This window comes from Hirundo rustica, chromosome 17 (assembly GCF_015227805.2).
Source record: "Hirundo rustica isolate bHirRus1 chromosome 17, bHirRus1.pri.v3, whole genome shotgun sequence".
Classification (NCBI taxonomy): Eukaryota; Metazoa; Chordata; class Aves; order Passeriformes; family Hirundinidae; genus Hirundo; species Hirundo rustica.
The window spans coordinates 6,139,144-7,141,604 of record NC_053466.1 but is presented as its reverse complement, the minus strand read 5'-3'; the positions used below and the strand labels follow the sequence as shown (position 1 = coordinate 7,141,604).

General features: G+C 44.0%; 10 protein-coding genes, 2 long non-coding RNA genes and 1 other non-coding gene across 48 annotated transcripts; 8 read left to right on the top strand and 5 right to left on the bottom strand.

Annotated features, from left to right (window-relative positions):
* Positions 1-5,140: 5,140 nt before the first annotated feature.
* DGCR8 (DGCR8 microprocessor complex subunit) lies at positions 5,141-24,515 on the top strand. Its single transcript, XM_040080734.1, has 14 exons — positions 5,141-5,271; positions 10,858-11,857; positions 12,285-12,447; positions 13,551-13,693; positions 14,364-14,646; positions 16,136-16,333; positions 16,673-16,774; positions 17,317-17,415; positions 17,813-17,895; positions 18,982-19,082; positions 19,505-19,611; positions 19,812-19,939; positions 20,231-20,344; positions 20,671-24,515. Exons 2-14 carry the CDS (start codon positions 11,135-11,137, stop codon positions 20,752-20,754), a joined length of 2,328 nt encoding a protein of 775 aa, XP_039936668.1. The 5' UTR covers positions 5,141-5,271; positions 10,858-11,134; the 3' UTR covers positions 20,755-24,515.
* A 1,142-nt stretch (positions 24,516-25,657) lies between these two features.
* Positions 25,658-32,580, bottom strand: TRMT2A (tRNA methyltransferase 2 homolog A). The gene is made up of 11 exons (XM_040080787.2): positions 31,641-32,580; positions 30,860-30,968; positions 30,192-30,373; positions 29,216-29,330; positions 28,841-28,956; positions 28,196-28,307; positions 27,603-27,725; positions 27,258-27,333; positions 26,669-26,785; positions 26,357-26,453; positions 25,658-26,023 (listed from the first exon to the last, which is right to left on the bottom strand). The coding sequence occupies exons 1-11, from the start codon at positions 32,219-32,221 to the stop codon at positions 25,738-25,740; spliced, it is 1,914 nt and encodes a 637-aa protein (XP_039936721.1). The 5' UTR covers positions 32,222-32,580; the 3' UTR covers positions 25,658-25,737.
* Positions 32,581-32,696: 116 nt separating this feature from the next.
* On the top strand, positions 32,697-42,481 carry RANBP1 (RAN binding protein 1). The gene is made up of 6 exons (XM_040080788.2): positions 32,697-32,822; positions 34,555-34,691; positions 35,707-35,864; positions 37,562-37,690; positions 39,594-39,659; positions 40,595-42,481. The coding sequence occupies exons 1-6, from the start codon at positions 32,808-32,810 to the stop codon at positions 40,714-40,716; spliced, it is 627 nt and encodes a 208-aa protein (XP_039936722.1). The 5' UTR covers positions 32,697-32,807; the 3' UTR covers positions 40,717-42,481.
* Positions 39,738-39,866, top strand: LOC120760766 (small nucleolar RNA SNORA77). The gene has a single exon (XR_005703468.1). It is a non-coding gene; the product is annotated as a small nucleolar RNA SNORA77 (small nucleolar RNA).
* A 6,731-nt stretch (positions 42,482-49,212) lies between the features above and the next one.
* Positions 49,213-158,306, top strand: ZDHHC8 (zinc finger DHHC-type palmitoyltransferase 8). Of its 3 annotated transcripts, none has more exons than XR_005703418.1 (12): positions 49,219-49,417; positions 132,576-132,697; positions 135,983-136,140; positions 139,320-139,492; positions 140,643-140,745; positions 144,071-144,162; positions 145,267-145,399; positions 146,259-146,376; positions 147,087-147,196; positions 150,055-151,091; positions 152,381-156,673; positions 158,244-158,306. XR_005703418.1 is itself a non-coding variant. In XM_040081056.2 (11 exons), the coding sequence occupies exons 1-11, from the start codon at positions 49,314-49,316 to the stop codon at positions 152,550-152,552; spliced, it is 2,322 nt and encodes a 773-aa protein (XP_039936990.1). In that variant the 5' UTR covers positions 49,213-49,313; the 3' UTR covers positions 152,553-157,309. The 3 variants fall into 3 exon arrangements, 1 of the variants encoding a protein (XP_039936990.1); XR_005703416.1 differs by lacking the exon at positions 158,244-158,306 and having other exon boundaries at positions 152,381-155,827; positions 156,498-157,309; XM_040081056.2 differs by lacking the exon at positions 158,244-158,306 and having other exon boundaries at positions 49,213-49,417; positions 152,381-157,309.
* A 12,184-nt stretch (positions 158,307-170,490) lies between these two features.
* On the top strand, positions 170,491-179,688 carry PGAM5 (PGAM family member 5, mitochondrial serine/threonine protein phosphatase). Of its 2 annotated transcripts, none has more exons than XM_040080707.2 (6): positions 170,491-170,747; positions 173,688-173,866; positions 175,124-175,249; positions 175,698-175,786; positions 176,101-176,231; positions 178,014-179,688. In XM_040080707.2, the coding sequence occupies exons 1-6, from the start codon at positions 170,491-170,493 to the stop codon at positions 178,162-178,164; spliced, it is 933 nt and encodes a 310-aa protein (XP_039936641.1). In that variant the 3' UTR covers positions 178,165-179,688. The 2 variants fall into 2 exon arrangements, with proteins under 2 accessions (XP_039936641.1, XP_039936640.1); XM_040080706.1 differs by having other exon boundaries at positions 176,098-176,231.
* A 2,140-nt stretch (positions 179,689-181,828) lies between these two features.
* ANKLE2 (ankyrin repeat and LEM domain containing 2) lies at positions 181,829-197,026 on the bottom strand. Of its 2 annotated transcripts, none has more exons than XM_040080705.2 (13): positions 196,979-197,026; positions 192,803-193,234; positions 191,681-191,872; positions 190,662-190,855; positions 189,671-189,859; positions 189,252-189,374; positions 188,836-188,902; positions 188,028-188,209; positions 186,528-186,634; positions 185,488-185,681; positions 184,229-184,910; positions 183,958-184,089; positions 181,829-183,210 (listed from the first exon to the last, which is right to left on the bottom strand). In XM_040080705.2, the coding sequence occupies exons 2-13, from the start codon at positions 193,221-193,223 to the stop codon at positions 183,012-183,014; spliced, it is 2,682 nt and encodes an 893-aa protein (XP_039936639.1). In that variant the 5' UTR covers positions 193,224-193,234; positions 196,979-197,026; the 3' UTR covers positions 181,829-183,011. The 2 variants fall into 2 exon arrangements, with proteins under 2 accessions (XP_039936639.1, XP_039936637.1); XM_040080703.2 differs by lacking the exon at positions 196,979-197,026 and adding an exon at positions 196,647-196,932.
* Positions 197,027-197,957: 931 nt separating this feature from the next.
* Positions 197,958-223,156, bottom strand: GOLGA3 (golgin A3). 3 transcript variants are annotated; one of them, XM_040080653.2, is made up of 24 exons: positions 223,081-223,156; positions 221,076-221,428; positions 218,033-218,314; positions 217,062-217,174; positions 215,892-216,583; positions 214,581-214,692; positions 213,220-213,526; positions 212,420-212,622; positions 212,050-212,187; positions 210,976-211,137; positions 209,846-210,214; positions 209,469-209,546; positions 208,231-208,494; positions 207,636-207,730; positions 207,257-207,473; positions 206,483-206,626; positions 205,647-205,844; positions 205,059-205,175; positions 204,692-204,831; positions 203,767-203,899; positions 203,447-203,569; positions 202,931-203,095; positions 202,561-202,721; positions 197,958-202,099 (listed from the first exon to the last, which is right to left on the bottom strand). In XM_040080653.2, the coding sequence occupies exons 2-24, from the start codon at positions 221,203-221,205 to the stop codon at positions 201,892-201,894; spliced, it is 4,551 nt and encodes a 1,516-aa protein (XP_039936587.1). In that variant the 5' UTR covers positions 221,206-221,428; positions 223,081-223,156; the 3' UTR covers positions 197,958-201,891. The 3 variants fall into 3 exon arrangements, with proteins under 3 accessions (XP_039936587.1, XP_039936588.1, XP_039936589.1); XM_040080654.2 differs by having other exon boundaries at positions 218,156-218,314; XM_040080655.2 differs by lacking the exon at positions 218,033-218,314.
* A 5,518-nt stretch (positions 223,157-228,674) lies between these two features.
* On the top strand, positions 228,675-260,941 carry LOC120760722 (uncharacterized). Of its 3 annotated transcripts, XM_040081260.2 has the most exons (8): positions 234,165-234,229; positions 247,227-248,218; positions 252,254-252,305; positions 252,406-252,508; positions 253,747-253,910; positions 257,728-257,973; positions 258,577-258,621; positions 258,718-260,941. In XM_040081260.2, the coding sequence occupies exons 1-8, from the start codon at positions 234,212-234,214 to the stop codon at positions 259,312-259,314; spliced, it is 2,217 nt and encodes a 738-aa protein (XP_039937194.1). In that variant the 5' UTR covers positions 234,165-234,211; the 3' UTR covers positions 259,315-260,941. The 3 variants fall into 3 exon arrangements, with proteins under 3 accessions (XP_039937193.1, XP_039937194.1, XP_039937192.1); XM_040081259.2 differs by lacking the exon at positions 234,165-234,229 and adding an exon at positions 228,675-228,891 and having other exon boundaries at positions 258,577-260,941; XM_040081258.2 differs by having other exon boundaries at positions 258,577-260,941.
* Positions 260,942-264,757: 3,816 nt separating this feature from the next.
* CHFR (checkpoint with forkhead and ring finger domains) lies at positions 264,758-286,316 on the bottom strand. 6 transcript variants are annotated; one of them, XM_040080730.2, is made up of 18 exons: positions 286,240-286,316; positions 285,711-285,858; positions 283,793-283,892; positions 278,961-279,070; positions 277,326-277,385; positions 276,961-277,173; positions 276,060-276,275; positions 275,607-275,763; positions 275,233-275,387; positions 274,575-274,737; positions 273,609-273,751; positions 272,991-273,110; positions 272,596-272,679; positions 271,801-271,871; positions 271,067-271,154; positions 270,792-270,899; positions 269,655-269,727; positions 264,758-267,520 (listed from the first exon to the last, which is right to left on the bottom strand). In XM_040080730.2, exons 2-18 carry the CDS (start codon positions 285,844-285,846, stop codon positions 267,478-267,480), a joined length of 2,040 nt encoding a protein of 679 aa, XP_039936664.1. In that variant the 5' UTR covers positions 285,847-285,858; positions 286,240-286,316; the 3' UTR covers positions 264,758-267,477. The 6 variants fall into 6 exon arrangements, with proteins under 6 accessions (XP_039936664.1, XP_039936667.1, XP_039936666.1 ...); XM_040080728.2 differs by having other exon boundaries at positions 264,759-266,257; XM_040080729.2 differs by lacking the exon at positions 286,240-286,316 and adding an exon at positions 286,087-286,194 and having other exon boundaries at positions 264,759-266,257.
* Positions 286,317-319,250: 32,934 nt separating this feature from the next.
* On the bottom strand, positions 319,251-823,063 carry FBRSL1 (fibrosin like 1). Of its 18 annotated transcripts, none has more exons than XM_040080795.2 (20): positions 822,689-823,063; positions 687,183-687,383; positions 602,079-602,180; positions 591,325-591,360; positions 489,572-489,601; positions 414,043-414,096; positions 374,355-374,400; positions 346,349-346,745; positions 344,523-344,776; positions 339,816-340,303; positions 337,661-337,711; positions 336,638-336,733; positions 333,187-333,258; positions 332,583-332,621; positions 331,668-331,739; positions 330,297-330,429; positions 327,113-327,190; positions 325,586-325,669; positions 324,331-324,571; positions 319,251-322,338 (listed from the first exon to the last, which is right to left on the bottom strand). In XM_040080795.2, the coding sequence occupies exons 1-20, from the start codon at positions 822,980-822,982 to the stop codon at positions 321,105-321,107; spliced, it is 4,002 nt and encodes a 1,333-aa protein (XP_039936729.1). In that variant the 5' UTR covers positions 822,983-823,063; the 3' UTR covers positions 319,251-321,104. The 18 variants fall into 18 exon arrangements, with proteins under 18 accessions (XP_039936729.1, XP_039936730.1, XP_039936742.1 ...); XM_040080796.2 differs by having other exon boundaries at positions 339,816-340,051; positions 822,689-823,061; XM_040080808.2 differs by lacking the exon at positions 822,689-823,063 and adding an exon at positions 788,263-788,486 and having other exon boundaries at positions 339,816-340,051.
* Positions 823,064-828,725: 5,662 nt separating this feature from the next.
* On the top strand, positions 828,726-859,563 carry LOC120760563 (uncharacterized). 6 transcript variants are annotated; one of them, XR_005703396.1, is made up of 8 exons: positions 828,726-828,810; positions 829,030-829,069; positions 829,925-830,034; positions 845,095-845,380; positions 848,398-848,550; positions 849,081-849,148; positions 857,267-857,423; positions 858,428-859,563. It is a non-coding gene; the product is annotated as an uncharacterized LOC120760563 (long non-coding RNA). The 6 variants fall into 6 exon arrangements; XR_009208388.1 differs by lacking the exons at positions 857,267-857,423; positions 858,428-859,563 and adding exons at positions 848,767-848,920; positions 849,779-850,010; XR_009208389.1 differs by lacking the exons at positions 857,267-857,423; positions 858,428-859,563 and adding exons at positions 848,767-848,920; positions 849,737-850,010.
* Positions 859,564-865,214: 5,651 nt separating this feature from the next.
* On the top strand, positions 865,215-866,232 carry LOC120760564 (uncharacterized). The gene is made up of 3 exons (XR_005703401.2): positions 865,215-865,336; positions 865,530-865,651; positions 865,858-866,232. It is a non-coding gene; the product is annotated as an uncharacterized LOC120760564 (long non-coding RNA).
* The last annotated feature ends 136,229 nt before the right edge of the window (positions 866,233-1,002,461 follow it).

Sequence of the window (1,002,461 nt, the reverse complement as noted above, 5' to 3'; positions counted from 1 at the left end):
AATCAGAATAAAGTCAAGCTGGTGACCAGTCTTTGTTGACATTTGTAGATTGTGCATTATTGCACATGTTTTTGTTCATTTGCCTGTAACTTGGTGTGATACAATGAAGCAAAATCTTTAATGTTGTATTAACAACGAAGGAGGTGCAATGTAAGTTCCATTTCTGGTACTTAATTCCATGTTAAGAGTGCTGTATTTTTTCTGGGGTTTTTATGTCGTGTTGTGGGTGTTTCCTTATTCTGTGCTATTGTATGGTTGTCTTATACAGGTAAGAAATTGGAAAATATTTGAAAGGTAGGAAAGAGCAAAATCAATGCTTCCTTAGGGAAAAGTGGAGCCTCACAAAATGCTACTGGAAGATGGGAATCTGGGTTCACTGTGGAAAAATCCTTGGCAGACTTGAGACTCCTGTTACAGTGAGTAGAGCCTGCATCAATGTTCTGCCATGCTGGCCCCTGCAGTGGTGGTGAAATTGTCTCATCTCCCTTGCAGTAGCTTAATAAAACACACCTGAACAGAGCAGAGGAGGAGTTGGGCCTTTGGACATCCTCTCTATGTTCAAAGCTTAGCTGATACTTCGTTTTTAAAAATTAAATACACCAAACTAACTAATTAAGATAAAATATTGATAAGACTTGGAACACTGATTTTGTAATATCATAGGGAAATAAGTGATTTCAAAATTAATTTTGAAATGCTAAGCAGTAATAAGGCAATAATTAAAGTATCTTACATTTCAATTTTAGCCTGTAGAACTTAATGCACATTTATAGCTTAGCAAGCATCCCTATTTATCTGGAATATTAGCTACTAGGAGTTAGTTTTATTTCATTCAGATTGCTTAACAGGACATGGCTGATATTCTTCATCTGATTCATTTTCTGCAGAGAAGTCTTGGTGCTAGCTTCTGAGGATCAAGGAAATAGTCTCGACTTGGTGACAATAACATCAGTACTGCAATCAGCTGGAGAGGCATGAACTGTGAGAATTCCAAAATCCATCAGTATGACTCATGCTGGGAAATGTAGGTTAAGGTGAACAGAGCAAAGAAATGTTGAATATATTTCATATATCTATATATTTAAAATTATCTCTGTAATATTGTGTATCAAGAACTTATAAGCTGAATGAAAAAAAATACCATATTGACATACTCAAATTTACCATATCTTTTAAAACAGAAGACATAAGCACTGAAGTTAGGATCACAGATGAGGGAGAAATAATAAATATTACAATATTAAGCAGGATAACCAAAAATTACAATGCATAAGTCATACACAACACAGATGAGGAAAAAATGCAGTATCTCTGCTGATTTGCATTAAATTTTTGTGTCTTAGTACTAGAAAGATACATGGAGAAAGGTAAATGAAAGCTAAATGCAGATCAGAAGATGGAGAAAGGAAGGGGAAACAGAGAACACACAATGATGTTCTTGTTTGTGATCCTGCTCTTTTTAAGGCCTCTGAGGACGACAGTGCCTGCAGAGGTACTCAGGTGCCTTGGAACTTGCCTCTGGTGATGCAGGAGTGTTTTCCTCCCGTGTCTCACCTGACACACAGAGCCGGCCTTGGTCGGTAATTTGCCAGACCGGGTAAACACATTGCTTGCTTCCGTTCTGTGGACAAAACCACATCACTTTTCAGATGTTAATTAAGATATATTAAGTAATAAACTGGAAGATATGTGGGGCCAGTAGCCTCTCTTCTTGTGGTACAACATTATAATTAGTATTCAATGATTGAGGTTTTTGCCTCTGTTAAAGGAATGCACTCTTCCAAGAAAAAGAATGAGAAAGTTAGGGTTTGGGTGGTTGTTTTTCTCTCCCTGTGCTATCTCTGCTGTCAATAGCTACTCAAAATAGCTGTGTAAAGCCTCATCTTAGTCAGATGCATTATCCATCTCCTGTTTCTCTTGTCTCATTGGAATGACTGGCATTTCGAGAGGAATTAACTGTCCTCTCAGTTACAGATAGGTCTGCATTATCGCCCTGGTTTGATTAGTGCCCTTACATGGTTTTCCTGACAGTCCCTGTTTACTGTGCCTCGGCTCACATTTCAGGGCAGCCTCAGGTCACAGGGTCTGGGCTGCTTTCAGATAGAACAGGTAAGTGTGCTTGAGGGATGCACCAAGTGTTCTCCAACAGATAACAGGTTTAGCCTGAGCAAAACTCTTTGAAATGCACCTCACATGAAGATTAAGTTCTCTGCGCCAGTTGTTTTGCTGCATAAATCTTCATATGTTGTCCTGCTGTGCTTCTAGATGTAGCATGTATAGATGTGTCTTTGCAATATGGCAGTTGCAAATTTTTTCTGTTTTCTTTAGCCATATATTGTGCCAGTCAAGTCTGAGTTCTCTTGTTGTAACGTGCATAAGTTTAGACTGGCAAAGCAATCCGGGGATGGCAGTTGCATAAAAAACAACCCTAGCAGCACAACTGTGCTTTCAGAACTGTAATTGGCCTCTGTTGGGTAAAACAAAGGTACTGACATTTGTGGTTTTGCTCATATAAGTGCAACTATACCTGGATTTTTGACAGCCAAAGATTACGCTCCTGATTCGTGTCTGTGTGCTGCCAGCAGTACGGAGAGGAGTCCAGGCTGAGCAGCTGTAGTTCACACAGTGTGTCCAACCAAGTGTGCTTTGTTATCACAGCTTTGAGTTCCAACCATCACGCTGTATAATGGCTCACAAGAAAAATTACCATGCAACAGCAGCTGGGGAGAAGCCAGAATGTCTGAAGTAGTTGTCAGTGCAATACTACCACAACTCCGTGAAGTGACTGAGATTGACTTGGTTTAACTGGTGGAGATGCACGGTGTGCAAACAGGCACGAGGCTGACTCAGAGGAATTTTTTTCTTTTTAAGTTCATAAAGAGCAGATAAATACTGCCTATTTCAGAAAAGTGTTCTGAACTATTTGGATGACAGGGCCTCTAGAAAGCAAAGTATGAAGACTACTATTCTGTCCCAGATAGTTATTATTTCTTTTTCTCTAATATTCCCCCTAAATAAATTGAGTGTATTTAGGAATGCAAGATTTTCAGCCATAGAAGTAAGTTCTGTGTATGAAGAACACGTAAGGGAAGCCTCAGCCTCTGCTGATATCACCAGCCCAGGAGCAACTGGGAACTGAACAGAATATTCCTTCTGAATGGCCCATGCAGTCCAGTTTCTAATGTGAAGTCACTTGGTTTTGGCTTTATTTTTTCTTGTTTTAATTTCCAGATTTCAATGTAAAGCTGTTACCTTTTTATTTGACCTCTTAGACATCATACCCCACTTTAAGCAATATTGTCTTCAGAAAAATGACTGCATTACTGGGAAAATTCTCACAGCGGTCTGAAACTTGGGAGAATCATTTGGCTGAAGTGTTTCCAACGAAAATCAGAAGTCATATGTGATTCTGTAGACAACACAATTTAGTTTATGTTGAATCTGTGAATGGCAGGAGCATGGTGAATAATTCTGTGGTATCTTTGAGCCAAAGGATGTGTCTACTTTGATTATTTTTTGTAGCAATCAACCACCTCTTTTGACATTCGAGAACTGATCTGAGATTGCTCATGGGATCCTGTTGACATCTTTCCATGGCTGTGAAGTGATGTCTGACAGATTAGATTGAGGAGAGCAGATTGCAGCAAAAAGTGAAAGACAAAGACGTAATGCAAGCAAATACCAGTTTACCAATGCCCCCCCAAAATGTAAAAAGCTGTAGTGTAACTTATTTTACTAAAATGAATGTAATGCAGGCTGAGCAAAACTTGTCTTGCAGCAGCTTTTGCTGTTGGAACAGCACAGTGTGTGCTGCAGTTACTGACATAGGAAGAATATGAAAAAGCCACTGGCTCCACCTAATCTTCATTCCGATGAATGCAGCCCGTTAACTTCATTGGGAAGCCCATAGTTTTGTCTTTATAGGCTTTTGATTGCTGTGTTTTGTGTTGACAGCAGATTTCTGTCCAGCCTTTGATATCTTGTGCGTGAAAATCTCCTTGTCATTAGGAACTGGTTTTTCTGTTGATAATGACACTTCACGGTATTATGGTTAATCCTGATGGCACCATGCAGGTAGACCTGTATGTTTCTAATTCAAAAGTTGAAGATTTTTGTACATGTTTGACAAGTCTTCCATCAGAAGTCCAGGTGATGAAAAATTTCAGGTGAGTTTTGCACCTTATTAAACAGCAGAGCAGATCACATTTAATTCTCCAGAAGTCACATCAACTTTCTGGTTTAAAAATTTAACCACAATTTGAGCATTGTTTTGATGAAAATGTTGTTTTGTTAATGGATTATTATCCTTTTGTTTATAAAAAGTTGGACAAACACAAAGATGGAAAGACCTAACAGTGGTCTTCTGAATAAGTTTTAAAGGTTTTTTAAAAATATCTTTCATAGCAGTACTTGGGGACCTCAAAGATATGAGATCAGTGAAGTACTAGAAAAAGATTCCCATGTCCTGAAATTACACATGAAACAAACACAAACATACTGTTGGTGACAAAACCAGGATATATTATCACAATATTTTGTGTCTAATGTTGATTTCAAACTAGCGAAGGACAAAAGAACCAACTCTCTAAATAAGTGTATCAATAAAAGCTTTGTATCGCTCACGAATTATAAAACAATAGAGCAAATTAGGACAGCAAATGTTCATTTACACTTTAGAAGTAATTTTACATAAATTGTGTAGGTTATTTTCAATAATTATTTAGGAATCCTGTCTAAACACTGCAGTCAGATTTGGGACTTGTTCTGTGAACTTCTTGGTACATAGAGCAAGAGAAAGGGCCCGACTTTGATTTATACTTTTTAGGTAAATCAGTCTTAAAGCAGTAATGCTGTAGTTTTCATGTTTAAAGACACAAAACAACGTCTGCAGGGAAAAGTGGCTTTTTTTGTAGCCGGCCCGTTATAGGGGGAAAAGGCCCGAGCGCTGCCCGGGCACACAAAGGACCCGCCCGCCCCGCCATGGCCCGGGCTGTGAGGGCGGGCGCCTCTCGCGTGCCTATTGGCGGAGCGCGGGAACGGGCACGGGAACGGGCCAATGGCAGCCGGCATTTCAAATCGGTGACGGCGGACGCTGCGAGTGCCATTGGCTCGGCGCGCCCGTGCTCCCGCCCGCGGGGACCGGAGGGGCCCAGCGCAGGCGTTTAAAGATGGCGGCGGCGCGGAGTGTGGGACGGCGATCGTGAGGCGGCCGGACTCGCCCTCACCCGCAGCCCCGGCACAGGAGCGGCGGGGCCGCCGGGGATGGCCCAGGTGGGTGCGGGCCCCGCGAGGCGACGGGCAGGGCGAGCCTGCGCGGGCACCAACCCCTGCGCCCCGCAGGCCGTGGCGCCAGCGGGCCCGCCGCGCTCCTGCCGCCTGCCCGGAGCGGCCCCCGGGCGCGGAGCCCAGAGGAGCCTCTCCCCGAGCACCGACATCCCATCGCTGGAAGGCGCTGCCCTGCGCGGCGGGTGCTGCCGTGCGGCGCTTCCCCTGCGCCCGGCCTGAGCGGCCTCCGCTCAGAGCTGGTGTTCTGTTTTGTTTCGTGCAGGATTTTCTTTGCTTGCTTTCTGTTTTGGGGGATTGTTTTGGTGGTTTTTTTTTTTTTTTTTTTTAGTTTCCCGCCCACCCCCAGCCACCTCCCTACTCGCCTCGGCGTGGGATTGCGTTCAGGATTGTGGAAGGGAAGGAAACGCCATGTCTGTACCCTGGGCCCCTCCTGGTCCGGGGGTGATGGGGAGGATCGGCTCCGGCGGTTCCTCAGCCCCGCGGGTGTCTGGGCAGAGGGAGGCACGGGGGTCCCGCCGGACTCGGCCCTTTGTACAGCGGACAGGAGCGTGTCTCGGCTCCGCAGCAAAGTTGGGAAGAAAAGGCACCAACGTGTGTGCGGGCGCGCAGGGGCTTTTTTAGTTCTGGCACGTTGTAGATAATGTGATATCTCTGTAACTCTCAGGATTCTTCTTCATGTATTCTTTCTATTATTAGTAAATTATCTCGTTCAGCCTCTGTACGGTTAATTCTCCTAGTTTTCTTCATCTTTTTTTTTGGTTGGAAACAGTTCCTTCTTTTGTACCTCCTTTCCTTAGGCTTCAGGTTTGTCTGCAAAGTTTGTTAGCCCACCGAGACCTGAATATCCAGGCGTTGCTCGACCATAAACTGGAATTGGGTGAAGAAGACAGTCAATTTCTTTATTCTGTTAGGTTGCAAGTTAGAGATCTTGGAATTAGATCTTTTATTTTTGTTTTGTGATTTGAGAGGTTGTTCTGTCTGTTTGTGTAATTAAATTTGGGGGCTCCTATTTTTAATTCTAGATGAGGAATTGCTAGGCTTTTTGGGTAGCTCCTTTTCATTATCAGGGTTATTTTGCTCTTTTAGAGAAAGAAAAGGGATTTTGGTTCCTTATGTCTGCTGTTTTTCTTTACAGGAAACTTAGATATGATGGGAAAGGAAGGCTCTGATTTTTGCCTTTTGTACATCAATTTCTTGTCTTACATAATTAATCAAACCATCTAAATGTTGCCAGAAAACTGCTTAGGCTCTAAAAGCAACTGTTGTTTTGCCGTTTCTGAGGATGGCTTTCCAGAATTATGTACTCTGTTCCTTCTGAAATGGAATGAAGTGTTATGAAGTAGAGAAGCTCTCAAGCCTTGTCTTTATTTGCCATTGATAATGTATTGTTGGGCTCTGGCTGCATTTTCTTAACAGTCCTTGAAGACTGACTTAGACAAAGTGGTTCTTCTGTTCAGAATCTTTCTGCTCTAAAGCTGATAACGAGATGAGTTCCTACATGTAGTATTAAAGAATATTTTCTTTTGGTACTTCGTGTTCTGGCTTAAAAAAAATAAATTCAGTCTGTTCAGGTTTTGCTTTGGGTTTGTTTGGTTTTTTTTTTTTTTTTTAAGCAGTCATGATAAATAGGATTGATTACTCAAGTTCTATGTGTTGAACAGACATTATACACTAGGTATAAAGAAGAGAAGGTAGATGACTTTGAGTGGGGAATTACTTTTACATGGGTTAATGGATCAGCACCCAAGTTGCCTTTGGGGGCTGGAGGATGAGGAGGAGGACTTTGTATTTGGTTAGCAGAAAAGGCCACTTTTGTGGTCTACTGAATGTGAAGTAAGCAGCCTCTGACACAGCTTCTTTTCAAAAGTGACTGCTGTCCTGCTGGAACTGAAGGGAATTTATCTTTGAGTTTGGCTGATGCTGGTTACAGATATTAAGATTCTGTTTCTTTCCTTCCTTGAAAAAAGATACCCTTTCTTTGTGTATTTCTCTCCTATCCCTTTTCTGTCTGATTGTGGGCAGGGGCAGTGGTACTTATTAAACAAAGTAGTTTTGGTTTTTTCCTTTCTGCATTTGAAGGACCTCTGTAAGACAACCAGGCCAAGATTACTCTGCTTTCTTTGGGACCAATGCAGTTTGCTACATTACATTTATATGCACCCCCTATATCTGTACTGTTTCGTTTACATGAAACTTTTTAAAATGATCAGCTAAAACAAGAGTGAGCAGTTAAATATGTGGAAATTTTGTGTGTTGGTGATCTGCAGAACGTGAGCTGTGTACTCAAGTTTGTACTGCCTCGTACAGCTGCCAGTGGAGTTCTGTCTCTTTGGAAGGAATCCTTATGGAAACTGTTAATGGAACTTGGTGGAGACTTAGAGAATAAAATCTGTTATTTCAGGGTAACTTAATGGAGAATCACAATAGGAAACCGACTTATGTTACAATGTAGTTTGATATGCTGAGCCTTTCTCTGTGTGGCTGTTATGTTCCCTCACATGGGGCTCATTTGGCGGTTTGTAACCACAGGCTCATCCAACTCATCCGTTCGCCTTTCCTCCCTTCTGTCTGTCTCTTCAAATACCTGGTAGCTCAGTGGTTTTGTTGCGTTGTTTTGTTGTTTTTTCCCAGCCCCTGATATAAAGGGCATATTGTAATGTCAGCTGGCAGGGGAGTAGATGGGAATTGGACCTGTGTTCCTCTGCTTCTGCCTTGCTTTTTGTGGCTTATAGGCAGGTATTGTAGTCCACTGTAACTGCAGAGCCACTGTTACCTATAATCAAAAGAGAGGAAAAGAACCTTGCAACCGTGTTAGATTAGTAACAGACCTTTCTTTGGAAGCTTCCAGGTGTCTGATAGGGATGAGCACCCCTGGCACTGGGTTTCTTCTATTATAAGGTTAATTAATCTAACCGGTTCATCCAACAGGAGATTCAGTTGCCTCAGTAACCCACCCCGGGTCAGCCCCTTGGAGTTGCTCCAAGGGTTTTCTGCCCACTTATTATGTCTTACTGTAGGTCCCCTACTTAGAATAAGACTAAACAATATTCCAGGAATGTGTTTAGAAGGTCAGCTTATTGTTCTAAAACCTAAGAGAAAGGGTAGGAAGGAAAAGTACTAGAGTTAATTAAGGAGCTATATAACTACATAATAATAGTCTACAGAGCTGCAGATAAATGGAAAATGTATAAAGAGCAAAAACCTTTTTGGCATCACTACCAGGCTGTTATCTTACCCTAGGGATGTGGCAGGTTCCTGGCTAGAAATGGAAAAAGCTCATTTGAAGCCATCTTGGTCCAGTACTTTTCCTGGCCCGGTGTGTGTGCTGAGGAGCAGACAATCCCTGGCAGTGATTTGCTGTGCATCATTCAGCTATTCATCGTTTCACAGGCAGCAAGAAAGGGAAGACAACAAGAATATAATTATTACCAGTACTTGAACAGAATAACAGGACGACTTTCCTGTAAAGAGCAGAGGCTTGTATCAGTGCACTACCAAAGCTGGGCAGGTAAAGGTTAAGTTCTATGTTTTGACACTGGTGTTAAAATACTTTAGCGTAGGAGCAGGATGTGTATTAGGGATCTGGAAGTGGCAGTCATGATTGTCTTAGCTTTGTCAAAAATAACTTTCTCTTTGGACCATGGAGCTCCTCAAACACAAGGGAAGGTTTTGCTCTTTCAAATTCTAGGAGGCGGATTTCAGTATTCCATTTCTGTGTGAATTAATTCCGTATGCTGTTTTCAGGAGTCTTTAGAAGACTCTTTGAGTTGGAAAAATTAGATGAGTTAGGCATTTAGTTTCCAGGAGTTACTGAACTCATGCTGTGACTTTAGATTCTTTTGTTTAGAATTAAGACACTAATGATTTACTGTGAAGAATTTAAATTTTTAACTTTTTTATTTTGCATTTTTTAATATGAAGATGAGGGAATTTATTAGATAAATATATTTCCATGGGTGTTCTCTACATTGCATGTTTCAGAACCTGTTGAAAGCTGAAGGAATTGCTCATTGCCGAGGTCATTCATATTGTAGGATGAAATGGATTTAGATATATAGAATTGCTGGTCTTACTGGTGAATGAGCCATTTTTCAATCTGAGGATTAATGTGTTGGTATCAGAGAAGATGGGATTGTTTTAGAATACTTACCAGTTTTTTTCCTTAGTAATTTTATATTGCATGTCAAAATCAGCATGTTGGATGTGTCACAATTTTGAGTAGGTTTGAAAACCCCACACATATCAGAAAACCACCACAAAATACAAATTCCTCTGCTGCCCCAGCAAAACTTGCTTTGTTGCCATATTAGAGTTTGCTCTGTTATATATTATGCTTTCTTCCAGCTTCCAGGTAGGTAACTTCTGTATATTGCTGAATTTTAATTGATGCCATTATAACTTCTGATTCCCAGCTTTGTGCCTTGCCCCAGGTGGTGTTTGGATATTGCTGTTGGTTTGTTCTGCCTGGGCTGTAGAGATCCATGAGAGAATTACTCTTGGTTCCTCCTGGTCCCTCATGACAACCCAGACCTTCTGCCCTGTTGCCTTCAGTGTTATACAGCAACATGTGAGATCTTGGAGCTTGTCTTTCCAAGATACTTGGGAAGATTTTCTCTGCCAGCTGGGGATACTTTGAACAGAGCAGATTCAGCCAGCTGGCTGCCTGGGGCAGAGTGACAGTGCTTCATTTCTAGCTCCTAGGAGCATTTAAGCCTAGTTTGGGCTGGCATGGAGGGACTTGGAGAAACCAAAGTAAACAGGTAAGAAATGATCCTACTTTTTCCCCAGATGCTTATGGTCCTCCACAGATGACAAAAGTAAAATTGAAGAAGACATCATAGATGTGGTAGAAAGAACCACCTAATATGAAAAATAAACCTTAAACAAATACTCCCTATCACCTGTAAAATTTCCTAGAGAAATTGAGTACTTTTCCCAGGTTAAATTCCCTAAAGCACGGGCTTCTAAATACTTTCCAAAATTAATTTGAGCTTTAATGCTATGTATCTCAACCTGATTAAGTAGTTCCATAGTAGTGCAAAATGCAAGATCGAATGTCTAATATCTGGTTATCTAGAGAGTAATTTTCTGTGACATCTTAGTAATTTGTGAGATGTCAGAAATAGCTGATAACTTCTATAAAGCCATGTCTATAGACTTCAAAATTTTGTTGGTTTTGCAGATTGTCTTAAACTGTAAGCTAATTATCCTTTCTGCTGTGTGGGTAAGTATGGCTTGAATACCAGGTCGTTTCAGATTATGGGAGAACTTCCCCAAAATGCAGGTTTTTGTTTGTCATGCTTAATGCTCTTCCCGCTGACCAAACAGAAAGAGTCAACTAATCATAAAGGTAAATTAGTAATTAGTAAATTCTTGTGCTGGTATACAGACTGCTCTAGTTTCAGCCTCCTTCCAGATGGTATCTGGGTACCCTGCTTTTCTCACTAGAAGTGTCACTCTTCTACTTGAAATTTCGTGCTGGAAGGGGTGACATGTTTTCTTTCTGGCTAGGATACTATTTCCATTTTTTTCCTGTGACAATTTTTTTTGTTTGTTTGTTTGCTCTTGTAGGTTGAAAGAAGAAAAGGAGACCAGCTTGTCCAGTGAAGATGCACTCTTAGTCTTCAGCTATTTAAGCTGAATGCATTGTGATTTCCAATAATTGAGACAGTGATTCTGAAAGCTGTCTACATTAATGAAAAGAACAATGTAGTCAGCTTAACTGAATCATCAGTGTTGCATATTGAATAGAACATGATAAACCAATCCTGATGGACTTACGCATGTTAGGAATATAGAGATAAACATTTATTAAGGCATTGTTGTTTTTAAAACAGTAGTTTTAAAAATGGAGAGCTATGAAAATGTACCACCCCTCCCTAAAGAACCTGCAAGAGAAATGAATGTGGAGAATCACCCTTGTCGCCCACCTCTGCCGCCCAACGAACAGCCTCCACCACCTCCCCTGCAAACGTCCAGTGACGCAGAGGTAATGGACGTTGGCTCTGGTGGTGATGGACAGTCAGATACCCCTGCTGGGGACACGCACAGTCTCTGCAGAACACAGCTGCTCACAAAGGGATCTGCCTGCTACAAAAGTCGTCTCATCATAGACCCCAACTGTAGTGACCAAAGCCCCAGAACCGCTCGTCACGCACCGTCAGTCCGAAAGTTCACCCCAGATCTTAAGTTACTGAAGGATGTGAAGATTAGCGTGAGCTTTACAGAAAGCTGCAAAAGCAAAGATAGGAAAGTTCTGTACACTGGAGTTGAGCAGGATTATAAGGCAGATGCAGAGTTTGGTATTAATAATGTCAATGGGGATTTGCATGTTTGTCCTTTCGGTGGTAGTAATGGTAAAGCTGTAGGGATAGGGGGTGAAAGTGATGACAAGAAGGATGATGAAAATGATATTGATCAGGAAAAGAGAGTGGAATTTGCAGTTCTGGATGAGCTAGAAGACTTTACCGACAATTTGATGGAAATAGATGAAGAAGGAGGAGGGTTCACATCTAAAGCAATCGTTCAAAGAGATAAAGTGGATGAAGAAACCTTGAATTTCTCATATGAGGTAAGTAGATCCACAGGTCTTTGCGGGTAAGAGGTTTCCAAGTGGCTAGAAAAAATATGCAAAGAAATAATCTCTTCTAGAAGTGTGCAGTACGTGAGTCAAAATCGCAGAATTTTCAGAGACAGAGCTTTGGCTGAGAACCTCTGTAAACTTTTAGTCAAACTTCGGAGTTGTGTTGCAGCTTCTATAGTTTTCTGTAAAAACAGCATTTAAAATTCTTTTCAAGCAACTGCAGTTCATTTTATCATGTAGATTCTAGTTCTCACAAACTTATTTTCTTATTTTTCAGTCTTTTTACTGGAGTCATTGGGAATTTCTAGTTTCTCTCTGTATGGAAGTGCATATCAAAAATGTCTGCTTTGTCTTTGCAAGGGAAAAGGGAGGTTGGTAGGCCCAGAAGGATAGTGTCTGATGAAGTCTGTTTCAGGATGACTTTGATAATGATGTGGATGCTCTGCTGGAAGAGGGTCTTCGAGCACCCAAAACAAGGAGACTAGATAATGAGAAATACGGTGGTGAAAGTGATCACCAGTCTGATGGAGAGACAAGCGTGCAGCCAATGATGACCAAAATTAAAACTGTGCTGAAGAGTAAGTTAATGTGCATTTAATAACTGTAGGTCCTGCAAAGTGTGGGACAGCAATTCATGTGATGTGTTGGAGAATTTTATTGTTGGGAGGCTTCTTACTGTGGAATGTGATTTTTCATGTTCTTACACAGTGAAGTTGATTTTTGCTTTTGATCCGTTGTATGTAATAATATATTTTAGTGTGTGGATTGTGGAAAATAATGAAGAATGTTGTTACCTCAGTGGTGGGGAGGTGAGTGAGGGTGATCTGGGGTTTTTGTCTCTGGACATTCTGCCCTTTTTCCTGCTTCAGTTACATGACTTCTGCTGTTGAAATTGCCCTGTGTGAGGTCTCCGTAAATGTAATCGAGGTTAAAAATAATAACTAGAAAAGTCAGTGGCTTAATTTATCCAATTTCATTGTGTCAGAAGCTACTAATAAAGAAGAGCTGAGAACACAAACCCATCCAGAAGAATGTAATGGATAATACTCTGAATTAGAATTAAAATTTAAACACATACTAGAGGAGTATTTTACAGCTTCACTGTATTCTGAAATAAAAAGCCAAATAACTTTTTGCTCCAAAATTGTATAGTAACAGAGGATTGCCAGGAAGCTTCCAGCAAAGATGAATAGTCTGGTTTGTGATTTAGAGAGACAGCAGACCTTGGCTTACACCTGAGCTCTTTCGTGGCTGTTTGGGTCTGTGACTCTTGGTGGTGTTTCGATGTAAATTTATTCCTGAGTGTCAAATGAAAAATTTTTAATAGAGAATGAAGTTGTTTCTGAAGTATGACTTTTCCAGTAAATACTTTCCAGTGGTGCTTGTGATAAGTATGAAAAGAGAATTCAATGATGAAACAAACAAATCAATCTATATAAAAACTATTGCTACTCTTGCCTTTAGTTGAGAATGTCATGGAATCTGTAATTTTGCAGGCTTTAGTCTGGGTTAGAGGCATATACCTTGTTATTGAAACAACATCTCTCTGCCAAACGTAGCTCATCTTGTTTCGGTGCCATTTCATTCTTTGGGACAGAAAAAGCATTAAATAAAACCCTGGATTTTATTTCTGTTCTTCGTAGCAGTCTATCCAAGTTTAAAGCCATTATTTGCTTTAAAGGTCGTGGCCGCCCTCCTACAGAACCTTTGCCGGATGGATGGATCATGACATTCCATAACTCGGGCATTCCTGTATATCTGCACAGAGAATCTAGAGTTGTTACCTGGTCTAGACCTTATTTTTTGGGAACAGGAAGCATAAGGGTGAGAGCTGTCAATTACTTAAATACTTACTAAGATGAAAGAATTAGATACATTCCTGCAAGCAGTTGAATATTTTTCTGCTTTGGCAGGCTTGTTTCCTGTGTTTGAATTAAGATCCTTGAAAAAGAAATTCTTTTGTTTCTGAAAATCTAATACAATTTTTCTTAGGTGCTTTGTTTTGGGCAGTTAAAGTGAATGACATGATCCTGTTTGGTGCCTTCACTTTTATAGTATGGCTGCAAAATTGGGAGTTTATTGCACCGTGAGATACATCTAGAGATCATTTATTTGTAGCTATAAATTAGTTTGAGCTGTGGTTTATGGTCCACATTTACATTCTTGAACCCGGGGAATCTACAGAAATTGGATTTAATGTCATGGGCTTATGCCCCAGGAAAGCTCAGTGGATTTTATGAAGATGTGCAGTATTTGCATGTAACTGAACTGTAGTCTGGATCTGAACCAGCAGGTTTGTGTCAGTGTCACGCAGTGTGAAGATCCCCCAGGAGTGCCCCTGCTCAGCTCTTGAGTAAAATGACTTTGCTGATGGAAGAGGAGCTTGAGCCTAGACTCTGTACAAATGGTTTCCATCTTGCTTGCATCTTTTGGGTTTGAGTTTTGCTTTTGGTGACCTTGAGATACTGAAACCTTCTTTATTTTGTATTTGCAGAAACATGATCCTCCCCTTAGTAGCATTCCCTGCTTTCATTACAAAAAAATGAAGGAAAATGAGGAAAGGGAACAGAACAATGACATAACCCCAAATGGGGAAGTATCACCTGTAAAGCACCTAGATAAATCCTCAGAACTGGACTGCCAAACAGAAGAACCAGATTCCACCGCTGCTGATTCTGGGCCTTTAGATGACAAAGACCCCTCTGGGGGAGATGCAGCACAAGGAGCTTTGGGACAAGTCAAGGCCAAAGTTGAAGTATGTAAAGATGAGTCTGTAGGTATGTATGGGAAGTGGAGTCTTTTCTTGACTTGAGTTGGGGTAATGGCATTTGGGAAATTTTATTTCAGACTTGGCTACTCAATTATAATCTTTGCTGAAGCCCTGAGAGTCCACATGGAAAGGTTTTAGACAAAAAAGTGAACATTTTGGTAGTTTAGTCCTATAGACTTTATCTCAATATAAGAATCAGTTATGTCAGTGTGTGCATTTGCTGTTGTCAAATGTGTTGGTGTGACTTCTTCAAGTAGGCTTTTATATGCACTCTGTATTGGCTGAGTTATATCTATTTTCAGGATGATCTCTGAAGATAAATAGTTAAAGTATATTTCTGTATTTGCACAAGTCTAGCAGACTACGTCATGCAAATATAATTACACTCATACGGGGGGTGTGATGCTTCATTATTTTATTTATGCAACTACACAAAAAGTTATCTAAAGACATCATGCCAAAATCATCACCCTGTGGAGAGGAACTTGGAGAGGAAGCTCATGTGTTACTTACCACATCTGCATGCTTGAGAATCCCATCCATGTAAATTTTTGCTGCTCAGAATATTGGTATGGATTGTAGGCTGCCATTTGACTTTGTAGTGCTCAGACATAAAACTTGTTCTTGTTGTTACGTGTGTCGTGTCCAGTCCAAAAACAATGCCAAAAGATGGGGGGGGGGAAAAAAACACAAACCAAACCCAAATCATCAATATTCAGCAGTAAAATTAAAGCCAGTAAACACTTCTTTTTCTACATGAAGTTCACCTGTCTATCTCTCTCTTTAAATAGGATCTGTTCTGTATTACTGAAAAAGAGCAAGTATAAGTGTGACTTGCATTTGGAATTCCTTGTGGAGGGAAACAATACCAGCAGCTTGCTTTTGTTTGTTTACATCTTTATTTTTGCTGATTATATTTGCAGACTATCCTATAAAGGAGAAGCAGCTCTGCTACAAGGGGGCAATCTTTTAGTACTTTGTATGTGAATTTCACGTATTAAATTCTGCACAGAGGCTGCAGATACCCATGGAGTTCATGGGACATCACTGTGCACTGTTTCATGGTACACTGCATAATAAGTAGGCAGCAACAGTTGGGTTTGGCTTCAGGGAACTGAGGCTGAAAGCACAGCTGCTGTACACGCTGTGTGCCTTGCTTCAGGTAAAGGGAAGGATTAGATGGTGAAGCAGAACAATTACTGCTGTTTTGTTGCAAATTGTGTTGGGTATTAATGCTGGTTAAGGATTAGTAAAATCATCAAGTGACAGAATAAAATGGTGTTTTGTTTTATTTTGTTTTCTGGTTTGCACAAACATTTTGCATTTGATCCTGTAGTAGAAAAACTTAAAATTACTTCTGACAGTCCAAAACGGCATCTTAACCTTTTGCTCCTAGTCTAAGAAAATAATTATAGCACATTTAAAACAGTGGAAATAGAGAACTTAATGCTTGTTCAGTGGTGAAGCAGAGAGAGTAACTGGGCTGTGTTTCTCAGATCTGGAAGATTTTAGACGCTATCTTGAAAAGCGTTTTGACTTCGAACAAGTGACTGTAAAAAAATTCCGGACCTGGGCCGAGCGACGCCAATTCAACCGGGAGATGAAGCGGAAGCAGGCGGAGTCCGAGCGGCCCATCCTGCCGGCCAACCAGAAACTCATCACCCTGTCTGTGCAGGATGCACCTATAAAGAAAGGTTAGCTGGTCCAGGGGGCTAACTGCAGCCCTGAGCTTGACTGAAAATAAAAACAATCCTGTAAAAAGTCCCCTTAGTTCCTGATCTAGTGTTGTGTCTTCTTCGACCCTTTGCATATTACATAGGAAAGGAAAAATACTGTCAAAATATACTTCCTGTTCAAAAGACTGATTTCTAAGCAAAAATATTTTTATTTAAGGTTGCAGTTCTGGTAAGTAATGATTACCTTCAGCTCTTGCTACTGCTGAGTGTTGCTCAGTATTGATTTGTTTGTAGCAGAAATTATCTTTCAAGGACTGGAGCTAATGAGCTTCTTCCCTCCTTCCTGTCTTTTGGCAGAGTTTGTCATTAATCCCAATGGGAAGTCTGAAGTTTGCATCTTGCATGAATATATGCAACGAGTCCTAAAGGTTCGCCCTGTTTACAATTTCTTTGAATGTGGTAAGTCTGTTTCCTTAAACAATTCTATCCTGGTCTTAATGCTTAATCAAGAATCCAGAAATGTTGCTTATATGAAAATCATGACTGGAATCAGGTTAATTTGGGTTTTTTTTCCCCTAAATGGTATAATGTATGTTCCATTAATTCTTCCCTTTGCTGTTTGTTTGGGGGTTTTTTTGAGGGTACCCTATAATTATTCAAAATGAGGCTATTCTGTATATGCACTACACAACATAACTGAAATTTCAGTATCACAATGTGTAGCTCTTACATTCACACCGTGATCCAAAAAAATGGGAATTAATATTTGAGTTCTGGCAGATTACCAGTGGTCTTTTAAAATCTGTAAGTTCTTTATATGGAAGAATTAAGTATATGGTGGTAAGTCTGTAAATGGAAAAATAGTTTTTCAGTCTTTGTGAAGAATAAACCATTTTCATCCTTCTTGAAGCTGAGGTGAAGAAAACACATCTTGATAGTGGTGATGTTCATGTACATGATGAGTTCCAAAAAGCTTTCTTTTTTTCCCCCTCCATTTCCAGAGAACCCAAGTGAACCTTTTGGAGCCTCAGTGATTATTGATGGAGTAACTTATGGGGCAGGAACTGCCAGCAGCAAAAAACTTGCCAAGAATAAAGCTGGTAAAGTTTTTTTCTTTCTCAGTACCAACTGCTGGATTGTTTCTGTTTGCTTTTTCTTCCTTTCTGGGGTTCTGAGGGCCGTAGTGATTCAGTACAGGGGTTTGGCTGTACAAACTAGGGGGTGATAATAACTCTTTAATTTTAGGTCTTAAAGGTTCTATGTCACTTGTAAAATGAGACTGTGAATATTTTTACTTTTGTAGGCACTTTAAAGAAGTAGTTTCTTCTTATTTTAATGAATTATGAGGCTTAAATTATCAAGCTGAACTAGTAGATTTTTTTTTCCCTTGAAGAGTATAAGTGAATAAATTTCTTACTAGAAGAAAATGCCTGACAATTTCTAGAGATGTTTTTGTTTAAAATAAACCTAATCAAGATGTTTAATCACTTTCTGCAGCTCGAGCTACACTGGAAATCCTTATTCCTGACTTTGTTAAACAGACCTCTGAGGAGAAGCCCAAAGACAGTCAAGAACTTGAGGTACTGAGCTCATGCTTCCTGGCTGGCATTATCTGAGTTTGTTTTTTAAACATTGCACATTTAATATCAGAAATGTTACTGAACATTAGTAAGATTATTTTCTCAGACAAATGGAAGTGTAAAATCCTCCATTGAGAGCTTAGGGCAAAGAAAACACTCTTTTTTTTCTACTGGGATAGATCAGAAGGTTGGCTCTGAGGCAAAGGACTGGTTCCTTACTGACCAGCAGGTCACTTACTGAGCCCCTGAGATACCCCAAGGTGCCAGGCTGCCTGTACTGCCCTGCCTTCCAGAATCCTCTGCTTGGTGCCAGGAAATGCTCAGACCTAGATGCTCTTTGGTGTTGTTGTGATCATCTTAGGACACCAAATGAGAAGTAAAAGTGCTCAGGCTTCTGAGGTGTTTTTAATATCAATGTTAACCCATTAGGGGTTTAAAAACAAATCAAAGGAAAAATTTTCTTTAAGAGGAGAGTTATATTGTGCTATATTCTCAGGTACTGGGAGAATTAAATAGCTCATTGATGCCATGAGTAAGGAGTAAAGGAAAAATCAGTGGTCAGCCTGAAAGGAATGTTTTCTAAAATGAAGTAATATACAGAAGGAGTTGTTTGTACCCTTGCTGTAACCTAGAACTCTGTTGTATGCCATGCACTACTGAAATGGTCATTGAGGAAATGCAGGCAATTTTTTCCATTCTTTTAAAATAAAATCCCAAATGAGCCAATAGCTGTTCTGTTCTCTTTTATTAAACCACAGCATTTTGGTAACTAGAGTTTCATAATTAGGCAAAATAACCTTGTCCTGAGGGACAAATGATGATAAAGAATTTATAAAATTGTCGTTTTTATGTACATATTGAATAATGGAAGATTGGAGTTAAAAATTCTGTCTGCAAATGTTTGATTAGATGTGACAGTTTTAGTGATGTTGCTTTTAACCCATTATGGATTTAAAAGCACTTTTTAAAGTACTAAGCACTGAGCAACAGAATTGGTTTAATGTAGCAAAGGAGAAATTAGGGTTAAGGATGATATTAGGGTTTTATTTGCACGAAGCACAGTAACCCTCTTCAATTCCTTTGCAGTATTTTAACCATATCAGTATTGAGGACTCACGGGTATATGAACTCACCAGTAAAGCTGGACTCTTGTCTCCATATCAGATTCTCCATGAGTGCCTTAAAAGGTGAGGCTGCGGCCTGAGGACCCGTGTGAGGTGTGAGGCGTTGGCTCAGGACCCGCTGTCTGCTCTTGCTGGGGTTTGTCAGTGACCCTGCCTGAGCTGCTGAGCTCCTGGGGCTCTGACACCTGCTGGGGGCTGACCTGCTTAATGCCAACTCCTCTTCCATTCATATTTGCTCTTTGTGCCTCTTGGGAGATCAGGATGTAGTTGTTGGACAAATGTGTTTTGTTTTCTCTCATGCGGGGTTGCTTTTTTGCTTGACTGAAGTTACTGATCTAAAAAAATGTCTTTGTTAATTAACGTTTTGACATTTGTTACTGATATATCTGATTTCATTGCAATGACTGTCCAAGATGATCACTGCAGCCACTTCACTTGTCTGTGGTTTTACTAAGTATGTGATCTTCACTGTGTTTGTGCTTAAGAAACCACGGAATGGGTGATACATCCATAAAGTTTGAAGTGATTCCTGGGAAAAATCAGAAGAGTGAATATGTCATGACTTGTGGCAAGCACACAGTGCGAGGCTGGTGTAAGTACAGTAATGGCTGTGACCTCTGAATCTCCTCTTCCTCTCTTCTGTTCTCCTCTGCTCTCTGTTCTGAGGGTGCTTGTTCAGCCACCGAGCTGGTGTGCTTGTGCTGCTCTTCTCTGGTGTCTCAGTTTTGAGTATCTGTGCCTGTCATTACATCATGTACTGGTATTGACACACTTCCATGGTTATTTTTACAGGCAAAAATAAAAGAGTGGGGAAGCAACTGGCTTCTCAGAAAATCCTTCAGCTACTGCATCCACATGTGAAAAACTGGGGCTCTCTCTTGCGAATGTATGGCAGAGAGAATAGCAAGCTGGTTAAACAGGTGAGCAGGCTTTTGTTTAACCTATCCCACGACTGGAGTTTTGCTTTTTAGGTTTTTCTGGCTTTGTAAATTAAGTTACAACAAAACTTTAAGGTGTCTGGATTTCATTGACAGTAATAATTGTGTTAATCTTGCATCTCCTATGTCACAATTTAATAACCTATTTAACTAACTCACAGAAGTAGATGTTCATACTTAAGGAAGTTAACTAGAGACTAAACTGCTCCATGTATGTTAATTTTTTTTAATTAAAAAAGTTAGTCAGTTGTTGCTTATGATTGTGTTGAATAGGAAACCTCTGATAGAAGTGTGATAGAACTTCAGCAGTATGCCAAAAAGAACAAGCCAAATCTGCACATCCTGAACAAGTTACAGGAAGAAATGAAAAAACTGGCACAGGAGAGAGTGAGTATATATTCTTGTGTGTTTACAAACAGCAGGAATGTCATGGGTCACGTGTGCCAATGATCAGGAGCTTTTTGCTTATTTTACACAGTATTTTAGGTAAAGAGAGCTCTTCAAAATTTGATTGGGGGTCTCCTGGGAAGATTGTCATCCTGTCTTTTAAACTTGTTTGTACCTACTTTTGTACATTTATTTTTAACCTTAGCCCTAATTAGCCTCTTGCAACAACTTGACACAAGTTTGGCTAAAATGGTTCAGAATTTTAACTGTTACATGATTCTGTTCTCTTTGTGACTGTGTGGTGGGGGTTGTTTTGTATTTTTTAGGAGGAAACCCGGAAGAAACCCAAGATGACAGTAGTGGAATCTGCTCAGCCTGGCAGTGAACCTCTCTGTACTGTTGATGTTTAATGAGAAAACATGCAAGTGGGGAGCAATAACACAAATGGAGGAACTAGAATTTCAACAATTATTTAAAAATTGTTTGCTGCAGAATGCAAGATAACTTTTAAAATCCAAGCTGCTTCAGTTATGCATTGTTCTTTTTGCATCATCAGGGCAATATTACTTTTTCCTAGTTTCTTTTCCTTTGGTGTTTTTTTTTTTTTTCCTTGTTTAATACCTCTGAGATATGTACGTTTAAAGAATTGATCATAAAGATCTCTACTGGGGCAAATGCACAGAGGACAGGCATGTTCACACAGGATAAAACCAATCAAGCACTTTTTCCTGGGAAGCCATCCATGTTGTTCGAAATGGATGTATTTTAAGTATGAAATTCAGAATATCTATGTACAGGTTGAAGCTGATATTATATATATACACATTCATATATATGTATATATAAAAGAAATATATGTACATCTTCTTGTATGAACATGCCTAAAACTATTTTTGTGAAAAGTTTTGTTGCATTTCAGCACATAATAATATGCACTGATGAGACACTTTGGTGACAAATACAGGAAAGTGATGAGCAATGTTTCTAATGCCATAGGATTAGGCCAGTAACGCTGTTTCTTTTTGTTTTGTTTCTTGTCTCCTGCCAGGCTTAGTTATTTGAGATTAGAGGGTGCAGATTTTATTACTTGAAAAGAACAAGAATACCTGGTAGTGTTAAGAGTAACAGGTTGGAGATTCAAAATTACTGGGGTTTATTTTAAATTAAAAGAGCCTGTGTTAGTTTACAGATCAGTGAAAATATGGCCCCACTTATATGATTAAAATAAAAACTGTAATGTGAAAGGCTGTTCTCAAAGCTTGGAGCCAAAATGCAGCTGATGATGGTTGATAGTCTCAAAATATTTTGCCAATGACTTTCCACTCCCTTTTCCCAGCAATAAACAATTTCTCATTTGTTTGGTGTCAGATTGCATCTGACTTGATCAGTTAAGTCTTAATTAATTTGCACCATAAAGCAAAGACTTTAGCATAAAAAAATCTACACAACCCTTAAGTCTGACTGCAGCAATTTAGGTTTTTTTAAAGAAGTTTTTGTTTTTACTTTTTTAATTACATTTTTAGTTTTTAAAGAAAGTGTGTAACTTCTGCAATGAAAATTAGAATGTAGATTTGGAATATGACATAGAGTAATAAGTAGGATGAGACCATAACCGGTTATACTCATAAATAAGAAAACCACAAATATGCAACTACTCTGAAATACAATCCTGGCAAACAGGCAGTACTCACTGTGTCACCTGAGGCTTTATTAAGCCAAGCACAGAAGGAACGGCGTGGCTGTGTGAAAGCCCTGCTTCGGGGTTTCGTTCTTCGCACGGGGTTCACTGGCTGACTGCAGGAACTCTTCTCTTGCAGCTGTTTCTTGGTTTGGTCTTAAAGCAGAGAGCGAAAGCCAAGCTGGTGGCAGGGCTGCAGTGGCTTATCCAGGAGCTGCACTGCTCCGTTTTTACACTCCTGCTCCTGTTGGTAATGAAAGGTCAGTTCTCTTACCTGCTGCAGCTCCTGGTACTTACATTCACAGCGATCTGGGGGCTTGAGTTTGCTTTGTTTTGGTTTTTTGTTGTTTTATTCGGATTTTGTTGTGGTTTTGTTTTTTAATTTACCATGTTACGTAGAGAGTGCTGCAGTATATTGAATTTAGTGCCTACTGGATTTTAAAAATGTTGGCATCAGTATTGTAAGACCTCCTTTTAACATCACACGTTACTTTGGAAATATGTGGATTTTAATTTATATTTCAAACTGATGTTCTCTAATGTGTTGCATTTAATGTTTGAGGTTAAACAGGAGGAGTCATGGAGTCTTACCTGTTTCTGTGTTTAAATGATATACTTGGAGGTCTCTGCAAATATGAATCCACCCATTTTTTTATTATTATATTTAGCTTTTTAGTTCCTTGAGTTGTAATCCTGTTACAACAGGATACGGGTAGTTGGAAGACAATATATAAACTGCTATTTAATGAAGTGGCCTGTCTAAAAAAAAAAAAAAAAACAAAAAACCCACAAAAAAACACTGCCTCTGCTTTTTTTTGTATAGCTTTAATAAATCTCCATCTTTTGAAGGGTATATATAATATTGGTGCAGTAGTGACAAGCAGTGATCACTGTTTGTCTCTTTTCATTGTTTTTATTGGGACATTTGTTTTCATAAAGACAGGGCTTTATCTTCTATGCCTAAATGTATTACTCTTAGATAGGTTTTATTTCAGCTTGTGTTTTCAGCAGAAAAATCTGTACTTGGATGGCACTGTAAAAGACAAATCACCCTTGTAGATCTTTTTATTTTTCTGAAATAAGAATGTCAATGCATTTGCAGGTCACCTGCAGAATATCCATAGATGCCTCACTTACCAATTTGTTTTCATTAATTTTAAGAGGATTGCTGTATTACCTCAGTCTGCCACTATCAGAATCACAAGGTGACCGTTGCCCTTAATTAAAACATCCAGAGATTTCATTGTGAACCAAAGCCTAGAACGTATATTATGCATTCTAAACAAAACAGACATAAAAAGATGGTATTAGACCTTGCTGCAGCCTTTAACTGGAGAGATGTCCAGAAAATAGCGCAATAACTGCTGGAACAAACAACGTAACTGCTGTTTATGTCATTGTGAAGTATTCTTGTGTTTTAATGTTTACTATTGTTTGGAGTGTAACAGTCTTGCATTTGCACATAAGCACGAGCTGCTGTGATAGAGGATAGATCATTGCATTAAACTTCAGCTTCTGCATGAACACTTACAGTGTGATTCAAGATGTATCCTAAACTTGTCTTGTAACTCTTGTGTGTTTTCTAGGTAATCGGCTGTAAAGGTTTAGATCTGATTGTACGAATGCATAAAACTGCTGCTTTTGTCACTGATACTTGTTATTTATCCCTTCTATATCCAGGGGAAGATGGGTATTTTTATAGGGATGGAGTGTATTTTTAAGAACTGTTCCATCCTTTGGGGATTAGACAGTTTTTGCTTTGCCTATTATGTGCTTCTTGACAAAAGTGTGGTATATTGACTTTAAGGATTAAATTCGTGTGCATTCAAATCTTCATGGTACTGACGGAAAACTTACTGTGACTTCCAGTGACTAGTCAGATGCTACCTACTGAAACACAAGTCATCAGCTTTTTTTAACATATTTATTAGACAAAACTGATGAATTAGTTGGGTACTCAGAACTTTGGAAAGACTATTATGCATAAACTTAACTGTTGTGTGTAAACTTCCATTCTCCTGTGATGCTGTTAGGCTTTATACAAATATATTTGTAACGTCCAAGTATATAAAAGCATCATGATTTATCTTATTAATTCACTAAACTGTACTTTGGTTCTGGAATGAAATTCAGGAAGTGATAGCCTCCTAACTTTCCTTGGGAAGAAATGTGAAGTGCAAGAAGCCATGCTGTTATTAACCAAATAAAATTATCAATGACAGTATTCCAATGTATATCTGAGAAGGTGGGAAAACGAAACAAAGTTCATCCTTCTTGCCCCAGCAGGTAACAATGGTTGCTCTTTGAGTTGTGTTGGGTGCAGTTGCTTGGTGCCAGTGCTCAATTGGTACAACTATAAAGCCTCATTTTCACTGAGCCTCTGCTTGCTTTTTTTTCTGCACAATCATGTAATCCTCTGTGTTCGGTCTTTGAGTACTACATGTGTATTTTTCAGACGATTAGTTTCGAGCAATAAAGTTTGATATTATAAAATGTGCCAGTGTGATCGGTATTACGATAGCTTAATCATATCTAGAGAAAGGAACTCCTTCAGGTCCTCTAGCTATTTCTAAAGAGAAAATAGATCAGTGCAGCTTCATTGGTTATGGAAATACTGAATCACTTTTTTGGTGAGGAATTGAATGTCCACATGGTTAAATACTTGGAATGAAATTAAGTTACTTTTTTTTTAATTAGGATTTGTATTTTTACTTAAACCATGGTAAGGCTGGAAATGTTAAAGCCTGAAGTGCTGGTTTTGATACCTAACACTGGAGAGTTGTGGTATGAGCACAGCCATGGGCTGTAGCAGAACTTTGTTGTTAGGCCATATTAAATACGTATTAGTAGTCAGTTGAGATTTAAGATGCTCACTGCTAACAGCATTGCTGTCTGTTCTGTAGTGTGGAGCAGTCCATTTATGGTGGCTGCTGAGCCTCTGGCTCAGTGAGTCCTGACTGGAGAGCACCCTGTAGAGCTCTCAAGCCAGGTTTGTCTTTCCCCCCCAGGAGAGGCACTGGCAGTGCAGTGTGAGGTGCTGGTGTCAGCTCTCAGTGCTGAGGGCCTGGCTCAAGCAAAGTCACCTCAGCTTTAAACTTTGAGCCTTTATTGTCTTGTCAGTGATGCTGCAGTCTGAGAGTAAGGCTGACTTCAGCTGTGGAAAGTGTAGCATTTTTATTAGACGGAGTTTTACTTCCTAATGAAGATTTAGCAAGTAAATGACTTTATGGAAGGGTTAATCTTGACTTGCTTAGTAAAAATAACACGGCACTGTTTTGACAGGAGGACAGAGCATGATGAAGTACTGACAGGTAGGTCCAGGTCCCTGTAGCAAGATGACCTGCTCTGGGAATTGGGTGTCTGTCTCTCTCTCTATATTCATGTATGTATGAAGAGAAAAGCAGGATCTGGCCTAACTGCATCCCTGGAAGTGTTCAAGACCAGGCTGGATGGGGCTCTGAGCAACCTGGGTGAGTGGAAAGTGTCCCTGCTCGTGGCAGGAGGGGTAGCTGTGAGATGATCATTAAGGTCCCTTCCAACACAAACCCTTCTGGGAATCTATGATAATGAAATTTAATTCAAATCAGGATGATGAAATAAGTTGGAAGCCTTGCAATTACTCTGTTGTACGGAGATTTATTACCTGGCTGTTACAGAAGTGATGTTCCTGACACAGTTAAAAAGCTAAAGTAGTTTCTGCACAGTCTCTGAGGAGTTACGGTGACGCCTCCCTTGGACTGCTGTCCCCACGGCCAGCGGCAGCCTGGCTCCCCTCCCTGGGGGCTGGGCTGATGCCATCCACGCCCTGGGTGCCACAGGCCTCTGCTGTGATCTGGCTGGCAGCGGGCGCTGCTGCTGCAGAGCTGCCATCGGCGTATTGCACCCTCTCAAAGAAGATCAGTAACTCACAGTGCCTGGTCTGAGGGAACAGATCCACAGCTGTGGCTCTCACGGGCCGGAACGAGGCTCCTTTCACCCTGTTGGAAGGGGCCCGGCACAGGCTGGAAGGGGAGGGGAAAGAAGGGCAGGAAGAAATGTATTAATATTTTAATACACTGCTCATCACCGCTGCTCTTCTCAGAGAGGTTTTGCTTCCTCAAGCCTCAGTTCCATGACAGGCTTATTCACTATCCCTAATATTTCCATTATGACTCGTGTATTGGGTAACACAGTTCCAAGCCAGCTGCCACAGCTCCCAGCTATTTCTGGTGAAAGGTAAACCTCAAGGCACATGGCTTGCAAATAAAAATCCAGCAATGGTCCCCCCCATCCTCAAAAGCATAGTTTTCTGCTTATCACATTTAGTAAGTCAACTTAATTCAAGAAACACTCACTCCACAAAGTTATTCATTGCCGCTCTGGGATTGCAGGAGACGTAGATGAGCTTCTTCAGATGTTCAGCTCTTCTAAGAGCAAGAATTACCTTGGAATCTAGATGACCAAAACCACAACAGCTGTTTACTGTTACGTGTGTGCAGCAAGAGCCTCACAGAAAAATGCCAGGTTATATCCAGAAACAACAAAACTGCTGCAATATTGCTCCAAGCTATACCTGAAGCCTCCACTTAATTTACCCAATGGTGTTTTCTTTGGCTTTCCACCCAGCACCCATTAAGAGAACACACAAACCTAACTGGTGAACTTACGCAGCCCTGCTCGTGGTGGATCTACAATTGTGATCACGTTCTGAGGAGCCAAAACGTTCATTAGGGAAGGAACAATATCTTCTGCCTTCCCACAATAAAATTCAATATTATTCAGTTCTGTAAGAAAAAGAAAAGATGTTACCTGGGTACTTCTCTAGACAAAGCAGCTTTCAGTTCTTCACCTTCGGTATTAAGTACTGATGGCGCAGAAACTCCAAACTGTTTAGTCTACCCTGGAATCATTGTTAACTCCAGACCATTAATTTGGGCACCTTCCATTACCTGGATTAAAGTAAAAGCTCACAAACACCAGCTATGTTAAAGTCTTCTTTAGGAGGGTAGCTGTGGCTTTATCTCATTTTTGCACTGAAATAAAATGTTTTACTTTTCAATTAAAAGCAGCTGTTCAACTGGAAAATTGATCTCATAGGCTAACAAGGTATTTGTTTTCAAGAGCAATTAAGTGTTTAAATGGGACAAGATCACTATCAACAACATGTAATTCCAGGCTGCTTAGATAAGGTAGAGAACAACTGGCTGTGCAACACACCTTACCAAACAAAGGCCTCAGCATTTCAGCTTAACTCACCATTAATCTGGGCATTTGCTTTGGCATCCTGCACAGCTTCTTGGCAGAGCTCAATTCCAATTACCTTCTTCACTCTCTGGAGAATCAAAGGAATAAGATCCCTCTGTGGTCTGTATGTGTGAGTTTAATTTTTCACAGCATCAGCAATTAACAGGGACTACGACTCCTACCTGGGCTGCTTAACACAAGAGTGAGCTTTCACAACAATGTGGTAAAGCAGCTGCAGGCAGCTCAATTACAAATTAATTCAAAAAATTAAGATATAATCTGTTGCATTTCATATGCATTAGGGATTTTCTTCCCTTGTAGCCACAGTTTTCCTATCCAGGAAAAGAAATTGCCAACCTTTGCTAAGGAAATCCCAATGGTTCCTGTCCCACAACAGATGTCCAGCACGGTGCTCTCTTGGCTCAGTTGTGCCCACTCCCCGATGGCAGCGTACAACACTTCTGCAGCTTGTGTGTTCACCTGGGAAATTAAGTTTCCAATAGATCAACTTCTTCGTAAACTGTAAATATGTTTTAATGAGTCTTAGTAAAACATGTTTTCTCGTTTCTAAAAACCAAATCATTATACATTAAAAACACATTTTAAAGTGTTGGAAGGGCAGAAATGAGTTTTGGAAAAGCAAACAAAAATTAGTGATACAAGACTCCTGAACTTTATTACTGCATGTTCAGTGTTACAAAAGGCTGCCACGAAACAGGAGGAAAATGATAATGAACTAGAAAACAAAACATTGTCTTCAATGTGCTCCCATCAAGCTTACAGTCATTCACTGCTTTTACAGCCAAACATAACACTTACTGCTATTTAATCACACCAAATACATAAAAGGTTAAACTTCTAGGTATATAATATCTTGTTCCACAGCATTAGTCAAGCTCAAGAGCATTCATGCAGTTCCAGTTAAATGAGCAGCTTCACATCATCCTTACTTGAAAAAATGCATGAGGAGAAATTCTAAATTTTAGGCCAAGGAGTTCTTCATATATGTACTTATCACCAGCCACATGCTCCAAAGGCAAGTCTTCGAGATTGGGAGATTTCCTGGGGGTAGGGGAGGAATGGGAGACAAAATAGGGATGGGGAAACAAAACCAAAAAAAGAAGACAAATATGTTTGTTACAATCTTTACCAAAGCTATAATCATCCTACAAACTGTAGTGCTACATCCTAAGCAGTGACATTTATCATCTGTTCTTGGAGACTCCTTGGCCATTAATGTCTCAGAGTGTGCAAGGACCTCCACCATCTCCAGGTGAAGATAGTGTGCGCCTTGTGCTCGGTGGAGGATGGGGAGATTGAAAAATTCACATAAAGAGGGAAAAAAGGCAGAAGTTACTTGGTAATAACAAACATTCAGCTACTGCACTAAACTTCTATAGCTTGCCAGCCAGCACTGGCCAGTGGGTTCACTCACTGAAAGTCTTGCTGCCTTTACCCAGAGAATGGGAAATTGCAGGATTAGTAACAACTGCTGCTACTTCTGTGTAGTAGACAAAACAATGCTGTCAAATTCTGCAAACACCAAAAATCCAACCACCACCAAAATCCCCCAAAGCAAAGTGAACTCCCCTCACCTTTGTCCTTCCTCCACAAAGTACAGGGAAGTAACACCACTGCTCCTTCCCATCCCTTCTGTGAAGTATTTTGCCAGAGAGATTTTCAGTTCAGCTAGCTCTTCTTTACTCAATTTCTAAAGTTTTCATGTGAAAGAAGGGAGAGTAATCGTTTTAGTGACTTCAACACATGATTTAGTGTACGATTTACATAAGAATATTACTTGTTCATTTCCATGTATCAGCTTAGTCTAAATAGAATTAGAGCAGTGAAGCAAGGTAAACCACACCAAGTAATTCTTCTATTTCTCCTTTGCATGCACAACTCATAAAATCAAATGTAAGTAGTTCTAAAGCTGTGAGTCTGGGCTGCCCATGACACATCAAGGGAAATACCTGAGGGTTGAAATAAGCAATTGCCATGATGTGGCCGTTGCGGCTGGTGCGGACCGTGAGCTGTTTCCAGTGCCCTTCGTAGGTTTCAGGGCTGTACACGGAGTAAGGAGTTGACCTGCAATTTGCAGAAGCTCGGTTACTTATGCAGAGAATTCTTTTTTTTTTGTGTCACATTAAACAGTTTATTGAGTCAACAGAAGGTCACTGTGTGAAGTGATGGGAAAAAAAGCTGACTACAAAAGGAGGGTACATCGATTTGTCAAAAAAAGAATGACTTCCAACTAAGAAAGACTGGTGCATAATATCTCCTAAAGCAAAACAATCTGTCCCTCCTTCTCACAATCCTCTTACCCATTTTAACCCATGCAAAATTACAGAGGCAAGAGGGAGCTTCTCACTGCATTCAGAGAATGACACAACTTTTTATAATGCTTTCGTTAGCTTCTCTGCTTCGTACCAAGTTCAAATCTTCCATCTTCATGATTCTTGAGGGTTCCATTTTTTGTGGATTTAACTGCTTTTTAAAGAATGCATCCCCTTTTTCCAAAAAAGTGCTCTTGCTTAAATGTGCAACTTTTGGATTATTCCTTCCCGTAGGATGATTCTTCGCCTCATCCAAGGAAGCAAAGGACCTTGGTTAAATAATTCCTCCTTTCAGAAGTGTTTTTCTGAGTGCTTCGTTCCAGTTAGTGGAAGAAGCTCCTGAGTAACACACACCTTTTACTGCAGACCTACACATCCCACTGCTTGCAATGAAGCTGTGTTCAGCTGGTACCTGTCCCCCATCTCTGAGCAGCTGAGCAGGAGCAAGGGAAAAACTCCCCATGATCCAGGCACAAGGTGGAAACAGAATTGCTAAAATTTGAGACTGGTGTATCTTAGATCTTAAACTCAGAACAAACACTAATTAAATTCATAAATATTTTTGATTAAGATATCAAAACCTTTATGTAGAACTCATTTTACTTATGCTCACCTTATGTAGTCTTGGAAAGCTTTTACTACTTTTTTGGCAATAGCAGGAATGTGAACAGTATCAAATGGCTCCACTACAGCACATGTACCACCCTTATATTTGCCAAGACGACAACCCACAGTTTTGTCTTCTTGATTTACACCAATCCCAATCAAGAACTCACATTTGTTGCGATATTCAGTCTAGATTTAAAATAAAGTTATGTTAAGATATTTACACAGCATTTATTTGTACATGCCAAGTTTCTCCTGAAACAAGTCCCACGTGGTTAAATGCATTTGAAAACGGACACAGGACATTTAGCTCATATGCAAGATATTAATGGATTGTGATGTGTGTGAACTAAGAGTAATAAGGAAAAGGTATTAGTCAATCTTGTTATTTAAAAAGCAAAATATTGCCTCTGTTGAGGAATGTATTAGCTTACAACACAGGCTAGCAAGGACAGCATATTCATTTTAAAGTTCTACTAGTCAGATATCAATTTTTCTGCTTCCTGTTAGTATTTCCACACAGTATTTACATGAAAGGCAACAACATCTAAAATTCATCATTTATTACAAGATGAAGTAAAATACTCATTTTGTCTGCTGTCTCTCAAGACCAAATAATGAACATAACCCTCAGCTCATTAACCCAGTTCCACACTTTACCTGAGATTACATTACCTGTAAGGGTGATGCTTTCACTCCATCCACTGGGCAACATAATTTATTAAACTTCTGCTTCTGCAGGAACAGCCAGGGTAATAAAGCTCTGTTGTTATTTCCTATTTCCCTGCCCAAATCAGAAACAAAAAGTGTAAAGCACACATTTAAAAAAACTGAGGTCAAGAGTTGCACTTCTTTTTTGTATAGGGCACAAAAAAAGGATCAGATTATCACATGGAAGTGTGTTTCTTCCAGAATTTTTTAACAGACAAACCCTCTCCAACTTTGTAAGTGCTGTAACCTGAAAAAGTAAGGGTCAAATGTAGTTATAATGGTTATGTACTGGATTTATCAACATACCCATGAATGATAATGAATGCCAGTTTTATCCAAGGCAAGAGACAGAAGTGATGCTTCGATCTCCAAAGACCAGGCATAAAATTTTGAGGTGATTTTAAAAGAGAAAATCCCAGTAGTAACTTGCCATCTCTACAGATCGATTCTTACACCATATGACAATGCCATTTTTTTTACGGGCACAAACATCCTTCTGCTTATGGAACAACAGACTTTAAAACAGATTTCCCTTCATTAAGCAATCTTTTGAAAGTGACTAAGAACATAACAGCAAGTTTTGTAACTGGTGAAACAGGAACAGCTTCTAGGCTGTAGCATCGCAGATCCTCTTGTAATTACTTTGACCGGGGACCCGCGTTTAGAGGTATCAACTGGTGTGAATTTAGCTGCATCCCATCACAAGGCCAAGTCTTGTACACATTACATTACAAACAGGAATTACTTTGTCAGCTTCTGCAGCACTTGTTCGCACTCCTGCTTCTTCTGGGCCAGCTGCTCCTCGTAGGGTACGTTCCACAGCGGGGTCACCACATCCGCGATCCGCTTGCTCAGAGGCTCCTCTCCGCAGGGAGCCGGGCGCTTCGCCTCTCCCTGCTCCGAATCCTCTTCTTGTTTCCTTTTCTTGGCGATGGGGTCGGCTTTGGGCTTGGCCAGGCGCACGCTGAGGTGGCGGCTCTTCCAGAGCGCGCCGTGCAGCACCCGCATGGCCTTGTCCCGCTCCTCCTCGCTCTTGAATGTCACAAAGGCGAACGTCTGCTTCCCGAAGAGTTTTATCTTGTGAGGATTGAGCCCGTACTTGGCAAGAAACTTTTTCACATCATTAAACCCAATGTATTTGGGCAGGTTCTGTATCTCTACTTTATAGATCTCGGAGGTGAACAAGTCTCCCTTAATATATCTGTATACGTCGGGGCTCTCCGCGGGATCTTCCCCGCCCTGGCTGTCCGCCTCAGCCCCATCTCCAGCCTCGGCCACAGGAGCCGTGTGGCGGTCGGGGTCGCCGCGCTCGCCTTCCTCCGCCATGGTCCCGCCAGCCCCTCAGCCACCCCACACACCTCCCGGGGCGGGGCCGTAGCCTCACGGACGGGCTGCTGCGAGGAGAATGACGGCAGAGGAACGACCTGGTGGTTTTTTGAGCGCTGCCCCTCAGCGCTGCCGCTCCTCGCGCCCGAAAGCACCGGAGACCCTTAAACACATTAAAAACAGCGGCTCACACATCACCCCTTCCCTCACGCGTGCGCCATCTTGGGCCGGGACGCGGGCGGTCGCCGCCATAGCGCGGGGGTTGATGGGAAAAGCGCCTGGGAAACGGGAAAACAAAAACGCTTCTCGGGGGGCGGGAGGGGCCGGGCCGGCGGTCGGTACCGGGGGTCGGAGACAGGGCCGGCACCGGGGCCGGTTCCGGGGACCCGTGGGGGGATCGATGTGACGGGGCCGGGGCGGGCGGCGCTCTGCCCGCGCCGGGGGCGGGGCGCGAGCGCGGGGGGCTGAGGGGGAGCGGGCGGTTCCCATCGGGCCTTGCGGCGGCGCGGCGCGGGCTGCGGGAATGAGGTAAAGGCGGGCGGGGCGCGCGGCAGGAAGCGGCGAGCGGAGCGCGGCGACCGGGCCCATGGCGGACACGGCGGTGAGGGGCGGCCGCGGGCCGGCGGCCGGGCCGGGAACAGCGGGGGGGAGAGGGCGGCACCGCAGGCCGGGGTGGGAGAGTAACGGAAACAGGTGGGGCCCGGGCGGGGGGAGCCGAGGACGGGCAGGGCCCGGTGTGGGGGGGGGGACGGACGCTGGGCCTTGGCGGGGGCTGGAGTGGCCGCGCCCGCGGGACCGGGGGTTTGCGGCCCCTCCGGGCGCGTGTGGCCGCTCGGGCCGGCCCCTGCACACGCCTTGGCCGTTCCCCGGCATGAGGGAGCCCGAGCGACCCGGGATCTTTTGGGTAGTCCTTCTCCCCGTTTCCCTCCTTTCTTCTCCGTCTTTCCGCCCCTCCCCCGGCCCGCTGCCGGACCCCTCGTGCCGCAGCGGTTGCCCACGTGCTCCGTGTCGCGGCAGGGCGGGATCGTGTCGTGATAACGGGATCCGCGTTCTCGCATCTGGCTGCTGGGAATTGTGTATTTCTCATGGTCTATGTAATGAATTGCTCAGGCGCAGAACGCGTGATGAATTACCATGCGGGATGTGCTGCTTCCACGCATGGATACAATGTATAAAAGTTTGGCTAACGTTTCTTTTCCTGTTTTTTTGGAAACAGATGTGAAGTAACGCCTTTCTCGCCTTTTTTTTCCCATGCTGGAACACTGGGGACATAAAACTGGCTATAGATTGTGTGACGTTATTGATACATATAGATTTTATTTTGCACCATTTTTTACCCAGTATTTCCCTTGCCCCCTCTTTTCTTTTGTTTACTATTTAGTAAAAACAGATTGCTTTATGCACACGCGGTGTGTACCTGCTCTGTAAAGGACATTGTGAATAGAGCCTGTAAGAGTGAACTCTTCCATTTGTAAAGTAAAAATATTATTTAAATGTCTTCTATGTGTAGACTGTTTTTCCTTTCTGTTACTCAAGCAGCAACAAAAAAAAACCCCAAAACCAAATCAGTTCCCTTGACCTGAGATAGCTGTTCTGTGGCTTTGTTAAACTTGCATATGAATCTCTCACCTAGGCTTGTGTGCTGAGTGCTTCTTAATAGTCCATATGTATGAAGTACCAGAGATATTTATCATTTACCTACTAGTTACATAGTAAAAACCATTCTTACCCTTAATGAATGCTCTGACAGATTCCTAAACAACTTAAATAGAAAGTATTACTTTGGCCATTTACCAGTAACTTAAAGTTCCTTGAAGAGAATAAGTAAGAAACCTAAATTATTTAATGAGCATTACAGCTGTATCTCAAAATATCTTTGCCTGTGTGTAATTCTAATACGTAAGACAGAATGATGAACTCAGGATGCAACGTGTTCCTTAAGCTGGGTTAGGTGGATGTTGTGTGGGTTTTTTCTAATTTTCCCATTAACAATGGGTCATTAGGCACTAAGAAGTAGCAGGGTTTTAGCAGCATAAAACACATAACATTTGTTGAAGAAATTATTTTTCCATAACCAAGAAGTATTACTCCAAGGCCAAGCCTCTGCACTATTCATGAGTGGTAAGATTAAAACACCTAGCACTGCATGAGCACCATTTTGTTTCTTAGTGTAACTGTATGTTGAATTAAAAGTAATTTGTTTTCAGGTATAATCATATTTCTTTACTTTTATGGGGTATCTAGTTGCTGAAAAGCCATAAATGTTTTAAACACAGATGTGCATACTTCAATGTTTGGGTACAAAGCAAGTTTGTGTTTTCTTTTCTCCTCAGGAAGCACATGAGGAGCATGATACTTCTACTGAAAATGCAGATGATTCTAACCATGATCCTCAGTTTGAACCCATAGTTTCCCTTCCAGAGCAAGAAATAAAAACTCTGGAAGAGGATGAGGAAGAACTTTTTAAGATGTGAGTAGAATATTTCTCGCTATTTTCTGAATGTTCATTAGGCTTAAACTCGACAGTGTTTATATAAAAGCTCCATAACATGCAGCAGTCTCTGTATGAAGGGGTAATCTGACTTGGTTGGTCTGCACTGTGATGGCAGAGATTGAGTGGGGAGTGATTGATGTTGGCCCAAGAAAATGAAGTCTGGAACCATAGAAGGGAGTTGGTAGTGTGAATCTGGCTTTAGCATTGTTTGTGTAAAAAAGACAACAACTTAGGTAATAATAATTGAAATTATGATCACAGAATGTGAAACAATTGTCTTGGGAGGAAGGAAGTGAGATGTGGTGTTGCTGCCATGCATCCCTGGGTAAAGAGTGAGGTACAAGGTACTGAAATAATAAAAGCAACAGCTGCAGTACAGTATTGGGGCATTTGTGGCAGTTCCTGTCTGTTGTCTTCAACACAGTTTGTCTTTAGATGATGCTTATTGTCAGATCAGGATGGCTTTATCTGCCTGAAGAAAAATGTAGTCTAAAGGCTTAAGAAGCATTTTGAGTTTGATCTCTGATGTGCTTGCTTTAAATAGGTTTATAAAATTCTTCTTTCACTTAATTACAGAATGGTATTGCTCATCTGGAAAAGAGGTTTGAGTTCTTGTATAGATTCTGATAATAACTAAAGTGATGGTCAGTTTCTGACAGGTAGTGTGGTGAATTCTAGCTGTAGCAAAACCTGATAATCAACAGAATTTAAAAGGTTGCCTACACCAAATATGTTTATCATCCCCTAAGAGTGTCCAGAACCTGTTGAATTTTAGTACAGTTATTACATAATTCCTAATATTTTATGATTAGATTTAATTTCTCGTATCAGTTTCTGAATGTGTATATTGAAGCAGAACAGGGCATCTTATGAAAGGAATTGTTTTCTTCTTGTGTGTGTATTTTAAACAGGACTGTGCTGTTTGCTCAGGTGTGGTGTTTTAATAAATATCTTAATACATGCAGGCTAATTAAATTTTCTGTTCTCCAAGGCGAGCAAAGCTCTTCCGGTTTGCATCTGAGAATGACCTTCCAGAATGGAAAGAACGAGGAACTGGTGATGTGAAGCTCCTGAAACACAAGGAGAAGGGAACAATTCGCCTCCTCATGCGGAGGGATAAAACCCTAAAAATCTGTGCAAACCATTACAGTATGTTATACATTGCTATACCTATTCTTGATTTTAAAAATAAGCTTGTAGAATTTAAGTATGGTTGTGTCTTGCTCTTCATACGAGATTTCAGGCATCAAAAACCATGAGGGGTTATTTTTATTAATGGAAGGAAGAAGGAGTTTTTTTCCTTCAGAGTCTGATAGTATTGTAAGACTAACTAAAGTCACTTTAAAGTTTAGCAGTGATAGACAGGCATCGTGTGATTTCTTCCTCTGTGTGTGTGTGCTTTATTTTAATGATTAATAGAGTGTAGAACATGTAGCCCTTAATACTGTTTGGAATAAGAATTTAATATATGCTGGCTTGCATTTGTAAAAGAGTGAGAAAAACCATGATGTAAGAATTTACTACTTTGAGTTAAATGAATTTCCAAAACCAATCCTTTACCATCAGAAAACAGAGACTGAGGTACCAAGCAAATCTGAGTCTGCCTTTCTCTGCTTGTGAAAGAAACTGAAATGAGCATGTTACATTGGGCTGACTCATTCAAAAGAGAATCCTCTTTGAATTAAAAAAAAAAAACAACAAAAAACATGCAAGAGCAAGACAGACTTGAAAGTCAGCACAACTTGCAACAAGTAGACCAGTTTGGTGGTACTCAGATTTCTATATGAGGAGTCTATAGTGTTCCCTGGAGTTAAACTACATTTAGATAAGTTGAAATAAGAAGTAGCTTAATGCAAACCTCAAGAATGCCACCAACCAGCAGGAATAAACCTTTTGTGTAGGGGAATGTGGCACATAGCAAAACAGAATTGATGAATTTATAGTATTCATGTCAGAAGTTGTTTAGGTTGTTTTTCCTGGAAAAGCTGCTCTCCTTATAGATTTTTTTGTTGAATTTATGCTGAGTCACAGTCAGACAAAAGAAGTCTCTTCATTTTTGCCACACATTAAATGGAGTAAAATGTGTTTTGATCTCTAGATGTTAAAAATGCAGGGAAGGGAGGAGACTCTTCAGATTTCTCCTGCACTAGACAGGGCTCAAGGAGAAAAAAAGCCCTGCTTACACTTTGCATGTCTATAATGTAAAAAGTCTTAAGGTACTGTGGGAAGTAACATTTCAACTTCTCCAGTCAGTTAGGTGAGGTAATTGTAGTGTCTTGGAGGGACAGGACCCCATTTACTGGGGGGGGAACAAACAGATTGAAAAGACACTGTGTGCACTTCGCAGCACTGCAGAATTCTGTAATATCTTGTAGTACAGCTTTAAACTGATGGGGAGAGGTAATTAACCTGATGACTAATTGAAGGAATAGTGCTTTTTAAAATTAATTTTGGTAGTAGTTTTGGCGTGCAGACAAAGAATGAGTGTTGTTTTTCTGTCTGGATGCCTTTTCCTCCTAAATAATTTGCCTGTACTTCAGAGCTGTGCTCAGTGACTGAATCTCTTAGTATCACTGTCATCCATTTTAAGCAAAAATTGGATCCAACTCTTTTTCCTAAGAGTAGTGAATCCAACGTTCTCTCACATGGTAACAGCCTTGCCTAATTTTATTTGCAATGTAAGGAAAAATATATGTGAACACCACTGTCTTGTATTTATCCCAGAGTAATTTTGTGTCAAGTGCTTTACGTAACCAACGCAGCCTGTTGTCGCTGAGATTTATGGAGGCTGGTGTGGAAATCATTTGCTATTGTGCTCTGTACATCTTTTAATGCTTTCCTTTCAGTCACACCCTTAATGGAGCTGAAGCCTAACGCTGGGAGTGACAGGGCATGGGTCTGGAACACACATGCTGACTTTGCAGATGAAAGCCCCAAGCCTGAACTTCTGGCAATCCGATTTCTAAACGCAGAGAGTGAGTGGACTGGCACTGAACTTACACTGATTGTAAACTGTTGTGTTACCCTGCTTGTCTAAATGCTGCTCTAAACCATTGTTGGAGATGTGCTGTATCTCACCCCTGCATGGTAGTGTTAGCTAATTAATTCTTTATCTGAGAGAAATCTGTTAATCACTTTAACGTATCTGTTGACAAACAGCATTGTAATTAGGTCTGCAGTAGTATTTGTATAGTTTCTGCCCTAGGCACTTTTTTGACATGAGCCATTTCATGTAAGTGTAATGCCAATTAGAATAAAACTAAAGGCAGTTAAGAGACTCACATACAGCTTAATTTCATGTAATTCAGGTGCTCAGTTGTAGTTAAATTTAGATTTTTGCATTAGAAACAAGGAAATCCTGACTTGATATTTCTGGTCTGTCTGCATTAGCAGAATATCTGGGTTGGTTTTATTTTTTTTTTTTAATGAAGTATGTAGTATCTTCTTTGTTTTGATTAAATGGAATCCTCAGTGAAAAGTGCTAGTCAGACCCATCATACTAGTTGGTGGGTTTTTCTGGAGTGGCGACGCTGAGTACCAGAAAAGTAATTCTAGTAATGGATTGGCTAGGATTAAATCAAGGAAGTGTTTGGAGGCAGAGGAGTTTATGTTGCCTTGTTGTTCGTTTGGTTTTTTTTAAAAAAGAAGCAAAATGAAAAAGTGTTGCATTTCTTGCTTTGCAATTTGCCACACAAGTTTAGTGTGGTATGTTCCTTTTCTCCTTATATACTAGATGGATCATAAAGTGGTTGTATATTTTAAAACTTGATGGATATGACTACATCAGGAAAGAATTTAGTGTATCTGGCCTTTTTCCTTTGCCTTATGACTCCAGTGTCATTTTGTTTAGCCAAATAAACCTTTCTGGTCCACCTGCTTAGTGCTTGCTTCATGATCAGGTAGGAAATGAAAGTGTAACTCATCTCTGAAAAGTCTTTCCCTCTTTCTGATAGAGGCTGTTCAGTTTATTTAATGTTCTGTCTTGAGGGAGTAGTCCTTTCTTCCTCTTTGCCCTTTGCAGTACTGACTAAGCAGATGACTTAAGTTTGTCCTTCAGGTGTCTCTCCTGTTTGAGATGCTTGAAAAGGAATCCGAAACACTTCCTGGACTAGTTACAAAATGTCTTCAGAATTCCTGTGGGGCAACAGTGACCTCCTGTGGTCAGCCAGACCAGCCTGGGATGCCAGGCGAGCAGCACCTTGGTTGGTCTGGTTTCAGGAAGCTCCTTGCCCAATCTCTTCTTGCTTGTGTTACCTGAATAGAGACATTATTGGAATTGGATCAGCTGCTTGGAATGGTTGTTGAATCGAGTGGTGGCTTAGACCAGAACATAATGAAGATTATGCATTGTTGGCTCTTGCAGTGAGGAGTGGCCCTCAGGTACAGACTCTGAATGCTGTACTGGTGAAACAGGCATTGTCTTCCTCTGCTGATGCTAAGAACCCCCAGTTATGGTCAGGTTGTGGAAGACTCTTAGGGTGTAACATAGCTGGCAAGAATAGCAGTTCAAAGCTAATCTTCAGTCTTTTGCATACAGATAGTTGTATTAGCAGTTTCTGACATCATATTCCTATTCCTTTAGGCTACAGACAGCTGGGAGTTGCAATAGCTATAAAACAGCTCCTGCTGGCATTACATTTTGAATATTTTGCAAAATAAGCTGTTTTAGTAAGCTTGCTGAAGGCGATTAATTGCTTTTGCACAAAGATGTGATTGAAGAATTTTACATCTTGTATGATCTACTAGATTATTTCATAGGTCCCTACACATTTTGTTTATACAAAGTTTCTCCTGGGGTATTTTTCTTCAAGATTAGAAGTATTCAATGTTATGAGGTGGTAAAAGTAATGAAAAAATATTTTATCTCCACTGAAACAGATGCACAGAAATTCAAGGCAAAATTTGAAGAATGCAGGAATGAAGTAGGCAAGACAGCAAAGAAAGGTAAGACCATCTCAGTGTACTTGGTGCCACATTTCTGTGCTGTGTGTGTGGTTACAGTACCTGGAGTGTTGTGTTCCAGCAGACTCACTCTGTGCTGAACTGCAGCCCTCAGTTCAGGTGCTTTTCTGTCTGCAAGAGTAAGAGCTCACAGGAGTGACGATGGCCTTTCCTGTGGAAGGCTGTTACAGTTGCTGTTGGGACATGGCTGCTTTGGAGAGGCTGTCAAGGAAATATGTATGGCTGATAATAAACAAATGAACTGTGAACACTGCAACCAAAGTGCTCTTTCTTCCTTCCAGGTCCCTTTCCCAAATTTCTCAAATGTATAATCATGCAAGTATAATATTTAATGTTTTTTATAGTTATTAGTGTGTGAGGTTGTTCACAAATCTCTAATAGATTATTGCACCTCCCTTTAGAATTGCCTTTGTGACAAGATATCTCCCCATGTAAATGAAACAAACATTTCTATCTTCCTTAAGTACAGACTACCAGTGGTCTGCAGTCAGCATTCTTCAAGATACTTAGGTTGGAGTTTTCCAGTCATAGGAATTCCTATGTTCCAGTTTCAAACTGGGGAACTTGACTTTGCTTGTTTTTGGTTAGGATGAGAAGAAGCTAAGGACTTGTCTGGATACTTTATTGGTAGCAGCACAGCAGGCCAGATGTTACACATCCCTCATTCAGTCCCTGTGATTAAGCCCTCGTGTAGTCATTAACATATACAAGTGGTGTTTCTTGAATTCTGACATATGAATAATTACTAGAGGAAAAGAAACAGAATGAGTCATTCCAGTGGTCAGTGAAGAATATATTTATTTTTGTCCAGTACCAGCTGCTTCTCCCCACCCCCTTCACCCTCTGCTTCTTTACTCATTTCTAACAGCAAAATCTGTTCTGCCTCTATGTAATACTTTTCCTAACCAATCTTTTAGCAGGCACAGACAAAAATGATAGTGCTGATAAAGTTGCTGAAAAACTAGAAGAGCTTTCTGTAAAGGAAGAGAGCAGAGAATCTGAGAAGAAAGAGACCAAGGAAAAAGAAGAAAAGCAATAAAATCATCCTGGGCCTTGCAGTTTTTCCTTTTTATATTTTTTTTTTCTTTTTTTTTCTTTTTTCTTTTTTATTCTTTTTTTGTTGGTTTTTTTTTTGGTTTTTTTTGTTTTTTTTTTTTTTAATTTTTACAAGGGACTTTATATGGAACTGAATTCAACATTCATATTGTTTTTTCTAAGTTTTTGCCCTTTGGAAGGTGTCTTCAGAAAAATTCATTCCCTGGTCATGAAAATGTACTGTGCTAACTTTCTTTTCCATAGTGGAAACACTTATTTATAGTCATCCAAAAGAGTGAATAAAACAAACTTGAAAACAGCATCAGGGGACAGAACTGAATTTTCTGTATACTGTAAAGGCTTATGAAATGTTTAATTGAGCTACATATCATCATTCCTGTGGATTAAGTAGGTTAACAGACTTTGTCAGCAGGGAAGATTAGGATTGCATTTGTGTTTCTTATGTGGCTTCTAGACTGTAATCTAACAGACCTTTCACACCTGCTGCTGTGTGTACCTGAGCAGGGAATGTGCCTGTGCACCTTGAAACGCAGCAGACTTCCGGAATCAGGCAGTGAGAGCATTCCTGGCACAGTGCTGCTGATGGTCCATCAGACAGTGAAAGCAAAGGTGGGGGATAAAATTTATTATCTTAGATTTGAGAAGCAGTTTTCCTCTCACAAAACACAATCTGTGCTTCCCCCCCACCCCGAATTTGTTAATAGTACAAAGGCTTGATTCTAGCAGAAAGCTCCTCCTGTTGTCCCAGATCTTCCATGGTGCTGCTTGCTGACTGGAGGCAGCAGCCTGTTATGCTGAGGTGTGTGCAAAGGAACCTGAGCTGTTTGAGTACCTCCCTGTGTGATTTCCCTTGCCTTTTTTTTTTTCCCCAGGGCTCTGGAGCTCATGTTTTTATAAACTGGAGGAATTTTGAACTTCTCAGATGTTTGGTAGGGAGGCTGTCCCTCTTGGAGAGCAGCAAGCTGGAATTCACTTTGGAACAGTTAATTATGGTGCACATGCCTGAGGGACACCCTCCTTGTCAGAATGGGCAAATTGGTCAAATCTCTTCCCTGCAAGTGCTTTTTGTTTATCCAATTTCAAATTAGTGCTAGCGAGTAAGAAAATGAGCTATAGTAAGCAATAAAATCAACACAATTAAGTCTGATAGGTAAACTGAATTTTGTTGTTAAACACTAATATGAGGATTGTGTTAGGATAGAGATGAAATTTTATAATAGTTTCCAAAATAATTATGAACACTGGACAAAACTTGCTAAACTGTAAGATTGAATGATGTTAACATGGGATAGCAAGACCTTTTTGTCTTCATGAAGAGGCTTTTAACTCAGTCAGGATCTGCAGTCTATGTGAGGAAAATATATTTTTTAAAAATAAATCACGTCTTTCTTCTTAGCACTGCCTTTGGATGCTACAGTGAACGAGTCTTAAATCTGGAACTGTACTTAAGGTACTCACTTCATTCAAACAAAATAATTCCTTTGGTGTTTTGCACATTCCCCTTCAACTACAGCAGATATCAAAAGTCTGTTAATTAACAAAGATGGTTGAAAGGCAAAATAAAATGCTCTTTAGTGTTTCTGGTTTGGAAATAACAAGACAAAGCTATTTTGAAGTATTTAACATTTGAATGTAAAAGCCAAATCTTTATCCATGAATCACTGTAAATGATCTGATAATGTCAAGCTGTGTCTAAATTGATAGAAATGACTTAAAAATTTCAAAATAAACTTAAATTTTCATTTAAAGGATTTGCTTTTTATTTTGAGAACTCTTACTGGAAATGCATTTTTAGTCTGCAGGGGCGAAGTGATGAAGGCAGCAAAATGGGTGAGTTGCATTTCACTGTCAAACATTGTACAGAAGGGGAGGGCGGCACCTGAACGACATAATTTGTCTTAATATTAGTTATTGATGACTCCTGCTTAATTTATTACCTTCTCTTCTTCCCCTCTTACTTCAGCATGCTTAAATGACTTCAAGACATTTCCACTCCTGTGTAGGTTAACTGATCTGTGTTGACAGTTCATGGATTGCAACAATCCTTGCAAAGTCTGCAAGCTGAGGGACTACTCAGTAAAATAATTTCTCTGAGTAACATTTGGCTGAAGAATGTTTTAGTCCTCTAAACTAAAGGATGGTCATTCAATGTTCTGGTCACTTTAGCTGTTCTACACATTAAAAAGCAGTAAGTATTTTTAAAATTATCTCAGCGATATAAGGGGGTTTTTTTGTGCAAGTCATTCTGATGATTTAACTTGCCTGTTGGTGAAGTAGGCTGCCAATTGAAGACTTTTTAAAAGTTCTAATCCATTTTTTGTAAAGAAGGAAAATACAACAGGGTTAATAAAGCATTGTTGGGTGCTAAAGTCTGCAATTTGTACAAATTTTCTGCTTGCTTCAGATTTAGAAAGATTTTATATAGCCAGGCTTAGTGATCCAGCCTTTGGTGGTACAAATGATTTTGTGTGTATGTGCTGAATGGATGAATGTCTGAGGACTCCTGAGTGATGAATTCAACTTCAAAATCGTTAAATTTTGTCAAGCATCAAAATAGTATCTCTTAACAGCTAGTTCATGTGTTTTAGAAGTCCACTTATTATAGAAATTAATTCAAATTAGCTCTCCCTAGATTCCATGTTAATTGTTTTGAAGACTATGCTAATCTCTTAGGGGATTTTTCTCCAAGAATAAGTTTGTATTAGTAACACTAAATGTCTCATTCACAAATTGCAAGCACTCCCAATTTCTTGTGTTTTAACACTAAATATCAATTTTTTTTCCCTGGTAGCTTGTATCAAACAAAAGTTCTGAGTGATAGCAAAACCTCAGAAAATTAAAATTGCTCTCAACACTATGCAAATAGGAGAATGTTGTAAATTCTTCATTTTGATGCAACATGCTCAAGGAATACCTGTATGTAAAGGGAAAAAACATGAGTCTGAGTAGTTCTTCGGATTTTGTTGCTAGGTGTTGTTACCAGTTTGAGTGTTGTGTCCTCTGGGTGATGCTGTGTGTGGCTCATGATGAGTTGTGCTGAATTCTGACCTCCCTCAGCAATGCTGGGCCTTGTGCTGCTCCATCTCAGTGCATTCCTTCACGTAACTCAGTGAAAAACTTCAATATTACTAGAAGCCTTTCTCTAAAGGAATCAGAGTTCAGAAACCTCAGCTTGTCACCTTAGTAATATTAAATTGCACCTATTTGTGTAGATGTGGAAGAGATCACATTATAAACTGCCCTACTGGGTTTTGATCTGTACAAATTGCTGTTGGCTTTCAGTGCTGAGTCCTTACACTTAAATAAAGTTAAATTATTTAAAGTTAAATCACCCTTAAAGTGGGTGATTATTTAAACAACCCCAAATCTCTCCACTGCTGTCTTTATTTACACCCTTCTGTTCCCAGGACACCCATCTGTCCTAGCTGCTCCAGGTTGTTTCGAGCAAGCTGTATTTTCTGAGGTGTCCATGGCAAGCCAATGTTTTAATTTTGATTAGCCAAACTAATTTCAAAGTGTTTTTACATTGCTAAGGTCATGGGTAAGCTTACAGTAGTTCAGTGAAGTGAGATGTGAATAAAGGATTATATTTTATTTTATGGTGTTCACTTAGTATCTACTTTAAAGTCTTCCTAATTAGATTCAGTTAGAATTACTCTTTAAGATAGAAAGAAGAGGAATTTACCAGTTTTTTTTACCAACCTTAACTAAATCTTTGACAATGTATCATTTTCAGAGTAAGGAGCTAAGGAAAACTTAACTGCAACAGATGAGAAGTGTTTTGCTTGAGGAAGAAAAGTTTGAAGTAATGAGCTGTAGAGTGGATTCTACATGTAAGTGATTTCTCAGACTAGTTCCTGTGAAAACAAGGTGCTTCTCAAGTAAGCAGCTTGTGCAAGTAAGAATAAGGAAATAAATCTTGAGGTTGTGAAAACTGACAAGCACAGGAACAAAATACAGTATTCCTAATATTTAAGAGCTGAGTAGTGTTAGTATCTACAGCTGTGTATCAGATTTATGACCACTGTATTTTTATAATACGCAAATTTAGGTATGGAATATCTTTGTCCACTTAAATCACATTAGACACAAACCACTGACCATTATGGCTATTGTAAACATGAACAAAGTTGGATTGGACATTAAAATGACAATATTTTGTATGCTTGGAGGATATATCTCAAGACTGTTCTAACTGGTATAATTAAAGTTGCATTGCTTCATATAAACAGTGCTTATCAGTTTTAACATCTTGTTTGCTGGTTTATGAACACTGTTGGCTTGCAGACTTTCAGCAGCATCATTTAGAGTGATATTCCATTTAGAGGAGGAGAATTGCACTTAAGTAATGGTTTTAAACAGGATGAACCTTTAAAACTGCTTGAAGGCCTACCTCATTCTGATGCAAGTATTTTTTTTGTGGGGATCATTTAGGAATCACTCTTCAGAGTTACCAAAGTCTCATAGTAAATGCAGCTTGCCATGCCCCATTGCTGTTGTTGGGAAATACACCAAATCTGTTCTGAGCAAATGCCATCCCATGAAAAATATCTATTGGAATCATCTAGAAAATTTTGTCATAAATCTGTTAAGGTTACTGAGAAGTCATTATTAGGCAATAATTTCTTGATTTATCTGGTAAGAAATTAACAACTAAATGAAAATTATCACATTAAAGTTCCAGTGGGTAACTTAGTAGGCCTGGCTTGTACCCAGAACTGTCTGGCCCTTGCTTGGACTTTTGGCAGCACTGTGCAGCACAAAATGATCCAGGTATCACTGTTCTGAGCACTGTAAATCTGAGGGGAAAACCAGCTTTTATTAAACAACAAATTGGTGATCCTTGATGGTTCTCCCAGTGACCCTGAACAGTTTGCAGGTCACCAGTAGGATGTGGGCTGGCAACTACATCTGTTCTAGTAAGAAAAATATAGTTATTGTGGTCACTGTTTAATGGCAACAGCAAATTCGAGCAAGGAGCTAACTTGCAAGTGACCAATAAAATATTCCAGAGATATTCAGTACTTTCAAGTGTGCAAAATGAAGGAATTTTCTTCAATATGTAGCTGAGATTTCCAGCTAAAATTAGTGCCGTGACTTGATATGAAAATTGCATGGCTTTCAGGCTTTCTTGATTTTTGCTCTGTTGTGAGTTTCCTTTCATCTTACCGGCTCTGAGAGGGGTACCCTGCCATGTGGCTCCAATACAGCTGCTGTGGTTGGCCCTTTCTCCTTTGGGGTAAAACCTCAGAGTAAAATCTTGCAATAAGACATGCAATTACTAGCCATGTTCTGCCAGATTATTTTTAGATTGTTCTTTGTTGCTCTGTTTGTTCTTTGTCATTAAATCTTTCCCTAACTCATGCTGCCATTGCTGTTTATCTCAGTGCTGCCAAAATCTTCTGGCATGCTAATAAGCTAGTGTGAATCCAGAAACTGCAGTTCTTGAAATAAAGGTGTTCCAGGAGAGCAATTCTGAGACATGCCCGTTCTGCTTTAGTCAAGTCCTCCTCAGACATCCTTAGTGTTTGACAGGTAAAGTCATCTGACTGCTTTAAATATACTTGGCTTGTAATAACGAGATTGAGTGTTGCTCAGCAGTGCTTTGTGCTGGCTTCAAAACAGAGCGTTCTTGAGAACTGGAGCGTTAGTGGGAAGGAAATGAGGTGAACTGTGAGAACTGCTGGACACAAAAATTACAGAAAATTACTGCTTTCTGATAGGTAATCTACAATGTGCACCAGAAAAAGTAATCCCAAAGCCCAATTCAGCATAACATTGTGGCCTTCTGACATGGAATGTTTCAGCCCTCCTTTGGAAATGCATGACTGCACAGCACAGGTGTTCTGATCCACAGGATGACTGTGCAGCCCAAACCAGGCTGGCACTGTGATCTTTAAGATCAGTTCAGTCTGGACATGCACCTCTTCTTGTTGCTATGAAAGGTACAATTCTTTGTGTCCTGACAACTCAGTTATCTTTAGTCTCCCTCTAAAGAAGTGTTATGTGATTGGGATATGAAAAAAAGCCAAAGTTGCCTGCTGCTGAGAGCCTCCTTTCAGAGCAGGAATGGCTTGAAAGGTTGGCCCAACAAATGGGGGTGGATATAACAAGATTGGATCAGCATCAATCTGTCAGAGTGATGAAGGGAAAACCATTCTGAAGAGTGGAAAGAGCAGAAGTGCTGAATCCTCCCCACTTGCAAAGCTGTCTTTGAGAAGCAGACTTTTAGAGAGGAAAAATCCTTAGGGGAAAATACAATTGAAAATAATGAGGTGCAGAGGAGGCATAGTCTCATTAAGAAAAACTCCACAATTCACACGAGGGAGTGTTACTGTCCCAGAAAGGCTTCATCTTTAAAAATAATGATTTAAATAAATCATCAAACTCCAGATATGTATCTTAAAATGAACTTTTGCCTATTGCCTCCCAGCTCATGCTAGAAACTTGACAGGATGCTTTTGTGGCTCACCTAGACAGGAAACTTGCAGGTCCATGCTAAAAATGTGGACATGACTGTCACTTGGGAGAGAACTTCTTTATTATTCTTCAAGACCTAAGAAATGCATTTGAGTAAATCTCATACTGTCCATTACAGGATGCTGACCAAACATCATAAACAGTCTATAATGCTGCTTAGGATAACATTTTCTAGATTAAAATAAAAAGATCACTAGAAAATTATTCAGAGTTCTGTTTGCAACTTAAATTCTTCACCTAGACTGTTGCTTGAGTGGGAAGGAAGATGATTAAACTGATATAAGTGATGAAGTATCCGCTTTTGTCAAGCAAGCGGTGCTAAAACTTACTTGTGGCCCAGAGTATTAGGTGTGCTCCTGAAATGGATCTTCCAGCCCAGTTCTGTTGAAAGAGGACCCAGCTGGCTCCTTGGAGACCACTCAGCAATCCACATCAGGCCCGGTAAGTGAAGGTGATGGAGATTTGCTTCCCCAGGTGTGCCTTTGATCTGATTTAACATGCTCATGTAGCTGCACCTGAAGCCTTTCAGCTTGGTATGCAGAGCCTGGTTCTGCATAAAATTGTTGACCTTTTGATTAGTTCTGAGGGATTTGAGAATAATTAATTCCTATAAGCTGGTGTGACAAGGAGTAGTGAAGCATAGGAAACATTCAGTTCCCCCAAGCATGCAAAAATAATTACCTTTAGGTAGATTTTTTCCTTCCTGTTTCTTAAAAATCTAAGTCTGTAGGTGATTTTAAGTTGCCTTATGGCTTTAGTCCCTTTTGGATAAGACTTTTTTTTTTTTAAGCAGGGCAGTTTTTAGCAAAAGCTGAAATTTCACATAGCCATATGTCCTCAGGCTGGAACTTGCTGGCTTTGCTTTTGTTAAAGCCGATGCTCAAAATTTGGGTTTTTGTTTGGTTTGTGGTTGTGGGGGTATTTTTTTGCAAACAGCAAAGTTGAGGACCCTTAAAGGGTTTTGGTTGGGTTTTATTTTTTCTGTTCTTAAGACTTCCAGGACTGTGGAACTAATCAATTTCTCTCTTAAAACGAGAAATGATAAATGTCCTTTCTGAACAGCACTGCAGTGTCTGCCTTCTAGGGCAAGCTTGCTTTTAACAACACCCAGCAGATGCTGCAAATGTGGCTTTTGTGTTAGGCAGGGGGTTACTTTATCTGCATGTTGGCAGCTGCAGAAGAGGGATTAGCTGAGAAAGAAAGCAGGAGGGAGGGAGCAAGATGTATGCAGCTCCTGGTCTTGATTTCTAAACTTCCCAGTGGCCTTGAACTCTTCTTCCCATCGGAAGGTTTCCTTGAGACAGGCGAGCTGCTGGGTGGTGCCCCCGGGTGTGAGCAGAGGAGGCATTCTCACACTGCTTTTGGAAAAGCTGATTCGGTGAACTTTCTGTTGTTACCTTAAATTACCTCTTCTGTCTGCCTCCTGATGCCGAGGGATAGATTTTAAAAGAACGGAGTATAGCGTAATTTCAGTTATGATTGTACTCAGATCTTGGAATTAGCTAAATTTGGCAGAGTGCAGCAGTTCCCTTAATGCTGTGACTCTGGCTGTAGCAGAATGAAAAGCGGGGTTCATTCCCTGAACGAGCACGGCAGGATTCGGTGCAGCTGGCTCCAGCCGCTCCCTGCGCGGACCCCGCAGCGCTCCGCGGCTGCTGCGGCGGTGCCGCGTCCGCAGCCCCCTCTAGAGCCCCGCTCTTCAGGGAGCTGCTAAGGAGCTTCAGCGTCCCACACAGCGCCCTGTGGAGCTCGATGCTTGGCCATTTTTCTTTTCGGGGGTGGTGGGGAAGCTGTCTTGTAGAAAGGATAGAACTGGGCCCCCCCGGCCGCAGGGGCTGCCCGGCCGCCCTCCCGCGGGGCTGTGTTGGCTGCGCGCCCCGCTCCCGTCTCCCCGCAGCGCTACCTTAAGGGGCTGGTTGACATCAGCCGAGTGGGCTGGGCGGTGTGGGTGGGATTTCCTGTGCTGGAGGTCAGCTGCTCCCGTCCCTCTCCCGTCCCTCCCAGCCGCCCGGGTCCCGCTCTCCCCGCGCCGGAGGGACCCGCATCCTCCCGGCTCCCTCCTCTCGGGTTGGATTTACATAGTGATGTGTAAACTACAGGATGCCCAGCAGCACTGGAAAGAGGTTTAAACCTACGAAATACATCCCGGTCTCCACAGCAGCTGCCTTATTAGTGGGTTCGACTACTTTATTTTTTGTTTTCACGTAAGTACCGCTCCGGCGGAGGGGGGGCCCGGGCTGGGGCCGCCCGGCCGGGCGGGGGAAGGCGGCTGGGCTTGACAGTGCTCCAGGCCCTGCCGCTGCTGGTCCCGCTCCCCGCCTGCCTCCTGCTATCCCTGCCCGGCTTTGGTTTGCAGAGGCTCACGATCTCTCCCTATCATAAAATGTGCCTGACAGTCAGATCCACCATTTCATGGCACGTAAAACCCCATCGGCCTCCCGCAGCTGCCGGCTGTGTGCATCAGAGATGCCGGAGCCCCTCTGCCCGTCTGTGCAGGGCTGGTGTACGGGAGGGAAATGCAGCCCCAGCCGCCCCGCTGCCGACAGGCGTGGATCCAGCCCGTGTCTCAGCTGGCCGGAGTCTCTGTGCTCCAGGAGGGAGAGTTGGCCTCTCCCGTCAGTCTCTCGCTTGTCTCAGGGTTTATCCGGCACAGCCTTTTGAAGTGGAAGGAATCCTATTCTAAGCATTACCGATTTTACATATTTTTATGTAACTGTTCCTGAAAGCTTGAGGAGCTAATGAACAAATTTACATTTGCTTGAAGGAAAGACGAGGAAACTTTTCCCCTCTCTGTTTCTTCTCTCATTCGCTTCTCCCTTAAATGCAGGATGGAGCTGTGGCTGTCGGCTTGCAGCTCTCCTCTAGTTATATTAATATGTGAGTGCTGTAGTGCTTCGGCTGATTCCATACGCTCGGGTTCTGTAGCTCGCTAACCCTTCCTGTGCGGGGGTAGCGGCACCCTCCCTGCAGAGGTGTCCGTGTTTCCAGAGATGCTACGAAACTGCTCTGAAAGGAGCTTTGACTAAGCTGCGTTTGGGAAGGTGAAAACATGGCTATTGCATATTAAGATTTATTGTTTTACTTATTTTGGAACTCTGTTTTCCTTGTTATGCCGTTGCTATTTTTTAACTGAGCTCAGTGAAGCTGTTGGAAGCAGAAGGCTCTATAGGAGTGGGAGTATGTGTCTGTGTCATTATCTTTTGTGGTTTGGCTGTGATATGATTCTCGATGTTTCAAAATGCTCATCACTGGTATGGTAATCTCAATGCAGGATTTCAGAATAAAATGTAAATGTTGTTTTGTCTAACAGTTTCTTAAATCAGAACAGATTTTGACACTGAGTTTTGCTCTTGACTTAATGTACATTGATTTTTCCGTGCTTGTTTTCAGTGCATTTGATATGAAGTGTGGATAAATCCTTTCAGGATATTACACTGTTTCAAGACCTGGTCAAGTCTCAAGAGCTAGTACAAGTATCAGCCTATCACTCATCATTTGAGCATGTCATTTTAGTTTGGTGCTCACAGGCAAACACAGGACAGAAGTAGGCTTTTGTGATGAACCTGGTTGACACTGGAGTGGTGAATATTAAATAGTAAAGAAAAGGGGGCCTTAATGCCAGCATTTATTTTTCCGGCTGCTTGAGGAATGGATGTATGCTAAGGTTGTTTTGGAAGCTGTATGTTTGTTTTCATATGATATTTCCCGTGTAGAGCTGCAAATTGCTTAGTGATGTAAGACTTTCCTGGTAACACAGTTGTTGTTGAAACATCCTTTTGGCAGCAGGACATCAACTGAGATGTTCATTTTACAATTTGTACGGAAGAAGCAATTGCCTTTAATCTATTACCAAATCTGAAACTTCACTCTGCTCCCTCTGTTATCAGTGAATAATTACATGCAAAATGAAGTATTTTAAGGATCTCTCCATATTGTAACTTGGCCTGTGTATCTTGAAGTGTTAGTAAATTTTTTGAGGATTGTCCTAGACATACGTTCTCTGCTGCTGCCAAATCTTGTGTGTAATAAAAGTAACAAGTAATTGAGCAACTGTTGTCAGGCGGAATCTGAAGTCCTGTCCATTCAAAAATACTCAGATGAATTAGTATGGCATTGGTGGTGTTTTTCATGCTGAGCAGTTTTAGTAAAATCTATCTTTGCTGTGGAATCAAAGCAAGCCGTATGCATGAGATTAGTTTCTTTTGTGTGGCGGTGGGTTTTTTCCCCTTTCCTGAGCATTTCCATTTTTAATCTCTTTACACAGGCAGTGTTTTATCTCCTGAAGATCTTTTTGTTGTGATATGTTATTAAAGGCTGAGATAGACCTGAATTTTCAGGTGTGTTGATTTGTCCAACTCGTTTGATGTCGGATAGAGCTCTGATATGCAGCAGTTGAAACACTGGCCTAAAATTGTTTTAGCAATTTTAGCAGTGCTTTTGGTATAATCTATGCTTGCTTGTCAGAGCACAAGAACTTAATCAGATGAAGATTTACATGTGTGTTTATTAATTCCTTATTTGTGTTGTTAAGCTCTAAGGCTGCTGTGTCTGCTAATGAAGTAACCTGTGTATAAATACATGAAACTGATGATGGACGGGATTCCTATCAAATTTTGGGTGCAGATCACCTCAGTGGGATGTCAGGGATTTGAGCAACTTTAGCACAGTGGAATTGAATAACAGAGGATAATATATGTGGAAAAATTGAATTATAACTATTTTTAAACCACTTACTGAAAAAAAAAAAAACCCACGCTTTTTAGGTCACTGGAAACATTTCTGAGTAACACATATGAAAACAGAACCTCTGACTTGGCTTTTTCCCTAGACACGTTTGTGGTCTCATGCCACACATTATGAGTGTCTTCTGCTGGATGAAAAGCTCTTTGAACTTGAAGGCCAGGGTTAGCTTTTTAGCAATATGGTCTATATTTTTAGCTTTTTTTCCAAACACCTTTGCTAAAAAGCAGCACATAAAGCGTGTTTAAAATACACAGTGTCCGCTATTAGTTCATTGTGGTGCTGATCAGTAGTACTGTTACACTTCAGCAAAATTTCATTTTAGAGTCTCCTTTATTCTTTTTCCTCAGCTAAGCATTTAGGATTCACTGTATCACTGCTATATTTCTTCTGGTTTTATGAGGGGGAACTAAACTATTTAGCTATCAAGATTATCGCCTGGAAAGGCAACTAAATATTGCAGTTGTATTATCGCAGGCTTTTAGCACTCCATGTGTGTTCCTTCAGTAATAAATACAGTGTCTGAGTAGGTGGTCTAATTTGTCACAGTGGGAGAGTAAACAAGCATTAACTCTAAGCATTATGAAGGAACATATCAATAATGTTGTATAGAATGATTAAGTTAATTTACTTATATGAGCAAATCAAATGGTGTAATGAAGGAAGAACTAATTCTTCTTAGCGTAGGACAAATCAGTGATTCAGTTCTAGCAAACGTGAACTTATTTCTACCAAAATAATTTTTGCTTCCTATTTTCATAGGACTTTTTGTTAAGAGGTAACAATTTAACCTGTTTCAGCGAAGTCTGGGCTCTTAAGCCTTGGACTACCAAGTGCTGTGATGTAAACCTAATTGTATTCATTCAAAGACCCTGTTTCAAGAACTTGGCACCTTATTTTAGGTTGTGCAGCTTCAGTGTTAGGAGAGAATGCAGCATAATTGTCAGCAAGCAGAAGTCACTTGTGACCAGCTGGAATCAGTGATCTAAAAGGATTTTTCCAACCTAAATGATTCTATAATTATTCTGGAGCTAATAGTTCTCTTTTCCTGCTTAAATTGGCTACTTACTGTAGGTGTTGGTGCTGAGAACAACTGAGTGAGTTCAGCAGCTGCAGTACCTATGTCTGGAGATTACACAGCCAGCTGAAAGCATATGGTTTTAAGGGGAAACTGTGGCTCATTTTAGTAAGGAGAAAAAAGCTCGTCATTCTGTCACTGGATATTGTAGGCCTGAAGTTTCTGATAAAATACCCATTTTCAGACTATTTTCTGTAGCATGCAGCCTCTTGAGCATCTTTGAAATACAGTAGAAACATGTAATTCATAACAGAGGTCTAGGTGCCACTACTTCTTTGATATGATGGTAGTAACACTGCTGTATATTATTTCTTTAAATGGGATAATAAAATGGGTAATTTTCTGGGTGAAGTGAAAGCACAAATAAGGTGAAAACTCATTCAGTCAGTATTGAAAATGCGAACGACTTTGTTTTCAAGAGTCATAATGGGAGATAATCATAGATATACACCACAGACATCTGCAATTGGCACTCTAATACAGTCTGTGGCACAGGGAGTCTAATACCAATAGCCTTCAGGAAACAATTGAGGAGTGATAAATTGGTGTGGAAAAGCAACTGAAGTTTAAGTCGCCGTAGGGATGGAAAGGAAATAGAGAAATAGCCTAAACCTGAGCTGTTCAGATGGCAGGAGGAAGAATGGCTGGTAGACTGTACTCCATAGCAGGACTGCTGATTTATCTGAACAGGGAGGAAAGCTTGGCTTCAGTTAATGAATATTTTAACGAAAAATTGGTGTTTCCCCCACATTTGTATATCATGTTACTGCATTTCATGAACTGGAAAGACTCAGCATTTCTGTAGTTAGACATACACGAATCCAGATGCACTTATGATACACTCACCCCTTAAATCATAAGCCCTACACCCTTCCTGCAGTTACCTGGTCCTGCACTGGAACAGCCTTAAAATAAACAGATAATAGCACTTTAGAGTTTAAAAGTAGCATAAGCATCCTGGATGGTAGTTAATGAAAATATACTGATATGCGTACCTAGAGTTCTTGAAGTCTATGTTAGGTCTTTTCCTCCTATGGCTTGCATACGTTCACAGATCAAAAAGGGAAGAAATACAGTCTGCTGTTTTCACTTGGGTTTGTTTAGTCACTAGCAAAGGCCAAGCTAGTAGAAGATCATCTTTGCTTTAGTGAATTTGATTTGCATCCAAAGATGTTTTCCTTGCCTAAAGTATTTAGTTCCAGATGTGCAGTGTTCTGATTTCAGTTAGAACAAATGATGTGATTTAAAATGTATATTACAGATGTTATGGAGTTTCATCTGTAACACAGGTGTGTTTTATACCAACCTAGAGGAAATAGAACTGAATGCTGAGAAGTCGATGCACAACAAAGGAAATAAAGATAAAATTGTAACAGATTCTTTTATTTTGATATGCTGCTGGACAGCATGAATTCTGTCTTAGAGTGTGGTCTTACATCCTTCTTGTGGTTTGGCTTCTGCCTAGCAACTTGCTGAAGGCTGAGAGCTCTGGTGGCAGTTGCTTGTGCTGTGTGATGCCAGAAGTTCCAGGTGTGCTGTGGTGTGTATGAGAGCACATGGAAACTCTGCCACTCCACAAATCCACTTCCCCTCCATCCTAACCAGATGGACATATCAGATATCCTTGGTAACCTGAAAACGTTGGAGCACAAAGCTCCTTTACCTTGTCTGTTTCTAGCCATGCTAGGGGTCCATTTGATAGTGGTAATGCTGATTATGAAACAGAACAAATTCCCCCTTCCATGAACACTCTTTTCACACCATTCTTCAATACTTGGAATATTAATGTATTTCTGATTTTTTTTTGTTTTGTTTTTGTTTTCCATATGCCAAGCCAAGAAATTGCTGGAACTGGTAGGGAGCAGCTTCACTGACAGCCATGCAGGTGACACTGTACAGAGGGGAAAAGAGTGTACAAAAAAATGTGCATCAGTTTAATCGGGTGAATTTAAAACTGACTTCACAGTCACCTACTGATTTCAAGCAGTGCAGTTTGGCCTCCTGAGATACCTTAACATTTTCCATGTTCAATGCATCTTTAATGGCAGGTTTTTCCTGTCCACTCTACCTCCAATCCAGAAGAGGTAACACTTGGCTGGTTGACCTGAGTCATCTCAGTTGACAAGTGTGTAAACTTCTGAAAAATATTTGCTTTTGTTATGACAAAGAAATGTCATTTTAAGCCATGGCCATTTCATTTTGCTGTAAGATTTTTGGAAATAGAATCTAGACAAACTTCTCATTCTGGGTAAGATGGGCAGTCTCAACAGGGAAATGTATTTAACTCAAGTGTGAAAAGTTTTTGGTTTATTTTTTTAAATGCTTTAAGAGGCCTCAATTTTACTGCTTTTATCTAGTTGGTTTTATGATATTGGCTTCCAAGGGCAGTGATCTTTGCTTCCAACAGCAAGGTTGGCAAAACAGCTATTGAAATGAAAGCTGTTAATGAAATAAAAATGATGAAAGCTCTTAAAATTCATTCCTTTGGAAAAAAACTGGTATTTTATTATCAGTGGGAGGTTTCTTTCTTCCTGTAGTTTGAGAAAGTAACAAGGAGAATCATGTTTGTTGAGGGCAGTAAATGGCTACACATGTTCAGCTGGGGATGCAGAACTCTCTGCAGCCTCTGCAGTGGCATTTCAGTGCTCACTGTAGATCCACTTTGAAAAAGGCAGAAGAGCTACTGGAATGGAAGTTATTGCTGTACATGGGCTGTAGCTGTAGTCAGTGTGTGATTTATGCCCGTAGCAGCCTCCTTTCTATTTTTTCTAATAAGCAGAGATTAAGGTCATATGGAAATAGGAATGAGAGTGTCTCAATTAGATCAGGGTGGGCCTCTCAGCCTTTGTACAAGAATATAGGAGCAATTTTTCTTTTTTTTTTGTCTAAAGTCCTTTTCAAGATGCTACTTTAAATACTGTCCTTGTTTGTCCAAGCATGACACATGTGTATCCTTTTATAAATAGAAACAATCTCTACAAGATTGTTCAAGCTCAGTTGGTTTGTTAGTAGTGTCAACTAAGGAAGGTTATTGCTGAAAACACAAAACTTAAACTGAGAGATAAATACATGTGGTGATCTTGGAGATCTGATTTTTGAGGTTCATTACCTGGGATAGTTGCTAATTAAACACATAACTTTATTGTGTAAACAACATATTCTGCTACTACTTGCTTCTTAGCTGAAATCAGCTGTAGGACCGTGTGGTCTGGGGATCTCTGAGGGATCTGTGAGAGATGACCTGGAACAGGTTTTCTGTGCTCATGCAGTGTATAAGCTACAAGGAAACTTTTCAAGGCCAACAAAGGGAACAACAGAAAGGAAATATGAGCTTTGTTCAGTTTGCATTGGATGATGGCTGAAGTACAGCAGTAAAGTGGTGTAAGCCAATTTAAAGCATGAAGGAGATGCCCACTGGAGTGGGGGAGAAGTATTATAAAAGCTACACAAGCTACACTTGTTTAATCAGTGCAGAAGTGCAACACTGATTTACTGTCCTTTGATTCAAGCCAGTAGATACAACACTTATTTCTCTATAATCCAAGAGTAATGTTCAATTTGGCTGCACTCTTACGGAGCTGCTGTTAGTTGATCATTTGTCACTGGGAGCAGCTAATGAAATTGAGAAGAAGAGGCATGGGGGTTGAGACAGAAATGTTGCAGTTTTTAATGGAAATTCTGTATTGTTCTTTTACAAAGAATACCATAGATTGAAAAAAACACTCGGCCTTGATCTTTTTTTACCATGGAAAGGCGATTTTAGGGATCCTTGCTTGGTGACTGGAAAAATTATTTCCAATGAGTACAACACAGTGTAGTGTCTACTACATAAATCTTCAGCCAGTAATCTGTATCCAGAAAGAGGATTTAATTAGTCACTGATTGGTTTTTTGCAATTACTAATGCAATTTAGCTAGACTTGATTCAAAGCTGTCCAAAGTGGCTAAGATTCTGCGCTCTAAATGTGTTGTGGAAACACTAGTGAGTACTCAATTCTTTGTTTTTCTCAGGATGGATATTGTGGAATAAACTGTACAGTAACCTGTATTTAGATATTGCAGTGGTTACCATGGTTGTCTGTGAAAGTGTAAACACAGAATTTGTGCACTTGAAGTGTGAAATCCTTATGAAATACCTGTACTCTGCTGCTGTGTGTTCAGATTATCCAGCAACAAAAAACAGGGCTGCCAGGTGCAGGAAAAATATCTCTTGAATTTGAAATCTAAACACCAAAGCAGCTGTACGTGTATGTGTGCACCATGAAATTACTACTCTCCAGAAAACCTTGGTACACACTCAGACTAAATTAATCACAGAATACTCTTAAATGAACAAATTGCCTTTTAAGTTGGAGCCCAACAAAGCAAACTTGAGACTGCTTAAATATATAAGGGCCTTCATAAATAAAGCCAGACAAAGCGTTACTCTCACAGGATTCTTAAAACTAAATTGGCATTTACATTAGCTCTTATTCATGTCCTCAGGGAAATAATGTAATGTAATATCTATATCAACACAATTTAAGTGCAGTTCTGGGAATAAGGAAAGCTTGGGCATTTCTATAAACAAGCATCATTTTAATTTAAACTTGGGTCAATCATAGAAATGCTTCAAAATGGAAAAGTTCAGCTTAAAACTTTTCCGCTTACTCTGATCCCAGTCGGCTAGGAGAGGCAGGTATTTTCTTATGGAAAAACTCTTCTCCCCCTTTTCAGCCAGTTCAGTTTCAAAAGTTACTTAGGATTATTTTCGTTGTGTATAACCTCCCTTTCAGTTCTTTCTCGTGAGTGAGATCTCATTTTGCATGTTTAGCTTTCTCTGAAGATTAATGTTTGCCCCAGCAATAAGACTCTCCAGATGTGTTATGATCTAATAATGCTGTGGTTAACCCTTGTCTGCTGTCAGCAGCTTGCTGAACCACCTCCTGCGTTTTACCAAGCCCCAGCATTTGATGATGTAGTTTCCTGGCTCCAAACAGCAGGAGCTATGAGTTGTGTAGGTGGGCAGCTCTCCCTCCATGGGATTTGTGTCTGGGCTCAGGAGCCACTGCCTCAAGACCACGCTGGAACCACATTGTTAACTTGGCTTATCCTCCAAAATGCCAAAGCACAGTGATGGAGCAGGGTCTTGAGGATGTCTGTATGGTCATCTTCATGTGCTCAGACCTGTGACTTTGTCCAGTAACTCTGAGTCTCTGAGTTCTTGTTTCATTTTGGGTTTTTTTTTTTTAATTATTGTGTCATTTCTCTGTTGCGTGGTGCATAAGTCTTACATCTTTCTTTTCTCTTTGAAGTTGGCTTTGCGCATCTGTATCTTGTGTAAATGGCTAATGAGTCTTTGTGGCAAAAACAATAAGAGCATCAACAGGCACTAGATTATTTTAATTACTAAGTTTTGAGAGTTCTGTAGAAAGAGGTATATGAAATGGCTGCTTTCTGATACAAAGTACAAGTCAAACAGAAAGAGATAGGAAGCCTCTGAAGCTGATGACTTCTAAACCATGTATGGAAGTTGTAGCATCTGCACCAACAAAAGAAATTGGTATCTGCCACAGGAATTTCAGTGCAAAGACAATGCAAGATTAAAATAACAGGACTTTCTGGGTGTGGCCATTGAATCAATGTAATATGTATTTTTTTAGTGTGAAGCAAAACTTCTGATCAATATCCAGATAGTTATGTATCAGAAATAAAATACAAGGATCACCTCATCTCCTCTTGGCAGAGCCCTGCTGAGAATGTTCCCTCATCTTACCTAATCTATTAGTTTTGAAATCAAAGCTGGTCTGTATGAGCGGTGCTCTCAAGAATCTGGTGGACAGTGGAGGAGGACAGGCAGATACAGTTTTTTTATAATATTAGAAGGGTTGGTTACTTGAAATGAAATGGTTTCGGTTGTGTCATCTTTGTGTATTTTTAGAATGTGGCATTTGACAAATAGATTGCAATGATAATAAGATACAAGGTCTTACATGTGCCGTTGAATTTGGCCTCCTGATGATAATAAATGGGTTAGAAAACACCTGCTTTCGTTCTCCACTGCTTCAGTTGAGGAGACTTTGCTCAGCCAAAGCCATGCTACTCCTTAGGAAGTCACCATCCTTTCTGGTCTCCACTAGTGTAACTTGTGAATAAGGTCATCAGTGCTATAATACCTGTTTACTTCTTAAACTGAGGCAGAGAGTCACTGTACAACTGGAGTGCTGGTGCTTAGCAAGTTTTGCACAGATGTGCCAACTACAGGCTGGAGCCCTGTCAGCCCTAGACTCAATGGAAATCACCATTCTTTCAGAGAGGGCTTCTGAAGATTTGCTTAATTCTACAGTTTCTACTCCATCTAATGTCATTTTGGGCCGTCCATCATGCAGCAAGACTGTTTTGTTTCTTGAACACTGCAGGAATGTATTAATAGATAAGTGTACTAAAGCTTTGTTGTCTCTCTTTAAAAGTTTAATGTTAACATTGTAGTCTTTAAACTTTTATTTGTATGTAATTCCACAATGACTAGTTACTTTTGCAAGTAATTTTTCTTGCATTGTATTACAAAGACTAGTGGGATAGAGCTAAACATGATATCTGTGGCTCGAGAACTGAAAAATTAATGATTCCTCCTCTAGCCTGCTGTATTTGATTTATAATTCATATCTGATAAGAGACATGCTCTTCTGAGCCAGCTATCATCTGTCCATTTACATCTAGGTGGGGTTTTTTTAATTCTTCCTGTCGTGGGTGCTGGGGGGTTGTGGATTTTGGGCCCTAGAGTGCTCCTGAAGAAAGCTTCCAGACAGGCATTTTCTCCACCTCTCATTTCCCACCAGAGACTCTTTATCCTCTGTAGCATCTGGCCCCAGGGCCTGTGTTGCCCCCAAACGTCACAGCTGCTGTCACAGCCCACTGCCATGACCTGTGACTTCTAGCACAACCCAAGTACATGGTTTACCTTTCAGAGGCACTTGACAGCAGAAGGAAATGGAGAACAACGAGGGTTTTAAGTGTCCTTAGTAGCTGCTTCCAGACACTCTGCCTCTCAGGGAGAGGCATGGCTGTGAACTAAGCTATGAGCACTTTACAGAACACATCTCTCACTTCTATGTTTGATCTTTTCCATCTCTGGATCTTCCTGGGCTTATCTGGCTGCATCTTGTCTGCCTCTTGTACTGTTTGCTTGCTTGCTTGTTTGTTTGTTTGTTTGTTTGTTTTGCTGTTCTCTGTCTCTCCAGGTCAGTCTCTTCAGGTGGATAAGGCCTTTTGTCCGATACACACACAAAGGGTGATCCACTGCTTGTTTGCCCTCTGAAATGCCTGAGTAGAGGCCTTACAAGTTGCAATTCAAAATCTAATCTCATCTGTTTAGCTGGGGTGGCTTTTAGGGGTGGATGAAACAACTCTTCTGTATTCAAACTGTAAGTGCTCCTCAGTGGGCCGCTGTCTTTATTGTGACTCACACATACTTGGCATCCTCTCCAAAGAAGCTGACCAACATTTCTATCTTCTTCTCTGCTAAGAAGTTCTGTATTCTTTGTGCATTTATTTGCTCCAGAACAGTAAGCTGAGTCGCTGGCTGGTCAAAAGGGAAAGAGATGTGTAGCAATTAGCCAGTTTCATTGTCCTCCTCTGAACACAAGAGAGCCCTGTTTAGTGGAGTGAGGCACTGATCCCGCATTTTTGTGATTAATATGTTTTGTGCTTTTGTTTGCGTCTTTGAGAGTGACGTTATTTATTTTTGTTACTTCAACTGTTTTGAAAATGAGAAAAAGCTATTTCGAGTGTAATATCGTCTTGGCGTCATTAAAAAAGTCTCTTCTTGCCAGTTTTTCTCTTGGTTCCCCTAGAAATACGTTTATTTTGGGCTGCTTCTGCCATTGTGTGTGTTGTGATAACTCTCCAAAGCATCATACTATGCATGTGTGATGGGTGGATGCTTGCATGTCTGATGAGGGATTGATTCCCCTGGGCATGTGAGTCCTGCCAACTCCTCAGTTAGAAAACTTGAGGTTTTAATATACATTCTGTATTTTAGTCCCAGTTTGGTCTCTTCTTTTGGAAGGGATTTCTTTTCCTTTTTAATAAAAAAAAGCTTACAGTTATATTGAGGTAGTTAATTAAACAGCCTGCATCTAATTCAGATCTCTCCTGTTAGTTTTGTTCTCAGTTTTTAACTGTGTCTGCTTAAGTAACTTGAGGAAGCTGTGTAAGAACTACTGAGATGGGTTGAAGCCCATCTAAAGCTAGAGATCCCAAATCTGATCTGCTGACCTGCCTATTGAAATATTACTGCAAAGTGATTACTCTAAGGCATCCAAGGGACTGCAGGCTTGGTTTAGAACCCTTGGAGGGCTCTTGGTCCTCCTGGCTTGGCTGATTGTGTTCATTCAGCTGCCTTTATCATGCACATGTCCTGGGCCTTACCCTCCTGAAAGATGACTGTCTGTGGCCCAAGGACAAGATCCTGTTCTGTTACTCTGAAGGGATGAGCTTTTCAACAGGAGAAAAGAATAACGTTCTTCAGCTTCCTCATGGAAACATCTGAATCATTTTGGTTAAAGCCTAAACTGGGGCAAATACTTTACTTGAAGGGCAGAGGTAGCAGAAAGATTGCAGCCTAACAGTTAATTTGGCAAAGCGATTCAGAAGGGAAAATATGCAATATTGCTTTATACCTGTGTCTTCTCAGTCCCATCAATGGATATCTGAACACAGTCCATCAGCCTTTCCATGGCTGCTAGTCGTCAGATGCCTCTCTTCCTTAGTTTTCAAGTTGGTCTTTTTAAATTTCAGGAAATGCTGAGCTTTCCCTCTGAAAGTCAGTCCCCTTAAATCTGCTTCTTCCATAGGGTGACAGTCTTAAATATGTATTGTTTGCTCTCTTTGTTCTTCTGAGTTCAGAAAACAGCCATTTAAGCTAAATTATGTCTTTTAGAAGACATTTCAGACAATTTGCAGTCTGCACCCATTTAAGTGGTAGGGGGCAGGATGGAAAGACAGGAGAATATAAAATAGTGCTATTATGAATTATTGTGCAGTAAGCAAGGATTTTTTTCTTTCTTTCTCCCTTGCCCCCACCCCATCTTATGTATCTAAAGAAGAAGTTGCAGGATGAGAAGGGATAGTCTGATTTCCAAGGCAGTAACACAGAAGGAATTTTGCATTTTCTCTAAGAGTACATGAGCACTTCACTATCACTTTCCTGACATTACCTGTGATATTTTGAAGGCTGTTGGAGAGAAGGTACATCAAGGGAGGCTTAGACTGCTGATTCTTACTCTCTATTTGCCAGCCTTGACTGGGTCCACGTTCAGAAAGCAGAAACCTGTCAAAAGTCAATACATCTACACTGAATTTCCGAATTATTATTAGTATTCTGCATGCAGATTAGCTTTCTTACCTGTATCTTGGAACTAGCTTTCTAAAAATATTAGCAATAGATGAATACAGAATGAATGCCACATTAGGCACACTTTAAAATGCTCTCATGTATATGGAATCTAAAATTCTTTATTTCAAATTAAAGAAAATAGAAAGGAAAGAAGTCAGAACCCCTAAGGGGAAAGTACTGCATGTTCAGGTCTCTTGTCATGGCTTATTTGATTTATAAATATAAAAAAGTGTTTGTGTTCTAGAGCTGTGACTGGTCCAGCATTCTTTCTTGTTATCCTACAACATGACAATCATCCAAAAAGCTTGTTTCTCTGTGGATACCATGAGGTTTTAGGTGCATTTGGGTGACAATCATCCAAAAAGCTTGTTTCTCTGTGCATACCATGGGATTTTAGGTGCATTATGGTATAAATGTATATCTGGATATAAACTGTCAATCTCCATTTTTGGGTGAGCCTTAAAGGAAGGTCCAGGCACAATAAAATAGACGTGTCTAGTGACAGTTCAGCATCACTTCACTTGCCATGTATGATCACCCTATCAAGAACTGCATCCTGCTGTGATGACAGTTTGCTGGAAACTCTCCACAGATTCATTGAGAGTTGGCTGAGCCCCAGCGCCACAAATTACTGGTCAGAAGAGACTGTTTGTAGGGCACAAATCTATCCAATTTGTAGTGTTGATTTGATTCTTCTTTTAATTAACACTTTAAAAAGTGTGTCAGCAGAGTGCCAAAAAGATAAGAAATGATCAGCTAAAACATTTTATTGCGGCATATGATGCTGTTCCATATTATCATGGAAACATGGCACTTAGATACAGCAATATTTTATTTCCTGTTACATTTGTTCATTTTATGGTCAGCAGCAATTTTAAATAAACAGTCTTCAAAAAAAAAAAAGGCAAGCTGGGGTTTTGCCCTTTTTTCTTTTTACTTCTTCTCCTCAGTTCTTCTCTCCTTTCTCTGAATTCTCGTTAAGTCCAGTATCTTATTGAATCGAAAACTAGCAAGTTGAATATTCCCCCTTTTAAATTTTTTTTTTTGTAAGACTGCTTTCTGTCTGGTGTTTCTGGCTCAAAGAGGTGATTGGCAGGAATTACATAAGGAGTACACTAGTCTGTAGTCCTTTGGAGATCCTGCAAGTACAGTCAGGATTAATAAAATCTGGCAGGCTGTTTTTTGATGAAATCATCTTTCTCCTTTTTTTTTTTTTTGGTTTGTTTGAAGCATAATTTTTCCCTTTTTTTTCTTTTTCTTTCTTTTTTTTTTTTTTTTTTTTTTTTTTTTTTTTTTTTTTTAGCTGTTGTTTCCTCGGTACTCTGTGTGAGACCTGTCTCTCCTCCATCCATTCCTTCAGTCTTGGATTGTGAGGGTAGTGAATGTCAGCATGAAAGATCAGAGCTGGTGTTGACAGCAGTTTAAATGCACCCTTGCTTATATTTCCTATAGAATCGCTGGTTTATAGCTGTGGATGCTGGAAATATTCTGTGCAGGGAGGCTGTTGCAGGTGCTGGAGCCAGCGCTACAAAGCAGAATTAGTGCTGTGTAAGGGCTTCATGCTGCTCGCAGCCCAGCATGGAGCAGCCCAGGCCAGTTCCCATTCAGAGCTCGAGCTCTGCCCTGCCCTTCCCGGGTGACCTTGGCTGGCTGGATGCCCACCCAGCCGCTCTGGCACTCTCCCCCTCACAGGATGGGAGAAAATGGGATGAAAAACCTCATGGGTTGAGATAAAGACAGGGACGTCACTTACCAGTTGCCATCAGTGACAAAACAAACTCAACTCAGGCAAAATTAATTTATTGCCAATTAAAACAGATTTGAACGATGAAAAGCAAAGATAAGACCTAAACACCTTCCCCTTATGCCCCGTTTTTTGCAAGCTCAGCTTCGTTCCTCTATTCCCTACTCCTCCACCTCTTCCTGCCGCCTGAGCAGGGCCGAAGGGAGGGGAATGTGGGCTGTGGTCAGTCCATTTCAGCCCCTCTCTGTTGCTCCAGTGTGGGCTCTCCGTGGCCTGCGGTTCCTCCCCGCTGCCGCGTTCCCTCAGGAAATGCCGCCTGCTTCAGCACGGGCTCTGCCGCAGGCTGCTGTGGGGATTTGCTCTGTGCTGGCTGCCAGGGAATCCAGCATAGCCACTCCCAGGGACATTCCTCACACTTTTCCCCTCACTCCAAGGACATTCCTCACACTTTTCCCCTCACTCTGTGCAGGTTTTGCCCTTTCCTGAGGTGCCGCGGCCTGGCTGAGGGCTCCCCTCACAGAGCCCCAGCAGCCCTCAGTGTCTGGGCACAGGCACCCAAACCCCGAAGAGTAAACATTTCTACATAGATGTTCCAGCAGTTCTACGTTTATAGGAGTCTTTACATACAGGAGAAGGAGACTGCTACCAAAAAATGCAGTTTTGACTTTCATCGTCCCCACCTGTACCACAAGGTCAGTCAAACAAGTTGGGAGGAAAATGGATTTGCCTGTTTTTTCTGTGTATGAACTACTGTTTTTTTCGTAGCGCTTAACAATCTCTCTTCAGGAAAATTGCTGGATGTCAGAGTGCAGCAATGGCTCACTCTGATTTATGAAATTCCTCAGAATTTCCATTGTGATTCCATGAGTCACGTAATGTGGCTTCTTTCATGTGACTCGAGGATCCTCCATTTGCATGTTCCACTGTAGCTTCTCTGTCATGGTCTGGGGGTTGTGGGAGGCCAAGCACAGGACACAAAGTCCATCAGTTCTTGTGCTCTACAAGCTGCTGGTGAAGAGGGTTCACTGAGGGGAGGCTATGGCTGAAAACGTCCCCACACCAGGGGCTGGCAGCAGGTAATTCTGTGTAGCCTCACAGGCCAAATGCATTGTTGCTGACTGGCTGCTGAAAAGCCTTGTCCTTCCTGCTAATCCCAGAGAAGACTTGATGGAGTTAGTTTTAAACCCTCTTAAATGCTGGGGTTTGGTTATAGGGCTGAGATTTTTAGAGGAAACTTTGCAGAAAATAGCTGCCTCTTTAGGGATTAAAAAAGGTTTAAAGATGTGGAAACTGCCCACACTAACATCCGTGTAGTAGAAGGACAAAATGTAAAACATTTACCACACTTTTACAGAGATATGTTTGGGTAACTTTGGCAGCTGTACCCTATTATCGGAGACTACATAGGAAGAGCCAAGGAGAAATAATAATCTTCTGTCAATGTCAGGATAAGTGACTCTGTCAGAGGCTCTGTGAGAAATGAAGTTTCCAGAGCAGAAGCACTAAAGCTTCAGCCCAGTTTGCAGTTTTCACTTTTCGCGTCCTGAAGCACTCCATCATAATTGCCTTTGTTCATATTACACGTGTCAAGAGATGACACTGTTATGCATTAAACTTGGTAGTGTGGCAGCAATCCATTTTGCCCTGCCAGAATGGAGGCAGCTTGTGCCCATCTTCTAGTGCTTGCTCAGGTCTACCAGCTTTCCCCCCCATAATTTAGAAATAATGCCAAACAGTAACGCATTATGTGTAAACCAAATTGACTGTCCTTCCTGGGCCCCTTTAAAAATACTGGAGAACTGCTTTTAATGCCTCTGTTTATTTTGGTACAGTATCCAGACTGCTGGAAGTATGTTTATAGCACAGTCTAACAAGCTGAGGCTCCTCTCTTAAGATTTCAGTGCCTCGTGGCTGGATAGAAAAAGCCAATGTGCTCTAAATATGTATTTATTTCAGACTCTGGCTTGCAGTAATAGTTAATGCCACCTAAGCTAAGTTTGAGCAGCAGTTTTTCCTCAGCACCTGATACAGTGATCCTTGTTACTGTGGTGCTCATTAGTTAGACTTATCAACTCCTGTGGTTGTGAACATCACCAGTTGCATTAGGTCATCTGTATTTAAGCTTGATGACTTGAAGAGAGAAACCATTTTAGTTTGCTGTCTACCTGTGCAGCCTGAACTCCAGGTTAACTTTGAAATCTGGTTGATGTTTTAGATGCAAGAAATTCAAGTATATGAAAATAGTGTTACTTACATTGAACTGAAGTTATAACTGCTGTGAGTGCCTGAAGCAAATATAACTGACATATATGCTGCTCTTTTCTGTGCTGATGGGCTTTCAATCCACTTTAATGCAGTGGGTTTAATCTCCTATTCTTAGCACTTTCTTTCCTTTTGTTTCATGAACAAAGACTACATTAACTGGAAGACAACTTTGGAAATATTTTATTTTTGATAGAAATATTTTCCACACAGGAAGAAAGATTGAAACATAAAATAAATTGTGTTTGTTTTGAAATGCAAGAATTATTCTAAACATTGAACAAATAATCCTGGTTGTGCAAGATTGGAGTTTAAATCAAACTTGGCTGCTTGAAGTGACTATTTATTTCCAAGTGGTTTAAAAAGCCAGTTTGCCACATCTGCTCTCCCTGCCCATGTGAATATCCCCCTGCCCCAGTTACTCATGGCTGGCAAGGAGTTGGTGCTCACTCTGCCTTTTTTATCTAGGCTCAGGCCAATGAACTTGTCACCTCTTTCTCACAGAAACTGGATGATACAGAAAAGTGGCCATCCTTTTCTCTTGCTCTCCCAAATATTAAAGCCATTGTAAAAGCTTTGCTGTAGTTGATAGTTCACTGAGGTAGAGTATGGAGAATTTTGCTTCAGTGCCTGTTGGAAGGAACCAAACTGTTTTCCAGTGTGCGTCTGAAAACACCTCTCATGCGGTCCTAAAGCTAATATTAGCTCTAAATGCTAATATGAGCTCTAAAGGCTGACTGGAGAAGTGAATTGGAGTATAGAATAGCTCTTCTGTCAGTGTTTTGGCCAGCCCTGTGTAGTATGGACAGTTGTTAAGTCTTCCTGAATTTTAAAAGAATGTAGGCATGGAAATGATTTACAGGTTATTAAAAACATTGTTATCATACCATGACAGCATTTTAATGAATTACTTTTTAAAATTACAACTGGAACAAATATCTGCTGGAGTAGGAGGTCCTTTGGTTCGTAGCAGAGTTGTTGCCAGGAATATATTGAATATTTGAAGCCCAAATTAGACGTAGTGAATCTAGTTGGCTCATTCAATAAGTTATTAGCAAAGCATAAAAATCCTGCTGTAACAAACTCATCCTGGGCTTTCGAAGAACATTCCTGTTTCTTATTGACAGACTGAAGATTGTTTGAGCAGTTTGGAGGTTTGGGGAGGAATGTCTTTGTGTGTGCATTGAGAGCTCGCTGTCTGTCTGGGGGCTTTACAGTGCTCAGCAGTGTGCTGCAAAGTGCTTGTCTTCCTCACCACGCTCCTTCCCCTTTCCTGTGCTGAAAGTGCTCAGAGAGCTGCAGCTCCTGAGGCACAGCCCTGGCTGGCACCTGCTGAAAGGAAGGACAATATTGAGTAGGGATGACTCACAGGAACCCTAAACCTGCTCTGTTACAAGCGGGAATTGCAGCTTCCTGAGCCAGCCGAACACGATCCTTGTGTACAAAGCTCCACCTCAGGCTTCTGGCCTTTTCTGAGCACCTGACAATGCCCCAAGCCTGTTGTCTCGTTCTGGGGTGAGAATTCTGGACTGTCCCTCCTGTTCACCTGGGTGGTTTTTGCCTAAGCAGGTGAGGCCCAAATGAATGTTTTTTGGGGAAGGGCGACTGGGAACCAGTGAGTGTTTAATCTGTGCTTTCTCAACAGTGCTGTTCCTCACAACAGCGTTTTTTGTTGGCTTACAGTACAAACCTGCACAGGAGAGAGGAGGAGCGAGAGGTAATGTGAGTCTGAGCACTTTGATCACTTCTTGGATTTTCATCTGCCATTGGTAATTTCAGAAAGGTGCTCAGGGGCTGGCAGGGAGATTTTGCTCCCTAGGAATGGGGCATGAGAGATCTTCCTTTGAAGTCTTTGCGCAGGAAGAAAGCAAATCTGTCCTGCTGCCTCCTGTTTTGTTTCTGGGGTGAAATGTGATCCAGAGTGACCAGAGACAGGTGGGCAGTGTCAGAGGTCCAAAAGAAGAGGCTAATAAAAAATCAGATCCTAAGGCTTAAACATTTTTTAGACACCTGCCAAGCTTTATAAAAAGCCTGTCCTTCATTAGCTATTTTAAAACATACTAGAAAAATGAAGTGACTTCCACATACCAGTTGGTGACTTTAATTCTTTCTGTATACAAACAGTTTCATTGATTTAAGGTAGTGCAAAAGAGTACTTGAAATTTTAGTGGAACTGATGTGTCTGTTTGTGTCATACTGAAAGAATTATGAATACTTGAATGAGCAAATAATGCAAAGGACTGAAGTTGTTGTGGTATTTAACACAAAAAAGGAGACTGAGTTGCAATATGGATTTTTTTGCATGCCTGGTCACTGAACAGCAAATATATACAGAACAAATTTTTTTTTTTTTTTAAATATGGGTAATTTTCTGGCATCTGCAAAGAAAAGTGATAAACTGTACTATAGTGATTACCAGTCTCACTCCTGTAGCTGTATGAACAACTAAATGAGTGCTAAGCATGGATGGAGAGCAGGACTGGGAATTTTGTGTTGTAATTTGCAGCTTCTTCGATCACTGGTGTGTACTACATGATTTTTATATTCTAGTTACAAAACTTGAAAATGCACGTTCTCAAAAAGTTATGTTCTTAATGAAAAGTGCAATTCACTTGCTGGAAGTTTGTCTGTCCTTTTTATCTGCTCTGTGGTGAAAGGGAGTAAGTACTTGGCCTTGATAAGCTCTTGTGCCAAGTGTTGTTTTGAAAACAAAAAAGATATTATGACCCATAGCTATTTTCAACATAGTCTTGTTTGGAAAGCAAATAGAACTTCAAATTAAGTGATTGCTCTCCACAGATTTAAAGATGTGGGTTTTCCACTCCCCTCTATATTGCCTACTTGTTCAGTGCTTCAGCTTATACTAAACTCCTCAGAGCTAGGATGCTGTTGGGCTAATTAATGAAAATGGTTTTCATTGATTGCTGTGGAAAGAAAAGAACTAACTTGTTTAATTAACTCAAGACTATGCATACGTAGAAGAGTGACTATTGATCTGCATGTATTTAATTAAAATGCAGGGCTTGCAATTTTTGGAGACCGTGCCAGCTCACTCTCTGATTTGAGTAGGATTTCACAGTCTGGGTGTGCCCTTTCACAGCTGCTCCGTTTGCAGACCCTAAACTGCAGCAGCTGGGACAGGCACCTGGGCACGAGGGAGCAGAGTGCCCAGCTCCAGAGAACCACAGCAGCATGAAGTGACTCTGTAATTTCTGCTCTTTGTCCTCCCATTTGGGCAGCAAGCTGGTCTGGAAATGAGATGACCAAAGCTGTAGGGAGCCACTGTTTGTGCTGTGTACTACTTCTAGAGTAGACACTTTCAGAGGGGAAACCCGTCTGTCTGACATTCCCAGATTTCTCATAGGTTAATGAGATAGGAGATCCAAGGTATTATTTAATGTCTCTTTTTTTACTGTTTTTAGCTTCTGTATTTATTTAGCTCTGTCAGAGTAGTGCAGATCACTTGTCCAAATCAGAGCTTTCTGTGTTGCCACCAGGGTTTATGTTGGATTGAAAACTACCCAGGTTTGTACTGCTAGAATAAAGTTACTAGTTGTAATGTAGTCCTCTTAAAAGCAAGTACTTTTAGATACTTCTCATCTCTTTGTCAGTGCTCCCTGTCTCTTAAACTTGTTTTCCTGGCTTCCATCTGGAATGCTTCCAAAATTTAGGAACTGAAGAAATTAAATAATGTAGACTATGATTCTAACTTTTCCTGGCCACTTTGGATACTATGTGAATAGGAGGGAAAACATGGGAAAGCAAAACTTCAAGCACTGAAATGGATTCTGACATGAATGGAAGACAGAAGCAACCAGTGGAACTACGAAAAGCTGTGATGGGTTTTGGGACATTGTTTATGACTGCAGAAGGTGACTTACCCTCTGCTGCTTCTGAGAAAGTTATCAGGCCATGTGCCCCATGGCGTTCCTTCACACCCATTGTGTGCCAGCACTGATGGTGACTTTCATCAGGTGTGCTGTTGTGCTTTGGTTCCTGTGTAGCCAGTAGCAGAGAGGGTCGGTTCTGTGCTCTCTCTGCAGTTGCCACTGCTGTTGGCATCAGTTTTTTTGTGAAATTGTGCCCGTAACCTCCCTTGTGCATGAAATCACTGCTTTGAAATGTAAATTGCAGGTTGCAGTGTATCTTAATCATAATTATCCCCAGCACTTCCACTGTAAGACTTTAGGTTTAGTTCTGTGAAACTTGCCATTTGGGTGAAGTAATACACTTCACACCAAAGGGGTTTTTGTGTGCTTAGGCTAAACCAGAGTGATGTAAAAAAATGTTTTGCCTATCAGAATCTTCAAGTTCAGCGAGACTAAACCTTAGGGACTTGAAATGGGGTAACAGGATTGCTTTTGTGCTTGGACTTTTTCTCTCTCTACAAGAGCAGTGGGGTTTGTGTCCATGGGCAGAGTGCTACAGTGTCTTGGTGTTCCCTCTCACAGGGCACAATCTGGTGCCCAGGGCCTCTGCCCTGCCCTGAGCAGGCAGCTCTGCTCACTGAGGAGGAGACGTGGGGCTCTTTGCCCAGGCTTTGGATCCTGCAAGCAGCAGAAATGAGGGCAGAAACAGATATTTCAGAAATAGTCATGTGTTTTCTCAGTGCTTGTAAGGTGGCAGTCAGGGAGCTGGGCAGGGGAGGAAGGCAAAGAGCCTGCAAGCACCTGAGTGAGATGTTTTACTCCTCACAGTAACTGTAGTCTTGGTTTGTTTGCAGAGCAGTGTCATCTTGAACTTCTAGCTCTGAGCAATACCAAATTCATGTCATGTTGGCCATGCCCGTTTCACTGACTGCCAAATGCCAAGGTCCCTGAAAAGTCAGGTTCTGGGGGATACGCAGTGTTTTGGGTTTCCATCTGCAAAATCAGACTGAGATAGAAGAGATGATAATAACTCCTGGGGTGTTAAAATGATAAATGCTGATGTTAGCAAAACACTCATATGAAGTTAATTATAACAGAAGATCCCAGAAGGAGAACAATTCTATATTGAGTACAGAATGTGCACAGCATGCAGCGAGTATGGCCCGAGGCCACATGGCGGGGTACAGTGATCCTGAACAGTACCTGCTCAGCCAGCCTGCAGAGCAGCAGCAGCCCTTTAGGGAATACAGGCAATAAAGAGATTAAATTTGGCCCTCTTGTTACATGCAAGTGACTTTAAAGATTCATGGACAGTTTTATTCCAGCAGTCCAGTTTTCTGAGCGCTTGTCTTTATGCCAGTGTTGTCACTTTAATGTATTTTTTAAATATGGTGGTGAACATGAACTCACAGTGTCAAGTTGCAAAAAGAAGTGCTGGGCTTGGGGCTGGTTTTTTTCACTCAATTATTAGTCTAAGGAAGGTGAGAAATCCAATATTGTATCTATAAAGTGGGAAAGCTTGAAAGTTATAAGTAACATGGGTTCCTTTGGATTGATCTGGGTTGTTTCAATACATTTTTCTTCTTTATTGTCAAAATCATCACAGCTGATCTTGGCGCAAGTAAAATATGTTGCTGCATGCAGAAATATTCTGAAAAAACGCTTGCTTCCCCAGGAATCACAGTAAAGTCTATTAATCTTAGCCTACAGCCTACTTTTACAAATAGAATTATGGGTTTCAGTTTGTTGTGGTCACATTCCTGCAAGACTATCTCAGATGCTTCCATCTCTCACTTGTAAAAAGAGATCGTATGATGTATTAAGCAGTATCATAAATATAAGTCTTATATTTTAAGAACAAAACCTTAGGCCTCCTTGCATTCTCCATGATGTTTAATATTTCACAAGTTTTACTCTTTTGCAATCCTTTGTGACTTTATAAGTTGTGGTTTTATGGATTAGAGTTCAAAAACTGGTGGATGTTTTATAACTTCAAATAGATTGGGTGAATGTAGTTATTATTCTTTGAAATAATTACAAGCATGGCAACTATTTGAGGCAGAAGTAACTGGGATTTCAGATTATTACATGCAAAGCTATTCATCAATCAAATAAATCAGTCCCTGATGGGAAGGGGAAAAGGAGTAATCACCATGTTTTTGTGGCACAATAAAACAAGGAAGATATTGTGTCCTAAATGTCCTACTGCACAGATTTAAGGTACCTTTTTTCCTCTAATACTTTTAAGGATTAGGGGAAAAGAAAAAGCCAAACTCTGTGTCTCTCAGGCTTTGAGATAAGCATAAATAATTTCTTGTCTAAATGTAATTCCCTACTTTCTCTAAAAATCTTCAGAATGATTTTTGGAATAAAAAATGTAATGTGTATGAGAAGACCAAACAGGCTAAAAATCTGTTAACATTTTGGTTTCCATGAAATTCCAGTCTTTAAAAATGACTAAGAAAGGTGCTTTATTCCTACAGGAATCAAATTTGGGTTGGTAGCAGCAGAGGGAAGGGTGGACAGGAGTAGAGTGGAAGGACTCGGCTATGGGAAAGTGGTTACCATTCCAATGTGGCATAGTATAATCAAAATTTCTTTATTCTATAGCAAGAAAGAAGCTTGGGAAGAAAAGAAATCAAATTGGTTTATATTTAGACTTCTTTATATCCTAATGTTTGTTGGTTTGCATTGTGAGGATTGTGGGTTTCTGTCTGTATTGACAGCTGTCGCCTCCATGTCTCCTGGCTGCTTGAGCAACCAACCATCTTCTTAAAGCTTGTTCATTCCCCAGAGGGCAGGAGAAAATGTTTGGACCATTTATTTTGAAAGATAATTATTGCTCTAAGCAGCCGTTTAAAATTGACACTACTACATTGATTCGAGTGTAAACATATGAAAAATGTTACGATACTGAGAAGGAACATTTAGACTGAGAACGTCTGTTGTGAAACAGTCACAAGTCTTAAATCACTGTTGCTCTAGTAGGAGTCCTGTTTCTTTTCTCTGTAGGAATATGGGTAAAGAGTTCAAATTTTGATTGTTAGAACTTGAGCTAGAAGAACAGTTCAGGAAAGGGTAATTCTACCGTGGGATGACTTTTCTCGGAAAGCAAACTTCCAGAATGAAGCACAATATTCTGTAAGATGCCAAACCACCCTTTCCATAGTCATGGGATTTTTCAGTTCAACTCCTGCATGTCAGGAGTTTGCTGTTAATGTTCTTATAAACTTTAAACCTAGTTTGGCTTTAGCAAATAAAAAGCATAACGAGCTTTGGTCAATGTCAAGATGATCTCCAGTACCAAATTAAGCATTGCCTTGACTTCAAGAGGGTTTGTAATAATTTCACGTGTTTATTGCTTGTCCTCCTCCCTCTCATGTAATTTGTTTGTTGAAATGTAAAAGCCCAGTAAGTGTTGAATCATCTCACCAGAAAAAAAAAACTATTCTAACCTCTTTTGACAGGGGAAGAGTAGGAAGAGGAAAGAAAAAGTCTGCATATTCTACACTTAGGAAAGGATTTTATTGGCAAACTTGGTGAATGGAAATGATGCACATGGATCATTCTGTCTGTTTCTTTGTCTTTCCATGTTGGGTACTGTATGTGTAAAGTTCAGCACTGCTTAACCCTCCCTGTCCACAGTTCTGCTTTTTTTCATTAAGTAATAATTCACAACAGGATACGATGATATTGTCCAGTCTGGCCACACCTAATCTGTGCTGGGACACACTGACTTCATTCACTGGTAGGTGTGGTGATTATTAGACAGTTTGTCACCGCACCCTGCAGTGTTTTATTGCAAACATAAAGTGGTTCTAGCTAAAGGAAACATCCCTTTTTCTAGTGGAAAAAAATTGGCAACTTTCTGCCTCGAAAAGAACTCATTCCAGGAATATGTAGTGTAAAAATTTCACAGCCTGGAATAATCACTGAACTTGTACCAAGTATACAAAGAAATGCATGGCTTTTTCCATGGAGTAACAGCATATTGCAATATTTTAAAATAATTATCTTGGTTTGTATGGTTCCAAATTTTCATCAGATCTTCTGTAGAATGGCTGAAAGGAGGGCTCACATTTCTCTTCCTCTGGCGTGCAGAAAGGCTCATTTTATTGTGTGAATTTCTTTGTGGGCAGTCCAGAAGGGAAACTTCAGAGCTTTAGAAGTGGAAATATTTTACTTTTTGGCTGGTAGGTTGTTCATGACACAGAACAACATTGGAGGGTAAAAAAACAAATAGAGCTTGTGTTTTTCTGGTGAATATTGCTGTTAATTGGGTTTTGAGCATCAGTCCAGTTCACAAGACTCTTGCTTGCTGTTAAAAGAAGACTCTAACTTAATCAGGAATGATAAAAGAAGCCGTTGTGCCTTGCAGAGCAATAGAAATGCCACTGATGAATGACCAGTCTGAGGTATTTTTAAATTCAGGCTTGCTGGAGGGAACTGAACTTGGAGTCACTTCCAAGTAATTAAATTAGAAGGAAAGACTTCTTTAAAAATAGTGTAGGGGATGAACCATGTTAAGACCTGCTAGTTTCTTACTGTGAATGCAGCTACGCTACTGAAATGGTTTCTCTGGGTTATAACTAGGGGAATTGCTTAATACTGACCAGCTGGAGGTGTGATTTCCTGTAAAAGTAGGAAAGGACAGAAAATCCAGTTTAAAGCTGATTTGTGACCTTGAGGAAAACAAGATGAGACAAATGGTAGAATTTCAGGAAGTGATGAGCTGCTCATGCCAAGCACGTGGCCACCCACAGGAGATATTTCCCTCTGTCTTTTACTCCGTGCTTCATCCTGTCTTGTTGTTAGCCAGTGCTGAGGTTCCAGAAGGGTGCAGGGTAGCTGGGCAGCAAGAGCTTCAGTCTCCCTAAAGCAAACTTGATGATCTCTACTTGAACTGAGTTGAAAGCATGATAGTCAGGTAGTTGGGGATAGAAGCACAACTAGTAAAATTCAGTGAACTTGATAGTCTTGTCTTTGTTAAGAGGAACGAGAAGGAAATGACACTGTCTCCAAAGCTGAGCTATGATGATGGTCTTCCTGGGAAATGCTGTGTCTTTGTAATAATTTTCAGAAGAGGCTGACAGTTTTGATGGCAGGGAAATCTTTCATTTCTTTATTGCTGTTTTGTTGATGCTATGCTGAATATCCTTTCCCAAGTCCTTACATCTATAGTCTCCCTTCCCCAAAAAATTTACACAGGAGAGAGAACTGGACTGTCTTGCTGTTTGTCACAGATCAGTCCCATTTCCTCATTTTTTGCTTATAAAATGAGATGTAGCAGCCAAATATGTTTGCCATGCACATTTGGCATTTTGAAGAGACTATTTTTGTTCTGAGTGGAGGAGTATTAAGAAATCGTGATGGAAAATGTGGAGAGGCAGCAACACTGCAACTGCTTTGAGGCTCAGTAGTAGCATCTATGTGCTGTTGATTTCTCTGCATTTATCTACATTGTGATCGTGGTCACCACCATTCTAAAGCCTCCCTTTTCCTTGCAGTTAGTTTTTCCCAGCTGCCAAGCTATTTCATGTGTCCCTATCGATGGGAAATCCCTTTTCCTGTGCAGGGAATGTAAAAGAAGCCAAGATCTCCTCCCCTTTCTTGCAGCCATGAGGTGATGTCCAGCTCCTGTACTGCACTTACTCCATCAGAGGAAGGAAGTCTCCTTCTCTGTGTGATTTTGCCAGGCAGAGTGTGGGGAGGAGCACAGCTCAGATCCTGAGAGGCATTCATTCTCCTGGCCAGTTTTCTCTTCAGGAATCTTGAGGCTGGAGGAACTAAGCAAAAGATGCATAGACCTGGAATATAAAATCTCTTGGGTACTGTGTAGTATTTTGGATGATTGACACTTTTTTAATGCTGGAGGTCCTCTAATGCCTGAGTTTTGGGTGGTTTGATTAAAAAATGGACTCTTGGCAAAGGTGACTGTCTCCATATCAAGTGTTTGGGCTGCCTACTTGTAAATTAGAGACATTTCCTGAGCTACCAGCATTTAAGGTGATTCATATTTTTGCCTTCTCTTACTTCATTTTCTTTTTTTTAATCACTTTGTATGTCTTATTGCTTCATAAGTGTAAAAATATTGCCTGGAGAGCAATAAACAAATTAGGAGCCTCACTGTGCTTGTATACAGTAAGGCAGGAAATGGACTTCCTAAATGTGTGTGCAGGTGTGACCATAAAAATGCTAGAATGCTATTGTTCATTGGAAATTAATTATTCTGGTGAAAACCCTGGAGTACTGGAGTGGTTTTGGAACCAAGAAAAGGCTAAACTTGGCAGGGCTGTGCTTACAGTCCCTATAGTCCCCCCTTCCCCTTCTTTGGCTTGTTTCTCATCTGTGGGTTACTGGTGAAGCTTTTTTCCCCTTGCATTACTGAAAGTGGTGTGGGCCAGAGAGCTCATCTTTACTCTCCGCTTGTGAATTTGCCTTATTAGGAGGTCAGACAGTTTTGTATTGAGTGTGTGACTAACTTTGGACTCTTTTTTCTAACACTTTTTTCTATAGAAACAATTAAGCGATTCCTCAGTCACATAAGAAGGGCAGACATGCTGTTTTCCTTAAGAGCCTTCTCGTGTGTCCCTAATAAAGGGCTTGATCAAAGCATTTTGCATTGCTATACACAGCCTAATTGTGGAAAGGGTCTGATTCTGGTTTTAATGAAATTATCCCCCTCAAAAGCTGGCAAAAGCAGGCTGGCAGCATCTCCCAATTAGAACTGAGGATCCTCTAGAAGGCATTTCTGCTGGACATGCTTCATGTCACTTACAGATCAGCTGCCAGGCTGTTTCACCTCGCATCTTTCAATGAGAGAACTTTAAACTGGTTTTAATACCTTCACAAACTGTGCAGGTAAGAAACTCTCCCACTTTTTGAGGCTAAGACTGAATATTTTGTCCAAGGGAACAAGAGCTTTATAGCAAGAGCAGTTTCTCTGGCAGAGCTCTAGAAATACAACAGCTTAGCAGCATTTTTTTTTTTAAAAGAATGCTTTATAAAACATTTTCTGGCGGGAAACTTCACATCAGCAGTGATTTATCTTCCTCTAGGGGAAGGACTAGAGGCAGTGAAATACTTTGCTGTTTAATATCCAGTGGAAGAAATGGCTTCACTCTCATACTAATGATGTTGTGTTAGTATCACTGAGGTCATGTACCTCTGTGCCAGCCAGTCTACTGGGCAAAGTTCATTGTGGCTTCTTTTGAAAGCTAAACAGTGTTTTCTTTTTTGGGAGGATATTCTGTCTAGGCTTTGGCACTTCACTTTGTATTGGAAACCTAACAGTTCCTTCGTAGTGCACATATGATTTACAGTAATATCCTATTCTTTAGGTATGGAGCGCAAGAATGTGTTTGCAGGAAAAGACCCTGCTTTAGTAGGACTGTAAATTAAGTGAAAAGGTGCATTATGGGGAGGCTGCTTTTTCAAGCTTTCTAACAGACCATAGTTGTAAAGCTTTCTAAACAAATAAAAAGAAAGCCACTCTGTATAAAGTGGAGCTTTTTGTCCAAGTTACAGCTTGGAGAAATGTTTCATTGGGATACTAATTTTAAAGGGTTTTTACAATTCTAAGTTTTCAAGAATTTCATTTGTATTAATACAAGTTCTTGTTTATTGCTTCAATTTAATGGGAATGGTACAGTCAATACGCTTTTAATAGTTTTAAATAACAGATAAGCAAAGATTTTTTTGTGTATTGCCAAGCTATAGTGAGGGGACACCAGTGAATCAGTCAACAATTGCTTTGGTTGTTGCTTTTCAGTAGAAACTTTGAGAATTTAGAAGCTATCTGTATTTACCAAGGAAAGTACGTATTTTGAAAGCTCTTGTTGAGCTTTGATTAGCAAATGGTGAGTTTGCTTTTGGCCCAGTTAAAGACTTGATCCAAAACCTACTGAATATTTAAGTGGAGTGATTCCAGTCATTTTGAAAGAGTTCTGGATTTGGCCCATATTTTTAGCAAAGAGATGATGAAGGGCGGTACCTTAGCATCTGTCAGTCCTTTCTAGCAAGGCCACGTCTGGGTTCTTTTGTAGCTTGCTTCTGATTTACCTTAGGCTTCACTTCCACTCCTCTGGGCCAGGAGCCCAAGCTTCTGTTGTTTTTTATACTCCCGTCCTTCCCCTCTTCTTGAACACCCATCATGAAGCAAGCAGGACAAAGTACTGGTGTAAGAACCGTAAGATCTTCCAGACTTTGCATGTTTTAGCTTTCTTGGTGTGTTTTTCTTATGTTTGTTTTTGCCAACATCTCCCTCCTGTGTCTCTCACATATTTGCTGTTTTTCTGAGATACTGGAGGAGCGTTTCTAACAAAGAACAGCACAAGTGTAGCTACAAAACTGGCAATATATTCCCTTGCTGGAAAAAAGCTATGGACTGGTCTGCCCAGATAGGATGTTAAGGGAATGATTTTTCCTTTTCCGTCATATCAGATTGTTTTGCAAGTATATCATAAGTGGGAGGATGTGTTTAGGACACGTGTTTTAGGAAATTCTTTCCTTATCTGTGTAGGCCTGACTGACCAGGCCAATTTCATACTCTTGATAGTTTCATTGCGGTCAAGTAGGTTTGGGTATGAATTAGTGCATGTCTTCAATGTACATCGGAAAATTTCAATTTCATAAGGTTTGAGTTGTATCAGAGACAATGCTGGAACACTGGTGTATATTCTTTCACATGTTGCAACTCTTTATTTAGGGTTGGGTATAAAATTAGCTTACAGATGTGTTGGACTGGGGAATCAAGAGCTGCTGATGCCTCACTCTTCTGGCAGTCCTTGTGAATGCTGTGTTTATATAATGCTTTTCTAGGGGCACTGTTGCATAAACACCTCTGCATTGCCTTACTGAAGGTTACTGCTTTTGAGCCACTTGTTCTTAGTACCCTGTATAAGTTTATTAGGCAGGATTAAGATGTGGCTTTGTACACTTGCTCTTCAGCTGCTGGGATGTTTGGAGTAGTCAGGTGGGAAGGAAAGGGACAGAATGCAGAAAAGATCAGAAAATAGCTGCCGGGAGAAATTACTGCAAATTCATAACTGTCAAAAACCGTCAAAACCTTTAAATAGCTTGCTGGGCCAATAAAGCTTCAGTAGAAATGCATTGCTGCAGAGCTCAGTTCCAGACAGCCTCAGCATTACTAAGGGATGAGGAGTGATCCTGTCTCTCATGTCTCTCTGTGACTTAAAAAAGATTGCTAGCTCCATTGGTTGAGGTCTAAATGAGCTGTGAATAGGACCCTGTTTCTTGTGGTGATGTTTCTGGAATTAAAACACTTAAGAAAATGTCATTTTGGATGCCTTTTGGCTTCCTGGGACTTGTTAAGATGCTTCAGTAAGGGTTTGAGTTAATTGGGTAGGGAGCCAGGAAAATGAACTTCTCTCTATAGTGTTTTCAATGGTTTATGCAGCATTAACATGCATACATAAGCAGACACATACATATATATATATATATAAAAATAAATACATACATACCTATATAATGTAAATAAAAACACCCATAATAGAAGTAGGTCAATTATACTTTGTTCAGAAGAGTCAGCAGTTCAATTTTTTCCTCATCCCGTGCAGTTTCAAACCCATCAAGCAGAACCTGCATTTCTCTCTACTTTGTTTCTTTGTCGCTGTGTTTGATCCAGCACGGTTTGTTGTTCCCTCCTTCTGCTGCACCTAAATTGTTTTTTAAATAATTTGTGTATGAGGGATGTGTGAGTGAAAGCCATGTCCAAACAGGAGACAATGTTTTGAACTTTTCAGGGGTTGGACTAGTGTATTGAAACTACTCCAGGATTTTGTTTGGTTTGGAAAAGGAAACTGTAGGGTTTTTTTTTTTCTCTTAGTAATAAAATCTTCGGGGTGAATTTTGATGGCTGAGGTCTGTTTTTCTCAGTTTAAGCATCCAGTGTGCGGAACTGAGATTTTTGCCAAGGCAACTGGAACTACTGGGATTGATCCTTTGGAAAATTTGAAAGTGAGGCTGTACCAGAGGGTTGCAGGTGTGTTCAGGAGCTCATCCTTTTAATGTACAGTTTGACTTTGGTCCAGAGGGGTACAAGAAGATGTGGGTGTTTGAACAGTATGCTGGATAGGAAAGTTGACTGAAAAAGCTCTAACAGGATCATGATGTTACTGGACATAGCCAGTAATTGTTTCTTATATTTTTATTTTGGGCTGTGGTACAAATGACTTGTTCTTTATGAGTTGAGCTAATTGGATCACAGAACAAGAAGGCTACAGAAAAGAAGGAGGAGTAGCTAACAGTACCCAAGTTGGCATGTGCTGTGGACATGCTGTCTGGTTGAGGAAAGGAATGGAATCCATTGAATGGATGTACACAAAGCTGTGCGCCAGTGGCTGGGAGCTGGTTAACTTTTAATCCAGGAGCTGCATGCTGCTGGCTCTGAAGCCGCAGGCTTTGCTTGGCCAGTGGATTTTGAAGCATTTGGGAAAGAATGGGACTCAACTCTCCTTGTGTCCTTGAGGATTGACACATGCTGTTTATCATGGCTATTCTGTACCAAGACTGAGAAATCAAGTCTGAAGGAGGAGAAAGAAATTTGAGCAGACTTAAACATGTAGTGGAAGTGTAGGAACTCTATCTGTGTAAAAGAAAGATCACAGGACACTGTGCGCCTGGAGCACTGCTTGGTGGTGTTCTTGGTCAGGTAACTTAGGGCTCTCCAGTCTATCAGCTCATGCAATGGCCTTGGGGTTTAATTGTTTTGTAATTGGGGAAAAGGCAGGGCTTTGGCCAGACACTCAACAGAAGCATAGTGAGAGGTCTGGGCTGTGCTGCTGGGGGAAATCCTCCTGCTCAGCTCTACTCTTCTGGGCTCCTCTTAGATGTAGAGGGAATAATTCATAGTGAGAGGGGGTCTGGGAACAAGTTAGTTTAAACTCCTAAGCCATTTTGTCCTATCCATGAGAAAGTGGTATTCAAGCTTCTGCGAGAATTGAAATTACCTATAAATAATGGGATAGTATGGCTTAGATCAGAACATGTATTTCTTTGCTGACAGTGCACAGCATCTGCTTCTGCTTTAAGCAGGGACAGAAGAGACTTGGCAAAAAAAAAGCCTTTGGCATCACATGCAGGGGGAGCTAATAAAAGGCTATAAATTGAGCAAATATATGTGCCTCTTCACATTGACAGTTCCCTTTGAGAAAGTAATTAAGGATGGGGATGAAATTTTAAAGAAAACACATGCTCTGGGAGACTTTGAGTGCATCTCAAACAACAGAAGAGCAAAGAATGTATCAGTACTTTCTTGTGGAGTATAAAATATCCAGCCTTTAGAGAATGAGTTAGAAGTCAGAAATTTTGCCTCAGACGCTGCTGCCTAATTGAGGAATGGCTTAGCCTATGGTCTGTCTTCCATTTCTGATGAATCTTTGAAATGAGCTGTGTTGCTGGAAAAAACACATGGTATTTATGTTTTGACAGCAAAACAAATACCATGTATTCATATGCTTGGACACTAATCTTTTGAAGAGAAAAACAAAACCCAAACTCAGCTGGGATAAAATCTTGGCAGCAAAGTAGACCCAGATGAACTGCATTTTGTCTGCAGTACAAAAAAGCTACAGTTTTTTCTTCCCCTTCCCTGGCTGACTGGCCTTAACACTTTCCAGTAGATAGTTTGCAGTTGCTTCCAGGTTATTTCACAGGCTGTAGTTATCTTAGTGATTACATTCAATATTCCATCAGTGATAAATTTCCCCTGATGGTTTTAAGGAGAGTCCACGAATGCGAGGTGCTACAGGACAACTAAGCAATGGAATTCTTTAAAGAATCACTCTTGACTATGATTCAAATTGTTTGCAATCTATCCTAAAACACACCAAGACTGTATATGCTTCTACCGTGGCTTTCTCAGAAGGGTGTTGTTTCATGGGTAGTAATTTCAGGTGGGACTGCAATGACAGTGGTTGTACGAGACAAAGTTATAGTTAGAGAAAAATTTGCAAGACTGATTTCTCTTTTCTGCTTTGGCAAGAGTGCTTTTATTCAAGCAATAACTGAAATGGTGTTGAGCAAATTTGAACTTCTCAGGATCAGTGGGAAGAAATGGTAGATAGAGTGGGAAATGGCTCAAAGCCACCTCATGTTCTTTCCTGTATATCCCTGATGCAGTCAGGGCTTTGAGCTGAACTTGTGATTTCTAGAGGTAGGAGTTCTAGAGGTCTTTTTCTGTAGTGGGCTTTTCTCAGACTGCTGTGCAAGTCTAATGACATTCCAAGAAAGAAAAAAAAACCAACCTGCATTAAAAGAGAGCATCAGCAATACTTGTGCTTATTTTAAAGTCTGGGTTCCGTTTTCTTAACTCTTTGCCGTGCTTTAGCCCCATTATTTCCAGTGGGATTTAAGTACGCTCTTCGCTGTAGCACAGGGCAGACTCGCTGGCCTTTGGTTAGCAAAAAGCAGGAGTTGAATTAATATCTTTTCTGACAGTACCTCGAGAGTTTGAGTAGCCATTAGCAGTAAATGACTGGTAATTACTCTCATTTCCCAACCTAGCAGAGACCCTGCTGCTGTATTAATCTCCTGGCTGTGGAATGCAGCAGAAAGGTGTTAGGCTGTGAAGGCTGCCTTGTGCAAAGCTTGAACCAAATCTGTCAATAGATGAGCATAACCAGCTGCTGCCTTTTGATCTGGAGAAATACAGGACTTCATTGACTCAATAGCAGGATGCTCTCATTAGGTACCATGTGATGTTATTTCTTCATTGGATTTCTATAAAAATTTGCAGTTTACACTGCACAGTACTGGTCTAGGGAGAGACTTTACAGGACTCCTGTATTTTCACACAGCTCTAGGCTGGGAGCTGCCACTGCTGAGATGTTTCAAGAGGAGCTCTTTTGAAAATGTGGTGCCAAAGTTTTGCAGAAGAGCTCAGGAAGGTGTATTAGTGGGAAGGGTTTGGTTTAGGACTGCTGACCAGCTTCCCACGGTTTCAGATCTTAGAGTTCAGGAAATCAAATGTAGGCTTTATGAGTTAGCACAATTGAAGCTGTATATAATTTTATAATGTACCATGTAATAAAGGAATGAAGGGGTTTTATCTACAGGGAGAGCTATACTTAAAAGAAGGGCTTTTAGTCAATTTTAGTACATTGAAACAAGCCTGTGGATACTTTTTAAATCTGCAAGCTTCATGCTTGCAGATCCGGTTATGCTCTGTAGATCATTTGCTGGCCGGGGGTGTTTTAGCTAACACATTCAAGATGGGTATTTGGCAGTGTTTACTTTGAACTGCCCAGATGGCTGAAAGGCCGAGTGCTTTATTACACATCTCATACTGGGGCTGCTCTCAGTGCTACCAGAGGCGTGTCAGTTTTTCTGTTGGTGAAGTTGCTAGTAAAAGTCTTGGAGCGTGTTTTGGACAACTAGAAAGTGTTTGAAAATCTCATCCAAGAAACAGAATAGTGCAGTCTGTTATTTTTGTGGGATGGTGGGTGGATTTACAATGCAGTTGAACAAAATAAGATCATGCATAGGCTTCTGAGTCTCTGTAGTAATTCTGCTTCCTTCAGAGCTCAGCTTCTGTTTTGTCTTTTTGTAAGCCTTCTCAAACAGTACAGTTTTAAACCTGTTTCTGGAATTGAAATTATCAATTTAGATCTGGGAAAAGCTGATCCAACAGTTAATTGATGTCAGGCACAGCCAATGTGTTCTGACCAAAGGCTCTGACTTCTTTGCCAGCAGAGACCTGGACCATAGGGAACCCTACGTGTTGCAGAGCTGAATCAGTGATACACTGGAGTCATAACACCAAAATTACTGCTTACTTAGATATCTCTGTATTTAAATAAAGAGATTTAAACTTTTAAGCAGATTAGAGTGAACTTTCAGGCCTTTTTTTGGTGGTTCTTATCAAGATGCCTGGGCAAGATGCTACAGAATACTGTATGTGTGTTTGGGTGATGACAAAAAAAATTCTTATGGTTTCATATTTTCTCCCCCCTCTCCCTACTCACTGGACATTGTCCTACTAACCACAGATAAGTATTAGACCCAGTTCTTTCTACCTGCCACCCGTCTCTTTGAGGTTTTTTTTCTTCCTTCCTCCCTCCACTACAGGAAAAACCCAACCCTTGTTGATGGAAGTCTAGCAAATAGGAAGCATTATTTCCCCATTTTTCCAGGAGGTGATTTACTCATGAGCAGTAAAACCCCAGACTGAACTGTGGTTCTACCCAGATCCCCGGGTTCAGTTCAGTCCTCATTTTGATTTGTGAAGAAAAGCAGTCTCTTGTGGAGAAGTTTAGGAGACATCCTGCCTTGCATGGTCTTTCATAAGAATAGAGATGCATTTGAGATACAAAACGTTTTCTCTTCAGAGTGTCTTTTCAACTGTGGATAAAAGTCAGACCTGATGGGGTGGATTAGCTTTATCTAGGGTGAGATTCACTCTTCAGGTTAGATACTGGTGTGCTTCTCCTCTGGATTTCCTGGGTTTCAAACTGAACTCAGAAGAAGGAGGATTTTGTATAGGTGGCTGCTGATTTATTTTACCTCCTCTTCAGAGCAAAGTGCCACCCTGCAAATTAAAGTGGCTAGGAAGTGTATGGTGAATTGATTGTAATGGGGTGTTTTTCTGCTCTCTGTTCTTTCCCCTGTGCCTGTGCAATCCAACCAGGCTTGCAAGTGGTTCAGAACATGTCAGTTCCCAGATTCCATGGGGCATAGGGCAGCCAAGCAGATAGTACTTAAACCTACCCAGTGATTCGTGTTCCCACTTGAACTGAAATTCTTAGTGTCAAGCCTTTGAGCTGGAGGTTGATCAAAACCACCTTTGTTCTCGTGTTAAGTTACAGTGTCACTCTTATAGAACTAAGTTTTTTCATTCCTAAAATGCAGGTGCTATTCATATAGACTTATATTTGAATTAATTACTTCCATTTGTTGTATATTGGCTATATAAGTAAACAACAAAAAAATGAAAGGACCCATCCAAAGCCTTTAAGGAGCTCATTTAAAAGTCTCACATAAATACTGACTTACAGAAAGGCTTATCTTTTACATTAAAGGGTGTGTATAAAATAAACAATAAACCATTTGCTAGAATTGTGATTAGAGACCAGCTAAAAGAACATAAGATTTTCATGGAGCTTGATGTGCTCCATCACAGGAGCTAGAGATCCCAGGGGTGGGTTACATCTTTGATATGTGAGTCTGTGTTTGGTGCTGTTGGATACTGAGAGGGTAAAACAGTGAAAGAATGCAAAAGAAATATCACTAGTTCACGATCATTTAAAAATGGTCTAAAATTTTGAGGCCCTGAATTTGACAATGTCCCTTTTTAAATATAATCATAAATACATCATTTATCTTCTTTAATAAGAGGTAGAATATGCTAAGCAGTACATAATCCTTGCCCTAACAAATTGTCCTATGCTCAGGGGATGTAGGGCACCAAGGAGAGCCGTGAGGGTGTCATGGATATAACACCTGCAGTAGGTGGGATTTGAAGATGCACAAAGTACTGCAGATGCAATGAAAAATCCATCTGAATAAGAAGCAATGCAATAAAAGTAATTTGCACCAACAGATACCAGTGGTCAGAATGTGCTGGTTTAGAGGCTCCAGAGTCATGGTGACAGTACAGAGATTACCAGCGTTTCAAGGTTCACAATACAAGAGGAGTGGAAGAAAGAAACCCTTTCTTTGTAGGAGGAGTCAAAGTAGCTTAATAAGCAAAACAGCTGCCAAGTCAAGATTTGTGATCGTCTCCTGCATGCTTCATTGCAGGTAAGAAGCAGCTCTGAGATTCTTTCAGAGAACACTAATATCTCTGTATATTTTTAGCTGTCATAAATGTTATTCAGGTGTGGTAGAACTGAAGGGGAAACAGCCAAAACAAAGAGATGTTACAGACAGTTTTGAGCAATATGTAAATGGTTAAGCTGAGGGATAGATACTTAGAGAGTTTGTAAGGAACGAAGGCTTTGTAGTGGCTTGAGTGCTTTAAAACTATGAGGGGAAAGAAGCAGCTGTGTGTGTTGTAACTGTTTATTAAGTAGAGACTGGCTGTTTGTAGTTACTACCTCTCAATTAAACTCTGCTTCCCAAAGACCTAAATGCCATTGGAGCTGGGAGCATTAGAGGGCAGTTGGAAGAGAGTTTTGTCTGGGAGCCTGGGCAGAAGGAGGTCAGACTTCTGTTAGTCCCTGTCAGTGTGATAGAGCTGCAACTGCTGTCTCTGCTGCACTTTTCAAATGGATCCCATCCCTGGGCTGTGTGGCCCAGGGTTGTGCACACAGTGCTTTTCCATTGGTGGTTCTACGAACAACCCTCTTTTAAAGCTGAAGGCAGAGATGAGTGAATGCAGCTCCAGATGGGAACTGACAAGTTTGAAAACATGTCAGCATGAGTATATTTTTAATTTCAAAGGCATCACACTAGCATTAGAGTTGCATTAATTCTAGAAGTAACTCTGTAGAACTATACAATTCCTAAACATCTCTACCATAGAACAGGCAGGTTGGCAAAAGCACAAGTCCCTGTGGGCCACTTCATCTCTAATGAAGGTGAAATATTCTTAGTCCAGTATTTTGGACCAATCAGCCACTTATTGAGGATGTTGTTGTTTGCACTTAGTACCTCAATTGCAGAAAACTGAGGAGGAAAAATTTGTTATGGATACCTAAATAATCTTGGCTTTTGGAATTCAGTCCACAGAGTTCAGTAAGGTTGAAACTGAAGATTAATCTAAACAGATTCTATTAATAGTGGTGCTGCTAGGAGACTGAGCCTGAATTCGCTGTACAACAGCTGATGTGTGCTCTGAAATATGTTTGGTGTTGGTGCTTGAGACGTAGATTTGGAGGTGGGAAAGATTCTTAATGCAAGATTTCATCACAGGGGGATTATTTTATTTCCTAGTTGACTCTACATAATGACACTGCCCTCCAAGCCGATTTTTTTGCCAGTAGGGGTGCTCGAAGGGAATGGAGGGTGTGCCTCCACTTTTGATAATGGGAGTCAACATACTGGGCTATTTACAACTGCTTCTCACTTCCACTGTGCAAGACTGACAGAATAAGCAGCAGCTCTGGAGGTCATAGCTGCTGTGCCTTGTGTGTCGACAGGAAGGCAGTGAAAGGCAAGATTGAGTGCTCAGTGTCTGTAGGTATTTGAGACCTTTAGGAATGCCAAAATGTAGGTTACAGTGAAGTTTCTAAACAAATAGACATCTGGGTTCAAACTTCCCTCCATGCCTACACCTGGCTTGCTGAGCTGTAAGCTGAAGTGGAATCTGAGTGCCTGATTCCTACGTGCCTTCTCTCCTGAACTGGAAAATATTTGGTCAAATAAATTGTTAAAAAGTGTCCTATTTCACAACAGAAAGAATTTTTTAAAAATTTGCATGCCTAGAAAAATGGCCGATCCTGCTTCATCATGGGCTTCACTAACAATGATTTTTGTTTCTGTGATATAGTTTGTCAATGTCTGTATTACTGCTCCTGTATCATAAATCTGAGAACAACAACCTGTGATAGTAACTGGTACAAAATGTTTGTAGGCTTAATCAGTGTCTCCATCAGCCATTTTCATCTCAGTAAAAAGAACAGAAGAAAAGAACACAAAGAGCATCTGCTGAAGTGATAACCTGAGGTCTGGAGGCAGCCATTGCTTTCTGACATCCTTGCACAGTTTCCTTCATAAGGAGACCCATTTCCAGAGCACAGCTTTGTTTCAGGTGTGTGGAGAGCCTGGAGGTGCCTGGTTAGTGGCCCTGGCAATTGACCCTGGAGGCCTTTGCCTTTTCTGTTGGGATCATTTTATTGCCTTCCTGCCTGAGAACAATGAGCTTTTAGTTCTGACGCTTAGTGAGATTAGACTGTATATAAATGACTCTAATATAAAATGCAATAGAATGGTAAAATTGCCTAATTAGTAACACACAAAGCAGACTACATAATTGCATAAGAAGTGAAAACTCCAGATGTGATTACCTGGGCATGCTGTGTGGTATTACTGTAGGAAGCCTAGTTATGGTTTCTGGTTTTTTTTCATGAAAAACGTTTCTTGAGCAAGTTCTAATCATCTGACTCTGCAAAAGAGATTAATTAAAAGACAGTAGAAACTATTAATGTACTATTAGGCCAGGTTTGAAATGGCTGACCAAGGGCAAGCTGTGTCCAGCTGGGTGCTCCCTGATGTTAAGAGCTAACCTGCCAGAGGTCTAGTGCTGAAAACCGCTGAATGTGACAAAGCTTGCATGCTGCTTGGATGATTCAGATGTTGTATTTCCCAGCTTCACAGATATCTGCAAATGTTACATTCCTAGTTTCTGCTTTTAAAAAGACATTTTTATTGAGCAACTTCGCATCTCTCACTATTTTTGGTATTCCAACCAAAGATGCCCAGACTGAATCTGAATACTGTATAAGTCTATTTACTCTGTTTAGACTGCTTCCTAAGGAAATGCCAGGCTTTTGCAATTGCCCTGTCAGCTGAATAATTCCTGAATTCATTGGTCAGTTTTCACGTTTGAGAAGAGAGCTGGAAGCCTGGAACAGCATTGCTCTTTCTGAAATGGAAGGGTGCCACAAATGAGCATTTCTGCTCAGGAGGAAGCAGCAGCACTTAGCTGTTGCACATCACTTGGCAGGAGCTGGCCAGTGAATTGGCCAGTGAGGACAGGTCATCTTTACTTAGATTTTTCTCTTTATATATGAAATATATACACATATATCTCTAAAACAATGCGAAGAGCTGTAAGGAATACCTGAGCGTGTCAAATGAGATTAAATGACAGAGAAGAGACTACCTCGAACCTGAAACAAATTTCATCTGAAACACAGCTGTGATCCTTGGGTTGTTTTTCTTTGGGGCTCATCTCACTGCTTGAAGTCAAAGAAAACAAAGTGCTGTTTGATTTGATATTATTGCAGGGAGGAACTTCATGGGTCATCAAATCCAGCCCTATGAAAAATGTGCATTCAACCAAAAGCACAGCTGATAGATGTACCTGCCCTTCATCTTGTGTCTTGAACTGTTTCAAATTTCTGATAGCTTAGATGTCTTGCTTTGAATGAGAATGGAACATTTTACTGTTGTTGCTAAATTGTGAGCTTGCTGACTCTGTCTGCCCTGAGCTTTACTGTCAGTGGCACAAGAATGCTGGAACAGATAAGAAGTGATAAATGAGTAGTTCTTAGGGTTTTCTTCCTAAGCATCTGCTGTTGGCCACTGTCGGAGGCAGAGCCTACTGAACTCATGCTCTGGTATCAAACAAGTGTTATTTTCTCAAGAATTTTGAAAATCCTCTCTCCCTCTGAAGCAGAGGAGAGAAAGGAGGGGGGTCCTGCATGACTGGACTGCTGTAATGCATCATGCTTGGGCCAAGGAGGAGGAGGGCTGCGATTTCCAAGCCAAGCATTCGTGTTGCCTCATGTTGCCTCCCTTCACCCCAGGACTGATGGGTGCACATCATTCCTGTCAGCCTCGCTCCATCATCCCTTGGACTTCTCAGGGAAGCAGCTTTGGCAAATGGTTTTTTTCCTCTGCCATGGTCACGTGTCAGAGAATATCTGTGGAAACGGGAGGCTGCTCCATCACACTCATATTTTGAAGCAGAACTGGAAACTGTGCAGAGAGATGATCAGAGGTTCATTACACACCACCTTGGAAACAAAATGTTTGGTTTTATCTTTAACTTTGCAAAGCTGTCTATGCCTTAGCCAGAGATTCTGGCTTTTTGTTTGAAAGGCGTGACTGAATGTGAAGAAGATTGAATTGGGATTTGTGTATACAAGGTTTAAGACTGTAAATGATTGAATCACCCATCTATCTAATATATGAGTTTCTAGGGGCATCCCTAGATTTCACTTGTGCAAATGTGACCAGTTTGAACATCTGAAATTGCAAATAAACAAGTTAAGCTTGGTGCTATGAATGATAATGTTTTTACCATAGTTTCTGAGTTTGCTGGTTTATTGGTTCACTGCTCTTCCTTCCTCCTTGATTAATTTGAATTTCTAAAATTTCCTGACTTTAAAATCCATGAATTTAAAAAACTTGATCTTACAAAGACTTGCACAGACACACGTATGTGGTCACTTTATCTTCTGACATTAGAGCTTTGTGAGCAGTAAAAACATTGGCATAATCCTAGTGCATCTGTTTCTAACTGGATGATGAGTCCACTCCTGATTTAATAAGGAAATAAAGGAAAACAGTGATTTGTATCTGAATATCCAGGGCAGAAATGAGTGGAAAAATCTCTCAATTAAACTTTTTTTTTTTTTTCCTTGGTAAATATTCCAGTTTAGTAGGTTTGGGTCTTAAACTTTTCCATTACTCCTTAGGGGATCATGTTGGATGAGCCTTGGACAAGGAACATGTGATGTTCTTTAATATTGACAGGTCTTGAAATCTCCTGAATAGATTAAATGTCTTTTTGCCTTCTTAGACGTGGCCTTCTTGCCCTTTTTAGAGTTTGGATCTAATCCAAGAAAAGGCTAGGACTTAGCTCAGCTGCAACAAAACCTGACTACTGGCTCCTGAATTATGAATTGAAAATTCACGTAAGGGAAATTAGAGGCCCAGTAATCTAAACATAAAAGTTGCCTTGCAGTGTTGTTTTTGAATGATTGCAGGTAGTTTTGCTGGTTTTTTCTGCATAGCCTTTGCTTCCCTTCCTGTTTCATTCTTACTTGTTTTAATACATAATTGTAGGCATACAATACATAATTGAGAGGCTCTGGTACAGGAAGCTTTCGAAATGCATGTGAAATTTGGAAAACATAGCTCTTTAACTTCATGTTTAAAGATACGGTGTGATAAAGGTCTAAGGGAATGAATGCAAGATTTTGTAAATGTGTATATAATAGCAAACTAGCTTTCATACTTTCTTGTCCCCTGTAATGATCGAGGAGATTGTAATATTGTTTCAGTATCCCCAAGTGTTAATTTTGGCTAGAAAATGACAATATTAATTTAATTACTTAATGCTTCTGCCCATCTCCTCATCATAGCCTTGACTGACTTCCTTTTCTTTCTCCACACTCAAATTTAATATTGAAGTAACTCAATGTTTACTTCATATCCAACCCTTACTAGAACAGTACAGGTGTACATGCCCACAAGTATACCTGAAAGTCTCTATAGGATCTGGTAGAAATGTAAAAAAGGAACAAGTAATTATCTTGCTTCACCATCTCTAACTCATGGGCATTACCATATCCCTGGTGATTAAAGTACATTTTTCTGAAAAGCTGATAGTTTTGATCTAATGACACCAAGTGAAGGATTTTCTGGTGTACTTCTTGTTTTCTTCCAGTAACTAATTGGCCTCACCCATAAATTGGTATCATATCTCTATTTGTCTTGCTTGAGCTGTGCAGCAGCTTCTGGGACTGAGCCCCACTGTCCCCTCCCTCCTGGGTAAAGAGTTCTTTAGCATCTCCTCAGGATTACTTCTTGCTGTTAATAACGGTCACTTCCCAACAGAGAAGAAACCTGAGATTTTTTTTCATGGTGGCTTCTTTTCTGCCACCTTCAATTTTCCAATTCAAATTTTAAAAATTGGGTACTAAAATTTGAATGTAATACATTAGTAGTGCCACAGAATCACATCCTGACTTTCTGTTCCCTTGTTTCCGAAAGCTGAAGGCTCTGTGAGTCATTTATTCATTGTGCTGTGGCAGTTGCTGCTCCTGAGTCATTCACCTGCCAGGATGCTGAAGTTCAAGACATCCTCTTTCGTGGAGCAGTTGCCTGTGCTCTGTGTCACCAGAGGTGTAGCTCTGTCTCTGGCTTTGACCATTTTAACTGATGTCAGCTGAATGTGTGTACATTTTCTTTCTCCTTTATACTTTTATTTTTTATCTCATTCTGCCAATCTGTGTGTTAGCAGAACGTTTCTTCCAAGGAATTGATTATATCTAGACCTCAGCATTTTTATGTATTTGCATGAGCATTTGGCTAACTCTGATTAATGCAAACCCAAACTAAAGCAATTTCATTCCCCAGTGACTTTATGCTGTCAACTACTTTGAGATCTGTCAGTTAGCCAACCCTTAATCCATTTAGCGTGTGCTTTATTGACACACGAGCCAAATTTGTAGTTGGAATATCACATGGTGTAAGTCACGTGCCTTGAAGGTCTTAAGTATTCAATCAACTCTACCAGCCAAACTTGTGATTTCAAATTCTGAAATCAGGTTTGTTTGAATATTGGTATCATAAACCCCTCGAGACTGCCATTAGTTGCAGTCCTGTCCTTTAATAGAAACCTATGCAAATTTTTCAGTTTCAGTCCAGCACTGGTTTTGGATGAATGAGGTTCCAGTGGCCAAGGCATGAAGTTAGCAGTCATTTCTTCTGGGAACTGTGGAGAATTGCATCCAGTGAGATTTGCATTTAAAAATGAACTCATTACAGGCTGAGTATCAGTTAATGCTGTTAAAAACTGCAAGCAGACTGGAAAATTTGGAGCTGATATATTAAGTGTTGGGTGAGGAATGTGTTTCAAATAGATCACAGGCTGCTGGCTTCCATCAAGATGGTGACTCTTGTAATTGTGCTTCTGTGTTCCAAGTGCCTGTCAGAGGTCAGCATCTCTTGGAACGGCGGTGTTTGTACTTGATGTCATTGTTTATACTTTGATTCACAAGTCTAGTTTCTTCTTGTGTTTTCTTCAGTGGAAAGAGACGTTATTAATTAATGTTCCCATATAGGAATGCCCGTCACAGTTTAGCTAAACATAGCATGCACTTCTTAATAGGAATGCTCATCACAGTTTCGCTAAACTTAACATGCATTTCTTAAATTTTCGAACTCCTTGAGTGGAGAAACTGGCCTGGCCTCGTAATTGAAAATTAGACTGGGGCTACGGCAGATTTCAGCCTGATCTCTTGCTTTAGATTATCAAGTTCAGTGACTGTTGCAGCAGCTTCCCAGGACCCAGTGTTTCAGGAAGAGGATCTCACTGTTAACATCAGACACTGAGGGTTTGGGAGGAGAAGTAGAACTGATTTGATAACTTTTCTGCTTAAAAGGTAATATTGAGGAAACTTCAGAATATTCAAGGGCTTCCCTCTTTGCAAATTTATATCACTGTACTGTAATTTCGAAAGAAGAATCTGTTACACTGTGGGAAGACCGTCACGGAGTTTAAAATCAAGTCTATTTTAATTTTGCATAAATACATCCTTACTAATCTTAATCTGCCTTTAATAATCTTGCTAGCCTTCTGCAAAATTGGAAAAGGCTGGTTTGAAATCAAAATTGTGCAAACACGAGTCAAAACCCACTTCCTGAAGCCAGCTGGTGTGCAGTCAGCACCCTTTACGTGCCTCTGATGGAGGTTCTGATAACTTGAATTATCCATGGCTGATGTCTTTATCACAGCCTCAGTGCTGTAAGGTGAGGGAGAGCCATCTGCTCACAGCAGGATTAATCCAATTGATGGCCCATGAACACAAGCTGCTGCTTCATGGATCTGCCTCTCTGAGTGATGGCAGAGGCCGTTGCTGTCATATCACTGTAGAGACAGACATGTGGCTCACTGCACTTGAAAAAAGTCCCCCAGGATGCCCAAGCTTTGTTTTCTACATCAGCAGCAAAAGAAACACTTGTTCAGGGTGTTCTCACCTCCAGCTTGTACCTCCAGAAAACAAGGCTGGAACTAAAACACACAGTATGCTCAGTATTATCTCAAAATTGAACCATGGATTAAATCTTGTTTTGCTTAAGGAGTGTTATAAATATTTATTTTAGGGAAATGGCAATGTCAGCAGAAGACTTAAAGAATAGTTTGAGATTTCTTCTTTTTCCTTTTAGTTCCTTTGAGCTTTTCCTTTAGGGTTTCATTACTAACAAATAGCAAACCTGCTCAAGGGCAGAATTGTACTCTGAGAATCATAAGCGTGGTTATAAAAACAATTCTTTCCTCTGTAGTATACCAGATAGCTTAAATTTTAACCCTGTAAAGCAGGATCCTTTCTGGCTTCATCCTCCCCAACACTGGGCCATATGAATTTTTGCTGATAAGGTTTTGAATTAATCCCATTTGGTACAGACCTGTGCTTGCGGAAGCTTAAGGAAATTCATCACAGTTGCAGATTGTTTTCTAAGTAATATCCTCATGGACTATGAAGCTTATCATTTTATGATAAATGCATAAAGGTTTTGCTTAACTTCATTTTTGAGCCACTCCATCTCTAATCTCTGTTGCTCAGTTTTTAAGTAGGCTTTGGCAGTCTGGCTGAACTACAGTAGTGCTGACATTGAAATTGCACAGTACGAGGTGGGGGGAGGGATGTTAGAGGAGATTCACTGTAGACACAGCTTGGATTTTTCCTCCCCTTTGATAGAGCTGAAACTCTTACTTCCTGCACAGACAAGCAGTCAGCGTGATTTTTGAATATTTGGGTAGAGGATAATATACAGCAAAGTAATTCAACTGTAATCCCTAAGGATGGGATAACAAATGATATCCCTGCTGTACAGGCAGCTAGAATTATTCAGAAGGTGTAAAGGGGCTTTAGTGTTATGAGGAGCTGCCTGTAAAGGGTGCTTTTTGAGTAGGCACATCTGTAACTTTGCAAAGGAAATCAGAGGCAGGCGCAGACGAGGTTGCTGGGTTGTTTGCTGTGCTGAGGAGGTGACTAAGCATCTGCAGCTGCAGGCAGGTGTGCTCAGAGCTGCAGGTGTGGCTTCCAAGGCCGTGCTGCAAAACAGGCATTTGCTTGCAGTGATGGAGGCATTGTTATCGCTGCTCGTTCCAGGACAATCATTGTTGAGATTACCGCATTAAGTAAATATTTTCCTTTATATCGGTGTTATTATCTTTTGATCTGCCTGGGTAAGAGGGAATGTCAGTAGTTCTGGGAAGAGCTGTAGTGGGGAACTGGCTCTCAGGTATTCGGCTCAAGGCCGTTCTGCTCCATGGGGCTGTGCCAGGGCTGAAAACGGGCAGCAGGGGGACATTTGGGCCAGCATTTAAGCTGCAACTGCCAAAATCTGGGCCAAAGCATGAATGGCTTTGATAATCAACATTTCTATTTTAGACATGATTGCCTCTTGCTTACTGTAGCGGCAGATACTAAAGTTTGAATTTCCACAGGTTGAACTACTTTTGAGATAACTGCAAAGGGGATGGATTGTGTGAAGAGATACTGATATACTGTTCTTGTTTGTGAGTACACCTGAAGAGAGAACTATCTGAGTATTTTTTGTTATCTGTGACATGAACTTGCATTACGTATGTGTCTCTGAGGCAGATGACAAGCTTTTACTAAAAACCTAAAAAGAAACTCAAATCTTAAAACTCACTGATTGTAGCATCCATCCAAGGTGGTGTTTGTTAAAAGTGATTGTTAGCTGTACAGGAGTGTGTTGGCCTGTTCCTTCTTTCCTAGTTTGGGTTTTACAGCCTTTGCTGTGGTGTTAAGCCATGGCAGAAGGGGAGCTGTGGCAGCGTGGGAAGCGAGCAGGAAGTTGGCACATAGCAGCTGCAGGCAGGAGCTCCATTCCCCATCCATTCAGAATCAGATGGCCCAAACCCACCCCAGGTTTATACATCTTTCCACAGGCTTGTTCATATTTCTACATGTTTCTGTCCAATTCCTTACTTCTTACTGTCATCTAAGCTATTGTAGTTACAGAATGAAGGCTTATATGACAAATAGCAATGAAATGAAGTTTCATGAGTTGCACAAGTGGGTGCTGTTATTTTCAGTTTTAGTCATTGAAAGGCTTTAAAGAAATTAAAAGACTTGGGATTTATTTGTTGTTTTGGTTTTGGGTTTTTTTTCCCTAAGAAGGTATAAATGAAAACTGCACCTTTTAAACGAATGTGTGAACGATGAGGAGGTAATCTGATCAATAAATATAAATGGAATTTTGTCTACTGGCTTCAGGCCAAAAAGCAATAGGTTTAAAAATCATTTTAAATTATAAACCCCTGCTTTAACTTGAAAATAGTTTTTCCTCTGAACAGAATATTTCAGTGAATGACCAGAAAGGCTCTTGATGAGAATTGCTGTTCAGCTGAAGAGCTCTGTCAGGCATGCAGATCTGGAAGTCGCAGCATGGGACTCTGCCCTTGTTGCCAAAGTTCTGCAGGCCAAATTATTCCCAGTATGACACCTAAAAAACTTAATCTGTGTTGATGTGTCTTTCCTCTTACAGTGTTCTTTTGCAACTATGTGTTCAGCTGTGCTGGGTCCACCTAGTGTTATATCCTGTCTGTGACTGTAGCCAGTAGCAGTTGCCTGAAAAAAGGAGTGTTGGAACAAGCCAGATGAGATGCTTGGCCAAAATACTGTCCCTGATTCCCACAACTGCAGTCCAGAGTGCTCTTAACTCAGCAGTGGTGCCTTCTTTGCACAGCGTCAGGCTGGGATCACAGTGTTGCAGAGAGTGCCAGGCCTGGGTCTGCCAGCTTTTGGCTCCTCGTGTGGAGGAGTCAGGAGATTCAGCCCCAGCTGTCTCCGTGGAGAAGCTGTGCTGCTCCCCAGGTTGGGAGGGACAGTCAGCTCAGGTGAGCGTGGGGCTCCTTCGTCACCAGCAGGACCTGGGCAGCAGTCCTACAGCACAGCTACCCGGAGCAGGCCTGGGAAGGGAATTTGCTTTCCTGAGCTCAAGCAATATTATGTTTTGGGCATAACTGAATAATAATGGGTTTTTAGTCTAAATAATTGTTGTAATAAAGCTAAATTAATAAAGTTAAGAACACCTTCTGTGGTCAAAAACTATTCAGCTAAAGCGGAGAGCTGAACTATGCAGAGGAAAAGCCTCCTCAAACAAAGCAAAGGGCAGCAGATATTATTAGGATCTGTTTTACTGTCACAGGAGTGCTGATCCCAACTCTCTGTTGCATTTCTAGGCTGTTGCTTTTCTTCCTGGGAATGCTGAGAGTCATATGAACTGCTTCCTGCTAACAGCCCCACTGTTGAAAAACCTAAGAGAGCTTTTCAATTTGCCAGACTTCTGGTGAAAGCCTCTGATCTGTGTTACACAATCGAGCCTCAGTTCGTGCCTGTCAGAGGCCGGTAGCTGGTAACATGTGGGCAGCTCCAGTCTGCCTCTGAAAGGTTTTGTTCAGTGTGTGCCTCTGCTCGGCCCCATCAGGCCCTTGTATTTTTCAAAATGTTAAGTACTCAGCTTTGCTCCAGTACATTATCTCACAAATCTTCTATTGTTTGGCCCTTTTCTGAAGAGCACATTATGTGTGGTGGCACGAACCGTGGCCAAGCCGCGTCTGCAGTGCATGCAAAGGTGCTGTGGGCTGGAGCTGGTGCCACCCACCATTGGGACTGCCTGAGTCAGGGCTGCTTTGAACTTGTTCTTCTTGGCCTAAACTTGTCAATGAAAGCATAAAGTACTGTGGCTTTGTTCAGTGGGGACAAAGCGGTGACAGGTACATAATGTTCCTATTCTTGGAGTTGTCAGATGGAAGGGAGCTAGTATGATAACCCATAATACTTTGTCTTCTGTGATTTTGAGAGATAGCTGTACTTAGGCATCTAATTTCCACTGGAGAGGGTTGGAAGAAAGTAAAACAATCCCTGTTAAGGCTCAAATCCAGTCTAGCCAAGCTGCAGAGTTTTCATCAAAGGCAGGAAACAGACAGGCACAGCTGCAGGAGGAGCTGCAACTTCTCTGGAGAATCTACCCAGGCATGTGCTGCAAGCAGAGACACCAGGACAGTGCTGCTGTTCTGCACAGGGCCTCACCTCTGTGCCAGTGGATGGATGGTCCCACAGCCCCTGCAGCTCAGGGAGATGCCATTTCAGGGAGGAGCCTGCCTGGCATTTCTCCCAGTGCTGTATGCTTGCCTGTTTCCAGGATTTGCTCACTGTTGTAGAAGAAGAAAAGTGCATCAAAGACTTATTTGTGTTTCCAAGTCTTACATCTCTGGAGTGTGCTGCAGGCCCTGCCCTAGGGAGCTCAGCCTTACCTCCTTTGCAGCAGCACCTCACTGCTGTGTCCCTGCTGAATTCTCCATTTTGGAGTGAATAGTTGCATGATAAAGAGTTCTTGTACCTTGGTGGGCTCACAGAGACAACCAGAGAAACCTCTGGGGTACACTGGGGTGTTGTTTCTTATGTTCTTTGTGAGGCAGAAAAGAAAAGAAGGTCCAGCACCGAGTCCCTGATGTGTGCCCAGGCACTCACCCAGAGCCAGTCTGACAGTCAGTCATTGCTCCTGTGAAAAATGACTCAGTGCAGGTTCTTTATCTGGCACCTTCAGGCCTTGACTCCTCCTATTTACTTGAAAGGTGAAAATATTTAGATCTCTTCCAGAACAGATCTGTGTTATTGTTATATAGAAGGTTTCTTTTCTTAAGCAGTTCAGGTTTTTTGCTTCTTTTATGTAGTTTTTTGCCAAAATCAAAGATTTTTTCTAAGCAAGAAGCCTATGTATGCACAACTGTGTAGTGGGGAGAACTTTTCTCAGCTTGCTTTCCCTTTTCTAAAGACAAAAGAGCCTTATTGAAATGTGCTTCCTTTCTGACTGCTAATGGCTTTTCCTTCCTTCCTCCTTGAAATGAGCTTAACATTCTCCCATCCTGTTGAGTATAAATTTCAGCCTGGACTGTTTTCCCTGTTGAGGTGTTGAGTCACTGGCCTTGAATGGGAACCTGTGATGAGGTAGGGAGGAGAGAAGACTTGGGAAGGAGTTTTTCCAGCAGTTTGGTGGTACATAGGATGACTTTTTTTAAAAAAAACAAGGGCAAGGTGCTATTCATTTTAGCTCAAATACTCTTTTCCTCCTTTTATTTCTGGATACTTTCTTATGATGGATCTGGATAAATTCCAGGACATTATACACAAAATACATAAAGGAAGAGTCGATTCCTGCTCAGTAACAATGTTCCATTTTAAGCTGTCTCAGGTTAAAGGGGAAAAAATATGATGCCGTATCACTCCAATCCATTTGTCTCCTGGAGGAATGACGCTGAAGTCTTGCTTCAAAGGCTCTGTGTGGGAATTATGTCCTAAAGCCTGGATATTCTCCAAGGCTTAATTAAGCTTATTCATAGAAACCCTAAACTTTATGAACTGGACAGCAGACCTCTAAATTTGGCTCTAAGTGCGGAGAGAGTATTGTTTCTGCACACTCTGATTAGCAACACTGAGCACAGACATAAAGTTTGGAATAATTAGTAAAATGGACAGGAATTAAAGTAAGCTTTGCTCTGAAAACAAACCAGATGAGCTAAACAAAGTCATCTTCCTATCTGCATTTTTCTCTCTTAAGTAAGGTTTAATTTTGTTTGGTGTTGGGTTGTGTCATGTGGGATGTATCTTCTCTCTCTGTCTGCCCTCCAGAAATCCTTTCTGATCTAAAGTCCACATTTTTTTTTATTTTTCTGTTTTAATTGCAGATCAGTTTATAAGAGATAAGATTCTTCAGTAATACTTGGTTTTAGAAAGCTCACATGTAGGTGAAACTGAAGGGTTTTCTTGGTTTTGTTTTTTTTTTTTTTTTTTAAGAACTCTACCTTGAAGGAATATTTCCTTATTTTTGGTATTACTTAGGATTTATGTATCAGGAGATTTTTTTAATAAACTTTTGTCACAGCATCTTAAATAAGTGTGCAAAAAAGATGAACAGAAGTATCATTTGGACAGAGCAAGTTGTATGCTTTACTGTTGTCACAGTTTTGTCAGTGGTGGGGCAAATTGCAAAATGTCTTCTGTTCAGAATTTTGTCTACCCAGAATTCCACTGCAGATTAGTTTTGAAACTTGCTGCTCAAAGGAATTTAAGAAAAAATATGCTATGTAAAATTTTTTAAAAATTTGGTAGTGTTAACAGATAGAAATGTTGATTGACTTTATTTTTTAATGTAAGTCATAACATTTAGACATGTAAAAATATAAGTGCTTTTTAAAATGTAAAATAGCTCCATGAAACTGCCTCACTCTCTGTGCATGACATCTCCAGGCTGCTGAAGTACTGTTTGCTTTGTTAGTGAGATGAAACAAGGATTTGAGAATGATAGACAGTCGTGGTCTGGAGAAGCAATTGTTATCAGTGAACTTTGTTTCTTGGAAAATGAGGCTCTTAGAGCTGGAAACTTTGGCTTTGACATACTGGAGCCCATGTTTCACACAGATGTGCAGGTCCTGTTCTGATGACCAGCAGTCTCTATGGATTTCAGTGAGGTATTTCAACTTCGTCCTGCTTGAAATTGTGCACCTTCCTCCTGTCTGTGCTTGAATAATGAGGAAAGAACCACAAGCTGGAGAGCAGCTTAACTAATCCAGGTTAAAGGGGCTGCAGTTTGGGATAGCTGAGGTCTCACTATGGCAATTTCCTGCCCAAGTGTAGAGTGTGAGTAAAGTGTCATTACAGCATTCACAAGTCTGACCTGATACTGGAAGATTTTAATCTAACAGAACAAATATCATCATCATCTTTCATATCTCTGAAAGCAGCACTGTGCTCCATATCTTTTATGTTTGATTCTTGCAGGCACTTTGAACGTGTATCTTATGCCCTGTATCCTGCTTTTGAATTTGCAGTGCAGTATCATAACACTCCATCTCTCAGTGAAAGAGCTGGCTGTAGGATGAAGCCTAGGAAAAACCTTGGGGTTGCACTCTCTGTCTGAACTGCTTTAGAGATCAACCCAGCTGAATTCTAATTTAGAGAAGAAAGCTTCCCATGCTACGTTTGCACTGTAAACATTTAGGGAGGTTTGTAAGAGTTGATCTTGAAGTGTCCTTTAGGCTGAATGTTTTGTTTTTATGAAAATTTTGCTTGTGAGAGCCCTTGAATACACATTAGTGAGGAAAGAGGTGAATAGAAGTAGACCAGAATTCTGAATCTATATAACATTATATATCAGGAGACTAAACTTTGTCATTAAATATTGAACAACTGTCCAAGCTTCTTCACAGCTCAGATTTGAAGTTCAGTAGTGTGGTGCTAGCCTATCTTGAATCATGTGTATTCAAGGTCAAGAAGACTCATATCTACCAATCAGTTCCTTTTTGGTAGGAAATGCTTGTAAGAAGGCTCTTATTTTTGGTGTTTGACATTGGAGATTGGAACTGGAGTGGGTGGAAGGATGGAAGTCCTTACAAAAAAACATCAGACCGAGCAACAAGGCTCCTTCCCTGAGGAAGAACACTGTGGTGTTTGGCTGCCAGAGTCCTGGACAGCTGCTGGCTGAGCAGTGTCTGAGTGGAGACCAAAGCAGAGGTATTACCTTGCTGTATCTTTTTATTGAGCACGGTTCTATGGGCAGAAGTAATTTCAGCGAATCTAGGATTTGGGTTCTTTCTCTGCCCTTTGGCTTAAGGCTGTAGTTGTCTGTAAACTGAAAATACCATTGTAAAAATCCAAAATCACAACCCTCTGTAACAGGTCACCAGCCTGTCCGCAAGGAAGTGGCCATGTGTGAGAGGAACAGCTCTGTCACCTGGGCAGGCAGCAGGGAAGTCTCATTGACTGCTTGGTTAATGGCAGCATTCTGAGCTTTCAGGCTCATTAGGGACATGTTGCTAATTTGGGTAGGCGAGGGCTGCCAGGCTGCATTGTGTGGGGTTAAGCAGTGTGAATAGAGCCCGTAAGCAAAGCTGCTGGAATCTGCTTTTGTGTTCCCTTTGGAAGCCTGTCCTGCACTTTTGGCTTCTCTTCCAGTTCAAAGTGGCCACGTGGAGTTTTGGCACAGTGAGTGCTGTCTGTAGATGAGTTATAGATTGCAGAAGTGATCTAACTTGTGCTGAGAGGAGTTATCCAGCTTCTCTTCTCAGCTGTTTCTGCATACATACACTTAGAGTGTCAATTCACTACTTCATGGGACTTAATTAGAAATGGATTAAACCCTTTCTCTTTAAAACCCAATTTGAACTGCTATAGGTATTTTCCTTATCATCCCTGCTCACATGTGCTCAGTACTGCCTATATAACAATTAGAGTTTGCATTTCTTTTCTACTGTCAGAAGATAACCCTCCCCTTCCCACAAGCCATGGAGTCCTGCAGGTGGCTTTGGAGGTCTGACAAGTTGTGCCTTCCACAAGCACTCCAGTCTCTGGGGAGAGCTGGGACGTTGTGGACTGACCCTTTGGCCATGGGAGGTGGGTGGTGGGGAAAACCTGCCCCATGCAGCCTGGCTGGGTGGGTGTGCTGGCTCTGTGTGTGCCTGGCTGGAGCGATTCCTCATGGGATTATTGTGAAAGGTTGAGCAAGGAGAAGAGATTGTTTTCATCTCATAAAGAGAACAACCAGATTGTCTCACTGCTGTCTTTCCCTAGCGTGCGTCAGAATACTGTTAATTTAGGAGTTGGAACCCAGTGGAGGATTTTCTGATTCTCCACCATGTGTTTGCCTTTGTGACTCCAGTTTCTCTCACATCCTTTGGGGATGTTTTTCTCTGACATCTTCAGCCTTACCAGAACTTAATTTTGTTTCTGCCAGAGAAAACACTGAAATTAATAGTTTTGGGTAACCATTTTTCTACATCTTCATCTGATTGATCTGATTATGTTAAGGCTGAGTTGACTACTCCATTAAGAGTTTCAAATGCTGTCAGAGCTGAAGCAGGAAGAGGTTTCCCAGGAGACTGACTGTGTGTGCCTGTGTGGAACAGACTTGGCAGGGAATTGGCCTGCACAATTCCCTGGCAGAGAGCAGCACAGCGCCAGCACTTCTGTCACCAGATACTTGGGGTGATCCTGAGCTGGGAATACACACCTGCTGGTCAGGCTTTTTTATCACCTTGGGGCTGCCCTGCCCTCCAGAAACAAGGGGAATTCATGCCTCTGCCTGTTCATGTACAGGGATATTGATGTAATGCAGTGCCCCATTTTGGGAAGGAGTGTTTTTCCAAGGATGGAAAAATGCTTGCTCTGTGGGAGGGAATACTTCTTGCAAGCAAGCACTGAATTTCCTCATTTTACTTTACTAGGGATTTCTGTTAGAAAATAAGGCTGGAGGGGGGAAGTTTGGAACGATTCTGGGAAGCTTTGACTCAGAAAAGGGAGAATGATTCATATTATTACTGTTGTTTATTAAGGAGAACAGACCATGAACCTGATCTTTTACTTATCTTTGGAAACTTAAAGCACTTATGCAGTGACCCCAAAAGAGTTTGTGGGTTTGAACCAAGGTCATTCAACATAAAAGCTAAATCCCAGCTGTTGGAGCTGGCCCACAACATTTTAAGAAGATTTATTCCCATTACCTTCATACTTGATAAATATTTTAATATCCTCAGTGCATCCCTTCTCTGTTTGTGAAATGGGGTGGTAAATAAGTCTTGAAACTTGACCCTTTCTGTGCTGTGACAATGGTCAGTTTATCTCTGGTTATTGCTGGAGTCTTGATGTAAGAGGTCATTCATTTGAGAGTCAGTCTAGTTTTGATGGGAGAATTTGATTACTGAGAAAAGCGATTTGTTTAGTAGCAACAGTCTTTTGTCTTTTTAATTTGGAAATGAACATTTACTTCTCCAAAAATAATTCTGGTGTTAATAATCAAAACCTAAGATAACCAAAGGTATACATTAGAAAGTTTTAAGCTCCACCTTAAGATAATACTGAGAACTGTGAGGTAATTTACATTTGTGTTTGTATTCTGCTACTAGGAAAAAAAAAAAGAAGTGCAACCTAAACAATATTTTAATTATATTTGGCAAGAGAATTTAAATAAGGAGAAATCAAAACTTGACCTGGTCTGTGTCCCACCTGTAACTTCATTCTTGTACTTCAGAAGGTAAAACTTAATCTTTTAGCTAATTCCTTAGGTCAGTTCTTTAAAGAATCAATCAGACAAGATTCTGTCCATTTTATGAAAATGGAAAGGCACTTGGCTGTGGCCACACAGTTTTATCTTCTCCACTTGTAGTATGATGCTGTACACCCCTAATACTTCTGGGTGTGCTGTCAGTGGCTGAGAGTCAGAGAAGTTAGGAGAAAGTTTTAACTTGTAGGTTTTAACTTTTAGAGACTGGAACAAACATCTCCATTATCCTCCTGAAAAATCCTGTTAGCACAGCAGTCCTATCATATCTAAGTTACTGGCTTGAATATTGCTTGTGTTGTCTGTTGAAGCATAGCATCTTAATCTCAGCAGAGATTGAGGAGGCATGCAAAGACTCTGCTAGTGAGAAGAAATGGATAGAAAGGACAAAGTGTCACAGCAAGTATAGAAACTGGAATAGTTCAACTGTATTTTACTGCACTGGGAAAGGCAGAAGTCCTCAGCTTCCATAACTGTGAATCAGTTACTTCTGACCAACTCAACACCCATCCAGAAAGATTTCCTTACAGGCTCAAGAAAACTGACTTATGTCAGTTGGAGTAAACACACTGTGCGAAGTTAAGAGGTCTCCAAGGCTTTGGATAATCAACAGAAATCTTAATTACGTTCAAAGCCAGAATTTATCAGTAATTACAGACATTTAGTTGACATGTAAGCAGTCCTGTGAGGTCAACAAAAAACATTTTGTTGGATCATATTTATTAGTGTAGTTGAAACTTTTCTTTACTTAAAGGTCCAAAGTAACGTCAGCCATGTGGCCGTGGAAGAGATGTGATAAGGCATTGAAAATCCATCAGTGTTTTCTTCATAAAGCTGCAAAATAAACACATTGAGCTTTCCTGTAGTCAATTTATGCCTGAAATTGTCTTGTCCTGTGTCCTGTCAAAGAATCTGAGTAACTGTTGTGGTAGAAATAAGATCCTTTGTCAGGATTGTAAATACCTTCCAAAACAGAACTCAAACTGAGCCATGCACTCAAGTACTGGAGTCTCCGGGTGACATTACAGGGAGGGGCTGTGTAAGAACAAACATATGTCAAACATATTGTAGAGGTTTCCTCCTTACTGGGCTTGGACTTCGTAGCTCACTTAGGCTGCCAGAATTAAACACGATACACAGTTTGTGGCTATTGTGTCGTATTTCTTAATGCAGTGCCTGATGTACAAATGGAATACTGCAGCAAAACACAGGGATCTAGAGTTACCCTACCAAGTGGTCTGTCTTCTGTCCTTGATTTGACCTCTGGAGCTCTCCTTGGCTATCCTCGTCTCCCTCCCTAAATTAACAATCTCCGCATAAAGAAAATGAGCATCAAGATGATTCCCGGCAAGAAGTATCCTCCATTTCATGGAAACATTTTGTGAGTCAACGTACTAAATTCCACAGTTCAGGCGGTACATCCCAAAGATCATTATTAAGTAGTGTGGTTAAGAACTGTTTTCCTGGGAGTCATTCTGCTGCTTGGGCAAATCTCTCACAGGTGCAGCCTATTAGGAAGTCCAGACTGCTTCCTATAAACAAGCAAGCAAAAACAATCCAAAGGACAGCAATGATCTGTTGCCTTGCCAGCAGGGAAAGTCCAGGAGAAGACTTGGACTTCAGTAGAAGTAGAATCTGAGGGGGAAATCCATAGTTTATAATGGGATTTTTGGAAGGAACCATTTATTCTGTACAAAATTGTCCAGTCAAAAGAGCTGATAAGTTTAAGGAACAAGCAGAAATACCCAAGGAAAAGCTCAGGCAACCCAGCCTGGTTATTGAATTGAATACAGCCCTCTCTTTGTGTAGCACAGGTGGGCCTGAGAAGAGATGTAAGTCACCTGCTATGCAATGTGACTTACTTTGCCACAGCCAATTTCATCTGCAGCAGCCAACACTGATTGTCCAAGTGGGGTGACTCCAGCATTTGCAATCTGAGAATGCAGCTCCCCCCCCTTTTTTTTTTTTTTAATTGAAGATGATCAGAAGAGCCCAAATTATGGGAACCTTCCTCACCTGAGAGGCACCGAGTTTGGTAAGTAGATATTTTTGAAAATTCTCTTAAGAATACTCCCAACTTCAGCCTGATGATACAACACTGATCTGTTCCTCTTTTCTCCTAGGAATAAGAATTCAAGAACCCGCCAGAAGGTAAGCTGTGTAGTGACTTATTACAAATTTCACATCCATTCTAAAAAGATTCCTCCTAGAAATCCTTTGACTATGGAATTAAAATACTCTTTGAAGTCAGTTGTCTTAGAAAATTATCTGGTCCTTTTTTTTTTACCCAGTTCATGTAGAATGTGATAATTTATTCTTTTGTTTCCTTGGCTGAGGGGAATTCAGTGTGTATTTTTGCTTCACCCCACTAGTTTGAGTGATTCATCTTGCCTTCCAAAGTGATTACATGTCCATCAACCCAACCACAAGCCCCTTTTTGAAAACTCCTTGCTGCTGTTACATGTACTGAATAAATCCCAGCCAGACTCAAATATATGTTTCTGTGACACAGTAAAATGATTGCAGGGATTATAGTTCTCTGTAGCTGCAACTGAGAGCTATTTCAGCATTGAGCAAATAAACCAAACAACCTTCCCACTCCCCACCCCACTCAGTAGAACCACTGCAAAGTGTGTATAACCTGGTTTTGATCTTTTTCTGCAGCATCCAGAAGAGTCTGTGGAAGCAGCTACCTGGAGCAGCCCTCTCACTGTTTTCCACCTGCAGCCTTCTGAGCCTTGTCTCCAAATATCTGCACTGGGGCTTTCTCCTGGCACCAAGTACTCTGCATATTGTTAAACATTTTCCCATCTGGTTTTGGCTCCACAGTGGATTCCTGATGAACCCTGAAAGCAGTGAATTCTTTTGAAAGAAAGTGACCTGACTGAAGCAGAATACAATTGGAAGAGGCTTCCACATGTTAGTGCTATATCCTGAAAGCCTCCCTTCAGGATTAGTGATTCCTCAGATGTTTCAATGGCCAGGGCTGGCAGTGCTCTAGCAGAGGCAGAGCAACTCTCAGGTGGCTTCCTTGGCTCTGGTTTTGCCTCAGGTTGTTTTTTCTTCTCTTTCCTCAGAGCTGTCTTTCCTCGTCAGCTCCTCTTCTTCCTCTTTTACTCGTGGGTGTTGCTCTTCAAGAGCAAATTCTCATAAACTTACATCATGGTTGCTCGGGCTCCACCTTCTGCTCTTTGTATTTCAGTATTACATTTCACTTGTTATGGTTTATTTTTAATCAAACCATATCACATTACTTTTTGGGGGCACAGGAGTGTGTTTGACATGTTTAAGTTGCCACTGTGAGGTTCTTCTCCAAACAGAATTCAAACCATTATGTTGCAATCTGTACCAGAGCCTTTCTAGCAGCTGTGTTTATACAGCTTCTAGTAAAATGGGCCCCTGATTAGGATTTTTGAATAGCTCATTCACTGAAGAAATGGTGTTTTGAACCAGCTAAAGCTATTTTAAAAATTGGGATAATACATGATTAAAAGTTTTGGTCTGAAGAAATCAGTGGCAACACCCTGCCAAATTTTAGGCCCCAAACATCACCATTAGTATCATAAAGATTTAAGTTACTGGATTTTAACTGGGCAAGAAGGAGTTTTCTTTTGCTTGTTAAAAAAAATTGTCACAATTTGCAAAATTTATGTTCAGTCACCCAAAATTGTTGAAGTTTGGAAAATTAGATGAAACAGAAGACAGGTTCTTTTTTTTTGGAATTGTCAAGCAACAGTGATTTGAGGGCAACTTGATCTAGAATAGAAACTGAACATTAGGCAGTTCTGGGGTTGCTCCACGGTTACCAAGACAAGCTGTTTGAACAATCAAAGCCCATGCTCAGCTGAGTGACACTGACACACACCACAGGCTCTGTGTGTTGGGCAGCTGGGTTTTCAGGAGCCTGTCTGCTCCTTCTGTGCCAGGCAACATCCTCAGGAGGATGGAGAAGCAGTTGCTGCTGTGCCTTCTGCAGGGAGCCCTCCAGACTCTTCCTCACCCTGGTGAGGCTGGAGGGAAGAGGTTCCTCGTGTTTCCTGTTCCCCACAGTGGAGGTGGCAGCTGCATTCCCGGAATTCTGCAGGTTTGGTTACTTGTGTTCATGCTGCAAGTACTGGCACTGTACAAAACCAGGGAGGCACATTAAGGCAGGGAAACACAAGTGCTGCTTCTGCTCCCTTAAACTGGAACTCAGGATTAAAGGACCAAAAGCTACTTCGACTGACAAACTCCACATTTAAATGTTTTTTAAATCGTAAACTAAGAGCAAAGATTTATAAGTTTGTGTCATGATCCATAAATCTAGATCTTGTCCTTTGCCTCTAGACAAATGGCTTGTAGAGGAATTTGTAGTGGTTTGGATAAGTCTAAGTTTCAGCAGTCAGCCCTCTTAAGTCAGACATATATGAAACATCTGTGATTGTTTGAGGAATTTGGCAGACAGTCATGTACTTAAATCACATTTTCCCCTTTGAAAGCTGGAAATGTCCATGTATAAATTAGACACACAAGCTGCATAGCTCTGCACTTGTGAATTGGACAAGGTATCAACCTGCTGTTACCTTGCAAATCCTACAGCAAGGTAAGAGCAAGTTGATACCTTGCTGTAGTGAAGGAGACCAGCTTGAAGTTCTTTAAAACTGTATACCTTTTTTGTGCCCCAGAATAAAATATAAGTGCTGTAAAGGGAAATGCTGCTAAATGGCAGGCTACTTTAGTGTTCAGAATTTGCCAGTTAGCCAAAAGACTAAGACTGAACTCAGAAGGTTTTTTGAGTAAAATTATACAAACCCTCCTTTCCAGGCAGAATTGCCGAGTTACGTGCCTAGTTGTCGCATGCTGGGCCCCTGAGTACATTCACCATGCAGTTGTGCAGAGTCTGTCTAGAATCATCTCATCCTGTAATGAGATCATGTGAATTCAAAGCATATTAAACTTAATCCTAGTTTTCAGGATTATACCCTGTAAATTTAAAATTGCAGAGTATAAAAAACGCATAACGTTCCCGACTGCTTATTATAAAAAATGGGGCCCCGCTCATTGTGAACCAGCTTTGGTTCTGCCACTGAAAGCAGAATTTGGTAAAAGGACTTCAGTGGGAGATTGAAGCTGATGTCTGGTAACCTTTGTGAAGCAGAACAAATGATTGCTATGTTTGCTAGAATTGTATCGGTGCTGGATGCTTCTGGTACAGCCTGAGCAAACGAAACTTAAAAGTCTGGCTGCCTATCAGCAAACTTTGCCTTTTGATTGAATCTACAAATGCTGCAGCATGGATCCTCCAGGCAGGAATTGAGGCTCTGCCTTATTTGATGCCAGGTCCTTCAATAGTTCCAGAAAATAATTTTGGTTGTAATAGAAAAGCATGATGAAAACAGACATAATCGTAAATAATGTGTTAAAATCAAGTCCTGTGTGTCAGATTCCCATAGCACATGTCCTTTGATACACACAGGAATTGCCTGAACAACCCAAGGAAGAGGCTGTCACACACATACAGGCTGCACCTCTGTGAATTCCAGCTCTGGAATGACAAAGCAGAGCTATCAACTATTTAAGCTTAACCCAGCTCATAATGGACACAGAGCCAAAACTAGGCAAGAAACGCCCCCCAAAAAAGAGAAGCCAGATTTTGTAACTAGTCGTTATCTTTTGTCTAAGGAGCTAAAGGCCACATGATTCTGACTTGACCACTGAAATGCTGTAAATTTACTGTGGAAGTGCCCTTGGTAGCTTTGAGCTTGAGGATGTACAAGATTTCTTAGCAGCATTCAGTGACCTGTCTTTTGTGATGCTGAGCCTTTCCATGTTCAGCTCCCTGCTTTATTCTAAGGACAAGCTTAGTTGCTTGCCAGCGGTCCTTTTGAGGCAGAGATTTTTACTGTGCCTGATTGAGCAGCATCACACTGGAGGGAAGGAAGGTGGATTGTCTTCCCCAAAGTCATTGCTGAAACAAAAATGACCCACGCTGGCTCCAGTATGTCACTGCTGTGGAAAATAGGCTCATTGTTTTCTTCCAGCGCTTTCTGCCACCTCCTTTACCCTTCTTTCCTTTCTGCCTTCTGTACTTTGGCCTCACTGCTCTCTCCTCTACATCTCTCCCTCTGTTTTCACTCACTGCTCCTTTACACACTTAATCCAAGGCAGTAAGTTCTAGCTGGTTTTTTTTTGCCTTTTTCCCTGGGAAACATCTATATCCTTTCTGTTCCCTTCCCAGAGCGAATTTTTATGCCAGCACTGGTGCATCTCAGCCAGTTGCAAGCTTCCCTCTCCTCCAGCCAAGCAAGAAGTGATAGCAACAGACTGAGTGCCTGACTGGACTCAGCTTGGATATTCTTGGTGGCTGCTGCCATGCTCCCCACAGCATGGCCCAGTTTCTCTCTGTGGTGGCAGTGGTAGGGAGGGTTGGCATAGAAAGTGCAACGCAGCTTCCACAACTGTATTTTTTTACCTCTTGAAGAATATAGGTTTCTTTTTAAGGAAGACTAACTTGTTTGGAAGATATTCTTGGCATCTTAGGGGTAATGCAGTGTAGTATTTCTCTTGCCAGCCTATCTGAACCGTTTCAGGAGGTTGTGGTGGGTTAGATGTGATTGGCAGCTGTCAGTCACTGGCTGCACATTGTCAGTGTTTATTCTTAGGCAGACTGAATTGCCTGATGCCTCTCTAGAATGTAGCACGAGGCATTGCAGCGTTTTCCTTTAATTGCTTGTAGAGATAGCTGCAGGATTGTGGTGTCAGAAAATATTGCTAAATCTCCGGGGATTTCTTGGCATTTTGTTGCCACAGTAAAGTCATAGTTGTCACAGTGGCTTAGTACAGCCACCAATATATGAACACTTATTTATGCAGCCTGAAAATGCAGTGCAATAATAAAATACTCTATTTGTATTTCTGCAACTTGAATTCATCTGAGTCTTCTAATGCTACTTTTGTCATTCATTGTGTTGTCTAAATGCATATTTCTTATATATGAAATTTATAAAGATGTTAAGAAGAGTTATCAGTAAAGTCACATTTTGCAACCAGTCTTGAACATGATCCTGCTTGTGGGTTTGTGTCTCTCTGCTGTTTTTATTACCTAAGCATTTCAGTTTTGGAAATCCATATTTATAAGGAATTTGTTCCACAGTAGAATTGTTAATGCCAAGATGACAAGTGGCCTGAAAATGAAGTGTTGAGCAAACACAAGCAGTTCCCACTTGAGCTTTTTTTGACTGTCCTGAAGCCCAGCCAGTCCATGTTGTGGAGCATTTGCAAAGTAAGATTAATGCAGTGCAGAGCAGCTGCTGAATTACAGGAAGGCAGTCAGTTGAGACCAAAAAATGGGGTTCCTGTGTCTCCAACTTACCCCTCACCAGTCAAAAGTTTGCTTGCTTTGAGAATGTAAAGGTACCTGTTTTTCTGTGTGTCATAGTTGAAACCTCTTTCAGGGTTCAGGGTTATGTTCACTATATGCGGAATATTAGCCTGCAGGAGGGGTGGGCTTTTCCAGTAGAAATTATTGCTGTTGCACAAGTGTGAAAAACACTTGCTCTGTGTGTTGTTTTTGAAGATCATTTTCTCACACTGTATATGTGTCTCCTCCTCTTGTCTCCAGTGAGATGTTTCAGTTAAAGCGTTATGGTTGAGTCAGAAGAGCATCCACCCTGTCAGGAGCATGGAGAATGCTCCAATTATCTTCTTACCCGTGTCTGTGGGACTAAGCCATGAACATCCCTGCCAGGTTCCTCTGTCATTCTGGCCCAAGCAGGGCTGCTTACATGAGAAAAGAATTCAGTGTGATCTTGCAATGCTGCTTAACGAAGTCATGGGCACACTGATCATGTAGAGTGTTACTGGAGGAGCTTTCCTCATGCTTATCTGTGCTTTTACTACTTCCATTTGTTGTTGTCTTGGTGCCTCTCACTTTCTTTAGGAGGAGCTTTATGTCTCTGTTAGGGTACATTTGTGAACTCACTGCTTTTTCTCCCAGAACTTAAATTGGAGAGAGATTTTTAGTATGTCTTACAGAACAGATGTGAAATCCAAGCTAATCAAACTAATCTGATAAAATAGGTTTTAGAATTAATCTAATTTCAATCCTCTGCTCTGTAAAAAGCACACTTCAGCAGTACTTACTGTCTGTATCTACAAGAGAGGAAAAAAAAAGCCCACATGCATTCAGCTACTGCAGCAGCAAAGAATTTCCTTAGAACAGTGGACATGATAATCACAGTGCAGTGTGTTAGCCTAAACTTGCTAATAAAGGTTTGTGAGCAGACCCAGCGTCTCTGAGAAAGGAGAGACTGAGCTGAAAATCATCTCTGGAAACCTGGCAGATTTGTGAGTTGGGTGAAGAGGTGATAAAATATGATTTTCAGACTGTAATGAAAGATGACTTTGGAGGACATGTGCATGTGCAAGGAGCCTGAGGGAGGAAGTGGAAGATAGGAAATTCTGCATCTTTGAACACTGACAAATCACCTGGCTCTGCTTAATGATCTGACAGCATCTTCTCACCAGCTGTATCAAGATTTGGGCTATTCATCACCTTTATAGATTCAATAGCATTAAGCAGCACAACTTTTCTATCAACACATGATTTTTCCTGCCTGGTGAGGTGAAGAAAAGCTTCTTACAGTTCCTTCAGTAGGAGAAGCACACAAACAGGCAGGTTGTACTCCATGACAGATTATGGGATTTATGTTTCCTGAACCATTTTTGTCTGCCACAACCATTTCAAGTTTGAGACATTGATTCTAGAAACTGATATTTTGTTATTCATCATCAAAGATTTGGTCAGAGGTTTCTCTGATCGAATTATTTATGTCTTCATAAACTTGCCTCTCAGTAAGACTTTCCAGTGTCCCTTGTGATGAGTTTAGGAATGACTGAAGATCATAAAAAAAAGAGGTTTTCATAGAAATAGCATTCATTTGGGGAAGCAGTGATGTCTTTACCATTTATTACTGGGAAGCAACTTTGTCATCACATTTGCTGGGAGACAGCTGTGTACAGCTGCTGGATGGAACTAGTTTTTCATCGGTTGGTTTATAAGAAGTGAAATTCATCACTGATCCACTGAAGGGCCTTGGTGCTGCCAGGACTAATGGGTATGCTCTAACATCAGCAGTCGTAATTGAAATAAAAAATGAGAGGTCTTACAGTGTTTGGGGGTTAGATTTAATAACATTTAAATGTTTTTGTGTGAAGGTGGTGTTGATGGTTCTGGTGGTGATGTTATATTGGTTGCTCACATGATTTGACGTAGGTAGAAATATAGATCATAGAATCTGGGAAAGATCTTCCATCTCATTGAGTCCAACACTTAACCTGGCACTGCCAGGTCACCGCTATACTGTGTCCCCGAGTTCCACATCTACACTTTTAAAAGTGTCCAGGGATGCTGACTTAGCCACTGTGCTGGGCAGCCTGTTCCAAAGCTTGACACCCTTCAGTGAAGAAATGTTTTCTGATACCCAACCTAAACCTCCCCTGGTGCAACTTGAGGGCATTTCTTCTTCCTGAGGGTCTCCCCTCAGCCTCCTTTCCTCCAGGCTAAACAAATCAAATTCCCTCAGCCACTCCTCATAGGACTTGTGCTTTAGACCCTTCACAAGCTTCATTGCCCTGCTTTGGATTAGCTTTTGGACCAGGAAGCACTGTCCAGTGCTTGTGCTGTTCAACTTTAAGAGAATATTAATGTATAAAGTGGTGAGGTTTTATGGTTAAGAACACCTCTTCCACCTGAAGAATATGTGGAAATAGGGAGAGCGGGACTGGAAGTGGGGGTGTTCCATTTACGAACAACAGACCCGGCCCCTGCTGTTTACGTTATGGAGTTTCTGTCCTATTTCTCTAGCACAGCAATGGTGAGAAGCCAGTCAGAAACATCTTCTGATTTGACTATGCTTATGAGCTCTTTTGTTTTCATTAAGTTAATTTGCATATCTGAATTTGCCTAAGAAAGACCTACTGAGCAGTGTTTGAATTAAACTTTAGCATTTGCCAGAATAAAAATTAACATTGTACAACTGATGGCAAAAACTACAGTTTATGCAAGTATCAAAGAGGACTTTGGCATAACTAACACAGTACCCTATGCAAATATTCCTGGTTGAAAAGGAATTAATCCCTTTCCAAAGGGCCAGCACAAATCTTTCAATGGCACGTAAGCCTGCTTTTGAGGGAGCAGGTGCTTAGCAAGCCCTGAGGATTCTGATTTCCAAACTGTACACTGCATTGACACATGCAAATACCTTAAAAACAAATTTCCAAACTATTATTCTCTTAAAAAATTGCTATAAATTCTGTATTTTGTGACTTTAGACGTAACTTACAGAAATTCTGCAAGAGCAGGATCATGTCATTCTGTAACTGAGCAATATCATCTTTAAGTCGGGGTCAAAGCAAGCTGTAATTGAGGATTGGCCAGGTCCATTTCCCAAGCTGCTCATTTTGATCATTCATAGCAAGACACCCTTATTTTGTAAAAATCCTTTTGCTGGTGAAGACAGCAGGCAGGTTCTATTCTGTCCTCGTAGAAGGTGGCTTGGTGCCAGTGTCAGCAGCCAGCAATCCAAAGTGTTTTGTTTAATCACAAGATTAATTTTTCCTTTTATTGGCTTTTCCTTTCAATATCACCAAGCATGACATGTTGTAAAACAGAAACACTGGTTGAACAAGGGTTGGCGAGCATCTCTAAACCCCCTGGCTATGTTGATAGCAAAGTGAACATTTGGCTTGATGTGCAGCCAGTGAGGTTCCCAGGGAACCAAACTGGGAGAGCACACTTGTCGATGCATGGGCCCTGTGCCTGGTGGGGAAGGAGGGAAAGAGAAGCAAGATGCACCTGAGTGGAAGAGCTGTACTGGAGCTCGTGTGCTTTTCCTCCTTTAACATTTCATTTTTGTGCTGTAGATCCAGTCCATGGATGGTCTGTGGTTCCATTAGAATGTATTTATTTTAGCCACAGTGTGGCCATATGCAAGTTAGCTTCTAAAAGGAAATGGCAGAGGATCCAAATCAAAATGAAGATTTGTACTCATCCCACTGAACACAAGGACTTGTGCCTTGCATGGAATCGTATAGGAATTTTTGTGGTTTGTTTTTGTTTCGTTTTTTTTGGTTTTTTTTTTTTTTTTTTTTTTTTTCCCCAGAAGAATGATGTTAGATTCAAAGCTTCTTTATCCTCAAAGTTTTCAGCAGTGACTGGATGAGCATCCTGGTGTTGAGCCATCATGCAGAAATCTGGTTATGGGTGGGAATGTGTATGGTGGAGAGGCTCTGTCTGTCTGCTCCTGTATCTGCAAACAGCCACATCTGTTCATCTTTTATCAGGGGACTCTGGTGATCTTGGAATGGAAAGTTTAGCAGAGTTTGATGTGAGTGCAAAAATGGATAACTGCTTGGCAAAGACTTGTGAACTTCCAGAACCCTTTTGGGGGTTATTAGATATTTTTAAATTTACATGCTTCCGTCTTTCTACAGTCTATATTATAACCTCTGAATATTGTGTTCCCGGTGGTCAGAGACAGATGATAGAACTTTACTGAGTTTAGAGGAAGGTAAGTGTACCTTCAGGGTAGTGCCCCTTTCAATTAAGAGTTCTTGTTTTGGATTTGACTTGTTTTACTGACATCTTCAGCGCAGTAGCATGGATTTGCATGTACCTTTTTCAGCCAAAGTTGATTTATTAGTTTTTCACAATCAATAAGGCAAGCAATAATGTTAATCTCCTATATGAATAATACAGCTGCTGAAAGATCAGGGAGCACTTCATGGTACACTCAGATGCTGCTGGTAATTTGTCAAGGTCAGGCTCTCCTGAAAACAAAGGTTAAAGATTGCTGGCCTGACCTGTGGTTGTTCCAAGTTCCCATGCTGTAGGAGCTGCTCCTGTCAATTCCTTCTTCTGCTAGAGATCCTTCTGCAGTGAAACTGTTCTGTGATTGAGAATTTTGTGAAAAGATTTCAATAACTCTGAAAAAGTGACATTTGTGAATTTTTACTTTAAACAGACACCACGTGGCAGCTCTCAAGGAAGCAGCCTAATTTTTTGTTTCAAGGATTAAACTTCTAAGCCCCAGTTTCCACTCTTGCCTGCTCCCTCAAGGAGCTGAAACTTGAGGGTGGGGGGATTATGTACAATTATGCATTTGTGTAAATATGAAACATTGACTGGAAATTGCAGGAGGAGACTGCAACCAAACAGCTGTCTTTGCAAATTTAGTATTTACTGCAGAGTTAAACAAAATGCCTTATTGTTTAGAGCATTATTTGCCTTGGGCATTGGCTTAGACAGACGCGTTGGCTGAAAAGAATTTCCTAACTCCCTTTTCCATGCAACAGAAGATTAAGTAGATAATAGCAACAATTGGCTGTTTTGATCTGGCCTTGACATATGTTCCAAGCATCTACTTTATGATTCAACTACATTATTTTTCTCTTTCATGGCTGTAGCATTTTACTCCTACTTTGCCATTGCTGCCACTTATGAGCCATCAGGGGCTTCTTTCTGAGCCTTCTTTCTGGTCAGAAGTAAACAATTATAGAAGATTCTTGCTGCATAGTCTGTAAATTCTTTATGCGTAGGGAGTATTCCTGACACATTATTAAGTATGCAAAGTTTTTCAGAGTAAAGGAAAAGCTGTATTTAAAGTAACAAGTTCAAATCAAAAGTTAGAGGAGTTGCATGAAGAAGATTTAGTATCCTTGGTAGTGAAAAGCCCAGAAGAGTTGTGATGCTACATGGTGGTGGTAATGAAAGTTGGAGATAATGAATGGCAGAATATTTCTGTGCAGAGCTTTCCCCTGAACTTTTCTCTGGCTGTCCTCATGCACCGTCTCACCGTTTGCTAGAAGAGGCTTCTGATCAGCAATCTAAGTGGGTCACATAAGTTTCCTGCATCTTGCCAGGCCCCCAGGCAGCTGTATTCAAACCTTTTTCAAAATGCTTACTTGGTTTCTGAACAGAAATTATCAGCCAGCGTGGAGCAATGGTTTAACTAGTTCACTCCTTGATGCAAATGGAAGTTGTAGGAAAAGCTGTAGAAGTCCTGCTTGGTATAGCAGGATGTCAGTGACAGTGTTGGTGCCCATCTTCTCTAGGAGGCAAAGATTTGAGGATTCTGTCTGTCCTTTTGATCAGGCTCAAGGCTGGCTCCAGCTGGTGCTCAGTTCCAGCTGTGCTGGAAGGTAGTTTCTTGATTCCTGTGCTTGTACTTACAGTCCTGTTCCTGTCAGATCTTTGATCAGAAGGAAGGGATGCACTTACAGCCAGCGAAAATTGTCTTCCTGTGTGCTTAGGCAATGTGTTAGTCTCTTAGTCTGTTTTTTATGCTATCAATTAATTGCAAAGTCCACATTGTAATTGGCTTAAATGTGGATATAGAGTCGAGTCTGACCCAGTGGAGTTGCAGCAAGTGGTTGCCAAAGCTTTGAGGGGCCAGAGTTTGCAGCCACATTAAGACAGGGCATAACTGGAAGTATCTGAAAAGTGAGGGTGTATCTTTCCTTGACCCATTTTCCTCTCACACAGCTGTAGTGGCAGGAGATAAGGGAGCACTAATGATTATAATACCCACAGCACTGTGTTTCTTTATGCTTATTTAGTTGCGGTGTCTGAGTCTCTGAGCAGTCTGCACACACTGCAAGCACTGCTCCTATTTCACATGGTTGTTTTCAACACAGAGCACTCAGTGACCAAGAGTTAAGGTCAGTTTTGCAGAATCTGCCACAGTGTGGAAGATGCTGAGCAGTGAACTGGTAGAGTTGCTTTGGTTACTGAAATTAAAATGCTTAAGCAAACTGACTAAATAGGCTTCTGCATCTGCATTGCAGATTTGCACTGACCTGGTAGATTGATGTTAGGCTTGGCTGTGCTAATACAATTTTTCTACCAGACTGCAGTTAATTACCCAATGCTGGCTGGCAGCAGCCACTTGTGAGGGTGTATCCACTCAGCAGAGATGGGATGCTTAAAGAGCAAAACATTTCAAGGTGACTCTCACAGCCTGGCCTCCACTTGTGAGTGTTACAGTACAGGAAAGTCCATATAGCACTGGAGACAACAACACTGATTGGATAATATGTGACTGTATGGAAATTGAAAATGGAGGGGAGGGTGCAGTAATCCAGTATAGTAGTGTTGGCTTTCACTGAGTGTATAGCAAATGCTATCATAAAAGACAAAGGTAAAACATGTTTTTCACATTCAGTAGAAGAAGGACTTTGTGCCTACCGAAAAATCCAGAAATTTCCAAAACTCAGAAGTTTCCAGAGAAATAATGAGCAAATGAATGTGTCCTTTCTGAAAATATTATTTTGATCCAGGAGATGCTATTCTTATTATGCCTGTTTGTGTTTGTGAACTTCTGTGAAGTCACACTGCAGTTAGACTAGGTGTCAAGCCAAACACAACTGTTTGCAATATTGTTTGCGCACAAAGCAAGGTGTGGTGTTAGAAGTAGTTTTTGGCACAAAAGCAAATGACAAACAATAGATTTCACTAGTAGAAAAAAATGAATTGGATTGGTTCAGCCAACAGCTTTGCTAATTAAAAAAAAAAAAAAGCCTGAACAAACCCTGTCCTTTCCGATGGAGGTTATCCAACAAATCTTCCACACTGTTATCAGTCTGCAAATCAACTTGACACAGTCATTGGTTGCTATAATTTGAGATCAGGTGGTGACTGCTGGATTTTAACTCGCTTAGGACGCACTAGCAGAGCCCCTTGGGACTGGCACTTTCACCATTTGACATGGCTCTGTGAGGCAGCTGCAGGTCATTTACTCTGGCTCCTGAGTCACAGTGTAGGAACCCTTAATCCAAAACGAATGCTGGAAATCGTCCCCTATGGACCTGGTAAAGTCATCCGAGCTGAAGACAGATGTGAAATTACAACAATCTGGAAGAGAGATGTTCCAGAGAGGTTCTGCTTTTTGTGCTTTGTGCTCCTAACTCAGGGAGGAGGAGCTGGAGGTTGAACTCTCTTGCAGACAACTGTGAGCCTGTGTGCAGGCTTTTCTGGAGCTTCCCCAACTCCATGTGGTGTGTGTGTGTGTGCATCATGGGATGGTGGAAAAACAAGTCACGCATTCTCTAGCCTGTCACCACGGGCTTTCTTCCTGTTTGAAGAGTGCTGAGCACTTAAAGTTCTTTTCTTTGTCACTGGCTGTGCTGTTGTAAATGAGCAACACAAGACTGTGTAATTTGAACAATTCAACACCCGGGTGTTTGTGCAGGCGAGGGCTCGGAGTCGAATCAAACACGTAGGAAACAAAAAGGGAATCTGTTCTCCTTGGCTGCTCCTCCCTCTGCCCAGGCAGCCCTTCTGCCAGAAGTGCACACCCAGGCTGACTTTTCCAAAGGGTGCAGCTTTGCCGGGATGGTTTAACTGCACAGATGCCGAGAGGCCCCTGAGTGTCTGGAGCACTGGCACAGGGGCTCCAGTGGGAGCACACCCTCTGCACAGGCTCTGCTTTTTCTACATCTATTAGGATGTTCTGAATTCACTTTAACCCCTTTTTTGTTTTGCTGGCACAAATCGTGAATAATTGAAAACGTTTCCAGTTCAAGGCAGGGTTCTGCTGTCTTGGCATCTGTTCCTATTCAGAATGAGGATACTTGCATTTTCTTGCTGGCTGTGTTTACTGTATCTTTAGCATAACCATATCATTCTCTCTAGCTTTTATTTTTTTCCAACATCCACAAAAGGTCTGGGAAACTAAGCCATGGTTATGTGAATTTGAGAGAGGCAAGGAATACCAAAGGAGCTGCTGCATAGCAGTTACTGAAGAAACAAGGCAGATAAACAACTAACATGGAGCTTTTCTTTTATTTTCTTTCTAATAACCTTCTGAAGGAGGGCTGTGTTCTCTACAGCCTTTGCAAGCATGGAGTTTTGCAATTCAGAAATACTAACAATTCCTAAAGAATTATTAATTCAGCAAAGCTGATTGCTTTTGTTCATGGCAGGAAGGGATGCAGTGAAACCACAACCTCCAGATGTCCCAGGGACTGTGGTTTGCCTTGAGCTGTCATGGGGAGGGAGAAGAGAGAATATGATGCTTTAAAAGCCAAATACAGAGTTAAACTGCTGTATGGCAGTGCTCCATTTTGAGAGGAAAGGCAGTATGCAAACAATTTTTTCTTTAATTACAAAAAAATCAAAGCAAAGCACCATGAAAACCAAGCAGATTTGTTAACTTGTCAATGACTTGATGGATTTGGTATTGTAAAAAAACCCCAACCTTCTGATATCTCTGTTTATTGTTGAACAGCAGATGTTGAAGAGCTGATAAAATGAGTGTGTCACTCATGTCCAAGGAATAAACAATGTTAAAGCTCTTGTCCTCTCTGTAGCGTGTGGAAGCAGGTCTGCAAGCATGACAGAATTAGTATCATGAGCAAGAAGCTTTGGGAGGACTGTTGTGACAAGATGAGGAAGAGGATGGACCCCACTCTGCATCGCCATGGCCAACCTGCAGCCGTGTAAATCTCTTGTCTAAGGATGTACTAGTCTGTTGCTGAGACTCACTAATTTCAGCCATTCTTTTAGTCAATCTCTGTCTCTAGTTGGTGAACTTCTCTTGGGATGGGCTATAACATTTTCCAGTTAATTTTTATTGACATATCTTTGTGTTGTTTTAAATGGAAAACTTCCCAAAACTGCTGAAGTTAATGCTAAAAGTGAGGGGCTTTTTTCCCAGAGGAAAAAAAAATGCTGAATTATGGAATATATAAACAAAGTGGTGAAAAAATAACCCCCAACCAGGTTACTCAAACTGCCTGACTGTACTTCTTCAGGTAAATAAGCAAGAGCCTGTTTTTAGTCCAGTGGGTGAGTGAGAAAAATATCTGGATGACTCAAATGTGCATCCTGGAATTAAAGCATAAAAAAGCCGCTCTTCTGGCTCTGAAAAAGGAATTGCTTTTCATATTCACCGAAGGGCACTTCAGGGATTTAACTTCCCAGAACACGGTTCATTTCTACCTGGTTCTTGCCCTGTGGAATCAGGTGCACTCTATTACAATTTCAGAAATTACAAGTTTTCTTCAAGGTTTTCCTCAGAGTATGAATTGCAGCTCCGTGCTTGGATTTTCTGATTACTCTGATTTTCTTTTTTTTTTTTTTTCCTCCCCCCAGTCAAAGGCGATGATGGCAAAGTTTTATCTTAGCAAGCTTTGCTGGTGTCTCTGTGGCTGTTCTCCTGTGATGTGCAGCTCCACGTTTCCCCTGTTCATTGTGGCAGACTCATCTGCTGTTGAAGAGGAATGTAAAGGGCAGTGAGGTATCCCAGAGTTAAAGTTTTTAGTATAAGCCAAAATTAGTTTGCTGGTGGTTTATGACTTTAAGGAAATATTCAAGGAAGAAAGGACAGGCGGCATAAGGGATTCATTCAGAAAAACTGAACAGTAAATTATTTTCATGGCAGCTGTTCAGTAAGAAGTAAATGTTCATTTTTTTTTCAGAAAAGCAGGATGATGATCCCTACTCTTTAAATGAAATCAAGGGAAAAAAGCACAAATTAAGAACTTAACAAAGTTCAGGAGCAGCTGAATATTTAAAAAGCACACATACTAATGAAAGCCATTGCCACTGGAAGCAAGGACAGAAGTCCACAGACAAAACGTCCCACAGTTCAGATCTGTAGCCAGACCTCTTGCTTGAAAATTTGGCCTGGAAATTTCTCAGCAGTTAAATCATAAGATGCTTGACGCTCCTCATTGTGGTCCCATCTGGGAATCTGGAAAGTGTAATGTTTAAGCTGTATATTCACTTTGATTCTTGGAAATGGGAACAAGTTTCATCAAGAAACTGTTTCTTTTTTTATTTTTCTTTTCTTTTCCATCCCCAAATTGGTTTGCCTGTTGCATATCGTTAGCAGATGGTGGCACATATGTAATTTCCATACTCTTCTATTTTGGTACAGGAGCTGCTAATTGTCCCATTTTGACTTGGGAGTATTAAGCTTTGTTAGTGCATCTCAGGTAATTGTAATTAGCTTATGTTCCTGAATTATGGCCACAGAGTTGGAAGGGTTTTAGTTCATCAAATCCAGTGCATGATTGTACCTTTTCTGGTTACTCTGTGATTCTTCCAAAGAAATGCACCCCAAAATGACAAAACCCATTGGCTTTTAGTGAGCAGTGAAGTATTAATAGGGACAACAGCTACCCTGTGTCCGCTGCACTGTGTGAGCAAGCTACCCTTCTGCCTTTAAAATTTCTGAGTTTTGGGGGTATAGTCAATAATACAAAAGTAAAGCAGTGACACTTGCCCCATCCTCATGGCTGCTGGCGGGATCCTCGCCTTGTGCACTTTGGAGAGGAATTGGCAAGAAACAAATCTATATACCAGGCTGAATCCTATTTCCCTGTCTCTGTAATTAAGATGCTATCTCCTCACAGGATGTTTTCTAAGAAAGTAATTTTGTTTTCTGTCAACCTGAATTCAATACCTGTGCACCAGCACAAATATTGGAAGACTCGCTTTATATTTTGTCCAGGCTGACAGAGACTTTTAGACCTAAGGTGGTGATGCTGCTAGGTTTCATCATTTAAATAAATAAAAAAAAAATACTGTTAATGTGACAGTCACTGTGGTCTGTTTTAGGTTTTTATTGCTCCCCAAAAGCATTTTGGTTTTTGATGGGTTCTGTAATAAGATTTTCCCTGCAGGAGAAGCTGCCTCCAGAAGCCTGCCCTAATCCTGTTAGATGGTAAGCAGAGATGTTTCAGTCATTGATGTGCGGGCAGGGGAGTCTTGGGACAGTGATTTAATAGTTTGAGAAGGCTGTGACTCTTCTCCCTTAGTGATTCTTCTTGGTGTCTGTTGAGAGAGTGCATGGGAACAGCCACGAGTCCTCTGCCTGTGTCACCTTTGCCCTGAGCCTGGGACATCTGTGTGCAGCTCTGCCCATGGGCTTCCAGCCCCGTGGAGGCACCTGAGAATGTCTTTGAGTGCCCACACAGCCAGATTAAAGCAGCAACTGCACCGTCTTCTTCTGCTGCAGGAGGACGTGTGGAACTGCTCAGTCATTTGATTTAGAACAGGATGATATGAGGGAGAGAAGATGCAACAGTGCCTGAAAGTCGAGCAGATCCAAGGAAAGGAGAATAGTTCCACAGAGAGAAAGAGAAGGCAGATTTCTAGTAGAGATGTTTAGAAAAAGGCTCTTTTGACTCTGCTGCTGCCTGAGGGTGTCCTTCCCAAAATTAGAAAGGGGAATGAAGATGATGCTGTTACTGGGGAAGGGTGGAGATAATGAGAACAAGCTGAGTTTGATGTGTTTCTTCATTTGATGAATGCAAATGGAGGAATGTGTTTAGTTTTGTAACATTTCCACCAGGTTAGGCAGTGGAGTTGTGGTTTTGCACCCTTGGTTTTCTCTGAACTCTGTGTATCTCTTGCTTGCAATTTAATCTTACACATTTGTTTGCGGGCTTGTGTGTCCCACTACCCTCTGCTGGAAGAAATGAGGATTTTCCAGCTCTGTCCTTGAGCCCCAAAATAGTCCCAGACCTCCCGCAGAAATGGGCTGGGAAGCAGTTTGGGAGGACCCCAGTTCTGCCTTGCTGTTGCTGGCATCCTCCCTGCAGGGAAGAGATGTGGGGTATGAAAAAGTGTTGCTGTGTTTCAGAACAGTGCATGGCCAGGAGAGATGGAGCACATGGTGTCTGTGGTAGCAGGGGGCTGAATGGGACAGTGTCTCTTGGTCTGTTTTGTTACTATGGCCATAATTGTTAGGTCTGCTCCAGTTTATGATGAAAGGTGTTGCCAAAATAGGCTGAATCACTGGTGATTTTCCTCTAATATCCAGTTTCAAAAGGTGACTGGTAAAAATGTGACTGGTACCAGCTGGTGGCTTGAGAAGGGGTGAAACACCCCAGAGCACACATGGCCACAGGAGCATGTTCTTTCCAAATGCAGTTTCATATGCTGAAACATGAAGGTCTCTTATGTTTTTCTTTTCTTAAATCAGTGAAAATATTTTTGATTTTTTCTATTCCCTGCTTAAAATCTTATACCTGCCTTTATACCTGCTATGCAAATGTTCTTTTTCAGTGTAGTGAGAATGAGGTATATAAATGTCATGCTCTCAGTTCAGGTTTCCATTAAACTCCTTCAAGAGGATATTCCAGAGGGAAATTAAAGATGAGATTCTAAGAGAGGCTTTTGTTTTATTATATATTTGCTCCAGTACTTGATATATGAGAATGTTTACATTTTCTACCCTATCTTCTGAATCTGTTTGCAATAGAGTTGCTTCTATCTCTTTGCTTTGTTGATCTCTTCTGTAAAATATGAAGTCCCTAATCATTTTGGTTCACACAGGGGAAGCTTGCATTAACTGCAGTGATTTTGCTGTACCATGTGTCTAGAAATCTTGAAACAAGAGAGTTCAGATTGGAGCTGGTTTCCTTTCCCCGCGTAAGCAAGCGATTGCGTAGACAAACGACCTTGTGTAGCAGCTCTGAAGTGTGTTATTCAGGCCGTGGACAGGTATTATTTCCAGATTTCAAAGGCAATATAAGATCCAGACAAGTCTGCAAGAACCTCTGGTCTCGATTAGTTGTAAATTTCCTGAACAGCATTTTCCAGTCATGAAGAAATTTAACTGTTATCACCCAACTGACAGGATTTTCCTTCCCCTCCTTTGTCCCAGTCTCTGTAGTGCCCCAGCACTGGGAAGAGCAGCTGGCAGATCTGTCAGAACCAGCTGGGTATTGGGTGCATTGGTACATTTGGTACCTTGGTATCTTTGGTATGTTGGTACATTTGCCCTGCCAAACAAACGCCTGTGTCGTGGGGGCAGTGTCAGTCCTCACCTGCAGGGGATGGTCCATCCTGTCCTCCCGGCTCTGGTCATGCAACACCCCTGACAGGGCCAGCTGGTATCTCTCTGGGTTCATGGAGGAGTGGCACGTGTGGTGGAGGGATAAAGTCTCCAGTGAGATGTTCCCTGGCAGTGCCCACCCCCCAGGCAGCCCCTGCAGCTCTTTCCGGAGCAGTGTTTTAACAGGGCAGCTCGCTCCCTGATGCAGCCTGTGACTGCACCCTGACACCAGGACACCAGCCTGCCCAGGATCAGCCTCCTGGGCTGTCGCTGCTGCTGTTCCCTGCTTTTCTTATTTTCCCCTGCATCTTTGAAAGCTCATCATGTTACCCTGTTCTCTGCTAATCCACCGAGGGCATGATCACAGGGTTCAGAGCTCACACTGAGTGTTTCTTATGCATATTGGCTCATTGTTAATTTAAGTGGCACATACTTTAATCTAATAGATGCTGTCTTTTAGTTAGGTAATTGCTCCAGTAGCTGTAAAGGGATGGTATCTTGTGAAGTTTAATTTCTTTCTACTGAGCCCATGTGGAAAGGAATATCTAAAAATCAAATTAACTTTTCAAGAAGACTTTTCAATATAGGCTGTCTTTTCACTGATGTCACCACCTCCCTCCTTATATCATAATATTTCTTTACTTGTTTCTCTCTCTCCCTCATATCACCACATACTTAAAATGAATATTTTAAAACCTGCCTTGTTTCCACTACACCACTGTCTCATGAATTCAAACACTGAATGTGCACTGGAAGTTCGGCCAGTCTGTGGTTGGGGAATACAGTGGGCAAGTGTACAAATGCTTGAGTGCCAGTAGCTGGGATCACCCGAAGGGTATCTGAATTAGCCTGCTGATAATTTAAACTTACTTTAAAAAGCAACTCTGTAGCAGCAGCCCACCTTAGCTTTCCACATTGACAGATTCATGTCTGTATTGACAAGGATGAAGTCAGCTGAGAAAGAGGAGAACATCCTTCAGCCAGGGAGGAGCTATCCTGTGCTTTTTTTCCATCTTGGGATCTGGCAAATGCAATTCCATGTGTCCAACAAAAACTTGTGTTACTGATTGCTTGAGGGGTCTAGAAGATCACAAGAGTCACTAGTGGTGACCAAATAAATGCTCTTCTTCATTTCTCAAGGAAATGGGACTCTGGTGGACTCAGGATGAGGGGCTGTCCTTTCAGCACTGCTGTGGTCGGTGTGACATTCATTTCATAGTTCTGTTGTTTACAAATGAGAAGCACCAGTTTGCATTCCACATGGTGTTTTCAAAAATGCTCAGAAAAAATCAGCTTATGTAGTATGTGTGTCGCTTTCAGACACTGTGAAGTGTCTCCTGCCCTCCCTGGACACTGGCCTGGACTGTCAGTGCAGCCTCATGCACTGAGAACTCTGCTGTGTTATGAATTATTGGTTCATACAGCATTTTTTGGAGATAATTCTCTGATTTCCCATTTAGTAAGGTTTCCATGGCTTGATGATTTACCCCTGTGGTGGTCTCACTCAGATTGGGTTATTGGTATTCTTCATTCTCTGTTTCTCCCACATTAGTTCACATGACAATACTGGCTTTTCTCAGATATTTGGAGACTGTTAAAAGAGGGGGGAAGGGGACATGATCCAGAGCTTTCAAGGAGCTTCACAAAGGGTAGACTGTGTTTTACTTTGGGGGTGATGTATAGCCCAGATAAGATTTTTCACCAAGGACCATTACATCTCAAGTTGACTTTTTAATTGATTTAGCTCCTCTGATCTGTATGTTGCCAGACATGAACCACTAGCCTTTGGATGGAGTCCAGAGTGTGATGGAAAGTTCACTGAAACCCCATCAGCTCTTGTTAAACCTGAGTGAATTCCAGCCCAGCACATTTCTTGTGAACAATTAAACACAGTTAAGCAGGTGATGGATTTGAACCTCTGTCTCTAGTGTTCATCTGTATTTCAATGAGGAAAGGACTCATTAAATTAATGAGGTTTTGGGGTGATTTTTTGCCTCTTCTGATGAATAACTGCACCTGAAAACTCAGGGTGGATGTTTAGGTAGGTCCTGTTTATCACCAGCATGAACTGTTCTAGGTAGCACTCAGCTCTCATCATTTACAGCTTTTCACTAATAATTTTTCCAGTATTTACTTGTCCTTTTCCCATTTTTTGGTAACGTTTGGATTTGTTATCCTTTACTTTGATATCACTTTCTGTCAGTACAACTGCCATACTCACAGTGCGAGTGTAGTGCTATGGCAACAGTGTATTATCTGCAGTCTTGCCAATGAGTAAGATATGGTGCAGAAATTAGTTCACTTATCAAAATCTGATGTGCAGAGCTGAGCAAGAAACCTGGCAGTCCAGAACCTCCTGCTATTTTCACAAGACCTGCTGTTCTGTTTCACATTGGTAATGACACTCACATAAATTCTCTTCTGACTGTTTCCAGTGATGCCTTGTTAAACCTACAGATGTCTCAGCACCTTGGAAAATATTTTTAGATGTACAATAATCTTCATGCTGTCTTTGATAGTGAGAAAAAATGGAAAATGAGCGATTTTTTCTTTCTTCCATTACTATTCCAGAAAGGTACTTTTCAGTAATTTCAAGGTAGGAAAAAGCATATAAGTAGAAAAATCTCACCCAGACTGGGAAATGTGAGAAATGTGGCAGATTAACACTGCTAAAGACTGAGAGAGCTCTGCCCCTCTCTGCTCTGTGGTGCAAACTGGGCCATGCACAGCCTTTGGGATGTGTCTTGCACTTTCTCTGTCCCACATACGAACTGGTGGAATGGTCTTTGAGGCACAGTGCATCCAATTCCAAATCCTTCTAAACGTGAATGTTCAGAATCAGTTGATAGCCCTTCCATTTATCTTCCAGCTGGTGCAGTGCTGGTTGGGGAGGACTTTTACCCCTGTGGACCTGTCCCTCCTCTGGTATGTCCTCTCAACCATCCTGACTGTTGTGCCTTACAGGGTAGAGCAGCTTTTGGGCAGCCCAGGATGTTGAGTCTCGCTCCCAGGGTTGATGTTAGAAATGATAAACCTTTGGTCGGATGATTAGAAACTGTTTATATGGATTTTAGAGTGCAAACATGTTCTTAACATGGGTTTGGCTAGAAACTCTTGGAGAGGAATCAGAAACAGGTTTCTCCAGTCTTTGGACATTGTTTGAAAGTTTCCAGTGAAATTAGTCCTTGTTCTTAGTCAAATTATGTTTGCTTGTTGACCCCTCTTATCTAGTTAATCCCTACTTCACTGAACGGCTTCTGCTTGTGTGCACTGAATCAGCTATTCCACGTTACTATTTTACCACTGTAATGGTGGCAGAAGTACATTTGAGTTAAGAGATGCTTTATTTTCTGTGTTATAACCCCACGCCTTGCGATTTCTAGAGAAATAAATCATTTTGTTATGCATCAGCTATCTGTTTGAGGCTGAGGGGAAGGATGTGTGGTAATCTCAGATCAAGTATTAGGTGCAGCTGAGCAGCCAATTAGACAATCCTTGAGGGTCTTCTTCTTAGGTGTGGGTAAGTGTCCAAAGCTTGGATACACATCTCTTGAGGTTCCCACATCTCTGTGCACTGCACAAGCAGCTTTGAGAAAGGGCAGGGTTGTAGCCCCATGTCCTGTTCCTCGTCTCTGGCCTCCAGACAGGAGCTCCCGTGTGCTTGTGGTGCTCCAGGCAGGGTTGGTGCTGCCTTCCCTTCAGGCAGGCTGAGAATGAACCACTGGCCTTGTTTGCTGGGTAAATCACAGACCCATCCTCACAGCACGGCCCAGCAGCAGGAGCCTCCCCCCTGCCCCATTCAGGGGAGCCTGGTGGGTGCCTGGAGCTGCCTCCAGGGACACAAACACCACAGTCACCAGCTCTAACAGAGAGGCTTTAAGACTTTCAAACTCTGCCCTGCAGTGGGGAAGATGGTCTGACAGGGGTTTGGTCTCATTTGCAGAATATGTAGTTGGGGTGGTCGGGGGCAGTTGAGTGGCTTTTGGTGGCTCTGTGAGCCAGTGTCAGAGTTCTTGAAATCCCAGGCTCCATTTTCTGTGGCCCAGTGTCTCTCTAACCACATTTTAATGAAAAAAACCAGATCTTAATTTAGGGCAGGATTCAAGAAAATGTCCTATTCAATTACTTAATTATAGGTGAACTATAATTGTAAGACACAAACATGTCTTGCTACAAAGCACCAGGCAAAAAAGCAGAAAGGATTATTTGCTGTTTAATTTAGCAGAGGAAGGCAGCTGATCATGCTGAGTCTGACACCTAGCAAGTTGTGTGATCCTATTTGTTAATCTTTTAAACTTCCCGTTTTATTAGGATAGGGTTTCGAGAGCAAATAGGATAAATGAGATTAAATCTGTCGTCCTGAATTACTCTCCACTGAGTTATGAACAGAATCACTCTGTGTCAGAGAAGTATAATTACGAGGGAAATTCTGCCTGTGTAATTGTGTGCTTTGTTTGGAAAAAAAATTGAGATCCGTAATTATCCCCAGTGTGCCGTGGTGGTGTGTGCTGGCTCTGAATCTCTACAGTAAACAAAGCCAAGGGATGTTTCTCTTTGGAGCAGTCCTTGATGCAGTATGGCTGGTACCTGCAACCGCAGCAACATTACCCTTCAGGTCTTCTGGTTCAAGTGAGGGACTCAAATTAACTTGGAATAAGATACAAAGTAATTGTACAATTACTTTCTCTCAGAGAAAAATCTGTGGCGCTCCTTTAGGGTCCTGGCTGTATTTAATTCATACAGCCCTGTAAAAGTTGTGGTACCCTTCCTGCTGCATAATTCCACTGTGAGATGAGTTGAAGACACAAAACTGTAGCCTCTTGAAATTTTGGGTTCACCAGCCAAAGAAAGCTGTTTGTTTGTATTCTCAACAACTTTTTGTTAGGAAAAAGGAAAGGAAAAGAATATACAAAATTATATTTGTTCCTATATAATAGGCATAATTGCTGCTGGAAGTAGACCTCCTGGAGAGAGAATATGCACAAAGTGAAAAGAAACTCACTACAGGTCCTGCTCCAGCACTTCTGCAGCTTTCTTCTTGAGGCAGAGGGGCAGAAGCCAGGCTTTTACATGATGGATTAGTGATAAAACAACCTGCTAGGCTGATTCAGGCTAGAATTTCTGTTATTTTGCCAAAAATTATAAGTGCATTAGGGGAGAGGGGCAAGGAGGCTGCATCATTCCGGTGAATCCTATTGGAAACCTTATTTTCTTTTTCAGACCTTTTTACAGGTATGAGCCAGGACTTGATCTCCACATCTGTTTTTATTGGCCAGTCGAGTTTACAAATGAGGCCCCTTTTGTCCCATCTAATTTTATGCAATCTGTGGTGCTGTGTAACAATTCTGGGAAGAAGAAATGGAAGGATTGTGAACTGACCTTGTGTATGTACAGTGACTCACTCTACCCTTTATTTCAACTTCCGTCAAGTTTTTTCAGATACACTGTATACCCATTAAATGACCTGGGCAGTTTATCTCATGGCAAAAATTCTTCCTAATATTTTGATATATTTGTTGGGAAGGTGACAAAATACATCACAAATGAGAATGTGAAAAAATGCTTACATTAATCATCTGAGACAATCTCTCTCATTATAATCTTGTTCAGAGTAACTAGTTATCTTTAAGAAAGGGTTTCCCATCCCTTGATTTGCCATCCTACGTGACTTTACTGCCAAGGACATCTCCATGCTTGACAAGCAATGGGTAACTTCATAATCTTTCTCTGTGTAGGCAGTTTCTTCATGGGAAGAAATTAAGTCAGTCATGCCCATTACTGAATCTAATTTTACTATAATTTAGAGGGAAGAACTCTTCCCTGAGTAGAATCGATTTTATAACCGCTTACTTCAGGATTTATTTTGCTTTCCCCCAAAGGATGTGGCAGAAACTGTTGTTAGTGACAGGCCTGCAGCTTGCTTGGCAAGGTCACTGCCAGCAGCACCTTTCCTGGCAAGTGAGAAATTTGTGCCTTGCTTCGGTTTTCAGTCATCAGCAGCTGCTCTGAGGCAAACGAAGCAAGCCAGCAAGTCAGTATGTCCTTGCTACTTGTTGAAATTCCACCTTTTGGGAACATAAGGTTCTTAGGGTAGGTACCTCATGGAATCAAGCTGTCTTTGGCTGAGTTTTTTCCTTTTCCCTTAGTCAGCCTGGAGGTTTGGCCCTGGCCGCAGATGTGTCTTGCTCATGGCTTTACAGTTCATTCACCCTGGGTAGGACTTGTCCATCTTTTCCTCACTCCTGGCTAGGCTGAGTGAAGCACACAGAAGGAAAGGTCGTTTTAAAAGCACTTTGCAGCAGTGCAGTGGTAAAAACCCAGCTGTGAAGACATGGGGAGTGCAAAACAATCTCTTTTTGCCTGCCCACAAAGAAACAGGAGAAGAAAACGTGGTGACTTTCTAATACTGGCCACAAGAGCATGTTTGACAGTGTCCCTTCAAGGTTAATAAGACCATTCTCAGCTGTTCAAAACAGCCTATTGGTAGCAAACCCAGTGCAAATCAGTGGAAGAAAGTGGCTTGCTTCTTGTTTTTGTTTCCTCCTTCTTCTCACAGGCTTCAGCCTGGTAGACAATCAGATCCAACTGTAGGTGTAATGCAGGCAAAATACCAGAATACATGGGCCAGTGTATGATTTATGCTAATGGCAGCAGACATTGCTGAGTGCCTGCCTGCTCAGCAGCCCTGGAAGTGTCCTTGGCTGTCAAGACATGTGGAAATCTAAGGAGCAACTCAGTGAGGGGTCTTTTTTTCAATCACATTCTTTGACCCACATTCTTTCTTATTTATATTTGCAAGTATCATGAGATTGATCAGATTTTTCTCCACAGTGCCCTTATAACACCAAAGATCCTCTTGCAGACGGGAGAAATACATTTGGTGGGGTGTTCAGATGTTGTGAATGGCTGAGTGAATGCACACTGCTTTTTATTTGGTGAAGCCGCCTGTAAGGCAGGCTCTTTTCTGCCTCATCATGCCCTTCTCTGCTGGTGGGAAGTGTTCTTTGCAGTTTGAACAATTTTCCTCTAATTAACAGGCATTTCCTTATCCTCTTTCCAAAGTCTCCTACTCGTTCTCCTTCACCCTTTATCTTCAGTTCCTCTCAGTTACGCTCACTGCGTAAGCAACAAATCTTTCTGGTGCTTCTGAACATTGTTCACGTGGTATATGCCATCCACTTTCTTTTTGATATTGCATTTTCATGTTCTGCTGAAACCTGCAAAGCCCATGCTTGGTCTGACAAAACTTTCCCCCAAGGAGAGGTTTTGTAGTGTTGGTTCTGAGTGTTGAAAACCATAGAAGCTTAGTGAGAAGTGAATGTGATTCTCTTTGCCCCTGCTTTGGGGATCAATGATTTGAATCCTATTGTACTTTACATCAGGGAAAATTGAAAGTAACCCCAGCTGCAACAAGGCTGCAGAGAAGGTAACAGAAATGCAACAATGGGATGAAGCTTTTACACAGAGTAGTAAAATGCCAGGTTGCAGATAAGGCAATAGGGTGGCAAAGCCCTGTGAGCCCTGTGAACAATCTGTGCTTTCTGTGCTCTGGAACAAAGCAGCTTTACAGAGGGTGTTGCTGTGATCACTGAAACTGGCTCCGTGGAAATTTCTGTTACATTGCAAATTCGGCTTCGCTGCATGGCTGGGGAGGGGGCCAGAGTGCTTCTGATGATAGTGGGCGGGAAGAAACTATGTGTTACAGCTGAAAGAGCCCTTACCCGTGACTTTTCCTCTCCACAGGTGCCCCTGGTTGACAAAAGCCATCTCCCCAGCCATCCCAGTGTACAATGGACTCGTTTTCTTGTTTGTACTGGCAAACTTCAGCATGGCAACTTTCATGGACCCTGGAGTTTTCCCACGAGGTAACAGAATTGGGGCTGCTGCAGGGGTTGGGGGAGAGCATTGAAAATCCAAGCCAAAGGAGGTGCCAGGTATCCAAACACACAAGTTACTGAGTAATCTTGTAGGCTTTATTTATTTCTTTACTGTACTTGACTGTCAGTAGGGGTGGGATGGCAGTGAAATGCTGGGTACCCTCCAGCTCCCTTCTGAGCTCCGGGGTGCCCTTGCACTTACTCAGACTGGCACTCGAGGGTGCAGGGTTGTGTAGAATGGTTTTCCTTGGATAGCTCTCCCGAGTGATGTGATTTTGATTGCTATCCCCTGTGTCATGCTGGCACACTGGATTTAAGTCACTGTCTTCACAATAGGTAGCAGAGGTGCCAGAGGGGAGAGGCTAAACTTTCTGAAACAGTTTCATCAAAGCAGTCCTTCCAGAATACCTTAAAAGAAATGCAGAAGCATTGAATGCTAGAACAGATAATGATTAAGGCTTGCCTTAGAGTGTCTAAAAATGTATATATTTAGAAAGATATTCCTGCCTAAATTAGTACTGATTCACAGCTGATTAAATAGGATAGAGATCACTTAGCTTTTGTGATGGGAACCACAGTGCAGCCATCTCTTTTAACACATCCTAATGAGAGAATTATCACCTCATTTTATCTGTCTTCCAATAATTATTCACATGCAGTTTGCAGCAGAGACTGCTCTAGGCACTCTGTCTGAACCAATGGCTCTGTGCTGTCTGCAAGCTGTGCTTCTTCACCTCTATTCACCAAATTCAGTGTCTATTTTGAATTATTACCTGACAAGAACAAGGTACCAGTCCTGCTGGCTTCCCTGAATAGCAAGGCCAGGTTTCTCCAGGTAGCAGTGTCTAACGATGAGCATCTCTCTGCCATTCATTGCAGCTGGAGTTTCTCAACCCCTGATTAAGTGTTGCTACCTCCAGTTAAGGAAATTATTGTGTGTAAAGGCAAGCTAAGAGGAAAGATTGAGTCACTTGTGTAAGATCAACTGATAGTGTATAGGTGCTTAAAGCTACAAATGCTAGTGATTTTTGAAGGAACTTCTGCAGGAAGAGTTTTAAGGGGTTTCCTGGACTTGTTAGTTTCTTTATCTCAGCAGAGATAGCAGTGGTTAATTAAGCATTAAACATTCTCAGTCTGAGAAATCAGTGTGTTTGTGCAGGGCAGTTCCCTCAGAGCAGAGCTGGACATCACCAGACCCCAGGAGTGACCAGTGCTGAGTGTGTTGTCAGTTCATCCCTTCCTTTGGGCTTCTCTAACTTCCTTTTGCAAACAAGTTCTTAGTTTTGGACTTTGCATTTAAGAAAGAAACACACAGGGAGATCAAATAGAAACTTTCTCATTGCCTTCCCTCCCATCCCATCTCCATTTACACAAGGGAGTCAGGAGCAAAGCAGGAAGAGGAGGAGTTCCTAAAGTTCACCCCTCTGCTGTCTCTCACTTCATTTGTGGCCTTGGCCTTGCATCTCTGTGGAGCAAGGGGAGAGAAAAGACAAGGCATTCGTCCTGGGAGAAGGTAATGGAGTAGGAGTTTAGATGTGTGAAGGAGTCAAACTGATAAGGGAAAAGATGGAAAAGACTATAAATACCAGTGCTGGGAGGAAAGAGGAGCACATGTTATTTCAGATCACAAGTGTGCATGTGAAAAAAGCTTATCACCACCCCACGCCGCCCGCAGAGCTGCCAGCGCAAAGTTCAGGAAATTGTAGGAGTGACTTAAAATGAATACACAGTCACTCTATTTGCTTTCTGCTGTTGAAATTAGGTTTAGTCTTCTTGGTTTTCAAGCTTCTTAGCACATTTCTGATAGTTACGAATTTACTTCAAAACCAAAACAACAAATATGCAGTACAAAAGCTGAGACTCTGATGAAATCACACAATTCCTGTAAGGAAGCTACCAAAAAATTGCTAGAAAAATATGAGGCTTGCCTGCTCCCTGTCAGTGGATCAGTGTGTGAGAATCTGTGTAGTAAGATACATTCCTTTGCTAATGTATTCTTCTTCTCAGGTCACTGAAAACTGGAAATAGGCACATTTCCAGCTCTATGATATGAGCTTACAGGTCTAGCAGATAGAATATGGCCTATGGGGGGAAATGGTAGAACTTGAGCTGCAGAAACCCAGCTTGTTGGAGAGCAGCTTAATCAAACTCCCAGATCTGTTACTTATTTTTCAAAATATTTTTTTAAAAAAATTTGTTGGCTCTCTGAGTCTTTCTGGTATGAATCAGGATTGGCTCCGTGTGAGTGAATTTCTGGTAATACACCAGAATGAATGAGTAGGAAAGGAAGTATTAAGTAACTGAAATTGGGGCTGCCTTGAAAAATCCGATTTACAGTCTAGGCTGAGACTGGCAGTGTTTTTTGCTGGCTAATTATACCAACTACAATTAGTATCAGTATTTTTGTTGTGAATCTGTTTTATACAAACTCTGTGTTTAAATTCTGCAGAAGGAAAATGTTTAAATGCATATAGGTATATATAATGTACAGACTTTTTGTCAGCATTGTCAGATTTTTTATAAGAGATTAAATGGTTTGACTGTTCCAGTCTTGTTTTCATCTGCCCACATGTATTACACAGCTTGGGCAGCTTTATAATGGTATTGGAGAACCTACAGACTGTATTTATAGAAGTGCCTAAGGGATTTAGAGTCTGGCTCTCTCTAAGAGTCTCACTGACTAGTTATGAGAGAAAATTATAGGGAATGGTGCCAGTACAGCACTCTGCTTCCACGCACAAACGTTAATCCAGAGAATACTCTTGCAGAGAAATACTGTAGCTGAGCCAGATCCCAAGCTCATCGAAGTGAAGGGAGAAATTCCCTCTGAAGTCAATGGAAATTGGATCATGATAACACATCTAGAGGAGATTTAATATAGAACTGCATGACAGTAATTGATGCTCCGCTGGGACAACATTATCAAATTCCACCTAATTTGGAGCCAGTCAACCAATGCCAGCTGCACTGTAATGTTTAACCAGGTGTTAAATAGATATGAACTTCTTAGATTTTCTGTCAGGGGGAAACAAGTAAAGATCACAGGAATCTAGAATAATATTTTTTCTTCCCAGTATATATTTGTCTGGTATAGACTGGGTTTTATTTTGTGCATTTATTTTTAAACGGACTCTTTTCTTAAACAGGGCAGAGGTGATAAACCGTCGTCCCCAGAAAGGGGGCTGTGCAGTGTCCCTGTGTGCCAGGCACTGACAGGATTAGCTCTCCTCGCCCCCTGCTATCTCCACTAACTCTCCGTTTTGCGTTGAGCAGCAGACGAAGACGAGGACAAAGACGACGACTTCCGCGCGCCGCTGTACAAGAACGTGGAGATCAAAGGAATCCAAGTACGGATGAAGTGGTGTGCCACCTGCCACTTCTACCGCCCGCCCCGCTGCTCCCACTGCAGCGTCTGCGACAACTGCGTGGAGGTAACCGGCCCTGCTGGGCTCGGGGCACTCGGGGCGCACGGGGCTGGGCTCGCACCTGCTGTTGGAAACAGCTGCTGTTGGGTTGCCCCAGTGCTCCAGTTCTTGGAGGTTCACGGTTGCGGCCTCGTTGCGCTCCCGCTGAGCAGTGCCATTTGAAACGCAGCCCTCGGTTATGTGTGTTACAAATGCTGCCATGCTTGTTGTCAGCCCTGTCGCCAGAGAAAATGAAAATAAAAATTTATCATGCTGGCTGTGCCTTCCTTGAAGCAGCTAAGGGATTGTGAACGTAAAAAAGGGGTGAGTGGGAGAGTTGATGCAGAGTGCAAGAGAGCAAGAAATTCAGGGTGAACCATTTTAACTTGTCATGTGAGCTTAAGGCTCATCATTTAATTTGGAGCAAACTGGTGCCTACATTAGTGGACAAGCAGAGAAGCCACAATGGTGTGTGAGTTCAGGAGAACCAAACTCTGAATTCAGCAAATGGTTCTCCAGTCAATAGAAGGAGCCCATATTTGTTTTAACGGCCCAGCTCAGAGCATGAGCTCATTCATGTTTCTAATGTTGATTGCTCTGAATTAGGGGACTTTCTTGATTATTGATACTCTTAGGGTCTGTGTGAGTCTCACAGGATTTAAAAAAAAAAAATAGCCCCTAAACAGTAAGATGTGCTTTTGGGCTATAAGCATCTCCCAAACATGTAGGTACAGAGCACTGTATACACAGCAGTGTATTGCCGGGGGACTTTTTATTGCTGAGCTAAAAATTCTACTTCTAAAGGATCATTTCTGCTGCAAGGTCTATTTTTTTTTTTTTAAATAGAAAGATGAAATCTTTAATATGTCTAAAATATATTCAGCTGTGCCATTAAAATGAAAGGAATTACTAATCAGAAGGGGAAAAAATACCAGAGTCAGCTGGAATGCTGTATACACTACCTTTGTCCTAATCCACTTTGCCATAAGCAAGGGAAATAGTCCCAAAGAAAGCAGCACAGTTACAAGTGAGAGAAAGGCTGCCTGGATTTATCTTGTGTCAGACATTTTCTCCTTCAGGGCAATATATATCTAAGTTATAATTATCTGGAAGCAGTGCTGTGCCTAGTAACCATCGATAAATAGGACAAGGCTGTCCTGTTTTGGAAGGCTTTAGAAGGATGTGGGATTTCAGAAGCCTGAGAGTGAGGAGCTGCCAAGGTCCCTGGCTAGAGGGGAGCAGCCACAGCTATTTGTAAGTCGTGACACACAGTTTGTTTAGACTGCTGTGGATTTTTGTGTAGAGCTGGATTTTTTGCTAGAAAACCTGAATCGTACATTCCTAGAGTTAAAACACAAATGTTTTCACTAATTCTAGATTCTGAGGATTTTGTAGATGATGGTAAATTCTCAGTTGTCCCATGGAGTTTCTTTCTTCCACCTTCCCCAGTGGCTCAGCATAAAAATTCATTTTCAGGAAATGAAGTTTTCTCAGAAAAAGATTGCTCAAAAATCACTGGTATAAACATTTGAAGTCTCATGCGGATGTAAGTCCTCCATGGGAGTCAGTTCTGCAGCAGAAATGAAAATGGGAGGGAATCCTAAAGGAACCTGCATAAAATAGCAGAAGGCAAGGTGACTCTGGCTAGCCCTCCACAAGTTCTATTGATGGTCAGGTCAGTTGAATGTTCCCTACTATTCTGGTGTGCAAGTAAGGAGCTCTGCTTGTAATTAAATTATTACTGCTGTGGAGGAATGTAGGCAAAAAGTATTAATGACTTCTGAATCAATAAATCATGGCCTTAAGCATGTTTTATTGATTCTTGTGATGCTTATTTCCTACTCACCTGTCATATTCTAGAAGAGTTTTGAGACAGTAAAAGGAGTGACTCTGCTGGCTTTCCAGATGGGATCCACTCAGGGTTGTGGTTCACGTTTTCACTTTCAGTCTAGATGTACAATAAAAATTTGTTTCCCAAATATAAAACTTTTGAACCGATTTGATAAAAATGAATAAAGAGCAAAAGCAGACCACACTTGCAGGAAAAAAAAACAATTAAAACTTAAAGCATGCTCTTACCAGAGGGCCCCAAAAATGAACTTGTGATAGAAGTAGTCAGATTTTTGTTTTCTTAATTGAAATGTTTGCAATGAGTACTTACATAGTTTCATAATCCATAGGTATTCTGGGCTGCATACAGCCAGATTTGCATAACAGACAGATGTTATGTCAGCATTTCAGATATAGCCTGAAATGATGTTAATATTTAAGTTGCCTCTGTCATTTTCTAATGTGCTTTGAGAAAGCTCTCATCCTTTTTTTTGTATTTCGTAAATTTTTGGTAAATGCGTTGTGCAAACCGTAGAAATACAAAACCCCCAGTGTCATCATTGAGCAGTGTTTAAAAATAGCATTGCCACAAAGCAAAGAATAAACAGTTCATTTGTCGGTGCAATGAATGCATAATATCTGCTCTGAAGAACACAGAGGTGAGAAGGGTTTATTTCCTGCACCTGATCTTGTCTTCACGTCAAGAATAATCCCATTGGAGACAGTGGATTTACATGCTTACAAAACTGTGGAAAGGCACTTGGAGGGTGTCTGTGGCTTGCCCTCATTATTAACTCTCCTGTTAAAAGGGATCTGACTTTGTGAGGGACTTTGGACTTGTGACTGAGACAAATAGTTAGGTTTGGATTCATAACTTAACGAACCTGTGCAGAACTTTGCCTGTGTGTGATCCAGCTGTTGCTTTTCTTTGTGACCTGCTTGGTAAAAAGGTACTTTTGTGATGTCCATTGTTCAAAGTGGACTCATTTCAGTATAAATACCGAAATGTGGGACAGGGAATTGTACAGCACAATTGCATCTTCAAACCATTCTAGGTTATAATAACTTCATTGTAATTGACTCATGCTAAGGATGATAAAAAATTAGGGCTTCTGCTGCTAGCAGATAAATAGCCTGTCCTTTATTTTTAATATGTCCTCTCTTCAAACCCTATAAACACTCAAGTACCTCTCCATTCATGGATAGAGAAACAACTTGGTCTTAAAAAGTCTTATAAAAAACAGGCAAGCATTTTGTAAAGCTGCAGAACTAGTATGATGTAATTTTACATGACAATGGTTCAGATTTATCTCTAAGGCAATGTATTTTCTTTCACTGTTTGGATATTTTTTCCTATCTCTCCCTTTCTTTACAAGGATTTTGACCATCACTGCCCATGGGTCAACAATTGCATAGGACGGAGGAACTACCGCTATTTTTTTCTCTTCTTGCTGTCCTTAAGTACGCACATGGTTGGAGTGTTCACCTTTGGGCTCATCTTCGTACTCAACCATATGGAAAAGCTGGGAGCAGCTCATACTACCATCACGTATCCTTCCTTCTGGTCTTTCCAGACTCAAGGTGACTGAGGAAAATGTGCAAGAATGACTCTGAATATTTTTCCTCAGGGAGCAGGCGGAGCCTCTCCTGATCCCCCACTGCTCTCCTCCTGTAAATGCTCAGTGCAGGTTTTCCTCTGTTCCTGTTGTACCTGTGTGATCATAGATTGCTCCAGAAGCTGTAGTTGACCCTTTGTCTTTCTCAATCTTTGTCATGACAACCCAGCAGAAGGATGAGCTGCCTCCCTGAATTTTACCTAGAACCAGGTGTAGCTCTCAACCTCTGTTTGCTGTGTTTAAAACTCTGTTGCTGTCTTTTGGAGCAGTGTGCTCTGGAAGTAGCCTCCTGCATGCTGGTGAACACATGAACTGCTGGCTCTGAGGGGTGATACTGCTCTTGATAGATCAGTGCAGAGCATTTTTCACAAGGTAGAGAGGTAGAGCCCAGAATCACTGAGTTCACATTGCTTTTTAACCGTCTCAAGGGTGAGGACCCAGACTAGGAGCAGATAGACTTAACTTTGAGATGAAATTTAGTTAGACCTTGCAAAAGGTGAGGAACACTCTACTCTGCACTCATGAGACCCCACCTGGAGTGCTGCACCAACATCAGAGAGCATGGAGCTGCTGGGACCAGTCTAGAGGAGGCCACGGAGATGCTCAGAGAGCTCGAATCTCTCTGCTCTGGAGACAGGCTGGGAGAGTTAGTGTTGTTCAGCCTGGAGAATAGAAGGCTCTAGGGAGACCTCAGAGCCTTTTCCAGTGCCTAAAGGGGCTCCAGGGGAGCTGGAGAGGGACTTTGGACAAGGGTCTGGAGTGAAAGGATGAGGGGGGACAGCTTCAAACTGAAAGAGGGCTGGTTTAGATGAGATACTAGCATGAAATTGTTCACTATGAGGCCCTGGCACAGGTTGCCCTGTGGCTGCCTCATCCATGGAAATGTCCAAGGCCAGGCTGGACAGGGCTTGGAGCAGCCTGGTCTAGTGAAAGGTGTCCTGTCCACAGCAGGGGAATTGTCTTCCATCCCAAACCATTCTATGACACTGTGATGCTCCCTTATTTTTTCTCCTGTTCTCTCCCTGTCTTTCACAGACTCTTTGTCCCTTCACTCATCCCAGTTTCTTTAACTCTTGGATACAGAATGGCTGTCATGTGTGTGGCTGGGTTATTCTTCATCCCAGTCATTGGTCTCACTGGCTTCCATATTGTTCTAGTGGCCCGAGGGCGCACAACAAATGAACAGGTAAGAAGCAATCCTTTCTCCGTGTTTGTGGCTAAGGTGTTGAGGTGGGAAGGAAAGTCAGCAAGTCAGCTTGGGTAAAGCAAAAGATGGTCCAAATCTTACCAGTACCAAATCTCTTATTGGAGATTTTGTGAACATCTAGGAAGATTGTCTATTCTTTATTTTCCAATTTTTTTAATACACTGCAGGCAAAGGTTTCCCTTTTTTAGCCGCAGAGCATCACCCCAGGTTTATTTATTATTTAAAATCTACTCATGGCCTTGAAATAGGTTTTATGTGGTGGGTACCATCAGCCCCAGAATTTCAAACTTTATGAGTCAGACTGAACAATCCATGAGATTGAGTGAAGGAAGGAAAGAAAGAAGGAAAGAAGGAAGGGAAGGAAGGAAGGGAGGGAGGGAGGGAGGGATTAAATCATTTGCCCTCTGTCCTGGTATTTTGAACTCCCCCTGCAAGCCCACACTGCCCATAACAGGCTCTGAGTTAGCTCTTTGTCCCCCTCTGTGTCTCTCTCTTGTTCTCATGCATATGAACACACACACACACAGTGCTGTTGGACCCAACTTGCTTTGCTTCTCCAAACCAAATGCCAACATGAAACCTTGTGCCAAAAGCTCTGTAAAACTCCAGTTCCCCTGCAGTTACTCAAATGTCCACAATCCACAGTCCCTGTGGTTGATGCAGACCTGCATTCATGTGCACATGAATGGCTTGGTGTGGGTGATAGGGATCAGTCTGATGGGATCAGTAACAAGCTCCTGCCACCCCAAGGGACGGTTTGGAGGTGTGGCACTGGTCTCAGCCCTCATCCCAAGGCTGATGAACTCTCTGCATTCCGGTGTTTTACCCTTTCACAGCTCCAGCTCCAAAGTGCCCCTCACATCTGGGCTTTTTGCACATTTCCCCCACCATACTTATTTTCCCTTGTGTTTTGGGTTTTTTTCAGATGGGTTTTTTCTGCCCTTGCACCCATGGGTGCTGTGCATCTCCCACTGAGCTGTTTTGGCTGTCCTGGGGACTGATGGCTCCATGCTGTGAAGCTGTCTGGCTCCTGGGCAAGCTGTGAGCGTTGAAAACATCTGTCTGAGGCCAAACCTTCATAAACTGAGATGACATTGTCTCCATCCCACAAGAGACAATAAAAACTCTTACCCAGAAGAGTGTGGGAGGTTTACATAAGCAAAGAATCTGAAGTCATCGTGAACTATTGCCTAACATGGCCTTTGAACAAAGCAAGCTTCCATAGCTGTCATCTTCAAATGCTTTTCTCTGTCCTGCTCAGAATCATCTGCTCTTCATTTTAAAATTGGTTTTGGCCAAGTATTAGGTTTGATAGTGCTAACAGCAGTAGCATGAAACACAGAGCATTTTGGTCTCATAGTCCAAATCGTGGTTTGCCTTAGCCTTGTCTTTGTGCAGTGATATAAACTCTCCAAGAAAATTTTAGGCTGAAGAAAAAGGAAAAATTTAACTTTAAAAATGTAAATTTTAACTTCATGTCTTTGTGGCCGCACTAGAATTTAGAAAGGTTGAGAATTTTTCTGTGATTGAAATAACTGTTGGAAAATGTATCCTAGCTTGGTTTGGTTTCCTGAGCTACCAAACCAGTTGAGATTTAATTCATCTTCCCATGCCATTTTGAAAATTAAATATAATCTTGTCTTAATTTCTGCTTAGTCATATGTAGCAGTTATCTGTAACTGGAGGATGGATGTTCCCAGCCCTGAGGTCCTTTCAGAGGAAGCATATCTAAGTAATTAGAGCACCAGACCAGGAGAGATGGATGTGAGATCTGCTCCTGGCATTGCCACTAAAACATTCTCTTTTCTCCTGCAGTCTCAGTGTTGATTCTCTTTTCTCACACTGGTGGTTATCTGCTGTCAGCTTTCCACTTGCAATATGCTCAGCTTATCTGGTCCTCTTTTCCCAGTACATTTTGTAGGCCAGTGGTACAGACAGTTTTGGGTTTTTACTGTAAATTTTTGGTGTTTATTAATTCCGGAGTTTGTAAGTTCTGAGCATTCATAGTAGGCAGACTGTGATTGAAAAGTGCATAGTGGCTGGGTTTAGATGTTTCTGATCTTTCTGAATGCCTCTGAAATTCTTTTATGGAATCGAAATAACCCGTAACCCAACATCTGCTCATATTCTGGTATTTTTAGTTTCTGAATAGAGTAAATAAATACCCTCCCTTCTTAGACTGCTTTCTACCAGTGGATTTCAAACTACTTTAGAAACCAAACTGATATAATTAGACTGTAATCTGTGAGTTGGACGAACTTTTATTTTTATCCTGTGTTTGAGAAAAGGGGTACAGAGATATGAAATGCTTTGCCAGCATCTGGCACAAGTCAGCGTGAGCCTAGGATCGAATGCAGATGTGCCGAATGTCCCAGGCCCATGTTTTCATCAAAAGGTTGCTCTTCCAAATCTCAGAACTTCCAGCCTCTCTCTCTTGGCCTCCTAAAGTGCTTTATGTTATATCAACAAGGCCAGCATAATATATTGCAGAATCATTTAATAGTTGTTATTTTATGTCCAAGTTAATAAAGTATTTCTGGTATTCTGTGAACTTGTTGCTAGATCAGAACTATGAGCTGATTAAAATGCTTTTTACTTGCAAACAACAATGGTAATGCTTTTAATGGCAACCACTATTAATCTCCCTGGCTTTATTGGTATTTATCCTCATATGGTGACTTTCGAGTATCTGCCTGTAGAGTACAAATTCTTTATAATGCTTATGAAGCCCTGAATGGATCCCGCCAGTCTAATGAGGCTTGGCTTTTATTAAACATGCTCATTTACAGGCAAACATTGTAATCACCAGGGAGTTCCTGGCACCCTCCCACATAAAGCAGTGGTTTGTACCGATTGCTGCCCAGGATGGGATCTGAGAGACAGGAAACATTGCTCTCATCCAGCATTTGGGAACGTTGATTTGACAGTGCTGTTGGTTTGGAGGGCACTTGCCGAGGCAGAGGAGGGGAAGTGATGGGAATGAAAGAGACCAAAACAGGATGTCTGGCTGGGAGCAGACACAAATCCAATGCAGGAGCAGCATGGAGAGGTGGACACATCACTTCAAAACCCTGTCACATTCAGCAGTGTCCTTTTGGGAAGGATTTTGAGTTGAGTGCCTCCTAGCTGAAATTAGCTGACAAGGGGGGGTCTGTTAGAGCTGGAGAGAAAAAGTGCAGCATACAAAGAAAAATGATCTGTTTGGGAAGGACAGAAGGGTCAGACTTGTTCTTGGCTTTCTAAGGCTTGGATGATGACTTTTATATAACCAGAGGTTTGAGCACTGTCCTGAACGTGTTTCCAGGTGACAGGGAAATTCCGTGGAGGGGTGAACCCTTTTACCCGAGGATGCTGTGGAAACGTGGAACATGTGCTCTGCAGCCCCTTGGCTCCCAGGTAAGAGAAATGCTCTCAGCTGGGAATGAGGGAGCAAGAATAGTTGTTGGGACAGGGGAAGAAAATGTGCTTGGCTGGACTCACAAGCCAAGGATTTATGATGGAACAAGAGGAAAGCAAAACAAAACAGTCCTGGAGGCAGAGCTCTGTGATAGCCGCTTCCCTGTTGCAGGGCTGTAACCTGTGATTCACCACCCTTAGCCCAGAATTTATTTTTTTGGAATAAGCTTGTCAAATTATGTCAAGCTCATACCCTTGTCCTCACCAGCTTGTTTATCCAGTGGATTTCAGTAACAAGGTAAATATCCATATGTTATCATATTGCCCACACAACTTCTTACACTGTACAGGCAATGTCCAGTCTGCTGGAGAAAAGGAAGGAAGCTAAAATCAGCGTTTCTCCTTAAGACTTAAATCTAATTTAAGGCTGCTGTGGTTTTCAATCTCACTGGCACTTTCATTATCATAAAACAGATTATCAATGAGGTCTACATCACAGAACTTGAGATTTTATTTATGGCTTTCTATTTTTGGGGAAATGGATTTATCGTTTCACATTTTGAAATCAGGATCTTAATGCAGTAGATCAGATGGACTATAAATAATCCTTGGTGCTGAGCTGTCCAGCCTGCAAACATGTTCAGAATCTTACTACAGGATTTATTTGAGCCTTTTCGGGGTGTAGAACAATTCCGGACCCTGACACTCCTATCTGCCTTTTCCCCCCCTTTGTTATACAACAAATAAATCCTAAAGGACTATTACATGTGTTAAAGATACTGGAGTAGCTGCTTCCCAAACCTTCCAAAATGTGAAAATCAGGTCAAGGTAGATGAGAGGAGCCAGATATTAAATGCTTGCTCTCTTCTTGCTGTTGTCCATTAGTGCTTCAAAAATTGCTGCTTTTTAAATTCATCCTCTCCTTTTGCTCGCTAATTATTTTTTTTTTAATTGCTGCTTAATTATTACATAGACTGAAATAAATGGAGGTTCTTACGTAGATTCTGACACATTCTTAAATCATAACCTGGAAGTGGGAAGATTTTTAAGCCTTGTTCTTAGGTTACTGTTTATTTTAATGATGACCATTGCACAATTAATCAGGTACGTGGTTGAGCCCAAGAAAAAGCAAGCCGTGAGTGTGAAGCCTCCTTTCCTGAGACCTGATTTGTCTGAGCGACAGATCACAGTGAAGATCAGTGACAATGGCATCCAAGCCAACCTCAACCGGAGCAAGGTGAGCAAATCTCCAAGCTCTGCTTTTGAAGGGCATGGACTGAGCATTATCAAGCCTGGGAATGAGTCTGTCATTGACAAATCTCTGAGATGATGCAGAAACTGGAGTTTGAGTCCTTGTCATATACTTCATCCTCTGAAAGTAAGGCAGGGTCAGTAACAGCAGCTCTTGATCCAGTAACAGGCAGCTCTAGGAACAGGAAACCTCTGGGCTGCTTTTGGAAGAGTTGGCTGTTCTTTGCAGTAGTTATTTTCTGTCCCAGGAGCTGTCTCCTCTTGGTGTTCAAATTAATTTTAATGAACCCTTGTATCACCAGACCAGGTCAGCTGTTCTACTTCAAAGAATGTTTTGAGCTGCCAGGCTGCAGGAAGGCTTGTGGTCCAGGGCAAGGAATATTGACTCAGAAGCTGAATTCTCTTCTCTTTTCAGTTTCTCCTGGCATGAGTAATAGAGAAGGATTTGTTCAGTCCCATAAAAAGTGGTGGATTCAAAGGAAGCCAATTTGCAAGATTTTTGTGCATAGCTACTTCCAACACTCTTTGGATAGTTACCTGCTGAGAGCTACCTGGAAAGTTGCTGAAAAATGCGAGAAAGCACTATTGTCTTCTACCACATATTAATTAGCATGATGATTATAGTACCTAGCATGCCAAGTAGACCAGGATAGTGCATTTAAAATTCTGGCTGGTTATGACAATGCTAATTTTACACGTGACAGCCCTTGCCCTCAGCGGATGCTAAATCCTGTTTGTCACTATATGTGTAGGTAATTCTCATTCTCTGGTACATCCAGCACTCTGCCACGTGCTGTTATTTAACCAAGTTGCATGTAATGATTGATTTTGTTGATCATTTTCAGTCTAAAATCAGCCTGGAAGGTCTGGAGGATAAAAGTATGGATGTGCAACCACCTCTCCCACCCAAAGGAGATCCAAGCAAGTACTCTGAGCTAAAAGGGCAGCTGGGCACCAGTGAAGGTATAGTTGCATAATCAGTGCTTTAGTTTTATTAATAAGAAACTCTTTTAGCTTCTTTAAAAGGTTTCTTGTACTCTCTCAAAACGTGGGATCTGGGTGAAAGCGCTTTTTCCTGTTTAGAGGATTTCCAGACCAGGGGAATTAACAGCAGGAAAGGAAGAAAAAAGCCAGCTTCAAGTGGTTCATTCAAGCATAGGCTGAATATTTCATGTCAGTTTTGCAGAGTTTGTAAACCCCTTTAAATCCCTTCTTAGATCAATTTTTAAATTAAAAATGTCAAAGGAATCTAAGGAATCAGAAATATTGGCATGAAATTCTTAGACATTGCAAACCGCATTATTTCATTTGTAAGAATGTGAAGTTTATGCTTTAATATTATTATTTTATTTTATTTTTCAGACAGAACTAGTAGCTGAATTCAACCTGAATATTTAGTATTTCAAATTAGGCAAAATTTCTACTCACCAGAGCACATCACCCCACTCAATATATTGTGCCTATATTAGCCAAGAAATATATTTCTTCTTCTCTGTAGTTGACTGATCTGGCAGCAGTGTGCTGTGGTGGAATGCCACACAAAAGCACTGCAAGTTTTTTTTTCTCCAGATCAGATCCATTTGCAGAGGATGGATGGCAAGGAATTATGGCTGACAGCTTTCTGTCCACATGCATTTTAATAGAAAGTACCTGTTTTCTTTTTTCTTTTGCAGAAGGTGGCCTCTCACCCAAACTTATCAGCCCTCCTACTCCTGCCATGTACAAATACCGACCAGCTTTCAGCAACAATCCCAAAGTCCACTACCACGCCACGGCCGAGCAGGTGAGCGAGCCCAGGAGTTTCTGCTCCCAGCTAACGCCAGGCAGCGTGGAGCTGAGGATGAATTCACTGCAGGGCTCTAGTGAACGTCAGAGTGTAAAAGTAAATAACAGCACTTGGCGCTGTTGTGTGACAGTGTATTATTTTCACTGTGCTCCTTATGGAAACATGTCTGGTTTCACAGCTTCCCCCTGCTGACATGGAGCGCTGCCGCCGCTCCGGTGTCTCAGCCTGATCCTGGGATGCTGAGAAGTGTCACCTCCCCTTGGCTTCTCCTGGCAGAGGTGCCACCTCACATTCCCTTCAGAGGGAGCTGGGTATGCTGAGTTCTTCTCTGGATCAGACCCTTGAGCCAATACTCAGTATACTCATTGATTCCTTAAGATGTTAGCTTGCGAAACAGAAAGAACTTTTAAAGCATCCCCAGATATATTTTAGTGAAAATTAGCAGAAGACTCCTCATGTTTGACCTTCCTTAGCACCTATTCAGTGCATTTGGGTTATACTGGAAAAAACACCTTCCTAATACTTGGCATCATTTTCACCTCTCAAGAAAACTGAGGTCCAAACAATTAGACAGATGTGCTGTGGAATTCTGACAGTTTTCTCTTCTGCTTAGAAGTTATGAAACTTTTTTCTCGTGGATTTATTACAAATACTCCTCGGCCCCGGGATCTGAGAACAGCATTTGGAAAATCACTTGTCTAACTTGTATAGTTGCAATATGTATCCAAGTCTTGACACACCAGTGGAGACACCCTTAAAAAACACATACCACACACAGTACAGTGTTCTCAAAATTAATTTCATCAGCTCCTTCAGTGTCACCCCTGGAATAACAAGAAGGGGGTGATAGGAAGGAGTACTATAAAAGGAGTAAGGAAAGGAAAATATGGTAGATAAAAATAATTAGCTGCAGCAACACTCTAATAAGACAGAATGTTTCTTAAATGGAGAGGAAAGCTTTTTGTGCATCCTTCTCATTTTGAAAGAAAGAAAGATGGTGATAGATAGTGGAATTCCAGCTATGAACAAGTTTAAGTTTCAGTTCTACTACAGGAATTGTAAATCTTATTCTCTGGATTTGTCCACTTAATGAAGAAACGAGTTGCTTATGAAAGGGAACACAAGAACAACAGAGTGTTCACTGTATCCAAAAAGTTTAATATCCTATCATTTTCATTTTATTACATGAAAAATGGCTTGACATCCAGTTCAAAATATTCTATTTACAGGCATCATCCAGCAATTTTGAGCTGTGGAAGCCACAGCATTCTGAGTCATAATGCCAAAAGTCAGGGAGCCAAGGAAGGCAGGCTTGTGTTCATTCAGTGCACAGCCAGAGATGCAATATAGATACAGGGCAGGTTCTGATTAGGCCAGGGGACTGGGCAGTGCTGTGAAATGATAACAGGGAGCAGCACCTTCACTCTGAGGGTTGCTGTTTCAATCCTAACCCAAAACTGCTGTTGCTGAATGGTGTGCAAGCTCTGGGGACTTGTTCAGTTTTATAGTCGTCACAACCCTCTAGTAGTCAGCTGGGAGTATCATAAAATGGGGTTCACGTGGTGAGGTGATAGGAGGGCATGGATTTGTCTGCCAAGCCCGTGTAGGAGGTACAGAGGGAAAGAGACTGGGCTGTGTGAGGAATGCCATGGTGTCTGTTCTGTATCAGTTTTTCAGCCTGTCAATGTAATTCTGCTTTTGAGCAGTGAAAACTGCTAGGGAAGAGGCATTGGGACACAAGGATAAGTAGCACAAATATACTTACAAGCTACGTCATTGCTCTCATCCTCCTTTACAGGCTGTCACTTGGTCTCCTTTTTCCAGAGAAGGCCAAATTTAGCACCATGCTCTAGAAGAGAGTGAGCTGTTTTGCATATTTCTCTATCTTCTGGCTGAAAGGAAAAAGCTCTTTTAAAAAATCCACAACAAACCAGGGGTTTGTCATTCAGTTTTTTCTTTCAATAGTTTTCCTTTAAAAGAAGCTAAAAAACAAGCTGTGTCAACTGCATTTCTGATTAAATATGTGACTAATAATAATTCTTTGTTTGCAGAACCAGTGTAGCCAATTTATTGTGCATTCTGGCAAACCCTTCTTTAAAAATAACAGCAAAAACTATTTGCTTAGCACAGAATGGCATTTTAAGTGAACAGAACTCAGCAATTTTCAGAGTAAAGCAAAGTGAAGTCCTATCTGTTTTCAGAGCATATAAATAAATTATGGCCTTTGTTGTCCTTTCCTGATGTGGCCACTTTCTCCTACACAGGCAATAAAAAAGAGAAAATTGCTCCATTTTGTCGTCTAAATGGTGTGAAGGAGCCTCTCTGCTTTAATTAAGGTTAGGTGCCTAATTTTGAAGACCTGTGACCAGAAATTCAGAATTACTGCATATTCACAGCGCAAAGTAGAGTGGATAAGAGCGTGCTGGTCCCCAGCGTGTTGAAATGAAGCTCAAAGTATTTCTGTCTCAGCACACAAAACCAGACATCCCTCAACTCAGGAGCTATTTGTAGAAAACGTGAAGTGCAGTGCTTTTTCCAAGGGCAGTATCATCAGATAACAATCTGATTTACTGAGACTTGAGTCTCAGCTTGGGTCTCTTATTCAGTACTTTCAGTGTCCATGCATTAACTTACTTCTTACTGTCGGTATTATTTAGCACTTACTATGAATAACTCCTCCATGCTTCTAAGGTGCTAATCCATATGTTGAACAGGAGTCAGGAGATTTTCTTGTAATGAAGCTGGGCTGACAGAGGGAAGACCTTCAGCTCTGTCCTTCCCATGCACTCACCGAGAGAGCAAACCTGTACTTACGTGTCACTGGCTTCTGTTTCTCATTTTCACCTCTGTTTTAGATCACCTTGCAGGAGGGACACAGTCAAGGGGCACTGATAGAAGAGGATGGCAGGAGCCTTGATTACCAGTCCGAACCCAGCTTGGACATCCCCAGCTACCGGAAGAGCTCCCTCCACAAGACCTATCAGTCTTCCCCACTCCAGATAGATTCCTTTGCCATCAATTCACGATCCCTGAGCCTGAAATCTGCCGGCAGGAGAGGGACAGACAAAGTGCCCCTTCATCCAATAAAGTCTGAAGGGGCGGCTTCCACCCCTTACAAAAGCATCTTTTCTCCCAATTCCCTGTCAAACAGAAATGGGAGTCTTTCGTATGACAGTTTGTTGAACCCCATGTCTCCCTCGGGAAGGAAGTGCATCGCCCATTCTGCAGTCAGCTCTGTCGGGTACCACTCCCCATATTTGTCAGCCAAAATGTGCCACCTCCGGGGCAGCGAGCTGCAGCGCCAGCCACCGCAGAGCTTCAGCCCTGTGCTGGGGAGCCCAGCCCCGCATCAGCGAGACCCCTCCCCAGTGCGCTACGATAACCTTTCCAAGACAATTATGGCATCCATCCAGGAAAGGAAAGAGATGGAAGAGAGGGAGAAGCTCCTCCACTCGCACCCTGACTCGGTGTTTGCAGACTCGGGCGTCTATGACACACCCAGCTCCTACAGCCTTCAGCAAGTGAGCACGCTCTCAGAAGACCCGCGCAGCATGGCCATGAGATACGGATCCAGGGACAATCTGATGGCTGCCACCAGCTTTAGCACAAGGAACCCTATACTGCAGTCCTCAGTGTCTTCACTTTCAAGTGCAATGACAAGAGCACCAAGGACTTCCACAACCTCTCTGCAAGCTGATTTAGCCAATAATAACGTGCAGTCCCATCAAGCACTACAGGGCAGGGTGAGCAATGGCTCCTACAAATCCCCAGGCCACCAGGTCCCATCGTCCCCCACAGGGATGCCTAGGTCACCCTCTTACGGAGGCCCGAAGGCTGTGTCGTTTGTTAACACTGTGGAAATTACAGAGGTGCAATCAGTGGGAGCACAGAGGTATGTACTGCTCGAGGGGCTGAGAGCAGTGGGAATCTGCGTGCAAGCAAGGGCAGAGCGCTGCGCTGGAGGCACAGCCCCGATGAGGTGTTCGCTGTGGGCCACGAGGGTGGGAAGTTTGTGGGTGCTCTTCAGCTCCGTCACACCCCCACAGCAACCTCATCATGACAAAGTGTTTCCACTTCTGCTGTTCCTTGAACTGCAGGTGGTCAGTTTGGCTGTAAATTCATAGTGATACGGTGTCATAGCTGAACTGGGGAATTATTTCCAAGGTGTGAGGCAGATTATCCTTCCCCTTAATGCACAAAAGGGGGGAGCTGTTTTAGTTTGCAGCCTGAAGGGAAGCTAACCCAGACACTGCGTGGATAGAGAGGCAGAGCTGGGATCCTACTTGTGCTACATACCCTGCACTGAGGGAAACAGGCTGAGACCAGTCCTGGTGCTTGGCATAGAGAGCTCTGTATTATCTTAAGGCCTTGCTGCTTCCTTCCTTTCTGTGAGAAAGCATGGAGAGAGAGGATTTGCTGTGCTGAAAGCCTCAGTAACTGCCGCCTGAGCAAGATCCTCAGCTGCAGCTTCTGCATGTGCTTCTTTTTTCCTTGTGGAGGCTGTGGAGCTTGCAAGGTCTGAAGAGACCATGATCCTCCTGAGGATGCAGTGTTTCAGCTTAGTCGGGATGTGGAGGGCTGCTCCTCAGAAATATCTAAATTTCCTTTGTATCTGGTACTTGCCGCACTGTGCAGGCCTCTGGCTAAGGTCCCAGGTTTCTCTCTCCTGTTATCCAACAGTTCTGGAAAACATACTGAAATGTGGGAGGATCATTATTGTAGGTCTCCAGAAGTTAAGTGCCAGCAAGTTGTTTCAGAGATGAGCAACAAAGTTTTGTTTACCTGGATATTTAACTGGGAAATGTTTTTGCTGAGAATTTATTTCTGATTTTAAGACACAGTTTGGCTTAAGGTCAGTGATGAGCAGTGGTGACTGTTAAACCCTCCTGCGTCCTACAAATGCTTATGCAATTAACTTGGATCAACAAAGCATTTAAGCAAGTAATTAAATGAACAGTTTCTACTCGGGTGTGGTCCACTTACCTAATGGCCAAAATAATTCTCTCATTTCAGTGGCTTTTTATTGGGGGCACTGGCTTCAACCAGCTTGCTCCCAGGCTTGGATGTTTTGTAATGCTGGGAACTCAGGGTGACAGGGGTAATTGTTTATACTGGATGAAGCCACTCTGCTATCACACTTTGTCACTAATATTGCATCTTTTGATATTTCTTTTGATGCAGGGATGACATGCAGTTGAAGACCTCTCACAGTAAAATAAATGGACAGCCAAAAGGAATAGCCAGGTTGGGTTCAACTTCAAGTTCCCAGGGGACGCCTGTCAGCCCTGCTAGACACTCAAATGTTAAGAAGGTGTCTGGAGTTGGTGGAACAACCTATGAAATTTCGGTGTAAAATAAAATGAATTAAAAACAAAGAGCCATCCACTCAGCCAGCCATGAAGCTAGGAGCACTGTGAAGACTCAAATAACAACAAAGAAGGAGCAGCAGCAGTCGGCCACTCTCCTTTTCTTGTTTTGGGTTTGTTCTGTTTTCATCTTTCTCTTTTGGCCAAAAACCAGCTGCAGCCTTATTCTTGAGGGAAAAATAAAATTGTACAGTGTATCAGACTCTTCCTGAACCGACAGGCGGGAACTGGCTACGACCTAAGACCACCACAGAGCGGATTTCCTTCCTGCAAGAGAGCGCTAAAGCCATTGTGCGCGTGTCTGTCCAACCACTCTGTTGTGTACCAGTTGTGCTGTGAAAAAGGACGGTCAGTCCAGGATCAGTCAGTTCTCCCATGCCCCTTCGCAGTTCTTCTGGCCAGAGATGTGCCCTGCAGGAGCCAGAGGACCAACTGCTGTTTTCCTGCTGACATGGAAAGTAGTGTTCCTGCGCTGGGCAGGAGCTTCTCCTTGTCCCCCGGGTACTGCAGCTCAGGTTCCTCCTCCTGGGAAGGAACAAGGCAAAGCCACTTGGGCTGCAGACACCATGTTGTCTTTAAAAGCCTCCCTGGTCCCAGATGGGGGCAGGAGAAAGGATAGCAACAGCTTCTCCCCGTCTGCCATTGGCCTCCCTGTGTGTGAAGTTGTGTGTGTGTGTGCGTGTGTTTGTCTCCGTGGAAAAGGACCGCAACACCGGCAAGGATCTGCCACTCTGACCTCCTGCTCCCTCTGGGTTTGAAAAGCTTCTCTGACCCGCAAACAAAACCAAGCAGATAAGAAAGGAAATGTTCGGATGGAAACGTATTTTAAACAGCCGTCAGCTGCTTTCCCTGCACCCTCCTTACCTGTTGGATTTAGGCAGTAACAGAGTTTACTGCCTTGCCCTGGTGCCGTCAGTGTAATCCCGCAGCAAGGTTACCGTGAGCTGTCGAATTTACAGTGCGTGTAACTGAGCCAAGCGTGCATCTGAAGGATATAAATTTTCTGTCTGCTTAATTACTAGCACATTCCCTCTGGTCTTCAATACTGTTAGACAAAGGATTTTCAATTTGGGTTTTTCCCTCCTGGGGAACAACTTTTTAAAATAATATCAATCAAATCTATTTAACATTCTGAGGTTTCTTTTTCCTGTCTCCAGAAAACTACATTTGCTTTGTTGGATTTAAAGACAACTTTACCGTTAAAAAACAAGAAAGGGGTGTATTACTTTTGTCAAAAATATGAGGACTCTGGCAAACCTAATTTTGGGACAAATGGATTTTTATTTCTCTGTTCCTTATCTCCTTTTCCTTACTATTCAGCTACCACCTCAGAAGTCAAAAGTACTGAGATCTGGACCAATGCTAACTAGCCAGATCATGTGTGCAATTAAGAATATCCTGAGCGACTGTTGCCAAAGTAACTAAAAATTATTATTTATCACTGAGCCAGTCAGCATATAAGACCTCGACTTCCCACCTGGTTCTCTTGGTGAATAATTTTGATTAGAGATCTAAATCCATCATTTTTCAGGATATTTGTTTCAAGGGGTTAAATCCTTTTCAGTCCTTGACTGTAATGGAAAGCTCTCCAGGTATTTGGTAGCAATTCAGAATGTGTTCATAACATCTTATTTGTTTTCATGTATGTTGGGGTTAATTACTCCAGAAGGCAAATATTGACCTTAATTTTGCCTGGTTAAAATTTATATTTTGATTTGATGAATCTTGACATCTGCTGCAATACATGGTTATTATGTCCCTTGTATATCACGTTATTTTTTGGAGACAAAGGTTGAAGAGAACATACGAAAGTTAATCATCTCTCTGTGTAATGCTCTATGTTGCCTGAAGGGAGAAGCCTGGAAAGCAATGCATCTGCAATAGGCTGAAGTTCTGAGAGAGTGAAGTAGAAATCAGTGTGCATTTTATCGCCTTGGTGATATTCTAAATGCCTGGTGTAGGGATATTGCAGAGCAGAGAAGCAATAGTCTTTCTATGCAGATTTGCTCGCTGTCATGTAGAACGCTGTCTTTAGTTGGAGGCACCGTGGTACCAGAAGGATGCTGGCAAACTGGATCAGGTGCAGGTGGAGCAATATATATTAAAGAACTGGATGGGCTGGCTAATGAGAAGATGTAAAGGGCTAAAAGGTGCCACTGGCTAAGCAATGAGGTGGAAATTGAGTATCATAATTTTACGAATACGCTACTTAAAAGTTGTAAAACCAAAGGTAAATCAAAGGGTTGTCACTGGTAACCAATGATCTACATTTAGAATGGGGCAGAAAAGATGAAGAGGTAGGGGCAGTGGAATAGTCTTCCAAGCAGAGTTGTGGACAAACTGTTTAGGACAGTCAAACTGTCTTTGGAAAAGTCATTAAAAAATTTCTGAGAGGTGAGCCTGTAGGGACAAGGGGTAGACCAGATGGCCTTACAGATTTCTTCCATCTTTAACTGTTATTAATCTGCAGTCTACCCTGATGTTAACTCCTCAGGAAGATGCAGTACCTCTTTAAGGACTGGAATTCACTCTGGTGCATAGAGTATCACAAGAATTACTTGTTTTTAAAGTATCATGTATGCCATATGTAAGCCCTGAAAAAGAGGGGGTATGAAACACATGGGGTTAGGGAGTGAGACAAGGGCACATTTTATCATGTATCTTTGAATACGTACATGAAATTCATGCAAGCAAGGCTGAAAATTTGCACCAGTGTAATATTTGAGATTTGCATCCCAGTGATGCTCCACTTTGATCGTTCTTTCTCTTGCATTTATAAATGAAAAAGCTACTGAGGAACTTGAAGGGCTGAAGAGCCTTTGAAGTTAACTACATTAGTTCATGAGAGAATTTCTCAGTAAGACTAAACACAGTATTGTGTGTATAAAGCACTAATATCCAGGGTTATTTTGACATAGTTCACAAGGGGTAAGGGAGAAAAAAAGGATGCACTGTGTCAGTACAGGTTCAGCAGTAAGGATTATGTATTTTGTGAGTAGTTTTGCCCACAGTTGAGAGACATTCAACTTTTTCATAGGTTTACAATGGTACCAAAGTATTTTTTTTCTTTTTTTTTTCTTTTTTTTCCTTTTTTTTTTTTCTTTTGAGGTTTGCTTTTAATTCAGTGCACATAGCCTGGAGTAAATGATTCAAATTTTCTGAAAGAATACTCTAAGCAGAACTGTTAACAGGAGATTGCATGCAGCAAATTCAGCCTCATTTCTATCCAAGGCACTGAACCTGCAGCTATTTACTCATAAATGTAAGTGTCTGTTCTATAGTTCCTGTTGTGGGACTGGGGACCTATTTATTAAATCTAATTTTTGAGCAGAATGCAGCCCATATTAAAGTATAGTTCTTTAAGCAGTTTACAGATCAGCAGTAAGGTTCTTCTGCCCAGATATCCTGTTTTTGCAGACACTGCAGGCCAAATCTTCAGCTGGTATAAATTGGTGTGGCTTCATGAAAGCTCGTTTAATTGATGCTAATTTATAGTAGGTGGGGATCAGCCATGAAAATCCAGCACGAGTTAACACATCCTGTAAAGTAGCTTCTTTATTTTTGTCATGCTTATTTCATGTTTTGAAAGTCTTAAATATTTTCAACATTGTTTTTATTTGTAGCTGTGGATTGTATTACTTATTTAAAAAAGAGCAATAGTTTTTGTTTTTAGTTTACGCATCAGTTTTCATTGCATATTGCATTTTATTATCAGTTTGTTCCCTGTTCATACGCTCCCATTTAGCCTCCAGGTTTTCATTGTAGTACTTTTCTGCCTTGAAAAGTTGGATCTCTTTATCTTTAATTGTATAATATATTGAGTATTATGGAATTAAATGTACCTTACTACATGGGTGGGAGAGAGAGAAAATATTTTTACTTGAAGCCTTAATATTTTCTTTTTTTTACTACTTTGTTTGTTGACCTCATAGGAAAGTTTGAATAGCAAAGAGTTTGAAACTCCGGGCCAAATACTGCACTGACAGACAACCAGCATTTGGCCCCCATGTCAAAACTGGATGCAGACATAACCTGAAGTGAACAAGGGAAAAAGCCTCAGGGTGGCATACTTTCCTGAAGATCCTTAATGCAGTCTCAAAGCAAGTCTGTAAGCAAGTACAATAAAGAAGTCTTCAAGTCTTGAATTTTTAAGGAGGGTGATAGCAGGAACTGCCCTAATACCTTACATCTGCTTCTTCTTTTTTTTCTTTTTTCTTTTTTTTTTTTTTCTCTTTTTTTAAAAATTAAGCAAAACAAATGTATTTACTCAGTTTGGTTCAGCCAGCTCGGGGGGGTTGCACAGAGCTCTGTGTTGGTAGCCACGTGCAGCGCATGAGCTGTGGGGTGTTGCTGTTCTAATTCTAACCAAGCGTGATGTTGTGTCAACTCGGCCCGCGAGGATCCCTCCCGGGCCTCACCGTGGACGTTCCTCAGATGATGCCTACTCTCCTACAAGCTAATATGGAAATTGCAATGTGATTTTCTTTGGACTATATCTGTGGTCCAGACTAGAGATATATAGAGAGATATATATATATAGTCAATATTTTTCTCTGTGTGTGGGAAAGATGGGGTCAAGCTTTTCTGTCTCTGACAGTCTGAAAAGTTAATGTCGAACCGTTTTTATGGTCTGTATTTCACCTGTTCTGCCACCTTGAATTGTTGGAATGTATCTGTGCAGGCTATGTGGAGCTCTGTCTGTAACCTTTTTTGTGGCTCTCGTAATACATATATATTTTTTAAACCTTTGAGTCACTTCAGTATTTTCAAGTGTCCGTTTCTGCCTCAGATGCATTCGTTTGCTGAGATGGTTCACAGTGCGCTGCCCTTTCCGCTTCCACTTGTGCAAAACCTGAACTGGAAGAGCGGAACTGGAAAGGCCGGTTCCAGTGCAAAGGACGACACTGACAAAATATTAAAAGAAGTGACTGCAGGTTAAATCTGATTTTCAAGATGCCTGTGGTAGAGTAGGAAATATGTGAGTCTTCAAAAGAGTGTCTCCCAGCTGTGACCGATGAATCATGTTAGGGAGGTCATAGCAAGTGGTCCATGAAACAGCACTAAGTGAAGTTTTCTGTACTGTTTATTTAAGTTGTGGGGCTCGTAGGGGTCCTGTGCTCCAGCACAGTATTGAATCACTACCACAGAGTAACTGGAAAAAATTTTATATTGGTATTTGTTGAATACATTCTGTCCAGGTCATCTGGGTTTATAAATCCCAAACATGCACAATTCTTAATGTGTCTTCATCTGTCTGTCTGTTTCTAGTCTTTGGAAATATGTCCATTTGATCTGTCAGACCGTCTTACAGCACACACAGCTGCCAAGCCCTGCAGCTGCTGCAGCATTTCTGATGCCATAATTTGCATATATAGGCTAATTGCATTAAGCAAGGATCCATTCGAGCATGTTCATTATAAATGCCAGTCATATTTGTGTGCTGTTGTGTCTTCACGTGGCAGAAATTACCTTTTATATAAAATGGCCCAAACTGTAATCACCAGGCTCCATTGGTGTTGGCTACAGCAAGCAGGATTATATAAGGCCATGATCTGTTTCAGTACATTATTTAAAGATATCTTCACTACAGCAATCTTGGCTTACCTTTCTCTAAGTAATGGGTAAATTATCCAATTTTGTATTTCATTTTTTCATTGTTGTTATTTTTCATTCTGCAGGACAAGTTTAGGTTCCCATTTTGGAACATAATAAGGAGAGACAAAGGAAACTATTTATACAGGTGAATATGTCTTTTAAGAGAGAATCAGTTTTACAATAAATAGATTAGAATTACTGTCAAAATTGGTTTTGTTCATCTTGTTACAATAACTTGAAATTTAAAGTAAGGCTTATTTCACAGCTGATATCTCTAACCCTGAAACATTTTAAAAATGTTTTGGTTAAACATTTCAAATTATATGAAGAAATGTGATCTACCTTTACAGATTAAAACAGTCCTGGAGAAGGGATGGTACATTTTACAGTGCCTTATATATATGTGTATATATTTATATGTATATATATAATGCCTATGTGTATATAATGTATATATAACTGTGTACATAAAGTCAAGTAAAACTAGTTAAAGATGTCCCTCTCTGATGTATTTTAAATGGAACTGATCTGTCTTGATAGAAAAAAAAAAAAAAAAAAGGTTGTATGAGCAGCACAAAAATACAAAACCGAAATTACTTTAAACAAATGTAATCAAATAAAGTAGACTGGAAACAGTGTTTCTGCCAGTGGTTATGTTCCAGGCCATGGAAGACTGGTAGGCAGACCCACCATTTCAAGGGATATTCAGAGAGAAGGGAAGGCAGTGCTGGAAGCTTGGAGAAAGTGGAGAATAGGTAAGAGTAACTTGCTTTAGAAGTTATGTTGTGTTGCCATCCTGTTCACCTTTTACACGTCCATCCCTTGCGTGGATTCTTCAGACAGTAATTTTGCCATTTATAATTTGCAAGAGATATAAAGCACTGACATAGCCTGTCCATATTAAATGTAGGATACCCCTGGCCTGGGATGGACAGTGGGCACTGTGGGCAATGCCAAGGTTTAATAACATTTCTATACTGTGTTAAGATATTCTGTCAATCTGCTCCTCATTAATCAAAGTAATTTCTGCCTTTGTGGGCATGGACCAGTTTGATCAGACATGGCAGAAGTACACAACATGGCTTAGGCAGCAGATTCTGCTGGACCAGGAGTTTTCTCGGGGTTTAGTTGCATTGTAGAAAAAAGGAGTACCACAGGTAAGTCATTTATTTTAAAAAAAAAAATACCCTTTCTGAAATAAAATTATTTTACAAACACTAGTAATTCAAAAACCTTTCTTTCAGCAGACTTTGTGCAGTATCTGCCATGTAAAAGCCATGTGCTGCCTTCTGAGATTTATTTCACACCTTTTAACTTCCAGCCTCCACATGGGGCTTGGACTGTCCATCTATTTCTTCAATATGGGGTAAGAGCAGGATTTTCAAGGATTTTTTTGAGCACTGTCTGTGTGTGTGAAACCCTCCCACTGAGCTCAGTGGTAACTGAGAGAAATAATGGGAAGGATCTGTGTGGTTAGCCAGAGAAATGGCAATGCCTGGAACTCTCTAAGGGACAAGTCCCTTTAGTTAGCACTGTTGTTTTGGAACTAAAGCATGCTCCTGAGTTTGGCCTCAATAAATCTTACCATTACACACACTCAGCCATGAGGAATCGATGTAAGGCTTTCAGCACCAAAATCACAAGATTTGATACCCCAGGTGAACACCTAAAATGAGAATTTCTGTTTTCAGAATAACCCTAACATATCAAGCTCATGAGTGCCACGCCTAGCCCACACTGAAGTCTTATTTCCCCTGAAATCAGTGGTAGCTTTTCCTTTAATATTAATGGTGCCTCATTATACTTGACATGCCATTGGGAGTGGCACCCACAGGAATTTGCTCTCTGCTGTAGTTCATTGACATTAGGACTTCTCCAAGCCTCTATCTTGGAGCAAATCAAATACTTGCCATCTTTTTTTCTCACAACAGCACACAGGAAAAAGTGGAATTTGATAAACACATCCCATTCTGGGGTTAACTCTCTTTTAATGGAACTTCTGTCCCTACTCTATTAGAGTCTTCATGGAGGCATTTTTGAAGGGCAAGCAGCAAGGAGGAATTTGGGATTAGGACTGGAGCAGCAGTGTGGGCTCTTCTGCCTTGTCCTTCCATGCAGTGTGCAGGGGAGTGGCTCCTGGGCAGTGGTTTCCTCCTGCATTCACTGTTCCCATGAGGTGGATGGCTCCTGGTGTGCCAGTTGCACTCAGATAACTTGAAAGCCTCTTTCAGCTACATGGAGCAGAGCACATGGGGATCAGAGCTGACTGTAGAAGCTCATCAAATTGAATTATATTCTGGTTCTAGTCACAGGCACAGGTGGTTTAGTGGAATACAACTTTGCTGTCAGCTTTTTCTCTTGTACAATCATTGGAACAGATGGTGAAAGGATTGTTGAGGGGTTTTTTTTAAATACAAGGAATGCTACTTTTTCTTAGGAAAACTCACCTTGTAGAAACCGCAGTGTCTGAGTAAATTCAGTGAGTAACAGCATAATCCATTTTTTGCAGCCCTTATATTATGGATCCATCTGGCCTTGGGATCAGCCCTTATTGTCTCATTGACAGATAACTAAAACATCAGACTTAAAAGCAGAGGAGTACGTAGTTATAAATAGGTGGTACTTGGTTGTGACTAATTTTTCAGGCACGCTGTAACATAGTGGAGACAAACTGCTCTGTTGTTGGCCACAGTCTCCTCCATCAGAACTCACGTGCTTTGCACTTGCTGTTGTTTGGAGCTTCTCAGCCTCGAGCTGTGACTCAGTGACAGAGGTACCAGCCAGATGTTCTCCAAACACGGGCTGCACGTGAGGCACAGCAACGGGCTTCAGGCATTCTGGCACCAGTTCCTGACTCTACTGCAGATTCCTGCTGCCTCATTTGTCTTTTTGTGCCTCTTTGCTCCATGTTGGATAAGGATGTAGCTTCCTGACTCACAAACGTGTTGTGTTTGTGGGAGGCTCAAGCCCTACTCTTCTGCAATCAGCTCTGTTGCTGAAGTCAAGCAGATGCCTCCCGCAGGAATCCTGGAGCAGTAGGGCATATTGGGGGCACATTTAGCCTCAAATGAAAGCATCACTTAGGTCATGTACTTGAGGAGGAAGTTTTGGGGTGTTTGTGATGGGTGCTGTTGACAATAATTTTGGTATTTCATGCTGACTTTGGAAAGCTGTTTTACAGAGTAAAGACATTTCTGCCTTGGTCCTTTGATTGACCCCCTGCATATTTCCCTGTAATCCAAACCCTCTGCACAATACCCACACAGCACAATCCTCATTCCAAGAGACCATATGCTTCATTGCCTTAAGCAGTTCTGCTCTTCCCTGATTGCTTCTTGGAGCAGTTGTACATGTATAAAATAATAACTAAAATGACTGAGCAGAAGTACAATAAAAGAAATGGCTGTAGCTTGGGAGTGACCTCGAAAAGGAGGGACACTGTGATGTGCTGGTGAGGCACAGGACACATCAAGAGCTGAGTTCCACAGCCATTGACATGTGGGCAGCTGAGGAAACCCAGCCTTTCACATATCTTGAGAGCAAGGACTGAGCTGCCGTGTTGCCATGTGAAAAATGTTATTAATTCCTGTCCTTTTTTTGTGTCTGTTTTAGTGTTGTACAGAAGTACATATCCATTTATCTACACTGCCGTATTAATAGCACGTAGAGCTTCTCAAAGAAGGAATAATGTCAAGTAGTATACAAAATTACTCCTTTTCCAGTAGGGTCTTTCACTCAAGGAGCAGGAAAGAGGATGGAAATTATTAATTCCTGGAAATTTTGCACAGGAAAGCACATCATGATTTAAGGAATAGGAAAAAATAGGTGTGTCCATGTGCAAACAGAAGTCACATGAGTTTATTTAACTGTAAAGGCAAAAAAGAATTGTTTCCTCTTATATTGAAGAACAAAATAGCTATGTTTTTTTAAACAGGTAAAAACCTTCATGAGAATGGATATCATAGAAATTTAGTGTATTTCTCCCTCATTTTAACAGAATTTTAAATATAGTTCTCTATGAGTATTTTCATTTATTTTTGAGAATAATATTTTTTATTATATGTACTCAAATTCTAGGGATATTTATACAACTTTTGTTTATATATCTCTGAAGCCCTGGATGTGCAGGACTGCATTTCAGCACTGTGACACAAAGGATAGAAAGAGTCCTTTTTGGACATAAGAGACCTGGGGGGTGCTCTCTGCTTTTGTTTCAGTTCTGTATGTATAAAAATATATATACACTCTGCTACTATTATTAGCAGTCCCCTGCATGGGTTGGGAAAGCAATGCTCTCCTAGCCTGGGCTGACATTATTTGATTTGTGAAGCTGAGTTCCTTGGATGCTCCATGACTGCCTAATCCTAGGCTTAAGGATAAATTCATCACTTGAATCGTACAACTGGTGAGTTGAATAACTTACACTAATGTGGTGCTCAGCCTGGCTCAATGCAGCAGGCTGATTTTCACCTGAGGGTTCTTAATATTTCCCTAGGAAATGCATGAATACAGTTAGCAGAAATTCAATGGAATAAATTCAGCAACATAATTTGGAAGGGAGAAAGAGCCACAATGCCATTTTGCTTGATCTATACCTATAGTAATTTCCAAGTTGGTACACACACGTAAGTATACACATACATTTACATATATATGTATGTGCCCATATATTTATAAAACCAGCCACAGCCTTTCAATTGTGTGTGCTGTGATTCATCAGCAGCAATAGTTTTTGGCAGGGACATAATTTCAAATCTTCTGCTGAGGATGCCTGCCAAAACGTTGTTGGACAGAGATAGGATGAGGAAAAGTTATTTATAAATGGGGATAATTAGGTCCTGTGCTTATTAGTGTTGAGAACGAGACAGAAAGACGGCTTGTGTAGTAAATGAGTATTGCAATATGAGAAGATGCTTTCCGTGTTTTTCTAATTGTTGAGGAAAAAAAAAAGCCAACAAAAAAACCTCTCAGGTGAAATATCATTATGTGCTGCTCCCAGCTATGAGATTCAGACTGGGGGTTTGTGTACTACACTGGAGGAGAGGTCTCAGACTAATGGAAGCTTGGAATACTTCCACAGGATCCAGGTGCTGACTGTCATAACTGAGATTAGATTCTGTTCCCTCAGTCCTGGACTTTGCATTTTGTGTTCAGGCGAAAACAAACCCTGATCAGACACAGGAACTGCACTAACTCCTTTTGTGTGGAGGCAGTGCTCACAACCACACTGTCAGGAGAGAGCACTGTGCTGTCCTGGTGCTCTGCTCAGCACCTCTGTCAGCAGAGCCAAGGCTCTTTCTGTGTTCCAGCAATCATGTAGATGTATTTTACACCCCTTTTTTTCTTCAAGAGTTGCTGTCACTGGGACAAATTCACTTTTCCACTGGTATTCTCCCTAGAGGTATAAATCCAGAGAGCACAGTGTGAAATTCCTCCCCCCAGGGTCTGGAGGGCACCCGTGCTCACACAGACTCTGCACAGCACCCAAGACGATGCTCTCAGCCAGTTACTACAGAAGAGTGGTCACACGGTGAGTCAGGAGAATAGCAATTAATATGAAAGATTTCTTAGCTCCTGGCTTTGTACCAAGCTTACTAGATAGTGTGACTAATGTGTAGGAGACACTTAAGCACACATCTGTGTTGAAACAGTTGAATATCCCATTAACTTTTCTTACTGCCAAGCTATTTGGACTGGTCTCACAATGCTTGGGTTTTTTACAGCCTGGAGCTCCTGAAGTGTCTCAAGTAAATGGTTGCTTTGGGGGTTTCTGAGTTTTTCATTAGAGCTGAGGGGAAGAAATAGTCTTCAGCATTGCAGAGAGAGGCTTGAAATACAAAAATGGAGTCTCTGCAAAGGTCATTATTTCCCTGCATAGTGTGGGTTTTTTTAAACTCTGGCACAATACTGACAACGTCCAGTGCCTTCAGAAAGATTTTTCACGTATTTAAAGGTGGGTGCAGTGTAAGCAAGTGCCTGGCTTGGTCTGGCCCATGATCTCTCTGAAGGGGGAGTGGTACTGGGAGAGCTCATCTGGCAAAATCGCTGCCACAGCTGCTCTTTGTGCCCTGTGGACAGCAGAGAATCTCACCTGTGCAGCTGAGTGCCTCCCAGGCTCTCCAGACCTGGAGTTAGCATCGCTTCCCCCAAAACAATTTCATCCCAGGGTTTTGCCTACACATCCTCAATGCAGCCTGTATGTGAAAACACTGCATTTAAATGCTGTTGCCAAAAAAAGAATCAGCAGGGTTTAGACAGCCAGTGCCAAGCTCATCCCTAGAGTGATTTTTTGAAGTAAAACTGGGAATATCTAAAACAGCTCCTGGCAGAGAGATAGGAAAGGATATTTGAGGGAGCTAGAATTTTGCCTTTGTATTTCTTGTAAAGCATTAAAAGGATCCTTAGAACTAGAAATCTCCTAAAGTGTGTAATTATGTATGTCACGGTGTCTCAGATGGTTGTGCAGGCAGAGCACTCTCTTTCCTGCTAAGGGAATTTTGCAGAGCAGGTTTTTTAGTGGTTTGCAAGGGCAGCTAAAAGCAGTGCTGGGTTTACAGACTGCAGTGCCTAAATATTAAATGCTCAATAGTGACAGTTACTAAAGTAGTGACAGTTACTATCAAACACAAAAGAAGCCAACACTGTCAAGACTGTAACAACTATTTACTTTTCTTTCTAAAACAAAAAAAAAGGAAAATGGTACAAAGGGAGATCAGTTGAACATTGCAAAAGCAGCATGTGCTGTTGCAAAAGCAAATTCTCCCTTGTTAATCAGGATTAGGAGAAATGCCTGAGTTGTTTCATTGTTGGGAGCTGTCAGCAGCACCTGTGCTTCATTAGCAAAATCAAAGTTTACTGTTATCTAAGAAAAAAACGTTGGGGGGGCAGGTGGTCCTTGAGGCAATAATATCAAATCCTCTTTTGTTTCCTGGAGAATGATTACACTGAAATACTTTGCTTATGTTTCCATTCTTTAGACCATCTGTTTCAAATCAAACCCTTCTGGCAGGATACATCATCATTTATTAGAGCGTTACATTAGATAATGCAGTGTTAGTAAGGCTGTTATAAACCCTTAGTTTCATGAGTGTGACTTCAGGGACAGAACTGAAGTGTTTACTTAATGAAAGGGCCAGAGACTGTTAATAAAACTGGTTTTCCAGTTCAGAAATGACTTTTTTTTTAATAGATCTTTCACAATTACGTTTCTGGTGTGTCTTGAGCTGCAACTCTGAATGTGTTTGGTAGAGTGAAAACTTCTGGCTTTAGATGACTGAGAGCAAAGGTACTGAGAAGGACTTGTCAGTAACAAACTGTGAGACACCTAAGGCTGGAAACACAATCCCTGCACAGGATGGGGTGACAGCCATTTCCAGACATCTCCAAGGCCCTGGAGTATTCAAGGCACACCCCATGTGATTCTAGAGCACACAAAGATCTGGCAGGTAACACCCCCACATCTGAGGGAATTTTCTACATTTTCATTCTTGTCCTCTGCAGAAACTTTTTCTTTATGCTTTCTGTCAAAGGCAAAGCTTCACATGCTAATAAGACAGAAGACAGGCCTTGGTCCTAGAAGTGTCCTGTCATTGCAGTCTCAACCATTTGGGGACAGTTTAAGGACAATACCTTGCAAGAAGATTTTTTTTTTTAAAATTCTCAGTCTTAGTGTACTGAAGAGACTCACTCCCTGCTTACTAAAGGAAAAGGGAAAGCGATTCAGTCCCAGGAAACAGGAGCAGTTCCTTAGAGGTGTATTTGAGGTACTTCAGTTTACCAGTGATGGCCACGGTTACTAAAAAAAAAAAAAAATTCTTTCAATCTACTTATATTAGAAATATGGTGACTGAGAGCAAAATTAAAAAATAGATTAATCATTCATGATATAAAGACTTTGTATGCTTCAGATAAGGCAAAACCTGCTTTTAAATATGCTTATGAGGGTGTGCCTGGGGAAGAGGACAAGTCTTTCATCTTAAATGAGCTGTTCTTTTTTTTTCTGGTCAAAGGAAATCTGAAGAATCCTCTAGTAGGTGATTCATACCACCTAGATTAAATTCAAGATCTGAATCACTGCTACTATATATGAGTTTCTTTCATGCCACAATCTCCCAAAATTTTGTGCTGTATTTAACCAACATAGTATTTGTCCTGGTTACCCTTCAGTGATGCAGTCAGACAGTCAGGAAGTCAGCATCTGCTTCAAAATATATATTTTTTTAACTAATCAAACTAACCAAAGTTGCTTAAAACCAGTATTCTCTCTTGCTCCATTAAAAAAAAAATAATTAAAAAATAGGTATTAAGTGAGCTTAAGTAGCATCATTTTACAACCCAGAAGTTTAGTGTATCATTTAAATGATGCAGAGTCTGAAGCAGGCCAGGATGACATCAATATTTCCTTTAAGAAGGCCAGCAGTAAGTCTACAATGTATGTCTGAATACATGTGGTTCAAATGACATAATGTTAACTTTTTTCTCTTTCTCTGTTGCTCTTTTGAGAATAAATTTGCCTTTTTTTTTTTTTTTTTTTCCTTACATTGGAACGTGATACCTGGTGAGTAAAAACTTTTGAGGTCATGGAAGAGGCTTTTCAAAACCACATTTTTCTTGTTTCAAATGCCCTTTCTCTGTTTTGTCTAAAAAAAAAATCCTGGGAGTTCATAAACTTTGCTTGCCAGTTGTAGGTTAGAGACCTGCCCTTGCTCTCCCTGTAGCTAATGGTAAAACATCCAAACACTGACTCATCCCTGTGCTGATCCAAGCCCCATCCAGAGAGGACTTGTTTGTATTCCTGGTGAAGTTAACCCCGAGGGCTGCTTTGTATTCCTGGTGAAGTTAATCCCAGGGCTGCTGTGGACCTGGGCCTGCTTCTGCCACAGGGTTTTCCTGCCTGCCAGGGGAAACCATTTGTTGGGTTCCACCTATGCTGACCTTTCTGCCAACCTTTTTCTGGCTTTCTGACTTCCCTTTTCTTTGTTCTGGTCACAGCACAGTTCAGAAGCTGCACTAACCTTGGGCATCCTCCTTGAAGGTATCTCTGCATCAAACCTCAGAAATGGGATAAGCCCCTGGGAATCATCCCTGAGGACTGGACCTATGGCATCAGTAGCACAAGCATTTACTGTTTTCTCTAACAGAATAATTCCATTAGTGGGCATCAGTAGGTTGTTATCCTCTTAGATGGATTTTCTGCTTACAGATGAAATACAACACAATAGAACTGGATTACAATAGCAGCAATATAAATACATAGAAAAAGAACAAAGAGCAAGAAGCTGGGTAGTTATTGATGGAACACAGGACTGTGTATTCAAGCTAGTGGTAACCTTCAACATATTACTTTTGGATTTTTTTTTTTTTTTGCCTAATTGAAATGCAAGTTTTAAATTGTGGTAAGCATAATCTAATTTAAAATAACGTTTTTGGACATACTGAGGAAAATCGAAGGTAATCTCAAAAGACTTTTGAACGTAAATTGTCCAAGTGTATTAGTACCTAACCCAAGCAGAATGGAGCACAGGCAGGAGATTTCTGATGGTGAAGAGTCAGTGCAGAAAAATGACAGCCATAATGCAGCACTGAAGCAAACAATCAGTATTATCCATTTCCATTTTCTAGCCTATTGAGATTGCCCAGATGTTCAGCAATACCTTTTTTTTTTTTTTTTTTTTTTTTTTTTTTTTTTTTTTTTTTTTTTTTTTTTTTTTTTGTGCCAGGGAAGCAATTTTGACTATTGCTTAACAACAGTCTGAAACTTTTCTGGTGGTGAGCAGAGCTCAGCCCTGGTGAGCTGTCATGCACCTCAGAAATCTGCCTGTGTTTATCACTGGGATTTTGACCTCAAATGGCTGTTATTTGTGCAAGCAATGCACCTTGAATAGCACTGAAATTTCAAATGGAACCATATGATTTTAGAATTCAGTTCAAGCTACTGAGAGATTTATCAGAAGTGCTTTTATTTGTCCAATCCAGCTTCAGCTTGTCCCTAAGTAAGAGATGGTGTCTGCTACAGTTTTTTCCTTCTTTTGTGAGATGCTGGAGATCAAATGGGATTCAGGCTGGAGGGCAGGCTGGAGAGGAAGATGTAGGACAGAAGTGGGAGCATTTAATGGAGAATAGGTATTACTAAGGATAAAAGAGAAAAGGCATTATGAGAGAAAATATTTATAAAGCATTTGTGGGACTTTGGGAGACTGAGACCTGGGGAAAAGAACTGTGCTACTTTAGGAGGAATTGGATGTGAGGTTTTGAAACCAAACTTTTTTCTTTTGGGCTCTTGCTAAGAAAGAACATATGCAGTATTAATACACACACCTGCCTATATAATAAGATAAACTGAAGAACAATAAATATAACATTTTAAAGTTATATAAGAAGAAACAGAAAGCTGAGTATCTTAAATAGAGAGAATGAGCAGGCAAGAAGGATAAAGGAGAGTGTATAGCAGATTTTCATCAGGTCTGATTTAGTTATTGGACCCCTGAGAGCCACTGTTGGTCTGTGAAATGCGCCAGAGCCAAAGGACCTGTGCTCCAGTCAGATGTGTCTCCTCTGCACCATATGTGTGTGAGACAGAGACACAGAGTGGTGGACCGGGGAAAGACACTCTGCTGGGAAAGCTGGAAGGTGGCTTAACTTTAGTAGAAAGATCATTTTCTTTTGGGCAGGCACAGCATCCTTGTACCCCTGCTGTCACTGCCGCAGGAGGCTGAGCCTGTTAACTCCAGGGCTCAGGGGAACACATCTCTGTGCTCGGCAGGGGACAGGCTCTGGTCTCAGTGGCTCTGGAGTCACTCACACTGGTTGAAATCTGGCAGCTGGAAACTGTCTGCCCAGCTGGCATGTTAGTGGAATAACAGAAATAGTAGTATAGAATTTGTGGTGTGGGGAATGTGGGTATGGAGTTGGAGCTTGAACAGGTGGACAGGGGTGGTAAGAATGCATAATTAAACAAGCAAAGGCTGGATAATGGAATCTGTAGAATCTGCTGGTATCCTAAGGTCCACATACAGCAGCAGTTCTGTCACCATTTGCAAACTACTGAATCTGACAGGTTGATTCAACCTGTGTTGAATTTGGGATGTGAGCTCAGAAAAAGAGGGCTCTGTTTTGATTCTCTCTCCCTGAGGCCTCTGTTGTGAGGTTAAGGCAGCACCATTGGCCATACACAGGTAATTAACATTCCAGTGTGAGGTAATTAACATTCCAGTTCCACCTTGTCTTTCTTCTGCACAAGGCAATGTGTGGAGCTGTAATGAGCTCTGGCTTCTGAAGGGAGTCTCCGTGTGAAGAGGGGAGCAGCGTTCAGGCCAGAGGCACAAGAGATGGGACGGGAATGCCCGGGCTGGTGCTGCCAGCTCCCTTCTGCTGAGTTCACCTGGCTGGTAACCACTTTTATTTCCCAAAATACAGGTTCCTGATTTCCAGTGCCAGGGACCCAGTGCTGCCTGTAAGGGATCGATTCCTGTATGCCAGAATCACAGAATGGCTGGGGATGGAAGGGGCCTCTGGAGATCATCCAACCCCCCAACCAAAGCAGGGTCACCGAGAACAGGTGACACAGGAATGCATCCGGGTGGGTTTGGAATGTCTCCACAGAAGGAGACCCCACGACCTCCCTGGGGAGCTGTTCCAGTGCTCTACCACCCTCAACATAAGGAAGTTCTTCCTTATGTTGAAGTGAAACTTCTTGTGTTTCAGTTTAATGCCATTGGTCCTTATCCCGTCACTGGGCCCCAGTGAAAAAGATTCTTCTCTTCAGGCTAAACAGGCCCAGCTCCCACAGCCTGCCCTCATAAGAGATGCTCCAGACCCCTTATCCTAATTGCAGCCTCTGCTGGACCCGCTCCAGTGACTCCTGGTCTTTGTTGTACTGAGGAGCAGCTGGACACAGTGACAAGGTTCACAGCTTACAAATACGATGGACTTGGCAGTGCGGAGTTAGTGGTTGGACTCAACCTACACGTGTTTTCCACCCTGAAGGACTGGTTACCGCATCAGGCTGTTAAACCAGGCAGGGCTGGCGGGAATCCCCTGCTCAGCCCTACACGGTGACCTGGTTGAGGCGGAAACCGGTTTGGGAGCGGCCGGGCAGGAGCAGCCCCTGAGCCCGGCCTGAGGCGGGCGCAGCTCCCCGTGCACCGCGGCTGGAGGAGAGGGGGCCGGGCCGGGCCCGTGAGGGTGTGTGAGGACCGGGGGGTCGGTGGGGTCCGCGCAGCCCCCTGCTCCCCGTTCGCCGAGGAATCTTGCCCCGCACCGCGCTCCGTCCGGGGCGGAGCGGGCGGCGCGGGGCGGGCTCGCCGCTGAGGGGCACGCGGCCGCCCCGCCATGTCGGTCCGCCGCGCCTTGGCGCTCGCCGCCTGCGGGCTGGCGGGCGGCTCCGTCCTGCTCTCCGCCGTCGTCGTGGGCAAGCAGCCGGCCCGCGGCGGTGGCGATAGCGAGCCGCGCCCGGGGGGCTCCGCCGTGCCCTCCGCCGCGCCGCCCGGCTTGCTGCTGCTGCCGCCCACCGCCTCCTGCCCGCCGACCGCCGGCTGGATCGAGAGACCCGCCGGCACCGGCAGCTACTGGGACAGCAACTGGGACAGGTGGGCGCGGCCGGGCTGCGGTGGCGGGGCCGTCTTCTCGCCCGGGGGGGGGTCGCGGCTGTGGTGAGGGGCCGGGGGCGCCCGGGGGCGGCCGGAGCTGCCCTGAATCCCTCTCCGGAGCCCCCGGGGGAGCGGGCTCGGGGCCGGGCAGGGCCCCTCGGGGGTCGGGAGGCCCCGGGTCCCCGCGGGAGCAGCCCCCGGCTGGACGGGACAGCCCCGAGGCGAGGCGGGGACCCGGGACTCGTTTCCCGGTGAAATTCCGTGTGGTAACCTGCTTAGAGCAGAATCCAGCTGGAGTTTGTGAGCGCCCATGGAACGCTGGAGTGCTCTGGAGGGATGTGCTAGCGGGTTTTGTTCAGACAGCTGGGAGACTTAGCCAGTGCAGATCGCTTTATTCTGATGCTTTCAGCCAGCGAGACTGCCAAGCCTCGGGCTTGTGACAAATGTAAGCGCTGGGCCGAAGCGTGCCTTTTAAATTTTTTTTTAGCCGTGTCTCGATGTTGCTGTATGTGCAGCAGGGTTTTTCAGCTCGGCAGCAGCTCCCGTGTGGATGCCGAGCGCTCTCACGTGCCGGGCCTGCTGCTCATGGAGCTGCCCGGGCTTAAATCCTTGTAAAGGCAGTGGCGCTTTGAACCCGACTCAGTCGTGTTCTTCAGCTTGAAACACATTCATGCAAGGGTTGACTGCATTTTTTCTGAATCTGTAATTAGAACGTGCAGATATCTGCACGGAGCTTTGGCTCATTTAGCTTTGGTCTGATAGAATTATCTCCCAGGAGAGACTTATGTCAGGCTCCAGTTTAATCATAGTAAATCCAAACCTAAGCACTAACAGATTTTTATTGTATAATGCATCGTTTTGATTTTTGAGATGCTACAGGATCAAATGCTGATGTAAATGAGGCTATGTACACCCCGGTGATAAAAATAACACCTTCATTAAATAAGGTTACAGCTGGTTACACAGTTACACTGAGGGAGGTACTAAAACTTCTTGTTTAACTGCAGCTCCAGGCCTTCCTGGTTCTGCTAAATGGTTGATTTTCTTCAAGGATTCTAAAGTACTTTCAGAGTTGAGTAATTTTTTTTAAACCAATCCAGGAAGCAGAGGTTGTGCTATAAGTTACAGGGCTGTCACCATTGCCTGAACAAACATGGCCAGATAACACTTCCTAGCAGTTCAGGGTAGCGAATCACCATTCATCATAGTGTGCAAACAGTGGCAGTGGAATATATTACCCCAGATCAATTTGTTTTCTCATGCTTGCAGTCTGCCAGCTGGTGTGCTGTGGCTTAGGTTGTGCCTGCTTGAAATCTTAATCTTGACTTTTGGATGTTGTTGGTAGAAGCATTTAATGTACAAAGTTGTTAAATGGCTTATAAATACACAGAATATCTGACCACTGCTCTTTGAGGGCAGGGAACATTTAGAAAGTCAAGTGTTGAGCAGATAACCAGATACCACAATATTCTTAACAACCAATGGCTTTTCAAGTTTGAAACAAACAAATGCAAATATCAGACTTGTTATTGGTCTGATAGGGTATCGCACTTGGAATGTTGGTCTCTGCCACTTGCACAGGAATTGTGCTGCTCAGTTCTTGGAGAAGGTAGATCTCGTTTCATTCGTGTGGAATACCTAATGGCAGACATCCGATGAGTTATTCCCCTTGCTTGAATTGATACTTGAGATTTTGTTTTGTTTTGTTTTCCTGTTGTATCTTGCCAGCAGTATAGTTTCCAGTGAATGAAAAGTGTCCTGTGAAATAGCAATAGAACTTGTTATTGGACTATTGTTTCATTTTTAATGCCTTGCTGAACTTTAACAGCTTGAGGAATGTGTAAAGCCTCATTGTCTAGTGGAAATCATGTGTTCAGTAAAGCAAAATGGAGGCAGGAGGGCTTTGCACAGCCAGTCTTGCTGTGAGAAATACGTGTGGGAAGCAGCAATTTTCTGTGAACAAATTACTTTGTCCCAAACTGAATGAAAATTATTTTTCATTAAAAATATATCATCAAATAAACAAGTTTAATAATGGAAGAAGCGAGGTGTGGTTTGAATAAAACACAGTCTGAGGCGGAGTGACATAGAAAAGGATTTGTATTAACGGAATGGAGGATCAGTGCAGAGAGGGGCCCAGACTAACGCGGGAAAGGTTTGGGCGGGGTTGGTGCCACTAAACCTGTGATAGCAGAGAGAAGGGAAGATTCCCGTGTCCTCAGGAGGAACCAGGTCAGCTGTCTGGGTGATGTGCAGAGCAGGGTGCTGGTGTGCACCGACAAGTGGAGGAGAGATTAAAGTGGCATGAGGAGAGAGTACTGAGAAAGATGAAAGGATAAATAAAACACTCCAGGCGGAAAAAAATACTGGAGAGACCTGATGTGACCTAGTTTAAAGCGGAAAATAATTCTCAGTGTGCGCTGCAGAAGGTTGGAGTCTTTCTAGGATGTTGTTGAGGGGGTGATTTTTTAGTCATTTGATGTAAATGCGATTGATAAAGTGTAAATTTTGTATGTTATCACAGGGCCTTTTAGAAATGGAGTATTTTCTTTCTTTAATGGTCAGTCAATACCTTTTCCTCTTTTCCTTGTTAGTTTTTCTTGTCAAAAACCCTACTGTTATACCCTACAAGTTTTTAAGTTGCTCATTGCTTTTGTTTCCCAGGAATTAATTCAGGTGGCTGATACTAAGTGGCAAATTTACCTATGTCAAGTTACACCTTTTAACCCATGACATTAACTTCTTCTCAAGCAGGCATTTATTTTTACTTTTCACACAAAGGTTCGAATCAGTTTCATGATACAAGTGACTTGTCAGTTTAGTTCCTCTTTAGTTTTAGTTCTTCAGCTGTGTCTGGGACTAAGGCAAGACAATATATCTGTAAAATCCCCCTGCCTTTTAGTCTCCCCTATCTAAAAATGTCTTTTTAAATGTGTTTAGACGTGAACCACTGGCTCTTATCAACCTCAAAAAGAAACATGAAGAAACCGGGGAAGAGGAACTTGCGTCTCGCTTAGATCACTGCAGAGCAAAAGCCACCAGGCACATCTTCCTTATCCGTCATTCCCAGTATAATTTGGATGGCCGGGCTGATAAAGACAGAACTCTGACCCCACTGGGTAGGTATCACTAGCAGCATCATACTTTGCATTTTGAGGAAATTATTTTTCACTTGATGAGTACAGGTCAGTAACTCAGCACTGCTCTGGGTCTTGCTGCCAAATGTTAATGTACTTTCTGTATTCCTTTGTGGCAGAAAGATGTCACGAATAAGTTTGTTTTCTTCAGTTTTGATTAACATTAAAATGTGATTTAGGGAGTTCTAAGCACACTGAGTTGTAAAGAAACTTGTCAAAGGAAATTCCAAATTATCTTAAGGTTGCTTGAGCAAATTTTCCTGCCAGATGACGTAATTCCTAAGGGCTGAGGCTTTTAAACTTCATTCCATTGAAATGGATTTTTCTTGTGCTTCTCTTAATTTAATCTGCTGATTTATTAAAAAGAAAACACCTCTGACTTTCAGCTGGAGTGTTTATAATTAAATACATTGCACTTTTGCTGCTGTCACTGTTTCTGGGAGTACTGCTAATCACTTACATTAAATGAGGATAACCTTTGTCTGTGTTAATCTTAACTCACTGATCCTATGACTAGGTCTCAAATGCTAATTAGTATTACTTTTAGTAATGTATTTTAAAAGCAGTGAACACTTCCTTGATTATATATGTGCCAAAACTGTTTTCAGAGGGTGAAGAATTATTACTGTGGAATTTTTTTCCACCCACATCTCAATTACTGGTGTGCAAACAGGAGCAGAATGCTAATTGCAGGCCTCAAGTGCTACCTTAAACTGGTAACAAAGCATAATGTTAATCCTGTCTCATCCTGTGCCTTAACTAAGTGACTTAACCTGTCTGTTGTCTTTTCACCTGCCTGTCTGAAAGGTGGGATGAACCTTCCTGAGGCTGCCCAGGTGCTGTGAACTGTGCCAAGCTGATGTTGCCTTTATGAACCACAACACACTGTCAGGCCTGAGGGGGATTGTTGCTTCCTGGGATGGGGCTAGCAGGGATATTGAGTACTTCAGTGAAAGCTGCTGAATAAGTTTTGGGTTTTTTTTGTTTGTTTGTTTGTTTTATTTTTCTAATTGAAACAAACTTTTTTTTTCTATTGATGGAAGTATGACTTGAAATTGTCCAACCAGTAAGCTTGGCATGAGTAGTGGCTCTGATGAAAATGTTTTCCAGTTGCCTTTTGAAAGGAAGAAGCCTGACATTGATGTAGACCTTTTCTGTCTGCTGGACTACTCTCTTGGTAGTTTGTGTGAGGTGCTAATGGGAGTGTCACCAATTTATAGAACGAATTTGCTTTTTAAGGTCGAGAGCAGGCTGAACTGACTGGACGCAGGCTGGCAAGTTTGGGATTAAAATTCGATCAGATTATCCACTCCTCCATGACCAGAGCAACTGAAACAACTGAAATTATAAGCAAACATCTCCCAGGTAAGAGACTTCCCTTAATTTTTTATTGTCTTCTGATCCTTAAAACTGTTTCCAGTAGAGTTCTAAGCTTGTCCTTAAAGTTGAGATGTTACTTAGCCATTTCCCAGCCCTGTGTGAATGTCTGTACTTATAAAGAAACCTACAGCTGTAATTTTGCTTGTTTCCAGTTTGTCTTTAAAAGTACAAGTACACTTTTTCGAAGTGTAACGGACAGGGAGAACAGCTTGCTGTTCTCTTCAGCTGGAATAAGTTGTCTCGCTGATTGCAAAACAGTTTTGTAGGAGAGATAGACATCCCTTGACAGAAGTGTGTAGACTAAAATGGACTTTAGGATGGGCAGTAAGCCTTCCTCAAAGACAGACTGAAAAATGTATTGACTGTAGAGTTGTGGGGCTGTTTGTAATGACATGTGAACAACTCCTTTCTGAATGCGTATCTAATATTTCAGGAGTCAAAAAAATCAGTACTGATCTGCTGAGAGAAGGAGCACCTATAGAACCTGACCCACCAGTTTCCCACTGGAAACCAGAAGCTGTGGTAAGTTTTTCTTTAAAGTTTTTTTTTTTGTTTATAGTTTGGGGTCTTTTTCTGTATCCTCTCTATGGACAGTAGCAATAACTTGCAGTGTCTGAGCTGATGTTTGTAATCACAGCCCTTAGATAATTGCATTCTTTCCTCCTCCTCAGTAAGTGCAGAGCAGTTAAAATAACCTGCAGCCCTTGAGCATTAGTTGAGCCCCAAGAGTGCACCCCAGTAACCAAGAGCTCTGGAGGAGATGAGCCCCCGGGGATCAGGCAGCGGCACGTGCTGCTCTGAGCTCTGTGTAACTGTCACCTCGGTGCCTTCAGCAGTATTACGAAGATGGAGCTCGAATTGAGGCTGCTTTTCGAAACTTCATTCATAGAGCTGATGCCAAGCAGGAGGAGGACAGCTACGAGATCTTTGTGTGCCACGCCAACGTCATCCGCTACATCGTGTGCAGGTACGGGCTGAGCCCTGCTCCCCTGGGGCTGCTCGAGGGAGGGTTCACTGAAACACGCTTGGCTTGTGCACCACTGAGGGAGGAGATGTGTTGATTTCACTTGTTTGAAGTGGTTGGAGATCAGTGCCTGCATTGTAAACAGCTGCTTCTGCAACTTCATCAAGGTACATTTGAAAATTAGAACACTTTCATTCTAACTCTAAAGCAAAAATGGCCAAGTCAGTGAAACTTAATCTTTTTTGTACATCAGTTACTTTAATTACTATATGCTTCTGCTTCCATAAACTTGGGAGCGGTGCCTGTTGGAAAAGGTTACAAACAGTGCATCACTGGATGCATCGCTTTGAGGTGACATGAATTTGAGCTTACATAATTAAAGATTGATTCAGTTCGGGGAATTCTTTACTAATGGATATTTTTGAGTTATGTTCAAGTCACATTAGTGTGTTTTTGCGGTAACATCCAGTATTGGATTAAGGGGAGAGTGGATCTTTCCAATAACATCAAGGTTGTTCATAAAGGAGAAAACAGTTCTGGATCTTTGCCTGTCTCTGTATCCAGTCAGCTGAGTCTGTTTTATTCCTCTTCCCCACCAACAAAGCACTGTCTCTAAGATAATTTGTCGTGAGCGGGACAGATGTGATTAAACTTTAATCTGATCAATACCTACAACAGTTTCAGTTAGCTTTATTTAGCTGAGCTAGGTAAATGCTCTGTGGGCTGCTTTAGAGCTTTTCAAAATTACTATACTTGAAATTATCGATCAGGTAAACAATATTCTTTCCTGTGCTAAAAAATACCATGCTGTTCCTGCCAAGGCTTTTTCTGAAATACTTACATAGTTTTTCTCTTTGCTGTTGATTTCCTCTTCATTTTAATGTCTCTTCCGTGCCTTCAATTCCAGGCAATCTGATAGCACAACCCTAACACAATCCATGCACCATTTCTTTCAAATCTACCTTGGCTGTAGCGGGTGTTTAATTTCTTGGGCTTTCTACAGGACTGTCATAAGAGCCAAAACCAAGTTACTCTTCAGTAGCAGAGGCAAAAGCTGTTTGAGCAACATGGTATTTTTTCCAGCTGTTTAATACAATTGGTGGAGCTCCTGAGGCTGTTGAGTTAGGAAATTCAGAGTGGCTGCAGACCAGCTGTGTTTCTGTGGAAGGCACAAGGAACTTTTCCTTGTCCTTCCTGGGAAATGATGTAGCCATTTGGAAGTTCTGGTGAATTTCTTCCTTAGGCATCTTCAGGCCACTGGAGGGAATCCTGTGTCGCTCGCTGCCCCTGAAATGGGGTGTGGCAGTCACTGTTTGCCACATCCACCTGGTCCCTGCTGAGACAGCCCTTGGGTGCTGAGCCAGTGCTGCCCTGTCCCACCTGCACAGGTGTTGTGGTGCTGTATCCTCGTGGGGACAGCCCGAGCCTGGGCATCCCCTGCCCTGTCTGTGACGGGGCTGCTCAGAGCGCTCCTGGCAGCCTCAGTGCATCTGAGCTGCTGCCTTCTGTCCCCCTGAACTAATCCTGTCAGCAGTAATCTCACCCATCTGCTGGACTCTGCTTACCCAAGAGCACTCTTGGCCCAGTTACCAATGCTGTGGTTTTATAGCACTTCCACAAGAAAAGGCTTTTTCCAAGGCTGACTGGGGGCATTGGTATGCAAGCTGCACAATGCCCACCAATTTTGATTTTCCCCCTCCTTCCCCCCCCTTATCTGGGACAGAAGGTGATGCTGTGAGTGTTGGTGATCTAACTGTTGATGAATGTGTGTGTTTTTGTCACCAGAGCACTGCAGTTCCCCCCGGAAGGTTGGCTGCGACTGTCCCTCAACAACGGCAGCATCACACACTTGGTGATTCGCCCCAACGGCAGAGTGGCCCTTCGAACACTGGGTGACACGGGTTTCATGCCGCCAGACAAAATCACACGCACCTGAGGGAGCCAAATGGATGGAAAGCTGTCCAGGAGATGCCTCCAGTCTCTTTGCACTAGCACATTCTGCTACAGTACCACTAGATTTTTATTGGGGTGTGATGATGCTGTCTTAAGATGTCCTTTAGCCCCATTCCTCCTTCATATTCATATCTGCCTTTCACTCCAGAAAAGAAGAAACCTTTGTAAGCCTGAACATGTCCAGCCCTTAAGTATTCCCCAAAACTCAAAGCTGAGCTGTGGAATACAGGTTGAATGTCTGCGCAGCAGCTACAAGAGCACTGACTTTTCCCCCACCCCCCTGTGAATTTCTCTAACCAAAGCTTGCTCCTGTGGGTATTTTTCTTGTGCAGGAAAGCGATTGGTGTGGGAACAGCCTTGTATCACACTGCAGCTAAAACAAAAGGTGAGCCAGCTTCTTCCAGCTCCTGCAGAAGTGACAAACAGGGTATTCTGCTGTCCAAAGGGATAAAGCTTCAGTTTTTTTAAGCTGTCGAGTGTGTGTATTGATGTTGTGTCATTGTTCCCCTCTGCCCCCAAAAAGGCCATGTAAACTGTACGTGGAGGTTACGAGCACAAAGGAAAGAGGGTAAAAATCCATTTGCCTCAGAGCTGTGGTGCTAGATCTAACTGCTGTTTATATTAAATGTTCCACCAGTCTCAGGATGTCCTTTAAGATGTACTTAAGAACATTTTTCAGCCTTGTAAAGCCTTTAACCAAAACGTGGTCTGGAGAAGGCTGTAGGGATGAGAAGATGTAAGATGGAGGAAAGGAAAGCAGCAATCTTCTCAAAGTGCTTTCAGTTACTTTGAGTGCTCTTTCCCATCGATTTCTATTTGTTGATACCTTACCTTCAGAGTAGGGCAATACCACCGCTGAGTTCAGGGTAGTGTTGCTGCAGGTCAGAGGTCCTGCAGCACTGGAGCAAACTGCTGCTGCCATAATGGTGAGCAGGGACAGGGGACAGCTCATCTGGAGCAAGTGTATAGGACAGGCATTGGGCAGAATGCCCCAAGTGCCTCCTTCATACGGCTCTGACACCTGGCGTGTGGGAGGGGAGGCTCAAAGCATTCTGAAGCTTGCTGGGCACCTGATGTTGAAACTTGGCTCAGTCATAGGTGGAGGCTTGGGAAATTCCACCACATGCATTGTCTGCCTTGGGGAGAGCACAGACTGTAGGACAGCAAACAGAAGGACAGCAGACATAACTAATGTGTTTGACAGATTCTGTGATCAGTAAGGATGTTGATGAGATGCTGAGCTTACTCCTGTCAGAGCTGTATGAAACGTAATCAGGGCACACAACCTATGGAGAAGAGGATTTAAGGGCTTGATACTGAACTGCTGCTACATCAGGGTAAGTTCAAGGAACAGGGACTGGCAGGGAACAAACTGATTGTGGTGTAGTGTAAGGTGTGGGGGGCAAGAGGAAACCATCATGACGTATCTCATTGATGCAATGAGAATAATTTATCAATTTTTGTCTATTAACTTTTTAAAAGTTTTGAATAAAATACTTGGTCTGTCTTTCTTTCTGGTCTCTTCAGCTGAATGGGCAGCTGTAGCAAGTGTGGCAGGAGCTCTGCAGGGACTGCTGCTGCAGGACCTGTCGTGTCCCACACTGCTCAGGGCAACAGCTCTTTCACCAACCATCTGCAATGTAAACTTGAGGTGGGAGCCAGAGCAGTTAACTGTGCACAGCCGTTTGCAGGGCTGTGTCAGCACCATGAGGAACAGGAGCACCAGCACCTGTAAAATGAAAATTCTGGGCTTTTTTATTTTCGTGTGTGTGCACCTGTACCCTCTCACACACATCCCCTACTACGTCCCCTCTGACAGTGAAGAAGCTCTTGGTGGGCAGCCAGAGGACGCAATACCTCTTTGCACAGGTACAGGAATGGTTTTGGTGACACTTAAGGTGGGGGTGAAGAGTGTGAAATTTAAAATCATGACTTTTCTACCGTAATCTGAGCTCCTGCCTCTTCAGCTCTGGAAGATTCTTCAAGTCTTTGGTGGTGTAGTTCATTGTCACTGTGCACACACACAGAAGCTGCAGGTGTTGGATGAGCCAGGCCTGGACAAACCCCTGAGTTGTCCTGTCATGCCCAGCTCCTTCTCCCATGTCCCATACTGAACACAGGGTCACAGTTTCAGCTATTCATTTGATTTTAATAGAAAGTGGGATACTTCTGTATTTTTAACATGACACTTTGCTAATTAAAAAACAACCAACAAAAACACAACTAATTTTTTGCACCTTTAAAAGTGAACTTTTGGCCAAGAAAACACAATTCAAGCACTATCAGTCTGATTTAAAGTGTCTCCACAGGCTCAGTGTTGAAGGGCTTTCTTCACAAAAATCACAAATGATCAAATCCCTACATAAATTGCTATTTTTGTCATAGCTGAAGTAACACATTGTTAGAAAAATGACCTCTTAAGTGCAATACAACTGGACTAATGCACATTATATAACACAGTTAAAAAACGTACTCTCCTGACTGAACCAAAACAACATTACAAAGTGAAAGGAAAGGGTGTGGTGGGTGTGTGGGTGGAGGGGTGGGTGTGGGGGGTGGCTGGCTACATGTACATACCAGTAACATACATTTAAATATTAAAAAAAAATAAAGCAAAGCATAATAAAAGTAAAAAAGGACAAAGAACTAGAGTGTTAGTATCAGTCTCCTGGCTCAGTAACAAACTCTTAGCAAAAGGGCAACGCTGTACCACAGCTCTGAAGGACCAGGGTGGAGAACAGCAGCTGCACCCAGAGCAACTCAGCCCAGCAGTTTGGCTTTAACATGGTAATAGGCAATTACATCAGCTGATCAATTTCTCCAGAATGATAAAAACGTAATTTACATTAAATTATTTTAAAAACCCACCTGACAAGCAAAAAGCCAATCTCAAACCTTTTGGAGTAGAACTGTGGGTATGTGGGACCTTAAAATATTTTGAGACCGTGGAGCCTGCTACATAAGAATAAAACATTAAAACAACAAAAAACCCATATGAAAAAAGTCAGTTCATATACTTGGTAACAGATGGTTATGTTTTTGGTGCTGGGGTTTTTTTTCAACGTGTTTCCTAAAGTATGACACTGCCAGGCCCCTGGTACTTGTCTGGAATATGACTGAATGAGAGGCATTTATATAAAGTAGCTCTTCCCAATGTCCAGCTCCATGAAACTAGGCTCAATTCTGACAAAAGAACAAAATAAGCTTTTTTTTTTTTTTTAAAAGAATAATTTCTAAAAGAGGAGTCTCTCCCCCCGTGGAGAGCTATCGCACCAAATAATTCCATCTTAGAGACACTAAAAGACATCCTGCTCAGAAAGCCCAGAGAAAAAACTGTATTTTATCTGCCCATAGTAAGTGGATGCCACTTTTTTTTTTTTTTAAAAAACTTCTAAAAGAACAAAAAAATTTAATTAAAAAAATATATTACAAAAGGCACTACTGAGCTTGCCAAAGCATTAAGTGCAGTGTTTAGGTTTGTACCGATCACGAACCTGTGAGGGTGCAGAGTTTGTGTAGAACAGTCGCTGCCTGGGGGAGGCCAGCCCGGCCCCTCCTGCCTCCCAGCCCATCCTAATCCATCCCTTCCCACCAGCACGGCCCTGCAGAGCTTCATTTTCTCATCAGATTTATACAGCAGCTAGGTCTTCTCTTTTTTTTTTTTTTTAACCTAGAGAGCTGTTTCTGGAAGCATTTCATGGAACATTACAAGCACTAGGCTTGATATGGAAACCTCTCTGGAGTTTTGAAAAGCTTTCTTAGCATCACGCTGTCAAAACAAGTCATTCTTACAGAAGGCTGCAGAATAAAATTATTGACTACTGTAACAAAAACTCATTACCACATCAACACTAGAGACACAGTAAAAGCTCAGATTTCATAAAAATATTTTGTCCTTAGTCCTCCCTCTTTACAGCTGGGAAATAGCCACCTCCTGGGCCACTGGCTACCACGCTAATATATTACAAACTAGACCATTAAGGTAAGGTATCTTGCTGGTAAATTTGCTGAGATTATTGCTGATGTGCTTTTGTGTAATAACTATTCAAATCTGCCAGTGTTTGCAGCTTGTCTGGGGAAAAAATAACCAGCTCATTTTTCAGTTTTTCTTTTCTTTATATCTTTCTACTACCACTTAAAGGAATCCCAATAGTCTCTACAGTGCCCTGTTTCTAAAGCACTCAGATCTCGGTGTCTGTAACAGCCTCAGCAGAAGCAGAGACTCGAGGGTCTCTGTGCAGTTCTGTGCACACACATGGACAGACAGGTGAGGGTGGGTGTGGCTATCAACTGCCCAGCCCAGCTGGCTGCAAACGCTCTCCTTACACACTTCTCACATCCCTTCTCCACGCTGCAAAGCTGTCCTTGCATTCCCAGGCGTGTCTCAGGCCTTTCCCCTGCAAGCAGGAGAACGCTTCACTTCCTGCCATCAATCTCCTCTCCCACGTTCTGCTTGCTGATGCCTTTCCTCGACTATCCAAGGTCACAAAAGGCAGTTGAGGGCTGTGTTCTCATCACAAAGAGGGTAAGTAGTGATAGCAAATACCACCATTGCTAAGGGACAGTTCAGCCCACTGTGGTACTGGCAACAAGGGTTAATTCAGCTACTGGACAACTGCACTGTCACAAGCTTCTTGCTTATCACCAGTAATAATCTACCTCGTATGTGGCATTAAGACATATATTCCACTGTTTAAACATACAGTTGTCCTCAATTGAGGAGAAATAAATAGCCAAGTACAAACCTCATGTCACCTTAGTAACATTGTAGCTTTTCCTCCACTCTAACAATGAAAACAGAACTGAAGTCCCAGGACGAGGAGCTGTACTTTACTGGGCAGGAGGCTCTGCAAAATAGCGCAGGACACAGGCGGGGCTGTAGCGCCCAGGGCTCCCGGGGCTGCCGTGTTTTCCTGGACTTCCTGGGATGGGACTGTTCCTTCCTGAACCAGGATACACTGAAGCATTTGGAAGGCCAGCAGTGATGGACTGGGACCGGAATCTTGCCTTCAGCGCTGGACTTGGCCAACTGAAAGAAACCAGAAGTCATTGCACGCTTTTTAAAGGAAACTGCAATAATGAGAATCAGTTTAGAATCACTCTAGGTCTCAGAACCAATGCACCAGCTGAGAAAAATCCTATCTGGTAAGAGACAGGTCTGGAATAAGAGAAGGAACAGGAAGAGCATGAAATATTCTACACAGACGTGTTGCCCCAATCAGTAAGACATCATTTCTTTCAAAATGGCGAAGAACATACGTCATCCTTCACATGAACAGGTCCTTTGGACTGGGGTGACAAAGGGTAAAAATAAAAACACTAACAAAAAGATGCCTGAAGATATTAAATTCACCTTAATATCCCTCAGTGCAACCTAAGTACCAAAAGGCAACAAACCCAATTCCTGCACTGCATCAACAACAGGGATGAATTACAAACCAACAGCAAAACTACCACTGAGTCCAGAGAAGGATCCAAGTATCAAATCAGCAAAGTGAGACACTGGCCAAGTGGAAAACAGTCATGTCTGATTTGTCTGTGGAGTTATGCTCAAGTCACTTGGAACAGCAGTGGAATGGAAAGAACACGACTGCAGCACCAGCAAACTCCCCATCAATAGACACCAGTCAAAAAGGCTTTGGTGACTAACTTCAGAAAAGTCAATTCTGCTGAATATTTAAAATATGGCTTTGGGGGCAACAAGGCCTGAAATTCTGCTATTCAAGCTGACCCACTAAACATGTACTTCAACTCCTGTGACTGTTTGCAGCAATACCTCTGCCTGTCAGACGAGGAGTAGGATTGCACCGCGTGTTTCCATTTGTAGATCATTGGGAATTTCTGGGGATCAATCTCTGCTCCTTCTATAGCTGCTAAGACATCACCATCCAGCTTCGAGGGCTGCTCCCTAGAATGGAAACAGAACTAGTTGAAAAGAGAACCATGTATTTGTTCAGGCAATAAAACACCCCCATTCCAAAACACTTAGTTTTATGTAAGTAATGGGATTGCCTGTGCAATTAAGAGTTAAAAAAGGCAATTCTCACCCAAGAAGGAATAATTTTAAATTGTCATTTGTGGCTGAAGTCTTCAAAAGAAACTTCTGGGAAGAAAGTTCCTGACGTTGTTGTATATCCTTAGTCTGAATTCCAGAATCTCTGGACATTTTCTCCTTTTCTAATGATATTTTGTGGTCTGTCCTTAACTTGGTCTCTCCATGTTTTCCTGTAACACCTGGCTCAGAAGAACTTGCCAGTGACACCGCAGAGCAGGTCTTGTTCAGAATTCCCTCATTTACAGGTTTTTCAGTGATTTTAGAAGATACTCCTGCAACCTCTTGTTCTTGGAATGACAGGCTTTCAAATTCTGACATCAAATTGGAAACGGGTGACATGAGGCATTCTGACCCGTCCTGCAGCTGCCGTCTGTCACTGAGGATCCTTTCACTGGACACAGCAGTGCAAAACCCGTTTTTGCTGGCAGCAGCTCCCTTCTCGTAGTGCCGAGGGTGAGCTGAGGTTTCTATGATGTTTCCTGCACACTCCATGGACAGAATATCACACTCAGCATCTCCAATGGCATCAATGCTGGGCTCCTTGGACACCAGAGAGGGGCTGATATTTCGTGCTGCATTTTGTCTGTTTTTAATTTCTTCTAAGCTCATGTCATCATCATCCTCATCCAAAAATGCTCCGACAGAAATGGAATTGCAGGACTTTTTACTTTTGCCTGTAAACAATTTTAACAAGAGCAACACATAAGAAGAGTTTGGAACAAATACACAATCTTTATGCCTTATTCTATTTCCTGAAGACCTCTCTTGATTTTATGTAACAGCACGAGCTAACCTGACTAAAGCTAAAAATGCAAGATGCACTCATGGCAAGTAGTGGTCTAAGGTATAAAAGCTTTCCTGGGTTTTGCTTCTTGTGTCTTTTCACACTCACAGTTGTAAAGAATTATTCTTTTATTTTTAAAATGTTATTTATTCCACATCTGTGGATTACAAAATTCCATACTTTAAGATGAATGCCCAAATGCTCTGAGTGAAAACATACTGAAGATAAAGGTTTTCTTAAAGGGGGCTACACTCAAATAAAGTAATTCAGATAAAAGATAAGGACTGCACTATTACATTCACTGTGTTGTTGCCTCCTTTTTTGATGCAGTAGTCAGACTGTCTGGATAACAGACGAGTAACAGCAACCACAACAAGTGAATACTGCTTCCCCTGGGCACCAAGCTTTTTCTGTCCCTCTTCTCCCCAGGTACAGCCCACTGTTTGCAGCATTTGCCCTTTTCTTACCAGAGTGAGGTGGAGTTTTATATCTATTGCAGGTTTCATTTTCCCCTGTTTCTGGCTGAGCCTTTTCGCTCATTGCACCATGACTCAGGTACTCTTCTAATTTTCGCAGCCCCTCCTGGGAAGACAGATCAACAAAACAGCCCAGAAATTCCCAGTATTCAACCCACGGGAACCCCAGTTCATGAGCTAACTCCCTGCAATAAATAAAATAAAACGAATCATTTGTGAAGACATAAATATTAGTTTGACAATAACTTTTCTGATCACATTTTAACAGCTATGAACAGAAGCACAAACGTGCAACCAGGCAACACAATCCCACAACAATCAACAGTCTGCTAAAGCACAGATACATCCTTAGCAATCAAAGTTTTACCTCATTTGTTCTAGAGCATTTTTCACATTTCATCTACTATTTTTACAGTTAGCAGCATAAACATTGCTATTTTTAAGCTGACTGTATCTAGACATCAGATAGAGAAGAATCCCTACTGATATTGCATTCACCAGCTTTTTCTATTTGGGAATGGGAGAGGGAGGAGGAAGTGAGGGATTATTTTAAAGAATGAAATGCAGTCAGCTTTTAACCAAGTATTGTTTTCCATATGTTGCTGATAGACGGTATTTTAACTGCAAGGACACACCACACACACACAGCTTTTATAAAGCAGCACATTTGTATTAGGATCTTTTCATTCTGCTCCCTTTTAACAATCCCTCACTTTCACAGAACAGGCTATGCATAATTTTAGAACTGACAAATGAGACAAGTAAATGTCTGTGAAAAGCATTCCATACATACCATTAATAATAGCTAAAATATCTTTACTGCCAAAGCTAAGAAAGCCAGGTCTCACATTTTAACTATCTTTTGTTTACAAAAAAATACAGTAAAAATCCAACTGCAAAATACTTTGTTAAATATTTCTGCAGTAGCTTTTGTCCCAAGATATTGTGCAGTAATAACTGTACTCTCAGCACAGTCCTTTGCTTTTACATGCTCTATTATTAATTTTTTATATTGACAGTCTTTTAGATACCTTCCAACTCTTTCAACACCTCTCTCCAGATCAGATTTCCTGACATTGTGAAAGAAGCCAGCTCTCTCTCGAGGTGGAGTCTTCCACAACCTGCGAAATTCTTCAGCCTTTAAAAAACAGAAATAAATTCAGAAACTGCCCCCCACAGCATGAACCAACTCAGTGCTGGCTGCACATCTACCTGCGGATCTAGAAGATGTTCAGCTGTCTGCTGTGCACAAGTGCTGCTCAGCTCCAGCTCTGAAGGATCTCACACTGGATCTAAAGTTACTCCTGCCACTGCTGGTGGTTATTTTGACCTAACTGCTCATGGAAGAGAAGGACCACAATGTACAACCATCTGAAAATCAACTGCACAGACACCACATCTGCCTGGTTTTAACGTGTGTGCAGCAGGAAAGAGAAGTGTCTTGTGATTTTGCTATGTCGTTCTATTTAACCACAAATGCTTCCTGGTCATCGTTTTCGAGGATGCAAAGGGGACATTTTTATATGCACAGACTTGCTACAATTATTAGAAAAAATTCTTGCTATTTTGAAGTTGGAATGCCTCAAGGGAAATCTTTTGTGAAATCCCACATTTCTTGACTTTTTATGACCAAAATCACAACGATGACTAAGGATTACATTCAGACGCTAAAAATACCTGTCAGCAATCAAAATTACGAACTGTTTACATCCTAGATAATATTTTTCAGAGTATAAATGATATTTAAATTTCTGTCAGTTGAAGAGAAAATTGATCAAGAACATTTAGGAGAAAAAGCATTAAGCATTTTGGTAGAACAGAGTCTTAGAGAATGCAACCATCAGATGATACAAAGTCCTCCACTGTATTTATTCACTGTTTCTAAAGCTGTTGTACTTGCAGCATGTTCACATTAAATAAATGAGACAAAAAAACACCTCTGAGTTTGGAATATATTTAACAGGTATCTAAGTATTCCTTCTGAAAACTAAAGATTCTGCTTTTCCCCTATACAGTCAATACATTTCCAAAACCATCCCAACACCTACTACTTGGTTGTCAGCTTTTCTATCTAGAAAAATATATTAATGTTAATTCAACAAGCAGAGGTTAAACTGCTTCTAACATCCAGTGGCAACTTCTAGATATGAGATAAAGATACAGTTAAGGTTTTTCAAACTGATTCATAGCTGCCTTGAAAGGCTTTGCTTTGGGTTAGAAAGTTACAGCAATTATCTGTAAGAAATTAAAGGTTTGCCAAAGGTGCTCTTTGAATAGATTTGGAGAGGAAAAAGGAAACTATTTTTGACTGAACTTCCACTCCTCTTATTTGCACTACATTTCTGTTTTCAGCAATAAAAAAATATTTACAAGTTTCTGTGCTTCTCCATGGAGGTAGATTCATCTCCTCATTAAAGAGAGAGCCGCAATCTGTACCAGGAGCAAGCTACACTACACAAGGAACCCTGAGGTTATCCTCTTTATCCATAAAAAGGAGAAGCCACAGGAGTCACAGGAAGTTCTCTCCTTACCTTTGAGGGGCTCATGGGGCCTGCAAACGCCCTGATGGACAGCACTGGGTCCTTGGGGCTGCCAGGGTATTTAGGCCAAGTTCTCTGGGGGCCATCGTCCGTCTGGTCGGGCGACCACGGCGCCCCAATGACCGGAGCTGAGGAATTGTCTTCTGCCCTCAGGAGAGGGACATAATAGCGTCCTGAAATCAATCATACAAAGCCTTCTCATCCACTTTATGTTACATCAGCCTGCTGCTGCCTCCTGGACTATCAGTGCACCCATACACTGAACCATCTGACTCTAATTCATTAGTAAAACTACTTGTAATTCAGACTCGCTGCTTCAGTGATTACAGGTCACATCACAGTGTAGGTTCCCTTCTCTTTCAAACACAAAAAGACCTGCAATGATCCACAGAACCCTTCCCACAGGGTCTTTAACAAATTTCACAACTTCCTTTGGCAAATGCCTAAACACACACATGACAAAGGAAATTACAGGACTCTCCAGCATGACAGATACATCTCTTGCCCTGTAAAGGGGCTTTGTTTCTTTTAGATGAAACACTCTGCTCCAGCCTTACTGAATCTTGCCCGCATCACAGAGCCATGAGGGCAACCTTGTGATCCATACATTAAAGAGCTTTCTCTTAATGTATGGATCAGAAAAAGTTTTCTGTCCCCACTCAGTTTTCGTGTTTCCCTCTGGTTTTCAGATCACTGTACAGCAGCATCATTTATGAACTGAAATGCTACAGAAAGCAAACAGAGGACAGCAAAGAGCAAACATACGTGCCTGACATAGTACAAAACTCTGCATACAGACCTTTCAAGTATTCTCTTATCTTTTCTTTCAATTCTGCAGATTTATTCTTGCTTCTTTCGCAAACTACCTGTTAATAGAATTTTAGTTGTTAGGGCAGCATAATAACCTAATTTTCACATCAATTGCCATGTGTGTTCTTCCTGAACAATCACATCATTGGCCCCTACCCACCTCATCCAGTGCTTTTCATTCCATAGTAGACTAAGTAAAACACATCCAACTCCAAAAATTCTAAAACTTTTCCACAGACAGAATCAGCATAAAATAATTCTAATGTTATATAGAACTTACTCTTTAATCATGACACTAGCACCTTACTACAAGCCTTCTATTTATGGTAGTCAGTAAAGTCTGAATATGAAAAATATTGATCAGGATAACATTTCTGGGTTTGCTGCAGACATGGAGAGACTTACTTCTGCTGGAGTTTGGTCATATTTGTTTTTTGGATTTTTTACAATGGCTGGGTGTGAGGTAAGCACGTTAACCACATCCAAATTCCCAAACTTGCAGGCAAAATGCAATGGAGTATCAAACCACTGCAGTGGGAGAAAGGGAAAAATTCACATGCACTTAGAAAGATGATAAAGTCAATATCACACATTTAATTTTGAGACCGAGGAAAGTAAATACATGCCATGACTAATTATCCAGGCTCTTAACCAATCTTTTCCCACCACAGAGCAGAATAACTACCAAAACCCACAGAACTCATGGGCAGCTCCCCTTCTGTTCTCTTTCAGTCTCCCTTGTATATCCTTAACCCCTTCCAGTTGTCAATTAATAATAATAGTAATAATAATAATAATAAAGAGGTAGCCTCCCCAAATCTTACCATTTTATCTGGTGTGTTCAGGTAAAGGTCAACAATATATTGGATGCGTTTCTTCAACATGACATCGTTATCATCTGGGTACATCAGCCGCATAAATTCCGGATTTTCCAGAGTGTCCAGCAATAACTGGCAGATAGCAGGCTGATTCTCCTTGGCAGCAACATGCATGACATTGTACCTACACCCTTCCTGGAAAAAAAGACCAATATTAGAATGAGCCTCAATCTAAACAGCTTTCTTACACCCAGAGATGTAACTGAATGAACTGTGAAAATACATGGGTTCCTACCCTGAGTCTTACATGGATATTTTTGTAAAGACTCATCTTTACACCCAGTTTATTCTTATAATTAATGAAATTATTCTGACACTCAGTTAGGGCCTTTATTTAAGGAAAGAATGTGGCAAAAAATGCGTATTAAGATATTACACAATAAAGAGAGGTAGCAAGTTCAGTTTAGAAAAAGAGCAGGAGAAGGGGTACAGATATAAAAAATCCAGCTGCTTTGCTCTATTATATAAAAAATTTCAGCAACTTCACAGAGCTGGTCTGATACAAATTGAAGTAAGATTGTCAGTGTTTGCTAAATGGCACCTTATGGTTTTGGAATTCAATAGAGCTGCTTAGGTAAGCAATGCTATAGAAACACCTAATTACAGCCCAGGCCCTACCCTGGTCCTTAAAATGAATCCGTTTCAAAAAAGATTGCAATTACTTGGAGGAGACCAAAGAAGAAGACAAGACTATTCTTGCACTACTGAATACAACTGTTCCTCCCCTCCCCTGAAGAACTGCACACCCAGTCCCTTCAGCTCTGCTGGAGCCAAGGGAGCCGCAGCTGCTGCCAACAGAGAAACCCTGCACTGGGTGGAACAAGGTGTCCTGAAGGAGGAGTGGGGAACACCATTCCTTCCACTTCTGCTTTCAGGCCCCAAAAGCTGCATCACTAAAGCAGAACCCAGATTTTCCTGTTCTGCTGCTGTTTTTCACCTGTACGATCGTTGGGTTGTCCCCTGACCCGATCAGGTAACGAGGGTTACTCCAAATGAGGTCTGAAAACGTTGCTGTGTCTCCTTTCTCGACAGCTTTCCGGAGTTTAGCTGTGAGATCTTGAGTCCGTGGACTTTTGTAGCTGTTGGCTCTCTCCTTATTCGCAGTGTCGCTCTCAGGGGAGCACAAGCCATCTACCAAAACACAAATCCCTCCTTTCTAGATACATTCTTTCCAGTGATCACCATTCCCACACCCAGGCCATGAAAATGGTGCTTTTAATCCAAACCATGTATTAATGTGGCATCTTTAATATACAGGAGTAAGGAAACTGAACTCAATAACAAGACATTTAAATACACTAGTAGTCAGTAATAGGGAGGGAGGGGAAAATGATTAATCATCTTGTAAAACTGTTTCAGACTTTAATAAGGACTGGCAAACTTTGTAATTACCAGTCTGCTCCCATCCAAACTTAAAAGCAAAATTCAGCAAGAAACGACTATTTTTTTGATTACTAAAATTGCTTCTGCAGTTCTGTGACTCTTAAATCACTTTAATCTAGCAACTGGGAACACTGTGAAATATGATCAGTGCTTACCATTTTATTTTTGAACTTACAAATTTACTTAAGAATCGAGCACAGTTTTAATATGCTGTGCAATTTTTATCAGCGTCTTACTAAACCTGAAAATCCTGAAGTCCATGAGTAAAATTGAATCCTAACAAATATAACCATGGAATACTAAGCAAGGTATCCATGCAGACCATTACCTACATTTAGCTTTAGAAAAGTAGCAATGCCATTTTACATTTAAAACATTTTCCACATTTTAAACACCTCTACACCTAAAATAAATGTCCTTTTAAACTTCAATTTATTCAGTGCTTCACCCTTTCAATTTTTTCTGTTATTACTATATTGGTAAGGCAGCTGTTGCTTCTTCTCTCACAAAAAAAAAAAAAAAATCAACACTGTCTATTGCATCTACTGTACAGAGATGAAGTTCCCCACTTACCTCTGTTAAATGTTCCCATTTTCACTGGAGACAAACATAAAGAGGACTTGCCTGGAGATGGGAAATAATCACAGATTCCTTTAGCAAATTTCTCAGCATCCTCTCTGTTTGTGAAAGCTTTAAAACGGGAACCCTTAATCATCTTAACAGCCTGGAGAGCTTCCTTTCTGTCTTCATAAACATGTATTCTCTCTGCAACAAAGAACCACCAAAGTTACGCTGCTTCAATAATTTCAGATTTCAATTCCTAGACACAGATTACAGAACTCTTAGACTATCATCCCAGCTTTGGTCTCAGACCGTTTCTCTTCCAAACATGGCACTAAGGCCAAAAGTCCTTTGAAATCTCTTGGAAACGGAGTGGGAGCCTCCCAGACACTCCAGGTAGTGTCAGGTGGTGCCTGTACAGGGCTCAGCCATCCCCACCAATCACCCCTTCTAACGGATGGGCCACCTGCAGCAAAGCATTTCACTATGGAAAAGCAAACTCAGAGAGTATTCACCCTGCATTACTTTTGATGCTGCCTTGTCTGGAAAGATCAACACCGTAACTGATCCACAACTTTTAAGATTGCTACAGAGAATCTTAGATAATAAACAAATCCTTCTTCTCCTTTTAATGATATTGTTCAAATAAGGATATATTAGTGGACTTTTTCTTAGTAAGAATTCTTACTGCTGTCTCAGAGGAAATCGTCTTGTGCACTACTTTACTCCTGCCAAGAACAGAAAGGAAGATGTGAAAACTTATAGAAGAGATCATTTAAGCCTCAACTGATGACAATATAAATAGTTTTTTGATTGTTTAAGGATTACTTTTTATTCTTGAGAGAGAGTAAAAGGCACAGGATGCATCCAAGAGTAGCAATAAGAAATCTGAGCTACACAGGGTAGAGGATCCTCATGCGTAGGAAGTGTGATGGCAAACACCTGGGATGTCTTGTAACTGTGTTTCTTTGCCTCAGAAGATCAAATAAATACTACTCACAGGGACAAAGAAATACTTCAAGCAATGCTTACAATACTAATGCAGTGGTGCTCAGAACACCTGCTACATAAAAGAATGGTACTCAGACAGGACTGCAATGCCTATCACTGGAAAGGAGGGAAGTGAGTAGTTACCATTCCTTGCCAATATGTCATCATAAACTGGGCAAACACCATAGAACAGCGGAGGATCTCTGGACGGTGTCTGAGCAGTGATTTGTGAATCAGCACCACAGGCTGGAGCCGAACAGTTTGTGTGTGTCACAGCATCTTCTTCTGGAGGGTTCAGACCCACACAGTACCCAAAGTCGGCCTCCTCAGAAGCGCTCCCATGGCCGTTGTGATTCACTGGGACGTCTCCAGCAGCCTCCTCTGGCAGAGCAGACCCTTCCTCCTCCAGTGCTCCTTGCTGCTCCAACAGTGCCTGAGCCAATTTTTTTTCAAAAATAAACCTCGTAGTTGCGGTAATAGGCCCACATTTCAGTCCTGCTCTCACAATCTCTTCTCTAAGCTCATCGTGGCTGAGCTTCTTTAACCGGGATAATATTGTATCCATTGTTATTTCACCTACAGGAAAGGCAAAAGAGAAGAGGAGAGAAAACTGTAAAAAACCACAACTTTTCTTCTGCTACTTAAATGGTATATTAAAGCCAAGGAAAAAAGTGCCTCTTAGCAATTTCTTGGGATTCTGGGGAGATCCTTGCATTGCAGAGAAGACAAAATATTTTTCAATTCAATGTTTTTAAGCTACCAGACCTATACCAAGTTTACTTCCTCATCTCTTGACTACTTAAAAGAATATTTACAGCTTACGTTTTATTCTTGGTAGTCCTTTTTCAATTTCTTCTGGAGTGAAAATTCAATCTAGAGCATTTATTCAATAAAATTTATGACAAATACTGAGAAGTATTTGATTCCTGACAAGAAAGGCACAATCTATTTGTGCAATGCAATGCAAGGACACGAGCGCCAGTCAGCCCCAAGAAAAGGGGCTGCACCTCCAGCTAAAGGCACAGAACTATTTCTAGTATTTCCTCAGGACTTTCTGGCTGACAGAAGTCTGAGGCATAAGTGCAGCACAGCAACCAAGGCAGGCCTTCTCTGGCCATGATGCAAGGCTGCAAATATGTACACAATGTGTTGTTTCCCAGGCCTGTTTTGAGAGCAAACAGCCAGAAGACAGAAACAACTGATCTTTTCAGATCTCCCTCCTCAACAGAAAACAGAAGCTAGGAGAATTTCTCCATTTCCAAAGGAACATCCTTCTCTCTGCTACGATACAACTCCCCCAGCTTACGCCCCCCCATGTAATCCACACTGACAGCTTCCACACTGGTCAGTGAGAAGATTTTGCTCTGAAAAACACAACTGAAAAATACGGGATTTGGGCAGCTCCAGAATGGAAGAAGCTTTCACGTTATTTCATCAGGTCCTGCAACCATGCACTGCACAGAGGCTGAGACTCTCCTGGCACATGCTGCTGAGGAAGGGAAGCTCCAGACACAAGTGATTCAGCTGTGCTATTCCCTCAGCTTGCCTTCACTGCCCATTCCTCCACTGCTGAGCCATTTCATGAGCCTTGCACTGCTTTGGACAGCGGTGTACGGCCATTCTAGCATTTTATTTTCAATTTTAGGTTTCATTCTCAGTTAATGAAACTTAAGGCTATTTTTCATATATTAAAAAACCCCAGATGCACACAGTAAGTTTTTGTAGCTTTCAGCAGCAGTCAATACAGCATCACGTTAAGATTCACTGCAATTTGTGTCAGAACAAACACACTCCTAGTATTAGGAAATACTATGAAAATGTACTTAATGCCAAACTTAAACAGTCCTTTAATTATTACAAGTCAACAATCATGTGAGTTTGAGGGTTGTTTCCTTGGAGGAACATTTCCTTTGAGAGCTGTCTCTTTTTTATGAACATCTTATTTTGAATGTCTGTGGTTAGAGAACAACATAACCTCAAGTCTCTGAGCATTTCACAAGTATTAACTGGAACCTCGGTGAAACAATAGGAAACAAGAGCATTTCCAAGAAAAAACCCCACCAAACAGCAGCAGAGCCACAGCTGATGCTGCTGAGCCACTTCCCCAAAGTATTGTAGTTCCCTGGTGAATCCTGAGCCTCCAGGCAACCTCACTGTTTCGATTATCTGACTTGCCCAAAAGACTACAACAACAGATGTGAAAGAACCTCTCACCTGTTTTCAATTCTTAATCCTCTATTTTTTAAAATAAAATTTGATACCAATATGTTTTAATCAAAGGATGTGCCTCTAAGGTCAATTAAAATATCCAGCCTTGCTATTCTAAAGATTTTCCTTTTGAGACTGCGTAACTATAAAATCACAAGAAAGATGAAAACTCAGGTGAGAAAGTTCACTGCGAAAAGAGCTCAATGAAAGCACTTCAAGCAGTCAACATAATGCCTTAAAGAATTAACTGAGAAGTGCTCCTATTTTTAGGGTTCAGAACTAGCACAGTCATTCTGCAGAAGAGCTGACCTGTACATATATAATTCATGTATGGAGAGCAGACAGGAACACGCAAAAATCCTTCCTGCCTTGTGGTTAAGCCAAAAAATGCTGTGAGGTAGTAATTTTTCTGCTTTATGTTTTCACAGAACCTAGTACCTAAAACTTAGTGCCCAGAATTTCAACCAAAAAAAAAAAAAAAAAAAAAAAAGAGAAAAAAAATTGTGTGTCTATTACAACTCTGGCAAAACTAAATCCAAATGAGATGGCAAAGCAGACCAGCAGTGAAGGATCTGCTGCTAGGATGAAGAGTTTTCTACAGGTCATTTGGTGTGGAAACAGGGAAAACATTGCTGGAAGGACAACACAAAACTCACAAAATCTGGTTTTGTTCTGACAATAAGATTTCAGCTAACTTAGATAAGCATTATTGGTTTTTAATTTCATTACCTATTTAAACCTGTCAAAAACAAAATGTAACTTGCAAACCTGAGAAACAGCAACTGTTTGTTTTGAGACAATCCTTCAATCGTTTGCTACATGCAGGTGCAAAATGAGATTATTTGAACCATTAAATGTATTATATAACTACAAATGATCCAGAACACAGAGCACTGCGGCTGCTACCTCTTCTAGTTCAGCGTGTAAAGCCTTGCAAGTTACCTTTGCAAATATGAATAACTACTTTAGCAACAACCACGTTTGAGGGTTCTTCCAAATCAATCAAAACCTGGAAGAATGGGCAAGAATTGTATTTTCCCTTGTCTCACTGGAACAGTATGAAACAGCAGAATCTGCTTCCAAAAAAAGAAAAAAAAGACTAGACTGATGACAGAATGGACTGACTTCTACGGGCGGCAGTACTATTTTACTCTACTACTCTCATTAAATCCTTCAATAAATGAGTAATGTAAGAAAACTGCTCTATTTGGCTGGGGGTTTGTTTTGTTTTGTTTGTTTTTCCGAGGCAGGAATGGAGAGTCACATCCTGTCTTTGGCTGTATTCGGCTGATAGGATTTGCATGCGTTAGAGCAACCGTGGCTTCGCGATGGGGTGATTTGTCTGTACCGCCTGCGGGCAAATGAGCCACCAGTTATGAACTACGTGGCTGAAAGGGAACTGCTGAACAAACTTAGAACAAGCCACGGGAAGAGAAGAAATGAAAAAGGGCTAACTTCTCCGGGAGGAGAAACGCACACCGATGCCTAGAGCCGGACGGGGCGGGCAGGGATGCGGGAGCAGCAGCAAGGCCGCGGGAGCGGGGCCGGGGTGGGGCGGGCGGAGCCGACTGTGCCGCCGAGCCCGAGACGGCGGGGCCCGGCCGTGACAAAGCGGGAAGGGAAGGGAACGGGGCGGCGGGGCCGGGCCCGGCGCGGGCAGGCGGGAAGGGAGGCGGGAAGGGCCGGGCGGCCTCCCCGGGCGGTGCCCGGTGCCCGCTCCCGGCCCTCCCGCGGGGCGAGGGGCAGCGCCACCCCCCCCGGCCTCCCCCGAGTCTCTCACCTGGGCGGCTCCCGCCGCAGCGCTGGCTCCCCGCGGCGAGCGGCGCCGGGGCGGACGGGGGAGCCGGGGACGCCATGGGGGTCGGGGAGGAGATGGCGGCCGCCGCCGCCGCCGCCCGGCGGCCGCCCGGCCTCCTGTCCCGCAGCCGCAGCAGCCAGCCCACGGCGCCGATGACGGCGCAGGCGGCCAGGAGCTCCCAGCACGGCCATCGGCCCCAGCCGGCTCCCCACAGCGCATCCCAGCCCCCGGCGGCCCCGACCCACCGCTCCATGCCCGGCCCGCGGCCCGCCCGCCGCACGCCGGCTGCGCCCGCTCGCCCTCAGGGACGGTACCTCCGCGGCCTCGCGGCTTCCACCTCCTCCGCCCCGCGCCCGCCCCCGACGGACGCGGCGGCGGCTCCGCCCGGCGCTGACGGGGCTCCGTCCCCGCCCCGGGCCTCGCCGTGACCGCGGCTCCGCTCGGCCGCCGCTCCCGGGCAGCGGGGAAGGGCCGGGGCAGGCCGAGGGGAGCGCGGCGCCGCCGCTCCGGGGAAACACGCGGCGGAGCTCGGCGCAGCAGCCGCGGCTGCCGGGAGGGAGAGAGGGAGGAAGGGCGCTGCCCGAGGCCGGGACAGGCGGGCAGGGTTTGAACTGCACCCGCCCGTCCTCCCGCGGCCAGCCACCAGCCCCGGGGACCGGGAACACGCAGGCACTTCCAGAGGCCTCTTTAGAAAGGTGCCGAGCGGGTATTTACCTCAAAATGCTGCAGCAGTCTCGGATAAGCCATGAGAGATGGAAAACCATGGACAAGGAGGCCTCTAGTGCATGAGAAGGAAACAATTCCTAGCAAGTGCAACATTCCTACCTTAGGGGTACAGGCACGTGTACTAAGTGCAGTTACTTGCTGGTTTAAGTTGCTGTCCTTAAAGAAGAAAACAGTATCACATGTATAATTCACACTGTTTAGTATTGCAAGCAATGTACAGTTATTTTTCTCATCATGGCAATTGGCTAAATTAGAATGAAAATGACATTTCTGCATTGTTCCATTTTATACACTGAAACTCCACAGGCTGACAAATTCAGGGCCAGGAATTGTTTCTTCCCTGATGAGTTCAGCTAACTGAGAAAAATAAAATATAATGGAAATATCTAAACTGCACTGTGTTTGTGTGTGAAAAATCAATACACAATAATGTTGTTTTTCAAGATAAGATTTTTTTTTCCTTAAAGGTGGCTATACAGCATATTCCGGATCCCAACACAGAAATTACTGCCCAAAACCAAGGAGAAGATGGCAACTCTTTCAAAGTAGAAACAACACGGGGCCCTTTAGCAAAAATAGTTTATTGCACAAAACTTTTAAAGGAATCCCTATGCACATAATTTTTATAATCAACATGCTTTGTATGATCATAAACATTACTTGTACATAGTGTAACTCCTCCAGCCCCTGGGTCATCCATTCTTCAAGAACATGGAATTATTAACTTCTATCTTTACAAATACAGCCTAAGCAGACATTACTGAATGTCATACATGAAGCAGAACCATTTCATTTACAATATCCAGAACATCTTTCCCTCCCCTAGAAATCTGTGCATCTGTACTGGAAATGAGGCTGCCCAAGACTCAAGTGTTGCTTGTTAGTAGGAGGCAGAGTGATCAGATGACAGCTGATGAGCTTTAGTAATTCCTCTGGACAGCAATTACTTTCACAGGAAAATACTTAAAGCCTCTGATCACAGCAAGTCACATGCAACTATTCCCACTTTGCCTGCAAAGTTAATAAAATGTACATCACAAGCTTCTGCATCACCAGGAGTGCATTTGTCATCTTTAAGGTAAATTTATATTGGTAACACTACCTGTCCCCAGCACACCTTTGATGTTGTCACAGCTAACACTGAAATAGCCAAGCCACTGCAGTTCTCTGCCCTAAGGAGGAATAGATAATCCATGACAATATGAATAGTAGAACATTCATCCTGGATATTACTTTACAGGTGTGAAAATCTCATAGATTTCTGCTAGGATATTGCCTGAATAAACAGTATGGGATCAGATCCTCCCGTTGCATGAGTGGATAGGGGGCTCAGCTGATCCCAATACAGTGCACAAGTATTTCCAAGAAATGTGGAAGACAATAGAATGGAGCATTATGCAATATTCAGCCAGAGACTCAATAACATTTTATTCTATTGTAGGGTTTGCTGGTCTTTGTGATTTTTTTTTTTTTTAATGCAAAGTTATTCAAGAGCCCTCAAAAACTCAACAGCATCTGAAAAAAATAATGCTGCACCATTTACCAGCTTTCAGCACTGGGGAACATTCTCACATTGCAGTGACATTTCTCCTTCATTAACTAGATTTGGTTTAGAACATAGCAACTACTGAAGAAACACAGAAAATACATTCTATTGCAGTGCTTGAAAAAGGAAAATAAATTTTTAAGAGATTCTTCTTTAGATTCTCCCAATTATTTGGCAGTGCTGTGACAGGCAGAAGGGATACAATTTTCATTCCTACAACTAAGTTATTTTATTGCCTAGACAGCAGGGACCTGAAGCTTTGTAGACTGAGCAAGCTCAGCCTCAGGGTGAGGCTACTTAATAAAGCAGCAACTATTTCTCTGGGTCATTAAAAACATAGTGATGAGCTTCAAAGAAAAGGCCTTGCTTTTACCACACACTGCATGCTCCTTCTAGAAGACTTCCCAGTGACTTCTGTAACTTCACTTGGTACCTCACCAGATTTTGACCCTCAAATGTCTCACCTGTCCTTCATTTAAGTAAATGACATGGTATTTCTGTTTGTAGAAAACGCACATGGTGAATGAAACAGGACAAAACCCAGTATCCAGGTGCTGCCAGAAGCAGTTGGGTCAATGCAGGAGTCTAATCCACAACAGCTCCATCATCTTGGATAGGGAAACACATCTAAGGCTAGTGGATTGTGCAAGCTCAGATGTCTTCAGGAGCTAGTGAGAAACTGCAGCAGGATGCAGAATGAACACAAAAAGGAGAGCTGACATTCAGAACAACTACGAAGGTTTCTAACAATTCTGGCATCTTTGATACCAGATAAAACCTTTATCCATACAACCACTGCCAAACAAACAGATTAGAACATAGTGGATTCTGAACTGTAGGCAATGTAGTTAATAAAGTGAACAGCAACATTAACGCTGCTCTAGTAAGTATTTTAAATCCTGGACATTTGGTAGTTTTCTTGTACTGAATATATTATTCATTACAGTTTTATTTTTTTTTCTTTAACAATACTGTGGTTTAGGTTTTTTTCTTCTTTGAGCTTAATATACAGGCAACTTCAAGAACATGACAACAGCAAGATCATCAGTACCATTTACTCTACAAAGCAGACTGCAGCAATGTGCAGACATGTCTTAAGCTAGTTTGTAAAGCTTTTGACTTTGAATTGTTTGGTAAATCCATCTGAAGGGCACCTAATGCCTCATCAATGCATTTCTTCCTTTACCACTTGCAAAACCTTGACTGTCAGCATCACTTGACTTTGAGCCCAATAAAATCTAAGTTAAAATCCAGTAGCTGCAGAGCATGAAATCATTCAGTATAAACACTTCTAATGCAAAGTGTTCAATTGGACTGGAGCTTGAAGTGGTAGTTACGAACAATGAGACTTTGGATAAATATAGGTGGGTTTGGGAGTTTTGTTTGGTTATTTATTTCTCACCTTACTGCTAAACAAAATGCAATATCCTTCCCCCTGCTCTGCAGCAACCAAACCCAAAACCAGTGACCGCCTCTTTGGAAAAATACATGAACTAGAAGGGTTTTTTTCCAATCTTTGAATCCACTTGTACTTTTCTTTTTTTTTTTGTAAACACCAAACTACAGTGGATATAATTGAGTTGTTTTAAGGACAAAAACATTCTAGCACATGAGTTGCAACTAAATCTTCCAAACACCCCAACAATGAATTTTAGAGTGAGGAGGGGGCTGGCTTATCACTGCACTATGAGCCCCATGGAGCAACTGGACCAAAGATGAAGGAAACTAAAGGGAGCTGCTTTAAAAATAATTTAGCCAAGGTGCTCTGCAGAGGGGCTGCCACAGTACCAACACTTCCATTCACACCTTGGAACAGAGAGTGCAAAAAGTAGAGGAAGTGTGTGGGAGAAGATAAAGCTATTAAAAATAATAATTTTATAGGCATTATAATTATGTCTTTTAAAGTAAAAATAATTACATTTCTAAAAGCTCTGGCTTTAGGGGCCCATTTCCCTAAGCCATTTGTACAGTATGTCAAAGAAGAGCAAACTGACACGTAACATTAAAACAATGACAGTAACAAAACCCCTCATTGTAGCCTTAACTTACAGTATATAAGCATATTAAACCAGATATTCAAAGTCAGAAAATTATGATTTTTTTCTTATATATATATATTACACACATACTTTTTTATGGGTGTCTACTTCAAAACTTGAAATAAAAAGGTGCAAAGTACTTGTGCAGTGAAGCAAAGCTCACTACTGGCCTGTGAGTTTAAGAGAAAAACATCAGCAAACATCCCAGGCAAATCTGCCAAAGATACCAACTGCTCTGTATTGCTTGTCTTTACAGTCTTGATCCTTCTGCTGTAGGTCAAAGGTCATCTTCAAAAATGGCTTACAATAACTTCTTTTCCTTCAAATACAGATATCTATAATCTGAATTTCAAGAATAAGAGATTATATGAGGGACAAGAGAATACTCAGCATATGCAGTTCTCAACCACTGCTAATGGCTGAACATGAGAAGAACTTATTTTTCTCTGTAGTTTGGCTACAATCCAAGATGGGGAAAAAATACATCCAACTCCCACAAATTAAAAAAAAAAACAAAAAACAACCAACCAAACAAGAAAACCTAGATGTTACATAATTAACAGTAATTCCTTAACAAACTCACCCAGACTGAACAATTACATACTTGAAACCAGATGCTCCTCTTGACCTCATTTTAAACCTTCATCTGAATCTCTTAGTAACCCTCAACTGAGCTAGATTCACCACTTGGCAGTACCTGACATGAGAGAATTGTTATGGCAAGGTCTCAAACAAACCCTTAGAATAGCACATTCTGCATTTACTATTCCATCAGTTTCTCGAATCAGTGCCCTTTGCTTCTACAGGCAAAAGCACAACTCTGAACACCATTTTAAAAAAAATGAAATAAATAATTTTTATAAAGATTTGTTTATATACTTAAAGCAATAGGAAGAAAGACAACTGGATAAGGAGGTTATAGTGTCAAAGCTTCCTTGTCACTAACACTAGAATGCTCTTTCTTTTCATTTGCAGTAGGAGTCTCCTGCTGGTCTGATGCAGTTGTAGGACTTATAGAAGTAAGGTCCATTAACCTGCCCTCAATCTGAGTCCATGAAGACATTGATTCGTGTACTGTAATGGTGTGTTCCTCCATCTGGCGCTGAAGGCTGTCCATTTCTTGCCTTTTAATATATTGAGAGCAAAAAAAGCAAAAATTAGCAAGCAGAAAACTAACAGCTAAATGCAAGACCAAATAATCACTTTTCTGATTCTTGATAACTACCCCAAGACTAACTAAGATATAGCTGTATACAAGAGAAAGAAATCTACAAGAACCTTAGAACCTGTCTTCTTTAAGAGCAAAGCAAATATGCTTAATTCAAAAATATTAATAGCCGTTTCTGATTTTTTCTGCTGTGTACAATTTAGGATGGGCATTTTGTTTATTGTAACGTTTTCTTTCACTATGGTAATGACCATATAAGCAAGCACTTACAATGACAGAACATCCTACTGTCCTAAATATAATCCCAATAAAGAATTAATTTTACAAATTTTACAAATTTTACAAATTTTTTTCCTCATGGTGGCAGCTGGTATCCTGAAAACATTTTTAAGATTCTTTAAAAATAACAGGCCATACTTCAATTGCCGGAGACAGCTGTTCAGATTCTTTAGAGGCTCCTTGCTCACAGCTGTTGGTTTCAGCAGTTCTTCCAGCAAGGCAGCAGGCACTGGACAATCAGGAATCTTGACTGGAGTCACAGGATTGGAAGAGTTATTCTCACCTTTCAGTTCTTTCCTCTGGTTAAAGGAAAAAAGGGAGAGTCAGAAACACAATTAAGTTATTTCATCAGTGTAATTTTTCCCACCTAGAAAGAGTCTCACATCACACTACTGGGGCACATCAGCACTACGGAGCAGGAATCACAGGCACATTCATGTTACGTTATTTAAGAGCATTAGCAGAGAATTTTCCTGTATTTTACAATGTGTTCTTGCTATTTAAATACCTTCTTCATCTTGCCATGCTTCAGGTCCAACTTCAGCTGCTGGTTTTGCTGCAGCAGTGACTTCATGCTGTTCTTCAGTTCAGTGACTTTAGCCTGCAGCATGAACTTATCCTTCTGAGTCACTGACAGGTCTTCCCTCACCATTTCCAACTCAGTCTTGATGTTCTAAATGGGAAGAGAATCAGTGTGATGTAGAGAAACAGCATAAAAATTCCAGCCAACTAAAGTTTTTATAATCTTTTCAATTTCCAGAAGAAACTAGAAGGAAGAAACAACATATGACACTGCTGTTCAAAACAAATTTGCTATGGCAGAAAACCAGAGGTTAGGTTAAAAGAAAGTCAGTAGTTTATGTTAATGGCATAAAGGTTGAAGAAATACAAAGGTAACAGCATAGTCAAAATAAAAATTAAGAAAGAAACTGTAAGTATGCCTTTAAAAAATAAAAACATTGTTTTAATTATCCCCCTACAGCAATCAAAATTCCAATCCATCAGAACTGGCTCAATGAAATACCTGCAAGACAGCTTGTATCCCTTCTAACTCCTTGTGGCTGCGCTGTTCAGTCATGTCCAGCTGCTGCTTAAGTGTTTCAATTTCTCTTTCTTTTCGTTCTACTTCCCACTTCAGGTCTTCCACCTACCAGGGGAAAAAATAAATAAAAATCATTAGAAATATCTACAGGTGCAATCAACCACAAAATCCGAAATACATTCTTATGTCTCACAAAAACCTTAAGAAAACCTAGCAAAACTTTATTAAATATGCTGAATTAAAGACAAAGTCATACAATGCAAGAGAAATACAGATAAACAAAGTAAGTGTTCATTCCTTACCTCTTGGCTTACTAGAGGCTGTTCACTAAGTTTGTCATCCAGGTTTTTCTGCAGAACTTGGAGCTGAGATCTGGCTTCTGCCAGCTCCTGCTGAAACTGAGACACCTCCTGGGAATGCTTTTCATCCTCCACCCTGCACAGAAGGATTAACAGAAACAGCAGTTACTCAATCTGTTCTTTAAAACAAGAACTTCACTGGGTTAGCCAGTTAACGATAAATTACACTGCCGTGCATGGAACCTGTTTAATTACAGCTTTGATTGAGGGCTTTATCAATACACTCACAGAGCAAAAGTTAAATCACATCCAGATTTTATGAAAAAGATGTATAAATATTTAATATTGAAAAAGTACAGAATTCTTGAGCACTGGTAATAGTCCAATTACAAACAACAGATTATGCAGCAACAAAAATAAAACAAAACCCTGTCAGCAATTTTGCTTTGTTTTTGGAGGAATAGGGTTAAGCTTATATCCATTTTCATGTAGGTCTGATAATTTCTTGTAATTTAAGAAAAAAAATTATATATGAGCAAACTGAATTTTAATACATTGTGGAACATAGCCAATAATCAAATTAATCCTCTATGTAGCTCCTCATGGATATAAATAAAAGAGAATAATAATAGGATATATATAAAGTGTTACTCCTTACTAGCAGTGTGAAATAGTACAAGTGTGTGGTGAAAGTGAAAAAAAAGCAGATCATGAAGCCTAAAAACAGTGTACCCCAGGTCTAAGTGAATTATAAATAGAGAAAAATGTACGTATTTGCTCAGAGTCCAAACAAGCATCTCGTGGTCAGGTTCTGCTGGGGAACATCCAACACAATCCACCCCGAAGGGGCAAACCCAAAAATTCTCTAATGAATGGCTTTTTCAGAGGATTTGTTTTAATTACTGTTCTTTTTGAGACGTTTACTTACTGCAGCTTGTCCACCTCAGCCTGCAGGGCCTGGACCAGCAGCTCTTTGGCGTGGAGCTCCTTCTTGATCTCACTGAGCTCGAGCATCGCTGCCCGGTGGTGTCGCCGGTTATGGGCTGCATCCGCTTTGGCTGCTGCTTCCTAACAGCACAGAAAGATGCAGTTTTACTTTGTTTTGTCTCTGCAGGTGAATCATAAAGGGAGCTTAACACAGGACACAACAGAGAAGACAACTGATCTTTCAGCCACTGGCCATCATGACAGACCCGCCGCAGGAAGCAGTATGTTACAAAACACAGATTTCATTTCAAGATATTTTTAAAACACCTTTAAATTAGTTTCTAAGTAAATAAAAGATGAGACATTACCTGCTTCTGAAGGTCTTTAACTTTTAACTTCTCCTTCTCTAGGGAAGCCTGTAAAGCTTGAATAAGTTGTTGCATTTGCTGATCTTCTTCCTCTTTCCGCTTTAGGACTGCCTGAACCTGTAACACATCACAAAAACAACTGCACATTTTGTGTGGGCTCACTGGAAGTAGAGGAAATATAAACACAAGCAGGGATTGCAGAACAACTCTCTGCTGTTCACTGATCACTCTTTCCACACAGTACATTCAACCTTACAAGGAGCTATGGTCAAATGGTGGCTCATTGCCTATGTCCACATGAATGTATTGCTATTGGAATAAAAATTATTTATCTCAGTAACACATATGGATTTTGTATGTTCCAACTACCTACACTTGCACTATTGCAAATATTGTAGTGCAATCTTATTAATTCTTTTTTCTAAGGGAAACTCTGTTTAGTGCCAGGTCCCATTTCTGATCTCTTGTTCAACCCCTACATTGATGCTGTTATGCAACATAAGGGACCCAGAAGTGGAGAAAATGCACCAACTTTGTGTCATATGAACCAATTCCTTTCCAAAGTTATTACATCAAAAAGTCAAATACCTGTAGATTCAGTTGTACCAAGTCTGCCTCTCTCTTTGCTAATGCTGTTTCGAGGATATTATTGTGCTCCCGCAAAGCAGCGTTGGACTGGCTGAGACCTGTAAGTTTTCCACGTTCATGTTCCAGTTCAAGGGCCAACTTCTTATTAATTTCTTCTAAACGTTTTATCTTCTTCCTGAACCCTCTAGATTCCTGAAGCTATAGTCAAAGAAAAACACAAATCAAACAAAAAACCCCAAACAGTCTAAGGCTACTATCACAAAAAAACTGAGTTAAACTCATTCAGCGCCTTGTTTTTCCAGAGTGGGATTTATTTTTTCTTTTCTTTTCTTCTTTTTTTAAATGAACATTAAAATATAAGTCTACTTTGGTATTTTTTCCTGTTGGAAGACTAAAATGCTTGCTAGAGAGAAGAATTCAGGAATACTCTTCAGGTGCAGATCCAGAGTAGTTGATATATATAATTATTCTGAGCCACTCTCCAACAGAACACCATCACCTGGCCCTCAGTGTCACTGGGGATCCATGACTCCCCATAGTTCCAAAAGCTAATGATTCATGTATCCTCACTGTCTCATGACCAGATACAGCTGGTATCTAACACAGGAACCACTCCTCTCTCTCATCCTCTTTCCCTATAGCACAGTGACTCATGAAACCACAAAGAAGCAGCACAAGGCAATAGAATTCGCAAGTACCACTGACATGAGGTTTCCTATCCATGATTATGATTTTCTCCACCACTGGAATAAAATTTTGGTACTAAAATTTTTCCCTATCTCTCAGGCACTTTTTACTGTCATATGCCCATCTACCAAGAACATTCAAGCAATCACCTCATCCTCAAGTTCCAGCACTTTCTCTCTGTATTCTTCAAGCTCCTGGCTGGTCAGTGAAATCACTTCTTGCAACTCTTTTTCCAGCATCAACTTACTACTGCTCACAGCTCGCAATTCTGTCTTCAGAGCTTGAATCTTCTCCTAAAAAGACAAAGGGGTCACATGTGATTAGTGCATCACACATCTCCAGGAGGCACTTCTGCTTTGGTTGGAAAGCCTGCTCCTCCAGCAAATATGAAATGAGGTGTTAGTGTTTAATTTAAGTCTTGCTCAGAGCTTTCCACCTGTGCATCCAGCTACTGCTGTTGGTGTATTTGATATCTTGCTCCATTGGTTCAAGAAATTGGAGCTTCCCTCAGTAAATTAATTTTCTTATTACAGGCCTAACATATATAAAGAAGCTATAGCTACCTTGAAAAACTTTTACCTGTCAATGAGAAAAAAGCAGTAAGAGCTACAATCTTGAAAAATCTTCAAATACTAACCCTTAAAAAAGATTTTAAAATCCCACAAAAAAACCAAAACAAAACAAAACAAAAAAACCCCAAACCAAAACAAAAAATCACAAAAAACCAATAAAAATTTAATCAGTAAATCTAGCTTTCCAAATCACCCTTCTCCAATATAGTTAAAGAAGATCCCAGTGCTCAGAACCCTGACACCATGTTCTTATCTAGCTTTATTTTCCAAATATTTTCATCACTTCAGGTGAAATGGTGTTTCAGGATTTACAGCTCTCTCTCTGTACAATGTCAAAGGACATCTGCATACCTGAGCAATCTGGTCATTCCCACCATCAGTAATTTGTGCTTTTAGTTTGCTCAGCTCTGCCTCAGCAGATTCCTTTGCAGTAAGAGATTCCTGCAGCCTCCGACTGAGAATGCTGACTGCATTCTCATAGGCTTTGTGTTTTGCTTTCATCTCTTTCTGAGCACTCGTCAGGTCAGACCCAAGACGCTTCATTTTCTGTTTCTGCTCTGTAATGGCCCTGGTGTGCAAGGAAAGAAAACACCAGGTAAAAACAAAAGCTGCTTGACAAATAGTAGTAGAAGAATGATTTTCCACATGACCCAACAAAACCCAGCATCTGAAAGCCAAATATGAAAACCAAATGCTGTAGTTCTTTTGTCTGTGCTAGAAGAACACTTACTTTTTTGCTTCTTCTTGCATTTGTTCTACTTGTTGTTTTAATGCCTGATTTGCCTCAGCAAGAGATTCCATTTGTTCCTTATCAAACTGCAAAGACTTAACAGGAAAGAAAAGAAGACCCATGAGTGTAAGAGCAAAAGCATATTTGCTGTGTATTTTGATTAGAAAAGAAAAAAAATGAAATTTCAAAATTACTTCCATCACTAAATATAAATTTTTCTTCAGTTCTCCATATTCTCTTTCCCTTTTATTTCCTCTTTAACTCTTTCCTCTGAGGCCACCGCTGTTAACACATATGAACCGTGTTTGGATTTTGTTCTCAGATGGAGTTCACTTTAGGACCAAGGAAACTGCTTCCACATCAGTCTTCTACCACTCCTGTAGTGCTTCTCCCCACTTACACAAGATGTGAGTAAGCAGGCACGCATTTACAGGATTTTGGTAGGTATATGCTGAAGTGTCTAGACTACTTTAAATATATAACCAAGAACATTAACTTGCAGGTGGTCATTCTGTTTATTCCCAAAGATAATAGAAACAGCAGTGTATCCTGGATTAACACTCTCCAGAAGTTCAAAGCCTTACAGCTTCCATACCTGCAGGCGTGTTTCCATATCATCTCGCTCCTTCTGCACTGACTGGAGGTGATTTTCTATTTCCACCATCTGCTGGTGAACCTGAGATAGTTCCTTCTGTAGTTTTGAATGCTCAGATTCGAGCGACTGTTTTTCAACTTGGATTTTCAGCAGCTCTCGTTTTATCTCCTTCAGTTCCGAGTCCAGCCGCTTCTTTGTAGCTTTCAGCTCGCTGATGAGCTGGTCCTTGGAACTCGCATCCCTTCGGTAAGCTTCCACCATGACCTTGCACACAAGGGTTTCAAGAGGTCAATGTCACTTCCGTTTCGGCTTCGCAAAATTTTGACTAATTTACTAGAAAGCATTTATTGCTACTCTTTTAGTTTGAGGGGGTGGGGGTGTCATACAAACCAGCATCAGCTTCTGTAAGATTCTGGTTCTGTAAGAACTCTGGTTCAAAGGTTTTATGCAAGTTCAGGTATCAAGTAACAGCTCGTATTAGCTGTTCATTAAATGAAACACCTCAGTGTTCTCTGCAGTAAGGGATACTCTTCTCCACATTCTTTATGGAAACTGCGTTTGTTATGTGCCATTTTTAAAAACCAAACTAATTGTAATAAATTAACCATCCCATGCACACAATTAGTAACTTTTGCCATGAGAAGAGGGCTTAACTGTGACTGACAGTTTAAACAGCCTTCCCAAACTTAAACATAACAAGCTAAAACAAACTTTGATGTTAGGTTAATAAGCAATCAAGCAGCAAATTAATGGTTCCACCTTATAAATAAGAGACATATATGTGCAACACTAATGACATATCCATTTCAAATTACTGTTTCAAAACTGTAAATTCAGAATAAAACAAAGTAAGTAGAGCACTTATTTATCATCTAATTACTGAAGCAAGTATGATTTTTCAATGCTGCAAGAAAATGACAACACTTGAGGATTTACAAGTGCTTTTGCAAAAGCAAACCTAATCAACAAACCAGAGAGATTTTCTATGGTGGATCACTTGCAAACCCCCTGAACCCCTATCAAAGCATGAACTGGTTGGTGGATCAGCATTTACATTAGCTGCAGATGGAAATTCAACTATAAGTTATACAGTTTCTGTGTTTTAATGTCACAAAGTTCTGCGATACAAAAAATAGATTTAAATGTCCTCATAACCTCCCCAGAAATACATGCCTTGACTGTAAAAAGAAGTGTATCCCTTAGGTTTATGTCTCTGAAATTTCTTAGGTTTTGCTTACCTTCTGCTGCAGGAACTGTTCCTTCACTTTTTGAAGCTGTTTTTTGAGGCTGGCATTTTCTTGTTGCAGATTTTCCACCTGCCGGAGGGGGAATAAGCAAACATGGCTTTATGTGCCAAACGTCATATTATACCTGATTTCTTCAGTGAGCATATCTGTCTGCTGTTTCTGACTAAGCATCCCAATAGTTAGATAACACATTTTATACAGAATACAATCACCAGGTCACCACACTGGGAGCCAAATTACTGCATAGGAAAGTTGTCTGGCCCACAGTGCCACAGAAAAGAGCGCATTACAAAATTACTTCCCAAACTATGACCTGTACTCCAAATTATTATGTTCTAAAACTGGTAAGATTTCAGAAAGATCATTACCTGGCTTGACTTGACTGCCATTTCTTGCTTCAGCTGCTCCAAGATTTGTGATGTTACTTCTGTATCTTCTCCAAGGCGTGCTGCTCCTTCATCAAGTTGCTCTTTACTTGCTTTTGCTGTCTGCAGAGCGACTTCCAACACAATCTTCTCGTTCTGCAAATACTGGATCGTGTCATCTTTGGAAGCAGCATCACTCTGGAACTCTTCTAGCCTGGCCTTCAGTTCATCATACTGTGTTTGCAGGTCATCCAGGGACTGCTCTTTGGTGTGTAGTGTCTCTTGGGTGAGCGTCAATTGCTTCATCAGGTCGAGGTGTTCTTGCTGCAAGGATTCAAGCTGCAGATCTCGCTGATGCAAAGTCAACTTGACCTGGCAGGAAATATTTTAGGATTAAATTAAGACAAAACAAAGGTTGTTTTTGCAAAAGCACTTTAATCAAAATCAAGTATTATAACTGATATTTTTGCCTGTAGGAGAAAATAGCAGAGGGTGAAAATATTTTTTAACTTTCCTAGGCCACTTTTGTTTGCTCTGTTAATTTTATCAACTGCCTTGAGCAGCATCTGTTACCTTACAGGCCAGAATGACAAACCTAAAATATTCATAATGTTCATTGTATTCAAAAGTTTTACTTGAAAAGTATGTCCACAGTAAATTCAGGTAATTTCAGCATTATTAATAACATCATATCATTACATGGAATTACAGTACTGAGCTATCACATACTTCATGTCACTGCAGCCCTTGACATGCTGCCTGCATAAGGTTACAAGGTTAAAGCAGGGCTATGTAAATGGATGTAATGATATCCTGACTGCCTAACAACTCTGAACATGGATCTATGCTTCTTGTCTATATTTACAATAATCACTTACTGAATTCACTAAAAAAAACCCCAGCATCTGGCAAGGCAATAGTTATGAAATTTTTAAAAATTATAATTACTGACATGGTTGGAAAAAAAGGCTTTTTCACCTGGAAGAGAATGACTTTAATATGCACTTCATTTTTGCAGCAATCTCTCAGGTTTTAAAAAGAAGTTTAGAGCTCAGTATCTATTTACTACTGCTTTTTCTGCCAAACAAGTATCTCCCTTGGAACTCCTGGGAAATTGATGAACAACAGTCTACCTGTTCCAATTCTTGCTCCAATGTTGCTGCAGAATCAGCCATTTTCTGAAGCTGTTCTTTCTCATCCTCAAACTCCTCTAGTTTTCTCTGCAAGTCTTCTTCCACCATGGTTTTAGCCTCCTGGATCTGCATGAAGGCAGCTTCTTGATCTAACATGTCAGCCTGCACAGAAAAAGCATGGAATCAACTTCTACAGTTTCAATGGAGAGGAACGAGTAGGAAAAACAAACAAACAACAGAAAAAGAGAAAAGTAAATCATCAAGAAAATCTGTAGAGGAAAAATGCTAAGTAATACTGATGTCTGCCTTACACACCTGTATGCCTTTACTGAAGTCACTCATTCCTATAGTTAAAACACCTTTGTGTGTGAACAGCGAATGTCTTGCTTACTTGTGACCTATTACATAACACCTTGGCCTTTCTCAACTGATGAGCAAGACATGAAAAAAAAGAATCTTTATTAAAATTAAGCTGTTTGGGAAAATTCTAAACCAGAAGGGACTCCCTGGATGCTGTATCTACTCAGGAAACAGTCCTTTCATTAATCTACTGCTTTACTGTCCTTTGAGACTCAGAAGCAGGAATGTCACTGAAAATCAGGGGAATTTAAGGTTCTAAGAGCTTTGGAAACGACCAGACTGCACTTGAGATTTTACCCATCTTTTCTTACTGAAGGGAAGGAAGGACAACCTGATTACTGAGCAATTTCACACACTTTAAAAAAGCACATTACTGATTTAGATTAACTTCCAATTAAGTTTCCTCTTGAACAAGTTCATGGATGGGCAAAGGACAAGATTTACATTTGCCTTCAAAGTTCAATTTAAAACAAATACCAGAACTGACAATGCAAATAGCACCTTTGGATGGGAAATATAAGGCCTTGTTCCTTCTTATTGTTCATAATGCCATGCAAATTCATTTGCTCTGAAATATTTACTGCTTTTATAATGCAGGATTTGAACCAATTCATAAGAATTCTATGTTACTTTGCCAGAATACCCTTGATTTTGCAAAACATAAATATGCAACCTAGACAGAACATAACTCACAAAAACCATCTACAACCATACCTCAATATTTTGTAGTTGTGCTGCAATACGTTCCTTTTCTTTAATGGACCTGTGCTGGGTTTCAGTCAGCTGCTGAGACAGGGCCACATTCTCTAGTTTGAGATGTTCCAACATCCCTGCCTGAGTCATTTGCCCAGCCTAAAGGAAGGAAAAAAATCAGAGATTAATACCAACAGAATTTAAGAGTTTAAAAAAAAAAGAAAATAAAAAAGAAAATAAAAAGTTGAAACTGTGTGTGCCTTATTTCAGCTACATTTTCATGGCACTGGTGCAGTCAGGCCATTGTAGAAGGCCACTAGGTTGTCCTGTGGATAAAACTGACAAAAAAGAAGAGATTCTCAGTTCTGCCACATGCAATAAATCACAGTACCTGTATGTTGGCCATCTCACTCTGCAGCCTAACACGGGCCTCCTGTGCCAGGACCAGCTGCTGCTGGTACCACTGCCTCACATTTTGGAGAGATGTGATTTCTGTTTCAGATGCCTTCAGCTTGTTGGTCAGTGTGGTCCGTTCCAGCTGCACCTTCTGAAGCTGGGTCTGCAAGGAAGCCAACTGCTGTCGCAGGTCATGAACTAGAAAAACAAAAATAAAGAACTTGGACTAACACACTCCATTGTGCTATTTTTATGCACAGTTTTTCAAGGATTATTGCTATATTCCTAGTTTTTTCTACTTTTCCTTTATTGTTGAACGAAAGCACATATGCCTGATAATTAAAGATTGGCTTTTCCTGCCAAAGTGCTAGAATCCAAAGTAGCGGCTCATAAGCAGAACAAAATTAAACTAAATGAATCACTTCTGTAAGCATTCACAGTTCCTCAGAGGCAGAAAATATGAACTAACTAAACATCAGGAAGTAGGTGTCCTGGCACATAGAGTCATCATTACGAATCAGCATTTGTACAATTTTCCAGAAAAACAACTAGGCCACTGTCTGGACTAAATATTTACACCTTCCTCTCCAGGCTGGCAGTGGCAGCTTGCAAACTGTGACGCTTCTGTGACACAAAATCAAAACCAAACATCCTAAAATTCAGACCATTTTATTAGCATGATATCAAATAAACACAAGTTTAAATTTCTTCTTCTTCCCGGACTTCAGAATGAAGTTGAAATAAAATTATTTCTAGAACAACAAATTTTAAAGACTGACATTAACATCATCCCACCTGTACTGTCTCTGGTGAGAACATTTTTTTGCATATCTTCAACCTTCTGCAGGAGTCTCTGGTACTGCTCCTCTGCTAACTGCAAATCATTGTTTGAAGAAGCCAAACTGGCGTTCTTTGCTTCCAAGGCATTTTGCAGGTCAGCCATTGCTCGTTCCAGATCCCAGCAGGACTGCTTTAATGTGGCCACTTCTGAGCTCAGGGATTCCTGCTTCTGCTGGCTGTTCTGGCTGTGCTCCATCTGTGCCTGAAGCTTCATGTTCAAAGCTGCAAGTTGGGCTTGTAGCTCAGTCTTCTCTTTGAGAGCCTGAATGTGTCCAGAAAATCAAAATACAGGAGTCTCATGAGAAAGTATATTAATGGCTGACTAAAAAAGATGCCCAGCAAAATGACTTTGATAAGGCAAAGACCACTTGTAAAAAATTCCTTTTAAAGCAACATTTCACCTATCAGGTATTTCAAATAACCAAAGAAAACAGATGAAAGGACATACAAGCCATAGAGTATTGTATGTATAACCACATCAGGATTTTTCATGAAATTCATATTTCCACACTTTAAGGAAGAATGCTTTCTACTTGAAGTGCTACACCAACAATTAAAATAAAGAGAAAACATTTAGAAGACATTGCTAGCACTGCTCTGGGTTTATTGTCTCTCTTTTAATTTGACTTTAAAATAAAACTTATAAAAACCCCACTTTTTTATTTCCTCTTTTTTTTTTTGTTTTAAGTAATCTTTGAAGACTTTACCAACTTTCTACTTATCTTCTTCAGCATCTGTGTTGGGTTTACATGGCAAGATTTTGGTACTGGGGGTCTACAAGGGGTGGTCCCTGTGAGAAGCTGGCAGAAGCTTCCCCCTTTTCCAGTGAAGCCAAGGCCAGCTGGCTCCAAGATGAACCCAGCACTGGCCAAGGCTCAGCCCATCAGTGACAGTGGCCTCTGGGATGAGGGATTTAAGAAAGTGAAAAAAAAAAAAATAGCAGAATAGCAACAGCAAAGATAAGAAAACTTGAGAAACAGCTCCGCAGACACCGCGGTCAGTGCAGAGGGAGGGGAAGGAGGTGTCCCATGCTCTGGAGCTGAGAATCCCCGTCTCTCTGTCCTTACCTCAAGCCATGAGCCTTTCATTGTTATTTCTTCTCTGCCCTGGCCAGCCGAGGAGGAGAGGACAGAGCAGCTTTGGTGGACACCTGGCATCCAGCCAGGGTCAGCCCACCACGGCATTCTTGCAAAGTACCTTGTTCAACCATGTTTTTACAAAACACTATTCTGTAAGTAAGGAGCAAGAGGCTCTTGAAAATTAATTAAAATATTATTTTGATTTGCTGAGTACAGAATTCCAAATTAATTTTCTACCTGATTAGCTTCTAGTGAGAGTGCTTCTAGTTGCCCTTCAAGTCTCATCTTCTCCTTCATAACCTGCAACATCTCGTCATGAGTTCCTGCGATAGAGCTTTCCATAGAAACACTGGAGACAGAGACAGCACAAGCACAGTTACAGGGTTAGAATACAACACTCATACAGCTGAAGAAAAGTGACTCTGAAATTAAGAGGTACTCAGACTCCGTGTGGCTTAGATTGTAGCACATTTTTTCTGGCCTTATGTTAGATCTAGAACAGTGTAACAACCTCTGTTAAAAAGAGAAAGAAATTAATATTCATGCTAAGATTTTATATTTTAGTTTCCTGTACTTGCAGCAACTGGAATCCAGGGTGGCACCATTTATTTGTTATTTTACAGAAGTGCAATCATTGACTTCATCATATTCTGTATTTACAGATCCCATTTTAAGCAGACAACTGGACATGATGGGATCACAAAACCTCCACAATTATTCTCGTAACTGTCTGCTTTAATATGCTTGAGAAATACCAACAGCTGCTGCAAAAGAAGGAAGAATAGGTATTTGGCATAAGGGATTCCTTATGCTTATTCCTCACTGTACAGCCAAGGCATCTGGAGAAAAAGATCTTCTCTCATTACCATAAGAAATAAATCTAAGCCAGAATAATCATCAACAACTGACTGTATACCTCAACATCTCTGGGCATGACACTTTATTCCACCAAAGCTGGGGGGAAAGTAGTTTCAAAAGTAGGACATATAAAACACGCATCTGCAGACAACTGATAAAAAGCACACATTGTTAAGGGCTTCACCAGTCGTGCGTTTGCTTTCTGAATCAGTTTAATACCTGTCATATACACATAAGCTCGGGAGACTAAATCTCATTCTCAAAGGGCTGAAGAGGATAAGACATCTAGGACAAGACTCTTGGCATTTCTTAACTATGTGAGGTCTGAAAAGTACCTGTATAGATTAGGAAAAGGACAATACTAAATATTATCGAGGCAGTCAAGTCTACGCTTTCAGACTTTATAGAGCAAGGCTCATGAGTGATTCAGTGAATGAAGTCCTTCTATACAGACAGAAACAACTGTTTGCAGTACATTTAACACAGCCAGGGGCAAAAATATCTTTCTCTAAAGATATACTTAGTAAATAGGTACTCAAGTGAAGCGACCTCTCAGATTCTTTTAGAATTTGTAAGCTACTAACAGAATCACAGTGTAAGTTAAAACTGGATCTCAAGTTAGTAGAAGGGCAAAGTAATAGGCTGCCTATTCCAAGAAAATACCATTAACTAACAACAGATCATTCTTACCTGCTAGAAATACTGTCTCTCCTGCTCCGTACCTCTCCATTAACATCCTGCTCTTGGGCCTGGTGCTCCACTGCCGCAGCCTGCAGCACCTCACTGATGGAAGGAAATTGCCCCATTGCTTCAGGATGTATCTTCTGGCCATTTATTGTATATGGAGTATCCTGTTTGCCTTCTGCACCCTGTAAACTGCTGTACAGCCCTTTCCCTGACACACTGCTGTAGGTAGAGCTGTCACTCTCGTTTCCATCCAGCCTCACTCCCACTTCACTCCCATCAATCTCTGAAATGCTGTCTCCTACCAAGGAGGAATTCTCTACTCGATCATCCACGTCAGAGGGCAGACTGATCTCAGAAACAACTGATGTTGGACCACTTCTGCTTTGAGTCAGAGCCCCCCCAGGTAAGTCAGTAGCCACAGAATTCCCAGTAGCACTTTGAGCATCTGAATCTTCAGTTCTGTAGTCAGCCAAGGACCGGATCTTGCTGGCCTTAGATTTTGAGCTTCTTCTTTCTTTTGAGGATGATGGAAGTCCCAAGCTACCCAGCTTTGGCCCCCTGGGGACGCTGGTCCGCAAAAAGGAGTATTCTTTTGTCATTGCTACAGTGCTGGCTCTTGGCAGGATTTCTGGATTTAACATCAGCTCAGGATCCAGGGTGCTGGAGGGACGGGTTTTGGATGTAGACTGACTCGACTAAAAGAAGCAAAGAGTCAACAATAAATTCCAGAACCTTAACTTTGAAATAGTGTCAAAGACTTATTTTGCTGCAACTTAAGATACAAAGTTCTACACTTTTACACTGATATTAAACATATGTCCTTTCAAAAACAAGGCAAATTATATCGGCAATTAACCCTATCAAGCTTCAGCATGTAGATGTTGAAAACATTCATGTGAGACTCCAAAAGGTAATTGAAAAATATAGGCAAAATTGAACATTTAGGTTACTTTAAGTTTGGTGTCTGTTTTTTCCTCCCCTATTTTAAGTAGCACAAAATGGTACATTACTGATGAGGTAACAGAACCAAACTTTGCCTGTCCAGAAGGAAAAAAAAATACTTTCTCTCATTTGAGAAAACTACTGAATATTTTAATTCAGGGCACAGAAATGGCAAAATTTTCAAGCTTCTCAACAAAACACTATCTAGAAGATGTGTTGTGTGGTACTCACTCTTTCCTGGTGTCTCTTCACTCGGTATTGTTTGAGCTGTTCTTCCAGACGCCTTCTTGCCTGAAGTCTGATTTGTTCTTCATTTTCCAGTGGCAGTGAAGACTCTGCTGAGCCTGTAACGGAAAGTTATCTTCACAGTCAAACAGAAAACTCCAACACAGGCAAAAGGGATGCAAAAGGTAAAAGCCCCTTCTACCATCAGCAACATGCTTCATGCTTAAGCAAGGAATAAAAGAAAAGCTCACTGACATGCACCTCAAATGACCCTCTTCAAATATATCCTTGTGTAAGCACTGATAAAGCCTGTGGACTTCCACTGCTCAGTTTGCAAATGCTATATGCTAAATAGGCATATTCCTCCACAAAAAATGACAAGAGACCATACAGCAAGAAAAAAATATTGCTGTCATTTAATATCAGCTGTCCTGCGTTTCCGACAGTACTAAAATTACAAAACTGAGCAAGATCTACACAGTCCATTCATTCCCTACAAGTAGTGGAAAATTGTTCCCTAGATACGTTCTCTTATCTTTTATTAACTCACATTAAACCTTTCCTGTAGTAAGACTTTTAGACACCTTAATATAAAGGCTTTCCCTTCTCCCCCCTTCATTGCTCTTTTCTCCTTTCTTTATTTTCTTAGCTTAAAATCACTTGGTTCTGCTGTTCTTTTTTTTTTTAATGTCACCTGTTACTCCTAATAATCAAGAAGATTAGAACAGCTTCAGCCCCAGAAAGCGTGAACTCCCCTCCAGCGAAGAGCCAGTTTTAAATGGTAAGGCACATGCCTTAGCTGCAGCAGAGGGTGGTTTACTGAAAGAAAATGAATTGTAGTTCTAAGTAAAAGTTTACTGCAAAAATGAAGTTTAGTTCAAGCTGAAATGATGTTACAGGAGTCCAGAGCCAGGCTCAGAGTAAAAAGCTTTATGCAGCAAGAGAAAGCAGGGGCACCACCATAAACAGATGCTTACACAATTCAGTTTCTTGCATGGGAAGACTTAGTTTGAGAGACTGCAAAGCTTCTTTTCTAAGAGCTATGCCCTCAGCACTAGTTCCCTGAGACTTCCTTAGGCTGTCATGGAAACCAGTCACACCTGGGGATGACTCTTCACCCTGCTCACTGCTGGTAGGATCAAAAGATACAGGAGAGTCGGGGCAGAGTGACTCTGGCCCGTTCTGGCAGGCATCCACTCTGCTGTTTGTCTCCAGACTTCCCTCTTCATTTGGCACTTCATTGGTGTTATTACTGGTAGCTGGAAAAGAAAGTTTTACTGAACTACACTTCAAGGCACCCCATTCATGTTCATAGCTCCACCCAAATGCCAGCACTACTGCCTTTACCTTGTAAGAAGATGGAAACTGCTACTGACAGCAAACTGGCAGGAGAAATTTCATAGAGGATTTTTGATTCTTCATTTTAAAAGACCAGAACAAGTACTTTTCATTTGCTTTACTATGTTGCCCTCAAAAGTCATCATATAAAATATCTTCAAAACTTCACAGAGGTTTTTAAACCTTGTTAATTTTAGAAGCATGAAACACTGAGTGTAAGGAACTCTGAGGGGCAATCTACTAGAAGAAAGCCTCAGCAGCTGCAGGCCTGTGCTGAATGATTCAGCTCTTTGATGTGCAGCAGGGCACTGGGGAGAAAGCATCCACCATCCTGATTTCCAGCCTGGCCCAAGCAGTTTCTCAATTTTTAACTGAGTTTACATTTTTTCAAATAGGATATCTTTATCAAATGTACAGTAGCAAAGCTCATTATGTATCAAAATAATAAACCTACCAGTTAAAAATGCAATTCAAGAACCACTTCAATACCAATTTTATCCCCACTTACTAGTATTTTTCTTTTCCAGCAGGAAAAAATGCATATTCAAAACCAGATAAACATTTCACAGGTTTATACTGTGTATTTCTCACACATTTCTATTTCACTTGGCTGGACTACGAACATTTATGAACCTGCCGTTGCAAAAAACCTGTGCATCTAACTTTAAATTAATTACTACAGATCTCAAATGAGCAGAGCAGTGAAATAGCCACTGCCTTTCTGTTCATTCCCACACCATGTTATCACTGAAGTAACTGGAATTTAGTGGAATAATATGCAAGATTGAAGTTTGTTTTTTTCCAAAGATGGTGGAAAACAGTTAACATTTATGATCACAAAGTATCTGCAAGTGCAAAAATCAAGTTCCCACCTCTGCAGTGCATCTTCCCTCAAGCCAGCTCAGTGTGAACCAGCACAGAGGAAACTGAATGAGGAAACTGAATTTGGGTAGAAATATAAAGCTTTCAGACTTAGGTTGCCAAAACCCATCAGGTCTACGATATGAATCAAAATAATTTTGAGTATCTTATCTGTCACGCAGACAACATTTCAGGCCATTTAGCCTTCATCACTTCTCTGATTTAGATCATCATGTTGTCACAAAAACAGTTGCACGCATGATGGAAGGGGTGGATTCAACAAGGATGTAAAGGGGGACAGAGGGAAAGACTGCTTTTTAATGACTAGCATTTCAAAACTAGAATATTGGCAAAGCTGAATTTAAAATAGGTGACAATGCTAAGAATAGCCACAAGAAGCCAAAAATAAGAAGACAGCTAATACATTCAGAAATATTGTTTCTGCCTGTCTCAGAAACTGCATCAGGTTTATACTTTATCCACATTTTTTCTTCACAACAGTGACTGGTATACATATACCAAAGGGATGCTGGAGCAAAATTCTGGAGGAATGGTTTCCAGGCAACTCCCTGAGGCCAGGAGACACTCAAAATCCAAACACTCCTTGAACTAAAGTAATTTAAAGGCAGTAGTGTCAATACAGCTGCAGACTTTTTAGAACAATGGGCAAGGAGACGCAGTTAGAATAAAAACAGTAGATAGACACACTATCTATTTGTAAGCCACAACTTGACTGCTCAACACAGGAGATAACAGGAATGTGTGATCTCCAGCTCCATGAAAGATGAATGAATCATCACCTAAGTATACTCTGAGGGCAAAGAAAAGCAAATAAAGTGTCAGGGCCTCCCCTGTGGTGCTTGTGACAAGGTGACAAACCTGTGGTACCAGAAGGCCCCAGCCTCATCACGTCACCTCCTTTACATAAGGAACCACTGTGTTTTTGTGTATCTACACAACCACAATGTACACACGTCTCCACCCAGCCGGCCCCACATCCTTATACACCAGCATATCCTCAGACTCCTGCCAGGGAAACATGGAGACTTCAATTCAGTGCAGGGAAAATACTTTCACAATGAAAACAGTTAAAGACTGGAATGGGCCAGGAGGCTGCTGAGCCTCCCTCTAACAAACACTTTCAGAATTCAACAGGACGAGGCCCTGAGCAACCTGATCTTGCTCCAGAACTAGGTGTGCTCAGTGCAACAGGTTGGACTAGATAACCCACACAGCTCCCTTCCAACTCAAGTTTGATTCAATAATCGACTCAGATAGTGGACTGTAAATAGTTTCTCGTAAACAGCTGCATGATTATTTTATTACAGAGTTTGTCTACATTACTTTGAGATAAATTGGAAAGTACACGCCAGCATCTCTCTTTCATAAAGGGAAGGAGAGCCAGACATTTTGGGTTTTGCCTAAGTGATTTCATTTATTAGGGAGATTTCTTCTGGCAGAACAAAGTACCCCAGTCACAAGCTTATTCTGGAACAATCATTTCAGAACTGATTGTTCTAGAGAGTTTCAGATGTTCACTCTTGGAAACATTATCTGAAGATAGACTAACACCCTGAACAGCAAATACTCACCTGACGGCTGATAGTATTTAAATAGTTTGGTCTTGCTTTCAAAAGAACAAGTTCTACAGCTAAAAAACCAGTTTTACATACACACAGAGCTATAGACTTCACCAAACTTGCTTAAAACTACTGTACAAGAAATTCCTGATCACAAGGAAAAACTTCAGCTGAACACAGATGATTATATAAAAGCCTAGGTAAGACTGGGAAATTATTTGGTGCATATTAAATAACTTACTGTTAATCTCATCTGTAGTAATTAGCTGTGACTTGGCTTTACAGTCCAACAGTTCTTCAGAGCCGCTGGGAGCCCCATTACTGCTTCTGCCCTCCAAGTGAGCATCCTGCTGGACAGATGAGGAGTCCATGGTAAAAATGATCCAGATCCCTGGAAAGTTCTTCTTCTCAACAATTTGCCACCAAGTGAACTACCAAGTCCTGTTTCTCTCCATCAGCAAGAACAGCATCAAGATGTCACACGGGAGCACAGTTCTGAGCTCTAGAGCTGTTGGTGTGCAGCAGGCAGCTGTTAACTCCACATCATGGAAACAGCTCGCAGCCAAAGTCGTAATCACCAAGGAGCTGCATCCTCTAGAAACAAAACGTAGTGAACTTACAAACATTTACTAGAGCTCTGAAAATACGAGTTAAAAATAAAGTATTGCCCACAGACAGAATCAAGACATGCAGTAACAACAAAGACAATAAAATACAACCAAGTATAGATATAAAGTGATCTCTTTATGCTCACTATGTTAGTAGCACTGATATACTGCAGAACAATGCAACAGATAATATTTAGCAAGACAGCTGATTTAAAAGTATTGCCCCTTTTAATGAAAAGATCTCTTTGGCCTCTGCTTTAATAACAAAGCCAGTATCAGAGTGGTATCCTCCTATGTAAATTACAGTACATATATGGAAACATACCATATATTTCATTTAAAGGAATAAGTATCAATATCTTTTGTTAAAATGAAGTATGGAATTCAAATTTAACTTTTTAAAAATTAGATGACATCATTACTGTTTACTTGTCTGCAGAATAACAAGTATGAATCATTGTACAGACTCTGACTACTCATCACAGCACAAGCTGGTAGTCAGAACATGGCCAGGACTGCAGCTCAACATTGCCAAGAAAAGGATATCCTATCACAGTTTATGGAATTTGCAAATGATTCTTCAGGTATTCAGATCTAACCTCGGGGGCGGGGGGGGGGGGGGGTGTGCAGGGGAAGAGGGGAGGTGTATTGGAGAATGTCAAATCAGGAATATTTTGACTGCACTTTAACATGGACACAAATATTTTGAACATTCCTTCCATATCTCCAGAGAGCACTTGTGTAACTGCTACTGTGCCACACTGCCCTGGTCACCCTGCAACCCCACCATCACCTCCAAAATGTTACTGAAGCAGCAAACAGCTCAGGGCAGCACACAGGAAAACACAGTTATGCAGGTGACCCTTACAGAGATGAGCTGTGAAGGATCCAGAAACCTGCAGCACCTTTCCAAACGGGAAACCTCCACCAAACAAACAAGAACAACAACAACAATAAAATGAATGCCTTCACTGTGATTTATTACTAATTTTTAAAGATTTGCAGTATAATAAAGCATTCAATAAAACTCCTAGAACTGCCACTGTACAGCAAATAGATGCTACATGACAGGTTACCAAGAAGAATTATAGACAAAAGAGATGCAAGATTTTGGCTCCTTACACCTTGTCAAAATCCAGCCGAGATGGCTTGTTATCCTTGTCATAAATCACGCTGAAATGATCAATGTGATGAAGAAAGGCTTTCTCCCGTACAACCCATTCCCAATATTAAACGGTATATTGGCCTCAGAGTCCTTTCGTATCCGTGTTGCGCACAAGCAGACACACGCACACACACACACAGAGAAATGTAGGCACGCCACGGGAACACAGCAATAACCCCACAGGGAAAGAGCTATACGAAAGTCACCGATTTTACTTCAAACACGAAGAACCAGGACGACAACGGGGCCCGGTCACAGACCGGGGAGGCACCGGCAGACACGGCCGCGGGATCCCCGGGCCGGGCACGTCCCTGGGCGCCGGCGGAGGCAGCGGGAGGCCCGGGGCCGCAGCCCACGGAGCCGGCCCGGGCCGGGCGGTTCCCCGCTCCCCGGCAGCCCCGAGCGCCCCGCGGCCTGAAGCGACCCCCGGCCCACCCCGAGCCGCCCCCCATCCCGGCCAGCCCCCCGCAGACCTGGGGCCGCCCGCCCGGCGCCGGCTCCTGCCCGAGACGTGGCGCTGCCTGCGCCGGGAAGGGGCGGGCGGGGCGGTGCAGCGCGGATCTCCCTCCGCCGCCGCCCGGGCGCTGCCGCCGCCGCCGAGCGCGGGCCCGAGCGGGGCCCCGCGCTTCTGCCGCCTCCGCGCCGCCGTCCGCGGCCCCCGCCGGGCACAGCCGCGGCCCAGGCCCGGGCGCTCCGAGGCGGCGGCGGGGCGGCCGGGCCGGGGGAGAGGCGGCGGCTTTTCCACACGGACCCTTCCGGCAGCGCACGGAGGGGAGGAGGGACGGAGGGGGAGCGGCTCTGGGGCCGGCGTCGTGCCGGGGATCTCTGAGGGGCGGGGATCTGATCGCCTCCTCGGTCGGGACCCTGGGGCTGGCACCGGCTTGCATAAATTTAAATTAAGTCCTGCATAAATTAAACGTTTAAGTTTCTTTGTGAGGTTGGTGCGCCTCTCGCAGCCTTGCGTGTCTGCATCCTTGATGTTCCTGCATTAGCGTTGCCTTTTACAGGGTCTGAGTCAGGAGAGTCCAGTGACATGTCCTGTAAATGTCACCTTTTCAGCATTCCCGATGGCCCTTTCCTCATGAATCAGTCCTTAGAGTTTTCAGCGTCTTTCTGGCGCCGGGATCCCAAAAATCCTCTGGGGTACCGGGAGCTGGAACATCTGAACACATAATTTCATAATGAAAACTACTGCTAACGTCATACTCCACCCTAAATATAATTAATTGCCAGGTAAACAAGGTCTGCTTTGCCAGGTATTCCCCTGTTATCAACCTTTCCAAATTATCCTTATTATGAACATGAATCCTCTGAGCTGTTTCTCTAGGAAGACGGGAGGGGCTGCGCCGCAAGTCAGGAGGGTTGATAAACCAAAACACCAGAAGATATTTGTTTGAACTGCAAACCTGTTAACCGAGCTCCTGGATATTGCCAGCAACTGGGTGTTTCCTTGCACACATTACACAGCCCTCTAGGCATTACTTGGAAGAGACCATTACTTTACAAAGTCACGAAGAGGACTGTTCTCAAGTGCAAATGCATGGATGTAGGAGAGGCTCCCAGTGTGATGATCAGAGTGTATCTGGGTTCACAGGACAGCCTCCTGCTGTTCTGCTGTCTGTGTGAATGAGCAATCCCAGGCTGTGGCTCAACACCAGCGTCAATTGGAGCTTGACCGCCTTGGCTGCGTGCATGTTTGGCACTGAACTCATAAACCATATGTGGGATATGAATGTGTGAAGGGGAGCTGAGTGAAAGAGAGCAAGGATCTGCTGAGATGTGAGAGGAAACCCTGAGAATTCTGTGTGTGAATGAGTGTTTCAAATCTTCAGTAGTGACGTTCACTGGATGCTCTTCCACAGAAAATGTCAAAAACAATGTGGTGAGGAAGATTTGAGTGCTTGATCTTCATTTGATCTGGTTTTGATTTCCTTTTAATGAATGTAAAAGCTTGGGCTTTTGCCTCTCACAAAGAACTCAAAACCAGAAAACAATAACTAACAGAGAACTCAATTGTTGAGTCACTAAAGTAGCTGTTCTCTTCAGCTGGAATATTTGTCTATGTTTGTTTCTTGACTTTGATCTCATCTCTTTAGAACAATGTAAAGCTCCAAAGTTTCTCTTTTTTACTTGCTACTCTGCCACATAGCACCAAAGCCCCAGCTACAGGAATAGCCACTTGTTTGCCCAAGCATGGCACAAAGCTGCATCATGCTTAACCAGGCTGCCTGAAAGACAAGGAGAATCCTTCATGCCAAAAGATGTCTTTCATCAGTAATGTAATTTTTAGCACAACGGAGGAATGTCGTGGTAGTTGTTTAAAAAGCCAGAAAAAAATGTCAAACACTATCACAAATGAGGCCTTTAAGGGAAGGGATCACTGTAAATTTGCAGGAGACGACTTGTGCAAGCTGCAGTCTCTGTCTCCAGCAGTGAAAGAGCCCATGGCTTATCCCAAAGCCCGTTAGAGTTCTTTTTGCAGAGCACTCTTTAATTCTTCAGGAAGAAAGATCAGAAGGTACCACAACAAATTCTTTAACCACAGCCGGCTTCAGCATTCTCTCACCCTGCAACTAGACTGCATACAGGAGCTGCCGTGCTGCCTTCTCTCCAAGTGAGCTCTGTCCAACCTTAAGAGAAATTGTCTTTTTCAGGAACCCACAGGACCTTTTTCCTAGAAGGGGAAGGGAGATTTATTAATCTTCCCTCTGAGGGAAAAAACAAAAACAAACAAACAAAACCCCCCCCACCAAACATATAATGCAATTAAAGAGCTGAATTTACCAGGGAATACTGGCCATTTGTAAGTTCCTGTCCAGCTGGCTAATTTTGTAATTCACTGTCTGTGTGAGAATTGCACTAGTGAAAGGCTCCATACTCTGCAGGAGCAGAGGGTGGCACTCTCTGCACAGCACAAAATCTGTGTGTGGTGCTTTCCACTTGCAGCTTTTATAGCTACAAACACGTTTTTCTAAATATTTCCTTAGGGAAGTTCTTGCTCTCTAACCACTGACAACACGATGTTCCAATTCCCTGTGCTTACTGCATGTTTTTCTGCTTACATATTTCTATTATTTGGTGTCACTCAGTCTGCAAAAACTTCATCAAAAAAGAAACCTGTGTTAACCACATAAAAATAGCTCTATTACTGGCAGATTACAATCAGACTCAGGCATCCAGCTCGCCTCTCACACCCACTGAGGAAAAAAATAGTTTTGTATTAAATACAGACAATGGAACTAGAATGCAAGTCTTCAGAAACATGCTTTTTTAAACATTGCCTTAATATTTAAATTATGTATTTTATTTGCCCATAATTTTTATTTATATATGTGAAACATTTTTACAGCATTATACCTAAGCAATTTTTAGCGTGTCTGTTCTAGCATGGATATGTATTTAAAATGTTACTTTCCTGACTCATTTCTATAAACAGTGAAGACATGCAACTGTGGTGTGTCTGATATAACAACATAGCTCAGAATGGATTTAATCAACCTTACTATACCTGAGAGAAGGCTGGGAAAGCATAAAAAGCCCCGTTGTGTAACCATAAGTTTTGCAGATGGGAGCTCTTGCATACAGAGAATAAACAAAGATTTAAGGCCTTTTTACTGAAAGTATCTTGCCAAAGCCCTTCTCCTCTTTAAATCTGGATTGAGTTTGGTCACACCAGCTGTTTTGAAAAACAGAAACTGCTAAGAGCTGCATTCATTTCTGTGGGACCTTCTACAATAGTCTCCCTGGGCAAGGAGAGTTACTTTTGGTATCAGAATGCCTTACATATTCCAGGAAATTAATTCAGAAAGTTCTCTTTCCATGTATCTGTGTGTGTGTGGTAGAGAGAGAGTGGATGGAAATTACTGGGTTTTAGTGGTTTCAAGCTTAGCTTTCCCACAATAAATGATATTTGCTGCCAGTCTGGAAGCAGTAAGTTTCTAGGGTTTTTTTTTCGTGGAAATTACTTTCCCAGCCTGGAGCTACTGGTTAAGAAAGTGCTGCCATTACACACACAAGTCCTATCCACTAACTTCATAAATGTCACTATTCTACTGAAATTGGTGCTTGCTTCAGCATTTCAAGAGCTCTCAAAACAGCAAAGTACAATAGGAAACAGTCCTTGGAAGGACTCGCTAAAAGAGCATGAAAACCTTGAAGTTTTCAACAGGAGGTCCAACACAGAGAACAGGACATTTACTTTCTTAAAGATGTCTCAATGACTGTGGGAGAGGCTTGGCCTTTGTCCAGGGATGTGCACGGTTGTTGTTCCTGTATCTCCCCTTTCTGATGTGCGGGGAGAATGGGCTACAACTCTGATCTGGGCTGTGAGGCCACTCTGTGAGGTGTGGGGCTGTAGGGAGTGTGAGACAGGGGATAAAGATTAGGCAGGAAGCAAAGTGCCTTTTACCCTTCTGTCCCTTCTTGATCCTTCCAGGAAATCTATCTGCAGTCTCCCTCCAGCTGTCTGACAGCTGTGAAACAGGCAGCTGTGACCCTGGGGGAAGGCAGCTCACCTGGAAGGGGTTGGCAGGTACCAGTTGCAAGCCTGGCTTTGTGGTGGTTACCTTCAGTGGGCAGTCAGGCACGTTTTGGACTTGGTCTTCTATGCTGCCTGGTGTGGGAAGTTGTTCCAGCTCACAGAGAGTCCTCCTGCCTGTTCACAGAGGGAGATTGTAAATATAAACCACAATCCTCATTAGAAAGATGGTTCGAAAGGGTCAACAACCCGAGTGGAAAATACTTTATGATCAGACTACTGTACATTTGATCCTTTATTCTAGATGCTAAGTCATTGCTAAGCCCTAGTGATGAAGTGTGGTGTGGACAGGTTCTGCTAGCAGAGGGATGCTGAGATAAGGGAACAAAGATGTACCGGCAGAGCTTGCAAGGCCAACAGCAGGGCAAACACAAACATGGGGAATCAGCATACAGTTGTGTCTGTGCTACATGCCCAAGGTCTACAGCTTGGAACGGCAGCATGGCCCACACAGCACCCTCTTTGCCTCCAAAGGATTAGGGGTGCCTGCACTTAGATGATCCCTGGAAAGGAATCCAAATTACAGGGGTGTAAGATCCTTTAAAAAGAGAGCTGCTAGAGTTGGACTTGCTCTTTCTCTTTCATTTAAATATTTTTATAATATTATTCCAGCAATGTCCAAGGAAAGAAAAAAAATCAGGTTTGAATACCCTTTTCTGCCAGCTAGTCCTTGACTTACATCCTCAACAACTGTGCATCAGCATAAGGAAAGGGCAGATGGAATCTCTGCATTTACTTCTGTCACACTGAGCCTTGTGGAAAAAAAGTAGATTTCTTGTTTCGGGGATTTTTCAAAGCTTAACATACATTTATGGTGACATCGCCCTGAGATTTAATTGTGAGTGTAGAGAAAAGCAGTGTGCCACAGTGCTATGCTACAGAGACCAGACTGCCCTTCAGGCAGAAGTGTTCTGCTCAGAAAAACCCTCTTGCCAAGGATGCCAAGTGTCCTGGGTTTTGTGTTTATTCAGAACAGATAAAATGTAGTTATAAATTCTCTGATACATGCTTTTTCATCTGACAGGTAACTCAAAGAAATATTACCCAGGAGGAGCAGAATGTAAATTCAAACAGAAGCAGTCACAGTAAATAACTGACAAGGTCAGAGCCTAGGAACACCCTTTACACAGTGTTTGCCCTGAAAAAAGAAGGGTAAAATAAGAAATGGTCACACGAAGAATTATTTGTGTCTTCTGCTTTCAGTACAGGAAGTAGGAACAAGCCAGTTAAGCTATTGAGACATCATTCCTTATGTGTCCTTCCATAGAATGGCTACTTCTAAATTAGCGTGTGTAAATTTCCCAGGGAGGCAGCGTGGTCCCTGTGGGCAGTGAGCAGTCAGAGCCCTGTCCCTGAGTTTCCCTCAGCCTTAGGCTAATCATGTTGTTATTTTTTGTAGGTGTCTGATAAAGGCTAAGAGGCAGCTTCATCTCACAAGCACTGCCTAGAGTAGCTGCCTAGTTTCACTTCTTTGGGATCCAAGCATTATCTCCTTCACTCAGGACATCAAACCCATGGAGCAGGTGAATGGGCCTAGACTTGACATGAGCTCAGTGCCAGGATGCATTCAACACAAGACTGCAGTTATGGGGGAAAAAACCCCCATGTTTTCTTTGACATCAGCCCTCCGACTTCATACTTATTATATGCACCCACTTGGACACCAACTGAAGATATTATCCATTTTTCCCATTGATTAAGTTGTCATCTGACACTGCAGGATGTGGTGTGAGTCAGTGGAGTACAGGTGAGTGCAAACCAGAAAGCTACATCAGAAACAAGGAGTGCCCCTTGCTCTCCCATCACCTTCGGAAAGGTTAAGTGGCTGCTGTACCCTGACTGCTGGTTTCTGTGCAGGTCCTGTGCTTTGGGCTCCCCAGGATGCCCGTGGGTATTCCTTTCCTGTCCATTGCTTCGTGCTCAGATGAAGCCGGGGTTCTTTTAGCTGCTTGGAAAGACCTGAGCCCTTTTCCTATTCCCCATTCCTCTGACCGTTCACTCCCCTGCCTGGGCTCCAGGGTCTGGCAGGGGACTGGAGCAGCGGCCGCAGTGCCAGCACCGCAGCCCCTCCATCTCCCACCGCCCGGCAGGAGAAACTTTTCCCGCAGGATCCTGCTCCCGCCGCTGCTGGCAGGGGTCGAGCTGCCTCCATCCCGGCGGTTCCCAAGCCCGCCGGGGGTACAGCACCCCGGGGAGGGAGGCTCGGACCAGGCTACCCCCGCTCCCCTCCAGCCCCCTCCGCTCCCGCGGCGCCTCGCCCGCTCCCCGCCGAGCTCCGCGCCGCAGGTGACCCCCCGGGGGAGGGCAGGGGCCGGGAGCGGCCGGGGGAGGGGGCGAGGGGCGGGGAGGCCGGGCTCGGGGGGTCGCTGTCAGCGGCGCCGCTCGGGGCACGGCTCGGCGCGGCAGCTCCGCCGGCGGTGCGCGGCGCGGCTCGGCTCGGCTCGGCTCGGCTCGGCGCGGCTCGGCTCGGCTCGGCTCGGCTCGGCGCGGCTCGGCTCGGCTCGGCTCGGCTCGGCTCGGCTCGGCTCGGCTCGGCTCGGCTCGGCGCGGCTCGGCTCGGCTCGGCTCGGCACGCCATGCTCCGCCGCGGCCCCGGCGCGGGGCTCGTCCTGGCGGCGGCCGCGGCGCTCTGCCTCGGCGGGGCGGGAGCCAAGGTAACCCCCGGCACCGGCGGCACCGGCCCCCGCCCGCACCGGGCAGGGCAGCGCGGCGGCGGCGAGCCCGGAGGGAGGGGGTGCCTCGGGAGCGAGGGGTGCAGCGGAGCTGTCGGCAGCCCGGGCTCGGGGCGCGCTGGTGCTCCCGGGACCAGGGATGCGCCGCGGACGCCGGGAGGAGGGATGCAGCGGGGCGGCTGCGGGTCCCTTCGGCCCCTGCCTCGCGGTGTTTGGGGTTTAGGGCTGGCCGGGGACTCGCCTCGGAGTGCGAAAGGCACGGCGAGACGTGATGCTCCGGGACTCCGGATCAACCCCTCCGCTTCGGTACAGCCGGACCCGAAATCCGGTGAAAGCCCGATGATTACGGATTCCCAGCAGAAATGAGAACACTTGCCCAGGCATCTCTGCCACGGGCACAGCCTGGTTTGGGGAGTCCAAAGCAAATAGCTCGTGCTGCTTTACAGTCCCCACGCTGGCTCTCCCCGCTCTTGTGCACCTCGGCTGTAGCAGGGAGAGCAGGTAAACTCTGCCAGGGACAGGTACAGCTCCCGGGACAGGGATCCGGGCGTAGCTGGGAGCAAGCGGGCACGGGGAGCTGAGCGAGGCTGAGCACGGGCGGCAGCCGAGCGTCGGTGGAAAGGCAGAGGAGGAAACACAGAGCACCCCACAACCAGGAGCAGCTGCAGAACAGTCGCTCTGAGCTTTGGGGAGGATGAGCAGTCCTGGTCCCGCTGAAGGGAGTGGGACTTTTCCTATGGACCCTGATAGAACCGAGGTTTAACACTTCTAGTAGAGATTCTCAATTCTACAGAACCCGAGTCACTAGAGTATAAGAAAATATAATTCCATACATTTATGTCTTGTTGCATATATATATGCATATATAAAGAAAAAAAGGTGCAGGGCTGCTTTCTCTGGTGGCAAACAGCATTATAATTTTGCCTGATAAAGTAATTCCCTGCCACAGCACACGAACACACAGCAATGACTGTGGTTGAAATGAAGATGTTTTATCTCACTTTGGTATCCTAGTGAAGATAGCTGCAGTGAGAACTTAATTAAGCCATGTTTCTGGCCCTGAAATACTAACTTTACCAAGATCTATTGAATTCTATGGTTGTGGGGCTTTGTATTTTGTTTCTCTTTCAAGTCAGGATTTCCTTGCAGAATGCAAGCTTACCCTCATCCAGTTGCATACCTCTCTTACTAAACTACATAACTTGCTTGCTTCCCTGAATTATTGCATCCTTCCTGTGCTGTTTCTCTTCTGCCTTTGCCTGTACAGTCATGAGGAACAAGTACTGGCTGTGTGCTGTGCATTTGAGGGTAAAAGGCAATGGTGGGACTCTGAATACATCAGCAAACTCTCTAATTTTTGCTAATTTTTCTCTAATGTTTCCTAGTCAACTCCTATTGTTCTCTAACTCTGAAATCAAGAGTGTTTGATTTCACACCAGGCAGTAACTAAAGTATTGACCAACAGCACTACAGAAAAGAAACTGCCTCCTTAATGAAGAAGCAGCAGTCTCCTCCCTGCTTTCCCCGACTTCATTCCTTGCTGTGTCAATTATTCGTTTGATCACTTTGTTTATAGGCTCTTAACATACTGGACAATTTCTTTCACAGAATGAAAAGCATTTTTTATTGCTTATCTTCCTAAATGTGACAGGGAACCCTGTGTCCAAACAGACCTGTGTGTACATCTCTTGCTCCCTGTTTTTATTATTTCTTGGAGTAAGTTGCACTTGCTCTTCACTCGTCAAGGACTGCACTGTGCTGCGTAGGCGTCACTATTTTTATCTTTTTTGGCTACACTGATAGTGTTGCTATGCTAGTAAAGAAATATACGTCCCACTCTAAGTTAGTGGTTCAAATGTAGTTCAATTTATCAGCTGAAAAAAGGTATTCAACGATTTATGAGAAATTACCTGTCTTCTGGCTTAGAGTTAACAATGTAAAAACATAGCAGAAACTCCCTTGGCAGGGGCCAAGTCTGCATGAGGTACAGGAAACGGAATTGTTCTTTTCATCCAGGAAGGTGGTCTCTGCCAGTAAGAGCTGAGAAAATTTGTGATGCTTCGAGGTAGCGTGGATGTTTGCAACATGTTTTGTGGCAAAGTAGAGCTATCTCTGGAATCCTTCACCGAGTACTACAGCAATTTAAAAATAGGAGTTAAAGCAAATGAAAGAAAATTTGAAGATAAGGTGCGTGATGTTTCCTCCTGCGTGTCTGTATCAAATGGAACAAGATGTGCAGATAAGCGGCTTGTTTATCCTGAAGGAAGAATGTAAGCCTGATGAAAGAGTAACACAGTCAAAATTATGTCTCTGTATGTCCATTAAATATTATCTGTTTAATCAAATCCCTGTGGAGGAGTTCTCTATGCCAGTGCCATCCTTCATCTGGTATTCTTCTGTTCACTTGCTGGCTTGAAGGAAAAAAAAAAATCAAGCCTTTCTTGTTCTGTTTTAAGAGAAGAAATCTTAGCAATCCTAGACCCTCTAGTGCAAGTCTTAGTCCTTTACCCAGCAGGAACTATGGCAAAATTCCTGCTGGTTAGAGAGGGGGCAGGATCCTTCCCAAGATCAGTGAAAGATTAAAAAAAATTCAACTACTAAAATATGCACCTCAATTAGCAAAGAATGTGGCCTGATTAGTAAAGTGTATGAAATTTCAGCTATTAAATTCTACAGCCCTGATCAACAAAGCACGCTGCACAGTTGGCAATGTATCCAGAATCTCAACTCCTACCAGACCAACCAAGCATGCAGCTGAATCAGTAAATTATGCAACTGGAGCAGCAAAATATGCACTTCTGATTGGGGCGGGAGGATAGGGAAGGTCTCAAATGTTTTAAATTGGCACACAAGAGGTCTGTCAGTGGTCAGCATCTGCCTTGAGAAAAGCAGAGGCAAAATATGTAACTTTTACTAGGTCTTTCTGGACCATTGCTGAACTGGAAAAGTATGTCCCTCAGACAGCTCAGTGTTTGTTAGCAGCAGTCCCATTCTTTAGCAGATGTGCTGCACATCTGGTTCCAATCCCAGCAGCTGCCAGGTGTGGGGGTTTTTTAGTAACACTTTAATGGGATTTTTAGGTCCAGGTAGCTTTTGCTTTATTCATCACTGTAAAGCTCTGGGTATGCACACCAGGCTGTATTTCTGTCTCAAGAGATGAAGCCAGTCAAGACAAATAAGGCACCTTCAAAGAACCTGAAAGTTTTGTTGGCAGTGAACTTAATATCTATTAATCTCTTCACTATTTGTGAAAGTACTTTGTGCTTGAGGAGCAGAGAAATGATAGGTCTCTCCTGTTTTCTTTGTATCTTGATTAATTGCCATAACTGCATCCTATTGTGTTTACAGTGTATTTTGGCAGATCAGATGTTTACTGTGCAGAGAGTTTGGATGTTTGGCCAATTTGGGGAGCAGCTATATTCATATATTCTGAAGCACTTTCTCTGTGTACGTGCTTTAAAAATCCAGTCACAGTAGCTGGTTCTGAACTTCAGGAGCTGTTTTTTCTTTAAAATATTATTTTTGCTTTATACAGACAACCTGCAGGTTGTACTATCTTAATAAAAATGCAGTTTCAGGGTTTCTATAAATCACCTTTTTTTTTTTTTTTTTTTTTTAAATGTCTGGAAGTAAACTGTACTAAACTGCCTGGGCTCAATAAAGACATGAGAATTGCTTTGTTTTATTGCACTGTTCACTTTAGTACCCAGGAGCCTGAAACATTATTTGAGTCGAAAAATTATCTGGACTTTTTTTGTTGTTGTTTCGGTTCATTTTTTTCTGGTTTTGGTTTTGTTTTTTTGTTTTTGTTGTTTTGTTGGTGTTTTTAATCCACTAAATTTGATTCATAAAATTGGCTTGCATTGAACTTCTTATTTACCAAATTCCTGCCTCATTTCCAAGTCAGCTCAATGAATGATCCTATTTAGTTCTTTTTCCTGTTTAAAATATTTCCTACTGAGTCCAGAGCAGTGCCCTTAAAACATAATTGATTTGGGTCATTGAACCCTTATTTTTCATGCATGTTAGTTTACATCCCGCCACTGACTGGTATTTAAATTAGAAAATTGCAGGCGGATTTCTTCTAGAGGTTAAAGTTCATGTGGAGTCTCTGGCAAAATAAGATCCTGGAGTACATATCCCTGGGACTGGGCAATGATTTGTAACTCTTTTTTAATTCTGTCTGGCCGGAGTGTTATAAATCTGGCGCTCCCTTGTTAGCTTCACGCTAAGCAGCAATAATGTCCACAGTGTTTTAGTCCTGATAATTCTAATTACGGAAGCACTGAGGAAGCTGAAAGCTGAGAAGATGGACAAGGCTCAGGTCCTGCACAGCACAGGGGATTCTCTCTTTGTAGAGCTGAACCATGATTCTCTCCTTCACCAAGGCCAGCAATGGAAGAAGCAGCCAAGGTAAGAGGAACAAGCCAGTGGCAGATTTCTGGAATTATGTGGGTAATCTTTGTGCACAAGGAGCTAAAGGACTGTAGTGCTGTAGAGATACCAACCATCCTTGGGGTGAAAAAGCTGAAATAAATTTTTTTCTTTACTATCTAAGAGGCTGGGGCAAACAGTCCTGTTGCATTGGTTTGCAAAGACCCAGCAAACAAACTTTCCTGTGGTAACCAAAAATTCTCTCCTCTGCTTCTTTGTGTGACAGAGCAGGAATGGTGGTAAAATATTCATGTCTCTTTCTTCCTGCCCCCATTTCTTCTTAAAAAACAACAACAAAAAAATGAACTCATGGCATATTTTGTACCAGACAGCAGCTAGCCAGCAGTAGTGTAGCTAGAGCAGGTCTGGTAAAGCAGTTCTTCCCATTACACACTGTTCTTAGCATGCACTGACATCCCAGATCTATAAATGATAAATATTCAGCCTGGTGCTTAGATACTTGCTTGAGTATGGGAAGTACTAAATAGAAAATTCATTCTCTTGTATAAATTCATGGCAGGAGAAGGGTGGAGTAGGGACAGGGCACTGTAGAGACTTGTATTAATATGTGCAACAATTTTCCAGCATTAGGGAGAAGCCTGACTGTCAGCCTTGGCTTTCAAACTCAATGTAAGGACATTATCATTCCTCTTACAAGCTCTCAGCAGCAAATGGCCCCGTGGTTCATTTTGAATATCCTTGCTCACCTCATTGCCAGTGGAAAGGAGGTTCCAATTTTGAGAGGAGCAAAGGCTAATTTGCCTGTATTTCCTCTCTCGAGTTCTTGGAGCCCTACTGGAGCTCACAGAAGTCATCTGAGACTTCAGGAGGATTTAAATCAGGCCATAAGTACTGCTGGCTTGGATTAGCAATGATGTGCATTGAGGACAACATCTGTATTTGGGTTTGGGTGGAGCCCTTTCATGGTAGAAGAGTTGGTAATACTTTTAGAGTACCTTTCATCAGAGGATTTCAGAGTTTCACAAATATCTAATTACAGAAACTATTAAACTATGTGAAATCCTTGGTCCTGGGGGAGTACAGGCAGTACCATTATGCTTCAATAGAAAGCAGGGGTGGGTGGTGTTCAAAGTGGCAAAACAAAAGTGAATTTTTCACTTGCAAGCCATAACCTGCTACACTATCTCATTTTCATCCTGTGTTTTGCTCCACTCATTTCTTTATATTAGCAGCCAGGTTTCAACACCAAATGAGCTAAACAAAATGGGCTGCCACAAGCCTCCATTCAGAACTACTGTCAGCTCTTGGGAAGGGATTTCAGAAGTTCATTGATCTTTTACCGATCTGTTTTTGTAGTATTTGTATTTCTTTATTCTGTTCAGGTGTAGCAGGACTTGGCTAGGGTCAGGCTAAGGAGGCCAATAATGACCGAAGCTCTGGGATGACATGCCTCTGAAAGTCCAGCCTGATCCAAATCCCAGAAAGTTGGTCACTTGGCCTTTCCAAGGACAGTGTGCCTGCTCTGTTCTGTACTTAATTTGAGATTAGCTGTGGGAGATCTAATCCATTTATTCCACTTAAATTCAGCCCTCTCCTGGTCTTGGTTAGTAAACATTCCACTGTTTTGAGAGACTGAGTTTTTATTAAAGGGATTTTTTGACTGAAAACGTGCAGCATTTACTCAAAGCCCGGGCTGCCCCTGCCCTTGACTCCCTTCTGTGCTCCAGATCTGCATGGGTGGGCACTTCAGGTAAATCCGAGACCTCACTATTTGAATACAAGGGCCCCAAGGAGTTGCTCATCAAGACTGACTTTAAATGCAAGCTTAGCAGGCTGAACACTCGGATTTGCCTCTAAAATCAACAGTAACTTATTCCAGGTTTCCTAGTTGAAACTTGAATGGAGGAGAAGAAAGAATGTCTGCAAAGCAGATTTGTTTAGGAAAACAAGCTGCTCACTGGTTGGGACCCTGTAACAACAAACTCAGGCTTAGTTTTTCCTCTGTCTGCAGTATCTGTGATACTTTTTTCAGCTTTCTCCCAATCCTCCCTGCTGTGCCCTCATGGTCTCTCCTTATGTGTAAGCAATAAAACAAAATTTACAAGCATCCTGCTCTCTGAAATCCTGGCAAAGACAGAGTCTTGGAAATTTCCCTTTCCAGAGTGCACATGAGGAGACTAATCCTGGGAGAGCAAGGTGGAGAGAAGTGCTGCTGTTCGTATACCATCCAAAACTAAGGATGAGACTCGGACCGCGGCAGACCCCTGGGTGCTCCAGCTGCAGAAATGGCCCATGTGGAAGCCCAGCTAAAAAGATTGTGTGAAAAGGAGAGGGTTTTTCTTTGCTTGCATTTTAAATTTCACTACCCATGTCTTCTGCATAAGCCCTCCCACCTGCTAGTGACATTTAGTGACACAGCAGCCTGGTTCCCCAAATGTTGGGATAACAGCTCTGCAGCAAGGTAGTGGTGACACAGAATGTTTGCAGCTTTTGCACTCACACATGGAACGTTTCCTTCTCCATATGTTTAGGAGGCTTCCAGCACGTGAAACATCTGAAATGTCTGAATGAAACAATAGGGTCACATAGCTGGAAGTCCAAGCACAGGCAGCTCTTCTTTTGCCAGGCCAGTTTACGCATATGTGTGCGTTTTGTTGGCTTTTAAAAATCCAAGTTAATTTCCTAGGAAGTGCCCAGCAAATTTTGCACGGGATTGCCTTTCAATTCTCCTTTGGCCTGTTTCTTGTCCTTTCAAAATGAAACAAAGAAGTCTTGGGCACCTAAGGTGCATATGGATTTCATTATTTAAATCTCCCCCATGTATTTGGGAGGTCATATATACGAAGTTAATTTGGGGACATTAGTTTTACAAATTCCTATGGATATACATAACTTGTTCAATGGACATTTATACTGAACTCCAGAAGTAAACTTTTACTGCAGGACTATAGCTTTTGTTTTGTTATATGTTCCGTCTGGTTACCAAGCAGTAGAAAACAATTTGACCATGTTTTCTACTCTTTAATTTGAGCTGCTTTAAACTGCTCAATTTATAGAAAATTAAAACCAGGTTGGTCTTCTGGAAATTGCTCCATCAACCCTGTCCGTTCCCACCACCCCTATCACTTACTGTTAATTTTTCTATGGTGTGTTGTGTACACTTTGTTAATGAGAACTTGCTCCAGTAGAGAATAGACCTATGTGACCTATTAAAGCCCTGAAGCAAATGGCCATGGCATCTTGAACTCTTCATTACACTGCCTTACTTTTATTTACCATGGTCCCATCATATTCAGGATTATTTGCCTGAGGAGACACTCTAAATGATGCCTTTGTTTCTCTTTCTAAGGCTTTACATTTTTTTGTATGTTTGAATGAGGGTATTTTCTGAAAAAGGAGCCCAACAAACTAGAACACGGATAGCAGCTTTGTATAGAGGAAGGATCTTATTTGATAGGGCATCTTGCATCTTTGTTGGAGAATCTCTATTTTTCTGCTAGTGTCCAGTCACAAGAGTTCACTTTGTTTTTTCCTGCCTGCAGGGATTAGTCTGAAAGGTCCACAAGAAAAGGCTGGGAATTCCAGCACTCCCTGGTGGATGTTATGTTAGATGCGTTGTGTGCTTCCTTGGGCATAAAAGCTGATGTTGTGGTGAAAGGGGAAAGCCAGTGTTCAGACTGCTCTCATAGGGGCATGGATCACATTTGTTGCATGAGCATAACACAACAAATTTATGAGACAATTATGAGAGGTTTCTGCTTAAAATAGTTCTGTTTTATGGGTGTAATGGTTTTAGTCCCCAAAGGAACACTGCCTAGTCAAGTGGGCCTTTCTAAGCACTGAATTTGCATATTTTAAATAGATTTTTCAAATCATTTAATAGAAAAACAATCTGGCTTTTATCCCTTTCAGACTGAAATGAGAAGAAGGAAATTAATATTGTAATATTGACTGCAGTGGGGCTGCAGTCAAGACAGAGAAGGGTTCAGAATAAGGCCTGGCACTTAGTTTCTAGTAAAAGCACCTGGATGTAAATGAAATTAAAGAAAAAATGTCCTGTGCCTTGGCCTAGGTCTCTTCCAGAGCATTTCTATCTGTATTTCACACTCTACCAACATTTTATCCACTTCATAAGCATGTCTGCACCTTGATGTGCAACAGCTATTGAGTAATGAGTGAATGCTAGGATTATTCCTGTAATGATAACTTCAATCTGGGAATCTGACAGGTAGCAAATGTTCCCGTGAGCTGCCAAGCCCAGAGGAAAACTATTCATCACAAGCATTTCCAGCTCCAAAAATATAGATCACAGCTGTAACTTGTAAGGGATCTTGTAGGTGAATCCAACTCCATCCTAATTAGAGAATTGAAAGGGGAGAGAACTAAAACTTCTGCCTATTTGCGATGTGGTGGAAAAGAACAAGAATTCTTTTCAGTGTTCTGAGACTTCACCTCTGAGCCCTTATGTGGCTGAGTGAGGAATGAGCCTCCTGCAGCCCCACCTTTGCTGAGAGGGGACATATTCTTCCAGAGGACTGTTGAGACCACCTTTAACTATTGCTCTGAATTTCCCTTTGTAGGAAACAACTCTGGCTTCTGCTTGCAGAGGGAAATGAGCCAAATTAGCCAGCAAAGTCTTGCACCCAGAGCTGGGTGTTCTGCATCTTATATAGGAATCTTGCAGCAGGTACTCAAAAAGGTCTGTGGCTGCTGCAGAAAAATCTGCCCACTGCTCATAACGATGGTGTAGGTTGGCACCTCTGGCCTAATGAGGATGAACTGGTTTTCCTTCTCACCAGAACCTCCCGAAAGCAGCAGAGCTTTCGGCTGCCTTTGCTCCGCGTGCTCCGAAGGCAAGCACGAAACGTCGATGTATGCTCAGGCCGCATATACTGCTGCTCATGCTATGGAAAGCTGGGCTGTTCCATGGGTGATTGTTCGGAAAACAGCCCCCGCTTGTGTCCCCGGGAACAAGCTTTTTTTTGTTGTTTGGGAACGAGCATCTCTGGAGTTAAATGAGGAGGGCTGTTGTTCTCCACGGAGGCTGGAGTGCTTCGCTGTGCCTGGTGGTTGTCGGAGTGCCCGTGTTTGTTTTTTTGCGATTTTCCTTTTCCCCACCTCCTGTTCCGAGCGAGGATCAAGGAGGAGGGATGGTGACCTCATGGTGCAGTTATGCAATCTGCCGGAGCCAGGTATCAAAACACACTGCAGCTGTGGAGCTGGGACCTCGCTGTGGCTGGGGGCCCTGGCCTCCTGGCTCTAATGAGATCACTGACCTTCTCCTGCCACTTCTTCTGCAGCTGCTTTGATTCCCAGGGATTTGTTGTGGCCATGCCTGCCTAACGGTTTGGAAAGCTGCCGCAGGGAATGCTGCGTCCAAAGGCAGGCTCTGGGAGCTGGCCCTGGAGACCTAGAGCAGGTGAGGGTGCCCTGAGCCCTGCCAGCCTCTTTCCATCCCAGCAGAGCTTATCTGCCTCCATCCAAGGGTGTGCAAACATGCCCACCCTCCCTGATCATTCTTTTTTTCATAGCAAGTGAGGAGAAGGTTGCCTGTTCTCCGGTGAAATAAAGCAGCGCCTTCCCAGCAATCTTGTGATGTTTGGGCTGCAGCAGAGTCACATATGGGAAGAATAAGAGAGAATAGCATGTCTGCAGTCTGAGGCTTATTTGGGCCTCCAAGTCCTCAAGTCTTATTCAGACTTTGAATTCTTTGCTCTAATTGCTGAACTGCATTCCTGCTTCCCTCCCCTACTCTTCTATCAGTATTTCTGTTTCCCTTGTCTCCTGCAGTAAGAGGCTTTCACAGCCTTCGCTTCCTACTGCATATTTGTTCTCTTCAAATGTCCTGCAAAGTATTAAAAACAATAGAAAACGTAGAGATAAATGTAAAAACAGGGCCCTGTGAAGCTGTCTGATATGTGCCAAGAAGGAATACAAGACAAGTCAGTCTCCTGAAAGTGGAAATGCCACATCCATAATCAATTTCATGTGGTGGAACTGCTGCTGCCCACCACTAAAATAACAGAGCATCTGTTAAAAAATGTGGCTTCGGTTTTGCTTAAACCCAGCAGGTTGCACTCACTTCAAGAAGTATTAGGCCCTTGTTTAAAAACATGAGTGCAACTGCTCTGGTGCCATAAATGCATTAAAGGCAAATGGATGCTCAGCCCAGCTTGTGTCCTACACTGAACCCCGTTCAGAGCTTGTTGGAGTGAATTGGCTCAGGGAGTAAGGAGAGCATACATGTGTGCAGAGGGTGGGTTTGTGTTGGGACAGGGAGATTGGGAAGGCAGGGGTGACCCCTCGGCAAGCAGGGTACTCTCAAAATTGATGGGAGCTCCTTTGGAGATCAAACTGAAAAAATAGTTACAAACAAAGACTAAAAAAAAAGACGGGAAGCTGATAACTAAGCAAAGCATCAGCAAATTTTGTTGTGCTCTGTTAATCCCAGGTCTGATTTGCTTCTGCTAACTCTGCTACTTTCAGTGATCCAGACTTGAAGAGTTGCCCTAATGTGGGATGAGAGTCTCCTTTTGCTGTTGCCTCATGCGTCAAACAGCAAAGGCAGTTTGGCAGAGAGGGAAGTGGCCATTCCAAGGCATTTCTAGGAATTCTTGTACTGCCAGGTGGTAAAAATAGGTTAGATGTGCTGCAGCTGTATCTAGTTCACTTTAATGGAAGGAAATAAAACTTGCATGCAAAGATCAGCTGAAAATGCAAAATGAAATAGAGCACTAATTTTCCAAAGTCTCTGATTAACTTTGTCCTCTGCTTGGAAAAAGTCCTACCAGCTTTGGTCTCTAGATCAGTCAGCTTGTGAAGGAAATGTGGTCGCTTCTTAAACCAACAGACTGGAGTTTTCTATCTTACACTTGGGATAGGCTTTCCTCAGATCCTGTATTTGATGAACATCCAAAAAGCTCCAACTTCCCTAGCTTGGAAATACTGTGAGAGGAGAGCTTGGGGCTTTTGCTGGGAACCACAAGAATCGTATTTCTGGTAGCTTTGCAGTGAGTTCCAGCCATGTCAGCAAGTAAAGGCTTGTCTTTATTTTGTTTTTACCTTGTAAGCTGGGATTGTGGAATGACAACTTTCCCTCTTTCCTTCTTATTTCCTTTTTAAAACCCCAAGTTTAGCATTTTCTTTCTGCTCTGGCTGAATTTCATCCCAGGTAGCTGGCTCTGTTCAAATGTCCTCAGGAGTCCGGGTGATCTTTAACTTGGAATGAACTTCCCGTGTTTGGAGGGGAGAAGGGGGAAGTGGCTAGGATGGCATACCTCCCCCTCCGTGTTTGGAGCAAAGATTTTGGTGTAGCCAGAGTTTTAAAGAGGTCCCTTGGGCAGAATAAATGTGAAGGAGCTGGTGAAAGAGCCTTGAAGCGTATCCAGCTCTTTGAAAGAAACACACGTGTGTGTGCATGTGTGCACATAAGATGGTTTTAATTTTGGAGGGGTGAGTGATCCCAAATAAAGCTTGCTGGATTTTCATCCCACTGATGCTATGTTGAGCTCAGATGGCTAAATTTGATCATCCATGCTGAACAATCTTGGATTCTAAGACTGCATCCATCTCTGTGCAGAAACTATTGCTTACCCCTGTGGCTTCTGTTGAATCAGCTGTAGGCTGACAAGATAAGGCTACTGTGAAATGCCCATAGGCTGTCCTGTTCTGGCCCTAGGCAGCTGCAGTGGATTTTGATTTTTAAATTATGTAAAAAAATCTACCTGTAGAGGAGTTCTTTATTTTCTGCTCTTAGAAGGGTTTAAATAGTAGGGCTATTTTACAGGAAAGGACAAAGCGTAAAATAACCCTCTGATTCAAACCATGGGATCGTAACCAAGTATTCTCACTTCAGAATGATTTTTTAAAGGGCCTGAGGTTGGCACGAAAAGCTTCTGTTCTCACCTCCACTAATTACTCCAGTATTAGTTTTTTTTCCTGTACAGTCTTCAAGCAAAGACCAAAAAGCCCTCTTACTTGGATAAGGAGTTAATAGGCAACTGTGCTTGAAAATACTAATAAATGCAGCACTTCTTAGATGTTCAGTCAGTTTGAGATATAGTGGATTATTCCTATGCTTGTTTCTAAAAAGGTGTAGAAGTGACATTTTTAAATCTGCCTGAAACTCAAAATACATGTGAGAAATGCACAGAAGCTGAGATGTTCATAAAGCATTAATGAGGGCAAAGTGGGTTATGAACTTTGCACATAATTTCCTTGCCAGCCTGCAGCTGGGTATCTCTATTAGGTGTGTGCCTTGGCCCCTGAGGATGTCATGGAAATGCAGTGGCTCAGTTGTTTGTCTCCAGTTTCCTCTGCTGAGCTTTCACTATGACTCTGGGTACACACCACAAGAACTTGCTATTTCTTGGGTATTTTATAAAAGAAAACAAGCTGCACTGGACAAGTCCCAAGCCAGAGAATTTGAGATCATGCTCACAGAGGAATATCAAACATCAAGACAGGATGTCCTCCTTCCCCTTCTTTGAAATAAATACACTTTAAAAATAAACAGTCTTTGGGATGCAAGTGGGATGATGTCCTCTAGGATGTTGCAACCAGCAGCTTCTCATAACCAGCGTTAACATGAATGAAGAAAAAGAAGCAAGATCTAAGAACACAAATGGGCTGAGGATTTCCCTGCCCAGGGCCTTGCATCACTTTGTTTCCACTTCTCTTCAGCAGGGCTTGTGTCTTTACAAGCTGAGCCACATGGCCATGTCACCTTCACTGAAGAGGCTGTGGGCCAGCTAGAGGCTGCCACAACTTGCCATTCGTGGCTTCTTGCAGGTTTTGAGCATGGGGTTGCTCTGAGCTGCTGCAAGAACTTGTCCTGTTCTGGCAAAGTGAGGAGCTTGCTTCTGAGTGTGCCTCTGGTCCAGCTCTAGCCTGGTGCCGCCTTTGGGAGTAATTGTGACTAAAGGGTGATAATTATGTTATTAAATTAAATTAATCTTGTAGAGAGTGGGATTCCCTTAGAATGTGTTGATTCCCTGACAGTGTTCTTACAGGAAGAATGCAGAGGCTCCAGGCCTACATTTGTGGGCGTTGTGTGAGTGGAGAGCAGAATTAAGAGTTACATTACTCAGATGATGATAACTACTCTTCCCAGTGCATATCCTTCGGTGGGCCTTATGGTAAAATCCCATCTGGCCAAAACAATATTTTGCTTCTTTTTATGCATGGGAATTCTGCTTTTCATCAGTGCCTCCTGCTTCTCAAGAGCTCTTTGATGTACAGAATCCAGTTTGAAGCAATGACACACCGGCTGTGTGCTGCACCCCTGTATAATACAGCAAGGGCTTCTCTTTCTTTGGGAGCTGGTGCTCCCCAGGAAGCAGCTGCTGGTGAGATTCCTGAACAATGTCCTGCAGTCACATCTGGGCCACATCTGTTCCAACCCAGCACAGCTTTATGTGTAATAAAAACTCCCTACAACTGCATCACACGTGGGTTTGCTGCAGTGGTGCTCCTCAGAGGGCAGCAGAGCATCCTCGGCACCATCAGGGCACCGCTTCCACAATCACCTTTGAGGGACAAGCACAAGGTGCTCCTTGTACTCCTTAGTACTGTGTTTACTGGTGCAGAGGCCTTATAATAACTCCTTACACATGTGTATCTTAAATAGCTCAAAGCTGATGTCAATATTAACTTCTCTGTCCAAACACCAGCACAGGAGGAGGTAAGTACATGACAATGGGGCATTTTTTAGCAATGGCACAAGATTGAAGCTTTTGAGTGGGCTGTGTAGTGTGAAAGGGGGAAGTGCAGCATCTTGGCATGTTCTGAAATAGCCAGCCATTGTGTCTGTGGGCAAGCAGCAATAGCTGAGATTTGAGTTACGTCTAAACATGCCAAATGCAGTTCCCCAGTTACCCTAATACAGAAAGCAGATAGGATTTGTCTGACCACGATGGACTCGAGGTTCAGTTCCACACAACTGTTGGAAACATTTGGAACTTCTGGCCAGAGAGGAAAGTACTGAAAAGCAGACAAACAGGACTGGTAATCTGGTTCTCCCTGCTCATAATTCACCTAATTCATAATTGGTGTGTGCATATATCAAGTGTTGTTTTTAAAAAGACAACAACCTATCATTTGGAGAGATTAAAAATGTGCCAATTTTTTTTTTTTTTTTTTTTTTTTTTTCATGCATCTGTCAAAAGCCCACAAGTCAATAGCTTTCTGCAGAAGGGAACATCTGTGTCTAATTGGCAAAACTCAGGGTTCATAATGGGTGATTCAAATGAACAAAACCAGTTTGTCATTCATTCAGTTGGGGATTATAAAGTAATCAGAAATCCTTCCCCCTCCCCTTCCCTCAGATCTGTCTTGCATTTCCTGTCCCTTGTGGGTTTTTTTTTCCCCGATTTCAGAGCAAGTCTTGAATCTTTTTGGTCTCACAAGCCATAATAAATGAACAATTCCCCCACCGCCACGACCTTTCCGCCATATTTCTGGAATTCACACTTTGCTCTTCCCCCTCTGCCCAGGTCTGGGGGTGCAGAGCAGCTCTTGGGGTTTTTATTGTAGCCAGCTGGTGGCTCAGGAGGCGCCTTGCATCTGAGACTCCTTGGACATACACAGAATGTGCAAGATATTCCTCCTCAAATGATGACAGTTTGACAGATCCGAGTGAAAGTGAAGGCAGGAAGGGGAGATTATCCTGGGAGCAGGGGCGAGGGCTTTGGGGGGGATGCGCTTCCCCATTCAGCACTCGGGTGATGAATCCCACAGGACGTGATCTGGTGCCTGCAGCTCTCGGGTTTAACAGAGTCTCCTGGTAGTAGAGGAGGGGCTGTGAACGCCTCCAAGCGCCTTCTCAGTGTCTGAAAAAAGGCAACTGGATCGGTTCACATATTCCTCAAAGCAAAATCTCAACCCTCAATCACTGCTAATTTAAGGAGGCTTGATCCAATCTGTGATCCTCCCACATCCAGGAGTGCCACCCTGCGAGAGCAGCAGCTCTGGTGCACATTCTGCCTCCTAAAGTGGGCACAAATTTTAGTGCAAAAGTTGGGTGGTGTTTACTGTTTCTTGCTATGCAAATATCCTTGTGTTTAAAAGTGACCTCAGAAGGTTAGCGTGGAAGAAAGGCAAGACTGCACCAGTATGCTGGGATGAGGGGAAGGAATACAAGAGAAATAGGAGAAAATCCCTCTATTCTTCTTCCAAGTATGAGGCATCCTCTCCCCGAGAAAAGAGGAGCTTATTCACTGGAAACTAGCAAGTTTTCAATAAAATCCAAGTGTAATAAATGTATCTATAATTCTGATGTGAATTAGCAAAAGGGTCTAGCTGTTAGGACCTGTAGCCTCTTAAACTGACAAAAATTTTTCCTATTTCCTCTGATTTTTCCCACAAATTAACTAATCCAGACTGAACCCCAGCATTTTACCTCCTGGAGAAAAGATCAGTAAATTTCTGTTAATATGTTTTGGTTTTACATGTGGGACTCCTATGGCATTAGACACAGAATATGTGTGGCAATGAATGTGGTCTCTTTTCCATTTGAGGCTTCCAGCCATAGTCCAGCCCAGGTGCCTTAAATGAGTAACCTGTAGTTTATTCCACTATAATTAACATAAGCTTTGATTTAGATGACACTTTTACAAGTCAAATATTGGATTCCAAGTTGAATACAGAACACAGTTTCCACCCACGTTACTGTTTTGGTCCTTTTCTGTGGCCATCCTGCATCCACCCTGAAATCCCCCAGAATATGAGCAGCACCTGCTGGAAAACAAAGGTTGTGCCCCACAGGACAGGTCTGGCTTTTTGTTTCTATTTAGGAGCTTTTAACATTTGGCGTTGCATTTTTTTTTCTTTCCATTTCAATATGAGCCAAGGGGAGGGACCAAGAGAAAAAAAATCTGGAGTATTTTGATCTTTGTGGCTTTATATGGACTTCATAAGCTTCGTTTGTTCTACTGCCAAGTTCCTTTGTGTTTAAATAGATAACAGACCAAGATGACTAATCATTTCCAATAAAAAACCACACCAAACCCAAAGCATTCTCTTTCTTTTCCAATTAATGTTTCTAAACCCATGCTCCTAGACAGGGCTTGTGACCTAAGCACTTCTGTTTTGTTGTTTTGGTTTTTTTTTTTTCTTTTCTTTTCAAAAACCATTGCCTAAGGCGCAGACTGGGCTCTGTGCTCTGCAAATTTATGAAAGAATCTTGAAAAAAGGCTCTGAGCGTGCCTTTGGGAGAAGGTAGTTGTAAATATGATGTGCAAAATGCACCTTTAGAAAAGCACAGAACGGTGGTTAGTGCCACCGTTTATGGACTTCCTTCCTCCTTGGAGGCTATTTGTGGAGAAGGAAGAAATAGCAGATTCACATGGAACCGTCGCTGTGTTATGTAAAATGCATGTTGGTTGCTGGTTTACTGGTGAGAGCTGGTATCTGCTGTCACTATTTTGAGAGGCTTTGCACTTGGAAAAGAGACAATTTGCCCAATCAAAAGCAGCTACATCTTATTGAAGTAAATAAGGCTGAATGTCCTTGAAACAGAAGATGAGTTGGTTGGATGAATCATGGGTGATCATCAATGCAAAGGTTCTTTTTTTATATGAAAATGTTTTTGTAATGGAAATAACAGAGTTTTAAATGCTGTGACACTTTTTTTTTAGCTTCTTAAGATTTTTTCACACACAACCAACTGTTTAGGGCAACACATTTGTGTGGTCAAAAAGTTGTATGTTTGCCAACAGCACAAATTATCAGTAGTAGGAAGTGAGAATTATGTGAATTACTTATGTGGGTTGTATTTCTCTTGGAGGTTGACTATCCAATATACACTTCCAATATCTCTAAGAGTGGCTTTCCATATTGGATTGATGCTCCAGAAAAGCAGGAGCTAAGACTTGCACAAGCCCAATGAATTTCCCTGTCTTGAGGCTATCTTAAACCAGTTTCAGAAGGGAAGGAGCCAGAACTTCCATTGGTCTGGCAGACTGCATCCTGGGTGTAATCTATGGCAAGATGTAAGACTCCTTGTTTTATTTCCCAGGTGTATTACTCCTGTGGTGCCGTGGTGGGATCAATGGAAAGAGGCCTGATTTTGTCACCCGGTTTTCCAAACAACTACTACCCAGGGACACACTGCGTCTGGCAGTTTTTCATTCCCATGAGAACCCATCTCATCTTGGAAATATTTGACTTTGACATTTTTGAGAGCTCTAGTGAAACTCCAAGCCCCTGGGATGGCTTTTCAGCCCCTGCTACAACAGAAAAAAAGGACATGCCTTCTCTTGAGGAAAACCTGGACTTTGCTGTCCACACCACAAACCCCTCTCTCCGGACCTCCACATCAAAGGTGGCTCAGAATCTGAGCAGCATTGGAGAACAGTCAAAGGACCTTGCTGGGCACCTGGATGAACTTCCAACCATCTCAAAAAAAGATGAAGCCAAACAAGCATCTGAAGAAAACCAGTGGAAGCAGATGAAGGAACCCAAAGTGATTACCAAGGCTCAGCCAGCGGAGCTGCCGTTCCCTGCGGATGGTCGTGCCTCAATGCAGAGGCAAAATACCAGTGGCCTGGAAGCAGGAGAGGATTTGGAAGGGAAGATCTTGCTTGCCCACCTAGCTGCTAGTGAGAGAGATGAAGTCACAGTAGAGAGCGGGACTCTTCCCTCAACAGCACTGCCCATGGAAATCTCCTCCAGCCCTCAGTCAGCAGTGGATATCTGTCCCCATGATGTATTATATGTTTCTGATCTTATCACGTTTTCCTCTCGCTTCTGCGGCCCAAATTCCCCTGTAAACAAGACCATGGTCTTTGGTTCCTCTCTGGAAATGGTTGAGGTTATCATGGAGCTGATCACCACCACGGACCGGGGCCGAGGCTTTGCGATGCTGTTCGAGTACAGGAACATCACTGACCCCAACGCTGTGGATGCTGTGAGGCAGGAGAGGAAGGAAAACATGATGATGCTGGCAATTGTAACAGGGATCGTTGTCTTTGCTCTTGCTTTGCTCTCTGCCCTCTGCGTAGCTTGCAGGTAAGGTGATGCACACCAGACCCCTGGAAGCATGTGCTATTATCCATAGGGAAAAGACCAGAAAAGAGTTACATTTCCAGAAAAGAGTTATGCTTCCTTTGCTCTGCTAACCCCTGATGTGCTCCAAATGTGGTAAAGTGGGTACAGGGGAAGTCAACTCCACTCACTGCTCCTGCCTTAGGCTCTTCAGTTTTCTTTCTTACTTCTACAGCTCCTGTATCTCAGATTTATTTTCTTCTTCCTGCAGAAATACCTGAACAACCAGGACTTTCCCAGGTATTTTTTGTTTCAATGGCAGTCTTGCCTTTGTACCTCAGCTTTTGGCTGATGGACAAAACCAGCGCAGAAAGATCATCCTTCCCTGAGTCTCCTGAGCAGGCCAAGCTGACAGTCACTACATCTTTTCACAGAGATCCCACAGTTTGGCTCTAACTAGCCATCACTGGCACTCTGCAGAAAAGCAAATAATAACCAAAGTATTACCACATAGAATTAAGATTTAAAAATATATTCCCCTCTGTAGCTTATTTTATCCAAGAGACTGCAGACATTTTAAATCCAGTGCATTCAGTGTGTTAAGAAGTCATCTGCACATCCCATTGATGCTGGGGAAGAGCCCAGAGCCGTGCTCCAGTACCTCTCATTGTTCCCAAATGCAATCCAAAACGATCCAGTCAGGTGAGCTGATGGTCAGGCTGGGTTGTGGATTTCCAGGCCATGATGTTAACTAGTTAAGTGGCTAAAACCAGACAGTTACACAAGCATGCTTCCCCAGTCAATTGCTTTTCTTTTATATATTTCTTTTCTCTAAATCTATCCAAGGAACACTTCTCCGCCCCCCAGCATATGTTTGCATTTTTCTAACTTCCTAGTGAAAACATTTCTGTAGAAACAGTGATTTATTTCTCTCCCTTCCAACAAATTCCAAACAGAGCCCATGCTCCCCAGGTTTTTGTCAAAATAAGCACCGTTTTTCAAATGTTTTGACTTCAATGAAAACATCAGGTAAACTGAAGCAAACAGTGCCCCTTGCAGGGCTCCGCTCTGCTGGCTGGGTGTTGGCAGGAGCGTTCATTTCCCAGGGCCATCAGGAGCCTGCTCAGATTTCTCCCTTCCCGCATCCCCTGCCCCACCCAGCGTGCATCCTCCAGCCCCAGAGGTCTCGGGATTGCCCAGACACCCCTCGCCACTGGGGCTGCTTTGACAGAGCAACTTGGTTTTCCCTGTCCTTATGGAGGCTGCGTTTTAGCTCTGGCTGAATAAACACCAAACACAGGCCAATCACACCAGAGAACACAGGCACAGTGGTGCAGCTTAAATGTCATCTCTGTTGCTGTATGTATAGAAATTCCTGCCTTCAGGGTCTGGGCTTTTTGTAGCCGTAAGAGTTAAACTTGCATGTGCTACATTTAACAACCTTTTTTGTTTTTAAAGAGCTAGCAGAACACTAATTTAGACCACAGTTTTTTGCTAGCTCTAAAGGAAAAATTCTGGTAGAAAATACTTTATTTTTATACCCATGCCAATCTTCAAAAGAGACAGAAACATGCTCCCTTTGCTATGGCAGCAGTCTGGGCTGATACACATGTTGAGTAGGCTGTTCTTGCTCCAACACCCCTATTTAATTTCACTGTAACCATCCATGAAGCAGGGTATTATTCAACCCAAAAAGTACACTGGCAATCTGAGGCTCCACTGGCTGAGGTTTCCTCTGCAAAGCCTGTTTAGAAAGTCAGGCCATGCTGCTCACATTCACAGTTTGGCTTTTTGCTTGTCAGATGTTTACAAAATAATGTTCTGGTCTTGCTGACCAACAGAGAAAAAAAACAAAGACCAAGTCCACAGGATTTCAGCCTCACACACCAATGTTTGTGTTTCTGGTCGCTGGGAATACATCCTACCAGGGGTCCTATGGCACAGGATTAGGCTTGATTCTTTTAATTCTTTTAACACTACCAATTATGCCTCTTCATTGCTCTACAACATTTCTTTTATTTTTTTAAGAAGATATCTATACCTCAGCCAGCTATTGACTGAATGCAAATAGAGACTACCCCTACTCCTTTAACCTCTTGACAGGGTGTTTACTATCCCAGCCTCCTTTATTCCCTGCATGCTGTTCCCAGGAAGCCTTGATTGCACCACTTTATTTTTTGTCAGACTTGTAGCATTTAAGTGAGACCAGGTGGAAGTGATGCCATGACCCGTGCTGAGTTACCTGTGTTGCGCTGGAAGAGTCTTTTTCTCCCTCTTTACTGTGGTAACTGCTTCAAGGGTATTGGTCTCTGGCCCACTGGCACTGGTTTTAAATGCAGCTCAGAATACGACTGCTGAGGCCATTAAGCACTAAGCACTAAACTTCTTTTAGACTGAGCCCATCAAGCTCTATTTTATGCTGCTTGTCCTAAATAGGGGCTTGAAATCAGGTGTCAAATGTGTATTAGCCGGAGTCTGTCCTCACCGTAGAAAATGTCAGGGTGGCACGGGGTGGGTTGAAGGGGGAAATAAATGATGGTGCTTTACCAGTGCAGCACACTCAGAGCTGGGATCAGCCCCCCGAGGCACAGGGACACTGTCCTGGCTGGACTGGGCACTGCAGACGATGCCAAGAGGAACCTGGAAGCTCTTGGCCTTGTAAACTCGCCTTCTACTTTCTTTTCTCTTCATACTTTATTTATTCCACTGGTACCAGGTTTAGCTGTTGATTTTTTTTTTTCCCCCCATTTCTATCTGCTGCTCTTGCTCAGCTAAAAGTAGCAGCCTCTGCCTTGCCAGGAGCAGAAATGGCCTGGGATGGGCTTGGCACCCACTGCCACTCCAGTGCACCAAGTCATCAGCAGTATCTGCTCAGGCTCATTGCATTGAGCAGGGCAAAGCTCTCTGGGGAAACTCCAAGTCTCTGCCACACTGCAGCTTTTGTTTGCTACTTGGGGAGGGAATGAAAGCTTCAGTTGTTAGTTGGCCAATAATTCTAATTACTTTTGGCCATGAAGCCTGGCTCGAGTAATGGGGGATTTTTTATTTTCTTTCCCAAGCCCCAAGAACAACAGATACGTCCACCTTATTTAATTTTAATCCTGTCCCATGCAGTCAAACTTCTGCTGTATGGCTGCAACCCACGAATTGCAACTGCACTTTAGGTCTGCGCAGCCTCCCAGCACTTGAGTGTACAGTGACTCCATCAAGCCTCCAGTGTTGCCACCTCTCCCCACCCAAGCTGCCCTGCCAGTCACTGCCAGCTGCCCATCCATCACCTGGGGCTGAGAATTTGCCTTTGCAATAACCTGGGTTGCATCCCATCAGTCAGTGCCTAATGCTGCCCCGTTGCACCGTCCTCTGGAGAACCACTGGGCACAGACTACACTTGTTTCAGTCATTATCACATCCACCTGTGCCAGCCTTTCTTTGTGATAGCTTTATGTCTTATTCATCCAAAAGTTTATAACCCCAGTTGCTTTGTAATCTCAGTTTTAATAAAAATGTGGAAAAAATGGCTAAGAGCATGCATGTGTCTCCCTTCAGCCAAGTTCATCCCATCATCATCTGCCACAGCACTGCTCTTTAGCGAAACAGTCATACAAATGAACAGCATCTGATGCTCTCTGCTTGCTAAATATAACCCAGTATGCAGAATTAGCTGTGCAGATGAAATATTCTGTCTAGTGGGATAAGAAGGATGTCACTGCCCAGACTGAAGGATCTCAGTCCTGCTATTCAGTTACTGATGTGAAAGAGCAGCTGTCAGGGGGAGCCTGGTGGGACTTGGCCAAGGTCTGAGCTCTGTTCCTGCTTCTGTAGTGAGCACGAGAAGAAGATGACAGCTTCTTCTCTTCTTCAGCTGACTTTCCACCACATGAGCATATAATTTTCTCCCCTTGTTTACAGGCCTTGCTGCCTTGAGTCTTGGCAAGTATTTTGGATGCTCATAGCCTGCCGGGTTCCCCGCGCAGGATGAGCAGAGCCGAGAACTTTCCTGCTGTGGATCTTTAACTCTCTCGAGGGCTTGTTGTTGTTGTTGCTGTCTCTCCTTTTCAGGCAGAGAACGTGCCCCAAAAGGAGCTCATCCAACGCATGCAGTGAGCAGGAGGTTAGTGCTAATGGCTTCAGCAATTTCTGTTTCTCTCTTTCATATTGGCTGTTGCACTGTTTATCTGACGATGTTTACTGGGGCATGTTCTGAGTTGTAGAACAGGATCCAGAACTCCACTGTCGATATCAATGAGCTCCAGCTGGTGGTGCCAAGCCGGGAGAATGAAAACAACAACCACTCTGTGAGCCGGGAGCAGGCGGGTAAGTGCGGGGCATCGTCCGGAGCGGGTCAGGGCACCCCCGAGCCCCGGGCCAGTTCATCAGATCGCTTCTTCCCCGCAGTCCTCGTCACTGTCTCGCCCGTGCACAGCTGGAGAGCTACTCCACAGCAGAGTGCCTTTGTTGTGGGGACTGTCCCTTGCCGCTCCCCCTCCCTGGTAGGGTAATTCCCCTGGCAAGGAGCTCACACAAGCACAGCTCCAGCGCGCTGCCAACACAAGCTGTCACAGCACATGGCATTGCAGAGACACTGGGTTAGCGGAGCGAATGCGTTGGGTTCAGGCTGCTGTGAACAACTTACACAGAGCCATAAACTGGGGAAGAGTTTCATCTGCCCCAGGCCTAGCTTTGCTCAGAAAGGATGGGGTTCACAATGCTCAAATTGCCTTTGGCCAGCTCCAGCTCCCAGAACTCCCTGTTTCTGTGGGTCTGTGTGGATGGAGGTGCTTTGGGTGGCATTTACCTCACAGTGTGCTTCCAGAAAAAACATCCCAGCCAAGCTACAGACAATGTCACTTGCTGCAATTTTGAGTCACAACACATGAACTGCCCAGTGCTCCTTTTGGTTAGTGGATGCCAACAGGGAGCTACTTTCTGTTGTGGTGCGACACACCATCAGTTTCCCCGTGAACTATCAGCCACTACACACTCAGCTCTCACAAGGGTATTTCCATAAAAAGCTAATTCTGTACTCCAAGCCATGACAGCTTCCCATCTCCTTCTTGAGGAGGTTGTGGCCAGAGTTCTCCTTGCCTGGACTAGATGACAGGCCTTGGTGACAGGTGCAGACACCTCCCCCTCCATGGCAGTCCCTACAGGCTGCCTGTAGGAGCAGCTTCACTGGGGTTTAACCAAAAACTACAGCTCCCAATATTACCAGGTATGAGTAAATACAAACAAATAATGAGTTGAGCAAGTCTGCAAGTTTCTGATCTGTAGCACAACCTCATGTGTTTAACACAAGGAATTTCAGTTCATGTCTGTTTTTATTAGAAAGCAGACCCAAGGGTGTTTCTCCTCTCCTCTTTTGTTTTTAAAAACTTGCAGTTTCAGGAGAGCAAACTGTTGGCTTGATTTTTCGTTCTGGCTTGTGCAACAGACAGCCAAAGTCCTTTCCAAATTGTCTGCGGAGGGAGGGAGGAGGGTTTGTCATGGAGGGGTTGGAAACAGATGTTTTGGACTCTTGCAAGCAGTCTTTATTGATTTTCTTCCTCTCTCAGTCACTTCCTGCAGAGGCAGCACAGAACGGTCTCCACAGGACACTGACCCAGATGTGCCCTCCTCCATCTCTGCAGTGACCACAGAGACTGGGAGTGATGAAGTGTTTATCATTTCTGCTGGACCTGGGACCAGTGGGCTGAGCTTTACCACCTACAGGATACAGGTACATGCCCCAGCATCTCTAGCAAGCTGCAGGATGTCCCTCTTGGACAGCACTTGTCATACCTGTCCATTTATGCCTAATGCCCTCTTTATAGAAAGGCAGGGACTCATCCAGGCCGTTCCCCTACCCCTCAGGCTGGGCTGCCTTCAGATGATGTGGACTGTGTTCCCCTCAGCCAGTATCTTCCCAGCTTTGGAAAGAGCAAATGCAGAACCCTACCTCACCTCTGCTAGCAAATAATGGAGATATTTGCCAGCAGGCAGTAGGACCAACCTGCAGAAGTGTTAATTGGCAAAGCTGATGATCCATTAAAATTACCACCTGTAGCAACTGAAAGACCTGGGGGTCAGACCTACTCCTGCCCACCACTCCAGGGGATCAGGGAAGTTACTCAGCTCCTCAGCTTGTCAGAAAGTGTCTCACCAAGCTGATGTGAAAATTAACAGTTTTGTCTCCAAAAAAATCAAGTACTTCAAGTGGAAACACTGAGGCCTTCACAAAATCACAGACAGAAACCAGAATGGATTCAGCAGTTTCTCTCTTATTTAAGCTCTTTCCCCTGGACTCCTGGTCCTTTATTTGTTTAGAAACAGATGATGTCTCAGAAGCCTCAGGTCTGGCTGTCACCTCTTCAACCTGGAGTGAGTGCAGACAGAACACATTCATTACAAGTGTCTGCTAAAGCCTTTCCCAGGTCAATACTCTCTTCTCCAGTGCCCTCTCTTTTTCCCACAAGAGGATAAACAACCAGCACAAGGAACTCACATGCCCAGGACAGGCTGTGTAATACTTCTGTCACAAAACAGTTTACAAAACAAAAGCATTCTGTATCCCTGCACTTGATTAGGAAATCAGCCAGGAGGCCAGGCTGGTCAGGATTTTCCTACGCTGGTCTGAGACACGTGCTGAGCTTTTCCTCCAGCTGGCCACCCTGACGAACAGAAAGGGGGAAAGGAGGGAAAACTGCTCTGGAGCCTTCCCTTGCCCGAAGATTTCCTTCTGTGGAGCAGGGCACTGGGAGCTGTAGCCAGACTGGGCACCCCTGGGCAAACACCTGCCCGCCCCAGCCCTTTGCAGAGCAGAGAGCTTCACCTGGTGGCAGCCCCACACTCATCCAGCTTCTAGGCAGGAGGGAAAACCATTTTCCTGCCCTTTTTCCTCATTTCAGTGAGAAGGAACAAATACACATAAACCCCCCCTTTCTATTCTGACATAGCTTCTGCAAGCGATCTTCAGAGGGCATTGATACATTAAAAACCCCAAAAAAGTGTTAAATCAGTGAAAGTAACGCAAAGAATTGAACACATTAGTAACTTGGGAAACATCTCATCTCCTCAGTGATGTCCATGCAGCACACAAGTGAGGCAACCAAATTCTCTAAGGAACAGAAAACCAAGCCTGGAAGCATGACAGGGCCTTTTTAAAAGCCCCAGACCTTTCCCAACAGCTGAAAACCATCTTTTCCAGGGCTGTGGAAATTGAGCACAGCAGACTAATTACAAACCTCCACTCGAAGGGGTTCTCATCAGGCCTTTGTACTGAGGGTTCCTGGATGTTAGGCGTGTTTACAGTTGAATTTTGAGACGTGTATTTTTAGGGTGTGAAATGCCGCTGGCCAGCCAGCCTCCAGGCCTCACAGAGGATATGGAGCATGGCTCTGTGGCCCAGCACTCGGCTGTGGATGAGATATCTGCTGGAGCACAGCCCGCTCCTTGGCAGGAGCTAAGCAGTTAGCCCCATGTGAAAACATGTGTGAAATCCTCAGCCTTCACAGCACAGTAAATAATGCCAGCAGACTCACCTCACGCAAAATGCTCGACTAGGATTTGTCATGGTAATAAGGAGCTTTCATTAAAAAAAATTATCTTGATCTTTTCCCCGAGAAATTGTGTCTGGCTGCTTGGTCCTGTGCTGCCCACCAAGTGTGAGCCTCAGCTCACTGAGCCGGTGATTAACTGGATTTTGCTCTGCAGCTTTTAAAACCTACATGAAGGCACCAGTCCTGTGTTGTGAGGGAAGAGCTGGGAGAGCAAAAATCCCTCTCTGTTTGTGACTGGCATGAGGAAATGGAGGGTGGGATGGCTTTAGGGGAGATTCCAGGTGTCTTCCAGCAGAGTCATGGCTTTCTAAATCCCCTTTGGTTTAAAGCATCATTCACCCCCTGGCTAACTTACAGCTATGATCTCTGACTTCTGATCAGACACTGCAAGTTTCAGGTGCAAAGGTTTGAGTAAAGAGTATGATCATGCAAGTTTAACAAACATTTCTTACCAAAACATTTCCAAAAGGCTTGAAAATACATTGCTCATCTTCCCAGTTACTTCCAGTGTATCTATCTCAAAACCAGTGGCTAATTTTTACATCAGTTAGGAGGTATTTATAATAATATTAGAATAATAAATTCTAAGACAGCCTGAAGAGGCCACTGAGGAGAAGACAGCCGGCTTAAAAATCTATAAATAAAGATTGTCTCTTTAATAAAATCTTAGAGTAGGAGCTTAATGTTGAAACAAACTTATCCAGAGCTGATGCCTCTCCTGGCTTCCTACTGAGTTTCTTTTTCTGATCGAGTGCTAATTTCTTGCCTCTCTGCCCATCCATTTTCAATATGACACATTTCACTAAATAGTTTCTTTGATTTGCAGAAACTTGGGAGATTCAGTTTCTCAGAAATAACAAATTACATGTTTCTGGTTTCTCAGGATTTTTAAATCCAGGACACTGTGGGATTTATTTCAGACACTCTTTAAGAACTATGTAAACTTTGGGAATGTGGATTTTGCATTCTTCTCATGACAACCATATTCGCACAGCTGAAAATTAAAAATATGTATAGAGTTGTGTAACAGGAGGCTTAAATAACAGGTGAAGTATTAGTAAGAATGTAAGGAGATTCATAGGAATGGCAGGGACTATAACTTCCCTGGCTCTAAGCTCATATCAATACTAAGGACAAAAATTGTGATTTCAAAAGCAACATCAGAACTTAAAAAGTTTGGAAGAGATGTTTGTCTATAGTTCATTCCCATTCTGATCAACTCTGCTCATACACAGGGCTGGTGACAGCAGCTTAATGTAGTCTCACCTTCTGATGCCAATTCCACACCTGTCTGGATGTCTTGTTCCACTCCTAAAGCATGCTGTCCACCTGAAGAGCATTTTTAATGTGAAATGTAAATCTTCTTGGCTCCAATCCAGTTCTTGTGCTTCTTGTTCTATTCAGCACAAACACTGAGAACAGATTATTTCCTTTCTCTTTATTTTTCATTCTTTTTATTTTTTATTTCTTCCCTTACATACGACAAAGAACACCACTTAGTTCAGTCCTTTCTCCTGAACTGTGCATTTTTGAGACTTCTCTTCTTGCTTGCTTCTGGGTTTCTTTCAGCAGGCTCCATCCCCCTTAAGTTTTACTTCCCCAGACAGCCACACCTGGAGCCTTCCAAGAGCCAAGCAGAGTAGAATAATTCAGTTTGACACAGGTGAAGTTTACAACTCTGATCTGTCAACTACATCCAGTAAAATTAAGCTGTAGCTATTCCATATATTTAGTGAGGGTTGTAGGACTGTATTTTATGTAACTGAAATTTCCCACTTCAGCGTTAAACCCTGGGGAAGCAAGGTAGAACTTCTCCTCCAGGGAAGCCGGCGAGCTTCAGGCAGCACACAGGAACAAGGAGGAGGAGAAGCTGCATCCCTGTGTCCTCTGAGGACGACCGAATCCATCATTCTCCTGCACTAACAGCCCGCTTTCAAAGCGCTCTTAAAACGTCGTGATGAAAGATGCCCGTCAATGATCTTCATTTACTCTTTTCAGGACAAAAACCTGAAAAGAAGCGTCACAAGCCCGGCCTCTGTGTCAGACTGGCTGAGCTCCCACCCCACGGCTGCGGGGGCAGAGGCTGCTGAGAAGGGCAATGTGCAGCTGGACAATCCCTGTCCCAGGCAGCGCACGTGGAGCGCCCGCACTTTCCACGACTTCCTGGCTCCCATACCACAGCTACAGAAAAAATGGTGTAGCTGGAGCACCAACAGCCCCTTCACAAAGCTGGTTGACAGCAGTGTAAGTCTTGCAGGGAGGGGAGGACGTTGGGGTCTCTTTGTCAGTATTTCCCCGCTGTTCACTGCTGGGACACGTTTTCCCCTCGGCCGGTGCCTCGCTTCTCCGTCCTGCAGTGCAAACACACCTCAGTCCATCTTCCTTGGTGTATGGGAAACTCTCTGGCCTAATTATATTGTAATTTAGCCAGGCTTTCCTAAAATATTAAGCAGCTGTATTTTCCAGCAGTTGGCACCTGGTTAAGAAATTATCCAGAAGAACATTAAAAAATGCCTTCAGACAAGATTATCTCATTGAGTGTTCTGACACGTGCTTTTTTCCCCTGGTTATGCCTTGAATTTGTTATAATTAATATATTACTGCGCTGCAAGGAATCCGTAGGTGTGGCAGGGATATATCTGGGTCTCACTGACTGTAGGCATCAAACCAACAGCTTGTTACAAAGCTAATAAAGGATGTTTCTTCCTTTTAAAGGTAATAACAGGTTTTTGCTAAAGAATGTATCTTACCTCTAAAATAACCAGGAATTTTAACTCTTGGGGTTAAAGCTTTGAGAGAAAGCTGCTTTTCATGGCACATCTACTAATTTTGTACTATTTTGTGCAGGGTTTTTCTACAGCTGCAAGATCCCAAGGTGTGCCAACCAGAAAGGTAATCTCAGCCACTGAGATAGAGGGAGCATCAGAGACTGTTTACTCTGATTCATCTGTCAGTAATGCCTCATATCCCCTCACTCTGTCTGCACAGAGACAGCGGAAGTTAACCTCCTGCAATTTGAAGAAATCCAGATTCGGGAACCCTTATTTTGGATTTTTAGCCAGTTCCCCTGACAGCAAACATGTGAGGTCCTTGGATCCCTCAAGACATCTAGGGGCAGCATCTCCAGTTAACAGCCAAAGCCCCAAAAATCTTCTAGAGAGCTCCAACCCACTGAAAATCAACTTGGTCAATGGTTCAAAAACAAAGGAGCTTATGGTAGAAACAGATAAAAACAAACCGGTTTTTGTTATTTCTGAAGAAGGGGATGATCAGCAGCCTCTGGTCCTGGCAGAACACCTCAGTCAGTGCGGAGATCACCTGTCAGAGCAAAATGCTGCGTATGCTCCGGCCGTGCCAGAGAAACAGCCGGTGGTTCTGACTGCAGAGGGGAACAGCTCTGCCACCTTCACATCGAGCCTTCCCCTTTGGGCAAAATCCCCCACTTCATACAAAGGCCATGGGAAGGCCCCCAGCTCCTCCCGGGACCAGCAGAGCTCTGCAGGCGGAGATGCCAACACTACTGAGACCTCACAGAACTGCGACACCCCCGCTGCTCCTACGCTGTGCCAAGCTTCAGTCCAGTGACGTCCTCAAAGACTGAAACATCAGTTCCCAAACGCAGAGGGAACGGGGACATGAGCGGAGCAGAAGCTGTGCAGAGCAGCTGAGTGTGGCAGTCACATGTGGCAGCTTTGTTGAGAGCAGTCTTTGCTTCCCACACGTGGGATTGAGATTACAAGCATACAAACCACAGCGCAGCACAAATGCCATCTCTCCTCATGCTCACTAACCTCATCTCTCTTCTCCTGCATGAGATTTGGATGTAGTTTGTATTACAAAGCATCCTCTGAAAAGGAACTTCAGACTGCAGAAACCCTTTTCTGGGATGGGAATGAAAGTGACCTGAGGCGGTCACAACGTGGTTTATATCCGAAATGTAAATCAGTCCCCTGTCCCTGTGGTATCACTTGAGTCTTTCTGTTGGGAGCTCTGAGTTAACTTCTGTTTATAGCTCTGCCTGTACAATCCAAGCCTTGCCAAGCCAAGGGTAAGAATTCAATCGTGCATGTTTGCATACAGTTTTGTAAACTTCATTTTAAGTATTTCATAACTTCTGCAGTCTAGCACAAAACTTACCAAGCATTAGCAACTCTAATATTAAAGAGCAAGATTATCTCATCTCCTAACTCTTTAGAGAAGGCAACCCAATGCCAGATGCTTGTTCTATTAAAGTCTGATGTAGTTTTATCTTTGTTAGGTCTACATAGGCTTAGAACACCTCAGTCCACTACATTAAATGACTCCTCATGGCAACAGGAGCATGTGTACAAAAACACTGAAATACTCGGATTAGTCTTCAGCATCCAACACTTGGATATTTGCAGCTGCTCTGATCCTATATCCACCAGCTATTTATTGCTGGTAACGCACATTGACTAGAGAACTATTCCCCTTCCTTTAGCAGGCAAGACTTGAAAGACAGAATTAAGGTGGGGCAAATTTGAGTGCTCACTTTCTTTAGAAATTAACCCTACGTGGCTGTGCCTCCCTGAGTACAAATCCAGGGCATTCAATGGAACACTGAACCAAAGGGAAGCCTGCTAGTCTCACTGCCTCTAAAAACACCAATCAGTATTTTAATTGCCTCCTGGTGATATTTTCCTATCCTTGCAAGAGATTCCTGCATGTTTGTCCCACAATTCAGAATTGTTTTCCTTTCTTAAATGAAAAAATTCCCTCTGAAGCTGCATTTTGCAGCTGAGACAGCACATTGTTTTAAAGCAATAGTATGTCATAAAACAGGTGTCAGAAAGAAATAATCTGCACAAGTCTTCCCCTCTATTAGCTGCAGTGTGCATCCAGTTATCTTAATCCTTCTCTCTGAAGGCATTTAAGACTGATTCCTGAAATATTTAACTGAATTGTTTATGATTTCACCTGCTATTACAGCTTCCATGTGCCACCTATTAACGTCTGAGATATGCAACACAAGACTATAGGTTTTGCCTTATATTTTCTCTGTTATGTTTACATGTCTACCTAGACATAGAAGCCGTGCAGCTGGTAGCAGTGGAAGCAAAAACACATTTGCCCTTTAGCAGTTGACTCAAATATGAACAGCAAACAAGTCTCTGCATTTATTATTTCCAGACTGTGTTGAGTAGTTTTGAAGTGCCAAAGTCTGGCTCCATGTTGGTTGGGTTTTTTTTTTTTTTTTTTTTTTTTTTTTTTTTTTTTTTTTTGGTCTTTGTCGTTGTTGTTTTAAATTAATGCTACTTGATTCAAAGGGAAGAGTTAATATATTTATGATTTTAAAAGTATTTAGAAGTCTTCAGTACTCTAACAATAACTTTCACCGCATTAAATTCATATACATTGTAATTCAATGTTCTGTTACTTATTATATTTCTAAAGGTCAAAATACTAAAATCTACTTTTGAAAAGTATTTGTGTTCAATTATTGACAATAGTTACATTTAAAGGGCTGGAAAAAGTGGCTTTTTCAATAAAAGCATGTTTAACTACTCATTTCTACGGTGTAACAACACTTACTTTGTTCTGCTGGAAGCCTGAGTTGTGCCTCAGAGCACCGGGACAGCGTGTGGAGGACCCCAGCGGTGGCAGAAGAGCAGAAAAGCAAACACTCCTTTTTAGATCCTTCCCGGTTCCTCCGAGACTGAAGATGAGGTGTTTGTTTACACCCACCTCCTCCACTACCTGTTGTGTAACCAAAGAAGAGATTTTGCTAACCAGGTTTGTCTAACTGCTGCCAGAGGAGCTTTCTGTGGGAGTTTGTGTTTCCTCTCAGATCCTGCTGCCTGAACACTCTTCCATCACTGCTGCAGCAGCACAGGGCCAGTTATTCACAGCACTGCACCAGACACCCTGGCTGCAGCAAGGACTGTATACATACACATACACATATACATACACACACATATATGGGATGACAGAGGCCCTGCTCCTGATGAACATCCAGTATTGAACAGTGCTGCTTATGCTCTCTCTAGTTTAGGCAGATCACTAAAACTAACTGCTAACAAGCTATTTGTGTTTTATTTTGTACCTTCAAAGAATGTATATTTTCTTCCTCTTACAGCTAAAGCAACTGTTTTGAAGATCTTTTTTTTTTTTTTTTTTTTTTTTTTTTTTTTTTTTTTTTTTTAATTCCCCAAGAACACAAACAGCTTCTACCCAAACTTTTCAAAAAAAGTCACAGTGCAGAGTTAAGAAATTCTTCTGGGTGGAAAAAAGCACTTTAATACTCTCAGCTGTAAATATTGACTAGGATTAGTTTTTAAATAGTATTACTTATGGCATTTATTTTGCTCCTAACAGTTATTATTACTTGGGAGAGCTATGCTGCCACTTTTAATGACAGAAAACCTCATCCTCATGCATGGGCTTGCACTCAGTTTTACCCATGTGCAGTGCAGAGTTTGCTGCATGATTCTCTGTTCTGTAGCCAAGCAGCAAATGGGATAAGCACTCACTGAAGAGGGGGAAAAATCATCCCAATCACAATTGCATGGAGGAAAAATGTCAAAAAACATTATGGAGCTAGCAAAGAGAAGCATACTTTTTAACAAAACTGAGTAATATTCCCCTTTTTTATTTTTAGAATTAGTTATTCTGGAATATACTAGTCAAACCCTTTAGCCAATGGGGCAAAAATATGTAGACCTTCCCTATATTTTCACTGTTTAAACAGAGCTTCCAAATAAAAGCTTGAAGCTATACAAGCTGTCAACAATCTGGTGTGCTGAGGTTCTTACTGTCAGGTACTTAAACTGATTGGGAATGGAAGGTCAAAGGGAAAACAACAGATTTAACATCCAGGCAATGCATCCTAACTTGGAAGAGTCAGAATAGCATTTAGCAAGAAAAATCCACTTATAACTTAGTAGCAAAAACATGAACTGAGGTTTCCTTTCAGAACTCTAACTTTTTGTTAAGAGCAGCTGGTTACAAAGCTTTCTACTCAGAACTGTTTTGTTGGGTTTTATTTTGCTCAGGAGGGCGGCACATGAGCCCTAACAAAACATATTTGACTCAAACAGTCCAGTCAGTAGATTTCATTCTAAACAATTAAAGATTAATTTGGATTGCAAGGGAAAAGAAAATGGAAGTCTTAAGCCAACACTTACCTAATGAAAGCAAAGCAAGTGAAACTCAGCAGCACTGAAAGGAATACCCAACAGAGACTAAATACAGCTTCAACATATATTCATGGTCTGTCTAGAAATGTCTTTGATGTTAAACCTCATATGGCACACTTAGCATTTTTTATAATTCATTTCCTATGGAAACTAATGAGCTTAAGGGTGAAATTACCTCATTGAAAGTCAAAATGGAAGTGTGAAGAAAAGAAGGATGACCTGGAAAGCAGATTTAGAAGCAATCTTTGCATATTAAGCATTGCTGTGGGAAATAGTATAATTAGTTTTCTTCAGAACTTATTCCTTGGAATTGTGTAAGTGGTATTTCAGCTCCCAAACATCAGGCAGAAAGAATGTTAGATAAAATAGGTGGAAAAAATGCAAAATCCTCACACATTCTTCAAATCAAGATGTTTTTATCCTAACTTTCAGAGATTTTTATGAGGGCAGACCATAAAAAATAAGGCTCCTTTCAAGCAGACTTCTAAGAGGCCACAACAAACCAGATTTTCAGAACATAATTTGGAATAAACATTCACTTCCCAAATTCCTAACTCCTTTTACTTGAATCAACTTATTTCCCTAAGCTCTTGCTGCAGGCTAAGCCATCTGTCCTACACAGTTCTGCTGAAGACTAGAAATTGATACCAAATGCATGTATTTTGTTTGCTGAATGAAAGAGCTAATGGTTAACCTTGGATTGTGAAATACCAAGTTCTTCCTGTTAAATACAATGAAAAGCGTTTCAGAGTTTAAGCAGAAATTCTCCTGTAGAGTTCAAGTACCTGAGCCACTCTGAGAGCTCTAGGATCTGCCAGTGGCCATAGATTTGTTCCCTCACAGCCACACCAACATTCATCTCTTTATTCTTTATGTGCTTGGAAGAGCTTTGGCTGTGCCAGACCTGATATCTCAATAGTGCATAAATCCCAAATCAGCAGCTTCCTTAAACTAAATTAGTTACAAGTAATTTGTTGACACAATGGAGTATAAAACATTTAAACCCACCACTGCAAGTACAGGACCAGCCAAAATTACCAGTTTTAAAGGCTATCAGCTCATCTTTCTGGAGCACCAAACAACACACCGTTTTTACTTTCACAGTACTTAACCCGAGTTTGAGTTTCACTTAAATTTAGTCTGACAGCTGGTTTAAGAACAGCAACATAGATTAGCTACAACATTAAAGTGTATCCACCTTCAAGCATGGGAATGGCAGCAGCACAAAAATCCTGGGATGCTAAACTGCAACTTGAAGCTTAACAAGTCTGGCAGCGCTGTCTCCCATGTCAGACACAACAGGGCGCAGGCAAGCGCCCTATTTACTCAGCAAGGCTAAAGCTGTGTTCAGAAAAAGGTGTATTAACAGCAGTCATTTGAAACCTTATAATTTATACAAATTAAATTGTAGTAAAGATGAACACAGTATTACAGTAATTTCATCTAGGCTGCTGTTAAATCAGCGGTAAGACACTTGTCACTTCACTGTTTATGGTGTTGCAAGACACTAAAATTGTAAGTAGTTTTTAAAAAGTAGTAAACTTTGAAATTTTTAGCATCTTGAAGCTCTTTTCTATTTAATAGTCTTTAATAGCCTTTTGCTTACATTATTTATTATACATCCTGTGGAGATATTGATGATCCTTTGCAATATCAGCTGACACTTCAAAGGAAGCTTAAGAATGACATAAAACCTCATGTAATTTTCAGTTACTACAAGTTCAGGGACGGTATTTGCATTTAAAATCTCAACATTCAAATGATTAACAGCCTGATTCAGTATTAGCAAGTGTTGCATACATCCATTTCTGTGCTGGAGTATATGCCACAGAAGAAAAACAAACAGACAACTTGAGTAGCTTTTTTTTTCTTTTTTTTAATTAATAACTTCTTAGTTCAGGAAAAAAAAATAAACCACAAAAGAGAACTGGAAGAACTACTCTCCACCTTCTTTATAAAAGAACTTTTCTCAAAGAGAGAGATTATATACCTTGTTCACCACTATATCAAATCCTATCAGAATCACCTCGGTTTCCACATCTATTCTACCACATCTCATGCTCAGCTTCCAAACATCTCTTATAAAGGAGGTGGGGATGTGCTTTAGACAGGTTAAAAATATGCTGCACCTTTACAGTATTTAAACAATTACACCAAGCATAGTTCATACATTTATCACATTAACTATCACCTGGTAACCATACATTTAAAAAGGTCTAATGTAGAGTATGTAATACCCATGACAGATACTCTTACTTACTTAAGAGCATATAAAGATCAGGATTTAGTCACCCTCCCCATCTGCAAGTCAATTTCTGATCTCTTCCTGGTACAATATAAATGACCAAAAAATCCCTTCATTCCATTGCACTACCGCAACCCTATATGCATAGAAAGGCAGATCAATTACCTGTGACAGGAAAAAGGAAAAGGGGTTTATAAAAGAATTTGAAGAACATCTACTGCACAGGTATTTTAGATGTTAAGCACATGAGTTCTGCTGTTCGGGTTTTTTCCCCCAATTTTTTTTTTTTCTTATGGTCACACAATACACCCCTACACAAACATGACTTGAGTAAGTGCAAGTTACTCCTGACCAACAAAACAACTTCAGCACAAGAGGCTTGAACACCAGCACAGTGACAAGGCAGTGCTGAAAGCCCATCTGGGGTGTGGGAGTGGTGAATGAGAATGTAAAGCACATTTCTGCATATAATGTGCAAAGGCTTGATCTCCACAACTGCACTCAATTTGCTACATGCACAGCCAGAGATGAAAATGAGATCAAAACCAGCTGGGAATGGTTGTCCTGAGAAGATACAGTAACCATTAAAAAATCTAAACATAAAATACAAATACAGAAGCAACAGAACATTATTAACAATACTAAAAGACAGAAACACACTGTTGTTGTTAAAAGAAGTTTCAAGTAATATTCCAGATCCAATTTCAATCCTACTCACAGGAGAAAATGCCCAGAGATTAGGAAGAGAAGTCCACACCAAAGTGTATTTTTAATAGCATAAGGGCATGGTCAACAGACCCATCCTTGCGACAGCTATTTTCAAAAATAAAAAATCTAAACAGAAAGACATCATTCTAATCAGCATTCATATTAAGATGTGCATTACTAGAAATAGTTGTTAATTCACTGCAACCAGTAGACACGATGTGCTGCATCATTTGTGCTCCATTATATCACAAGATACTGTGTGTACACTTTTTAACATCCAAGTAGAAATCCCGCTCATAAAATAAGGCATACTTAAAAATAACATGGTCTCTACAGAGGTAACTTCGTATGCTTTCTTCTCACTCTGCTTCACTCTTCTAGGTATGATGAAAAAAAAATTGGTCCCAGCTGAGGTCTGTCAACATTAGCAACCAGATTATGAAGAAACAGATTAGATCATATCAATTTGTAGGGAAGCAGGAAAAGTGGGATTTCTTTCTTTTTAATGACACTTGGGACATCTCCTGAATGAGCTCTGCAGAAGGCAGGAAAATAAAATCTATGTTTTCTGAGTCAGTGACACCAGTGTGCCCCTTCATGATCCTGATCTCTATCCTTATCCAGAAATACCTCTATATTGCTACAATTTGTCCAAACTCACTTATTTTCTGCAAGATTGTTCCTTCCAGTAAAGCTGCTATGTTCTGTTTTAAATTATAGCTTTTTCTACATTTTCACCAGTGTATGCATGCTAGAGAACAGCTGCATTGCAGAGGTACATATTTAGCACACGGTATCAAACCAAAAAAGAAATACAAAAAAATGAACCAGTGTGTCCTACTGGCTGCTCTATGTCAAAAGCACTGTTTGGTCTTCTGATATAAAACACTACAGAAGTAATATTAGCAGAAGTCTGTTCTGCTTCAAGTATTACCCCAACTTTAAATGTGATCTTCAAATTTTTGTGCAATTCTTTTTGTAATTTCACGTGAATAAAAACATCAACATGTCTAAACTAAGAAAGGAAACAGTACTACCTCCACTGTAACACGGCACATATGGTAGAAGCTTTACGTTGAAACAGCTGTTTATTGGATGGATTTTTTTAAAAAGGATTATTAATGTGGTTTCTAGCCTGAATGCAACAGGTAGCAACAAATATCAGACTACCGCAAAATGCAGTTACAAATATACACTGACAATTTCCTTCTTAAATATTAATGGCTCTTGAAATACCCATCAGATACTTTTACAAAACTTCTCTATTTTAAGTCTAACGATTTTTCTTAGTTTCTTCACAAGTAGTGCAAATACACTCCTTATTCTTAGGTCATCCCAAGATATGGCTGGTTTTTGTGAGTGTGATTTGTTTGTGTTCTTCACTGAAGTGACACAGGGACACTGTAGTCATAAGCAAGGAATGCAATGCTTGTTGGACTACCTTAGGAAAAAAAAAAAAATCTATCTTATTCATGTACAGCTGTAAAATTCTACAAATTCAAAATTTCACATCAGGTTACCTGATGCAAAAGTTAATGATTCCCTGCTGTGGGGGAACTGAGCAGATCCCCTGAAACCTTAAACTGTACAAGCAGTGTAACAGGTTTTTGTCCCCTCTCTACAGACTACAAGTTTTCAGTTCTTGAATCGTGTTTGCTCACAAATGTGATTGAATTTCCTAAAATAAAGAAAAACATTAGTGTTAAAATGTAACAAAGTTTTCAGAAGTCAGGTAACAAAAGCAAGTCAGTATCTTTCACAGGCATTTTAAATATTAAATAGTTTAAGCAGACCATTTTCACACTAAAATCTTTTTCAGAACCTGTTTAGATCATACTTTACTGCCATTTTACATGTAACAGGATTTTCAACATCTCTCCTGCCTAACCCTCATTAGTTTTATTATGCACACAGAAAACCTGTTATTAAAAAGCATTCCCCTATACTTCTACATACTCCAAACCCAGAAGGCAATTAAAACAGGAATCGGTGAATTAATTCTCCCTTGCGAAGTATTAGTAACTTTTAGTAGACAGCTATTACAAAAGTCATTAAGAACTAGAATTAACCAGGCTAATTATACATTTCAACATAAACACATTCTCTCAGTGGCTTAGAATCTTCTGGAAAGAAAAAAGTTTTTCTCAGCTTGTATTACATAAGTTTTATGGGAATGGCAAACCTGTCTTCATGGATTAAACAGATAACATAATTTAGTACCAAGCACTTCTTCCCACTTCTCAAAAACATTTCACTGTTCACTCCTCGTTCTCCTCTTGCTTGGGCCATGTGGCCCCTGACACACCACTGAAACAGAAGCTGGGGTGTTGGGTGTGTCACTACAAGTGGAGGAAATGGTGCAAAGGAGACCCTGAATTTCCCCCTCAGCTGGATTAGATCAAAGATCAGAAAAACCCTGCTCACATAATCTAACTACTTAGCAGAATGATTTAGCTCAATTTAAAAAAAAAAAAAAATTATCTGCATATAAAGGAGTGGTATGACAGGATTGTTTGCTTTTATGGATTTTAGGAACTAAGAGTTGCAGCCAATAAAGTTCTAGGAAGGACTAATGCTTGGGAAAAAAAGAAAGAAAAAAAGAAAGAAGGAGAAAGAAAAAAAAAGGAAAAAAACCCTGAGTCATATTTATTCTAGATGAAATTATCCACAGCATGAACAAAGATGACTGGTGAGTACTTTGATATTGAATTAACACTAACATTTTAAAACAAAATCTCCTCTGGGAATGCAGACAATCCTATAATGTGAAGTTACAGATAGCTGTGGTACTTCAAATTACATCTGCAACTTAAATCCGAAATTATTTTTGAAAGCTATTTGGTAAAACCCTTGAATTTGTAAGAGACTGCAGATGAATATTTTACAAGTCTGTCTTATGATCTGCTTGCCTGAGCTGCACAGACTGGTTATTTTCAACCCACAGTACCTGAAATATTAAAGGAATTATGCTAAGCGTGTATGTACATTGCAACATTAGAAAGATACTGCAGAATCTACTATTCATTAAGGCAATTTCTCAATAAGGGGTAAGAGCTCCTCTATCTTAAATTACACTGAGAATTTAGAGAATAATTCATAAGGCAAGAAGGACTTTTTCCGACCCTCCCAGAAACTAGTTAGCTCTTAGGGAGAAAATTTTTGTTTTGTTTTATGAGTCTTTAATATTAGTCTTACTACATGTGCATCTTTTTATAAGAATAAAACTGCATTGGCCATCAGAGGCCCTGATATTTTTATTCAAGAAGCTTGATTTACTTTGGAAAGACGTTTCTCATAAATGACCAGATACCAGGAGTCCAAGGCTGGTATTAAAACTCTTGACAAGTAGAGGGTTAATCTCTTTTCAGCCTGAAATTTCATTTTTGAAGCATGCCAGATTGCTTGGGTCAGAGTTGTAAGATCTAGAAACTCCTCAGGAACCTGCTGTGGCTTATGTTACGTGCTCCAAGCTGCTCCTGTTGCTAATTATTCCCACCAACTGATCCCTTCAATGGAAGCTGCACTTCACTAAAAGAATCCTTCCACCCCAATGGGTGGAAAAACAGACTCAAGAAGTGTCAGCACTTGGGTTACATCAACTTCCAAGCACTGGCAGTGCCCTTGACATGCATGGAGGGCTCATTTCAAAGTTGTGTTAAAAACAAAAATGACAAAAAAACCCCCCAATGCTTACCCAATTCTGCTTTATGCTGCACGTTCTGGCACTTCAAAGGTTGTTTTCTAGACTGTTGTTTTTGTTTTTTTTTTTAAGGAACACAAAGCAAAACCACCTTCTAAAGTGTACAACTTACATGGCATGATGTGCTTTGACCTGAGTTCGACAGTTGCGTCCCCAGTAGCAATCAGGACGTGACGTGACAGTCACTACAAGGAGGGCAAATGAAATGCTGCATTTATTACAAAAGTCATTAAAGGTGACTCAGATTAAGCCACTGCTAATGGTGGTTACTCATCAGACACAAGACACGATTGGCAAGAAACGACTGCAGAACTATATTGTTTCACCTTTCTGAAAACAAAGCAAACACTCTGAAGGACAAAAAATTAGTTTTTAATGTTAAGTTAATGCAGGCTTATGATGAAAGTATTGGGTTCTCAGTGCTGTCAGCTGAAGTTTCACCATTTAGTTTAACAGACATGGACTTGATTAGACACTCAGCATTTCTCTAGACGTATTTCCATACAAAAGAAAAATCATTAATTTGGGTAGAGTTTGCTGCTTCCCCACCTTCACATACATTACATTACAACTCAGCTGTCCAGCAGCTGAACTGAAAAGCAATGCTAAGAGCAAACCAGGTACACAGTTTTTGCTTGTTAGCCACAGCAGCACAAGTAGAGTTCTCAAGAGCTTAAGACTGGGAAGCTGTTGCTAACAGCAAGAACTAAATTGACAGAAGTAATATTTAAAAGCAAACTGTTGGAACAGCTTCTGTTCCAAACAAATTTAGGTCTGAAGTAGGCACAGTTGCTTGCATTCTATTTTATACTAAAATTGTCAATGCAAAGATTTAGAATCAGTTTATGAAAGCATTCTGGTTCCTAGCTGAAAGCTGGTAAAATGTTAAATTGTTCAGAAGATGCATAATTTTATGTATTTAAATGAGAAAATAAATTTAGTTACAGCAATTGGTTCCTGTTGACTATATTAGGATTTTACTGAATTCCTCTTTTCACTCTGCAGATATACTTATTCTACAGATGAGAAATGATACTGAAAGAAAAGGTTCCATTAGGGAGTCTGAAAATAACTCTACACCAGCTCAGCAGCTGACAAGTAAAGCAAGGAGCGTAAGACATTATTAGCCCTGCAACAAGATTTGCACCAAGCTACATCAAAGTGCCCAAAGAACACCAATACAAAGACAGAACTGATGCTAACTCTTTAAATTACTTTTCCCCTCCTTACTGTGGAAAACAATCCCCACCTGGTAATTCAGCAACAGGAATATTCTGCCTGTACTGGTAGGCAAGTTCTCGAAAGCTGCGAAGGCCACAACAGTAGCAAAGCACTGTGTTCCCAGTAATTCTGTAATCTGGGGAGAAAACCAGTTTGTAAAAATGTAAGGCTTAATAAATCAGATTTAACTGAAGAGCCAGGACTGCACTGGTTCTGTACACAGAACTCCAAACTTCTTGATAACATTGCTGAGTTACATCCAGACAAGGAGTCATGCACGTGCAAACTGAACACAACACATACCTGACAACATAAAAACTCCTCTTTGAAGAGCTAAGAGACTTTCATTTAACATATTTTTCCATGTCAGACCCCTGGATGCCAGGTAATCCTGAAAAGAGCAATTTAAGTGTTTAATCTAGAAAAATCTCCAACCTTAAAGAGTAAGCAAACCATTTATTCTCAAATATTTCCAAATCTATTAGTAACTATGTTTTCAGAATGGGTTTATGCTGATTACAAGTAAAAATTAAATACCTGTAACTTAATCAGTGTGATACATTCAGACCAGCAATAAAACCTTACACTGTCTTTTTTTTTTTTCCCAGAAACCCACTTTTGCCAAAAGTTTGCAAATAGAATCATTCCAGTCACACTCTCATTTACCTCAAATCAAGATTTCATCCAGTTTACCTTATTTACACAACCCTGCTATAGTATGGGAGTAATATTTTCCATACAAGTTAGTGTGAAATCTAACTTGTCTGGGACAAAATATTTAACAAGCACTGCTTTCCTGGCACATTTTTATTGCATTATTTTTCTCCTAAATAATATTTTTGAATATTATTGTTTGGAGTATATTGAATATATGATTGTTTGGAGCTCGTATAACCAGCGTTTTAGAATCAGGTTCTGCAAGTGACACAATGCTGCCACTGCAACTATTAGGCAGCACATCACTTCCATTCCATCAGTGAATGCACCTTAAACTTTGTACATTTGTTATTATCACACACAATGATTTCTAAACATACCTTTAGGATATCTGATTCATAGTGGTTGTTATTGAGGACGCCATCTAAACACTTATCACCAAGATTTATTTCTAATCAGAACAAGAAGAAGAAGAAAAGTTAGTATTTCTCACCCAAACCCCGTGGCCCTCACACGTTTTCTGAAGGTTCTTCTGTTTCCTGAAATAACATGCACAGGCTCATGTGAGCACCAAGTACATGACTGCATTCAACATTTGCTAATGCATGTGATTTATAACTTCTAGTGGCAAAGACAAGACACTGAGATTTTACAATTTCAGCTTCAGTCCACAAACACGACCAAGCTGCACAAATTACCAGTGCTAGTAAAGCATATTCCATTAGCTCTAAACTGCAGCCAGGCCATTCCATCTGTTCTAATTAATTTTTTTTAAATGTCAAAAACCCTTGAGCTTCAGAAGTCTGCATGTTTAAGAGGGCAAGGTTGTTTTCTATTCCATTACTATCAGATGTTCAGTCCTCCTGCACTGGTTTGTATGATTCTCTTACTAGACTGAAATACACCATGGTTTTTTATACTGGAAAGAATTGTGCTCAGCCAGTGTAATTTCTAAGCCAAATATTGTATGAAGACACAAAGTTAAATCCTTTCAAAGTTAAGAGACATGCCACATCTATTTTTTTTTGTGTTTGTGATGTGAGGACACAGGCCTTGCTTCTTTTTGCAGGACTGTGCTACAAACGAATCTATGTCTCTCAAATTACTTGAAGTTCAAGACAGACAGACATTATTGCAAAGTGAACAGCGATAAGAAAAAAATGACTCCACAATACCACAGAATGGTGCCAAGCAGCCAAAACACGCCATGCGGGTGCAGCCCCAGTACAAGTGACAGAAGGGCTGCAGACAAACTGTGCCTGTAAAATAGCAAAGAAAGCCCCTGTAAGGACCTGAACACAACAGAATTCAACAGTTTCCATCCTCATAAATCAGTAACAACAGAGCCATAATAAACTTGGTTTAAAAAATGTAAAGTTTTCTCATTTAAAATACACTCTTTAAAGGAGTACTAAATTCTATAAAGAAAGATTCTTTCATGCTGTCACTACAAGAGGCCAAATAAAGAAGATCCATATTAAAAAAAAAAAGTCTTCCAAGTAAATTTAAGTTTAATAATAAATAAGGAGAGAGCTAGCTCTGGAGAAAATAAAATAGAAAATGTACACACATTGCTGAGGAGCAACATGAGGATTCTGTTCACGCTCTGCTCTTCGGTCAGGCATTGGCTGAAAGCAGCAGGTGCATATTACATGACTTCCTTGAGCAGGACACACGTATTCCTGAACAGCTGGATGAGTTAAAAAGGGGGAAGAAAAAAAAAAATTGAACGAATTACACAATTGCAATACAGATAAGGAATCTTAGTAAATATTAACAACATAAAAATCTCAAAGTTACAAATAACCTTTTTAAAAAGACTTTGTGAAACAGGAGAAAAACAGCATTCAGACTTCTAAACTGCACAGGTGAGTAAAATATTTCAGTATGTTGAAAAGTTTAAGAACTTTTCAACCATCTGATCAACCATCAGCAACACCCTTTGGACAACCACAGCCAAACAACGCTGTATTTGCAAAGACACCGGTGTGGAGATGCTCTCACAGTCCTGTGAGAGGGAGCTTGCTTAGATCTAACTTCATTCATTGCTGTAACACAGCTCATTGCTCAGCTCAGGGGACTTGGAGATGATCTTCAAGCGTCCCTTCCAAGCCCAGCCATTCTGTGACTCTGCCCTGAGTGTCTGCAGTATTTTAGAGCTGCACTGCTGGGGCAATGTGACACTGACCTGCAGGGAAGTTGGCAGAGGTTGATGGAGCATCTCCCAGAGCCTGCATTCCTCCTGCCTCTGTCTCCTGGCCTGTGCCAGGCAGAGCTGGAACAGAGTGTCTTCGGTACCCTGGGCACTGTCTGCACACTATATATGGTTGACTGAAAGAACAAAATAAAGTCATGAAATTATACTGAACAAATGCAAATACAATTTACATCACTACGCTAGACAAGGTTGGTCAGACTCTTAAAGTTTAAATTTAGGATTTCCTCATTCAGTGACAGATGGAAGTTTATGTAACTCAGTACCGTACAGCTCTGGAGTCTGCTGCAGTTGGGACAGATAAAAACTTTGGGTTTTGTAGTATTCCTCAAAGTTTTAAACAAAAGGAAAAGAAAAAAAAAAAAAAAAAAGCAATGTGACTGAAAGAGAGAGGAACAAAGCTGGAATAGTTATCTACAAGAATTCATCTGTTCTCCTCTGTAGACATTGACCAAATAGTGTTTCCTGTTGAAAGTAAAAGAGGAGGTATTTTGGTACTTGGGAATTCCTAAGTCAAGCATCAGTTGCTTTGGTACCATACACCCAGTGACAGCAGCATTCCAGACACATAAAAAAGCACAACCATTGCAAACACACTCATAGGATCACGGACTGCTCTATCTCCTAACAAGATCTTAGCCAGAAATCTGTCTTTTTTGTTGCACAATTCAACATAGAACTGTTGGTCACAAACTGAATCTTGATGAACTTCTAAGGAAGTTCTAATTTTTGCTGATTGTTCAAGGTTCAAAAGGATGGCCTGCAAAACCGCTAAGTTAATTACTGTTAAGAGTGAACTTAATCTGAACACAGATTCTGGTAATGATCACAGAAACACTATCAGCAATAACAGCATTTGTGAAACTAGCCCAGTTTGTGGGTCTGTGCATTCAAACACAGGCATATCTAATTCAGCACACAACTTAAAAACAGACATACCTGATATCTGAGGACTCACTATCCACATCAGACAATTCCAGTAAATCTTCAGAACTCCCTTCCTCATCTGAGAAAGATCTCCGCACCTTAGGCTGCAACATGTCTTGAGTGATTTTGTTTCTGGCATCCATGCTCCGAACATCATCTTCATTGCGACATTTATCTGGCATGAGAACCAAATTCAAATTTCAAGGGAAAGGAACATCTCACATCCTTTATCTGCACTCTACTTCTTAACACAGTTAGCATTATTGTGTTTTCATTTCCATAAGACTCGTTTTTCGATGGGAGAGTTCTAGATCATCTTAGCTAAATTCCTCTCTCCGTTAAGGGAGCCTAGTATCAGGCAACTTGTTTTCAAGAGGCCATGATCAAAGTTAATTAAATCTCCATTCAAGTATGTTTTTCAAAAGTATCCGTCTCATGATTAAGTAACAAATTAAAATGAAACATTCTTAGCAGACTCACAGTATTAAATCACCTTCCACAGGTTATTATGTCACGTTAAATGTACTTGTTTTCTGACAAGCCATGGCAAAGAAAACAGCAGGGTAATAAAACACATGGGTATTTTATAGACAGCAGTGTGTCCAGACATTTGTTACGCAGCTCACGTGGGAAATCCATTGGATTCTGCCACAGACACTGTTCAACTTACCTGGATGCTGAATCAGATAAGCTTCAACCAAGTTGTTCAATATGTGATTTTTACAGATACGTTCCACTGGACAACGACAAGTTGGACATAGAGAAGATCTTTCCATCCATCCTGAGTAGCAGGCAGCACAAAAAGTATGCATACAAGGCTGCAAGCTGGAAAACAAACAAATGGAGTCAAAACACAAGTTCTTCCTTTTTTCAGATACATCCATAAAAAATTATTTAGCATTGATTTGACTATCTAGATGGGGTAGGAAAATGAAAATCAAGAGGGCTTGTGAAAATGCTGATTATCCTGACCTCCTCAAACAGTTGTCACTGAATGTCTTGCATTATTACCACAAGATTAAAGCTTTTGTCACTCTTACACACCTTACACAGTCATGCAGCAGTTCTTGGCAGATAATACAAGTTAACGTCTCCTCCATCTTATCTGGTTTCACATTTGATGTTTTTGCATCTTCAGAGCCAATTTTAATTATACATTCACTTGGAGCTGCTGGTGAAAGATTTGGACAAGTATCTTCATCTACAAAGACAGAAGGAGATAGTTTTTAAAGCTTTTTAAAACTTATTTTTATTCAAGTATTAAAAAAATCCCTGAAAGATATGCACTGATTCACTCTTCACTGGCAACAGTCCCAAAAGAGGTTCTTGCTTTACACACTACAGCTTCTGCTACTGAAGACATTATTTTCATGGGACCAGAAATCAAGTGAGTGAGACACAAGAAACAAGCTGAGGTTCTGATGACAGTTACTGTAATTCAGTTTGGAGAGGTGGGGGTGAGGGTTAAGTTGCAGAATACTATAGTATAATACTAGCCTCTTTTTAGTTTCTTCTTAGCAGGTTCCAAGTCTTCCTCCTGCCATGTTCTTTGAGAATCTGATTCTACATTTTCTTTGTCAGTGATTTCTGAAGCGACTGCAGAAGCTTCAGCACTCACATCCAGCTTTTCGTGCTTGCTGTGGAGTGCTCTCACACACATGGATTCTAAGATGGGGAAAGCAGGCACAGGAGTGACAGCTGAGGACTGTGATCCTATAGAAGAAAAACAGAAATATCAACATGGCTGCACACAGCTACGGGACATGTGAAAAGAAAAGGTACTCAAACCCTGATGAAGCACATGAATCAATCCAAACATCTGAATAGGAAAAAGTGGAGCAGAAAAGCAAAGTCTGCATAACTTACTAAACACACTCTGAACCAATCTGACTAACTGGAAGACCTGGGGGAAAACAAACTATTAGTTGTGTAACCCTACTTAAAACCCCCATTCCTCTTTCAATTGTGGAGTATTTATTCTTAAGACTATTATCCACACCAGGTCTTCCTGACAAAGACGCCAGGCGGGAGTTATGCAATACTGATCACACGTAACAGGTTGGGATCACAGCAAAGGGAAAGCTTTGTTTCCATAGGGGCCAATGAGGTCCCAATGAACTGCTAAAGGAATTCTCACAATTCCTTCACTCACCCATCAGGATTTACCCTGCCTGCTCATAGAGAGAAAGTTAAAATGCACATATCCATCTGGTACTTTCACTAGAACTTTTCAAAGCAAATTCTAAAGACTGAGATAGGGGTAAGAGATTTATCTGTTTAAGTTAAGAACTGGAGTAACAGTTGATGAGATGGACTCAGTGATGCTGATGGGTCCCTTCCAACTGAGCATATTCTGTGACTGGGCGATCAAACTTTAAATACTTGACTCAAGTCTCACCAGATGTAGATGGATTATCCTGCTGAACAGATGCAGACTCAACCGGAGAGGTAGAAGAAGCATTAAAGAGGTTTGATGTAGAAGTAGATGGCTGTGGTTCCTCATAGCAACACTGAGTAGCTGACAGTGATGAGGTAATTTGGGTCTCATCGTGACTTCTTCCTGTACTTGAGGTATCTTTGGTCACATGGCATTGGTTTTCTACATTAACTTCTACAGTTGGAAGGGGGGAAAGGAAAGAAAAATATCTGTGTGACAGTCACCACATCATGGCTTCAAAATTCCAAGGAATCAAACTCTCTCAAGAGGTTACATTAGTCATTGGAGCTTAGCTCCTCTTCATGGATCTTGAATTACTTCCTTACCTACTGGTTCTTGAGTTGCATCATGTTTAGTGTTTAAGGATTCGTACAGATAAGCAACATCTGAAAGAGATTTAAACATATTAATCGTAGTCTTTAAACAAAAATTCACTAAACTTAATCCCACATAAACAACTTCCATTCACAAGTGGCTGCATCCCCAAAGTGTCTGACAATGGAAGAGGCAAATGAGGGGTCACCTCAATAGTACCATGTTAATACTCCTACTTAGGAGGCAATTAAGAGCAGCACAGCAAGATCTTTTCTTCTCAGGAAACCAGGCAGAGAAGCTTTTGTGTGACGTTTAACTTGTGCCAGCCATGGAACCAGAGGCTTAATCATTTCTTAAACCTAAAATCTACTCTGTCAGAACAGACTGTATTTTTATTGATACTTGAATCAAAGTTCTTTGAAGAAGCTTATTATTTCTGAGCTCGCTACTCAACTTCTTCAATCAATATTATTTCATTTCTTTGTGAGATACATGAACTCTCAAAACTACAGATTAGGACATGCTGTAAGTTTCAGCCAGAAACTAATTTAGAATCTATTAATAAAACCAACTGGATAATATCCTTTTCTTTTCAATCTTACTTCAATTTAATATTGTTCCAAACATTCCTCTACCTTGCTACCTTTGTGTCACCTCCAACCACCTACAAGCAAGTAAGACTGTCTTAGTTTGTAGCAATCCTTTTTCTGACCAGAAGTTAAAATATTGTCTTCTTCAGTAGGACTTAGAATGGCCAAAAAGGCATGTCAAATCTAAATTCTTCTCTGTGTTTGAAGATGGAAAAGCTGAAAAAGCAAAACTGCAGGCTTGGTAATTTAACTACTTATTAACCCAAACAAAAATCATTGATTCAGTTCATTGCCTGGAAAATTCACCCAAGTGATTCATCTAAGTAGCATTGAGTGCAATAGTGCCAACTTAGAAAGGATTTGTGAGATAAACAATACAGACAGAAAAATATAGTTTATCACTGCTTCATGTAACATTTACACCAGACAGCATAGACCTGTCTGTATATAAATTAACAGCAATTTCATAAAGGAAGTATTTCAACAGTGAGCATGCACCTAGAACTTTTAAATTAACAGTTCATATGTTTATTACTGTATGAAAATTGTAAATATAGCATCGTTCCGGGTTTACCAATTCTACTTTCACTGTAGGGCTTTCCCCACCTCCCCTTCATTTTGCCTCTTCCCTCTTGAAAACAAAAAAAAAGCCAACATACACACAGAAAAAATTTTCACAAAACAAAAAGCTTTTGCAGCCTTTCCTACTGACTGGTGCCAAAAACTGCTGCACTGAGATATATAAAGTATCGCTAACTACCCCAGCAATTTGGCTTCTAAAAGAAGCACTGGACATGTGATTAGAACCTCATTACTTACCATTCCATGCATTAGTTCTACCAAAATTACTTCTAGGCACATTTAAATTTCAGACAGTTGCTCAGATTTGTCTCTGTAAAAACTGGCACATCCATGACCTCTTCTCTAGAGACTTGTTTTTAAATATATTTCTCTTTAAAACAGAACTACTCAATTTTATTATACTGATATTTCTTTTCCCTCATGACTCAAAAGAAAATGACTAAGCATGCCATTTAAAAAATATTATTCACTTACTGTTCTCTGGCTCATTTTTTCTGTAAACAACATAGATCACATCCCCAGTCTGTAAGGGGTATGTCTGCTTCTTAACCACTTTCAGTTTATTAATTACTGTTCCATTAGTGCTGTAAAGAGAAAGAAAAGATAACTTAGCATAAATGTTTTCATAATTACATGGGAGAAGGAAGGGAAAACACAAGATATATTTAAAGAAGAAAAACTAGTGGCTGCCCCCCAAAAATCTAAGTGGACTAAGCAAATTTTTTTTTTTTTTTTTAAAAGAGGAAGTCTAGAAACAAAAAATTTCTCCCAAAGACAGAAATGCAGAGTTACCAGAACCTCAAAGCTCAAAGAAAGTTGACAGACAGGCAGTTGACCGACAAAAGACCCCTGATATTTGGCCAATGTCTCCAAATAATTAGATGACTGTTTGTGTACAAGTCTCCACCCTTTAAGTATAAAACCCAAAAGGACGATACGAGTTGTATTCAAAAAGTTCCAGGCTGTGTTTTCCAATTAATACCAGGAATCTCAGAAAATGTTCTGTGGCAAAAGGATTTCTCCTGTACAGTCAGGGATGCCATGCAGTGTTAATTTTTTTCCCCCTCCTCCTTCAAAAAGGAAAAAACCTATAACTGTGAGGTTACTTGGACTGTTGGCAACTTGAAACTGAAAGCGAGAAGTTAACGAGGTGGAAAAAAAGTCATACATAACGAAAGATGAGTTTAAATGAATTATTTTGATATTGATAAAAAATTCAATACTTGTAGAAGAAATTAAACGAGGGAAGATGAAAATGCAGAGCACTGCTGATTAATTTCTTTATCGCTTTAACCACGAGTGATGTTGTATACACAAGCCATTAATGTTTTATAACCAAGCTACTCAAGCACTGAGCAATTCCAGCTCATTTGCAGTAAGCATCCTTCAGGGCTGCAGCCCTCTCCAATTTCAGACTTTTGCCACTCAAAATCTCAGCGACTGGTATCAAATATGAACGAACAGAAAATATCTGCTTTTCCCTCTCTGCAGAGCAACAAGAAATAACAGCAAAGCTGTGCTGCCACCTCCTGGAGGCACGGCCCGTGCCCGGGGACCGCGGATTGTCCTTCCCTGCAGAGGAGTTATTTGGAAATCAGCACCTTCCCCTCCTCTTTTCTGACAGAAAAGTATGAATTCCAAGTTCAAAGGGAAAAACAAGCCCTTTGGGAGCACTACAGCAAGTCGTGATCAAGGTCTTAGTTCTTTCTTAGTCTTGTTGCTGCAGCTGCTTCCACAGTCTACGTGGTTGAATCAACTAAGCCGACATAAATGAGATACCAAAAAATAGAAATGCGACTTTAAACTTTCGAGAAATGAAAAAAAAATCTTCGGGTCACATGGATGAAACTTCAAGCTTCTACAAGCAACAAAACTACTTAGCTTGTCTTTTTCCCCTCAGGCATATAGATGTTGACAAGGCTGAAAGACACAAACACTAAAGAACCAGCAGAACAGAGAAACCACTAAATGATTGCCAAAGTTTAGCAATTAAGAGGAAACCAATTTTAGACAGTCTGTTAAAAACAACACTGATTTTTAACTTCATACTGATGATAGTGATATTTTAAAAGATTATGTTGAAGCAAAAATTGTATCTCTTTCAGTTGCCAAATAAATAATAAAGTTTACACCAACCTCTGAAATCTGTCAGATGTTCTTTAACAAAACTAGAAAACAGCAAATTTGACCTCCTCAGTTTTCCAGAAGGCATCTCCCATCAGCCCCCAGTGTTCTACACCTTCTTTGGCAATAAATCAACTAAATTCAAGTAACAAGACTCTTTTACTGAATTTTAGCTTCTACAGGCAATTCCTAGCCCCAGCATTCCACTAAACATAGGGGGAAAATGTCACAATAATGTATTTTATGAAGTAATTCTGTCATGATTGCCAAGTTCCAGGATTAGTCTGGGGGACAATAACACAAGGGATTTTGGGGAAAAGGAAAAACCCCAAAACTTCACACATCTAGTAACCACTCAGGCTTGGTCTCACAAAGCAAGATGCAGAAATAGCTATGCAAGACCCTGCTCATCGAACTGACTACAGACAGCCAAATCTTTTCAGTTCTCTAGTTACACAGACTTCAGTGAGAGCTGACTAATGAATTATTTGGCACACAGGGACCCAGATGAAGTAGGAATAAATGGGTATCACTTAACACAGAAAACTGTAAGTTTTTCTTCAATGCATTAGTAAACTAAAGCAGTTGTATGTATCTCTTAGCCAACAACCAAAGGGAAAAAATTATTCCACTATCCCAGATAATTGTATCAGTCTTTCACTTTCAGTTCCAGGCTTCAGCACGAGGCTCTTAACAGATACGGCGACATTCCAGATTAATGTTGCGGGTATTTTTTTAACCAGACACACGTGATAAATTATGACATTTGTACATTCCTCTGATGTTTCAGATTAAACTCCCCATAAAATAAGTAAAAAGTACAATGAGAATCCCAAATATGAAGGCCATTCATTAGGATTTGGTATTGAATTGCTGCCAACTGGCTGAACCATTTCTCAAGGGGAAAAGAAAAACAGTACCATCAGATATAGACTCTGTGTTGTGAAACTATGTCACAAAAGGTTCCAATGTCACTTTGTTAAACAGTGAAAGAAAAAAATCAGGCCTTGACTCAATTCCAATGTGGTTGATGACTCTACAGCTTCATTAATGAACCATAAATTCTGTTTATTTCCCATCTGCTGTGCAGAATTGATTTGAACAGCTTCACTCAGAAGAGGGTTACTTTTGAAGTAGATGAATGATCTATGTGTTGTAAGAAACTTCTATATCCTCCCAAGAAAAATGCCAGTCTAAAAACTTCTAATAATTATTTGCATCCATCCAGGAAAAGAATATAGTTTGTGTTAAAGCTTCTGGGTTATCTGTTATTAAAGTGCATACAATCCTGAACACACTGTAAACTAAAATGAGTTTTGAATTCCATTAAGGTACAGAATCCCTTCTGCACTGTAATTCTCCACTCTTTTAGTGTTCATAGACATAGTTTTAACTGGTGGGTGAGGAGAATTTAGGAGCAGAAGGGACACCAGCACCAACTGCAGATCACAGATTTACCCACAGAAAGGGAGTATGCGCTTGCCTCTCATATCAGTATCAGCCTTGTTTAAATAGTTTCCTGATCTGAAACATCACCTACTACTTAGAATCTTAAAAGGAAAAAAATCCTGGAAAATAACAAGAAATTACACTGGTTGTCTTTAAAATTTCTGTTTCAAAATGGAGAATCTTACAACTGCTGTTACTGGGAGAAATCCAGCTGCTGCCTCCACTGTGTTGGGTCAGCTTGTACAATTTCTTTTCTTTCAAGCAGTATAAAGCAACTAGTGCATGGTTTGGAAAATAAAGCAGAAACATATCCCAAAAGAGGGCGAGTCTGAGCATTTTATTATACTATTTGCTAACTCTTGGCTTTTGTTACTTCCAAACTTTTATTTACTCAATAATTTTGAATGCTCTACACATTTTCTTTCACCTGCAAATTTTGGGTAATTCTTTCCAAAGTATATTCAAGAACTCATTATGCTATTGGAAGATAAAATGTTGGCGGTCTACATATATTTGACAATATTCTTTGGATTAGATACAACAGAGAAACAAAGTCCACTCAGTCTGACTGTCCCACACTCACTGCCTCCTTCAATGCATTCCTCTTCACCAGAAAAATCTGAGCTTGACCACAGCAATGTTTCCAAACTATTTCCCCACTTCAGAGATGAAAAAGCTGACCTTGCAGTATTTTTCTGTGACTCTAAGCATCTGTACTGCCAACTCAAACATTCAAGAATCATCTTCTTTCAGCCTGATTTTTTGGGACTCATCTGCTATTTGGCACAAACATTGGAATACCCAGAAGAACCAGAAAAGTCTTCTGCAAGCAGTCAAATCAAACCTGTTTGGTTTCTTGATTCAGCAATTGGCAGCCACACTTCAACTCACAGGAGGGAGAGCACTCCAGGGATTTATTCTTAGTTAGATACACAGAAGTGTAACAGGCATAAGCAGCTCCCTGGCAATGCTCCATGCCTGCAGCCTTTCTGCTACATTACCTTGTAATGAGCCTCACCTTTTCATGAATATAACATCCACAAAATTAACTTTAATTTGGCTTTGCTAGTTTTCTGCTGGGTGCACCTTCTGCCTCAGGGGGTGGGTAAGGGAAAAAAAATAATAAGAGGCAGGAACATTTCAGTATCACACACAATTTATTTAGCTTGTTCTGTTGTAACATTGGTCTAAACCAATTCTGCCAGGGACAAGTTTCTCGAGCTGAGATTTACAGCTACACTCTTGAGACTGCCATGATAGGTAAACATGGCTTGGTTGGTTGGTTGGAACATCCTGAAATTTAGGATTATATTGGAGAATGACAACCGTAAACCTTTCCCAGACATCCCAGCTAATCTTTTTTTTTCCCAAAAATTTAGCATTCCATCCCACAGCTTCTGGGAGTATAAACCTTGCAGGAATCTATCCAGGGACCTATCTCTAATTACAACCTTGAAGAGCAGAGGGAATACACCCTTATCAGGTTTGCAGATGACAACAAAGCAGGGGCAGAGCTGCCAACAAGGGGCACTTTGGCAGGCCAGCAGAATGCGCCCATGATGCACAGAGATAAAGAAGGAAGTTTCACATCTGAGGTTTTGAAGGATACCATGCTGAATCCCTCTTTCAACCCAGAAGGCAATTAAACGTGTTATTATGGTATCTCAGGGTTAGTACCAAATACCTGCTGAGCTTTTGACAAAATCCCTCCAAGGACATTCTGAGAAACCAACCTTGTATCTTCCAATGACACTTGACCAGACTCTTCATCCACTATGATTTTACAGTGATCTCCAGACACCAACTTGTTGCCAGGGAAAGATAAGTCACAGCCTTAAAAAGAAAGATTTTCCAGCAAGCATAAAAATACACATTACACAGTCAGATCAGCATTCTACACGGCTATAAATGCAACACAAACTGACTCATGTACATCTGCAACAGTTCAAAACTCCTGCTGTCACACAGACAGCAACACAGCCTAGTGTGAGACACATAAATACAAGTGGTGAGATAGCCCCATGTGCTGATATAAACATTTCAACCATTTGAAGATATTTCAGTTCCCTTTTTAACCCCAATCCTAGCCCTCAAAGATAGAAATGAAGTCACAATTACTTTAGAGTGGTACACAAATAAATCCACATATATCTAAAGTGCTCAGTTTAACTCCTAAAGGCACACATCTCACAGCACTCAGCTCTTTTTCCACATCACTGTGACGCTGTTTCATTGGATTCGACTTCTGTTTTATTCTGGTGTATCAGGGGGAAGTAGTATAAACCAATAACTGATTTAAAAAAATTAAAATTATTATCACTGTTCTATCTTTCATTCTGTCATTTACATCTGTCTTTTGTTTGTTTTTAAACAGGAAAGTTTTCCTCATCTCTGTTGACAGCATTATTATGTTACTAAAGCTGAAGAGAACTACAAATGCAGGACTAAGATTCAGGGATACACAGGAGAAATGTCATGACAATGTGATAGAAACCTTCCTACCTACAACTCAAGGGGTCTGTGAAAATCTTGTCTTTTTATTTCACTTTAACACTAAATATTCAAAGCAACACTCAAGGTTCTCCACTGATCTTTCACAAAGCACTCAAAGTACTTGCTTACACCAAAGTTAAAATTAACAACCATGATTCCCCTCCACCCATTCCCACTGTGGGTGAACTGACCTCATCCTGCCCAACAACAGATCCAGAAGCAAAGCAGCAGCCACAGGCAATTCTAACGCTCCTCAAGAGTCAGCGGTAGTGCTTATAAACTCATAATTTGCTATTCTAGCAACCATCTGTGTAACTAATCCACTAGCAAACAGCTATGCAAGCAACTGAACAAGGAAGTATTCACCTCTTTTTTTCTGCCAGACGACCCTCAAACAGACCTGAGCTGCAAGATTTTACCCACAGATTAGTGATAAGCAATCTCAATAGATATCACCAACTGTAAATCTGCGAAATTTGCATCTGCTGTTTGTTCACAACTATTTACAGGAAGTGACTAATCAGCCAAACAGCTTAAGCTGATGAACAGGAAAAAGAAAATTGTCAAGGCAGAGAAAAAGAAAGTTAAAACAGTTCTTGTTTCAAATATGGTAAGCATGAAATCCTTTAAAATAAAGGCAAGTAGTACAAGTCCTAGACTCTGGGAATAAAGCTTTCAAATCGACTCTCAGAGAAACTTTCAGTACTTGTTGGCAGTCTTTATATGGCCAGAAGAATTAAGGGCTTTTATGTGGGTGTTTTCTTTTCTGTGAAGCTGAAGCATTTTGCATTACAGTTCCAACACATTTTAACCACAGAAATGAAATGAGAACGTAAACAGGACCGAAGCACGGAAACTTCCGAATCAACAATCAGTTTTCCTTATTTAGACAAACTACCACAGACTGCCTAAAAGACACATTGACTTTGAAACGTGCCCGTGTCACAAGTTACTGAGAAAGAAAATGTCAGCCTAAAACTACTTATTCACACAACCAAGAGGTAAATTAGGAATACGGGGTGGCCTAGCAAACAACTCCAACAGCTGAAAGCACCAAACCCAACTAGTTTCAGTCCACCTTCCAATGCTGTAAAGGCCAGGAGAGGGGATGGCTGCTGTCCCGCGAACACCGCCCTAGGCAGCGCGTCCCTGTCCCACCTTTCTTCCGCCCGATGGTCCATTCTCTTTTCAGCAGCAGGACGTGAGGCTCTTTCTCATCGGCACCCAGCCGGATCAGCTTCCCCCAGGGCTGCGGCTGCTGCTGGCTCTGCTCGCCTCCTTCCGACTGCTCCATTTGGATTCACATCTGACAAAAACAAACAAAGCGAACCCAAACCCCATCATCACACGGCACCCGGGGCGGCACAGGGCTCCTCGGCAGCCGCGGGGCCGGGCCCCGCGCGCCGCTGCCCCGCAGCCCCCTCGCACCCCCGGGGCTCCCCCGGCCCCGCCGCTCCCTTTTGTGCGGCGCCGCAAAACCCTCCCTCCCCTTCGGCTCCCCGCAGCCAGCCCACCCCCTTCCCCGCGCCCCCACCCCGCAGGGCCGCTCCCCGCCCGACGGGGACCGAGCCGGGGGAACGAGCCGGGGCGGCCTCCGTCCGTCCGCTGCCTCCCCCGGAGCGGGGCGGGGGCGGCCGGCGAGGCTCGGGGGTGCGGCGCCCCCGCGGCCCGTCCCGGCCCCCCTCACCCCAGCGCCGCGGCCCGGGCGGCTCCTGTCAACAGACATTGCCCCATCAGCTGATGCGGCCGGGGCGGGCCCGCGGGCCCATTGGCCGGAGCGTCGCGGGGGGCGGGTCTTCCGCCGCCCGCGAGTGAGCCGCGCCGCGCCGGCCGGAGCACCGCCCCTTCCGGTGAGGCCGCGCCGCGCGCCGCCCACAGGGAAAAGCGGAGCTGCGGAGGGGCTGAGGCGGCGGCGACGCCCTGGCGGCCATCTTGGATATGGGCAGACAGTTCGGGTGTGGGCGGGAAAGGGCTTCCCGCCGCCATCTTTGTTGCGGGCAGGTTCGTCTTCTCACCGCCGGCCGTGTGGGCTGGCAGCTGGCTGCGGTCGTTTCAGCGGTCGCATTGACTGAAAATTTGTTGTAGTTTAACTCTTGGATGTTGAACAATCATTGGTTTGCCAGCAGCGGCTAAATAAAGAACCTAACGTGCTGTTCCAGGGCCAGGCTTTAAAAAGCGTGCTCGGACTGAGGCAGGATCTGTCCCCGCTGATGGAGGAGTCACGCACGGAGGGGGCAGCCCCCGTTCTCCCGAGGAGACTCTTACAAACCAAACCCTGGCATTAGCGGGGACAAAAGCAGGCGACAGAACTTTCTGAACCTTGAAACTCATCACTTGTCTCTTTGCTATGGCATCGACCACCTCATTTCCATGTCCTCCATTTGGTGGTCGTTTGTGTAAAAGAGTATCACTGCTGTCCACTTGTTGATCTGTTTGTTTATGCTGGTTTCGCTTCTTTTTCCTGGGACATTTGTATCACGTGCACCATAATTTTTTTAGACCAATTAGCACTCCATATAAAGTGGCTTCCTAGCCAAACAAATTGTGGTCCTTTTGCACAGCATCAGTAGCATCTTTCCAGTGACAGATCACTTTATTATATTCATCTGAAGGACTCAGAACAGTTTTATGTTCATCAAAACAGGAAGAAGAAGCTGAGCTATCCTGGATGTCTCTGCTTCTTAAATTAGTCATCTAATATATACAGAGGCAGTGACACCTTTTTTCCTCTTCACTTAAATGATTTTGAAGGTTGGATTAAATGAGAAGGGGTGGGGGGGGGGGGCGGGGAAAGGACACAAGACACTAAAACCAAAACCACTTGCAGTTCTTAGCATTGATACTCCCACTTGGTTCACAGGCTTGAGCTCTCAGATTTTGCTTTTTCACCTTTCCTGGAAGCCCTGCAGATCCCCTCGGCCACAGAAAGCTTACAGTAACACCAGCCTGTGCAAGAAAGCTGGACAGGGCCACTGATAGAAGCAAAATTATTCAAATACAGCAGTGTTTGGATCTACCTAACACAGTATTGCTCCACAGTTCCAATTGCATGAGCCCCAGGTGAGGAAAAAAATACAAGCACACACGAGTCAAAATTGATGCATGTACTTAAGAGCTTTGTGTTATTGACCTTAGTCTATAACTCTTCCCTTAGTAATAACAGTAGGAAAAAATGGTTCTTTGAGACCTGCATGTCTACATTCCTCCAAAAGGATTTTGTCTGTAAAATACCCTGCTTGCTTTCAACTTTGTCCTCACTGAGGAATAGAGCCTTTTTTACGTTTGAAGAGAGGCACATCAATGGAGGTTACAATCATTCAAAAGCATTGTCATGGTGCTTCATTTTTATTATTGCCCACAGTGACTGGTAATTGTTATCTCTGAGTGGCAGAGGAAAATACCAGCACATGGGAGATGCAACTAACAGCCCAACAACCAAATCTTTTGTGTAAACTGTAGCATTAGCTGAGGGAGGAAGTTGTTTTGTTATATTGTGGCATTGAGAAAACGTATTTTCCAAATATTCCTGCCAAGAGATCCCTCTGCAATCATACCAAGGAATTACTGCACCTCGGTGATAGCACAGAGCAAGCAAATGATTGGTTCAGCTTCTGCAGTTCTCCCATAGTATCCATGTAAAAAGACAGCAAGTGAAACATACAGCTAGCTTAACGAGTCCTGTGTGGATAGGAGACTCAATTAAAATTAAATTATACAACAAATTAGGTTTTAAATGCTGCACTGCTTAGCCAGCCAGACAAATAATAATTAGAGACGTACTGATCTGCTATGTGCAGTTGATGGCTGTAACTGTTCTCCATATACACTCACCACACTTCCCTCCCGGATCAGGGTAGTTTTATACCACATTCCAAGTGATCCATCTCTCAACAGCCCCATTTTGTACTTGTGACCCTCCTGAGCTGGGCAGAATGGACAGGATCTTTCTAGAGACCACCTTTCCCATCTGCTCCCTCAGTTAATGTTTGTTCAGCAATATACCTCCCCCTCTTCTTTGTTCCTAGACTCCAGGTAGGTACGCATATATCAGGAGAAAAAGAAGCTACAAATATTACTTCTTTTTTTCCCTACAAGTAGTCATACACATACCAGCAGTTTGAAAATACCCCTTGGAGGATCGAGGGGTACAAGCTAGAAACTGTCACCTCTGATACTGAGTCCAGCAAAAGAAATTTAGGACATCCTTACAAATTACAATATAAAAATGAGTTCAGTTGAAAAGGACCTGAAGGCAGCTAGTCAAATCCTACTGTAAATGTTCAAATGCATTTGTATTGCATTAGTGTTTGAAGCTCTCTATCACCCTGTTGTAGATAACATTCAGAAAGACTGGTGCTATTTAATTTTCTTCTTTTTTTTTACCTCTGGAGAAAGCAATATCAAGTTCATAATATCAGATCTGGCAAAAGCAACTTGGAAAACGTATTTCATGATTAAACTAATAACTATGTGTTCTGCATGGAAAATAAAATATTTAAAATCATCCTAAGCCAGCAAGAGTAATATTATCCCACAGCCATCTTCAGCTGTGGTTTCTGACCGCTGGCTGCTTGTCTGTGGGTAAGGAAAAAACAATTTTGTAGTGCAAAAAAAGCATACCAAGGACAGGCTTTTACTCAAGCATTTTTCCAAATACTGATAGCCCGGTCCTGCAGATAATCTATGTTCCTGCTATGCTGTAAATGAGAATACACTATTAACATGAAGGGTTTTCCAAGTCAGGCAGCCGGCCCCAGATTTCTTCCTTATCATGTGGTAGAGAAAGGAAGGCAGCCAGAGACACCACATGAAAAGGAAAGAGGAAAATTGTCACTTATGTCCTTTTTCATATGCTGTTAATCCAGACATTAATTACTGACCACTGCCAGTGTTTGGGACCCTTTCAGAGTAGGGAAAACCAGCATGGAATTACCCATGAGTTACAAGGTTAACCAGCAATGAGTTAAGGTACCTCCAAAAGAAGGACTCCCTGGGAAATTCAGAGGACCTTCCAGGAAAACAAACAAAACCAACACTCTAAAATAATGCACAAGGGAGCTAGTGTAGCAATATAGTTCCCAGGGAGAAGATCCTCTCAGCAGGGACCACAGCTGAGCTTTGTTGCTGGGGGAGAAGAAGCAATGAGAAGAGGCTGCTCTGTGCCCAACTGGCAAACAGAGATCAAAAATAATGCAATTGTTGTTAACACTTCCCCAGAGAGCTTCACTGGATGCAGCAATGGATCAACAACATTCCCAGTTGTCTTTGGAACCACTTTGCAAATGAAGCCAGGTATTTCCCAAAGAGGGCTAATAATAATAATTTAAAATAAATCTTATTGACATTTATTCTTAGAAATTGCTAACAATTGACTATTTTGTTGCATTCAAATGGAATTTTAAAGCAGTATAAATACACCTTTTGGCATTATTCAAACCCTCCTTTTCCCCAGGCTGGTGGGAGAAAGCAGTTCAAATTCTTGCCTTTGGCACTTCTTGGTTTCCAAACATCAAACTCTGTAGGTAGCTTGCAAGCCCCAGCAGATGGTCTCTTCTGTCTAATAAAGAAAGCAATTCCACTTGATTACAAAAGTGGAACTATTCCTAATAGCCTTAGGTTTTCCAAGACACGGGTTTGGGGTTTTTTGTACAGCCAGGCACAGCCCTACAGTGAAGTCTTCCCCCATCTTACCTGACAGGAACTCACCCTCGCCATGAGCATATGGACATACACCGACTCTCACTTTTCTTGGACCAGATTCAAACAGACCTTTTTAATGGTTCTTCTTGTCATTTACAGGTGACAGTCCAAATTTTCTTTTTGATCACGTAATTCATGATGTTTGAGAAAACCTCCAGCACTTCCCCAGTAAGTCTTAGATTGACATGTTTAGTCTAAGGACGAAAATAATTGCATGTATTATCTCATGATGAAAAACTGCCTACAGAAAAAAATCACATTATTATTTCCACAAAGAATCCATAGAAAATTGGAAAAACTTGCAGTCTGGTCAAAGAATTGATTTCATCAAAGGGGATTTTAAAAATATTTCTTTCCTTTGAGTGTTTTGAAACGTACTTCCTCCAGGGGGTGCCAGATTTACACCGCTGGAAAATAAAAATGTGTGTGTTATCCACACCAAGGACAGAACTGTCCATCCTGCACATTTCAAAGTACCTCGTGAGTGATGCACCCCTCCAGTCTGAGCCAAAGGCTCCAGTGTCCAGAGTGAAATTCTTCAGCTGTTCACTTGTAAAACTCTCTTGAAGTTGGAAACTGCTGACTACAATTACAATTACAAAAACCCCTACAATTAATGTCATGCTCTGCCGAGTTCAGATAGGATACAAACCTCAGAAAAGAGCTTTAAGAGTGGCTGAGTGGAGAAACACATCCATCTCAGCCCTTGGGAAAAAGAGACCTTAGGTAAGGAAGAAGTAACAAATGCAGTGGCAGATGTATGTAGCTTCAACCAGCTTATGGATAAGGACAGAAATCTGGACACAAGAACTAAAATGACACAGAAAAGCTGGAGAAAACATGGTCAGGAGTGTCATCAGGTTTTCTATAGGTCTGCAGGGAATGTCAGCTATGAGTAGCATGTCTGTAAATGCCATTAGAGCAGAGGAGATGTTTCACTGGCTCAGAAAATAGAGATCTATCACTTAAAACAGAAAATTTGCCTTGAACAGGCAACTGCTTTACTCTTAGGGAAATTGATCTAATCACTATTTCCAGACAAAGGAGCAAGAAAAAAAGAAAACTGTTGAGAAGCCATAAAGTAATATCAAAACCTTTTCAACATTTCACTGCTCATGTTTTTCTTTTATCTACACAGCACCTAAAATAATCACACATTCAAGCCATTTTGGTTCCCACTGAAATATTACTGAAAGAATGCCTGGTTATCTTCTACTTGACAGTAAAATCTCTGCTGGATAAGTATTTAAGGAGAAAATTTCTGTGAGACTCCAATACAAAAAGACAAAATCTCTGATATATACCTACTTTGTCCTCTTGCAAATTTACTTTTCTTACTTTGAGATTAGCAACAGCAGTCAACACTAGCTGTGAAAACCAACATAATTAATCCATAATATCATATAAGCGTGGGCATTGTCAGAGTGAAAGAAGACCCTGAATAATATTTTTATCCCTTATTAGAGTGATCTTGGACCCAGGTGTCAGTTAACACCCTATTGAGATGCAGAAGAGATGCTCATTATTCCAAAAAATCATCTCACTCAGTTCTCAGCTGTATATAACAGTGGAGCTCCAGTGCAGTCGCTGATCAGCAACTTTGCATCAGCTAAAAATATGATCACTTGTGTAGACTTTGAATTGCCATAGAAGCACAGTGAATTCATGAACCAAAGCCTTGAGTGCTGGGAGTGGTTTCTGTGACCGTGTAGGGAGCTGTGCCTGGTGTAGGCACTGAACGAGAGACACCAGATAATCATTAGAAATCACTTGCAGTACATACCTGGAAGTCTAATAATGGTCTTTGTAAATGATAACATGCCCTAAATTGCATGGTCTTCAGACTAGACACTGGGATTATTGGAACATTTTACGTTATTCCTCACTTTCTCTCAATGCCATATTCTAGAGACACATTGATATTTTTGTTTGGCATTACCTTTGTAGATGCAGGCTTGCACACGAACCTGGTTTATGCTGAACTGTCCCCTGAGAAAGGGAAGGCTCTGTCTTATATGTCCTGTACAGAAACAAAAGGTCCCATAACATCTTGTCTGGCTTATTATTGGCAGGGAGTCAACCCTGGGGGATGTGGCAACATTTTTTATTTGTTATTTGATTTCTTAAAAATCCCTGCTGTGGATATTAAGAGGAAATCAGCCATAATTCAGGAGCAGTAGTTCTGATGGACAGTGAGATGGAAGGTTTCATATTAAAGCCTTAGGAGGCCAAAAAGAAAATTGAAAATCTGGAAGTATTGGCTGATGGGCACTATACTTTCATTATAAAGAACACCAAGCTCTATAAACCTCTTGGCAGGAGGGATAAGAGCAGAATGAAAACAGTGACCTTGAGATCAGTGTCAGGCTAGAGAATAGTAGGTTTACAACAAAGGCCAAGTAAAGGAGAGGAACAGGAAATGCAGGTCAAGACATCATCTTCAACTTCGACCTTTTTCTTCTGGTCAAAAAATGTCCACATTTAGAGTTTCTTTCTGTAAACCAAATCAGTATATGTTTTCTTTCCATCCATGAAGCTGAACCCCCTAATCATGTTTTCTTTGCTTTGCATCTTCACTGTTGAATTATTCTCTCTATTTTTGTAATTCGGTGCTTTGTCCCATTCCTTTTCCTAGCCAGTGGCCTACTTTGACCAAATCACTTTCTATTTACAACCCTCCTTTGATTCACCATTCTTTAGTGCAGCAAGGAAAAGGCTGTTCTATTAAGTTTCTAAGACCTGTTTTGACCCAAGTCTATCCATCCTTTCATTTTAATTAACTTCTGGGAGTCAAAGCTCACCTCTTACCTGTCACATTGCCAGTCTGTTTCACCTCTTTGTTCCATTTGCCCCATTTCCTCCTAAGCCTGGTCTCAGTCTAAAGAAATCTAGTTGGAGACCATTATTTGAGGTAGGCTTTGAGAAGCCAAAAAGCCTGTATTATCTGCTAGCTAACTCTGGAGGCAACTGGCTATGATTTATGGCGGTGTTGGAACACCCTTAGCTCCACATCCGCAGCCACTGAGAGCATGGGACAACGTGGGTGTTGGCACACCATCACCGTGAGGTTTTTCATATGTGAACCCTGGCTGCTTAAAAACCCTGCATTCAGCTTTGACAGACTGTAAAGTACTGGAAGTCACAAGCCCAAAACATTGGTCTTGTTACTCATTTTACGGCATTCTCATCTTTTACAGCAGTGTATATGTGGAGAAGCAGTGGTTCAAGAGCTCACCTAAATCATTGGTTTGCAGTTTATGGTCTGCAGAGCCTGGCAAGCCCATGAAATACTTCTAAAGAGTCTGAAAAAAGTGATTGAGAAAAAGAAAATTCATATGTGCCAGACAGCAATCTACATATGTGAAATTCCTAAAGGAATCTGCACTACTGCTGGAAATTTTTTAGGGGTCCACAAATCAAAAACGGTTGAAAAACCACTGACCTAAATCTTCTCCTGCAACAGCAAATGGCCTAGAACTGCAGCAATATGAGAACTTGGCACTAAGAAATGGCATGACAGCTAAGCAGCCCAAAATCTCTGCAGCTTCTCACAGATGTAAGTGGAAGGGAATAGGACAGGCACATATCTGTTTTGCCTTTGTAAGTATTTGTTCGGGGATTAGTGTTAAAACAGACACAGAGAATAAAAAGGGCAGTCTGTCTCAATGACGAAATAATCTCAACAACAGATTCCTGCATGTGACAAATTTGGAGATGGATATATTCCTTATACACATTGGTAATTTCAAAGGGTGAACTTGCACTAATTTAAAAAAAAAAAAGCCAGATAAGCACAATCCCTATTAAGGCATCGTGTCATTATTTCAGTAGATTCTCTGGAAACAAGCTTGTTTCTGTGCTAATTTTTCTTCTGGCAGAACCAATTCATTCTTGGCCTTTACAAGCTGGTCTTTTACATTTGATTCAAAATTGGATTTGGGCCTCTGGAGATATCTGATGTCAGCCTTCCTAATGTAGTGTCAACATGAAGACACAAAGAGATAAAAAGTCAGTTTCGCTTAGAGTTTCCTTTTTCCAGGGTCTACTCTGGATTTTTTCACTCTCTTTCACATTTTCAGACTGGATCATTGCATCTTCTTGTTGTGAGTCACATTAAGCAAGAGGGCAAGAGAGTGCTTAGCCAACGTCCCTGGTTTATAGGCAGGGTCACTAACACAGCTGGAACACATACTTATGCTTCATGATATCACCTCATAAAACGATCACATAGCAGACAAATTTTAAGTGCATATTGGAAAAGCAGAAACTCTGGGGTCAGGGTGGCGCAGAGTGGAGGAAGGGTAAATGTAGGCTACAATGAGAAATAATGAGACTCACTTTGCTGGAGGAAATGGTCAAACATTAGCATTTCAATAGAAGAGGTCAAACCATTTCATCCAATACAGGATGTCATTCCCTGCAGACCAAGCTAATACAACCCATAACATCTGTACTCTGTACCGTACTTTTTAAATATGACATCCAAACTGTGAGTTACTCCCCACAAAGACTTCGACTTTCCCTCCTGCCTCCCTCCCTGGCCCAGCATGCAGTCTGCCCTCATCTGGATCATATGAATTAAGCAACTAAAAATGGGACACAAAGAAAAAAGAGCAAGAACACAGAATATCTCAGAGGTGTTAAGGAAAACTGTGTAGGCACAGAGTTCAGGTCTTTCATAACACACACAGAGAAAGACTGAATTACAGTTCTTTGGACAACCTTAGGTCTATACCGTCCAGGTGTGTTCATTTACTCTTTTCTTGAAAGTGCAAAAATGCTGTGACTAAAAAAATAAAACTAATAAAACCAGAACAAAAAAAAACCCACCAAAAAACAACAACAAAAAAAACCCCAAACAAACCAGAAAACCCCCAGAAAGCATAAAAAAAACCCCTAAAAAAACCCAAGAAAACCAATACAAAAAACAACCAAACTCTCTTCCCCCTGCATTTCCCGATCTGCACCATATTCATAGGTCCCAAACACCTAGAGACTCAAACTTTTGCTACCACTGCTGCAGAGCAGAAAGTAAAGCTGTTTTTTGCAGTGTCTTGCTTAGCATGTTATAGTTTACAAAGGCACTAGAGGAGGCATTTTGTTCCAGGTCTCACATACGGCAATCGAGACAGGATTTTAGGCCACAGATAGAACATCACCTTTCTGCCATATTGCCTATCTCTTCAAAAGGCAAGGAAAATCCTCATGTTCAGATGAGCTGTACAGCTGTTCAGTTTTGCAGAAGTCTTGTGAATTTTCCTTGATGCTCTTTTCTCCTTTGCTTACACCAATGTCTAATTTAACACCTTCTATTTCACTGCTCTCTCAGCAGTCACTGCCCAACAGCACATCCTCCCATCAGCTTAGCCGTGTAAACCAGCCAAGAGCACATTAAACGTTTGATTGGATTCAGCTGGGTCTTTCTGCATTGTGGGAAGAGCATTTGAATAGAATTTCTGGGTGTTGGTCTGGACATCCACATCAATCCCTTGCCAGAAAGAGAAAAAGCAGCATCACATTTTTCATAGTGCTTTTCTTTAATGACATTTCCTTCCTTCCATTAAGCAAATGTCCAAGGGGAGATAAATGAATGGCTTTGTATATCTAGAGGATCTTTGAAACCCTTGATCTGGCCTAAGTGTGCAAGAATGAGAAAAATAACAGGGAGCTGAATGGAGGAAGGAGATTTAAACACACAAATTCTCAGATAGAAAAAAATAATGGAGCTAGAAAATGGAGGCATGGCACAAGAAAATAACCCAGACATAGGGATACTCCAAAATAACACAGCTGCTAGAGGAGAAAAAAAAACAACACAAAAGGACCTCGTGCAGCAAAGGAGAGTTGATGTTCAGCAATGCTCAGAAATTTTAATACTGATGTGTAAAATTAAACCATGACAGCAGAACAGGCTTATCTGCAAGTGTCACGTTACTTCCCCTGGGATCACTACCTTCCCACTGGTGCTTCTGTCATCTTCTCCTCCCCCCCTCCAAATCTCACTTGACCTGAATTCTCATGATTTGACTCCATAATCCTCTGGTTTCCACTGTATGCACACAAAAGATTATTGTACAAAAGCGAATTCCCAGGGCCTTGGGCTTTGCTTTCCATTTAGTTAAAGAATTATCCTACAGTAGTTTAGATGCTGGGAAACTTGTCCTGTAGATTATTGCCTACAGGGCAAATGCTGAGGAGGCTGCTAACGAGAGAACAGATGTTCAGTGGCTTATGAGCCTTGCTGAATGTAAATATCTTCAGCACACTGCCTGTCAATAAGCCTCTGCCTGAGAATCACAAACCTTATGGACAAAATTCACCCCCATTGTAAATGCATGGGCTTAGGCAGAATTACACGGAGGAAGAAGCTGTTCCTTCATCTGCACCAGAGAGCCAGAGTTTAAAAGCTTATATAGACATTGAGACTGAATGTCATGAAAAGTTAATATTTTTAAACAAAACATTGTCTCTTTCCAAGAGAAAATGCAGCTCTTGGATCTGTTATGACACAGCAGGCCTAAAATAAACAGATTTCAGTGAAAAAATTATATTAGGGGTGAAAGATTTTACAGTGACTGGATTTCTAAAAGTTTGCTTGTCTCCATAAAAGGATGTTCTGCTTACAGGGCTTCAGTAGGTGATGTTTTTCCAGGGAGCTGTAACTTAAGGGAGGGTGGTTACCTCTGGACTCTCCTGAGCATCACTGTGCATCCCTGCATACCCCTCTGTCTCCCCATTGTGACACCTGTAAGACCTTAGACAGTCTCCTAGGCAAAACGTGGAAAGAGTTCAAGTCCCCTCTTCCAGCCTTCTGAACGGCTGCAAACTTTCAGCTCCCAAAGCAGTACTGTTTGCCCCTTTCATTGCCTGGTGTGTGACCCTCCCAGCACATACACTCCAGTGAAGGCTGAGAAGCTGATCACAAGCAGTTGATGCTTCTGAGTGGCTTTTTCTTTATAAGGTTTCCTGACAGAAGACCAAGATATGCAAAGAGGACACTTGCCCTCAAGCTTCACCCCTTCCGGCCATGCTTCCTGGGACAAGAGCAGGCTGACCTTGCTCTGCACCTCGTCTTTGCCATGGCAAAGCTCAGTTTTCCCTACATTGCTGGAAAGCCACGAGTTCTGGCTGGTCACAGATTGTCACTTCACTGCTGAAGTATAGTAACTGCACTCTGTCATGAAATTGCTTGGTACAATTTTCAGGATCCACTAAGGAGTCCTTACAGCTGAGTGTGCCACATCTCTCTGCCTTTGCCAAGTGGTGCTCAGAGCTCCCAGTTATGGCATGAGAAGGGAAAGCAAGTGGGCAGGGTCTCTCTGTCATTGAATCCATGAAACCATGAGGGGGCTGGATTTTTGAGGGGGTCCTCTGTTACAAGGGCATAACTACAGTCTGAAAAATAAACAAACTCCACTATGTGCAACATTTAACAGAAAAGACTGGCTGGCAAGCTGAAACTTGAGAGACCTGGGTCAGCTACTGAACTATTTTATGATGTGGAACAAATCATTGGGCTGTGTTCTCTCCTCTGTCCCATCCCAATCAGATTGCCAGCTCTGCACAGACAAGCCTTGAGTTTTATTAAACATGCATACTCTACCGAGCACACTGCAACCCTTGTCTCACCTGAGGCTTCTAGCTGTTCCTGTTACGTACATAATAACATTTTACAGTTCAGTCTCTTATGGTGGGAAGTCCCCGTGAAAAATATTTAGTATGTGCCTTTGTGTATAGAAAAGTGATTGTCATGGAAAGATGCCACAGAAAATACTGTAATTACAATCTTGTCTTTTGGAGGTAGAGATTTACTGCTGCAATGTACTCACCTCTGGGTGGAGAGCACGGGAGCAGCGTCAGCACGGCCAGGACAGACACACAGCATCTGCACCAGGAACAGGCAGGACCCAACCTGCTCAGCCTTCGCTCCTTCCCCTGGCCTTCTCCCTGCAGGCAAACCACAGCTGGCAGAGCTGAGCTATCCCAGCAGGATCCTGGCAAGGCGCCGAGGTGAACACCTCAATTCTCACTGGAACTGTCACCATTTATTATCACCTGACCAAAGTCCTCTACACCACCTCAACGCTCCTGTGGGCACTAAACCTGCCTGCTTGGCACCGGGGCAGAGCAGGGCCGCAGCAGCCAGGCTGAGGGTGGGTAGGTAAGAGGTACGTCAGCGTGTAAAGCCCCGTGAAAATAAAGAATTATTAGGTACTTTGAACTTACTTCAGTTGCTCCATTGTTGGGGTGAGCTTGTTAGTAGCGGAAATGTTTCGCTCTTAGGCAAAGCTATCAGCAGGTCTCTTCAGCCCTTTCGTGTCCCTGGGACAAAGCGGGATCTACGGCAGGGCTGCACATGACTTGCTGAGTTTTGGCAGAGCAGCCCAGGATTTACCGCTCCTCCTTGCGCTTCCGCGGCGAGGGAACCCGCGTCCCGGGGCCGCCTGCGCGCAGCCTCCCGCCTGTCCTTGTGCTCCGGCGGCACTAGATGGCAATGTGGGTCTGCGGCAGCGTGGGACGGCAGCCCCGGGGGAGCCCGGCGGGTGGGTACCCCTGCGCACCCCTGAGCATCCCCGCTCATCCCCGCAGGCTTCTCTGCATCCAGCCCTGTGACCCCCGCATGACCTCAGGCGGTCTCCTGGGCAAAACGTGGAAAGAAATGCTGCTTGACCTGCCGTCGTTGTCCTGTGCCTCCAACAACTGCTTCTCTTCCCAAATTAGATTTTATCCGTCTCTGGAAATGAAGGCTGAAGCCCGCAGCGGGGCCCTTCAGCGCTGGCCAGGCCCCGCGTTCCTGTGGAGGGGAGCAGCATCTCCCTGCCCAGCCTAACCTGCTATTGCTGGGAGCCGGTGTGGGGCACGAAATCCCATCTGCAGGCACGGCCCATGTGCCAGCATCGCCTTTGTGCCCACGCTGTCATCAGGCCACATACCTGCTGCTCTGCAGGCGCTGCTGGGGCACGCCAGCCTGGGCATCACCAGGCACTGCCACCACTAGCTGCCTTCTGCAGATTTTCTGCCCAGAAAGGGTTAACATTTCCTTTCCTGAGCCCAGAATAACATTTCTGAGAGTTGGTTTCTGGACATTTTATTAATCACCCTTAATCCAGTGATTTTTTTTTTTTCTTTAAAAGGAAAGCATTTTTCTTTATAAAATGTCACAGACATGGCCTTTTCTATTGTTGCCTTTGGATGGAGTTTTATCTGTCAGTCACGGACAGGTTTTTAAGAGGAAATTTTCAGATGAATGATAAAGAACATCCTGAACTCTGCAACACAGAGATGATCTGCCACTGCGTTTCTAGTTTCTGTTTAGTTTTGAAATCTGCCATGCCAAGGAACATTTAATATTTCAGTTTCAGAATTAGTGGGCTTATCTCCTGTCTTACACCTTACTTCTTAGGGTTGCCTCCCCTCTGAGTTCTCTCGGTGCCCATGGCACAGCTAGAATCAGCATTTCACAGCAAGAGCTGTGCTCTGCAGGAGTGAAGGATGGCGAACACTGGGCTGTCAGTCCATGCAGACGAACTCCCCAGCCTAATTTGTGCTGCCTGTTGCACCAGGGACTTACCATTAACTCTGTTGTCATTCCTTGTCTGCTCTAACATGATTACTTTCAAGATTTCTCTCTCCAGGAAAACATCTGTGTTTTGGATTAGTTTTCCCTAGACAGATTTACTTACAGTTTTCCACATTAAATCTCCCTATTTTGTTGCTTTCGAGTCTATCTAGGTCCTTTTTTTTGTTATTATTCCTCCAGGTGCATTAAAAAATCTCCCCATTTAGTGGAGTCAGCAGAGTGCTCTGGTATCCCAATTTACTCTTTGTGTTCAACTATGAATGAATCACACATTCCTGGATGTCCTTCTGTAACACATTGCCTTCACTTCCTGCAGTCCTTTGTTTACAGTTCATGCTTTTGTCATCTGCATGACTGTGCCAATACCCAAAAGGATTTAAATTACTGTTTCCATCAGTCACATATGAAAAAGCTATAAAAACCAGAATAACTCCCCCAATTGTTCTGCTTATCAGCCATAATTACATTATCTTTTGAATGTTAAAAGATTTTCCTCTCGGTATCTGTATTATTTTACTAAATATAAGCTTACAGTAACTTCTAGATTACTTTTGATTCCTGTTGGAAAATTGTTTGGACATTTAATTTTCACCCTATTTTCTGCCAGGATATCAATTGTCCGTTGCTTAGTTGTAACTAGCACAAAATATTATGTTGTCCTTTAATTGATATAACATTATAAATAGGCCCATAAAAGAATTTAAATTTTTGAATGGCAGCAATCGTGTCCAACAACAGAAAGAAATGAGATGGTGAGGGAATTTAAAGAGTACTTTCCCCACCCTTTGTTTTATGCATGTATTGAATTCAGGATGAGAGCATATGTAGACTGTGTCCCCAAAACACGCTTCCTCTTGTCAGCATTCCTGTACTTCATCCAGATATGCTGTTATTTTCAACCCTCATGCTCTGAGGTCAAATGCTACACAACCTGTCTAAAGAAAAAGGAGCAGAGCTGGAGGCTGCGGCTGGGCCAACAGCTGGGGCTGCCACAGCCCTTGTATGAAAGGCTGTGAGAAAACTCCCCTGGAAGGACACACAGATGGCAGAGCTGCCCAGAGTGCCAGCACATCCCAGTGGCTGCAGCACAGCCCCTGTTCCTGCTCTGTTCAGCTTTGCTTGGCCATAAGAGAGGAGAGGGAGGTGGCTCAGTGCTCAGCCCCCGTGCTCCCTGCTGCTGAGGCAATGAGCACTACACAGCACGCTCACATCACTGCTTCGTGCCCCAGCATTGCTTACAGAGAGAGCTGCTGCCATTTCCCTCTGCTCTTTTCTTAATGGAGGCAGATCCTACATCTTAGGTTCACTCTTATTCCTGGTAGGTTTGCAATTTGAGCACTGCACTGTGATTTTCTCCAAGGTCTTGTTCTCTCAAGGCATTTCACTGCCTTTCCTTTGAATGCACTTGAGAGAGGACACAGGTACTGTGTCCTTCTGACGAGTCACAGGAAGAGGCTTTTTACCTCTACAGCTGGCCTCTTGGCCTATCAGGTCCTCACAGAAACGACAAGACTCCCCAGTTTGCAATCCTTCTCCCCAAACTCAAGTACTCCATTGCTTTAATATCACTGATACACGACTCACTCCACCACATTCCCTTCTGCATGATTTTTTAAATGTCCCTAAGATTCCTTTGTTCATTATTATTTTAAAGCTGAGCACGGGGTCAAGCAGCTCAGTTCCCCGTGTGCTTTCTGGATGATGTGGCCAAGACACCGGTCACATTGATGCCTTCTGTGTCTGTCTCAGAGCAATTCATCCTTCATGTGTGGGAGGATGGCAGTGCTCACCTGAAGCCCTTGCTTAGCTTGATACTGGTTTTTGAGGCTGTTGTGCTTTGCCTTATGCCCATTCTCTAGATCCTCCCACTCTTGCCCCCTCTATCTTCGCTGTGGATGATAGTGAAGTGTGGGCACAGCAGAAGTTAAAGGTTCCCTGTGATCACTTGCAAGAGCAATTAGCAGAAGCCTGTGCTCACGTGAATCCTCCATGGCATGACAGAGTGTAGGGCTTGTCCTCCAAATCCCCTCCTTGCTCCAGGCTGTGCAAAGTCCTGTAGGATCACAACTCCCAGCTTAGCATTGCTGACAGGCAGACAAAGGCAGAGACAGACATTCCTCATCCTTATTCAGCTGTCCCTCCTCCTCCTCCTCCTCCCACCTGTGAGGCTTTAGCTGTTAGAGCTTAGAGCATTCAGCTGTCTTCCACCTCCATTATTGCTTTGATAACTGATAGCAGGGAAGGTATTACTTAAAGAATCTGGGTGACTGTTAGCAAAATAAACAGGAGATGAAAGATAAGGCAGTCTCCTTGGTGCGTAATTACCTTAAAGGAAGGTCTGTTTGCTAATACTGTTGTTTTGATGTGCTAAATAGCTTGGGCTTAACGCCCCAACAGATACTAAAGCTAACTAACCAATTCCCGATGATGTCATTCCAAGATTACAGAGACTGGGGAGGAAAGGGAGGAGTATCCACAAGGCAGTGGTGTGTAAGGAGTGCTCCCAAATCACCCGATGTGGCAGACGGGAGGCTCGTCATCAGAGACAGCTCTGCTGTCAGCACAACAAAACCCCACCAAGCGATGCCTCCAGGCAGGCTGGTGGCTCTCTCAAAGTCACCTACTCCCTTCCCACCAGCCTGCTCTTGAGGAGATGCCCTCAGGTGTGCAGCAAGGAGAGCTCCCTGCATTCAGTCTGCAGAGCTCTGCAGGGAGCTCCTGCCCCCCAGTTCTCCCTGTGAGGAGGATTCCCTCCCTCCGCTCTGAACTGGGCTGGAAGGAACTGCAGCTGGGTTACCCGCGTGTGTGCATCATCTGAACTGTGTGTGATTGCAGGGTTCCACTCCTTTATTTAATTGTCTGCCTGGAAGCATCTTCTGACCTAATTATGCCCGCAGTTGTGGCACTTGGCTCGTCCTGCGTGCCGAGTGGCACCGCGTGAGCAGGGCCGCTGTGCGCACGCCGGCACACAACGGAGCTAATAGAGGCTGACGGTGGGTATCGGGTGTTTTAAGACTAAGAAGCCTCCTGGGGTGTCAGTAATCCCCTAGAGGTGCCATTAGCTTATGATAACCACACCTTTGAAATTGTTTTATTGCTTTAATAATGTGGTGGTGATGGAAAATGGGGAGCATGCCACATTTATTATTTATGCTGGTAAAAGATGAAAGTTAGCAATTAGAAGCTTTAAACCACAGGTTCAGCAGAACTACATGACTTACATTTATTCCTTTCTGGACTGTGCACCCCAGCACTGGGATGCCCTTACTGTCCAGGTTTGTTATGTTGAGCTGCCTGCAGAAACCATGGCAAAGTGGCAGGGCCAGCACAATTAACACTGTAAGATGGATACACATCTCACTGCAGGGATGGGTGGAGATTTCCTGGTGGGGAGCTGTTGGAACAGTGCTTTATGATATCTGAACTAATCTTGTGCTATGATAATTCTGTCTTGCTTAAGTGCTTGCAGCCTCTCTGTGCTGCGCAGTCATGCTGTGGCAGCTGCTGTGTGCATCTGATCCAAACTCGCTGCTTCCCCACACACTTAATTGGTAAAATTGCCACATATTGTTTATAAAAAAGCGTGGAAAGAGTGAGCAGAATCTTGGTCCCAGGACTGTAAAAGCGGTGGCTCTGCTGCCACACGGCTGGGGATCACACTCTGTCAGCTCAAGGCAACACAGAGAGGATGTGTGTTGTACCAGATGTGTCATGACACCTACATCTGGGTGGAGCAGCTCTACTGAAGTAAAAGAAGCTGGTGCAGCTGATGGTAGAGGATAACATCAGGCCCTTCAAGGCTGCCATGCTTCCCAAGTGTGGGGTTTTAACCTCAGCACCCAGAGAACAGGACACCAATTCCGCAGCAGAACTGAAGGGAAAGGTAGGAAAAGTTAGGCTTGTCATAAAAGAAACGTGCCAGGACAGCAAGTGTCCGTGCCTGGAGCTGTAATGGAAGCGATTTCACTAATCTGCCTTGCAGGCCACTTTCTCATTCTGTGTGATCCTTCAGTGAGGCTGCAAGCGTGTTTGATCGCTTCACCTTAGGATCAAATAAGCAGAGGGCTGACTGGGTGTTTTATCTGCAGTTGGCAGGAAATGGAGGTGAGAGAGAGCAAGCAAGCGAGTTTCTATTAAAAATAGAGAGATTAATGCACCCAAATTTAATTGGAATTGCACGAGCAGGCAAGAGGTGTCAAGCTCTGAGTTCATGCATAGATTGTGTGGGTGTCCTATGTTCTACATTTTGAACATCTGCAGCATGACTATCTCCGCCTTGTACTTTGGTCCTTGCTCTGAGCTTTCATGTTGGTTACTGATGTTGTACCTGCTTGTTTCTATTGTACACCCTTGTGCCCTTTGCCTCGTTGCACTGCACCACTCCCAGTGACGGGCTGTGTGCAGACAGACGTGAGCCAGGACCTTGTCCGTGACTTGGTTTCTCCTTGGCTCCGACAGCCTCAGCGTTAGCAGTGTCACACCAATGCCTTTACCACAGCCTGCAGAGAAACCCCTTCCCTGAAACAAACCCTGAAACAAACCCTGAAACAAACCCTGAAGCAAACTTAGGCCAGCTATAGTCTATGTCCAGAGCCTGGTATTGTGAGTGAGCAACACTGGAGTGCAGCACCTGGCTGTGCAGGGCAAAGCAGGACCCCTGAAATCATTAACATCCTTCTATTAATTGGAATTCCTGTTGCTCCATTTGAGGGCTGATTCCATCGTTTAATATCAGTCACCGGCACTCATGTTACTCAGGCGAGGAGAAACCACTTGTGCAGCCTGGGTTCCCAGCCTGCATCCCATACCTGACAAGCTCTCACTTTGCAGGACCTGATTCACTTTGTGTGTGTCTCTTTTCCTCCAAGCAAAGTCCTTAGGGATGAACATCCCTTCCTAAAGAAGCTGCAGATGATTCCAGCCAGTTGGAGCTGGTGCAGTCAACACTGCCAGTGCGGGCTGCTGCCACTCACAGGAGGGAATCGGGTTTAGGCTCATTCATTACCTTCTCACATGAACATCACCCTTTGACAAACCCCTTTTTGGTTAAGGTTATTCCTGTACAGCTGGAGCTCAGCATTCCCCATGGGCAAAGCTCAGCCAGGAGAGAGAGAGGTGTTGTTTCTTTTCCTCAAGGCTGTTGTCAGCCTTGGCTACGCTCAGGGACCTTCCCCGGCAGCACCAGTGGGACAAGGAGCCCACCCTCACTCGGAGGATTGTGCTGTGCAAGGAGAAAATGTTTCTGGCTCTTCTCATGTGTATTTGGGGCAGAAAGAAGGTGTAGTTTAGATTAGAGCACTGCTGCTTTATCAGTGTTTATCAGTGTAGGAGTTCTGCTCCGTGTAGCATAACAGCCTCAAGTCCTTTTAAACCCTGACATCAATATGTGGTGATAAGATAACACTGGTTATCCTGTACTGGTTGCTCTAGATAAGATAAACCCTTTTATGCTTTAAAACTGGACTCAAAGTTTCTGCTATGTTTTCTTTTCCTTTTAATGTAGCAAACTCCAGAAACATTTTATTTCTAAGGGAGTTGTATTTGTTAAGAGCAGATAAAAATAATACATATCATAAATGAGACTTTCTAAATTTGCCTGAGGAGCATGAAACAATTTCTTTCAAAGACTAAATAAAAATGAGCTAGTAGGAGGTAGATTTCAATGTCTTAGAAAATTGTTGGATTAATTAGAAGCTAAAATTATTACAAGTAAATGGTCATGCCTACATTTATTTTGTCAGAAGTATGTCCACACAGTGATATTTCAGCAACAACGGATGTTAATTTTAAGGTGGCTACTTTTAATTAACATGAAATAACTTTGGTAGTATTGCTTGAGACAGTAGTAGTTTGCATTTAAAGCTGGGACTGAGTATCTCTGTACAAGCCAGCATATCCATAAATCTACAGCACTGACTCTTCAAGTAGAGACTATATCTTCAGAGAATTTAGAGATACACCATTCATTAGTGAGTTAAAATTAATAACTAGGTCCTCTATGAAATTTAGCACTTTAGTCTTGTTTGTCCCAAATGATTTTAACAATGGAATAACAGACTCTTCACATTTTCCATATAATTAAAATTAATTGAAATGACGTGCATTAGTTGTAATTAAGCTATGCAGCTAAGGGTGGTTGTATGTAATTGCTATGATTATATAGGCTACAAATAACCTCAAAGAATGAAAGTGGAGTTGTTATGACAGAAGAACTCAGCCTCTCGCCACCTTCCCGTGACTGATGGTGTGCACGAGGGGAAGGAGGTCTCTGGGGTGACGCAGTGCTCTGTCAGAAGGGGATACTTTGGGAGCTGAGCTGGCTCAGCTGCCCCTGCTTTTAAGTTCATGTGAATGCCCCAAACCTAATCATTAAGGGCTGCTCCTTTCCTCAGCTTTAGGGTAGCACTAGTGAGGGGGACAAACTGAAGTGGGAATGCAGCGCCTGTGAAGCACTGAAACCTTTGGTACAGGGTTTGGCCTAAAAATCATTGAATTATCTCCAAATCCAACTCAACATTCACCAATCCATCCCAGTTACATCAGGCATGCCCTTGCCCCAGCACCAGGAGCACTGCAGGAGCTGTACAGCTCACAGAAGGTGACCCTGCGGTGGCAAACTCCAGGTTTTAGCTCCAGTGATTGCCGTGTTCCTGTGGAAATGTTTTGTGGCTGCAAAGCACCTCCAGACCACTTTGTCCAGCTGCTTCACACCAAAGCTGCCCAGCAGTATCAAAGAGGGGCAAGGAAACAAAAACCAACATCCTCTACAACTCCATTGCTTGGAAATCTCAGTCTGAAGTGATCAAGCTTAAACCACAATTCTGTAGGTCACTGCAGGGTCAGGTTGAGGTTGTTGGGGATGTCATACCCATAAAATTGCCTTTTTAACTTCTTTGTTTGTGCTCTGCTTAGGCTTTTAGAGCAATGTCTTTAAAATTCAGCTCAAATTGTGGGTTCCTACATTCTTAAGGATGGTTTGGGGAATAACAATTTCTTTATATTATTTTTATTTTAGTTTGTTTTTTTAATTTTTTTTTTTTTTTTTTCTTTTCACTGCCTTGGGAGTATTGAGCTTCATTTCACGAAAAACTCAGGGAAAAAAAAAAAAATATTTGTAGGGTTTTTGGCATGGGAATAAGCCCAAAGATTTGAAACAATGCTGTTGTAATCTGCCCTCTTGCCACCTGCAGTTGGTTTGTGCGTGACAGGCTCCAGAACGCAGGGCTGTGTCATATCTTGCAGGGTGTAAGAAAAATGAACATTTCAGCAAGGTTTTGGCCTCTACAGCACATAGGAGTGGGAGGGACATGACTGCTTTGCCAGCTGTTCACATGCCCTGTCCCAAGGCAAAGCAGCCCCCCTAAAGCGTTTGCCTGGTACGCCAGCAGCAGGGCAGATGCAAAAGTCTGTGCTCAACACACAGCAGGCAACAAAGAATTATAAACTGCCCAAATTTCCCTTCTCAGAGTGCATTGGGAATAATGGACAGGGCTGCCAAGCAAAGCCTCTTGGAATGTGCAGCACATGGAAACCTTCCTGGTAATTAATGGGGGATTGTGCTTGGGGCAAGTGGCTCCTGAAGCCTCTCCCACCCCGTGTCTGTCCCTAACTCAGGGCTGGTCTCTGCCAAGGAAACTCTGTTATTCCCAAACTCCAAACACTCCAGAGGAGGATGTAACCTTCAGGCACCCACTTTGGCTAAAACCTCCTGGCATGCTTCAGCCTGCTCCTCCATGGGATCCCAAAAATTAACTTCTTGCAGTGCTGTTTCATAGCCGAACATTGCAATAGCAATTTTATCCTTGAAAGACTCAGCTGTCTACCTTCAGGCTTAGCAACATGACTGCAAGAAAATATTTATTTACACATAGGTGTAAATTAGTGACAAGTATGGCAATCTGACTGATTTTCCTCTTATAATTTCTTTGCTAATCTGCATCCTGTGAAGTTTAGGGTAAAAATTTGGACAGCCTAGGGGTAACCATAGGACTCATGTGTGCTTATTTCTATGGGGAAGTAAAATCTTTTAAAAAGAAAACAACAACCCAAAAAACCCACTCAGATTGGACAGACCATGATATTGATTGGGGGGGTGGGTGAAAGAGTGCAGGAAAGTGAGAGAAATCATTAACATTTTGCACCATTAACCTGGGGACCTGCTGTAGCAAATAAAAACCCCATATAATTTAGTCAAGGGAATTCAGCCCAAGAAATTAGAAACTTCTTTCTTTTATAAAATTTTTTTCTTTCCATTGTAATAACTTTTTGCTCCATTTAATTTCTAGTTAACCATCTGAATAGATAATAGAAAAGTACTGAGAGCTAGGGAATAATCTGAACTGAGGGAGAGAAAAAAATGCTGAGAAACTTGCAGGCATGTTCACAAACAGGAGTCATCCAAGATACTGGAGAAACCAGGAGGCAAGTAAATCAGGAGAAAACCAGATCTTTCTACCCCATCCCAAGAAACACAAGGTACCTGCTGTGCATTTCCATCTGACAGGAATGCAGACCAGCGCAGGATCTGTGTACACAAGATCCCATCAGCAACCCCTGGGCTTGCAGGTTCAGTAACTCCCAGTCTCCAGCTATTGCTGCTGGAGAGATCAAGCCACAAGCTCAGCAGCGGGTTTTATTTTTATTTATTTATTCTGTTTAAAAGCTAAATTACTAAATTTTGTACAACTTGTGGCTATACTCCCATCATTTTTGCTAATAAATATCTTGGAATGGATAATGATATCCTCATGATACTTTCTTATCCTCTTCAAAACATTGAATACTTAAGAGTAATCAAGAAGCCACAGCAACTGCTCCTGGCAGGAAGCTGCCAAGCTGTTATCCAGAAGCCTGACCGGCATTATTTGGAACAGATGCTCTTTCAGCTTTGTAATTTTCAGCCAAAAACAATGGCAGTAAGTGAAAGTAAATCTGTGGGTCAAAGGAAGGCTGAACTGTATGAGAATCATGTGAAAATATTTTTGATTTCACACATCCTCTCATTTAGAGCACATGCTTCTGAAATTGTCTGTGAATGCCCATGGCCTGGATTTGCCAACAGTCGAGGCTCACTGGGAGCACAGGGTCCCTGTCCTGCTGGAGCCCTGGCACAGCCTGTGCCTCCCCAGGCTGGGATGGGCCACACCTGAGACTCTGTTGCTGCCTGCAACCCCCGCCAGCCCTTGGCACGGGCACTGCCTGGCACTGTGGGCCAAGCAGGGCAATGTTGGTGCATCCTCTGGCTGGATAAAATCCTCAGTGCGAGCCCAGAGCAGTCCCTGATGCGGGCACACAGGAGTGAGATGCTCACCTGCACGGCCTCTCAGCACCAGGAGCTCACCTGGCCCCAGGGAGGCAGCTCCCATCCTCAGCAGCTCCAGGGCTGCACAGGACAGGGCACAGCCCTGGGGCTGCAAAGCAGGACAAAACTTGCAGTTCTTATGGCCAGGGAGGCAAAGCCTGGTCTCCCCAGTCGGATGAAGGCTCCGCTGGGCTCCTGCCGCTCCCTTCCTTTGCTAGGCAAGCTCAGTTTAACAGAGCTCAAGAAACAAGCAGGTCTCAGGAAATAAATGCTTTCAGTCTCTCTTTTTTATTGCCTGTAAAATAGCAGGAGGCTTTCAAAGCAACAGCAAATCCTGTTAAAAAAAGTAGAGAAAATTAAAGAAATGTTTCTTGTCTCAGATCCAGCCCTTTTCACCTTAACTTTCCATCATGGTACATAAAATTTTGTATATTTTGGCAGAGCAGAGAAATAACTTTCCCCCTTTCTCTTCCTTGCACAGCCCAGGAGCTCTGAGTGAGCTTTGCACAAACACAGAACAGCCAAATAATAGAGCAAGAAAACAGCATTAAACTTAGTAGACAATCAACTTTATTCTGTGCACAGCAGCTAGTTTCTCCTGCTCTCAGCAGAAATAAAAAATTTACAAGTGTTCTGGGAAAGCATTAAAACCCAAACACATCCAGACAAAGTCTAGTGCAAACTACTTGGAAATAGATCTGTGCATCACCTTCTGAAAGGCTCATTCCAGCTGTGCTGGTGTAGCCAAGATGACGGCGGCCAAAACAAATACACCCTGTGAGTTCAGGACAGGATTGGAGGGTTGAGATTTGGGTACCGGTCATCCTTCTCTCCCAGAGAGGCAGTCACAGTCCTCTGCTTCTGAGAATCTCCTCATCAAAGAGGTTTTCTGCATCATTCCTTGCACATTGGCACAGAGTAAGTACGCCTGTGTATTTGGGAGAAAGTGGAAACTCCCAGCACCGGGAGGAAAAACCCGGCTACTGCAGAGAAGGGATCAAAGATAAGGGGGCAGGATGCATTCCCAGGCCCACACCCCAGCCCTTTCCACAGGGACCATATTAGGTTTGCTGTACGCTCTTATTGCGCTGAATGTCATCTTCCAAGCACAGCAAATAACGTTTTCATAAAGCACTGCTTTTAATCAAGCACAACCCTCACATCCCCAAAGGAGCTATCTGCAGTCTATCCCTTTTCTCCACTGTTCTTTTTTGCCCCCTTTTAACTCCCTCCCTTAGAGGCTTGTGCCTCCAGCAAGGAGGGCTCCAAGCGGTTCCCTTCGGAGCTCATTAACACGGGTCCATCCATCAGGGCACGAGTGCGAGCGGGAGCCGCACGGAGCCGGGGTCCCGCGGGGCAGGCACAGCCTGCGCATGGGCCTGTCACACAGCAGGGCTCTAATAACCCTGGTGAGACGGGAATTGCAGCCTGGTGCCTGATCACACAGCCCCGCGCCTCTGGGACACTTGACGGAGCAGCGGGATCCAGAAAGCCTTGTGCTTACGCAGTCTGTCAAGAACACTAAATTCAGCGTCATCCCAACAGAGTGGGTTATTTGCGCACCCAGACACTGTTGCAGCTGGGGCTGGGTTTGAAACCGCCTAAAATGCATCTCAGAACATCAACCCTCACCAATCCTCCCATTACAGCAGCGATGGAGACCAGCCCCTTCCCAAACCCCAACCCATGACCTCCAGTGTGATCAGCAGTAGACTGGCAAGCAGCACGTGTGGGTGAGGGTGAGACCAGCTCCCAGAGGCAGATAGTCATTTCCTGCATGGCAGATGCTTCCTATTCAACACAAAGAAAAAGCCTTCCAAATATGTTTGTTTCTTGATAAAGAGCTAACACTCGGGGTGAGGGGTTGAATCCCTTTTCATGGACAGTTTGCAGCCTGTGAGTGCTCCTGAGCAGACAGGCAGAGCCACCTGTGCAGAGGATACACCGAAGGCTGATGAGCATGGCCAGGCAGCACTGATAGAAGCACACTCTTAGCTAAACACATGGAGCTGCTGGTCAGATTCACCTGCCCCCGTGGCTGGCTCTGGGCAGAGCCCATCATCTCCGAATCTCGGAGCACAAGGACCGAACAGCAATGTAGTAGACTGAGGACTTGTGCTCTTAGGTGCAAATGGTTCATTACGGCCTTTTTCAGACTGTGCTGATGAGAGGAATCATTCTTCATTGATGAGAAATCCTGCATTTTCTTCTCTGGGAGAACACAGCTTTGTTCCCTTCCCCCATTTAATAATGCACAATTTATCAGGCTAAATTGGTGAGCCTGGTAGCAAGTGATTCAAATCAACTTCAGTGGCTATGAGCAATCACATGTACTTGAAGAAACCCACTTATACCACTTTCAGTAAAACCTGAGGAAAGCTGGCTATGAATGCACTACCATATCCTATTAATGCTCAAGAAAACCCATTTAAATGAACCTCTAATGGCTGATTGAGACTTCTATAATGAAACTCCATAAAGAGTCAGCTCCTTCCTTCAGGCTGGGCAGCCTCCATGGCTCTCTTGTTAGCTGTGGGTAGGAAAAACAAATGGATGGAAGCACAGCTGTGCTGTGGGCACAGAAAGGAGGGAAGGCTCCCAGCTTCTGCAGGATTTACACAGCCTCACCAAGAAGGGTGCAAGGTACTACGTCGCACCTGTGTCTCCTGATACTGTAAGAAACAATTCATCAGACTGTGACCACTGTGCTGCTCAGACCTTCCCCCTACACAAAGCACAAACTGCCTCCAGTCTACAAACCCCAATATTTCTCTGCTGGAGGAAACATAATTTCTACATCTCCCCATATCTTAAGTTAGCCCAGTGTTTTAAGCCAGCCCCAAACTGGAGAGGTTGCACAGGCTGAGGGTATAGAAGGAGAGGGGAAGACAGTCCCTGCCCAACCCCTGTGTTCTGCTCCCTCCTGTCTTTGGGAGCATCCAGCAGGGATGGTCAGCAGGGAGCCGCTGTGCCCCATAGCTCATTTTAGCATGCAGCAGGCTCCCACACTCAGCAAAACAGGAAATGAGTGGCTACAAACCTTCCAAAAGTATTTACATGCCAACTACCCACCTCCCCTTCAAAAAAAGAAGACCCCAATGGGGAAACACCCCTTTGTTCTAAGAAGAAGAGCTAGTGTTCCCTCTCCATCCCTGCAGACCCATCAGGCTTCTGATGCCTCCCAGGTGGCCCTGTTTTGGGCAGACTGGCCCTTGCCAGCACCTGGGGGGGTTTGGTTTGCCAGGCACTGTGCCTGCAGGCAGCTGGCAGCGGGATCTGGGAAGCCTGGGCAGCGTGAGCCTCCTCCAGAGCCTGGCCTTCCCGAGCCCTCCCTGGGCAGCAGCCACCAGCCCTGGTGTTCCTGAGGACTTGCATCACCCCGCTGGAGATGTGGGTGGTCATCAGAATGGGGATGGGGCATGCTGGGGCCCTCGAGCTGGAAAGGCCATGGGTGCCTCTGGAAAATGGGGACTGTCCTTCCATTGTTGCTTTTGTAGTAGCAACTGCTGTGCCGAGATAAAAGCTTTTGTTTGCCTTTTCTCTCCTACATTCCTAATCTCCCTCTGTGCTGGTCTCCCCTATAGTCCATCAAGCACTTTTAATCTCTAATTGCATATGACTGATGAGCCTGAACTCCATACACAGCGTTGCCAAGAACCACTTTTTCGGAGCCTGCTTTAGCTCTTTAGGCCAGTCATAACACACTGCAGGACCATTAAGAGTTTATAGTTTGTATACATAACACCCTGGGAGTACCAAAGGGTGGTTTATCCAAACAGAAAAGAATTGAGATGAATGAATGCAGAAATGACTTTTGGCCAGGAAATACTTTAATTTTAATTAGGGGGGAAGGGGGTGAGAGAGGAATGAAGAGGCTTTCTTCTCTCACAAAAGACAAGACTAATGAGTTTACAGCTGCAGGCGCTGACCTTGGAGCATCCCATATAATGCTAGTGCTGAAATGTTTGGATGTGATGTTAGACCCGATAACCTTGCTTCTAAAAGGAAGAAATAAAGGGAAATGGCTGAATGGGGAGGGATTAATTTTATGGGGATGTACGGACATATTTATTTATTTTCCCCCCTCTTGCATTCCCGTTCAACTGCCTTTGGCGACACAGCCGTTCACCCAGCTGCTGAGCTTCATATGGGCCTCATCTCTTCTGGAGGAAAAATAAGTCTGTTATGGCAATTTTCCCATATTTAGGACAGTCCCTCATCCCAGAGCCCGTCCTGCCGGCCCCCACCTCTCTGGAGCCTGTGGCTGCAGTGAATGGGGTGCCAGAGCCTGGGGCAGAGCCCAGGGACCCCCACGCTGGGCAACCCTTGCACAAGGGAAGGTGCAGCTGGGGCTTCTGATGCAGTGGCTTGAGACAGGCTGAAAGCCTGGGATTATCCTTGTGCAAGGATGTTGTCACCTGCTTCAGCTGGTCGCTGCTTTGTGGCGTTGGAGCCTGTGCCAGTGCCCACAGCGCTGGGCTCACGGCTGCCTCCAGCCCAGCAGGCTCCTGCTCCTGCTCCTGCTCCTGCTCCTGCTCCTGCTCCTGCTCCTGCTCCTGCTCCTGCCCTGGCAGTGTCGGCTCTGGTGCCTTGTCCCCAGAGCAGCAGGAGCAGAGCCACTGCCACCGGGCTGAGCTGACACCAGCTGCCCATGGGGTGTTCCCAGGGCGCGTGCCACGGCAGCAGGGACGTGTCCCTGGGCCTGCCAGGCTCCCCCTCCGGCCCGGGGATACGGTCAGGGGTGATCAGGGCTGATCTTCCACCTCCATCCCTTGGCAAAGGGCGTGGCTTTTCCAAAACTGCGGCTCCCACCTCCCTGCCCAGCCTGCTCTTTCTGGGATGGGGACCTCAGCTGTACTCTCCCCGGAGCTTCCAGGCATCCTGGCATCTCCTTCCTACCCCAGAGCTCTTTCCATGGCCCTGTGAAGCATCATCAGGCCCTGTGGATCCTCCCACGGGTGCTGCCGTGCTACAGCCAGAGTGATTATTAAACTCTGAGTGTGAAGCTGCTGTGAGCTGCTGTGGCTGTGGAGCCAGCTTGGCCTCCGGGGAATCAGCACCCCCTGCCCTGCGAGCTGGCAGCCAGACGGGCTGGAACAATAGTGCAAGTTAACGGAGCAAAACAACCATCGGTGTTTCCTATTAAAAGTATTTTTATGATGTTGATTATTATTAATATTATATAGGGGCTGTAATTTTCTCCCGACTCACTCCAACATCTCACAAAATAAACAGTTGCTGTATTATCCCCTTGTAAATGAGACCACAGGATTGTAAACTTTAATTTGTTACTTTTGGCTGCTCTCAGGTTTGGCAGACAATTAAACCAATTCATTAGTTCACAGAGGCACATTTTTGGCCACGTCTGGCTGCGTGAAGTCATCCAGTGAACACATTGGAGGCAGGGTGTGGAAAAACCGTACTGTGCCTTTGCCACAAGATCTGTCAGTAATGGTCCAAAAGGCCACCGCGGACTTTGCAGACCCAGGTGGCAGAGGGTCTCCTCGCCCCTGTGGCTCTGCTGTGCCCTGGGCACAGGCCATTGGCAGCCCGGTGCCCCAGTGCACTGCCCAGAGGAGCGCCATGGATTCTGTATCTGACAGCAAAGTAGCTGCGTCCTGCCTGAGGCTTAACCTTTAAATTCTGCAGAGCTAGACTAGTGAAACTCCACAGGACACGGCAAAAATATGCTGAGCTCTTGGAAAGGCTAATCTGGCCGTGCGTGACCTCCAGAGCCAGCCCCAGCAGCTGAATGAATTCCTTCAAAAGCTGGGCTGCTCTCGATCCCTGCTTTCCCAGCTGCACACACATGGTTAACCTGCAGAGCCCCATGGCAGCAGGGCACAGCTTTTAGCCTTTTCAGGGCCACCAGTGGTATGTGCTGGGAGTTAAGGTGGGTTTCTTTTAAATGGAAGCTGTAACGGTGTGTTTTATGGTACTACCACCTCCCCTGTCCAGAGTGGCTTAGTGCAAATCACCCCTCAGATGAGGTTCCCTTGTCAGACATTTTTCACTCTCTGGTTTCTTAGATGTCCATTAACAAACCAAAAATCCTGAACCATCTTCGTTTTGAAAAAAGCCCCACAAAATTAATCCCTTTTCCTTTGTTCCCTCCACAGGAGGAGGCTTTTTTATAGCATTCAGAAAGGAAGGAAAGATTTTTGAATAATGAAACCTAAAAGCTTCCCCAAACTAGTTCCGCGCCATTGTGTTTTTCAGTGGCCAGCACTTTCTTTGAATTTGGATTTGCAGAGTTCTTCTGCTTTGCAATTTCCTCTGAGTGATCCCACCACCACCTGCGTGTCTGAGGAACGTCGCTGTGCTCTGGCCTTCCACCAGCTGGAAATGCTGGAGAGAAGGGGAGGCTGTGGAAGGGAACGGAGCATTTGTGAATAGCTGGTCACCTCCTTCACTGTCTTGACTGCTTCTCCCTTTGCCTGAAATAGTAATATTAACAAAAGTGGTTTTGGTAAAACAGTGAGCAAATCCTGCAGAAGAGCTAATTATGACTTTATGTATGACAGCAACTCCTCTGGAAAGCAGCTGCAGAAACCTGCCCGCCCCACTGAGCCGCAGTGGTTTGCTTGCAGGGTTCCTCCTGCCGCTGGCGTGTGACCGAGGCCGCTGTGGATGTGAGCTGGGCCCCGTCTCCTTTGGGTGTCAAACACATCCTCTGCTCCTCGAACTGCTCTGGGGGGAGATGAAGGGCTTCACCCTGCTGCGGGCAGCTGCGCTTCGCCGCGTGAATTCCAATCAGCTGGAGGAGGAGGAGGAGGATGAAGCTGGCTGGGTTTTGAGTCAAAAAACAAGCCCTGTATTTTTCTGCTTTCAGCTATTTATCAAGACTCAGTGCAAAGGGCCTGACACCCGGCCAGCAGAGCCCGGCTGCTGTGATGTGTGTGACACACGAGCCGGTAATGAGGGACCTTCTGCTGAACGGCCAATTGAGCAGCCGGTGCCTCCAACAGCTTCATCTCGGAGGGACGGCGGGTGGATCTCTATTTTGACACATCCTCGCTGAATGAGGAAGAGAACAAGCAGAAAATGGCTGATGATAAATGCAGCAATTAGGGAAGCTTAATGGAGCAGAAGGTTTTTTTGTGAGAAGACAAAGAAATTGCCATGCCGACACCTGCAAGGAGGTCCCAGCCGCTGTGCAGGGAGCCTCCAGCTGTGCCGCAGCAGCAGGGGCTGGGATGAGGGGAGCCGACCTTTTTACTTCACACACTCATCCCTCAAAGGCTTTGGAAAAATATTTTCCAAGTTAAACTTCAAAACATCATTTGATTTTTCTTTTTCTCCATTATGTTCAGAAATGGGAGCCTGTAATTTAGGCCTGCTGTAGCCTTCCCGCGCTCCCTGCTCTTTATTCAGTTTCACATAATACAGTGCGCTACTGGGAAAAGCATTTTCCTGACAAAGTATTGATCTTGGTGCTGTGAAAGAGCTGTGGCCTCAGCAGGGGATGTCGTCTTGCTGGACACAAGTAGACAAGAAGCAGATCCCCCGGACAATGCTGATTGCCCACAGTGATGCCCAGTTTGGGGCTGAGCCCACAACTTGCCCTGCTCTTCCCAAAGCACTGTGTTTCTGAAATAAGCCCTGGGCTACGAGCTCCCCAGGATTTGAGCAAAAGTGCTAAATTTGTTTGCCCAAGCCCCATTTCTCTTTATTTCTTTAGCTGGAGTCTCTCCAAAGCCAGCTGCCTGTGCAAAGGGGCACCAAGAAGCACTGGTGAGAGCTCTGCAAGGGGTGCTGGCGTGGGAGCATCCAGGTTTTGGTGGCGGGCAATGTCATTTTGGCCTATAACAAGACCATTACCAAAATCCCCCAACACTGCAACACAATTCTTTTCTTAAGACTTTGGCAAAAAGGAATTTCCTGAGGGAGGTAAGAGAAGGGTTTCCTTTTTTGTTTTTGCTTGGCACAAGCCAAAGAAAACACAAATCTTGTTTTCCCCTCTGTTGACAGTTTCTCGGCTCCAGCCTGAGCTGCACACCACTGATCTGCCTCTGCTCTCATTCTGGCACTTGCTGGGCTGCCCGAAGCACAGCTGGTGTGTCTCGCTCTTCCCTAAGCTCTCAGGATATTGCATTCCTGACTAGTTGGCTTCTTATGCTCTCCTTCCTTTGGGCCTGGGCGGTGCTGGCATTGCAGACCTGACAGTGGAAGCTCAGCCTGCTGCCGAGTCCTTGGGCTCCTCTGCATCAACCCTCTGTTTGTCTGACTCCAGGTCACCAAGAGCTAACTACATATTTATGGTATCTATATAGGCTGGAAAGGACAATTCCCATATGCTTATTTTAGGCAATAAAGCTGGCTTTTTAGGGAAGCACTAGATCTTTTTGTCAAGGAACAGTTAATACTTTTGACAAGTGATCTGAGGATTTGTTATGGCTTCACAGATTGGCTTTTCCCCTCACTCCCTGATATCCTGGTTGTCTGTTATATTGACTGGGCCTAGAGTGACCCCCACTAACTGAAGCTGGTGCACACATCTTCCATGGAGCCCCAGTGGGCGTGTGGCATTTTGGAGGTAACCTAAGTGCAACCACTGGTCTCCCTCCTTATGGCTTCCTGAGTATCTTTATAATAAACACAGGTTGCCTGAGGCAAGGAATGAACCTTCCAAATCCCATCTTCTTCCTCCCACCCACTGTCATTTGTTTGCTAAATTCCACTCTTTTTTGGTGACTGAGGGAAGTCTTTGGGAAGACAGCCAAAAGTAGAATAAAAATGGTGAAAACGGCACAAAATGAAAGCTGAACAGTGGTAGAAATGCGTAAAATCCAGGAAGCCCTTCTGTACCAGTTCTTTTAGCAGAAGGCAGCTCAGCTGGGGTGGTTTAAAGGAATAAGGCTGAATTAATTAGTTTCTCTGTTTAGGTAATAATACCATTAATCATGATGAACCATTTTGTGAGAAGGCTGATACTCGACACTGCGTAATTCCACAGGAATCCCACTGTAGTGCAGCATTATTGATGGGTCATCCTCCGAAGGCACGAGAGCAATACCTCCTATACAGTAAATGGCAAACCACTGATTTTCTTTTAATATTCAGACCACCACAACATCAGTCATGATGAATTCTTCTGGCACCACGGTGGCTGCAATAAGCAATCCTTCAGGAATGCCAGGGGAGCATGGCATTGATTTAATGCTTAACTTTCTAAGTCGTACACAGACCAAATTCTTCCAAAGGGAATGGCCCATTTTTGCATTTTTTTTCCTGAAGTTTGCAGTAACAGCCTCCTTGCTCACACGTACCTGCATTAGGAACATGCAGCTATGGACTCTAACAGAGGGGGCTCATTTATGCAGATCCATGTCAGGGCTGGTGTCAGACAAGATCCCATGTTGTACTCTGGCACCAGGACAATTACAATCCCCCTGAGCCAGCATTATGAATCTTTCTGCCGAGTCCAACACGCTTTTCACATCCACCATGTGCTCTGTGCTCCTCCAATATCAGCTGGGAGAGCAGGTGCTGATTTTTAATGCCTATTTTGTTTTAAGCCTCCTTTCATCAGATTAAGGACCCTGCTATTTTATTTCATTTCATTTTTTCACGCTCAGTAATTTAGTCACACGCAAGCTTAAACGCAGAAGCTCCAAGGCGCTGTTAAAGCACCGTCACCCACTGCTCTGCCGGCCGCGGGCCCGAGGGGCGCGGGGCACGGCTCCATGCCCCCGCAGATGGCTCAGCCCCCAGGAAAGGCTGGGAAGCAAATGGGACGTGGAGAGCAGCGCTGGAGGCGATGACCTTCCCGTGGCGACGCCGGCAGCAGGGTCCGTCCACCCGAGCCGCTCCCGCAGGCCGTGCTTCCTTCGCGGTCCTTCTTCCCCCGGCAGGAGATGCTGGAGCAGCCCCCGGGCCGTGGCGTGGAGATGCTGCAGGGCTGGGGGCACCGCTCCGCTCTCCTCCCCGCACCCCCAAATCCCCACCTCCAAAGCGTGCCGTGGGCCGTGTCCCTTCCGCCGGGAAGGATTCACGGGCAGAGGCAAATCCCCGTCCCAGCACCAGCCCCTGCCGCCAGCTGCCTCCTCCCAGCCGTCAATAAACCATTAGCCTCGAGTCAACAGCGCTGGCTACGACACACAAACACTCCACTGCCTTTTTCATCCAAAATCAATGTTGTATTTATCTTCATTGATCTACAAGGAAACTGAATGTTTAAAATTACAGGGGGTGCAGGGGGGAGGACGGGGAGGGGGGGGAAACAAGAGTTACAGAGCCAAGAAAATAGTAGCGGATGGCTGAATTAACTAGAGAGAAAAAGCCCAGGATATATAAAACATGGACACTGAAAAATAAAATAAGGGAAGGGGGGATGGTACAGCAAGTAAAACATGGCAAAATTTACATATGGATGAAAAGTAAAATTGGAAATAAAAAATAAATCATGCCAAAAAGCAGTTCAAGGCAGAACCACACTGAAACAAACATTTGCTTATGGTCTTCATGTACTATAGATAATATATCAGAATTTCTTTTTTTTTTTTTAAATCAACCATTAGACTTTTTTTTTTTTTTTTTTGCACTCCTAAAATTCTACTTTGTCTTGTATACAGATTCCAATAAGAACACTGCACAATTAGCACAAGGGGTCCACGGAAAATTGTCCTTGCTTGCCAGCGATCCTGCCCACAACACAAAAAAAGAGAAAAAAAAAAAAGAAAAAAAAATAAGGAAAGGGTCTGCCGCATGGTACTGTGCCAGTTCCATCTGCTTTTGCCAGCTTGAAAAGTAGGAAACCAAAATTCCCTTCCAGGAGCGTGTGTCTTTCTCTTTCCTTGACGAACTGTCCCTTGTGTTTGTACAAAAAAATTCAGTCTCTCTTTTTTTTTTTTTTTTTTTTTTTTGTTAAACACAAGCATCCTTCTTCCTGTTCACATGCCATTGCCATTCTGTCTCCAGAGCTGCGAGTTGGTTGTTTTTGGGTTGGTTTTTTTTTTAAATTTTTTTTTTTTTTTTAAAACCTTCCTCCCCCCAACATCCACTAAGACCTGCCTCCGAGTTCTTGCATAGTTGAAGTATATATGCCGTACTGAGCTTTCTGAGTGTGAATTTCTGACTGTGACAAGAGTATGAGTTGTAACCATGTTAACAAATAACCAGAGTGGTTCTAGAAACCATTTTTATAAAGTCTACCTATGTTAAGAATTTAATATTGGTGTACATTTATATTAACAGAATATTTACAGTTTGTTTTCTTTTTTTTTTTTTTTGTTTAAAACAAGAAGTCAAAAAAAATTCCTCTTAAATTTCTGCATAATATAATAAGGCAAAAAACAAACAGTTTTGTACATTATTATTATTATTAATATTTTAATATATATCTGTAACTTCGGTTCCAAAGTACCAAGGTAAGTGATCAATTGGCCTCAGAAGGGAACCTCACAGTGGACTGTAAAACTACAGTATTTCCATAAATAATACTTTTAAGAAACCCTGGGTATTTTTTTCTTAAGGATCTGAGGCCTTTAGAATGCAAATTTAACTAAAAACAAAAGCAAAATTTCTTTTTTTTTAAGTGAATAAAGAGCACAAAATTAAAAAAAATACAAATCCATTAAAAATGTTTCTCACATTTGGGAAAAAATGTACAAACTTGATATTCTTAACTCATTTTTTTTAGCACAGAAACGAAAAACAAAACCAAAAATCAATACCTATATATTAAATTCCCATTCTCAGCAACCTTCTTGTTGGAAAGTCCCCAACCCCGTTATTTATGGAAATGTGCTTAACTTCTACAAATTTTACATTAAAAAAAAAAACGTTTACAGCAGTGCATTTTGTAAAAGGTTTGTTGTTTTCTTTTTTTGTTGTTTTTTTTTTTCTTTTTATTATTTTTTCTCCTTTTTGTGTTTTTTTTTTTTTTTTTTTTTCCTTTTTTGTTGTTGTTGTTTCTTTTGTTTGCTTGCTTGTTTTATGTACAGGTGAGTTTAAAATTCAACGCTGGGGACTATCGTGCCTCTACTTCTTTGGGGTTCCTAGAGGGGGAATAGTCCCTGGACTCTGAGTTTGTGAGTGGAGTAGTCCTGCGAGGGGAGGCAGGTCTGGTGCTGCTGGCTGGTACGAGAGGCGGCGGCGCGCTCAGCGCTGCGGTCGGCGGGTTCCTGTTCAAAATCCCGTTGTGCATGGCAGCGGATGGACTCAGTCTGGGGTAATGCATCCCGCTCAAATGAGGCATGAAGGATGGCACGTGTGCCAGGTGGCTTTCGATGGGGGACGAGTGCAAGTGGTGCATTCTGGCACGCTCAAGTTCTTCCCGTAAGTGCAAGCGCTCGCGCTCCTCCACTTGCCGCAACCGCTCCTGCTCTCGGCGGGCTTCCAGAAGGTTCTCGTGGTTGTAGTCGTGTGGTTCCCTGTCTCTGTAGGAACGCTCGTGGTCATAGAAGCCGGAGGTGGTAGGAAACCTATGGATAGGATCTGTCCGGAGCTGGAAGTCCATTCGACGGTGCAGGTCTAAGCTCCGGTAGGCATCTCGCAACGGGTCCCTCATCGGGTCCCAGGAAAATCCGGGATGCGGCAGCCTCTCTCTTCCTGACAAAGGGTTCATGCCTATGAGCGGGGTCATCATCCTGCTGCGGTCCAGGACATTCATGTTGTTCATCTGGTGCACGCTGCCCATGGAGATGGGCATGGAGGCAGCCATCGAGTGAGGCAATGGTAATCCATGGAGAGTGGGCGGTGGGGGATGCTCCACTGACCGGGAGTGCTGGGAAGGCTCAGACCCAACCACTAGCACATCACTGTCTTCCTTCCTCTCCTCCTTGACTTTAATGTCGTTCTTAATCTTCTGGAGGTCGCTGGGAAGCTCTGTCTTTCTCTCCATGTCCTTGCTCATGAGATTGGTAAGCTTCAGGCTCTCACTTAGTGCAGGTTTGCTGTATGGGGATACAGACTGGATTACTGGCTTTGTGTTGTCCTCAGAGGGTCTCTTATCATGGCTTGGAGTTTCCTTCACTGGGGAACGGCTCTCTTTGATCTTGTGTTCAGCTATGGGCGGCTCTCTCAGGCGGTCGGGGTGCTCTCGCTCGGGCTCCTTGGACCTCTCCCTGTCCCCGAGGCTGACCTGCCTGATGGGATCGCTGGAGCTCTGGCTGTTGCTGCGGATGAGATTGCTTATCTGGTGCGTCACTGGGGCTGATGCCGGCGAGGATCTGTTCGAATGTCTGTTTTTATCCATGAGGTCTCTGTAAAAAGACAGCAGGTACATCCTTGGTTATGTGTGAACAAACACACGTGTGATGTTGGGCACGCACAGTGTGTACACTTTGAGATTACTCAGGAAAGGATTTAGAAAGGTCTACAAACATCAGCTACAGCTGTGATGTTATGCTAAAAGATATGCACTAACTACCTTTACATACTTCAAAGACAAAAAAAAGTTAAATGTTCACAAATGTAGGGCAAAACTGGATATGTGGCTGGAAGAATACTAATTCACCCTAAGACCATTTTGCTGAGAAATGTAGGGAAAGAAGAATTCTGGACAGCTTATTTTTCTTTAAAAAAAGCTTATCGCGTGTTCATGTGTATACCTTGCTGCCAGACAACGACCCTCTCAGCTGTAAATCTTGGGTGTCTTTCCTAAAACACAGAACCAGGCACACAAAACAGAAGCCTAGAGAAATGTATGCAGGTCCTTCCCAGTACAGCTTCATTGACTGGAAGCAGCCATAAGGTGAAGCTGATTTTCCTATGGAACCGCAAGACTTTTTGTTGCTGGCAGTTCTTGCAGGTAAGCCAAGTGCTTCAGGAGAAACATCCTTGGTTGGCCACAAAACTGAGCAACTGAGCTGTGTTTCAAGAGGACCTGCTGCGATAAACAAAGGGTCTGATGACAACATCCGTGGTTTAGAAAGAGAGGCACAAAGGTTTACATTTCCAACTCCATCTCAGCCTCTGAGCAAGCCAAATAGTCACAGTTAATCCCACCTTTTTAACAGGGGAATAAATAATGCTCACCTTCTAAAAGCACTTTGCTCTGAATGAGAGACACTTTAAATGCAAAATATTGTGTGATTGAGAGAACTGCATTATGCAGCTGAGAGGCTCACTGATGCCCAAGTTTTATGTTGTGTTTGGTTTTGAGAGCTGTAAGACCTGAGTGGTGAAAGCTGGAGGTGTTTTGGGGAGCTGTGTAAGTATTTATCCCTTATGATTACATTTGCTAACCTAGCTTTCTTCCTCTGTGGTAGTCCTAATTGCTGGTCAAAGATGTGCTTTATTAAAACCATGGCCAAAGAGGGATGCTGGGGACAGCTTAAGCTAAATTAATAGAAGAGTAATAGAGCTGTTAACCCCTGTGTGAACATCCTTGACAGTAGAGTAACCTTGGTCTGCAAATGAATTCCACTGGAGCTAACAAGGGATACCTTTCCTACCTGAACGAAATCTGTGCAAGGATGTCAGACAATTTAACATGTAAAGGAAGAAGATTTTCAGCCTACTGCTTCCATATCATCTTGTTCACCGGTACTGCCTGAAAAATCTCATTAAAAGCACTCCAGCAAACTAAGAACCCCTATCACTAGTCAAGCACACACATCTAAGACTTACAGGCTGTTATTGCTTACAAAGAAGTAGCCTGTTGGAGACAAGTGGGCTCTGAAATATAAAGGGCTTCACAGCTTCAAAATCATGTAACTGGGAGCTAATGAAGTAACTATAGCCCAGGTGATACAGGCCTGTCATTGTTAGTAAGGGCTTGCCTTTAAAATCAGTTTTACTAATGGATTCATGCACACTGCTCCAGCTACAGGCATTTGCATTTTTATCTCGTTAATGTCCAGCTAACATTTGAATTCATCAGCATATCTATACATTAATGAGAACTATGACTGTCTCCAAAGGACCCACTGCCATTTCAGAACACACAGCCATCCCAAAGCAGTTGCATTGAAAACAACCAAGTTTTCAGTACACTGAAAACACAGCAACACACCCAACTCCTCAGCCTGGTGCATTTTGTTAATCAACTAGCAGGGATTGGGTTACAGTATTTCCACAGAATACAAATCCTAAAAGGCAAAGAGGAATTTTTTGGTGTTGCAATTACCTGTGCTTATCTGAGAAAAAGGCTATCAGCTGCTTTAAGGATCAACAACATTTCAGGGAAAACAGAAGAAATACAGAGGAAAAAGAGTCCCAGGAGGAGGTGTTCAGAAGCCCACAGTGCTCACCTCTCTTTGTCTCTGTCGTCTTTACTCAGAGAAAGATCTCTCTTCTCGGGCTCCCGCTCCCGCTCTCTGTCCCTGTCATGGTTTGTCACCGAGGAGCTTCGCTCCGAATCCGTGGGCTTGGGCCACTGTGGAGGTGTTGGGAAGGACGGCGGGGTCCGGTGGAGTCTATTCCATGGCTCATGGGGGTTATTGAAATTCTGCAGGTTTGGGCCATCTTTGTGAGTAAAAATGTTGTTGTGAGCTAGAATAATGGCAGGGGGAGGAAGAGTTAAAAATAATTCAAAGCAAATCATTATACAGTCATTTTTCACAGTATTAGTCAGAACCAGAAATGTCCTTCTAAGGCTTTTTTTAATGGTGAGGGGGAGCTACTAGCGAGTGGACACAGATAATTCCAACACTGGGTGTAAGATCCATCAGCTCTTTTAAGGCTGTTGTTGGAGGAAGCTTTATACATTTCAGTAACTCAGAGACCACTGAAAATGCCCAGCTTCTCTTCTCCCCCCACCCCAGGCAAGGGCTCCAGCACAAAGGCAGTATTTTTCCTCAGCTCCTCTCTCTGGTGGAAACTTTAATTTGTGGGTAGTTACAAGCAATCAGATGCCCGCAGCTGAGGCTTCAGGCACTTGTTGAAGAACCCAGACTATTTGGTGGTATGTATGTGTGTGTATAAACACAGAGCTTGGCTGTAGGCTTTTCAGAACAGTCACTCGATTTTCCTCCAACCATCTTCAGCTGATTCCTGTCGCACCATGAGATGCACAAGCATGCTCTCTTATGTGCTCTCTAATGTGTGGCTCTCCAACATCTTTCACCTACAGGTATCAAGTTTTTGAAGTAGAATTATTTTATACAGGTATTTTAAACTTCAGCCAACGGTTACAGAGGATGTCTACATGAATTAGAAGAAGTATCAATAGCTGCTCCACTGTGCATCTTCGCTGGTGAAGGGTGTTACTTTAAGTGCCCACAGGGTCCCAGAGCTCGGTGGGGTTTTGCAGCTCCAGTGTCTCTCTGAGCACACAAGGTACCAACCCTCAGCAGTGAGGAGGCACAGAGCACAGCTACTGACCTCTGTGACATGCAGAAAAGCTCCCACCGCAGAGACCTGGAAATCTTAGGTGCAGTGTTTTCAGATAGGAGAATGGAGGTTAGGAATTAAACTTCTTTAAAAACTACCACCAGCTGCTGTAAATATTAGCATGTGGCTTTTCTGGAAGGGATGTTTGTCTGCAGTAACCCAGCCAGTACTTACTCAGAGCATGACTGCCTAATCCTCCAAAGGCATTGCTGCCTAAGTTCCCAAGGCCGCTGAAGGTGCTTGACCTGCTAAATGGATCTGGAAAGGCAAACAGGGATTTAGCAGGCATTTAGCCAAGAATGTTGGAGAATGAAACGCACCCCTCCCCTTCTTAACAGTTTGAATCCAAGTAGGATTAGGCCAGACTTTAAGCTGATCCTTCTCATTGCAAGGTTCTTTGCACAGAAAATTCCCATCATGTTAAAATGGAGAAGGGATTCAGTGCTCACTCTGCAAACAGGTGCTGTAATAAACTTTTGTATGCGAATCAGAAGTGAGTTAGAAATTAAGGTCTAATAGCTGAAATTAGGGTGGCTGCTGAGCTCGAACTCTCTTTCCTTATCAGTATTAATACCAGAAACATTGCAACTGCCTTAAAAGGAGAATCTCAGCAGGCCCCTCAGCCAGCATTGAGGAGATGACTGTCTTGCTCCTGCACTTTTTTCCAATAAAGGCACCCATCACCAGAGGAGGCTCCTCTCTGAAAGCACATAGCCCATCTCAGGTTTCCACACTCCAGAGACAGCTATGGGTTAAATCCTACCGGTATACTTGTTTTCTTTCCTACTGGTCATCTCTAAACAACTCCTCCTTCTGCCCACCAGCTTTTTGACTGTCCCTTTCAAGCCCTTAACTTGCCATGTTACAGCAGGTAATGCTGCTCTCCACTTCCTCACAGATACCACATTTAAAATATCAAGGCAAATGGCACAAATAGCTTATATCTTTAAGCAAACAGCTATTTGCTTATTTACTTATTTTAAGACAGATGTTCTTGCCCTTCCTCTTTGATCTATAGTGGCTGAGTGACTCAGTAGAGATAGTTAATTTTGTCAGAATGTTCAGGAATTCATGTAAATCTGTGTATTTGCAAGAGGAAAAAAAAATCTACTAGGTCATGTGGCATGCCACATTTACTGATTGGATGAATGTTACTAAAACATTAATCAACAGAGCTTGAACTTTAATTGGCAATGAGCTGCTTGTGAGCTTCTAAAATGAGGAAATTTGACAAAATCAGGCTCTACTTACTGCCAATTAGGAAACTGAAAGGCTGGCAAAATGTGCAGAACATCTACTTGCCAGGAACTGTTCCCTGCAATCTTTTAAAGAACTTGGTCCTTTCATAGGTGGAAAATGGTACAGGAGGAGCCCATTTTAAGCTGAGGCTTGTCTGAGGTATCTTTGCATAAATTTCCCCCATTTCTTCAGCCACATTCAGGAGCACAGGACTCTACAGGTCACACTTTGGCTCTGGTGCAGTGTCCCAGCAGTGACAGATGTGACAGCTCTGCACTGCTCTCTCCTTTGGGCGACAGTGAGGGGATGCGTTAGGAGCTGGCAGGGATGAGAAGCTGGCCAGCTTCTGGAATCTGAGGCAGTTTAAGCCTTTCCCTCCCGTCATGTTACAGTGCAGGACCACACTGAGAGGCAGGAAGGGGGCAGAGGTACAGAGGTGAAGGCAGGGTTACTTACACTTACCTGCCAAGTGGTTCGTAGGCAGGAAACTGCTGTGGTGAGGTGAGGGACCAAAAGGGGTGGTGGCTGGATGTGTTGCACCTGTGAGAACAAGGTCTCTTTTTAGTTCAGGGGCAAGTGACTCTCTGTACACACAGAGCTCCTGGCCATCACACTCAAGAGCTGTGTGCAAAGGCCACATTGAAACAACAAAGGCAGGGGAAGACCCCAAACCTCGGCTGAGCAAGCAGCAGGCTGGATTTCCCTGGGAGCCCTACCAAGGAGTCTAACAGGGCGCTGGGAGGCAGGAGGAGACCCTGCACTGAGAGCTGCTGCTCACCTGGAGTAACAAGGAAGCCAAGCTCTCTGTCTGACATTTTCAGTCATTACTCCATGTTTACATTAAAAAGGGTCAGCCCAGGTTATGGGCGCAGACAGAAGGTGCTTGGAAGTGACTGATTAGAGTCTATATGAAACACCAGTTAATGACAGACACACAGGGAACATCAATCATGCTTCTCCCATGAGAGCTCCAGCTACGCTCTCACATCTGTCTCTGCATCCACAGGCTCCCCCCTGGTATTTTTTCCCTTTCCAAGACACTGCTCACTGCCATGGTGGCATGCTTCCTCGTGGGAAAGAACACTGCTGAGCATGCTGGATTACACGAAGCTGAGGAGATGGGAAGGAAGGGGGTGAAATACAGGTCTGCCCTGTATTTCAAGGTGCACCAAGCTCATGCAGAAAACTCTGCTCTCCTTTCAGAGCAAAAAATGAAATATTTTCTTCCTCTGCAGGCTGGCATATGGGAATCTGAACAGGCTCACAACCTCAGTGTGAAAAGCACTGGTGTCACCTGTCGCTGGGGTACTTGGTCAGCCCCTGACCTGGCCTTCCTTGGAGACAGAGCCCAGCCCCTGACAGCTGCTGTGAAACGCACTCATGTGTCCAGAACATGAGCAAACTGTGAAACATGAGGGGGACACAGAGCTCTGTGTCCCTCACCAGCTTGGGCACCTCAAACCTAAGCAGCCAGAAAATGAGTTGAAGAAACATAAGAGAGACCACAGCAACGAGACCTATCTAGTACCTCTCTATAAACATTCTGACTGCTCCAACGCTCCAAGACGGATGGAGACTGTCATCTTTCTAATCCTTTAAGATTTCAGAAGGTGTATAATGGATGGAAGATTTCTTCAAAGGAGACGGCTTACAAACTCCACTACATGGGCTGATAATAAAAAATCCTCTGGAGGAAGCCAGGAGCAGCATTGCAGGCTGTCAGGCAGTTATTAAATAGACTGTCTGCCAGGCAGCCCAGCATCCGTCCTGGAGACAGGTGGCCCTAAGATAACTTATGTCTCCCCCAGTAACCAGGCAATGCAGCAGAACCAATGATTCACATCAACTGCACACGTGCTCAGTAAGGTGAAAAGAATGCCTCAGATATTCCAGAGTAAAAGATTTATTCCTCCACGTATTCCAGCTGCAGTGTTTGCTCACGTTGACAGCACTCTTTACCTGGATTTACCGTGTGATGGCTCTTGTGATTAATATACTCACAGACAAGTTGTTGTAAGGTTGTTTCTACTGAAAGTTTTCTGTTAGTTTGCCTTCTTTAATGTTTCTATTTCATACTATTTTGTCTCTTGCTATTATGAATGAAAAATAAGCCATGCTTGCATCTTTTAAGGGAAAAAACTCCAGATACCAACTGGACTGGTGCTTTTCTGCCTGTTAGGGTAACTCTGCAGAACAGCCTTCAGCAGCAAAACCAGACATGAAACAAGATTCTTGTAATGACAACACAGGACAGACTGAGGACAGTGGTTTGTAAATAAGCTGTGCTTATGCATCCAAGTAGATGCAGTAAGTATCTTGGCCCTGTACTATCAAAACACCTTTATAGAGACCAAAATACAGGGTAGCACCCTACAACGTAGAGCTGGTACCAAAACTGATTATGTGTGGTAGAAATGTGCATTTGATGCTCAAGAATTTCCATCCACAGACAGAGCAGAAAGACAGACAAGCACTGGTGGAGCTCCTGAAGGCTATTTGGCACTTGCATTTGAAACTCAATTCTCACAGAAATTTAAGCTTGATCGTCATCTGTTGCTTTTCTGTCATTTTTAGGACAGAGTTCAAAACAGTTCTAATGTCATTAATTTCAACAGGGTTGAACCAAGGCTGAATATGACCATGTCTGCACTGAGTTAGGGTGATTGTGCAATATTGCGTTATAAAACCAGAGTAACGTTAGGGAAGAAAATTACATTTTTTGCCAATTAATTACATACATAAAAAGCTAAGTTAGATCTCATCAATAGATGCAGCCAGTTCAGAACGCAGACTTTGCCACCTCACACACACAGAGAGAAAATGTGAAGAAGTTGAGGGGAAAGTTAAGCTTGAGAATAAAAACAACATTTGGCATTTGGTAGACAGATGTCGACATGAATCCATCCACATTGGCCTCCTAGACCAGAATGTGAGAGCTGCAGTCTCTCATGGCCAGAGCCATCGAGAACAGCACAGTGAAGGTTACTGTCCTTTGGTAATTGCATAATTGTAATTACTTCTCCAGCAGATTGGAAAACAATTGATCAGTGTAAACTGTATGTGATTCTCTGGGGCTTTTTGTAAATTTAATGTATCATTTTTAGCCCCAGACTTTGCTGAACTTTGCAACCCATAGGGGAATTTTCTATTTAAAAAACAAACACTTAACAGATACACCTTCTGTGATATTTTCAATGCAGTTATTGAAGTTTTCCTTTTACAAAAAAACCCTTGTTTTCAGAAAACAAACAGAAACTTGGTGAGTGGAGGAGCTGAGAAGAATAACATGGCAAATATAAAAGCAAGAAAGAGACTGGGGCCACTTCCAATCCTCCGCAATGGAAACATTTTCAAGTGTTTTGTCAAAATCGCTTTTAAAAATCACTCTATAGCCTATTAATCAGGCACTAAGAACCAGCTGCACAGACAGGACTGTGAGCCAACTGCTGCAGCTCAGTGATATACAGAGGATCCTGCACTGGAGGTGGTGGCAGAGCCCCGGTCAGAGCAGTGTCTCTGCACCCCCTGAACCAACCTTGCTTCTGTTTTTGAGGCATATGTAGCTATAAAGACATGTATGACATATACCGACTGTTTCTTGTATTTTTTTTTTTTTTTCAATCAACAAGGAATGATCTTCCCTTACCTGTAGTAGAAAACAGAGGCCTGGCAAGATCTTGTGGGTAATGGAAGCCTGGAAACACTCCAGGGGCGGGAGGTCTGCTGAACAGGTCAAGTTTACCACCTATCTCTAGCTTGTGGGGATCCAGCTGCATTTGCTGTCAAATGAAATAAACCCAATCTCATTATACACTTCCTTTTTTATGGGAGAACAAGAGAGGCAGTGAAGGCTCATTCCTCCTTAGCCCTGCCAGGGAGCGTTAGCGAGATGACAGCAGTGTCCCCGGTCACGCAGCGCAGCCGTGGCCGTGCTCTGCAGGCTCTGCAGGGCCATCCCACCCCACAGGCTCCCAGCTGCCTGCCCCACCCCAGGGTAAGGTCTGCAGGCAGCACCCGGCCCCTCAGCACACACTGGAGCAGGGACACGATACACGGAGTGCACGGCACCCCAGGAGCAGGCAGCGCTCCCAGCCTGACAATGCCCTGCAGGCACAAAGCTGCTGACAGAGAGCTGGGTCATGGGCTCTCTGCTCTGCCCCTCCAGTCTGAGAGAGACGTGCCCATACCATGCCCCTCCTGCAGCCAGGACAGCTCAGTGTGCAGGCAAGGGGCAATGGGTGAAGGAAGCTATGAGGCTCCTCCAGAGGCTGTTTTTATCCTTTCCTTGTAGAAGTGAGCAAGGCCAGAACTGCACCTTATTCACAGAAGCCTGTCAATAGCTTAAAGAGTATGTATTTGCTTATAAAAATATATGGACATACACTCCTTTCAGAGGCACCTACTTAAGCAGAGAACAGCCTTCATTAATGGGACAAAAAACTACTGTAGGAGCTGTGAAAAAATACAATCTACACGAGTCCCTTTATCGGCTTTTGTACATGACATAGGGAGCCTCAAGCCTGCAACAGCACCCTGGGGTACCTACATCCTGTTACATCTTGAGTGTTAAACCCCCTCCCTCTGCCCACCATCACAGCAGCACAGGAAGCCCCACAACCTCTGACACTGATGTTATCAATCTATTCTCCTGCTCTCTGCTCTGTAATGCTCTTCACTGCATCGGCCATTTCATTACCTCCTCCACGGGAGGTACTAATGCAGAAGGGAAGCGACATAAAACATGCATGCTTTGTGAAAAAAAGAGATTGACTTGGGGAAATTACTCTGCCCCCCACTTTCTTCCCCTCTTTCTGGCTGTACACCCTTCCACCCAGCTCCTCTGCCCTCAGATAAACTTTACAGTTGCTACAATAAATGTTAAAGGAGTGTAAGTATTAGTTAATCAATACAGGCGAGCTTGAGAATCACCACAGTAACTGCTTCCTGCCCATTACTCACTCAAATACAATCTGTAAGCTAAAAGACTTGGCTTTGTTCCAGAAACCATCTGAATTACCTTTATCTTTTGCTGGTGATGGTAGATCTGCCAGGCGATCTGTACATGAACCGCACACCACTTCCCGGGTTTCTGCAGTGGAAAGCACAAGAATTTAGATTAATTTATACGTTAGCAATCTCCATCAGATAGAACATTTCATTTCCCTTACTGTCAACCAGGCAGCTAAGCAATGAGAAAGGCTGATTACTAAAACGGCACAATGGGTGATCAACATTTTCTTCTGTACTGCAGCAGATGATGTTTAAATTAAGAAGGAAACAGGAAGAATGTGGGCTATCTTCCCCATCTCATGGCCATCTGAGATCCTGCCTTGTTCTTTCCTACTTGCATTCCTCCCCCCTTCCCAAATTGAAATGAATGGCAGCAAAGAGCAGTATGCCATGCTTAAGAGAAAGCAACGAATGGTTGAGAGCTCTGTTTCTGAAAAGAGCCCTGTTCATTCACCCCTGCTGCACTGCAGGCTAAGTCATGCGTGGTTATTACAGCTACTGGCTTTTGGGGAGGGAAAGGGATAGGGACAAACAATCCCCAGGATGAGCAGGGCCACAGCAGAACAAGTCCCTGTTTTCAGCTGAGCTGTGGTACTCGCTGTTCCACTGTTTATGTGGAACATCAGCACATTGACCTAAGCCACCACGAAACTGCTCACTGGTGAATGTCTGCCCAAGCTCACAGTCATTTATTCCTCTGACCCTCATTTCATACTGTGAACTATTAATGCACATAAATGGATGCAAAATAAGGCCGGGATTCAACCTAAATGTTACTAATCAGAAGTGGCAGAGAGCTAACTGACATATTTTGCTTTAAGTAAAGGATGAGCATGAAATTTTCTACTGGACATGTTAAATTTCAAAAGCACATGCACAATATTCCAAGTGTATAAATATGTATATAAAATCCCCCACAAACCTTACTTACTCTTACTGGAGGCCTATAAGGGTCTGACACCTATGGAAAAAGCAGAAATAAAACAATCAGTCTTTCTAAAACTAGCCAATATACAGAAAGGTGGGGAACTTCCTTCCTCTGAACAAGTAAAAGCATTTAGAAAGCAATGTTCCAGAGAAGTCCCCTGTGACACGAGAAGCCTAAAAGGCTTAAAGAAGGCTTAAAACTTCTCTTTCATTCCTTGAACCAAACTCAGCAGAATTTTATGATAAACAAAGCAGCTTCATGCCAGCAACTGAACAGTGCCAGTGCTTTTCTGGACCTTGTAATTATTCTGAAATGGAGCGCATAAAACTACTCTCCAAGCAATACTTAAAGGAAAGACATTGAAGAGGCTTCCTGCCCCATTTTCCTCAGACTTTTGAAAGAAGCCAATACATCCCTCTGAAATTCACGACTGGTGGAGATTACTGTCTCACCAGAAAGACAACTTCTCTCCTCACTGCATGTTCCCAGTCTAGAAGGCCAATTTGCTCTCCAGCTTGCTCTCCTTTTTATACCAGCAATCACTGTGTTTACTGTAAACCCAGATAAGCTGAAAAGAAGTTTATATATTGTTGCCTACCCCTGGAGTCTTCTGCAGCAGCGTATGGTGGACTGTGCCTGGTCTACCTGCTACATCAATAGGGTTTGAAGTCTGAAAGACAAGAAGAGAGCGTGAATAATACTGTATCACACCAGTGGTACATTTAACATCTCTATCTGATGTTAACAGCATTAATTAGTCCATGTTTGCACTGCGCTTTGAACACGCATATTGCTACATTAGTGCTAAATGTTATCTCCTTCTGACAGCCAACAGCATTTAACCACCATGTCATTTATTATTATTGAGCAGCAGTGACAGTATTCCAGTACTCCTAAGCCCTGCTGAGATCACACCCCGTTGTGCTGTGCATGTGCATGGGAAGAGACAGTCCCTGCCCCCCAAGCTTATTCTTTAGACAAAACAGGCAGGAGGTAGGAGAGAGAATGAGAGAGGTGGCCTGACTCCCTCCATTTTCCAGGCAGCAACCAGCACAGCAGTCAGGAACAGAATAACCTGAGCATCCCAGTTCCACATTCCACACACTGGACCGTGGCCCCTTCCTAACTGGGGCCAGGTTACACACTGCCTGAACCAGCAACAGCCCATCTATTTGCTTCGACAAAGCAAAAAATGAGAAACCTTAGAAGGTGCTTGTGGGTCTTTTATAGCTTTGCATTGTTTACCCCGTCATTTTCTAGCACGAATTAAACACCTCATTGAATGAATCCCTGTTCCTCCTCCTCCTCCTCCGGATCCCACCTGTTGTCCTGTCCTAGATGATCCCCAAGAACTCGTTCATCTCCTCACTCCGGCATTCATCCATCTCCCACTCCCTGAGCAACTGCACCTGGTGCCTCCGCACAGCTGAGTGCAGAGGGGTTAAACCTCATTCCCCAAGAGATTATTTCACTCATGTTTTAGGTCAAATTATAGCAGATTTCAAACACTACAAGTCATGAGTATAATCCTGGGTGTGGGAGGGAAGGTAGGTTTTAGTTTGTCTAAGGCTACATAACTTCCAGATTCATTAAAAAGAGAATTCTCCTGTGTGTGTGTAGGTAAATCAATGCACACCCCAGGCAGATCGGAGCTCTCAGGGCCTCTCTGACAGTTGAGGTAGATATAAGGTGGCAAATAAGTTACAACTTTCATACAGGCAAGAGCTTTAAGATCACAACATGTTAATAGCATGGTGTCATCCTGTCCTTTTGTCCCCTGGAGAAAGACGTGAATGCTTCCTCCAGCAAAGTAAACTGAATACTTCTGACCTTTTCAAGTCCTTAGCTTGCGAGAAATGGCCTTCGGGAAACTCACTGAGAAATTTACCGTCAGCCTGGATTTATGTGCAGTGGACTCACACGCACAGCTGTAGGCAAATGACATGGGAAGGGGAAAAACAAAACCAAGATCTCTGCTTTGGAAAGCAAGAAGTGCAGGAGTCAGAGCGCCAAAACCAAATCATCAGGCCTGTAGTGATTATGCAGGCTTTAGTCAAACAGCCTGGGAGGGAGAGACCACGGAAGAACGATGCAGTAACGATGACTGCAGTGGCTTTGCCTGGAGTTCAGCTCTGCCTCCTCTGGGAAACTGCAAAGTAACGTGCCAAAGCAGCAGATCCGTTTTTCAACCTATCCCTCTCTTTTTCCGATGTTACATTGTACGTAAATACTGCACTGTGCAGGGATCAAATGATGTCAGTGATTAACCACGGCACCAGAGTGTGACCTTGCACTGCTTAAACTCAAGCTAGCGAATGCTGGATGTATCTAAAATGAATTAAAAGGTAGTTATAACAGCACTAGGAACCGCTTAAAAATGTAAAGGGTCTGTGCTCCCTTTTTCTTTCTCACCATGTAACTGCCCCTTGGCCTAATGGTATTTTACAGTGAATTTGTGAAGCTCTGTAGTGAAGATGGAAAGCAGAAGAAGGTGCCATTGGTGTAGCAGCAGCAGCTCCTCACGAACAGGAGGGAGCCTTATGGCAAAACAGCCCTGGCTGCACGTGAGCAAAATTTCTCCAATTCCACCTTATTCCTGCAGCTCCTTTTCTTAGAAAATCAAGCTCACACCCTGACTGCTCAGGGTGTGTAGGGATTCCCTGTCATCCCTTGCAAGAGTAACAACAATTAACATTGACAGACAAACTCCATCAAGGGATGAACATGTTCTGTCCCTCTTGTTCACTCTGTTTCCATGAAGTGCTCCTTCCCTAGGCCTGCAGCCACCACACACAAAACCGCCTCTGAACAAAGCCGTTTTAAAGACTTTGCTATTTGTAATGTATCCCTGAAACAAAATTATGTCATGGATTTGATGGGCACTGAGGAAGTCCTCTGGCTTCCACTAAAAGCATGAAGTTAAGGGGGAAGGGTGTGGAAGGCCTTATTTGCAGCAGCTGCTAATTACTGACTTCCACTGGTGTCAGCGAGACTGCTGAGGGAAGCACATCCCACAGACCTGTAGGGTATGGAAATCACCTTCCAAATGCAAACAGCAATGACCTGGCTACAGTGCTGGTCCTTCAAGCCTTCTTACCCAGTAGCAAAGTTCTATGGAAATGCAGTTCAAGATCAGAAATCTCTAAAATCACAGCATGTAAGGAAGCTGAACATGTCGCTTTACAAATGGAGTACATGCTCCATTTTCAAACAAACGCTATATAGATACAATCCATTATTTCTTGTTTGGAGAGATTTTAACAGTTTTGGTACATTTAAAAATAGTTAATAAAAAGAACATATCTGGGAGGGAACAAAAAAAGCAGTGCACACCACAGAATTTGCCAAAAAAATGGGGGTTATGATGGCAACATTTCCAAATGCCAATCAGTGCTAGTTGTAACGACATGTTACAGCTGCAGGGTACCTTTCAAACACATCTCAAAGAAGCTTGCAGGCATTAATTAACCCTTATAAAACCCACTGCAAGGTAACTTTATAGATGAGGAAGCTGAGGAACAGAAGGTTTAAGCGACTTGCCCAAGGTCAGACAGTGCTGGAGCTGGGAATAAAAATTCAGCTCCTTCAAATTGCTCTACCCATTTCCAGCAGTCTCTCCCTATTGTTCCCACACTTGTGCAGTCAAATTCTCATTGTTTTTTCTGGGAATAAACACAGTTTATCTTTTGCAATCTCAGACCATTAGATTTATAAAATGATTTGGGACTCATCGGTCTATTATGAGCTGTAAATATTTCAATCAAAATAATGCACTTCACTGTATGCTTCTCCTCCAGTTTCAGCAGACCTCCCAAGTGAACCACTACATCCTTTCCAAGGAAGGATCTGCAGTGCCAAGAGAAAATTTCTGCTGAAGTGTTGGCTGCTTTGTGCAGAGGATGCTCACAGTTCTGCGGGGTGATCCTTTCCAACCCTGTGCTGCACTTCTGCTATTCAAATCATGTGCTGCAAAATCACCAGAGACAAGACTCTGAACACAGTTTCTCTCCCAGCAAAAGAACAAAGCCTTCAGAAGAAGAAGTTTGTACCTTCGGTTGAAATGCTCCCTGAAGTGACCCAAAGGGACCTGAATGTGGAAGCATGGGTGGCATTCCAGGCATTGCTGGAGGATAGGTTGGAAAGAACTACAAAAGAAAAAGAGATGCTTATGTCACAGGATGACTTGAACAAGAATGGAGGTAGGTGCCAAGCCTGGCACACACAAAAATATTACTGTGCTGAACAAGTGCCACAGTGAAAATACATGACAAATTTGCTTTCGAAATTTTTAAGAGCAAATCCAAAACTTGAAAAATGCACTCATCCGATCAATTTTCTAGATAGTCCTGAATGAGTGTGCCTTTAAAAATTGTGGACTATTGCAGGAAGCACAGGGCATAATTTGGGGTTTATGTTCACTTTAATTAACTTTGCATTTTTCTGCTGTTGCAAACAAATTGATCCTGTTTTGAAATGTGACCTGCTTTAATTTTTAAAGCAAAAGGAACCACAAGATGCTGCGCTGCACTCTAACCACAGGCCACATGCACACCACCTTGTAGATGTGTAGGCTGGGGTGAAATTTTGCTTAGGCCTCTCCTGAGCACACACAGCAGTTTTACAAGTCCCAAAACATGTAGTTTTTTTGTGCTTTGGAGCAGTGGGGAGCACCAGGAAGAAACCACCAGTCTGACTTACTCCTGTGACCTGAGCAAAAACTTGTGAAAGAGCCATGCACTCCGGGCTGCTGCACTGGGAGAAGCACCAGCTGCAAAGGTACTGCAACGACCACTGATTGAGCAATTCCTGCGCATTCCCTGCCATCCCAGGCACAGCCATACAGAGCCGCAGCAGCAAAAATGCAGGAGACAGAGAATTTAAAAATAATAATAATAATAATAATAAAAAAAAAAGCCCAAAGAAAACTTGGTACCTTAAAAACATAAAAATCAAGGCGGGAAAAGAGCTTTAGAAATGAATGGATCAAAACGCTACTCATCAATTGAAAACAAGCAAAAGAAGAGCAAGCAGAACCATTAACAAAGAGACCAAGGAGAAAAGTGAGCACTCACGTTGGAATGTCGAAAGTAAGGGTTGTCTAATTTGGGAGCGTACTTGTCAAACTGGAAAGAAAAGAGAAAAAAAAAAAAAAAAGGAAACAGGTGAGTTTGGTTTTGGCAGTGGCAGACACAGCAGGATTTCAACACAGACAAATAATCATGGCCCATGTTCAAGCATTTAACAGAGCAGAACTGACTGGTTGTTCCATACTCGCTCATCAGGGAGATGACTGATTTCCCCAGGCTAATACAGAGGAGCCCCCAGGCCACGCTGGGCACTGCCAAGGCTCACTGCAGAACCCTGTCTCAGGCACTGCATGAACAGGCTCCTGCTCTGGGAAGAGAGCAGTCCTGATATTGCAACACAGTGAAACACAGGGAAGTTCAGCTCCAGGTCCAGACTGCTGAATTAGTTCACGGACTAGCAGGTAAGGAACATTTTCCATTAGACCCCAACATCTACTGTGGGGCATTCCCAGTTTCCTGGGTTCCTGGAAGCACCAAAATTCTTTGGAAAAGGGACAGATTACTTAAGAGACACAGATCTCGATATATTCCCCCTCCCCTGCACAATATGTATTTCCCCAGAGAAAAGGTGACTGTAAATTTTTTCCACTCCAGCACGGGGTTTTAACACCTCCATGTGTGTAGTCTGTGCCCTGTTTGTCCTGTTCCATCTCGGATGCAAACCCAAAGCACAAACACACCCCTGGCATTTCTGAACAGTATGTACATTCTGCTGGGGAGGAGGGAATGGGGAAGAAGGCAGGGAAGGGAGCTGTAGGACCCCAGGAAAAGCTGCTTATTTGGCAAGTCAGCTGCTGTTTTACGCTCCTCTACGTGCAGGAGAGCAGATTTGTAATTTCATTAATTACAGTTATTACTGGAGCCATGTCCCCTCCAGTGTAAATACCATAAATTACCAAACACATGCAGCTGTAATTTCAACACTCTTCTCTGGTGTTGGGATTAGCAGACCTGATCTAGTGGAATATAAGATGTGAGTGAAATATAACAAAGGAGCCTTCCAAGTTGTTTTTGGTCTGAAGGCTGACATCAATGGGCACGAGTGGGAGGGAAGGGAGCTGTTCACAAGCTTGGGTATCACAGTTCTTGAATAACACAGGAGACTTCTGAGAAAAGACTTAGGATTGTTTTACACAGCCCAAGCAAAGAAGGGAAGGTGTTTACACACAAGTACACTGAGCAAACACCTGGGGCTGGATTTTGGGTGGATGATATTGCTTTTAATTGTCTCCCTGCTAGGCAGATTACAGCCCAAGAATGTCACTGAGCAGTCAGCAGTGGGAAGGAAAAGTGGGAAACACTATGATCCTTGAGTCCTTGGCAGTTCTTCCCAAAAGCTGCTTTTGCTAGCTTTAAACAGGGTTGTTTCTCCATTTTGGACACAGTGTGAAACTGAGAGGGGGGAAAAAAAGCTCAATCTTGTGCTTTCAATCTCACAAAGTAATTGCCAGAAATGGGGAGAAAGTGCGTTTTAAAGTACTGACAAAATCCATTTGTAGCAGATCCCTAACAATTTTGTAACAGCTGCAGCAAAGTCCCATTGTGTTACAAGCAAATTCAATGACCAAATGCTTATTACATGGCCAGGAGGATTTCTCCCAGCAGAACCAGCCACACACAAATTAGTGCTTGTTGATGTAATCAAGTAATAAAATGCCTAAATCAATACAGATCAGGTATTAGGACGGAAGAGGGACAGAATTGGTCTCAGATGAGATGCTGCACTGTGGTGAGAGCTCTGGATAAGCCAGCACAGCCTGCCCTGCACCCAGCAGTTGTGGGGACAGTGTTTGGGGCTGGAGGCCCCCCATCCTATGGCATCCTGGTTGGTGTCTTTTGATGTGTCAAGGCAGCTGGCTCTGGGAAAGGGGGAATGGAAATACGCAGCAGGACACACGAAAAGGAAACTAGAGGGATTCTGGACTTGTCTCGTGGGTGCTGTATCTGCTCATGGGTAGCAGCACGGGGGACCAGGAGGCTCGGTGCGGGGACTCTGGGTGGAAAGGGGGTCCCTTTGGGAGTGCTGGCCTCCAGGTCGGAAGGGCAGGGACAGCACACCTGGCTGAAATGAAGAGGGCTGGGTTTTGTTTGACAAGAGCGGGTTAGGCTTTTTGACCAGAGATGCTCTACTTATCCTCACATTTTGGGCTGGGGTACGCACCATGGGAGGTGCAGAGGGCGGCATGAGCGGCGTCTGGGGCAAGCTGGATGGAAAAGGAGTGAATGTGTGCTGGTGGGTGTGTTGGTGCTGATGCGTGTGTTGGTGCTGGTGAAACTCCGCTCTCAGCAGCGGCACCGGGCCAAGTGAGGCAGCGGCCCGGTCCGAACTCTGAACCAAAAACCGGTTGTTCAGCTCTTGCCTGAGCAGTTCGTGATCTAGAGGAGAGAGAGAGAGAAAAAAAAAAGACACAGAGGCCCGTGGGCCTGTGAGTACCACAAAGACGGAGGAGAAAGAGTCAATATTCACCTGGCATTCCCTGTTTCTGCAGGTCATGCTGTGGTGGTTTTCTACGTGAGGACTCATTGGTGGAGGTAAGAGAGATGCCTGTGACAAAGTACCAATCAGAATCCCCGAATGAGGCTGGCAATACATGATTGGTTGGTTGAATGATATCAACAGGCTGGTATCTAAAGACAAGAGAGAACACCATGAGTCATCACAGCAGAAAACATCATCGGGGCTCGCACTCCGCCCGGCCCGCCCGCCCGCCCGCGCCCGCCCGCCTCTGTCCTCCCCGGCACGTGCTGCCACCGAGGTGTGTCTGGGAACGTGCCCCAGAGGGCCGGCCTCACTCACGCCTGGGATCACACCTCAGAGATCCAGCTGGACCTCCGGGATCACACCTCAGAGATCCAGCCCCACCTCTGGGATCACACCTCAGAGATCCTCAGGGACCACACCTCAGAGATCCTGTGGGATCACATCTCAGAGATCCTGTGGGATCACACCTCCGAGATCCTGTGGGATCACACCTCAGAGATCCTGTGGGATCACACCTCTGAGATCCTGTGGGATCACATCTCAGAGATCCTGTGGGATCAAATCTCAGAGATCCTGTGGGATCACACCTCCGAGATCCTGTGGGATCACACCTCCGAGATCCTGTGGGATCACATCTCAGAGATCCTGTGGGATCACACCTCCGAGATCCTGTGGGATCACCCCTCCCAGACTCACAGGAGCTGCACCTTCCCGCTCAGCAAGGTGCTGGGAGTGGTGCTCTGGAGGCCAACAGCTCACTTTAAAACGAGCACTACTGACCTTCATCCTCTGGGCACGTGACAGCCAGAGGCAGGCACACACACACTGAAAATGGATGTACGTTAAGCTCTGACATGCACGTACTTCACAGGTAAAATTTTGTTAAGATCTGCAGCGCAATGAGGTAACTGTGGGTTTGGGTGGCTGGACACTGCCCACTCGGACATCCATCCCTGTGCTATGCCCCCTTCTCAGTCCCAGGACATGCACACAATGACCAGAAACATCCATCCTATAAATCAAGGCCTCCTTTGCAGTAAGTTTTTTTTGAGATCTTAAATAGCAAGCAGTCCTTTCCTCAATTTGTAACAGGCTGTAATTCTTGTTTCTTTTTGTCATTGCCTTCAGGCTTTTCTCCTCTGAGAAAATACTGAGGAGGAATCATTGGGAAGACGACAAACATTGCAGTGGATTGAGATCTCATCAAGGTTGCAACAAGTCCTTAAACAAAATGTTCCACCATATGATGTGGTCTCTTCTCAGCATCCTCCTCTGGAATAACGACTTGCACTGAATGTGAATGTGGCTCAGGGCAGGGGAAGACACCAGTGCTTTAGAAATGATGTCACTGAAGAAAATAAGGACCAATGTCCACTTCTCCAGAATGTCTGCTGGTGTAACAATTAAATCTATCTGTGGCTTTGCCTAAGAACTTCAAACATGGATTGGCATCCAACATGTTATATATTTTTTAAGCGAAGACCAACCTGTGTCCCCAGCTGTGGATGACACACACCCAGTACTGACTGATCTACTTGATTCTGAATTTACACGAATGCACTTCTTTCACTGTAACAACCCCTTTAAACTACAGCTCTGTATATAAAGGCAAAAGAACATCTGCACTTTAAAGTTTTATTTCATGTTCAGCAGGGATTCCTTTTGCTTCAAATTTTTACAGTAACATTAGAAATGTCTAAATCAATCACTTTCTGAAATGACATGGTTAAGATCTTTAAAAACAGGCACTCTGATGGGGAACTTCAAGGTCTTTACTGTCACTTAGAAGCCTACAATTGAAAGCCACATTTGAAAGCAAATCCTGGGTGCCTAAGTCACTTGCTTTTCAGTAAAGGTACTGCTTAGAGTAGGTACTGTGTACTGCTACAATCCATAAAATAATTAATACAAAAGCTGAAAGTATATATATTTGTGATATTGAAGCCTAAGGCACTGAAGCAAAAGAGTCTACAATGGGTTCTCCTTGGATTGAGCAAATAACAAAAAACCTGCAGGCTGAAAGCACTTAGATCCAAAATCTAACCTCTTTAGAGAATATGAGCATGATTTCATGTGTGTGTGTGTGTTTACACTTTTAAATCTGGCATGACTTAAAGAAACTGAATCCTTCTGTTAGCATCAAGATAATCCACTTTTCTGGAGGGAGAGAAAAGCAAGTTGGCAGTTGTAAGTGCTCTGATATCCAATTTCTTTAAGAGACTGGAAGTCAGACTGATAGATTTGCAGCTGGCTCCAGCCCATAGCCCTCCACCACAACTTTGGCCTCCATCAGAAAAGGCCTAGAGACGTTTGGAGAAGCTGGGTGGCACTGGGAGGAGTGGCTGCTTCATAGTAAGGATGGAATTGCAAAGGAATAGCCCAGCTATGTGAAGGGCTCTGAGCAATGTCTGGATCAGAAGTAAGTTCTTGTACCCGCCAGTGATGTCGGGTCCAGTCACACAGTAACACAAGCAGGAGCAGGGTGCCTGGGCGGCCCTTGGGACCTGTGAACACTGTCCTGCGTGCACACAGGAGCTGGGCACGGCACAAAAAGGTCACTCCTGCTCATGGTGCTCTCACGTTCAGGAGAGGAGAGACACAGACCACTGTTTCTCTGTGTATCTTACATCAGGGCAGCCCTTGAGCAGATGGTAGAAGCCTGGCGAGGGTTGCTCCTAAGTTACTTGTATTAGCTCTAGGTTTCAAAAGGAAGAAATGCCACCAGAAGCACATTCTTGTCTCGCTCTTCAGGGCTGCTCAGCAATATTGTTTGCTTTTAAGTTTTATGTGAATGACAACAGAAGCTCCTGGCTCTGCAGCACTCTGTATTGATTTTATGATGTGCCACTTTGCAGGCTTTTCATATAGTGCAGACAAGAGGCATTTCACTGTCTGCAGAGTTAGACACCCAGACCTTTCCCTCCACTAACTTACCCTTCTCCTACTTGAATTGCAGGAGAAATCCTTTTAGTAAGAGCAAGACTGTTACCGTTTCCTGGCAAGCTGCTGAATGTGAATAGGTCACTTGATCTTGCATCTCCTGAAGTTAATGGTGAAAACATACTTGCTTTCAGTGACTGCAATATCATGCTTTTAGTGAGCGCTCTGCTATTTCCTTTCGCTATGCTTTCAAAGCCTCCATCACAGTAGTCCTTCGCCTTAAACGGGGGAAGCAATGAATAGGTCTCCCACAGCGCTGCCAACATCTTCCCAGCCATGTGGTTGAAATTCTAGATGGTGCCAGGGCCCGTGACAGCCGCCAGCTTTGGCCTATGTGGTCCTGTCTCTGGCGGGGAACCCACAGCGCTTTTGTCTATCATCATTCTCAGAGCTCACTTTGGACCAATTCATACTTTTTTTTTTTTTTTTTTTTTCACTTTTTCACTTAAAGAAGCAGTAGTCAATAATGAGACATTATTTAGCTCCTGGAAGCAAAAAAGGGGGAATCGAAGACCATCAGAATTTTCCACAGCAAATCTGTCATTTCCTTATTCCTTTAACTGACTTCATAGGGAACAGAGAGTGTGTTTTTTGCAAAATGCTTGTCCTGTTTAATCCCTGCTGAGTTAGTTGTGGAGTCAAATGCCAGATCAAAAGGAGGCCCCGGCAAGTGAAAGTTGCTGGGAAGTCTCCAGCTGCCAGGGTCTCTTCCAGGGACAGCTGTAGGCTAATGGATAAGCTATAAACAGGGCATTTAGGGCAGAAGTGACAATAGGATGGGGGCCAGGGTGAACAAAGGAAACTTTTTAAAAGGATGCAAAGACAGTGAGAGTAGAACAGCAGAGCTTGTCAGCTGAGCTGTCTCTGACTCAGACTGAAAGGCCACGGAGCCATGGGCACAGAGCAGTTGTGCTGCTGCAGGAAGAGGATCCTGCTCTGCCAGCAGGATGTGCTGCTGGTCGAAGGATCAGGCGGGGGATTCAGTGAGATTCAAGTGCTCGGTTAGAACAATTGTAGAAACGGTATTTTCTTTTCACTTCTAACAGCAGCAGCTTTCTTTGGAGAGGGGAGAGAGAAGGGAAAAATGGCAAACTGCGCATCACTTTTCTGTTAAATCTAAAAAATGTCTGATGACTGTGGAATGCCACACTGGACAACTCATGCCCTGAACAGGACTTTTTTTTTTTTTTTTTTTCAAGCATTTGCTTTGAAGACTTCCTATAGGAAGCTACAGTGATGTGTCTACAGGCTCTCATCTGGTAAAGCATGTCAAGGTCTCCTACCTGTTCCAGGAGCACTGTCACAGTTCCAACACACACTGAGGGGTCTGTGTCAAGGTACTTCACCTGCCCGCCAGCCAGCCCCTCTCTCAACACCCTCCAGTGCATGCACGGCCGATTAGCCCTGGCAGAAGAAGGGACCTACCCGCAGGGTGCCCTGGTATCACGAGGCTGTTGGTGGGTAACGCTGGTGGAGGTGGCAGCGTGGGTGGGGTGGCAAACATGGCCGGATGGTGCTGGTGTTGGGTCTGCGATCTGAGAGAGAAGTGCGAGGTAGCAAGATTAGAGATGGAGAGGGGCAGAGCTGGGCCGGAGGAATGGTGCGGCGGAATCTGGGGAGACAGGGGCAGGTGTTTCGGGAGGCTGATGCTCGTTGCACTGCTAGCACTGCTGCTCCGGCTGCAGAGAGAAAGAGACGGGAGGGAGGGCAGAGAGACAGAGAGAGAGAGAGCATGTTACAATACAGCACAGAAACGGTGCAAGAAATACACTACCAGAAACAACACACCTACCGAACATTGATCTCCCCAGGCTTAGGCTTTTGCTTGTGTTAATGGCAGTGGAGACAGTTAACGAATCTTAACGAACGCCTCCAACAGGGCAGAACGGGCCTTGGGCTCTCTGGAGGGACATTTCCTCCAGTGCTACAATCCTCAGAGCTGTCTGTGAGTACTGATGAAGGCCACAGAGGCAGCTGGATTTTGTACCTTTATGGAGCCTCTGATGACCTTGCAGTGTCCATGTGGATCCTTGTGACCAGAGGACACAGTGACACCAATTCCTTTTTCTGTTGCTCTGGGTGTGCAGAGCTGCACAGCATGAGTGACTGGGACCTCTGGATCTGCTGCACATGTGCTGTGCAGCTGTAGTGACACAAGCATGCAAATGCACACCATGCTAATAATTTTTCTCACAGTAATTTGTATTTTACATCTTCTTCTATTATTATTACTCCATTGCAAGTGATCTAAGTTTTGTGGGCTGTAACACACTATCACTGCAGTTATTAGCTGTGTAATTCCCACAATACTGAATATCTGCTGCAAGCTAAACTTCAGAGAAATCTTGAATAATTTGAAATATTATTCACCATTTATACTATGGTGGCATTTACAAGGTAAAACCACAACAGAGCTGAAGTATGCAGGATACTATGAAATACACATTAATGGCAGCTCTCTGTATTCATATTCTGACCTTTGTGCAGTCAAATATTATGCTTTAAATCAGTTTTCTCATCTTGTTTAAACTAGCCTAGATCTTGTTTGGGAGGCAAGGCGTGTTTTCTGTACCAGCAAAAAGACTATACAGGTTCCAGTTGACTGACTAAACTCTTTTCTCTAGAAACATTTTATCCATACCATTTTCACCCACCCTTCTTACTGGATGAAGGCAATTTAAACAGCAAAGCTAAGCCTCCTGCAAGAACTGAACATGTCAGATTGAAGCAGCTTTATCAGCCCACATGGGAGCCCTGGTCTCAGAGACACAGTTTTCCAATACAGATCACAGGATCTTCTGAGTTGGAAGGGACCCACAAGGATCAGAGTCCGGATATCCCTCTTTTTATCGTCGTGAGCCAAAAAACCTGATAACCATGAGAAACGGAAGCATTTCTGAATATGGAACAAAGGTGTTGCTCAAACACAAACCACCTTAAATTTCAAAGTCAAGAAATAGCCAGCTCAGACAAGACCATGCAAAATCTTACTTGAAACTGGACTGAAAGGAACACATGCCTTTCTCCCAGAAGGTGTGCATTTATCACCTCATTTATCACGTTTCAAATGCACTGATCCACCACAGCTGGAAAAACCAGCCTGCAGTCAGCCCATGAAGTCCAATACCCAAAGCATGGAGCATCTTACCCCAGATGAGTGCTTGCCTTGCCTCCCAGCAATTTCTACCTATTTGAAACAAGCTTTAGCCCTGCAGCAGCCTAAAGATGACGTGAGCATCCCTTCCCCCTACCTGATATTATTGAGTCCGTTGTGGGCCACCTGGTGATGCACTTGGTAGTTGAGAGGCGGAGGGATGTGACTTGGAGGCTGGCTCCGAAGGTCAGGGACCAACTGAGGCTGCGACTGCGGCCGGGGTTGAGGTTGTGACTGTGGCCGGGGCTGCGGCTGAGGCGTGAGCCTGGGTGGTGCTGGTGCTGAAATCACTGGCTCCTTCTTCAGCAGTGGGCTTGCTCTGGCACTTGATGTGGGCGCTGAGGAAGTCGAAGTCACAACGGCAGCGACCGGCTGGGGGCTGGGGATGGGCAGGGTGAAGGGCACGTCGGTGCTCAGCTCCCGGCTCCGCTCTAGCCCAGACACCTTTGGGACATTGGCTGCTTTCGCTTCTGGCTTGTCATTCAAGGTGGGACCTTATGGAGCGACAAGAAAAAGAACAAAGCACGTGCTGAAAGGTTTGCGTTTCTTTCTCTGCTCGGTAGAACGTAAGCCTGGGAGAAAACAAGTCACGTTTCAGCTCGTGGGAGCGCTGTGGGAGCACTGCTGCTGCGAGATGGATGTGTGTTTGAGTCTGTCCTTCTGCTGTCCTTGACTGGCCAGTCCACAGCACTTTCACCATGTGTGCAAGAGATATAGCTGTCATTAAATGAATGCATACTACAGAGAACACACAGCTTTGGGACTTCTTCAGGGGCCCAAGGTTATGTACGATAGGAGTGGGAACACGTCTCAAGTTACTGCTACAGTATTTCCTGCTCAATGGAAGTTTCATGTTCATGAAACACAGGCCTCATCATTAAGACATTTCAATTTCTCAATGCCCTTTCAACGTAATCCACATTAGATTTAGGCTAAACTCCAGCTGCAATGCACCATGACCTAAGCAGCAATCCTTAATGATAACCCAACCTGTCTCCTAGGATGGAGAATACCTGGGATCTCTGCAGCCAAGGATGGGACAGCTCAGCAGAGAAGCTGTGATGCTGCTGTCCCCTGGCCACTCACTTATGGGGAAGAATAGAACAGAGAATGCTGGAAAAATCCAGTCAGAAGTTTAGTGGGCACCCAAATGTGGTCCTGCTCGCTCTGAACAGCGCAAACATCTGTATGCTCGGCATTCCAAAACTATCAGGAATGCTGCAACCTTGCAAAATGCACCTCAAGAGAGAATTCCATATGGAATTACTCCTTCTGTGGAGCCAAGCCCTGCCATTTTTCATAATTAAGCTAAACAAAGCATCCCAAGGACTTAAAAGGCTGGAAAGGAAAAAGGGAGGAAAGAAGAGCTGTTTCAGATCAAGCAGTATCCAAAAGGTTGAAGACAACTGAAAAGACCAACATGAAAGCAATCCAACTCCCACTGTAACTCCCTTTTCACCCTAATCTGCATATCCTTGAGTGCACACATACCCACAATTACAAGAAAAGCTGTTCCTGGGCTACAAGACCTAAGGTTGTTGGGGTGTTTCACACACACATCCCACTGTGCACACACAGCACCTCCGACTTTCAGGAGACACCCTTTTGTTACCCACCAAAACGTGCCGGGGGCCGCCTGCATTTCGCTGCCTTGCAGACAAGCAGGAGATGCTACCTACACTCATTAACATGCTCCCAACACCCTCTCAAACGAATTCCACCTTTGAAATTCTCACGTCTCATCAAAGGACTGAGCTGGTTCCTGATGTAGGAGGGTGTGGAAATAACACACAACACACCCCGTGAGCTAATTCTGGCCGTGCAGACGCTCTGACCAGCGTTTGTCAACCAGCCCATGCGAGGCCAGAGCCCCCACTGCCACTTCCACAGCCTGAGTGCCACCATGCTGGCATCAGATGGGAGGAGGACAGCGATGAATCAGAGCCTGCAGCACACCAGCTCATGTTCTGTACCCACGTGGTGATGGCATCTCCTTCCTTGAGATAAAAGGCAGCTTCCCACACTGCTTCTGGCTCCGCTTGCACTCTCTCCAATGCACCATTTCCCTCATCCATCAATCAATCAGCTCATCACTGTGTATGCATGAATTCAGAATGCGGGAACAGGGCAAATGGAAACATATGAACTATATTTATCAGCTGAAAATGTCTTGAGGTCTCGGGGCCTCAAACGCCCAAGTAACAGGAACAGATGCCTTTCCAAACACCAGTGTTTTGGCTGGCAGCAAGTACTATCAACACTGTACTTTCCAGCACCTTAAATATCTTTACAGGTTTGACACAATGTGTGGAGATCCTAAGTTACCCTCTACAATAAATATAAGCCTCTCATTTCAGTGAATTTCTTTATCAAATATGAATTCATGCATCACAGGTAACCTGATTGTGAGATGTAGGTAGACTTGGTTCCAACGCTATTTACAATTTATTTTCAAAGTCAAAATCTCAATGCTCTTGTGCATTATATTTTTATAATGCCACCTATGTTTGTAAATTTTCCTCAGATTTTACTGCTAAAAGTTGAAAAATTGTCACTGCCTAGTCAAGCCAGGGCTCCCCACACTGTGTATTGGAGCAAGTGTGTTCACAGCTGTAGATTCCACTATTTTTCAGGAGCTACCCATTAAAAGCAATTGGGTTTCATTCCTGAGCATAGGTTTCCTCAGAGCCCATTAGTTCTTTGCATCCAACAGGCCTCCTCCTACAGAGTTAAACTTCATATTGTGTAATTATAGGCAATGTAGACTAATGGTGTATATTCAAAACACACTGGCACCACAAAAGTTAGTTGAGTAAAAAGTCAATTAGATCCAAAACAAATCAATAAAGTCCCACATTAAAAGCAGCTGTTTGACCAGTTTTATGTGCAGCTATTGATTCCCTGTGGTTTCAGCATTAGTTCTCATTTGCAATTTTCTCAAAGCAAAAGCTCAGGCTCCCTTGCTGACTGAATTGACCAGCCAAGCCTGGTTGTGTTAGTACTAGGGGTACATGACTAATTCCTGCTGCCAACTTCCACCTCTCAGGATGCAGTACTGAAATGTCTTTGCATTTCATTCTCGACAGCAATGAAAATATCCACATGCCATTCCCCCCCTGCCAGAAAAGCTACAGGCATGAGTGGAAGTATCTTCTCTCCTTTTTGTAGCCATGTTGCACAAACATAGAAGCACCGAGAAGGGAAAGATATGATGTGAATTCATAGGCAAGAGGGGAAAAACATCTGAGAGAGCAGTCCCCAAGTCTTCTCAGCCACCACACAGGAATCCTGGTGTTTGGTGACTTCGTCATTTCTCCTCCTGATAACTGCAATGGACACATGGAAGTCTCTGAGCTATCTTTCCTGAAATCCCTCAGAAATTTAATCTTAATGATTTTAATGAGGGATGTTACCCATTCTGATCTGTATCTCAAACTTTGTAGTTTTTCTGCAGGAAGCTTGAATATCCCTCCTAAGAGAGCTACAAGCTCTAACCAGGCTGACTGCTGCTCACATATGGAAACATCCCAAAGAAAGCAAGCAAACACTCCCTTTTGTGCAAGCTGGATCAGGTTGCATTGAGATCCTTTGAGAAATTTCTGTTCTTGGGCTCCTAATCCAGCCCTCCTGAGCAGATGGACCCATGGAGCTGAGCACAACTGCCCCAACAAAAACAGACCCGCCCAACAACACCACAACGTTCTAGAGGCAAAAATGTGTTTATTTTTACCAAGTCCTAGAGTAATTTTCATGCCTAATGATAACAGGCTGAGCCAATTTGCCTAAGACTTGACAGTCAGCTCCAATAATTCAACCTTAATTAAACCTGAACGCATGTCAGTTCAGCTTGTCCCTTCACAGGAAATCTGACATTTGTAATGATTCATGTTCCAGCCATGCTACGGGAAGGCTGGATCACATCTGCCACTCTCCACCGTGCAGAGCACTACCCCTTTTGAGCATGCCAACTTTTGTTTATTTTCTAACCAAACACCTTGGACTTCTTCCGTTGAGAGGTTTTCTTAAATGAACAGACAGTGAAACATGTCTTGATCTCACAGGAATGAATGATGACAGAGTGTGAGAGACAGGGAAGAAAAGGCTGAAACTGCTCTAACAAGGAAAAAACCCCCAACAACCTGGAATTAGTAATTCTTGCCTCCTCGACTCACTAATTTGTTCATTTGGAGTGTTGCAAAATGTTAACCTCCCTACATCTTGGGCTACATCCAATTCCAGCTTCAACTGGTAAAGGAGAAAACTTAATTTTTAAAAGCACAGAGAGCTTTAGCTCCTGCTGTGTAAATCTGTAGAACCTGGAGGTGAAGTTTAAGGGAAACCCCAAAGTCAACAACAGCTTAAATTACTGTATAAAGCGTGCTTCAGGAGGAGTTACCCGAAGCTGAGAGACCATCAGCCAAGACCCCATCTGAAAGTTTCCTGAATTGTGAATCTGTGACTGGGATAACCGTGCACTGCCCATCCCCAAGGCTGCACAGGGTGACATGCCTGCCAGTGTGTAACTGCACAGCATTGCAGGCTAAGCACAATACAGAAAGTCCCAGACACAAATTAAACCTTTCTGTTACAGGAATTTGCTTTCAAGCTGATTAAGAGTAGCTCAAGTGCAAGGGATTAAACATGTAAAGGCTGCTTTGAGAACTCCAATAAGCGGTTACTGTGTTATACAAACAGTACTTAGGGCAACAGCAGTTCCAGCCCTGCCTCTTGCTCTTTGCAAGCTGCTGGTTGCTGCTGAAAGGGGACTGTCAACACACGTACAATGTGATTGGAAATAATCTAATCTTGCTTGCACGCCTTTCCTTTGTCTCTTGAAAAAAAGAAAAGTGGAGTCATTCAGACGTCTTTCTGCAGCCTCCCTCTGCAGTCTCCCTTGTTGCATTCAAACAGCAAGGGTGATGGGGTGATGTGAGAAAGAAATTCCTCTCCTACATCCATCAATGACATCTTTACCAATGGCAATTTCCCAAGAAACACAACAACCACCATCTGTAGCCCATCTATCCGCCCTGTACATATCCTTGAAAACAGACACAGGCCAGACTGGCTACGGCGAACCCTGCTCCATATTCCAGCAGGAAATGCTACAAAAGCACCACCACAGGAATTATACATGGCAAGAAGCTGAGAATTTCAGAGTGAGTTGATGAGTCCCAGAGAAGAGTTTTAATCCCTTTTGATCAGCAAGGGGAACGAGCAAAGAAGAGCAGGACAGCAGTAGGTCAAAACAAAGAAATAACTAAATGAACCTCAGTAAACATTTTTTTTAATATTTTATTTTAAATTGAACTTTTAGGCTGCTGCATAATGTATTGTGGATATGGAACATATCACAAGCAGAAGAGAGAATAAAGCATTTTACATTGACAGCGATAACACTGATGCTGGTAGAGTGCTTACAAGTGAAAATCAATATTTAAGTGCTAATTCTTTATCCCTAGATGGCTTTTGCTTTTATATAAATGGCTTTTTCATTGCATTTTAGGAGAGGAACACTACTTAAGACTTTAAGCGATTAGGCTGTTTGCAAAGGTAAGGCAAGCAGAGCTACAGCACAGAAGCTCCCCAACAAAGGGGGCACAGAGTTCCTCCACCTATTTTAATGCAAATCAGCTCAAGATAGGACATAAAGACGTGGGACTTGCACATAAACTACTGTCTGGAAGGTCCATGGTGTGCAACATGATGATTTTTAACATTACTGAGAAGCAAAAGCCATGTTTCCATCACAACAGCAGTACTACACATTAGGCTGTGTCAAAACAATGTTCTCCTGTGCCATGGGCTCCTCTGAATATCATGGGCTCCTGGTGGCTTTTCCACAAAAATTTAGAGTGTTTTCTCACAGAGAAAAGTAAACTGAGCGTGAGCACAAACTCCTGTGCCTGGCTCTGAACCCGTGCGCCGAGGAGCCGGCCTTTGTTCCCGGTGCGGCTCCCACTGCCCATTCCCAAGACCAAGTGGGAAGCTGCTTCCCACCCCGGTCTGGATTTGTCCCCTATCACTCAGTTCATTTGTACAGAGCTGTCTGTCAAGTCGCATCGCCCCGCCGCAATCTGAAACACCCTCCCAACAGCTGCCACTATCAATTACTCTCCCAGGCAGCCCTGACTATCAGGAAGAGAACTGGAGCGAGCACTTGCCAGTTTTAATAAACTGTGTTGCCCAAGTCATTTAACCTGCTAGATTGCTGTATGCTGGGGCTGTAACAAGCCTTCAGCTTTTCAACCTAGAAGAAAGCAACAGTGGCAAAAAGCTGTCAGCTTGGTCCTCAGAATTAACTTCCAAGGATGTCTTCCCCCACCCTCCCACCCAAAAGCGCCCAAGTTTAAAAAGTGAAATATCTTCAAGTCATTTTTGTAATGTCGCGACATGGAAAGCAGCTCTCATTTTTATCCCAGAGCCAGCAATCCCAAGAACGAAGGGCTGACATGCTCCACGATTTCCACGTTGGGGGCACACCTGGGCAGAGAGTTCCTATCTCCTGCACCCGCACAGACACATCCTGTGGGCATTCCCCAGAGCCAGCTCTGGCCAGGCATGGGTCACCACCACCCCAGTAATGCCATCACTAGGATTAATTTGAACATAGGAATCTGCCATCCACCAGAAAGCTTACTGGACGCTACAAATCAAAAAGAAAATTCAAATGCACTACACTGAACGTTTTCCTCAGCCAGCTCTGTAGATAAGAGCCTTTGTCGAGAAAGCTTGAAGCACAGAAAGGTTTCACCCCCTCCTGCAGAAACTGAGGAGCAACAGCAATAAGATCTATGGACCTGGTGCCTATTTGCTGCTCTATGGTTCTTTAATGGGACGTTTTATTCCTAGAGATTTGGGAGCTTTCCATGCTCTATCGAGGCATGTTAGCTGTAAGCATGCATGATGACACACCAAAGCTGCAGGAGCTGAATGAAAATGGGTGCCAACACAAGGATTGGGGCCACAGCATAAAGAAGAAGGATCACCATTCAAATCCCCCCAAAGTAAGTCACACTGCATTTCCCTAGCAATGCTGCTTCTGGCAATATCTCAATGCAAAGCTGGAACTGGATTTGCAGCTAAATCACCTACTGTGGATGCTGGCGTTGTAATGAGATTGAAAGTTTCATACAGGCTTTTTAATCCAGGGCTATAATGCTGGATCAAATGGGTTAAATCTCCTCAGCACTGCTCCTTAGCAGATGCTGAGTGCCCACAAACCGATGACGTAGGAGCCACTCTACTTCCCTGGCCAGAAAACATTACTAAAGCTTCTTGTAGTTGTATACTAAAGGTTTGTTTGTCTTGTTCTGTTTTTTAATGCATGATTGGCCTCTGGCACACCTAATCTGAGTGACAGAAAAGCTACAAGGCAAATAATTTATTTAGAAGGACACTCCCCCAATGTGAAAGCAAGCAAGTACACATTCTCAACTCCAGCTGTAAGCTTTTAAACAGAGAGAACTGTTATAAAACAAGGAATCTTTTGATTTTGATTAGGCAAACAAGGACAAATAATAAACCATCAACTACTACATTACCAGAGAAAATGTACTACTTTTGCTGTTTGAAATCCATATTGATTCCCATCTAGCCTGCGAGTGAGTTATTAATCACTCCAATTAAATCATGAACACAGGTCTTTACACTGAAATTGAACCCCCACCAATAGATCGATAACTCAAACCTCCAAGAGCAATTACTGCTCAGCATAATAGAGCAGCTTGTAACACAGAGCTCCGTGCAGACCACAATTCTCTCTGTCATATCCTTCACAGGCAGTGCAAACAAACTGGGAAAAGAAAGATTTTATAACTCTTATTTTCAAAATAAACAGACATCTGCTTAGAGTTACCTAATCTCTCACATCACAGAGGCAGATCTGCCAAGGTCACATTGGAGACATGATTACATTTTTTCACAATTTGTTATTCTAGCAAAGCCCTGATAAGATTGAACTATTGAAGTTCACACTCTGGTTTAATTTCAAGAGGTTAAATGCCAAATCCTTTTCTTATTGCTACAAGGAAGGGATCTGCCAGGCTGCATAATACCCTGTGTGGGCTAAGACAACAATTTTGTTTCATCTGCACAGTCTTATGAAGGTTTTGATTCTTTTTTTTAAATGACATCAGAGCTCCAAACTCCCAAAGAATGATTTAAAGCAAAATCAGAAAGTGAGACTGTTCCGGAGGAGCGTGAATGACCTTTCGGAACTTCCAGCCTGGAGAAGTTAAGTCAACGTCTGGCTGAGAAAGCACGCTAGCTAACCAAAACCAGAAAAAGGCAAGAAAGAACATTCTGAAACACCAGATCATCTTTGCTGGGAACAGATGATTGCCCTAACCAGCCAAGCGTATTCAGGGTCACAGAAATCCCCACCTCTGCCTTGGAAGACAACTGATGCCTGTCCTGATGCAAGGAAAGACGAACTGCCGGTGCACAAACTCTTGGCTCTCCGTCCTTTCCAGATGAGTGATGTTTTTCTGAGCATCCTTGCTTCTGACAGGCTGGTCCCTTCCCACAGCCCCGGAGCCCAATCCATCACCCTTCATTAGGGGAGCTATTGGCAGCCAATTAAGTGGTGATGGACCCACACCACAGAGCTAATCAAGATGAGTTCATACTTTACCCTTCAGCCTATGGGCACTGGCTCCTGCCTACCTGCTTCCCCTTGCTGCTGGCATGGAAAAATGGCATCAGATCAGGCAACACAAGAAAAGCAGCAGGCTGAGGGGCAGTGTTACTGCTGGGGTCTCACCACGGCTTCCCACCACCAGGAAGCTTTCACCAAAGGAAGGCAGGGAGATGATCTATTCCCCACTGCAGCAGAGACAGAAAGAGCCCAAACCCCAGTTTTCTTCCTCCATAAAGGGCAGCAAACAGATCTGTTTAGAAACAGTCTCAGTAACTTGAGTGAGGTCCATACCTGATGTTGTGGCTGGACATGTGAGAATGCAAAGCTGTGCTGCATTTCACCCTCTAGAAATGTTTTCCTTAGGGGCAAATTTAAGGCAGAGTCGCTGCTAAGTAGGAGTGAGGATTGACCGACCATGCACAAATTAGCAAAATCCTATCTTGTTTATTTGTTATGTCCAGACCTCACAGCTCAGTAGCTGCTGTCACATTAGTGCTAATATGCTCATAATTTGTGAAAACAACACTTGAGATCGAGTGCTTGTCAAGTGAGGCCACTGCTTTCTGACCAGCAGCTCCCCATACCCTGCATTCTCCCACTGCCCTCCCTCTTCATTCCCAGGCACAAGGAGGTTCCTCTCAGGCAGACCCCTCTCACGAATTCAGTAGCAGCACATCACTGCCCTAAACCAACAGGTTCAGCTGTTACCCAACCGCCTCCATTTTACTAGCAGTTGAGAAGCAGCACCTCTTTCCACTAACTTGGTGGAGAATGTAGGGTCAAGATGTAGAGAAACTGGAAGAATTTTCCTGCAAGTTTAAAAGCAGTAAGACATCACTCCTCTTTGCATGGTCAAAATCCAGCTCCTGAGCCGCTGGAATGGCATCTTAAGAAAAAAATTGAGATATTGAAACGAACAGACTGAATACATTCAACATTTCCAGTTGCATCATGGATAATTAAAATATTTAAGGGACAAGCTGCAAGTTGTTAATCAGGGAACGTTTAGTTGAATGGTGTGTGCCCTTTGGATTTGGTCCCTATGGCAACCAAAAATTCACTCCAAAAGGATGCGCTGGAAGAAGCATGTCAGGAGCTGCCTCAACACTTTAATTCACAGAGTGAGCAATGAATAAATACAGCTACTGACAGCACAGCACAGGCAAAAAAACCATTTGTAAACAGCATCAGGAAGTCACAGATGGCCTTTTGCTTTTTAAGATTGAAAAAGTTCACTCTCCCTTTAAACATGCCCACTATCAAGAAAACTGGACTGCGTTGCACGTGAATCACAGTTACGAACTACTGACAACGAAAAGTTCTAGAATGGAGGAGGTCTCCTTCACTTCAGTTCCCAATCCTTGATTTTTTTGTGATAGTGTTTCCACTCCTCACATTGGAAGGTGTTGCACCTTCTGAAAAATCTTTTCTGTCCCATCTGGTTCAACAGGAACCATACTTAGAGAATGCAACAGCATCTGAGGGATGGCTTTGCAGAATGCTGGAGAAGAAAAATGTGAGGGATGACTGGTTTTTCCTTCTAAACAGGAAAGAGTGGTTTGGTATGCAATAAGGGAAAGAAAAGAACACTTCACTACACTGCAGAAGGCAAACTCCTTCAGCATGATCTCAGTGTGTGAAATGCAGCTGCAAACCTCCTTCCAGCTTTTTCCTTTGATGAAGTGTGAATTCTTCAATGGGCAGTAGAAATTCTGGAAATATTTTAGTGCTGGATATGCTGGAGGATAATGTATGATCTGGCATCTAGTAAGACCTAACAGAGGAACACTGTGCCGTGCACTGCAATGGAATCACACCCTATTAATGAAAAGGTACTCTTGAATCTCTTCTTGTGTGAGGGTTTAGAGCTGTGGAAAAAAGTCTTACGAGGCTGGAGGGTGCAAGGCAGCATGGACTGCTGCGATGCCAGCCTGGATGTGCAAAAAACCTGTAACAGTCACTCAGCTCTTGCAAACCCAAATGTGTGCTCTACACTCCTCTTCCCACTGACTCCTTGGAGTCCCTTTACGTCCACTGCAGTGGCCCTGCAAAGATCATCAAGCACAACAATTTCCACAAGGCTGCTGGATGGAATCTGCTGCAGGTTCTCAAGGCCGTGGAAAACCTCTGTGACTCACAAGTCATTCAGGAGAGTATTCACTGCCCTACTGACTGGGGCATTGGGCTTTCTTGGTGCCTGGGGTTTGCAGGAGCCCCAGCAGCACATAGCTCTGAGCTTTCCCACTTCCCAGGCAGAGCCACGACTCTCACAATCCACATGTTACCCCTCCTCAGGAAGAACTGGGCAGGCACTGCCACATCTAACCTGTCTTGGGCAGAAAACAAGTACAGGCTCAGACTTCTGCAAAGATGATCACAGGAACAGTCTGGTCTGAAACTGCTGCGCATTTTCATTTCAGTATTGGGCGAAAGAGACAAGTAAGTATGTGGGCTTAGCCTGCAGATATTTTTCCAAGACAGTAATTGCTGCATAATTCATATTCTTGTTTTTACATGTTTGCCATGTGTACCAACAATCCCACTGAAATCACTCTTAAGTTTTTGCTTCAAGTCCTCTCCATGTCACAGTTTTTCCAAACTGCACAAACACAAACACAAACACGCCTAGAGTCCAGTGCTAAGCAGGAGTTTGACAAATTCCTGATTCTGGCACATTATGAGAGGAAAGTGGGGTCTAAGCTAATTCTTAAGAGTTTCCACTCCCCATTAGCACAGCAGACATCATTCACTCATTATATATGCATTTCCTTTCAAATAGTTCTCTAGGAAGCTATCTCTCCATTTCAGAATTGAGCCTTTGTATCTCCACCCAGAGCCACCTGGCTCCCCATCAACTCCAGATCCCACAGGCTGGAGGAGTGCTGCCCTCTGCACAAGAGAAGGCTCAGAAATAGTAAGTATTTGCAACTGATAGGAAATCTTAGCACAGTAAGAAGCAATTCATAGCCTCTGTATCAGAGGCTCACAGGGAGGTGCAATGATGCAGCTCCTCATCTCAGCCCTTCAGCAATGGTTTGAGGTACTTTTGCTCATATTAAACTAACTAGAGATGACATCCTAGATCCTTGCAGGGAGGGGAAATGCATTTATTCTAATGGACTTCAAAATGGTTAATCAATTCAACGATTACAAATGAAATGCCTCATCTCTCAAGGGGCAGAATCCAAGGGCTGGTGCCACTGGTTTTGGTTTTGAGGACACAATCTGGTTTTGTTTTTGAGGACAACACTCTGAAGTGCCAGCGGTTGGTTTCAGGGAAAACCACCTCCTCCCACATTAACATATTCATTTTGAAAATCTATCACATATGTTGTGTGCAAACTGGCTGAGAGTTGATTCAGCTCTGACAGCATGAGAACCTCAAGCCCAAATATCTGAAACTAATAAAACCCACACCATTCTCCTGATTCCTCACCCTAACAGAGAAATTACCTATATTTGCTTTTCTCAGTGTCCCCAGAAGACAGAAAACAGTAGCACTGGTCCATGCTGGGGTTGTGGACCTCACAGTGGGGTAATTGCCACAAGAAAAAATACAAGCAACAGGGCTTTTGTTACAGGTTATGCTCATGGTGAATGGCAATGACTGGGCTATCGCATTCTACCTTATGGTCACTCCACAAACAGGCATTAGGCCAGGAGGAACAGAGCACCCATTATTTTATATACAGAGATGGAAGCAAGGGAAATTATGGAACAATCTCTCACAGGCAGCAAGTATTCCTGTGTTTTTAAGAGGGTTTTCCTCAGCCCTTTGTTTCACAGGCAGGCTGGCTCTGAGCTGGGCTGTTCCCAATGAGCTCTCAGCCTGCCAGAGGCTCAGAGAACCTGCTCTGAATATGTTTCTTCCCATGAATTTCTTAAAACCAAAGCCAGATTCCCCTTATGCTGGGTGCTGCGTGTTTCTGAAAAATCCTGTCCTCTTTTAAGACTGAACACAGCCACGAGTGGCAGGAAGGAAACAGAGATATTCCCCATTATGAAAGGAGGAAAAAGACACCGAGGGAGCAGTCAGCCTCTCTGATGCCACACCACATCTCTGGGGACTAAAGCTTTGCTGCATCCACAAGATAAATCCACCTTCTCCCCCTGTTCCCACAGCAGCAGAGAACAACTCCCCAGTTACCAGAGCTGGATGCCAGTAAAGGTCTCCCTTTTCTTCCTTGTGTAAGGCATTTTCCTCCCCTTCATTTTATAAATTACCAGAACAGACATTTAAATGTTCAAGAATAATCTGAACAGAGTATTCATGCCTTGGGCATTTTCATGCTCTACAAGGAGTGAAACAAAAGGGCCTCATTTAATACCTCCCTACAGCATTCCCTATTCCTGCTCTTCCCTTGTGAATCTCCAAAGGCAAACTGTCAGCGGTTCAAGGCTCCTGAAATACCCCATTCCTCCCTTCTCCCTTTTTAAGATAAGCTTCTAAAGCAAATCTTGCTGGCTGACAGGAACAGGTGGTAGGAATCCTTCAAAGGAAAGAAAAATCATTTGTAACTAATAAAAGGAGAGGAAAAGTCCGATTCCCGTGGTTTTACAGAGCACCCGTGGGAGTCGCTCGGACGGCAGGCACATCCCGCCGCTGCAGGACAGGCAGGATGAACGTCCTCCCTGTCCCTGCACCCCCTTCCTCCTGGGATGCCAAGGAGCAGGGTGGCTCTGCCTGCTTTATGGGGGATTTCAGGAACACTGCATCAGTTCCAGAGCCTGATGGGACAGGCTAAGGGCTGAGCCTGTCTTCCGCCTTGGATTTTGAGATCTAGCTTTACAAAATCAGCAAAAGCCTCTATCCTTTTCAAATGTATAGAAACCATCCAATGTTTGAACAAAGTTTTGTGCTAGATCAAAAAGCCAGACCTGCAAAACCCTCCTTGGGGCATTGCTTTTATTCTTTAGCAAAACCCCTCTACAGTAACTTTCTGATCTTCAGCCTTGGAGAGAAACATCACAATATACTGAGGTGAACAATATACCTTAATCTCTTGCCTTAAACTTGACAGGTAAAGAAGTCTGACTTGGAAAGGATCCCCAGGACATGGCTGGCAAAGGCTGGGCTTGCTGTGTGGCACTTGGAGACAGCAGCTCTCTCCTGGAAAGAACTGCAGCCCCGGGACAACAGCTCGCTCCCCACCTCCCCTCTCCAGCCCTGCCATCCGCCTTTCTTCTTTCCTTACTGTCAAAACTGCTGAAGGGAGAGGCGACAAGCTGGAAAGGCATGGCCAAGACTCGGCAGTGAGCACTCAAAGCACCCCTGCTGCGCTCCAAAGTGCTGTTACGGCTGCTCCCTGTGTGCAGGGAAATTAGGATATGGTCTCCAATTCAGCTACAAGCAAAGAAGGCAGAGGAACAGATGTGCTTTCTGCAGAGACCTCAGGTACTGCTTCTTTCCTGTATTTGCTGGCAAGCACGAGATACAAAAACATCCACAACCGGGAACAAATGCTGGAATCCAGGTTTATCTGGATGTGATCTACAGGATACTTCACTATGATGTGGCCAATGCAGTTTGTTCAAGAGTTAAAAGGAAGGGATATTTCTTCCTATGGAGGAGGATCAGGAAATTAAACCTGGACTTGACTCAGCTCTTCCTCCTTTCTCATATGGGTTTCTCTCCCCAAAGAGGGGGTAACAGTGGGTTTGAATGCTCTCCAAATTTGATTTCCCTTACCTCTAGAAATATATAGAGAAAAAGGTCCGAAGTCCTTGCAGTCTTCTATAGATATGCCACATTCAGAAGCTCTGGGATTCTCCCCTTATCTTTGGTTCGCCATACCAAACTTGCCTGTTCACAGCCTGAAGTTATGCCCACCCCACCCCATGCACTGCACAGACATTTGGTGAAACTCCATCACTGACCAACTTTTCAGCAGCCAGCCCCACAGCAGTGCCAGAAAGTCTATTTAGTTTGTAAGACTACAAAACCCAACACACTCCTTTACACAGCCTGGAACAGCGCTGCAGTATTTACATCCCTTCCAAAGAACCACAGAAACATTCATCACTGTATGGTCACGCTCTACTTGTCACACACCAGCACTGGCATCCTGGAGAGGACTGTATTACAAACAAGCGCCCACCTCAAGTACCTTTGGGGTATTCAGCATGTTGTGGCTGCACTGAATTGGTTTCTGACCAGAAAAGACAACACCTTCTTCAATCACCCTGTTGAAATGTTTTCCTTATGGGCAAACTTCAGAAATATCCACCGCCCGATACTGAGGTTGGTTTTCTAAGAGCTAAGGATCGTAAAGTAGCCATGTGTTTAAACAAGAGGTCATTATCCACCAGCTCCAGGGTTCAGCGCAAGCTTCTAAGCAAGGAGCAATTTGAAAATAGAGCTGTTAAAGCACTAACAGTAATTTATTGTAATTTAAGTTTCTGTTTTACTGATTTTTCTGGCTAAGATTCATAGTGCTATCAAATTAGCATCTGGTTATCTTGTCGAGGGGAGTAAAGTCAATAGTCTAACAGGCCCATTTTCCTTTTCTTTACTGCTGCAATTGTGTGACTTCATCGATACGAAGACCTGAAGGTCTTAGTAAAGGACACGAGGACAATGCCCTATGGCAGATGCCAAGCTCCTGTTCTGTGTGTCATACAGGACAGTCCAACATATGAGATTTCAGACACAGCAATCAGAAGAAACTATTTCTACTCAGCCATAATATCAAAGGTTTAACATTTAACTTATTAATTACCATCCAGTTATAGGAAGCTAGATCTTTCAAAGCAGCTCGCTTGCGCCAAAACCTGGAAGCATTTCAGGACCAACAACAGTAGCATATAAAGCAAATAATATGCTCTCCTCACTCTTTGCAGAGAAATCTGCTTTACCCAGTACCAACCTCCTCAGTCTCACCAGCTTCATCTACCCAGTGTGGTAAGAAGAGAAGCTCCTCCACACCCTTCCTTCCTCTCCCTCTCCTCCACCTCTGGACAGCACATAATTTTCAGCACTGGTTTGTGCTGCCCTCAGCGTTCCACATCACCAGACTGGTCAAACCCACAGATGGAAGGAAAGATGCCTTTCCAAGCCCACCTCTGGAAAGACGCAGATGTGGTAGGAAAAGCCCTGCAAGCTCCCCTTGTTCCCTTTGAAACCCGAGGAGAACAGATGAGCAGCACATTTGAAATTAATTACAGCAAAACCTACTGCATTGTTCTCTCCTCCCCTTCCTTTTCCCCTGACCCCCTCATCGCAGAGCTTTCACTGGAACCTCTGTGGCGTGTATATTTTCCTAGAGTTGCCAGGGCCAAAATGGTACAGCTGAGACATTCACAGAAGTCAAAGAAAGTGCAGGCCCAAGTCAGTGCACAGGGGTACAATAGTTCCTTAAGAGCAAGCGTCTCCCCCGCTGCCCCCCCTCTCCTCCCAAACCTTCCGTCTCTAATGAACCTTTGGTGTCTGTCCACAAAAAACAAACATCAATCAGGCAACAGGCTGTTCCTTTTCCCCTGTTGCTAGTCTGAAATAACAGGCATCCCCCGCTGGGCTGGGAACGCCACTTCCCTCTCCAGCACACATACGGGATAATAAGGGGGAGGCGAAGGAGGGAGGAAAACCCGCTCCGAGGTGCCAGAATACACAGCGAGACGTGCCTTTCAGAGCCAGAGAAAACTTGGGAACACAACAGCTTTTGATTCCTCCTGCCCCACTGGGTACGTTAATTATTTAATAGTTGGCTGGTGAATTGGTGGTGGTGGTAGGAACAGGGTGGAAGGGAAATCAGGCTTTTCCCCCCCGCCCCCAGTCCCCTCCTTGTGCTGGCAGAATTGTGTGCACACACACGTGTGTGTGTGTGTATGTGAGGCTTCGGGCACACCTGGCAGCCTCCTCTGCACCCTGTCCTCTCTCCCCACCCACACGAGACCCTCCTTGTTGGCCTGTGACCACAGTGGCCATAGACAGCATGGGACAGCATCTGGATCAAATGATGCTCGGGGCAAAGAAACCCCGTCTGCTCTCCCTTTGGAGGCAGATATTTTTCACGTATTATGCTTGGGGGAAGGGCACTTCAAAGTTTATACTGGATTTCGACAGAGTTGGAAATGGAACTGCAAATCAAACAGAGATCAGCTTATGATTTGCAACCAGGGCTTTCTAGGTGTCTGAAGCAACACTTTGGAAGGAGCATAGGGAAAAGGAGAATGTAACTACATCTCATTTGGATGGAGAGGATTCACAGATGTTAGGAATATTTTTGATCAACAGCTTTCCTGGCACCGATTGTGGTGGAATCCACAACCTTGACGGCTAGCTGAGTAAGAAAGTGCTGGCAAGCTCCTGACTGCATGCAGGCAATTTGCAATGCTGCCAGTCAATATTTCAGTGAAAACAAAATTGCAGGGATCATATTAAAAGAGAGGAAAACAGAAAATAAACCAAAACAAAATCCAGCCCTTCCATTTAAGAGAAACTCTGATACAAACTGATGGGAAAGTCCCTTCCAAATCAAAATGCAGGCTTTGTTTGTTTAAAATTAACACGCTGTGATGGGAGCCCTGCCGTGAGCACGCAAAGGCAAGTCTGCCAGCAGCAACAGAAGCAGACACAGCAAGAAGTGGCTTTACACGGGGACACCTGGGTGGCATGTTTAGTACAGGCCTGCAGGAAATGATGCAGAAAGAGGTTTATAGTTGTGTCCATTTGGTGGAGGAAATGTATGCAGCAGGCAGGGGTCTGAGCCAAAAACCTAAGCACAGTTCTCTTCAATTTTTGGGAGGAGAGAATTGATGAGAGAAAAGGAGCGAGCTTCTCTGGCAGTGTTTTCAAACTCTGGCTCTTCATGTAGCCATGCTGGCCTGTTAGTGTGAAGCAATGGTATTAACTGTGAGAGACTGCAAGCAGTGTAGCCTGGGCAGTATCTCTCACTGGACCAGCCTTGAGATGACTGACATGAGCTCTTGGGGACATCTTAACTTCTGGTACAGCTCACAGAGCCATCTGGAGGATCTTCAGAGGTCTCTGAATTACTCTCACCTGCGTGGTTGGCAAAAGGGTGCTCTGCTGCTCACAACCACTCAGTCAGCCCCTTTTCTGCCCTGGCCTCAGGACTAAGCTTGGCTGACTGTGCTGCCAGTCAGTGGGGAGTCCCCAGATGTCTGCTGAAGGCAGCTTTACAGCACATACTGCTAGAATGACATAAAGAGCCCAGAGACTGGCCTGTACCACAAAAATATTTCAGGCCAAAAGGTACATCATGCTCGGAGAACGTTTCTGTTGATACAATGAAAGGCATAAAATAATCTGCTCCACTTTGGTTACTAAATTGATCAGTATAGAATGTAATGAATATATACTAGTTGTTAGTTGTGTGTTTCTAGCTCAGTTTCAAAGACTGGTTCAATAACAAAAATAATGACATGTTCACTATTGTATAAACATTCAATGCTCACACTGTAAATTTCTCCCTCCAGCCATTACGCCTGTATTAAATCAGGTTGTCTCTGCAGAGCTTGCACTGTGAGCACCTCTCCTGTGCCCAGAGAAGGCCAGCCATGTACGAAAGCAAGTGGCTGGGGACAGCTCAGCTGTTTGGAAGCCAAATCACATAATACTGAGAAACATTAAAATGTTAGCTGCTTCATCAACAAGGCTGGCCCTTTTCTGTCATCCTGCTTTGCACAGAGCTTCCGAGGGAGCAGGCTCTGGCTTTGTAAACTCTGATGTGAGCTTTGGTGATGCTGCCTGGTTCTGCACTTCCCGAGATGTCCCAAGGATGAGGACTCATGTGACAGGACTCTTCTTCTGTGACAGGTTTCACAGTATGGGACACGGAGTGCTCAGAAAGACCTCCCCCAAAACTGGATTGTCAATAAATATGGAAATACAGAACAAACTTAGCAGACACCACCAGCAGATGCAGGTTCATAGATGTCTGCATATTACCGAGCCTCGCTCCAGCTGAGACTTAAATAGCCTCCTTTATGCACAATGGGAGAGGGAGCGGAATTGAAGGAAACGCAATTACACAATTTTATTTCCCTCCTAGCCCATTTGCTGTGCATCAGGTGGCTCTGCGCTCACACACGAAAGGTGCTTGTGAGCACTAGGTGAAGCACAAAGCCAGCTTGATGCTCTGCTTTCACCGGGAGGAAGTTTCTGTGTGCTTTTCTGGACGCGTTGCAAAAGCACAGTGGACGCATTGTTTTGAAAGCACCATGAATGCCTGAGACACAGGGACTTCCAGGCTTCACTACATCTTTTTTAAGGCTTCAACCTCTCTTGAACATGATGGTGCTCAGAAGCAGATGCCAGAGTCTAACACCACACCAGGATTTATCTGTACAGATGCATCTGCAATCTCCTTCCTCACTTTTTAATACAAACAAACTTCCACTATTTAAAATCTCCAGCCTAACCCCAGCAGGGTTGACTGGAAAAGCATCTACCACCCCAGAGCGCTTGATGAGGTACTTGGGTGCAGTCAGGCTCTCCCACCTTCGCCACTCATCTTGCTGACACTTTTTAAGAATATATCTCCAACAGGGCCAAACGTTAATGTCCACTTCACTGGAGAGAGATCTGGAATTCTGACTACTCCCTTATGGATAAGCCTTTAAGAATTTAATAGTGATGAAACCAGTATGTTTCTTCAGAAACTTAATAGGGTTCCATAAAATTACTTCAATAACTTTAAAAATTTAATGGTGAACAAGAACCTTTCCACAGGCTTTTTGAACTGTCCGACAGAATCCCAGAGTGGGGATATAATTCTGCAATAAATTTTGCAGGATGGTTAAAAAAATATAAAAAGATTTTAATTTCCTATTACCTCCTGCAAGTCTTTGCCATCCATTTAAAGCAACTAAATGAACGAAAAGCACTGTAGTCACTTTTCTGTCTCAGCGATTTACAAGAAAATATTTACTGTTTGGGGAAAAAACCCAACAAACTAGAACAAGTATCCTTTTCAGAAACACAGACATGCTAACACAAACACTCTGCCAAGTCCTGCTCTTATACACCGGTGTAAACCCAAATAAATACAGGGAAGTCAATGGAGTCAGTATGGCTTTACCTGGCTGAACCGAGGCCGGGAGCCGGGGCCGAGTGCCCGGAGCAGCAGAGATGGAAGGAAAGCCTCATGCTGTGAGTCCCCAGGCAGCTCGGCAGCAACATTAACAGGCTCCACGGGGAATGTGTTCAGCCCTTGTTAGCAGGAAGGATGGCCAGCGAAGCACGGAGGTGAGGGAAGCAGCGAGCACGGCTCACACGGTTATTCAAGAAGAAAACGGCAGCAACCCCATGGCTGAAAGCAAACCCCGAACACGGCCTCCCTCCTCCACTCCCACAGGATAGGAACAGAGAGCTCCATCCCTCACAGCACTGATTTCAAATGAAGGTAATACAGAAAAAACGAGCCCAAAGCAGAAACAGCATGAACCGCTCCAGGCTGATCAGGACAGCAGGGTCCTGTCATCAGCCCCAGCCCTGCCCCGGGAGGAAGGCCTCGGTCTCCAGAGGGGCACTGAGAGGAGCAGGAGCAGCAGCGACATGCTGACAGCATCCCCTGCTCCTGAAGTCTCTTGCTGGGCCTTACAGACCTCGCCAGCATCGCACACAAAAGAGTAGCCAGATCCATTTGCAATTAAACAGCAGGCCCTGGTCTCATTGATCACTCCCACTGACTGCCCAGAAGGAAACACCAGCTGACCCGGGGGCAGACCCAGCTCCCCCCGCACCAGCACTGCCCGGTCAAATCCCCCATGGATGGCCAGGCCGCCCTGCTCTGTGCCGCTGAGCTGCACTGCGAGGGGCTGCTGTGTCTGCAGGAGTCCCCAGTGGGCCATTACAGAGCCAGGGGTACAGCTGCTCACGGGTACCCTGTCAAACTGCCCCACCGACACAACACAGAGCTCAGGGTGCAGCGCAGCTGGAAAGGGGCACTGGAGTGCTGGGAAAACCAGCACAGCCTGCGCTGAGCAGAGCCTCAGGCTGGGGGGCTGGAGAGAACAAGGACTCTCCTTGGCAAGGAGCAAGGCTGATTTAAATCCCGGGGATGTGGTGGGCACAGCTCAGAACAGATGCCTCCCCTCATCCCGCACTGCTCATCCATTGGAAGAGGGAATCAGGCTTATACCCAGCGTTTAATTTTGTCAGAAACTGAAGCTTTACAAAATCCTCCATGAATAAAACATGTCTCTGAGGTATTTTAAAAGCAGAATTGAGAAGACCCAACAATTTCGTGGGGGGTGCAACTGCTGCTCTTAACATCACCACCCTACAGCATCATTCTGTGCTGAGATGCAACCAGGGACTGCAGCTGGAGACAGCACTGAGACTTTACCCGTTGGCTTTTGCTACTCGAGAAAAAAGAAAAACAAATTATAAACAAGGAGTAAAAAGATGGTATCTTTCAAATGTCCTTTAAAAGCCTAGGCAAAGTAAATTACTACATGCACTTGGAAGGAATTTCTACTTTTTTCTTCTGATTTACAGTTTGATGGTCCTTTTATCTACTTTTACATGAACTGAGAAAAGCTAGAATGTGCCTACTCAATCAATATGAGTTTGTGCTGGCCCGTTCAGGATATATAATATTTTGCTTTTGTAGTTTATTTTAAATAAAAAATATAATTAAAGAAAATAAACCACCCACTTCATAACATTTATACAACGAAGACTTTATTTATTTTATTTACGTTTTGGTGGGCAAGGCACAGCATGCTGTTAGCTTTCTGTGATATTTAACAAAGCCACATTTGAAATTTAAAATCTTTAAGGAAATGAACAAATTTTGTGGAGGAAGGGCAGTTGAGCAAAGAGACTTCTTACATTACCCTAGATAATTGTGCATATATATGTTTCTGTGAGTCTCTCTCTACTCCAAAAACATATCCATGACTTGGAAGCTTTAAATCAAAAAGCAATTTCAGTCTGTAATTCTCAAATAAATAATTAAACACATTTTATCTCCAACAGTATTGCTTCTATTCATTCTAATCCCACTGACAGGAATGCAGCAACATACCCCACATCCTTAAACTAACAAAACAAAACACAAGATACCAACCAGAAGGCCTGGAAATGTTTATAATTCAACTTTTCAACTCTCCTGGCTGCAGCCTGAAGCTACAAAGAAAGCTCTGTGCTGGCTCAGTGGAAGGGGAGAAGCCCGGAGATGGCTGTACAAACCATATGGCCAGCGGTGCAAGCAAACCCTGCTGGCCTGCACGAGGCACCTCTCACTCTGGGAGGCACACAACACTCAGTTTGTGTCAAAGTTAATAAATTATCCACTTTTGCAGTCTGAGTTTTACCAAGCTAACCGGACAGTGTGGTTACGGTGAATGGTCTCTTGCTTGTCCATCATAATTTCACAGACAGCTGCTGCAGATAGGGATGGCTCTAGCCTGGACTAATAAATACATACAAAATAGCTAACAGGGGAGACACAGAGTGCATTCCTGCTCCCAAAGAGAAGGCTGAACTTTCCAGAGCCTAGCCTGCAAAATCAGAAAACTACAATACTAAAAGACTGCACTTACTGCACTATTTCTTGTGCTTAGTTTTGGTTTGAAATGCGGGTAACTGGCTTAGGTGACTTGGGTGATCATCTTGGTTACCCATGCTTTTTGAAAATCAAAGTCCTTCTCAGACCACTCTATAATTATGTCTATACATATACAAGAAAGCTAATTTACTCATCCTGGTAGTGGCAAAATTGGATAGAACTTTTCAAAAAGAGGATGCTGGCATGGGCTCACACACTGGATTTATCATTAAACTCGGTGTCCAGTATTGCCAACCCCAGAAGCGTTTATAAATCACAAACTATCTTTAAAACAAGGTTGAAACCAAAGTATTTCGGCTTCTTTATGACTGCCTGCTGGCTCTGAAGCACGAAGAATCAAAAGTTTGAGGCTATTCTCTGTAGTCAGGAAGACTAAAGTCTTGCCTAAATAATGAAATTAAATCTTCGGTTTTGGTACAATCCTCTGAGGGCCTGGGTTTCATGAAAAACACAGAGTCTTGTAAGCTTGTCATAAAATCACCAGAAATGCAGCACGGGAGCAGAGAAGCTGCAGAGCATCCTGAGCATTGTATAAATCATAGCAATATGGTTGTTATCTAAATAAATGCATTACTTATTTCATTTATTATTACAGATGCTGCTGTGGAAATTTTTGCATGCCTGTGATCACAGTGGACTCTTGTCCAAAGGTTCAGCTGTAAATTATCATCCCCCTTAAGCTCCCTGAATGCACAGGTAATCAAGCACAAGATGGTGACCTCATCAAAATGTAACCAGAACATGGGGATAAAACTGAGATCAAGAGACAGGATGCAGCTCAGATCCCACTGTGGACCCCACACAAGAAAACTGAGAAAATTTATGACATCTCCTCTGACCTCCATTCATGTAAAACACAGCTAATTGCTGGACCAGTTATGGTGAGCCTTGTTTGCTCTGTCTGTGCAGACCTTCCAGTGATGGAAAATTCTCTCTCTCCTGGCACAGTAAGGTAAAGCCCTGAGGGAGAGGTGGACTTGATTACAGGAGATGCTGTCCCAGCCCAGACAGGGAGTCTCTGACCCTGGTAACGGGAGAGAGAGCACCAGGGGACAGGACCAAGGCAAGCAGGCAGCATGGCAAGCCCGGGAGACACTGAGCTCCTGATTCCCCTGTCAGGGCTGAGCATCCTTTGAGCTGTGCTGCTGCTGCAAACCTGTGCCAAGCACGGTATTCTGAGCTCAGCTGCGTTCAGGTTGTTTTCTGCTTCACCGGGCACTCACAGGTTCCTCCTGGAGAGCTGACTTGCTGCTCACCCATCCTGCCCCTGCCCCTCCTCTGCCCTCTCAACCCATCTCACAGTAATAACCATCAGTTTTTAACAGCATGTCCTACACTGGAGGTTTTGTAGTTCCAGCTTTTAAAATGATTTAGTGTGACAGTTTAGTGCTGAATTAAAGAAAAAAAAAAAAAAAAAGAATAAGAAAAAGGAAGAGAAGAAGCAGAGAGAAAAAGGAGACAGTCCCCTTAAGGCAACAACATTATGGAGCAGTGATCTCAGAGGAACAAGGGTTCTTCTCTGGTTCAGATGTGCTTGTCAGAGCTCAGTGTCGTCTCTGAACAAGAAATCTCTCTTGCTGGCCCAAGGCACAGTTTTGTGGTCAAGAGGACAGAAAATAAAGGGAGGGAACTTCAAAGAAGCATAAGCTGCATTAGCCCGCTGGGGCGGGTGGCTGCGGCACATCCCATGGCTGACAATTATGACCTGCATGCCGAGAAAGCTTGCCTCCCTCTTGTCAGAGGGATAAGACACAGGCTGTGAGCTTTAGAGCTTTGAGGATGTGTACAGTTCATGATGAAAGATAGCACTTCAAAGCCCTCTGCCTAGAAACCCAGGGAGAAGTAAGAGTGGAGGGTAAGCAATCTTTTTTCCTGGGGGGCTGCATATGTGGGGGAAGGATAAGACTTACTTTCACTGTCATTTATTATTGCCATGAAAATGAAGCCTCGCACTGTTTATGGAATCTCTCATTAAAAGGATCTCTTGATAAATCGCTTGACAAACATTCATTAATTAAGTCTCTGAGCGCACTTGGCTGACAAGCATTAGTCTTCATTTTGCAAGAAGGGGAAATTGAGGCATGGAGCTCAGCGAGCCCCCAGCAGCCAGAGCAGGGCTGGGTCCTGGCCAGCCTCTCCGTGCCACCAGACGGACAGATTACACTGCTCCCTCCGTGCCCAGCTTGATTCTGATCCAAAGATAGGAGCAATATACTGTCTTCAACAGACTTCAAAGCTCTTTTTCCCCTCACTGCTGCTCAGTGCCTCCCAGGGCTGCAGGGCAGACGGGGCTGTGCAGGTCTGGCTGCTCCACGGGAATCTCACGCCCTGGGGGCTCCTGGACACCTCTTTCATCTCACAGGCACCTCCCCACCCACAGCCTGCCTGGAGTTATGAATGGAGAAACCCTGGCTGCTGCCCAGGTCCCCTTCTCAATGGAGCTTTTCCTCCCTGGGGACACTGACCTATCAAACCAAGCAAGAGATGCAGCTCCTTTAAGACATCCATTTCACCCTCACTGCCACAGCGGCCTTGAGGACTCAGCAGATCACCTGGGCTGCAGCTGCAAGACTACTGTGGTACAAAAGGCACCATCTCTCCTGCTTTCCCTGGCATACAGCAGCTCTGGAGCAAGGACTGGTGTGAGAAAGCTCAGCTGCCTCCAGCCAGACCCACGAGGGAAGCCCACAGCTGGAGGGAGCCAGCAGTGAGGACCCAACACTCAAGCCCAGAAAATACAAACTGTGCTACCCCACACATTTCAAAATATGATCACAGCAGGCTGAAGGAGGTCCTTGCAGTGGCTTAGGGGTGACTGTGTCTCTCTCACCTCTTCAGCCCCAGAAGTCATCTGCCTTCCTCCCGCTGACTGTCACACCCCTCTGCCTCACGCTAGTCCTACCTGGAGACAACAGGGACAGATTTGGCTTTCACCTATGATTCCCCTGCCTTTCCTGGTACTTGCCCTTCAGAAAAAGGAAAGGCTGGCTGGCAGATTCCTGTGAGAAAGGAGCTGCATGAGAGAGCAAACAGACCTTTATTATTTGTTTATTGATTTATTCTCCAGGAGGATGTAACACCCAGCCCTCGGCAGCAAATGCCCTTGTAACTCTGCACTGCAGCGACAAGTTGGCCAAACAAACACTTTTCTGCGTCAGAAAACAAAGACTGTCAGCAGAGCAGATCAGGGCTTCTCCGCTCTTACTTTTAATTACTATTTCCTCACACAGAGGATTTAATCTCTTCTTCTGCTGGAAGCTCAAAGTGCCCTATTCAGCCTATTTCACAGCTGTGACTGCTGAGGTCACCCCGGGTCAGGACACCTCTCTCTGCAGCATAATAGTGCCTGGTCCCCGAAGTGGACATCCACGCCGTGCATCTGCTGCTGCAGATGAACTGGTGTCAGGAGGAGGGGCACGGCCACCACCGCGGCCCCGCCGGGGAGCGGGCAAAGGCAAACGCTACCCAGAGAGCCCCAGACAAAAGATGCTCCTCCGGCCTTTTGTGGAGCTCTCAAATGCGGTCAAAGGTTACATTTTACAGCTGTTCCAGCCTCCAATAAACGTAACCTGCCTATCTTAATACTTAATTGCATTGCTAAGCTGCTGATAAACTAGGACGGCATACAACAAATACACAGGGCCGAAGAGATCCCCAGGGAAAATTTGTGGGAGCAGAGGGAGTTGCACCAAACAATGAACTGGGAACACGGGGAGTTGCAGCAGATAATGAATCCACTTTATGTGTTTTAGAAGCCTGGTTACCTTCAATAAAAGCTGCAGCATGGATGCTGCACATTTGCTAGCTAATATCTCTCCGAAAAGGCCGCCGGCGTTTACAAAAGAAGGGCACAGTGCAAATGCCCACGGGAGAGGACGAGCACGTGCCGCACCACGCGTGTGCCCATCAGGAAACCGTGCTGAGCTAATCCCCTCCCCACAGAGCCACCACGGCTCCAGCCCCGGAGAACACGGCCTTAAATCAACGCTCTTATCTCACAAAAGGAATTTAAGTGCAACGCTTTGAAAGTCACTTTCTCCCGGCCATATGGCATCCTCGAGCCTGGTCGTGTAGGAGCGGCGTTCATTTGCATGTGCAAGAGACAAATCTGGCTCTTGCATTGCGGGAGTGATAACAGGGCGAGGGGTAAAATTTAGCACTGTTTGGGTTTCTGCACTAAATCTTTGCCGAGGCGAGTTTCTCTCACCTCTCACGCCAAGTGCCAAATGCTGAAGTAGCCTCAGGAGAGCCTGCCCTCGATGGCAGGCTGTGCCATAAGCGAGGTGCATTGGTATAGGGCCAGGGTAAAAGAGAAGTCTGAGACAAAACCCGTGATCTGAACCCAAAGCTGGCAATGTCTACACCCACATTAAAGCAAACAGGAACAGGCTGAAATTATAGGGATATAAACAGCACTGAACACAAACTTCAAGACAGCAAATTCACAGACATTCGCACATTTAACTTCCTGATAGGGAGGTATTTTGAAAACTCATGTTGCTGAGCTGCTCCATGATATGAAGGGGTGGGGGATCTTGGGATTCAGCACAAGAAGGAGCCAACAAAGCTGCTAACACTTCAACATAAGCCTCTCCAGCAGGTCTCTGTGCCAGGCATTATGCAGGATGGCAAGATTTTTGTTTTGCCGAGGCAGTGCCGTATGGGCAATCTGGTTTGCCTTATCAGCGAGCCAAGCGAGAGAAGAGAAATGTTCTTCCCCACCATTTGTTTAAATTTCCCTCGTTCCCCCAGATAAAGCTGCATACTTTTGTAAAAATATCTACAAATGTAATAACATAATGGGCTTGTCATCGGTTTCCACATTTGGCATTGAAAATCTGCAAAGCCTGGAAAGAAAGAGAATTCCTAACAGTTACTGCTGCTGAAGAGCTAAAAACTGGGCCTGGATCCAGGTGATGGAGCACACAACCACCAAAACGCCTTTCCATGTCCAGCACCTACTCCTACACAACTGCAAACTGTTCCTTTCTTGGCCCCACAGAAATAATGCAAGAAGGTTATTTCATCACTTCTTTTTCATGGGTCTCATCTGCCCTCTTTGGGGTATCTAACATCCACTATTGCCGTGAATTGATTTTATTTTGCAGCTCAGTGCAGAAGATGCTGCAGACAGCCACAAGCCCTGGCAATTAATTTGGAGCCACACAAATCTCCTTGCATGGCAAGGTGGAACCACTCTCAGCACAACGCTTTGCATCAATGTACCACAGTTTGCCCTCTCCAAGGCTGTTTCTTCGGCATCTCGGCCCAGTATCCATCTCAGTGAGATTATCCCTGGGAGCACATGAAAGCAAAGCAGCCCGGTTTTATGGCTGTGCCGAGCCCTCAGAGGAGGGCTTGGTGTATTTAGAGATCCGTGGCTGTGCCCCCCAGGGGGATGTGGAAGGAGGCAGTCTCTTAGCAACACCCAGTGCCTATCACAGGTAACTGTCATTAACAGCAGGAGTGGGGCTGTGCCGTGCCGAGCACCCTTCACCGAGATCTACAGGGACAAATGCTCTGTGGGCACTGCCAGGGGAGGGATGTGTGCAAGCCCATGTCAGGATGACACAGACAGCACTGAAATACTGATTTGCTAAAAAGAAATGAGGATTTGATTGTATTAGAGGGAGAAGCATATCCCCTACAATAAGGACTGACTTCTCCTTTGTCAGTAATCCCTCTCTCCAAGACACTTAATACAAATCTTACTGGAAGGGAAGAAGTCCCACCCCACACTGAGACAATGCAGCTCTAAATTTTAACTTAAACCATCACAAGCCTGTAAAGCTGATCTTTAAGACAATGTGTGTGGCCAAGCTACAGGCTCTGGCAAAACTGATGTCCTGCCATTCGCACAACACGGATTCACAACCCAATTCTCTTGCTCTAAGATAAGGAAAGCATTTCTCCAGATCACTTACCTTTATTTGCTGCAGGAGAGAACAGCTTCTCAGAGCCTACAGAAGCCTGAAAAAGGAAGAGAAAGAGAGGGTGAATAATCCTGAAGGAGAAATTCGGAAGGCTTGCTCACAAAAAACACAGCTCATAAAACAAGTGGGTTATCTGGAGACCTGCAGTTGCGCATTGCACCTGGAGGGTGCAATGTTGTGCCATTGAAAAACGAGCATGCATCCTGAGGAGATGAAAGCCAAGCAAGAGGACTGTCCTGATCTCACCCAACTGTATCCTCCTGTCTCGTTTATTTAGGCAGCCATGCAATGCACAGCTATTTTATCCATGATTCCTCATATAAAAACAAAACCAGTGAAACTGCTATCAAGCTGAAGGAAAAAAAAAACAAAACCAAAAAACAAACCAAAACACATTTCAAAGGCTCTCTCACTGAAAATAAGCTCAGTTCTTGCTGAACATGCAAAATGTAGTTTGTGTATTGGAAACACAAGTTGCAACTGAACACATCTGTATGAAGGAGGGTGTTGTTTAATATTATGCCAAATGGTAGGTACATGCTGCTATGCACTTAGTTGAACATGAAATAAAACGACTTCCTCCTGGAAGAAGCCCGTATCCTTGCAGACTGGGTTGCACTATGCTGTCTGAACTCCACAGCAGTGTATTTGTGCTCCTCACAGCTCTGGGAAATAGTTAAAGAAATCCAATTAACCTAAACCTTGTAAACAGCTTCATGATAATCAGGGTCACTGGGTTACAGACAAGATGATAACGACAGACAGGGAAAAAAAGTCCATTCATCGTAAATAAAGCTTTTATGAGTTAATTTGATGGCTTCCTTTCCTCCCCCCACTCATATCAAACAGTCAACCGACTTCAGCATAAGCTTTTCCTCCTCGCTATCTGATAAAATAGCAAGCAGCCTCTCCATAATCAAAGCTGGTCTGGGAGCAGGAGCACGATCAACTACCATCTACAAGAAAGTATCATCAACGTGTTGGCGCTGACTGCTGCATGAATAAAATGGGGTGAAGTACAAAGCTGACAAGCAAAAAATACTGAAAGTGAAAAAAGCCTTTTTCCCCTGGCTCTGCTTTAAAAACAATTAATTAATTCAACACATGGCTGAACTAAGTTGATTTTATTTTTGATGTTATTGATTTTATTCTAAGATGCCTTGGGAGATTTGCATGATAAAGAGCACTACAAATCGTATTACACTGCTATATATTTTCAATGACGACTCAGAAGGAAAAAAACAAATAGTAAAATGCAAGAAGTTCTGCATGAGGTATAGTAAGAAGCAAGAGTGATCCATTAATGTTACTTCTAAGAAAAGTAGCACTGCAAGCACTGAATGTCTTACTTAATGCAAATGTATAAAAAAGAGAGGGAAAACAACATGAAAAATAGGTTGAGGCTGAGACACATAAAAAAATTCTGAATTATGTCCACGACAAAGCTGCACGTGTAGCTGTGGCATGTATGATCATTACACAGCTCAGCAAAAAAGATCCTAAAATTTTGGGAAAATCAGTTACCTGCGCGATCCCTTCACTGCATGGATTAAAAAGAGGAAGAACCAGGATTAAACGACGTTTTGCCTAGGCTGGTTTGCAAAGAAAGTGTAACAGCGTCACACAGCAGCAACAACAGTGGTGCATAAAACGTTTGACAGCCAACTCCGAATTTACAACCCATTGTTAGGAGATTTTTCACTTATAATCAACACCAAGTCACCACGGACTCAGAACACATCTGCAGGCTCTGGGAACTCACCCACGCTAACAGTTCCCACAAAGCCGTGGCCTGCTCTCAAAGCACTCCACAAGCACTCGGACACGTGGCAGGTGGATAAATAAGATTCCCCCATTTTACAGGCAATGAAACTTCGGCGTGGCTTGCACTAAAGCCCCAGCAGTAAATCGGCCGCTGAGCCACAAATCCTAAGTGCCGGGTCCGGATGCCGGGGCGTGCAGAACTCCAGAGGAGCCTGCTCGGGATGCGAGAGCTCTTCCTGGGCAGCCACCACGGGGGCAGGAGCTGCTCTGCCCATGGCAGCCACCCCAGCTGGGAGAAGCTTTGTGCTTCCCCTGCTCTGGAGAGTCTGGTCTGACAGCCCCCATGCTGCGGCAGCCGCCAGCTCACTCCCTTCTGTGCACCTCGGTACCGCGGGTTCAGGGCAGCCTGGCAGTGCTCAGCCGGGAGATAAAGATCCCAGTGCTACAGGTCCAGACTACAGAAAACCCATGCTTAAGGAAGTCAAGCCAGAAAATTCATTTTAAAGACAAAGTAAAACACCCGGATTATTGCTCAGTCTTCTGCTATCAGCATGTGCCACCGCCTTCCACAGAGTCAACATTTACAGAGCAGCGTTTTCAACATCGCAGCTTCAGCTCACAGACACAAACCTTCACACCTAGAGTTTACAGTAACTTTTGCTCTCGCTTCTGGTGATTTCTAGCTCCAGATCTGAGCAGTTTTTGGCACGAGCACCATTCTGAAACAGTGAATGCCTGTGCTATAGGATATTCTGTGAGCTGCTGTAAAGGCAGGAGGGAAGCCGGGGGAGGAAGAGCCTGAATACATCATTCAACCCTATCAGTCACCCTTTAAAGAAAGCGTACAATAAAACCTATGTGTCTGAGGGAGCCCACTAATGAGTGAAAAAATCCAGCAAACCAACACATCTGCTAATACAAGTCCCCTCCCAAATACTGCTGTTCCAAGCAAATCATTTGCATATGTTTAAGAAGGGATTTAAAAATATTATTAATAAAGTGGAATTCTTCCCTTGTGAACAAAACCAGGCATTTGGAGTCCTTTATGCAGAGTTCAAGCCATTACAGGAAATCACATGAACTTTGATTGCAAAATGAAACTAAAATTTTCCTTTTTTTCCCCCCTCTTGTTGCCTCCCGCCTGTCTCCATCTGAGGAACCATCTCACAAACCCCTCAAGTCCCTTTTTGTTGCTGCGTAAGGCAGCAAGACCTGCCCAGCCTGAAGCTCACAGACAGGAGACACCTCCACCTTCCCTGTTCACTGGCTGCTCATCTCCCTTACCCCAGAGCACAGCCCGCAGCCACAGAACCCACCACAGGCTTGTGCTCCTAAAAACGCTGCTTGCATGGTCCCACCCTCGTCCCCAGTAACAACCCTGGCACTTGAAGCGTATCTGACATCTGTCCCCAGAGCAGCAGTTTCTGAGGTACCATCATGTTGCTGAAACCTCTAAGACCCAGCGCTCTTTCGATGATACCAAACCTTCCAGGTCCCCTTTGTGGCTTATTCAATGAAGCCACCAATCCTTTGTCACCTTTTAATTTTCTTTCTTTTCTAATCTAAAGGGGAAAATGCCTCCACCCAGTTCTGTGACAGCTTGAAACCAGGCTGAACACACTGCAGAGGAAAATAACATTTCTGCCCTTTTCTGCTTTGCGGAGAGCAAGCAGAGGAGTGGTGCTGCAGTCCCTCCCCCCTCCTCCCCTTGAACCCAGCACACATAAACACTGATTCAATTTTCAGCACTAAAAGCTCAGCAAAGGCAGCTTTTTCCTCAAATGTGAGGTGGTAACCACAAAGGATGTAGCACACCCTCTCCTCTGAAGGTGAGCAGTGAGGCATAATGAAGTCCATGCCTCCATCCATCCTGGTTCCCACTAACCCAAGGCAGCTGAAAGGTGCGAGAGCTCGTGCAGATTAATAATTTAATGATTATATATAACAGAACAACATCATCTGACAACGACAGTGCTATAAATTACATCAGGCCTCACAGTAATTACTTCTTTTTTCCGCCCTTTATCCGTAGCCTATAAATGGCTAACAGGAATAGAACTGTTCCTTATCACCAACAACAGAGGCTCTGTGGACCTTCACACCATCTCCTGGAGCACCAAATACCAGATCCAAGCCTGATACTCCATGAGCCTGATAGCAAGACACTGGGAAACTGCTAATAAGGCTGCAGTTGTGGTTCACAAGGAACAAGCAGAGTAGTGTTAGGGACCTGGTATGTATGTCATGTACAGGGCAAAAGCCAAGCATTCCCTCCAAATGAATCCAGTACGGTAGGCAGAAGAAGGAGACAGTAAAATACAGTTTAAGTTTTCGATCTGGATGGCTGCCTATCGACTAGACAGCCAAGAGCCAGTCTCAAGAGAGACTGTTTGCACAATTACTGAACTTAGCAAGCACTAAAAAGCTCACAAGAAAACCCTTCTCTGGGAGATTTCCAAACTGGAAGTGCTGGATACGCTTAGAGAAAGTTTTAGCATAAAGCATGGACACTACCTGAAAATTTCGGATCAATTTTCATTCTTTCCTTTGATCTGTCTCCGCTGCTTTTACCAACCACTCCAATGCCACTTGATCGCTTGTCCAGCAAAGAATTTCAGCACGTCAGTACTGCTTTACTACTCTGCAGTTCACTCTGCAAGTCATTCATACCAGACCCCTCATCCAGTAATATGAGAACAATAACTAAAACAGGAAGGTATTGTTTGGGCTGTGATTCGTCTGTAGGAAATGGAAATTGATACATATGGAAAGGTGCAAGAGAAGCCTAGAAATAGCACACATGCACACAAAAAACCTGAAGTAAAAATCCCCCTTAAGACCAACAAAGTATTCTACACATTTCAGGATACAGAAGCAACCCATGGATAACACTGCCTGTATTGTGTGAGGGGACGTTTCAAGGTAGCCTACGGTCTTTCCAAAAACTGCATTGTTTTTGGAGAGAAACCACAGCTCAGTTAGGAAGACAAAAGAAAAGTTAGATCTGCAATTCAGTCATTTTTGTGAACCTTCTAGGAATATCCAGTTTTGTGGTACACAGCTGGCTGGGACACAGCACAGCCCAGCTGTGCGAGGGATTAAGAAGCAAGAGGGAACAGGACTTCTACAAATCCACACTGTGATTATCTTCCCACAGAATTTATAGACTGGGCTTCCAAGAGGGCTCAGCACTCAGCAGCTGCCTTTGGGGCATCACCTTGACTGGAGCTACTGGGTATTGAGCATTTCCAAAAAATCTACTTAGACCTGAATGGTTGTTCTGAAAAATGTGGTTACAGCTGATAGTTGGGATAATTTACGAAATTCTGTCTGTTGACCTCCAGTGCAAATAAGGACTAATAATAAATGATATTCCCCAAGCAAGAACGAATCTCCACCTTTCTAGTAACAAACCTAAAAATACAGTTGTACTTTCAGTTATACCATACCACATCACAGTGAAACACGCAGCACAGACACCCCAAACGAGCAACTACTTATTGAAATGGCCATGCCTTAAATGCCACACATCAGGCCATCTCTGAGAGGTAGTGATGGGTCTTCTGTATCTTTCATGAGTTTACTCTATAGAATGCTCACTAGAAACAAAATGTTTCTTGGACTGTACTTCCATACAATGCACTTGTTTAGGTTCCCACCTTACATTCATTTAGCACACACATATTCAGTACTGCTCTGCTCCTGGAAGGGATTGTCACCATGCACTTGCCTCTTTGTCACTTTTTCTTCCAAGAATGTTCATTTCTCTCAGCAGTTTATATAACCACGGCTGTTTTTCGCAACAGCCCCTTTGAGAAGCTAGCACAAGCCTGGGAACACAGATTAAATTAGGCCACAGAGAGCCTAGAAGCAGAGATCACTGGTCCTAATTCACCACTGAATTATGCTAACTACACAATGGCAAATGGAATGGGAGGCGATGTGGATGAGGACTGGAAGGCACTGAAGGAAACGCTGCGTAGGGTCTGACTCGGTGCAGGGCAGTGAGGAACCAAGCTCATTGCTCCTCCACAAGCTTGACATCTTGCCTTGGTCCTCTTTTGACACAAGAGTGAGAAGCTTAAATTAACAATGTTTTGAACACCAACCATGTTCCTCATCATTTTACAACCATTGTGGGACTGAAAAAACTAGTTTAAATCCAGCAGCAGCAGTAATTCTTAAAACACACACTGCTGTGGTGTGTTGCTTATTGCACAGATGTGGCCTCTTCCTGTGACAAAGGGTGACTGAATCCTCTGACACAGAGGGACATCTGATCTACAGCATGTCTGCCATCAGAGCCTCGGGGAACACGCCTGCTAGCTCCTCTTCCCTCTCTCCTCAAACCATCCCCCCAGCCCCTGGGGAATGGCTGCAGCCCAGAGTTCTCCCCTTCCCATCCCCTCCATTAGCGATGCTTTATGATTCATCTTCCTCTGAGCAGTTGCTGTCTCCCAAAGGAAAAGATCAAACTCCCTCTCCTTCCCAGCTCAGCTCCAATAAATAAATAAATACATGTACTGAAAAAGAAAAAAAAAAATTAGTGAAGGAGGAGAAGGGAGGAAGCTGGGGAGTTCCTGGACTTCACCAAGGCTCGTCAGACAGCTGCAGAAGGTTCCTCAGCTGTTTCCAGAGACGCCAACGAGAAAAGAAAATTTCCAGCTGTCCCGCATTAAAACCAGCCAAAATTCTTGCTTAATGTTGGTGTGGTTGTGTGTCCTAATTTAAATTAGGGTGCACCTGGTTCTTATCTTAAGCTCTTCCTCCTTCAAACCTCAGCTCCCCAGCCACTACCAAATCTACCTTTGCTTTACACTCCTGCTATTTGCCGTTCTAATCAGCACTGATTTCTCCATGACACATGTTCATGTACTCCTGGGTGTTCTGGTCTGTGAATGGCATCCAGAGGTCAGTCCTCTCCCTGTGCCACTGGATGAGGCTGCAGCTCTCCGGGTAAGCTGGAGGCAGTGATGTGTCTGTGTTAAAGGCAGCTGATACACACCACAGACAGAGAAACACAGTTCTCCATGATACACAGAGAAGAGGGCTTTGTGTGGTTTAAAACATCTCAAACACCAGAGCCCTCATGCCTTTCTCAGACAGCTGACCCCTTCACAAAACAGATCTTTCAGCCTACACTTCCACACTCAAAATTTTTTTGTCGCCCAGACATTTACTTAGGCAAGCCCAGATTTGATTACTGATTTATCTTTTACTACAAATGTAAGGGAAAATCTACCTTCAGGTAGGAAAGGTTGGGAATGCTGTGTAACACACCGCCATAGCAGTTTGTATTACTGTCATTACAGCTTGATCCTATCCAGTCAGCCCATCTATTTGGCGGGGATATGGCTTTTTATTTGCACTAAATCAAAGGGAACGGCGAGTGCTCTTTGCAGAACTATCTAAAACTTCTTATAATTCAAAAGCTGCACTGTAGGAAGAGTGATGGGGGAGAGCAGGGACTGTGCTGCGAATGACAGGTGGCAGACTGTTGTTTGGTACCTACCAAATTACTCTGCTGCTCCCTGGGCTGCCTTGGCATTTCATTATCCCAACTCTCTCCTGGAAGGATGCGGACATAAATTCACACCTCATGTCCTGGTTTCCGTCAAACTGAGTAAGAGTGCAAATGCTGGCACCAACTGGGAATGCCAAGCAGGGCTTGGCATGCTAGAACAAACTCTCAGCTGTGGTCTTTGCCAGCTACCTGCATTTATCATTGTAATGGCCTGCCAGACAGGACTTGGCAAGCGACGGAGGAGGGCGGGAGGAGGAGGGCCAGGCTCTGCACTGCCAAGCAATTCATTCCTGTAGCTCCTGCCATCACTGTACCAGCAGGGCAACCTTCATTTTATTTTATCTTTTAACCAATTACGTGTCACCCAAATCCCACCTGCAGCTTTCTCCAACACAAATGGCTATAAATCACAGTTCAGAGACCAAGAGGGTTTTGCAAGACATTTGATTTCATAAAAAGGTCACTGTCTGTCTGAGGATTGCTGCAGTTCAAAAACGAACTGAATAACAACCTGCATTGGCAGACAGGGAAGGAGCCGCTTCCATCGTCTGTTGCATGTTGACAGATAGTATTAGAAAAATTAGGGAGGCCAACAATGGCAGGATCATTAGGATACAGCTGAACCAAAGCACTGATAAAAATGCGGTGAAATATCTCCTCCTCTCAATTTTTGAAGAAAACATAATCAAATCAACAAAAATGGGAAAATTGCATGAGCACACCAGAAACATTCAACATAAACTCCTCGAGCAGACAAACAGAATACACGCCTGTCATCACTGCAGCCTGCTCCAAGCTGCACGGCCATTCCAGAGTTTAACCCCCAGCTTTGGTATTTCTCAGAGCACTACCCTGTGCCCTCAGACCACTCAGCATGGTCTGTTCTCTAGGGAAAACGCTGTATTCTTGTTTTTAATCCATATGCTGGATACATAGCGGACTCTGTATAGAATTTTATGTGAACCATATCACAGAACAAACACTTAAGGGTGCCCAGAAATCATTTGACAGTGATGCTGTTCTGGACACCCTTAATGTCCACACCTTTCTTGCAGGTGACATGTCTGGCCAGACAGCCCTGACAAACCAGCATGGAGTTCTCTGAAAAGCATCAGGTTAACTGCAGTGAGTACATGAGGCACAGAGAAGATGGCATTATCCTCCTAGCCCAGACCACGGCATGTGACACATGGACATCCTTCTGACAGAATTTCCCAGCTGGAAATGCAATCCTGATGTGGCCTTTTCCTGGGCCTGGGGCGTGAGGGAGCTTATCAGGAAGGCGGCTCTCGTCTGCTGCCATTGAAACTCGCTGTCTTACCCACAGCAACCTCAAAGGAGCGCCTCTGCAGAAGGCTCTTTTGTTGTTGTTGTTTCTAATTCACTGCTCCAAAATATTTCTTGGCTGCATCCCAGGGCTGAAACCTTATCTGCCCATCCCCCCGGCAGACACACAGCAGCTGCAGAGGCTTATCACAGTTGCCTGTCCACTGAGTTTACAAATTAACACCCTATCGAGGCTGCACGAGGGCTGATTAATCAGAGAGAGGCAGTCTGAGGGCCTTTATCACCGTAAGCGGCTGCTGGGAGAGAAGTCACAAATCTCTCAGGAGGCCAGAGATGCCTTACAAATGAAAGAGCAGGAGGCCAGAGAGGAGGAGGGCCCAGTGGTAAGGGAAGCAGATATTTTAGAGATACTGGTGGTGGAGGTAATGGAGCAGTGGGAGGTGGGGAGCTGCAGGGAAACGCCAGTACATTATGACAGCTAAAAAAAAAAAAAAAAAGATAATTAACAGCCTATACCTCATGATTCTGGCTTTCCCTCCCCGGGCTATAATTTAGCCTATTGCTCCTTTGCTCCAGAGGACAATAAACATTTATTATGTTAAACACATAACTGTGCTGCACAAAAGCACCGTTCTTTCCCAGGTCCACTCCTTGCACAGCTGTGCAGCCCAGGAGGATGGGGCTGCTGAAGCGGGCTCCCCTTTCATGCCGAAGATTACTCGGCTTGGACACAAAGCACATCCCTGGCCTCACCCAGAGCTGCAGTGTGCTGGATGTGTTCATATTGAACGTGAAGGCAAATCCCATGAGACTCAGAGCTCTTGGATGGGTCCGCTGGCCCACCAGCACCTGACAAGCAGCGTTTAGCATGTGCCCAGGTACGGGAGCAGCTCCTGCAGAGATTGTGTGATTCAGGCAGGCTTCACCACCTAAAAAGTATCTCCTCTTTTTAATTCAGCAGCCTTGCTAAGAGGTTTACTGGGAAATTTTCAATCCCACCAGAATTATGTGTAGGAGAGATTCTTATTACAAGATGAATATTGCAGTCATGTGAGTCGTACTGGAGCAGAGCTGGCCCTGCCCCCTCCGAGCACCTCAGCTGCTGTAAGAGCAGAGATTTAGGAGATTTGCCTCTGCTAGTGGGCTGTGGTTCAGGGATTGCTCTCCTCTTCTTCAGTGCTAGTACCTGCTGCAGCCCTCCAGCTTTGTGCTTAGGGCAGGACAATGGAAAATAATTATAAAAACCAAGGGGACTCACACTAAAAAGATTTAAAATCTAATACAACTTTAAAGGAAACCAGTTTGGACATCTGTCTGCATTTGTCAACAACCATTTCTAAATGTAAGTTTTCAGGTTTAATCCTTAAGACTAATATACACAGCTGGATTTTTCCTTTGAAGCATAATATGTGTGGAAGCTGAGATTCCCATGCAGCAACATGACTCCAGAAGGTAAAATTTTAATAAAAATGTTACCAACATGAAGACATTCATAAGTGAACACTGCAACCACCTCCTGTCCAGTGCTTTCTATTAACACATCAGTAAAGAATTTAACAAATAACCTCTGGATCAAAGTGTCATTCACTGCAGCTTTACAACCAACAGCCCTGGGCGTGTGCATGATCTTGGGGAATGGCCATTCCCATTTTGCCCACAGAAACTGCAGAAATAGAGAGCTGTCACCGCCTAACTCAACATCTTCAGACTAGCTCTTTTCAGACAGCACTGGAAAGCAAAACCAAACAAAAATGAACGATCATCTGCCTTCTCTTCCTCTCTTGATCCAATGAGGAAACTATTTCCCAAACCACCTGGATTACTGGTCTCCGAACCGTTGCAGATGCCCAGTTTTAACACTATCCATTAGGTTAATTAGAACTGGGCAAGTAGATGACGAGCATGAATCCAGGAAAGGAACGACAGCATTTTATTTGAGAACTCCCTGCCAGGCTCTGTGAAGCAGACAGCTGCCCAAGGTCTTCTCACAGCCCTCCTCCGCCAACAGACACCAGATTAATTTGAGCTGGACTGGACCCCCACTCGTCATGTTCAGCAGACCCTGGGCAATCAGATGGAGAAGCTACAGGACGACCACAGCTCCTGTCACCCCCATCACGTAACAGCAACTCTGTGCATGAAGGAAACATCAGATATTCATTAGGTAAACAATATGAATGTGGTAATCCCAAAACATGGAGAAATTCTAGAAGCTGTCTCTCTGGTGTTTATTAGATTGACTCTTTTAACTTTACTATCAAGTCTGCCCATCGACCCTTCTCCCTCTGTCTCAGGTCTCGTGTTTCTACATTTTAGGGAAAAAAAAGTCTCTGTAGGACTGCCTGTCCCACTGGTGGACACCCTCACCCACCACAGAAGGCACACCACAGGAGGCACGTATTTAAAGACCTAATAGAAGGGATTAGGAACACCTTAAAAAAGGACAGCATATAAATTTCCTTACAAATGGAGGCTGTAGGGGAAAAAATATGGAAGGAAGCCTATGGTTCACATCTGCAAAACATCTGGCTTCCTATCCTCACTCATTCAAGGGCAGTGAAGTGCACTCACCTACTTTCTATGGGAAAGGGTCACCAAGCTTTTCTCTTCTGATATACAGTAAGTCAAGAAAGAAGCTCTCATTGTTGTGCCTTGATTAAATATGGCATTAACTGACCTCATCTTCTGTATAAGAAGGTGGTGAATGGGGCAGCCCCCCATTTACAGCCAACATATAATCTGTCTTCTCCAATTAGATACGCTTTGCAACAAGTGTGGTGGATCCATTTATTTCCATACTGCAATAATGCAGATAAATCCAGCTTTGGCTCCAGTCCCACTGCTTTCAAAGATGGGGCTCTGCATTTCGAATCGCTGCCCATTTTTTTTTTTTCCCCTTCCACCCTGCCTCCCCTTTCTGCTGCAAAATGTCACCAATTTACTTTAGCCTGGGGGCCCATTTCGAGTTTTACCACCAATATATGAGAAATGCATTTTTCAAGCTGTTACCACTTAACTGTACTGATATCAGCCACTCAGGGGACACAATATTGTTTACACATCCTGCTCTATGGAATAAGCACGGATGCCAAAACTCTGCCTGGGTTGTGAAGGAGACGTTTACTCTCTGTTTTATGAGATTTCCTCGATTTGTGGCTGCCTCAATGGTCGTAAAAACAGCTGTAAATCAAAAGAGCACCACAAAATTGCAATAACAACTGTCGAACTCGGCTCTAAAAAGCATAACTCCCAGCACCAGAAGGTGGAAGGCTTTTCTCTGATTTAATACCAGGTGTGGGGGAGCCCTATCAAGTCGATGTGCAGCAGCACTGTGTCTGCCCACAGCCAAACCCCTCTATTTTGGCTGCTCCCCTATCGCTCGCCCCTACTCTGCCCCACGTAGTTCCTTCCGTTCCCTTTCCTTCTCCTCTCTGGAAAACAGAAGTCTTTTTCAAATGCCTGGAGAACGCTTACACAAATAACTGCTGAATGCACAGCCCTGTTTAAAGCATTAAATAGATAGAAAGTGAGCGAGCACTGAACACGGCTGTGCTCTGAATTGTGGCGGCTCTGCAGGACGGCAATGGCTTTAGCAGATGACCTCAGCCTGTCACCTTGCTGCTGGCCAGCCCGGGAGAGCCCAAATTCCTGCACAGTCTCTCAGCCCAGTTTTTAGGGAGTGGAGTGAAGGAAGAGAGGGCTGGTGAGACATGAGTTATTAACAACCGTCTTCTGGGAGCTGATTCGAGCTAAAATGGTTCCAGAACAGGCAGCTCCATTTGAGCCTCCAGCGAGGATCGGCCAAGCAGCAGATGCATGAATTCAAGAGTTCCTGTTACTCTGTGCCACTGGCTATAGTCCAAACCAAAGCGAGAGTTTCACCTGTGGGTAAAACAGCCTTCCTGGATTTTTCCATGTCCCATTCCAGTTGCTTTCACAAAAAATCTTCTCATCCTTGTCTCCAGAAATCCTAAAAGACTCTCAGTTCCTGCATCTCGCCGCCTCCCACAATCTAAGACTAACTTGGACAACAACAAACTCCCTTCAGCACCTCCCAGCCCTGAGAAACCAGCTGTGGCACCAAGAGCCACACTATAAACCCTGGGCCAAGAGAGTTACCCAGGCTCTTTGTGCCCTCTGTCAAAAACACAAAAAGCTTTCCTGGCCTCACCAACCAGGCCTTCATCCTCTTTTTCAAACCTCCTCTTAAATCAGACTTCTTTCATGGCATCTAAGTAACCAAACTTTCTCCATTACAGAAAGAGGTCTGTATGTGAATAAGCCAAAGTACGTGAAGAAATGATGAGGTTTGTGGAAGTAAGTTTAGCTGGTGCTCATCTCAGTGTTTCTACTGTTTGCAGCAGACTAAAATACACCTGAGTTCCAGTGGGTTACTGCATCTCTGCCTAGCGGTGTGTTTTTCCAGATGCACATCCTAATTATGCTCTTCAAGCAAATGCCCTGTGGAGCGGGGTAGTAGAAGAGGAAACCTCTTTACAGTCACCATCATGCTGTGATCCATTCTGGACAGGAACTCCCCCCTGCATTGAGAGGACAATTTAATTTCCATGGACCACTTGATGTGAAGTGAAAAGGATCTATATTCTTTTGTCTGAACCCCACAAAGTGTCAGCCCTTCTTTCCCCATTCTTCTAGTAGACGTGTACATTCACATTCTTGAGAAAATCCCCAATAGACAGGAACAGTCTTTCACTTCCAATACATTATGCCTCCCTGCTATAATCTTCTCCTTCTTGTACAATGCCTCTTGACTTTCCTTTGACTCTTTTCTTTGCAATTTTTTCCTTTACGAATACAATCAGAGAGACAAAACAAAAAAAAATCCCCCAAACCTAAATGGACAAAAAATGTCATTCAGAGCCTTTGCCAATGATGTTACTGGCAATTCCAGTTGAGAAACCATCTGTACAGACATGAACTGATCTGACATAGGGAACAGCTAGTTTTATTTCAAAAAGCTGTGTGTTCTCAATGTTCTGGGTACCGGAACTCCACAGGCCAGCTGAAGCTAATAGGGTGAATATGTGATCAGCTACACCCAAGCAGCTCTTCCAAATTTATTTCTTTTGTACTACAGTGAATATTTGGGTGGGGTTGCAAAAACTATTAAAGCAGTCAAATGCATACCATGCCAACTGCTGATCACAGAAAACAGGCCATTTCCTCATGCACAAACTAGAAGAAACATCTCCAGAAATTGGCTTGTATCAGTAACCAGCTATTTCCAACAAAAACATGGTTCTGCTCCATTTGGAGTCTGGTGGTTCTCAAGGAGGACGGAAGGCTGAAAGTGCAGACGCATGACTTGTACTGGGAAGGTGTGCAGCAGGACATGACATCTAACAGCAGGTGCTTTGATGAGGCCTAATTGCAGGGCAGTTAATAGGTTAATTTTACATATATACCAGTACAATTTCACCCATAAAGTTTCATTTGCCTGTGGCGAGCGGTAGATGTTTGTCTGTTTAGTGTTCTAGAACTCTCTACTGTGTTTGCTCATGGACCTGTTAATATGCAGAGCACCACTGACCTGGCTTTGCTCTTCTCCCTTCATGGTGATGTCTGAAATGTTTTTTCAGTCACTGACTAATGCCTGCCATGCTCAACCACCAGCTGAAGAGTTTCCACCACACTCACAGGCATGGCCATGGCTCTGGGCAGGAGAGCTGTCCAGAGAAGGAGGAACGTCACCGGTGTGTGTTCAACCACCGGCTGTGCACAGGAGATGCTTTTGGAAGGAATAGGGGAGCAAGCTGTACTCTACCTTCCTTCGGCTGATCATCTGCTCACCGGCCAAGGCATCAACAACTCTGCTCAGCTGTCAGGTTGTTTACCCCCCAGACAACTGCACCTCCAGGAGCCCAGAGCTGGGCTCCTTGTGCCTTGGTCCTGGCTCATCTCCCTTTGGACTCTTCGTGGCAGGACAGGCTGAAGGCACTTCCCTTTCCCTGCCTCTCTTCCAAAGTCCCACAACAGCTAACAGCTCATTTCACCAGAGTTTATTTCTGAACTGGAAGCACAAACAGAGCATTGTAAGATACCTTTGTGATTTTAGCCCAGACATGACTGTGCCTGCTTAGAAAGGAGATGAAAAGCTTACAGTGAAGAAAGAGGCAGAATAATCCTGCATGTTAAATACACAGTGACTAACACTTTCCTGGTGACAATCTCCTTGTAGTCTCTGCAGAGGGATGTGTGTAATGATCCTCCAGAGACACTATCTCGAAAATGCACAAAAGGCTCCGATCAGACCTCAGCATCTCCCGATTAGCTTAGTGAGAGCGGTGCAAGGGACATCAATTTTCTAGAAAGTGCATTCAGAAAAGCACTTGATCAAACGCTTAGCTCCATGTATGTGCTTAATCTTACTATAGCTGAAGCACCTTCCTAAACTAATGCCTTGCTTATTCCTTCTGTGAAAAATAAAATGGTGGAAAGGTCTCCAAAAACAAGAAATTTCTACAAGAAATGTAGACCTGAACAGTCAACAGTGTAAGACAATTCTGAATTTCTGTGGCTTTCAGCTTATCTGTGAAACATTTGGAAGTGCTGACTCTAGCAAACTGGAGGAAGAAATAAATAGAAAATAAAGAAAAATAGCCAGAATGGAGGAGGGTATGCTATCATAAACATAGCCTAGCTTAGTGCAAAGCAAATGTAGGTACCTGTTGTTGAGTACAACCTTCCTGCGATAATTTTTTTTTCCTTTGCTAAAACAATACCAGATACACCTCGACAAATCTGGCATGCTGCAGCCAATTCATCAGCTTCTCTACATGGAGCAGACTGCAGAAAATGGAATTTTGTTTTCCCATTTGCCCCCTGGTCTCAGTGCTGCTGCTCCCCATGAACACATTTGCAAGCCCTTTCCCTGTGCCCTGGCTGGGGCAGGCTCCTGGACTTGGAGCAGATGGCTGATGGAGCTGGGACTGCTGCTTCCTACGCACTTCAGCGCCTCCAGTCAGACCTTGGTGTCTCCTGCCTAGCTCTGCAAGAACACAAAGCAAAAGGTGCAGCAGTTCTACACCCAATGAACCAAAACCACTTTTTAAGCTCATTTAAAATAGCTATTTGACTAGGTATTTCTCAAAATAGGCATTTTTAAGGACAAGCTAAATGAGAACAGCAAAAAATAATCTAAGGTATCTAAATACTTTGGACTTTTAATTTTCCCCCTAAACATGTCTGTTGATACTTTATCATTTTGGACAATGCAATTTTGTGCAAGACCATAAGCACAATTCTACCAGACTAAGCTCCTCTCTAGCACAACCAAGGAAATGTTTGGTTTTCTACATCTACCCCAAAGCTTTCAGGTCCCAAGACTTACTGCTGTATGCAAGTAATGCAAAGAAATCAATCCCTATGCCTCTACCCTAATCTCCAGACACATAATTCCAGAGCCCCAAGTCCTCCTCGAGCAACAGAGAGCAGCCTGAAGCATGTTCTGAGCTGGGTACTCACAAAGAACTACCGTGGGTTTTGTTGTCTTTATTATGAACACTTCAGGGCAATGACCACCTTTAATTTGTGCCTTCCATAACATCAAACATGATATTAAAACCTCAGAAATAGTTGTGCTTGTGCATGATATCCTGAAGGCTTTTTTTCTCTAAACCACTTCCAGCATGTACAGACAAAAGAAATAATGTCATCCTGCCTCCAACACTCCCAGCCATCAGAGGCAACATTAACCATAACTTTGCTTCTGTTCTACATGAGCGTTTCAGTGCATTACAAATAAGCACCTTATTCAAAGCTCTCTCCCCAATTTATTTCACTCCAAAAAAAGGAGACAGATGGTAGAAGACAGAGGGTTTTACAGTAAGAGGGGTTGGATTTTTTTTTTTCCTCTTCATTTGTTCCCTGTGCTGTTTCTTATCCTTGGGGACCTGGAGTTTCTTTTGATAGCACTGTGCTGCCTAATAAACACGCATACAAGCACAGTCACGAGTATACATCTATCACCAAAGAGCCCTTCTTGTCTCCACTCCCCACAAAGTTGATTAATGATTACGTGTTTAACACATACATTATACATGGGAGGGGGAGACCAAGAGGGTAAATCCAAGCCCCTGTATACATTTACATATATTTACATACTCACATATAAAAAGCAGAGGAAAGCAAAAGAGGGCTGTTCCCACTGGGACAAAAAATCCATTTTGGTAAACATACCTCCTAGTCTCCATTTTTAAAAATACAAAGGCGAAGAAAGGCTATACCTGGTCCAAGGAAGAAACTGAAGCTTGAGCAAGCAGCCTTGTTTGGTTCCTGCAGTTCAATCCTGACGTGGAACTGCTAACTGTGTCATCAGCAGTTGCATTACTTATGGTATGTAAATGGGATCTAACAGCTGAAACCCAGTTTTGAGAGAAAGGAAGAGCGTTTAAGATTTAAGGGAGCTTCTGGTTTGTATTATTAATTCGTACAGCCAAAAACCCAGTTCATCTGGCAATAGATCAGGTAATTAATCCAATTAAATGGCACCTTTATGTACAAAGAAAAAAAAGTCTGTCCTGTCAGATCAGTCAATACCTAGAGGTACTGGGATCATTTAATGGACTCGGCATGGGGTGACTAGAGATCAACCACAAAGCCAGGCCTGACCCTTAAACACAGATGAAGAAGAGATGTGGAAGGGTACAACACGGCAAACTTCCTTCTCCATCCTTCCAGGCAGAGCCAACCCTTGGACCTGGATAGCTGCCCATGTAAAATAAAGCTGCCTGAAGGCTGCTTTAATCATGCTGACTGCCAGTGGTCTCAAGCAATTGTTCCAGCAGCTGGGGGAGCAGTGCCATGGTAAAGGACTCCCCTGACAAAGTCCCTTCTGGCAGCTGGGACAAAGCTGGCACTGAAACCGCTATTGTGGCTCTCTGCTCTCCAAAGTGTCCCTGTGCAGAGTTAATCTTCCAGCCACCCGCTCTGCCGGTTTTCAGACATCTTTGCAAGGTTCAGATTTAATATGGGGCTCTTGTGGCACACCAGTGGCATTAACCTCTGCTGAACTGATCCATCCCAGCTTTCTGCCCACCCAGCTCCACCAGCTGCAGCCACAGCACAAGTGCTGGTGAAGACAAGGTGAGAGCAGTGGCCACTGACAATGTTTTTAAAACATATTTGCGTAGTATCAATCCAAAGAGTGTGAGGGATAAACTGAGGGATCTGATGGAATGTTAGGAAAGAAAACTTTCCATACACAAGGCTGGTTACAGTCCTAAGGCTGAGGCAGCTGGCCAGACAGAGAGCTCAAGTACTAAGAAGGCACAAAAAATGAAGTCTATTTTTTTTCAAATATTTCTTACCCTGTAACCTTTTGACTCTGAATCATGACTACTGTCTAGGACTTTACACTTTCTATTACAGTAAGGCTCAGGGCTGGCACTAAGGAAGTCACTTTCTTCCACCTCATCCCTTCAAATATAAACATTTTCTTTAGCTGTACAAGAGTGGAAGAGATTTGTCTTGAATTTTTCAAACAGAAAAATTCACACCTGTTCAGGAAGTCCCAGCTAAGACACTTCACTGAAATTCAGAAATTTGCCAGCATGCATTGTCACATCTGTATCCCTTCCTTTGCTCCCTGAACTCTCCAAGTCCTTGCAGACCAGGTTCTTTCAATACACTTCATCATACCACAAACCGATGTGGATGTAGACAATTGCCACAAATCCTGGTATAAATCTGCAGCAGCCACTGTCAAGTATTCCATTCCTTTGTGCTGAAATGAAGGAATCCAGGGTGGAACTGGAGTCATAATCTATGGCAGCACATCCTTCTGGTGTGCAAGGCCACCACATATCAACACCAGCTGTAGGGCCCGGGCTTGCACCAGCTTGGCACACGTGTTTTCATGGGCTCGTTTTATCTCTGTCTCACACAAACCCAAGCATACTTCTTTTGCATTGCTACTGCAGCATTTTGTGGTGGATATTTTCCATCTATCTGGGCTACAGCCAGGAGATCTAGTCTTTGTAACAGGGAAGTAATTAATAAAGAAATACAGCTCAAGCAAAACACTCTTTGTTCACCTCCACTAGTACAAACATATACTTGATCTCAGCCAGGGCTTATCTGTTTCCCAAAACCATTTTCACACAGTGGAAAGAAGAGCATGGTAAAATATAAAAAATACTAAGCTATCCTTTCCCAGTCTAGAGGGAGTGAGCCATATTTGGCTTGTCTGAGTTCCTATCTAGGTGGCCTCCGAACCAGATCAAGACTTCTGAGATGACAGGTAAGAATTTAGATACCTTTTGATTCTGAGACAGGGAAAATGATCACATTAAAGGTGTTATGGCTCAAGCGAGATACCATGTCCCTTCTACCCCTCCTTGGCAGATGACAGAGTACTGTGTTCCAAAGGCAGCAGTGGCTCATGCCATGACCACAGGTTATGGTGTCAAACATGAATTAAGTGACCTATGGCTGAACATGCTGCCTGCTTCATTATCTTGCCTACACATGGGGTTTGAAAAGCACTATAATCAAATTCACTTTCATCTTCCCTGCTTCTAGATTTCAAGTTCTTTTACTTCAAACTGACACTTACTCTGGAGACTATTCAACAATGCACAGCTGAAGCCTCAAGACTCTCTGCTGTCTCCAGAGGCAAACCTCTTGCACAACTCTGGCAGCAGAAAAATGACTCAACTTGCAGACTCTGGAGACTTTGGGGTTGAAGAAATGACAAACCATGCATGAAAATACCGTGATCGCTCTTTGCACATTTTAAAACAGGGAGGTATCACAGAACAAAAACTGAAAAGCCAACAAGAGACTTACTGAAGAGTGTGCAGCACAAGGGAAAGTACCACAGCTACTAAACAGGTACCAGCACTCCTGCACCTGGCCTGAAGACAAGGCTGCACCTCCAGTCCAAATGAGACTTTAAAATCAAAGAGATTTTGAACTATCTTAAGGCACAGATGTCATGAAAATACGAGGCATGACTCGAAGATCTCCAAATATTGTTTGAAACAAAGATTTTGCTCTCTAGAGTAACTCTGGGGAGTTGATATCTTTGTTGTACCATCTTGTCAAAATATAAAAGCCATATAAAACTGCAGGTGGGATATGGGACATCTTCATCCTGCTGTTGGGTAGGTAGCAGGAACGATGCCCCCCTATAACCACACCTAAGACATGTTTCAAGAGGCAGCAGTGGAAAGCAGGGCATGAGAGAGAAAAAGGACTACGTCAAGTTGATGCAGAGAAATAACCTGGGGTTATCAGATTCGGGTTTTGGGATTATTTCACATTGTACAGAGAGAGATGCTTGTGAATTCACATTAAACAAACACAAGGAAGTGATCCTTCAGCCGTTTGGGATGCTGCCTTGGAGGGAGCAATGCAGGTAAGCACAAAGCGACCAAGAGAAGCAAATTCAACCCTTCCTGGTGCCTAAGCTTTGGAGGGAATGACAGCACATGCACAGGTCAGTGTGGCTGCACCTCTGCTCTCCTCAGCCATGAGAAGCAGAGCCCCAGATTGCTGCAGGGACCTTCCTCACTGCACAAACTGAGTGCACAAAAACTGGGTGGGGAAAAAATTAAGCGTCTCATGAGACATGAGGAGCACAAGTTCCCCTGCTGTTAAGTGGCTTGGGTGAGGAGTGGATCCAGTTCCCTGCACCAGAAAGAAATGAAACCAAACTAGTAGGAAACAAGGAGCATACAATGGAGCACTGCTGCTGAGACAGCCAAGAGACCAAGCAAGGTTTAAAGATCACAGATTAGAGCACAGTACAACATGACAGAGTCGGCAAGTTACTCCAGTGCAGAAGTGACTCAAACCTTGACACTTTGACTTTGAAATTCCTGTTCAAATATGAGTTTCTCTACAGCTATAAAAGCAATGAAAAAATTTCATAGCCACATCTCAAAAATCCCTGATCTGCAGCACAGAATCCTTTTTCCCTACCATGTTTGTACAGAACCTAGTGGGGTGAAATCCTAGTCTGCCACCCAGGCTTTCAGGTACAACTAGAATGCAGAGAGCAATAAGAACATCCACCCTTGAAATAACAATTTTGAAAAAAACATTGCCCTTGGTACTGCAGATACCCGTGTAATAATCTCCACCATAAACTGAAAATGTTACCATTGCACCAGGAATTGCTGGAAATATTCAGTGGTACTGTTATACCTGGGTTTAGTTTTATTAGCAGTCCAGACATGTGGTAATGAAGAACCCATTCAATTCTCTCTCTCTGCTAGTGGTACACTTCATGGGCTCATGGAAAGCACGCATAAACCCGTTATCTCTGACAGGAATGGACACATGTGTGCATGTCCCAGATTTGCAAATTGCATTGCAGCGAATGCAGCCTTCGTGTCACTCAACTGCATAGCTTAGAATTTTACATTTTAATTTTTTTGATGTCTGGGGAGATTAAAATGAGAACTGGCAGCATGTGCAAGGGATACTGCACTTTGAATGCCTTATCTATAGTGATTCAGGCTTCCTGGAGCTCCAGATGAAGCAGGTTTTTCACGATGGAAGAAACCACATTACATTGCTCCCTAGGAAGTGAAACAAAACAATAAAGGATGGTTAATCTCTTCTCTAATTCTGCTCTGTGGGACAACTCCTTCAGCAAGCAGCGCCGGGCTGTATCTACCTGGGAGGGGGTCATTTTACTCCGGCTTCCTCTTCTGCTTCCCTCTGTCCCTGGGAGCGCTCTGTCTCCCTGCTGCATCTTTCAATGGCTTTATCAGAGCTCGCACCAACTCAAGCGTGAGAAGTAGCTCTGGGCCCAGCAGGAAGAGGTGGGGGAGTGTGTCTGTGTGTGCCGCGGGGTGTGGGGGGGAGAGAGGGGAAGACGAGGGAGGAAATGTTATTCTGTCCTTTGTCTTTTCAACAATTTCTTTTTAATGCAACTTGCGGAGCAGCATATAATTAGGGGTCTTGCAGAGCAGGCTTAAACTCAGGAGTAACCCTTCTAACGACCTCAGCAACGGATAATCAGGTGCGCGGCTGTGGGGCGCAGCACGGCTCCCCACCCGCCGCGCCGCTCGGCCTCGTAATTAGAAGCCTCCACACTCCGCTGCATAAAGGCAGATTGCAAGGACAGCGTGAAGCCCTTGTTTGAAGCTGGGGGCACAAAGATTGCAGTGCCTCTGATGGATGGAGACAAAGACTCCGATACTGGAACGCTTCCAGCAGCCTCCGAATACTCGCTGCGTTTCTGATGGACATTTTCAGGATTTCTTAGAGCGGCAAGGTTTATTCTCCCCGCTCTCCCCTCAACCCTCCCCGCCTCAGAATTCCTCCACAGCTCCCTAAGCCAGGGATGTGGATGTGCCACTGTATGTGCACATGTCTCCAGAGATGCTTCCGTGGTTGTATTATGAGAAAAATGCATTGTACCCTTCCTCCATCTGTTTTTGTTAATTCTCATTCCTGACTGGGAGAAACATGGTGACACTCTAAAAATGCTCAGAACATGAGGCTCCATCCAACCCCCCCAAGAAACTCCCAAGCTAGAATAGTGGTTTAGCTAATTTCACACTGATTTGAAACTGTGGTAGCAAGTACTATGTTTAAGTTGTAGCTGATGTTAGCGTAATTCCCCTCAACAGTTTTGCATGAATAAAAAAAAAAAAAATCCCCTCCTTAAAATTGCATCTCTCTTTGCTGATAACAACTTGTTTTTATTTATTTACATAACTTTAGGCACAAGACTAAATGAAAATTGACACTGCAGTGTCAATAGTGTCCTAGCTTCAGGAAGGAAAGAGGATGAGGAGAAAGAAAAGGATGAAAAGGATGGAAGAGAGGACCTTTGGGTGAGAAGAATGTAAGAGTGAGGGGAGTATCAGTCTATGTCATGTAGCCTGTTATAAAACAGTCACTGACTTCTATTTTACCCCAATTTCACCACCTTTTTGCATCTTCTGAGCTGCTGCCATGGCTTGTTTGTGGGTTCCTCTGCACCCGACCCACCCCAGCAACACTGCAGCTTCTCATCCCACTGCAGCCACAGCAGCAAAGCAAACGGGAGAAAGCCAAACAGCTCAGGCAACTTGAACACAGAACAGCAACAGACTAACAAAAAGCAGCAAAGCCAAAAGTGCATGAATAATAAAACTGAGGGAAAAAACCCAGTAGAGCCACTCAGAAATTGTGAACTGCCAGACAAGCTCACTTGGAAAAAGCGTAAGAGGCAGGTTCAGGGAAGAGCAATATCCGTAACACAACACGGTGCCAGTGTTTTTTTCCCCTCTATTTATAATGACAAGTTAAAAGGGGCTGGAATAGAACAAAACATGGAAGATTTTCATAGGAAAAATCAGGACACCGTGCCAAGGATGGCTGCCCTGAACTCAACTTATCCGTGAACTCACATTTGTAGGCACTTAAAACCTAGCATGATCATTAACAAGCTAATAAGAACCACCAGCAAAAGGAACATAACCTGGATTCACTAATGTGTTTCATTCTGAATGATGAAAGGGCAAAAGCATCTAGACACTGAGTTGCTGCAGCTAAAAAAAACTAACAAAAGATGCTGTGACGCACACTGTCTACCACCCTACCTTTTCCATACCGGTACAAATGCTGCTACATCAAAGTGGCCTCCATCCTATTCCCAGTCTGTCTTGTGCTCTCCCCACTGTTCAAAAAGCACAGTAATTTCATAAATGCTACAACATCCTACAGAAAAATGGACTGCAACGACCACTGTACAGCTCAGCTCAAGAATTTCCTTTGTCCCTCTGCACAGAACCACTGAGCTTCACAACCAGCCCACTGTTCTTAGGAAATCAGCAGCTTCAAGGGAGCAAGGCAACCTTAAGAGTGTGGGATCTGCAAGGCCATCTCTTGACTCATGACTATTTCTCATTCACCAGGGTTTGAGGAGATACAGGTAGTCCCTATTTGGCAGCTCATGCCAACCTTGAACTCTGCAGTGGTTTTGCTTTGGTTGGCAGCGTACAGGGACAAACCTGTTTATGCCTTCCCTCTGAAATGATCTTACGAGTTTCAGATCCACTTTTATGCTGGTTGTATCACATATTTCAGCAAAGAGCATGGTTTCATCACACGGCAGATCTGCTCTACTTTTTCCACAGCAAGACGTGTAGTCACCTGAACAAATCTTTTCACCAGATCTTTCTGGGGAACTGATGATGAATACAAATTTGGGGAACTACAAAGAGGTAAGCTGTAGAGAGCTTTTGAATGTTTACAAGCTGATCCAGATCTGTGACATTCAGAAACTACGTAAAACCACCTTCACTTCTTTCAACTTTCCATGCAACACACTTGCTACAAACAGTTTGCATAAACTACTTCATAGATCTTAAATTTATTTAAGAAAGCACCTCTGCCAGCACCTTTCTTCCAGCCCAGGTTACACTCCCTGCAGCTCTGTTCCCAAGAGGACATGCACTGAGTCCCGTTAAAGCCTGGCCACAGAGCGTACAGCCCATTTCAGCACAGTCAGAGGAAAGGCTCCTGCCCACTGGGGAGAGCGATCCTGCTCTCCTAAGAACTGGCTTGTGGTCTCCCAGCCTCTCAGAATTGAAGGCCTTCCTACTCATGTGCCTGTGCTGCCAGCAGTGAAGCCATGCAGACAGAGCTGGCACGGCTCCTGATGACCTTGGAGATGTGGCTCCTCAGTGTCAGGTGGAAAAGTACGAGATCAGACAAGGAGAAGAGAAAGGGAACAAGAGATTCCAGAGGGCTCTTCTGCCTCTGAGTCTTGTTACTGTTGACTCCTTTACTGTGATTAACTCCTTGACATCCTCCTCCTGTGACAAGTGGGGGAGGACAGACTGAACTTGGTGATTAATTTATAAGCGAATTGCCTCCTTCCCTTTCAAACCTCGCCCCCACTGATGATCTTCATGATTTAGCACTACCTCATGAGAGGGTTTACAGGTTTGGCAGTTGTCACTTCACCACCGAGAAACTGCGTTTGGGACATTGTACATTCCTTCGACAGATCTGGTAGTAATAGAGTTTGTGACCTTCAGCCCACCCCACAAGCTCTGTATGAGGAAAAGAAATCCTCTCCTCCTCAACCTCTTGCTCAAATGACAGTAATTAGGAATCTCATCACTAGACCTGCAGAGGGAGGGGACATTCATGGTAATTGGAGACATTCTATGAAGCCACACTGCGCTTATAAAAAAAAAGAAGAGCAAAACCACACACAGAAGAAACCAGCCCCCTTCCCCCAACCTGGCTGGCATTTCCTGAATAAACTGCCTTTTTTCAGGCACATCGTGTGCTTTTTAATACTGGAGCCTACTGGAAGGACTCCTGCAGCCCGATTAAGTGTAATGCAGTGTAAAAAAATAGGAAGGAGGGGGGAAACCCTTGGAAAGGCAATCGAAGTGAAAAATCTATCAACAGCACGGGGGCTGCAGTGGAGCCAGGAGTCCTGCTCTGAACATGCTCCGACTTCCCAGTCGTTTGCTCCGCCGGACGCTCCGGGGACCCCAGCACAGCAAACTACAATTTCTAGTAAATATATCCCAGGGACACAATTAGTTTTTCAGCTGGGGGCATGATAAATTGGTCATGCATAATTCAAGGCCGGCACAGGCTGAGTATAAACTGCTCAGTGGCAGCTTCCAGCTCCCTGACAGGAGAATGCAAATGTGCTGCTGGCGCAGGGGCTGCCGGACCCGCTGCTGGCTGCTGCACCTCCCTGCCTGCTCCCCTGCCCAAAGACCTCTCCAGCCCTTCCTCCTGTGCATCTCTGTGTGATTTTAATTTCACAGAGATGTATCCATCACTGTCCGATGGCCTTCTGGGACCCAGTGCACATTGTTATCGCAACAAATACCACTCTCCGCTCGATCTACTCTGTTTTTTCCATATGCAGACGCAAGAGAATGGTTTTGGCACAGAAAGAGGCCGAGGGATTGTGTGGTCTATTGTCAGCATTAGATGGCCTGGGGCAAGTAATTTCCAATCTGCTTCAGTGTTCCCATCTACACAATGGAGATAATTCCAACCCAACTGCAGAGTTAGCAAGACACACTCACTCTGGAGTCTGATAAAGGCCTGAGAGGTGGCTGAGGATGTGCAGCCTGCCCAAACAACAGTGTCAAGTTCTCTGAGCTTATTTTAGATATCTAAGTAAGTACATCTGCCTGCTCAAAGCAGGAGAACAAGAGAACCTGCTGCTTCATGGAAGCTGGCTTAGTGATATGTGAAGTGAAAACTCCAAGGAAACTTTAGAAAGCCCTCAAAATTATGTCCTTAAGTTTCTCAGTGCATTCCAGTACACACCGGAAAATTCTGCTAGAAAAATCGTTACACGTACGTTCTCAGATACAGCCATGTAACCGAAGGCTGACAGACACGTTTCACCAGCTGCAGTTCTCCTATCTACCAAAACCACAAAACCACTTCTCTGGATCCATTGCCATTTCCTGCCATTTTAAGTCCAGTTTGTGGGAAACATTTTCAAAAAGCTGGGCTGAAATGGAATGGGGAATTAATAAAGAAAACTTTTGTTTCATTCTGGCTGTCTATCTGCAAATACAAAAGTCTTTAATTTCATGGTCAGTGCCACATACCCAAATCAAGGTGAGCTTGATTTGCCTAATAGTGAAAATAATCCAATATTTTGACAGAAATACACTTTGGTGTTTTTTCTGAGCATGACTCTCTTGCAGAGAGCTGGGTTTTCCCTTAATGAGATGAAATAAAATCCAAGCAGTGTTACAGAGGGTACAAATCCAGGGAGATGTTAACCAGGATTAAGACTCAACATCCTCATCAACTTCAGTCACACAGTTCTGACAGTACTCAACATAACCCTATTATTGAGTCCAAGAAAAAACTCAAACAGTAACAGTAAGGATACTCTTTTCCTTCCAATTTAGTTTTAAACAATTAATTCTTATCCAAGGGGTCAGGACCCTTTTTGCAAGACCACCACAGAGGAAATCTCAATCCTCAGTTCACTGCAACCCTGCTTTGAGAGGGCCAATGCCCTCTGTCATCATTGTAATGGATGCTCTCCAAACTCCTGTGACCAAGTAACATGCCACCTTCTGACATGCTTTGTGGAGGAGGTAAGAAGTGTAATATAGCTAAACATTTCACTCAGTTTCACTCCTCCTAACTAAACTAGCATGGACCTGTGTGCACATATACACATAGAATTATCTGAAAAACTGTTACAAAAATAAGTAGGCCAGACAAAATTTCATTTTGGACTAGATTAACCAAATTAGTGCTTCAGAAATAAATTACATATTTAACTGAATTTGCAGAGTTTTGTACGATTCAGCAAGTCTGTCTTGTGTGGACACCTTCACCCCAGAAAGAGATCCTTCAATGACAAACCATTTATGAGGCTGAATTATAGGGATGATGGTGATGGTGCTCCTGAGGCTGAGAGATTTGCAGGATTGAACCTGAAGACTAGATTTTGCTCCCAGAAGGTTTTTTAGTCCCAAAGAATATGAAGCTCAGACAGTTTCTGATGTTTGCCAGCAGACTTTTGAGGAGCTTGTGAGTGCAACAACAATTTCACCAACAACTTCAAGCGATGCCAAACTAAATTCTGGGCAGGAGCATAAGCCATTACAGAGCAGGAGATTAGGGTGAACTGAGGCATCAAAGCACTCACTCTTGCTAAGAACACTTCCTCCAAGACACCAAGCCCCTTCCTTTCCCAATTAAACAAAAAAAAAAATATACAAACCTTTTAGAATTTAGAGTGTTTCAAAGGTCAGCTCTGTTCACATCAGCCCACAGGGATTACATTACAAAAAAACTCCACTATGAGCAGAATTTTTTTACTTAGTGAAAACAGCAGGGACAAAATAATGCTAATGAGGATTATTCTTTTTATGCACATTGGTAAGCTTTTTATCTCCACACATGAAAATCTTCTCCATTAAGACAAAATTTCCTGGCACACATGGCACACTAATTGTTGTCCCAGCTATAAGGGCTGTCCACCCCACAGTAGCTCATAGAAACACAGAATGATTTGGGTTGGAAGGGACTTGAAAGCCCATTTAGTTCCAGCCCCTTTGCCATGGGCAGGGACATCTTCCACTAGACCACCTTGTTTCAAAGCCCCATCCAGCCTGGCCTTGAACACTTAATTACACCTGTGGAAAAAAATTGCGCTCTCAGCTGGGCAAAGTCTAAAGGGGAGCAAGGAGGAAGCCTTGAGATGCCACAGCAGCACAATACTCCTCTGGGATAACCACTGCAGAAGACTGTCCATAAATTGGTGATGCATGGAGAAGCAATTCCTGCATAGTTACCAGGCTGCAGACAGAATTCTGCATTTCATCTACACAGCGCATATCTACAACACACAGTAAACGGAGCCTCCCAGGTATTTACAAGGCTAGAAAATTAAAACTGCAGTTTGGTCCGAAATACTAAAAAACCCTTGATAGTTCCATGGAGCCAAGAGGCTCTGAGAGAGGCTGAACCAGCAATTCCTCCCCGAGCTTCCACTGGAAAAAGATTAGAAGAACATTACATATAATATACCCATATGCTTTGTTTTGCCTGCTTTTTGTTTTGCCTTTTAAGAAACTTCCCCTCCAGAATATTAAAAGTAACAAATTTTTGAATTTTTTTTTAACAAACACTAACCTCAGATCATTAGCCAACCTGGCAACAGACCAGAGAAAATTTATAGCCGACGTGCAACATCAGCTTTCATCCAGAAATGCTAATTTCAGTAAAATGAATAGTGTGTGGGCTTTTCATACTGCTTTGCATTTGGCTCCTCACAGCCCTGTTTAAAGCCTGGGAACCGGCCATATAGTTAAACTGCACAGATGTTCAACAATCTGTACTTGTGTTAATTACCCTAATGTGAGCAGAAACTCAACAGATCCCTGCTAATGAAGGAGAAAGTTTTCCAGTGTGACTACCGTATGTTTCATTGTCACTGTATTACCAAGCTTCTCCCCCTCCTTCCCCTGCCCCCCCAGCTCCCATTCTCTCCAGCTCCTTTGCATTCACATCACCCTCCTACCTCAGCATGCATGAATTGGACCAACTAATGACTGTGTATTCGCAACATGGCAGACACCATTAGGCTGATCGGAGGTGCGGCTGCTGAATTTTAACAGGCAATTTTAAACAAGGTAAGAAAAACAGATTCATCACGCTCCTGATTCTCTCATCCCCACCCATCTGCCATTCTTCTGCCCTTGCCACAGCTCAGAAACACTCGCGAAGTGCAAACACACTTCCCCCTCCATAAAACGCGGCGGCGTAAAAAGCAATGCAAATAGATGTTGCTGGGCAATCACCGGGGACGGGAGCCCAGAGCCGGGTGCATCCGGGAGGACAGGCTAACGAGGCGGCTCAGGAGGAGGAAGGCTGGGGGCGTGGGCTGGCAGGGAGCAGCACAGGAAGGCTCTGGGAGCGTGGGCTGGCAGGGAGCAGCACGCTTTGCCTCGGTGGGCACAGGCAGCGGAATGGGCTGCGGCTGCTCCCTCGTCAAGGAGTGAGAGCTGCCGGGTTGCACTGTGGGAGCACTGAGGAGAACGTTCAGCTGCACACAGGAGGTTGGACAGGGTTCTAAAGGACACTGTGAGAAGGGTAAGGCAATGCTCAAGTGATCAGCGCTGCCAGTAGCAATGAGCCAATACTGCTGTGCAACTTAACCCAGCATTAAAACATACTCGACCTCTGAAGAACTGCCTTTCCCACTGAGGATCTCACTTTCTCTTCCAGCGTCTGTCCGCTTCGCTCCCTGCTGCCAATCATCACCTCCGGCCACTTCCCTCAAAGCAATCTGCTCAGCAAGCAGCAGGCAAAGGGGGCTGGGGAAGGGCAACTGCCTTGCCCCAGTAAGCCCCAGGTAACCTCTGAACGATACCAGACCCGGCCTGAGCAAGAGTTCACATCTCCCAGGTGCCATCACTCCACAGCCAGGCCAGTCTGCACCAGCACACTGTATTACAATGACCCTCATGGGAACAAATGAACTCGCCGTGCTTGACCTGACTGGCAGGCTCCCACCACAGAGGAATGGAGGGAGGCAGTCAACTTTGCTCATTTATTAGATCCACCCTGCTAGGTCAGCCTCTTTGCTGTTCACAGAGCCAACAACTACAAGCTCAGAGATGGGGCAGCACCTGCCGTCCAGAGAACTCAGCACGTTTCACCCACACCGTTCCACCCCTCCGCTCGGGACCGGGCACTCGCTGCCAGCTCTCCACCCGACAAAGCTTGCGTTCCCTCTCAAAAACCTTGTTCTTCATGAATTGAGGAGAGATGGAGGGGAAATGTCACACAAAAAGGTGGGGAGGGGATCCAGCATAACCCAGAAAGAGTTGAAAATTATTTAGAGAGCACTTGGCTCTTTTCTCCTACCTCTTCATCATTAGCACTGGAAGCAACACAGCTGTCTAATGGCAACTTCAGACACCCATGGGCCAGCAAAGCGACATTTTCCACACTTAAACAACACTGAGCTGATTTAATTACTGCACTTAATAGTAACAAAAGATGTCTCAATTTAATCTTCAAATGGTCCTCCAAGATCAAAACACAGCTGGCTGGATAACAAGATGGCCTAGGCCAGCAAACAAGTAGGTCCAATTTGTTCAAGAGCCGCATCCACTCCTCGGTATGAAAGGCCAAGGAACACTTGTGTGTCGAACGAATCAAAGGAAGCAGCGCTCCCATCGCTCCCTCCCTCCCCGCCCGACTTTTGTTATAGAAAGGAAAAACAAAAAGGCAGCTGATTCACGGGTAAAGAAATGCAACACGATAAAAGAACAAATGATGATGTTTGGGAGAGAAAGAAAAGAAGTAAGAACCAAGATTTAACAGGTTTTGCTTTTATAATCCTTCAGAATGATTAGGAATGAATGAATCAGATCAAAATCACATGGAGACAAAGGAAGGTCTCTAACTCTTTCATTTTTCTTTCCATACTGGACAGAAGGAGATGGCTCATTAAGGAAAGCCCTCAAGACACAGCTACAGTGAGGAACAACCAAGCTTCTTTTCTGGGCAAGAAAAGTAGGGAAAAAATTAACCATTTACTTCTAATGTTCTCCACTTGTCCATGCTGGGCTGTGATTGTTACTTTTTTCAAACTGTTCTCTGGAATGTGCCTCTCTTGAGCAGCTTTCAACTCATACACCTGCTGACACAACAGCCAGGCCTCTCCAGGCATCTTCAAGAAGATTTCAAGCTTTTGCCCATTCCATTACAGCTAAACATGGAAAAGTTACAGCCAATCTTTCTGCCATCCCAAGTGGCAGGGAAGCCTAAATAAGCCCTCCTGATGTACCTGGGATGCTGCTTTCCAGCTCCCCCTTCCAACTACTGGCAGCAACATGAGTGACACACAGCTCACATTTCTGACCTCATTTTGCTAGCATTAATTAAGAACAAGTTTACCATAAACCACGTTGTTGAGCTTTGTGGGGTTACTCTGGATGAACAACAGTCTGTGGGATGTTGTTGCTGAAAGCTTAGGAAGTTTTCTTTAGCAATTGTTCCCTAACTTTTTCTCCATCCGATGGAGAACTAGGATGAGGCAACTAAAGTGTGCCAATTATCTTGGAGCCCTGGATCATGTTTCTGGGGAATATGGTTTCTTTGGGTTTTGTTTTTCATTAAATACAGAGCTTATTCCATCAACAGCAGTTCCTAAGCAACAGATGATGTCATTGGCCACTGCACCATGTATCTGGAAGACTGGGGACATGGGGAAACTCCCTGTAACTCTGGTAACTCCCCCCTCCTCTCCCTGGACTGTGACATGACAGAGGAAGATAATATCCACATTCACAACAATCAGAGCCACACAAACCACTGGTTTGCTCAAAGACGACGGCAGGGGTGAGACATCTGATCAGAGTCACTGAAGTGGGAGGCGCTGGGAGAGGTCCCGTGGCTCCATTTCCTCCTCAACAGAGCTAAATCTATGTTCAAGTGGGTTTTAAAAGGCCCTGGTTATCTGAGTACACATGTAAATTTCAGACTAATTCCCCCATTGTTTATTTAAGTACCTTTCTTTCCCAGTGACTTTGACCCAGGATAGACCTGTATTTTCAAAACCCCATTATTTTGCAATAAACTGCTGAAGAAATACTCACTGCTTCAATTTACAACCTCCCTACTGATCTGTGTTCAAGTTCAGGGACTGAACCTTCATACTTCAAACTAGCTGGGTTCAGACATGTGCACGGCAAGCACGAATAAAATTTCTCATCTCTCTGCCCAATTGGTTTCATTTAAGCACGACTGAACCTCATCTTAAAGCCACTTTCTCAATCAGTTTAAGTTCTAGATCAGTAACAAGAGATCTCAAGGAGGCACTCGCTGCTGAAGCTCGAGCAAGTGCATGTTTCCAGTTTGCATGTTTGTTTAAGTAAGTGACAAAGATGGAGGGACCAAAAGCAATTCCCTTAACTAGAATTCACAAGTGCAACCAAGTAGAAAATCTCCCGCCTGCCTGTGAGGAGGGAGTCAGACATTCTCAAAGGCTGAAAGACGGCTCTGCTCAATGCCTGGCAGCGCGTACAAAGCGCCAAGTGTGGAATCCTGACCCCGCTGAAGTCAGCAGCAAAATTCCCAGAGATCTCCTCAGGGCCAGGATGTTCAAACCTGCTCAGACAATTCATAAACCACCATTTCAAGGGCACACCTTTGCATGAGATTCCCAAGGGCCTTTTGAGTTTTGACTTAAATGCCTGGATTATTTTTACAATTCCAGTTATGGGTTCTTTGTTTGCAGGGAGTTAAGCAATACAAAGAACAGAGCAAGAGAACAATGAAGGTATTACCATGCATGATTTGTCTTAAAAAAAATTCTTTTTCTTTTCATGAAGTTATAGATCCAATTTCAGTCTTTATTATCACTTTGCCATGTGAGAAAGTGGTTCTTAATTTTAATAAAGGAAGGGAGCTTCATATTTCAACAAGAGCTCAAATGCTTCCTGCAATACAGGAGGTGGAAAGCTCTTTTGCTAACAGTTACCGCAGGCCAGATTTAGGGAGGGAAAGGGAAATAATCTGCCCACACCGAGTAAATAAACCCTGTCCAGGACATACCTAACAGTGGGCAGTAGCCCAATGACATCTCGTCCGATGAGATAATTTCTGCCCCCTCCATTTTAAGAGAAACTAAGAGCTTGCTCTGCCAAGCACATATTAACATTTCACTTATCACTAAACTCGGGGTCCAAGCAAGTACATATGCTACTGCAGTCTGTGGTGCACGACTGGACTGATAAAAATCTTTCACCACGTTAATCCATCTGAAGAAAGAACCATATATGCAGCTTTCACGAAGACTGCTAGATAATTATCTTCCTCAAATCTACTTTGCCCTTAGAAAGGCATCTGCAGTCTAAGGAGCTTCTCATCTAAAACTTAACTGTACTCTATTTCATGTGAAGAATGACAAGTTTAACCCAATTCACAAAAGCAAGTGCCCCAATTCACAAAGGATTGCGTATTTTACCTTTGAAAAAATGCTGCTAGTGGCCCACCATTCCACTTCATGCAACTGTAGCAGTTTTAAATCAGAAATGCTAGTTAGGTTTGGACAGCCAAACCTTCAGAGCTATTCCAGTTTGAAATATACTGTGGAAATTTCTTTTTCGCCAAACATGACCAATAGCCCTATTATTTTACAGCTTTTCCCATCAGACCCTGTTTACATTAGCACTGGAGCCGTAATACCAAAATCCATCTTTAAATATGGTCCTCACTGGTGAAAAGTAAATACAGCTTCACAAAATAGCTTTTTAATTTTGTTCCGTCTCTGTTCTGGCAAAGGAAATTAAGCCAGTTGCAACCTCAGTACCAAGACTCTGGTTTAAACACAGCCCATGATGGAAGTGAAATAAAAACTTGATGCAACCTACATTACTTAGATGATCTGTGACCCAGCTTGGGCTGCGACCAAAAGACCTGACGTGGGCTGCAGCTACACGCTCATCCAAATGAACAGGACTGCGGCCAGTGCCAATACTCTCATTTTCCACTCAAAAACCTCGAGATGCACAGCCAGCTGAGGTGTCCTGCCCACCAAGGGCATGCTGGAGAGGAGCACACAGCACACCCAGCCACTGGGACATGCCACCTGGGTGCTTTACATACTGCATCAGCACAGAGGGGCAGTATGTTATTTGTTGCATGTGTTATTCATTGTTATTAATTCCACACCCTGAATCTCTGTACAAGGAGAAAAAAATAACCCTAAGAAACGCAGCATGGTCCTACTGAGAGAGGACTAACAAGAAAGTCAATAAAGACACCTCCTAGCAAATTTCAAGCTAGAGCCAAAGAGAGAAATGGAGAAAAAGCTGCAGCAACTAGCATTTTTATCTTCCAACTCGCTTGCATACAACTCCCAGCAAAGGGATTTAGCTGTGATAAAAAGGGCTGCAAGATACCAAAGCGAGATATGGTGGTTTTACGAATCTTTTCAGGTAGCTGAGTACAAAATCCCTGCCCCTTTTTCTTCTGGGGCCATTCATCTTCCCCAGGTGATGGAAAGCCAATCTCCCAGCAGGTGGGCCTGCTCTCGTAGACCTTAATGCTTAATTGCCACAAATCAATTCCAACCTTGATGCTCAGGCTGCTGCTACCCCATCCCCGTTTCCACCCCTTTCTCCTCACACTGATTGCAGCCCAGGATTCTTTGACATTACTAAATCCATCTTTGGACACAGCACCCAGGAAAAGCAAAGCTCCAGCTCCAGACACTGCTGGCTGTGAGCTGACCTTACACAAGAACAGTCCCCCCCCCAATTCAGCTCTGCGTCCCTGTGCACGTGTGCACACACACACGCCTTCCATTTTATTTTTTTGTTCAACTGGAATTAATCAGGAATGATAAACACAGTTTGTTTCCTGAAAGCAGCAGTGGGGGGATGAAATATGCCTCTTAAGCTTATCAGCTTCAGCGCCACTGAAGAGAAAGCTGGCTTCTAAGCCCAGGGATAATGGGCTGTCCTTTCAGGAAGGTATCAGAGGTCTCAGGAGAGGGAGACAGCACAATGGTGTGACCTTCAGCTAATAAAGCCCACCCTAGAGTCCAAAGAAGCTTGGGGAATATTGACAAAAGTTCATATTTACAACAGCCTGGACCCTTTCCAGATACCATTACCAGTCTAGAGAGCTGCAGCCTCTGTACGTACACGCACACAGGCTTTTATTCTGCCTCCTCCTTTCTTTCTTTGTTCCCAGGCTGGCAAAAAAAAAAAAAAAATTAGTCAGAAAATGGCATTTCTCCTGCTAACAAGGCTCTACCAGCATCCTTCTTAAAGAAGAGAGTTATTCAAAATTCCAGTTTCAACCTCAGCCCTATTCCTCTACTTGAAGGAGACTCAAGGCCTCTTGCAAGGATTCTTGGTGCATCATCGTGCGCGTCAGGAAGAAAGCATATGTGTTTTTGTGGAAAATCTGCTGATTTATTTATAATTCTTTAAACAAAAAGGCAGCCAACATATTGTAAAATGAGAATGTTGTTGGGTTTTTCTTCAAATAGGCACTGGCAATCAATGTAGCCCATCAGAAATACACGCCCAAAGCGTTTTCAGGCAGAAACTGATCCCCCCCAGTCTGCGTTGTGGTTAGCAAAATGATGTTCAGCCCATAACTGGAGTGCACAGGCATGACTGGAATACAAATAAAAATAATATTTTAAGAATTGTTCATACAGTGAAAAAAGCCTATTTCAAAACATAAAAACTGTTTGAAGCTGGAGTTTCATTTTTCAGCCTCCTAAAATAGTTCCAAAACAAATATATAAAAATAAAGGTTTGGAGGAAATCTGTTTTCAAGGGTAATTTCACTGAAATCAATATTAAATCTTAAAGCATTTAATGGAAATAACATCTTCAGTGACAGAACTATTTTAACCGCACTTTCCAGTCCAGCTATATACCAGTGTGCCATTTTTATTTATCTGCTCCATAATTCATCTTCACCATCCTGAAACTAATCCTGTTGGGGATCAAAAGGGATCCAAAAACTGAAACAGCTTAGAACTTATCCCAATAACATCTTCCACAAGATGCCTCTGTATCGTGGTGGTCTCATTTACCATGCCAGCATTTGACAGGCACGAAGAAGGCTGAACAAACCTCTGTGAAGACCACACATTTCTCACTTCTGCGGCTTTTTTTTCCAGTGAAGAATACGCTTCTACCAAGTGCTACAGTTACGCCAGCTACACAGTCTCACAAGCAGTTTTCCGATTTCCTAGAGTTTTGGCCCAGGCAGGCATTTTATGCTTTCTCCTTAATCCCATCCAACCACATTTGCAGTCAGGAGAGTTCAGGTGATTGATTGCAGCCTGTCTGAATCCAAAGTAGTCAAATTAGCTATTAATGTTGTGCTTAATGTGCTCACACAAACAAGGTCATTGGCTGCATCGAGACTAATAGAAGATGACACACACTGGGACTGGCACAGCCCAGGGGACTGCAAACAGGATGAGAAAGTCTTTGGTTTATAGCCACTACTCCAAAATCAAGCCTGATGCTGCAGACATCCTACCTCTGCTCAGCAGTCCAGCTGGGATCCACTCACAGCACAAACGCAGGGGAGGAGCACTCGGTCCTCCATCACCTCAGACAGAGGTGCTGTTGGCTCAACTGCAGCCACATTTTGATCCCTGCCAAGATTATCCATCCTTTCTCCTGGCCCCCAAGCACTGCTCCAAATTACAGTCATCCTCCTTCTTGAGATGAGCTAACAAAAGCCAGTCAGCAAGCGCTGAACTCGGGAAATGGTGCAACATACCCCAAGAAAAACAGAAAGGTTAATAGTGCCATGAAAAAGATGAAGCCACATTCATCTTGGAAAAATACCAGCTAATTCATCTATGGGGAAATACTCCTCAGGAGAAGTTGGAAAAGTGAAAGGTATTGGGTTCCTCCAGCAGGAACCTGGAGCTCTGCTTGGAAAGCTGGAGCCCAGTAGGGCAAAATACCCATTACCAGCCCACCTGAGGGCACAGGGACACAGAGAAGATCGCTCAAGCAAAGTAAAACACCATTTACTAGGAATAAGAGAAGGTGCTACACACAACAACATGAAACACCTGGAATCAGTTTCAATTTCTGTATGCACTATTTCAAGGATGAGCGGTGACATCTCCTGCCTGCCACCAGGGCCCTCATGAAGGGCTTTTCATTGCCTAAACCTCTACACCAGCACTGTTTTATTAACAATAACAGTGAGTTCCTATCGAGAAGCTCCAGAAACAACTATGTCTGGTAGTAATTTTATACCTGTTTTCCATGGCAGAACCCCCTGGCTCTCAGGAAACCATGGGATATTAAGTGTATCCCAGACAAAGAAGGCAGATCCAGGACACGTCTTCTGCTGAGGTGGATGGGCAACTTCTCTGAACTGCTGCCCTCTCTACTTCCAAACCACAAACGCTCAGAAAATGCCTTGCTTTTAGGGTACAGTTTTAATAACAAATATTGGAGATGTAAGGCTGAAAAACCAAGCTCCATTCTGAGAAACTGTAATAATCCCACCTGTTGCTGTTCCCAGTACGCTCTCCTGCACCCTACCTTGGAGCACAAAAATGGGAAGCATAAATGGCCTGCTTGTGATGTTACATGATATGACACAAGGCTTTGTCCTTCTTGAGTGACAAGGTGAAAGAAAAAAAGAAAAATCAGGGCTTGAAACTGCAAAGAATTAAGCCTTAGTATCAGCCAAGCTGGTGACTGGATCTTGGAGGCCTGTTTCCCTCTGAATTTCTCCTTGCTGCTGTGACACGCTCACACTGAAAATTTTCCCCCGAGCAACTGCCTGACTAAAATACAGCACACCCTCACCATAAAGCCCTTTGTTAAAACATCTTTGCCATAAAGCTGCAAAACCTTGGCTCCCAAGTACATTAAATCGTTATAAACCTGCCTTCGTTTTAACCGCGCAGTATTTCAAAACACAAAGCGCTTCTTCCGAGAGATAGCACTTTAATGAGGAGAGAGGTAAAATATATAAACCAAACCTCATTATAGCATAATTTCTAGGAGACAAGCAGGCTGTTGTAAAAGGAATCCATGGCAATAGCATTTCACATAGCTTGAAGATTTAATACTTTTAAAAAGCCACTGCTACTTTCAGCCTTTGGTGGTGTTTTGTTTTGAGCGTAACAGAAACAACCAAAATTATGGGGCCGCTGTCAGCTGTGTATTTTATATTCTGTAAATTGTTGCAAATGGTGGATTCAACTCTAAGGCATGCTCACAAAATGTAACGGAGCCAGTAAGAGACTGACTACAAGTTACTGTGTATACTTTTTCCTTTAAACCTCGGCATTCTTAAAGGTTGTTGCTTTAAACATGATGATGCAGCATGGACACGGTAAATTACCCAAACCAGATCCAATCCATACTGGATTGAAAGTACTTGTAATGACACAGTTTGCTCATGTGTTAACAGTGAAGCCAAAGAAACCTATCACACTACAAGAAAAATCTGGAGTATTAACAGACAAATGAAAGTAATGGATATAACACCATTTAATACCACCTGTCAGATAAATCAGGGTAACTGGCACATCAAAGGGATTGCAATTAGCTTCCAAAAATGAGAATACTAATTTTTCTTTAAATCTGAAACTTGATTGCTTTCTACAAAATGACAAGTGGATCAACCTCCCCCAGCCAACAAGAAAAATGTTACTGGAGAAAACTGTTCTTCCTAAGAAAAAATTATCTATCAAAGGAGCATCCTGAATTACACTGGTCTATAAGACTTTTACACTTGATCTAATAAGAATTGCCATTATTGATTACAGTTCTTCCACATTAGTCTTCCAGTTGTAACTTCTGAAATGAAAGCTTAGCAATGATTAGGTATTTACTACAGTCAGTAGAGAAAAATAGTGAAAAAAAGGATGATCATAAAGGCCACCAAAGAAACAACATACCTCTTTTTTTTTTCCAGAGTGAGAAGGGAAATAAAACAAGCAAAAAACCCCACCCCTCCAAATAATCCCTTCCCAAACCCAACAAAAAGCAAGGGGAGATGCACTTCATGGCAACTTCGACTTAAAGCACATGTGACACTGATTGATGGATACTGAAAGCAGAGACACCTGGGGAAAATTAAACCCCACCAAGCACCAAACTGGGACAGGTTTTTTGTGTTTCTTGTGGTCCTACTTTAAAAAATTATGCAAGAAGAATCAGAATTTCAGGAAATGATAATTCTAGCTACTGTCATAGATCTGGGTCAACAGCAGGGTAACCGTTGACCTGTAATTGATGCCTATAACCTGGTTAGGATAAGCATTTCCTCTTATCTCTCTGCTATGACTTACAACGAATGATTTTCTGGACTGAAGGGTGCTTATGCTCCCTGATTACCAGAAGGTTCAACACTTACTACATGGCTACAGCGATGGAGTGGCACTTCTGACTGCAGTTCTCAGAGAGGGTATCTGAAGAGAACGCAACACACCAACCCTTTTCCTAAATACAGCATCCATGATTTTGCCACTGAAGTCCTGTTTCTGAGGTACTTTTTGCAATTTTCATTTTTACTGACGTGATTCATTTCCAGGTTTAGAGCAAAAGGATAACGGATTCCTCCTTTACTGTCATCACTCTCTTGTAAGTCTAAAGAGATGTTTCCAGCTCTTACCAACTTTAGCATGGCAGAAGACAGCAGGCTGGACAAGTCTGAGGCAGCATGTCAGCACACAAATTATAACAGGATGTCTGGTGTTAAGGTAACCCAGCCTAGCACATGCGTTCCCTTAGCTCAACTTTAATATTTTTCTGCTTGGTTGTGCAACTAAACCTCGAGGAAGAAGACAGCTGCAAGCAAGTGCACATGCTACTTGTGTTTTACAATCTTCCCACTTCCTCCATTAACAGCTGAAGGTTTGGGGTGCTAGAAACAGAGAAGACTTATCACAAATGTGCAATGAGACCCTGAGCTAAAAGGTTAGCTGACATGGAACTGTTAACAGTGAATTGGCTTGGAGACAGTGGGGGGGAAAAAAAAGGGGAAAAAAAAAAAGGGAGACAGAGTGTGAGAGACAGAGACAGCAACCAATTCAGCTGCAGGAAATCAAGCTAAATCAGTCCCAAGTGCCCATGTTGGAGAGACTTGATCTCATACCTTGCTTGTTATCAAGGCACTCCTGATACGAGTCAGCTCCAGTTCCGTTGCGGTCTACAGACAAAACAAAAAGTTTCATTCATATCAAACATAAATATTAGAAACGTCTCAAATGGCAGCCCTGCTGGAGCAACACGTTAGGTGCAAACAGCGCTACTTCTTTTGGAGGCCACGCTGGTTCGCTGACAGAACCTGTGAGTGGTTCAAACAAACGAGGTACAACAGACTGACACCAACCCACTGCGAGAAACTGATTTTAGTCCTGGGCAGGAGGTTGCTCCCAGCCCTGCCCATCTGTCTCCACACTGCTGACGGCAAAGGGGAGGGGATTACAGCTCCAGCTGCTCTGAGTTCCTTAAGCACACAGGATGGAATACTTGGAGTTAAATCTACCATTGCACTGTTCTCTGTAGGCTCAATGACAGCACTGGTTTGAACCAGCAGAACTCAAACTACAGTCTGGAATGGACTCCTCCGTGGCTTGTGGTGCTGTGTGGTCCCTGTTGGGTTTTGGCTGCTACATCCTATTAAAGGCAACTGAAGATAAAAGAACATGCTGACAAATACTACTTTTCCATGGAAGCTATGTTACTGTAGCTATCACTGGGGTCATCTGATCCAGTAGCAGCAGAGGAGCTGCCCTGTGCTGTGAAAATGGGGAGAAGCTGAGACTCTTGTACACATGTGTGCTCCAAACAGGGAAGAAAACGGACAGCTCCCAAACACAAGGGTGGTCACACACACAGCCTCTCACATCCAGCATGGATAGCACCTAACAAAGCCCTTCATCTGCATTAGAGGTTCAATTAAATCTTATCACCTGTGAGTAAAAATGGTTTCACCTGCAGGTTAGCAGAATCAGGTTAAAAGGTGGTTTGGACCTCAAGTGCAAACCAAAGACTTTTCCAGCACAGCTTCTGCTCCTGCTTTACAACTCAGTTCAAGCACAAAAAAATACCTGGATGGTCCTTGAAAAAAAATACTAAACATATCCGTAAACCCGGGTAAACTAATGTTCTTTCAGCAGCTTGCACCTTACAGACCGTGTTACGTATGAGGACTAAAGCAATTGAGCCCATGAGGTGTTCGCACAACCTTAAAAAGTGAGGTTTTCTACATCACAGGTCTAAGAACACACATGGTGCTAAAATCAGTCCTGTGTGTAACTACCAAACCACTGGATCAGGTCACCCATGGCACATACTCCTACCACAGCAACCCCAATGGCACTGGAGACAGCCCCTCTACTAGAACAGATCCATGAGACGATCACAATTTATCAAGGAGAGACTCCACTGGTTTCACACTGAGCTGGGTGGCCAGGCCATCCCATGGCAGTACTTCAGTGCCATGTCACCATCCAGACAACCAGCACAACAGCACTGTGCTTATTTCTTCCTAAAGATGCTGTTCAGGGCCAGAAATTTATAAATGTTGCTCACAACAGAAAAAAAGACACTAAGAAGAAGTGTACTACCCAGGCACCTGAAAACAACTGCATTCCTATACCTCCAACAAGCCACTGGTCCCGGACTAGGAGGGCTTGCTGGCACTGCTCCCGTGTGGCAAACACATTCCCACATCAGCTGCCCCTTTTATCAACCATCAACTGGTGATGGCTCCTTGAAGGAGAAGAGATCCAGATCCGAGTTAAAAGGCTTCACATTCAGCAATGGTATTTAATGAACAAAGAAGCAAAAATTGAAGTTGCCCCACTGTTTGTGTTGTGTAAATCGCAGATAATAGATCTCCCTAATCCTAATGAGGCCTTCCTATTAAAATCTTTATTAGCTTTCAGCTCTGCAGATTGCCCAAAGGCTCATCAGTTTCCCTATCTCTCAGTACCAAGATCTGCTTTAACTTTTACAAATAGCTCTAAGATATTTCTCAGCTTATCAGCATTGCCAAGCAGTCTGTCTTATCATTACTATTGCAGATAAAATAAATGAGCTCACGATGATATGAATAATGGCATTTTCTGTAGGCTGGTTTCCCATTACATTTTCAACAGATTGTAAACTTAAGCACAAAAGAGAGAAAAAATAAAAAAGAAGCCAGTATGTGTGTGTGTGTGTGTGTGTGTGTGTGTGTGTGTGTGTGTGTGTGTGTGTAGGGAGAAAGTGGCTTTTTTTCCCCTTCCCATTTACCTTCAGTGCCTTAGAGCACAGGCTTTGTTTTTAAGCTCACCTGATGAGAGCTGGTAATTAATTTTGAAAGGGAGCAGAAACACCCCAGCCCTGCTTTCTCTGAAGACCAAAACCCCAGTTACTTCTGGGATGTTTTTTCAGCTGCATTCGTTGGAGAGAAGCAAGGGCTAAACCACGCTCTGCCTAATGAAGCCATCTTCATTAGTTTGCTCCTTTCCCTCGCAGCCTAGGAACACCAGTCAGATTGGGAATTGAAATCATGAAAAGCAACAGAACTGCATCTGAATTAAAAGACTAAGCTACAAAGGTCTCCGACGGCTGCTCCGGGCTGATTAGCACGAGGCGCGTGTGGCACCGTTGCGGCACAGAGCGAATTTCGCGGCGCACGTTCGCGGATAAAGGCAAAGCGTCCGCGGGAGACGGGGGAGCTGAAAGCCTCACACGTCTCTGCCTTTCCGTGACAGCGAGCAGGGAGGTCATGTTCTGGCAACCATTTTCTGCCTGGTCCCTTGCAGCAATCACGACAGGGTTAAACGCTTTTCCGCTCTCCCCAAATTCCTCGCCCTGTCACTGTATCAAGGTTATCTATTATTGGCAGTGACAGGTGAAAATTAATCTCCTAATTATTTCTTGCTGCGTAATCTGCACTGAAGGAGTAACGTAAAAGGATTACAGTACACCCTCTACGGAAGGCTTTGCTAGAAAGCCAATCATCCAGGGAGATAGAGGGGATGTGGGAAAGAGATATTTATGATGGATTTCCAACCATTTTGAAGGCAGAATACACTATAACTTTATAACCGACAGCTCTGGAGTGAGGATATTCTTGCAGGTATCTTAATAGCCTAAACACTTTTTATTGTTGATTCCTCCAGGAAAAAAAAAAACCCTAAGATTTATATCCATTATTGTCCCTGATTCTCCTCTGGAATAGCAGTTACCGCAGGAACAGCATCCATGTACAGATGTTTTCTACCCCCCACAGAAACATTATGGCAAACAATGTACCCAGACTGCTTCAACTCAATATTAAAAATCTTGCAGCTACCTTCCACAGCAATTTAACTGTAACACTTTTCCCATAAAGAACATAAGCTAGACTGAGTACTTGCAAAAATAAAAGCATTTTTAAAAAAACCCTCATTTTGTAAGCAAGCTAGAAATATCTTTGGTAACAACACAAACAGCCACCTTGAAATGCCGGCTTCGTGTAAACTCCAGCTCTCCTCTTACCACCCACCAGAAAAGAAGGTTTATTTTTATAGCATTAAAGAACACACATTTATCTTTTAACCCTTTCCATGCAGCCATATAAAGGACAAATGGGTGTTTTCAAGAACCTATTTTTCTATGTCCATGTCAACAGCACCATTCTACTTGAAGTTTCCAAGAACCACCAACCAACCACAGGTTGTGCTCAAAATTACATTAGCTACCTTGAGAGATGCTGTCCCTACCTGTGCCTCTGCCACAGTTAATGCAGGGGTCCCTGTCTGTGAAACCCTGGCTGGAAGGTAACAGGACAGGGCAGCAAGGAAAATCACCACTTGCAATCAAGTCCTGACACAAGCATCACTCACACTTATCTTCCTTTTCCTTGATGTTTCTGCAATGGTGCAGAAACAGTTTCTACATGGTGCAGAAATGTCACTAATTCCTTTACGCAAACTCTCAGTGCTTAAATTTAGCACCAACACTCCTAATTTCTGGAAAGCCAAGCCCTGGCACAAACCTGGACAGTAAGACACCCATCAGCATTGAGCAGCCAGCATTGTGGTTTGCATGGATCTCACAGCTGGGGACAGGTGACACAGGTGACAGTGCCCCGAGCTGGGGCAGGATCTTGCAGTTGGGGACAGGTGACACAGGTGACAGTGCCCCGAGCTGGGGCAGGATCTCACAGTGGGGGACAGGTGACACAGGTGACAGTGCCCCGGGCTGGGGCAGGATCTCGCAGCTGGGGACAGGTGACACAGGTGACAGTGCCCCGAGCTGGGGCAGGATCTCACAGTTGGGGACAGGTAAGTGACACAGGTGACAGTGCCCTGGGCTGGGGCAGGATCTCACAGCTGGGAACAGGTGACACAGGTGACAGTGCCCCGGGCTGGGGCAGGATCTCACAGCTGGGGACAGGTGACACAGGTGACAGTGCCCCGGGCTGGGACAGGATCTCGCAGCTGGGGACAGGTGACACAGGTGACAGTGCCCCGAGCTGGGGCAGGATCTCACAGCTGGGGACAGGTGACACAGGTGACAGTGCCCCGAGCTGGGGCAGGATCTCACAGCTGGGGACAGGTGACACAGGTGACAGTGCCCCGGGCTGGGGCAGGATCTCACAGCTGGGGACAGGTGACACAGGTGACAGTGCCCCGGGCTGGGGCAGGATCTCACAGCTGGGGACAGGTGACACAGGTGACAGTGCCCCGAGCTGGGGCAGGATCTCACAGCTGGGGACAGGTGACACAGGTGACAGTGCCCCGAGCTGGGGCAGCCCCCGCGGCCGGGGCGGTGCGGGGGGCGCAGTGCCGCCCGCCGCCACACGGTGGCGCACGCCGCGCTCCGAGCCCGCACCCGACGCCCCGGACCCCGGCGGCGCGCCCCCGAGCCCGAGCCCCGACAGCGCCGGGGTCACCGCGCACCACAGCGCGACTGGCAGGGGAAGCCGCCAAGCTGGAACGCATTTCTAACTTCAGGGACAGAAGCCGGCCGCGCCATCTGAAACGCTGCTAAAATCGCCAGCACTCGAGGTTTTAAACGAGCGGCTCAAATTAGGCAAATTCCCCAGCAGTGACAGAGGTGTAAAGGTTGTTCGCCTTTTCCTCTGTTGGTTTTAACACCTCTGGGCCAGGCTGTGGCTCCTGGAGCCTCACCGCTCCATGGACTCCGAGCATCCACAATGCTGAAGGGCAGGTGTGTGGAAATGGATTATTTACCTCCTTAAGGCGACTGCTATTAAGAGAGCAAGACTCTAAGTAACTTTTAACAGGCGCTTGCTTCTCCATCTGAAAGGTGATCTGAAAGCTTCACCAACGCCCAGGTGATCCTAAGGACATCACAAGGACTCTGAAAATATGTGTCCAGCTACCAAGTTATGCTGAGTCCACACACCACCTATATATGTTTCTACGTATTTTATTCTCACCAGCATGAGGCAAGGCAATTTGAGTTTACCCCATTAAGGCTAGTGATTTACTTCTCCTCGGGACCTATTTTCAATAGATAAACAGAAATAATTTAACAAAGCCTACAGAAGAACATAAGACCTTAATGGTTTACCCTTGGTGTTAAGTAAATGAGGAAAATTATTCGCTGGCATCTCTCATTCTGCGGATGTTTCAATCTTACAGTTACCTAATCTCTTACACAGTAGTTATGAGAACAAAAGAAATGAGTATGGAGGCAAAGCACCCACCTACTAACGTATCAGTACTACTTCTAACAAGCCTGTTTCCCGGTAATACGTTTTCCTGATGGAAATCTGAAGAACAAATTCCTATCCATAGGCATTTTCCCCAAATGCTCCATCATCAACCTCATTATGCGATACAGAAATTCTCCCAAGGGATATTATGTAATGGCAATCCCTCCTTCCTCCCCCTAAGGAGTACATTTCTCATTACATCTCCAAGTAATTGATCAGTCTAGGAAATAACTTCTGGTAAAACCATATGTTTCTTTACCTAGTTTAGAATTTCCACCTTTATTCAGAAGGATAAAAAAAGACTTTCAGAAGACCCTAAAATTTCCATTTCTGATGCACAATGCCAATCTTTGCTCAAACATGCTATTAAGCAAGGAGTAGCACATTCTTATACCTGCCTGCCTGCAGATCTTGGAAACTCATAAAGTCATCAAAATTAACCATCTTATATTTCCTATTCTGATGATACAAGTAATGTTATTTGAATGAATCTGTAATGGATTTAAAAAGACTCTTGTATTCCAACGTATCCAGACACCACAAGCCCTAGATATTATGGGTCATTCAACCCAAGGATGCTGAAAGCCAAGGAATTAATAAAATAAAATTAAAAAAAAAAAAAAAGGAAAAAAAAAAGAAAATAAAAAGAAAGAAAGAAAATATTTAAGGCAGAAAATGACATACACATCTGTGCTTTCCAAAAGCACCGTACAGCACGGGCCAGCCAGCTGAAGAATGCAACCCTTTTCACTGCCACTTCTGTCAACACATCACCACTAAACATCCTGCCAGGTTTTATTTTAAAAAGCAACAGCATACACCAATATTTATACCCCTTACTTAAAGTTAACTTCAAGATTGCACATTCTTGAAAATCAGGGGAAAGTTAAGTATCAACTACTGCTAAATATCTGTAGTTTGTCACTGGAACTTGAGACATATTCCAATCCCTTTTTAAACTACTAAATACCAGAGCTACGTGTGACACTGCTATTTGATTTAGCCAGCCCAGGCCACAAGGTCCAGCAGATGACTGCATGTCCTGATAGAATAACACTGGGATATATTTTGCTACTTCGTTTGTTTATGAGAACAGACTGCCCCTCTCAGATAAACAAGGCTTAAGGTTTCACTCAGAATAGCCCACCTTCCAAACAAAATAAAATTTTAAAATCCCCACTGTATACTAGTGAAAACTTGGTATACAGCTAAATAAAATACTGCCTGCCTTGTCTTCTAGCATTAATCTCCACTGGAAAAGAAATTCAGGCATCTCAAGCTGGTGCCTTTTGGCTTTAGCACAGGGCAGTTTTAGGGAACTGCTGTCAGCAAAGAAGAAAATTCTTGAAGAGAGCATTAGGAGCCTGCCACTTGTGGGAAGTTAATGCCGTGTGTATAATTCAAGCAGCTCACCCTTGTAAGTCTGTATGAGGGGAAAATCGGATTTATACATAAACATAAACCTCTGAAGTAAATTCTGATCAGGGATGACCAGAGATTTAACTCTCAAGAAAGAAGAATGCGAAGACTCTGTTTTCCTGTAATACCCTGGCAGCCTTTTCCAGTTGAGCAAGGCTTTCTTTCAAGAATTGATAACGAAGTAAATAATTCCAGTTTCTGCGGCACAGGGGAGACCAGTTAAGGACGCTCTCCAAGACCCAAAGCAATCATTCAGAACAGTAACTTACATAACAAGAAATTATCTTTGTTACAAAATTAGGTTAAAAGGACCTCAGATACTGTAATGTTACAAAAAATCAGGACATGCCTTGAGAAGATTAGCTGGCAAGCAGCCTCCTGAGATAAATGCGCAACTTCAAGAAGATTTTACAAGCCTAAAAACCAGTTTAAATTCCAGAGAGACACACAAGCCTTTGCCATTTAAAAAGGTCCTTCTTTCTCTTCCCTCTGCCCTCACCTTATTTCTGAGCTCTTTTTCCAAACCATCTTTAGTTAACCAGTGACCTGGAAATCTTATTTCGCCTCCCCCTCCCCTTTTCAAATTTGTCACTTTAAACACACAAGGTTTAATTTCTTAATTGGATTAAATTTTTCATTCAGGCTAAGCAGAGGGGCCCCGCAGCAGGCGCGGGGAGGGGAGCAGAGCCCGGCAGCCCCGCACCCCGCGATCCAGCCTGGCCCGCACAACCTGCCCGACCCAGGAGCGGCGGTGATTTCTCCGGCCAAAAGACACACGGGGGGGGAAAAAAAAAAAATAAAAAAAAAAATCCACGACGACCATTTTCAGACTTGCTACTCCTTGTGAGTACAGGGGCTGTGGCCGCACCGAAGGGGTTAAACCGCCGGGCACGGATTTTTTGAGTTTGTTACCGTTTTCAACAGCCAGAAATCCCAGACCAACGCCGGCCTCATCCGGCAGCCGGCTACAGCGCCAGCCAGCCAAGCAACACCCGACAGAGCCGAGTCGCGACGTCCCGCCGAGGGCGACCACCGAGGCGCCCACGGAGCCGCGCTGCGGGGCCGGCACGGCCTCCGCGGGTGGGAGCAGCCGCGTCCGCCGGGTCACCCGCGCTGCCCCGGCTCGGGAGCTGCCGCCCGGGGAAGGCAGAGGTTCAGTATTTATTATTCACCCTCCCCGCTCCTGCGAGGGTGAGAAACGGGATGCGGTCGCACCGGAGGAATGTGCGAGATGGGGTGAAAAAAAAGGGCAGCTGGGGGAAAGCATCGCACCCAAGCAGCTCCGCGCTGCTGCGCCTCTTTCTCGTCTTCTGTTTTATTTAAACACACCCAGCTTCTCCCGCAAAAAAAAAACCCCTTCATAATTCTGCTCGGAGCGCTCCTCGGTTCATCTCCGGGAATGGGAAACGAGCGGCTCCTGCCCCTCCGCATCCCGACCCCCGCTCGGGAGAAGGCGGCGCGAATCACCCCGAGGAATCCACCGGGGCTGGCGGGGACCGGCGGCGCGGCCGGGAAAAGAAACCCGAACCAACCCCTCCGGCTGCAGCGAAAACGGCTCAAGAGGGAAAGAAGAAAAAGAGAAACACACAGAGACCGCACGCACGGAGCCACCACCACACCGGCGGGAAGCGCGGCGATTTCCTCCCCTCGGCTGACCGCAAAGCCGCCAGCTCCCCGGCTGGAAAACACTTCCCCCGCAGAGGAACCGGGCTCGGGGAGGGGATGAGAAGTCCCCGGGGGTGGGGGGTCCCCGGCCCGGAGGGCGCCCACCGCCCGCCGCTACTCACCGCGCGGCGCGCAGACCATGGCGAGCCCCGCCGGCCCGCCGGGCCCCCGCGGGATGATCCTCCGGGCGCGGCCGGGCGGGCGCGGTGCGGCGAGGAGAGGAGCGGAGCGGAGCCGCTCGGGGCCCCCCCGCAGCGGCACAACGCGGCTCCCGGCCCGGAGGTGCCCCGGGGGTCCCGCCGGCCCCCGCCTCCTCCTCCCGCCGCGCTCCTCCGCCGCTCGCTCCTTCCCTCCGCTCCTCCTGAGGCTGCAGGCACAGCGTCTCCTCGCTTTTTTTTCTTCTTTTTATTTTTTTCTCCCTTTGTTTGTTTGGTTTTTTTCTCCCTCCCCCCGGCCGAACCCGGGGCTCAAAGTTTGCGCCCCCGCGCCCGCTCAGCCCCGGAGCCGCCGCGCAGACGGCGCTACGGGTCCATCACCCGCGGGGCCAAAAACACACGAAGGGGCGAAAAGCCCACAGACGCACCAAAAAAAAAAAGGCGAAAAAAAAAGCCAGAAGGAAAAAAAAAATAAAAAAGAAAAAAGAAAAAAAAGGCGACCCAGTCGGCGGCTCCGGCCGGCATCCAAGGAGGGGAGCAAGAGAACGCTCAGCTCCGCAGGCAGCGTCAGCCCGACCCCATCCAGGGGCTTCCCCCGGCGGCGGGTTTCTTTCTTTCTTTCTTTCTTTCTTTCTTGTCGTGGTTCACGCCTCGGTAGCCATTATTCCCAAGCACGGACGGGGACGCACCGCGCCGAGCCCGCTCCGCTCCGCGGCGGCGGTGCCGCTCCCCGGGCGCTCCGCGGCGCGACTGCTCCGCGCGGCCGCGGCCGCCGCGCCCCGCCCCGCCCCGCCCGCCCGCGCCGCGGGGCCAATCCGGCCGCGAGACGCGCGGCCCCGCGCCGCTCCCGCGCGCGCCCCCGCCGCGCCCCGGCCCCGCCCCGCCGCGGGGGCGCGCGCGGGACCCGCCGTCGGGGTCGGCGGGAGCGCGCGGGCGGGGGACGCGAGGGGTGCGAGAGTGAGCCTGAGTTTAGCGCGAGTGCGTGGATGCCCGTGTGCGTGCGCAGGAGCGCCCGCTCCGCGCGCCGGGGCTGCCGGGGGGCGCGCACGTGTGCACAGGTGTGCGGGGGCTGCGCGGACGCGGCCCGCAGCCGGGTGCACGGGGTGTGTCCGCACGGCAGGTGCGTGTGAGCCGGGTACGCGATCTGTGCGTGTGCGTTGTCCCTGCGTGCCCCGCGCACGGGCTTGTGCCTGTGCGCGGCTTCGTGCGGTCTGTGCGTGCCGTGCCTGTGCGCACAGCTAGCGTGTGCACGGCCCGTGTGCGGGTGTGTGGCCCGCGTGTGCGTGCACACAGCCGGTGTCTGGGTGCGTGCACACGCTTGGACGGTGGGTGAAGCGTGTCAGTGCTCTCTGAACGCCCGGGTGTGTGCACGCCTGGTGTGCGTGTGTGCGCACGCTCCCTCCCCGCCGCCGGTCTGTGGATGGGCTGAGGTTGGGCTCCTTTCCCTCTATTTTCCATGTTAGTTGCAGCCTCCTGTGTCCCTGAGATGCATTTGGACCCCCAGGGGATTTGGACTGGGGCAGAGGGAGAAAAGCAAAGGAAACGTTTAATCGTGATTAACCTTCCCCATTGCAAAACAGCTGTTAGTAGGTATATTTAAAATATAATTACTATTGCCGTGATTCATAGGCGCCTCAATAAATGGTTAATCAATGGCCACAGGGCCGACAATCCCCCGCTGCCTGACGTGCCTAGTTAGCGCCTGCCACAGCAAACCTGATTCACGGGGACGGGGCCAGCAGCCCCTGCCCTCCTCTGTGCGGGACTGGGGTGTCACACCCACGAGCCTTCAGCACGGCCCCTCCCTGCCCAGCAGCCCCCGTGTTCACTCAGCCCGCACCCCAACAGCCTGCTCTGCACCCCAACAGCCTGCTCGGCACTGCTGGCCCTCACTCAGCAGGATTTTGGGGTGTCCCCAAATGGCCCCAGCATTGTGACTACCTCTGGGGTAGGGGAAGGAACTGCCCGAGCTTGATCTTCAGCTGGCCTGCAGAAATTATCTGAAAATCTTCAGGGAGAGAGGCGGTAAACATCTGTATACTATTAAATCCATTAGATGTGTTCATTATTTTATATTGATTGGTATATCACTACACAAAGTTAATATATTATGATTATTAGTATATTGTTAAATCATTAAATACGACAGCAGAGGCAATAAATAATTTCCAGGGGATCTCAGCTGACATTTAGAAATTGATGGTATGTTTTTTCCCTTTGCATCCTGGCTGGCTGCAGGACTGCAGCGACGCTGTGGCTGCTCTGACTGATCTCATTCCCTGGCTTTCCTCTGCAAGTGAAGGGAGCAGAGAGAGCCTGCTCTGCCATGCCCAAGTTTGCATTTTAAAAGATGAAGCTGAATTAATACGAGCCCCAAAGAAACCTGTTGGACAAAGATATTCAAACCACTTGGATGAAACAGGGAGCCACAAGAAGGATCTACAGCAGAAACTGTACCTTGGTGTTGGCTCAGGGAGAAGAACACCCTCTTGCAACACCAACGGGATTTTCACGTGAAAACGCAAGGATGGAGCTGCCCTCGCGTCAGGAGCGCCGACACCTGCCTCCTGCAGGTACCCACCCCAATCCGGGAGCAGAGGAGCACGAGCAGCCCCAAAGCCTCAGCCCAGACTGCAGGTCACGGGGGGTTGTGGATTTATGGCACAGCTCCTCACAAAGCAGCAGATGTTGGAGAGCATGCACATCTGTATCTTTACAGCAGGGGAGCTGGATGCCAATCAGGGTTAATTCGGGATAAATTTACAAGAGCGCACAGCATGACCCAAGGTACCTCTTTATTGGCCTACTACAGGCCTGCTAAATGCATTGGCCGACTACCACACATTAAAGCCACATGAGCTTGTATGTTCAAAATGAATTTTACAGGAAGACACAGGGATAGAAAAAGGAGGAGAGCCTGTGTCACAAATGACATCCAGATGTGAAAACACTGTAAATACAAACATCAAAAGGCTCACCCCTCCACACTCTGCAAAGGCAACATTGGAGAAAGGACTTGCTGCATTTAAACAAATATTCTCGGCGAGGAAGCCAAGGAGCCTGCTCTCCCTGGTGCACAGCAAACCCCCACGGATCCGAGTGGGAATTAGCCATTTGTCAAGGCAAATATGCAGCAAATATTATGCCATCCTCTAGACAGTTCAGCCTTGGATCAGGGGCAATGAAATGGGATGGAAGGGAAGGTGTTTTGCTAAGAAGACCAGAAGTTTAAATCTAATAACTCAAATCTGAAAACTGCACTCCAGAAAGCTGTGATTATTTAGATAAAGTCTCCAGGGCTATGACATACTTCTTACTAGAATTGATACCATCCAGGGACAGGACTTAAGCCCTGCCAGTTGTATGAAATAACTAAATAAATAGGTGCCTTTTAAAGCTTTGTTATTTGCTGCAGTGAAGATGTGACTGGAGTGATAGCCTAGAAAATTTGGGATATCTGGTAAATCACTCAGTAACACTGTTTTAAGAAGATGTGGGAAATGAAAGGGCTCTGAAGAGCTCCAAACCTCTGTTTGCATGGACCTCCAGAGGAACTGGCAGTGGGTCACCGCCAGTGAAGGAGAACTGATCCTGGAGCCAAGGACTCATCCCATCAGTCACTTGCCACACCGTTCCTTTCCCTTCTTGCCTACTTCTGACTGCAGGAGAACACAATGGGGGACAAAGGTCGTTTGAATCTGCACAGAAGAAACCTAAAGTAGCATTGATGGCAGGGGAAACCACTTAACACCCTTCCAGAAAGGCGGGGATTGGTGGCAAAGTGCACACAGGGTGCAATATCAGATGCTCATTTTGTGTTCTCGGTTCAGCCCTCGAATGTGCAAACCACGATGACAACATTGGGTGTTATTTGCTTGAACTGCTCCTCTCAGAGCACCACGATCAGGCACTGGGCTGGGACAATGTGAAAGCCAAGCTGAGATGGGGTGTATCCTTGTTTTCTCATCTTTTTGAGATGCTATCTGACCACCAACACCTTACACACAGCATGAGCAGACCACAGGAGGGACTCCACACCAGGGACTCCATGCCGAGTTGGTGCTAATCTCCTGAAGGTGCTGGGACACCAGGGTGTGGGGCCAGCGTGATTGTTCTCAGAGATGAGATGAGATGAGATAGGCTGGGGCTATTGTTTTCACTCAGGCCCGACTCAAGGCTGCAGGACCACAGCCATCCACTCCGCCAGCATATCCGTCTCAAGTGGAGAGCCCTCCCTCGAGACAGGATCCATCAGACCAGACTGATGCTTGAAGAGAGCAGGGAAGACTCTCCTCTCACCCTGAGCCAGAGCACACTTCTTATTTTGGAGCTAAAAGCTTCAAGCAGTTTGATACTGGCAGTGCTGACAACAGACGGGGAAAGCACTTAACCGTTGTGTTGCATAAAGATATCATGAGGAAATCAGGATTATACAGTAGAGAGAGTAGAAAAACACTCAGGAAGAGCTTGGATAAACTCCGGGCGAGATTCAATAACAGATGCTGCCGCCTCCTGCATCGTGTGTCCCCACCTGGGCTTCTGTTGGAGGCAGCCGGAGAGGAATTTTATTGAATCTGTTATTGAACCTGCCCCCAGGCTGGGGCTGTGCTAGGTACCCTCACAGGGCCTAAAATAGAAGTGGAGTTACACAGGAATTTGCGGTGCAACTGTTAAAATGTGCTCCGATATGCCTCAAAAGCCGATGTGTGTGGGGTGAGGGAATGCGGTGGGGCAAAGGCGTGCCAGCTGCCTGCCAGGGCTGTGCAGACAGCACCAGAGCAGCACTGCAGCTCTCCATCCATCCCAGAGCCTGCTGGTGATGCACAGCTCCGCTCCCAGGCCTAACAACACCGCAAAACTATTTAGCCATCGGAGGATCACATTACATGCAAAATCTAGAGCTGCTCAAGAGCTTAATTTTGACATAAAATTTTCACTTGCTGAACAGAAAAGGGAGGGGAAGTCTGAAACTGTCTAAACAAAAGGATGTTTTTTTCCATTGCGCTTTCAAATGTTCATAAACCGAACAGAATACAGTTAGAGACGGCCCTTTGCCTCGGGGCATCCAAGGCTATGGCTCCAATTAAAGAGAACAAGGATACAGGAGGTGGTACCTCCAGTCTGATTGCTCTCGCCTGGGGCAGCTAAGCCTCATGAATAAACACTGTTGACTCTAACTCTCAACAAAACAATTACACGTTTGTTTTTAGAATACATTTTCTTAGCCTTTCCACTTGCAATTTTTGCTACTATAAACTAGCCAGGACAAGAATAAATACCTTTGTGATTCTCTTAACATCCTTGTAATTGCAGTGTTTCACTCATGAACGTGTATTACGACATCAGAAAAGATCCTGAGCAGTAAGACGAAATGTTTCTTTGAAGTAACCTTTCAGAATTAGATGCAAAATGTTTACAGCTAATTATTATTACAAGAACTCCTGTACACACACTGCCAGCCACAGGAGTGAAAACCTTATGTGCAAATCTAGTTACCTTTGAAGAACAAAACCACAAGAGAACGGGTGAGACTTGTATTTTTTTGGCCTCTTGCCAAGGGTGGTGCAGCCCCTGGGGTTCCCCATCTCCCCATGGATCTGTCAGACCTCCCTCCTGGCAAACCATCCCCAAAGGGATGCTCCTGAGAGATTGGGGGTGCTTCTATGCCTCCAAAGTGCCGGCTCAGCTCTCTCCCGAATGCAAATGAAAGGAGTGGCAGGGTTTCTATTGCTGGGAGAGTCTAAACAGAACAGGTAGTGGATGAGTCGTCGCTTAACTGTGTTGGAAACCCAACGCAGCTGTACAGCAGCTAGGACAAAACCTGGAGCTTTCACAAGGACAGAAGAAGACAGCTCCAGCCAGCCCTTCCTGGGCTCAGGTTACTTGTAAAGATGGATGCAGAAGTAAAGCAGAACTCTGGTTTCCTGCTGAGGATAGTGATGGAAGGGATAATTTACTCAACTTTTAAAGGATTTTTTCCAGAAAGCCAACCTATTGCTGCAAAGGAACAGCCGACCACCAACCACCACTTCAAAATGGCCAGCCTTAAACTGCTTAGCACAAAAGATTTTGGCCAATAAATAACACTTTTTTTTTTTTTTTTTTTTTTTTTTTTTTTTTTTTTTTTCCCTAGAAATGCTTCCAAACTGGATTATTACCCTCCTCACTGTTCGCGTGAGGATGAGAGAACACGGAATGGGAAAGTACGGGAGAGCCTGCTACCCTGTGGATTTGGGAGCGAGTCAAGCTATCCTTGATGATGCTTGTTTCACATTCCAAGGCAGACTACAAGAGATGTTGCCGGCTCCTATATGTTATTTATACTTTGTGTTAAGCAACAACGTGCAAATGAGCTGGAGTACAAAACGTCAGACGCGGCAAGATGTTCCAGTGCAGCACAACACAGGCACAACACAGGGAAGCGACTCTCCGTATGGGGCCCTGTATCCTAGGAGTGTTTATACTCCATTGGATAATTGGGACCGCAGCCAGCTCATCCTAAAATATACAGCATGAGTATGGTTAGGCATCGCATCTGTAACATATACAACTTTAGATGTCAAAGCATCTTTGTTTGAAGTCAACAGCAATAAAAACTGCATTTGTACGAGAGCTTAGCATGTGGGAATACATATTGCTAAACCAGGATGTTAACACATGGCCCTCCTCAGTTGGCTGCTGCCAAAAGTATGCCTTTCAAAATTGGGACGAGCGTGCCAATAATCTGTAGGGTATTTTAAAACCTGGAGAAATCTATAGCTAACATCCAGTATTGGAGAAAACTCTTTTTTAGGCACATTTACCTTTGGTAGAAAGTGGCATAACTCCCTCTACTTGGAAAGATTCGGGTCCTTTGCATATATGGACATGTTATGTGTAAAAAACACAGAAGGATTTTTCTATCCTGTTTCACTTTGCAGAAACTTTGCTTAGTCACTTAGTGACAAATTATTCACTTGTGTAAGTGAACATTTCAAATGTACACAAACTTTCAAATTAATACAAACCTATCTTTCAAGGTTGCTATCTTGCCATTATTTCATTAAGGCACACAGAAATTACACCAGAACTGAGTTAAGCTTATGGGATTTCTATGACTTTCCTTTCTGTATATTACACTTTAAACAAATATTATGATTGTATTCCAAAGGCTTGAATGGGCTGATGATTTTGAAAGTGCTACTTTGGCATCACTGTGCAGCTCCATTCTTTCATGTATGTTTTGTTATAACACAAAGAAGCTCTATTTATGAAAAGCCAGTCTTAAATCCATAGTTTGTGAAGCCATAATTTGTGGTTGCAATTGTGGTTAATTTAACAAAGCAAGCCTTTTGGTTCACAGTGCACCATACTTACTATTTTTCATAAACTATCAGAGCAAAAAAAACCCCTTCAACATGTCAGATATATGATGATCCAGCAATGTTGCAATTTTCCAACTCCTATTTTGTGGTATACCATATTATATGCACAGGAATGCTACATAATTTATTCTGGAGCACAGCCCTGTAATTATTGCTGGCAAACTACTAATTACGTACCGCCATCAAATCTAACCATTTTCCCTATAAAAAACCCCTACTTTCGTGCGGAATACAGCAAATCCAGCCCTGAGTGTACGCATGTTTTTATTTTAACACGCATGCCATATGGTATTGATCCTCCACTCACATACACTTCACCTAAAATATCTGTACTGACGACGGGGTTCCGCAGGCTTTGCGCTGTGGCACGATGCCACGGGGTAGGAGAGGTCGCAGCCCTGGTTCTGCACCAGCACCTCCCCCCCTTCTGGGGGCCAAACCTGTCAGCTCACACAATTTCTGGCTTGGTCTCAGTAAGATTCAGGCCCTGCTACAAAATGAGGATCTAGATCTCGCGTTCCCCAAACTCCAGGATTGGGGTGTTTGGAATTTTATCACCAGTTCATCCTTAGAAGTACTCTACTTGTGGGTTCCCCCCAGGAGTAGAGTGGTTAGCCCTGCCAGCTGGCCACAAACCTGCTCTCTACATCCCAAGGAATTCTATGAGCCGTGGCACATTTCAATTGCAGAACTGCACAGCTTTGAGATGCTTCTGGGGAAAAAAAAAAAAAAAAAAAAAAAAGGAGGGATTGCGGGAAAGAGGGAGCACGCAACAAAAATTCCCCAAAGATACTGCCCTACATACACTGACATTTCCAGAAATTGGCCACAGATTCGACAGCCTGGAGAGGCCCCAGTGTTCCCATGCAGCACAGGAGGAGCATGGGCAGAAAAGCAGCAGGGACATACTGCAATATGGATTTGGAGGCTGTGCGTGTCCGGCATGCTCAGGGCATTCAAGGCACAGCTGTCCCGTGCCCAGGCTGCCCGTGGGCTGCCAGGGGAGCTGGGAGGAATGGCGCTGCAGCCCCCCAGGAAAACACAGGGCGAGCTGGGAGCTGCCTGCGGCGCTGCAGGGAGCCAATTACGGATCTGAGGCTCCGGGCTGCTCGCCCGCAGCATCTGCCTGAGTGGCTGTGGGCTCCTGCAGGATCACCTGCAGCGATGTGGCCGAGGCCAGCACGGCTCAGCAGCGCAGGGCAGATGGGGCCGGTGGCTGCAGGAGCTGCTTTCCGCCAGCAGCATTCCCCGGAGGGCATCCCAAAAGCTCTGGGCAGCCAAGAGCAGGGGGAGAAGCCCAACCAGCATCAGCTTCTACTGCATCATTTTTTTTCATTCACAGAACCCCCTCCTAGCTTGGGGGGCTATTCTGTCCCCCAGCATTCCCGCTGGGATTCCTATTGGGATTGCCCCAGCTTCCCTGGACTCTATCCTCCTGAGCAGTGCATTTCTGACTTGGCAATGAAAACATCTGTGAGACTTGTTCCCTTTTAAAAACATGACCAAGAGCGTAGGTATGCGAGACAATTTTCTTAATCTTTCTCAATTTTCTCCTGTTTCCAAACTGCAGTCAGAACTGACTGCGGAGCAAACCCCCTCTCTCACTTGTCTGAAGGTCTGGAGCAATGTAAGGAGCTTGTTGCACACTTTGATGATAACGTGTGAAATGAAGCAGCCAGGGGCGCTTGTGAAGGATGTCAGAAAAATCCCACTGGAATACAGTAACCCCAGCGCCTCCGTGGCAGCACAGGGCACGGGCTGCCAGCACAGAGCTGCAAAGAGCTGCAAAAGCTGGCCCACTTCTGGTAAAACATGGACTATTTGCTTAAGTTTCTGGCATTTGCTCTGCAGTATCCTTAGCAGCTTTAACAAGAATAAAGCATGCTTTGCATGCCAAGCAAGTTGGCTGATCTTAGTCATGGCCTTGGTCAAACACAAGGAGTTGCTTGACAAGAAAGAACTGCCACTAAAAACATTAAAAAATGCTAGCAGAACTCGCAGCTTGCAAGTTTAGTGTTGCATCTGAAGCCTGAAGGTCTTTGGGAGCTACCCTCAACATTCATCTCAGCAGTTTTCAGTCACCAACACTCCTTTCCTCTTTATATCTCTGTTCTTATTTATTTCACAGCTAGAGAAATGGTCTGTTTAAAAAAAAAAAAAAAAAAAAAAAAAAAGTGACAGGTATAAGACTCAGCTCATATGGATAACTCTGGAAAAAGAGATTTTCTTCCCTGAGACTACTTTCAGGTTTGCTGCTATCAGCTGAGGATTAGTCAGCTAACATGGCATCTCTCTGTTGACATACATTTTCTCCCCACAGCTAAGACAGCTTAACTACTTTATGCTCCAGAATATTGCAATGGTTAACCAGATATTTTCCAAAAAAAATAAAAGCATCTCCTACTTATTAAATTGTAATTCTGCTTTTACTATTGAACTGGAATCCACAGACAAAGAAATAAGCACCCAAACACCCTTCTGCCTCTAAAATATGCTTACTTGAAAAGCTTGAAATATGGTTAAATAAATTAACAAACAGAAGAAATTGTTTGGCCATTCTCGCAAGAGCACAGAATCCATTCAAAATCTTGCATAAGTTTTCTTTTTTCAGCACATACACATTACAAGGATTAAGCAGAAAGGGAAACTTACGGCTTTAGACACACTTTGTGTCTCAATACCAACTGCAGCACCAGCTTCTCTGTAAGGATTATCAAGGCTACAGCCCCATGCAGCTGTCAGTCCCTGGGGCTGTAATTCAGCTATCCTGATCTCACTCTATCCATCACATTTACACAAATCCCCAAGGTGGACTGCCTTCTAAATGTCTTTACCTTGTGCATTATCCTGGGGCTTAACAATCCAATATTGGTGCAGCCAAGGATAATTACTCTCCATTGATGATAAAACACCCTGAATCCTGTCAGGCATGGCAATTTGCATCTTACAGTACTGAGGATCAATAGATACAACAAAGGAGTGAAACCTGATTAGATACTGCTGCCTCTCAATGGAAAGGGAAGAGCTGATTGTTTTGCAGGGTTGAAGTCCTGGTTAAAAGGGAAACAGAGGTCTCCCATTACAACACAGTCCCCAAGCCTGCTGTTCACCTAGAAACTGCTGCAGGGATTTTGAGACTCCAGGAGAAAGGAGTTGAATGAGCAACCATGTCTTACAGACTCCTGGTAAAAAAGGAGAGCTATTTACTTGGGCCAGCGTGGCTCGTGCAGTTTCACTGTAACACAAGAGAATACAGAGGGTGTGAATTGTCTGGAGCTCCAAGAGGTTCTACTTTCCCCCGGTTTTATAGATTTACAGCAAAAAGAGGACAAGTAACTTGTTCACAATCACACACTGCTTCAATAATGAGCCTGGAAATTGGCTACTGGCTCTGCAAATGGATCTCTTCTGAGAAGAATCCTCTAGGAGTGTGGGCTCAGCCAAGAGTTCCTGCTCTGTCGAGGCAACAGAAATGTTATATATATTTAAAATAAGGGATTGCAGGATTTTCCAACCACAATTAACCAGGTAAGCAGATGCATGAAGGTGGAGGTGGAATAAAAAATTATCCCAACAGTCTTGAGTCTTCTGACACTAATCTAACACTGAATCTGATCGAAGATAAGAAGCGTGGTGGGTGAACTTCGGTTCCCACATTTAATCTAGAGAGACATCACAAGCTTCCTCCTCTTCAAGTCTTTATTTGGAGGCCAGTAACATACTGACAGAAACCCATGGTTTGGCTGACAGCACTGCTGGGATGCAGGCAGGGAACGCATTCCCGTTTGGACGTGATTCTCCACCCCTGACACTCCCTGGGCTCAGCTGTGCCCATCTCCCACAGCCTGCCCAGATTAGTGATACCAAAGCTCAGCCCTGGGCTGCACACCAAGAGCTCCCAAAAAGGATGTAGCTAGCTGTGTTAAATCTGGGTTTTTATTTGGTTTCTCGTGGCAGAGCTACATTAAACAGAGAATGCATGTCTCTATGTTCTTGCTTCTTGACTGAAAGAAATGCAGTTTTCTTCTATGGAAATTAGTCAGCAAAGGAAAAGCTGAATTTGGGGGATTCCCAACCATGTGAAGTATAATGTTTTAAAAAAGGCCTCAAAACGTGCAGAAAATAAAACAACATCGAGAAAAGGGCTGGACACATCTTTTCAGAATGCGTGCACTGAGGCTGATGAAAGGCTCAAAGCAAGAGAGGAGGAAAACAGAGAAAAAGAGAAAAACTCTTCAGAAACCAGCTGGGAATAGTCTGTTCTTATCAAACACGTTGCTGACACAGACCTGTCACGGAGCCAACATCTGCTCCCAACTTGCAGAGTCAGTCCGAGGCAGGCTGAGTGTCTCTTGCACAGGAACACCAAGAGTTGACTTGGCACGACGGACGTAAATGAGACGAGCTTCCGAAAGCACCAGTGAGCAAAACGGGAAGGAAACTTGCTCCTTTGATGAAAAACCTTTTTATTTTGACCTACAGGCAAACTTGCAGATTTTTTTTCCGCAGAAAGGCGTCTCTTCCACCATGGGAAATGGGAAAAAAAGCCTGATTCTGGACATGTGACGCATATGGTAGTGTCTGCTAAAGCCAACGGGAGGTTGCATATGGCAAGCCTGGAAACCTGAGGCTCATTAACATTATGGCATTGGATTATCACTATTTTATGGTCATAAGGATCTGTCTCTTTCATCCTGATGCCTGCTGAGTGATGGTGGATTCAGATACCCCATATTAACCCCTAAGAGCAAATATAATATTGGTGAGAAGTATCAAGCCCACATCTAAAATCCTTTGTCTCCACTCGTGCAGTGGAGTAGAAACACGCTTTCCCGCCCTGGTCTCCTCCTGAAATCTATCCCAACCCTTAAAGACTTTCACTCCCCCTGCCTTCTTCAACCTTTTTTGCATTTTTGGGGCACCGGAGAAGATTTGCAAACAGTCTGAGACAGCATCACTGTAGAACAGATGGCAACTATCCCACCTAGGGCGAGACACCACGCAACATCCGTTGGATTCTCACATGAGCATCCAGCTCCTGGCACCGCCTGAGCCTCTGCAGCGGCACTCGGGATCTCTCCTGCCTTGTGGGAACCCATCACTCCTCACGGAGAAAAAGGACGTTATTACGGTTTTCCATCTGTCAGTGCAATCTGAAATGTAACTTTGTATTGGGCTCTCCACTCTGCACTCAGGCATGGAAGATTTAGAGCTTGCTGTTCTGTTATTTGAAATGGGAAATTGGAGGGGAGCTGCTGAGTCACGAGGACAGGGGGCCTCTATCGCCAGCTGTTTCTCCCTGGGTAAAACCTCTAATCCTCTCTGATGCACCTGGGTGCGATTGATTCCTCAGGATTCCCGCACGCTCACACAGCCTCTGGCTGTCAGAGGTGCATTGATTTCTTCAGCACTGGAGAACAGAATGGATATAATGGAGGTGATTTTTTTAAGGTGATGATTGCTATGAGTGGGTGGGTGAAAATAAAACCGAATTAAATAAGCAGCCATTAGAGCTTAAAACCGAGCAGCCCAGCTGCCTGCGACTGCCCTCTGAAAGGAGGATGATAACACTGTCACATGCTCCAAAAACAGGTGAGCAGGAGCATAATGAACTCACAGGGTGTAATAATCCTGGTGGAAACGGGCTCAAAATGCCCTTGTGGCAATGATGCAACCTCTTGCCTCACAGTGCACTCAAGGACACTGTCCTCATCTGAGTGATGCTACGTATGGTGGAAGAAAAAAAGAGGAGAACATAAATGTAGGAACCTTATTCATAGCCATGACCAAGTCCCAGATAAGAGCACCCTACCGAAGACAATGAAGCCGAACCCTTGGAAACAAACGTAAACCAGCAGAACTGCGGGTCAGTTTGCCAGGAAAGTTTCTGATGATTGCCAACTGCTCCATGCAATTGGAAGAGAGAGGAAAAGGGTCAGGGTAAAGACCTATTTCCCTATCATTTTATCACATCACTCTCCATATAAGCACCCTGCTGACCAGCCTTCTCCCAGAACTTCTCAGCGATTAGCACCATGCTGTTTCTTACTGTGAATTCGAACAAGAGTAGCACAAAGCTATCAGCAGGGACTTCAGTGATCAGAAACTGCTCAGCCAATTTTCACTATCATTTTTTCTATGTCAAACAAATGCCTATTGTCACCAGGCCTGCTCCTGTGGCATGTAGAGAGCTCTGCAAATTGCAGAGCCCCCTGCCTCTGATTTTAAATCCCTAAAATGTCAGCTCCCACCTTATAGACTAACAGATGAGCAAAGGACAGGGAGCCAGGAGCTGCTGGTGGGTAATTCTGGCTATTGATGTGCAGTAAGAGTATCCTGGGTACCCTGCCCCTGCCTCAACCTTCCCTGCCTGCACAACAGGGATGGAAAATAATAGTATCCTCCCTGCTGCAAGGCAAAGGGAAGACAAGTTTTTTTAAGATGCAAAGTGCTAATTACTAGTTCAGACTACAGGTCTTGGCAGCAGAATTAGAAGTAGCAGAACTATGAGAGCTGCTGTTGGAGTCACCACACACAACAGGCCTGCAACAGAGACTTCCCTGTGACCCTGTGCTTGTGAGATCCCCATCAGCTGTGATGGGAATGTTGAACATTGATGGGAAGTCATCACTCAGCTCTGGTGGAAGCGGAAAGAGAAGGAGCAGGCAGGTCATGAAGAGTATAACCCTGATTTAATGCCATTAATGCAATCTGATAATTAGCAGAGGTATTATAGACCTCACAGGAAAACAAGGAAAAGAGAAATGGGTTTAGGAAAATAAAGGATATGTTTTAGACCTTCCTCCAGCCTGCAGATTTCTTTTCAACAGCACATATATTGCATTTTTTCTTAGAGCAGCCACTGTAGGGGCCAGGGCATTGTATAACAAGAGGAATGGTCAAACACAATTTTAATGTGTCTAGTAAGGCAGAGTGCAATACTTATATATATCAGAACAAGCAATGTGCCAAAGTGCCCGATGATAAGGAAGAAATGTGTCCTCGATCAAGAAAAAACAGTTTAATGTGCACACTGGGAGCAGAGTATTACACAGATACAGCTTTCTCCTGGCCATGTGAATTTAAGGAGCCCCTGCTGGTAACAGAGATTCCTTGCAGACAATCAGACCAGAAGCAAAATGTTATAAATTCTTAGGGTACAGTATGGCGTGAGATACATCCTCACATTTTATACAAAAAAGGGGAAGATAGCATGTAAGCATCTGAACTGCCATACAACAAATGCCATTTCAAGCATCATTTATTATGCTGCCTTTCACAGACTTTTACAATCCTCAATATGGTTAGCAATTTCAGCTGACTCGTAAAGCGGTTTTAAAATTCATCACTGAAAAGAATGTTTATCTCTGTGTTTCCTCCAGTTCGGGAGTAAAATTAGACTCTTAAAACCTGGGGATGGTGTGTCTTTAATTTTGTTTAGAACAGAAAATAACTGTGATATGAAAGGTTTAATGAGGTTAGAAATCTAAAAGGAAATGGAGTGGGAATAGATTATCAAGAGAAATAAAGCCAACCGCTGGAGAGTACACTAATATTAAATATTAGGTTTCTAAACCAAATATATATAATCCATTTAGGGACTTAATGGTGGTTCTCAGAAGCACATTTATCTACAGCTTATGGTTCAACAACCAATATTATAACTCCATTTGTCACTGTTAGGCGAGGGGGATGGATGTCAGGGAGGCGAGGGTCAGCACACGAGGAGGAGCTCAGGAGGCGCCGCTGCCGCACCTTGAGGGGAAGAGCTCACCTGCACATTTCTGGCTCCACGCCGAAGATCTGCCCTGGAAACATCTCCTTAAAAAATACTCCCTCTTTCATTTTCCTCACAGGGAACAAAGGCAACACATTCAAGCAGGGATTTGTCTTAAATTAGGCTTTATACCCATTTTTCATTTAGAAAGATACTTACACGTGTGCCTAACTAAATGTGGGATTACGCACTTGATTAAAATTAGCGACATGCTTAAAGTACTTGATGAATTGGGTCATTAGATACCTAAAGTCAATACGAGATAAGGAGCTCTGAAAATCAAGACAAATTGAAAACTCAGAAATGGATTTGGGTTCTTAGCTTTTTACACCTATACTAATGAATTTACAGTAGAGGCAAAGATTTAACTAAACCTCCTGATATCAACACCCAAAATGAAATCCCTGCTAGAGAAACATCTGCTCCCTTTCTTTCTCTGCTGGGATTCCTGGGTAAGGAGGTGACCAGCTGTGGACAGCTCTGCCCTCTGCAATTCCACTCAAGTAGCTGCAGAAAAAAACTTCCACCATGAAGAATAAGAGACTTAGGAGATGGAGCGTTTAGGGGGAAAATAGAGAAAGATGCATGGGTTGCCACACTTCCACTTTAGAAAAAGCCAGAAGAGCGCTGTGTGGGGACACCAGCTACCTGGCAATATGGAGAGAGAGCTGCTGGATGACCTGCAATTCCTGATCACCTAATCCTCTCCGTGCCACCACAAGCACAGGGTGAGGTTTATAGGCAGAGGTGATTTTTTTAAATTGTACTAAATAGCTGGACAGAACACAGAGCCTCTGCAGTGGCCTTTTTGCTAAGGCTGTGTGCCAGAACTGTTGTCCTTCTGCTGCAGTTCCATCTGCTGGCCAAACACCAGGCACCCTCTGCCTCCCTCCATATCCTGCCTTGCCCTATCCCATCAAAGAAGGAGGAAGCTGGTGCTCCATTTTACACTTGGGATCACCGTGTTATTTTGGTTATGCTTCGTGTTTTCCCTTTCTGAAAGGATGCCTGCTGTCAGGGACCCGCCACTTCCAAGTGAGCACTCTGCCTGCCAGCTCCAGGCTTCTGGATGCAGCCAGCAGCTCTCTGAGGACTCCCAGACACGCTTCCTTTCTCTTTTCCCAGGACAGGAGGGAAGCTGAGCTGGAGGATGGCACAGTAGGAAACAGAAGTGTGTCCCTTTCTCTTGAAAGGCTCCAAATCTGCTCCCTCTCCAGCCCCAAAGTACTTCTTGCGCCAATTCTTGGTCAACTGAAATCTTGAAATGCCACCAAGAACTGGAGAAAGCCAAAGGAAAATGCTTGCTTGAAGTGGTCAAAATGAAGTAAAACATACACCACTACAAACAACACTTGGCTAATTCCAGCTCAAATGCTTTTTGCTATCAATGAAATTCTGAGGAAACAGGGACTTCAGGCAGCACCATATGTTGGCTATCACTCTGCTCAGGCTGGGTATTAGTGGCTTTTTACTACTAACACCATCAATAACAGCAACTGAATTAGCTGTAAGAGTCAGAAATCCATCTTTTGAGTGGTATGACCAAATTCTTTCACATAATTTGCCTGACTGACAGAAAAATATGTTGCTAGTGTCAAACAAGTCTGGAAACTTAAAATGTTTTCAATTCTGCAAAAAATAATGTAGAGCTTCTTGACTCTAGAGAGCTTTGAATCAAGACCTCATTTCAGAAAAGTGCTAATTTTGATGTTTGAGCCGAAATCAGTTTTGCTGAATGAAACCTGTAAACCTTTCTATACAGCAAACACAAGGAAGCAGTTTTTCCACATTGACATGTCATTAAATTGTGGAATTCACTGCCACAGGATGTTGCAGAGGCCAAAAATATAAACGAGTTCAAAAAAAGATTAGACAAATTCACGGCGGCTAAGTCCACCAGTGGCAATTAAACACAATGGTCTGGATACGACCTCTGGCTCAGGAAGTTCCTGAAGTGCCCATTGCCAGACGCGGGGAGGATAAGACTGGGGAAAGGTTCACCCTGCACAATCCTGCTTCTTACACTCCTTCCCAAGCATCTCCTGCAGACCACTGATGGAGCAGGGGTTTCTGTGCTACACAAACCATCCCCATATGGTAATTCCTCTGATCTCCACAACATTTGGATCTGAACGAAGCTCTAAAATTTGTTGCAAAGCGGGGAATTTGGTCACATGCAGGATGCTGCTGGTTTTTTTCAAAATCTCCAAAGGTTTTCCGTAGCTCTCAATAAAAAACAAGCCTTGCTAATCACTTCAGTGACAAAGTATCTTGCACTTCTTGCCATCCCAATTTAAAAAGAAGATCCAAATAAGATTAAACCGAATAAATTGTTTATTCCTATGGGTATCATGCAGCTGCTCTATTACTGTGATCAAATTGTGGTGAAACAGCTGAACATATTCAGCAGAGTTTTTTGACTCTTATTCCTCTAAGTAATTTAAACAATGCTGTGTCCAAATGTCTTACAAAAGTAGAATTATTATGGCATTTTATGCAGGAAGAGTTTGCTTCAATAGGGTGCAGATGAACAGGGATATAACTGAGGTCTAGAGCTCCTTCTCAGACTCATATTCAGAGGACAATTCTTAAGTCTTATGATTGTTGTTGTTTTTCTTGAAGCCCATCTCTAAGTGTAATTCTGTGGGAATCTTGGTGTTCAATGAAACAGAAAATGATAAATTTCTAGCACTGTGAAGCTTAAAAATGTGATCTAAAAGCATTTCCTCATCACCAAAAGGCAGAGAAAAAGACCTCATTCAAAAACCAAGACCTCCCTGTTAAAAACAAAACATTTTCTGGGAAATGTGATATTTGATGAAGTGACTCAAATCTATTTATCAGACTCAAATGAGTCCCATATTGCAAGCACCCAGATATAACTTCAATTTCATATTTTGTGATCCCCCAAATAGCACAAGTTCTTAATCACATTCTTTAGTTTCATATCTCAGTTACAAAGCACAGCACAGATTTGGAATTAACCTGTACAAGTCTGCTGCAAGACATAATGAAAATGTCATGATCCGAAATCCTTGGCTAGCAGTTAACCAGAGACATCTAATTAATTAACTAGCCTAATTCACAGTAACATCCTACGTACAGATTTCCGCTGTTTTAAAAAACAATTTTGCTAATGCGTGGCAAAACTTAGATCAGTTGTTTCAAATTCAATTTGATTTAAGCCTAGACAAATTTAAATTAATATCAAGATAAATCTATTTAATCCTGGCTTAAAAGGGAAGAAGAATGTCCATGTTGAGTTTTGCATAGTTTAAGCTCAATGATTTAAGTCATGTCCTTAGTGACTACTACGACTGTGAATACAGACAGTGCCTAGGTCAGGATTAAGGTAACTTCTTAGCTCTTGCAAAACTAATTCTTAGAAAAGACTTTTTCAAAAAAATGCTCATTTGTGCTTTTACTGTTACCTTGTGCTGTATAAAGGCTGTCCAAAATGTTTTTTTGACAATACATGTATACACCTACCAAGATTCTACACACTGTACTTTTAACACAAGAATCTTCAGCAGCAGAAAGCCTAAATAGCTTGAATAATACTATTTTATTATTTTAAGCTTTCCACCTGATGCTCCTTCATGGTCATGCAATTCTGTAACTCCTTAAGAGTCACCTGGACAATGCACTACTAGCAGAAAATCACCAAGATTTACAGACCAAACAAAACCCCTAACTCCCCTAGTCAGCCTTTGGCTATCTTTATAAATCACAGGGAAACACTTAAGCCTCTTTTTTTCCTTTTTAAAGCTACCACCTATAAACAACCCCCCCCATTTGTTCCTTTCAGTTTCTATTAGTCATAAATTTTGCAAAATTAAAGAAAAGGCATGAGCAGGGCCTGAGTATGGAAGCCAATTTGAAGACACATCAAGATGAATGGCAACACAGCACCGAGTTCCACACCATCAGCATATTCTTTAAGTAGATCTAAATTATTTTTCAGTGCAGTTTTATTCAATTTGTTGCATCAGGTTTAGTTGTTTTCAGGTCAGATACCAGCCGCCATTTGGTAATTGAACACCTCCTTAATTTCAATCAGAACCATGCTATGCTAATGCAGTTCTAGCTGTTTTAATTTCTGTTGTTTTTCCCTAATTTGCTCTTAGTCTTCTAGTCCCACAAAAAGTCTGTAAGACATTAACATTTCTTCTCATCCCCGTCAGTTTGGAACATACTGGAATCTGTAAGAAGTTATCCACCCTGTGCTCAAAAGCCTCAGAAATCAGTGTGGTGACCCCAGCAAAAGCCAAGCAGAGGCAGTGGTCCCCAACAAACCTCTCCCTCTGGTTTCCTCTTTTTTCTTGTCCCCACATGGGGTACTTTTATTTATTTGGAGGCAATGGAAGGCAGGAAGAGGGTTGTTTGGTGTTTTTTAGGAAAAGTTTTGTTTCCAACCCGTGGCAGCTTCTATTAGAAGAGAAACAAAGGGAATGAGCAGATCCTGTTGTGGTGACGTAAAGCCTAAGAGATATTTCAGGGTCACCAACTATCTTATATAGACAACATCTGGCAAAACCATCCAGCAGCAATATGGATACCAGCCCCAGGAAATACTAGTACACATAGCCAGAAAAAATATATACTATTCTGGGTTTTATATTTAAAAAATCTTTTTTTTTTTCCAAGAAGAAAAAAGTGACACATCCACAAACGGCAGTGGAGACTTCCCGGCGCAGGCAGTGATAGATGAGGACTTTTGCTCACTCTCAGATGCATGGAGGAGAATAGTTTTTTGTGTTAAGAGATCATTACAGCTTCAGCCCTCCTACTGCACTGTTTCCTCTGAAATCAGGGGCAAGATTAAATCTGTTGTAGCAGAGCGCTCTGTAATGGCTCTGACAGACGTTGTTTTTCCTCGGCCTCACATCTGGGAGTTAACCAGCAGAGCGCTTGAAACCAACCAGGTCAGCTCTTTAGTTGAGTTTCGTGTCTAATCAGCCAGGAAGGCTGAGGCCTCAGGTCACACATGGAAATCACTAGAGCTATTTAAGTCGCCAGAGGTTATTAATAAATCTCCCACTATTTCCTTAAGTAAATAATTGGAGGCCCATCTTTCAAACAAGTTATGTCTGGCCATGTTATGGTACCAATTTTATCCTTCCTTTTTTCCCTTCACCAAGCAGGAAGAACAAATCTCTGGTGACAACAATGGCAAAACTGTGAATTATAAACATCCATGTGTCTCTCATTTGAATGCCTCCTCAAGTTTCCTTGACAGCTGGGGGAGAGAGAGGCTCTTAGCCTTTCCACCAGAGCCTGAGCCACTGAAACTGCTCTCGCACCAGCAGAGACTTTGGGGGAAAGTTGCGCAGCTCTGGCTGCCGGGTGAAACAGGAGCCCTGCTCTCTCCATTAGGTGCTGTTAGGTAGCCAAGTTCAGGTCCTTCTGGGTTGCCCCAGGGACACCAGGGGAAGAGCCTGACTGTGAAACATGGCCAGAGGCACAGCTCTGGGGGTTCTGGAAAGTAGGAAAGGAGCTGAGGGAGATGGGGTTGCGATGCCGCATCCTCCCTTCCAGTCACGCACGGGGAGCTGCAGCCAGGCCTGACACACACAGGTCCTGTGAGACCCACAGCCACCTGTCCCATGGCCAAATGCATCCATGCCACAAATGACAAGCCCTGGTTTACCAGAGCCCCAGTCTTTCCTGGATATGCTCCTCTTTCAGCTTTGGAAATAACAGATTGCCCGCACTAAGGTCGCTATGCACGTTCTCAGACACGGAGAAATTAACACCAGCCCTGACCACTGGCCATTGTTAGACTGCACCAGCAATCCTCTGCAGGACATTTTTGCAGCAGGACTCCTGCTCACCCCGGTTCTGACAGAAGAATTCAACACGAGATGGCTCCTGCCTGCCCCCCCTGCCCTGCCCACCAAGCTACTGCATCAAGCTCCTTGCAGGTCTCGGGGATATTTATGGCAGCTGTGATAACCCCAACGCATCTTCCAGCTGCCAGATCCCTTCCACCACTGTGCTGAGTTATGAGTTGTCTTTGTTTGAACTTCTTTCAAGATGATGCAGAGTCTCAGGCATTAGGAGTACAGAATGGGTGCTTTAAACGAAGCCAAAGTCCACATGGAAACATATATCCTGTGCATAGATACACGTACACAAATATATCTGTCCCTTTACAGCAAATAATCTAAAATTTGCCTCTGAACAAAGAACACCAGCTCCATCATTCAAATCACATCAGCAACCAGCAGGTTAACAACGAGCACAACCCTCACACACATGAAACTATTTTTAATTTGCAATAAAACCCTTTCCCCCCCCATTTTTTAGAAAATGGAGGATCTGCTCCCTCTCGTAACAACACCTTTTTTTTTTTTTTGTGATTTAAAAACATTCGTACTCGAATAACATTTTCTTTCTTTCTTAGGTTTTTTTTTCCTCTCTTTCTCTCTTTCCTTCCCTCACTCTTGCAAAGATTAATGCTTTCAATCTAAACCACAGCCTTTCTGAGCGAGGATCTTCCTCACACCATCATTGCTTTGCGGCATTTCTAACAGGGGCTATCGACTTAATTAACTCTAACTTTAGGTCTGAATCTCCCAACGGAAAGCAAATGTGAGCTGGAGCTGCTTTAGCCAAGCACTGCCTTTCAAGCAAGCCATACTGAAATGTAATCCTCCCGAGCCTGCAGGAAAAGGTGGAGGGAAAAGCAGCCCTACCTTTGGGGTGTGCTCAGGCTGCAGGAGGGGCACGCCAGGGCTGGACCCCAGCAGTCCCCAGGCAGGCTGGCAGAGATCTGGGGGCCCCAGCAGCACAGCTTTGTTCCAAAAGTGACATATTGAGGCTGTGTGAGCATGAAGGCGTGGGTGGGGGAACGGGGGGAGAGGTGCAGGTAGTGCAGCGCTCTGGCACCCGGGCTGTCGCCCAGGCATCACTGATGTGGGCACTGGAGGGAGTTGCTTGCCAATCCTTCTGGCAGAAGAAAAATTGCTACAGATGGCAACTGCCAGCAGGGAACGAACAGCAAAAACAGAGGAATTCATGACAGAAATTATGGAGAGGAAGAGGAAAAAAGCGTTTTCAGTGTACCCGTTTCGTCTTTTCAGTTAAAGGAAAACCTGTTATCAAGAGCCCAAATGAGCAGCTCCACTAAAGCTGAGGGTGGAAATCACTGCAGAGCCATCAGAGTCATGGAATGCCTTCAATTAAAAATCTACCACATGCTTACATAGACAGCACACACATGTAGTATGTATATTTGCTTGTAAAGATGTGCATGCACCTAATGAGCGACAGTATTTAGACACATATATATTTTTGTGCCTGTGGCTTAGGAACTAGGTTGAAGACAAGCAAAATCTGTGTAATTTGCACATCTTTCCTTTCTGTGTGACAGAAGGTGCCAGAAGAAGATATCTGGTGTCCTAGTCACTTAAAACAGCAAAAGTAAGGAGCAGGAAAGGGGAAAAAAAAATACAGCAAGCAGAAACACTTAAAATGAGTTACTATGTCTGGTCACTCAATCCTTTAAGCCCTGCCAACACTTTTCTGTGATTAGTTAGTAAATCTGACAAGGCCTGCGTTTGTTCACAGCTTATTGACAGAACTGTATTGATAAAGCAATATCCAAGCCTGGGGAAAGAAAGCCTTCAATCTCATTTTACTTTCTCAAGTCTTTATTGCACAAAGGTGTTTTTCCTGGATGAATTCATTTTCCTGAAACTAAACTCTGAATTTTTTGAGAGTGAAGCTCTTATATCATCTCTTAATAATTATTTATTGACTGGGTAGCCATTAAACACAGGAGAGAAAAAACATGTCACACGAATTTATTTGTGCAGATTTCTGGCCTGACGATGCAGGGATGTTTGTTCAGAGATCACGAGAGACAGAACAAGGGTAGCTGTGGGGGTGATAATTTTTCCATCCCCCAGAGATATCCCGTGCTTTCCTGTTCCCCATGCCCCCACTCATCCTGAGGTTCTTCCTAAAACCAGCCCCAGTCTCCCCTGGAGGTTTGTGTCATGGGCATCGCATCCTGGATGAAGCTCCTGATGGGGTCCCTTGAGGACCCATTAGTGCTGCTCATAAATTAGCCAGATGGGGTTTGCCCTGACCCAGCTGCAGCAGGTTTGCTCTGGAGGGGAACCCAGGGCTCCCACCCCATGCAGAGGGAACTACATTTCCAAAGACTGGGAGCACTGGGGTATGAAAAAGCAGGAATGGACAGGATTAGACCAGTGATGATTTCATGTTAAAACCACATATATTACTGGCACCTAATTGCAGCATTTCACATGCAGTTTAATTTTATGAGCTTGATGAATCCAGAGTGTCAATAAAGAAGAGGCAGTGTGGGAATGTTCAATAGTTGCAACCCAAAATGCAGGGAAATGGGTTCAGTAAAAACTACTGGATACAAACACCGTCAGAGAGCAAGAAGTGGTGAAACAACTCAGCTCCAAGAGGCTGGAGAAGACGCCAAACACTTATTATTATGTACTCCCACTGGAGACTGTTCCGTTTAAAGAGATCTAATGGCCACTGCTGAAGCTGTTAGTTGAAAGAAATTGTTGAAAAAACCCTATTTGTTGGTGCTTCATATACCTGCTCACTTTCTCTTTTCTGCAGGTAGTGGAAATTGGCAGATATAAGACAGCAAAGAAGTGGAACATCATCACTGAAACACAGAGTGATAGGGAAAATCCCTTTATCATTTGAGTTAAACCATCACCAGATATCAATGAATCATATCACAAAAGCCTATTTAGCCTTTCCTGGCATTACAAATCCAGAGTGTCCTCTGGGCTCTTCTGCAATCACTATTGATTATGACTTTGAAACCGAAAAAGTTCTTCTTGCTTACAATAAATCAAAAATCACTCATTCTAAACACAAAGCAGTTTTCAAAAATGGGCTGAAAAAGGTGCACACATATCTTCAAAGACTATTTTTACTACTACAAGCATGTACATAGTAAGTCTTCTAAAATTTATGAAGGAAAGAATAAGTAGGAGAAATTATAACCAGTTGAAAAATGGGCTGTGCTAGGAAGAGGCTAATAAAATATATATACTTTGAGGGGTGACATGTTTATTGCTAATAATCTATAACAACATTGTCCCTTTATTCACCACTGTTATATTAATAAGGAGAGCAGTTAAGAACCTACAGATGTTACATGTGTTTTGAAAGGATTAGTTCATGTACCTATGACTTTCTGAAAAAATGGAAGTGTTACTACAGCTGTATTGCCCTGGGCTTCTGCAACTCCAATTCAGCAGTGAAACTGGAGAAAGGAACCACCTCTAAGTATGTGTTCACAGCTAGTGCTGAGATGTGGCAGAGCTCAGCACAGCTCTCCCTCCACAGGTGTTGCTTCCTCAGGAGCAGATTCCCTTCTGGCTGAGTCCTGCTGATCCTCTCCAAGGAGAAACCCCTCTCAGACAAAGTCTGTCAGGAGAGAGGTCGTGGCAGGCTGGAGACACCACTCGGCCATGTAGGGTCTTAATAGTTTTCTTATTAATACAACACTGGTGAGATGCCACAGCTCTTGCTTAAGCCAAGCAGGGTTGCAGTCTCACAATTCTCATTTTGACTGTAAACAAAGAGCCTGGCCCTCTGTGGTAGGGATCTGGGGATGACTTATTGTTAGAGCTGGATGCTGGAAATTACTGCTGTGGCAATACTTTGTTCTGCATCGAATGCCATTTCATAACATAATCAGCTCAACCCCGCCACAAACATGTATTATGCACCATTCAGGAGAGATCTTAACAGTTTGTCAAATGATATTTTACAACTGAGTTACCTCCAGTCTAGTCTGCTGCTTCATGCACGGTTGGACTGGACATAAGGAAAGAGAAATGAAGTTGGTATCTGGAAAGTCCTTAGCAGCACTATGGCATTAAAACCAGTGCAGGCCTTCTCCACTGCAGCCATTTCTGCGCAATATAAATCAGAATCTTCTCGCTACCAGCTTTTCAAAATACCTTCAGATGTAGATTTCCTGAAGCAATTCTGGCTCTTTAGAAAGTTTGAAGAGTGTAGACTCCAGGAAGTGGAAAGTATGGTTTCATCAAAGTCTCCCCATATGACCCTGGACACAAATCTCAGAATCACAATTTCTAAGGAAAAAAAGGCACAGTAATTCTGTGTCCCTGAATTTCTGGATATGCTTCTTGAAACCTCTCTGGCCCAACTTGGAGAGGAGCTGGGCACTTGCAAAGCCTCCAATGGTCACAGCAGGATTGAGTGCTCAACAATCTTAGTGCTGGGTATTTTAGAGGACAGGTCTTGAAAATCAATCTTTTTTTGCTTGTTGTCAGTCCCTGCCTTTCACAATATTCTTTGTTGACACACCTATGCCATCCTAAAACTTAAACAGCTTAATCTCCATCCAGGGTGTATCCACACTCCAGACCAAAGAGACACAGGCAGCGCACACCTGCTACCGCAAAGCGCATCTAATGAATTGTGCCAGGCCACTGTCATTATACGCTCAACTACAAGCTCTGCTTACAACAATAAATATTCACTAATTGGTAACATAATTATTCACAATGCAAGGAGGAGGAGGCCTGCAGAGGGGAAAAATGTGCCCCTTTTATTTTCACAGTCTCTCTGAAGCCATGACATATCTACACATTTTCCTCGCACATGTGCTGATCTAGAACTAAGGATGAGATGGATGTTGAAGAGAGCCATTTTCATCATCCCTGGAGAGATTTGTAAAACAAGAGGGAGGGCTTCTTATTCCCCTCTCACTGAAAGAAGCATTGGCTCCTTTCCACTTTCAATTTCACCATGGCTGCACACGACTAAACATCCATTTTGACACTAATGCGGAGCAGTGCTCTCTGCTAGGCTGGGTCAGCCAGCTCTCCTGCCTGACTGGCCAAGTGATTGTAAAAGCAGTAATGGTATATTTTACACCCCATATTTCTTAAAAAACATAATTACTAGGGAAATTTTTCTTCTTTTACTCTGGGATTTTTTTCTTTTACCTTTTTTTTTTTTTTTTTTTTTCCTGAAGACACATGTGCTCACTCTCTCATAACATTCAAAATGAGGTCAGAAACTTGCACATATGTGGCTGTGTGTGCTTTCTCCTCCAACCAGAAATGACAAAGCAGAGTTTGGCAAGGCAATAAAGGAATGGCCACAAATCAGCCAGTATTATCTGACTTCCTTTAAGAAAGCCATAAATTGTTTACAGCAGCATTGGTCTTTAATGGCAGAATGAGGGGTGATGGAGGGGAAAGCTTTAATCTAACAATTTCAACACATTGCCAAAGTCCTTTCCTGTAGTTTACAATAAAAGAACCTCCAAAGCATCTAACTTATGTTGGCTGGACTTTTCATTTTCAGGGAAAAGATCCTTCCCATGCTCCCTTCTCCTTCAATACAGAAATAGACGAGAGTGTAATGAGGTTAAGTTTTAAAGCATTAGGCATTTGACAAAAATGCTTGCAAAGATTTTAGCACCAGAAAACCTCTAGAGAAACTGGACAGAGCCTGGGATAATACACAACAGACTCTTCCAAGCTTAATGCACTGGGAATTGGAAGTGCATTAGGATTTTGGCTGCAGCTGGGCTTTTTATGGCCACTGGATTCTCGGCACCACCGCTGCTAATAATACATAGGTGAGGGGACATGGAGACAGACAGCTTGCTGTGATTGCCACTCACTGTACACCACAAAACAGTTCCAAACAGGAGAATGCAGCAGTCTAAAAAAAAAAAAAAGCTTTGGAAACAGAGCCAATCGGCACAGTTCTTATATATGGATTTTCAACACTTCCTCCTTCCCCCTTCTAGTGCAGTTCTACATTCAAAGTTGTTTGGGTTTATTTTTTGTTCTTGCTTGTCCTAGAAGGCAATTGTGAAATTCAGAACCATCACTGGAATTTGGGCAATGAATATTTGTAAAGTTTGAAGGTGCCCATAATGGCATTTCTAGAGACAGGGTCTGTGCCTCCTGTATGTCTTGGTATGTTTTGCACTTCAGGGTTATTTCTCAGATAGCACCGTTGTGCAACGTACATCTAGCACAAAAATGCAAGCTTCTGCATTGCCTGGTATGGAAATCCTCTACATTTTTTTCTTCTGGGATCATCCCTGCCGAGGTACTGTACCTCTTTGTTCACACGCTACTTTTGGAAAATGCATTTCTACTGTAAAACTGATGTAAATAAATACAGCACAGCTCACATGGTTTGAAGAGTTTGTCAACAGAAAATATCCATTCCAGACTACTGGCTTCTGAGAACTGGAATGTTTCCAAATCTATTTATCACATCACTTTATAGAAGCTCTTTCCTCCCTCCTCTTGATATTTCAGAAATTTATTTGCCTCCCATTATAAAAATAAATACAAGTGCTTTCCCTCCCCAATGCCCAAACAGTAATTAGTTGTAATGATTGTTATTTATGTTGTGGCAGTGCTGTGGAGCCCCAGACAGAGGCAGGGACCTGATATGGTTACATGTTTATAATCCCTCCTCTACATGCTACTTAACAGCATATTGCTCAAAAGCCAGTGAAAGCAATTTCTTCAAGTATCACAAAGGAGACTGCCAGCAAAGTTTCCCCAAAGCTTTGGATAAAATTCCCATGAAACTGAGTGAGTTCCCCACACTGCAAACTCCAGCTCTAGTGAGAGCCAGTCATCCGAGTTGAATTTTTTGTTTGGCTGAAAACAAACTCACAAGGCTGAAGTACAAAAAGGCAAATGTATGGTCTTTCCAGGGCAAGAGGGAAACCATTCCCCTGCTGAAAAGCTTTTCTTTAATAATTAGGGCTGAAAAATTACTTGTATTTTCCCATGCACTGATGAGAAAGTTATAGGAGGAAGGAAACGCAGGAATATCCGAGCAGCATAGAAGCACAGGATGAAGTACTTTTATGGATAATTGCCATGCAACTCTCTATTTTGTTCCTGGTGCTTAGATATTATTAAGTAAAACTAATTAGAAATGCAATAGATAAATGTACTCTGAATTCTTCATATCCTCTAAGTGGTTCTAATACCACCCATCAGGGACTCTGCATTTGCTGGGCAGGCAAATGATTTTCTCATAAAAAGCTGGACGACTCTTACCATGGATCATTTTCTCCTTTAACCTGCTCTATTACTGCTCCTCCTCTCCTCCTCCTCCAAAGTGAAATATAATATCCATCAGCAGAGTAATGATTCCTGAACTAGAGACACAAGTAAAAAGCAAACCCCCCTCCCCAAGCCCTCAGCACAGAAGGCTTGATGAGCTCAGCTAGTTAGCCCTGTCTCTAATTAATGCGTTTTGCTTTTCCTGCCAGGTGTGACCACATTTCTCACTCACTGGTTTCCCTCCCCAACAATTTATTCTTAAAAACAGAAATAAGCGATGGAAACAGAACCTGTAAAATACAAATAATAGAGCAAACCAGCGTTGTTGTTGTTGTTGTTTTTTTTCCCTTGCTGCTCAAGAACTTTAAAGATGTTTGGGGAAAAACAACAACAACAACAAAACCCACAAACAAACCACACACAAAAAAAAAAATCCCAACCAAAACAAAAACCCTTTCCACTAAGTAATTGAGTCTGCACTCTTGTATCAGACATTCAATGCTAATTTGGAGTCCTGTCTTATCGCATTACAGACAAACACAGGGCCCCTTACATCAAGTGCAACAAAATAGCTACACTCAGCATTATTAATGAAGTAGATGGATTAATTTCCTATTTATGAGAAGCTAACCAACTGGCTAGCTTGCTGACAGCACTATTAATGATCCTTAATGCCCCACAGGCGGTAATGGGTCCCGCTGGGAGATCTAGGAGCGCTGCAATTTGTATTGAGGATTTAGACATAACAAAAAAAAGAAAAAAAAAAAAAAAAAAAAAAAAAAAAAAAAAAAAAAAAAAAAAAAAAAGAGAAAAAAAAAAGAGAAAAAAAAAGAAAGCCCTCCTGGGAGCAGGCAGTTGATCAGCAGGCGCCCCGGCGGAACACAGCAGACAAATAATAAATGACAGCCTTGCGATTAAATCAAACCTTCTACTTTAAGTGTTAAAGTGTCTGACTGTCACTAACAATCTAGTGGTTGTTAAAGCCTCCTGGGGCCTCCAGGAACAGACGCAGCGAGCTGGAAGGTAAAAGGGGGGGCGAGCGGCCACGGCAGCAGCAGGAGCCTCGCTGGCTTGGGAAGGGAAGCAAGGCAGGAATTTACACAACCACCGAGCTGCAGCTCTGCTTTTTGAGCTACCACAGACCCAGGGCATGGGACCCCCAAAAGTTTACACGAGCCTTAAAAGAAAGGTTTTACCTGGGGATCATACTAGCCTAGAGATTCCCTATGCCCAGCTCTCCAGCCCTGCTTACAGTGGACCCACAGCCCAGTGGGAGTGGGAGTCCCACATATAAGATCACATTTGTTGTACATGAATGTCTTGGCTGCTGCTATCTAGGAATTTTAATTTCCATTCATATGCCTGTGCATGCAGGATTGAAACCAGAGGGCCATGCTTCTAGATTCAAAGGGGACAGGCTGAGGTGTGAACAGAAGTCCTGGAGGCAACATGGATTTCATTCACTTAGTCTTCTTGATAAATACAGCCATGCACACTCTATCTTCCTTACTTTTAGTTTCCTTGCTGCCCTAGACTAATCACATCCTGAGGCTGGGTGACAGCTTGGAGGAATCCCAACGCCTTTTCTTCTGGAGATCCGTGTTCAGAGATAGAGATGAAACAGGCAAGTAGGCGAGATGAAAATCAGCACTGAAAGGGTCCTTTGCCCGTCACCCTCTATCAAAACACCAAAGCAAGAGCCGAGGCTTAATGAGTTAAGGAGACACAAAGCCAATGTTTTGTACTGATTGGGAGAACAGTCTCCTTTCTCTTTGTCATCTTCTCTCCCTGCCACGGCCAAGTGTGGGCTTCTGTCATCTTAGATCTTCGCCCACCCCACTTAAAAGTCCAGAGCTACATATAATTAAGATGAATAACGTGAAGATGTCAAACAAGGTTAATCTATCTTTAAAGAAACATTTAGAAAATCAAGGGGAGTTGGATGTTATGTACCTGCCATCAGCAGTAATAGAAATAAATTCTTGTAATCCAACTCAGGTAATGTCAAATTCCTTCTAGATGCTTAGTAAAAGCTCTGAGGAAGATTTATGGTTCCTATTAGGTTTTACAGGCACTTAAAGGTGGACATGACACAGAGGGGCCATGTAGTGGATCCCCCACCCCATAGGGGAGCCCTCCATACAGCACATAGCTGTGAGGAACAGCAGTCCAGGAGAGGGAACTGGAATTTTGGCTGGTTGTGATACAGACTCCCTGAGACCACTCCAAGAACCCATCAAGGGTGTGGGATGCTATCTGCTCTGCTGTCCTGCAAGAAACTCTCATGCAATTTATCTCATCGTCATACCTTGACAGTGCAGCATGTGAAGAGAACCATAAATATTCATACATATCCATTTATTTTTTTACCAATCCATGTGTGTTTTCTGGCAGAATTATTATTTTTTAAATCCTACAACTTCATAACAGGTCACTGAAGAGAACCCACTGGAAAACACAGCAGCCAATTGCAATTTCTTCCCCTTTCCCCTTTCCCCTTCAGTAAAGAACGCGTAAGAAAAAATAAGAGTGCATGATGGGGAGCTCTGGTGAGCACTGGCTGCCAAGACAGTAGTATGGACAGAACCACATATTTATCTATCAGTTCATACAAGCTGCTCTGCTATAGCCTCTGGGTGGGGAAGCATTGATTTTTAAACATCACAAGCTAAAGAACAACGTATCTGAGAAAATGTTAGTGTGGAACAGAGGCCTCCCGATGCAGGGAAGGCAATGCACTGCCTTTGCCCTCAGGGAGGAGCCTCAGTCCAAAGGGTGAGAGATGTGCCCAGAGGGCAAGGAGAGGCTGCTGGGTGCTGAAGCTGCTCACCAGACCACAACCAGGGTTTATCATGGGGGCAGCAAGCAGGGGTGGCAATTGCCACGCTTTCCTGGCTCCCTGTCAGACACCACCTGAATTAATGCCATGCCCCAAAGGGCACAGGTAGGACTGGGCAGTGTCAGAGTGGTGAGGGGGTCCCTGGGACACAGTGGAAGCGCCAGTACTGGAGGGTAAGGGCCTCTGAGTGGCTGTAGCAAGGACACAAATTTCAGGTAACAGTCAACAACTGCACATCAGCTTTATGAGCCTAATTAGGAGCTCCAGTTTCTCCTGGTAAGACCACCAAGTTTCGCTCTGGCTAGTCATCACCTTTGGACACGTGGATCACTAAAGGCAGAACTACACATACGTCAGATGGCAACAAAGTCGTTATCTACAGAGAAAACGCTCTTCATAAGGCACCATCCTCCCATTCATCACACAAAGAATTAAGACATACTGGTAATTTCTTTAGCTGTCCCCTCCTGTCTTCCTCATGCTGGCATAAAATTGGATCCTGAGCCTCGTTTGCTTGATCACGCTCCCCCTCCTCCAACCTGTCCTCGCCCCTTGCACCTCCCACCAATTTGCCCCCACCATCCAAGCGAGGATGGGGAAGGCAAAAAATAATAGCGACAGCCCCCACGGGAAAGCCAAGGGGCCCCTGCAAAGTGCACCGCGAAAAGGAGCGCGCCTGCTCACTCATCACATTTCGCATTCGTTCTGCCACTCGCTGTCAAATTAAAACGTGGCCAACAACTCATTTCTCCTGCTCTCACAGTTACAAATTAGTCCATTAAGCTGTCTGCAGCAAGCCTTTTTTCCTCTTCCCAGTAATGGCCTCCGAGAATTCCTTCATAATCGCCAAGTCCTCCTGGGATGCCCACCGAAAGCAGATGGAGAAGCTCCCGGGTAACACAAGGCGCTTTTTAATGACACAACATGCTGTGGGTCTTATTTTATTTTCGTTTCTTTTTTTATGTCCCTCTTCTCCCTTCATAATTTTTCCCCCTTCCCTGCTTTCTTCCACCAGAATGATTAGGAATTGAAAAAAATAAATAAAAAGAGAAGACGTGGATGGAGGGGCACGGATGCTCCCGTGCAGAGGCTGACAGCTACAGGAAGGAGTGTGGGGGGGAATCAGCTTCAACTCCCTAATTAAAACCTCCTAATTGAATTATCTTTATTGAAAAATTAGATCTTCCATTGGAAGCGCAGAGATCTGGGAAGACAGACGATCAAGTCCTCCTGTAGATGACTAATCTGTTTCATTTATCGTGTCTCCTCCTCCCCAGGCAGAGGCTGCACAGATGACGACCGTCTCTTCCGCGGGCCAGACCTGTCGCAGAGCGAATCGCTCCTGACAGAACAAGTTGCTTAATGCAGAATCCCCTCTCTTAAGGGATGTTTTGGAGAGCCAAAAGGACTTGAGTGTTATTAGCAAGTAAAGGGCTAGTACCTGCTGGGAGTTGTCTTTATTTATTTAAAAGAGCATCTTATAAAGTGAGGCTGTTACAGCAGCTTGTTCATGCAGGTGGCACAGGGAAGGGACTGCCGACCCCAGCTTTGGTGAGGGTTCTGTAACCCCCACAAAGCTGCTGTGTATAGAAACATGACATTTAAAATAAGGCAAACAACATTTTCTGTACATTGCTGATGCACAGGAAAAAAATACACTCACTAAATACAGCCAGCTGGTATCCATGCTGTACGTTAAATAATAGCAGCTCCAGAGAGATCTTTCCTGTCCACCTGTCAACCCAAAGTTAGTCCTGGAGATGCTGCTCTGCTCACTCACAGCACATGCAGCAGTTGATGGTTGTGAGCACCTGGACTGGAACGTGCCTGTGCCCAGCTGGGACCTGTTCTGAGCTGGCACTGGCTCCCATTCCCAGCACAGAGCTCGGGATCCTCCTGCCCTGATCACAGCAGCTCTGAGGGCATCACCTTCCACAATACCCTGTGCTGAAGGGCCTGGCCACAAGGATGTGAGGCTTTATACTGTGCAATAAGAAAAACCAACTTTTGGGGAACTTGGCCCTTCCTTTCCAGGTTACTGACATAAATTGAGTTCAGCCTCTATTTGATGTTTATGCAAGAAGAAGAGAAGAGGCCGACTCTGCTCCACATGTAGCATCCACCTCTCAAATCCACAGCTGGTTTGATGGAAACCTCTGGAGACAGAGGCAAGATTAGTGGTGTCTGAGAAGATCCTATCCTAATTCACTTTTTTTACTTTTTCAAAAAAAGAGGAAAAGTTCCCAGTGGGAACTTCCAGAGGCATGTTGGCAATTCTTGTTTCCAATGAACCACCAAAGGGTAGGGAACACAAATCAGTCTTTGCCTATTGGCCTTCCTCCTAACAAATCAGAAGATTGGCTTCAAACTTGGAAGATAAAAACCTAATTAAATAAATATGGCGGGCATTTCTTCTATTTCCTCGCTGACTTTGCAGTGGGGTCACTCCTATTGCCAAGTCTCCTTAGGGGCTGCATGGGTTCATTTATCTTGTGTAGCAAAGCTGGAATTCCATATCTCATTGCAGTTTTCTGGGAGCTGTGCCTTTAAGGATACATTTTGCAGCAGAATTATAAGATTTGGTGACACTCCAGTAGTCCCCCTTCAGCCTCCGCCCACACCAAATAAAATTCAGCGACTCGGCTGTCACCCTGCCGCTCTGCTCCCCGCTCTGCTGTGAGTGACAGGCATGCTGTGCTCACACCATCCTGGGGAACAGCCAAAGTATTCATGGATCTTATTGCTAGACAGGCTGTGATAAGGCTGTTTTCATGGCTACACACCCGCAGACAGGCATAAAGAGAAACAAGAAGGCGGCAACGGAGAGTAAAGTCCTCTCAACACCTTTAGGAGATGCTGTGTGCCGGAGGGTGAGGGAGGCTTTTCCATGGGCAGGAGCTGGGTTATGAATGTGTGGATGTTGAGGTGGGGAGGGGAAGGAATAAACCAGTTTCCTGGAAGTGAAGAAAAATTGGCTGCTTTTGCGAGTCTGAGGCCAGCTGGGAAGACAGAGGCGCGATTCAACTTTCTGTTTAAAGAAAACCCGCTCCAAGTGGCAGAAATATCCCAAAAAACCCACAAATCAGCCTGAGCCTCAAACCCCTAAGTCCTGTAGCAAGAGAAGGAAAAACACAACTTTCTCTAAACACAGACAAGTCAATATGAATAAAAAGTGTCCTACATGCATCATAAATTATTACTTTAGGAAGAAAACAGACAGTTTTTCTTTGAACAGTAATATATAAATATTCCCACTGGCAGAACACAAAAAGGAGCAAGACTGCAAGTAGATCACTGCACCCTTGGATTTTCTTACCACTATCTGCTCTTTTCACAACACAGACTTTCTGATTGTATTATGTTTATAGCAAATATGAGACAACATCCCTAGGCTTTTTCACAGTGTTCTTTTCTTGTTTTTACAATAAATTCTGTGAAAGGAAGAACTCACCTTTTATCTTCCCTATTTACATGTGTACCCTAGACAAAGACAACAGCTAGAAGAAATCAGCTAGTAGCAATAAATGCCATAGTGCTAATTAGAAGGTGAGGGAAACAGGTACATGTAAGCTTGGACAAAGCAGGAGAACACCCATCCATGTGGGCTCTGATTTTGGTGCAAATTAGCTAGAGAAGGCTTGGCCAGCATTAAAACAAATTCAGTGGCATTTGCAAGGCAGTCTGCTAGCTCTTCTCTATTCTGTTGCACTGTTGTCCCAAAATATAATGAGAAGAGACGTGCTACTGGAGATGCTAGTTCAAATAAATAGAAATCTCAGTCGTTGACACTAGGGTTGTGCGGATGCTCATTTTAATGCTCCTGCCATATTTAAAATTGCACAAAAAATCCCAGTTTATCAGCTAAAGTCCCACTCACTTTCTGCAGGAGTCAAATTAACACCTTTGCCTTGGCCGAGCAAAAAGGACTCTGGTTTAGTTGTTTGTGATAGCAATTGTGCACGCTGATCTATTTGCATATACATCTTTTTAACTGGCTCACTGCTCTGTTTAAAACATTTCCTTGAAATAACCTTGAACCTATAGCACACGTGCAGCGTGCACGCCCAGATATAAATGCACATGTGAGTTCAGTGTTATCATTATAAAAATATTTCAGTAGAGTAGCACTTCAGTTAAGCATCAAAACTCCATAGCTTATAATTTTATTTCACTTCTTGGGGCAATTTCTGAGAAATATTTCAGTATTTTTAACAGTAGATATACTAGAGACCATATACACCACTGCTGGCCTCTTGCTTCCATAAATCTTTCAAAACCAATATTTATACTCCCATGAAGGAGTGCTGGCTGCTTATTTTCCACCTCTGTAAAAGTGGCCAGATCAATAGCTCTGTGTATGTTACTTGGAAACATGTCACAGCAGCCTCTAAAACCTCTTTTTCCTTTGTCTGAAATCGATTTCTGTAATATGCAAATATTAAGAAAAAGGAAGCTTTAAGTTTCCTCTTAGGATCCTTTGTGAATCCTTTGGTATCCAGACACCACTACGACGGAAAATTAAAACCCTGCCAGCAGTTTACCGTCTCCCCTGAGCGCCAGGCGTGCTGTGATCCTAACACTTTGCTCCAAGCCATGAAATTCTGAAATTTGCATATTCTTCACTCTGGGATTGTTTCGGCAAAAAGGTAAAACACCGCGGAGCTGCCTGCCTGCAAAAACAGCCCTCTCCGCCGACAACCTTCCTCCCTCTGAAGATGACAAAAGAGGAGCAGGAGGATTTCCTCTGCTCCTCTATGCCAGGGGAAAGATAACACCACTCACTCTCTTGCTTTAGACGTTGCTGCACACCCCATTTTTTAGTTAATATGCAGGATCAGGAAAATTAAACTTGTGTTATGGACTCTTACTTTGAGAAGGAGCAAAGAGATGTGCTGTTCACTGGAGCTTTTTTGTGAGAGACTTGATCTTCCCCCCCCCCTCACTTTTTTTTTCCCAGCACAGCTTGAGCCCTGAAGCTTTTATTAAAAAATAAAAAAGGGAAAAAAAAAAAAAAATCCAAACCAAGCAGTGTACAAAAGTGGGGGGAGTAGAGAAGGTTTAACAAGCTCCAAGTCATAGATTATAAGCCTCTGCTAAAAATTTATGGCTGTTTGGATCTTTGCCACACTGAACAGATTGGCAAGCTGATCAGAATCGCAGCAGGCTGCCTAATGAGTCCCACACAATTTTTCACCCCATATTTTTCCAATAAAAAAGCAGTTAAATACCAACCGCAGCCACAGCAGAGCCTGCCATCTGGCTGCTTTTTTCTCCAGCCATCATTAAAATGGTTCTTGGCAGTTTACACCTCGCTTTTTTTCTGTACAGATGTGGAACGAATTTTCTGACAACCCTTGGATGAAACAGGGGGCTTTATTGAGCTTTACAGATTAACTGCCTAACTTCTGGTCCTAATTTTAAGTGTCTTAGCACACCGGAGGCATCATTTAAAGTGATCTAATTGTACGTATCTGAGCCCACCAGCAACATTTGGTTAAGTTAAAGTGAGATTCAAAATCAATGTTTCGAGAAGCTGTGTAACCCACACCACCATGGTCACCAACATCCAGCCCGTGCTGTGAGTTCACAGGGATTAAAAATAATAACTACAGGCACGGTGTTTGAAAGCGTCTGCAGAGGAAACCAAAGACTTATGGTTGAAACCCATTTACTGCAGCCAAATGAGTATGAGCAGCTTTATTTCTTGTTCTTTGTTTGGCAGCAGTTCGGTCAGCCAGGGAGCGAGGAGCCCCGTACTTGGGGTGACTCCACTGACCTGGCACAGCACAATGAGGCTGCAGCCCTGGGTGTCTGGTCAGATGTGTTTGAGCCACTTGCAAGCAGCTGCCCTTGCCTCTCTGTCATTGGAAGATGAGAGTGAGCCAAAGGAGAAGAAAGCTGATTTTGGGGCACAGTGTTTACACACCGAATATCTATTTTTTACAAGCCGTGTTTGAAAACAGAAATGCAAAGCAAAGGTCTTGTAGAAACCTAGAAAAATCAAAACATAGGCAAGAAGCACCTTTTAAAAACTGCTTGTGGGCCAAACAGAAGCAGGACAGGCTGGAGATGGATACAAGCGGCTGAATGTCTACGGACAGTTTTGATTAATGCGGTCTGCGAGGCCGGGCAGTCTGGGGGATGGGAGCTGCAGGGCAGCCAGCTGAAGTGCAGCTAAGATGCTTTGAAAACAGTGTTTCAGTCTTTCCCTAATGACTTGTCAAGACCACAAAAGAAGCAGTGGAAGTGCAGGGCCTGGAGCCCAGGTCCTCTCAGGGCAAAGCTGGAGGGCTGTCAGAGCCCTCTTTCTCCCGAAAGGATGACAAACAGCAGCAGAACATCAAGGAGGCTTTTTATCGTTTCCCTCTCCTTTGCATCCCTAACACAGATTATTACTTATGCCAATCATCTTATAATGACCAGTGGATTTAAAAAATGAATAATTTATAGGAATGTTGATAACGTTTATTTGTTTTCAGCAAGGACTTCATAGAATCATAGAAATGCAGTACAGAAAGGGACCTTAAAAGGTCATTCTAGACCCCCTGCTTTGAAAGAGATTATGTGCATAATAATGTAAATGACCCTATAACTGTACTCCAGAATCAACATTTTCATTAAGAAATATATTGCCCTTGTAATCCTACTGGTTGGGTAGATAACCTTCGAGCACAGGCTGACGCAACCACAGCTATCCAGGCTGGAAACAGGCAGGAACAGTGACCCTGAGACAGCACGAGTGGGCATTTATTCAGAAACCTACCAAGCACAGGCTGGAGATGAATACAACTGGCTGACTGTGTAACGATAGCTTTAATTCATTTACACTTCTGTGGCTGTCCAAAAAGGATGGCCGTTTTGGGGGACAGGAGCAGCAGAGCAGTCAGGTGCAGCTGCGAGTTGCTGTGTTGGAGATAAAGGGTTCCACATTTGTGCTCTGCTGTTTAAGTCATCTTTGGCCCCCAAACTGTGATGTGCCCTATCCCCATTACTGGAAATGGCTGTGCAAATTGCTGATGAAAAAGAGGAAAAAAATTACCTTCATCTCTTTAGTGGGTGCTGAAAGCTCCAATTTATCTCCTACCGATCGACCTAAAACACCAGTTCACCCTAAAAGCACTGATGTACTTTCAATACACAACCCTGCAGCCTGCTGCAAACCTCACGGCAGTAATAAAAAGAATTGACTTGATCATCAGTAGTCAGGTCAGACAGTTCTGGGGTTCCAAACTCTGTAATTTAGGCCCGGTGTGCAGGCTAGGGTAAAGGACCTGGTTTTACAGCAAAGTAAATTAAAGACTAACCAAATCTGTCAGAGTAACTTTTTTTTTTTTTTTTTACTGTTAAACTTCTGGTAAATTTTGCTTCTAAGAACTATTACTGTATGAAGAGTTATTCACATACACACTGCCTTGACATTTGCACTTTTTTATATAAACATTTTTACAATATTCCATTACCACAGAACGCACCAGCTAATAGCCAAATCCCTAAAGCTGCTAACAATCAAGTCTGGCTCAGAGTCGCCTCTGAATAACTTCCATTTCTTCAATGCTTTTGCACAGCAGGATTGCTAATAAACAATTGGGCAGTAAAACTACAAGTCAGCCAGTACTGCCTCTGTCTTCTCCAGTTCAGGGAATTGCTCTAATACAATGTGGAAATATATCCTGTGACCAAGCAGCCCCTGGGAATTCTTACATTTCAGGTTGGATTGTCTTCATTTGGGTTATTTTGGGATATCCACAAAAATGAGTCCCAATTCCCTTTCCCTTGCTCTCTACCCCCCACAGTCATACACTCCACCAAGCAAAACATTCTAGCTACTTAAAATGTGGCCAGGGAATAAACTATTTCAAGGAAAAAAAAAAACCCCAGTCTCATCTTAAATGGTTTCCATCCAATCAAACGATTTAGCCCAGAGGCTAAAATTATTTAGCCCTTACACAAGTCTCACACAATAGCGTTTGCATAACTTACTTGAGCTTTCTCTGCCCCATGGAGAGTTCCCAGCCCCCTGAGAAGACACAAAGGTAACTGTGCATTTGATCCAAGGCTAGTTTTCATTCTATTTAGGACTCACCTAAACTGAAGGTCTGGCAGGTTACCTACGTACAGCAAAATGTGTTCCACAGGTCCATCAACCACCACATCCTCTGTGCTGCAGCCCCAGCTGCATTTTCCAGGAATGGGGCCAATGAAAAGCAGGAGCAAGAGCTTCCCAACAAAGTAGAGGGCAAGGTGCTAAACAGCAGGTGTATCTTCATGCAGAAACCCTGACTGCAGCAGCACTGGTCATCCACATCACTAAGGACCGTTCCAAAATTCACATTTTAGGCTTTCAGGCTTGTTTCAGCCTCGCAGTGTGCTTTATTTTTATTGCTTATTACTGCTAAGTCAGTGTAACCAACACACAGCCTTTACAGATAATGTCCTTATGGTGAGTCTCAAAACTAGTTTTAAGGTTATTAGTGATCCTTCCCTCCTTTTTAAGAGTTTATGCATTAGATTTGAGCTGTAGGCAGAAATATGGTGCAAACTGATCCTAGAATTTTTCCCCTCGATCCTATTAAAAATAAATTTGCTTTATTGCAATGGCAAAAGAAAATTTACAGTGAAGAGGTAAGAAATGTATTAGGGGTATTTTCAAGTCATTCATTTTCACTCAAAAAATAATCAATTGAAACCACATTTTATTCCCAAGAAACAAGGCTTTGCTCTTGTCATTAAAAAAAATCTCAACACTTCGAATCTGTGGGATGTGTGCAAAGAAAAGGAAAGTAAATAAGCAGAGAGGCTTTGGAGTTCTAAACAGAAGAGCTGGGCTTACAATCTTTCGGCCAGCCATTTGGATATCTTGGGGTTATATAGTTCAAATTCCGCATTTATAGGCACCAGCAGGAGTTTTGCCAATGACTTAACTGACTTTTATGCTATAAAGCTAGAATGATCCATTTTGATTAACTGCTCTGACCTCCTGCATAACAGAGGCTTACAGCACAGGGCCAAGATTTCATCCCAAATCTGGACAGAAGAGAGATGCACAACATATGAGTCAGCAGGACAAGCACAACAATTTTAATTTTAAAATGCCAGATCGTGCTGGCAGGGGAAAACAGGGTGGATGATGGACAGTTCTGGATACTGAGAGGTTTCTTGAAATATTGGGAGATACTTGGCTATGTCAAGCAAGCTGACTGAGCTAGCTTTCATCTCTTGTTTTTAATTATCTTTACTCTTTCAGAATTTCCTTGTTGTGCTAAAAGTTGTCCTGGTGCAAGCCTCCTCCCCAGATCTAATCTATTTGCTTGAGGCAACTGGGGCAGGGTTATTTTGACACGCAAAGGAACAGGACATATGTTGCATGCAAATGAGAAGGCCACAGCTCAGAGCAGACAGATTTCTTTTTTTCCCCCCCTGCCCCAGGCACTTCTGTTGTTGCTTAACAGGATTTCCTGGGGATCTAGATCAACACTTTCACAACAGGGTCTCTGAAGTCTGGCTCCCCCACCCAGCCAAGAAAGGGCAGCCTGGGGAGCGGGTCAGGCTCCAGGGCGCTGAGCAGAGACAGCCCAGCCACGGTTCCTGCCTTTGGATGGGGAAGGACAGGGGGCTGCTGGCTGCAAAGGCTCAGCCCCACTGAGCACTGAGCTCACCTTGAGCCAGCCTGACTTGAGAGACTCGCCTGGGGAAAAGCTGGCCCAAAGCCACCAGCCTGGCCAGCGTCACTCGCGATTTGTTGTTCTCAGGTATTAACATTGGAAAATTGGCTACTGTGCCCTGGCAGTAACTTCTCAATGTTATTTAATACATGTTATTGTATTCACATTGTAAAGGGCCCACACCCTGTTCTGATTCAAGACCTAGATACAGAGTCATTATGGTGCTATAAACACCACTTTTAAAAGCCCGACTATGTATTGACACAGTTTTTAGTATGTGCAGAACAGACTCTCAAAACCACTCTCAAACACTGTGATGATATTTTACACTGGCCTCATGTGTCCCCAGGATGGCATTAAATGAAACAGGACCGTGAAACCTATGAAACAGCAAGATCTGTGCAAAATAACCCAGCTTCAGAGATAAGAAATCAAGGCAACTTGGAGAGGAGGCCAGGTTCTGTGCTTGATCCGTCATCTTTGCTTGCCAAGATTGTAACAGACATCCAAGAGTGAATGTCACTAGGGGAAACGTTTGAGAACTCGCCGTTTGCTACTAAGAAAGGTGTTTAAATTTCAAAATGCCAAAATGGTAGGCTGCCCATACCCAGACAAAAGTACTGAATACATTAATATTAAAAAAAAAAAAAAAAAAAAAAAAAAGGAAAAAAAGGAAAAAAGAGAAGATAGTCTCAAAACACTTGGCACAAATCACACCATTCATTGCAAGGAATCACTTCTGGCCAAGCTATCCCCATGGGCTTTGAGGGCTGTCAGCAAACAGCACAACCAGAATGAACTTGCAGTCCCTCCCTTTGGCGGGTCTGCTCCAGCCGGGACGGGACTGCTGGCTGTCGGGGATGGGGGCTGGCTTATTCAGGATTAACTAATTATATCAAAATACTTGTCCACCACCCTCAATAAGGCAGATTTGGAACAGAAGCAGAGAAAGAAAGTCGTACAGATGGTACTGCCACTCGGCGGCTTACAACAAGGCTTGGGTGCCCTCCTGACCTTTGCTGCCTCTCCCCAGAGAGCAGCCCCACAGGCACAGGCAAGAGCAAGTCAGATGGGGTCAACAGATGGCTGAGAATATGGTGCACATTAACACACATTCTTCATGAGCCTGTCTCTGGCCCAGGAATAGGCAGGAGAGGGATTTGGCCCCAGATCATTCATCAAAGCCATGGTCAATACTGCACTGAAACCTCTACTGGCATCCACGAAGGAGACAAGTGCTTGCTGCCAGAGTTAAATATTTCATTCTTAATGCACTATGGCATTGCTTTTGTGATTTTGAGAAAGGCACGTTAAATTCTCTTAAAATGTGCTAGGAAAACCCCTGATGCATGATTTGTGTACAAATGGATGCTGCAGCGTTGTGCGTGTCAAACTGTGCATATGGGTAACTTGATAATTATAGAATTTGCCTGACGCCTCTCTTTTAAAAGACATCATTGTCCCTCTAATTTTGATTCCTTGTAAATAATCAATCAATTAGCTAATCTGTTCAAATGCTCCCCCCACCCCTTTATGTTTTCAATTAGAAGTGTGAAAGGCAAGTGCAGACAGATTTACATGACGTTCCAGAGCAAGAGGGGTAATGGGTATTTTTTCACTGATCTTATCAGGTGCCCTTTAAGTACACTTGGGGTTTCTTGTGATCTTGGCTGCTAAGCAATTCTGAGCATTCATTTTTTTCCTGATGGAAGACATGTCTTTATGAGGTTGCCTTTTGGGAAACTCCATATATAGAATAACCACTAAACTACTTAGGAAATTGTATTTTCCTTTCAAAAACCTACCTGTGTTTTTCTGAAACTCTTAGAATGTGCAAACTGATCCTTCTGAGAGTCTTCTGACTTGGCAGGACTTATGCAACTTTTGTAGAGATAGCAGAAGGCATCTGTCTTCCACAGGGCTAAATCCTGGCCAAATTTCATATCCTTGCTTCAAAGCATGTAAGCGTTCAAGTTCCTTAGCAAACTATCTGCAAGCGCTTATAACATGACCAAACCAATTTACTTCTCCCTCCCTTATTTTTTTTTTAAGCAGCCAAATCTTTCTATCTGAACTTTCAAAGAAAAGGAAATCAGCTGCAGGCAGACACACGACATGGAAAATTTCAGCTCCAACAGTTAAAGTTTGGCAAAGCTACAGGCAATTGTCAACAGCCTGGCAAGGGAAGTGCCAGACAATCCCCACATCGGGCTGGGCTTCCAGCTCCACCTGCAGCCTGGCCAGGAAGGCATGGACATTGTGTCAGCTCCATGCCCCCTCCCAGGCAGCTCTTTTAAACGAGTCAGGAGCAGTGATTTGTGGTGTGCATTGTGAGTGGATTGCTAATAACACGGAGGCTGAAGTGTAGAAGGCACAGCCTTACAACTGAGGGGCTTTATGGCAGGGGAAGATGGATCAATCATGGCTACTCCATAACATTTGAAAGACTCAGCCAATATTCATATAGATTTGGAGTCTACTTTAGACATTTCAGGTGACACTTGCTGCAATACAATGTTTACATATAATGTTAAATTATATCTTCAATCAAAAGGAAACATTAATTCCTCAAATTGTGAAATAACAAGTCAGGATCTTGCCAAGATAAAAATCAAACAAAGAAAATGAATTAGAACAACACAAAACTGAGCAGCAACTGGAAAGGCACAACATTTTTCCCCAAGCCAAAGGCTTACTCATGTATATTGTATGAAATATTCTTTCAGGAACTAGCCAAATTTTTTAAATTTAACACAATCAAGCTTAATAGTAAATTTTATCCTTCTATAAGAGGCAAGGATATACTTTTTAGCATAAAGCATTAGTGATCACACTTATCTCTGTTTTTCAGATGAGAGGTGGCATTGCCCTGTGGACTAAGAATGGCAAAGCAGGTATGGCATTCACATCCCTGTGGGGTTATTAATTCCTGGGAGCACTGAGGCAATGCCACAGTCACTTATTTCTGCTGCATAACTACCCTAATATCCTTTCTGTGGCACAATCATTGCACTGGAGCTAGAAAGTGCCACTACTACCCTCAGAGCAACAGTCACACACCTCAGTTATTTCATGAGAAAATCTAGTTGCAAGGGGGAGGGGGGGTCTGTTCGAATTTTAATGCACTAAGAGCTCACCTTTGGTATCATTTTCCCCTAATAAAACAGGGATGATCACACTTGCATATCTGTTACAGTGGGACAAGGACAAGTTAATGTGCGTTCCGCATTCTGAATGTGGAGCATAATAAGTGCATGAATTATTTATGTGTATAAATTTAAACTCTTTGATTGAAATATAAGACTGGTTGATTAGAAATAAACTTCCTTCATCTTTGGTACCTAGATGCTCTGCCACAGGAGCTTTAAACACTGTGGGCTCCCTGGTTGCACATTCCCATCTCTCTTCAGTGCCAGCACTGGAATTCATGACGTAACGCAGAAATCCAGAGCTGTCCCAGATGAAGAGAATCCAAACAGAAGCACCCCAAACCTCCAACTTTTCAGCTAGCTGAGTTTCCTGGAGCAGCTCACTGCCCAAACACAGAATGGTGGTAGTGCCAGAGGGAACACGAGGCTGTGACTCAGGGGCCACCAGCTGCCATCAAATCTCACACCAGGTTAAACACCAGTCACTAGCACATCCACCTCCTCCTAGAAATGTTTGTTTTCTCTTGAAAACATGTCTCTGTACCTCTAGTTATCTCTCCCAGTAGTACAGTAGCTCAACAGAGGCCCATCAGTGATCTGCACTTAATGTTTAAACCACCTCATTTAATAATCTGAAGAAAGGAGAAAGTCCCAGACAATTAAGTGACACAGTGATTTGTTATCAGAGAGTCTCAAAGGTAAAGCTGCAAGAATAAGAAATATGTATTGAGAAAACAAAGTCACACAACCAACAATACTCAGTGTAGATAAGGCCTCTCAATTAAATGTGCTCTCTTGCTGATGTGGATTTAAACTGGAGCATTCACTGCTCTTTCCTCCAGACACCAGGCAGGTATCAACTAAAATGTAGCTTCGTGTAAGAAACACATAACCCCTAATCTGAAAAAGTGACCTCTCGTTACTCCTTGGGCAGCAAGTTTTCCTGCAACTTCAGATGCTGTTAATACAATTTATTTCCTCAGTACAGCACTAAAAGCAGTACCTGAGTGCTTTTCCCATCCTGTCAGAGCAGCATCCTCAGTGAGGGATTATAAGCAATTTTGTAATTTTGCCTGTTTTTCTTGCAGATGCTGAATGGAGCGTTTGTATATAATATGAAAAGGAGTAAGAGAACATCAATTATTAATGCAGCCTCATGAAGCAATTAATTTGCTGGGTCATTAACTCACCATCTACACAGGAATTCTAAAATCCCAAAGCAGAAAAATGCTGGTCTGAGTATGGCTGAAGGCATTTCTGTGTGGGGCAGTGTCTCCAAAAGCCAAGGACAAGAGCAGCAGGAGTTTGTGGTAAGCCTTGAGCTATGAACCACATGAATTGTACAAAATTTATTCCAAGAGATCTGCATGACCACCTTAGTGGAGACCAACATCCATCACTCCTCTGCTTTGCTTACAACTTTCCTCGTTAATCTCAATGCATATTTAATTCCAGATCACTCAGTCCATGCTTTACACTAACCACAAATGCCGTACCGGCTTCATCTTTTGTTTCCAAAATACATTTGGCTCACTGTTTTTAAGCAACAAAAGTGGCATTTGTGCACCAGCACGACAGACTGGACTTACACTATAATACATGTTAAGTCTTTCAGGACAGCTCAGCTCTACAGCACAGCCAACACCACCCAGAGCTGCTGGTGTCATTGTGGCAGCTGAAATACTAATTTTTAAAAATTATTTTCCAAAAAAATTATGGTCTTCACACTTTCCTTGACACAAGGTAAGACATGCTGTCTTTCTTCTACCCAAGGCAGCTTTCCCTCCCAGCCATTATCAATAATCACTGTTCCAGCAGACTGATGCATATGCTGGCTGGCTTTGCCACATTAAGTCTCTCTCTGCTGGAAGAGGCATTAATTATAAGCAGGCAAGAAGAAACTTCTGCAGCATTGATGGCTGCTCTGCTGGGTGCTTTTCCTTGTACTAAGCTTGTTTTCATTAACTTTCCAAATAAATGATAAAAGGCACAGGCATGGGCAACAGAAAGACAAACCCACAATCAATGGAGTAGCTGGCTGCCTTCCTATGTGTGTGTGAGGAAGCTTTGTTTAGATCCGTGCAAGCGCGCACACACACAGGCTTTCCTGCCGAGCAGTTTAACTAATCCAACCAGGAGTATAAAATATTAGCTCACTAGGAACTCCAGCACTTGGCTACATTCTTGGTGTCGCGGTTCCAAGCTAAAACCAAACTTGCTCGGGGTAGGATGCTTCGTGTTCTGTCTCCAGGCTTGGTAAAAATCAGTCAACAGAGAAGTGAGGCAATGCATGCTGCTCTTACTGAAATGCAATTCTGATAACTCTCAGGATTTTAATATAAAATACTGATGACTGTTATATTGATTATTAATTCTGTGGTTTAATTAGCGTATTTTATATACATGTTAGAGTTTAGAGCATGGGCCAGAAAAGAGACTTCCCTCCAAGTGCTGCCCAGACAGAGAGCAAGAAGAGTATCTGACTATAGTTCTGCTTCAAAGGTTCCAAGTTTATACATTGTAAAGGAGTGCTGTGCTTGAGCAGGAGTCACAGGTTTCACTGGCAACTGCAAACTAATCTTCCACACCTCACAGATAGGTTAAAGAAAACCCGCTGCACCCGTCAGCAGAAACAATCAAAAGAAAATTAAAAAACATACTCCCAATCCAATGTGTTGTTCTAAATAATGATTTTAAGGAAATATTATTTTCTGGAGCCTGACTCATGATTTTTAAACATTTAGGGTCTTCCAAACTGCTGGTATAAATCTGGAACCGCTCCACTGACGCCACTGAAACTGCACCAATGTAAAAATGGCATCAGGGAGAACAGAAACAGGCTGAGAGAATTGGACAGCTGTGACCACTAACACAGGCTGCACATTAGGAAAGATCAAAGACTAATTTTTACAAAACATTTTGGCTTGTTTTTTATTTTACTGAATTAGGGTAAAACATGGCTCACATTTGCTCTCAGTAGCTTGACAGGCTAAGAATTCTTCCCCGACTTTTAGACACAGCATAATACCGATGGGTATTTAGCCAGCGATTTTTCTAAGAGGTATTTTTATCTCCTGTTAGGAGACTTCAATCACTCGAAATACAGGATTATCTTTCCTTCCAACTGCATGACTGTGGTGAGGATGCCATAGCAGATAAACACAACCTTCTGGTCCAAAGTCCCATCCCGCTCCTGGACTTCATTATTCAGAAACATCCCCATCCTTTTGGCAAGGGGAACAGAGACCAACAATAATGCCTCGAAAGGTTAAACACATGAACCTTTCTTCATGTTGAAAAAGGGGAGGAAAAAAGAGCACAGGCATTGGAGAGCACTACAAATCAGGGCAACTGACTGCTCAGCAGAAACAGAGGGCAAAGGGTGGGTGCACCATTATCCTGCAGGGAATGTGCTCTCCAGAACCACTGCTCACACCCGTCTGCAGAGAAAACAATCGCCATCCTCAAAAGCCCCGCAGAGCTGGCAATTTTTAGGCACAGACTCTGCATCAGGAAATGCCGGATCTTGGCAGCAGGCGTGTTACTGATAGGAATGATTAACCGGCAGGGTTAGACGAACGTGTCTATCTCCAAGGGCAGAAGAAAAGGAGAGCTAAAATCTCCAAGGCCCTTTTGAGGGAATAATCATAAAAGCTACAGACTGTATTTCCCGTTTTTTTTGTATCATGATTAAATCTGTTTCTAGCATTACACCTTTAAGAAAGATCAAAGGGAGGTAGTGAGGGAAGGAGGTGCATGCTGACTTCCACTAATTGAAGCAAGCTGAAGCCTCCAGCACCTTCTGGGTTTTCCAAAGTTTCCCCCTCTATCTCAGCATTTCCTCTGCCCTACCCTGCGGCCTCCCTGCCCCAGCCTCTGCAAAAGCATCCACATGACTGACAGAACAGAGATGCCTTTTATATCTGCCTGGGCACAGGAGCGGGAATAAAACCATCCCAAATCTCAGTATAACCACTGGCAGAAGCTCACTGCTGTACTTCCATTGCTTCACTTCTGTGACTCCTCTTTTCTGTCTTGAAGAAAGGACATCCAGGTTTAGAAACTCTTAACAACTTATGTGTATTAATGCCAGTAACACTAAAACACTGCAAGCAACTCATCCCAGTAACAAAACCTATCAAAGCAAAGCCGTACTGTGAAAAAACTAGTTTATCAGCATAACTGTATGTGCAGCAGGAGTTTTCGCCAATCTCCTCCTACCCCAGACCAACCTAATTAAGCTGCTAGAACTTGTAGTGTAAAGATAACCATGGCATCCCAAGTGGGGCTTTGTAATAACCTGACTCTGACTCAAGCGCGATAACGCCGAGAGCATCGCCGATCCTGCGCTCAGCCAAACAAATGCTCTTTGCATACCCCTGTCCTTACCATTTACCTTCTCCAGTGTCTCTGCTTCCTTCTCCCATCCATCTGTGCCTTGATTATAAGCTCTTGGGGAACTCCTGGGAGGTGCTGGCTTCACAGGAGAGGCTGTGAGCCAGGGTCTGCAGTCGCCTCTAGGGAGGCTACAATTCCACCCACTCATCCCACGGCCCTTGTGCATGAGCAAGGAAGAGAGCTGCTTACAAATGCCTCCAAGGGTCAAGTGCAACTTTGCCTTTGATGCTTAATAAAGTTTTGAAATCAAAACCACCATGTAAATGTTGTTCTTATTATCAGGTAGGTGTGCTCTGGTTTTCTTCCAAGGGAGCTCAGCTGCTGAAAGTGGCTGGTGCTACAAGAAGGTCTTGGATGTTCGACATTCAACTTTGCAGGGAGTAGACTGACATAGGAGCTTGGCACACAGCAATGAAAGAGGATGCAATCTGATTTGGCAAATTAGCCCCTGCGATGATGCAGTTGCCATATGTACCTAGGTGCCAAATTTCAAATGGAGCAGAGTGACCTGACCCTGACCTTTAGCTCTGAGCGCTAAATTCCCTCTCCAGGGAGCCTCTCTGGCCTGAAGCGTGTTTCAAAGCTGTGAAGAGAAAAAATGTATTCACCTGGGGGATATTTACAGCAGAACATTTGTTTTCACTTATGCTGAAATCTAAGGAGAGTTTTGGTAGAGTCCCTGCATGTCATTCATTCCATCAACAGGTTTTGCAGCTCTTCTTATGCAGGTGTCTGGGGCCTGTGCAAATCTCTCTGGCTGACCACAAGTATCTGATGAAATCTCTGTTCTAGACAATAATCTGCTCTATTTGGGGTTTTTCAAACAGAAGCAAACATCATCTCCTTTCTCCCTGTTTACCAAAGACACTGCAGGACAAGATAAGGAGTCCACCAGCTACAAGAATTCGCCACTCTTAATAAATACACTCAAGAAGTTTACAAGAAGTATTGTAAATAACTTAACCCACACTTTCGAGAAGCTAAGTGTTTTGTTCAGTTTGTGTTTTTTTCTTTAATCATGGCACTGCAACTAGTAGTTAACTTGCTAATTAAAAGCAATTGCCTAATGGGTCATCAGGCAGCAAGTAAGACAGGTTAGAAAGAAGAATGAATGTTAACTAGAGGTAACACTCAGAACTTTCTGAGCATCAGACTAGTGTTATGATACCCCAAATACAGGTAGGGTACAGAAAGGCAAAGGAAGACAAGCAAAGGCAGATTAGTTAAAACAGTTATACAACTCAAACCAACTTTAGACCTTTACAGACCAGATCAATAACGAAATTTCACAAAAGGCATTCTCCATGCTTTCACTTGGCTTTTGGCTTTATCATTTTAGTTGATTTGCATTAATTTTTCTGAGTTATATGGTATGGACACAAAGCCAGAGATCATCTCAAACAGGCCTGCCCTTCTGAAAAGCAGCGTCAGTTCTAGAAACAAAAGCAAATGCCTTGCTTTTTGCCAATCCACTCAAATATTGACGACTTAAAAACTTACCCAAACACTCTTTCAGACTCAGGTTGGCATGAAAGAGATTGTGGAAGAATTCAGAGAAAAGCTGAGAAGAGCTGCATGCAGCGTTATGAGCCATGCAGTAGCTTTGGGAAAGGCAGCAGTACAGATGAACCAGGCTCCCATCTAGTCAGCTTGCAGAAATATATCTTTATTTCAAGGAACTGAGTCACCTCTGAAATGCACCATTTGTTTACGTTACAGGAAATAAAGGTTTACAATCAGGGACAAGCTTGGCAAACCTTGTTAAGAAAAAAACAATGGTTTGTACCATCTGCAGAACCTGATCACTGGAAGGCTGATACATCCCTAAAGGCAGCAGCAAAAGGTGAGAGAAGGCTTTGCTAAACTTGTGTTCCTATCCAAGTTTCACATAGAGAACATCTGTTTGCACCAACAACATACACAGGCATTTGATAAACACTTTCCTGCTTCTCACTATAGGATGGCTCTTTGGCTCACACAAAATGTAACACTGCTTTTCATATTGTCTCACTTATTTCAAGTGCCATAAAATCAAGCATGAAAAAAGATGCAAAGTAAAGCATTTTTAAAAAAATCTGGGAAAAAAAAAATACTTGGGCTGTCTGTGCAATCTTAGTTTAGCTCCCCTTTGCGCACATGCTTTAGTTGTGTTTTGTTTTCAAAATCTGGCTCCCACATTTCCTCAGCAATCTTTCACAGGCTCTGGTTCCCCAACACCACATCAGGCCCACACCTCCACTCTGCAGCACCTGTCATTTTCTTCCACACTGCTGGATGCCAGCAGGAAAAGCTGTAAGTGTAAACGGATGTGCTGTTGCCATCTACCATATTCTCTACTCCAGAACTTTGCTGGCAGCAAGGAGAACTAAGTGGAAGATCTCACCCTGCTGAAGTGTTTCAGCTGAAATTCACCCAAATAATTCAGTCTGAAGAAGACTCTCAATAAGGAAATTCACAATGACAAAGTCTGGGCGTGTTGTAAGCATGTAAAAGCAGGGCTTCATGGTATAAACTGTAGGATAACCTTGACATTTGGCTTTCCTTCCTGTCCTGTTTACAGGTGGGTGGAAAAGACATCTATGTTCTGTGACTTTAAGAAGAATGAAGAGAACATGTCTCCAAAGCTATTCCAAAATAAACAAGGATAATTTGTGTATCCAGGATGACAGCAAAGCTTACCAGTGAGAAGCTTGTAGCAGAGAATGAAGTCAGCTACACATGACAGAGACAAATGGTGCTTCAAGGAAAAAAATTGTGCAGAGATTGGACAAGATTTTCCACGCTCATTTTGCCTTTAGAAAATAACCCTGAACTTTAGACTTACAAGAACACACTGAGAGACAAGCATCTTTTACCTTGCCTTGGCAGCTTCAGAAGAATGCTAGGAATAAATCATAGGAACAAACAAAATAGTCATAAAAACCCCTTGCCACATGACACAGACTAGAGCAGAGGATGTACTCAGACAGTGATTCATGAGCAATGCTCCTGAAACTGCTATTGTGTCATTTCCCAACACCTCCCCATTCCTACCAGCAGGCTAAAGCAGCAATTGAAGAAGTGGGAGCGCTCTGCAAGCCTTCCCTGTCTGTAACAGGCCCACATCCAGCTATTTATTAGGTAATGCAATTACTATGATGTGACCTTCCTTCATGCATCAATGTCTAGCCAGGCTACAGGATCGCCTATCAACCCGGGTGTTTTCCTTAGGATGCAAGCTTCTGTTCCTCTAATAACAGAGGTTATTACAAAACACAGCTACTGCATAAAACATTGCACCTCCTCTGCATCTCCTCCTCTCTCATCGTTTTCCAGTTGTCTGGAGAGCACCTACATGCCCAAGCACAGTGGGAACAGGTTGAGACCAGTCTCCTGCACCCACTCTTGGACCACGCTTTCTTCCAGCCTCCCCTTGCACCTGGAAGGAGCTTCCCAGTAACACCCACAGACCTGTCTCATTATCCTCCTCAGGATTTTCTTAAATGGCAAAGCCACAGAGAGCAGTGAGGCCTCCCAGGTCTGACAAAGCCACTCCTCACCCTGCTGGCTTAGGGGATCTCTTCAGAGCTCATGCACACTCTCTCCTGCCTTCTCCCTGCTACGTGAGCCACCTGTAGGGGGACAGACTTTGTGAATTAAGTATCCTAGTGAGGATATGGTCCTTGGCTGGAGCTCCTGGGGGCTTTGATACAACACATGGGTCATTTCCAACATCACCAACAGGGCTGTCTTCAGAAATCAGTGACAAAGCTGAGAGACTGACTGTCACAACCCAGGGAAGTAACATCGAAGAACCTGGATTCCTGGCCAGTCTGTGAGGCAAGTCCCTGTTTATACTCCATTTCAAACAGGCTTTTTCAAGGGATGCAGGGCTTTTGCTTGGAAATAAGCCAAGGGAGGACCTTGGGCTGTATCCATTGACCTCTGATGACAGAGATTAGATAACAAGTGAATGGAAGTACTTTCAGCAGTGGTGCTGTATGCTGAGAGACATAATAAAGAGCATGTATCATGGCAATACTCAGCATACATAATTCCCTGGAGAGACTACCCAGAGAGAAAAAAAAGGCTTTGGTATCTCCCTGTTTGTTACACCGATTTTCCTGACTTTGCTGAAGGAGAGAATACTTGCCAGCTCACTCCTGCTCTGAAAAATGCTACAGCCTCTGCAAACTTCAGAAGAAGACTGCAGTTCTTCATGCTCAAGGGTCACTTCAAAACACCCTTTTTTCCCTTTGATTCGATGGTTTTCACACCATGCTTCAACATGAAATATCTGATGAAGTAAGAATCAAAAGTTAAGGCACAGGAGGAAGATGTGCAGGTGGAAGAGCAGGTACACACCTCTGGCCAAGTGAAAATGATAAATAAACCCAAAACCAGTAAGGGAGTTTCTAAACAGAATGGATCACAGCAGCCTGTCCAGAGGTCTGTCAGGGAGGGTTCCCAAGCAACATCCAAGCCACAGGTACAGAGTCTAAAGCTCCTCTCCCTGCTCTGGGTCTCCTTTCCCCTATGCAGGCAGAGGCAGCTGCTATGAGGAACAAGGAATGTCTCTTCCCCGTGTGAAGCTTTCCTGAGCCCTGGAAACATCACAGAGGCCTTTGTGGAGCAGCTGATCTGGACAGGAATCCCAGTAATCAAATCACAGCGGTGGCTTCAATGCGATTCCCCCACCACTGTACGAAAGGCCACCGGCAAGGATTACCCAGGACAATTTAATTATGTGTGAAAACAGCTGCAAAGCTTTATGGGGTTTTAGGGCTCTTGTTCTTTTGGCTAGGAGGGGGGAAAGGAGAGGGAATCAGACATAGAGCGAGCTGGCTGGGAAACACCCTGTCATACACATGGGCAAAAGATTAAGGACTGATATGTACAAAGGCAGTTTTTCTCAAAAGGTCTGCTTTTTCATGACTTGTCACCTGGAACAGGGTCAGTGTGACCTGCTGCACCCCACATCCCCAGTGCCATAAGAGATGACTGCTCGTTTCCTGCACACACCTTCATCCAGAGAAAAGCCAGCTTTGCCACTGTTTACCTGTGCACCCATGTTATAAGACCACGGTGGCCTCAGGGACAGTGAGGTGCATTCTTGCTGATACTAGCTGAAATCTTGGCCATACTTAAATGAAACAGGATTTTATTGCTTTGAACAGGCCAGAGATTCACCTGTGAGAATACAGTGTCTGGAGAACAGAGGGTAACAAGGTCCAAGGAAAAACTACACATTGTCTTTTAGCCCACCTTTTCCCTCCTTGAGTCCATTAAAAGGTCCCCGTGCATTGTAAAATATCTGTAGAAGAAAACAAACCACCACAGAAAATGCTTCACTGGGTATTACTTTCCTCAGGCACGATGAGAGCTCATCAATGCAATCTGTAAGCTGTTTGATTTAAGGACTCCACCAAACACGTCTCACACAAAAATTACAATACATGTGGTATTTGTTTGTTTTTGGTATTATTTCAATTTTATTTCTGGATTCTACTTTGCTCTGTAAGTTATTTTTCCTGCATGACAAGCAATAGCCAGTTATTCATCCACTGCCTTTTTTGTTTTAAGTTTTGACATTCTGCCCAAATTTAAGACAACAAAATGCTTCCTAGAGGTTCTCCTAGCTTCAAAGAGGTCTCCCATACTTCTGGCTTTTAAAAACTAGTACATACTAAACCTAATACACATAAAACCAAGGCACACAGTTGGTGACATCAGCCACAATTTCCATTCCACATGCGTGTATGCTCTCTGTCTATGCACAATGGTGCTTCCAACCTGAAAACAATGCATTCAAGGAAAGAAATATGGGTTTGTGTGATGGGATTTCCAAAGGAGCCTCAAGGACTTTGGTATCCCCAGACTATAAAGAAAATCCAGAGAACAGAATGCTTAACATCTCCAGCCTCCTTTGAATTCCCAGCCTTACTGAATGAAGAATAAAGAAAGCAGGAATCCACTAATTAAAGAGAAATGGGGCTTATTTGTCTTGGTTTCTGAAGTCACAGTTCTCCACTTCTGAAAACACAAGTTTCTCACCAGTTCTTTTCTGCCCTAGGGCTGTGACCTAAGCAGCTCAAATGATACACAGATTTTGGTTGAAATCTGCTCCTTATTTACTGGACTTCAAATGTGCAAGCAATTACTGAATGGGTCTCGTTTATTGAATAAAAGTATTTAGGCATTATGTTTACAAAGGCCTAGAAACATTAAAATTTAGTGAAAAACAATTACTTTTACAGAATACATCTGCAAGCAATATGAAGTCATTTTGTTTTTGTAAATTTCTCCGTAATAGACTTATTGTTGATGTGGAAAATGTTCACATTGCAGCAGTGAATAATTTTGAAATGCCAAACTTAATAAAGGAGAAATTACTGCAAATAATATCACGGCCCTTAAAGAAAAAAAAAAAAAAAAAAAAAAGCCAGAATACCAGTGGTTTCCTGACTAGTCAATCCTCTTCAGATTGGCAGAACCTTTTCAGACTAATCAGGAAGAGTTAGACAAATAGTTACTTTATTATGGAGGCTGTCAAATAAATCAGAATCTGGCAAGCAACTGTTTTTGAGCCCTGCAGCCGGCCTGGCTTCTTTTCCTGTAAACCCAAGGCAGCTACAACAGACCCACGGATGTGTTTGTCTGCAGAGCAATGTGTAGGCTTCGGGCCGCTAAACAAAACTTCTCCCAAATCTGGGCCAGCATTTTTCTTGGCTTCCTCAGGTTTTGTTGTGGAACATGGCTGAGAGAAGAAATGTTTTCTAAGCAATTAATTCAAGTCACTGCTGTTATTTTTAATGGAGAGCTCTGAAGCTCAGCTCACAAAGGGTAATGAGAAAATAATGTTTTAAACAACATCATCAGAGGAATTAGGCCGTGGACTTGAACTACATTATCCAGTTCTCGCCGCAGAGTTATTTTGCCCCCCCAGTGTTTGCTCTTTACAATGGCACGATGAATGGGAATTTTGCCTAAGGTACAAGCCCGAGACACAGCCACATCTGAAGGTCACAGAACAGCGAGTTTCAGCACTCAGCCACAAGAAATGGGCTCTTGTGCCGCACAGCCCCGACTCCAAACACGATCCCAACGCCTGTGGGCTTCGTGTGTTTGGGAGTGAGTGAAAACTGAGATCTGGTTTTAGCAGGGCACTGGGGCACAGGCTTAATCCACTGTCTCACAGCACTTCAAGTGCTTAAACTGATGCAGAGGAGACTTAGCTACATGATTAGCATTGCTCAGTCATTCTGCTGAATAGAGGGAAGAAGAGTAACTCCATTGAGAGGTAACAACATCACCTTTTCTACCTCCATTCAATCCTTTTTCTGCTGTTTGCCCGCCTTGGACAACATTAACTTGAAAGACAACCACAAGGCAGAGGGAAGGCAAAAGGGAGACAGCGTAGGGAGGGAGAAGAAAGTTTGAAATTATAAAACTGAATGGATTTAATGATCACTGGGGCTTACAGGCCTGTTTCAAATGTTTTCAAGCACTAATACTGTACCAAATATAACCACCAGCTGAATAGCCAAGTCGCTGGAAGCTTTAAGATTGCCCAGGCTAGAACTGTCCTTCCTCTTACCTCCTTTACATCCATGGCAATGCAAACTGGCAGCACTGACAAATCAAATCGACACTAGTGATCATACAGATTAAGAAGGTGGGATATGATAACTTTGGAAGCTAATAGGATGCTTTTCATTTTTTTTTTTTTGCACTAGATCACATTAAAAGCAAGTAGCATAGACAGGCTTGCACCTGCTTCCAGATGAAAGTGGTAGCTAGCGCAGTGCTATTCTTAATATGAATTAACTTCTAATACACATCTGCCTTTGTTCTAATTGACTTTACAGTGCTGCTAAAAATAACTGTCAGGCATACTTCTCCCCTTCCCTGCATCTCAACACGGATTCTCTGCCTTATGGATCCTAAAACGTGACACTTGCCATAAATACAAACAATCACTAACTGCATACCATCCTATATAAAATATTTGTTAGGTTTTGTGGGGAAAAGCCACAGATTGGCCCTTGAAGGCAGCCAGTCTCATGGAGAAAACCACCAGCAAGAGATTGGCATCTCACAGCCCAGGGCCAACTGCACAGGCAGAGCAGAGGAGGTGCCACTGATGCTGTCAGACAAAAACTGGGAGATGGGAAAAGGAGGAAAAGGACAAGAAACTCATGTTTCACAAAAAAGGGAGACTGAAAATACAAGGATAGGAAGGAGACCTTTTTGGTAGGATATACGTTGTTTTATGGGAACAAGTTCAATAACCACAGTACAAAAAAACCTTACTTACTTCACCTTCTGCAGGCAGGGTGAGGTTATCTACAAATTTAAAGGGGGTGAAAATGGCTGCAGTCACTCAGTAAGTGGGATCTGAGTGCCCATAATGTATAGTGACATGTATAACACGTGTTGGTCACTTCAGCCACCTTTGTGGCAATTAATAAAAGGAACAGACACCTTAAAATCTTTGTTGGTTACCAAAGGTTACCCTGTGCTTTTATCCTTGCATGATACCTTAATTGAGTTTATATATGAATGGGATCTCCTTCAATTTTAGGCTAATGTTCTTTTATATTTATAATATTCAGGATAGCGACACATGCTTGATTACCTTTAAAACACTTATCATGATTCCATTTAAAAATAAATGAATCCCATTTAAAAGTGACTTGTCCCCATCTTCTGGTATTTATGGACAAGGACATATGGGGCTGATTTCCCTCATTATTAAGAAGCACGTCTGAGGCTTAAATCATTTAAATTATTCATTGACAGCAATTGGGCTACTCATACAAACTCCTCCTCACGTAAGGAGTCCCACTGATAGACCCAGTCAAGTGGATGAAGGTGGCTGAACAGATTTTGGGATGCACAGAGCATCCACGGACACTGCTGACTTTGATTAGGGTGAGAGCACGTTTGAAAACAGGGCCCCACCTTCACTAATTAATATAATTTAGCTGAGACTTTCAACACGGTTGTTCTGAGTGACTTTTTACTCCACAGGTCACCATGACCGAGGTCCTGAGGGGTGATCAGCAGCAGCTGGAGGAACGGGAGTGACTGTGCATCAATTACCTCAACAAAACCCCAGCCTGCTACCAGACACTTCTAGAGCACTGAGTTACACAGGACTTCCCTTTCTGGTCTGGGCTGACAGTGATCCTGAGAGCAGCCAGACACAAGGTGCACACCTCTGCCCAACCCTGCCTATGAAAGATTTCACGAAGAACAAAGCCAATTCTAAGCAAATAAAGAAAATCACCTTTAAGCAGCAGAAAATGCTCATCTCTAGTATGAATTTTCCTGTTCCTGCAATACTGAAATTGAAGACAGGAGATGGATAAATCAAACTGTATTGCTGAGCTTGGACTGTAACAGCCCAAAAAAGAAAGGCTATAAGCATTTAAAATTCTGCTATGAAGAGACTTTCCAGCCTATCGCAGACTACTGTGCTCTCTGACCAGCTCAGCACTGGAAGACCCTGAGCTAACTGTTAGCATGTTTCCAATCAGTGGAGTCAGTGAGAGAACAGGAATCATCCTTCATGGAAAAAAAAAAAAAAGTTATTGTTATTCTTTGCAATGCTTTATTTTTAATTAAAAAGACATGTTTCTTGCTCTCCTCAGAATGAGCCAAAGGGACAGTCTCAGTCATTTTCAGGTCACATTATATTGCACATATTGCAGCTGATTTCACAGTTATGCAGGCAAATTACTATTTTTCGGCACAACTAAATCATGATCAAGGTAAAAGCAGACGGTGAGCACCACCAACACCTAGAGGTTACAATATATTTTACGAAAACATAGTCTAGCTCTTGGAAGAAGGCACTTTAATATTTCAGCCATTTCTCTCTTCCCTGCCCAGCCCTAACTCTGAGCCCCAGTATATCCTGGACTTTGTTCCTATATGTGATCCTGATGGCAAAGATTTTGTTTTGTTTCTGTTTCCCCTAAGAAAGGCAAGAAGGTTAGTAAGTCTTTAAACTCTCAGTTCTTATGGCTGTTAATATTTCACATTGCCAGCAGGGAAAGGAATTAAAACTGCCAGTAGCTATCCAGATAGATTTTAAAATCCCCTTCCCTCCCCCTTTCTCTCTGCCTCCCTCAGCTTCAGAGGATATTTTCCCCGCAAATTGGTTTTAAATTAAGGAAGGTGATGAAGGCAATGTGCCGTCTCAGCATTTTCCCAGGTGCACTTAATCTAATTTCATTAAGGAGATCAGGACAGATGATCGCTACAGTTGAAACATTAAGTCTGTCCATTTTTGTATAAAAAAACCATTAAGTCTGTCAAAGTGTCGGCGGGTGGGCTGTTTATTATTGGAGATGAAGGCATGCTTTGCTTCCCCAATAAACTGTCAGGAGTAGTAAACCACAAATTAAGTCAGCTGCTGCCAAAGATTTAGGGAAAGATCTCCAACTAATTTTGACACAGGTGTGGCAAAGGCCAAGGAAAGGCTTGGAAATCTTGGGGACAGAACCTGTTATGTGTGTTTGAGATACTTCAATCTGACCATCGAAGAGTAGAAGACTGGGCAGCAGTGGGTATGATCAAGACCTGCTGATGCTTCTGGGACTCCAGACAGAGCTGATGGGAGCTGTGCTGCACCTTGTGCCCCAGAGCACAACCTGCAGAGTTCGCCTTAAGCAGACAAGAACTCATAAAAGCTTCATTGAAGCCACTGCTCTGTTTTGAACTTATGCATAGCTCTGACTGAAATGTAGAATCACATTCCTCAGTCAGTCACACAGGTATCAAACAAAATTAGCAGAAACTCATCAAAATGCAGAAACTTTGGAAGACCAAGAGCCGTAACAGGTATCAAGTGAAGCTTTCAGATACTACAAAACAAAATGTGAGCCATTTGCTAAGGAGAACATTTCCCTTCTCAAGAAAAATGCAGCTGGGTAGAAGTTGGTACTAAAGACCATCAGAAAACATACACAAACTTTACAGTACACACAGAGAAACTAACAATGACTAATATGGAATCAGAAGTGACATTCTAATCTGAATTTCGTGATGAAGGAAAAGTAACATGTTTGCAGATAATGCACTTTGAGCATCAGCAGTAGGCAGAGCAGAGGAAGGTTCATTTTTCTACCCCAGGTGCAGCCAGGGCAGGAACAGAGCTCACCTGAGCTGTATCCTTTATTTAAAGCTGTATCCTTCATCCTTTATTCCTGCCCAGGGGAATCAGTGCTGCACATTGTGCCCTTCTGTATTACTTAACCTGGCAAACGATTTTGGAGCACAGGAATGAGAAACGCTGCAAGGCAAATGAGGGCCCGCAATTGTGGCTATTGGAGCATGCACCCTCCAGAATTCTCATCTCCTTGGCATCTTTATGGTTAATTATACAATTCGGTTTAATTAATTGAATTGCCTAACTCAATTGCCAATTCCTATCACCCGCCTGCTCTGTTATGTTCTATCTGATCACCTTCCAAGGAGTTACTGCCATTGCACAGGCAGCCCTTTGGAGCTCAGACTACCTTATAATGTTATAATTGTGTTTCTTGATGTGGGCACACAGCTGTACACAACTGCTCTCTTCTCTGTTGCCTCACATCTTAAAAGTTTCCTCACAAGGCCCCTGGTAAGATAAGAAAATGTTCCTGGATGGGGAACTGGAACAGGGAGATGCTAAACAATGGAAATAGCAGAGAGCCAGGGACATGCTGACTGCCAGCAAAAGAACTGGTATTATCCTGTTGTGCCCAAGAGCTCTCCATAAGATCTCTTCAAACCTTTTATGTGAGTTAATGATGGATTTTTTTTAAAATTTTTTTAGCAAACTAGAATGCTCTTCTCATTGTTTGCTCTGAAACCTCTTTTCTACGTTTTCAGGAATGAATATGGGCACCACAGACTGTGATGACTCAGCTTCTTATATACAGACTAATGTACTTAAAATTTGAGTTTTTGTCTGGATATGAGAAAAACACAAAATCTCAGTAGGAGGGGAGCACATTGGTGCTGAAGCTTTGACTCTGTTTCATTTTTTAAACCGCGTTCTTGCTTTATTTAAATATAAAGGTCAAGAAGGGCTATTATTACTAATAATATTTACCAGAGCTGTAGTTGAGAAGCATAACTTGGAAGGCTCTTCTCCCTCTGGAAGGACTTGCAGGGCTTAACTCAACTGCCTCAAGTCTCAGTGGGAACCTTTGTGTCTGCTCCACGCACATGGTGGGTGGAATGATGGAAGCCCAGGGCATGCCAAGTCTCTCCCCCATCTGGCATTTCCCAAAGAGCAACTGAGTGAACTGGGTGTGCAGTGGGCTTAAAGGATGCTATTTTTCTGGTAAATCTATTCATGCAGAACGATGAAATAAATTCACTGAGTGGTGAATTTCTGTCTTCCTGTACTGGCAGCAACATTACATTTGCCTGTTTATAGCACCCAAATCTTTCAAGGGCTACAAGGTTATTTTAAATTCAATATTTTGATATTGTTTAAAAAGCAGATCTGTTTTTAATAACAACATGCAGATTGTCTGTAAAACAGAGGCTTTCTTCCATCAAGAGAACTAACAGCCTTTACCCAGTTATTGCTACATGGGAGGGAGCTTTCTCACTAGTTTTCACTCTGTTATCACTGGGTTTTGTGCCTGTAAGAAATAAACCTGAGCAGGAGCACTGATTCTGTGCATGCATGCACATGTGTATATGCAATACTACTGCAGGATGCTCAGCCTGCAGCCGAGCCCAGCCACACACTTCCCCAAGGACATGCAGCACTGCTGCCCATAAGCCAGAGCATCCTATGGTAAAAACCACTTCAGTTCTGTCTGAGAACCCAGCTGGGAAGTAACTGGCAAACAGAGATTTCTCATTATTAGCCACAGCTGAAAACTGTCATGGACTGAAGTGCAATGCTAACAGAAGTGCAAATACTGCCATGTGAAAGCCCTCAGTTCAATTCCATGTTTGATCTTTTCCTTCTGCTGCAACCAGTACAAATCTCAATTTCTGGAAAAGTACCAAGTTTAATTTCTCAGAGAAAAGGACAATCAAATGACGGACAAAACCAGTTTGGGGACCTGGGTAGCCTTCAAAAATAGCAAGTAACAGATTATCTGACATGGGAACTAAACTTCCAGCCTCACAAAAACAAATCAGATGGAACCCACTTTTTTCCATTGCCAGATAAAATGTAACGAGCAGAGGAAGAGAAGCCTCCAGCAACAGCGCTGGAGGGGGCTTTTCTTACTGCTGAGTAATCTCATACACAAACACACACACACAGAGTGACCATTCCTGCTAGAGCAACTCCTAGACCTCTCTTCATTATTGCATCTGTTTCTCCTGCTGCCTGAACTATGATTTTTCCTGTGGGCTTGTGGATACCCTTTCAAGGTCAACACAGCGGAAACAACAGAGATAATTTCATCCCCCAGATCTTCCACACAGTTTATTATTCTCATTGCTTCTACTCTTATCACCTCCATCTCTCAGTCAAGCCCACATTTCTCAGCACTCCCTTTGACTCACAATACTCCTGGCATCAAAATATTCAACCTATGCTTTAAGTCCTGTACATCCTTGTTCTCTGTAACATAATGAGCAGCTTCTGTTTATCCACACAACTACATTCTTGGTCAAGCTACCTCACCTACTTCATTTACCATTTTGTCTTTCCTTTGGTGACAGCAGATGTAACTGCGTCCTTGTGCCAAGGAAAAGTTGCTGCAAGATCATTTTCCTAGTCTGTGGCTTTGCTTCCCACACAGCTTCTCGCCTCCTGAATGGCAAACTATCACTCTTTGTGTTTTGACTCTTTCACAGCTTCTCTCTTCTTCCCAAAACTGACATTCAGCACTGGTGTAAACTTTCCTTTCTCACTGGTCTGATTCAATCGCCCCCTTGTTAAACTTTCAAATAAGCACCTCCTCACTACTTACCACTGTGCCTTTTGCTACAGAGAATAACTTCCCATTCAGAGCCATAAAGCTACCTGACTTTCCCTCTCAAAAGCCTCCTAAAACCTTAATACCTACAAATACCTCCTTTAGATTAATGCCTACGAAATCCAGGCTGGACAAGATGAGGTTGGTGGCATACTGAAATAGTGCTGCTGCTGACAGTGTCCCCCCACTCACCTGGGTCCCTTCTCTCTCATCTCATCCTTAAGCCACGAGCTGGTCTGTGTTTTCACAGCACGCAGCAGGATGGGAACGGGAACCCAGCCTCAGGTGGAGGGATCACAGCACCACAGTGCTGCTCCCCTCCCATCTATCACAGGTTAAACTGCACCTGTCCTCGTGTTGCAGCCGACTTCCAGGCACCGACTGGGACGCTGGGATTAGCAAACTACAGCATGGCAAGGCTGATTCACGCTGCCACAAACACAGCCTAAGGAACTCAGCGGGCTGCTGCAGAGTCATGAGAAAAAAAAGGCTTCAAAACTTTTCGTCTCCACCTTGGATTTAACTTTACTGGTCTCAGAGGTTGCTTGCTATAGCTAAAACATAAACTACAGAACAAATATACAGTAGATACTGACTGAATTTAGAAATACGGCTCCATTTTTTTGCACATCTTAGCACCACATTAAATGAAGAATGCTTGATATCTAACCCCTGATTTGGAGAGCTCACTTACACAGCGGGGCCATGTAATTAAGCTGACAACCCACAATTTCACACAGGGCAGACAGAAGTCCAAGACTGAAAGAGCATGAACACTGAATTACTTTTAAAGAAAGAAACGGGCGCCTTTTTTAATGCAATCCTGAGCACTGTTATTAAAAAAATGAGAGCAACATTTTGGAGTAACGAGCAGAGATTACTCATTCCCTTGTTTTACACGAGTTGACTTTTGGCTTTCTGCAGAATACCATTTAACAGAGCACATTACCAAGCTGCTAGCCACTTTTCACAGTGATGCTAAAGCAGGTAAGAGACAATAAGTGGAACTGTTGATGGTTTATATTACTCTATTATGTTAATGTTCACTAAAGTATGCCATAAGCTCTCTCATTACATGTGTATAAACCAATTCTCTGTGGTGTTATTCCTGTGCTAAATGCTATAACTACATAAATCTTGAATTAATGGAGACTTTATAGTTCCTGAAAATGAAGGGTAATTGCTATCTGTTAATGCTGTTGTTGCTATTAAAGGAAGTATATATTTTCAGTAACAATGTTTATGGACCGTGAGCTTCACATCTCAGCTACTGCACAGAGAAGAGACAGTGTAATCCAAGTATCAGACTGACTCCCTTTCTCTCCCTCCTCCCTCTCAAAAAGCACAGTATCATTTCCACAGCTTCAGCAAGCAACACTGCAATCCTCCTTACAACTGCAGAGCCCAAACCAATGTCCCTCGCTAAACACAGAGTAAAGGAAACAGGATTTGCATTTCTATCTCTGGGAACACATGATTTGCTAAGTTTCTCGCTTGGTTAAATGGCTGGACAGCTCACTTTATTAGTTTGGGTATCTCGAACAGTTCTGTGAGAAGTGCATGGTGACAGAATGATAGGTGTGAGAAAGCATCATCCCACTTACTTCCTCTGAGATTTCAGCAGTGATGCAGAAGTGAAAGGCTATACTTGGCCAGAGCCAGTTCTCAGAAAGTAGATGGGATTGACAAGTCCCCAGCCTTGAGCTCCTCTTCCCCGATTATTAAAAACAGCAGTGCAATGTTTGGAAACACTCACGATCTGCTGTGAAACTGTACCTTGCACTAAAGTAATGGCTCCTCTTTCTGATACACTGTACATGTGACTGACTATGCTCAATTGCTTTTCTCCCCTGGAGCCCTGCACAAGGGAAAAAACCAAACCATCAGGAGTGTGTTTATATTTTACAATGCAGCGAGGGTAAAACCTTAATTTTACTCTAACGTCTATGTTTGAAAACATTAGGAGCTCAATAGCCCATACACCTATGAACTAAATAAATAGTGGGTAATTACTAGCATGGTACAGAAAGAGAAGTAGGAGGTGGAAAATTTCAGTTTTGCTTCTAGCTCAGTCGCTGACTCAGTTTGTACTTGTACATGAACTTTTTTTTGTCTGCTTTCCTCGTGAGTTTTATGCAGGCAACACTGCCCCGCTGTTTATGACTAACAAAAAAATGTTATGCAAATCAAAAGTACATTACTAATTCCTGCCCTGCCCTTCCTTCGTGCGACTGTGTGTAGGAGTACCTTGAAAAAGCTGGTTCTTGCTGACCAGGCAGCAGAGCAGCATTGCTCTGTAGCAGAGGGGAAAGAAGCCGACCCATCACGTAATTTGGGAAGGCCGGTGCTGGGCTGGGCACCAGCCCAGCCAGTATGTTGAATATTCCATCTGGCTGCAATAGCCTGGGAGCATGAGCAGGAGATACATTTTGCCATCACATGAAGGAGGAAAATGAGTGTAGTCCCTCAGGACAGTTACACCAAAATTTTTATAGCTCTTTGTTGCATCAGTCAGGTTAAGTTTCAGGCAAGCACTGAATGAGTTTCCAGGGGAGTGTAGCACGTCAGGTATCAGCAGAGCGAGTCAGGCTGCCCCTGTGTTACCCAACTGGAAGGCAATGTTGCACTTACATTTATCCCCATGAAAGGTTTGAAGCATCTTCACTTCAACCCTGGTGAGTTTACGTGCCTGTGCCCACATCTTTGCTGACAAGAAAAGCAACCCCACTCAACTCCAGAGACCTATTTAATAGAACCATGTCATGTTTCACATCTCTGCAGATCAGGCAAGAGATACAAAGATGATGATCTTGTGCTGCTCTCCTTATGAAGAAAATAAATGTTATTATTAAGGCAGAGTCACCTTAAGGAGAAGGTAGCTGTGAAATAGGTGAGCCTAGAAGGTCAAATTACAGTTACAGAAATGTAAAGAAATGTCATATTAATGGTAAGGAACACTATAATAGCCTTTCATTTGCTTTGTAAAGGACAGCAAGTTACCAGCCAAACACAATGCAGCTTCCTCTGAAGGTAACCTCAGATCCCACATTCTGAAAGCTAATCAATGTTGTTCAGATTTCAATTTCTTCTCTACAAGGTGAAGTCAAACCTAATCTAACAAACGTCAGTCTCAGATGTAATGCCGCTAGCTGGGTCTACCAGTGTAATTTAGATAATCATTAATAGCATAGCTGTATAATAAAACTACATGTCACTTACAACTTCATCTGAGGTTTGACTGGCAGATCTTTAAACAGTTTTCTAAGTGATTGCTTTTACTTCCTTTGATTGGGCAGTCTGAGAAATGTTTTAACCCCACGGTATCTAAGCTTTTAGGGAATAATATTTCATCCTCACCACCCCTGCTGTCAGCTCTGCTGCTGTGTAACCTTGTAAGAAACAGAACTTGGGGAGAGGGGTGGTTCCAGGAAGTGACTTTATACACAGATACACATATAAATCTAAAATAATATAAAATAAAATATGTACAGTTTCTTTCATTCAACACACACGATTTAAATATTGCTCTTCAATCAAGCCTTCATCTCAAAACACAGCTTTTGCCATACTCCAAGGAGATTTAGTATCTGATGGGATTTTTAAAGAAGAAGTTGAAGAAACCCTAATGTTTCTAAAGCTCTAACAGTACTAACAAAAAGCAAAAGACTTAACCAGGAGAAGCTTGCAGAGTAGTCTCTTGAACTCATGGTAACCTCTGATGCAGCTGGGTGTGCTGCTGAGCACACAGGGCTATCTGAAGTCAGCCTTTACTTGTGTAATGCTGATCCAGGAGAAAACTCTGTGCCACAGCTTCTCATGAATGAATTCAGGAGACTGGACAGCCAAAATATAATAAAGGTTTGATGAAGATCTGACCTGAGACTGCCAGAGGCCAGGTCTGATCTGCCAGAGGCTGGCAAGGAATACTCAGGTCTTTTATATATTTGATGTTTAAAAGCATGGTGCCACTGATGCTACACCTTGTCTGTTTTCCTTGTAGAGACGAACAAGAAATCCCCATACACAAAAACAAAACTGCAGCCTTTCAATGACCAACCTCTGTATTCCAAAGAAGGTCAGAAAAATCATTGCTCTGTGAGAAATATGCATGCAACATGACAAAACACTCCTTGACAGTTACCACACTGCCTTGGGAGGGCAGGTCCCATCCTCTAAACTGATTACAAAATTGACATCTTCAAAAGTTACTGTATATAAAATATGGGCTCCTGACAATTTATCAGAGGGAACTTCCTCTGAAACAGCACTAACGCTATAACTTGGGTCTTAAGAAATGCTCACATAATAATCAATAAAGACTATTATGTTAATGGGACTTTCTTTCCTGTAAACAGAAGCTAGTGAAGATCACAGAGCAGCTGATCTGATGCTTTTTCATTCAACTGTAGATATTTTTAAATTTGACATAAAAACTGGAGGAAAATGTTATTTTCAAATTCATTCATATTTTGACTATCAGGGACTTTCCAAGCATATGAAATAAGAAAATTCAGTCTTACCTTATCGTCAATATCGCTCTCGCTGTCACACTGTGGATTAGAGAGAGAAAAAAGGATTTTGAGAAACACCTTTACATATAGGGATCTTTTGCATCATCCTCTTAAATCTTTTGGATAGCTGTTTATGATGTTCACAGTTCAATGAAACACACTTTTGATGTTTGCAGTAATGCTTTTTACATTGCTAGCATAAACCAAAGCCAGATCTTCTTTTCTATGCATTTACGGTGTACTCTTACTTGGACGGGGGAAAGCAAACTTTAAACAAAAAAGACAATCAGTGATGCATTGTAACAACCACCGTAACATGAGTACCACAACAAAAAACATGCCTTTTTATCATCCCAAATTGTGGAATATATAGTAACAGTTTTGCACTGCTTCACCTTGATAAGCACTTTGTCATCTAACAAGGAAACTGTGAAACCGGCAATCAATTTTTAATTTAATGAGCGGTACCAAGAATAGTAATTAAAATACATCATAAATTCTGGTACATTTTTTAGTTTGAATGAGATCACAATCCCAGGAGGAAGTGTTTACTTAAAGAGTTTTGGAGCGCAATCTCTTTCAGGCTCTGAAATCGAAACGCTCTACTTTCACAGCACAAATGATGGAAATGTTCAGTTTGAGCACTGAACATTTCAGGACATGCACATCTTGCTGGCTGGAGCTCAGAAAGGTTTACAGTTGCTAATGGAAGTAAATCTCTTGGTGTGTGCTATGCTGACAGAAATGGTCAGTGTGCTCTGTAGCTTTGGTGCCCCATAGGAATTTTCTCCTTCATCCAGCTGCTGATGGGGATAGCCTGGTGGGTTTCTGTAACTGGCAGCACCCTATAGAGTTCACTGGGTCAACAAGAGGGGACACTGCAAGCCAGCAGTGACAAGCTCCAAATGTGGAAATGGTCCATGACAATGCACATGCTTCGCTGTAATGAATGTAAAAGAAGAAATAGATCTGTTTGGTCATTTTGTCCAGATTTTCTCCTGAAGTGGGGAAGCAGGATCCTTCCTGTCACATTCTTTTATCCTCAAGTCACACAGTAGAAATTTCAGCTGTTACATTCTTAGTTTTCTGCTAATTTATGAGAGAATATTTCATCTCTTCTTCTATTTGGCACATGGAATAATTGACCCTAAATAGTTGAGGAACCTTTTATTTTTAAATTCTCTGAGACACACAAACAGCCCCAATATATTGGAGGAATCTCCCACAGTGATGCTGCAGTGAAGAGTGCTCAGCTTTGCAACTGACACCTTATTCCAATTTTACTGCAGTGAAAATACTTAGTTTAAGGAATCTGTTTTTCTATAGTCTTGACTAAGCAGAACTCTCAGTTTTCTCTCAAAAGAAAACCATTTTACACTGCACCACATGATCCGTAGCGTGTCTTTCACAGAGAAATCCAACTGTTTAGTAGGATGTGCACAGATCTGGCTGTATGTGTAACTATTCTGGAAAAGAAAGAACCTAAAGAAAAATGGAAGAAGTAATAGGACACCGCCTTGCAGGGGCCAGGAGCTGTGGGTGGGCAAGTTCTATGGCAATAACACCAGCAAACTGCACAATTGCTTTATAGTAGGCAAGAACATCAGATAGCCATGTCTTTAGTAAATACCTTGCCATAAGCCATTTGTGCCTTTTCCGTGACTTTTATTCTGTCACTGACCTTTGTGAAAATTATTATATGAAACACAGTTTCTGTTTTTTTCACAAACCAAAAGTAAAATCAATCCTGACAAATCGCCATGAGCAGCCCTCTGCTGACTTCCCCAAACCCGTGTCACGCAACCACAAACAATTGCAGGTGTCTGCTCTGGGCTTGCAATGGGACTAATTGTCCATCAGACTGAGACACTGTGAAACAGTTTGCTGGGCAAAGGCTGCCCCAGTACCTGCTGCATTTCTGCTTGCTCAAGACAGCGATAATTCACGCTGACAGGGAAACACATTCAATCAAAACTGGAGTGGGGGAAGATGCAGTCACAGCAGCCCACTTCTTATTATTTACATGCTCCTGAGAAACACTGGCTGAGCGGAGGGAAGCCTTTCACCTCCACCCAGGGGGAGCTCAAATCAAGCCCTAATGCTACAGGGACTGCGCATTCCCCCAAATTATCGGCACAATGGAGTGGGTCACAAAGACCCTGTTATTTTACCCTTTAAAACCTGTCTGTGCAAAAGTATCCGAAGCTACCATTTTAATCTTGGTGCTCATTTAACATTAACACTCGTATTTTAAATGAAGAATATTCTGACGATGTGATTCATCGTTCAGACTAAAGCATGCTACAGTAGAATTACAGCTATTGCAAGAACGGCATAAAAAGAAGTTAGCACACTTAGCCAAGGGTTTCTTCAAATTGTATGTTTAGGCAGTATCAACACAAATTTTAATTCTAACAGGGGCTTAAAAATTATAAACTGCAGCAATAAAATACCCAAATAAATTAAACTTTGAAATCCGCTGACTAGAAAGCATTCAAAATTATCACTAAATCTCCTAGGCTTTTGCCTACGAGTCCTGGTTTAATAAAACCTCAGTACTGTAAACATTACCAAATTTAGCTTAAAAATATTTGAGATGTAAACCACTTTTTTGAACTTTAGTAACCAATATTATTCAAATACAAGGTAGTATTTTAGTCCTTTCTGTTTTTGTAACAAAACTTGTCTTCCTATTTCTTACTGCATTATGATGTTTTAAAAAAAAGAGAGGGTTTTTCTTGTTGAAACCAGATTTGACCTCCAAAATTTGTATACCTATAATGAGTATAAAACACTTACAGATGGTTTACATTAATAAAAGGTGCAGAATTGCTGTATTTAGATGCCTAATTTTGCTTTGTACCAACATGCAACTTTGTCTCATGTAGATAAGCAAAAGTTGCAAAAATCCAGTGAACCATCAAATCCACATGCTAGATTTTATAAACAGACAAATGAATGAAGCAAACATCTGCTCTCTGAGGATACATTTTTTCCCCATTCAGGATCTGTAAAGACTTCATAATTAATTGCTTTTAAAATGGAAAAGACAGCAAAGAATTTTGTTTCGTTTTAGCTTACATCTTCCTTGCTTTAATCATGATTGCATCAGTCTTGAAACTGCAGAAGGCAGCAGGGCTGTGGATGAAGATCCACACATGAATGTGGCTCTGTGTCCGCACAGAGCCTTCCGTGAAGCTGTGACTGCAAGATGAGTGGTTTGAAAACTGCATTTGTGGCAATGAGTTGCCTAATTTCTTGTATGCCTTGTGAAAACAAGTCCTGTGCCCCTCTGCAGCCACGTAGGATCACTCACGCACACGAACTGTCCCTTGGATTGGTTCCTACCTGGCTGTAAACCACCCAAATACTTATTTCAATGCATCTGAGAATGTTCCAAACTGGCTTACACGATGAGAGATCATGGGGAAGAATTAACACATTGATATTTTAAAAAAATTTGGGCTTCTGCTTAACGTACAAGAAAATAAAAACTTGAGACTCATGGCTACCAACCTATGCTAACCTCCCACCGACTCCTGAAGAAAATACAACCAGCTTTGGTGGAAAAAGCCCCAAGCTTCATAATTCCCACAGGTTTTCTCTGTTTTATGTAAAAGGAACAGGCTCCCACACTTGCATCAAGAAACAGGAACCCAGAGGTTGCTGAACGAGCAACAGCAAGAAAAACCAACAACAGCAAAACCAAACGGGCCCAGACAGAGCTGCGAAAAGCAGAAGCACTGCTGACCCCTCTCCCTTCCCTTGGCCAGGGCTGTGCGTGTTGAAAAGCCCCGGTTTCGAAGGGCTGGTTCAGCTTTTGTGGGAACAGCCTTCAGCCTCTGCACGCCTGCTCTCCTTCAGCCTCCTCCTCACCTCCGTCCTGGCAGAGCCCCGGCTCAGCACAGACTGAGGAAGGGACTTGCATCGCTGGGATGTTGAAATGAATAATGGAGTCACAGGAAAGACGTTGGTTTGGCCACAGAGGATTTTCTGTGTCTTAAAAGCCAACTTATCCCGTGTGAGGAGGAGGAGGAGGCCATGCTGCGCCCTGCGAAGGCTGAGGCCACCACCCGGCCAGGCTCACCTCCCACGCTGCTGTTGTTGGGGGACAAAAGCCCTTGTCAAAACAAAAAAAAAGTTAAAGAAAATGTGGAGAATGGCAACTGTTGAAAGCAACGGGGGCTCATTGAAAGACAAAAGCTTCAATTACCTGGATTTTTCTAAAGGCCTGTTAACACTCCTGGTCTGTAAGCAGGACTGTAAACAGCCATTGTACCGGGTTCATAAAGGCTCCTAAAAGGATTATTCACTGGGTCTTGCCAATTGCCTCTCAATTCCACCAAGAATGTTTGCAAAGTCGACCCCTAATTGTGCAGCTTTTTGGAAACAATTTCTTGCAGTGACAGATTCCAGTCGGAAGGAAGCCTCCCGTGAGATGAGGTTCGGCAGGAACGACAGAAAACTCAGGAATCACAGACAGAGCATCCATGTGCGTAGACTGGGCTTCTCATTTTTTTGATGCCTAGGGTGAAATCTCCCTTTTCAAGACCCCTCTCCACCATGGCTTTTCCACCAGGCAAGGAGCCGTGCCGCATTCCATCACCTGCTTCTACAAACCACCTCAAGAGGGGACAAAGATGGGTGCAGTAAAACAGGCAACAGCATATTTGGCAAAGGACCTTCTCTTACCATTAGACTGGCATCGAGCTCCTTACAACCTATATTAAAACTGTACTACAATTCTTGTTGTTTCCTGGTGAGTTTAGGAATCAGGAGAATGTCCTTTGACTCTTTTCTCACCCCCAATGTTTTAACTACTACATCATCCAGCTTTTCTTCATAAAATAAAAACACTACATTGATTAACTGACATCACAAAGTCATGTAAACTGTCTCATACCAGCAATAAGAGCTTCAAGAAATGGAAACAAAACCGACCAAATCTCCTAAGATTGCAACAAGATTGGCAATACCTGGATGTTATGTCACAATGGGTACAGAGAAGTACGGTTATTTCAAATGGAGCCACTTCCTCCAAGCTTTTGGGAAGTCACTTCAGCTTATCCACACAAACAGGGTTATCTCCTACTTCACTCAAACCCAGTGGTTTATGATTTAGATTGTGCCTATGCAGCCCCAAGGCTGTGGGCCCTGTTGTGCCAGACACTGTACAGTACAGGAGTTACAGGTTCCTGCCCAGACAGCTGAGAGAAAGGCTTGGTTTTTTTCCTCTCCACGTAAACACACATACCTATAGATATTATTCATATTATGATTAAGCAGAGGGTGATACACATCTAAGCTAGCCATGTGAAGAAACAGATCCCAGCCCAGAGGGATGTGTAATCAAATCAGTCTACCAGCAACTAGAACTGTCTGGGGAAGTGCAAGGCTGAGAGAAGAGGAGGCAAAAATATTAAATATACTGCCTGTAACATTACAATGAAAGCTGGCAGGGTGGAATACTTATGCAGGAAGTTGCACAGAATATATGAACAGTGTAGACACCTATGCAGCCTGCACACCCACTCCACAGCCAAGTTAACGCTATCTTCTTATTTCCAACCATATTTAGTTACTGAATTTTCTTTTAATAGCAAGGCTTGGGGAAATACTAAGTTTAAATCCCAGGTTGTTAATGTTTCTTTTAAAGGAAGGAGTAAAATCAAGCCTATTTTTAAGAGCCCTCCCTTCTCCATGCCCTCTGAGCTAACTTCCCAGGAGCAGTGGCAGTGCGTATGGATGCACGCTTGTGTGTGCAGGGGAGGGTGTTGTCTCCTATTAAGTCTGGCATCAGATTCATGTCTGCAGGGGCTTGCTTAAGATGATAGGAAGAGAGAGTTTTATCATGAGCCAGACTGACAGAAAAGCTTGCTAATGGGACTTGAGGCATACACAGGAAAGAAAGTGCCAAAACATTAAGCTACTGCCAAGTGTCAGAGGGCCACTGATTTATTGCAGCAATTTTGCCACTGTGTCCTTTATAAGGTCCCTCAAGTCCTTCCTCCTGGCAAGAAGCTGTGAGCTGCTGCAGCTCGGGGAGAAGTTTAGATCCAGAGCACAGAAAGTGTCCAAGCGAAAGGCGGGGGCCGGGGGGAGGACGGAAATCGAATGTTGACTTGAACTTGCCCCAGGCAGCAGAGTCCTCTTAGCTCCACTGCCTCCCTGACAGCTTGATGAAATGAGTCAGGGCCTCCCCATGGCTAGACCAGCTCAGGCTTCCAAGTGCCGGGGTAGAGCTGTAAGAAACAGATTGAGCCTCAGGGCAGCAATTTTTTTTTTTTTTTTTTCCCTTTCTCTCCTCAGCATTTGGCTGGGGGAAGGGGGAGGTTATGAGCACTACAGATGTATAGGCTGAGCCTTTGTCTGCAGAGGGGGAGGGCGAGGGGGAGAGAGAAGAACAGCAAGAGAGTATTAGCTATGGCAGCCGAGAATAGCCCAGAGCACTATAACTAATTTTGAGGGGCAGTGATGCATTGTACGGGCTATGTGCTGTTTGGTCTGAGGGGGCCCCTGTTGTGAAGCAGCAATCAAGAGGACATTTTGTTAAGTGACCAACAGCTGTCATCTGCAAGCCCAGAGTGAGGAAGGAGGGAGCAAAGGGAAGGGAAAAGGGGAAAAAAGAAAAAAGAAGAAGAAGAAAAAAAAGAACATTTGTCCCTTGGAGGCAGAGCACATTAATCCACCAATCTGCCACAGCTTTAACTCTAAACGTGCTCGGTGCCTCTGAAGACTCGAGCTCCACTCCATCAGCCACCTGGAGAGATGGGCACCTCTCGCCCTGCTCCAGCCTGCCGGATGCAGGGAGCTTCTCTACCTCTGTGGGTTGAGAAACCGACGCTAAAAATACTGTTTAAGTCTCTTTTCATTCCATAAAATTGAGTTGATCTGCTGCAGCTTAGGGTCAATCCCTCAAGGACTGTTTTTCCCCCCCTTCCCTTTTCCATAGCACTCATAAATTAATCAGGAAGACCCTGACTAAGTCATTTCATGCTGTACAACATAAAAGAAAGTCCCCTGATGATCCATGCAAGGATCTATTAAAAGCGGGAGGAGGGAGGGAGGAAGGGTTAGGGAAGAGGGAGAAAAAGGAGGGGGGAAAGGAAAAAATCTCAACCTTTTTGATATTTTAGGATAAAAGCTGGAGGACTTTGTTATGAATTCTAGCCAACATCAAAACACCTTAAATAATTCAAAGAACATGTTAAAGGGAAGAAGCTGAATGTTGCTCTGATGTTCAGTTGATGCAACGCAGAATATTACCCAAAACAGCACAGCCTGTTAAGGGAGACAGCAGCCTTGAGCATTTCAGTTCTTTAGAAAAATGTCAGAACCTGTAAAAATCATAATTTCCAGCAACTTTTTTTTTTTTTTTTTTTTTTTTTTTTTTTGCATGATATAAACTCAGCGAGACTGAAATGTAGGTTTCTGACAAGCTGTTAACAAGACAACTTTAGAAATCTGTCTGGAGCTCTCAGGGAGATGGGCTGCCATTTCACTGCTTCGAAGAAGTTCATGACATGACAAGCAAAAATCAGGGAACAGAGACCTAAAAACCACGGTGTAATTTTCATTTGCTTCTGTCGTGAAAGAATTCAAGCAGAAATATTAGAAGGCTGCACAACTAAAAAAGCCAGGAACTGGAAAATCATTGCTGTGGCTTGACAAGCACATCTTTTATGCTGAAAATGGTTTCTTTATTATTATACCTATACACAGGAAAGCACTTTGGAGAAAAAGGGATAATCACAAATTATTCCTTGAGATCTACAAAATGAGATCTACAGCTGCCTACTTTCCAGCCAAGTCTACAAATGACCTAGTTCAAGGGAGAGAGTGACCAACCCATCTTGAAAAAGCTAAAAGAGCAACCAGATTTCTCTTCGATCCCCACATCCCTGCCCTTCACCCCCGCCACAGGAAAGGTAGAAAGATCTTTCCATAGTGCAGTCTTTTACTGGAGCCTACACAGATGAATGTTGCTACCTAAATGCTCAATAAAGACACATTCATTAAAAATAGAAAAGTCAGCATCCAATGCCATCTACACACCAGAGTTTGGTCGCACACTCAGGAGAGGCCTTCTGGTCCGTTTACCATATTATACCTCCTATTTCAGGCCTTAATATGCCAGTAGAGTGCTTTGCCATAATTTTTGGATGATTTAATAATGCTCTTTCCAGAATCAATCTATTCTACTCAATGGTCAGAAAAAAAGTAGATTGATCGATCAATCGATCTATCCCCATATAATACACCTCTTTCAATATATAGTCTCTTTCACTTTCCCTTTCACTATTTGGACTCATTCTACCTATTTAATGGTAGGATGATGTAGCTGCCTGGAAGTCAATTTACTGACTGTGATTGACTCATTACATCTATGGTTGCAGAGTCTCAGCACCCTTGGGAAACCCAACATACAATTTTATGCTTAATTTCAGCCCATATTTTCCAAAAAAGAGAGTGATAGGACAATGCAGGAGGTAATTTTCACTTGTACTGTCTACCATTACACCAAAGAATAATGTGAATTATGGACCACACTTAGCCCAGCATTTGCAGGGATCACACAAATAATGAACTGAAGCTTTTTCACCTCCTTCCCATCTCTCCTTGTTTCCACACATCTCCGGTGGCGCACCCACAGCCACACTTGGGTAATTGAAAGAACAGTGCACGCAAAGTTGAATGGTTGACACTGCATTTCACCAATTTACAAAATAGAGGAAGCTCTGACAAGAAAAGGGATGCAGTCTGCTTCTCTTCTGAAGTACTCACAAGCTCTTTCACTCTTCCCTCGTTTGGGCATTGTGTCACCTGTCACTCATTTTCTTTTCATTAGACAGACTCTCTTGGAGACATTACAGAAGCTGTATTTGGGTTTTCACTAAGGAACCAGAGAAACACACATTACTTTCCAATTCTCTTGTTGTAGGCTGTGACTAACACCATGTGCTTCCAAGAGCAGAGTTACCTGGACACCCTGTCCCAGCTGCTTTGGATCCTCACACTCTACTGGGAGGAGCAGAAACCAAGATGGGACTTGCAGTGACTCACTGCACAGAGTAACTCTAATTTTGTTTAGTGCAAGGATGCCTAGATGATATGCCCAACAGAAGAAAAATGGCTTAAAGCCATTATTTATAACAATGAGAGGCTGCTGCTGTTTGGAGAGGGGGTTATAAGCTCTCTAAAATTAAGGAGTTCAGGACTTAATATGGATATAGTCAAAAGCCACTTTAACCATAATGAACTGTCTAGTAATTCCCCATTTACCATAAACATCAGTTTTCTCCTATTTGGATTGCAAATCTAGTCCATTACTATGCCGTATGTCCACATCGCTGTGGAGTCACCAAGAACTACTGGGCCAGTACACAAGAACAGAATTTGTTAAAGTACCCTCCTCTAAAGGAAAGCATTTAGTTATTCTCAGCCATGTGACTCCTTGGTATGTGACTCCGTTTGGGAGCTCCATTTACATATTTATTTAGTAGAGAACACGCATGGCTGTCTTCCCTCCGTGCAGAACCATTATGAGCGGCAGGAAGCTGTTAGAGCAGATTTCAGCATGGAACTCAGTAGGAAAGGCATTTCCAAATGCCTCCCCATCCTGCTTAATGACAGCCACCCTCTGGAATCAGGGTGATGGATTTCTGGTTATGAAAATTGCTGTGGTTTCTTACAGCTCATTCACATGAACGTTTATTTTATTTCATTTATAAATTTAATTTCTTTATGTATATATTTACACACACACACTTTTTCTCATGCTGCCCACTTCCTTTCCTCCTTACTCCTCTCTTTAAGTCCAAGTGGTGCAGCAACAAAAGAACACACCGGGTTATGCATGAAGACACCCATCCGAGAACCCTAAAGTTCCCCCACAGGTACATTACAGCTTTTTGCATTCAAATTCAAGCTGAAGGCCCCCAAATGTCTAGCGTGAATGTTCAGAAGTGGGGACTAACTTTAGAATCAGAGCTGACATGACTCAGATATGAAGACAAATCTCTACTGTGCCTTGTAATCACTTAGGCTGGACCTGGCAGGAGGAGTGGCTGAAGCCTGGCTGAGTTCAGGTGGGTGAAGCTGGGCTGACCAGCTACACACCTGGAAACGCACCACTACTGTGGAAAACAGAATGTTTTAGAGCGCTGTTTCATTAGGGATTCTGGATGGGAAAAACAATCTAAAGGGCCTACTGCGTTCTCAAAATACATTAATTCAGTGCAAAGAACTTCAGCTCATTCTTCACTTAATGACTACACCAAGGTTATGTGAATCAGCTGCTTTGTTTTGTCAAATGCCTTTAGTCACTAAAAGTCCCTGTTGCTATCAGGGACAAGATCAACTATACTTATATATAATTAATGTAATAATTAATGTTATTTAATTCCATTGCTATTTAACTCATAGCAAGGTTTATGTTGTTGTGAGTAAAAAATATTAAGCTGACTAGAGCTACCATTAATGTTTGCATTATTGAACATTAAAATTCAAATCTGGTAAAATATTTAGCACAAGAACTGAGATATCTACAGAAGGCCTATTCCTCCAAGGAATCCCAGAGCATGTGCTTACAGATTTCAACCAGTGTTTTAAAAATAAACCTTAAGGGATGGCTGCCCCACTCACCATAGGCAAACTACCCTGGAACAAAGAAATTAACCAAGAGAGAAATAAAAAAGATTTTAAATATGGAAACTAAAAACCACCTCTGCACACCCCCAACACCCCCAATATTCATCAGTTGTCATTAGCATTAATAAAATGCAAATCAAGTCTGCTTTTTTCCTTTCATTCAATTCAGATCTTAAAAATATTAAAGCAGGTAGGTCTTGGAAGTGAAGGACAAGTATTGCCTAGGACATAACATTTGGATGTCTTCAATGTAATCTTAGGAATATAGCAGAGACTCCAAGCTAATTCAGTAAGAAAATTACACAGTTGGTTATTCACTCTTACAGAATTATTCCCCATCAAAGCTAAATATAAAAGCTTCAAGACCTATGCCGTTACCTGGAGAATATTTCTCTGGACCACTAAATGACAAACCTTTAAACACTAAGCAATTTTGAAAACACATATATCCTACTTCAGGTAAAATTGGAAAGGCTTCCCCCTACCTTAGTATGTCTGCTCCTTTCTTTCAATGCCCCTAGATACTCATTTGTTCTAGTCAGGCCCCAAAATGTCCATGACTGATGGAAATGTAATGATTTACAAATGGAGCCTCTTACCTCACTGCTCTGCTTTCTACACTGCCAACGTAGCTTGACCTGCACTGACCTCGAAGACCAAGGCAAGGGTTGGCTGTACGTGTTGGAAGATGGGAATGTGAGTATCCTTAGCTAAGCCATCCTGAAACTTTCTGAACTTTCTGAGCAAATTTATGCTTTCTGTTGTCACTTTTTAAATTTGTATTTTCTTTCCAGAGCTGATGAGGAAACGCTCAGCTATATGGATGGATATATGTCATTTATGAACAGAACTTCCAACATGTCAAAGCGTTTCCTCGGCACTGACGACCCACTATGCGTCTAATCCAGATTTAAGCAATTAGAGAATAAAAGGAAGGAAAAAACACCTCAACAGGAGGGGAAAGAAGAGAAAAAGAAAAGAAGACTGAAGAGTAAAAATGGAAAAAGCAACTTATTGCTCTGTGGACCAATAATGAGATGGGGCTACAAAGACTGTTGGGAATGGACTCTATCACCTTTTATTAGCACAATGAGGAAATAATAATTAGCTGGAACAAGGTATAATGTATTTGTCACAGAGTCAGAACACATTCAATTGAACAAACCTTTTATTGTCCAGTAAGTTATGATGAACAAAGGCAAAAGAGAAATCTGTTTGAAGAACTGGAAAATACCTTGACCAGGATATTTTAACCCCTCTCAGTCCGTGTGCACTGTCACTATGAAGCAGGCAAGTTTTCCTGCTCCAAGGGGAGCTGTGGCACGGTCAGTTGTTCTTTTTTCACTTGTGAGTTTTGCTGCATCAGCTGTGATACACCAACCAGCTCACGTGTGGTTTGCAGCCACACTCAGCAATAAAATGCATAAATAGCATCTCACGATAGCGCTATTATTAGTACATGTCCCTATTGCATATCGAATAACAACGAGGGTTTTCATACACTGCAAAGTAATCAGGTGTCTTTAAATATGCTGTAAAGCCTTTTCATAGAGTGAGTGAGGGGAAGTTCTTCTCAGAGTTTATGCAAAGTACTTGCACAGGTAACTGAAGGCTCAAGAGCTTCTGGGCAGCTTTTAGAAGCACAGGCTGACAATGACAGTACTAATAATCAAGGTAATCAATGTACAGCAAAAAATATTCTTTTAAATTCACACCTAATACTCTTTCATGAAGCAAAAGCAGTATTCAAAACAAACCACTGTGTTAGCTCAGCTGGCTAATGACCAATTGCGACAATTACAAAAAACAAATCTTTGTTTTCAGTTTTCAGTAAGCAGAGTTTCAGAAGAACAAACTGCTCTTGAAAGAATGATAAGTTGGTTTTTTTTCCCTAAAAAAGGAAAGAAGGAAATTCTTCCTAGCAACTGCAATTATGATACTTTCATGTCAAATGAATTATATTACTGAAAATAAATCTTTCTAAGATGCACAAGAGGGTTATCTGGCTCCAGTCAGACTTATGCATTACTGGTTTTATATGTTGTACTCTACTTGATTAATATAGGTAATCAAATTATACTGCCTTCCACTGTGCTCTCAAATTCAAGGCTATAATGTTTTCAATGACAAAGTTCATAGAGTTGTATAAAAATGTACCTCATGCTGTACCAGCCCTTTATTGCTGTAGTAAAACACCATTTTCAATTTAGTAATAAGTGATATAAAACAGAGTGTCTTGATTGGCAGGGTCGTATTCATTATGCGGTGCCCTACGACACAGCACAGTTCCCAATGAAAATTTAAGGACAGAATCTACCACCATCTCAGATGTTGATACTTAAGGGAATTAAATGATTCCTTTCTCCTGAGTTCTCCAAAGGAAGGAGAAGAAATTGAACACAAACACACACACACACGTTATACCCCACACACATGTGGATGGAAAGGAGAAAGGGGCAGGAACAGACTCATCATAACATGCTGCTACTCCATGCAGGCTCTCTTGCACTGGAGCCAATCCTATACCGTCGCTTCCCGCCTGGATTAGGAAAGGAGAAGAGAAAAAGAGAGAAAAAGAGGAAGTATGACACTCAGGATAGCAGCAAATATTGGAGAAATCTTCCTGGCTCTTCCAGTGGCCTGACCAGTGACCAGAAGAAGCAACTCTGAGTGTTTAACTTGAGGCACCTTAATGAAGTTGTGTTATCAAGTGCTCTTCACTCTATGAACATCAGGATTCTCTAAAGAGCTGTAAATTAGCCTGTCAAAACCGGTAACATCTTAACTTTGCAGCTATCTTTGAATATGTAAATTGTAACCCTTCCCTTCCTTCTTTTCCCTTCCATAAATCAGGAATAATTTGCCTTATCTGTGAACAAACCAACCGATCTGTGGATTCCATGGAGGCCAAGTATTCTGGTGAGCCTTGTCATCGCTGAGAACACTAGAGGAGCAAGAATTATCAAGCCATTTTCTGTTGAACTAAATGGTAGAGATATTGTCAGCTGGTATCTTTTCTAAGCATGTACACTGAGCAAATGATATGATCAGGAAAGACAACTCTCAGAGTCAGGAATTAGTAATGTTATCTTAGTTTTGTTTCCTTGGCAACTTGACCTTTCATAATTTGCCCAAAGGCAAAATATGGGTAGCATATCCCTTTCAAATCACACCTCAATAATCTTCTGATTAAAAGCATCACCAGAATGTGGCCTTGCCATAAGATGGAGAATTAACGACTCTCTACTAAATGATCCACTGATGTTGAATCTAATTTAAGTAGCCTTGCAAGAATATTTAACACTTAATGATAGGCTCTGTATTAGAGTAGGTTTAATCTAGGATGCAGCCACAGATGTCATAAGAAGGAATTAATCAGCATTGCTTCCACTAAAACAGAAATGCAAAATTGCTGAACAGAATGTATTAGAAACAGATTAAAGAACTAGGACTTAAAACATAAAAGAAACAGAGCTGATACCACCCTCAGAGAGCTAATTTTAAATACAGGAAAACTTAATTTGCCTTTAACTGAAGAATTGGGGTGTTTGAAGTTACTAAAGAGAAGCTTGCGTTATCAAGAAGCAAAGAAAGGGAGATAGTATTTTCCTTCATCAATTAAAAATGAAAGTCCAACCCAAATATTAATGCCTGCCTTAAAATCCCAGCAAAATGAAGTTATTGATGCTCTAGGGACTATTGCTGCATCTCACATGAAGCTTGGTACTGAATGGAGTGCTGTGCAAGTTTCATTGATTAGAAAAACTCCTGCCTAATTTAGGTAAGTTACCTTTCAGAAAAGCAAATCGTGGAAAAAGAGAAATAGATCCTGTGGTTATAGCAATGTGTGCAGCTGGAGGAAAACAGGAAATACAGTGCCTGAAAAGTCACTCTAAAGGCCCAGTACTGAGAGAACTTGCCCATCCAAAAGTTTCTGCAAAGATCTACATTACAATTAGTTGTTGTCGCAGCATGCAGTTTATGCTCTCCCCTGTGGTTTGAGGACCTCATGCTGCCCACGGGGTTTTTGCTGCCCAGTGTCTTTCATTAAAGGAGACACGTCAAAGTGTAAAGGCAGAAGGGGAACACGGACCATCACTTCAGAGCATTCATATAGCACAAGTCATTACACTTCAGACAGTAACTTTCCTCTGTTCTTGATCTGACGATACTGAGAGTGAATCCTCTAATTATAAGAATCTTTAGAAGCACATGTCATGGATTAAAAATTGCATTCTTAAAATTCTTTAGTTACAGTTAATGTTCCTGGTAATGATGAGGAACACCTCAGTTTCACACAGTTTTCTCCCGAAAATATCTAGGAGTGTGCTGAATACTACAGTGGCCTGATTCAAAAAGTCCAACTCCTGATTTAGTATCATGGCTATTAAATAAATTTGGGCTCAGTTGAGTGGCTCTTCCTTGAAAAAATATGAAACAATCTAGCTTTGGTCCCAATTTTCATTGGTAGTCTAATATAACATACAAATAATCTCAGTGCTTGTTCCCAAATGAATGAAAAACTTACATAAAGCTTTGATCTTGATGGAAGAATCCATCAAGACTCCCCATTTGTCTCCCTAATTACTTGCTTTGATGCTCACGGCTTGCAATCACTGCATAAGTTAATGTCCTGGGGTTGCCATGGCTACCATTAGGGAAGCAGAGTGAGACATGGCTCTGCACATCAGCCACCTTTGCTCGAGCTTTGCTTCTCTCCCCGGCTGCACTTCCACCAGGGATGGTGGGAAGGTTCTTCTGTACTGAGCCGGAAGTCAATAAAATAGTTACTATCCACGTTACTGCAAATGTTACTGGTAACATCCACTTCACCTTTCTCTCTGCTGCTCATACACTGGAGGTCTGGAAAGCAGTGAAGCGGTCAGAACACAGGAGTGCAAGCAAGGACTGGATTCACTTCCTAACTTGAACCACAATTTGCCAAGTGGTTCAGAACCTTGATTTTCCTGACTCTTGGAGGATGACAGTGATGCATCTTTCACCCCACAGTCCTGTTTTGAGAACACAGTGCTAAGAGAAAAGGACCAATAATGTTCAATTTTCTTCATTTAAAATTTGTTTTAAGTGAGTTCCCTAAATTTTTACAACTTTCTGGTTATTTGAAGACCTTTCATTAAACCTCTACACTTCTTTTTTAATAAAGGACACCGAACAAGTAATGATGTGTAATATACTTCAACATTACTAGTAATTGCTCATTGAAAATAAGAAATGAGAAATCACTTTCTTATTTGCTTATCTGATGACCTCTAAAGACAATGACACACCTGATAAATGCACGGTGTTATGTATTTTCTCATTTTTTGTATAGAACTGATTTAATGTAATATCCAGAAATGCAGTACTAACCCATTAAGTGTCAACAAAAGCCTTATTTTGCTCTGAAGTGTATTTGTAACCTAAGTCCACGCACAAATTTTTGTACTTTGTGCAATTACTTCATAGAAGTTTTCAGCACAATCTGTTCTCAGAAGTTTCCATTCTGAAAAGGATGACAAATAAATGAAATATATGAGTGGGAACCATCATCCTACCATATTTCAAATAACTAACCAAGGTTGACTGAAAAATTCCTGCAGCAACAACACAATGCTGCTTATTTTAGTTATTAGGAAGATAGATCACTTCAACACTCTGTTTCTGCCAAATCTTATGTATTCTTTTAAGCGTATGAACTCTAGATCTTTTTTGTTCTGAATACAGTATTTTCCTCTGGGAGGTATAGTACATGGTAAGTATGAAAAGTTAACATGTAATTGGCACGGTAATGTCTAAGCAAATTGCATCATGCTAGAGTTAATAAGGTTCAGATCAGAAACAATCCTCCGAGCACAGGCAGCACAAATTACAAGTTTCTATACCACTCAGTCACCTGAAAACCTTCAGGATCCTAAAGCACCTGCCAAACACCCTGGCACCTCAGATGCTCTGCTGCTCCTTACCAACCTGCGGTGTTCAGCACAGCTCCACAAGGATCTGCCCTGAAGTTTGGAAATCATTTAGACACAGCTTTTGCAACGAACAAATGGTTGGTGGGATGGTGGGAAATGACAGGACTCACATGCTACAGGACTGGGTTCTAAATATTTACCCGCAGTATGACACCAGGACACTTTGATTAGATGCTCTCTTGCTGATTTTTCTCACTATTAATTTCACTTATTTTACTGAAGAAGTGACTATTAAAAATAAATCTACTGTGTTTTTATTTTTGGTAGATCATGTAGTTAAGTCACGCTTGATGAGACGTGAATCAGAACCATCGCACAAGCAACAGGGTTGCATTTGCAATAGAAAGCCCAGCACAGTGCTAATGCTCTCACTGAACCAACCAGTACTGGTATCATAACAACTTCTTACTATTTTATTTAGAAACAAATAGCAAGGAGCAAGAGGGAGATTCCAAATTAATTAAATGGGCTTAGGGGAGAAGAATCAATTTGGGCACAAACACTACAGGTTATATTTTTTAAATTAAACCAATGTTACATGCTACTTAGCAACTCCAGGACCCACATAATGACAGAAAACAGCTCAGTGAAGCAACAATCAGAAGAAGCTGAAATCAGAGTGAATGGATTAGAGCAATCCTAATTGGACAATCCACAGAAATAAGGATAGTCATCTTTCAAATGACTACTGATTGTGCCAAATGTTAAAGACGAGGAAGAAAAGCAGTAGGAGCTATTTTGAGACAACTGCCTTCCTTCTAAAGAACACAACACTGATGAGCTTGGATTCATCTCTCCAATACTATGGCTCGTATTATGAAGGTTGTAACACACAGCACATGAGAGAGAATACATAAGACAAGATAAAATTCAGCCTGATTAATATATGATTAGTTGACGTTTGTACAATGCTTTGAAGATGTAATTAGAGTTTCTGGCTTAGGCTGGTTGATGCCCCAATGCAATCCAGATCAGTAAATAAGAAACTGCAGAAGTTTAAACTATCTGCCCAAAGATTGAAGAACCCATGAGACACAAGGAAATGCTTAAACTTTCAAGTGGATAAACAAATGTATAAAAGAGAGAGAGAGAGAGAGAAGGAGAATTCAATGCCCCAATGAAGATATTTAAGACAGATGAAAATACTTAAAACAGCAAGATAGAGCTCATAATTATCTGAAAAACACTGTTTTACCTCCCTCTACCATCACCAGAAATACTCCCATTACTTCGTGAGATACAGAGATAGCTCAGGAATCAGTAAACATTTGCTGAACCAAAACTTCAAAATCCAATGGCCTTAGTGGAACATAAACAAATATCTTCCCAAGAGTTGTTCTGTAGTAATGAGAATGAAAAAAATATTTTGTCTGACATACACAAGGAAAAAAGAAAGATGTACCTCAGAACAGAGAGTGGAAAAAGAGAAAAAGAAAATAAGAAACTCCTGCTCAGCTTTCATCCGAAATTTTGAAACTGGACTTCAGTAAGGTGGTAGAAAATGAAGCCTATATCAAAGGAACAGTATGTGGCAGAATATGTAAAATCATTTACAGCCAAAAGTCCATCCCAATAAATCACTCTCGTGGGACCAATGCAGAGCCTGGGATCAAACCAGAATGCCATCCAACAGAGAGATGTTGACTCTGCTACTGATCTGGCCTTTTCCTGCTTAATTAAAGCCACCGAACACTTGAGTTGGAAAACTGTAATCCCCATTAAAGTGTCATTTTAGCAGTAGGTGATCAGACCTTTCAAGCTACTCTAAGTAATTATGCTAGCAGGAACCACGAGTAGTAGAAACGTGACCACAGGAAGGCTCTTAATGCCCAGTCTGGTAACTTCTGAGGATTACCAGGCAAACTAGTACTTCCAGCTCCAGCCATGTCTGAATTGAGACTGAGGTCCCAGGAGGCAGCTGTATGCAGTGCAATGCAGGGAAGACACGCGGCTCTAATCCTATAAGAGTACTAAGCAAGATTGGGTAACCACATCTGCAGGAGCAAGCACTGCTTGTCGAGGTCTGAAAAAAAACAAAGATGAAATGTACCAAAACAGTAGGCACAAAACAAGGAAATACTCAGTGTGTGAATATTTACTTTGGATCTCTATTATGATGCAGAAATAGACGTGGAGGCTCAGAGAACAAAACCTGATTTGTTTTATGGAATAAGAAACGTGACCAAGGAAAGGCTCAGTAATACAAAACCCATGCAGAATTAAAACCTCTACAGATGCATCACAATTGCACTTCAAGCTTAGCAAAATCTCTGTGAGCTGATGTCAAAAATAATATTTTGGGACCAGGGAAAGTGGGGTCCCCTAGTGATGCCCCATGGTTGGAAGACAGATTGTCATCATGCAGAAACTACATTAAACCACTCATCCTCCAGTGCCTGAGTTACTGAAAAGAACTGAGGCAGAAGAAGACAACAAAGCAAACCTCGTAATTACTGTAAAAATGAAACAAAGGCACTTTCTTATTATCCAGAATGCACATTTGTCTGTAGTGGGCTCTTGTAGTGGTCTAGGACTATTGCTCACATAATGTACGAAAAGATGCAATCCCTAGGTATATCCAAATCTTTGCCAAGTGTTTTTAAAGCTAGACTCTGTAGCAACCCATATTTTGCAGCAAATATTTAGAATGAAATATTTCATAAAGTACTTCAGCACTTCTTTGAGTGTTTAATTTATCTGACATAAAAGAACAAGAGTGTATAGCATTTTCCTGTAAGTGGATGTAAAATAAGCATTGCATGGATCCCTATAATTAAAAAAACAGCAAATCATTGTCATTAATGCACAAGCAAGATCATAAATGAATACATTATTAAGTCCTACTGAATTAATGTTTAACTGCAATAGAGTTGAAATTGAATGAGGCAATTAATCAGAGTAAGAACTGAAAAAAAAAAAAAAAAAAAAAGCCACATCTGTCTCACTTTGAATACATTGAGCAAAACGACCTTCAAAACAGCACTGCCAATCACACCACGCCGCCCACTGATTTGACAGTCTTGGTGCCACCACAGAGAGAAAGTTTAGTCAGTGTAACAGAGACAAGCTTTCCATCTGAGTCACTTCATGGGTACATCTCACCCTCAGGGAATAAAACATTATGTCTCAAGGGTCTTATTTCATAAAATCATGAATGTTCAGATGGTGAAGATCATGCTGGTTATAAATGTGAACTACATCTGCTCAAAGTCACTAGAAAATGAAACTGGGGGAGTTGACATACATTAATGATAATTTTTACAGGCTTAATGCTCTTCAGTATCTAGGGGAGGCTAAAAAAAAATTATGTTCAGAAGGCTTTTGTTCCACGGATTGTGCTTTGATCAACCAAAATACATTAATTTAAATTTCCCCTCATCAGTTTTCAACTCTGTAGTGGAATTTTCTTTAACGGGTTAATTAAACTCCATCAGGTTCTTAACTGTTGAAAAGTCTTAGTGCAATTTATTTCAGAGTTTAAGGAGGAGTAAAATGATAATACTAATGATGATAATGACCCTTATCCTAGCTAAAGCTTTTTGCACTTCCCATGTAGAACAGTGTCTATTGTTCACCAGTCCTACCTTTGACAGATCAGTAGGGATATGTACTTTTCTTCTGTGTAACATATTATGAATATTAAGTAATATTTAAAAAGAAAAATCCATTGGTATTTTTGTAGCAAGTTCTTAAGCAATAATTATCTTTGAATAAAGGGGTTTTTTCACCCTCAATGCAAATGAACTGCAAATTTTCCAAACCACAATTGTTTTACTACATCGCATTGATGGAGTATCTGGCATGTAGGTAATCCAGCATACTTGCTTCCCTTTCAGCAGCAAAATAAGGACTAGGTTCAGGATTTTCTGGTTAAAAAAAAAATTGAAAAATAAGGATTTCTCAGATATTCATTGATAAAGCAGCTAATAACTAGGGCTTAGGAAAGTTTGTCAGAGAGCTGAAGAGTGGCTAACCTGTTTCTGCTGTAGGAACTATCAGTGAGTGCATTAAAGTCATTGTATTACTTTACAATGCACAATAATTTGTCATTTATCACAATATATTGGTTTTTTTGCACCAAAAAAAGGCCAAGTCAGGCCATACTGTTATCTTCCCATTAACATTTTGCCACTATGTGTCTGCCCACAGTGCATAAAATGGGTACTGGAGGTCAAATGACTGGATCTGTACAGCACTTCAGTTCATCAGGGGGAAAGCGGGGGTCTCAAAGTCACTGTCATAAGCTATGGGGAAGGTCAGCAAAACTAAAAGTTCATTTTGGCTACTGTAGAAACCTGAGCAATACAAACCTCATGTGCCTTCTCTCTGGTCCTGTTTATTAATGAGTATGGATCAGAGAAGGACCTGGGAAGCATCAGGTCTCCTTTCCTGAGAAAAGTGAACCTGGAATATGTCAAAGCTCTCACTGGATAAAGATTATTCCCTTAAAGGACAGGGAGTAATATCCTTCCATATTTTAAGGGCATTTAGACAATTTCCCAGGATGTATTTTCAGGCTGGCAATATTTTCTTTGGATACCAGTGTGAGATCTAGGCATGAGCTGTGACACAGGGCATCACTTTGGAGGAGCACAGCAGGATGGAGCCACTGCTGCCGAAACAGAACTGTTTCAGTCTCAGCTGCCAGGTCTAAGATACCATGGCTTGTATTAAACCCATCACAGCTAAACAGCTTATCAGCACCTAAATGCAAAGTAGGCCACGGATAATGCCAAGCACCTGCAGGGATAGTTAACCCATCAAGGCTGAATCCTGATCTGATCACAGCCAATGGTGCACATTTTGTTGGCTTCCATGAGACTGATATTGGGATCTGTAATAGAAAGGGTGAGCGAGGAAGAAGGAAGAGAAAGAGGAGAGGACGAGTGGGGGTTTCACTGACACACACAACCCAAAAGATAAAATCAACACAGCAATTAAGCTTCAGCAGAAACAAGACAGTTCTTTTTGTTTTGGTTTGTTGTTGTTTTTTGTTTTTTTCTTTTTCCAGTGTGAATGTTAATTACTGTGCCTTACAGCAGAGATAACGAGAGGGTTTTACTGCCTAGCATTTTTCAAACAAAGACATGAAAAATTCATGAGCGGGGAAGACCTTGGTGTTGAGCTTCAGTTTTCTTGTCAAATATTTCAGCTCCGGAGGTCCTTGGGAAGGTTACACAGCAATATTCAAGTCTAAAGGATGCCTGTCAGCTGGATCTAAAAGGAACGGGAGTTTTATAGGCTACATGTGACCTTGTCAACGTATTTTCACTGGCCAACGGCATCCTCCAGCATCATTCACCCAGTTTACAATAAAACTGAACACTGAAATGGCTGTTCTGCTAAGGGCACAGCACTCATAACACCAACCTGTCCAAAACACAGCAACTAAGATGGTTCATCTGGTGTCATGAAATGCTGATGTCTGCACATCACTCTGAAAACCGTCTAAATGTACCTTTGTGCTGACAATCAGATATTGGGCTCCAGGGAAACTTTGTCGGTCACAAAAAATTTATCAGGACTCTATGCAGTCCAAAATGTCACCTTTTAAACGGGAAATAAGATCCCACTATGTCTGGCATGGCTTCTAAGAAGATCTAAACCCTCTTTTCAAGTAAGTGGCTTTAGATGCACTAATGCTTTGCAAGTTGGCTGCAGCTTTATTAAAACTCAGTTGAGGGGTTTTTTTAAAGATTACAAAAGGAATTGCTGTTTGCTGACATGTAGGTCAGGCATAGATCAAGTGTGAGGAGAACAAGGCTGTTTAGTGGACTAACAAGAAACAAGTGTAACACAAAAGCTTTTGGGATCATGTGAAACTCCTTCCCTTCCCTAATCAAATTCACCACTGCAGAAGCAGGAATTTGATGAAGCCTTCAAAGTCTGAACCGCTCAATGTTTTCTTTCCTTGTTAGTTTAATAAAGAGAAACCCCTCAGGTGAGTCACTAAGAATCACTCTTCAAATCAAAAACTTCCTTAATCTGCATTCCTATGCTTTTAAAAATTATTCTGCATCCAAATTCTCAACATACCACCTCTTTCAGAACAGACTATTGGACAAAGAAAAGCCAACAGCCTCACCACAGTCTGTGTGCTCTGTCTGTGTTGATCTCACAAAAACACCACACATCAGTAGCATGGAACATGCTGCAAGAAGAGATGTCAGATTTGTGAATTTCAGGTAATTTCTTAATTAATCTCACTTCCCAGAAAGCTTTTTTGGCAAGTAGACAGATTTAACATATGCTTAAGTCTCTGAACTTAGGCAAGAACCTTCAGCTAAAAACATTACTAAACAAGGAAAAACCTCACATAATCATGGCAGTGTTTAGGATCTCAGTGGAGCCCAAAGCTCACAAATGTACACCCATTCTCTCCCACAGCACTATTCTGAAACTAGACTCTTCTTTAGAACCCCAAACTCCTTGGTTGGAATGGTTTGCAGGGGTTTCCTATACCTGTGTTAGGCCTAGTTTCATTTGTAACCCCATACTGCTGCTTGTGACTCGAGAGCCTGGGAGGTATTTCTCTTGCTAGTGCTGGTACCAATAAACCCAGAAGGGTTTTGGCAGTCACAGAGGTACTGATGAGAATTTTCTAACGATGACACTCCAATTGCAAGGCAACACTTGATTAGGTTTCCCAGTACTGAGCCTTTAGGAGTAAAGCTGCAGCCCATCAGTTAAAGCAGAAGACTCTCAACACTCATGAGCAACACAGTCAAATCACCAAAACTGTCTGCCACCAAATTCAGCAAGTTTTAAGTTTCTGAGAACTACAAACCCTTACAAGCAGCAAACTCTTCAGTCAAAATGCTTTCTCCTTCACATGTGCTAAAATTTTACTCAACTATTGCCATCATGTCCCCATCCAGAAAAGAAATGGGATTCAACTTCTATTCTAAAAGCAAAAAGTTGTTAAGAATACTAAGTCTTTGTTTTAAAAATAAGTGACAGGAATGAATGCTAGCAGCTTCTTTCTCTTCTTTTATAAACTGTTGCTGATGAGTGCCATCCTGGCCTTTGAAAGATAATCTGTTGATGTTTAGAGGAAACACAGTAAACAAGAGATGAAAAGTCAAAGACAAAGTAAATAAACACTGGCTTCATCAATTCTGTATCTTAGCTGGGTGATAAAGAAAGATGCAGTGCATTTAACCTCAGCACGCCTCTCTCAAGTACCGACACTGCCCTGTGTGACTGCCCCAGGCTCTCAGCTAACCACGCTCAGCTCCCACATCGCCGTGCCAAGGCACGCAGTCCTGCGCTGCCGCCGCCTCAGCCGGCCCCTCTCAGCTCTTCTGGGTGCTACGAGGCACAGAACTGCTCTTCCCAGCTGTTCTTTTCCATACTTGGCTCCCTGGCTGCACTTCTCTGAGCAAACGATCTCCTTCTTGGGACGCGTATTTTTGTTGCAGGAAGTATCTTTCAGAGATTTGCCTTCCTGGCAAAATTGTGAGGATGGATTCTCAGCTGCACTCTAAATCTGCTGGGAACAGCGAGTGGGGATAGACAGCTATGTAAAATTACTAATTTTGCTTTTCTAAAGCTGACACTGTACTCACTGTGTCTTTTGGACAGCCTACACTCGCAAATCCCATCCGCATAAGGCTGTTTCAGTGCTTGGTAGACACATGGAGAATTCAGCACTAGCTGTGGAACATTTTGGAAGTTTCTGGTCCCAGTCTGAGACTGACTCCAGCATGACTCTAGAAGAACAGTACGTTGTGACTGCGAAGAAAACACCTAGCCTGTTAAAAACCAGAAGAATTCAAAATCTATCTGCTGCTCCTGTGACCTGAGCTTGCACCTCTTCATCATGCAACACTGTGGTGACCCGCAAATGAAAAAGAAAAAATAAATATACCCCCATAATAACTTCTGAGTCTGCACTGGGGAACAACAGAGCAGGGTTCAGGTGTAAATCCTGCACTGATGCAGAGTTTCCTCTCTCTCTGAGGTTACTGAGTTCCTGACCAGCTTCCTTCTGAAATGAGTGTTTGGGCTCCACCACTCAGTAAGCACTCAGTATCAGTAAGCACGAATCCTTCACAGACCATTTTGTTTCAGTCTTCGCTCCTGCCAACTGCCTTCTTTTTCTGTTTGTTTTATATCCAACAAAGCTGTCGCTTCCCCTGCCTGTTCTTCCCTTGCACTCCTGTCTGTTCCTGCCATGGTGGGAAGTGCTGTCCTTCATTTCAGATCACCACAAAGTTATCGGTGAAATCTGTTAGATCACAGAGTAGCTCATGTACAAAGAAGTTCTGACTAGAGAAAAGTGTCCTGTAGATTTTCGTATCAGTAGCTCAGCTGGACCAATTTGTAGCTGTTTTGTGCTCTGGAGCTCCTCACTGAGAACATAATGGAGCAAATGAAGGCAGGTTTTGTCCATTGCTGCTGGCCCAAAACACTCATCAAGCTTGAGCTGCAGCCCCAGCAACTGCACCACTTTGCTCCGGTTTTAAATATAAAAATGTCTCTATGTGAGTCACCAGTACTACCAGCATGACCAATTTGGTTTCTACTTTACCAGACATCCTGTAACTAAACCTCCAAGGGAGAAGACAAGCCTAGTGACTGCATAAAAACCAGTGGATCCCTCATGTTTTTCCCAGATAGTCCTAGAAACAGAGAGTTTGAGCTGAAACAGTGCTGGTAATGGCTTTGCAAAAAATTAAAATGTGCTTCTATTCAAAAAGTAAACAGAGAACTTAAAGCTGCCCTATCATTTGCCATGGAAAAGGCATCTACTTTAGATTTAAGGGGAACTTCCATGGTAGCAAACCACAGATACTCTGTCTCTGCTTATACCTTCAGACATCTCTTCTTGTGTATTTTTAAATTACTACCCCACGCATTTATTTTTCAGGTTTGCGTCCAATCTACAAGATAAAGTCTAATTGAAGAGACAGAACTTAGAAAGGACAAATCCTCCCCCAAAGAGGAGAAGATCTAAAGCATGTCTGTTCCCAGATTTCTTTCCTCTAAGAGGTTTATTTCTGTTTATTACTTACTAATATGTTTAAACTGTGTTGATATCTTACCATGACACTTTAAAGACCTCTGTTTAAAAAAAACTATCTGTCTCTACTAGTAATGCAAATAAGATTCAGAATCACAGATTGGTCTCTGTGGAAGCGCGTCCGTGGCCCCAAGACACGAGGCACCTCGGTCCCGCTGGGGCCACGGCGCCTCAGTCAAACCCTAAATAGCTGGGGCAGTTTCAGGTCCGAGCTGAGGCTCTGAGTTATGACTGAGCGCCTCAGCAGCACCTGCACATCCCATGCTTGGCTACCGCTCGCTCTCTCGCTTTCATGAGAACCAAAATTCAGCCTCCTACACACCCACCGCAAAGAGGAAACTCGACACAGACGCAGCCAGATCGATCGTGGCCAATGGTTAAGAGGAAGGGAATGCACCAGGCAAAGCCACCAGAGCAGTGACTAATCTGCTGGGTGAAACATGGCCAGCCTCCACCACTCTGATCTGAGAAATCACGGCGTCCTCCATCCCAGGGTGATTCGCTCAAGAAAATAATGCAGCTGCAGGGTCAGTTTTATCATGGCTTAAGCTCTTTTCCTGCTGAGCTTGATAAAAGATGGAGAGTACTCAAGTGACTGAGGCATCTCTTACAGAGGGTTGGTGACTCATCTGGGTTTAGAAAGAATTCAGGGTTTTTCCTTGCTCACAGGCCTGTATTTCAAACAGTGTTTTCTTTTGACTATTCTTGTTTTCATTTCATCTGGTTTCCATTGAGTAAAATTAGAAGCATAAAGCTTAAACTATATTGTGGACTGGTGGAACATTCAAACACACAGAGGAGTTTATATTGAATGCAGGCCATTTGCTGAGGCTCATTATCAGCTAAGCATCGCCTAACGAAGGCTGCCAGATTAACAGTCCTCAGCCATCCACCAGCAGAAGATTTCCCTTGTCTCCAGCTGCCGAGCCAGGATTTTTTTCATCTGTAGATGTTGCTTATAGCACAGAGACTACTAGACACAAGAGCTCAGAGACACAAGCGGGCTGCTTTGGTTGTACTGAATGTAATCCTGAAGGAACCTTTGAACATTTGATATTTGCTATTAACCAGCATCAGAAACATGGCAAGGCACAGGTAACAGAACAGAAAAGTGTATTTGGTAACAACAGTAAAGGGAATAAAGTAGACTTGCTTTCAATATACTGAAAAATAAAGCAACTTTCCAGAGTTTAGAGACATAGTTCCTCTAAAATCCAGATGCTAGATCATCTTCATACTGAGATAAATGGTCTCAGTTCATCCCCACATTCAGATGCCAGAACCTAAACCCTAGATCCACGTATTTCACTGGAAAGGAGAGTGAAAAAGACTTAAATAAGAGACTCTATTGCGTATTACTGCCTTACTCATGTTAAGCATTGCTCCGTAAGCTATGAGTACAAACTTTCAGGCAAACTCATTTGAGACTTTACCAAGCTGTAAAAAGTCTGCACTTCTGCACATTCTACTGAACTACTTCCAGCTCCCATTAATGGAAAAATGGCTGAAAATTGGATTCATTAAGCCCTGTAGGGTGCAGAAAACTCTTCCTGTTGAGAGAACTTTGTGCTGCTGCAGGTAACTGTGTTTGTGTGTGAGCCTGGCAAATCCTAAGGGAAACCTTGCACAAGAGCACCTGAGATGGTTCAGTCATGGTGGTTTTGTTCATTCTTGTCTTATGTTGTAATTGACACCACAAATCTGGAACCTTCCTACTGCTATCAGTGGAAGTTGCTCTTTTACCAAAATATTGTATCATTTCTGACATTAGCAATAGGGGAATTCACTGTAATAGAGATCTATATTCCCAGGCTGCTTTTAGACTGGGTTAGCAAACAATGTATGAATGCTGAACTCTTCCAACAGATCTACTATTCCCACTCTTTTGAGAATAACAGAAAAAAAATGCAGTTAGGCAGGCAGAATCCTCTGTTTTCTCTATGAGAAAAACCCTGTAATGAAGAAACATTTTTTTTTTTTTTAAAGGCTCTGGAATAAGTCTCAAAAATCAGCCTATCAACACAATATAAACATTCTTGCTAATTAGGAAGAAGTCCTTATCTATTTGAAGAGAACTAAGACTGGCCCACATTATCGCACTATTAAGAAGGATGTTATGCCATGATTTCCACATGGGAATGCTTTTTTTTTTTTTTTTTTTTTTTTTTTGAATAACACCACAACACTTCCTTAAAATGGTGTGACAAGTGTCATGGCTCTTAACAACACTTTGTTATCTGAGCAGCTGGCTTTGAAAAGGAGATGTGGCACCAGAAACCAGGGCAGCAGAAGCAGCCCGTCAATCACGGGCACATCCTGTAGCCATCGCTCCATCTTTGTCGTAACTCACCCTTGCCCTATTTTGAAAGGAGGCAAAGGACTGGAATCTGTTATTTAGACGAAATCTGACAAGTTTGTTTAACATTCAAGCCGTTCTCCAGGGAATCATGGCTCTGGGATCCACCACAGCCATCGACTCCCCGGGGAGCTGCTGGGCCGGCCGCTCACCGAGGTCACAGCTCTGCCTTGGCCACAGATTGAGAGGAGCCAAGTGCAGGCATACAGCTGAACTCATTATTATATTTTAAATGTTTCAGGAACCTCAAAAACACATTAAGTAATGCAATAATAAAACTCTCAGTGAACCTGTGCAATAAAATCCATCAACAGAGGAGATGGGTAATATAATCTCTTTAGAAAAAAAAAATCCTCTGCTCTATGCCTGAATTACCTTGTGCACCACAAGATAGAGGATTTAGACTATGGCAACGGACTGAAATCTCTCTTCAGGGACATCCTTCTCATAATTGTACATTCATGCCTCTCTCCCCAGTAGTAGCCTAAATACAATTTACCGTTGCACACATTTTTATAGGGTTTCTGCAAATCCGCCACTTTATTACCACCCCGGTTATAAGGGGCCACACGGCAATTCCTAAGGGTTCACTAACTGAGCAAGATATTAAGCTTGAATAAAAAGAATCAAAAACGTCTATCTACAATTTATAGTTCTCTATAAAGGACCTTGGGGAACCGCAATTTGAAGGTGAAAAGTAAATGGAAAGCAGATTTCAGCTGAAAAAATTCCATATGATCGATGGAAGACTTACTGAGAATTATCCAGAGAGGTTTTTAAGGTGTGCTAGAGGTAAAAACATCCAACTCCAAATTACACACAAGACACACAACATCCCACTGTGGATACATCTGATTAATCAGGTCTATTCAGAGCTTGGTAACAGCTGCCTTCTTTACGCACATCTCGTGGAAGCAACCCTATTTTACACCTTTCTTCAGAAGGAAGAAAGGTAAAAAGAAGATCTGAAAATCCTTAAGAGTGCCCAGGGTACCTATCACGCTCCCACGCTTTGTCTGAGAGATCCTGAGGTGCAATCTCTAGTCTGAAACAAGCCACAACCACTTGGGACTGGAGCAACTGACCTAACTCAGCTGTGCCTCGCTTTCTCTCTTGGTGCGTGGGGCAGTTTCAGATCATTCACCATTTCTGTGTTTTCAGAAGCTGGCATGGAAATGTTATAGGAATGAAAGCTATTATATCAGTGTTTTTGGTCTCCCAAAAATTTTAAGAACAATAACATACAGTCATTGTGACATCTAATTATAACTAGCAAAAATGGAGAGAAAAACGACACAGTTAATTACAATTACCTACAGAAATTAGGAATAAATTCAAGTATTTAATAGGAGCAAAAAGTAGTGAAGTGTAGATAACGTGGCAGATGCATGCTCTTGCCAGACTCAGGTCTGAATGTGGCAGTCCATCACTAACACTATAATACCTTGTAACACTTGAAAATCAAGATCGGATGTTTTAGTGAAAGATAAACTATCTCTAGTGCTCCAACACCCCTTCACGTTTGGCTGAGTGCAGCCCCCCCTGGGGCACATGAGGAACCAGGAATAGAGTCCTGATAAATGGTTCTTACTTCTGAAGAGAGGGGCCAAACCTTCTGCTGTGTAATTCCTCAGCTGCAAAACATCCAGTGATGTGCTTGGCCCACTGAATCTATGCAATGGAATGTGACTGCAGGAATGACTCTGAACTCAAATGGTTTTTTCCCTGATCCCAGCCACTGCTCCAGTACAGGATCTTATGTGACGGAGGGATGGGATACTTCCAGGCAGTGAACTTTCTTGTTGATGAGAAGCAAAATATTTATCTCTGAATCTCTGGCAATTTTTGAATAGTGTCATAATCCCCAGAGTCTGTGGAATCTGAAACACTGACATATGGTAATTAACCCTCTTTTCATCTCTTTTTGATTCAATTGCACAGGATAAGTATAGTAATGCATAACAGGTGGGAAAATCTGTATTTTATTTATTTATTTTTTGCTTTGAGGTGATGGAGATAAAAATCATGGACTGCATTTGAAGCAGAATCAAATGAAGACGTGGTGCACTCGGGCTGCTGTATATCCATTCTACCATGATGTTTTTATTAGTTCTCCTCCTAAGGCTACTGCTAGACCCGGGAATAATGGCTCAGAAGCTGGGCTGTGAAGGTGACACTCTTCTGCATGTGCTGTGACCTTTATGCTGGAGCTCTGGACAGCAGCACAGCTCCACCAAGTCAATTCCCATTATTTATGACATTTCAATATGAGCCTTAATAAATCATGCTCAGAGACAGTGTGATTCCCAGCTAAGGAAATGCATACAAGGAGGAGGTAGGTGCAATCAAATGTCTTGGGAGTCCATGGATGATGGGCTATTAGAGGAAGATGTGTGGGGAGGCAACCTTGGTTTTACATTGGCAGACTTTCAGTGGAGGCTTTTTTCTGGAAATCACATTCCCTGTTGGCGCTTGCTTCGTCATCCAACCCTCCTTCCTCCTCCTCCTCTCCCATCCTGCTTCCCTCAGCTATCGAGAAGGCTCTTGGCAAAGACTGGCTCTAATATGTGCTTGCATATGGCAGAACATCTATCTCGATGGAAGCAACCCCACATTAATGTATAACACAAATAATGAACAATGATTCATCTGAACAGGCTTGATAGGAAGGGCTGCTTTTTTCAAATCTGGGCCTCAGTAAAGCTTTGAAGGATAATTTCCACTAAAAACTGGATCAAGGCCATCAAGAAGAACACAAATCCCTGTTTCCTCCAGATTGTTTCACTCGATTCACTAAAATGTTTATTCTACACTCAGAAAAAAAGTTGCTGGAATTTCTAAACTGCATTAAAATTAATCCTTTGCTTCTTTACAGTTGCCTTTTTCAGTGCTTCCTTTGTTCCAAGCTGGCGCTTACAGGAGCTTTCATAACCAGCAGGCAATCACATACATCCTTCCTGTTTGCAGTTTTTACTGTACTTTACACAAACAAAAAATGCAGAACAGTCCAAAGTACATCTCAGACATCTGAGAAAGAAGAAGGTAAATGCTGCTAACAGTTCCCAGCAGAAGACAAGAGGATAAAGCCACCTAAGCTTTGAAATGGAGCTGCCTTAATAATTCATATTTACCTTCTGAAAATAAGCTCACAGGATAACCCAGCAAGATTCACAGAACCCCCCAGTGCTCCTGAAGCACAGGTCTGCTCCAAAGAGACCACTGGAATACCAGGATAGTGGCCTTACAAAGGGGAAGTGGAAATTAGTACACAGAAAGCCCGTGTCAGATCATAAAAGCATTGGTCCTGGCACCTGGGAAAGGACAAGGCTTGCCCTACAGCAAATCTAACAAATTAATATGTAAAATTCCAGAAGCCTCCACTTCCTGCAGTGCTTTTCAGCTATGTGGCCCGTATTTGGCTCCAATTCCAAGTGAGTTTTAATTAAGAACTCCTTCCAGTGTATACCTCCAGCAGGTTGGAATAGCTTGACTTCAAGGTACTGGTCAGCCATGAGAAATCCTCAGTGGCCAGTAACACTTTTCTGTCCCTCTCCTCAACACATGGAGACCACATTCAGTGAATGAGCAGTGAGACACACGCTGGCTGACAAAATGTCCTTCCCCATCAGCTGACACTGGAAACAGACACCCACCTCTGCAGCGAGCACTCCGGGATGGATAACAAACCCTTATTACCTTTTGTGAACCTGTGTCTCATCAAAATTTAAGCAGGCACATTGTCACACTTCAAAAACATCCTATTTCCTGCCAATGAAACAGCAAATTGCTGCTTAATGTTCTCCAGCAGTATTTGTTATAGACCAAGGAGCCGGCTCTCTGCGGTCTCTGGTACGCTACAAAACACACTCATTTTCCAACAGCCGCGTGTATCTGAAAATAGACAGGGCTCAGGTGTTTTTACTACAACGCCACGAAAAAACCTGCGAGTGCACTGAGAAAATAGGCCTTGTCTACACGAGCATTTGATTTTTGTTAGCCCTGGTGCAGCTGCACCGCTGCTGAAAACAGGACAGAATATTCAAGCGTGCAGGGGCCTTTAAGGGAAAAAGAAGCTGTACGGTTTTACGCACTGATCTGATACGCATCAGTGGGAAAGGGCCGGCTGATTGCTACAGCTTGAAACAGAGGAAATGCTTCTAGTTACATCCTTATCCTTCTATCTGCTCATCACCTATCTACCTGTCTGGCGATACAGTGAGAAAAATAGTTCTCCATCATTTGCCCTTGCCCAAGCTTTGGCTATGTGCCACACCAAAATATCAAAAAAGACATTTGCTGCTCCAAAGCTAAAGAGGCAGCAGGGAATGGCCATGAGCAGGGCTGTAGAGGCTTTGGAAGTGGAGCTGAAGGCTCTCAGTCCTGCTTTTTTAACAGACCCACCTCCATCACTTCACGGCCAGGCTCATGCTCAGTGCTTCAGAGATGGTTGTTTATTCTTTATGGGACTGTAGGACCAAGTACAGAGGGATGGAAAGAAGCTCGATCCCAGAGTGTATTAAGCACCTGGACAGAAAGCAGCATCAGAGGGCAAAGTTGTCTTTGCTCCTGCAGGAAAGGTCTCTCTGAAATTAGTGTTCCACCAAAGTACAGGGCTTGCAGCTACTGCTTGACCATCAGCCACTTGTTGCCCAGGGAAGTGGGAGAATTGCTGTCCCTGGAGCTGTTAAAAGTATGGATATGGACTTGAGGCCATGGTTTAGTGGTGAACATTTGGTGGTGGCGCTACACGGACGGCTGGACTTGATGATCTTGAAGGTCTTTTCGAACCTTAACAATCCCGTGATTGCTATACTTTACTCTCTTTGGAGGAGGAGAACAATCCTTTAATTATGGAAAACAACAGTTAAAATGTCTTTGCAAAAAGAGGGGAAGAATAATAATGCATATATGTATGAAATAGCTGCAGTGGACCAGAGACAATTCTTTGCTAAGAGGCTGCAATGGGAACAATATGCAGTCTGGATGCCTTTTTTCTTTTCTTTTCTTTTTTTTTTTTTTTTTTTTTTTTTGGTTTATTGCATAAATGAATGATGTTCATACGGTTTCCCACAGCCCCACAGAGTACTGACTGATATCAGTGCCAGCCACACAGGTCAATAAAGAGAATTTCTCTATTACCACAATGATTCATGAAAGTCATTACTCCCACTTTGACTCGCTTCCCAAAAAAATCTGCATGTAGCAGCACACTTGCCAAATGCTCTGTGTGTGCTCTTGGTGAAACTGGTGCAGACGTGGTTTTGTGAAACAGGACTGGAAATACTGAGAAATGTGGAGGACACAGAGCACATGCAATCTCTAAGGATAATTTTCATGCTGCTGGACTGAGCAGGGGCAGCTGCTCAGTGGGATCTAATGACTCCCCACTCTGTCACACCTCCTGCCATGAGGAATACGGAGAGATGGGATGAAGTCAAGCGTCACTGAGGAGCTCTTGGCTTTGTCTTAGCCCTGCTTCAGGATTTCACTAAGAAAAACCATCTCTACACAGCTGGAACACAGACTCTGCCCACCACACCCAACATCTCTGCCTGTCTCACACACACTCACACATACTTTCTTTTTTCCTGCTGGCAGGAGACACCTTATCTAGAAGGTTATGCATTACTGTGATACATTTGCTTTTGAAGTACTGAGTGGCTTTTAGAGTCTGGCATTTTGAACTTTCAGGAGGAAGAATGTTACTCTCACAGCAAACTTTGAAGTCTGTTTCCTGAACACATTAACTGTTTACTCTCTTTTTCTCTCTCTTGGTCAATTTAAGCTCCTCTAGAGTAAACACAGTCCTCAGACCCGAAAAATCTTATCATTCAGGTATCAAATAACATCCTAAACACAAGAAATTAACCCACCTATTCAAAACACATGGAGTCTGAGAGAGGAATGACACCACATCTGTAATGGAGGCCACAGTCCCCTCTTCACATACTTGTCATTTACACTTTATGAATGTGGCATCTTTTGCCATTTATGCTCATCATGAGAAGCAAAAGCTATCATCAAATATTCTTCCTTTTCCAAATCTCCTCAATACAAGCAAATCTGTATCTCAACTCTTCTTTCAAGGTCAAGCATTTTGGTTCCTAATCATCACCTGTGTCCTGCAGATTTTTAACAAAAGCTTAGTTGTGTGTTTAAAAACTACAACAGCAGGAAAAAAAAAAAAAAAAAAAAAAGGAGCCACATCAAAGAAATCTTTGGCTGTATTTGTGTATTTGACCACTTCCAAAAAAACTAGGTCATAATTTCATATGCAGTTACACAATCACTAAATCCAGCAATGACTACAGAACCTGATCCTGTAATTTATTCTATTCCAAACATAAGTTTAGGATAACAAAGATTCAGCCTGATAACTTCCCTCATTTAACGTAATTCCTTGTCATGAAAACAAAAACAAAAGCAAGTTCTTTGTGTTAGGCTGCGTTGTCAGTTTAAATACCTTTGAAGAGACTTTTGCGGTTGAGTGACCTGGGCTGGCTACGTGCTCAAAACAGCCAGCCCTCCATTAAAGAACAAAGAAAAGTATGCTTTACTTTTAATCTGATAAACTTATATCCTGATCTTAATTGGTAAGATAATTTTGCAAAATTTGACTTCTTTTGCATTAAAGAAACAAAATTTCTGACTAGAGTTGGGTTGCTTAATTAAAACCGTCAATTTAGAAGATACTAATGTCAACAAGCATAAACCTGCTAAACTCCACCCAACACAGACAGTGGAATTTTGTCAGTGAGTCACCCATTCCTCCTTAGCAGGATTAAAATATATATTGATTCTTTAGTTTCTTTGCAGTAAAATACATTCAAAGCAAGTGTTAATAAACATTTCTCAGTTTCTGCTTCAACCTGATCGTCTGCTTCTTGCTACCCTTCTAAGAAACAGGAGGAAGAAACTTGCTCAACTCACGGAAAACAAATGGCTTTTGCATAACTGTAACTTCAAGAAAAAACCAGTGACAAAACCACCCCACAGAAGCCTGGGTGATATTGTAAGCCAGGCAACTCCTTGTGCTGCAGTAATGTCTGAGCTGAGCAATGAAACAAAAAGGTGCACCAGAAGAGCACAGTAGAGAAGACACAAGCCCACCTTGCTCATACTCATTCTCCTTTTTCCTTCTGCCACAAGTGCAGGCAACGAGAATTAATCAAGGAAACATCTTGTACCCAAGATCTCCCTCGAGTGCCTTGATCTTAAGAGTACATTCCTTCCACATGTGTATCTTCTCAATCTTACCATATTGTTTTCCCTGTGAAAGCTTATGAGAACATTCTGTGCCTTCTTTTTGCTCCCATCCTTCCCAGGAAAAGAGAGAGATCCAAGAATCTCAAGGCTTTTGAGCTCATACTTGCCCTCCACACTTGGGCAGAATTCCTACTGCTGATTCAGGAGCTTCAGAAGATGAAAACTAGAACTATATTTCTTTTCATATGCTGGACACAAGGGCTTCTCTGCTTTAAGCCAGAGCTAAGGCCACAATGATTATAAGCCCATCACTGTTGTTTCAAAACTTCCCTCACTGGGTTTGAAAGGATTTATTTGAAATGTAATTGTTTTTATTCCTGGATGAACAGAAAACCAAACAAGAAATGGTGGGATGGTAAAACTGGACAAATTCAGAGATCTGGTGCAAGATGGTGGGTCACTGCTGCTGCTGAAATATCAAAAAGGCGAAAGAAAAGCAGTGGATTTGAACCATCCCAAAGACAGGGCTGGAAGCAGCTGTAATATGCAGTATGTGCAGGAAAGGAGGCCAAGAGGTATCTGTCCAGCTATCCCCCCAGAGCACTCCCTGCTCCATTCCCTGGCCTAGCTGCTGTGGTTCATCACAGCCCAGAGTCTTCTGATCCAGACTAGGAGAGCTGAGCATGACTGGCCAAACCCAAGTTATCAGGCTCACAAGACTGAAAAAGTAAAATTACCTGGTTCGGGTTATACATAAAGTGTGAAAAGAACTGGTTCCATCTGGCCCTGAAAACTACTTTTTTATGAAAGAATATTCTGTACTTTACTATGTTGGCTTAGAACTCCCTAAAGCTCTTAGCCACCTGTATTTGATCACCTGCAGTCTGACTGCGAGGTGGCTGCTCGGCATCGCTCATCCAAACGCCCTCCCTGTGCTCAGCCTGCTCTCACACCCATACCCCCCCCGTTTCACACCTCCACGGCTGCTCTCTGAGTCACAGGGACCGCTTTCCTCCTGAAATTTAAACATAGTCTTGAAAAACCAGGATGGGAAAAAATGGCAAAAAGAAATAATTAAAAACTGGCTTGAGAATCCAGAATTTTACGCTTGCAAACGCCGTGCTGGCTTGGCTGGTTTTCCTTAAGAAGTCATTCCTTCTGCCCCTAGACTGTGCTTTTCCTAGGAGGAGACTTGGAGCGCTGTTTCCTTTTCCAAAACCCCACTGCCACCAATACTGGTGTCTGCTGCTCCCTTGCAAGGTGACGGCTCCGTCCCCGTCCCGACTGTCACCGCGCGTCAGACGCCGCCGCGCTCAGCCTGGCTTGGCCCCTGGCCTAGAACCTGCTCTCCGCTTCCTGGCTGCCATTTGGCATGTTTTGTCTATTTTTGTTTTAACTCCTTTTCCTTTCTTAGAACATTTTCCAGGCTGGGAAATCCAGTCGGAGGCTGCCCCCAGTGGCTTGGCTGCCAGTAGGGAGGTTTGCCAGCCCGGAGCTGGCAGGGTGAGAATAGGACGCTTCCGCTCCCGTCTCCTCATGGACCTCCTGCCCCCGGCTCGGCCTGGGCACCGCTGCAGTGGCGCCGAGAGGCCAGGGTGTCTCTGCCTCCCCATTTCCCCAGGGGAACGCGGCCAGGACTCCTGTTTTTGCAGTATCTTGGCTATTCCAGTCAATGGCAGCAGCTCGCCAACTGAGAGGCACAAGGGAAAAACACGTTGAAGGAAGATGGGACACGTTCTTTCTCCTTGAAGAGGCTGTTGAAGACTCAGCACCATTGATTAAATGTTGTCAAGAAGGTAGAAATAAACTCAAAAAGTCCCCAAAGTGTCACATGCCTCCATTGCTTCATCTCCAAGTTGCCACCACTTTGGTGGTTTTGCTGACACAGAAAGCTTGGACACTTCGTACACGAATGTCTCTCTCTTCCTATGAAAGATCTACAACCAAAAGGCAAAAATCTGGGGGGAACTGAGGCAGTGCCAAAGGACATGGTCCAGAAGGAAGGAAGCTGGACTGCAGTTTCAATGCTGCCATGTAGGTCACAGAACAGACAGCACGCTAGGCATGAAGAGTACAGCACTCAAAAATCCTAAGTAATATAAAATATTGGAATTTGTCCCTTTGGCAAGAGAACTTACTGTAAGAACATCAAAATCTTCACTATTTAAGCTAGGTTTCTATACAATTTTGAATCAAGTTCAAAGCCTTGGCTCTTATTGCCACAGCACTCCCCGGCTTACATCCAAGTTATCTAAGAGATTATTGAGTGCTCTGGGATGACAAAGAAAATGTTGACATATTTACAGTTAGCTTTCTATAACTTTTAAGTTATGGAATTGATGACTGGTATCTGCAGACAATGTGCATGATACAGACACTGCAAAGAAGGTATTTGCTCATTTGCTCCTTAGACCTTTCACTGCAAGCATTCACGATATAAATAAAAGCTACAAATATTATTTCACTCCCAATATAATTATTTATGTTCCCCTACACAGCCTAATAACAAACATATTTCTTTTCAGCCAAGAGAGATCTCAAGTGGTTTAAGGACTATGCTGCTTTTATCAGAATGGCAAAATGAGCTGCAGCCGTGTCGTAGGGCAGACCCAGCCAGGAGAACCCTGTGGGTTATTAGAAGAGTTAAAAATACATTTAGACCACACAAAATCCATGTGTGTGTGGATTTGTTTTTTTTTTTTGTTTTTTTTTTTTTAAGAAAAAGAGAAACCAGACAGTAAGTTTTGAAGGCCCAAGACCAGAACTGAATTTCTTTCCTGTGACTGAGACAACACAGGAGAGCACGTGGCCCGTTAGGAGGGTCTTGTCCTGGGGATGCTCCCCGGGGGACAGGGTACATCACCATGTCTGCTTCCAGCATGAGACAACTGCGTCTTTCCTAACATGCTCATACTTGTTGGATTTCCTTTGGCAAAAACTGGTATGGCATTGCTGGCCCTTCTGCTACTGTTCCCTGGGAGCAGAGTCTCCTCCACAGAGAGAAGTGACATTCCCACCTCCTGCAGGCACAGCAGGACATCTGGAACAACGTAAGTAAGGTAAGCACTGTGACACAAGAAGCAAATACCACTTTTTCTGCTTAAGTCACGAGCTGTTGCCCATCTTGTTTTAACTGTATCTGTGTGAGATGCAAGGGAATTTAAAAGAAATTACTGAAAAACTTTTTACTTTTCTCACAGAAAAAAAAAAAAAAAGCCAAAATAAAAGCCCTGAACACCAACATTTTGACAGCAAGAGTAACCTCCAGTTCAGTGTCAGCTTTAATGGAAGAGAAAACATAAGGAAACGTTTTCATTTTGAAGGTCCCAAGAGACTCTTCCAAACAATACCAAGAAAAAACATTGCAGAAGTGCCAAGAATCAGGGGAGTGCTCCATTTACTTATTTTTATGGTCAGTCACTGATCATGCTGATATTTGACTTTGGCTCTGAAATCTTAGCTGTGTTAAAATAAAGATAATACACAACTCAGGGTAAATCCAAAAACAAACTGAGACATTCACAGAACTACTGTTGCTATCTCTGAATGCTGATTTGTAGTTGGTATTTTATATTTTTACCTTATAGATTTTTAAGACAGTGATATCTTTCTGTATTACATTACATGCGGCGGATGGTTTTCTGTTTGATTTCCTACGCAAGTAGCTAAAACACTTATTCTTTTGCTAGGAGAACAAATCTGAATTTATAAACCATCAAAATGCTTACCACAAGCTTTAAGACTCTCAGTGGCATCCAAAGGCTTTCAATAAAGTATAGGGTGCCACAAAATAGAAAAAATAAAGGCAAGTGGCCAAATAAAATAACTCCCAGCTTTCCTCAGGGTCCTTTGGACTATGGCATTTACATACCTTCAGACAGCAGTCAGCACTAGAATTATCTTTAAGATAATCAGCTGTCTCACTTGCTCAAGCCTCCACAAACATTCCACCTCTGCAGTGCCTGGGAAAGCCACTGACCCTGGGATGGTGGCCAATGGCCACTGGAACTCGGCAGAGCCCACAGGGTGAGTGAGTTACAGAGGCAAAACCTGCCACAGCAACTGGGTTCTCCCATCGTACCTGGTCACGCATTATATACAAAACCCACCACTTCTACTGTACTGCTGTCCCTTGGAGCAATGGGGGAGATCTACCAGTGCTCAATTAGTCACCGCCCACTGAACAAAGCACTCAAGGTGGCACGCTGCTCACTGCTGAAACGAAGAGCAGAGCTCTATTCTAATTTTACAGTGCTCCTTCAACTAAGCATTTCGTGGTATCTCAGTGACTCTGTCTGGGTTTATTTGATGCGGCCAAATTTCCTCCTCCAATCCTGTCTATCTCCTCTCTCACTGGCCTCCGTATTAATGACACTGAGCTAACAGATTGTGGCATGTCAACATGCTGAGCTGACATCCTGCTGCCCCCTCCGTGTCTGTCTGACTTTTAAGCTTTTTCTTTCCATTTCCCTTCTGGATTATGTGTAACATGCTCTGTAGTCCAGGAATGCCTCTTGCTTTGGCTGCCTTGCCTCTCTTTTTGGCATGCTCACGGAGCCACAGGGAAACTTGCTGAGGCCGGCTAAGTCACATGTTTGCCCTTTAATGAACATTAAAAAGAAAGCAGAAGCTCTGCCATTTTGATGTTTCTATTAATACAGGCCATAAGAAAGCTCAGGTTCCTGCTATGAAGATCACAAAAAAAACCAAAGGCTTCCGTATCAGGTGATGCAGAAGGGCTTGCAAAGAAAAGATCAATTATCGAGCAGTACAAAGCACGTGCACTCAGTTCAAATTTGTTCAGCACAGCAATTTGGTAAATTTTGCTGTCACTTTCTGGCATTTCTGAGCTTCGTCTTGAATGACCTTTACTTAAGGATTTATTTTCACTCACTGAACTGAAGATGCTCAGCACAATGGAAACATGTCTTTGGGAAGTACCCTTATGGGATACATCCTGAGGTGGGGAGCTGAAACAGTGACGTTCTTTCATAACCCTTTCCTCCCTTCTCTTGGATCCAACAAAGGTGGAGAACACTTGGGGAATTACAACTTGTTTTTCCACAGATGCCCCACACAGGGACATCTCTTCTGGAGAACAGCAAATGCAGGTGTGCAAAGACCAGGGGGAGGCTGGGAGAGGGAAGGACAACATACCCAGCACCTCAATTTCAAGTTCAGCTACAAACACGCCCAGGAAACTCGAACTCTGGCTCTCGAACAGCGATTTGCTGTGTAAAAAGCAACCACCAAACCAAAAATATGACCGTGTTCAGCAGGAGTGACCTTTGCAAGAAATCTAGGGGAAAAGAAAAGAGCAGAATCTTTCCTTCCAAGGGAGGATTGTGAATTGTCTCCCAACTGCACTCCTGAGCGTGAATCAATTTTCTTCCAGTCGATAACTAGCGCAAAGGTTCTAACCTTCATTTGTGCTCCAAATACTCAATCGGGGATGTAGAACACATACCAATTAAGCAATTCAGCTAAAATAAGAAGGCCGTGAACCAACATCGTTGCTGCAGCTGCCCCTGAGGGATCGAGGGTTAGCAGCTTGGGGAAAAGGTAATTTATTGAGCTTAATACTCTGCGAAATGTTCTCATGATAATAAGATTGTAAGATCGTTTTAATATCTGAAGTCATGTTGAAAAGGTCATTTCTCACTTTTTACGCCTACCTAAGTCATGTAAATTAGAGCTACTCAAACAGAGTTGAGGATGTTTGCTGCCTAAGTTTTTCTACATTTTTTGGATGACAGAGAAAAATGTCAGTAATCCCATGTGGTGGACACAACCAGCCAGTGACCATGAGTTTTAGAATAGCAACAGTAATGGAAGCAGCTACTTTGCTGTGCATTAGGACAGCATTTTATCTTTGACCTAGCAGATAATATTCAGACTTTTGTCCTCCTTTTTAATGGTGTGATTTGTTAAAAAAATATTTCAAACACACTATATGTAATCTGAAAGGGGAGGGGAATACAGCTGATGTCTTTGCCAGAAGTTTTATAACCCAGGGAAGTGGAGCATTGGCAATTTCACAAAGTATTTGCCTCTTTCCCAACATGCTTTTTTCCACAAAAGAATTAACTTGGGAGTTCTTTTTCCCTTCCTTTTTTTAAAATGCTTTCTAGGCAGGAACTTTGTAGACTTTGTCTCCACATCTCCCAGCCAACATTCCTAAATCACAACTTGCAGCTGCCCTTGCTATTGCAGCCTCAGAGCCTCCATTTGGCAGAGCACCAGCATCATGCCAGGATGTGATGTTTCTGTGATGTGCACAATTACCCAACAGGGATGGAGCAGAGATCCCCAAACGCATTTCACTAAGGCCCCTGAATCATATTTGAAACCAAGTCTTCAAAATTTATAACAGCATTAGGCTATCTAGGCCCTTAGTTTCATTTATGTTTTGAAGCTTCAAATCCATCACACAATGGAGCTAAACGAGGGCATTATTCAGAGCAGTAATGCACTTGATCCCATAGAGGCTAAATGATAGAAATCCCATCCTGTTCTCTTCTTATATTTTCCAGCATCTTCTTCCCTCCTCATCTTTCAGCCCCAGCTCTTGTCCTTTACACAGCCACTATAAAAAACAACCCTCCCAGGAAAACCTCCCTTGCCACCCCCCTTCCTAATAATTTTTCCATCTTTCTCCTGAAGCACTGCCCCATTTGTGACTCCTCATTGGTCAGGCCACAAGCCTCTCAGAGGAAAAGTCGCCTGTTTTTCTCTGCTTGGCAGTGTGCTCCAGAGGTGCTATGCAAACGATTTATTATAACAGATTATGGCCCAGAGTAATTTAATAGAGTGGAAAGCCCAGCTGAGGAGAGCCAGCGATCCAGCATTCACAAAGCATGCCACGCTTGTATTTTTCAATACATAATACATAAATCTCTCTGCTGCTGTGGCTCTGTTTTCAGATTTGCTGGGTTTTGTATGTGAAAATTTTCTGACTATTTATCAGCTTGATCTTCTCTGTCAGCCTTTATCATCCCCTACAGTCCTCCTGAAAACTCCCTGAAACAGAGAGATCAAGGCAGCTGCCAAACAGTGTCACAGCCTTCCAGGGGTGGGGCTCTGCAATGGGCTGTATCCCGCCCTGACAAAAGTGTCACCCTTATCATGATACCAGCAATAATATCAATAACATCAAGCTGAACCACTCTATCTCAGCAGAAAATCTGGGAGGGGGAAGAAATATCTGCATGCTTGTCTTTTGGCTTCCTTGGTTAGGTCCAAAGGGTTGAGGGCAAGACCCTTGGAAAAAAGTAATCCCCCTTTGTGACATTTGGGGGATTCACTGAGGATGACTCTCCCACAATAATGCTTCACCCCATTATGATCTGTTTTGCCACTAATTGGCCACACCTAATAACAAGCCTGCCAGGAACTTCACCGATTCCCGTGAGAGCACTGAGCTGACAAGAAGTTCGTGCCAGCTTCCAGGTAACACCCTCCTCCTCCAGCTCCATCAATGCTCACTCTGCTTTTCAGACTCAGCTTTGCTAAGGAATACATGGCATCCAGCTAGAAAGTTTTTCCACTACAAACTGTGCTTTCAAGGAAGGTGATTCATAAATGAAAGCTGGAAAATGGAATCCTGAAAAAGTGAGAAACTGAAATCCTGAGCAAGAGCGAGAGAAGTTTTCATTTGGCCAATGGATTAAAGGTTAAGCCTGAAACCTGCCTTTCACTTGGTTAGATAAGCGTGAGAGTGCATTTGCATGCAAGGCAAAAAACCATAAGGAGCTTCAGTTTTGAAGACGGTCTTCAATGAGAGGCTCCGTTTGGATGTTGGCTGCTCCTAGCAGACCATCACAGAAGGGCTCTTGAGCACTGGTGCTTACAGGGTTGTCTCCTCCTTTCCCCCTCTCCTCGGCAGCTACCGAGCAAGTGAAGTTTCCAAAACACAAGCAGAACTTATGCAACTGTGAAACAATAAATCACGTTTGCCTCGCCTTGGCAGTCTGTCTGCTTTGCAAATTTTCACCCTGCTTGGGACGAATGCGGCTGTAGGTATTTCATGGGCAGAGCCAAGCAGTGGTTAACGGGAAACCTGCTGTCTACTCCTTCCAGCACGTGCCAGGCACTGCAGCCTGAGCATTAATAGATGATGAATCACTATCTGGGAGAAATAAATGTTTTACATATAGCTTAATATGCATTCATAAAGAAAGACTGAAACCTGTTAATTCCCGGCATTTATACCTTTAGCCAATTTAAAAAAATTCCAGCACAGTTTTGAAGGAGCCAGTATTTCCTTGTAGACTGGAAAAATCTCTGCAAAAGGGAAAAATAAACCCCTGAAGTACATGAATAGTAGAAATTACAGAATACATTTTCTGCAATTCTCCAAAACTTATCTGGAATGCTACTTAAAAAAAAAAAGGTGAGGGTATAAGATTACATGAAAAAAAAATACACACCTTTCACACATGTTTTTTTAAAGTCAGCATTTTTGTAGGGAATTCTGCAGCATACATAAAAAAAGTGCAGCAAAAGGCAAGGTATTTCAAATAGTTTCAATCTTTTCATTAAGATCACTATTTCCTCTAATTCTTTTCATAACAACAGCAAAGTCCCTTCCTGAGTTTTTATAAGTTTTGCATGGCACAATCCCTCAAGAAGTAAAACCAATAAGTGATGGTCTAGTGGAGTTACTGCAGTCAACAAAGAAAAGGGAGTGTTTATTGCTCAGTTAGTGACTTCAAGAAATGCCAGGTCTGTAAGAGACAATCAAGACAGGATTCATCTGGCTATTGTAACTCCAGGCGCCTGGTTCCTGACTCTGGCCAGTCCTTCCTCTAGCTCCAGCCCTCCTCACGATCAATAAAAGGACAAGGCCGTACTCAGCCGGATTCTGAGCGCTAGAAAACCACAGCCACACCACCAGCCAACCCCCTTCATGCTCCAGCAGCAGCTACGTGGCAAAGTTCTGCACGTTACAGACAGATGGGTTTTAAATAAAAGCACACACCAAACCAGATCTCTAAGAAATCCTGCTCCCAGGAGGCCATCCAGAGCCAACCTACGATGCTGGAGGGAAGAGCCTGGTGCTCTCCTTCACAGACCGTTCACCCTTTGCTAACTGATGCCTGTACTGAGCACAGCCAAGAAAGCAACCATAGACAGTGCTGAATCTGGAAAACGTGAAGCATGAAAGAAGTGTTTAACTTCATACATTCAAGCAGATCAAAGATTTCTAACTCAAACTTTCTACGCGTCAAACTTTGCAGCTGTTCCCTTTATCAGCTCACTAGGAAAAAGTCTCTGTGGATTGGTGCCATTCTTCATAAAAACTCAATTGCTCTGCAATAAAAGAGGTCTAATTTTTACAGTACAGTTCTGCTTATATTTAGTATCAACATCTGACCACAAGTGCCAAATATAAAAGTTACTGGGACTCACTTTAATTGCATTTCGTGCTCTCTTTGTGCACCAAATCTTTTAGCCTTACTCAGTGAACGCTCAGGCAGCTGTCATTTGCTTCTACCAGTAAATACTTAACTTCCCTTCAATGTGGAAATCCAGCATTAACTTCCACTGCTTTAGACTGGAACCAAAATGATCTTCAGATGTAAAATTCTACGCGTAATACAACACGACGAGAGCACTATTCTACCTCAGCTGTCCGCCCTTTAAAACTTCCTCTACAGCAAGAATAAACATAATAAAAAACGCACCAATTCCTTTCTTTCCTGCTCTCCTCCTCTTGAGGAGTTCTCAAAGCCAATTAAGACATCATTAAACAGTCAGGCCCAGCTATGGAAGGCAGAGCACCATGGAGCACCTACAGCACGGCTGCGGCCGCTCGTTAGAGCAAAGGCCGTCATCCCAATTAAGGATGTTCACTGTTTAAGCAGCACGGCAATTGCAATCCTTTTGGCATTCAGGACTGTGTGACCCTGGCAGGGATGAGGGTGCTGAGATCCTGTTTGGGAGTGCAAATTAAGCTTCCTACAGTTGGGTGCAAACAGGCTTTCCATTAACTTCTCCCTTTCCCAATATTTAGTTTAACTACCTGTGTTAAAGCCAGGGGGACGTTTATGCTAAGAACATTCATTTGCAGGGCCCATCTCTTGCCCAAACACCTAAAGTAGTACAGCAATAGTTTCATGTTAATGCACATCTTGGTTAAATAAACCAGTTTTCCAGGCTGCTGGGTTTTCATTTACATTTCTGGTAGATTAGTCTGAGCTGTGGAACTGAACACCACTATACCAGGAAATGGGAAGAGGTAAATTAGCCCTTTCTTGCACAGCTTCCCACCTAGGAGCCAACTGGCTCCACCAAGGCCCAGCCACTTGAGTTGCCCATGAACCTCTCTGCTCCTGGGGGCAGTACACAACCCCCCTTAACCACGGAATATAGGTACCACCCTCAGCTAATGAGATATACTGGGGGCACCTTCCTCGGGCTTTGAACTGGGATGTTTATCCAACCTACCTGAGGCAGTCACCAAGAGGGAAAAAAAAAAAAAAAAAAAAAAAAGAAAGAGGAATGATAATAAAAGGTTGATTAATTATGTGCAATAACTGGGACAGCATATCATGAAAATTCCATTCTTGTTTACTCAGCTAATTCACTTTTTATGAGTGTTTAGGCTTTAAAGCAAAACAAAGCACTAATTACCCAATTAACGAGCAATTAAGTTACTGCAGCCTAATAGCCTGTACAGTGGCTGCCTTTATGAGTCTGATGGTGAGTTAGAGACCCATTAAACAAATTTATACACAGCTGTAGCAAACATTACATTTCCAGAGATGTTACATTACATACTAATATTTTCACAGCCCTGAAACATCATTCACTGGTTTAGTGAACAGTTTGCCAGTTTACTCAGCCGGGCTCTGACAAAGGGAAGGTCTCTCACGTTGTACCAGCAGCTACAGCCCAGGGATGGATGAGAAGTGGATCTCTGTATTTCAAACCCTTCTTGAAAAATCAGGTGACTTTTAATCAAGGTTAGTAATATTTACCTTAACTTTTTTAAATTTTGCCTTAGTTTAGGAAGAAATCGCAGTCTAGTCATTTTTAACAAACAATGGACTTATTTCAGGAGTCCAAGCTGCTCTCTGCAGCAGGTGACATTATGCTGCAAGTTTTAGGTTGGCAACTGGGTTGTGACGATGAGGACATTTTACTGTGTGGAGAGACAAGACGTTTCTGTAAACTCCTGTAGGACAGATGGGATTACCTGCGACGGAGCACGACAGCCCTGAATGATGGTGCAATATTAGAAGCAAGCTCTCCCCTCCTGCACACTGAGAGCAACAAAGCACAATGGCATGAAAACTAAGGAAGACTTTGGTCTTAGCTCCAGTGCTCTCTTCCCTTCAATGACTACATCAAACCCACCATATTATATCTGTATCTCAGTGCGGTTCAATTTTCACATCAATAATGGGTGTATCTTTTAGTGCAATTTTGATTGCATGGAGAAAAGCTCTATTTGTAAAGCAACCATTTCATCACAGTTTAAGAAATTTATTTTTTTTCTGAGTGAGACTAAATGAAACTCAAAATAGATCGATCATTTCTTTCTGCCCATATGAGACAGGTTTCCATTTATCTACTAGCACATGAAAAAACCTTAGTTCAGCTCTTTCACAGGCATAGTATCACTTCAAAGCACAGGCTGAACTATGTAAATAAGGACTGTTTCATAGACCAAAATCATGTAAGCAGTGCAGTATTTCCCTACCAGGCTGTGGCATTTCCCCAGGAACTCCATGGAATCATGCTGTAAGCAGTAAAGATTATTGGATATAGTGGTGGCCTGACTTTAACCTGATCTGAAAAACAAGCCATTACTTGGAAGTCCAGGAGCTGGAAGTATATATTTTTTTTCAAGTTGCATACACACACACATCAGACCTTAAAGCTGGTATCATCACTGTCCCACTGAATTCCATGATCTGGACAGGTCTGGTTCCTGTATGTTCGTTAATAAACACAAGACACACCTGTGCTAACAAATTCAAAAGCATGAGGAGACCTCATCTGTCTTATGGATAAACAGAGTTCTACTCACATCCTGTCCCCAAACACTTCTCCCAGACAGAATTGCTAACAAGGCCTCATTGCCTTTGGCCTGTGCTTGGAGTTCCTTCTTGTGTAAATTCTCGTAAGCTTAAGCTTCAACGTTTTCCCTGCTGGGAATACTGAATATGTGTTCTTTTCTTCCCCCCCCCAAACACTGCAAGAACTTACTGGGTTTGAGATATTTATTGTTCCATCAAATTTGATGGACCAACTCTATGATGGGATTAAAAAAAATATTAGAATGGGGAAGTACAGACAGGCACACAGGGATATGTGATTGCACAGATAATGCTTTCCTAGGAAACCAGGCTACATGAGAAAAGCAACCACCTCCTTTGGTGGTAGGTGGCTGCACGGATAAGTGTATCAAGGTAGGTTTTGTAAGGAATTTAAAACCAGCATGGCATGGAAAAAGTATGGAAAAACACCAGGAGCAGCAGCAGAAAGCCAGAACAACCCTCATTTTTGTGATCATGATCAGTGTAGGAAGATAAATGATCAGCCAAAATGAAAAATGTGGAAAACAAACCTGAGGGCAACAAATAAAAGTCAAAGCAACTGCATCTCACCTAAATAGGGACATCTTTTTATCATGTATTTATTAATGCTTTCTTAAAAACTTCATCACCCATCAGCCACTCAAACTGGCAACCCAGCGGCATCTGGTTTTGATTGAATAATGTCTCCCAATTTATCTTTAGTTTTTCATTTTTTAATTTTATTTTTTATTAAAGAAAAGGTCTTACCTCACCTGTTTTGTATTGTTCTCTCTACTCTCTTTTTTTTTTTTAATCTAAAGTAATTTCAAAGAGTGAGCGTCAGATATCAAACCCAATATCCTTTTTCTCATTAGCACTTTTCCCGTGCAGACCTTCAAATGTGGTAATAATTAATGAGCCTGTGTCAGAAAATGAATAAAAGATGGCTCAGATGCTTCACTGTTCAGGGCTGACCTTTAGCTGAGTCTACTGTATTAATATATTCTTGTGTTGTCAGACTCAAAGAGCTAACTGCCTTATGAATTATTTATCAACACAAAAAGTCTTAACCAGAAACAGTGTTAACATTAATTTCTAACCCTCTGTGTCACAGCAAAGCCTGCCTGCACTGCATAATTGAATTTTAGTTTTAGACAAGCAATCAAAGCACAAGTCGCTGTTGTTGTAAGTGTGGCTGCCTATGATAGCAAGAGGAACGGCTGCTCTTTTTGCACATCTGGTGCATTACAGGCAGTTCAGGTTTCTGTGAGCAATAAGCCCGACTGCACACAAGCGTGGAATGGGTTTGCAGGGATGAGGAGAGCTCCTCCCCAGCGTACTTCTAGATGCTGAGCTACTTATTTCCCTGCTGTTGCCATTTCTGAGTGGGGCTGGTATGGAGATGTGCTGAGCCTTCTCTGCTCTGAGCACCCTGAGGGGCTGCCTGCTGCTCCTGAACCATGGGAGATGAGGCTGGAAAGACTGTCCAAAGACTCTGCTGGCTCTTGGGTTTGCTCTTCCACCCGGTCTCTTCTAGATGAGAGTCCATCTATCTCCCTGCTTTCCCCAGTGCGCTCCCCAAACACACGAGCTTCTGCAACCCCACCATTTGCAGCTGCTGTAGAAGTGGGTTTCATCGGCTGTCCCCAGCCAATTCTGAGTAACTGTCAAACTGATTTACAGGTTAGGCTTAATTTGTATCACACCATCCCTACTAAGGCCTAAGATTCAAGGGCTCAGTTAGGACTTAAGGGCTGCATTCACAACTCTTCCCTGCAGGAGAGTCTTGGGAAATGATGCTTGTGCTGGACCAAGAGCAGAGATGTAAGAACACATGTGAAAGAGGGAAATGACTCTATTCCCTGGTGGAATACATCAGCCTGCACTCACAGCTCCTGGAAAAGCAGCACCAGTCTTTTTTTTTTTTCAGTGCACACTCAGTGACTGAGTTTGTTCATCCCTGAAGAAACAGTTCAGAGATTACCAACAGAGCATGAGGGCCTTACTGAAATGAGACATGGCTTTAGGCTCTAAATCCTCCAACAACTCAGCCAAAGAGCAGCTTTGGTAGCTTTCTCCCTCTGTTCCTAGAGTCAGCAAGAGCAAAAAGAGAATGAAATCCCTTTGGCTCCTTCACATCTAAGTAAAGAATGAAGTGAGGACTCCTCAGTCCTGCAAGATCTCTTCTCTTACTTTTCCTGGGAGCTTAAATGCAGAGGCTGAATAAGAACCAAGAAAGGCCAGCACACAGAAGCTGCTGCTGCTGGACCTCCATAGAAACTCAGGTCTGAACAGGGATGATGGAGAAAGCACCAAGAGCTCAGACAAGTGACTGTGCAACTGAGGAGAGGAAGACAGACACCTGTGAAGCACAAATGCTGCAGCTCCTGCAGGGGAGAGTAACCTCACCCAAAGAAAAATAAAAAGAAAAAAAACCCTACCATTCAGCTGTGCATCACCTGGGTGCCTGACACAGGGAAGGAGCTTTACTATGTTTGCAAAACCTGTTGTGGCCTCACACTGAACCCAGCTCCTGCTGGGGATGTTGGGATCCAGAACAAAACCCCTGAACTACAGGTACACTGACTCTGAGGAATTAAAAGCTGTTTTTACAAAGCTACCAGCAGGATCAGGATGCTTAATTCAAATTAATAGAAACTGGGTGCCTTAATCCCTGAGAGCTTTGTGAAATTTTAATAAAAAAGATCTCTACTGTCTCCAAAGTGAGGAATGAGCAGCACCCCTTACCTAATGACTGCCTTGATAATCAAAGGTTCGTTCTTCCCAGGAGCTGTGTGCATCACGCCTTTGCAACAAGAAAGCAGACGAGTACGAGTGTTTTAATCTGAGCTGAAAAGTGCTGAGCTTTGCGGGTGTTAGGCTGTGTGATTCTGGGTTTTCCATCCAAGATTGCCAGCCAAGTTTCAATGGAAAACAAGACACGACATTTTTCAACACTCTGCTAACTCTTCTTAAGACTAATCTTTTATAGGCACTGGGATCTTCAGAGCAGATTATTTTCTGTAGTTGTTTTTATTTTTACTCTGGAGCCCATGATGGAATAAATCAGTCTTTGCCAAACCAGATACTTTTCTTTGGCAGACATTTGCATATTAAATCTAAAATTGTTTGCCATGACACAGTGAAAAGCAATTCTTGAAAGCCACTTCACATCCTTCCTGCAAGATCTCACTAGCACCTCTGTAAAGTAACACCAACCTGTTTTTTTGGAGGCCTGATAACCTGGCACATTCAGCTGTTCCTTGTACCGTTAGTGCTCCAAGCAAAATCGATGATCAAAGGTCTGGAAGACACGCACTCCTGCAGTAAATCCCCAAGACAGCTCAGGTCTCCCTTCAATTTGGTATTTATTAGCTTTTTCCCCAAACAGAGCACAAGATGGTGACGACTAATTCCCATCTGCACACGCCTGCTCCCAAGCTATGGAAAATGACTCTACAGGCCAACTGGAAGCTGAATAGTTTATCCATGAGCCAAACAAGTGAGATTTAAGGATGAGTGATATGCTGGGATTGACTCTTTGCCCCACCAAGGGCTCCTGGAGGGTATATCCTATACAGCACATCACAGCATTGGCAAACAGATGGAAAGAGCTCCTTGCTTTATGGCAGTTGCACCAGCATGGTGACCTGCTCCGGATCCTGCTGCTTCCCATGTCCCACACTCTCCCTGTTGGTTGTGTAAAATATGTTACAATTGGGATATATATATTTTTTTAATCTTCCACTTCAATATACCAGACTAAGCTAGTAAAAAAATGAGACGGTCATGCTCTTTTAAAATAACAAAACACCCACCCTGGCAGTTATGACATAACCCGGCAGATTTTTCTTGTTACTTTGCTGTTTTAAGTGCCTCACTCAATGTGAATCCAATTACCAAGGCCTTTGTTTTCCCTAACAAAGGGACTGTGTTTCGGGGCTCCAACTCATCTGGCTTTAATCATCTCTCATGAGGGGAGCTCACTAACAACCACCTTGGGATACCTTTTATGACAGATTTGGGAAGGCGCATGAAAGAGGGGGTGGTTGGAAGAAAAAGGAGATGAGGTAGATCCCCCTCTCTCCCTTTTTTTGTTGGTTTTTTTTGACAAGTGCATTGGCTTTCCACAGCGCTCCAGTAAACTTGAGTATGACATACCCCCGGCCACGGATGGAAGTGATTTTAGAGTGGCTATTTTTTTGGACTGAACTGGGGTTTATTTTAGAAGTCTCCAAAGGATTCTGAAAGAAGGAAGGAAGGGAAAAAGCCCAGCTCTGGATCTTCCCTGGCCCATGTGGCTGAAAATTACCCATTTTACTACTATGGAGGCCTGTGCCAGTTGGCCAGCCTGGACAGACGTGTTTTCTTTTCCCTTTTAGGCATATTCTATAACAGATTTTTCCTCATAAAAGTTACAACTGGTGCAGCTCCTCTCAAGTTCGAAAAGCAAAACTTTTGAAATCCATAGGGCTCAATTCATGTGGCTGAGCACCACAGATCCTTCAAGCGACACAAGGAACAAGACACTTTGCTGTGGTAGAAAATAGGAATTTCATTCTCTCCCCCTTCATTGCAGGAGGCAATCAGGGTTGCTCAAGTCACGCTTTAAAAGTAATCATTTCAATACCAGACTAGTAAACAAAGTCTTATTCCATTCTGAAATGCTGTATTTAAAAGGGAAAACCCTTCCCCAAAGCAATCTTTCCCTGCTAATTGCAGTGTAAAAGACCATCAAACATACTGTAAGTATTATTTTCTCAATGTTGCATGGAAAATTTACGGTGCAATTTCCATTGTATTCAATAACCAGCACAAGGACTAGTGCTAAGCCTAGGAAAGCCTGTTTTAATCACATATTAATATCAGTTATTTTGCTTTCATTGAGTTTAATATCTTTTTTTCGCAGGGCCATAAGCTAGCTACAGCAATTCCCAAATTCCTGATAGGGAAAAGTACTTAAGGTTTCTGGGTCAATCCTTTTTCACTGCATGTGACAAGGACAGGAATCTGCCAATTATCCCTTCTCTCAACATTTTGGTAACCCCAGTAAATGGTCCACAGTCACACAAAGTCTTCTGAGGGCTGGTCTGTTGTCTGAAGGGTTCCTGACTGTTGCAGCACTTGCTCTCAGAGCCCATTATCCCCTTGTGTACTGCGGAAAAAAGAAACCCCCAGCTGCAATGATAAAAACCTAAAAAAAAAAAAAAAAAAGGAGGAGTACAGTAGAGATCCATCTGACTTTGATGACAATCCCAAATGTTTCCCAAAGGCCCACAAAATTAGAAGAATAAGGGAAACAGTGAGAAGTAGAAGACTCCAGGCCCTGTCACCCAGCTTCGGGTTTTGACCAGTTAAACTGGGATTTTTGGGAAGAACTTCACCCTGAAGTGTTCACAGCTTCCCAGCTCTGGACAGGATCATCTAGGCCTTCCTTTCCCTTAGCAGGATCAACTCTCCTGAGCTCTTTGCTGGGAGGATGGCAATCTACCCCAGCACCTCTGCTTTTTCCAAAAGCTTTGGAAAGCCTTTCATGTGCTCAGTTCGCCTCTGCCTTTGAGAAATCATTTTAGATTAATACAGTTATTGCAAAAACACAGGAGAGAATTTCTGCTCTGGGACAGCCTAGTCACAATTTCCTTTTGGGTTGGAAAACAACACACAGACCTCTACCAAGCACAGCACTGCACTGACAACCCCACACAAATCACAAGAGCTACTGTGTTAGGCTAATGTGGGCAATGACCCAGGCAACATGATTTACCAGTACAGTAACTATCATACATTTCATGTTGATTTACTAAGTCCTTACATGAGCACTGGAACTAAAACTTGCAGTGGATGTTGCAGAACTCAAATGAGAATTGTTTTGGTCCACTCAGAGCACAGGGGCATCCCCAGGGCATGTCTCCAGCTGAAGCCCCTCCACTGCAGACCTTTTCTCCTAACGATCCCAAATGTCCACAGTGTGTTAAACATGGGACCATACAACGGCAACTGAGTGAATCACAGACAAAAAATTAGCGTGTTCCTCCCAGAGGAGAAGGTTTACCTAAGTTATGAGCTTTTCCACCCAGTTTAAAAACTCTGCTGAAATAAGATTGCTTGGCCAGGCTCACAGTAATTCAAGGGGATCGTCAAAATCAGCTCTGACGGTTCTGTAGCTGAGAAACATTCAGCCACCATGAGCTGATGAATACTGTTGCAGGTTTCCTGATGCTTCAGCCAAGGCTTCAGGGGACCACACTGCTTACCATTATTATTATCAGTATTATTATTATTTACTATTACACAAACTAATCTGCTAATCTTCAGTGGATTAGCTTTCATTTTAAGAATTTTAGCTTCTCTTCTTGAGAAATGTATCTGCAGGGCTAAAAGAACCCCACCATTGCTCCACAGTATAACACCTATCAGGCAAAACCCTGGGATACCAAGAGTTTACCTAAGATTTTGATGGAAGTTCTTACACCTCTCTCACTCTTGGTTCTGCCCTAACACCCTGTGCTTGTAAATATTTGACATCAACTGGACAGTAGAACCATCTGGGCACAAGGTAGTTACGCCTTGGTTTTGTGTTTTTTTAACTACACAGAAAGATCAATGCAGTTCTCCCATAAAACACTAATCATTCTCTCACTATGAATAATTAAGAGCATTAATCATATTTCAGGCAAGTATTTCCATACAGTTTATTAATATATCCCAATCAGATCAGAAGGACTCAAGCTCAGTAATAACTGAGATTCTAAGCCCTACTAAAAGCAGCTTTTTAAGACATACTGTGGTTCCAGATGTTTTGCACAGCTATTTATTTAGCTTGTAAACAAGCCACCAAAAACATTCCACATAATGATGGGAGAACCGCAATTACATTGTTGTGGGGATTTACAAAGAGCTCAGCATACTTTTGTGATTTAGAGAAGAGAAATCTCTCATTCTTTCTGAGAGCTGATTTCCAGATTTATGTCTGTGCTGTGAAGTGCCCTGGGAATCATTAAAATGGTGACAAAGAAAAGTGATTTTCTTTATTAAAAGAGGAATGAAGGAGGGGAGGGTGAAAGAAGAGAAGCCTCCCTGCTATCACCCACAACAGATTATTTTCCTCCTTGTCACGGAACTTATGCAGAGTCAAACGACCATGAGGTAGCATTGATACTCTTTTGCTTCAATTTTTATGCATATTTATTAACAACAAATTACTGGAACAGCAGCACTCCAATCTATCCTAAGGAAAACTCTATCCCCTGCCTTACCAGGCCCTGCTCAAGGAAAGGTACCAGCAGTGTGCCCACCCCCACAGCCTGTTGCCCACATGGTATCTTTAGGGTGCTGGGGCTAAAAATTGCAGAAGTGGCACAAAATTCACTGCACACCATGGGAGGCTCTTGCTGCTGTGTGGCCACATCCCTGCTGGGGATGGCTACAGCTGCTCCTTGCTCAACACTCCATCCCATCCAACCCAGCCTTAGACACTTCCAGGGATGAGGCAGCTGCTCTGGGCACCCTGTTCCAGTGCCTCGCCACCCTCATAGGGAAAAGCTTCTTCTGTGTATCTGAATGCTTCAGAGAGAGCAGAGCCCACTGGGGCCCGTGCCACTGGCAGAGTTTGTGGATAGCACAAACCACCTGCTGGGACACAGTGTGCTGTCACCCGGAGCATTTCCAGTGTTCAACAGGCATCAGGCAGCTGCAGTTTTTAACTGATTCTGATTTGAGTTGCCCAGTGAAAATGGAAATCTCTGTATCCCACTAGCAGTTCCCTGAGCTGGGAAGACCTCATGATCACCTTATCTCATTTTGTCATTTGTAATACAAGCTAATTGCTGCAAGCCAAACTGGGTTCAGCCTTCATCTCCAGGTACTCTCTTTGGTCCTTCAAAGGGTCACTCCAGTTCAATGTTCAAAGCTTATTCTACTTCGACAGCACAAAAAATAAAACCAGACATTCCCCTATAGAAAAAAGACCAAAGAACCAAATCATCGTTGTCAGCACTTCATAGATTTGCTGCTTTCATTCAAATCCAGCCCAATGGCTGCGACTCCAACCTCCAGCTCTGGGAAAGGCTCCTGTTTATGCCCCAAGTCACACGTGGTGTGGCCACACAGCTCACCTTTGTGCCCTGACCCTGCCTGCCACTGCCAGCAAAGGGGGACAGCACATCCTCAAACCCTGCCCCGGGGTCAGGATCTAAAGGCAGCCACCTCCAAAACCAAACACTGCTAAATCCTGTTTACAAGGACACAAAGGTGCCTTTCTGAGGCTAATTTTTTTTGAGCTATTTCAGTGAAATAGTTTTATAATTCCTGGCTATGTGGTGATAGCTGAAGGTGAAGATTTTAATCCTGACAGGGGTGCAGAGCCCCAGGGCACTACAATTGCTGAGCTGCAGGTGACCTCCTCCCAGGGATGGGGCTGGCCTGTGCCTGCAGAGCATGTCCCTGTGTCCCACTGTCCCCAGCCAGCACTGACTGCACAGGTAAATCCTGAGCTTGCTGTGGTAAATTAATGAAGAAGTGACATCTCCACCATAATTCCTCAGGAGAGAGCGATGAGAAGCCTTAAACGTGATTGCTTTCCATCTGTAAAATAAATTAATGGGGAAATCTAAAACATAATGATAAGGATTCCCCACTGAACAGGTGTTTTTTCCATCCATGAAATTACAAGTTGCCAGGAAAAGACATGGGCCCAGCTCAGCTTTATTTCAGTCTCAGCTCCTTCTGTTAAAATAATAACAGGCTTTATGTTCCTGAAGCTGTAATTAAACAAGTGCTTTGCAAGGAAGACCTACAGCTTGTTGTACTGGAAATAAAAGGGAAGCTACAGCCAACTGCTCGGATTGGTCATTCCCAGTTCTCCCTGCTTCCTGACGTGACTTCCTAGACCAACCTCTCATTTCATGCTGCTGGGTTTATTGGTTTGCCATCATATTGTTCCCCCCTCTCCTTTTTTTAATGGAAAATATGTAATCATTGAAGTACATTTAAAATCTAGCCAGAAAAAACAAACCAGAAATAAAGTAGGTCCTCCAAGAGCTGCACAGACAGTCTTTGCCTCCAGTATCTGACAGGGACACCCAAACAACTTGTGCACAGCACTGAGCATCTTTCCAGTCACTTGGAGTGTAAATGATGAATTCTGCTCTCAAACATGTAACATAATGTATGGTGTGAAAAAAGAGAAAGCCCACGAGTGCTGTCGCTGCATATTTATGATATAAAATAAGAATTAGCATATGGGAGAGCTCTAAAGGGAAAACAGAGCACTATTTTCTTCAAATTTAGGACAATTGTATCAGTTTTAGAATCCAGTACTTCCAAGGGAAACATGCATTTTTACTAAGTCAGAAGTCAATTAACCAGTCTATAAACCTTTTAAATAAAAGATTCCCCCTTCACTGTGCATGACAGGAAAATAATAACATAAGGCAAGATGCAGTTTAACTTACGATTTTTAGTTTTAAAATATAATTTGGGAAAGAAGGTAAGGAGGATTTTCTGACTCCTCTGCCCATCCACTTTTCTAAGGAAATATATTTATGAAGCAATGATGAAACAGGGAAAACACGGGCTACAAAGTGATCATAATCACAAGCAGCTACGGTGAATTCTTCACTTGCATGCTGAGTGCAGAGTTGCACATCACCAAATTAAACATGTTTATGATTGGAACTCTCTCCTAATACGTGCAGCTGACCTACAAACATCTCGCTCAACAAAGACACTAATTATGAAGGTTTACATGATTTAGCAATACAATTGAAATGCAGAACAATTTAACATTGTGGGAAGAAAGTGGCTCTGGCAGAGAGTTCCTGAAATACTGGGAGCCCACAGCTGTGGAGGGGGGAAGTCGTTCTGCCAGCCTAGACCCCCACCTCCAGTTTGGTTCAAAGTCTTGTGTGGGGATGTTCTGCAGCCCTTCCTGCCAATATCCCAGTCCTACAGGGCACATAAATGTCTGTGCAGACTTCAGTAAAATACTGATTAAATGAGCCCTGCCTGCTTGCTGCAACTCTGCCGTTTCAGAGTGCCCAGAAAAATCACTGGAAGTTTAAAAAAACATTCTCTTCTGGTGCTTCCTTAAAGACCTCCAGCATGAGGAATTTCCCCCTCTCTGACTGTATCTTAATTGTTGCCTAAATTGTTTCCTAACAGATATGTACATGCAAATGTAATGTTTTGGTTTTATCTTTCAGCTCCAAGATAAGGCTTCAAATTAAAATGGAAGGGTTGTGTTCCAGACTTCAAGAAGTGAGGTATAAATAACGTCGAGGTAATTAGCAGTGTGCTGATAGGTGCCGGCACCACAAAGACAACGCTCCTGCATTCTGTGCTTGGTGAGAGCTCATGGGCTGCACAGGGCACTGTGCTCCCGACCAGCCCTTCAAAGAGGGGCACTGATATGGGGGATTTCTGAGGGCCACGACAGGGGAGATGGAAACAAAGGTCCCACACGTTGATAAATGCTCAGCATCGTGGAAGAAAACGCGACCTCAGGAGGCCAACAGTGAATTTATCAAAGGTCCGTGCAAGCTCTGCCCGCTTGGAAAGGCTCTTGCCAGACGGGAGGACAGGAGGAGAGCTACTCCAACTCTGTAATTTAATGTTGTCTTTTTCAATAAAAGTTAAAGATACTTGGAAGCTCAGGGTACATAAATGCTGGAATTTATAGCTGTCTCAGAGACAGCTGCATGATATACAGTCCAACGAGAAGGCCACCACAATTAGGCTTCCAGGACTATTTTATTGGAGGAAGGCGGTGATAGGCACTGTTTAGAAAGTGGGAAGTAACAGAGAACAAAGTCTGAGCTTAGAATCATTTTACAAGCAGCAAGGATAAGGTGCACATACAGGCAGCTCCTCTGTGCAGGGAGGGTTCTGTGGAGAGCGTGACAAGGGAGGGAAAGCAATGCAGCATTTGTCTTTCTAAAAACGCATTTTCCTGCTGCAGGATTATCGCTCTTTTCTGGAGTTGTTCCTTATGAAGACCTGCTCTGCCAAACTCCCTCGGGAGGGTCAGACACAACACAGCACAGACACGTTCCTCCTCTGGTGCCCGCAGAGAGAACACAATGTGCCGCAAAGTATTTAGGAATCTTCAGACCATGAGAGCACAATGTACAAAGAAAAGCATGTGGGTCACATAAAATAATTAATTGCTAGAAAGTTGCCCTTGTAAAGCACCCCCACCAAAAAAAAAACCCAACCACTTTGCAAATACTGTCAGCATGTGCATAGGAGGTAAGGAGGCACAGATGGTGAGTACCCTGTCTGATGTCACACTGGGAAGATTTTATCGTGTTTGCAACTGGGGAAACACAGAAGTGAACATCAAGATAAAGACTGTGTATGCAAGACTGGGTGTTGGATGAGCTCGCATGTTTAACTTTATTGATTTTTATAATTCCATTAAATTAAATTTGTATTCCTTTATGTATCTAGCTATACAACTTTAAGTACATTTTAACGGAGTGCTACCTGCATCAGGCTCAGTGCTCCAGTACAGATCCCATACCAGCCCTAAGGGGAGGAAGAAGCTATCAAGGCCAGAGAGGAGTGTCGTTGAAAGGTTTTTCTTTTCTTTTGTGGAAAATAGCTATTTCAGCATGCAAAACAGGTACTTTCTGTGTCACTTAACACTAAGCCACTTCCCTGTCCATGCTAGGATAATTATTCTGTTTTCATGAAGAGCTGATCCCTCACAGATTGAGGCCAAGTTGAGAGAGCTTTAAACTACGTGGCACACGTTCTGTCTGGTGTTTGTGTGAGATACCTAATGCCTTCTGAGAACACAGAACCACCTAGCAAGGGAAAAACGTGCCATGTCGTGAGCTCCCACATGATGAATTAAGCTGGATTTGCTTTTGCTTCTCCATATATTTTTTTTTTTTTTCAGTAAGACTGGAGGTGCTTGAACACAATAAGCTCATCCCATTTACCCGTTCCTAAGCTGCACTCAGCAGGAAGTTTGACACTTCTGCTCCAGACCTAAAGAGGAGCTTGTCTGTTTTCTCCAGCTATAGCAGTTTGTCCAATAAAGATTGTCTAGGTACCTCACCTCTTCCATAACCTTTCCTGAGAAAGCTTTTACTGACATCTCAATGGTAGGCAAAGTGAGAAAAGGATAAAGCTACAGCTACTGGCTTTTAGAGGAAATAATTGCACAATCAATTTTAGGGAAAAAAAAAAAAAAAAAAAGAGGTCAGGATTAAGCTAGCAGGGCTTCAAATCCAAGAGCTGATGTGGTTAAACATTATCATCCAGAGATGGTGACAGGTCTGTCCTCTGAGTGAAGTATCATAACCCTGACCTCATCCTCAGATGCACCAAGGCCATCCCTGTTACACTGAACATCTTCCTTATTTTAACTCTGTTTTTCATAATAATGAATCACATGCGATAACAACTCAATTTGTCCATAAAACAGGATTAATCTTATCATCCCTCCTTTGAATCTAATTGATGTGATAATACTTGCAGCGTGTTTTGTCTCATTACCTATAAAGGTGAGAAAGAAACCAGGATGATTGAGAGCAGCTCCCAGCACCAATGCTTTTTGGTTCTCCCACAAAAGAAGCATGGGCAGAAATTTCACTCAGCTCATGTGAAACTTAAGGGAGGAGTAAATGAATTGCTCTTTTATCATGTCTTATTAAGAATGCTCAGTATATAATCCATTCTTCAAATTATGCTCTGTTGAAACAGTCAGATAATCATATTAAAAAGGTGAATGGAAGAGGAGAGCAGCACAGTTAGTACCTGTCACTTTAGTAAAAGCAGATGTAGGCATGCATAATACATTTGTTTCTTAACCAGGACTCTAAAATAGCATCTTTTAGAGCCTTACATTTCACTAAGTAATACCATGTACTGTGATAATACACTGTAACATTCCTCAAACTGCTGTCACAAATGAAAACTAGAGCTCTTAAATATTGAAGAAAAAAAATGGCTCCTATACTGCAGTAGCATTTCTTCAGTCCCCTACCCCAGATGACAGCAGTATGAGGGAGGCAGCGAGGCACTGGGGAGAGAAAGGAGCTCACAGAAGGTCACATGAATGCAATGGCACCATGGAGAAAAGCACTTTCCATCATTTGAAAACAGAAATTTCGAAGCTGGAATAAAATATCCTCACCTTTCATTGATACACAAGTATCAAACAGTAAAATACATCTACATAATATGTATGATGCGGCTTTATTTTTATCACTGGGTTCTTCTAGCTGAATGCACAAACTGCTTTGCCTCTGCTGTCATGATTTATTTTATCACCCCAAAACCCCATAAAAGGGAACCTTTTATCTGCCATTTGACAAACTACAGGCTCTATTTATTTCACACTACAGCACAGCACAAGGATGTTGTGTTGCTCCTCCGTCCAGGAGACCCAAGCTGAGCTCTGTGACTCTCTAGCCTCTCCTCATTCCTGCATTTCTCCATGTGAACACCTGCCACGGTCCTGCTAGCTGCCCTTTGATGCTGGGCACAGTGGCAGCAGGAGGGTCAGGTCACCAGGTAACTTCACCTTTCCTGCCTTTTCCCAACAGATGACTTCAGTCACAGTCTTTACCCAGCTGGCTAAATGAAGAGCTGCATTGCATTGAGGTGCTGAATCTTTTTAGCAAGAAAACACATTCAAGCCTTACACACTGGCTAAAACTCTACTTACTGTGCAGTGCCACAGCTCTCGCTGTGTAAGTGAAGATTTTATGACGTGATTTCTCACCTACGTCCTCAAAACATCTGGTTCAGGAAGTGAGTGTACTTTCCAGTGCTTACAGGAATGTTCTGACACCAAAGGGAAAACAAGCATTCCCTTATAAAAGTTAAGGACCCCTCAGATTTTTAAATTTCTCACTTTGCATGTTCCATCCAGGCTTTCCTTATGTCTTTGCACCTTCCAACGACAGAGTTTCCTCTCCCACACTTTGATTCTGACTGAGACTGCACTTGCTTCTTTTCCTACTTCAAGAACTTTCTTTAAATGATCACTGAATCATGAAATACCATTTCTGCCAGTCCTGAGTACTTCACTGTAGTGTTCCCACCAGATTTGCTTATCAAAGGTCATAAACCTTACACTGCTGCTAATAACAGCAGCGGCTCTGTGCTATTGTTCTGTCAAATTTCTGTATGCAGCTGCTAGCTGCAGTTAAACTTCTGATCCCATTTACAGTAGATAACAATGTGATACCATTTCACCTGGAAACAGCTGTTCAAGTGCTGATGCTTTGGGGTAACTTTTTTTATTATTATTATTTAGCTTTTTTCTCTTTCCCAAAGAAAAAGCTTCTTTAGTTACAAAGCTCTGAAGTGGGAGTCTGGAATGTTGGTTCCTGGTCCAGAGCTGCTCAAATTACAATTGTCCATGCTAAGAACCTGTGGTTGTAGCACTAAGGTTATCTACATACAAAATATATGCATTATCATGTAGATTTGACATGTGCAAGTATACTTATGTGAATGCACACAGACACACAGAGCTGGCAGGTTAGAAACAAAGCTATTTGGAATTTGTCTTTTTTGTCTAAATCATTGACAAACCTCCTTAAGAAGTCGCCAGTAAGGCAAGTAAGCTAATCAGTCCACTGCTAGTATTAAGTCTAAAACAATCTCCAGCTGAAATGTGATTAATCCATGCATGACAGCTTAAAGGTCAAAGCTAGAATGCAGAGCTTCTTGACTGCAAAGAAAGAACTGACTTATTTTTATCTCTTCTTTAAAAATTACAGCAGCCATGAAGTGGCTCAAGGAGCAGAGTAATGAACGTCATAAACCTGCCTCATAAAAATGGCATTCATGCAGTAATACAGCAGGTCAGATGAGCAGGGAACATTTCATTAAAAATTCCCCTTCTTGCCTACCCAAGAGAGACTTAAAACTAATCATATAAAATGGCTGAGTGACACCATTAACGAGCATTAATATTTTAAAGCTTTAATAGTACAACAGAGCTAGGCTGTTACATCAAAATTATACAACCTTATTAGACAGTGCACTTGGCTGCATTGTACTTGAACTGTCACTACCCCTGACTGGAAACATTAAGGTGGCCATGAACCACAGGGTTCAACAAATACCTTGTTGACTGTCCATACTTCAAAGGCTTGGTAGTTTCCTGACATGAGCCAAATTCTGGATGATTTTGTGAAGAACGAGCTGATTTACCTTACCCATACCAAAGGAAGGAGACCTTTACTGTGAGAAATGGGAAAGGCTGCTTTCAGAAAGCCGTTAATTTTAAAAGGTGCTGATTAGCATTCAGATTCTTGTGACCCGGTTTACAATTTTGCACAAAATTAGCACAACCATGTGAGTAGAAAAACATCTAAACTTTCCCTTAGCAGCAAGATGTGAAAGGGAGGACTGGAGAAAGCAGAGAGACTAGAATATGAGACAAAGGTAAATGTCACCCATCTGGGGACAACTAAGGATGTAGCTGACAAGGTCAACTAAAACCTTCATTGGGAGTGACCTGAGGTCACACACAGTAATTTTGTGAGTTAACACCATTCACTTCATAAATAACAGTTTCCAACTTTGCCGATTTTCCTTGTGGCAAGATCAAATCTGATAATTTCTGGACATGGAAAACATGAAAGGGAACTGGGAGAGGAGATACGGACAAACAGAAGGTTTAAAAGGAGTAATTTATCAATATTTTATAAGTAGTTTAGATCCTATCAAACCTCCCAAAAGTATGAAACACTCTGTTGCCTCCACTGGTGCTCTCTTCCGTGATGTTGCACTTCTAAACACACACAGAGTTCGTGGCAACTAGCACTGCTCCTCTTTTAAACTTTAATGACTCGTAGGACAGTAATTAACCAACTGTGACCAATAATAGATCCTTACACTACAGCCTTAGCAAGCATCCTACTTTAGGATCATCTGAAAGATCAGCAAAGTTATCATTTAAGAGAACCTCTTAATTACTCTGGCATTATAATGAATGTTTCTGATAGGCACCCAGCTGTTTTGTTTCCTCTTGCATAGAGGCAGAGAAATGAATTGCTCAACAACTGCCTGAGTGATAAGACACTGGTATTCTTAAGATTGAAAAGATAATGTTGATGACTGTGAGCTATTTCCCTCGCCTAAATGCTATAATTTTACTGAGCAATTCTAGAAGGGGTTTCTCAAACAAAAGAGAAATGGAAGAGTTGGCTCAGTGTTGGTTACTTAGGCAATGTTTATAGTAAATTGATGCTGTGATTTTCAAGGAGAAAAGAGATTTAAGAAAACTGCAGTAATCCAGTACTTGACAGCCTTGTCTTTGCTAAATACTGCACACAATTTTCATCAGCATAGCTTTCTGCATTTCATAAATGTGGAATTTGAAAGAAATACTAATATTTTACATATATGAATGCTGTTTGGCTCAGGTAAACAATTTTCTTGGCCATATGTAATTAGAGACTACCAGTTCTTGAGTCTGTTGAAGAAATCACATCTAATAGCATCCCTCTGAAAATGCATGAGCATCTGACAACATGACAATTCATGGGGTCAAGCAATGAAATGATAGAAAACCAAAGCTGCTGCAAGAGACCTTTCCTCAAAACAGATGAGACAATAAAACCAGGGAATGGGTGGCAGTAAAAGTGGGTTAAAGCCGTAAAGGGTTTTGGTTCAGCCCCATCTTTTCAGCACACATCTGTGGCAGCCTCACAAAATTCTATTCCTTTGCTCATCCAGAACAGGTAAGTTGGACACATACACGTAATGCTGCAATATTTAATCTTCTGTTGCCAAATCATGAGCACTAATGTCAGTCTTAGTTAAGACCAGCTGGCTGGGTCATACATTTTCAGCTCAATAGACTGATTGAAAAAACTTACAGTAATGATGTATCACTGTGACGTATGAGCAGGCACTACATGACAGAGAAGGAGAGAATCCATCATTTTGTGTCTAACAGCTTTGACACTGCTCAAAGACCACGGTCAGCAACAGACCTTCCTGAATTACAATGATGCTGCTCAACTGGAGAGAACCAAACAGCAAAAATAATTAGGGAACTGAAGCAATCTCTTCATGACTTATGACAGAATGAATTGAACAAGAAGGCTTTGACAGCAACAGCCATGCAAAAATGCCATGCTGGAGGGGAAGTGTCTTGTTGTTAAATCACGCTAAGAAAAACTACAACTAGCAATATACTGAAACAGACACCTAAAGAGGGGAAACATTAAATCTGTTATTCTAGCTTGTGTGCAGTGGAAATATACTAATAGTCATTAAATAAATTACCATTTAGAGCAACTGCAGGAGTTCAGGAACCTTTCCAGGGGTATGCAGAAAGGCTGCTGCTGCTTTGGCCATCAGCAGCCAGGCTGCATGGACATAGCTGGGCACAGTCTGATCACCTGCAACTTAGACGAACTATCTTTTCCATCTCTGTTTTCCACCATCGTTTGAAATTCAAATCTCACCTACCTGTAAATAACCTCTCTCCCAGCCAGAAAATAAAAAAATCATAGAAAACAGAACTTCTCATTTATGACTGCTTTAGGATTCAGACTCCCTTGGGCTTCGCATACTTGGTTACACAAGAAAGCTGCAAAAGCAAAGAAAAACTGCTGCTAAGTGAGCTGACAGTAGCTCCGCTCAAACGTCAAAAGGAACATAATTGACAGGACTGTTTGGAAGCATACAGGCTGAGAAGTATCTTTGACAACTGAAACTGTGCTAGAAATATGTAGTAATTTGCCAGATAGAGTTTACAACCCATAATCATTTCAGAAGTTCCTCTTTTTCAATAGAGCTTGACTGAAAATTAGTACAAGACCTGCAGGGAGCAAACATCCATTATTAGCAGCACATAAGTGTAGGGTAATTGCCACAAAGCAGGTGCATGGCTGCTTTGAACTGCAAGAGGGGATGAGGGAGGTGGGGAGGACACCTGAATTCAGGAACCAGTGCAAAATGCCTGGCTTTAAATACGACATTTCAGCCCCTGCCAAGCTTGCCCTGTGTCACTGATGGATTTGCTAAGCAGCTACTCCACACAATTCTCCTCCACACCTCCAGGTTCTCTATGCCCCGAGTGGTAAAGAAGAAATGGGAAATCAAAAAGAGAGCAAAGGGGCAGCAGAGAAAACAGGCAAACATAAAAATGCCAGGGCTTTCATCGAGTGTGCAGACTTTGGGAATCATGGCATCTCACAGACCGCTCTGGAGGGCAGGGGATGTAGTTTCAATGAGCCTCAGCAGACTGCTTGTCACACAAATGCAAAATAATTTCAAATGTTGTCATGGGGGCACAGTCTCCCTTGCTCTTCAAAATACTTACAGAGTAATACAGGAAGAGAAATCTTTCTCTGTCCTCTTTTTGCTTTTTAAAGTACCCATCAGGTTAACAGAGAAAAGCTGAACTTTGATCTGATGTGCACCCTCATAAGGAGTTAAAAAAAAAAAAAAAAGGAGAGAAAGTCATCCCACCCCTGCTGCTGTTAAACAGGCCCAGCTTATGTCATTTCCAGCTCAAGCCTGTGTTTTGTACCACGTATTCTGAAAGGACCCCAACACCTCCACATCCCAATTTCGCCTTTGCTTCTCTTGCTTTGTTCCTAAACCAAGTGACAAAAACCCCACAAGGATGGTTTCAGTGATAGAATCATTATGGATGGTACTGCTGAAAAAAAAAAAAAGCGCTGAACTGTTCACTTGCCTGAATAATTACTGAGGATGAAGAATCCCCTTCGTGGGATCTCTTCTCTGTAGTGGTGAGGACGGGAGGCAGAGACAGTCTATCAATCAAGTCAGACAGAAAGTGTCTGTCCTTTTTTATTCGAAAAGGATTTTGCATTTCCAAGTGTGTTGCTCCAGTGTAATGAAACCAGCGGCTGCAAGCTCCCATGTAGCACTTCAGCTCTGTGCAAGGACATGCAAAGCCTTCCAGCCTTTTACACAATTTATTTCTTTATCTAATAAATCAAGTCAGGCCTTTTTGAGTAAAGCATCACTCCTTGTGAAGGAGTGAAGCACCGCCTCATTTGACAGCGCAAGGAAGGGGAAAAAACCTAATGGGGGAGCCAGCTTCATTTCAAGGTGACACTAAGCAGAGAAGGAGGAGAGGCAGCAGATTGGTATTCCGTGAGGCTCCACGCAGGCGTTGGACAAGAGATTCCTCTGAATTGAGGGAGTCTCACTCCATTAATTCAAAAACCGATTGAGGTGGAGGGAAAGTAGAGCAATATGCATTATGTATTTGTTACAAAACTATTGTGTCAAAGCAATATTTAGTGGTAAATTATGGCACTATCAGGAGTAGGATGCCACATACATAAATCAATTTGTCTCCTCTGCTGGCAGGAGTGTGACAAAAAGATAAGAGCTCATCAGTGCCATTATTTCCCTGGGCTGGAGGAGGAGAAGGGACGAGGGGGTGGGGAAGAGCTGCTGGGAAAGCCCAACACACCAGCGATTGTAAGTGACAAAAGGAGGAAGGCCTTTAACTTTGAGAAGCAGAGTTAAGATGCTATCGCTAAGTTAAAACAAAGAAACCAAACCCCCGCTAAGGGAAGGTTGTTTAGTACAAATAAACTTGACTCTTCCCCACAGGAGAGGGAAGGGGAGGACAGAGACAGACTACTCACTCATCCTCATTTATTTTCCTAAAGTCAGCTTGAAAAACTGATAAGAATTGGAACAATGATATTTTCTGTGGCAGAAGGATGAAATAAAAAGAGGCTTTATTAGAATAAAGGGAAGTACAACTAGCGGCCTGCTAAATGGTAATTACGCCTTTATGGAAATATCCTGTTAATTACTAGGTCATTTTTTGTTTTACAATTGAGTTGTCAATTTGCAGTTAATTTAGGCCATGCCCGTCTAATAGCTATTTACAGATCACACAATTGCCTATACGGGAGGAGCATGTGGCCTCCGGGCAACAGATGCCATTTTGGGAGAGCTGGAGGTAAAGTATCATTGAACAAACGCAAGCCATCAACCCAAGGCGGCTCCGGAGGGGGGACACGGCACAACAACAATAAACACAGCGAGTGCAGTGACGGAGAGGCTTCTTCACTTCGCTCAGTGCTCAGTTTATGGTAATCAGATAGAGCAGCATGTCAGAGAAGCTATTAAATAAAATCATAATTATCCCTCTCTTTAACAGCACCAAGCAGTTGCTGGCTCTTCTCTAAACGTAACACATCTGAAGTTGCAAACCCAAAATGAGGGCACTAAAAGCTGCTGAGACATCACCACGATGTGTGGGGATCTTGGCATAAGCTTGGCCCTGAGACAGGTGGAAGCATCCCTACTCCTGGCACCTTCTTGGCGCAGGTGCCCTCGCACCGGGGTAACGGGCACAGCGCAGTAGGATGGAATACGAACGCCAGAGCCAGAGATGTGGCTGAGAGGCGACAGCTGAAATGGCTCAGAACTGCCAGCCAGGTCACAACGAAATCCTGGGCCAAATGACCAATTTGCCACATCACTACCACCGAGGAGAAGCACAGAGTTCTTGGCTGCAGAATGAAGTGCACATAAAGTATCTCCCGAAACTGCTTCCCTCTCTGAAATACAGAGATCCTTGAGGAATCCATAGCGACTACATCTACAAACCATTTAGAAATGTCAAATACAAACCCGATACTCAATGCTTTTCAACAGGCTCGCTCCTCTGTTCCCAAATACAGCTTTAGATATTTCAAAGGATAAATCGCTACCCTGTGTCCGTGTAATGACTGTAAACAAAAAAGCCCCTTATTGTCTTGTAGTCAATTTCAAGGAAGCCCGAGTTCCTCCAGATGTTCCCCTTCCTCAATGTCTTTGAAGGACAGTGGAAACATGGAAACACGTTTTATTGCTCAGTCCAAGCCTACAAATTTTTAGGAATTTAAGACAAGTGAAGTGAGATGGTTTCTTGCTAACATCTGTTTGAATAAAAGGGATCTTATGCACCACGTTTCACACGGAGAACTTTTCCTAAGACCTCCTGAGGTGCTGTCATGTATATTAAAAGTTAAAGCCCTGGTTTTGTTTGATAAAGTGAAGTAAGGTGCTCTATTCTTAGTAACATGTTGAGGCAACAACATGAATAGTCTTGACAAGCTGTTCTACCCCCAGCTTAGTCCAAAGCATGATATCAACTTCCCATAATAACTACAAATGGAAGTAATGAAGGGCAGAGAGGAAAAATACAAAATAAAATACAACAAACAACTCAAGCAGATTAGCAGGCACTTATGAAATTATCAGTTTGCAACAGTATAAACAATTTTAAGTCAATTTATAAAAAATATTCCCAGAAGGCAATCAAGTAAATCAGGTAATTATATCCTGTAAAGGGAGATAACATCAGGAAAATTAGAAACACTTCTGCACATAAATCAGAGGAAGGAAAGCCTTCACACTTCATTTACTCATTATCACATTTTATGTATTTCTTAGCAGAAGACAGGGAGCTGGCATGGTTAATGTTGGCTGCTGGGCGCCCCGATTATCATCTGTACTTATGGAAATGGCTTGAGGTCAGCTTACATAATGTTGTCAATCAACAAAACATGGAAAAATTGACAGGCAGATGATGGAGGAAAGTGACAAGACTTTATTCCATAGGAATAGGAATTTACACTGCGAATACTGACAACGGGGAGAGAGGCTAGGAATGCAAAATAGAGCCTCAGTGAGGCAGGATTGAAGACACACAAGGTTTTGGAGGAGCTTGGGATATCAGGCTTCTAATTTCACTTCAAGTCCTGTCAGCAACACATGCACTGTGTCATTTTTCCCCCTCTACCTCCAGTCAATCATGGCACGTCTCCACGACTTTCAGTAACCGCAACCATGGGGAATTACTGTTTCTCTTCCCACCAGAAAAAGAACATCAGTCTCATGTATCTAAAATGTAGCTCTCCATTCAGCTCAGCTGTTAGGCATCTACTTAAAGTTAGGCACATGCATAAATTTCATTAAAATTAACAGGACTTAAAGAAAGTGCCTGGAGCCAGGAATGTTTTAAGTGCTTTGTTGAATAAGAATGTACTTAAGCAAATGCTTAAATGCTTCCATGAACTGGTGTCAAACATATTAAATCAAGGTCCTTGCTGTTTTTATACCAGTATGTCATAAATCATAAAGAGGAGAGAGGGTTTAACCAAATCTTCCATTTTTTTTCCTTAGGATACATAAGAGTTGTGCTATTTCCTGCTGCAAGCAAAATATATAAGAAATGTCAATGGGGAATTACTAGTTGCTGAAGCATCTCTAAGATATTATGGCAGATAAGCCTTTTAGTAGTTAATATTCGTCCCCAGCCACATCCCTGCTTTATAGATTATAATTTCTCTTTAATAAAGGAAAACTCTAAATCCCGCAGCTTCAGCTGGAGATGGATTTTCATTTATTTGGTTGCAAGAAACCAAATTAAGAAAATTACTTTCTAACTAATTTTATAGTGCTAAAGAACATCTGATCATATGCTGGGGAAAAGCTTCAAGCTTTCTGGACGAAGCCGTTAAGACATGAGTAATAATTGGAAATTTACTGTGCATAAATCTTGATGAAATTAAACTGCATTTAAGTATGTTCTATAAAAACCAGGTCAAACGGCAAATGACGAATGCCCTGTGTCACTCGGTGTGTGGAAAGGTACTGCAGAAAATCAGAATAATTAATTCTTCCAAGTACTAAGCACAGGCAAAACTTTATTTTTCCTTGTGTACAAGAAATCTAAGCATTAAATTGCCAGATATTTCACTGCCATTCCTGACTCAGACTCAGCTGTGGAGGGAAATGGCTGGAGCTGCACACAGCACAGGAGGACAGGAGACAGAGCCTCCCTAAGATGCTCACTGTGATTACTCTGTGCTCACAGATTTCAGCAAATCAGTCCAAGTGCTTTTCACACACAGCTAGGACTTCGTTACATGGAAATTATTCCACAATCATTTTCACAGGTTGGTCCAGACTCTTAACTGGTGTGAGCTAGAGACAACATAGTTCAGTTATCTCTGCTGACCTGCCCTACTGCACAAAGCCCGAAATGTCCCAAGGATACAACCTGCAGATAATGCACAGGTGCAGTGCAAACCAAAACCCAATAATTTACGGCAGAGGCTTAAAGTAATAACTAAAAAGGAGAAACTCCCGCTTGACTCCCATGGACTAAGATTTTATCAGCATTTGCAAAGCATTATCACTACAAAACAAATATTCTGAACACAGACATCTCTCTCCTTGAGAGAACAAAAAATACTCAAATTTTTAGAAAGGACAAAAAGATAATTCAATCACGAGCTACTATCCTTCTAAAGACTGTCACAGTACATTAAAACAATAGAAAACTACAAATGTGATAATCAAATGTTTTTGTAAGTTAATAATTTCGGCTTACAGGAGTGATTTTTCACTGGTGAAAGCTGCCACACTCAGTTGAAATCAATGGAGCTATGACAATTTACTCCAGCTAAAGGTCTGGCCCATTGGTTTTTGAAATTTAAGCTGAATTGGAGGAAGAAGGCATAAATTTACAAGCAAAAAAGATTGAGAGAGGCAATGAACCATCCTGACCTTTACTTTCCAAGTCACACACCAGAGAGCACAGCCCAGAATAGGGCAATGGGAAAGAATCTGTGCTCTCCATTTACTTCCCTTGCACAGGTTGCATCATCCAATTCAGTTCAGCATTAAGTTACAAAGGCATCCTTCTAGAAATCCTCAGCTGGAATGATGGAGGTGGGGACATGGGAATGTCAGAAAACGAAAGAGAGGGCACGGGGAAGGAAAAATCAACTACCAGCACGAGACACACCTGCATTTTGACAGAAAAGACAATGAAGCTGGGACCTGCACCTTCTTACTGATGCCCTGAGGGCAGAGAAGGGACAGGCCAAGGACATGGTTCAGAGACTGACCTGGGCTTTGTTTCCTGCAGCCCCACTGCCCACCCGGGCTTGGAGCTGAGCTGCAGGGGAGGTGAAGATGGCTTGGCAAATTCCATGGACATTGCTCAGACTTCAGCATGAAATGCAAAGGTAATTCCCAAGGAAAACATTCATACTGTCCCTTTATAAGATTATGCAGCAAGTATCTACTCGTAGGTATGTGTTAAATACCACTAGTTTTTCCGATATGTTGCATTTACTCCTGTGCAGTTAAAAACAAAAACACTGCTGATCCAAACCCTTTCAAGTAATGTTTGTTGTGTTTCTTGTTGTTACTATTTTTTCAAGAATACTTTGCTACAGCAATTAGGCAAACTTGTAATGGAAAGTGTCTAAGAAACCCCACAGAGACTGGCCCAGAGCCCTGTCCCCTGATCTCACAGCAGCTTGGGTGCCCACCAAACTGCAAGGCGTTATTATTATTTTAATCTAGAGAAAAGGAAGATAGGACTGATGCTATTGATCAGCCCAAAAGACCATCAAGACCTACCAGATATGTCTGCTGCTAATCTATACTTTCTGGTTCACAGGAAGGTAACTGCACGTGACGTATATGCCATTCATCTCTGATAATGTGCTGAGAATAATTAGCTCGTGACATTTCTTTGTTCCAACTTATCTTTGTATCTCTGCCTATCTCTATTTCCTTTTCTGAGACATCCTTTTAGACTATCCTATTTCTGATATTTATTTGCCATGAGCACACCATTGGCAGGCATTGTTAACTTTAAGGCACCAAGAAGAAAGAGCTCTGTGCTATCTGAATTATTTGTCGTATTTCTTGGCTGAATGTGGGTGTTTAAAAAAATATATTTCAGAGCATCAAACAGGAGAGAGAAGGATGAGTTACCTGAAAAGACTTTATAAGGGATTTGGGATTTAGTAACATCTGCTCACAAGGAGACTGCAGATCTTTTAGGGAAAGTTGGAAAGCAGCAGCCAAGCCTGTGAATTGCACATTATACCCTCGTGAATACAGACAGCTTTGTGGAAACAGAACATCCTGTCAGCACGGCTATTTGACAGCCTCAGGTAGCACTTGCTAACAAGGAGAAGCTTTATTTATTTATTTTCACTGAAACTCATTTTTATGATTACTCCAAACCAAAGTGAGATTTTCGGGATTGAGTTTGAGAAGCATTATCAAGTGCTGCACAAATGCAGTGACTGTTTCTGGAAGGTCACAGCTCAGTGAAACAGGGAACCAATTACACACCTGCTCCCACAGTATGTGCTCAGGCTACAGAGACATACAGTGACAGTTTCTTCTTGTAAAGATTGCAGAGAAACCAGATCTGGGGACAGAAATCACCATCCCTTTAGACAAACAGTTCCCTGGACTGAACTGTTCAACTCTTGCTTTCTTTAGGGGAAAGGATGGGCCCTGCAGCTTCCCCTGGGGTCAGTCTTGCTGCAGACCCAGGAGAGAAGGAATACAGAGCTCTTGCTGTACCAATGAGAAAATGGCTTCGGCTTCAGACTGAAACGTGTCTTGGTGACATGAAACAGCAGCACCCGCTGCCTTCTGCCCAATTATTCATCAGCACCTACCACCAACCGAGCTGGTCAAAGGCTGCCTCCGACTGTTTGTTGTCCTCCAAGAAGTCGGCAGCAGGATGCTGCTTTTACACTCCAGGTTAGCTTTCCTCTCCCATCTGGCCTCTGCTATGTCTTCAGAGAGAAGATTTCATTTACAGGCTCTTTGCCATGAAGGAAGGAAACTGCCTGCTACTTCTGTTCTCTGCAGGGATGATGATACAGCATGCCTGCATGCCTTGCTCTCTGTCTGCTACGCCTTTGTGGCACACACAGAAAAAGCCTATTGACTGCCACTGCCTAGTAAAAATACTCATGAGAAAAACAACTCTCTTTTTCTCCCATGAATATGCTGCTCTTGAGTTCTCACTTGGATTCAAACTACTATTTTCAGAGGCAGCACACTGATATGGGCAAGGGGAATAGAGAAATACAGGACTCCCTGTTACTTGCTATTTAGCTTTGTATGGAAGAAATGAACACAAGTTTTTCCTTGTGTGCTCTTCCGTCATCAAGTCCAAGGGACTCCATCATGGTCAAGAAGAGAGCAAATGCTGCTGCTCTTTCTTTTTCATGCCAGGTTCTTAATTCCTCTGAAAAACACTTTTAATCAGCGTGCTGCAACTCAGTACCCTGGATAGGAGGAAGAGAGATTTTTTGCCAATGAGGGTTTCATGCGTGTGGCACAGCCCCATCACAGATGTCCTAAGGAACTGGCAGGATCCCTTTACGGACATCAGACAGCTGTGGTCCTCTCCTGTTCTTTTCAGTTCAAAGTGTGTGAAACTCTCCCCTCAGCTACAGCTCCCCATGGCTCTGATCCATGGAGCCAAATTCACACATGTATCCTGCTCACACTTAAGACAAAGGGATTTTAATGATTCAAGTAGCGAGAATGTAGCAAAGGATGTTAATCATTTTCCCAAGAACCCGAGCCAGAAAATCTAACATTTATGGTTTGAGTTCAGGTTTGGGCTTGTGGATTTTTTTAGCCCTCCCTCAAGCCTGAAACCCTCGAACAGTCCTGTTATCCTCAGCTGAGCTGAGGCGCCTGCCGTAAGCCATCAGTTCCCTCCTCCTTCCACTTCCACAGTCTCCTTTTAATCGCACCAAATCCCTTTGGCACTTGCCTCAGGGTAGTACATAACTCTGCAGGAATTCCGTTGTCATGTAGCATTAATTTAATGTCCACTTATTATAAAGTGTTATGGAGAAATAATACACTGCTCCTGGATGAATTAGAAACCTGCCTGCATAACAAAGATGCCGTCTTGCAGGGTGCTGCCTATTGTTCAGCATCTTAGGCTCCGCAGAAGGAAAGAGCTGCTTGTTTTGACAAGCAACTGAAATTTCCATTTGCTGCTTTAACAGCAATGTTTTAACTGTCATTCTGCAAGCATAGAAATGTTCTGTAGTTCAAAACACACTTTTCAAGGATTGATTTGGACACACTTACTTGCCTGTTTATACATCTATATATTTAAATGTCAAATTAGCTTGTAAGTTTAATTTTCTTGCCCTGGTTGAGAAAGGATTTTAGGGCATAGGACCCAGAGGCACTTTAGACCAGACCTGTTATGTGACTAAAGGGCAGCCTGCAGCTCTCAGTTTGATTTTCCTTTAAAAGACAGCTCCCACCACCACATTTTAATAAATGTACTTAGTCAGAACAGGTAACTGGGGAGCTGGGTTTGCCTGGCAGACACAGGGCTGTGACCCTGTGCCTTCCCAGCTGTGAGCCCAAGGCTTTAGCAGCAGTAGAGCCCTGCCACCAGCACACACCTCACCCACAGCCAGCCAGGAGCACCATCCTCAGCTGCAGCTCTTCCTCTGCTGGCAGAAATGGAGCTGCCCACTCGGTGGCTGCACATCCACCCGTGAGGGCTCTAAGAACTGCCCTGGATCATCATTTCTGAACCAGATTTGGTGTGGACTAGAGCTTATTTGGTTCCTGGATGACACTAATTTTAACTTCTCATCTGCGCCCCATCTGCACTGGCACAAGCAAAGCAGATCCTGGTACTTCTATAACCATAAGGAAACAATTATTCAAAGATCCTAATGACTTTGGCAGCCAGTTGGAGGAATGATAGGATGACCAGTGAAAGTTCAGCAGAACTGAAGAGGACAATGCACTCCTAAACAACACAGGACACAACAGTTCACACAAGTGCAATCATTCCACATTTACACAACTACTAAAAACAACAGGAGAACAAAAATAAAAAATAACCAAATCCACAGGCAATGTCTTAATAAATACAACTGAGGGAGCACTGAAGTTGCTGGAACAATGCTACTTCATCCCGTATTTTCCTGTTTTCATTTGCAATATTGCCAACAATGTGAATTTCACAACAACAGGCAGGAGACTGTGATCCTGCCAGTTAGAAGCCTTTAATTTTTGAGGCTGTGAGATATAACTGATACACAAGCTTTTTGCATTAAGATGCCTCAGTTTGAAAGCTGGAAATGCTTTTCTAAAGCAAAAGTCTTCTAATGACCAGCATTTCAGGATGTCACAGGATGAAGAACAATAATCACACAGCAAACTCACCACACTGACTTCCAGTGTCCCATCTTGTGCCTATCAACTCCTTGGTTTAGTCTCAAAGCTACGGAATAGAAATGAAAAACTACGAACAGAAGGAGGAACTAATTTAATGTCAATTTAATGTCAATTTGTATTTAACCCCATGGGTCAGTGCAGAGGAGGGAGACTGCAGGCATCACCCACTGGGACACAGCAGAGCATGAGTAATGTAGCATCTGTCTGTTCACAGCAGGGACATGTGGTTTTGGTAGCACTTTAGCCATTTTGCTTCCAAATAATTAGGAATAATTTTTGTCTTCTTCCAAAGATCATCATTTCACACATAATTTTAAGGTGTTTTAACTTAATGAAGTCAATGGTGTGAATAATTAAAGTTACCCGATAAAAAAGAAATCCAAAACCACTTTCCTCCCAAGTCTGAAGCAGTTACAGGATATTAATTAAAAAGTAACCAGAGGAAAAAAAAATTCCATTACTCTCAGATAAAACTCCCTGAATATGAAGGGCTGAGGTGTAACTAAGAAGATCCAGGCAAGACAATGCAGGTAGCTCCTTCCAGTTTCTGCAGAACAGTTTTTGGACAATAAAAGGAAGCGTTGGAAATGCAGTGCCTGCAACTTTGCTGACACCATGACAGTGATAAAGAGCATATGTCTCTTTAGCTTGAACAAAAGCTCCGTACAGATTGATGGTAAATAGATGGTTGTCTGAACAATTAAATCAGGGGCAATCAAGGCCAATCCCTCTGCCAAAGTTAAAGCAGAACGAGACAGACACTCAGCCTCTCTCAGCACTCCCCTCCTGAGCGTTTTGCTGGGTGGATGCAATTCCCTTGCACCAGAGCCATGGCAGAGAGCAGAGAACGGAGAATGATGGCCTGAGGACAATCCCATGTCATGGAGCCCGTCTGCAAGCTGCCACAGCCTCTCCTCTTGCTGGTGCACCAGCTTTCCTCTAACTTAGGCACTTGACCATGGAAATAAATTCTGATAGCAGCACAGTTATCCCTGTGCACCGGCTGCATCCCAGCAGCACGCTGAGCCTGGGCAAAGCCTTGTCCTGGGGGAAGTCAGGGGCATCTGGGGAGGCTTTCAGGCTCACACAGCAGCAGGACTTGGAAAGAGTGGCTCGACTGACAGCTTCAGATGCTCACTGACAACTTACAGCGGCGTATGGCAACAATCCACCAGCACAAACCCAACGTTGCAAGTTATCACAACTATTTAGAGATGAGTGGCAGCCAGGAGAGCTCCCAGCAGAAGGGAGGAGGTAAGAGAAAATTCTACAATGAGAAAGAAAACACAGGATGGAACAGAAAAGGGAAACAAAGACCTATTCCAGTCTGTTTCTTTCCTCTGTTATGACTATTACCTCTTCCTTCTAAAAATGCAGCAGGCTGTCAGAGACTCGAAACTTATTGGGTCTGACAGAACTGAGGGACATCTGTGTAAATCACCAGGCACCAAGGTATGCACACACAAGCTGCTGAGGACCAACAGCTCTGCCTCCCTGCTTGATCCCAGCCTGAATCCCATGGGAGAATTCCATCAGAGGGAAGGAGGTACTGTTTGGGATCTTGTTCCTCTCTTAAATGGATGGACAGTTCCACCCTAACCTAAAGACCCACCCAACACATTTCAGAAGTCCTTCTCCGTTCAGCTTTTGCTATCACTGAGTAAAACAACCTACCACAGGAGCAGGAGTGAACTGGAGAAGCAGCAAAGCTGATGGCAGTGGCCCTGGCCAGCAGCCAGGGAGACGAGTTCTCTGTCTCGCCTTACCAATTTTCTGCTGTTATTGCAGGACTCTCTACATCACGCATGCCTTGTGCTCCACCAGTTGTACCTTGGCAACACAGAATTCACACCCTTTTTAAAGGTCAGTCCCTATAATTGTGCAGCTGCACAGCTGTAACTGTAATGGTGCACAGAAGGCCCACAGTGTTCTCCAAAGAGAGTAAATAGCAGCCAAAACTAAATATTTCAGAGTTCGAAATAAATTATCTTCTTCCATCTCACTGGGCTACAGTCCAGTAAAGTTTTTTTCTTGAATTTAATACAAGACTCTGCAGTGGCTTTTTCAGCACATCTTGAAATCACACGGGTACTTGCCAGAGTAGTCTGCTCCCATGCATTCCCTGTGTAATAATTTCTTTCTAGTACAGATCAGCCCATAAATGCATTTTTCAGTGCTACAAGGCAAGATTCCGATCTCAGTCACGCCGCTGTAAATCTGTTATAATTCCACAATCCAGCCTTTAGCATTTTTAATTTCTAAGAATGCCACTGGGGTATATTTACTTCCTATTTTCTAAGGCCTGTTAGGTGAGAATTATAGTCATGTTGTCCAAAGCACACTCTAATCTTATATGCATTCATTAGTGGCTTAAGAAAAAATAATCAGACTGTCCAATCAGGCTAAGAGATAACACACAAACCATCATTTACCTGTTATCCCTTTCCGCAATATTGTGATTTCCACTTGGCCCCAGGGTAATATGCTATCAGTATTAGCAATTTTCCTTGTAAATTAATCAGAACCACCTAGCAAATAATTACAAACTTCTCTTCCAAATCTATTATCTTCAAGTTTAAATGTGGGCAGATGGTAGGCCTTAGGGCATGCTTTATTCCAGGTATGGAATTAATTGATGATTTCTCACATTATAAACAGAGAACTTCAAATTATTGTTGAACCTCTAATTTTTTTCCCTCTCATCCTATTAATGTTCATCCTAGGTAAATGTCTGGCAGCAATGAAATGTGCATTTTAAATACTTGGCCAATTTTGATTCAGGTGTGAGAATCACAAGGTTCCTTCTCACCAGCACACTGATATTTAGAGCTTCTCTGGTAACACTCATCTACTGATGGGTAAAAATTAATTTACTCCTCAGGCTGCCTGCCCTTGAGTGGAGTTGGACACTTTTCTAAATAGGACTTTGACATGCACAGTAGTTTCAGAATATAAATAGTCTAAGACATTTGGGTTTGAAAATCAATTTTTCCTTCAAATTGATACCCTAGAGCTGAAAACTGATTACTTATTAATTAATTAAGATTTCAATGAGCATAGGATCTTTGGAAGTCTGGACGAGGGGGAGGGGAGCTCATGGAATACCTGATCCAACACAAACATGGAATATCTGACCTTTATGATTTAGGAGGCCTCTTCTCATTAAGCCAACAAACTGAGATACCACCACCCTTAAAACCAGCATGTAAAGAGGGGTTCATGCAAAGGGCTTCTCTTTCCTGTCTGACAGGTTCTGAGACTCAAGCCTAGACGCCCAGGGACCTGGGAGTCTCCACTCAATTTGAACACCCACCTATTACAGAGTTCTACAATTACCAAGGTTTGCCCCAAAGGCAATAGCGTTGTTCTGCATCATTTAAAGCCACCAGATCAACTAAAACAGTTTTGTAATTAAGAATGGGTCATGCTCAATCCCTTTCCCTCAGAACAGTGTGGTACTTGCTATTCTTTACTACTCATAAAATGGGGATATTAAAAAAACCAAAACTACTGTCTATTGCCTGGACTTCGAGCATCAGTGCTATTGTCAGCTTAGAGTTACCTACTGTATCCTAAATAAAACGAATGTGAGCAGATCACAGGCAGCCAGGAGCCAGTATGGACACAGAAATACTTTATTTTTAAACATTATTACTATTTGTCTTACTCTATGCAGAGATGTAAGAAATAAATAAATACCTCTTTATAAATCACAGCCATACAACAAAACACTGAGAGTTGAATTCATTGCTTCCTTCCTTTATTATTTTTCTTTATGACTTCCTCATTTGGAACTTCTCCTATTTCATCACTCACATGAATAAAAATGATCTTATGCAATCATACATCACATTTCCCTCTCTTTCCTGGAAGGAGGGGGAGGAAACAGGCTCAAAACAACCAAAACAATCAGAGAGAATTTTGCAGTTGAGACAAGTGGCAAATGTGTAGCTACTGTCCCTATCACTATCATCTCCTTCTGACAGCCTATCAGCTCTGCACATGGGAATCTTAAACTCCTACTACATGCAAGGGAATAAACCAGCAAAACAACTATTAAAGAGTATTTGTTCTTAGACATTTTCAAGACCTATGTCAGTATTAATAAAAAGCCTAGGTAATAGAGATGGTATGAATGCAAAGCTTTGTTCCGGCTTTTCACTTGAGGAATGCCTGCTCTTTGTCAGCAATTCACGATCAGCAAAACAAAATCAGAACAACTAACTGGGTAAAAGACAAAAAGACAAACAGCTTTTAATAATGTAGAAAGTCGATCACAGCGCATTCCCAAGACCAAGATCCAGGAAACAAACCACCATGGCTGCATTAACAGAAGATGCCTGATTAACATGACTAATTTTAAACAAGTAACTTCACTGACAAAGGTTCTCAGGAGCAATGAGTCACGTCAGAACACCCAACCTTTTCCTCTCTCCTGTCTACAACTTGAGATGCGTTGAGGGAAGCCCTAATTTCAGAGTAGGAAGCTTATCTTGAAGTATCTAGAGCTGTAGGTGGGAGGGAGGGAGTGTTTGGCATTCAAAATTGTTCCTGGTAGCCCAAACAAGAAGCTTTCCTTGCAATCAGGAGGTACTGGGCCCAATGGGAAGGGTACTACAGAAACACTCACGTTATGCTGCTCAAAGCAACAGCCTGAAGCTGCACGACCAGACAGATCTCCTAGGGAGAGTGGTGAAGGATTCTGTGATGGCAAATAACTGCTTACCATGCTGACTGTATCCTAAGGGGATGAAGAGAGATGCCTAAAGAACTAGAGTTTAAGAAAGAGCCAAGCAAGAAGATCAGGGTTTCCACTGACCAAATTCAACTTCCTTGAACAGGAAAAAAATGGATTCTGTTTATTTAAGTAATGAAGCTTCTAATGTTCCTCCTGTCTTTTTCAGTGATCGTAATTGTTTAGGTAATGCTTGGACAGGGAAAGACAGATATAACCAGAAACCATGAACTGCATTCTCTCAGCAACACATTAGGCTCTTTGAAGAAAAACAGGAACATATAATAATTCCTTTTTAAATTAAAAAGAAGGATGGATACAACTTAATTCCATAATTAAAGGGTTAATTATATGCATGATAAAAATAAGTTTTATGTTTTACCGTGCACACCCAATCCCTATAATCTGGTCATAAATAAAAGGGCTGGTGATAAGGAAAGCTGCAGGCATGAGAGCAACTCACCATCTTTAATGGGCAGTTATATGACATGCTGCTAGTACATTGGCAGTAAATCAGCAGAAACATCTTTTATAGAGTTCTAGTTTTTATGATGTCATTAACTTTCCTCCTTATACTTAAGGGATAATGAAATAAAGTCATGAGGAGGGATCAAAGGATGAGCCCGAACTATGTAGTTTGAAACAGCCACAGGGGAATGAATTTTGCCCACGCTTTCCTGCAGACATTTTGAGGGCAGAGAGGAGTTAAGAGTGGAGGAGGCAAGACAGACCACAAAACTTTTTGGCAAACCCTGAATATCACACATATTAATGAGCTGTTTTATGAGAAGAGTTCTTTAAGCAATATTCCTGTGGCTTCAAAACACTGCAATTTAGCAATAATTTAAGCACATGAGGTGCCGGGATCCACACCATGTTGAAAGAAATGGCAAGGCAGGCTGAAACATTAGCACACTCATATTGCAAAGATCACAGGCACAACAACATCGTCTCAGCCTCTTGTGTAACCAGCAATGCTGAGCAGGTGCCATCAGCAGGGTAATGTACAGCACCCAACCAGTGCACACCAGTAAACTAAGGCAGCAATACCGGGAAATTGTGACAATTGTGAACCACTTCGGTCAAGTTAGGCATCAATCTAACACAAATGGAAGAAAATGTTGCCAGCGGATCTGTATCTAATTAAAAAAATTAAAATAAACCTTCCCCTGCCTAGCAGTGGTCACTATGATTAAAATCCTTCCATAGGGCACCTACCAGACAAGCCTTAAAAAGAAGGATGAAGGTTCTATGTTTAGCTGATAAAATGACATCCAAATCTAAAAATCGGCCGGCAGAACAATTTCTTGACTTCCTGATCATTCCTTATTCTCATTTGTACATATAAAAGAGGAAATTTTGTGTCTTTCCCTGAAGATACCCAGTGCTGGCCATTTCTTAATACACAAATTATATGTAGCCCAGGTCTCCTCCTCCTTACAGCCCAATGTTTTCTTTCACTTGCTCTGCATAACTCTGTTTAGTGGATTTTGCTATGGAAATGAAGATGGAGCAGTTAATTAGTCCATCTTAGGGATTTGCACGAGCACGTGGGAAGCTCTAGGTCAGGGCATCTGTCTGCAAACACAGTGGTCAATTAGCACGAAGAACATTCATCAACAAGTGCTGTTACATTTTTCACAAGCAACCTTTCAGCAGACTCCCAGCCACGTTGTACAGCAAGGCTCAGTTGTGTTAGTTAAGATTCTGGAGGCTGCTCTCCCCAAGCACTGACTCCACTCATCTTCCCATTCAAATTGAAGCTGTCTTTTGTCTGATGTATGCACGCAGCGGGGCGATGGAAGAGTAACCCATCCTGGCTGCCATGGAATAATAATGGCTGTGTCAATGTGCCTGTCTATCTCCTGCCTGAGCATCTCTCACGTGCTCCCCATCCTCCTCGCAACTGCAGCTGCGATGGAAGCTCAACCCTGACAAGGCAGTGCTCGAGATGGAGGGAAGCTCCTCTCTGGTGTTATTAACAGGAAGGGGAGGGAATGGAGGAGCTAATTGTGCACACTGCAACTCCTCCTGAAAATAGGAAACTGAGTTATCTCAGTGTTTCTTATAGAGCTTTATGCATTCAAACTTCTCTAAATGAGGAACTACACCATGCATTACGCATCGCCATAGAGATGATTGTATACCATTACCCAAAATTGAACTGAGTCTGTTCAACCTACCCTGCACTCCAATTTGTCACAGAAACAGTTTCCCTGGCCCATTCATGTAATGAATGTGGATATGAAGTTAATGCCAAGGAAGATAAGCACCCTCAGGGTTATTTAAGCCTACCCTTCTCTGTCATTCCCTGCAATATTTCTTAGGCAGCATTATATAGGAGTTTTTGAAAAAAAGAAGCAGAAGTGGAAACAGGGTAGTGGCACATCATTCAGATCTGATGCCAGCATTTAGTGACCTTGCTGGGTGGAAACTATTTTACTGTTACCTATTTCAAAATCCAGCAGGATCAATCTTAAAATCTGTTTTGTTTTTAGAGAAGATACTGAAGGACATAGCACATGAGCATACTTTGTCAGGCCAATCTCTCTCCTGTTTCTACAGAAAACTTCTCAAATTCTTCAAATAAATCACATTCATCCATTGAAGTGTGAAATGCAGACCAGGTTCTACAAAGCAACAAAGTCATATTTCAGAGGCTCTGTGCTTTGTCAGGGCACTCTAGATGAAGTCCTGTCCGGGTGAAATGAAAGGCTCAGCTCCCATGAATACCATTCAGGTGAGAATTTAACTCTTAATTATCCCTTTTAGCTTCAACACAACCATTCCAGCAATGAGGCAAAGTAAAGCCCACGGAAGTGACCGAATCAGACTCAGAGAGGATCACTGTTCAGCCAGCCTTTCCAGCCACTGTTGAAGCCCATCATCACAGCCAACCCAGAGATGATGCCTACGCTGCAAAACTTTGCAGGATTCTCCATCACTGCAGCAGCAGTGCCTGTGTGCTGGATCAAGCCTGTACTTGGAAGACAGCAGCGGGATCGAGGTGCCTTGAGATGCAAGGCTTGTAAGCTGGGAGGTTAAAAGCAGCATTAGAGAATTAGGTGTCCAATTCCCACTGAGAACTACTGGTAATTAGTATCTACAATAATACAAAGACCCATGCAATTAGTATGCAAAGAAGCTTGTGCAGAGGGCAGGCCGGCTGAGATTTAATTTTTAGGGTTTCCACAGCAATTTTATTTGTGACCTAACACTTGATTTTTACCTTCAGTATTCCTCTATATCCCACCTACCCTATCCTTACTGCACATGCCAGCAAGATTACAAAACAGGGCTTATCTACAAAGAGCATTTCCCTGCTATGGAGCCTGTGATGTCCCTCAATTTAAATTGCAATGGTTTCTTCTTTGAAGGATTGCTAAGTGGCAAGAACAAAACCTATGACTGTCAGGCTGTAAGCATCACAATTTCTTATGGCTTTACAGCAGAACATTAGGACAGGATGAAGAATTAGCTGTGTCAAGGAGAAAATTTGCTACTGTCAAATTTGTTTAGTTATTCAGAGTTACAAATATGATTTGCTGCTACCAAAAAATCAACTAGGCTTTATTAAAAGTGTAATTTGATACCCGCCTATAAATCTCTTTAATAAAGGTGTGGTGGAAATGATGTTATCCACATATAAAGATTAATCTCTATTTAAATATATATAAATTCAGGAAGCTGAACGATGCCAAAGCTGAAAGGCGTCTTCTAAAGTGCGAGGGTGCTTTGTTACTCCTAGTAAATGCTAATTCTTTTTGCTACCGCTTGGTTGTACTTTACATTTAACCACACAGTCCTATTTATTAGTCTCGCTCTGAACTTTCACGGCATCCCTTTCATCAGTTAAATTCCCCCTTTCGAAACAAACATCTATTTGAACAAAAACAGTCTTTGGGGGGGAAAAAAAAGAAAAAAAAAAGAAAAAAAAAAAAAAGAATCAAAGCATTTTTAGTGAAATGAAGTTTTCTGGACTGAATTACCCAGCCTACACCATAGCATGCTCAGCCAGTGGAAATTATTTAGGAACAAGCGAGGGACGGGGCCAAAGGCCCGAGGCCTTTATCTGGGCGGATGATTGATGTGCTGCGGGCCCCGCTGTGGCGAACAGCGATTTTTATCTGTTGCCAGCAGCAACAGGCCCGGGGCGCAGCGTGAGGCCCGCGGCCGGCGGGGCGCGGCAGCGGCCCGCACACAGGGACACACAAACGGCCTTTTCAGCCGGACAGGTCTCGTGGGGGGCTCTGACATAAAGGGCCCTTTGGAAAGGCTGGAATTGTCAGCCCTTTGATGGCCGCATGCTGGGCCATTAGCTTCTGTTACTAATTTGCGGTGCATGTGAGAGGGCAGAGCGGCGGGAACACCTGCGAGCGGCTCGGGCGCATTGTGGGACGGGTTTTGTCAGGAGAGACGAGGAATAAAGGACGAGGCATAACCCTTCCCTCTAAAGGGCAGATGACACAGGCTATTATCGTTTCCAGCCATCAAAAGGACGGCTCTGAAGTAACATCAAGCCTTCTAACTCAAACCTGGAAAGGCAAAGAGCTAGGGAAATTCAGAGTTAATAAGGGGCCAGCTCTAACACAATGTGCCAGGCTTCTGCAGCAACTTTTTGGGGAGAGGCACCCTTGCACACCAGGATACTGAAGAACAGCACACAGAATTGAAGGATAAACCATCATTTGTGGTTGTATCGGTTCTTAAAGTCCGCATATCCTCGAGCTCCTGTGTGCAAAACATATGAGGGGGGAAATAGAAGTGAAGATGGGGGTGTGCATGGCCAGAAGTGGAAAAAATGCCATTTGGAACTGTTGGGGTAACTTGTAAACCCACAGATTCCTGTGCTCTGAACACAACATGACATTTTTCCACCAGCAATCCCATGGAGCATCAAAGCCTCCACACAACTGGGCCAGTGAACACGCCCAGAAGGTCTCCCTGCCCCACGCGTGAGCTAAACTGAGGCACAGCAAACAGCACGCCCCAGATCCCAGAGCAAGATTACAGGAGCGCTGGGAATACAGCACAGACCTCCTGTCTCCTCCTCCTGGCTTTGAACACAAAACCTCGCTTCCTTTGTTGGTTAATATTCAGGATGCAGAAATTATAAGCATTCAAGGCCGAAACTTTAAAGATTAATATAAAAGCAACTTTTGTATTACGTTTGTGCAAGCAACCAGAAAAGTACGCATTGTAAAATAATCCACAAGTCGTACTACTGTAGGCCACTGCAGTGACTAATGAACATGTTAACTTCCAGGCTGAGTTTTGCTGGAATGCAATTTTCCCCACCAAATTATAAAGTCTACTTGAGTAAAAGAATAATTTACAACTCTCACAGCACCATGGTGTCACAAAAATACCACTCCAGCAAAATTAAATAGGCGTCAGAAAGCACCACAATATCCAAACAAATCCAACCCCAACTCCAGTCAGAAGGAAGAAAGTCCACCGCGGTAGACAGAGCTGCACTGATGCTGAAGACACATTTTTATTGAACAAAATTTCTGTAAAACATAGTTTGCAGAGTCTGTATTCACACTACAGCAGAGCCAGGAACCAGAAACAGGGCCCCACTGCATTAAGCTACCGGTTTTCAGCCCTGGGACATGAGACCTCCAGCTTTGCTGAGTACTTCTTAAACGAGCTGTAAAAAGGTAGCTAAGAAAAGCAAGCCTGTGGTCAAGATGGCTTTGCATTCAAAATATAGAGCTCTGCAACTTTTAGTGATGTTTTTCTTAGGTTGTTTGCAAATTGGAAGAGGTTGAAAACCACGAGCAAGACTCCAAGTGAGGTATGAGAGAAACCTACCATTATAAAAGAGGTCTGGGTAAAATGGCAACAGACTTCAACCAAAATGAAACCCAAATAAGTATTAAAAACACATTACTAGGAGTCTGGAATCAGAAAATGCCATTAGCAAGGCTCCAGGAAGTTCTGAACCTGCATCCTCACAATGCGACTTTAATTGCTACTCTTTCCTACCTGTGCTTCCAGCTTCACAGCAATTGAACACATTTAAATGTCTGAAAACCTCAAACCATGAGATCAAACCATTGTAAGTTTATTTTCAATGACATGTTTGCCTTAAGTTTCACAACCACTGATAAGAATTCATTCCTTTTAAAGCAAATTCTGACAAAATCAATCAACTTGAGAAGGTACTGGTGAGTGAAAACCACCACACTCAGTAAAGCCACAAGTCACAGCCACGCTGTGATCCTGCTAAGCTGACAAAGACCCACTCCCTTCTCCAGATTGTGTTTTCTTGGGCTTCCTTGCAACTTTCTAACTGCTGTCATTGACAGAGATGAAAATCCTACTGTTTTCCCAACCATTGTCCAAGGCCAGTGAGGTAAAGAGCTACCTGAACAGAATACCCACAAGGATGTTTGCTCAAGGCAGACAGATCAGAGATAAGGTTTTGGTCAGATCAGATGTAAACCATCCATGATGTGAAGCAGAAACTAGTCCTATTGAGGATCTTTCTTTCACACTCCATTTCTCAAGTAAAATAAAGAAGAAAACCTCTAAAATCCCTTCCCTTGTCTCCCCAAACCTCTAGATAAACCAGTTGGTAGTGCCAAATGTGCTGTTCAGAGGCTGAACCATTCACACACCTCATAGATAATGATCATTCCTGTCGAGCCCACACTTCAGAGCTGGCAGGCAGCCCCCAAAGCAGCTTTGATTCTGCACATCTTCACATTACTCAGTCCCTCCACACAACCATCTTCTGCTCACTTTCCGTGACTGTCCAGCACAGCACTGAAGAAAATTAATGTGAAACTGCCCTTCCAATTTTTCTCTCTCTTTGGAGAACCTGCCCTCCCCTTTGATCTCCCCATGAGCCTGTTTTGATGGGTGACCCAACCACCTGAACAGAAACTTTGAAGTGTAAGTCACTGAGGCAGCGTGTCAGAGCACTTTGGGCCAACAAGATGGGCACCATGCTGACACTCTAGTTAAAAACATGCCCAAACTCCTCCTTTTTAGACACCAGATTAATCTAAAGTTCATTTGCATTGCTCTTCATGCATGTTTGAACACATCCTTTTCATTTAAACTGCATTGCCTACAACTTCCATTATTTTTCTCATTCAATGTTGCAGTAGTGCTGGAAACTTTCGAGGAACTGATTTCCTTTACATTTGCGAGAGTATTCAAATTTCATTATTCAGCTCCAAAAGCCAACTATCGCATCGATTCTGCCAACCCAACAGCTCACTGGCCATCATTCAACTGAGGAACTCAACAAGAAACACTTTCCAAAATCCCTGAGCTGGGTTGCTGCTTCCCCCCCTTGCCCAAAATGATTTCAAACCCCCTGAGGTGAGGGATGAAGTGGGGCCTGACAGGCCCCTCTGCCCACACTCGTGCTCTCTGCACCAACCAGGTGCAGCCCATCAGCGCTCCAGAGGGTACGTGTCAGCTTGTGCTAACTAACATCCTTCAGATAAAACCATTATCTTTACATCATTCATTGGCCTTTATACAAATAAAGTCACTGAACTATAAACACTGCAGTAGAATCTTTTTTTTTTGGTGTTGATAATGAAGGCTTTGGCTTTTATTTCCCACATGAATGTGTACTTTTTTTCCAGGAAGGAAGGTAAAGAAAAAAGGAAGGAAAGAAACAATAAAAAGGAAGGGCCTTTCTTCTCACTAACTATTGCAATTCCCTTGAAATATCAATCAATTCTTACCCTCCTTTCTCACATGGGATCAGATATATGTATTTGCAAGAACAGCCCATATAATTCCCTCCCTGCAAATGCTCTAAATAGGATCCATAAACAGGATTCGTATAATGAAGCTGATTCTGGCATGACTGGAAAAATTCTACATGTTAAGAAAAATTTTTGAAGAGTGATGTACTGTGAGAAGTATCATTGTTTGTGCGTTCTGAAATACAAATATGCAAATATGGACATGATTTTTTTTTAAAAATAAACGAAGTCTTAAATAGTGCCCAAAAATAATGCAGCCAAGCTTGAGAAATAGATGTAGATATGAAGGTCATAATTATCCAGCAGGACTAATCCAAAGAGATTAGTTGGAAACGGAAAAAGAATGAAAACAGGGGAAGTGATAAACACATGAGACGCAGCATTTGGTTTCAAAGTGGGCCAGGTAGCTTCCTTGGCACTCTGGCAGCAGGGAATTCTTCAGACTCTCAGCACATTCCAAGGGCAGAGAAGCTGCCTGCCCCAGCTCCAGCCCATTGGGTGGGCACAGGTTCAGGGATCATGCTCCCTGATCCTTCAAAAGTAGCTGGGTTGGAATGGAACCACAGAGATCTTCATACCACCCTGCTGCAAATCTGGGCAATAACTCATGTGACTCCAGGCTGCAAGTTAACCCGAATTAGGTGTCTGATACTCTAGTCATCACACAGTCTCCAGGAGAACGAGACTCCTGGAGCAGGCATATGCCTCGGGTCAGGATGAGCAGTGGGGAGTACTTGGAGAGAGCCACCAGGGCACAAGGGAAATGCCAAGGAGCATTTGGTTCTGCAGCTTCACAGAGGCACGGCCTGCTGTCCCCAGAGCTGGTGACTCCTGGTCCTGTCTAATGCCAGTGCCTTGCCCTCTGAGATTCAGCTTACACCCTACACCATCACACCCCCTGGAACACGCTCTGGGGGCAATTCTGGATATGGTCACTCCCTGTTGCTTCCAGCCTATAAAAACAGGAAAGGACACTAACCTGATATTATCCAAGACAGAAGGCTGGGAAGAAGAGGAAAAAAAAAGGGGAAATGAAAAAAAAAAACAAAACAAACCCCAACAACACAACAAACAAAAAACAAACACCAAAACAAACAAACAAAAACAACAAACCCAGAAAAAAACCCAACAAACTTCAGTTTGTGGGTAATGTTTCAAGAATGAAATTTTCTCAGCTAGTCTTTTCAGGTGCCCTCCATCCCCCAGCCTTCAAATAAGCATGATATGCTGCAGCAACAAGCTTCACAAGTCTGGTGTTCTAGGAAGGGCAGTGGTTTAGTCACCTCCTCAGTGTTCTGCACAACAATCAGTATGAGGTTCATCGCTATACATCAAAGATGTGGTTTGGCTGTGGATAATTTTTCACAGAACTCTTAAAAGTGATGAGTTAAAAGCATTTATCAGAAAAACCAGTGTAACAACAACAAAACCTGCAAAAAATAAAACACAAGGAACCAACCACTCAGGCACACACACAAGCTTCCAGACATTTAATTACAAAATAAATGCATATGACAGACATCAACAAGCCTACAGGAAGATTCCTGCTTCAGTATTCAATGCAGCCTCAATAAATATTTCAAGGTTTCAAATGGATGCTTTGCAATAGCACAGTTTCCATTTGCACAAGTGCCAGAAGGAAGAATTCAAAACAGGCTTAAAGCAAAACCAGAGTATTTTCCTGTAAAACTTTAATTGGGAAACTGACACTATATAATCTGTACATCATTGCCTTCGAGCTGTTGTTAAAAAATTAAAGCTGTATCAAAAGAACTGCTTTGTTAAATTAACACGTTATGCATACCAGACATAATCCGCAGCAGGAAAGGAAATAGCTTTGAGTCCAAAATGCACTGATTGCTGTGGCTGTCATTGACAGAGGCTGTGAGCCAAACAATGTCAGCAGACTAAAGCATCTCTCATGCCTCCTGTACGGACACCCGCCCTTACAAACATCCAGCTTTGATTTCAAAACCTGGAGAAAAGCAGCAGATGAGCAGGATTTCATCATGGTGATTATTACAGCTTTGTGGTGAAATCACACCTCACATTGTGTGAATTCAGTGCGCAGTTTTGAGATGTGCAGGTACGGGGTGAGGCTGTGCTGTCAGAGCCCAGCTGCCAAGCCCATCTTTGCTTTTGTTCCAAGGCGAGCAATGAGGAAAAGGGGCTGGAGTGCCCAGGGCTGGTGTGATGGCCATAAGGGCTCTGGACCAGCCACCGGAGCCAGTCTCCCATGAAAAAAGACATCCCAGCCCCTTGCTCCAGCAGGAGGCAATGCCCTCCCCACGCTTGCTCAGCAGCATCTGCAGGAGCCCAGCCACTACCAGGACAGGCACCTGCAGTGTGGGGAGCTGGGCTGCAAACTGTGGCCTGGGACAGAAGCTGAGAGGCTTGGTTTGAGGAGAAGGATGGTCAGACAGGGACATGCAGCACAGAGCTCCTTACACTCTAAGCACAAGACAAAAAAAATTAAGTGGATCTTCAGAACTACGTCACTTATTCTAGTAAATACTGAGTAAAACACTCTCCCATCTACACACCTCAAGAAAAGGCTCCATTTTAAGGCCAGAGACACTCAGGCACTGAGGATCAGAGGAACCTGCCCAAGGCCTCTTTGAAAGTACTAATTTAAAACCTCATTTACTTAAGGTTTCTCTCTGAAATCCATTCTGATACTGAAGTCTGCTCAGGAAATACATGCCAAAAACAAACCAAGTACCCTAAGTTGTCCCCAGGATATGACCACCTTTGCTGTTAAACCTCTGCAGGCCCTTGTCACAGTCACCATCACTTTGGCTTCAGATCAATCCAGGCTCATCACAGGCTACACTTCAAAAAGCGATTTATCACTTCGTATGGCCAAAGTCCTGGCAACACGACAGACTCAAAGAGGCCAAGTTTTCTAAAAATATGGAGCACGTTTCCTCAGAAAAGCCCGGTTCTCTCACGTGTTTCAAGTTGTTCACCTCCGAATCGGAAGCGCCAAAGTAATTTTGGAAGATCTGAATGATAATGTAATTCTTACATTAATGTAATGTAAGAATTTATAGTTTTGCACACCACGGTCTGGTACTTTGTTCTGTGCACCGCGAGTCTGAGGCAGTGCTGTGGTCTGCAGTGGTGAAGGCGGGTTAACAGTTCTGAGGCTTTCAAGATAAGCAAAATTTCCCTTGACGTTGTAAACTCTTCAGGTGGTTAAAGACAAGTTTCTGCTTTTTTTAATGTCTTCTCAGAAAAGAGCTCACATAATTTTATCAGTCTCTGGGGTGACCATCAGATAACCAAGCTATTCCTGCCGGAACCACTCAATGCATCTCCCCCTTCCTGTCACTGGCAATCCACAAGACGACCAGGGGATTCGAGCTAACCACAGGGCTCACAACTTCGCTGATTAAGTAGGTGGGAACTGATGCCAGCTCAGCTCAAAGTGTCTGCTCTGCTAACCAGAAGCCAGCCGCAAGCTGTGGAGGGGGATGACCACAGATAACACACTGATACTGAAACCGTTTGGTGAAGCTGCAGCTTCCTGTTCGAGTGCTCTTGCAATCTCTTCAAAATGAATCTTCAGCAGGAAACTGGCTGCAGTTAAATAGGCTGTTTGGGTCGTCATGTGGCGTCTATTGCTGCCTCTTGTTTTCAAGGGACCATTTATTATTCTCTCCTGCCCTCTTCTCCAGCTCTCTAGAAATGAACTGAATTAGGGCTCCTCAGAGAACAAGTCTTTAGAAGAAAGGAAAAATACTCAGGCAAAGTCTGTGAGCACCCTGCACCCACCACAGCTCGATGCCTGCCAGTTACACAGTGCTCTGTGGCCTTGGGCATCTCCACTGTGACATCCTAATCTTCATGACTAGAGCTCATTTTCTCTTAAATCAGGATGCTACTAGATGCTATTAAGCAGCTTTGGAAGAGACATGATTGCATGGAGAAAACATGTTGGTTTGATCTAACTTTGGTCACAAACCTTATAACCATGTTTGTGTCAACACCTGCTTGTATTTTGCTATGAGGAATGCTTGCAGAGAAAGCCTTTTAGAAAAGTTATTTTAGAGATAAAATTTTGAATCTTTGGTTCATTACAAGTATCTCACTAAATTTAGCTTCTCAGCTGTTCAATGCTGCTGCTGCCCTGCGGGTGATGGCAGAATTTCATCAATCCAGTAAAAAACATATATGCTTTACCCACCTCAAATACAACAATTTTTCCCTTTGGTGATTACCAACTGGTCTGAGAATGCTGCTGCACGAGTTCAAAGCACACACTAAACAGTCTGTACCATCCCTCATCTACAGCACTCTAATTGCTAAAGAATGTCCAAAAATTGTCCTGCTTTGATTAGCTGATTTCAAGGGCAGCATGAACCATTTCAACCCCATGTCCAGAAAACCCAAGAACCACACATGATAGCTTCTTACTCAACTCAAAAGTTTCTTTTGTTTACAGATAACAAAGTACCAGTCTAAAAAAAATGAATTGAGGTTTGCAAGTACCTAGCAGTTACATCTAACATCTTCCCAAAAACTGCCAGTGTCCTGAGGCTTTCTGGTGAACACATGTGGTGAATTAATCAGACAAGAACATTCCTCAGGATGCTACAGATCTAGGCTGTAAGTGTTCAGGCACACCAGGTCTTATCCGTCATATAGCAGAGAGATGAAATGCAGACAGTAAAGGTATGAATCAGGCTACATTCCTGTAGAAACCACTGCAGCCACGTCCACAGTGATGTAACTGTATGCCAATTTTCCGTCATTCTGGTTGCAAACCTCTGAATATTCACAACCAGAAGCACAGCATCTGGAAAGTATCTATAAATAAAGCAGTTAATGCCATCAAAATGTAGATGTGATACCACTTGAGCGTGTAACTCAGCAGCACTGTGTAAGGACTGCTAGTGCTCACTGGATTTTTTATTGTATTTTTGAGACACATACCAACTCCATAATCAAAAGCAATTTTGAGCACAGAACTGACCTCAAGGTCACAAAACTCTATGGCAGACTTCTCTTTCATTGGAAGTACATTGTACAGCCAGGACGTCAGCACATGCACACCGGATGGGCCACAGGGCTAATTGAAAAGCAGCTTTGGTGGTTGTATCTGTTCCTAGAGCAGGTTAGTAAACCAAACTTTATAACAAGTAATGAAACTGAAAGTGCAACAGAAGCAGACAATTCCCACAAAAACAAAGCAGAGCTCAGAGTGATGAAAAATTGTTTTACTTCAACCTCAATGCCTTTGAGTGTCTGACCTGTGATGAGCTGAGAAGAGAGAACGCAGCTGCAATCACCTGAAAACTATGCTGAAACACAAGGCATTCTGAATTGGAACTTAAAAATTTCTCCACGAAAGTAAGTATCATTGATCGAAGGGTTTTGAAACAACTTTTGGATACAGCAGTGCTTGAATTTCAGAATTACACCACTGCCTCCCTAAAGGAATTTAATAAAACAGAGACAGGGAACAAGCAGAGAGTATTTGGCCTTTCCACTTGCCAGATGGTATTGCAAAGACCTCCCACTCAGATGTGATTCCCATCTCACACCCAAGTTACAATGGTGTCATTGGCATTTCTGCCCTTGCCCTGAATTCCCTGCCTTTCTAGAACTGCAGTTGGTCCTCTTACATCATACAGGAAGTCTCTTACAGTTTCATTTATTTATTTGCTATAAAAAGGAGGAAGGACACCTTTCTAAAATGTGACCAGCAGATCATGGTGACTGGGGCTGGTGTTGACCACAAGTATCCGTGATGCTGAAATGCTGAGGCAGCAGGAAGTGAAAACACTGACCCTGTGTAGAAAACATCTCACATGGCTGACCAGGGTTTCCATCTGAATGCAATGCAAGCACTGCAGATCAGAAAGCTGCTCTTCAGCAACTCTTCTACTGTTGCAGCAGGAGCTGAACAGTTCCTGGAAATTCAGCCCAGAACCCCAGACTCCTCCTGCCTAAGCCACCTGCACAGGGCCACCAGCATGGAGCCCCTCTGTTCTCTCACCCCCCAGGGAATGGAGGAGAGCTGCCTTCCCACTGCAGAGGAGCCGCATGGCCCAATATATTCACATTTTAGCAGCCAGCTCAATCACATCCAGGCTGAAACACGAAGTGAGGAGAGAAACCTCAGCCTACAGCAGATTTCCACCCATTTGCAGCTTTCACAGCAGAGCCCCCACACCTTCAGCATGTTATCAAAAGTTTTCTTTGGTGTGAGAACTGACTTAGGGTTGCATCTGTTGTTTTGCTAAATTAAAGCTGCATTTTTATCTTCTGTTAGGACAGGAAAGAAACTGAAGATACCTCTCGCCTATAACAACAAATCCCAATAAAAAAAAAGTGACAAAGAAGAAATACAAGTGATGAAATTGAGTAAAACCCACCAACCTACAGGAACCCTTCCCTACACTCTGCATGTGCAGTGACTAGTTTTACCATCACCCAAAGAACTTACCCTTTCTCGACTATTTTATTTCAATACAGCTTAACATAGGGAAAAACATTTTGGGACTGATAAGCAATCAGGGTATTCCACTGAGCTGAACAATTAAATATTTGTGATGCTTCAAGGTGACAGGCAGTGTTCTCGAATGCCAATAACACCCACAAAGTTGATGCAATAGATCCCTTTTCCTTGATCTCTCTTGTTCACCAGCTATCAAGGCCAACAAAACATGTTCATCTTTTATTGCCGCAACTGCATTCTGCAGTGGGGCTGTTATTTCCTCTGCTGCTCCCCTTACCTGCTGTGGTTTTGGGCACAGTTTCTTCAAGGGCATAGTGAAATATGAGACAAAACAAGAGAGTGTGAACCCCTTTACCACCCACCCCTGTGAGTTTCCTCTGAGGAACCTACCACAGCACCCAGCACAACAAGCACCAGTGCATGGACAGCCCTCAGAAACAGTCTATTTTAACCTTCTCTGTAATTATAACACACCAGAACTGTCCATTCTCACTGCACGAGGCTATCAGAGAATTTAACAAAAATCAAAAGCAATTTCCCCAAGAGGCCCCACACTTAACCCCTGCTCACCATGGCAGTTAGGTAAGGAGCCCTGATTCTAATCAGCTGTCTGCTTTAATCATCTTTTTGTTGGCTTTGGTAAAGGGAAAGGAAAGAGAGTTAAAACAAGGCAATGGATTCTAAGGAAAGAGAGCCATGAGAGCAAACAACAGTGTGAAAACAGCTGAGACAGACAAGCAAATACCCTGCCTTGCTACACAAAGGAAGCTACAGCACGTACATGACACAACTGCTTCACGACAGTCTTAATAAAAAAAGGTCCAGAAATAAAGACCAGATATTCTCAAAATCCTCTGCCTTTCCTCTTCAGCAGGATGTAATCCTTTCCAGGCTGGTGAATTCAAGATGGATTTAGGACAACTTTTCATTTTAGCGTGCAAGGCCAGTGACAGTGAGGTTATCCCAGCCCAAAAGCCAAGGAGCACTGGGAATTTCGGGGGATGCGGCTGTTTAACAATAGCATCTTTCTAGTCAGATTAGAGATCTGCTCCCCCCCACTGCCCCAAGCGGAGGGCAGCGGCAGGGAGATTAAAAACACGGGCAAAAATCACACACAAGTCATATGTCCCATCCCTCGAGGGGCTCACAGTGTCAGCTGGCTGTGCCTCCCTGCAGCTGGGGGGTTTATGGAAATCAGGATCATCCCGTCCCGCTCCGGCCGCAGGGACAAAGGGGCACCACGGCCGAGCCTCCGAGGCAGCCCCTCTGCCAAGGCCACTGCTCAGGCAGGGGGAAACTCAGCCAGAGAGGGCCCTTTGTGCTTGCTTATGGCCGTGGAGATGAGTGAAAATCCATGGGACTTTTCATCCTAATTAAAAGCAGAGGTCATCTAAGAAGAAACAGACTTTCAGAAAAGGGAACTTCTAAAGGAAAGTGTGTTGTAAGGAAGTTCATGGACTTCAATATTTGTAAAGCTGAAGTATGTAGTTTATTTATGTTTGTACTTCTGCTTAAGCTTTTCATGGGATGTTTCAAAAACCTTCCAAAGAGCTCCCACGAATCTGGAATAATGTGTGTACTAATTACTCAGCTCATTTTGAGCTCATGGCTTATGGGACAGTCCCTGGAGCCAAGGGGCCAGCTCCTCAGCTGGCTTACAGCAACCTGGCTCCATCCCACACAGCCCTAAGAGCAAACAAACTCTTTATTTATTCAGTGAACTCAGCCTGTCCAGGTGAAGTCAAGCATGGGGATAGTTTTTGTGAAGTGAGGCTATTTAGGAACATGGGAAAAGAAAACCAGTGGAAGTTAAAAGCTTTGGACTGATACCCACCATTTTATTCCTGGCTCTCTAAAACTCCTGGTATTTTACAGGGAAAACTCCTTTCACAGTACTTTACGTTTCTATTCCATATTACTATTTTTCTATCTTATAAAATCCTTTGTGCTGTCATTGCACTTGCAGGCCACACTGCTTTTTTACAGTCCCTTTCCCTTTTCTCTGTCTTCTTTGAAGACAGAGTATTGTTCCACCTGAAGGGGACCTATCTGCCATTCTTCTTCTTGTCCAGAAGAAAAAGACAATTAAAGTCCCTCTTTTATGCTTGGCATCATGGCAAAAGGAGATTGATAATTATTTTGGAATTATTACTCCTTTATTCATAAATCTTGTCCAGAAAGTCTTGCTCACATTGCCAGCCCACGGTCACGCTATTGTAGGAAATACAAATTCAGTTTTATCATTTACCTTTGGCTCCAGCTCAAGGAATTTTAGATTCATAACAAGAGCCCTGTTTCAAAAATTGATTTTTGGCACAGAAAAATGCTAATTTATCAAAGGTCCTAAAATACAATGAATTTTCCAGCCCAGCCAAGAAATGTTACCCACCCACAGAAGAGATTTTTCATTAGTGTGTGACAGAGCAGCAGGTGGAAAAACCCTGTTTGTCACAATTCCAAGGTGCCTCCAGTCACGGAGCGTGCTTCCACACCATGAGGGAAGCACACTCAGGAATTCCCAAACAGAAGCATGACATGCTTCCTTGCCACAATTTATTTATCTTTATATACAAATTTATTCTTCTCATGACATCAGTTTGCGGCCATCTCAAAGACATCAAGGTATACAATCATCCACAGGATCCATGTGGGAAATGGCACTGACTCAAGGTCCGTGCAGAAAAAATGCTGTTGAAGATACTTTTCCAAGTGATAATTTGGTTCCAACCTACCAGCACAAGAGCATCCTCCAAGCACAGAGTGGACTGGGGAATTCTGCTGCTATGATCTCCAGTGAACCCCTGGAACCGCTACACCAAAGCTATGAACCTGCAAAGCTCACACCGAGGATTTCTGGCCTGAGAACAGTCTCCTTAGCAGGCACCATCTGCTTCAGGGTTTTACAGGACTGCATTGAGCTGGCACAAAACTGAGAGGTCATGAAAAGAGCTTTACAGGGGATATAAACCTGCAGAGTCAACAGTTCCTTGGCTGATGACTTCCCAGCACTTTCCAGCCTTCTGTACCTGTCCTCCCTCCCACTGAGGCTGTTGAGCTGGGCACTATGTCTGTGCTGCAAACCAGGGGAATGCAGCTCAGAACTGGCTGTCCCGACAAGTGCACTCTTGGGCACAAAGCAAAGAGATCTGACAGGGCAAGGTGGTTGTGGGCAGCTGTGTTGGGCAACAGCCCCGCTGTACAGCAACAATGAGCACACAGCACAGGAGAGGAGTCCTGGATGGTTGTAAAAATCTTTGCCAGCAAAGATCCAAACTGGCTGGAAAGCCAGTTCCAAAAATGAACAAGATAATTTGAGCAGAACAGTCAGGAAGGGGCAGACTGAGGTCCAGGCAGACTGTGCCGTGGGCTCAGGGTGCTCAAAGTAGGCTTTGCACTTGCTTGAGTCACCTCAGGTTCAACTTCACCAGGGGGATGAGATAACTTTCTCCTGCTGGGTCACCAAGCAGAAGGAATGAAGGTTGCAGATAGCACTGAGCTGACTCTGGATGACCCAAGAGTCTCTGCAAGTCTTATGGCGCTCTGCACATTTCTGTCTATCCATGAGCTCCAGCCCGAGTTATCTGAGACACTGGTTTCCGGTGCTCAACAAGGAAGATGTAAAATCAACAGAATTTGATCAGCTGCCAGGGATTTGACTAGGCTAAAAAGACTTTGATATTTTACAGAAGCTCAGAATAAAAATCAGCTGCTGCTGTTGCCAAGTGCATGTTACTGTTTTTATTTGAAAAAAACCCTTTCAAGAACAAATAAAACCAAATAACGACGTCTCATCCTCCTGTACTTTCGTTCCAAGGCACACTCAGACAGGTTGGCTCACTGGCTACCCATTTGCCATATGCTTTCAAGTTTAGTCTTTTATTCACTCCCATATTTTAGCCCCTTCCATTTCAGAAGACAAACAGCTGCACAGATGCTCTATAAATACACTACATAATTTATTAGAAGAGGTTTTTTGTTTATTTTTTTAAGCTACCACATATTCCCCAGCTCTGTCCTTTTCCATCCTCTCTACAAAACTGAGTCAAGTTCAGCTGCAGTTTGGGTTTGTCTCTACCGTGTCCTTAACCTTATAAACAACTGCAACTTTTTAGCCATTAATAACAAACTGTATGTAGTGATCTTATATTCATTGTAACTATTTTATAACTATATTTGGTTCTAAGTTAACTATCAGGGAAAAAAACCCCCAAACTTGACAAGCATCCACAGGGTGGATATTTATCAGTGATATACAGAAACCTCAACTAATTCTAACACTAATTTCTGATTCTCTGTGTACTCGTTAACAAATCAGTGCATTTTCAGGTAGACAGGCCTCTCATCCTGTTACCAAAAAGAGAATCTGTTTTGTCTGCTCAGAGGACAGGCAGACCTCTCTGACTAAGATCACTAATCTCACTTGTGCATGCAGAAAATGTGACAAATGGCTGGAATAGTTTATCACCCAAAAGGAACCATCAAGTCATAGAGGGAATGAGATACTAACCTCCATAAACAAACTGGTGCTCTATTTCTCAGCACAGCGGAAGTATACATTTAATGAGATAAGGATATGAAACAGATGCTATTGATGAGAGAAGGAGCTTGCAGCAGCAGTACAGACATAGAAATGTCTTGTCCTAAGTAAAAGTGAACGCCATTTGAAACTTCATTTTGGGAAAAAGTGTTATAAGAGATTTTGCCCCTGGTGTGTACAGGAGACTCTGGAATTATGTGCCAGGTCACTGTTACTGCTGGTTTTGAGGCTCAAATTAAACCTAGGTGCAGCTGGAGTTCACCAGAGGTTATGTGGTAACTTCAACGAGACCAGAATTTCACAACTATTTCAAGCATGCCCCTTATTCAGGCACCTAATGTTCCATGGGAAGCCTGAAGTCAAGGAAATTGCTGGAATATCCAACACTCAGGAGTTATTTAGACACTTGCATTTACTTTTCTTCCTGCTTGTAGCTCCAGAGTCTGCACTTTAAGGATGAGGCATTTGCTGAGCTTTTTCACCAATGAGCTTGCTCTGACTGCCTGGACAGGCCTTGATGGTTCAGCTGGATCAGCCAAACCTTGGACTGAGATTTTTTTCATGCAAGATTCCTACTTTAGGTTCTAAGTTCTCTCTTTGCAAGTGCTCATTTCCTTAAAACGTGCATTTTCTACAAACGTTTTCTGAAAGCAAACATCTCTGCAAGGACAGCTGATGCAAGTGAACGGCGAAGAGTGCGGATTCAGAATGAGGTAATTAAAACTGAGCACACACAAAATAGTTTGTGGTATTTAAACAGCTGCCGATGGAACCCAGTACAAGAACTTCACTGAGTAACGATACAGATCATCATTCCACAAGTCTTCCACAACACAAGCCATCAGCAGAGCTATCAGGAGGAACACCCAGCACAGCGGCGTCTCCACCGTGCCTCCCCGCTACCACCGCTTTCACCATGTCTGGGAAACAACCCGTCCCACGTAAACAGGGGCAGAGCCAAAACAGCGACTTAATGTTTCACAGACAGCTGCTTTTGTGAGAAACTGAAAACTGTTATAGATGCTATGGACAACCCCTGGTGTGGGGCCAGTTGTCTGAATCTGGTGGTTTGAATGTCTCTGTGCCACCTGTGAGAATCCGCTCCCCATGGGAGTTCAGGCCAATGAGGTCTGGCAGAAACTTGTCCCCACACATACACAGAGAAGGAGCTAGTAATTTTCTCAAAATCATTTCTCTGAGAAACAAAAGTAAATTTCTGAATAGCCAGCAATGGAAGAAAACAGTCCTATGATTTATTGGCCTTGAGACTCTGAGAAGAATTCCTTGGCCTTTTTCTATTACGATTTTGCAACCTATGTTATAGCCACTGGGAAATTGTTTAGTTCCCAAACCAGGCCCTCAGTCATAAAATCTGTGAAGATGATTCATTATTATTTATGTGGTGCCATGGGCATGCATGGCATTTTACAGACAAATAGAAGATAAAGCATCCTCCTTTTGAAGCTTTGGTGAATCTGATTCTCCAAACGTATGGAAAGCAGCACTTAATGGGTCCTAGAGCAAATTCCTCATCCCTCAATGAATTAAGCGATGATACTCACCTGGGATACTGGCAAGATCTAGACAGGAGGATACTTAGTAGACATGTAACTACTGTCTAAAAATTTGTGACGTTATTTCATTAAAACTGTGAGACTTTTCAAATCGTATGTTATTCTATAGTGGCTTTATGATGAAAATGTACTCAATCTTGTATTGTGAATTTCTGATTATATGCATGATAGCATGGGACAGTGTTGCTATGAGATCAGACCATAAATTCTGCACTGCCTGGCAATTTTTTCTCTTTGTGCACTGTGTAGAAGCTCAGCAAGTTCCATCACCCTAAACTTACAACATAAATTATTGAAAGTAAATAATTCTGGTGATTATTGTAAAAAGAAATGTGTTCCAGGCCTCCACATCAACGTTCTCAAGTACATAAAATCCACCCTTGTTCTGGTCCTCTAGAGAATGAGCAGCTTTAGCTCTTGGTATGAAACTGTTTGGGACCATTCACCTAAAAGGCAAAACTTTATCACGGCAGAGGTTGCGAAAACAGCAATTACTGTCAATCAGTGTAGGCAAGGATTGTTTGCTGGACTAAGACATCCACGTTCAGATTTGCATATACCTTCATCTATAACCTTTGCACTACGCATGATTTACTGGCTGAACAACCAGGGTATCATATCTCCCCACCATACATTTGTTTTGAGAGTCACATATAATGTGATTCCAGGAATTTTCATGTTGACTTTGCTAAGCCTCTCACACCCTCTCCTATTTCTGTATTACTCTACTCAGTGATGTCTGTGCCTGCCTTTTTGGACAGCTGAGCAGAAAATGTACCCAAAACAAACAAATTAATCCACCTCTACATGAAGAAACATCATTATTGCACACACAAATAAGGAACATATGAACAGAAATGGACAATTAAACATGTCTGGTACATTGCATACACAGGCAGACGTGTCCTGACCCTGTAACACCACCCTCAAATATTGTGGCACTCCTGTGAAGGAAATATCAGCAACACCCTCCCCTGAAAACAAGCGAGCTTGTTTTGTAATTCAGAGCTTGTAATTAAGAGAATATTGATTTTCTTCTTGTTCACAATGGTGAGGGTCGCAATTCTTTGTAAAATGAGAGTAATTGTGTATTCGATTCTTGTATTTAACACACAAATGAAAACCTACATGGGGGAGGGAGGAGAGGATGGAAGCATCTCCTGGTGTTGAAAACTCTCCCCACTGAGGTCTTGCAATTCTTCAGAGGTGACTATCTAGCTGAAATACACCATAAACTAACCAAACCCCCTCTCCCTGTAAGTATAATAATAAATTAAGAAGCCCCCAGGCTCTTGATGCCCTCTCACACATCAGGGCTGTCCCCCTGCCAGGTGCACAACAGCCCTGTGCTCTCACCCTGTTTCTGTTCTGCATTTCTTCCATGTCAGTGGCTGTGCAATAGGTAGTGTAAACCTCTGCAATCAACATCAACAGAAGTGAAAGAATTAGCTGTAAAATGACTTACGGAGTAGCCTCTTCCTGAAAGCGATTGAGCAGAACTCTGTGGGAGGAAACAATATGCCACAGTAAGTAATGCAAGAGATTCTGTGTAATGTAAGATAAGAATCATTTTGCGATTCCCTCCCCCAGCCCAGTATTCCTTAGAGGAAAACTCCGCAACCTCAAATGATCTCCTGATATTCTGTGTGCTGCCACAGCAGTAACAGCCAGAGAGCACCTCCAGGTGAGGGCTCTGGGGCTATTTCAGACAGGGTTTCATAAGCCAGAGCAGGGCTTCGACAGCTCCTCCCGACCAAGGTAAAAGCTCTCAGCGTGGGACACGTCTTCACAGCAGCAGGACGCACACTTTGAACCATCCCTCTTCAGGACGTGACGGCACCTTCCTGGGAACAGCACGCGCACGGAAGGATGCTCTCCAGAATCAGGATTGCACATTGTGCCTCATCGACTCCAACTCTCAATCATGTAATCAAATATCCCACTTTCTATTCCCCTCTATGAATCTGTGAGCCTCGAGCCTTCATTGCTGCACCATTACCATATGACAACTCTATCTGAAATAACAATAGCAGCAAAGCACTAATTTATCATCTCTCAGAGCTTTAATAAGCATTCTGTCCCTTTTGAGTAAGTTAAATTACATTGTTTACTCCTGCTCTTCATTTCAGCTCCTCCTGCTCCTTTCTCTACCACATCCTTACCTCTTTCACATGCTGCCAAATCATTTGGTTCTTTTCCTTCTCATTACACCAGCTCCAGTCACTTGGATCCCTTTCCCCTCTCTCGACCAAAGGGTTTTGCTGGCAATGGCTTTCTCAAAGCAGCTAAATGAATTCCACCTCTAGCTCCAGCTGCTGCTATATGCCTTCTTTTCGGAAATTAAAAAGGAGCCAGGAACACACAACACCACATAACCCAGCAAGTACTCTGCAGGCCAATTTCCAAGTGTGATTTATAATCATGATGCCCTCACTACATGATTTTATTAAACAAGATCCAGGGAGTCTTAGCAGTCCTGTTTCTAAGACTGATGTTCTAGTGGGTACCAAAAATACCCAATTGTTGCAGGCTGATCTTGAGGATTGTTTTGTCTTTTTGCAGCAGTGCCAGAAGTTATCACGTTACTAAATCAGCACAGCACAATACCCCAAAGAGATTGATGCAAACTGATTGCAAATACTTGTAATTTTTCACCAGCAAGATAACAATCCCTTTGTACTAGCAGTTTGAAAACCTTTTGATCAAAGGATACATAGATATACACAGAAACCTTTTCCAGACTCCTGCTCTCAGTGGAAGATGCAATTGCCTTGCTGCTCTGCCCACACAAGCTCTGTGCCACTGGTTTGCACCTGCCTCTGACACCACACAGGCAATTCTCCAGCCAAGTGCCCATGGAGGAAAGCTCCCAAAGCAAAGCACAGACCAGAGCAAAGTCCTGCAATTATGTGGGTGTGGGAGGAGGGCTCCCTGTTAACCCTCTCACCAGCTGGCACAAGAATGAAGGTGCCAGACAGAAGGAAGGATGTGAGCCAGCTCTTACACACGTGACTGGGTGCTAGTCCCCACCCCTGGCATGCTACACCCGCACCTCTGTGCTGCTGGAAAAGGACGGCTTCAGTTCCACAGGGCAGCCTGAGGCAGCAACAACACTGACAACAGCATTTGAATTCCCACCTTCTGCATACTGCACACAGATTCGGCCACCACCTTCAAACATTACAGGAAAAAAAAAAAAAAGAGTAGAGATTTATTTATAAACCTCCTTAATATGGACTGCCCAAAAATAAAGCTACAGACCAGTGAAATGAAGAGCAGTGGCATTTACCTCTCTTTTTGAGAAAATGACAAACTTATCCCTCTCTCTAAGTACTCTATACCCCAAAGTACTCAGCCTTGTATGGAAAAAGGTTAATAACAGTATCCTGCTATCTACATAAGTATGTCAAACAGCTGAACACAATTATGTGTTCCCACACTTTGGAGAGCTTGATCAGGCAGTTCACCTAAAGTAAACACAGAAATGATGAGGAGGCAAATTACCTGCTTGGAAAGGCAGGAGGAGGAAAGGAAAAAGGGTGGAAGTTCTCACTCCAGCCCTCCATCAACTGAGATTTAACCAAGAATGACAAGCTCTAACAAATTGGAAATAATAACCAAAAACAGAAACAAGAGGTTTCATTAGAAGCTTCTCTCTAGGGAAACAGCCTCAGAGCATTTTCACTCTTGCAGTTATTTTCAATCTTTGAGCTTTGTGCACACGCAAAATGATTTTCTGGGATGGAGCAGACTCTTGGACAACGAACTCAAGCACACTAACAACAGACCTGTTTTTCTTAAGACAACTTTCAGGCATCTCAAGCTGTCCAAGAACCCCAGGAATCTGCAGACCACTGATTTAAAACCACAGAGTAGAAAACAATAAAACCAGTTGTTGGATAAAATGTTACATCAGAAATAATTAAAACTGAATGGCAATTGACTCTGGTATTTTTCATATCCAAGAGCCTCTTCTCTCTTAAAAGTTTTAACATCAAATTTCCTGAAAATCAGCAGTGAAAAAGGGTGGGGTTTTCCCCCTTCCTCAGAATTTTTATGGCATATATAAAAATTATTAACTGGTGAATACTTTGGAGTCAACTTGCAACAATCTTTTCCAACAATTAGGTTTCTGCACAGCCATGCCCCACACTCTCCAGGGCTGTTTGCATGCATTTTTCTGCACATCTACCAAACCACTATTGCTTTCTTGGTTAGCTGGGAACACTGCAGCTCTTTAGGCAGATCCATACCAATTGTGACATGTAGCAACTCTGAAAAAAACCCCAGCTAATATCAGCTATGAGTGCCAGAGCAGAACTGTCTGCATGCAACTGTGATGGATGTTCCTAAAGAAAAAAATCTTTGGGGGTTAATACAAACATGGCTCAGTCAGTATGTCTCTATATCAAGATCAAATAATGAGAAAAGTAATCAATTGTGGCTGCAAATATAAGAAATCTTAGTGGAAGTTTAACTTGGCATCTACCCAAAGCTGAAGAAACCTCCTTTCACAGTGAACGAGTGCTTGTCTGGCAGGAGTAATTACTGGGGCAAGCCTTCAGCTGCAACAACTTACCGAGGCTCTTACCTACAAGGACAGGAGCACTTACATGAAGGGCTGTCAGAAAACCCTCACTCTCCAAAGAGTCTGTTTGCTGTTGTGGTCAATTTTCTCCTTGTCAGGAGGGCCTCAAGCAGCAGGATACAATGGTGCCTGTGGTACCCAGGCAGCCACATTCCTGTTGGTGCTGTACCACCAGCACAGCCCCTGCCTGGGACCTCTGGCTCACCTGAGACTGAAAGCCAAACCAGCTCTTACTGCTTCAATACAGGCACCCAGGGCTCAGCTCTGGCCCTCAAACACTGCCTGGAGAAACCATGGCAGGCAGGAAAGGGGCTGACAGACACACAACTCCAAGCCAGGATTGTGACCCCTGCAGCCAGACAGAATCCCAACCTCTAGCTCCAGCTGGACAGGAGCCCCGAGCAGAGCCTCAGGGAGGGCAGCAGCCCCCTCCACCTGGCCTCAGCACCAGCTTTTCCCTCTTCCAGGGCAGTCTGGAATACCCAGCGTTCCTAGGGGAGACTGTTATTAGTTAGGGGCAAAATGAGTATGGTCTGTGCACTTAACGATGCAGAAGTGGAGCTGCACTGAGGTGGCATTTGTGCATAAAGATAAATGGCTTATAATATTTTGCAGATGATGTGCTCTTTTACAACTAAAGATTTTTGGTTCCTTTTAAGCCCAAGGTTAAAAACAAAACCAGACAGCACAGACAAGACATTTCAGTTATGTCACAGAGTGAATTATTTCTACCCTGGGATAGCTCTCGTGTTAATTACACTGGATATAAAAAAAACACACCTTTCTGGCAGCAAAGGCAAAATCTTACTGCTGAAAGACTCTACAAACCCCCACTGATGTCCTTGAGAGCTTGAGTTACACTTGCTATCTGCAACTGTGTTTAAAAGATTCTTTCTTTATGATAAAAATGGCAACTGCAATTTAGAAAAGAAAATCATGAGAAAATCTCACCAATAACCTGCAGCAGGTTTTCCAAGATTGTCTATTAAATTGACAGGAAAAGTTATTTCCCTTATATAAATAAAAGCATGGCCTTCCACTGCTCTCATGATGAAAAGAAATTAAGACACCCTCTGTTCAGATTCTTAACGCTATAGGGTTACTTACTGAACTTGAAAGACAGCAGGAAGGGCTTTAAAACCCAGTAATAATCAAGGAAATAGGGCATCTCAAGCCAATTCCCTCCTCTCTATGGGTCAGGCAGGTTTCAACTTGGATCTTTTGTGTCCCTGATGTAAAACCTAACTATAAGGGGATTAGTTAAAAGCAGGTGATGGCAGCACAACCACAAAACCAGCTGGTTTACAGTGCTCCCTTCCATCCTCTTTGGCTAAAGGACACAACATATTCCAGAAAAGTCAAGAGTTCGTTCCTGCTTTTCTGACATGTGCCACTTCCATTGGCTGAAACCAAGTGTCTATCAAGTACCTCCAAGTCAGCTGTTGAAATGGCTTTTTCACAATTCCCATGTGGCACAGGACAGCCCCCAAAATCATCCTCCAGCCACTGCTGTTAATGCCATCCTTGTGTTAATGGGGAAACTGAGACAGGGAAAGGTCACCTGAGGAGAACCCAGCAGAAACGGGAACTGAGGCAGAATTCCCAGCATCTACTTAGTGCCAGATCTTGCCTTGCCAAATCACAGGCCCAAAGTTACTCTAAGGCCCAGTGCTGCAAGCCTGATTTGCTTGGTTAACACTCAGCAGAGGTAATCAATAGTATGTACAGGGAAATCTCGTTTTGAATTCTGTTTTATAGCATTTGCTCAGGATGACACTCACCTCAGCCATACCCATCTTCCACTCTCCCACAGTCAGAGAGGGCAGAGGCACCAGGAATTGCATGTGTTTACCACCCTTCCCTTGGTCATTTATAGAGCATTCAACAACTGAATACAGCTTCAGCTTCGAATACTGGAGAAGTCTCATATTTCCTTCCCAAGCAAGTCCCTTATAAGATTCAAGTATCTTGGAATGGAAGGGCAAGTGGAGAGGAGGGCAAGAAGAGCCAAGGGCAGGAGATATCCCAGACCTTTGCACAGAGACTGTTAATGCAATTAATTCCCATAGCCACACTCCTGTCTGCGATACAATGAGTTCAATTGACGTGGCAAAGGTCACCCAGTGCATCTGATGTTCGCTGAGATTAGAAACCCGGACCTGACAAGATAACCACAACACATGATGAATGATTTGGACGGTGTGCAATGCCTGAATGTGTTCCTTCTTGAATTCACTTTATTCTGTTGGATAAACAGAGAGTGTTATGCTTAGAAACATTGCAAAACCAGTCTGGTAAGATATCAAACTACACAAGGTCTGAACACCTGTAACAGGCTTGATAAGCTACAGAACAGCTTCCACCCAAGACACTTTTATTCTTACAGCTGATGGCTGCAGACAGCAAGAAGGAGAGGTGGCCACTGACCAGGAATGAACAAACTGAGTGCAGTTAGCCAGGAACAAAATGAAAAGACCTCACAGAAATGCACAGAACCTACATGAGCACTGTTCCCGTTCAAACCATCATCTCTGCCAGCTTTGCAAAACTTCTCCAGACTTCCTTCCTTCCTAACTATCCCTCACTGAAACTCTGTGCCAGTCATTAGAACTTAATTTCTGCTGAAGGCGTTTCCATGCAAAAATTTGGTGTTTTGTGGGATGCAGATAAAAGCAGACAGCCTGTTGAAGGGATGGGAATTTTTGTCCCCAGAAGAATGGGATTTGCAAGGTTTCATGATCCTTCCATGTATAATCAAACCATTTTCTCAAGAGTCGTGGTTTGTGGAAGGAGTCTTAAAACTATCCTGTTGCTACTCTTTTTGACTAGGATGGTCGTACCCCACTCTTCAAACTGCGGATCAGATCCCAGTGTCACACGTGGGGAACAATGGACAGCACATGCCACAAAGAGTTTTCAGCCCACATGTTACTACCCCAGGCCTTCCAAAAACTCCTTCAGTGTGCTCTGTAACACCCCTGACCCTGGTACTGAGATCACACTGCCACCCTGCCAGAGCCAAGACCAGGTATCCCACCAGCACCAAAGTTTACTGTGTGGATAAATATGGAGATGTGGTGTGACTGCGGTCCAATTCTCACTTCAGAGGCTCATCTGATTGTGCTTCTGGCAAGGTACTTCAGCCTAAGGCACACATTAGGGACCTCCAGCTTTGTACCTTGCTGCTGCTCTAATCTCTGTGCCCCAGGAGGAGAAGCGTGGTATGGGAAGCAGGAGAGAAGGGGGAGACAGTGCCTGTGATGGCACACAAAGAAAAGCAGATCACAGTGAACTGCCTGAATTAGAAATCACGGAAGTTATTTTGTATTCATCTACCAGAGAGAGAATTTTATATCTAGCCTATACAATATACTAAACACTTATCAAAGAACATTTAAAGAGAGGAAAATCTTTGCATTTCCTAGAAGACTGCTTTTCGTTTATTATGTTTAAAGAAAAACAAACAAACATATGAGGATAGGATGATGAAAAATTAGAAAAGATAGCCTGGGGGATGAGAGGAAAAGGCTCTCAACAACTTAGCAGCAGCGCTTGCTGGTTTTATGCACAGCTGAAGCCAATCCCTTGAAAAGGAGAGTTTTGACTCTTAAGTGGCCAGCACCTCTTGCAACATATTTCCTAATCAGCGAGTATTTATGGTCGATATTTTATATTTCCAATTTCCCCCTAAGGGCTCCTGAGAAAGCAGCACACCTGCCAACCTTTTCAGCTGGGCCAATAATTGCCAATTTGCTCTTTGCCTTAGTATATCACTCAATTTAGCCCTGGCTGTGCCCTGCATACATCCTCATTCATCTCTGTGCCCCCATGACAATTAGAGTGTTAGCTTCAGCTAACTAGGGCAACTATTCTACTAGGGTTGGAAGACAATTATTAGTCTATTTTCCCATCTTGTGGCAACAAAATTGAGAATCCATGACAATTACATTCAGCAATTCTGCACTCTGCCGCCTGTTCCCCCTCCTCGCCCCCACCTTCCGAATATTTCAAATTATCACAGCTCTACTACCACATTCAAATTTTCCATGTTCACAGGGAGTGAGGCTTCTATTTAAATGATAATGAGGGACGATCCATTCAATTTAGTGAGGGAGAAAATCCATTAAAAAGCAGGCAGTTCTTAAGCTGATGGGTCAAGAAAAAGATAAAAACCCTTTTTTCAAGCCATTATACAAGGCTCTGTGTGGATTTTTGGACTGTTCACGACATCAGAAAAGATTAGGACAATTACAGAACATGGGGAAAACCAAAACAAAATGCCCAAGCTTTCCACTTTTACTTGGGTCAACACAACAAAATAGCAATACGGCTTATCTGGCTCTTAATTCTCTGGCAACTTCCAATTACCTCACACTGAAAGGCAGCAGAGGAAAATCCCATTTTGGAAAAAGGCTGTTGACTCTGTTTTGGTTGTAGAAGACCTGAGAGTACATGCGTAATAAGGATGTCAACTCTGTAGTAGTTTTTAAGGGAATTTTACATCAACACTGGGAACATAAACAAGTGGCAGATTCCATCTCTTCTCTGCACCACACTTTTAGTTGGGCTAAAACTTCACTTTTTTTCTGCTCTCAAGTTTCATCATCCCAAAGACGAGCCCAGCCTCAACAAATCAAACCTCCGCAGCCAGAGATGATTTCACTAGATCATAATAAGCATTTTTTTCCCCCCAATGACCCATAATAAATGGCACTCGGTGTAATGTCTGGAAAGACTTACTGTACGAAAGCCAGACAATTACTGTCTCTCTATGAAATTGTATCATTCTCTCCCCACAGAATTTTCACTTGTGGCAAGCAAGGAGCAAAACGCTCTGGGTTTCGTAGTGGATGAACCAATGGCTGTTTGTGCGTGTGTGTGCACAACATAATCAATCATTTGCCTCAGTTTTCTTTAGAGTGCAATTATTTCACGACAGACCAGGCCACCTCTTGACTTCACAGTCCATTAGAGACTAATGACATGCATTAATGTAAATAAAGAACAACTTGCCGGCATCCCATTGAACAAGTCACCCCAAGAAACAAATGGCACAGAGAGGCTAAGCTGTTCAGAACAGCACCTCTGAAACGGGGACCAATGAAGCTGGAGGGAGGATTTAGTGCTCCTGAGATGGCACCGCTGCAGCCGACACTTTGACAGGCACATTTCCCACCACACCTGCTGTGTGCTACCCTACAGCAGCCAGACCTGTCACCTCCTGCCTCATTTACTCCATTGTTCACCCCACTTAATGGGGAAAGGGAGCACAAAAAGCAGTCCTGAAGGCCAAATGCACCGAGGAACAGCAGGAGAGTGAGAAACGGCACAGGTGCCTTCTGCTGCAGAGCATCCATCTGCAGGGGCACCGCCGGGTGCTGCAGCCTCGGTTTGTAACCGCCAGCCTCGAGGAAACGCAATCCCTGCCTCCCCTGGCCATCCTGACTGCCCTGTGGTCCTGATCCTAAGGACATGTAAGGAGTTGTGCCACTCCAGTGGCACAGCAGCTATTTAAACAGCCTGCCTGGACACACAGCTCCAACAGGGGCCAGGCATGGCTGGACAGAAAATCCTGCAGGAATCAACACTCAGTGGCATGCTGTTGTCTCCTCTCCCTTTCCCTGCTCCCTCTCTGCAAGTAAGAGAACCAGTCTGTCTCCTCATCCCTTCGCACAGAAATGGGGAAAACCATCTGATTGCACCCACAGGACTTCCTAAGACTTTCAGACAGTCGCTAAATAGGCTGCAGAACATGTACCAGCGTGCGAGGCAGCATTATATGTAATTAAAGCTAAATTGCACTCATCAAATAATGAACGAAGATCATTCCGTGATTCATGAACCTTACTTTTCAAACTGTTTAATTACTAATTTGAAAAATTCTCATTTGCGATGGGTCACCGGGTCACGAGAGCAGCTTCAGCAAAGCTCTGAAGTCTGCCCCAGCCTCCAGGCACTGCCCAAACATCTCCGCTGACTAAAAAAGAACAGAGTGCCTATTTCCCACTGAATTTCACTGGCTGCTGAACAGGCTTTGAAGATTTTGCAGGAATTAGGCACTCAGAGTCAATTCCTACAGGCTCAGCCTGCAACTTTGGGGGCAAAGGGAAAGGAGAAGAAATCCTGGAAGTGCATCGGCTTAACAAGAAAAGTCTCCAAGACCACTTAACGCTTTGACCTAAGCTAATGGCTAAGCTGGAATATGTTATTCCTTTCCTACAGCCCCACGCTACAGTGCAGCTCCCAGGCACTCCAGCTCACGCACCCATCAGGAGTGGCCGTGGGGAGGGGAAGCAGGGAATCGCATCGATGTACGTGTATACAAAATTACTGTCATTACTGACTAATAACACAGCCAAGGATGTCCCACAGCAAGGGGATTTGTCCCCAGCCCCCCCGGCCCCACGGCGGCGCGTGGGCTCGCGATCCTGGAAGCAGATCACAGGACACGTTATTTTTCTCTTCCTCCCACTGCGTCGGCTGTTTACAGCGCCCCATTCACACTCCAAACATGTAGAGAGAATTTTCCCCCGTCACATTTCCCTGTCAGAGCTGTCAAGCTGAATCCCGCTTTAATCTGCCAAAAGCACTTTTCTGCTGACATTTTTAATAAATACTTTCAGCTTTTAAACACATTTGTGGGAGCCATTTTTTCCCCTTTTTCTCCTGTAGAACGGGCTCTGAAAGCCTTAATAGCAAATACATTACACTTATCAAAGGCTTTCCCCCCCTCTTCCTTTTGCATCCTGAAGCGGAGGTAGTGTTTTCAATTTTAAAGCTAAATTAACTGTCCAATTGAATTTAGCTGGTGTGAGCCGTTTTCTGTGACAGGTTTTAGTTATGAAGCATATTTTACATTAATAGAACTCAACATGAAAACCACTCACTCTGGGATTTCTGTGGCTTGCCATTGAAATGGCAAATTTAATATTTCAGACATGCTCGTGCCAGCGTTTGATTATTGTTCTTCATTTAAATCTCTCCTAACGGGAAAGGTCCTAATTAGTAAAAAATCATGTTTTAATGAAGGCGAAATGCTAATTGCTAACACAAAAAGCCTTCGTATAAAATTATCCCAGCACTGCCATTGATTTCTTGGTGACTCAAAAGCCCATTTGTGTGTTTACACACTAAGGCACCGTTTGCTTTTGTTTTATCATAACATTTCACTCAATGTACCATCGAATTTCCTGAGAGAAAGACAGCTTTCCCCCAAAACCGCCTCAATATCTTGGCGGCAGGAAGCATAAAATTAGATGAACTAACTTTGCACCCAAACTACGTGATTACGTGCAGCAGTTAAACCCAAAGATGCTGTAAAAAGCTTTTTAACACAACTTCTTTGAAAAAAAAAACCAAACAAAACATCAAGCCATTTTTCCCCAAGGAATAACAATTCCATTTTGTTTTCCCATCTCTGATCTTTCGCTTATCATATTATTTGCACCATGATTATAGTGTTTGCAAGGCAGCTCAACCACTTATGCCGTAACACTCAATCATGACATAAAAAAAAGTTATTACACAGTGACCTCTGGATGCCAACATTTGTTCAGCAAGATTTATGAAAAGCCGTGTCAGCAGCGGGAATTGCTGCAATGAAGCGATGCTTTCTCCTGAACGGTACTTACATCACTGAGACGGTCCCTTGAGCTGCTCCGCTGAGAGCTTGTGGCCTCCCTGATGCTGTCTTCCTCGCTATTTCTGCCACTTCTGCTTGTAGGTACCTTCATCTAGAGGGAGAAGAAGGAGGGGGGAAAAAGGAGATTTTCAAGCACTGCTCTGCCACCTGTTCGCAAGGTTGCTGACAGCAGTTTAGTCAAGGTTTCACTCCTACGCCCACGGCGCCGTGGGAGGGATGGAATGCGTGGGGCTCCTCTGCAGTTGTGCCTGACCACGTGTGTCCACGCTCCTTTTCACTAATGTGAGAGGGAAGGTGCTTCTGGCACTCTTTGGGACCTCAGGTGAGGTTTGTGCCCAAGTGACACGAGGGGCAAGTTGGGCAGACAAAGCCCCTTCACTCTGCTCCCAGCACACCTCAGCTGGGACGCTGCTGCCGCCTGACCCACCGGCCAGACCATCGCTGCCCAGCCCAGAAATGCCCTGGGGCCACCCCAGGGACTGCACTGAGAGGTCACCAGCCTCAAACAACTTGCTTGAGATACCACACAGAATTTGAGGTAGAGCAGGATTAACTCTTACAGCCAAGGCTGGTGCTTTAACTGCTAAATCATCCTGCTCCCTCCACTTGAAGTTGTGCTTGTGTTTGGATAGAAGTGAGAACCAGTGTTTGAAATCACAGCAACCTTGCTCTTACACCTGCAAAGAGTGTTACAAGGGGAGGAGAGAGGTAGGATAGATGCCATTCACAGCTTCATTCCTGGGCTCATTTACTAACAAATTATTCCGCTAATTCCCTCGTGAAATATTGGGTGGAAAGAAGTGTTTAATTTATTAATAGGTTCTATTCATATCAGTTTGGTTCCATTTAAATTACACGATTTAAAATGTCGGCTTGTACAAATTGGTATTTTTAATGGCAATAAAATCCCTTTGTTTCTTGCTGTCCTGTTCCATGGTGGTGCTGGCAGCCAGCAGGGTTTGCTCTGGTGCTGATGTAACCCTGCAGCCCTGCCTTGTGGCACTGGGCACACTGGGAGCACTGGACATGCTGTCACCACTGATCACTGCACTCCATGGATGTTTGACAGTGCTGCCAGCTAAATGCCCCACGGCCTGTTAATATTTTAATGAAATATTCAGGGTATTATACGGAGAACGTATACAATGTATACTGTACAGAGAACGAGCTCCAGTTCTCATCCAGAGCGCACAACCCTGTATGGGCTTGGGTAGCAGAAGGAAAAGGAAAAGAAGTAGAAGGAAAAGTAACATGCTCAGTAGATATCTGATTAATGTCCTTGCTCTGCATGCCTTTCTGCCACCTTACACCACACCAATACACTTTCTTCTGCAGGATAAGACTTTTAGATACATCTAAGCGATTGAAATCAAAATTTTTTTGTGGCTACCTCATCACAAATCCTCCAATCTCAGTGCAGTGGCCTTTCTCACTCCTTGTCCACCACCTTTCAAATATGTTGCCCACCTGAAAACTTTCATCAATATTTCATCTCCGATCCTACGTCAAAATGTTCAAAAGCACAGCACAGAGAGGTAAGTCCCTGCTGGGATCTGCTAGAAGCATTTCCAACCACAGTGAGCTTGCATTTGCAACTACCCACACCATGTACCAAGGCAAGAAATAATCCACTTGAAGTCCATGATATTGAATCCATATTGTCTGTTTCCTTAATGAATAGGTCAACAACATCGAAAAGGGAAATCTAACTATCCTACATCAATATTGGCCATAAGCCATCAATTTTTTAATTCCACATACAATTAAGTAAATTTGGTAAGATTTTTTTTTCCTAAACAAATTAAATGACTGTCATTCGCTCATTTTATTCTTTTTGAGGTCTTTATTAAGCAATTACTACTTCAGCTATGCCATTATCTTGCCTAGGATTGATGCCAAGCCAATAAGACAAATAGTAATACCCCATTAATTACAGCCTTTCATAACACTGGCACACCAGCTTTTTTCTGTCATCTGGGTCTTTCTACACTTACTCAAAACCCAACTCCACTGCTTTTGAGTCATCAGTCAGCTCTGAAACTCCTGGATGTAAAGTATCTGACCTGCCAATTTCAATCCTTCCAGACACAGCAGTGCTTTGTTTCGCCATGAAATAAGAACCACTTAACCATTACAGGGCAGAATTACAATTTCCCTAATACAGTACAGAAATGCCCACTGAATTCTTCAGCTTTCTGATTTCTGATCCTTAACCTTCTCCCTCCCACCTAGGAACACATCAAAGCCTGTCAAAATTATTACACTTCTGACCTAAACAACTCCTAGACAGCTGCAAATTAAAGGAAAAATAAATTATGCCATTCCAAATCCTCTCACCTTCCCAACTGCAAATGGTTGCTAGAATTAATTCAAAAGGACTAAACTGCCAGCTGTTTAAAGTTAGGACAGACTCACCCAACCTGTTACCAGACTGGATCCTTTTGCTGCTTTTCTTGAGTTACAGTCAGCTCCAAACACCACCTGTTTCTTTTCTCCAAATTTCATTAAAGGAAAACTACACCTACACACACAGTAACAAATTGAGACAATTTGACCTGACAAGGTCTTGCACGGGCAAGCAAATTAGAAGCATCACTGCTGCCATTAACCTTTCCAAGTAAATATCAATTATTAAACTTGCTGCACTACCTCTGTCCCCAGTTTGCTGCTGTGAATTAAGAGGGTCATCAGCCTTTTTGACAGATCTTGTTCATTTACACCTGCTGCCTGCCAGCAGGGGAGCCCGCACACCCGCAGCCCCAGCGCTCAGCCAAGCTGCCTTAATTCATCAGTAATTACCCTAATGAGCCACATGCAGGACCCAAGGAGGAGGACAAGTTGTTCTGCTAAATGGATGCATTGGTTTCAGGGGCACTCTCGGCAGACCTGGGTATTAGCAAACTGGTCAAAAAGCTTCTTTCCCAAAGTTGCCACTGGCTCAGCTGCTTGATTTCTAGTGATTTTCTCTTGGTGTTTTTGCTTGAGCTCTAAAAATTCCGCCTGACCACGTTCCCTGATTGAGTTCTACTATAAAAACTAGTATTCTTCTCACTTGGAAAAAGTCATTAGTGTTCCAGAGTCTGCAAAGGTGAGGTGGGCCAGTGGCAAGGTGGGCTCCTGGCCCTGCTACCAGCCTGGGGATGTCATCTCCAGCTCAGCATAGACCCAACCAACCAAAACTCCCCAAATCCACACACAACGCATTGCCAGGGACTTCCAAAGGCATTAGTACAACACCAGCCATGGGGATTCAACACCTCAGGTGGATGAGCCAAATACCCCATCTAAAACTTGAGCAGCCCATATTGATTGTCCAGGGTACTTACACACAGAGGCAATGCCCTTCAGCAACCAGAATTACATATGCAATTCAACATTACAGGCTGTTCTCACCCAAAATCAAATCCTTTGAGACACACACTGCGTGTCCCTGTCCCTCTACGTTACCCACTGAGTGCATCCAGGTCCTTGAGCAAAAACAATCCTGTGGATGGGTTTTTGCCCTGTTTGAGGAAGGACTAATCCAAACTGTCTTCCAAACTGGAACTGGAGGGTTCCAGTCGTTTTAACAGAGCCAAAACAGTGACTGGGGAACAGCAGGAGGAAGTGTGTGGGCCAAACCTGAGCGTGTTTGACCGAGTTGCCCTCAGGTCTACTCAAAGTGTTTTGGGAGCCATCTGAGAAGCAAAATGTCTCAAAATAACCCCAAAGCCCAAAGCTCTGCAGAGAGGGGCTTGGAAAGGTGCTCCTCAGCCTTGTCTCCAGAGGGCTGGAGGTGGGAGGGAATCTTGTCTTAGACAAAGGCTGACTACTGTATCACTTCAGAAGAGCAAAGCTGGAAGAAAATAAAGTAGCACAAGGGGACAACTGAAGCTATTTGTTAATTTATCTCTTCCAAACCCCCTAAGACAGCAAGACATTAATGTCCGTGCGTACTGAAACACTGAATAGGCGCTGCAGTTTTACTCCAGCAGAGCCTGTTTCATTGTTGAAGTTAAGGGAATTCTCCAAAAGCATTAAATTAAACCCAAAGTTGCTTAAAAACCAGAACAACACCATCTCCTGCAAGATGAGTAACACCCCAGACCCACTGCACACCGCAGAGCAAAGCTGGTGGCAGGCAATCCTAGCTCTGCAGTAGTTGCAGCCCAGCATTCACCAGGAAGGACAGATTTGTGTTTGAAAATGTGGAAGAAACTGTTTCCAGCCCGGCTGGAGTGGGCCAGGACCGGGGGCAGGTACAGAGGGTTTGTAAGGCCACGATCAATTGGCATTCTGCAGGTGCTCACGGACAGTCCCAAACCACGTTCGGAGCCAAGAATTACGAACCTTGCGCTGTTGGACATCATGTAGCATGATTAAATATCATAACTCATCCCGGTAATAACTCCAGCTCTGCTATCCTGGAATGCTGTTGTCTTTCCATCTCTCTCCCATCTAACTTCCCCCTCCCTGCTTCTTCCTGTGGGGTGGGGGTGGAAGAATATATGAATGGGCAGAATGGGTCTTGTTTCCCTAAAAGGGCTTTTTCATTACCACTATGTTGGCTCTCAGCCCCCACTTTTTAATCATAATAGATCAGCCTGCTCTCCATTTACTTAAGCTTTTCCGATGTCAGAGGAAAGCACGTTTTTATTTGGTGCACCTATTTTCACATCATGGGCACGCTGCCCCTGCTCATTATTAATAAATACACTTCGATTTATCACAAGCTCCATTTGAGTGCCATGGGGAGCCTGGGGCAAAAGGAGACAAATTCTTTTCTTAAGTTGTTCTGAAAGGTGCTGGGCTTGCCGACCCTCACCCCCATTAACCCAGCACAGCTAGTGTGCTCCTACTGGGAGCTCCACGGCCTGTGCAGCGGCAAACTCGGACTGATCTTGTGCCATCTCAATATATTTGTTCATTATCTTGCGCACACACAGAAGCATTTGGAAATGTACTCGGGGCACAGGCCAAATTGAATCATCTGCCTTCATTTTCCACACGATCTGAAGCTACAGCTGCTACAACAGGCTGTGGGATTTTTATTTTCCTTCCTTAACAGTTTTTTTTTCTCCCCCCTCGCTCTTAAAGTCACAGCAGTCTCATTTTAAACCCCTTGCTGTTGCTTGGATTTGTATCTGTGCTGTACAGAACGGGTCTTACATACGCATAGGGTGGGAAAAGAAATTCCCAGCAATCTCCTTCTGCACAGTTCTAAAGGAAAGACAGAAAGCAGAAGCCTCAGGGAGAGACATAATGAAGATATTAATCTCAGAGATGCCTGTTCTGATGGCCCAGATGGGTCTATTAATCCACTAATCCTGTCACCTCTGCCAGTGGACAGGCACCAGCAGGAATGGCACCCACATACTTTGTGCTGCACTCTAGAGCCACGAACAATCCATGAAAACAAAGCTGTTCTTCCAGATTAGAAGGGCAAAGAGCTCCACTCTGCACTGAGCCAAGTCACCTCCTTTCAGGAACACATTAACTTTGAGAAGAAAGTTTAATTCCTTTTTTAAGCTCTGGAAGATCCACTTTCATCTGTCTTAAGAGAGAAGACAGACCAAACACAACCTTTGAATATCCATGTTACTGACTTCATGGTAAATCTATTTTGGCAGGAGCCACTTGGAGATAAGTGGGTAGAGCTGAGAGGCATCCAAGTCCCAGAGTTTAGGTCCAAGCTTTCAGATCACCAGAGACAGGGATGAATCAACCTTATCATGCTCATCTATCTAAACTAATGCTGCTGAACACCACTTTACATCTCATCAGCAGGTAATGACTTTATCATCACCTCTGCCAAAGGACCCTTTTTCAACTCTTTCTACAGCGTTGAAAAAAATTTCCTGCAGGTAACATTTCATTCTAACAATGATCACGGATCTCCTATGGCTACAAGAATTGATAATGCCAACTGTTCCAAAAACATGTCAAAAATAATTGTATGGCTTGTCCCCTTCCCAATAAAGGATGAAAATGATGCCTAAACAATATTTTTGGAGACTTTTTTGCTAACATATGCTTGCATTTTATTATCAAGTCCCAGATAAGCTCATGTTTCTCTGGTAGACTATCAGCAGTAGCAGCATTCTGCAGCAGGAGACAGTAAACTGCCTTAATAAATACAAATGGACAATTTAATTAAAATATATTGGAGACTTAGAAAAAGTACTATTTGTGGATGAAACAGTCTGTTAAGGGATTGCACTCAAGGCTAGCTCAGTGTATTTTAGGCAGGCAACAATAAGTGGCAGTGAAACAGTGCACAGAGCTCTGCCCCAATGATTAAAGACCACGCCAAAATTATAAACATCTGTTTTCCAGAAAAGGGCGGGGGGGGGGAATGTCACCCAGTTGCCTCTGGTTTTAATGTTTGAAACAAAACAAACCATTTGGCTTCAAAAATGTAGTTCTTTAAACCTGAAAAGACCCACGTATCAAAACAAGGTGGAATCAGCTAAACACATTACTTCTGATTTGTTTCCTTGAAAATCCAGCCTTAATGCATTCTAACAAAATTTATCTATCCCAAGCATACCTCATAATGAGATCAACTGGGAAAAATATCAGGCTTGTTTGTATATTTTATACTTGCTCTAACTTGGCAGTTTGGAGATTATGTATTCCCCAGGTCCCTCCTTAAATCGTTTCACACGCTACAATTTGATTTTCTTTGCTTGCCCTTTTCCACAATTTTTTTTTGATACATTTTATTGAGTTCTGGCTCAGAGGGAAACGTTTCCTTTGAATTAAGGGTGCAATCATTTTTTCTCCCCTCTAAATAAGGACATATGGCATAGAAAGCAATGTTATGGTCTGAGTATTTTATGATTGAAGTAGGGCCCATTTTAAAAAATGACAGTAGCATTAGGTTGGATTAGAGTAGTTTTTCTAATTGGGTGGTGCTGCTGTGGATACTGTGATGGGCTATCTTGGCCATAACTCATTTTAAATATGACATGTCCATTTTTACTTCCTGTAATGAAGAAGCAAACAGCACCAGTGTTATGATACTGAAGGAAAATTGTCCCTTTTTTTAGCAGTCACTCAATACCACGGTGTTTCAAAGGTTAGGGTTTGCACATTTACCTGCTATGCACACTACTGGTTCCCCAATCCTGGTTTACCCATTTCTTTTGGCTAATTTACATCAATAATCCCTGTTGCAGTTAAGCAGTCTGTAACGCAGTGGTTCATTTTTACCTCTCCCTGAGATGCAGAGAACTTCAACTGATGCTAGCAAAGGATTTCTGTGCTTAGACTGAGTCAGCTGCAAAAGCAAGACAAGTACAACTTCCTGTAATAAAAAAGGACTATCAGTGAAAGACTGAAATATTCAAAAGCCCCTGATAGCTTCTCAGCTACTTGAGCAACATTAACTACTCACTAACAACCTAACCTTACATCTTAATGCTTGCAATCAGATAGGAGGGTCACCTTCCGTTTCTGAGAGCGAAGGAAACCCAAGCTCCTTTGGTACGGGCAGCTGCCTTTGCAGTTTTTGGAAGAACTCCTGGCTGGTGCTGTGATCAGCCAGGACAACGTCCTGCAACGAGCTCAGCTTCAGCTCTCTGGGAGACACTCAGATCTGGTGCCACTTCTAACTAGGGAGGAACTCTGTTTGACCTCATGGTTCCTGCGAGGTGCCATCTGAAGAGCAGGCCAGTGCCCTGGGGGCCTGGAGAAGACTTTCTCCACAGTGCCCAGCGCACAGAGGCCATATGGAGCAGCAGGGTTGGCTTTTCTGCAGCTCTGGAACCGCTGCAATGATTTTTCACAGCTTCTGGGCTGGCAGGTGGCCTCGGCTGCGGAGCAGAGCCGGCACCGCTTCCCCACCACGGCCCGCGCTCTCAGGATCAGGAGCCTCGCCGCCATGCGAGAGCTAATGCTTATTTTGGAAAAAAAGCTGGTGCTTAAGCAGGCAAAACTGCTCCATTTTACAGCTGCCATCAGGCCTGCGTAGCAAACTGCACTCTGCATGCCCCCAGCCGCACTTGGCAGATGGCAGCAGCCAGCTGGGAAAATCTGGGTTTGACATACGTCAGTGATAAACTGTGTCAGCGCAGACCTGCTTAGGTTACAGGCAGCAGCGCGCGTGCCGGAGCAGGACTCGGGCTGCCGAGGGGGAAACGGCGTTCCCAGCCTATTTAACTAAAACCTGCCTTCCACAACAGGGCACGCAGATGCAGATGGCACCTACGAGCCCTCGGGGCTGGCTGGAGAGGCAAGCAAGAGGGGCACCCACTGGGTTTGTGTGGCAAAGCCCTGGTGGCAGGTTGTCTTCTGTGAGAAGCTGTCAGAAGCTTTCCCCGTGTCCAGTGGAGACAATCAACGCCAGCTGGCTCCAAGAGGGACCCACTGCTGGCCAAAGCCAGGCCCATCAGCAACGGTGGCAGCACCTCTGGAATAACACAGGAATTTAAGAAGGAATTTGCCGCACAGCAGCAATTGCAGCCAGAGAGAGGAGTGAGAATATGCAAGAGAAACAGCCCTGCGGTCACCACATCAGCGCAGGACGAGCAGGAGCTCAGGCAGCAGAGCAGAAGGTCTCCTGGAGCATGTGGTGAAGATCACAACGAGGTGACAGGTCTCAAGGAGCAGCATCCAACAGACAGCCCATGAGAGAACTGAAAGCCTCTGAGCCTCTTAGAGCTGAAAGCCTCCGTGCCTCTTGAAAATAAGATTTGCAGCGTCAAGTTTCACATAAAGATGATCTGGACCTGTGACTCTCAGTTATAAAATGCCATCCAATATGCATCAAATAGAAAATTGATTTGGCACAGGTTTTTTTTTGGTAATGGGATAGAAATGCATACACTGAAGATGAGCTCAGAACTCCTACAGCAGATGCATCAAGTGCTACCAATCTGGTGCAGTGGACCATAGCGAAAGGATCACTGTAAGGGAAGTAGCTCCAAGCAGGACAGAGGGATGATTGACTAAACACCCACTTAGCAAGGAGAGAGCTGTGTTCAGCTGGAGCCAGCAGAGTAAATTAGGCTGAGCTTACACGATGCTTTTAAACACCATGTAGGAGGCAATCAGAATTGACAGCTTTAACATTGCTGCCATCTATGCATACAGATACCATCTATTAAAGGCTAATATCAACAGCTGTGATCTTCAAAGCAAAAGTAGATTTAATATACATATTAAATTGTCCAAAGCTGCAGGAGGTGTTTCCAAATATAGTAGGAAAATTCCACCAAGAAAAATAACTCTGTATATTACACTAGTTCTCTTCTGGTAATGCCAGTCCGCAAAACTGAGGGATTTGATTTCAATATGAAAGGTAATGATAACCTTCAAAAGTGATTTTAGTAAAAGAATATCCCAAAAAGCTAGGTAAACTTATTACTAATCACATCAGACAGGCAAAGCATTCTGTGCAGTTCAGCCTCAACCTTGGGAAGAAAACAGACATTCCCCAGCCTTCTGATAGCTAAAGGAAGACATCAGGCAACATTTGCCAGGAACAAAATCCAGACCAGTTGCACGAGCTATAGAATGGGAGACCATGTCACACAGATGTTTCAGCTGATCTTGGAATATCCACTGAGAAAACAGACACAAGTCAAATATTGGAGATGTGTTTCAAACGAGCGACCAGGCCTGGCTGTAAGCACAGTGCTGTGATAGCAGGATTGAGCAGCAGGAGAAAAGAAAACCAGAACTGGAGCAAATTGACTCAATTAAATTATTTCAACAAGGTTTTCTGGAAAATTAGTCTTCTTGAATAAGCTTGGTCTCATTTCTTCAGTAAGTTTGGTTGAAAAAGGAAACTGGATAAATGTGATACATTTAGGACTCTAGATGCACTCATGCTGCAAGACATTCTGATAAAAGTTAGTGCCATATAAATATCAATAAAGCATATTTTAAGTGGAGACCATATCAGCTGAGTTCCCAGAAAGTAATGTCAATAAATAAACATTAATGTTTGCTACAGAAGGTAAAAGGCTTTAAACAAGGTTTGCAGCTATTCAATAGTCCCATCAATATCTGAGAAAAAACATTATCAAAACTGCTGCAGACAAAATTCATAGATGCCAATGATACCTTTTTAAAATAAATAAGGAAGAGGAGGGGAAGGCAGCTTTAGGCAGCAGCTTGAATTCTGTGAAAAACTGAGGAGGAAAAATGTTTCCCAAAGCAGGGCTGCACTATGGACACGAGGAATGAGAGCAGCTGCCTGCAGCTCCTGCAGGAGAGAGCTGTGCTGCCAAACAGAGCCTGTTGGGAAAAGCTGGGAGGTGACACTGGATTAGTGTGTCCTCATCCTTCCTGCATAATGCATAATGCTACACCACCTGAAGGGAACTAATGCAACCCCTCAGCAAGGGAAGAGAGGCCACTTTCTCTTGGATACAGCATTGACAGGAATGGTTTTGGGAGGTCTTCAGCCTACCCAGGGCACCAGCAAGGCACAGCTCTACTGAACATACAACCCCCGGTGGGTACAGCCTAACCCATGGGATAAACCTGGGGAGCTGTCCTGAATTGCTGCAAGTCCTTCTTATGGGGATCACAGAGACCAATTGAACCATCATTAAAAAAAGCATTAAAAAAAGCAAAAACTGCCAGCAACCCTCCAGGTGTGAGCACTGCAGGTCACTCCTTACCCAGAGCTGGGCACAACAGCTGCCCCCAATGCTGCCCGACAGTGAAGGCAGCCTGCAAATCCCTTTGGGTTCTTGTCCATGACTCAAGGCAAAGACAAAAACACCCACATTCTTGCTCAACAATTCACTCAACCCCTCCAAGTATCCCATGTGAAAAAGCTGTGCTTAGTACAGTTGAGTCTCAAATTCATTGCTAGGACTCTGAGGCACCACAATAACACAGTTAAAACACCACCAGATGTGTGTCATATAATACATGTTAAAAAAAGAAAAGACATACTGTGTGCAGATACAACAACAATTTGCTGTTCAAATTAATTCAGGAATCAGTACCATCCCTATAAACCCAATATATAAAACACATGCTACTGTAGGCATGCATAAATTGCATGCATTTTTATCCAGATAAAGCCACACGTGCAACTAATAAACCAAAGTGAAAAAAAGAAGAGAAACAAAGTAAATAAATAAATGCAAAGGCTGCCTAGGGAATAATGAATTTTGCAGAAACTGCTGTCTAAGATCACAGTGCTGGTCCCCACCCCAGCAGGACAGTCACAGCCTGGCCTTGGGCCATCGGAGCTGGCAATTCCCATGGAGCAGAAATGGACCCCAAAAGAGTTTTCTTGCCCAGCACTGGGGTGAGGTTAAGCTACAGTGGCACAGTTCAGATCACAGGAGAGAGTCCCCCACATGCCCAGGATCGGGGCTGACATTGCGTGTCTCCAGCAGCTCCGCAGACCAGCCCACAGTCACGTCCCTCTCACGGCTGACAATCCCATAAAACCCAGGAGCAGGCTCCAGCCTCACAGCAGCTGGGGAAACTGCTGGCATTAAAGGCAAGAAGAGAACCACCACTTCAACGTGGAAGGAACTGATGGCTGGCTGACACAGTGGGGATTTAGCAAAGCAGAGACAATTCCCATGCACATCACCATGAGTAGTTTTATTTCAGCTGCTACCTTGTTCAAGCCAGACCTACAATTTGCTTTCATTACTAATTCAAACTCTACAAAGCCCCCCCTCCTTGAACTCTGCCTAGACTTTTGGGGTCTGTCCCTTCCCTGGCAGAGGTCTTTGTCCCCCAGCCAGCTGTCCTGTGTCTCCCAGAGGCAATGGAGAGCTAACCACAGCTGCTTCGGCTCAACAAGAACCAGAGCCGTTTTCTCCAGTCCCTGCACTAGCAGCAGATGAGCCAAGCCAACTCTGGCAAAAATCAGAGCCAACCTCACCTGCCTCTGCACGTTTGGATGTGAAGCAGAGACAACCTGGAACACCCCTGCAAGTCTGGTTGTGATCAGACACGACACTGGAGTTGTCAAGGAAACTTTCAGTAAGGCCACGAGCTCCTACACCATTTGAGAAAAGTGTTGAAACTATCAGAGCAAGCACAGCCAACTCCTCAAGGAAACACAGAAGCAATTTCCTCTAAATGCCCAGGGGACATCCTGTTTGTCGATTGACATCCTGAAGAAAACAAAAACCTCAGAATAATTAGAGGCTAAGCAACTAATTGGGTAATTTTCAGTCCCCAGTAACTAAAAAGGGGTGACAATTATTTTAGCTAATGATCACTCAACTTTGAAAATTATGTTCACAGCTGAGGAAGGGGAAGCAGCTCTTTAGAAGGCAGCACTGCTGTCAGGCTGAGCCCAGAGCTCCTTGAAATAGCTGGTTGAGACTTGTTACCACCGAGGGACACAGAGAACTACCCAAACACGCAAGGAACTAAAGGCAGCACCGAAAGCTCAGTGCAGGTGGACTGGGATCCATCTTCCCACAGATTCCAGTAGTTTATGGCAGAGGAAAATTCTTGTTGTTGGCCCTGTCTGTACTCTTATGATGTGCAGCACAGGAGCGGCTTGGCACTAGCTGCACATATTCCCTAAAACAGTGGCTTTTAACATTTCTCAGTCACAAAAGGACTGGCTGACACTCTGCAGCTTTGATGCAGCTGAAAGGGCAAACTGCAGAGCTAAACACCAGGCAGACACTGAGGGCTGATCCAGCTGGCCTGAATTGCTCCCTGTGAGTTTAGAGAGCCTCTCCTCACTGATTCTGGAGAGAAAATTGTAATTGGTGCCTTCCAGAACAGGGGTCAGGCTGTGCCTGGGGATGAGCTGGGTCCAGAGGAGGGGAAGCCTGCCTAAGGCAGGCCCAGAGAAATGCGAGCCATTGCACCTGCACTGTTTCACTGGGGGCACAAAGGCCTGTCAAAGCCCAAAATAAACAAGTCCACTAGTTCAATAAAAGCCTGATTTGAAGTTGATTTAAAGCATTGTAAATGCTTGTCAACTTTTAAGCCAAACCTTCATTTTGTTCAGGTTAAATAAGTTATCAATCAGTTTAACTTGAACTGGAACAAGGAGCTTCTACAATGAAATTAAAGTAACAGCCCAGTTAATTGAGCCTGCTGCAGTCCTTCCCTTAAGGATGGTCTTAGCTTCAGGAAATGCTCCTCTTCTTCCTTGTCACATTTGGTGCAGAAAGGTATTTCAAACAGTAATAAGCATCTGCTTTCTCTACTTGTTCAGTGGGAAAGTCTAGTATTATATACACAGCACCTCAGAGGATGCTGTAATAGCAAGATGCACTTATTAATGATCCTATTAATATTTCCTGAGAGCATCTCCAAATACTCTGCAAATACCCATCAAATTTAAATAGCAGGGATGTGCAGTGGGTACTATTATCATCCCTTCTCAAGAAGGGATGAAAAGACCAGATGACTTTAGGAATATCAAGCAATGAACCTGGAATAAGGCTGGGACTACAACTACAGAGAAAACAGGATGGTTAAAAGCACTGCAGCTTTTAACAGCAACCATCTTGCATCTTAACCACAAAGATCATTCTCCCTGGGTGACATGTAAGAAAATATTTCTTAGCATGAAAGCATAATGTTAATAGAGTAGAGCTTGCCGAGAAAGCAAAAAAAAAGGAATTGCTGCTTTCTTGGATACTACATAGAAACCTTACACCTCCACAGGAAATATTTTAGCAAAAAGAGACATAGAGCTACAGGATGAAAAAATGAAGCCACCAGATAAGGCAGGTTTTGTGAAAAAGGGTTAAGGGAGCACGGCCTTTGCTACAGGGAAGATTTGGTGGGATTCAGGACTGCTCTTGATGCACAGGTCAGTGAGGTTTTACTGTGGCACAAAGATCTGTGTCTGAGTGCTGCCCGAGGCAGGAGGCTTCCAAGTACCTTGGACACAGATCTGGGAAATGACCAGGGTCTGTCACACCATGGGATCTTTACAGGCAGCAGTGGGGCCCAGAACCAGGGGGAACAAAACTGAAAGCTCAGTCCAGAGACCAGAAGTGAGGAAAAGGACTTCTCCGAACTGCAGCTCAGAGCGAGTGTGGGAGAAGGAACAAAGCCCAAAATAACAGAACTCGTCCCTCTAAGGGTAGAGCTAAATAACCAGGTAATTATCCAGATTGTATTGTTCCTTTGTTGCTGCCTGCAGATGAGAATAAAGAGGACAACAGAAGTAGCAAGTGGGGATGGCCAAAGCCTTTAAAATATTGATGCAGAAACTGAACATTTCTTCTGGAGATGTGAAACTGGTCTCACGTGGAACTTCTGTGCTAATAGTTGTCTCAGTCAACACGCAAATCCTTTATAACAATACATGTCTAGATACCACTGCAGTGTAAATATCCTTGCCCAGAACACTTTGCATCTTACTGCTGCTCACACTGTACCTGGCAGTTTCCTATTTAAAACACTATCACCTGCTAAAGGAAACCATTAACAGAGGGCTAAAGGAAACAATCTTGTTCACTGAACCAACACTGTTGTCTCAGCAAAACAAAGCAATTAACATCTGAGTTCACAGGAAAATATATTAGCACAACAGATGCATGTGCATGTATTTCGGCCCTTTGGTAAAATGTGCTGTTTTGGGGCCAGATGTTTCTGCTCATGCCAAAGAAGAATCCAGCTGCATCAAGCTGTGAATATTTCTTCTGATCTGTCAAAATCTGCATGAACTAGAAGAGAAAAAAACAGTACTGAAGTTTGAAATAGAAGTCTGTTTTCCACTGGGGATTTTACCACCATCTGTATTTTAAAAGCTTTAGTAGAACTTGACAGAGCCTGGAAAAGTTTGCAGCACAATAGGTAAAGCACATTGAAATACCATTCAAGCAAGGTTTCTGGTAGAGTTGAAACATATGTTAAAAGACTAGTTTTATGCATTTTTCCCCTTAAAAATCCATTTATACTTATTAGTTGGATTTACAACATGTTTAAATTGTATGGCCTTTTTTGTAATGTGCTGCCATTATGAGCTGAACTCTCATTATTGAGATGATAGAGCAATATTGAATTACTGGGCAAACAAGGTCTTTTTTCAAAAACACCACAGCAATTGCTTTTCTCACGGTTTCTAAAACCAGGTGTTGTTTTTTCTTGCATTAATAGAATTACTATGGATTTGCACTGATGCAAGAGTAAAATCATATCATTTTACCAAAGCCATAAAAAAGGAGCCAAAATGGAAACAGAACAGCTAAGCACAAAACATGAAAGCGTCTCGTAACACCATTAAGTTCACAAACTACAACACATTCGTCAAACCTTGGGGTTGTCCCGCCTAAAAATCATCCACCCAGCAGGACCAGCACGATCCCACCTCTCAGGCCACCTGTGCCCCAAAACCACCTCCTTCAGCCCCAGGGAGAATGCAGTGGCAGGAGCAGCCTCAAACAGTGACTTGCTTGAGTAGGTGGCTGCACCATTATTTTCTAAAACTGAGATTTTTCTAACCACAGCTTGACTCCTAAAGGCATTGAGATTCCAATCTCTCCTGTTCTATCCCCAAAAATTTCAGCCTTAACAGAAAAAAACTTCCGAAACGAACGTATACGGTACAGTGCAAATGAAGCAGAACGTAGCTGGGTATTTCTGAACTGAACTCAGCTTTCCATTCTGCTCTTCTCAGCTCTCCACATTCATCTGCCAGCAGCCAGGCAGCTGTGCTGCCTTCCAGGTGTGCAGCACAGCCTTGCCACTGACAGGGTTATCTATTTTACAAAGAATTATGCTGGCAGTGAAAATCACAGTAGAATTGTTTTGAAAGAGGCAAGCCTCAGATGGACAATTTAGATTTCACAGAAGTTGAAAGAGGATTTGCAGGTTCAAATTATTAATCAACACCCTGCCAGGCAGGGGCCAAGAGCAATCTGCCAGCGCTGAGTTTTCTTGGACTTAGACTGTAAAATCTGGATTTTAGATTGACTCGGTGAGGAGAAAGATTTTTGTGCCTACAGCCCTCTCCTTCTGAAGTATCCAGGCAAAATGGACCTGTGATTTTAGGGGCAAGTATGAACTTAGGGGTGGTGGGGTAAAGTCTTTAAGGAAATCAGGGATTGGGAGGTTTTCTGAGCCAGAGGACACATTGCACATGACAAGGTTACTTCCCTGTTGTTAAAATCACGGTCCAGCTGTAACAAGACATTACAAACTGCCCCTGGGGTCACACAGGCCTTTTCTTTTGTTAGCAAGAAACGTGGAAAAAACTGGCCAGAAAAAAGCAGGTGCTGGTGGAGAATCCAACCTTTTGCTGCAACATTGTCAGCTTCCCCCCGTGCCCATCAGGATGACACAGGCTGCTCTGGGAAGGAAGGATTTAATTGTAATGAGCACCTAGCAGAGTGTAACAATGGTTAATCACAGAGAAGCACACAGTCGGTGCCTCAAGTCACATCAGGATACCTTCAGCATCCTTTTGGCTTGACCTGTGAAGTTACACGCTTTCAAAATTCTGCAGGGCCAAACTTCAAATAAAAAAGAGAGAAAAAAAAAAGGTGGGGGGGAAGAGGTCAGAAAAAGAGGGAAACTACCCATTAACCATTTTAAAGAAAATGCTAACTGATGTTCTTCTGCAGAGAAAAATGTAAAGCAGGTAGAGAGACAGTCCACCATTAGCTGCCTATTTCTATAACACAACCTCTGGGGAACAACCTCTGACAGCAGCAGCGAGCTGCTCCTCCTGCTCTCACACCTGAAGCCCCTGAGTGTGCAGGGCTGGGTGTTTCAGGTGCAAGCAGAAGGGCAAGGGAAGGTGAATGAACACAGGATACCCCAACACGTGAGCCAGAGAGCACCTGGTCCAGCTCTCCACTCTCCTGCACATCTCTGTTACAAAGAAGTGCTGCAAGGTGAAAATCGTGAGCTTGAGGCCAAAAGCAAAATAGAAAAAAGAGGGTATGTGCCCACAGGCATCTGTTGAAAGCAGCGATTTTTTTCTTTATGTTTACCTTAAATGTATCTCAGAGAGGCTGTCCACAGAAGCATCACACCACAGCCCCCACTGCACTATATTATAAAACTGCTTGCTTCCTCTTGCCAGCTACTCATCAAGGGTTACCACCAGCACAGCCCTCTGTTCTTTCAGATCTAGTCAGAAGGCAAATTAGTTACAGCCTGATGGGGGAGTGCTAAATTTTTCATTACAATCTTTCTCCGGAGGTTTGGTGTTTAATAATTTGTACTGTATAAAATTTCACATATGGGAAAACATGGCACCACACAGCCTCTCCAGATGCTGTTTTTTTTTTCCTTGCTGCTAATCATGTGAGCCCCCCAGCTAAAGAAGTGGATTTAGGGCATAATTAAAGCTTTATACTTTAATAGTAATACGGGTAAAGCTCAATTTTATTTTTGAGAGGAACACACCACATTTGTAAATTCCCATTTCACCGAGGATCAGTTTTCACACAGGGCTGCTTTGTTGCTGATATACCATGGAACATAAACCATGTAAGCAGCTCGTGGTGCTGTGAAAGGCACACAGCCCTGCTTAGCCACTGCAGAGGCTCTTTAATTCCTTATGATCAATCCAAGAGCAGTGGTGGCTGTACAAGGGACATCTGTAAGGAGCCTTCACATCATCTGCTCTGCTCTCCATCACAAAATTTGGCAGGGGAGTCTCTCAGATTGGTCACACGAACTTCTAACTTCTGGAAGTTTTAGCTACAGCCCTAAGCAGAGCTGAAGTGATTTAAATTTGCTGCTGCTCTCCTAAACCTCCCCCTAAGCCACCACCCTCCTTCCCTCCCCGCAGAGCCTGGAAGCCGCAGGGCTGCTGTCGTGCGTGGGAATGCCGAGCCCTCTCCCATCTTCCCACCGCTGCCTTCTCCCCACGTTCCTGATGAGAACAGCAACCTGGAACTTGCTTTTGGGATTAACTACAGCTGCACACAGAGCACAAGGTTCACACGCTGGCTAAGAGCCCCGAAAGCCTCGCTGTGCAGTGGGACCCAAGGAGGGCACAGACAGGAGGGTCAGTGAAAGGGACAGAGGTGCTGGCAGGAAGGCAGGGGACATTCCTTGCACAGCTGAGACAGGAATAGCTGTGTGATGGTCAGCACTCTGAGGACCAATTTTAATTATTTGTTGAATTCTGGAGTATAATCCCCTTAAAAAAGGAAGTAGCCATGGGATTATACTCCCAGGATGGCAACTTGGTGTTTTAAACCCTTTCCCTCTTCTCCTAAACATCCTCCTAAGTAAAAATTCAGAAAACACAGAGAGGAACACAATGATCACCTTTCACAATATGGTTTTAATTCAATCCAAGTTTCTCCCATCTGCTCAAGAGACCTACACGCTGCCTTAAAATGGAGTCCTTTGGTGCTATCATGGATTTATGATTTCCCAAAGGAAAACCAGGTGATAAAGAGGCAGGTCTAAGCAGCATGGTAAAAATCTATACTGTTCTTTTACAAATCTTGTGCTTCAACAGAAAGCAGAGATTCCAGCTTTGCCATTAAGCACCTCTGCACCCCTCCACCGTGGTTGAAAGCCAGATTTTACTCTACCAATCAGTAGCAACATTGGGCAGGGTAAAGTAAAATCGTTACCATGGATAAGCATCTACTCAACTCTCAGAGCCTGCAGTATGCTGGCAAATAAATCAAATGACCTAGAACTGAGAAATAATGACCTTGGAAGTGAGAGCTTATTTCTGGTTTTATCCATCTTTACTATCACAGCTTAAACTAAATCAACCATGCATTTTAAGATCTATATTGTATCCCTCCAAATCTGTCTGAGAATGCTGAAGTCTTGAAATGCTCTTTTGTTGAAATGAAGAGCTTATTATAGGTCAAAATTTTACTTGCTTTGTAACTGGTGATACGTGTTAAATCAGTACAACCCACACAGGCGAGACAGCTCCCAAACTCCGTGAACCTTCTGGTGGCCGCGAGACTTGCGACATGAAACCGCAGCAACGGAATTTTATGCAAATGAAATGAATTAAATTTAGGGAGAGGATCTAAGTACTTAATAGTGCTTTTTAAATGCCTTTGAGTTGCAGTTTCCCTGACATGTCTAGGTCCTAGGGTGAAGGCTCTCAGCTCTGTGAGCCTGTGTTTCTCACCACAGCTCCATGAAGGATTGACTGGTGCCCCGTTGTGTGTGCCAGTGCAACATCCCTGCTCACAGAGCAAAGTGACCTTGAGGAGGCTCACTCATCCCAATGTCCAGCACTCGCTTCCATGAAATCCCTGGGCAGGAAAATACACATATGGAGAGATAATAGAGGCAAAGCCTCCATGTCAAAGAGCAGATTGGACCCTTGCCATCAGGCCTGTGACAGCAATCCCTAATTCGCCAGGACATCTGCTTATCCAGCAAAACACAAGCCGTCTGTCCAGCAGCCAGGACAGCACAGGGGCTGGCAAACACGGCAGAGTCAAGTTCTACCCCAGCTCTGACATCAGGCACATTCATCTCCACTATCACCCTCCCTCCCTTTCTTCCCCCCCACTAAATAGGAGCCAGTTCTACATAATGTCATTATGCTCAGCTTGTGAGGCTGAGTTTATCTGAGACTGCCAAAAGCACTGTAATCTTCAGCACCAAGTATGATTACTCTGTCATCGTGCATCTCTACAGATAGCAGTGCTCAGGGTATCCTCAGAATGGGAAGAGGTCAAAACACTGATGTTAAACACGTGAGGCCTGAGAGCTAAAGGACGAGCTGCAATATCAGTTTTTGCCAGAGGAAACTCATCCATGTTCTGATTTGTCAGGAGAAGGATTTATATCAACTTATACCAGATAAGGAACACGGGAAATAAATACCTAAGTCAGAACTTACTAATGGGTATTATTTCTCAGATAGTAGCAAGTTAATGCTATATAGCTAGGCAACAAAGCCATCCCATCCTTGATAAAGGCATAAACACATTAAAAGAATAATCCCTGTGTGACATGAGGTTACTTGTGCATTCATAAAATTTTCACTGCTTCTGCCAGCATTGCCTTTTAAAAATCACTGCTCTGTCTCAGCTTGATCAAATCCTGCAGCCCATGATCTGCTTCTCCTTCAATATGCACAAATACACAGACAATCTCATTATAAATCCTTTTTTAAAGGATACGCAGAAGTCTCTCGTATCACACACAAACCAGCAGCTTGACCTAATTTCAGTGGTTCCACATTATTTCCAGTATCAATTTATCTATCAGTTACACTCTGCCAGGAAACACCAGGGTCATATTTTGCTCCCCAGGCCCAGCTGCAGGGAAGGAAGAAATCCTTTTTCACTGGCTTAAGGACACCAAGAAAACTTGCAGAAGATCCAAACTAGAAATGCAAATTCTCATGATGAAACAGTTTAAGTTACTCTTTTTCATAAAAGAATTAAGACCATAACTATCTCTCACTACAGAAAGACATATTTAACACAGTAAGACCTCTTGAAGGGATGAGGTATTTTCTCAACTTCTGTGCAACAAGACAATTCAAAACCTGACAATTTACAAGGTTTAGGTGCCCTCCTCATTAGTTATTGCAAAATATCAAATTGATTCATTACTGGTATGCACATTTAAAATAAATACCCTGCTTCCTTAGAAGTTCAAGAAAGCCACACTGGAGTAATAAGCCAATATTCACACATCAGGATCTGAGCTGCCAGAGCCCTGCTAACATCACTCACTGGTTCAATTACAGAGAGACAGTAATGAAAAGAGAAGCCAAAACAAGTACTCATCACCACAACAGAGAGGATTACACAGAAGAACATTATTTTGAAGCACCTTTTTCTTCTCTAAGGATGATTAATAAAAAATAAAAATAGAGAAATTAACATTACATTGGCTGTATGTAAAATGGAGAGAGGGGAAAACAGGCTATGCCTGAAAAATGTACTGCCATCTCCATCTGCAATCCCTTCACCTCCCTGAAAATGATGATGTCTTGGGGCAAAAGAGAAACTTCTGTTAGAATTTCACAGCAAATGGTTTTACAAGTTCCATGTTGCTTTACCAACCATCAGCAAATCACTTCAATGGAAAAAAATCACCCCAACTTGTATGAACTGGCCCATTTTAGGCAAACTCTGAATGACTGTGGTTTACTGAATAGAAAATGTAAGCGATCTAACACTGAATATGCCTCCCTCTTTCAATAAATAAGTTGCTAAAAAACCTACACTGATGGCAGTTTGTAAGATTTAATGAATATGCAGAGTTGTAAATTAATAGACTGTGCCTCAGAGCTGCTTGTTTAGAATGCTGCTGTTATAATAAAATAAGGTAAGTATCCAATGGAACCTCTGGACCCTGGGCTGGTGCCATCTAATTGAAGTTTACAGCTTTATTGGAGATTCCTTGCATCTTATATATTTGCTTTGCAGAGTTCAATAGCTGGTGGCCTTGGCTCTAACTTAATTACAAAGCAGAAAGGAAGGTTGTGTCAGCATGATAACACTTGGCTAAGCTGCAATGTCAGTTTTGGGCATATTTCACCTGTTCTCATCTTGATTTAAGTGGACTAATAGGTCCTAATCACACAGAACAAATGGGTTTTTGAAGTGAAGGCACAAAAATTAAAGGGCCAGGTCCTGAGTGTCTTTGATCACCAATGAAACCACACCGAGTGGGTGGCACCGAGTGCCCATCCAGCAGCTGAAGATAACGACAGACAATATTGTGAGTCACAACCAACAGACCCAGGAGGGCAACAAGCCTCAGTTTAAGCCTTGTGAACAACCATGTTTGAGCCTGAAGGGGAGAAAACATCAGGTGTAAACAGAGTGAAAGCAAAAGGGGTAAAATAGCAGGTGAAAAGGTTATTCCAGTCACCTGCCCACAATTAATTCTCTCCAGGACTGAGGGAGAACACATTTCACCTGGTACCTGTCGTAAGGGTCAGGAGGGAGAGGTGGGAGGGTCTCGGAGGGTTCTGAGGTGGTGCATACCCACAGCTTTCACATGTATTTTTCCACAATGTAACAATAATCTGATGAAAAGAGTTGATTGGCAGATGCCAAGTAAAACACTTCAAAAAGATAAAATAAGCCACAGGAAGGCAAGACTGCATAACTTTCTAAAAGATAAGATGGAGCATGTTCACTATAAACAAACCCACCTCCACATCCACATGCACTGTGTGGCAGTCCATTAACACTCAGTGTTCCACTGATTAAAAAGAAAATTTAATACATCTGTCAGAACACAGAGACAGAATAAATATCCTTATCATCCCATTTACTGTAAATAATACTTAAGTGCAAGTCAAATATTAGCTATATTCAGCACAGCATCCTAACAAAACAGGCACTGCCAACATTATGGTCCCGAACGGTGTTACTTGTAATTAACATCTGACATATATCTGCTTTTGCAATCACCCATTACTGATTAAATGACAAGGCACAATGTCAGATGCATAATCTGATTGGTTAGTACTCAGTTACCAAGGTGTTACATTTGGAAATTGCCTGTGAATTGATTTCTTTTATTGAATTAATAAGTGTTATCATACTGTACAGAAGGCAAAATTGCTACTGAATGTGAGCGATAACATATAATTACAGAAAATCAAATCCTAATCTGCAGAGCCTCGCCAGGTGTCAACATTTTAATTGTAGCTGGGGAAGCACAGTAACACCACAGAGCAGGGGGAGGATGGGAAGAGATCTCTCAAATGTAGGAAGAAATATAGTGCATAAAGAACCAACTTTAGTTAGGCATGATAACAACCTCGAGGGATGCCAACCACTCGTGTGCAGAAAAATTAGACTTAGTTTTTCATTTTTGTCTATAATTTCACATGCTGGGACACTTGACTGTCATGCAGACCTTAATCTATCTCCCAGTGTCTTAAAATTTTCATTTTTGGGAGAACATTGCTAAAGATTTTAGGAGATATAAACATAAAATATGGAAATCATGCATTTCACTATTCGTTCTGTAAAAACTAAGGAAATATCCCTTCTGTTCCCAGAAAGATCAAGTCCCTTTGAGATCACATCCCAAGTTTCTGCTATGAATAAAACCACAAAGGTTTTATTAATGTCTGTATCTTTGCACACTTTTTGAGGGAAAAATGCCTCTTCAGGCCATTTCCTAGCTGCTGCCCCTGTTAAGCTTGCAAACACTGCACTGATGCAGCTACTGGCATTGAAATTGATGATGTTAAATTGGTGTAACCCCATTGCATGGGGCTCAAATTAGCTGGTTCTAATACATTTGATCTATCTCAGCCACTCCTAAACCCATTTGAGCGCTCGTGCTAAGGGACTGCATCACTTTAACTACGTGTACCCAGAAAATGATGTTGCTAAATTGCTGCCATTTCTTTGGATTAAGGAGACCTCGGAGATCCCCGGCTTCCTCTGGGGAATGAGCCATTGCAGCCACCATAACCAGCTTGGCAGGCTGTGATTCTCACTCATCACTGCATATCCAAACCTTTTCCATATCTCTCCTTGTCCAGGCACCTTGCAATTCCAGTCCCAAACATCTCCAGCCCTTCTTCCTCTCTGCTGCTGCCTTCCCACCGTGAGCACCGAGCCACCTTCTGTCACTGCCACCCCCAGAGCTGTGCTGCTGTTTCTCCTGACAGCAAAACAGAGCTGTTCGCAACCAGGCACAAGCTGCCAGCTTTTCCTGCCCTGAACCTCTCCTTCTGGCAATCTGTGATCTCTGTCCTTTGGAAAAAGACCTGGCTTTTTCCAAAGAAAAAGAAAAGGCACAAGATGGGGGGGCACAGACAGGAAGCACCAGAGGCAAACAACAAAGCTTGGTTCAAAGACCACACCACTCCTCTACTGCACCACGAGCCAGCTCCTAATTTGCAAAACATCTGTTCAAATCATCAGCTTTTTCTTTTGTTCAGGGATAAAGGGGATAGGTTAAGTCATCCTGTTGGCACATAGAGAGAGAAGTTAAGCCCCATGCTACTACCACCCAGCTGGCAAGGTATCTTGGCAGCAGGATGGCATACAAACATTTTACATGAAGCTCTTTCCAAATTAATTCCTTTCATGCTTCTCTTTTCAGGGTAATAGTGAAAGTTTCACTCTTGAGTTACAAACCCCTGAGCTTAGCTGCAAGATGACCAGGCCAGCCAGTGTCTTCCCAGCATAGTTACACCACTGATCATGGCTTTGTGTCTCAAGAACCACATACGGTTGTCCTGGGTGGTGAGGAAAAATAGCAATCTAGACAAGAGTATGCAGCATGATGCCGGTAAGTCTGCGTAAGCATTTTAACTAGGTACAAACAAGCCACCATTGCACAGAAAAGGGAGAGAGCTGCACCTCTCCAGCCTAAATGCATCTTAATTCTGTACATTGGCCAGTCTTCTAGACACTAATAAAGTTCTTGGAAGAAAAAGCCCCCCAAACTAACAAACACTTATTACTGGAGCTGAAGTAACATATTTTTAAAAGAAAATTTCTACAACATGAGATGTATAACTTGGCTCTGCAGCGATCACTGTGGGGAAAATAAATGGTAGAAGTTGCTGTACGCCTGAAGAATGTGAATTCTGGAGAGCAGGAGGAATCAGACTCACAGGAGAAGTTCTGAACTACTATAACAGGGAAAATCCAGCCATATAGAAGAGAAACTTTCTTTCAAATACTTTTTTTTCCTGCAGTTCAAGGTAGTGCTGGGGAACAGGACCGCAAGAGAGTAAAGCCTGTATCGATCGTGATGAACTGCACCAACCTGGGGGCCTTTTGCTGTGACGAACACCAGCATGACCTCCACGCAGGAGCTCCGGAAAAACGACAAGCAGCTAATTGGGTTTCTTTTCCAGTCACTCAATTTACAGCTACTTCCTGACCTCGGCTTTACAACGTTTGGAGCCTTGGTGGTTTAATGAGCTGAAATTCATGCTTTTCCGCAAACGGAACCTGCCCAGGTACATTTCTGTATCTTTCCTAGGCTGCATCCACCGCAGAGCAGCAGCAGTTGCTTGTTGCTCCCCAGCCAACCCATTTTTTTTGGAAGACCATGGGGGAGGATGCTGCCTCCACTGCTCCTTCCCTGCAGCAGGCTTGGGAAGAACAAGGAGAATAGTGAGACAGAGCAGCACCAGGCTGCCACACGCCAAAGGAACGCCTCACCCCGGCCTGATGCACTTCTTCCATTCCAAAGAGGCAGAGCCGTAACAGCCCAGACGTGACAGTCCCGTGGCAGCTTTAGGTGATGTGAGTTATAAGCTACCCAATTCCCACTCCTCTCATTGCCCCCAGCCATATGTTCCCACCTTCTCTCTCGCACCCGTACCTTTATGACTAAGTGGTGAGACAATTCAGGAAATTAGCCCAAAAAAAGAGTTATTTTTTTTTCTCATCACGTTAGCTTTTGGCTGGTTGAGCCCTCTCCAGCAGTTATGGACACTCCCTCAGCTGCTGGCTGAGGGAGAGGGAACATGTGGCCAGAAGCATGGAGACTCCTCTCGCTGTGAGATGGGACCATGCTGGAAGCACAGCAAAGGGCAAGCTCTGCCTGCCCTGTTTGACAGGGATCTTCCAAAGTTCAAAGGAGGATGAGGCTGGAACCCAACCTGGTTGTTTAGAAGGTACGATGCCAAATAGAGAATTAGCTGTTTTCTGCAATAATTGCTTCCCATTTTGCTGTGGAAAACCACAGTTACAGCTACTCCAGATCTTGCTGTTCTGTGGGAGAGATTCCCAGGATGCATCTTCCTTCAATAATCTCCTGTATATTGCTGCAACTGACTTGGGCACCTACTTAATCTGTGACCTTACAGCTCCTGTCAAGCAGACTGTGACCGCCTCTAGACTTGTATTATCCATTACCAAATTTTCATTTTTATTAAACTCAGCAGAGATATTTTTCCCTTCTCCTCTAGGAAGCATGAATTCTCTTTTGTCATTTATTCCACAAATGATTTATACCAAGAGCCTGTCAACTATAGGAGGTACTTGCTTACTATACCTGCGAGTAGCTCTGTCCTTTCTGGGTCATTACTAATAAAGCACTTATCCCTCATACAAGCACAAATGCCTCCCTGTGCTCTCATAGGTATTTATCTGAGCACTCCAGAGTCCTCAGTGGATTTATCCTCACAGTGCTCTGGTGAGCTGGGCATTGATGTGATTTCTGTTACACAGATAAAGAACAGGGCTTGGAGACCGAATTCAGCTCTTTGCTGCTTCAAGGAGACTTAATCCCCTGAATCAGGATGCTGTAACCACCGATGATTCCTCCTTACTCCCCCCACCTGCTTCCTCGTGGGACAGCAGCAAACTGCTCCTGGTTCATCCCACATTCTCTCCTTTACCAGACAGCCCCATTCCAGCAGAGTATTGCTGCTCCAGCCTGCAGGAGAGAAGGCTTCAGCCTGGGGCCACTTCTTACTGTTGAAGTGCTTATGAAAGAGAGCATCAAACCCCCAGCTCCCAGCCTGCATGACCCAAATCATCACCCTCCATCCTGGCTCCCCATTCACAGATGACTCATGAGATGAAGTCTCCCTGCTGCTCAGCACCATCACTCTGCAGCCAGCCAGATTTCACGAACAACAGTAAAACAAATATATTTGTCTTGCAACTACAGCGCCAAGACAAGCAAGGAGCAAAGCTGGGGGCCAACTGTAACACCACAGATTTTGGCAGTCAGCCTTCTTTCCAGCTCCTTATATATTTTTGTCCCAACTTTCCAGCTAGGTCTCCCTCTTTTCAGTATTTCTGGGCAGATCATAACACCCACCAAAGAGCAACAAACGCCTGCGTGGCTCAGAGCTTGCCCTTGATGAATTAAGGCATCTCCACACTCTCTCCTCTCCCACTCTTTCCAGCACCACTTTATCACAGGCAAGGCCAAGAAACCTGTTGCTGCTGCGTTTCTCTTTTAAACCCTAAAGCCAACTGGCAAACTAGAATTTAACCACACAGCTGCTGAACGCAGTTAGATTAATACGTGACGGCCAAACAAAACATTGCTTTTAAAATGCAATTTGTGCTTGGCACTGGACACATTGGGAAAATTCAGAGCAAGCTGCACTACAGACCAGCTCATAACCCTATGCAGAAAGTGCTTTGATGCCCCCAATTCACATCTGACAGCCTTAATGCATTTTGGAAGAGGCAGTAGAGTAGAAAGCCCCTGCACTAATCACGACTGATATAAGAAAATTCATTTTTGCTTCTACTTGGTTGTAAAATTCTGTGTGCGCGTACCCCGTTTTCCAAAATTTAAAATAAATCACAGCAAGATGGTGGAAAAAAATTGAGAAATTCTGGCAAGTTATAATTTTTAGCCTGAAAAGTCATCCTACATTGATCAAAAATATATCTTGCAGTTTTCTGATGGCATGGAGGAAAGGAAGGTGTAAGAAAAAGCTTTCACCTGCGATTATCTTGCCTGACCCTCATGCACCTCCACCCTGCTGCTCTGAGCTGCAGTTGTGCTCATCTGCACAGGTATTTATGGTCAATCTCTTGCAGACAGAATGCATATTTCCCCACCACAATAAAAGTTAGTTCAAAGCAGGCTGCTCCCATTGAAATCCATGGGAGATTTTTTTCCTTCCATCATCTTGAGCAGGAGTTGGGTTGGGCTCACTGAGGTAGTCTGCCCCAGGAAAATCCTCACTTCTTGATTAAGGCTCAGCAGGAATAAACGCAATATTTTATTTTCATTGGTAACTCCCATTCCCCAAATAATCTGAAATTAATCCTCCAATTTAATTTCAAGCTGCTTTTCTGCTAGGCTTGGTTGCTGAAGGAGAAAAGATTCTGGAGAAAGCAGCACAGGTGAATTACATTTGCTCAACATTTTCAGCATTAAATAATCTGCACATAACTCAGGCTCGCTCAAATGGTACACTGCACTGACCTGACATAAAATATGGCTCTGCTAAGCCAAAAAAGATAAAACAGGGATACCTTCATATTTAAAGGAGAAACAGTGAAGGATTTCAGACTTTAATGAGATACAGATGCCGACCACTGAATGAATCACTCTGACCATAATTAAAGAGTCTTCTGATGTCTGAAGACTCTTCCTGTCATGAAAACTCTTGGATGCCATTTCATCTCCATCCTAAGCCTGATTTCAGACTGAAAGAGGGGAATCCAAATGTTGATGTCACCCCAGACACCACTTATATTCTCCATTTCCCTTTTGAAGAACTTGGTATTAATTTCTGTCTATTCGGGTTTTATGTTTTTATAGGTCTTCAGGCACCCTTAGAGCTAGACGGGAGATATGAAAAATCAACAGTGAACCAAGGAATTTCCAGGCACCATGCTTTAGCATTTCATGCAAACCAGCAGTATTTAAATTAGGGATCTCTCTTACTAACCCACAGTACAAAGTCAGAAAATTCCACTTTGGGGTACAAGAATACAACAAAAACAATTTACGGTTTTGTTGATGTTTCAACTGTAACAATTCAAGGATCCTAGGCAAGTCAAAGTCACAAGAAATTGGAGCTTTATTACTATTATTATCCAGCTGGGCTGGCTGGGTGTAAAAATAAAAAGGAAAAAGCAGTGTCCAAGCACACAGCCTTTTCATGAGATGCCCAAAGGCTTGTGTCTTACCTGATAACTTGCATGCCCAAAAAAGCCTCTTTTTTTTTTTTTGCCAATTAGGTTGGAATTCTCTATTTTCATTTACTTACCATCACTATTCCCTGGGCATGAATAAATCTCTCAGCTTTTCTGCTATGAGGTAGAAGAATGATTTAAAAAATAACAAATAAATCACTCTTATCTTGAGCTGAAATATCACCTGAGGGTGCTTTTGCAGCTGCAGCCTCCCCAGGGAAGCCGGCCCCTGTGCTGAACTAGCCCTCATACTGCAAATTTCTCCTCATGTCTCTTCTGACAGCCTGTTCCCTCCCTGAGCGGTGATGTTCAGAATGAAATGCACTGCCAGAACTGAATAAGGGAGCAAAATGCTTTGAATATTTTATTGAAAACCATGTTTCTATTTCCTGATTACTTCCCCCCCTAAAAAATATGCCATTGCAGATCCTGGGACATTTAGTGATCAAGCTCCTGTAAATCCCAAATCCTCCACTCACACTTTATTTTATCATTTCTTGTAGAAGAGGTACCTGACCACTTCTGCTCTTTCACAGTTCATTCCTTCTTTGCTTAGTACTGCTAAGCTGGAACCCACTTTTTTCCAGACCTTTTCTATTATTTCAGACCCCCTGAATCCTAGTCTTGAACTTGGCTGTGCTTGTACCTGTCTCAGCTTGGCATGAGCTGCAGAATAAGTGTGATCACTAGTGTGTCTTCCAAGTGTTAACAGAGATGGAGACTGCTGAGGGAGCTCCAACTCTTGCAGGGACTGCTGCCTTCTACGTGCTTAGAAACAACTTCTTCATCTTTTTCATGTTTTCCTGAAAAATATTCCCTAGGCATTACAGGCTTCCCAGCCCACAGCTCCTCCCTTTCTCCCTCTTTGAAAGATATCCCATTACATTTTCTTTTCTGCAGTCTTCTCAAGCCTCATTTGTCCTCCACAGATTTTCAAAGATTATCACTAATGGCACTGAAATCACTTAAGCCAGTTTTCTAACTATCTGGAGCTGAATTCCTCCAGGCTTTGCTAAGCACTCAAACCTATTCTTTCCCTCCTTTCTGAGAGCATGCTGGCTGCAGCTGACCCTCTCAGGAAGAACAGAAGGAATAAAAAAGTCATTTGGTACTTCTGCTTTCTCACTTCCATCTTCTAAGAGCTTTTCCTTTCCACAGAGCAGCGGACTAACTCATTCCCTGGCCCAGCTCTTGCTGCAAGCACATTCATAGAAACCCCTCTGGCTGCCCTTTTTGTCTTTTGCCAGTTGTCGCTCATTTGGACCTTGGCTTCTCAATTTTCTTTGCATGTTCATGATAAAATTATTCTCAATAGTTCTACCTACTCTCCAATATTTTTATGCTGCTTTTGAGTTTCAGGTCATTAAAGACCCTGTGATTTAGCTAAAGTAATCTCTTACTATGTTTCCCATCTGTCCTCTCCATTAAGGGAGTTCTACTTGTGTATTGAATTAGCTTCTCTAAGAAATCTTTAACTCTCCCCAAACTTCCTCTTCACTCGGAGCAGCTTGCCAAGATTGCAGCTCCGAGCTGACTGAAAACCACTTCCCCAAAACCCATTGTCTTCCCCATGCTGCTCTCCCTACTTTCCTCCTTAATAATCAGCAGTCTGGCAATCCAGATATGTTTTTGTTTTAGAAAGGCTATTCTGCCCAGGTGGACTCATTTCCTAAGTCTCCCAAGGACTGAATTCCAGTTACAGATCAGTTTGCATCTGTTCTGCTTTGGGTTCTGGAGATGAACAAAGGTGTACTTAAAGCACTTAGAAGAAATTTTCTTGCCAAAGTATCACAGCCAAACCCACCCTGCTACAAAGCATCACCCCAAAATAGAGGACCTGGCAAAGAATTAAGGGAGGGGGTTTAAAAAAAAAAAAAAAATCTCAGATTGTTCTGGAAGGACAAACAACACATCCTCCAAAGCATCTGAATCTTCAGCTCAGTGTCCTTAGAAAAGGCTGCAGAATCCGCCTTGCTGCTGGCAGAAGATATAATGAAGGATTTAAGTACAGGTTGTAAAATTCTATGTGCTGTCCTAGATAATTTATACCTTTCCAAATGATGCCTCTCCATTCCTCAGATACGAGAGATCACCCTGGAGGAGTCGGCCCTGACCCCAGTCCTTTCAACATCCTCTCTCTGCACAGGGGATACTTATATCCTCCAGCCGCGCTTCGCTCACAGTAGCAGTCGATGGGAAAGAGTGACTTAGACAGAGGAGCTCAGAAAGAACAAATATTTTTATAGCAGCCCCCTAATACTTCGAGCAGGATGGGAAGACAACAGCATGTACAAGGGAGCCATTGAAAACAGCACTGCTCCTAACATGTGCCTGAGAAGATATCTGTTATCTGTGGTTTGCCAGCTGGCTCCTGTGTGCACAGCATCACCCTGCCTTTAGCTCTGTTTGCTTTGCCGTTCCCACAAGCGCAGTCTTTGCCCTGCTCAAAAACCCCCTCCGGCTGTCAGCTGTGATTAACCGGCCCCAAGGAGCCCCTGCCAGCCAGGCTGGTCCCACAGGAAGCACAGCTACCCTAAACAATCCCCCAAGAGATGAACTCTGTGCCCTGCACCGAGAAGGAAGCAAACCCTCTGCCCGGGTCTGTGTTAATCCCACAGTCCTTCCCAACACCAAATCTGCCAAAGGTTGACTTGTGCAACTTCGCACTGAGCATCCCTGGGAGGACCTGCACCCCATCTGCAGCTCCACCTCGTCCTTCAGCCAAGGTGATCCTCCTGCCCCCACTCCTGAAGCCCAGTTCTCACCCCGAAGAAATCTTCCTTGACCCTTGCAGAGAAGCAGGAGGCATCAGCCATAGGATTAAGGGAGTGTAACTACGGTGCAAACAATGAGTTATTCACAACCTCAACCATACCACCACCTTAATTTCTGGCTGTTCCCCATTGGGCCATACAGCTTATCCTAATGTTTTAAGCTTCGTCTTAAAACAATTGAGGTCCTTTCTCCCATGACAATCCTCAGCCAAACTCCACTCCTAAGAGCATCTGGACACTGTCATTTTGCCTTCTCATGCAAATTAGAACTATTACATTCCCTTACAGAAGCTGCATTTCTTCTATTAATTTGCTTTTACCCAACTATTTGCACCTCCATCAAACATCCTAAGCTGTCTGTATCAATATTTGAGTTGCTAGTTTATTTTTCTTTCTAGCTTGTTTCCATTTATGGTGTGCTTCTCCATTTAATATTAAATCGACAGTGACAGATCATCACCCTTTTTCTAAATTCACTAAATGGTTTAATAATATAATTTCGAGAAACAGATTTGCGGCTCGCACGCACGCACCAAGGCAAAATAAAGATGACAGCGCATTTGAACAAGGCAGCAATAAAACAGTGATAGTAATAAAGAATAAAAATGCTATATCAGGTTGCCATGGGAACCAGCATTCAAGGACTCCAGGTAACGTTGTAAAACATGCCACTGAGCATAAAGCAGCTAAGCAGGTTAAGAGGTTATTTATTAGGCTGCGACGCGTTGTGCAGTGCCCTCTGGTGAGAGCGCAAGAGAGGCATAAACGGGTTCCAAACCAGGCCCAAGATCCCAGCGTTTGTGCCCCAGGAGCTGCCAGCCTGGCAGCTGCACAGCTGGGAAGGAAGGGCACGGGCCACAGGCAGCCAGCACAGGTCAGGCTGGCGCAGGGGTGACACCAGGACACGCACCCGCAGCTGCCTTAATTTGCGTCCCGTCGTGGCCGCGAGCACCGCAGCGCGCGCAGGGAAACATCTCCGTACGGATGATGGGATGTGCCAGCCGCTCCGAGGGCTGCTCCTCCTGCTCGGGGTAACGGGGCCAGCTAAGATGAAAGCCACAGCAGGTATGATTAAAGCCAGCAAGCACAATCCTTGGGCACAGCGTGTTTTCTTAAGGACTGAAAGTGGAACTTGTTCCGTGCCCAGATATTTCACTAAAATTAGCAGCAGTTCCCCATGTGGAGGCGTTCCAAACCCAGGCTCAGAGTCCCTGGGGCTCAGGGACATGCACCACTCGGTGAAGAGCACAGAGAAATGACTCAACGGGGTAAGGAGCCCATGTGCAAGCAACAAAAAACAACTCAGTAATTCAATTCAACTCAAGGTAAAATCAGCCTGAGGTGTCCTGTCCTACATAAGACAAAACTACATAGATACCAACCAAACACAAGATGTTCTGGAGCATCTTGACAAGGTAGAGAACACCTCCCCCACACAACAGAGGATGCTGCAAAGACTTTGGAGTGCAGTGTGCTCCCCTGCACCCTCACCATGACTCTCCAGGCTTGCAGGGACATGTGGCTGATGGCCATGTCCATGACCGCCAACAGCAGACATCGAGCCTCCTTCCAGGCACTCTTAGTTAACATTAGGCATTTATCTGGTGGAGCAAAATAGACTGCTTACAAATATCACAGAGCAGGGTTTTCTTTTTTCCCACAAGCCTCTCTGTGGGGAAATCAATACAAAATCTAGTTAAATGATTTTGAATAAACACTGTTAACATTTGTATAGATTGGCTCCACCAAAACTGAATCAGAGCTAACACCATCCAGATCCATCATCCTTCCTGCTACACCTAAAATAATGGAAAACATAACAGAGAGAGGACAATTTTTAAGCCTGCCAAAACCTGCTAAACACAAGGCATGGCTGGATTAGCTTTTTCTATTAGCAAAGCCTATTTAGCCTAATATTCTGCAGTGCTTTCCATGCAGCTTTCCTGCTGGGATGAGGGTCAGCGCATGCCCAGCTTGCCAGCACTACTCTGCCAACAGCCAGCTCCCCAACCCACCACAGCTCTGTGGCCAGCAGCAGATTTGAATTTGTCTTTAAACTGCAGAAATACTGCTGGGAGGTGGAGGGGGGCTGGAATATGAAACCCATCTCTCCTTGTTTTCCCCTGCACCGTTAAAGCTGTCAATTCAATTCTCCTCCCACTAAGTGGCACCAATGCACCGCAAACCACAACGAAAACATCTGTACAGACAGCTTATAAATAAAAATTCCCCTGTCCTCCTGAGCCTGGCCCACAGCAGGGGAAATCACACAAGCAGGAGCTGCGTGCGGGAAGGGGCGGTGGGGCTGCCATGGGGCCAGCTCTGCCCCAGCACAGCCCTCCAGGTACGGCTCTCCTCCCTCATAAAACCTTTAATTACCTTTCTGTGAAGGAAATGCAGCTTACATGGAGAAAAGGAAAGATAAGAAGTCCAAGAGGTAATGTTGTGTTAGCTGCACACCCAATACCTGCTCTCTCTTTGAGAGGAAAAGTGGTGCAGGGACAGTAGCAGACATGGAAACCCATGGAGGGTTGTGCCAAGCCCAACCCAGAGTCCCTGCAGTTGAAGTGCATATAATCCACACCACAAATCACACCCTGAAGGCCAGGCACTGCAGTTTTTCTCCCAGACAGCCCCTTGTGAGGCCCTTTTGCTCAGGAGGGCTGTAAGGACTGCCCTGAGTTCCTAGCTGAAACACCCGAGGCTTTGCCCAGCAAAGCCCAACACTTGTGTTACTGGAGAGCAGGTATGTGGGGCAGAAACAGCTTTGCTGTAAATCAAATCTACTGTAAAAACCCAAATCTATGGCTAAAATGTACTGTAGCTGGCAGAAGGTTATGACAAGCCCCATTTCTGTTAACCGTCAGGGCCAGAACAGAAACGAACAAGGAAAAACATCTAGCAAATACCTTTTCACCAGTGCTCTTGAGAGAAGTGGCCATTAGCCAAAAATACCAGTACAAATGCCAACAATGAGTAGTTTGGGACATCAGTTTCTCTTGTCACGACCTCTCCTTTGGAAGAGCGATGCCCACGGTTCCTCCAAAGTGTGGAAACAAAGTCGTGTGTTGAGCAAAGAGCTGAGCAGTGCCCGGACAGGAGGAGCAGGACCCAGCAGCAACGGATGATTGGTCTTGGTGGTTTCAGCACCATCTGCCTCACATTTGCTCCAGCAGAAAGCTGCTAGAAAACAGCAGCTCTGTAACACATTCCCATGCAGGCCAGCCTGGCCAGACACACAGAGCCCAGCGCTGGGAGCTGACAGACATCGACTCCTCCAGCCTCGGAGAACTGCCTGTGGCTGACGGCCACCACGCTCCAGACCAGACATACCAATCTGCCCTCCTAAATTAGCAATATGCAATGCCACAGAGGAATAGCTTGCCTTCATCTACAACAGAGCTGAACAGCCACAATCACCACCTTTTAATAGAGCAAGTCTGAGCAGTTATCCCTAAGGGGAGGAAGATATCCCTGAGGGGAGGAAAAAAGAGTTCATAGGCACCTCCTGAGTTTGTTTTTAAAACAACACTCAGATGTAGTACTGGCATTAAACCTCCTATGCACTGAAACCAAAACAGGGAATAAAAGAATCCTCTTGGTCTTGAAGAACTCCAAACATCCTACACTGAGCACCAGGACATCAAGTCACTGGCCAGGGATGTTGACTTACTTCTTTATGCTCCCTCCACCTTTCCCCCATGCAACATCCAACAGCTGATTATTCTGTTGTTTGCAGTAGACTGAAGTAATTAAGCTTAACCCTAGTCCTGTGGGAGTCCCAGAGAAGGTTAGTGATCCACAGGCATGACACGCTGTTATTTATAGCTGATTAAGTTCTATTTATCTACATTTAAATGTTTCAGGAGATGGGAAGAGATCCCAAAACACATCTGTGTCTTATTAGAAACACCAGCTGTGTGTGGTAGCTTAAAGTTTGCCTTTCTTAAGAGGTTATAAGGAAAAGAAAAACCAACCCTGAATAACTCAAATTCTTCACTGTAGCTAAATAAATTGGTGTGGTTTAGTCATAATCTTCAAGATGTAAGCCTGCCATCCCATGCAACTGACCTGCTTCTGAGGTCAAACTTGTACCCAAAATTAGCCAGGCCACTTTGAAGCTGTTCTGAGCACCATAATTGCATTTAGTTTTTACTGTAAGACTGTTCACGTCTTAAGAGACATGAGAAAGGTGAGCAGCAGGTCACAAATCAGATCTTTAGAGGCATAACTTCTGAGCCTCCATGCATTTCCTAACAGCACTGTGGTTTCACTAGTCAGACCCTCTTCATGTATATGCTCCATTTTCAAACACAGACAGAGGAAGACAAGCCAACTGAGGAGATGCAGTTCTGCCACCACCCTTTCCTCCAGACAGATGTGGGGCTAGGGCCCACAGCGACCACTGAGACTGGTACTAAAACTTTTGTGCTTTGAGTTACTGCCTTCTTGGTGGTATAGAACAGTAAGAAAATTACTTGGGTGCAGGATATACAAAGAGTTTCAAGAGTAGTATCATCATAACTCAGAGACAGGCTCTAGAGGAAGGGACACCACTGTCCTGTCACTATTTTCACCAAATCACAAAGGTAATGCAGAGTTTACCTCCTAACTGCCACAGCAGAATGTACTGAAGGAAGCAGTAAGCTGAGATCTCCTCCTGTAAGAAGTCCTAATTGAAACATTCAGCTAGCAACAGGGGGATAGAGCAGGAACATCTAGCTCTTGTGGCTGCACAACTGTAACTCTCCCTAAGATGCTTCTTAAGAACCAGAAGAATGACTTTGCCTTTTCCCACTGCAAACCATGTGTGAGCTGCAACACTTTGTTGGTAAGTTCCAGCCCAGAAGAGCTGGCTGAGTTTCACTTTTAGCATCACCTGAAATGAAGCTGAGATTCAAAATGAAACTTCAAGGTAAAAAGAAAAACCTCTAAGTTTTGCAAAGAATGCTTTGAAATGCTTCACCTTGGCTTTGGCACCTTCTTGTACAGGAATTAGTGAAACTCTGCATCTCGAAGGGAAGACCCACAAGGACTACTTTCACCCAAGCCACCGACTGAAGTCTTCTGACGGGTGATTAACTGGCTGTCAATCACCCCACCACAGACCAAACTGCAGCTCACTTGGGCTTCCTTTGCAATCCTCACCCACAGTTTGACCTGGGGGGGTGAAAACCACCCTGCTCTCCCTGTGCAAGTTTCTCTCTGAGCTCCTGTCTGGGACCATCCCCATCCAGTGCAGAGCCTGGGGACTCCTGGCTCTCACCAGTCCCAGCCCACATCTACTGAGTGATGCAGCCCTGGGCTGATGTTAACAGAGCGTTAAACCTCAAATTAGAGCATGGCTGGAGCAAGCCGGGGATATTTCCAGTTTCCCCTAGGAAGGCAATGCTGCCAGCTCTTTGTTTTGTAGTGAGGCATGTGATAATTTGGCATCATCTTCTAAGTTCTGAAATTTGCTGGAACAAAAGAAATGTTGAGCTTTCATTAAGAGGAAAAAACAAAGTGTACAGTCTCAAGTCATAAACACAGACTTGCAAATACAGCCCATGAGTGCCTGAAAACAATTAAGATTCTAAACCAATGCTCATTAAGTATCTCGGTCGCTGGATAGTTTATTTGTTTGTTATTATTTGATTAGATTTGATAACTCAAATAGTTTGTATTTCTGTTGCGGTTCATCTGTTGTTAAACTCCTCTTTCACAGGCCTGCTTTAAAACCCTAAGGAATTCGGGTGGTCACCACTCTTCAGTGATATTTTAAAACTGATGTTTTGAGATATACTAATATAGAGAACTATCAATCCCTTTAAATTACTGGTTCTTTTAGATGACATATTTCAGCAGTTGCAGGCAGGCATAGGTATACACTCAATAAGTCAACTGTCAGAAAGGTTCCTCCCATATTACAGGAAAAATAGAAGCATTTCAGTTTAAAAACAAAGAAAGAAAAACAACAAAAACAAAGCCAACAATGAAGCAAAGTCTGGTTATTCCAGAGTACAGTTTCCCCTGGTACTTTGTGTTGCAATTATTGACATATCCCCAGATAGTCAAACTTATGTGGTCCAAAGTTTTGTTGTGGACTTTGTAGAACATGTTGTGCCTGAGCCAACTGGAGCAGACTTTGTTATCAGGCTCACCAGTGGAACAGGGGACACACCAGATTTGCTACTAAAGGGGGAAAAAAAAAAAAATCACTGAGCCAGACAAACCACAACAAAATGCAAGACCAAATTCAAGCATACTACAAGAAGCAGGTTCAAGATGCAACCATCCTGACATCTCAAGACTCTTTGGTTGGATGAAGAGCACGAGTAACTGAGGTAAGGAAGCACCAACACCTTCCACTTCTCTATAACTTCAGCTATAGCTGAATACAGCTCCTGGCAGAGCCTCACTTAATAACCACAGGACAAGAGTATGTTCAGGTACACACAGCAGCAGCAGAATGAATACTTGTCTAACAGCAAGCAGTATTTCTTCCTCATGCTTTTGTCATCATGTTTTAACTTTATCCTTTGGCTGGAAAGGCTAAAAACACATGAGTAGTGATAGAAAGCCTGGATGCTTTACTATTAATCCTAATTAAGCACAAGCAGAAATCTGAAAGCAAACACTACAAAGGGTTTTCACCACAAAAATTCAACCTCAATTTCCATTTTCTAACCATAGTCCTACAACTTCAGAATTTTCCTTGTTGTAGTTATGAGTTCCTCTGCTTCCTCCTTTAATTATATTTACACAAGAAACAAACCAATCTGAATTATTCGGGAAAACTAAGCAGCACATGCTTTCAGATGTGCAAGAGCTGCTGAGTGCCTAATTTATTAGAAGAAAAGCAGAACCAAAATACAACCATACTGCCATACCATATAAATCACCTTTAATAAGAACTAGACAAAAACACCACACTGGTTTCTGTAACCCGGTTTCTTTCCCATTCATTGTATGCAGATGGGATGAGTTCAGCTGGAGGCTTGTTACTAGTCTATATTTAAAAATAACCCCACAAAAAACACAAACCCCAAGAGATAATACAGTCAAAAATAGTTTGAAGAACACAAACGTGCTGCCACAAGCACGGGGTACATTTTTAAGGGCTGGTGTTTTACACGGCCATTCAATGAATTGCTGTAAACTAAGAGATTGTTACAGAGCTTTGGGGAAGTACCCAGGAGAAAGCTCCCAAGCCTGCTGTGCCACCCAGCCTTCTGTATCCTCCCAGCTTGTGAAACTGTGCACAGCCCAGAGCCTGAAATGGGATCTCATGGCAAGAGGAGCAGCAGTACCTTGTTGTCCTTCTCTCCCTCAGCATTCACCTCCACTCCTCAGCAGGGTCCCCTCCTCTGCACACATGCACCGTTCCCCAGAAGTGCTCAGAAGAGGCTTCGTGACTCAAAATAACAAGGATCCAAAACAGCAGCTTAAGCACTTAAATAAAAACACGAAACAAAAGAGGAGAAGCAGGGGGGACAAAAAAAAAAAAAAAAAAAAAAAGTAGTGGAATAAATCCAAGAGTAGCTCTTGCAGCTCAGAGCCCCTGGCAAGTGCCAGCAGTTTCAAAAGAGCTATAATCTGGAAACTGTTATCAAAGTTTATCGCACTCCAGTTCTTATCTAAACCAAACAATCTCTAGAACAGCAGCTGATAAGGCATCCTGACAAGGTAATTTCGGCAATTTAAATCCACTGCTACAGCCATCATACACTGAGAATATTTTAACACCCTTTCCAGTTTAACCTCTAATCTCTCTTCCTCTGTTCTTTCCAAACACAAGGGCAGTTTTTCTCTCCTGCAGCCAGGCACACCTCCTGCCATCGTTGGTATTACAGGCAGGTGCCCTTTGAGCTCTCCCCTCCGGCGTGCACAGCCCAGCCACCAGCTCCAGCTTGCTTCATCAAAAGGATCTTTATTTTCCCTCTGAATTCAAGTGGCCATTTTCCCCAGCTTGCCAAAGGTCCATCCTTGAAAGCAGTGGCTACATCTGTCACGAGCTGCTGCGTGGGAGAGGAGAGGGAAATCAAAGGCAGCAAACATGAGGCAGGATCGGCCCTGGTGCGATTGGGTGTAACACAGTAGAAATATGTTCTTTGTAGCCCCGTGGGATTTTCACCTAGAACATCTCACCCACAAGCCACAAGGCAGGATTAGCTCAATGGCTCACCTTCCAAAATAATTCACTGGCCAGAACATCCAGTGTCTCTTTCTACATTTTTTTCTTGCAACAGACTTTTTACATCAGGCTAGACTTTGATATATGGGACACCTGAAAACACTTACTCATGCTAAATGTAGCTGGCAACCGACATACAAAACCAAAACAAAACCAGCTACCTCCACTAGATAAAAGCATCAGTCCATCTGATGCAATTTCCTCTGGTCACTAGACACTGCCCTGACACAATTCCTAATGATTTCTCTCTTTACGATGGAGCAGAGCAGCGATATTAAACTACTAAGACACTGCTATGACTCCAATGCCAAGCAGCAACTTGCCTATATCACATAACGTTTATGTACACAGGACAGGGCAGAGCAGCTCTGGAACCAAAGGAGTTTCCCCTGGGCTTTCCACAGCTCCCACAAGGCTGGGGAGCAGAGCTCAGCTCTTGTGCAATGGCCCTGGGCACACCCAGCACCACAGCAGAGCCACCAAAGTTGCCCAAGTGGCCAGAGGAGAGCTCCTGGAGGAGCCTGTGTCCAGGTCCCTCCTGTGGCGCCATCACTGAGCGTGCTAGAGGTGTTGTCTTCATGTGAACAGAAAGTGAACAGTGCAAGCTAGAGAAATTGCGCAGTTCCCTCAGGCTGAACTTCCCAAATCAGGAAAGGGAATTCAAGATTTCTTGCTATATGCACACTGGGGTAAAAAACCCCCAATCAGATGCTGCAAACCCCAAGAAATCCCTTTGTTAAATCATTTTCCATCTTTCCAGATGCAAACTCCCATTTTCCTCTATAAATTAGTGTCTGACATGAAATGCAAACTGATTTGTTTACATTACAAGACTTAAATGCGGTTAAAGAAATAACAGAGCATCTTCAGTTTTAATCAGAAAAAAAATAAATCCTGAGTTCCAGAAAAATTACCCAGCACAGGTAGGAACAGAACTATCCATACACCATGGCAGCCTCCACTAGCCAGAGTGATTAGTTATTTCCTTTCTCTTACACTGTGAAAACCGTAAGTTTTTTCATCTCTGAACACCTCTGACTGGGAAAGCACTGGTTTTTTACATCAAGGAAACCCATCAGGTCTGATTCACCAGGTATGAAAATCTGGGTGTGTATGAATACTGCTCTAAAGGAGGTGACATCAAGATCCGGACAGCATAGTGTCAGAGTGTCTACCATATAGGAAGAAAGTGATCATCTAGACGTAAAAAGACATGCAGTCTGTATCAAAACCTTCCTCCTGCAAGGCTTTTTTGGCAGGTTATTTGGGCTGGATATTGTGTTCCAATGGGTTCCTATGTTAAAATATTTGCATTACCCCAGGTACAACTGCTCTGCTCCAAGGAGAAATGAACATCACAGTTCATCCTGTTTCTTCAACCAACCTGAGCGCACAGCAAACTCGCCTGTGAAAGCACAATTATTATGCAGCCACTCAGCATTTAAAACATCCAATCCAACCCACCATAAACTGTCACTTCAGGCATTTATGGCAGACAGTAAACACATGCTTATCAGGGAACTGCACCCTGCAAGCTCAGCCAATGGAGCAATATTTCTTATCAAATCAATGGCTTATCAGGGAACTTAACAAAAATAAAGGTTACACCATACGGTCTCCTCCTTTTTACCTCTGCTCCATCAAGATGTACAACTCTAATTAAAGCTACATTGCTCAGACTTTGTAGATTTGCTTCCTCCTTGCCTGCCCTTGAAAGCAAAAGCCTGCCTTTAAAGCAGAGCATCTGGAAACAGTTCCCTACCCAGCTGTGCTGAGCTGGACAAAGAGCGCATCGACCCCGGCCCTCAGCCGTGCCCACCTGCTCGGGTCGATGGCGCATCCCGCCCGTCCCCGCGCGCCGCTTCCTGCGCCCCAGCGACAACGCCAAGGTCAAGGGCCAGCAGGAACGAGCCTGATGTGTCTGCACAGCCACTGGAACCACAGGGAGACCACTGCTGCCGACGGTGATTTGGTTAACCCAATCAACAAATGAAGGCAAACACAAAATAGAAAAGAACTCAGACTCCTTTGTATCGAGAGCTGTCTGAAAACGTGAGGTCACGTTGCATGAAAAAGGACATTTCTGAAGCAAGCAAAAATGAGTATTTTTGTTTGACCAATTATTAAAGCTCCTTCAGAAGTCACACTTTTCCACACAAAATGAGTTATTCTCCTGTGGTTGTTCTGTCCCATACCAAGGCCTTTCTCTCTTACTGGCAAAGTAACAACAGCCCCCTCAAACAGAATAGGTTGGATGCAACTTACTGCCTGTAACTTAAATGAACTTTAATTAATGATCTTCTAATTAACTGCTGTTTAACAGTTGATATCATTATTAGATCATCTTCCTTACATAACTTTGCAGCAGAGGCACTGGAAAGTACCCACATAAACAGCAGCGGATGGAGACCGAGGAGCAGGTGTCCTGAGTGGTTACTCATGCTGTTACCTGAAACAATTGCTATTAAGTGCCTTCACACATTCACACATGGAAATTCCTAAATTGCAAACGATCAGAAGAATTTCAGGTGCTGAGCTGCTGAGTTGATCTTCACACTAACCAAAGACTTCTCTGCTTCAGGGAACAAGGCTGGTGAAGTTACTCAATACAAGAAAATGAACCTCTTGATTTTTTTTTTTTTTAATTCAAATCAGGTTTTTCAGATTACAAAGCGCCTGTCAGTACTATCACAGAACTAAGTGAATAATGACTTTTAAAAAAATCAATAGAAGCAGCCCAACTACTCACACACCGCTTTACACTATACAGGTCTGATCAATCCAAGCTTCTAATCCTGACATGTGACTGCTCCTTCTAAAAGCTCTAGCTCATCAGATATAAATTAACCTGAAAAATGGAATTACCCTGTAAAGTGGTCTGCTCTCTCCCTCTACTTTTTACAAGATCTACAAATAAAACACTTGGGGATGATAATCTGTTGCTTAAAGCACTTGATTTTGCTGAGCTGTACAGTCTGGAACAAGAAACATTAATTTCTACCTAAGAGATAGAGATGGATTTAAATCAGTATTATCCAAAGCGCTGCAGCCTGTGCTCCTCCTCAGATGACTAGGAATGCTTTCCATCTACAAGAACTTTCCTGTTGATTAGCTGCTGTTTGGGGTTTTTTCATGAAAATCTTTAAAAATAGCTACTCATCTATTTTATCAATACTCCTGCCAACTTCATTGTCAAGTAAAAAAAAATTAAACCCCTTAATTTTATTTTTTTTAACGTCTTTAAACTATTACCATATAAATCTGAACTGTCTTTATGGATTACCTATGAGCGCTGTTGTTACCAAGCCAGGTTAAATTTAGTTCTAATATAATGCACTTACTTCTCAGCGAACTCATAAACACAAACCCCATCTTGATAAGGAAGCAATAAAACCCCTCCTTTATTGCCACCAAGGTAATTCCAACTTTAATATATCTATTATTTCAGTACTAAGATTATTTTGCTGCAGCAAATTGAATTCTTCATGAAGGAAATAAAAAAATGCATGAGAAAACGCTGAAACAAAACTCAAGGTTCCGTGAGAGACTAGAGAACAGAAAATTTCAGAGAAACTGAAATTAATACTGATATTACAAGGAAGAATAACTTAGAATAATGTGATTTCTCACAGTGTTGCTGGGATAATTTGAAGAATGTCAAGACTAAGCATTTCTATACTGCACTTCATCTGAGACTGCCGGAGAAGAGGCATTAAACAGTTCACTTCCCCTCTGCCTCAAGGACAGAATTCCCAGCTTCCAGCAAACCAACCTGCAGCAGGCCAAATGCTGCAAGTGGAACCTGAGGTCTTATTTCTCACTCACACTTTCTCACTGTTGCAAAAGACTTCCTTTTCCACAGCCTCAATCTGATTTGCAGATTACTCTTTTCCTAGCATGCAAAAAAAAAAAAAAGAAAAAAAAAAAGAAGAAAAAAAAAAAAGGAATGGGTGGAAAGACCATGGATAGTCCTGAGAATTCACTCAATCTGTGCAGATTTAGAAGGCAAGTTAACCATCTGCTGTTAGAACAGCTGAGACTTACAACTCCTGTTCCCCCTCCTTTGTGATCTTCGCTCCACAGGCTCCAGAAATGTTTTCATTAACACCAATTTTGTATTCAGAGAATCAGACACTACCATCATCATCCTAAACCCCTGCTCAATGCTTTGCACCACACAACAGTTTTTAATCAATACTAAGATGATTCACAAACTGATAGAAGATTTAGAAATACATGCAGAATCTCCCATCAGAGGCTGAGTCCATTGTCATTGAGCAGTTCAAACTTCTCCTTCAGGTGGAGATCTGCCATAAGCAATTAGAAGAGTCTGCACTGTACTTACATATTCCAGTAAGATTACTAGATTGTTTCTCAGTAAAACAAGGACTGAAAACAGAACTGCGATCTCTGGAGTACAGCATAGTGTTGTATACTACCACCCCCAACAAAACTGAGTAAGCTGGAAAATAAGGAAAATAACAGGAAAATAAAAAACTCCTATCTTCCACCATCTCACCAAACTGAAATCAAGCAGTCAAAACACGCTGGCTGCACCCACACAATAGAGAAACTGAAGGGAAAGGCAAGACCAGAACTATTTCCCTCCTACTTCCCACCTTCAGCTGCAGCAGCCCAGGTCTGTTTTCCCTGACTGACGCTGAAAGCTCGTCTTGCCCAGCCACAGCCTGGCTGAGGCTCCCACAGCCCCAGGGGCAGTGATTATCTGGGCTGACACAACCCTGCACGGCCCCCAAGAGCCAGGGAAAGTTTGTTCTTCACTGCAGTGAGAACGAGAAATGGTGGAAGTCACGAGGATGAACAATGAAAGAAAAACGTAGAACTGGAGAAGTGAAAGCTACAGTAATACAGGACAGTCAGAGAGGCAGGTTAATTATTAACACTGAAGACTTACCATCCCCTAAATATTTAAAAATGTTTAACTAGCAGAGCCACAGTAAGGAAAGTGCGTGGTTGAGTCTTCTTTCCATTTTGCAGAGGAGGAAACTGAGGTGAGGAATGAGCTCTTAAAGCCCCAGAGGAGAGCACAGCAACTTGAATAAAATGTGTCCGTCTTCTAATCCTGCCTGCTAGACTGAAAGTCCTCTGCTCTGGTTTATCCTCCTCTAAACCTTGATCAGGCAAGTGAGGATCAGTATCTTTTAAGTAACAACATTCTTACTTGTGAGTTGAAAAGCACTTACTACAAGGGACAATAGAAGAAAGCTGACCTTTGACGTTTTTGAAAGCTCAATAAAAGGCAATAGGAAGCAAAATTGTATCGGGCACCAATAAACCGTAAATTATTTTATGATATGAGAGGTTACTTAATCTGAAACTATAACTATTAAGGAGAGTGATAAGAGATAAGGAAGGTAAAGACTCAGGGACTTTTCAGTCTCGTATCTTATCACTTCTAGTGTATTATTAACCAGCTTGATTCACAATATCCCAGTTACTTTGTGATCTTTCCACAGTTGAAAATTATTACCAAATGTGAAGTATCCAGAACTTTGTTCAGTCGTGCTACTAAAATAATGCAATCTTGTTTTTGATGATGCATTCAAGCCACAGTAGCACCAACACAGGGAGCTGTAAATCCTGTAATTTTTTTTTCTTAAGCCTGTGTAAACTTTATTTTGATTTTACTCTGAAAAGGACAGTATGAACACTTACTACTCCTCTCCAGTCAACATACTTTTTAATCCACTTTGCAAAGATTACTAAATTGCTCTCTAATATATTGCCTTGACACCTCTCTAACCAATTACACAAAGTTTTCCAGCAGGCATTGATTTATGTTAGATGTCCACAAGAATACTCACACTAATAAAGCTGATTGTATCTCTCACCACAGAAATTATTTAATGACAGAAGCACCATGATGCAGCTTCACCTGTACCCAAAGGAAATCAATTTACCAGCTGAACCACCCACCTGCTGTTAAATCTTTTATTTAGCTTACATTCTTATTGATTTTAATTGAAGAAATGATGATTTGTCATAGCTTGTACTGCCTGAAAACTAAAAACTGCAGGTTGTCTTATCCACAGTGGAAGAGTATTGCTCAACTAATTCCCCATATCACAAACTTGCAATCACACTGCACCTATGATTGTTTCAGCTGTTGTAAACCGTTGCGGTGGGATAAGACAGCTCCAAGCAGAATATTGGGGTTTGGAAAGAGAGATTTATTTTATTAAATGCAATTCATCCTCCATCCCTCTACATCCTCTATCTGGCCAAGACTTAGTCATATCAACAGTCTCTCAACTTCAAGAAGTTAATGAGTGTAAAATATTGGCATGTACTGCAACCTTAGAGAGGTAATTGTTCAATGCAACACACACTTACACAGAGGCCAGAAATGTGGAATCCTCTCCAGGTCACTGCTGCTTCTGCACCTCAGAAAAGGCAATGGTGCACATCAGGAAACTGGTATGGCTAAAAAAACTCCCAAAAGGTGGAAGAAAAAGACAAAACCAAAACTCAGCCACTAAGAGAAAACCCAGCTGACTCTGATCCTAACCCACAGCTGTCCTGCCACCAGGCAGCAGCTGGAATTATGGAGAAGCCAGGTGGAAAGAGGCAGCAGTGCTCCTCTGCAGCAGGACCAGCTCAGTGCCTGTATGATACCTTGCTTCAGAACTGAATACAATTAATGCCCCCCCCCCCATATAGCATTAAGGAGAAAATTCTTTCTGGAGGTGGCTATTAGATGGCTTTTTTTGGCCAACAAAGCAAGAATGTAATTTTCTCTGATGCCAAGAGTGCTGTGTTAAAGAAAAAGGCTGGGCAAATAAAATACAACCCAGTCTCTGCTTTTCTAGCACAAAGCTGTCTCCAGCCATTTTACATCTGGCAGCTACTTGGCTGATCCTCACCCATGCTGTCCAAAATGAGGTATTTCAACACACGCTTATGTTGCAAACAGCATTCAAAAGCTTTTCCTTTTGTTGCAACATTGAACCAAAACAAACTTTGAAATCTCAGAAGCTGCAACAAAAACAGCTTTGTCGTTCCCCCAGCCAGCTTTAATCCTCACCCTGGAGGAGCCTGATGGCAGAACCACAGATACCCGCAGGGCTGCTCCAGCCCTATTTCAAGCAGTTCCTTCACACACTGTGCCACCAGGAGCCTCCAACACGAGGAGGTGGGGGAAGGCTCAAACATTTTATATTTCTCAAGGGAAAATAACACCCTGTCTTTCCTCACTGAAGGGTGAATGGGGAAAGAAAACCTGTGAAGGTGGTTTGCAGCCAGCATTATGCATGTAAAGGAACAAACATTTCCCACCCACAGAGCTTAAACCCCTGTCCTAAGCAATTCTCCCATTTATCTTATTACATCTCCTTCTTGAAGCTACACTGCCTATAATTAAGCAGCTAATACAGAGAGATGGATACATAACATTGCTTCATTAGATTGACAATAGGTATTTTATAAAAAACATTTTTAATGCAGCTGCAGAGGAGGTAGAGGGATGAGAATTAACCTGCTTAAATATTGCTGCTCTCCCTGCTACCTTTAGCTCTGCACAGTAACAACCACTACATCTATTTCTCTCTCTCCCTCTTGGTATAAATACTAATTTAGACCCAAAAGCCCGGTCAGATTTGAGTTGCCATTATATAACTTTTCATTTGACACACACACCCCTCACTGAAGATGGGTTTTTCCTCTTGACACCAGACCTACGTGCTGCATGTGTGGGGAATTACAGAACACCCACCTTTGCTCGGCTACGTAACATCTGCAGCGTTTCAGAAAAACAATTCTCTGTCAGACATTTCACCGAGCTACCACCAGGATCCTCCCCTCGGAGGCACCAGGAGAGCAGGAACCCTGAAAAGCTCTGTCAGCTCCCAGCACTTAATGCTCTCTGACAACGCCTGCCTGGAGCAAGTGGCTGTAAATAAGAGGGTAGGAGACATTCTTCAGCTCGAAAAGAAACAAGGGGAAAACAGAGCTGGAAGTGTCCCCAGGCTTTCTAAAACGTTAAAAAAAAAAAAAAAAAAAAAGACTCCAGCTTGAAAGAGCTGAAAGATTGAAATCTCCCAGCATCCTGCAGCAGCAGCCAGATGGTGTTTCCTCACTTATCGAGGCCCACAAGAGCCATCTGAGCTAGAGGGCAAAGACAAACAAGCTGCTGTAATCACACAACTTACCAGCACCTGGCAGATAATAAATGCTACCACTTAACAAAACCAGAGAAAATAAGCTACACTGTGCTCAAGAGCCTCGGCTAAAGGTAGCTAGAGGGTGCCAGCCTGTAACAGCACCTCGGGATGGTGCTCTTCTATATCCTTTCCTGTTATCTTAGATAAGGAAACAATTGGGAGGCAGAAGTCTTCTGAAAACCACCGAAGTTAAGGACTTGGTCAGGAATCTTCGGCTTAAGAAATGTGACCAATTCAGGGCAGGAAATAAATATTTACCATCTCTGTAAAGCCCCTAGCTCTGTTTTTTTAAGCCCACGTGTCATGAATGCTATCCAGTACCAAAGCACACATGATGTCCCGCTTTTTTCATCCCTCAGTAACCAAGAAAAGAAATATAAATGTGAGTGGAGAAGGGAAAGACTGGAAATTAAGAGTGACATAGGTGCAAGCTGGACTAGCAGAAAGCAGCAACAAGCTCATAACCCAAAGCAAGCAATGTGAGGGTACAGGAGATCTGCTTCTCTTCCATAAGATGTACTTCTGTTACCACCTCCCCACTTACTGTAGTCTGGTTTCTTGTTCTCTAACTTTGGTTACGTGAACTCTTCCCTCTTTTTCTGTTTCTGCAGCAAAGACAAAGGCTGCATTAGAGATGACCAACCCCATGGGTCATTCTGCTGTCATACAGGGCACCACCACAGCCAGAGGTCTCGGAGAAAGCGGCCCTGCTCTTGCACAGGTATTCCAGGATGCTGAAGGCATATTTACACACAGGAAAACACAGCAGGAGGCCTGAAGGTGTGAACTTTCCTAATACACCAATGTGGGTCTCCGCTGACCCAGCAGCAGCTCCTCTAAGGGTCAGTCTGAGCTTCATTCTCTCTGCTGAATGAATCAGTGGTTTCTTAGTCAGGACTGCCAAAAGCAAACTGGAGCCAACGAGTGCAGATGCTGGCACTCTGGGAGCTGGACTGGATCCACTGTCTCGTTTTGTACAGTCACTGCACAGCTGTCAGACAGAACAGTTATGGCCATTACCGAGCTGGGAGAAGAATGGAGCCAGATAACCACACAGAAGGGTCTGTATTTTATAATCAACTTTGAGCCATATGTTGGGATTTACTCCACAAAAGCATTCAGAGATAGTCTAGTGTGGAAATAAGAGATAGCAAACGTAAGATGCTTCTTTGTGAGACTCATCTTTCACTGAAGTTTTTTTACCTACCCATGCACGTAGACAGCAAAATGATGCTGGAACCCCACCTAACTCCATAGGGAAGTAAATAACTTGAACTAAGGATGAACTCATGCCTAGCTGATTTAGAAAGTTATTAATTTATTGATCTCTAGTTCAGTCTCCCCAAAACTAAGATTAAAACCTGTTCTGTCCCTTAGTCCAAAGAGGGATTCTGGGCCATGCATTGGGATGCTGGGAAAAGGAGTGGGGCACAGCCCACATTTGATTAAAATGTGGATATCTTTCATTAAAACATCAGCTTATAAGCATTAAATGCTGCATGTTACCTCTATTCGTCAGTCATGCTGAATCCAGAGAACACACAATACCAGCTGGAAGGCTTTATACTTTTTGATTCATGCTGATGTAAAGAAATCCACAGCATCCCCTCAGTGTCCCTTACTTGTGCAGCACATTTGCTTTTTAAAGTAGAAATTGTTTCCCTTGTTAGATACTGCTAGAAACAACCCTGTGTTTTATGCTCCTATTCAGAGTTACATTTCCTCTGGGTTTCTGTATGCTCACAACTGGCAACAACTATTGATTACTGCAAGCCTTCTCCTCTGCTTTACCAATGCTTAAACAAATGTAGAATAAACCTAGACACCATTTCTCAGAAAACAGGCGCTTTTTTTCTCCCTATACATCTCTATTCCCTCCCTGTTTTAAAGGCCCAAAGCTGAACAGGGGCAGAGCCTCTCCCTGGCCTGGGCACGGCAGCTGGAACTTTCCTTAAAAATAAACCACAATGCAAAACCCACTGTGGAAGATTACAGGGAACTGCCAGATAAAGAGCAATGTGCTTATTTATTCAAGTTCAACACAAATACAGCAGAAGCTTAGGGACAAGACAGTTGAGACAAAATGTCTCTGCACACATTTGAAAAACCTTATGAACTCTCTTTCTTTCTATGCAATCAGACTAATTACACTTGTGTGGAAGTCTAATTACACCTCTGCATTAGCTACCAGTGAAGTGTTTCTTGGGTTATTTCTGAGCAGCCTACAATTAAACCAGCCTCATCCATTAACTGACACTTTGTGTGTGCAGTCTCACTGCTCCAATTATGTACCTTGAATCAGCCCCTGGAAATCCTCCTTGCTGCCAAAGATATCCTGGTGAAAAATGAAGGACATTGGAGGTGGCTTGAAAAATACTGCCAGCATTAAAAACAAATGCTGTTATGCAAAGCCCCGTGTTTTATTTAAATTTGTGCTGCTTGAGATGCAAACAAGATTCATTTCACTACATGGTTGTGCTATCCATTTATTAACTATTCTGCATGAAATCCATTTCTAAATGATTTCACTAAAGTTCATAAGCCATTTTAAAACTCAGAAACTGATGAAAAAGGAAATGATCCAGCAGTCACAAGCCTTGAACTAAAAGCGTGATGGAAATAATTTTATTTCTTAATTTAAACAGCATATGAAATTGGATTCCATCCCAAAATCATTACATGCTCTTTTTAATTAAAACTTATGAAGGTTATAGCAGTGGTTATACTTTCAGAAGGAAGGAACTGAGTTTACTGCTGTAGTAGCCTATGACTAATATTTGGCAACAGACAACAAGCGAGGCACACGGAACTAAAGTTTTGACATTTTTACTTGGGTGATACAAACTTTGATATCCAAACCCCGGCATTATCAAGCACTGTGACTTCAGCTGGTGATAGCTAAGCTACCGCCTCTATTTTCCAGGCATTGGTAGTTCAGTGTAAACAAGAAAACCCCCCAGCAATAGGCTGCAATTTGCTCGGTGTCACCAGCTCCCACCTCTTATGGGGGATTCTGATACACCACCTATAAATAACGCTGACAGTAATGGGTTTTGCAGGGTGGGTGAAGTATTTCTCTACACATTTATTTAGTTATCATCAATATTCCCCGCTCTATTCAAGCAGATTCCTGAGCAAAGCAGAGCACAAATGTTGTCACATGCTCCGACGCCCAGATCTAAGGACATGCTTACAGGAACGAGTGATTCTCCAAGCTCCTCCCAGAGCGGCTCTGAGGGGAAAGCCACATTCCTCACTGAGCTCAATGGGGCACTCGAACCACCACTTGCGGCAGAAGAGACACATTTGTGCCTTGCCTAGGTAAGCGAGAGAGCTGAGCTGTGCCTCTGCAGACCTGTGTGCCCTGTAAATCCAAAAGGATGGCTCTGAAGTCAGCTCTGAGTACCACACACTGCGATCGTCCCAAAGGCTGTCTGTCCTCTGCATCCCTCTTTGCCATTCAACTCCTGCACCAGCCTGTCCACAACCAACACATGCTCTATTTCCTTAACCACAGTGTTTTTAGAACACATTCTGCTTCTCTGTACTAACACCTCTCTTTTCTTTCCACACAGTGAGCACCTGCCCAGCACTGCCTCACGCACCCTTGGCTACAGGACACCAGAGCCATTTACCTGCCCTGTCACTGCAGGGCCCCAGCCCCTTTCCTTCAGCCAGCCTCAGTCAATGCTGCTAACCTCACCAAACCTGAACAGCCCCTGTGCACTTTCAGCACCTCCCCAGCCTCCCCATAACCCATGTTTTCCAGCATGGACTCGTTCACGTTGCAAAAACCCAAATTATACCATCGCTCAATACATGTCTTGGAAGAGACCCACAGTCACAACGCGATTTATTCCATGTGTGTTTGTGCTTACAGAACAGGAGGGTTGCTACAAAGCTAATTCACTCTCTCAAAGAAATTAATGGCAAGTGAAACAGCGCAATGCTGAATTTCTGTGCTGTTCACTGAGCTGCAGCTCAGGAGGAAAGACACATCAGCCAAAAAGCAACAGAAGACTCAGCCATGAGCCCCTTTTTAAGCAAGTATTCTGTATGCAAATCAAATCCAACTGAAGATATCACTGCAATGTTAATGAAACCCTGAGCACTGAAAAAATAAGTGTCAAGGGAGCGTAAATGCACATTTTGAAACCACAGTGCGCTATTACGGAAAACGTCCTATGACTACCACGGTCACCTTCACCCAACAGACTTTGCATAGCACAGAAACATTTGCCATCTGCAGTATTACTGAACAGGCATGTTCTCATTGCTCTATTAAAAAAGACTGAAGCTTTCCTCGCCTGGGTCAATAAGACAGCTGTTAAAAATCATACCATGCTTTCAGAAATAGAGAGAGATCCTTTCAAGACCTGGTTTCTTCAAGTAACTTTGAGTCATCTGTGAACGAGCAGCTGGCTGTAGGCCAGAACCAGTGCTGCCAGTTCCCTTTTGCAGAACATTCTGTTTGTATCTGGGCCTACAAGGAGTAGATTTAAAGATGATCTTGATCCTACATTAGCACTTCGTTATATACACCATCAGTAATCCCACTCAAATTACCAGCTGAAAGGTAAACAGGAGAGTAACTTCTGCAAGAATTCAGTGTTACCCAAAAAGCTTCAATGGACAGGATTACTGGTGCAGTGCCAGAAACAGCGGGGCTTTCCTTAAACTCTTGGTTTGACTTAACATCCACCAAAGGCTCCACTTGTGTCAACTCTGAAGAGTGTAGGGTCGTGCACCCACCTCAAAATGCAAAAAGAGGGCCTCTCATGAGGTACTTACAGCTACCTTCCACCCTGGACACGCTGAATGACTGTATTTGAAACTTTCAGAGTGAATGTAATGGATCATCAAATCCCAGAAACAATACAAAATCCTTGTGTAAGCCAGGACCTCTGTGATATAATTATGAGATAAAGATTATTAATAGATCAAAGTCAGGGAGCTGATTAGGGTAAAATATAGAAGACAACTGTTTGCAAACTGCTTCAGCTAATGTATTTGAGGCTTTCCATTAACTCAATACGCGATAATAAAGCTCCTTCTACAGCTGGTTTTGCACCCTCCTATGCTTCATAACCTGATTTCTTTATAAAATGTCCTAAGCAGTGCTTTTCCACCTTACTAAGAGTGCAACTTACCTTGCAAAATCCCTCACAGAACAAGGACCAGCATTTGAGTACTTTCTTCATTCTAATGCAGCTCAAAATGATCCAAAACAAACAGCAGTAAATTTGCATTTCAGCATAACAGCAGTGATCTCAAGAGCAGCACCACTGAGCATGAACAACTAGATTTGCTTTCAGGTTTGGATAAGTATTGTAAATCACCTCTGCAAAACGATGACTTTATAGGAACTTTGCTTTTTAGGACAAAATCTCCATAAAATGCGCAACCTGGGTACAAATGCCAAGTGGGAACCTGCAGGACTCTTCCCTCTCTTCCCTGCTTGACCTCATTATCTGCTCAGAGCCCACTTAGCAGCTCAGTCTAACCACTGAAACCTCACAAATTAATAGCACTTACAAGAGTGCATGAACCATAAGTCACCTGGGGCAACCTTCCAACGAAAAGGAGCTGCCACAAAGTCTCACAGCAGAGCCTGAAATGAGGTTATTTTAACAGCAAGGAAAAAAACTCTCAGAAAGCTTTTCCCGGTTCTTACCAGCACCAATTTAAAATAAAGTTATTCACATTAAAATTAAGCAAGAAAACAAGGCAGGTTTAGCATACTAATAGCTTTCCTGAGCTCAGTCTTTCTGTTCAATAATCAGCAGCTTTAGAAGGGTTTAAGCATCTTGTTTAAACCTGTTTAACACTGGTTTAACAATGGTTTAAACCAGTTTAACACTGCCCTGACAGTGAGGATCCTGCCTGAGATGGTGCTTAAGCACTTCACCAGTGTGCCACAGGTCCATGGCAGCAGCTTTCCCCTCTGCAGAGCAAAGCTTTGCAAATCACAACACTGCTAATCCTTCAGTGTTTGCAAATACCAGTTCAACCAGCAGGAAACCAAGTCCCCAGCTGGACTGGTTCTCACATTCAACAACAAACAAGGGCCCAGAGCCAGGCCAGGCCAATAAGCAGAAGACGCTCACCAAGACAGATATCAACAGCTAAAATATTATTCCAGAAACACCTGGCTCAGTTTATGCGTAGAAAGTAGCTCAGGCTGTTTCTTAACTGGTTTCACACTCAAGGATGCTTAAACTTAGCGTTACATTTGCTGCCTTCTTCATTTCACTTGGCAGGATTCTTTGGGTAAGTGATGATCATTCCCCCAAAACACGCATGTGACAACTCCAGGACATTCCTGTTCCACTGACACTGGACTACAAGGCCTCATCCAGAGTAGTTGGTGGAACACCCCTGCTGTACATCAGACCACTCATTTCTCAAAGTGCTTGTGAAAGGAGAATCCAAGGAGCAGAAGCAGGGATGTGCTACAGGCAGTCATGAGGGAGACAGTCCGTAAAGAGAGGTGCAGCTTAACAGAAGGAGACCTACAGTGCGTTTTGCAAAACCTTTGGATCTGCTCATTTTTGAATGTCCAAACCAAAATTACAGCCTTCAGGATGCTATCTCACTGTCTCCATGTCAAACAAAGCAATCAAATATTTCCACCTCCTTTCTCTCTGCCTCCCCATCTCCATGCTTTGCTGCAGACCAATGGACATGAGCTGGGGTGACAACTCCTGAGAAGGAGTGAGAAAAGTGCTGGTATTCGGAATGCTCTACCACAGGCAAAACCTCTTATTTCACCATAAGAGGAAATTCCTGAAATTTAACTTCCTCATAAAGTTTATTTTTAATGACCAAACACTATCAAACATCATGTACACATGTACACAGCAGGAGTTCTTATTAGGAGAAGAAAAAAAAACCACACACCTTTGAAAAGAATCGTGATCAAAATAATGAAGACTGCTGCATGAATTTTTATTTTCCTTCCTAAAGTACTACTGAAATTTGAAAAAAGGTCAAGCTTTTTAAAAAACAAACAAACCAGACACACCGAGAGTACATGGCATTCCTTTCTATCAGGATGGCCTCATTTCATCAGGAAATGGAAAAGGAAAAGCACTGGAAGGAAAAGACAACCAAGTCTGACCTCAGCCAAGTGCACAGCCCGGAGCTCAGGCTGCCCCCACTTCCTCAGCAAGGGGCAGAGACAGCAGCACATCCTGCTTGAGCTTTCAGGGATTTTAGAACTTGCAACTTCTTTGAGGAGGAATCCCAAGCTGAAACACCGACAAAAGGGCAACCAAGTGTTGCTTTTTAATCTGTTTCTTTCTACACTGAGACAAGCGGTTACTTCTCTGTGCAGAAATACAGGAGTTAGGTGCAAAGATGAGAAACACCAGTGGATCAAGCTGTCTCCAGGGAGTGCTTATGCAGAGGGAATTTGGTTTGTTATGCTCAGAAATCACCAACATGGGGAACAATAGAACAGGAACACTCTGCATCACATACAGCCCCCATCTTGCTAAGGAGACAAACGAAGGAGTCATTTCACACATCTCATTTCACGACCCATGCTGAGATTGCAAGGCAATTCCCTCAGCTGAGCCTCCTTTCATTTGCTGACTAAACACATACTCCAAATCACTGGATCAATCCCTTGGAATGGATCCCCTCTCACTCAGGTGTGAAGAAGGCAATGTGCTGCTTCTCCAGAGGAGAAGACCCTGTGCACGTCCCCCATCCCTGGTACAGACCTTCACTGCGCTGCCTGTGATCAGGAGCACTCTCTCTGCCTTTTCCAGGAAACTCCAGTGTGGACTATGAGGCCAAATCCTGACCTGGGACAGACACATCAGCAGCCTCTAACACAGTTTGTGCCACGTCATTCCGCTCCAGCATCACCACTTGGCACTCTTCCCTCAAGCACACCCAATTAGCCTTAATTGAGGGCACGGAGCTGCTCAAGCTCTGCTTCTGCTGGGAGGGACAGAAGCTGGGGCATGAGGCTGGCACTGCCCCCCAGGCACTGCCAGCTGCTGCTTTTCTGTGTTTGTGCCTTGCATGCACCAATACAGAGCATCCAGAGCTTCCACAGTGGAAGAAGACGGGCTTTTTTACAGAAGCCCAGCATAAGTCCTTCCATTACAAGACAATGATATCCTGGGGCTGAACTGAGCACCAAATCCATCTGAAAACATCACTGCCACTCTTACAAATCCACCAAATATTGCTTAGAAAAAAGCATTATATTATTACAATATGGGACCCTTTCCTTTTTTTTCAATCTCAGTTTTCTGATTCATATTCACTACCTGGGAAGAGGAACATCAATCTAAGTTCTGTGTTAGAAGTGTGCATGGAGAAGCAGGAAGAAACTGGAATGGATAAAAAGTAACTATTACAAAATCCCTTAAATTCACCACTTCTAAAGAAACCAATTAGAAAAATGCTGCATTCATGGCATTGGACCTTGTTTTGTCTGCAGCACACTTCTCCATGCCTGCAGTTCCTAAAAGGACACTCCTGAATGTCTGGATCCAAAAGCTGATGATAGGATGAAGTGCCAAAAGAGACCAACACGCAATAACTAAGACACCAAATACCATTAGGAGCATATACATTATCTAAATACTTCCTGTACAATCCACATTTTGCTCAAGTACATCTTACCAAGCACACAACACGCTCTAACAGGCAATATGACATTTAACTGGTGGTAGGTTTCCAAGATAACAGCTCTCTACACCAAACAGAGGCATTTCACATAGTTTAAAACCACCATTTCTTACTGCAAATAGAAACAGACAGAAATCACGCTGTCGATTCAATGCATTGCTTGAACTGGGCACCAAACCCCCATTTCTGAATTCACAGGTATTCTGGTTGACAAGACTTAGCTCTACATTTCTTCCGAAATCAAATTTGAAAACAGGCCAAATGATTGCTCTGTACCTGAAACACCCAAATTTACTAAGAAATCCGCCCAGTGCGCCGGCAGGAGCATTAAGTGGCAATGCAATGGTAGTGGGAGAAAGGAATGACTAATTCCCTGGGTATAGACAGTCAAAACTTACCACTTTTGGTGAACTTTACCTCTGAGATTTTAGATTCATTCAGACCCAAACCACAGCTCAGCAGGTGCAAATTCATAAAAGCACAGTTTGCATGACTCGCTTCTAACTGAAACCACCATCTTTTTGCAAAGCAGCAGCTGTGGCAAAAGCTCCAAGAGAATAAATATTTATTCCTCCTTAAATAAAGCTGCCTTCCCACCCACGAGTGCAGGCAGAACAATCAAAGGCTTCTCAAGGACAATTATAGGAAAAACTCCTGCCTGCCAAAATCAACCAGTGCCAGCACAGTGAAACCTGGGACACTTGCTCCACAGCTCTTTTGAGAAAAAAGGCTTCCGTTACAAATCCCGGAGGATTTCAAGCTTGTTTCATAGCCACAAGGATTATTTCCCTCCTTTCCTGGCCAGCTCCTCTTTCAGAATTCATCAATATCACTCCTTGCTGCTATATAACATCAACGTGATGCATCATACAGCAGCTCCTCTTCCCAAGGGGCACAAACAGCACACCAGTACTAACCGTATTTTTTAGATCAGTTTAGCTATTTGCTCTGATTTCTGCTATTTTTATATCTCTGACTATTCATCTTCTAAAACAGTCCTTTGTGATGACAAATAATAAGATAGATCAATTCCTTTTTGCTCCAGATGTTAAGATAAATTACTTTAGATAAGAAACAGCCCGTGTCACTGAAATTGCTAAAGAAGCTCAGAACAGAGTACTAACAGCTGAAACCTGGTACACTTAGGTTGATGTTTTTAACCGGATTTTTACTGTCATTTGTTGATTTTTTTTAACTGGATTTTTATTGTTCTTTGTTGATTTTTCTTGCTTGTGCTTCTGTGCACTTCCAGATTGGAACAGCAACAGCCAGCTGGAGAAGGCAAGCAGCTGAACTTGCAGAGCAAGGATCTAAGTGGTGAGAGCCGTAATTTTGCAAACAAATAGTAATTGTCACGACAGGCTTGAACCACAGGACATGCACATAGATGGAGCCTTCAGACTTCCTAAATCTGAAGGATGTACACAGAACCCCATGCAACCTAAAGGGAATGTCCCAGCTCCTGACTGGCTTTAGGGACCCCCACAACAACGCCCACTCCACAACCCTTGGAGCCCCCTCTGGACAGTCCCATGAAGGAGCTGATGGAAGACACAGAAGAACCATTGGGCTGAGCAGCAGGGATCACATGAATATTCCTGCTGGGGCAACCAAGCCACCAGCAGGAATATTCAGACTGGGGCAGTGCCCATGCCAGAGGCACAGAAGAGCCCTGGCAGAACAAGGGCTCCCTGCAGGGCCGTGCAGTTTGGCACTGACACCATGGCTTTCATCAATGCTGCTCACGTAAAACAAATAGGAATTAAATCAGGGCTACTGAAGGCTCCTTCCCAGCTCCATCCCATTTTATCACTCATTTATTTGCCAAGGGTGATGTTATCTGCGCAGGATTCGCATCCAGATTCTTATCCTCCGCGTGGCAATATTGCAAATGCAAATTCCTGTTTTCGGCTCGCGAGGAGCAGAGCAGTGTCTGAGCAACCACACACACGTGATGTCAAAGCCCTAATGAAATCACAGACTGCACCAATACTCTGTGACATGTTCAGACTGCAATCCCGACAGGGCATGTAATGGCAAAGGCAACTGCTGAGAGCATCCTGGATCACATCCAGCCTCTTCCCCAGCAGAAGAGGGTAATTAGGCTTTCGGGTACGGGCTGGAAAGGCTCCCGCATGCAGGGTTTTCCCAGCAGAGGGCACTTTTGATTCACAGACCACGTCGGAAACTGCTTTTTGTTCTTCTCCATCGCCATCTCGGAGTGCTGAAGCAGAGGTGGTGCTGTCTGCTTAAAAATAAAGACATCTTTGCTTTAGCTCCACTTTCCTGCCTCCCTCTCCCCTCCGACAAGTTTTATTAAGTTCTCATCTTTAATTCATGCCTGCAGCAGAGCTGATGTCACTTTTTTTTTTTTTTTTTTTTTGCTATTAAAAAAGGATCCACAAAGCACAAGCCAAGCTTGCAGTGGTAGCTCATCTACTTCCCTTCTCTATTTTTATTTTCACTTCCAGTGATTTGTTAACATTCATTACCCTCAAAAACTGAAAAGGTATTCCAACAGAAACACGACTATAGCACTTGGAAAAGGAAAGCAAACAAACCACCTATTAGATTACATGCTCCGTGCCCTGCAAAGGCAGGACACAACCCACCAGAGACATCTCACAAATTAAACCCTCCAGGTGTCTGCAGGAAATTGCAGGGTGTTAGGGACCAGTGAAATAAACAGCTTAGCAATCACTCAGGTGAATTCCCCTTTGGGAAACTGTCGTTTCACAGTGGATGCAAAGTGAGAATGAGGGAAGATGTGTGACAAGACAGGGTGTGGGGAAGAAATTTCCAGCAAAAAAGCCTTGGGAGTTGAGATGTTTTCAACACATGCTACAATAAAAAAGCAATAACAACAACAAAAAAGAATGCCTGAATCAATTAACACACACATCTGTTTTAAGGTAAAACACTGGCACAACCACAATCACTGCAGTTTTGCCAGAATTCTGCTTCATTTGCATACAGCTGGGATGTGGGGTGCAGGTTGGCAGCACCATGGAGCTGACTGAAGGCCAGACAGGACAGTGAAGGTGCCAGGAGTGCTGTCCTGGCGTTTCCTGCCATGAAATCCTGTGCCTCGCAGGGCAGTGCTCTCACTGACAACCCAGCAGAGTCCACCAGCACGGACTGGGACCCAGCAGCCCCCACACCTGCCATTCCAGCCCTGAGGAACCTCAGTGGGTAAACCAGGAATTTTGTGGAGCTGATCAACGTCACGCTGCAGACCAAGAGAAGCTCGCTCAGTAGTAAGCAGCCCAACTGAACAAGTCATTTCCTCTACGATTTATGTAATTTAGAATCACTCCGGTTCCTCTTGGCTCACGGATGAACAGTTTTGTTTTTTCAGAAGTCAGAGCAGCGGGTGGTGTGGTCATGTTGTGTAAGATAATACAAAGAGCAGAACAATTACTGCCAAAGGAAAAGACACTGTATCACAGGCTTTGTGTTTTACCATGTTTTTTGTTGAGCAGGACTTCTTGCAGAATCACTTGTTTGTTTGTGTCATGTTTTACTGGAACATACGTTATTACCAACCATCTTTCCAACCCAGAAGAAGCTGTCATAAACATGCTTAAATAAAGAGCAAGAAAGCAATTGAAGATCAGAAGGATTGTGTAATGTTTGTGTAATAGTAGACTGGGGAGGAGGGGTATGTAAAAATCAAATCCCAAATCCCAGAGACTGCTGCTTTTGAAGCAATTAGAGAATGAACCCCAAATATGTCAAGAGCTGTACTGAAGTCAATAGGGCAAAGACACAGTATTTCTCCAAATATTTTATTCACCTGCTGCAGGGAAGAGACATTATCCAGCCTCCGCAGGGCAGTGAGCAGAACTGTACAAGACAAGCTAAGTACAATGTTAACTGTTGAAGTGTGGGCTCCAAAATAAAATAAAAAAAAAAAGAAAAATTAACATTAGGCCCTTTCCTTGGTTCGATACTTTGCCTTCAGGGCTTGTAACAGGATATTTAATTACATGATTCTACATTATCTTTTCTATTATTTTACAGAAGCTGTAACTGTTGATAACAGATACTTGAAGTTACACCACACATCAATCCCATTCTGTGTAAAGCCCAGCACTAAAACATCTCCCAACATGAGCAGTAGCTTGCAAATCATTAACAATTTTGAGGAAAGAGGATATTTCCCTGTTGGCTGTTAATCAGTAGCAGGCCTGAACCTATACCCAGTAGCAATCATCTTAAGAAAAATACATGAAATCGGCAATAAAGTGGTGTTTGGCCGGCTTCCAAATCCTACACAGTCCACCAAGCACCTTTTCTGCTGCTCTCAGCATGCTCTGAACCACACAGCACCACGGCTGTAACTATTGTCCTTACAAAAACAAAAACCACCCAGAAAATCCCCACAGCCACTAAATTCACTTTACACACAACACACACTATGAATATCTAAGCTGTGGCCTCCCATAAGCTACGAGAAAGCCTGGTGTCGATACCTGAGTTATGGAATTCAGGCCAGTGAGGTAACGAGGAACAAACTGGTCCCAAGACTCATGGCAGTATGATGGGTATTTCAAAATGGATATGATGGGTATTTCAAAATGGATATATCTGTCAGCTGCATGGTCCCAAAAACTGCTCTGTCATCACCACTGAGGACACACTACTGGCACTATGGCCAGAAGGAATTTTTATCACACTACAGGCTTCTGGAGTAATAATAATGGCAGATTTTGTGCAAGAAGAGTAAAAGAGTTTTTAGAAAACTTTCTAAGACAACCTTCTGCCCCAAACCTAACATTCCTGCTTCACTGTCCTCGTCCTTGAAAACGTGGCTTATCCCACCAGCTGGCCAGAGGTGCAGATTAATCATAAGGAAAAACACATCTGGCTCTCAGCTCCTCCAGGACTGCAGCAGCCCAAGGATTTCAGCTGCTTCCACCTACCAGCAGCTTCCCCAGTGAAGGGAGAATGAAGGGATTGTTTGCATCTCTCCACAGCCCTGAAAAGCTTCGTGCCACCACTGAGCTTTTGCTGAATAGACACAGTGCCAGGAAGTCAGTGCCTGTGAGCTCCTGCTTGTTTTCAGGCCTGGCAGTGATGGATTACGTACAACCACAAGTTGGGCACAAACCAGCTGTCTATCTGTCTTTTCCAAACATCTTGCTCCAGTTCCTGTATTAGAGAGGTGCCAAAGCCTTGTTTCAGGATGCCTACTGCATAAAGAGCACATATTTCTCTGAATATTTTACTGTCACACAGAGGGACTGGTCCGGTATGTTTTTTTTAATGCTGTTGCTCCTTCCCCAGCACATTCCCCATAATAAAAGTTTCCCTGTTCCCAGAGGCCTGGAGCTGAAATGACAAACAGCACCAGAGCTTTTCTCTGCACAGAAGCCCACAGGCACACAAGAAACCTGTGCCCCACACAGCCCAACCCTCCTGCCAGGACACTGTGACTGGAGCAGCAGCACCTCATGGTCCTGCCGGGTTTCCATCATGGACTAGAGGGGGAAAAAAGGAGAACTACAGCCAGCATTCTCCTCCTGGCCCTTCACACAGCACTAAAGGGCAAAGCACTGCAAGAGCTTTACAAAGAGTCCAAATCTGCCCTGTCCAAGACTGTATACACTCCTTTGTGGCAATGTACACAGACACTACATGTACAAGCACGCACACAAGCCTGTGTGGGGTTCAGTTGCTCCAAAGGATGTCTGGGAGAAAGGGTATAAACAGCATCTAACTTGGGAGGGGGAAACAAAAACCACTACTTATGGAATTTAGGTTATCAACCACCAGGGTTAAGCATTGAAGACACTTTGAAAACCCTTCCAGTTCTGTGGGAAAAGCTGTGGTAACACCACCACGCTGTCCTGCAAAGTCAGAACAATTCCCAGGGAACAGCCTGGATCTGGCTGCAGCACTGCCTACATAGCAAAAACAAAACCAAAACACAGATGAAAGATGTTTCCCTTCTTCTCTCCCTGAAGGAAAAAAAAAAAAAAATCTCAAAAACATCCTTCTTAGGTTGAAAAGGAGATCACAGGGAGGAAAACATGTAGGAGTCCAGACGAACGATAGAGCTGTAGACCAGGCACTGCTGCATCTGCTCCAGCTACACACAGTTGTTTAAGAAAAGCATTATGAATTTTTTCTCTCTCCTTAGATGTCTTGCCTGGATGCTTTAAAGCAGCCTCAGAGGAATGTGCTCTTGGGTCTGAATCCCATAGGAAATTATCCTTTGTGGCGGATGGTCTCCCCTTGGGGCCTGTCTGTATGCTTTGCTTTCATGTAATCCTCCCACCTTGGTTTTCTAATGTAATGCTATCCTCATTATTATAGCTCTTTGATACTCTCAAATGGTACTTATTCAGGCTGTCATATTTTCAGCTCTCCCAGACTAGGTCTGACTGGCTTGGATGGCCTGTGGCTCATGCCATAAATATTAAGTCACCAAAAGATACCACAGAGTGTTTGTGTGCCAGAAGCAGACATCATGTACAGGACAGCCTGGGCCATTTGCTCCTTCCAAGTGGGATGTGTTCTACAAGAATGACAGAAACCTCACATCTAAGCACCACTCGCAGGGTGACCGATTAGCTTTTTGTCCTAGTTCCCCCTTTTCTTTCTACAACTTCTGCTCCAAGAAAGTTCAGCAGACTACATGCAAATTTTTAAGATAGTTCCTTTGTTTTACAGCTCAGTTTTACCCACAGCCCAGCAGGTCCAGCACCCTGACCTGCAGACAGGACTCCCTCTACACTGCCTACCACTGCAGCTTTCTCAGAAGGCACGAATCTTCACTGCCACTACTGCTCTCATTTGCACAGAGCAGGGGTTTGTGGTTTCCTCCCCAGTTCCTCTGCATCACCCAACCTCAGTGCTCGGTTTGCATCACCTTTGTTGCCTCCCTGATGCACCACGGGAATTTAACCATACAGCAAGCCTCCACTTGGAGCATTCTCTTCTCTCCACTCCGGCATGAATTTACACCCTGACAAGCTGGATCTTTAATATCCCTCCTACACACAGGCAGAGAGACAACTTGAGTACCTCCCCCGCTCACAGAGCGGATACCCTCAAACACATGAATCAACGTTTACCCGCAGCTTTCCTACGGCGCTATCTAACTACCAGCACTTATCGCCCATGTGTAGGAACACACTCAAATACCACTGCATGGCTGACTGCTCTCCTGCGGCTTCGCTCTTCAAAGTTATCTGCGCTTAGTGCAGGCTCAGTTACAGGGAGGAAATGCAGTCCAACGGAGCCACTGAGAACGGGGGCCTGGGGTCTGCCTCTAACCCTCCCCTGTTTGCTTTGCATGGTGAATCTGGCCCTCACCACAAGCCATGCCTTCAGCTCTCCCATCTGCAACTCTGCGGTAATAACTTTTCTGCAGAAGACTAAGAAATTGACTGCAAAAGGTAAATTTCGTATCGTATGAAGTTGATTATTACCAAGAGTTATGTTCAAGCTTCAAGGTTTTGGTCTAATTCAGGGCAGTATTTCACAAACACAAGGCTGATAAACTTCACAGCATACATGAAGAGGTGACAGCAACCATGCTCAGTAATGGCATTTACCCTTAAATTTTGACGGCTTCCCCAAGGAAGAAACTCAGTCTTGGCAAAAAAACCCCTCTGATCACAACCCAATTAAGTTAGCCCACTGCTATACAAGCCTCACCATTTGCAGATACACTAATTCCTAGCCTGAATTGTTCTAGCATTAAAAGATGCAGAGAAGAAATACCAGGTCCCTGCCTCACTGCCCACCCGGCCACCTCCCTCATTTATTATATTGTAGAATACATAACATATTCTTGTTATATTTAGATTATTATTTTAATTAAATAATAGAACAATCCACAGCAGTAGGGGTTAAGCAAAACCTTTCCTGTTTTTCCTATTCTCCCTTCCCTAAGGAGGGCTGATACAAAGGAGAAATGGCTCAGCTCCCTTTACAAGATCTGTCCTGAGCTGGTGCTCAGACCTCGTGGTGTGGCAGCCGTCCTCGGGCTGTTTCACCAGAGCAGCGCTCCAAGAACGGCAGCACAGCAATTCTGCTTTGTCTTACTGTCAACTCTGGTGAAAAGCAGCAAAGTAGGAAGGCTTTGCTTCATTCTCCAATGCGCAGCAATAAACTGACATAGCACAGCTGCAGTCTGCTCAAGCTGAAGGAAGGAAGAAAACAATTTGGGGCTCACATCTGTGCAGCAACTATTAAGAGAAGCCACCCATGTCTGTTCCACCAAAGAACTGACCCTGCTATGCAGTTCACTTCTGCTGATGACATTAAGTTTAGGAAATGCTCAGCATGTTTATTTTGCAAACAGCGTTTTGCTTGGAAATTACAAAAGAATCAGAAGTGCCACTTGCTGTTAGACAACATTATAATGCAAAATGAAGCACAACCATTGTGACAGGAGATCACAGTCATTAACTCAAGAGAGTTGGCAGTCTTCTGATATTGAGTAGATGTTTCTCAGATTCAACACCCTGGAGTCTTGGGATCTGAAAAATCTAAATTTTCTTCCTTTCATAAAGCCTTTTAAGCAGCCCACGGAACTACAGGATTTCAAAGTTATGCACCTAGATTGCAAGTATACAGATTTAAACACTTTATGCTTAAGTATAATCTATTTTGAGGACAATATTATGATTCTGAACACTAGGTTTGATAACTCTGAACAACCAGCACACGAGACTTCCTTATCACTACATCAAAACCCAAATCTTTCATTGCTTTACCTTTTTAAAATGGTTTATGACTGCTTACAAAACAAAGACACAGGAATTCTCAAAGCCATGGGTCTAACTTCCGTTTTTGTTAGAGCTGTACAATTGTGACAACTTGCAAACAGTTGTGATTGATGTCAGAATGATGCAGAAATCACAATCAACTCATTTTTACACGATAAAATGGTCTTTTTAACTTTTTAAATCCATCTCTGATCTGAAAATATTTTGAGGATATTCACAAGGGGTTTGTCTGTGTTATTGTAAAAGCACCCAGCAGTATTCTTGAAACACTTTCTGTCTGAAAAATGTGTTTTCCAAATAGAGCCCCTGAAAAGAACACAGATGGATCTATGCAAAATCTGGTACTTCTGTAAGAGGCCAAATAGGACACGTCAAGTGGCAGAGGAACAAATGGAGATGGTCACATCCTTGAAGGTGCACCAGCTAAAAACCCCTGAAGACAACACAAGATTGGCAATCACTTACTGTCTTCATGCATCACTTATCCTAAGAACTAGTAGCCCAAGAAAAGTCAAAGAAAAAAGGAAAAAAGAAACCAAAACAAAGATAAACAATCCAAAGGTTACTACCTTGCAGTACATTTGGAGTGCCCACCCTTTCCAGTGATATCCTGGGTTTATGCAGCATATGGAATATCCTCCCTGGCCAGGCCACTGACGGGAAACATGAGCAAGTTGCCAGGACTGAGATGAATGAAACTTAATGACAAATGGGGAAAAAGTCCAGAACATTGATTCCTTCTGCCTTGCCCGGTTTGCCTGCACAGTGATAGTGCCACAGTCCTGTCAGTGCTGCTTGCACTAATTAGATCTGCACGGCTAGAGTGGAACGTATTAAGGTTAAGAAAAAAAATTACCCTCTGAACCCACTGGTACGCATCCAGAGGAACTGTTCATTTAAACTTCAACTTAAAGTCATATTTATCTTTGTGCTCTGAAGACCAATATACCTCATTTTCAATTTAACCTCCCCTCTTTTACGCTTTGTAGAAGTTGTACAAGATCATTTATGCAGAGACTTAATATTTATGAAAAATTCAAGCAATTGGAAGAGCCAACATTTCAAAGGGTCAGCAATCAATGCACACAACCCCTACTGCCCTTCCAGCTGGAGAGATACAGACACAATCTGCCAAGTGCACGTTCTGGATTCCACATCCCTGGCACGGCGAGGAGAGGGAGAGCTGCAAAGAGGGGAACGTAGGTCAGACCCTCGGGCAATGTAAACTGTAAAAATAAATAACTCCTCTGACTGCAACCAGCTCACAGTCAGTCTCCAACACTCACTGCAGTCACTGGGGCAGCCCAGAAGGCAAAGAGGTTTCAGGAGGAGGGGGCAGACAGGAAGCCATGGTGGGGAAATACAGCATTCCAAGCTCGGAACGGGGATGGAGACCTGCCCTCTGCTCCTCTGGAGCTCCCCCTCAACATGCCACACTTCCCAAGAAGCACTGCTCACCAGAGAGCACAAACCAGCACGTGTCAAGCTGACAGACCTACCCACACCTACATTTTTTTATTTTAGGAGTAAATCAGGGGTCCATCATCTAGAGATATCTTCCAAGCACAGACAAAAAAGCCTACATATCTTGCAGGCTGCATTTGGCCCATGGGTGCAGTTTGTAAAGTCACCACCTCTCCTCTCCTAAGCAGCATGGAGTAATTCAAAGCAAAAGCCCAGTGTGAAATCCCCACACAAATTAAGTACTCTCAAAACCTTCATTTTTCCAAGACTGATTTTATAGCACTTTGAGACGGTCCAGAGACTGCCATCTGTACCCTTCATCCACCAACATCCACCATTTCCATTATTCTGTAATCTGACATGCAGATTTAATGGCTTTATATTAGGTGTGTTCTGAAGGGAGTCTGAAAATCAAATTCCTACTCCTAGCACATGGAAGGTTAAAGTGGCTCTTTTTATAGGCTGTCCCAGTCTCAGCAATATTGGAATATGTAATGGTCACAAAATGCCGACCTACAACCTCTGGGTGTAATACGAAGGTGTTATGCCTGGCTTTACACATAGAACAGTTGGGAGCAAAGTACCTTAAATAACCTGCCAAAGGTCATATGTGGATCTGGAGATGACCCACACGCCTTTTGCACCTCACTCGAGAAACCACCTTTCTTCCTGCTATGATTAAGGGGATTTTCATGTAGTATAAACAAAAGTGAAATATTTCTTTCCAGTGGAAAGGCCCCAAAACTACAGGTACACATAAACATCAACTTTTAATCATTTCAAGAAGCCTTGTTTAGAGGTAATATTGTAGCCACTTATTTACAGTAGTAAGACACAGTATAAATATGCAGTAGAACAAAATTACTTAATTAAGGAGGAAAGCAGCACATGAAATTCAGAGTGCCTGCCACAAAATTAAAGATAAAATCATTTCAGCTTGACAAACAATACTTGAATTGTACTTTAGTAGATGCTTTCTTAATGTCTTTGCATCCTTTCCATTCCCTCTCCTTCCTATCTGACCCCAAGTATCTTTTCTGTGCTGATATCCTCAAAGATCTGTAAATCCGCAGTGAAAGGCCAACAAAAAAATTTGGAGCAAACACAATGTGAGATTTCAAATACAAATTACAAATATTAATATGCAACAGCATTTCTTTTTCTTGTTTGGATTTACAACGAGTAGAGATCCATTCCCTTTCCCGAAGGGAGCCGAGCGGGCTCTTGGCGTCGTATGCGACCGCAACCGTAAGTTAACAAAAGACAGTAAACTCACAAAGCTTACATGCAATACTCGATCCTAAAGCTCTTTTCCAATGTGAGTGGTTCTGTGAGTAATGGAAAATTAAAGCAATATGCCCACTTTGCCTGAGCCACTGCCTGCCCCAAAAGCCGCCCCTGCCACGGCTGCGGCAGCTCCCGGTGCTGCAGAGCGGTGTCACAGTGCCGGGCAGCACACTCGTAACCCAGAGCTTACTGAAGCTTTGCAGATGGGAGATAAGCAATACTTTATAGTTCACTCAGATGTAGATTATGAGCCAGGGAAAAGAAAGCTTAAAAGGTGAATGGCTTCTTCTGGCATTAGCTGAAATCTCTGTATAGCCTCCAAAGAAAGCCGACAGCGAGGTCAAGCTACGGTATGGGAATTCTATAGTCAATAAAAACCCCTGTTTTTTAAGCTCTGAGTCAGAAAAATTCAATGTGGGTGACCACTTATTGAAAGGGTCATCATCCAACAGAGAGAAAATTGCTAGAGCAACAAAGAGCCCAGAAGTATTGCTCAGTTTATAGAAACCACAAAGAAGGATGAATTCTAAATCCGTCTCCTCCTAGTATTAATCTAGTTTACCTCCAAGGATCAATTTATCCAGTAGAAACAGCATTGTGATGGTGCAAGCAAGTTCCTTCTCCAAAACCTGAACTATAAAACAAAACTGTTTTATGACTGCATGCTGACATTTACATATTTATTTAGCACTGCAAGCACAGCTCCAGCACTGCATTGAAAATCAAGGATAGATGGAGGTTGTTATCCCAAGACAGTTTTATTTCAATTTTCCTCCATGGAACAACTTTCTTTTTGCTGTTCTCCAGCTGACTGCACTATGTGTTGGCACTCTCAGGATATTTACAGAATCAGAGCTGAGGAAGACCACTTAGAGATTTCCCTCTCAGGGAGGAGTTTCAATGCACCTGCACATGAGGCTATGCCTGCACCAGCACTGCCAGAGAAACATCAATCCCAACACAGCACTGACCTTGCCCAGGCACTCTCCTACCAAGAACATCAAAGCAATGCCTGAACAGGCTCCTCATGGATCCTCCAGCAGGACTTCCCATGCATTAAATGACTCGCGGTGAAACAAAGCCAGCTCAACGAGTCTTGTAGCAGAATGTCCCACTGCAGTGAAATAAAAACCTCTCGTACCTGCAGGCAGGGATCCCTCCCCCACAAGAACAGCTTTGTGCAACTGCTCCCCTTCCTGATTCTCATTCTTGAACCAGTTATATCCTTCTGCTCCTCACTTGCTCGCACTCGTACTCCCAAAGCAAGGAATTTGCTTTGCTAATTAGTGCCATTAGGGAAGATGGGGAACACGAAGCACAGATTAAAAAACTGTTCAGGCTGGGTTCTTAGCACTTCACCCTTGTGATATATCCGTGTTGTAAGCTCTGCAGTGAACAGCACTTGACTCAGCCTCAGTTTGCAGCAGAGAGAAATTAATTGCAATCTAATAGGATTCAAATTGGTACAAGGGATCCCATCATTACGGGACAAGACAGAGTAAAGCTGCAGTACATTAGCAGCCAGCAAACGGCTCCGGTCAATGCAGTGGAACAGGCAACACCATGCCTCAGACATGATGAATTGATACTTCAATAATTGTAATTTATTAGTTGGTGCTGCTGAACTAGCACATGAACCAGGTGGGAACGGGCTGAACCTGTGCGGTGTTTGCGGAAGGAACAACATTCCTTTTGCAAGGTCTAACTTGAAATAATTTTACACTGAAGTGAAGATGTGTCAGCTTAATTCAAGCAGCAGTTATGTGTACTGAAGGCTGAAAGTGTAAATCAGCAGCAGACTGGGTAGCAGAAAGCTCCCAATATCAAATGTCAGTGGAGTTGCTCCCTTGCTACGCAGCCTTTGACAAGTCACCTGTACCTCTGGTGCTTCAATGAAGGCAGGTACAGCGCTGGGTCAGGAGCAAGATTCCCTTCACAGGCCATATTCATCCTCTGTGCTTAGAGCAGAGGTAAACTGCAGTCCCTTCCTCGCTGTATTTAAAACTGACACTGGAGTTAGTACACGAGACTGGCCCGTGGATATTTAAAGTCATGTGTGACAAACAGGCTTTATGTAATGAATTATGGTTAAGCTGCAAGAATAAACCTGACAGACATGCACATGCATTCACATTCACACAAAGCCCAACTGTCCCACTTCCACGTGAGCAGCTCCAAGGGAACACCTACAAAGCAAAGCAAAGGTTGGGTTGTGACATGGATGAATGCACCCACAGCCATTTCCTTCCAGGTAGCACACACGAGGTAGCAGAGCCCAAGGCAGCCAAGGTTAACAAGCTGGGATCCCCATGGGCCGGCATTCCTGCTCCTCCTCTCTGCTGAAGCCTGTGCCACTGAATAGCCGTAACTTCCTGCTAAATGAGGCGCTCATTCCCATGCCTAGGAACGCCACACTCCCCGTGGAGTTTGCTAGGCAGGCAGAATTTTAAGAATTTGGAATATTTTCCAGTTAGTTTCAGCAAACAGAATGCAAGCCACCAACACCGGAGGTGCCAACACAACCCACCGGCAGCTGCTATTTCCCTCCCATCTTCTGTTAGGAAAAATCTTTTGGATGCCAAACCCCCTGAAGCTCAGATCTGCCACCCTCACACTCAGACCTTGACAACTCCTTTTGCCACTTCTCACCTGAGGTCAGGGTGGAAAGCAAAGGGCTCCTGCACTCACTGCAGCAGGACCAGAAGACCACATGAGAGGTGGAGGTCTGGGTCTCTGAGCTAAGGGCAACACAAACAAATACCACTTCTGGGAAGAATAAAAGAAACGAATTAACACTGAATTGCAGATTTAATTTTTTTTTTCTTGGCAGGCCTGTTTAGCTCACTGCAATCAGCTGAATGTACATTTCATACTCTAAGCTCATAATCAAGTGGGGCTATTTCACAGCAGTAGAACCTGAGCCCTATTTCAAGCTTCCTTAACTGGATCTATTCCTTCCTAAAGCTACCCAAGAAGTCATTTACCAAAGACAGAAACCCACAAAATTACACATTTAGTACTTCTATCCAGCTCTTCACCCTAGAAGACTTTTAGAGGGTATATAATTAAGAAAAAGAAAATGGTTAGGCTTAAAAACTGGCTCAGCGAGTTTGCTATCAGGATCCTTGCCTGGGTTTGTACAGTGGAAACACCCTCAGTACTCACACCTAGTTCTCAATCATGAGATGATGATTAATAACAGCATTAGATCATCCTCAGCAATTGCCAGAGCTTTCTGCAAGGTTCTTGCTGGATTAAATCATTGAATGGTGCTCAGCACCTCTGAGCAAGCCCTTGAAACCTGATGCTGGCATCCATCCAGGGCACCTGACCTGGCACATTCATCTGGCATGATGTAGAAATTCTGACTTGGATGGAGTCACTTCCCTCATGCTGTCCATCTGAACCAGCTCGTTGTGCTCTGACTCAGCTCTGAGCTGATGTGCCACTGCTGTTTCCAAACCCAGACAAGCCTATGGACGATGAGGTTCCACAACCTAAGGCTGGCCCCTTAAATCTTGCAAGACCGAGGCTCCTACAGCATTGACCTCTTCTCTTCCTTCTTTAGGCTGAAAAAAGAGTGCTGTATTTTCCTGTATGGTAATAATCATGTCCCCCGCTAATTTTCTTTTGCGTATTGCAAACATTTTAAAGGTGAAGCAAAAATTATTTTCTCCCTATTACAAGACAACCAGTCACACAAAGGATGGCCAAGCAATTAATCCTCCTGGCCAATAATCTAGTAGCACAACTTGGTAGCAAAAATCCTTTAAACTCAACAACTTTACCAACTAGCTACTGGCAAAAATACAGCCTCTCCTCCCCTCCCAGACAGAGGTTTTTTTGGAGGAGAACGAAGAGAAGGTGTTTTAAAATTATGTGTCCGGAAACATAAGAAAACCCCAACTCAAGATACCAAATACCATCATGCTAGAGATCAAGATTCGTATTCAATACAGAAATAAAAAATATCACATACCAGTTAATTCTTTACAGAGCGACTACTAGGTGAAAGACACTATCTGATAGTGAAAAATAATGTATCACTTGCTGAATTTTTATTTTAACATATATAGTTCAGCACTGGAAACAGCTCATTTTTTGAATAGGTAGAAAGAGAAGATTGACTTCTAGTGATTAAATCCTAATTCTATCAGAACAAGCTCCAAGTCAACAAGTGCGTTAATACTTAACTAGGAATTAACTAAGGGCTCCCATTTGTGTAGTTGTATTAACAGCCTTTGCTGCATGAAGCAAGTGAAAAAGCCCTTCAGCTTTTCAGCAGGTTTAGCAGATCCACCCCAGGCCATTACAGCACATCTCCACAGGTCTCTGAACAGCAGGATACACCCGATCAATGTGGGCCACGTGCTGCTGAGTGCTGCAGAAATCCTCTCCTACATCCTGCAAATGAATGCAGCTGAAGCAGTAGAAATTCCTGTTATTGCCTATGTAAGTTACAGACATTCTGCCAAAATAAATAAATAATCGCCATTAGGAAAGCGAGCACATGATGCCACAAAAAAGGAAGCCTCTGGAATGATCAGAAATCCTATTTTGAGTTTCATTAATGGAGCACAACAAACATCTTAAAACAGCTTGTACATTTTATGTGCCTCGATGTATCAAAGTAGAAGAAAGACATTTATTCTAGTGAAAGGTATCAGAATATGGAAATGAGAAATCAGAGTAAACTCAGTATGTGGGATTTGTGTAAATCCTGAAGCGAACAAGGAGCACATTGCATCAACAAGACACTGGCATTTAGGCTCTCAACTAACTGAATCTTTATGGGGGCGATTTCAGCCCCATCCAACCACCCATGGACGCTTCCAGGGATGGGGCAGCCACAGCTTCTCTGGGCAGTCTGAGCCAGGGTTTCAGCACCCTCTCAGGGAACAGACTCCCAGCACAGTTTATCCTCTTCCGTATTTTTTATTCATAGGAAGAACACATACCCGTGGTTCAGACTTCAGAAGCACCAAGTTTCAAAGCAATGAAACGCTCTCATGGAAAAATAATAATTTGTGACGACCAGTTATTGTAGGACTGTAAATAAATTCCTATTCTTAAAGTACAGTGGCCGGTCAGTAAATGTTGAGAGTGGTGATAATTGTATAACTGAAGAAAAGTTAAGGGAAAAAAAAAAACCACAATTCAAACAGCCAGGACTCAAAAGTTGCAGGAATAAAAATGGGTTTTTGAAATCATTTTTACAAAGCTATGTGATAGTTGGATGAACACAAAGCACTATAAAGATAGCAAATTCCTGAAAAATATTATTTCCCTGTTTCTTGGGTCAGTAAAGCCCCTACTAACAGCCAAAAAATATCTGCTTTTGGCTCTGCCTTAGGCTTATGCCTATTTGAGATTACCCAAGGTTGTCAGACAACAATGTAGTTCCTACTAAATAACATACATACAAAAAAACCTCCACCAACAAAAAGACCCACCACAAAATATACCAGTGTTTTTTTGTTTGTTTTGTTTTCTCTGGGACAACGCAGACTTTATTATATCTGCTATTACAATGTGACTATAACAATGTTCTCTAACAGGCAGCCCTAAGGTCAAATGTGTTCCTTGATCAATTTGCTAGAGGTCCCTGGTGCTGCTGCTGTGGGTAGACTGTCTGGGGCGGGGGGGGATAATTCCTTTATTTCTTTGCTTCACTATAAAGAAAAAAAAAAGCTGTCACAAAGATGTTTTTCTTCTCCCTCTGCTCTTGACAAATCAGGTAAACAGGGAGGGAATACCCAGCTGTAAGAGACCAGCATTTGTACAGATATATAAAACCACACGGTTTATTTACTGAGCTACTCAACGCAGCAGGACGATTCAGAACAAGGCTAAGGGGATTGGGAAGATGTCTTAACAAAACACCTGCAGTACTTTGCATGAGGACAAATAAAAGGCACGCTGGATGTGAGAGTCTGTGGTCACCTTTGTACAGGAATTTAACAGTTCAGTACATTGCTACAGTCAAAAAACTCCGACAAGCAATAGCACTAACTCACAGATGCTCTGAGCAGCGCAGACATCACATTAACCCTCTCCCAGTTTTCTCAGTAAAGCAGTGACTGTTGGTCTGGTTTTGCTCAACACACCAGTATCAACCAGTAAGTCACAGCTCTACCCAGAAAAGCAGATTTGACACCGGCAGACTTGCTACAGAAATCACTCCAGGCTTGCATCAAGCGGCAGGAAAGGAGTTCATCTCATCGGCCACAATGCTGACACTCTTACTCATGCCTGACTGCACGACTTGAGTTTCATACGTTTTGATTTATTTATTTTCACTCTGTGTGAGGGTTTTAGTCACAGATTGGCACCGACATTAACGGGAACCATCCCATTCAGCCCCACAACCTGGAGTGAGTCTGGAGCTCCACTGCCTCCAGTTACTCGTGGGTGATTCTAGGGATTGTCTTTGCTTTGAACAAACATTCTAATTCCGGCAAACAGCCCCTTTAAAAGACACACCCCCTTAAAAAAACCCCCACATTTGCTAACGGCCTATAATGGGTCTAAATAAAGCCTGAGCTGTTCCTTACTCACGCATAACTTCATTGCTTCTGTTCCCTGCCTGGTTGGCATAATTTGCAGAAGGGTTTTAAGCACGGACAGTTGAACCACCCACACCCTGCCTGAACTAAAAAGCTTAATCCCAGAGCCCCTTTCTTCCTCTGTGATAGCTAAATGTGGCTTTTATTTTGATTACTGGTCCCATCTGCACTGCCAGTTTCAACTCATGAACACTGAACTCCAAGCACACCCCCTCACAGATTAGGACAGCGTCTCACCCAATACAACGCCTAGAGAAGGTTTAAAATCTGGCAGAACTCCAACCTTCACATTTCATGTGGCCAGAACAGAATTCCCCCTAAAACAGCAGACTCTATGTGTAAAAACCCCTACGTCACCACACCTGGTAATTAATTAGCACACACCTTGGAGTGCTCCAAAATCAGGACATTGACAAAGGACGAGCAGGGGCCACAAAGAAAAGCTGTCAGCTTCTTCCAAGACCACGCATTCCCACTCGGGTGCCATGCCCTGAAACAATTTTAATTCGTCTTTCTCTTTAAGCAGAGACAGCACTGCCACTGCCGATGATACGACAGTGACAAAGGAGGGCTGAAATTCAGACCCAAATTGTTATTCCCCTCAGCTAGGCAGTTATGCACAAGAAACACTGCTTGTAAACACTTCTTTGTCAAACACTCAATTACAAGCTGCTTTATGAACAAAATGAGGCAGTCGAAAGGAAAGTGAGAGACGAAAAAGGGGAAAGCAATCTCCAGTGGCTCACAGCCATCACACCACCACGGCCCAGGAACGTTCCAGGTCACACTGCCAGCCCCTCTGACAGAGGGCACGGACACATGCTGGGCAAACACCAAATCCAGCTCTGCAGAACGGGGTTTGGGTTTTGAGGACCTCAACTTTGTTCTGCTGTTATCATTATTTCCTACGCGGTAAGGAAAGAATAACTGGTTTATTTTTATAGTGTCCCCTTTTGCAGACTGAACCAGGAAGAAAAGGAGCCCATGTACAAATGTGGAACAAGTTCAAAGCACTCAGTTCAGGCAGCACTACCAACAAGACTCTCTTTGTGTCATCCCCATTTACACCTTTATACACCGAAATTGCTCCATATGAGCTAAAAAGTAGCTGGAAACTGGAACATTCATTTTTTTCATGTTAAAGCTGCAGACATACTCCACAACGTCCAGCTAAGCAACCTCCAGCTTCAATATGAAAATGACTGAAGTTCTGACTCCAAAGAGATATTTCTGACTGACACTACAGCCAATAAATGTCATGTTAAATTATAAAATACTGCCCTATGACCACTTGAAAGTTTTGAGAATCAACAGAAAAACAACTTGATGGGATCTAGTACCACCTTCCAGGAGGCTGCACTGTTACAGCATCACAGGGCTGTTCATCATGGCACTGCTCTTCAAGCTGCCCTGGACAGCACCCCCTACTTGATCCATTACCTCGTCCCTGGATTCTTTTGGCAATATTATTCCATATTGGATAACATTTCCCCTGCAAAGAGTTTTTTCCTTGTTTTCACTATTCAGTTCAGTGAGTCAAGCAGAGCTGTAAGAGGAAACATCAGAGAGCAAAATGAAACCCATTGCTCATCTTTAGCTTTAGCTGGCAATGGATCTGCAGATGAAGGAAGAATTGAGCCTGTGCTCCTTCCCCTAGAGCTGAACTGAAACCCTTTAACCAGAAGAAAGTGGAATGAGGAAGAAAATGTGAAGATAAAATATTTGGTTTTAAACTAAAAAACCTGCACATATTTACACAATTGACTTTAGACACCAACTTTTGGAATCCAGCAGCTACCCAAACAACACTCTGCTTTGTAATCTCAACAATTCCAACTGCAGAGAAAGCAAAATTGAAAGAAAGGTACTGAAATAAAGAAAAAGAAGCCCTAGCTTTTGCATATAACAAGAGTTTATAATTCCTAAAGTTAGCACAGGAAACCTTGCTAGGATTTTTTTTAATAAATTAACTTCAAGGCTCAACTTCAGAAAAATTTTAGAATCAACTTAGAGTGCTAATAAGCTGGAAAAACCTACATACCAACATATTTCACCTCCTGGGTTAAAAGATACATACCCAACTACACCTTAGGACTCTCTCAACCAGTAAGTTTGGAAGAGCTTTAAATCTATCACAAACCCCTGCTGGCTTTATTTAATTTTTATGCTTCTTTAAGACAATACATTAGGGAAAATAGACTGATTCTGCCAAAACAATTGTGTAATGGCATTCACCTGCACAGCTACTAATAACCTTGCTTGAAGGAAAAAATACAAGTGCTTATTTTACCTAAGAGATGCCTTCAAACCAAAGATGTGCTCACTCAAGCTGAGCATATTCTCAACAGCTCATGTAAACCATCCATCAGGCAGAAGCATGAAAATTATCCCCCTTAAGAATCCACCCAGGGAGAAGCTGAGGGATGTGGGTAACACTGCCCGAGGCTGCAGTTTGGGAGGCGAGAGCAACTGAGAGGTGGAAAACAGCATCATCTTTGATAGGCTTCCACAAGGAAAGCCAAGTCAGCTGGACCAGTGCCACTGAATGACTTCAGGCAAAGACTGGCAGCTGCCAAAGCAATCCTGCTACAGCTCCTGGCACACACTGGGTGTCCCACAGCCTCCTGCAGAAGCTGAGATCCATGGCTAGCAGTCAGCAAGGACAAGTTCTGCGTGAGGAAAGCAGCAGTACCTCATGAAAAAGGTATTTCTCCTGCCTCAACCACACGTGACATTGGGATGTCACTTTGTTTTAAATCAGCTCAGATTTAGACTGGAGTGGCACAGATGGTTTAGCCATCGCACTGGTAAGTATGCTAGGAGAAGAATATTGGCTGTCGGCATCAGTTGTGCTTATTTCACACCAATAAAAATACCTGTGATCATCCCAATGATCAGACATGTGGTGCAGGCAGAGGAACAGAGGCTACAATTAGGTAACAGATCCCAGCCTCTTTAGCTAAAATATTGGGCAGCTAGTGCTTAAATCAAGATGAAGTAACCTTTTTAGATGCTTCTTGTCCAAATCAGAATGATAACACCCAAAAAGACTGTGGCTTCTTCAGGGTCCCAGCCCCTCCTGCAGCATCCACACTGAACCCAGGAATAAAGTCTCTACACATCTCACAGGACACCTGGAACATGTCCTGTCTCACAGCTATGAAGAGATGTACAATAAAAACCTCCAGCCAGGGCTCTGAATCTATTCAAATAGCCCACACTACTCCAGTTCTCAATTTGCTAAAATCACAAGATCCAATAGAAGCGCTCTATCTTGGTACCTACTCCAAAAGAAATATACAAATAAAACAAAGTGAGAGAAAGAGAGAAGGAAAAGAAAGAAGACTAAGTGCATTGTGTCAACAAATTATATTTAACAGAGAAAAAGATACAAGTGGTTATAGCTTCATGTAAATTACTTCATGTAATTAAATCCTCTTCTCTAAATTACAGACCATTTAACTCTTCTTTTATAACAATGTAACCAATGACCACCAACAACCTTTTTTATCACATCTAATGCCCATGTAAGTTGTTAGCAATGAAATTTCCTTTTTATTTCTCCCTTTCAAAAGAAGCTGCTGTAATGAGATTCATTCACAGCTACTTAGAGACTGTCATCGAGAAGACAGGATAGCCTTTATTATTTGTTTCCCTTTATTCTGCTCCTCTCTGAGGCTGTATTTAAGCAAATGCTACCTAAAGTCCTTATCAGTCATCTACATGCAGGCAGAGAAGGTAAAGGCGACGAGCAAGAGTTTTAAAACATGGAGCTTATAACTGTTTTGATTCTCCACATGCATACAGCAGCACTTCCTAACACTACACCGGCGTGGCTGAACTATCTCCCTACCACTTGAATTTTCTGACCTCTCTTAGCTCTGAAACCACCAGGAACATCAGGTCAGGATTTGTTTGCAAGCCCCTGTTTGCCGGGGACCAGTCCTGCCCGATGGGAGCTTCCCCTGGCTTGGCCCCCGTGGGAATTGCCTCTGTGTGTGCCCAGTTCCAGAGCTCTGCTTGGCCAGGCTTCACTGGGGCTGCAGCTCCTGCATCTCTCCCATGGGAGCCCCTGAAGCCGCTGCAGCTCAGCTCCACTGCAGGCAGTGCAGAAAGCCCCAGCACAGGAAGCACTGGTAGCATCCCGTGCTTTCATCAGCCTGCTCTACAAATCTACTCCAATGTGTCCTGAAAGTGCCAGCAGCCACCTGGAGGCCTGAACCTCGCTGCTGCCCAGGTGCTGGGAAGTGGGAGAGGTGAGTGGAGATGGGAATTTTGGAGGAGAGGAAAAGCAGGGACAAAGGAGGCAGAAGCTAGTGCTGCAGGCAAAGCCTTGGGGTCTAGTTGTGAACTCAGCATAGTTGATGCTGAAATAGCAGCAGTCTGATCCCTAAATGCACAGCAGGGAGCAGAATGCATGTGGCAAAGCACTGCAGCACTGCATCCCCACAGCCCCGCAAGCCCTGCCTGCTCTGACACCCAGGAACAAACCCCCACTCAAGAAAAACCCATGGCAGTGAAATGCTGGCCAGGTGAGCCAGCCCTGCCTAACCCAGCACAGGCACACCAAGGAGCTGCACCCTGAAGTGGCTGAGCCTCTCAAAAAGAATCAGGAGAGCTCAGGAACAAGGGGGACACATGGAGCAGCAATGCTGGCAAAGGAGGGTCAGCTACAAAAGGGGAACCCACTGGGCCAGACAAGCAAGCATTTCACTGTTCAACTAAAAAGACAAAGCCGCATTCTCTTATATATCACACTTCCAGCAGCCAAAACAAGCTTTACATCGCTGTTCACAAAAAAAATTTGCAGTGTAGTAAAATCCAGCATATGCTTCTGTTTCATTCTTCACCATTAGTCTAAAAATAGTTGGACACCTCACAGTTCTAATAAGCATGACCCCTTCAATTTACGTTTCCCTGCCAGAACTGCAGAGGGGTTTGTAATACATTTTTTCTGGCTTAAGCAAAGGCCGCCTCCTGTCACAGTTCCCAGAGGGTTTATGGCACAGTTTTGCATTACTCCTGAAGCAGTGTGTTACAGAAATCTGTTATGGAAGCTGTGCTGTAGATCTCCAAAGGTGGCTACAATCCCATGATGAAGTTACCTGTGCCACAGCTATAATGGAGACTTTAATGGTGTCACATTGGTACAGCATTTTAAGTAAACTACACACACTGCAAAGTTCTCCCTCTGCTGCAGAGAGGGCTCTGCAGCCATTTCAAGAATCTCGATGAATTCTTGGATAAATTTAGCAAAAACAACATCATTTCTTTGTAATAGCAGGGTTTCATTTGGGAAATAAACATCCACTTTTTATTTACAAAGGATTTTTCCTCCTCCTGCCCCTGCTGTGTTATGCCCACTGCTCCCCTCCACTTTGATCCAGAAAACAGAATACCAAGTGCCTAACCAGGACTTAAAGCAGATTTTTAAATTAGTTCCTGACAGTGCAAACAGATTGCTATTGATTGAAAGGAGGCTGATTTTAGGCCTTGGATTAGCAAACCTAATGCCTGGATGCTGTGTTGCCCATTTCAGTACTTTGCACCGTTGCTCCCCAGTGGTTTCCCAGGCAGCTGTGGAGCCTCTGCAGCTGCAGATTAGCGTCAGAGAGCAGGGCAGGGCCATCTGTGGCTGCGCCTGCAGCCCTGCTCAGCCGGAACAAGGGCCTCCTCCCAAATCCCCGGGGCCAGGACCCTGCTCTGCACCCTCATTAGGAGCTTTGGAGCCAGCCAGGCTGTTCCCAAGTTCAGGGTTTGGGAAGGCTTTGCTGCAGCCCAGCACCTCAATGCACCAAGCCCGGTGACCTCCACCACCAGCCACGTCCTCCCTGGATGGAACCAAAGCACTGGGGGAAGCCAAACCATGGCTTTCCCTTCCAGACAGCCTGGCCAAAGCCTGGGACAGAGGCTTCACACAGGTAATGGCACCACAGCCTGGACAGAGGCTTCACACAGGTAATGGCACCACCTTATCAGCCTGCTCTCCCAGCCAACACAAATGCCTACTTAAAAAAGAGAATCGGTGCAAGAGCTTTCATGTCCAAATTGTACGTTCTTGTACTTACAAAGGGAGAAATGGATCCTGCTTTTTAGCAACATTTTGCTGATTAAAAGAAAATGGACTTTTTTCCTCTTGCTTTGTTGTTTAGTTTCAAAGACCGTTTAAATAACAATATCTGCTAACAAAAAGGGTAACATCAATTAGAAACAAAAAGAAACTAGTTTGTATAATTTCAGCGTTCAAAAGCAGTGAAATGCAAACACCAAAGCAGCACACACCAAACCAAACCAATCCCCAAAACCCACATTAAAGGCAACCTTTTTTCTTTCTCTTTTCCTGTTAGCTGACTGCCTAGAATTCATTGGGTTTTAGCAGCTTGAGATACTGAGGGTAACAGAATAAGTTACTGCTATATCTAGACGCTCTTAGACGCAATTCAGCTTCCAATTGCTGCATTATTAAGACATGGAAGAACAGGCACATCCATATCCTCTGGCTAAAGACAAAGACTCCAAAGGTTATTTTTCAGACTCACTCTCCTACATGGCTGCTGAATCTCAGCTAAGAAAAGGACATTTCAGTCTCTGAACTGTGCGCCACTAAGCACACATTGCCTTCAGCCCACCAGTGGCTTCAAATCCAAGCATGATAAATACTATTCATCATCATCGGAAAAATACAAGTAAAACTCAAGCAGCTACATGGTCCTATTGCCCAACCATCAGCACGAGCAATACGATGCCAAAGGAAATTTTCCACAGTATTTCATTAACCAGATGAGTTTCTAGACCGTTTCTCTCTGTCTTGGGAGACAGAGAGTACCACCACCACACACAAATGGGACCAAGGGTATGCAAATGGCTTGAAAAGGCGCTATCAATTTTCACCTAGACATCAGAAGAAACAACGTGCATCCTGGATGGAAAAAATGACTTAGTGGTATCACCTTTAGCTCAGATCAGCATTAACCCAGAGCACAGCCCTCCTGGGGGGCAGGGAGGGTGTTATATCCGTTAATGAATGTCGGATAACGAGATGATGAGCATCACAGAGAAACCACATGAATAGGTAATCAAACTTGTTAATGCAATTTAGCAGTTCCAGTCCAGCAAGAGCCACGGCAACACGATACATTAACCACCGACAGCACTCAGCAGTTTGGGGAAGGCTGGGGAGTGAATGAGACTTGGGAATCAGCTGTGCTTTCCCTCCCTCCAGAAAGCTCTGCTGAAGTCGCAGAGATGCCATGCCTCCAGAGCAACGACCGTGTTAACTCCCCTGCCCTCTCCTCCCAGGCTCCAAACCCAGCACTCTATTTATGAGCACTAAATACGTGCTACACCACCCTGTTCTCCTCAGCTTCTCTGAGACTCTCCCTCATCTCGGGTGATTTAAACAGTGGGTGAGAAAAGGAAGGAGGAGGTGTAAGACACTAATCTTCGTGACAAATGACTATTTGCAGAACACTGTGTTATTACAGCCGCATTTAACATCTAAATATATTCAACACGCTGTGATGCTCCCAAGCTGACTAAACAGAGAGCTTGAGGTTAAGCTAACTGGAAATACCAGCAACTCTTTCCTATTAGCCCCAACTCTTTTCAGAAAGTGGGCTGTGTACAGAAAGGGCAATGGGTCCTAAAGCCCAGGCAAAAAACAACCACAAAACCCCAACTGTTCTACATCCACAGTGCTCAGACATTCAGAGGAATAAGCAACTCCAAAAATGAAACCAGAAAAGAGAATGACAGCTCAGCTAAGGTTAATCAAAGACTGGCTCAAAGTTCAAAGTGTGACTCTCCACAAACTAGAAGAATGACATAGGACACATAAAGGAGCACTGGAACTAAGAGGTTTCATCTCATGTACCTCCTGCTTAATCTAATCAAATTATACATCTGAGCTTTTAAATCCCTTAAAGAAGTGATGGGCTGCCATCTCCACGGTCTGCAGTGTGGTGGGGATTCCTTTCCCCCAACCCCTGGGTTAGCTTTGGACATGGCCTTCTGAAAAGGCAATAACACAACTTGCAAGGAATGTTCCTGTGTTGGAAGCAGTTACAACCCTTCAGAGGGGCTGGATTTACTGCAGGTCACTCTGTCTGCACCAAAATACACAACAGCTTCCACCATTTCTCACTCCTCCACATACCTGATGACTGCAAGAGCTTTTTTTGATTCCCCACTGTAGAACAGCAGTTTTGAATCAGCACCTTTCCCTGTGTACATGTGTTGTAGCCCCAAACTCCGACAAGTCTTGGACAAAAGGACCTAGACTATTTGAAATGCCTTTTTCTCCCTCTGCTTTGTTACAGCAAAAGATGAATGTATTTGAATGGTTTTTATACAGGGCTGAGAGTAATAGGCTGGAAAGGACAGATTGGTTCTCGCAGCCCTCTCCCCATAGCCTGAGATACAGAACAACCAAATATTCAGGAGCAATAGCAATCTGGAAGCTTTGTCAAATGGAGTGAAGTATAAATCTAATTTTCTAAACAAAGCAGACAACCTGGCACTGAAATCAGCTTACCACTTCACACCTCTCTACAAGGATTAGCAGAATGCCATAATTATAATGCCCAATTTGATTTATTAGAGGAGGCTGCATAGAAAAGATGACAATTCAGTAGCATTGTGAAGAGAAGGGATGAGAGTAGAAGGAAAGCTTCAAATTGAACAGTAATTTCTAAGCAACATCTCAATATAATTAGCATTAATTACAGTAAGCTATCCAAATCATGTATAAACCTATGTTTAATAACCCTGAGATGCAAAAATCACTCCCCACATTCCAGGGAACTTAATATTACAGCCAATTTGTCTAGACAGCTTGGCAGGAAATGCCAAAATTCTAGGTGTTAACTTTGTGGTTCCTAAAAAGAAATAAAAATTATTGAACTTGTCTATATCATTTGCATAATGAGTTTGAACTAAGAATAGCCCAGTCTATGTAGCTTAGATTTTGCTGCTACTTTCATCAACCTTACAGACCTCCAAACTTGTCTGGTTTTCACAACTGCATCAGCTAGGATAATAGCAGGTATTTAAAAAACCTCCCTTTCCAACAAGAGAGGAGTTCTAAGTGTGACTTATTTAAAGAGGCACCATGTATTAATGAGTCACTCATCACAGGTTCTCTTTTATGCTCTTTGTGCAAGCTCCTCACTCTTTTTAGAGTTTGTTACTTATCCTTACAGATTAAAAGAAAAAAAAAAAACCACCAAAACTTAAACAACGGAAGTTGAATCCAGGTTTTTATGAATGCGGCAGCAAATCCACTACTTAATCACTGATGGCAGCCAAATACTACTCAGAAGAAATAAGTAAAAGCATCCTCATTTTTCAAAGCTGAAATACCAAAAAACTAAATATTTGGTAAACTAAGGCAGCAGAGTATGAGAGAAATCAGAATCTGCCAGTGCAACAGAATCTGCCGCCCCAGAGGCTTCTATGGAAGTGCCATGAAATCCCTACTGCACATAACAACGTGAAACTGAGCATTAAATTTCATGTAGAAGATGGCACTGTTAAGAACCTTTTCCTGCTGCAGGAAGAGGGAACCTCCCCACTGTCTCACACATCCACAGCTATGCAAATCCCTGCAATGCACTGGATTTCCTGCAGTGTAATTTTAGAACTGAAGAAACAACTTTCACCAGACCATGAGAATTTCTAACTTAAAATGTGATGAGGCCTTCTAAATCAATATGCTGAAATGCAAAAGAGTATGTGGAGAAGTAATAGCAGAGGGCTACATGACACAACCTTCACCATCTTTTAAATGTTAAAGTACTGCAAGTCTGAAAAAACATTTCCAGTAACTGAACAATTCAATCTTTGGCTGCCTGGCACACACACAGGATTAGTTTCACGGAACAGAAGGTGGCTTGAGTTAAACAGCTCTTTTTCTGCAGGAGGAATGAAGAATAAAACCCACTTTTTCATCTTAGCGTGTTTCTTAGCGCAGAAGCAGTGCTGGAAGGTCAAGTACACCGGTGTTCCCACTGGCTGCCGCTTGGCACCCCGTTAAGGACAACTGGGAAAGCGTCCACGGAGAGATGCTGCTGTGCCTGGGGATTGCCAAGCCATGAATGCACACTGAGTCACTAACAAATCTCCCCGCTGAGCAGCAGTTAAGTGATAAAGAGCCTGCCAGCCACAGCGCCTTTTCTTTGTCACCTGCCCCTCTGAACACACTGCGGCTCAGATGGAGTCTCTGGAATAATTCCCTCCAGCACGACAACTCTTCATTCATTAATGCTCTACCGCATTTTAGAACAGTACGGACTGCCCAGAGCACAACTCCCTGCAAAATGACTTTCCACTTCTAAAATACTCCAATAGTCTCTCATCCCCAACACTCTGTTTTGGGGGTAAGTGAAACTTGAGTCACGAGATGGACACAGAATTTTGCAACTTCCAGGTGTACATTGCCCAGCACAAATCCTCTAAAGGAGGTTATGATGTGATGGATGATTTCTATTCATGTTCAAGACCATAAGGGTCACAAATCTACCGTACAAATCACTGCACTGTCTCAAAGCTGCAGGACACAAGGGAGGTCTGCTCCTTCCTTCCTACATTACTTAGTACCCCCGGCTTCCACTTCAGCTTATGGAACCTGCTCTCAACACAGGATTTGTGCACCTGGCCACAAATCTTCTGAGAGGCATTGCTTCCACCAGCACAGGTTACCAGAGGAGCCACTGACATGGACCACCTCACCTACCAGCAAGGACAACACTTGACAGCGGCCAGCGCCACGGGAGTCGCTTCAGATGAGAAGTTTTCCCTACCTGTTTGGATAGCTTCAAGGGGAGTTTCTTCTTCATCCGTTCCTTGCCTCTCTCCGCCTCTCTCTCAGAGCTCCCCGCGTCATTGTTATGGCCATTTTCACTTGGCTCAGCAGATACACAGTTTTCAGATTCTCTAGGTTTCTTGCCTGGATGCCTCTCCCATTTCTCCTTCCGCTCCTGAGGCTTTAGTGACATGTCCTTCTGTAAAGGAGATTAAAAAAAGAGAATGGTAAGTTCTTTAAGCATTAAGCTGTATAAATATTGAATAAAAACACAAACAAGACAGTACGTATCTTCCAGAGATGATTTAAGATGACTAATTAGGCACGCACAATGCAAACAGTAATTTTAGATTAGATTAGATTATGATGAATATTCTCCAGGCTGTTTGATAAGTTTCAGTGATGCTGGAAATGGATATGAAAATGAGCTCACTTCAGATTAATTCAGAAACCATGCGTCAACAGCACATGAGCAAATCAGCATCCTGAAGGGAAGCCTTAAACTGTTCAACTGAAACAAAGGTGGCTTTTATTTTGTTTCTGATCTGAGAACCAAACGTCTGAGACCCCCCCTTGGGGCTGACAGTCTCTGATTCACAGCAGCATTCATATGGAGAAAGGCACTTCTAAAGCCCTACCACGAATTCCCTGAGCCAGAGGGAGATCAATGGGATCCAAACACACAACAGAGGTTGAACACTTCTAAGTGTTAAGTGCCTGCCCTGAACCAGGCTGTAACACACAATCTAAGCACAGTTTAAACGCAGGTATGTCATGTCATAATGATTAACACTGGAAGTGAGATCAGAGAAGGGAATTACTCCTGCTATCCCTGGCATCTCTGAGGACTGGGAGCTGAACTCCCAGTGCCAATGCACCAAACTCTCTCCACACACTGTGTGGGAAAGGGGTTGAAGAAATAATATGCCAAAGCACTGTGATATTGGGTCACTGCAGCTAGATACATTTTTCCCTTATGTCTTTTATTAACTGTTCAAGGATAAAAACTGAATTCTTATGGGAATGTTTTGCAGAGTATCTATTCCTTTTTTTTTTTTTTTTTTTTTAATGTGAGGTAAAAATAGATTAGGAAATAAAGCACTGCTTACTATGCCAAAATTCAGCCACAGATATTTTTCTAAAAGCCTCGCTTTTGACTCAAGCAGTTACATGACAGGTATTTGTATCTTACATGAATGGAGATCACAATGCAACTGCTCACATCAATGCACACACCTTCAGTGCTGCAAAAGAGCTCATGAAAATCATTAGCTCTCTAGTCTCTCAAAAACTGAAGCCCAACAAAAAAAAGAAAATTAGGAACTGGAATGAAATGCCCTGCTGATTGCTCCAGATTACTTCCTCCCCCTCTCCTTTAATTAGTGAACTGACTGCCTCAGTGTGCAACATGCTGATTCCACTCCAAATCACTCACTTGTTTAAAGTTACCCTTCCCTGGGAAGTGAGATGATGCACTGGCACGTTAGGGTCACAGACACATTGAAATTAGAACATAGGCAATAAAACACAGCTGTTTCCAGCCCAGGCTCCCAGACAATGAGCCAGCACCCAACCTCTGTACACGTGGCACAGGAGTCCTGTGGGGCTGGAGGCTCCTCTTAGAGCACACACAGATACAACCTAGTTGCAAAACCCCCAAAGAACCAACTATTCCACCAAAATTAAAATAATCAGCACTGTCTTGGAGGCACAGAACACACCAGAACACAGCTCAGCTTGGCAAGTTCATTACTAGGGAAATACCTGTCTGGCACTATTCTCCATGAATGATAAAGGAATATAAATCAGTGTTTAGCTGCTCAGTTTGATATTCAGGTTAAAGATAACACTTTAAAGCAGCAGTTCAAGATGCCAATTGAAGAAGGTCATATTGTGCTGTTCACTGGGAAGCTACTGAGATAAAAATCAAAATGCTAATCTTCAGTTACTAATCAGAACCTTGTCATGTGGAAATGATATCTGCTAACTGACATTCAGCAAAGCATTAGAAATAGGAATCACCATAAACTTGCACTTCTTCACAAAGCCAGATGTAGTCTGTGGTGTGACAGCAGGTGCAAGGGAGATGCTGCACGAGGTGACATGGACCACTGATGGGGGACAAAGGAGGTTGGGATAGGGGAATGCCACCACCTGAGAGCACCAGCAAATCGTGCACTCCTGGCTTGAGGGGCAATATTCACTTCGAGGGATGCCTTCAAAGCCAATAAATTACCATTTTGGTTTAAACTCCGTCTGTTTTCACATGGTGGTTTGGGCCTCTGTTAATGCTTTAGGAAAGTCTTCCCTTGTTACCCACAGCACATTCACTGCAGGTTTTCAGACGATTTCTTTCACCACAGAACTGCTCTGGAAATCTGTTTTTCTCTTTACTGAATCCTACAAAATTCCCTACTTTGAAATGCAGCTTTTCATCCCTATTTTGTCTGGAGATTTAAGGCTTGCCTCATCGCTGAGCTACTAGCAAAATTAATTCACGAAATACAGTTATAGCTGGATCAAAGCCAAAGAAATAATTCATTCACTTGCAGTGCCATCCAAGAATCCCAAGCACTTTCCAAACAGCCGTGAATTAAGCCCCAAGGCTGAGGCTGCTCCTGCCTCCAGCAGTGGACAGAGACCTGGGGCAGCCACAGGGACAAAGCCACGTTTGTGTGACAGGAAAACCTACTCCAGAGTCCCTTTTCTCCCTGCTTCAGCAGAGGACACAGCTCACAGGACTTTTTCCTGGGAAGGCAGGACACTGAACTCAGCATGTCCTTGCTGACAGAGGGTGACAGCAGGGTGCTCTCTAGGCTGCTAAATGCAGACCTCTGCAGCCTCAGGCAGAGAGCAGGAGGGGGCTAATGGGGTTTCTGTTCTTGCTTCCTTTGTTTCCTTTCTATTTGCTGTACTAAAAGAGCCTTCCTGTGACTGCTCTTTTACTAAAGTTTATGACCTCCAAGTTGGGGACCTCACTTAGCACGAGAGCTTGCTATTTTTGGATGTGCATCTGTGCCTGTGCACAGGCAATTGCTGGAAAATTTAAGCACGTCAAGGATATACAAAACATCACAAGAGTGGACATTTATTGATGCACCTTGACTGACTTCAATCGAGAAATCCCAGCCTGCAGGTGAGACTGGCCTCCTGACAAACTGCCCCACTGGAGCACTCCCCCCCCAGGCAGGCCCAGAGCAGCAGATATTTTCACCTTCTGCACATCAGGTAAAACCAGGAGATTCACACAGTGACAGTGAAGTCAGACCCCAAAGTCAGCAGGTCTTCAGCCTTGTGGTTTCTGCCCAACCCAGGAGCATGCAGACCTGACCAACTTTGCTGTCACAGCTCCAGCAATTCCCCTCTCCAGGGAAGGCTGGTGGATCCAGGCCCATTCTCTCCTCTCAGTTCAAGAAACAAGACTGCTAAATCTTGCTCCAGAATACAGAAAACTGTTCTGTTCTTTACTACTCATTGTTTCCAGGACTGTCTCTTACCTGTCCTCACTTCAGAATGTCTCTGACACCTTCCAGGGCAGGCTACAGCCTCTCCATCTGCAGCCCCTTGTCTGTCTGGGCTGCAGATGGAGTGCAGATGGTTCTAATTGGCTGCATGGTTGCAGATAAGGAAGAATTAGGCCTTTCTTCAGAGCCCCTTTCCTGGCAGTTACTCCACGAAACACACAGATTCTATCTGTCTATTTGTTTATTTGGATGTACAGACACCGAAGAACACTTCATCTGAAAATGGGACTGTGGTACCTCCTCCAGCTCCCCCTGGAATGCCTCGCGCACCAGCAGCTCTGAAGATTCACTGACAGAGACCCTGGCAAAGGCTGGCAACCCAAGTATGTAACCTAGGCTCTGCAACAGATTTTGGGAGTCCACAATAAAAACCCTCGTAATTTTTTTTTCCCCATCACTATGCAGCCCAAGCTAGTTATGCAATTGCACCTCTGCTTGCAGCAGATCTGGCAGGAACCCTTAATCATTCGGAAGAAAAGTAATTTTTCTTCTCTCACCAAGGCACAGCTGCAATCTCCAAAGACACCCAAGGCACACAGTGCTCAGTTTAAAAGTAAAGCTGGGAATAATGTGGGTGCACAGCTCTCAGCTCTGGAATGAAACTGTTCTTACCCATAAAATGCCACAGCAAGAGACTTCTGCACAATGGACTCCGCGTTTTCTGTTTGATCAGGAAATAGTGATCAGCCCTGGAGGAGCCTGGCACAAGCTCACATCCCACAGCATCCCCTGGCTAGAATTATCACTGCCTGTTTGCTCAGCCCAGCTCAAACTCTGCCTTAATCCTCTGAATTTACCCAGCTCTGAGATCTCAGAAAGTGTACAGGAGAAGGCTGTGGTTGTAAATACCTTTCACACACGGGGAACACTTAAAGAACCTGAGGAAAACATCCAAAACCCACATACAGCTAGATGAAAACCCTTGAGTATGCTGCTGGGACGCAGAGGGTAAAAATAACACCTACAGATAATAAAATAACTATCCTCAGCCCTCGAGCATCAGCTGGAAATGCAGCCCTGGTGCAAAATCATGTCCATCACAATCCCCCATCCCCAGGGCCCATCGGACAGCGCGAGGCTCAGCCAAGAATGGTTACACTCCATTCCTGCCACACTGCCTCTGCCAACTTCACAAGATTATACGGGCTGATTTCCCAGAAGGGAAACAGCCTCCAGCTTCTCTCTCCACAGCTCTTCGCTGCAGCACTTATTCCTTAAGTTGGGCAATGTGAAATATCCTACAGAACATGAAACAGGAGAAGGATCCACACAAAGGAAATAAACCCTGCTGCCTCTGAAACTGACCCTGCTTGTCCATGTTTCTGCCTCCAGCTTCTCTCAAAAAATTGCAATGGAAAAGCCCCTGAGGATCTGAGCACCATCTATCCTTATATCAACTTTATCGTGTAATTCGCAGTAGGGTTGTCAAACGTGTTTGTTTAATAGTTCAGGGAGAGCTCCTGGTTCAGAAAAGACCTGAAACAGATTTATTTTTAAGTAGGCTAATTTTTATATATTTCTATTGACCTGATACTCAGTGAACAGCACCACAGAAACAACTGCTGACAATGTTCTCGTGAGAAAGCACATTACAAATACAGACAGGACCATTACTAACACAAAACTACTGCCCATTTATTTGCATAAAGGAGATACAGGAGACAGCAATTCAAATAGATAATATTGGTGATATACATGAGAAATGTACTAAGTGAAAGACTAACTTTAATAGCATGGATTTGAAGACAAGTCTGTAAAGAGAGAGAAACCACTGCAAGAACAGAAGCAAGCACAAGAAGAGATGAATAGCCAACAGGCAAATGAAATTAGGTGAATAATAAACAAAGAGGAAAGGGATAAAAAAGGAGCACTGAAGGGCATCAGGTAGGACCACACCAAGGTGACTGAATTTGAACTCAGCAGGGTGAACAGGCAGCAAACACAGCTGGAGAGCTGGACAATGAGCAGAAGCTCTGCTCTGGGGAGCAGAGTTTGCTGGCAGTGAGGGCAGCCAGGGGCAGGTGTGTGCAAAGAGGGTCAGCCCACGTCTCAGCATTGTGGCTCCTTGCTGGAAGCCCCCCATGGCAGGAGGCCAGCCCAGGTTCACTCTCGCAGAGCCCAGGGCTCTGGAAGGCAGTGTGCTGGCATGTCCAGCCAGACGGCTCAATTTCCACTGATGGGAAGTTCTCACTTCTCCTGTAACATAACACACGCTTGTTTGTTTTACTTTCCAGCCCTCTCTTCTCCCCCACTGAGAACTTCATTGCAAACACAACTCAAGCCCCCCCAGCCTCGCAGCCAAAGACACTAAAGCTCCTTTAAAAGGCAGAAACAAGAGTCTAGATTTGAAGTGACTTTCTTGCTTTGACCCGACATTCAAGCAGCGCAATCAATATCAATTAAAATGATTGCAAATGAAATCCTTGCTTGTTTAACCTTGGACTGCAATTCTCCTTTCACAGCTGACATATTCCAGATGAGTTCGGGTCCTGCTTTTTAAAATGCATCACATTTGCTCTGACCCTGTCACATGCTCAGCTCAAGAATAAGATGACTTTTTGACAAGACAGATTTGGAAATGTTAAGACATTTGAAGCTGACACTGCTTCGCAGGTTTATGATACATGATTTAACTTAAAAATACAAGTGGATGAACCAAGAAACTTACTGTAATTGAAACGCTCAAATTTATTACCAGAGGCTACGTTCCTGTCACCTATGAATAGCTGAAGAGCAAGCTGCCATACTCTGCTGAACGCCCACTTGTTATATCTCCCAAGAATTAAGACCTTTGCTTCTAGGACCTCAAAGACACAGTAGACACAGTACCAAGCAGAGAAACCTTGGACAAATGTTACTTCAACAAAACATAGTCAAAAATTACAAAAAGGACAGTCAGTTCACTATTCTTTTATGTGATGAATATTGAAATGCATTTCAATCCACACTGAATTTACACAAGGCTTTGATTGCTCCTTTTGCTTGCACGAGACCTGAATAAATAATGATATAGTGCTGAGCAATAATTGTTTCTAAAAACTGGAGAGAAAGGGGGTGACACTGTTCCCTTCCTTTTCAATTACTCAAGGAAAAATCCAGTCCTCTCCCCCCTGAGCAGTAGGAAGTACCTGGAAAGCAAGTGTTTAATAGCCGTTTAGGGGACAATAAAAGCAAGAACACACACAGCAAACACCTTCACTTTAGCAAGAGGCTAAGGAAACCCGCAGGAACGCGAGCATAGGGTTGTCCATGTTTTTAGCGTAAGCCCTTCTCCACCATCACCCATGGGGGAGGTGGCAGATACACAAAATCTCCCGGCTGAAGCTGCACTCCAGAGCTCCACAGGCAGCCAGCCGTGACTTTATCCCTCTCCTCCAATTTCCTGCTGGGAGCCTGCGGGCACCTCACTGCAGAGAGCTGCACCCTGGCTGCCTACCCACAGACACCGCACAGCTATTAGCACTCCCACAGGTGCTTGCTGTCCATCAGAAAGGAAATGATCCCATTTTAAGCCATCAGTATTTCCTCCAGTGATGGCAGTAAATGCCCGACAGTGCTCACAGAATTACTGTCAGCGGAAAGTGTGTCAGAGAGCAAGGGAGCTTAAATGATTGAAGGGAAGCTGGGGCACCATTTTCAGGTGGATGAAATGAGGCATATTGCAACTGCAGGCTGCCCAGCTTTTACAGCCTGCAGGCGTGCTGAAAGGTGCTGCTGCCCTTGCACTGCCAGGCCACCCTGCCCAGCTTTCACTGCAGATAAAAAGTACATTTTGGCTGAAGCTGCTTTCAGCCAAGATTGGGAGCTCAGCCTGCCTGGTTTGTGTCGTGTACAAAGGAGCTGGGAAGAGCTTGTGCCTGTCAGACAGCTCCTTCTCCAGCTGATTTGATCGCTGCACTGCCAGGTGTGAATGCTGAGCACGTCCTTCCTGCAAACTCCCATCCTCCCAGGAGCTCCTTCCCAAGGGATCCATCAGGAATGGCAGCAGCACCACGCACTGCCCAGCATCCCACAAGTGACACACTATGCAAAAACATCCCCATCTTGAAGAATGTGACCTGAGGCCATCAATCTCAAACTTCCAAAGGTATCCAGCAAGTAAGCAAGCGACACAGGCACACACTCCAGGTCCAGTGTTTTGGGAAGACATTCCTCAAGTGTGCCAGTTTCCAAGGACACTGCTGAGCCCACCCTGCTGATGGCCAGCAAACACACTTATTCTGAACTCATTTCCCTCTGCCCAGATTATTCAAACAGGCACTCCTTGAATTCAAGCAGCTCCCACCAAGTGGCAGAATTAGGACCTGAAGAAGCGGCTCCTTCCCTAAAGCCAGATGTGGCCATTTCATACCTCATTTCCAATCTTCCAGGAAGGTAACACAACCCCCGGTCCCCAGCTGGCTCTAAGCTGCCAAAGGAAAAGGCACGAGGATCCTACCAGCACAAACTGGTAGCTGGATGCATTCATCATCACCAATTTTCAGCTAAACAAGTCGGAAAAAACCAGAAACACAATGTTGAGTAAAAACGCCCCCAGCCTATTTATTACTATAGACAGCAATGTTAAGAAATAGATCTCTTTAAAATTAAAAACAAAAGGAGAAGACCCAACTGCTTCTACCTCTGCTGAGGGGGATGTCATGCTTCCATGAGCTGGACTCTGTAAATGGAGTTGAGCCAAGCTGAGGCTGGGCAGATGGACTGGACACATGGCTCATTTACCAAGGCAGGACCTGAAATTGCTCTCCTCCATCTATAGTCCTGCAGTTAAGGTTTTGATCACAGTGTGAAATACACAACAACCACAGTATGATTGTACTGACTCCCATGTGAGTAGATTCATATTGAGACTGAAGAGATACAGCTATAACCTTAGGTAGCTTGGTCACGACTTCAAGATTTCTAAAGTAATTCAAGGCTTCCACATGCTAAATACCAAGTTTTTCTCTATTTTTTAGCATTCCACCACACGTTCACTTTATGGTGACATACTTTTAAAACACAGCCATGAAAAATGTACTGCTCTTAAGGCAGTAGCACCTACAGCATGAAAGCTCCAGACGAATCTCCCACACGGCGACAGCCTCGAACACATTCACTCCACCAGTAACTGCAGACGTTTCCAGACTCTGCTCCCAGCCTACACTCTTTATTCCCACCTTCCAGGAAGGGTGCCGTTCCCAATGCTGCTGCAGAAGAGAGGGGTGAACGCTCCTCAGCTCCAGCAGAGCAGGCTGTGAGCTCTGCAGTTTGACACAGCCTGCACAAAGCCAGCCAACACCGCGCCAAGAGAGACGAGCGCTCGCGAACTCGCTGCTGCCAACTCTGCTGTAGGGGCGAGAGTCTCCAGAAATAAAAACAGCCATATCCTGATCCCTGGGGCTGCGTTATAAATTAATTTATGTTTAAACACCATGACACTAGAGGCATTTTTTTACCAACTCCGCAGTTGCCCTCAGTGGTAGGCAACAATTTTCACTTCAGCTGTCATGAGCTCTAGAATGTGTATTCAATAATTAGTCCTCTGGTAGCTCTCTTCTGGCTGGGAAACAAATGACAAGAAATATAAATGGTTCAACAAGAAGAAATATGTAGAAGCCAGCCTCCTCCAGAAACAGCTGCCCATAGCACATTACTGCAACCTAAGGGGAAAGCTCTGAGCAGGATGACTTCCAGCAGGAGGGAGATGCCTCTCTAACTATCTAAATGTCACACGTGCTAATGAAAAGCCCAGGACATTGCATCTGTGCCACCCTGGCCACCCCTGCTCCTGCTCACGTGCTGCTGGAGAGATGCATTGTAGAGTGCAGGCCTGCAGCTGTCAGCGTGGCCAGCAGAGATGTTCTCCCACATCCAGGGGCTGAGCACACCACGTGCTCCTGAGCAACTCTTCCATAACCGGTTTGCTTGAACAAACAATGAGCAGCCACATGCTTCAATATATCCTTAGGGCTTCCCAGAACGGTTTCAAATAGTCTGATATCCGTGGCATTGGCAAAACGTTCATTTATATCCTAGGCAATTGCTGAGAAATGGGAAACATACACTATAGTAGCAGGCAATTTTAATGTATTCTATGTTACAAAACATTTTCAGTCAGAGAGCTCAAAGGTCATTAATAGATTTTCATATGTTTACAGACAGCAGCAATTTCAAGCTCTGTAATTTTAAAACTGCATGTCAGTCTCTCAACTTCCAGCTGTTATTTTAACATTAGATAATGAACACAATGCAAAGGTTACACAATCACTTGAACCAGCTTATGCAGTAGATCCAGTCACACAAATAATTATTAAATTCTAATTACACATATATTATCACTCCTATTAGAACAGCAGGGCAAATCCTCTTTTAAGAGAGACCAACAGTTTAGAAAAAGAGGCCAGCAAGGTTATGCTTTTAGATTTGCTCCTCTCTCTCTCCCCATCACCTAAAGCACTGCTGATTTACGAGTCTCAGAAACAACACCTTGTTAACACCTCACCAGTCAGGGCACATCCAGCCACCAGCTTCTATTTTGCTTAAGTCCTTTATAGATCCTAACACAGACATTGATGCCTACTTCAAATATTCATCCTTGAACAGAGGGACAAAAAGGCAATTAGTGGTTACCCAGTATCCTGTTTAAACGTGCTGTTTTTTCTTAATACAACTACTGAGAAGACATCCTCCAAAACTTAGAGATTTCTCCTAAGGAAAGTGTTGTTATCTAAGCTGAAGCTTTGCAAGACATCAGGGTCCCATAACACAGATTTTTATTTTACTGTAATTTTGGAGCAGATGAAATTATTGTAATCATCTCATCTGACTCTTTTATCATGCAGCCAACTGAGCAAGATCACCCAGCTGTTGTCTCAGGGAAATTTTGGATGTGCACTAGCAAACTATCTTCTTACCACATAAGAAAACCAGCAGATTATGTTTTGCTTATCTCCCTCTTTGCTCATCTCCCTCATTTTCTTCCCTCTCTATTCCCAGGCAGTGCAAAGCGTTACTCGCTCTGGTTTATTCCGCCCCAATCCAGCTGTCAGTCACACAGCATGTAACCTCAATGGGAATCGAGGAATCTCATCCCCAAGATTCAGCTTTGAAGCAGGACAGACCAGCAATGGCCCTTTGTGTGACTGAGGTCTCCTGCAGTGACAGCAACGCTACCCTGGCAAAGTGATGTCTCTCTAATCCCCAGTGCATCCTTAGCCAGCCGTGAATTTCACACTGGGAAATTCCAGGCTTTGACATTAAATAAATCCAGCTGAGATTTTCAAAGGATAAGAGATAGGAGTCCAATTCCATCACATTCCAACAGGAAGCCCTTAAGGTTTGGTTTATTTCCTTTTTAAGAAGGAAACCCATATTTCATTCTCATTTCCAGCCCGGTCTCCTCTGGGACGTGAAATTGAAAGCAAGAAACGGAGGGCAAGTGCAGTGCTAATGGGAAGAGAGACTTCTGAGAGACTGACAAACGACACCACCAGATCCTGGGTACATCAGCTTTCAACGAGCCATACAAGAAGGAACAGATAAATCAGCACATCCATTACTGCTCCTGAGAAAAAGGAGCCTCTGTACTTTGCCTGGTTAGTCTCACTTGCCACAAAGGAAGAAGTAACCGAGCAAACAACCAACAAGGACAGCAGATAATTAAAGCATAAAAGAACAATCCCAGCAAGCTACAGCAAGGAGAACATGTGCAGAATGGGAATGATGTGATCCACTCATCCAAGCATGTCAAATACAGCCTGGGGCAGGCAGAGCTGACAGGACAAGGACCCACTGCAGAGACAGAGCTGGGCAGAGCAGGTGCTGTCACTCACTCCACGCTCTCTCACCAAATCCAGAGCCACTGCTCCAAGTTTTCATCGGCTTTGACACTCTCTTTCCATCACGTTTAGAGGACCTCAGTCTTCTCCCAGCCAAGAAGTGCTAAGCTGTGTCTCTTTGGAACCATTTCCTCAATTCCCACGCTAAATTACAAGTTTCCCTTAATGCTTAGCTTTCAAATACAGAAACGTCTATCTGCACTTCCCAGACCCTAAACTGAAGGCTGGCTGGCTTGTAGGATTTTTTCTTCCTTGCTGGAACAAGACTTTGCCAGTCAGAGATTAGAGAAAGGAGCATTCATACAAAGTTTTCCATGTGCTGGTAGCCCTCAGCTTTGAAACACAATAGAGAATTAAAACATGATACAGAACAGCAACTTTCATCCCTGCTGACCCACTCAAATTAGTTAAGAGCACTTGAACATCCGATCCTTGTATGTCTCAGAGTTCAAGTTTGCCTCTCATTTACTGTTCACAGCACCTTGTCAACAGTAAACACCAAAGAGCGAGAAATACAGATGCAGCACACAGCATTTATTTGTTCAAACAGGCATAACCCTTTGGCAAGAATCAAAAAACCCCAGTCAGTGTGAGAAGGGTTAAGATGGAACAGATGCAACCAGAGACTCTGGGGAACAGCCTGTGTGGAAGCAGGGTTTCTTGTGATTACTTCTGTCTTGTAGTTCTTAATAACCCACATCACAGCTGACATCTCCACCGGCTCTCTGCTTCCTTATGTAGGTAACCAGAACCAGAAAAGCTGACATGGCAATTATATTGCACACACACACACACAGCCCAACAACCCTACAACAGCACAAGCAATGGAGAACAAGCACACCTCATGTGTGAGATCCTTGGTCTAAAAGTTGTTTTAAAAACTGCTCATAAAATCAGGTAAAAACTGCAGCACGGCCCAAACATGCAACGACACAAAGATCCTTCAAGACTACAAATAAAAGCATTTTGTAACTCCTGTTTGTTAATAAAGCTCTAATCTCCGCCACAGGTGTAACTCGGGGGACTCTTGGTGCCCAGGTGTTCCCACAGCACATCCCAGTGGATCAGCAGCACTTCAGGCATGGGGTGAGGACACCCCGGCCAGCGGAGCAGGGAGATGCTGGGGTGCAGCAGGCCACTGTCCCCTCTGCCAGCTCCACCCAGGGAGGCTGTGTTGCTGAGAGACAAAGTGACACGGGATGTCTGCAGAATCCTCTGGCTCTGCCCCCCAGTGCCCCAGTCCTGCTCCCAAACACGGCACCCAACGGGTCACAGCGTCCCTCCTGGAGCCTCTGATAATCTCGCTTTTGTGCGCCAAGCAGCTCTCGTCAAGGAATTCAGGGAGCCCTCCGATAGTAAAAACTGCTGATAAAAAGATAATATCAAGAGTACTCCACTCTAAAAAGCTGATAGGAGGGCACGAGGGGTAATTTCACACATCAGAACAGAAGTGCTCACTAAAGCAGAAAGGGGTTTAAAAACACAGGGGTTTTGAGGTATTTGTTTGCAGTGAAGGATCTGGATTTCCCAAGTTCCCCACTGTGACCGAGCAAAATTGTAAGCATTGCTTCTCAGGTTTCAGCAGAATCTGTAAAAGCAGGTGACCGAGACACCAGCACTCTTTTTGCAAAGATATCAGAGCCAAGTATATTCTTAAACCTTACAGATCCAGGCTGAAAATATAAAGGCTTTAAAAACCAGAAAGACCGGCTTCAGTGTGCACCCATCCCACAGAAGGCAGCAACCCAGGGAGTGCAGGGCCGTGTTAATTAACACCTGCTTAATGACACTTAATTCCCCATCTCCCTCTCTCAACACGACTCTCTTATTGATACAGATGGGGTTTGTGGCTTTCACATCCCATTAGCAAAAGTCTGCCTCTAGGAGGAAAAAAAAAAAAAAAAAAAAAAAGGCAGACCAAGGAGGTATGGGGAAGTTCTTCCATAATTTACAAATATCATCACAATTTGGCTTTTATCAAGCTTTTCTCATTAGCAATTCTTAAAGTGCAACACAAAAGGAATCAGCATTTTGACTTCTATTTTTACAGAATGAGAAATTAACAAATGCAAAGCAGCTCGCCCGAAATACAAACATCGGTTCTCTGGCACATCTACATCTCCCAGCTCCCAATCATACCGTGCTGCAGGAGAACCAACAGTCAAACACTGTCAAAATCTCCTTCTGGCACTGGGAAGGGTTTCATGGCGATGGTAGAGAGCAGATTTTTCTAGGACACACAGTATGTGCAAATGCAGATATTAGCTACAGAGCGGGCAACAGGTGGTATCTGTACAGCTTCAACCTTATATCCCTTCGAGTGTCTTAGATGAAATCAGCTTGAGAATAGCAAGGACAACATGATCAATATATTAAGTCAAGCTGTTTGTTACCAGAGGAGCTGAACTGGCAGCACTTCTTGGCTTTTGAAATATGACACATAACCTGGCCTTTCTAATGCGCTGCTTTGGATGGCACCCAAACCCAGCACCATCTGGCCAGCATGGGCATGTGTATACAAAGAGGACAGAAGAGACTCCTGGCTGACAGATAAAGTGACATATCAGTGCAGCAGCACAGACTCCAAATCTCTTCAGCCTTTGCAAAGCCAGCTCAGCACGCCACAAACACAGAGCCGGGTTAAGTGACTTCAGGGCAATAGAAGGGCTGAGAATTTCTCATGCAGATAAGACCAAGGTAAGCATTTGTTTTGTTTGTAGAAAACATTGCCAACAGTAAAAACAAACAAACCAACCAACTCCACAAAAAAAACCCCAAACAAAAATGCAAAATGTTTTTCCTGGGGTAGGCTTGAAGCAGAGGGCATCATATTTCTTTTCCTGACCCCAAACTAACCCATTAGTTTAAGAGCCCAATTTTTCCACCTCTGTTTTTACATTTACTCTTGTATGACGATCTCCTGGCATCACACAGCAGACAAAACCAACATGTTATTCCGTGGCTTAGAACTTGATAAAGATTGGCCTCCCAGCCATGGCACAGGCCACTCCATCCTCCTCTCCTGCTACCAGGATACAATGCACTAGATTCTTCCAGTTTCAGTTTCTAGCATTTCAGGGATGATTTGGCAGTAAGGAAGGGAGAATACTTAGGTAACAGCATGAACGGCAATCTGTTCCAGAGAACAAGTGGGATGTCTCATACCACATCTACCATCCAATTCTGCATTCACCTACACGGTTTTATGCAGCTGTGAACTCCACTGAGACAAGGAAAGTCACAGTGGTGGAGAAGAGAGAACAATCATGATCTTAGCTTATGCCGACTCAAAAAAACCCCAGGAATCACTGAGCAATCGGACCAAATGCCTATTTACAGTTCAGGAAAATAGAGACAACCTATCCACCTTCTGAAAACCCAGTATTTTCCACGGAGTAGTCAAACCTCACTTTGAGCTTGAGCTGTTTTCATTCATTCCCAGAGATCAGCTGCCTTTATGGAACAAGCCAATTATCCCTTCCTCAATTTTGCAGTGGTAACACTGCCAGCACAGCGCCTTCTCCCAGCTCCAGCCCCTAAAGCCTGGCCTCTGGTTTCAGGATCCAGCACTCGCCTCAAGCCTGAAACGTAACAAGCGGTTCCAGAGCCAAGGAACACGGGGACAGGGGCACGGAAAAGCGGCCGGGGGAACGGGGGCACGGAAAAGTGGCTGGGGGAACGGGGGCACGGAAAAGGGGCTGGGGGAACGGGGGCACGGAAAAGTGGCTGGGGGAACGGGGGCACGGAAAAGCGGCCGGGGGAACGGGGGCACGGAAAAGCGGCCGGGGGAACGGGGGCACGGAAAAGTGGCTGGGGGAACGGGGGCACGGAAAAGCGGCCGGGGGAACAGGGGCACGGAAAAGAGGCCGGGGGAACAGGGGCACGGAAAAGCGGCCGGGGGAACGGGGGCACGGAAAAGAGGCCGGGGGAACAGGGGCACGGAAAAGTGGCTGGGGGAACGGGGGCACGGAAAAGCGGCCCCCTGCTCCCACACGCAGCCCGGCCTGCTCATCGCTGTCCCCAGGCAAAGGCTTCACTTGGGCGACTTCCACCGGCTCTCAGCACACACTTGCAACTTCCCCTTATCTAATCTTACTTTCTGGTGCTTGACAGTATCGCAGGTCTGGCATTTAAAGCATTTGGAAGAAAACCAGCTTGCAGAAGCACCCAGGGAGATGAGAACGAAGGCGCTAATCGTCTCTGCCGGGCAGTGAGGAGCTGCTGGTGCAAGGGCCACAGTGGTGCTCCCATCCCTGCTGCCCATCCCAGCTGAGAATGACCTTGAGAAAGCCCTTTTCCCTCATCTGGGGCGATGGAGGCGCCCGTGGGACAATTCGGGGTTCCTTTACGGCTCCCTGCCGCCGCACACCAGCGCAAACGCGGGCAGCGGCCCAGGGAAGAGGCGCGGTGCGGTGCCGCGGTGCCCCCGGCAGCAGCAGCACTGCCGCCACGCAGGGACCAGGGCTCCGTGACCCCCGTCAGCAGAGTCACCCACAAGCTTCTCAACAAAGCACATCCCGAGCCTTCGTGTGATGAAGGCATGAAGAGACAGAAGACACGAAGAGGAACTGAAAAAGAAAGAATATGTCGATGGTTCCCCTAGCACACCAAAGTAATTAAAATTTTTAAAAAAGGCATTTTAAGAGGATGCAAGGGATGCACGAGGGGGAAAAAAAAAAATCCCCGAACTAAACAACTACAAAAACAACCCACAAAACCGATCACTAAGTCCTGTTCAGGTTTTACACTTCTAAAACTTGCTAAGTCAGGCTACTAATAAAAAAATGCACATAGAAAACTCATAATATATTAAAATCAGACACAAAGTCCCTTACTTGCATGATACCTTCTGTACTTTTAAACATCTAAACCAAGGCACTTCAGAAATAAAGGATTTTAAACCCCACCATTACCAACAAAGCACTAAATTCCCAGGACCCACTTTCACTTCTTGTTTCTGCAGAACCTCTAATTCTTCAGGGTTCTCCCATTCTTTGCCATACCTTCCTCAGCTGGTTCCCCTGTCCTTTGCTATTTGCTGCATTACAAACAGTTTGGAGGATTGGAAAGCACAGTATTTAACATTTTATAGAAACATCTGCCAACGGAGCTGCTAAACACTCTTGTAAGAGAGACAGAGATGTTTATTTAGACATGCTGCTGATGTTTCCTGTTGCATTTTGATCCTGAGGCATATGTAGTCCTTCCAAACAATTTAGCATGTACCGTGGAAGCACAGTTCTCAGAGAAGTGCAGCTGAAAGTAATTGAGACCGAAATTCCAGGCCCATCGAAGGAAAACCATTACCAAGGCTCCAGGCAGAACAAGCACCTGGCAGAAAGGCAGGCAGGAGGCATCAGGAGCAAACTTCAGGGCTTGGGCAGGACAATTGACTGTCTGGCTCAGGTGATGCTGGTCAGTACCACAGGGCTGCAAAGTGCAGTGAGCTCCTTGCAGAGCCCAGGACAGCAGCTGTGTGACAAAAGCTGCAAAACTCACACGCAGCATCAATGCACCCGGGGCACCGCCAGTGTCCTGGACTGGGTGCCACCGCCACCAGCAAGCCACTGGTCACCATGCTGAGCCATCCCTGGGCACTGCAAGGGTGTGTCCTTAACACACCTGTCCCTGTGACCTGGGTTAGATTTAATCACAGTGCCTGGGAGAGCTCTGACCTGACTGCCCCCTGCCCTTCTGCTGGAATTTACCACCCCGCAAGTACAGCTGACAGCACAGGGCTTATCCAGCCCACAGCCTCTGCAGTTCATAACCTGATGGATTACTGCAAACTATAAATTGATCACAGTTAAATCACCTTCAGCTGCCGCAGCAGAAGCCCACGGGGACAATGAATCTGTATCCCTCATCTCTCTGCCCTTGCTTCTTATGTATTAAAAGAGGAGTAACCTCTCATTACGAAGTTAAAATCATTATGTTGGGCTAGAGTTTTCAGACAGGCTGTGTAAGTATTTAAGGAAGAGAGTAGTTTATCCTACATTCACTGAAGAAAAAACCCTACAGTCGCAGCAATCTGAAGAAAAAGAGAATCCCAAACACTCTGCTTTTGACATCTGATCCCTAGAAGCAATGGATAATACTTTAAACAACAGATTATGAATCTGTGTATACAGAAAGGATTAATGCAGCCTGTTGGTTACAGAGAAGAAGGAAACTTAAAAAAAAAAGAGAACTGTAAATTCAAGCTAACCACACAAAAATTAAGGGTTTATTATGGGTTACAGATTTAAACAAGCAAGCAAAGTACTGTTGTGCACCAAAGGAAGAGGAAATAATCTACTCCAGCTGAATTTACTCACTCAAAAGGGTGGATTTCATTCTCCCCCCAAGGAACAAGTGGTTGATTTTACCTTGTATTTGAGCTGACAAAACAGTGAGGCAATAACATTTCATTGTTTTAAGACTCTCATAACTTCTTCATGGGGGAAAGCGGATCTTTGCCTGCAAAGATTGATCTAGCACAGTAATGGACATCCCATACACTGTCTTTTCTTCTGATGCACGTTTTAAGTTATTTGTGTAAATAACCATGCTGGTTGCTCCCATCTCACTTCCAGAGGAACCAAGGAAGAAAATAACCCCCCAAAACTGGAAAACTGTGAAAACTTGCATTTTCTGCAACTACTTTCACCAAAAACCAGCCCAGGAATTTTCTCTCACTTGAGCCTCCTTCAGCAGGGCCCATATTCTGCACGTATTTGTGTCGAGCATATTATTCCAATTAAAATAGAAATGGTACTGCTAGATCTAGCCATATGCTTATAATTACTCTGAAAGAAGTAGGGTTTTTTAATTCTTCTTCTGGGTCCAGAGGTTTTAAATTCTACATAAAGGTCAAATCATCTCATTCAGAAGTGATGAAGTTCCACCAGCGTCTGACTGAAAAAAAGGTCACCAAATCCAAATGCTCTCAATATTCTTTAAATAAACTCATAAGCCTTCACTCAAGTGTTAAGGGTATTTAAGGACACTACAGTAAAAATGTATATACTTTATTTCTACTCTTATCAGCCAGAGGTCGCATTAAGTGACTGGAAATCTGAATAAGAAACTCCTATCACTGCAACTTTTTCTAAGTTCCTTGCACCAAAAGGAACCAAAAAATCCTGATGCTCTGAATATGCCATGGTGACTTGTGAGTTTAATTAATGGAAAAAGATGCTGGGGGGGGCGGGGCGGGGCTGCTAAAAGAACAATAAACACAAGTCCATGTCTGAATCTCTTTATAACAGATTAAAAGGATTAACTAACAGCACCAATTCAGAGATGCATAGCAATAACTAAAGAGCAAACACTGTTTTAGAAGCAGCATATGCACTCACTTCATAACACCTGATGCACTTGCATTTCTATTAATCAGTTCACACGTACTTCTACGTTTTCCTTCTTCTGATCACAGAAACCCCCTTTAACAGACATGCCCAGAGCATAAATTATCTGCTAAATAAATGAACCATTACACATCCAAGCTCAAGAAACACAGGACTGAAATTTGTTCTGCCCAATAACTACAAGGAAAAATCTGAGTAGGTCAGTTCCTAAAGATCTCCAGCACACATCTGAAGTGAACCTTTGAGCCACAAAGACTTGCAAAGACTAAAGGCAGCAGGCACAAGTGGTGAGATCATAAACTAGTGATGCTTACAGGTTACAAATTAAATGTGACTGAACTTCTGATCAGTTTCAGAGCACTAGTGAACCAGACACAAAACTGCAACCTCCAGTTGCCAACAAGCGACTTCCAAAATCTGTTTTTCTTCTTCATTGCCCAGCACCAAGAGTCTGGACTCATACCACAGGGTTGATTTACAAAATGACAGGAATGAGGAGTCTTGGAATAGCTCTGTGCTCACCTCCCTTCAGCAGGGGTGGTTGTGTCACAGAATTTTTAACAAAGCCAGTCACAGCAACACATCCTCCCTTTCCTTGCTGCTCGATCCCCAGAATATTTAATTCTGGATCCTTCCATGATATGGAAGTATATAATTTGAGGCTGCATGTAGAGTCACACAGAGTTAATCCCAGCCTTTAGCCAAGGTAAAAATAAGTAAGTCAGTGGAAGGGAAGTACTGAGAAGAAGAGAATGTAGATATTGGAAATCAAGTTCATTTTTCAAACAGCTGGGCTAAGAATGTAATTCTTCTGAGGACAGTGAAGGAGTCTGATGCACACATCACCCTCCAGTCTTCATGCACTCTAAGGAAAAGAGATCTGGGCTCTCCAGCAAGTTTGCCCACACAGAAATCTGCTGCTGAGCAGCCAGAAATGCGGACCCCCCTGCAGGGACTGAGCACCCTTCACATCACATCTCCAACGGGAGGCATCAGTGCTCCCACAGCTTAAACTTTTCTTGTCCCTAAAGCTCTTTCTGGCATCAATTATTTTAGGCACAATTCAAATGCCTTCCTCTGAAATCAATTCCAAGCACTCAGAAGCAGAAAGCCCCAAGCAGGCTCTCAGGTAAGGCGCTCACTTGAAAGAGTGAGCAGAGGCACAAGGTACCTGCCAGCTGAATTATTTAGGAGCCATGTGCATGGGATTTTCAACCCAGCTTATTGCTGCTGGTGCAGCCCCTTCACCTTCAGGACAGATAACTCAGTGCTGGCCTCAGACTGACAAAGAAAGAGAAAGATGCCTTTGTGGTAGAACAGAATTCCTCTCACGTGGAAAAACTCATGAGCTGAAGGACAGAAATACAATACTGTATATATCAAACGAGAGGGCACAAACACCATGACAGGCTTGTAACGAGACTGATTTATTCCACAGCAAATTATTACTGTACCACCACTAACAGCTTCTTCCCCTTCCCCCCCCTTTTAATAATTCCTACCAAACCTGTTGCTTATAAAAACAAGTGGTGCAAAATTGTTCAGAGCTTCATCCAGACACATTTCCCCATTAAGCCATATTAAAACACATTCTCTAATTCAGCCTTTACTCAGGGAAGGTTTCTGACTGCCAGACGAGCCACACATTATTTGTATCACAGACAAAAATCCACTAAGAATTAGTCTAAAACCAAACTAATTTCCTCTGCAGGCTTGAGCCAAGATTTGCATCAAAGTCTCCTGAGGCAAAAATCCTACAGCATTATAAAGCATCACTAGCTGCCTGTTTGCCTTCCTAGCATAGTTTCAGAGTTACTTGATATCTGTGTAACACCAAAAAATTAGTAGGATGTTTCAGACTCAAAAGACAAGAGCAAAGGGTTGCTTTGAAGGTCTATGAATTGAAAGTTTTGTACTGTTTGCATTCATCAGTGGATTTGTTATAAAACAAAGTCCTGAAATGAATTCATAATCATTTAATCACAGCAGCTTTGATTCACCTCTCAGTCACAAAACACAAAGGTATGTCACGATTCTGTACTTCCAGGACTTACAACACATTGAAATCCCTGGATAAGAGCTAACACCCTTTTATTTCGCTAACTGAACTAATAACTTCACTTAGAAAATAGTCACAAGAAAATGCAGTTTCACATCCCTGTGTATTGTGTTTACAGGAGCAAGGGCACTTGCCAATATTAGCAAGTCTTTTTTATTTTATTTGGGAGGTTAAAAACTACCCCGGATATACACTAGGTAATAAATTTTAATAACTTAATCACTCAATTTATAAATCTCATGTCTTCCCTTTACCCTATAAACTTCTGATGGGAGAACTGAACCATACACCATCAGACTACACATGAAATCAGCAGATAAATCAAACCCAGACCCACAGCTTGCAGAGATCCCACGTCAAGTCTTGTTCCTCGGGGCATTCTCTCTCTGAAAATTCGGCTTTTTTAATCTATCCTATTAGCTTAGGAGAGAAGGCCACCCCCAGCAACAAAATAAAGCTCAGCAGCAGAGGAACTCACTTAAATCAGGGAGATGTTTCAAATACTGCTGAGCAGCTCGGGGGAAAGGGCTGGGGCACAGACAGCCGGCAGGGAGGATGGCAGCAGCCAGGTGGGATGCACGGGACGGGGTGGCAAAGGAAAAAATCAAACAGCGGCGAGGGCCAAGGTCCCCCCTGCCATCCCAGCGCTTCCCAAGCTGTCAGTGACGAGGCTGCTGCTGTCACTCCCCCCTCCCTCGCTCCCTGCCATCAGACACTGATAGCACGCCTGTCACAGCCGTCGCGGAGCGGGAGGCAGAGATGACAAATCACAGGGAATACGTGTCAACACAATCAACTGGCCTGAAGACAGACAGCTGGTGCGCAAATTCCACCACAGACAGTATCGCTTGTGAAATCATTCCAAGGCATTTTTAGCAAGCGCAAGCTCTCAGCAACAGCCCCGGCTGCTAAAAATAGCCCGCTGGAGACTCGCTCCAGCATTAATAACAGCGCTGGCTAAATTTGAGTCATGACCCACTTGGTGGCATGTAAGCAAAACAAGCACGAGCCTCATAAAGAAGTGAGAGATTAGAGTGCTCAGAGCCCCAGCAATTTTAATGCACCTATGTTACAGTGTTTTCTCGACATCATCAATGTCAGTTGGTAATAGATTCCCCCAAAATCCTGGAGAGGGAGGGAGGTGGGCAGGATCCTCTTGAGTGAGGTCAAAACCAAAAATTGAGGTAACTCCCCAGCACAAATATCAGGATAGTTCAGTGCAAACCCTCCTCGCTGCAAACAAAATGGGACCAATACATCAAAGGTGCCAGGTGTCCCCATCTCTCCCATTTCAAAAGCTCCAACTGAGCATTCATCAGTTTACAAAATATAACTGCAATATCAGGGAAAAAACCAGCAAACACTGCTTGCCCAATGGTTCTGAATCTTGAGAAGCAGCAGCATGACAGGGGAAGAGAACCACTTCTCTCTGGTGTACGTACAGCTAACCTCAAAAATGCAGCTTTCCTAGCAAGGGCTGTAGCAGCATCTGCAAGTTGGGACTGTTCAAGATCTTTGAGAACAACATACAAAAACAGTAAGCGCACAGAGAACTCTTAAAACTCATACCTGGGCAACAGCTTTGTCTCCTCAGGTGTAAATTATCGCCCAAGACTGCTTTAAGAGAAAAATCTACTGCCTCAAAACTGCAGGTACACTGCTGCAGCACAGGCCACTAAGACTTGTCTGAATTCATCTCAGACCCAAACACAGTCTCTTGTTTAGAAAGGTTCAGTTCAGAGATATCCACGGATGGAGTCATCACAACCACTGGTAAACTGCTGCAGTCATTAATTATTCACCCCAGTAAAATTTTGCAGCTTATCTCTTGTCTAAAAGTATCAGTGTTAGAGCCTTCCAGCCACTGGATCTCCTTACAGTTTTGACTGCCAGACAGAAGAGCTCTCTATTATCAAATTTCTCTGCCCTGCACAGGCTGTTATAAATTGCAGTCATGTCATCCCTTGCCCTCCTACAATAAAACAGACAGAGCTCCTGGAGTCCCTCCCTGCCAAGCAGATTTTCTGAATCTTTAGCAGTCCTCACGACACTTCTCCTGAAGTTTCTCCAGTTTTAACCAACGTTCTTGAACTGCAAGCCTCAGGATGGAACACAGAATTCAGGTTACAGGAAAACAGAATCGTGTCTATGCCAAATATGGGGCTATAACCACCTTGGACCTACTCAGCTCTGTACTTCCCTATCTGCATTTTCAATCTTGGGCCCAGTTAGGCTGGGAAAACTCCAGTTCAGATGGTTATCTGCCTTGACACAGCAGCCTCTTTCAGGCCAGCCATTTCCCAGGAGACAGCTATCCCTCCTCCATCTCATTATAGCAGAAGGGCCCTCGTTTTGTCTCTAGAGTATGGCATTTTATTGCATAAGAACACACTGTTCACAGAGCGATCCCAGTCACTCAGGCCCTGCCTTATCTTGCACTCCACCTAATCTGCGTGTTATCTGAGAGCTTTATGAGTAATGGTTTTATTTTTTCTGCTCCAGGTCACTGATTAAAAGAAGTTAAATAATGCTATGCTGAGAACCTAGTACAAACATACCTTCTGGAAACTGCTTTTGTCTGCCCAGTTTTGAAACCTTCCAGTCGGACAGTTTGGAATGCAGCTCTCATGCTGCTTCTGTTCAATATCTGCATTAACAAATAACAAAGCTGGGACAAAACCCCTCAACTTCAAAATATACCGAACCAAGTACCTGGGGCTTTCAGATCCCTGAGAAAAACAGAGCTCCCAACTACCATGTAAATAGTTTACAGCTTGTTCGGTGCCCAGGAGCCCACACTCATCTACCCACGCTGTCCCTCTGGAGAGCACAGCGCGCCCGGGGTGTCACAAACCTGGGAGGAGCACTGGCAGCACACCCAGCAGAGGGAGGGAAAGCTCTGCTCCCAGAGGAAACTCCTCAGGGCTACGGAGGGTGGCCTTCTGAGATTAGAGAAACCAGGGCTGTGCCTCTGAAGCACAGAGCAGCTGGTCCCCTTAGCTCCTCCAATCCCAGCATGGGAGAATTAGGCTATCTCTAATGGGAGGAGATTTAAGAGCAGTAAGAACGAGGCTCTCCAGAGGAGCAGGAGGCTGGGCAAGACATGCCCCGTTCCTTGCACCGTGCCAGCAGCCCCAGCCAGAGCTCAGCCAGCTCCACCGTGAGCTCCCAGCCTCACCCACCCAGGCAGCTGCACAGCACAAACACACCCTGCAGCCCCACTTGAAGAAATGTAGATATTTTGAGCTTGCTGATCCATAACGTGACAAGTTATTTTATGGGGTTACTGCACAGCTTCTTCTAAATCCTAGAGAACTGGAACAGGAGGTCATCCAGACTAGATGGTGAGGTCTGGTGATGAAATGCACTCCCCTCCTCCCTCACCTCCACAAAATGATGTATCAGGAAACCAGCCAGCACCTCCACCTGCCACCAGCTAGGCTTCATATGCCCCATTTTGTGCTTAAAATAGATTTCTCTGTATCAAAATATCATAATTGCAAAGTCCTTCTGCTGCTCTGCAGGCTCTTAGAAAAGCCACAACCACAGCCAACATCATGTTTCTACTACCCCTGTCAGAGATTAAGTCCCTGACAGACAAGCAAGCATGAGAAAAGGGATGCAAGGAACACATCTCAATAATATCTGTTAAACACAGCTGAATCCTCCGAGTCTAAACCCCAAAATTCATCCTTGTGACAGCAGTGCCTGCGAGTGCTGTCCTCCCAGCACCACCACGCTTGCACAGTGCAGAAGTCAAGGCAAAGTTCTGCCATTTGTCTCTTACATTGCTGCTTGCTCTCAATCAAAGCCAATTCTATTCTTTAAGAAGTGCTCCTGATGGCATAAAATCACACCTTCCTTAATCCCTCAAATGACTCCGATCATGAGCCACTCCAAATCTAAGATCTGGAAGCCACATACTTCAAATGCTGCTAAAAAGCCAGTGCAAGGAAAAATGTGAAACATGTTTTTGCTGCCTCTGTGCGCCACAAAGAAAGACACCTACTTTCCACACTTTTAAAAGGATTTCCGGTTCACTGTGAAGTCTCGCCTCCACACAAAGACAGGGATGACTCAGGAGCAAGGCACATCCTTTGTCTTACTGGGGTTTGTCCTTTAATGAATCAGTAACACCAACAAAAACAAAAGCAACTTCACGCGCAAAATACTAAGGTTATGACTTTCTGGTCCTTGTCAGTGCTGAGATTCTGGACTAAGGATGAAGATAAAAGGCATAGAATTATATTTAAGTGCAAAGAAAACCTAAGATTAGCTGCAGAACACGTGTCTCTAAATCCCCACATCTAAAGCAATTAAATCCACGCTTAGGTTCCTCTTCCCACTTCCCAGAGAGCTGTAAAGATAGCCCTGGATAAACTTCCCAGGGGCTACAATCTGGAATTTCTCATAAGAACAGCATGATAAAGCTGGTAATGATAAATTCATGCAGAGGTGTAGGAAACCAACGTAGAATGGCAGTTTCATGGGCAACACTGCATATTACACAGCAGCGAGAGCCTGAATAGCACCTTATCCCCAGCACTGAGCACATCCTGAGGTTGAAGGAGGATGTTGCTTTTCCTTATACTTGGCAGGAACAGCCTGGAGTAAGGCAGGGAGCCTGGGCAGGCAGGGACTGGGAGCTCTCCTACAACATCCAGCCTGGAGAAGCTGACAGCTCCCTCCCATCAGCCCCACACAGCTCTGCGAGCAGCTCACCGGGGATTTGTCCTCCTTACCTTCTGCCCACCAAAGAAAGTACTTGGCAAATTTGGCCATGTCATTTTTCAGTGGCTTTCGTGTCACTAGAACTGACAAACCCCTTATCCTGCCTGGCAGGAACAACCACGAGGACTTCTTGAAGTGAGCCTGCAATGCAGATCGGGCAAAGCTCCTCCTGGTCTACTCCTTTAGCTGCAGTAACAGCTCTGAAAGTACCATAACTCCACGCCTTTCCCCATGCAAAGTTTTTGTTTAAACACTCCTGCAATCGTGAGTTGACTCATCTCTGCAAAATGAGGTTCTGATTATATTTATAAAAGGAATTATCACAAAAATTATATAAATGAACTTTCCCGATGCTTGCCAATGTTTTTAGCCACGTCAGTGTAAAGCCTTTATGTTGTCTAGCAAAAGCTGGCAGGTTAAACCCAACCTAGACTCTCGAGACTGCACAAATGACTGCTGCCACTCAAGCAGCCAAAGCATCAAAGCATTCTCTCTTAATCATTTAATACTTCAAGGCAAACAATTAATGTGCCTTATTTCCCTGCAAGTGTCTCCCTGAAACTCTGTTGGAATTTGGCCTAGTGTCATCATTTCATTTTCAATGACTCTTTCATTTCCATCAGCAACAGACTTCCCACTCCTCTCAATGTCTTGCCATTGGTCATTTGTTTCAAAACAAGAAAAAAAACTCACAAAAAACCCAGGTAAAGAGTCCCTCTCACCTCATACTACTTTACTGTGTAGATCCACAATAAACTGAAATCTGCACAAAAAAATTGAAAATTAGAGTGTATGGTGAGAGTAGTTATTATCCACATAGCATAGGGAAAACCTACAAATAGAAAACTTACTCTGAAGAGAAGCAAGTGAAGAGCATCACAAGCAGATCAAGTAGAGCTCAACCAAGAAATACAATATTTTCAAATTTTCAAAGAGAATTGGAGTGGCCATAAATATTTAGCTGATGAGGGCTTTAAATGGGATCTGTGCTCCTAACTTCTTCAAACTGCTAGGAAAAACAATAATCTCTGAACGTCAACAGTGCCAAAATCCTCAAGAATTTTATATTTGCCCTGCTTATGCAAACGCCAGAAATTCTTACAACCATCCATTCCCCTTGCTCATAAATATTTATCTAGCTGGAGCCAAGTGCATAAATGAACCTTCTATCCCGCTTATGGCTGTTCTCCCTTTAATCCTTAATCCCTTTGCACTATCTTTCTTGTCTCTAACCTGCAGAGGACTCTGACTGTTTGCATTTAATTCTTCTTACACATGCCCTGGAGCACAAATGGCTTGTCAGGTTAAAGATAAAGCAAACATGCACTGCCACCAGTAGAGTAACCAGCCTTTTTGATATCAGAACACCTGCGGCCAAGGCAGGCCAGGGAACAGAAGAACGAATTAATAAGTGATTTGGCTGAGATCTCCCCACTCAAACACACAGACTTTTCTAGGACAAACCTCTTGTCCACTACTCACACTCACCAATTCTGAAGCTGGCCCCCTTCCTCATTTTAATCTAATTCAGCAACCCCAGGGATGGCACAGCCAGAGATAAGCCTGAGAGATTATGTCTAAATTGCATCTTGAACAACTGTGCAGGCAGAGCAGAGAAAGGAAAGGTATAAAATCTGTAAGAGGTCAGCAGTGAGAGGCTTGAAGCCATCAAGAGATGAGAAGGACCAGGACAGTGTTTCATCAGCACAGGCAGAAAGGCCAAGGCAGGAGGAGCACTTGGAAGAAAGTATTTAGTATTGGAGAGGGTCAATGGAACAAAAAGACAAGGGTTTGTCAGAGTCAAGAGCTTTGGTTCCTGAACAAGTCCTTTCCATTCTCCTACTGATCAACATTTCCAACCACAAAGGCTTTCAACTTTTTGGAAGCTACACTTGAATTAGTCCTCAACTTTGAAACCAAAGGCACAAATGAAGCCCCAACAGTGATCCCCAATAACAACCACGTCTCATTAGCGCTGAGGACTTGAAAGCTGCTCACCTTCCTCCCTTCCTGCAAAGCCTTCCCTGCACTGTGAGCAATGACCCTGCCAGAGCTGCTGCAGCCTCTGGAGCCCTGACAGGCCACTGCCCCAGGACACTTGTGGGAAGGTGCTGCCAAAGAAGGAACTTGCCAAGGTTCTGCTCATGCTCACCCCTGGGACTGAGACACCACGGAATTTTTTAATAGGTCTTTCATTCTGTTGTTCTTTCCAATCAATTTGCTACTACTTTTCCTTCAAAACAGGAAAATTTAAGGTTTTGGAAAGTTTATCTAAGCATGCGAGTGCATCATCTGGCACACGAGGCATTTCAGGGCAAGGATAACATTACATAGATCATTGTGATGATCCTGCTGAAGCACAATGTTTCCATCCTGTTTCTATCCTGAAATGTCAGACTGGGGAAAAATGTATCAGATTTAGACATAATCTGGAAAATATTTATCATTATTTCTTTTAAAAATCTTCCTTTACATCAAAGCACACACACACCCCTGCAGCCACAGAGAACCATAGCCAAAACAAGATAAAAAGAGGAGAAAGTGATGGCCAAAAGAGAGTAAGTGAAACCCCTTTAACTGCAGAGGCTCCTAGACAGCAGGGCTGTATCTGCAAGCAACACATCCAGTCACAGTCTGAGAGCTCTCAAACAGAGATCTGGAGTAAAAGTACACTCTAGATTAACATTGTTTGTCTCAGCAGTAGTAAAAACAGGCTTTTGCCTGTTAGCAAGATTTTTGGCTATGCCCACTATTGTTTACTTGAATGGAAGGCTAAAGGGCTAACTGAAGCTTTTCTCCCTCTGTTGTGAGAATTTCAAATACTGTGGAAAAAGTATCACTCCATGAACAAACCTTGTGAATCAACAAATACAAACCATACTCCTTGAAAAACAAACAAAACCCCAGAAAACCAAACCTGATCTAAATATTTTCTTCCAGCGTTTCTCAGAAACTTCCCAACAAAGCACACAGCTGTCACTCAACATCTACTTACAAAAGTCTTTCTGAAGCCTTTTTGAAAATGCATCCATGTGCCTACATCCATTGTTATTTTACATGACTTCTTGGAAACCTTGAGTAAATAAATACGTGAAAATGCGTCTCCTTTTGGCAGTTCCTGGTGTTTGAGCCGTAACAGGAAGATGAAGCTGTGATGCACCTGCTAGCAGCTTGCAGGTAGGAACAGAGAGGTGATGCCCAGAACAGGTAAGGCAGAAGAGAGGCTCCAGGGAGCTCTGCAGACTGACAAATATGTGCTAGAGCAGAAGGGGGTTTGTTCTTCTGATTGCTGCAACAAACCCACTAAAGCTGCCAGAGGTGACCCAACACCTCTCTGCAGTGCCCAGACTTGAGACAACATCTAGGTAAAAACCTGCTGAGTTTTAAGTCACTCTTACCTAAATTTATGCTTTTGTTTGACTGCCGCTTCCTCTTTAAAGGTGCAGATTCAGGACTAGAGAAACTTATAGTGAGAAATGGCTCAGTAAAATCACCCTGAGCTTAGTGGATCAAGTCCTCTGCCATTACTGCGGTGCAGAGCCCCCAGAGCTGGAGGAGTTTATCACCACTGGGGAGCAAGAGCATCAAACCCTGCCTGAGGGCCAGGTCTGCAGGGCTGGCAGCCAAGAGCCAGCTTGGCTAAGCCCTGCCCAACACCTGAGACCACCAGCAGCACCCACTGCAGCGCAGGAATTGATTGGGAAGGCAGAAGCAGCAGGTGTATTTACAGAGGCAGGACCTGCACGGAGAGAGATTCGAAAAGTTGGTAACTTGGGAAAGAAAAACACCCCCAGAGAACTGGGACTTTGCAGAGGCATTTTTTCTTCTTTAATGCAGTGTTTGAAGTTACCTCTAACAAGCTCAAAACAAAGGACAGCCCAAACCTAATAATAAACCCTGACTTCACAAAATTAAGCAGCTGCTAAGTTCTCCAGCACTTCCTAAGTGGGTAAATACAAAGCACTAACTACTCTTTCCCTTATGCCTCAGACAGCACAGGAGTTTCCAAGAGTTTCAGCCTCCTCTTACATAGCCATGGCCCAAATTTGGGGCTTTTCTTTACATTTTTTGCTCCATATAGAAGTACTTTTTAAAATCACACATCCAGTAACCCGGCTGAGCATCTTTTCACTGACACTTCATTGCAGGCTGAAACAATCTGACGATGGTTACAAATTCACAGGACAAAGCATCAGCTGCTGCTTTAGCTACTCCCCAGACTGGTTATTAAAACTTCCAAAAGCTGAGAAGGCAAAGGTCCCAGGACACTGCCTGCCCACGGGAGCAGCCAGCCTTTATGCGTTTAAACACCGTGCTTTGCACTTCATGCCTCCACCAGCTGCTCTCATTTAGATGCAGGTCACATTCACACAGACTAGAAAGCACCACAGACCCGTACAAATTGCTAACATGGGAATTCAGGTCCTTGAAGCTCCTGCACTGCAGCCAATGAACAGTCTATAATTTCTCCATTAAATATTTAAACAATACTAACAATGCTGCTATTAATAAATAGAGTACCTTTCTCTTTTACTACAGGCTCCTGATGTCTGGGATAACAGCACTATAGATTTTTTTAATACTTATTTTAAACAGACTGAAAAATCTATAAAGTGGCCATAGAATAATGAAGTTCAGTCTTCTGAGGAGACATGAATTTTCTTGTCAGTCCACCAGTCGTACTTCATAGACGCTGACAACATTTCAGGAGTGGGGGAAGGAAATTTGGGGAAGAGCATCGGTTGAAACTGGTTTCCAATGGCAGATCAGAGAGCACACCAGGCAGCGGCAGAGAAACATATGTTTGAACCCAAGCCAAAAATCTGGCTTCCTTAAGAAGTGTAGGATGGCAAGCCTCTTGTAGCTGTAATATAGTAGGCTGAAAATTGGGGGTGGAAAAATTCCCTCTCCATGCAGAAGGCAAATTCTGTAACATCTACCTAACAGCACGTAATTTAGAACAGCTGAGATTTGGAGAAAGCCTTCAAAATGGCCCATTGAAGACAGTCAAAAGCTTCACACTTCATGCTTTGGTATTGCAATCTCTTCACTCACCATTGCTTTATGAGATATTTGGGGAAATGGTAAATAATACACTGGTATCAAAAACCTAAAGCACTTGGCAGAACAGACACCCCTACATTACTTGGTTGAGAGCTGTTAAATGCCTGTGCCTTTCCTACATTAACATTTCCATGGAATTAGGCACATGAAAATTGATGGTGATCAAAAGTTAATTACAGTGTTTATGTCAAAAATCAAAAGAGCAGAACGGTGACTTTTAGTTTGGGTGTTCCCTTCACCAAGCTCAGCTACTTCCAGCAAAAGAGACTCCCAGGGAATGGCATTTGCTCTTATCAGCAGGACTGATGGTCTGGTCTCTTCTGTTCTATCCACGGTTCATAGGAGGACTAATGGTACCAGCCTAGAGCTGGAAAGTATTTTTATGATAGCAGTCCTTCTGCTGTCACCAACAGAAACTCTGCGTGCACCCAAGTACCAGAACACTGCATGGTCAGAAAGATAATAAAAATAATATTCCAGGGGGAAAAAGGGAAGAAAAAGAAGGGGGGGAAAAAAACCAAACCAAAAAACAACACAAAAAAAAATCCCCACCAAACCAAATAAAACCACAGATCCAAGTTCCACTGTTTCAGATGGCACAAACTGCAGTTCCCCAGAGGGCCAATACAAACTTTGGCTGAGGTCACGTCCAACACCTGTAGACTTCATAAAAGCTACTGCTTGGCTTTTTCTGCTGCATGCCTTCCTCCACCTTGAAATACACCGTGCTGATTATCAGTTTTGTGCCATTTAATGAAAAGATACTCCAGCAATTGGCTCGCATAGCTGCTTAGACAGCAGCAAATACCATATTTGTGGAGTACAAGAGAGCAGAAAGACATCTGCTTGCTTGACTCCAGTAGGTACAAGTGGCTCATTCTGCAGGACACGCTTGTGCTTTCTCTGCCTGAGCCGCCTTGTCTCGGATGGCTGAACCCAATCCCTTCCCTTTTTGCATATCAAAGAGTCGATTTTAGCAGGATTGCCGGCGATGCTCAGAGGCTGCTGTCCAAGGCTTCTGAGATGCTCCTTGCACCTGCAGCTTACAAACTGTTTGCCACCACCACTGAACACAGGGAGCTTCTACAATCCACTTCCTTTCGCTGCTCACCAGCTTTTGTACAGCCACACCATTTCTAAAGGGACTTCAGAGCAAAAACACTCACAGTTCTTTTAAGAAAAAAAAAAAAAAAATACAAACCCCAGTGGATTACAGCCACCTCTCCAGTACTGAATCCAGCTGCAGCTGGCATGGTTTTTCATGGATTAACATTCCTAAAAATCTCCAACCACTGAGAGCCTGGAGCAAGCATCTCCTAGGTGGGAGGCAGTGTCCTGGGAGCCACTGCTGCTCCCTGCCAAGGATCACTGAGCAAGGGAAGGAGCCTCACAAGATGCTGGAGTGTTTCCCTGCCTGTACATTGCTGTTTCATCAGCCTGATCAACCCCAAATCCAAAGATTTGCTTTTTAAAATGTGTTCAGCTCGCTGGTACCTGGAAGCCGCTGCTTTGTGTTCCCTGAAGAACGAGCAGCCCTGATCGCTATCTACAGTTCAACGCTGCCCCAACAGCAGACAAATTATCTGGAGAGAAAGATCCTGTTTTCAGGTTAGCACTCATGGAAACAAGCAAAACGGAGAGAAAAGCAGAATTTTTATTTTTTTCTAGACAGTAAAGCTTTCCACAAAGTGTCAGCAGTTCTGGGTTTTCAGGCTGTTGGGGAAAAAAAAAAAAGGAAAAAAAAAAAAAACAAAAACCAAAACAAGCCAGCCTTAACCTGTTTTTTCATGGCCTCAGTGGAAACACACACACACAAAATGAGACCAGAACTAAGCTTGTCAGTGGTATTTCTCCATCCAAGGGATGACCAAGTCGAAGCCTGAAAATTTAAGTCTTCGTAAAGGGGAGTTTCCCAAAACTGCCGATTGTCCCTACTTCAAATGACAGCAGGTTTGACAAAGAAAACATTATTCTGCTTTAGTAGGCTGAGCTACTGCCAAAAATTAAGAGAAACCTTTTTTCTTAAATTAAAACTGTTTCCTTGCTGTTTGTCTGGAAGTTAAAGGGAATGCAAATACAAGACAGGAGAGGAGTAAGAGCGCTACTCTTTACTGGGAGAGTTTTTTCTTTATTTTTTTTTTTCTGGCATAAAGGCAATACCTTTTGGTACAAAATATAGGTGAACTGATTCTTAGAGGATGCCCCTCCCCATGAGCAGTGCAAGGAAAGATAATTTACTCCTCATATTTTGGGGGTGTTTTTCTTTTTAAACACGGTAATATTTCATCTGAATTTCAGCTTGCAAAGCTAATGTGCATGCTCAACTGCTGAATAATCCATGGATTTAAGTGTCCCTAAATACACAGTGAAAAGATGGATTACCCATTAGGATAAAATAATATACACAAGCCTCTAAATACACATGTACACTGTAATACACATTTTAAATAGTCTCTGTGTGTGAATTTAAATGATAATATGCATGCTAAAAAGTTTCAAAAGACATCTTTACAAAGAAGCCATTACCACTGTGTAAATAATACATCATTTAAAATAAATTTGCTGTACTCCCATGAAAGATTCCTTTTTGGTCAGCATAAAAAGAATAAAAGAAATGAACGCATATAAAATACAAATAGCACTGTGGGATCAGTTTCAATCTGTAGCAGAGAGCACATGTGAGGGCAAGGGGTTATTAAGTTCCTAACTCAGCATATTTCACATTCCTTCACTTCAGCCCTGAAATCTTGAAAAAAAAAATAAAGAATAAAAATAAAAATAGGGTCTTATTGATGAATAAAATAATGATTTACAGTCTTTGCAAAGTGTGGCCTCTTGCCAGTGGACATCTAAAGAATTTTCACATACATCCACTTCTCTACAGCACAAACTTGAGTTTGTCAGTCAGTTCTCATGGACTCTTGATAATTATCCACAGATTCTAGACCAAAAAGGCTAAAATGATCCTTCCAGACATGCATGGAAGAAACACCATCCTCACTGCTGCCTGGAAGGAACAAACCCCAGCAGTCTGGAGGAGGGGAGCTCTGACCTGGAGGGCTTGGGAAGGTGTGATGGTTGAGCGACAAGTTTTAGGAGGATTACAGAGCCATGCAAAACAGGCAAGTTTTAAACACGAATGATAAGGTTTAACAACTTTTTTAATTCCAATTTTCAATCAAGTCTGTTTGGTGTACACAATTTTGGCAAGTCTAAGTCTGATATAATATACTGGAATCTGCTACAAAAACTTACATTGCTGAGCACTGAGTAGGGAGGGAAACAAATCAGCTTTCTCCCTTTCGGGGATAGGACAGAGATGAAAACAGTGCCCTGGGTGAGAGAAATAGACAGAGCTGTTCCAACATGATCCTACCCAGCTCAGCTCCGGCATCAGAGGAACTTCTGCAGGGTTCAAAACTTCAGAATTGGTCCTAGGATCCTGACACAACCCCAATCAGAAGCGGCTTGTGCTTTTCCAAGTCAAGATGACCCTTGCCAGCAGATGTGCCCGTGCCAGCTGTTACTGCTGAAAGCTTCAGCCTGCAACTGGTTTGCTTCATTTTCCCAACTGCTCTTAAGTTAATTTTTTATTCTGCCTTTCTAAAAGCGATTTAAAGGAGAATAAAACCAATAGAACAGAGAAGAGCGGATATCCCTTCCAAGGGAAGCTACAGAGTGACAAACCCTTTGTTCTAAGAGCTCCCTATCACTATCTGCACTCTAAATCCTCTAGGAAACCCGCCAAGTCTCGCCTGTGCCCTGCACCCTCTCCACTCTCAGCTCCCACGGCCCATCCCCTCTGTCCCTCTACCAGAAATTCATCGCATTTCCCATCAGCTCAAGGCGGAATCAGGAGAAGCCCACTCGACCCAGGATCAGCTCTATTTGCCCAGTGTTCCCCAAAGGGCTGCAGCACCTGAGCTTGGTGAGGAAACTGCAGCAAAGGCCCTACTTCCATTGGTAACCAAGGCTGCCCTCCCTGCTGAACAGGCGAGACAGAGTCATCTGAACACACATTAACATCATTTGGCCTAATAGTTAGCAGTTGATTTTCTTTTTAGCTGACCCAGCCTGAGTGCTCAGCCAGAGGAAGCCCTGTGATCTCAAAAGGCAATGTTAAAAAGAAAAAAAAAAAAAAAAACCCCAACAAAAACACACCCAAAGACCCAGAAAATTTGGAGCGTGGCAACAGGAAAAACTGACGCGCAGTGTCTGCTCTGCAAATTATTTTCCACTTGACATTTCCCCCTGCCCCTCCCTGCAGTCTGTGCAGTTTGGGTTCTGGAGAAACCGGGGTCCCTGCAACCAAAGCCACCCAGACCAGGAAAGCACTTTATTCATAAAAAGCACGTATTTACAACCCTAAGCAAACCCTCTGCAAGAATGTATTTGCCCACACAGCGCTGCTGAGAGGCGCGGAAGAAAGCGATTTTAAGGGCTCTTTAAACTGGAACGCAGACGTATCAAAGGTGAGCTCAGGCTTTAGATTCAATAAGCTGCTGCTCCACTCTTCCCTCTCGACAGTTTGGCCTGAAACAATCCCAGGCAATTCCTCTAAGCCAAGCACGATTACTTTATAACACCGCGCTCCAAACTGATTACGGCTGAGGAAACTCAGGGCTTCACCCGGGGCTGCTTCCAGAGGGGAACAAGTCAGCTTGCAAGCTCTTGATCAGCACAGGTTTGGGTTGGTGCTGGGAGCATCCTCAGCATCTCCATCTCATTCTGGAGCTGAGCTGGGAACAAGCTGCTGTCCCAGGCTCGGCAGAAAGGCTGCGACTGCGGAATACAGGTCCCTGCCACACACGGGGCAAGCTGCAGCTGCTGCTGCCGGGGGAAAAGTGAAACCTCGCTTAGGAGTGAAAGGGCAAATGCAGAACAAGCAATTACAGGCGAGATTAGAAAGTAAAAGCTAAAACAGATGCCTTAAACCTTGGCCTACATTAGGTCACGAGCGCCAGCAATATTTTTTTTTTTTCCCCCCACTTAAAACCAACCTATCTTTGTTTATAAACAAAGTTCTAACATACATCATTCATACCCCACGTGATTCTAGCACTGTGACACCTCAAAAACAAAAGGTGACTCTTTTGGTAAAGTAACATTCCCCGGGAAATTAGCACTTTAATCTCGTTCTAGTTTCTTTCCTTTACTATTATTCATGCGTAATAACAATCTTGTGTAATTCAACTTCAAAAACAGTCAACAAAAAAACAAGACGCAACAAAAATTTGGTAAATTAAATCATTAAGGGAATTTCTAAATCTCTGTTCAATGAATCATGATAAATTTGGTTGTTTCTGTTCTTTGATTTTTTTTGTAAATAATAAGTCTTGTTTTTAGAGGTTTTTTTATTGTTCCTGTAATTTTTAATGCAGCAAAGCTTTGCACAGAAAATTCAAGCTCCTAAAGCATTCAAATTCCTGCTTAACCACAAAAAAACCCTGAAGTGCACGAGTCTCAATTCTTCCCACTGAGCACTGCCAGGACTGCAGCCTCCCCAGAGGTGTGTGAGAATGGGGATGACCCATCTGAGCCTTCTCATGGGAGACAGCTGCTGTTTCTTCTTAGGAAGAAGCTCTGAAAAATCTGTATTCCCTCCTTCTACCTTAGCACGTGTCTTTGCAAGCAGAGCAGAAGAAAAGAGATATCACAGCGTCATCTTAGAGATGCCATATGGCCACTCCTGATTTCACTTTGGTCACCAGTTTGCATTAAGAGATGACACCAACATGCAGCATTTCAGCTACACTATGATTACTGCTGCAACCCTGGGAAGCACACGCTGCAATTGTGAAATTACTAAAAAAATGAGTAAGTGTGTGTGTGGGGGTGCCCAACGTCACACAACTTTCTACAAGCAGTAATCTATTAAAAATAAGTATTTTTGTGGTGCAAAACTCAAACAGTTTCTGCAGCCAGAACTGGTGAGTTGATAAAGGTAATAAATCATGAGCAGGATGAAACTTTAGCCTACAAGACAAAAACCATTCCCATTTTCCATGAGGACAGGAACTCGCAGGCCTTCCTCTGCAATCCTGACTGTTAATCAGCAACAGAAGAAAATCTCACTCCATATTCTACTGCTGGTTTTAGGCACCAAAGAATAATTGCTGGGTTTGCTTTTTTACAGCAACCATTTGTATGGATGCTTCCCTCTTTGGAGATGGAAAGCACATAAGAAACTCACTTGATTCAGAGCTTGTCGTGTGCTGCTTCCCTTTATCCCTGGAGTAACGTATTGTTTTTTTAAGCAAAGCAAACAGAGAGGATTTAGTAAAATACAATTTCTTTTGTTTTATTGCTCCATTAATTTTATTTATGCTCAAATATGCTGCTTTTATCAATTTGGTATGAGCGAGAGAGATGCATCAGGAGGAAGGAACATGACTGGACTTCGGAATGAGGCATTGGGCAGAACAGGAGCAGGAGACGCCTGAACCACCTCAGATATCAGTCATATTAATGCAGCACAGCCCTGATAGGTAGCAATTACAAGGTAATAGATAGCCCAAGCATTATTCAGAAATCTCCTGCAACCATATGTTTAGACCCCTGCCTTTACATCCCTTCCTGCAGATATACAGGCAAGCTATCATTATTTAGGAAACAAAAAACAACCCAAGCCTTCCTTAGCAGCGTATTTTGGATTTTCTAACCTGTGTCTCTTGAAAGTCTGCCACTGCAGAAAGTCACCTGTTTCCCCAGAGTTATTTCTTTATACTGATAATTTTTAATCACTCAACTGTGCCTCAGTCAGCAAAACAATAAATACTCTTTAGAAACTGTAACAATAACACCTCGATAAAACCTAATTGAAAATGAACAAAAAAAAATCCAGAATGAAACAAATACTCTTGCTAACTGAGCCCACTACACAGAACACTTCTGGGTCAACATCCCACCACAGAGTTTTTTCTTATGTGATACAAAAGACAAGCTGCTTTTTTTACAGCAGCATCCTTTACAGAGCGAATTGGATAGAAAAGGCAAAGCACTTGGCTACAAGAAATGAATGATGAAGGAGACCCTGCAAAAGGCCTTTCCTAATGACAAGATATTACTCCACAGGTTAATGAAAACCAAATACCAATTTAACACGCTAACCTTTGAGCAAATTGAGTTCAACTAATCAAGAGCCCTCCAAAAGGGTATTTTGAGCTAAGAGAAAAGACTGGAAAAATCATTTACATAAGATGGCTGGTAATGGTGCATTTAATGGCATTGGTGATAGGGAATTACACTAAGGAAATGAACATATCATGTATGACCTATTCCCTAAAGCATTAAATAGGACGTCTCCAAAGAGCCAAATCCTGCCCACTGGTAGTGAAGCACAGCTCCTGTTAACGAGGAAGGCAATAACAGGACACCCCCTTCTCAGAATTTGTGACAGAAATAATATCTACCATCAAACCCAGACTGGATAAAGGGTTCTCTACATCGATTTTGGTAACTAAAGGACAGTCCACCTCTGAACTGGAACTCCTCCAGCAGAGGATATTTATTACCCGTGATCTTGTATTCTTTATGGACCCTTTATGTAAGGAGGATGTGTAAGGAGGGTGTGACACCAATCTGAGTGCCTCTGGCTAAAGACTACTGGGTAAATAAATCCTCACTCCATTCTTAAAAGATTACCCTGACAAACATATTTGGGAAATATCCTGGGTTTGAGCAGGCTCACACACAGGGCTCTGCACGTACCTGCCTTCACCTTGTCCTTAAGCACCTTCTCAAGCTATTTTTGATGCCCATTTAGCATGGCTCAAGTGCAAGAAAACAAACCTCCCTGCTTCTTCTCTAAGACTGAAGGCAGTGCAATTCTTAGGCTCAAACACAAGAAAACAAACATCCTTCATCCCTCTCTAACATTAAAAGCAGTGCACTTACTAGAAATTCCTATAAACAGCTAAGCAAAAAGTGGTATTTATAGATTTTCTAACAAAAAACTAATTCCCATAAAGGTGAAAAGCTGTAGCTGGCTTCCCAACCTCTATGCACACATACAGGAATGGAATTAAGGGTTTCTCTCCTGTCCCCATCAAGTCTCATAGCCCCGAAAAACCAGATTTCAAAGTCGGCTTTGCACCACCACCTCCACATATTCTGAAAATTACTGGAAACAATCCAGCTAAGCACCACACCTGTGATTTATCACTCACCACTCACACCGTGGCAACTGCAAGCTACGTGTTCTTGTTTGTCAAACAAAACAGCATCAAATTACAAGGCTGGGAACGTGTCCAGCATCTCCTAACAATTCCAGGTCTTGATAGATCCAAGATGTTACATTACAATAAAATCGGGACGCATCTTTAGGAAAGGTACCTTAGAAGAATATTAAGCTCTGCAATATATTATTTTTTATAATATCAGATAGTGCAGCCCTTTTTGAGGAGGGCAGGGGGGCAGGCATTTCTCCCCTGAAGATTTCTAATACAGCAGGGAATAGCTGGCAGCTAACAAATGCTTGCTTTGGCAAAGCACATAACGCTGCTGGTTTGTACATTTGCTAATATTTTCAAACTCCTCAGGAATGACCTAACCCAGCTGGCACCTCTGGCCTTACTGCACAGTGCTCTTGTCTTCAAGCTCTGCCTGGCCAGACAAGTGCCCAGGGGAAGGACAAAGAGACTGTCACCTAGATGGACACTAAATCAACAGACTACAGGAAATAATCTGTACAAATATAAGGGAGGCAGCTCTAATTGAGCACATTAAGTAAGACAATGTGAGGCCTTTGCCCAGGAAAGCATCAGGGAACAATGGGCTCCAAACCCACAACAAAAGCACTGCAGACACTCCACCCAGCAGGAGTGGTGATCACGCTTCAGGGACACTCCCGGCTCACTAGATTAAAGCCTTTAATGAATTGGGTTGGTTTTTTTTTTCCATTTAAAAGATGTCATCTGCTGACTTTCACTTTGGAGAAGTCCTGAACTATTGTGACAGCCACCTAATGGATGCAGTTTAGTGCTTTCTTGAATTAGAGATATCCAGAGAAATCATCAAAAAAAAAAAAAAATACACCAGTCACAGGTACATTAAACTACTTAAATCATCTGCTTACATTTCAATGTATCATGCTGTAAGCTGATGAGTCAGACACCCTCCTCCCTTTCAGTTCAGCTAAAGTTGAAGTGCTGGCTGCACTGAAGGACTAACCTAAGACTTTTGGCTAACAGCTGCTCTTCCATCATTTCATTCTTCTCTTCATTACTCACTCCTGTCTCACTGCCTGAAAATAAGAATCACAATATGAGTCTAAAGTTTTCCAATATTGGGAACCATCACATTCCTTTGAAAAAAGAGGCCATGGAAATGTGCCTACAGTTAATAAAAGACCCAAATCTTTTGTGGAACTCTACCTTGCAGTTAAGGGATTCAATAATTAGAACATAATTACTGAGCCATATAATGTGTCAAATTATGGAGAAGGACTATGTGTAAAGCTACAGATAAAGAGAAGAATGAATAAATCTGGAGCCACATATAAAACCAATTAAACCGAAGTCCTTCCTTTCAGCATTCCTCTAACACTCTGGAGACCATCTCTGTACCCAGTACTAGTTTACATGCACAATTGCTGTGATAAAACTTTTACACTATATACACAGCATAAATCCCAGTAGTAAATAATTCAGTACAAGGAACGGCTGCAAAGAGGGACAGCTGGTGCTGACAACACTATCAGCATCTTTGCTACTACATGACACACAGCCAGTTATGAGTGGAGTACGATTATGAAGACAACACAAATTTCAGGTTAAGATTGGAGTTGTTAAAGGATTTCAGTCGTTAGTTGAATAGGAGCCAGCATCCTTTAAAACACTCTTCAAAATGAAACTACCTGTCTCCAAAATACACCGAGAAGGTCTTTGCATAGGAATTCAAGGCACGCAAACAGCACATCGAAAACACGTAGGGAAAGACAGTAGTCATCTTTGTTTGGTGTAAATCCTAAAACTCACTTATTGCAGAGAACCAACTTCCACTTAGGAATTCAGTCAAACTTATCCTATGGTACATGGAAGAGTCCAAGGGAGGGTACGAACCCACAAAGGCACACATCTGCTGTGCTGCAGAGCGGGCAGGGCTGGGGGTCACTACCACAGACACCTCCTGCACAGCTCAACAGCAGCTTCTCCCAAAAGCAGGTGTGTCCTGAAAGTCACAACGGGCCTCAGCACAGCAAGGACATCCAGGGAAGCTCAGCAGAAACAATAAAGGTATGATAAGAACAGGAGATTTAGAAACAGACCCAGAGGAAGTGCTTATTTCAGATTAAAAGCCATACACACATTTTAAGTCATCACCCCTTTGTTATTCTGATTTTTAATTTCATCCCAAAAGAGAGCCTTGGCTCCTGTACATACAGAATTAGAATTTTTTTATTGGATTTCCTTGCAAATGCGCCTCTATTTTTTCCTACTCCCCCAAAGTTCATTCAGTCACAAGAAGAAAATGTCACTTTTGCTATTTGATCATACACAGGCCAGTGCTTTTCCTCACCCAGTATAACAGCCACCAAGAGTTCTTGCAACTTCAAACAAAAACAGACCTCAGGCAGCTGCTTTTCTCTGCCCCTTCAACACGACAGTACCACTCCTGCCTTGATACAACTTCAGCAAGGCACCATCCTTCCTGAAACTGAAGGGGGGTGACCTCTAAGAACAGCATTATAATTCTGGAAGGCACAGATAAAAAATTAACAAAGGCGTTAAGTAAAGTACACTGAGAACACGGCTAGTGATAAATTAGGGATCCACTATCTAAATTAGTACCAATAATTACGTTCTCTTTCAAAGAAACTGAGGTGTAACAGACACTAATGTCATTTTTTCCTGTACAATAAAAAATATTGCTTTCTTTCAGTTAAAATAAGTCAAACTGTCTGACCAAGTCAGACTACGAATTGTAGCCACTGCAGAGAGCCTGAATGTAACACCAGGCCACCCTGCTCACATTGTGGCAAATTTAAATAAAGACAAATCCAGTCAATGTAATCTTTTAACGGAGCTGTGGGATTGGAAATCAATGGAAAAGGCTCCTAATCTCAGCACCTGACCCAGAGACCTAACAGCAGTATTTATCTAGCTTAAAGCAGGACCAAACAAGGTAAACATTGTCTAAAATATATGCATGCAAAATATAAAGTTTTATTTATATTACTACTTTTAAAAACAGATTAGTCAGTATTTAATATTTAGAGATTATTGACTGACATTTCAATTTGACAAAAGCTACAGCAAGCTCCCTGAAAACCTGCATCTGCCTTATCAAAACGCTGATCTAACAGCGATACAAAGTTTCAAAGGCAAATCCAAAGCGAGTAAACAAGAACTCACTTGTGCAATAAATGTCCAAGCCAGCCAGAAGAAAACAAAACCAAAAGGAAAGCGCTGGAAGCAAAGAGCTCCACCCTTCAGTCCCTACCAGAGGAGTGAAAATGTACCTCCATGTGTCACAGCAGCACTTAAATCTTCGCTGCTATGGAAAAACAAAAGCCATTTATAGAAGTGTTGAATTTAAAAGCTTTTTTTTTTTAATCTCTTGCTAAAGAGGTTTTTCAGTGCTTGCTCTGCTGACCACTGTCATCTTCCCACACTTGAAACCACCAGCACTGATTCTTGTTTTTGGAGACGAATTGCTTCTCCAGTACCCATGAACAGCTTGGGATGTGCTAGAAAATGCTGAATAGTTTCCAGTTACTTCTAAAGGACTTTAAAAAACTCATGAATCCAGGGCTATAAAAATGCACTTCTTATCATTCCGGTTAGAATATCATCAGAATATCATTTGCCTTTTTACAAGCCCAATTAGCCCCCAGATCCCTCCCATGTCTCCAGCTTTTTGTGGCTGCTATCAGAAACCATTATATTTAAACCTGACACAGTTGAGAAGGAACCAGAATGGCTGACTCTTTATAGTTATTAATATTGAATAAAGACATCAATACCTCAGCACCATATAGTTATTTAAGTTATCTGTTATCCTTATGCAGAAAGCAAATCTGCACTATGCCACAAGCGTATATATGATCCACTACATTGCTGCAGAAATTCACGAGACATTTAGGTATTTTACTTAATGTGAGAAAAGCAGTGTTACAAGCTAAAACAGTTAAATGTCTATTACACAACTTGTGCCATAATATAGTATCAAATTCAACAGCACTGAGCACACCCATCCAAGCTTGATTTATTGCAGCTAATTGCTAATTAGGGTTATTTTTGAAGCGCTGCTGTTTGCATTGCACCAGATTTGCACTTGGGGAGGAAACAGGACTTACAAGGTCAGAATGAAGTTTAAACATTTGTATACAGACTGTTTCCCTCCCTTTGGTATTGCTGAAAGGTCTCAGCAATCTGAAGACAGCAGTATTTACACATGTGATGTTATTAAAACTGGGCACTCCCAACTTCGTACAAAGCAGTTATTAACATGCAAAAATTCAAAGTAGGATTGCAATGGTTGCCCAGACAACTTTCTAATTAAATAATGGCGGTAATATCACTGTGCTTCCATGTACTACATTAAAAATTGAACAGTGCTTCACTAATAATGCATCGGCCATTTGCATAATCTAAAGACCCTGGCTGCCAGTATCAGCTACAGACCCTCACACCATTAACCACCAACACACACATCCCACGCCCCCTCCATGGCCAGCAATTCCAAAGATAAACACAGCAGTAATTCATGGGGGCTCCTGCTTCAAACTCCTGCCCATTCAGACCCCTTGCTGGTAGCAGGAGGATCCTCAAGATCAAAACTTGTCTGCTTCTTTTAGAAACCAAACCCCTCTGTAAACTCTCCTATCCCAAATTTGTGTACCAGCCTTTTCATTACCTAGCAAATTTCTGACTGGTGTTTTAGGCACCACAGGAGCGTGCCTGCAACCAAAATGCCATCACAGTACCTACAGCCCAAGCCCTGAGCCTGCTGTGCTGGATGGATTCCCCAGTGCTCCTGCAATGTCCCTGCCAGTACCCGACACAGCCACGTCCATCTGTACTGCAGGTGAGCTGTGCTGGGGCACAGAGCCAAGTGAAGAGGACTAATCCACCTTTCAAAACTCAACTACAGCTGTCAGTAACTATAAAAGTAGACTGGCAGAGTGCTACAAAATTTAATCCCTTGAAAAATAAAGCTTTGGTTCAGTTATGCTGGATACAGGACACCAACACACAGGCTGGATAGAATTAACTGACTATAGAAAATATGTAGGTTGAGTGACCTCTAATCAGGAAAACATGACATGCCTAGACTTACCAAAGGTTCCTCTTGAATTATAACCTCAGTTCAGATTTATTTTTATGATTTGCTATAACTCTTTCCAAATCTTCTCTAATCATTAGCTGTATCAGCAGTATGAGAGCCCTATGAAAAATAGCGCACTGTTATTTTTGGTTTCAAGAGACCAATTGCATTTCCAAATATACTGCTAGCATAATCCAACCAGGCTGTGGTTTCATAAATCCAGAGAGTTTTCCTGGCATATCATCCCAGAGCCAAAGACAGCTAGTAGAAAACCCCAGGGAACAGGGATTCACAGCTTTGACTTCATGAACTGCAGCACAGGGTCACGCTTAAACGCTGAAAGAAGAAACCAAACGTGGTTCTTCCTATGCCTGTACAAGGAGATGGTTCAGAGAGGGTGTTTTCAGGAAGAATTAACAATGTGAGTCTGTCCTGTGTCCCTGGAAATACATTCATATTTTGGCAGTATGCAGGAGCCTGAATGAAGGAGCTCACAAAGTCGAGCGCTATGGAGACAGGATGAGGACGCTTTTCCAGCCCCAAAAGACGTACATAAACTACAGCATCAGATCTTTCCTTAGTGTGGGTACATCGTTCCCAGTCGTGTCTTAATGGAAAATACACTTGCATCAGTAGACAGCTGCTTACAGAGCAGCTGTTCCTTCCTGTCCTCCACTTTGTTTTTAAAGGAAAGCTGCACTTCTCCTTCCTATCGTTCCCTGCCAGACTTGTGCAGGCACAAAGGGACTGCAGCACATGCCAAGGGTCAGAGCTCTTCAGCACCAGCAGACAGGAAGGGGCTGGATGCCACAGGAGCTGGTGTTTTCCTCTGCATTACACCACATACCATACACACACGCTGCTGTTTCGAGCAATCCTTTCCAGTCAACAGACACTCTCAGAACTCTAGAATACAGCAAATTCGGCCTCCCCACTGTTCACAAGATGTTTTGCATCAGTTACATCAGCTATTTCCAGTGTTGATCAGGATCTCAAGGCACAGAGATCCCCACACAACTCTGCAGCAGGCCAAGCCCCACACCTGGTCCTCACCACAACCAAAGCCCTGAGACAGCTTTGGACACACCACGGTCAGTGGGAGCTCAATCCTCTCCCTGAAACGCAAAGCATGGTTTCAGTCCACTCACAACATGGAGAAGAGTGACTCAGTGGATTCCTCAAAGGACTTACAAGGGGGTGGGATGGGGAGAGAAATACATTGTGAGAAAAAGATAGTCCCTCGACTCAAGGAAAAAAAAAAAACACCTTGTTTGGAACTTGGAAGGAAGTCTTAAAATGCATTCACTTCTGTTTACTCCACTCTGCTGCACAAGGTCATACAGCATCCAGAAGCATGGATCTTTTTTAAACCTTGTGGGCTTTGCTGCAACATAAATGTTCAGACTCAGAGCAATTACTTCTGACTGCACTAATGAGACAAGCATGCTGTTTCTGTACTATATATATACATTATACACAAATTTCATTTAACAACTATCTTGGCTGTGATGTAAACCCATCCCTACTTAATTTATGTTTGCAAACATTTGGACTGAAAATTAAAATTAATAGAAAGCTAAAATAAATAAAGGAGCTCCTGCTGCTCTGTGTGAATGTTCAAGAAAGCAAAGTGCAGAAACACTTCCCCCAAGCAGAGAGTTTGCAGATTCCTGATTACTGAACAGCCCTGTCAGACACCGCTGACTGACTTGGTGTGGGGGGTGACAGAACGGGTGCACAGAATAGAGGAATTTCCTCCTTTGATCGGGCAGTCGTCCCCTCTCCCTACAGAGTGGGGACTAATGCACGTAAATCCCTGGTTCATCAAGAAGTGAATAGACCTTTTGTCGCAGTCTATTACAGTTATAAAGATTCCGGCCACGCTTCTCTCTTACCACCACCATCCCCTCCACCAAAATGAAAGGTAGAGCTTAAAAACAGAGACAGATCAGGATTCAAAACACGCCGGAACAGCCCGGCTGCACCAAGACGAAGAGAAAAAAGCCTGCCAGCCCCCCTTTCAGGGCCTTACGACACCACTTTTGAGAAGTTCTGCTCAGGCAGCTGACATCCAGTTTTCATCTTCTACTGCAGATGTGCGGCTTTCCTGCACAATGGGCGCCTGCAGCCCTGGCGCTCCTCCAGGTCCCACTGTGTGACAGTAACAAAAGGCGAAGCTGGAAGCCCTCAGCTACAGCACAGCTCTAAATGATTTAGTGACCACAGCGTCCAGACCTTGGCAGCAGCTGCTGCTTTAAAGGGACATTACCCAAGGAGTCAGTAAACCACAGAGGCAGGCGGTTTTTCACACTAGATTTGAAGAGTTCTGTTCAAAACTGAAACGGTCGTGCCACGTCTCTTTAAAAATCCAAGGCAAAGAGCAGGGAGATGGGAGAGGACAGGCAGGGATTGTCACTGGAAGTTGTTAATGCAATATCACAAAGCTTAAAGACCGTCCCTTACAGCATCCTCCGCTGAAGGACTTCAAGGCACTCTGCTGGTGATGGCAACCTTCTATCTCCATAGCCATGTATTATCTTTCATTTGAGTTAGAAAAACAAATCTGTGAAATTAAACCAGCCACTAGTGACCAGGAAAACTTACACCCAGGATGACACTATATGGACATCTTTTCTCCTAGGAGTGTGGAGAAAATGATCTCTTTGAAGTCAACATCACATCACATTAGGAATTTTCATTTTCTTGGGTGCAGTTGCACACCACTATGATGCCACCAGAAGGGCTTTTGCAGAGAATCTTCCACTAAATGCACCTTGTGAAGATGAGGAATTTATGAGAACAGCATGCTCAGCACTGGGTATCAATGCATCCCACACCTCAACACATACTGCTCTTACAGAACCATACTGTCAAGTCCCCTGCAGAACCCCACGGCAGTTTTTGAGTGCCTATTCCAGAAGAACATGGACTAGAAGAGCTGGGTTGGTTTTTTTTTTTTTACAGGCTACAAGAGCCAAGCAAAACCACCAATCCCTTCAAGCCCTGTTAGCTATTTCACTTCCTCTCCAAGCAAGGGAACAGCTGAGCTTTTGCTACAAAATTTCTCGCATGTATTAGAGGATTAATGAAAGTGGCAGTGCCAGCTTCCAAAAACAGCCAGTGAACACAAGAAGTGCTGCGCTCAGCATTCAAGTCCTTCTGCCCATCATTTCTTTTCTACCCTCTGACAACAAAGAGTGGAGGCCCTGACACAAAGCGGGTCCTTGTTTAGTGCTGCAGACATGTCCTGACATCTTTCTCCAAGGGCTCCCTGAAGCCACCCCTGGGTAAAAGTCACCCTGTGGTCATGATCAAGGGCTGCAGCTCCAAACCTCTCTTGGAGCTCCAAAAACAAGTGATCCCAGCTAACTGCCAGAGCTCAGCTCCCCTGCTTTGAACCATCACAGTCTGTACTGTGAGTACAGCCTGTGGCAACCCTACAGGGCAATGGAGGGCAAACCACTAACCAAAAAAGTCACCAAGGGTCTGGTGGCAAAAGGGAATCAGCAGTCACCTGTGCTAAGCCCCATCAATAACTTAGTCCAAGAAATAAACATGTAAGTTCAAGTTAAAAAAAATAAATTACGTGAGCAGTAAGTACCGTGCAGCAAATACTCAAAATAATTTCTGTCAACAGAGCACTAATTAAGATGGATAAACCCTCCTTCCGCTAATCTTCCTCCTCCCTCCAAAGCAATTTAGTTGCCCACAGGGAAAAAAAATGTACAAGAAGAGACTGATAAAAGAGACAAATCAAAAAGGTGCACGTAGTTCTATATGCCAGAAGCAAGTAACAGCTCGGCTAGAGCTCTGCTGGAAGGGAAAAAGGTACAATTTTATATTTCTTTGTGGAGTCTGAAAGTAATTTTAAAAGGACCTTTTAAAGCCATCCTTCACCACCTGCAGTCAAGTGGTCATTAAAAAAGACACACTGTAATCAAAGCACCCACTAACTGCTGAGAAACACTATTAATCCACCAAGCAGCACTTCTCCATCCGTTTCCTCCGCAGCCATTCCGAGCCAGTGGAACAAAGCTCCGCTCGCTCGCGGGGAGTTTCAGCTCCTGTGAGAGCCGAGGTGTGGGAGGGAAGTCAGGACGTTCTGTGAGAACCCACAAACAACGGCAGATTTCACCGGGGCCAGGACGGCTCCTGTGGTTACACCTTGGGCCAGCTGCCTCCTCCCCAGAGTTTGGGTTGCTGTGACAGCAGTGCACGAACAGAGTTTGGTTCTGCATCTGAGCTCTGGCGGTTTTCAGTCCACAACGTTAAAGCGGTGTGTCTGTCGATGACTTTAATGTGCAGGGAAGGGAAAACCAGCAGGAGCTGTTACATGTTCTGTTGGCCTTTCCTGCTCAGAAGGGTGGGAGGGAGGGAGAAAATGCCTTTGCAAAACATATGGTTTGAGCAAGAAGGGGCAGGGAGTGCTCTGCTCTCCCAGCACACTGCTACACACCAGAAGACATCAGTGAGAGGCGGGCAGCACAGTAGCAAATCTGGTACCAGGAAATGTTGCACACTATCAAACACACAGAACAAAAGAATGATTTCCTGCTCCCCCAATGGAATATATTCTATGTAGCCTTATACTGCGGTCTAAAACACAACAGCTGCGTGTTCAGCCCAGACAACATCAGCTCAGTAGGAACAGAAATATTTTTTTCCACCTCTCTGTAATAAAGGTCAGATAAATGGGAGCAGCAAGACCAGGAGCACCAAGCTGGGAACCAAGAATCAATGCATCTTCCAGACTCCTGCTCGCCAGACACATCAGGAATGTAAGCAACCAAGAGCTGGAATGGGGGAAAGGGGAGGGAAAGGAGAGGGATTCCCAACAGTTTTTAAGTAGTAATTTGTCTTTTAACAGTTCTGGATGGGGTGCTGACTGACCACCTGAAGAGCTTTTCCCCTAAGCTTGGAGGGGGAATAGGAACAGTGCGAGAAATCCAGACAAAGGAAAAAATAAAAAACCTACATGAGGACCAGCAATTCTACCCTGCTAAAGAAAGTATCTTTTACGTTCCATAGGTGCCTGTGACTTCATACAACATGACTTCATACACATCCAGCCTGATGCTCTTAAGCAGCAGTGCTTTCAACAGTGCTAACAGCAGAAGTTACTCCCTACAAAACATGGGGCAGATCTCCCAGTTGTTCCAAAGGGCTGGGGCAGGAAAACACTGCTGGACCATTTGGATCACGGACACACTGCCTGCCTGCTGCCAGCCCCCACTGCTGTCTGATGGGCAGCCTGGAACAGCAGAGCCATCGCTGGCATTTCTGCACAATGTGGGGCAAGACACAGGTTTATCCGGGGTAATTTCACAGCATTCTCTTGCTGCATTTCCCGGTTGTTTTCCAGGTCCACTTTGTTATGCTGTAAAAGCATTACATGGCTGTGATCATGGTGACAAGACAAACCATGACGGTAGTGCAGTTAAAGGCAGCAGGCTCTGCGAAAGCAAGCAGACAGGTCTGCCTCGTTCTCAGCAGTCAGCTCCCAGTCTATGCTACCAAGAGACAAAATGGGTTTCTAGGGATGGGGTGCCAGGTACCTCATGCCTTGCCAGTGACTCAGTTACCTAGTATGGAAAAAAAACAACCAAAAAATCACCCAAAAAACTGCTATCTGCTTTGCATTATATTTACTCTTGTTTTGCAAATGCAAAACTGGTTCTGAGCCCCTTCATGTTTATATGGAGAAAAATAGAAAAGGCTTATTTTTAAGAGACTTTGAACTCTTTCAGTAAAAGGACTGTGACTGTTCCTGGTCCACAAAACTCTCAGATTTCCAGCATTTGCTAGGATCCAGCCTGACTGCAACAGCTTAAATCCAGCCTGGAACACATGCAGAGGCTCTCAACTCACCACCCACTCCCGGAGCTGAAAGGAGTGAGGACTCCAAAAGGTTGAACTGCAACAGGCAAATGTATTTTTAACAAATTCTGTTTCTATAAATATTACAAAGCTTTCTGCTCTTCCGAGGCTGCTCTGCTCCCAGTGCTGCTGACATTACGGTGACATTTAGGAGGCCTTCACGTTGCCTTACTGCCTTTCATATGCTGGTTTTGTTCAAGGGATCAGAGAGACATACGAAGACACAAGGGCCGCTTATTCAAACCCTGCTCACTCGCTGACCTGCTGCTCAGGAGCACAAAGGGGCTCTCCATGTCAAGTGTGCTGCCTGCCGCCGTCTCCAGCGCTCTGGAATGCATATAAATGCAAAGGACACTAACCCCGAGGTGCCACCAACAAGGCACAGGGGTGAAGGGATGGGGAATTCATTTCTGAAGCCGCATTAGTGCTTCACATAGTCCCAGCTGGTACTGCACCCTGTCCGCGCACCATAAATACTCTCCTTCATTTATTAATTCCTGCATTTGCCCTCTCCTCTCCTCTGTTTTCAAAGCTGTTTTCTCTGCATTCTCCCTCCTCCCCCTCCATTTCTTCACTTTCTTGCACTCTCTGGAGCCCGCTGCCAGCGCAGCATGAATGGCACCGAGCTGGCACTCGCCCCAGATGCTGACATCACCTCCTCTCCTGCCTCAGCCTCCAGATCCTGCACCTAAACCCCGAGCATCCAATGCCCCACTGCTGCCTCGCCAGCTGCCAGCTTCAGATGGAGCTCTGCTGGGATTAAAAAAAATCGGGTGGCTACACAGAGAGAGGAAAATATATACAAATATATATACACGTGTATAAGAAATACTTACACACACATGTATGTAAGAAGAGGGGTCTTCCCAAATCAAACAGAGACACTAACACTTGGGTTAGGACCCTTTAGATACCATTTCACAGACACTCCTGCCCAAATCACCCTACCCATAAGGTAAGAAATGACTCCAACATACCTGAACAGCTGCTAAGTGACCAATTACCAGGATCATATCTGCACGGTTTTTTTTAATGCTGCAACTGTTAAAAATCCGGCTAATAAAAGAAAGAGGCAAATAAATAAATATCAGAAACTCACTCAGTTATCTCCAGGATCAGCTGTTCAATCTTATTCAGGAATAAGATTGCCACTGGAATATCCAGTAACACTATAATTAAATTTAAGGCTACATTTTCTGCACATCACAAAAAATCTAGTATTGTGCATACACTGAACGGTTATCTTCTGGTTATTCTGAAAAGAAATTACAGGCGGATATTCAGGATGAAGAATCCATGTTCTCACTTAAGCGGGTGCTTAATTTTAGGGACAAAGAAAGCCCTTAAACAAACACAACAGATCCAGGACTTACTGTACTGTGTGTTCCATGGATTTTGTCTTATTTTACATAGGTATCTACTGTTTTCTTAATAGGAAACTTCAACAGACTTTCTTTTCCTTATTAGAGGGCATGAAAGCCTTGACAATGGCGGTGTTGCAGCTCCAACCGAATTCTCTCATCGTAGATAAAGAAAAAATAACATCTCATTTCACTTTGCACCAGCAAAAACGACTTGAAGACTTGTTGGAACACTTAACAAGATGTTTTTGGCCTCCTATGACATTTAACACAGGTATTGTCATGCTAAGAGGATTGTGATTCACAAGAACTGCACACTTGAATTGGATCATTCCACAAAAATTTCCATCTACCTTAGAAAATTGCCCATTGCTTTTTGCAATTCAAACCCTGAGCACAACTATAGTTATTTAACCTTTCATCAAAACCTGCGAATATCTGATAATAATACGTACAATCTATAAAGGCTTCAAGTCAACACTTTTTATAAGCAGATTTGTAAAGTAATAAATTTTCCATGACTTAACGATCGGCTTTGCCTATGAAAGCCAATGTTGTAATTCCCAATTGATTGTAGATGTTAATCTCGCAAGACTCTTGTTCTTATGCTGTGATTTATTAGCTGAATTAATGACAGATTGCACTGTTTAAAACAAGCCGCTGTTTTACACAATAACCCAGGAAGCTCCATCCAACTGAGTCACGGCAAGGATGGGAGGAGGGTGGTGTGCAAGGTGAAACAGCTCGCCATACCTGAGCCAATTTGTCTGATTGCCTTTGAAATGCAGCACTAATTGTTTAACAATTAACCCTACGACTGAACACCAGGAGAGCTGAATGGCAGCAGCTATTCAGGCTCTCTGCAGTTTGGGATTCACATCCAGTCTCTGCAATTCATTTACACTGAGGCATTTTGCTTTCTCATGGAAAAACAAGAGAAGATTTTCCCAACCCCCCCCTTGCCACACATTTCTTTGGGTATGAAGACATTGGAAAAGAAAAATCCCTTGTGCTTCCTATGTATGTTTGTGACCAGAAAAGGAAAACTACAGAATAAGGACAGAACCCATTCTTCAGGCCTTATCTCACTGCTACCACAAAGCGTGTGACATTATGTGTAATAAAAGTTAGACCCTTCTCTCTAGATCATTCATTCTCTACCTCTCCAGCAACAATTCTGGTGCGTAGAGAACGTGTCACAAACACGCTGGAAACAATGCAGGCAAACAGAGAGCCAGCACCGGAGTGGAAACAAGGACAGCTCCTCCGATAGCCTGAGCCCGCAGATTTTTCCAGTTGTGATGCTGTAACAAACTCAGACCTTATCCTGTCAGCTTTGCCATCGAGACCCAACACGGGAGACGAGAGTAGGAGCTATAAACTGAGGGGGACGTGACATGGGGACCAAATCCCATTATCTCGGCAAGTACTCAGAGCAATTTAATTCTGTTGCAGGAGCCCCACGCTCTGCAGTAAATGGCTTCCCCCTTCATCTGCCTGTCAGAAGCTCGCCTCAGAAGGGATCCCTGCGTTTTGTAACGAATTTGAACTTGCTTCTGTGCTTTTTCGCAAGTGCTGCGGTGACGGGAGGCACTTCCTGAGCCGCGGAATGCCAAGTGTTGCCAATTCCCATGGAGCCAGGGCTTGCAGCTCCAGCGCCTCGCTCGCTCTCCCCTGCCTGGCGAGAGCAGCAGCATATGCTGCTCTGCGGTGCGGCTTCGGAGGCGAGCAGGGAGTTAAAAACAAATAAGGAAAACCAAAAAAAGGAACCAAAAGGATGGAGCCTTGTGGGGTGGCTTTTGAACAGGTGTAACTCCCAGGCAGTCAGCTCAGAAGAGTCACCTCGAATCCCTGGGACCGCTGCTGTGAGCGGTTTTCCAAAACTGGCCCCAGCCATCTGCTGGTGGTCAAGCTCCATGATGTGGCAATCAATTACAGCTGTTATCTTGTCCTAGCTTTGACAGATGTTCCTCTCTTTCATTGTACAGTAATTACTAGTGAGCTGCCAGCAGGCTTCACACTTTAATTGTGGTGCTAATTTGAGACAAAGAGAGGAAAAAATAGGGAGAGACAGACAGGGAAAGGCAAAAGCTAAAACAGCTGTGGAAATTGGAGCACCCGTGCATTAAACATTTCTTTACAAACAAGAGGTGCAGGCAACCAGTTACCCCAATAAGCCTTTAAAAAAACAACACGAGCACCATCCAACCATACCATGGCCTGTGGTCCTGCTTCCTTTCACAGGGGGAAAGAGGGACACGTCCCTTTCCTTGCCAAACAGGCTGCGCTAAAAATACCTGCCAGCCTTCTGGCAAGGCAGGGCTTCACACTGCCACACAGCACGGTGCCAACCACCTCACCGGAGTGAAAACTGCATGGATGAAGACACGGGTGGAGTTTTGATTTGGGACGGGGAAGTGCGTGTTAAACCTTATTAGAGAACAAGGAATCTACTTAAATTACAACACAGATGAACTCCTACTGCAAAACACAAGCAAAAGCACTCCTTTGCCTTGCTAGGGAGCGAGAGTCACAGAGCACCTGCTCTGCAATCTGGTGCTCATGGAGAGCCTTCGGAGATGGGCAGGAGAGAACAAGTGCTGATGACACCAGGAGCCAGCAAGGTAGGAAACCTGGCGACTCACTCCTTACGTAACCCCAGGCTGTAAAGAGTCTTCAGAAAAGGGACGTGGTGAGGTTTATCCTTTTCTTCTTGGCTGGTTTAGATGCAGCACTTCAGTGCAATTTTTACGCCATATTTTGTCTTGGTTTCTGTACACTCCCTAATGATGCACACCCTGTTTCTGTGCACTCCCTAATGATGCACACCCCATACCCTCATGAAAGGGCTCTATGATGATCATAACCACATTCAAAGCCCCACAGTAAAACCCTCAACAGCTGCTTTTTAATGACAATAGTTTATGAAGTGCTTATTTCCTCTGTATAGACTGCAAGAGAATTCTTAAGGTGTTAAATATCAAAAGACTCTCTTTAAACAGGTTCCAGAAACCAAATATCAAACCTCCGGTGGAATTCTGAACAATAAGCAGAAAAATACTCAATTGCTAAAAGCAATTCTGCAGCAAGCTACAGACACCCTCCTACTGGATGTCCAAATCTAAATTAACTATTTTTTCTACAGTTTCATTCACAATGGACATATTTCTGCTGCTGAATATTTATTGAATCTTTCAGTAGCACTTAGGCTGTGGTTCTGTGATGTGTTTGGCAGTAACAGTGGCTTACAGCAGTTCCTGTCATGCTTTCTTCCCCTCCCTCTGCTGCCCACCCCATGCCCGGCCTCATGCCACTGGGTGCTCCCTGCTGCAAGTTGTGGCAGTACAGCTATTTCAACATCTATTCAGACCAGGAAATGGAGAATGGCAGAAGGAATTAACACCCTCACTCAACATGAAAAAAAAGGAGGGGGGGAAGAAACCATCTCGTGCTGGCACAACTGACACTCGGGTTTCACAGAACAGCTCACTGCCACCCCAGGATCAACCAGTTCCCTGAACTGGTGAAGGGGAGGGGAACCAAAGAGCTCCCACCAGTGTGGAAGAGCTCAGCCATCACAGGAACCTTCAGCTGGCACAGCACATCACGTGCGTAGGAATGAGAAACACAAAACCGCTCGGACCGGTATGACTGAGAACTCCTCCCCGTGCCCCCAGTTTAATTGGACACCATCAACTGCAGGCATCTGGACTGGAGCTCACATTTCCGTGAGCTCAGATCCACTGATGTTTTCTGTCCAGAAACCTGTTTGTTTTTATGTGTTCTCAGACTTTACATTTTGATGCCGCTCACTGACCTTTCCATTATCTTATTTTTCTGTTCTGGTCTGAAGGAGTGTTTGTTGATTTCATGTTTTATTATTACCTCGTTGTTGGGAGAACTTCTGAAATCAAATGGTTGGAAAAATGTGTGAGGTTTTGGTGGCTGCTGAACGCAACCAGCCTGCTCCTGCCAAAAATGGCAGTGTAAGTTAAGTGTCTGGGATCACCCCACAGCAGCTGTCAAGGGATGAGAGGGGAAGGGATAAAGCTGTACATTTTTAACATGTTTCTAACATTGTAAATAGCAGAAGTAGTGGTTTCACAGCAGCAGAACTATGTGGTTCACTGACCAATGATTTGAACTGGCTTCTCTGCAGGAACTACCATTTATCTGGATTACTGCTTTTTGAAAAGGGACTTTGGGACAGCGCTATAAACATCTGCCAGGCAGTGAGATGTTATGCAGATGGACAAGAAAAGTAGGTTGACCAAAACCCACTAGGGTCTTGCTACCTGATAAAGTCAAGTCAATGACTTGGAAAATAGTATCACAGGAAGCATAACTACCTGGAATAAGCTTCACAGTCTGCTTGCCAACTCATCTTACTCATCGACTTCTACATGTCCTAGAGGCAAACTGTCCTCTCCCTTTGTTTCACAGGACAAGTCCTCCTCTTAAGAGTCATATCTGAGGGCAAGTTTACACAACATGTTCCCTACCAAATGAAATTCTGGATCACATCCCCCGTTACCTTGCCAAATATGAGCAAATACCACCTTTAAATCTCCAAGTAACCCAACAAACCAATTGACCGTGATCCCACTATGTTTTCTCCTGGATATGTGTCCCATGACAGTGTTCTAGCCAAGCAGCCAGTGAGGATCTCTCAGAATCCCACTGCTGCCATTCTTGCCCAGGACACCACACCAGTACAGCAAGCACTACAAGTTCAATTGCACTGCACTCCCCACACGTATCCACCAAAAGAGAGACACATATTCCCCAGGAAGCAGATCTCTGGAGTCAGAGGGTGCTGACCTCTGAGCGCAGTCTCCACCAGAGAGGACTTGTTAAATGCAAGGCAATCTCTCTCAACTGTCCTCAATGCTAAATAGGCAATTACTATGCTGATTGATTGATTACAGTCCCCTGTCTAAATTATATCAGGAGAGAAGGCAAATCACTCAGAGAGCTAGAAAAACCACAGCCTAACTTCAGGCAAGTGCAGAGCAGGGTTTTTAGCAGTCTGGGTAACAGGCAAGCGGACTGGAGTCAAATCATTGCCCTGAGCAAACAGTCTTGAATGCCAAAGGATCCCCGAGCACAGAAAGGCTAGGCAGGGATTGCAAATCAGCCATGACCATGTCAGGCCGTGACCTTTTGTGGGAAATTAACTGGAAGGAAAAAACGCAAAGAAAAAAGGTCTCCTGAGCCTGATGATCCCCAAGCACCACAGACGTGCATCCATTCCCTCTGCTCACTGCTGTGGGAGCAGCCTCACTCCAACATGAGCCAGACCCCCTCCCTTCTCCTGGCTGCATTCCTTTTCTCCCTCCTATTTTTTCCACACTGTAGCAGTGGCTCCAGTATCTCTGTGGTTTCCTTCCATCAACTGTGGCCAGCAGCTGGCAGGCAGCTGTCACAGGTATGGCAGAGATGGTTCAAAACCTGTTCCCTTTTCCAGGAGGCATCACAACCTCCCAAACCCAGATGAGACCCCACCAATTCCCAGATAAACAGCCCTGCTGTGTCCCTGCCAGGACACAGAAGCCCTGTGGTTCAGTGTTCTCAGCAGCACCTGGCAGGGGCTCACCTCATACCCCCACCTACCACTTCTTTCAGCCTTCATTTCCCAGCACTGCTTCCCTCTCCTTGTCTCCTGCTGGCACATCCATGCTCCAAGTGTCATCCCCAAATATAACCCTAGCAGTTTTTCCTGACAAACTCCTTATACCATGTCAGACACTGCTCCAAGCTCACCTCCCACCCCTTGCTGCCCACTGCTGCCCTGGGCAGCTGAAGCAGGGCTGGGCACTGCCAGGACAGCAGCTGTGTGCCCAGGTGTTGTGCAGGAGCACTGGGGAGCCAAAGCCCCATTCAGCACTGCTGCTGATGGGCACAGGTGGGTCAGGCTGGGCCTTCAGCCTCCTCCCCAGCCCAAATGTGACCCAGAGCTGTGCAGAACCCACCCAGGGGAGCTGTGCTCCAGCCAAGGGCTGCTGGGCTCAGCTGAGGTTTTTCTACCACTTCAAACACGCCTGGTCCTGCTGGCTGTCTAACCAAGCTAACCAGACCAGTACAGCCCTCCAGCCACCGCCAAACACAAATGCTGAAGAAAGCCTGCTGTGAGAGCCAGTCTTTGGTGCCTTTCTACTAATCCTTTCTCATTCCAACACCAGCTCAGAGGGCAGTGACTCCCCTTCCCCAGCACCTGCCACGGCGCATCCCCCGCACAAGACCCCACAACAACCCATGCTGGCTTTTGAACCGTATCCATAGCAAGAACGAGTTTTCAATTCTTATTAAGGGCTCCCTCACATGCAGCAGGGAAGGCTGTTACAGCTGCTTCACCACGGGGCACTGCCATTGCCACTCCCCCCGGTGCCATGCAGCAGTGCCCACCCAGGGCTGGGGATGCTGCAGACAGCGATTATGGCCACAGCTCCCTAGGGACTGTTTTTGGGGGGAGAGAAGGGAGCAGTGGATGAACTCCAGCTGCCAAAACTTTTAATTCCTTCTCACAGGATCAAGGCTGAAATGTTTGAAACAGTTTCTTAACAAAAACAAAAGAGGTTGTTGAAAAGAATAACATTATGACAGCTGCTGGGAAAGTCACCAGTAGGTGAACACCAGGCACCTGCGATCCCGTCCCTGCACCACTGCTTACAGGAAGGAAGGGGTATTTATATCCTGAGCTGCAGTCTGCACCTTTTATTTACTTTCCCCTTTCTCCCAAAGCCAGCCTGGCTCAAGCTCACTGCTGTCCTGCTTCCAGCCTTCAGGATGGCTTTCACAAGTTGGAACAGGGGCAGGTTTGCCCGACACCGTGCTACGTTTGTACTTCAGCACTGACCATCCAGTGGCCACAGGAGACAGGCACAGAGAGGCTGACCTGCAGCCCTCACCTTGCACAAGCTCTGGCAGCAAACATGAGACAGATGACCTATTTAATTTCCTTTCAAGTACTGCTACGTGAACGGGAAGTTTGGTTGGATCAGGCAAACTTTGTGACATGAAGAACTCTTTCCTGCCAAAAACAAGTTATCAAGTGGAAGGTGTTTTCTTCAGAAATCCTCAGCCTCTTTTCAAGGCCAAAAGCTTTGCTGCACCTACATTTTAGGATAGACTTGCTGTAAAGTATACTCCCAAACAAAGTTTCCCCACAGAAGAGAAAACCAGCCTGTGCCTCATTACAAAAAATTAAACAGATTTTCAAATGAAATTAAGTTAATTATGTACACCTAATGACAGGTACGTGCTTTTAAAACAACAGATGTTGCACAGATGTAGTTCAAGGTAAAGATGATAACAAAAGCTCTCCCAGTGCTTCAGAAAATGTTTCCACAGAGCACCCTGCACTGCATCACCTGCACCTTTAACCAGCTGGCAAAGCTTGTTTCTCACCAGGTACAGCAAAGCCCCCTTGCCCACCCCATACACACCCCCTTGTTTATCTCTGTTTATCTGGGAGGTGGGAGCTGTTTGCTTTTTAAGAGTCAGCTTTGAGCTTTGACAGACTTCCAAAAGATAATGCCCTGATCACCCCCAGTGCCTCCAAGGTGATTCCACAAGCCTCTCCTGCCTCATCATCATCTAGCCTGGGCACAGAAAGCAGAACATGTCAGAAATCTCTGTCCTGTCTCGCATTTCCCCTTGGTCAAATATTTTTCAGGAAGTAGTTGATCTGGCCTGCAGGATATGAAAACCAAGGTCAACCACATCACTAGATGGCTGGTAAGAAAAGAAAATAATAGCATGTCTGAAAGGGGGCCAAGAGAATTAATTTGAAGGGGAAGTTATTTAGGATGAAGCTTTACAAAACGGGAAAAACAGCGCTATTATGTTTCACAAGACCATTGTCACAATGAAAGACGCTGTGGCACTAAGATACAGGCTAACAAGGGACATACACATTCCTAATAAACACATTTACATACTGTTGCATGTGGTAATTGCTTTTATTCTACAGTCACTGGCTACATTTCCAGATCCTTTGATTTCTGTCCAACACAAAAACCTAGCCTGCCCTCGCTCATGAATTTTGGAAGCCAGCATGAAAATATTCCAATATGCAGAATGGGAGCTTGTGCAAATGTGCCAGCAAAACGTAGCTCTGTGTGATCTGACGCATTATGAACATAATGCTTGCTTTTTTTTTTTATGCACAGGAGCACACGGTCACTTCATGAATCATAGGAGAAGAAAGAATAAAGAGAATAAAGTACTGGGTGAGAGTGCCTTAGAAGTCTGCAGTTTTAAAAAAGGATTTGAGGAACATCGTGACATTTTAACTCGCATTTGGCAAGATCAAGTTTGATTGCAGTTTATAGCAGCTCTCAGCAGTGCACTGGGAAAAACAGAGCCAACTGCTAGCAGGTGAAGAGGAGCAAAAGAAGAACATTTCAGGGCTGTAACTCTCCTCACTTTATCACAAGTCTTCTCTGCCCCCTCACTGATTTCCCTGCTCTGCCGGACTCAGTAAATGAACCGAGGGACCCAAGACTCTGATGGTGCAGCAGCTCTGGGCTCCTCACACCATCCTCACCCCACGGCACTCAGACACCCAAGCAGGGCCGGCAGCACCCCGTTTGGGAACGGCACGCTGCAACGCGTGCAGCCAGGAGCTCCATCCGCGCTCGGTCTCCCAGCCCGAGCGGAGCGAGTCTCTCGCCAGGCCCTGGCTGGAATGTGGCGCCTTTGCCTCCTTGCACGCAGCGCAGATGGCAGCATAGACGTGCCTGCTGGTGCAGGAAAGCTGTGCCAGTTCCCAGGAGGTGGCACGGAGGGAAGGCACCGGCACGGAAGGGTCACCAAGATCAGCGCTCGCTTCCCTGATCTCTGCCTCCTTCAGAGACTGCTGGAAAGGCTTGGGAGGAAAGGGGGGGTCTCCACTCCTGGATGCCACTATCCAAGTATTTAAAAGATCTCCCCATATATCATGTGTCCTGCTTGATGAATGATTTTTTTATCTCATCTCTGAACAGCCCTTTATCTATTACTCCTTTCCTTGTGCATTCCTGTTGATTTAATTAGTGCTCCTCTCAACGTTCTCCAAGGAAACCAATGGCTTTGGCGGTGACTGAAAGGTGCTGAGTAATTTGCACGATCATTTCCAGTTCAGATTCTTTGGAACGCTGCTATCAGTCAGCCTTGTTTTACAACAAATTAGCAAAGCACATGAAAGCGTTCAGCTATTCAGATGCACAGTCCAAATGTGCAATCAGAAAGAGATGATACCCTTCCTCCAGCACCACTTGTACTGCACTTCCTGCAGTCCTACACCACACTCCTGTTCCACCAGAACACAAATTAAGACTGCAGTGAAAATAAACAGAAAAGCTCCACAGATTTTTCTTTGTTGATCCTCCACAACATCTGCCAGAGCCAAACAGGAAGATCAGGCTTTGGTTTCAACTGAGGTACTACTAGAAGGCCTCCAGAGCCTGAAAAATCACACAAGGGAAAAAAAACCAGATTTTAAGGCAAATAAACGTGTCTTCATGAGATATTAAAAACCTTAGCAAAATAAAAATAAATGTACATGTAAACCAAACACCAGACATCATGTATTTCATCAGCTGTAGGCCCGCATGCCCAGGAGAAAAAACATATGCAATCCTATGGAATACCAGACTGGGTGTTCAGGCAAGGCAGTTGCTATTTGTGTCTCCATTCCCCTGCCTTTTCAGAAATGAAAGTTATCCTTTCTTTCTCTCTCTCCCCACTCCGAAACAAGTATTTCCCAACTCCCATCCCCCCTCCCCACTACCTGTAAAATGAAGAAAATTAAACCAAATCCTTAAAATGCCTCAACCCCCAGAGAAAAAGCACACACCTGTAAAAGCCAGGTATTATCATACAAAGTAAGCTTGTTTAGGCGCTCAAGGATTTATTTTTTTTTGTGCAGATATAGTCAGATATCAAAAGCAGTCTTGAGAGAGCCCTACACTGCACACACGCTGAATCTGTAAACTTTTCAGCCGCCATTTGCACATAAAAAAAAAAAGCATGTTTTAAAAATCCTTGAAGATCAAAGCACATCAGAACAGAGTTTTAGATAAAAGGAAAGATAACATGGTATAGAGATCCCTAGAGTCAGCCCAGCAGCTTTCACGACATTTTAGTCACATCTTTATTCCTTTCTACCTCAAAAACCCCAAAGGTCAATTTATTTAAATTGGCCAGAGATAAGCTGCAAAGTGAGAGAGACTAGAAGTAAATAGGGATTGACACACAGTGCACCTAAAAGATACATTTCAGAGAAAACACCTTTTCCTGTATTTGTCAAACACACTGTACACCTGAGGCATTAAATGCTACTTCAAGTAATTACCCAGGTGGGTTTGCAGAAGTCAGCTTGGGTGCAACAGCGACCAAGTGCTGCCTCCTTGCTCTGTGATAGTAGGTAAAATTGCTCACATGAACCAGAACTCTCATCTCCCACAGCCTTTCCTGAGACGCCAGTCTTCTGGACAGGCGGTGGAACAGAGCCTGAACTGGTTATGCCATGGGGCAGTGGTGGTGCATCAGCCCTGGGCTGGAACACGATGTACCATCTCTGAAGACATCAGGCAACGCAGGTTCCCTCGCTGAAAAACACTTAGAGGAACAGAGTGTTCTCTCCCTCACAAACTACATCCAAATCAAATCATTTGCCTTTGATTCTTTCCAAAATCTGGCTCTGGACCACCATCAGGAGAGAAAAATGCTCCCAATCCGTTAATTTACAACCCCACGTTCAAATTCAGTATCTTATGGACAGCTACAAACAATCAGTCAAACAACATTACTTTGCATTAATCCAACCACCGCTGACACTTGACAGCAGTGAACACATGATTTGTCTAATCTGTTTTAATAGAGAACGCTGTCAATTTACTAAAATTAGTTAATTGAGCTCTATAGAAAAGTATGACGTTCCTTAGAAATCTTCTGGAACTCAAACCTTCTGGATTCCTTACAATTAATTCTGCTGCACTGTAAGCAGCATTCTTACCTTAGGTCCAGTAAAATAAAGAGACTTGCCCTGATTTCCAACATATTTAGCTGAGACACAAAGGATACAACAGGAGAGTTCAGACATATAAACTGAAAGCCAGACACTCAATGGACCCATCAGCAGAGGATGCAGTATTTAAGAAAGCTATTTTAATACCTGATGGCCATTTTCAGCAGTTTTAAAACTTTTCTTTGGCTCTTTTTACAACCTGGGACCCAATTTGCTGAAAATTCCTCCTATGTAGATCAGCTTCCTCAAAGACACCACAATCTGACCACCTAAATAAAATGCATGTGTTTATGAACCATCTGTCACAGTCACAGGTCACTTCACAGTAGTGGTTAGGACTTTAGGAAGCAGATGCCTGATGGTCTAGAGAAGAGCTATTTAAATGGGGCTGGGGAAAGCCCAAGACAGGGCAGTAGGTACTATCTGTGCTCTATTTAGGATTGTGAGGCTTGGGGTACATGCAGCAGGAGAAATCTCTGTGCAGTTTGCAGAATGTATCATCATACCTGCTGTACCATAGCCATCTCCCGGCTGTTAGCCATCTTGCATTGTGTTGGGGTTTTTTTATTGCAGCAAGCAGTACTTAATTTTTACCAGATGTTCATTCATCAGTATCCCCAGAGGCTGCTTCAAACACATTCAGTTCTCCCTTAGCCTTTCCAAACTGATCAAGCCTATCAGAAACCCTTTGGTTCCTTCCAGCCTTGCTGCAAATCTGAAGCTGGAATGGATGAAAAGATGGTGGGGACAGCCCATCCCTTCCTGAGGGTACCTGAGCTGTGTCACTGCAGCAATCACCTGAGTCTCCCACTGCATTCATTTCCAGTTTGCAGCATTTTGATTAATTCTAGAAGAGTCTGTAAAGGGTAACTATGAACAACACAAGCCAATCACCAAGGGTCAGCTCTCCCCACCGGGACCAGCACCTCAGTGATTTCTTTTCAGTATATTTTTTTAAAGGAAACTCAAGAAGAAAAATGTTGAAAGCTACCATTTCTTCAGTAAAAGAATTGTCAAGAGGGCAGTTAAGCAGCCCCATGGGAGAGATGACAAAACACAGGCCATACAAACCTTTTTCCTCTCTCTTGCTTTAAAGGTAAAGTGGGTGAACACACAGTGTTTCTCTTGGAAGTAATACCAGTTGGCTCAAACTCTCCAAACACAAAATTACTGAGCTTGCTTGGGAAATGTATGCAAGTTGTACTATTACTTCAAATGCTTACAAGATGGCTGGGGTGCCGCTAGCCAAGTGTGTGGGTCATGTGGTGCTTTTATTTGCTAATGAACATTGAGGGTGGGTTGGCCCTGGGAACAAAAATCTGAGAAGAATCATAACTTGGCTCAGGGCATGCTCTGATAAATGCTGGGAACATGTATTTTAAAAGCCTGCTTGGAATAAAGCTTCCTCTCGTACCAGGAATTCAGGCAGAGCTTTTCCCCCAGTTACCACCCCTTTGAAACTGGGGTACAGTTTCTATCTGCAAGCTGATTTAAGACATCACACCTCACCAGCACACATGGAAAGAGGGATCTCTGCATTTCTCAGGAGGCAGGGGATGCATGAGAACACACAGGCTTTGTCCCAGGCAGGCATCATGGGACTGCCACAGCAACTGAGTAGCTCTGGTTAAGTCTGAAACCTCCACTCTGCTGCCCAGACCAGACACACAGGCATTCCACCCCACCCTGGACTGTCAGACCTACACATCTGTGCTGCTGAATTCACATTCTCACCCTCCAACTCCCATCATGTACCCTCCCCTCTTTCAATCTGTTTTTAACTGCAGAAGTTCACTTAAACAGAGACACTCTTGGCCTCAAACATATTTTATGTTTTTTCCCATTCCCACCTCTTGCCCTTTTCCCAGCAGAAATCACCCTCACGTGCAGTGTTTGCTCCATGTGAAGGAACATCCCACTCCCCAGGCTCGTCCCTTCCCACTGGGGCTTCAAATCACAGGTTTTTTGCTGCCCCTTGCACTGCAGCCAAGACTGAAGAGAGGAGGATCAAAGCAGCTGTGAATAAATAACACGAATAGTAATGGTGGTGTTATGAACATTCACTATTAATACATTTTATTTCTAAACCACCATGACAGTCCAGACCACCCTGCAAAAGATGAGGTACATCTGTTACACACTTTCTTCCCTCAAAGCAGCCCTAGAGGAGGTCATGGATTTGAGAGATTTGGATGGTGTCAGCAGACAGAAAATACCCCATTTTAGATAAACTCAGGTGAACATCCCAGTGGCTGGCCACTGCTTCAGCAGGTAGCAAAGTGAGGAGTCCAGGAAACAAAAAAGCTTCCTCCAAAGCACGGGGGTTATAAGTGCTCTCAGAACTGAGGAATACAGTGCTTAACAGCAAAAATTTAGGCTGGATATGCCGCTAGCCTAGTTTTGCTCCACTGCCATGCACAAATACACGATTCTGCTGTTGCATTTTCAGGACAAACTTAAACCACAAGCATTAACATTTCATAACCTTAAAATACTTCTGAAGGCCAAATGGGCATAAAAAGTGACGAGAGGCAGGAAAGCACTCTGGTGACAAGATAGATGATCTTAATGTCTCACTGCTCTTTCAGTAAAGTGTTAACCACAATCGCGTCTCAGCACCGTGGTGCACCCTGGATGCTCTCCTGGCTGCACCTCACAGCAGTGACCAGAGCAAAACCAGAGTGCTTGGGGACATGCTCGGCAAGTAATATGTGCATGTGTCAAAGAAGAAAATGGGTTCAAGACCAACCAGGTGGTTTCCTGCTGCCTGGCTGGGCTCGGAGCATGCCCAGGGTAAGCTCCGGAGTGGGATCTGCATGCCAGAGGTTCGGCTTCCGCTGCCGACTCCCAACGCTCGTGTCTCCCACGACTGATCACCCTGTGTGTGCAATTACAGGGCCAAGGAAAAGGGAGAGTTTGCATTTCCCTCCTCAGTGCCAGAAACTGCCTCCTCCACTAGGGATTCCAGAACCAGCACTTAATGGCCCTGGGTTCCTCACAAGTTACATCTGCGAAGGATGGGAGGAAGGACCTCCACTCTTGCCCTTGGAGCCCAGGCAGATCTGGGCTTCCAGGTCTCTTTCAGACACTCCTAAAAGGCACAAAACACAAACGAAAGCAAGAAACTTATATGGGTTTGACAGGAAAAATTACAATTAAGAAGTCAATGCATCTGCTGGCACTATGAGTCTTTCACTTAAACGTTTCCTCAAATAATTTATTCCTACCTAGTCTGTATTTTTTTCTGTTTGAATGAAGGCCCTAGGAATATGCAAATGTGTAAACTGTTGGGAAAAGCTGTGATGTTAGTCATCACCTTACACTTAATTTTATCGAAAGGCAAACTGACATTTAAAAATGAAATACATACAGGCAGAATAAATTAGATAGAAAATACCATAAACACTATTTAGACCAAACACTAATGGAAATGTTTTTCAACACAATTTTAAAGATAGCTCTGTTATAGAAAAGCAATTAAGCCATATCTTCCTTCTCTACAATAGAAAGTTAAAGACGGCTAAATTGATTTTTTCCTGAAGGCTTTTGATCCGTGACTCATCAGCCAGTTATCAATGGGGATGCTGAAGCACTTCACATGTCTGTACGACACGAAACCTTTTCTCAAGTACCAGAGACAAAAATCAAGGCCCACACAGCTCCAAGTTTTACAGAGCTTCAGGCCATAACTCCGTTCAACACAGACTTTTCTTGGCAGGTGAAAGGTATATTGGAAGACTTGACCCAGCCATGTGGTTCCACCCACTCAAACAAAGGCGGGATTTCTCAGTGACACAGTAACTAAGTGCAGTCTCCAGTGGGCAAACTCTGGAACCACTTAAAAATGGTTTGAGCTTAAGTGAACCTGTAGGTAGGAATTGAGCTAGTTTAGAATGCCCATGTCAGGAAAAGGATTTCTGTGTGTTCCTAAACCAGCTGCGTACATGTAACTTGGCCCACTAGAATGCAAAAATGCAAGGATTTATCCCTGAACGGTTACCAGCTACTAAGCAAGGAAAAAAAAAATGGGGGAAGTAGGGAGAAGTATTAAATTTCAGTAATTTGGTGTAACAGTTGATTCCAGTAACACAATTTTCTGTTTCTTTTTGACCAACAGGCTGTCACCAGAAGCAAAATGAAAAAAAATCTCTGACAAGAACAACACTGGAAACATCCATTAGACTTTTTTAAAATTGTGAATTCTGTTCACTGAAGTCTTAGCTGAACTCACAAAGTTCATGCTAAGAGACTAAGTCCTGTACTCTGTGGAAGTATCACTGTTGTGTCAATAAATGTTTGAAAATTATGTGACCTGAGATAAACTTTACATCACTGAATATTAGAAACAGTGAAGACTGAATCTACTTGTTCAGCACACACATGATTCTGCCTGTGCAAAAAATATTTCCCTGTTCTTTCAGAGCAGCCCATGGCCTGTGCTTATGGCCAGTTTAGTAGCTGCTTTTAATCATCTTTACCATTCTAACCAATCCTCACACTAATTCAAAGCACACTATATATTTTTCACTTCCTTTTTAAAGGGCTTCAAGTGGGATCTAGACAAGAATAGCTGTAACATAAAACAGATGCTTTAATGTTACTGATCTTTAATTTCTGTTTCTGAGTTTTCACTACCATGTAATTTTAAGGGCTAATTACGAAATTACTGTCTATGCTCAAAAGAATTCTCCTCCAAACCAACATGCAATCTCTCTTACCAACATCCAAGTCACCCACAGATATTTTAGCAGGGTTAACAGCCCCGTGTTGACCAGGCTTCTTGGCTAACCCTCACCCCTGCATTATCTCAGTCCCAAAAGCACGATGGCTTTGGGTAATTTTCAAGCACGAGAGCTGAGACAAAACAGATGCCAGCCTGTGTCAGTATTACAGTAAGCGTTATAACCCTAAACACAACGTAGCAATAATGCGGTAGATGACATTGGCTTGTCTTCTTGATGCTTGCATTTGAAGGAACCAAAACTAAATAAGAATCCTCCTTCTTGAAATTGAACTTGACAGCCTTCGTTTCCAGACTGGTCTGATCTTGCACTTTGTGGAGACACAGTTGGTGAGTTCATGCCGAGGGAGCCAGCAGTTCTAACTCACAGTGGGAAGGAGCAGAGAGAAAAACTCCGTTTTATTTTCAAAAAAGCTGGGATATAGAAAAGCTTAGAATGTGGTGGAGGGGACAAAAAAACTTGGCCTGCACCTTCACTTTGGGCTAAAAGATGGTTCATCCGACCTGTAGGCTCTTTCTCTGCTCTCAAATTCTCCATGCCCTGCCCCTGAGCTGTGATTCACTGAAGGCTTTACACCAAAATTTCTCAGCCTGCAGCTGCAGATGAATGATCCCGTGAGAAATGCTCAAAAATCAACCTCTTATGATTAGGGACATGTTTACTGCCCTTTTAGTCAACTTCTAGAACCAGTTTGTAATCATAGTCTCAGCTAACAGTTCTCACTGAAAACAGTTTTAACACCTCCGTTTTAACCAGTAAAACTAGACTTAGTCAGCCAAGCACTTGCTACCACAAACTTCACACTTCTGGCATTGAACCCTAGAGGCTCTTAATGCAGGTATAGCCCAAAGATAATAATTTGAAAGTGCAAAAACAAGGATTCTGTAGGGGTGCATTAGCAGCCTGCTGCTTGCATCCAGCTCCTTGACTATTGTGCTCCTTGGAGCCAATACACACTTGCCAATCCCACTAACCACATTCTATAAACCAATTGTTAGCAAAAGGAATCATAAACTGCATGCACGCACAAAGGACTCCACAGCTCTCACACACAGAAAAGAAACTCCAGTTTCTCTCACGCTATGTGAGCTTTATAGAACATTTCTACTGCACATGGAGTTTGCAAGGCAGGAGTGGGAAAGCACAGAGCTGTGCTCAGATCCATCTCTAACCACCTGGAGTCAAGGCTCCTAACATGTGTGATAGTGATCATTTTGACTAGGAACAGAACTGGGTTCCTCCCTGTGAGCATGGTGAGATACTGGAACAGGATGCCCAGAGAAGCTGTGGCTGCCCCACCCCTGAAGTGTTCAAGGCCAGGTTGGACAGGGTGGAGCGACCTGGTCTAGAGAAGATGTCCCCTGGCTGTGGCAGGGGGGGAAGAGGGGGTTTGGAATGAGATGATCTGTAAGGTCCCTACCAACCCAAACCACCCTATGATTCTAGAAATGCAACAAAGCCAGCCATTCTGAATGTCTGTGTAAGTAAAATCAACTTGTCACAAGCACCCTTATGGAGCAGAGCTCTGCAAAAATACAGATTCCTTGGTCAACCTCACTATAACATCTTCTTTTGGGATCTGTAATTACACTCCACCAGACCTGCATACAGTCACTGTCACACTCACGCTGCAAACCAGCTAGTTGTGCCAACAAAGATAAAGCTCACTTCCAGCCCTGGAGAGCTCTCACAAGTCCAGACTGATACAAGGGGGTGATGAGAGGAAAGATTTGAAAGCTCAAAAAGCAATTGAATTGAGAAATATACACACATTCCAGTCTCAGGATGTATAGCAACCCACATAAACATGTTTAGAAATTCAAACAAACACACAGAGGGAAGCAAAACTTACCCAGGTACAGTAAAGTGTCATAAAATGAGTAATGGTACCACTAAGACGCAATTGACAGCAAGACAACGACAAGCAAAATATATTACTTCATTTCATCTTTCCCTCATGCTCCCTCAATAAATCCAAAGCAGGGAAAGCAAGCTTTGAAAGCATGGATAGGTAACAGAGAACAATGGAAAAAAACCCAGCAGAATCAGAGGAAAACACACAACTAAGCAATGGAAATAAATTTCGCATTTATGTCTGCAAACCCACGATGGTGTGCACACTCTGCTTGCCCAAGAAAACACCAGCAGTGTATCCATCACTGCACTGCTGTGGATGTCCTCCCCAAATCCAGAGTGACACACCTCTGCAGCTGGGGAAGATGGACAGGCTTCCCCATGCTCACCGCACACAGCTAGTTATGGGATTAGGCTGAAAAAAAACCCTGAAGATAATCACAGGTATTTTCCAAGTTCATGCCCTAACTTGATCCATGTTGATTTACCCACACTCCCGTGTCTCAAGTTTCTTCTTGCCCTTTTCCCTGACAGGATTTTTACAATTACTGGTCAGCTTTTGCTACGTTAGAGCCCAAAATTATTTACCTTTTAAAGAGATCACAGAGCACCCCTTTCACAGCCCATCCCAGGGACCAGGCTGTCCAAGAGAGTTATCAGTGTGCTGCTCTATTATAACTCCATCACAACTTCAGGGAGCAGACAGCTGAGTTGGGAACACTGTCACCTGTCATAAGTCACGTAACAGTTTCAAACTTCTCTTTGCCACCCCGTTACTTGGACATGTTAAAAACGCTGCTCCTGCACATTCTGTTGTGTAGAATAGGGATGGTAAAAAAAAAAAAAACCAACCAACCCACTAAGCTTTCAATGGAAATTGTTTCAGCGGGTTTGGCACGCTATTCTTTTGAAAGGGTCACAAAACAAAGCTAATCCATTGATTTCAACTTCAATCTAAGTGGTTTCTGCAATAAACAAGTGCTGGTTGCAATTCACCGTGAATTGAAAAAAGTTAAGAAGTCCAAAAGGAAGGGACTACAGTGTCATTTACTTCCAGGTCATCCCAAGGGATGTACATTCTCAACTGCTTTGGAAAGAAGCAAAAAATAACAAGTATGTTTTCTAGGAGTAGTTAACTGAAAAGGTGTTTCTCTGTTTTCTTCCAAACTCTAGCAGCAAAAGGGAAAAAACCCAACCTTTTACCCACTCATCAATTTAATAGAATGTCAAAAACACACAGGATCACTTGAGCATGTGGATTTGACTCCACTATTATACCATATAATTTCAACAGCCTGTGGTTTTATTGTCCACAAAAAGCAATAACTTACTGAAGCGAAAACAACAGCGGTATTGCATTTGTGGTACAACACCACAACACCCTCATAACCTTAAAGCTAAAACTTGTTTGTATTTCTTCATGTGCAAAAGTCATCAAGGCTTTTTGGGACAATCTCTTTTTCTTTAAAAAAGTGAACAGCTGACAACACAGCTTTATATTTAACTAAAGAAAAATGAAAAGTTATCATACACGTTACAGGAATTGCTTTATCTCAAATGACTCAGCTGCAACCTGTCAGAGGCCAGCCAGCACCGATACTGCAGCATCAAAACCAGATTTCATTCCTTCCCTTCCCTGTGCCACGTATCGCTAATATTTATGGGCAGTCTGGTAATGGAGATTAGGCTATGACTTATCAGGCTGCAATAAGACATGTTAACACGGAATTATGGTCCTTTAGCATAACCAGTAATGATGGGTAATGTTATTTACCTGAAGAAAGAAACATCACTGTCACAGCTGCAGCTCATTCTACTGAGTGCAATTTAGTTCAATCATTTATAAATGCCTGCCTTGCTTATACTTTCCATTTTAATTTCCTTGTACTCCTTGTACTAAATCTCACCATATTTAGAAAGACAGTTTGGATGTCCTACATAATAACCTATGAAGGTAACAAAAAGGAAAGCCTGACACACTCTATTATTTTGCCAAAGTGAGTTCCATTAACCAGTCACGTCAAGTCAAGGCTCACCCTGCAAACAGAGCCCACACCTGAGGCACAGCCACGCCATGTTTGCAGAACAGATGGAGACACGATGAGTGTAAATAGCTCTAAGGTCACACTTCAGGTCCCCAACACTTTTTTTCCCCCTCTCTTCCCTCACCTTGACACAGCAAAACGATGTAGTGAAAGCTGCACGGTGTCCTGCAGAAGTACTCACAACCACACGCTCCATTTTGGACTTGCTCTGTCATCGCTTCAATCCTTAAGCTAAACTCAAGACCCCATGTCTTGCTCCTCTCTCATAAGAGCAGCTAAACACCATTAAAAGAAAAATCATCGCCCAGCAGATGTGAGAGCTGTTGAGGCAGCCTCCCCAGCCCTCCAGCATCTCCTCCCATCCCCCTGACGCAGGACGGCTTCCCTCACCTGGGCCTGATCTGCAAGACAAGAAAGTCATGGCAAATCACAGTGTAACAATTATGCTCCTAATAAGAATCACAATTCCTCTCCCTCCTGTAGATTTTTTCCTCTCAGGCAATGCCAGTGCTTTAGAAAATCCTACTTATGCTTACGTGGCAAGCACTGGGGGGCTGCCCCACAGCACTGCCGTGATGGAGATGTGCAAACCAGGTAAGCAGGCCAAAACAAATTCATAATTATCTGGCACGATTAATACAGCGATTCTACAAGCACCTCTAAAGAGTCTATTATATTCTGAGGTCCAGCATAGCAGGTTTCAAAGGAAGAACAGCTGGACAACAAGGAATTCTTACATTAAAAAAGCACCTTGACGATGAATAAAACGTGATAAAAACTCTAAAAAAAGTGCCAACTGGATTTTTCTTTAAGTTCCCTGGCCAATTTTGCCAGTGATTAACAAAAGTAGCCCTTCAGAAGCCTGCTCATTCACAAGCCCACTCATTTATTCTCTGTATGCATGATGTGATCTTGGCACGTATGTAGGCACTTGAAAAGAGATTATATTCATCCGCCAATATAGTTATGACTTTGCTAATATGTCTTTCCAGTCCAGGATATTTTTAAGCAATCTGAAGACTAATGAATCATGGTAAAGAAGAATGTTACTGGGCAGAATACATGAGGCATGAAAAAAGACTACAGACAGCCGAACAATTAATTTTCGATTACAATTAAGTGAGAACACTTTCTGAGAACATTTGCTCAGAGAAGACATCACCGGGACTGTCATCACAGCAACATCACTCAAACTAGGCAGGTTCCCACAAACAGAAAGTATCTGGTGATTTTCACAGACTAAGCAAGTTAATCTTGCATATAAAATATGAGCATGCAGAGAAGAAAACCTGATTCTTAAAACTGAATAAATTGCACACCTTAAAGCACAGACTGGATGTAAGTGTCTGAGCCTGAGCTGCTCATCCCATAGGCCTATTCTGCTAAAGCATAATTATCATCATACACCATCATCTCATGGGATTGCCCTGAAATGTTCTCAAAGTGGTTAGCAGAACTCTGGCTGTGCTAAATCATTTTCAAATTGGTGCTACTCTTACTGAGCAACTTATCATCTATTCAGAGAAGGGGAAAGTTAGATGGCTCTGTGTGACAATTCCCCATTTTACTTCAATTTATTTAATACAGGGAGAAAAGAAGAGGGGGATTCAAAAGCCAAGGAATTTTAAGGAAAACAAAAACTGGATTACACCCATGAGGTATTTAAAAAACAATACTGGATTTTAAGCTCAGAATTGCAACACTCAAAGAAAAGCAGGCTGGAATAGATCAGGAGAAAACCAGCTATGAGCCATTAAGTCCGAAGTAGCAAAGAAAGAAAAAGTGCACTCGAGACATTTTTAATAACTTTACAAGTATTAATCCCTATTAACTATTAATTACAGGGGTGAGGTTTTTTTGTGAAGTTCAGCATGGCATAAAATACTGCCCAACAAGCCTGCTTCTGGTGGGGGAAAGGAAGATTTGCATGCATGTGGTTTCTCTGCTTTTTCAATCCCCAGCCCCGATGAACACACCTGGTACAACAGGAGGAAAGGGAGACACAAGTGCTTCTGATTACAAGCCCAAGCAGAAGCAATAAGCTTTACAGAAAGGTACTGTTTTATCTGGAAATAAATTGTTAATAAACAAGAGAGCTGCTAACTCGAGGTGAGAGCTCTGCATTACCTACATTACAGGGCTGCACCCAGGCTTTACAAAATCATACGTGAAAGGAGAAACTCTCTTTAAGGACATGCCCACTGAAATCCTAATTTTACAAAATGGAGGGTAAAGATGCTCCTGAAAGAGAGGAGTAAATTCCCACAGGAGAAGGGACATTATAGGGGTTTTTAATTATTTTTACTGGAAGAGACTTTCAGCAACTGAGAGATTAATTCATCTGCTTTATGCATTCAATTTATTCACATACACATCATGTTTGTTCATTACACTGCTCTTTCAAACCATGCACATACACCCAGAATTCATTTGAAGCCTGAAACAGCCCACCTCTGAGCAGATGCAAGACTTGTAAAAGATTAATAGGCACAACAAGCAATCTCGGCTGCAGGGGGAAAAATATCCTAGTTAAATATTTCAGTGCCTTCATCAAACATCTGTCCTCTAGGCTGTGCTTGACAGAACAGCAAGGTAGCTGCTCACTGTGCTGGGTTTGTGGTGAGGTTTGGTGGTAGAGGGGCTGGGGTGCTGTAGGGGTGGTCCCTGTGAGAAGCTGGCAGAAGCTTCCCCCTTTTCCAGTGGAGCCAAGGTCAGCTGGCTCCAAGATGAACCCAGCACTGGCCAAAGCTGAGCCCATCAGTGACAGTGGCCTCTGGGATGAGGGATTTAAGAAGGGGAGAAAAAAAACCTGAGCAGGTTTTAAGATTTGTGCTTATTTCTCACTACCCTACTCTGATTTGACTGGTAATAAATTAAACTAATTTCCCAAGTCAAGCCTGGTTTTTCTGTGATGACAACTGGTGAGTGATCTCTCTTGTCCTTATCTCGACGCACAAATCTTTTGCTGTACCTTCTCTTCCCTGTCCAGCTGAGGAGGAAAGGGACAGAGCAGCTTTGGTGGACACCTGGCATCCTTAGAGAGTCAGCCCACCACACTCACAAAGATTAACAGACATCATCTGCTCAACCAAAATCAGCTTGTTGGTGGAGCTCCAGCCGAGCGCAGCATGCTGGAGTAACTCAGCATCCTGTTGTGAGCCTGTGAAAATCTTCCAGCGTCAGCTCCCTTCAAAATGCCTCCCTCAGAAGATAACAGCATGGGTGGGGTTTTATGTTAATACAAAATCAGCTGCTATAATACATGCACACCACACTGGGAGCCTGCTTCCTCAGGGTGGGAGGCAAAGGGAGGCACAAATCCAGAGCTGCCTCACTTCTTGTTCTAACAGCCATTTGTGAAGGCAGAAAACTGCAAGCAGCAGTAAGTCTCAGTGCCAGACAAACAAGGTTGCTTGGAAATGGCAGGAGCTTGTTTTTACTACCCTCTCTCCCAATGCTATAATATAGAAAGAATAGGTGAGTTTTGAAACACTTTGCACATGTTCCAATAAAAGGGAGATATGGAAGGACGTTGCTACGTAAGAGGGAGATGCTGCAGGTTGAACTTTACACATGAAGTGAGTAAAAAGGGATCATCACTCAAGCAGTTTACCTCTGTAAGAGGTTTCTGGGCACCACTGGCTGCCACTGCAGTTCATCCTTCCTCCCACCTGCAAGGATGCTTGCTCACACCATGCCCACCTGCCCTCAGCACAGCAATGCTCTCAAGCATCTCCTATCCTCACCACAGTGGGACTGCTCAGGACTACCTCATGCCCTAAAAATACTGACCAGCTCCTCAGGCAGGGTCCCTGGGCAATACCAACCCCACTGCACACAGAGGAAGGCTGTAGGGCAGCGAAGCATTTCTGGAGCATAGCCCATGGCAGCTCCATTCAAAACTCGACCTGGAATAAACCAGGAGCAAAATAAATAAAAGCCTAGGAAATGCTCTGACCTCTTCCACCTGAAAAACAATGTAGCACTGTGGGTGTCAAATCACCTCGGGACCTGACAGGCTGCCAGGACACCCTCAAAGGAATCACTAGGCACTCACCTCACCCGGCATGCCACAGAGCACCAGGGAAAAAGGTTAAACACTCTGCAATTCACCCCTAAATCCAGAGAGAGGTCACATCTGCACTGCTGGCCCAAGGACAGCCAGCTGCACCATCCTCCCCTCCAGCAACAAGTCACTGTCACCTCCACACACAAACATCTTCAGCTGCTACAAACCCCACGCACAATCAGGTCTTCAAAACAACCGTATTTTCCAAGTTTCTTTAAACACGTGTCACAAGCTCAACTGAGATCCCAGGCACCTGCCTGCGAGAAGCAAGGGAGTAAAAGGAGACACGAGGTACACAAGCACAGGAGAGCCATTGGAAATGCCAAGGGGGAGTCTTCCAAAGCAGCTTCTGCCCCCCAAGAATTGGTCCTACCAGCCAGAGAAATAAAAGGCTGTTAAAACTTGGCAGGACCCCTTATCCCTTCTCCAGCATCAAGTGACTTCTTGTGGCACCATGTGACGCTTCCAGCATCTGTCACTCAAAAGCTGCGCCGTGGCACAGCTGTGGCTTCAGAGGAACATTCCAAACCAAGGATTTCCAACATACACCTTCATCACCTGGTGCCTCTTCCCAAGCACAGCCTGAAGGGATTTCCTGAAGCCGAGAGCAGCACTGGAGTACAATTATCCTAACAGCAGCTTGCCTCCCAGAAGAGCGTACCTGCTTTCCAACAGGCACTAAAAATAATTTTCAGTGAGGAGCCCAATGAACGAGCTGCCTTTTTTCTTAAATGAGAGCAATGAAGTACTTAGAATGTGTAACATTTAATAATATTTAAAATATAGAGGCAATAGGCAGGCTTTAACAGCTCAGAGCTGCCATTAAAATTAATAGGGCTACCTACTAATTACCTCTGAGGATCAGACCATCGGGTGCCTTGAGGATTTGCACTCCTCCTATTAAGAACCCTGGCTTAATCTCTGTTTAGTCTTCCTCACCTATTTTTAAATAAGCATGCAACAATAATGCTTTTTTTTTTTTCTGAGCAGCTATATAATTTACACTGCCACCCACAAAACAAAGAACCCACCAGGCAGGACCACAAATGGTCACTCTAGCTGGACAAACAGCGAGTCAGTGAGCCAACAAGCCCCAGCACACCTGTGTCCGTGCAGAGAACAACAGTGACACTCAAGGCCCATGACTGCTGCCTCACAAGGACTCCTCCTGGAAGCTCAGCCTGTGTGAATACTCAAACATTGCTCCTGTCCTCCTGTGGGAAGCTTGAGAGTTCACGTCATTAACTTGGCACTGAACCCAGAGCCATTTCCTCAATGACACTGCTGAACACAGCAGGGCTGATCAGCAGGAGCAGCTCCAAAATGGGAAAAGGTGCAGCATGTTCATACAAAACAACTTGAAAACCACAGAAGGTCCCTCCCCAGACCTGACAAACCACACCACCAGCTCCAGAGCACGCCTGTTGAAGGGGGAGCCTCCCAGCACAGCACAAAGGGTGGTGGTGCCAGCCCTCAAACCCAACGAGCATCCCACAGCCAAAGCTCTGCACCTCCGAGGGGGGCAGGCAGCTCTCCCCCCTCTCTGGGAACTTCCAAATGAGGTTTCATACTTCACTCTCAGCAATTTCACTGAAAATTTAATTATATCTTTATCCAGTTAAGGTCTGGCACTTCATCTACGTAGAAGCCGTACGTCAAAACACCCTGCTGAAAGTTCCCCACAGAAATAGTATGCAAAATGGATTGCTTTCACGTCTGAGTGGCTCTCCTGTTCAGGACAGGGCTATCATGTTTTCCATAACTTGCTCAGTTTATTGTCTGCAGTCAAACAGCACTGCTAGCATTGTTACTGCCAAGTAAACCATGATATTATTATTCTCCTGAGAGTTAATCCACAACTCACTGAAGACAATGGAAAGCCGCCCCTTTGCTTCTACAGGCTGCACATCAGCTCGCTCAGCCACGCTGCTGGTTAAGTACACATTTACGACATGAAAGTCATCACTAACACCAGTCAGAGAGGGCAGACAGACACCCAGCCCCAAACACAGCTTTGTGCTGGTTCCCCAGCCCACCCATGGATTGCTGTCAGGCATGAAGATGATGAGATCCCTCTCTTCACAGCGCTCAGATTTGAATATTTTCAGCTCTCACACATCAAGCCAAGCCTCTCAACAAACTGAAGGTTATTTGCCAGGGCTGTCTCCAGCCTAGGGCAGCACAATCCAGCCCGGAGAGTGAGGATTCTGTACCCTTCTGGGGACCAAATGGCTCGGGCTGTTCCCAGGGGAGCACCACAGGCATTTAGCAGCATCACTGGATTCATTAATTAAAGCCTTTGTGCAGAGTCACAGGAGAGCAAAAAGAAAGCCTTCCAAGTTTTGCCACTGCTTCTCACTTCTGCCCTGCTAAGAGGCCACACCAGCACATTTTAATGCAGCAGGGAATAGGCACATTTCCATCTTGAACCTTTTCCTGGCCACGCCGCTCTCTTCAGAGCAGTTTTTTTTTCCTACAAACCATCTTAAAGCAGAAAAACACAAGCTTTCTCCTTCAAATACCAGCTGTCCCTCTATGTGAAATACACTTCCTTCTGTATTTTCCTATTATGTAAAAAAGGTGCAAGGAAATATTTATAAGGCAGCAGATTAAAGACTTATAAAGGGAAAACTTAATCGTCCCACGCAAAGCAAAGCCCATGAGACTTGATTCAGGGCATGGAAAGTTTAGAAAAATTCTTTAAAAGACAGAATATTTATATCAACAAGAGCATTCAGATTTACAGCAGCAGGAAGAAAAGAAGAGGGGAACAGTATGCAGCAATGCTTGGAATGGATATAAATCTGCCTGCTTCAAGAGCAATTTAAGCTCTGAACTTATATGTAACAGTTGGAAACTTTCTGTGTCAACACAGTCACTCCCCTTCCCTCAGTCGGTTTTATTTCTCCTTCAAACAACATGCAGCAGAGCTGTCCCTTCTCCCCAAGTCCCTGCAGATGCTCCTACCTGCCCTGGGGGACCCCAGCTCCAAGCCCTGTGCTGGCCCAGGACACCCCAGGCTCAGACCTGCAGCAGTTTCAGGCTGTGCCTGCCACCAGCACCACAGTGAACAGCACACGTACGTCCTACAAGGCTCTGTACCTGCAGATGCAACTTTCCAGAAAATTCAGCAGCGCTGCAATGAAAGGATCATTTTCAAAGCTTCAAAATCCAGGTGCTTAGAGTTAATTAAGTCCATTATTTAACTTCAAAGGGAAAAAATACATTAAAAAAATCAAAACGAAAATAATTTTCTTTCCACAGCTAAAGCGCTACAAAACCCATTTTATCTTTACATATCCACATCCTCTTTACAATGCTTTTTGAATGCTGGGCATGAAATCCTATTAATTTATAGGTAGTATTAAAGGCATCTGAATCTAATATTCAGATGGCCAAGTCTTTTTTTTCCCTTTTTGTATCTTAGCAGAAAGCAAAAGCTCCTCTCGTGAAATGTGCCCAGTGAAAACACAGCTAAGCAAGGCCAGCACCCATCTACCACTGGCCAGGATACTTAAACATCTATGACAGTGCTCCTTGAATCCTAAAAACTGACATCATCTCTGCCTTAACCACCTTCTTCCTTGTGCCATGCAGTGGATCATCCCCTGTTCCATGGAAGCCAAGCCACATCCCAGAACCTCCTCCAAGCTCCCTAACCAAGCAGTCCTGGTTTCCACATCACTCTGTGGCTCAGCTGCCCCATACCATGGATCAGCCCTTCCACTCTCCCAGGAAAACCTGAATCTTCCCCTCCCAGTCGAGCACCATGGCTGAATTCCCCTTATGGATCCTAAATTCCTGTATTAGCCAGTGACTGCATAATTATTGAGAGAAGATAGATGGGAGAAGGAATCCATGAATCTTTCATTTTCCTCAGGAAAATGAAAGAACGCTGCAGGCAAACTTTCCACTGATGTTTTAGTTGCTTCACTGAAAGCAACTGCGTGTTTTCTTCAGACAGTTGTTTTGCATGATTCATTGTGAGGCCATTAAAACAACTGTACTCTTGAATTTTAAGACTATTTGTGCTACCACACACAGCCATTCCCCCTCTCCTCAGCACCGACAGCCCTTTATTTTGCTTGTCTCTCAAAGATGAAAGAAAACAAGGTACAGGAGAAAAAGCACCCACACTGTCCCATCCATGAATCAGCCTGGCAGGATATAATTCTCACAAGGCAGGGAAGGGGGGGAAAATTCAGCTGCTGGCAAATTTTCAGCAGCCAATATTCCTTAGAAACATATAGATTTGATTAAAAACGTTTGTTTTCTGTCCAAATCTGGTAGGAGAAAATGAATGGTGCTCTTTGTTAGCCATCAATCTTCCCCACTTGTCCATGTGCCAGATGGCACCGCACTTCATAGGAGGAGGAACAATAAGCAAAGAGTCAGTTGTGCAGCAAGTTTGCTTATAATCATTTCATCTCAAACAAGCAAAAGGAGAATAAGGACGAAAATATGTAAAGAAGAATATCAACTCAGCATTCATTCACTTTATTTCCTTTTTTTATAACTAAACCCCCACTCTTGACAATGCTAATTATTGACATCTCTGAAATTGTTATTCCCCTCAATGGATTTTGCATTTTTACGAGAGTTTCAAATGGAGCGTGACCAACGTGTTATTAAACAGCAAAATGGAAATATTTGTAACATGCAAGGGCAACCTGACTCCTTTGGCACTGACAAATGCCCCTTCCCCAGCCCCAAGAGCTTCCCTGCTGCACAACTGAGACAGAAAAGAGGGTGGGACAGGAGCTTTGAGCAAGGACAGCAGCCAGAAACCCACCCCAGCCCCACCCTTTCCCTCAAAACCAAATCCAATTTCTGGTTTGGTTTGTCAAGGCAGCTGCTAAAAACAAACAACCAGCATCTTTCCCTTTCGAAGAGAGAACTTCACATGTAAGTCACCGAGCCGCCGAGGAGGAACCCCACGGTGCCATTTCACAGAGTCACACTTCAGAGCAGAGCTGCGCCTCGAGATTTGATACTGCTCAACAGCATCTGCTGGTATTGTGCCAATAGCATATGCTGGGAGCAGATATGGATTCCAATGCCAGCAACAATATATATTTTAAACCCAGCTACGGAACAACACAGCAAGGGGAGCAGCAAGGCCTCTCGAGTGCGAAGCAGAGCTGCGTGAACCCCCACAGCCAAACTCCAACCCCAAATTTAGCTGCGGGTCCGTGATTGATGGGGAAGCAGCGCCACGGAACAGCTACATCAGATCAGAGCTCCAGGAGTGCAGAGGGAGTGGAAAATGAAGGGGTCTGCCTGAGCACAGGCTGCAGGAGAGCGGGAGGTTCCCCAGCTCTCCCCACCAGGATGCACAGCTGCCTGCCTCTGCTGTTTGTAGAGCTGCAGAGCTCCATCCCCATTGCTCTCTAAAGACCTGCTGCAAAATGCCACCAAGGGGATGACAGAGGTGGTCAGCACACCGAGCCAGGGTTCAGAAACAGCTCAAGGCTTGCTGAACCAGCTCACAAGCGTGCAGAGATGTATTTTGGTACATTTTTAGGTATCACGAAGATGAGATATGCTGAACCAGGGGCTCTCACGTGTTTGCAAAGTGTTGGACATACACTTCATCACTATGAGGATTCCCTTCAGTCACCCGCATATTAAAGAAAAAAATTAAAATAAAATAAAGCCTTGAGAATTTTGGCCCTGGCAGATGAAATAATCCTAGGGGAAACATTATTGCCTCAGCTCTAACAGATCGGATTTAGACAGGGATTCATTCTTTTGGCTCTGCTGTTGACCTACTGCTTGAGCCTATTCATCTCCCCTCTGGACTTCTGTTTGCTCATCTGCAAAATGAGCAAGATACTAATCTCCTGTTCAAAGCATTTTAAAACTGTGGCTGGAATAGCTAAGTGCTGCCAGTGTGAAGAGTCGCATCACTCAATCTTTTTTCCAGCTGTTAAGTAGTTAATTGCTCGATCTGAAGGGATCAGATGGTTTCCTCCTCTAACCAGTCCTTTCTAGCAAACTGAGATCTTGACATAACGCTGAAAACATCTTGCAGAATTAATGGGTCTAATTTCTCTACCAAATGTATTCAATTCCTCATCTGACGGTTTGGTGAGGTAAAAAGCCAGGCAGGGAAAGAAGCTCTGGAAAAAAAAAAGTGGCTCCCCAAAAAAACCCAAAGAAACCTATAGAAACCAACTCATCTGGACACCAAAAAGCCAAGAGAAATTACAGCTGCCTAATACATTAAAGATAACAGCAATAGCCCCATGGTTACTGCATTATCCAGCACCAAACAATTTCATGCTCTGCAACTACATCATGAGGGAAAAAAAGTCACAGCGAGCCTTGGCAACATCTTAAGTGGAACAAAGTGAAAACCAGCCCGAGCTACAATACAGGAGCTGCTCCCGTTCAAAGTAACTTAATCTTCTAATACGGCTGTGTACTTTAAATGCACAGGAGGAAGGAGCTTTGAGGCATTATCTGCTGCAGGCAGAGGATCTGGGTTAAGAAATACTGGCTGCTGCTCAGCGTCAAGCATGGGCCCAGTCAGGGCTGCCAACAGCTGGAGAAAGTAAACTATATACTAAGGGTCAGCCTTTTGTGCTGTCTTGTACAGGTTAAAATAAACTGTTCTGATTGGTACAGACCCCAATTTCAGGGGTGCAAACTTTGAGCCAGCTACAGGGCTCGCTGCACAGGTGCACTCAGTAAAAACACATACAGACAGCACCGCTGGGTTTAAATGTCTTTTAAATGAAAAAGGCAGAACAGATGCAAGTGACAGAGGGAGGTTTTTAAGTCTTGTTGAAAACATTGGTAAGGGAGGCACAGGGAGATTAACCTGTGAAACATCAGAGCTGAGAAGTGTATTTAAGTCCCAATCTCATGCCTGTAATCAGCTCCTCTCTCAGTCTATTGAGTCTGAAACTGAGCACTGCTCAACACAGATCGTGAGAGAGATTTAGGTTCCCAAGATACCACCTCAATTTGCTGTCCTCACACCAACAAAGCAGCGGCATCTCAGGCTTTCACACCAGTTGCTAGCATTCCCACAAAGGAGAAACTTTTTTTTCTTTTAAACTAATTTACTTTTAATAAGCTCAGTTCCCATTTCAGTTTCTCTGCAAGATACAAAGTTATCACAGGAGGCCTGGTAAATTATGCACCTTTAAGGATAAGGTGAACTTCAGACTTAAAAAGAAAAATCTTGAACCAAGATAAAGCGCTTTGCTGAGCAGAACTGCTGAAGACATTTAGTGTTACAGTGGGACCCCTCCCTCCTCCTGGAGCGTGAAAAGGAAAGTATCAAAGAGTGACAAACAGAGAAGAAAGGGAGTGTGCCTATCAGGCTGTCAATCTGCCAATAAATCCCAGCGCTCTGTTAATGCCTTCAGTTCCCCGACACGTCTCACACTGTTTAAAGACACTGTGATGTGCGCTCTGAAGAATTCAAGGAGGTGGAAGCAAAGCCCAAGGCCTTTATGCTTAACTGCTGAGAAAGAAAAGGGAAGAGAAGAAAACCCTCAGCTACGAGGATTGAAGAGACTGCAGGGCTGAAGCGCACCGGCAGCCTCTCCCATTTATCACATGCCTCTATAATTTAGAGATTTGCACTTTATGCTGATGCCCAGCCTGATGTGGGAATATCTGTGCGGGGCACAGGCTGAGGGAGTCAGAATCACGCCTGCCTGCCCAGTATTCACCAGCTCCTGAAAAGAGACGTGGTGAAAAAAGCCACCCTTGGACCACAAATTAAAAAATCAGGTGTTGGTTTGTTTTTTTTTTTTTTTTCTTGAGTAAAACAAAGTGCATCAGAACCCAAAACACTGAGCCCGGGGGGTGAAATTCTGCCTCATCTAGCTGACAGAGCTTGAAGCTGGCTTCAAAAGCAGCACAGCCCATCAGAGCACATTTCCACCACAGCCACAGCGCAGCATTCCTGCTGTTCATCTTTATCACCACTGCTGGCTCCCAGTGCCCTGCCAGGTCGAGACCTTGCTGCCTTTTTTTGTTCCATGAGACTTTTCATACTTGTTCCTAAGGCTGAGCAGCCTGCTCCACAGTGAGCCAGGCACCTGGCTCTGCAGGGGTGGATTAATAACCACAACAGCATATTGGTAAGGCTGTCTGAATGAACCATGTGTCCCCAAACTCCAGCCCCTTGCATTTCCCATTTTAAATTTCTAAAATATTTCAGTTCGGTCTTTCACACCATATGTTAAGTACAGCACATGCTATATTTCTTAATTTCGTTATCCTTGCTTTTAAGAAACTACAGAAATATATCTGATTTTTAACTTTTTTCTTTTTTACGGATTTTTAAGTTGCACTTCTTTTTAGATAGTATTAATCTTATTTTTATTTTACTTCACATTTTTATTTGCTTTTCTTTTTAATCTTTTTACATTTTTTGACGCTGGTCATTGGCAGCCACCGTGTACAGCTCATGCTGTGGTTTCTGCCCACTGCAGTCAGCACTGCTGGAATGTTCTCCAGGTACAACCCAAGTTTTCCCATGGAAAGTCTCCAGAGCAAGAAAAGCCAGGCAGCAATCAAAGACCATTACTGCCAGACCCTTTGATATTTGCATGCTGTACCAAAGCCAAAGAACAATTCATATAGAAATACTCACCACCATGGGCTGTTTTTAAATTAAATTTTCAATTTATAAAGACACAGTGAGAATCTGAGATTTCTATTTTATGAAGTGTTTTTTTTTAAATCGTGGAAGCTGGGGAAGGGTGGGGAGAAGAAACCTCTCCATTTCAATAAGGATACAATTGTAACTGCCAGCAATGCATTGCATTTGTGTGATGAGTCTCAGAGCAACCCTTAACCACCCTGCCCTTCCCGACATTGATGGATTGTGTAATCCCAGGAAGGAAAATATAATTATGGAGACAGATGAACAGACACCCAAGAAACAGCATAAAAAGGTATTGCATAGCCATAAAAAGCAGTATTTCATATATAACATTATTAAAACTAAGGAAATGTTATCTAAGAAAGTGTTATCTGCGTAAAGACTCTTTGCCTATTTAAACTCAAAAGGCATAGATGGAATTTTGTTCCATATATGATCTATCCAGAATTTATTTATATAGTCATTTTAGAGCAGTATTTTAAGATACCTGTATCCTTTTGCAGACACACTATATGAACTTAAAAAAAACAAAAACACAACCAAACAAAAAAACCCCAACAACACCAAAAAAATAAACATAGCAAAGCTGTCAGAATTTCTCTTTCTTCCTAGCCAACCTCAGAACACCTTCTGCATTACCTCTCTGAATAGGTGATCAGGCTCTAATTTCCATGAGGACAGACAATGTCTTGGGAAAGCAGGAAATCCCAGGAGCACACAGCTCAGGCTGCAGACACTTCCCAAAGGTAATTCCTGAACTGATTTCTAAGTGATGGCACACATTCCTTGGCAAGGCAGAGCACAAATATTTCCTGCATGCATGAACTGCTGGGAGCCACCACCAGCCTGCTGCTGCTCACTGTGACCTCTATTCAGTTTGCCAACCTTTCATCCCAGACTGTGAGCGCTTTAAAACAGACAGTATTTGTTGCTCTTTTTCATTCCTTAACACAATAGGACTAATCCTTGTTCAACATTTAAGGGTGCTTCCAACAGGAATAATCTCCTCCTCAAAGCACAGTTGATTTTTACCTTAGCACTGGAGTTGTCCACTGTGAGTAGAAAACAAATTTCCATTTTCTTACTAAATAAATGGTCTATAAAGCTGAACTACAAAGTGCATTTTGTTGTCCACATTTTTAATAGCCTTTAATAACTTACAGGGTAAAAGACCACTGAAGAAGGAAAAAAAAAAAAAAAAAACCTTTAAATAAGAAGACCCAAGCAGCAAACCAACCAACATGCACGCATATCTTACGTACACAGCCTCCCCCTTCAAATCACTTAAGAAAAATGGTTTCTAGACAGATGGTGTTTTCCCTGCCTTGACTCCAGTTCAAACCTCCTTTTTGGAGAGACCAAGTTTTCCACTGAACTGCACATTATACACCAACAAAGAATAAATAGGCTAAATATAGCTTGCAGCCAAATCGCTGCAGTCTTGCAACGCAGCATATTCCGGAGTCCTTTGAGGACAGCCAGCATGCTGGCAATGCAGCCTGAACTATGTTTAGGTCCTCCACTTGATAAATCATTACCTCCACATCAGTCAGTGCCATCCCCTGCAGAGCCTCGTGAAGCACACTGCTCTCAAAAGCAGAAGCACCGGGATATGGAGCCAGCCCTCTGCAAGCTGCTGTCTCTTTTGTTGTGTTCTCCCAGGCAGCAGTGATTGAAATTTGTTATCCCACCACTGCTCTTCAGGGAGTTGCACGGAGTGGCTGGTAGGGCTCTGCACTGTCAGGGAATGCCCATCCTCTTTGGAGTACCCAGCCCAGTGATGCTGGGAAGAGCTGAAGGTGGGGAAGGCAGCTGCTGATGATTTCACCTCTCAAGGCATCTCAGAAGTGACAGCTGAGGCTGCCAGACACCAAGGATCAGCACTGCTGCTAAGAACTGAAGAAAAATCCCCAAACAACCACTACACACGCTCAGAAACGTTCAGGGAAATGCTGAGTATCCATGCTCTTTTTGTGATGCTCCCCAAGAGGTGTGCATTTCTTTCCTCTCCTCTTAGGAAGCACTGCTGAATTTGTGGTTTTCCAGCCTTGTCTGCCTTTTAAGTTTGTGGCAGCTTGTCTAAAGCCCAGGTCACGTTACACCACACAAAGCACAGCACTACTGCTCCACAACAGCAGACTGTGACATTCAGAGGTCTGGACCCCTCTTGGTCCTCTAAGGACCAAGGGTCATTGCTGTTTGCTGCTCTTTTTTTCTTCTGGAAGCAATTTGTTACCTGACCCACTGGGAGCTGCCTGACCCCAGGTGAGCTGCTGCCTGTCTACACATTTATTTATTTAGGTTTTATTTGGGCAGGCGAGCTCCCCGTCGCGGTGGCAACGCAGGAAACGCTTATTGTTTAACATGTTTACAAACAGCCCCTTCAGATCTCCCTTCCCTCTCTGTCCCCTGAGGTAATATGTATTGTAATAAATTCATAATTCACATTAGGATGATTTAAACAGCTTTGGAGTGGCATGTTTTAGTGCCTTGATTCAATTGTCTGCGTCTCACACTGACAGCCCTGCTCGCTGAAAGTCCCGGGCGGTGGGAACCGCTCCTGCCTGCAAACCGGGATAAACAAGCAGGGAGAGTCACACCTTCCAGGAGAGGAACCAGAAACAACCTCCTGCAAGCCCTTCACCAAGGAGATGGGATAAACACTGCTGTCTCACCCCAAGTGCATTGGTGCCATAATGTTTTCTGTTTGGGGCTTCTTTTGGGCAGTGATATCAAGGAGCAGCTTTTCATCACATTTATTATAAATATCCACCATCCAGGCAAAAAAAAAAAATCCTAGCAGGTTTATTACCACCAAGCCTCCTTCAATCCATACACCATCTTGCAAGATGTTTGTAAAGGAAAGAAGGTTGGGTTGCCACAAGGGAGGAGATAAAGCTCTTAGTCAGAGATTGGAAATGCCCAGGAGTCCCTCTCTTTGTTTAAGGATCTTGAGCAATGAAAATCCACTGACAAAACACCAGCACTTATGCTGTTGTCACAACACAAGGAAATTGTCCTACAATGTGACAGCAAAAGTTGGCTTTTCAATATTATAACGACTGCCTTGAAAGGTAAACAGCTGTATGTAAAAACATAATGGATCTTGGATAACTGCTTGGTGTTTTCACCTTGTACCAACCTCAAACCACTCTAAGTACTCACGAGCTCTTAGTCACTGCCTGCTTTCCCTACAGATGCAAGAATATGCAGATGAACAACAAAAAGAATAAAAATCAATGTCACAGCTTTGCTTTGATGTTTCTAAAACTGTAAAACTCAGTACACAGCCTTTCTGTATTCATGTTGCAACTTTTGTAAGCCATGCTGGTGGAAGTATCAAAGCATCAGCAATTACAGTTGTGACAAGAAAACCATTACAAAAGGGTCACACTGTGATTAAAGTGTATTCTGCTACTACAATCTGGATGCCTTTTTTTGTTGTTGTTTTTAATTAGGTGCACTCCAGTAAAGATTAAAAAAGTTTTGTTGTTTTTTTCTAGCACCCAACATAGAAGATGGTGTAAAGATTTATTCCATATTGTTGGACTCAATCTTGAAAGTCTTTTTCCACCCAAACTATGCTATGATACTGTGACACACTACCTGACAACACGATATCAACTGTGGATTACTGATACTTGGGGTTAGAAGTGATTTTTTTTTTCCTTTAATCAGCCAAAGGAATTCACTGCACCTTCATGAACACAAGGGACTGTCCCATGCTGAACCCAGCCTCAGGTACTGACTGACAAACAGAGGTTCATGTAGCAACAGCTCACCCTGGAATTACCATCCCTGGCTTTTCTAGCACCTGCACATGTTTCAGGGGTCCTGTTCTTCCCTGCGTTCACTTTCTTTTTGGCACATAGGACACACACACCATGTCCTAGCTGCAATTTCCCAGCCAAATGGAGATACTGCCTAGTGGTATTTGCTGTCTTTCCTACCCCAGAGGATTAACCATCTCTAATCAATTATCACCAGCACCCTTTTCTGTCTTGTCTGTATTCCTCAGTTTGATTCTGTTTCCAGGCTCAAATCCCAGCATCTGGTGTTATTATGTTTTACCCTATTTCTATTACCCTTCTGCTCTACTCCAGATCAAACTATAATTTTAAACAGCAATAGCAACAAAATTACTTACTGTACTGCAATCAGCCAACTACACAAAGATAAAACTAATCATTTAATAAGTCATCCTCGGGATTTTTTTCCATCTGTAGCAAAGGGCAGTAATACATGAGATCACCAATTAATCAGGGTCTAAGACATCTTCATCTTTGCCCCTCTCCTTTCAACGACTGAAGTGCTGTTTTCCGCTGTCTTGCATATTGCTTAATACACTTATTCTAAATCCAGCTGTCTACAAAATAATTTCAATTACAGAATTCCTCTTTTTGCTGTTATGACCCTCACAGAGTGGAAGCACATCACACTTGAAAACACGAAGACCTGACACCCTTGGATTCCATTAATGCTGAATAAAACACGGCCTCAGCTTTTTTTCTTCCCCCCTGGTTCCAGAGTCGAGCCTGGTAAACACAAGGGACTGCTCTGCCAGGGAAGCCATGCAGAGAAGTCTTTAGTACAGTGACAAACTTTTCATCCCTGCATCTCAGAAAATGCAAGAGCTTAATCAGGGTAGATACTGTATTTTAGCACAATCCTCCAAACCTCACCGCAGGCTGTCAAACCATATCAGTACAGATCTGTCTCGTAACTCATTTGGGATGCACTCCTCAAAAATTCAAACCTCAGAACATATGTACCCAGTGAGATAGAGCATAAAATAAATAAATAAAAAACCTACAGAAAAGTCAACAACAGTTTATAAAGAAGGATTATGGATGCAAAGAGATTTGCATCTGATATATAACCAAATCCCAGTGATCTGGATTAAAGCAGAAAAGCCTCCTTTAGATACCCAGAAAGTCAGGGGGGGAAAAAAAAGGAACAATTAAAAATTCTACAGGGGCATAATTTAGCCCCTAACGCAAAGCACAGTTTCATTACTCCAAAATGAAATTCAGTGGACATAATGCCTCCCAGAGTTTGAAGAAAGGTGCCTGGAATTGCCAGAAAATGAGAATCTGTTTATGCAAAGAAAATTAAGGAGATTATATGAGGTTGGGGAAAACGAATCGGCCACACAGCCCTTTCTCCTTCCACCTTCTGGCATCTTTCATTCCCAGAAAACCAAACCAGAGCACAGCAGAGCGTGGGGAAGAAATGGCCATAAATCATTCACACTGGAGCACTCCCCCACAAATTTCAGCTCTTCTCCAAAGCTGCATTTTAGCCAATTTCTTCACTGATAATTCAGATCTGGTCAAAGCACGAGGTGCCCAGGATTCACAGCCCCCAGAGCCCTTGGCTGGCAGCAGTGCCCAACCTGAGCTGAGCTCTGCTAAGGGGAACACCATGGCACTCCCCGCCATCAGCTCCTACAGCAAAGGGATGTTTTAATTAACACAGTGTCACGCAATGGGAGAAAAAGCATATTTCGACCTGGATTAGCATATGCTTCACTTAACAATAATCACCGCACTCACAAAGAGCCTGACAGCTGAAGGATACACTGTGCTGGGCCTAAACAAGTTTCTGATGTCAGCAAAAAAGGTATGAAATAAGAGAAAGATTGTCTTTAACTGACTTTAGAGCCTTTTAAATCATGTTGCTGTCCCCACATCCTATGGAGAAGAGCTCTTCTATCCAACTCCTGCGCTACAGACCAAGGCAAACCCTGACTTCCCTTCAATAAACTGTGTGTGCTCTGTGACAACTGGAGTTTTTTGTTTCCTAAGCAGAATAAAACTAGTTCCATCTGCACTGTAATGAAGAAAAGACTGCAGAGCTGGAATCCAAGGATGTCAATTGAGAATTTTTAAAGACACAAGGTCCTTCAAGCTCCTGCAGCCTCTCCAGTGCCTGAGGAGGGGTGAGCTGCACGGGGCAGCAGAAGCAAACCTGAGCAGCCCGAGCTCCAAATGCTCCCCTCTGTTTGTCCTAGTACTTGGCTACCAAACCACTCACAAGCACACACTGAACTTACAGAAAGGAAATACACTTATTTTCTGCTTGGCCAAATAGTGAATTAGAGAAGAAGTTAGAAGTTACTCGATAATGACAGCAACTAGCACAGTTCTTAATCACTCACAGTAAAGGGTAGCTAAGTAAGCATCTTAAACCAGGAAATTCCCAATTCCTTGCAAAAGAGGGAAAAAAGAAAAAAAAAGAATCAATCACCAGCTGTCATGGTATCCCATTGTTCAGTGCTGTTAGCATTAGGAAACAGTCACAGGGGATTAAGGCAGTGGAGAACGTGTAGTAGTTCCTGACTGCTAAGCAAATGCAGGCTGCCTGGTAACACATGGCACCGGGCTGTGATTAATCATTACGATGCGACAGAAGGCGAACCACTGCGAGATAATGTCAGCAGCTGAACTGTGCCCTGCCTCTAATGACAAGTTGCTTATCCTAACATGCTCCACATTTGTACGACTAAGAAAGCATCCCCAGCTTGCTCGGTGCCTTGTGACCCACGGCCAAAGACTGGAGGACGCAGCCAGGGTGAGGGGACAGGTGAAAGACTCGGAGCTCAATCCTTGCAGGTCTAAAAGCATCTTTGATGGCACCTGGTGTGGAGTTTCTCCAGGAAGCCACTGAAAACCATTGTCTTTCACACCCATATCACACCACTAAAGGGACTTCTCTGCATTTAGAGCAACAGTATTTTTCTACATAGACTGCAATTGGTGGCAGCTTGTGGTGAAAGCAAAGGTGATGGTTTTTATTTCTACTTTATATCAAGAAGGAACCTAAGCTTCAGAACCTCCAGGAACCAACATTAACAAAGCACCTTGCAAAACAACTTTCCCTGATACTCACTGAAACTAAAATCCAAGTGACCTCTGAAAACTGCAGGTGGTTTGATCTGTTTCCAGAACTGACTTTTTTGTTGTTTTATTTGGGTTTTAAGCACACGGAACAAGAAAAATTCAAAAGGTCTGCACCATCAGCAAGGGAAGGAAGGAAAACCTACTGCATCCCTCATCTTGCCCACTGCCATGGACCATTAGTGAAGTTCTACTCCGCATTAAACAGCATTTCAAGGGAACAATTATTTTAAAAGGGTATGGACAATAGCATTGATTGTTACAAGTTTGATTGATTAAACAGACAAATTGGCACAGTTTCTCCCTCCCTGCCTGCCATATGTTTCTTCTTAAACATCTGGCAAAGTCTTTGTTTTTCCTTGAGTAACCTAACAGGTGTTGAACCAAATCCTTAATGCTTCAGTTTTCCCCTTGGAAGCAGATGGGTAGAGGAGACACAAGAATATTGCATTTCTAACATCTCTCTTTCCTTCTCCTCTGTGGTGGCCTCACTAATAGCCTCAGTTTAAAAATAGCTGAGAGAATTTCAGATTCATCATTAAAGTGCTCTTTTGATGTGGAGAAGACTCTTTACATCGAGACAAGGAAGTCAGACCTCGCTCCATTGATGTATTTTCCCCTTTTCCTTCCCAAAGGATACAAAAAACTCACACTTTTGTATCAGCCCTTCATACTGCTGTCATTAAAAATGTTTCACATTCTGTCTCCCATCTGAAGGGGGTTATTTGTACCTTGTTCTTGGGTCTCTACAAGCCACAGCCTCTCTGCTGCTGGAAGTCACTGAGTGCTACAGTCAAGCTCTCACTTGAAGTCCTACCTTAGGCACCGCACCAAATTTGTAATTCAAGCTGAAAGCACAGAAATGCAGGTGCCTAACACCGAGAGGGCACTCTTTATTTTGAAAAAATGCAGCACCACTTTAGCTAATTAGGTCTTATCTGTTTAAAGCTACAGGATAGTTTGATAACAATTAGGAAGGACTCCCAACAGGCTGCTGGGATCAAAGGCCTTTTCTGCTACGACGTTTAACAAGGAAATTAACACTTTTGCCAAGTAATTTGCACATGCTGCCAAAGTTGTTTTAACTTGCTGTAATATTTTAGTTTTAAATATGTACCTGCAGAGATGATGCTTTAATTTAAGTGTTCTGTGTGCCAGCTATGGGCTCCCTACCACACCACCAGCTCCCATTTACTGCCGGAGGGGAGCTTTTACCAACAGGATAACTGAAGCGCGTGCTTCTAGTCACTTCAGGAGATTAAAAAAAGGAAACCAAGAGTTTGGAGGCAAAAATTCCCTCACCGTTCTCTTGTTCATGGAAACTAATATTTCCAAAAGACTACCTGTGGGATCTCAACCCTTAATGTCACAAGAATTAAAGAGAGCTGCGATGCCAAGATGCCACGCATGCTTGGAAAATTCCAACTGGACTCTGCAGATAGATTTATAATATTTGAGATTGGGGAGCAATCACGGCTCCAGAGCGCTGTAATGATGAATGGCTGAGGGACAGTGAATATAATGAGGGAAAACACAAATTGAACAGCTGTATTTAATAAAGAAACAATAGAACCATGCATAGCAGTTTTCCTTTCTTAATTCAGTGCAATATTTAAAGAGACATTCTGATACCCAGTAAATTATGCTCACATATCCTCTGCTAATGATGACTCTCTAATAAGATCAAGCTTCCAGCAGAGTTGGGTACTCGTCTCCTGGTTCCCCGGGATGCCAGGGCAGGGCTGAGCACCAGCACTCCCTGTTGGGCTCTGGTGTTCCTTAATTTGCATCACACTGCACCCTAACAGAGCCCTCCTGCTGTACCCTGAACCACGGGCATGCCACACCAATGCCCTTTGTGCTGCTAAACAAACTGCAGGATCCATCCTCGAGGGAAGGAAGCCTCTCCCCAGCTGCTGCTGCGCAGAGATGATTCATTCATTCAGCATTACTCAGCTCAGGTTAGCAGCCAAGAAGCCAGTTTATTGCGTGCACCAATGCAAAGCTGAAATTACATTTATTTCTCATAGTAAATCAAGAGCAGACCAAACTAAGAGAGACAACAGGACTGTGGCTAAAGCCAAGCAGTGAAATTTGGAGGATGGGGTACAGCCTGACACTGCTTTATTTCAATTTCCTTCAATAAGGAGTGCAGTGATGGCTTTCATTGCGTCATGATGACCACGGCTGAACACAACAGCCTTCACCATCACCTCACCCATGGCTACAGCATTGCCCACCCAGCTTTTGCACAGAGACCAGGCAGTCTAGACACAAAGGTTTCAGCTACCCATTGATTCTAACGAGACACTCGTCCTATTTCACTGAAACATTCCATCAGCAACCCTGTGGCACCAACAGCCCTGAGCCGGCAGCTCAGAGAGCAGGAGGGCAACTTCTGCAGCACATCAATTTAGAGAGAGAAGATGAAGTGCCATCCTTGGATCTGGAGGCAAAGGGAAAACTGTTTTTAAATCAGGAACCACTAAATACAGACTCTCACCATGCAAACGTACCACTTTCACGGACTAGACACTTGCAAAAGGCACTTTATTTTTACTAGCGCTTCTTTTGTTCTCTTTAGTAACTCAGCCACATCAGTCAGTGACCCACTGCAGCACTGAGCAAAAATACCCAGGTCATAGCAAGATGCCTGTGAGTCAGTGAGACACTCCCTGTGTCAGAACCCCGGGTGTGCTGGCTGGAGCTGCAGAGGTACAACCAGCACAGAACCACATCCTGCCCTGCAGCAAACCCCACCACACTGCCACAGCCCCTGCTGCCAGCAACCGGCTCTCAAAGCCACCTCCAACCCTTCAAAGAAAGCTTCAAGTTCTCTACCGCTTTTAATTAGAGCTCATAAAGAGCACCAGGTTCTCAAGTTTTTAATCACATAAGCTTTGTGAATTTATTAGCATGACAGCAGACAGCATCAGACAGCACGAGAAAAGGAATTAAGAGCGTTTGCAATCCTTTTGCTACTTCTGTTCAAATGTTGATCGTTACATGCCGAGAGACTCGAAGGGCTCAGCATCACCATGTTACAGGAGCCACTGTGCTCCCAAATCAAAGGCTAAAGGCTTAAATCAAAATCGGAGTGCTAGGTGCTATAAAAAGGCTGGGGAACAAAAAATAGCTTCTGACAAGTTCTAAGCAGATGCGGACAGCAAAGAATAAGGAGACATCAGTAGCTGTCACATATTTCTCATTTAATCTCAGACAAATTGTTTACTTTTTACCTCAATTTCCTATCTCTACAATCTAACTGATAACACTGACCGCAGTCAGAGCTCCCAAGCTCCAAGCCTCAGTCAATACACTCCATTTCTAAAAATGAAAAATAGCATTTCAGTCAAGCAGCTATTCATATTTCTAGATACAAAAGTATCTGCTGATTAGTCAGAGTAACACTGGAACTGTAAACCAGTGTTTCATTAGAAGAATTTTCTCCCTGAAGTTAATTATTAAACTGGACACACTATTCAGAAGTCATATTTTATTTCATAAGTAATATTTAATATTGCATATGAAGTGCAGGTACTTCCCCCAGTCTTTAACTACAGCAGCATCTCTGACAAAACCAGCGCACATCAATCTGCTGTTAGACTGGAAAAGCTTCATTCTAGATTTTGCTCAATACACACACCAGGAGACAGACTCAAATCACCAGAAACCTCACTCTTCAGATGGCTTGTTGGATTTCTGAGACTGAAGAGCTTTTTCTGGCTCATACATGTAGTAAGCAAAGCATAGCCAGGAAATTACTCACTTTTGAGGACAGGTCTTTTTTAACCCAAGCCAGAGAAGGTCTGGAGCTTTTTTTCAGATGACAAGCAATTAAAAACCAAACCAACCCTTCCCCAACAGTTGCAAGAAGCCAAGCCCGGAGTACAGTAACTGGAGCCAGTTTTGCAAAATACTTTCTGAAAAGTGGCAATTTGGCTATGTTCCCAATCTAAACTTTTCCCCCAGTGCTCACATGCAAACTGCAAGCACAGTGAGACAGGTGCCCCTCACCTTTGCAGAAAAAGGTTGCCTCCAACCCCTAGTACAGAGACTCTTAATTTAGTAAATTCACTCTACTTCAGAGAGTGAATTTACTACTTCTACTTTTCTCTCACTTCCCTCGGACAGTTCCCAACAGTTTCTGTGTTACAGGAAACATCTCCTGTAGCCCTTCAAAATTAAGGATGTTGTGCAGGTGTTAATTACTGGCACAGATGGCCAACACAGGTCCAGATAACACCACCCCAGGGCAGACACACACAGGTCACCTGCTGCAGTGGTCACAGGCTCTCCAGAGCCAAGACTAGGGTCAGCCAGAATAGGACAAAGGTTGTCCAAAGTCAGTTTGATTGACATTCCCCTTAAAAAACCTGGCTCAAAACCAATGTCAAAAATAGCTTGGATTAACACACCAGACCTGTTCAATCGGGTACTGATGGTACCAAAAAAGTCACCAGAAACATTGCTGAGAGTAAGACGATTAACTTCTGGGAAATAAATGTATTTCCTCAGAAGGCTCGTTCCCATTTCTAACAAAAATAATTCACAGGGTTAAGGAACACTCAGGTGCAGCCAAGTCTCACTGACTTCCCAAACCTACTGCCAGGGATAAAGGAATCAGATTCAGCAGCAGGATCTAGCAGCACAAGATTCTGAACCTCACCTTCAACTAACTGGGAAGCAGACTTCAAGAACAAAAAAGCAACTGGGGGCGGGGGGTGGAAATCCTTCTTCCCCTGCTGAGCACCTCTTCTTTCCTGGCTAACCAGAGCCACGAACATCCCAAACAGCTCAGACCCTTCCCTGCTGCCCTACTGCACCATTTGAGACAAGCGCCCTGTTACTGCTCCAAGAAATAAAAGGAAGTTTTGTGAGTATGTGGTGGCAGGCAATGCAGTAAAGTGAAAAGCTGTTGTGAGCCCTGGTGGAACCCTCAGCCTTCCCATTTGTGCCAGAAAAAGTAAGAGTTTAGACAAGCAGACTTGGCATGGTCATTAATCATGATCACCAGCAGAGCAGGTCCCACACCAGAGGGACAACCAGTAAGGCAGAAGGGGAATTTCACTTGGAAAGAAAGGGACTGCCCAGACCACAAAAGGCAAGCAAAGAGGTACAAGGCAACAGGAGTAATTGAAATACAAGTGTCAGGTGAAAAAGAAAGCTTGAAACACAAAGCCCAACAGAAAGTATTTAAAGCACATTTTGAGCAGGCAAGACCACAGAATTTTGCTTAAGGACTGCACACCGTGTTTTCTGCTCGACACAGAAACACACAGTGCATCCCTGCGCTTGACCTGCGCAGTATTACTTTAAAACTGTTCCCACCAGTTAATTCTACAGCCAAAATCTCACCAGCCAGTTCTAATCCTTTTAAATGGAGGGGGATTTCTGCTGATCTTCTATATCTAGGGATCAAATCAGCAATGCAGAAGCAGGAAGGGGGAAAAAATGAGTTTAGTTTGATTTAGCAGTGGGATATTTTGTATTGAGCAATGAAGTAAATGTGACATAGCTTTAAAGTAAAATCCATAATGCTCTTCTTCACTGCAAGCAACTTGGAAAGCCTCCTCTAAGCATTAATAGGAGCAAAAGGATCTTATTTTACAGACCTTTTCCTTTATGTTTTCCCAGCTCAGGCTTACGTGAGCTTAGGAAATCCCTGGTAGAGACTTGGATACAAGGTCTCATTTTCACACCATTTTTCACCTAGAAATGGTGCTAGAACATAAACCCATTCTGCTTCTACTTACAGTTCTGAACACCTCAGAAAGGGAAGCTCTGATACAAAGAACACAATGCTGCCTGCCCAGGACTGAGGCAGGCTGCAAAGGGGCAGCTTCCAGCACTGGCAGTGGGACTTTCATCGTGGATATTTTAGCTCCAGATGCACTAGAAACAACCCCAAGGCTCCCCCCTTAAGACACTTCCAGATCTGTCAGTAACTTCTAGAGTGACTGGGCTTTTTTTGCATGGATCTCCTGTGCACTGAAATGTCAAAATTGAAAATAATTGAGACCACATGAAATAAGTAGGATTTAATAACAACTGTCAAGAGAACAAAATTAATAGTCTTCCATTTCCACATTTCTGCAACGAAAACTTTAATTTCTGGAAGAGCAGAGCCTCCCTGGTGTATCTGATCTGCTTCATTAGTTGCCAGTTTGGAATCAATGCGATCAGCCCATGGCAGGTTCTGTTATTTAAAGACGTGAATCAACACAGCAGGCGATGGTCCTCATATGGCTACAAGAACTCCAAGATCCCAGACAAACTCTGAGATCCCAGGCACAGGAAAACACACATTAAGCTGCAACTCGACACACTTGTCTCGTGGGACATTCGGGTATTGCTCGTGACGCAAGCCCGGCTGCAGCTGGACTTTGCCCACTGACAGTTCAAAAGCCGACTGCCAAGTCACTCGTGAGGTTTATTGACACTGCACACTGGACTGAAGTCTGATTTAGAAACACTGCTCAGCAAGTTTGGGATACACTTTTAAGTAATTACACAAACAACCCCATAGACTCCATCTAAAATTCAGCTCCACAGTCCAAACTAGTCTTTTTTTTTTTAAAATGATGCAGTTCCAAGACTATGAGGACTTTGATGCATTTCAGCTGTGGGGGACACCCTGCCAACAAAGCACATCTGCCACTGATAAAAATAACAAAATGGAGCCTGGGTAAGGCCTACCTGTACTACTGATCAACATCCACTCATTCCTATCAAGTTAGACTATTAACAGCACCATCAATGCAATGATAAACTAAATACTTTTAACTGCTGTACTAGAAAGTTCACCAAACTGTGCAAGGACAGCTATTACACCAGAGCAGCCGAAGAAAGCCTTAGAAAACACACATATTGCTGTGCTACTCACTCTTGTGTGTTTCTCGCAACTAACCCAGCTTCATGCATCACCAAAATCACCCCCATGATTATTTCGGAAGCTCCCTATCCCCATTTGAGGGAACAGCACAGATACAAAGACCGCAAAAACACAGTGGAGCAAGGAGGGGACAGTGATGGGCTGAGTGAAGTCAAAGCTCGGAGCCATGGGGCCATCAGGGAGCTGCAATAACCAAAATTTCTGCTATTTGGCAGAAACAGGAACACTGAGGGCGTTATTCAGAAGCAGCAAACTTTCATGCACTTTACTGTGGTTGGAGTCAAGAGAGCTTGACAAGTCTAACCTTGGGAAAAAAGGCCACGTTCCTCACTGCTCTCCCCTCTAACCCCAGCTGTGAGAATCAGGAGCCATACAAGGGAAACAGGGATGTGCCCTCAGAGGCTGGGAATGGCACGTTGCAACATGAAGTTTTCCCTTCACTCAGCTCACACTGCAGACTGTCACACATAACATAAAACCACCTGAATTTGAAATCAATTTCTCATCCGCAGCTCTCCTCTGACATTTCAAATTCTTATTTTTTCATCGTGTGAGAAAGGCCAATAATTGCACGAGGGAAACTCCTCAGTTGTGGGCATGGCAGGGAAATCAATTGAAACGTTCTAGTTTCATTTGGGGGAAAAAAGGGTCATTCTGCTTTAACCACCTTAGCACAGGAGTGAATGCAGAAACCAAAGTAAACCCAGCAGGACAGACCACTGCCATTAGGATGTGCTGTCAGCACAACTGCAGCTACCATCCAAAGCACTCAAAACTGAAATTTCTTTTCTTGTAAAGAGGTTTGGTAGACACAAATCAACAAAGCATCACTTTCTGCATCCATAAGAAATTTTTTTCCATCTCTCAGACGAGTTCCCCCATCAGACTGATTCATATACAGTAAACCTAAACAGACTGAGGAATCATGCCTGGCAATTTCACTTCCTTCCCAGTTTCTATCCCTTATGATATTCTTACTTCACTAGAAATACCACGTCTCTCAGGCATGCTTCTACCAATTTAGCTTCTTCCCCATAAACTGCAGGCAATGAAGCACATTCACCCCCACCTGAAAGCAGAAACAGGCTGCAAGAGTTGCTGCTAGTGAGATTTTGTTTGCTTTATGGGCACACGTGTGTAACCAGGCCATAAACAAGAGATAAGGTTCGAACCTCTGGGAAGCCTTTCACATGGCTTTAGAAAACTACACACTGAGGACCTGAAGCACAACTCCTGCAGTTTGGGGTTAATCATCTTTCATTCCTTTTTGTCCATCACCTTTGCTGTGCAGAAGACCCTTGGGGCAGTGGAGTAAAACAGGACCTGGCACTAACCTCACTGCGATCTCCCACAGCAGCTAAATACTCCAGTACTTATTTATCCACTTAAATGTACATTTTGAGCCAGCATCTGCTTTAAGAGATATACACATATGTAAGTCAGCAGCAGGAAATTAGGTCTTCTGGGAGATCATTATCTCTTGGCGCTGGCAGAGAGAGGATCCCTTTGAGAAAAGCACCAGATCCTACAGCATTATGCCAAGCACTGGTGATGCACCTACAAGAAGCGCTTCATTCCACCTGCACAGCTGTGATGAGGGGTAAGTAATGCCTGCTGCCCCCAATCACATGTAAACACCTCCTCCTCCCCAGGCTGCAAACCCAGGACTCATCTGTGAGGAAACAGCTCCCTTCTCTCCCACTGCTTTGGATACAGGAACTGACTCATCCATAGGGGCGTTCTCTCCCCCCTTTTTTCTCATTCCAATGCAGCTATGAAAAACAGTAGTCTTCGTTTCAATATTTAATCATATGCTTCATTTAATAATGAGTCCAAGAATAATTTAATCCTGGCTATCAACATAAAAGATATTGTTCTTTTTGCTTGATTACATACTAAAATAAACCCCCCCCCCCACTCTCCAACTTCTCACAGGCCAGAGTTTTCCTCCTTCTAACTTATAACATAAACACAATTTACTTTATAGAGTTGATTACACCCACAACACCTTGACCTGCATTTGGAAAGGGACACGGGATGCTTCTCCCAGCAATTTCACCTGCCTAATTACAAATGCTGCCGTCTCCCTTGAATGAACAAACTCGCTTATGAAACAGAGAGGGAGCTGACATTTCATGGCACATCGCCTCGTGCTTCAGTGAAGAAAAACACATCACGTGCCACGGATTTCTGGAAGCATCACCACTCCCTTATGGTACATGATCTCTTGCCAGGAATAAATAGGACAGAGTCCAGCACTGGAATCACATAACATTTGGCTCGCACATCGTTTTTCTGTTACTGCGCATTATTATACCAAACGCGCTCTTCAGGTACTGGCCACTCTGGAAAAATCTCATTAGCTATGAAAAACCTGGTCTTAAGTATGAGGTGATTAATAACCTGCAATGTCTTGCTTAGATACCCAGTGAAAACTTGAAAAGAAGCCAAACCTCTGAAGAGGGCAAGTGCTTTTGCATATTACCTTTATGTGATTTAAATGATCCCCCAAAACGTGCTCCTTCGAGGAGAAAACCTGCCTGTTCTCTATACATTTGTTAATGCTTTGGGAATGATCCCCAAACATTTTGAGCATCTATAAAGCACAATAATGAAAATGCTTTTATTTTGCATTAAATATTTTAACAAAAAATTACTTCTATCTTGGCAATATTTATGCACTTAAACTCCCCGCTTCGTTTTTCCCTAAAGACCTTTAACTTAGCTCCTCCATCTTTTCCCATCTGAAACATTTCTGCTCAGTAATACACATGTGCACTCCCACTCTTACATCCTCCTTCCTCCTGTTTCTCATCGTGCATACTTCCTTTGGAAATATTAAGTAGGATTTATCACTTATTTCTGGAAAAAGAAAGCATTTAAGATTTGAATACAAGTCCTTCAGAGATAAAGCATCCCAGGTTAAATTTAATGATGTCCAGGGGAATACTATGCAAGTGATGAGCTGCCTGCTAATATGTCGGTGCTTTAGGGAAGAAAAATATCAATTAAATTTCATAGCATGCGACTACATACTGACCTTGAAAGCTATCTGTAACTTAGTTTAAACTTGCAAATTCAAAGTCTAAGTCAGAACTTCTGCCCTAATTGGTTTTAGTATCACTGAAGAAAGGCAGAGTCCTGTAGAGACTAGAGAAACACTACAAGAATCAACTGGGAGAAAAGAAGAATTCCCTCAAATCCTATTAAGTTTTTAACCATGACACGTGTGTGTGCATCTGGTCTCCCCCTACCAATCTTGGGTTCTGGCCATGGCTTCAAGAGATATTGATGGCTCTTTTCTCTTTCAGCTTTCTGATAATGCTAAAATAACCCAGTGATGGCCTGTGTCTGCCAGCTGCACAGCAGTGTCACCCCAGTACCTGAGCAGTTTATTACCAAGAGAACAACAATCCAGCAGCATGGACACAGCACATGGACAGCAAGGGCCACACAGGAGAAAGAAATCTGCTATTACCAACTGCTCCACCACTCAAAAGAAACCCAAAAGGAAATCTCTCACCTCCAACCAGACTTCATTTTAAAGCCTCTCCCCACAGCAGTGCCCTTTTCTAAGGAAGCTGCAATTCACACTGTGCCACATATTCCACTGCAATTCTAATGGCAGGGGGTTCTTTGGGAGGTTTTCAATTATTATTTTTATCTGTGTTAATCTAGCTTCTCAGTCTGAGATTTCACCATTGGGAAGAAATGACAGTAGAATATACACCTATCTTTCCCACTAGAGAGTTCAAGCAAAGAAAAAAAATCCCATATGTTTATTCAAAATAAATATACCTAATTTCATCAATATGTATAAGCTGCATTTCCAAGCCACCAAACAGAAAAAGGAAAAATAAGTAATTTTGTATTTACTGACTATGTTTAGAAAAGCCGAGCTCCTTCCAGCTACAATCCAACTCGCCTTCTATAGAAGTTTCCAGACCACAGGCAGCAACAGCCAGATGCAGTGCATGTGTTGTTGTTAAAGGACAGCCAAGCATGTCTTTTCACTGAAATTCTTCTGGACTTTGTATTGGTAACAAAAGACGTTGAAATTCCCCCAGTGTTCCTTGGAAGTTGAATCAAAATTTGTGATGCCTAAGCTGATGAAAGGGCACAATATTGAAACAGCACAACTCCTTCCCCCTCAGCTAACAGCACTTATTCTGGCCAGAAGGAGGTGGGAGCCATTTATTATACTGTGAGACTTAATGTGGTGACTCTTTTCAGGTGAGAGGCTCATTTACATAATGCCTAGCAGCTGGTCCGAACACCTGGTGTCAGAACACCAGGTCAAGTGAGCAGATAGAGCCATTAACCCTATCAGTTAACCCTTTTAAGGGGGGTTTTCTTCCCCTTGCAGCAAGTGGAATATAAAATCATGTACAATTAACAAGTTGTCCAAGTCAGCTCTGAAATCCAGAGCTCTCGGAGTTCCAGCTCAACTGATTTTAAAGTTAAAAAACATTAGAAAATAAAAGGGTTCTTCTGATCACAAACCCATTTATCTGTGACACTGCATGCCAGCTCAGCCTGTAGCTCAACAAACCTCTATCTGCAACTTTTCTAGCACCAGACTGTGGTGAATTCTGCAGCAGCCTGAGGCACCTGGGGCATCCACATCCCATCAGACCCACAGCTATATACACATAAATACACACACAGCTCTTTCCTCTGCTTTGAAACATCCTGCAGAAGCCAAAGCATGAACTCTTCCTGCAGAACAGCCTGGGCTCTGTGTAACATATGAGGTTCCTTCACCATGAAATTTGCTCTCAGACTTCTTAAAGTCTGAGTAATTATTTGAAGAGCAAAAGACAAATCAGACAGCTCCTAGCATCGTGTTAAGGATCCCAGGAGCAACAGAGCAGCTCTTTATTCATGGAGTGTGAGCACCAGGGCTCAGCTCAGAGGGAAGCCTGTGAGCAGACAGAGCAGGAACCCATTAGACTGAAAAGGAATGCCAGAAATCCGCATCAGAGGCTCAGGCAGATCCTCCTGGAGCACCACTCCAGTCCAGGCCCGGCTCCAGCAGCTCTCAGATGGCTGTATCTTCCCTAAGTCTCTGTGTAAATGGATAAAACGAGATGCTGAGGTTCAATGACACAGCCCAAAGGGAATTAAGGCCTGACACGTCCCTGCTTAGAGGGGATAGAAATAAGCCTGCAGAGAACTCTTACCTAGAGCAATGCCAACAGGCAAAGCTACCACACAGCTTTTGGGCTGCTGCAGCACTTTGGGAACAAGAATATTGAATGTGAGCAGGCCTGCCTGGTGCGGACATGGACACGAAGCAGGGCTCTCCTGCTGAGTCACGCTTTGCTCCCGGGGTATTTTCCCTGCATTGTTCAGGCTGGGGCCCTGGAACAGCAGGAACAGACTTATTGCCACACAGGTGTTCCTTCCACAAGTCCCTGGGGCAGCACATGAAGCCCAGCTTTGCTGAACCTCCAAGGTGAGGCTGCAACAGCTCCCACCTGGCCTGACATCGGCTGTAAAACAAGAGGGGAAAGTGAGAGATGGGGAGAGGAGGGGGATGCTAAGCACTGACAAGCCCAAGATAAGCTAAGTTTGTGGCAAAAATTTTTACAATATAGTATCTGATCAACTGGAGCTTTCACTTCAGGATTGTTTCCACTGCTTCTGGCTCAGGGAAGTAAGGTGGCTTTGCTACACTTCGTGGGCCATTAGCCTCCATGGAAAGTTCATTCCCTTATGCCCCCAAACTGGTATCAGGAGGGAATTTCACACCCTCGACAAGGGCCCATCAAATTGTGCATCAAAAACAAAAGCCCCCCTGCAGCAGGGATCCAGTAAATTACACCCAGGTTTTTTTACACAACTAGCTGTGTCTGGGATCAAACATTGGCATCTCAAAGGGGACATTTCTTTGGAGACTACTTAACCCTTGGAAGGGCTTTGGTCCAGGATATCCGGGCTGTCCTCAGCCTTAGAAGGCTGCTGGTACCAGCCTCAAGTATTTTTCCAGACTCTATGTAGCCCATGAGGGGAGGGATCCAGACCCTGCTCCTCAGCAACACTTAAGAAACCCTTTCACCTCAGCAATAAAACATTTAAAGTCTGGGTGCTTCTAAAACACATATTCAAGTTCCAACTCCCTTCCCTAATTTCCCCAATCACATTATCAGTTTTACCACAACAGGAAAAAAACCCCACAAAAAACAAAAACCCCTTTGAGCATTTCATAACTGGGTGGGGGTTTAGTATCACTAAAGCCTCTCACTGGTTTTCAATACAGCTTTATTTTAAGAAAGCATCTATTATATGAAGCTTGGGCTTTGGCAGGCAGAGCAGAAGCCTGGCCAGTGCAGAGAAGGAGGACAATACTCAAAGTGCACTATTATTGTGTCACTTTTTCATATTTCTTAATACCAACTTAGTGAAAAAGTTTACTACTTACTGGAAGTTACTTAGCATATGACTTCTACATTATTCTGCAGCCATGATACAGCCTCTCCCTTTCTATCCTCCTACACAGACTTAGTAGAAACGTTTTCTAGCAGTTTGTCTGAGCCAGCTATTTAGTTTTTGCTTGGCAATATTTTCAACTAGAGGCAGGTCCAGCCTCCAGGAAAACAAGCTGTGCAGCAAGAGGGTGGGACACAATCAAAGAACACATAATAAAGTAAATACTAAGTATGACCCATGAAAGGAAAAGAGATATGGTTTCCATAATATTGTAAATTAAAAGTCATTGACACTGATGTAAAACATGAAATTCCCTGTGCACTGTTTTTCATTCATTGGCAATAGAAGTGGAAGGCCAGAGCCAGAAAAAAGTACACTGTTGAAGGGCCAACACCAAACCCAGCCATGACCCAACATCAAAACAGCAGCCCAGGAGGATTAGATCCTCAACCCAGCTCATAAACCCTCCGCTAAGTCTTTGAGTAGGAAAAACCTCACAGCCTTTATACCTCTGCTGTACTCAGGGTTCAATGGACCTAAAGCAGCTCCTCCATCAACCAGGGTCCTGCTGGTATGGATGAAGAGATATTGCTGTGCATTTATTGATTAACTTCAACCCAGCATTTTCCAGTTCCCTGAGAATCAATTTATTATCATTGCTGAAAGCAATAAGGATAAAAAAGCTGGATGGGTACCTTTGATCTACACAGTTTTACCAGGCACCAGCAGCTAAAGCATTGCTGAGACTCTCCTTAAGACATTTTCCCCTCCTTGGAATTATTTTGCCATTCATTCAATAAAGCAGCAAAACAATTTCCTGACAAACTAGGAAATGACTTTTGGACCGAATTCAAGAACTTCAGAAAATATTAGAACCAGAGGTTTAACAGAAAGTGCTCGGACCCCACTGACCTTACAGACAAGTCAGACTGTCATTTCCTCAGCCGTCAAACCCAACCTGCTTAAAGACCGGTAGGAGGGAAATAATCCCCACCGTGAGTCACGTTCCACTGCCTTCCACCTCAGACACCTCCAAGTGCGAGCCTGAAGGAGGCACACGCACAAAAACCCTCATCCGCTAAGACCCTGCCGTAACACTTCGCTGCAGAAACAATGCAATTGGCAGAAAGTACGTTTAAAAGTCTGAGCTGTGCAGGGAGGCCTCCACGGAGTAGGTGGGCAGGGGAATCACACCACCAAGTTCAAGCTGCAATGGCAGACAAGTTCCTTCAGGTCCATGCCTACACCCTCCGTTTTGGAAGCAAGGGCAGGAACAGCAGCTCACCCACACAGGCTGCGGGCTCCTCAGGGGAGAAGCTGCCCTGTCTTCAGCAGCAAAGCAAACAAAGCTGCAGACAATAGCTGCACCTCCCTGCCTCAGCCTAACACCACCCGTGGGCAGCACAATGCCCTCCACAAACAGCTCGGGCAAAACCAAAGCTGGGCGAGCTCCTCGATTATTAATGGTCCCTATTGCTTCTCCAGAACACACACACCCACTGACACCAAGAGAAAATCCCAACAAAAAAACGAAACAAAACCCCCGAGAACCAAAGCGGGCAAAGCTTTATTTTACCTGCTGCAAATTAAAAACCACTCCTACTTATTCCAGCTCTAGCAGCTGACTCTCCATGTACTTTTGAGTCAGAGCAGTGCCCAGATAAAGCAGCGTATCAGCACTGCTCGGGGTTTAAGGCTGCCCGATTGTGAGGTTATTGTTTGGCTCCTGCGTAGCTGTCAGACACGTCCGTCTCCACAGCTACCACATGCAGGCCTCAAACCATGGAACCCGAGCAGGCTCGAGTTCATTGGGGTTCACTGCTCCGGGACTGGGATTCCTGCTAAAGGAATGGGGGAAGGTGCTCACAGAAAACACACAGCGTCACTGTGTTTTCCTGCCAACAAACTGCACCGTTTCTTAAGGTCTTAATTCCGCCCTGCAAAGGCCCAAGAGTGCTTTGAGCGGGGGCCAGCAGAAAGTCTCCCCTCTGCTCCAAGCAGCGGGTGAAGCTCGCTGAAGGGAAGGAAAAGTTTACACAGGCTCACTTATAGGACATAATATTGCAGTATGGTTTATTCCTCTTCAGAGAATAACTGCAATATACTGCAAATTGACTTTTTTTTTTTTTTTTTTTTTTTTTTTTTTTTTTAAGAAGGCAAACCACATTTAAAGCTGTCACTTCCTGAAGGCTGCACTATGGACGTTGTGCAGGAGGATGGGGAAACTCCTGACTCAGCCCAGACGAGAGATGGGATCTGGTACAACACACACGTGAGGAGAACAGGCTAAAGCAAATCCTTGTGTTCTCGTCTCACTAGCAAGGTTTATATCAGCAGCAGTGAAATGGGAGTCATTTCAACAATTTACCAGAAAATCTAGGAATTGCTCCAGGGTCTTGTAAATAAGAAATTAACTAAAAGCACAGCTGTACAGTTTTCTTGCAGATTTTCAGGGGTTGTGGCTAGTAAAATGTTAGTAGAATTAAAATTAAAAAATGGGTACAGTATTAGCCTTGATCTAGCAGAGAGCCACAGCATGTTTCCAAGTATTTCCCCCAACCTCCCATGGGACTTCCCGTTTCCTTAACTGTAAACATGTGAGAAGTCTCGGCACAACTGAACTAAAAGTAGTACATCTGCTTTCTCAACAGTTACATTTGCCTATTAAAATTTAAACTTGGTTCCTAAGTATGTGAATATTTGTGTGCCCGTCAGGAGCATTAGATTGCCTTGCAAGACCTTCTTTCTGGTGAGATGCTCCAGGAGGAACAAACGTAGCTGCTGGGAACTGCTCAGAAAATTGTTTTTTTCCAGAAATACACACCAACCATTTCTATCCAGAGATTCAATGTTTCCTTTATAGAGGAAATAACTCAAGATTCCCCTCCCTCCCAGTAGTAAAAGTCATTAGTTTCAATATTTAAATTCTCAAGCTGGTAGGACACATTTGAATTAAGTAAATCAACTCAATGAGCTGCTGTTACCTGGAAAACTCAACTCTGGGACAGGTATGTGCACTGAAGGAAACATATCAATAGATAATTTACTCTCCACCCTTCCTCCCCTCAGTTTACAACCAAAGCAGTTTAAATGCAATGTATGCATCAAACAAGTGTAGCTCTACCAACACCTATGTGACCATGATCAAGCAGGAGCCTCCAGGATTTAAAGGGTGTCATTCCTAATCTCAGGAAAAATGCACATCAGAATCCCAGCATGAAGCGGACACTGTATAAGCACTCAGGGTTCTGAAATCTCAGAACCTCTGCTGAAGATGAAATCTCAGCTGAGATCTCACCTGCACCAGCCACCAAGCCCACTTCAGCAGTGCAGTGCCCACCAAGTGACAAAAAGGAGATAATTTAAAACACCAGCTTGGTAGGAAGACGGTCATTACTGATTCTCACAGCTAGGGAGATAAAGAGAATAATTTGAGCCAAATACATCCTTAATTTTTCCCCCACTGAGATAAGATTACAATAGCCTTCCAATCTTTAGCTGCTCTCTTTTTGTGAGTTGCACATATGTGCTTTTTATTAGCCTTGGGCTTCACAATTAGATGGATTTTCAGTTACTTCCAGAAATGCTGCAGGATGACTGAGCTGCAGCTAATCTTTGCCTCTCACTAAATGGGAATACGAAAAATGCAGCAGGGCTCCCCAGCACTACAGCCAATGCATCTCAATTCTGCACTTCCACACAGAAATACAGTAATGCTGAATTTCACATCTGAACTATTACACAGGCACCAAAGAGGGAACCACAGCGTAAAGAGAAAACTAGTTATAATCATTGATTTGTAGGGAGGAGAAGGAAAAATAACACAGACATTGCCTGCCAGGAGATGACCAATTTTCCAATAGTTCTGCCACACAGAAACTCTGGAGATGTGAGCTTCCTTTTCTTCTTCTTCTTTTTTTTTTTTTCTTTTTAAGACTATTACAGCAAAACAGAAGATTACAGCTGCAACAAACTATCCCTTAACTCTAATTAGAAAGTATTTGTTGTCTGGATTTAGAACTTCCTGACTCGGTGTTAATGAACTGTAACACTGAAGCAAAAGGTATTAATAAACATGCCAGACAGTGGGTTAGATATCAGATCTCTGCTCCCAGTTCAGAGGATGCTCGTGGGGGAATTTTCTTCGCTGCTTCAATCCAGAAACTGTAAAACAGGGAATTCAAGTATTTAAAGTGGAAGAGTGAGGGGAACTATTTACCTTGCAAAATTTTATTTAAACATCTATTACATATTCTGTTTTGAGAGAAATAAGTTTCTTCTAATCTACAAACGAACACAAATTACATTTTGGGGTTTTTTTCCTCCTTGAAAGAAAACAAGCAATAGAGCAATTGACAGGAAAGAGAACACCGAACTTAGTTTTTAAAATGTTTGGGGTTTTTTTTGTTGATGCTTGTGTGTGGTTGGGTTTGTTTGCTTGTGTTTGAAAGGGGGATTGGTTGTCTTTTGTAGTGGAGTTGGTTTTTAGTGAGACTTTTATCTCCTTTTAAGATTCCAGAGAGAAGTAAACAAAAAGTGACTTTGAAAGTTACAGAGGCTGAGGGGCAGCAGCAGTAGAGGATACACAGAGGGAAAGGAAGGGGCTCTTTCCACCCACCAGCAAATATATTTTCCATGCTCGAGCAGATCTCCCTATTGTTTTGTAAGGAATTCCTCTATTTATCTTTCATCAGGGCCTTTCCCTTGTATCAAAAGCCTTCCCTCCTGCCCATGGCTGTGATCAAACCCCGGCATTACGCGACATGATCCCTTTAATACGCCGGGTGCGTGCTGATGGCAGACGTGCCAGCCTGGCCCTCCGCACACTCTCTGCGCCTCTGGGGCCACTGCAGCAGCTCCTGCCCCTCTGCCAAGGCTGCACTGGCCCAGGCTGGCTCTCCCTGGGAAGTCTTCTGTTGCACTGCTTTGAAACACAAGCGGCACTTTCTGTGCCAGGAGCAGCACAATCAGCATACTCAGACCCTCACCAAGGTGCAACCGCTACTGCCGGGTTTGCTGGAGATTATTTCACCACCCCAGCATCTTTCTCGAAGGGCACCCAGGGCCAGAGAAGTCCTCCAACCATCTATGCAAAAGGAAGAGAAGGGGAAGAAACGAGGAGAAAGAGAAAGGAAAACTCTTTACTGGTCACTGAATCCGAGCTGTAACCTGACCCTGGCTGCATCTTGCCACCAACAGCATTAACTACAAGCAGCTTCCATTCAGCAGCTCCTGCCAAAAATAAACAGTGCTGGCTTTCCTGGCTGCTTGCTTGGGTTTGCTCTCAATGTTTTTCTTCTTGCTTCTTCTGGCTAATTGGGATATGCTACGTTTCCTCCAAGTAGTTTCTTAGTTTGTTTCTACCCACTACATTACTAAAATTGGAGTCATTTCTCACAGTGCAGAATGAAAATAAAAGCTGTTTGATCGAAGATGGCCACAGCAGGCAGCCTGGCATTTTAGGGGAGAGATGGGAGGAGGGATAGAAGGGGTTAGAACAGGTACACAGCAACTGCTGAAGGTGGTGAGGATGCTCTAAAGGTGTCACACCAATACATTTATCTTCTGGAAAAAAACTCCAGCGACCAACAGCCCACACACTGGATCTGGTCTGATCTGCAGCAGGCAAAAGGATTTAATAACCACCATGGAAAAATAAGAATTAAGAAATACATGACCAGTGCTAACAGTGCTAAAGAGCATTTAGGAAACACCAACAATAAACCCAACTGATTTAAGCTTTTGGACAAGCTTGCTTATACAAAACCTCCTTTCTTGCTTTCCCTAGACCCAGCAATGCAAGCAAACAAAAGAGGAAAGAGCAGTTTTGTCAAGCTAAACAGCATGTTTCTGACCCAGCCACTGAAAAATAAGTTCAAAGGCCCTTTAAAACTCCTATTTTAATATGCTGTAAGTAGCACTCTCTGCCTTCTAATTTGTTCAGCTCTTTGAAACACCTAATTTCCTCTGCACTGTCACTGCACAGCACTGAAGCCTCGTGGAGCGCTGCCACTTGATTCAACACCAACAGTCACGTTTCAATAGGCAATTCCACTTGAAAGGTTATAAATGAAGAGAAAAAAGATGTCTTCAAACCAGAGAATGCAACGCAACACCATTTATTTATATCCAAGTCCTCCTTTCTGTTGCTGGCTACTGTAGGCAGGCACCAGAGAAGGGGAGCTTTAAAGCTCAATAATTAATTCTAAGTGGTTTTAAAATGGCTAGAGATTTAAGGTAGACAAGATGTAACACTGGAATTAGAGTCAAGCTGCGGTGCTCTTTGCTCTGCTCTGGAATGTACTGTTTACTCTGGCACCGCACAAAATACATAATTGATTTCTCAAGGAAAAGAAATGAGAAAAAACCAGCCCCATAAGCCTCATTATTCTATAAAACTAAAGTAAAAAGGTGTGTTCCAGGCCAAATCACAATTGTATTTCAGTAGGGTAGGAGAATTGGAACAGAAACATAATTTCATATTTATTAAAATTCATTTACTACAATTGCCATCAACAGGACCCCCAGGCTGCTAACAAGAACCTCCCTAGAGCCAGAAGTCAACTCCTACAAGCATATTCAGATTTAAAGAAAAATTATATTAAATATAAATTTAATAACATTACTTTGGAGAACATTTATCATTCCTGACTGTGGGGATTTTTTGGGTTGCGGGGATTTTTTTTTTTCCCCTTCCCAAACTTCCTCATTAAGATTTCGTGAAATTATAATGAAACTTGACAATAAACCACACGGTGCCTAAGTACACTCCCAAATTAGTCAGTTGGTAATTGTACCAGATACACAGGAACTATGTGTGTGTCCTCAGACAGCAAGTGCTGCTCTTCTTCCCAAAGCCAAGCAGGATTCCAGGGGGGGTCAGAACATCCCTGGGACACAGCAAAACACCAGGGGCAAGAAAGGAACTGTGCTGCTCATGGCTGGACAAAAAGAGCACTTTGGGGACTCACTGAACCCTCAAATCTGTTGGGGCACTCCAGACCCAGCAGAGGAAGGGCAGCTCATGAGGAAGGAGAGGGACTCAGCTGTGCTGCACCCCACAGACTGGCCCACAGGAAAGCTGGGAGCCAATGTCCTCTGCTTGCACACACTAAACAAGAAACAAGAAAAATCAGTGTTTGCTGCTCAGCTGAGCCTCACCAGGAAGTGAGCTGCAGCCTTCAAACATTCAAATAAGAAAAGGAAGATCTGTGAAAATGCAACCAAAGAAACACCACTGAAAACCCTACGACAGCAAATTAAAAACCAAACAAAACCCACAAATAAATGCAATTAGAGAGCAACTACAATGCTAGCAAAGGGGAGGGGTCATGAGGAGAGGGGCTTGTCACAGTCTTCATCTTTTTCATACGTTCAGGGGTAATAATTAAAGGCAGAACACAATGAGATCCAATTTGTCACACAACACCTGCAATCAGCTGAGCAAAAAAAACCCTACATAAATAAACTCCAATCCAAAAAACGCACTATTTTACTCATACATTGCAAAGTATACTTCATGATTGTTTAATTAAAGTCATTTTTAGCTTTGCATGGCTGCAATCACCAAACATTGTCTCCCTGTCAGCATTTGAGGGGCTAACATACTGTTGCCAACAATTAGCACAAATCTGGCTGACATTGTTTTCTCTAAAAATAAACCATGCATGTTAAGTAGCTTGAGAACAAACATGAAAACAAGATTTTAGGATAACATTTCTCTTCTCAGTGGAAACACAGTAGTGCAGGAAGACCAAGTAATCACTCTAGGATCTAGTCAAGCCACCACCACACCTTTGCTGCCGGCAAAGCACCACCAGGATATTTATTAGGGGTTCCGGACACCTGTGATTAACAATCCTTTCTCAACAGAGGGAAAACATTAAGACCAGTGTCTTGGCTAAAATTCCAATTTCCTTTCTTTACCAGCAATGGTCTGAGCATGGGCATCATGGCAACAGAAGAGCGTGCAAGGAAACAGCCTTTAAAGCTCTATTCTTTTGGAAAACCGACTTGTCTCTTAACCGGAGCCATCAAGAAGAACAACACTGCAACAACACCACAAGCATGCAAGTCACTGGGCTCGGGAAGGCAGCAGTTGTCTGAATTAGGAGCATCTGAGAAGCAAGCATTCAAACACTTCCAAGGGCAGCTTTGTTCACCACCCATCTTCAATTTCAGGACCCAGCAGTTCACCCACAGCACTCTCCACCCCAGATGTGGTTGCCCAACAAAGATGGTTAAACATGACTCAGAGAACAGGGATGACTCTAATTCTCCTGAAGAAATACTGTATTTAAATACAGACTGAAACTGCCCAAAAGGGAAGAAAACAGTTTCTTATTGTTGTTTACAGCCAGGACTGTTCAAACTACTGCACTAACAGAAATCATGAACCTACTCTGAGGACTAGAAGCAGATACATACTCCAGTTTTGAAGCCAACACATCTCCTTTCCTGTGCTCACACAACACATGGGCTAGAAGTAAAGGCGGCTTTGGGTGACAGAGCAATAGGCAGGGGTCTCATCCATACTCTGACTATTCCTTCTCATACTAAATTACACTATGCCATCACAAAATTAATGCTGGAGAACCCTTAACTAGACTGAAGAAGTTAACATATTCTACTCAGTGGACAGCAAGTCTATAACTGCTTATTTTATACCCTGTTCTCATCTCTGAAGGCTTTTATTCTCCAGAGCAAATTAATCAGGCAGCTTGTATTATATGTTCTTTCTCCAGGCCTGGCTCCTCTCGGCATCTCTATTGATCTTCACTCAGCAAGCCATTAGCAGGAGGTTTTGAAAATTTGCTGGTTTTACAGTTCCCAGAGAAAGCCAAGTCCAATTTAGGGGGATTGCCAGGTTCAGATTTGAGAGCTCAGTCCTTCAGGGGAAAGATCACCGTTTCTCAAAACACGTAGCAACACTCAAATCCTGTTCTGCCATTCACTCACATATGCCTGTGCTTCTACTGCTGAGTGCTGCTGTCTGCTGAAGGAAGGCTTTTTCAGATGGCCAAGGAGAACAGAATTCAGAGAGGACAAGTACCACATACCTACAGTCAGCAAATGAGCCAGGGATAAAACAGTCCATGAGACTGATGTGGAAAAAACAACAGGAGAAAGATACGGAGAGAGGGGTAGGAAGGTGACAACTTTTAATACATAACTGTAAGTTTTTAGACAAATTATTTTTCCCTTGGACTCCAAAAGGTCATCTCTTCAACATCCCTCCCTTGGGTTCCCATTTCCTCTCTAGTCCAACAAAGTCATACCGGTAAAGAAAATCGGTGCAACTGCAGTGTGTTTTTGCCACATTTTTTTGTCGTGTGTGCGAGATGACCTTTGTTCCTTCTCCTTTTGTGAGCTGTTTTCTCTAGACACGCCTGAAAGCAACCCAAACTAAACCCGATCACTTATCCTTCCTATTAAATATCATAGGAGGCCCTGCGTGAGTGCTGACCACAGCAGAGGCCATGCAGGCAGAGGGAAGGGCTGGCTGTCCCCAGGGCTCCCCGGCACCACGTGCGTGTGCACACTGCAATTCTGTTGTGCCAAGTCTCCAGCTGACTTTCACACTGTGCAGACATTATCCCCAGGCAAACAATGGTGCTCGTTCTCCCACCCGCTCTGCTGTACACCGTGTGTCCCCACGAATCCAGAGAGCACAAATGCCAGCCTGGGATAGCGTTCCCTGCTCACAGCCTTCACCCAAAGCCAGGCTCACTGCTCGACCCACGTAACACAAGCTGAGCCTGGCTGGGCATCCCCACACTCCTGGAGAGAGCAAAGTGGTGGAATGAGAAAAAAGAAGCTTCTGCAACAAAAGAAAGCCTCAATTTTAGACCTGAACTGGCCCAAAGTCCAGGGATGTAAAGATTTAAATCAACAATTAAATGTATTTTTAATTCTTTAACCTTAAAGATTTTTAGAATATCACACCAAAAACAACATGGGTGTGCAATACCAGTGCCAACTGCTCCTCTCTTTCCCCCATACAGCACTGTATTGCATCCCAGCACTGACTGCTGTTCTGAAGAGTGCATGATTTTAAAACACCAACTCAAATCTGAGGTTTAATTCCCTTACAGCTGCTGCAAGAGCAACAGGAGGGGCTGAGCTGTATAACCAAGCTGGCCAAGCCCAGCAGCACAGCCGTGCCCCCAGCTCACCTGACCTCATGGAAAAACTTCTTTGTAGCCACAAGAAACCAGGACACAGAGCCAGACTTGCTGCTAGCACTGAGCAACACACTGAAGTCAGATCTGCTCATCTACAGCCCAGCCCGAGGGACAGTGGCTGCAGGGCCACCAGGGACCTCTCCTCCCTCCTCGGCTTGCTGGACCTCACAGAGCTCCAGATGAACAACTGCCTGGCACTGTGCTGCTGCTGGGAAGGCTGGCCAGGAGCTTCCCTGGAGCTCCAGCACTCCAGGACCAGCTCCACTTCCACTTTTAGACTGCAGTCAGAATGTTTTATTCAGAAGGAACCAGGGGTGAGTCACTACAGCAAGCCACTGACCTCAGGGTGAAGGAGGCAATGGGTGTGGGGGGTCAAGCATGGCGAGCTCTCCATAATTTCAGTATTTACTCTAAATTGACTCCCTGCCCTGGTTTTCAGTCACAGCGGGTCCATGGGTGCCCCAGCACACCCAGGTGTCTCTGAAGCCTCACCAACCCCAGCAGCCTGGCCCTGGGGAGGCAGCAGCAGATGGAGGAAGCACAGCCCTGCCATTTCCTGCAGTTTGGTGGGGCACAGTCACCAGCCCACCAGCCCCAGTCTGGGGAGACAGTGCTGCAGCTCCTGCATGCGAGCCAGGAAATCCCAGCCACAGCTAAACTGTGTTTTTTCCAACCCTCCTGAGAGCGAAGGGCTCGGGCTGTGATGCAAGCCCGGATCGGTCTGGCCGTGCCGCGGGGGTGATGACTGGCCCTGGCTGGTCAGCTCTGGCCAGAGGCTGAGTGAAGTCACAACCAATTAATGTGGTTTAGAAACATCTCCACCCTGCACCTACCATCCCACTGAAAGGAGGAGACAAGAGAAATGAATAAAAAAGGAATGAAGAAATAAAAAGGCTAAGTGCACCCTGTGTTCCCACTGCATGCATTTCCTCCAGCAGTCACCACTGAGAAGGAAAGGGAGAATAAATCCCCTCCACAGGGGTATCCAAATTCACTTGACATGGGAGATAAATCTGTACCCAGGAGGAAATCAAGCTCCCTCCACTACAGACCCAATATAGATTGTGTAATGAGGTGCTTCCTTGCCCACACCACCACAAACACAAGCCGCCTGCATGCAGAAAAATAAGTATATATAGTTTCCTTTAGAAATCCACCACCCATATCACCTCCCCCTCACTTCAAGCAGTGAAAACAGCTTCTGTCCAACTGTCACGTGAGATTTAAGCAGAAATGACAAGAAAGGCAGCTTTGTGCAACTCTCCCTGCAATCTTCCCATCTATGAAGTACACGGAGAGATGGAGAAGTCAGCAAAATGCAGAGGAAAAAACCAAAATTGCCAAGTAACAATATACTGAACATAATACAATCCTGCCACTGACCCACAGACCAGCTACCTGCTTCTCCATATCTGGGTATTCTGCTGCTTTTTGCTGGAATTTGTTGAAAAGATATCAACAAAATAACAGGAATAGAGTCCCAAGGGAAGTTTTTCCCTGATGGTCCTCTGCCACTGCAAAATTCCCTCCTTAGGCAATGATCTGGAGCTCTGGCAGTCTAAAGGCAGTGCCCAAGCCCAGATTCACCCTGATTTCACACAAACACGTTAATACCATGCTATGGATGTAATTTTCTTGTAAAGGGATGCAGACCAGCCCTGGCAGCAGTCACTACAGCAGCTCCATGCATAACTCTCCTGGTTATCCCAGCTACAGCCCTGCTAATGTGGCTCTCTGCTCTTTTTAATGCAGCCTTTCACACATCTGCCTGAACTATGATTTGCTCATTATGCAAGATCTAATGCTTGTACTAGAACACCTCTCTTTGGGGTATTTAACCCCCATCACAGGTTAAACAGTGCACCAGTGTGAATTCTGGGGAAGCAAACGGCTCACAGTCTTCCTTATATGCATTACACAGTTTGGGTGGGTTTGGGGTTGGTTATTATTGTTTGTTTATTTGTTTTTAATTTTAGTTTAGATTTTGATCCACCATTGAAAAGCTTTCCAGGACACCTGCCCCAGTGGCCCACTATTATTAAAAGTCCCCTAAACAGGTATGAAAAGCCTTTGAGATTTTTCTGGCTCAAAACCACAAGGGAACAATCAATGGCACAAGATGATGAGCTGTGTTTGTGGAATGGGCTGGGAATGAAGAACAACCCACAGACACACATCCAGAAATATCTAAATGTACAGTCATGAGGAGAAATGATGTTTCAGTTTTTCATCTTTCCCTTTGTCGAAGATTAAATACCAGTTTTGAATCTTGTTGCCAAAAACCTTTAAGACAGTGGATCTATCAGAGAGAAGCGAAGAGACATCTCCAGTTATTAGTTATAAAATCGTATCTCAAGGCTACCAAGGCAATCTCCCTCTCTAAAACTCTTCATCATCCACACAAACCTCATCCACCTCCCCTATATTCACACAATACCCACAAGAGCGGAGGGGTGGGGGGGAACCAAGCAGGGCTGCTATTTGCACTTGGCAGAGCTCTGGAAGACGAGAAATCCCAAGGGCAGATGCAGGGGGAGGGCTCTGCTCTGGGCAGCTCTGCAGGGCGCTCTCACGTACCGCAGCAATCCCGGTGCGATTCCAGAGCCATCAATCCATGAGCCTTCTGCAGAACCAAGCAGGGGCAGGCAACAGCGGCTGGGAGAAGGGTGATCATCCAGAGCCACCCACTGCCTTGCCAGGCTGCTGTCTGCACTTTCCAGCTGATTAAGCCAAAGGATTGGGGAGAATTTCACAAACAAATCCTTAGAATATAGAAAAGGGAGGGAGAGGAGAGAACAGCAATGGCTGAAGGACGTTCAGCAGCGAAAGATGCTTTTTACTGTTCGAGTAACAAAAATTCACAGTCATTAAACAAGTGGAGAGAGGACCTTTTAGCAGGAACAGCTGAGAGACTGATTTGAGAATGAGAAAAAGACCATTTTCACAGAGTGAAAAGCTCTATGCCATGCAGCTATTTGTAGCTGGTAGAATACACTGGATTTCTTGCCTTTATCACCACAAACAAGAGGCTGTTTGTACTGTAAAGCTGCAAGTACCCGTGTCTGTTCCTTTATACTTCACCTCCCAATTTTATCATAAGCAAACATGCAGCTTACAGTTGCCTGTAAATTTCATCCTCAAACTCTTCAGAACAAAACACCGTGTTACTTTAATGTTAATGTACTCCCTATCAAAAAGATCCTGCTTGCAGGGTTTACAACTACTAAGCAGTAAAGTACCAGGAGATAAGTTATCCTTGTTTTACAGAAGAAACAGAGGGACAGAGATTAAATAACTTATCTAGACAGGGGGAAAAGTGACGTGCCCCAATTTTCAACTCTGATTTTTCCAGCTTTGCCCCAAGCTGTGCTGAAAGTACTTTGGAAGTGCTCTTGAGCAGCTACTGCAGAGAAAATTATTTGCAAAAATTAAATTTCACACCCAGTTTTAATAAAACTTACACCCTGATAATTCAATAAGCAGGATATGAAAAGACTCCCAAGTTTAAACAGCTCAGAGAATTTAAAGCTAGCTGCTTGGGCACCTGCAATTATTTTAATAGAAGCCTTTATACAAGACCAGGACACTTCACAGGTGCTGCTCTACTCAAAAAAAATACAAAGTGCCATGAGTGGTCAATCCAAAAGAACAGGCAAGAGAACGAGCAGGAGTCTACAAGCAACCTAAGACAGCTCCAAGAATTTTAAGCACATAGAGGAGAGAAAACACAATTGCTCACACATGGATGTGCACCCACATACACTTTATACTGATCTTTTACTAGCTGGGACATGATGGAAACCAGGCAACTCCTTCAGTTACCAGTGAAGTTGGGTAATGCCAGGCAGGTGGATACAGCTGCCTCCCTGGAACCTGCCTTCAGTTCAAAATGAAGCTGTCACAAGAAAATAAATATATAATTTCCTCAAAATACTTCTTACCATACAATCTTCAATCCCTAAATACTGAATGATTGACAAGGCATTGTTCCACAGATCCGTGAAAAGGTTACGTTTATAAAAACCTCTACCTCTCACCAAAAGAGGAAACGCTCAAGCAGATTAAATTTGGTGTAGCAAGAAACTTGCATACAGATTAGCCCATTTATTTATTATGATGTTGCAAGATACTGTTTTATTAGCTTAATTTGTCTTTAGCAGCACTGGAGACCAAGGTAACTACAGCTGCATTGCTGGAGCCTATAAAAAAAAAACCCAAAAACCCAGCTTTTGGAAAAGCATCTTATTCTTGTACTTGCAACTCAGTTCTGTTTGTTTTTAAAAAAAGCTGACTTATTTGAAGGAAATGAAGCTTCAAAAAGCTGGGTGGCTGTTGGCAAATATTTTATACCACTTCTCCACTTCAAAGACTGTTCATATCAGAGATTCTATGAAGTCCACAGCACGCTAAATTGACACAAATCCCTGACAGAAACCGAGCTTATGTGTAACCTACTAGCAAAATTCAGCTACCTGAATAATTAATAGTCTTCAAATTAAAACCCCACTTAGCTCTCTAGGTGTACAATATTAAATATACTATCATCTGTTAATTTTCAGCTTCAGATCAAAATCAGAGAGCAGCCATGGCAATTTGGCACCAGAGAGGACTGAGTTTTGACACCCCCTTCAGCGAGGCACCATTTCACTCCAGGTCACTCCGAGTTGCTTCAGTTCATTTTTCCTTCTTTTCTTCAGCTTTTTTTAAATGTTTCTCCTTTCACATCTCTTCTAAAATACACTGTAGCTCCAGTGAGTTCCCAGCCCTCAAACAATGTGTTCTCAAAAGGTGCAGCCGAGAATGCCAATACAAATGAAATCTGTGCCGCAGCTTCCGTGGAGCTGGGACCACTTTACATCGTCTTGTCTGATATTAAAAAAAAAAACCTACCAAGGTACAAGAGTGAGCCATCTTGTTTCTTTCAAGTCTGAAGAAGCTTTGAGAGCGAAAAAACAAAGCAGCTAACAGTAATGAGTTACACAGAACCCCTCATCCATGCATTTTGCTTCCAAGGGAGCAAGACGAAAACGCAACATCAGATCCACACGAAATTCTGCACCTAATCTGCAAACCAGTTACCATGACTGCACATGCAAATTGGTCAGATAAAAGCCAGTCAGAGGAATAATTGGCTATTTGGAGGTACAAAATGACTAATTTATCACAGCCACCACATAAGTGGGTTTTTTTCCTCCGCTTCATAATTGCGCCACTTAATTCTGCAAGACCAACCTGTATTTCAGACGCAATATGGTACAGCAAGTGCCTGAACAGGAGACCTCAGGCTCCATCCAGATCTCCACCACCGCTGTGACACAGGTCCAGACTTTCAGCTGTGCCCCACAGCTCCTGGCAGGAAGTCAAGGCACAACTTCTACAGGTGACTGTAAAAAACCACCCATGCCCAGCAGTCTTGAACACTTAGCAGGAATTGTGTAACCTCTGAAGAAGCCTGAGAAGCCACCAGTGCTGAAAACCCCAGCGTGGGCTGCATCTTTGTGGTGTCACCAACACCACTTGTGAGCCTGAACCTCCTGAACAGAGAACCTCCAACAACCAACCTTCGGCATCTTTTTCCTGATGCTGTTCAGACAGTGCTTTCTACTACTCGTTATTTGCACAACTCTCATTTTCCTGCCTAGCAAAAATTTAGCACAAATATCAAACCCCATCAGCACCCAGGCTTCTAGTAACTACAACCAACTACAGCTTCATTCTAGGTGCTCACAACTGAGGCAGGAGCAGAACACCATCATCTCTCCTCATCCAGGAGGTGATTTGGGCATCAGTGACAAATGATGTCTTTTACTGGCAAACACAGAGACCAGACATCTTCAATTTTAATGCCCCTTCTGCCTCCTAAGATACCAACTATTCCTGCTGGAAGTATTGTCATTTTCTTTTAATACCTTGTTCCTGGGGTATGAAATTAATTCAAGTAAGGCAGAATTGTAAAGAATACAGGAGGCAAAGCAGAACAGCTCTGTATTAAATCTGACACTACAATGCTTAGACTTCAAGGATGCCATGGCATCAAGCTTTCTAATAAACACTTAATCCAAGCAGGAAAGCCAGCCTTAAATATTCTCTCCTTTAGGCACAGAGCAAACAGATCAGTTGCTAGTAATTATCTGTTTTCCCTGTACTTCAGACACTACCATCTGTGAATTGGGCCTGATATCTTCACACAGTAATTGTGAAATCTTACATGGGAGCCGACACACCACTCATTCCTTCTGAGGTTTGTAACAAAACATCATCCTCTGCATATTTTCAGCCCAGTAAATCAGCATATCAGCCTCCTTCCTGCATAAAACTGTACCTCTCATACCAAATTAACTGCTGTAGATAGGATGCAAAACTATAAGGGAACATTTGTGCACGCAAAACTATAAGGGAAATCTGGGCAAAACGACAGTTCTCTGTTCAAAAGTAATTAATTATGAGATTACCAAGGCAAGTTTGTGGGGTTTTATGGTTAAATTGCAAGCCCACCTTCTCCTCACTGGAATTTGGTGGAACCAAGTGTTCTTTCTCCTGTAGCTGGGGCCAAGAAAGCCCCTGGCTCCAGACAGGTTTCTCCCCTGCTCTTCTGGCAGGTGCCTCCCCATCCCCTCGCTCCTGGCGTTCTCTGATGACTCCACGTGCGCTGCTGGAGATGGGATTTGGCGTGCACAAGCTCAGAAGGAAAAACCCCTCTGCCCAGATGTGCTAATCCCCTGTGGCAACCCACTTCACCACACATGACCTCCGATGGCAGGGCTTGACAAGGTCAATGACTGCTGTGCCACAGAGGTTACTTATGCTCACTGAAGTCTCCGATGTGCACAAGAGGGGCCCTCCCCCTCTTTTAGCGCAATTAAATGCTTTTTATTTAGAAATTTGCACAGTTTACGTGCAATTTTCTCCCCACACAAGCGAGCCCCATTAAAGCCATTTTCACACAGCAGAGCCAGCATTTAGCTGGGCTCAAACGCTGATCTTATCCTCCTGACACTTTCTTCAATCCCTCTGTGGGATTACAGCTGGGAAAATGACACTGATTAGAAGAGCTCCTTCTTCCCCCACTCCTTGGATTTAATGTCCAATACAGACTTCTCCTTAATACAACACATGCACAGGATACAGTACAGAAAGAAAAACAGGAGGAAAAAAAAAAGAACAGAAGGCTAAAAACGAGGAATTGTGTGAACAGAGCTACAAATGCCATTTACAGACTGAACTGCTTTTAACTTTCTGCCATCAAAAGGGTTAGATACCTCATCCACCCCCAGCAACCAGCCAAGCACACAAAAGCTTGTCTCTTCTTTCTCCCTGTCACATTGAAACTAATCACTGAAAATCAGGTAGAAACTGTGTTCTCAGAGCAATTAACTTCCAAGTGAGGTTTTATCTTCCCCAGTAATCCCTTTTACCCTCAGCCACTACCCATATATGACCAACTTCAGAAGCTTAACCAAGACCAGAGTCACTCCAGCACAACCATCATTTTACACTACCCATTTCAGCGGGCTTGGAAGGTGACCTAAAACACAGAAAGAACATGTAGCTGTAATCTTGCTCCAGAGGCTCAGGCCATATTTGCAGGGTTTCTTTAATCAATACACAGCTGCTCTGCATCCCTGCCTGCCCCTGTGCCAGAAGGGCATTTGTGTGGCTGTGCAGCGAGCCAGATCAGGGAACCGGGGAATTAGTTTTCCTGGCAGCATAAACTGGCACAAGGGAGGTAATCAGGACAAGCAGCCAGAGCAGGAAAGGACCATCCCCTTCAGCAAAAACACATACTTATGTCAGATTAAAGTGGTCACAGCCCCAGCTCCCTGCTCACTCTCCCCCTGTTTCTGCAAGCGTGGGAATTACCCAGCAGCGTGCAAGATCAAGTTGTTTCGCTTTGCAAAAGGGTGTCCATCTAAACACAGAGCTACTTTCACAGCTTGTTTCTTCTCTCACCGGTTTCTCCTCCCTTTAAAAGCAAAAAAAAAAAAAAAAAAAAAAAAACCCACCAAAAAAACCCCAGTTGAATAAAGGGATTTGGATGCCATCAGTCACCACGTTCCTGTTCCCGGGCAGGGAGCGAAGGCCATGGTGCTGGGCTGCAAGGGACTGAGCACAGCAGCCCTGGGCTCCTAAATGGAAGGGTGCTAACATTTTCCTCTGGCAAGGTAAACAAACCCGGCAGTACAAAGATTGAATGACTCCATGGAACAAAAGGGAAAATAAGGTCAAACCAGGGGAAAAAAAAGAAAAAAAAAAAAAAAAGAAAAGGAACAAGAAGCAAGTGAGATGAGAGAGATATGACAGATACAAACACACAGAGCAAAACCCCCAAGAGGCTGCTCGTTAGCTCTGAAGCCGAGCACATGGAAAAAGAGAAGAATTTACTTCTTCCTCTACTGGAATGTTTGCATAATTGTCACTTTCAATTCTACATAATTCCCTTTTCTACACATTTGTTTCGTGTCTAGGCCACCATGCATGAAATAAATCCCTGTCTCAGAGCACGGCCTGTCTGTGCGACTCAGGGTGCTAAGGAGATTGGGTTTCCTGTTTATTCCTGTATTACATTCCAAGAAGGTGTGAACAATGCTGTGTCAGACTTAAAATATCAACCAAACAGATATCTGCCTTGGCCAGGACAACTCTGCCCAGGCAAATTTTTCTAAAACCATAAGGCTAAGTGAGCGTGGTATTACTGCTGAAGCATTAATTAAATACCATTTTCCCCCTTCTCTCCTTGGGACAAACAAAGTGTGCCCAAACAAGCAGCGCCCAAATAATATTTCAGGCTTAAGTTTTAGGGTTGTTTCTTCCACCATCCCCAATTAAAATTACATGCACTCACTTTTGGGGTAGGTTCAATTTTCTTCATATTTAGTGCTGATACCCAGGTGCCCTACTAAAAAAGCTAAATTGTAAGTTCAGATATTGAAATATCAACACTAATTAGGTCTTTCAGACACACAGCTTTAGAGCTGTTTAGAAAATCTACATTAAAAAGAGCAGGGGCAAAGGATGAACTTTCAAAATTAAAAGGAGCAGCACTGGGTAATTAGGCAGCCAGATTCTCATTCTTTTTTTAACAATAGAGACAAACACCATTTTAGTGGCCATGGTCTAACGAGGACACTATATTATTTCTTTTTTGAAGCTAAAGGAAGTAGAAAACAAAGTTCAAATGCTGCTAAACAGAGGTAATATTTAAAGTTCATCCAACTTTAAAGCTTGGCAATGTATCATTAGAAGAGCAAGAAAGTCTAAAAACATTTCTGCACATCACAGCAAAGGTTTTACTTTGGAATTCCGCTGCAACCCAAATTCTGACCTTCTTGAAAAGAACCTGCAAAAAGACATTCCAAAGTTTCTAGTTTGGCAGCTGCCTGGGAAGGCAGAGCCAACGGGATGTCAATGCACCAGGTGGGAAAACCTCCACAGCCTATTTCTGTTCCTTTCACCAGCACGAGGAATACATTGCAAGGTACCAAAATTTACTCTTTTTGAAAAGGCTTGATCCCCATGAAGACACAAAGCCAGGTGATTTTTTTCCCCCTATGTTTTCTCACCTCCAGAAGAACACCAGTTAAAGTGCACTGCTGGGAGCCGTCACTCTCCCCAGGGAATACAGATTCCCATGGTGGGAAGGGACCCCCACACTCTCCCCACTTTCTGCTCCCTCACATCAAAATACCACTCTTACATCATGATTAATCTCCTCCTAACTCAAATTAAGTACTGGAACACTCCAATAAAATTGGTAAAAGAAGCTACACTTTCCATTTTGCCCCCATGTCTGTACTCTTATTGGCATGCTTTATGTGTCTGGCTTTATGCTTTAGGCACAGACTCATTATTCCCACAATATTCAGCAGAGACTCAGTGAATAATCACATTCTGCTTATGTTCAGAACATTGTAAAGGTAATACTGGGAAAAAACACCAGTGACTTCATCTGTTAAACATATATAAACAGGGAATGGGAATTTTAACACACACGTGCACAAAAGGAGGAAGATGTAAAAGAACAAGGAGAATTCATTTATTGCTTGAGACAAAAATCTATTCCCCCTCTTCAGTAGCTGCTCCTTTTTGCCCAGGTAAGTGCACTGAACAGTGAAAATCCACCTGCAGGTAACTAGCAGATAACCAGAAGTAAACAAAAAACAAACCAAGGAGCACCCCAAGGGAAGGCAAGCTTTATTTGCCTGCAGGGAACACCAGGAGCTGTCCCTTTACCAGCCCTGATGCTCACACACGCTCTGCATTACGGCATCTCACCACGCTGCCCAAGACCCCCCGGGTGCTGACCCCATCCCATGCCACAGGAGGACAGCAAACCAAGTTAATTTGATTTTGGGCGGCCAGTACAGCCTACTTAACACAGATAAACACTCACAGCTTATACTCTGTCCCTTCTTAGGTCAAATTAGTATCTTTGCAGGTCGTACCAACATTAGAAGTGTCATCAGACACGCCCCTGTTTGGGCTGCACAGCTCCATGCCGAAACTCCACCGAAAAGGTGCCACCAGGCGTGGTGTACGATTGCAGACAACAGATCAGCAAACAGCTATTTAGTAGCAGTCACACTTAGCTGACCTTCAGGCAGAAACTCAGTAACCTGATGATGATGACATTCCTGGCCCTGGATCCTCCGCAGCATTTATTTTGGCAGTGGTAAAGAAAATCCACGGATGTATTTTGAGCAGGAAGCGCTGCTCAGGAAAGCAGAGCCCTCGCTCCTGCCCAAGAGCCAGGCTTGGACAGCCTCCCCTGGAAACCCACACACGCCTGCTCCACCTGAGCAACACAGCACCTCACAACAGCCACAGGAAATTATATTCATAATCCAGTAGCATGGCCTCAGAGCTGCACACAGGAGCTACAGTGTTTAGAGACCAGCAGCTCAATAATTATATAACCCTGAGCATCTCCCAGGCAGAGAAGAACCAAGCAACACACTCAAGAGACTCCACAACCCATCTGTGTGTTTCCAGGACACAGTACAGCTGAAGGTGAGAAACTAAAGATGCTCTCTCTGGAAACAGCTTGCGTAAACTGTGGGGTTTTGTTGTTTTGTATTTTAAAGAAAAGAAAAAAGAAAAAAGAAAAAAGAAAAAAAAAGACCAACTTCAAAAATAATTCTTGAGAACCAAGCAAGAAAACAAACTGCATATAGCTGTTTGTCTGAGGTACCACCTGGGAGTTTACATTAGTTTGCACAGGCCCCCTTACAGCAGTTCCACAACCTCTGGTTTGGAAACAGCCTGTCCGACACCTGCCAAAACACAGAGTCATTTTCTAACCAGGGCAAATGAGCTTGATGTTAACATGGGGCTCCTCTATCCAACAGCTGCTAAAAAGAGCATCTTTCCTTGCAAAAAGCCTAAAAGCTGTAGAGGTGACTTAGTAACGAGCATGGGAACCTTTTCTGATTGAGTCCTGTAAGCGATTTTACCTGGCTGCAGCTAAAATTTCAATTTCCAAGTCACACTCCAAGTCCTGTGTGACTTAGCGACGTGGAAGAAAAGTCCTGTATGAGTATGCAAGAGCTGTGTGAAATCAAGTTACAGATCCTGTGCAGCCCAGAGGCTCCCACCTGTGTTCTATTACCCCTCTTCCCAACACAAACAGCACTGGAAGCACCAGAGCCCGTATCCACTTCCCACACACGTTACAGAGACCCTGCAGCTGCAGCCACCTCCACAGCCACGGGCAGGAGCTGGGACACAGCTCCACGCTGCCAGCGAGAACCCGCAGGGACAGGCTGAGGACAAACCCCCACCCGCTCCCCTCACTGCCAACCCCAGCCCAGGGGCTGCCCAGGGAGTGGGAACAGGGCTCCAAGAGAGTTATCAGTTTGTCTGAGGTAACCAACAACACTGCCATGTGCACACTGACACCAGTGCACAGAGCTCTGCAGAGTTTGATGGATGAGCTGATGGCAGGCAAGTTATAAAATCCATCTGGTTGGAAAACCATTGTCATTTTCAGCTAAAAATCGCACCAGCAAACTCGTATCACAACTTTGTACTATCCAGTGCCAAACTAGAACACCAGAGTAAGTGGTGGTGTTCTTTCCTGGGGAGATCTTGCAAAATGTTCAGTAACTCAACCCTAATTGCAGTACAACGGGGTTTTTTTCCCTTTTTTAAAAAAAAAAAAAAAATGCACCAAGTGTTTTAGTTAAGCCTGAGAAAAAATGGAAGGTGGTTTTTGCCTATCTTGCAACAAAACCTCTCTTGAGATACGTCTGTTCTGCATCAGGAGAGTTTCCTAGTAAATGCATGAACGAGTGCTGCTATGAGAAGCAAGACTGTAAATCCAGAGCATCAGAAGGACTAATGAAGCTTAGGGGAACTTAAGAAACCCGAAGTCAAGGCCTGCATTTTAGCCCTGAGAGGAGAACCAGAGCTCAGGAAAATCTCGGGCTGCATTTGCGCCATCAGCAGCGCCCAGAGCACGGCATGGCACTGCCCAGGACATGCCACAGAGAAAGGCTCTCACACACCTGGCGTGGGGCACAGCAGAAACATTTCCCAAGGAGTTTGTTCAAGGAGATTTTGACATCAGAGGCTCTCTCAGCACCTCCTGCACAAACGCGGCGCGCACGTCAGGTTTGAGACGGTTCCGTCACGTCACAGGGGTGACAGGAGTTTCCCTCAGTGGCACACCCAGCTCCCACCAGGTACCCCAGCAATGGCACAGCCAGGGTGACACAGGCAGTGATGAAAGGACTTGCCCAGAGCTCGGAGAGAGGAAACTTGTGGCAGAGTCAGAAAGAAAACCCCGTTATCTCAACTTCCGGACCCCTCTGCTTAACCGCCAGACCACAAAACACTTTTATTGTAGGATAACATTTCAACAAATAGCTATTTTCTCTCAGCAGAAAACCCACTTTGCAGTTTTACTTTTAAAAATCCATTTTTACTCCAACTCTGTAGGACTCCAAGCCAGCCCTGTGACTCGGCATAAACAATTTCTCCCTCCTTTGCATGCCCCAGTTTTATTAAGTAATCCCCATAAAAGCAATTACTGAGCTTTGGATTGAAAAATAACTAGGGAAAAAAAAAAAAAAAAAGGGGAGACAGCAAATTCTGCATATCTTCATTTGCCTACGGATTCCCTCCCTCCCCCTTTCTAAGGTTTTTGCCATGAGGTCTTTTATGTCTCTTTCAATAATCATATAATTATATGATTCCTAAAGCACACGCTGGCAACACTTCAGGGGATTTTAGTCATTACAGGTGACAAGACTTTTCTCTCATGTCTAACGCTCGCTAGGATTTCCTTCCACTTCGTTCACAGATAAGATGAAGAACCAGGTGACACCCAAGACACTCTCACAGACAGATTTTGGGGGAATCAGCCCTTTCCCTTCTCCATTACAGATGCAAGGAACTGAGCAGAACTGAACTGGAATGAACTTCAATCAGAATGAAGCACTTTTTCAATTAAGCAGCCCATCATTTTTCCCAGCCACCACATCCAACTATTTTAATGGCTTTCACATTTTTGCTTTAATTTTACAATCTGAAAGAAATGCCAAGGTTCCATCATGGACTGAGAATGCCGTAATTCCATTTCTTCCAATGGCTGCAAGTTATTAACAAGATGTCAAAACATCATAATTATTTTATATCAAGTTTGACTGATTCCATAAACATCTCTTAGCTGCACACCATCCAGAGTCTCACTCCCCCTGAGTGCAGGTATGTGCTCAGGCTAAATGGAGTTAAGAGGCTGCACATCCTCTTCCACAGAAGAGACATTTAAGAGCCACCAAAACATCAACAGCAATAATGCATTTTATTACCTGATGCACTTGATGTCATCGCAAGCTCAGAGACACTGCTTTCCTTGAAACTCTTAGGGGATTTTCGCTCATCTCTACAAATAAGAGCTCCCAGGAAAGAAGCTGCAGCTTCACTAAGCGACAGGAGGGGTTAAAGGAACAAGCTTGGTGTCCTTCAGCAGCCACCCAACAGCCAGCAGCTCTGAATTACCATTTGTTTCCCAGCTTGGGCTGCATGCTTCCTCCTAACTTGGGCATCTTGTCACTAAGTACAGGTTAGGTCAGGGACACCCTAGCATCAGAGTGAATCAATCTATATTTAAAATTGTGGGGGGGAAAAAAAGCAAAATACTGAACAATTACTGTCTTATTTTTACGAAGCTAGAAAGAACATCTGTTGAAGGGCAAGGTAGCACAATGATACCAAACCACGAACGGTACAAGCTTCACATTCAGACTACAGGCACAACTGCATCATGCACATGTATTTTCTGAATTCCTCTCTGTGACAACCTGTGCAGAAGAGAGAGCAAGGCAGGCTGTGGGCAGAGGAGAGGAGCCCAAGCGCAGCTCCTTGCCCTGCCGACCGTGCACGGCAGCCCTCAAAATAGAACATTTAACTTCAAATTGCCACGTTTGTGTGGCACTATAGATAGCCAGCACAAGATTAGAAAAGCTTTGCTCTGAGCACAAAGGGAGAGACAGGAATGGTGCCATAAGCCCATGTTTTGCAGCCAGTGGCGCAGGGAAATAATTTTGATCCCTTCAATCCCCTTATCCATGCCAACCACTGACCTCGCAGACGCAACTTTTGTTCAAGTTCAGTCACTTTTTGGCTCGAAGCAAGACAGAGCTACAAAGGAAACACTCTCCATTCACTCTGGATCATCCAAGCGCTGCGCACGCAGCTGCCCCCGTGCTCCTGTTTAGCCAGGTAATTCAGCACTTCACATCCAGTCACTCGGTACAAAATAAGGAAGCTGCAAAGGGTGACTCTCACCTCTCTGCCTGACTCTGGGGCTCGGCACTGCTGGCCTGGCTGGTGCAGGTGGGAGCCCCAGAGCCGGTGCAGTTCGTACCTGCCCAGCTTTCACAACTCTCGCACCAGAGGAACTGGACCGACAACTACGCGCGGGTCGGTTTTGCCTGGGCGGCTCGGGAGCTGGTTAACCCTCGCCTCCATGTTAAATGTTTCTGGATTAAGAACCTAAAGACTGATTCTCCTTTCAGCATCAGAGCAGTACCCTTTATAGTTCATTAGTTTTGAAAAAGAGACTATTTCTCAAGGAGATGGACCAGGGCTGGTAACACTGTGCTAAAACTCTTCTCTCTGAAAAGCATGGCTGGAACAGTCACAGCCCCCGCTGTGATGAACACAGTAGAGCCAGGAGGTATTTAAACAGAAAGAGCCACTTCACCTACCTGAAACTCTTTTCTACATTTCCCATGATAAACTGGAGGCATTAAAGTGCAGTGAATTGGAAATTGTTCTCACTTAGAGCTGGATGTTCACCTACAACCGATACCAAGATGCACACCCTACGCACTGTATTTCAAATCTTTATTAAAAAAACCAACAAACTGCATCAAGCAGGAAACAGCGTTTCAGTTCTGCTGATACTGTTCTCTCTCAAGTACTTGCTGCAGCACCATACAAACTACACAATATTTCCACAACCTGTACCACCAGGAGAGAGCCCAGACACTGGAGAAGCTGAAGCAATAAGCACAATTTGACAATGCTCCACCCAGACAAGGTGCACACAAGTTTGGGATGTGTGTGCATGCAAAGCCTGACACAGAGGAGCAGCCTGCTGAGGCTGTGCCTGGAGAATTTTACACCTCACCTAAAAAAAACAGGGAAGCAAAAGGGGAAAAAACCAAACCACCCCAAAACATTTCTATCAATGTGTCTCCAGCCAGAACTGCATCTCTGTACTGAAATGAATTTTCTCACAAGTGCAGTTGCACGACCATCAGCCCTTCTGCAGAGCAAGCAGGGATCTACCAAAGAAACAACAAGAAACACCAGGCTGATCTCATCCTAACCAGCTCACTGCTATTTTCCCAGAAAGTAACATGGTGAGTCAGTCCCATTCTGAAAAATAACTGAGATATATGATAAAAAGTGCATCTTCTTAGCATACTGAGAGGACGGTAAAGTTTTCAGTTCTTACTAGGCATGAAGTCAAATGCACTACTGCAAGTAAACATTTATTACCTGAGTGAAGTGGAACACTAATTCTATTATATCCCTTTTATTTAAAAAAAAAAAAAATCTTACCTGTGCAATATACTTTTTTTTTTATATTAGAGATTTTAATTAATTTTAAAACTGAATATATCATATGAATTTCTCTGTGATGGTTGGTCTACTTGACATTTCAGCAAACTTCACCTCATGTTTTGCCCCAGGCTTCACAGTGCTCAAGAAAACCTGAGCTTTACCTTAGGAAACTATTTTGGAAAAATTGGTAGGCTATTAAGAGATCTTTCAAAACACCCAGATAGACAGAATCAGGGGCAATTTGAGTTAAAAATGAAACCTCAGGTAAGGATGAGGGTGACCCCTGATCTTGGTTGGGATTACCAAGCAATTTCCTCTCTCTAACACCCCTGCAGTCGCTTTATGTGCACTCAAGGTGCCCTGACCTTGGCCGTAGGGATGGCCCCAGGCAGGGGCTGTACTTGCCAAGCACCTCATCACTCTTTTAATCCTGACAGGTTCCACTGATGAGGCAGAGAATTCCCTATCCAGCAGAAGAGCTGGATCCTTCCTGACCACAGCCCACTCCTCAACCACGGTTTGCAGAGAACTTTGGCCCCCTCGCTGCTCTGCCTGAGCAGACACTTACAGGAGGCTTTCCAGAGCTCTCCCCTTCTGCTTTGATCACCTCCGATTCCTCAACAGCAACAAAGATACCTTCAGTACCTGCTTCAGACAAGATGCAAAAAAAAAAAAAAAAAAAAAAAAAAAAAAAAAAAAAAAAAAAAAAAAAAAAAAATCAACAGCTAGGAGAACAAATCAATGGAGACTAGGCAAGCCTTCAGGAAAACCAAAAGGCATTTAGAGCCTTTAGAGCATCATCCAGAAAATCATTAGCTTTCCTGGGGTTAAAAGCACATTTTAAGAGGAATAACTGGCCATCAGAAACACTAGCTTGATACACCGTCACTTGACAATTAAGTAGAAGGAAAAAAATACTTAAATATCTAGAAACTTGTTTTAAAACGTAAGGTAGCTATGGAAAAACCTAAGCTGCGAAGGAGACATAGAGATGGTGACAAATCAGGAGTTACATCGCTAGGTCAGTGGAGCTAGCACAAAACCTTTGGAACAGGAAGCTGCAGTTAAATACATTGGTTTTCTTATCAATGAGAGATCAGAGCAACAGTAACAGGACAGTGTACAGCACACATGTGAAAACAGCCTTATCAAGATGACAGCTGGAGAACTTATGGATTTTGTCCAGAAGTCTACTAGGAGCAATAGGCTTTCTAAATTCTGCTACACTGAGCACAAAGAGCAGAGAAAGGGCTGCGAGGCAGCACTGCCAGACCTCTGGGTACAAACAGTAAGAGTGGGTAAAGCATTAATCTCCTTGGGGCACAGCTGGGCCCCAGCTCAGCTTGTAAGGGCAGCACCTCCACTCCAACACCACGTGCACAGAGTCAAGGTCTGCCCCTTTTCAGCTCTGGGATCTGCTTCTACACAGCACATCACCCCACACACATCTGAGCACGGATTCTCCACAAGATTCTATAAACAGGTTAAACATTCCTCAAAAAAACCCCATACACGCACGCACACGCGCCCCTCAAGAAAGTTAAAATTTCCATTCAGAGCTCCAAAGCTTTGCTGGAATCTGTAAAAATGATAAACAACAGCCAAGAAGAAAACACAACCCCTTGTCTTCTCAACTACTTTGGGAGAACAATTGCTCTCAAAGATCGCATTCATTAACATTCTGATGAAGTTCCCTTTTAGCGCTGTTTTTCATACTTGAAAGGAACAGCTATGATCAGAGAGAGCCCTCAACTACCGACTCACTCATTTAGATTCTCTCGCTCTGATTCACCAATCACCTTCAAGAATAATTAGCAGCTTCATCTGAACGTAATGAATATACACACATGCTCACATCCATACCATTCATTTCGGAAGGCGGGGAGAAATCCCCCTTTCCTGACCCCTGCCACTGCAACCATCTCCTGGGCAGCGCCAGCACCTGATGGTTTTTCCAGTCTCACCGTCCCACTGACCACCAAGAGGTCAGAGCAAACTCCATTTCCAGGTTAACTCCAAAGTCCTGGTGAGCGGCTGGGTACTAAAAAAACCCAACCAAAACACCACTACACACACACGTCAGCCGCAACCTGCGTGAAACCTGAGCTGGATTTATACAGGAAGGTCCATGGGAAGGAAGGGAAAGGAGAAGTTTTAACTTCTTATCCGCACAAAGAGGCTGCTGTTTGTGTGTCTGTGGGGCTTGGGGTTTTTTTTTTCTTTTTTTACTTAATTTAAAATATCTATCTAAAATCAACTCAGTCTTTACTTGGAAGATGGTAGGATAGGAGATACATAAGTCAAGTCACAAGTACTGACGAAACAAGACACGATTTTCAGATGGTAACTGCCAAAGGAAATTGCCACATAAGTTAAAATCCAAAACGCTTAAAATTCACGCCAGAGAGCTGAAGGAGACCTCAAAGCCATCCCTCAGTATTAACCTTAATTGCTCATACTCCCAGGTCAACACAAAGGAAGAATACATATATTTATTCTAGAAAGCACCCTTTATTTACAGGAACACCAGCGGTGAGAATTTGCTTCAGTGGGGAAGGGGAATTCACAACATGGTGAGATACAAAGAAAAACAAACTAAAAACCACCTTACCTCTCCCAAATGATTCTACCATTAAGCTCTACCCAAACACTGAGAAATTTCATTTCAAAGGGGAAATCCAAGGCTTAGTTAGCCTATTAAACATAATCAGAGATCACTGCAGCATCAAGAAACAAACCAACCTAGAACACCACAATGGACTACCACACATGCAACAAAACTCCTTTCAGGATTAAAAAATTAAATAAAATACTTTCTTAGTTCAGTACTGTCCCTAGACCATATATTCACTTCTACACCCTTTCTTCCCCCTCATAAGCATAGAAGGTTTCAATTCTTATTTACTTTTTAAAAAAGCACTACAGCAGATTTTAAATCCTCTTAAAAACCCCAATGCACACCAAAACACAGATTTCCTCCAAAGCAGAAGAAAACCACCTGTTGCAGTCAAGTTCACCAGAGTACACAGCTCCACACCACACAAAATGACCTTGCCACTGCAGTCATTTACATGGGCATACACTGCTTTAAAGTACTTTTGCCTTAACCATCCCCTTCCCTTGCTGCTACATCACATCTGCCAGACATCACCCATGGTCCAAGGCAGTGCTGCAGGGAAAAATCCACACAATGTAGTGCTCCTCCTTCTTTCAAGTTTTACAGGGATTTAGTAAAAATGCACACCATCATTACATCCAAGAACACAGCCTCGAACATAACACACTTGGTTGGTGTGAAACAGGTGAATTCTGCTCACACTTTTCCCTCTGAGGTGTCAACCACCACGGTTGCAGAGGTGCACACGTGTTGTTTTCCAACATGTTGGTAAATATAGTATATATCAGGTAATTTCAAGTGGTGTTCTCTTACATGTTGGTAAATATAGCAGAAACCAGTCAATTTCAGGAAAGCGTTCTAGTACATGTTGGTAAATATAGTAGAAATAGGGTGATTTGAGGTGGTGCTCTCTGACATGTTGGTAAGCATGGTAGATATCAGTTAATTTCAGGAAGGTGTTCTTGTACATGTTTGTAAATATAGTAGAAATGGGTTAATTTCAGGTGGTACTGAAGTTTTTTGTAAGAATTTTAAAGTAAATCATTTTGTAAAGACTTTTTTTTTTTTTTTCCCTTTTAAAGAAAAACCAGAAGTACTTCCACAAACAGAAGCACCTTGGGGTGGCAGATATTTAAGGTCACTTTCTACCCTTGTATACCTTATTATCAAGGTTTGGGTGATTCAATAACAAGGCTCACCCCGTGTGAAAAGCCCAGAGTTTTCCCCATCAGCCTGGAGGGACTGCACTATCATTTGAATTCTATTTCCTGATAATGTGCTCATCATGGTAGAAAATTTCTGCAGGAAGATGAATTTTACTTTCTTCCCTGACAGCTCAGTAGAGACTCAGGGGTTTAATTGGACCTATCTGCTGGCGCATATTTGACTAAGAGCATACCCAAGAAAAAAAAAAAAAACAACAAGGTTATACAGACAGGTCTAGGGCTTGGTTTAGAGGCACACGAAAGCAGATTGCTCACTCATTATCAGTTCTGCATACACAAAGTAGCTGGCTTTCCTGTTAGGACAACACCCCACAAATGACACCGCAAAAAGCCAAAGAACAGCCATCACCAAGCGAACACAAACCTTCTTCCCTCTCCAGCACCTGCACACCCAGAGCTGCCCAGGGACCACCGGGCCAAATGTCCCTGCCGAGCAGAACCCCCGGCTCCCCCAGCAAGGGTCCTGACACCAGGGCAGATGGCCAAGGCCACCGCCGACACCTCCACGGGCACACAGGGACCCTCTCTGGGACTCTCAGGACTTGATCCCACAGGGAAAAAACTCCCAACAACCAGGGTGCCACCAGAGGCCCGCGTGGCAGGAGGGGTGGGCTGGGGAGCAGCAAAGCCCATGATCAAAATGGGACCTCACGCTCTGAGCCCAAGACATTAAAGAGCCCAGGGCTAATCCCAGTATTCATCAGCCCGTGCAGAACTCTTCACTACCGTAACACAGGTTCATAGATACGCAAGTGGCAGGAAATCCAAAGTAGGGAGAGCACCCAAAACTTTGCCCACGTTGGTGTGTCCAAGAAAGTGGGCAAAAGCACCAGGACTGCTCGTATTTACCGGGAATTCGAGTTATTACACCCAACAAGCAACTTGTGAGGTGCTTCCTCTCCACAACTCACTTCTTCCCCTTGTACACAAAACACAAATCAAAAGCCAAAGTCATAGTTTGTCAATGCCCCTCTGAAAATATTAAATTTCCTGCTCTGCTTAACTTAGCTCAGACAAGGCAGGCAGTATTTGCTCAGCAAATATTGTTTGTAATAAGTTAGACAAGCAATATTTTTTGCCAGCCTATTAACACCAGAAAAATATGTACAGTCAACAAGAGATGAAGAATTTGTTCAATTACTTCAAAAATGGGAATTACAACCGAGGGATTATTATCCATTTAAACATCTCTTTTCCACAAAATGTCAAACACTAGCCATTTGCTAACAATCTCCGGAGACAGATAAAGTAACATTTTGGCAATGCAAACACAAACTCCCGAGCTGGAGGAAGGGGGGAGTGGGAGGAAGGAGGGCGGGAGGGGGGAAGCTCCACCATTCACAACAATGCCGGACCATCCCAACACGCCAGGAATATTCTGCAGCCAATTAAAACCCCAAACAAACATTTGACTTGCCCGAAGTGATGGCGAACACCGGCCGGAGCCGGGCGGAGGAGGAGGGAAGGAGCAAGGAGAGGGGGGGGGTAGCAAGTTGCCAGCGGAGCCGCGATCACCGGGGCTGGCCCGGCACCCTCCTGACCGCAGCCCCGGGATCCCCCCGGGCTGACACCAGGATTAATGCACGTTAATTGCTATTTGCAAAATTCAGCAGCCTGAAAGCGCCGCGCTTCCTTTCTCAAATCCCTTTTTTTTTTTTTTTTTTTAAATTTTTTTTTCCCCTTTCCTTTTCCCTTCCAACCAACCCCCTCCCCACCCCCCCCAAGCCCCCGCCCCGCGGGAGGGCAGAGCCCCCCGGCCCCCGGCGCTCTTACCTCCAGCGCTTCCAGGGTGTTGAAGCTGGCGATGGCGAAGCCATCGATCAGATCCTCTTCCTGGGAGCTGGACTCGCGGCGGCGGCGGCGCGGGGGCCGAGCGGCGCGGGCGGCGGGCGGCGGGCCCCGCGGGGCGGTGCAGTTCTGGCCGCCGTTCTCCTTGCCGGGGCTCGGCTCCTTCTCGGAGCCCGAGGACGGGCTCTGGTTCCGCGGGTCGCGGGCCGCCGCCTCCCGCCGCCGCACGCGGTCCCGCTGCGACCTCGACCTCCGGCTCTGCCGGATTTTCCCATCCATCGCCGAAGAAGAAGCAAATTAAAAAAATTTAAAAATAATAATGATAATAATAATTAAAAAATTGGGGGGAAAAAATGAATAGGAGAAGGCCAGGCGCGAGGGGGGGGGGGGGCGGGTGGGTGGGAGTGGGGGGGGCGCGGGGGGAGAGAAAAGTCGCCCCCCTCCAACTCACCGCTGCCCCTCTCCAAACCCCGGAGCCCTTAAAAAATAAAAATAATAATTTTAAAAAAAAATCAACAACAACAACAACAAAAAAAATCCTGCTGTTCAGAGCCTCGGATCCAGGGCGATGATAATCCACAGAGCAAGGCTGGGTGGCGGTGGCGGTGGGGCGAGCGGCACACACACACAAAAAATATTAAATCCACGGAATGACCTTGACAAATTTCCACCCCCCGCCTCCCCCCACCCCCCAAAAAAAGCAACGACGGGAAGAGGAGGGGAGGAAAAAAAAAAAAAAAAAAAAAAAAGAGAGAGAGAAGGGGGGGAAGATTTATCTGGATCAGGACGAGGACACCTCGGATTCACTCGGCGCGGAGGAGAGAGGCAGATCCAGGAGGCTCGACCCAGCTCGGGATAATCCAGGCGCGGCGCCCCCTCCCCGGGGGCAGCGCCGCTCCGGGGCCCCGCTCCGGCCGCCGCGCACCGCCGGGGGGGCCGCCGCCGCCGCCGCCGCGCTCGCCGCCCAACTTTCTTGCCGCGGAACGAGCGAGACAATCCCTGGGCAGCCCCCGCCGCCGCCCGCCGCCGCCGCCGCCGCCCGCCGCCGCCGACCCCTCCTCGCCGGGCGCCGCCGGCGGCTCGCAGCCCCCCGCCGGCGCGGCGCGGCGCCCCCGCCGCCGCCGCCCGCTGCCGGATGGCGCTCGCCCGCCCGCCCCAGCCCGGCCGCCCGCGGCGCGGCGCAGCCCCGGCCCCCAGAAGCCGCTCAGTCGGCGCTGCCCGGATGCCGCCCCATTCTCCCCGAGCTGGGACGCGGCGCTAGCACCGCCCGGCCGGCCGCGCATGAGCAGGGCTGCCAGCTGCGCGTCATTCCCCGGCGCAGGCCCGGCCGTGCCCCCGGCCCCCCCCCTCCCCTTTCCTCCTCCTCCTTCCCGCCCCGCCGCCGCCTCGCCTCCCCTCCGCGCGGGCCGGGGGCGCCGGCGCCCGCCCGAGCCCCCGGGAAAAGTTTCCCCCGGCCCGGCTCCGGCCCCGCGGCCCCGCGGCCGCCCTGCCCCGGGACGCGCAGGGGGCAGCGCCGCGGGCCGGGATAGGGGATGGAGGGGCGAGCCGAGGGGATGGAGAGGGGAGCCGGGGACAGGGGACGAGCCGCGGCCAGCCGTGAGACCCGGGCTGAGCTGCGGGGTGGGCTGGGGGTCAAACCATGAGCCCGGGGTCGGAGGGTGAGCCGGGGACAGCGAACGAGGGACGGGACGGGTTGGGGATTAAACGCTGAACCGAGGGTCGGGCTGAGAGATCACTTGGGGGTTCAGGACAACTTGGGGAACACAGGAAGAGCTGAGAGACATGGAGAGAGCGGAGGGATGAGCTAGGGAGCAACCTGTGTGTCAAGGGACAAGTTAGGAAATGAGCTGGTGGTGAGAGTGCAGGACACCACACGGGAGCTGGGCAACCAGAGCTGTAGGTGGGACATGGAGCAGTGTGAGGGCACCGAGGGCTGAGACTCATGGAGATGGAAGCAGGAGACCCTGCTCATTAGCTCCTGCTCTCCATCCGTTCATCCTGTTGAGGTTTTATTCGGGCTCTGCAATGCGGGAGAGGACTGTTTCCGTTCTCGATTCCCTGCAGTTTCAGGCCCTCTCATCTCTCCAGGATCACCTGGCCAAAGGCTTGGTCCTCAGGCATTCCCTTGGGCCAGGGACTGGCTTGGTGGCCGACTGAGCAGCGGTGCAGTGCCCAGTCCCAAGGACGGCGCTGAGGAAGGTGTGCCTGGATCAGGGCTCCTGCACAGGGCTGTCCTACATATCGCAATGGTAGCAGGGCTTAATCCTCCTGTTATCATCTTTTATTGCACAAAGTCAGATATTGCAGCATGTTACCATCGCTTCTGGGTACTCCCTTCCTTGTGTGGGGCTGGCTTTCCTCTGTTGGACTGATTGGGTTTAATTCCTTCCTTCTTCAGCTGCTTTCACCTTCCCTGGGGGGTAGCCTTTAGTTCTGGTTGTGAGAGATGTTAGAAAAGTGTTGTGAAATAAAGCCTAAAGAAATCCATTGAGATTCATGTATTGTTGGTGTATAAGGGGAAAAAAATCCATGAAGGAAATTCAGAGTTAGTGGGAGCCGTGGAAGTGAGGGGAAAAAATCTCCTGCTACTTGTTCCCATTGTGTTCCAGTTCACTCATCACCAGGGATGGTGGTTTCCGCAGGCTGGTGATCCCAGGAGTGGCTGGTGGCAGTCTGGCAGCTGAGTGTCTAACACACTCATCGAGAATGTGGCCACTTCAGTGCCCATTTTCTCACCATTTTCTTATGTTCCTGATCTAATCGTAACAACGGAGCAGCCAAAAATCAACTCCCTTCCACCTGGTCCAAACAGGCTCCTTGAGAAAAGTTTCCGGTGTCTGGCAACAGCGTTGCCCTACCTTACTTGGACGAGCACTAAAATAAAGATCATCCTCTTAATATGTAGCATAGAAATGTCATTTAAATTTAAGCCATTTAAAACCAAAGGTAGAAATCCCATGTGTAGTGCAAAGCTTCTTAATGCAAATAGTCAGTCATGCATTGCATGCCTCAATCACACTCGTATCGGTGTCATTTGTGTCCTAATAAAATCCTATAATCTTTTGCGTGCCAATTAAAGAAGGAAGATGGCTAAATCTAGCTGCTTCCTTGGGTAATTACAGGCTAGTGGGGAGCCAGACAGTTATCTGGCCAGGGTTTTGCTGGACTGTGGATTTCCAAAGGGTATTGCCGTTCCTGTTTCATTAAGTGACTGTACAGTATTTTTTTTCAATGTATGGTATTTGAAAGACACAACCAAGATCCCAGAGATGGTTGTTAATTAAAGGTCTCAGTTTAGGTACACCTAGTTTAACAACGGATTGGGTTTAACAACTGCATTTGCTTCACCAGTATTTCAAGGGACACTCAAGAAACAAGACCTTACACTGAGTTCACTTAGTTATTTTTACACTAGTGTGTCTGTCCTTTTATTTACAAGGTAATTTCTATGTTGCTTATAAGTACATCATAAGGGCAAGGCATTAAAAAAGATAAACTGGGGCATTTTTAACAGTTTCTCTTGCTAGGACTCATCTCACTCCTGTTGTGCTATAGGCCCTCCATCATTAATATGCATTTCTAGTTCTCTTTTTTTCATTCACTTCCAAATTTGCTGACCAACAAGGACAGTGGAAATTGCCTGTAAAGTTCCTTTCTTTATTTCCTGTCAGCAGGGTCATCAAGATTCTCATCCCGTGCTTATGTACAGGAGTTTAATGTCACTGGGAACGTAAACCAAAGGTGCCTGCTGGGGCAAGTTGTGAATAACATTATTTTTTTCAATTAACTCCACAAAGTCAGCAGTGCTATGACTGTCCATAGTTATTCTCGTTTTTGTATGTGTATTTTTTCTTGTTGAAAGATGCAGCAGAAGGGTCATCCAAAGGAATTAACAAAATCAAACAGTCCACACGGGAAAGGATACCTCTGCTTGAAGCAGCGTCTCTGAATCAATCGTGCCTTTCCTTCCACCAAGGCAATTTCGTGTTTTCAATAGAAGGCAGACGTACAGTGGTTTTGTTTCCCCCCAGCATCAAATGGCATTCCACACAATGATATTCATCATGTTATAACTCTAGGTGAATGATAATGGATCAGAGGGAATGAAAACAGATGGATGTTAAAGCAGACAATTCCCTGCCACAAACCTGGGAGCCCTCCACTGCTGCCTAGTCCATTCATTCAGTGGATAATTGTATTAGACATTCCAACAATAGAGAGGCCTTCTTCATTAATCCTGAATTTACTGAAAAGGAGCTTTGCAGACCATAGCTCTTTCGGTGCTTAGACAACATCAGGCAAAATTTACCACAGGCTTAAATGTCTAAAAGTCATCTGGATAGAAACTAGCACAGAAAATTCCAAAAGCAAGAGGGATGGGCGAATGAGGCCAGGGGACAGGAGTCCAGCACTGCAGGTTGGCAGGGGATGTGAGTGCCTTTGCAGCAGAGCTGCAGCTCAGGTGATGCCGAGGAAATTTATTGAAAAGCTTTCCTGTGGCTGGAGTGCAGGCGCAGCTGAACTTATCAATACTGGACGTGGGTTTGAGCTGATTGTCCCTTTCCAGCCCCCCAGCTCGCCACATGAGCCAGTGGATGCCAATCCCTGCCATGTGATGGGGCACAACCGTTCCCTAACCCTGGTCTGCGTCAGGTGACTGGGGCCAAGCAATACAGATCAAGTCTCTTACCAGCTGTCCTGTGAGTCAGACCTTGATTACAATATTGACATTAACATTTTAATCACAGGCATGCTGCTGCGGATTTTAATGACAAACTTGCTCTGCCTTTGCCTTTTGAGGATCAGAAATTAGACCCTCGCTCATAGCTGGAGCCAGTGTGGCATCAGAGCAGCAGCAACCCCAGCAGTAAACATGGCACTGCTCTCACCACGAGCCTGCCCCTGGACATTAACCTTGCTGGCACCGAGCACCTCGCTGGAACAGGGACTTTGTTCTCAATTACTCTGTTCCTGTGTCTGGGGCAGTACTGGAAGTTATGAAGAAGGAGAAAGGCGGTGCTTTTTTATTCTCGGCAGCCTGAGGCAATGTGAAAATCCACCCAGTCCCTGTGTAACTATCATTTTCGATTCATAGGTACTTTAATCAGGGCAGAGTAATCCAGAGACATTTCCTTCATCCAGTGGAGGTGGAAGCAGGGTTGCTGTTATACTTTTTCTGCCCAGTGCCATCAGAGTGAGGTGAAGAAAATTCGATACAAATGAGAATCATGCCCCGAATCTGTGTTGTTCCTCTCACGCCAAACACGCTCCACGATCTGTTACAAATGCCGCAAGCTGAGTCTGCGAGGCTTTGCTTTGTTAAAGACTGTCATGTCCAAGGTGGAAGGACAACCAAAAGGTCACAATAAATAAACTGAATACAAAATTGCTTAAGGCAACAAAAGGAGACCACAGACTTTCATTACAGCTCTGACATGCACCAGGAGACACTTCAGGACGTTAAATAAGCTGGGGTTTGTGTCGATGGGCTTGGTTGTTTTCTGTTGTTTCTTTCCCTGCTACCCCAATATTTTGCCAAAACAATCAGGCCTTAACTGCTTGGTATCCCTTTCGCAAACATGGGCTGCCTTTATCACTTGCTTCATCGTGGTCATTTGCACTGAAAATACATAATCACTGTCAGAGTACAAAGAATCATTACGAATAATTAGTTACTTCCAATATGGCAAGTCAGTCTCATAAATCTTGAATATTTGGCTTTGGTTTTGGAAAGAGATTCCTTAATGGCTACACTTGTGAGACTCTGTTAATTGATATAAAATTGTATTCAAAATTAAATTTGTTTTAACAGATCTAAATCACCCCAATAAATCAGCTCCAGCCTATCTGCTCTGAGGGTTCAAGTACACATTTTTTTCTTTTTTTTTGCCTTTGGGAGAAACTGTGAGCTTCCAATCAACGCTCAGAGATCTGGATCTGACCCTCCCCTCATTGACTAATTGCTTCCATATGCTGACATGGGGTGATGATTTTTTTTTTTTTTTTTTAACTGGTCTGAGGAGTCATAAAGGAGGGATGGAAGGTGCAGCCCCTCTCCCCAGCCCAGCTGTAGCAGCTCTGGGGCTCTCAGCCTTCCTGCCAGGCAGGTGTGTTGGGAACAGGGGCTTCTGTCCGAATTCACCTCACAGCCAGGGTGGGAGGGAGGAATTGCCTGCCTCTGTTCCGAGTGAGCAAAGGAGAGGGGGTTTTAATAAGAAGGAAGGAGTTCAAGTCTATCTGTAACAGTCAGATATTGAGGATTTATGCTATTATAGGTAATCGCAGTGTGAATGGTTGTTCTTATGGTGCTTTTTTTCCTTCTTCAGGGAAACTGTCTTTTTCATCTGATATCATGGGTGCAAAAAGGTGAGAGTTAATAACAATAGCTTAATTTTACTTGACTGTATAGACTCTATTTAGCTCCTGAAATTGTTTCAGGACAGGATGTTATTATCTTTATCCTTGCTTTAAACCACAGAAATGGAGCTCGGGAGACAAAAGCCCAGTATTCCTCTCCCATAATGTCTTTAGTAGGCTGTATTCCTCACCTATGCAGCAGTGAGCCCAAACTGTGCTTCCTGTGATCCTGTGTGGTAAAAAATCTGTTGGAAGAGTTCCTCATTTGCATCCTGCCTGTTATCTTAAATATCTCTCTAATTTGTTTTATTTTTTCTTCTCCTCCCGAGATTCTTTCCTACCTACTTCATCTCAGCAGAACTTTCCCCACCCCTCTCTGGGTGTGTATTTCTGCCTGTCTGATTTCCCTGGGGTGGCAGCCACGGAACCCTCAGGGTGAGGGATGCTCGGTGCCCGGGGTTTGCGTGGGGAGGCTTTGGGGGGCTCGGAGCTCCTCTTGCCTCACCTGGGAAAACCCTGCAGAGCAGAGTGTCTGCTGTCAGGCCCTGCAGCACGGTGATCACCACCCAGTGCTGTGTCTTGCTTGGCTGGGGATGCCTAAATCCTGTTGGGCTCAGTCACCTGTTTAGTGATTCTTTTTCTTGCCTTCAGAGCATTGCAGACGCACACCTCGCCGTGCGGTGTGTCGCGGTGCAGGGTGCTTAGGGGCGAATAAAAGTGACAAACTTTCTAGTTTTATTGGGTGCAACTGCTGCAAGTGTTAAAAGGTTTCCTCGGGTAGAAGTTGCTTCTAAGTGTCTCGTAGGTAGTGCTCAATTTACTCTTAAATTTGTTAAAGCAATGCATTTCATTTTAATCCCACAGTGCACGTTGTTAATCAGCTAGCGCTACAAAGGAAAAAAATATTGAAAATTCCCAAATGAACAACAAAGAACCCTCACCCACCCACCTTGGGAAACCTGAAGGTTAAGACTGTAAGTATGATTTTGTGTCCTAAGCCTGGAAAGTGAGGGGAAAGCTAGTAATGACTGATCCAGAGAAGGTGTGTTTGGCAGTCTACAACTTGCAGACCTCTCCTAATAAAGGCTGGCAGGGTGTGCAAACGGAGCTTAACACATGGTCATGATAAACAGGTGCTGAAAGATTTCTGCAGCATTTCTTCCACTAATATTTTTGTCTCTTTAAAGCAATCATCAGGAAGTTGTGTCATCTTAATTCCAGAATCTGGGAGTAAGCGATTTACTAGTAGCTGTGTAACTTGTTAGCAAAGGCTTCCCTGCAGTGGGATTTTGGCTCTCTGTGTAGCAGCAGCAGGCTAAGCACTGAGGGAGGCTGGCAAAATCACAATGATGCATAATTTACACTGGGTCAAGTTACTGTTCGTGGCAAGTAGATGAGCTGGACAAGTGTTAAACAGGGCTTCACCTTCACTGCTGCCCATGCCTGTGATGGGAAATTTATTCCCGGAATGGATGAGGCTTAGCTAATTACTGCACAGTTGTATGTCCTGATGTCTTTGGGTCACCAGACCAACTTTGCACGGGCCAAATCAGAAGCTGATTCAGAGATAGAAGAATATAATAGCCAAAAGGATTGGCTTGACTGCCTGGGATCATTTTGCAAAGAGAAAGCTAGAAGTGGAAGTTAGATGAAAGGAAAATAGGAAAGATGGGAATGGCTCTGTTAGAGAGAGTGTGTAATAAGGACTGAAGTATCCTTAACACAGAGAATTTTTACAGGCACCTCATACTATTGCTAATCTTTTGTTGTCCTTTTTCTGATTCACTGATTTAATTTCACTTCTGCAAATGAAGCAAGGAGCCTCAATTTACTGAGGGGGCTGTGAGGGCCTTTGGAAAGGAATGTATTGAATTTCAGAAAGCATTTTACAAGAAGGTAGCCTGCCACAGTCTTGTGCTGTAGGACTTCCTTTGGAAGCATATATTTCTCCCCCATAAGTCTTTTGAACAGTTTTATACCACACATGTTTCAAGAGAATTAAATCAATAACAATCTGTACCTTTCTAACCTGAAATGCAAGCTCTGCACGGCAGGAGATCAAGCTATGCAATTAACTGTTGTCCTTTCAAAGGAATTCTGACAGATATTTATAGTTTACTGTATTCCATTTTCCTGCCATTGGAATCTAACAGTACAACAGAATGCAACTGACTGGAACTATGAAATAATTATAGCAATAACTATTTCCTTCTCTACTGGGGGAATCTTGTAAAGTGCTGCATGTGGGAACTGCTGATGTTCTTGCCCCTCAAAATCCGGTCCTCACCTTCAGTTTATCATGCATCCCTGGCTAAGTCACCCAAGAGAGGTTTTGTTCCATTACCTTCAGCTTTTTCTAAAGTCATGTTCTGAATCTCACGTTCATCTTGATGTGGAATGAATCAACACTGTAGAAATAAATGCACTTTAAAAAGCTTTCTATATTCGTGCATGGACAGGGTATGAAGTAGAAAGACCTCTCTGTAGTAAAATAAGTCATATCTTTGTGTGGGAGTTTGGAGCAGTCTATTAAGAGGAAACTATGCAATATTACAAGAAGTGAATAGATTGGCATTTGACTGCTAAGCACTTTGCAAATTTCGATATAAAGGCACTTATTTTATACCCTGAGCTGTCACTGTAACTTATGTGCTCGTGCTGGTGACTTAGTAGCATAATGACAGGCCATTGTTACTGAGCTAATTAGTTTTAAGCAATCTTTCCTAACAGTATGCTTGAGGATGGCATTCATTTGCTGCAAACTCATGAGAGGCTGATGCATCAGGAAAACAGTGATGCTGAATCTTTGACCCACCTCTCTTGCTGGCTCAGTGTGAGTGTCTTATCAGGGGACAGTTGCTGTGTTTGACATTTTAGGTGCCTCTTGCCTCTGGTAATACCCTCAGCTACTTAGCTTACAACTAAGGGCTGTGAACTTCCAGCTTTAGGGCTGTAAACCTGCAGAGCAATACTGTAGCTTCCAACATCTGGTGGGATCTAATCGTTGCTCTGCCACATGGCCTTCTTCTATCACTCTGGTTGAATGCCTGCAGATGCTTCCCAGGACTTTGCAAACCAGGATCAGATGCATCTGGGGAGCAGTGTGGTAGGGGATCGTGGTGTCATTTAAAAAAAAAAGAGAAGTTCAGGGTAGGATAAGTAGACATGGAAAAGTCTCTTCAAAGAAAGTATAGGAATTATTTTCCTAACAATGTTCACCAAGGTATAGTAAAGAAGTGTCCAGATGCCCTCCACCTCTATCCACGTGGACTGGGCATGAAGTTAATCACTCCTTCCAACATGAAAAGAACGAGAATAGGGAAGAGAAACTGTTCTCACTTTATTCTCACAGGTGGCACCAACAGCTTGTGGCTGTTGAGTAATACTGTATTGTGCAGCTGCCTTAGAAACTGGTGATACTGAGTCATTCCCAGGTAATAATTTTGTTTTGGAGTCCCCCCAACTTATATTAAGACCGGGTGGATAAGTGGTGGTATTGTAACAGGAGGTAAAAATTCAACAATCAGCCTCTCCCAAGTTTGCATTTCCTGGAACTGTTGTCATAAATGTGAAGTCCACTAGAAGGAAAGAAGTGAAGGAAATGGAGAATGTTGTCTAAACTAACCAGATCTGGGAGCTCCCCCTGTTTTTCCATAAGGGGCTCTGGAATGCAGCTGTCTGACCCTCTGGTGTAGTCAAGTCCAAGTCTGCACCCCAGCCTGTGTGACTCAGCTTCTGGAAGCTCACTGCTGTGCACAGAGGGCAGATTTGGGGTTTCTGCACAGGGAGCTGTTGTGTGCGTGCAGATCAATACCAGAGCTGAGAACTCTCCTCCTGAGAGGCCTGCAAACAACAGTACATTATTTATGTGCTCCTCTCCTGTTTCCCTGTGCCTTATGTAAATACTAATCAAGGTGAAATTGGACTCAGCCATGTCTAATTTTGACTTTGGTTTATTTTGGCAATATCCAAGCAGAAATCAATCTAATGGTCTTCTAGAGGGGTCCTGAGGTTTTGTAAGGCTTTGCATGGGTTTAAGGCAGAGTCCCTGTGTGGGACTGTTGGAATCCCAAGAGCTGGTGCTCTGTTGTTCCCAAGCCTTGCCCTCTCTTTTGCAGGAACAACAGGAATGTGAAAAATTCCATGTCCTGTCCAGCCACTGCCCTCTGACCACAGCTGATGTTACTCATTCTGATAAGCAGCAGCAGGTTTTATTCCATTTATCCAACACTTTGTTAGCTTTGCATCCTCTCCCCCACACCCCTGACTTTTTTGCTTTGTGTTCGTGACTCTGTGTGTGTTTTTATTCCAGTTCAGCTGGGAGCAGGGGATTTCTCTGGGAATGTTTCACAGTTTTCAATTTGCTTTGTGGTTTCAGCAGTCTAGTGTTGGCTATTTGTATTTACTCACTTACAGCACTGCTGTATTTTTTCACCTGTCTGTAGATCTGGGGGGAAAAGGTGCTTTACTGGCAGTGTTGCCAGCCAAAGTCTCTTGTTCCTCTGTGGTAAGAGCTGGGGCACTGCAAGGCTGCCGTGGTGTGCATGGGTGTGCCTGCTGAGCAGGGCAGCTATTAGTTCTGAGCATGATGATGGTTTCTGTGATGTGCATGACTTTCTCTGTTGGGAAATGAACTGTGAACACCTACTCATTTTTCATAGGCCAAATTACAGTGCTGTTTCAGCTCTCTGAATTGCCTACACCTCAAAAAGAACGTCCCAAGGATCCTTTAGTGCAATAGTAATGAAATAGCTGGGGCTGAGCAGCTCTTCTGTTAGCAGGAACCACCTCTATAAATTTAGCCATTTGCTTTCTGCCTGGCAGACTTCTGATGCACTTGATGTACTTCTTCACCCTTTTATTTTTTGCACTTGAGGTAGCCTTTGCGTGCTTGTTGCTCAGGCTTTAACTGTGATTAAACCAAAGGAAGAGGTTTTGGAGTGAGTGAAATTTTGCTTAGACTTCTGTGTCACTCTGAAAAGCTCAAAGATAGTAGCTTAGAGAAAACAAATTAAAGTAGACATTACTATTTTTTCTTGGGGGAAGGGGGAAAGTGTCACCAGTAGCATTGCTGCTAAAATAGATAATACAGATTCAGACCTTGGAAACAAAGGAACACCATTCTCAAAGAATTCTTTCCCAAGTTGGAATTCATATGCATCCACACTTGTACTTTTGGATGATCATTAAATTCTGTTTGTGCTTTCTAATCTGAGAGTTCCCCAGTGGTACTTAATAGCTCAAATATTTGTGCATGAGGTCCTTTAAATTTCCTTCTCTTCTAGTTTTGGGGTTGTTCCTGATTTGATCTAGCAGAAAGGAAAGAAAAAAAAAAAAGATGCTTAGTGGAGCTTTTAACTCTCAAGGTGTAGCAGTACATGGCCATTAATTGTTGTGGAGCAGAGCCCAGCAGATGGAGGGGACAGGGCCCTTGATGAAATGGGAGCTGTGCGATCTGTCTCATCAAGAACTGTCAGAGCTGTCTTCCCCCTCCAGGATGACCATGGAGAATTCATGTCAGTGCATTACCTTCTCCCAGGGAATCAGGTGTGTGTCTGCATACAAAGATGCCTTCGGTCTCTCTCTGATTGTCCTAACGTTACATCACAGCCTGTGCGTGTGCACAGCTGTCTTTTGTTGTCTTCAGAAAATAAAAATCCATTTTTCTTCAATGTTTTGAGGTTTGGACACTGTAGCCAAAACTGTGGAAGGTTTTCCTTAAAATCAAGCTTTCCAATGCAGCAGGACAGAAAGAATACTGCCAGACAGTCAATTTGAGCTTCAGAGCTGTGCTGGTACTTAGAAGTGCAATCCATCAGGCCCTCTGATCTACAAGTCTGGCTGAAATCTTGCAGCCGTCAGCATGACATTGCTCCCAGTCACATCAAGTGTGACGAATTGCTAATAGATGTTTTGAAAGGAGGACTTAAATTAGCTTCCCAAAATTCACCTCAAGAATACAGGATCTGTCTACAGCTTGGATGTTAAGGTGTGATTTTAGTCCATTTTGATAAATCGCTAGCACCTGTGGATTTTGTTTCTTCATTTCCACCCCTCCTCCCCACCCCCAAGCTGCAATTTTAACTTGTGTTTGGCTGGCTGTTAAACAATCCTGTGTTCTGCTAGAGCAGACAAGCTGTGTTGGCAGGTGACTAAGATCAGAAGGAAAGCTAGATACGTTTCTTTCTTCTTGGTGGCTGTGGCTTTCAGTTCAGAGCAAAGGCAGGCGTTTAAAAGCGTGTAATGGGGATGCTATAGGATGTGTGTAGGTCCCACGTCAGCTCCGATTAACTTCTTGTGCACGGAGTTCAAAGTAAAGTGCCACGTGATCAGCAGAATGAACTCAACCATTCGGTCATCCTGAGCAGGGAAAAAAGAGCACGTTCTGATTCTGGACTCCTCCTGAGAGGGCAGAGGATGTTCATAAAGTGCTTCCTCAAAGCAGAAAGAATTTGAGTCAGCATCTGCTGGGGGCAGAGCTCTTTGCTGAGGCAAAGTTGCTCAGCTTTATGAGGAGAAGCTGCCCCTGGAAAACCAATCAGGATGAAAAAGGTGATCCTCCAAAAAGTAGAATAAATATGGAAAAGCAAATTTCCAGAGAGGGTGGGTGTAGGGATTTAGCCGTGCTGCTGCAGTCGGTATGTTGCTCGTGTCCCAGGCTTGAGTTCCAGGCAAGTGTGCCCAAAAGTCCCAGTGTCCATTTTATGCCAGTCATTTCCTTGCCTCAGTTGTCCTTTCCCCCTCATTTGGATTGCCAGTTCAGCAGGGAGCAGCAGCAGGGGACAGTAGGACAGAGTGCTGGAACTCATTTTTAAGTACCTGTTTTATGCTTTGCGAGAGCAGCTGGAGAGAAGGGATAAATTACGATAAATTGCCAGTCTATGCAGAAAGGTGTTTGCATAAATTATTGGAGAGCCCACTTGAACTTGTTGAGCAGTGCTCCCACCAGCATTAAGAGGTCACTTAACCCTCTGTGCAGCCCTGCTGCGGAGCCCAGTCATGCATTGCAGAATTCAATGAGTTCCACCATTTTTCTTCTGAGCATTGCCCAGAACTGATGCAAAGTGACATCTGACAGCACAGGCAAAGCAGTGACAATGCTCTGAGACACTAATAATAGCTGTAGAGCTAGAGCAGTTTCCCTCTATCCTTATTTTTTATTAGATTCTCCCCCCCCTTTGGTGAGGAAATGTTGTCATCCCTGGCACAGTTTATCCTTGGAAACCACCTTTGCTGAGCCATTTAATCACAAGGCTGGCTGCACGGTGGAGTCAATGTGCTAGGAATGCTCCCACCATAATCTCCTTAAAGAACAGCTGATACCTCATTGAGAACTTTGAAAAAATAAAACCCGCATTCCTCTTGGGCGATCCTTGCCAGAAGTTAGGAGCAGTGAGGGGTGCTGATGGGGAGAGGCTGAATCATCTCTGGAACAGCGTGGCAGCAAACACCCCTAGAAAAGCAGGCTGCAAATCCTGTGCAGACTCCTTCTCTTCCCCCCTCCATTTCCTTTGTTACTAAGGAGATTTACATTGAAACAAGCTCTGCAGGAATCCTCAGGTTCCTTGCAAGGGGATCTTAATATTTCTACTCCTTTATAATTAGTGAAAGAGGGAGGATATTAGAAAGGCTTCCTGCGAGGGATTCTTGGGGCCAAGTTACAGTAAAAAGGGAAAAATTATGAGTAGCCCTCAAAACCTCAATTTTGTGGCTGTGGTCAATTTGATGGGAACCCAAAGGCAATCCCAGGGGCAGAGCAGTAATGTGAATTGCTTCACTAGGACAGAAGTAGATCAATCTTTGTTGTTTCTGTATTTTTGTTTCATCATCTCCTGTAGTTGTTTGTTCCTTGCACTCTTGTCTATTTCTGCAGGTTATTTATCTTCTTACCTATTTATCTGTTATTTCTCTTCTGTTTCACTGTTGGACTCAATGGTCTTAAAGACCTTTTCCAACCTAAACAGTTCTGTGGTTTGATAATATCTCCTTGCTGTACCAAAGTCAGCTGCAAAGGGCAAATGAGGTTCCAGGGTGCCCAGATTTATTTGGAGAGTCAGGTGTTTTTAACCAGTGCTCCGTGGATAGGGAAGGCAAGGGGCAGTAGTTTTTTTTTTTTTTTCCTCTGAGTGCTGGAATTACAGGAAGGAATAGATGCCTAAGGGGGAACTCAAGGAATAGTTTAGGCACCTAAATCCTGAAGGATAATCCTGACTGCTCCCGCCGACTTCTCTAAGCGGCTGAGCATCACCACCAAGAGGGTTCCTGAGGTACTTAGAGCTCTCCTCTGCACGTCTAGAGTTATCCAAGTCTTGTTGGTGCTGAACTGATCAAATCTGATCTCTCTCCTAAGCCCTGTCAAGATTAACAAGCCGGGCTTTCTGCTGCCTCCTGCGCGGCCGTGCCGGTGGCACAGGCAGAGCAGCCTGCAGCAAGGCTCTGCACCAGCAGCACACACAGCTGCTATTTACATTCCAAAGCAGGGGAAGAGTCAGGGACATCCTGCTGCTATAAAATAGCACTGAATATTAAATGGCAAGCAAGGAGCGTCTGTATGAGCAATGGGGGTTTGTCCAGTCCCGTGTGCTCCTCCACTGCAGCAATCTTGGCGGCATTTTCATTTTTGCTTTGCGATATCCTCATCTCTCCCATTTCCTGACATGCCTGTTGTCGTTTCCCTCTGCCTCTGACATCTTTATGCATCTCTGTTCCTGTTGTCTCCCCATAGCCCCTCCATTTAGCTGTGTCATAGCTCCTGCTTTCTCCTGTGGCCTCTGGCTACTGCTGGGAGGGATAAAACCCAGCGGCTCGAGGGTGTGGGTTGTTGGGAGCAGTATCTGTGCTGGGCAATGTGATATCCTGTGTGTGTCAGAGAAGTTCTGTGAAGAAGGGAGTGCTGAGCAGTTTTCCAGTGCCATCTGAGTCCACGTGGCCATGGGAGGTCTGGAGTTTCTTTAGAACTAAAGCTGTCTAAAGTAATTTTGATGCAGGGCATAAATTGACGGAATTTAGGGCATACGATGAGCAAGATGGAAAATGCTTTGAGCATGGAACTGTTGGGGATTATTCAGTGTGAAGGTGAATGGAAAGAAAGCACAGAGAAGAGAGGAATTGGTAGGCTCCTGTAAAAGAGCAGCTGAAATCCTAGAATGATAGTTGCCTCCCACCTCAGCCCCCATCTCATCTGCTGGTGTCTTAGTGCGTATTCAGCAAGCTAAACAGCATCAGGTCCTCTTTCACCTTGGCAGCACCACTGGTGATACTATTATACACCTCTATGGTTACTGATTCTTTTTTGCCAAGTGTTCCACACCAGTATATTTTTCCCACGTTGATTATGCAGGATCTTCTGACCTTTAGAAATATGGCACTTCTGACTGCTGCAGTGGAAACCCGCCTTCCCGTTTACACCTCTCCTCAATTCCCAGAGCATTGCTATAAAATACACTCTTTTTTTGTTTGTTTTTCCCCTTCCAATATATTATATTCTTGTAGATCTAACCCTCAGGAAATCAACATCTGGTACCAATAATTGTTCTTTAGCTGAGGTGGCTGAATCTCCTGCCTTACAGCAGTGAAGGTCTAGAATTCCTTCAACGTGGGGAGTCCATCAGGAGAGGCAGAAGCTTTCTGTGAGACGAGGACATTGGCACACTTCCCAGCACCTGTTGGTAGCACAAAGGGGTATGTTACAGGCTGGGCTGTGCAATCCCAGGGTAAAGAAACACCACGAGGCCATTAAACACCCACTTTAAATTGCACCTTTGCTCAAATCCCTCACCAAAGGCAGCAGCATCGCTGTGCAGTCCTGTGTTTGTGCTTTGCAATAGATTACATCCCCAGATGTATGAGCTCTCTGGAGACCAGAGGGGAAGGAATGTCATGCACACAATAGAGCTGGAAAAACCTTCTGTCTTAATGGTGTCCCATCAAATCTTATCTGATAACCTCTCCTTTTGAAAGTATGTGGAAAGCCAAAAATAAGAACAAAGCAAACCATAGACACAGACTTGCCCTGACCTGTCTTCTAGGCTCTATCTCTGTGGAGCTCTCCTTGCTTGCTCTACTTGTCTTGCTGTGACCTCTCTCTCTCATCTTGCTATCAAACTCACTTGCTGGTGAGAAGCTCCCCCTCCCTTCCTCCTTTCCCTTCTTTCCAGCCTCTCCTGTTTGTAGCAGCCTCCTCATGCTTGTCTGCCTTATCCACTTTGTCTTATATTTTCAGCAGAGATTAGAAATATCTTTTCTTCTGACTCTCAAAGTTCTGAATTCCTCTATCTTCCTGCCACTGCTTATCTTGCTGCTGTATTTTTAAGCTCTAATACACTCCAGGATATGGTTGTCATCAGGGACACTTGAACAAAGTAAAAGTAGTGTAGCAACCTTCCAAAATTCTCAGCAAAAGTGCTTTGACAAAAGCAGAAAGTTCAAGGCATAAAAATCTATATCTGTATTTTTTAGTTGTTGAATAGTGACAACATACGATAGCAGAATGATTTTGGAGAATGTTCACTGCATTCAACCTCTGCCTGAGATATCCACAGCTGCTTTTGTGGTAAAATAATCCATTCTGTTCTGACCCATCGTGTATTGTATCACTTCTCGTGCGAGGTCTCTGTGGTACTGGGAAGCTTGCAGTGGCTAATTACCAGCAGTGTGGAAGGGAAAGGATTTTGCTGTTAGCCCAGTCTGGGTGCACAGAGGAGATGTCCAAGCAGAAGGAGGAAGCACGGCTCGTAGCTGGTATCAGACCAGGGAAATGAGCTCTGACTTCCCCATCCCAGCTGACAGCAAAGTCTGTGGGCCACCCTTCCTCTCCTCTGGGGTTCCCTCCAAAGATGAGGTGTGAGATTCTTATCTATGTGCTCATTTTCAGTGAATCCCTTGAATGCTTTGAGCTTAATGAAAAGGCCCTGAAACACCTCAGTTTTCAGAGTCTGAAGAAGAGAAGTACCAGATCATACTGTCCTTCAGCTGAGGAGGCTGCAAACAGTTTGTCTTACAGGCTATTGAAAGTTTTACCCCAAAACCTTGGGCTGACACTCGTGTAGCTTTGGAAGCTCTTGCTGCGTATAGACTCAGGCACTTTCTATTTAAAACTTTCTGGTTGGTCCATAAGGTACCTTTGGGTGTTCTACCTCAAATGAGGGCCTGTCAGGCATGGTGGGGGTAGTAAATAACAATTTCTTTTCTTACTGCTGCCCACTTGGAATCGTGAGTTGCCGTATTCTGAACAAGATTATTTTCTTTCTCTTTGGTTTGCAGAATTATAGTTGCTCTGAAGACAGCTCTAAGATACATAGCTACTTTTTGAAGTAGCCCTTGCAGTCTCTGATGTTCATTTTCACGTCACAGTGCCCACAGCTGTTTTCAGGAACCCTGTCATTTTTTCTAGGACTGGGGCATTAGCAGTGTGCAGCACAGTGTCTCCACTCTAAGTTGTTTACAAGAGCATTTTACTGTCTCTCCCCTTTAGGTCTTGTGCTCGTTGTGGGTTCATCTCTCCCCTCATTTCAGGAGGCATTATTACCTTCTTTAGGGAAGCCAAATGCTTAAAAATGTGAAGCTTGGCTGTTAGAGAATGGCAATGAGGTTGTGGCCTCTGTGGTGTCTGGGCACCTAAAGAGCACTTCCCTTCCTCAGGGGTGGAGGATGCCCAGTGCCTGCTCCAAAACTGGCACTTCCTAACCCTGCAGCTCCCGTGAGACAGTTCAACAAATTGCTTCTAATGCTGTGTCTATCTACTTGGAAATTCTTTTTTTTTTTTTTTTTTTCCCTAACTGGTTTTATTTTAGGGATGGTAAGTTGTCCCCTCATAGCAGGGGAAAAAAAAATCAAAAGAAGAGGCACATGATTTTTGCTTCTTCTGAAATCATGGTTTTGTTATGCTGAATAGCTGCAAACTATTTGCATTACAATGCACTGTAAATGGGAGATGCCACCAGCTGAAGTGTAAACTGAGCAAAATGTGGGGAGCTCTCAGCACAACTGAGTTTAAATGGTTTGAGCTGAGTTTGGACAGAACTCCAAGGTGAGAACACAAGGTGCTGGGTTTTGGGTCTCTGATAAACCCTGTGATCAGCAAAAGTCCTTATCCTAAGACACCCAGATGATCTTAATTTTCAGTATAAGTAATGTAATGTGTGTGGTATAGGTGCCAAAACTGTCAGGCAAAGAGGATGGGAGGGAATATGAAACCCTGTAGAACAGGATTAGGCAGGATTAAAGTCTGAAATGATCATGCTGCACCAGGTGGCAGATATTGCCACAGCCAACTCAGTGAAACTCAGTGGGACACTTGACATTGCACATTTTCAAGCAGCAAGTCTTAAATCTATATATATATAGATATTCATGTGGAATCTTCTAAGCTCAGTCTGTTGGGAACAGGAACACAGCTTCAGGTGCTGGCTTAGGGGAATAAAACACAGGCTGCTGCCTTGCAGGGACAGATCTCTGCTAGGAAAATGGAAAGCAACTGAATGATGTATGTAATTATGTTTGTTTGGAGGGCTATGTAATTTCTACAAACCCACTGAGAATCCCTTAAACCTGAGATTAAAACTAGCTGTCGATATATTTTTAACAACAGTTGTCTATATATAATTATATGTACGTACATAGCAGTTGGTGTAATAGCTGCCAGTTCAACAGTCCAAAGCACATAAACACTTACCTTTATAAATTAAACCACATACTTAAGTGCTTTGCTGGTCAGGGAATTACTTAAGCATTTTGCTCAAATGTTGGGCTGAGTCAGGTCAGTATGAATTTGAGTTCTTCCCATCTCGCTGTTGGTGTGAAACTGCTCACCTCAGAGCTGACCAGTGTCAGAGGGGTGTTCCAGAGATGTTCTCGCATCAGCGTCGTGTGTCATCAGCTCTGTGTCCGTGCTGCTGGAGCTGTGGCAGTGTGGGAGGATCAGGATGCAGGGATCTGTGCGGCAGAGCTGGTTGCAGTCTGGAGCTCTTCACCCGCTGTTCTTCAGGCTTTGCATCAAACGGATCTTTGAACTGCGGCAGACTCCAACCCTGCCAGCCCCTAACCATGAGGTAACCGTTTGCTAGGCCCAATGTGAGTCATAGATGGGGAGGATATTTCTGGTTTCCAATTAAAAAGAAAGAAATGGCGAAGCTCACAATCATGAGCAAAAGGTCTCCATGCAGTAATGGGAACCAGCTGGTGTGGCAGGCCATTGCAGACTCAAATCTGTCTTTGTTCAAAACATGGCCCCACCATTATCACGGTTGGAAACAGTCCTTGGTGCTGACACAGTAATGACAGCTTCATGTTTTAGACACATCTAATGGCACTAAGTCCTGATCTTAGCCGGCATTTATCAAGATAAGTAAGCCAGGCAGGCAAGAGCATGGTGGGCTGACTGTACTCCGCTTGATAACGACGTGCGTGTTTCCTCTCTTGGAAGAATAATGAACAGAATATGACTGTCAAAATATTTCTCTCTGGAGAGATTCCAAAATAACTGACACTTACATGAGCTCAGTGCCATCAGCACTGTGAGCTTCCTCACAAACCTGGGAGAAGTGAAGCCGTGACCAAGAGATGTGAGAAAACAATTCTCCCAGGCTTTGAGGATAAATCCTCACAACTCCCCATAGTTCTCACTTGCAATTGGACTTCTCTTGGGAACAACTTCACTTGCATGGACACTGAATGAGATGGTCCTTTGAAAGGACAATCCTGGTGATTTCAATGAGGTTGGTTCTCATGTCGCATTGTCTTACACTCGCTTTATCTGGAATTTTCTCTAGAATGATCCAATCCAGCAGAGCATCAGGCCCGGCAAGTTCAACTTTATAATTCTGGGATTTTCCTCTCTGATCTGACTGGAAAATAGCTCAGCTAATGTCTTGTCTGCAGAATAGAGTGCGTGCACAGACTCATGCAGAGCTTAATGTGCTTGTCTGGTGCAGACAAGCCCCCTCTTCATCTCCTCACCTTTGAGAATTCAGGGGAGTACACCTCGCCAGCAAATGGTTGTTTTAGGGAGGATCCATTAAAAAGGCACATCTGGGAATTTGAAAGGCATCCCTGAGGCTGCTGGTGAGCTTCTGTCTAACCCAAAGAGGGCTGTGTTTGGAGTCAGCTGGCTCTGTGTTGGGCTGGGAGAGGGGCAATGCCCCGTGCCCTGGGATCGCTGCTGGCACGGAGCCGTGCACCGTAACGGTGGGGTTAGTGCCAGCAGTGCTGCAGCACAGGTCAGGGATGGAGTGTGGGCACAAAGGGCTCTCCCTGCACAGCAGGGCAGGTCATGCTGCTGATTAAACGTGTCCTGCCAAGCTGTCATAACGCTCTCCAGCCTGGGCAGCAGGGAATTAGGAGAGCAGGGTTTGCAAGACTTCATTAAGGTGAGGTTATTTGCTTTTAATTCTATCAGGTGTAGATTTGTCCCTGTTAAGCTGTGGCAAACTTGCTCTTTGCAGTCAGCAAAGGGCTGACGCTCATGCTGATGGAGTGACTCTTGTATTTTTGCTGACCTCTGTTCCTTGCTATTCACTGTAGTTTCCATGAATTTTCTGTATGGGCAGCCAAGAAAGTGTCTTTTAGCTGGGGTTACGGGGTGTGTGTTTGTGTGTGCCTGTCAACTCCTCAGTTGCCAGAATCCCCCTTTTCCCGAGTGTTTCAGGGTTGTCTGGGGGATGCTAAAAATGGCCAGGGCAGCAGTAAAATAATATTTATAGCTCTATGTGTTTGTGAAGGTGACTGTGGTTTTCTAGGTAAATAGATGCCAGATTATGCAAAATAGGGTGTATGCCCATCAAAATCCTCATGTCATGGGGGATATCTCCCACACAGTTCTGTAGAGTGCTTCTTTTTAAGTGCTGGTGGTAAAGCTGTGAGGCTACGTTAGGTTTTTTATAGCTTGCAAAGGTCCCTGATTGATTTTTCACACCTTTATTTCCACAGCAGTAAGGTTTTACATACTGAGATGTGGGGAGGGGAAAAAAAAATTTATAGGGTGTTGAATGTGTTTCAGAACCTAATCCTAAGTGTCTGTCCTTCAAAGGCTCTCAGCCTGGGGGTGGGTAAACTAACCAGATGAGAAGTGGAAAGTTTGCACATTCCCAAGTAAGGCATCACTTAATTTCCTCAAAGATGAGGTAATTTGAGTGAATTCCCTGATAAACCTGGCTCACACCAGCAGCAGAGCTTGGCCATGCCTTGCTGTTCCATCAGCTCAAACACCAGTTGCTGCTGCACTCCCTGAATTGTCATTTCACATTATTTCTCTGCACGGGCAGGGCAGCAATAAGGGGCTAATTGGGTGTGTGGGAGAAAGGATCTGGTGGTGTGGGTTTGGTCCTGATGCTCCTGCTGCCCAACCTCAGCCAGCTCCAGCTGTGCTGTTCTGCACTGTCCACTCAGGCTGGAAACCCTGCCAGCAGAATGGAAGAGAACACCTGGTGGGATACAAGCAACAGCTGTGACCTAGAACCCGCCCCAGGAATTGTCCTCACAGGTTAAATTTCAGAGATCTGCAAAGCCTCGGTGGAGTTTAATGGGCTGTAGGAGGTTTTGTCATTTGCGTAGCAGACGTCGTTATTGGGGATATTTCCTTCCACATCTCACAGCAGCCTGTTGGAAGACTGGAGTCCAGCCTGGCTCTCTCAGAGCTCCTGAGTAAACAAACAAGCATGCATCGTACTTAAAAAAACAGACTGGCAATTAAAAAAGACATCTTGCGTTGTGCAAACAGGAAGGGCTGTAAAACACACTTTGCAGGGAGTCGGTGCAAACGCATTCAGTCTGGTTTATAATCACAGCACAATGAAATACCCAGAACATAAATAGCAAGAAATCAATTTTCCTTAGAAAAAGTAAAATAAAGAACATTAAATGATCATTTGACTGGATAACTGCAGTTTACTTGGTGGTATAGCTGTCATCTTGCCTGTGCACAATAATGGAATTAATGCGGAGGGGGTACGGTTTAGATGTCTCCTTCTTTACAGTGACAATAACTCCCTTGTTTTCTCTAGTGAGTAGATGTTTATATTCTAATTTTGTCTCTGCAGGCTACACAGAGCCTTAAACTTGCAAAAGGGATTTGTGAGCAGCCTGCTTGTCAAGAACAAATACTAGTCAAAAGAAATGCGTGACTTATTGACCTCGGGTTCACTGAACCTTCATCTTGATGCTTCCGTACCACTAAGGAATCAGCTTCTCTGAAAATTAAAGTTCCCAGATTAGAATAGAAGCTTCAACAAAGGACCTGTGTGGCTTTACAAATACACATCGATTAGAGGACTTTGGAAGAGCTTTGTTAGAAAAGTGGAATTATGAAAAGCAAATGTTTGAGAGGTAAGAAACTGATTGAGGTCAAAGTTGATGAAAGCCAGACTTTGGAAAATATAGAATTTCTTATTTGCATTTTGGCTAAAAATCTTTACTCTTTGTCCTTACCTGTTATGTTATTCATTTGGAGATACAGTGACAGTGTCTGGCTGCCCTGTTCATCTTGTCAAGATGGTGATGTGCTGTGGGGAGAGGTGGTGACTTTCAGAAAGACTCTTCAGTGTGTGCCCAATATTTGTTTTGTGTTATCCAATTCAAATTAGTTTGTCGCATCTTCCAATATTTTTATACATTTACAGAAATATTTCAAATTCCAGCTCTTAAAGTCTGTGTTTAATAATTACAAAGCCATGACTTTTTTTTTTTTTCCTGTTCCTGAGGAAACATGTGTCAAGAAACCAGCCCAAAGATTTCTATGCAATGTTAGGGTTCTGGTCTTAACTTGTGCCCAAACTTTTTGCAGATTCAGGTCTGCACCAAGATGAGTCTTTATGCCAAGATGAAATTTATGAGAGATTAGTAGTTCCTATCCAGAACTATGCAGAGGAAGTGTGTTCTTCTGCTGCAGAACTGTGTATTTGTGCACATGTGTGACCATGATGTGGATGTGTTAAATACTTCTGTTACATGTGTACATATCCACAAAACCTGAGAGAATGCTGTTTAAAAGCATATATATAATAAAGTTGCATATGCTTTTCAAATGCTCAGGAAATATCGTCTGTGTGGATGGTAGTTAATTTTTAAAAATCAATTTACTGCATTAGTTCCAAGGTTTTAACCCCTATGTATTTTACCTGTTTAATTATAGCGATATTTATAGGATGCGAAAACTCAGAAAAATGAGAAAACTTGTTTTGCTTACCCCATAATCTGCAGTTTGCTTTGATGATAGTATGTCATAATTCCTCCTGGGTGCCAGTCAAAACAAAGACTTTGCCCTGTACACAAGCAGTTCTTGTTTGGATGGTTTTGGTATTTTGAAATGTGGAGTAAAATCCAAGACAGATTATTTCCCTTCCCATAGCTGCATAAGGATAAGGCTGAAAGTGTGAAGAATCTCCAGGCTTAAAGTAACAGAGGATTCAATCCCCTTAACACAGTGCCGCTGTGACGCTGGGCTGCACCGTGGATAGTTTGAAAGCAAAAGTAGGAGGGGGAAAAACCCTCAAAACCTTTCAAAATGTCAACTTTTTGCTGAAAGAGGATTCTTCAAATGCTGTTATCAATGAAACTAGATGGGAAAATATTTCTTTAATGTTTTCAAGCTTCAAAAGTTGGATTACATTTTAGAAGTACTTGCATTTTCAGCAAGAGGTTCATATTTGTTTTTTAACTACCTTACCCCTGTGACTTGAATTTACAGTGTGCTGGCTTTGTCCCGTTATCAGGAGTTTGTTGTAACGGTACTGATGAGTTACGTGACCTAAACTGCAGTTGTTGTACTTGCGTGCAATCGCTGGTATCTCTCTGGATAGAAGAAAGCTTCAATTTTACTACTGAAACTTTTGAAACTTAGATGACTGGACGAAACAAAGCACTCCATGAAATCATTTATCGCAAAACCTGACAGTCAATACTGTGAAATGCCATTTCCATGACTTGCTCACGACTCTGGTTCGCTGCTGGTGCTGATTACTGCCTGTCTTTATGTTCCTGCTGGAGGATCAGTTGTCTGAGCCTGAGATTATGCTCATGTTTAAAGACAAGCTCAAGGTTTCTGATTTGGGATATCAATTAGAAGGCAAGGAGGAGGGAAACGTGTTTAGCTGTGCAGTTGGAGGGCAGCCATTTGCTGTGTGCGTTCCCAAAGCAGTCCAGGGTCAGCGTGCCGGGACCAGCATGGGCTGGGAAGGGCTGCCAGGCCAGAGCCTTTATCCCATGCTCTTTCTCCTCTGCCTCACTGCAGCTTTCCTCAGCCTGCTGTTAAAGGTTCTCTGTCACACCTTGACAGTCAGGGGGTTCTTTTGTCCTTTCTTCTCTGGAAAACAGGAGTGATTTTTATTTTCTGATTTGGTTGAAAAGGCTTCATAGTCATCGGGATTAGTGATCCCCGTAGTGAGTCTGGTTTTGACATTACTGAACCTAAACCATCCAATCTCTTACTTTGCTCTTGAGTTCAGAAATCGCTGAGAATTAGCTTTTAGGCTGAGATTGTTTTACAGCCTTCTAGCAATCTGAACTGAGGTAATCCACCGTCTCAAGTAGAAGATAAGAAGAAGAACAGTGAATGGCCTCAGACAAGATGCACAATGAAGCTTCCAGCAATGTTCCTGAAGTGTCTTGGGAGAGTTGAGGGTGGGCACACAGAGAAACCAGCTGAAATTTGGACTGTGGTACCCAGGAACTGCAGTGGCTGTGAAGCTTGTAACCAACAAGCTGAGGTGAAAAAAGGTCAGGAAGAATCTTGCTGTTCCCAGTGTCTGTCAGTAAGTAATCATGCAGATAAAAATCACACCACACCCTCATCTCAACAAAAAATTTCTTTATCTATATATCCATATAACATTACAATACAAGCCTCAGGGCATCTCTTGTCCTTATCTAAACAAAAGTCTTCTCTGGAAACCTCAGTCATGCAAGTTATGGCATGAAATCACCCTTTCAGCAGAAAAATGGTAATTTTGCATCTGGAGTTAAAGGAGGACCGGCTTGGTGTGCAGAGCTATTATGTTTCTCAGATCCAATCACCCTCAGTAATTCAGGAGCAGCTCACAGATCAGTCTGTGGGGTTTTTGTTCAGTGCAGGTATGCATCCCACTGAACTGTACCTGGGTTTTTCTTGGGGTCCTGCTGACACAGGAGATCTGTGTAGTGTTATCTGCCTTCTCTGTGGAAGGCATAAGAAAAATTACAGACAGAAGGAATTAAATGTGAATGACATGGCAAACAGATGCAAACCCACAACACTGGATCATTGTGTTGTGAATTGAAGTGAGGAGGAAAAAAAAGGATTTTTCTAGGGAAAAGCATGAGTTTGCTTGTTTAATGTGATCATCAGCTGCCACTTTTTTGTTTTCCAGATTTGGTGCAGAGTAACAGATGTACCTTCCCTCTGGTGTGCTGGGTGACTCTTCTGCTTCTTGATCCCTGTTTGTGGCAAACACACAGATTAAAAGGAGGAGGAGGGAGCTGTGTGCCCTGCTTGAGCTCTGGGTAGGCTGTGGAGGATGCAGGTAGGCAAGCAGACACAACTGTCTCCTGGGAGGCAAATCTCTGTGTGAGAATCCTTTCCCAGACAGAGAAACCTCTGTGGGTTCCTCAGTGTGTGTAGCATTAACTCTCGCAGTTCACATTGAAAAGTATGTTAAAACAGTTCTTTAAAATAATTACACATAATCTTCCTTTTCTCTGTCTTCATACTTTAAAAATAATTTATTTGCCCTGATTAGTGCAGGTAAGACTCAGAACTGAGCCCAGCCTTCCTTTGGATAATCCTGCTCCCGGGTGGTTGTATTGTTCACCCCAGTCTGTGCCAGAGGCAGCTTAAAGCCTCCGTTTCCCCTTCCTGACACCCTTAAAATGAAGCCTGGAGCCTGTCCCCATGTGAGTGGTGGGATGCTGGGCAGGGGAAAGGGGCTGTGCCTGGGGGAGAGGGAGGAAAACCCTCCTGGCTGGCTGGGAAAGAGAAGGAAAACCCAGCACGACCTACGGGGTTGTGTTTATTATGAGTCTTGCTTCTTTCCCCTTCCTGGTACTCCTGCAGTGTGCATTGCTCCGTGGAAAAGATCCTGTAGCATCAGCTCCCTCCCTGCTCCAGACTGATGGTAACTGGTAAGCTTTGATTTCTTTCCTCAGTTATAGTGTCTCAGTGCAAAACTTCAAGATCGTTAAAACACTGCTGATTATAAAGAGCTGCACTTCCTGCTTGCAACATTATTTCTTGACATCGCTTCTGACTTGCCTTTTTTCTTGGAGAGGTGAAAAGCAGCCTTTTGTAGTTTTCCTCTTTAGACTTTAAATAATACTGTGTTGCTTCTGCTTTAGTTTTAAATGTTTGCTTTCCGTCTCACTGGGGACCTGGTCTCCCACCCCTTCCTACAGCCCCCAGATGCAATGGGGGTTTTGAAAGTGCTGTTTGTTCTTCTCACTTCACTGTTTATGATGCTGGGCAGTGATGCATTCAGATTATCACAGCACGGGTAAGATAATACCCAGTTCTTCACTTACATCCTCTTAGTGCACCTCAGAGAGCTCTCTTGCTTAGGTTACTCCGGGGAAAGTCAGTGACATACGGTCTTTTGATTTCAAATACGAATTTTCGTGTAGAGATTTAAAAGATACCCTAATTTATTTTGAAATGGCCTGTAATGTGCTGGGAGTTTTTTGATTGTTTTATTGGGCTGTGATTTTTCCATCTAGCTTCTCTTCTCAAAGCCTATCAAATGATCATGATTTACTTAGGACAGCTGTTAAAGGCTGGATGTCTGGGGAGCAAAGCAAGGGAGCTGCAATCCTGACGGGAATATTGAAGGAAAGCAATGAGACAGACTGTGATCTCCCAACAACAGGCCAATATGAGCCAAGCCTCACTGAAATCCCTCTAGCTTGCATGGCTTTGGCACAGAAATGTGCACCTCTCTAGAAATGCTGTGATTAACTGCTGCTAATAAACGCATCTATCTCAAGACCTCAAGACTTTTAGATCTATTGCTTTGATAGTTTTTTTTCTCCCCCAACAAGAACAAATCTGGAGCACAAACAGGAGCACTGACAGGATGCTGGGACCTGTTTGATTCCCCCACCCACAAATGCTGAGACATTTCTGTTTTCAGCTGTCACTATTAGTGTTTTCTCAGTTCTCCTCCCCTCCGCCCCCAGTTGGGGCCAGTGCTAAAGAGATTTTTTGATTCTTTCCCAGCAGTTGAAGCAAACGCTGCTGCATTTGAGCTGCTTCCTGCAGGACAGATTTACTCTCTGTGGTTACCCTGTGGTTGCCACATGTTAGTTACATTAAAGGCACTGCTCCCATATCTAATGAAACAGAAATCCATGAGATGTATAAAAACATTCTACTATTTTCAAGAACATTTCCTGTTCTTCCCTCTCTCCCCTCAATAATTTTATGAATATGGGCTCAGTCTGTTGGAAGGGAGCTTTTTGTTAAAATATATCCACCCTGTCTGGCTCTCAGCAGTTGCAATCACCAGGAGCATGGAGGTGATATTCTTGTTTAAAGAGAAATGATGGATATTTATCTATGAAACGTGAGCCAGTATCTAGGGTTCTTAATGGTTTGATGGCATTGCAAAAAGCTGTGAGTCAATACAAGTTTTACCTGTGCAAAGATTATTGAAATCTGTATGAAAAGGGACTTTTTGGGTTTGATACCATGGCCAGAGATGGCCAGATCTGCTCTGCTTGTACCTGAAGAACAAACTATAACCTGAATAGAGGGCTAGAAAAAATACTCAAGACAATTTCTAAGTGTGCTGACGCATCAGCCCTCACAAAGTGTTGAAGAAAATGTTTAAAACTTTAGCCACAAAACAAGCAGTGCTATCTTGGAGACTTGAAATGGTCTGTGCTTCTGCATTTTATAAGTTTTATTGTCATCATAATAGGAAGTCTAAGAGCAACACAGGGCAGGGAAAAAAAGTTGGCGTGATTTTGTTTTGTTTGGGTTTTTTTCCTGCTTATAATTTTTCAAGTGGATGGATCAACCCTGTGTAGGAGGGTTCAAATGACTGTGAGAGCTGGGAACTGGGGCTGGGAGTTCTGTTTCCCTCCAAGTGCTTGAACTCTCCATGGAGTCAGATCATTTCATATCTGGACACAATATAAGGTTTAGTCAGAGATGACAGCAACAGAACTTTTTTGTGAGTCATATTCTTAACCCTGCTCCAGACACAGGGCTCTTCCTTTTGCTGCATTAGTCTGTCTGTAGCTCCCTTGTCTTGCTCTTGGGTGTGTTGGTTATGGCTGGTTTGGGTTCTTTCAAAATCAGGTTATTTTTCCCTGTGCTTTCACTTCTTGTGGCGGTGGCGTTTTCAGCCATTGCGAGGATTTTTCTTAGCTCTGCAAGTTAGCCCTGTCCTGTGCCAAGCTCAAGCAGATTACTTCCAGTCCTGAAGGGAAAACTGTCTGGGAGGTTTCCCATGAAGAAGCTGATCTAATACCTTTGAGCTGGTAAAGATTTCTGAGCTTTGAAATGTGCCAGACTCTTCAGTACAAGTAACTCATGTCAATTCTGCAGCAAGGCAACAATAATTTAAAGAGAGGATGATATATGCAGCTCTGTGACCCAAGAGAAGCTCTTCTAGTAGTGGCTAGAGGTTTCTCTAATGAAATCCCAAACCCTGTGAGAGATCCCAGGCTTTGCTGCCAGCCTGAAACCTGAGTTAGGGTTTGGTAGGTCCATGAAACTTTCAAGAGAACTGTGGCCAGTTTTTGATTTCAGCTGAGTTTCACAGCGGTGCCATAGGTTCATTTAAATGCTGAATATGTGGAAATGAGCTCCTCTCCTTCCATGTGAATGTTAATTTAGTACACTTTGTTTAGCTGCGATGGCAACACAGTTTTTGGAAGCGTTCTGTGTGCATTAGTCATCAATATCTGAGCGATGTTTCTATTGTGCTCATCTGCCAATGGTCCTAAAAAGCATCAGCAATTCATCTATTCCAGCTGGGACAAGAAAGCCTGACAAACTGCAGTGCTGCATTGAAAAGCAACTAAAAATGGAATCATAGGGCATGTTTATTGTATTTTCATGACTGCAGCAGTCAGGGACTGATTTTCTAGCACACTGCAGCATTTGGGATTACCGCTGTGGGCTGTCCTGTTTCATCCCACGGGATGACTCAGTTGGAAGTCTCTGCAGCCCGTGTGGAGGATTGGTACTGAGGGGGACAGAGAGCTCTGTTTGAGTCCAGCTGCCTGGCATGGTGCTGCTTTTACTTGGACAGCCTGGGGCTAGGATGGCACTTCCCCATAAAGTTGAAGAGTTAGGGCTGAGACTTGCAGGTTCAAACAAAGAGGATTAAACTGGGAGGTTCAGCTGAGGTCCTGAGCTAGAACCTCATGAATCCAGGTTTGACTTCTGCTCTGAGAGCCTTCCCTGACCTTGTGCTCAAAGTGTTACCAGAGGTCTAGTTTCCATCCATAGGGTGAAGATGATGTTTCTCCATCTGCTGGTTCTTTGTTCCTCTAGTTAAATTGGTGAGTGAGGATGGGCCTTAATCAATGAAACAAGAGAGAGGTTTCACAAAGCTAACTTTAGCTGGCTAGGTTTTGGGGGGTTTTTTTAGTGTCTGTATCTAATAGGCTCTTCCAGAGGCTGAATCAGAGCTGCTAAAGGGCAATTCCTGCTCTGAATGCCTTGATTAAAGCTGCTCTTTATGAATCTCCCTTTTTCCTTCACACTTACACCAAATGCCATGTCCACCCGGGTTTGGAGTGCTATTACATTTTTGCCATCTGTTTTCAGTCACCTTAGAGAGAAGTATCTCTACCCCACTGCACAGCCTGTGCCTGTACTGATGCCTGTGCTGCTGATACTCAGGAGCACCTGCTCTCAGATGAGTTGATTTATCTGCAATTTATCAAGAGGAAAACAAGGCATGAGAAAATTCTGCAGAGCAGCGGTGCCCTGCGTCTCCTCCTGGCTGGAAGTGCCCTGGCTGGCTGCTCCATCACATGCTTGTGAGGAGGGAGACTGGGACTGGAAGGTTTTTAAGGACAGCAACATCTATTCAGAGCAAGAAGAGAAGGTGTGACCTTTTTCAAATGGTGAGCTTTGTCAGTGCTCCCATTGGGATTTTCCCCCAGGTGACTGCTTAAATGTCACTTGTGGTAAGCCAGGGCATTGGAAGCACTGCGAACTTCCCTTTCTCCTCCGTGAGGCAGCGCAGGGAGATTCTAATCAGCCACAAAACAGAGAACCTCCTATGCTCTCCTAAAGCTAAAAACATCAGAGAAGTGAATAGCAATGTATTTTTCATACCATCTCCGTTTTGCAGAAGCCACACTTCTTGAAGACGTCTGTTTCTTCAGCGATGAAAAAGCCCTCCTGTATAGCTACAATTAACACTGCAGCAATAACTCAGTGGCATGCATTCCTCGTGTTTATTGATTAGCAAACAAGCCCCCTGGGGTTTACACTGCTTCCAACATATTTGGTTCCAGCTGAATACCTGCAGTGTGCATTGATCTAAGCGTGTGATTTCTCCTGAATATCAGCCACCCTTTTGCACCAGCTCTACACGTGCTGGTGTAGCTGCGCTAAACAAGTGGCTGAGAATGAAAAATTGCGTGAAAAGCGAAAGGGCACCTGTTCCAGGCTCTGTTGACATCCATGGGCTCTCTCTGTCACGCTGAGGTTACACCTGCATAACTCACTTGGCTTCAATAGTGTGACTTCTGATTTGGATTTGCATGTATGAGAAGAAACTGAGGTCCCTCAGGGGCTCTGGCAGCTCAGGGCTTCAAAGAATCGGGTCCCTGCTGCGGAGAAGGACCAGATATCAAACAGATGCTTATTTCTTTACAGCTCTTGTTTTCTTTGTATGAGCTACAGATCATTGCACAGGCATTTCCAGTATAGGTGTGGCTGCAGTAATTACTGCTTATTCTTTTGAAGGAGCCCGTGCTTACAAAACACAGCAGGCTGGGAAAGCAGATGAACGTGCTGTCCAGAAGGGCCCAGTGTGGCCAGCTAAAGTTCAAAGATTAGGAAGAGAGGAATGAGTTGCTTGGCAAGGCAAGGGCTTCAGCGAAAGCTGTGCCTGGTGGGCTCTGGAAGGTGCAGGTGAGCACTGGCTTTGCAAGGGCTGTGCTCTGCTGAAAGGATAGCAAGGGGGCAGAGGGAGGCAAAGGGGGCAGATGGATTTGGAGAGGAAGATTGCAGGGAGAGAGTGGTGCTAGTGCTGGAGGAGTAACAGGCTGGATGTGTTTCAGCCTGTCATCTATTTTAAAGTTAATATTAAAGTACGAAATAGCATGTGGCAAGCAGGATGGAGGTACAGACAAGCTTTCAAATCAGCATTTAGGGGCAGGGTGATTCTGCATTTCTATTCATAGCTGCGTAGCAGAAAAAGCAGAGACTGAATGTGCAAGAGTGAGAAGAGCCTGATAAGCAAACGAGGGAGCTTTAATACACCAGGAATCGGGAATTTCTTCTTTCTGCTGCATGTAGTGTTGGCTCCTACCAACACGAAGGCTCCACACACACATCTGGCATGGCCTCTCCCTGAGTTTGCTAGGAAGGGTGATGCTGTGAGGGCCTGGCTGTGCTGCTCTGGATGTGAAGTGTGCTGGTTCTATTCACTGCAGAGCTGCTCCCTCAGGGTGCCCATGCTGGAGCTGCCCTTGCTGTAGCCCAGTGGGGATGAGACCTTCACCTCTCAAGTTCACTCCCAAACCTGCTTCTCTATAATCTAAAAAGTGTTCCTCTCCCTTTGCTCTTGGGGACGTGACCTGACCGTGGCTTTCTGCAAGGACATGAAGCAATGTCCTTTTTCCAAAAAGAAGGGTTTCTTAAAAAAATGCAGCCTTCCTTTATCTTGTGCTATGTTTTAATGAATGTTGCAGCAGCCATAGTGGAGAAGGCTGTGGCAGGACTGCAGATGAGTGTCTGAGGATGTTATTCTTGTTAAAAGTCAGGGCTGAGGCTTTGGTGGCAGGAGGCTTGGCTGCAGAAAGCGAGGAGGGCTTCACCCTGAGCTCGCTGAGCCCTGCTCACCCCGAGCAATCACAGCTGCTGCTTTGGGCTGTGCAGTAAGAAGCAGTCCCCAAGGTTCATTAGGCCCTCGCCTATTAAGGGCTTTAAAAACTCGGGTCAGGACCTTGAAACAGATCTGCAGGCTGGGAGTGAGCGGAGTATGTGCAGTATCCGTGCAGCAAGGGGAGCGTTTTGGTTCAGCTCCAAGTGGATCCGTGCCTGTGGGACAAACCCACCTGGAATTAATTGAAAGTGCTGGTGGCCACTTTTGGCAGAGAGGCAGGAGGCTGGGAACACGCTGCCCTCATCCCCCAGGCAGGCTGGGGGAGGTTTGTGCTGCCACTGCCCATGCTGTATGTGCTTTGTGAACTTTCATTTCAAGAGTTGTCAAGAAAAAGTCTTTGCCTGTAATAACAGACATGCTTTATTTTCTTGTAGTATGGTTGTGTGCGTTTGTTTTAGATGCAAGAAAGAGTTTTTTTGTACGATGAATATGGTAAAACACTGGAGAACATGGCCCAGATCGGTGGTGGATGCCCCATCCATGGAAACATTCAAAGTCAGGTTGGATGGGGCTCTGAGCAACCTGATCTCATTGAGGTCAGTGCAGAGGGATTGGACTACACGATCTCTAAAGGTCTAATCCAACACAAACTGTTGTGATTTATAATCACAACACAAATGCTGTGGTTTATTTTCACTCTAACTGTGCAGTCTCAACAAGAAGACACTACTAAGAATGACAACAGCTTCTTAAATATAAACATGGCTTCTCTGCTCTCAGGTACCTCCTTCCCCACAGGCCACGTGCATGGCAGAGTAATTGTGTGGAGTACAGGACTCTACTTGTTAAACCCACGGAGATGAAGCTCACCAGAAAACTCTCAGGTTTGGCCAGGATTTTTAGGTGAATTCCAAATGTCATTAGGAGGATTTATGGGCTTGTGTCTGATGAACAGTGTCCTTTGTTTCCTTTCTATATTTTGGCTGATGAATATGAAAGTATATCCAGCTGATGAGGCCACTGATATTTTAGTATATGGAAAAAAGTTAGGATGCTCTGAGTATTTATAAATGTAATCAAGGGGAATTATCCAGATATCCTGTGCCTGTGTCATTTGGGAAGTACAACTAAGTACAGGTGTAATAAAACCAATACATTCCAACATTGATTTTTGTTGGCCTCAGAATCCTGGAGGAGATGAGGGACATCCTGCTCCAGGAGTCACAGCTGGAAACTGAGTGGGACTGTAGCTGCAGGTCTGAGGAGTGTAAGGTGGAGATAGATGCTCTGGTCAATGTCTAAGAGGAATTGATGGTAACCTCCATTGGAAAAGTGGATTTAAGAATGAGAACTGACCTGTGCTACGATGCAAGTCCTGTTGCATTGTGTGTCTAGGTGAGAGGGAGTGATGTGGCAAAACCGCGTTTATCATGCCAGTGGCAGAAGAAGAAAGTTTCTTGGCTCCAGCTCTGTCAACAGACTGTTCATGGGCACGGGCAGGCTCTTCTGCCCCAGATTTTCAGTTCTTTCATCTATTCTCTCCTCCCAGCATCTCCTCTGGCTTCTTGCCAGGCTGTGCTATCCTGCAGGAGAACTTTGATTCACTGTTCCTCTGTGGAGCTGGGCCTTTCCTCTCTGCCCTGTGCTTTTGGCAGCTCCTGCAGAGCAGCCCTGGTACCATTGAACTTTCTGAGTGGGACAGAGATCTCTTGCCCCTGGTGCAGCCATTTCTTCACAGTGCTGATGCCCCTGTTTCAATTAGTGCAGTTTTATGGTGTTTGGATGAAATCTGAGGCTGCAGCTGGACCCTATTTCTTCTGTCTCCTTTGCAGCCCATAAGACATGGCTCCAAATGAAATCTCAGAAGTGAAGTTCCAGGTCCAAGAAGTAGGGTAATGATTTTTGGGTTTTTTCCCTCCTGTTTTGTGTTGTTCCACACAGGTATGGTGGCTTCCTCCTTGTAGCAAAGGAGGTAGAGGCTAAGTTCTTCAAGGAGAAATTCCAGTTTGGGATAGTGCAAATGAAAACACGATGTGTGTCCTTTTTCATTCAAATTACATACAAAAAATCGGTGATATGAGACATGAGCAAAGGCAGAAAGGAGCCTAGAGCCTTTAATCTTTAAAATCTATTTTACATGATTAAAAGGATCCTGCCTAGAGAAAAGCAAGACTGGCTATTTATATCTCCATTCTTCTCCCCACTGCTCCCCCTTTTTTTTTTTCCACAGAAAATACTGCACAGTCTTTCGCATCTGAAAGACCACGGCTGGCTGCCATTAATTTTAATGCTAAATCCTCATCAGCATTTCAAAATATTATGAAAATATCTAAGAAACTGTCTTCTAGTGGCTTGAAAATATCGCAGGCAGCAACCTAAATAATACTGTAAGTGCCCTGGTAAGTACAAGAGCACATGCTGGAAAGGAAAAGAGAAAAATAAAAGGCTTTAGACCACCAAGAAAACATCAGCTCTACAAAGCAGGCATAAATGGATTGCAGGATTTCATGGATGCTGAGAGTTCGAATTACGGGCTGAGCTACACCTCACTTACAGAAAATGTGGTTTTCTCTTTTAGGGAACGCATCAAATATTGAACGCTAGTATGCTTGTCTGTGGACAAGTACATAAATAACCTGACGTGGAGGGTTCTGTTTAGGCTGACAAATGCAATTAAGTGAATGGAATATGGCCAGGCCCCCCATATCAGTGCTCTGTTACACTGCATGGGTGAGGATGATGGATGTCAATTAAATTGAAATGAATGGTCATAGGTTAAACAAATGATGACTCTGATCAAAGCACTCCTCCTTCAGCAAGGCGTTCAATCTGTCCTAAGCTTAAATACATGGTTTTAAGTCCTGCTTAAAACTGAACTTAAGTAATTTCCTCCTTAGGGAAGGGCTGGACCATGGATTTTTTGGGTTATTTTTTTTTGTTTGGATTACCCATGTTGCCTAGTCCGTTATGCATATGCCAATTTCACAGGGCTTTAAGGACCTGCTACTCATTTGTATTTAAAGTGCTCGGGGAACTCTGTAAGGGTTGCAAAATCTCGTGCTATTTTTGCTTTCTTTGATGGTGCTTTCACTGAAGCACTGCCCTGCAATGTTGGCAGCAGAGGCCTGATGAGTGGCCCTTCTCCTGTGGTGGAAAGTGGGATGTTGCCAGTCGAAGATGATTATGCATACCATTAGTTTCCCTTTAGTGAGTATTTTTAAGTATTGCCACAACTTTCTGCTTTTGTAAGACTTAAAGCGGATTTTTTTATCCTTCTCCCTTTAAGAGGTTGCAAACCTATAGCCTCATTTTAATAATTATTAACATAAAAAAACCCCCAACCATGTAATATTTCAAGAACAGAGGGCTAATAAACCCTATTTTTTCCCAGTTTGCATAGGAACTGGGACAAGAACTCTCCAAGCAAATAGAGTCAAAATGTCTGCGACTGCTGGGAAATCCCAGGGCTCCCAGGGTGGGGAAAAGTGTGGAGTTCAAAACAAAGGCAAGGATAGGAAACTTCCTTCAGCTCCTGTGCTGCTTTCCCTCTCTTTGATTAGACATCAGGTTGAAGTATCATCAACAGCGTGAATTCTGAAGAATACAAGAGAATGCACTTCAGGTTACAAAGCCTGCCTTTTATTCAGGTATTAAAAAAAGAAGCCACTAGACTATTCTTGAAATAAATCACCGAGGGGGTTAGGCAGGGGCTGGAGGTGCACACACACTACATTTTTCATCGCCAGCTCCTCGTAGCCAAGGCGTGTTGTCAAGACCATCCTTGGAGAAGCACTTCCCTCTCTCCATGGTGACATCGTTAACGCTGATGGCTGGAACTGACCACAAAGCCCAGACCTTTAGTCCCCACCTGATCTTCCCCAGTGTTTATCCACTGCTGGCCTGACCACACAGCAGCCTAATGAGCATTACACTTGACAAATATTGTCATGCCTAAGCAGGAGATAGTGATTCTGCTAAGACAAGCAGCAAGCCTGGGGGCACGTCATGCTCAAATAGGAAAGTTGGGAATTAATATTAATTCTCTTCCGCTCACTAGGGGCCTGATCCAGATCCCTGATGTCGGTAAAGTCTTTCCACTGTGAGCTTTGCCGCCTTCCCATGAAGCAGCACTTCAAAACAAAATACAATCAAGGAGTATAATAATAAATTTGACAGTAATAGCAGATGGTGCAAGCTGTTTTTTATCTGGGATCAGGACTGTTCCAGTAGATGGACGAGGCACTGATTTGAGATGAAAAAACACAGGTCCTAATTCCTTCTAGATTTTACTGTCTGGAGTCTTGATTTATGTTGGATAGCATTCCAATTTTTATGTGCTAGAGCAGGACGTGGTGAGCAATTTAGAAGAAATGAGAACTTGTGATTCTCTTTGTCTGTTTGCCTGTCATGTAAAGCTCTGTGTGGCTTTTGTGTCCAGTCTGCTTTGGAAAAACTCTCCTCTCCCCACACCAAGGCTGCTCATAAATCCCTGGGAATTGTAGTACCTGTGCTGCTGGGTTGCCTTCCCCCTGCCACCTTATATTCATTTTTCTTGATTATAAACCGCATTAAATGTTTTAATGGCTTCTTGAGGTTTTCTTTCTAGATGCTATAGTTGATTTTTATTTTATATCATTTAAGATAGAGAGCAATTCTTCCAAAATTAATGAGATTTAAAGTTATGCTTGTGTCTAAATATCTCCTTGGTCTTTTTTTCTGGTGTCAAGGCCTCACTGTACCTTTTTTTTTTTTTTTTTGTCATAACTTGCCATGATTTACTCAACTGCTGCCTGCTTTTTAATCTATTTCTGACAGATCCCTTAGTATCAGGTAGAGTTGGATATTGCTGAAGCTTTGGGCTAAATTAACTAACTTTTCAGTAGAGCAGAAAACCGTGATGCTACGTTGAGGGGGTGGCCGTGGTGTCCCCAGCCTGCTGCTGGCTCTGCCGTGGGGGTGATTCCTTTTTGCTTTTCTCAGAGAGGTTCTGGCACTGACCCGCTGGACTTCCCCAGGTGCTGCCTGGGTCTGCCCTCCCCTCCCTGGCCCCGTGGGAGGGCAGATCTGAGAGCAGCAGTGCCTGACCGCGGGGTTTGGAGCCCCTGGGTGTGTGTCTGTCTCAGTGGTGGGGTTTGTCACCTCTCCTCTGGCTCTGAAGCGCACAACCACAACCTCGTGCTCTTGCCCAGCTCCTGTGTGTGCTGCCAGAGCCTGAGCTCAGGGTGCTCACCTGGGATTTTGGGCACCCTCAGCCAGTAGAGCTCCCTCCAGGCAGGGCAGCTCTGTGCTGGCTGCTGTAGGACAAAGCACTGCTGAGCATCCCTGTCACCAGGGCCCGTCGGGGTCAGCAGAAGGCAGCCAGCCCCTCTGGAGTGGAGGGAGCCACTGTGCCCCCAGACTGACGTGGGCTCCTTTGCAGCACTGTGCTGGTGACAGGAGCTGATTTACTGGGATGCACAGCCAGGGCCGAGTCAAACTGAGCCGGTTGAAGCACATGGATCTCAGATAGGTCAGGACTAAACGCAGCCTGGAGTCTTTTGCGTGCCACGGCTGCAGCTGCTCAGAAGCAGCATTTGAGGGCACAGTCCCAGGCACTCAGGCTGCCCTGGGTGTGCAGAGCTTCCCTGGCATCCCTGACTGTGTCCTCAGCCATTCTGCTCTGGGACAGATGCGATTCCTTGAATCAGGGTCTGATTTTGTGTTCAGAATATTTTGGGCTAAATAGAGGAAAAATAAATAGTTTATCACCGAAAAGAGCAAAGACTCCTTCTTTGCAGTGCTGGAAAGCAGGTGCAGGGAAGGCTTTTCACCAGCCTTGCTTCTTTCCCTGTGGGGGACGTGCTCGGTGCCCCCATCACCACCCCCAGATCCCTGGCACACGTGGCCAGGCCCTCCCAGCACACTCGGGGCGAGCAGTGTGCAGTAATTGAGCTGTGCATTGTCGCAGGACTGTCTTGATCCATGATGTTTGCTGTCAGCCAGATCCCAGTGGGAACTGCTGCAGACATGTCAATGTTCTGCTTCCTCTGCAGAGAGGCTCCAAGCTGCCAGGGAAGTTTTTATCTCAATATCACCTTGTTGCTTTCACCTGTGTGCTATTAAGCTGTTAATATATCAGGGGAAAAAAAAACTTCATCCAGGCAAGTGTATTAGGGATGCTTAAATGAGGTAGCAAAATATTATTGTTATTAAATGTTCCCACCAGATACTTGGGCAGCTTGTGTTGCAACTGCAAAGCTAACATTTCATTACAGCAAGATATATATTCATAATGGATTGCAATTTACCGAAATACACAGAGGGCCCCGGATTTGTCAGTGTGCATTTGCTCTGCAAGAAATGCATCTCACTAAAAACCAGATGTCAAAATTAACAGTGGAGCTTTTGCAGCGTAGGGAGGAGAGCTGACATTTCCGAGCTGGCATTCCAGCTGTGTTAACAGCATCAGGGGCTCTGTGTCCTTAAACACAATGTCTAGCACCAGAACTGCATTAATTTGTTCAAATTATAAGTGGTGGGAAATCACCTACGCTGTGTTGGTGGCAACAACCGCAATCAAGAGAGAGATCCCCTCCTACGCCCCAAATATTTTCTCCCTTCCATTCACTTGCCATGTTCCTGTCTAGCAAAATTGCAGGAGGGTGTAAAAATTATTTCAGTTCTGAGGAAATTGCTGGGGATCATTTTCAGGGTCAAGATCTGGAGAGGGATGAGGGAGACAGGTGTTTGAAAGCTCTTGTAAATGTCTGAGTAACTGTTCTGAAATGTAAATTATTGATTCATATCCTCCTGTTTTTTAATGTGCCTTATCTTCCCGGTAATTTAACCTACTTTCCAGAGTATTTTTATCTGTAGTTTTCTAGAACCTGTATTACCTATGTATTTTATCTCATCTCTTTCTCCTGTTCTTAGACGTTAGGTAGTGAGTCAGGGCACTGATTAGCTTGACTAATTTGTTGGCACAGTTTTCTGTCAGGGGAAAAAGGATGCACGTTTTTAAAAGTGAAGATAATTAACTGTTGGAACAACACAAGCACCAGTGCCTTCTTCAGTACTAGCAATAGTAATATCAGTATGTGTATTTTCCTAAGAAATGTCTCTGGTTTTCCACTGTCATTAATTTTTGGAAGCCCTAAGGCCTGTACTGTGTGGAAGATGGATGATCCTGATGGGCCAGCATGTTTCGGGACTTCCCAAACCTGCTGCTCGGGCACTGCGTTTAGTTCTGCTCCTTGCAGGAGAGGATGGGAGAAAGGATTTGGTCATGGGGACCACGGAGGAATGTGTACTGCGGAGCTGGAGATCTGCATCTCAGGCCACATCAGGCGGAGGACAATGAATCCCTTGTGAGCTGGTGGGAAATCTTGGCTCCTGGGGTCTCTAATCACTGATTGGAATGCGAATTGCGATCTCCCAGAGCCTCTGCTTGTACTGGCTGGAGCAGGGGCTGATACGGGATTCACCGGCTCCCTGGGGGCTGGAAGAGGGCATGTGCTCTCTGGGGACACGGCTGCGGGGTCCGGGGATCATCCCCTCCCTGCTGGGCTCAGCGGCTGGGCACGGCCCGGAGAGCGGCAAAAAGGGGCACAGCCCTGCGGGAGGGGCGCTCCTGGGGAGCTGAGACCGTGCTGCTCACAGGAGCTGTGCGTTACCTGTGGGCGCTCTCCTGGCCCCGGAGCACCCCCGGGAGGGGCCCCGCTGCTGGGCCGCGCTGCCCGGGGAGGCCGCGCTCCGGGCCGCGGACGGGAGGAGCGGAGCTCGCTCACCTGAGGACGGGGGGGAGACTCAATTTCCAGGCGAGATCGTATTTCCTCTTTAAAATCCAGACAGATAGAGGCGGCTGTTGACCCCAGCAGCATTACGTGACCTTATCTACCGCACGGATATTTTCCTGAGGTTTTCTATTAGGGAGGCAGGCCCGGGGCTCCGGGGGTGATGCTGAGGTTTGAACCCACCCACCCACACCGAGCAGAGGTGGCTGCTGGGGCACACGAGGTGCTCTGCATGGGTGAGGCAAAGGCAGCATCATGCAGAGGAAAACGGCTCCTTGAAGCCGGTGCAGAGATGCTCGGTAAATCCCTTGAGCGTGATCTCGAGCTTCTCTTGAAATGTTTTGCTGTAAGGGGGCCCAGCAGAGGAAAAAGTCCTTGGGCAAATCACAGCGTATAAATGCCTCTGGTGCGAGTGTAATTAAAACTACAGCCCTGCCACACGATGCAGTCAGCAATAAATAGGTTCCTGAATTGGAGAGAATCTCTGCTGTATTTCAGATGTGACTGTTTGAGTTACATGTGTAAAATGGCCTTTGAAATAGCAGCTGTGTCTGTGTTATCTCCTTCTGAGAGATAAGCAATTATGAGAATGTTATAATGATTTCTTTAAAAAAAATTTTGGTTTAAACAGCGATTGCTTCTCAGTGTGGGAGATATTTAAACATCAGTACCTTGAATTGATTAAAAAGAGCTGTACTGATAATGCAATTTTGTAGCTTGTGATTTGCACTGAGCAGTGCAATGAATCATGTTGAAAGGCTGGAGAGGAGGTGTCTGATGGGACCTTCACCACTTTGGTGGCTCTGAGGTGGCATGTTCATCTCACAGAGCAAGCTGCCCTTGCATCAAGTTCCTCATTAGTGCTGGTGTGTGTTCAGTGGCAGGTTGTTGTTCATTAACAGTGAATGTGGGAATACCTTGCCTTGCTGAAGGGCCTCTTAGGACAGCCACGTTTCTAAGGGACACTGCATTCCTCTGCACGTTGATGCCTTCCATATTTGAAGGATTTTAAATATCACACTCGTACAATTTGTCTTTTTTCTGACTGTTTATTAGTCAGAGCAATTACATGTATTTTTCAGACTTTCCTGAATGCAAAATAGATTCCTTCCACTTGGATAACTAACTGCTGGAAAAGAGTCTCCCAGCTACCAGATAGTATCACTGAATTCTTGGATCTCAGAAGAATTTGTATGTGCTCCTTGAATCACGAGGCAATTTATTTATTCAAGCCCTCTTGGAATCTGCTCTCTTGCAGCACGTAGCTCTGGTGCTGGGTTGTGAGTAAGGAGCAGAGAGATGCTCACTGTCTGAGTGTGTTCACATATCTCACGTGCAGTGGCAGGATGCTGTAAGCAGATAGAGCAGTTACCAAGGTGAGCTGGACTCTGTCACTCTGCTCTTTTGATTCCTTTTTGCTCTGTGTCGAAAAGCTCAAGCAACAACAACAACAACAAACAGCCAAAGGGGGGAGGGAGGGTGTTTCATTTCGCTGAGCTACACTCTCAGCATCATTAATTTCACTTCTGCTTGAGGTGACACTTAGGTCTAGGATCCTTCTGTACCCTGGCTCCTGCAATTAGTCTGCTACCTCCTCAATGGGGTCTCAACCATCTAAATCCTTGTCTTCAAGCAAGTACTGACAGCCCCCTCGTGTTAAGTTTTGTAAACACTAATTTGTGACATCTCCCGTGGCTTAAATCAAAGCACTCAAGTAAAAGTAATAATACCACTGCTAAAGTGAACGTTACAGAAGGAAATGCCTGTCACCTGACACTAAATGGATATGACACCCAGCATGTTTCAGCAGAGGCTCCTAATGAGGAGGCGCTGGGGAGCGACGCTGCGTGCGCAGCCCTGGCTGTCAGCTCCAGGGCCTGCTTGGCGCAAAGAGGGAGGACAGGGCTTCTTCCCAGCCTGTTTTGCGTTTTACTCAGGTAAAAGGAGGAGAGTGACCCGGCTCCTGCATGTCTTTGTGTGAATGGTAGCTGTGAGACCCACTGGTGCATCGGATTGCAGAGCGGTTTGTGCTTGGTGCTGGACAGTTAAGTGTCTCCCTGTCCTGTAAAATTTCCTTTAGTAACCAGGAGACACTATTACTTGGAGTTATGCTTAGACTATAGAGCTCTTTTCTATTTGTCATTTATTTATCTATTTTTCTCTTTTAAATCCAGCCTTTCAGTCTTTCTTCTATAATCACATTGTATAAATTGAACGCATCTTTCCCCCTTCTCCTTTGTAAATGTCCTGAACATTGGTGTTGTATTATATGAACTTTTCATGTCTGGCAATACTGGAAACAATAGGAACCCTCGAACTCAAAACTGTGTGTCACACTTGGTAATTTTCAAAGAAACTTCTGTGAGCCATTCATAGCACAACCATAATACAGACTTTCCAGCAGGTAGCCGAGCTGGTTGTACCCATCTGCTGTGTTTGAGCCTGTTGAAGGATAAAATAAACCTCTGCCAGCTCAGAAGAAGCCCGAGCAAACTGGGAAAACAGACAAGATTATCAGCAAGAGAAAGGTGCTGTGTAAATTCCTGTTCCATGTGGGGAGCAGGGAGCAGGGGGAAATGCCTGAGAGTGTTGTCTGTGCATGAACTCTGGGCTGGGAGGGGATGGGTGCCAGCACTGGGTGGTGGTGGAGCCCACTGGGTCTCACCAGCATGGAAACCTGACAGGTGCTCTTGTGCTGAGGGGTTCTGTCTTTTCCCACAGGCATTTTTCTGCAAGTGCACAATGCAGCGATGGTGTGGAGCACAGGACTGGAGTGACAGGGAGACAACGGAGGCGGGAGGAGAGGTGCTGCCCAGGAAGCAGTGTGTACAGCTCAGCTGGAGGTGAGAGCTGAAGGCAGGACTACAGAAACACCTCTGCACCTTCAGCGTAGGAGGAGGAGGTGGTGGTTTATCCTACGTGGCCCGGGAGTGCTCCTGCACCCCGCAGACACACCGCTGGCACTGAGCCACTGCAAGAGGTACCGGCTCTGGGCCTCGGGAGTTAATTCATGCTTCTCCTTCCCTAATTTATTCTTCTCCTTCCCCAGGCTGCCTGAGGGGTGCTGTGACACCCGGCGTGGGGAGGAAGCGGCTGTTCGTGGAGCTGGTGCCAGCACTCAGCCCCTGCAGCCCTGGCCTTGCTCTGTGCTGGGGGACCGGGGGCACAGGTGGCACTGGCAGCTCCTCTGCTGGATCCACAGCATCCCTCGGGCCAGCCCAACTGCACCAGTTCCCGTTGGAGAGGGGGTTTGGGCTGGCAGGGCAGCTCACGGGTCCAGGGGCCAGGCTCTGGCTCGGAGCTGGGCTGCAGAAGGCAGCAGTGCCCTGCACTGCCCAGCTCCTCCCCTTCCTAGTGCTCATTAGTCCTTTATTCATAAAAACATAGAATTAGGAAGGTTGGAATTAAACCTTTTCAGGCGCTCCCCTGACAAGAATGTTTCTAATGTCTTTTATTCTTTTATTTCTTTTCTAATTTAATTTAACTGGAAAAAGCATCTTTTTTTTTTTTTTTTTTTTTTTTTTTTTTTTTTTTTTCCTTTTCCCCTTCCCTATTTCTCTATCCCTTTATGATTAGGGGAACCCCCATCTAGTAAAGTCTGAATGCTTCTACCGTGGAAATATTTAGTACCAGCTCTGGCATATTTATGTTGGCTCCCTGATTAGACAATGTGCCAAGCTGTCCTTCGTGGCCTTAATTATCACAACTTCAGGCCAGCGTTGCCTGCTTACAGCATAATCCCACGGCCTAGAGTGAACCCTGAAAATGCTTAATTAAATGACATTCCACAACAGATTAAGGAGTCAGAAGCCCAAGATAAAGAAAAAGGGAGACTGTGACCATAAGATTGGCAGGTGTTCTTCCTTCTCAGGACAAAGCTCCTGACATGGACTGTTTCATTTTGAGCACATTAAAAAAAACCAACGTTTTTTGGTAACAGTTTGGGGTCTGCACTTGGCTCCTTGCATTTTCAGTGGACGGTGGTTCAGAGAGATCCTGCCTTGGGTTGCAGTTTGAATGGCACTGTGGACTCTCACTGATTTTTTATCAGCTGAGGATCTGCTCTGTGCTCAGGTCATTTGTTTTGCATACCTGGATGAAGCCCTTTTGCCAAAGTCAGTGGATGCCTTTGCAGTTCTGAAATCTAGGGTGAACACTGGGGTCAGACACCAAAATTGGTTGCTTTTTTAAAAAAACCCAACACCCCCCAAAAATTATATTAAAAACCCCCACCAAAATAAACCTTTTCCCCCATGCAAAATCTAGTGTGCAGTTCTTTGGAACAGACAGGATCAGTGTTGGAGAGCCCTGCGGGAGCCAAAGCCCACGTCTAACCACAGAAGATCAGCACACAAATACAAATGCTGAGATAACGTTACAGTGCACAGATTAGGGCTCAAATCTTCAGCAAATCTGCTCAGAGCGAGGAAATGACAGCACGTGGGGCACGTGCAGCACACTGAGCACGTCTCATTCAGAGGCCCATCAGTAAAGGCAGTTATTGCTATTATTGTGTTTTATCATATTATTCCTCAATTATTTGCTCCAGCAACTCTCTTGTCTTAGCCAAATAAACTGGCTGTGCAGAAGCTGACCTGATGTGATTTCTTCTTTGTGAAGGGAGTGGGTTGTGGTTGGGCGTCACGATGTTTCCAGGGCTTTGGTTTGTATGGTTTGTGTCCTTCTCCAGTTCTATAATATGATTTCAGCAATTAAACTACAGGAGCAGGGAGTGAATTAAATGTCCCTGCTCACACAGGGACCGTCCTTAGGGAAAACAAAATACAGAGGAGCTGAGCGAGGGTGGTCCCTGACTGGTGCCTGTGGTCAGGGGGAGGTGAGGCAACCCCAGCCTAAACCCCAGTGGGCACTTACTACCCACAGTACAAAATACATCCCATGTTTTGATTGGAGCCTTTGGGTGCACAGAAGCAAGGAATTTTTTTTATACTTGATAGCAGAAGCAAGGCACATTATTCCTAAACCCCATCAGCTAAGCCGTGCAAGGGACCGGAGCACATCATTTCCCTATCTCTGAAATGGAGGCTTTTTTGCTGAGCTGGGCTATTCAAGTGATGAATTTTTAGCATGAGGGAGGCCTCTTGCTGCAGCTCAGAGGCTGCATGTGCTTAACCCCTTACCCTGTGACTGGTCATGCTGGGGTGCAGAGCAGCAGCCTGGAGCATGTCCCAGCATCGAGCCAGCCCTGAGCCTGATCTGCTCTCCTCTGAGATGCTTTTACAGGGCCATCATCTGCCTGAATGCTCCACGACTTCACCCAGCACGGTGCATTTACCAACATTAACATTTATCACCTTCTCCGGCAGATTTCCTTTTTGCAAATGAAAAGTAGAAGAGTTTTAAGGAAGGGAGCGAAATCGGACAGCAAAAACCCCTTTTTAGGTATTCCATGGAGGAATAACCCAGGGCAGTATGTGAAGCAGAAGTATTTCTACTTACCTGGAGGTATTCTATACTTGGAGTCAACAAGACTGCACCAATTCCTGTTCAGAGCTTTATATGTGATAAAAAGCACCACCCCAGATTTGTTTTCTTTATTCTATGTTTACTGTCACTCTTCTAACTGAGAATTTGTCTTGTTCCAGTCTGAAGACACAGTTCTGCAGGTGTTAGAGCATCCTCAGGTTCTCCCATCACATCTCCAAGTCATCCAGCAACATGAAACTTTTGGATGCTTTACTCTCCAAGTGGGTGTAAGGTCAGAGTCCAAGGCTGGGGATTTTGCCCATTTTGGTCTTCACAAGGCTTCTCTGTGTGTGTGTGTGTACAAACTGGGACCCCCTCAGCTGCAAAAGAGCTTTGTGCAGGTGGAGCCCCAGCCTGAGCAGAGCCCAGCTGAAGACCTTCTTTGTGGCTGGAGCAATATAAAAGATTTTAGATCCAGTCTTCAGCCTTGAAAGTGTTTCTTTGAAGTTCCTGGGCCTTCACATGTCCTCCAGACTCTCATTTCATGTACTGGGTTTTTTTTAGTAGGTTTGTTTTGGTTTTTTTAAGATTTCAGGTAAGATTTCAACAAGCTGGGGATGTATCAAAGTATAAAATACTTTGCTTGAGTCTTAATCAATCCAAACTGTTCTCTTAAGAAAGGAAAAATAAAGGCTGTTAAAGCCGGCCAGACACAAGGCAGCAGATGTTTCTCTTTAGTGTCAGAGCAGCAATCTTTATTAAATACCAAAGAAAGCCCTGTAAATCCAGGAAGGCAGTTGAGTCTATGCTGAGGACACCTCTTCCTGAGGCCAAACAGCCTTTCCTGAATAATTTGTTTTTCCTGCTGATCTTTCAGCGGTGTTTCTGCGACATAAAAGCAAAAGGGAAAATGAATATTTAACTGTGGAAACAACCCAATAGTTTGAGCTTAAAAAGAGAAGGGAAAGAGCTGGGATTCTGCCATTCCTACCTGTGCTGACTCGTCCTTGGCACCAGGACTAAGGTGGGACCATCCCAGGGGACTCCTGGAGCTGGCCCAGGTGGAGCAGGGAGCTGGTTTGTCTGGTCACCACGCAGTTACTGGGCAGGCACATCTTCTCCCAAGAACATGTCTGGGGGAAAGCAAACAACTCGTTCCTGCTGCCTGGGAATGGCAGAGCGAGGTCTCTGCAGGATGGAGAGAGCTCTTTCTGTCTGGAGAGCACTGGCCGTAATGAGCCTGGTAGTTTTCATTAGCATTGCTAATGGCATCTCCCACTTTTAAGAAATAACAACAAGGTTTCATGAATTAATAAAAGGAAAATGGTGATTGACTGAACAAAGGGTGTGCCAGCCTGTGCAGCTGGTCTGCTTTAACTAGGTAATGTCCATAGATACGGCGTTAATTTAATTCTCAGTTGAAATACTCCAGAGGAAATGTCAGATCAATAAAGTAGGAAAGGGCAAAGATTTGCTAAGCCTGGCTGGCTTGTGTATGTTAACTACCATGAGATAGATATGGATAAATGCTGAACATTAAGGTGAGTAATCACAACTGTCTTGGGTGTCTGAAAAAATTTTCTGCATAAACGCTGTACAAAACAAACATGTTTCAGGCCAGAGGCTGGGTAACAGGTTGTTATTTCACACACAGCTCCGCAGTTAACATCCATGGGCTTGCTTTTTTTTTCTGGAAGACGACAAAAAGCCTCATTTCAAACACTGTCCATTCCTCCCTGGTGTGGTGCTGAGAGTCCCTGTGCCCATCCCTACCCAGGGTCCTGCACCAACGCATCTTCATCCCTGCATGCATGTGGGTACCAGCTCTAGCCCTTAGTGGTTTTAAATCCTGGTTTTATCTGAATTTTACCTTTTACCACACTGCTTCTGAGATTTCCACTGGACTGGGTGGCAAAGGTGTTCTAAAAGCAAATCCCATCTCTCCTTGTTAAGAAGCACTTCTGTAACCAGCAGCTGTGCTCAGTTGTGGTCATGGCTGGCATGCTCTCATTGCAATGAAACAAGAACAGACACCTTTCATGGCCTTTGGGCCTAAATCTCAACTATTTGACAGTTGCACAGTAATTTTTCCATGCAGTCTTGGCTGAACCACTCAGAAACCTTGAGGATCTATTTATTTGAATAACACTATCTCCTCCAGCGCTGAGAGCGAGGGCTCTCCCAGAACCCGTGTGTGTGTGTGTGTGTGGAGTTTATGGGAACACTGAGATTTCAGAATTGCCAAAACAAACAACAGGTGCCTGTGTTATTTTGCAAGTAGGAGCTGCTCAAATATCAGACTTTGGCAGAGAAGAGGCTTCCTTACCACACTGATCTTCTTACCCCAAAGGCCCCTGGGAACCTGGGTGGTGTATTTATGCTAAAGGATGCCGAGTTGGAAAATATTTTGAAATCACCTTTGATGAAGAAGTCTTTAAAGCGCCTTCCCAGCTACTTGTTAAGTCTGCTTCGTTTCTGCTTTCAACAACAGTATGGATCAGTATCAGGTTTAAGTACAACTGGAGACGGCACAGGGTGACTCAGAGAATCCCATAATAGCCTTTTTCCTAGGGGCTTGGCTTACCTTCTGCAGAGAGCTGAGCATGGGTGTAGCTACACTGAGGTCTGCACCAGTACAAACCTGTGGTTCACAAACAGGGTGGGATTGGCAGAAATGCTCACACCAGGGCAGGAAGCCCTCCTCCAGGAGCTGTGCAGGGATGTCCAGGCAGAGTTTGTCATGCTGGTGGCTAAAGATGGGTGTGCTGTGGGAGTGAGACTGTGCAGAGCCGTCCTGCAAGTGGGGCTTCTTCCCTTCTCCAGGGGATACAGTGCCAGCTGCTGGCTTTTTTGGGATCCAGTAAAACCAAGGCCCTCCAAAGAACCAGCCTCAGGAGCCACCCACTCAATATTTGCCTTATCGTGGCCCTGGTTTCCCAGCAAGGTGACAAAGGACAGGATCTGTGCCCTCAGGGGCAGGGAGCCCCTGCCTGGGCAGGACGTGTGCTGCTGCTTTGCAAAGAGCTGTGAGCAGCCCAGTGCCTCCATCCCCAGCGTCAGCCGGCCTCTCACTGGGGCTTTTCCCAGCTGGGTTTTAAAAGGAGGAAAGAAAAGAGCTGACAGAGCTGGAACTGCTTTAAGGTGGAACTGAAACAATAGCTTGTGGCTGTCTGAATCAGTTCCCTTGTTCTATGAATTTGACTCAGAGCTGAGTATTTCAGAGCCTCAGAAAGAAAAGACTTATTTCAATTTTGGTTCTAATAATGGGCAAAGGTCACAGCAGTTGGGAGGAGAGGGGAAATGAAAGGCATGGGCTTGGCTGTTTTCTCTGAACCAGCTTCACCCGTTCCTGGTTACGATCTCAGCAGGATAATAGCTGATCCTGAGCAAAGCCAAGAAATGAAATTAACACATGCAAAATTACATTACAGTCGTGTCAGGATCCTGCTGCCCGGCAGCGTGAGCGATGCGTCCTGGAGCACGTGGCAAGGACAGCCCAGGAGAGCTGATGGCTGGGAGCAGAGCACCTCGCTCTGCCAGGCACTGCCCATCCCTGCATCTCTGTGCGCTGGGGCAGCTGCAGCTCTGCCCTCGGGGCTGGAGGGATGCTCTGCCAGCACTGCACCCACGGCTCAGCCTTCTCTCAGCCCCTCACGGTGCTTTAGCATGCTGTAAATCCAGACCTGGAGCCTGCCAGGGAGCTCGGGGCTGATGCTTGAGCTTCTCCAGGGACTCGGCCAGCTTTCAAGAGCGGATCATAGCACACCATGAGAGCTGCCCGGGAGGAGCAGCCAGGACCCCTGGCCTTACGGAATAACCCAGCAGCAGGCACTTCCCTGGCTCTGACCACCCGGTCCAAACCTATCCTGAGGGGTGGATGCTCATCCCTCAAGGCTGGTGTGCCCCACAGCCTTCGCTGTGCTGGGCTGGGAGCACAGTGAGTGGCAGGAGCCCGGCAGGGCTGAGGAGATGATGGTGGGTGGCGAGGCAAACATCGGCTCTGAGGAGCCCTGGCCAGAATCGCCCACCTGCTCCTCCATTTCCAGCTCCGCGGGAGCCAGCAGCAGGGTCAGGCCTCACACGGCTCGTCCTGCTGCCGGTACCAGCAGCTGGGAGCTGCTGAAAATGTGCCAACACACCCACTCTGACCCCCGTGGCTCTGGTGTGAAGGCAGGTTTGCTCAGAGACGGGAGATTAATACAGCTATTCCCATGACGTGCTTAACGACATCATTTACTTCAGAGGCTCTTGGGACGGCGCTGACACTCGCTTCAGCAGCTGAAGTGTTTAATGTGTTCTCCAAGGCACTCTCTAAACACAGATAGAGCTGAGCGACACAAATGTATTTGCAGAATGTTTTAGGGTTAGCACGCTCCAGAGCCGCGCAATCGAATGATGCCGAGCGCCAGGGAACGGTTCTTTGAGAGGATCATGATTCAGCAAGAGGTCGTGATTATTAAATACATCACAAGGCTCCCTCTTGGTATTTTTCATACCTTGTTCTCAAAGTATTACTCATATAATTTTCCCTCTGAAAGTTATTACAGGTGACTCACCTTTAGCTCGAGTGAGCAAACATGACCGAGTGTTTATTCTCTTCACAGCTGAGCAATTTTAAGCCCAGATCCTGACCTTAAAAAAAAGTCCCCGAGTGAGGCTGGTGGGTAAGAGAGTACACCACTGGTCCCTGGAGCATCGTGACTCAGAGGCATATTTCTTATTAAAATGCTTCTGCTTTTAACTCGAGGCAGTCACATCTTGCTGACCGACATCCACAGTGAATTTCCCGTCCCACCCCGAGCAAGTGCTGGGCTGAGCTCCCACCAACTCCCCAGGCTCCTGCTGCTGCCAAAACATCATCAGCCTGCTGCTGTCCCACCCAAGTGCTGGAGGAAAATATGATAGGAAATGCCTATTTTCTTCCATAAACAATTAATATATGTCAGGATGGGTCCACTTGTTGCTCGGGGGGGAAATAAAAATGAGCATCCCTGGGGCAGGGGGAGAATGGGAGCAGGGGTTCAACTTCTCTCCATGGCTGCTGCCAGCTCCCCACTGCTGCCCCATCTGGAGGTTGCTTTGGGTGAGATTTTCTCTTTGGATTTTTTTTTTTTTTCCCCCCTCTTGGCACCTGAGATCAGCAATTTCATTTTGCAGTGACAGCTAAGGGAGGGCAGAGCGTGTGCTCCTGTCCTGCCTGTGAAAGCCTCTGTTGCCTGCTGTTAACCTGAGCAGTTTTGCAGGCTCTCAATGCTTTTGTCTCGAGTTTTGTTTCCAGTTTGGGTCTCACCACATGGTTTCCTGGCTGGCAGAATAATCTCTAAGCTTAGCAGGGAGAAGGCTTGTAGCGTGTCCAACGAGCAGGTGCGGGAAACCTCACACCCTGAGAGGGGAGCGCTTGCAAAGGACAGGAAAAAAAGGCAGAACAAAGGCTGGTGTCACAAAGGCTCCTCTGGGCTATTTGCAGAGAGAAAGGGACTTTGGCAGGGGACCAAGAACTCTGGGTCCCTGCATTGGTGTTACTGCAGCCAGGAGAGATAACGGGAGAGCAGCGACCGAGGCTGGGCTGGGCACATCGCCGCTCCTGCTCCAAGGATCACCCGGAGCCCTGGGACACAGAAACGTATCCTGAGCTCAAACCTGAGTGAAACTGACTGGGAGAAGGCTTAGGCCCTAAAGAACCGGCACCCTAAAATCATCTAAGCCCTGGAAATCTGGTTTAATTATTGGCTAATTGGCTGGGGTGTATCTCATTTGTAACAAATTAAGAGAGGAGGGTTGCGAGGCTGTGGTTGGTGGAAGCAGAGCTGGTTAACTCCTGGTTAAGCTGGCATAAGAAGCTGTTATCCTGGTTTTTAGGAGGAGGTTCTGTGGTGTGGTGATGCCTTATTTGGGTGTGTGTCCACAAGAGTTGGTGGATGTCACCTACAGGCTGTCACCCTCCAGGATTTCTTGCTCGTGGACGAGGCTTTGGAGATTGCCATGGTGCTTCATGGGCTGATGCCCTCAGGAAGACAGGAGTCAGGTAATGTGTGTTACATTTCAGGAGCTTTATAACCTGGGAAATTGCCTTTTGAGAGAGTTGGGGGGGAATAAAGCAGCATAGCTGTAATTCTCTGCGCCCTAAACTCTGAAAAAGCTGCTGTGGAGAGACTGAATATTTCTGTCAGGAAACTATCAGTAGCCTTAATCTCTCATTGCCTTCTTTTATAAAGATGATTTAAAAACATATTAGTGTTATCTTTGTGTAATATAGGAAGCAGCCATGTAATATTGTCTCTTTGAAAGTTGTGTTAGAGCTCACTATCTCTGCTCAAGTGGCTACAAGGTCAAATCCCAGCTGGTATCTCAGAGGAATTATAGAGCAGATGTTAAGTTGAGCCTCTGACTTGGGGTGTCCCTCCCTTGGCTGTGCCAGAGATGCTTGTGATAGCAGCTAACCAAATTAATTTGTCTGTGCTCCCCTCCTCCCTTGTGAAATTGGGATAACAGCAGTTTGTTATCTTGTAGATTCTGTGTTGATCAGCCCAGTAAAAGTTATGAGGGAGTGATGATGGGATGTGCACCAGAGCATGGGAGAAGATGAGGGGAAAAGGAATCGACAGGACTGAGCTTCGGGTTGAAATGCTGCAGTCTGGGGTTCCAAATCGGTAATCCTCTGGGAAAAACTGATTTAGTGGTTTCGGTGCTGCATCTCGTTGAGCAGAAATGTTTCGGTGAGGGTGCTGAAATGTAATTAGCAGAATAATTCCAGTTGAACTGGCTCTGCTACCAGCTCCCAGAGCCAGTTCCCTGTGCTGTGTGCTCTGGACATGCTGCTGGGAAGGTGCAGAGCCCTGAAGCTCCTACTCTACCTCCCTGCTCCCCAAATCAGGCAGTGTCAGTCCTTGGCACTGGGTGTGAAGCGTTGGCCTCATTTGCTAACAGCTTTGGTCCCTCCATATCTGAGACAGGATTATTAATATGCCTTTACCTCCCAGGATGACTGAGGTTAATTGAGATTTGTGAGCTGCTGAGAAGGTGCAGCAATGAGCAGGGCAGAAAGCGGAGGCAGCAAAAATGTTGGTATTTGAGGAAAGATTTTTAAAAACAAGTCTGGAAATCAATTCCTCTATTTTTCTAACTAGAAAATTTTAACAGTAATTATTGGGGGGAAAAAAAGTGTGCACTTTTAAACAAAACCCTCTGCTTTTACTCTAATCTGATGGCAAAGCAGATCAAACAGAACCCTTTCTGATAAGGTGATGTATTTGCCAGCTGTTTAAATGAGCACCTGCAAGCCTTACCTTCAATATTTGCCTTTAGAGATGGCAGAGGACAGCAGCTGCCAGTGCCCAGGAGCTCTGCAGACCTTGGGGAAGAGGCACAGAGCCTGAATGGAAATGGGAAACCCCATGAGTGTATGTGTACATTGAGCTAACTCCGTGGGAGCGGTGATAAAATCCCATGAAATGGGGTGTGCTGGCTTGGAGGATGCGCAGCCAGCTCCCAGGAGGCCAGAGGGACACAGGACACATTTGAAATGCCAGAGGGTGTTCCGTGAGGCTTTGGGGGAAGGTTCCTCCCCAGCAGGTCGGTGTCTCCCAGGCAGGGGTTATTCAGGATTGTTCCCCAGAGCTGCCCTTATGCTTCTCCTGACCCTCAGGTACCTTCAGTGAACCTGATGGTGAATTTCTGCTGCTTCAGCCCTAATCCTGGAAGAAGCCTGAGGTGGGCCTGGAGCACCCTTGGCTCTATCTGTTCTTCCCCATCTCAGGAGCAGGGCCCTCACCATGACTTTGTGGTTTGCTTGCTTAGCATGTTGGTTTTTTGGTTGTTTTTTTTTTAAGGAAAGAGGATGCTTTTGATTTGGAGCTCAGAAGCAGGTGTGCAAGTGCAAGGTTTGTGCCTGATAAATGGCACTGAGAACAGCATGGGGACAGAACAGTGTGTGCCTGAGCTGCTGCTGTCAGATCTGCTTGATATGTTCTTCAGGAGGGCGAGGGTAAGGATGAGTTTGCATACACCGGTACTTGTCTGCCTCTGGTTTGCTTTCTGTAAGAGAGAAGTGATGGGAGATGGAAAGGTAAAATGGAAACTGGGATGCTCGGAGCTTGTGCAATTCGAGTTCCAGTCTTTATGCCATAATCTAATGGAAACCAGCAGTGCAGGAGGTGCCAGCAGGAAATTCTTGTCCTGGCTCTGTTGCAGAGCCACTGCCTAGCTTTGATTGATGTTGCACTGCTTCATCCTCCTGCCTCTGCTCCCTCTGCAGTCTTGTGCCAGTTTCTGACCTCCTGCAGCTGTTTATGTGGGGAAAGAGAAATCCCCTCGTGCTCTGTGGAGGTTCCCATCACACCCCACCCTTCCCAGGGGTGAGGGTGCCCCTGTTCCCTCTCTGGTGATGTGCAGGAAACAGCAGAGTTTTGGAGTGCCCCTGGGCTCCAGGTGACTGATGGAAGGTTGTCCCCTGCCCCGGCAGTTTGGTTCTGTGTAGCTGTGCAGGGATCCTGGTGTGGCGCTCCTTGGTCACAAGCAGAACAAAGGTGGGACGAGCCCCTGGACATTTTGGGTCCCCTGTGAGTGCCTGGCTGGCCAAGCAGCACCACCTGCACCTGGGCTCGGGGCTCTTGGCACTGTGAGACATCAATCCTGGAGACCTTGAGACGGCTCAGCAAAGGGCTGCCACCACATCCCTGTGGATTTCCCTGGGGTGACGCAGTCGGGAGAGCACCGGGCTTTGTGGCAAGGACCGGTGTCAGCAGCAGCAGGGTCTGCAGGGCCGCCCAGCCAGCCTCAGCTCATCCCCATTTCCTCCTCTTCAGTAGCACAAAATGAATCCCTCAGAAGTGAAGTTAACTAAATAAACAAATATGGAGCTATTTATTTTCCATTGTCAAAGAAGCGCTGCGGGCTCAGGCGGGATTTTGTATTCGCTGTTCACATCTGCAGCCCTGCTGTGCTCGGGGTGGGGGAAAGACTATCCCTTTTATTTGCTCTGGCCTCGCCAGTAAATCAGACGGGAAGGATCCCACCCTGAAGCCAGCCCTCTCCAAACACTCTTCCCTTTCTCCCCGGCCTGAAGGGAGCGGAGCTGCACCATGCACATGGTAAACACTGTAAGAAAAACAAACGCTTTTTCCTCTCTGGGTGGGGGGGAAGAGAGAAGAAAAAGGCATTAGCAATGTCGTTTTTCCCTCCGAGCTAAAATAACACAGCAGTGAGAGCTAAGGATGCAGCTGTGGTTCAGAGGGGGTTTATTTTTATTTTTTTAATACACCACTGGGAGTTCAAACAACGTGTCAGTGATACGTTGCCTTTTGTAGAGAGCGGCTCTGTTGTCTCCACCCTCTTTGGGTTTCTTCTTCTTTCTTTTTTTTTTTTTTTTTTAATTTTCTTGAAGCATTTTAGTCACCCTGTTGAACACATAGCTCATCTGGATAAAAGCCTGTGCTGTGACATCCACAGCCTGCATCTGCAGAGTTGTTTGTTTCAATGCAATAAGTCTGGGAGAATTTATTGAACTGGCTTTGCCTCCCCCCCACCACCTCCCGTGTAAATTAATGAAATGCGTGTTCCGTGGCACTTGTTAAAAAGCAATAAATCCTCTCTTGCATTTATTGCTTGGAAGGTAAGGGAAAGAAGATGTGATTTAATCTTGAGGTAGGGTGGCTGGAGACACTGTGGTTCCCCTGTGCTCTGTCTCAAAGGTAAAGTGCTTTGTTTCAGCAGCCAGAGCAGCTTGAGGACCCAAAGATGCCCCTGGACCACGGTGGCCTGATCCTGTTGGCTGTCACACAGCTGAAGCCCCATCCCAGGTGCATTCCAATCCCACACATTCATCTGGAGGCATCACATCTCCACATAAATCCAGCCCCAGGCTCGTATTCCAGAAGCCGTGGAGCAGGGGGGCTTTTGTGGGCTAAGTGCCTCTTCATGTCTATAGGCAGCTCTGTACATCTTGACTCTTGGTGATTAGAGATGTTAGTCTGCACTTAACGGGGCCTGAGTATCTCTCAGTGCTTTGCAAATCCTGATTAAACAAACCTGAGTTAATGGCTTTTTGATTTTTTTTTTTTAATTTTTTTTTTTTAATCCTTATATTGCCAGGATGTGGTAAAGCTTCTTTCTTAACCTCTGGGTGTGCTGACTCAAGGGCAGTGCTGCAAACACAGCCAGGTGCCCTGGAGCTGACCACAGCTCCTGGCCACAGCACGAGGGCTGGGTGGCTCCTGTCCCTCCCTGCCAGGGCTTGGCCTGAGCTGCCTGGGCTGAGGTGGATGTGCAGTGACCTGAGCTGCTCCCTGTTCCCTGGGCTGGGAATGTCCCCAGTGCAGGGGAGAGGTGGGAGACATCCCTGAGTGTGGCAGCTCACACTAACAGAGGCTCCTTGGCGTCTCTGCTGAGAAAAAACAAACAAAAAAACCCCAACAACAGCCTGGGGAACTTCTCTGCATCCACCAGCCAAAAACTAACTAAAAAGCAAAGGAGAGCTCTCTCCTGCCGTCTGTCCGTGCTGCAGACAACACAGTCCAGGAGCAGGATGTGGGGGAGTGAGTGAAGTTTCTGAAAGCAAACTGCCTGCTTTTTCTTGCCTCCCTTTGCTCTCAGAACCAGTCCTAAAGGAGCAGAACTTGATATCCAGCACAAACAGGGCAGACAACTGGGGATACAAGCACCCTAAAGTCACCCCAGGACAGTGGGACACACCTGTGTGGGGAGAGGAGCAAGGCTGCTGGCCCCTTGTGCAGAGTGAATTTATAGTCAGATGGGAATTTTTACGTCTCTGAGAATGCTCAGCGGGTGGAGGGAGTAGGTGCAGGTTGGAGACAGGACAGGAGGGTAGGAAGGGGGATTTGTGACCACAAACACAACCTCTGCCTGTCCCGTGGCCTCTGCTGCGCCATCAGCCCAGATCACACTAAAATCAGGACAGAAAATCCCTCTGTCTGCCTGAACCTGACCACATTTCTTCTCTTAGTCTTGGGCTTCAGCTCCTTCCTGGCTGCTGGCCAGAGAGAAGTGCAGTTCCATGGGCTGTGCCTGAGGTGCCATTGGCAATATTGGACCTTCACAGTGGGAGAGGACACCAAAGTGATGGGAACACCAGCCCCCACAGCACCCTGAGCAAGCCCCAGCCCTTGGGTGGGACCTTGCTGTGAGGACACTGCAGGGAGGGTTACATGAACTTAACTCCTATCAGAAATGGAGAGAGGGAATGACTGGGAGGATGTGGTCAGCAGGCACTTAACGCTTCCTTTGAAACCACAAACCCCAAGATGCTTTTGTTTTTCTCTGGAATAATGCAAAACCAACTAGGCTTGTGGCATTTTCTGTGGCTCAAACGGATTTAAGGACGAGCTGCATATACCAAAAGTTCTGGTGAGGGGTTCAGATGCTGGGCTTGAAGGTGGTTTTTTTTTTTTTTTTTTTTTTGGAGCACTGCAGATGTTCCCCATTCCAGCTCCTCTTGTGGCACTGGGGAAAACAGAAACAGAGTGACCTGGGCAGAGCTTACTGAGCTCTCTTAGATGAGCTCAGAGTGGGTCCAGCAGAGTGGCAGGAGCCTTGCGCACACAGCGGATTCGACAGTGAAAATAGATTAATTTCTTATCGCTGCTTGCAGCACATTTTGCAACTGGGTTTTAAGTCCTCCTGTTGCGAGGTGCCCTTGGCACTTTACACACTGCAATGTGTGCTCCAAAGAGACCAGGCCAAAGGTCACCCTCTCCCCACCACCAATGCAGCTGCTCATTAAATGCATTAGCATTTGGCAGTGAGGATCCTCTTCAGCATCCTCAGCAGAAGCTTCTACAAACGGGGCCGTTGTGCCTAGAAGGGTCTCAGTTTTCTCTTTAGATCTGGTGATTTGGAAAAGTACTTGCCGACCACAGGAAGCATCTTAATTCACGTTTCCCTGCAGCTGAGCACCTACAGAAGGGATTTTCTCTCCTTCTCTGCATCGGAGAAGGCCTTAAATGGCCAAGTGAGCTGCATGCTGCCTTTCCCTGCCAGTGAGCCCCTGATAGCAATCACAGGCACGTGCTCAGCGTCCTCGATGGCGCGTTTGTCATCGCTCCTCACCGAGCCCTGGCTCTGCCTCTCAGCTGCAGCACTAAGCCTGATGACAGATGCCAGTCCTCCCAGCTCCGACTGTGCTCTCTGGAGTCGCTGGGATTTGTGTTTTGTCGGCTAAATAAGGATCTCAGTGCAGCGCTGGGGAAAGGCACTGGCTGCTCCCAGATGTGTTGGGTTCCAGTGGGAGGATGGGATTTGGTGCTCACTGTGGTTGGAGCAGTTAATGTGGAGATAGCATCGTGACACAGATACCATCCCTGGCCCAGGAGCTTGGGATGCAGGCATCCAACCCTGCCTGGCTCTGGGATCTGAGTGCCTGTCGCCCCTGGAGACCCCAGGCAGGACATCTCAGCAGGATTTTTCCCTCTTTAGGAATGCTCTACACCCAGCAGCAATATGTGAGAAGTGACATTTTCCTTTCTTATTTATTTACTCCAGGAAAAGACCCATTCCTTGTATTTTTATGGCACAGTGGAGGCTAATTTTTAGCCCCTGAGGCTTTAAGGCAAAATAAATAATAAAACCAGCAAAGGTTTATTTCTATTTCCAAAACATTCCTGCATTTGATTCCGCAACATAAGTATAACTCTTGATTCTTTCTATGAAACAAATTATTACCTGGTAACAGCAGGGAAAACCATTTCAAAATCTCTTCCAGCTATCCCAAAAATCACAGAGTTAGAGCCTGAAACTGAAGCCCCAAACCACTTCTGAGTGGCAGGTTTAAAAGCAGCTGAGGTGAGAAGATGCCTGAACATGCAAGTTTTGTAGGTGGATAAGCAGCAATGAAGTGTGGTGTTTGCTGCCTTCTGGAAGGCTTTTAGTGGGCTGGCTGATCCTGATCTCTGAGGTGATGAACAGGGATGGGAAAGGGTGCCTGCAGCTGCAGGGAAGGAGTGGGGACAAAGGAGGAGAAATAAATCAGCAGGGTTTGGAGACAGGAGGTGTGTAGCTCCTGAAGGGCTCTGCAGGTTACCTCTGCTGATCTGGCAGCGCTGTGTCATCATCCCGTGGCTGTACCCACCACAAACCCAGGGACAACCGAAACCTAGAGGTCTGGTTTTAAACCAAACAAACATCACTGGCCTGATACTTTCCCGCATTTTTCTCCAAGGTGTAAAAGAGCCCTGAAGGCAATAATTTTATGATATTGTGGGCAAAAAGCGTGGGATGAGGAGTCTGATTTCTTATTTTCACCTTTGCTATAGATGAATCAGAACTGTTCCAGCCCAACACCATTTGCTCCAAGAATCTCTAAGTTCTGAGCAAACTTTTGAGAGTTTCCCTCTGAAGCTCAAGCCTAAGATAGTCTATGTTGATTTCTCTATGATGTGTCAACTTTTTGGGTGCTGAGGCACAGGGTGACAGCACCTCACAGGGCCTGGCCTCCCTCCCCTTGGCCAGGATGGGTAACACCAAAAGTTTTCTCGGAGCCTTTCCCTGGCATCACATCTGATGGAGACCCTTGAGCTTGCACTTGACTAAACACAAAAGCCTGATCTCCTTTGAAGTCGGATCCCTCTGTGGTGTTGAGATTTACAGCCTGTCTGTGATGCTGTGATGTCATGGTGTGTGATGAAATCTCTGCTGGGCTCCCCTCAGCCTGTCCTGCACCCTCAGGTGTTCAGCCAGCAGGATGCTGCTGTGACAAACAGCACTGTCAAACCCCTCCTGGTGCTGCATTCCCTGACCTTGGTCACTTGGCTGGTGCTGCAACCTGAACTGCAGAGTCCAGTGCTGCTGGATTTATGGTGGGCACAGTGATCTGCAGTGCATGTGTCTTGTGGAGTAAATATTCCAGGGGGAGGAATAAAACATAGGTTTCTGAACTGGTTTTTTGTCTCCAGCAGCTTCAGTTTGCAATTTATTTTATTTTTTTTTTAAATGCAAAGATTGAGCTGCACGAATAAAATTAACTCTGAGGTTAATCTGGTTTTCTTTTGGTTTCCCCCATCTCTTTGGCTTTTGGAGTGAGGGAGAGCTGTATGTTTTGCCAAGAAGGATGGATGTTTGTCAGTGACGCTTCCAGTATCCTGTCCCTTGAGAGCCATTGATGACACTTGGGAATTGATGCCTTTGAACCCCGGGAATTAATGCCTCCCAGCTGTTCACAGCACAGATCAGTCCCTAGATTGCATGTTTTAACTAAATTGGTTACAAAGCAAATCTGTCTCGACTGGTGTGAGCCCCTTTGTGTGGACACTCCTAAATCAGTTTAAGAGTGGCTGGTATTGATTTTAACTTAATGTGGTTTGTTACTGAAGTAAGCCGGATCAATAGTGTTAAATAGGTGTCGTTTCTCGTGTTGACTATGCTATGGAAAACATGCATAGAAGAGATGAGCAGAAAGGGGAAAAACATTGAGTTTCTTCTTTTGTTGCTTCCCAGTGATCACTTATCAGTTTTTGTGGCCGCTTTGGGGATTTTCCTCCAAAAGATACCACTTTAAACAGCGCTCTTGAGGTGGCAATAAAGATTCCAAATCCACCTCAGCAGGGGATTTCTGGGAATGCAAAGCTTTGTTTCACTTATTTATCAAATTTGCCTTCGAGCCAGGCGCACATGCAAGAAACCAACACCTAAACTTTCCCAAAAGCTGCAGGGAGGATGCTCCATTATTCATTTAGTGCCTGGAGCTGTGTTTTGCCATAGAATTTCTGCATGGTCCTGGGAAAACCATGAGGAGCCTCCATCTCAATCACCCACAGGTACCGATGGCTGTGTGCAGCAAATACGAGATTCTCTTGCACTGATGAACTTGGCAGGAGAGCGCTGTGAAGGTTTGTGTTCAGGCTTACAGCCTGATCTCTGCCCTTGCTCTTAGGTGAGCCAGAGGAGCAGGAGCTGGGCTGTCCTCAGGAAAGATGGAGTGGAGGGTGGTGTAACAGGAATGAGCTGCCCTGTCTCCTCATTAGGACTCAGATTTTATGGAACCCACTGAGATCTTTGCCTTCCACCTCTCTGCAGGCAGCATTTAGCCCTTGCTGTCAGTGGCTTTTCCCCTCATGCATTATGCACAAGCCTTGCCTCCTCCCTGCCTTTGCAGCGCTGCTGGGCTCAGCGCTGTTAGCTCAGCCCTCCGAGTTCACTGCTCAATTTCATTTGTTGTAACTGCCAATGATGGATCCATGCTGACCATCAGAGCTTTGTGCTGAGTCCCTGATGGCCCCTTGTGGAACAAGAGCTCCCCTGTCCTGGGGGCTGAACGATGCCTGCAGTGCCCCAGGGCTGCTCCTGGGACACAGGGGCCAGGCTGGCTGTGACTTCACACCCCTCCTGCTCCCACAGCCCGTGCAGCAGGAGAAATCCAAATATCTGCATCGTTGCACCCTTTGACAGAACACCTCTGAACCTTTGGTTCACACTAGGTCTTGGACAGGTTTCCTTTTTCTCTCCCCCTCTTCCGAATCTCATCCCTGAAAGACACATGATGGAGATGCCTTCGCACACTCGGCTCATTGCCATGCACATTGCAGTCAAAATCCATTTTCATTCCAGAAACAAAAGGTCTGTCAACTCGTTTAACTGCTCAGAAAACACCAAACAAGAAATAAACCCCAATTAAGAATGAAGAGAGGGAAGAGGCTCAGTTTAACAGATTGTTTTGGTGAGTGGTTTCATCAGCTCCATTTGGGAGCTGTTGCTATGTGACCCTGTGGCCGGGCCAGGGCAGGTTTAGGGGCAGCCAGGGCAGGTTTAGGGGCAGCCAGGGCAGGTTTAGGGGCAGCCAGGGCAGGTTTAGGGGCAGCCAGGGCTGGTTTAGGGGCAGCCAGGGCAGGTTTAGGGGCAGCCAGGGCAGGCTCCTCTCCTGGGGGCTGTTCCTCGGAGCTCTGGGGGCAGTGCAGATGAGGATGTTCTGTCCCACAAGAGGCTGTGTCCCCAGACCCCAATTTCTCCTGCCAAGGGGTGAGAGCAGGAGCTGGGGCGTTGCTCTCTGACATGCCTTTGTCCCCCTGTGGGAGCTGGACCTGCTTGGGAGACTCTGCCCAGGGAGCAGCAGATGGAGGAGGCCACTGTCCCCACGGTTGGTGACCTTCCTGCAGGCAGCACCAGGCTGTTCCTGGGGGTGGCCCTGTGCTTGCAGGTTTCTCACAAGCTTTCCCCTGACTTTTCTCTTCCCCTCAAGAGATGACCAATTCAAACAACGCTTCTGCTTTCTGATGCATTAAGACTTGGAAATTTGCCATCCATCACAGCTGTGTGTTTGAGCCTGTGTGATTATTTTGGGAAGTGAACCATGGTGATTTGTGTGTATGTGCTTTATTGGCGAGCAGGATGTTCCCTATCTACCTCGCCCTGGCTGCCTGCATTTGCATTGGTTAATAAAATGTCTGATGTTCAATGACTTTCTGATGGGTGAACAAGATTTGGCATACAGGATGTAGTAGTTTTTTCACCAAGGCTAAAATTTCATCCTGGGAGACTGAACCCTCTGTGGCAGCCATACACAATCCATAATAACAGAAGCTTTTAACCCATCCGTAATTGCTTTCATATAGAAAATGATTGCTGTAAGTTAACTTCATAATTCTAAATCAGTGGCTCTCAGTAGGAGTTCAGATGCTTTAATTTGCCCTGAATTATCTTTAACTCACAGGCAGTTCATCTATGCTCTTTTCTGATTATGTTCCTTGTCACTCTGACCCAAACTTTGTCTGTTTAATTTTTCTCTCCTCTTTCTGAAATTAGACCCATTTCCAGTGATATTTCACCAGTGGGACGGATACTGAGTGGATGAGGTGCTCCCACCTGCAAACCAGCCCATGCTGTGAACCTGTCCTGTTTTACTGACGTGGTTGTGAGGGGCCCAGCTGGGGTCCTTCCCCTGGGCTGAAGGTGTGGGTACCTCCAAGAGAGTGGAGAGCACCCAAGCAGGGCCATCACAGTGATGGTTTCTGTGTTGGCTCATGCCATGGCTCCTGTTCTTTGGCTGTGAGAAGGGAAGGACATCGTGGCTGTCTCTGTGTGTACCCAGCACGTGGAGGTTTCCTGGGCACAGCGTTTGATGTACTGTGATGGCACACACAGCACAGATGTGGTGGCAATCTGGGGGTGCCTCCCTAATGAGGACAAACCTCCTGGCTGGGTTGTTTGGCAGTCCCAAAATGAGCAGGGTGGCCACTCCTCCCCTTATGGCAGCAGCCGGCTTGTGTGATTTTGAGTGACAGCAGATGAAGGGATTGCATTACGGCTTGTCTCTGGAACTGCACATCTGTGTCAGCTCCTTGCTAAATCAATAAACAGGATGCTGAAGGAAAAACACTTTCAGGCTTCTCATGTCTTTATGCATCAAACGGATTGGGCAATGAGAAACTCGGGTGATAGCAGGGGTTGTGGTGGGTCTGGGCTGGTGAACTTCTTGTCAAATCAAAGGTGAGGGCTGGGTCCTGGAAAGTGCTGGCAGGTTGTTCCCCCTGCCATGTGGAATCCTTCCCTGTGGTAGTTACTTTGCAATTTGGATAGAAATCTTCAACCTATAAGCCTATAGTACAGCATCAAGAAATGGAGAAAAATCACTTTGCATGTTCCAACAGACTAACAAATTACCTATGGAAATGCACTTGGGAATATTCCTCGGTAATTGGATTTCAGCTGTTGTTTCAGTATTTGCCCCCAGGCTGTGGAGGTAAAAGGACTCCACTGAAACGCTTTGAAATGTTCTCTGGCACCTACAGAATGTGTTTACCATTAAAAAGTGAAACCTGCAAGTCAGAACGCTACTAAGTGCAGTTTAAAAACAAAATTGCACCCCTGCAGCGTAGCTCAGGGTGCTGAAGCATCTGGTTTATCCAGACAGTCTCTACCCAGAAACATTCCTGTGACCTGAGTGGAGAAGTCGTGTCTGTGTCTTTTGCCAGGCTAAGGCAGGCACAGCTGTGTGGTGCAGCAGGGTGTAGAGCAGGAACCCTCGAACAATGGTTGATTTGAGCTGGGGAGTCCACAGAGCCTGGAGTTGGCTAAGAAACACCTAGGAGGCTTTGAAAGACGAGCTCTTCTAGTTTTGGTGTCTTTTGGATGCACTGGTCCTGCCGTGGAACCAAAGTGCTCCTACAGGCTTGAAGTACAGAGATTAGCAATAGCTCATTAAAGTTTCTGCACGGTGTGTGGTGAAGAGGAGATGTGCTCTTGGGACACTGACCCTGGATGTCTGGCACCTTTCTGTTTAAATGCTGGTGACATCTCCAGTCCTGGCCTTGATGCTGAAAACACAGATGAAACAGGGAGGAATAAGCTGCCAGTAACATCACAGGATGACCACTGAGTTTGAGATGGAAAAATACAAAGTGCCAGTAAGTTGGGTAGAATTGAGTCTGGATGCTGAGATTTTTTTTTTTTAATTTGGGCACAGAAGGGAAGCAAAGCCTTTTTCCTTGGTCATACATATCTCTTAAAGCTGAAAAGATGGTGGGGTTTTTAAATTTGTTTGTTTGTTTGCCTGTTTGGTCTGGGCTTTTTAGTTTGGTTTTTTTAAGTCGTGATCCCAGTGGTCCAAATTCTGATTCTCAGTGGCCACATGCTGCAGTTGTCTGCTCACACTGGACAGCACTCAATCTCTTCCAGTGGATGTATACTGGGGTAAAAAGGACTAGACTTGCACTTGAGGAGCTGTATGCACAGCTCCAAATCTAACCATGAGTTTAAAACACAGTATCCTGAAAAGATGCAGATTTTGAAGTGGGAGGGCTCCCTTGGGAATCTCTCTTCAGCAGTCACCTTCAACTTGTTTTGCACAAACACATTTCTAGGATTCTACAGAGTGATAAAACCCAAACATCCCTAGTGTGAAAAGTAGGTTTTTGGGTTTTTTTCACAAGGTTTTTGAGTGCAAAGCAGAAATTATTATGTGTGTGTTACGTGTGTTGAAGAGCAGGGAAATGGGATTCTTCTATTAAAATAGTGTTTAGACAGGTGACTTACAGAGCTGAATTACACACCTGGCTGTGGGTCAGCCATAAGCAGAGGCAACAGAAAAATCACCACCTTTCCCCCTAGATTTTTTTTTTTTTTTTGTCTGAAGACCTTGAAAGCTTCCCACCTCCATCTGAACTTTGCAGCTCTCCCTGCCCTTTGGCAGGAGCCGAAAGCAAACTTGGCCCCGCCAACCGCCCCGGTTGGTTCCGCGGGATCTGCGCGGAGGGAAATAAAGCTGCTCTGCCGACCGAGGCAACTAGTCCTGTGGGTTTATAAATGCTGCAATTGAGTGTTTTGACACGGCAGTCAGATATAGTTAATCTTTCCCTTGACCTGGCGGTGCCGGAGCGCGGGCTCAAACCGCTGGTTAAGCACGTCCGTCTCCTGTTGTAGCATTCGCGCTCCAGCGCCCCGGCTAATCAAGTGTAATATATCTCTGGGTAAAACACACACTCTGCTTTTCACAGCTATTTAAACAAAAAGCAGACCTCGGCGCATTAGTTACGTACACAAATCACAGAGGGTTGCGGTTCCCGCGGTTGGGAGAGGAGTTGGATGGGCTGGGCTTGTTCCGGGGAGGAGGTGTGGGAAAGGTGTGGGAAACGCTTGCTTCCATCTGCCCAAAAATGTAAAAAAAAACCAAACCCAACCCCACCTGGTGTTGTATCAAAGGCTTTGAGTCCTGATGGGGGGGATGGTTTTGTGTGTGGATATGGAAAATAGCTGTTTGGTGTCATCCCAAGGGTTGTGTGTCCTGCTGGGTGGATGGTTCTGGGCCCAGAGTCCCACACCAAGTTAGGAGAGGTGGGATTGGCTCTGGGTGAGATCAGGAGGATCTTGTACAGAGGTTGCACAGATTATCTGGTCTCAGTGCCTGGTATTGATAAGCCTTTCCTACAGCAAAGGCTAGCTCAGGAGACAGTCAAATTTGGGCAGGACAGTGAGTGACAAGGGTTAGAGGTATAGTATTTATTCAAATGGATGGGCTTTTCTCTCTGGCAGCACAGCTGGATCTGTAAAATGTGCTGTCCACAGAGGTCCGAGGATGACTCTGGTATCTCAAAGCAATCTTCCTTTGTGAATCCAGTAAGAGTCATTTGCTTTTGTTAGACTTATTCATCCCAGCTTTGACTGGAAGAAACTCAAGATGTTTTGACAAGAGGTATGCAAAGGGATGCTCTGTTTTTAAAAGCCTGTCACAGAGCATGTCCCTGTGCAAGGAAACCACAGGAACACTGATCACAAATGATGGTGTGGGATGGAGCTTGGAGGTCACTGAAGGGAACAGCATTTAGAGTTGGGCTGGTGTGGATGGCTTTGATGGCACCTGTGACTTTGGAAGGTGAGGCCAGGTGTTCACAGAACTTCCCATGGTAGCTCAGAAGACAACCAGGAAGGAATAAATCATGCAGGAGATTGGAAAAAAAAAAAAAAAAAGGCAAGAAGAAAAAATATATTTCATCATTGGTCCAAATCCTGGTTAGGTTTGCAAGTAAGGCATTTGTGCCAGCAGTGCACAAAGTAGTGTGTGACTTCTAGATTAAAGAGTTAAGTGATTTTTAAAGGTTTATAAACACTGGACTGGATGACCTCTTGATACTCCCATCAAACTTTATATTTTCCTGTGATACTTTGACAGTTTTCCCCCAAAGGATCCCAGATGCTTTCTCCTGTAATTTTCCTAGCCGCCTGTTTGATCTCCCTGGGATCTCAGCGCGGATTCATTGATGTGCCTCCGTTAAAATTCAACAAAGCTTCTGCTTGAGAACGCTGTTTTACAGAGTAGCTCATCCCGTTGGACATCGAAAAATCACACAGCTCAGGATAAAATACATCCCAACCCGCCGAAACCCTCGCACGCCGAAGCGCGAGGTTCCCCCGGGCAGTGCAGCGCGTAAGCCCCATATAAATGTCCGTGTGAAAATAAAACACTTAAATCTCCTTCTGAACCCCGGCTCTCCCAAGCCCATCGCGAAGCCAGCCTCGAGCGGAGGGAGCTGCGCGGTCCCCGGGGAGGCGGAGGTGAGGCTGAGCTTAGGAAAGCCTGGGGAGGTGAGAGCCAGCTCGTACCTGCAGCCGGGCTCGCCGGAGCTCATCGCCATTCAGGGCATGCCCAGGGAGCAGCTCCGCGGCGGTGTTAACCGTGCCGATAAATCTCGTGTAAAAACAACACTCCACCGCGCCGCTAAAGCTCCTTCCACCTGGGAACATCAAAGCCCGACACGAGCGCGGCTTGATGCTCGCAGCAGCTGCGGCTGCTCGGAGCGGCGGGCGGGGCTCTGGGGACACCCCCGGCTCTGGAAAGAGAGACAGGGGGTTCTTGGGGTCCCTTAGCAAGGGGCTGTCCCCATCACATTAACCCTCTGACCCCCAGTTTCTATAAAGATACCCAAAAGATGCTGAGTGGTGCTCCCAGGAAGAGGAGGCAGCCTGTAAATCGCTACAAGAAAACTGTTTTAGCAATAGGAAAAAAATTAATAAAGGGCATATTTTAAGTCTGTCTTCTATGCTGTGAAAGGTAATTGGATACCATTATAAAATCAAATAGCAGTGGATAGGAAAGCAGCCATGGAACTGGGTGCCTGCCTTGTGCAGGGTGATGCAGGATTGCAACCTGTGCCCGCATCTAAAGGCTCCAATGCCTTTTAAATTCATTTACTTCTCCTAAAGCTTTGAATTCAAAACAGCTTCAAAACAGAAGGTACCTGTTATTAAACTTTCTTTTTCCTATGGCTTGCAATAAGTTACTTCTGTTAAAAGAGATGGAAATTTCTGTTAGGGAAAAACCACCAGATCAAAGAATAATTTAGGTTGCAAGGGCCCTCCAGAGATCACCAAGTCCAAGCTTCTGCTGAAAGCAGGGCTGACCTCAAAGTTAGATTGGGTTGTGATTTAAATGTGACGACATTTATTAATATAGTGATAATTGTATAACACTTGAGTGTCAATTTATGTTCAGTCTGGCTGTTCTGAGTAAAGGGATAACTGGAGAAAATGGACTGTGATTTTTGAGGTCAATGTCTGGGAAATAATCTAACCATCACTGCCTTGGGATAAGTTTTTCCCAGCCTGGCACAAGCCAGCACCTGAAGGATGCTGTTCAGGGCAGGAGCCTGGGGCAGGTCTCAGATATGGATGTGGCCACTGGGACCGGAGGCTCCTGAGATTGTCCCCAAGCCCATCCCATGGGTGTCCCTGTGCCAGGTTCAGCTGTCCACACTGCCCCTGGCAAAGCAAGGGACGATCTTAATCTGTGCACTGCGACATCAGCCCCAGCTCTGCTGCATCCCCCTCCCAGACAGCAAAGAGGAGCTGAGGAAGAACAGAGAAAGTTTTAGTTCCGCAAATCCATAAATCATTTCATTTGATGATTATTTATGAACTAGATCAGAAGTTTATGGTAGTAGCTCTTAAGAAAGAGTTCCTGGCTGCCAAGCAGTTGGCATAGTTGTCCTCTGAGAACATTAAATATGCATTTGCACAGGTGACTGTGGCTTCTTCCATTAACCCTTTGTTTCCAGCTTTCAGCCATTTCTGCACTTTTCACACACAAGCATGTTAATACTTTGTAATCCTACCCTAGAGACCTCATTAGGAGTGCAGTGCCCTGTCTCTGAGGCATAGCACAGGTTGTTTGTGTTGTCTCCCACTCAGCAGTCCTGCCTTTCTATTCTGAAAACTTTTTTCCCTCAAACTATGTTTACTGCTTGGGGATGGAGACCTCTGCAGTGGGGCAGGACCAATGCAAGCTGCTGTTCTTTGCTACCAAGTAAGGCAGCAAAACATGACCCTCCTCTCAGCAGCTGTCCTTGCTGCTCCTGCCATCTCGGGAACGTTTTTCAAGATTTTTGCTGTGCTGATGCCAACAAGAGGCATCCTCCTCTGGTCTTTCTGCCAGAGAAGAGCCCTGCAGGCCTGCACACTCTCCCAGCTGCTTGGTGGGGATCCAGGAGCCACAATGCACGAGCTGAGTGTGAACACGAGGGGTTAATGTGGAATGCAAAAGGGCTGCAGGGTTCCTCTGCAGCTCCTGGGCAGGTTTGGCACTGTCACTTTGTGGTGTCACTTGACAGCTAAAGCAAATGCAAGCGATGTTGCAAAGAACAAATTAATTAGATTGGACAATAAGACTGGGGAACAACTTTACCTTGGAATAATCTGTTACAGGAAGGGAAAGTATTTAATTGCTGTCTTCTTGGCTTTTTGTTTAAAACCAGACACAGATTTCCAGCTCTTGTGTGGGAGTAGGCACCTTTTGGGTGTGCAGTAATGGTTTGGATAAGTGAGTATTTCCACTGCTGTGGAACTTGTTATTCAGCATGAACTGGGAAAAAAATTACTGGGTTCCTTTAGTACTTAAAAATTCTGTACCAAACTTCCCCAGTAACCTGGGAAGTTGGGTGGATCTGAGTAGCAAACTTGCCTGGGTGCCTGCCTTCCTGCCCATCTCCTGCTACAGAGCTCAGTACCAGCTGCTGGTTTGCACCTTTGACTTCAGTTGAACTTGACACTAAAGCTTCTGATTACCACAGAAAGTTTGGGAGATTTTCTTGCACTTAAGTCCAGTGGTCGTTCTTTTCTGGGACCATTTTGGTGGCTACAGAAAGACATTGCCAATTTCCAGTTCCTGTAGGAAAGTGGGCACACCCACCACTTCTGTGTCTTCTCCAGGTACAGCTCCCCAGCTATGCTGTGTTACCTCTCTCACAGCTGCAAACCCCTAAACAGACACAATGAAATACATCTGAAACCTAGAAATACTCTTCATTTCCTCCTTTTACCAAGAGCCTTGTTCTAATGTGCAATCTTTTGTGCAATGAGCTTTACTCTGTAGATCTACTAGTACGGGTTACAGCTCCAGTTTCCTTTAACATTGAATATTAGCATTTATTATTTATATAGTGCAAACAATGCACTAAGCTCAGTGGAACTGCCTTAGTTACAGATGATATAAACCCCCGATTGTTATTTTTGTGGCTTCATAAATCCAGAATTTCTGATGCTTCGGTGATCCACCTCTGACATATGGAATCTGCAATGCTCTGGCAGTATTTGTTAAAGGTGGGAAATTCAGCTGATGGATTTCAGGAAGACTGTACCTGAGCCACCCTGCCTGTAGGAATGGACTTGAATGACACAGCTGTAACACTCCCGTGTGTTTCTTGGGGATGAAGGATTAACAGATGATGGATTAGGCAAATTAATCTGTGGTTTGTCAGGACTACATTACACAAAGTTCAATTTAGTTTGATGGATTAATTATTTATTATTTATTATTTGCTGTTGTGTGTCAGTAAGTGGCCCTTCCTAACGTGATGATGTATGAGAGCAGCCCATGCCTGAGCTGCTGTATATAAAGGTCATCGTTTCTGTAATTAACCCCATTTTTCATGGACTTTTAATGCCGATACATTAATTTGTGCTGGTCTGGAATGTGACAAAGAAATGTGTTTCCTTGAGTTAGGTTTTCATCCGCTCCAAACCATGGGACTATGAGGGGAGTCTTTGGGGTACAAGCACAGCCATTCTTCAGGAGGTTGCCTGTAACTGAATTTCTCTGACCCAGCAATATGTTCAGGGAGACAGAGAGGACTTAGGTACTTGTAATGCCAGTTTTAAAAAGAAATACAAATCAGGGTGATAGAGCAGCATAAACCTGGCAGTGCGAGGTGGGGTTGGGACCAGAGCCACTCTTGAATTTTTCCAAGGCCTCGCATTGAACCATTGCAAACAGATCTTTGCAGCAGAACAGCATCCAGGGTGTACAGGCTGCAGGGCTGTGCAACAGCTATCTTTCAGTGGCCTTTCTAAAGTGTGATCCCATTTCCCACCCTCTGAGCTACCTGACTGCTCCTCTGCAGCCTGCTCATTCCTGCTGGGCTGAGTTTTCAGGATGTGCTTGGCGAGAGTGGTGTCTCTGCAAGGACAGCTCCTTGGATTGTGCCCAAGGCTTTGGAAACTGCTGCTCCCATCTCATAGCCAGCCTCAAACCCAGAGTGGAATCTTGGAGCTGAGGTCACTGGGCTGCTCCAGGTGGGGATATGCCCTTGCCTGGGTACCAGTAAGCAGGAAAATGCTCTTTTTTTCCTGCTGCAGGAATTGGGGCCAGCCTCTGGTGCAGCCCCATCTCCCCATCTGCCTGCAAGCGCAAGGAAGTGGCAGGGTCCTGCCTGCTCCTCACAGGCAGCAGCAGGTTCCCCTCTGAATTTCCCTGTTTTTGTGGCTTAAATTAGAACCTTGGGGCTGGCAGAGTGCCTGCTTAACGATACCATGGGCTAATCATTTACAGGAGAATGCAAAGGCAAAGAAGTGTGTTTTTAATCTTTACAAATGTATCTAGATAAGCCAGGAGACAGACTTATCTTTTGTATTATAAGAACGGAGGGTAAAAAAAATCCACGCTGAGGAACATTGCTGTAGAGTCCTTGGCCTTTTCTTCAGCCTTTGTCTTTTCCTCTGTATCTTGCGCTGTTGAATTAATGGGATATGAACTCTGAATACTTAAGTGATTTATTCATTTTAATTAGCTTCCTAATAGCTTCTGGACAGTGATGGAACATAATGTCGGGGACTGGGCTGTTTACCTCCCAAAGCTCAGGGCACTGTGAGGTTCCCTGTGCGCTGTTCCTGCCCTGCCTGAGATGCCGAGCAGCCTCTGGGACCGGAGGAGCTTTGGGCAGGCTGCACGGATGGAGGATGTGAGTGTGAGGGGCTGGAGAAACACCGCTGCGTGTGTTGGTGGCTGGGAGTGCCTCCTCCTCCTCTTGGCTGCCTCCCCATCGCCAGAGCTGAGCACGGGTGGGATGCCTTGGCTGCCTGGGGCTGAGCCGGTGGGAGGCTCTGGGTGCAGGAGTCACAGGTGGAGTGCTCTGGGTGCAGGAGTCACGGGTGGGATGCTCTGGGTGCAGGAATTGTGGGTGGGAGCTCTGGGTGCAGGAATCACGGGTGGGAGCTTGGGGTGCAGGAATCGTGGGTGGAGTGCTCTGGATGCGGGAATCACGGATGGGATGCTCTGGGTGCAGGAATCACGGGTGGGAGCTTGGGGCGCAGGAATCACGGGGGGGATGCTCTGTGTGTAGGAATCGTGGGTGGGATGCTCTGGGTGCAGGAATCACGGGTGGGAGCTCTGGGTGCAGGAATCATGGGGGGGATGCTCTGAGTGCAGGAATCATGGGTGGGATGCTCTGGGTGCAGGAATCACGGGTGGAGTGCTCTGGGTGCAGGAGTCACAGGTGGGATGCTCTGGGTGCAGGAATCGCGGGTGGGATGCTCGGTGGGTGCGTGCAGGGAGCAGCAGGGGCTCCTCGCCACCCGGTCACCTCCATCCACAGCGGGAAGAGCTCCCAGCAGATGGGCCTGTCTGGATTCTGACTGCATCCTCAGCAGGAAGCATACGGTGGGAGGCTGGGGACAGCGGGGTGAGGGAGCCAGCCGCGCTCCTCGCCTTCCGCTGCGCCCATGAAGCTGTGAATGGGAGGGAGCTCTGGAGCAGCCAAGGCTGGGGGCAGAGAGATTCGCACCGTTCCAGTTTACCGAAGCTGTGAAGGATGTGATAGATGAATCACTTCTGCAGCAGCCTGCTCTGCCTGAGATGTTAAGCCGCTCTGTACGCAGCGTGTACTTGAGGAAAAGATAGAAGGGATGTTCTCTGAATCAGGGGAGAGGCTGACGCACAGAGACATTTTCAGGGGAATCATTTACATATGCATTCCCTTTCTAAAAATATCAGTCACAGCGCTGCCTCTATTTTTGCATGCGAGGCTCTCCGGGCTGGTAGATGGATGGAACTGGGAATTTGCACTTACATGGACTCAAATACCAAAGGGCCATTGGGATGACAGCATGGGATGCCTTGTGCTCTGCTCAGGAGGCTGTGGAGCTAGCTGAGCTCCAGAGGGAGTGAAAATGGGTATGTTCAGGGTGACAGTGCCCCAGACATCATCCACGCGTGGTCTCATGAGGGTGGCCTGATGGACAAGGGTGGAAGTCAGTACTGTTCCCTTCTGGAGAAGGAAGATGGCACAACTGAGCAGAAGGGGCAGAGAAAAATGTAGGAATGCTTCATTTCCTTGATGGATGGCTAAGAGAGATGGTGGTGAAAGTGGCTGGCACACCACAGTGATTGTCCTGGAGGCTGGTGGGTAGACATGGAAGGCCCTTTCCCACCGGAGCTGCTCTTGGCCTGAGCCCCATGCTGAGGGAGAGGAGGGACGTCAAGGGTTTGCTCCGGCCCTGCTTCCTGGCATAGAGAGGAGAACTGAGTTTTCAGATGCTTTTGACATTGTCCTGCTCAGCTGTAGCAAAGTCAGAGATGAATTCCCTCTGACAGCACTGGGAACACATCTGGGTCTGCAGCGAGCTCAGCTGAAAACTGCGGGGCTTTCATCGTGGTGGGGGAAGGTTGACATGGGGCCACAGCACATCCTGCCATCCCTCCATCTGAAGGGCTCCTTTCCTGGGTGTCTGGGGACCCCAGCCAAGGAGTCTCAGTCTAAAGGGACAGGACTGTCCCTAATGTCCTTCCTGGGGACTGCAGGACACGAACACCCAGCTCCTGAGATCCTTAGGGCAGAACCTGTCTCTTGGCTTCGTAATAAATTAAGTGGCTCAGTAGAAACACACATTTATCTTGAGGTTCTATCGTGTAACATCCTACGGAAACAAAGTGGAGGAGTGCTTTGATGTCACTCCAACAGCCTTCTCCATCCCCGGGTCTCCCATCTGGAATTTACCTTAACCTTTGCCTTGGGCCTGTTAGGGACTGGTGAGTAAAGAGAGGGAAAGAAAAGGAGGAGGGGAAATCAAGGTACAAACTGGCCATTAATACATGTAAGCTGGAAAGAAAACAGGTAGTGCTGCCACCAGAGGTTTGAGTTTATGAAACAGCTGTGCAGCAACACTGTGTCCGAGGGGTTTTATGATGGAAGCTGATAAATTTATGGAGGAGATTATACAGTCCAGACTTTGTGTTAGCAGGGACCAGACTCTCTGAACAAACTGCTGGGAATTCTGTGAAGTCAGAGCTATGCTGACATAAAAACTGTCTTTGTAACCCTGAGCAAAACCCATCCTTGGCCACAGCTTCACTGCAGTGACTGACCTGAACCTGGGCTGATGCTCCCCTGCAGTCCTCAGCATCCTCCTCAAACTGGGCACACAGGGCTCTGACTATGGGGACAGAACACGCAAGGCTGCAGCTGAAACACCAGGGGGAAAAAAAAAAAAATTAAGTGTTTTTTTCTCTTTTTCTCAGTGGGTTTTGTTAGTACTCTCAGGAAGTCCCATTAACGCCCACTCACTCCAGTAAGACAAATCATTTTGCACCTTATTGTGTCTTCTATGAAAAGCTGGTACTGAGGAGGCAGTCTTGTGCTTCTTTGAAATCGTCTGTCAGAAAAAAACCCCATCACCCGGAACAAACAAACAACCGCACGATCCCCCAGCACGCCGAGATTGATTTGTAGCACTCTTCTCCCCCACCTTCCCTGTGCAGAAATGTTTTGGCAAGCCGTGAAAAATCAGAACCCTTTACTGTCAAGCGCAATCTATTTCTGAGGGAGCTGCACTGAGAGCTCCGGGTGGATAGGAGGGCTCTGCCAAGGAGCTGAACAATTCCCGTGGCAGGGATGCTTGTCCAGAAGAGCAAATGCAGCCGGGGAAGTGTTTTGCAGCCTGTGAGCGAGGACAGGAGAGGAGTGAGGAGAGCTCCGGGAAAGAGATGCCACACCAAATGTAATACAAGTGGGAGACAACCTGCCTACTCATTCATATCTAGTATTTCTCTAAGTGTTGCTGTTTTTCTGCATCCCGTTAAGCTTTTTGATTTGTTTCCATCTGTTCGGTATAGATCACTTCTGCAGTTTACTTAAAACACAAATACCCTTTATGAATCTCTACAGATGGTTTTCAAAGACTTATAGAAAGACAAAGATAAGATCAAGAAAATCTTGAGTGTTTGCCTCAGGGGAAAAAAATGGGACAGTCGCTTTGCCTTGCAGCTGCAAGCCACGTCAAATCAGACACTTTGATATGTTTCATTTTCTGTCTGAAGTCTACATCTGAAAGGCAGCCTGGCTTATTTCAGTCAATGCGCAATTTTGGTTAGTCGGGGCTCTTTCTCAGCTTCTAAAAAAGATGCTCATTTGCATCCTCGAACAAAGACAGCACTTTCCCCCCCTACATTCCGTGTGTCTTCGCCAAAAACTAATCATGCGGCAAAGCCTGCGTGGGTGTGTGTTTTTTTGAGTGGTTCTCTCCGGCCTCGCTGCTCAAGCTGCCGCAGGGATGGGTGCTCATCCTTTCCCGGAGAGCCTGGTCCGGCTCTCTCGTGTCTGTCCTGGTCCCCGGTAGCTCAGGCAGGACCCTCGGGTCAGGGCTGGGTTGTGCAGGTGCTGGTGCAGCACTGCAGGGATGCTCAGGGACCGTGCCCTGCATCCCCAGCCTGCAGGATGGGATGGGAAACGCTGGGAGCAGTGAAGGTGTAGCGGCAGGAAGAACACGCTGCTGGAGGACCACGCTCTGCTTGGGCACTTCCAGCTGCTCTTTGCGTTAACTTCTCCTCAGGCCAAGGCTGTAACCTCATTAACTCTGCTGGCCTCGCTGGGGATGCTAAAGCCTGTGTCTGCTTGTGGGTTTAAAACCCCAGTCATTTCCCACAGAGACCCCCTGAAGCAGGGTAACTGATAAATTTCTACTACTACACTATTCTGCTTTAGACTCCTTGCTTGGGAGGGAGGGAAACTCGCATTTCTTGTCTTTTCTTTTTAGCCCTGCTGGGTCCATCCCAAAGCCATTTGACATCAAAGGGACTCTGCCCCGGGGGTTCAATAGACACTGATGTGGGCTCTCCAAGATCGGCCAGAATCAAAATCCTCGCAGAAATCTGAGCATTTGCATTGCAGACAGGGAACAACCACGAAAAGAACACTCCACCTTAAATGCTCAGCATTTCTTAGAGCTGATTAAAAAAGAGCCAAACCACCAGCTTGTAGGAGACACACACGTTAGCACTGGACTTTATGTGCAGAGACAAGGTGTGTATTGTTTGCCCAATTAAAGAGATAAAACCTGTAGACCACAGTCAGCGAAATGAGCTGTGAAATGAGTGATGACTCGCTGAACAGGCAGGTGCATGCACAAAGGCGTATGCAAACTGTTCTACTTATCTAAAGACAGTTTTATTGCCTGATCATCAATTTACAGTACACTCCAGTTGCTCCTGAGCAGCCTTTGTGCTGGGTTCTCAGATAAACAGGAGAAGAACTAACATCCCCCGTGCTTTTCTCGCCTTCTGGAGCAGGAATGGTCATCAAGAGCAGAAAGGAGGTAAGAGATGGGAAGGCCGGGATTGTGCTTGGGGCAGCGTGGTGGCACCTGTGGCAGTGCCCAGCCCGGGGCTCATTCAGTGATGTTTGTGCTGCTGAGCGAGTTCCTCCCTCTCCACCGGGAGAAATGGATCCAGCCCCGAAATGTGGGGATGTGGAGGGGATGCCTCCTGTGCCCCTCAGTCGCAGACATAAGGAACTAAATTCGGGAGGATGAATGAGCAACTCAGCTGTTTTGTCTTGACCCCAGCAGAGATATTTGAGAGCAAAGTGTTTAAAACTTGCAACTCCTGTCCTGTATGGATCCAGCCAGCTTTGTGTAAACGTGTGCTTGTGACAAATGTTACTGGACAGAGGATTGCAAACCCGGTACTGAACTTGGATTCGGGGCAGTTTTGCTTTTTTGTGGGAGCTGCTCACCCCAGAGTTTTTTGTTTGGGGCTGTGAGTCCCCAGGAAAGGGAGATCTCCCATGTGTGCTGTGAGAGCAAGAGGTGGCATGAGCTAAAATGTTGAATTTAAACCTTGGTATGATAGAAATACCAGCAAGTTCTGTATAAATACGGGGACGTACTCAGTGTAGCTCAGTGTGATGTTAAAATGGTTCTGCAGGGAAGTCAGAAGACAAGAGTGCTGCCCTTGATCTTGAACACTGAATTTGCAAATGAAGAAGCTTCCTCTTTCCATCTTTCTTTGTAAGACAAAGACTGTATGCTTCCTACAGGAGTTTTACAACCATATAAATCAAGTCTTTTCCAATGCACATGGGGCTTAGAGATTTGGATTTGCCTCAAATGGATAACGTTATAGTTTGCACGAGAAGTGTGTGCTTCTAGAGATTAATAAGTCTCATAAGCTCATCTTTAACAAAAGATGAGTTTGGGTTCATTACTGAGCATTTACACCTGGAAATAACCATATTAGAGTATTTTGTGTCTAGGTAGCGAGTCTGAGAACCAAATAATTGTTGGAAAGTTTCAAACTGCTTGAATGGAGCATTCCATGATGAATAACGTCATCTGATGAAACTTCTCAAGAAATAAGAAACTTCTCAATAAACAACTTCGACTTGATTGTTAGCTGCTGAATTCACCACTCCTGATCTCGAGTAATAGAGACAGATGCTTTTTAACCAAGAGGTTCAGGAAATCCAGAGTTCATAAACCAACACATCTGGTGGCTGTGCTTGTGATGGATTTCACACTCCAGCCTGGCTTGCTGACATTCGTCTCCAAACAACATTCATTTCAAAAGCGAGGGTGAGAGCACGGCTGTGACAAATTGGTTATCAAATTAGACTCATTACAGGTTTTTTCCTTTTTTTAACACCCATTCTGTGAAATTTCCTTTTTTCAGTCTTTAGACTAAAGCTTCAGATCTAAGCCCTGCCAAACCTCCAAATTTTTTTTTCAGTTCTTCCCCCTCTCAATTTAAGGGAACGGTGGTTTCCTCCAGAAGAGAGCCTCGCCTTCAGCAGGGCAGCAGAGCTGCTGGGAGCAACTGCACTTCTGAGACAGGAGAAGAAAGAGGGATGATCAGCCCAGATGAAATTCCAGGGGTTTTGTCCTTTGGTTTGCTGAACAAAGTTTTATCATAGGACAAAGAAAGAAAGGATTCCTGGCCACTGCCTGTGAGGCTTTTTAAATGGTGTGGATCAGGCAGGAGTTATTTTAGACAGATGAGTGTGTGCAAGTGTGCCCACGTGCATAGTGCAGGGGAGGTCTCTGGAGACTGATACCCTAGGAAAGAGGGGAAATACCAAATATTCATTGTTGAGTTAATACCAGTGTTTAGTTGCTGTATGATGGAAAAGAGAAAGCGTTGTCGTTGCCCTCTGAAGGGCCCTGTAACATCCACCCACCTGCCCCTCGTATGCTCATCCCTGTGAGTGGGGGAACAGCCCCCAAGTCCCCTGAAATGTCCTTGCCTGGGCACACGGATGCAGGAGAACTCAGTGAGGCCTTAGTTAACTGAAATCTGTGGAAATGTGTCACAAGATGTGCCAAGTCTGTAGGAGGTCTCCTGTGACGTCCTTACGTGTCATTCCAGACAGAGCAGTGATTTTGAGAAGTTCACTCTGGGAAGGATTGACCTCATTATCCCAAGGTAACAGCTGCTAAAGCACATGGACTGTCACGACTCACTCCTGGTTTCCAACATGTCTCTCACGCTGCATGTTGTTTTTTGAGAGCAGAGGGAAGGATGGAGAGGAGGGAAGGCAAATGGGACTGAATGTGGTACAGCTGTGACAACAACAAATCCTGGCCCTGCTGAATGTGGGAACTGTCGCTGATGTGACACAGCCCACAGGTACATCCACAGCACTGACCTTGCACTTTCATTGTTATTTGCTAATTTTTTTCTTTAAATGTGTCCATATTCAAAAGAGTCGCTGCTTTTGATATGTCAAAGCTGCCATTAAAATTAAGAAAATCCAAGTCCCCCCACCTCTCCTCCTGCCTTGGCACGCACTCGCCTGTTATCCATACCCCGCACAAGAGCCTTTGAGACACTGACACGCGGTTGTTATTGCTCCTTCCTCGCCACTGCAGGGTTTTGATGAAGCTGAGTTACGACCACAGCTGCAAAATACCGTATGGTGTTGATGATGTGGGGATGTGGTTCCCATAATGAATTCAATTAGAGCCCGTGTTAAAATGCACGGAGCGCAGCGCCGCAGCCCCCACTGGTCTCAGCGCTCCCAGCAGCTGTGCGCTGTTGACTCCGTGCCCTTCCCCTTGGAGGGTCGCCTCACCTTGTCTGTGCTTGTTTCCATCTGGTTCCCACTGCAGTGGAAGTGGTGTAGCAAAGGATGCAGCCAGCGCAGACCGTGGGGAGGGGGAGAAGGACGGGGCCTTGCTGGGAGGATGGAGATGACCTTGTGTGGTGGGGAGGATGTTTGTGTTCTCGGCAGAGACAGATGAAGGGAGGTGCAGGAAGGGTTTGGGAGCAGGCAGCAGTAAGTGTTGGTGGCAAAATATTCATGCAGGGAGACAGTTTGTGAGCTGAGATTTTAATTTTTGCCTTTCTATTCCTGACCTTTGCTATAGGGAATTGAGCAGAAAGTCGTCAGTTCCTCCCTCCACGTGCAAGAACTCAGTTTTGCAATGTGTCCTTAGCTTTTAGGACCTCTGGGGAGTCCTTGCAGCAGTGTTTGAAACGAGTCCCTCATGCACAAAGTAATCAGGTTTTTCCAGTCACCTTTCAGAAAGCCCCTTTTGGTTCCCCGCTGAGTTGGGATGCTCTGCTGAGGGGCTGTGCCCCAGGAGGGAGAGAACAATAACAACACAACTGTTCTGTGATCACCCTCTCCTCCTTTACCATATGCACTTGTTCACCTGCTATAGGGGGACAACCAATCTTCAGGGGAAAAAAAAAGACTTAAAATCGAGTCCCACCACTGGAGCACAGGGATTTTGTAGCACAGCTAATAGATGGTGCTCGGGATACACATTCACTGTATCTGCAAAAGGGGGAATGTGTGGCATGTGTGTTTGTTTTTAAGGCAGCAATAACGTACCTTGAAAGAAATGTTTTAAAATGTTCCAAAAAACCGCCAGCTGCTTGCAATTTTGCTCAACTGCTAGAAATAAAATGCCAGTTGCATGGCACACTGCTGCAAGGAGTCAGCTCCTTCAAATGTCCTTCTGAGCCTTGGTGTCGGCTTATTCAGCACCACCCTCAGCTGAGAAATCTCGAACTTGAAAGATCACTTCCCCCCCTGTTACTGAACACCAGAATAACCTTTCACAGCATAAGCCTGCTCTCCCACGTATGAGCTCAGCCACTATTCCCTGTGCTCAGATTTTCTTGGAATTTCAGCTCTAACCTAAGTTCCTGGGTGATTTGTTGCAGGTCGCTTGGTATCTGTCTTGGAAATGTTTTGGTGAGATGCAGTTGGATGAAAGATTGCTGTTTTCAAAGCATTAGCTTCAGCTGACCCGCTGGAAGAGCTCATACTCCCAGTTTTGTTATTTTGCCTCCAGCAGTTTGCTTTATTGCAAGCTCTCAAAAAAATTCTCATCCCTAGGAAACATCTCCATTGGGTCAGACGGCGACTGAGCCTCATCCCAGGCGATACAGCAGGGCTGGGATTGCTCACACAGGAGGAATGTGGCCCTGGGAGCCCCCTGCCCCACCGCCACCAGCGCCCACCCGATGCGGGGAGCCTTCTGTGCCCAGGACGAAAGCAACAGGGTTTACCTGGGAGTGAGCTCTCCCTTTCTCTCACAGGAGCTGGGCAGGGCTTTGGGCTGGGCTCTAGGGCTGAGGTGACCTGCCTCCAGCAGCTTTTCCAGGGGATGATGCAATGACACCCCAGTTGTGCAAGAAGCAGCATTAGGTAGGCAAGGTCTCCATCACTCTGCTATGAAACAGGAACAGAGTTGTTTTTTTCAAAAGCTTTGAAGGTGACTGGACTTGCTAAAGTCCCTGGGTCACACACAAGTCCTGCTGCCAGCCCCAGGTGACCCTGGGCAAATTGATCTTGGTGTTTGACAGTTCAGGTCTCTACCTCAACCCCGGTTCTGCAGCGTGCTACAGGGATTCTCTCCTAAATCTTCTCATGTGAATAAGCAAGGTTAAAGTGGTTTAACGTGAGAATTTCTCACTTCAACAAATGCATTTCTTTCCCCTGGTCTGAATCATAGAGGGAAAAAAAAATTGTCAGCGTTTCAGCTACAAAGGATATAAAGCTGGTATTATACCTCGTAAAACAAGTGGTGCAAACCAGAGCCGTGTATAACGCTGAGTGGGCAACTCTGCAGCTGAAGTGCAATAGATTATCTCAAGCTCCAGCAGTCAGGACCATCAGTCATGAGGTTTCCAAGAAACTGAAGATTTAGATAGAGAAATGACTTGCAGAGAGAAACTCTGTGACTACGTCAGGAAAAAAAAAAAAAAATGCACATTTAGTCAGATCTGCTAACTAACATGGCCTGGACAGGCACCACACCTCTAAATTAAAGGGGTTTTTCCTTATCCTAAGTAACTAGATCTGTGTGGTTTATCTAAATTCCTGTCTTGCCTCCAAAGACTCTCTGAAGAATAATGAATGAGAAGCAAGTTAAGCCCAGGCTGTAAGCGGCTGCCTTACAGGATTCCCAGGGCTCTGGGGCCCTTGGCTGGCCACCCCCTCTCCTCTCCCCTTGCAGAGGCAGGCTGCTCGGCACAGCAGAGCAGAAGAAAGGCTTTCCCCTAACAATTAATTTGTGTGACAAGATGTGCTGGAGAGAAAAAAGCAGCAGAAGAAAGGAGTTTCCCTTTGTTGCTTGTTTATTCTCGAAACACGCTCTGCTCACCTGACACGTTTGCTGGCTTCGTTCTGGATCTAGTGCAAGACATTGGCACAGTCTCACTGCTGTGGTTAATTTTAAATGCAACAAAATCACGCCACAGTGCTTGACACATCTCTAAGAACAACATCATGACACTGTTGACACTGAATGTTTGCTAATGGCATCCGCTGCCAAACTCCGATGTAAAATGAGTGGGATAACAACAGCAGCATTTAAAAAACTTCATTCAAGGGAGCATTTAAAATTTTATCAGGTCTAACTGGCACGGTACATTTGCAAATGTGGGGAATATCCTGTTTCCTTTGCTTACTCACAAGCTTCCATGTGCAAGCCAAGTACAGCTCCATCCCCCGGGGCAGAGAAAACCCAGAGGTGCAGCAGCCGTCCAAACATCTGTCCTCGCAGCATGCGGTGTCTGGCTGGACTCCTGCAAGGACCAAGCTCCTGGTATTTCTAGTTCTGAAGAAAAGCTTCTTTATAGGCTCAGTAATGGCCCTAAAACAGTTGGGTGGATAAGTCAGAATGTAACCACTCCAGCTTTTCAGTCAATAAAATATAATATAATAAGATAAGATGAAATTCTAAGTTCTATAAATAGGTATGGCTGAGTTAATCATTAGCTAATGATCTGTTGGTGGGGATGTAAGCAGAAAAGAATTACTGGCTTTCCGTGTGATTGCTGTGAACATTTTTGTGTGTGGATGTAGTTATATTGGCTTAAATTTTATGCAAATGCAACTTCATTCACACTTTTGCTAACACAAGCTACTTTCCTAAAAAGTACTCTTATTTAAATATTTACACACAAAAAAAAAATCAGTGGGTTTTTATACACATCCTTAGTTTGGACACGGTAAGTCACTCATTTAGATTGTCAGGACTGGGTATGAACAGGGCTCCTATTTTTGGAGATGGTGAGAAAAGAATTGTAGGGAAAATACTTTTTTTGTACTGATGTTTCAAATCCTGCTCCCTCCCAGCAGGGAACTGCAGCAGAACTAATCAAAATGTTTGAGTCCCGATGGGCTTTCAGTATCTGTATGTCAATGGCATTTGAAATTTAAACATCGCCAATGTTGAAATTTTTATTTGGGGGAAGCTTTTAATCTTTTTAAAGTGGTTCTGCTCACAGAAAAAGGGTTTGCAGGTCTTTCAGTAGTCTGGGGCCAAAGCAGAAAGGAAATCTATTATTCTCTCTGTACAACCTGCAGTGGAAATCCTGAGTGGGGCTTTGCTGCACAACCTCAATTCAGTGATGATGATAATAAGTTCCTCCAGTTGTTAAGTACGGCTAATAAAGTTGAAAAACACCTTTTGAAAAATGATTAGGTAGATAATAAAGTATGTCAACTTGAAAATATGCATTCTTCATGTGATGACTGGAGATAGTTTATCACTTTATGAGTGACACATCCATTTATAAATATTTATTCTCTCCGGTGGTACTGATAAATCTTTTGAGCCTATAAGCCCATTGATACATACACAGTAATATCATTTGTCTTTCCAATGCATTTTATTTATTATTGACTAATTGCCTGCCAGATTGTAAATATGATAGGGGTGGCATTGTGCTTTGATTAACTGTATGTTAAAGTACCCAGAGGAATTTAGTTCTAGCTCTGAGCAAAGACATCCAAGGCAATAAATTGTATATTTTGAAATCAGCTATGCAGCATGGAGCTGCAGCACTAGTTAAACAAGCTGAGCAGAGGCATTTTCCAGAGCAGTTTATTTTGATTAATGGGTTCCCAAAAGCCTCTTGCTGCTGTTTACAATGGATTTGCTGTAATATTTACAATAAACTGGGGTAAGTCAAGAGAGTTTTAATGTACTCCGACAGGTTACTTGCACTTCACAAACCCAGGGCCAGGAGAAGGGTACAAAGTCAAACAGGTGAATGTTTCGTCCTCTTTTTGGCGCATGCGGGGATTTTTTTCCTTGTTCCTCCTCCTTCAACTCCACTCTCAGACATTTTCTTAGCCAAATGTTTAAAACTGGCTTAACACATCTTGAGCCATCTCTGTGATGACTGCAGATAATTTATCACATTAGATTTGACACAGCATTTATAAATATTTATTCTCTGTGGTGGCACTGATAAATGGGCTGAGCAGCGTCAGTAGAGGCTCGTGGAGCCTCTTCCCCCTGCCTGGTTCTCCTGGAGCAAAGGGCTCTGGCACCAGCACCCTCCTGGGCTGCAGGGAGCACAGCCAGGGCAGTGCTACCTCTGGATCAGCTCCATCAGAACACTCGGAATTAGGACACTCAGGACCTTGTTAACCAGCTGCTCTCAAGCGTCCCTCTAATGAAATTCAAGGTTTTCAAGCTGTCACAGCAGCAGCTTTGTGCTCTGGGCGGCTCTTGATGCCCACCACAAATACGCACGCTTGGCCCCCTCTTGGTTTTCGTCTCTTGAACTCATAAGGGACAAATGTCATTGTCCTGCTCAAATAAAAATCCCTCTGCGGTAGCTGGGTGCCTGAAACACAGCGCAAGGTGAGCGGTGTGTTAATGCTGGAGACGCCTGCCGGCGCTGCCAGCCCCTCCGCTCACCCCCTCCTCCCTAAAAATTGAACTAGCTTGTCAGGCTGCACTTATGCACCGTGTAATTTGACAGGAATTCTATTGTAATTAGCACCCGCTAATCACTGCCAGCCATGTTAGTTAGCTAATTGTACCTTGGGCATTCAAAACCCAAGCAAACCCAAACCTCGCACATAATTTTGTTGAAGCAGACGAAATAGCCAAACGTGTGTGTTCTTGTGAGGAGGAGATGGTGACGTGTCCTGGTGGCTCCTTCTGAATCCTGCAGGAACATCTCCCTTGGGGGCCTTCTGGACCCTCTCCACAGGTCCCATAACCTGGACCTGAGGGCAGGGTGTGCATGGTGCTCTGTAAGAGGGCAGCGAGAGGGGGAACTTTGCAGGAAGGGTGCAAGAAACCCCCAGGGTAAGAGAGCTCCAGAGGCAAAACTGAAAGCAGGAGCCCTTGACAGATGGGCCAGGTCAAGCAGGTATTTGGCATTCCCAACTAGGGGAAATGATGTTGCTCGGATTTTTTTTTTAAAATTCTGGTTTTAACACTTGCTTCTTTGCAGTTAAGGAAACAGGGAGTGCCATCACCCAGAGCTGTGCAGCAGCCTTTCCTCCATGGAGGCAGAATAACCTAACTCTCTTTGATTTCCATTATGCTTTCCAGTGGATCTGAGATGTAATTAATTAATTGATTTTTGCTGCCAGTCCCCTAATTAACACTAAATAAAAATTCATGCCAGGGTTAATAGCTTTAAAGGTTGGAGGAAGGAGCTTCTGGTGCTCAGGTCTGTTGCCCGTTGAGCAGTGCATTTGGGTTATATTCCCTGCCATGCTTTTAATTCCTAATCAATTGAAAGTTAATTTTGTTCTTAACTGAAAGGGAGCCAGAAATGGGTCACTGTTACACAACTGGTTTTGTTTTATGGCCTTACAGGGCAGTGTTCACAACAGTTATAGCACCGGTGGGCAAGCTGGGATAGCACGGCAAGGACGCGATCCTGGTGTGATAACAGTCCCCAAACCAGTGAGATTTATACCTTGTGCCCCCAGTGCTTCCCATAAATGCTGCACTCTTTGCTCTCTAGTGTACTGGAAAATTACCAGCACTTAGTATTTGTATGATGCTTCGAGGCTCTGAAGTGCTGGTGAATTTTATGTGTGGCCAGTGGAATTTTACTTACAAAAAGGTCAGGTTGTTTTTATCCATTATCTCTTACTAGGCAATAAAATTGAAAACTAGACAGAATCATTGAAAATATTGCTTTATGTGTTCATAAAATGAATTATCTGAACCATCTCATTTCCTCTCTAGAGGAGGAATGTTAAATTGCCTCAAAAGACCTCGAATGAACCTGGGAAAGGTGGGCTCCTGGATTTTGGTGGTCCATTAAACCCCTAAAAACATCTTCATGTAAGTGATGAGAAAAACTATAAACATTCTCTAGTTGTCTTAAAAAATGGAAGAGAAATAAGAATGAGATTTTCTATCTGACTGCTGCTTTCACTTTTATGCCCCTGTGGCTATTTGGCTCAACATCTTCCCTTCCCTGCAAGTACGTGGTGCAATCCTAAAGTGTATCAGGGAAATATTCAGAGCCAATATCATGAGCAGTGAAACACGGCCCTGTTTGACAAAAACGAGGTTTGATAAAAACCTCTGCAGGGTGGCTGTGAGATGGTGTATTTACATCCTTTTCTGTCAATGAAGAACTAGGTTTGTGGAGTGGGATTGAAGCAGTTCAGGTAGGAATGTGTATGTCCAAGGCAAATATCCTGTAATTAGAATTATTGTTCGTTGTATTTGGGCACTCCCCTGAGAACATCCATGTTCAACAGGGCTTTTCCTTCTCCTAGTTTTGGATAGCAGTAATGTCCTCCTGAAATATGGAAGTGTTTATCTTAATAATTTCCCTTCCATTTTCCACTGCCTTCTGTTGTCACTTGCCCTCATGCCACCACATGTGAGCAGCTGTGCAGCTGCTGGGCTGTACCTCAGTGCCCTCAAGGTGCCAGGGCTCCAATTGGTAACATGGAACAAGCAAGGGGGAAATTGAGCTAAAATCTCTGCTCTTGTCTCTTCTTTTTGTCTCTGTTTGGGCATTTGCAGCACTGAGCAGCCTGGAAAGAGAAAGGAGCAAAAAAAGGCAATTTCAAATAAGTGCATAAAATACATTTTTTTTTTTTTCCCCAGTCCATCCCTCCTAGACTTTAAATATTAGAGGTATTTTTTAAGCTACGAGGTGGTGCAAATTGCAAGGTGTTTGCCAGAGCATAGCATGCTCTGTCTGAGTTGGGATCACTATAGCTAATCCCCGAGCATTCAACTCTGATTTTATCTTTTTGTTATCAACTTTGTTCTTTGATCCAGCTGGAGTATCAGTTCCATTCTCTTCCTTTAATGATCTGCTGCTCATTTGCTTCTCTGCTCAAATCCTGTGCTCTGGATGCTGCCAGCCTTTAGCCCTGGCCACACTAATACATAATGCAGATGATAAAAGGCAGTGTAACAAAAAAGAGGTCCCAGGGAGAACACAAACCATGACAAAATAAGAAGGAAGCAGATGGTTAGGTATTAAACTGCAGTAATAAAATAACATCTGGCAGAATATCACACACACGCACTGATGCCCATCTGAGGAGTGCACTGATTTAAGTAATATGTTTCTCATTTTGGTGCAATTAACACCAAAATTTGCATAGCAAACGGTGGCAGAGCGCACGGAAACTTCTTTTGCAAAATGAAGTCCAAATATGTCTTTCCTGCAAGGAGATTGGGCATGGCAGATGCTGATGGATTTCTATAGTGTGGTGTAAAGCAATTAATGAGTCAGACCTCTCCTGGCCAGAGAACCCATTACTCTGTTTACATCCAGCCTGGCAGATGTACTTGTTTGCAGGGCTGGAAATTAAAAGATAAAGGGGCAATAAGACTTGACCACGTGAAACATCACTCCTCCCCGTGCTGTAGACAGGAGGCTGTAGGGACAAGGTAGATCCTTAAAACCCTGCAGAGGTCAACCTGGCTGCCTCAGTTCCTCTCCCAAGTTTCCCTCTATGCGAGCTAGGGAAAGAGAAAGCTTGGGGCTGCGTTTTTCAAAGGAAGTTGGAGGGAAGATGAAATCCTCCAGTGGTTTGACGAGCCACAGGCAGCACCAGCCACCCTGCAGGCAGGGAGGTGCTGCCTCACAAGCCCTGGCCTGCCCACAAAAGGAGCCCAGAGCCAGCCCAGCCTGATGAAAAAACGGTTAATTTGTGTTGCTGAGCACTTTGGGATGCTGAGGAAGGGGTGTGCTGGGAAAGCTGCTGGTGAGGGCACTGGGGAGCTGCAGGGTGGTCGGGACAGGGCTGCCATCAGTGCAGGGCTGGCTAGAGCTGTGCTCTCCTTGCCCATCAGCGCAGAATGGGGCTGTTCCATGGAGAAGCTCTTCACCAGCACCTCAGTGACCCAATGTACATGACTATTGTCACAGGGGGGTGGAGGGAGCTGTCGAGGGCTCCCAGAGGGACCCTCTGGCTGTAGACACCTACCCAGCCCTGGGGACACCTCAGCCACCTGCTCACCCCACACTCCATGGGGCAGGGGTTCAGAGATGGAGAGCTGCTGCATCTCCTGCGTGCTGGGAGCTGTGTCTGGGCACTTGGGGATTTTGCCTCGCTCCGCAGCAGGATGTGGAGTGTGACCCCTCCTGAGGGGCTCCTGCAGAAGGACACAGAACTGTCCCGTGGAAACACCTGATAAAGTCAGTGGTTCATTCATCAAAAGCCCCTGCAATTAACAGCAGGTTGCAGAGAGCAGATTGCCAGTGTGTGACAGAACAGATGCCCTGTGCTCTGCTCCAGCCAGGGGAGCGCTGGGGTTCCACTGCTGAGGGCTGGGCCACGCTGCAGCCTGGCATGTGCTTCAGCATAAATGACATTTCCTCCGGGAAATTTCCAGTCTAGCTTGGAATCAAAGCGGCTTTGTTTCTGAATTCCCTGGGAAGTAGAGTTCCGAGAGAGAAAATCATGGGAAGAGCTTAGCTTCCATCTACCTGCTCATCCCTAGCAGGAGGGAGGTGGGTGGCAAATGTTTATTCTCAGCTCTGCCATCCAGACAGATTTGACCCTCTGAGCTGGGCCTGGCTGCTGGAAAATGCCATACACTGGATTTTCTCAGTGTAATTGGCTTTTGTGATGCCCCAGCGTGCTGCAGGTGTCACAGCATCACCTGTCTTTGCAGGGCAGGCAGGCTGGCCAAACAGCAGCAGTATTCCAGGGAAGGGAAAGTGTATTCCTTTCTGTTTTGGTGTGTTCAGTGAAAGGCCTGATCTTGCTTCTTTTGAAAGCCATGACAATAGTCCCATTGATTTCCTTAGAAGAAAGGAGTGGGAACATGTCTAAAGTTCTTCTTCTTTCAACAAAGTGGAATAAAAGGGGCGCTTTCAACACACCTTTATTCCAATTCCTTCTGCCTTTTGTGTAGGGGTTATCTGCTGGAAGTCTGCATCGCCCCATGCACAGACAGATCCAGATTTTGACATGAGCCCTGAATGCTTTCACATTTTAAGTTAGATTGCAGTGGTTTACTTCCCGTCAGCGCAGCGTTTAGCTCATGTGGTGTCTGCTTTCCTATGACAATCTTTACAAGGAATAATAAGGATGCTTTCCTGGTAGCAGATCTAGGACAGTAACAGAAAAAGCTGAGGGGTGAAAGCTAGAGGGGTATTTGTGGGTGGAAAGAGTTATTTGTATTAACAGAAACATGAACTACCGCAGCACCTCTGAGGAATAAAAAAAGGCGGAATTTTGCAGTTTTAGGGACTGTGATGTGAATAGCAAGACTTTTGCAGCAGTTAATTATCTTGAAATCTGATTTCCAAAGGCAGCAGCCTTAATTTCATTTCTTCTTTGTTGGGGATCCCACGGGACTGTGAGCTTCAGTCTCCAATAAATCAGGAGAGCAACATGCACTGTGGGCTGACTCTCAGGCCGTCTGGGAATCTCTCTTTCCTCCTCACTGGGCTTTGGGTGGAGTCTTTAATTCTAAAATGGTTAGAATAGCCTTAATTCCTATTTCTAAGGAAGCAATGCTGCCAAACCCAGGAAATGAATGAGAGCCCAGCACTTTGCCTGCTCCTGCCCCCAGACCACCTCCTCCCTCCTCCAAGCTGCAGAGTCCTCGGGGACGTGGCAATTTGACCTCTGAGAACCAGTGTTCACAGGGTTTCGTGGTGCCAGGTATTCCCAAAACACCTGGCTGCACAGGCAGAGCAGGAGAACGAGCCAACATCCTTCCCAGAATAGCTCCAGCCAAATCTGTACAAGCGAATCCCTGACCCAGGGACCCCCAGAGTCAATGAGCTCTTTTGGCCGCTGAATCTCACACTGAGCACATAACCTTTACTTTTGCTGCCTTTCTGCTGGGTTTAACCATTCCACTGTAGTGTAAAATGGGGCTCTGATGGTGCCTGAGGAGCAGGTGGAGGGGTCAATGTGGAAACATTTGCAGAAAAACTGCCTGTTCCAGCTCGTTTTCCCAGCATTTCGCATTTCCCTGAGTTACCTTCTGAGGACTGTTTAATTTCCTATGTGATGCCTGTATTTTGCTTGCATTTCCCCTCTTCAGCCCCCCTCAATGATATTCTGGTGCCTGCCTTCTCAACAGTAATAATAGCTGCAATATATTTAATAGCTACCCACTGCCAGCCTCTCTCAGCCTTCTCCATGGATTCCCCAAGGTACCAGATGCATAATGCATTTCCCAGCTAGAAATCAGAGCTCGGCAGGATCTGCCCTCTCAGAAAAAAAACCTCCTTCCTGGCAGGTTCCCCAGCTCTGTGGGAATTAGCAGTGTGTGCAGAGGCACACAGAGGTGGTTTCCTTTCTCTGTTTGGGTGTGAAGTGCAAGGCTTGGAGCTACATCAGCCGCTGCAGACAAACAAGGTGCCCTGCACCCACAGCAGTGCCTGAATTGTGTCCTCCCTGCAGAGTCCCTGATGGGACAGGTCATCCTGTCCCCAGCCACCGGGCAGTGGAGCTGCAGGGATGGAGCTGGGTGATGGGAGGGAGATTTTGGTGTGAGAAACAGGAAAATGCAGAAAACAGAGCCTAATTGCAGAAAATCTGTGAAATATTCCCAGAACTAACACAGGCCCCGGTCTGACCAGCCTTGCACTCTATCCTAAAAAAGTTGCTGGATGTGACAGCTATGGGGGGGTTACATTCACCTTAAATTTTAACTTCATCGGGAAGAAGCAACTAATTTCATTATTTATTTGATTTTCTATACAAGCAAAGGATGCTTTAAAGCAATTTGCTTGTATGAATTCTTGCACCTCCTGGTGTCCTTCAGGACAGGCTTGTGTTCAGAGGAGAAACTAATCAAATGACTCGATGGAAGTTTAATTAAAAAAAAAAAAAAAAAAGCCATGGTAGAGCTGGGAAATGAACCCAGAAATGTGACTTTGAACTACATGAAACCAGTTGCACTACAGTAGGACGCTTGGTAGTTTTGCTTGGTTTTCAGCCACAGCTTTAAAGTTTGGCCAACAAAGTTAAAGAAGTCAGGAAGGGGGTAATTTTTATTCTTCAGATGAGAAGACTGAGAAATCTAAAAGCCTGATGCTCACAATAACTTATTATTGCTCTTTATTTGATGGAGTGACTCATATAGCACATAGCTTCAGGAGCAGGTTCGGGGAAAGCTAGAGCAGAAAACACAGCCAGCTGTAAAAAGCTAGCCATTTCCTACACAGCATCTACTTCAAAAGAATAAAATAGATGTCTTCTCTTTTCTGTCCAAAAAGTCACTGCAGAAGCAGCTTTCTTTTGTTATCTCCCAATAAATGTGTCTCTGTAATAGTGGAATTTACTGCTGGGGGTGTGCGTTTCTCACTGCTGCTTCCCCTTACAAAGGAGCTAATCTGTCTTGTGCTGGGAGAAGGCAAATGATGTCATGTTTCCTGTATTTCAGCCTCCTTTTCCAGCTGCTGCAGAAAGGCAGGGCTCGAGGTAAACATTTCACTCTGCAAGGGCAGAGCTGGAGCTGCTGCGTGTGCCTGGGCCGGGTGGGCGCTCCAGGAGCAGAGTGGTCGTGGCATTTCTGGGACCCCCACGCCAGCCTGCCTTGGCTTTTCCACCTCGGTGGGCAGCCCAAGCACCTGGGATGGACAGGAGGCAGCACTCCCATCCCCATGCCCTGCCTGGTGGGGCTGGAGCTCGGCAGGTCAGGGCACTCTGCCTCACACAGCCCCGTCCGTGCCCGAAGTTTGCCTGAACTAGCTCTCCTTCCAGCAAAAGAGCCCTTGACATTCATTAAGGCTAAATTCGCTCTCACATTTTAATCAATGAGATGGAAAAAATCAACAAAACAGGAATGCATAAGCAAGCCTGACTTCTTTTTTTTTTTTTTTCCTGTTTTGGTTTTTTTTTTTACCCTTTCTATCAGCAGTCTAACAAGCCCAGGATAACACCCGCCTGCGCGCCGGATTCGCCCAGGCAATTATCGCGGCTGCAGATTGAATAATTACGCGTGCAAAGGCCCGTCTGGTACCTGCCACCAGCAATGACTCAATCCGTGTGCAGGTGCATGTGCTGCCTCCTCCCTCCTGCTGCCCGGCCAGGGGAGCTGCTCTGCCCAGCACAGCCCTGCCCCGTGGCCCCAAGGAGGGCTGATGGGCACGCACGGTGCCCTCCCCCCCGAGGGGGACACGGAGCTCCTGGGACCCCTCTGTGCTGGGTGATGGCAGATTCTGCAGGTTTTCCACTAATCCCGCTCCAGAGGGGTGCAATCCAAAGCCTGGCTTTCCTCACTGACAACAGCCCTTCCTGTGTGGGTTTACCCCCAACAGCGCTGTCCCTTCCCCAGGATTGCTGCCTGCAGCCCCACGGCTCTGCTGCCTGCAGTTTTCCACCCTGTAATTCTGTCCTCTGCCCGTGCACCAGCAGAATATGACTTTCTTCGTATATTATACCTTGAGCGCAATACAAGAAAATAAAAATGAGTAACAGCTTGTTTCCCAGCCCTGGATGGAGCAAAAATTTTGATGAATGGGCAGACTACTTGCATGAAAAAGAGCATGAATAATTCGTAATGAATAATATTCAAGTGTTACCTTTTTTTTTCCGCTCATAAATTGCTTGCAAATTTTTTCCCCCCGCAAGCTGTTAGTCACCGGAGCAAATACAGAGCAGCTTGTGGGAAGCATTTGTTTTCTGCTGCTCTGAGCTGTGGTTAGATGTGCTGGTCACTCTGATGGATGGGGAAACTCATCCTGGCATGGTTCTTCAGGTGACACTTTGTGAATTCCAGAGCTTTGCGTGTATTTTTTTGTCACAAGGAATGGCAGATGCTGAAAAAGCTGTTTGTTTGCTACTGTTAGTAATTTATAAATTTTTGCTTCCACAGGTCTTAACCAATATTGGAGCTTGACAGAGACATGGGCTAAGAATGAATTATGTTATGAAAAATATAGGTAGATATTTATGCAGCTGGAGAGGCACAGTTCACCATTTCCCCCCATTTTCCTGGAGTTTTGCTGTTAAAAAATAACACCCCTATATTTATGGAGAAGTTTTTATGGAGGTGGAGGGTGAGGAAGGGAGCAATGGGGCATGGCTGAGGTATTCCTCATCTCTGGCACTACATTTCCTGGTTTTATTAATACAGCAGGCTGCCTCTCCTGACCTGCTCCCTCATGGAACCTCTGGGAGTTCAATTTCATCCTTCCGCCCCCTGCCTGTCCTCACGGCTGTGGAGGGACACATGATGTCCCCCAGAGGTAAGCCCTGTCTTTTCCATATTTTTAGCTTTCCTCCCACCAAGCCAGTGTGGGACAGGCTGTGGGGAGGTGGGAGATGTGTCCCCACTCTGTCCCCCTGTCCCTGTGCATCCCTGCCCTGTGCTGCCAGCTCCACCCAGAAGAATGACAGAGGTCAGCCCTGACCCGTGGGTGGTTATTTCCCTGTGAGCTGCATCTCACCTGACATTTTGCACTTTGAAATTCCAATGGTTCTGAAGGAAACCTGTGCACCCCTGTGTAACCCTGCCCTGGCCTGGCCTCCCTGGGTGAGCTGAGGCCAGGAGAGGGTAAGGGATGTGCCAGGGGTGGCAGTGTCCTGACCAAGCTGCCCTGCACCTTGCTCTGGGCATCACGTGGACACTGCAATCTAAGTTATTTTGGGTTCTCTCCCCCACCTCCCCCTTTTTCTAGTCCTTTTCCTCTGACTTAATCAGCTGAGATATTTTCCTGTTTTCTTTTTTTTCCTTGAACTCAAAGCCGTATGAAGGAATGACCTCTCTTCCATGCACATGATTGCATTTTAAACTTTAATAGCTTCCATACCCTTTTCCAGGAGGTGCTCTGCTCAGCTGAAGCTCTGTACATTGCACTCACATTCAGGGGGAAGATGATGGCAAAGTAAAATTTCTGTATCAGATCCCCTCCTGCATGATGGACGCTTCAAATTTAAGCTACACTTCTTTCCAAGCTGAACATATGTGAGATTTGGGTTCATCTGATAGAGTATTTATTGACATTGTGCAGCTGCAAAGAGATCTGGTTCGCCTACGAAAAATCGGAGCGTAATGTAATTAATGCTAATTAAGAGATATCTTAATAATGTGCAGTGATTTCTTAATAGATGCCAAGAGAATAGGCTTAAGGGGAGATAGGGAAACACACCCACAGACCTGCTTTTGCTCTGTCACAATCCCTCCTCTGAAGTGCAGAGGAATGTTTGGTTTCTGGGTGTGTGTGTCTGGCAGTGGAAACCCAAGCAGCCGAGATTACAACAGTGCTGCTTGTCCTAAACTGGATATGGGGTTTTTTGGATATTCCGAGTTCAATGACTGATTTCCTCTTAGCACCTCGTTACTGATCATGGTCTCTCTCGAAGTACAGGGACATGGCTTTGGATACACGAAGAATGACCTGGGAAGGGTGGTTTGCTGACATGGATCCCAGAACGGAGAAGTTAGAGCCCAAATTGCTTCCTGGTTGTGAGAAACGTGATTAGCTCCTGGGTGGATAGCTCTGCTATGAACTTTGATGTTATGAACTTTGATGTGACTGTAGCTGTTCAAAGTGGGAGGAAAGGATGTGTGAGAAGCCTGCAAAAATCAGAATAAGGGCTTTTAGCTTAGAGAGGTTGTCTTTTTCTCTCTTGGTGGACTTGTTTCTACTCAGAGGTAATTAACTCCATCTAGGACAGGGATGAACTGGAATCCAACTTGCAGTGGATAGAACACTGGAGAGGTGAGCTGGTCCCCACAAACCCCTCCAGATCACCTCTAAGAAGTAGCCGGCTTTGCTTCCAGCCCCAGCTGAGCTCAGCGGCATCCCAGCCCTCACCAGCAGCCCAGTGCTGCTTCTCCTTTTACAGCTGTTCCCTGATTACATCAGGCTCAGCCCCTTGGGTTTGCCTTTGATGTAAATCCAGCCGGGAGGGCGTGTTGGGGTGGGAAGCGAGGATATGAGCTGGAACCCCACCTTCCAGTGTGAAAGCCTAGCGCAGGGTTAGCGGCAGCAAGCGATTCTCTGTGACCTCCGCTTCCTGTGCCGTGAGAGTTTGCATTGTGCAGCCATGAATACATAATTCATTGCCACCCACCGGGGAAATGCCCTGCTAGCACGGCACAGACATCCTCAGCCCGGCACTGCGGGAGGAACGGAGGCGCGGATACGAGATTTAAAGACACATAGCCCTACAGGAGGGATGCGGGAGATGGATTCTGGGGGGAACGGAGCAATACGTCTGTTTGGATGGATTCTTTACAACTTTTTATTTTTATTTTTATTTTAATGCAAGCTTTCGACACTACTGATGGTTTTCCATCATTTCAAAGCACCTTTACCTCTTTTTCTCCTCTGCAAACCGGAAAGCAGAAGAGCTGAGTCACCCCTGGAGAAGACATTTCCCACCACAGATGTTCTGCCATGTGATCCTGGAATCTCTTGTTGCTGGAGGAGCTCCTGTGTCTCTCCCAGGCCTGGGTGAGGATGACATTCCTCCAGTGGCATTGCTCCAGCCAAGGCAAACTCCCTGCTCAGTGCTTGCTGCAGAACAAGTAAATCCTCTCTGTTTGGGAGCATCCCTGTCTGCACCGAGACCTTGCCTTTGCAAGGTGATAATGTGAAACACATCCTGCAACGTTTTGCAATGAAGATCTATTTGCATTTGTTATCTGGGAGCCGTCCATCATTTCTAGCACCGTGACTTCTGGGTGACTCTTCTGTGCTTCTCTCTGGCACTGCGTGCCAGCTTTGTGCCAATAATCTTGGATGACAGTTATGGAGGTCTGAATTCATCCCTCATTTCTGTTATATATTACCCTTGATTTAAAGCCACTTAAATATATATTGCCAGTGATATAAAGTCACTTAATTCTCTTGTTCCTCATCTGTAACATAATACTGCGTTTTTCTTCCCTGTCATCTTCCTGCTCTCTGTGGATCAGATGGTGGCTCAGGCAGGGCTCTCTGGGGTGCAGGTGTCTCAGAGACTCTTTGGAACCAATAAAGTATTTCAGGTGATTAACTTCTGGATTTGGAACTAAAGATATTTCAGCTTCCCCCAGTTCACTGCTAACCAGACTGAGATATTAATGAGATTTTCTGCAATATTTAAATCTCAATTTCTTGACTTCACTGGTTTTGTGAGAATTTTGGCTCCTGGGTTCTCTGGATTTATTTGTTTGTTTGATTATTTGTTTATTTATTTATTAAGAACATCACTAGCAACGGGGGGGGGGGGGGGGGGGTGGGGGGGGGGGGGGGAAGATCCTGAGAGAGATGTCCCCAGATGGCTGGAGTCTGCTATTTCTTCAAATATAAAGAAATTTGTGCTGATATTGTGACTTTTCCCGGGTTCAACTAGTCAGTCTTGTGCATGGGGATGGACCTGTGCAGAACCAGCACTGGAGCCAGGAGAGAAGCTGCTTTTCCTGTTCCAGCTTGCAGCGGAGAGTCCCTTGGAGCTGACACTGTCCACACAAAAACTGAGTCTCAGCAGTTTCCTTTGGACAGCCTGCTGCTGTAGAGTTTGTATCTTAATAAATATTTCTCTGTTGTTACCTGCTGCTGCAATGCATATATTGGGTATTAAGAAACTCCATCTGGGAAAAGTGATATATACATATTTAATGGAAGCATTTTAGAGCCCAGAAAAGCCCAATCTCTCTGTTCAGACATCCCTTTGTGTGTTCCAAAACTGCCACAAGAGTTAAAGTAAGTTATGTATGCGTGATCTCCTGTATTAAAGGAGTTACGTTCCTATCTTCCATTCTCAGCCTCTGCCTCCTCCTATTCAATTTACAGTCTAGACTCTTTAAAAATGCTTTGTTATAGGTTGGCCTTTTTTTTTTCCCCCTGTGGGGAAAGGGCACTTGTGAGACAATGCTCACAACTGGAGATTCCACAGGGTTGTTGCATGTTGGTGCACGATAACAGGAGAGGTTCCAGCAAGCCCCAATATGTAATAACTGCAAAGGCATAAATTGCATATGATTAAACCTTTGATGGTGGGCTGTTAGGAATTCCCAGTGCAGCGTGCCATGCTGCCTTTTACATCAGCCCTTACAAGAGCACTCCCAGACTCGTTGGCTCCAAGGGGTTAATTATACATTATGGATTAAAACAAGGAAGGATGCTCGTTAACACTCAAATCATGGCATGGCAACCCTGGGTGACTCCCTCACCGCTGCTGCCAATTTGCAACACTCACCTGGGGCAAGACAGGAAAAGCTTGTCATTTCTCACCCCTTCCACTCTCTTTCCCTCCTCCTTGCTGTTTCTTTTTATTTATTTTCTCTTTTTTTTCTGCCTGCAACATCAATTTGCTTGTCAGTGCAGGTGACAGGTGAAAAATCTACCTGATTATTGAAATTGTGAGGTCAAAAGCAATTGGATCCACCTGCCATGGATGGCAATTTACAGCCAGCCAATGCTGGCCCAGGCATGCAGGGATGAGGCGTGGGTGAGGCAGGGGAGTCCTGATGGAGTGATAAAGCAGGGGCTGATAAAGAGGGTCAGGGAAGGGGCTCTGGTTCCTTTCCTGGTGGTGGGGTGCCTCACCCCTTTGTTTTCAGCCCCAGCATGGGCTAGGGGATCTGGGTGGTGTTCTCTGAGGCACCAAGGAGCTGCTGGTTGTTCTCCCCTCCGTTTTTTCTTCTGACTCCAGAACCTTGAGTGCCTTTTATCTGCCAGAAACCAGCGTGGACATCAGAGAGGTGAGCTGAGATAATGTGCCTGTCTAAATGTCATGTATTAAGTGGAGGTGTAATGCCATGAGGAACACTTCAGGAACTTCTGAGCTCTCTCTTGTTGTAGAAAACTTTAACAAGCTAAGTTAACATCTATAAACCCAGGATGAAGTTATTCCTTCAGCAGTGTCAGACTCTGTATTTTAGTTTTTCTAAATAATAGCTGGAATAAAATGAAACTCTCTAGAAACTCTGCTCTCAGCTTCCTGTCCTGCTCTGGGTAAAACCCACCCCACTGTATGATCACAAATCTGAACTTGTGCTCTCTGTTTATCCTGATAAGCTTTCCTGCCTTCAGCCTGAAGGTACCAGCTTGTGTGAGTTAGTGAGGCTCTCTAAACCCTCACTCCAGCAGATTTGGTGCTGGGCAAATCTGGGATGCTCCACATGAAACTGGAGTTGAGAGATGTAGAAAACCTTGGTAACAAATACTGCATCCAAGGCTTTCCTTTCCTCTCCCTTAGAACGGTGTGGGATTTATCTGGAATTCTCCTGCCCAGGTCCTGGGGAGCCCCTCTGCTGTGAGTGTGTGGGAGGCTCTGAACAGGAGTGATTTTCCTTATGCAGTTTACAGAATGGCTCTGTATTGGTGTCTGTGCAGCTCCAGCAAGGACGAATCGAGTGCCAGTGTGTGAGGATCCCAGGGAATAGCTGAGGAGTGAGAATTAATCTTCTGGAAGTCAAGTTAATTGAGCAGTGATGGTGTTTCTGTGTCCACATCCCCATGCAGCAACTAATCCCTGCCAAAACCCTGGCAGAGCCTGTCTCACAGTGCTTTTACAGACTGAAGAAATGTTTGATGGCTAAAGGAAGGGGAAAAAATAAACAAACAAAAAGCCCCCGACTGGGGGACAACATACAGTAAATAAGACTTTGACCTTATCTGAATTATTTCTGTGCACTGAATCTAGCCAAGGACTCTTGAATAAAACAAACCTGAAGTTTCTAGGCCGAGTAGGTTTTGAGATATGGCTCCACGATAAATTGTTAGAGGAATATTTCAAAGGCTGAATTGCACCTCATTTTTCAAAGTCCCATATCTTAGAAACACCTTGTCTGATCTGCCACAGACTTTGTCAATAAACTAAACCCTGACTACTGATTGTGTATGCAAAGTGGTGAGCAGAAAAACCTGCATGAGTCTTCACTCTCATCTTAAACACCTCCCTTCCAGGATACATCCCCTCCTCCCCAAAATATTGGCAGAGATTTTGGGGTTAATTTAAAAAAAAAAAAAAAAAATCTGTAAATCCGGAAGTGGTTTAGTGCTGAATGGAAAGGCACAGAGCTTGCTGTTTTCAAGTTCTTAATTATGGGAACTTGGATAAATAGGAAGTTTGAAGTTAAGTACTTCAAGGTTTCTTTATTTTGTGCATGAACCCCAGGAAAGTAAAAGCAGAGCAGAGGAAAATGCGAGGGGCTTTGAGGCAGGAGCAATGAGTGAATCCAGGACTTAGTGCTTAGTGCCTTCCTCCATAACTGGTGCGGATCATTATTGATCTCTGAGCATTACGGCTCTCTGGCAAATGCATTCTTGGGAGAGAAGGGCTTGATAAATCTGTGCTTCTATTTCAGAGGTGTGGATAAACAATTTTTGTTTTTCTCTATTTGTACACTTGCAAAGACAAGCCTTTTCTAGAGTCTGCGTTTGGAACCATGAGGGAATTACTAATTTCATTGGCACCACTATCCAGTGGCAAGGGGAAAATGACCCTGTATTCCTAGTAATTTGTTGCACGATATTATAAAGATTCAAATTATTTAATCATTTATTAACAGACTAAAGAAACTTTGCATGTCTATGCTTATTATTTCTTTTAGCACTGCTTGCTTCTTAGCCTTCCTTTGGCTCCTAAGGAAATAGAGGAATCATGGATTTTATTTTTTTTACAGCTAGATCCTGCCTGGAGCCCCTCGGTTTTTCAGGGATAAAAATTTCAATTAAGGATCTTAAAATTAACAATTTCTCAGGCTTAGGTATATAATCCACATTCTCCTGTGTGACACTTCTAATAAATTTACAGAGAAATCATTGAGGAAATACCCATTTCACTGAAACATGAAGGAGGAATTTGGGATGTTCTCTTCTAAGATCTCAGTAATCTGTTAATATGTTTCAACTCAACATTTCTAAAGAAACAAAAGTAACTGAGTTGTGGAAGTGTTTTCATGTCCAATTATTTCAGCACTTGTGTTAACTTTCAAATTGAAATCCTATCCATCCTCATTATACAGATATAATCAATATCAGTAGTTTAGAAGTTAGGGAATATCTTCATTAATATCCCCTGTTAAGTGGGCTTTAAAAGCCACTGCATTATTATCTAGCTATTATTTTGTCACAGTATGAGATTTAAAAGTAATTTTTCAGTGTGTTTCTATGCCTTGCTAACACATACCAAGCAGATAAACACCTAAGAAATCAGTGAATAAACAAGCACCACTTGAAATGCTTTTTTTTTATCATTTTTTTCCCCCCAAGCTGCTGCCTAATAGCAGCACTTCTAAGAAGAGCCATCACTCTGTTTTTTATTTAAAATGTTATTTTCCATTTATCTATCTATTTATTTAATGTGTGTCTCCTTTTCTCCCAGCTGAAGCTGCTGGGGTAACCCTGCCGCTGCTGATCCTCTCAGTGGTGCTCTAGGTGTGCAGGTGGGACACAAATGCCAGTTGCTGCAGATGCTGTGGAGCAGGTCCAGGCTATAAAACCACACTGGTGTGCAATGGTTGTTCAGGAGCTGGGCTGAAATAAATGTGTTGGTGCTCAAGGCTCTCCTCTGTGCTGTTGAGGTCCAACTGTTGCAGGACTAGAAGTGAAAACCACGGGGGAGGATTGCTGGTGAGGGCTTTGAGCAGCACCCTGGGGTTTGCTGCTGCCACCCAAAACTCCTTCTGGTTCTCCTTGGGCTGCAGCAGCCACAGTGACCATATGTGGTAGCAGAGGGGACCGTGCTGGCAGGGTGCATCTGGAAACTTGTGTGGGAAACTGTCCTGCACTGCTGGTGAGATCCAAGCAAACCCTGATGGAGTGAGTGTGTGGTTTTCAGGGAAAGCTCTGCGTGAGTGGGGCTCCAGTGACGGCCCCATCCATCACAAGTCCCAGCTCTTATCTCTGCAGTGCATAAGAGATATGGTTTATGAAAAAGCTCTGGGTGATTATTTGTTTTTCTCCTCTGCATATGTGTCAGGAGTTGCTTGGAGCAAGCTTTGTGTCTGTTGGTGGCATGTGAAACAGTATCTTCCAGGAAACTTCAGAAATATTTTATGAAGTGTAGTAATAAAAATATCCATGTGGTACAGCCCATGCGAAATAACGCTTTTGGCTTGGAGCAGCGCATGCAGTTTCTGTAGCGCACAATGCTTCCACGAGAAACACTTGCAGATGGATTTCAGCTCCCTGTTATTTTAATATCCATTACTCCGCCCCAGCAAGCTTTCCTGGGGTGGGCGTAGCAGCAGTTATCTGTGGCAGACCCTTCCAGCTCGGGTCAGGGCTGGTCCTGCCAGGTTGCATCCAGCTCAGTGCTCCTGGCTCTGCTCCTGGAGATCCCCCAGCAGCTGATCCCATTAACTGGGGGTTGTGGGGTCCCTCTGCAGGGCTGGAGCTCTGGGGGCAGGGTGCTCCAGATGGGATGTGTAGGGCTGTGGGAAAACCACTCGGGGGTGGTGGGAAAATCCTGCAAGGGAAGCTTTGCTTCCTGGGAGGACTCTACCAGAGGGATGGTCTGGACCACCTCTGAAGAGGAAAAGATTAGAATACACTCAGGATGTATCAGCTAATTAATAGAGCTCAGATACGGGGTTTGCTTTGTAGCTTCTGCTGCCATGCCCTGTGAGGACTTTGCCACATGCTCAATAAGGATCTTCCTGTGGCAGCAAGCACCAGCTTCTTGTGCTGGTCTTTTGAGGTCTATGAGGTTTGACAGGATGTGAGCAAGGCTAATATGGCCAAAGGACAAACTGGGCAGTTGTTCAGGGTTGGCATTTCGAGATCTGATGAGGGATTGCATGCAAATTACCACTAATAAATGTTAATTACTGGGTGAGTGCATATTTTGCTTGATTCCTTTTTGGCAGCTTGTGCAACTGTGTTTTTATATACCTGCTACTTGAAACGTTTGATTTAAAAAATAATAATCCTCTGTAATTACAATGGCTTTATTAAAGGTTGCAGGGCTTATATGATCTCTGTAGTAAAACTTTATGAATTCTTCTATCTAGATCGTGATCTCCTGGCTCTTGCTCCGAAAGAGCAGTTCAGGGTTTGCTAACCACTCATGGATATATTTGCCAGCTTTTCTCAGCTTGGATCCCATGATTTCTAGTAACTGGGGATCATGAGGGCTGAATATTTTTGCCCAGGATGTTCGTGGGTGGAAGCCCAGTTGTCAGCTTGACTTAGTCTTGATGGTGACAGTGGAGGTGACTTCCCTCTGTACAGCTCAGCTTCCCGTGATTTGCCTCACGAGCAGCTGGGACGTCAGCTGAGTTTGAGGCAAACTGCAGTGGAGATTCCCCCTGGTCCTGGGCATGGCAAGGCAGCAAAGTGCATCCCCAAGACACAGAGGCAGCAAGGACCTGGTGCTGTGGGGAGCAGGAGGGGCACTGCGGTACCATAAGCTCTAGTGGGTGCCAGGGTGCTGCTTCCAGCTCTGCTTTCATGATTTTTGTGGCAAACCCAAGCCATGGCTCTGCTGTAAGAGCTGGGATGACTGAGCTGTCTCAGCTGGTCAGACAAGATGCCCCACAGTCCAAGTCCTTTTGTGCCCAGACTCAAAATGATGACGAGGTTTAGGTTACCCTTTGGGGTGCAGCGGCTGTACCCTCATCACCTCTGCATTCTGGGTGTGCAGGAGGGAAGTTCTGCCCCCAGAAAAGTTCTGCTCCCAGCACTGCCTCTTCTAAAAAACCTGTGCCCCAAACTTGCTGTTTTTCTGTTTAACTGTGTGACCTGAGAGCGCCCCAGCTGCGTTGGCTTAACCGGGCTTACTTTTGTGGTCTGTTTGAGCAGTTATGTTTCCTTCTCATAACTCATCTGGAGGAACATCTGACTTTGTGAAGCTCCCTGTGGTGAGCTCGTCCTAGGCAGCTCTGCAGACAGGTCATGCGTTGTGTTTGGCAGCCCTGGCAATGAGGAACATGCCAGGGACAGCAATTCAGAGCTCTTGTGCCCATTTCCACTGGAGCTACAATCACTGGCGCCGGGACAAGTTTCCTGTCCTGACTCATAGTTGCTGACTCATTTTTAATTTTATCTCCTTTTGAAGGGAAATGGCACTTGGTCTCAGGTTTCTTTTGTTTTTATTTTTGACGTATGGCAAGGTTTAATAGCTTTTGGTTCACGCTTTATTTTTGCTATTAACACTCTTCCAGTTTCAGGCTGGCTGCTGCAACAGCACAATTGCATGTTGGGCTCTGAGCTGGGTGACTTGTTGGAATAACTTTGGAGAGTTTTGATATAGCAGTTCCTGCCTGTCTTTCTTCATCTCTGGCCTATGATAGATAATCTGGGAAGATTTTTTTTTAATCTACAGAATGCATCCATCTCAAGTATGCATTCAAAGGACTTTTTTCTTTCCCCACAGCAGGAGCCTGTATATCCCTTATGGGCTTCTGTGCTTGTTAATCATACCAATGATTTTGTTTTTCTTTTGATTTTGCATTTTAGCAACACTGAGAACCTGTACGTAATTGCTCTTAAAATAATGACCCAACTCATGCACATGGTCTTCTACATGCTTTGATTTATGACAGCACTGATGGCCAATGGATTTCTCTGTTGCCAGTTGGGTGGGAGAAAGCAGCAAAGCCCTGCTCAGGTGAGTCTTGCCTGGTGATTTGGGGCGCTGTATTTCCATGATGCTGTGTTACTGCCAGGGGATACAGTGCTGGAACTCAGCGAGTGAGTGGAAACGCTTTCTTGGTTCAATGAACCCTGCATCAGGCACATAAAGCTCAGTCGCTCCAGGAAGCCACCACGGAATTTACCTCTGTAGCTCAACACGGTGTATTTTTCAAATGGCAGCCGTTTTCTTCTTTTTTGTTAGTGTTGGAGGCACTGAATTCTCACTCCCTTTGGGCTTGTAGCTGAGATAAGGTGTGTAGGTTTTACTGTTGCTCTCAGATAGCAGGTGAACTGCTCGAGATGCTTAAAACGGGAATATGCTAAGTATTCAGGAGTGGAGAGCCCTGAGCTCGAGGGGAAGCGCTTGGGAAGCGGAATAATTCAGCGAGTGGCAGAGCCAGAGGCTGAGCTGTGCCCCAGCTTTACCGCGGAGCCGTCTGCGGGCAGGGCGAGCAGGAGCGGTGCGAGCAGCAGACGGAGGGAAGCGCAGATGGCAACAGCCGAGGCGAGGGCAGGTGGGGGTGAGAGGACAGCCTGGCTCCTTCCCAAGGGACTTGGGTGCCTCCCAGACTACCCGAAATTGCTAAAAAGCCTGGCTTGGCTGCCAGCTTCCCTCCGCCTCGCTGCGGAGAGGGGGCTGGCGGCGGGTGCCGGAGCCCCGGGGTCAGGGTGCGAGCGGGATCGGCCCGTCCCTGCCGGGGAGCTGCCGCCGCCGATGGAGCGCTTCGCAGGGACCATCGCTGCGATTTGCACAGCGCCTGGCTCCCGGCCAGCAGCAGCAGCAGCTTTTCTTTCCTGGCTAATCGCTGATAAAACAGGAAGACCTTGATCATCCCTTTTGACATGAATAACGATGTTATCTCCTGTGATGTATGACCCAGAGCCAGATAACGTCCTCTGGCAGGCCTTTTTTCTCATGAGATGTAAAATACAATGATTATGTTACAAGGGGGAGATAAAGTGGCACAATCTTCACTAGTTCAAATAACTAATTGAAGCAGGAACCAGTGGAAATGGCTTCCTTTGTTCCCCAGCCATTGTTGATATAACAGTGCTTATAATGAAAGCTGAAACTGTTGCCCTCTTTTTTTTTTTTTTCTTTTTTTTTTTCTTCTCTCTTTTTTTTCCCTTTTCAACTCAAGTGCCTTCAGTTGTGTTTCCCCCTCCCTGTTTCCCTGGGGGAGCTGAGGACGGCAGTGATTTCTAGCAAGGGGTCCTGTTTTCCAGCAAGTCTTGTGTGTGAGTGTTAGGAGGATGAAATCAATAAGTAGCGCTCATTCTTTGTCTCCCTAGAGGACTTTTGAGAACAGAAAAATTGAGACTAGTGCTCTCTAAACCATAATTACACTTTTTTTATTTTATTTGCCTTTTTTTTTTTTTTTTTTTTGAAAGCAACAAACCTAATTACCTGGCAGGAATGGTGGCCAGGGATATATTGGTATTTCAGTGAGTGCGCAATGCTTACCACAATTGAGTTCAAATATTAAAAAAAAATAAACAAACAAAACAACCCAGCCCTAAAGCAGGCTGGTGCAAAAAGCAGGAGGGGTGAGAGCAGAGTTTCACACAGGGAGTGGTGCTGCACAGTTATGGTACACAATGATTAAAGGTGTTGGGAGGTTGTGGAGTTTGGTTTGATCACTGAAAAAGCTGTGATGCTTTTCCTCCCGGGGGGGGCAAATGAGCCTTTTTGAACCAAAACTGGCTTCAAATATGAAACAAGAATTCCTTGCTTTAAGGAGCCTGAACATAGTCCTTAAAATGATTTAGTAATGTCCACACCACACAGAGGCCAGCACTAAATATGAGCTTGCTGTCGAAGGCTAGGGGCTGTGGGTTTGCAGCTGTGGTGGGGGTTGCACTGCTGAGCAACAGGCTGTGCTCTGATGACTTGAAAACCTGCTCAGATGAAGTCAATAGAGATGTAGCCTATCATGTGGCAGAGAAACACAGAGAATTAAGAGACCTGCTCACATTCCCAGGTGACTGTACCAATTTCGTAGTGAAATTAGACTTCAGCTCTCACGATCCCATTACAGCGTCAAAGGTCTACCTGATGTCTCTCAGAATTGCTAAACTTTAATCTCATCAGCATTCATTTTATGGCACTTTTGGCAAAACATCTGACTTGTGTGATGTGCACTCATTCCAGCTCTTTGTCCTTGGATTGCAGAGGCTGCCAAGCCAGAAGATCTGCAGCTGGTTCTCCCTCCTTTCTTGGGTCTAGTCCTGTAAAGTTCAACTCCCACAAGCTCCCACAGCTGCAGAGCCCAATAACCTTGCCTTGAGACCAAACAGGTGAGGTGAAGGTCACTCTGAGCTATTGGAGTTGTCAGGGCTTTGCAAAGCATTTGAAGGACCCAGCTTTGTATTTTATTGACCATGAGATGGTTTGGGTTGGAAAGGACCTTAAAGATCACAGATTTCCAATGCCCTTGCCATGGGCAGGAACAGCTTCCACCAGCCCAGGAGCTGGAAGCTGCTCCCATCCAAGTTGTCCTTGGCCAATGGCTGATTACAGGTGCGGAAGTTTCAGATGTTACTTGGGTGCTGGGGAGATTTTGCCCATGGGTTATGTGTAGTAGTGGAGCCTTCCATCTGACAGCTGGAGTTGTGGCCTCTCTGGTGGGAGATATTTGTTAGGGCTGCACAAGGATGTTTTTACCTGCAGATTCCACCTTTCACTTGCTTCCAGATGACCCTCTTCAGGCTGTTTTTTTGGGTCAGTGTAGGGAGGACCCTGGCAGTGCAGCAGCAGCCCCCTGCCCCCCAGCATAAGCTGCTTTGGTGTCCATCAGCCTCCCTGCTGCAGAGATTGTGCTGTTTGCTGTCCTGAAGCAGATGCAGGGGAAAGGTCAAACACCGAGTGGGTTCAAAACCTGTTTGCAGCTGAAGTTGTGCTCCAAAAACGCTGCAGAAGCAGTGTGAGGAAGCTCAGAGCTGGGCACCTGGGTGCCATTTATGACTGAGCTACTGTGTGACCTTGAGCAGCTCCCTGCACCTCTGAGTCACAGCCCTGCCTCCCCAGCTGCCGAGTGGGATGGTAACACCTACCTCATTGGCAAGGGTATCATGTGGTGCAATTTTGCAACTAATTGAATGTAGGAAAAGAGTTTTTTCCCCTCGCATAAAGGCTGCACTGCAATGGTCTCCCCTCCCAATGCTTCCGTGCAGGCCGGGAGTGTGGCTGAACTCGTTGGCTTCTAGAGGGTACTTTGTTCCCTATAAGTGCAGGAGGAAATATTTGCAGAATTGGGACTCCTGTGAAAAGTTTTATGAGTTACCACATGGCCACTGTGCAAATCAATTACTGCAGTAGGTCTGTAATGAGACTAACCCACAAAACAGTTACTGATTCTACAGCAACTTGAGCAGTTGCCAAAAGCTGTGGCCAATAATTAGTGACGGCCTGACAGATCCAGGGGTTTCGGCACTGTTTGCTCAGTGCGTGGCTCACAACACAGCTGATCCTGGAGATGGCCCTGCTTCTGAGGTCAGATTAGCTGTTGTTTTTTAAAATATTTGGTGTGTGTCAGTCTTTTTTAGAAACCTGGTTTAAAACCTTTCAGGTGTAAGTATAAAGCTTAAAAGCTTTTCCACAGCTCCACCCTTAAGAATGGGTTTAATCCTTTTAACAAAGCTCTGATCTGACAGTTTATTTCGCTCTAGGCTTTAGCTTCAGTGGCTGCAGCCAAAACCTGACAAGTTCTTCTTGTTAATTCTGAATGTATTATCCAGTGACAAATGTATCTCCCACTTATATGTGACACTGAGAATGAAATGCATATGATCAAATTTCTTATAGCTGGAGTGGGGCTGGTTGTTAAGAACATCTCCATATCTTTGCAGTATGACAGTCAATCTAAACCCATTCTTTTTCAGCAGCATATCTCAGCCTAGTTTGGGATACTCATGATGGGTTGCAATCTGCTGCCATATTCTGCAAAGATTAAAGAAAGGCTAAAAATAAACCTGTCACTTTCCCTGGACACTTTCTTGTGAAATGTAGAGAGATACCTCACTAGAATGCAGAATAAATTCATATAGAATTTTTTATGCTGTGGTTTTTTTTTATGGACAGATGGAGTCAGTGTCGTTTCTGATTTCTCATTTCTAAATACAGTGGTGTTATGTACAGCCTTCCACCTGAAAGCTTGTCTTGGAAGCCAAAAGAGAATGAAATAGATTTTTACAATAAAGCCAAAAAAGTCCTTATTTCTTTTAAATTTGCCAATATACAGGATACATATAATGTATTTAATGAACTCCGCTCAGAAACTATTGGCATGATGATGAAATTTATTTTCTAGATCGTAGTCTGTCTCAGGAGGTCGGTGTTTTTCTTTCTAAAACCGATCTTTTGGTAGCATAGTAACACCTCAGGAGGAGGATGATGACTGGATGCCATGGACTGACAGCCAGATCCCTGCCCACACTCTGCGTGACCCTGTCCTGCACTTAATCTCCCTTAAGCAGATCTCCTCCTGCTGTACATCTTCTGTGTGTTTGACTGCACCCATAACCCTGCTGTTCTCACCCAGTCCTTGAGTTTCCTCGCTGTTCCTGTGTTTCCTGACCTGGTGATTGCCAAGGGTGCAAGGGATCAATCCCTTCTCAGTGTTTATCCGAAAGCAGCTGCATCTTTTGGGTGACTGCCCCATTTCCTCTTCCCCCAAAGCGTGCAAGGAGCTCTGTGGCTTTTGCAAGTCGACGCGCGAAGGAGAAACGCTGATGGCAGGATGTCTCTGGGCAGCGCTGGCCCGTGTCACCGCAGCCAGAACGCGCGCGTGACGGCGAAAGTCCATTTCCTGGTAAATTACCTCGGCCGTTTCTCTAAGAAAGGTGGAATTTTAATGAAAGCGCTTATTAATGGATGAGCCCAGAGGGAAGTGGGTTTGTGGTGAGGGCTGAACTTTATAGGGAAAGCTTTACCTCATAAAAGGCCACAAAAAGATGCTTACAGGCCTGAGCTGGGCCTGCTCGGGAACTGACTGCTTCTACAGGGGACAGTCTTCCTTTTCCCATAAAACATGCATTAAGGGTGCCAACTAAGTTGGTTCTCTTTTATATCAGTCACAAAAACAGTAGGAGGTTTAGTTCCTGTCAAATTTTATGAGCCATTTACAAGGAGGCCTTCCCCAAAGTATTTCACAGGCCAAATAAAAATAAATGGCACTGAAAGATTTTATAACACAATGCACGAACTGTTGTGGCAGTGGGAGAACATGTGCTGGAGACCTTGTCTCCTTCCCCTGTGCAGAGGAATTAAAATGGAATTTTAATTATTCTACCTTTAATAGGCTTTTTCATTTTTGAGCACTACTGTAGTCTCAGGATTGCCTTTGGGAGGGAGGGATTGTGACTTTATACAGAGATGAGAAAATGTGATACAGGTACAGTTTCATGGCCCTGCACAGAGATAAAGAAAACCACAGGAGGTGGGGAGGGATGACTTGCAGAGTTGAGAGTGCTGGTGTATCTGGGTTTGATGTCTGATCTTTGGGCATCCTGTCTGAGAGCTTGGAGGTGGGCAGAGGGGGAGACACGGGCACACGTGTGCCTGTGGGGCCCATAAGTCTGGGCTCTCTAAAACAACTTAGCTTAAACTGGGGATTTGGCTCATGGTGATGTGGCTGTGCTGCTGCTGGGGAGGTACTTCATCCTGTAACTTCATTTTTCTGGTCAACACAGGAGGACAAAGGGAGGGAGCCAATCTTCCTCGATGCTAGGTACAGATAAAATATTCAGAGAGGAACAGTGTGGCTTAGCTTACAGTGAGAATCCTGTTAACAGGAGTAGCTGCAGTTCCCAGTTTACAAGCTGCACTTCTGTCAGGGGAGGAAAGCATCACCTAAAAACTCATGTGGAGAGGGAGCAGCTCTGGGGAAGGTTTTTAATAGACACAGGCTGAGCAGTCTATGCTGCCAGGGCTGCTTCACAGCTCCCTCTCTGAACTGCTGAACTCTGCATCTCAGTGCTGAGTTTACCACACCAACAGCTTTATCGGAGGAGTGAAACAACAGCTTGCTTCCATGGGAAGGGAGAGGAGCAACCTACCCCTCAGCAATCAAATGGGCAGCAAGCAAAGATGCTCTTGAAAGGGTTTCTCTTCCCCTCTTGTGCGTGTGTTCTTGGCAGCTCTGCTCAGCAGAGGTCGGGGGTTCAGGCAGAAATGCAATCACACCACTGCTGCTTCAGATGGCACATCTGATAAAAGATTAACAGTCAAATCCCCTCGCTGGCCTTGCAATATGAGAACTGCTGTTGTTTTGTTAATTATTGTTCCCCATGAGGGTGGTCCAGCAGTGGAGCTGGGGCCCTGAGGGCATGTGGGATCTCCATCCTCAGGGATACGCAGGCTGACTTTGTGGTTGCTGCGGTGCTGTATCCGTTCTGGTTCAAAGTCGAGTTACCAAACAGGACAAGGCATTGAAACGAGCCCCTGAGGTAAACAGAGCTATAGATCAGTGATATCGATAATTCTGCATAACAATGACATTGTTTCCTCCTCCTCATATACCTGTGGCTTCAGGACTTTGAGTCAAAGCTTTAAGACAGGTTTACACTAATACAGAAGATCTGAATACTGTGAACACACAAGTATCCAATTACTTTCTAGTTTGGGTGTCAGGCTACAAGAAAAAAAATACCGACACAAAAAATATAACACAAAAGGCATTGTACTTGAGAACTGACTAACTAGATTAATTTAACTTTTAATTTGTGCTGGGTACCATCAAAGTAGCAAAAATGTTGTTAATCTTCTTGCTCTGAATAAGCTGTCTGCTAACAGGGAGGTGTGAGGGAGGGAGATGCCTATTAAATGCTTTTAATTAAGTGAAAAAAGTGTCAGTATTACCCAAGGAGAAAGTACTGCCTTTTATTCTCTCCCAAGTGGTGTCTGCTTGAAGACATGTGGCAACGCCCTGTCTGCCCGAGCCCTCCTCTGCTGGAGGAGTTCAGGGCTGTCGGTTCAGGGATGTTTGCAGCGGTGTTGGGGCACAGTGTGGTGTTAGCACTGCAGAGCTGCTTCATATTTGGGGCACTGGCTGGGTGCTGAACCCCAGGTGTGCTGCGGTCAGACAGCTGCTGCTGGGAAGGGCTCAGTGGTGCAGAGAACATCAGCAGCCTCTGAGCAGCGTCGAGGCAGGTGCCAGGTGTTCCCTCAGCTCCCTGCAGGTGCTGGGAGATGGAGATGTTTGTTATCCTGCTGCTGTTCTTTTTCCTGCTAAGCTCATCATCTCCCTGGCACCGACAGGCAGAAGAATGACATTTTCCGCTCTCCAAGCTAGCCAGTGTTAACAAATAGACAAGAATTTAGGGTTTTTCCTGCCATGCTCACACTGCCCCATCAATGAAAAGGGGCTGCATGCCTGTAAAAAGAATTAGAACCAAAACTGCAAGAAGTCACTGGGTGGGAAGTTGTCTTCCTCTTCCTCACTGCCTTTATATTTGTGGGAGAAGACTGATGGTTCTGCCTGGTTTTATAGCCCTGTCTGCATCTAACTCCCCTTGATTGCGATGTGTTTTGCTGAAAGCAGCCAAGTAACTCAAGGACCTTAATTTTGTCATCTTTACTCTCATGGTTAGCTTTGTAATTAAATTGAGTCCAACAGAGTAAAAAAAAAAACCAACAACAAACAAACAGAACAAAGAAAAAAGCAAACAAAATGCAACTCAAACCCAAACTGAGCCAACTCAGCCCTCCAAAAAAACAAACTGCTGCTTTTACATAGGAATTATTTTTAACTGTATTTTCATTTTGCTAGTGTCTGGCAAAACTAATTGCTTGTCAGTAAATTGCTAAAAAGTTGTTCTCTGCTGGCAGAATGAATTTACTTTACTTTTGTGTGTGTGCATTTAAAGAAAAACATTTAGAGAGAAAAGTTGCTGCTTTTAATGAAAAACATGTTGTTTTTTTTTTTTTTTTTTTTTTTTTTTTTTTTTTTTTTTTTTTTACTGAAGAAGTTTTTCTCACCACAAACATTTGTAAAATTTGAGAGCTCTTAATTGCTGAGCAAATTTATCAGGCTTAGGGTCTGCTCATGTGAGTGGAGGTCATAGGATCAGGTTTTTCAATGTGACTCATCTCTTCTGCCCACAGGAAGCAATACCTTTAAGGCTTGTGCCCAACTGGGCAAGATCTGAGTAGGGCTGTTTGTGCTGCTACCAAAAAAAAAAGAAAAAGACCCATGTTGGGAGTTAATGTGAGTTAATATAATCTCAGTAATCACTGAATTTATTGCCCAGGAAAACTTAAGGTCTTTCAGTCTCTCTGTTTGGCCAAAAGCTGAGCTCATGATTTGTGGACTTCGACAGGCAGGTGCTAATCACTCCCATCCAGCTGAGCCACAATTTGCTGGCCTCTTCTGTAAAACATTCCAGCTTTCCTCAGTGCCCTCTTGCATGTGCTGCTTTACAAGGAAACTGTAAATTACAATTAAACCAGCACACAGTATATTATTTTCTTAGCTGATAGTGGGTTGTTTTATGGGGGGAGCACATTAACGAGAGATGCCTGGGGACACGTCGTGTCCCACCCTTCTGTGCCTCAGGTTGTGCACAGATAGGAACATACAGCCCTCATTGATAATCAGGCTGCAAAGGGCTCTGTTGAGTAATTGCAGCATTAGTCTTCTCTAAATGAAGCTTCAAAGTAATTTCAGCTTTTCATAATTACAGAGCCAGCGGACTGTAACAATTTCCAAATGTTTTGGAGCTGATTTTTAAAGCTGATCTGAAACATGTAGTTAAGATAAGTCTCAGAGGCCCAGATGCTTTGTTTTTAAGTGAAAACCTGTTGGGGGAAATCCTCACTGATGCATGTAAGATTTACACTGACCACAAACCGACCTGGGTAGAGTGGCCCCCCCAAATGGGTTGGGGGAAAGAGGGAGAGAAGTGGCAGAGAGGCTACACAGACACAACCAGAGTTTTGATATTAGGACCATATTGACAATTTTGATACAAGCTTTACTAGAAAAATATAATTTCCCCCTTCCTTTTTATGCATCTCAGTGGATGATTTTGAAGCAGAGACCATTCCATTGACCAAAAGCACCTCATTTTTTTAGGCGGTTTGGATGGCTTCTGAGGTTTCTATGCTCCACATGTAAAGGAGAGCTTGTGGATCAAGGCTTCAGAGGTAGTGAAGTGCTTATAGCTGGTGATGAGTACCTTAAGGGCATTCTCAAAAGCACCTGGTCGAGTTGACTCATTCATTCTTGGTATTTGTGCATAAATAAATCTGAAAACTGGGCCAGAGGGACGCAGAGGGTGGCCCTCACCTCAGTTGTCTCGTGGTGACCTAGGCTTAATGCCTTTCCCAGTAAAGCTTTTCATGGCTGAATGTAAGGCTGGATAAATTCATGCACTTGACATTCATCCAATGAACAACCCTCAACTGCTTTTCAGGGATGTAAGGCTTCAATTACCACATCTAGGATTATAAAAAATAGATCATGATCTCCATTGTTTCTCAAACTGCCTGAAAACTGTAGGAAATATTCTGGGAGAGAGCTTAGGAGCCGTTAGAAGAATACCTGGAAAAGAAGGGGGGAAAAATGATGTAACTGATTCTGGCCTGGCAGCTATTTAAATTAAGAGTCTGACATGTGGTGTGGGGAGGGAACTGAGGAGGTTCCTGGCCAGCTCAAGGGAACGAGTTCAGGTTAAAAATCTTTGCATTGGAAATAAGACATAGGAGTGGGGCAAAGGAGTAACATGGAAATGGCAACTGAATGCAGAACTAAATAAAACTGGCAAAAAATTGTTTCCTTTCCATTTTGAGGATACCATAGCAGGGCAACGCTGTTGAGCTCTATTTCGCCGGCTTTGTGCATAATGCCTTGATAATCATGTGTGAAGTGCCTTTGTCTCCTTCTCTGTGAGTCTTCCTTGCCGAGTGCATCACCTTGAGACTGGAACTCAGGGATATCATCCTGCTTCTCTGTGTATATTTGTGGAAAGAAACTTTTATTGGAAACAAGAGTCTTATTTAAAATAGGAGAGAGAGCAAAGAATTTTTATCCTTTCATGAAGCTGATCCAAACCTTCAAAGTGTTTTGGTAATTGTGTTTATGGCTAAAAGATTGATTATTTAAGTCTGTGCTAGAGTACACTTTTTGGTATGAAGTAATGGCTCATGACAAACCAGTTCAGGAATGCTTTTGAGTTTTTCAGGAATTTTTTTAAGCTGGATGAGGAGTGGAGAGTGTGAGGCACTAAGTTTAGCATTTCAAAACATCTGGATCTGCTCTGTGGTTTATTTTTTAATGTGTTTTCCATGAGTCTAGTTAAACAACCACATGGCTTGATGGCAAAATGAATGCAAGTGTAGTGTTTGGAAAGGGACCCTGGATGAAAGTTCTCTTGCTAACTAGAGTCAAGTATATGCTCTTGTTTCTGGTTAGGCTGTGTGGATTCACAGAGAGCCCATCTTGGCTGCTGCTGTTCCCTTCCTCTGCCAAAAGCTGCTAAACATAAAGCAGGCGAAGGAAGTACTAAATTACAGAACACCTAATCTTTAGTCCTTTGTTTAATCTCAAATGAGTATCCCAGATCTCATAACTAGAAACGAGGCCAGCGCACAGGGCCAAGCACAAGATGCTCCAGAACCTACACTGGAGCAGAGGGTCTCCTGTGGCTGCAGGGGCAGAGGGGGATGATTCTGAAAATGGCTTTTTTAGCCTGTGCTGTCACAGTGCTGCTGAGATCTCTGCTTCTGATGGGCTGCCAACACACCAGCAAAGTGGAGCTAGTACTGGTCCCTCTTTAAATGCTATTAATTTGGGGCACATGGGAGGTTTTTGGGATTTTTTTTTTTGTTTGTTTGTTAGTATTAAAATAGATATGGTTGTATTGATGTGAAATTGTTCATTGCTCATAGACACTGTCGGGTAAGGGCCGAACTTAGCTCTGCTTGCAAGTGATCTTGGTCCTTCCCCTTGAAATCCTTTTTCTCCCATTTATTTCCCCCCCCCTTTTCCCTCTTCCAAGCATGTGTTTTTCTTCTATTGCTGCTTTCATCTTGGCCCAAGTGCTATTGAGGCCCTGATGTTGCACTGGTGTCAGGAGAGTGGGGCTGGCTGAGGTACAACTGGGGGCAGCTCTTGAGGACTGTGGGGCTCATCTCCACAAGAAGTTTAGAGCCTTCCCTAAAAATCCCTGTCTCCCATTGCCGTTCTGTCCTAACAGTGACGTGCGGTGGCAGCAGGATGCAACAGAGGCAGTGCCGCTTTCTCCTGCAGACCTGTGAACACGTTAGAGGGTCTCAGTGCATCTCAGCATCCCTGCACTGGCTCTCTCTGAGGGTTTTGTTGACTCTCAACCCCACAGAGTTGGGCACAGGCCAGTGCAGGCTGAGGGTGGAGAGAGGCCCGTAGGCAAAAGGTTAATTTTAACTTCACAAGTTAAAGATAGGGGTTTTTTTGGTTTTATAGCATATGGCACTAAAAATTCTTGTTCTTCCGATATTATGACAATGAATTATCCTCTCTGTTCTTTTTGTGTGATGCTGTTCTCTTAATCATCTCTTGCATTTTATGCATATGCACACATGTGCAAAACCACTGCAAGTGCCTCTGTTGAAATCCTACCAGCTAAAAAGTGTGAGTTGCTGTTGGGTGCAACTTGGGTTTATTTGTATCTCGGTAAGACTTGTAGAGGTCATTCTGAAAATCCCGTATTTGCCCCAAAAGACTGGAAATTGTGTTGAATTGATCTGTAGAGAACTGATCCCTTGCAGAACATTTGCGAGAAGGATTGGGTGGCAGGGTATTTACCTGCGGCAAAGGGAAAAGATTAACTCCTCAGGAAGGAGAGGATGGAGCACCAAAGGAACAAAACAAAGGATATTGAGGGAGAGGTAGGGAGCAGAAGAGTAGAGACATTCATGTGTTGATAGCCTTAAAGAAGTGTTCTGAAGTATTTTCTGTGCTTCAGGGTTGCAGCCAGTCTACATGCCTGGAAAATAAAGGAAGTTGTTGTGCAGATGTAAAAAAGGACACTGGAGATGGAGCCAAGGATGGTGCATTTGTCTTCAGTGACTTGTACAGATTCTTGAGCTGAGGAGTAGAAGGGTTAACCACTCTGTGTATTAATGCCACAAAAAGCTTTTCAACCAGGAACATAAATTACTGAAGCTGCTATTCACAAAGACACATATGAGACATAAAACAACTGCCACAGCTTTTCACATGTCTTATTGTACTTCATCTCATGGTGATGGCTGGAGTGCTCTGGGACTACTTTTCAAAGTAGTCTCCTTTGTATCTCAAGAATACACAATGGCTCAGCCTTGACATCCATCTTCATATGTAAGGAGACTGATAGGTCACCAGTGACATAGCTGCAAACATGTTATCAAGCATCCTCTGATTGCTTCCAAGCAAGTGTTCTTGTCCTGAACAAGACAGACAGCATTTAGATGTTCCCTTCCTGATTATCTTACTTAGATTTTTATTTACTCTGAATTATGGCAAAAACAATCACTATTCACATTTTTCCACTTTGTGATTTGCAAGGAGTCAGTGTTTCCAGCGGCTGCTGGATTCGCTTATTCCCAGGAGAGCCCTACTCTGAAGTGAATATGCAGAAATCACAGTCCTAGAGAGCTGCTGAGGCCAGGTCTGGAGGGATAATACTCAGCAAATGAGATATTCATGCACTTCTGTCCTTTCTGTTCAGAAGCAGTCAGGTGCTGCCATGGTCTTTACCAAGCTGAACTGAACAAACAAGGAATCAACCTTGCTGGATCAGGAATTTTTGTTCCCTTCCCAGTTGCCATTTAGCCAGAGCAATCATCAGCTTGCCAGCCTTCTGCCTGTCTTGTGTTTATGGCTGGCAAGTTGCAAAGCTGGGGTGTGTGTATGCAAAACTGCTGACCATCAAGCTGGAAAATGGGTTCTGGGAAACCTTATGCCAAGAAGAAAAATATCTTAGTGAATTTAATATTTAGCACTCAGCTAAAAGGGCTCATACTTCTCCTCCTGCCTCTCAGCTGAAAAGAAGCCCAGTCTCCTGTAGAAAGTGAAGTTAAAAGGCAGGGCAGGGCTCCTGTTTGTGTTGTGGCAGACAGTTCTGTCTGCTTGGGTTTGTATCAACAGACACAAATTGTTGACTTCACCTCTGGGTGTTTATCTCCTCTGTGCAGGCTGTGTTTGCTCTTGTCTGCTCTGGGAGGGCTGGCAGGACCCGGGATGTGGAGCAGGTTGGGGATGGGGCAGGGATGGGGCTCTGTGGGTGCCATCTGGGGCAGAGCCCACACCTGCAGTGCTGGGCTGGGGGATGGGGAGTTAAGCAGGGAAGCACTTGTGTGTAAATATTTGCTTTCTCAGACCAGGAGCTCTGACAGAAACAGGCCTCAGAGCACATATAAACATCCAGCCCTCGTAGCTCTGAGGTTGGTTGGGTCCAGCAATGCCCAGTTGTGCTTGTACTAATATTAAATATAAGCAGTAGGGTTTTGCCAGCCTCATCCCTCAGGCGAGATCTGTTTTTTAACAGCTCTGCAGTGAACTGTCCTTCCCCCACATTTTTTTCTTTCTTTTTTTTTTTTTTTTTTCCGTTACCATAAAGTATAAATCAAAACTGGGGTTAGCCACAGTTAAGTGACCATGAAATGCTCAGAGCTAATCCTAAGGCTCTGGTCCTTTCAGGCATTAGCCCTGCTGTGACTCTGTAGCAATCTCTTCTAGCTCTGCAGTTTTCAAAATTACCTTACTCATGTCCAAACCCAGGATCAGAAGAGGTGCATTTACCCCCGCCATCAGTTCCCTCAGTCAGCTTCTGTGTATCTGCATGAACCAGAAACAAATCTCCCTCTTCCACCATTTCCCCCAAGTTCTCATTTCTCTGAAGTGTGCTAACACCTGCTGACACAGATACACATCCAACTTTTGGAGTCCACGAATGCAGCATTGAACTCCCAGCCCCAATGCTTGGATTCAGAGGAACCTTGTCTGGAGCATGGACAGATGACCTCTCCCTGCATTGCAGAATAAGCTTTTTATCTTTCATATATTATTTTCTGTCTTATGTGCTGATGTGGCTCATGCCACTTCACTCTTATGTGCTGACAACATTGCAAGGGTCAGTATGAAATCTGTGTTTGTCCTCATCCTGGAGAGATTACCTACCTGTTCACACTGGCAATGCATCTACTTGTACAGTTTTGGGTGGCAGAGCTGATTTTGTGGGTTTCTGCTCAGAGAGACCCAGTTTCTAGCAGACTTACCATGCCCTGCAATGCTCAGTGGTGAATTCTGCCTCTGTTTCTCCCAATATCTGACAAAACAATAAGTACAAAACAATGACTGAAAGCTCAGAGACTTTGCACTGCAGTGTTTGGGGGAGAAAACCCTTGGGAGATGTTTTTTGTCTTGATGCTGGGTGTGCTTTCACTCAAGTACAGAACCAGAGGATACAAAAAAATTATAAAATGTTGCTCTAGCTCTTGTTTGGAGTTTTGTGCTGCTGCCTGGAAGGAGTCTAAAGCTGAACAGTGTTGAGATGGGGCAGCACAGTGGGGGTATGGGATAGGGAAAGCTTTTTCAGTTCCACAGACCATTCAGATGCTCCCTCTCTGAAGGGGTGGCTGGTTCTCCAGGAGGATGATGAGGGAGCTTCTAAGAGGGCTACTGAGTTAATGATCACGTAGTTGTAAAAGCCAGGGAGCATTTCCACCATGCTGAGCACCGAGTTGAGGTGGCTTTTTTGGAACAGGCTCAGCTGGTAGCATGAGAACATGATGAAAATAAACAAGGTATTGTGTGGAGATTTGGTTAGGGAGTTGAAAGTCAATTCACCCACAATTCATCTGCTGCCTTTGTGACAGGCGAATAAAATAAAATACCTTGAGAAAAGAGCTTGAGGTCACTTTTTTTCCCCTGGTCTAAAGAGACTAAATCAGAAGACTGCACCTTTCATGGAAGGCAGTCAAGCTCTTTTTCATCAAACATTTGGATGTCAACATGAGCAGCTTGAGCCTATGTAAGATTATAGACTTTTTCACGTGTCAGTCAAAATATCCTGGGGAGAAAAATGTCACATTCTTCCTCTGTGTTACTGGCACTCATGTTTTGTAAAACACATAGCTCTTTATTTAAAATAGATCTGCAGATATAAAAGCTGAACAGAAAATATCAGGAAGTTGGCTGGTCTCTAGAAGAGATGCATGCTGAGAATGTAAAATTAATTTGCTGCATGTGAAAAATGCTGGCAGTGGGGACAGATGACAGGGAAGGTGTCTGAAAGAGAACAGCATGGGTATGTCTCCTCTGCCTTGCAAAGCAAAATAGTCCAGTTCTGTTCACAAAGGAGTCTTTCTGGGCTAAGCTGGTAACCTGATCTTTGTTCCTTTCACACTGGTTTACCCTTTTGCTAGTCTCTTTTCCAGCACAAAACACTTCTGTGTATCTTACATAAAGCAGAGACCAGGCAGAGGTCCTGGTTTGTGAAGGGCAGGTGCCTCCCTCAGTCAGTGAATGATATTGCTGGTCTCTCCAAGATGCTCAGGGCCCCTGGGTGACGTGTTTGTCCGTGTCTCCCCCCTAGAAGAACCGTTCTGACTTGGTTTGGAGATCCATCTTAAAAGAAGCAGAAAAAACCAGGATGTTCTTGGGGTGAATTACTTCTTCTTCCAGTTAAATAAACCAAAGCATCAACATTTTCCCACGTGTATGAGGAAACTGCATGAGGCGTTCAGGATCACAGCAGAACCAGCACTGGCCTTTCATCTCAACTCTGTGACATCTCTAGTGTTGTGTTCCTCTTGCACCCAACTGCAGCTGCCTCAGGTGAAGGACTCTGGTGGTGCAGGATTGCTTTCAGGACATGGTTTGACTGTGAAGAACCCTGGTGGTGCAAGATTGCTTTCAGGGCATGGTTTGACTGTTCAGCTCCGTGATATTTGGTGTGAGAAGATAAAGATGTGTCTGTATCTCTGTGGTGCTCAGCTGAATTTCACTTCTGGGTTTTTGCAGCAGGCCATAATTTTCCTGGTCTGCACCAGACTGACACGCAGAAAATGTGGACAGATAGGTGCTTGATTACCGGTTTGAGACAGGAACGAGTAAAGAAAAGTACATCCCTATTTTGTTTTCAGAGGATTTGAGGTGCATGCTACTGCCTACTTTCCACCATTAGTGCCTGTGGGGTCTAGCCTGGAGGAAAGGAACCAGGAGATCCAAACTATAGTTTCAGGATCCTTAAGGCTTCTGGGTTGAACTGAACATTGCTTCAAATTGATTGTTAAATCAGGGAGTGTGGGCGTAGCTCATTCCATTATAATCCCCACAAATTGCTTTGTAATCGAAAGCTTTTGTTCCAGTGTCAAGTGGTTAAGCACCAAGTAAGAAGATCTATTTTACAAGACTAGACAAGATCTGACAGACAGCGGAAACTTAACTTTCAACAAATATAACAATCAACATGAGAGAACCAAAAGGTCCTCATTAAGCACTGCTGTTCTTAATTAATTGGTCCTTCAGATTTACTTCTTTAAAGCTGCTAACAGCCTTAAGCCTTTCCTAGATTAATTACAAAAGACGAGCAAATCACAATAATGAGTTTAGCCTCAGGCTCTTGCCAGGCCTCTGACCTATGTGTGTAGGTTTGCTCCATGCTGGGTAGACCGGGGGAAGCAATTTGCCTTCTTGTCTTGTTTCTGAATCAGAATTTCTGGCAGGAAGTGGGGGTTTTTTATTATTTTCTTCAGTTGTTGGAAAGTGTAATTTTCCTTCCCCTGATAGATTCTTGTCACTTAGTTTAAAATGATCCCTCTGCTGTAACGACTCCCACTTGGGCTGGAAACCCTCCTTCACCAACAACAGCTCAGCCAGTGATGATGACTTTCAAGGCTTGTAATTCTTGGCTTATGAGGCTGCAGACTCGGGGAAGCATCATTAAAAATGAATCACGCTGCTCCCCCGGGGACGTGCCTGCTTCCCGGGATGCACGATCGTGTGGATCCATCACCCCTCCCCTGCTGCACAGGGCTGCTGAGGCAGCGGTGCCGCGTAGGGATGAATTGCACAGAGGAACACGGGTGTTGTACCTATTCATGTAGGCTTTTTGTGCGTGCCTGGAGGAGCAGAGCCGCGGCTGCACCGAGCAGCTGCTGCTCCTGAGGTGTCTTTCCTGGCCTGATCCATTCTTTTATCTGTAACTCAGGCTTTCGGGGCCATCCCCATTCCTGTGATCCTCCCGTTTCAACCATGGCTCACCGTGATTTGGATGGGTGGTCACAGTGTAATGGGAAAGTTTGCTTCCCGTGCCTCAGTTTCCCTACCTGTAGAACGGCACTGTACTTGGAGCTTAGCTACATGTCTTGACTTACTCATTCTGTAAATTGCTTTGAGATCTTAGGCTGATGAGGAGATAAGGGAAAATTATTGCAGTTTGTGCTCTTGATTAGATAATCATCTGCTTAATTTCCTGTGAGTTCAATGAGGCACCTAAGAATTATGCTAAACTGTGGTTTAAGAAGTGACATCATCCCAGTGCCGTACTGTTTGACAAAACTGACTGTAGCCATGGATAACCACTAAAAAATGCTGTTCTAAGACAATCTGCTGTGCCCCTCCACGGTGCCCTTCCCAGCAGTGAAATGAAGTGGGAGGTCCTGGGGTGAGGGCACCTGGTGCCTCCACAAGCCTCAGCCCAGAAGCAGAGCGAGCTTTGCTGCCAAGAGGAGAATCCACTGTAAAGATTCTTTCTAAGCACAGCAGTGCTGCCTTAGCACGATGTGCTGCTGGATGTTTTCTTCCTGAAAATAAAGGGAACATAAATTTTTCATTGAAGCTCTTCCCACCTACCTTACCCTGTGTCTTGCTGATGCTGGATGCAGGTTTAAAAGGTGTGGTTTTATTCATTTATTTTTTAATGCTCTTAAGGTTTCCTCTTGCAGACCAGAACAGTCACAGATGAGCTCCTCTGTGCTGAACTGCTGTGCATTGCTTTATTGCTACCTGGAAGCTGTAGAGTAGCATCAGCTCACTGCTGTGTCTCAGCTAATAAATCTGTGTTAGTTTTTTTGCTTAAAAAAAAAAAAAAAATCCCATCTGCTCTGGCAAAAGTGTACAAAACAGTGATTTTTTTACACCTTAAATCGTGAGTAGCTACACTGAGGTGAATCCTCATTCAGGAGGGGCTTTGCTCACCTCTAGGACAGTTGGTATCAGTAGTGCCACAGTCAGACATCAGGAGGGAGTCACAACTCTAGCTGGCTGCTTCCCCCTCCCCCTGGCTCCACAGTGAAAATCCTGGCCAACACAGTTAATCCATTTCCCTTTTATTGCTCTGACAAAAAAAGAAAAGGATCCTTATCTCTCTAAACTAGAAGTGGAATGGGAAGCAAGCAGAGGCCTTCCTCTTCCTTCTACTTATCATCTCTTTGTCCCTCTAAATTTGTCTCTGTCCCTGGACCTTAACCTCCCACTCCAAGGGCAGGACGGGGCAGGCTGATAAGCCCTCTCTGAAACCACTGGTATTGAAGCAATTATTCAGCAGCTGCAGCCCTTTGCAGCTGAGCAGAGATTGCCATCTCTGTTCATGGGAACACTGTCCTTGTGCCTCCCTAATGCATCCTGGCCTCCAGACCTTATTTATGGCACCTTCTGGCTGAGCTCCAAAGTGACGCAGCTTGGGGATCTTTACTGTGATTTCTTTGGACTCTGTCCTCAAAACCAAGGTAGTTGGGGTTTTTTTATTATAATTTTTGTCCCCCCTTCCCTATCTACAGCTGCTCGTGCTGAATTCTGTTCACGGGACAGCAGCACTCCTCACTCCAGAGAGCTGGTCCTGTGTGTTTGCTGTCCTTTGGGAATAAATGCAGTGTGACAGAGGCAGATGAACTCTGCTGAGAGCTGCTCTGCTACACATGTGCTAATACTGCCTTAGTTAGCAGGCTCCATTCATAGCTAATTTGAATGCACTTGGGGAAATGTGCCTGCAATATTTCTATGGTGTTTTTGCTTTTTAATTATCTATTTGTAGTTTCTAGGCAGAAATCATTGCAAAAAGCAGATTTTTGCATGTCGACTTTTATCAGCTTAGCCCAGAAGTGGGATGGGTCCCTGAGACTGCGAGTGCAACCTCAAATACTCGTATTCACCCTCACTTCAGAGTTGAAAAAAACCCCTTTTTGGGTGTTAGTTTCCTCTGCTTGGGCAGAAAAAAGCCCCATGGGACTATGAAACACTTCAGCAGAGAGTTTAAAAATATCAGTGTATGCAGCAGAGAGTCAAAAATCCACCAAAAACTTTTAAACCCAAAGCCCCCAGTGGTAACGATGGTGGTGGTCTGGCAATGTGCAACCGACAGAAAATAAAAATGGTTTTGGAGGATCTTTTTTTTAAAAAAAAAAGCAGCCTCCTGCTTTTATTTGCACCTGGCATTGCCTAGACCTGTGTCTCTCTCAGTGGTGCTTCTCCCCCAGACTCGTGGGAGCGTGGGATCGAGGAGGGGCTGGGGCAGGGCAGTGGGAGGATCAGGTCTTTTTTCTGAGTTATGGATTTAGCAATAAACAATAACGATTTCCCCTTTATATAAGCACCAGTAGGGGAAACAAAACAAACCCTTTGCCTCATTTCCTGTTGTGTTTTGAGGTTTTTTACCAACACTGAAAACCACAGTTCATTACGGGAAGTTTTAGTGGTCTGGGTCTGTCAGTGTTTTAAATCAGTACTTGGCATCAGCAAATGAGACACTTTTCCCTTGAAGTTGGAGGGGAGTTTCACTCTTTTATGTGTGTTTTGTTTGAGAAACGGTGTATTCGCACTTCTTGTTAAGTTCCTCATTTATAAGCACCGTGTAAAGCTGTGCTAACAAAACCCAGCTATGTTTTGAACAGTTTTCCTTCAAGCTGGATGAATAACACTTCACCATTAACCTGCTGCTTGCCGGGGGCTGGGGAGTGTGGTAGTCACTGGTCCGCTGTCAGCTCAGTTTAATATCATTGCCTCTTTGTAGATGAGTTTTCACCAGTGAACTTGTTATGGAGGGAGATATGATGTGAGTTTGGGATGCTGGTAAATTTTTATGGCGTGCGTAGGCTTATATCATCATCTGGGATATTGGGATGGTGTGTGAGGGGTTGTACACACTCATGGGTAATGGTGTGGTGCCTCCTCAAAACCCAGCAGGAGCTGGCAGGGAAATGAAACACAACTTTTTAGCTTTTGCTCCCCAGTTTCCATTCTTTAAAAGGCATAAGAGTGATGGTATTGATCTGATTTTGTGGAATATCCTGAGATGCTCAGATAAGAATAAGCACAGGAGTGGCAATGATGTCACAAGGTTCCCTGAATCAGTCCCTCATCATCTGTGCTTCTCTCTGGGCAGTCAGGCTTCAAGCTAAGCCAAGCCTCTGTCCCAGGCTCCTGTGAGAGCTGTGCACCGTGAGGAACCCTGATTTTATGGTGTTATGCATTTGAACTGGCCTGTTCCCAGCTGAATGCGCACAGCCTAGCAGAAGTCCACCAGGACTGACCCTGCTGTGCCTGGGAGGATCCAGGTGGGCTGTTGGCCATGCCAGCAGAGGAGTGCTGAGAGACTGTCCCGGTTTGTTAACTTCTGTGTGAGCCATACAGATGTGGAGGCAGCTCTTCAGCTACACCATCTCACTCCTCACATCAAGCACGGCCTCGGCAGAAGCTGTCTCTGGGTCAGAGCCTCCAGCAGTACCGAGCTGAGAGCTGTCTGGAGAAGATGAAAGCGAGTGTTGCCTCCCTGTCCCTTTGGAGGAGCAGGCTCTGGAGCGAGGGGGCTTTGCTGCTGTCCTGTCTCTCCATGGAGACTGTGTGAGCCCCCAGGGAATGTGCTCTAGTGCCACGGGTTAAGTGTTTTACAGTATGGGAGGCATAAAACAAATGGGCTGAGTGTTCCCATGTGCCACCAAGATCCAGTTAATTCAGTAGCACAGAGGGAACTGTGCTTTGGCACCTTCCCCACCTCCACCAGCTTCTCACAGAAGGGATTAACACAGGATTTAATTAATAAGGAGAGTGACTTGTGTTTTTGTTTTTGTTGTTTTTTTTTTTTTTTTTCCTTTAGCATGGTGTGTCCTCCCTGGACGTTGCCCTGTGCTGTTCAGGCTAATACCCCTTTATCTAGGCACAGGGAAAGCCACACTTGGCCCTGTGTAGCCATGGCATGTCAAGGTGTGGATACAGGCCCAGCAATCCCATCTCACCTCCTGGAAGGGATGTGGCCAGCCCACCGATGAGGAAGGCATCAAACAGGAGGAGGGAAAGGTCACGCTCTAAACCTCGTGCTTTCTGTGATACTTCTCTTTGATCCCTCTGCTTTAAAAGGGAATAATGCAAATTTATAACATCCCGCACCCCTTGAAGTCGCAACAGGCTAAAAAACCCCCCAAGTTTTCCAGCTGAAACTTGCATCGTCCTTGGCTTTGGTGCCAGATAACATGTTGCTATGCCACACACTGCCAAGGAATCTGAGTGCAGGGACACTAAAGATGCCACACAGAAGGCTCTGCGTGCTTGCTGTGTTTTTCCATAGCAACAAATACGCCTGATTACAGCACATTCATATGCTCTATATAATGAGTATCCCATAGGAAATTTATCACCGTGCATCCTGCATCATAATTAGAAATCAGACTGGGGCAACTGTAGCTAATTCCCCAGGCGTGGGATGTGTTTGGTGTGGAGAGGGCAGTGGGGAGCAGAGAGGGGAGGACGAGATGCAGCTCTGCTGAGTGCCCGGCCCTGATGCTTATTGCCAAATTTCACAGCTAATTCTGAAATATTTGTGCTCTCCCTCCTGGCAGTGTGTGTGTGAGTGAGGAGAGGTGTTTTGGAGGGTTTTCTTTTGTCTTGTTTAAAAATTAGAAAAAAGAAAACAACCCACCCAAACTTTCCAGCCTAATTTCTCTTCTGGTCCCTTCTGGCAGGGAAAAATTGAAACCAGCAGTGTTTAGAGTTTAGTTCCATAGGCAAAGTGTGTTCTCCTGAGGGGTTTCTGCTGCAGCTTGGTCCAATTGTTACTGCCATATCACTTACAAATATTCTTAACTACTTCAGACAAATTCACCCATGCTTTAATGAAAACTAAAATACGCAGGCAAAGCTTCAACAGGGAAAATTTAATAAAGAATTTTATTCACCTGATAAACCTAATCAATTTTCACCAAATGAGGCAACATTTGGCCTCAAGGCTAGGAGCTCACTGTGTGTGCAGTGTGTACATCCTTACAGGTTCAATGGACTTGGCTTTTGTGGCTAGTGCTGAGTTCAAAATGAAATGCTACCAGCAGGTCAAAAGCTGTTTTTGTAGCACAGCAATTGTGTTAGGTGTTCATACAGTTCAGGCGGTGATGATAGCTATTAAGGTATCTGCTTATATTTGCCATCAGCACTGCATTAAGGTTTTTTTCTGATATGATGAGATCTGTTCAGATTCAGGTAATGAAATTGTCTTTCTTCTCCATTAACCTGTGTCACTTCAGTTTATGAACAAATGCTGCCCTTGACTGTAGCCTGATCTGAGCCCACAGGCTTTCACCCTACCTCCAAGGACACAATTTGGTCACCATTGTTAAATAGCATACAAGGGGAGACACAAATATAAAGAATATTGGAGCCATATATAAATATATTCGTATTAATGATTACCTTTGTAGTTAAACCAACTGTCTTTGTACCCAGAGATAATTTTCTGAGGCCCCAATGAGCTCATGGTCAGAAGTGGGTAGGAAATCGTGCAGAGGAGGGATTTTCCACACTGAGATTTATCATGTTACATCACCTGCTGTTGCAGGGGTGTGTGGGAGTGAATCAGGTGCCCCAGTGAAGATGTCTTGTGACATTTTTGATGCTCTGCAGCATTTGAGACACGGCTATACTGCTGGAATCCAGGATGAAGGAGATCTGTGCCCATCACAACAGGCACAGTTCAATGTCAAAGTGGCAATAGATGCTTGTCAGCTACTTGAACTTCTCCTTTCTACACAGAAATAATGATCCTTATTCAATAAATCCAGTTCCATCCAGAGATGGATCCAGAGATGGAACTGACTTTACGCATGATACTTTCTATTTCAGTGAAATTATTTAGGATGGGCTCACAGAAGTTCATGAGGCTTCTAGTTCTTCCTATCTGTGCTAAAAAAAACCACAAGACAAACCCCATGCTGCCAGATTGAGCTGCATTTTGCCTGTGTAATGGCTCTAAGTGATGCAGTTACAGCCTTGTGAGAGTGTAATGTTTCAGACCACTGCTATGGAACAATGCACTGTGTGTGTGTGTGAAGCAATCACTGAGATTTCCCTCGTCTTAATTCCCCCCCCTCCCTACTCAGACACAGCCCAGGTTTGGATTTGGGGCATGCTAAGGGCAGCCTGCACCTGACCTTGTCAGCGACATGAAGATTGCTGTGGCCACTTTGCTATTTCATGGGTGTTGGAGGGCACGCAGAGCTCTCTTGTAGGCTGCTGTGACTCTCATTGCAGTTTTCATCTTGGAAATGACTGATTAACCTGGTGGTTTGAGGTAAAAGAAGCAGTGCTGGATTTCTGGGACTGGCATTGCAAATGCTCTGGTAAATGAGCTGTTTTTCATTTGCCATCAACTGGGTCTTTTAGCTTGGACTCGCTCTGCTGATAGACCAGTCCTATCACACCAAGCACAACGCTTTGCTCCCATATTCTCCAGTCTGGAACAAGGAAAATGCAGTAAGCCTCTTTATTCCTTTCCAGGAGAATGCCAACGTTTGCAACAGTCCCACAGCTCCACAGCATTAATGAAATCACTGGATGGTGTGCTATGAATTGAAGTGGCTGAAATACTGTTGTAACCTTTGAATTAAGGGCTGCTCATCACAGCCCAGAGGTGAGGCAGCTGGACAAATGGCCTGGCAGCCAGCCCAGATGCCCAGGGGGCACTTGCTGGGCACCAAATGGCTGTGTGTGCTCTTTGTCCAAATGTTCTGGCTGCAAAAAGCCCTGCTTCACAGTGCCTGTCCCTGAGGAAGCATTTTTCTGTCTCAGTAGAGGATGCTACAGCAGTTTCTGTGCCATTTGTTACCTGCTTGCTCCCTGAAGTGGCCAGATTAGGTAGAAGTGTGTTTCCATCAGGAGGAGAAGCTGCAGAGAGTGCTGATGTCTTATTTGGCAAGGGTGGAAAAGCAGGGGTTTTAGACAGGTTCTCAGGCAAGGGACGATGGTTACAAGTGGCTGTCATGTGGAGGGGAAGAGTAATTTCCACCCTCAGGTTGTTTCCTGTTGTGGAGGGGGGGCAACAGGCTCCCTTCTGTTTGATGTCAAATCTTGCTGTGATTTATTGTAGCTGTACATGTGTCTAAAAGCTCTTCTTTCCACGATGCTGTGAAACTGCAAGTAAATTTTTTTCATCTGGAGGGGGGGGTATTTTCTTGATTACAGACAACAGAAAGTCCATTCCTGTTGGTAGGCACACTTCCTGCCAAAGATCCAGGCAGTGAGACAGATCCCTGAGGGCTTTTCCAGGTTTGTGCTGCAACTTGATCTGCTGAACTTGCAGTGACCGAGGGATTATCATCCCTGGTGCTCCCTGGGTTGGGTTTTCCTCTGGAAGTCAGGTGTTGTTCTTCTCAATAAAGCATGGCCAGGGCAGGGTGCTGCAGTGGCATCCTGTGTTGGATCAGGGTAGCTGGGCTGACAGACCATATCCTTCAGCACTTATTGTAGTGCCCATCCGGGCAGCAGAGCGGGTTTTAAAGCCATCTACACATGAAACGAGCTGGGTGCAGCAAGAATAGATCAGAGCAGGAAAAGAGAGAGGAGTAAGGAGGAGGGAATGGGAAATGGGCTGATGTGTCTTTGGAGGGAGGAAAAGGAATGTGTAAAACAGACATAGGAGCAGTAGATCAAAGTGGCCCAGTGGGAAGAGGAGAAAGAGCACACTAGTTATTGCATGAACAAAAATATCATCATGGCTGAGACATGAAGGGAATGACAGGAGGAAAAGAACAGAGATTGGGAGTAAAAAGAAACATTTTCCTCTTAGAAAATAATAGAAGAGTAATAAAGAATAGGAGTGGGAGGTGAAAGGGAATTAGATGAAGAGGAGGAAGGCTAGAAATAAAGGCATTCTAAAATGGTGACTGTATGACCCCAGGGGAAGAGCAGCAGCTTGGAGATGTATCTTGAAATTCACTTTGGGTAGCACATCACGAAACTCAAGCTCAGGCAGGAGCTCTTTTCTTTTGGGAAAGAACAACCTGTGCCCAGTGAATGTCAGATTGGCATTGATGCAGGTGGGGGCTGAGAAGCGAGTCTGTGTCTGGAGCCGTGGAACAGCGTCTTGTTCAAGGGAAAGAAAAGAGCCCAGGGAAGCACAAACAGGCTGCTGTGGTTCAGTGAACCAGGCAACATGTGATGACATTTCCTTTAAAACCCTGCCTTGTGATGAGCTTGCTGTGGGGTAAGCCCAGGCGCTGGCAGCCCGCAGCAGCACAGCGCTGGCCGCACAGCACCCTGTGGGATGTGCCTGGGCTCCCTGCCTTCTCTAAAGCTCTCATACAGACTTGCAGCTCCTGCCTGGCTCTTCCTGCCTCTGGCTGCCTGCTCAGGGTGGCCAGAGCCTGCCCTTTTGGCAGCTGGAGCTGCTCCTCCTCGTGCTGCCCGTGTCCCGAGGGCTCTCGGGCTGGATGTGTCCCTCCTTCGTTATCCTCGGTGCCCACTGCTCAGTGGAGCAGTTTGCTTCCTCCCCAGCTGTGAGTGGCATTGTTAGTTCTTTGGCTCTAATAATCTTCATTTGAAGCTCTAATGGATATCCACACAGATAACATGCTAATTTATTAGTTCAGCTCAACTGGGCCGCAGGATGAAAAATGATTGCGGAAGACTTTTAATAAAATTCAAAGGGATTTTATAGGTCTCAAGCCACTTTTAAAATGCAAGAAAAAGCCAAGAGTATTACTTTGTTAACCCACATAATTCTATCCTGCCTAATGAGGTCTGGAGCTAATCTTCAGTGCTCTGCCCTGGGATCAGAATTATTGGAGCAGGTAAACACTGCTAAGTACCACACTGCATCTCCGTGTTGGGTTGCACTGCCACCGTGACTTTCTGTTCCTTCCCTTTTATGAACTTTTCATAAAGCTCAGAATAGAGATGATTATGTAAAAAACAAAGAGCTGGCTTCCTGTAGTGAGTGGCATGTAGCAGCCTCCTTTCCTCTCTTCTGCTGGGGTTGAGGCAGGGAAGGGAAGCACAGCGTCTTGGCTTGGGGGGGAGCACAAGTCTTGGTTTTCAGGCTGCTTTTCCAAAGGGATGTAGAGAGATCAGCCCATGACAGCCACCACTCAGCTGTGAAACTCATGCTACAAGCTCAGCTTAGGCAATGTAGTTCTTTTCCATGACAACTTCACATTTCTTACTGATTTTTGCAGAGCTATTTTGTGTTTGGTGGAGACAAAGGATGGGCTCTGAGAAATACAGGAGAGAAATGATCTGCTTAAACCTGTTCAGGAGAGCAAAATCTTCTAACCTGAATGAACAAGGACTGTTTATTCTCCCCTATATATTTTTTTTAAATTTATTTTTTTTCTGACAGAGGCAATCAATGCAGTTTGACAGAGTCCATGTTAGAGGACAGAAAATACAGAGCCAATTACTGGTAGACTGGTGACCCCACTTGATTCAGGGGAGTTACTCATCCACACCATCTCAGAACTTGCTTCCCATTTGAGAATCCTTAATAAACTCTGTCCCTGCCAGTAGTATTTCAGCTCAGACCTCGTCACTAAAACCAAACAAAGCATTAAAAGAGTCAGGCACGTCGAAGGTTCCACAAGCTGGCCATGCAGTTCCCCACACCTGGATTGGTTGTGAAGAAAAATATTTTGATCTGAGTTACAAACAAGGTAATTGAATGCCAGTTCTCAGAATGGTTTGGAGAAGTTTTTCTGGTTTCCAGAAAATTGCACTGTGTCACAGCAGGCTCCACTTTGCTGTTTTCACGAGGTGTACAATGCCATAACCGACCACAAAGCAAACCCATGTGAGTGTAGAGTTTGTCATTATGCTTACTAGTCTACTACAGCAGCATGTGTCCTGTGTTCAGGGCAGGTTTTGCTCAGATTTAGAACAATTATGACATTAGTAATCCTTCTCCTGAGTGTGTCAGCAGTGCTTGTCACAGCCATCAGCAAAGCCCAGTCACAGATGTGGTTTGGATGCTGGAGAGAGTTTTGTCCAACCAAGTGACCTCGTGATTCGCTCTGGTCCCATTACTCAGTGATTATAGTGTGACCTGGGAAATATTAGCCACAGTCACAGCAGAGGAGGTTAAGGTGACCACTTAGCAGGAAAATGTAGCTTTCAGGCTATAATCTGTTTACAAGCATTTAATTGCAGTAAATGAGCCAGGCAGAAGGTGAGGAGGATCTGAAACACAGAGGAATAATAAATTGACTCATGTTTATTTAAGCATTTATATCTTCTGAAGCTGAGCTTAGCCTGAGGATGCAAAGGGATTAAGGAATGCTTGCAAAGCCCCTTCTCTTCTGCATCCTACTTTTCCCCTATAATGCCAAATCTTCTGTCCCTTTCCAGTGGGATCTATGCACTTGTACGTATTTTTTTTTTATTAGAATATTCTCCCCTGTCATCTGCACTGTTCAGTCCTGTACATCTCACTCCCTGCCCCAGCCTATTCTTTATGTTTCAGTAAATACTACTCTTTCAAGCTGGTTGATTTTCCCCCATTTCCCTTTAATTTGAATGTAGAATTATCTATTTTCATGCCTGAATGTGTGAACTGGGTTGTATTACTTCAGGCCAGCTGAAAGCTGTACTTTCCAGAAGGGTTCAATTAATTAAACAAATCCCAACCCCAATTTCATTTTGACCTAAGTTCTAAAATGCTTGACATAAAATGGATCCTTTTCTGGGGTTTTCCTCTTGATGAATCCACATTTAATATTAAACTAAAATCTAAATTAGTTTTTTTTTTTTCCCCTTGCAAAATGTCAACATTTTCATTTTGAAAAATGTTGAAACAAAATGTTCTGACACCTTGGAAAATCCATCTCCTCCCATACCAATTTACCATCCCAAACCCTATCATTAATGTTTTATCCATGAAAATAACCTAATCAGCAGTTGTAGGAAAGCTTCATCTCCTTTTAGTTCCACTGCTCATGGGATTGCAGACCCACTCGCATTTTTGGATCGCCCCTTGGATGGAAGCCTGAGCTGGGTGCAGTGGGACATGACAAATGGGAGATGTGGCCTGGCAGGGGGTCACATCTGGCCTGGGGTGGCTCTTGCACCCCAGAGTGGTTGGTTTTGGATGAGTGTGTAAGAGCTTCACCTGCAGCATTGATGGGCAGCAAAGATGGGCTGCACCTGGGGCACAGGAGCCTGGCTTGGCTCGGTTTGGGGCCATCCTGCCTCCCTGGTGATGCTGCAGGGTTTCTCCAGCTCTGCTGTGGCCCCACCCTGTGCTGATGGTTTGTTTTCACCCTTGGCTGTTCCCAAGGTACCTGGGCTGCTCCTGCAGCTGCCCTGCCTTTTACCCCATGGGGCAAGAGCCTTTGTTTCTCTGAGCATGGCCCTGTTGCTCAAGTCCCAGAAGATGGTCTTGACCCAGTAACTGCAGGCCCACAGAAGTGTTTTACCTGCCCAGGTAAGGAAATACTGCTATCCTTGCTTTCTGGATGCAGAAAGGAAGCGTATTTTCCTAGTTCTTGCTGATTTTCAGCACTTTCCTTCATTTTTATGACTCATTATGGTTCTCATTTTCTGGTTATAGTCAAAGAATATGCTTTGGCCGTGATTCTCACATTCCCACAGCTGAAGAGCCCAGCATGGGCTGTGCTGCACTCTCCTGCCCCTCTCTCCAACCCAGGCTTCCCCCAAGGGCTCCTGCTGCTGCGCTGGGAGGGTGCCTGGCCGAGTCCCTCCTGCCCTGCTCAGGCATGCAGGGCACAGGGCAGCAGCTTGTTTTCCAGTGTCCTACTAGAGGTGTGTTGGCTGCCCAGCAAAGCCCAGTAACACCTCTGAAGCTGCAGGGACGTGTCCTGGGTTTCTCTGTTCAGCTCCAAGCCCCCGTTCGTGCCCACCGTGTGCGAGAAAAGCGGAGGGAGCAGCGAGCGCTGTCAGGCGTGTTAGTTATGGCCCCATCAGCCCTGTTTATGATCTCATGATTCAAATCCCTGGCGAGGGGAGCAGCGGTGCTGCTGGGCTTGTTTTAACAAGCTCTTGCAGGATGGCTGCTGGAGGCAGCTCCACCAGAGAGGCAAAAGCCTCGCGGTAGCGGCAGCTGTCGGGGGAGCGCGGCGAGGTGACCTGCCAGGTGTCTTGTTCCTGAGATTTATCCCAGACCTGGGCTGACTTCCTCCCTTGACATTGTCCCCTGTGGTTCATGCTGTCTCTGCAGCTGGGGATGAGGCTGGGAGGATGCACCACTGAGGAGATTTCCTTGTGGGCTGCAGTGTGGGGGTGGTTCACGCGTGGGGTGTGTGACACAAACTGCCAGGGCCAGCGCGCTGTGCCTCCTGGCACCCATAAAACGTGCATTAGGGTGTGTGTGTGCATGTCCTGCTTGTCTTCGTTAATCAGTCTGCAATAATTAACCATCACAACCTCCCAGACAGCCTGTGGGACATGACTCTGTTACATGTGCTCCATGTTGGCCAACCAGAGCTGGGAGTAGCACTATCCAGGGACGCAAAACATCAATCACTGCAGCCCGTTCCCCATGTCTGGTGTCTCAAGCCTGGGGACTGTTCCAACATCTTGAGTTATCCCAGTGTTTAGTTCGCTTTCTATTAAAGCTCAGGAAAAATTCCCATAGCTGCAACTGGACTTCCTCGTTTGACTTTCACTCTCTGAAGAACAGATAAATTTCATGGGATCTGCAGTGGAAAACTCAGCTGTGCCAAGAAATGTAGACAGCTTTGCAGGAGCAGACATTTCAAATTGCTGGGCTACAAACAACTTGGAGCAACTTGTAAAGCCATGTGAAATGAAAACAGTTTTCCAGTCAATCTGCAAGTGGAAAAAAAAAACAAAACAAAAAAACAAAACCCAAACAAAACATCCCAGTGTTAGAGGAACAGTTTTTTTGGCCTGGGCTGTGATTTCAGTGGGTTTAAGATGGTTTAAGTGGAGGCTCCCGGAAACTCTGTGCACTGTTTTGTACAGAGTTTGGTTCTTGTGCTGCTCCTTTGGTGCCCACTGTGTTCAGACAGAGCAGTGACCATCAGCCCCTGTGGGGTGGTTTCCTACCGAGGGCAGAGGTTGGGGAAAGCTTCTTCTGGAGCAAAGTAACTTTAATGTGTTCATGCAGGTTGGCGTGCTTGCCATATAGAAAGGATGGTGCTTATAAAGGCAATTGCCTGAGAAAGTGCAAAGTATGAATTCCAGACTGCTTTGACTGCTCCCTGCTTTACATCCTGTGGTGGAGCAGATGCTCCTCAAAAGCCCTGGGCCAGGCAGGTGCCCAGCTGTGCCTGCACTGCTGGCCTGGGTGCACAAATGGCTCCGGAATGACTGGCTGCTGGCTCCTGGGTGTTAAAGTCCAAACTTGAGGTCTGCAGTGTCAAAGGGCAGGGAAGTGAAACAAAAAACCAGAAGCTGAGGGAGTATTTTAAAGAAATGAGTGACTCTCTTATGATGCAAGGGGCCACGACCAGGCTGAAGGCAGTGCCGTGCTCTGATTTCCCTGATTCCAGGACGTGACTTCTTTCAGTTCCTTCTAGACACTTGAGAATAGGGAAGAGTGCAGAAGGGCTGTGGTGGGCCTCAAATTCACCTTCAGGAACAACTGCCTGGCCCAACCTGGTAGGAAGTGCCCCTCCTGGATGCAGCTGCCCTGCTGCCCAGCAGGCAGAAACTTTTCAAATTCAGAGAAAGTTTATCTGAACAGCAAAAGGCCCTGGGTAAAAAACAAACCAAACCAAACAAACCATATGTCAAAGCTGGGTGACAATTTTCCATTGCCTTACAAGGTGTGTGTGGGTGTAAGTGTCAGAGATAATTTCTGAGACTCAGTGAAGGTCATCTGAGCTTTAATGTGATTCTTCTGGTGGGGTTTGAATTCTTCTTGTGAGCAAAGTCCCACAGCTATACACGGGAAAACTCAGCTGTGTTGCCTGGCAGAGCATGGCTGTGGCTTTGTCTCCACATTTATGAAATAAAGGATATCCAAAGGCTGTGAAGGAAAACTGTGCAAGAATTGGGCCTTTTGTTATTTGAGTGTGTTTGAGAAAGGGAAGCAGTACTTTGCCCCTGTGTAGTAGAGCTTTTGAGGGTAGATATCTACCTGAAATAGGTAGAATATTATTTCATATCCTCAGATATCCCTGCAGAGAGGTAGCAGGAGCAGCCCTGTGAAGGACAAAATTTAGAGGTGTCATTTCTCTTAGCAGACATCCAGTTTGCCCTAAAGTATTTCCCCAGCATTTACATGAGCACTTTCCCCTTTATTTATTTGTTTGTTTGTTTATTGTCTGCCTAATGGTTTCAGCCTTATCACAAAGAATGATAGCAGCACATCACTGCAGGAGAGCTTGCAGTTGCCATTGCAGCCCCAAGTAAGTAGTAAATAGCTCACTCAGAAAAAAAATAAATGCTACTTTTATCAGTCTGTCCATGGCACCCATATGTCCAATTTGGGATTGATCAGTCATGCAGAAAAGCTAATAACACTGAGTATTCTGCTTTTAGATTCCATAGGCAGAGGCAGGTTATGTGACCTCTGTTTGCCCCGCAAGCCTGGTATCGGGCTGCTTCATCCATTGCCAAATTTTGTTTTAAGGAGGAAGCAGATGTGGAGCACAATGAAGGGAACTGGATAAAGAATTTCAGGCCTGGTTAAGAGAACCCTAAATGTGAGGAGATCCAGATTTAACCTTATACACCACAGGCTAGGCACAATTCCTCTTCACAGTCTCTGTGTCAGGCCTGAGGAAAAGAACAAACAATTCTGTCCTGGAGGAAATAAAGAAAAACAAAAATCCCAGAGTTTTTCTGTGCAAAGAGCTTTGTAAAAACGAGAAACTCTACAAGATTTGGCCCTGGCTTTTTTGACTGGAAGCTGAATGGTTAAATGGCTAAATAATCCCTACCTAGAGCCTTTGTTTCTTGATTTTACTAGAGAGAGAGGTTCAAACCTCCAGGTGTTTGTTGTTTGTAGCAAGGAGTTGTGGTTGGTCAGTGGTTTCTGTCTGCTGTTATGGTCAGGGACTTTCATGGTCCTGGGATGTTCAGAACCCTCTCATGTGTTTCTTGCTCATTCAATCTGCTCATGTGGATTTAGGGTATTTTTGAGCTCCGAACTGACATGTGAGTCAGGTGGGAATTTATGCTGTGGTGTTTAAAGAAAGAAAGAAAAACAACAACAAAAGAAACTCTGCTCTCAGCTCTGCTAGAAATTGAGGTAAATAACACACCTGTATCAGCAGTTTATTTGACAACATAACTACAGGTTGGTGACAACTGTTAAAAAAAAAAAAAGAGAAAAAAAGAGATCTTGGTTATACGTTAGCATCTTCAGGAATTAGAAGAAAAAAAACCAAACCAAAACAACAAAACAAACAAAAAAACCCAACTAGGAAAGCAGATATAGCCTGGATCTTTGCTAATATTCTGTAATGGCACAGGACTAAAATCTTCTGTCAAAGCACTTGAAACCCAGGATCTCATTGTTTTTGTTATAACAATATCCCAATGCTGAGAGTAGGAAAATCCAGAGTGACAGGTGCTTACAGCTCTACAAGAACCAGGGTGCTGCAGGAGGAGGAGACACAAAGGCACAAGGTGTGAGTTGAAAATATAAATGCTATTTCCAGCTGTAATAATCCCCTGGAATTTCACCATGTGCAGAGCAGTGCTTGGGGTTGATGGAGTTGCCCAGTAAATGGCCAGACTCTGACCTGGCCACGTGCTACCAAACCGTGGTGGAGAAGGAAACCAGACAGCCCAGTCTGCATTATAACAAGAGAGGTGTTGCTGGGTGCTGGCCTGCCCCTCCTTCAGGCTCAGGAAATCACTGCCAAAGGGAAGAGCAGCATGAGCCCTCTGGAGCTGGAATGGGCTCTGCTAGACGGAGCAGTTCTGTGGTGGAAAAAGCTGTGCTGGAGTTGTGGAGACCTCCCTGTGCAGAGAGGGAGCCCTGCCAGCACCTGGCTGTCCTATGCATCCATTTATAGACCTGAAATCCCAGTTTAATTCCATAAGGGTGAGTGCAAAGTATTTTCAGTTTACCCATTCTGGACAACTTTTTGCTGCTGAAGTAGATAGAAGTGCTTTGTAGAGGTTCATAATAGCTCTCAACCTAAGTGTTTCTATTGGATTCAAAGAGCTAATTATCCCTTTAAAATGCCTTTCCAAAATTGTTTTCAGACTTCTCCTCCACTGTGACTGAACCCAAATTTGAGTGTCTCATGTATTTTTAACAAGTGCCATAGGACACCTCAAAAAGAAACACCAGCCAAGAGCTGATGCCACAAAGATGTCACTATCAAAGGCAGCATCTCGGGACATTTAGAGCCTTTTTTGGCTGAGTATATTCTATTCTAGTAGTGTTTCCCTTAGACTTTGTTGGTTTGTTTTCCATTGGGCTAAACAGCTTGGATGTACCGAGGACCTGGCCTTTTTCATATGGAAAAGAAAGATTTAGCACAAAGATTTATCTTCATGAGCTAGGGGAAAATTTCCTTCTTTTTGATGGACCCAGCCCTTTAAAGCCTCTGAAAGGAAACCAAATATCTTTAATTCCCAGGAGGTATCTCAGAGGATCAGTGCTAAAACATTACTCTCTGAACTATTAGATACAGAGACCTCTGCATGACCCTTTGTGTCTCAGAGTCTCAAGGCTGTGGATTCTCCAGAAGAACCTATTTCTTCTACAACCAGAGGCTGAACAAGAGTGCACCGTTATAGAGGTTTAAATAAACCACATAAGGTCATCCTCTGCTTAAATCCTTGCAGCCAGGTCTGTAGATATTTTTGCTTTGTTCCTAGGCAAGCTCAGAGTCCCAGTGCCAAAGGGCAACATGTAAATTGTGCTGTTATTCTGAAGCATGCAAGGTAATAAATGGTGCTGTCAATTGTTTTCACTCAAGTGACAGATTTATTCTCTTCAAGATGAATGACCAGGAATGGCTATTATTGCAAAAAATTCACCGTGTATCATCTTGTGCCTGTTGTTTAACAAATAATGCTAAGTCTAATTGCCTTCCTCTGTGGCCAACAACCTACGAGTTAATGTTTTTTATTTTTTTTTATTGAAGACGTGTAATTTACCATTGCTTTTGATGTGCCATCTGATTGAATGTCTCTGTGAATCACATCTGCAATCTAGCACTGCATGTCCCAAAGGAATACCCCTTATCCCATTGTTTTCTCGTGAGCCGGGTAAAAACAGTCTTAATTTAGTTTTTCTTTTTTTTTTTAAACACAGACTATTAAGCTTCTGCTTCCCAATTTCTAGGTTGACATTCCTGCTCCTGGCAGATGCACTAATGTTTAATAAATCAGCTGCATGTGGGAATGTATGATGTTCTATAGTACTAGAAATAGTGGGTTTAAAGCTCAGTAGCACTTTTCCCAGAGTAAACATGGAATTAGCCTGGAATTTAATCTTGCAGTTCTGCCCAAAATCCCCTGGAATCCGACTGCAGCCTTTTTTGATAGCACCCTGTTTTTCAGCAAGAAAATTCTGCAGCTGATACACTTCAGGATAAAAACATTATTGCTTTTTAGAGATTTTTTAGTGATTCAGCAATGCCTGTCTTTCTACAAGTCTGTGTTCCTTTTTTTTTATTTTTTCCAGTCAACATTGCAATGTTTGTAATGTTTTAGGTTAGAAAATAGCATCTAAAACCATAAAGCTTACATAAAGCTTGCACTTCAACAACATATTCTAGAAAGAGCTGATGGCAGACAAATGTTGAAGTTAAGGCCTTGCTTCCCTGGAAAATAATTCAGCTTCACGTGCCAAAAAGAAGGTGATGGTGGGAGGAAAGATAAAACTTCTGTCAGCAAAACTCTTAATTTTTGTAGCTGTTGAGGTCTGTTGTGGTTGAGAATGCAGTGAAGTGGTCCCACAAAGGTCATCAGAGATGTGAAGAGGTGACAGAGGCAGCTTGTGGGGCATCCTCTGCCCCAGGCACTGCATTTCAAGATTCCCCTGTTACCAAGAACTATAGAAATGCAAGTTTTGTGCTGGTGTGATGGGCTGAATCAGACACATAGTGATTTATTCTAAAATTATTCAGAATGCTCATTATCATTGATCTCTCCTCCTCATGAAATGGCTGATACTGCTGGTTAAGGTATTTGTTGCTTTCAGTTGTGTTTTTATGACAGTATCAACCGGGATCAGTCATCCTGGTGTAAGTTTCAACAGTGTGACATTTCCATGCAGATAAATTTTTAGCCAATCCTTAAGGCCAGGGCTTTTATTTGCATTTCTTTATTACAATAATGCTCCACTAATGGGCTTTCTCAAGCAGCAGAAGCCAAGGGCTGGTTTGCCAGTAGATGGGTGTTAAGAAGGGTAAATGAGATGAGGAAATAAAAATAGGGGATACAGGTAGGACAGGAACTGTGACTTGCCTTGCAGGCATTCAGATGCCAGTGCAGGCATTGAGGACAGTCCCAGTTATCCTTGGGGCTGGGAGTGGAACCCAAAAGGTGAGGGGTGTCTGAAACCCCAGCACTGGGAGAGGGATCGCAGCATCCTGAGGGGCTCTGCTGGGGATGCTCTCTCAGCACGCTGTTATTCTCCAGTTAAACCAATTTGCCCACAAACCCCGAGCACAGATTGCTTTGTTCTGTTAAAACAAATATCCAGGAAATTCAGCTACAAACTTTAGCTATCACTTAGCTCTTATCGTGCTCTATTGCAATAACTATTTGATGACCTCAACAGAGGCCTTGAATCCAGTAATCGGTTCTTCAATTTTGCAACAAAATCCGTTCTTTTTTCTAAACAACTACAAGTAACAAGGGGTTGTCTTGGCCTTTTATCTGTTTTGACAAACGAGGGCCTAGACCTCCTCCTCTGCATGCTGATCTGCTCCTGCAGGGTCTGGGAGGAGGATGTGGCTTGGCTCTCCAGACTCCAGCCTCAGCTGCGACTCGCTGTCTCATGCAACTGCCTGCCAAAGCAAAGGAAGGAATTGCATTCCTTGCCTGAAAGGCAACAGAGGCTGGCTGGTTTTTATCAGGGCTGCCACCGAGAAGTTCGGCTGGTTGATTTGCACAGATAATTTCTAGCTCCTGCTTAACCTGAACAGGAGTGATTTGGAGAGTAAATCCGAGTGATTGACTCGAGGCGATGTTCACCCTGGTGCTCTATAGCCCCGAGAAGCCAACGATGCTGGTACCCTTTTGCTGCAGCTGTAAGCCTCTGGTGCGTGTGGAACGGGTTAAATTGCAGCCTGTGACTGCAAAGCATTTGTCTGAGGACTGGGACCGCTCTTATCTCTACAGTGAAATATTATCCCTTCATGGTTAACAACCAGCAGCAAACCTGCTCATTGTGGAAGCAGTTTGGCATAATTAGCCGGTTAAAGGAGTCTGCCTATTGATTAACTGAACTAAATGACCCATAATTAAGAGCCCAGCTGTGGAGCTAATCTGTTTGGTGGTGTTTCCCTTCCCCTCACAGGTTTGGAAGCTGCAGGTCTGTTGGCTGTTCGGGGATGGGCTGGTGAGGAGCCCATGTGGGTGGTACCCGAGCTGGTGCATCCCTGATGGGTTATAGGGGGCTGCTGGCACATTGCTCTCCTCTCTCAGACCACAGAGGTGCAGCAGGAGCCCTGCTGGCTCCAAGAGGCTTTGCTGCCCTTCTCAGGGCTCCCTGGAGCTGTCTGCTCCACATCACCTGGGATTTAAGGGGTCTTGGGGGAGGTGGCTCCATCCCTGCAAACGGCACATGGGCTGTTGTGAGAGGGTCCTGTGTGTTGGGAGGGATGAGAAAGACAAAGCTGGGGCTGAAGCTGTGGGGAAGCCATTTGTTTGGTTAGCCTGCAGTGTTATTTCCTTGCAAAAAAGTTGCCTGTTTTTAGTTGTAATTTGTGTCTAGCGTGATGCATAGTTTCTATAAAATGTATTCAGACTGGGGTTTAATTTGTGTAGTTTAGAGGAGCTCCTGTGTTTATACCTGAACATTACAGAATCTCTCATTACCCCCTTTGTAAAATGCTACTTTCTGCTCACACTTTTCCCCCTTGTGTCTTACTAAAGATTATGCCAAAACAAGTTCATTGCTTTACACTCCCTTTGATGCAATGCTATAAAAACAGGATCACACTTTCGTGGTGACACCAGCCAGCCTGCACAGCCTGAGCTGGTACCAAGCTGCACCAGGCCAGGGGATTGATAACACTAAGCTACAGTTTCAAATAATCACAAAGAAAACAATGGTTATTTTTTTTAAACTCAGTTCTTATCTGCCTCTTCTTCTCAATCAATCCTCCCCAAACCCACAAAAGTGGCAATCGGAACAGATTTGGTCTCGAGGAGTTTAAGGTTAAAGAACTTTTTAAGCACTTCCCTTTCCTCTGCTGGGCCCTCTGAAATAATCAGAAAATATTTTCACTGACTTTACTGGATGTTAGAATAGGTCCCCCAAATCCTCATCCTCTCCTGCATGGTGGAAAGCTTTTGGCTGTGTGTGTTTCTGGCACAGAAAGGAGATCCTTTCTCCATGCTATTTCCTTTAATCTCTAGAAGCTTTCAGCCATCTGCAGTGGAAGCTGCTGGTGACATTTTTCTTTGCTGGCATCCTCAACCTGAACCAGTGGAGGAGCAATTCAAGAAATAAAGACTTGGATCTTGGTTCTTGCTCTGGTCACACAAAAGACACACACACTGCTGATACTGTGGAGGTTGCTGTGCAAGGAACAGAGGTACCTGGTGAATGGGGTAGGGTGATACAGGTCCCCCCTCCTTTGGGCTGGGGACTTCGTGCTCCTTGCTTCATCTCTGTTCTGCTTCAGCTCTTCCTGGGTCCTCATGGCCCCCAGCCTGGGGAGGCATTTTCTAGGCACAGACCCTCCCTGTGCTGGATTGAGCTGGGTGTTTGGAAGCTGGACTCGTGTCACAGCTGTAGAGCACCTCTGTGTGAATCTGGCCCCAAAGGTATGATAATTGTGCAAGGAGTGTAGCTGGAGCTCTGGAAAAATGCTATACGCAGTTGCAGAAGAGCTTGTACTGAGGATAAAACCCTGCAGCTGCCTTCTAAACTTGATTTTATCCCATTCTGGCCTTTCCTCCTTCCTTTTGTACACCTTGCTATGAGGGAATAGTTAGTTACCTCCTATTAATATCTTGAGATGTTCATGCAATGTCTGAGCAGCAGAGCTGGCTCCTGCTGAGTATCTGACCATGATCCAGGAGATTGCTTTGATCCTGGTGGTGGGAAGCAGGGAGACAGCAGGCTATTTTCTTCTCTTAGCTGCAAGAAAGTCATGGTGCCACTCACATCACCTCACACCTCCAGCTGGAAATCCCTGGAGCAGCTCACACATTTGTCTACCTGTTAAGCCCTGTAGAAGGAAGTGAAATAACTCCCTGCAAAGATGCCAGAGATAGCCCAGAGCTGCATGAAATCTCACCAGGGTTCCCTTACATGAATAGGACCAAAGCCCTCCAGTGAGGGATCAGACCATGGGGGAGGCAGGGATCGCTGAAACGCCTGGGCTGGCTTTCTCCCAGCCATGAAGGCAGCCCTCAGTGTCATGTTGAGAAGACACGAGATGTCTCCTCTCCTCTTCTTGCTTCTTGCTATATTTGCTGCTTTTTAGAAGTTTGGATTTGGTCAGTGCCTCATAAGCACTTTTGCTTTGGCAGTGAGAGAGCAGCTGCTTCCAGGAGCTTGCAGAATCCCCAGCTAATCTTGAACTCGAAAGCTTCTATTATTTACATATATATGTAATTATTATTAGATTTATATATAATATCTGTTTATTTAATGTACATATTATTAAAGGGGCTCTGACTGTATCAGCAATCACTTCTTAGCAGATTGTGTTATGCTTCATGTGTCACCACAGAGGATGCAGATAATCTGAAAAGTGCCTTGCTTGCACACCAGAGCTTTAATAGCTATAACAAGACAATTAGTACATCGTTCCACTTGAACTTTAATGTAATAATTGGCAGTAAGTAATTCCCCTCTGATGTGATACACAGCCCGTGTTGTGAACAAATATCAGAGCAGCCCTGTGTAGGAAAGGGGAAATAAAAGTCACAGCTGCTGATCGTGACCAAGGGGGTGGATTTGGGGATGATGTTCCACGGTGATGGATGTGGTGTGGATGTTGGACATGGCCCAGGAGCACTGTGATGACTTCCACTGGATGTGACATCCTGATCTGCTGTGTGTCTGCATCTCTGGATGAGTGGGATGTATTGCACAGTGCCTCAGGGGAGGGGACACCTTTATCCCCAGGTGTGGTACTGAGAAGTGCAGAAGAGGCTTTTCTTTCATTCTCCCTGCCCACAGAGAGAATGACTTTGAAAAAAGGGACATTGGGATAGCAGAGATATTTTTGATGGTCAATGAATCAGAGCCTTGGCAGAGGCCAGGACATCCTGGAGTACAATAAGGACTGCCTCTTTCTCAGTGTGACCCCAAACACTTCTGAATTTCCAAACATGTTTCTGATCCTCTCTTGCACTGAGGTCAGTGGGGAAATACAGGCTGTAATGCAGCTTTGTGATTTTAAGTTTGGTGTAAATTGTGCCCTAATCCATCAGGTAAAAGCATTTGTTTGCCAAGATGGATCCAGTGGATGCCAGCAGATCGCTCCTTCTGTGCCCAGGACCTGAGCCCCACTGTGCCTGTGCCTGGTCCTGGCTTTCTGGAAAAAACACTGCTTGTGTCAGGAATGCTCTTCCAGGCTGCCCTAATGAGGTTCACATGAAAAGAAAAGGAAGGGGGAGGGAGGAAACAACTTAACCTATGTTGGATATGATCTCTCCTGTGATCACATCCTGTCTGATCCCCGCTTCTGGGTCTCTGAAGTGGAGGTGGTTGGTGTGTCTTTTCTAGAGCTGTGTTCAGTTCTGTGCAGTGCACGGGTACAAAAGGCTGCTTACTATGGGAGTATGTGACCTGGAGAAAACAGGAAATGACATTTGGGCAGTACTACACAAAATGGGTTTTCATTGACTCCATGTTTTTGAACAGAGTCATTTGCAGTATTTTCTAGGACCAGATGTGTAATTAATGATTTATCCTAGTTTTTGGCAGATTTTTATGATGTGGGCACCATGTAATGGTTTCCAACCAAGAAAGACAAGGAACGTGTCTCCTAAACTCCTGAGGTAATTGCCAAATATGGACCATGATAGGAGTCAGAGCTCCCCATGGGGTGGTTATTTGAGTCACATCACAGTAATGCTGACAGGAAGCAGGGTCCCCAGTGCTGGTATTGAGGCTGTAGCATGAGGGGTGACACTTCTGGAGCCCCTGCTCAGTGGGGAGTGGGGACAGTTTGCTCAGGTCACAATGAGGGGGAAGGGGTTGACATTTATGTGACAGGAGCTGGGGAATCTCAGGACTTCGCATCCACGTCTCTCATGAGGAGTTCTCTGCAGAGCTGATGCTAAGAACAAAATTCCTCCTTCAGCACAGGCAGGAGTGGATGGAGGGAGGGTCTGCAGTTGTCACAGCCCCTGGCAGGAACAGCACTGCAGTCCTGGGCAGAGCTGCAGTCCAGTGCATCTCCCCTGTGCCAGCACCGGCAGATGGAGGCTCTGGCTGCGCTCCTGCCTCAGAAAAACCCCAGTGATCCATTGAAATATTCCCAATCCAAGCAGGGCAGGACGCGCTGGGCTGGGCAGTGGGTCAGGGAGGGGACATCAGCTGTGACAGTGAGCAGGGGAATGGGAAGAGGAGCGCGTCGGGGGCTCCAGGCACTGCTCTCCTTCCACCCAAATTCCTTTGGCAGCTGGATCTCCTGCCGCTCCTGTTCATAAGAAGCAAATGACTTCTCAGATTTATTAGTTACCTCCAGGTGCAATTTATCAATCCCAGGCTGGGCCCTGCCCAGGCAGCTGGGGAGAAGCTTGTGTCTTTGATTAATGTGCTCTCCCCCACAATGGTGGCAGATTTCTTACTGGGGTTTAATTCTAACAGATTCTTAAAAATAACAAGAAGCATATTCAGTGAGCTGTTTAAGAGGATGCAGAGCTGAAGCACAGTTCATTCTCTAAAGCTTTGAAGTACTTACAGAAGGGGTTGAGGGGACCTTCATGGAAGCTGGGAGGGTAAAGGAGGAACTTTAAAGGAGAGTGAATTGGAATGGGTGGAAAAAAGGAACAATTACAACAGCTCATAGTGGAAACAGGAGACTGGGGGGTTTCAAAGCAGAAATGAAACAATGGGAGTGAGATCTCAATAAAAACAAGCAAAAAATGTTACAGACTGGGCTCTTGCAAACACAGGGGTTTCCTTTAGCTGATACAATTTTTGTGTCTGAAATTGTTGTGAAAGGGTTGAGGAACGTGAAGTGGGAAAAATCAGAAAAACTAGGAAGGTAAGAGGAAAATGGGAAGCCCCCAAACCATGGGCTGCAGTGTGGAAAACCTCAGAGGCTTCACTGTAGCTACTCCCCTAATGCATCAAGATGATGCCTTTTCCCATCTTTATTTTCTTCACCTTTTAGCCGCAGCTTAAAATGAAAACATTACATATAGATCTGCTTTTTGGAGACAGAGCCAACAAGAGCTCTTGATCCTTTGACCTTTTTTTCACAGATGGAAATTTATTAACTTTCCTCTCCTTTTCAACGATGCCAAAGCTGTTTTCTCGCAGTTCAGGGTCTGTGCTGAAAAGCAGTTTGCTGTTTTCCAGTGGGATGAGGATGCTGCTTCAGGCTGGTTTGGAAAAGCTCCAGCAGCATCATCTTGTCCCCTCTGCACCTGAGTTGGCTGCTGACAGCCCTCCTAGGTGCAGCAGCGTAGATTTCAGTGTGACAAAGTGTTTTCACACCCTTTGGTAAGGAGGAACATCATAACCCAGTTAAAGGGCAGGATGCTCCAAGCCTTCAATGCATATTTATACCTTCTATTTTAAGTATCTACTTTCAGATCTTTCTATATGGTCAGTGTAGGAAAAAAAAAAAAAAATCCACATCTCTGGAAGGTGACTCATGACACCTAAAATAAACTCCTCAGACATCCTCTCTCTGCACTAATTATAGCAGGAGGATGGAGATGTTTAGCACAGTTTTAGCACGTGAAGGTTGATGCTGCAGGAGAGAGCAGCAATGCCTGCTTTGTTTTCCCCGATGCTGGCAGTGAGTTGTGTGCAGGTTATCTGGTTTATGGCCTCCCTGTCCTGTTTCCCTTGGCTCCAGAGAAAGGTGTTGAAGCCCACGCAGGTACTCCCAGGCCTGTCCAGGCTGATGCTCTGCTCTGTTTCTGGCAATGCTGTGCATGGCAGAGGGACTGCGCTCACAATTCCCACCCAGGTCACACTGGGACTGCTGCAGGGTGCTGCAGGAAGTGGGATGAGATTCCTGCATCTCTCTCAGAAAAGCCCCTGGAGAGGAAACCCACTGTGGCCTCCCCCGGTGTCACGGCAGCTGTGGCAGAGCCAAGCCGGCTGTGAGAAGGGCACACAGCCACGGTAACACGTGGGAGTCACCCCGAGGCTTGGGGCCGCCGTTCACCCGCTTTCCCGGTGGGAAAAGAGCAAACCAGCGTGACCGTGGGTGAGCGTGGGGTGGGTTCGCCCCACCCCGTTCATCCTTCAGAGCAGGGCTGCCACGGCTCCGAGTGGCGCAGCCCCGAGTTTCTCCCTCCCCTCGCCCGCACTTTGCATAGCCATCTTTGGAGCCACAGCTGAAAATTAAGCCCAGAGTTGGCCATTTGTAAACCAAGCTGACAGGAAATTGCCGGCTTTGTGCCGAAGAAGTCATTACCTTAAGCTTTATTGCCGTGTGCAGAGTTTACTTGTGACAAAGTAAATGCGCAGAGATGTCTGTAAATAGGGCTGGGATATTGCTGCGTTAACAGCTCCCGGTAAGCCATCAATCAGCGGAGCAGTGTGCAAGGAGCCATTAAAAGCCACTGAGTCTCTCCCACACGCACAAGCGTCGGAGCTCTGCATCCCACTGCCAGGTTCTTCCCTGCCTGGGCAAAGCTCCCTTCTGCTTTGGGCTTCAGAGGATGCTTTGCAGCCTTGTCATCGGGGATGTGATGCCAGCTGGGAGCAGAGGGGACTGGGGAGTGAAGGACCCGCCTGGAAGAGCTCGACTGCATGAGGTGTGACCTTGGGTCCCTCTGCCACTTTGGCTGGAACAGCAGAGCCGGTGAGAGAGCCTGCTTTTGGGGTTTTGGTTCCGTCCATTAAGGTTGTGGCTGTGAAAGGGAGACAGCTTTGTTTCAGTAAGGCCAAGGTGAATCTCATTTCATTTAAATGAGGCAGCGAGGTGCCCCACTCCCACTGCTTGAGCTGCAGGAGAAGCTGTGCTGGGGGGAACAGATGTATTGAAAATAAGTTGGTGTGTGTCTAAATGATCTTGGTGGTGCCTTGAAGGAGCATCTCCCCTCCTGCCGCTGCTGCCCGGTCACTGGTGAGGAGATGCTGGCAAGCAGGCAGCTCTGGCTGTGCAGCGGCTGAGTTCTCCCACAGCTCACAGAGCTCTGGCAAGTGGGAAATGGGTATTTCTGCCTGATCTGTGTTTTCTCATGGTGGCCGACAGCCTGCCTTACTTGTCTGAGCACTTCAGGATATCTGGAACTTTTTACGTGTTCCTTCCCTCGGAGTCAGCCCCTGACTTCTGATGCCGTTTTGATTTTTGCCAAAATCGTGGCAGCCCAGTGCAAGCACACGTTTCTGGTCTTTCCTGGCTTCTGCCACTTGTGGGAGTGATAAAGTCAGACAGGGAATAAAATCTCATCTCTCGGGGGTCACCAGAGGGGCAGCCTGGAGGAATGTTCCAGGCATTGCTGTGCAGGGCTGGATCGTTGCAGCACTGCAAGGGGCAGCCACCGAAGAAGACAGAGCCCTGTGTGTTGCCTTTGTTGGGAGTGCCCCGGCTCTGTTTGGTGCTGAGGAAGGGGTTCGCCCCTCTCTCACTCTGCAGCTGCCCTTGTGCTGTGGGGCAGCCCCTTTGGCACACAGGGCACGGCACCCAGCTGTAACTCTGGGAGGATTCCCTGCACCCTGGGGCTCTGGGAGCAGGGCTGCTCTAACAGCCAGGCACCTGGCTCTGGCTGGGGAGTGAGCCATGGAGAGCTCGGCTCAGAGTGTGCAAATTTCCTGCTGACACAGAACTTTTCATCCGTGGCAACCCTGTGAGCCCAATTAGCGTGGCTGCCATGGTGCCAGCCTCGGAGCTGTGTCCCCCCGTGCAGCCTCTCTCTGCACGGCTCCCTGGCACCGGCCTGAGCTGGGGGATGTGGTGCCAGCAGCCTCCCACCCCCTCACCCCTTAGCAGAGAGGGAAGCAAGAGGGTTCTCTGGAGCCTCTGCGGAGCTGAGGGATCTCCTCCAGTTGGCAGAGCCCATAAGGAGCTTTGAGGAACCAAAGCAGAGCTGAGGCTCGGTGGCGCTGATAACCAGGTGACAGCACCCGACTTGCCCAGCTCTGCAGGGTGTGGGGAGAGCACCAGCAGCTCCTGACCCCACCCAGGGCAGGGACGTGGGCTGCCTGGTGCCAGCAGCGAGGGCTCGTGGTGCTCCCTGCCCAGGCTGGGCAGCAACGCTGCTTCCCTGGGAAATGCTGCCCAGGAAGGGTTGCCCTGGGGGCTGTGATGGCAGGAGCTGCTGGGGAACCTTCCCATCACACTCTTTAAATCAGAGCATGCTTACCTTTCCCTTCCAAAACTCAGTTCCATGGGAATAAGCAGCCTGATTTTACACATTTGAAACTGCAGTTGTGACATTAAAACAGAACTTATTTTTCAAATTTGAGGTGACTTTGTGTGCTGAAACTTCAACTGATTCTTACCTAAACTGCTTAGAGAATAACCCTGGTGCTCTATGGCTGCTGGATGAAACCAGTTTGCTCTGGAGTGGTGTGTCTGGGTTGCTGAGGAGGTTAGGGAAACTGTTCCCAGGGTTGAGGTCTGAGTGATCTGCAAAGACTCCTTCCCTTGAGGAATATCTAGTGCTGATTCTCAAGGCTGAGCTCACGTTGCAGCCTTTTGTTCCGTTGAAGTTACTCAAATCATCTCTCTCCTTTATGTGGATGTTTATTTTTGTGAACCTTTGAGGAACTGAATTGTCTCTGAGGCTGTTATCTCTCTGTCAAATTTGGCTGAAATTGCTCAATGAGTTCAAAGTTGTTGAGGGAGACACAGCCAGTGTGAATGTATGAGCCATAGGAAATCAGACTGACAGGCTAAAATGAGAAACACTTTTAAACTGTCAAAACAAAAAGTCTTCCCTGTGGTCTGGTCTGACTTGTCCAGATTATTGGTTCCTAAAACATCACAAGAACCTGCCAGCTACCTCCAACCCTGAGGAGCTTCTGAGAGCCTCACTTTGGAAAGCACAGCATTAACTGCTGACAGCAGAAAGGACCCTTGGGATTAGCAAGAGATTTGCCACCAGCTTTTCCTGTGGCCTCTCAAGTCTGGGAGAGTGGAAGCCCATGGTGAGATGCACATCTGTACCGCTACCAACCACCCCGAGAGGTGATGGCACGTCAGACTCGTTTGATTTCTGTTTCCTTTTGCCAAATGGCTTTAATTGAAAAGGGATCTGACGCCAGTTAATTAGATGTAGGGGCAGGTTAGAAAAATAGTTGCAATAATGAATCTGCTTTTACTGGTCCCTGCTGCTGCTCCAGGAGCGCTATCACAGCCATTCACAGGATGGTTAATCTTTCAGCAAGTGCTTTGAGCGTTTCGTGCAGGGAGCTACGCACCATCAAAAAGAATGAATGACCCTGTTTCTCTTCCCTATCGTGGCTATCAACCAGAGCTGTCTCTGGCAGAGCTTGTGGGTTGATTTCTGGTTGGACATTAGCAGCGGAATTCATCTGTCCAAATGTAGACATCTAATTGTGAATGTCTACATCTGAGTTACTTGTCTAGACTTGTTTATAGGAAAGAAATGGGCACCCCAAGGACATGAGTCATTGTATGCTAGAGTAAATGTCTAAAATAGGTCAGATGAATCATTCTGTAAATGGGCTCTTTTCTCTGCTGTGACTATAAAGGGAGCCCAGAGTCATCATGAGGGGGACAGAGATGCCTCTGAAGTACAGTGAGATGCATCCCAGCACAGACACATTTCTGGGTATGCACAGTCAGCTGCTCTCGTGTTTGGCCATCGTCCTTTGTCCTCTCCATCTTGCTCTTCCTTTATGAATTTACCTGTGGCTGAGATGCCATTTTATTCTTGTAGCTTCTACTGCGGGATAACTCCCAAGTACCTGCTTTTCCTTTCTCAGAGTCATCAGACTGGAGCCACCTTTGTTCCAAACCCGTGTCTGGGCCTGGAGCTCTGCTTTATCCTCTGGTGAGCCCCTCCTTTCCCACTGCACTGAAACACAGCCGGGGATCTGCTTTCCCTGCAGTCACTATGTTTGTTCCCTCTTCAGACTGTCCACAAGAGCTACCTGTGCACATCTCAGGTGCCCTTGTGTTCTCTAGGCCAGCACAACCTGCTCTGATTCACTCAAAATTTCCTTAAACTTCTGGTTAGCTGACAGAGTCCCTTCCCGGGCTTTTTCCATCTGTGCTGTATCTGCTTGGGGTGGGCACTGCCACCGGAGAGGGACTCACAGCAGCTCAGTGCCACCCCTGCTGAGATGAACTGCCAGAACTGATGGTGTTGGTATGCAATCGCTGCTGGGGGGTCAGGGTATCAGCCTCGAGCTCCTTCACAGATTTATTCCCATTTCATTTCTGTTTGCTGAACAAAAGAAATGTATAATACTTACAAATCCTTCCAAATAGGCTTGGAGCCCTAGTTCTAGATGTAGCATTATTTTAACAAAACCAGTTCCGTGCTGATAAATGGGATAGTGGGAGGAGGGAAAGAAACTATTTATAACACAGAGTGCAGGAGATGAGGGAGGGAAGAAAACTGAAGAGCGCAGATAAGATTTTTGCTGCAGGTGTTTTCTCAAGTTATGGCTTGGAGACAAAAGGAAACCCACAGACCATCCAGATAAGCCCATTAAGTTAGCAGAGCACTGTTTCATTACTCAGTAGTGTTATCTAGGCCCTCTGGCCTCAACAAAATCCCAGCTTTATTCTTTCCTCAAATACTATTTTATTAAAAAAATCCTCTCTGTGTGAGAGGACTTTTTAAAAAAGCGTATTTTAAAAAATATATTAGAACCTGGGAACTTTCAAATGCTGGCAAGCTGCACCCTTGTGTGAATGTGAATGGCACACGATGTACCTGCTGTCTCTTGCCTCACTGCTGCTGAGATTTTCCTTTTCTCAGCTGGGATCAAACCCTGGATCCACAGGTTTGGCTTTGACCAGGTGAGATTCGGCATTCGGAGCAGATGGGGGCTGAGGGATGTGGGACCAGATCAGGGGTGCTGTGAATGTTTGTGAGGAGAGAAGAAGTTGTTCTCTCTCCCAGGACTGAGCAATGAGGAGGTTGTGAGGCAGCACCCACTGCTCTGGGAAGCAGCTGGGATTGGGAGCAGTGGAGTGAGGGGCACCAGCCCTTCTGAGTGGGTTGGCTGAGTGTTTTAGAGGGGAACCCAGCTGATCTGCCTGGCAGGGAAGTTAAATTATGTCCCAAAATACACATACTCCGAAGAACCAGGCACGCAGGAGCACTTGCTGGAGATGAAAGCCAATGGAACATGCAAACTGAAACCACAGTGAGCCTCTCTCTGCTCTGAAGCGTTTCCCACTAGGAAATTCCTGGCCACAGCAGCCTTTCTGTTTGCTCTGCAGAGCGTGGGCCATTTGAAGGTGGCTCTGAGGCAGGAGGTGCCCTGGGAGGGAGGCTGCTCCCTTCTCAGCACTCACTGCTAACAGTAAACAGAGTGCAGCTGACTCAGAGGTGCTTTCCCTTCCACCACAGAGGTTCAAGATGAGACCAACGTCAGCGAGGAGTTTTTGTCCTTGGCGTTCCTCTGACGGTGTTCAGTGCCCTGAGGAGTGGCCTGGTCCTGCCTGGTTCCCAGGAGGTGTCACCTGTGACACCTATGGTGTAGAAAGGGCTGTCCTGACACTGACCACACAGGCTGACATTTGCCTGCAGCACTGCTCAGTGTAAGGTCATTCCTTCCTCTAGATAATGATGCCTGAGAGGACAGAATGTCTCTGCTCTTACACCGTTCCACTCCTCTTAGTGTCTAACTCAGCTCTTCTGATACCTGACAGTCCCTCTGTGGTTTCTTCTCATATCCAGAGTTAACCTCACAGCTAAAGCGCAGCAAATCTCTTTAAATCCACTTGTTCCTGGAAGCTTTCTGCCTGCAATGATACCTGTGTGTGCCATTGTCCTGCAAATACAGAGTTAGAGATTTTCCCTGACGCTGAGAGATGTCATTACTAAAACCCAAGCAGATGGCAGAATGGGACTGAGGTGATATTATGGAGATTTTCCCAAGGTGTCATGTATTTTCTGCAATTACGAAACAGTCAAATGGCTCACATGAGGAGGCTACAAACCCTCCATCTTGGGAAGGCTTCTGAAAAAGTGAACGTTTTTCAGGGATGAGTTTGTTACCCAGACTTTCCCCGGGGAAGGAGATGAATTGTGTGGTTTCCTGAGGTCTAGTCCCAGGAAACCCAACCAAGAAACTTGCCAGATGCTGAAAGTGCATGTAAGGTTTAGCAACAGAGAGGAAATGCTCAAAGAAAAAAACATATCTCAGATTCAGAGCTGCTTTCTCAGCAGTACTGCTGAGTTTGATTAGAACAAATCCTGCCGCATTTGGCATTTGAAATGCTTGAGTAACAAATGATACCTACTTCTCAGGGCAGGAGGAAAGCAGAGTGCAGAAGAAATCAGCCTCCTTGGGGCAGAGCGCGTGGGAGTTTGCTTTGTGTTGTCTGACCCACACTGGGCCAAGTACAAACAACACTTGAAATTTGCTCCCGGCATTTAGAGATTGCTTAAAAACAAAAACGATATTAGATGGGGAGCAGGGGCTAGGCTCAATCTGATCCCAGGGTAATTTGCATTAACTGGTTCCCAATTCTTTCTTTAATATTGTTCTCCTGCCTAGCCTGTGTGTGCAGCTCTGCTGGAGGAGTGAGCAGCACAAGGCAGCAGAAGCTGAGCCAGGCAATAAAAGTGATGTGGCAGAGGGAAAGAGAGGAATGTTACAAACAATCCCTGTTTTGGCTGATAAAGGCATCCTCAGGAAGCTTGCAAGTTGTAGGAGTCTGTCATTTTGCCGAGCTGGGGAGAGGAATGGGAAAAAGAATATATATGCACAAAAAAGGCATTTCCCCATTTGATTCCATTTCCATAATATTCTAGTACTCGTTCTACCTCTGCACAAAGTGAGGCAGAGATCCAGGTCTCCTCATCCAGGTCTGCTGTTCCTTTGAGAGGGATGCAGAACGTGCAGTCTCCTCTTACTGTGGTCTCCAGCTGCGGAAACCTGACCTGGACTGAAGTGGGAGAAGAAGGAGGCTGCTGCAGCTACTGTAGCCTTATTTTCCACATGGTTGTGTTTGCCCAAAACGGGTGCCATGCTCTCAGAAGGATTCCCTTTCTGAACTTCTGAGGTTCTTTAACAGGCACAGACCGGCGTGCTCAGTGAAGTCACATCCTGCAGTGATTGCTCACCATGACCATGTGCTGCCACATCAAAAAGCCACCAGTGGAGCTCTCCATGCAGCCCACCGGTGCCAGGCAGGACCCTCGCTGCGTGGCGAGGCTGCTGTGCCAGGATGAGTGGTTTTCACCCACTCCGAACGCTGCGAGTGGCAGGAATCCCCGCACGCCATCGCACACGGAGGTCGGAGCAGCGCGCTGAGCGTTGAGCTCTCCGTATGTACGCGCCGGTGGCACCGCACCAGGCTGAATCCAGAACGATTAAATCTCCAGCCATGTCGGTTCCTTTCACAGAAAACGTTTCTCTCTGCTTGGCAGCGCTGTGATGCTGAGCCAGCCTCAGATCTGTCACTGCAGCACCTCTCTCTCTGCCTGAGACACCGCCAGGGTCCCCGAGCTCCCACTGCTGCTCGGGGAGGATGCACAGCAGTCTCCACATGGCTCACCTCAGCCTCCCTCGTCACCCGAGCGAGACAGAGGCGATTGGAAGGCAGGGAAGGAAATAACAAACTGTTGAGCACGTCGTAAATCCAAAGACATGGCAGCGACAGGGCTAAGCTCACTCATGCAGGAAATATTGTAAATGAAACCTCAGTGTTTGGATGCAGCATCTGCTGAGAAGGAAATCTCTTTTGGTAGCTTGCACCTGCTAGATAGAAAGAAAAGAAAGGGACCGGGTTTCTTAATTTTGCAGGAATCTATTTTTTTTCTTCAAAAGACAGCATATTTATAACTCTAGTAAAACTGCAAAATTGGTGTGTAAAAAAAATCCTACAAGAAGAAGAAATTGATTTCCAGATCTGATCAGAGGAAAGCTCTTAATCTTTGCTCCTCTTTTATAGAATTGCTGCCTGGACACCTCCTCTACGGGCCCTAATGCTTTTTCTGTCCATACTGAATGGAAGACTGTCAGGAAGGGGAAAGAATCTTATTCTCTCTTTCCCTGATTAAAAAATAAAAAAATAGAAAAAGATAAAGCTATTCAGATCAATTGTTCTCCTTTTTTCAGTGCTTCTCAGGTGACAGGAGAAAGTGAAGACTGTTGTAATCCCTTAACCAGGCATTTCACAACGGCAGTAGAGAGGACTCAGGTGGGTCCAGAGGTGCAGAGATATGAGCTGCTGATTTTTTTACAAATCAGTGCCTTTGCTTCTTAATGTGAACATGTAGCAGAGGGAATCTTACTTCATCTATAACTCAAAGGCCTTGGGGCTTTAAGTAGCAGCAGAAACAACTTCCAAGAAAGGCTCTGGAAGCATCTAGAGAGTCCCCTGTGATGGTACCCTGACTCACACAAAGCTTTGGTCTCCAAAGAAGCCTGAGAAGCTTGAAGCTTAAGGGAAAAACCCAAACAAGCAATTGGATCGGGTTTTGTTAGGATAAAACCAGGGACGTTTAACTTTGCAAATGGAGCGAATGCAAAGGAGCTGTTTCCACCTTCCCTGCCCACGGGTGGGTCTTTGCTCCCAGAACTGGCTGTTCCTCGGTGCCCCTCTGAGCTGCAACGGAGAGCTCCTGCTGGGAAAGGGGTGCCACGATGGCACACACAGGAGTAGGGTGTCTGCAAACTTGGCAGGAACCCTCCTCCTCAGACTGGCATGTGATCCAGGGGGTAGGCAGCATGAAAAGAAGGGAAACGAGCATCCAGGGTTGGTTGCTGTGGCTGTAGGTGAGTCAGCTGGGTGCAATGGTTGTGTCTCTGCCTCAGTCTCTGTCCCCTTGCCTCTGTCCTGGCACCAAGGTCTCACAGATGCCTCCAGCAGTGCCTCTGTGTTGTGGATACCTATTTGTTAATAAGGCTAGAAGCTTTGAAAGCTTTGAAAGGTCCTGTTTGACTTAATCCCTATTGATCACAGAGCCTTGATGTGAAGGAATTTTAAATTTCCAGCTGCTGACTGTTTAACAACTTCTGACTTCAAAAGCTCTAGGAGCCTTCTCCTTTTAAATACACTTTCCACTTAAGGAAAATATAGTCAGCCCCTCATTAATGTGTACTTCTCCCATAATTATACAAGTGTTTGTAGTGCAAACGCTCCGCTCTGTGCCATGTGCACGTTCCTCCTCCAGGAAATCAATAGGCAATAAGCGACATCCATTTCTGATCTTAACAGAAGTCATTTGCTGCAAGGGCAACTTTTACTCAGTTTGACAATGTAGATGTAAAATAGATGATCTTTAAAAACACCCAGGTCTCCTCAGCTAACAGCCCACTGTCCCCCAGTGAACTAGGGTGTATTTCCCAGTACCAGCTTGGCAGCTGGGAGGACACCACCACTGCTCCAAGCCACTGGCACCTCCTCCCTCCCAGCTGGAACTGCCTGGGGGCTGGTCCCCAGGCAAGCAGAGAGCTGCCAGTGGGGCCTCTCAAGCACCGAGGGTGACAGGCTGAGTTACAGCCCTGAGTGTGGGAGCATGAAGGAACCTGGAAATGATTATGGAGCATACGGGGGAGCCTGAGCAGTGGAGAGACTGCAGAAACCACGTTGATCCCTGGGGAGCTCAAACCATATAATTTACACAGGTCTACGCCTGAACTTACCTTTACAGTCATGCTCTTGAAAAAGAGTTTACTTAAAAGGGAGGGGATACATAAATCTCTGGGGCTGAAAGAGCAGCTGAGCAGAGCCGGGTTTATAGGCAGAGATTTGCATGCCTTCAAATTCACACAGCCTTTCTGGCTGGGATGGAGGCAGTGAGAGGCTGGAAAATCTGTCAGCTCTGTCCTGCACTGGTCTGAGCTCTGTGTGACCTCAGGGTGAGGTGATGCTCAATGGAAATCGATGTGAGCAGGTGTTAGTGCCTCCAGGAAACAGAGTTATTCTAGATGCAAATGCTTGGGGGATCTTGTGAAGGTTCTTGCATAAAACTGAGACTTGATACTTCTGAGGATTTTGGGGTTTTTCTGGTTTTGTCAAAAAAGAAAAGGAAAAAAATCTCCCTTCCCCATGGCTCTCCTTCCCAGACCATGAGGGCAGCTGAAGAAAGTGAACTAAACATACATGCAAAGCATAATGTTCACCTTCCAGCTTCTGAAACTGGTGGAGCAGGGTCCCAGACACAACAGCTTTCCTCACTGGCCAGTTCTGACTCACCCTCCTTCTGCAGAAGCCATGAGCCATAGTGAAACCCCGCCGTCTCAAACTGTTTACAAAGTATACAGGAAGGCACTCGTCCAACTAACCTAATGCTGCTTTTTGGTACTGAGACACATTCAGTTGCGCAGCCCGAGACAGAAAACCAAACTCCGTGGGTGGAGTGAACTGGGGAGCTGCACCGAGCTACCCCAAATTGCACTTTTCTTTGAAGGTGGCAGAGAAGACTGTCACTGAGCTGATACTCCATTTTTTCTCCCCTCTGATTATGCCATTTTCAGATCTATGTGACCAAAAGGCAGTGGCACACAGTCCCGAGGGTCTTTAACTCTGAAGCTGAATGCTGTGGTTCGGCATGAAATGATTGCTGCACTTGATTTCAGAGCTGCAGGAGAGGAGGCTTCTCTGCAATGTATGTGAGAGGGAGAAACCTTCCGGGGTGACACACTGGATTGTATCCTCAGTGTACGTGGGACAGGGAGCTCTAACACCCATGCCAAGCTGGCAGCTCAGTGACAGTCCCTGCAGGGACCAGGCTGTTTGTGTCTGTGGACCCTGGCCACGCACAGCTCCTGCACTGCTGCCGAGCAGCTCTGCCCTCAAGGTCAAGTGTTCTTCTATCATGCAGCATTTTAATTGCCTTTGGATATCTTTCAAAACTTGAGCTTGTGTCTTGATGAAACTTTTGACAGGCAGTGAATAACAGGAGCATTATTAATTCATGTCGGATGGGACTGAAGGGTTTCTTGTTTATCCTTCCAAAATGGTAAATGAAAGAATGGACTTTTTCTTTGACCTTGGTTTTGGTTTGTGCTGTAGATCCCCAAAGAAGAAAGCATCTCTGTAGAAAGTGTCTTATTAACAGAAAGCATTTGCAGCAGGAAGAACAATGTGTTCTGACCCAAACTTGCAGCTGTGGCCACCAGCTGTGACAGCCCTCTTGCTCCAGCTTTTTCTTTAGTGCATATTCAGAGGTAGCTTTAAAGAATGGAGAGGAGAGCGCAGGAGAGGCTGGCTTAGAAACAACCTGCTGCAGTCTGTAGAAAAACTTCTGGGTCTGTGAAGGGCTCCAGCAGCCCAGGGGATAACCTGACGCTTGGCTCCAGGGCCCTTGCAGGCGAGCCAGGGAATGCAGGGAAAATCTGGGTATCTGCTGAGTGGAGATGTATTTAGTAGCAGGAATGAAGTGTGTGCCTTCCAATGACATAAATTATATAAAGACTTTGGCCAGACTTTAGACATCCCACTGGAGATCATTACTGCTCTCTCCCTGTAACTTGGGGTCTTTCATACTTCAGTTTGATTTTTAGACATTGGGAAGCGTTCAGAGATCTTTGGCATGGGTCTTGTATGGCCATTTCCCAAGTAGCTGTCTGCTCCTCGGGCTTTCTGTGACTGCTGGGGGCTCGTGCCAGTTCTTGCAGCACTGTCCTCTGGAGCAAGGGCTGCAAAGACCATTTGGCACTGACCGCCTATGGGAATGCCTCACTGTCTGCTGGTGATTTGTCTGACCTGCTCCTCTGCTTTGTCCACACGCTGCTGACTCTCCCCTTGGGAGCTAATTCAGAGCAGGTATCAGGAAGTTCTGCTCTCCTGGGGTCTCTGTGCTGGTGGCCTGGCAGCTTGGGCTGAGAGGAAACAGTTGTCTGCACCCTTTGGACTGCAGCTGCTCCTTACAGGGTTTGGGTGTTGTTTTGTTTGTGAGCCAGTCCTCGAATGTTCTTAGAATAAAACATGATACAAATAAGTGAAAACACATTTGCCTCACCTCCACTCATATAAAACCTGTTGTGTATAGCTTTCTCTTACATAACCCCCCTGACTCCAAGAACAAATGTCCCTAATTTCTTCTGGATGATAGGCTTTGTAGAGATTTAAAAGGCAATTTCTCTCTCCTTCTCTTAGCTCTCACAAAGTATTACAATAAGGAACTGCAGTGACAGACAACACTTAAAGGCATGGTTTAGAAGTGATTCATCTGTGAAACACGGTGTAGCATATTTTATTGTATTTTAGCTAGTAAAAGCTGTGCCTTCTAGCTCAGCTCTGTCATGCTGCATGGTAAATTACACTGATAGGAATCCCAGCCACACAGTGCTGAAAATAAGTACCCTCTATCCAAGAGTTAATGTGGTAGATTTGTACTTAGACATGTATCCGTAAAATATTTAAGCTGCACGAGAAGGGCAGGTCTGTAGGAAGATATGATTACAGGATCACAGAAGTGCAGCAAGGGGCTTTGATATTTTAAGGTTAAAGACCAATCATTAGGCTTTGGTGGCTGACACTGCATGAGTGGAGGAAGGGAGCCCTTTGAGAAGCTGAGTGGGGAACAGCCTGGGTCTTGGATCTGCTGCCCCAGCTGGAAGGTTGGTGTTTTTACTGGTTCTGGGACCCTCTTATATCACTGTCTTATGGTAGGAAAAGAGAGCTCCAGGAACTGACTTCTTGTGGCAGCACATGCTTTGTGCTTGCTACTATCCAGGTGGAAGAGCACAGCTGATCAGGAGCTGATCTCAATTTTACAGCAGTACCTCATCATCCCAAGGCTCTGAGTGCCCTCCAAACACACACAGCAGTTTCACAAGCTCTTCAGCATATCTGGGCAGTGCTTTGTAGCCTCTTGGCACAAAGCAGTTCAGTCTGTAGTGCAACAGCCTTCAGGAAAGCAGAAAACCTGGGTCCTTATTGCACTGGGGTGCAATTATCTGGGTCCTTATTGCACTGGGGTGATTTGGTCCTGTAGAGAGAAACACACACCTCTGTACCGTGACTGCCAGCCTTGAACCTTCTGTACTCTTAAGTCTTATCTATTCTCATAGTGCTAGCAGTTTTCCAGCCAAATGGAGAGGAGGACATGTTCAGGTAGTACAGCACAAGGTAAAGTACTGGAAATTTTTTAATTGCTGATTCCTAAATCACACCCAGTCTAATCACACCCCAGTCTAAATAAGCTCCAATTCACTGAAGTGTTTTAGCAGCCTTCCCTTGACTTCACTGAGCTCTAAGCAGATGTTTAAACTTAAGTGCATGCTTGAGTTTTGCTGAATCATACAGCAATAAAATATGCAGGGCTGGTCTTTAATATAACCTCCTGATTCATGCGAAAACTACACATTTCCCGCAAAGCCTACTTCGAGTTAATTAATGAGCATTAAGGACTCACATTTTTCTAGCAAAGAAGGGCCCCAAGGGATCACAGCAATTTGTGTTCATACCCTGAACGATACCAGCACAATCTTCCCATGGAGACAGAGCCTGGAGCACTCCCTCTGTGATAACCAAGCACTTAGATTTGATGGATGGGTTTTGGCTGCCTCTGACACCCCCTGGGTCAGGCAGGAGGACCTGGCCTCTGACCCGTCCCTTTCATCCCCTCTGGCTGGAAGTGTGCCCACTGCATGGCTGATTTTGGGGGGGATGAGGGCAGTCTGCACCCTGGGAAAGCAAGGAGGGGAGTGGAGGGGCTGCCTTCTTGAATGTAAGTTCCTAACACTTCCTAAATCACACCAACTCCCCTTGCTGTTGTTACAGCCTTCCCCAAAGCTTGTCTGTGATCCGTGTCCACAAGACATGCCAGCCACAGGGAGGGAGCCCTGGCTGTAAATTTATTTTGGAGCAGGGTGAAATGAATCGGAGCAGCTGGGTGTGACACAGGGAGGCAGAGTGAGTGCCACTGGAGTCAGGGACTGCCAGCCCTACGGCAAAGCGTCCCAGCACCTCGTTAAGGTGGGACTCGAGCAGCCCCTGCCACAGGAGGGATGGGGGCACTCCTTCAGGACATAAAGACACAGATTCCCAAAGTGCCAGGAACAGAGCCGAGCTGAGTGCTGCAATGCAATTTTCTTGATGACCACTTGGTTAGTTTGGCAGCCGAGGATTTACAGAAATGGCCCTTGGTGGCTGTGAGCTGCACAGCTCAGTGCTTTCAGGGAAGGCACAGGGAGTTCCAGGCTGGGGAGATCTCCTCCATCAGCAGATCATCCGATGAGGCCCATCCCTATAGACTAAACAAGCTCCATCTTAGAACTACATAGGTTGGCTGAGGGGTTTTTTGTCCTGGATATTTACTCTCCACTCCTGCTCTCCCAGGCCTGTTCCAGAAGCTTACTCTGCTGGTGAGAAACTGTTTAATTTCCACTCAGACTTATGTCAACATTGCCTGGTAGCTATTTCCCTTCTCTCTATTTATCCTCCTAGAAATCATTGCTCAGCCCCATTCCCAGCCCTGTGTGGTCCTCCTTCAGCTGGAGAAGCAGGGGAAAAGGAGGAGATTGTTACGGGAAGCACTGGAGCAATAAAATCAGTGGTTGTGCGAAGATGTTTAGGATGGGTGAGCCCAGCAAGGACACACACTTGGAGTGGGGCTGGGGGACAGGGATGTCCCAGGGAAAGGAGTTGTCTGTCCTTAATGGGTGAGGGCAACTTATGCTTGGCCTCCAACCAACTGTTCTGGCAAAGGAGTTAAGGATGTTCCAAATGCCTGTAGTTATGAGGAGCAATAAGACAAGGTTGATCAGAAGGAGAATATTATGATATTTCATGAAGCACTTGAGCTGGACTTGAAACAGAGAAGTACGTTCATCAGTTGTCAGCTATTTGGCCTGAGCAATGACACATTTCACCCTCTTTGTCCCCATAGGTGAGAAAACAGGAAAATAATAGCCAGTCACCTCTCCCCAGGGTATTGGGAGGGTCAACGTCTGTAAAGGGTGTGGGCCATTTAAAGTAATAAAGAAATGCAAAGTATCATTATTATTAACCTTCCCGTGCCTCAGTTCCCCATTTGTAAACTCTCACCCAGCACATTCTGATTGATGTTTCCTCAGGGAGCTCTGCCCAAGGAGATCTCCGTTGGGGCTGAGCTCTCCAGCTGCTGCCACTTGTAAACATGGCCCACTTGTCAAAGATGCTGGGATGCGCTGAGATGGACCAGGTCAAAGTGTGAAACCGATGATCAGGGTCTTCACAGGGATTTATTTTTTGTTCTGTTACTGCTGAATTCTATTTGCTTTTGCAGTGCCCTTTTATTACTTGTCTTCCTTTTATTTTCCAGTTGGTTTCTTATATGAAGTTCAAAATAAACTTCTTGGAATATTAAGGAGTGCCTTGTAGAGGGTGTAATTTTACCCAATTTTACCCATCTCTGCAGTGACCTTTCCCATCCTTCAGGACAGCAGAAGTGAACCTCCTCTGTCAGCAGCACAATTTCAGGTACGTAACCATCTCTGAGCCACTGAGCTGGAAGTAAAAGAAATGCAAGGCAGGCTTCAGGAGATGCAGGCCGGGGGACAGAAAGCTGAGCAATGCCCCAGGCTTGTAGCTGCACGTTGAATTGCATTGTGCTGCTGAAAGGACGTGCAACTTTTCTCCTGCACATTTTCTAAGATATGACGTTACTGATCTTTGCAGTTGGTTCAAAGTGTGGGGAAAGGTTTTGTGGGTTTCAGGTCTGTTTGTTGATCTGCCTCATCTGAAGCCTGACTGCTCTCTTGCAGTGAAATGAGCCCTGTATCTGGCGAGCCGTGTGTCACTTCAGTTCTTCCCAAAACCTCCTTGCTGTCTTAATCTAGCGAAGTTGTTTTTCTTGAGCTTGGTTTGTTTGTCAAGCGAAGCATCATACATTGCCTGGAGCCAGGATGCAACCCTTGAAACCCAGTAGTTTACAAGTTGCTTCTTCGGGAAGCTCAATTTACTTGGGATGAGTTATTCTCAAGTAATATTTTCTTTCCTGTTTATTTTTTCTGACAGATCTTCTGCTTTCCCCATGCCCTGCCACATTAAACCATTTATGCACAAAGTAAGCAGTTTGGGTTTGCCCTTGTGACTTTCCTGGGACCAGTTGCTTATTCTTATCACGATTCTGCCAGCAAGTGCTTCAGCAAAAGAAATTGCAAACTGCCCACTTCAGCCACTACATTTCAGTGCAGTTACAAGTGAAATCACATCCTCCTTTTAGGTCAATGTTTGGATATACGAATGCTGAAAGCTCTCTGAGTTTCATCTTGTGAAATGCTGCAGTGTCCAGAGCAAGGTGCAAGTCGGAAGGAGACCACCCTCTGTTCAGAGGGAGCAGCCAGCTCTGCAGTGGTCTTTCCACAGAGGCTGATAAGGGTGGTGTCACCGCTGACAAAAACACAAGTTGTACTCAGCCAGGGAAGAAAAGCAAACCTCGAAATCCAACCAACTCATGGCTGAGTCTGCCCCCACTTTCCTTCTTCCATGGGCTCACAGTAACATTTATTTCTTCTTTTACAAGGGTGTTTGAAGCATTCACTGAACAATAGTTTCTGTTCGCTTTCGCAACACTAGAAATAACTGGAACACAGTGCTTGGTTTGTTTTTATTTCCTCTAGATTGCCATTTCCAAATGTCTCTTCAATCTATTATATCTTAATACTTAAGCAAATAATTAGTCATGGGACTATCTTTTTTTTTTTTTTTCTTGAAGGCGGTCCCTGTTAGTTCACAGCATGGAAACCAAGTGGGAAAATAATCTATGCAAATTACATGTGCTTTTCTGGTTGAATCACGTTCCCTTCACTCACGGTAATGAGTCACTTGGCATAAAGTGGACTGTTACTATGAACGGAGAAAGCACATCAGGGCTCTGCTTCTCAAGAATTATTTCCACTTGCTGCATCTCATTTTGGCTTAGAACCACAAGGGGTGAGACTCTGCTGTCAGCTTCTCTGTACCAAGGGACTCTAGTTCCTCGGATTTTCACTGGTCCCAGATCTTGCTGGTGCTGAGGGTGGTGCCCTATGGGCCGTCATCAAAGCTGTCTCACACAGTTCCTAAATACTGGCCACGGAGTCTTTTCCTGTAGTAATACTGAGACTAAGCCAACAAGTGGCTTCGGTGAAGAGGAAGGCAGAAGTGAGTCCCATCCCGTATGTGGTGTCTGAGAAGTGACTGCTCAAAATGCAGCCTGTCTGGCTGAGGGACTGACTCCTGCCAAGTCAGCTGCCATCTCAAAACTGGTCCTGCTTGTGTCCGACCTCAAGCAGGACAACCTAAATCAAATTATCACTCTGGAAGATGTTGTGTTTTTTCTTGTAGTTTTTCCTATATAGTAATTAACCCAATGACCAGATGGTGAGGTCTGGTGCTTAGACTGAAAACACGGGTGCCAGAGAGCTTGGATTTCCTGCTCTTGGCTTTATATAAGCACTGCAGCAAAAGCAGCTCCCATGGGCATGACATGTTACACCTCCTCTGACCTTACACAGGCTTACATTGCTTTTTCTTGACTAGAATACGTAATTCTTATTTATTTATTGTAATGGAAACAGACAACTGACACTGAAGTATTATGACACTGCTGATTGATAGTTGAATGACAAGCTGCAATGTCACTTTCTTAGAGGAATAACTATTCTGAATTACAAGGGTAGTGAATTGGAACACATCCTTTAGAAAGATGCCTAATCCCATTTTTAAAGCTCTGAGTGATGGTAAACCCACTATCTTGTCAAGTAAGGTCTTTAATTGCCCTCGCTGTGAGGACAGTGCATCTTATATCAAGTTTGGTTTTAATCTAATGGCATTGACTTGCCTTGTGACCTTGGAAGAGAAGGGATGGATCTGTTGTTCAAGGCTAAATTGATCCTGGAATTTATGTATTAATACACCTGCTGGAGAGGCTCCAGAGTTGTTTTGAACAGGTGAACTCTGAGAGGGGTTTCAAATTCAGTTCTTAATTTTTGTGTGGCCTTGCTGAGTATCGCTTTCCATTATCATTAGCCTGGGGTTTAAACTTTGTAAAGCAGCTGGCCTGGGCTTGGTCTGTGCAGTGGCAAGTAAGATACTGGACCAAGCTGTGACTCCTTTCTGCTTCCTGAGCTTTGGGAGGGGCAGTGGGGATGACCCTCTGTGTACTTGTGAAGCTGTGATGTCATGGTGAGCACCTGTAAACCCCAAAGAGAATAAATGCCGCCGTTATGGTTTCACTGCAGCACCACACTGGTTGGAATACCCAGTGAGAAGATGCAAGTACAGTCTGAGAGACAGCCCACGTGAACTGTCGCACATCTGTCATCAGAGTAGCATTTAATTAATTAGGAGATAAATGACGATCCCATTAGGAGTGTATTGAGACCAGTGAGAAATGTTCCAACGTTGAGAGAAATCACATAAAATAGCAGTCACTGAAATAGCTTCTCAGGTCTGCGCTGTTTTTGACGTGTTACTTAACATTGGGGAGCCCCTAAGCTTTAAACAAGCATCTCTCCACCCTGATCTAGACAAATTACTTTTGTGCCTTGATCTAAACAAACTCTGATCTCTTTGCTGCCATTGAACTCACCTTGTCTGAAACCTAATCTGACTACTTTATTCTACCTCTGTACTGGGAATTCACTCTATCATTAGCATTTCAATCTATTTAATTCACTGAGGGTCGCTGAGCAATGTAACTGAATCCATGCTAAGCTACCACTGGCAATTTAGCTGTCAGATAGTCTCACCTTCTATTTTTAGTTGCACTCAAATTCCTTGCTTAAGGGGGTGCACACTGAATTTCTGGATTAGCTTTCCCCTGACCCCTCTATTGTATCACTGCCAGTCATGTTTAGGTTAGTGCCCTGTTTACATTGTTCTGTTACACTAATTGCAGCTTGTCCAAGGTGTGGACAGTATTCTGGGAGACTTTGTTGACAAGCCAGTAACTCTGGGATTAAGCCCTCGCATTTAGAGCTGAGAGAAGCCTGTATTAGTGCAGTGAAGAAAGTCTTTGCTAGGGAGACTTGTTAAACTGCAGAGCCAAGACCTCCAGAATCTTGTAACCGAATTCTTTATGCTGGATGGGCAGCCTCATCTTTGGCTCTCCATAAGGTATTCCGTAGTGCCAGATGCTTACCCTTGGGTAGGGCAGGAGTAGCATTGCCAAGGTTCATACCTTCAGAGATAGGAGGTTAGGATAAGGCATGCAGCTGCACCATTTCTTTTCTAAAGAATTATTTCAAGCAGCTGTGCTCCCTGGCCTTCTGTGTCTTTTCAGTTATTTTCTCTTGCACAGATTCCACTACATCTTATTTTTATATTTATTTTCTCCTGGCACAGCTGCCTCCCCAAGCTCTGTGTTCTGATGACCTTCTTTGCAAGTACATATGCTGTGGTGTATATTTAGTTTTGAACCAGCTTATGGCTCTTCTTAGGTGTGATTCAGGGCAGGAAGCAATTTGTTCCTGTTAACAGAGCTGTGTACACATGCATGCTCTGCCTGTGGTAGTTACACTTTGGTTGCTTGTTGAACTTGCTTTAGCTCTGTATTCCAGTCACCTTGAAGTCTGATTTAAAAATTAAGTAATTAATGTGTTTATTAAGCTTTAAAGAAGTATCTCTCTACCCTGATCTAGACAAACTACTATTGAACTTCAGCCTAAACAAATTCTGGTCTCTTTGCTGCCCTTCCAAAGTACAATAAATGTGTGCATATGCAGAAAGCAGGCTTTATTGGGAGGAAAACAGTCAGGCTGGGCATTTAAGGTGTGAAATTCTTGATCTGTCCTGTAGCTTTGTGGTCACTTCACTTCTCTTACTTTCTTCAGGCTTCAGCTGCCACTCAGCCTCCGAGTCCTGACGTGAGAGACCCTCAGTGCATGCACCAGTGAGTCCTGCTGTGAGCTGGGCTGCCCCTGTGAGGCTCCTTTGGGGGCTGGTGCTCAGAGGTGAGTGATACCAGACTGCCCTGCTTCCTCTGGTTCCAGCTCTACCTGACACCAAATAAATATTTTCCTGTGCAAAGGCCAGTAATGAGCTGTGGCTGCTGCCTAGCAGGGTCATGGCTGGGGATGAAACTGGAATGTTCATTGGGAGCCTCAGTAATATCCAATTCAGATTGCTGATGAATACATCCTGACTTTGGGCACATACCTCCTGTTAATACTAATGGGAATGTCACACATGAATGCTGGAGAATATTGCCCATTATTTTTGGTCTCAGAGCTCTGAGCTGAGGGATTCCCAGAGAAAAATGGCCGTTTGCTGTACGTTGCAGGCTGCAATTCATTATATGCAGCGCTTGGTGACTGTTATTTACCTTACAGAACTGTAATGTGATAAGAAGTCTATGTAAGCCACTTAATGGTCTGTCTACCTTAAAGAAAATGTGTACCTGATCAGGCTCTGATTTATGCCACTTTCACCCCAGTGCAAGTCTATTGGCTCCACTGGTGTTACCCCTGATTTATGCTACTCTTCGTTGGACTTCATGAGTTTATGTACTTTATATGACTCATGTACACGAGGAGAAATGTAGTCTAATAAAATATCTGGCTGAGCATCGGAGCTGCAGGTTCTTTGCAGAACCGTTAACAGGAGTACAACAAAACCATGCTCTGCTCCTCTGCAGTGCGTATATATTTCAAGGGGTTATATCCCATATCTATAAAGATATAACTTAATGGTCTCATTTTTGACTAATGTGCTGCCTTGCTGGCACAGTGCAGAGTTAGAGCAAGGCAGCAGGCAGGGTAAACCTGTAGAATGAGAATAAGAACTTGAAACTTGACTGTGGGCTTTTTTTTTTTTTTTTACTTGGTAGCTCAAGTCCTTTGCCCAGAAACAAAGAATTTACCACAGATTGCGCCCCTTCACTCTGAAAACAACTGTTCTTATCTCAATCATCTTGCTTCATCAGCACTTATCCTCTGGCTTTGGGGTAGGAAAACAGTAATTTTATGATGTTTATATTGCAGTAACAGCCAGGACACGTAGTCTTAGATGCAGGACTCCTTGTTCTAAAAAATGTGTAAACAGACCAGGAAACTGCTCTCTGGCTCAGCGATCCTGTGCTCCTGTTAATGAGGGTTGCTCTGATCTCCATGGCAGCTTTTATCGCCTGGCCTTATCTGCAAGGAAAGTGATCATTCCTCTAATCTCTGGAGCTGGAGCATCAGTCTGAACTCTGGTGAAGTTGTTGGGGTGATATCCATTACCTCTGCTGGATTCCAGGTCAGCTCACCTTCTCTGGTACTCCTGGCTCCTGGTGGCCAGAGCTGACACCTGAGCCCGCCCTGTAGTTGATCCTTGTTTCCTTCACCATCTTTCCTTTTAAAGCTTGCCTGCTTTCCTGTTAAGCTCTCAGACACATTTTCATCTAATGAAGATGAGTGACAGGCACACTCAGGTGTAAAATACAGAAGCTGGGTGAATTTCTCAGGGAAAATGTCAAAAACTCTTTGAAATTAATTCTGTACTGCAGGGACAGCATGACACCTACTTAAACCTCAGAAAGGTCCATTTTGGAGACACTAGTAATCCTAAACTTGTTTCCTAGTCTGCACAGGTTTGTGGACAGCCTTTGCCAAGTGGTGTGATGGTAAACTGAGAAACCGTCAGATTTTGCTGCAGTTTTTCACCAACTCCACCAACTTGGTTCATTAAAAAAAAAAAAAAAAAAAAAAATTAGAGCTGCTAAGTTCTTAAAATGGAAAGTGCATCTTTCTTGGCATTGTAAAACAGCAAGCTGAAGGCTTGCTCTGCCTGTACATAGCTGTAATTTATATTTATGCTCTCATAAGGGGTCTGCTTGCCCTTGATGCATGTGCTTAAGTCCCATTAACATTAATAGGAGCTGAATGCAAGCAGGGAGGTTTAGCTAGAATATTAGGAAACATTTCTTCACTGAAAGGGTTGTTGGAACAGAATCAGAACAGGCTGACCAGGGAGGTGGTGGGGTCACCATCCCTGGAGGGATTGAGGAGATGTGTAGATCTGGTGCTTAAGGACATGGCTTAGTAGTGGCCCTGTCAGTGGGTTGGGCCAGATGATGTTTGTCAAGTCTTTTCCAACCTAAATGATTCTTTGCTGAATTCCCTAAATGCTGCCTTGAGTTCTAAAGCCTAGACTGCGTTGTTGCCTCTGCAGCTGATCAGTGCCTCACCACCCAGAGCTGCTCCCCTCCCCTCTGGCCACACAAGAGCCAAAGAAGGCTTTTTCCAGGGCAGGAGCCCTGCAGTCACCCTTGTGTTACGCAGGCTGGGGATGTGCACAGGGGTGGCTGCGGGGAGGTGTCCGGCTGCCTTGGAAAGGCACCACAGGAAGGACACTCATCAGGATGTTTTCTGCTTAGCTCACACTGTAATGAGCCCAAGCCCCTGGGTGGAGAAAAGAGAGGTGACAGGAGGAGATGGGGAGATGGGAGGGGAATGACTTGTTTCAGGCAACAAATCAGTTGCTAACTCTGATCCAAAGCCATTTGCATCAACGATGTTGGCCCACGGTGTGTTGGAAATATAAGGCACTCTGTCAGACAGCTGCCCAAGGGAATGCTAATTAGCTGCCAGGCAATTAATAATTAATCAGACTTTTGTTCATTGTGAAGACAGTGTTTTCTTTGGCAGCTTCATAGTGTTCTGAGTTTGCCTTGCTTTTCTTTCACAGGCTGATATCATCGTGCTGGAACCAGGCTTTGCGGCGACATGCTTCTCCCTCCCTCTGGCATCCAGCTCACCCTGGCCACATGTGCAGCCCAGGCCATGACCTCGGCCTTGGCTGGGCTCTGGCAGCCCATTTAACAGTCAGAGGCTGGAAAGGGAGTTGCTGCTGTGCTATTTTTAACCAGCTGGACAGTTAAATAATTCAGAGGCAGACACACACAGAGTGGTTTTGGCTGTGCCTGGGATCTGAGAGGGGAGAAGAGCATTGCATCGACCCTGCGGGGCTTGCTTGACCTTATCAAGCATGGGTTCTCAGATTCTTTAACGCAAAACAAAACAAACCCCAAACTTTCAGAAGTGAAATCCCTGCCTCACTGGTGTCAATGGGACTCCTGGCTCTGACTGCAATGGAGCCTGGATCACACTTAGCTGCAAGGCAAGAACTGTTCAGTATTCCTTGCTTTCTAATGCTGCACAACTCTTTTCCCATGACAATAAAACCCAGTTATGGGGATTAGAGTCCAGAATGGTAAGTGTCAGAATTCCCAGGGGAAAAAAGGATTACTTCTAAGAAATCTCTTTCAGAATAGGATATCCCATGTATGGCTACTCCCCCTGATTTTGGACTAAGAAGAGATGTGTAGAAAAATATTTTCTCCCATCTCTCCAGCCCAGTTCCCCATCCCAGCTGTCCTGTGGAGTGGTCCACAGCTCAGGGGAAAGCTGACCCTCTCAGGGATGCCAGGGAGAGCACAAGACCTGCCAGCAAACCTGCACCAGTGCAGAATTCCCACAAGGTCATAGCCTCCTTTGGGCATCCCCCTGCTCCAGTGTGGGGTCCTCCCCAGGCTACAGGAGAGTATCTACTCCACCATGGACCTTTATGGGCTACATGTGAACAGGTCATCATCCACCATGGTCATCATTCATTATGGGATGCAGGGGAATTTCTACTCTGGTGCCTGGAGCACCACCTCCCCCTTCACTGACCTTAGTGCCTACAGGGCTGCTTTTCTTGCTTCTTCCTCCAGCTGCAGTTGCACGGGCACTCCCACCCCACCAGCCCTTTTTAAATCTGTTATCTCGGAGGCTTTACCACCGATGCTGATGGGCTGGGCCTTGGCCAGCAGTGGGTCTGTCTTGGAGCCAGCTGGCTCTGACTCTGTCAGACATAGGGGAAGCTTCTGGCAGCTCCTCACCACCTCTGTAGCCCCCCTGGCATCAAAACCTTGTCACGCAAACCCAGTACACTTGTCCGTCAAATAAAAGGCACAAACTCAGTCTTTAGAGGCACGAGGGAATCCGCAGAGGAGCTCAACTTTGAAAGACAAATGTGCAGCAAACCAGGCTTCACTGATCCTGCTGTTAATAGGGCTGCTTGTTTCCTTTGATTCCTGTGTGTTAGCTCAGCTGTGTTTTGGGACTGAACAAGATCTTTCCACTAGTTCAGTTTCAAACACGTGGTAAATGACTCTGTGCCTGGAGCACCCAAGGTTCCCGGGTGGTCTCCGTGCAGAGACCAGAGCTGCTCCTGCTGCTGAGATCAGGCGAAACACAGCTCTCTGTTCCAGCATAACCAGCACCCGCCAGAGCCCGGCTGATGCCGGCAGGAGGAGGAGGAGGCTGCGAGTCCCTTGTGCATTCCACACTTAACGTTCTCCCCGTGTCCCCACGACCCAAATCGTCACGACATTTGCTTCACAGCGGAGGCGTGTGAAGTCTTGTTAAAAGAATGTGGCTTGTGATGATGCTCGGTGGCTCGAATGAATAATTTGTGGCCAGGGTGAGTCAAGGCAGTGTGGGCTGGCAGGCAGGAGCCGGGCAGAGGAGCCAGGGCTCAGCAGCACGTCCGGACAGCGTGTGCTGGGAGCACGGCGTGTTCGAAAGGCCAGCTGCGACCCGTGTGAGGCCTGCGTGTTCCTGAGAGCACATTAGGAGGATGCCAGCGAGGAAAAGGAATTTGGCCTCAGAGGTGCGCTTTTCTAGCCAAAAAGTATAGGCAAGTGGGTGGGAAGGATGGACATCCAGAGTTCACGTTTGCAAATGGAAGTGATAGTGCGCTTGGAAAATGTGACTCTGGGTTTAACACATCCCACTGCTTTTTTCTACAACTGAGAGATGCCTGTCTGTCCTTCCTTCTGAGCTTCAAGAAGACGTCCCCTTGGGAGGCAAAAGCCTTGCCTGTTTGACAATGCATGCAAAATAGGATGCTATGCCCTGTACAGTGCAGAAGTTCAATTTTCAGATAATACAGAATTGGGATGTCTTATCTAATACTGCTGGCAGGCTCTCCTGAGAGTGCACAGCAAAATTTACCTGCTTAGTATGGTGAATTTAAATCACCAGAGCCACACTGGCAAAACTCTCCTGTGCAGAACCTCATTCTGGTCTAAAGTCCTTGAGTAATTATTCTGTAATAAAGTCACTTAAATTTCAGAATAGAGTGTCCATGTGGAGAAGTTATACAGGCACAGCTATAACAGGATAATTATTTTGTTATAGCTATGTCAGTCAATTTCTCAAGGCGTCAGTCACATGGGAAAGTTGAAATTATGTATTTTTTACAGTCTACAGCAATTCTTTATTTTTTAATGTCCATTAGTGCTTGACTAATGCTGAATGATAGTGGAAATTCTCCAGAACAGAGACAGTGCTCAGAGTTTCCTCGTGGTTATCAAAGGAATTTGGATCTATTCTGGTAAAACTGATATGTAATGAATTGGCAGTGATTGAGGCTTTATAGCTGAATTGACTGGGAATTATGAAACCGCAGGTTACTAAATTGGACTGAAACAGCTGAAACTCAGAAATTTGTGAAGTCCCTATTTACGTATTGAATTCTCAAGATTTTTTTTAAGAGTACACGCAAAATCCAATCAAGATACAAAATACTCTTATTCCCACGCAGTGTTGGATGTTTCATATTTCAACACAGGACTTTATGACTAATCACACCAATTTTGGGGGTGTCTGAAGCACTTTAGTTCCTGAGTAAGTTGTTGTGAGGTCTACTCATTATGATTCATTATTAACTGTAGTGGAGATAGTCCTTTAGGATCAAACTACCTGTCAAAGGACAGTGGCATATATGAGCTTTCTATGGAGATATGCCAGAGCTAGCTTGAGTCTGGAGATTAAAGCATAGCAGGAATTAGGAGCCTGGCTCCCCTCAGAGCTGTCTGTTGAGATGCAAGATGGAGCAAACAGGTGCCAACTGAATTTGTTGCAGTCACATTTGAATCCGAGTTGAAGAGCTACCAGAACAGGGAAGGCCAAAAATCTCAGCGCACACGAATGCACTGTGTAGTTAGTTCCTGCATGCCAGGCTCGGCACACAGCAAGCTGCCTGGGGAGCTGGGGCTTCTGCACAGGGAAGCAGACCTGATGTGTGCTTAATAGAAAGCATGACTCAAAATGAAACCTGCCGATGGCTGTCAGCTGTCTTACAGCAAAATGTTACCTCATTACACGTATCACCTCTCCCTTCCTGGAAAAGGGGCTGGGTTTGAGGTGCAGGAGGCCAACGTGCACGTCCAAGTGGAGATGCCAGCTGGGAAGTATGCAAGGGCAAGGACAGAGCGTAGAGTGTAGAGCCACAGCTGAAGGCACAACTGGGGACGTGGATGGCTTCTTGGTCCATCCTGGGGCAAACCCATTTGTGCCAAGGATGCTCCTCTGTTACCCTCTCCCAGTATCACCGTGCCAGAAGGAAAGGGCTCTCCTAACTCAGCATCTCTTGTTGCCACACAAACCCTACTAGATCTGGTATGGTAAACTACCTCATTTTGATTTCAGTTTATCTCCATGCATTCACCTCTTTGGTTTTTTATCTGAATTTGGGTTTCTTAGGCTGGAGGGAGAAGCCCATTTTGCACAGGGCACAAGGATAAAACTAGGACATCTGTTTCCTGGGCTGCAACACAAAGGCTTAATCATGTTTTAGAATCACTGGAGTTATAAACTGATGGGGCATTTAAAATGTTATCTAGTTCCAAACATCAAATGTTCAAATTTTGCCTTAAGGGGACATTAGCTGATTATCAAATCACAATGAGATTCTTATAACTTTATTTTAATAAACAGTTTTCATAAATGTTAACATTTTAATGGATGATTACATTCATATTTAGCTAGCAGATGCATTCATGTTGATTGATGTTATTTCCGCGAGTACCAAAGGAATTAAATAATGACTTGTCACTTATGGCAAAGAGCTGCTCTAATATTTTTTAAATAAACGTCGTCATTTGCGGTGTTTGATCAGATGGCGATGCTGGGGTCGGCTGTGCATTCGGGGAGACTCCGAGCTGGCGGGCAGCACCCGACGGAGCGGGCAGCACCCTACAGCAACACCCCAAACACGGGGGGACCGCGGCCCGGCCCGGCCCGGCCCAGTGCGGTGCTCTGTCCCCCTCTGGTGGCCGCCCCGGGCCGCTGGCTGTGGGACCCGCTGCGGGGCTGTGCCGAGAGCCCCGGGCTGTGCGGGACCCGCTGCGGGGCTGTGCCCCGGGCTGTGCGGGACCCGCTGCGGGGCTGTGCCGAGAGCCCCGGGCTGTGCGGGACCCGCTGCGGGGCTGTGCCCCGGGCTGTGCGGGACCCGCTGCGGGGCTGTGCCGAGAGTCCCGGGCTGTGCGGGACCCGCTGCGGGGCTGTGCCCCGGGCTGTGCGGGACCCGCTGCGGGGCTGTGCCCCGGGCTGTGCGGGACCCGCTGCGGGGCTGTGCCGAGAGTCCCGGGCTGTGCGGGACCCGCTGCGGGCTGTGCCCCGGGCTGTGCGGGACCCGCTGCGGGGCTGTCCCCGAGCCCCGGGCCGCTGGCTGTGGGACCCGCTGCGGGGCTGTCCCCGAGCCCCGGGCTGTGCGGGACCCGCTGCGGGGCTGTCCCCGAGCCCCAGGCCGCTGGCTGTGGGACCTGCTGCGGGGCTGTCCCCGAGCCCTGGGCCGCTGGCTGTGGGACCGGGGCTGTGTCCGGGCCGGTTGCGGGGCTCCTGCCGCCCTCCGGGGTCGCCCAGCGCTCGGCACCGCCGGCTGCGGCCCCAAAAGCCGGGCGAGCGGCAAAGCCAAGGCACCTGTGGCCGGCGCCTCCTCGGCAGGGGTCGGGGAGCTGGGTGGGAGCTCCGTGGCAGGCATGTGTGCTCCTAATAAAGAACAGAGCTGGGGGCTCGCGTGGCTTTGCAGGGCAGCGGTGGCTGAAGCGCGGCGGCCCCAGAGCTCCCGCAGAGCTGCCGTGCCCAGCCGGTGTGGGAAGAAGGGGCACAGCGCCTTGCCGTGCGGGAGTTCCACGGCGGGGAAGGCGTGAAGAGCCCCAGAGACGGGCTTCCATTGTGATGAAGACATGCAGAACCCGTCCTATGCGGGTTCTATTGTGATGACACCTGCACAGCCCCACTGTGAGTTCTTTGGGACGCGGGTCGGCAGAGCCCGCTGCTGATGCCCACTAGGATGAAGATCATCAGAGCCCGCTGTGTGATCCCTGTTGGGGTGAAGGTCTGCAGAGCTCACTGTGTGATCCCTGTTGGGGTGAAGGTCTGCAGAGCCCGCTGTGTGATCCCTGTTGGCATGAAGGTCTGCAGAGCCCTCTGCATGATCCCTGTTGGGATGAAGGTCTGCAAGGCCCGTTGTGTGACCTCTGCTGGGACGGTCATCGGAGCCCTCTGTCTGATCCCCGCTGGGATGAAGGTCATCAGAGCCTGCTGTGTGATCCCCGGTGGGATGCAGCCTGCAGAGCTCCACCATGAGGTATGTGGTGTCTGGGCTGTTACTCTCAGCGCCCTAGGGAGTGCTGGAGGTTTTGCGGTGTGGTGCTGCATTAGCTGGGATGGTGGTGGATGAAGAGCTGTACTGGAGATGATCTCTTTTCAGGGTCAGTTCTTGATGGCTGACTTTTGGATGGCTCACCAGGAGAGCCTTTTGGTGTTTTAGCCTTCTGTATTTCCAGGAGATTGAGGGTTTTTTTTCAAGAGACCTGAAACAAACCTTTGATCCCCTGTAGTCCTTTTCGACCTTGGTGGCTCCTGTGTGCCTCCAGTGAGACAAGTGTCTGTGTCTTTAAAAGGCAGAATTAAGCAGGTGTGGTTTTTGCCTGCTTTCCAGAAGTAGTTATTAGGTTTGAGGGATCGGTTATCTGATCCAGCATGACAGATGGATGCAATGTTTTTGTCTAGGATGACTAAACCTATAGAGATTGCATAAATAACTTCAAGGTACATGTTCTGATTTCATTGTAACTGTGTTTATACAGGTAAGGTGTATGTATATACTTAAAAAAAAAAAAAAAAAAACCAAACCAAAAACAACAACCCAACAACAGAACCAACACAGAAAATCTCAGTGGTGATTCTCTGCCATGAATGGCTTGAAAACTTTGCCCTTTTTGCATCTGTGCCCTGATTTCTTTGAGTGACTCTCCCTAACATAGCTGTGAGTTCAGCCTGCTGTGCATGAAATATCTGAGACTTTCTGGAAGGCAGCTCCAAACTCATTCCAGCTTGTTGCCTGCAGAGATCCAGGAGCACTCTGAGTGCCAGCAGTGATGCTTGCTGTCCCAGCTGCCCTAGCTCAGGGTGGGAGGGTCATGCACGGGGTAGGATGGTCCTGTCCTTGGCTGGCAGAGCCTGGTATCTGGTACCCAGTTCTCTGCTGCACATAGCTAAAATGTCTGCTAAACCCTGTTAAAATGTCTGAAGTGGAAGATACAGCTTTGCATACACTATTTGGTAAGTGCTGGTTACATTGTGCTGGTTAGCAGCCTGGTTGTTTCCTGTGGGATTTTATTTTACCTCACTGTGGACCTATGTATCTTATGCTTTAAGTATTTGACTCCTGTCATGTATTGCTCTGCAGTTTCCTGTTGTGTATTGCTCTGCAGTTATGTCTTTCTCTGGTAATACACTGTGGCATTGGTGCTGCTCACTGAACTTGGGCACTATAGGTAGTGGCTGGATGTGAAGCTGTGTGCTTCTAAGGATTGGTGTCTGTTTGCCAGGGAAATTTCCTGGATCAGCAGGAAATCTCAGGCTGTTGTTGTCTGCTTTAATGAGCAAAGGTATCTGCTGGGACCCCTGCTGAAAGCAGCGGACCCTAAAGCGTGGCTCAACGATGAAATGCTCCTGGGAGAAACTGCAGCCATCCAGAGTCATTGGAGCAGTTCGTAATCTGCTGAAGATCCCATCTAATGCTGGCAGGATACATTTGCTGTGTGGCAACTGCATTTCTGCAGTGGGAGGAGTGTCTTGGGGGGGCTGAAATGTCCTAAAGAGGTTCCCAGGCTGATGTCTGGGACCAGCTTCTGCTGTTGCCTTTTTTTTTTGTAAACAACCACCTAAGCTGCTTGGAGGTTGAGTTGCATTGCACTTTGAGCTAGTTCATAAACAAATACCAGCTGAAATACAAAAAGGAATTTCTATCTGTTTATAAAATAGTTTGCCTGTGGGACTAGTTTCTATATAAACAGTTTTTACATAGATTCTTGCGATGTTGATGTCATAGGGCACCACCGAAGATCTTTACAAGGGGCATTTACAAGTCTTAACTGCTCATTTTAAATGACTGCTTTTAGTCATAAGGAAAGATAGGCTTTTTAACAGTTAATCAGGCTGTCAATGTGTTGTATGTGTTGTGGTTTGTATGTTTGGGTTTTGTTTGTTTTACCCTTGAATGACTGCCCAAAAACAACCAGTGATAATGGATGGGGAGAAGAACTGTTCAAGAGAGACTTGTTGGCCTCCCATGATTTCTAGCAGACATGGATATGGGCTTCCTTAGGTGGTGGACAGAGTGAACTTTATAACCAAGTTAACCAAAACAAAATGCAAACTAAACTACAGCCTTTTAAAGGAAATCCAGTACTTAAAAAAAAGAGACCAAAAAAAAAAAAAAAATCTCAACCGAAAGTCATGGATCCCATAGCGAAAAACAGTATGGTGAAGATAAAAACCTGGTGCTGCAATCTGCTGTGGACAAGAGCAGGGTGGACAATTTGGCTGTGCTTGTTCTGGTGTACTTTTGAGGGTAGCAGGTGCCATTTTGATCTCAGACTTTGTGAAAGCAAACGTTATTAAACAAATGCTGGCCTGTATTTCTCCCATGCAAAACGAGTCACGTTTTGGGCTCTCCAGAATGGACACATGGCAGATCTGTCTGTGCCTTGGAGCCATTTCTGATGGACGGTTTTATAAAAGCCAACTGCAGAACTCCAAACTATTTCCCACACACTTGAGAGGGATTAGCTAATGCTTCAGTGCCGTGCTTCAGTGATGAAGAACAATGTTGTCATATTGCTGGCAGAGTTAACTTTGGACTGGAAAATCCATTGAGCAAGGAGTGTTATTGGTTCCTGGCTCTGCTGTACCATTTATTGGGGGCTCTTAGGCAATGATTGGCCCTAAGAGGGGATCCCAAAAGGATTTGTACAGAATGGAGATACAGCTCCAGTCCTCAAGATCTCTTCTCGGCTTCTGGCTGGTCCTTATGATTCTGTCACAAAGTGGTCTGTGGCTGGAAAACTTGCACAAAGTGTGTGCAGACTTCTTACTAAGCAACACCTGCTTGACCACAGTGAGCTGCTTTGTGCTCGGCCCCGGCCTAAGGAAACTGAAAAAGTGAACCAGTTCCAGTCTTTGTACAAAGACTTACTACCCATGCTGAGCAGTAAGAGAAAGGAGGGCGGCATGAAAAGTGGCTGCTAAGCGCCCAGTCTTCTGGGAAGTGAATTTTGCGCAGAGAGGATACAGGAGGAGAGGAATTGCTGTCCTACACAGAAGCGCTTGTCAAGCAGAGCAGGGATGCTCCCCCTAATCCAGGGTGGTCTGCTCTCTGTGAAGCAGAGTGGTCCAGCTGACTCATGCCAGGTTCCTTCCACTTCTTATCATCTGTGAGTTGCTTTAACTCCATAGTTTGTGTCAGCTGTTTTTGACATATTTCATGCTGGGAACTCCTCAGCTCGTGGTGGCCAGAGGTTAACTCAGCTGAGAGCTGGCTTCCACTGAAATGTGCCTACTTTCTCAAGACTAGGTTTGTGCTTTTAACAGATGTCTAATTCTCTTTTCCCTCTAGGCCAGGGAGGTTAATTGGAGGAAAGTGACTGTACATTGGGCCCAAGAGCCTCCTACAGAGATACTTGGCACAAATAAATCAGCCTATTTTTGATGAATAACAAGGCCCCAAAGGCTCTAGTTCTTGCTGCCTGCACAAATTGCAGGTATAAATTTCACAGCTGATCACAGGGACTCCAGAATTCAATTAACTCTCAGCTCATTTAAAAAAAAATGCTGCCTGCCTATTTAATTATGAGTGTCACTGATACTACACATGCTGTTCAGGAAAACTCCAATTAATAAAGCATTGCATCATTAATATGAGTGACAGCATGAAGCCTGTGACTCTCTGAGGAGTCTGCCTTGACCCTCTGCAATGACAAACTTGGGATTTAATGGAAAGGGGAATCCTTTTCTTCAGGTTTGGGTGATGTTGAGGGAGCTCCATGCTTTGCAGGCTGTTCTGGATGCCCAGTTTTGTGGTTGGGATGTAATGTAGTGCTGGGAACTGATGACTTAGACCTTCTGGTACTTGGGTAAACTTCTAGGGTCTCTTACTGTGGGGATGGGGCTGCACAGAGACACATGGGGCAAAAATATGCAAGGATTTTTGGAAGGAAAATGCAAAGATTAACGTGTAAGGCACGGTGAGAAGAAGACAGCAACATTCTTCTTGCACTGCCTTTACCACATTAAAGTGCATTTCACTGCCAGGAAGGGTGTTAACCAAAGCTGTACAAATAACCACATCTCTGCAGAATGTTTCATTTTCAAGTGTTCTTGATTTAAATTTAGCTCAGTCTCAAAGATCTATCAATAAACAGACACGTTTCATTTTGACTTTCTAACGTGTCTTTCATTTTAAGCCCAAATTGATCTGATCTGGTTATTCCATGCCTCTGCCTGTGCCCATCCTGCTTCTCTCTTGATTTCATACCTTGCAGGCTGTGTTACTGAAAGTGGCCTCCAATTTTTCAGCTGCATCCTTCCACTTCAGGAGGGTATCTGTGCCAAATGGCTCTTAGCGCAACTGAAGTATCAGAATGATACACAGAAGGTACTTGGCCTGTCTCCCAAACTGTGTCCCTCCTTCCTTAGTCACTATGTGTGACCCACAAGGATTACAGACTGGCATTTTCTTTATTTGTTCTACAGATCATGTCCAGTTTGCTCTTGAGTTTTCTGGATAATACTGAATTCTGCTTTCTCTCTCTCTCTTTTTTGTTTGTTTGTTTGTTTGTTTCCTGAGCGGCTCTGTTCCTGACTATGGCAATTTTCTTTCCAGTAGTGGCAAAAACAATCTTGCTGCTCTAGCCCAGAGGCAGATGTCACCCCAGATTAGATGTCATGCCTCCATCTCTGCTCCAGTTCTTGCATCTTCCAGGGATTTCCACCAGTACATTTAGGAAATGTGTGTCCAGGTGCTGCTGCAAAAAGCTGGTGGTCACTTTGATTGCCTCAGCTTTCTCCAGTCCTTTCATAAACTGCTTGCCTTCATGCCCTGGTCTGTGTGCTGCTGTTCCCTCTTGTTGGCCAGAGCTGGAGCTTTCACTGCCTGTTTGCCACATTTAAGTAGAATGTCTTCACCATTTGTGTTCAGGCACGTGCTCATCCATTAAATATCTGCAGGGCCACCTCTCTTGTCCACAGTATTATCTTAAGACCAAAACCAAAAGAGAAGCTTTTCCACTCCGTCTCATTCCTCTGCATGTCTGGTCCATCTCCAGCAGCTACTTCAGTGCTAGAAGAGGGAGTGGGTGTTTTGTTTGAGTTTATTTTTGCACAGTGAGTGGCTGCACAAGCCCTAGAGCTGTTCAAGGGCTGTAGTTGGACCAGCATTTCTGACACTAGTGAGAGTTCAGATTTAAACCTATTCACTGCTATCCTAGGACTGCTCCTTTCATGCTACCCACTTTCATTTTTTTACTTGCTTTGTTCCCCTGTTGCTTCATCTTAAACTGAAATAATCTCTTTTCTGGGCTTGGAGATACCTGTCCTTCTCGTGCTTGTACAGCCTGAGGCTTAACAGGGCTCTTATTGATGGCATGAGGCCCTGGGCACTGCTAAAGCACAGCTTTAAGTTCAAACTCTGTTGCCTGCCCTCCCTGTGCAGTGCAAGCCTCCCCTGTCAGTAGGGCCGGTGCTTGGCTGTGACCAAACTCTCCTGGGACCCAGCTGAGCAAAGTGTGTGAAGTGACTGTAACCCACTTGAAACAGTAGGGCACAGTGGCAGCTGCTACAGCAACTTCCAGTTCTGCTGCTGCAGCTGTGCAAGCCCTGGAGAGCACTGACTCCCAACTTTCTCAGCTGGGACTTGGTGGCTGCAGCACAATGCTCACCTTGGAGAAAATGGGTGAGGGTCGATGGAGACAAGGAGATTGGATGCTTCTGGTGAGGTTCTTCTTGTTTTCATCCCCTTTGGAGGTCTTCACACAACTCCCTATTTTCTAATTACTGGCTTTCACCTGCAAAAGAAGGATATCCCTGTAAGCCTCATGAACTTTAAATGTGAATAGCAGGCATAACAGTACAGCAGCTGCCAGTGATTGAGGAGAATAGGGCTCAAGTCCTTGTTTTGACAGAAGTGTGATATTTAGGCTGCCTGTGGGAGGTTTTGTCAACTCTAGAACCTGTTCAAAACTGTTCTGCAAAGTTTTGATTGTTATGAAGTGAAACTACAATGAGTAAAAACATGTGGCCATGCTTCCTGACCAGCTGCAGCCGGGCATGGAGCTTGTTGCTATTTCTTGTCTTGTATGACTACAAGGCATTGACTTTCCTGCTGTTTGTCATCTTGGGGCTACCTGTGGGGG

Excerpts from the sequence above, each read along its gene's own strand:
- CHFR (XM_040080728.2), bottom strand. The coding sequence starts at position 285,846 with ATGGAGCAGTCGGAAGGAGGCGAGCAGAGCCAGCAGCAGCCGCAGCCC. Across the intron at positions 277,174-277,325 it reads TGCAACTCAAGAACCAGTAG|AAGTTAATGTAGAAAACCAA; the intron begins GTAAGGAAGTAA and ends TTCCAACTGTAG. Across the intron at positions 273,752-274,574 it reads AGTGAGTCCTCAGATATCAG|TCAACCATATATAGTGTGCA; the intron begins GTATGTCTGTTT and ends TTGTTCTTTCAG.
- ANKLE2 (XM_040080703.2), bottom strand. The coding sequence starts at position 196,917 with ATGGAGCGGTGGGTCGGGGCCGCCGGGGGCTGGGATGCGCTGTGGGGA. Across the intron at positions 190,856-191,680 it reads AATGGGAACATTTAACAGAG|ATGGCTTGTGCTCCCCTGAG; the intron begins GTAAGTGGGGAA and ends GTGTTTTGGTAG. Across the intron at positions 189,860-190,661 it reads ACAACCCAACGATCGTACAG|GAAGGGTGTAGGTACAATGT; the intron begins GTGAAAAACAGC and ends CTTTTTTTCCAG.
- LOC120760722 (XM_040081258.2), top strand. Across the intron at positions 252,306-252,405 it reads ACGCATGCAGTGAGCAGGAG|AACAGGATCCAGAACTCCAC; the intron begins GTTAGTGCTAAT and ends TCTGAGTTGTAG. Across the intron at positions 252,509-253,746 it reads TGTGAGCCGGGAGCAGGCGG|TCACTTCCTGCAGAGGCAGC; the intron begins GTAAGTGCGGGG and ends TTCCTCTCTCAG.
- DGCR8 (XM_040080734.1), top strand. The coding sequence starts at position 11,135 with ATGGAGAGCTATGAAAATGTACCACCCCTCCCTAAAGAACCTGCAAGA. Across the intron at positions 11,858-12,284 it reads CCTTGAATTTCTCATATGAG|GATGACTTTGATAATGATGT; the intron begins GTAAGTAGATCC and ends AGTCTGTTTCAG. Across the intron at positions 12,448-13,550 it reads AATTAAAACTGTGCTGAAGA|GTCGTGGCCGCCCTCCTACA; the intron begins GTAAGTTAATGT and ends TTTGCTTTAAAG.
- RANBP1 (XM_040080788.2), top strand. Across the intron at positions 35,865-37,561 it reads AATCTGTGCAAACCATTACA|TCACACCCTTAATGGAGCTG; the intron begins GTATGTTATACA and ends CTTTCCTTTCAG. Across the intron at positions 37,691-39,593 it reads CCGATTTCTAAACGCAGAGA|ATGCACAGAAATTCAAGGCA; the intron begins GTGAGTGGACTG and ends CCACTGAAACAG.
- ZDHHC8 (XM_040081056.2), top strand. The coding sequence starts at position 49,314 with ATGCCCAGCAGCACTGGAAAGAGGTTTAAACCTACGAAATACATCCCG. Across the intron at positions 140,746-144,070 it reads GGCGCACAACAAATGAACAG|GTGACAGGGAAATTCCGTGG; the intron begins GTAAGAAGCAAT and ends ACGTGTTTCCAG. Across the intron at positions 151,092-152,380 it reads CAATCAGTGGGAGCACAGAG|GGATGACATGCAGTTGAAGA; the intron begins GTATGTACTGCT and ends CTTTTGATGCAG.
- FBRSL1 (XM_040080795.2), bottom strand. The coding sequence starts at position 822,982 with ATGGATGGGAAAATCCGGCAGAGCCGGAGGTCGAGGTCGCAGCGGGAC. Across the intron at positions 414,097-489,571 it reads AGAGCGATATTGACGATAAG|ACCGCAACGGAACTGGAGCT; the intron begins GTAAGACTGAAT and ends TTTTGTCTGTAG. Across the intron at positions 322,339-324,330 it reads GACGACAGAGACAAAGAGAG|AGACCTCATGGATAAAAACA; the intron begins GTGAGCACTGTG and ends GTCTTTTTACAG.
- TRMT2A (XM_040080787.2), bottom strand. The coding sequence starts at position 32,221 with ATGGCGGAGGAAGGCGAGCGCGGCGACCCCGACCGCCACACGGCTCCT. Across the intron at positions 28,957-29,215 it reads TTGCTTATTTCAACCCTCAG|AAATTGAGTAAAGAAGAGCT; the intron begins GTATTTCCCTTG and ends TGAAAACTTTAG. Across the intron at positions 27,726-28,195 it reads CTCCTCATGCATTTTTTCAA|GTGAACACACAAGCTGCAGA; the intron begins GTAAGGATGATG and ends TTAATTTCCCAG.
- PGAM5 (XM_040080706.1), top strand. The coding sequence starts at position 170,491 with ATGTCGGTCCGCCGCGCCTTGGCGCTCGCCGCCTGCGGGCTGGCGGGC. Across the intron at positions 173,867-175,123 it reads CAGAACTCTGACCCCACTGG|GTCGAGAGCAGGCTGAACTG; the intron begins GTAGGTATCACT and ends TTGCTTTTTAAG. Across the intron at positions 175,787-176,097 it reads ACTGGAAACCAGAAGCTGTG|CAGTATTACGAAGATGGAGC; the intron begins GTAAGTTTTTCT and ends CGGTGCCTTCAG.
- GOLGA3 (XM_040080653.2), bottom strand. The coding sequence starts at position 221,205 with ATGGACTCCTCATCTGTCCAGCAGGATGCTCACTTGGAGGGCAGAAGC. Across the intron at positions 217,175-218,032 it reads CATGCAAGAAACTGAATTGT|GCTCAGCAGAGTCTTCACTG; the intron begins GTAAGCATCTGT and ends TTTCCGTTACAG. Across the intron at positions 216,584-217,061 it reads TGAAGAGACACCAGGAAAGA|TCGAGTCAGTCTACATCCAA; the intron begins GTGAGTACCACA and ends TGCTTCTTTTAG.